This window comes from Phyllostomus discolor, chromosome 4 (genome assembly GCF_004126475.2).
Source record: "Phyllostomus discolor isolate MPI-MPIP mPhyDis1 chromosome 4, mPhyDis1.pri.v3, whole genome shotgun sequence".
Classification (NCBI taxonomy): Eukaryota; Metazoa; Chordata; class Mammalia; order Chiroptera; family Phyllostomidae; genus Phyllostomus; species Phyllostomus discolor.
The window spans coordinates 58,637,618-59,777,987 of record NC_040906.2 but is presented as its reverse complement, the minus strand read 5'-3'; the positions used below and the strand labels follow the sequence as shown (position 1 = coordinate 59,777,987).

Below are 1,140,370 nucleotides of genomic sequence, written 5' to 3'. Positions count from 1 at the left end.
GTCTTTATCTCCATTTCAGACTTTGCTTCTGCACTCAGGGACTTTTTCCCCTCTTGATCTCTAGTTGCTGATGACACATGCAGACACTTACACACACCCACCTCTGGAGGCTCAAACTGAACTCTACCTTCTCCATCACCCTACCCACCTTTCTCTGATCATCTCTGTGTCTTCATTAAAAGGAACTTCATTCACCATTTACAAAAACTGAAAACTTTAGTCATTTCAGGTTTTCTTCTCTACTGTCCTGCTATTTGGCCACCAATTCTGCCTGTACAAGTCTCTTTCAAATCATTCCCCTCCTTCCTCTTCCAACTGCTGGCCATAGTCAGTCAGTAGTATTGCTGGAGCTGTGACAACAAACCATCTAACAAGGACTACAAGGAATAGTGCCATATTGGGGACTCAGTGTTGGGCTCTGCTCTCACCAGTTTGTACACTCAGCAATGGAGGAAATAAACTGCAAGTCACATCAACCTTGGGGAGAGATGTCCATACATCTGAGGCTATGCTTACTTTGCCTCCTACACCACTGTACAGCCAGCAAGCTTTGGGGAGGCTGAGGAGAGGTGGGGTGACATCTGTGGACATGGGACTCATTTCAAAAAATTCTTTCACATATCTTCCTCACCCAGACCTCTTTGCAATCAGTCTTTCAATCTTGTTTTTTTTTTTTTTTTTAAGTATCTGGGAAACAGCTGGCTGACACATTAGCCACCACTTACTTATGAGTTAGTATAATCTTATATTAGATCATCTTTCCATGCAAAATGCAAAAACAGATGTACTAACTCAAAGTTCTGTCTGTTAAGAAGATTTCTCTTTCTGCTGTATTTCTGGGCGTCCCTGAGAGGGGCTGTGATGCAACAGCCATCCACTTAATGACAGGTACTGACTTACTTTGCAAAAGGCCCACTCTTTTCCCTCCCCTGTTGCTTGGTTATACAGTACTCTCCACAAAACTATAGGTGTGTGATGAGAGAGAAACATAGATGGAGTGGAAGAGGGCACCATGAAGACCAAACTCTTTACTCATGCAAACTTAAAAAAAATACTTCTTTATTTAACCATGACTTGTGTGGCTCAATTCCCAGTCAGGGCACATGCCTGGGTTGCAGGCCAGGTCCCTGGTGGGGGATGCATGAGAGGCAACCACACATTAATGTTTCTCTTCCTCTCTTTCTTCCTCCCTTCCTCCTCTCTAAAAATGAATAAATAAAATCTTTAGAATAATACTTTACTTATTTAATTATTTTTAGAGAGAGGAAGGGAGAAAGAGAAGGAGATAAACATTGATTGATTGCCTCTTGTACGTGGCCCAACTGGGAACCAAAACCCACAATCCAGGCATATGCCCTGACTAGGAATTGAACTGGTGACCCTTTGCTTTGCAGGCCGATGCCTAATCCACTGAGACACACTGGTCAGGGCTCATGCTATCTTCTTGTGTCTCTGGAACACTTAGGCTCATCTCCCATATCATTTAGATACCATTTTCATTTACTAATGGGACGCTGCTGAACATGCCCAACTATCATTGGTGGATCAGGAAGCAGTCAGTTGTACAGTTACTTGGTGTTATAGGTTAAATTGTGTCCCCTCCAAAAAGATATGTTGGACTCCTTATCCCCAGTATTTTAGAAAGTGACCTTTGGAGATCAGGTCTTTGCAGGAGTAATAAGGTTAAAAAGAAGTCATTAAGGAGGGCTCTAATCAAATATGACCAGTATCCTCATGAAAAGGGGAAATTTGGACACAGGCACACATAGAAGACGGTGTGTGAAGACACATGCGGAGAAGGCAGTCATCAACCAGCCAAGGAGAAAAGCTTGGAGCACACCCTTCCCTCACAGACCTCGGAAGGAACCAACCTTGTCAACCCCTTGCTTGTGGACTTCCAATCTCCAGACTGTGAGACAAGAAGTTCCTATTGTTTAAGCCACCCAGTAGGTGGTACTTTGTTACAGCAGCCCAAGTGAATGGATATAATGGGTGTTCCATGATCATGCTTTCAGTCTCTACCAAGAGGAACTGAGGGGGGTGGAGGAAGAGTGAAAAAAAAGTGAAGGTGAGTAAAAGGTAGAAACCTCCAGGTATAAAATAAGTAAGCCATGAAGATGTAATATGCAGCACAGAGAATGTAGTCGATAATATTGTAATCATTTTTCACAGTGAAAGATAGTTACTAAACTTAATATGGTGATCAAATCATCAGGTATATAAATGTTGAGCCATTATGTATACACCTGAAACTAATATAGTATTGTACAGCTATATTTTAATAAAAATTTAAAAAGCAAAACAATTCTGAGGAAGAGGCCCTGGGGTCATGGGCAGGGCAGAGGAAAAGAAAGACACAAAAATTTAAAAAAAAAGAGGAACTAATTTTCAGACAGTGAGTACTCGTTGGTGGTTGTAACCATTATCCAAGATGAGCTGCCAAGTTTGGGATATTTTATTAGGCATCAATAGATAACTAATAAAATTAAAAAGGTGGCATGGCCCTTGTTCTAAAACCAGAGGCACATTCTCTGTGATTCTTCTTCTGGGGCTTGCTCAAGGTTCTACACAGCATCTCCAGTTGCCACTATTGTGTAACTATTGTGTTTGCTCTGTCATTAAAGTCTCAGTCATTAAAATCAGAGCAGCTTGCACTATAGCCTGGACCTAGGGAGCCCGCTCTTGCCACAGGCTCCATTTAAAACAGCCTTATAGGTTACTGAGGCAAATGGGTTGGAGAAGCACATCCATCTGTGGTGTATGGTTTCTCCAAATTCAAAGATTCCTGGCAAACATTGTCCCCCTTTGTGGTGGGTGTATAAGGTGTAGTGACTTAACTCATTTTTAGTGGATATGCCTGACATACTTTCAACCACTGAATGCCTTAAAATTTCAAATATCTTCATGGGATTTATCCTGTATTATATGGCCACATTAATTTTACTAAAGCATCCAAGGAACTTGATACTTACTGTATGCCAGAGCCAATTAGCATAATTTCACCAATGTAATGGATCAGTGGGATGTTCTCGTGGGATATCAAGATGATCAAGTTTTCAGTAGACTAGATGCTATAACAGAGAGCAAGAGAGTTGACTAAGGCCTGAAATAAGATGGTAAAATAAACTATTGTCCCTTCCAGGTAAAAGGAAACTTTTTGGTTGGCCTTTATTAATTAAACTCAAGAAGAAAAAAGTACTCATCAGGCCAGTACTAGCCGCAGACACTAGGACTGTATGGTTTGACCCAGTAAAGTTACCATACCTGAAATGGGCAGCTGAGATTGATCCATAGTCATTTGCACAATCCACTTTGCTTTGCACAGGCTGAACAGGCAAGTTAATTTAGTGGTGAGATAGGAAACCAGCATTCATGCTTGTCCTTGCCCAGGGATGTAGTGCTGCTTTTGAGTTCACCACATAGTTGTGGAAGGAGAGTGCCAGGGGCTTCCACGTGGCCTTTCTTGCCATAATCTCTCTCCATGGGTCAGGAGATAAATGAGCCAAGGAGTGCATTCTAGGAAGACTCTAGAAGCTGGAAAAACTAAGGAAATAAATTCTCCCCCAGAGCCTAATGCAGCTATAATGATGCCTGGACTTCAGTCAGTTGGACCCTTTTTAAACTTCTGACCACCAGGACACAATAATAAATTTGTTCGAAGCCACAGGGTTTGTGGTAATTTGTTATAGTAGCAATAGGAAACCAGTTCACTACTGGACCATAGTGGTATACTGCTCTATCAAAAGTAGTATAAACCTAAGGCTAGTATTTAATAACTCCCCAGAGGCCTCAACTTGCATAAGACATTTTCAAACTCAGCTATATGTCACATGCACTTCTGAGGAAGACTTGGAAGAAGACATACGGTGTGTTCTGTGGCATCATTGCAGGCTCCAGCTTCCAAAAGATCTGGTCTCCATTTCAAAGAAGGCGTTCTCTATATGAACTGGCTGGAGTCTGGAAACTTGATGAGAGACCATGAATTTATATTATGACAACTTACGGGAGATTTCTGCCTCAGACATTAGAATTTTCTGGTTGTTTAGAGTAAACCATAGCTTAGAAGGCCACCCATCTACTTCCTTCTTAACTACCCCCATGATAAATGAACCAAAAGAATATTGACATTGCAGGTCAAATACTCTTGTTACCAGAGTAATCCTGCAGCTGTATGTGGTAATAGTCCCTATTAACAACCTGTGGCTTGGAAGTGGGAATCACCTAGAGCAGGCGTGTCAAACTCATTTTTAACCGCAGGCCACCTCAGCCTCATGGTTGCCTTTAAAGGGCCAAAATAATTTTAGGACTATTAAATGTAACTACTTCCTTAACTGTTAAGGAGTTGAAATTACATTCGGCCTTTGAAGGCAAGCGGGAGGCTGAGGTGACCCCAGTGAAAACGAGTTTGACACCCCTGACCTAGAGCAAGCTGTTGACCTGGAGGGATAAAGCCAAAAGCACAAAACACAAAGCAGACAAAAAGCAGAAGGAATGCATACTTTAATGTCTTACTCTTTCTTGTCTTCAATACCTTTGTCAACATAAGAAATATCCAAACCTGTAAGAATTTTTTAGTTTATTTGACTCAAACTGACAACAATTGACAAGGAGTAAAATCTCAAGGGATTGGACAATGCTCTAGAAAATGGCAGTTTTACCACTTTTTATACACCAGAATCAAAGGGGAGATTGAGGGGCTTATATCAAAATCCATTGGCAATAAATTAGGGAAGAAGGAGAAAGCAAAGTGAGGAAATCTCTGGGACTGGATAAAAAGTAAAATGATAGATACGTACTACTTTTACATAGGTGGGGTGTAGGAGAGTTAAGAGTTAACAATTAACATGATAATAATAACAGTGAGGGGACTTGTGGTGCCTTGGTTGCATTTTGAAAGGTCTAGAAAATAGAAGATTACTTTGATATTCCAACAGTATGCTAGTTTAGATGCAAAATGATAATAGACAGGCTCAGTTAAAATAAAGATTGACTGTTGTGAAAGAAGATACTGACCTAGGACCAGTTTTCACTTAGAAAGTTTTAATTTCAGACCATCCAATGTGGTTACTTTAGGTCTCTGAGTTTGTAAGGCCACCATGTAGATCTCCCCCTGAGCTTGTCAGGTTTAGTGTGTGATACATTTTTTGTCCATACCTCACTGGTGCCTCTTCTCAACTGAATCCAACTAAAGGCAGGACAAAAAAGCCTTATTAATCTTACTCTTATCTTATAGAGGATGCTCTCTGGCAGGGGTCAGCCTCCCCAGGTGCTGGACAAAGAACATAAGGTGAAGAATATATAGGAAAGTCAAAAAATAACCAGTTAAGCAGCCCATACCATGTAGCACATGTTAATTTGCTAAACTGTTTCTTCATAAGGATTGGAAATTCTCCAGTTATTCTTTTATCTTTCACCTCATCTTTCTCTCTGTAGCAGCTAATACTGGGCCTGGGAACACATCAGCAGTCAATAAGCATGGGTTGAATAAATGAAGAAAATGAAATGATAAATGAAGAAAAAATAACATCAGATCTTTCTCTGTTTTCTTGGGGACTGTAATTGGAGGCCTGGAACAAATGGGGCAAGGGAAGTGATGAGAAACTGAACCCATTTTATTCCTTGCCCTCAACTCTGGAAGATAAGGTAAAAGTATTTATTTTTTTGCTGATTGTATATGTATTCTCACTGTATACTTGCCTTCACCTGATTAGGGAACTCTGCTCTGTCTGTGGAAATGGCTTTCTTTGGTCCAGGGCAAACCTGACATCTCACATTTTTGGAGTCCAGATCAAAACTCACTCTTCCTGGTTATCTTCAGCACTAATCCCATCTGCGTCTTCGATTTTCTGCTTTTCCTACTAAGTATAGTTTGGAAATCATTCTGCATGCATGTTAGGTAGAACCTATTTACAACAAAATTATTTTCTACCAAGAGATACATAGATTATAGCTAGCTAGCTAGCTAGCTGAATAATCCAGTGGATTTAGATAGATGGAAAGAAGAATTTCAGGCCAAAGGGATAATTACACACACAGGCTGAATGAGAAAGCCAGAGGAGCTTTAGGGAATATCTGTTAGTTTAGTTTCACCAGGACATACAGAGTATTCTAGAGATCACTGAGAAATTAATGTCAGTAATGAGCATATTCTTCAGTCTTAATTCAATGTTCAGTGTACTAAGGAATCAAGGAAGTTTGTTCCAGGGAAGGAATACAATTAGGCCTAAACTTCAGATATAAGATTCAGGTGATAGCATATGCTAGCTAGATGAGAAAGGGAAGAATCAGAGATGGGAAAAGAGTCAGTAATCTTGATGCTACAAAATTAAATTGGCAGGTGCCTCTTTCTGTGGAGCTTGTCATATAAAGATTTAAATCATGTCAACTTGTGCTCATTAACATAGGAGAATTATAACAACTGTTACTCAGCTGTGATTTGTGGTGCTTTCCCTTGCCCAGTTATCAGTAATAACAAATAAGAGGTTCTTTGTGCATTCGGGGCTTACTAAAGGTCTTTTGCTCCTTGTTAGATCAGACCACCAGCTACAGGGGAAGGAGACTTCTGCTCTTCTTTTGTTGACGTCCTCTGGAAATTCTCTGGATTTTTTAATTTGAGGAATTTGCTTATATTAGCCCCTGACTTAAGAAGTCACTGTATGACATTGTGAAAAAGTATGTTTAAGATCCTTAGAGCCAGGTTCTCACAAAGTTTGCTGTGACTGTGACGACATCTCCTTCCTGTAAAGGAGGAGATGTTTTCCAAGCTGTAAACCTGTGGTGGATGTGACGATGGTGGTGCATGTGTACAGGTCTGGGTTAGTGTTTGAGTGAAGTGCCTGAGCAGTTGTTTGCTATAATTAGAGAAAAGGGATAGTAGAGTCCAGTCGAGCATGGCTAAGCTAAAGGGAGAGATCTAGTCTGCCCTGGAAGGAAACCACCTATTTTCTTTTGAGTACTAGATCATATAATCAGAAAATCATATGTAGGAAGGCCTCCTGATTTGTTGTGTGATGTTTTATGAGTAACAATAGTAAGAAGAAAATGCTTCATGTTTGATATTGAATTAGAGTGAAAAGTGTCCTGTTGTTTGTTTTTAAAGTTATGATAAAATATACCTAACAAAATTTGCCATCATAACCATTTTAAGTGTATAGTCATTATTTTTTTTAATCTAGAGTACATAGTTTATTTTAGTGGATAAACATGTAATTAAAAATTATGCATTAGGACTCTCCTTTTTCTTGGCAAGGTGGTGGAATACAACGTACCATCTCTCATTGTGTACTTGTGGACTAGCATCTGGCTTCTGCTGCTAGAGTTTCTCTTCATAAAGAGAGATAAGGATGGAAAAGGATGACTATGTGGGAAACTGGATCTTCTTAGTGATCCCAGATAAGAAGTTTGCTATGAGTATATGCAAAGACTTTTATATGATGACACTCTTCATGCTTTGAGAGAAGGGATAGCAGCTGTAGTATTTCAAAAGAAGAGCAAAGCAAACTGGGAAGAATTTTTAAATTTTTTATAATTTATTGATTTGAGAAAGAGAAATGACACTCTAACCAACTGAGCTATCTGGCCAGGGCAGAAGAAGTTTTAAGGTATAGAAACTACAAGAGAAATGCATCCAAGAGGGATGATCAGATGTTATTTAGCTCCATAGCTTAGAGTTAGGAGAAATAGTTGTGTGACTAAACGCAGAATGGGCTACCTGCTGCTATGAGAACCAATACTCGAGAGAAAGGTGCTAATGTCAAAGAAGGTGGTTTATTCAGGATGCTGGCCCTCTGGAAGATAAGAGACTCAACGTCTCAAAGCCCACTCCTGAGAAGATGGGGACTCTGTCTCAAAGTCCATCTCCACCTCTCCACGGAGGTGGCGGTTTAATGAGAGAGAGGGAAACAGAACAAAGAGATGAAGGGAAGGGGTTGAAAAGTTCTCTATGTGCAGAGAGCACAGTCTATTCTGATAAGGACAGTGATGGTCCAGTATGTGTCTTCCTGGTTTAGTCATCCTGGCTTCAAGTCATACTGGCTTTACTCCACCCTGGATACCACCGCTGAAGATCCGCAAATCTCCCGGAGCTGGGATGCCTGAAGGTGGGAGTATCTTTTGAAGTTAGTTCCTAGGGTTTTTAATACAAACATGTTGTTTATCTATAAGCTACATAATAGTCAGAATCAGCTCCTATAGAAACAGAGTCAAAAGAATGGTGGGGGGATTATGATTTTCCCACTGTTACAGAGGCTCTACAGCATGTTTCTCAACCTTTTTTTCTTTATTTTGTAACCTCCCCCACTGTTCCACTTCTATTTTAAGATTTTTTCAAACTAATCTATTATGAAAGCTAAATACCACAGATATACTCTTTGTGTGTTTATGTACTCTAGATCTGTGCTTTATACATAAGAAGAGTAATATGTTTTGCCCCAAGAACTATTCCCTGGTGATGATGCTGCCCTCACTGAGAATGCAATGCTCTACAATTCCACAACAAATGGGGCAACCACTCACGATCAGCAGAGTGGCATTGCTCATTTAGCATGCAGGCTCCAGCATGTGGCAGATATAGTGTGTTCACTCTGCAAAAGCTAACCTCTAAAATCTTAGTGCTGAGAGACTGAATATGCAAACAGACAATAGCCAGATCATATATGACAATTGGTTGTGAGACAAAGGTCTCACAACCTTTACAGCAGTCTGTCACAGTGTGTTGATCAAGTTGTTAAAAAAATTCCAAAAATAAATTAAAAGAGCATTTTATTCATATATGATTTGCAAATCAGAGGATGTAGCACTCAAGTATGAGTTGAAGATGAGTTCCGAGTTGGGGAGAGAGTATGGCATGAGAACAGGGTTTTTATTTTTATTTTTTCCTAAACATTTTATTTATTTATTTCTAGAGAAAGGGGAAGGGAGGGAGGAAGAGAGGGAGAGAAACATTGACATGCAAGAGAAACATTGATCAGTTGCCTCTTGCATGCCCCCAACTGGGGGACCTGGCCTGCAACTCAGGCCTGTGCCCTGACTGGGAATCAAATGAGCAACCTCTTGGTTTGCAGGCCTGTACTCACTCACTGAGTCACACCAGCCAGGGTGAGAACAAGGTTTTTGGTAGGAAAAGATTTGCTAGGGAAATAAGGTTAGAAACTTAAATACATTTCTGATTGACAGAGGCAACTTAACCTTCAATGGTAGGAACAATGAGTAGCATATGATGAAGTGATTATCTGTATCCTAAGTTTGGTTCCAGCTCACAGAACAAAGGCTTTTTTTAGTAGATCAGTTCTAGTACAGGGGCTGTTACTTTTACGATTTATCAAACAGTACAATCAGAACTAGGAGGCTGCTTGCTCTTCAAGGAGGTTTTGGAGCTGCAAAAGGGCAAAGTTATGCTTGTAAAGCAGCTTCAAAACTCAAGCTACAAAAATCTAAAATGTTGGGCCATAAGTTATGATATTAAAGTTCTTATAAGTCTTCAAAGTCATCCACCATTGACTCAGTCAATGATGGCCAGCCTTTCTATTTTTTGCCCTTGCTTCCAACTCAGGATCAACTACAAAGAAGATTAATACTTCCCAATCTGGTTTCATAAGATGCTCCACTTAAGTTAGCCTACTTCCTGTTTCCCTAGGCCAATAATTTCCACTCAGAGCATACCTCAAGTCTCCTTATTTTCGCTATGAAGCACTCCCACTCCCTGCCTCTCTTTGCATACAAATTCTAGGTTATGCTGGCTGATACCTTTGCTATATTAAGCTCTAAAATAAAATGCCTTCACTTTTGCTCTCATTTAGGTTCTTTCTTTCTTTCTTTCTTTTCTTTCTTTCTTTCTTTCTCTTTTCTTCTTCTTTCTTTCTTTCTTTTTCTTCTTTCTTTCTTCTTTCTTTTTCTATAAAATGAGTTTTAATGATGATTCCATGACTCCTATCTGTGTGGCCCTAAGCAAGTAACAGAACACATATAAGCCTCGGTTTCTCCATCTGTACGATGGAGACCCACCTCTACCTTCTGGACAGTTGTCAGAAGCATTACTAAGTTTAAGAAAGGGACCTGACCTGGTCACACATAGTAGGTGTTCCAAACACCATTGTCTTCTTCTTCCCTCAGAGCCTGTGTCTGCAGCACTCTCCTGCGCAGTGGTCACAGTGCCATCGCACAGCACGCGGCCTGAATCCTTTCCTTCTAATACCTGCTCACTCACACCTGTGCTTTGTCCACCTTGTGACACTCTTTTCCTCAATGTACTGCTTTTCTGACTCCCTCCTCTGCTCAAAACCATTCCTTTACCCACAAAGCCTTCAACCTCTACCCACAGAAATTCTCCCATTGGTCAGTGCAAGCTCTCATGCCCTCTGTGCTTCACAGACCCCACTTCTGTAACCACCATGCCTCACTAGACCCTTTAACTCGGCACACCTCCCCTATGGGCCTGGAAGTTGAAGCAGAGCTTGAATTTATCTCTGGGCTACTTGATGCTGGGTTGAACTGTACTGAACAGAGTCCCTCTGGGTGCTTTTCCCTGACTTAACCCAGACCTGCCTGGACCCCAGTTCTCAAACAGTCCCTTTTCAGTCTTACCAGTCTCATTCCCAATTCTGTTTCTTTCTCTGAAACCCAAGGCGTCCTCCACTCCAGAGGAGAACTGATTCCTCACTCCAACTTTAGAGACGACATGCACTCTTCCACCTCCCCAGTGTTTCATGGTAGGCACTGAGTCACCCCTTGGGGACTCCTGAGCCCCTTCCCTGCTCCCACTGTGGGGGACAGGATGCCTGCTGCCTGGCCCCAGAAAAGTCAGGGCCTCCAGGGCTTAGTATTTTTATCAGCCTAGGAAAGAGAGACACAGAAGTGGAAACTGTGTGGTCAGAGAAAGCAAACAGCCCTCACCTTGGGTGAACCCCCAACAGGGCTGGGGGCCAGACATCAGGGAGAAACACTGAGAACAGGGATGTCTGGGAGGCCAGGTATCGGGGCTTATTTTGCTGTGTTTTATGTAACTCTTGCAAAGGGTTAGTGGTGTGCTGATTAACCAGAGAAAAATCTGGATAGAGTAGCAAAGTTGGACACCAAAGTTTTCTGCTGTTTACCTGTCAACCTCCAGCTCTGGATCCTAACCACTCACCCAAACCTGAGCTCTTTGCACTCCACTTCCGAAATCTCCGGCCTGTGAAAGGAACCGGACGCCTGGGCTGCTCACAGCTCAAAGTCTCTTCTCTGAATCACAGCAGCTTCCTCTCCCAGGCTCCTTCTCACCTGTCCTTCCTCCTCCTGCTCTCAGAACATCTGGCTGGTCTCTCAGAGGCCTTGGGCCTCTTGGCTCTATCTTCTCCAAAGTTTCACGCTTACCCCATGTTCCTGAGGCTGTCCCTCGCCATCCTCCAATGCCCTCTACCTCTACTCTTGGGTTTCTCCTATGTAGACCCAGGCCCCAACCTGAAAAATAAGTTTCTGATTCACGAGCTTCTCTGATGTGCACAAGTGCAGACTGTACACGCCCACTCGTGCCCGTACTGCCAGTGCTGCCCTTTCTCTTCACCAGTGCACTGCTGGGCCCTGGGGGTGGCAGTGGGTTTGGTGCTGCCTACTACTTCCTGTCCCAGTCCAGGGAGTGGGAGTGAGAACTGAGTATGAACAGCAGGAGGGATGGTGCCCTCAGTCCTCTGTGGAAATTCTAGATCTTCTCCCTTCATCCCTCAGGAAAAGGAGATGTTTACCTGGAAGGCCATGCCTGCCTGCCCAGAGATAAAGCCTAAATTGGAATGGGGGCAGAAGCTGGATGGGGAAGTTGAGAAATGAGGCTGTCAAAGAAAAAAACCTCAAAAAGCGTTTGGAGGCTTTGGCTAGAAATAAATGATAAAGATTTACTAGGGTGTTTGCAAACTGGAAACTAAAAATAATTAGTCAAAAACAACATGTTTTCAAAGAAGAAAGAAAAGTTAAGAGTTCTTATGGTAAAAGTGTATCTTTGAGAATGATCAGTCCTACATTCTAGGACTGGTCCAAGACAGTTATCAGTAGGACATGGGTGGCCTGGATGATGGATGCCAAGTGAATACATACATGAGCCCTTCAGGGGAATTCAGAGGGTTATCTGGAGGTCAGACCAGGTGTGTGCCCGGGCATTGAGGCAGGACTGGAAATCAGAAGTTTAAGTTTCCAGGCTAGTTAAATGAGAATAGAATCATTTCCTTATGTCTCAACCTACTTAACTTTCATTTTTAGCAGCTTGAGTATAGTGAGTCCATTTTACTTCACTCTTTCCTTGGGGCCTGGAGGAGAGATAGGACTGAGCACTGGGGGGGGAGATGGTCTCAAGTCGGATGCTTTGGTGCCCAAGAGCAGACAACCCACTTTCTGGGGTCCAGAAAAAGGCCTCAGTGCTCAAGTGACTACTCCTTAAGGATTTCATTAGATTGTTGTCTCTTTATAAAGCCACATTCACTAGTATATTAGTATATAATGTTGGCAGATAAACTAAAAAAGACATCAGAAGAAATTGAAAGATAGATTGTGAATTTGATTAGGAGACTGATTTAAAATCAGGTCATGTGGTTATGAGTAACAACAGAAAGACCAGCCAAAGTCTTCTGGGTAAAAACTAGATGATGGCTACAATATTGAGAAAACTTATTCAGAGCTCAGGGCTCTGGCGTCTACTAATAATGACTAAAAAACTTCAACATGCTAAATCTCATATGTTAAAATCAGATATATATTTTAGAAAATTAAAAAAACATTTTGAATGTGGCAACTAGTTTATTTACATTTAGCTGATTCAATAAAGGTTAATATTTATTATGATCTACTTTGCAGACAGTGTACTGGGGAATACCCCAGTGAGCAAGTCAGCTCATGAGTGAGACAAGAAGGTTTACAAACAGTTAACAATTGCAAATCCATCCAAGCTTGTTAGCAAAACCCAAGACCAAACCTCAGAGATGATTAGCCTTTACTGGCCCCCTGAAAACATTTTCTCGGGGCAGCTGAAGAAGGAGGTTAGAGTTCGCAGAGCTACTCGAAGGCACTGGCGATTCGGGCTGAAGTTTTAGTGTGGAGGTCCTCTGGGCTCCTTCCTGCAGGTGCTCTTACTTCCCTTTTCCTCCCAGGTCTTGTGATTCTCTCTTGTCTTTTCCAAACCAGTCGCCTCAGGCAAGGCTCTAACTGACCATGGTTATCACCAGTCTCAAACTTCTTGAATTATAATGAACAGACTTGATTGGAGGTTGACACTATTGACGTATGCATTTTATCTGGCCTTTTGAGCACAGAGGCTCTTCCTGATTTTTAAAAGTTGTGCCAGATACACCCTGCACAGACCATATTTTATCAAAATGACTGTTCACTTCCCGTCTCTCTTACCCTGCTTCGAATGTGGCAGTCACATTAATACTTGTGTTTCCAGGAACTACAGCAGTGTTGGGCTGGCAGGAACTCACTGTGGCCGTGAATACAGAAACAAATGTGTCTTCTAAGCACTCAATATACCACTTGGACGGCAGCATGGAGAAGAGAAAAAGGCAAAGATTTTAAAGTCAGACAAGCCTGAGTCTGTCATCCCATTGTGACCTGCCCATGGGTATTTTGTTTTAACCTACTTCACAGAATTATGGGGATTTAATGATATAACTGAGTAACCTCAGCTATTCCTTGAAACTTTCAAATTTATCTCTCTGCTGCTGATTTCTCCACATATCTCTTTAGTTGGGATCTCTTTACTAGATCCTGAGCCTCCTGGATGTCCTGGCCTGGGTGACTCAGAGGCTTATCAAAGACAATTTAGCTAAGAGTAAGTTAATGATTAATTACTGATGGCAATACCCCCACTCATACCACCCTTCCCCTACACACCTCAAGAATGATCCTTTTTCATTTTGTCCCATTTCAGCGAGAATAGCCTGTCAGGATGTCCAAGCCAGGCACCCAGAAATCCTCCCTGGTGTCTACTTACCCCACACATGGACCTCTTTAATCTCTTTTATTTCTCCACATCCCTCTAAGCTTCACCTTTGTTCAAGCCTTCGTCTCTTCTGGTTCAGATCACTGCACTAGCCTGCTCTGGCTGGCCTCTTGTCTTGTAATTTCACTCCAGTGCAGCCTCTGTTACTTTCCTGTTTAGAAGTAGTGGCTTTCCATATTGCGGAATAAAGTCTGCTTCTTAGCATGGTCTGGCCTCTGCTTCACTTTTCTTCTCCCTATTCCTCCCAAACCTTCCACACATATGCTAAGCTACTTGCCTTTTGAAGAATTGCTGCCCTTTCCTTTGCTTCAGAATTTTAAACACAGTGTTCCCTCTGCCTGGTATTCCAGTCCCCTGGTTTTACATCTGACTGAATGAATCCTAACCAACCTTCCAGACCCCAGTGCCATCTCCTCTAAGAAGCCCCGTGCACCACCTGTCCAAGTGAGGTGCTTTGCCTCTGTGTTTTCACAGAGCATGAATAAATGCAAATTCATCTGTGTCTCTTCTTTCTGAAGGCCAGGGGATGGGTTTTATTTCATTTATTCCCGGCAGCTAGCCATAAAAAAATTGTTGTGGCGCATAATAAAATTGTTTGGTGCATAATAAAATTGTTAAGCTTGTTTCTCTGCATATGTTCACAGGCATGCTGAGTTCTAAGATTCCATTTTGATTCTGCTTTTTTTTTTGCCCTTGTTTCCACCCGACCACACCATAACACAATTTGCTGCATGTCGATTTTCAGTGTGTAGAAAAAAATCGGGTCTGCTGCTGCTTGACAGCTGGAAAAACAGAGCGGCCCCAGAGCCAAACAACTTGCCCCTCAGAGAAGTGGGGAGGAGAGCCTCCTGCCTCAGAAGGTTGTGTGGGTGGAGGGCTGAGTCATCAGGTTCTCTGAGTTCCTTGGAAAAAGATAATCAAAGAAATACAACACAAAATGGAGAAATAGGAGAAAAATGGAGACATCAAAAAGACTGATCTGACTAAATGTTGAAAAAATAAAATCTACAAGGCTAAAAATAATTGAGATCAAGTTTGGATAAGGAAAAGCTGTGGGTCAAAGTTCCAGTGCCCTAAAGAACCAGGAATGAACAGGCTCCAGTTGGAAAGATGTTGGACAGATGTTCCTGGTCCTCATGGACAAGAGGAATGTGAAATAGGTGCAGATGGCTGTTTGAGGAGCTGAGACAGGGGAAAAAACAATTTGCTGGGGAAAAGACAGCCTGAGTTCCAGCAAAACAATCTAAAAGAATCTCTTCAAGTTCTGCATGACCCAGGCAGACAGGAAGGGTAACGATGGTATTTCCTAGGTAGTAGATACATTTTGAATTTTTTTCTGTTTCAGGAGATTTAATATCCCAATAGATTTTAAAAAATGATTTGCAAAATTTTTCTAGAAATTTTGAAGACTTTGGGTGGAATGGGGTGTGGGGAGGCAGGTTGGACTCCCGTGGTCATGCAACAAACAAAAAATTCTCAGGCTCCAATCTCCAGCTTATTTGGTAACTAAAACTTGAGACACAAGTTGACATAGGAGGGGGAACATGGACAAATTGCTTACGCAGGCTTTGCCTCATTGTCTTTTTTGAATAGCACTTTGCAAGTAGTATTGTAAGGATTAAAGAGGAATGCAAAATAAGTAAAACATTTACTAAAGGGCACAAGCATAGTAGGCTCCACAACTAGGAGTGGGGTTATCACTAGTATTATTTTTCACTAGCATTATTTTCTTAATTTTCCAGCTAGGATTTCTAAAAGTATTACCCACCATGAGAAAGATTGGTTTAGGGAGACCCCAAAGTCAGAAGACCTTATGATTAGAATGAAGGACTGAATTGGCTCCCAGATAAACTCACTGGCTAAAAAGGGAAGGATTTTATTCAACAGTTTGTTCCATAGCCCATGTTTGGGCTACAAGGGAAGGTGCCATATAAGTGTATTGTAATAATTAATGCCTTGAGGGAGGAGGGCAACTATGTAATAAAATGTATTTTCTAATTCTTTCATGTACTCATATGTTCATCTTTTTCTGCCCAAGAAGAATGTGCTCATTTTATGGGCAGGGATCTTGTCTTTTTTTTCCCAGAAAGACTTGTGTTTGTATGTATGTATGTATGTATGTATGTATGTATTTATTTTCATTACTATTTAGCCCTGCTATACCCTTCTCCCCCCGCAATCACTGTTGTCCATGTCCATGAGTCCTTTTTATTTTTGCTCAATCCCTCCACCCCCACACCTCCCTGCAACAGTTCACTGTCTGCTCTCCAACTATGTGTCTGTCCCCCCTTTTCCTTGTTGGTTTCAGTTTTTCATAGATTCCACGTATGAGTTAAATCATATGGTATTTGTCTTTCTCTGACTGGCTTGTTTCACTTAGCATAGTGTTCTCCCAGGTCCATCCATACCATCACAAAGAGTAAAATTTTCTTCTAGTGTGTAAATGCCCCATAATTCGTTTTATCCAGCCATCTACAGATGGACACTTATTTTAGTGATTGTAATAACCTGTAATAAACACAGGGATGCTTATGTTCTTCCAAATTAGGTTTGGATTCCTTCAGATATGTTCCAATAAGTGGGATAACTAGTCAAAGCAGATTTATTTTAAATTTTTAAGGTGCCTCCAAACTGCTTTCCACCATGGCCGCACCCATCTGCAAATCCCATAAACAGTACAAGAAGGGTTCCCCTTCTCCACATTCTCACCAGTACTGGTTGTTTGGTTGCTTTACTGATGATGGCCATTCTGTCAGGTGCGAGATGATATCTCATGTGGTTTTAATGTGCATTTCTCTGATGATTCATAACATCAAGCATCTTCTCATATGGTCTATTCATCATCTGTATGTCCTCTTTAGAGAAGTATCTATCAATCTTTGCCCATTTCTTAACTGGATTGTTTGTCTTGGTGTTGAATTTTTAAACTACTTTATAATTTTAGGTGTTACCCCTGATCAGATGTATCAATGAATATGTTCTCCTATTTGTGGGTGTCTTTTATTTTGTTGGATGATTTCCTTTGCTGAGGATGGACCATATCTTTTAATCTGTATTTTGTAATCTTTTCTATTTTTTTTCCTCAGAGTTTTCAGGAACTAAGCACATATGGCTAAAATAAATCCCAGAATTTAAGCTACTTGTATTGCTAAGCACATATAGGTTTCATAAATATAATTCAAAAGATATACATGGCCAATGTTTCTTTCTACCCCATGATCTTTTAGCACCCAATATGCTATGCATTGTCGCACAATATTGCCACCCTCAGCCCTTTAGAGACCTCTACCTTTCAGGTCTAACCTCCTTCCTGGATCTCAGGGCTAAGGAAGAAGTGTGCCTGCATCTTTACACCTGACGTCCCTCTGACCTTAGAGGTGCTTTGAGACAGAAGTCCCAAGGCATTTCCTCACTTTTAAGGAGAGTGAAATAAAACTGTCTGCACAAACTAGTTTCTTTGATTAAAGCCTACAATCTTCCTGTTTTCTAAAGAAGAGACTCTGTTTTTTTATATGCTATTGAAGGCACTGCTGGTGGACAACTCCAGTAGCTTTTTCCTCCCTATTGTGTTGCAAGACATTGATTAATAAGTAGGTCATTTATGCTTCACAATTACCTTTTGAAGTTTTATTGAAACACAAATTTACTGTAAAACAAACAAGCCTTTATTATTTTAGTGAAAATCGTAAACTTAGCTTACACATACATATAATTAGATTGTCAGGACTCTTATCTACCCAGTCATCCCTGTTGGATGTTAAGTTAACTTCTGTGGATGGGTGACCTCCTTTTACAAGTGGAAATGGGATATATGTTATAAGGACATTACTTTCTTCAGGCAGTCATTTATGATTGGGTGACCATTCGCTAATTCCTCCTGATAATGAAAGAGGTAAGAAACATGTATGCAAAGATTATATCTGAACCATGTAAAATTGATGATCCTGGAGAATTGACCTATACTATGACAATTTTTTAATATAGTACAACCTAATATGTCTGAAGTTAATCCAATAAACAACACATTGCATACTATGTCAATATAGAGTTGACATGGGGATAGTGACATAGACTACTTAAGAAGATAAGTTCAGAAATTGTTTTAAGTACAGCTGCAAAAATAGGAACAGATACCATGTTCCATACTATAATAGGCTAATAATGATGAAAGAAGACCCAATTATATTTTGCACCCAGTAGCTAAATATTAGCCTTATAATTATAAAAACATATTAGTTTACTACAAACACTAAAATCAATAATATTTTATGAAACAAACCTTTTTTGGTATGTTTTATTGATTATGCTATTACCATTTGTCCCATTTTTTTCTCCCTTTAGTTCCCCTCCATCCTGCACACCCCCTCTCACCAGCATTCCTCCCTACTTAGTTCATGTCCATGCTCATACATATAAGTTCTTTGGCTTCTTGAAACAAATCTTTATGTGTTAGGCAATATGTGAATTATGTTGGGAGGCTTAAGAAATCTTTATCTCACTCACTGAAAACTATGTATTTTAATAAGTAATGCTTTAATTTTTAAATACTATACACATGAACAGGCAATGCTAACATAAAATTAATTAAAAAAATTAATAGAATTACCCATAATAACTTTAATTAACTGTTATATGAAAATTACAAAAAATTATATGAACATTTTTGGGTTGAAAAAAATTTTACTAATGTTCAAATATAACTACCCACCTCCTTTATATTTTGGTTTCAGTAAGAGTAATAAGTCACAATTCTGAATTATGCAAAAGAGCTAATGTTTTTCAGTTGATGCATCTAATATCTTAATAATGGGGTGTGGTGCAGCATAAACACAGGGAAAAACTTAATGAGTTTGCTTATCATGGAGTCAATACATGAAAATACAAAATGCAAGAAAATACAAAATCTTAACTAGAGAGAAAGACTGGCTTCTCTCCTGCAATTATAAGAAGTTAGATTAAGACCCCTAACCCCTTCAGAATGCTTGAATACTTCATTGCTAGAGATTTTTCCTTCGATCCTATAGTTTAAGATCTTTAAAGGAGAATTATTCTTCTCATGACAAGACTACATTTTCATCAATGGAGAGTGTTCATTTGTTTTTTTCTGGAGGGTTTTGTTTGTTTGTTGTTTATTATGTTTTTGTAATCTTCACCTAAGGAGATTTTTTTTCATTGCTTTAGAGAGAGAGGAAAGGAAGGAAGGAGGGAAAGAGAGATAGAATATTGACATGAGAGAGAAATATCAATCATCTGCTCACAACTCTAGTATGTGCCCAGATTGGGAACTGAACCTAAAATTTTCAGTCTATACGACAACACTCCAACCAACTAAGCAACACCATCCAGGGTTCCAATGGAGTTTTGAGTGATAGATAGCATTTGACTCGTATGAATTGTTTCAGCAATTTCCTCTCAGTATTCCTGAGATACAATAAAACTTTATGGACAGCCCACAGTGTGCTCTCCTTATTTCACATCCAGTCTGTTACACTTGCTTTTTTGCTTTTCTGAGATCCTTTATAGTCTATTAGCTGCTCCAGGGCAGGACTCTTTGTTGTCTTGTTCACCACTGATTCCAGGGCCTAACACAGTGACTGGCTCAGAGTAGACACTTAATGTATGCTTGTTGAATCAATGAATGAATGACTAAGTGAATGAGTGAGTGAATAAATGAATGAATACAGACAGAGAGACAGACAGGCATATTGACATACAATGATGCTTTGGGCAGAGGCTTTTATTTTTGAGAGGTTTATAGTCTGTTTTACTTTCTCTGATTGGAAAGAGTTTATAGTCTGTTTTACTTTCTCTGAATATTTTAGTTATTGAAATGAAATAAATTATTTCATTTATATGAAATAATAAAAAACACACTTTTTCTAAAAAGATTTTATTTATTTATTTTTTAGAGAGGGAAGGGAGGGAGAAAGAGAGAGAGAGAGAAACACAAGTGTGTGGTTGCTGGGGGTCATGGCCTGCAACCCAGGCATGTATCCCGACTGGGAATCGAACCTGCGACACTTTGGTTCACAGTCTGCACTCAATCCACTGGGCTATGCCAGCCAGGGCTAGAACACACTTTTTAATTAGCTATGGATTTATATCTCAACTTTACAATTTACTAACCTTGTGAATTTGAGTAATTTACCTTGCTCTCTGTCTGTGAGTCTGTCTCTATTTTGACAAACTCACACAATTAAATAATCACATTGAGAAGAGGATAAGCGAGTTCATATTTATTAAAATAATATTAATAATATAATACATTAATAAATATGCACACATCAAGAATTTATAAATGTTTAAAGCATTGTATGTCAAACAGCTTACTTTACTATATAGAAAAAATAAATTTGAAGTTAGACTTCTGGCCAAGATAGAGGTATAGGTAGATATACTTTGCCTCTTCACAAAAGAAGTACGTCAACAAATTTAAAAACAAAAAGTAACCAGAACTGCCAGAAAAACTGTATGGAAGTCTGATAACCAAGGAATTAAAGAAACATTCATTTAAACTGGTAGAGGAGCAGAGACAGGCAGCTGGGTTGGAGAGCACTTGCCACAAGGTGGCTGCTGACAGACCAGGCAGTCCCACATTCTGGTGTGGATAAATCTGTAGGAACAAATGGGAGTGAGACAGGCTGCACAACCCAAGGTCCTACCATGGGAAATAAAGCCTCAAAACCTCTGGCTATAAAAATCTGTGGGTGTTGTGACAGTGGGAGAAAATCCCAAACTCACAGAATAGCTCTTTGGAGAGACCCACAGGGTCCTAGAATGTACACAAATCCACCCACTAAAGAATCAGCACCAGAAGGACCCAACTTGCTTGTGGGTAGCTGGGGAAGTGACTGAAAACCAACTGAGAGCCAAGCAAGCTGCATTGTTCCTTCTGGGACTCCTCCTTCACATACAGGGCCACAACACAGTGACTTGAGTTGCCCCACCCTGGCAAATACCTAAGGCTCCACCTCTTAGGACACAACAGGTGCACTGAGACAAAAAACATGGCCCAAATAAAAGAACAGATTGAAAGTTCCAAAAATAGACCTATGCAATAAAGAGATACACAACCTATCAGATACACAGTTCAAAAGAGTAGTAATCAGATGCTCACAGAAATGGTTGAGTATGGTTGCAAAATATAGGAAGAGGTAAAGGCTATGAAAAGTGAAATAAAGGCTATGAAAAGTGAAAATGTACAGGGAACCAACAGTGATGGGAAGGAAACTGGAACTCAAATCAACAATTTGAACCAAAGGAAGAAACTAAACATTCAACCAGAACAGAATGAAAAAACAAGAATTCAAAAAATGAGGAGAGGCTTAGGTACCTCCGGGAAAACTTTAAATGTTCCAACATCTGAATCATAGTGGTGCCAGAAGGAGAAGAGGAAGAGCAAGAAATGGAAAACTTATTTGAAGAAAAAAGGAAGAACTTTCCCAATCTGGCAAAAAAGTAGGCTTCCAGGAAGTGCAAGAAGCTCAGAGTCCCAAGGAAGCTGGATCCAAGGAAGCACGTACCAAGGCACATCATAATTACCTTACCCAAGTGAAAGATAAGGAGAGAATCTTAAAAGCAGCAAGAGAAAACAGACAGTTACCTACAAAGGAGTTCCATAAGGCTATCAGCTGATTTCTCAAAAGAAAACTTGCAGGCAAGAAGGGGTTGGAAAGAAGTATTGAAAGTCACGAAAGGCAAGGACCTACATACAAGATTTCTCTATCCAGCAAAACTATCATTTAGAATGGAGGGGCAGATAAAATGCTTCCCAGATAAGGTAAAGTTAAGGAGTTCATCATCACAAAGCCCTTATTATGTGAAATGTTACAGGGACTTAACATTTCAGGAAAAGAAGATGATCAAAAACTATGAACAAGAAAATGACAACAAACTCACAACTATCAACAAGTGAACCTGAACCCCCCCAAAAAACCCCCAAGAACAAACTAAACAAACAACTAGAACAAGAATAGTATCAGAGAAGTGGAGATCACATAGAGCGTTATCAGTGGGGAGGGAGAGAGACAAGAATGGGGAAAAGGCACAGGGAATAAGAAACATAAATGGTAGGTACAAAATCGACAGGGGGAGGTTAACTATAGTATAGGAAATGTTGAAGCCAAGGACCTTATATGTACAACCCATGGACATGAACTAAGGGAAGAGATGCTGAAGAAAGGGATGGTTCAGGGCAGAGGGGGTTAAAGGTGAGAAAAAAATGGAACAATTATAATAGCATAATCAATAAAATATTTTTTTAAATAAAATAGGTAAATTTAAAATTACATTTCAATGGACACAGCTCAGTTTTATGGAGTGATGTTTAAATTAAATTTTATAGTCTGTTAATTTAAGTATTAATCATTTGCAACTGAATAAACCCAAATTTTAAAGTTTTTAAAAAGATTTTATTTATTTATTTATTTTTAGAGAGTGAAAGGGAGAGAGAAAGAGAGGGAGAGAAACATTAATGCATGCTTGCCTCTCAAACTCCTGCTACTGGGGACCCTACCCATAACTGAGGCATGTGCCCTGACTGGGAATCAAACTAGTGACTCTTTGGTTCACAGGCCAGCTCTCAATCAACTGAGCCACACTAGCCAGGGCCAAAATTTTACATTTTGAATGTATATTTTAAAATATGGTACAATTGTATTATTATAATTGGTAATCATATAAAGGTTAACTAAAATTTTCTCTAAATAATTGTAGTAATTCATTTTACTTGCTTGTGCAATAAGAGACATGCAGAAAAATGATCTAAGAGCTCCTTGATTGCTATTATTCTTTTATCAAAATCTATACCTTAAACTAGGACACTACAGAGTATGTTGACATAGCCTTATTTTCAAAAAATTTACAACACAAGTGCAAGTTTTACATGTTTCCTTTGCCGGCTGGATTGTGGCTGATCATGGCCAAGTGTTTTGATGCTATTGGTTTGGCTCTTAAATGAAACTGGATCCTGACAGCAAAGTTCAAGAATTATTGTCGGCTTCTCTGCATAACTTAGAAGCATCTCCAAAGGCATATGTCCTATTGCCCTGGCAGACATATATACACGAGTACAGTGTAACACCTTCTTTCTCCATGCTTGGCAAGTTAATGTGGATGTTCATTTTTATAGCCGCTAACTTATTAGCTGTGGATTAGGTTGTCACTTCGTGTGTTACATTTCCAAGCATAAGAAGTGTGAGTGAGTTCTAAGACATGTGAAATGAAGGATCATCTCGCAAAAGCTGGTCTTGAAGACATCAGAGAGTAGCGATAAAACTTCATCATGCGGTTCATAGAGCCTGCCAATTCTTTGACTGACAGCTCTCTGTATGGCAAATTTTGAGGAATTGAGTATTTAAATCTAATTACAAAAAAGTGTGATAGAATACTAAAAATCATTCAAGGAAACTGGAAGGCTTATGAGTAATATTTTTCTATTAATCTCATATACATAATAAAACTTGATTGACAAGATACATACAAATACTGTAAAGGAATTTAGGAAATCAGTACAAAACTGAAAGGAAAATTTTAAACCATGTGCCATAAATATGTCCTATTTTATAAATTAAATTGCCCCACAATCATATACACAAAAATAGAACAGATTAAAATGAGCTTTATAATAAGACATAATTCTAACCAGCCTAAACACCGAAAATCTCAGTAAGAAGATGCAAACAAACAAAAATATAATACAAATGAATTTTTCCCCTGAGGTTAGTAAATCTAATCCTTAGGGAAAAAAATCACAAGAACTTACTACAAAAAAAAATCAGATTCCAAAAGTTATAAATAAAACAACTGTAGAGATAAATTTTAAAAATAAAAATCAAGAAACATTCAAGAATTCCAGTTTATTCTCTTGGTATTTACATCTTTGTTATTCCTTTGTTAATTTATTAATTCAATAAACACTTATTAAGAAACTAGTGTGGTTTAAAACCTTTGCCCATGCCCAGGGCAGAGTATTGGAAATCACAGCAGGGTCAGAGTCCAGGAGGAAAGTGCTCATAAAAACAGATCACAGCAATACAATGTCATTCAACTATAAATAAAAAGCCTGGATATCCTCTGTTCCCCCAGCTTCTGTAACCTTTCTCTACCCTTAGGTTGATCTGTATGGACTGTATCAATGGATTCTTTTGCCCTTTGGCTTCTGGTTGGGGTCAGCCAGTGGGGACCCTTGTAGTGGCTCAGAGGAAAGAACTGAACTAAAGTATCAAATCCCCTGGCTCCTTTCATAGGGGGTTCCCAGCCTCTGTTGACCAGTCATACATAGCTCGTTTCAGGAAGTGTCCACAAATTACCCATGTGGGTGTGCCATCTGTTTCCTGGAAGGCCCTGACTGATGCACTGTGGAAACACATAGAAAGGAATCTTGTGGGAGAAATCTAGAAAGTCTTCACAGAGTAAATGGTACTTGAACTGGGTCTTTAAAGAGGTGTAGGAGTTTCTGAGGAGAAAAGGGAGAGAAGTTCAGGGCAGCTGGAACACAGGGCAAATGAATGAAGGGAGGGAAGGAACAAAGATGAAATTGGAAGTAGATTGTGTTTCCTATAGAGATGGTTAGACTTAATCCATAGACAATAAGCAATAGGGTATTTTAGTGGGTTTTACAGTACAAAGTAGCTGATAATAGTACAAAGCATTGTTTCTCAAATCTAATCATTTCATGCATTCTTTGGATGGAAATCTTTTTAATGAACTTTTTCAGCTACTTCAATGAATATTTATTTTGTATTCAGTAAAGTAGCAGGATACAAAATAAATATTTAGAAATCATTTGCATTTTTATATACCAATAATGAGCTATCAGAAATGGAAACTAAGAAAACAATCTCATTTAAAATTGCATCAAAAATACTTAGGAATAAATGTAACTAAAGATGTAAAAGATCTGTACTCTGAAAATTATAAGATACTGAAGAAGAAATTGAAGAAGATACAAATAAATGGAAGCATATATCATGTTCATGAATAGGAATAATTAATGTCATTAAAATACCCATACTACCCAAAGCAATCTATAGATTCAACACAATTCCTGTCAAAATACCTATGGTGTATTTCACAGAACTAGAATAAATATCCAGAAAATTTGTATGGAACCTCAAAAGGCCCCAAATAGCCATAGCAGTCTTGAGAATGAAGAACAAAGTTAGAAGAATCACCCTACCTGATATCAAACTGTACTACAAAGCCACATAGTAATCAAAAAAGCATGGTATTGACATAAAAACAGACATATAAATCAATGTAACAGAATAGAGAGCTCAGGAATAGTTCATGCTTTTATGGTCAATTAATATTTGACAAAGAACATACAATGAGCTAAACATACTATATTTAATAAATGGTGTTGGGAAAATTGGACAGACACATAGGGAAAAAGTGAAACTAGACCACCTGCTTACACCACACACAAGAATAAACTCAAAATGAATAAAAGACTTAAATATTAGACATGAAACCATAAAAATCCTAGCATAAAGAATAGGCAGTAAAATCTCAGACATTTCTTAGAGCAATACTTTTTTCTCATATATCTCCTTGGGCAAGGGAAGCAAACAAACAAAACAAAAACAAATGGACTACATCAAATGAAAATGTTTTTGCATGGCAAAGGAAACCATCAGCAAAATCAAAAGAGCCCACTGAATGGGAGAACATATTCACCAATGATACATCTGATAAGGGGTTAATATCCAAAATTTATAAAGTACTTTTAAAACTCAACACCAAGAAGACAAACAACCCAATTAAGAAATGGGCAAAGGACCTGAATAGACACTTCTCCAAAGAGGACATACAGATGGATAATAAACATGAGAAATGCTTGATGTCACTAATCATCAGAGAAATGCAAATTAAAATCACAGTGAGCTGTCACCTCATACCTGTCAAAATGGCTATTATCAACAAGTCAATAAACAACAAATATTGGCGAGAATGTGGAGTGAGTGAACATATTGGCACTATTGGTGGGTATGCAAACTGGTGCAGCCACTATGAAAAATAGTATGGAGGTTCTTCAAAAAATTAAAAATGGAACTTCCTAATGACCCAGTGATTTCACTTCTTGGTATATTTCTGAAGAAACCTAAAACACTAATTCAAAAAGATATATGTGTCCTTATGCTTATTGCAGTGTTATTTGCAATAGTTAAGATATGAAAGTAGCCCAAGTGCCCATAAGTAAGTGAGTGGATGAAAAAGCTGCGGTATGTTTACACAATAGAATACTACTGGCCATAAAGAAGAAAGATATCTTACCCTTTGCGACAGCATGGGTATACCTGGAGAATATAGGCTAAGTGAAATAAGTCAGTCAGAGAAAAACAAGTACCATATGACTCTACCTATAATGTGGAATCTAATGAACAAAATAAACTAACAAACAAAATAGTTACAGACTCGTAGATATAGAGAACAGACTGACAGCTGTCAGAAGGGAGAGGCAGGGAGCTTGGTGAAAAAGATGAAAGGATTAAGCAAAAAAAGCCCCCCAGATTTATAGACACAGACAACAGTATGGTGATACCAGGGGAGAAAGGGGTGGGAGTGGGAGAGGTAGAAGAAAAAACAATCTTTTTCAGGGTGGATTTAAATAATTTTTATTATTATATATACTATATAATATGTACCCTAAATATGTCAGCTTTAACTAGTTATATATAAATTCCTTTTGCTTATAATTATTATACAACTGAAGAACCCAAATTAATTTACATAACAAATTTAAAACCATATGAATTCTAAAATTCAAATTAATATTAATTTAATGTGAAGGATCATGTTTTGCTGAAATAAATTTATGACAAGAATAAATTCCGTTAATCATAAAAGAATGTCACCTAACTATAATACCTTGTGTTTTGTGATGATTCAATTCTTCACTTCTTTCTGCTGCTCAAACTATTGTGAATCTTTCATCTACACAACATGCTGTGAAGTCATTTGACTTTCATTTAGTATATTAAATCTCCCTCAAAACTTAGCTGTTTAAACAACCATTTTATTATGCTTATGTATTCTGTGAGCGAGGAATTCAGACTGAGCACAGTGGGAATGGCTTGCCTCTTCTCCAGAATATCTGGGTCTCAACTGAAAAGACTTGATGGCAGGAAGTAAATCAATGTTGTCATTTCGTAATTGATACTGACTGTTGGCTGGAACCTCAGCTGGGGTGGTGAACTACAGTTTCAACACATGCCTTTCCAGGCAGCCTCAGCCTTCTCCCAGCATGGGACTCTCAGAGTAGTCAGGCTTCTTACTGTCAGCTCAGAGCTCCCAAGTGTCCCAGCTCACAAAATAAAGCTTGCCTCACATTTTCTGACCTAGCTTCAGAAGTCACAAAAGGCTATTTCCACTGTGTTCTATTGGTTACAATGAGCCACATGTCCACCCAGATTCAGGGGAACGTGACATGGATGCTGTATCTTGATGAAAGATATGTCAAAGAATTGTCAGCTACTTTTTGAAACTACCACAGGCTATAATAATTAATGTTAGTAAACACAAACACAGATGCGGACACTAAGAAAGCATGTGGGGTTTTTTTATCATGGTCATCTGGATGGCCCAGAAAACACTTATTAATAGAATAGTAACTGTTTTTTTCACCCTATAGGCTCTAAAATTGGCAATTAATTTCCAAATATGAACACAAATGGTTGGTGTATTCCATTTCAGAAGATTTTAAAACTGGCCAAAAGTGCTTTCTCCTTTTCCATGGAAGACAGAAGGGTCCCCGAGAAACAAGTAGCAGTTGTTACTCTGCCACTGAAATGCACGCTCAGCATAGCGAAGGTGGCACTGTGCCATCTGGACATCTGTCTATGTGTCTACTTCACCACCATTTGCAGACTCCTCAGCTTTGACAAAGGGTCGATATGGAACATCATTTGTAGACCACTTCAAATCCTCTGAGTTCACCTGCCATTGTTGTGGCAAGTGGTTTCCACACAGACTTACCAGCTTCCCACAGGGGCAACCTGACAGTACCTTCCTTGATACTCTTCAGTGTGCCTCTGGCTTACTGACCCAGGGCTTCGTAGGTGCCATAGCATGGGGTTCCTGTGAAAATCAAGTTGGCACTTTTACAGGCACAGCCTGGAGGTATGGGAAGATAAATGCCCATGGGACAATCTTTGACCAAGAGAGTGGGAACTGATGAATGATGTGTGCTCTGTTTATTACCTGGCATTACTGTGAGATACATTTCAAAAGTTTCCCCAGAATGTCCTGTGGGGTTGAACACTAGTCACCCACAATGGTGGCCAGTTTGTAAACACATCCTTTTATTGATTTTCCTTCCCTTATGCTTCACTTTCCCAGGCCCTAACCTGGACTTCCTTCCTGAATAAATTACCTGCATACCATCCTTCATTTCAGGCTCTTTGGGAAGTAAGTCCAGGCAAGCCTTTGTTGCAGGTCATGCTTTCAGAAATCCATACTGTGATAGGTCTGTGGAACTGCTGGATGAATTCCTATGGCAGGTGCCCAAGGAACACTACCCCAATTCAAGGCCAGCTTTGGGGGGAAAGGAGAGGTATCAGAGAAGACAGGCTGGGCATTCTATGACCTCAAGGCCCCAGTCTCTGTCCGATGTGCTCTTTAGTGACATGGAAACTAGACAAGGCATAAACGTGTTCTATAGCCTAGAGCTTCAGAATCATTTAAAATACTTGTGTGTGCTAGCCAACCTCCAAGATGGACCCAATGACCCTTTTTTCTTCAAATTCAAGCCTCTACCTGTACCCCTTCCACCTTATATAGGGCTCCCTTGTGTAATAGCAGGGTATCACAGAAATGGTGGAGTGTGATATTCAAGGTGATGCTATGAAAGACATTGTGCCTTTCACTTTGTTCTCTCTTGGATCACTGGCTCTGAGGGAAACCAGCTGCTGGGCAATGAGGAGATGAGTAAGAAGCTCTAGGGAGATACCTGTGAGGCAAGAAACTGAAGCCTCCTTACAATAGCCAACACCGACTTTTTGACTGCAGTAATTTCTTGTTGCTACTGTGAAAAATTACCTCATTGGTAGTGGCTTAAAACAATACAAATGTATTATCCTATGGGTACCACAATCAGTAGTCCAAAATCAGTTTCACTGGGCAAAAGTCAAGGTGTTGTCAGGGCTGGTTCCTTCTGGAGGCTCAGAGAGGTGAAGCCCTTTGTTTGCCTTTTTGAGCTCCTTGAGGCCACCTGCACTTCTTGGAGTCCTTCCTTGCATTACTCCAGCCACTTACTTCTGTCTTCACATTTTCTACTACTCACCCTAATCCTCTTGCCTGCCTCTTATATGGACCCCTGTGAGTGCATTGGGCCCATGTGTTACTCTCCTCATCTCAAGATTCTGAATTTAGTCACATCTGCAAAGTCCTTTTCTCCATGTATGGTAACACACTCAAATTCTGGGGATTAGACCATGGGTACCTTTGAGGGGGTCATTTTCAGCCTACCTTACCAACTATTGGAGTGAGCCACCTTGGAAGCAGACCTTCGATCCCTCTGCTGAGAACTGGGCTGCAACCTCCTGAGAGACCTGAAGCAGAAATGCCCAGCTAAGCCTTTCCCAAATTCCTGATTCACAGACACTATGTGAGATAATAAATTTTGGCATAATTTGTTATCCAGCCGTAGATAATTAATACAAAATAGGAAAGTTCAATAACATTTAAAATTTTATTTGAAGTTCCATGGGAAATATTATGATTGGATTTGTTCAGGAAAAATGCCTTTTAGATTGTTTACAGTTTTACCTGTTGACAATATTTGATTAGGTCCAAATAAATGATTTTTAAATTTCTTGTTATCTGGTTAAGTGAATGAAGGTTTGCTGATGTCAAACCCCAAGAATGTGAAAAGATAATCATTTAAAAATAGTATTCATGGCTGTGGAGGAGAGAGGAAGAATAGGAAGTGACTGCTAATGAGTATGGAACTTCTTTTTGGGATGATGAAGATGTTTTAAAATTAGATTGTGGTTTTGGTTGTACAGTGTCCCAATACATTAAAAAAAAAACCATTGCTTCTATAATTTAAATGGATAAATTATGTGGCATGTGAATTATATCTTAGTAAAGCTTTCTAGAAATCATTACTGAAGCATTGCTTGCTGGGAATCGCCCTGACTGGCTTTGAGAACTGTAACCCCCCCATGGCAAAGGCTGAGGGAGTGACCTTTGGACTATAAGCCACTAAGGAGACAAAGCTTATCTCCCTGGCAGGGGCACTGCCTCTGCCCTTTTTCTTCACCCTGCCTGGCCCCCAATGCATGATCGCTTAGCCAATGACAGGTAAGATTCCTCAAGAGAGGGACAATCCAAGACAGGCATGATCACGTGAGGCCCTCAAGGAAGGACTTGGGGGGCTATAGCAAAAGAGGGTGATGGACTCTCACCCCTCGGCTTTGACATAGCCTGAGTCCTCACTCTGTCTGCGAAAAGTCTCCTAATCTCCTGGCTGCCTTACTTCCCCTGCCTGACTTAAGCCTGAAACAATGACAGAGGGTAGTGCAGCCTTGTGCTGGGAAGGGCAGGTTCCCCGAGGGATCAGGCCTAAGAAAGAATACATAAAATTCTGTGAAATCTGCTTTTCTAAGAATGCTCTCAATTAAATGATAAGGGTCTGAGCAGGAAATGAGTTTGTTTCCCAAAGTTTTGTAGCCTTTTAGCTAACAGACCCTGACTCAGAATAAGCCCTTGCAGTTCTTTGTATGTTATCTATTGTTTGATCCTACACCTGACAATGACTAATGAGCTTTGCCTCTATTCTTGTGCAAAATGAACCCAATAAAAGCCCAGTGAGGAAAAGGTTCTTGGCCCTTCTTTGAGAGATCGTCCACCTTTCCTCCCTAAGCAGATCTTGTCTTGGTAGACTTATTCTCATTCGTGGTGGCTGGGTGTTGGGGGGTGGGGACCTGTGGGTGTTGCCAGCCCCCCAGTAGCTAATCTATGAGTTTGGAAGTCAGGATAATGATTTTTGAGGAGCAGTGATAAGAGAAGGCACAAGGTGGGCACTGATGTGGGTTTTTTGATCTGGCTTCCAGCTGCAACATGGATATATTATTCACTTGGTGAAAATTAGGCACTTACAAGTTGTGTTTTCTTCAGTATGTATACTGCACTTCGATAAGTTTTATTTTTAAAAAAGCACACACAAGAGCCTAAACAATATAATGCAAATCCTGCTTCTCAATGATGTACAAAAGAAACATAACAGTCATCACTATGTCAAACAATGAAGGGGACACATAGAGGTGGGAAAAGTGGCAGGGTCAATGACTTTCAATGACTTTTAGAGAGAGTGGTTTACCTACCAGTCCCATAAAGCACCCTATTCTTTTACAATAAAATAATTTATTTTAAAACATAAATGTTAATGACATTACTAGAAATATGTTATTATAATAGTTACTATATGTATAGTCTTGTTTAAAAAGAGCATGGGGCTAATTCATTTTAAAAATCTAATATAAAATTATGTTCAAGGGAACAAGCTCAAGTTTTTATAAATTTTGAAAAGATATTTGGACATCTTATGGTAATTCAATATTTAATATCCTCACTCATACAGTGTGTTATATTTTTATCATAATACAATGGAATAATATGAAGAAAATGTAATAAATTTTGTAGCAATCCCCCCAACTTCTAGAGTTCATCTATGATAGACCTATGACTGTATTGGCTTTATGAGTTTATGGAATATTGAGAAACCTCTAGGACCATGGTTCTCAAAATGTGGATGACAAGAACTTGAAAGGATTTGAGATTTATCCTACATCAGGCTAATAAGTGAGCCTGCCACAGTTTCATATATGCTGTCAGAAGACATGGGATGATTGGGTCAGAGATAAGAAAATGTATTATTCACAACCATAATGATAGCAAAAGTATCATCAGTTTTGCACTGAGTTCACCAAACCCCAATTCCCATACAGCAGTGTGAGGATTGTCAGGTGGCACCTGCATGTACAGTGGACTGTGTTGAAGGGTACACAACAGCATCCTTCATAATGGGCATTATAATGTTCTTTGTAATTAAAAAAATATGTTTATTGATTTCATGCGGCAGGACCCCCAAAACTGGAATTTACTTATAAAAATTGTGTATTTATTCTTACATGTTTAAACTTCAGTCACCTTCAAAGTACTCTCCATTTGATGCAATACACTTATTAAGATGTTTTTGCCACTGCTCAAAAGAGTTTTTGAACTTGTTGATTCTGATACTTTTTAGTGTGTTTTCTGTTTTTTGTTTCATCTCTTCCACACCAGCAGAACGTTTCCCTTCAAGGACTTTTTTTATCCAGGGGAAAAAAAAAGTAAATCAGGTCTAGATAGGGTGGGTAAAGCACAGGGGTTGTGCTGCTCTTGGTCAAAAACTGTTGAACACTCAGTGCTGTGTGGGCAGGTATGTTTGTAAATCAACTATCATGAAATGGGCAAATGCACTGAGTCTTCCAAAAAATTCACTGAAGCTGAAGGTAGCTTCTCACTACAATGCCAGCTGGCACACTGGTACAGATGGGTTCCCAGAGCACTCACTTAGTAGGGCAAGCCTATTACTACAAGGGGTCCACCCTCCAGAAGCTAATTCCTGTTTTTTGGGGGGTCCACTCTGAGACAGACAGAGAGAGAGAGAGAGGAACATAGATGTGAGAGAGAAACATTGATTGGTTGCCTTCCATACTCACCTTGACTGGAGATCAAACCTGAAACCTAGATATGTGCCCTGACCAGAGATTGAACCTGCCACCTTTTGATGTACAGGACATCACTCCATCCAACTGAGCCACATCAGCCAGGAAGGATAGCATTCTAATGTTTTATACTGAACTTTTCCCCAGAGAGAGACATTATCTTTATTACATTTGACATTAAACAAACCTTATCTTTTCTCTGGAGGAAGACACTGTCTCTATTTTTCCAAGTGTGTTATAATTTAAACATCCTTGAAAACACAGTGGTCAAAGGTGGCTTATGCCTATTCTCTAAGTTGTGCAGAAACACAAGAGCCTCATGGAGAACTATCTTCCAGCAGCTGATGGGAACTTTAAAGTACCCTGAGTCCTTATGCAGGGATGTCAAGAGACCAAGACCTTAAAAATTGTACTAAGACATTATTTGCCTTTTTCACCCTTATTCTGTCATGAGGTATGGTGGAGATTTCCAGAGGCTACATGAGAGAGATGATGTCATCACTCTAGTGGCTAATAGAAGGTGTGCGTCTGTATTTATATGTTTTAAAGAGTTCTTTCATTTCAATAGACATAATCACGTAAACAAAAGCTCTTTGGGAGTCCTCAATATTTTTTTTAAGAGGGAACGAGTCTGAGATCAAAGTGTCAGAACTGCTGCCCCAGGAAAACTGTCAGAAAAACAAGACCTTCAAAGGCCTGAGTAGAAAGGAGTCCCCAGGAAAATTACTTCCAGACTTGGAGGATGCCGTAGAAAGGGAAGTCGGTCTTTACTGAGTTGTATGCCAGTTTAGGCAGTTGATCACTGAACTGCTACCATCTTAACTGGAGCACGAATATCAGACATTTGGAGAGAAATGACAGGGTAGAGTGGAGAGCCAGCAGGGAGTTAGTTGTCAGCACTCACACACTTTGGTGTGGCAAGGGGGCATGATTTTCCTCTGAGTCACTTGGACACTTAGTAATCAGCTTCAGCAATTTTGTCAGCACCCCACCCAAAAAGCCTGGGGTGAAGAAGTTGCAGCTGAAAGAAACTGTAGGGTGGATCACTGGAGAGAGGAGACGGAAGCCGTGGACCTGCTAGTAGGTGTTTGACAGCTGGCTTGCCAAAAGAAAAAAAAAATAAGAGAACTGATTTGTGTTTTTTGCCAATTTGTGTAGTGTGAATTCTCCCAACATGGCTGATTTCAATGGATTAACAACCAGCTCATGTAATTTCTGAAGATTTAACAATTGACCAGTATGAGCTGGCTTTATAAGGATTGGAATAAGTTAAGCAGGATCAGATCTCCTATATACTCAGAACTATACAAGAACACATCATGCCCTGAAGTAAACTTACACTGTGGCTCAAAAGAGGTAACATCCTGGCTCCTGCCATATCCAAGGAATAAATATATGACCAGTGCTGACAAGAGAGAACCAAAGCAGCATCCTTTAAGTAGGACCCAATTGTATCTTTCCATAACTCCTATTCCTCTCCCCCCTCATCCTCACCTGAGAAGTGAAAATAGTAAAGAAAGATGAGGACCACACCTACTGTGCCCTCCAGGTTTCAGGCCATAGGTCAAGCAGCAGGAGCTGGACGAGTGGAGGAGAACTTTATGAAAAGGAAGTTTTGACTGGATTAAAATGGACTGGACTGGAAGTAATCTGAACGTAACTGGAAAGAACGGTCTATCCTAGAACAAATGAATGTGGGAATTGGAGAAAAATATAAAAACTGTTTTAGGTTCATACTTCTACCAAGTTCAGATTATCTAATAAATCTTATTAAATTGATTTGAAGTTCATCAAAATAAAAATAAAAAAGTTAATCTTCTAGATAACTCACAGAAACATACTCTATGAATAGGCTGAAATGGGGAAGTGAATTAGGAAACTATAACGCCCAGAACTCAAGGTTGAATATCTGATCTAAGGAAGTGGCAGGTGGGAGGCAGGATGGAGACTGGGGACAGTTTCAAGGAGCAAGGTTACCTGGTCGAGTGACCAGTTTTATATGGTGGGCAGGAAGCAAAGTGTCAAGACTGACTCCTAGCTGCTAACTTGGAAGGCTAAGTATAGTTTTGTAGTTTGGGAACTAAGAGTTTTCAAAATTGGCATGAATTTAAAAGACATTATTTCACATGTATGTTGAAACTGGAAAAGTCCTATCTGAATAACAAACTAAGATAACAATGATGAATATGTCTCACAGTGTTAACATTTACTAAGATTCATCCTAATAACATTGTTTTCCTTGCTTTAGAGTTTTATATAAATGATATCATATTCTATTTGGTCTTCTGGGGCTTAATTATTATACTTACGTTTCTAAGATTTATTCATGCTCAGCTGCATGTAGCTGTAGTTCATTCACTCTCAATGATAAGTATTCCATGGGGTGAATATATCATAATTCATTTATTTATTCTTTGATGGATATTTGTGTTGTTTTTAGTTTTGTGTTTAAGCATGTGTACTACTCTGACCATTTTCCTGGTGCAGATGAGGAAGAGGACAGGGCGTTTAAAATGTTTTAATTCTTAATTTGCAATGAACATTATAGGTGTTTATTTTATTGGTATGATTTATAATTTACATATATTTTATGTAGATTCTACTTTGTGCCGCAAAGACTACGTTTTAAAGAATAAAATTGTGTCGTGGAGAAAAGAAGTTGAAAGGGGCGATGGGGGAAGTCAGTGTGGAGAGGCCAGGGCTGCAGTGTCAGGTGGGCGGTCAGAGAAGACCCATTGACGTGGGGACTTTTGGGCGAGGCCCAAGGGAGGTGAGGGGGTGGCCATGAGGATATCTGGGGAAACAGTGTTAAAATACAGATGTCAGATAAAAAGTGAAAAAGAAGACTTTAACAGTTCTTAAAAGGAATCTGTGGGGAGAGGTATGGGGCGTAGAATCAGTTACAGCAGCTGTTCCCATTCTCCTTCTTGAGTTTCTCCCCTGGCCGCCCAGTGGGAACAGCTGCCGAAGCAGACCTCTGCAGCCAACTTCACCCAAGTGAGGGAAATCCCCTCCCCCCTTAGCTTTTGGCAAACACCCTCCACCCCCTCACACACACAGGCACACTCACACAAAAACACATATAGGACATTACCAGAATATATAAACACAAAAGTGGATCCATTGACATGATACATTTTGTTCTAAAGAGAGTAAAATGTAGCACTAACTGACGTTGGTATCACTTCTTCCCTGAAAGTCAAAGCCGCCTTACAGTCAAACTGTGTCCCATAGTTCCTCTTTGGACTCTCTGGGTAATACCCTGTCCTAATTTCTATTCCTCCTCCTTTCTCCTCAGGCCTCATCCTCTTTAGGTGTAGTCTGGGGGCAAGTAGCTAAGTTGTGGCCTTGCTTAGGTGAACAGATGTTTAGTGAGTTTACAGATACTTTTGTGGAGAAGGTGTCCTGTCCTCAAAACATATCAGAAATATTTCCTGGCTGTCCCTACATCTCTTCACATCACCTTCCTTGTGGGAAAGTGATTTCTTCCTCCAGTTTACTCTGATAGGTTGATAATAAGCCTTATAGGCAATGAGATTTTTAAAATAAACTTTCAAAGTGGCTACTAAAATTATCATGGCTCCAAAACAAGCCAAAAGTAAGTCACTTTCCTTAAAAAGCACTGTAACTGGTAACGTTTTGTTTCCTTGTAGATGTTAAAAACTTCCCTAATATTCTCTATATCAACTAAAAATGCTGCTATTGATAATAAGATATGGAAAACCACACGTGGGAAAACTCAGTCATCATAAGGGGCCCAAGCATTTGTTGGTGGTGGAGAGATACTTTTGGCAAGAAAGCGCCTGCTATGACAAATCAGTGTATTATGTAAATGAAATGTAAACTGTGCTTTTGCAGGCCAGCCCAGCCTGGAAAGAATGGCCAAGTTGTGCCCCACCCAATGGGACTTGTGGGACCCCCAAGCTTCTGTGCCCAACCCCCATGCTGATTCTTAATTTTGTCATGAAATACAAGGAACTCATCTTTTCCTCAGCAGCCACAGCAGCTACTATTGATGTCCTGGTATGGCCCTGGCCTACACATTAGACTTTTTTGTGATGGATGCTGTCCTGATTGGGTCTTGACAACACATCTGTTGATCTCCCTTCTTTAATTCAGTTGAGATCTGATTAGCCTGTTCCTTGAGGACTACTGAAAGCCCTCTGTCTCAGAACCAGAGCAACACACCTAATTTCAAAGTTCCCCCCGGCCCCCCCCCGCCCCCGCCTTACAAAGTAGAGTGGTTGGAATAGGATCAAGGAGAAGGAGAGGCTCCGGGGAAACTCTCCTAGTCCTTTGGGTCACCTGTGGAGTCAGAAGCTGGAGTTTGTGACAGTGAAAGTGAAAGTAAGAGGTCATCAATGGGCAAAGCAACCACTGTCCAGCTAAGGCCTACAGCAGGCTGGTCCTCAGGAGCTTTGTGGACCAGTCGGAAAAGTGCTGCATGTTGAGTTGCAGCTGGAATGGCCTGGCAACAGGCTGTCTGGGAAAATGTTAATGGTGGCCTGGGGTAATAGGTTGACAGGTTCTAGTGGATTGGTGAACTTCCCACCATGGGAGAGGGAGAATGAGGTTGGAAGAGGACAGTTGCCTACAACTCCCCCAGCTTTTTGGGTCCTGCTGGAATGAGGGGCTACTAAGCAAATGCTGCATTGGATGGATGACTTTTCAGCTCCAGGCTTTCCAGTCACTGACTTTGTGTATCAGTCACCTTAGTCTAAATTATATGATAAGAACAAATGACCCTCAAACAAACACAGAGTTATTTCTTGTGTTTGCATGTCCACTGTGGATTGGCTATGGCTAAAGTCTATGTATTTTATCAATGACCCTTCTTCTTCCCAGGGCATGCAGGTCTATGGCTGGGAAAATGAAGTAGAAAAATCACTTTTAAAGCTTATGTTTTGAATTGGCAGCTGGCCCTCTATTCATATTTCATTAGCCCAAGGAACTCACATCACCAAGCCTGATGTCAAATATGTGGCAAGGTTTAATCTTACCATGGTATGGGGCAGCCAATATTTGGGAACAATAATATAGCTTGTCATAGTACGTGAACTTGAGCAAGGCTTTTCGCCTCTGTGATGCTCAGCTTTCTCCTGTGTATAGAGTTTGAGCATAGCCTTTTACCCTCAGGGTTGCTTAGAGGATAAAATGAAGGAGTAAGTTTAAATGCCATGTTAAATGTGAGAGTTAAAGAATTAAAATGTTGCCCCAGGATTTCTCTACCACAAATACTATCATTTCAAAAAGCTATGAAATTTTTCCCTCTTTAATTTTTCATTCAATACAGGCAATAACCATAAGAAAAAATATACATTTTCAGTAAAGTCATTTGCGCATGTGAAAAAATGTATCTTGTCAACATTGAAATTTTACCTTAATTGTCTCACTTCCAAAAAAGTTGTGTGACATAGCAAAAGTTGTTAACATAGGAATCTTCCCTATAGCTTTTGAGCCCCGGCCTCTTCCTCCTAAATATGGCTGTGAACACTTGGTTTCTTCCCTTTGGGCCTTTCAAAGGGACTGCCATTGCCCACCGGCCGGGAATGTGTGTTGCAGATTTTGAGAATAAGGACAGGGAGCTGTGCCTCAGGGTCGCATGGAAATGAGGGGGAGCAGGGATAGGAGCCCTGCCATGGAGAGGTGAGATGTTTTCCTCTTGGTAATTGAAAGAAAAGTCTCTTGGGGCTGGGGTACTAGAGACTACAAGTAGGGAGTTTTTCTAGGGGATTTTAGTAAAAGAGGATATAGAAACGAGGAATGTAAGGGATATGATTTTGAATCAGTTCAGGTTACATTTGTCTGCAAGTAATAAAAAAGCCTCTGAATTATGTTAGCTCACATAAGACAGAATATTGTTCTTTAGTTAAAAACCATGAGTAGTTCATCACCATTGTGGAAGTTTCATGGCCATCAAGGACTTGAGGTCCTTTTCTTGTTCCACCGTCCTCAGCCTGGTCTCTCAAGGTTCAAAGTAGGTGTTTCAGTTTTAACCAAATCATCTGTGATTCTGCCAGCATAAAGGAGGAAGAGACAAAGAAGTCCTGCCAACACCCTTTAAGAAAATTTCCCACACGTTGCACCCAACACTTCTACTTAAACTCATTGCCCAGAACTTGTCACGTGGCCACACTTGGGAAGTGCTTTATTTTATTTTAGACATCCAGCAAGATCAGGAGTTCCATTTCTAAGAAAAGAAAGAAAAATGGGTATTGGGATGAATGACTAGCAGATGTCCGATATAGAACAGAAAAAGAATTTTAAGGTAATGTAAACTATGTACTTCAATATTTTTAACAATTCCTAAGAAATGGAGAACTTGAGTTATTTTGAAATACGATCTTGGTTTCTGTACTGTATTTTATTGTCTGTGGAATAAGTTGAGGCTGAGCCACATTAGCCATGGCTCAACTCTTATCTGGCCACTAAGTTCTCGTTTCTGGCTACTAGCCATGGCTCCTCCCACTGAAATGTCTTTCTGTTGCCATCAATATGACCATCTGTGAGACAGGAAAGGACTTTCCCCCACCATCATTCTATTTTATTGGGTTCCCCAATAAGTGGCCCTTATCTTTTGTTCTCATATGCAATGAAGATTAAATTATATTTACTCTTTTACTCTTATATTCTTGCATTCCTTTCTGCAAACTTGGGACAAAATCTTTTGGAAGTAAGTCAAACGGTATCATAAAAGAATTGTGGACAAAAGCATGTGTCTCTTGAGAACCTTAGTGTTCTGGGACAAAGCCCAGGGACCTTGGACTCTTTCCAATGTGAAGACGTGGTTTCTTCCTGTAGGAGAATTAAGGAAATATCCTGTCACTTTGCTCCTCTTATATAAGATTGATAATGTCGAAGTCCTGTAAACCTCACCTCTAGCCACCTTGAAGTCTTTATTTTCATGTTTGCCAAGTATCATATTAAGAATCTATGCTGATGTGTCATTCTTTTATGACAATAAGCCCAAGTTTCACCAATAAGTATACAGATTAACTGTTTACTTTCCTTTTCTCTTGCTATAAATGCATTATAATATAACTTTTGTCATAAAAATAGATGTTCATTGTAGGAAATCTGGAAAAGTATAAGAAAGGAAAAAACCACTCATTCTAACTATCTTTACCATGTTCACTAGATTCTTTCTAGTCTTGTTTCTATGGGTTTATATGTATATGTGTGTGTGTTTAACATGTGTGTTTTAAGCAAAATTAGTAATATTATACAAACACACTGTCCATGTGTTCTGCTTTCAAGTTAGCTTGAGCACTTTCCATCCAAAATATTCTTTGAAAGCATAATTTTTAATTGCTGCATAATACTTAGTTGTATACACCACTAAAAATCCACTTCAGTAGGAATTTCCGTTAAATTTGTTGTTTGGTTTCTAAAAGTGAAATGACTTTAACAACCACATGGCAAAGCCAAAATTAATATTTATGACTACAACTTTTGTACCAGTGTTTATTTAACTACAATAAGCCTCTTGAGGTTATCATGGCTAGTCTCTAAGGGTAGCCTCCCACCCCCTATCCTCCAACAAACCACACCTCCCAACATTCATGGTCTTGGATAGTCCTCTCCCACAGTGAGTCCAGGGCTTGTCCTGTGTAACCAATAGCATTCAGTGGAAATGAGGCTGAATGACTTCTGAGGCTAGGTCATAAGAAGCCTTGTAACATCTGCCTTGGTCTCTTTGTGTTCTGGAGGAATTCACAAATCTGACTACCTAGAGCTGCTTGGCAATAAGGAGGTCCAACTTGGCTTTGTGCATAAGCCACAAGGTGAGAGAGACAAAGAAGATTGAGAGAGGGATAGAGAGATAGAAATCTAGAGAGATAGATATGTCCAGCCAACCTCAGCTATTCCAGACATCACAGGTGTGAGCAAATGAGGTAACTCGGATGTTCAGACCAATTAAACCCCAACCACTAACTGATTTCAACTACAAGATGTGAGAGACCTTGTGTCAGAACTGCCTAGCAGAGCCCAGTTAACCGGAATTCAGAATAAATTATAATGTCAGAGCATTAGTTTTGTGGTGGTTTGTAATATAGCAATAGATAATCCAAACACCGCTACATTAGGTCCTGTAACTTTAGTATCTAGCATGAACTGGCATATGTAGTATATTATAGATGATAATAAAACTTTTGTTAATGAGCAAATAAACTTACAACATCACTTGCACATAAACACATGCACACCTGTGACTGTATACTCGTGAAATTTCCTTATAATTAGGATACTAATAAAACAGTCCCTTTTTATCTTGTTGCTTCTTGTTTTCTCTGTCTCATTTCTCACTAGACTGAATCAGTAAGGATTGATTTGGTATTTGAAAACAGAGTAAAGCCAAATGTCATAAATGGTTGATAGGAAAATCTCTTTTCCAAATCATTTGTTATTTTGTTAGGGAAACTTGATTTTTAGTAAGTACAACTTGGTTTTGCTTTGAAACCCCAAAATTTAAAAAAAATCAAGTATACACAAGGTTGTGGAAATGGTGTCACATTCTTGCTCATGCTCCCTCCAGAGCACAGGGAGGACAGGGGAGGTGTGACGGGGGAGGTGTCCCAGAGTCAGTGCTGCTGTGGCAGGTGCTTATGGAGGCATGTTAAATGTGGGGGAAATTATGATTTTATATGGTTTCTGGGACTTGAAATAAAAAGAAAAGAACTACAATTGTTTTCAAACTTTCTGTGCTCGACTCTATTCTTTACCCTCTTATGACAAAAGATGAGTTTTAGAAAAAGAGCCAAGAAAATAAGGATGGAGGAGGATAGATATAGAAAGAGGAGGAACAAGATTCTCTCGTGCAATTTGTACTTTCTCCAAGGAAGAAACAATTACAACCCTCACATGGAAAGCAAAGCAGTGTTTTCTCTGTTCCTCTTTTCTCCCACTCCTCCCCTCCTTCTGTAACCAAAATACAGAATACACTGCACACGAAGTTCTGCAGAATAAGAAAGGACATCAGCCTTGCCAAGACTTGTAGAAAAGAACTGGGACCTTGGCTGAGGGGCAGAAGTTTGTTCTTGGTGTGTCCTGAGCCAGGTGTGGTGGGAACAAATCTGTAGCAATCAGAATTTTTGTACTTTTAGAATCAGGAAGCCCTGCTTCTCTGCTGTGGTAGGAAATAATTTACTCCAAGAGGTCAGCACAGAGCAAATGCTCAACAAATCTTGTTATCTTTTGTTCAGAATGCAGCATGCAAGAGCCTTGGCACCAATGTAGTCAAGCTGCACAGTGTCCAGGGGGCGATGTACAAGTATGAAGTATTAACTAAAATAAGGAGCAACCTTAGTCAATAATACTGTAATAACTATGTATGGTGCCAATTGGGTATCAGAAATATCAGGGGCAAGGCTGTATAATGTGTATGATTGTCTAACCAAGATGCTGTACACCTGAAACTAACACAAAATAATACTGAATATAAACTGTGATTGAGAAAAATTAAAAAGAAATAAATAACTAAAGGTAAATAAAATAAGGAACATCCTATGCTATTGAATATCAAATCCCCTTTAGCTATTACAAGAGCAGCCCCTGAGATGCACCCTGCCATGCTGTAGAGGGCATCCCAGCCACCCTGACGTGTGCTGTCTTGCTCTAAACATTTAAAAATGTGGTAAGAATAAACAAACCTTAGAACTCCTACAGAGTATTCTCATGGCTATACATTTTATCCTGAGGGAAAATTTTAGTAGAAATTACCAATGCCCATTTAAGGCATCTATAAAAACAACATGAAACGCTCTGAAAAAGGTGGGCCCACTTAGGTTGCTGCCAAATATCTAATTCACAAAGGGATGTGCTCTTCTGAAGGTTGCTATTGAAGTCTGGCTACTTGCTGTGTGCAGTTGGAGATACCTGGAGAGGCTCCTTCTCACCACAAAGTTTTCTAACAAACCCAATTCTGACTTCAGCTTTCAACATTACTCTGTTCGGATTACCCGCTTTAAACAAATAACCCGCTGGTTCTTTTCCCTGTCCTCCTGGGAAATGTGGGTGCTGATTGGCTTTTGGAGGTTTGTGTTACTTGGTCTCACCCTGGAGAGACAATTTTGCCTTATTAAACTTCAAAAGTCTCTTTGATCATTGGAGTTCTTCCTTAAATATTGAACAATCCAGCCTATTATCACTTCCAGTGTGTTTTTAAAATAAATTCTTTTTTATTACACCCACTAAATTCTTACAAAGAATGTCCAACTTCTGTTTAAACAATTAAGAAAAGCCACCCAGATGGAATGTACAATACAGAGAATAGAGTCAATATCATCACAATAACTACGTATGGGGACAGAGGATCACCAGACTGAACTGTGGTGATCAGTGCATACATTATGTAAATGTTGACTCATTGTGTTGTATGTGTACCTTAGATTAATAGTGTATGTAAACTGAAATTAAAAGTAAAATTTACAAAAGGACATATGATTGGGAAAAACAAGCCATCCTCAGTATCAGCCACAGGAAGGCTGAGTATTGTGGTGTGATGCAATCAATGTTCAACAGTTGTCCCCTCTGTTGTGGGGTCTTGTGCCTCAGTCCTACCAGGTCAGACTATTCAGCTGTCAGGCCACCTGTGGGGTCTTATTGCATAAATGAGCCAGATTATGTCAGACTAATTCTGTGTGATCATGCTCAGCAGGCTCTTTGGTGAAACAGCAGGCCAACTTAAATAATTCACAGCAAATGAAGTGCCAGTTCAAACCACAAAACAACTGCTATTGATTGAAATATTCCTTCATCCATAGAATATTTATTGATAGTAAGCCAAACATTAGTGCTCCTTCAGGCATAGTTTGGGAAGTGCTGAGTTAGACATGTATTGAAACAATTTCATTATGTTATCTGTACTTCAGGATTCAGCTAGAAGTCAGCCCTGCCACAGGCCCTACCTGACTTCACAACACTTTACCTCTGCTGGACTGCTAACTGTACAATGCAGTGTTTGAGTTACCTTTGGTCCCCCCTGGACTGTGTGCTCTTCAAATGTATTAACCAAAATTTTGACTTTGTAGATTGAATGAACAAATGAGTAAATGAATGAGTGAATGAGTGCAGGTCAGATGTGTGTAATAGTGGAAGAGTATTGCACATGATGAGTAGCTGTGTTGCCCAGAACTTTTTCTGCAATAGTGATAGTATTAGCCATCTTGCAAGGTTGTTGAAGAGAAAAAAATGAAATAAGTTATAATATTTTATTCAACAACCTCATCGTTGAGTGTCTACTCTAAGGCCAATAGTGTGAAAACATTCCAGAGTGCTTAAAAGTGATGTTTCTATTTATTTCACAATAGAATTTGGTTGGGAGTTCCTCTAACTGCACATACACCACTAGGAGGGGCAACTTTCTGCTGCTATCTAACATCCTGTGTTGGGATTTTCCTGCTAGAAATTTACATTTCCTCATAGCCTTCTGTTATTACTACTTTGTAGAATTATAACAACATGAATGTTCCCTTAGGGAACCAGGAGCATTTTGTTAACGTTGCTTTATGACCAGGACTGGTTTAATTTGGATATGGTTTGGGAAAAAGAAAAGAGAAAACCTTCACATGTTTGTGTTTTGATAATTAAATATAATCCTTTAAAGATACAGTGCCATTTTATTTTAGTTGTTTTTTTTTACTTTAACTTTTATTATGCTTTGTGTGTTCTAAATAATTAGAGCTCAATTTCGATATGGAAAACAAGTTTGATAGAAATCTGAATTTACATGTGTTTGGCAGCTGCTTACAAGAGAAATGTTAAGAAACATTTTAAAGATTTGAGACAATTTAGGTTTTTTAAAATATGTATTAGGTAAGTTAATGTGTACATGGCTTTAAAATGGTATACATACTATCTATGTCTGACAGGAAAAGTCAGGGGGAAAGAGCATCTTAACTAGAAACAGCTAAATTTTAGAACTAACAGGCATAGAGCAGATAGACAATTCAGTAATTATTGCATAAAACATACTATGGCAAAACCCCATTTACTTTGAGAACATTCCTGTGTTTTTCAAAATAACTTATAATTTCATTTGTATAGTGTATAAGTTTCTTTCAGTGGTCATGGTTTCATAAATTGCTATTTTTAACCTTGTCTAGGAAGTCAGACTTTCATCACACTGTGTTTGTTAGAAGTGAGTTACTGAGGTGTCCCATATTTGAAGAGAGAAGAATATTTCACTGCTTGGTGGTAAGATGTCAGGATTCTGGGAGAGTATGTGAAAATGTAAATATTGCTATGACAATATGAGGGAAATGAAATTTGTCACAGGTACAGCCTACTGGATAGAGCTTTTATTTTGGATAATCTTGTGTAATACAACGTTAAAATGAAAGTCGGAGGCTGAGATGCCAAGATAGACTTCATGTGGTATCCCATAGCTAGATCACACACCATGCCAAATTTATATTCCATGACTTGAATCTCCTCAGTCACTTTCAGATGGAAAGAGTTGACATGGAGGGTAATTTTAAATTATTTCTGTGAAAAGAGCAATTGCTCCTAGGGAATCGTGGTGGATATGATTTTTTTTACCACAGCTTTACTAAGAGGAGACCTCAAAGGGTCCATTTGGAGAGTTCTGAAGTCTGTTCCTTGTAGTTGGGATCCTCAGAGGATTAATACCCAACTTGTACCTTGGAAAACCAAAGAGGATAATGATGATATTATAAACTGCTATCCTTACTTTTTATCAAAATATTATATTATTAAAATTTATTATTTATTATTATTATTTTTATTTAAAATAATGGTTTTATTTTTAAATTATGCCATTAAAATTATCTTAATTTTTTAAAGGAGCCTTAATCAAAAGGTCTTTATTGTCTTACCATATAGAGTAAACAAGGTAAGGTGGCCCCAGGTTAGGGTTTTTTATGAGCTCACCATACACATCATGAGGGCTACATGTAGACTTGACCACATCTATGAGGAACATGTATCTTCCTGAGGATCCCCCTGACCATCACAAAACCCTCCCAGAGGTGATGGAAAGGAATATGTCCAATGGGCCCAGGGTACACTTGATTCTCTCCAGAAAGGGGGAGGGAAGCATGGGGAGATGCTTTCTCTATGTGTTCATTGCAAATATTTGGATTCAGGCAAGATGGAGGGTTTATACTTCCAAATTTAAAAGGAGTAAAGGAATATTTTCTGTGGATCAGATATGTGGGTAACTTGGGTCAGTGAATCAATGTGGTTTTATCACAAGTTTTGCCTCATCAGGCCCTAAGCTAGTGAAGGATCAGAAGCCAGAATTTGGGATTGATACCAGATTCTTAAGGGCTGTAGAAATACCTACAACTAAGGTGGCCCACCACTCTGATTTGCCCAGGGCTGAGGAGTTTCCCAGGACATAAACTTTCAGTACTAAAATAGGGACATTTCTTAACAACCCAAGCGTAATAGCATGCATCTGCACTCCCCTCCACACACACACTTCCAAGACACAGGAGTTGCAGGGGAGAGGTCCAGGGGAGACCCTACCTACACTTATGAAAGTGTCCATGAAAGAAAGACCCATTTGTAAACATTTTAAAGAAAGCCAGTTCATGATGGATAGTTGCTACTCCTTATCATTTTTCTCTCTTCTCGTGGTTTTGGGTCTGACCTGGAGACTGGTTAGCAAGCTGTGGGGAAGGAAGGGGATGGGAGAAGGAGGAAAGAAAGCACAAATTGGAGAATAAGGTACCCATAGGAAAGCAGCCCAAGCAAGAGGCCAGGAGTAAGTTTAGAGTAAAATCAACTTCGGTTTTTGATTCTGTAAGATAATCTAATCACTGAATTTAATTCTATTTGTTACCGTAGTGACTGTGGGATGTCCTTGTCCTGACATAGATACCTGAGAGTGTCTAGAAAACTCCTGAGATATGTCTGAGTGTTCATCCAGGGGCAGAGAAAGGTCAACTTCACTGAACTCATGTGGAGGCAGAGTGTATCATAAAAACAGGGGTGCTATGATTTTTGTCTTCATCATGCTAATTCAATATCTGTTATAGTTAAAATTGAAAACCCTTTCTCAGAGGATCCAAGATGGCAGAAGAGTGAGTGGAGGCTACACTAACCTTTTCCCAGAACCAGTCTGGAATTATAACTAAACTGTGGAGAAATCATCCAGAATAAAGAACTGAACAATAGTGGGAAAGAAGCCTTATAATCACAGACAGAAAGAAGAAACAGCTTGACCACAACGTGACTGGTATGGGATGTGGAGGAGGCAAGAGATGGGCTGGCTGGGCTCCGATGGGTGGCAGTTGAAGTGATGGAGGGATATTTCAGTGGCCAGGGGATTTCCCTGAGAAGTGTTGGGTCTAAACCCCAATATGGGGAGCCTACAGCATCAGAATCCCAAAATACCTGGATAACATCCAGCTGAGAAAAGCAGCAGGGTTTCTTTCTGCCAGGGACAAACAGTGGGAGACACAGAAAGCCTCCTAAACGGCTGATGCATAAATTTCCATTTGCAGTCACTTATCCTGGGCTCTGACAAAGGCAGGACAGAGTAGTCTAGAGAGGCTTGAAGAGATACTGGGGATGGTGAGTCTGGGGAGAGAACTGAGAGAGCAGCTTCTAGGATCCTGGTGCTGAGTCATCCCCCATACCACAGAAGCCAGTTTGCCCAGTCAGATCACCAATCTAAAGATCAATTCAAAGGATCAACACATCTAGGAGCTGGTTCTTTGAAAAGACAAACAAAATCAGAAAGCCTTTAACCAGACTCATTAAGAAAAAAAATAGAGGACACAAATAAATAAAATCAGAAATGAAAGAGGAGAAACTACAACCACTACTACAGAAATACTAAGGATTGTAAGAAATTACTATGAACAACTATATGCCAAGAAATTTGAAAACTTAGGCAAAATGGAAAAACTTCTAAAACCATATAGTCTTCTAAAACTGAATCAAGAAGCAGGAAGCCTGAATAGACCAAGAACAATTAGTGAAACTGAAACAGTAATCAAAAGTCTCCTGGCACACAAAAGCCCCGGGCTGGATGGCTTCACAGGTGAATTTTACTAAATTTTAGGGAAGAGCTAACTCCTATCCTTCTCAAACTATTCCAAAAAAATTGAGAAGAAGGAAGATTCCCAAACTATTTTTATGAGGCCAATAGTATCCTAATTCCAAAACCAGGTAAAGACACAACAAAGAAAACTATAGGCCAATATCACCAATGAACATAGATACTGAAATCCTCAACAAAACATTGGCAAAACAGATCCAGCAATATATTAAAAAGATCATATATCACGATTAAGTGGGATTTGTCCAAGGATGCAAGAATGGTATAATATTTGCAAATCAATAACTGGGATGCACCACATAAACAAAATGAAAGACAGAAACCACTTGATCATGTCAATAGAAGAGGAGAAAGCATTTGACAAAGTACAGTACCCATTTATCATAAAACGCTCAGCAAAGTGGGAGTAAGGGGAATGTACCTCAGCATAATAAAGGCCATATATGAGAAACTTAGAGTCAACATCATACTCAATGGGCAAAAAATAAAAGCTTTCTTCCTGAGATCAGGAACAAGATAAGGATGTCTGCTTTCACCATTTCTATTCAACATAGTATTGGAAGTTCTAGCTACAGAAATCAGACAAGAAAAAGAAATAAAAAGCATCCAAATTGAGGAGCAGGAAGTACAACCGTCATTATTTGCAGATGACATGATAGTGTACATAGAAAACCCTATAGACTCCACCAAAAAATTACTCGATCCAATGAGTGAATTTGGCAAAATAGCAGGATACAAAGTCAATATTCAGAAATCAAAGGCATTTTTATACCCCAGCAATGAAATATCAGAAACAAAAACTAGGGAGAAACATTCCATTGACTATAGCAACAAGAAAAATAAAGTACTTAGGAATAAACTTAATCAAGGAGGCAAAAGACTATACTCAGAAAAATACGGAACACTGAAGAAAGAAAGTAAGGAAGATGCAAACAAATAGTATATGGAAGCATATTCTGTGTTCATGGATTAGAAAAATAAAATTATTAAAATGTCCATACTACCCAAATCAATCTATAGATTCAATGCAATGCCTATTGAAATACCAATGAAATATTTCACAATTCAGAACAAATATTTCAAAAATTTACATGGAACCATAAACAACCCTGAATAGCTACAGACATCTTGAGAAAGAAGAACAAAGTAGGAGGAATCACAATACCTGATATCAAACTATTCTACAAGGCCACTGTAATCAAAACTGTCTGGTACTGGCATAAAAACTGACACACAGGTCAATGTAACACAATAGAGAGCCCAGAAATAAACCCATGTCTCTATGGTCAAGTAATATTTGACAATGGGGCCACAAGCATACGATCCAGTAAAAATAGCTTCATCAATAAATGGTGTTGGGAAAACTGGACTGGTACTTACAAAAAAAAGGAAACTAGACCACCAGCTTACACCCAACACCAGAATTAACTCAAAATGGATGAAAGACTTATACATAAGCCACAACACCATAAAGTCCTGGAAGAAAACATAGGCAGTAAATTTCAGATATCCCACACAGAAATATTTTTGTCAATACATCCTCTAGGGCAAGAGAAATAAAGGAAAGAATAAACAAATGGGAATACATCAAATTAAAATTCTTCTGCATGGCTAAAGAAAACATTATCAAACTGAAAAGGGTACCAACTATATGGGAGAACATATTTGCCAAGGATACCATGGACAAGGGTTTGAGCTCCATAATATATAAAGAACTCATATGAATCAATGCCAGGAAGCTGAACAATCCAATTAAAAAGTGGGCAAAGGACCAGAACAGACACTTCTCCAAGGAGGACATACAGAGGGCCCATGGGCATATGAAAGGAAGCTCAGCATCACTAGCCATAAGAGCTGAAAATTAAAATACAATGAGATACCACCTCACATCAGTCACAATGGCCATTATAAACAAATCAACAAACAACAGGTGCTGGTGTGGATGCAGAGAAAAGGGAACCATTGTGTACTGTTGGTGAGAATGCAGGCCGGTGCAGCCACTGTGGAAAACAGTATGGAATTTCCTCAAAAAAAAAAAACAAACCCTAAAAATGGAACTGCCTTTTGACCCAGAGATTCTGCTGCTGGGAAGATACCCTAAAAATCCCAAGTCACCAACTCAAAAAAACCTATGCACCCCAATGTTCATAGCAGCACAATTTACTATAACCAAGTGCTGGAAACAGCTTAAGTGCCTACCAGTAAATGAGTGGATCAAAAAATTATGGTACATTTACACAATGGAATACTACACAGCAGAAAGAAAGAAGGAACTCCTACCCTTCACGACAGAATGGATAGAGCTGGAGAGCATTATGCTAAATGAAATAAGCCAGGTGGTGAAAAACAAATACTATATGATCTCACTTGTAAGTAGAACCTGAAGAGCAAAACAAACAATGAGCAAAATAGAACCAGGGGCATGGAAACAAGAAACAGACTAACAGGGGCCAGAGGGGAGGGGGTTGGGGGACAAGGGAGGAAAAAAGAGGAAGGGCCTATTTAAAGAACAAGTATAAAAAACCCACAGACATGGAGAACAGGGTGGTGATTGACTGTGGGAGGTGAGGGGCAAGGGAGAGCAAAGGGGGGAAACTGGGACAACTGTAACAGAACAAAAGTAAAACAATAATAAAAAATAAAATGCAAAAAAAATAAAAGCCTTTCTCTAATGAGAGGTAACAAATTGCATGTCAAAGAAATAATTTGTCAGTTCTTTTAACCCACTCTTTAAGAACTTTGCATTTTTCCATGAATTATTTAAAATCCTTAAGATGAGATCTAGTTAGATGCAGAAAAAAACTGTACACTTCCCATCTCTTGCTTAATATCAAATGGCCATACCACTAAGATGCCAAGTATTTGCTTCTTCCTTAGTCCAGAGGTGAAAGGATTCCAAGAGATAAACATTAGACTTTCCACATGAATTTTGGGTTCACTGATTTTCTGGGATGATTGTCAGAAATGACTTAGCTTCTTCCATGCCCCTCAGTCAGGTGAACCCACCCACCCACCTGTTCCTTCTGCCTGGGCTCAGCTCAATTCACCTGCTTCGAGTTCTTCCACCCAGGAAATGCCCCTTCCTGCTGACTTTTCAGTACTGCTGCTTGTTCCCCCCAATCCCTTCACCCACCCATACCTGGCACCTAGCCTCAGATGTAATGTTGATTTTCTGGTATTTCTGGACCAAGCCATTTGAAGTATCTAGCTCTGCAGCCTTGTCAGAGCCTTGGTTGCTGTTTCTTGGCTATTTTGGATCTGGATTTTAGTCTCAATTCTGTTAATAACACTCAGTATAATTTCAGGCAATTGTTTTAACCTCTACAAGCCTCAATTTTGTCATCCGTACAATTGGGATAAAAAAAGCTGTGTTGCTCAGGGATATTGTGAAGAAACAATATACATAAAAACAATTTGGACAAGTTAGAAAGTAAATAATGAATGGTATTATTTGTAGGACAATCTGGTTACCAAGATGCAGTTGGGACTGCCAATACTATTAGTTTATCTTTACCCTTACCTATCATTACTGCACCCCTTGGCCCTTCACCTGAATCCCTGATCCTCAAAACCTGATATCTTGAATGCCAATATTCAATTGCCTATCTGGACCATCTCCCTAGGGTCAGTATCTTCCTATCATATCCTGTAAATGTCAGTTTCTCTCTTTCAATCTTAGATGAGCCTCCCAAGCCTCTTCTGTTTGAATATTCTCTCTAACCCAGTCTCTTAATGACTATAGAGACCTGTATAATGCCAGTTTAACTACCACTTTTCTCTCTTCTACCTTCATAACAGTCCTCTGGAGAAAAAACCAGGAGAACAAAATGTTCTGAAAGCCAGGTAAAAAGCATTATAAGAAGGAAAGAGTGAACAACCATGTCAAATATTGACAATTGAAAAAGAAAACTGAGAATGAGTGATTGGATTTAGCATCCTGAAATGTATCAGTGAAATGGATAGGAACAAATTTAGGAACAAAGAATGGTAGCAAAAACCTTGATTAGAGTACATTCAACAGGGAAGAGAAGGAGCTAAATTAGAGACAAGTATACACAGCTCTTTCAAGGAGTGTTGTTGTTAAGGGAAATGAGAAAGATGGGCAATGTCCAGAGAGAGAGAGAAAAAGGATGAAGAGAGTTTTTAATCAGTGAAAATAGAAAGACCCAAAAGAAAGGAGTAAATTGATGAGGCAGGAGAGACAGAGAAAATTGCTGACATAATGGCTTATGTAGGTTAGGGGGGACAGGATCTAGTGCTCCACTGGAGGGACTGGACTGGAGGAACATGGATGGATCAACCATAGTGCAAAAAGGAAATCAGCACTCGTGCACACATGTAAAAGGGTGGATAGATGTGAAGGGACTCTTCAGATTGCTTTAGTTTTCCTTAGTTACATAGTAGGCAAAGCTGTCCTCTGAGAATGAGGGTGGAAAAGGTGTTGGAGTTTGACGAAAGGAAAAGGTAAGATATAGCCACTTCGAAGGATAAAAGTGTAAATGATCTGAGAAAATACAATACAATTGCTGGATGGTGTTAATCGCCCACAAAATGTAAGTGATCATGCATCCAGAATGTCCAGTTTAACTGAGATTGGGCTTTTTCCAGGAGAGTCTGATGAAGCAAGAGCAGGGCAAAGAAGTTGGGGACAAATTTAAGGAAGTGATAAGTGACCGTGGAATTTAAATTGGATAATGGAATACATGAGTGAGGGTGCAAGAAGAGCCAGTGAAAGTGTTGTATTAGAATCAATGGATTGGAGGTGTTTTTAGAGTTGAAGAATTGTTGAAATTGGGGTATGGGAAGTTAGCTGGGTATAAAAAAGCAGTTATTCACCAAAAAGTAAGCCATTTAAAATTGAGATAATCAGGGATTTGCAGTTAAGTCCAAGGTAATATCCATGGGAATGAGGGGCCAATGTCTAGGGAAGGACAAGGTCATTGGAAGATGGGAGGGCAAGGAACTGAGTGGACAGACACGGGGAACACCTTCTGCATGGATATTGAACTGACCAAGAAGAATGAGAGGAGTAGAATTAGAAAGAGTGGATATTATACAAGCTTCAAAGAATAACAAGGAATAGCAAGGCATAACGAAGTAGTGAGGACAGTTGTGGGGTGATGTGTAGCTGACTTCAACAAATCAGTCACCTCTAAAATGACACATTGGTCTGAGTTAAAATGTTCTCCTAGCTGTTCAACACAGACAAGTGGGCAATGAGGAACATTGTTTTATACTAGTGTTCTTGTTCTCATCATCATTAATTTTTAGTTTCAGATGAATATATGAGTAATAGACAACAAAGAGGGAGATGAGAATCTGGAATAGTGATAATTCAGTTAGCTTAATCCAGCCAACTCATTAATCTCAAAATGTGGTCTGGCATCCCCTGGAGTTCTCCAGGACATTTTTTGTGTTGTAACTATTTGCATAATAATATTAAGATGTCACTTGCAGTTTTTGCTTTTTGTCCTATGAAGATACAGTGGAGTTTTTCCAGAGGCTACATGATGCATGACAGCACAGCAGATTTAGTGCAGGAATAGACTTGAGAATCCAGCTGTCTGTTATTAAACTAGACATTAAAGAGGTTTTTAAAAATGTAAAACCACCATTTAAAAAACAACTTTTTCCATAAAATTGTTATTTACGTTAATTTGTAACAGGCTTATTCTTATCTTTTTTTTCTTTACTTCAAAGTCCACCAGTTTATTAAACAAAGTCACTGAGTGCCAACTATGTAATAGATCTTGAAGAAGACCCTAAGATAATTTGTATAGCTTACTGGATAACGGAGAAATCAGACACAGAAACAAAACACAGTGTTATAAGGGTATGGTAGTATTTTCTGTGTGGGGGGATAGCTACATTTCCTACGTCCCGTTCCTTTTTCCCAGAACGTTCCTCATCTCCATCCCCCATCTCACAGCTGGTTTCTTACCTTTTGAGGTCTCAGCCAAAATAACACCTTCTCCGTAAGACTTTTCCTCACTCTACCAAATCAATCATCTGAAGTGGCTTACAACCAGCCCCTCTGATAAACACATCTGAAGACAACAACCAACAGAATATACCAAGTGTGACAGGATATACATGAATATACAGTTCTCTTACATAGGACTGCCGTGCTCTTTTTGCTGGAGCTGATGGCCCTCTCTGTGCTGGCTTTGAGGGAGCAAGTCATCATGTTAAGAAACCCCAAGCTGGCCTCAGGAGCGGAGGATGGCCTCCAGTCCACAGCCTGCAAGAAACCGAATCCCTGTCTTAAAGCTGCAGGAAATGGAGTTTGCCAACAACCTGAGTGAGTGTGGAAGTATATCCTTCCCAAGTAGAATGCAGATGAGGCTGAAGTCTCAGCCAAAATCTTTCCCCCCCCCCGCCCCCGCATTACTGAGGTATAACTGACAAATAAAATTGTAAGTCTACAATGTGATGGTTTGATTTATGTATGCATTGTGAAAGGATTCCCTCATGGAGCTAATTAACACATTCATAACCTTACATGTTTACTGTTTTGTTTTTGCTGAGAATATTTAAGTTCTATTCTCTTAGCAAATTTCAATTATACAATACAGTGTTATCAACTATAGTAACCATGTCACACATTAAATCCTCAGATCTTAATCATCTTATAAATGAAACTTTATACTCTTTTACCAATTTCTCCTTATTTTGTCCACACCCCATGCCTTTGCACTACTTCTCTCTGTTTCTAAGGGTTTGACCTTTTTACAATTTTTTAAATTTCACATTAAAGTGACAGCATACAGTATATTTCTCTTTCTGTGTCGGGCTTATTTCACTTAGCGTGATGCCCTCAAGTTCATACATGTAGTCGCAAGTGACAGGAATTCCATCTTTTTAAAGGCTGAATGATAGCCTATTGTAATATATGCACCATGTTTTCTCGATCCATCCATCCTTTTACAGACACTTAGGCTGTGTCCATATCTTGGCTATTGTGACTAATGCTTCAATGAGCATGGAAGTACAGAGATCTTTTCGAGCTATGGTTTTGTTTACTTTGGATGCATACCCAGAGTGGGATTTGTGAATCATATGGTTGTTCTATTTTTAATTTTGGGAGGAGCCTCCATAGTGTTTTCCATAGTGGCTGTACCAGTTTATATTCTCACCAAGAGTGTAAAAGAGTTCCCTTTTCTCCACATCCTTGCCAACATTTATCTCTTTTCCTTTAATAATAGCCATCCTAACAAGCACAAGGGGATATCTCATTGTGATTTTGATTGGCATTTCCCTGATGATTAGTGATGTTGAACATCTCTTCATGTACTTGGCGACTATTTGTATGTCTTTTTTTGCGAAAATATTTAGGCCCTTTGCACATTTTAAAATTGTGTTACTCATTTTTTGCTGTTGAGTTGTATGAGTTTTTAGTATATTTTGGATATTAACCCCTTAATTGGACATGCTGTTTACAAATATGTTCTCCCATTTTATGGGTTGCCTTTTCATTTTGTTGATGGGTTCTTTTGCTGAGTAGAAACTTTTTAGTTTGATGTGGTCCCACTTGTTCATTTTAGGTTTTTTTTTTTTCAGTATTAAATCCAAAAAGTCATTGCCAAGACCATTGTTAAGGACCTTACCCGCTGTGGTTTCTCTTATAAGTTTTGTGGCTTCAGGTCATACATTCAAGTCTTTTGTTCACTTTGAGTTGAGTTTTGTGTATAGTGTAAGATAGGGGACCAGTTTCACTCTTCTGATTGTGACAATCTAGTTTTCCCAACACCATGTATTGAAGAGACTATCCTTCCTCTGTCAACATATTTTTGGTTCCTTTGTCAACAATTAGTTGACCATATATGTATAGGTTTTTCCTGGGATCTCTGTTCTATTCCATTGATCCATGTGTCTGTTTTTCTGCCAATGTCATAATATTTTGATTATTGTAGCTTTGAAAGAATAGTTGGAAACAGGAAGAATGGTGCCTCCAGCTTTGTTCTTCTTTCTAAAGATTGCATTAGCTATTTGAGGTCTTTTGCAGTTTTATACAAATTTTAGAAATTTCTCTATTTCTGTGAAAAGTACCATTGTCATTTTTACAGGGATTACATTGAATCTGTAGATTGCTTTGGTTAGTACAGACACTTAAAAATTTTAGTTCTTCTGATCTATGAGCATACAATACTTTTGCATTTATTTGCATTTTCTTCAGTTTCTTTCATCAAAATTTTTCATTTTCAGTGCATAGATCTTTTGCCTTCTTGGTTAAATTTATTCCTTACTATCTTATTCTTTTTATGCTATCGTAAATAGGGTTGTTTTCTTAATTTCTTTTTCTGGTAGTTTGTTGTTAGTATATAGAAATAGAGCTGCTTATTGATTTTGGGTCCTGCAATTTTACTGAATTTGTTAGCTCTAACAGTTTTTTGAGTATTTAATAATTTGTACATATAATATCATGTCATCTGCAAATAAAGGCAATTTTACTTTTTTTCTTGCTGATTTGGGTGACTTTTATTTATTTTTCTTGCATAATTGCTCTGGCTAGGACTCCCAACACTGTGCTGAATGAAAGTGGTGAGTGGGAGTGGGTAAGCCCCAGGAAGGATTGCAGCAGCCAGTCCCTGAATGCGTGTTAAGTGAGAAGCCTGACCCATAGGCAACAGCTTTCAGTGCTTGCTGATGGATACTTTTTAGGGAAAAACTGGGAGATGAGTGGGTTTGTTTGTTTGTTTGTTTTGGCTTGTTGTAGTCTTGAGACTCTCCTGGGGGTAGGCCTCATTGCTTTCACAGTTATGTGCTTGGAGCCCTCAGGTGGAAGTCTTGAAAGTTGGGCACCAAGTGTGGGGTTCAAACCCTTCGCTCCTCAGGGGGAAGCTGGGAGTTGGAAGTGCCCTCCTGATTGTATGTTCTGGGCTAGGGCTGGGGTTTTTGGTGAGAGTGTGTCTTAGCCTTCCCTACCAATTCTGATGAAGGCATTTTATTACTCACCCAATGTATAGGAGTTACTCAGCTAGTTTCTGTATTTCTTTCATAGATAGTTGCTTTGTTTGTACATTCTGTGTATCTATCGGTGAAGAGGAGTTTGGTAGCATCCTATGTTGCCACTTGGTCAACCTTCTTCTTTTATTTTATTAGAGATTTTACTTATTTATATTTAGACAGGGAAATGGAAGGAGAAAGAGAGGGAGAGAAACATCAATGTGTGGTTGCCTTTCACGCACCCCCTACCGGGGACCTGGCCTGCAACCCAGGCATGTGCCCTGACTGGGAATTAAACCTGTCACCCTTTGTTTCATTAGGCCAGCACTCAATCTACTGAGCCACGTCAGTCAGGGCTTATTTTAAATGAATTAAATAAATATTTTAAAATTTCTGTTTTAATTTTGAACATGCTAAATATTCAGAGATACAGCCTAAATAAATAAAAGCTCTTTGGGCTATTCAATGATGTTTAATAGGGTAAAGGGACCCTGAGGCCAGAAAGTTTAAGGCCCACTTATTTTTATTACTTACTGGAAGGTGAAGATTTGTTCTCAGGGAAAGGTTGAGCAATTGGACATTTGAAAAAGAAACGGAGGTGGACAGTCCTAGAACAATACACTTTTTGGCAACTGTGACCCAAAGCTTGAGATAAGTAGCATCATCTCTGACAGAATAGCAGGGAAAGTATGTAGAAAAGTATCATAAAGATATTCCTATGAGAGGTTTCTTTATTTTGAGTAATACTGAGGATTTTTATTAAGCAAATTTTTATGATAGAGATATATATGACTACATAATGAGAAAATGGTATATCTTTGCAGTCTCTATGAAACCCACTTGTTTTAAAGATTTAGAAGTTTGTTTTCTTCTAATTATGAAAGCAATACCTATTCACTGTAGAAAATACAGAAAATTTTGAAAAAATATTAAGAAAATATGAATTAATTATAATTCTACCTCCCAAAAAAGAGTTAGTGTATTATTTATTTTCTTCTGTCTCTAGTTTTTAAACAAAGTTGTTATCATGTTGTATATATAATTTTACATCTATTACTTTTACTCCTAATTTGACAATCATATGAAATCATCATTTGTAGTGGAGGAAGTATTCCATTGAGATTATTCCATCTATTTAGCCAGTCTGCTACAGTTGGGCATGAGTTTCCCCCCAACTTTTACAGAGAATATTTGAATGTGTGCCCTCTATCTGCCCATTTACTCTGTACACATGTGCACACATCTACATATGCATGCTGAGAACTCTGCTCCTGTTCTTGTCTACATCACCAGTTCCAAAGCATTCATTTTACTGAGGGAAATAAATATTGCAAAGATTTAACATCCTCCTGAATTAACTTATAATATATTGTTATATTTATTGGCAATTCCAATAAAAGTGCCAGTAGATTTAAAAAAAAATGATTAAATGAGTCCAATGTCATGTGGATAAATTACTATAATAGATAAGAAAGACTTTAAGATTCAAGACATAACTGAGGGGTAATGCTGGTTATAGCAAATATTAAAATGTGTTGTAAAAATAAGATAATTAAAACAGCATGGTTTTTGATTGAAAGATACAATTTCCTGGAAACAGTGTAGCATATATAGAAATTTAGTGTATAGATAAAGGCAGCATCACAAATAAGTAATGACACTGAAGACTATTCAATAAAGGGCCCAAAAATACCATTAACACTTTGGAAAAAAAAAAAAACACAAAAAAAGCAAATCCCACTGCTTAAAAAACTAGTTTGAAATAAAATCAGAAGGAAAGATACATGGTGCCATCTAGTGGTGAAAAATATAACTGCATACACATTGCTTAATGCAGAACTGGCAGTGTTAGAAATTTAAAACAGAAGGAGAAAATTAACACAGAAATAAAAAGACTTATACCTCACACTTCAACACTAACTTAAGGAAACTTTTGTTAATACTGATAATATTATTTTACTTCTCCCGAGAATATTATAACTGGTATGTATATAGTGGTATGCATATAATAAGTAACAATGTAAAAAATTACATTCACATAAACAAACATGCTAACCTGTCATACGTTTTTTAGTAACACAACAGAAGAGTAATTTGAGTAATAGAATACCGGCTTAAAATTCATATGTGAGAGTAGAATCTGCCAGTCATTATAGTTTTGAATAAAACACATCCAGAAGCTGCTTTCAGGATTATGGAGCCTGAAGAGGTCCAGAGCTTGCCCGAGTCTTGTGACCAGGGCGGCTACACAGCTGTTGGGCTAACTGAAGAATTTGACTCTTTCCACTGCCCCCAGATAGAAGCTGCACACATGCAATCATCTCCACATTGGCTTTCTATCAAGCCATCCAAGTGGCTGCGGGGACACACGGCTGAATCTGCAAGGAAGTCCTGCCTTTTCCGGAAACAAGCCTTTCTTCCCATCCACATCCATGTGGCTGCAGCCCAGATGCCCAGATGCACCTCTGCTCCTCTTGAGTGCAGAGATGAGCTCCTATACTAAAGCTGGGCCTACGAGTCCCCTCCACTGGCATTTGGGATTCAGGACTGAGAAAATTGGGTCAGTCTGTGTCTGGATTAGCTTAAGCTTCAGGAGTTTTTGGTGAGCATTAGTTGAACTGGAGAGACAGAAAGAGCAAGCAAAAGGGATGAAGCCCATGAATGAAGTGCCTGATGCTCCCATCCCTGGCTCTGTTCTCCCAGACAAGTATCTTGGCCCCTTGCTAGGCTTGGACATTCAGTTTCTCTTTGAACTCCTTATATTCCCAATATCCTCCTGATAAACTCTTCCTTTTACTGAAGCAAATGTAAATATTTTCCCTTAAGTTCAAGTGTACTAATGCATTTTTTCAAAGGACAAAACTGATCTATATCTTTCGGTAGTTGTTCATTACCTCCACATCAAGTTCAAATTCTTTATGTATGGCCCATGAAACTTCTCGTGATCTCAGGCCTCATAGCTGACTTCACCTTCTCTCTCCTTCCTCCTGGGCACCTTTCACCCTCTTTCTCCACCCTCCATGCTCAGGCCATACCCAAGGACTCTCACTTGCCATAGAATGGCACTCTACCAACCTCTCCCCAAGCTGTTATCTCTCCCAGAAATATTCTTCCAACACCCTTCTCTCTGAGCAGTTTCCATTCCTCTTTTGAACCCCAGCTCAGGCATCACTTGTTCCAGAAATCCTCTTAGATTTCCTCAAGCCGGATTGGTTGCTACACCTACATTAGCTCTATGTATCTGACACCATCATAACTTTTACCACTCTGTTTATTTGTTTGTTTCTCCCAGGAGACTCTAAGCTCTCTGAGGAAAGGTCAGAGTCAGCTTTACTGTTGCATGCCAATGCTTTGTACACAACCTAGAATACAGTCAGCACTCAAATATTTGTTCAGTGAACATATAAATATACACAGAGACCTGTATCTGTTACCTAAGTGAGAAACACTAAATCCCAAGTGAGCTGTGAATCTCTTCAGAGTAAAGTGTCCAATCAGCCTCGTTTCTGCTTAAACAAGGGCCTATAAATCTCTAATAATGTTTTTGAGAGCTCCTGTTTCAGATTTCAAAATTAGACAAATAATTCTAACATATGTAACTTCTCCTTACGCTAAATCAAAGCTAACTGCATGTGAATTGATATAAAGATTATCTGTATTTTGTGGACATGGGTGGTCTAGACACCCACGAGGAGATAAATAAATGTTTGAGGTGGGTCCTTGAATGATTTTTACAACCGATGCCAATTTGGCAAGCTTGACCGGGCCCTACCGGTGTGAGGAACCATGGTTTTGGTACGATGTTGGGGGATTTGTGGCTTCCATCTGCTGGTTATCTCACAAAATGTGGAGCTGAGAAAAAAAAATCACATACTGATTAAATCATAGAATCCCACACTTGGAAGGGACTTCACGAGATGATCTGGGCCCGCCTCCTGAAGGTCAATGCATAAATCATCTTGTGCAGATGGCTGTTTATACTATTTTTAAAGCTCTTTAAGGATGGAGATTACACAGCTTCCCTTGGTAGTCTGATCTTCATGGTCAAGAACTTCCTTTTTTAAAAGCCCAGTTTTTCACTGCAGTTTGGCCCATCCTCCCTCTCTCTCTCTCTCTCTCTCTCTCTCTCTCTCTCTCTCCAGCTCTCTGTGAATATGGTAAGTATGTGATCAACCTTTTCAGCTAATTATCTCTGACCCACACTCCATGCTGTGGCAATTAATCATTGAGATTTATGCTCTTCCCTCTCCTAAGTCACACAGTTGTGATTCCTTTACTTTTCAGAAGACTTATTTTTTCCCTGTACAAGAATTTTTGTAATTAAATTTTTTTCTCCTTAGAGTCTGTTCCATAGCTCACCATATAAAACTGGTAATGGCATTTCTGCTCAAGTCCTAATCAGCTGTAAATAAATGCTCACAATTTCTTCTTATCTTATCCTAGCATCATATTTACTGTTTACATTATGGCATTTCTTCTTTATTTCTGGCCTAAATTATGTTCCACAATCCTTTTACTGTCAAACTGCCACTTTCTACATGTTATGTCTGGGTAATTTGTCTTGGGTTTTGGAGTAGACTAAAAGAAGCCCCCAAAAGATGTCCAGCTCTGGACCCCAGGACTTGTGATTATGTTAATTTACATGGGAAAAAAAAGACTTTGTAAGTGTGATTAACTTAAAGATCTTGAGACGGGGAGATTACCCTGGATTACTCAAGTAATCACTGAGTCCTGAGAAGAGGCAGGTAGGAGGATTAGGGTCTGAGAGAAAAGAGATATTACAGTGAGAGCAGAGACTGGAGACCTGTACTTTGAATATAGAAGAAGAAGTCACAAACCAAGGAATGCAGGCAGTCTCCAAGGAGCTGGAAAAGGCAGGGGAAGGGGTTTTTCCCTAAGGCCCCCGAGGGAGTGTAGGTAGCCCTGCTGACAACTTGATTTCAGCCTCTTGAAACCTATTTTGAGTTTCTGACCTGAAGAACTGTCAGGTAATAAAGGTACTTATTGTTGTTTCAAACAATAAGTTTATGGTAACTTGTGTCAGCAATAAGAAATGAACACATCTTGATTCATGAAAATATGTGGGCTGGTTTTGAACTTCATGGTTTTATTTAATAGATCAGTTTTGGATTTATAAAGATTGCTTAGTAGTGTGGTCCCTCCCATCATCCACATTCACAAAAAAACCAGTGGGTTTTTATGAGACTACTGATAAATTACTGATAACCTTAACACCTTATCAATTGTTTTAAAATATTTTATGTAATAGAGATTTCATTTATTGAAAAGGTTTTATGTGTCACTGCACTGTGAGCTTGGAATGGGCTGTCTTAACTGTCACAATGAAACCATGAGGTAGGAATTAGTATGCTCATTTTGCTGGGGCATGGGGAAGTGGAGCCGCGTGACAAGTCACTCACTGGCAGAGGGGACACTCAAGCTCTGGGGGTCTGATGTTAAAGCCTGTCTTCTCTCTGCTCTGCCACACTGATCTGTCACTGGTCTATGCTCAGTTTCTCTAGCTGGGGTATAATGTTAAGAATCTGAAGCACACGAATTTTCAAGGAAGATGTGTTACTATAAATACATGTTTCTTGGGGGGAAAAAGCTAGTTTCCTAGAAATGTCATGTATTTGTTTCATATGTCAGATGGGAATTATTTCAAACACCAAAAATGAAATTGTAATTGTTGGAAAAGTGAGAGGGATCACTCAAAAATGTTGGGGGAAAAGCAAAAACCTCTCTGTGTCTTGGCAGAAACCTGTAATTTGCCTGGGGGAATGTCATTTCTAAAGAGTAAAACTTCTGAATTAATATCCAACAAAGTTATGATTTAAACTCAACTCATGTTCTGCCTATGAGTTTTCTGAAACTGTATTATTCTTCAGCTGTTTTTTGTTACCTACATAATTAGACACGTTAAGCAAAGACTGATGCTATTTTTTTCTTTTTTTTTTTTTATTTCAATCATTGTTCAAGTACAGTTTTCTCCCCCCTACTCCCGTTCCTGATGCTATTTTTTTCTTGTGCCATCTTCCTTCTCTTAGTTCTCTCTGTTGGAAAGAAAGGAGAGTGCACTTTCACTTTGAAAACTCACCTTTCCCAATTCTGTTTTCCACGTGGTCTGCTCAGGTTGGGAAGAGATGCAAGTTTGTTCTCCACGAATCTTCTCTGAACATATCAACTGACACATATTAAATCACCCAATAGTAAAATGCTGGGTTCTACCGATCTCCCCTCTCTTTCACTTTTCCATCTGAACAGTTAGCAAGTTTTCTCAATTTTATATAATACCTTTTGCAAATATAGTGTCAAGTCCAAACATACTGCTCTTATGTCCTTCTTATGTATAAGGACACTTCTTTTGGGAAAAACTTGACCACAAAGACCACAACGGTCTAGTCGACGTGTGTTATCTGTACCTGTCATTTTCTTGTCTTTTCCCAGTGCACTGTAAGTTGATCCCCACCATTCTTTTGTGGGACAAATTTTAATGGGTTCTTGTGGGGTAAGGGTGGATGCAGAAGTCAACTTGATATCTTTTTTATGTTCCAAACTAAACCTGCTCTTTCCCCTACCACTTCTAAAACCTCCTCCTCATCCAATATTTAAGCAAGTCCTTGAATAATGTTCCATTCATGTTGTTTTGTTAGAACATTGATGAAATGCCATAGGAACTTAACTCTTTGTGTATCAGTTAGCCTGTGGTAAAATTATCTTTTTGTATGTTATCTTGCTTAAAGTCACAGGACCTATCAATGACGCAGAGCGAGGATTAGTGTAGTGTTCTTCAGTGAATGACATCATCTAGAAGGCAAATCAGAAATCTAGAATGTAACTTCTACGCTGCAGTCTTCTACTCAGTCCGCCTCCTTCATATTGTGTTTACCTCCTCCTTTCTGGTCACTCTCAGTGTTTTTGCTCAAGTCTTTATCATTGTTCAACTGAATTATTGAAATACTGTCCAAACTGCTACTTCTCTCTAGTTTTTAGGTTTCTTTTTGTTTTTTTATGAGGTTAATAGTCCATTCTAGGTTAAAAAGAATAAAATAAAAACAGAGGGGATTGGTCTGGTGGAGGAGACCTAGACATCTGTGACTAAAGCAAAAGATGGCCAGAGCAATAATATGGCCAGAGGAAGAGTTACAATTGTAAGAGAAAATGAAATTAGAAGACTTGGGCTAAAACACAAGGGTCACAGTGACTGCTCCAAAATACATATGGACCAGTGTGTTTCTAAATACCCACCATCTCCCAAGATATTATGATTCAAGTGAATACAAGTGGGTGGAATACAGTCTATGTAAACATCCGTATGCTATGCTAGGGAAGTTGTTATGGTGATGAGAGGAGCTCGGTTTATGGAAATGTAACCAGAATCCCCTAGCTATGGCTACAGAATAATGGCTGATGATGAGGGTGATGAGCCATCCTTCTCATTATTCTGTCTTCAGGGGTATTTTATTGAGAAGCTGGCACTCAACAGCTTTTCCTTCTCATTCTCTTTCTTATCTTCATTTCATCTATAATACATTATGACCCATTTAAGAAACTCAAAAGGATATAAAAAACAATTAAGTGAATACTCATATAATCACCCATATACAACCTTAACATAAAAAATTCCAAATACCATAACAGTTGAAGTACTGTGCCCAGACCTTGCTTCTTCTGACTCTCAACCAGAGGTAACTAACTATTCTAGAATTGGTATTCTTTTATTCCAACATATATTTACTTTTAATGTTCAAATTACATGGTTCTCACTCACCTAACATAGTATTTCAGCTACACTACCCAATTATTGAATATAAAAATTTAGGAGTAATCCTTTATTCATCACTCCCTCTCAGCCTGTGGAATGACGGTGGGGGCTCATTTCCTGGGGTTAGGGAAGAGTGCACATTTTTTCCCACGCCCATGTGAGATCAGCCATGGCGGGAGCTCACATACAATGAATATTGGCAATAACTATGAATCAAAGGTTTTCTATCCCCACCCCCAGAGGACAGGTTGTTAAGCATTAACTAACATGCTACTGCCCATCTCCCACATCCAACTAGTTCTGTTCTTCTAGATTGCATTTCAAATCTGTCAATTGAACTTCAATCCATTGCTACATCCTTGGATGAGCCACTTTTTTCTTCCTCCTCCTTCTCCTCCTCCTTCTTCTTCTTTTTTCTTTATTATAGAAATTTTCATACACAAAGAAAGGTAGAAAGAATAGCATAATAAATTCCCATATAGGTATCACTCAACCTCAATAATTATCAATACTCTGTCAATGATATTTTATCTATTCTGCCCCCCCTTTGTGGGAGAGGCTAGAGTTATTTAAGTAAATTTCACCCATAAGTGCTCAATATGCATATCTAAATTATACATATAATTTAGGTGTAATATGTGGCCATTAGTATACTCTCAAAATTAACCATTAGTTTTTAATATTAACACCCAAATTATTTTCAAATTTTTCTAATTTTGTCAAAATGTTTTTCCATAGTTTGAAATCCAAATGAGGTCCACAACTGCCTTGATTGCTGTGTTCACCACATCTCTTTTATTCTGTAATGCATTTTTTCCTTTTAAAAAATAATTATCTGATACAGAGACAGAATAATTTGTTCTATAAAATGTTTAATATTTTGCATTTGGCTCACAGTTTCCTCCATATTTTTTATTAGCTGGTATTTAGATAGGATGTTTTATAGATCCAGGCTTAATCTTTAATCAACACTAGTTTGGGGTGATTCTTTCTGTTGTATCACATTGTTCTTCCTGGGTCAGACGTCAGCCTGGTCCATACTCTGCACAGTCCCTCATCAAATCTACACCTAATTCTTTCAGTATCTTTTGATGGTGATTGTTTTCTGGATCTGTTATTTTTACTAAAGATTGCCAAATAGTGATTTTTTTCTAATTCTACAATTTCTTTTTATTATTTAACTGGAATTTTATTAAAAATATTTTACCAACTATTTACTTACTCTGAAGAACAGTTTTTGCAGAAAAAGTATAACAAATGCTTGCTTTTCTTGTGTTTATCTTTTTTTGACATAAGGAGTTGATATACTAGCAATCTTCAGTGACAATAAATTTTCTTTAAGATTTTTAAAATATATTTTATTGATTATGCTATTACAGTTGTCCCATTTCCCCCCTTCACTCCCTTCCACCTTGTACACCCTATCCCACCCATATCCCCCCCTTTAGTCATGTCCATGTGTCATGCTTATAAGTTCTTTAGCTTCTACATTTCCCATACTATTCTTACCCTCCCCCTATCTATTTTCAACCTACAATCTATGCTACTTATTCTCTGTACCTTTTCCCCCTCTCTCCTTCTCCCACTCCCCTGTTGCTAACCCTCCATGTCATCTCCATTTCTGTGGTTCTGTTCCTGTTCTAGTTGTTTGCTTAGTTTCTTTTGGTTTTGCTTTAGGTGTGGTTGTTAATAATTGTGAGTTTGCTGTCCTTTTACTATACATGTCTTTTCTTTATCTTCTTTTCTTAGATAAGTCCCTTTAACATTTCATAAAATAAGGGCTTGGTGATGATGAACTCCTTTAACTTGACCTTATCTGAGAAGCACTTTATCTGCCCTTCCATTCTAAATGAAAGCTTTGCTGGATAGAGTAATCTGGGATATAGGTTCTTGTCTTTCATGACCTGGAATATTTCTTTCCAGCCCCTTCTTGCCTGTAAGGTCTCTTTTGAGAAATCAGCTGACAGTCTGATGGGAACTCCTTTGTAGGTGACTGTCCCCTTATCTCTTGCTGCTTCTAGGATTCTCTCCTTAATTTTTACCTTTGCTAATGTAATTATGATGTGCCTTTGTGTGTTTCTTCTTGAGTCCAACTTCTTTGGGGCTCTCTGAACTTCCTGGATTTCCTGGAAGTCTATTTCCTTTGCCAGAATGGGGAAGTTCTCCTTTATTATTTGTTCAAATACGTGCTCAATCTGTTGCTTTTCCTCTTCCCCTTCTGGTACCCCTATAATTCGGATGTTGGAACGTTTAAAGATGTCCTGGAGGTTCCTAAGCTTCTCCTCATTTTTTTGAATTCTTATTTCTCCATTCTTTCCTGTTTGGTTGTTTTTTCCTTCCTTCTGGTCCACTCTATTGTTTTGAGTCCCAGTTTCCTTCCCATCATGATTGGTTGTCCGTGCATCTTCCTTCATCTCTTTTATGGTAACCTGCATTTTTTCATGTAATTTGTGCCCCAAATCAACCAATTCTGTGAGCTTCCTGATTGCCAGTGTTTTGAACTGTGCATCTGATAGACTGGCTATCTCTTAGTCACTCAAAAGGATGAGCCCTGGGGCATTGATCTGTTTTTCTGTTTGAGACATCTCTCTCTTTTTTTTTTTTGGTCTGGTCGCTCCTGTTATGGTGAGGGGTGGAGCCTTAGGTGTTCACCAGGGCTGGGCACCCCAGTTGCTAGATTGTGACATTGTATGTGGGGGCAGGGGTGGGAGGGAACAATGGTGGCAGCTCCGTTCTCCTGTCAGTCCCCTCCCTGGGATCCTGGGCTGCGGGCTCTGCCCTGCTTCATAATCGCCGCTTCACTGGGTCCACCAGCCACCGCTTACATACTCAGGGTCCACCCACTGCGATCTTGCACACCCGGGATAGCTTACTCACTCCCAGTTGCCCCACATGCCCAACTTGCTCCTCTCCGCCCTTCCTACCGGTCTGGATGAACGGGTCTACTTCAACTTCTTGGCTGTCCAACTTCCATTCAGATAAATTCTCTGTCAGTTTTGGGTGTCATTCTACCTCTAAATTGTTGTTGCTCCAATCTTGGTTGCACGTGGAAGTACGGAGCGTCCACATATGCCTCCATCTTGCTGGAAGTGGACAATGAATTTTTAAAATATCTTTTACATAGAAAAAAATTGAGCCAACAAAACAGTCAAAAAATACTGCAATGAACACTCATATATGTCTCATGCTCAAGGTGTACCAACTGGTAGCCTTTTGTCACATTCACCTCTCTTCCATGAGCACTGAGCATTTTCCTTATTTTCTTGGTGCACAAGGTGTACCAAGCTCACCTTATATGTTACATACCTCAGAGATTCACACATTTCTCCAAGGACCTCTCAATATTTTGGGTGGGAAATGATATTTCTAAATATGTGTGTGTGTGTCATCGTGACTTTGTTAAATTAACATTTGTTAAATAAAGCCCATCGGTGTGGGATGGTGAGTCAAAGTTCAACAGAAGACCATAAGAGAAAGTGAAATAGAGAAATTTATAACATAGTAGCCTTGAGGGGCTACACTGGGAGGTCAAGGCATCATGCAGAAGGATGGGAGGAAGACCTGCAGCACATGCTTTTATTAAGGTCTGAGGATGACATGCTTTTGGGGTTTTGGGCTAAGGCTGTATTGGTCAACTCAAATTAAAAGAGTGGGTTTTTGGTAAGCCCCATGAGTCTTGTTTTATCTAGGGGGTACACAAGGGGAAAGCTCTGGAAGGTAAGGAGAATGCTTATAACAAGGGTTGTTGGAGGAGTCCCACAGGGACTTATATTTAATTATGACTCAGAAACTGTTATTTAGGTTATGTGCTCCAGGGAGAGGCTAGTGACAGTTCAAGACCCCTATAGGCTCCTTAGCCACACAAAGTGGTTGCTGATGCAGCAACGTTATGAAGCAGTCTAGCTAAATTCTCTCTGTCCATATGTATATGTCATGCGTATTACATGTATGTACCACAGGCAATTACATATGTTTGAATAGACATATGTTTACAGATGCATATATAAACATATGTATTGCACACGCATAATATATGTGTATAAAGAAGCACACATGTATGCATACAGACATACACATACTAATACCTCCAGTTCATCTCCACATAGCACTTCCTCACCTTTCCTCTTCCACAGTTTTCCCCCTTCTCACGTAGTGAGGTAGTGAGAACCTAATTTCTAACAGCTTCAGAATTATCTAACTAATGATACTACTAAAATTGTACCTATCTTTATGACTATTCTTTTTTATGACTACTGAAATTTTGATTTTGTGGATTTGTATTTCATTCAATCTGTAACCTATGGATGGGTATGCAGGTTGTCTCTGATTTTTTATAATGAGCAATCAATATCTGCAAAGAATAACAATGTAGATTTTTATTTTTGAGTGTCAATCTTCAGGGTAAATTTTTAGAACTAGAGCTGTTGAGTCAAAGACAAAATGTGTAAGTAGTTTCAGTATACTGTCAAATTCCCCTCTTTAAGTGGTAATAACATTTTGTGTACTGATCTGCATGTTCTAAAGACTCTGTGTAACTGCATCTTCATCAACAGAATGTATTATAAAGATTTTGAATTAGAAATAAGATCTCAATATAGTGTAAATATAAGTAAATCTCAGTATAAATCAGATCTTCATACTGACTTATTCATATGGATTTTGCATGTTGAGATTTATTTATTAAGGTATAATTTTATGTACAGTGAAATTCACAGATCTCAAGTATACATTTTGCTGACTTTTGGTATATATACCCATGTAACCCACAACTAAATCAAGAAATAAAACATTTCCATTACTCCAGAAAGCTCTATTTTGCTCATTTCTGCTCAAACTCCATATTTCCCCTGTTCCCAGAGACAACTAACTACTAAACCATTCTACCACAATTGCTTAGTTCATGCATTCTTGAACTTCATATAAAGATAACCATGTATTATATTTTATTTTGTATTTGGCTTCTTAAATGTCATATAAATAGAATCAGGTGCTATGTTCTATTGTGTATGTGACTTCTTTTGTGCAACATGTTGTTTGTGACATGTATCCATGTTGCTACATGAATTAATAATTTATCTTTTTTATTTTGTAATTTTTAATTTTATGACTATGCTAGCTTTTCTGTCCATATTTCTACTGATAGACATTGATATTGCTTCCGATTTTTTATCTATAATGAAAGCCACTCAGAACACAATTGTTCAAATCATATACATACATATATAAATACAAATATTTTTTAATGTCTGTTTAGTTCCCATTTTTTTCAACACAATGTGATTGAAAATCACAGCCAGTAGCTTATCGATAGATAAATGGGTATTTACATTTTTATGATAATCTGCTTTTTTGGTTAATACAGAGAGTAGGTATGTGTTTAAATTTTTAATAAACTATCACATGTTTTTTATAAATGATTATCTAATTTTATATTGCCACCAGGAATGTATGAGACTTCCATTTGTTGCATATCTTTGCTACCATTTAAAAGTTTGCTGGATTTGCAAAATTGGTATCAGAACATAATGTATTAGTACCATTTTATTGAATTTTTGTATGAGGACTGGGTATATATTTGTCTAAGGACTATGCAGTGTGTGTGGAAATAATAATAAAAAAGTTTTTTAGATCTTTTAATATGATATAATTACATCATTAGATTTCCTAATATTGAAACACCCTCGACAATTTTAGAATAAATTACTTTTGGTGATTGTGTGTTTGAATTCTACTTGCTGATTATATTTTGATATTTCAAAATCAATATTCATAAGTGAAATTAGCCCATAACTTTCTTTTTGTTTTTTCTATCTTTATATTAAGTTTAAGTTTTAATGTTATATGATGAGGATCCTGGACAGGAGGATCCATGTGTTATGGCTGCTATGAACAAATTCACTCGGACTGCAGAAATTTGTGGAGAAAAAGGAATGGCACAGCCACTCTCTAAGTGAGAGAGAGGGCCCTGGCCCCTGCCTGGACAGGCTTTTATTGATTTTCTGGGTACATTACATCTAGGATGGTCCTCATTTACTATGCACAGGTTCCTTGTAGGTGACTACTTTTTATAGATAACAAAGGAAAGAATGTTGCTAACTACTTCAAAGGGAAGGGTGTTGCAGGCCAAGGGGAAAAGTGGTGGAACTGGTTACACTCCATACTTGGGAGGTTTAGCTCAGATTTTAGGAAGTTACAGTAAGCACTTGCCTCAATTCAGCGTGAGGGAGTTTTAGCAAAAGCAAGTCTCATAGCATCCTAGGTACAATGCAGGCCTGATTTCCCACAGGAGAACCTATCCATGGGCATGGGTCCTGTGTGCCAGACCTCACTTCCCACTGGCTTTTCCGAGTGGGAGCTGGCCTGCATTCCCATGCCACATGGAATGCTTCCCTATAGCTATACTGACTCTATTAAAAGGATTCGGCCATTCTTAGTTTTTTCCCTAGCCTCTGAAATAATTTATGAAGTATAGTAATTACCCCCTCTTTGAAGTTTGATAGAAGTTACATGTGAAATGATCTGGATTTGGTAACTTTCTATGATATAATTTTTTGATACTTTTGAACATTTCTTCTATAAAAATCAGAGTACTTAAACTTTTTAAAATCTCTACTAGTGACAATTTTTAAAAAATTACATTAAAAATATTTATCCAGGCATCCAGTCAAGATGGAGGCATAGGTAAACACAGCTTGCTTCCTCACACAAACATGGTGAAAATTACAACTCTGCTACAAAGAAGTACATCCAGAATCACCAGAAAATCAAGCTGGATGGAAGTCCAACAACCAAGGAATTAAAGAAGTCACATTCATCCAGATGGGTAGGAGGGGTAGAGGCATGGAGATGGGTGGAGAGGCACAGAGATGTAGAACAGATGGTCCAACACACATGTGTGGTAGATAAAAATCAGGAGGGATACCTTAAGAGTGAGGGATCCCAGCCCAACACCAGTCCATTCAGTCCAGGGATCCAGTGCCAGGAAAATAAGTCCCCACAACCTTTGGCTATAAAAACCAGTGGGGATTGGGGCAGTGGAAGAAACTGTGGGATTCTTAGGTGTCTCTTCTTAAAAAGCCCACAATGGATTTAAGACTTATGTGGACTCACTCCCTCTTGGCTCAAGCACTGGAGTAACTGTTGGAAGGTCACCAGTGGCATTCAGTGAGAAATTAAAGTGTCTCACATCAGGGCAAGTGCTGGGGGACAACTTCTTCCCAGTGAAAAATCCAGAGGTCAGGCAGTGGCATTTTTTACTTGCTGAGCCCTAACCAACACAGAGTCACAGAGTGGTGACTCCATCAACCTGGTTCATATGGGTTGTCTCACCCTGGCAATTACCTAAGGCTTCACCCCATCCAACTCACTGGTGTGATTTTCTACAATAGGTCACGCTACTAAGACAGGTGGTCAAAGCAGCTCTTCCTAATACATAGAAACAAATACAGGGAGGCTGCCAAAATGAAGACAAAGAACTATGGCCCAAATGAAAGAATAGGAAAAAAAACTCAAAAGAAAGAACAAAAAAAAAAATGGAGATGAGCAATCTATCAGATGTAGAGTTCAAAACACTGGTGTTTAGGATGTTCAAGGAACATTGGCTACTTCAACAGCATAAAAGAGACCCAGGCAGAACTGAAGTTTACTCTGAGTGACATAAATAAAAATTTACAGGAAACCAACAGTGGCATGGGTGAAGCTGAGAATCAAATTAATGATTTGGAACATGAGGAAGAAAAAAACATTCAATCAGAATATCAAAATGAAAAAAGAATCCAAGAAAACAAGAGTAGGCTAAGGAGCCTTTGGGACAACTTTAAGCATTACAACATTCAAATCATAGGGGTGCAAGAAAGAGAAGAGAAAGAGCAAAATTTTCCTAGTTTGGTGAAGGAAATAAACATACAAGTCAAGGAAGCAAAGAGAATCCCAAACAAGATGGACCCAAAGAGGATCACACCAAGACACATCATAATTAAAATGCCAAAAGTTAAAGATAAAGAGAGAATCTTAAAAACAGCAAGAGAAAAACAGGTAGTTACCTACAAAGGAGTTCTCATAAGACTGTCAGCTGAGTTCTCAAAAGAAAGTTTGCAGGCTAGAAGGTACTGCAAGAAATATTCAAAGTGATGAAAAGCAGGGGCCTTCAACCTAGATTATTCTACCCAGCAAAGCTATCATTTAGAATGAAAGGGCAGATAAAGTGCTTCCCAGATAAGGTAAAGCTAAAGGAGTTCATCATCACTAATCCATATTAATAACTTAGTGATGATATATGAAATGCTAAAGGGACTTATTTAAGAAAAAGAAGAAGATGAAAACTACGAATATTAACATAGCAATAAATTCACAATTATCAACAACTGAATCTAAAAAACAAAGTAAGCAAACAAGCATTACAGAAAAAGAATCGTGGAGATCATTTGGAGGGTTATCAGTTGGAAGGGGCAAAGGGAGAATGGGGAAAAGGCTCAGGGATTAAGAACTACAAATTGATAGGTAGAGAATAGAGAGGGTAATGTTAAGAATAGTATAGGAAATGGAGTAGCCAAAGAACTTATATGCATGATCCATGGACAAGAACTAAGGGGGAGAAGGGATGCTGGAATGAATGGGGAGTACTGGGTGGAGGGGGACCAAACAGGAAAAATTGGGACAACTGTATTAGCAAAATCAATAAAATATATTTAAAAATTTTATCTATATCTGCCAGATATATAAATATTTTTGTTCAGCACTTTCAGTAGTCTCAAATTTGTTTTAATTTCATCTGTCTCAATGGTTGTTTTCCAATTCATTTTATATTATATATTGTTTCCTTTTATTCTTTGCTTAAGTTGGCTAGTGGTATTCTCTGTTGCTTTTCATAAAATAATAATTTTGATTTATTATTCTTACAATAAATAATAAATAAAAAATATTTATTTATTGTTTTTTCTACCCAAAGTAAAGATTTTAACTTTATTATTTCCTTCTGAGAATTTACTGAAATGTTAATAGGTTTTGACTTTCATCAGATGTGTTTGCTACATTTATTGAAATGAGCATATGAATTTTCTCCTGTTTATTTTTGTTATGTTGTGAATTATATTAATACTTAAGAAATGATAAACCATTCTGAAATTCTTAGAATGCACTTTCTTTATACTGAATAACTTTTCTTATATATTGCTAGATTTGATTACTTGATGTTTTGCATAGGATTTTTCACTTCTGTTCATGAATCAAGATTGGTCTTTTATTTTTCTTTCTATAAAATATTTATCAGATTCAGATGTTTATATCAATGTTATCCTGGCCTTAAAAAATGAGCTTGGAAATATTCCTTATTTTCCCATTATTTTGAAGAGTTTATGTAATATTGGTGTTTTCTCTTCCTTAAATGTTTAGAAAAATTCACCTGTTAAGCCATCTGGGCCTGAAGTTCTCTCTGGAAAAAATTTCAAAATAACACATCCAACTTTTATACTACACACAGGACTCAAGATTTTCCTTTTAGTTGTGTCTATTTAGTAAGAGTTTTAAAGACATTTGTCCATTTCATCTAATTGTCAAATTTATCAGGCATATATTTTTATATAATATATTCTTATTTTAATTTTATTGTCTGTAAGATTTTAGAGATGTTCACTTTTATTATAGATATTGGTATTTTTTCCTTTTTTTTCCTTGGCTAATCTTGCTAGGGACTTATTTTATTAATCTGGCCAAAGAACCAACTTTTGGCTTTCTTAATTTTTACTACCAATTTTCTGTACTTCATCATTTTCTCCTAATTGTTTATTTTCTTTTGTTTATTTTTTGAGAGTTACTGAGTTTTGTTTTTTATATTTTATTTTTATTTATTTTGAGAAAGAGGGAAAGGGAGGGAGAAAGAGAGGGAAACCTTAATGTGTGGCTGAGTCTTGCATGCCCCTTAACTGGCCACGTGGCCCACACACAACCCAGGCATGTGCCCTGACTGGGAATCGAAGCAGTGACCCTTTGGTTCACAGGCCAGCACTCAATCCACTGAGCCACACCAGCCAGGGCTGGGGTTTTTTTTAAACTCTTTTGATGTAAAACTTAGACTATTGATTTCCTAATTTATTTTTTCTAACAAATGCATTTAAAGCTACCTTTTACCCTTAAATACCACTTTAGTTTTATTTCCAGTTTGTATTTATTATATCTTCATTATCATAGAATTCAAAAGTATTTTTTAATTTTTCTTTATCATTTCTTCTTTGGCCAATGGATTATACAGAAATAATTGCCTAGTTTCAAGCAGTTGTGAGTTTGTAAGGTGTCTTTTGTCTTTAATTTCTAGCTTAATTCCACTGTGGTCAGAAAGCATACTCTGAATAATTGCATCTTTGAAGTTTATAGAAGACTTTTGATCCAGCATAAAGTCAATCTTGGTAAACATTCTCTGTGTGCTTAGAATATTAATTTTATTATTAGTAGATGTAATGTACTATAAATGTCAAGCTTATTTTGTTAATTGAGTTTATCAGATATTACCGATTTTTTTTGTTTGGTTTGTCAAACATGAGATGAAAGGAAATCCTGCCATTTGCCAACAATGGGAATGAACTTTGAGTGTATTATGCTTAGTGAGATAAACCAGATGGAGATAACAAATACTGTAAAATCACCTACATGTGAAATCTAAAAAGTTCAACCTCATTGAAATGGAGAGTAGAATGGTGGTTACTAGGGCCTGGCAGGAGGCGGGGGGTACAGGAATTTGGGAGATTTTGTGAAAGGGTCCAAATTTGCAACTAGAAGTTGAGTAAATTCTGGTGATGTAATACACAGAGTAGTCACTACAATCCACAATACTGTATTATACACTAACAATTAGTAAAAGACTACATCTTAAATGTTTTCATCTCCTAAAAAAATAATAATTATGTGACTTGATAGAAGATTGGCTAAAACTATGGTGGTAATCATATGGCAATAAATAAATGTATCAAATTGTCTCATTGTGCAACTTAAACTTACATGATATTATAAGTTTATTATATTTCAATAAAAAAGAGAGAAAGAGAGTTGGCAATGCTGAAGACTAAAAAAATAATCTCTGGCATGGCAGTCAACACCAGACTGGCATAAGATACTGGACATTGCAGGATGGGGAGATGAGGGTACAGGGCACAGCAGACACTTAAATGACAGCAGGTGCCATTCCAGTGAGATGCATGAACAAAGTGGACTAGGGGAAGGTGCCTGCCTGTGTACGTTATGAGGGTGTGGTGTGTGAGCACACATATGTGTGTAGTTTGTGTGTGTGTGGAGGGGGCACAGTAGTGAACTTGAAGAGCATGTGACTCTTCAAAAGGTGGCAGAAGAGATTTGTTTTGTGGATCCAATATTGCCTGAAGTCCCAATCTTTCCAGAGAAGCATGACATCAATACATATATGTAAAATACCATGAGTTTCCAATGTTGGCTCCAAACGTTAACATACAGCCATTCACAACATGAGGTGATGCCTGACCAGATTGGGGTTGTGGGCTACCACTTCAGGTAGAGGAGGTGTTTGGAAGGAATGGGGCCATGAAGAAGAGAGAAAACAGACAATGGGAAAGAAGCTTGAATATTTTATTTAAGTCATTCCTTGATATATTGAAAGTGAGGCATTTTTATGACAAAAGTTTTGAGAAGAAAGTTCTCTTTCCAGTTTCACCCCTGTGGCTACCAGCCCTACCCTTATTATAATGCAGATGTTTGTGATGGAAATTATTTATATGTACAAATTATATCATAGAAAAACAATTTCATGGCTAACTATAAGCAGGTTAGGATATTTCATTCAAAATAAGAAAATAAGAGATTTTTCACTTTTATATTTTAAAGCTGATATTTTAGCAATATTTTGACAATGGTTTATTCCAGTTATAATCTTTTGGCAACATAACATCAGAAGATAATCTATTCATTGGCATGCAAAGCAATATGGCTTCAAAGTACACCTCTTACATTTACAGAACTTAAAATTTCAAACACCCCACGTGGCTGGCAGGTGATGAAGGTGGTCCTGAACAGTGGCATACTCACTTCCTAAAGATGAAAAACAAGGCATGATGTAACTGCTAGAATACTCAGATGACATAAATTATCCAGGCAGCACTTTAGACATTTATTTTGTAAAGTTATTTATTAATCTTTATATCTTATAAATCCCTTAGTTTTTGAACTCTTCAAATATTTGCATTGAAACATGATTTATCCTAAAGTTTCCCTAACAGGAAATATGAAATGTATAAATAATTATAAAAAGGCAATTATAACCTATCAAGATAAGTGGTTAATTTTGGCATTTAGATTTTTTCTTGATACACTTACTACATTAAGTGCATACTACCAAATATACTGGTATTTTATTTTGTGCTAAAATTTCAGCATATGTAGAGATTTGTAATGTGTCATTAATATGTGAATGACACCTCCATGTTGTATTCTTATCTGTGTTCCTAATGCCCTGTTTCTTATTGAAACTCAGGAAATGTTTTTGGAATAAATGGGTAAACGGATAAAAGCGTAATGATTTAAAACAAATACAATAACGTACTCTTAAATGATTCATAGTTTCGGTTATATACCAAGACTGTCCTCCCCACATAGGGAATAACCTGTAGTGGTATGATAATATTTATGACAATTTTGATGGTTTTCAGAATGGACTAAAATGCAATCACCTGTCAGTAATCTTGGTCTGAAGCAACCAGTTGATAAAGTCCCTGGTGGCAAGATTATCAAGAACTGTGTTCATTTCATCAGAGAAAGAGCCATCGGCATGTCTCCGGCGGAGCTCTTCAACGATGGTGACTTCTTCTGGGAAACTGAGAAAAAGGGGAAAATCAGTACTCAGTCAAATGCATTAAATAAATGTTCACTGCCTATCACTGGAGACATGTAAGGGTCATTGAGAAAACTGTTTCTATTTACAGAGGGCCTACTATGAAAAGCTTCATAGAAACCTGTATGGACCAGTCATGTCAGAATGGACATGCTCTGGGAAGAAAAGGGCAGAGCTGGGATGTGAAACCCAGTCTGTATAACTTCATGCTTTTTTCAATGTTCCAGCTGCTTCAAAGATTTTAGTACACTGACAACATAGAAGTTATTGAGACTATTAATTTGTTTATGATTCAGAAAATATATGCTATGCTATAAAACCAGTGGTTATCAGAACAGCCTTGCAAAGTGCAGTATTAAGGGATTAAATGTCAGTCTTTATCAGATATTCTCTTTGATCAGTTTAATTAGCAAAATGTTTGGTATCCCTTTAAAACACTATAAATTATCCTCAAGTGTAAGTAACTATTTTACCATAGATTTTGTAAACTGGTTTATTAATGTTTTATAAAAACAATGACAATACCAGTTCCCTTGTGTCTTAAGATTTCTCTAAGTCTCCATAAGCTTGTTTTAAATCTCACTGAAAAACTGAGTTGCACATCAATTTCCTGCTTCTCATAATTCAAATGGCAATCAAATGGTCAGGAGAAAATGAGATTGTTCAGGGTGTGTTTACTTGTGGTAAGATCCAAGGTGGTACCTATAGGCCTTAGCCTCATTTTCAAGTATGAAAGTATAATGGCTATGTGACAGTCCCATAAAAATGGGTATGTTGTTAAATATATGGGTGTTTGAACACATCTCTATTTTGAATGTCATTTCATTAAACATCTTAAGTTTAGTTCCCTTCAGTCTTCAGCAGATTTTTACCTAAATACTTACTAACACATAAATATATATTGATCCCATTTGTAAATATTTAAAGTCAAAGTAAGTTTTCAACATTATTTCTTTTTTCCTTATCCTTAGGTTTCCTAGGCAGTTCTGGTTTAAGCTTATTGTCCTGGTGTAGTTCTCAAAAGCACTCTATTCTCAAAAGTGTCTTGGATTAACAAATTAATAGTCTAATTGTAACACAACTCTAATGTGGGGTAAAAATGTTACCTGTTTGACTCTATTATTAATACTTGCTACTACCGATAAAATAGATTAGATTCTTATAGACTCTCTCCTACAATAGGAGTTATTTCCTTACTTTATGAGACCATGCTAATTTCTTCCATAGTTCAAATCCATATGTAAACAACTGTAGTCTAAGTTTTCAGCATCATGCAAAAAAAAACCCAAAACCGTTAAGTAAGAGTATACAGACTTACTCTCGCCTTCCTCGGCCTTTCACCAACCAAGCAATGAATTCCTTGGCAGCTTGGCCTTCCAAATAAGAACTTACGTCACTGGTAAAAGTCCCTTCAGCATGTCTCTCAAATTCATCATGACGTTTAGCAATGTTATTCCTGAAAGACATGTGAAAATTAAATTAAAGATCTGTGTCTTCAGCAAGATGGTTCTATAAGCAGTGGCAGCTTTGAGTTGAGGATTCTATGTACAAGGGGCTTAGGAGATGTGGGAGATGAGAGTAGCTCACCTTGGAACTACACTAATTATCTGAATTGGAGTTTGATGAGAGAGGGATAATGACCATTAAGAAGAGCTAATGCTCCCCTATTTTGCTCAGTGCACCCATTTTCACCTCCGCTGCTTCTCTGTGCCCTTGCTCATTGGTGCTGCATTTGCTTCGGTCTCAGTGTAGGTGGACTCCCACTGTGCTATGCTGCTTGCAAACAAGGCAGCTGTTTGTCAGTAGTACATACGGGTTCAGAGACAGATAACTGAGTCAAGGGAAAGCAAAGGACCATCTCAAAATACCATCAAAAGGACTACATGATAATGGATGAAAGGAAATGTGAGATGGGACAGCAATGGGGAAAGCTAAGATGATGACCCCATATCACCCTCAAGTGTGTACAGTATCTTGTGTAGGTGGTGGACTAGCTGCCCTCAGTTTCTCCAGCATTTATTACCCCTTGGAGGTTTCGTCTTAAACACAATAGAAATCTCTGAAAGCAAGGATTATTTTACATTAATTTACCAAATTGTGGCATTCTCTTCCTAGAAATGAGGACAGTTGTCTTCATTTTTTTTTCAAATTCGTGATTTTTCATATTTCACCAGTGGCCACCTCCATAGTCCCTACCAGGGCCACTCCCAGTGTCTGCTCTCACCAGGACCTGTTTCCTGTCATGCCATCCACTTTGAGAACTTTTGGTCAACCACCCTGTCTTTCCAATTCTTCCTTTTGACCCATATTCGTTCTCTCTCTCTCATTCTCTTTCTCCCTTTTCCAATCTATCCAGACAAATCTATGCCCTTTTCCTGATTCTTAGATTCCTTTAACTACTTTGAATGCATAACTCCCTTCCCTCATGGGCCACCTTCCAAGGAAATTGTGAAATCCCACCATCTCTGTGAAACCCTTGTGGATGATTTCCTTCAGTAGCCTACATGCATCATAAAACCCAACACTGTGAATGAAAATCCAGCATTAAAATGTATGCCTTATGATAGGCTTGTGTTCTTATTTGCTTTCTTCTCTCTTTATGCGGTGCAGCTAGGCTATAATTTTAAATGTGTATCTTGGATAGTATTCTACAAGAAAAAGACTGCATCTGTTTCCATTCCTTACCATGATTAACTTGGCTAGGGGTTACTTTGAATGCAATTGCAGCCATGAGTTTGAACCCAAGAAAGGATGTTGAATTTGCTCTCATCTTTTGGTCAGAAATTAAACTCCTAACATTGCAAGTCTACAAAATGCAGCTTTCAATGTTAATAGAAAGTGGGCAAGAGAGTAGATATTGACAACAAGGTCAGAGTTGGGGAAATAATTTAATCCTACGTTCCATCAGAGGGTGGGTAAGACATCTGGTGGGGTGACAGTTGAGACATAGCATCACCAACCTTGAAAATCATCAAAACTGAAACAGCTTATGGGCATTGTTTGATGAGCCTGATAATGTAAGGGAGTTGAAAGAAATTTTAGACATATTTAAGCAATACATTTGTCTGCACATTTTGGACTAGGTTTAGACTCGTACTTGTTTCTTTTGGTGTTCATCAACCACTGCACGAAATCCTGGGCACGCCTGGAGTCCAGGTATTTGCTGTAGTCACTGGTGAATGTGCCTTGGGAATGGCGCTTGTCTTCATTCATCTGATTCGGGTCATTGAGCGGGTCTCTCTGGGGAGCTGGGAATGAGCTGTGAAGAACAATGATTGGTGCAACTGAATCTCTCCTCAACAGTAGACTCACTTGAGGACGACCTTCTTCACAAAACACAAGACCACATGAAATTGAAAGGCAGGTGCCTTGAGTATTTCAGCTGGTATCAGAGAGACCTTGTTTGCCATGAGAATTTCAGAATTTTATTAGAGTTGAATACACTCTGATTCTGAATCCTTGTAACAGATTTTAACTAGTTTCTTCTTTACTGAAATAAGATTAAATAAATCTTTTTTCAATTACTTAATCTACTTATGATTGTGCCAACAATGACAGAAGAGAGCAATGATTTGATTATTTTAAAGAGTAAAGAATTTCAAATCACTTGGGTAGCTGATCTATGTTCCCAATTTTGTTTTGCATGTTTTAATACAAAAAAGTAGCTTCATTACCTGATTATATGATAGCTAACAGTGAAGGAGAAAGAATGAAAAGTTCAAAGAAAGACAAGAAAAAGCTCTTGCTAATTTCAAACTGTATAGTGGATAATCCACATGCTGGCAATCAACAGCTCATTGGCATGGCAGATACAGGGAAATATTCAATGGATTAATACTCAGAAATAGAATTGATATACTGTGTCACCTATCAAATTGCAAAGACTAAATACAGGGGCCTTTGTTGTGAGAGGAATATTTCTGTAATGCTGATGGGAGTGTGTGTGTGTGTATGTCTTTTATGGAAAGGAAGTTGGCAAAGACATGAAAGATTTAGTCATTCAAACCCTTTGACACAGTAATTTTACTACTAGAAATCTAGCCTCAGATAAACAGTAAAAAAAAATGTAGGGAGAAATATTATTTGCTGCATTCTTTGTGGGAAAATTTTAGGAACCCAAGTGTTCAATAGAAGAGGAAGAGCTAAATAAATATTGTACATTTATGAGATGAAATAGTATGCAGCCATTAGATATCATGCATTTGATAGATACCCCTAATGATAAAAGAAAAAGGTAACAATACAGTGCTAAGATAAAAGGCATGATATAAAGCTATATAGTGATCTGAGATATTTTTATATACAGTACATATCAATACATAACATTTTTTTGCATATTTTCTATCATGAACATGTATGACTTTTACAATTAGCACAAAACAGTGTTATTTTTAAAATGGAATAAAAAGAAAAAGTTGGTGTGAGTAATTAAAATAATCTACTATGCAGTGTGTGAGTAGTGAATGGGTAGATAGGATCAGCTGAAGATTTCAACGAGCTATAATTTCCCATGTAACACATTTTTCAACATTGCCTACTCCTCTGGTTGTGAAACAACATACTTTGATCTATACTGCAGAAACAACTTTATCACAATGATATTTGAAAATTATGCAAAGTATTTATTTTCAATTACTGAGACCCATTCACTAATCATAGTTTTCACAGGCTATAATATAACCATGGTGCTATGTTAGTTCAAGTCTAAAGATTTAATACCTGGATGTCTCCTCTGTGTCCTGCAGGGAACGTTGCCAGCTGCCTTGGACCAGCATTACAAATAATCCAGCCACAAAGTAAATGCTTTTCATTTTTGCTGTTGGAACACAGTCAAGGAGAGGTGGGGGGAGGGAGACAGTCAAACATATTTATACATGCCAGGCTAAATTGGTTTGATTTTGACAAAATAAATATTATAAATAAAAATAAAATACTATTCATCAACTTTATGCTGCGTACAATTCCAGCATAATTCCAAATAGTAGATTATATTTCCTTCAGATTTTTAAGATGGCAAAAAATAAAATACAAAAGATGTGTACCACTATTAAGCTTTTCATTAATGTAAGACACTTCTGTTAATAATTAGGACACTCATTTCCAGACCTAGAATTAAAAAATGTCCATGATAAACATTTAAAATATCCACTGTGGATGATATGCTACATATGGTTAGTCTGAAAGCCACCTTATCCATAATGCCGCCCCCTTCCCTATCAGTCTGGCTTTCAATTAATAGTCCTTCACTTCCAAGCATTTACATTATCCTGCATTTCAACCATCTTAAAGCAGCCTCAGGCTACAACTTGGCATACCAGCTGTCGGTTCAGATGTATTATTCATTTATATTTTAAATAGTGTAACTTGGTCTAGACTTTGTAATTATAAAGCGGCCAACAGATTTGAGGTATTTTAGAGTGCTTTGACCTGTTCTAAATTAAAGGGAAAAAAATCACTTTAAAGACAAGCAATTTGCAACAAGAACTAATGCTTCTGGCAACTTGAACAATCACAACTAAGAAACTCAGAGATCACTGTCATAATGAAAATTAATGCTTGCTTCTGAAGTCTTGGAAGTCCCCGGGTTGTTTTATAATTGGACTCAGTCCAGGGCATGTCATTTACTGCTTGTGACACTCTAGACCTGGTTGTAGGACACACTTGGTTGCCTATCCTCGTACCACAGCAGATGCCTGTGAAGCCACAGCATGCCCAGGACGCGATGATTCAGAGTCGATGGGGTAGGAGCTAACATGAATTTGGGGCAGAATGCCCCCATGGGACACACGCCTCTATATTCTGAGCAGAAACTCAAGTCCAGCATTTGTCATGCATGTCTCTCTGCTACTTGAGTCTGAACACATTCACTTTGAGAAGTAGGGATTTCAATTCAACATTGGTTATGTTTATCTATAAATAATTTGAATGAGTATTTTTAGCAAATGGCATTTGGTTTGAAATAACAATTTTACAAATATTATCATTTTAAACCATCAATCTTTTCTTTAACATCTTAACCATATTTACTATCTGTCTTTGGCACTAAAATGCAGAAACTATAATACCAGCAGTGGTATTTTTTCTTTGAAATATTAAGTCTCTTTAGATTAAGTGTCAGTGAGACAAAGCAATACAATAGGATTTACATAGTCACCCTTCCTCATTCATCAACATTAAATGACTAATTTGGCATTTTGCTATTCTTCAGTTTATCTAGTTGGCAAACTTTGGAAATTTTGCCATGTATGTAAGTAGTGTCTTCAGATTATACTTCTCAATTATAAGTTCACACTTTCAGGAATTAAAAAAAATTAAAGCAAACATTTCTTTTTAGAATTACACCACTATGGCAAAGTCAATTTAGTCCTGAATAATTCCTTCTGTGTAAAGTCCCTAAAGGTTTTACAAAATCTTCTATTATATTTTGCGGAGGTGGACTCCAAGCATGTGGTGTTCTACGGCTGTGGGAGCTGATGGAAGAGGAAACAGCCATACAAAAGTGAATGTTCAACGTCCTCTACAGGCAATACAGTGAGTTCTGCTGAAAGAGAAACTGACTTTCAAAATTTCATTTATTCATGTGTAGAAGTCTACAACATTGTGAAAACAACAAGAATACTTTTTAATTGTTTGAATGCCACTACCGAGAAAGCAAATGTGTGTTATTATAGTTTCAGAATCTTATTCAATAAGAATTTCCAGTTACTCCCCTGCCCCCATTCCAAATTTTGGTCGCTTAAGGAGAAAATCTGTAGTTTTATAAAAACTTCACTTTTCCACTCAAATTTAAAGGGACCATGTAGTAACAATAGCATTCCTTGTGAAGGAAGTCTTTTAGAAGATCAATCTTAGGCAAGGTGACATTATATAATAACCCTAAATGTATTGGTATTGTAGGCCAAATAAATATTCTTTAAACTGGTCGGTTCATTTCCTTTCATAGGCTTTGGCAGGTGTGGAAAAACACACCACTGAATCATTTACTTCATAGAAGATGGTTGTAAAACTGTTCTCTTTCCTCAAGAACTTAAATAAGTACTTTAGGACATCTGATTTTGAATCTAAAGAGATTTATTAAAGTTTCATTTCAGACTGTGGACATTTTAGATATTTTATTTATCACCATTGGTTCTCAATCCTTAGTAGATAATCATTAATCTGTGACTTTATTCAGTTCTAGTCGAAATTCCTAGTAATTGATATTTATTCACTGAGCCAAATAAGCTATGACTTATTTATGAAGAGCTGACTTCATGGGCTTTGATTTTTTGATAGACTTATTAGAAATTTGAATATTTGAATGATGGTGTTGATTCTTCTCTTTTGGAAAACTGTAAGTTTTCATTGGTAAGGAGAAATTACTATTATAGTCTCTCTAATGGACACATTTCTGCTGAATTTAAAAGGCGCCTTCTGTTCCAAGTAATATACACATTTATCAAATCCAAGGATAATATTTATTTAAAAATGTTACCTCTTATTTTTAAAAGGCAGTCCTCATAACAGTTAAATCTCATAACCAGAGCATTGATTTGAATCTTTGTTTTTCTTTTTACTTTATATATTTTCATTGAATTATTTTTCCAACTCATTTTGCAGCTTCACTGTGTTGACATATAGATGAATACATTTTATATTACTATTTCTTCCTAATTCTGCCCCATGTATTATTAGTAATAAAGTAGAAAATGAAAGAACAATACTTTAATTCATAATAATTTGTCCCCTTATAAACATTTCACTGTACCTAAAACGGAATATACAGTCTTACAATCCCTCAGTATTAATCTTACCTTCTGACTCTGGCGCGTGGAACAGAGCAGGAGGCGAGAGAGCGAGCCCTCTTTGGAACTGCGGAAGAGATGCGTCCTGAGCTCTGTACTTCTTCACCAAACTGCACTGCTTTTATATACCCTCCACTGCTGTTTAGCCTCACAGATAATATGCTGACAATATAAATTTCTCATCTGTAAATAATGGGCTTTTTTTACAAACGATTTCACTCGCCCACTCACTTTGCTCATCTCATTCTACGCTTTTATTGGGTGGGACCTCAGAGGACAGGAAACTTTATTTACTGTCGTGCCTTTTGTGCGTGTGCGGGGGGGAATGATGGAAAGGACAGTTTGGAAGTTTACCTTTCATTCTCAATCGAGCATGAAACTCACTTAACTACTCTAACGTGAATTTTAATGCGGAAGATGTGAAATTATTTAGTTCACGGCTAACCCCACTTTGAGGATGGCCTCATTTGAGGGTCTTACAAGTTTTTTTGTTTTGCTATTTAGTTACGATAAATTTATCTGAATATAATAATCAATTAGTCCTTTCATCTACCCAAATAATACATTTTTTCACTTAGAACTTGTTTAGTAATCCTCGCAGCCCCCACTATGTGGAATTAATTTGCATTTGTAGTGGGGAATTTTAAGAATATCAGTTAGAACCTAATGTGTCCTGTTGTAATAAACTGGAATCAGGAAGAAAGGATAAAGCAAAGTGATGATTAAATATCCAAGATAGGTCATGCTAAAATGACAGGGTCTAGTACTTCTTCTTTCTTCTGATGGATACTTAAAGGCTAAGTCTACTGGTAAGAAAGGTGGACACTAGTTTGTAAAAGGACAAGCTACTATGTGTACTGTCATAGGTATTTCCTGAGATTTCTCATCTGCCACTGAAGACTTCAATGATCTATTTGATTTAGCAGATATGAGTCTGATTGCTTTAGACGAAGAGAAAAGTAGGAAGTGATTTGGCAGTTAGCATATAATTCTATTTTAGTCTGGCTGCTGTCAACACGTTGTGTGACTGTGGTCCTGTCACACATCTCTTTGTGCCTCAGCTTTCGTATTTGTCAAATGAGAGGGTAGGTTAAATGACTCTTCTAAAATAAAAAACTGATTCTGTATGACAAAGTCATTGCAACATTTTCCAACTAGATTCCCATCTTCTAATACCATCCAAAGCATGATGAAGCTGATGACTTGTACAGAAGTAAATCATTCATCCAGCTGGAGAAACATTCCCAATGAATTCAAACTCTTCAGCTGTGGATTGGACCCAACGTTGGGTAGAGAACTACTTAAACGCCATAGAGATAAATTCTACATGGAATTGGGAAACCTTCAGAATGGGTTTCTATGCTGGTGATTTTTGACGATAGAACTGTTCAAAACATGGTGTATGGACCCGACTCACCTGCTAGAAATGTAGACTCTCAGACCCATGCCCATGCCCATTCTAAGTAAGAATTCACATTTTACCAAAATTCCAGGCAATTTATGTGTATATTAAGGTTTCTGAAGCACAGCTGCATAAAATACCACCCTCATTTCTTCACTTCCTGCCTGGTGCTTGCCGCAGTTTTGACCTGAGGACTGCTTTTTGGCATTACCAGCAGAGGGGGTGAAAGAGCAGGGAACAGTAGCACTTGTGGCCAGCTGAATGAAAGCTTGCAAATGCAGTAATGGCTTGAAAGTGTGCAATTAGTTTAATATATGATCAAATAGTTCTTCCCTCTTGCCTCAATCCTCATGAGTATATTAACTATACTTTATTAGTTTGGCATTTAGTTCTATTTTTTTCCCTTTGCTTATGTGGGTAGATGCTTCTTTGCCTCTCTGTGTCTCTGTCTTCCCTCTTCAGGTGCTACCTGTTTGTGGAGCAGCCCTAAGAAGGGAGCTCTGCAGATGATGTAAAGATATAAAGATATAAAGCGCTTAACACAGCATCTGGCATTTCAGTAAATGTCCTCTTCCAATATTTCACTAAAACTTGTTTCTTTCCCTCCATCCCACTTACTTTCTGCTATTTCAGAAGTGACAATCTAAGTTCTTCCAGGAAATTTCCTCTAGCTTCATCTCCAGCCCACCAACACTGATTCTTGGGGGTCCCTGATACCATCGTGAGGAGCATTCTGGGAATGCAGAAGCATTTAGATCCTCATTGTATAGGGCACCGCTCCTCTCCCTATGAGGGACAAACCAGGCTCCTTAATGGGCATTGTATTATGAGAAATTATGACAAACAGCAAGTGTCTTTTGAATTTATAGATCTTCCAAACACTGTCCCAACAGCAGCCTCCACTGGGCCTTCAGTTTCCCTCACAGCAATAACTGATTTAGATGAGAGGCAAGGAAAGTAGTGGGCCTGTATTTGTAAGGCTAGTGTTAAAAACGTTGTCTGGAGGCAGGGGAGCTCTAAGAGGAATCTTCTAGAGTTCTCCCACCAGGTTGCATGAGGGATGTCTTGCGGTTGCTAGGGGGTATTGTCCATAGCCAGGATATGCCTTCCTGAAAGGTCAGTTAAATTTGATATAAGGAATTTAAAACACAATTACTCTATGGTGTGCAAAAATCTACATCATTTTAGATAAAATAAGGTACCTATATGAAGTTTTTTTTTTTGCCTTCACTATGATGCTTAAGACAAGGCACAACATCTATGCATCTATGGGCTTATGACCTACATGCTTAGAAGGCCCCTGTTTGGCTTAATGCTGTACTCTTACCATCCTGAAATTTTAATAAGTTTTGAACAAGGGCTTCACTGCCCCATTTTGTACTTGGACCCCCAATTACGCAGCCACTCCTGCTTAGTACCTCACCTCACAAAACCATGGAGTGTGGGGTTGTTGCATGTGTGTTTTTCTCAGCTGTTTAAGATACTTAGGTTCAATTGTTTGAGAATGGCAAAGATCCAGCTGCACAGTGCACTCCAGTGGCAAGAATATGGACAAGGGGGATACTGTCATGTATTGCTGATGGGAGTACAGCATGTCACAAATGATCAGAGGCACAATGGACAATATCACCAAAGTACAAATACTTATAACTCTTGGCCTACTAAGGCTAAAGCACCATTCTGAGAAGTTATCATTCATGTATATATCTAATGACGTAGGTACAAGTTTCTTCATTGCAGCATTGAGTATAATGGTAACCATTGGGAACCAATCCAAGGAGCCATCAATAGAGCAATGTTTAAAAAAAAATGAGGAAGCTCTTTATTCACCAACATGGAAAGACTCCAGGATATGTTGTTAGGTGAAAATAGGGAGGTGCAATGTGGATATACAGCAGGCTTCCCACCTTTTGTGGGAGAAGATGAAACAGGACAAATGTATTTATTTATTTAAAAATTAGAAGAGTGCCCAAGAAACTAATACAATGTTTTCCTGTAGATTGAAGCAGTGGGGTAGACAGGAACAGGGAACAAAGAATACTATTCATTATGTGCTTGTGAGGCTGTTTCTACTTTATGAACCTTTGATTTAATTATCTATTTCAAATAAGCAAAAAAGCAATTTAAAAAGGAGTGACAGTGCAACCATTTGGGGAAAAGGTTAAACTTTAAAGCTAAATGGACAACTGCACTTTGAGTAGTAATTCCATTTCTAAGCATTTTACCCAAGAGAAATGAAGACATATATCCACAAAAAGCTTTGTAATCCACAAAAAGCATTTTAATCCACAGCAGCTTTATTTACAACAACTAAGAACTGGAAACAACTGAACTATCCACCAACAAAAGAAAGACTAGGCAAATTATGGTATGGAATTCATCCAAAGGGATACTACTGAACAACAATAACAAATAGAAACCAATAACTGATACTGGCAGCAACAAGCATGAACTTTGCAGAGTGAAAGAAGCTGGACACAAAACACCCAACACACTGTGTGGACCAATTGATAGACACTCAAGAACAGGTAAAACTAAGGTTAACATAACTTAGAACTGTGATTGTGTTTTGGAAGCAGAGGAGCAAGGATAGTCTGGGAGGGAACTTTCTGGGGAGACATGATATTCTATATTGTGAAAGAGGATGTGTTTCCCAGGTATGTTTGATTGCCAAACACTGTGGCTAAGGTTTGCAACTTCAATTTATGTAAATTTTAACTAAAAGAAGAAAATGGTAAAATTAAAAGAGGGATGTGGGTGAAGGAATAAATAATACAGGCATGACTTGTATTATGGAAATTGGTTCATGAGTAAACAGGGTTTATTATAAAATTCTGCTTACTTTATATATAGATTTGAAATTTTCCAAACTAAAAAATTAAATCAAAACTATAGTAAAATAAACACACCAATTAATCAGTTACTTTGGAAGAGTCAGTTACATTCTGACTCTTCGGTTATGAAGTATGAGCGAGATAAAGTAAATATAGTTTGGAGACAGGTGGGAGCAACCAAGCCTGGAGGTAAAATGGTAGCACTGGGCAGGGCCTACGTGGTAGAAAAGCATTTGCAATGAAGGCAGGGCAAGGGGTTCACTATTCAGAAATCACAGAAGAATGATTACAGCTTCCTCTTTTTAACCTTTTTTCAGGCCCGTCTTGAGGGAGGTCCTCTACTCTACTACATGAGACTTAGTTATGGCAGTGAAACTTCCCCTATGAGGCTGAGGTCTATTTTTGTTGCTGGGAGGTAACCCTCCCAATATGGCATGCTCTTCCTAAATGAGAACACTGTTCTTCACAATAAGGATCTTCTGAAAATAGGTGTGAGCCTTCAAAAGATTTTTTAAAAAACAATGAAAAGTAAATACAGTTATGCGTATCACATGAGAAAAAAGTTTACACTGAGTTTTTTTAGCTTTGAAGAAAAAAGTATAGTCATTTGACAATAGCTTTTGAAAATTAAAAAACTGAGTACACAGGTTGTAATGATCAGACACCCTTTACCTCTCTGTGAGTGACTTAATGGGATCAGGGATTCAGGGCCAACAAAGGAAGAACTTCTGAGAAGTTCTGAGTTTGCCATGGGATGTGAGAAATCTCCTGAGTGAGAGATAATTTAAGAGACAGTTCGTGACCCATCCATCTGGAATACTGAAACCAGAAAAGATCCAACGTGCACGCTGCCTGTCACTACCAGAACCAATAAGTGGAGACAAGATTGAATCTTTATGGGCACTGTATTCAGATGGCCAGGGCCAGGGGTTGGTCCTGGTCCACTGTGGCCTTTTAGGAACCAGGCCACATGGTAGGAGGTAAACTGGAATGTAATGAGCTTAAATTATCCTGAAACCATCACCCAACCACCACCACACTCTGTGGAAAAATTGTCTTCCACAAAACTTGTCTCTGGTGCCAAAAAGGTTGGGAACTGCTGCCCTAAAAGACTGTCTTACATCCCATCTCAAGCTGACGTTTTTTATAAGGAGAAGAAAAGTGTAGGTAAGGGGTTTGGAACTCAGGGGAAATGTTAATTAGATAAAATGTTAATTATCGACAGTCTGGCAATTTTCCTAGCATCCCTTCATCTGTTGACCTGTTATTCTTTTTTGTTTTTTAATTTATTTTTGAAATATATTTTATTGATTATGCTATTATAGTTGTCCTAATTTTCCCCTTTTGCCCCCTCTCCCCTTTACCCTCATTCCCTCTAGCTATCCCCTCTAAGTTCTTTTGCTTCTCTATTACCTATACTATTCTTAACCTCCCCCTGTCTATTCTGTACCTACCAATTATGCTTCTTATTCCCTGTACCTTTCCCCCACTCTCCCCTTGCCCTCTCCCAGCTGATAACCCTGTAAATGATCTCTATCTCTATGATTGTGTTTCTGTAATGCTTGTTTTTTAGCTTCAATTGTTGATAGTTGGGAATTTGCTGCTACTTTAATGTTCCTAGTTTTGCTCTTCTTCTTTCTGTGACTCTTTATCTGTGTGCTGGGCTGCAAACTCCTCTCCCTAGAGTGCAATGGCTCAGACACCATCTTGACACTTGCAGCCTCCCTGGGGTACAAAGCTTGAATTGCCTGTGGGTCTCCTGCAGTTTGGTTGGTCACACCTCCAGTTCCTGGAACAATAGCTTTTTTGGTGCATTAATTACTAATCTTATTAGTGATAACTTGAAGCTAAAATTTTTTTTTTAACTTTTGAGTTCCCCCATCAATATAGGGGCAGGGGAAAGACCTGGCAATAAGCTCAGTGGACAGTCTTCCTGCCTTGAGGCGCTGAGACCCTGTAGAGAACTCACGAGTCTGAGCAGGGGCTGTGTAGCACCATGGCTCTGCATATGTCGATTTTATCTTTTGCTAGATCCTGGGTATAATGAGATGTTTAAAATTGTTCTAAATTTCAGTTGTTATTTTTATTCATAAAGGGAACAAGAAAAAGAAAGAAAACAATATCACATTTGTACAAAATAATCTTATCTCATAATTTGTAACTAGAATATATATTTTTATATATAAATACATATATATCATTGAATACATGTGTTATGCTTCTATTTTTTCCATATTGTAGCTATAAAAAACAAACCATATGTCATTACATTTATCCAACCTCTTGCTCATCTGGAAAAGACTTTTTCTTCTTCAAGCTTCTTAGAGTCTTTAATGCAAACCAACTAAGAAATGAAAATTTTTCAAAGGCTTTTGTAAAAGGAAGTAACTTCAGCCATTAGAGAATTTAAAATTTGAAATCTGTATACTAAAGAAGTGCAGAAAATGCAAAATGGAGTATAAATATTTTTTCTTATTCCTTATGCCTTGTAATGACACTTGCCCCCTGCCTGAAACTTGTTCGGTGTTGCCAATTCACATTTTATCAGATGTTTTGTAAAGATATGCCCAGTTTTTTGGTGATATTGAAATAATATGAGCATAGAGTAGAGGATATTTTATAAAGTCCTATAGTCTATTATTTTATTTTTAAGTAAAAATGTTTACATTTGTTATAATATATTTTTGGTTATTTTATTTTTCAAATATACAGAATTAATTCCTACAATTTTATTTTGTAATAAATTACCAAGATAATTTATTTCTGGACTCAAATAGTTCTATGGCTAGGAAGTCTTCCATGCTGTGTTCTAATGCTAACTCCTGCTAAAAAGTAAATCATTTCTTTGTTGCCACATTGTCAGAGGAATTAAAGACTGATTTTTTAACTTTCATTTTAATAAAAAAAATTCTCTTCCTAGATCACAACAGAATATTAACTGTGGGCCCTTTCTAATGATGAGGGAAGATAAACTTTCATTCCCTTCTCCTAAATCTGGTCCATAATCACCAGCATTCTTCTCCATGAACACAATCAGCTCAAGTCTAGAACTCAAAGAACATGCCTCTTCCACATTTTTTTTGCACTTCTCCCTCTCAACATCAGGCATAAAGCATAGCAAAAGAGATGACTCAATAAATATCTTAAGTATTTGTTTAATTTATTAGAGGCACTAATTTGCATCTAATATTTTTATGCACATGGGCCCTGCATAAATGTATCATTTAGGACAGCTGACACTGATGAAAAGAATCAAATATAAATGATAATTTCAGGGTTGCTTCTGACTAAACACCTGGATGAAAATGTAATAGCCATTTATTCGTGGTTAGCACACAGAACCAACCATCTGAGAGGTGATTACTTTCATTTTTTATCTGGAATTCATATACAGACTTAATTATAAGCAAAAGATATAGAAATAATAATAATTTGAATGGAACAGAAGATACTTCTACTGTTTAAGTCAGAAATATTTCTATGTCAGGGAGGAAGAGTAGGTCCCCTAAATATACAAATAGTTACCATCTACTGAATGTTTACTAAAGGCAAAACTCTCTGAGCATGTGATTGTATAATCCTCCCATACACAGTACATTAAATATTTCTGCTTCAATTTTACAAATAATGAGATGAGGCTTTAGAACAGGTAGCCAAGTTGTTTGAAGCCACAGCTGAATCTGAGTCCAGAACATATTGTCCTTCTAAAGCAAGGCTCTGCAAAGTGGTGGGGGGCATCCAGGCAAAGTCTTCTAACCTCCTTGCAATCTTCCTTGACTGTCTTCTGAATCCATTTATAGATGCCAGTTGGTTAAGGTAATAAAACATTTAGAGATTAAATAATTGGCAATCCCAGATATTTTATAGTTTAGCTTTTATTTTTAAAGTATATGATTCAGTGGTTTTTAGTATTTTCACAATGTTGTATACCCCTCATTGCTGTCTATTTCCAGAACTTTTCATCACTCCCAGACAAAATCCTGTGCCCATTAACAGTCACTACCTACTGCCCCTTTTATAGTCCTTTATGACCTCTAATCTACTTTCTATGTATTTGCCTAAGCTGTATATTTCATAAAAATTGACTTAATATGTATGTGGCCTTTTGCATCTGACTTCTCTTAGCATAGTATTTTCAAGGTTCATCAATGTTGCAGCATAAGTCAATACTTCATTTCTTTTTTAAAATTAAATTTATTGGAGTGACATTGGTTAATAGATCATGTAGGTTTAAAGCGTACACTTCTATGGTAATGATCTGTATATTGCATTGTGTTTCCACCACGCACATTCAGATCATCTTCCATCACTATATATTTGGCCCCCTGGCCCCTTTACTACACCCCTGCCCCATTCCCTCTAGTAACCACCATACTGTTGTCTGTGTCTATGCGTTCCAGTTTTCTATTCCACATATAAGTGAAGTCTTATGGTCCTTAGCTTTTTTTGACTGACTTATTTCACTTAGCATTATATACTCAAGGTCTGTTCATGTTGTCACAAATGGCAGTATATTATCTTTTCTTACAGTTGAGTAGTATTCCATAGTATAAACATATCACATCTTTATCCAGTCCTCTATCAAAGGACATTTTGGTTGTCTCCATGTCTTGGCCACCATGAATAATTCCGCAGTGAACGCACAGGTGCATATGTCTTTGTAAATAAATGTTATTGAGTTTTTTGGGTAGATACCCAGAAGAGGGATTGCTGGGTCACATGGTAACTCTTCTCTAGTATCTAGAGAAGTCAAACATCTTTTCATTTATCTCTTGGCCATTTCTATGTCTTCTTGGGAGAGACATCTCTTCAGGTCCTCTGCCCATTTTTAATTGGATTATTTGTTTGGTGTTGAGTTGTATGACTTCTTTACATATTTTGGATATTAACCCATTTGCTATATCATCTCCCATTTGGTTGCTTGTCTGTTTGTTTTGTTGGCAGTTTCTTTTGCTGTGCAGAAGCTTTTTAGTTTGATATAGTCTCGTTCATTTGTTTTTGCTTTTACATCTCTTGCCTTTGGAGTCAAATTCATAAAATGTTCTCTAAGACCAATAATTATGAGTTTGGTACCTATGTTTTCTTCCATGTAATTTATTGTTTCAGATCTTTTACTTAGATATTTGATCTATTTTGAATTAACTTTTTTACGTAAGAACAACTGTAATCTAGTTTCATTCTTTTGCATATGCCTTTTCAATTTTCCAAGCATGATTTATTGAGGAGGTTTTCCTTTCTCCATTGTGTATTTTTGGCTCCTTTGTCAAAAATTATTTGCCCATATACATGAGGTTTTATTTCTGTGCTCTCAGTTCTGCTCCATTTGTCTGTGTGTCTATTTTTCTGTCAGTACCATGCTGTTTTGATTATTATAACTCTGTAATATCATTTGAAGTTAGGTAGTATGATACCTTAGGCTTTGTTCTTTTTTCTCAGGATTGCTTTGGCTATTTGGGGTCTTTTGTGGTTCAATACAAATCTTATGATTTTCAGTTCTATTTCTTTAAAAAGTGACATTGGGATTTTGGTGGAATTGCATTAAATATGCATATTGCTTTGGATAACATGGCCATTTTAACTATGTTGATTCTTCCAATCCATGAGCATGTAGTATCCATGTCATTGTGTCTTTTATAATCTCTTTTAATAATGCTTCATAGTTTCAGTAGATTGAATAATATTCCATTGTATGAATATAGCACATATTGTTGAATTATTCATCAGTTTATGGACATTTGGGTTATTTCCACTTTTTTGGCTAACATAAATAAAGCTATGAATATTTGAGTATAAGTTTTGGCCTGGACTGTGCTTTTAATTTTCTTAGGCAAAGTAAAATTCTAAAAGGATTCTAAAGTAACAACAAAAAAATGAAATCTTTTAATTTGGGGCAACATGGATGGATCCAGAGGGTATTAAGTTAAGTTAAATAAGTAAGACAGAGAAAGACAAATGCTGTATGATTTCATTTACATGTGGAATCTAAAAACAACTACAACAAAATGAACAAATAAAACAAAACAAAATAGATGCATAGAAAATGAGACCCAAGGGATGGTAACTTGAAGGGGTGAGGATGGGAAGATGGGTGAAAAAGGTGAAGGGGAGTACAGTCAATAATACTGTGATAAGTTTGCACAATGACCGGTGATTACTAGAATTAGTGGGGCCATCACATTGTAAGGTAAAGACATGTCGGATCACCGTATTGTACACCTGCAACTAACACAAGTAATAAATATTGCAGACTATACTTAAATAAAAAAAGAGGAGAAATAATTCTAGAAGTAGAATTGCTGGGTTATATAACTCTGTTTAACTTTTGAGGGACTGCCAAACTGCCTTCTAAAGTGATGGTGGAGATTCTATTTTTAAAGAATCAGATCCGTGAGTTTTAAATATGTCACACAATTGACTTTTCACCTTTTCAAACAGCTGTGGTTTCACTTTCTGCTGATGAAGCTGGGGACATTAAAAGAACATACAATCCAGAGCAGGGCAAAAGAGTGGGACAGGTCTTGCAAAGGAGAGCCCATTCTTACTGTTTTCTCTAGATCGATGTGAAGACAGAAAGGAAGAACTAAAAAAGGAGGCAGCCTGAGTTCTGGTATTTGAAAAATTACTTTGGAAGAGCTGCTGTGGTGAATGCAGTTGAGCAGGAAGCTGGAAGAACAGAATTTGTCAGACAAGGGAATTTCCAATATTTGAGAGGTCTAAATATTTTGAATGCTCAAGAGGTTTAAGGTATGGATCTGTAATAATGCTATGGGTTTCTTCTCTCTTATATCCAAAGGTATAATAGAGTAAGGAGCATCTGGTTAAAATAAGTATAACAAATTTCAATTTTTTTTTTAAGAATGAAAGTGTTTCTTTTACTGGAAATGAGGAAGGGTCATGATAAATATTTATAAAACACTTAAGTTCCTGGAATATACTTGTTTTTAATATCAAAACTTGAGTCCACTGGTTCTAGAAGTAATGCCATAGTTATTTGTTTATAAATAATACATATTACTTATACTGAAAATTCTTACAGATGAAATTTAAAAAAAAAACAGATTTTAAAACTGAGATGAAATGTATATAACAAAATCAACACCTATTTAAATGAACGAGTCAGTGGCATTGAGTACATTCTCAGTGTTGTGCAACCCCCACTCCTGTCTAGTACCAACACATTTCCTTCTCTCCAGAATGAAGCTCCCTATCTATGCAGTACTGTCTCTTCCTTTCCTCTCCTGCGTCCTCCAGCAACCTTCTGCCTTCTATTTCTACGGATTTACCTGTTCTGGATACTTCACATAAATAGAATCATACGATAGTATTTTGTGGCTGGTTTCTTTCAGTTAGCATATTTTCATGGTTCATATACATAATAGTATTTATCAGTACTTCATTCCTCTTTATGGCTGAATATATATGGCAATTTGTTTATCCGTTTATCCTTTTATTGACCTTTGGATGGTTTCCACCCTTTGACCATTGTGAATAGTGCAGCTATGAATATGCCTGTACCTGTATTTGCTAAAGAACCTGCTCTTAATTCTTTTGAGTATATATCTAGGAGTGGAATTGCTGGGTTATATGGTGATTCTATGTTTAACCTTTTGAGGAGCTCCTAAACTGCTTTCCACAGCAGCTGAACCAATTGACATCCCCACCTGCAATGTATGAGAGTTCCAACTTATCTATATCCTTGCCAACACTTCTTTTCTTATTTTTGGAGTCGGGAGGTCACAGCTTAAAACAATAAGGATTTATTATTCCTTCAGCCCACGGGTCAGCTGGGCAATAGTGTTGATCTTACCTGCACTTGTTCATGTATTTCGAATTAACTAGTAAACTGACTGATCTAGATCTTCTTCTCTCTCTCTCTCTCTTTTCAATTTATTGATGTGGCCTTGGTTAATAAAATATATAGGTACAATTCAATTATACAGTACATCATCTGTATATAGTATTGTGTGTTTACCATACCAAGTCGAGTCTCCTTCCATCACTATTTATCCCCCCTTGGTCCTCTTCTGCTTCCTTCCACCTCCCTTCCCTTTGGCAATCACCATACTGTTGTCTGTGGCCATGGGTCTTTCTTTTTATTTCTTTGCTTAATCCCTTCATCCTTCTCACCAAGTCCCCAACCCCCTCCACTCTGACAGCTGTCAGTCTGTTTTCTGTACCCATTCTTTTTTAAGTAGCCATCTTCATAGGTACTTCATTGTGGCTTTAATTTGCATTTCCCTATTGACTAAGGATACTGAGAATTTTTCCATGGGTTTGTTGGCCACTTGTATATCTTCTTTGGAGAAATGTCTATTCAAGTCCTTTGCCCATTTTTAAATTTTGCAGTTGAATTGTAAGAGTTCCTTATGTATTCTAGATACTGGCACCCTACAGATAAAGTTAAAAATAAATACATATGCACATACTTATATATGTGTATGTATATATAAATATGTGTTTTATACATATAAAACATATATGAGTATAACATATAAGAAATAATTGTTTAAAATGAATAAAATTCTAATAAAATATACATTTTAATAAATTATATATCTTAACAATTGCATGCATTGTCTCCGTGACCACTTATTTTTTTGGAAATATGATTCAAGGATCATGTTGCTGTTGAGTAGTGATTTATAGGGTTTATCACAAAGTTTTAACTCTTTGATAAAGATGAATTCCCAATATTTGTTAACGAGAAATACCATGCAAGAGACTACGTCTGCGTCAAGGAACTGATACTAGTGCTTCTGATAGCAGGCTTCCCTGGGCACAGCTTTTTCACCAGAGAAGACTATGTAAACATTTTATGGCTCCTGATACTGTAACTTGAAAAAGTAAATAAAATTACTCCAGATATTATGTTGAAAGTGGTTTGGCAACCTAGAGGCACACACACGTGTGTGTGTGTGTGTGTGTGTGTGTGTGTGTGTGTTTACAGCATACACTGACAGCCACCAACTAAAAACAGGGAAGAGATACAGAAATACTTATTCTACATAGAGTTAAAATTTTTTACTTTTTGTTTTTCTAAAAACCTAATCTGGAGGAATGAAACTGCAGGTTTACACTTTCATTGTTCTTTATTTCTGGAGCCTCTGCTTTGGCAGCCTGAGTGCTGTTGGCAAGATGCACCCGATGCCAATTTGGGGACCATTCTCGTGTGAGATCTTCGAAGCTTCCCCCCTATTCTGCCTCCTTCTGTAGCTCCACGGCCATGGTGTAGGAGTTGGCAGGAGAACAGGTGTGGGAAGGCACAGAGCAGGGGTAACATCAGAGAGAAGACATCGAGAAAAAACACTGGTGAGTGGAGGAAAGGTGACAGGAAGATTGGAAAGCTAACGTTATTTTGAGTCCAGTCACGAATTGGATTTACATATTGGATAACTCTGCTGTACATGCACAATGTTTTGCTGGGGCCAGAAACAAGATGCAAACCCCGCAGAAGTCACTAAGTTATCGAGGGAGGCACCGAACTCTGTTTTCAAAGCCAACATATAAATGTTTATTTAAGCAGTGACTTCATAGCTACTTCACTAACTGTACTTAAATTCTTATAATGATTGATAAGGGCCTATTACTAGGGTTGTTTATTAATACTTTGCACTGAGCATTTCATTAGTGACAGGAATTATGACAAAGCCATCTGAAAAGGCATTCCACATAGATGGAGGCATGGCAGGGGTAGGAAGCTCATCGTGTGACACACCTGAACACCTGAACTATACCTGAATCTCAGGTAAGTTCTGTAACTTATACCTCATTTTCCTAATCAGAAATATATATATTTTAATTTCTAATTTACAGAGTTTGGATAATTAAATGAAACAATGTATATGGAGTACTTGGTATATAACCCGTTGATACCCACAGATCAAATCTGGCACACAGATGAGTTGTATTTACTCATATATTAACTGTCAAGGGTTCAAAATTAAGAGTTTCATTTTTACAATCCAGTTTTCTGACTTCTCTTGACAAAAATCAGGCCAGGAGACAATAGGCTCATGTTCCCACATGGCGACAATTTGAACCAGTAGTTGTCTCTTTCGTGTGCCCACCAGCTTGCCAGTGTCCCACCCTTAGGTTATGAGAGACCGTGCTGACACCTCCTTGAGTTTCCTCGCTCGTTCTGATTGCCTGGCTGGCCTCAGCAGCTGCGTGAGATTTGGAGCTGTACTCCAAGGCATCTGTTACATTTTCCAATACAAGATTCTCAACCTTTAATTAATTCATATAAAATCACTCTCATTAAGGAAGATGGTGATGGTGATGACAATTATTTTAAGACTATATATATGTGTGTGTTTGTATGTGTGTGTGTGTGTGTATTTTCCCAGTGGCTTCTTTTTGATGACTCCAAGTTTATAATCTGAATTTAAAAGAACCAACCAAGCAAACTTTCAGGGATGGAACTTATGACCTACCTGATCTGAAGACAGAAACAGGTATCATTGTGTAAGTCATAGGTATCATTATTTTATAATGTGAAAGAAACTATTAGTGGTTGAAATGTATTTATTAAGTAAAACATATTTTTAAAACTACTGTTTTTTTTTAATAAAAGCTACTAGCCCTGGCTGGTGTGTCTCAGTGGGTTGAGTACCAGCCTGCTAATCAAAGGGTCGCCAGTTCGATTCCCAGTCAAGTACGTGCCTGGGTTGTAGGTCAGGTTCCCAGTTGGGGATGTGTGAGAGGCAGCCACACATTGATGTTTCTCTTCCTCTCTTTCTCCCTTCCCTCCTATCTGTCTAAAAATAAACAAATAAAATCTAAAAATAATCCTTAAAGCTACTAGAGAAATCAACAGTATTCCAGGAGTTTATCTGACTTTTTCCAGTCTGAACATTTTTACCAAAGTTTCTTAGTCTGTGGTGCTCTGATGATTCACCTAGAGGCAGCAAGAATCAGAGGTAGGACAGTACAGCGAATTGTGTTGTCATTTCCTAACCAAAATCCTTTGTGTTTAAAAGACCAACCTCTTTTAGATTTCTAAGATTTGTGTCCTTCCTAATCCCATTCTCCTGATTGTGGCTCATCTGCTATTCAGGGAATTTTCTTTCTCTTTGCTTTGAGTGGGGAAAAGCAATTCCTATGACATAGTTACTTCCAAAAAGAATGAGATCTATTTCCACTGCAAGATTACATGCAAGGATTCTAGTCTCATGGGCCCCCCATCCACAGAAAATAGGAATATATTTAGCAAAATTTTATCAAGCTCCTCCTACCTAAATTCCAGGACTGTCCAGACCCTGGGTGCGGAGATTTGCAAAGACAGAGAGGGTCACTGCTCATAGTGAGTTGAAATGTGATTGGAGGAAATAGGTAACAAAGAGGCACATATATAAGTAAAATAATTTCTGATACTCATAAGTGCTATCAAGAAAACACAATGGGATAACGTGGTTGGAAGTCTTCAGATGTGTGTGGTAGAATACAGTGACCAGAGAAGTCCCCTCTAAGGTGGTGACATGTGAGCTGTGGCTTAGATGACAAAGACACAGCCAGGTGAAAATTGGAGTAAACCACATTCCAGGCACTGAAACAGAAATAAGCTTGGTCTACACACACACACACACACACACACACACACACACACACAGAGACAGAGGGAGAGGGAGAAAGGAGACCAGTGAGGCTGGCTGTGGGAGAAGGTAGAGCCAGGCTAGAGCAGAAGGCCTGTGTGATGCTATGTAGGCTGTGCATGAAGCTTGTACATTGGACTGTCCATGTCCTCCAAGTACACATTTCCCTGACAGTCCATCTTCTCCAAAGGTGTTTCCATCACTACTATCAAGTATTTGACTCCTTAGACAGGTGATGAGATACAAAGGATGAACAACTTATTCAAGATAAAGTACCAAGCTTCCTTGAACACTAATGACTTCTGTATTGGTTATTCCTACAAGGTGACGACATTTCAGAAAAAGATTAATTTGTAAGTGATTGATGATTCTGAAACTTAAACTAAATTCATTGATATGGGAAAGAAACTATTGGCTTCTGAATCAGACTGTTAATCTTACCCCTATGTTCATTGCAATGTTATTTACAATCACCAAGATATGAAAGCAGCCCAAGTGCCCATCAATATATGAGTGGATAAAACAACTATGGGATTTCTACACAGTGGAATTCTACCTGGCCATAAAAAAGAAGAAAATTTTACCCTTAGCCACAATATGGATGGACACAGAGAACGTTATGCTAAGTGAAATAATCCAGTCAGAGAAAGACAAATACCATATGATTTCACTCATATGTGGAATCTGATGAACAAACTGAATTCACAAGGAAAACAGGGACAGACTTGTAGATAGGCAGCAGGATGACAGCTAGTGGTGGTGGGGGGTGGGTGGAGGAATTGAGCAAAAAGGAAAAAGGATGCATGGACATCGACAACAGTGTGGTGACTGCTGGGGAAAGGGTATAAGAAGACTAAACAGTAATGGAAAACAATACAAAAGATTAAATTAAAAAAAAAGAAAATGCTAACTAAAAAGTGGTTTATTTCATATATCTCACAAACCCTCACAAAATACTTACAATCAGTCAAACAATATAGATAGTTAACTCTATAGATAACAAATAATTTAAACCTCCAAACAACCTTATGGGGTAGGAACAATTATTATCCTCCATTTCACAGACAAGGAAACTGAAGCAGAGGGAATTTTTGAAAACTGAGCAGTCATATAGCTAGCAGGTCACTAAGCTGGGATACAAACCAGATAGTCCGAGTTAGTGTTGTCCCTTTGTTTATAATGTTCACCACCTCTAAAATGAGCTCTAAGGAACATATTATATTTAAAAGAATTGACATATAGGCTATCTTGAATTTTATTTGAAAGGAAGTAATTTGCAATATTGCAAAGTATTGCTTTAATCTTCTAAAAAAACAAGAGAGACACATTGTTTCCTGTTAGTATATACCTAGTACTTGTATAAAGCATTGTTGCTTTTTATCGTCTCTTAAAGCTTAAGTATAGCTTAGTTCCAGTGTGATATAAGCAACTTTTATGACATACTGAAAATATATATTAAGTCCACAAATATCTAAAAGTATATTTTAGGAACAAACTGAAGATGTGTGAATGGATCATAGTTTTTTTTAAACAAATACTTTTTATATCATTTTAAAGGTTTAAGACATTTACTCAAAAACTCACCTTCTGTAACAATGAGAAAAATTCCTTCCCCTAATAATGAATGACTAGCAAAAATGCTCCTTACTTTGCTTGTCAATTAGCAGTAATTATGAAAGAAGGAAAACGAGTTTTCCAACCATGTGGCACGACCTTGGCTTAATTACCGCTCTCTCTCACTCACAGGAAGCAGACTCTCTGTAACCACAAAGTGAAGGGTGGGATGCTGTACCAACTGATATTGGTGAAAACAGATATTGTCAAAGCAATTTTTAAGTAAAGTAAGTAATGGAGTATTAATTAGAGGCTAATAGAATGAAATCATATTGCTCTAACTTGCCAAAGACATTACCTGTTTATCCAAAGGAAGTGTTTATGACCAGCATGTTGGAACTGCATGCCAATAATCTGAGCAGGTGGTCATTAGAGACTTTTGCTAGAGGCCAGATAATTTTCCCCATGAATAGCTTGGTAAGATTCAGGCACTTATTTCTCCCTAAATCTAATTTATTATTCCCCTTCCAATTGCCAAGGTACCTGGCTGTAATGCCAAGGAAGAGTTTTAGCATTTCTCCTTTTACAAGCTGAGAATGATTTACTGTGTTCAGAATTTTTTGATCTGCTTTATTGGATAAAATCAAAATATCTGCTCTATTGGATTAAATTTAAATGATCTGGTAGGTGCTTTCTTTCTTCTTTACAAACAGCATATTTAAAAATATTGTTTTGGTAGAATCTTCTCAGAAGACCACATAATCACTATTTAAATTAGCCCTAATTCATTTTACATTTGCTTATTTTACTGTTAACTTTCCCAGAACTGTATTTTTTTTACAATTAGAACATCTGAATTTTAATTACATTACCATCAAGAAGCTCATTAAAGTCACTTAATTGGCAACATTTCCAAAAAAACCTTAGCTGGGTTTAATATATTTTAAAGAGTTACTGTCAAAGTATAATTTCACCATTACAAACAGCTTGGCAACAACATTTGCATAAAGATCTGTCAGTTTCTGAAAAATGCTCAAATGTTGGGAAAATCAGATTCGTTAAGTCGCCCTTACTGAAACAGTCCATAAACGGAGAAACTGTCACATAAGTCATCTCTGTAACCTCTGCAGTGTGAGAGCACTCCCCGCACAGCGCAGGCATTCGGGAGAGGGTTCTTGAAGAGACAAATCATACGTTTTATGCCTTGGGGTAGATTTTTAAAAAGTTAAAACTTCAATAAAGTTCCTTCATTTATGTTAAATTTAACAGAATACCTATTTTCTTGCTGCTTCTTTCTCATTCATTCTAAAAAATTTTATTCACTTAGAATTTTGAAACTTTAAATATAGCTCTAAGGTCAGCATTGTGAGGCTAAGATAGGAGGTTATTTTGAGGTGGTATAATTTTTTATGGTTTTCTTCTAGCACACACTAGGATCCCACCCTAGAGTACTGGTCTTATTTGAACTTGCATTGTGATGACACTCCTTTCTCAACTTTACAACACTTTAAGTTCCTGCCTGTTGAATATACTTGTCTTTTTGAGGGGGTGGGGGTACAGAAAACAGTGACTTCAAGTCCATTTGTTGAATAAATGAAGGAAAATCTCAAGTTTTTATTATATGAAGGATAACTGTGCATTAATTATGGTGTTGGGAAACCCTTCTCCCCAAACTTCATCTGCAAGAATAAAGTGTGAATAGTAGTTATAATTTGCTTCCTACAAGTATAAAAGGTCAGATTTTTTTAAAAAAATCATTCCCTCTAGTTTAGTACTTTCTACCAAAATCTTTCCCCTTTGCAGTTTATGTACCCTTTATCTTCCAAGCCAAAATGAAAGAAACTAATAAAGCTCCACAAAATGAGAACATTAAAAAAGACCCCCAAAACTGCTTCTCAAGTTGCTGCCCTGCTCTCCATTGTATCCTCAAAGTCCTTCAGAGCGTCTAGTATACAGACAAACTCAATAAATGTTTGCTGAATAAATGAATAAATACATAAACACATGCTGACAGTCCTGAGGAGCATCTGGATGGTTCTGCCGGAGGGCCCGGGGAAGGCTTCGTCAACAGTGAAGCAGAAAACCTGAGTCTCCGTGAGCACAGAGGCATTCACTCCCTCACCAGTTGCTGAGCTTCTGTCGTGGGCTGTGTTCCAAGATACGGTCTATGAAGACTCCTTGAGGATGTCACCCGCTAATGGCATTTTTTGTGATGATGGCACTGCTCTACATCTGATATCTACAGTATTGTTTTGTAGGCAGCAGACAATCACTGGAGGTTTCTGCACAGGACAATGACATACTTGGATTTGTCTTTTAGAAGTTGCCGTGAGACAGTGGGAACAAAGGCCTGAGGCTGGAGACCACTTACTGCACGGTGATGCTGAATGCCAGGCTTGCGGATTCCACAATGGTGGAAAATAAGAGAAGTACAAGACTTTCCATTGCTGTTTATTGCCCTGTTGTGTCCCTGGATAGAGCAGGAAATGACTGTTCATTTTTCTCCTCTCCCTAGCTGGAGAGAGTGAATGATGAAAAAATTATGAGGAAATCTGGACTTACTACTCCAGAAGCTGCTCCACACAGAATGGAAAGGGGAGGTATGGGCTCCTGTCCCACCCCCCGCAGCTGCTGTGGAGGAGAGAGGCTCTGGCCTGAATCTGTGAGGGTGTTGCCCAGGCTCCCTGACCACTAGAAACCAGCCCTTCTGGAGGACCAAGGTGGGACTCTAAGGCCCGAGTCCAGGGAATGCGTTCAGGAAACAATGGCGGAAAGAGTGTTGAACTGAGAAATCTGAAAAGTCTAAAGGGGTCTGTGTTCTATGACCTTCTCGGCCCCTTCCTGCTGTAATGGTCCATGCCTGCCTTAGTTCTTCTGGCTATAGAGTGTGAGAGAAGGCACGAGGTTTTCTATCTGCAGCTGAGGAGAATCAAGCTAGGGATGGGGGTAGTCATCCAGGGCAATCAGAGCTGGGAAAGATGTCAGTGAACAGTCCCCTAGGCAGTGGCTTCAGGGAGACTTCCAACATACATTTTGGAAATGGTTTCTGGAGGCCTGGTGGGGTCCTTTTGAATTCTGTGGTACCACAGAGATGGCAAGCTGCCCATAACTTTCTAATGGATGGGGACAGTTACTGATAGAGCATTGTCTTTGTGATTTCAGTCATTATGCATTTTTTTTCCTTTTTCAAAGTAAACTATAATGTAAACTAAAACCCCAGAAAAATTTCAGAGATAGAACATTTTTTCCTTTGTAGCTATTGATGTTATTTAATTTATTTGTTTCATTTAGTTTGGTATGGTTTAGTGATCTGAAGGCAGTTACTATTACTAATTCAAAAAAGGGATACAAAATAGAAATGCTTCCAATTTTGAAGCATTTCTTAAAAGGAGCCTTAATCGAAAATTCTGACTTTATCCTTATGAAAAGCTTTTGGCAATGTTGAAGAAATCTGAGAGACATTCAATGAACATTTTTTGGAGGGACAGCATGGAGTGCAAACCTCTACAAAATGCATCTCAAAGAGCTTCTAAATTCTCTTCCTTCATGACCAACCACCCTAATATTAGCCCTGCCTTGCCTAGCAGAATCACTTCTCTCTGTGACAGAAACTGGAACCTGAAATCAATGAACGTAGGCAAGATAATAGCACTTTAGCTTCTGACTTTATTGTTTTCCTCACATAAACAGGTGATAAAATGCTGTGTCCAAAGCAAAAAGCATGGCTCCCTTTTCTCTTCCTTTGCAGAGTATCGGGAAATGTAGACAATATTTCCGTCAAACTTCTGAGCCCTAATTTTTTTGCCAGTCATTTCAACAACATTCGTTTGTTTACATCAACATTTTAACAACATAAAGAGTAAAACAAGCAAACAGTCTGAAGCATTTATCTGAAATATTCAGACTGTGAAACAGGCTTGTATCGGCACCGTTTTCAGTCTGACAGGGAGAAACACTGCTTTAGGAAGTGGGTCATGTGGGTGTAGAGGTGCTTCGTAGACACGCCCGTTATGCCGTGGTTCTGGTCAGAGTACCACTGAAACACAGAAGGAAGGAGCCTGCTTTATTCCTGCAGCCGCGCCACACACCCAGCTTTGACTTTCAGAGGCTCCCAGGACCTGACTAGTTTTTCTAATATTATAGTTGAAATTCTACCTAAGAATACTCAAATAAACAAACATAAATGTTTGGAGCAGAAAGATTTAAAGAGTTCCTATTAACCTTCACTACTGTTTCTTATACTTTAAACTATTTTTTGGCTCTTGGTGGCTAAGCTCCCCCAGCCACCAGTGGCCTGGAGGACCAGGAGGCAGGTGTGGGTGCCAGAGCTCACATGCTGGGACTGCACTTCGCTCCTCTGGAGCTTGGTCTCCTTATTTGTAAAATAAGGGGTTTGGGTTTGCTTTTCCCTAAAGTTCCTTCTATCTCAAACATTCCATAAGGATTTTAGTCTCCGACTCTAATTCCTTTCTATGGTAGAAAACCCACAACACATATAATGGTAAAAACACCCTTTAAAGGACTTAAAAACAGTATCATTAAAAAAGAAGAAATATGGTGTCATAGATTAAACTCTACTGTTGGAAAGATGCTGGTAAGATTATAGTTTTCACTGAATAAAGGTGGCTAGTGGTCATGTGTAATGTTAAGGACTTATAAACTGAATTTACTTTGGGGAGGGTCACAGTGAAAAAAAAAAGACCAGAAAAATCTCATCTCACCCTTGTACATTATTTTAAAAAAACAAATTTCAAAAAGATGGGGGTTTCCTTTTCTGGATTGTTGTTCAATATAAGTGAGTGAGGAAGAATCTATGCTTCCCTAAGAGGGGGAAAGATTGTCTCCCTTGCCTTTGCTTTGCTTTATTTCCCTCTGTTTTCATTTCCTATTCCTCATGCAGCCTGGATCTTACAGTTAGCTCATTCATTCTTCCCCTCAGTGAAAATGGAAGCTCCCGTGGTGGGGCCAAGTATGTGTCAGGAGCTGAGGACATAACCGAAGGAAATATTTCCTAACTCCGAGTGGAGCTGCATGACTTCAGGGAGCCTCCAGGGTCTCTGAGAATGTTCTGCAATTACTTCTTACTGAATAACAGGATCTTACAGCTACTTTGGGGCTCCCAGGTTTTTGCAGGGTCTCAACATATAGGACCACAGAGCTATTGAATGTGTGAGCTAGGAGATCATCTCATCAAATGGATGCCTTTATTTTTTACATGATTCAACTGGAATCACCAGAGGCGCTATGACTTAGCTTAATGTTCTTCAGAGAATTAAAGAAAGATCCAGATTCATTTGCTGATGTTATGCCTACTCTACCCTTCAGTCTGTTTGTCAGGTTTTAGTAAAACAAAAGGAAATTAAAAATAAGGTTCCTCCTTTTTGCTTAGGGGTCTAAGGCCATGAACATGAGTAAAATGAAATTATGTACCATTGCCTGGAAATCCACTTGTGCATTAACCAGAGCTTTAGCAATCTGTGCTGAGTTTTGAAAGTGCACATTATCTGCAACAAAGAGAGAGAGTTAAAGCGCTGTTAAATACCAGAAAGCACAGAGTGACAATGTACTGCCTGGAAATGAGCACCAACAATTATCTAGTCATGCCGTTGACATTGTCAGCAGTGCGTAATCACACTCATTTATGGAAATGTCCCTGACTCTTAGGTACTGACCCTGAGCATGGGCATAGGAGGATGCTTAATGTTTCTTAAACAAAGTGATGCTGGCTCAGTATTTTTATGTGTAAGAGTCTTGCTTAAACCTCACCATCTGCTGTTCCGTGGATGAGAAGATAGTCTACATTTCTGAAATATTCTGCTCTTGCCATCACAGTTGAATTCTGGAAAAGAGGAAAAATTAACATTTTAGTTGCTGCAAGTTCTAATAGAAAACTAGCTAAATCATTGTGCAATGGACTTAGCACCAATACTGAAATTATGTATTGCTTTGGTTGATAAATATTTAAGAGTCAGAGCAACACATTTTCTTCATCATTTGCATTACTTCCATCTGATTCTTGGTTTGAAAAACTGAAAGTTTATGTGTCATATGTACATATGAGTGAGACCTTAGGCATAAATGATGCCTGCTCAGCTGTGTAGGGGTTGGGGGTGGGGAGAAGGCAGGGGAAAGAAAGAATAAAATCCAAAAGGAGTAAATTTCTTTCTAGTGAGGTGTTTTGCAGCTAACAAAAGATCATCACATTTGCTTGGGGACCCAGCAAAAGTGTGAACTCTGAATGGCAGCTTTGAAATTATTTTGCACACTTTAAATAAATTAGTGACCCAAATAAAACAAAAAATTCTTACTTTATAGTGCTCAAGATTATCATCCTTTGTTGGGAGACCCATGAATCGCTCTGTGTAGATTGACGCTACAAAATAAATAAGAATGTGTTGTTTACATATGATATGTGCCTTGTAATTAACCAGTGAGACCCCCTGGTTCGATAACTGCTCCTCAGTGATCCCATGTGCAGCTGCTGAGGGAGGGCTTTGCTTTCCTGCACTGTGATGCTCCTCCCAAAATTTCTGCTCTGCAATTTGCCTCCGTGGGGCTAGAGAGGTAATGGAGGAGGAGAATGTGGAAGCAGGAGCATCTATCATTAGAAAGAGCTGAATTTTAGCTTTTTTACTTCTACCCAAAGCACATCAGTTGAGGGAATGTTGAGATAGGAATGACCCCATGGAATGACCCTCATTATATTTTAAAGGAAATCACAAATGCAGCCACCTGTATTATTCCCTTCATGTTAATTATTCTGGGATGGAAATATGTCCTCTAAATCCTCCTCCTCCAACATACATATACTTTTTTTCTGAATAAAGATTCCTACAAGTCACAATCATCTCATTTCCCCCAAACACAGGGAAGAGGATATGATGAAATCTAATTTCATACCAATTATTAGAGTTAATTCTAAACAATCATCCTTCATTGATACTAATCATAGAAATAGGCAGCTAGGAGAGGTGTACTTCTTGAAACAGATATTTATGTTATGATTCCTGGAGCAATGGTGCTGGAAGCTTCAAAATGGTGGTGTGGAGGTGAATTACTAGGCTCTGTCTGACTTTGTATAGGATGTGCTTAAAATCCAGCTATCCTGCAACTGTGAGCTTTCAGAAAGCCAGTCACCTCTGACTATAAAGGTTTGTTTCAGCCGGAGGAACAAGGTTTCTGGAAAGAAAAAGATATGTTGGATTTTGGACAAGTCCTTCCTCACTGTAAAATTTTGTTGATTGTGATGATTATAATGAGTCATAAAAATAACCTTATTTATACATTGTATTTCCCCCAGTGATGCTGAGGTGAATTTTACTGTTCATTTGTTTTTTTATCAAACCTCAAATAAAGAGTAATTATGTGTTAAATGTTTTTTTTCAGCAACGTTTACAAAATGCTTCCATACCATAATATCCCAGCTGGAGACTGGAGCTACTGCTATCCCACATTTGAAAGACCTGTTCCGGACGCAAGGGCCAGTGATGAACGTAACACCATAAGACTGTAGAGACATTGTTATGAGTTAGTCCACATTTACTTTCATAAACTTCCTCTATATTTTTATAGCAACTTTACTCGCAATAAGCACTGATGGGAGCTGGGGAACATGCATGGGGTGGATTAAATGTCTACCTTACACCCTTGGCAGCAAGCTCTATGAGGCATAACAGTAATTTCATCCTTAGTATATTATAAATACTTGGTGTGCTGATCAGAACATGGCAGAAGCAGTTTAAGACACGGCTATAATTGTAATTTTTTCTGTAAAAATTTCTCTTTTTTTCTCTTCTATATTTTTCCAACCAGGCCTTGCTCAGCAAAACAGAATTTTACTTGAAAGAAATGAACCAAAAAAGATTATTCCTAAAATGTAAATGCAAGCTACTTCCCATAATTTGCAAAAGTCCTGTGAGGCAGAACTTGTATCTGTGTAGTTACTTATTTTCATAACAGAACAGCAAGGGAAGGACATAAGAACCTTGCAGATAGTCTAAGACATGGCCAGGGTTTTTTGTATAATGTCATGTTACATATTCTGTTTTAAGGGTTTCTGGCAGGCAGCTCAAATAAGGGAAAGCCAATGGTGTTTTTTTAAAAGTTTACATACCCTCCCATAAATTTGATAGGAAAATGAAGAAAGACACAAAGGAATACAAATTTCAGGGTAAAGGGCAGATTTAGCTTTCACCGCTTTTCTTCCTCTGGCAACCAATAGGTAACTCAGAAATGTGACTCTAAAACAGAAGAGTTGTCTGCCCATGTCCCTTGGAAATTGGAACCTTTTCTAAAAAATGAAGAAGAAACCAGAGCATCATAATAAGGCTGCGCCTCTCCCTGGAAGGCACATCTAACCCATATGCACTTGCTGGGAGAGTCTCTTCTGGAAACATGGAGCAGGCAGTGTTCTGGGCCATGGATCCTCCCTTCTCCCAAAAATGTGTGTGCTAGATTAAGAAGTGAGTCTCTGTGTTTACTCTTGCCCCAATGCTGGGACATCCCTGCAAGTCACAGGAGGACAGTATGACTCTCCCACTAACAATGTACTTTGTTTTTAAAATGTTATTTCCACAAATTCCCGGAAATCATTTTCCTCAGGTCAGAAAGCTGTATCACCATTTGGTACAGAAAAGTCAGTCTTTAGAGAGGGTGGAAGAATGAGTGTGAGAGCTCTACAAAGCAAGAGAGAAAAGCTGACAGACACACAGACAGACAAATGGGACAAGTCCACAGGGCAGTGGCAGGAGTCTAATCTTAATCCATAAAATACATGAAATGGCGGAATAAGCTAAACAATCTTGCTGAATTCAACAGTTAAAGGAAGACTTCTCTAGTTTATAGCTTTATGTTTCCAGCTCTGGAAAATTTTACTGAGGACCCTTGACTCCAAAACATAGAATAAAGAGGTGTTTCTGATTGTACCATGTGCTCTTTTTATCATACGTGGAGAAACCATGTTAAACATGTTAAACATGTTTTAACAGGGGAAAGATATATTTTAAAAACAGAAAAAATATTTGGACTTCAAAATCATGTCAGGAGAAATGTACTTGAAACCTATGTAATCTTATGAACCAATGCCACCCCAATAAATTTTTAAAATAAAAAGACCAGAAAAATACATTAAAGGATTTTTTTTGCTTTAAAATTTTTTAAATCTTTTTGGTAAGTGAAAATTTTCTCAGGTTCAAACTTTCACCTATAATACAAAAATAATTTGTTTTGATGAGTAGATTAGCAACAACTACTCTTGGAACAGAAGACCTTTCCTTCCTTCATAATTTTAGACTCAAATGAGAGTAGAGTCAGCCCGAGTCCTTTAGAAAAATTATTACTGCTTATGGTTTTGTTGGGAAAGTGTGTTCACTGCAAATAACAATGCTGGGTCCTGCTTCTCCTCTCCTGTGCCCCGGAACAGAAAATAGCATGGAGTGAGATTGGAAATTGAAAGCATTTGCACATAGTAAAAAGGTTTTTGAATATATCTGCTCAAAATCTTAGAAATTCTTAATCTGTACCTACTCCATGATTGGATAATGGTGCTGTATCTAAATAAAATTTTCATGTTCTCAGTATGAATACAAACCATCTCTAAGAGCAAAACTATACTAGCAGCAGCACAACAAAAGAAGGTGTAGTTTAATTTCTCAGGCAGCCTAGCAAAACTATTCTTATTGTAGAAATGAAGAAGAAAAAAAGCACTAGAGTTAACTTTTTTCTGCTCTCCCTTGGGTGGGGCTCCAAGGCAGAGTGGGTGGCTGCCGCAAGAAAAGAACCCACGGAGCAGATTGGCCATGAGAATTCTAGAATTTTGTCCTTTGCACTTAGACGCCTTGCCATTTTGCTTAAATGAAGGATATCTTTAAAAACATTTTTAGAAGGGCACAGAATTTTGAGGGGTTTATGGAATATTTTTATGTGAGCTATAAAGCACATTGGAACATTTTACCTACAGGCAATAATAATGAGCTAATGTTTATATGGCTGAGATTATCACAAAGGTCTCTGTGATCCTACACAATCTGCTTCCCTTCTCCCACCTCACATCTTCCCCTTGCTCTCTGGCCATCCTGATGTTCTTCGCACTCTCCTAGCCCCGGAAATTTGGCAAAGGATGCCACTCTCTGCCCAGAATGCTCTTGCCCCCAAAATTGGCATGACTTACTTTCTCCCCATTTTAAATCCTAACACACAAAAAAGAAGTTCACTTGTCCTTCTAATATAAAAACCTATCCACCCTGCACACCATGCTCTTTTCTTGCTTTGCTTTTCTCCACAGCCCTTAACTGCGTTTAACATCCTAAACATTTTACTTTTTTATCTTGCTCATTGTCTTTCTTCCAACCATTCCCAACTCCAGAAAGGTAGACTTTTTTTCCCTGTATTGTTAATGAATATATCACCAGCACTGGGAATATGATCTGAAACACAGTAGGAATAGAATACATATTTGTTTAATAATGACTTTTCTATTAACGCATCTAACCCTCAAGGTGAGTTGGTGAGGAAATTACTGTTGAGTTTCACGATGGGGAAACTGAGGCTCAGAGGAAGAATAGAACAGTCACGCAGTCAGTGAGCAGCAGCGGCGGGACCCAGTTCCAGGACACTGGGCTCTACAAGCCACGCCGTGTCCGCTATGTCCCTGCACTAGAGCACAGGTTCTGGGGAACTTTAAGTTTAGAATCTAATATGGTCTCATTAGAGGTGCATTTGTCCTACTTTTACATCGCTGATCACACATAGCAATTCAAATTGCTTATAATTAGTCACTGGAAGAGAAAGGAACTAAGATTAAATCATGAACTAATGCTTATTCAACACCACCTGGCTAGGCCTATATTAACAAAGCAAAGCCTATAAATGTGGTTGTTATTCTAATAATTTAGGCAAAACCCCTGCTGCTCTTCATTGTCAGAAAATAAATGCTTCAATTTTTCTTTGCATAAGCTTGGGTTTTACAACCTCAGTGCTGTTGACATTTTGGTCCGGATAGTTCCTAGTTCTTTTCTTGTGGGAGTCTGTCCTGAGCATTGTGAGACAACTAACAGCATCTCTGGCCTCTCTTCAACAGATGCCAGTAGTACCACAGCAGTTGTAACAACCAAAAATCTCCCTAGAGTTTGCCAAATGTCCTCTGAGGCACAAAAGGACCCAGTTAATACCACTGTCACAAAGACACTTTTTAGGCATAGTACTGGAGGCATAGTGGATATCTAATAAGCAGGTAAAGACAGGGATAGAGGACTTTGGTTTGTGTGAGCCAGAAAAAAAAAGTGTAAGATAAAAATTCCTATTCTTCTCTTCTTAATCTGGATAGTGGAGGAAAATGTAGGATTTGCTGCTTACTGGCCAACTGACTTCAAACAGTGCTGTGTGGTGAGCTACAGTGTATTTCTCAGACCAGTGACATGCCTAACACTTTATGGAGTCAGATATTTCCTTCCCAAATATGGAATGCAGTACTAGCTAAATAACCCTCATGGTTACTCTCAGTGTTTACATTTTCTCCCTTTCCAATTTCCCATTGGTCCCTGCTTATTACACTCTAAAAGAACACTCAGAGCTATGACCTGTTCCCATCACTTAATTCACTGCCTAAATTCAGGCCCGTGGTATTTCTGCCAGTATTGCTGGTCTCTTAACTCCTTGGCCCACTCTTTCCCTGCACCCCAGGCCATCCTTTACTTGGTAGTCAAGAGTATCTTTCTAAGAAAGCAACTCCACTCCCTGTTGAGTTCTAGAGCACTTCTCAAAGAGGTATCCTGGAATCGAATACTTTTTGGTAATACTGTATTAGACAAAATACAACAGGATTCTTTAATACTTTTTCAAAGAACCTATATATACTATTATATAGAATTTATGATTTATCAAATTATTAGAGCAGAAAATCTTTTCTCAAAACATTTCTTGGAACTAATAGAACACATTTAGGGTAACACTGACTTATAAAGATAAATTCAGTTTAAACAACAGCATAGTTTTATGATGTGGCAAAGTATTGTGCTAAACATTTGAGAAACAAAGCTAAAAAAGACAAAGTCCATTCCCTTGATGAGTGGACATTTTTGTGGGAAAAACCAATAGACAGAGAAGATAAAACATTGCAATTTCTATAAAAGCACTATAAAGAGCTGTTGGAGCACCAAAAGTCATATCAGTGTTGGGTCTAAAAGAGCAAGTAACAATTTTCCATTGTGGCGTGAGGAATAGGTGGGAAATGGAAGAATCAAATAGACATCGCAGGTGCAGGGAACAGGATATACAAAATCACTGGAACAAGGAAGTACAGACATAAGTGGAATTATTCAGCAGGCATGGGGAGAAAGATGAGACTGGAAAACTAGGTTGCAATCAGCGTGCCAAGGGCTTGGCATGCAAGGAAATGTGTTGTGCACTAGATTGAGGTCAATGTGTAGCCCTACAAAATATATAAGCAGGAAAGCAACTTGGTAAGAATTGTGTTCTATAACAGTAACTTTATTAGAAATAGTGGAGCTTGTGAGGCCAAAGAAGTGAGGCTAGTTAAGAGCAACTGGAAGAGTTAAACTGGTACCATACAACCTATGGACCAAAAGAATCGGCCTTACCTGGGATCGTATTTGAAATCCTAGTGTTCCACCTGGAGCATCAACTCATAATCTCAAGTAGTCGATCCCTGGAAACTGCGTTTTAACAAGTTCTCCAGGTGATGCTCATGTAAGCCCAAATTTGAGAAGCTCTGGTCTAAATAACATATGAAGAAACTTGAACTATGGCAATGTCAGTGAGAACAGGTTTTGATGTTTGAAGGTAGAACTGACAGAATTTACTAGCCAACAGAATGTTTGGAATCAGGGAGCAGGTAAAGTTGAAATAGCTCTGAACTTAATAACTTGTGTGGCAAGGTGTGTGGTGAGATCCTTAATAAAGATGAGGACTTGTTTTAGAGAAGACTATAATAAGTTTAGTTTGGGAAAGTTAAACTGGAGGACCCCGTAAGATGCTGGGAAGAGGTGATCAGTAGGTCTATGAAAGGTGGAGCTCAGAAAGGAGATGTGGGCTAGTGGCAGGGATGCGGCAGTTTCATTATCCTGGAAACCACGTGGGTTTCCCCAAGGACATGAAGAACAATGAGAGTGAAGGCTAGACACAGAGAAACACCAACACTTAATAAATGGCGTGTAAAGACCACAGAACATATAAAAATGAGGAGAGAAACATGTCACAGAGTTGTGGATAAAGCTCATTCTCCCTTGTATGGCCTAAAAGGACTCCTGTTATCTGGCTATCTACTTACCCAGACTTGCCTCACCTTCTTCATCATATGCCTCCTATTCCTGAAATTGCAAACATTCCTAACAAACTCAGAGCCCCCATTTGTGATACATACTCTTTGTTAACCTTAGGACCTGGGCAATGCGGTCTTCGCTCTGCCTGGAATGCCCCTTAACTCACCTTGTCACCAAGCTCAAATGCTGCCTCATTTCTGAATCTCCCCTTGGCTCTCACAGCCAGAATTAACTACTCTTCTCCCTAGTTTTCTCCACAAGTTGTATCTCTTTTCACACTTGGAACATTTGCTGAGCAATTCTTTTTCTTTCTTCCACTTCCTCCCTCCCTCCCTCCCTCCGTTCCTTCCTTCCTTCCTTCCTTCCTTCTCTCTCTTTCTCTCTCTCTCTCTTTCTTTCTTTCTTTCTTTCTTTCTTTCTTTCTTTCTTTCTTTCTTTCTTTCTTTCTTTCTTTCTTTCTTCCTTTCTTTCCTTTCTTTCTTTCTCTCTATTAGACGTCCAAGGAAATAACTTACTCATCTTGTTATCCTTTAAAGTACCTTATAGAAGACCAAGTTAAGAGCCATTAAATTTTTTGCACATGGAAGAAGCAACAAATGAGTCAACAATGAGATGGATGGACTAATAAATATATATTGGTCTTACACTCAAAGAACTGATAAAAACAAGATAGTAGTAAGGTATTTTTCCTTCAGGACCTCCCAAGTCCTCCTGCTGATTAAGGGGCTGCTCTAGTGTTATATCTGTTAGCCATTCACTCATTTCTTCTCCCACACATGCTCTCAGGGCTCATCTCACAACCACTGCCATGTTGGAAAGGCAACAATAAAGGGGGCCTGATATACTATTTCTTCCAGAAGCATTTGTGCAGGCATGGTGAGAATGTCTTATTGAAGAATTTCAGACTGATGGATGGATGTATTTCTGGGTGATGAGTGGGTTCCTTAAATCACCCCATGTAGATGGTTCTCTGCCAAACTAATACTTAGAATTTTCCAGAAATGAAATTAAAAGTTCCACTTTATGGTTATTTCAAAGCCTAAAATAAAACCAAAGTAAACTTCTAAGAGAAATATTAATGATTATATGTAAGTGTTCAGCTTGAAATTTGAATCTTTCAAGAATTCACTTTAGGAAACATCATAAAAATGGATGGTAGGAATGGTCTTATCTGAAATATTTTATTTATTCCCTTTGAATCCCACCAGTGTGTTTAGATACTTAAATTTGATAGTTTTAAGAAAGAACAAACAGCCTGAAGTAACAACTTTCCACAAATTCATAACAGCTCTTCACCTGGTCACTGAGCTCAGACTTGAGCCCAATTCTGCAGATTCCCTTCAACACTAGGCTTCATTCCTTCCGCCTTGTGCAGGCCGCTCACAGAAAACAGCCAGGAAAAACAACCCAAGCACAAATGGCTTCAAATTGACTTGCAAATGTACAAATTCAGACCAAAAAGTGAAACAGGAAATCTTTCTTGAAGGGTGATTATCATAATTTACAGGAGGCAAATCTAAGTCCTTTCCGGTATTTCTCTGACCTTTTCAGGGACTTCATTGTCCATGACCCATAACCTCTGCTGCTTTCTTTTAACATGTATTTTAAAGACCCGCACAGCTCTTCATGACCTACAACTAGGAAATTGAACACTCCCTCTCTCTCTGATGGGCACAAATTAATATTAGGTCTGGGTAAAAAATGTTGATTTCCCCTCTGCCCCCAAATCAAACAAGATATGATTGGCATAGGAGAGATCCTGGGGATTTATATTCTGAAAGTTCCTGTAATTTCAAATTTTAGCTTAGCTTTTCATTAAGATAAAATGATGAAATGTAAAGTAAAATATCTTAATCTTAAAATAATGAAGGGAATTCAACCTCTGATGAACATGGTTCAGTTCAGTATACTATAATCTAACACCAAAATATTAAGTAAGAGTGTCAGTTATAAATTAATTTGCTAAATAGGGAAGAAACTAAACGATTGAAAAAAGGGAACAACTTATAGCCATCACTTTGAAGCCCAGATTATTAAAATTGACTGTTTTCATTGACAGATTAAATTATGTGCCAACATTAACATTTCATGAGAAACCTTATAAGCGAACAATTTAGAAGATGATAATTGCAGAACTGAATAACAGGCGTAAAACACATAAAACAACTCACCCAGCCCCATATGGCTATTCTTTTTTCATCAATGAAACCCATTTCTATGAATTTTCTAAAGTAAAAGAAACAAATTTTTAGAATTTTAATTGTGTACACATGACATTTACTTCATTACACAAGCATATTTAATCCAAAAATTTAATAAAATGCTATATTTTCTTTGTTTAAACACATGCATAATCAGGCTACATTTACAAATAATTAAAATAATATTATCATGTTTCTAAAAAGGATAAAAAGATCCTCTAGACTCTACTGTACATCTACTGAGTAGTACTTTTCAGGCTGGAAGGCCTCGTATTCTAGCTGTGTGGGTGGCTCACAGTAATACAACAAGTAATGTCACCATGGGAGGACCATATTTCCAAATCTCCAGCTGTAGAAAAAGAGGTTTCTGTTGTTGCTATTTTGTTTCATCAATTTCTCACGACCTTTTTACTTAGATATTAATCACCATCTCACTGCTGGTTGCATTCATCTGTGGAAAAATATCTATCTCTGTACCATCTTGTATTTGAGCACCCTGCATTTATCATGGTAAGGACAATGATTTGCATCTTTTAGGATATGGACATGATTAAGCGGAGCTCTATCATAGCAGAGCCTCCATTTGAACACTATTTTGAAAATAAATCTCTGCTCAGGAGCAAGGGGCATGCTGAAGGGCAACCTTTAAAAGCCATGGGAAGCCCTCAGAAATGTAACTTTACAAGGTTGGTACAAAAAAGAAAAAAGAGAGAGTGAGAGTGTTTCAAGCTAATTTATTTCACGCTCCCTCGAGAGGGCTAGTGTTTGTGATTTATAAATTGTGATTTATTCTGGGAATAATTTGATAAAAACTCAAGAATCTCAGAGAAACAGAAGCAGTGGATGAAAAAAACAACTGGAGGAGCCATTGCAGAGGGCAGTAACAGGATGGAGGGGAGCAGTCAATGTGACACACGATCCCAGAAAAATACAATTTTTTTGTTCCCTTCAGTTATGTTAATGCTCTTTCTGATTCTTCTCCTAAAGCAGGATGGAGTGATTTTTATTAGTTGAAAAACTGAGTTTCCTACAGTGACCATTTTGCTCACTGCATCGATTCGACGTGTACATCTCCAATGCGTAGAGTTGGGCAAATGCCCGGGACAAACAGATGGGAAGAAGCCCCGTCAGTCACAGCTTACCCAACACTGATTCTGAGGGACACTGGAGAGTACAGGGAAGAAATGCAGTAGCAAATGGAGAGTTGCTACCTGTGTGGATGCCATTCACAGTGAAGTGAGAAAATGTGCAGCAAACTGTGGCATTCTGGCAGTTCTTCCACAAACTTCAAAAACCAAAAGAAAGAAGAAAAGGTGCATTTCCTTCACTAAAAAAGTCAGCTCACCACTAGTGATTGAAGATAGTTCTGGGCCATAAAACCAAGCGTGATTTTTATGATTTCCCAGAAGCTAGCAATCATATTGCTTGCGTCTAGGGTAAAAGCAAGTAACAGATTATATATGGGAACAGGAAATTCTTAACAGCTCCCTTTCTAGGTTTATTCTGAAATGATGACATTTACAGGAAGTAATAGCACAATAGTTAACATGGAAATGAAACATTAACACTTAATGTGACAGGACTAGGTTAAAGGTTACCCAGATAATTTGAGCACATTGAGACCAACAAGACTCTATAAAATTTACTTCCAAATTCTGAAGAGCTTCCAGGAGGGTTATCAGAAATACTGTTGATAATGTGGTTAAATCAACAAAATGTTAGTAACAAATGAAAAAGCATGTTTTTCTAATTGAGAATGCTGGACTGAACTTTACAACTTTTCTCTCATAAAAATGGCCCTAGACCAAAGGTCAACTTACAATTCTAGTTATTCTGTTTTGGAAATGTTCTTATTGGTAACATGTATAACAGTATGATATAATGTATTTTTATCATATAATTCCTCCTTACCATTAACCCTTAAGTTATACAAAATTTCAAAATTGTGAGAATGTCAAAAATACCAAATACCCTCCAAATGAGCAAAATTTACTCTATTATCAGTGGAGTTTTGTGTCTCTCACATATGTAACATCTACAGAGCACCTCAAAGAAAGCAGGTTCTAGTTTCAGTCATTTTTTGACCTCACAAGCATCTGCTTTGAAAGATTTATTTTGTATAGTTAAAAGTTGTGAGGTTGTATGGTTTATTTTGTATTTTTTCTGCTTTCCTTTGAATCTATTTATTGACCCTGACTAGTATTTACTGTTATTTCCAAACATGTATATATAATTTTCTTTTAGTATATAAAAAATTTATCCAGATTGAATTTTATAAGAGATTCACAGGGACAAATTTCCCTTTTTGCGGGGGGAGGTAATTTGAGTGCTATGACAGAGAGATTAAAATCCCAGTTCCCTAGGTCAGACGTTCAGTGTCAGATTCTTAAAACACCTCTGGGGGAGTCATGTGCCTGAGTTATTCTCAGGATTGTCCTCATAAATCTACCCCTTTTAGCTTGTTTTCTCAAAGCATTGGGCTTCAAGCCTTCCTTTTCATTTTCGCAAAACCAAGGATAGCCCCAACTGGCATCTCCATTGTTGCATATGTCCCTTGCGTGGGCCACTCAGCTGCCCCTTGCCCACTAGGATGCTTACTGAAAGTTTTATCAAACAGCAATGCTGTCCCTTTAGAGCATAGGTGGTTTCCACTTTACAAAGATTGTAAGTACATTGAAAATAGGGATTGAAATCTGGAAAATTTTATACAAAGTGTATTGCAGTGGTGGGCATGAGTTTTTGATCTTGTTGAAAGGCTGAGTAAATGAGTGAAGATATGCCTGATTTGTAGCAGGAGACCTTCTTTAGGTTCCATTCTAAAAACGGCTCATTGAAGATAAAGGTAGCCAAGTAACGTCTCTGGTCCATCTTTAGTGCTAAATGCCTAAAGCATTTAAGTCATTGTGAAAATCAGGAAAATTTGTGGCTTTCTTTGCTATATGTTGAACATCAGAAATAACAATTTTTGTTAAGGTTTATAGAATGGCTTCAGGTTTAAATTTTCATTCCATCTAAGGAACACATTAAGAAGCTATCTTTTCTGTTTTTCAGATATTCTTAAATTTGAATGCTGTACTTCTGGTGGCAAATAAATGGGCAAGAATATAATGCTGTCTTTGGTTGTTATTGCTAGGTTGTGGTGATGAATGGTGATGCTCATGAGATTGATAACCAATGCCAAAACAAACCACTTTTTAGCTCTATTAATTTTGGAAAATAATTAAATTATAAATGACGCATAATTTACATCTCTGTCTTTTGAAGTAGTCCTGGGATTTACATGTCTTTGGTGTTTATTGTATGGCTTAAATACAAAAAGGTTTGTCTGCAGTGCCAAATAAAACTCTTCAAAGATTTCAGTCTATAATGCTGACAATTGTGTTAACATTAAGGCACACCGCAGTTTTTATATGAGAAGCTGATCTCCCCGTGGATTTTTTTTTAACTATCCTACTTCTCTCTGTCAGACAGAAGATGCTCCCAGAGTTAATAGTAGAAAGGTCAATAATATGAACTAGTAAAATAGATGAAACTTCCTACAACTTAGGCATGAATGATGTCCACAGATTTGTGTAGTGTTATTTGATAATCTACTTATTGATTTGTAAGATTTTACTCAAATAGTTTGTTTTTAATCCATTTTTGTGTGTATTACTGTTCACAGAGTGGAAGAAAAAATTGCAAACATATGGGTTATGATTACTTTTCTATTCAAAAAATAATTACTTGTGAGTCTAAACTTTTCTGCTTTAATTACAGACAAAATACAGAAAAGTGTTGTCTGGGCCTGGCTCCTAGATGTTAAATACAATCTGTGTTGTAGATGCTGAATAAAATCAATAACTATTAATAACATTAAGATGATAAAGGAAATGTATTAATGAATTTTCTGAATCGCTATTTGGTGTGACACAGTGCCTGACTTCTGGCCGACATGCACACACACCTAGGACTGGGTGCCGTCAGCCTGTGTCAGCTTTTACATTTTTAAACTACTGTTCGCCAACTTCATCTACTTACACCATAATAACAGAAACCTGACAACTATAGAGAATTATCCAGAAAATCCTGAAAAGTGTTTTCAAATAAGCAACAATTTGGTGACTTTTTTTTTTTAGGAAAAGATGATTGAGCCATAGATTGTGGTTGAGAATGTAGTTGGGAAGTAAAACTCAGATTCTGAATCTGTCTTTTCTCTAAATGTTTTCATAATACAATTTCTACAATGTAAAATAAACTTTTTGTCAAGCGAAAATAAAGAAACACTTTCATGCTAACACAACCGAGCTTCACAGCTTATTTAATTACAAATAAATGCTTAACATCTACCAATACATAGTGCCAATGAAATCTTGACCTATTCCTAAATTTGCGAGCTAGAATCCACAATACTTGAGCAAATTCAGCTGTCTGGTTTTCTACAGACTATCCCTACAGCTATACAAATTTTTCTGCTAATTATGAGCCACATTAATAAATGAAATGTTATTAGAATGACAAACATCGAAAAAGAATATTTGTCACTTATCACTATAAATCATTTTTCTACACATCAGCTCTCTTCCATGAATATTTTTTTTCTCATATTGGACAAAAATCTTCCTTTAAGATTAATGATAGCTTTAGATGAAGTTGGAAAAATAGACATTATAAAAATAGACAAAAAGAATTAAGCCCATAACTTCTGTTGCACATCAATTTCTGCTTGAATGACAGGTGCTCACCTGACAGCTGTGATCTGGTCCTCAACTTCATAAACACCCAGCTTTCGATATACTGCGTATAGGTGTTTGTCACCTTGGAAAGCTGTTCCTCGACCATCCACCAAGGCAATGACTATCCCTTCCTTACTTGCGAGATAAGATATCCAACTAATAGCAAATACAGACCTTACACTCTGACTGCAGGGACCACCATACCTAAAGAAAAGGAAAGAGAGAATCTCTGATTCTTTTGTAAAACTCGACTTCCCATCATGGCCAAGAATTGCCTTTCATATTTCCCAGTACATTTGTATGATAAAATTTCAATAACAGTGGCATTAGAATTGGCTCAAAATCAAGAGAGGACCAGGCTTTTCCCAGAGGTTTGCTACAAGGAAGTTGTTTTGGGACACAGCCTCTCCTATTCCCCAAAACGGATACATCTAGGGTTGGCATTTCAAGGAATATGTGTGGGCTTTTCGTCATTTCTGCCACCTGCCACTTGCTAAAAGCAGACATAAGATATACTAAAAAAAATGCATGGTGTTTTAAGCAAATTGTGTGTAGGTCAGCACTGATTTTGGGTGTGATTCCACTAAATGTATTCCATTCCCTTATTTCATTTCAAACTCAATTACATAAGACGCTAAGATGATTTACAATATTTTTTTTGGCTGCAATTTATCTCAAAGGTATTCTGACACATTCGGCAATTTGCCATACAAAGGAAATTCAACACAGCAAATGTAAGCAAGTCCATTTAAAGTCCCAAACTTCCTCAGTCTATTTAAATAGCCATATTTTATTTACTCTTATTAGTAGAAGAATATATAAAACAGCATCAATAGGAAATGCTACTAAGGAGAGTGGTTCATTCTATCTCATAAATGTGTATTTAATCCAACATATTTTCAGGAAATACTTTTTACACCAAAGAAAATATTACATACACTTGAATTAGCAAGGGGTACTTCTTTGAACTGTCAAACTGAGGAGGAAGAATCATCTTGTACCATAAAGCTTAGGGAAAAAAAGGAGAAAAATCTTTATTCCACTATACTCATAGCATTGTTTACTTTCTTTAATAACATTAATAGCATAAAATTAATTTATCGCTAGTAAACTATTCATCAAAAATATGTTTTAAATTGATTTTTATGTTTTTTTCTAATATAGGAATTACTAGAAATCTTGAATTATTGTTTTTCTAGACACACATTTTCTAAAATTGAAAGTATATCCCATAATATTATAAGATTTGAACTATAAAATTTATACTATCATTTTTTAAAGCAAGGTAGGTAAGTGCTCAACTTCATGTCTATAAAAGAGAAGTTTTTAAAGATCTTACTAATTTCATTGACTTCAAGTTTCTTTATTTCCTCTTTAGGCAGCTGGATATTTCTCAAAGCATTTTCCAATTCCTTGTTTTCTTCCAAGATTTTAATTTCTTAAAAAATAAAATAAAATGTTCATTTTTAATTAGCATTTCCATGAGAAAATTCCCTTTCTAAGAGTTCCTTTGGGTTTAATTTTATTTTTTTATTATTGTTCAAGTACAGTTATCTCCATTTTTCCACCACAACTTTCCCCTGACCTACCCAGCCCCACCTCCCCACCTCACAGATGAAACTTAATCTACATAAGGATTTCTTAAAGAATTTCATATTGGCAAGCTTATTTTTTAAAGATTTTATTTGTTTATTTTTAGAGAGGGAAGGGAGGGAGATAGAGAGAGAGAGAAACATCAATGTGTGGTTGCTGGGGGTTATGGCCTGCAACCCAGGCATGTACCCTGGCTGGGAATCGAACCTGGGACACTTTGGTTCCCAGCCCGCGCTCAGTCCACTGAGCTATGCCAGCCAGGGCTGCAAGCTTATTTTTAATCCAGCCTTTAAAACAGGTATGAACTTCTGAAGGACAGCAATCATTATGTCCTAAACTGATTTTTACAGAATCAAAACACATTTTGAGCAGAATCACACCCCAGGAATGTTCATTACACCATATTTCCCTATCTCCAACTTTTCTTTTTTAATGTGAAGTTTTGACCTGAGTAGATGACATTTATTTTTATCATTCACTAAAAAACGTAGAAGTAATATCTATATTTCTGAAACCCCAAATTTAAAATAATTATTTAAGTAGTTATAAAAGTGTTTTAAAATTTCTAGTGTGTGAATTCAAATACATTCTTGTTTTTTAAATATCTATTTCTTTGTTAACTCTTTCCTTCTGTATTTGATTAATATAGGATATTCTTCCTTTTTGTATTAAATTGCTGTGTATCCTATTTCTTCAAATTCTTTCTCTCATAGTAGTTATATATCTTAGTAAAAACAACAATATATACACACTATGATCTCTTTTTGTCTTTCATCTTAAAAGATCCTCTAAAACACAGCTGTTTATATTTCATCTTAGTTATGTTTCACACTTTAAACTTTGAAACTGAAAAAATCTTGTGATGTTGTAGGTCAAGTTTCTAGCAATAGAGGGCTTTTCGTAAGTTTTATTCTGAACTGGGAGCAATACCAAGGATCTTCTAGAGCAAAGTTAGGCTTTCATATAATACGTATAGCTTGTAGCTTTATTTTTTAAAAGAGAGTCTGAATGATTTCTGAAATACAGAGGTTCCTACAAAAGACATTCTGTGGACTTATTTTTGTGATTTTTTTTTTGAAAAAGTAATCCTTGAAGATGGGGAACTAGAAGAGGACTTGGAGCTACACTATGTTTGCCAAACCACTTCCCTTATAACTCTCAGTTTTCATATACTGATGGCATTTTATTCCAACATGTTATATTTAATTTTAGAACAATTATAGATGTTTTGGGTATAGGAGGGGAGACCCAAAAATAACCCAGAATTTACTTATAAAAAATTGTGCATTTATTCTTACATGTTTAAACTTCAGTCACCTTCAAAGTGCTCTCCACTTGATGCAATTTACCTATCCAGACATCTTTTTCCTTTGCTCAAAACAGTTTTTAAACTTGTTGATTTTGATGCCTTTAAGTGCTCCTGCCATTTTTTGTTTCACCTCTTCTACATAGGCTGAATGTTTCCCTTTGCGGACTTATTTCATCCGGGGAAACAAAAAAAAAATGTTGCTTGGGGTGAGATCTGGTGAATAGGCAGGATGGGATACAGGATCATGCCATTTTTGCTTAAAAACTGCTGAACACTCAGCACAGTGTGGGCAGGTGTACTCAAAAATCACCCATCATGAAATGGGCAAATGCACTGAAAGAGTCTTCCCCCAAAATTCACTGAAGCCGAATGCAGCCTCTCACAACAATACCAGATGGGTTCCTAGAAACTCACCTGTGGAGGGGGGGATCTGTATTACAAGACTTTACAAGATAATGCTGTTCTTTAGGGGAGTTCCCTATTCATAAGCTGTAAAAGACACATAAATCTTGTTTTAACTTTGGCTAACCCACCAGGAAAGAAATGCTTGTGTCATCTTAAGAGTTAAAAGCAAATCAATCAACACATAAAAGGAATACACACAATTTTGAGGACAACGAAGCCTGCTCTTAATTCTCCTGTTGTGGGTTTTATATGTCAAGGTTTCATGGATAACAGGAATCCTGTGTGAAGCAAACACACAGTGTGTCTTCATTATTTATTCATGTATTACTATTATCATCATTTTTCCAACAGGTTAGTTGGAGACAACAAACAGGTGTTTCCAGGTGGCTTTGACTTTGATTTCTTCTCCATTCTGTTCCTAGCTATTGAACTTTTCTGATTCATAACTTACTGAAATAACAGATTTAATTAGAAAATTTGCTAATGTTTCTACAGTCTGAGGTTGATTTTTATAAGTGATAAGTGGGCATTTTTTTTCATCCCTTGGAGCAAAATGGAATTTCATAGGACTGTTAGAAGAGGAGGGGTGGTGACTGGGCTCCTCGATGTGGTTTTTGCATTAAAAGCCTATAATCTGGCAAAGGCATGCCACCATCCCAGCTGCACCTTTTACCTTGTTTCACTCTATGTTTATGCAGCACCCAGCATCCTTGGTACCCAGTACCTGACACATAGTATGTCTTCTCTATACATTTGTAGGTTTTTGATTATGATGAAATTAAATGGTAAGAATGATGGATCATGTATTAGATTTTTGTTTAAATCATATTAACTACCACATTTGCCCATTAATTAAATTATGTGAAGAATTTGTTTTAAAAAAAGCTGATAAATGAGGTCATTCCATCAGTCGGGTAATTTTAATGAGCACCTGCTGTGCCTGAAGCAACTAATCCTCAGCGGGGCCCTCAATGTCAAGTGGCAGCTCTTCTGAGTTTCTACAGCATCTGGTTCAAGTACTATCTGTTGTTTTCAAATGGCCTTACCCAGTTTGCAAAGAAAGTGAAGCCGTTGTACTGTTTTTTGCAATGTCTTCAAACTTTCATCCAATTACATAATAATTCTTCATTCTCTTTCATCAGAATACCAGACATTAATCCCCTCACCTGTCTATGGACTTCATTTTTTCCCAGCTTCTTAGGAACCTCCCTCCTGTATGTGTTTTCCCCCTTTGGGTCTAATTTCTTCCATCAACACTTAACCATGCTCAAATGTTTATCATCTTTGAAAAACAAACCTTTATCAATCCTTTCTTTCTCATCAGTGGGATCTATTGGAAATACTGTCTCTTTTTATTTACCACCGACACAGGCCTAAATTTACTTCAATCTGCCTTCCACTTCCATTGTTGCACTGAAACAGCTCTGATCAAGCCACTGCTAATCTCCCAGCCTCTAAGTGCATGGATTTAAAGCAGGCCTCACCTCACTCTCTGTAGCACTTGACGCAGATCCTCTCCTGCCCTGCTCTTCACAACAGCATACTCTCAAGGTTGCCCTCCTTCTTTTGTTCCCTCTTGGTCTCCTTTACAGATTTATTTTTTCTCTTTCCATTTCTCATGTTGGTGTTCCACATGGTTATAAGTCTAGGCTCACTGTCCACTAGCCCGGCCCACCCTCATTTTTCCCCCTGTGCTGCCACATCCACTCCCATGGCTGTAGTAACTATGTCATTTATGTCCATACAATGAATGACTTCTTGATCATCATCTTCTGCTCAAACCAATCCTCCAACATCCAGATCCAAAACTATTCAGGACAGGTCCACTTGGATATCCCATTAGTACTTCAAACTCAACATACAAAACATTTGTCATCTTCCCCAAAGTGTTCTGTCCACTGAGAGTCCCTCATTTCCATAAAAAACATCAATATCATTCCACTGACTAAGCCAGATATCCAAGTAGCATCAATCCCTCCTTCATATCCATGAGTCACCAGTCTGATGTAGTTGTCATTGAGAAACACCTCCTAACCCAGAAACCCGGATGATCTGCCCTGTTTATGTGCTTTCTGTGCTCTATTTCCCCACCTTAGTACATTACCCGATTACTGTGTTGTAATCGTCCATCCACACATTTGCATTCCCCATTGATCTGTATTCTCCTTGAGGACTGAAGCCATATCTGACCCAGCATTAATTCATTTTAAGGATCTATTATCCAGCACAGTGTCTGATTTAATGTGAGATGTGCTTAATAAAAATCTGTTGCACAGAGATTTCTGGCACTGAATACAATGGAAAAATGGATGAAAAAAATTACAAATAAATAGAAGACACAGCATCTGCTGTAAAATGCAACTCTAAAATTTGTCTACAAATTTATTAGAACTACAGTTTACCTAACCTAATCAACCTAATCCAGGGTCTAGTTAATTGAAATTTCTGGAAAGAGTCTCAGAACATTTATAATAAATATCTCTGGAGAATTTCACCATTAGACAAGTTTGCAGAACTGTACTCTAAAAAATGTGCACTCTATTTTGTGAGTTAGAAAACCTATAAATACATATTATGTATATTTGTAAATATTAGGTAAAGTTTAAAGTTTTGTAAGCCCTACAGAAATTGCTGTCTGGGAAAAGGGAAGTCGACCTTTATTCTGCAGTCATGGAAAAATGGGAATTGTACATTTATGGCAACTTCCATTAAAACAAGGAGTTACAGATTTGAAAGTACAACTGCCTTAAAAGTTCTGAAGATTGAAATGAGCCAAACTAAGAAATACAATCTGTTATTCTTAAAAGTATTTTAGTATTAGACCCAAAGTAAAAAAAGAAAAGAAAAAAACTTCAAATGAAACTAAATTCACAATCTCATTATTACAATGCCTATTCTGTCCAGAGGTACTGAACTGGCTCTGTTTTCCTCATTACCTTATTTTCACTTCTCTTTGAGTCATTGAGCTGGCTGCCAAACACATCTCAAAGCAGTGGCCTGACCTGTCACCAAAATTGTGCTGAAGTCCCTCATTATCCCTAGTCCCCACCAACTTTGATGCTGTAACATTGTTTAATAGTACATCAAAAGATAATGGAGAAGCTCAGGAAGGGTTTCAGGTCAATTACACTTAAATAACGCTGTTGAGAACAAAAAGGGTGATCATTGATCTGTGAACTATTTTGAACCAATATTACAATTATGGGCTGGACAAGGACTATCTTGCTAGCAGTTGAAAATAGAAAGAGCCTCCAAATTGCAGGGCTTTCATATGTGGCAACAGTGTGACGTAGCTGTTAAAACAAAAAAGCTAGCATGATATCACCTTCTGCTTTGAACTGGAGTTATATCTGGAATTTATCTCCAGTTTGAGACGTTACAAAAAAAGGGGGGAGGGAGGTTGTGCTAAATATCCTAAGTTTCCTTCCAATTCTAAGCTTCTGTGCTTCTTATAAAACTGATTGGGGAAGATAGAATTAACCCCTCTGATATAACTCATTTGTGTTATACCAGGTTCTTACTGCAAATAATTACTGAATTTCATATGATCTGGTTTGACTCAAAGAATATTCAACTCTGTATAATAATAAGCTATAAATAATAAGCTGTGTGATAACAGGATATCCTCCCCTTATTGGTGTGGGGGAACTCTCTCGCTTCCCCTGGTGTAGTGTGTGAAACTTAAGGGTTTCTTTCCATGGACAGGACAACAGTGTGCTGTAGAGAGTACCTTGGTCAGTGCGGCCATCATGAAGAGTAGAAATGGGGAGACCTGGGCCTGTGCACAAAGAGAAAACAAAGCTTTAAAACAACACTTAGTTTTCCATGAGAGCCGCTAGTAGTGTTTGTGATTAGTATCAAGCTCAAGTATTGGGTTGGACAAAAATTTTGTTTGGTTTTTTCCTTACGATGGTTCTAGTAATGCTTAGTGGTCTTTAACTTCATTCAAAACAATTTTGTTAGATTATATTGTGACAACTGCCATATCAGCATGCATTTAAAAACTTATCAGAATTGGTGAATTTTTGTGCAGCCATTTTAATATTGAAAATGGAAGAAGATATGCAACATTTTCAGCGTATTATGCTTTATTATGTTAAGAAAGGTAAAAACACAGCTGGAACACACAAAGAGACTTGTGCAATGTACGGAGAGGTGCTGTGACTGATGGAACATGTCAAAAGTGGTTTGCAGAATTCTTGGTACTATTGATATTTTGGCCAAATAATTCTTTGCCGTGCACTGTCTTATTCATTGGAAGATGTTTAGCAGCACCCCTGGCCTCTATCCACTAGAAGCCAATAGTGGGAGATAGCTAACATACTCAAAATACCCAAATCAATAAAGTCATTGGTGAAAATGAGAAATGTATCTTTTATTTTATGGAAAAAACTAAATGGATTTTTTGGCCAGCCCAACACAGCTTTTAATTCTGCAGTTATTTCTCCCCCATAAAGAAGTAAACATCACCTTTTAAGTTACATTTAAACACATAAGATCAAGATGAACAGCCCAGTCAAAGAACAGATGTGAGAAGAATTGCCTGTGCACTTTTCCAAAAGTGATATTGAATAGTTCAGATCTAATTACACAGATAGATCCCAGAAGCAGCAGGGATATATGGCCTCTGGCAAGACATCATGCTGTATGGACCAGTTTTATCTGTGTCTTTATTATCAAGTAGCCTTCACCAATACCCACATTTTATTTTCAGTCTGTCTTCTTGGTTCAGTTTATATTGGTAGGTAGAACCCTGCATCTTTTTTGAAGTAATTAATACATGAAGAAATAAATTTATATAGAATATGTCGCCTGTAGAAATATGCCGTGGAAGGTCACATTCCCTGGAAACAGACCCAGAAAGAGTTTTGTGGGCCAGAAGTTTATCTGGGGGCTGGTATTTGAGTACGCACCTGTGGGGGAGGAGAGGAAAGTTGGGGCAGCAAGGGAAGGTGGGTTTTCGTGCAGTCACAATGGAGACCTCAGCCAGCCCCAAGGAGAGCTCTGGAGCTGGATGGCTCACTGAGTTGTCTTGAATGGGGTCCATGGGGCTGGCTTTTATACGGAATAATGGAGCAGTCATCAGATGTGCCTGGGTTGGGAGCAATCCCCAGGGGGTGGCGGTGGGGTTCTGGGGGGGTGGGCTGTGAGCTGTCAGACACCAGCCTTCTAAGCAGCTGGAGAAATGAGTGATTCAGTCCTGAAGCCTGGAGGTCTGGGTGGCACCCAGTGTCCACCACATATTCCAACAAGGAATTCAGGTTCTCTGTGTAGAAACTGGCTATTTAAACAAGATCTACAAATCGTTAAATACCATCTGTCACTTACTTGAACTGTAGAATAAAATAACAGCTGGAAATATACTTTTAAAGTATAAATTTGCTGAGGTGGTCAGTGGCTTAAAAGCAATAAGCAAAAGCAAAACATGGAGGCTGGGGCAGAGGTACATTTCCCTCCTTCAGAAGCCTGCTTCTTTCTTTGTGGAAGGAGTGGCATTAGACTGGCATCCTTGGTCCCAAACAACAAAGGGAAATGACCTATTTGGTGAGATCTGAGAAGACCAGGGCATAAGTAACTCCATGTTCTGCCCAGTTCTTGGCATTTTTTCTGCCTGCAGCAACATGCTTTGGAACTGTTGCTTGGTGCTTGACGTGGGGCAGTGCGAGAGCCCCGGGAGAAGCTAGCGGCCATCCAGTTGTACTCACATTTACGTGAGTAACCTTGATTCCAGGGTGTGAGATCAGGAAGCTGCACACCTTAGCCACGTTTTCCAACTAACCTTTGCAGGTAATAAAGCTAATATTTTGATTTCCTTCCTGACATCTCAGTCCAACTTGGGAGTAAGGAGAAGGGCTATTGTTTATTAAGATCCCTCAAAAAACAACAGTTTTTTTTATTGTGTGGAGTTCCAGAATTTTATAGAATTTCATTTCAGAGATTTTTATTTTGTTCTGCTTTTCTTCGAAGTTATTAAAAGGAACAAGCACACATTATATTTTTGGTCAGGATGTAAGGAAATGAGACATGAATCTGGATTTCTTGACTTCAGGCAATCAGCATCCGCCCTATGGAATTTTCATGGGTGTGCAGTTCCAGAAGTGAGAACTGGCATATCTTTTTTTTGCCCAAACTACAAGGCACACTAATGACTGACTGCCCTTGACACAAACATCCTCAGAGTATAATCCTCCTGGAGTAAGCATCAGTTGTCTAGAATTCCTCCTTTGCATTCCTTTTGTTCCATCAGTATCATAAATGTGATTTCACCTATTTTAAACCTATTATCTGGGATTTACTCACCATCTCTCAGAGAGTTTGATGTTACATAATGAGGTTTTACTCTTAATCCTAAAGGGAAAGATTTCAAGGTTTTTCTTATGATGGTGCAGTGACTCATTTTACTGGAGCTTCAAAAACACCAGACGAAGTGATGCTTCCCACACAGTATATTTTTTGCTAAATGGGAAATTACCATACTGCCAAGCAAGAGTGAATGTGGAAAAGTCAGGCAATTCAAGTTCTGGAAAGGACTCTTCCACCAACTTTTGATTAGAGCTTAGTCTTTGTGACCATGTCTGTCCAGAAAAAGTCCAGCCATTGTTAATATAACAAAAACAGGTTGTATGACATAGATGTAACCTGGCAGCCAAGGACAGTGGACTGGAATGTACATGTGTGAACAATGACAACTTCACTGTACTAGTCAGTGGGGGTGGTAGATGCAGTTGAGTGAGCATGTGTATTGTGTGGCCATCGCGTTCAAAATGACTGACCAAGTGGAGCAACAAATTTGCATCAAATTTTGTGTTAAGCTTGAACATTTCTCCACAGAAACTATTCATATGATTGAGAAGGCTGAAGCTATGGGCAACTGCTGATTGGCAGCTTCATTATGACAACATGCCCACTCTTTCATCATGTCTCATGCAGAGTTTTTTGGTGAAACATCAAAACATGCAGGTGACTCAGCCCCTCTACAGCCCAGATTTGGGGCGTTGCAACTTCTGGATTTTACAAAAACTAAGATCACTTTGAAAGGGAAGAGATTTCAGACTGTTGATGAAATCTCTTGGTATTCAGGAAAATACAACGGGGCAGCTGGTGGCGACTGGGAGAACTGTGTGAGGTCCCAAGGTGCCTACTTTGAAGGGGACTGAGGCATCACTTTCCACTGTACAGTGTTTCTTGTATTTTGTATCTTTTTCAATAAATGTCTCTGTTTTTCATAGTACTTGGCTGGATGACTTCTGGACACCTTCTGGGCAGATCTCATATATGTAAATATATATACCATTGATGTCTTTACCAGTACATATATCAGCATAAGATGAGTTATCTGATAGACTTTGCAAGAGGCAGCAATGCTTGGATCTTTCTAGCACTTATGTTCATTCAGCAAGCATTCAATGTCTATTATGCACTAGCTGTTCTTCTTGACTTTATGATTATAGAGATTAAAAGAAAGCAGACTGTGCCTCCAGAAGAAGAAAGATGACTCAGTACAGATAGTTCAATGATACTGTATCTCTGGCATGTAAGCTTTCAATATATGTTGCATAAATACATAGCTTGAGTTGAAAAATGTTGCATATAACTTGAGAGGACATTTAATGTATACCTGTAAATGCCATAGTCACACATATGATCACAAACAACAATCTCTTGACTCTTCAAAGGTGCCATTGACCAAACATTGTATGAAACTGTTGTATTAAACTGACTTCTTGAGGAAGTATTTGGGTCGAAATGCTTATTCATTTCCATGTAGTCAACTGAGCTGTGGCACAGGTTCTGGAGCCAAGTGGTTGAGGTGAGAGAAGTGTGAGGCCAGGGGGGCCTTCCTCCTGGAAGGAAAGGGCACCTCAGGGTCCTTGGCAACTAGGCCGAGACCTCAATCAGTCAAAGATTCCATTTGTGCTCTGAGCAGCTCACCCCTACATGGGGAGGTAAAACCAGAACTAGGAGAGTGGCAGGCATTTTGTAATAACCTCCTCTGTTTTCTGTCCCCCACCAGGGAAACTCAGGAATTAACTGGGGAACGGAACAGAGAATCAAGGACTAGCTATTTCCCAGGTCTATTTTCTAAATTCCCAAGACCCCAACGTATCTCTTCAATCTATCCATCACCTACCCTATCCTATTTTATTGCTTGCACCATATTCAAGATATAAATAAAATTTTATGCATAAAATAAAAGTATTTGGATAGAAATTATTCACATGGCCTAAGTAAGCTGGAAATGTATAATGTATTACCTATGATTATTAAAATATTTAAATGAATACTTATTATGTTTCCCAAATTTAGAAAAGACATACTAGGTAACAAAAGTTCATTTTACATCCCCATTGAAACTATACTTTAAAGAATTACTGGCCTCCAAAGGAAGATCCTCAGGTTTCTAGGCCATTGTTCTTTCCCCTGACCATAAGAGTTTGGCATTTCTCCAGGCAAATGACAGAAAACCAGCAACCATTTTATCAGAGGATGATATTTTTCAAATCCTGCTGTGATAGCTGGTGGGTAGTGCTTGCATTCAACCTCATGGTGCTATGGCACTGTGGTGGGTAAGAGGTTGGGATTTACATCAACAGACCCTTGTTCCCATCCTGGCTCCAATGCTTACCAGACATGAGGACCTTTGGCAAGTTACTTGGTGTTCTCAGCTGCAAAAAAAGACTATGTTAATGCTTCCTTATCTTTCTTTTATTTTTCCCATAAGCATTAGATAACACAGATATCTTATCTATGTAGATAAGATCCTCACACATAGCAAGTGCTTAATAGTCTGTAGCTGAGGATTGGATTGATCAAATGGTGGTAACAAAGATGAGCACAGCAGCAGTGAAGTGGTTAGGCTTGTGTTAAGTCCATTACCTACCATAGCAGACAAGTGCATAGTACTTGGAGTAATCACTGAAACTTGCTGTGTAATATTGGCACCTTTCTTGCCTTAGATGGCAAGTAATACACTTCTTGCTTGGAGGATGGCTTCCAATGCTAATTCTAGAGAAAAATAAAAATAAAACAAAGTCTGAAATTTGAGATTGTATTTATCAAAATGTACCACTCCCCATAAAATGACTGATTTACATATTGACATCAAACCACTCCATTCTCTCTGGTGCCAATGTCATTTAAAGTAAAGTTAACTTCTTAGTATTTTGGTGTAGTCTGATTTTCAATTTTTGCTTGAATAGGCACTAGCCTTGAGGGAGGAGCCCTCTGTAATTTTCCTGGGGTGAAAGAAATACCTAACACCTCAAATGGGTATGAGGTAATCACTTCTCATAGCCATTAATATCTTACACTTTACAAAGTGGTTGGGAATGTGTGGTTCCTCATCTTCCCATTTCTGTTCTTGTATTCCCACCAGCAAAACATACAAGGAGAATCTGGTGGTCTCACCAAGAAATGGGTCCCTGTTTTTATCATATAACTGGAAGGAGAAATTACTAATAAGCAAATTGGAAATAAGAAACCACAGTTTATGTGTTTCCTGTGCCTTTCATTCCACTGGGCAGGAAATGTGGGCTTGCGGAAGCTCTTCCTGGGAATACTCCCTCGGCACACTTCTGTACAAGTCAACCTGTATGTACCACGCTGGGCCCACTCCCTTCTCAGCAGAGCTGTCTGCGTGGTTCCTGAATACAGTGATTGGCTTTAACATACAGACTCCCAGATCATATCAGAATTAGAATCTTATTTGGGGCAGACTAGGTGGTATTATGCCAGAATGGGAGCAGGGTCAGAAACACAGTATAGATGGTAAGATTACCTGTGACCCCTGCAGTTCCTGACCTTGCCTTCCCTCTGCTGCTGCCCCTGACCTTGCCTTCCCTCTGCTGCTGTCCCTGACCTTGTGTTGAGTAGGGGGTGGTCAGAGACTTTACTAGCTTCATAGAGAAATTCTCCCCAACAGAAAAGGAGCTATGATCCAAGGAGAAACAGAGGGATGTAGCAGGGTGAGCTTGTCTTATTTCCTCAGTTATAGTTAATATTCATGTTCATAGTTTGGTATGATCTTGGAAATGTTAAGTAGGCTGTTAACAGTAAAAGGTCAAGGGCAGCATGCCCAGGTACAAATCCTGGCTCCAGCAATACCACTTGCCTCACAGTATTGTTGTAGGAATAAAATAAAAAATATAAAGCAGATAAAAATGTACTTGGCAAGTAGTAGACTACACACAGTAGAATACACAACAGTGACTATTGTTTTTATTTCCTCACCCAGAAGAGGCTGTTGGGGGCATTATTCTAATCACCAAGGGGATGCCTGGACTAACTTAAACACTAATTTAGGAACAGAGATTAATTCCTTCCAATCATGGTAGCCAAAGTAAATGATGTTAAAAGAAATCACATGTACAAAAATGAATACAATAGGTACTTAATAAATGTGTGTGACTGAATGTCCTCATTAACTATAAATTTACTTAAATTATTTAGCATTGTGTGTATATCTGCATTAAGATTTCTTGGTTTTCCTTTTTGAAAACAAACATTTGAATTGCTAATGTCTTGGGGGTATATAACTTTATACTAATGTCGTATACAACATTCTCTGAATATTTTGTCTTAATTCATAAATTATTCCTATTACATTTTAGGCTTTTTACTACATTTTAGGCTTTTTACAAATATTCTATATATCCTGAGGGCTATGACATATTTTCATTCAAATATCAATATATAAAAATATTCAAGTTAGTTGGCATAAATTACCTGTAGATATTTCTTCTTCCAGGGTAACCTTCAAATTCATTGCTGGAATAAAACCTGAAAATATATTTAGAAGTTATTAAATAAATATCAATAACTAAATGGTGATAGTTCAGTACTAACTCTAATATATTGAACAGTACAGTTAAATGTTCATCTAAATTACTCTATTAATAAATAGTAAATTAATTCAATTTATAAACTAATAATAAATAAACTGTTTACTAACTGGCATTTATATACATAAACCGCTACTGTTTATAACTGAATTTTGTTTGTTTACTCTAACTTTCAAATCATAGAAAATTATATTATGCAGACTACTCTTTTTATTATAGGTACATTATATTCTGATTCACTAGCTATAGTCACAAAAAATAAACTATTTGATTAATGTCACCCATTTTTCTCATGATTAACAGTTTACTATTCCACTATGCTATATTATTTAATTTTGTCTATGATTCTAAACACATTTTAAATTTATTTTGCAGATGTCTTGACATTAAATAAGTTTGCTATAAATCAGGAATAGTACAGGAAATGGAGAAGCCAAAGAACTTATAGGTACATGAACTAAGGAGGGGAATGAAGGTAGGAGGTGGGGTGCAGGGCAGAGGTGTATAAAGTGGGCAAATGGGACAGCTGTAATAGCATAATCAATAAAATATATTTTTTAAAAAAGCAAATCAAAATAGTTAAGGGATGTAAAGTACAGCATAGGGAATACAGTCATCAATATTGTAATAACTATGTACAGTGCCAGGTGGGTACTGAAAATATTGGGAGGAACACTTTATAAAGTCTGACTGTCTAACCACTATGCTGTACACCTGAAACTAGTACAAAATAATGTTGAATGCAAACTGTAATTGAAAAACAAAACAAAAAAAGGAAACTCATCCACATTGGGATTCCATACAAAGAAAGGAGCATGCTAATTTACCCAGATGCAAAAGAAGTCACAAGAGACCATACTTGTTACTTAAGTATTTGGGACCCAGTTCTAACCTGTCTTAATATAGCCATGAAGTGGGAAGTCCAATTAGCAGCATGATTTTTACTCTTCTGTGAGTTCATGTGAATATTACAAAATGTCCATCTTTTTTAATTTTTGAAAGAGCATAAGAAATGAAAAGTTTGGGATAACCAAGGTTTGGTTGACAGGTTTTAACTCTCAGTACTTCTCTGCCCTCACTGTCATAAAACCCTTACTATTCTCCAGTAAAAGGAAAAGACAACAGAATACAACTCACTCCTGGTATTACATTTATCTTCTCTACCAGCATCCTTCTACCTGTCTTTACTAACTTCACATGACTCCAGTCACCACTTGCACTTGCCTTTGCCACATCATCTCAAATTACTTGTGAATAAACTACTCTGATCTTTCCCAAACAGCCCCCTGAAGTTTTCATATGTCACAGGTTTCACAACTGTCTTCCTCTCCAGCACAAGGGCATCCACGTCCCTCTCTTCTCTCCCTTGGCCCTCACAGCCACTCGCTCACCAGTCCTGTTCCGTCTCCATGTGTCTTTACTGTCTATCTACCTTTCCTCTTCTCATTCCTTTAACAAATATTTATTGAACTCTGGCTGTGTCAAGCACTATTACAAGTGCCAAGGATGCAAAAAGAGGTGGCATAGTTTTTCCCTTAGAGTCCGTATTTCGTTGCCACTGTGCTAGTTCAGGTCTCTACGACCTCAGGCCTCGATTATGACCGTAGCTGGGTCTTCCTGCTTTCAGTTTTCCCCTACTTTGCAAACATATGTCTGAAAGCTCCCATCTGTTTTTATCTTGTCACTTCTCTTACACTGGTGATTTTAATGGCTGCTCCATATAATGTTCAAACTCCTTCACTGACTGTTCAAAGAACTTCATAGATTGGCAATAGTTTCTGACAGGTTTTAGCCAGTGAGCCTGAACTAATAATCCCCCTCTTGCTGTTAGAATTCCAGCAAATGGCAGGGAGATTATAAGGGAGTACCCTGGATTTGGGCTTTATGAGGAGTAAGAGAAAGGAACTGTACACCCTTGATTAGAGAAATTTGACTACAAATGATTATTTTAGGGTGGTTTATTTAGACTGTATGCAGGATGGACTGAAAAAGAGAGACTGAAAGGAACAAGTCCTGTGTTGAGGTTAACAATAAGAATGTTCGATTTAAGGTGTTCTAAGTTTGAATCCTAGCTCTGCTGCTAACTCTGTGGCCTTGGCTAAGTTAAATTTCCAAGTATCAGTTTTCTTTCCTGTAAAACTGGGATAATCATTTCTACTTTACATTATGTGGTACACAGTAATTACTCAGTAAACAATAGGTGTCACAGTTAATAAATTTACATAACAGTGGGTCAGTACAAAATTTTTTTACATCTATGGGCTGCTCTCAGGGGACTTGTCAAGCTTGCTCATGTTTCAAGTGCTAGAGTAAAATTTTTCCTTAATACCAGTTATTTTTTAAATTTATACTTTTATGTGATTATCTATCAAGTGCTGGAAGGGAAATGTCCACTTACTATGTTCTTTCCAAAAGAAAACTGTTGACTACATTTTAAAGAATGTGCAGTCTTAAGAAAACCATAGCTGTCTAAACTAAACTATACAGTAAGTAACACAAATGCTGTTAACTGAAAGAGGTAGGGCAGGATAATTTGTACATCCATCAGTTAATTAAACCCTGATTGGTGCAACATGCTTCATGCAACACTTACAGTGAGTCCCGTGTTACTCTGAATATATTTATGGCCTCCCACTTGCCACTTGTAATTTGAATAGCGTTTTCCTATAAAAAGACAAACATTATGTTGTGTGAAGCTGAGTGTTATTTGAGCAACCTCAAGTGAATGATCTTTGAGGAGATAAATCTTGGAAGGAACATACCACATTGTCTTTGATATAGTGAATATGTTTGTAGCCATCTTTGTCGCTAAATATTTTGTAGTATGAAGTGGCATCATAGCTGAAAACTGGTGCTGAAACAAAGAACTGGAAAAAAACCCCCAGAGGTTATGTTCAAAAGGCAAACCAAACTAAAACTACAGATTTTTAAAAAACAATGTATATAGGAACCAGAATGCCTTCCCTCCCCTGCCTTCCGTCACTCACATCTGAAATTGCATCTTTTAGCTAGACAGCTTTTCTAGTGATTCTAATAGGCACTTATATTTTCCAACTACTGTTTAATTGCTACCTCACACCCCTGGGTTTAAAATGTTTAATTTGATTGAGTTTTTATGTTCTGAGATTATGTACTTTGAAATAGAGTTAAAACAATCATATGTGAATGTTAATATTAACCAAGTCAAATCTTCAAAATGTGGTATTTGACCAAAATGTGACTCTTATGAAGGCTGATGACCCTTTTAATTCTTGATTTGTCAGCCCTGGCTGGTGTAGCTCAGTGGATTGAGCGCGGGCTGGGAACCAAAGTGTCCCAGGTTCGATTCCCAGCCAGGGTACATTCCTGGGTTGCAGGCCATAACCCCCAGCAACCGCACATTGATGTCTCTCTCCCTCTCTCTCTCTGTCTGTCTCTCTCTCTCTCCCCCCCCCTTCCTTCCCTCCCTAAAAATAAATAAATAAAATCTTTAAAAAATAAAAATAAATAAAAATAAAATAAAAATAAATTCTTGATTTGTCCAGTGCCAAGTACCTAATATGAATGATTCAATGAAGACCTTTTAAAGATTAAAATATGGCCTGCTAGCCAGTTTTAAGGGAGGGACTTGTGATAAAAATGTTACCTAGGACAAGCAAATTGAGGGTTTACTCCTTGAGCTCATTAGCACCCTGATTTTTTCCCAGGGACCCTGCTGGGAACCCTTTAATGACCTAAGGAGTCCCTGACACTCACCTCCATTGTGCCCTGGAGCCCAGCCAGCCACACTTCAACATCCTCAGTGGTACAGATAGCTAAAATCCTGCTGATGTCCTTACAACCGATTTTAGCTGGCAGTTTTTCCCATTATAAGTATAGCCTTATCAGGTTTTGAAAGGACAGGGAAGTGGTGAAAGGCCTACACAAGGGAGGAGCTAGTCTATATCACTCAGAGTCAATATTCCCACACATAATCCAAACCCAGTTCTTTCTAGCTGAGTGCTTACAAATGGCAGTGAACCAAGATGTTAAGCTCCTGGAGAACTGACGGAGCAACAACAACCAAAAAACTACCAGCATCTTTTAGCTACAAACAACTGTCCTGCTGACATCCAGTCTGAGACTCCTTTTTGAACAAGAAGAGAACAAGGGAAGTTGATGTTTGCTTCTTTAGTGATGGCCCCACGTGTGATCTGATACTTGATGCTTTCTGATAAAACTGATGACTATGATTGTGATTTCAAAATGCAACTCACTTGATGTGGTATTTGCAGTGTTCTGAATAGTATTCCCTAAAATTTGTTTCCATCCAGAACCTGAAAAGGTGACTATCGTGGACCAAATGTTTGTTTGTATTTCCCCTAAATTCATATGTTGAAACCTTCCCCCAATAAGATGGTATTAGGATGTAATTAAGGTTAGATGAGGTCATAAGTTTGGAGCCCCCATGAGTGAGACTAGTGCCCTTATAAGAATCACCACAGAGTTTGCTTTCTTTGCTCTGCTCTCTGCTACATGAGGATACAAGCCATTGGCAGTCTGCAACTAGGAGCGCTTTCCTTAGCACCTGACTATGCTGGACCCTGGTCTCAGACTTGCAGCCTCCAGAACTATGAGAAATAAATTTCTGAGGTTTGTAAGTCACTTAGGCTATGATATGTTGTTAATGCAGCCCAAACTAACGAAGATAGTGATGCTATTTAAAAATAGGGTCTTTATAGATGTAATCAAGGTAAGAATCAAGTATCATGTGATGATACTGGAATAGGATAGGCCCTAAATCCAATGACTGGTGTCCTCACAGGAAGAGGGGAGGACCCGAAGAGACACAGAGAGATACAGGCCATGCGGAGATGAAAGCAGGGATTGGAGTGATTTAGCTGCAAGGTCAGCAAGTCCAAGGACTGCCAGCAGCCACCAGAAGCTGGGGGAGGCAAGGGAAGAGTCTTTCCTGGAACTTTCAGGAGGAGCATGGCTCCACTGACACCTTGACTTTGGACTTCCAGTCTGCAGAACAGTGAGGGAATGAATTCCTGGTGTTTTAAACCACCAAATTTGTGGCACTTTGTTACAGCAGCCCCAGAAAACTAATACAGTGTCCTAATTCCTATTGCCTTGGTATAAAAGTAATAAATCTTTAACAAAATGGCAAATGGTATCATGAGAAAGGACTTTTCCTTGCATGATCTCCTTATTAGCTTTATTAATAAAACCATCCTTGGTAGGATTTTGTATATTGAGACTAATAACTCTAAGTGAAATTGACAGCCCAGAGTCCCAGGTATAGGAAATTCTGATCTGCAGTTTTATAGACAGAATTTCATTAGTGTATGTCTGGCAAAAATCTTTCTTTTATTTTAGAATGAAGTTCTGCCTTCTTAGCAAACGGTGATAGACTTACTTAGTAGTAGCCACTTCAGAGCACCTCCCTCTCACTCACGGCCAAAGTAGAAAACTGGCTTATGTTGTCTTAACCACCAGAAAGGAGCCGAGGTCACAAAATATTTTGTGGTGTCAGAATAAAAAAAATTGTGTCCTCCCAACTGTAGTCAGTTGAGAACCTTGAAAAAAGTTTTCATTCTTGATTAAAACTTAAAATTTTATTTTCACTGAATATAAAAATAACAGGGCAGAATGCTAAGTCTTAAAATATTAGAATCAGGCAAACAGGAAGAATATTTTTTGCTAAGCAAAGACTGTTATCTTTTCCCTTTTTACTGCGCACATCAAAGATAACTGCTTTAGATGAACAGGTAACTTAGGTGAGGTAAAGAGAGTGTGAAATATTTCCTCATTCACTTTGCCAGAGCTAGGTCCACAATGCATTTTTACTTAAGTGCTTCTGGCAACAAGTCACACCTGGACCCTAGATAATCATATAATGAGGTGGTCCTCGGTTTTAACCAGGCCTCTTCACAGGTCACTTTATCTCGCTTAAATTTTTTGATAAATTACTCATCTCTATGTGCAAAGCCATTTAAAACATTTTACTTGGGAAGTAAGACTATTTACCACCAGATAATTTTTTGCTATGGTTGGCAAATGACCTGAGGTCCTACTTACCTAAGGTTGATGCCTAAACTGAGTCCACATTTAGTAAGCACAGACTTTCAAGCATCAAGTATAAAATTTATTTTTCCAAACCGAGGGATTTTGTCAACAGCCTAAAAGAGGTATAATGTATCACTTAATTATTTTGAAATGACTTAAATGTGGCTTTGCAGTCTAAGCATTATGCTTGTCGTGTTCTCCCAAAATTTGGCAATTAAATTCCAGATTCCTTAATTCAATCCTTCCCCTTCCTTGTCTGTTCTCTACAGAGCAAAAAGAGATTTATTTAAAGTGAATTTGTTGTTGTTTTCTGATCAAATATTGAAAAAGTTAGTCTATTTTCTCCAAGTTAGAACATGGGTTATCTCATGGTGGAGGAAAGAAACAGGTAAAGTTCTGCAGCAACTGTTTGCTAGTTTTGCACCTTCAAATAAACAGGTCCATTGCTTTTAGCAAGTCGTTTAATCTCACTTTTCTAATCCATAGGTAATCTCTGAAGGCCTTTTTCATTTTAAATCTCTTTGACAAGTTCTAACGGAAGAACTCTAAAACTGCTCTTTAAATTTATATTGACTAGCCTGTACACTTTGTCCACACTCCTCATAAATATTACCTGAACAACTGTCGAAAAGACGTATTTCTGGGCAATTTTATTAAGTCACTGATCTGATTATCAGTCAAAGGAAGCTGTGTGGCACACTATGACAAATAAATTATGACTGTGCCAAGTTGTACCCTTTTTCAAAAGACATGTCTGAACATACAAAATCGAATGAATGACCTCAGCAAAGCAGTTGCCTTGGGAGAATGTGGACTTACTCTTAAAAGCTATCATTGCAAACATTTTTGACAATTCCCCTTCTGGTATTTAGAAAGTTTACTGACTGTGAAATAAATTTTAAGAGATTCAGATTATTTTTCTTAGTAAATAAGAAAAATAATGTTTCCCAATAGAATTCTAAAGCTATAGATATTAGAAAGATCTGGTACAAAAGCATATGTCGCAGGTAAATAATTTATTTATTCACTAGATTTATTTTGGCATGACTTTTGATTTAATGTAGGACCTCATTTTCCCTCAAACGACATATATGTTCCTCCACTGAAAGTATTTAAAACAGTGTTCTACAGCTTTAGAAGGCAATTTGTTTATTCGTTCATTCATTCATTCATTCATTCACCCATTTATCCAGCTATTGTTTGCTGAGATCAAAAGGCTGGTGATGCTCTGGCCTGGTGGCTCAGTTGATTGGAGCATCATCTGTACACCAAAAAGCGATGGGTTCAGTTTCCAGTCTGGGCACATACCAAGGTTGTGGGTTCAAACCCTGGTTGAGGACATAGTGACAGACAAGCAATTCATCTCTTTTTTCTCTCTCTCTCTCAAATCAATAAACATACCCTCAGGTGAGGATTTTTTAAAAAAAAGTTGTTGCTATACAGATTGTAAAAATTGATAGGATGCAATTGTAGACCTCAAGATACTTATTAATAGAAGATATCAAAAGATGCACTTTAAAATATTTCAGAATGTTTTGAACCCTGGTAGCATTTTCAGAATAAATATGTATGAATTCCTAAAATTGTGTCTTTGAGAAGGTTATAGTATCATTGTTCGTCTGTTTGTAAAATCATATCACTCATGTTCCTTTATAGTACCCTTAGTCATATTTGTCATCAGGGAGAACACAACTAAAGGAAGTTTCAAATCTTTCTTCCCTCATTCTTTACTGGAAATCTTTATAATGGGAGTGAATTCATGGATTAACTTTCCCCTTTCCTCAAGTTTTCAAGCACTGATCTAAAATTACCTTTTTGGAAGATGAGCTTCTGATTGACCAAGAATCTAAAAAATTTAGAAAGTCCTGTTCTTTCACTGAATACTAATTTTTCCTGTGTTACTTAGAACAGTGACAAAGAGTAAATTCAAGTAGAGCTTTCCCATTGTTTTATGACTTACACTTATCCTTGTTATTTTGTTATTTTTAGAATATAGTTTACATTTATTGCATATAATTCTTTCACTAATAAATAGCAGTGAAGACTGAGTAAAAATATGCAAGTTAAAAACACTGGATCCAAAAAAAAGTACAATAGAGTTTTTAATATCTGAAGACTTTTACTTTATAATTTACTTTCTGCTTACCCATTTTAATTCTGAATTTTTGCAAGACTTAACATCTTAGAATTGGCTTCTGAATTTTTTTATTGTCCTTGTATTATGGGTTTATGTGTTAAACCAAGTCATAAGAATTAATTATTTCATTAAATGTGCCCAAATCTCAGAGAAATAACCTTTTTTTAAAAACCCAATGATGGCTGATTTTAATCATATATTTGTGTTAAGTGACAGCAACCACACAACATTCACTTATGTGTTATTTTGTGTATTTTATATAGGATGTAAGATACAATTGATATTTTCCTAAAACATAATTGTTTACACTGAAAATCTCTATAAATCACTGAATAAAACTATTTCCAAAAATCCAGATATAAATGATCACAAACCATAACAAAACACACATTTTTCTATTTGCTACCATTTTACTTAAAACCTAGACTAAGTGTATTTATATATGTATATATGTTTATACATATAAATTCATTTATTTATTGTAGCTTGTAATAAAATTTGATAAGAAGTAGGCTATCTCTAAATTACCAAGGATACCCAATGTATTTAATTTTTCTTGAGTTCAAATTGCTAATGATTATTAAGATCTTTTAAGGCAGGTCAGGGATTACTTCCCCTTTTCAAAATGATCTTCATTGTATTTGTTTAAGAAGTAATAATTATGAATATCAGAGAGTCAGTTGAAAAAGTTATGGTTGGAACACGAGGAATTCTAAGTATATAGACATTGAAGTGTCTGGTACGAAATTGCCAAAGAGATCACTACTGTTGGGTTTTTTACTTTGATATTTTTTTCTATGAGAAAAAGTATAAATACATTTCAAATAGTTCTTTGATAGCAGAGAATCTGTTGAGTTTCATTAAAATATAAAGAAAAGATAGCAAAATCATACTCCACCAGCCCATCCAGTTCTGCTTTCTTCTACATGCTCCTGGGTCTAAAAGAAAAAAAAAGCACATCAAGCATAGTATTAGGTAGACAGTTTTTCCTAAATATAATCTGGACATTTGAACCAATTATGCTGCTTCATCAGAGTGTAGTATTACTAGCCAACTAACTTCACACTTGAGTTTCAAATGACTATTTTCAAAATCTTATACAACAGCACATGTATAATCTAAAGCCTAGATTTTACTGCAAACCTTTAATATTCTGGTTAAACTTCCTATGACATAGTGACTGGAATTATTACAATATTAATGAAGGTCTAACACATCCCAAGTACTTGGTATCATATAGGTAAAAAGGCACTTTACAGTGGAGTTCAGGTTATTTTTTTTCTTTCTCAGTCTTATAAAACAGGTAGGAATCTTAAAATTTGCACTGAAGCTATTTTGGTGTATATTTTGGCTTAATACAAACAATCATTCATTGAACAAATATTCCATAAGCCTGAAAATATGAGTAGGCTTCTCTGGACAAATAATTAGAGAAAGCTTAGTAAATAAACTACAGGTGGTTCAGTATGCTGAGTGAAGAGTGACTCTGGGAAAGAGAACATGTGGGTGGATCCAAGATATCCACAAGATCTCCGAGAAACTTTTATACCACTCTAAGAAGTTTAAATTTCTCCTGTAGGTAAATCCTTTGATTTGGAAAACATAACTGTGAACGTTATACAGAAAATAGATTAGAAGTGGGTAAGATAGAAAGAGGAAGAGAGATTGGTTGGAAGGCTACTGTCCTATAAAGACCCAAATCTAGGTTGTGTTAGTGATGATGGAGCAGAGAAGATGTATCCAGAGATATTTAAAAGTTTAAATTTTCGGAATGAATTTGACAGGCAACTAGTAACCAAAATCTCTGTTATAAATAAAAATTACTTAAAGAGAATAAGCAGAGAGTTGTGACAAAGATGTAAGATAATTAATAACTATTTCTTCTTTGCTAGTACTATAGCAAGGCTACATTTCCCAGGGCCCCTTCCAGTTGGATGTGGTCATGTGGCAAGTTCTAACCAATAGTGTAAGAGCAAAAGTGACTTATGCTACTTCTAGACCTAGTCTATAAAACCTCCCATATGTGATCCATGTTCTTTCTTCCCATCCCCCAGATGGATGTTGATGGTCAGGTCTGAATAACCTTGGACTAGCCTCAGAAGTCGCTGGATGAAGAGAGGAGAAATGCCATTACCTGAAATCTAGTGACTGTGTAGGGCAGCACACCCCACCCCTCTAAACTCTCACCAGTCTCCACTTACACTTTTTTAGACTCACTATTAGATGTGTACATAAATGTACAAACAATTCCTACTCTATTAATCCACTGAATTATTGGAGCTGGTGTGTTGTTGTTATAGTTGTTAGCCTACCTTGCAAATATGTTAACTTGGAGAATAATAAGGTTACTAAAGAAGTCAGAAGAAGAAGAGATGGAGAGAAAAATAACAGTCAGTGAAGTAGAAAGAAGACCACGAGGTAAGTACTGTCATAATTAAGAAGTACAAATAGTTACAGGATAGCCATAGGGATGTAAAGTACAGTATAGGAAATGAAGTTGTCAAAGAACTTATGTGAATGACCCAAGGACATGAACAATGGTGTGGGGATTGCCTGAGGAAGTGGGGGGTCCTGAATGGAAAGGGGCAAAAGGGGGACAATTGGGACATCTGTAATAGCATAATCAATCAAATATAATTAAAAAAACAGAGTGTAGTTTACATTTTCTCCTATAGGGGTAAGTCAGTGCCTCGGACAGAACAAGACTTGAAAAAATAGTGAAACATTTTGATTTGTTACTTTTAGCCATAAAGATGAAATTGATTTTAATCCCCTTTTCAGAGAAGGAAGAACAATTATGAAAGATGTTTCTTCCCCAAGTTATAACTTTCTTAACGAATTTCATTAAAAAAATTCTATTGTAAGTAATTATGGACACTTTCTTTCACTTTTTTGTTTTGTGTATGTCTTCAAACATTAATAAAATGTTGCCAGGTGACTTAATCTTAAATGTTATTTGTTTTAAACACACACACACACACACACACAACATCATGAGTCTGGTTGCTAGAAAATTTGATGCTCTATTGTTCTTAAATCTAAAAATGTGTTCCATGTATTTATCAGATTATTTTGAAAAAGATTGTTTTGAGATCCTAAATTTATTCAAACCTGGTATTCTAAATGTAATTACTGTTTGGGGCCAAAAACTAAAGTTGATATTTCAGGGAATTCCGTATCTTATTGAATGAGCATCTATATGTTCTATCAGTTTGGATTAAAGTTGTCACTGGCTTTGATAAATTAGAATTTCAGATTCCAAAGCAATTACAGTTTTTAATTGCTTGGTTTTAAGAGCTAAAAATGATATCTAAATGACCAGTTTTATAGTTTTAAACTAAAAAATTAAAACAATAATTTCTAGCACCCAGGTTCAATGAAAACATCAAGGCTGACTAATCAGAACAATGGTTTCTAATTAACTAACACAATGAAGTTAATTCTCTCTTTTTTATTTTTGCCTATGATACTGCATTAAGGCCAACATCTTTCCGCTTTGTATATCAAAATATAAATAAGATAAAAATAAGCTTCTAACATATTTCATCAAAATTAGTCAAGCTTGTTACAGACACAGTAGTGATTTAAAAAATATTTTTAGCCTGAGTAACTTGACTATTATAGTCCTGATATATTTCCAAACAGATTCACAGGATTTTTTCCTTGCAAAACATAATGTCCTAATTTCTAGATAGAACTCAGTGATTTACTTTGATTGCCTGTGCTTCTTTTCTTACTTTATAAAATAGGTTTATCCTACATTTGGTTTAATTAAACATTTCTTTATAATTAGAAGTCTCATGAAATGTACCCGTCAAATTTCCTATTTAAAGAAAGCATTTTTGTATTTCTTAGTCTCTAATGTGAGTGCTTATGAACAAGCATATTTTAAAGCTTTAAGATTGGTGAAATAGTTTCCTGACTCATTAATTCAACAGATTATGTTTGGATTTGAGCAATAAAAACAATTAAAACTCAACAATAAATCTGTGCCTAATTTTTGAGTTTTTTTCTCCCTAAAATTAGCACAGTATGGAGGGCCCTCCTAAGATAGGATTGCAGGATAATTTGACCTAATAGTTTATCTCATTTTCTGTTATCTACTTTTGATTTTAAAATAAAAATGTTTAGCTTTCTTTTGATAATATCCATTTCCTTTAGAATTTTTATTTTTGATTTTGACATTGAATAGAATGTGCCATTATTTGCATATTATCTCAGTTCTTTTGAATAGAACATAGCTATTTTCCTTATAGACCCAACTTATCTCTTCATCTTCAGTATTTTTCATTTTTGGACTGCCCATTTTGTAATCGCAAAAGGATGAACTTCCATACTAATTCAGAACCAAATACTTGATTTTTCCAAAGTAATGTTATTTGATTTAGTTTTGTTTTCTATTCTAAAACCAATGCTAAAGCATTCAAGGAAATAAGTCTCATTTATTTAATGGAAATAATGAACTTATAAATAGAGAATGTTTTGTTTTGTCTGTTTTTGTAAATCAGGAGTCAAATGCAGGAGTCAAATTCTGGCTATGTAATATAACTGTTAGCTATAAGTCAGTCCCCACTACTGAACTTTCATCTTCACAAAGACACCTCTGCAGTTTTAATGTAACCTACCTTAGGACAATCCCATGTCTGCCAGTCTTCCCTGAAATCACATATAGATAAGACTGAAACATTCTGAATTCTTTTTAGCCACTGCAGGCATATTCGGTCATCAGTAACCCATGTGAGCCAAGTGAAATAATAATCACTGCAAGTAAGTCAAAACAGAAAGTCACAACCATAAACGAGTATTACATTCAAATAATTTCTTCATTTTGGCTTGCTACGTGATGTATTTTATTATTATTAAATATTCCATTGATAAGGAAGGCAAAACTGTCCTTTCTCCGCAGGGTAAGTTTAAATATATCTGCTGACATTTAAAGAATACCTATTAGAGAGTTCATTTATCTAATGGAATTATTTAAAAATTCCATTATTGGGGAGTTTCTTCCCCAATTTGGACTTTGATATTTTAGAAAAGAATTTAAGGCGCAAAGCCAAAGCTACTGATTAATATACAGGAAAAAAAGCATTAAATTAGCTATTTTGCATAGGTCAACTCAATTTTTCACTTTTTAACTAGTTGAGAGAGCCAAGTGTGGTGAAGTATCACCTTTCTCTCCAGGCAGGTTTGTGTTGGAAGCCTGGTTGACCATGGTCAGGGGGTGAAATCTGGGTTAATATAATAATCAGAGAGATGAGTACAAAGTAGCTCAATGGTGCTTGGCACATAGTGGATGCCAATGAATGGTAGCAATGCTTGTGTGGCTCTGAGGACAAACTTGCAAAAAAACACATCAATATAAATAACCCACAGAATTTTGGACACTGATATAAATCACAGAGCTTGTAGGAGTCTCTAGCTCATCTGCTAGATGGATGAGCTAGATCTTCTACTAGTTAATATTACCTCAGGCTTGTTACCTAGTATATCTTTGCCACTGTTTCTATATAAAATGGAAATGAAAATATTACCAGTTTTAATGGTTGCTGTAAAGATTTGCTGAGTGCTCAAAGTGCTTAAGAACTATGCCTGCTACATAGTGAATGATCAAAAATGTTAGTTATCCCTGTTAAATATATTGTTAGTATTTTACAGACGGTCAAACAAGCCTCCTGACTTGACATGATGCTCTTTCCATCATTTCCTTTGCAGCCTAAAGAGAATGACAGACACACACACATGCACAAAGATGCATTTACTCAAGCTTTCATCAGTTAGGTTAGGGTGGGAAATAATGGATAACTAAAAAAATTCAAGATATTTTTGATCAGCCAAGACTAGATTTACCTTGGCAAGACCCAGCAAAAGTCTGATGAGGCTCTTTCCCATATAGTGAACTTTTTGTAAAGATTTTATTTATTTATATTTACACAGAGAGGAAGAGAGGGAGAAAGAGATTGAAAGAAACATCACTGTGTGGTTGCCTCTCTCACACCCACTCTGGGGACCTGGCACACAACCCAGGAATGTACCCTGACTGGGAATTGAACTGGCAATCTTTTGGTTCACAGGCTGGAGCTCAATCTACTGAGCCACACCAACCAGGTCCATACTAGTGAAATGTTTGGTCATGTTATACAGCTGACTTGTCTTCATGAAGCAGGAGAGAAGCCAAGCCTTGGTTGGTTAGGATTTGGGAAGTGGTAAGGAGGTCCACCAGGCAGACTTAGGGACCCCTTCCTTTTATCAACTTCAACCAGAGTGACCACAGAGGACTAATGGAAGGCTGGAAGGTTGCTGTAATTGGGACTAATCAAACAAGTCCACATAGGGCACCATGCTGGGGAAGTGAGGATGCTTCCTGTCCCTGTCTCCCTATTCCTAAATAATTAATTCTACAACAAGTAATTGCAAGCAGACTGCATTCTACTTAAAAAGGTAAAGATCTGCAGAGGATCAGTTGGTCTTCTCTTGTTTGCCACACACATGTGATAGGCATGACCTACAAACCCTGGGTTGGAAAGAAAGTGGCCAGACTTGAAAGAAGCCAGGCTGAGGACGTATATAATTTTTACTATAGACCTATTGGTTTCAACTTGACAATCATACATCAGAGGTAAGTATCATTTAGGTTGTTCACTGTGGTCATCTTTATACATCTAAAAAGTACTAATATTTTTTTAAAAATTTAAGAAACGTACTTGTGATTTTTACTTTTGCCTGTATTTAGCTTTGAATGCTAATATTATTTATTTTTGCTTATAGTATATATACTCATCAATAACTCACTAGAAAAGAAGTACATACACTGATTAAGAAATTGTGTTAAACTTCAGTTTCTGGAAAGTATCTGAGATGAATATACCTTGCGGCTATCATTGCTGGAACTGGCACTTCTGTGGGACCTGCGTATTCGGGGTAAGTGGTATCAATAATAAATATTCGAACAACAGGATTCTTAGCTCCAGCCTGCCGAGAAAATGGGGATAAAAAAGCTCATAAAATTCTAATTATCACCAACATTTTCAAGACACTTTAGGAATTTAGGCATATTTTCATAAGCTAAAAATGTTAAGTATATTACTGTTGAAAACATTCTAATTTCAACACAATGAGGAATTTCATTTCAATTTTACTTGTAGGACAATTACAAATATTATGTCAACCAGAGTAAAAACACATATTTTAAGCAATTAATGAGGGCCCTTTGATTCATCAAAAAAATAGTTTGGACATGAAAATGCAGTTCTGTAATCAATATTCTTTTTTTATAATTTTAAGACAGATATTTCCTATTATTATTATTTTTATTATAATTTCTCCGTGTGCTAGGGTGAATGCAGAGGTGGATTGGTGTTGGGAGAAGAGTGTACAAATAAATAATGAAAGATATGTTTTGCTTTTACCCTATAATTTGGTCCAGACAATCACTACTCAGTTTCCTAGCTGGTTATATTACTACTGCTATCATCCCTCCAAAATTAGGAAAATTTCACCTCCAAATAAAGGTCTATGGAATTTATACTTTTCTTGTTTTGTGCTTTCTATGCTATTATATACCCTGAATAGTATATGACAGTATAGTTCACACTCAGCTTTTTATATTTTCTGTTATTTTACCACAGAAAAAGAGAATCTTGTAATTGTTAAATAACTTAAATCCCCAGTTTAGATAAGTAGTTTTAAATGACTCCGTGCTATTGGATTCATCTAAGGAATTGTCCAAGCTTTCCTCTGACCTCCCTTTTTTCTCAAGGCTTTGCTGGGACTTCTTAGTTCTTTCAAGCAGTCTCACCTCTCAGTCCATAGTCAGAGGGTTCTGCAAGTTCAGTCTTTAATGAAACATTTGAATTTGGGTCCCAGCTTCTCTGCCAATGTCAGTTCCTCCCCAGGTCTGGGTTTCTTCATCTCTTCCTGCTCCCTTCCACCTTCCTAAAGATCCAAGTCCTTTTGCATCTTGGATCCCAAGTATCGCATCTCTCACTTCTAAGTATCTCCAGCTTTCAGACTTTATATGCAGCCTTTGAGGGGTCTCCTACCCAAACACTCATCTTCTATCCTTTGGTTTTTCTCAAATAACTTTAAACACAGATTTAGACTGTCTGGAATTTCTATTTCTGTCCCTATGGCCTCTTGGGCTCCCTTCAGAAACTACTGGTGCGTATGCACATCTGCCTCATCTTTGTCACTTGGGGGCCCATTGGATCCATCCATGACAGGGTTCCTCTGGCAAGTAAAAGCGATGGGAACAAAAGGACATTGAACTACATTCTAAAACCACTTTCACTCCTCATGCAAGAGGAGAATTTATTATTTGATCCCCTTTCAGATTTCTTTTCTAAATTGTTTGGATACAATGCTCTTCACTGTGACCTGGCCATTCTCCATCTTCACATACAGGTCTCTTCTCTTTAACATGGAAATAATTCAAAAATACGTACATGAATACATATACGAACTGAAAGTTCTGGAATATTTATGCAAAAAACTTTGGGCTCACACCCTGTTTAGGGCTCAAGGCTCACAAACTTAAGCTACCTTGTATGTCCAGAAAAGATTATAACTCATACTTGCTTTTACCTGACTGAAACATCAAGTTCAACATTTGTATTTCCCAATCTAGCTTGCATTTACATGAGAATTCAAGAGGGAACTGAAAAACAGAACTTTACCCTGAATTTGGAGCATAAAATATAAAAAAATTAAATTTAAGTTAAGCTTGTTTTTCCTCCATGATCTAGACCATATGTTTTTCAAAGATTCTGCAATAGGATTTAGCAAGGACTACTTCATCCAGCACAACCAGATGCCCAAAGCAACAGATGTCCACATAAATAATAGAGCACAGTACAATGTTTGCTTTACAATGCACAAGGATAAGAAGCTCTCCAAACTTGTTGATCCCACCTCTATTCATGGTATTGGTTGCTCATTTTGACACCAGGAAAATAGAAGCATCTGCTAAAAATATCCAACATACCTTTGGGTATGGAATATTTATTGTTCTAGGATATTGTTCATCACCATAATAGGAGTAGGCAATAACTGGTATATCTGTATCATTAAACTCTGCATATGCCAAAAATTTTCCATTAGGAGACCACCAAAGAGCATATTTTGTAGCAAGCATTTCCTCTGAAAAATAAATACTAGTATATTAATTATAAGTACAGCTTACTCTTAAAATCATTGTACATATTTCAAAATATATTATATATATCCATTTCTCATCTGAAATAATTTACTTATGTAGATGTAACATATGTTATATTTTGGTTATTAAAAGAAAAATAATCTTTTAAGAATAGTTTATCCTTCTATCACTTATCAAACAATTAGTATTCTTAGGATTTGTCATTAATCAGAAATGTAATTTTTAAAGTACATAATAAACATATGAACAGGAATTCATTATATTAACAGGAATTAATTTTTCCCTTGGTTGGCAGCTGCTGGTTCTTACTGTCACCTAAAATAGCCAAAACCAGGAAACTGTAATTATAATACAGAGTGACATAAACTAGTTGACTTTCTCTCCCCGGAATATTATTTTAAAAAAACAGTTGAGCTATATATTTTTTTAATAAAGGCAAAGATTAAAGCACATTTTAAAGTCCAGTTAAGTCCTGAATATTACAAGACCTAGAAAGAGGACACAATTCACAAAAGTTTAAAAAATTAAGAATATTTCCCCACAAAATAAAATAGTTGTTTAGTTTTGGGAAAAAATATTTATTTCTCAAGAAAAAACAAACCTGAGAAATGAACTAACAGCATCTAAGGACCATAATCTTCTTGGAATACAAATTATTTCTCCTACTTTCTTATGCTCAGACAAACCCTACCAGCCTGATGAGGCTTTGTTCTTGCAGAACACGCACGTCTTGTCCGTAACATGGATAACAGCTTTCAGAAATGCCACCACTCGTCTCGGGAACATACCACTCTTCTAAATGTTACTAAATGTATGCAATTATTCTCAATTAAAAGCTTAAAACGGCAGCAGTAGAAAAAGAATACACCTTACCTTCATAAACCCAGTCTGGGATCCCATTAAATATTTTATTTTCTTTTCCATTATATGTTATTTGAAAAGGTGGGTCTTCTGGTCTTTCTTTCAAATAGATATTGTTTTGATACACATATGCCTGGAAGTGGGAGTAAGCTAGTTAATAAGGGAAAATTCCACAAGAAATACAATTAAATCTGTGTATTTATGTTAATTATTCACCATTCACCCAATGCCTTTTAAAAGAGTAGCAATCCAGATGCAAAAAGACTCACAACTAAAATATAATTTTAATAGGTTAAAAATCCCAACCAGCTCACATTATCAGCAATTATGATTTTTAAAGGTTATATGAAAAAAAGAATAAAGTCTAATATTTTATTAGTGGTTTCATTACCCAAGTAAATAATTATGTATATTAACAGGAAGTAAAATAAATCTCTGAATATTAATAGCTAGCCAGATCTCATCTTTATTTAGAGTCCTTAAATAAGAGCTTGGACAAAATTTCATGTTGTCTGAAGCTAGTCTGGGAAACTTGTGAAAACCATATTTTTCCTGAGCTTTCTGGCACAACGCATTCTGGCTGAGTATAAGGATAAAGTTTCTGACTGCGATATTTAAAGAAGTCGATCCATGAGCTTGAGATTTTGCGGAATTCTCATATGGGTTTCAATTTATCATAACTCTTTTTGTTTTTAATCACTAAAAAATAGTAATAAATGTATTTTTTTCTTTTACACAAGGAAATTTAAGAAAGGCCAAAATCAAATGGCTCCTCTTTTATTTGAAGGATTAAACACTTTACAATTTAAACACTTACTAATTTACTTCCAACAGGAGACCAGCAAATATACTGAATTGGACGAGGAAGCTCATTTCTTCTTATAAAACCTCTAGAAGGAAAGACAGACAGAGAGAAAAATAAATAAATCTTGCTATTTAAAGCAAATAATATTCTGTGTGAGCAGAAAAAACAAGCAAATGATATAAATGAAGTTTCATCCTTTCTGCTTCTTCAAACTGAATAGAAAGAATGTGGTCACTTGGGACTTAGAGAAATGGGGTAGTAGTTGCAACTCTTTACTAGTTACTGAGAAGTCATTTACCTTCTCTGGGTCACCACTTTCTGACCTTTATAGCAAGGTAAATGGATTCAAGATCTATAGACTGCAAAAGTGGGAATCTCTAGGAAGTATCTAAAGGAACTCCCTCATTTTATAGAAAATAAACGTGAGGTTACAGAAATGATGTGACTTTTAAAAATCACATTGTTAGTTCTTGGCAGACCCCCAAATTAAACTCAAGCCTCTAACCCTCATTTGCACACATCGGCTAAGATGGTCGCTGAAGTGCCTTCCAGCTCTGAAATTCTATAATGGTGTTGAAGTTCAATATGTACTCTTGCGCATTCCCATTCACAAGCCCCAGCTCTGTGAATGCATATGCATTTTGAATTTTTGAAAATAAGATGCCATTTGACAATCTCCCCAGGGATCTGACTTGCAATCAGAAACGGAAAGGAACATCTGATCTCAAGCTAAACTGAAAAACAGATCGTATATTGGGCAGTGTGCCTTAAGCTTGCAAAGTCCTACACCCGTGGGGAAACTTCAAATATCCTTTTGGCCAGAAATCTCACTTTGATCCTTAGAGTCATCTTGCAAATACTCAGTTGAATGATTTCCACTGTGGAGCTTTTGTAGTTCTTAGCAAGAATGCGTTCAGGTTTTATGTGTTAAAGGGTCACAGGATGCCCCGCTTAAGTTTTAATTTTTATCTTTACGAAGATTTTATTAATAGTTTCACTGAATATGCTTCTGTGGAGACGCAAAGCAAGACCTACCTGGGGAACATTTGAAATCTTGCTCCTTAACGTATGTTGTCAGTTTGGCTCAAATAAACTTTTATAGAACTTCTCAACAAAACAAAAAGACCTACCTCCAAGGTATAATATAAGAAGTCTGAAGAAAGACTCCTCAGCTTCCTCTTCAAAACAATGTCGCCAACCTGGACCTGACACATGCCTGACATTTTTTTAAAATTTAATCTTTATTGTATTTTTTCCCCACTACCATTTAGTCCTCATAATACCCCCTCCCCCAGCAATCACACACTGTTATCCATGTCCATGAATCCTTTTTCCTTTTGCCGGATCCCTCCACCCCTCTAATCTCCCGGTGCCACTAGCTGTCATCTACTCCCCATCAATGAATCCGCTTTTCTAATTCTTTTAAACTCTGGAAACTGTGAGTGCTTGTAACACACATCACCTTGATGTAATGTATTTGGCCATGCAGCTTGAGACCTAGCAAACAATGAGGGAACAGAGCACTGCACAGACCAGGTTTGATTGGACGAAGGGCAGTGTCCTGGCGGGAGAAGACCATTGGTGCTGCAAGGCAGCGCGGACTACCAGGGAGCAGTTCATGACACCAGGCCCCTGGAAGGTCCGGAACATAGTGAAAGACATACGAGGGCACAGGCAAAGGAATGACCCAAAGAGAAAACATTCTTCACCTGGTTTACAATTCTGTCTCAAGCCCGCCTTCGTGTTACCTTTGACATTGTAACATTGCCTTATGTTGCCATATGCTGTAGAATCATCTATGCAGTCATGCAGACAGCGCCAAGTAGAAAATCTCAGCACACGGTCTCTTCATGACTGGCAAGTCACCACAGCTGCCATTTTCTGTGTTTTCTGAGTAATTAACAGTATGAGAGAAAGTGGAGGAGGCTGCTTTTCAAAGGCTGTTATCTCCTCAGTATTCCCTTCCTTCCTTGAAATGAGACCATCCTCATTTTCTCTGTGGTAGATTTTTATAGACTCTTCTGAGGCACGTGGAAGACTTGGAGTTGGTAGCATTCAATTTTCTCTTGAAGCTCAACAAATTTGTCATCCCTCACTTTCTAAATTATTGTATGTTAACTTAACAAACAAAACAATCTGGCAAATTAATAGTTGTGAAGAGAAAAACCAACAAAAGTGGTTTGATTAAATTCACTGTACAAAAGCTAAATATTTAAAATGATTCTAGGCCTTAAAACATACAAACCATGATGAAAACATGAGTATTGCCCTATTCTTTGGAATTTGTTTACTTTTGTGAACCTCAACATAGGTAAAACTTGGAAAGTTTCAAACTGATTAAAAGAAAAATAAGAAAATGATTAATCCCTTTCTTTAGGCATTAATTAATTCAGTACAACTTGTTAATTGGATTGAAAGAGTAGATTCACTTCACTTGTCTAAATGTTTCTTGAGAGTAGGATTAGTGCCTTGAGTTCATTTGTATCCTCCCATATACACTTTTCACACATTAGATGCTCAATAAGTATCTCTTGAATTTGGTGACAAAGTGGATTAGACAAGATAGACTCAGAGTGTATTAGATAAATTTGTATACTACTTTATGTACTGGTTCCTATTCCTTAATTTGACAGTTTAAGAAGAGACGAATTATACTCTTTGGATAAAATTATCTATGGGACACTTACACAATGGAATACTACTTGGTCATAAAAAAGAAGAAAAATTTACCCTTTGTGACAGTATGGATGGACCTGGGAAACCTTATGCTAAGTGAAATAAGCCAGTCAGAGAAAGACAAATATCATATGATTTCATTCATGTATGGGGTCTAATGAACAAACTGAACTAACAGGCAAAATAAAGATTCATAGATAGCAGGATGATGGCTATTAGAGGGAGGTTAAGAAGTGGGTGGATTGAGAAAAAGGAAAAAGGACTCATGGACACGGACAACAGAGTGGTGATTGTGCAGGGAAGGAGGTATAAGAGGACTGAATGGTAATGGAAAAAATACAATAAAATTATTTTTAAGTTATACTCTTAAAATTAGACTCTGAACATTTTTAAAAAGTAGATAAATATTTTTTTGAATTTTTGTGCTCTTGCTAAACAAAAGGAGAAATAGACCATAAGATTTTTAATACCTCTTCAAGATATATCATTACTTTTCTTTTTTATATAACACAAATAAGATATCACATTAAGATGAGTAACTAAACCAATTCATTGTCCATTTTTCTTAAGTGCAAAGCTGATCATGTCATTTCCCATTTAAAACTCTTCAGTGATTCCCTATTGTCATCAGAATTAAATCTAAACTCCTTTCAATGGCTTCCTTATTATTACTTGGCCCATGTTTCTTGGCCTCCACTCCCTCCAAACCTTACACCACCCAGCAGCCAGCATGCCCTCCTCCAATTTCATCTCAACAGACCTACTCTGAGTTTCCTGAAGACGCCACGATCTTCATTCCCTTTGTGTTTTTACCTAATATTCCTTCTGCCAAGCATTTTCTTTCTTAGCCCTTTGTCTACTGACTTACTTATTTTTTCTTTTTGAAATTATAAATATTTTAATATTTAAACATGCAGGTAAAGACAGAAAACAATATAATACATAACAATTTATCTACCATCTAAATTTGAGATATTAGCTTGAAGAACAACTAATTTAAAATCAACTAACAGTATGTATGTTCAGATGCATCTCCCTCCCTCCTGCTTCCTTCCAGTGATGCAGCCACCCTGGTGAAAACAGTGTGTTATTCCCCTGCATGTTTTGTACTTTCACTACACAGGTTTATTTCCATAAAAGGTATGTTTGTGATTTTGTATTTAAACCTGGAGAGAGGGACTATATTGTCTATAAAAATGCAAAATATTAATTTACAAATGAGATGAATATTGCATAGAAATATTTTCTTGAATTTCTTAATTTATGGTTGCACGTATATTGTAAAGAAGTAAGAAACTATGATCAGTAACAAGATAATGTAGTCTTAACCTCAAGTTAGAGTTTAAAATGAGAAAGTCTATATATTCCATTTGAGTAGTATTCATAAACAGACATGAAGTTTTACCCATTCCTAAGGTCGTAGATGTGATATGTTGCTGTGTAAGAGTATCTCCAAAGCTGTCAGAAAAAAGAGAGGCAAAGAAAAATCTTAATTTGTAAAAGCTTATATCAAGAATGCATAATTGTACATTATTCAATTCAAGGTTCAGAATTATGAAAGGACTATTTCCACACAGCATTAGGAGGGATATGTTTCAGTTCTTAATTAGTCTTCATTTAAACTGTTTTACTGTGTACTTTCGTCCTGTTTGTCCAAGTTCCAGAACTCATCGGTGATTCACCCTTCACTCCATAAGAACCATATTCAAAGACATTTCTCAGCATAACAAGCTTTCCTTTGACACATTTTGTCCTAAGAATTTTCACCTTGATTGAAGTAAAACTCAATGAGTTCCATGGAACATAAGGATTACTTTCCACCTGAGTATTTGGTTATCGTGATACCAATTAAAACTGGGTAAAAAGAATTTCATTCAATGTATAGTTTTATTATAACATGCTTGCCTTTCTTTGGGTATGGGCTTCGAAGTTAATAGACAGTGAAAACTAAGTAGGAGAGATATAGTTTATAATTCCTCCTTATAAAAACTGTTTTTTTCTCACAAGTACATTTATATCATGGTTAGTAAATAATGCAGGTATTATTTTGGATTTCTTTTTCTTAAAAAGGAGTTCAAATTCTGGGCAAACAAGCTCCAGAGGGTTGAAACATATCTTTCTGGAGATTGCCGATACCAAGACGTGGTCCTTTGGAAACTGGTCCATGGACAGAACAACAGGAAGTGTGGCAAGACTGACTCTTCATTCTGAATATTATGGGAGTTTTGCATCTCAAGTAGGGTATGAACCTTTAGTTAAAACTAAAGGTTCTTGATCTAAAAGTGATTATTAGATGTTTAAATCAATAGTAAATTATTTCCCTTTTTCAAAAATAAAGATCATTTTGAAGATGTATAAAGAGAAAAAAATAAGATGATTAACTTACGACTTCAGTCAGGAAAGGAAAATTAAGTAAGGGTAAGTGGTATGGTTTGGCATGCCACTAGACTTTCGAAGACAGAGACTTAAACCCTGGTTTGCCACTGATGGCATATTGTCTTGCTTGCACAACTGAGTTAAAAAATTACATCTTGATTTTCAATTTTAAATAATAATAAACTTATGAAGTTAAAATGTGGGAATTAACTAACGAGTTATGATGTCAAATAGCTTTAGAAATACAAGGATGATTCACCTGTTTCTGATCAATATCAGTGCCCCCAAACAAAGTATTTTTCCCTAGAAGAATATAGTTTCTTCTATTACTGGTTTCAGTTATGCTTTTGGGCTCACCCCAAGCCCACATTAACTTCTTGAATATTTAGAGATATAAATAGATTCCTGCTTTTTCTTACAGTTATAAACCAAACTGTTGATTAGGAGGAGATTTAATCCCCAAATTAAACATCCTTCTATATATACCCTGTTACTCAAATTACCCAAATTAAATAGTCAATACCTTTGAATAATCACTCTCTAGAAATGCAAATTGCCGATCAGGTGATAAGCCATAATTTGAAGCATTGACACTTTTCTGAAATTATAAAAAAAATTGATTAGAATGCAGAAAAATAACAGATCATGTTAATTTGTAGTTCTAACAGAATATCATATCTTTGATATATCCTACATACATATATATTCAATGCAATTTTAAAATGTCTATGTAGTGCCTACTGTATACAAAGAAATTTATTAGGCACTATGGGAGGAGGATATAGTAAAGATATACTTTGTGATTTCAAGAAGCATGTAATGTTAAAGTTGTAAATAAGTAACATATTACAAATTAGTTCTATAAAACAGATACAAACATAGCATTACAAGAGCATTAAGGAAGAAGTGATTGAATCCAACTGAGTGTAAATGCCTGCACAGAGCAGGAGAGTGTTATCTGAGCTTGGATTTAAATGGTGAGTGGACCCTTGAGGGGAGAGGAAGAAGGAGGATGAGAGTCCAGAAGGACAGAGTAGCATTTATTATTCTATGTCAGACACTGTCCTAAGCACTTTTAAATGTTACTTCATTTAATTCTTATATTAATGCAAAGAGGTAGTATTATTTCTACCTTACAGAAGAAATGGAAGTGTGGTGAGGTTAGAGTAGTGTGGAACCTTACCCAAGTTTCTGTATCTAGTAAGTGACAGAACCAGGATTTGAACCTCAGTTTGCCTGGCTATGAAGATCGAGTTTTTAACTTTTCCTGATACTGTATTATTTGCAGAGAGGAAGAAAGATGTTAGGGGATTTAGAGGAAGGAAGGGCAGTAGTCTAGTTGGACTAGAAGATATAATTAAAGGAGAGCTATAGTGGGAATGGAGCTGAGAAGGCAGGTTGGGTCCAGATCAGTTACTGAGTTTGGCCTTTTTCTTGGTCAGTGAAGAGCTGGCAAAGATTCTTGAGGAGGAAGGTGATGTTGGATACATACCATGGTGGCATTACTCAAAATGGTATATGATTCTCCTGTTTCAATATTATAAAACACTATGTTATTATCTGTAGATTGATGGAGATATTCTTGTCCTTTAAACAAAAAGGAAAACAAAACTTGAAATAATCTCCTTTAATAGGAAATACACTTATAACAAAGAGAAACTTCTCTTATTTCACAGACTTACTTTGCTTTTCCTCTTTGTCTAGTACATATTACTTTGTCATATTTAAAATAAGTTGATGGTGGAAGGGATAAAAGAATACTTTTTTCTATTTCTGACAAATATGCCTTATTTATTAGTAGCGGCCTTATTTTAACAAGTTTAGGATACTCGGGAATAAAATCAGATTTTATCCATATACAAAGAAGATAAACTAGTTTTAAATGGTAAATGTCTCTTGCAATAAAAATGCATTTTATTTGGGCTGTGTTTGATGTATCTTAAAACCTATTTTATGTACATTTTATTTCCTAAAAAGAAAAATGAAAACACCCAATTTTGTTTAGTGGCACTGTAGACAAACTATCATGTCATAAATAATTTAGTTGACTTTACTATTTGTTTGATTAGACTCATTTGACAACATCCTCTTTTACAAAACTATATGTAAATATCAATTTTATGGCCCTTAAAGGATTTTTTAGAGTGGGATTTGTCCATTTCTCTGATAATCCGGATTAACAACGGAATTCTTTTTTGGTAAAACTCCCATGACCTTTCCTAAATACGTATCAATACTTAACTTCCATTCTGAAAAGCTATACCTTATGCTTAGATTTTTCTAACAATTCTCAACTTCTACTTTCTGCTAAACTCCTATTGGCCTAATTATTTGGGGAATCTGGTCTAACTGGTTCTGTCCAAGGTGCTTTGCTGACCACTTGACCTATCTAAATAATTGCTCCTTTTTCCCCCATTTCAAAGGATTCAGTTTCTGTTACCATAGAGATGCATTGGTACTAAAAGCAAAAACAAAAACATACATTTTAAAAAATGAAAACCCAAAGTAAAATAATAATTCACCTACCTGAAATCCAGCTTGGAAAAAATGTTTTATAAGAAAACGTGCCATTTAAAAAATCTTTCAGTGTGAGTGCTCTTGTTGTATTTTCTTCAGAGTTATGATCTTTGGGGGAAGAGGAAACACATTACTACTAAAAAGAAGATTAATAACTCAAATAAATTCTAAGCCTCTCTCTCATCTGTTCTTTCACATGTAATGAAAAAAATCTGCCATTTACAAAATACTTGTTTAATTCTGTCTTAATAGCTATTATAAGTATTATCTCCTTTTTAATAGACAGGGTAAATGAAGCTTGGACAGGTGGTCACAGTGCCTGGAAGGGAAAACTGGTAGGAAAATGTTGAAGAGTATGAAGGGTGTGGGGGAGAACATTACTGAGCAGCAGGACATTATTCTCCAGTCAGTGAATAGTTGTCAGAGGTTTTTAAGAAGGAAAATGAGATGAGATTCCAACAACTCTAAACCTTGCAAAGCTGAGATAGAGGGCCATGTGAGTTTGACTAAAAACCTAGCCTCTGAAGCACTTTATTACGTTTCCTCACATGTAGCTTGCCTTGAATTTCTACTGACTTAGCAATGATATATTTTAGCTTTCCAGTTGGTCAGACGAGATCAGCCAGAATCTTTACCTTCAGACATCTCAAAAGAGGCATTAATTAATAGCAATAATTGCTCATCCTGATTATGGATTGTTGTAAACAAAAATTGGACCAGAAGAAAAGAAAACCACATAATCTACACAAATAATCTCAGACATTACAAGAATAGAGGTTTGCCATATAAAAGCTAACTTAATGTAGTTTACAACCATAAGCAAATTTCACCTATGTTTAAATCCTCCAAAACAACTGTGTTTTTCAAACATGACTATTCTCAGAGCCCTAAAACAGTCAGATATGCCAAATGGGAGTAACCAACTTCCAATCTCCTTCATGTCAGTATTGTCCTTCTCTGTCCTTTCCTCTGGATGCCTTCTCCACGCCTCACTCACAGAACCAAAACTTAGAAAAATATTCTATACCTTGAAAAGACTTTACAAATCTGGTGTTTGCCTACATAAAAAATAAAATTGTTGAAGATGAGAGTTTTATCTTCCTGCTAAACTCTTCCATAGCTTTCCGTGCCTCTTAGGGGAAAGGCCAAAGATGTCCTGGTGTGGATGGCCTCACCCTTCAGCCACTGCTAATTTCTTGTATGTCTTGGGGTCCTCCCACTATTTTCTAGACTCCAAAAGTGCTGGGCTTTCTGTTCCCCAAATACTCGTTTCTTTCTCCAGAGCTTTGGCATCTCTTTCTACCCTCTCTCCTCTCCTTATAACTTTTATTCCGCCTTTAGTACTCAGTGTGAGGGCACTTTCTCTGGGAAGCCTTTCCTGATGCCCTGGTTAGTTCTGGCTCAGTTGTTTTCCATTATTGTAGGCCATGTTACTGTTTTCAAGAGCATTTGTCTTTGTGACTATGTATATGAGTGACTATTTATTAATATTTCTCCACCTCCCTCTGTATTCTTGAACAGTCACCATAAAGCTGGAGACTATATGTGCCTAATTTTATTCATTATCACATCCTTAGTGACTAGCACATAATAGGCATTTAATAAATACTTGTTGAATAAACGGGTGCATGAAATGAAGGATGGAAGGACGGATGACTGGTGGGATAGATGGATGGGGTCTCTGCCCACTTCTTTTCAGAATGGTTCCACTGCTAATTTCTTGTATGTCTTTGGTAAGTCCTTCTCTGGCATCATGGCTTTCTCACCTGTAATATAAAGGACTGGACTAGAAAATGTGGATAATACCTTCTACCACATTAGATTTTAAAATTTGACACTCAGCATGCTCTATTAGCCTTGTAGTCATATAAATGTACTGCCATGTGATAAAAACCAACTGACTAAACTGGATAATAGCATTTTCTGATGTTTTCCCTGATTAACACTGATGTATGTATGCCCCACATGATTGATTAGGACCATGCATTGTTTTCTTAATTCACTAAAAATTACTCTGGTGGCTATAAGAACAGGAATGACTGGTGAGCCTCACTGTAACCAGATAGTAAATACTTAATAACATTAGCTTATTCTATATTTTAAAATTATCGTCTTCTTACATTCTTTTTGCATCCTAAGTAAGATTATGCATGCCATATGATTACTTATAATAAAAGTTATTCTATTTAATGAAATGGTCTTGTGAAAAATTCATACCACTGATTTTATATTCTCAGTCAATGAATAAAAGACCATTTTACTGCAATAGCATAAGAATAACTGCTAAGCATTTTAATTCAATTTCACTTAGCTCTCCTAAGAGCAAATTGCTATCTGTTTCTATTGCAGTCAATGGGAAATTCTGGCAATATTATTAACAGTGAAAATTATTTTCCTTTCAAGATAAATTTAATTTGTGTCTATATAATCTGGAACATAAATATATAAAATTTAGTGAATCCTTTTATTGTGAATACCAAAAAACCCTATATAATTATTTTATTAAAAACACAAATAAAACCTTTTTGATGGCCCTAGCCAGGTGGCTCAGTTGGCTAGAGTGTTGTCCCCATAAGCCAAGATTGCAAGTTCAATCTCCAGTCAGGACACATACAAGAAGCAAACAATAAATGGATAAATAAGTGGAACAACAAATCTCTCTCTCTCCCCCTCCCCCTTCCTCTTCCTCTCTTTATCTAAAATCAATCAATAAAATTTTTTTAAATTTTTAAAAATAACAATTCAATAAATAAATATAATTGTAGAGATGTCTTTTTTGTTTACAATAAATAATGATCCGATTATGGTTAATGACATATAATAGATTTTCCTATTTAAGTATACTTGCATATAATTTTGCATACTTGCAGTTATGCTTAACTGACAAGTTCTTAGCTAAAATTAATCTTCATTTTTTTATAGAAAGTTAAATTAAGAGTGTTAATTCAAGTAAAATTTTTGGCTCTATGCTTGGCACATGATAAACAGTCAATATATGTCAGCTTTTGCTGTTACTGTATCTTATTAATATTCTTCAAATGGACATTTCTGATCAGTGTTTCCCAAGCTAATTTGACCAATGAGACATTTTTGTTTTTATTTTTTAATGTATACTGAAATCATAGTCTGGGAAAAAAGCAGTTTCAGATTAGGCTATTAGTATATATAATTAATATTCACTTTTATTCTACTATAAAACTTATCAGTTGTACTTGGAACATGTGGTCATCCTACAGCTTTATAACTGAAATATCACAATTACAATAATAAATATAGTTAGTAATAATATTATGTATATGGAGAAATAAATTTATAAAAACAGTAGTTTAAAATCATGTTTTAAATACCTACTCCTGCTCAGTTTCGTTGTCATATCATTAATAATTATGTTGGTCCTTATCAGATTTTTCAAAAACATTTCAAGGTTTAGTCATTTACTCTTTTATAACATCTAATTTAGATTACCCAGGAAAGTTACAAGAAAGTATAGTTCATATTACTTCCTAGTTAGTCATTTATTTTCAATGCATTCATAGTACCTGTAAATGCCAATAATCTATATAGAGAATTTAGCACATTTCACATTATGACTCAGATTATCTGTATAACAATTTTAATCATGTATTAATTATATTACTAATTACCATGATGATAATGAGCCCCACCAGCATCCAAGAAGTAAAGAGTAGACATACAGAAAATATATCCAGAGTGCCAGCTATATTTATCTGGAAATAGGGTGCATGCACAGACTTGGGGTAGGTGAGTGCTCCTAATCTGGCATGTGGTCAGATGAGGCTCAGAAGGTGTGATTATGCTGGGGCCAGGCTGGGCTCAGAATGATACCAAATCAAATGGGAAGACTTAAGTTAGTCATTTTTCTCTTCCAGCTGAAAATGACCACATGTTCATAAATGTGATCAAATAATGTGTCTGCTCTGAGGTGTTGCATCAGGTCACAAATTCAGAATTACAAAACATAAATTTTACTTAGCATTTCCAATCAAAACTCTGGTTCTTTGTATATTTAGAAAGATTATAAAGATAATAATGTTTCACTAAGCTATCAATGCTGACCCCTACTATCAGTAAAAATGACCTTCCATTGAGCTCTATGAAAATATTATTGGCTTCTTGCTATCTTAGCACTTAGCTCAACTTACTGAAAATAAACACTTTTGTTTCTATGTTTATGTGAATTGTAGGAGCCATAGGACTTTATCCATAAGAACAGAGTCTCTATTTCATTGTCTCACTAGTATATGCCCAGGAGTGTCCAGAAAGTGTCCAGCCATGTAATATGACACATAGACACACTTATTAAAGAAGATACAAGAAACATTGTACATAGGACAATGATACCCTAGTCCCCTTCAAAGTAAGCACCTTGGGACCTCATTCAATTCTCCCAATCACTATCTGCTACACCATTGTATTTTCCTGAATCTCATCAATGGTCTGAAATCTTTGCCCTTTCAATGGAGATTTTAGTTTGGGAAAAGCGAGAAGTCACAGGGCACCATATCTAGGATGTAGGGGGGCTGAGTCATCTGGGTGATTTGATGTTTTGCCAAAAATCTCTGCATGAGATGTGATTCATGAGCAGGTGCGTTGTCATGATGAAGTTGCCAGTCACCAGTTGCCCAGAGCTGTAGCCTTCTGAATGTTCAAGCATATTGCAAAATTTGATGCATATTTATTGCTCCCCTCCCTCAGTCATTTTCAATGCAACAGCCACACAGTACACATGCTCACTCATCAGCATCTACCACCCCCACTGACTAGTACAGTGAAGTCATCATTGTTCATATATGCACATTCCAGTCCACTCTCCTTGGCTGCCAGGTTACATTAATGTTGCACAAACCATTCTTGCCTTTTCCAGACAGACCTCATATAGTGGGGACAAGATAAATATTTGTTGAATGAAAAAATAAATCAACTTGATAGATTTTATGTTGTTGGTTTCACTAATTTCCCCCCAAATATATTCCTATCCTAACTCTATACCCTCATGTCCATGTTGTAAATTTCATGCATATACTCTTCTACCTACACATGCTCTTATTTAAAAATGTAACAAAACTTAGTCTTGGACTGCTTGTTTGGAATGCTTGTTTGAAAAACAGATTCTTAGTTCCTATCTCAAACCTAATCATTCAGAATCTCTGGGGATGAGGCCTTGGCAGTTTTCATTTTTACCAATCTCCCCAGGAGATTCTCCTGCAAAGAATCCAAATTTAGTGATTTCACTTTATGTACTCAGTGAGAGTTGCACATCATTGTACTCCTATGCCTGTCATTGGAATCATTCCTTGCCTATAAATTTCTGGTAGTTGGGTGAGCATAGCCTGCCGAGCAATCCATACCTCATGGGCATAGACTCCCCATAACTAGGTGTTGATCATAGCCTTCAAGGAATATTGATGGTCCTCTGTAATTCTTATACCCCATTCAATCATCTTGCTCACTGTCTTGTGAGGTTATGCCCAATTGTATTCTTTAAGTGCATTCCCCCTGCTGGCCCATGAATAATGAAGACAGAGCAAAGAGAATGAATCATCCCCAGATTAGATGTAAGCAAGATTGCAGGGAAAGCACTAAAGGTCTGTTTTCTAGTGCCTCAAATACGTGTGTGTGGACAAGTCAGCATGTACCTCTGTAGCATTGGTCACACTGAACAAGTTCCAATCACCTGAAAAAGATTCCACTAATAATTATTGAATGAATAAATGGATTCTCATGCCCCTTTCCAAATAATGTTTTAATATTGAAATATAATCTTTTGATTGTTTTCAAGTTTAACTTTGATATGTATAATTTTTAAACTCTAAATATTTGATCAGACATAGAAATAAATTCTGAAAACATATGTCTCTTCTACATGTAACTGATGCTTACTTGATTAACACTTAATTACTGACAGTGTCCTTATAGTCAGTTTTGCCCATCTTTAGCACAGTTCGTCATACACCACTTAAACACTCTAATTAACTATACTTTAATTATATGCATTTCAACTTATTAAAGCAAGGCTGAAAATTATTTCAATTATGAATCCAAGAAATTACAAGTCACAGAAACAATTCACACGTAATGATTCACTATTCTAATTCTTTCTTAAAACTTTGTGCTTATTCTTCATTAAGATTCTGTTTCTATTTCTGCCATTTAATTTTCTAATCCTGAAAAATGGGAAATAAGTGTCAGAGTGGAGACATCTGATGTTAGCTCTAATATGTACCCCAAACTAAGCAAGAAAACATGGTTTATTAAAGTGGGCACACAAATGTGACAAGTCCCTTTGTTCTCATTTTTGTATTTGCTTCAGAACCGATGCTTAGGAAGCTACATCAAGGAAAGTGATGTGGGTTTCCAGGTGACCACATGTCTTTCTGCAGGCTCTGCAGAGATGCTGTCTATGAAGAGGCATCATCTCCAGCCACCACATCAGGTCATTTTTGTTTCTGGAGTGAGGACCACAGGGGCAAATGTAAGAAATATTCAGGAGAAGATACAGAATCTTCTACTTAAAAACTAATATTATATATGGGCAAAAGCTGACAATTTGGAAAAAATGGATTTGAGGTAGACCAATACTAAGTCCCAATAATAAGTTTTTATAAGTACCAAGCATTCATGGCCCCATTAAATTCTTGCAGCAGCTCTCTGAGACACATACTGTTTTAACTCCATTTTACAGGTTAGGGCATAGAAATCAGAGGGGCAAAGTAACTTGTCTAATACGTAACAGAGTCTGGGTTTAAATCCAGCCCCATCCAATTTTACAGGTGGACACTTTATCGTTATACTATGACTTAAAGTGAAAAATCATGTGTAATAAAACAACAGTAACAACAACAACACAAACCAAACAAAAATAAGGTCAAGGACCAAGCAATGCATAAGGTGAGGGGTAGAATAATTTAGTTCTCAAAACATAGGTCACTGAGTCTCCTTTGCCAGCTCACTTTCCTCTAATCTCTGAATTTAATTTTGGTGTGGCTCGTATGGGTGTTACCTGGGGCCTGAGGAGGAGCCACTTTCCTTAGACATGTCATGCTCCCGGGGTTTTCCATGACATATCTCTAGGCTGATTCACCCCCACTACCACTGCTTTGCATGACCCCCACAGGATTTCTTCTCTGAGTTCCAGACCTGAATATTCAACTTCTTCCTTATTACTTCCACTTGCATAACTTATAAGCACTTCAAAATCATTTTATATAAAGCAAAGAAGAAAACAATTCCATGCTGCCCATCCAAATTTCTCCAAGTCAATAGCATATAGTTCCTCAAATCAAATACCTAGGAATAATCCTTGACCTCCCTCTTTCCTTTCTGTCTTTTGTCCAACACCCAGGTCCAGCAACTTTATCTCCAGAATCTCTATATTCTGTCTGCATTTCTCTATTTCTACTGCACCCTTAATGCCTACCCACTTCTCATTAGGCAAGCTGTAATGGATGCCTAATGCTCCACCTAGTATTTTACTGTGGTTTAGATTTACATTTTCCTAATGACTAATGATGTTGAACATCTTTTAATGTGCTTATTGGACTTTTGTGTATCTGCTTTGGGGAAATGTCTATCTTTTGTCCATTTCTATATCAGGTTATTTGCCTTTTTAATATTTATTGTAAGAGAAGGGGCTAGCAAAGGAACACAAATAGAAGACTGGTAGACACGGACAATAGGGGTGATTGACTATGCAGGGAATGGGGTTGGGGTGAGCAACACGGGAAAAGGCGAGACAACTAGAACTGAACAACAATAAATTTTTTTAAAAAAGAGCTCTTTGTATATTCTGGATGCATATATTCCCATTTTGAGGGTTTGACTTACTTGATGGTATCCTTTGCAAACTGAAAGTGCTAAATTTCAATGAATTTTACCAGCAGTGGCTGGTGTGGCTCAGTGGATCTAGCGTGGGCCTGTGAACCAAAGGGTCACAGATTTGATTCTCAGTCAGGGCACATGCCTGGGTTGTGGGCCAGGTCCCAATAGGGGACATGCGAAAAGCAACCACACATTGATATTTCTCTTCTTCTCTTTCTCTCTCCCTTCCTCTGTGTATAAATAAATAAATAAATAAATAAAATTTAATGAAGTCCAGTTTATGTTCTTTTACTTTTCTTGCTTGTACTTTTGGTCATATATAAGAAACCACTGCCTACACCAAAGACATGATTTATTCCTATGTTTTAAGTGTTTTATAGTTTGAGCTCTTACATTTAGGTCTTTAATCCATTTTTGAGTTAATTTTTATGCATGTTGTGAAAAGGGGAGTCCAACATCAATTTTTTGCATGTGAATGTCTCATTGTCCCAGTACCATTTGCTGAAGAGACTTTCCTCATTAAGTTGTTATGGCACCCTACTGCAAATCAGTTAGCCAGAAATGTAAGGCTCTATTTCTAGACTCTCAATTCTATTTCATTAATCTACATACCTATCCTTTTGTCATATTGCACTGTTTTTGTGTAAACATTATAGTAAGTTTTCAAATAAGTGTGACTTCTCAAATGTTTTTCTTTTTCAGGATAGCTATTCTGTGTCCCTTGTGTTTCTATATGAATTTAAGGACCAACTTGTCAATTTCAACAAAAAAGTCATCTAGGATTTGGATATGGATTGAATTTAATCTGTAGGTATATATGGGGACTGTTGCCACCTTAAAAATATTAAATTTTGATCCATAAGCATAGAATTTCTCTCCATTTATTTAGACCTTTTGTATTGCTTATTGCTAATGTATAGAAATATGAATGACTTCTATATATTGATCTTATGTCCTGCAACTTTTCTGAACTTGTCTATTAGTTCTAATAGTTTTAGTAAATTCCTTAGGATTTTCTATAAATAAGATTATGTCATCTACAAATAAAGATAGTTTTACTTTTTCCTTTCCAATCTGAATACTTTTTATTTCTTTTTCTTACCTAATTATTCTGGTTAACACCACCAATACAATATTAAATAGGGGTAGTGAAAACAGATATGCTATCTTGTTCTTCATCTTAGGAGATAACACAGAATCTTTCACCGATATGATGTTAGCTGTACATTTTTTGTAGATGTCTTTTATCAAATAGAGGAAATGTGTCCTATTTCTAGTCTGATCTGTTTTTTTAATAATGAAAGGGAGCTGGATTTTGTTAAATTCTTTTTCTGTGCCTATTTAGATAACCATGTGGTGTTTGGCCTTTCTTCTTATTAATATGATTTATTATAGTAATTGACTTTTGGATGTTAAGCCAATTTTGTATGCTTTGGATAAATCCCATTTGGTTTTGGTGTATAATTCTTTATATATATTGCTGGATTTGGTTTGTTAGCCCTTTTTTTGAGAATTTTTCCATCTCTATTCATAGGAGATATTGGTCTTAACTAGTATTGGTCTATAACTTCTTTTCTTGTGACATCTTTGTATTATTTTGGTATCACAGTAATACTGGCCTTATAGAATGAGTTGAGAAATATTCTCCTTTCTTCTATTTTTTGCAAGAGGATATAAATGATCATTAACAATTCTTCCTTGAATGGTAGAGTTTACCAGCGAAACCATCTGAGCCTGATGTTATTTATTTTTCTTGGGCGGGGAAAGAGTTTTTAAATCACTAAATAAATCTCTGTAGTTGTTATAGTTCTATGCAGGTTTTCTATTTATTTTTCAGTATATCATGGTAGTTTTTACATATTTGGAAATTTGCTTGTTTCATGTAAGTTACCTGATTTTTGACATATAGTCTTTCTGTTCTGTTCTTTTAAAGAGTCCTATCACATCTGCTTTTCTACCAAGTATAAAATCGTAATTTGCATGAAAAGTTTAATTTAGACACTAAGAAATCCTATTCTAGTTATTATTAATGGAAAGAAAGGTTAAAAATTATGTTATTCTATTTATGCTACATAATCTTTGTTAGTTCACCAGGCTACTAAAATGAACAATAAGTTCTTTGATTTACTTAAAATGGCCAATATATTTTAAATAGGCTAATTAGTATTTGATTATCATTTGAAAAAAAATAATTGAGTCTGTGCCTACTGTGTTAGTTATCATTATGTTTTAAAGCTCTGTATGACTGCCTTTGTTACTTAAGAGCTTTTAGCTCTGATTCCACATCTCTGATTTGAGCTTTAGGACATATTTTTTAAGGTGTATCTATGACTAGATATTCTTCTATAAGTTGTAACACAACTTGTTTTGAAAAACAAAGACAGGTAAACTCCTCTGCATTATGGAAATCATCCAAAGATGATTTGGATGATTTCCTAAATTATTTCGAATTTGGCAAAACTCAAAGAATGTTTGCCAATATTTATCTTCTGTGATTTTAAAATCCAAGTGCAAATTAGTGAAATATAATCTGATTTATTTAACTTCAACTCAAAAGCTCTTTTATGTTCATGAACTTTGTAAACCCTGTAGACTTCCCTTATTTCCTCCAAAAGAACAGTGAATAAATAAGCTTAAAACTCTTAAAATGTTTGAGGGAGTCTTTCACAGTTCTAAATGTTGATACTTGGAAAATTTCAAGCCTTAAAAAAATATTCGCTTCTCCTTTGAAGATGATGTCATCTCACATATATTTTATTTTCTAAAAAATGTTTGTTGAGGTTAGAGTAGTAGTAGTAATAATAATACTAATAACAATGGATTTCTGCCTAAAGTACAGACATTCTAAATGATATTTCTTCTTATAAAATATTGTTTTCTATCTAAATTGTGTGTGAGTTCACATATCTCTTGAAATAAATCATATAAAGCATTACTTAGCTAAGTAGGTAATCACTATAATTTATATACAGGTTGGGGCAAAAGGAGGTTAATAGTTGAGTACACTAAACAGAGTTTAATGTATTATTATTTATTAATTGTTATATTATTTTCCATATGAAAACTGTAAACCTACATTTACCCCACCCTGTATATGTCTGTAATCATACATACATATGTATATGCATATTTTCCTGCGTAATTTGTTTGCATAACTTTAGACTAACAGCTATCAGTCCCCTTTTGTTCCTTGAACTTCCCAAACACTTTCTGGCTGCTAGGACTTCGAGCCTGCTCTTCCCTCTGCAGTGAGGATTTTCCCCACAGCTTGTGTCCTCCTTGTCATTAAGGCCTCAGCTCAAATATCATCTCCGAGAAGCCATTAAACACCCATGTTATAAACTGAATTGTATCCCCACAAAACTCGTAGATTGAAGCTGTAACCCTCACTGTCAAGGTATTTGGAAATACAGCTTTAAGGAGGTAATCAAGTTTACATTACCACAATGGTGGAGCCCTAATCCAGTATAACTGGTGTTTTTATAAAAAGAGGAAGAGACACCAGGAGTGCACGCACACAGAGAAAGAAGCTCTGTGAGGACACAGAAGGCAGCCATCTATAAGCTAAGAAACAGATATTTTGGTGACACCAAATCTGTCTATACCTTGATCTTCGACCTCTAGCCTCCAGAACTCAGAGAAATACGTTTCTGTTGTTTAAGCGCTCCAGCCTGTGGTGCTTTGTAATGGTAGCTGTTAGATATCTGACACAACCCTCCCTTCAGTTGTTCTTGATGGAACTTTTAAGAATTTAAAATATTCTATTAATTTTGTTGTTTACTTGTTTATTATCAAACTGTTCTGTCTTAAGAGTAGAGATTTTGTCATTCATGCCCTAGACCAGTGGCTGATACTTGCTAGGTACTTAATACATAGTTGTTGGACAAACAAGCAAAGTGTCCAGGAGCCACAGTGGACTGGACATCATGGATCATGGATGTCTGTGAGACACTAATCTCAGTTTTTTTTTTTTTTTTCATATTCAGTGGATAGTTATTTTTAACCCCAGCAGGCATCGTGTACTTTTTTTCAGCCCAAGGGTTAAAAGTCCAGTGTTCACAGACTCCAGGCAGATGTTGAAATGAATATGGCATCATGGATACAATGCAATGGAAAGTTGAGGGGTCTGTGGCAAACTGGAGAAAGCGTTTTCCATGCAAAGACTGCATAGGCCCAATGCGGCCAGTGTAATATTTAAAGAGATGCCAGAAATCTAAACTTTTATATGAAATCTTCTGATTTTTAAAAGTTGGCAACTAATACAAGGCTTTGTAAAATCACAGCAGGCCCCAAACAGCAACAGGAAGAGGAAAAGTGGTAAAAGGCAGGCAGGGACGTCAGGGAGCCGCGAGGCGGAACGAAGCTAAGCGATTCTCCGTTCAAGGAGCGGCCCTGGAGGCAGTGCCTGGGAGGCAGTCCCATTGCTCCCTGCTGCACTGTCCCCTCTTCTCTTTCACTCACCTTTATTCTCCATGCCACCCGTCCCCCAGTTCCCTTTATCTCTTCCTTTATTCTCTTCTGTTTTTGCCTCAGAACCGCCTATGTCTCTTATGAGTACTTTGCACACAAAAGTTCCTGAAAAATTAATTTGCTGTTTTTGATCCAAGGAGGTAGAAAATAGGAAGAGGGATGATACCCAAGGATAAAGACACCACCTCTCAGAATTAAGAACATTGTTGAAATTGAAATATATCAGACAGAAGGGCCTAGTTGTCATCTTTGCGTGTATAAGCATATGAGGATGAAGAACACAGTTAAATTCTAGCCATCACTTACTAAGTAGATACTGTATATTAGAAACTGTAGAAAAATAATAGCTGACATTTATTGTTTGCTTATCACCATGTGAGAAACTCTACACTGAATATAAATTCAAGGAGAGAGCAGATAACTCCTACATATTCTTTCACAAAGGCAGGCCCAAGAATTCAGAAACTGTAAATCACGAAGCAAGATCTTATAGAATCTACTTTGGACATTCCATAACCTCTATCACTTTCCAATTTTAGTTTTCTGTTTATTTGTTGTTGGGGTTTTTATTTGTCACTGTCACCTCTGTAAATCTCCTGAAATGAGGCTTGTGCATTTCTCTTTGGGGTTGATAAAACTGAGGGGACGGTGAGGAGCTCAGTGCTCACTCTCCACCTGGTTGTATCTTCACACAGAGAGGGGCAAGGTGTTTGGGAAGACGAGAGAACGTGAATGGGGGAAGAAGAAGAGGAAAGGAATCAGTGGAAGGGGAGTAGACTGAGGCCAAGCAGCACAGCCTGGGACAAAAGGGTAGAAACCCATATGTGTTTCTCATTGGGTAAAAATTAAAATGAGGAATTTTGAAAGTTTCAAAATAAAGTTGCCCCTTATTTTTATTACTATGTGAGTAATATAAATGTATCTTTCTCATTTCGCCAGTACATTCTTCTATTCTAAAGTCTTGCCTAGATCCTTCATGGCTCTTTGGATCCTGAAGCTGGTGTTCCTGAGACTCTCTCTTTCCGTGGAAAAGCCCCTATCTTTTCTTCTTTCACTCAGACCCTGGTGGGGAAACTCCAGTCTCCTATTTGTAGTGAAGACCACGCCTCTCTTCTGGATTCTCACCCTGATTTTCAGAGGGAAATCTAGGCTGCTGCACCTGTGTTTTCCCAATGACAGGCAGGTAGTCAGTGGGAGTCAATTCCTTAACATATAAACAAATGAATGTTTCTGATGTGTGTCTTTACATTTCTTAAAAGAAGGCTATTCTTATGCTAGCACATAATTCTGGGAGAAGAATACAAAGGTATCTAAGGAAAATGTGAAGTAATAGAATTTCTGAGGAAGCTTGAGAAGGCCAACTAGAGGCTTTCTTGGCTTTGAACTCTTTGTTCCCCCTCCTCTTCCTCCTTTTCTTCTCCTGCTTTGTCACCTTAGATCCTATTCTCAGCAGGCACTGGACACTTGTGAGAGTGAGAACTGGACCTGGAGCTCTAGACTAAGGATGACTGAGGAGAGGGGTGTGGGAAGAAGGAGGGAAGTCAGAGGACCCACCTAACATCAAGGCTGCCTAGACCACTGACTGGCAGGGAGGAAGTCTTCAACCCTGGTCGTCCTCAAGAAAGTAGGTGAGTGGAAAGTGCCCTATACAGTCACTTAAGTGACATTCCGAGAAGTTCTTCAGCCAATTTAGAGTAGAAAGAGGATGACATTATGGACAAAAACGATATAGTTCTCAGCTCTTTAGTAATTTTTTTTTGTTTCTGAATGAGCAATAAAATTTCTCCTAAAGTTTAATTTGATTACTTCACTCTATCAGGCAATTATTTTGCTCTGAGAATTATCTCATTGGTTGAAACAAAAAAATTAGGTTTTAAATTACATAAAATTTTCATAGTATATGTACTTTTATAACATACACTTATGTGCATACTATGCATGTCTAAACTTGGAGAGAAGGTAAGAATTGGGTTTATATATGATTACATAAATATCTATGTGTGTGAATAATTACATATTATTTGTAAATGTATAAGTATAGTATATTTCTAATTAGAAATTATGGCTCAAATTCCAAAGTGCAAGGGCAAACCATCCTTGCCTGTGGACGTGGAAGCAGGCTCACAATTTAGTCCATACACTTTTGTCCTCAGACTACTTATATCTGAAGGAGGAAAGTGTCAACTTCAAGTACTGGGGAGTTCCTTTTAAAGTAAGGAGCTAATTTTGAATGGATTCCCATTCAACAGGTCAATGGGACCTGATCTGTCTCCTGACTATTGCTGTGTGGGGGAATACATGGATGCACACACTACATCTCAACAGCCTAAGAACAACTGTGTGCTAGCAGAGGGCAGGAAATGAACTGAAGATTAACACCAAAGATACAAGCACATTGCTTTCATCTTATCGACTAACCTCTTCCTGTTGTAATTCTGTGAAAATCCCATCAGTTTTTTAAGCTTATCAAAATAGTTTCTGTATTTTAATTTTTAAGGCAATGGATCATTTAGGACTCACACATTCTTTAGCTAAAGGTTTGTCATTGATTTTCCTTAATTGACACTTAACTTTTAACTGAAAGTATTTTCCACCTTAGCTATTAAGAACTTTTAGTAGCTTTGCTACAAACTTTTTCCCTTTCCCTAGACCCCAAGTCACAGATTTGTTATTATTGTATTTTTTCCTGTTTTATATCTTGAGTTTCTCTTCATAATAGTTTCACAGAACTCTATTCTTTTAATATTGCTGAATAATTTATAGACAAAGTCTTAATTTAAATGTAAACTGGCCCACTATTCATTCATTGTAGCTTCTAACTTTCAGCAAAGGGAGACTAATGTTAACCTAAATCCTTTTAAAAATAATTGATCTATCACTAAACATAATGCTCGCTTAATAATATTCAGTGTTCTAATTTGATTGTTCATTGATATTGCATTTGGAACATTTTCAGTTTTTCTACACAGCTGTTCTCAACATTTCTATTCTAAGCTGCCTTCCTAAATTTTTGAAAAGACTCATAATTAAAAAAAACATGGGTTCTGTTTTAAGTTTTCCATTCATACTCATTTTTACTTTCTATGAGGCAATGCAATAATAAAAAGCAATGATAAAAACATAGACTTTAAAGATCTTTCATAGCATAAATTTGGGGGGGGATGGGAATGATACAGAATAGTGCTTAGGTTTTTCTATTGCTGAAATAATACTGGAAATCTCTTTCTACTGAGACCTTAAATTCTCATTATTTCTGGCTGCACAGGAACATATCTGTGTGCTTATAAGACCTCTTAGAAATAACATACTTACTTTGGAAAATAAGCACTAAGGGAACGATTAGTCACAAGTGACCATGTATTAGTGCATTTTCCAAGGCCAACAGAGCAAATTAGAAAAAAATTCTTACCTCTTGAAGGACGTAAGACAATGCACATCACCAATAAAGCCAGCACAGCAGAGGTGGCAATTCCAAATGCAATTTTTAACCATATCTACATAAAATTAAAAATATAGATATACACACAGTTTCTGCTGAGTAGTAGAAAAGGCAAGATTTTGTTTATAGCTAAATCTTATTTCGCCTTCCCCACAAAACTTTTCATTGTCTTCCACTGGTCTGGCTATAATTGCTGGAATTTTTCCAGTTCCACAAGGACAAATGTTTCTACAGTATATTTAGAACAATGTCTCAATCCCAACCCACTCCGGGAAGTACAAACTTACGTACAAATCTTCACCTTCTAAACAACGTAAAACTTTGATCACATTCAATTCTGCCGGCTCTCATTCTTTAGCAACACCTGAGTTTGCATATACTAACCTTCATTTTTCCAGATGTTTTTGAAAGTTAGCTAACTCTGACTTCAGAGCGTAGGTCACTGGATCTCTGAAAACCGTTGAAAGGAAGCAAGTTTGTCTTCAGAGTTGGAAGCCGAAGCTAGGACAAGGTTTTTTTTCTTTCCACGGACTTTTCAATACCGTGCCAAATTTCAAAAGATTTCTGTAAAATTAGAAACAGATTTTGGGGGCGTTCTTGGCCTTGAAATGAACTGTGAGTGGCTCAAGGGAGATTTTACAGGCTTCTCGTCCTTGTAAATTCTACACCAACATCTGCTTACGTTGACATACAGAGGTTTTTAACTTTTTTTTTAAACAAGTTTAGTTTTATGTTTCATTTTCTTCGACAAATCTCTCACTGTTGACTTTGGCAATTTATTGGATTTCGTGTAACTTTTCTATCTGCTACCAAAAGAAGAATTTAGAAGTAATACAAACTTTCAGGTATTTGCAGTACACATACTCAAATTTTGATGAGAGGAAGAAAATTAAAATCACTGAAGATTTTATGAGACATGTACCAGATCATTGCACTTTTTTCTTCCTCTGAGAGATCGTGAGGTACTGAAGACAGAAATGTTTTTCTTTCAGCACAATTTCTTTGTCCATGTAGCACCATATGCACTTTCAGTAAATACAGAAGTTTAAAAATTCAACTGTCTAAGCCCACGACTGCTTTCCTTTAGAGAAATAAAATGCCATCTGGTGAAATTTAGTATGGGTTAGGTGTGTATGCACAGGCCAGAAAGATGGAAAGATCAGCAAGAATAATTTACCAGCAGACCTTTGGAAGAATGAAAATGGCTTTGCAAAAGTGATATTTTTGCTTCCATTTCAGAATATCTTCTGAGAGAGAGGACCATTTTGCAATTATAAAACCTTTAAGATAAATACAAAAACATTTGAAAATAGAAGGAAGACTTATGTACAATTTCATTGTGGCTAGCTCCACATAATTTCAAAGCAATCAGTCAATGTGACAGGTCAGTAAAATGGGCGACTGCAGTTCCCATGGACAGCGGCTGTGGTTCCACATAAACATAGGCACTGACCTACTGTGTCTTCAGTTTTTCCACTAATAGTTTTCTTCTTTGGAAGTGTATAATGTTCTCAGCCTGACTAAAACAAACTGCAGGGTGACCTTTCATGAACTGTTCACAGAAGATAATGAGGAAACGTTACTGAAGTCTGCTGCTGTTTGCCTTTGTCAACTGGTCCAGCTATCACCGGAGGCTTCCTCCAGTGAGCAGCAGGATGGATGCTTGTGAAATTCCTCTCAGACAGTCTCCAGACAGCCCTCCCTGAATTCTAGCCTTATGAAAATTCTGTTGAGGAAAATGAGTCATTAAGCACTTACTGGCAGAGAAATGTAGCCACCCTGCTTCCAGAAGAGGTCCCCTCCCTTGCAGTCGATGGGGCCAGCTCTTTACAAACTGAAACAATCAGTAAAAGAAATAGCCAAGTTATGCTACACATTTGTAGGCATCTCCATGTGATTGTACGATTTTCAAATCTAAGACAAAAGCCACCAGCCTGGTTCCAAATGAACTGCTTCTGTGTGGGTCCTCTCAGATTGGCTGCCTTCTTTGGAAAATTCACACAGCATGTTCTGAGTTCTGGCCCAGCCTGCCAAAGCCCCACAGTCCACAAGTACTTTTTAGTGGGTTATTTCCAAGACTGTATGCCCTGAAAAAAATTGACTGTAATAAATGATTAAAGTATAATTAAAACAGATACTATTTGCTTTAGCAATAAAAAATGCATGGACCTGTGGCTGGTCCGTGTGCCACACAGGATTGCAGCCAAGCGTGGGCATCCACAAGAGACTCACTGAACAGGTCCCACAAAGAAGTGGGGATGCCTGAAGAGGAACAACTGTAAGTTGAAATTATGAATCTAAAATATGTTTATTTAGTTTGGTTTTTTTTTTTTTGAAGTTTGGGTGACTCAAACTGCAACTTAGTGTTATGAACTGTTTTAAGAAAAATGAAACTGACTATAGGAACAAAGATGTCAAGAGCTTTTCCATTTGATTTCTTGGATTAGCGATATATTGCTTATAGCAGAGCTACACAACTCCATCCTTTTGAGATAATGTCTGAGTGTTCCAATTTTTCTCCAAACAGGGCTTGCTGCAAAAATTTGGATTCTTTTATATTAGAACATCCTTACTGGCTTTTTCTCCTTTTGGAGTCAAAATGAAAATGCTAGCACTGTTTAAAAAATAAGGAAACTGACTACCATTCTTATTTTAGACAGCATCCAGTCAAAATTTTCATTGGGAAAAAATATAAAAAGTCTCAGACTGTGTCCGCAGAGAGCTTACATTATTGGACAAGCATGGTGCATACGTTCTTACATAATGTTTTTCCCCTTCCTGGAGCTCTTGCTGAGAATGAGCCTGAAGCTGGGTTTGTGCTTAGTAGGCAAGAGTGCCCCCCGACTTGTTGTTGCTTTCTGTATGGATCTAGGAAGAGGGACAGAAAGTACACACAGCACATATTTGCAATCCTTAACTGAAGTCTAATTTTTGTCAAGATTCGAACTTTTCTCAGAAAGCAACTGTGTGTGTCCATTAGAATGCTACAAAAATGGAAAGTAAGACTTTGGCCTGTAAAAATTAAGAGCAAGAATTAGTATAGTAGATGCTCACTGAGTTTTTCCCAAACTTCATGAGGCTCAGTTTAGAATATGACTATATGCTGGCTAAGTTAACTAGAACATAAATCCTTAATTTTCTAAAAGAGATTTCTAGAACTATTTAGTAATATCCATTACAGGTCTGCCAAAAAATCACTTTTATTTATTTGTTTTCCCAGAAAACACATTCCTAAAGTGTTAAGGTAAGACCATGCTGCAAGCATAAATAAAGATGTTGTCTTTTTATTTGGGAGCAGGGAGATTAAAAAAAGAGGGATGCATTTATCTGCCGAAAGCTAAGACATTATGTAAGGACAAGCGGTAAGGAAGGGGTAAGAAGGTAGGAGCGGAGCCAACATCAGCCTTGATTTTATACTCTTTAAAATAAGAGTTTGCTCCATGGAAGGCTATGTCTACGCTTTTAATTCCTCAGATTCAATAAATATTTCCTGTTTACCATTATACACAAAGTGCTTTAATACATTATTTCACTTAATGTATTCATTCATAATGCATTTCATTCATACCAAAACATGCTTAACTGATTAAGAAATGGAACCTAGGAAAATGTAGGTAACTTGCCCAAGATTGCAACATGAGCCACTGTTACTGTATTATGTTGTTTCTTTATGATACTTTCTGAGACTAATTTCAAAGTAATTAGTATCTTCTAAAAAAATTCTGGTTGACATCTCACTGATTTTCTATTGAGAGACATGTTCAGGGTGCAATGGCAGAATCATTAGCACCAGAACGACATGCACAACCCTGACGTCTTCAGAGGACATTGTTACGTGTGTCTCAGAAGTCCACAGTGTCGCTCTAGAGGGATGGTGTCCAAAATATTAACTTAGAATTTTGTTGGAATCTGGGTCTAGAAATCAGAGCAATAATTACAACATACCTGCATTTTAAAGATCTTCCTCTGGGAACTTGTTTGAACTCAGATATCCATCAGAATACACATCATCAAAGAGATTTTGAGATCCAAGCTAGGAAGAGTCCTAAGATCTTCAAAGCACATAATGACTATCATATATTCATAATGGATCAAAACAAAGTAGCATAACACAGCATCAGTGATAAAAGATACAGTTTTAAGTACTTATTGAATCTGGCCTTTTTTCTAAAACTGTGATTGTTTTATAAGTGAGAATATGAAGCAACCTGCTCTCCAGTTTGTAATTGGTACCTTCCACCTAAATAAATATTATAATTAGATGCCATCAGTTCATTATCCTATAAGAATTAAGGCAACTTGGCTTTGAAGTCATACAGAGTTAAATATCAAAAATTGATCAGAAAAGAAACATAGAGAAAAAACTTATTTCTTTGGGTGTCTCGATGTAATTTAAAAATGCAAATATCACATCTCCTTAGAAGTGGTTCATCAGTAGGAAGACTGATTAAATAGTATAAAATGATTGTGTAAGGGCCTTCTATATTTTGATATAATTCATTAAACCACAGTGCTATTTTAGTCATATTTTTAGATTAGATAATACTATTACTACTAGGTAATGTTTACTCAACACTTCTATTCAGCTGGACATTTTTTTAAGCACTTGACACATGCTAGCTCACTTTATCCTCAGCACATCAGTACTATTATTACCTTCGTGACCATGTGCTCATAAGCAAGTAGCTAGTAGAGATGGCACATGAACCCCGGCAGCCTTATTCTATGGCACAGTCTGATTGTTCTGTGTTTTGGGTTCTGACAGGAGGGTATATAGGTAGAGTGCTGGGATATATAATTGAGGCTGGATCTAGGAGGAGGTGAAACAAAAGGAAGAAATTAGATGGGCTGCTAGATATCTGGAAGTGCCAACTGAGTGGGAAGGTGCAAAGTTAAAAAAAAGGTGACACCAGAAAATAGCAGTCATTGGTTTAAGACTCCAGTGCAAAGACAAAGGTATAGATCCAAGAAATGAGTGACTGAGGTAGAAGAAAGAAGTGAAGGAGTAGTGGGGGTGTCATTTGGGATGTCTGATAAATTATGACAATACTTGAGGGATGGAGAAAACACTCTGAATTGCAATCTAATCTCTTTTTAAAAGAGTTGGAGAGATTTCTGGTTCAAAATGGTAGACTAAACTTATACATCATTGCTTTGCTTTCTGAAACTCCATTACACTTACTGTAAGTGGAGGGAAAGGGTAAGACAGAGAACAGTAGAGAGAATGGAGACAGTATCATCAGTGGATAAAGCAGAACAGAAATAACAATCACCTGGGACACACCTAAGAAGGAACTTGCATGGAACAATTCAGAACTGAGATTACATTGACCACGGATAGTAGGAAAGAGAAATGGGAATAGAAAATAGGGTACTAGTTGGACAATTTTATATGAATGCTTCACTTCTGGATGCAGAACAATCTGCAGCTAGGTGTTTATTCCAGACAAAAAAATAGGAGACTTAATTTTAAGAGATAGTAAAATATTACTGGAGAGTACCAGAAGAGGAGCTGGGACTCAGTGCACCGGAGTAAATTCAGTTTTCCAGCTGGACTTCTTATCCTTAAACAAAATCCATCAGTCGATGAGCCCTACCTGCATGCTAGGGTCTCCCCATTGTTGCCTCATTCTTATATCTGCTACAACCCCCCAAATCAGTAGACAATATTTTTTAAAGAAGAGTCAAAACCCCAAAACATGAAAGGAAAAGTAAAGATACCAAGAAGAAGAACTACAAAAGAGAAAAAAGGCACCCAGGGAAAATAGAAAAAAATGACCATGAAGATAATTCTGAAAATCGACACCAACCTTTAAATAAACTTGAATTCAGTAATCCTGCTCCTAGCTGCATATCTAAAGGAAATGAAAACAGAATATCAAACAGATATCTGAACTCATTGCTACCCCATTTACCATAGCCAAGATATGGAAACTATTTTGTGACTACCAATCTGTCCTAAATGTCCATCAACAAATGAATAAATTCATTTGTGTGACAATTAACAAATGTCACACAAGGGACATTTCTGGAGCACCCAGCTCAGGTGATCAAGGAGACTGCACCACAGGACACCTACAACATAAGGCCACCCACAAAGGCTGGGAGACAGGGCAGATCTGTCTAGTACACAGAAACAAAGACAAGGTGGCAGCCAAAATGGGGAGACAAAGAAATATTCTCCAAATGAAAGAGGGGGAGAAATCTCCAGAAAAAAGAGCAAAATGAAATGGAGGCAAACAATTTACCAGATATAGAGGGTTTTAAAAAAATGGTTATAAAGATGCTCAAGGAATTTAGTGAGAACTTCGGGGAACTTCAACAGAATTTTAAAAAAGACATAAAAACCATGAAAAAGTACCAGTTAGAAATGAAGAATAGGATATCTGAAATGCAAAATACACAAAGAATACACATGAAAAGTATACAAAAATGCAAATTCAAGAATATTATTGAAACTCAGCTCACAATATCGAGAAACTGATAACTGACAGCCAATCCAGAGAAAATGTAAAAATTCCAATATGGAACATATGTAAATGAATGATGTAGATATAAACGTATTGACATAGAAAAACCTCCACAATATATTGCTTAATATGTATCGTATGATCTCATTTTTATGGAAGGAAGAAGAAAATGTTCATGTAGTTGTATGATTAGTAGAAACCCTGTAAATACATTCCTCACAGCACTGGGCCATAAAGGAGAGTGTAGTGGGTGTCATCTTCCCTGGGAGCAGAAAATAAAGTACATGGTTTATAGTACATTTACAAAAAATAATAAAACCCACTGAAATCAGTCTGATTTTTATCACCACCACATCCAGAAATTCTAAAGAATTTTAGTGATAAGATACTCCTTCCTGCTGAAGCAGACCACTGCACTCCTACTACACCCTCACCTCGGTCTCTGATTTCATTAAAGGTCAAAAAGTGGTTTCCTCATGAGAAAATAAAGGCAGATCAGAGGGCCAGGGGGTCCAGAAAATTATATGAGAACATAATTCTTTGTGGGAGTAAAAAGGAATCCTTTATACAAAGTCCTGTGTTCATTATACAAAGTATGGGGTGTGGGTGCAAAAAACCTCATTTTTATTTATAAAAAATTGCATTTATTATTATATGTTTAAACTTCAGTTACCTTTAAAGTGCTCTCCATTTGATGCAATACACCTACCGAGATGTTTTTTCCCCTGGTCAAAACAGTTTTTGAACTCATCAATTTTGATGCCTTTTAGTGCTTCTGCCGTTTTTTTTTGTTTCGCCTCTTCCACATTGGCACAACGTTTCCCTTTGAAGACTTTTTCCATCTAGGGAAACAACAAAAAAGTTGTTTGGGGCAAAATCAGGTAAATATGGAGAGTGGGGGATGGGGATCAGCCTTTTTTTTTTTTTTGTCAAAAACTGCTGAACACTCAGCATGGGTGGGCAAGAATGCTGGTAAATCAGCCATTGTGAAATGGGCAAACACACTGAGTCTTCAAAAAATTTTACTGAAGCTGAGGGCAGCCTCGCACAGCAAAGTCAGGTGGTATATTGATACAGATGGGTTCCTAGAACAGTCACCTAGTGGGGCAAGCCTGTACTACAAGGGTACTGCCCTCCAGAAGATAATCTGTTTTGGGGGGATCCCACAACATTCTTGAGTGTGAAGACAAGTTTAAGGCCTTACAATCTTTTTCTGGTCTCTATCTGTACTGTCTAGTTCTCCTGCCCCCACCCCACATTTGACCCCTGGTTGACTGGTATAAGCCTGAAGTCCTCGGCCTGTAAACCAGTCTGTGTCACAGCCTTTTCCCTTCATGATGTGGATGCTTTTTTTCTTCAGTCAAATTTCCCATGGCAAATTTGAGTTTGAAAAGAGAATTGCTAATGCTGCTATAACGTAATGGATATCTTAATGGTGGTGAGTTCAGGCAGTTTGGCTGACTGGTAGGAAAATCATGCAGCTTCTTTGAGAAGTAGATTTTAAAACAGTAAAGGAACTGAGGGAGGACAAGAGACAACTTTTGGCAGCACATGCATGTCACATCATAAGAACAGGCTTCTAAGCCCTGGCTGGTGTAGCTCAGTGGATTGAGCGCAGGCTGCGAACCAAAATGTCGCAGATTCGATTCCCAGTCAGGGCACATGCCTGGTTTGTTGGCCACGGCCCCCAGCAACCACACATTGATGTTTCTCTCTCTCTCTTTCTCCCTCCCTTCCTTCTTTGAAAAAAAATATTAAAAAAAACAAAAACAAAAATAGGCTTCTTAGGTTTTCAAAGGGTAAATCCTATGCTGTAATAAAAAAAAATCAACTTGAACTGACCTAATATCTATGTTGTCTTCAGCCTATAAATAAATAATTTTCTTATGAGTCTAATAGACAACATCAGGAAGGATAATGATAGCAAAGTAAGATGTATGGATCAGAAGATAGAAAAGACATTACAACATGGGCTCAAGTCCTTGCCCAAATGCCACCTTTTCAATGAAGCAGACTCATTCATTTAAAACTAACCACCTTTAACCTCTAATTGTTCTTAGTTTCTTCTTCTTTTCCTACAGATTTTACCACTTCTCAATGTCCTGTAATATTTATTTACACACACATGTATATATGTATGTATATATACAATGTATAAATATGTACATATATGTGTATATAGACACACAATGTGTGTGTGTGTGTGTGTGTGTGTGTGTGTGTATAATTTCTACTGCTTATTCCTCTTTACCCCACATGTAGCTCCATTTTTGGCTTGTTTCGCTCGTATGTCTCAAGGATATAGGAGCAATACTTGCCATAAACTAGGTGCTTAATAAATATTGCTGTCTAAATGAATGAGTGAGTGACTGAAGAAAGGGAAGAAATAGAGGATATGGAGCTCACCTGCTTACTATAGGCCCAAACTAGATGCTCTGAAGGAGAGCATCTCCAGCTGTGACCATTAAAATGCCAAGCTTATTATTATTAAACAATTAGACATTAACTATTATTATTGAACAATGGTCATTTAATCCTTGTGCTACTGCTTCAGGGTGTCTTTCAACATGAATTGCAGGTTTTTTTTCATTATAACATAGAGAATTAGTAATAGGAGACTTTGTCAAAATGATTCAGTTAGTTTTTCCTGAGACCAGGGGAAAGATTACCCGCTACTTATGAGAAGTATCTGTGTATGGATGAGTAAAGTGAGAATTAGTTGGACTCCATGTCTACTTCCTTTTGACATTCTAATTAGCAAAATTTCAATGAATACATAATCTAATCAATGCTGCACGCCACTCTGATGATTTTTCTAGCAAATTGAAATGTAATACATATTGTATAAAATAATAGTATCAGTATATTATAATTAATTACAAGAGCAATTATTTGATTAAATTCTGGGAATGCTAGAGATCTAGAAAAAATATTTTGGGATACATGTGCCAGAATTATGGGCCTTTTTTGTTTATTTGTTTGTTTGTTTTGTAGCCCAGCATGAGTTTGTTGGTTTCACACTCCTTCTTGATGAAGTTGATCAGCCCATTGGTGGAAGAATCCTGAAAGGTCAGTTGGCTACTGCCATCAAGTTCAGGTTCAATTTTCTTAGCCAGCTGCTTTCCCAGGTCTAGTCCCCATTAATCAAAACTGGTGATGTTCCAGCTGATGTCCTGAATGAAGATCTTGTTCTCACTCATGGCAATCAAGCCTCTAAGAATAAATGGTGTGAGAATGGTGAACAGAGTAGAGTCGGCTAGATGATTTTCTTCAAAGACCTTGTGAGACAACAGCTTCTCAAAGTCTTCTGGACTATTTCCCATAGCCTGAAACTCCTTCCACACCTTCTCTGTTGACTTCCTTCTTATAAGGGCCTCAATCTGGGCCAAGAAGTTGACCAGAAGAATCTTGTGATACAGACCCTCTCTTATCCGGTGATGACACTGGACGTGGATAAGCAAATCACAGCATATCACCTTGGTGCCTTGGTGGATGAGCTGGTAGAAGGCATGCTAGCCATTGGTCCCTGGCTCCCCCACACAGTGGGGCCTATCTGGTGATCCACACGGGTACCAGCCTTGATGATGTACTTCCCATTGGATTCCATGTCATCCTTCTTAGAAGTATGCAGGAAAGCAGTGCAGGTACTGATCATAGGGTAGCATGTTGTATGTCTCACACCCAGTGCTGCTGATGTATCAGATACCCAGCAAAGCCAGCAAGACAAGGATGTTCTTCTCCAGGAGTGCCATGCAAAAGTTCTGGTCCATCTAGTGAGCCCTTGAGAGCAGCTGCTCAAAGTTGTCAAATCCTATGTGCAGAGCACTGAAGAGTCCAATGGTTGACCACAGTGAGTAGCATCCTCCTACACCATCTCAGAACTTGGACATATTTTGAGGGTTGATTCCAAATTCCTTCACTTTGGTCATTTTTGGTATATAAGGCAACAAAGTGCTTTGCAACTGCAGAAGGATCCTTGGCCCATAGGAGAAGCCACTTCTTCATTGTCTGTACATTCGTGATAGTCTCCTAGTTAAAGGTCTTGGAGGTGGTGATGAGCAGGAAGGACTCAGGGTTCAGGGTGCCCAGGGTTTTGGCAGTGGAGATCCCATCAATGATGGAGATAAACCAGACCCTGGGACCTCTTGAAGAGTAGGCTTACAAGCTTCACTCACCCTGAAAGGTCTCAGGTCTGATCTGCCAATGCCAACGTTAATGACATCTCTGATGGGCCTGCCTGAATAACCCTTCCAGTAACTGCTTCAGACTGCTGGCAGAAAGACTTTCTCTTCTCCACAATTCTGTTGACCTCTGGCATCTCATCCTTGCCATGCACTAATAATGGGTGTGCTTGACTGGTTCTACAGGGCCACGAGCAACACTGCCTGATCTTTGGTGAAGCTGATCTTGCCACCGAACATGCACTCCCAGGTGGCCTCCACCTCTCTGCACTGACCAGGCCCACCAGCACCTGTATCACACCTTCTGTCACAAGGTTCTTGGAGTAATCCACCAGAACACACCCATGGTTTGTGTTGAGCATCAAGCTAAAGTGGCTGAAGCATTCTTTGTCTTCTTCAAAAAGGAGTGCAAGTTGAGGTCAGAGCTGTCCTCAGTTTCATTCCTGCATCTTTTTTTTTTTTTTTGCTTTGGGATAATTTTCTCCTGCTTCAGCGCAGTGCTGTTGATAAATCCCAGTTTTTATCATACCCTTTACTCGGTTGTAACTTTGTCTTTTGGGAAAGACTCTATATAGGACGAGAAAGACAATGAGAGTGAACAGGGGGAGAGTCAGAGAGAATTCATGTGTGGGGAGGTGTAATTACAAAATATGGAAATGAATCAAAGCTTGATTACTACTTTTCCTGCTCCTTACTCAAACACTGCTTATAATCTTGCTTGGGTAGAAAAGAGACTACTTTTCTCTTAAACTGGGTTCTCGGGAAACAGATTCAGAGATGGAGAGATGCAAACAGAGTTTTGGGGGAGGAAGAAGGGGAAGGGGAAGGGGTTTTCAGGAAGGCAGGATGGGGCAGTGGGAGATGCTCACTCACAGAAGAATTGCATTAAAGGTTTCAGTTTACCCTACAGGGCCTCAGGAGCTGAGATGGTCCTTTAGAGTTGTCCTAAGTAGAGTAAAGGGAGACAGACCTGTGTCCCTTCATCAGTCATTTGGTTTTAGGTCAATTGTAAGAGTGCATAACATTAGGGGTGGCAGGTCCCACAACCTAGGGTAATGCCCAGAGAGAGAGGTAGCAATACTGTGAGCTGTTAGCAGCAATACTTGCAGGCTCGGGGTGGGTGGCTGGGTGTCTCATCCCTAAGAGGGGATCCTCTACCATGGTGTCCATTATGTATCCTCAAGACATTGTTTTATCAGGTGTAAAGATGTGCACAACTAGGAAGGTAAGACTTCAGAAAATTAAGAAAAAATAAGATAACTCGAAGTTGGTTAATGACTGGCAAAATAATTGAAATTTCATGTTTAAGCTGAATTTTATGTATGTTATTCTTTTAAAAAAATAGGTTTAGAATTGTACTATTCACTCCAGTGGCCACTAGCCAAACATGCCTGTTGAGCACTAGAAATTTGGCAAATTCAAACTGAAGTGTGTTAGAAATATAAAACACATACTGAATTTTGAACCTTAAGAAAAATACTATAAAATATTAATAATTTGATATTGATAACATATCAAGATAATATTTTTATTATATTGAGTTAAATAAGTTATTAAAATTAGTCTCATCTGTTTTAACTTTTTTAATGTAGCTATTTGCAAATTGCAAATAGTTATGTGTATCACACTGTAGTTTTATTGGGCAGAGCCAGTCTAGAAAAATCTTTAAGTCTCACAAAGTATCCTTATCTCAGGCCACAGCCTGAGACAGAGCAGCTCTGGAGAGGACCACAGAATAGGGAGGATGGAATCACTCTGTTTCCGCTCTCTGAAACTTACTTCCCTGGCCTTACTAGAATGGTTACCCAAAAGCACCGTACTTAGTTCTTGAGAGACCAAGAGAGCCCCAAGCACACAGCCAATTTGACCACATGGGTAGAGTGGGAAAGGACGTAGGAAACGGACAAGATGTATCATGCTATTCTTCCTTGGGAACCAGAGCCTGTGGGAAGCAAGGGGTTTGCTTTAAAATCAGGAGATTCTGACTCATGTGAAGCCTTTTCCCCAGGACAAGGAAATGGCATCCACCACAGCTCAGTGATCAGTGTGGGTGAACTAGGAAACAGCTGGAACTCAGCGAACAAATTCTTGGGTGCAACAAAATTGTCATTACTTCATGCATCAGGAATATGATCACATGTGGCATGAGGTGACGAACAAACAGAAGTGAGTCATATTGAGAGCAAAAATAAGTTAATGTAAAGAAATTTCTTGTATTTGTTTCTATCACCAACTCCTGTACTTTTGTATTTGTTTTGTTTACTGCCATCAGTTCGATGCCAGCCATGTCTTCCCAGATCATGATTCTATTTCCACGTCAGCCAGAACCACTCATTTCTTCCATTCTCATGGCCAGTAACCAAATCCAGCTTTTCAGTACCTCAGCCTGAATGACTGCAACAAGCTCCTTCTTCGATCATTCTCCTTCCAGTTTTTCTCTCTTTAATATAACTTAGCCTGCTAACTCCTTACAGGTCATCTTCCAAAAATATGTCACTCCACTGCTCGAAAAATTAAAATGACTTCATTATTGGTTATGCAATCAAGCCGAGACTCAGTGTGACATTGCAATAAATATGCGGAATATTTGTTTTCCTCTTTCTTCCTTGTTACTTCCATTTAGAATGCACTTGGTACTCTTCTTCCCTTCTTAAACTTGGAAGAAATAGGAATTGAACATCTTGTAGTCACGAGGCATTATATAATTCCTTACCCACTCTAATTCAGAAAACTTTTCAATTGATCCCTGACTTTCTGAGCTCTGCAATACCTATAATTTATACCATATAATTGTTGTATACTCATATTTTTCTGATAATGTGCCTATAATCATTGAACTTGCAATAAATGTATTAATTCCCCAAGGTCAGAGATTTTATCTTATACCTAATTTCTTTTTCTAAATTTTCTCAAATTTAGAAAAAGCAATTAATATTATTGAATGCTTTCTTTGTGTTAGTCACTCCACACTGTATTCACCGTTTGTTATCTGGAGTGTTCTGTGTGCACTCTCCCTGTGTGTGCTCACGGTTTCCATGCTGCCCTGCCAGATGGCCCTGATGCCTGGTGCCAAATAACAACAAACTCAAGTGTGTAAGTAGCAGATTTACTGGCGTTTTGGGACAATGATGGTGGAATTTCCACAGATAATTTCTACTTTGCCTTGCTCCTGGGATTCCCTCTCTCTTCAAAATTTTCTCCCTTCCTCTCTAGCTCTGTCTAACTGATCCTGTTTTATGCAAAAACAATTTAGCTATCTTTTTTATTAATCACCCAGGAACCCCTAAAAAGGCTTCATCTTCAAAAACTTGTTAGTGGGTTCTAAAACAAAGGTAGTTCTATTTCTCTCTCTCTCTCTCTCTCTCTCTCTGAGAGGTATTCTCCTAGTTTTAAAGTGATTTTTTTCTCCCTCTGTGATACACATATTTTCTCATTTAATCCTCTGAGCAGTTCATGACATAGTTTCTCAGGTAAAGTAGGAATCTTTGTTTCTGTTCCTGGTAGTATACAGTTGGTTGTTTGGATTCAGCAAACAAAACTATCCAGTTGTAAATTACATCCTGTCCTGTTCCTAAATGATCTGGTTAGAGAACTGGTCATGCATTTGAGTCATTGCCTGTGTGAAAGACAATGTTTACATGTAAGAGTCATCGGATATTTGAAAATTATACCCTTTTGTGAACTAATTCTCATATTTCTTCAGATATATTGTATGAGCCTGAGTTCATTCTGGTTGGAGAAACTTCAGAGTAATTTGAACAGGTAAAATTTAGTCTAAGTAATTATTAAGTATAAAGGGATTACGGTAACAGAGGGTTAGCTAATCAGAAGTAAAAGGAACTCTGAAGAATAGATAGACAGCCAGCATACAAAGCAGCCACTTCCCTTGTGGCTGAGATAAAGCACCCAAGGCCAAGATGCAGACCATATGGGATAGGACAGTCATAGGTTTCTGAAAGCAAAGGAGTTGCCATGGTGTCACTTGCAGGTGTCACTTGCAGAACTTGCAGGTTGTCTGTCTTTTGGAGCTTGCTGGAAATGTGCCCTTTGTGTGCCAAGGAAAGCTGTTTATGGAGAGCTGTCTTCCTGGAGGCTCTCTACATAAAACTGCCTGAGAAGATGCAGTTGCTGGTTACTGAGTATACTGCTGGCTGCCGTGCAAGGCCTTGGTGCTAGAGAAAGCCACATGTACTGCAGGACCAGAAACTAGAGACACCACCAACATTGGAGAAGCTTCTGAGCAAGCACACCACAACCAAGGAGCAAAACCTTTTTTTTTCTTTTCCTGAAGTCTCTCCAGCACCTTCTACAGAAAAAGTTTAATGTCATGCCATCTGGCAAAGCAAAAATATTTAAAGGGCTCAGATGCCTGCTTAGGGAGCAGATAGAAAGGTTGAATTTAGAGATGAGAGGCAATAAATTGACAACTGGCACTGTGATTTTCTGATACTCCAGGGACTAAAAATGTTAGTATGAATGTTCACAAAAATTCCCCACTTCGCAACACACCTTTCTAAGGTGGCAAAATTGTTTGTGGTTCAGGCATCCATTAAGCCTAAGAAAGGGGGCGGTGAGAAAAAGAAATGAACATAGATCATATTGGTTTACATTATAAAGGAAAAAGACTGAGAGAATGGGGTAGAAAAGACAAAAAGTAACACACAAGGTGATTTTAGGGAGACAATTTTAAGGATTTGGAAAAGAGAAAAAGAGGTGATGAAGCATTTTTCCTGTATAATGAATGAATAAGAGGTGGGGAATAACATCTCTTGGAAAAACAGCATTTAAAAAGACTTGAAAATATTGTATGATATGCAATTTACATTTGGACTTTTTTTTATTTTTTATTTTATTTTTTTTTCATTTGGACTTTTTTTGCATGTCAGAAATAAATATTTGAGTTATGTTTTATTAATGTGGATGTTGATGATGGGTTTCCTCTAGATACAACCCCTTGCTGAAAGGAGCCACACACGGGACTGACTTCATTTGGGTTACACTGGACCAGAACTTGTAAAGCTTTTTGTGTCCAACAAATCTTTAAATATTCAGATTTTTTCCTTTCACATTCCAAAGAGTTAATGTAACAGAACTTAGTCTCAAATCCTGCACACATTTATTAAATATGTGATTTTCAACTGATGTGCCACAAATATTTTTAAAACATGCAGTACCTGACTACTTAGTCAGGAGCACTGACCTCTTTTTCTTTAGACTGTCAAATAAAAAATGACAACAGCCAACACAACAATAGCCATAGGGTGTAAATGAATCAGAATTATACCTATTTGTTCTGTCAGATCAGCAAAAAATATTTTTGGTGTGCCTCAGACTTTCAGTAATTAGTTTATGTGTAGCGTGAGATGAAAAACGTTGAAAATTGCTGTATTAAATCACTGGTTCTACATTTATTAGTCCCAATTCGCCAGTCCTCATACTGCATGGCAATCCTCTTAACAGTTTCTAATTAGTCATTTTTCCTCCTTCAAACCATGCTTAAAAACCTTTATTACTTTTCTTCTGAACCCATCTCCATCCTCAAATCCAAAGTCCAGCTCAGCAGATAACTTACTGGTTGATGCCAGGAGAATGTATCCCACCAGCCTCCTACTTCTGTAAGTGCACATTTAGCTGTATCTTTTATTCATGTTTATTTTCTCCTGCTTCAGAAGCAGCAGCTACCCTTCTATCCAGCGTTCACCTTCTCCTGTGCTCTTGATCTTATCCTCTCATCCTCTTCCCTTTTCCCATGCATCTGGTTTCCACAGTTATACCCTCTTCACTTCCTCTTGAGTCTTGAATTTCTCCCGGTGTCTCTTACTTAAGCCTTGACCTATAAACGGGCTTGAAACTTTGGATCCTCTTTTAACATTTTTTCTCCAGCTCTTTCAATTTTTTTACACTGTCCATTTAAAGATCACCTATTTTTATTATATCTATTTCATCTTCTCCAAAAATTCACTCTTTGTTGAAGCGTATTTACCAGGCTTACTTGGTACAGGTCAGTTTTTCTTAGTTCAATCACTTAGTTCAGTCAAATTCAGTACCCATTATAAAGCACATTAAAAAAAAACATTTTTAAAGTATACAAATAATTAGATACTGTGAACAGAGATGTACATGGCACCAACTATCCATCTCTCTACCTGCCACACTGTTTCCAGAGCAAACTATGACTGTCTGACACTCTTTTCCTCAGTAACTATGAACCAATGACCTTTTCTGGGCCAGAAGGTGACTTTGCCGGGACAGTTGCTCAGGCCTTTGTCTAGGAGAATGTTGGGAAAATAGGATTGGTTCTCAAGGTATCTTTGGGCAGAATGGATATGATCAGAGAAGAGACAGCTCACAGTCTAGTTCCATGCAGAGAAGTCTTGACCTTTGCTCATGACTGTTCCCCTGTTGGAAGTTGGCACCCTCCTTCATTAGTTTATTTCCTTCCCAAAGCATCATGGGGGAGTTGAATTTTATTAATATCAGTTTAACTCTTTCATAATTACTTAAGTAAATAGAACATCTGCGTGTCAAGGCAGGATCACCCAAAAAAGGACTCAGAAACCCCCTGGATACTCCACAATCCAATGCAACCTTATATCTCCCATACCTGTGGATGGCTCTCAAAACAAAAAGCTATTTCAACTAATAAAGCACCAAAAAAAATCAATGTTTTAGAGAAAAATTTGTATTTCACTTGTCTAATGAAATAAATCCTTTGAAATGTATAAGTTGAAAGTTTGAAATCAAGAGGTTATTTAGAATGAATTGTGCAAAGTCAAGTCAGGAAATTATATATCTAGCCCTGGCTGGTATAGCTCAGTGGATTGAGCGTGGGCTATGAACCAAAGGGTCACCAGTTCGATTCCCAGTCAGGGCACATGCCTAGGTTATAGGCAAGGTCCCCAGTAGGGGGTGTGTGAGAGGCAACCACACACTGATATGTCTCTCCTTGTCTTCCCCTCTCTCTAAAAATGAATAAAAAATTAAAATAAAAGAAATTATATATCTAAGTCAAATGCTATGAAATAAGTAAATTTACAGTATAGTAGGAACTTAGTGTGATACTGAATTGATCTTAGTCTCTGGTGGGCAACTGTGTCCAAGTTAACACTAAATCAGTTGTTTCGGTCATTTTTGTATTATACAAATTATTGAAGCTTGATAAATTCTGATAACTTCCATGAACTGTTAAGAGACTCAAAATGAAAGAAATAACTTTTCAGTGGTCTGTTCATCCTGTGTGTAGCTAGTAAAATACCAGCTCTCAGAAAGAACAGCAGAAGACAGGTTTTGAAAGAGATATTTAAGTTGGAAAGAAGCTCATCTTTGGTTTATTATTATCTATATGCATATATATATAACTGAAATAAATGTTTAAATTTCTTTTATAAGTGTCTAAATCAGGGGTGTCAAAGTCATTTTTACCGGGGAGGGGGGCACATCAGCCTTGTGGTTGCCTTCAAAGGGCTTAATGTAATTTCACTCCTTAACAGTTAAGTAGTACATTTATACAGCCCTAAAATTATTTTAGCCCTTTGAAAGCAACCGTGAGGCTGATGTGGCCTCCTGGTGAAAATGAGTTTGACACCCCTGGTCTAAATAATTGCCCATTTTAAAAATTACTCTGTAAATAATCATATATTGCATTAGATTTATTCCATTTAAATAGTGGCCCAAAAGTATTCCAACAACTGTGTGGTTAAATACTGTTTCCTGTAGTCAGTCTGTTCCCCTTTCCCACGACCCCACATAGAATCTGGCTTTGAGTTCAGATCTAAAAACTGTGAGCTAACAGGGCTCGCCACTGTCCAACTTCATCTTCAAGTGAAATGCTTATTGAACGGTTCATTTCATTTAAAAAGAGGGATTTCATAATACTGTGTGGAAAATATCTAAAAATTGTAAAAATACATGCAATGCTTTCCATATGTATTTCATATTTTATAACCTAAGATCTGAGAAAAAAAGTTTACAGATTTAGAAACCAGTAAAAGGAAACCACCGCTCATACTGGACAAAAATTACTGGACATTAAATCCTTCCTCTAGCTGCACAGAATACATATTCATAGCGATCACATTTTATTATAGCTACAATTTACTTCTTGAGATAAGCCATCTGGGCTAAATATTAGATGCGGGGACTGTAACACTGATGGTCAAATGTAGGTCTAAAATTTCTGTTGGTGTGTGATACCTGCAGCTGTGCGGTACCTGCTGCTGCTTTTCTGACTGCTCTTACAACGGTATTCCATACACTAATCCCTACTAGTGCCAACTGCCAGGTAGGTTCCATGCTGCACCCGAATTGCCATGACTGTCTCTCAAGGTTGGTATTAGCTCCCTACAGTCTCAGAGGGAGTAAGTGATTTGTCCAAATCACAAAGCCAGTGAGGATCCCAACCCAAGTTTGTCTCATTTCATCCTCTCCCCACAAAAACAAAGTTACAAAATTATATCCCTTGTATGACTAATTAAGGAGAATTTCACAGAGTGAAGAAAACAAAAGCTTATCATCATTCCAAATTAACTTTATGACTCTTAGAATCAAATAAAATAATTTTCTTGTTTTTTCTTTATTGCTATGACTCACATAATTGTTTACCAGATTTTGGAATTGAGCGCTTCATCATGCCCAGGGCAACTAAGTGTTCCTTTCCCTGTTTGTTCTCTCCATTCTAGTTCTAAAAACATGAGCTGTGCTAGAATCAGGGAGGGACATATGGGTTTTTGCCTTCTAAGGACATCAAGGATGACTGCTGAAGAGATGGTGAGGAAGGGCTTCTAACCATGTGCAAAGGCCCACATCTGAGAAGGAATCAGTGTGCCAGAAAGGACTGTAGCAGATGAATTTGGTAGCAAATATCAATAACACCCAATGAGCAATTTCCTTTGGTGTTAAACATTACTAATCTTTCTCATTCTCTTTCCCATCAGCACGTAAGTATGTGCAAGTCTCTCATACCTTCAAAGCAATGATGACGGGAAACGCCAAATCTTCTTTGGCTTTATGGTCAACTGAATTGAAAGTAATACCAGGAACTTCCTTTTCCCTAAGGTGTGACACCATGATGCAGGGACTATTAAATTGCAGAAAGAAAAATATTCACCTCTCTTATAGCAGTTTTCACTTTCAGCAATTGCTTTTGACATACACTAATTATCCTCTAGAAACCCATTTCTTCTTCATTTTTGAATTTCTTCAGCACCTTATATTCAAGATATATATGTAAACTATGCTACTTCATTTTAATTTCATGTGGTCTGAAATGATCTCAAACTACCTCTGGTATAAATTGTTAACTTTTCTTATCCACAAGCTTGACTTGGAAATACATGTTGTTCCAAAATGTCCTGACTTTCAGGCCTTTCAAACCTACTTCAAGACACCTGCCTCTAGTTCTGCAAGACCACTGCAATGCCCTTTAGCATAGATGAGCTACCTTCAGCCTCAGCGAGTGTTGGACATGGCCTTAGGAAGGAAGCAGCCAGGGAGACAGAAGCACAGACTATGAGAATGGTAGAACTGTAAAAGACTTTTGAAATCATTCAATCTATTCTTTCATTTTCTGGGGGAGGAAACACAGGCCCTATGAGATGAGGTTGCTCAGCATCACCCAACTGAAGAGTTCTGTGGGGCCTAAAGCTCGGGAATTCCACCAGGCCAATGTCTACATGTCGTGAGCATGTTTTGTAAATGACCCTAAAATATTATGAGCATTACATTGATCAGTAACAATAAACCCAAATGCTACAAGTATCACAGTTGTTTTTGAATGAAATACATGCACCATAGTTTGAGTTTCAGTTGCCATCACATACTAAGTTTTATACTATTTGAAACATAGAGTTTAAAACTTTGAAGTAGAAGTAACACTTCTTTATTTAAAAAAAAGTACTGGAAAACATAGATGAAAGAACCTGATATTTGCTGAAACCTTAAAAACAGTCTACATATGTTACAGTAGTACATTTAGCTATTTTATGCATTTGGTTTCTTACAGTTTCCAAAATGTTTTATAAGAGAGCAGTACTTTAAGTGCAGTCAGCTGGAGTTTTAAAAAGTATTTTAAGAAACCACAATCTTCTTTTGTCCTCTTGCATTCCCAAAAGCTCTGATTGGTTAATATTCACCCTTAGTTAAGTCTTATCAAGATTCAGAACTAGTTAGATTGAATTTTCACTCCGTCGAAACCACAGAAGTTCTTTCACCCCTCCAGCTCTTTATTCCTCCTTAGTCACAGGAGGTAACTTTCTGTGAGGCAGAACATGTGTGAGGCTGGGTAAGCGTGGGTTTAAATGGTCAGTTGTGGCTTTGTCTTAATCATGTGTCTATGCCAAAATTGGCTGCTTGTCTACTAGGAGAATGTCCTGAAGTGCTTGGGCACTGCACCATCTCCACATGATTATACACTTCTTTCAGAAACACTGAAAATGTCACAGCCACCAAGAGCTTACTCCTCTGTCTGGTGCTAGGGTGGAGTGAAAGCAGACATTTTTTTCTTCCTTCTCTGATACCATCCAGCATCTTCTCCTTGCTAAATCCTCTGTGAACCCTGGACATCTCCATGGACACAGATGATCTTGTAGTGTTGGTAACTGGTCTGCATTTAGCCACCATCCCTGCTGTTGGTCATTTCTGAGCATAGTGTTATATTCATGGAGGAAAGACTGAGAAAGTAAGCCTTAAACCACCTGATTCTGCTTCTTAATAGTATCTTGCCTTTTATGGTGTTTCATATATTTCAAAGTGCTTTCATATGTATACATACATCACTTATTAACAAAAACTGTCCAAGTGGTGTGGTAGGCAGAATTCTAGGGTGGCCTCTGAGATTTCTGCATACTTCTATATGTACCCTGGAAAAGTCCCCTCCCCTCGTGTATGGGCAGGACCTAGGCATGAGCTGAGATGGTCAGCCCTGTGAGTACTTCATCTTAGCAGACTCAGGAAAGAGTCTCCTGCTGGCCTTGGAGAAGCAATAGCTGTGCTGTGAGAGGGCCATGTGGTGAGGAGGCCCCAGAAGCTCAGAGTCATCCCAGTGGACAACTAGTAAGGAGACAGGAATTCCACTCTACAGCTGCAAGGAAACAGCAGCCAACAATCTGAAAGAGCTTGGGAGTGACTCTTCCCAAGCACGTCCAGATGAGGACATTGTCTGGCTGACACCTGGTTTCAGCCTTCTGAGACCCTGAGCAGAAGACCCTGCCCAGACCTCTGAACTACATGTGTACAACAATAAATGTGTGTTGCTTTAAGCCACCAAGTTGATGTAATTTGTTATGCAATGTAAGGAACCGCTTCTCAGGACATGGAAATGTAGCTTAGCACCCATGTGGAAAACCAGTGGGGGGCATGGCGGCTCACAAGACCACATCCGTGAAGAAGTTCTCCCGTGGGAAATCAGGCCTGCATTATACCTAGGCTGCCTTGTGACTTGCTCTTGCTAAAACTCTCTCACCCAGAGTTCAGGCAACAAGCCCTTGCTGCATATCTTTAAAGTAATTTCCTGAAGTCTGTGCTAATTCTCCCAAGGACTGAAGTGTAACCAGACCTGTTACTCTTATTGTTCCCTTGCATTTGCAACATTTTTTCCCACACCCTTGACAATGATCTATAATGGCTGAACCCTAAAAACTGGTTTGAGGGACTGAATTTACAAGTTTGGGTCCTAGCAGCTGTTGGGTCCTAGCAGCCCTTGTCTTAATCCTTATTTGTGCCTTATGATAGATATGGAGGTTATTTTCTTAAGATTGCATTTGAGAACAGCAAATAGTAGGTTCCACAGGCTTAACAGCTACAGTTGATTTCAAAAACAAAAAAGGGGGAGATTGTTGGGAACCGCTCTGCCTGGTTTCAGAAGCTGTAACTCCCACATGGCTAAGGCTGAGTGAGAGAACTTCAGACCATAAGCCACTAAGGAGACAAAGCTTATCTCCCTGGCAAAGGTGCTGCCTCTGCCCTTTTTACTTCACCCTGCCTGGCCCCCAATGCTTGATCACTTAGCCAATGATGGGTAAGATTCCCCAAGGGAGGGACAACCTAACACAGGCACAATCACATGGGGCCCCCAGGGAAGGACTTGGGGGGCTACAGCAAAAAGGGGTGATGGACACTTGCCACTGGGCTTTGATGTAGCCTTAGTCCTCTTTCTGACTGTGAGAAGTCTCCTAATCTCTTGGCTGCCTTACTTCCTTTGCCTGACTTAAGCTTGAACCAATGACAAAGGATGGTACAGCCCTGTGCTGGAAAGGGCGGGTTCCCCAGGTGATCAGGCCTAAGAAAGAATATATAAAATCCTGTGAAACCTGCCTCGCTAAGAATGCTCTCAATTAAATGATAAGGGTCCAAACAGGAAATAAGTTTGTTTCCCAAAGTTTTGTAGCCCTTTAGTTAACAGACCCTGACTCAGAATAAGCCCTTGCAGTTCTTTGTATGCTATCTATTGTTTGATCGTTACTGCCTGACAATGATTAATGAGCTTTACCTGTATTCCTGTGCAAATTGAAACCCAATAAAATCCTGTCAAGGCAAGGGTCGGCGCACTCTCCTCATCCTTTTTCCTCCACAGGACTCGGTAGTCTCTGTGAATGTCTTGTCTCATCCATAACACCAGGGACACTGCAGGCCAGTGTCTGCATCAATGCAACAATAGAAAACTAATAAAAGCAAAGATGTAATATTATAACCATTTCAACAATAAGGAGACTGGTTCAGAAAGATAAACTGATTTGCTTAATTTTATTTTGAAAATTAGTGACAGCACTGAAACTGGTGCCTCAGGCCCTCACTTATACACCGGCACTTCCCCACAGTATTCCACATACCTGCTCCACTCCAATGAGCTTGACCAGTAGATTTTCTTACCCCCATCCATAAACAAGATGAATAGTTGAAAGCATGATATATTGTGTTCCCTTATACCGCTCATCTCAGAGTAGAGCCATTATGTGACTAATTCTTACATCAGTTCCTTATTATAATAAAATATTAATCAAAATCATATTGAATGTTAAGCTGACAATATTTTAAAAGAATCTTGAATTGAATGTCAATCTTCATCACTAATCAAACAATATTCCGAATAGTCAAGATCAGGAAATGTGATAGGTAATTCTACCCATTTCTTATATTGTTTTTTTGTTGAATTATTTTCAAAAAACACTACAAAATTTCTTATTTTGAGACAAGGGAAATCTAAGCCTTTATGCACCATCATCGTTCCCCAAGCCTAGAAAACAAAAGAGAAAGGGAAAGGAAAAAATTAAATGCGCGTAAGAATTCCTTTGACCAAAGTAAGAACAAACCCCCAGCAGTTTACTCACCTGGCCACACACTTTGCAGATGATCTCCCCATTTGTCTGATAGTCTGCAAACTTCTTTTTCAGTGCTTGGTTTTCTCTCACAATATAGAGTTCCCTAAAATTATCGAGGAATAGGAAACGTTCTTGAGAATTCACAAATGACCAATATGCAGCCCGTGCACAGTGGGTGCACAAGGTTGAATTTGACACTCATCCTCAGGTGATGCCCCTTCCACACCCACCTCTCAAGGAGCACACTGCCTTTTGTGGCTTCTTTAAGTCTGTCAATTATTTTAACTTAAGTTGTTCAAAAACTCCAGAACAAATATGAACTTACAAACACTGATATGTCTTAGATCAAAATGGCTTTCAGCGTTACATGTCTGCCTCCCTCCCCCAGACAGCATATTTAAAAAATAAACATCTGAAATAGAGATGTAATTTGGGAAAGTTTAAAGAGAAGAAGTTCTAAAACATAATAAATTTAATTTGTGCTATTTTGGAAGAATGTTTACATACAACCTGCTTCACCTCTTTTAAAGAAACTTCGACTGAGTTTTCCTGGACTCACTTGAACTCCGGCGTCATGTTGACATGGTGCATTTTCTCAATCACATGGATACTGCCTCCAGAGCAGGCGAGCACGCTGCAGTTTTTGCAGAGGAAACTTATTAATGATGGGTTTTCCTTGTAATGCTTGGCGATACTTCTCTTGATTTTCATCTTATTTTCCATAATACTTTGCATCTGTAATTCCAGAATCTGCAGGAAGCAAAGAATATTCTATGTTTTTTTCATTGCTTCACTGAAGTAAGTAAGTATCCTTGAATTCAGAGACCTTAGATAGTTATGAAAATATACTCTTGGCCTGTAGTCTAAAAATAAAAATAATGAGGCAACGGCCCACAAAGAATTTAGTATAGAAACCTTCACATAATAATAAAAATGTGGAACCCTCAAAAAACAGCCCATTCTATTTTTAAAAAGTTCTCTGGGGAGAAAGTCCTCAGCCATGGTTGACCAAAAACAAAACAAAACAAAATGAACAAAAAACAAAAAAAAAAACCTCTCCCTTTATCTACCTCATTAGTTTTAATTGTCGCATAAAATAAATCTAAACTTTCTCCCATATGAATCTCTTTAAAGAACTAAACACTGTTATTACATTACCCATAGTCTTTTCTTATCTATGATAAGCCCCCCAGTTTCTTTCATTGTTCCTCTTATGTTTTAATTCCCAGACCCTTCATTACCTAAGCAAATCTCCTTAGCAAAATCTCCTCTTCTCATGTTCATGACAGAAACTACTAGTTTCCCACCCAGGATCCATTCTTCCTAGGAATAGAACTATTGTATAATTTTATTCTGGGTGGAAATATGCTAACTAAATGGCTATATTTCCAAGCCAGTGGTCAACAAGACATGAGAAAATGTTAAGCGGTATTTCCAGAAAGGCTCCTTATGTATCAGATAGTTGGCACGTGTACTTTTGCCTTTTCCATCTTCTCCCTTCCTCCTCCCTAGAATGAGCATGTGACAGCTAAAACTCTAAACACTATCTTTGACCTTGGGAATGGAAGCCAAATGCTAAAAGGGCAGAGAAGAGTGGAGGAGTGAGAGAGAGAGAGAGAGAGGGAGGGAGAAAAAGGGAGGGAGAGAAGGAGGGAGAAGGGGAGGGGAGAGGAGGAGAGGGCAGGGAAGAGGCCCAGGGTCCTCATGACATCGTGGAGCTATCACATGACTCTAGACTGCCCGCATTTTTTGTGTGAGAGAATAGGCCTTTATGCCGTGTATTCTAGGTTCTGTGACTAGAGGCAAAACTTATTTCATCATAGGAACAACCTAGTTTATGAAAGACACAAAATTTGAAGTAGGAACTGGTCAGTCCTCTTACCTATACAACTTCAGAGTAGAAAAACCTGTTTTAAGAACCTCCAAACTGAACCTTTTCTAAACAACCAATTTATATCAACTTGTGGAGGAAACTATTGTTTTCTTTAAGACCTAGGGGACATTTTCAATAAAAGTAAATCATCAGTGTTGATGAACAGAGCTGAAGGGCCTATCTCCTTGGCTCTCACCTCTCTGTTTTAGGCCTTGATTCAGGGCAGTCATGTTCAGCACAGAAACTGAAAAGAAGCCTTGCAAGCAAACTTATGGGCTATAGAACAGTTTAATCAACAAGTACACAGACTAATTTGCCATGAAAATTATAATAATAATATAATAAATTGAAGTATTCTGTTCCCTAAAAGTTTAATTAGGTTGTTCTTACAAGATATTTATTGTTTAGTGAGCTGGTTAAAAGATGATTAGGTCAAGAATCACACACATGTAGGCAATTAAGTTGCACCTATGAGTGTGATGGAAAAAATAAAAATAAAACCAAGGTCGATGTTTGGATATATAACCAGGGCACCAGAAACTAAAAGACTAGCTTTAAAATAGTAAAGCATATAAACTAATTAGAGGAGAAAAAATGAAAAGAAATTATAATAAATATATGGCAGGTAGAGCTATCATCAAAGCCCAAATAAAATGTAATAATGTAGCAAAAGTTGTCAGGTCAATGCCAAGGGAAAAGTTTAAGATCTCAATTTTTTAGAAGCTTTCAGTTATGTATAAACCCCGTGTAAGACGTGGAAAATAGACCTCACCTAGGTGTCAACTCTCACCAATTATTTACAGTTACCCGTCACTGAGAAAATGAGGACTCTTTAATCAGAAGAAAGGAGTGCTGTGACCTCCTGGCAACACCTGCTGGGGGCTTTAGGCAGACTACAGGTTGGCATGTGCCTCACATCACCGCCATCCCTGCTCTGAGTTCGTCCACCTAAAGTAGTTCTAGGAGGGCAGATCCTTTAGTCAAAAGAGACCTAAAAAGGTAGTCCATTCTGGAGCCCCTGAAGGGGCTGTATCTTGTTCTAGAGATTATTGGCTCGGACTCCAGACGGTGTTCTAGAGTTTCCCCAGTACGACTAGTCTTGAAACATCAATTTTTTGAGAAGAGTAACTTGATTTCATTCATCTGGGACATTAAATGTAAGGCAATAACCTTCCAGTGGGATTATTTGACCACAAATGTTTGATTTGACACTACAACATGTTTAGTTTTCCTTATATTGAAAAGGGTTTGAAAATATAAGTTTGTGTAGAAACCTGGCCAGGAAACCTTGGAGTTGGTTACAGCAATGTACACCAATTTGAAAGCATCCCTTTAGTGAAACTCTATTTAGGGTAGAGCCGATTTCAATGTTAAGAAACTAACATTCACACCCATATGCAAGGGTGTGAATTTTCTTCTAAATGGATTGTTTGCTATTATAGTTCTCACAGTCTTTAATTCAGTGGTATGGGGGATTTCCTGAAATATTGGAGAAATACTTTCTTCCTTCACTGCATTCCTCTCACCACTCAGATAACTCTATGTTAGTGAATTGAGATGCAGCTAGATAATATGAGATGTTATCTTGTTTTTATTCAGATCTAGCTTAGTGTCACTCCCTCTAAGAGGTCTTTCCCAACTGTTCAGTCTAAAATACCTGTCTAGTGACTTTTCCCACATCATTGAACTCTAATTCTCTAGCATTTATCTCTATATGATATGTTTCTTGCTTCATTTCTGTTTAGTTTTTTTCCTCTTCAAATCTCACTGTGTACACACTAGAATATAAACTTCATGATGCAGAGGGTCTATCTTTGTTGTTTGTCTTTTTGTTCTCTGTTTCTAGAATGCTCCCTGATGCATATGAGGCATTTCACAAATATTTCTGAAATAAATAAAAAAAAAATGTGCCTGTACAAGATTGGACCAAACTAAAATTGTCAGGTTGTGATGAATGGGTGAGTTACACTAGTGTTTCTGGATCAAGGGCAGCTTAAATTTATATTATCAAAGTTTGTGGCTGCTTTCACTGGAATGGCTCTCTGGCAATTTCAGCCCAATATGGATCTCAGTTCTTTGTATGTGAATCTGGACTATGCATAGCTCATCATACTGGAACATACACTTCAGTACAGCTTCTGTCTGGCAATCACACACAGCCATTTTAAAACAAAAACTAAAGTCAGAGAGGGCCCCAAACAATACCTTATGAGCAAACTCCTCTGGTTTCATATTCTGAACACGGTCTATAGCTTTATACATCATTTTCTCTCGGAAGTCATTAACTATCTCGCGTTCTACAACTCCTGAGCCAATGTGGGCAACCAGGATATAGGTGCTCTCATCTGCTCTGGCTCGACCACGGGCCTGAGAAGAGAAAGAAGTTACATAAGTAAGGAAAGGAAGGGCTTCTCTCTTGCTATGAACTCACCCATTTTTGTCCCGAAATGCTCAGTGTCCCAGACTTCAAATGCTCTCTTTATTATCAATAAAGCTAGTCATTCTCCATTCCTTATAAACTTGCTATTTGAACCTCAAAATGCACTTTAATACAGAAACAATGCTCTTGCATGATGATGGTTAGGTCCCCCACAGTTCTCAAAAGCCTCAATAATACAATACCAACCCATCCAGCCTTTCCATTCCGCAAGGCCCTCTCTCACACCCTGTAGCAGTCATGAGTGACCTAGACCAGGGGAGCAGCACTCCTCCGTGTTGGCTGGGAGGGGTGAGTGGGGAGGGGGGTGTCTCTGACCTTGACACCAGAGCTGCTGAGCGTGCAGCCCTGTTCCTGGCGTCCTGTGTTGGCTCTCATGAAAACATGCTCAGCACGATGATAAACTTCTATAATTCTCTTTATGAAGTGATACTTAGTTACATTTGAGTAACAGAAAATTGCATGGCCTGGCCCAGGAATCTATCAACTATAATATTATCCTCATGAAAAATGCATCCTGAGTACTGAACAGCTAACAAATCAGCTCCTGAAATGAAATGACTTCCTCATTTGGTGGCTGTCTGGTTATCTTGGTTATGACTTGCCTTCCATTCAAGAATGCAATTTAGCATATAAAAAAAGCTGCTTTGTTAATTTTATGGGAAGAATGTTAAGCATAATTCCTATGCTTACTCAACAAAAGGAAACAATTTTATTGTTAATGTAGGATGGGTAAAATATAAAGCAAAATTGAATAAAAACTGGAACATTTTACTATTTTTTATCTTTTTCTGCATATGGGGGAATATGTATAGAAATTATATATATATATATATATATATATATATATATATATATATCTGCCTCACACCCATCGCTATTTTGTTATGAAAGATTTCAAACATAGAGAAGTTGAAAGAATAAGGGAGGAAAGCACAGAAACAGCAGGGGTCCCTGCGGCTTGGTGTGTTACTTCATCAGACATTTGTGGGACGCTGTGCTTTAGATTCCCAGTCCAGCTGGGGGCTGACTGACATCCTGGGAATGAGGAGGCCTATTTTGACTCTTACAGATGGGGCCAGTGTTATGTTCTTAAAAAGTCCTAGGGCACAGAAATAACAACCAAAGAAGGGTTGTTGTTTAAAAATACAACAAGCATCTGGTTGAAATATGAATTAAACAATAATATAAAAGGCAGTAGTGCACAGCTCTTCAAGGTTTCTCTTTTTTGTTTCATTGGGCTATAATTGTTATATATTACTTTTTAGGTATGGAATGTAATGATTTAGTATTTGTATACATTGTAAAATGATTTTTCATATGAAAACAGCTATATTTTTAAAACTACGTGTGCTGTTTTACTAAAATAAAACAACTAAAATAAGAATACAAGATTAAAAAAATAATAATATATTAGAAGTATTTGAATGTACCTGGACCATGGCTATTTCATTAGTGACGAGACCGTAACGAATAATCATGTTGCATTCTTTAATATCCAAACCTTCTTCTGCCACTGTGGTAGCAATAAGCAGATTTATTTTTCCTGTGCGAAATTTCCTAATGACTTCTTTTTGTTCATTCTGTAGAAACATTTTAATAAATTAAATTTTGTGATGCTAAACACATTAAAATCATCTAATTAAGAGAATAAATAAAGAATTGCAAGTGGTCAGTCTAAATCAAAGGATTAGATCATACACGGATTTGATGCCATCTGTTTTTGTCATTGAACAAAGACATGATGCTGAGACACATTTGATTTCCAATCTGGGATTATCACACAATAAGAAGAACGTTTCCATCTTCCAGTCTGGAGATGGGGAGACCATCATTTACACCAAGGAAATAAACTGATGGGCATCTTGGGAGGAAGAATGGAAGAGATAAGAAAGTTAAGTGGGCTTTGCTTTTCACTACAATAACTTCAGAATCTTTAATATTCAAAGAATAACATGCAGTGACACTCCTAAAAATTGCTGAGTTTTGAGTCACCCAGAAATACAGACTACACATTTGGTCACTTTAAGAATCATTTAAATCACCGCACCCTGGCTGGTGTGGCTCATGGATTGAGTGCCAGTCTGTGGACTGAAAGGTTAAGGGTTCGACTCCCAGCCAGGGCACATGCCTGGGTTGCAGGCCAGGCTCCTGGTTGGGAGCATGCAAGAGGCAACCAATCAATGTATCTCTCGCACACTGATGTTTCTTTCTCTCTCTCTCTTTCTCCCTTCTTTTCTCTCTCTCTCAAAGTAAATAAATAAAATCTTTAAAAATATGAGTCATTCAAGCAAGAATATTCCTCAAAGAACACGTGAGAAACTGAAAACATTGGCTGTATGCAACAGGGGAGCTAGAAGAGTGGAGGACAGTGGTGGCCCTGTGCCTTACTGATTTTGAAAGAGGTAGTAAATATATTATCTGTTCAAAGGGGCGACACAAATAAAAATGAAAGGATAGGTTATGAAAAGCATAATTAAAACAATTATATTTAAATGAATAAAATCTAAATTCTGAAAGTTAATATAAGTAAAGAAATTAAATATACTCCCTGGCCCTTGCATCAGAGGAGTGGGTAAGCATAAACCCAGCCCTTCTTCTATGAGAATAAGACCGTAGTTTTAGCTTCATAACTGCTCTCATCAAAGCTGTCGATCCTGTGCACCTTTCGTGCACATTCACAATCTCTTCTGCCCCATACCTTAAACAAAAGTGAACGTGCCGGATGGGCAGTATGCTCTCCCCTCCCTTTGCTTTCTTCTCAGAGGCAGCACGTGCCTTTGTCTGACTGCTGGCTGTGGCAGAAAACTCCCTCTCCAGTCTCCTCTGACAGTTTCTCCCTCTTGCACTCATGACTGCTGATAAAACTTACATGTCCTTGGATTTTAGCAGAAGATGTCTGTGCCTTAATTCAAAGGAGTGCCTTTGATAGTAAGAGTTTTAACACATCAAGAGTTAGGCAACTCCTCTCCCAGTAAGTCCAATGCAATTTGCGAGGTGAGGATGTGGGCAGTAAGGAAGGGGTGTGTCCTGCATTGGCATGCAGTCCCCAAGTCCGAAATGAATGACTAGCCAAAGTAGCCTGAGAACATATTTTCCATCTGTACCTCACCTTTTTTCAAACAGGAACTGAGATCAAACATAATGAACATCATAACACTAAAACTAATAACAGAAACTTAAAAGCAGGACAAAAGTGAAAGAATACAGATGTATCAATTGTAAGGATTAACAGAGAGGCTGTGAGACTACAATTTTTCCTGTGAGGTTCCTAGAACATGGGGCAAAAAAAAAAGAAATGAAGCAAATTAGCTCTCATCACAAAGGAGGCGGCAAACTTCTTACCCATGAAAAACAGTGCTTTCTCTGGTATAAATTTGCACATAGAGAGTACGTATATGGAGTGTTATAGTGGACAATTTCAAGAACTATTTATTTTCAGCGAACATAAAACAAATTTAATTTGCCCCACTGGACTGAATGGTGGTGACTCTGTCAGAATTGAAGTATCCTGTTGTCTCGCAAGACTAAGGATCGATGTAACTTCGGGAGAACATTTTACTCTAACAAGCCACATGCTTGTAATGTCTACAGGTGTCTTTTTCTCTCTCAAGTGTTTTTTACTGTGCACATGATACGCAGTATAATGAAATGGAAACAAAACAAAACAAAAACCTTAAAGAGGAAAAGAAAATCTCTCGTGATCCCAAATCTCAAACACATCAAATATCTTAAAATGTCCAAGTCTCGTCCAATGCAAACCTGTTTTACACAGCTCTAATTATAATGCACATATTGTTGAGGAGATGGAATTTTCCTTTTGATAATTATATTGTAACCACTTTTATATTTTGTTATAAGTTTAAATGTCAATGATTTTTACAAAGGAAACTCACTTTAGAAAGTTTCTTCAAGTATGTGAAAAAAAAAATGACTCCTAGGCCAATACTTAGCCTTTTACATACCACAGACTAGACTGCTATTAAACTCACCTTTTACTTCAAGAACAAGTGCTTCATTTCTTAAAGTTATTTTGTGGTGTGGTGAGAGAACTGATGAAAAATAGATGACACCTAACTTGTAAAAGTAGTAACAGTGTTAAGAACAGCAATCCAAAAAGATGTTCATACCTGCGTCATGGGCTTGAACTCACTGCTGTGTCCAGCTCCAATCAGGTGGTGGGCTGTGACTCCTACTTCTGCAAATTTTTCATTTTCATTAATCCACTGGGAAAGGGCGTAAGCACTCTGCCGTGTTTTTGTGAAAATTATGCCTCTTGCTTCCACAGTCCTTGTATATTGCTCCAGGATGGTATTTCTCAATTTGGTCAGCTTTTCATTTTCATATTCTGGGTTTTCAGCCATTTTTTTCAACATATGCTTGTTATCTTTAAAAATAATTAGTTTAAATTAGCAAAATATAGGAATAATTACAGTGGAAGATTTTACGTAATGATGACCTGAGATGTGGTTCAACTATAATTAATCTTTTATCTATATCTAATCATCAGGCTGTTTAATACATTTCAGTCATCTTGACTAAAATCCAGATGACCAAATGATTGACTGTGATCATACAGTCCATGGCTACTGTGGTCATATCAGTTAGATATGAGCAGGATTTCTTCTTTTAAAATGAAATGTTATTTTAAGGGGGCTTTTCGGAGAGCTCTTACAAAGCAGCAGTTCACACCAAAGAGGTAAATGCATGAGACTGTGCAATGAATGTCACAGTGATCCTCACCCATAAATAAAGTCATGAGAAATTCATCCGTTCCATCCAGTTTTAAAGGTTTCTTTTTATCATTCTCATCTTCATCACTGTCATTGCTATCATCTAGGACAGCAAACTTCTTTTCTATTTCTTCATTATAGAAAGTTTCAAGGTGATTATATGCATCAATCATTCGGATTGTGTCATTGATTTGCAGGGCTTCGTTGTACTTCCTCAGATGTTCTGCACAAAGGCGGTCTTTGCGATTTCCTTCTTTTGCAGCTATGAAAGAATATATTATGTAGCGTGAAAGAATGATCCAAACATATACCCTTAATACTGTGCTGGGGACAGGAATATGTTTATAATACTGACTCTAGAATGGGTTTCATTTTGTTTCTGAAGTGAGTAAGCAAGACTAAAAACGTGCCATAAGCTCTAAAAGGGGGCAAATGCTCTAACTCCTAGACTTGCTGCTTGAGTTCTGCAGCAACGAGAACATGCCTCTGACCCATGCTGAGTCAGTGGAATGGCATGACAAACATAATACTTGAATTTGCAATTGGAGGCAGGGCTGTTAATATTAATCTTAATACTTTAAATGTACAATAAGTGAAGAGTCTGGAGATAACGAGAAAATGAATGAATTGGTGTCTCTTTCCTTAGATAAGGAATTAGAACATGTTTATCCTTGTCCTACTTAGAACAAAGAAGTTCCATTTGCTTTCAGTTTGCTTGGGAGCATGTGAGATAGTCACCAAAATCTTGGCATAAACATGGGATAAACTAAGTGTTAGGTAAAAACTCCAATTACCTTTTTTATCCATTTGAATGGCCCATTGTTCATAGGGTTGAGTTCCAAAATCTGCCATTGGACTCATTTGGCAAAAAGTTTGAATCTTTGTCATTATTTCCAGAAGTTTGTCTTTAAATGGATCCTAAAAATAAGTTATACACTTATTCTTATGTGTTTATATTGTTAAAGGAATAACATTATCTTTGTGAAAATAATTTCTATGTAAAGTAAATTGGATTCAGAATCTTTGTCTAAGCAAAGTAATAAATTAATCTCTGATCACCTGTTTGTACATTTATTTTTTATCATTTTTTTTTCTTTTAAAAGTCTCTACCCTCAAGATACATCCATACCAACACAGTACACCACCTCTGGAATTTTCAATTTAAAGATTTTATAAAAGAAAAATTAACAAATGATAACTGTGGATGCTAATACTACTTTTAAAAAACATTTTAAAGTAATGCCACCGTTATTTAGAAAGCTTGCAATCTAATTTGAGAAATATTCTTCTTTGAAGAACTGGTTTTAGCATAATACCAAAATTCAAAGTTAAGAGAGTTTTGAAAAAAGCTAGATAGAAAAAAGTACATACTATAAGATTTCATTCAAAAAAGTTCAAGATCAGCGAAGCCCCATCTTTGGTGTTGGAAGTCAGGGCAGCCACTGTCCTTGGGGTGTGGCAACGAGAGGGGAGCCCGGAGTTTCTAGGTGTCACAGTGCTGTGTATCTGGGCCTGGGTTTTGGTTACACATGTGTGTTCTGTTTATGAAAATACAGCAATCTGTCTTATTCACTTCAAATGTGCACTTTTCTGTGTGTTTTACTTCAATAAAAAGTATCCTAAAATTTAAATTAAAGAGTAAGATGCCAGATTTTTAAAAATATATATCCTAAGTCACATCTAGCGATTTCATCCCAGTCTACATCCCTGCAAAAATAAAATAAAATACCCTAGGAATGTTGTGTTTTATTAGTGATTATAACAAAAACACACATTTAAATGTATCGAGTAAAACTAAGTAACAAAAAGTGAAGGAAAATAAAGTATACCAAATATGCCAGTTCAGCTGGGGGAGAGAAGTGCCTGAATTTAAAGTAAAAACTAAATCAGAACTGATGGTCACTCACATTAGTTTAGTGCCCACTACATTTTAAACACAAGATTATTCATTATGTGCATTTCATACCATTGAACCCTAACATCATTATGAGGTAGATTTTCAATGTTTACACTCACTATCAAGCACACAGAGCTAAAACTTATACTGCTTTGTAAATTTCACAAAAGAAAATGTTGACATATGTACTGTCATGAGCTTCAAACTGGGTATCAGCCGCTCTTTATTATTGGTGAAAACAATCATCTAGGAAGTAACATTAAAATAGGTATTTCATTTCTTCACCAGGCCAATGTTTTCCTAAGACATATGCAAATTAGGGAGGATTCCCATTATCTTTGCCAACTGTAATCTGGTAGCAACAAAACTGATACTTCAGAATGCCAGAAGACCAATCCTGGAATTCACCAAGAAAGTAAAATAAAATAAAATAAAATAATAAAATAAAATAAAATAAAAATGAAAAGAATAAAGCAAACTACAGTATAATCCCTGTAGTTTAACTACGTAACCTGAACCTTCCCTACCCTCAGCCCCTCATGGCTCATCTGCAGTCAATTACTGAGCTACTCTTCGTAGAAACTGGAAAACTAAAAGAAGGGTGGAAAAGAGAATTCACAGCAGTGTTTCATGGCCTAACATCAGTAAAAAAGTACAAAACTGTAACTTTTTACTAAAAATGTAAAATAATATTATTCAGATGGTCCATATAAAATAATCTTTGCCTCTTTCAACAGAGTATGGTACTAGCAATCAAATAAATACAACATTTTAAGCACATACTTCTCTGGTGTCATCTGCAATTACGAACTTTTTGCATGGTTCCTTTATTTGGTCTTTAAGTTGACCCATATTTTCTTTCACAGTTTGAATAGTAGATGCATCAAGATTGGCACATATCTGGAAGAGACATTTTTCGATATTTAAATAATTATTTTTTTCTTTTTCATTGATTTAGTGTAGTTTTTTTCATATAAGAAATAAGTAGTATTACTAGCTAAACATAGCATGATAGTACTGCTTTACTGTGGATCTGATTAACCAATAACCGAAAACCAATTTGTCCTGATAGAGTAAAAAGGAGCTTCTAAATCAAGTTGGTGAATAATTCCAGAAAAGTGTATTTATATTCCTTACTTATATTCAATTTTCTAGCTGGAAAAATTGATATGGGAAGGGTGTAGCAACTTCAGAGATCAACAGAGAATGATTATGAGAAAATTGTATTACACGAGGTGTTTCAAAGGTCATTTTAACATCTACGGGCCATATTACCACTCTCCTCCACAGATAAAGAAGATGGCATGAGGCTAGGGGCAGCTGAAGCCCATGTGCCTGGGTCTAGATTAGAATTTGTCCTTAATCCAAGTAATAAATTATATCTAGAGCCAATAATTATACCTCTGTCTACCTTATATTGTTTTTACTGAATTAAATTTAAAATCAGGGACTTAAAATACAAATGTAATTGCTTTGATGCCAACACACTTCTTGGCTTAGTCTGAATTCAGTTAACACTCGCATCAACAACAGTACTTTTGTGTTGTTATCATTTGGAGCCAGCTGATGGGTAATACATTTTTAATTACAGATTCACATATCCCATTTTCCCACTTAATTTGAATTATCCAGAATATGAGAATCATACAGAACAAAAAGAGAGTAAAAAGTATGTAATTTTGAAATTCACTAAGTATGAAAATTGGAAATGTTCATAGTTTTATGCACATTTCAATATCAAATAGACCATTTTTGTAATAGGAGTAGATATTTAAAAGAAGGTATTTAATTTGCCCCCACATTTCATTAATTACATCAGCTTCCTATAATTTTTGTGATGTGTTTTCTCATAGTTGTTATTAAGGCATATTACTGTTTTGTAGAAAATTGACTATACTTATTTTAAAGTAAACATATTTCACTTAGCTGATGACTCTACAATACTTTCTGGCATGCATGCAATGGGACTTGTATCTAACCTCACTTAAAAAACTCATGAAATACTGGCATTTTTTTAAAGCTTTGGTTTCCTTTTTTATACATAAAGTTCATGACTTACTTTTAAGATGTGCTCTTCAGCTTTGGCTTGCTTGGTGGCCCCGCCAACGCCTGGCGATGCTGTTAGTCCCAGTATCTGAGGCAGGGGCATCACTGGTTTGTTTTCTTTCTCAAGTTTCTTGTTTTTCAACTTCTGTTTCAAATAACGCCTCATGATGTTATTATAGACTGCTTCTTTTTTGGTGTGATGGCATTCATCAATGATGAGGAGGGAAAAGTCTTAAAAGAAAATTCACATGGTTCATTTAAAAAAATGTACTTTTAAAAAACAATTTTAAAAGGTACATTAAAAACAACAACAACAAAAACCTTTAAGCTAGTAAACTGAGTTGCCATAGGTATGTCTTTTCTTGGGCAGAATACTAACACTGCCATTTTTCACTTTTTAAGACTATCCTAATCACCTGTACATTCAAAACTTTATGTGTATTAATCATGAAACTCTCCCTGTTAGATACTATGCCTATCTTATTAGATGAGTTTTAGAAAGTGTATAGACCTAAAGAGTATTATGGGATGGAATTCAGATAAGATTATTATCCAAAATTCTCAAGATTACACTTTTTTTCTTAATGTTTAATGTTATGTGGGTAAATTTTACATTTATTATATCAAATAAAAACTGCATTATTTAAAGAGGGAAATTTTGGCATGTGTTAGCATTACATTGAATTATTATAATTATTTGCGCTTATTTCCATTCCTCTCTCTTACCTTCTCTTCCAATTCCTTACAAAATAGGAGAGATCATATATTTGTTCTATGGAAAAGAAGGCAGACCTAACAGGATACTTAGCATATAAAAGAAACTTGTCAGTACAGAGAACTAAGAAGTAAATGGAAAGTCCAGTGATTGTTTGATGTAATGATAATATTCCTATGCAGAACAGTGATCTAATTAAAAACTTTTTGAATTTTTAATTTGTTTCCCCAAGGAAGTAAAAGAGTTTTAATGAAAACTTAAACAATACAAGATAATATAAACCTAAGTTAATTTTTTAAATCAGCATATTTAAAATTATTTAACTAATATGGCTTCTTTAGTATTAATATTAATATGAATTCTTCTGTTGTCAAAAATATACACTTCAACCAACCTGACAACTGGACACCATCATCTTCTCCTTCTTCTGAGTTTAAAAGGGAATTTTCGAGAATTTGAGCTGTACTGATAATAACATCATGGGTTTTGACAACTTCCGGAAATGATATTTTCAATTGAGTATCACCACTTAATCCTGTAACGGAATACCATTTCTTCAAAAATGGTTGAAACTCTTTGCAGAAGAGCTGCTCAACTAATGGTACCTTTAAAAATGCCAAAAAGTAAAAAAATAGAGAAAAGAAAGAGTGTGTCAAAGCAAAAGGAATATTGATCAAAGGCCTACTATGTGTCAAGCATTAGCAAAGGTTTTACACCATCAATTAAGTAGGCATCACATCCTGTTCATCATTCCATTCATTCATCTGTCGGTGCCGTGCACACTTACTGAATGCTTCCCAGGTGTGGACATTGCGCCTGGAACACAATGATGTTTAAGATGTGGTTGACAATGCTCTAGCTGAGCACACAGACCAAGACTAAAACTGAAACAAATTAATATTATCCCATTTAATAGTTCTCCCATGTAAACACATTCAAGTGACAGCAAAGAGGAAGAGGCAACTGACTGCTCAAAAGAAGGCTTTAGAAGACATACTACTAATCTTGTAAACCATGGGTCAGTGAAGAAATAAATTTAAATTAAAAAATAAATTTTGAATTGGTAGAAAAGGGCCAGGCTCAAAAGGGCTGAGCAGCAAGCAGAGTATTTTAAACTTAGTATAACAGTTCACAGGCCCTTGTGAGTTCTGTTACATTTAGGGCTGATTTATTACTGTTGTTTGTTTTGGGATCAGGCCAGAGGCAACAGGCCTAAAGGACTGGAGGCAGCTGGGAGCAAAGAGTGAGACAGCAAGGCATTGCCTGGCAGAGTGGATGTGAGGTGAGGAACGGACTACTAGAAAAGCTGTGGTGGCTGAGAAAAAACGAAACAAGTAAATTTAGCAAAAGAGGTAAAAAGTTTCAGAGACAATTGGCATTGTCTAGTGAGAGTATATTGGCCTTAGGGTGACTTGACCCAATTGGTGATTTACAGTATCTTCTCATTCACTAATAGGCCAAGATGCAAGTCCTCTGAGAACCCTGTCCTGTAAAACTATGAATGTGGAGGTGGAACCAGGTGACCCATGGATAATGGGAGGGCCAGGGCCAGGATAAAGAAGGCACCCCGGGCCTGGCCAGCAAGGGCTCATCTTTGTGAGCATGCAGATAAAAGATGGTCTCACTTTTTAAGGCCACAATCTCCAGAGTCAACCCCACATCTGGTCCTTTGTCTGGGGAGTGACTGTACTCATACAATAAAGTAAGCTAAAGAAAAGAAAATGTTAGTAAGGAAATCATAAGAAAGAGAACACATTTACTGCATCTATTGAAAAGAAAATCTGTGTATAAGTGGACCCATGCACTTCAACCTCATGTTGTTCAAGGGTCAACTATATTTTTCTCATTCCACTTATATAAGGCAGAGGTGATAATCTAAGAATGAAGTATTCTGAAGAAGAGAATGGGAATTAAATTTAGCAGGAGAGTGTGAGCCAGAGGAAAGACAGCTCTGAAAATAACTACTGCAGCTACTTGCTTATTGTGTGACCTTGGACAAGTTACTTACTCATCTCAGTTTCCACACTGATAAAGTGAGATTCATGTTAACCTGTGGTGAGGTCATTGTGAAAAATTAAATAAAATGGAGGCTGACATATTGCTGGCACTCAGAAAGCTTCTCAGATATTTCACCCATCCTTTTATTTCAGCAGTGTGGTGGAGAGAGACCAGTTGACTTCAGAAGAAAAGGGTTCAAGTCCCAGTTCTGCTGAATATCGGCTGGATGATCCCTGACAGGCTGATTAAAGCCTCAGAACCTCAGTGTTCTAATGGCTAAAAAGGGGATAATTATGGTTACTCCAAACAATGGCTATGTGGTTTTAAAGAGAAAATGTAAAGTACAATACAGTATTATTACATTATTAATACATATTTTTTATATCTCACACTACAGATTTCTCAGGGACAGGTTGTGCATTTCATTTGTCTTTAAATACCCCAATGCTACTGAGTGATTTAAGAATCTTTATATCGTGAAGTGACATAGGGACCTGAGGTTCTGTCCATAAAGGGTGAGTCAAAGAAGCAGCATCTTCTCATCTCCAGAACAAAAAGAAGCTGTCACAGGAGGTAGCAGGTGTTGAAAATCCTGATATTCACACTGGGTGGCATTGACATCCTATTGAAGGACACAGAGGAAGCCAGATGCAAGTCTGACATGGCTAATTGGGAGGTGCGTGGTCCTTTTGGAGCCTTTTCCTGAGATGTGACAGAGTGCCTGCCAAGACTAATCAAACCCAACTGCTACCCACTTCTGCTGAATCATATGGGGCTGCATCATAGCATCTGAAGGAACCTGAGATTTATCTCTCATGATGTTGAAGCCCTAGATAGGAAATAGAAAGTCTGGAAACACAGGTGGTGTTTTCATCTCTCCCTGCATTTGAAGGTAGTAACTTTGGAAAGTATGGAGAAAGGGAGATGAAAGTAAGTGGTATTAGGGAACAGCATTTTTCCTTTCTAGATCAAGGGTTATAGTCACGCGTTCTTGGGCCAAACACAGAATGCAGGCTAGGTTATTTCCTGGGCCAGAGATTTCCAACTCAGTCAAAAATAATTAAAGCTAAAATGACTTTTAAATTCAAAGAAATGGGATAACAAAGTAAAAAATTATGACATAGATAGAAGAATCCGTGGAGAAATTTCTAGTAATTCTTAGAGAAAAATAGTAGGGAAGCAGATCAAGCATTAAATTCATATCCTTAAATATCTACACAACAATGCAATTTGTATGAATAATTAATGAGGATAACTTAACATGTAAACATGGCTGCACATTTGAATTCATAAGAATCACCTAGACCCATTGGGGTGGGAGATTTCTGACAAGAACTCAGCCCTGAGAGGACAAGTCCTCTTATTTTTACAAAAAGGAAGGTGCATTAGATGCATACAAAAAACACCAATCTACATAATGATGTAAAGAAATAAACTTAAGGAGTTGTATTTAGACTCAAAAATTAACTGCACAAACAGAACTTAAGAGGTCTAGTTTAACAGGTTTTTCAAATGAACTTAGGCTTTTTAGGTTACAGCAAGCAGCAGATGAGTCTGGGGGTGACAAGGCAAACCCAGCCACGGGCTAAGTGTCACATCTAATCTCTCCTCGCCTCTGCACTGTAGGACTCTATCTATAGTACTTTATTCAACGCTGGACTCTGTGTTTTAAGAGGGTCTGAGATAAATATCTGGAAAAGTATGAGCACTCAGGATGATGGACAGTCTGGAAATCATATGATATGAAGAACAGTGAAAGGAACTGGGGGACTTTGTATCCCAGGAACTAAAAAGAAAAATAACTTAGATGCCGCATAATGCTTGCTGCCTTCTCTATGTGGAGTGCTGTAATGAGACAAGAGATTTACAACTTGACTTACTCTTTATCATCACAGGGAAAAGAACTCTAACCAATGAGAGTGGCTTCCAGAGAAACAGATTTTGATGAATACATGTAAAGTTTTCTAACAGTGTCAGCCATTCAAAGAATAGATCGAGCTGTCTAGTTAGAAGGGAGGCATCCTCGATATCAGAAGCTACTCAGCAGACACGAGAGAACCAGCTGGCAATGGACAAAAGCTGGATCTTGAAGGCATCCTTCAACTCTAATAGTCTATGACACTGTGACCTCATAAGGGAGGTGAAGGAAGCAGATGAATCAAAAATAACTCCTAGGTTTTGAGGCTCCAAGCTTTGGAGGAAGTGGTATAACGGAGAGCCAGATAAGCAGAAGAGCTGTTTGAGAATGTAGATGAGACTTCTGTTAAGCGAACGGCTGGAGTTCAAATGGTATTAAGCACATCAGCTTAAGTGGTTTTGAATCCAGTTAACTTTAGTTTTATTTTCTGGACATGATGCTTATTACTTTGCTCCTTGGTTAATGAGTACAAAATTTCATTTCATTAATTATGAAGGTGAGGCAGAGGAGTGAAAGAAAGAACTAATATTCACTGAGTTATTCCTAGACCATAGCTAGATTATCTTGTTTAAACTTCTGAACAACTATACATGGTAGTATTATTTTATTCCTTTTACAGATGAGAAAACTAATGTGAGAAAAGTTAGTAATTTGTCCAGGGTCAAACACCTAAATTTATTGTAGGCCAAAAGATATCCTTAATAAAAAGAATATATGAAATACTACATGAAAATTTTAATGTATCACCATTGCCACAAAAGAAATAAAACTGTCCTAATAATGTACATCTAAGTATAAAGGAGAGGTCTTTAGGTTTAGCACATATATATATACGTGTGTGTATATATATATATGTGTGTGTATATATATATATATATATGCATTTGTAAGTACATGATGGAAATCATTCAGATCATGAATTCTGAGTATGCTTCTTTAGTCCTGAAAAACAGGTTGTGCCCTGGCTGGGTGGCTCTGCCAGATGAAGCATCATCCTATAACCAAAACATTGCAGGCTCACTCCCCAGTCAGGGCACATACCTGGGTTACTGGGTTGATCCCTGCTCAGGGCACATGCAAGACTGATGTTTCCCTCTCACATTGATGTTTCTCTCTCTCGCTCTCACTCTCCCTTCCTCTCTCTTTAAAAAAATCAATAAACATATCCTCAGATGAAGATTAAAAGAAAAGCTTTTAATTAAATTAAAAGTTCTTAGGTTGCAACTAAGAACTTCTATCATAATAGAAACCCAAAAGATACAGGAACATTGCATAATATATTGCTACATTTTCTGTAAAGGAATAACTGAGAATCTAGTTACCATAAGTAATGGGGGAAAAAAAGACTTTCTGCTCATGGAAAAGTATACTCAATTTTACTCCCTAAAATGTTAAAGATTAACATATTCAAACTTTATAAATGTGTAAATCAATAAACTCTCGTCTATCTGAATAAAGCTCAAATAACTAGACTTTGTTTAAAATGAAGGAGACTTATACCTGTTTATGAAGATAGCTTTCAAATGCCCCAAGATAGGAATTATGAAAGAACACCTCAGTTGCATTTAATGATATGTATATCTTACAAATACCAAGTCTTTGAAAACTATCTATTCAACTTGATATAAATCAGCCAAATATTAATTTAATGTTTTCTTCCTCTTAAAACAAATTATATGTATTTTGGTTAAAGAGCACTTGTCACCTTTGACTAAGAGCCAATGGTTAAAGAGACTCTAGAAGATAATATTGATCCTAGACTCTAGTGATATGTTGAGGTCATTTTTGTTCATATGCAATGAGAACTTAAATTAGTACCAGTCAACCTTAAAAATATGTGGGTAAATATACTCTTTATAAATAAGGTACAGTTATTTGATTTAATTCAGTTTTATAGGGAAAAATCCATTTTATAGGCTAATAACTAAGATACTACATAAAGCTTGAAAAGCAAATATTTAAGATGAAATAAATTCCTTTGATATTTTTCACAATTAAATCAAATCCATGTGATCTGTTGTTACAAATGTCACTGTATAAATGCTTCAAAATAATAAAAGGAAAATAGACAACTACGTGCCGTTTGAGTACCTTATTGACAAGGACTATAACTTTTCCTGGTTTGGATGCTTTTTTCTTCTTGTCCAAATGATCCTTGGCAATGTAGACGGCCACTCTGGTTTTCCCACTCCCTGTAGGGAGGCATATTATGACATTCTTTCCCTCCAAGGCTGGTTGGGCAGCTTCCATTTGGTAAGGCCTGAGATGCAGTTCTGGCTCAGGGGATGCTCTTGCTGCCTTTTCCTCTTCATCTGAAGGAAGTCAAAATGAAGAAAAATAAGGGAAAAACATAAATAAGGGAATGAGCAATAAAATGACCAAGGCTAAGAAATCCTTATCTGGAACATAGGTCTCTGTATTTAAATTGCTTTTCCCGTATGGTCCAAAGCAATTCATTTCCTATTTTCTGCACCAAATGGGTGTCAGCCCACTTTGTGTTTGCAGGATAAAACCCAGGAACTCGGTCATAGAAGAAGCCTGGAGGGTGGACAACATGTGGGAGTCTTTTCACAGAATGGGCGAAGCCAAGGGGAAAGTACAGAAAGGTACAAGATTGGCAGTTCTTAATGCATCAGACTTTCCATTTCCTTGTTGGACCATTTCCATGTGTTTCTCTTAGCCCTTTCTCCTACAAATCAAGAGGAACTGGGTAAGCAGGAACCATCCGTCCTCCTTGTTCTGGATTCCCCCTACTTTTTATTGTAAAAAGATTTTATAGCTGATAACTACTCTCCTTCATTTGAAACACTTTGTCTAACAATAAAATACCGAAAGCATGCACACTGATCCATCCATCCATCCATTTATCTATCTATCTATCATCTCAAATATCTAAAAATAGCAAAAACAAACAAACAAACCCAGAAACATATTTGCCTGGCTGGTGTAGCTCAGTGAATTGAGCACAGGCTGCGAACCAAAGGGTTGCCAGTTCGATTCCTAGTCACGACACATGCCTGGGTTGTGGGCTAGGTCCCCAGTGGGGGCCCCATGAGAGGCAACCACACATTGATGTTTCTCTCACTCTCTTGGAAAAAAAAGAAAAGAAAACAAACCACATTTGGCATTTGAATTAACCAGATTAAACAGAAGCAATATTTATAGACAAAGGGAAAAAAAATCTTCCCATACCAGCCTTTAATTTATAGGCTTTCATACAATTAAAGTAGAAAAAAAATTGTTCATTTAAACTGAATTGTGACTAATTTTGCCATTTAGTTTTAAATTGTGATCTTTAGCACTTCCTCGTATGTATGTCTCCACATAGTCACATTTTCTAGAAACTCAAAGCACAATTAAAAATATTCCCAATTACATAGATTTCTAAATTTAATATACCAGTAAAGTGAGCACTAACATACATTAATTTATAAACATTTGGATAAAATCATTATTGCGCATCTTGGTTTGAATATCTTTTGTTTAGAAGTGACCATATTTATCTATATTAGCCAGGGGAAAAAGATATAAAAACGTATAACTTATCATGTGGAATGCAGTAAAATAAATATTATATCAGTTTAAAAGCCTAACTTATGCTTTATGTAATCATAAGAAAAAATGAAATGACAGCACTTATCAGTATTTCATTACACATGAAGTAAGTGTCCTTTCCCTTATCAAAGACCGCAATAAAACTAAGCTAACATGATCCCATTAACTTCAAAAAAGTTGCTGATGATTCCATTTCAGCAAAGGGATGATTCTATTTAACTGCGTTTTAACTTGTGATAGTACCATCTGAATAGGTAGGAAAATTCACACCAAATACCACTTAGGAAGAGTCATCTAGTGACCTGGCAGGAAATTTGCTTTTTGTATGGATGAGTAAACACAGATGCAATACATTTAAGTTACCATTGGATCAGCTGCTGATTCATTTAATATGATTCTCAGAAAAAACTCATTCAAAATCACCAACATTTAAAAATATAAAAGTTTTCTTTCCATGCTTATTTTGAGTCTACATCAATTATAGCAATTCATCTTCTATTATATTTATGGAAGATTCAAATTTATTTAAGAATATCATTACTTCTCTTAAGTGGCTGTTATACATAATCAAAATCTTAATATTCCACCTATATTATGAGTATTTGTTACATGACCTTTCTAAAAAAGCCACAATATTTGTAAAGGAAAATGTATTTTAAATTGCATTTAACAACATACAGAAATTTACTTTGATAAATTACTCTGTGATAGAGCAAGTCTGTTAAAAGATATTAGTAAATTCTCCTCATTTAATTTAACTCTAGGTATATTTTTGCATAGATTTAAAAAAAATAGTAATAAAATTCTGCTTTCTTCCAGATAGATGCATGTACTTTTAAAAAAACATCATTTCTCCTTTTGCTTTCATGTTTTTCAAGAGAAACTCAGATCAATTTCCAATGTGTCTTTCCCAGGAATCTAAAACTAAGTCAAATGAGCAGAACATCAATATCACTTACACACATGCATAATGTACTAATAAATGAAAGACATAGACTGTTGTACAGGCTATTGTGTACAAATTTAAGTTGGGAATGCAAGTCACGACATTTCACTGCCACTTAACTAGTCATGTACTATCAATTCACTCTGCAGTAACTGTTTACTGGGCACCTATTATATCCATCTGTCCTCAAGAATACAGTTCTTCTCCTCAAGGAATTCAGAGTCTAGGGCACTGCACCACTGCACTAAAAACATCTGGCTATTAGAACAGTTCAATAATCTTCCACATTTTTGAGTCAAATATAAGAAACTCGATGGGTGTCCCCAAGTTGAAAAGAGAAACACAGAGTGAATATGGAAAAAATTAGAGTTGGATTTATTGTGAGAATAGCATCCAAAGAAAAAGAGCTGGGTGAGTGCTAAATATTCAGCCTGATTCTTGCCTTATCACATCCTCTGACATAGGACTGGAAGAATTTATCCCCATAAGCAATGAAGAGAATTTTCTCTTTTCTGTCACCAGAAGGAGAGAACTGGACTGGTGTCAATGAGCCAGCAGCCAATTTCCTTTACAAAAAAAATGTTTGGGTTGTGTTTGTTTATTGTTTGTTTCTTTTTGGCTCTCTTTGAAAAGCAAAATCAATTAAATGCAATAATGAAAATGGTGCTTTAAATATGTGTGGGCTTTGAATAACTTTGTGCCCTTCCCCTACAACAAACATTGATGAAAGATCTTAAAATTATACTATGCCATGTAAACGGTCAGAAAAAATGAAATCAAATAGGGCTTAAATAATAACATTCTATTGGAACTACACCATGTGGCAAATTTCATTCTCACATTGATTTTGACAGCTGAGTTATTCTTGGAGAGAAAAGGTCTGTCACCGCATGTGTTTGAAATTGAAAAAGTACTCTTTTACCTATAGTATGTAACCACAAAAAATATACCACTCCAGCTGGACAAGTTTTAATGGGTATTACCTTGAAATAGTAAGGAAACACTTTCTACATACCAGGCCAATGTGTATTCCAAAAATTATGCTACTTTGTGGTAAGCAGTATATCTCTCTGAAAATGAGAAACAAAAAAACAAAAGTGCCCTCCATAGTATATTTAGAATATTTAAACTTTGAAAGCACCATTAATTATCTTTTACTGTGGCATAACACTTCACAAAGGATCATAATGCTCTGGTGCTGGGTCACGTCCACGACCCCAATGGCCTACTATGTAACCTCTGAAGGCGGACAAAGGACGTATGGAATCACATCCCTGCAACGTCAGCCTCGAAGGTTAAAATATAATCCCAAACGCTGTAATGCTTTTCAGTGATTCAATATGTGTTTACCAATTAGTGATTCATCTAAACCTTTTAAAAAATTGATTTCCATTTCATCCTATATCATGTACCTAATGGAAAGGAATTCCATGATTTTATAATTTCAGAATTCTACTACTCACTATGCAAAGCAATTCTTTTCCCTAAGCACTGACCCATCTAAACATCAATGCATAGCCTGTGAAAATGTGTTTGTCTTCACATGTATTTGCCTTTGAAAATGTATTTGCTTTTTAAAAGTAGGTTGCTTTTAGATTTATCACGTCTTTCATGCCACACGGAGGCCTGAAAATTAGTAAACAGTTACATTTGCTAGCATCTCAAAGCAGATAAAACACCCTGCACAGAGAGGACAGCCATTAAGTATCTACTGAATAAATGAATACTGTTGAAAAGCCCTTACGTGGGCAAACAAAAGTTAGGATGAAGTCCAGAAGCTTAAAACTACCCATAAAATGTTGCATATCAGCGAGAGTATATTTGAATTCTACAATCAATAGCATTTAATTAAACATTTATAACTAAATTAAATAACTGTATAACAAGCATAGAAAAAAATAAATATAATGCACAGAAATAGGCACATCGCAAGAACTTAATAAACACTGACTGAATTGAACAGAAAATGAATGAACCCCTCTTAGCTGGGGTTAATGTTATGGCTGACATTTGGTGAATTGGGTTTCCTCAAACCAACTCATTACAAGGGATACCGGAGTGTTATTGAGAGAAAGGACATTTAAACAAAAGAGATGATACACTCCATTTTGAAAGCTTTTATGGCAGGTAAACATCCTTATGTAAATTATTTTGACTCTTAAAGCCTATTGCAAATCTAAATTTCTTTATTCTCTGAGAATGCAGGATAATCTGAAGTACACAATACCTAAGGGTATTGGGTAATCTGAAGTACACAATACCTAAGGGTACACAATATCTAAGGGTTTACCACAACTCAATTACAAAACAAACAAAGACTAAAATAATTTGTTTCTTAATTTGCCAGTTTCCTATGGCTTCTTAGTGGCCCACATTGTAAAGCACTTTTTTGTTTGTAAATTATTAGTTTTAATTAAGATATATTTCAAACACAGACAAATATGGAAAGGTGTCTAACAGACATCCAAGAACTAACTCATCCTCCATTTTTAAAAGATAGTAACACTTTAGCTCAGTGATAATAATGGAAATGTGCATTCAAAGAACAAAAAGAAGCTCTTTGAAACTGATCAGACTGACAAAAGTTGGGAAATCTGATAACAGGAGGTATTGCTCAAGTGTGCTGAGGCACTCTCATTTATTGTGGGTGGGCTATGTACCTAATGTGAAGACCAATTTGGAAAACACCTAGTGAAGTTCTCATTTAGTGAAAAAAATATTTTTGTAAACTCTATTCCTATGCAAGAGAAATTGGTACTCTTTAAGTGTACATGTAATTTCTAGTTCTTCATTTAAAGAGGGACTCAAAATTTTTATTTAAAATATATTTTGCCCTGGCCAGCGTAGCTCAGTGGATTGAGCGTGGGCTGCGAACCAAAGTATCACAGGTTTGATTCCCAGTCAGGGTACATGCTTAGGTTGCAGGCCATGACCCCCAGCAACCACACATTGATGTTTCTCTCTCTCTCTCTCTCTCCCTTCCCTCTCTAAATAAATAAATAAATAAATAAATAAATAAATAATCTTATAGAAAATTTTTAAAAAATAAAATAAAATATATTTTAATTAAAAAAATTAGGGTTTGGAAAAATGTACCAAATTGTATACAGAATTTAAAACAGTCAAATTAATTGAAACAGATTCCACAAATAAAGTAGATAACGTGGTTCTATGGAAGGTGGCATATGCCAGACCAGAAAGACATGCACTGGATCAAAATTAGAGCACTTGATTCTAAGACTTCTGTAAGTTGTACTTTTAAAGGAAGTGAATGGCAAAGTTCCAAAACTGTTTCAACTGTAGAAAAGAATTGCTTTAATTGCATAAATACACTTGGGAGGGTAGGAACAGCCCCCATGCTTCCCACTATATGGCGTCTCATTTCACACTTTTTAAGGTTTACACAACAGTGAGGCAGTACCTGAATCACTTCCCATGGTGCCTGAATCACTGCCCATGTTGCTGTTATGTCCAAGACTTTCATCTAAGCAGTTGACACTTCCTTCTGCCAAACTTGTGTCTGATTCTGCAAAGGAAAACATTTTAAAATATTTTTAAAATATTTCTGAGGATAAACATATTTTAACTGCACACCTCTATAGCACACAGTACGTACAGTTCAATACAAGTTGGGAAGGCACACCCACATAATTATGAATAAAAGGTAAGAGTTTCTGGCAAGCTACATTTACAAATTTCACTTTGAATGAGAAGTTGCCAGGTAGTGAATCAAATCCACAACCCTACTTACAGTACCACACATCCAACACAAGAGCTAATGCAAATTTGTAAGGACTTACGGCTTTTGTCATCCCTCCTTCGTGTAAATTTTGTCCTGCAAAAGATCTAGTCTTGATAATGCCACTTAAAAATATATTATAAAGAAACTATTGATTTATTTTCACATAAAATGGTAGTTAATGAATATAGTAAAAAATTAATAAAGTACATTCATTTACTGGCTACTTATTAAAACGGCAGTTCAGTAACAAAAAGAATTTTAAAATATTAAAAATTTGCTCGAAGAATATAATTGAAACCTGGCACTGCAATTGTGCTAGAGCTTATGTGAGGTTGTAAATACATTTTTTCTTCACTATAATGAAACTAAGCTTCTACCAAAGGGTTACAGTTAACGTGAGTAGCAAGGACACACCCTTCCTTCCCCTGTGATCCCAATTTTCTGTTTTTAGTACTCATTATCAATTCCTTTTGAAAATCTTTCCCTCCAGGGAAGACTTCTCTCCTCACAGTTTATTTCCAAGGATTTTTGCAATCCAGCCCTCAAGGATCAGAACTATTGCCAAACTGGTGACAATAAAGGGAAGATGGCTACAAATGCTGGGTTTGGAATAGGAAGGATCTGTGAAAATGCTGTTGAGGTTGCTCTGTGTCTAACGTCCTCTCATTTAAAACGAGGCCAGTACAATCTACCTCCTCGTATCGGGTAACCGTTGAATAACATTAGGTAAGATCAGCTCTAAGCACTTTGGCTTAATTACTGGTGGTTGGAAAATGAAATAAAATTCAAATATTTGGTGTATATCCAGGGTAAGAGTTTATTTAATAATGTTCTTCTTACCATTAATAACATTTCATAATACTTACACTTGTTAGATGACTATTACTTTGTGCTAAAGCTGCCAGACACACTAAATAAATTACATTAAAGTAGCCTTTAGCCCTTGAAAACTAGTCTGGGTGTCACACATTTAGGCTGGAAATAGAAATGGGTGAAAAACAGGCACAGAGTATGTTATCAATAAAATTCCTCTGGAAAGGGTTAACATACAACTCCCTAAAACTACAAGTCTCTTCTCTTCAGTCAGTTCCATTTTACAGTCAGGTGTACTGAGGTATAATTTACACCTTGTAAATGACTCTTTGCAGGTGTATAGTTTGATAAACGCATACAGTTTGTCACCACCATTGATAACCAAGATTTTTCCTTCACTGTAAAGCTCCCTCACCCCACTTCATAGTCAGGTACCTCCTGCTGTCTCCCAGTAGTCACAGACTTGGTTTGTCCCCATCCTTTCGTCTCTTCCACAATGTCAGATAAATAGATTTATGCAGCATATAGCCTTTCTGTTTGGTTTCTTTAACTTAGCAGAGGCCGTTTGAGATGCATCCACGTGCTGCTTATGTCAGTAATTTGCCCCTCTTTACTGCCGACTAGTATTCCGCTGAGCATCTGTGACATCTGTGACCTCTCCCTGGAAACCTGGATAAGACTATTTAGCTTAGAAAATATGGAATTACAGCCGAGGCCAATTAAAATGTGAGATATCATTTTTGATAGGTAAAAGCAAGCTAATAAGAAATTTGTAGGAAAATTCTCAATAGACAGACATACTGTTTAAATACATTAGCACAACATAAATATACTAATGTGAAAATACTGTGCTTATCAGTTGTCGTAGATTAGCTCTAAAACTCAGATTTGAGGAATCCCTTATGATCACACGGGAAAACCTGTACATCTCACTGAGAGAGTTTAAATATGGCACTTTGAATTCCCAGAGGTATGCCTTGTTAGAAGCTCAGAGGCGAGTGTGGGATAGAACTGTCAAGTAGAAGAGTGTTTTGGGCAGATGTACTGATGAAAAGAGAATATGATTTGTAAGAAAAAGTAAGGTGAAAAATGAAATGGGGAAAATGTCAGTGTAAGGATAATTCTCGATCTTAGAAGTAGAGACCCAGGTTTTGAGGCAAAAAATTAAATTTTGACATGGTTTTCATTTGTTGTATTGAATGTGGTACTGAGGAATGAAAACAATACCACAAATACAGAGAAACACTTACCAATATTAGCTAAAATCAAATGCTGTATCTTTAACTTCCCAACTAAGTGTAATCCAAACAGAAATTACATTTGATTTCCATTTCATTTTGTAATCACTAGCAGTTAAACCATCACCTTCAATCTGCTCCGTGTAAGTGTAAAGTCAAGATTTTCCCCAAGCTTTGTTCTAACACACATATGATTTGGAGAACCTATTTAATGCAATGTACACAAATAATTAGTGACTATTAAAGAAAGCTGCTGCCAAAAATAGGGTATTATTAATTAAGTTCATTATTGGGGTTATTTTCATCTAAAAAATAAATCTACAATGTGTCACTGAGTACTGTGCTCTCACCGACATAATGTAAATTACATTTAAACCCTCAGCATCCTGTGTGGTAGATACACATTATTGCCTCCGTTTTACGGGTGAGAAACCACAGGTCAGAGAGGTGAAACCGTTTATCCAGATCACACAGCTAGAGCAGGGCAGAGCTGGAAGCCCCCAGTTTCTGAGCCTCCATCCGGTTCCAGAGCCTGTCGCCCTGCACTGTGCCTGGCTGAGGCTCTGTGAACCAGCAAACAAGCCTGTATCCACACTTCTGATAAAAATAAAGGTTTTTTAAGTATCTAGACATTTTCATTGTAATGTCAGGTTTTCTATCAATTTGAAACAGCTAGTCTTTTTTTTAATTTCATGTCTAGTTTTTATTCTGAAATGTAAAGCTCTTTTGAATTAAAGCACATTTGACATACAACATTATATTAGTTGCAGGTGTAGAACACAGTGAGATTCCACATCTATATGCCTTACAAAGGGATCACCACACACAGCTTGTCTTTGCAAGAAACAAAGTTAGATAGATTGGTTTTTGTTGCTAATATTTCTGATTTCATCCATAGACTTTAGTTAACTTTAATTTAAACATCCCATTTAAGGTTATGAAACATTTTTCCTGCACACAAATAAAAGAATATTTCTATCCTGTTGACAAAATTAATTGCAATAATTTCTGCTAGAGATCATTATGAAAGTGGATGTATTTGTCATTTCAAGGATATAGAAATTTCCAGTTTCTCAACTCGAAAATAGTTTTGTTTCCTAGACAGCAATTTCTTCTGAACTCAATGTATCTTTTATTTCACAGAAATGTAAGTACTGTAGATAATAATTTTAATAATAAAAGAAAATATATTATAAGGTATTTCCCATAACATTGAGACTGTCTTTCCCAGAGCTTTTTCTTCCTGCATTCATTTTTAAAAATCATGTTTCACACACACACACCCCCCCCGAAAAGCCAGACTGAGCAAGTGTTTATGTGATGCCAAAATTAAACCAACCTATTGAGTTCATAAGCCAAAAACTCCTGCAACTGACTATATAGAATTATCTTCCTTCACTGTTTATACTTTTTACAGTAGGTCAATCTGAACTTACATCCTAATGAAAAAGTCCTGTGTCTATGATTTAAAAAGAGATCAGATAAAATAGCATCCATGGGAGACTGGGTGTCACCCTGAAGGCAACACATGCTGTGGAGTCAGCCTGACTGGTCTCCGGATCCATGCTCACAAGTGATGTAACCTTTTTAAAAAATCTTTAATATACACAGTATTTTCTACTTTCTCATTTGTTGTGAGAATGATTCTTTTAAATGAAGGAAATGAATCATGAAGAGAAACAAATCTTGACTTCTCATGAAGTTGCAGCTTAAAGAGGCTTTGAATATTGGCGTTTTATTACATAATACTTTTAGCTAACTTTTATATAGGTGTTATTTCCTCTATGGAAAATATCAAAGCTAGTTATGAAACAGATCAGAAAACCCTGGTTATTTCTGTTAAAGAAAATAAGTTATTCATATCAAATTCTATTGAAATGAAGAAAAATGATGCTCGTGTAGTGAAGAGAGAGGATATTCTCTAATAATTTTGTAAACAACACACAGAAAAGAACAGCTTTGCTTACAAGGATAGAACCAGTCCGTAAGCCATGGGGGAAAAAAAAAGTCTCATTTTGCAACCACAACTTGAATATTTCAAGACAGAAATATTAACTGGAACCTGAGAAATTTCATATTTAACATCCTCTGGGCCTTAAATACTTTAAAATATTTTAAAACTATTTAGAAACCAAAAATATTGAAGTTTAAAAAAATTCAAATGAAAACCTCTTGGTTGAAGGCCTTTTTAAATCTATTTCAATGTAAAGTCTGCCCTCTGCTGGAAAATGCTATTATAACAATTAGTTGATAAATTACATTGCTTTTTTTCAACGTAAAGCCTAAGCTTCATTCCTTAAGATACAAATTAGTTCTTACTTCTATTTCTGCCAGGTCATGTCCCCCCTCTTTTCAGCCTTGATGTATTTCCTAGCTCAGAGAATATTCCTTCTTTCTTACCTCTGGCCTCAGGCTGTGGAGCAATCTGCTTGCTGGAACGTGGTTTTACATCAGGGCAGGAAGCAGTGCAAGGGGCCCTGTGCCTACTGAGAAGGAAGGGCGCCAATATGTCCTGTCCTCCCAAGAGGCCGTGCTGATGGGGTCTGCAAATACTCTAATTCCACTTGCCACAGTAACTTTATATTTACTCTAGTAGTTCTGACCTCACGCACTTCAGCTTCACCTCTTAAGCCACTCCCACCTTCGCTCCAGTTGCACCATCTCTGCAGCCTAGGCTGTCGAAGGTGGCCCCTAAAACTGCCAGCACCCGTGCAAGTGCGGGCACACACAAAGATGGCATGGACTTCTTGTGTACTTCACTTTCTACTAATAATACATACTTCCTTTTCTTTTGAAATAACTTAAATCTTTTTTGAGAGGAAATAGATGACTTTTATTTTCAGCTCCATGTATATGGATCTGTGCATGAGCACGCACACACACACGCTCACATTTTGGTCTGTCAGATTTTGCTCTCCATGCCAGGGAACATGTGTTCCCACAGAATGGAGAGAAGCCACCTCCACCCACCTTGCATATTCTCTCCTGGATCCAAGCTTCTAGGAAATGAGTTTGGGGAGGGGGGGAGAGGGAAACTCTCCTAGAGCCACAGGCCCACATGGCTATCCATGATGCTTCTTGTTCAGAGCATTTATACTGCTGAAGTGTTTCTGTCAGAATTAAATTTGAATGTGTGTATGTATGTTGGCTTAAATTGTATCTCTATGCCCTTTGGCCTTTAGAGTTGAGTCTCAAAGGGAAATACAGGTATTAAAGTACAGAGTTCTGGGGATAACCATACCCACCAGAACAGCCCATTTGCTCACTGCCAGTCAGTACCAGAGGCAAAAAGTCCTAGAGCAGAGACACGTATGAGTGATATGTCAGATGACCACATGGAAAGTCTTGGCAATAACAAAGTTCAGGGGTGGCAAGATAGAAGATGAATTGGGAATGTCTTTAGCTGACAGGCACCCTTCAGGAGGAGGTGTACAAGTTAAGCAGACAGAAGCAGGAATGAGAAAAATATGTGAAGAGACACATTTAAGGGTGTCCTGATTAATGTTCAGAAGTCAGGGTCTTGGGGGAAAAGGTCACAATTAAAAAGTACCAATTTCCACAGTGTAAATGTTATCACCATGATTTGAAACTACCAGTGAGATGTCACTGTGTGGAGTTAGGAAGTCCTGTCCACATTTGGCTCCTGAAAGCCAGTATCAGTCAATTGCAGCACCCCAAAGAATACATTCCTCTAGTTAAGGGCTTTCCTACAAACTTCATCTGAGATGATCACACATGCCTTATGCCAGTATTTTATAATTGTTCAAAGGATGAATGGTAAACTTTTAGGAATATTCTTTTAAATCTGTGGTACATTTGCACAATGGAATACTACTTGGCAGTAAGAAAGAAGGAAATCTTACTACCCTTTGTAACAGCATGGATAAACCTGGAGAGCATTACACTAAGTGAAATAAGCCAGTCAGAGAAAGACAAGTACCATGTGATTTCACTCATATGTGAATCTAACGAACAAAATAAACTAACAAACAAAATAGAAACAGACTCATAGATACAGAGAACAGGCTGACAGCTGACAGGAGGGGGCCTGGGAGGCAGGATGGAATAGGTGGAGGCATTAAGCAAAGAAAAAACCTCACAGACACAGATAACAGTCTGGTGATTACCAGAAGGAAAGGCGGGTGGGGGAGGTAGAAGAGGGTACAGGGGAATATACGGTAATGGAAGGAGATTTGACTTGAGGAGAATGTCCTCATTCCTGAAATATGAATGGTAACCCTCCCAGAACTATTATGCAATTGTAAGTCACATAACAGACGGCTCCTGGTAGGTTTTGAATAAAGTACAAACCTATATTATTTTAAAAAAAACACCAGTATCAGTCAGCAGCAGCAGCAGCACCCCTTTCTCCCCCTCAGCTCAAATTCCTACCTGCCTTTTGGATTGCCTCAATAGGACAATCATTAATATCACTAAAATTAGAAAAACAAAGGAGTAAAGGAGAACTATCTTAATTCAAGCCAATCCTGCAATAGTCTAGGTGCCCTGACACAATGGTACCTACTCTTTCTGTCGGTTACCTTTCCCACTAAGGTCTCAACCACTATGTGGTATCTATTTCTAGAGATTCTAAAAATTTCTAAATTTCTAGAGGTTAGTGCTATAGAACATTATTCTGGTCCTCAAGTGCAAGGATAAATTCTGTGGCATTTTAACAGAAAATAGTATAGAGCAAATCTAAGATTGGGCTTCGGTCTATAAAAAGGCAAAACAAAACAACAACAACAAGAGTGCTATAACAGATTGGGCCAGGGAGAAGGAGGCTGTCTTATAAAGGTCAATTTTTAAACCCCTCCTACAGAACATGATCTATGCAAAATATACCCACAATATATTCCAAAGCATAATGTCACCGGATAAACCTAAGGAGTGGAACATATGGGGGAATATGAAAAAGAAGGTATTAAAGTCTGAAAACAAGCAGGTTGGTAAGCTCATTAGCTGGGGTGGAATTTTAAAATCTTCACGTGAACGAATATATAAATCAAAATATACACATGCATTCATAGGCATGCGCACTGTATATTCACACAGGGCACATTCTACTCCCTTATACTATACTGAACAGTGAAATTACACTCTTTAGAAATGTAAAAGCGCCCTCTGCTGACCAATCTGAGTAGTTGCATTTTCTAGTTTGACGACAGCAAGATCCAACAGAGCGTGATAAAAGAAGTTTGGGGGATATTCTGCGGAACTCTGCATCATAGTAAGTCTATATCAAGTACAAAAATTTTATTTAGTTGTGAATTTCATTTAATTTACTTTCTTTTTATTATGGAGCACTATTTCCTAAAACAGTATACTAAAAAGGTTGATGTAAAATAACTACTCCCTTGTGACAAAGCAACAGCAGCAGACGACTAAAACTGACTGTACAATCAATTTTATTTTCCACTTATAGAACTTTTAAATCCATATAATTATGTACTTGCTATAAGCAAAACATTTTTAATGGAATGAAATGAATGTAGGCTTTGTGCCCTCTGCTGTTTTCTCGGGAAGGGTGGTCTACAGAGACACCGAAGTTTTCCAGTATTTTCTTGTGATACGATGATCAGTGACTTAAGAAAGCAGGGCTATGAGCCCAGCATTAAGGCCCTACTAATAGTCTGAAGACTATTCAAATATCCTTTAGAAATTATTGTGTTAACTTGGAAAGAAAGGCAGAACAAACAAAAAAAACCCCACCAACTTTTGGTATTCCTTAATTAACCACTTCTGTTTCATGGGAAGCAGCTGGAAGGAGAAAAAGAGAAGAAATGCCAGCCCCCACAGAGGAGATGTGATGCAGTTGCTCCCCAGATCTGCCTACTAGGGCACTCTGATACGTCAGTCACTCCTGGATGCGACTGCAATCAATTTCAGGGTGGGCCACCATTATTAAAAGCAGTCTGTCTCACCCATTAGGTGTATTGATGCGTAAAAAGAGCTAAAAACAATAAATGAGGAATCTTTGCATTAAATTATAAGTAATTAACATTTGTATGTACTGAATAAAAAATTTAGAAACTGGTTCAGAAATAAAAATTACAGAAATCTTCATTTGAAATTGGAAATAATTCAAGTCAAGTTTTTTCTTTCTGCATATGAAAATTCATATGTGCAGATTATGTGCACTTTAAGTAAAATTTCTTTCAATGCCATTTTGGTAACTGTATTTGAAATCTTAACACAATATATTAGAATTCAAAATAAAGATTATATATTATTGATAGCAATAGATATACAAAACAAAATTATGCAAATGCATATAAGAGGCTAAGGGATGCTTTCACATTTATTTTGACTGTTAATTCTGTTAAAGAAGCCAATGAGGCAAAAGCCTTCCACAGTAAATTTTGCAACAAAAAATTAATCAAAATAACTCTAATAACTTCTTTGGGTTCATGGTATTTTACAAGTTACTTATATCAGTACTTTTAGTTCTGAAGAGCAACAGGAAAATAAATGGACACTTGGAAAAATCCACAGCAGGAGCATCTATATCCTAACGCAAAGGCACTGCATTTTCATAAATAAGTGACTCTTCAGCACTGCTCTGAAAATGGCCACAATGGCCCCAGCCTGCTTTGAAATCTACATCACAAGGATGTTCCAGACTAGAAGAGAGTCCATGTGTGGGATGGAGTCTTCAGGTTACTGTATATCGTCCTGAACACTCACGTGTCTTCAGACTATTATATATTCTAATAGCCTGTACTTTTCATTCATAGCACTCACTATAGCACTATTTCATGGTACTTACATGCAGCTAATATAGTGACTCTTGTATGCCTGGCACAGCCATCAGTTGAAATCACTGTGGGGGGAGAAGCCATTTCTGTCTCCTGCTCCCCTGGATTTACACTCCTGGGACACCATAAATATTTGTTAAATGAAAGAAGTGAAGGGATGAGAGGAAGGGAGGAACCTCAGGGGTGGAGTGGGGAGGGAAAAACCTTTTCTCTTCTCTATGGCTGTTACTAAGATCCAGATTGTTTCTTCACAAAATGCAGCTTTAAGTTTTATATTCAACAGTAAAAAACCAGAAATTTTAAAAAGATTTGCTTTTAACTTTGTCCACTTCGAGACTCAGAATCCTCCATATATAAAGTACAATCCGATGGGATGCATTAGGTACCCTTTGAGGAAAACTTTATTTGAGATGCAGGATCATTTCCGAGCCTTTACCCTGTCTTTGGTTCTTTCCAGTGTGGATTTAGAAAATAGCCAGGAACCCACAGAGATGTCAAGTAGCCTACCAAAGAAATGTACTAAAAGGTGAAAACTCCAAAGTTAGATAGTGGATTTTGGCATTCCTACCGATATGATTTTTGAAGGAAAGCACAGTTGCACAAATGAAACAAGAAAAATCTTTCAGAAGTCAGGTTTCAAAGCTTTGCTATTCTAGACATGAAACCTCACTATGGAACGTGTACTCCAGGACCGGCAAGGGCAGCAGTGCCTGGGAGCATAAGAGAAAGGCAGAAGCTCAGGCCCCACACAGGACCTGCTGAGCGGGCATCTGCACTGCAACAAGACCCCCCTCCAGTTGACCTCAGGAGCACTGTGTGAAGAAACAAACACCATAAACAAGCCTAAACAGCAAGCAAACTGTAAAAAATACTGGTGCTATTCGTGATAAAGGATTGCTATAGAACGTTCATATAAATCAGCAAGAAGGTGATAAAGAACCTAATAGAAAAACAGCTAGGTAATTAACAAAAACAACAACAAAAATGAATACACTTGTAAATGTGTTTCATTAGGAATCAAAAGATTCAAATTGAAATAATAAAATACCCAGTTGTGAAAGTGTTAAAACATCACCCACTCCTGCATCGACAGAAGAGGCTTTGGGGCAATAGGTGCTCTCTATGTGGTTGGAGGGCATGTGAATTGATACTAGGTCCTGGAGTGAAATTTGACATTAATTATCAAATGTCTTAACATTGTAGAAATCACCTGATCCGTACATTTCAATTATATAATACATTTATAAGAGTTAAACTGAGACATAAATACAAAGAGTTATTGTGGCATTATTCATAATTGAGAAATTTGGAAGCATCATAAATGTTCAATAATTAGATAATCAATTACAATGCATTCAGCATATAAAACTATCATTCAGTTTTTATAAGCCATTCTGTAGAACACCCAAAGAACACAGGAAAAATGTCATTATATATAAACGTCCAGGTGCGTAAACAGATGAGAAGGATACACACTCGATTGAGAGTATGGCTGACTTTGTATGTTTCTATGTTTCAAATTTGCTGTAATGCAGCCACATTACTTTTCTGAACCAAAAATAGTATACTTTACAGTGGTTGCAGGAGTCAGCTTATACCAGCGCACAAGGACCAATTGTTAAATTTTCAGAAATTTTGTGAGCCAGTTGTTGAGGACAGTCATTAAAAAAATTAAGTTACATAAATTTATTGATACAATTAAATAAATGATATTAAAACAAAGGTAATGAATGCTTAAAGCCCATCATTTCCTGATCATTTTACTATATCATCTAGGATGTTGAGGCTATTTATGCCTATATGATGAAAATGCTACACAGTGGTTGAAGGCTTGAGATCAGCCTTAGTGGGAGAATTTACACCATGGAGATTGGTATACATTGCCAATCAGAGCTTTTTTCTTTTCCCCAGAGAGCTACTTGTTAAACACTTATCACATCACAGACTTTAAGTATGTCTTGAGAAACCAGAATGTGGCCCTGTTGGGGAGAGAGAAGAGGAGAGAAGGATTCTACCATGAACAAATTAGGGAGGGGAACATAATTAAATTAGTTGGGTCCTTCCAGAGCCGTTTCACATCAAAAAGCTGAACATGGTATCTTGTTCTCATGCTGATTAGTTACTGCAATTCAAGCCAACGCCAGTTTAGTACCTGTTCATCTTTCTACTGACAGCCTTAGTTTCCGTCTCCACTACTCAGCTGAGCCTCCCTGAGATACCCCAGTCTGTAAAATAGGGGACAAGGTAATGGCTTTACTTCATTATCAGAGCTTTGGATGAAACAAGCTGCATAAGAACTGGGATATGTCCTGAGAAATATCACTTGGTGATTTTGTTGTTGTGTGAACATTGCAGAGTACACACAGGCAAACCCAGATAGCACAGACCACTACACACCGAGGCTGTGTAGTGTAACAGCCTCTTACTCCCAGGCCACTAGCCTTTACAGCATGTTAGTATACAAAACACCATGAGATTAAACCAAGCACAAGAGAAAATGAGGCAATCAAGAGATTCAATAAACACGAGATGTATGAGGCCAGGGCCAGGTAACACGGCATACTGCTTTACAGCAAACTTTTAGAGTATGCTCTAAAATAGTGATAAAAAGTACAGTACAGTAAATATATAAACCACTAACATAGTCGTTGATTAACAAGTACCATGCACTGCATGCAACTGCATGTGCTATACCTTTAGACGACTGTCAGTTTTTTGTTTAGAACATCACCACAGACATGTGAGTGATGCATTGCATTGCCACCTCACAACAGCCACAGTGTCATTAGGCTATAGGAATGTTTCTGCTTCATTATAATATTGCCGGACCATCGTCACATGTGCGGTCATCACTGATGCAAGCATCCTTATGTGGCACATGTCTATAACATATTTGAAAGTACATTGAAAACCGTGAAATATAGGGCATGTGTATGATATTTACCACATTGCAAAGGACCACAGATGTCTTCCGAAGTAAAATTAGAACCAAATGTGTTCGTATTCATAACATATTAATATTGCATTAGTTTTGAAAACATTTTTAGCCTCCAAGAGGAATTATTTTAATCTCTTCTAAAAATATTACTTTAATAAAAATGCTCACAAAAGCCCACAGCCCAAATTTTCTCCCTCTGCTTAACAATCCTGATGTCGTCGATGCACGAGTTGCCTTTTTGGGAAGTAGTCATTGGTGTCTGCAAAGTGTGTAAGTGTCACAAGTACCTGAAACGGCAGAAGAATCCGCAAAAGATGACTCCACGGAATTAGTCTCCACATCCCAGCCCTGTGTCTCTGGACTTGGCAGATCTGAGGCTAAAAGAAGTGGCTCTTTAACTTCAGGACCATCTTCTTGTGATAAATTCTCATTTTCTATAAATAAAAGTATTAGAATGTAAAAAATAGCACAATGCACGTTTTTGTACAGTATACATAAAACCATTGTTGGCATTCTGAATGTACATTATATTGCAAAATAAGCTTTTATACACTATAAATACCTGTTATTGTTTTTCTGAATACCAAGTGGGGGGTCCCTCATAGAGATTTTCCCAAATGCACTTGGACACCTGGACCCATTGAAAGGTGTGGAACCTGGTTTTGTGGACACTGCAGTGTGGTGATCTCCTTTCTGACCATCTCCTCTCAGAAGTAAGCCACTCACTCAGTGGTGCAAGTCACACCTAAGGCTGAGTTAACGAAAATGCAAAGTTGGTGGTAGTTTTTCTTTAGCTTGTGCTCTTGCCATTTTGTTCCCTCACTGTATGTTTTACATGAGATGTACATATGCTTTAATGTCAGCCTAAATGCATGTATTCTAAATTTCTGACGATTTTTAAAGAATTCAATGAAATATTCCATATCCTTCCTTTCTTCCCTTTATTTCTTCTGTCCAGTCTTTCTTCCTTCAACCAACATATATTGACTATTTTCTTAAAGGACTATGTGGTTACAAGAAAAATAAGAGTTTCTGTCCTTCAGAAGCTGCAATCTGTCAGAGAAGACTGATGCTATAAAGAAAAAAAATTGAAGTATCATTTTGGACTAGGCTATTTTACAAAATAAAGGAGAATGAGTCTTGTGCATATATAATTTCCTGGAAAAAAGTTGTTATGACTTTGGACTTTGTCTTTGGCCGAACAACTTGATAATGTTTGCAGCTAAATATTAAGTGTGTTTGGAGTTTATAATCATAATACCCAACTTGTTTTGAACTTACTATATAAGCAATTTACATGTTAACTTATTCAATCTTCCAAATAACTTTAATAAGTGAGTGATATTATTATCCCCACTTAACAGAGAAGTAAATTGAGGCACAGAGAAGACAAGACCTGGCCAAAGTCACACATCTGGGGAAGTGAAGGAGCAAAGATTCAATAAACATAAGGATTCAGAGCCTAGGCCCCCACAGATGTCAGCTCGAGCCATCATAACAAAATACCATGGATTGGGTGGCTTGAGCAACAGAATTTTACTTGCTCCCATTTCTGGAGATTGAAGTCCAAGATCAATGTGCTAGCAGGGTTGGTGTCTGGTGAGAGCCCTTTCTTTAGTTTTCAAGGAAGAAGATTATAAAGGTCACTGTCTGACTGTGTCCTTATATGGGGGGCAGAGAGGCTATCTCTTCTTATAAGGCCACCGTCCTGCTGAATTACGGCCCACCCTTCCGGCTTCATGTAACATTAATTCCTAAAGACCCTATATCCAGATACAGCCTCATTGGGAGTTACGGCTTCAGCATGTGGATTTGGGGTAACACAATTTAGTCCATAGCAGCTCCTAGCCACAAGAATAATCACAGCTAACTTTCTGGTCATCAAGACCTGCTAGAAAAATGCTTAGATTCTCATAAGATGTGCTGTTCAGCAAACGATATTTAAATCCCTGACTTTGTTGATTTAGTTTCCTGAGGAAAGAAAAAGTAAGTCCTACTTTTTTGGAACAAGTTGGTGTGAGAGCAGAATGCTGAGCCCCAGCCACAGATTAGCGTCTGCCCTCAGACCTTCAAAGGAAGCTCAGAGACTCATTTCTATTCTGCTCCCTGCCCTTGCAATAGCCCATATATCTAAGTCAACATCCACCATCACCCACTTTGGTCCAGAGAGGGAGGGGCCCCAGCCATGAGGGGACCCTGACATGGGCCCGGGGTAAATAGAAGGCTCATGGAAAATTGGTGCCACTATTTTTCTTTTCCTAAGGACCTTCCTCTTCTGTGAAATGCTTGGCCCTGGCCAGCCATGATATGTGCGTGGGCTGAGAGAATCTGAAAGAGGCTTAAGGACAAATTTATAGCATAGAATAAAGACAGTAACGAGGAAGGTGTGTGAATATTAGGTGTGTATGTTGAGATGTGTTTTAAGAAGTATGATATGAGGTTTACTATACATACTCCTTATAGATTGTTATTGTTCAAAGAATTACAATTTGAAAAATTACATTAAACTTCTAGCAAGGTAGCTTATGAAGTAGAACTTAAAAATATCTTAGCAGGAAATACTGCCAGACACATTGTCTATGTCAGGACAATCTAGAAGACACTTTAGAACAGATCTTCTAGACCCTTTCGTGAACAATTATGCCACTGCACACAAGTGTAGAATGGATAGGTACTCTCTAGTTTGGGGGATGGATATAAGAAGGTCTTATGTGATCTGAAAGGCTGACCTTTCTAATATCCTTTGATATACTGAGGGTAAAATTTTCCAGGGGGGAAAAAACAAACATCAGTCATTCCCTTTTGAAGTTCAAGTTCTAGAATGCTTGTCACAAATGGAAGTGTTCCCATGGCATCTTGAAAGGGATTCATCATGAAAGGGATGGTCTGGCCTGAGGCCCAGTTCATCGCTGTAGCATGTAGCTTTAGAAAGTACCTTCAGACTTAGCAAACTGGTCTCAGAGACGTGCTGTGGAAACAATGGCTGGGCCGTAATGTGTAAGTGTAAAAACTCATAATCTTGATGTTGCAACTGAGGCCCTTCCAGAAAACTGACACAAAGTAAAGCTTCCAACTGAAAGGACTTTCTGTGCAGTTCAGCTTTGCTGTGGAACAGAAGCAATGACAGTAGAAACCCTGGAACCTGCTTGTAGACAGATCCCGCAGGGACTGGATTTTGAAAGCTGGATTGACCAAGTTTGACTGAGCAAACAGCTCCCCCCTACCTTAATCTTGAGTAGTTCAAGAGAGAATGGAGAGCTGCAAGGCCTCCTGAGATTTTCACTTTCTGGATGGCACGAACATATGACCTGCCAAGCATTTGTTTTGGGGTGAAGATAAAAGACCTTGTCCAAATATGTTTAGAGCATTTTAATTCAGTGCAATAAAAATATTCCTATCCCCTGGCTGGCATAGCTCAATGGATTGAGCGTGGGCTGTGAACCAAAGTGTCGCAGGTTCGATTCCCAGTCAGGGTACATGCCTGGGTTGCAGGCCATGACCCCCAGCAACCGCACATTGATGTTTCTCTCACTCTCTTTCTCCCTCCCTTCCCTCTCTAAAAATAAATAAAATAAAAATCTTTTAAAAAAAGGAGTATCCTAATCTCTAAAAAAAATATCCCTATCTATCTATCTTTATGTATATGTATATCTCTGTGTGCACTTCAAACCACTGGACAAAATTAAGCTACCTAATTAATATAATATAAAAACATAATAAACTGTTAATAATTTGCAATTATCTTTTTATTTTGCATAGGTAACTTAGAAAACAGTTTACTCGGTATCTTAATAGAAAGTGTGGTATATGGGGGGAGGGGGATTTGTGTGTCTCCTTTAAGTCCATATCCTCAGCCCTTACAATAGTGTCTGGCACACCTTTGGCACTCATGAAATGTTAGCTGAATGAGTGAATGACCAAATGGGTAGACATGAGCTTGAAATAATTCTAATTCATTTAAATCAGTTATTACCAATTAACTTTCAATCTGTCTTTTAATATTTTTTAAAGCATAGGATACATACTATGAAAAGAAAAATAAAATGACAGTTTATTTATTGAGTTTAGAGAGAGAGAGGAAGAGGGCAGTGAGAGAAAGGGAGAAAGATCAATTTTTGTTCCACTTATTTATGCACTCATTGGTTGTTTTTTGTATGTGCCCTGACCTGAAATCGAACCTGTAATCTTGGCGTATAGAGACGACATTCTAACCAACTAAGCAACACAGCCAGGGATAAGATGGCACTTTAAACCAGCTTTATAAATATATGACTATAAAATGTTACTTATATTATTATAATTTAATAATTTAAAAACTCACATGAAGTAATAATGAAATACGTTGGCTATTACAGGCATTTAATCAAATATTTAATAAATTCCTTTAAAACATATATAAATATCCAGAAGACTAAGCAACAGAGTCATAGTAACCATTAAAGCATTTTCTTCCAATTTATTCTATGTTTAAAATATCTTGATAAAACTTTCAGACAATCACCTTGTTTTTAAAATAAGATGGGTAGTGGAAAGAGTGTTGGACGAGGAGTCAGCTCCCAATATGCCAATATTCTCGTCTATTTTGCTAAGTTTTGTGGTTTTCTGTAAGTTAATCTTTTCCTAGGCAGCAGTTTCCTCATTTGTAAAGAGGAGAAAAAGACACCAACTCTCAAAGCCCTTTCAGTTTTGAAATTTTGATTCTAAATATCTTAGCGTGTGGCCTTGTGTCTGCAAGCTTCATTAAACTCTCAATCATCGAGCAAATGTGCAAACCCTTCTTCGTGGAATTGGAAATACCTGCGCTGGGTTCAGAGGCGCTGGAGCCTGTCAGCTCCTGGGCAAGGGCTTCGTTCTCCGTCTGCCTCAGAACAAGCACAAACGTGGAAAACCAGTTTTCTTTCCGCACGATCCGTCTCAGCAGTTCTCTCACACCAGCTTCATTTCCATTGTGTTCTGCAGCAGATACCTGTTTTAAGAGAAAAACAGAATTCAAGAGGTCAAACATCCTCAGCATTAATTTTAAAAGAAACTAGCCTTCAGAAAGATTGAGCATTAAGCCTAAGTATAAATAAAGACATTTCAAACTCTAGAGAAAAGAGCAGGGCCACTTGTAGCAAGAAATGTTTTACCTCAGCCATTCTGAGGAAGGGGTACAAAAGAAAGGGCCTTTACTCTCTAGCCATTTTATGTTTATTTGCATCAGTTTATTTTTGTGTATTTAGGACCCAATTTCTACTTTTAACTCGTGAAGTCTGAAAATGGGAAGTCAAACATCTCTTAATCTAACTCCTATTTCTTCACTATTACCATGATGAAGTCACTACTATCACAGATTTATATCTTTGTCTATTTAATATTTGCAATATTTATTATTACTATAATATTTTTCTTAGGTTGGCATTTATTTAAAATTATGAGACAGATTGAACTCTCTATCTATTCCTTTTTAAAGTAGTGAGCAGAATTATTTCTCCATTCTTTCATTACAACCCTTCGGCTTCACTTAATTTCCCTCTCAGATTAATAGTCGAAGCAAACCTTTCTAAACGTGGATGAACACAAGCCACAGTTAGAGCAGAAAACAGACAGGACACCACCAGTTTGCTGTGCCCTCAGGGGAACTACTTTATCTCTCTGATCAAGCTTTGGTTTCTACCTGCGTAAAATGCAGCAACTGAAAAAGACTTTAGGCATTCTCCATCCTTGCTGCACGCGGGACTCAGCTTTAAGGAATACTGATGTGTGGGATCTACTGTGTAGCTAGGTTAGTTTTTCCTACAAAATTTATGTGTTTCCTAGTCCCTATAAATATATACCATAAAGTCAGGGATTTGCATTTTGGGGACAATGTCTGGCGCAGATTCAGTGTTAACTATCTTTATGGATGACAAGGAAAAACATCTACCTTTACAAACATTTTACCAGTGAACACTGCTTAGTACATAAGCATGTAGCATGGTTTCTACCTAGAGGATGTTGTAGTCTTATTAGCTAATAGTTAAAAATGCTGTTATAAAGGCCTTGGATATATTAACCTGGCAACTCTAAAAAAGGTAACAATATTGACCCACTGTACAGATCAAAAGTTCAAGGTGCACAGCAGCCAGGTCGCCTCCCAGAGAACACACCGCTCGGGCACGGCAGAGGTAGAGGCTGATTGCAGGAACCAGCTTCAGTGCGGCCTTCCTGTACTGAGAGTTGCCCCTAATTTTGAGTTTGTTTTCTGGCAAGAAGGGTTAAAATAACTACTTGAACTTAATAAATGTTAGGTGATTTCAGTTCACCTCCCCATGGCATTTTGTAAGCAGATTCTTACCTATTTACCTTTTTCTTTAATTTCATTAATCTAATAAAAATTCTTTGTCTTCAATGGTGTTTGTAATGACCTTATGATTATCTACTAACTTAATCAGAAATAATTTCTCTAGAAAGAACAAGTGAAGCACTGTAATAAATACATTTATTAAAAACCTAAGCATATTATATCCATTAAATTTTCTTTATTAATCAGCTAATTTTTACTATAAAATTACATTTACCAAACTTGCTTTGTCCTTACTGAGTTCAGGCATTTAAGGATCCTTATGCCATTATTTCCTATAAGTATTTTTATTATTTGAATGTGGAACTACATATAATACCTGTGTAATTTTGTCAGCTTCATCAAAATTTGGAATTTTTAAGGAATCTTCCCTGACTGAGTGTTAGAAAATACATCAATACACTTTGAAGCAACTATATATATAACTACATATATAATTAACTATATATAATTAACTATATATATAATTTTACTCAATCTGCTCTCCTAAAAGACAGTAAAGATATTAGATCCCAATACATAAACTCAATTGCTGAAATTCTTGGGAGATAACTATTTAGACTTGAAGCTGCAACAGAACGTATAATGATTCCCACTCATGTTCCTCCCCCACTGAACTTTTTCTCTGAATATCAAATTACACATAATTTGAAATGTCTATGAATACATTATTATCTAATTGAAGAATATAAGGTAAATATGAATTTATGGATAATATAACTCAATGCTTTCATATTCTGGATTCTTTGATTTATGTTTTTTCTTTCCAACAGAAATGAGTAGAGAAACCAATGATATTTCCAATAAGTACTGGTTTACCAACACAATTGTACAGCTTGATAAAAATGTTTTCTATCCCTCATAATAACCATAAATAGCTATTTAAATATAATGTTGATTTTTTTAATACAGCAGAGCTCCTCTTAGTGCCAGTAAATCAGGAAGTAAAACTCACATTACAAGCAAAGAATTTTAAAGAACTAAATCCCCCAAAAGCTAGTATCTTACCAAAGGATTATATATTGTCAAATTAACATAACTAGCTTCTTATTAATATTTTTTCCTGTTAATAAAATTCATATCTATCCTTATTTAGTAATACAATGAACTGGTGGGGAATGACCAAGGTACTCAATTTCACGTAGGGAGAACAGGACTAGTGGACTAGGTATCTAGTTGGATTGGTCCTAGCATCTCGGGTTCTCCTATGCAAAGAAAAGTTGTATGGGGTTTTCTGGGACTATAATTGTTTACACTTCGAACTGCCCAGGGCTGAAACATGCACCTCTCTTCAACTGCTCCAAATGATATTAAAACATTATGAAAATGTTTATGTGATCATTTCTTTTCCAGAATTCATGACTAAGTCAATAAATGGGCCAAGATGTCCAATAAGCATCCTAGCGGAGAAGCAGGTCAATTCGTGGGCAATCCTTACAGTTAGTGATCATTCTATTGTAATGATTCATAAAGTGACTCTTGTACTTATTTCTGAGTCACCAGTATTCACACAATGTCTAGCTTTTGCTAGACATTCTTTAACTATTTGTTAGAAGAATGAACACTGATCAACACTATAACATAAGCGCCATGAAAGCACAGAAAATATCTGTGTTATTCTCCAATCTTTTCATTATCGTGGCACCTTTGTGCCATTCTACAAATTCATAAATGAATAAATAAAACAATTATGTAAGTTTCTTTGGGTAGTCACTGGACACAAAATTAAATCCAGGGTCATTTTCAGAAGCTGTGCTATGTGGGGAGGAGCGCTAACATGTGGAGATTGGAATCCTAAACTAACAGACCAAGTAAACAATGTCTACTGGAAAACAAGAAAAGAATGAAAATGAGATATGATTTTTAGAAGTCCTGACTACTTCGTTAAATGTTACTTTAAGCTGTCCAAAAGCAAATTTTGAACTCTTAATATTACCATCCATCCATTCCCCAATGTCTGCCATGATTCATTATATCATGTGTTTTCATCTCTTATTCTAGACAACTCTTTGGAAATAAATTTAACCAACTGCTTAAGTATTAATCAATATGTATTCAGTACCAACCCTGTATCTAGTCTTGGTTAGGTTCTGGGAGCTTAAAGGTAGAAGGATAAAGTTTATTCCTCAACTCACAGTTTATAATCCAGGGACTTTAAAAATCAGATCTCAATTAACCTAAATCCCTGAAACTGTAAATTCACAAGAAAATGTAACCAAATGAATGATAATAAAAGTTATCATCATCATGGCAAAACAGCTCTTTACCATATATAGCTTTTCCATAAACATGATTTTGTGTTTATTAAATTCTATGGGAGAAGAAATTATTATTATATTAATTCTCATGGGTAAACTTAAATCAGGGAACTTAAAAAACTTGGCCCAAAGTAACATATATGATGAGAAACAAAGATGTTAAGTCCAGATCCTTCCTTTCCAAATTCTCATGCTTTTCCCACTGTACTTTTCCATTTAAGATAAACATTCATCAATGGCCTCCATATGAATAGATTCCTCTAAACCTAGAACATCTTTCCCATTGTTCACCATGGTATACTTCTTATTCTGATGACACATGTAAAATGATGTGTACAAAAATCATTCCAGAACCTCACAGAGACACTATTCCTCTTTAAAGAGTTTCAAATACATAGCCCCTCTGTCTTTCAGTGCCTCCTTTGAGATATGAATCCAAGGGAGAGTTTGGGTTGTGTTGGCCTTAGCTGCTACCAGTACACAAATGTCCCTTTACTCTATATCTTTCTTGTGTCAACTCCCTTGCATTACTGCTAGCTGCCTCCAAGCTTGCCAGAATCAAGAACTTGGATAAAATCTAGCTGGAGGAAATTCAATCCAGGCAAGACAAAAGTGATGCTGATAGGCAGAAGTATTTAGAGTAAATAAGGAAAAGTGCTGTTTCGCTGGCAATCGGGACATCATACCCACCAAACATAAACAGCTTTGTGGTGTTACTGGACTCTGTTGCTTCTGGACTTCCTAACAGCTACTGTGGCGGAAAATGCCATCTTCTATCTCCAGCTGGCTTGAAGGCTGCATACTGTCTTCCAAATTAAGATTCTGCCACAGTGATGTACACATTTGTCATATCCAGCTGGACTACTATAATGCGTTCTAGCTGGTTCTCAATACACAAAACTACATAAACGTTACAGACAACAGTGTAAAGTAATTTACTTGTTGGGAAAACCAGCCATCAAAATTAGATGCATGTTTAGGTTTTTGGACAAGCCCCATAGCTGTCAAATCTACAAGGGAACATGAAATTTAGTCACTAAAGACTAAGTCACAGATAAGCTGATATGAGTCCAAGGCCCAAAACTTTGTAATGAAGATGCCAACAATTAATAAGTCAAAAAAAAAAAAGAAAGAATGAAAGGAAATGATAAACTCATAGCATGTTAGACAAGGCCTTTGACTTTTAGTCATAGGTTTATTTTCCAATTTGCCTTTCAATATAAGACTTTTGACCTATCACCCTGAATAAGTCAGATTCAAATAGGTTACTACGCCTGTAACTAGTAGTACACCCTTACTTGTTAGAAAACAATTAACGATAAAACATTACAATAAGTATAAAGTCACTTGCAAAATTCACCTTGTGGAAATGCTACCTAAAATATCCACTGCTCCACTAATATGAAAAACTGCAATTAGAGACATATTTTCTCAATGAATCTTCAAACTTGACACTCAGAGAATGTTGAAACTCCAGAGGAAAAAAAAGTGTGTATATTATATGTGATTTCCCTATTTAGGCCAAGACTAAATGGCATAATGTACAATATAGGCAAGAGATTGATGAACACCTTCTCTGAAGTCCAGATAATAAATATTTAGGCTTTTTGGGCTATCCTGAAGTACAAAAGCAGACATAATCTGTAATGAATGAACATGGCTGTGTTTTAATAAAACTTTCTTTATGCCCTGGCTGGCATAGCTCAGTGGGTTGAGCACAGGCTGCGACCAAAGCATCGCAGGTTCAATTCCCAGTCACTGCACATGCCTGGGTTGCAGGCCAGGTCCCCAGTGGGGGCCATGTGAGAGGCAAACACACACTGATTCTTTCTCGTTCTCCCTCCCTTCCCCTCTCTAAAAATAAATAAATAAAATCTTTTTTAAAAACTTTTCTTTATAAACACCAAAAATTTCAAAATCTAAAAGCCAGTCTTCGCTTTTGGGCCTGGCAAAACCAGTAGCAGTGTGGATTCAGCCCGTGTGTCATGTTTTGCTGATCCCTGTTCCGTGGCAGTGTATTGAAAAAGACATAAAATTTCACACCATCAGTCCCTAAATCACTAGCTCTGCCACTGTCTTCCTAGGAAACCTTGGGCAAGTTTTTAACATACCTCAGTTTTCTCATTTGTAAAACAGAGTTAATAATGTTATACACCTCAATGGATTATTCTGGTAATAAACACTGATAATACATTTTGCAAAATATACTAATTGCACACAGTAAGCATTCAATAAATGTTATCTATTAGCACACATTATTATTCTAGAATTAACTCTTGCTTATTTCAGTGAAAGAATTAGAAAAAATGGCCTTTTTCTATTTAAATGTTCAAAATCATATTTTAAGTGCCTAGATATTCTTTTTCTCAATGAAGGGGGAAGCCAGATTTACCCAAAGATGTCAAAGAACATCTGGAATGGGGCCAAAAACTGACCAGCCCTGAGATGCAAATTCTGCCTAAAAGCTCAACTCCATCTGGTACTGACAATCGGGTACCGACACCTACCCGATTTCTGTCTTCGATTGTCAACAGTTCCACCTCCACACACTTATCCAAGACATCTCTAACCAGAAGCTTGTTCACCAGAGTGGGCTGAAGGAGGTTCAGCAGTTGGAGACACTCATCATGATCGTTCTCAAACGATGGTGACGGCAAGTCTGTGAGATCAGGGTTCACGTAGCGGGCAGCTAAAGGGTTTCCTGCTCTCCGGAGGGCGTCCACAAATACCCTCGTCCAGCCCAGGGGCCAGCCTCCCTTCTCCAAGGTGCTCAGGAGCAGTTCAGCTGCGCAAATGTCCCCCTCCGTGACGGCAGTCCTCTGAACCTGCTCTTTCACCTCTGCAGGCAGAAAGTTCAGGTAGTCCAGCACGGGCTCCACCTGGATGTACATCTTCACTCTGGCCCGGAAACACGAGATGAGATATTGGAAGCTCTCATCTGCAGAATACCCGTTGGACATCTTTCCTTCTCAGAAAAGGCGAGGTTCTCCCAAGCAGACGGACAGGTTGCTGTTCTCTGCTCAACAGGTGCTATGTGGGTACCACTGTCCGTTGCCTTGGAGTAGTAGGGTCTGCCGCAAAGTGCCTGACAGCAAAGGGGTTGGCCACAGGGACCCCCAGGCCCGCGCGGCGGTGCGGCCGAACCCCGCGGGTGGGCAGGTGAGCAGGTGCGCGGGGTGTGCCCGGGAGACGCAGCCGCGGGAGGACGGCGCGGACCGCTCGCTGCCTCTGCAGTGCTTCCGGGTGGAAACCTGGCAGCCGCCGCCGTGCTATCGGCTGGGAGCTTTTGAGCCCAGCCGTTGGCTAGGCAGTTCGGTTTCTGTTTCGATTCTCCTCTTCAGGAGTTTCCAAACGTCAGCCGCCGGGCGCGGGTGTGGCTGTTACGTCCCGGAGGAGCCACCCTTTGGTCGGTTCTGGCAAGGGGAGTCCTTTGGCTGAGCACTCCGCGGGACGAGAAAAGGAAAGCGAAGTCGCCCGGCCCCTCCCGCCCCTCCAGCCCCTCCAGCCCCAGCAAGGTAGCCACGCTCCGGCAGTGCACCACCTGCGGGCGTTTTGTCTTCCTTGCAGGATTCTGCTTCTTAAATCAGACTTCTTTCCCACGGCTGTCTTGCAACACATCCTCGTCAACTAAAATGTGGAAGGCAGGACAGCGCGTGATTCGGGACTTTCCAGCCCAGAAGTGAAGAGAAACTGATGCCCTACAAGAAGGAGTTCGCTATAGCTGGAAAATGCAGGCCGGTCCAGGCCCCGCCAGGGTGGTAAGATTGCAAAGGACAGGTGGAGAGATGAAGCTAACAAGGAATGTTTCCAGAAAGGTGTAACTGCACAACCTCAGGATGAAGTGACCACTGCACCCTTTCTAGATATAAACCTGACGTCCCGTGGGTCCCCAAGAACTAAAGGTTTCCTTGGGGAATTTCTGAGTGGATATGAGAAAAGAGTAAGTCATGACAAAGTTAACTTTAGTGGCCCATTTGTAGACCAGAGTATTTATTTGGCTCTGACCAGGGCCTGGTGAAAGACCCAGGGATACTCTAACCACCAACTCAGTTTAGGAGGAAGCCAAGATTGAAGGTTTTCTATCTCCCAGCACATGAATTCCCCATGTCCTTTCATATACAACTTTCCTTTAACAAAACAAAACAAAATCCCCAACAACTTATTTTTGACATAGCTGCCATTCTTTTCTTGGATTCAATACAGCAAGTTCTGGCTGAAGTAGCTAGGAACTTAATTAGCAACTAATGTACCAACTTGTAGTAAACATCAACATTTGTCTATGTCATGAGGGGAAAAAAAGACACCACACTGAAAAATGGCAGCTTCATTTTAGCACAGAAGCCATATAAACATGAGTCCTCAGGTGCTACTCAGGCATTCCACTGCCTTGCATGACTGTGGGGGGTAGTCTATATGCTTCATGATGAGAACCTCATGGTCCAGAATTATATGGAGGATCCAGGGGTCATTTAGGCTATCAAAAAGATATATTTAGGAAAAGTAATATGATAGCAAGTACATTCAATGATGTTTGGATAGGCAGGGAAACTTGGTCATGCTTTGGACTGGATAAGGAATGTAGAGTCTTTGTGTTTACCAGAGGCATACAAAATATCCAACAGAGCACTGTATAGCAAATTAATTTTCTATATATTACAGCTAAGCCTTTTTCTTCCTTAAGTGATTGTATGCTACTTGGAGAAAGGACATACTTACACAGTAATTAGTGCGGTATAAATAGTAAGACCTTGATGATTTCCCTGCTGAATGGGTATTTTATTTGCCATGACTTTAGCTCTGGGCCTCGTCTTAAACAAGTGAAAGCTGCTGAAATGAAGTGAAGCCTTGGCCTTATAGGTGAGGCTGATTTGTACTCTTCTTTTCTGTTTCTTCATAAAGCACTATTACATCTTTTCTTGATGTTAGGAGTTGACCTTGTACCTGGGTAGAAGACAATCAATTAGATGTTTCCACAGTAGTATTCAAGTTATTAATTTCAGCTATTGATTCTACAAAGATATCTTTTGGGCTACTACAAGCAAGTGCCTCCCCCCACTACGTGCAGGCAGGTTTCATTCGTATATTCAACAAAAAACAAACAACCAAAAACTTTCCGTCCTCTCATAACCATTTTTTTGTTCTTTAGTTTCAAACACTGGGTAATAAGAGGTATTGCTGACTAAATACAGGAAAATAATGGGATCTTTTAACACCACAAAATCGCTGCTCGTCTGAGAGAGGGTCAAAAGCAGAAGTTTCAGTGTTTGTGTTCAGATTATGTCATTCATTCATTCAATTATTGAAAAAAACATACCTACTATATGAGCAGCACTAATCAAGGTGCAGTTAAAAAAACTGAACAAACTCTCTAATTTTGGGGGAACTCATTCCAATGGGAGTGGGAAGGCAGATAATGAATCATAATTAGAAAATATAGTGAACCAGGTGATATGGCAAGGTCTCTTTCTAAGTATTTTTTTGATGCCCTTGTTATTGCGATCATTTTCTTTATTTCTTTTTCACATAATTGGTTGTTAGAGTATAAAAGTACTACTGAATTTTGTATATTGATCTTGTATCTTGAAACCATTGACTTTGTTAATGAGGTCTAACACTTTTGGTGGAGTCTTTAGCGTTTACTACATGTAAAATCATGTCATCTGTAAATACAGACAATTTTCATTCTTCCTTTCAAATTCTGATCTCTTAAAAAATCTTGCACGATTGCTCCAGCTAGGACTTCTGGAACTCTGTTGAAGAGGAGTGGTGAGAGTGAGCACTCTTGCCTCGTTCTTGACTTTGGTAAGATTCTAGATGATAATGAACATTCAGGTTCACTGGCTGCCTTTCCAAACAGATGCCCTCTCCCAACTCTCACCATCAGCATCACATAATATCCATCAAAAACAATTCATATTTACTCTCCAGCATGAGTAACTCTGCTGGATGCGGACTGAGTGATGAGACTAAGGTGGGGGTACCCAAGGGAAAATAGAAAGCAACCTCCTTTGCTAAGTGAAATAAGCCAGGGTGTGAGGGACAAATACCATATGATCTCATCTTTAACAGGAACCTAATCAACAAAGGAAAAAAGCAAGCGAAATACAACCAGAGACATTGAAATTAAGAACAATCTGACAGTAACCAGAGGGGAGGTGGAAGGGGATAAAGGGGGGATGGAAGGAGGGGTGTTCAGGAACAAATATAAAGGACACATGGAGAAAACCAAGGTGGGGGTACAAGCAAGGGAGGGAGATGGGTTTAACTGGAGTAGGGGGAGTAATAGGGGATAAATGCAGACAACTGTAATTGAACAACAATAAAATAATTTTTTTAAAAAAGAATCTACCATAACCTTGATAGCACCCCTTCTGGAGGAAGGAGGTTGAGGAAAACAAAGCCAAACCATAGTCTCTCAAAATGTATCTTTTTTCTTCACCTATATTTTTGCATCATGATTTACTTTATTTTCTGCCTTTTATTTCAACAGATGTTTTTCTCTGTCAAGTTTCTTCTAATAGCTTTCACTTTCATCCTTCTCCTTGTTTTCTAAATGTGTTTCCTTTTCCTTTCTCCTTTGAAGTAGACCTGCCAATCCTTTTTAAACTCCAAAGACATATTTCTGTCTCCATCAGTTTTAAAAGCCACCTTTTAGCATTTTCTTCTTTAAACAATAAGTCAGGAATACACTGCATAACAGATTCCCACTGTTACCCAACTTTTCATTTGAGTTTTCTATAATTAAGAAGTAGTAATAATCAGAAGAAGGAGCTGGAAAGAAATCACGAAAGACAAGGACCTACAGCCAAGATTTCTCTATCCAGCAAAGCTTTCATTTAGAATGGAAGAACCGATAAATGCTTCCCAGATAAGGTAAAGTTAAAGGAGTTCATCATCACCAAACCCTTATCTGAAATGTTAAAGGGACGTATCTAAGAAAAAGATAAGATCAAAAATACAAACAGTAAAATGACAGTAAACCTATAACTTTGGTTCGCAGCCCAAGTTCAATCCACTGAGTAAACCTATAACTATTAACAACCGAACCTAAAGCAAAAACAAAAACAAAAACAAGAATCAACTAAGCAAACAACTAGAGCATAAACAGATTCACAGAAATAGAGATCACTTAGAAAGTTATCAGTGGGGAGGGGGACAGGGGAGAATGGGGGTAAAGGTACAGGGAATAAGAATTATAAACAGTAGGTGCAAAATAGACAGGAAAAGGTTAAGAATAGTATGGGAAATGGAGAAGCCAAAGAACTTATATTCATGACCCATGGACATGAACTAAGGCCGGGGAATGATGGTGGGAGGGCGGTACAGGGCAGAGGAGAATAAAGCGGAGAAAAAATGGGACAACTGTAATAGCATAATTAATAAAATATATATTAAAAAGAAGTACTAATAATCAAAGCTACCACTTGTTTAAAAATTTTATTTTAATAGTTGTTCAAGTATAGTTTTCTGTCCTTTACTCCCATCCCAGCCTACCCACCCATCCCTCCCCACCTCCCTCCCATTTCCAGCCCACCCCTAGTTTTTGTCCATGTGTCCTTTATATTTGTTCCTGTAAACCCTTCCCATTCTCCCCTGAAATCCCCCTGAAATTCCCTCCCCTTTCCCCTCTGGTCACTGTCAGCCTGTTCTCTATTTCAGTGTCTTTGGCTATATTTTGCTTGTTTGTTTGTTTTGTTGTTTAGGTTCCTGTTAAAGGTGAGATCATATGGTATTTGTCTTTCACTGCCTGGCTCAAAAAGCTACCACTTTTTTTGACAAATCAAAGCTATAATTTAAAGGCTACACATGGTAGTAATGTCTTTTCCAAAGAAAAATGACAATTAATTTAGTTTAATAAGGAAATCCTTCTAGAATTATCATTGTTTTCCTTCGTTTGTTTACTAATTGTGTCAATAAAGAACCTACTCTGTGTAATTTCAACTTAGATACCCTTAGCCTTGAGATATAGACCTGTGATTAAGCAGAGAGACTCTGAACTCAGGATGTCAGAATTCACATCTCAGCACTGCCTATGAATTGCTGTGTGTTCTTTAGGAAATCACCTTGAATTTCTCAGTTGTAAAAGGAAAATGATACCAGTGCCACGTCATAGGTTGTTAAAAAAATAGATTGGAAAGCACTTAGCACCAGATATGGAATGTTGTATTTGTTCTGTGAATGACTGCCAGCGTTCTTATACAAATAATAGATGAGATGGTACTATCTCTTAAAGAATGTACACTTTATAGTATAAGGAAATAAATTAGTAATGTACACAAACACTATGTAATAACTATCCATGTAGTTGAGTTTCTAGACAGTTTTTGCAAGTATTTCTGTTCCTTTTTGCCAGAAACAGAAGTTAATATGCTGACTTAGCAGAAAAGTTTATTAAAAGTTCCTGTAATAGCTTTATATCTCAAGTAGGTCCAAAACAGAAAAAGGAATTCTGGCAAAGTTTACTAGATCTTGACACACATTTCTTTAATTACTTCCACCAATTCAATTACAAAGTTTTGGTTTTAAGTGTGCACATGTAAAAGCTTTTCTATATAGCAAACACTTCCAGCCAAAATTTTTATTAAAATCAGGTATCAGTGGAAATTTTTCCAAATGCTCCCTCTATAGCTTAAGTCTTTTCAAAAAGTTAGTTGCACATGTTTGTGTAAAAACAGTCCCTTGCCCCAAAGTCATTGACTGGCTGTGCTTCTTTTACTTTATTTTAAAATACATGCTTAAGAGCACACTACACTCAGATGTAATTAGAATGCTGTTGTCTGTCTTTTCATTGATACCATGGTTGACAGTAGCTGGTAGACACTTTGGAATTAGCTCTCTGAACCTCTGTCCATTCCAGCTGACTGGTAATTGCTCTAATTCTTAGTACCCACCCCATAGAATTGGTTAAATATTTAATTTCACCTCTGAAATAGTATAACTGACAAAGTTTCTAAGTAGGAGTAGGAGTGTTATAGAATGAGTTACTGAAATCAGCTATTGCGATAGACTGAACTTTGGAGTTGCTAAATCACAAATGCTTCATCTAACATTTTTAAAAAATAATAAAGTATTGTCAATTGAAAATATTTTTATTAATGCACTAAATTATATTGATTACATTTAAAAATGTTCTTTGATCTTCATCTGATCTCTTACCTTTTTAATTTATATTCTATGATGTTATTATAGTTGTACATGTAAATATTTTCTAAATAAATAAATATATGTTTATTAAGGTTCATGCTCATATATTTTTACTGATAAGGATCAAGAACAAATTACTTGGAGACTGCAGCTGTAGAGAGCCCTCCAAAGGGTAGAGGTTGTGCTGCATTTGAAGAGCAAGGTTATTAAAAACAGAGGAGGAAGATGTGCAGGTGAAAGGAGAGAACTGTAGAATGAGATGAGCAATTCAACATTTAAATCTTGGAATTACTAAACATGCCAAGTTACCAGTATTATTATTGCTTTACAACAAATGTCAGTATGCCTGAAACATGAGTATATTTTATATCCTATTGTCAGACATCCTGTCCAGACATGTTCTTGAATGGAATATTTTTTAAAAATTTATGTTTTATTTAAAAAATATTTTATGCTCAGTGTAGAAATATCATATAATATTGCAGATTTATGAATTACTTGTAATCCCATCACCCAGAGATAGGCATTTATAATATTTCCAGTGTATTTCCTACCAGTCTTCTATTATGTAAATATGTGTGTGTGTGAATACACACATTGCACATTTGTTCAACAGAGAGTGAGCTGGGATGGTCCCAACCGTGAAGAAGAGATCTCTAGGGAAGGGTTGTCCATAGCAGGAGTGTGTTAACATGCCACGTGGAGGAGGAGCCCATGAGAGCATCCCTGGGATAGAGATGCACAGGCTCTTTGGGCAGCAATGCCTAATATTAAATAACAAGTTCACTCCTGTGTTATACTTGTTGTACTGTATGCACGTGCGTGTTGCAGGTGTACAGATTTAACAGCTTTGGGAGAGCTTGCACAGTCCCTCCCAACACTTAGAACTGGTGCAGAATTTTAGGGCTCATTTAGCACAGATGGTCATTTCATTGATTCTTTTTCCCTCAAATGCAGTGAAAACATCAACAGGGACTATTTTACTATGAAGGTGATTTTTAAAAATTTATAGACTAGTCTAAATTACTAGTCTTTATTACTATAAGTGATCTGCTTTAAAATACTTCAAGGTGAAGGATAGTGATTTTAATAGATGAATGTAAGTAAGGCTATAAGCATGGACTGAGTGAAAATTTGTTTTTATGCATTTCAGAATGCATATTTCTAGAATACACTGCTTATGCATACATACATGTGCTGTATGTTGTTAATTAGGAATTAAGAATAACATTAACATTTAGTATTTGTGGAACACCACAGTAAACTACGGAGTACAACTGGGCTTCCTCACAAAATGAATTCTGAAAGCTAACCCAGATTTTTGGGGGAGGGGAGGCAGTCACTGCCTGCGGCTCATTGTATTCCCTGAAACCCTAATGACACAGCGTCTCCTCTGAGGATCCGGCAGACAAAAAGCAGTCCAGGCCAGCCCTACACATTCCACTGCATTCACTCTTCTCAGAAAGGAACTAAATGGGGAAGCCTTCCCTCGCTTTCTTCCTTAGGCTCCTCTGTGCTGTGACCTGCTGGCGATGGTGTTGCCTCTGCCGCCACCTTGTGGCGCTTTCACTATCAAATCTTAACTGGGTCAAACTGGTTGGGCCGGTTTCAAGGAGATAAAATTGTCATTATGTGAATTTTTTGACAGGTAACACAAAAAGGAGGTAATCTATATTTCCCAATGGGAAGATAAAACCATGGTTATACTTTAGTATAAACTTACAGTACTATATTTTATAAAAGCTGACAAAAGCATAGAGGACTAATTGATTTTCTAGTAAGGACTATCCCCATCTTGCGAAGGAAGAACCAAGATTCATAGAAGTCGTACTGTAGCCCAAAGTCACCCAGCCAACACATGAACTAACTTGGAGTCAATTATCAATCTCTAAGATGTAATAGTTATTGCATAGTTCCTTTGAGTTAGCACAGATGATAATGACCAGAACCAATTGCTTTAAAATGTAGGTTTTATTCTTATTCTGATACGACGAGGACAATAGATAAAGAGATGATTGCCATTGAAAGAACAGTTTGTTACAGTGTTCAAGACGAGGTGACACACCACTGCCGTGCAGGGCCACAAGGGGGAAGCACCAGACTCAGTCAGGAGGCAGAAGAATCCAAGGGAAAGCCTTGGTGGGAGCCTTGATTTTAGTTGCCGTGGGAAAGGCAAAATAAAGAGGGTTAGAATTGGCTAGTTCGAATAATTTCAGCAGGCTCTGGGCCTTAGAGGCCATCCTTAGGTGTCTGATGTCTGGCCCTGATGAGCTTAGCGCACAGGAATGTTGCCTTTTGGAGTGTAAGAGGCAGAGAGAGGAGTTCATTCACAGAATATGGGCTCTGGATTGGATAGTTTACCTATGCAGAGCACACTCCCCTGGTGACTTGTTTGCCCTTAAGAATTGACTAGTTATTGTAAGGGGCAGTCTCTTTCCAGCCAGCCAGGCCCCAGGTGCTAGATCATCAAGAATACAGAAAGAAAAGAAAATATAGTTAATATACTAGTTAACAGACTTTCTTTTTATTTTTATATTGTCGTTCAAGTCCAGTTATCTCCATTTTCCTGCCACTACTTTCCCCTGCCCCACCCACCATCCCTTCCCACCCTCAATTCTACACCTTTGTCCATGGGTCCTTTATACACGTTCCTTGACGACCCTTACCCTTCTTTCCCCCTTATCTCCTTCCCCCTACTCCTCTGGTGACTATTGGTTTGTTCTTTATTTCAATGTCTCTGGTTCTATTTTGCTTGCTTGTTTGTTTTGTGGATTAAGTTCCAGTTACAGGTGAGATCATATGGTATTTTTCTTTCACAGCCTGGCTTATTTCACTTAGCATAATGCTCTCCAGTTCCATCCATGCTATCTCAAAAGGTGGGAGCTCCTTCTTTCTTTCTTTCTGCTGCATAGAATTCCATTGTGTAAATGTACCATAGTTTTTTGATCCATTCATTTACTAATGGGCACTTAGGTTGCTTCCAGCACTTGGCTATTGTAAATTGTGCTGCTATGAACATTGGGGTGCATAGGTTACTTTGGATTGGTGTTTCAGGGTTCTTAGGATACAATCCCAGCAGTGGAATTGCTGGGTCAAAGGGCAGTTCTATTTTTTAGTTTTCTGAGGAAATTCCATACTGTTTCCCACAGTGGCTGCATCAGGCTGCATTCCCACTAACAGTGCACCAGGGTTCCCTCTTCTCCACAGCCTCGTCAGCACTTGTTGTTTGTTGCTTTGTTTATGATGGTCATTCTGACTGGTGTGCAGTGGTGTCTCATTGTGGTTTCAATTTGCATTTCTCTTATGGCTGGTGGTGCTGAGCATCCTTTCATATATGTCTCTGGGCCCTCTGTATGCCCTTCTTGAAGAAGTATCTGTTCAGGTACTTTGCCCATTTTTTAAATGGATTATTTGTCTCCCTGGAGTGGAGTCATGTGAATTCTTTATATATTTTGGACATCAAACCCCTGGCTGAAGTATCATTGGCAAAAATGTTTTCCCATGCAGTTGGTTCCCTTTTCATTTTGCTGATGCTGTCTTTACCTGTGCAGAAGCTTTTTATTTTGATGAAGTCCCTTATGTTTATTCTTTCCTTTATGCCACTTGCTCTAGGGCACATATCAGTGAAAATATTGGTGCATGGAATATCTGAGATTTTCCTGCCTATGTTCTCCTCTAGGACTTTTATGGTGTTGTGACTTGTGTTTAAATCTTTTATCCATCTTGAGTTTATTTTTGTGTATGGTGTAAGTTGGTGGTTGAGTTTATTTTTATTTTTTTGCATGTAGCTGTCCATGTCTCCCAACACCATTTGTTGAGAGGCTATTTTTGCTCCATTTTATGCTTCTGCCCCCTTTGTCAAATATTAATTGACTGTACAGATATGGGTTTATTTCTGGACTCTTTATTCTGTTCCATTGGTCTATTTGTCTGTTTTTGCGCCAGTACCACACTGTTTTGATTACAGTGGCCTTGTAATATTGTTTGATGTCAGGTATTGTGATCCCTCCTACTTTGTTCTTTTTTCTCAAAATTTCTGCAGTTATTTGGAGTCATTTATGGTTCCATTAACATACTTTCTTGAAATAGAGTATGTGAACAAATGAAATCAGTGAGTTAATAAAGAGGAATTGTCCTAACTCTGCTATTGGTGTTAATTTACTATCTGCATGATATGGTTACTTGATAGTTTTCTACATGAATATTTCCCAAATATCAATGAGAAAGAAATATCAAAAGTGACCTAAATATCAGCTGATTGTTTTTCATTATTGAAAAACTGTGATAGAATTGTAAGGTTGAAGATACATGTTTTGCTTAGTTAATCCTTTCCAGGTTAAGATCATAATCATTTAACTTTCGAATTTATACTGAAAAAGCTCTATTGTAGGCACAGTTTGTCCAATAGAATTCAGTTTTGTTTCCTTTAAACAGTTTTTACTTTAGGTGCACATTTATTTAAAATAGTGTACAGAAAGATATTTTACACAAGAATTTTGATTTAAATATTTGATTTTTCTTACCCACATAACCAGGCATTTGCTATGTCACCACCTACCACTCTACGGTACTTTCTCTTCACTTAATTGTGTTTTCTTATATCACTAATTACCATATCTGCAATTTATCAGTAACTGGTGCCCTAAGGCTTGTGTTGCTAGGTTACGCCCTCCTTTCTCCCACCCTCCTGCCCCTGTTTCCTGGGCTGGTTGCCACAGAGCCTCCTGCAATGTGAGGCTCAGGTCTGTATTGGAATCATGGTGTTTGAATAAAAAACTAGGTCTCTCTCATTCTCTCATCTGCATAGCTTAGTTGCTCAGGCAAGTATTTGGGTGTAATTAAAAGAGAGATTCACCATTCAGTATAATGTTTGCCTTACAGAAAAATTCTATAGATTGACTCTCTAATTGAAGAGTCGTTAAATTTTGACAGCATTGTAAGTCGTGCATCTTCTTTTTCCTCACTGTGTTTGTTTTTTTCCTCTTGCCTTGAAGACCTGTGCTCCACTCGCCTCTACACTGAACTGTTCACTGGGAGGGTGATCTTTCTGGATTATATCCATAAACTCCCGTTTCCTCTGGTTTCTGATTGGGAGCAGCCAATGGAAGCACTGTCAGGAGATCAGAGGCAGGAATAAGAGTGAGGTTATGATATTCATTCCCTCAGATCCCTCCATTTAGTTCATTCGGCATCCCTCTACTACAGGAGACATTAGGTGGCCCTCAGCATACAGCAATTCTCTCTGCATTTCAAGACTGCTTCTTTGCCCTGCCCCTCAGCCTAAGGATGGTAATTGATCCTCACTCACTGTTGCTTGCCCTGAGATGCTCTATCATCCGTTATTGGTACCTCTTAACTACGTGAACACCTTTGTAAACAGTAACTTTATAGCAATCCCTCAGTTACTGTGTTTGAATGTGCCATCTGTTTTTTTGGTGGATTTGACAGCAATTGAGTTTTATGGCTAAAGGCCAGAAAGCAAGACAAATGTGTTATGGTGGAATGAGTGGCCAGAGGGGAAACAAAGGCAGGGCCCTTGCCATTGCAATCTAACGAAACAGAAAGCTAAAAGCAAAGGCTCACCCACTGATCCGGTAATCCTGAGCCTGGTCTGATAAGGCTGCCAAGCATTCTGAAAAGCACAAGTCTACTTTGTTAGTGCAGGAGGTCGGGGGGAGGCCTTTGAAAGTCTGTGTGTATCATCTCCACTAGCTGGGGAAAAGGAGAACCTTGAGACTATGTATTCATTCCAAGGTCTAGAAGAGAGAAGGGAAGGCAGACTACAGGGCCCCCCAAAAAAGTCTATAAAACAACTTTGGTTAATTGCCTGCCCCTTGTCACATACACAAAATGAACAAATAGAGTCTGGAGCAAGATAAGGATTCGGGCTAACAAACCCCACCCATACCTACATTTGGGTAGTCACGTCTCCTAGGGAAAGCAGACTCCACACCCATCAATATGTAACTTCTTCACCCCCACCCACCAACTATATAAGTCCTTAGAACAAAGGACTTGCTCTCTCGGCTCTTCTTGCCACATGGGCGGGAGGGGGCAGCTGGAGCCTGGCCAGGGGGTCCCTGGCCACCTGGCCTCTGGCAACCTTGCTTTTGCTTTCCCATTCATACTTAGCACTAATAAACTTTGCTTGCCTGCTAGCCAGCTCACTGATTCCTTACTACGTCGGTGAGAAAAATCTAAGTTTCTGGGAGTTTCTTCTGTAATATATGGTGCCGTGACTCAGACAGTGACTCGGATTCCACCCTTTGTCTCCAGCAGTTTGGAACCTAGTGAGTGTGGTCTCTCACCTCGGAGGTAAAGGAGATGCGGCACTGTGGGGGTGGGGCATTCAAACAAGGTAGGCCTGTGTTTGGAAGTAGAAACAAATCTGAAATGAGTGCTTGGGTTCTGCTTGCCCAGGGTTCTGAAGACAAAAAAGGCACCTCCTCCCTCTGGCCCAGGTTCTCAGGAGTCCCTAGGTGTGTGGAAGTCTCACAGAGGTGTCTGAGGTCAATCCCTAAGATGTTGAGGGGCCTCATAGGGAGCTGCCATCACCCACCAGCCTTAGGCTTTTCAGCCTCTAAACCTGGCCAGAAGAAAAGTTAGTTTACACCATTGGCCTGTTGTAAGCTTGTAGCATTTCTCTTTCATGGGTGGCTTCTAGTGTGTCTCTCCCCCAGGTGGCTTTCTTGCAGCATCTCTCTTCTCTAGCACTTCAACTTACATCCAAATATCCTTGCAGAATCTGCAGGAGAGGAGCAATGTTACATTTGCCAGAATCTATCCACCTGCCTCTCTCTGTCTCTCTCAATTGCTGCACACTGGGCATGGGTGGGGTCAAACATTTAAAAGCCACTAGGGCACTTGCTGCAACAAAGACACCCACGAGAGGAAAAGCCGGGACGTGGACTGAGACAGAATGTTAGGGTTCCCACCAGCCACAAGCAGGAGCCCATGCAATGAGAGGCACACTGTAAAGCAATCACATTCCCATCCTTGAGGCACATTCTCAAGGATGTGCCCCACTTAGGTTTAGTTTTCAAGAGAAAACAGGCTTTTAGCCCCTAGTGGAAAGTGCTGGTTTTTCCAGGTTCTTTTCTCCTAACTATGCCTTTTTCTTAGCTCATGCATAAGTTTCATAATATACTCCTTAGGTCAAATGTATGGTAACCTAATCAGGCTTAAGTTTTAAGAGACTTATGCTCACAGTAGAATGTTGGGTACATATATTGCAGAAGGTCCAAGTAAATCGTAGATGGTCTGTGTAAAGGGAAGGAAGTGTAAAGGGAAGAAGGATTGTGTAAAGGGAAGGATTGTGTAAAGGGAAGGAAGGCAAAAGAAGGAATTTAAGAAAGTGAAGCAAAGGAAAGAGAAAGAAGAAATTAAAGGAGGGTTGTGAAGGAGAAGGGTAAGAAGGCATAGAGGAGGGAGATACATGCTGCATCCATGTGTGGCATGGGAAGGAAGGACATTGGAAGTAAAAAAGAAATAAGGAAGAAAAGTAAAGCCAAGAGTCTTAAAACACCGTAAAATTCTAGACCTAGGAGCTACCAGGTCCTGAAAACAATAGGGTAATTCAAAGGAAGCAAGCCAATCAGGCTTAAGTTTTAGGGAACTTACTGTGCTTATGTTAGAGTGTTGTGTCTGAAAGAAGGAAAATGAGCATATAAGCCCTTGAAACACTGAAAGTTGCTCAAACTCATTACAGTTTGCAGAAACAGCAGGGTGCCTGTCTTTCCAACGCAGAGGGACAAGGTATCACTTTAAAGCTCAAGCCGGGTTTTTCAGCGGCTGCTTGAGGCCAGAGCCTATTATCTCAGTAGTTTGTTTACTCCAGATTCCTGTGCAGGTGGGGGTCAATCTAAGGGTGAGATAAACTGCTTCCAAGTTCCCTCCCAGGGAATGGCTGCCAATGTTTAACCCCTTAATTCCCAGAAGGACACAGGAGATACTAAGACTCTTTCTCAACCCCCCGGAAAAGGGGTCGGGCAGTCTAGCCTACCGCCTGTGTTCCTTTGCCGGGCTTATGCCAGGAAGCTGCCTTTTCTAGATGGGGAGTCAAGAGTCCGTTCCTGCTGGTACCCCCTTATGATGTATCCTTTCTAATAGGGCACTGTTAATCCTCAAAACTTGAAGAAAGGCTAATGGATATTACTGTAATACAGCTAGGCCCCAATATCAACTAGGGGATGGGGAGATTTGGCCACTATATGATACCCTAAACTATAACTTAGTCTCTTTTGCAAACACCTAGTGGGGTAGTCAGAAATCCCCTACATACAGGTATTTTTCTAAGGGGCAGAGGAGACCTATGCCACAAATATAAACTATATTCTACTTAAGGCCATCTAATGGCCACTCCATAGGCATCTTCCCATCGGCACTCCCACCCTACAACAAGGAGAAGGAGGCCGTGGCTCAGGAGAATAAATGGATGGAGACTAGGCACACCCAAGTTCTGGCTGCATCTTCTGGACGTCACAGTCCTTACTTCCTCCCCCGGATCCCTCTCCTCACAGTCCTAGGAATAACAGGACAGCCTATGGGCAGGAGCTGTCCACCCTCAGGAATTTAGGGACAGCTCTCATTTATTTGGACACCCATTACAGGAATATGAAACAGACTTAAGGCAACCAACATAAACAATTTAAACTAGGGGGCATGGTCTATCTAAAAACCTAGAAGGGTTCACTTCAGGTCCTACTACACACCCCAGCTGCAGTAAAGCTCACAGGAATGGCCAGTTGGGTCCATCTATCTCAAATTAAATCCGTTCCTTCTAAGTCCCCACAGGAATCACAGCCTGAGACGTACGCTTATGAATCCATCGAGGATCTCCAGCTTCTCTTCAAAAAAACAAAAACCTGTGGCAGATAAGTAACACAACAGTTAGGAATCATCTTTGCCATGTTTCTGACACTCCTTCTACCAGCAGGTCAACACTGGTTGGTGGGAAATAAGATTCAAAGGCTGGTGTCCCAGTTCCTCCTTGAAATTCTTCCTTTGTCATTTGTGTTTCTGGTTCAGAAAGGAGTGGCTCAGTTTTGATTCCATCAGAGAGCCCCTTAGGCAGACAGTAAAACTCAGGAAGAAAAAATGAGTCTTTTAAACACTCTAAATCCTCCTTCTGGAGGCCCAGGGGCTGCAGTCCCAGGAACAAGCTGTGCCAAGTATGATATCTCCCTGCCTCTTCTCTAGCCTCTGTAAACATTGTCAAGGTCACTAGATGATGAAACAGCTCACTTTTGAGCACACTAAAGGAATCAGCAAGAATAATTTTTTTCCTCTTTAACCTTAGAGCAGGAAGGGAAGGCACTCTACACTCCCAGCTCACCCCACATCTCCCTGATGTTTTAACCCAATAGAATCCCTAAGACTGAGACTGGTTACACCCAGGGCCACATAGATGGCAACAGTAGGGACCCCTCTTATTAGGCTGAACAATATTATGTTGGCCTCCAGTCCTTGCAGAAAATATGCTAGTTCTGTCCCCACTCTTTGACTATTCACAGGTGAGAAGCTGAACTTGTAAAAGGTTTTGAGATCTGCAGAAAGGGTCCAGTTTAATGGGAGCTGTCAATTTCACCAGTAGCATGGGGAAGTAGTCCGTGGTAAGCTCAGCTTGTGTCACCAGAGATGTCTGGTAGTTTTGTGGCAGGGAGACGGGGGATGACCTATAACCCACTAAAAGGTTTATAGGCTTATAGGGGAAAGGCTCCTTGGGCAATCAAGGGGATGCCTCCTAGGAGCCCAAGAGTTCCTAGATATACCATGGACCAGATAGGATATATGGGCTCTATCCCCCAGGATCCCCACTGGGATACATTGTTAGGAACTCAGATAGGTTTGCCCCCAACTCTTAAGAAAAGAAGGCTAATTTTCTTGTGTAATACATACAGCCTGGCCTCAGGATCAATTACAATACCATACTCCAATTACATCCATTCTGCTGGAGGCCCGGGAAGTGGCCGGAGCTTTGCTATGTGCAACCTTTTTTTAGTGTTATCTCATGCTCCATCTCTTTGTTCTGGGTCAAAGAAAACATCTACTTCAGGGTCTACTGATGACATTCTAGATAATCCCCTTCTGAATAAAGGACAAGGATTTTTCCTTCATGCTTTATATTTTTCTCCCTACCTGATCCCTCCAGAATTTGGCATTCTGAAGGAGTGAGTGAAGACATAAGGTTTCTATGCATAAAACCCATAAGACAAGTTGCCAATGGTCGTTTTGTCAACCAAGACTTTGACTGGAATGTGGTACCTGAAGGAGGCGTATTTGGTCTCTGGTCGTCACCAAAAATCCTTGAGGAACTGGAGTTAACTTTTAAAACCAGTGAAAGCCCACTGGAGAAAAGCCTGGAAACTTGGTTGGTTGAGGGGTTTGTGGTAGTCTTTCCAATAAGGAACGACAGCTGCTCTCCTGAAAGATGGCTAGGAGCACTTGAGAGAAGCAGCTAACTACAGGTGAGGCCAGATGGCAGGTGGGTGTGGCTCAGCTTTTGTGCCCTGATGGGTAGATTAAAGAGTCATTCTAAAGGTTCCATGTGGGAGTTCCACCAAAGCAGACTTAAATATCAATTGCTGCTCTGGTTGTGTTTATACAAATAAATAGGCAAAAGTAAAATTAGTCTTAATGTAGTCCCTTTAATGACTATGAGGGTGATCTTAGGGAGAAATTGTGATTCAAGGAAAACCACAATGCTCAGTGGTAGACATTGAACTTGTGTAGCTAACTGTTTTCAAAGTTTGTTTTCATTTGTAAGTTAAAGCTGTGTTTGTAACGTCATCAAAGATGCTCAAGAAAGACCTGTAAAATTGCCACTGTCAAATGTCATTCTAGCAAAGGCCTTGCAACTTCATGCCTTCCCAAAAGACAATCTGCACCCATTCCGGCCAGGGGTCTGAGTCTTACTAAAGGCCTGGAAGACTCCAGGCCCTGAACAGCAGCTGGCTGAACAATGGACTGGTCCCTATGATGTCCTGTTGACAACCTATTCTTCCCTAAAGCTGATGGGAATCAAGCCCTAGATCCACCACATAGCACCGTTATTAATTAATGTTATTATTTGGCAACTCACTAAATAAATTTACCTCTTCTAGAATAGAGGTTGTAAGGCTACAGATGATCATTACAAACAACTACTGACTTCTGGGACCTCAGGCTCTGGACATCTATCCCGGGCCAGTGGGGGGACACTTCTCTCTACCTCCTCTGACTGATAGTTAGCAAGCAGGTGGAAGCCAAAGAAGGCTTAACATCCCTTGTTCCTTTTACAGCAGGAAGCAGTCAGAGTGGTTGTTGCCCCAAAGCCCCCAAAATTTGGGTTCCAAATGCTTGAGGGGGAAAGTTAGACAGGACAGACAGCAAAGCAAGGCAGGGAGGAGGAGGGAGACATGTCTCTCCAACTGGCTCAGTGGACCTGAGTCCAAAGTCCCCAAAGATTTGGGTTTCTATGACTTGACGGGGAATGTTACGGTGGAACGAATGGCCAGAGAGAAAATAAAGGCAGGGTCCTCGACATTGCAGTCTAACAGAGAACTGAATACAGGAGGCTAAAAGCAAAAGCTCACCTGCTGACCCGGTAATCCTGAGCCCGGTCTGATAAGACTGCCAGGCATTTTGAAAAACACAAGTAAACCATGATAGTGCAGTGGGGGATGGGTGGGGCCCTTGAAAGTCTGTGTCTATCATCTCCACTAGCTGAGAAAAAGAGAGCCTTGAGACTGTGTATTCATTCCAAGGCCTGGAAGGGAGAAGGGAAGGCAGACTACAGGGCCCAGAAAAAAAGTCCATAAAACAACTTTGGTTTATTGCCTGCCCTTTGTCACATATGCAAAATGAACAAATAGAGTCTGGAGCAAGATAAGGATTCAGCTAACAAACCCCACCCTCACCTACATTTGGGTAGTCACGTCTCTCTGGGAAAGCTGGCTCCATACCCATCAATCAATATGTAACTTCTTCACCCAGACCCCGCCAGCTATGTAAGTCCTCAGACCAAAGGCTCACTCTTTTGGCTCTTGGCTCTTTTTGCCATGTAGGGGACCTCTGGCCAGGAGGTCCCTGGCCAGCTGGCCTCTGGCCACCTTGCTTTTGCCACTCCTGTTCTGGCCACCCTTGCTTTTGCTTTCCCATTAGAACTTAGCACTAATAAACTTTGCTTATATGCTAGCAGGCTTGCTGATCTGTAATTCTTTACTGCGTCAGCTGGAATAACTGAGTGTCTGGGAGTTTCTCTCATAACCAATGTCCAAGGTAGACTAAGCTGAGCAGATCTTGAATGCTGCACGAACTGGGCTCATTAAACCCCTACAGGTTGTTCCTGACAACATCACTGATCATGGGTCCTCATGTATGTTAGTACAGTGTATGTCATAATTCCAGTCCTCAAGGACCTTACAAGGAGATACCAAGCATTTTTTTTTCTTTTTATGTTACTTCAATTTCTAATTTGGGATAACTCAAGCAATAAAGTGCTTCTGAATTAGCAGATTTTAAGCAACTTTAAAAGGTTTAAGCATTCATTCATTCAAAAGTACAAGAGCATTGTGAGTTATTTTCCAAACATGAAATTTAATCAGGCCATGTTTTGTTTTAAAAAACATTTTGTATCTGCTTTGATCTGTGGCTACTTACACAATGCAACTTATTACTATCTCAGTTTCCTCTTAAAATGCAGTTGGTGCTACTTAGCTGTATTTTTGCCATGCATAACATGCACCCACGTTTTTGTGCACATTATACATGGGATTATTATACCCATTATTATACCCACGGTGTATAATCATTATACCCATGTGATAATGTGCATCTTTATTTTTCTCTCAAATACTTGGGCAAAAAAAGTACATATTATACATGGTAAAATATAGTATTTCACAAGATTTTTATGAAGATCAACAATGATAATCTGAAAAATAGCAGTGAAAAGCATCACATGCTTCTTAAATAGATTGTAGGATTTTTTTTTTCATTCCTACTGCTAAGTTTTATTCCCACCAATAGTTTGACATTGATAGGGTTGAGGGGCAATCTTATCTTTCCACATACACAGAACATCTGAGAATCAGTGTGGAAATAGGATAACCTCAGCTTTCAGCCAGCCCATAATCTATTTAAGAACTGGGTCACTTTTATGTTTTTGATTAAAGTATTTCTAGTTTTTGTAAGGACTACTCTCAATTCACATTTTACATAATCAAGTTACTAAGGGATAAGTACCAGTAAAAGAAGTATTCATTCAACATTATTTCATTTATATTTTTGTAGAAAGGAAGTTTTGTAAGTGTAGGATTCCATGTTACAATACAGAGCCTGATAATTACAAGTATAAAAGTTGAATTTAAAATTTAAGATAGGTATTTTTTTTTTTCAATATTATCCAAGTATCAGGTAACTTTCTTAAGGCTATTATTCACTGTGTTGGTGCTGTTATTGAGCATTAGTTGTGTACACATGTTTTGATCAACAGTGTATATATATCGTTCCTAAAGAAGTATGCATTGAATTCCAATTGCCTAATGGGCTTAACAATCTAAGTGAGGATGTACACATTGAGGAACTACCATTTTTCTCCTTTCTGAAGAACACTGTTGACATTTTTTCATATATGCATTACTGTTTATTCAATTGTTTTAGAGTTTGTACTTTTGCCAAAAGCATACTTAATATTACCAGAATTAGAAAGGGACAAACGTGTTGTTGAAAGCTTAGCTGAATAAGGTCAAGTTGTCAAGTGGCTGGTTTGAGAAATAAATGGTAAATAATATTTATTTCTGTCTTAAACAGAAAGCTTATTATTTCTTGCTGTCCTCATTAGTAGACAGTAACCCTCAGGCAGTTGCTGAAGAAACAGTTTTAGACTGACAGTACAGTTATGAGTGGATGGCTTCATTTTAGACTGCAATATTTTTATGCTTCATGCAAATAACACATATACAGCCTTTATTATTCCATCTTTTTAAAAAGATTTTATTTATTTATTTTTAGAGAAGGAAGGGAGGGAGATAGAGATAGAGAGAGAGAGAGAAACATCAATGTGCGGTTGCTGGGGGTCATGGCCTGCAACCCAGGCATGTGCCCTGACTGGGAGTCGAACCTGCAACACTTTGGTTCGCAGCCCACGCTCAATCCATTGAGCTACACCATCCAGGGCTATTATTCCATCTTAAAAGCACAAGGAATTATTTTTGGAGAAAGTATGATAATTAGTGCATGTATATCAATTAAACTATGGCATGAAATCTATGGGAATACATTTTAGCAGGAAATAGATAAAAAGAAATTACTAGGGTTGATCCAAGGTGAAAATACAACTGTGGATGCTAGGATTAAGCACACCCTCTCCCTCATTTTTCAGATCATATGTGCCATAGACTGAACTCTGCCCCTCAAAATTTATTTGTTGAAGCCCTACCCACTAGAGTGATAGATTTGGAGATGGGAATCATTGAATGTAATTAGTTTTAGACCAGGTTAGGAAGATTTCACACTCATAATGGGATCGGTGCCCTTTATAAGAACAGACACCAGAGCACTTGATTCCTGTGTCTCTCCACCCTCATGTGCCCAGGATAAGCTGTGTGTGTACACAGAGAGAAGGCGTTCATTTGCAACACAAGGAGAGATACTGACCTTGCTGAAACGTTGATCTTGGACTTTCAGTCTCCAGAACTGTGAGAAATAAATTTCTATTGTTTAATCCACCCAGTTTGTGGCATTTTATTATGGCAGCAAGCTGGCTAAGACATTGCATATAGTTTCTCATAGTACATGGATTTAAAGTTTGCCAGAACTCTTTTGCAAATATAATTAGCTCAGTAGTACATATAGCTATTATTCATTACTTTTTATAAATAATGATGTCAAAGAGGAACTAATTTCTTTGGCCACTTTCACTTTCATTGCCAGCATTAGCAATTCTTATTTTAGAGCTATTTTGGAGGATCACCCCCCACCAAGTTCTTTGCTGCTTCTCCACAGTTGCTGTGCATGTATCAAGCAGAGAATAATAACAAGGTTCATTAAGATGCAGGTGCCAGGCGGTTGGCAGGCACCCTCACTAGCTAAACTGTTCACTCTGGCCAGCCTCTTAGATCAACAGCCTACCTGAGATTGTCACATAGTCTCATAGGCATTTCAGATCTAACCTGTCCAATGCTGATATTCAATTTGGCCATCCCAAACAACTCTTCCTCCATTCTCTATCATTGACAAAGGTAAAGACACTGGTTAAAGTGATGAGGATGATTTTAATTGATAATATACTATTAATAATGGGAAAAAATAATAATTAATAATAGGGAAAAGAATCCAATATAAACTCAAATCAACTATGAATTGTACAGCAGAGACTAGGAGCTTTAAAGGGAGAAATGGGAATTGAGAAGAGACAAGAGGGACTTCTGTAGAGTGAGGGAAGTGAACATGATAATATGCAGGGAGAGGGGCTTAGTCATGTGAAACTCATCAGGGTTTCTTAACTGGTGCTTATTGAGGTTAGGCTTCTACCCTCTCACAAAAACTGGGAGACAGGGACCCTATCTTCAGGTATTGGCTTTTGGAAGCCTTGGCTTTTGCCAGTGAGGCACTTTAAGGAAGCCAGGGTCATCCTGGGAATGCAGCCTTGAACTGACAGTACAAACAGAAACTATGATAGTGTTTGTTCAATTAATTGTAGGCTAGGATTAAGGCCTAGTCAAGAAGAGAGCTCAGAAGAACCTGGCTAAATTTTGCTCAAGGAGAGAATTTTTGTCACCATGTCATTCGAGGGTAAACCCAAAACAAAATATCAGTAAACCCTGAGGGTCTACTTTAGAAATTGAAAATAACCTCACCACTTCTCACCATCTCAACTGCTGCACCCTGGTGAGTCACTGACGCAGATCCTGGCCTGCAGGATCTGTGTATGTTGTGGCTGATAGTGAACAAATACACATGGACAATAGAAGTCCTGTGGAGAAAAAGGGATGGCATGGCCACTCTCTGAGAGAGAGAGAGGGCAAGAGGGCTAGAGGACCCCAACCCCTGCCCGGACAGGCTTTTATTGCTTTTCTGGGTACATTACATGGAGGGTAGTCCTCATTTACTGTGCACAGGTTTGCTGCAGGTGATTACCTTTTACAGATGTCAAAGGAAAGAATGTTGTTAATTACTTCAAAGAGAAGGATGTTGCAGACCAAGGGGAAAAGTTGTTGAACCAGTTACACTTCATCCTTGGGAGGTTTAGCACAGACTTTAGGAAGTTACAGTAAGCACTTGCTGCCTCAATTCAGGGTGAGGGAGTTTTAGCAAAAGAAAGTCTCATAGCAACCCAGGTACAATGCAGGCCTGATTCCCCATGTAAGAGCCTCTCCATGGGCATAGTCCTGTGTGCCACTCACTCCCCACTGGTTTTCCACATGGAGGCTGAGCTACATTTCCATGCCATGTGAAAGGGTTCCCTACAAGTCACAGTCATTTCTAAATTACCACAGATTGCTAAGACGTCTCCTTGCCTCTACACTAACTCCTTCAGTCTGTTGTCAACAGAGCTGAGTGATACTTTAAAAATAAGTTATATTGTGTCTCACTAAGGCCCTAACCCTTAAGTGTCTTCTTATGTCACCCAGTGTATAAAAGAAGGTCCTTACAATGGTCCCTAAAGACCCTACTTGATCTGCCCCAATGCTGCTGCTCTGAAACTACTCTTAGGGCCTTCCCTCTGGCTCAATCCATATCAGCTGCACTGACATTTACTGCAGTTCTTTAAATAGGTCAGCAGCCTTCTGCCCCAGGACTGTAGCTCTAGTTCTACCGATAGCGTTCTTTCCCACAGGTGTAATAAATACACGTCTAAGCCGTTCATGTCCTTTAAGTCTTTGTTCAAACCCAACCTTCTTAAGGAGGCTACTTTGAGCATCCTTTTAGCACTGCAGCTTACTCTGTTGCTTCTCAAACTCCACTCCTGCTTTCAATTTCCTTTCATTCCATAGTGTTTATCATTTTCTAACATATTATATAATTTACTCATTCATTATCTTCATTTAATATTATTTGCTGTTTCTGCTAGAATATAAGCTCCACTAGGGCAAGGACATCCTCCCAAGCCCACTGGTGGATTTTTCCCTCACTAAACTAGCGCTACATTGTAGATGTTCAATAGATATTTGTTGAATAAATAAATTAGTTGATCTAGGTAAAATTTCTTAGTGGTATAAAATACGCTCCATGAATGTTGTTTTTCATTAGCTGGTGATAGTTGTATCTCATTATAGTATTTGGCATATGAATGATTTCTATGAATAGGTGGGCTGTGGCTCTGAAACTGACATTTGCTGAGAAGCAGTACATTTTTTTCTCTTGTCTCTCATGTCCCTGTTTTCCCACCTGTAAAGAGAGGAAGAGAGAGAAAATTCATATAGGGCAAAATTCATATAAAGGGTGGCAACAGATAGGAAAGAGAACCATAGTTACATCAATGTTTATATAGTACTGATAAATGTACTGGTTAATCAAATATCTAAACTTATGACAAGACCAAAGACCATCAAGAAGTGAAAGATATACCATAGGTAGATATAATCATGAAAGACTTTGTATTGACCAGAAAGCATGTAACTTTTGTAAGAGAAAATTACATTGGCTAACCTTAGTCAAAACCATGCATTTTCCCATCTATTTCTCTAGCTGTTGGTGTACTACTCTTCTACTCTTTACAACCTTTCTTCTTATAGTGTAAATGATTTTTAATGTATTTTGAAATAATATGGTAGGGCTAGTGAGGGAAGGGGAAATGCTTTATTTAAGAGACACATTTTGCAGCCAAACTTCCTGAGCTCTAATCTCAGTTTTGCTGTTGACTATACAACTAAGGACAAGATATACAAATCTTGACCTTACTTTTCGTATATATACAATGGAGATAATAATAGTATTTACCATATTGGATGGAATTGTTTTGAAAATAACACCTCACGAGACAAATACTAAGTATTCACTCTATAAATAGTTATTTTTATATAATAATGGAATATTTTCTGAAAAGAAAAATGTATAACTTAAAATTATTTTTATACATTACATTTTTATAAAATGATACTGTTCATACAATACTAACTGAATCATGGAAGCAAATATTCATTACTAATATTTTGTAAAAACTCTTTATACATTTATTTGAAGTTTTAAATTCCTATGCTAGAAAATTTATAACTTGAAATACTAAAATTAGATACTTTAGACTACAGTGTTCAAAGTTCTCTCTGTATCTTATATAGCAGTGTATGGGAAGTAAAATAATTTCCCCTTTACTCTTCTGAGTTCTGGGTTGAGATCTCTGTAATAAAGACAGATTAATGAGAGAAAAACCTTAGAACTTTATTGATATGTATCCTCATATATACATTGCAGATAGCCAGGGGAAAATGAGTAACTCTCAGAGGTGGTTTAGAACTTCAGCTTTAATATCATCTTCAGCTAAAGAGAAAAGAAAGACAGGCTTGGGGAAGACAGGCTATAAGGAAGTTGCCAGGAAAGCAGAATAAACAAGGGCAAGATATGTCATGTAGATTTAAATTCCTGCTTTCTTAATTTCTAATGTTGTCTTAGAGTATGAAGAGAGACACTTTGTAAATTTATGTCCTACTTCTAGGCAAATAGAGGGAGAGCAGCAAGCTTTTCTTATTTCTTCTCAATTGCCTTTAATTACCCCATATTTTGCCGTGTATAATGTGCTCCCATGTCTAATGTACACCCACGTTTTTGGCCAAAACTTCAGGGAAAAAAATCTTTTGTTTCAAGTTTTTAATTAAATTTTTAACTTATTGATAATTAGACACAAAGTTGATGATCAGCCCTCGCTGGCATAGTTCAGTGGATTGAGCGCTGGCTGTGAACCAAAGTGTCGCAGGTTCGATTCCCAGTCAGGGCACATGCCTAGGTTGCAGGCCAAGGCCCCCAGCAACCACACATTGATATTTCTCTCTCTCTCTCTTTCTCCCTCCCTTCCCTCTCTAAAAATAAATAAATAAAATCTTTAAAAACAAACAAACAAACAAAAAACTGATGATCATATTCTGGGTTATTATTTTGCATACAGATATCATTTTTGCTTTCTAGAGTTACACTCTTAACATAAGTATAAATAAAAGAGTTAAAAACCAGTTATATAGATATGGAATTAGTACTACCCATGTATAATGCACACCTTATTTTCCCCTAAAAAATTTGGGCAAAAAAGTGCACATAATACATGGCAAAATAAGGTAAAAAAAAATCCTTATGTGAAAGTGGCATGTTTTGGGGTGGCATATTCTGCTAGCATTCAATAGGAACTTCTCTGGGTACCTTTTTCCCTAAGAAAGAGACACATTGCCAAGAACTATGAAGGATCTGCTATGTTATCCTACTTGCAGTCTAACAAGTACACTGCCACAGTTTCATGGAAGTTGACAGAAGCCATGAGAATTCTCTGTTAGAGACAAAGGACTTTATTATTCACAGCACAACAGCAAGCACGAATTTCAGACTCAAATTCCTCTTCCTTCCAAGTTCTACAAGGCCAAATGGAACTCGAAGGTGGGTGCTGCACAAGCAGTGGGTTTATATTAGAATGGAGGAATTTCAAGCTTAGGAAAGTCCTGATAACAAACCTATCCAAAATTTTAACCCAGAGTGAGAGATGATCTTTGTTATCCTGCAGCAAATCTCTCTGGCTTCAAAGGAAATACTATGCCTATCCTGGAAACTATAATGTGTAAAAAATGCAAGAGAGCCATGGAGACTTGGCTTGCAACATATACAGATATAATGCATCAGTAAGGCTATTGTCATATAAAGAAGGTGTAGAAAAATTCTGACCAGAGTTTTACATTGTAAATGTAAAACCCTCCATGCTTTCTGAGTCTTTGAATACATAGTTAATCAACTAGAACATAGGTGGCAAACATAAGGCCTGAGGGCCGAATCCAGCCCTCTACCTTGTTTTGTTCAGCCAGCTCCTCATTTCTACCCAGCAGCAGTGCCCAACTCTCCCTTAACTGTTAAGAAGTACTTACATTTACACAGTCCTAAAATTACATTCGGCCCTCTGAAGGTAACAGCAAGGCTGGTGTGGCCCCCAGTGAAAATGAGTTTGACACCCCTGAACTAGAATAAAACTTTGTAATAGTTTGTTTTGCTTTGTACTGTTTTATCACTTGACACTTTAATGAGTCATATGTTCTTTCTGCTTATCAAGTTTTGCCACCCCCTCTATACAAATTTATATCAATAATTTAATTTTACTGGCTAAAGTATTTTTGTGTGTGTGTTAGAAGAACTAAGACTTTCTCCAGTGTGTCTTGTACCTTAGCAATCTTCCTTTCTCTGCCTCTTCCTATAAAATTAGGTTTCACAAGGTTGAGCTTGTTCCTCCTTGGTAGTGTAGCTGAGCAATAGTTCCTCAGCTTTGCAAGGTTCATTTCCTCTGCTAGTAATTAACACTTCCCCCCATATTCTTATTTTTAAAATACTTTTTAGTGGTGTCTTTTCCAGAAGTAACTCAAAATGGTATCTTTTTGTTTGTTTCTTAAGCTAAAACTACAGCTGTCCTGTATTGTGTGTGTGCCCTGTCCTATTAAAGCTGGAGCTACAAAATTCACTTGAGTGCCAAAGAAGAGAACTGTCGATTACTATACTTAATAAATCAAATATTTGAGCATTTATCTTTTTTGTCGAGTGATAAAAACCAAGCTGTTCCTCTAGATTGAGTCATTAATAAGGTTGCCAGAAAATATACAGGATAATAGATAGGACATCCTGTAAATTATCAGCGTATATATATTTTTAGCATAAAGTGCATGTCTTATGCAATACTTGAGACATATTTATCATATTTCATTATTAACTTGCAAGTGAACTTTAACTGGTCATCCTGTATTCCGCCCCCCGCCCCAATCTGGCAACTCTAGTTACGGTTTATCTACCAAAAAACTACAGATAACCTTTTGGTAAAGTCTGACTATCAAGTCTGTTTAGCTTAGAAGCACTCCCTTTGGGGCAGAGGTAAAGGTTTCAATATTTGGACTGTTAGAGCAATGCTATTCAAAAATAAACGTAACTCTGCAAGTTTTGAAATTCATAGATGTGTATTTGGAAGTCTAGCTCAAAAAAGTGAGAGAGCAGGGTAAGTCATGCCCGATACGGAGTCCCTACAGAGAAAAGAAACTTAGGTCTGGAGAACTTTTCCGAAGAGAGTGGAAAATACCGCTTCACCCTTCTTTGCGGTTTAACGGAGAGCTGGAGGTCTAAGCGAGGTAATAGGCTATGAGCAGGAAAAAACTGGGTGCGTGAAGCCAATCAGAGACGAGATGGGTGGGATTAGCTTCCAGAAGGGGGAGGGCTCCGACACTCAGCCAATCGGAATCTAGTAGGGCGGGGCTGGACTTCACCTGAGGGCCTTCTCAGAGATTCCCACGGCTCCGCAGGCGCGTCTTCAATTCTGTATCCTCTGCGTCCGTACCTGCAAGTACGTTTTTTACGCAGCCGGGTGAACACAGACGGGGACGCTAGCTCCGCTGGTCATGGCCTATCCGGGATATGGAGGAGGGGTGAGTCCTGGCCGTTTCACTGCGGCAACTGCTTTCGCGGGGCGTGGCACCCCTGGTGACGGTGCCAAAGTACGGGATCCGCCCCCAGCCGGCGAATCTCGAGTCCCTGGCACTCGGTGGCGCGGGTAGTGCGCACTGTGCTGGAAGCCGGACCCGGCCTAGTTTTGTCCCAGGGCCGCGTTCTGGTGTAGCCAAGAGTGTCCTGTGGTTTTAGAAATTTTACTGAAATGGCGCCAGAAAAACACCCTTTTCTTGTTCCAGTCATCTTTCGTTGTGCATCCTCCCGTCCCCCGCCATAAGACTCTCAGTTTTGCTAGACATCCCCTTTCCGAATTTTTTGAGCATTCGTTTTCTGTACTTTAAGTTGCTTTTGAATAAATTAAGATATGCTAAATGCCTCCTAATCTTTACTGTTCTGCCAAGTGTTGTCTGGTCTTGTAGACTTTTTGCGGTTAGGGAAGTTTACTCTTTGTTACATAACTCTTTATTTTGCATCACTTTTGAGTTGGAAGTTATAATGTAGTATGCTGGTGTCTAGCTTTTTCTTTTCAGAAAGGTCGGGCGACCTTCAGCGTTTACGTCAGTGATGTCCAAAGTAGATGAGTACACTTTATGTTAACAAAAGGTCTTGAGGGATGACCCAATGCGGGTGTGGGTAGAAAATAATATACAGTGTATTTCCTATTTTAATTCTACGTTTTTTACTTAGAAAGAGAACTTGAGCTTTACTGATATTATATGTAGGATTTAACACTTGCTTAGTTTCACCAGGCCACTTCTACTTTACAATGTTTACCTTTTATCAGTCCTGCATTATCATAATGTAAGAAAGTTTAAGATCCCTAAGGAAGGTAGAGCCTTCCTCAAAAATTAGTCATTGTAGCTAAAACCCATGGGACGTTAAAACATTTTCACACTGATATAAATTACAGGGACTGTCCTGAGGGATGAAGTGGAGTTCTATACTTTGTCTTCTCAACTTGTTTCCTTTCAGCCTGTTGTGATTTATTACAGTTTATATGCACCATGTTTTCTGGGGTTACAGATTATATAATCCAATTTAACTAAAGTAACCCTCCCAAAATGAACCAGTAGTTTGAAAATTTCTGAGAAGAAACTAGGAATCAACAATTATAGTAAAAATTCAAAAACATGCAAAACAACATGAAACATCACTAACTTTAAGCCTGGGCTTTTCTTCAGTCACGTTACCAGATAACTAGGACTTTATAGTAATCAGTTTTGACTCCTTTAACACTACCAAGAAGACAACTTACTATAATATGAATTTTTAAAACCATTTTTATGGATTAGCCTTATATAGTGGCTAAGAGGTCCAGTTCTCCACATGCACCCTCTGATCAGTCTTGGGCTTCTTCATGCTCGCCTTGTTCTAAGAGAGAAACAGAAGCTTCTTCTTAATGTCCTAAGCCTGGAAAGGACATGGCACATTTTCTGCTGTATTCTATCAGATAAAGCTGAAACAGGTCCAACTCAGATTCAAGGGAGTGCAGAAAGTCAGCCTTTGCATGGGAGAGATGGCAAACAATTTGCGGTTATCTTATTCTGACCACTAGTACCAGCTCTTACATTTTTGGATTTTTGGAGAGTTAATGCTGCTTGTCAGGAAGGAAAGATAGAAGGTTATTCATAAGGCCAGATGCTTTGTAAAATACTGGTTGCCTGACTGGTTTAGGAAAAAACTTGTGTTGAACCTTCAAGGAACAAATGGAGATGGTATAGTAGCGGGTCTGTAATCATCTTTTGGCACCACCTCACCATTAGCTTTTCACTAATATTCATATATTTAGTTCAGCCTCTTTTCTAATAGATTTTTTTTAGTTTTTCTTCCTTATGTAAAGCTTAAGTTGGTGAGAGTCTTTAATGAACCCTACATTCTTGGATATGCCCTAAGAACTGGTTGCATTCCATGTCCTTGGAGGCCTTGGAACTGATGCCTAAGTGTTGGTTATTGCCACCTGCCCTCCGAGAAAAAGCTTTGGGAGTTTTGTTCATCCTTTTATGTTGGCCAGGAAATTTCTTTCTATCAGTAAGGTGGTTTAAAAATAATTTTTTGCAGCATTTTGATTGTTTTCATTATTAAGTTTAATCAAGTTTTCCTAGCCTGCCTTTATGATAAATAGGACTTTTTCCCCCCTTGAGTCAGTACTTGTAATGTATATAATTTTAGAATGCCCTTTTCATCTACATTTTCAGATATATTGGTAAAAAGGTATTCCTAGCATTTGTCCATATATATTTTTTAATTTAAGTCTATATGTGGTTATGTACTCTCCTTTTTTAAATTCCTCATCTCGGTCTGTCCTTTGATGATCTGTCTTTTCAAAGAAGCAACTTTTAAATAATCACATCCGTTTTACTTATTTATTTTGTTTTTAACCCTTAATATTGTTTTGATGTTTACTGTTTCCTTTCTTGTACTTCATTGCTTCAGAATCTAGATTTTGACCACCTTCTTGAGGACATTTCCTGGAGTACTTCCTCCATACTTTTGCTCTTAGCAAATCCCACCTGCTAGGGCTTTTCAAAGTACTAAAAAGACTTCTGTCTTTTGTCTTTTTTCCCCCTTGTGCTTAATTTTTTTCTTTTTTGCTTTCTGGCAATCCCTGCTGAATACTTAATGAATGCAGGTGAAGTACAAATTAGCAGTTGCAAAATAGTCAGGGGAATGTAAAGTACAGCAAAGGGAATATAGTCAGTAATATTTGTAATAACTGTATGATGTCAGGGGGGTAGTAAACTTAACGGGGAAATCACTTCATAAGTTACATAAATATCTAACCAGCACTGCTGTAAACCTGAAACTAATACAATAGTAAATGTCAACTGTAACTGAAAAATGTTTGAAAGGTAATGCTGCATAAAAAAAGAATGTAAATGAAAAATATTTTTGTTCAAAATGGAGTAAAGAACAATTTTGATATTTCACTTTCATACTCATAAAGATACTGAGTGAAATATCTTTTTAGATTATTAAATGTGTATACTAAGTTCCAAAGTGAAAAGAAAGAAACCAGAGCTATAGGGGAAACAAACAGTAGGTATCCTCTGGGGTCAGACTCTTGTTTTGAATCATGCTCTCCTTCTCACTAGTTATTTGACCTTACCCAATTCTGGTAACTTCTTAAAGTTTCAGGTCCTCAACTGCAGAAAAGACATAGTACTTTAATACCTCATAGAGTTGTTGAAAAGTCAAATCACGTAACAGAGGGAAAGTACCTGGAGTACTAGGGCTATAAAAAGCTCTCAGTAAATATTAGCTTCATTTTATTATTGTTGGTATTGTTGTTATTCTTATTAGTTTTGAAAAAGAACATGGTTGGAATTATCACTTTATTGATCTGTTCATTGGTGTCTTGCTTTAAAAAATTTTTTTTCTGATGGTGAGGATGTTTTGGCCCTGTGCAGTTTCCCTTGACTTACGATTTCATTGTACCATGTAGTCTTCTAAGTATGTGGCTTGAGTTATGCTACTTGTTAGTTTTCCTGTAGGTGAAATTTTCTTAAATTTTTTACTTTTTGTTTATTTCAGGGATGATCACAGTAAACACTTAAAATTGTGCCTAATGTTCACCTTTTAGATTAAGTTCTTAGTGACTAGAGATTTCTTTTTCTTTCTCAGTTCTTTTAATGCTGGACAACATATTAATGAAAGGAATTAGGTCCTAAGGCAGGCCAGCTAGCATCTAGCTAACAGCTTTTGTGATAATAAATGTGGAAGCTTTCAGTAACTCTATTTCTGCATTTCAATGGATTGTGCATAAATATTCTCTTTTAAACCAACTTTAGTGGATAATAGGTGACATTTCTAATAATAACTTTCTCCTTTTCTACTCTTCTAGTTTGGAAATTTTAGTGGTCAGATGCCTGGAATGCAGATGCTGATGGGACAGCCAGTGCCAGGAGAAGGGCCATATGTGCCCCCTGGTGGATACTTGGGATACCCAGCTTATTCCAACAGTTATTCAGCGGAAGACCCCATGTGGAGGTACTTTACTGATGTTGCTGGACAGGTGAGATGCTAAATACATTGCACAAATACCCGTTTTTGAAATGATTGCTATTTAAAAGAAATGCTCACTTTTTTACTTAATTATTTTACGTGTATATCAAGTTTGCATTTTAAACTTATCTAGACTAATTTTCTTTGTGAGATCAGAGATGAGGGTAGTTGTTTTATTTTTAAAAGTCTGTTAGCATGAAGCCCAAACATAGTTCATTGAACTAAAAGTAGGAAAGGGTGGCCTGGGAGACTGAGCCAGAGAGGACTTGGAAAAAGAGGTCTGCATGTACACATGGGTGGCATCATTCAGTTAGTTGCCAGACAGTCATGCTCTACCTAGCCCCAGCCTTCCTGTATAAAACAGTAGACCCTTAAGTGTTTGATGCTCTTTAATAGAATTTTTTAATTGCAGCTAAATGTAATCCTTTACATTATACCATTCTTACATGCAAGGAACTTTTAAATAGTATAATACTGAGAATAAATGTTATCTGTAACTGACTATATAATAAATCCATTTTATAAAATTATATCTTAAAACATAGGAACTGGACCTATATATGTAGAGACATTTATTTGACTTCTGAACTACTTCAGTGTAACAGTTTTCAACAGTAGTTTGCTATGTTTGTACTATTTGATACTTTCCTCAGTTTTTCCAGTCTTGTGCTTTTGAATAGTCAAACTCCACAAGGACATGACTCTTGGCGTATTCTCTCTTACCAAGTTGGCACTAGGAATATATTGTGTTCCCACATTCAACAATAAATGTGTTGAATGGCTACATAAATTATCTCATTTTTAATTTTTAGTCCAAATATTTAGTCATTTCTTTTATATGTTGAATTTTGCCTAGGTTTAGGATCAGGTATCATATCTGATTTATACTATCATGGTCCTAGAACCTAATTGCTGAACTCACCTCTACAGCTATATTCTTTTATGATAGGCCTCATAATTAATGGTGCTCTATGAGGAGTGTCCAGTTAAAGGTTTCTTCAGTGTTCCTTTTTATAGGACGATGTTTTCTGAACAGTGATAATTCACTCATCAGTTGATTCAAGGAAATTCTGGTTTGTACCTTCATAAATACAGACAGACACACACGCATGCTTACTCACATGGGCACACACACACATCGTGCATCTCAGTAATACCAACGACAACTTTAGCGTGCAGACTGCTTCCGCTTTTCCACACAGCAGATCTGTGAGGTGGGTAGAATGGATGTACCCTTTTATGATAGATAAATAAGTGGAGATTAAGATTAACTGAACAAGTATGACTTGAATTTGAATATTATTTTAAAATCTTGCTGCCTGTCAGTGGCAATTAACCTAACCAATGGCAATTGATTTTTTGTTAATTATCTATCTAAAGCTCTTATTATTTAATTAGAAAATGCAGTTTTCCACTACCAATGCCACCAAATTTTGTAGGGGGATCACACAGTTGATTGTGATTTGCTAGTTTTAAGTGCAGGTAACAAGATCCAAAGTGATCACTTTCTTAGGTAGTTTACTAAGACATTGTTTATTAGTTAAGACAATGTGTTTTCATACAATGGATGAAATTGGAATATGGAGTAGTGTACTTAGAGAATGCTTTCTGTTGGTTAAAGCTTTTAATAGAGCTGTTCAAGTTGTTTTTTCTGACTGAACATTCTGTAAAAAGCACATGTAAAATTGAGTTTTATTTATATTAGGTTTTAGATTTTTAAATTTAATCCACATTTGCACAAGACATTCTGATATTTTAACTGTTTGAAATAGTAGCTGAATTTGGCCACAAACTGAAAGAAACAATTATAATTTAACCAAGAAGCCAAGACAATTATCTTTATTCTCCTAAACAACTAACCTGCTTTGTACTAGATACTGTGCTAGGACTTGGCAATGCAAAGGGCAATGAAACTCAGATACTGACTTAGAAGGTCTGGGTCCAGTCAGAGAGATGGACATGTAGGAAATAAGTGATGGAGAGAAAGAAGGCTAGAGGTGATTGGGTAAGGATTTTAGCAACACCAAGAACATCCTCTGACATTTATGCTTGTTTCTTTGCCTATAGCAGCACTGGCCAAAATACATACAATATGAGCCACAAGTGTAAGCCACATAGGTAGTTTTAAGGCCTTGAGTAAGTAGAAAGAAATATGTGAAATGAATTTTAATAATATATTATATTTAATTCAGATATATCAAAATATTAACATATCAGTGTTCTCAGTGTAAAATTTCTTAATAAGATATGTTTCTTTTCTTTGGTACTAAATCTTGGAAATCTGGTGTGTATTTTATACTTACACAATATCTCAGTTCAGACTAGCCCAGTCTAAGGATCCAGTGGAACACATGGCTAGTGGCTATTTGAGATAGCTCAGGTCTGAAGCACTCTTCCCTCAGATGTCTGCAGAGCTTATTCCTTTACTTTGTTCAGATCTTTCTCAAAATTCACTTTATCAGTTAGGCTTTCCTTAACCATCTGTGTAAAATAGCACTGCCTTCTCCTCAGGGCCAATGCACACATTCCTTATTACTTTTACCTGGCTATATTTTTCTCTTAGTACTTAATACCGTCAAAAGTAATTTCTGCTTTATTGTCTCTCTTCTGCTAGTAATATGTAAACTCTATGAAGATGAGGAATTTGTTTTAGATAATATTTGATACCTAGTCCTTTTAACGGTGCTTATATATAGTAGGTTGCTCAGGAAATATTTGTTAAAGGATTTTTTTATTCTTTCTAAATGGAAGTTATTTGTTCAATTATTTCTCTACATTTTCTTAATGTATTTGATTTAATGATTGCTCTATAAAATTAATTTCATCTTGTATGAATTTGTTCTAAAATTGCTAATTTTTATTGGCTGTCTTTTTGAACATTAGATTTTTCCACGTATTTTTGACTTTTGGTTCATAAACTTATTTCACATGCAGTTTTTGCAGCATTCCTCCTTCTTTCGGTCCCCCTTCCATGTCATCCCTTTCCTTCCCCGTGTTACCCTTCCTTATGTGTGATTTTGTGATTGTCCTCACAATCTAGATTGTGTCCTCACAGTTTTTTAAAATACTATTTTCAAACTACAGAATTTAAACTTTGTAAGCAAAATCACAAAAACATGGATGTCAGAGAAGGGAACACTTAGATGCTCTGTGTAGTGAATACTACACGAAGGGCTCATTGATGAGAGTGCTTCCCAGTATATTTTAATTCCTTTAGACCCATTGGAACTTTTTTTATGAGGAACTCCATGCTAAAGTTCAGAATATGAGTATTTCTAATACTTATTAGCAGTAGTTTGTAAAAGTTCTTTGTTGTTGTTGTTTCTTGGGTCTCTTACAAAGTACACGTTTTAAATTTGTCTCCTTGAACCTTTCTCAGAACTATCGTTTTACATTTGTGAGAATGTATTGAATATTTGACGCTTCCAGGTGAATTACTCTCCTCTGTTTGTAGATAATAAGATGAGGTACTGAAACTTGAGACTGTTCAACCTGTTTTACCTCCATTGATTTCTTATTTACATTAAAACCTTATTTCCCATATGTTCAAGCCAAGAATGTTTGAGCAGTAATTAGAAGTGTACTAATAAAATGTAAGGAATGCAAATTTTGCTGGGTGGAGTAGTGGTAGAGGGCAAAGCTATTTTCTCCATCAGTATCCTTTAGAAATAATCTCCCACCAAAACCGCCATGAAAGGAAAGTTTTTGAGACTTTTCTGAAGATATTTTTGGCATTTTCCCAGCTGTTTTAAGTAGAGGTGCAGTGTTTGTCATAAAACACATGCTTTTAGCTATTATAGTACAGAATGATTAAGCTGTTTTCCAGACGGGGAGAGAATAAATTGTACTTGAAATGCTTGATAAATTGATTGTGAAAACCTTCATATTTCATGGTCTTTAATATGCCTTTGCTGTCAATATTTGTCAATTATTTTGTAGTTGATAGTAGAGTAATATTTTGAAGATAACATTTATTGATTGGCCTAGAATAGGCAATTAGCATTTTAATATGCTTTTATACAACTGTACATTAAATCAAGTTATAATTATTTTTAACAGGATGGTGAAGTGGATGCAGAAGAACTTCAGAAATGTTTGACACAGTCTGGAATTAGTGGAACTTACTCTCGTGAGATCTTTTTTCCCTCTGTTGAAATTGAAATGGGAAATTCATTTTCTAATGTTTTGTTTCCACACTTAAAATAATTTTATCACAGACATACATGTACATAGGTTAAAGAGTCAAATAGTTCTGTGAAGTGTGTTATGAAAATAACTGTTAGTTGTGCATGCCTACCTCCCCAATGTTAACCATTCATAGAAGAAACCTTTCAGGTTTTTCAGCTCATTATTTTGAAGTTGGCCTCCAGATCTCAAAATAGCATGCTTTGTAATCACACTTGTTTTCAGTTTTGATGGTTATCAGATGATGTCCTACTATGGGACATGAGGATTTACTCTCAGTCTTAAACTCACCTTTTTCCCTGCACTCCACACAGTACCCTTGCCATCCTCCCACCCATTCAGTATGGCTATATAGTAATTTACATTAGATCAATCATCAGTATTTGCCTTATTGTTACTATCTAAATGCTCTTCTTGGATCTTGTGATAGATATGATTACTTTTCCATTTTACATAACTTTACTTTCCTGCTATTAATCATTATCCTGGAGCTTTGTGCTGTGCTTTACTTTCTGTGCAGAGCTGTCATACTGGCATTCCATCACCATTATTCAGGAGCTGTCTTTTCTCTCTCTTGGGTCTCCTCTTTATTTTATCTCTGGTCATCTTTTTTAATTCTGTAAACTGTAACATTAATTAGAATAAAGGAGTGCATGGGAGGTAAATTTTTTGAGACTGCATCTAAAAATGCTTTCATGCTATCCTCAGAATTAAGCGATTGGTCAGGTTTAGGACTCTAAGTTAAAAATCATTTTCACTTAAAACCTAAAAGGTATTGCTCTATTGTTTCTAGCTTCTATTGTCACTCTGTATGTCATTTGTCTTTCTTCTCTTGAGGCCTATGAAATCTTGTTCCTAGTCTAGTAGTTCACAGTGATGTGCCTAGTTGTGTTGTGTGGGGAACCCAGTGAGCACCCCTCTTCTGGGAACTCATTCACTTTAGCTCTGGGGAATTTTCTTCAGTGCCGTTTTCTTCATTTTGTCTCTCTGGAATGCCTGTTATTTGGAATGGATCACTTATCTTTTCTCTCCTATTTCTCGTTTTCCTCAATTTTGGGGGACATTATCTATTTTCTAAACCTTCTATTGAGTTTTATCTGCTATCATGTTCTTAAATCCCAAGAGCTTCTTTTTTTTTCCCCATGAATGTATTATCTTTCCTTTTCCTTATCTCTGAGACTATTAAAGTTTCTCTCTTTCTACATAACCTTTGTTTCCAACAATTTTTTTTCCAGCTTGTGTGTTAGATTATCTTTCATATTAGATGTCTTTCTTGGGTGTCAGTGATCCTTGGATAGTCATAGTCAACTAAAATGCTAGTTAGCAGCTCTGAGATCACGCTTAGGTATTGATTGTTGACTTCCATGTCTGATGGTGGTTAGGCTGCGCAGTTTGCTGAGCAATACTGGGTGTTCGTATCTTTAGGGATTTCCTTTTGGGCTGGTTGTCCAGCTAATCTTCTGTCTGGAAAGGAGGGAGGACTCAGCAGGGCTCCCAGCCTTTTGTACATTGTCATTTAATTGCCTTGTTTTCAGTAGGTGGCCCTGTTCTGGAATCCTGCAGTCCACAGGCTTCTCCAGGGAATAAAACCCGAGACTTCTGCTGGGGTGGGAGCAGACATAGTAGCTGTTCATGTAGCTGTTCATCACAGGGGGTGATTTGGAGCTCTAAATTCTCCTTAAGTAGGCATTCAAGCATGCCTTCTGTTCTTATCTTACCTTCACATCCATTTACAGAAGTGTTGCCAATTCTTAAACTTTTGGGGTCTTCTCCAGGGTAACGAGGCTGCTTCTCAGCTTTTCTTATTGCAAGTTCAGGGAAACACTTGCTCAGATCTACATTAGTTAACTCATGTCCATCTAGTTTTCCTTCTAGTTTCCTTCTTTCTTTTTTAGTTGTCCTTCTAGTTTTAGCTTGCAAAATTTTGTTGCTTTGTTTCTTCCCTTTTTTCTTTAAAGGTTTATGACTTAAAAAACTTACTTTCTATTCTAATGGAGTATGGTGGGAGAGAGCGGAACTCCATCAACTTTCCTCAAAATCCTCACTTTTTATTCTTTGTCAAAATATTTAATCGTATATATTTGATCTTATTTTGAGAATAAAGGTATGCTTATTCGATGACTCCATTTTTACTGTTTATTCTCATCTATTGAGACTCTCCCACCTAATGAATGTGTGCCATGTTCACTTGAAAGCAAAACAGGTATCCTTCGCTCGATGAATAATGGAGTTAGCACTCCAGCAATTTCTCATGTAACCTTTGTTCCCATCCCTGCTCCTGCAGTTTCTGTATGAAGAAATGCAGGGCTTCAGTGCTGACTCCTCCACTTAATTAGCTCTGTGAACTTGGGAAAGTTTGGCTTTCTGGGCCTCTGTTTCTTTAATTGTGAAATTAGGGTTATAGTGCATGTGGCATGTTTATGTGAAATCACGAAACACTACCTGGTTCACAGTAAATGCTCCTCGAGTGTCTGTTGAAATTGTTTGTAACCACCTATTCTAACATTGACACAATTTTTAAACAATTTAAAGAAAATCAGCTATTTTAACTTGTGGAATGTTTTATATTTTTTCTTAATGGGTCCAAAATTTAGCTGAAATAATTTGGTTCTTTATAGAATTTCAAAAATATCAAATAGCATAAAATAAACCAACTAACTTTAAGCAATTTTACTTATTTATCTTAGTGAGCTACTAGCTGCTATAACTTCATAAGCTTAACTGTGTTGATATAATGTCTCCTTTATGAGGACTATAATTTATCTTGAGATAAATCACATACTAGTTGAATATAATTATGATAAGGATTTGAGAAATTAAATTCTACTTAGTGAGTCCTCGGTTATAGTTCTATGATTATAAGAAAGTTAATATTTTTAATAACTCCTGACTTTAAGGTAGTTTTATTTATTTCTTCCTTTCTTTACCCCCTCCCCCACCCCAAGGTGGGGGAACAGATGGTTTAGTTCGGAAACTTATCTTCTCTTACTTGGTCAGTCGCAATAAAACTACCAAATGATTTACCTACATCTATTTTCATCTCACTTCACAGTCTAGTCATTGTAAACTAATGGAGATTTTAGAATTGTCCCTCTGCTCCTTAGAATACTTCAGTGACTTCCATTGGCCTAATCTTTAGTGTGGCATTCAAGACTCTCACGATCTGGGTCTCACCTGTCTTTCTGATGCCATCATGTGCAGCTCCCTCACATGTATGCCATACTCAACCAAATCACTAACTCCTTCAAATTTTGTGCTCACAGTATATGTCAAACTTCTGCTTATACCCCATTTGTATTTGTGTTAGGCGGACTAAAGCCCTCCTTTTCTTCTGTAACAGCAATTTTCAGTTACTTTATAATTGTTCATTTAATTATCTAAATCCCCTTAATGTCAGTAGTTTGAAGGTAGCAGTAACTTTTTTGATGATGATGATGATGATGGTGATGATGATTTTATTATGGGTGGCTAACATTCAAAGTTTGCTGATTGGAGTGATTGTATATTTTTTACTAAATTTTAATTTGCCAGTAGAAATTGTCATAATCTTACACAGATAAAATTGGGCAGACTCTAATTCAAATAATGAATGTGTTTTATAGCCTTCAGTTTGGAAACCTGCAGAATTATGATTGCCATGTTGGATGTATCCTTGAATAAAAATAGAAAAGACTATTGAATAATTGCTTTCTGCATATTAAGGAAATTGTTGGTTATAGATGACCACAGTAAACTAGAGTTTAAAAATACTTTGTAAGATCCTGTTTGAATTCCATACTTTTCTAGTTCTGCATAGAAATGTACTCAAATGTTGAGTTTGGCTAATTCTTGCAGAGGCAACCCAGCTTTTGGGGTCAATGATTTGGAATTTTGGGTTAGGTAAGTTCTCTTGGTATCAAAATTTATTTTTGTTAATAAAACTCTCAGAGAGATTACACAGGAAAAATGGGATTTAATGAATTCAAAGAACTTTGGACAGCCCTTAATGGCTGGAAACAAAACTTCGTAACCATTGATCAAGACCAGAGTGGCACAGTGGAGCACCATGAACTAAACCAAGCCATTGTCGCAATGGGTAAGAACATTAAAATTCTTCAGCGTACATCCCAGTTATCTTTGTCCTTTGATCAGACAAAACTTAATTATTTAATTTTGTTAAGTAATGAAGGGATATATTATTGTACCAGCTGTTGCCTAGTTTGATTTCAAGGTTGTACGTAAATTCTGACTAAAAACCTTTCACAAAAAATCATTTTATCCATTAATTTTTCAAAAGATGAACTTTCATACATTCTGGATAATAAAATAACTTAAGAATTTTCTCTGTTGAGTGTATTTAAATGTATTCCTCTAGTTTTTAGAGCTTACTTACCATTTATATTATGTTCTTTTGTAACTTGGTAAAGCCTCCAATTCTATAGCAAAGGCCTATCTCAGTTAGAGGTCTCCATAATATAATCTAGCTTTTCAGCAATAAAAAACATCTTTTTTGTTTTTGTTTTTTTTTTCTTATGTAGTATAGAACACACAGTAGACATTAAAATACCTCCAAGTGGGAACTATGTTTTTTAGGATATTTTAAAACACTTTAATTTTATTTTTATTAATCTCTGATAAGCTAAGGTTCTAAGTCTACTTTCTTGTGAAAAGTGATCATATACAATGGTGTTAAACTTGCTTACAGTTAACACAATTTTAAGTAGTTTTCTTAATTATGTTTACCTTTGTGATTTTATTTATACTCACTTCTAAATAAAATAGATTTGTAAGAAAATTAACTTTTGAAAGTTAAAATCTGAGCCCAATGCAAATTACCTCAAATTCCAATTTAAAGAAGTCAAAACCAGTGATTTGTTTTGTTTTATAAAGGTCATTTCAGGGACAGTCCTGGCCATATAAACATTATAGGGTTCTATTATAGAGCCTTAATAACTAATAGATTAAACTCGTTCCTTAATTAGTAATGTTTAAAAATTAACCTTTTGCAGAAAAGAAAACCACTAAAGAGTTCACATAGGCAGTTGAATATACAAAGAGGTATTCTGGATTATTCAAATTTGTAATTATTTTTCTAAGAATGCTGTGGGAAATCATAAGAATTTAGTCAGTATCACATCCAGATTGTAACTTTCTAATAGAAAGCTCAAAATGGATTTGTATGTAATTACATTAGTGTGCATGGTTTACTTGCTGCTGCTATCAATTTATTCCTTTCCTTTTATTTACTTTTAGCAAGCTTTCTGCATTATGTTTTATTATATCTACACATAGAATTTTCTCCAATTCATTTAGTTTTATTGTTTTTCCTTTGAGTGGATTAGTGTCTTTGGTCCTTATCTACTAACTCAGTAATAATACCAACAATGCTTCTGGGCCTTCATTCTTCACAGTAAAGTGCACGCACATCATTAAATACATAAGACAATCTACAGGGATGCAGAAAGTAGAATATATTAATTTGTATTTCTAATTATTTTTACTTCATTCTTTTTAAATATTAGTTTTAGATCTATTTTAAAGTGTAAATAATCAAACAGTGATACACATATAGAATTTAAAACTAAATTAATGCACATATAATAGAATGAATGATCCCAAACATTTTACTTATAGGAGTATACAATTAAAAACTTTTGGAGACCACAGGCCTAGATAACAAAGAACCAAGGAAGGGTTATGGGACATAACGGAATAGCACTTTTCTGTTTCTTCTCTTTCTGAATGACCTTGTTGATCCTCAAATCTTCTCTGTTTATAAAAGACACTTGTAAGTAAAATATTCAATGGGAAATATAGGATTTGAGTGACAGCAAAGATCATTGATAATCTTTGCTTTGTTGGTCTTTAAAGAACTATGTAATTTACAGAATTGATGGGTGAAAAGAGGGCAAAAAGTACAGATTTCCAATTATAAAATAAGTAGTCATGGGGATTTAATACACCATGGTGTATTTAATCACCATGGTGATTATAGTTAATAATACCGTATTGAGTATTTGAAATTGCTGAAAAGTAGATCTTAAAAGTTCTTATAACAAGAAAAAACAAAACTTATAAAGATAGATTATATAAGATGCCAAATGGTGAAAGTTATTTCACATTTGTACTATGTATAGTGTCAAATGTTAACTAAGCTTATTTTGGTAATTATTTTGCAATACATACAAATATCAAATTATTATGTTGTACACCAGAAGCATAATGTTGTATGTCACTATACCTTAATAAAAAATAAAAACACAAATAAAAAAAATACCTGAAGGGTAAAAAAATAAAATTACAGAATTGAAATACTGAAACATTAAAACCTATGAAATACCTAGACATTTATTTTAAAATCAAAATCTATTTTAAAAAGTGATTATTCTTTAGCTTTGATTTATAAGCTGGAATTATGTTTATGTACCACTATTAGTAATGAATAGTTGCTTTAATCAATTTTAATATGAATGTGTTTTGTTTCTAACACTGAGTTTTGTTTTTAATATTTTTTGTGGAATGCATTTTGAAAGTTAATATGTTTTATGACTGTTAACAAGAATGCAATGTTTGTTGTGGTCTTCTTATGGTGTTTAGTTTTAGAAATTTTAATTTATCACTCCCTTTTTATTAGGTTATAGGTTGAGTCCTCAGACATTAAGTGCTATTGTTAAACGTTATAGCAAGAATGGCAGGATCTTCTTTGACGATTATGTTGCTTGTTGTGTGAAGCTTCGAGCATTGACAGGTATGTATCATTTAAAAATGGGTGCAGTATCATATAGCTATTTTTCTTACGTACAGCAAGTTTATAATATTACATGTTTTTCCTCCATTCATTATTGAATCTAGTCAGAGTGTTAAGGCTTTAAATTTTTTTGGACTACAAATAATGAAAAATTGTTATAGCTCAGTTTTGTAGGTTTTCTTATTGAATATGAATTTATTCACTTTTTAGTATGTGGGGACACCATGTATTTGAAACTGTAGATTTTCAGTTATAATAAAAAAGTAATTTTTTTTGTTTAAAGATTTCTTTAGGAGAAGAGATCACTTACAACAAGGGGTTGTGAATTTCGTATATGATGATGTGAGTATCCTGTTAAACTTTTGATATTTACACTGTGTTCCAGAAGTGTTCATAGTTATCAAAAACTGTTAAGTGGGCCCTGGTACAAATACGGGGAGTAATATATTTCATAGGCCATGTTCTTTTTCTATATTTTTTAGTTGAGTGTAAATATAAGATTCAGTATTGGTACAAATGCCAACTTGACTTAATATTAAACATAAAAAATACTGTGAAATTTTATGAGAGGTTTTCTTAAAAATTTTTTTATTTTATTATTTTTAGAAACAGAGGAAGGGAGGGACAGAGATGGGGAGAAATCTATTGGTTGCCTCTCATATACACGCTGATGGGGACTAAACCTGTAGCCTATGTGTGTGTCCTGACTGGGACTTGAACTGGCCACTTTTCGCTTTGCTGGATGATGCCCAACCTAATGAGCCACACCGGTCAGGGCTATGACAGGGTTTTGACAGTTTACCCTCTAAATCATTTTCAAGGGCAAAACTATCATTATTTTTATGAAGAGTACTTTACTTGTGATCTTTCTTAGTTCTAATAGAGATAGGAAATTTTCATTTATAATAGATTATAAAGCTGTTTCATTTCTTATTTCAAGTGGTTGCTATTAACCTGAATTCAGGTTTTTTTTTAAAAAAAAGATTTTATAGGAAAGTTACGTTTCATGTGTGTTTTTTTAAAAGATTTATTTATTTATTTTTAGAGTGGGAAGGGAGGGAGAGAGAGAGAGAGAGAAACATCAATGTACGGTTGCTGAGGCCATGGCCTGCAACCTAGGCATGTGCCCTGGTTGGGAATCGAACCTGTGATGCTTTGGTTCACAGTCTGTGCTCAATCCACTGAGCTACGCCAGCCAGGGCTCATGTGTTTTTTAATATTTTAGTGCCGTTGTTTTGTTTTGTTTTGTTTTTTTGTAGAAGTTACAGGGTCACCATTACCCTACTAGTATATACTGGTTGAATTATAAGACTTGGAAAATAACACTTTCTCAACTTTTGAAAATGCTTTTATGGAATATAATAAACAAATACCATTTTATTGTTAACAGCTGATGATTTTGCTTACATATTAGTTTTTGCAGGGCACTATGACAATTTGAATGCCTAGAATTTGAAAGCTGAAGAAAATACTGTGAATTTTTCTGACTGGAAGAAACAAATTGGACTACTTTGATTTAAAGCTTTTGGTGGGGCTTCTCCATGTTTCTACTTGTTAAATCTCTTCCCTTCATTTTATATATATATATATATATATATATATATATATATATATATCACTTTAATTTGTTATATATAAAAATAATGTGTTTTCATTGTAGCACACAACTCAAAACAATAAAAGATGTTTTTGTATTTGGGATGTTTCTGCTTTTAGAAAAGTTACCACTTTATGGATATCTGTATGTCATCAAATATTGCTATATGATTAATTGATGTAAATATCTCTTAACCTTAATTTTTAAGATTATATATATAAGAAGCCAAATGATAAAAGCCTATATGAAACTAATTTATACTTACCTGCAGGTTACAAATTTTACTTTCAATTTTTGTTGGGATTTGTAGGCAAGCTAGAAGGGCAATCCCGGATTTTGTGCCACAGTCATAATGGGGTTCATTCTTAATCACATTATTAGAGAACAGAAACTCACAAGTCTTTGTGAAGAAGGACACTGTAGTTCCTAAAACTTTATTTTAAATTGCCTTAGGTGGGCAATAAAATAATATATAGTGAAATAAGACTATAGGAGGCATGATTTTTCCTTTTTTATTCTTTACATACTTTTTTCAGTGTGTTTTGTTGGCATCTATGGAAAAAAGTTTTTAAACAACTTTTCTCTCTGCGCTTTAATTTGTTACTGAAGACACAGATTACCTAAAATGGCATCTTTTGCTAAATCTAGATTTTTCTGGAAATGATACATTTTAATGAAATGTCAACATTTAGATTTTCTGTTAAACTTAATTGTTGTTTATATATGATGCCAACTGTTCACAACGTTAGAAAAAGTCAAGCGATATACCACTTTGCTTAAATATTCAGAAATTATAAATCTGACTTTCCTGACAGTATTCGCTGGTGGTTTGGGCGTTAGGAAGCCAGTAAGTCTTTCCGCATCTGTGGGGTGTGGAGCATCGCAGACGCCCAGCCACGTTTCTGAGTGAGAGCACTCTTGCAGTTGCAAAGTTGGGTCACCAGGTTTTTAGCCTTTAAAATCCCCGGTGTAAGCTGTTATAATTAAGCCAGCCCCTTTTTTGGCAAAACCTTAAGTTCTTCTTAATGAAGATTTAGTAAAACACATATTTTTCTTACACGTGAACTGAAGATCTTCTCCAGATTAAATGTGAATACAGTAGTCCCCCTGATCCATCCAGGTGGATGCATTCCAAGACCCACCAATGATGCCTAAAACCAGAAATAGTACCTAACTCTCTTTATACTATGTTTTTTCTGTATATACACATCTGTGGTAAAGTTTAGTTTATAAATTAAACGCAGTACGAAATTAACAACGGTAGCAATATACTGTATTAAAAGTTATGTGAATGTGGCCTCTTTCTATGTCTTAAAATATCTTATTGTACTGCACATGCAGCATGGACGTGGTGGCCAAAGGGATGAGTCATGTCCCAGGAGGGATGGCCTGGGGCAGCTGGAGATTTCTTCACACTCTTCAGAACAGGGCGCAGTTTGAAACTTATGAATTATTTTTGGAGTTTTCCATTTTATAACTTCAGACCACAGCTGACCTCAGGTAACTGAAACCTTGGATATGGGGCCACTACTGTATAAATTGACATAACTTTAGTATGGCTGGTGACCAAATTAATACAGTTTTTATAAAACTATGTTTCTTTAAAAATGGAGGATGAATGATTAGTGGTATCTTGAAAAAAAAACATGTTATGAACATATAATTTTAAATCAACTTTTGCTTTAAAAAAACCCTGGAAATGACATAATTATAATCATTTTGAAATTAATAATTTTATATACTTGACTGTCAAATTCATTTGGTCTGTTTTATAAAATATGTATATAAATCCATATAATTTGTACCTTTGGCTGTAAATTTTTTTCTTAAATATATTTGATAATGTGAGATGGTATTAACTGAACCATAAAAAATAATTTTAAATGGAATTATTGTAGGAAAAAGCTAATGTAAGCACACTGTCATTCGCATTGAAGAAGGATGATGATATGGCTCAGCAGCCTAGAATCTTAACACCCAGCTTATAGGTGGTTCAGTTACTATACTGTTCTGAAGTCAGTTGTGATTGACTGGAATATTAACATGTCATGTTAGCATGGTAGTTTGTACTGGTTAATTCATGCCCGGTTTTCTTATGATCTAAATTACTGAATAATGTACACTCTTAATGTCTAAGCTTTTATTTGTACAGTAAACATGTTTCCATGTCATTTTGAGAATTTTTTTAATAAACATTCAAATAGCTTGCTGTAAAGTTTTGTATCATACAAAATTTGTTACATACATGAGATGCTTCAATTCAAATAACAGTGCAGTAACACCTACTATACCTAAAAAACTGCCAAATAATGAAATGTCAGGTATTCCACTTCTATTTCCAGTGCCAGTTTACACATTTTAAATTACATTAAGGGGAAGTCAGTACTATTAGAATCTTAATTTGGTCCATTTTAATTGTAATCTTAAGGACTGTGCTCATTTGATCTATTTAAGCATGCATTCAGAAACAAAAAGTAATAAAAATGTCAAGTGATATGTTTATTTCTGGAAAAGACATTTATCCTGAAAGAAAGTCGAATTTATTAATGTACTTTAAAGTCTGTGCAATTAAAAAAAGTAACAAAAACATCAACTTGTGATTTTTTCTTTAAGTAAAATATACAAATCAACTTTGCTCGTAATCTCACAGCATTACTAACCTGGACAAACACACACTGCCAGAAATGTGCTTTTCTTTGTCTTTCTATGACAACCTCATAGATGATAATGTTTATTCCTGTTTGTAGCAGTAGTCTGGGACATGAATAGGAATAAATTTGCAAAAAATCTGGTAAATAAAATCTAGTAAGTAAAATCCAACATTTTCAGGTTAGCATATTTTTTTCCTTAAATTTTATAATGCAATCATGATGTTTTATTACTTTAGAAATTTTAGTAAAAGGTCACAATTCTTTTGGCCTCAATTCAGCCATGTACATGGTAAATTAAGCATTTTGAAATAAATGTACAATGTTAAGGTATCTAAGAGTGTGCCTCGGCTTTATAATAGTATCAAGTGGTGCAAAAAAACCCCATTTTCAACTGTTACAGTGATGAATGCAGAAAGGATTTTAACTGAATACTGTTGAAATATTTGTGATCTAGAATAAGGTCATAATGTCACATACATACATATATTAAAATTGTCCAGTAATGTAGAATACTGAGCACAAAATTTGCAGCAAAACACTGGGAAACTTATTAAATATTTCTCTCTGACTTACTCTCTGACTTACTCTGACTGACTTGTTACTTGAATACTTGGAAATCTTGTGCTTTTGATTGTTTCTTGCCATGTCTGTTTTCTACTTGTTTTTTTAAAAAAGATATTTTACTGGCATATGAAAGAAGAGCCTTGTATTACTCTACATTCCTTTTACCCAAGTAGCTTGGTAATATGCAGCTTTGTGTATTTGTGAGCATTCAAAACTCAGATGTGCTTTACGTCTGAATAGATAGTAAGTAGACATTGGCAGCACTAATACATAACTATGATGTGCATCGAGTTAGGGAATGAGGAGGTCCTTGCTTAGGTAGTACCTATTGTTTTAAGTTGTACCCCTTCTGCAGCATCAGAGATGGTGGGAATTTGGGAAGATTACAGGGAATGAGAAAAATTGGGCTAGGTTGTCATTGAATATGCCAGGAATCAGTACTTTCAGATAACGTTGAGGGTGTGTGCGTCTGGGGGGCGGGGAGGGTGTGGGGGTGTCCAACCTTTTAAGCATAGAAATAAATACTTTATAGATACATACCTATAGCCATTTGCATTTTAGTCGGCTGTATTTAATCTCATTTTATCTTGCTCTGATTACTGAAATTTCAAAGGAGAACCTGAGCTGTGCTCATGTGATTGTTCTAGAAACATACTAACTAAAGACCCATATTCTTTGAAAAAATTATAGGCCATTTAAAAATAATTTTATGATTAGCTGAACTTTTGGATGTATATTTCATTTCCCAGAGTTATATCTATGCAATACTTGCAAATTTATTTTAAGAGATTGTAAGTTTTTAAATACTAAGCTTTTTCATACTTTGAGTCTCATTTTCTAATCAGCGTTACTATAGATATCAATCTAGTACGCTCTGCTAATCTGTATTTGGTTTAGTTTTTCATTTATCAGGTAGGGAGATGTTCTCTTGGATTTTTAAATCTTAAAAACGAATGGTGGGAGATCTAAACCACTAAACAGTCTTAGAAAATTTCCACAACATGACCAACACATGTTCTTTAAAAGCTTTTCTTTAAGTTTGATTTTTTCTTATATAATAGATTAATGATTCTAGGGGCAAATTAAGAATGTATGAAACTTAGGTAAATGAAAATAGTGTTATCTGGATATTTTCTTCATGAAAAAATTGAATCATGCATATCAATTGTAAAGATTTTGTTTCACATACAAATTCAATCTTCTTTAGCCATCAGAATCTTTAAATAATCGAATGTTTTAGTAAATTACTATTGTGTTTTTGATAGGCAGTAATAAAAACAAAATGTTTTTATTTCTTTAATGTTCGATGTAATACTTTTATCACTCAGTTTACTTGTCTCCTAGTGGGACTCAGTAAAACCTTGGATGCACTGTTACGATTATGTGACTGTGAAACCCATCAGCACCCCCACACCCAAGTCTAATACCGTGCCTAGGAAGATGTTGGAAACAGTTGCCTTCGCCAATGGAAGTGTCCTAACTAGCTATTGAGATTTACTTTCTTTTCCCCCCAAATAATTTCTTTTACAAATCCTTGAATTTTCATGTATAAATAGATGAGAAATTATATGCTTCTTTCTTAAATTATGTATATATGCTATAAGTTCAATACAACTTGTACACTTAGCTACCAAAAATGTGCAATCATTTTTACATGAAATTTACATTTTTTGTATTTACAGTTATTTGTAGGTTATTGCAAAACTATTGTGCAAGTAGATTACACTGTCAATACCACATACCAATCTTTGAGGAAAATATTTGCTAAAAAATAAATATTTCTGCACAGAGTATTTCAAAAGCATCATGATTTCATGCTATAATATGTGTATAAAGACTAGGAAATAGTATTTGTTTTGGTAGATTGTTTCATCCTGTTTAAAAGCATTCCAAGGTACTTACTACTTACCAATGCAAGTGAGCTTCTTTATATCAGATAACTGACATTTTCAAATGATCACAGAATAGTTTTTGAAATCTATTCTTTACCTGGCAAACATTCTATTGTACATTTTTCTATCAAAATTATAGAATGCATATTTCAGCTAAATAGAGGTAATTTGCCTTTAATTAAAATCAGTATGTATCTAGGAGATAAAAACTAGGGATTCCTTAACATTTTTATCTTATTTAATATTTGGAAAAAAGGTGTCTTGACATTTCAAAGCTTTTGTAATTTTAGGGGCATTTTGATGAAATTGGAGAAGTTAATTATAAGACTACTGACCCTCAAATTTTACTCCTAAATAAGGATGATGGGATGGTGTGGAGTTTTCTTGTATAGTGAAACAATGTAAAGTCAGCATGGAAAAAATACATAGTTTAAATGCTAACAGTTGTGATTCTTTTCAATTTAAAAACAAAAACAGGAAGTAAAAAGACTAGGTTAAATGTATAGCACTTTAAAATCCCAGATATCCCAAATTATTTTGTGTCTCTCAAAATATAAATTAACTGATGGAAGTCACAGATGTCATGACTACAACATAGGAATTTATGTTTTGACATTAACTTTTCAAGAATAACCATGTTAAGATTGCTGTTTTCTTTAGAAGTTTGGTTATGATTGGTAGAACAATGAAATTGGTCAACTGACTGTATTCTTGACATCTGTGTTCTTATCATTGCACTCTGTAGATGTTTTATTGTTCACAGTAATAACTTACTAGTTTTAAATATCTTCTTGTTAATAACCTCTTAACCTCCACTTAATTTTTGATATAAATTAGCCTTGTGATAATTTCATGCTGTCAGTTTTTTCATGTCATGTTTTCCTGTGAATTTTCTATATTGCATATTTTTAAAGCAGTGTATTTGTACCACAAAAGCATAATTATTCTATGATTGGGCACTGATCGATTATAATGTCTAATATAAGGAAAAAACACTTTTAGTTGTTAAAATATTAACATCACTTCATTATAAGTTAAGTAGAGCTATAAGAAAGCCTTGAGTGAGAGCACGTGAGAAGTCAGGCAGGGGGGTGGGGTGGGCAGAGCTGTTGCAAACCTGGAAAACAATTGCAACACCAATAAATGGAGAATTTTATCAGTGTAGGACAAAGGCGATATTTGGCAAATATTGGATGTTGCAGCAGAGGAAACATCGCTAACTCTGGCATTCTGCCCTGAGCAAATGGATCTTGGAGAGTTGTGTGAGAATCCTTACATATATTTTTTTAATTGAATTTATTCAGGTAAACTTGTTCAATACCTGTCATAGATTTTTGTCATTGGGTGTAAATGTGGTCAGTGTTGAGCAGGGTAAAGAGCAACATAAGGTTTTCAGAATACCTAAATTGTTCTGCACTTCCTTCCAGCATAAAGCCACCATCTCTGTGATCCTGCACAAGTCACATGACGATCTTACAGTTGTATAGTGCTTGATGGTTTACTAAGCACTTCCCTGTGATGTATTTTAGAGGATTCTAACCACGTCTCTCGAAGATATTTAAGACATTACCTCCATTTTTATAGTTTTTGATACTGGGCCCCATTGAGGTTTTATCATGGCAGTAGGTGGAGAGAGTTACACCTGAATTCAGATTTATCATTGAATCTTGCCATTTCCACCATTCCACACTGGAGCTTAGGCAGTCGGAGGCTATATAATATAGCTGTGCTGTGAGTGAGAAATCCTAGATGCCTGAAAACAACCGTTATAACTAAAAGTCTATTTTGTGGAAAAAAATAGCCTTTTCCTTCAAAATTGTAATTTGAAAATGCATTTTCAAATATCCATTTGGGAACTATATCATGAATCTAAAGAAGGGCTTGCACAGTGAGGCAGCGTTTATAGAATACATTCCGGTAGCACTGAACTTGACATTACCTTTGCATACTGGGTGTTTCACATCAATTCATAGCAGATGTATTGGTAACAATGTGATTCATACTCTCTATTGTAAATAGTAAGTATTTAAAGCTATAAACCTAGTAGTGCAAAATACAATTAAGAGGGTTAAACAATGGCTACATGTGTGTTTTTCTGAATCAAAAGCTATAGTCTTGATAACAGCTGTTTAGTTGGAGACATAGCACGTTGTGCAAAAGCTAAATTGTGAAAATTATGTTCCTGATTTTAATGTCATGTTCCTGAATGAGAACCAAAGAATAGCATTTTTTCAGCACCTACTATGTGCCAGGCACTTTACTATATGACATCTCATTTTCTCCTTGAGCTTCTTCAAGGCAGGTACCATCATTTCATTTTTACAGATTCAGAAAAAAAGACTCAGGGACATTCATTAACTTGCTCAGGGTCACATAGCTGTTAATGAAAGAACCCATGGTGACCCCCAAGTTGGTCTGACTACAGAGCCCAAGCCCTCACTGTTCATTAGTACAGTTTTCATGTGCATCATGATCTTGTGGGAGAAGGCTTAGTTAAAGGGATTGCTGGGTCCCCCCGAGTTTCCGATTTAGTAGATCTGAGTGGGGCCCACGAACCTGCATTTCTATGGTGCCCAAGTTGCTGGTGCTAGTGCTGCTAATTTGAGGAGCACGCTTAATATCTCATCTTGTGTTTCCAGTGGCTCACCTGATAGACACACTTGTTTTACTGCAAAAATATAATTAGAAACCCAGTAACATTTGAATTTTTTAGTGATTTACAGAAGTTTTGGTTTGCAGTAAGAAGTCTACTTAAATATATATTGATGTAGTTTTGGTATTAACTATGGATAAACAATTTAAAGGCTACACTATATCATAAATGAGTCAATGTTGCAATTCATTTTTAGCAACTAGATCTACCCATTTCTTTTTTTAGTCATGGAAAGCATTCAGGGGGAATACACTGTCAATAATTATTTTAGATATGCTGATGAGGTGATACATTTTATTCTTAGATAATATATAATGGGGTTTTAAAATAACATTTAGATAAGGACATTATTTTAGGCATTTTGGGTCTTTGCTAGAGATCAACCTCCAAAAGGATCTTGTAAGCAACCTTTATACATGCATGTAAACCTGCCAACAAATAAATGCCACTCTGCCCTGAGTTGGCTGCTGTATCTCCTGACGAGGATGACTGGAAAGCTCAGCTGTGATGAACAACCCATTCTAATGGACTTAAGAAACTATCCTGTCCCAAATGTGTCCCTGCCTTCCAAAGTTTGGGGAATGATTGATTAGTAATTTTAAAACCCTACAAGAACATTGCTTCAGCACTTTTCATTCCTGGTTTTCTTGTTTACTAATTAGAGCATAGGACTCCCCTACAGGGAGAAATTATAAGTCTAAGTTTTAACTCTCTGTGCAGCAATTAATAACAGTATGGGACATCTTACCAAAATAAACTTCAGATTTCAGATGGCATTTCATTTAGGCCTGGAAACAGGTAATGATATTTGTAGGTGGAAAGCGAAAAGTGTTATGTGTTTCTGAACACCTATCAGGAGAGTCCAACCTGCAGACCATGGGCCACAGGCAGCTCAGGATGGTTGTGAATATGGCAGCCCAACACAAAATTGTAAATTTACTTGGAACATGAGATCTTTTTGTTATTACATGTCACAATGTATTTAATGTGTGGCCCAAGACAACTCTTATTCTTCCAGTGTGATACAGAGACACCAAAAGTTTGGACACCCTGAAGAAAGAGCAGTTGCTATACTGTTGTTTTTATTGATTGCAGCAGTTAAACCTCCATTCAGCAAGATCCCAGATGAGGGGTTAGACTGCTTTTGCTACAGCCCATGGGGAAAGTGACAGTGATTTTAGGCACTAGATCTTTGACAGGGACAAAGGGATGAATTGTGTAAATTAAGGTAATTGCTTTGGTCATCTGTAAGTCATTTTAACCACCGAGTCTTCTGATGTTTATGCCTAAGTGATCACTTCTTTTTGTTGCTCAGCTCTTTTTAAGCTAATATCATGTAGGAAGGGACCTTCCTAATCCTAACCCTCTGACTCAGATTTTAATATCAAGCAATTAATTTATATAAAGGATTTAAGTGTCATGCTGCAATTTAAACAGGCTGGATGCTTGCACATTGTTCCCTACCTTCCCATTCCTTCATGCTTAGTTTTTATAAAGAAGTAGAGCGGCTTTATGTGGAAGGCTGGAGTTTATGCATGTCATACCAAATGTTGCAGCTGAAGCATTCACTAATCAAACAATCAGATCTAAATTCCTCACCTGCCAAACTCTCTCATCCTACAAGGGCATAGTGTCTGGTGAATTTATTCTGAATTTCCCTGGAGTTTAGGCTGGCAATCCTTATGAAATTTGTTGCAGCTGCCAAAATGTGCCTAAATTTGGAAATAAAGTCCCTAAATTATCCTCTGAATCAAGCTAGTTTTTTCTCTCCCCTGCCAGGCACCCCCAAACGTTCTTTGAATGGGGATATCAAAGCATCAATGTGGCTCTAGTTCCTTCCTGCATAACACCAAATGGTTCGGGAAGCTGGTTAGAATTATGATACTTTTATTGAATTGACTGGTAATTTTGACATCCATACTTCATTGCATATGTTTTGGCATTTCAAAAATTAAGCAGGGATTAACATGCCAGTGCCTATAGCTTGCCTCTCACACGGATTATCAATTTATGTGACCATTTAGAAATGTATGGGGAGAAATGTAAGGTCACTTTAATTATATTTTAAATAGTGCAACAGTTTCTGTAAATTTAAATAAATAGTTTGTATTTTACACTTATAAATTAGTATAAATGTTAAAGGTAAATCGATAGATTATATTTCTATCCAGGAGGGATAGAAATTAGTCTATTTAGTAATGTGCACAGGTACAATCTTTCTTTAAAAATATATGAATATAATAATTAGTAAAGGACTAAGAAAATTTCAACAAATTTCAAAATTTTGTTTAGAAGGAATAAATATAATATTTCAGCCCATAATGTTTCAAATTGTACTTAAATGAATTGAAAAATAAAACATCTTGACTAGGACTTGACTAATTGGAATCTTAAATTAACTTACACTTTTTTCTGGACCTTGATTTTGTGAACAGTGTAGGCATCCTTTCCAAAAGAAAATCTAACAGTTTAAGATATTAAAATTTATTCCACTGTATGTTCCAAAATTTGGGGGGTCTACATATATTCAGCCCAGTCCTTATGTAATCAGTTTTCATTTAATCTTTGATTAGCAAATGTGTGTGAATAAGCCAATAAAACTGAAATTTTACAATTTGTGTGTGCATTTTCTTTTCTTTATAGGCAAGTAAGTGCACATTGTTTTTCTACAGCTGCAATTAGAAGACTATAGAACAACATATCCTTGATGATAGCTACTTTTGCTATGCAAATCCACAAAAATTGCACATTTTTTGGAAAACTATGTGCGATCACTCTTTTAATCAAATTTGATTACCCTAAAATACAAATCACAAGAAAGTTGTGGAATATGTTTTTGTCAATCACTCTAGTAGTTTTCCCTCCCACACCCCCAAAAGAAAAATATTAGAGAAACTTGTTTCTAATCCTTCAAGGAAATGTGCCAATGGAAAGTGTTTTAGGCAGTTTCTAAATGCAGTTAGTGACAGAATTTTAACTAGAAAAGCCTTTTGTCCTCCTTAATGCTTACCTATATTCATGTATTTGGAGATGGGTGTATATTGTCAGGGATTTATAACTGTAAAACTGCATTTTTGTTTTCAGTGTGGTGGAATGAATGTAATTAACTATGAACATCCCGATACAGAATGGAATCTGTTCTTCAAAGTGACTAAGTTCCCTTTTTCCTCCTTGAACTTCCTTGAGTTGAGGATCATCTGAGTTGCATTATGAACAATTTTATCTCTTGGTTTCTAATTGAAGGCATTTTCATAACAAAGTACTGATTTAGTAAAAGCAGTAAGAGTCTCCATGCAAGAGAAATTGAAGTTTCCTAACATGCACATGTTTTAAAAAATAAAAATTAAAATTAAGGTGCCTTGAGATGCTGGCAGTTTTAACATTTGGAACAAAAGAGTTCATGTGTCTATATACATCCTAACTGCTCAGTTTTACCCTACAAGCCTCAGTTTAGGAAAATATACAGTACTTTTGCATATAATGGTACCATTGAGCCCCTGAGTCAAGTAGAGAGGATTTAAATACAAAAAGGAAAACAGCCATTAAAAGCACTTACATTGTATGTGGAATAAATAGTACAAAATGATTATTTCCCCGGAAGACCAGGATCAGAAACATGCCTATGAAGACCCAAGGTTCCTGCAGTGCTCGGGGACGAATCTGTCAAGGAGGGATGCCTAATTGGATGCAGGTAAGTCTTCCTTTGTGGTGAGTGAAGCTCTAAAGAGAGATCACTGTCTTGTTTTAAAAGTGAAGTCAAGTTGTCTTCCGAAGCTGTGTTCAGATGCATACCACTTGAGAGTGATTCTTTGGATTTAAGTTTATCTTTTTCAAGGTCTAGAAATTCAGGACACTGATAGAAAAGAAAAGATGTTTTATAATTTATTGGACAGATTTCTAAAATTACACTCATGAAATCAAAATATATTTTCTTTCCTCATAAATCTGTTTTTAATTAGTGGTATTAACCGACCTTTCCATCCCAAAGATGGGTCAAGACATTGGACGTTAGGTGTTAGGTTAGATAATCCTGAACAATCATTCCAAGATCTTTAGTGTTACTCTGAAGTCAGATCATAATTTTTTTTCCATTACTTCACAGTGAGTTTTTCAATGAGTTTTACTTCAAAATTCAAGACAAAACTGGGATAGAAAATGTGGATTTGTATGGAGAGAAAAGAAAAAAAAGAAGGAAGAAAAAATCACTGAACTGAACTAACAAGGAAAACAGAGACAGACTGGTAGATAGCAGGTTGACACGGCTGGGCAGCATTGTTGGGGGTTGGAGGGCTGGGGAAGGATCCAGCAAAAAAGAAAAAGAACTCACGGACATGGACAACAGTGTGGTGACCAGGAGAGTGGACGTAGAAGAGGGTATGGGGGTAAGCGGTACTGGAAAAATAGAATAAAAAATGAACTGTTCAAAAAGAGAAAAAGAAAAATTACCCATCCTTACTCAATGTTACTAAATCCACTGAAAACAAAAAACAAAGTACATGGTTTTGCATGTTTTCTAGGCATTTAAAACTAGAGATAAATTAATGTCTACTTCCATATTTTAGAAATAATTTTATTCCTGCCCATTTCTTCCTGTTATTAATGTTGTTTCTGTAGAAAATATGGGGCAGGGGGTGGGGTTCTGTGGAAAGTAACCTCACAGGATCATCTAACCATAAATTCATTCTGGTAACCTGGGCAGGTCCTGGTGGATAGTCATGCCCCAGGCATATAAATTCTTTAGTAAAAGCTATCTGTGCACCTAGGCACACCTCTGAAATAAAACATGACTATCCTCAAGAGAGCACATAATCTTCACTATCCTCTAATCCAATCCTGCCTTGCTTTGTCCCACCCCCAGGTAATCTTCCTTACCTTTCTTCCACAATTTCAAATGCATAAATGAAGGTGTATTAACTTATTCTCCAGAGTATTTGAAATCTTGCTCCCTGGAATATGTCATCAGTTTGGCTCAAATGAACTCTTCTATATAGGTTTGGATAGGTTATAATTCTCTGTAGGTTTGGATGTTTCTTATGTCAATATTTCATTTCCCAGAATATTTTGCACTAAATTTCCAAACTTTAAGAAAAGTTTTCCATGATTGTTTTGTAAATCCTTATCTAAATCATCATTCCTAGGTGCATTTTGACTGTAGTGTTAAAATAATTAGGAATGATTCCCAAAGTAGAATTTCAAGGGAATTAGACTTTTCATATTAATATAACTCCAAAGGGTCCATTTGGAGGGTTCAGAGGCAAAATAAAAGGACACCTTATTCCTCCTGTTACTATCCTCCAGGTAGAAAAAGGTTTAGAGATCTTGGTGATGGGTGGGGCAGAGATAATCTAAGATTACTAGTCTGGCTTCCCTTGGATCTCAGGTCTTCTGTAGCCAACTGCTATTTGTCCTCCCCTTCCTTCCTGAGACCCTGCCCAAGAGTGCATCTAGTCACTAGAGCAAATTAAAGACTTTTCTCGGAAGAGTTTTTTGGACCTAGGGTTACCCCTTAGCTTTCAAAACTCTGCCAGATATAAACACACATAGACTGATTCTTGAAAAAAGCTTTTTCTTAAAAAAAAAGTTGTGTTTTAAGATCATTCTAGAACAATGGTCTGTTGTTCACAAACCTTAAATGAACATAAGAGCCCTGGCCTGGCTCAGTGGATTGAGTGCCAGCCTGTGAACCAAAGAGTCACCAGTTCGATTCTTACTCAGGGCACATGCCTGGGTTTTGGGTTGGGTCCCCAGTTGGGGGTGTGTGAGAGGTAAACACACATTGATATTTCTTTCCCTCTCCTTCTCTCCCTCCAACCCTCTCAAAATAAATTAATAAAATCTAAAAAAAAAAAGCAAATGAGCATAAGAATCAGAAGGGAGCTTGTATAAAGTGCAGATCATGGGCCCATTCCCAGAAATTCGAATTGAGTAGAATGAGAATCTGCCGATTCAGATGGTCCCTAGAACACCCTTTGAGAGACACTCTTGGCTGTACACTATCTATACTCACTTGTGAGGAAGAACTGAAACTTTGATCCGTCTTGATGGATGCTCCTGGCTGACTGGTTCTCATCAGGTGGACGGTGGGTCTCTGATACTCCGCTCCTGCAGTGACCATACTGTAGGCTGGGGGAACCACAGTGCTTTGTTTCTGCAGCAACTGCAAGATGGTCTGGACGTCAGCAGTCATTTGGGACTCAAGTCTGAGGGACAGACAAATGGAGGAAGACAGTCCCGACATAGTTAATCATTGCAAAGAATTTGAGAAATTTTCAGCACAACTATTGTCTGTTGTTTTAATATGATTTTAAATCCACTTGTTTATGACTTAAGTGAAGTTGTTTTAATCCACCTGTTTACAACAAAGTTGTAGAAGTGAAATTGTTTTGCTGTAAGAATAAAGTAAGTTGTGTCGGGAAGTCATCATCTCCCCTGTTGTCATTTATAAGGATGTGTGGAGAAGCACAGATGGCAAGCGGACATTTAAACTATCAATACCAAGAGTTTGTGAGAACAATCCCAGAGTTTTGGTATGGGCAAGCTGACACCTTGCTGACTTAAATAGCTCTTGAAGATTTTGAGACATTTGCTCCTGCTGTGGCCAAGGCAACCCTTTGGTCAGCAGTGGAGCTAAACAGTGCAGCAGTTTCAGAAAGAGAAGGGACATCTGTTCCTGCCTCCACGAGGCACTGCTGGTAGGCAGTGGCACAAAGCCAGACAGCGGCCCGGGAGTGATAACTTCTTGGAGCAGCCTGGAATGTCCAGCAACACTGGGGCCTTTGTTTCCCAGCAATGTACTCCAGCAACAAGGGCCTTTATTTTTGTGCTGGTAGCTGGATGTCAGCTCTTGGTTGGCCAAGTGCCTCTTCCAAGTGCCTACGTCTATAAAAGGTATCTCATCTGAATTTGGACTTTATTCCTTTCTCTCCTTCTCCACACCCCACCCTCCTTCAGCTGGAATAAGAATGTAATTAATCTATCGTTGCTTTGGAGTATGTTATTTCTTTATTTGGCTTATTAAGAGATAGCATTCTGTATGCTATTGGCTTGTGAAATTATATTTCCCAAAGCACACCTCTGTTAAATAAATTGCTGGCAAAGACAAAAATCTGTCGCTGAGCATAATTTTGCCATCCAAATAAAACAACCACCAACGAGTGGAATTATGGCGCTGCTTTAAACAAGAAGAACAGGAGAGGGAGCACGGAGACGCCCTCCGGCTGATGCTAACTTTCTGTGTCTCACTGATGGTTCTGATAGAGAGCATTGCCTTCCTGCTTATTTGATAAGATCTTACCAGAAAAACAGCTGAACAGAATAAACTATTTTTTACCATGTACATTGTGTTACATTTTTACAATTATGCTTTATTGATTTCAAAATGTAAAACCCACTGAGAATCTATTTTTAATCAAAGATTGTCTTTTCTTTTTAATCAGGCTCTACTCAGTTTCTTGTAAGTGTTTATAAAAAAAGAGATTTGGTTAGCACATTCCTTTCATAGTTACAAAAATTGATAATTTCTTGTGTGTTTCAAATTTATATTACCTTTACTTTATTTTGCCTATCTCCTAGTCACATCAAGAATTATATATTATTCATTATAGACTTTCTGTAATATTAAGTACTGTTAAATGTTAAATTCCTTTCTTGTCTACAGTCCAGGGCTTTTGGTATTTAAGAAACAAACCAACATAAAAGTTCACTTGCTTTTATTATCCTTCAGGCTTGCAAAATACCAATCTGATCATTTTCACCCAAAGCTCACAAGTAACTAACTGGCTTATTAATTTTATTTTCATGTTAAATTAAATTAATGCATGTTTTAACAGCATTAAAAAAGAGGGAATTTTAGACAACTCTTATTTTAACTCTTTACTGACTCATGCTTACTCTTTTGTCTCTGAATGAAAAATGCAAAGAAAAGCTAAATCTTACAAAAAATGTTAAAATCATAAAATTAATTTTGCTCAATTGTGTGTACATATGCTATATTTATAGAAGAAAACTTAGCCTCTGAATTGAAAGAGAACAAAATAAACCTGGAAACCATAAGAAAAGTTCTTTTTTTTTCTTTTCAACTCAGTATTAATTGATACTACAAATCTTCCTTCTGAGAAACATTATCCTCACCGATTTTCTACATTTGGTACATACAGCTATAGAGGCTATTGTCTTCTAAACCAATAGCTATCAATCATACATGGTTCTGCCTTGTAAATGCCAAGAGCACACATTGAAAAAAGAAAAATGGAGTTGTTGACTAGCTTATTTATCTACTTGTTACCCATAGGATTGATCTAATTTTTTTATGGTGTCAACTAAATTGAGCAGAGTAGTTATTTTATTGTTGTATATCATTTTTTCCTCAAGGTCCAGCTCAAGTTAAATTTGCAACTGAAAATCTTCCCTTATTTGACCTTTTCAGAATTAATTTCTCTCTCCTCTGAGACCTCAAAGAAAATTCTACACTCAGTCTTCATTTTAAATATTTCTTTACAAATTTATCCAATCACTAACAGCATTTAGTATTTAGCGAGTGGCCTACACTTGTTTATTACATTGAATTTAAAAGGATTTGGGGATGGAGCGTGCCATAAAAACTTCATCAATAAGGGGGACGCAAGCCCCAAAAGGCAGTCAAAAATTATGGTAATATTTCTGAATCCTATTAAACCTTTGTCAAACAGCAGTGATCTGTGGGAAACAATGTCTCTGTATCATGGATTCTAGGTATTTGAAGAGACTCTGAGGTAAAACCCTAATGGAAGGCAGAGTTTTACTATTTGAAATATACTGCCATGAGTGAGGCTCACATCACCTTCAAATGTACTTATCAAACAAGTTTTCTTTATCCAGACTTTCTTTAAGATCCTCACCTCATGGTGTTCATCAATCCTGATGTATTATATCATGAACTTGCCCATAGCCAACCAGTTCCCTACGTTGAAAGGCCCAGACTCCAAAATCCTATAAATATACTGCTTCTTCCCTCCCCTTCTGGGACACCACATAGGCTTTGTCAAGATGACAGTTTCCCTGCAGTGATTTCATATACTTGGTTTGGTTTCATTAACTGGTTATCTGATATTTTGTACAGTTTAGCGCACTGATTAAATGTTGGTGCCCCCTGACTCCATTCATGTGTTCAAGCTCTAACCCCCAATGTGATGGTATTAGGAAGTGGTGCCTTTGGGAGGTGATTAGACAGTGAGGGTGGAGTCGTCATGAAGGGGCTGAGGGCCCTTATACAAGAGGCCTCAGAGAGCTTCTTTCCTTTTTATGCCTTGTTTGGACTCAGTGTGAAGATAGTTATCTCTGAACCAGGAAACCAGCTCTCACCAGATACTGGATCTTCTAGCACCTTGATCTTGAACTTCTCAGGCTCCAGAACTGTGAGAAATAAATATTTCCTGTTTATAAGTCACCATTCTATGGTATTTTGTTATAGTAGCCTGAACTGATTGAGACATTCAACAAAAGTGAGTTCTAGTGAAGAATTTCTTTACTACGTATCGATTATATTTTCATGTTGTATAGCTAGGGTCTACTGGCTGCATTGGAATGGACTCTTCTACTGAAACTAAATTATCTGCTTTACTAAGGAGGAATGACAAATAATTGTTTAAAAGTCCAGATTGGACTTTAAAACAGGAAAGAACAACCCAGTTTTAAAACTTTTTTTTGGTCAGTGAAGGATACCAGAATATGCCAGCCCAAAATATGCCACTTTAGCATACTGATTATTTTGAGCTGTAGGCACTTGAAAAACAGCAAATGCAGGGAGAGGCTTTCTCTAAGCTCCCATTATCTGCCTGAAGGCAGATTTCCCCAAATGAACTCAATTGTCATAAATTCCCAACCTGGGACTTTTATCTACCAGGGGAGACTGACCCTTGTCACAAGAGAGGAGACTAGTAGTTCCACACCTGAGGGAACTTTGTCAGGAACTATCAGAACTCCCATCTGTTTCTCTAAGAGGCTGTTCATCTCTCCTAAAAATCCTCCCGTCTCCTCTAAGAGGCCCGCGTCTCCCTTCCCCTTGCTCTATTGAGATGGTATTTAATGCTGGATTCTAAGCCACCTCGGAAGTTACTCATTTTCCCCTGAGTATTTCCCATGTATTCATGAGGTATACATGTTAATAAATCTCTTTGTTTTTCCCTTGTTAATTTGGCTTTTATTATAGGGGTCTCAGCCAAAAACTCAGAAGGGTAGAGGGAAAATTATGTTTCTTTTCTCCACATCAGCATAGCTACACTGCTGTGTAAAATGGATGTTTTCATTTGCTTATTCAAAGACTCACAATGTACCAGGTGCTATGCTAGGTAGCAAGGTGAAGTGAGGACACGATGATGGATAAATATGGACTCTGATCTCAGACGCCGACGGAAGGTAACCACCTAGTTTGGAAAAATGAAGGAAGTGCATAAAAATACCATAACACTAGGCGAGGCAAATGCTCAGTGCCATAGCGAAGGCACCCAGATACATTTCTCTGAGTGTTCTACAAGGCATGGAATCATTACTAAAAGCTTTTACATTCTCTAGGGCCTCCCTACTCAAAGCGTGGTCAAAGCTGTGAGCTTGTTAGAATGTGGAATCTCTGCCGACTCCAGACCTAGTGACTTAGAATGTACATTTTAACAAGATCCCCAGGTGCTTTAAATTCACATTAAAGTGCGAGAAGCACTGTTTTAGGATGAAGTGTTAATGATTTCCCCAAATATGTATATCTGTAGGCACATTACATAAAGGTATGAGAACATTTCTTATGTGGACCTTTACCCTAAATATAGTTTAATTGGCCATTAAAGCAGAGAAGTCGCAGTGGCAGCAAGGACGATTCAGGATAGAACATTTATATTTGCTTTTTTTTTGCACTGTGTATTTAATATGTGTATTTGGATGAGACAAACACGGTAGAAATTCACAGCTTTATGTTTGAACAGAATGCTGAAGCTCAGTGGGTAGCTCCAACTCTAGAAAGTGCCTCAGGGTTCTCACCCCACAAAGTTAAAGACTGAACTGAGTTTCCCTCTTCAAAGTTGTTTTTGCCTTCTAACATGGAGGAAAGAGGTTGTTGGAGATGGCAGTGCAGTAAAGTTGTGACATTTGGGACTTGGTATTTTAGATTTCAAAAGAGGCTGAGATACACAATGAAGTATTTGTGAAAATATCAGAAGTAAGAAATTAGTCCAAGGAAAAGAAATATGTCTAAGGACATACAGGTGGTGGGAAATTGTCAAGACATATTGGCTGTGGAAAAGTTTTTAATAACAGCAGTAACAGTAATAGTAACAATTATGAAACTAGTGTAATTAAATAGCAACAATTATTATCACTAATGTGCAGTTGCAAATCAAATGGGTTGTAGGTGTATGTGCCCTGAAAATTTTATGCTTTCAGCCCTGGGATATATTGAAAACAAATGTTTTCAGTAATCTTTGACTCATGTGAATTGTGATGATTGGTACACATAACAAAGCAATGAGGGTAACCTAAAATATAACTTTAGTCCTGATGAAAGGTCCAAATTAGGAAATATAGGAATACATGTAACGCTGGAGAATAACTAGACAAACAGCAATAAAAGGAGATCATTGTTAATCAAACTTTACCTAGCTGCAAGTACAACACTTTTTATTTTGTATAAACTATAGTTTCCACATGTATCATCTTAGTCTTTACAATGGCATTGCAGATAGATCTGAGTCAAAGAAGGGAACTGAAGCTGGAGAAATTGAAGTGTCCTGGCCCAGTCATCCTGTAAGCGGTTCCGTGGTTGAGTTAGGACTTTAGTCAGGGCTCACCAATCACACGCGCTGCGCAAGTGCGTGCTGATGATCTCACTGCTTTCCCTGCCGTTCTTCCATTCGTTCTTCCACTGTTCTATTTACTAAACCAACTGAACACATACTTATGTCTTGGAAGTAAATAAACAGGCAATTTCTTCTCTCAGTCACAAGAATCAAAGTTCAGGTGCAGGTCACACGTATCAATTCTCGTGTGCTATATAGTGTATAGTTTTTACATGTATCATGGGTAAAATATCAAAGTGGCTTGGCAAATATAGCAGAGAGAGAGAAAAAGCAAATGTATTAAGGAACTAAATATGCTTTTCTAACCAATAATAATTATTATGACAAGTTCTTATACTTTAAGAATTACTGACTCTAAGTAAATGATAATCTGTTTAAAATTTCTCAGGTATGTTTCAATTTACGAAATTGGAATTTGACACAAGGGAATGAGGTATGTACCTCAGCACCAGAAAATTTTAAATTTAATTAAATGTTATGGTAATGTCTGTGTATATGCACACACACATAATGTGTGTGCAATTATATTGTGTGAAACTGTTCAATTCTATCATTACATTTTTTAAAAAGCAATAAAAACAACAAACAGGATGGATAAACCACATAAGAAATATTAAGCAGATAGTAAGTAAATAAGTAACATATATGGTATAGGCAAAACTCAGAGGATTCATGCAATTTTCCACCTGTAAGACACGCCAGACATAGAATAGAAACATGATGTAGCAAACCAGAGCGAAGCTGATACATAGAAAGAGATAGAACAAATGACTTATGCCAGCTCTGGGCGGACACTTTCATCCCCAAATCCGACTGCCCATTGGTGATGCACAGTGTAGGCTCATTCTGGCTTTACGTGTGCTTCACCTAAAAAAGGCCAATAAACGCATTGCTGTTAAGCAGGCTAATTACCTGCGAGGCACCTGGCCTCACATTTCTGCAACAGAGCAAGTGCGTGCCATTGGCACAGGGGTATTTATTTATTTATATATTTAGTCTGTGGACCCCATAGTGCCAACCTCAGCCCTGGTCCTGGTAACCACACCATCAGCAGAGAAGGATGATGTGGCAGATGTGAACACTGGGCAAATCAGGACTCAGGTAGTGTGGCCATTCTGCCATACTGTGCTTCACAGAAATATGTTAATAACCACATCTCGCTCTCCTCATCTCTCATTGCATGTTTTAAATTGATTTAGTAAATCCTGTAATCTGAGCATTATGGTTGCGCTGTTTTTCATCTGTGACGCCTGGAGTGCCTTGCCTGGTGGTGTGCAGTGCACCTGGAGGTTACCTGTGAACCAGTGTCAAGTCCCATAAGAACTACAACTACACCAGCTGTATCATACTCATTCATGCATTTTTTTCTTATTGACTATTTTAAACAAATCCACTCAGATTTAGGTTAAAGAGTTCTACCTTTCCTAAAACCAAAATGAAGCCCTTATTTAAAAACAATATAGATCAAAAATAGAAAGAAAATGGAAAGGATATGGGATTCAATTTGGTGAGATTTTCAACTCAGTCACATTTTTAACAAGTTGACTGAATAAATGTTTTAAATAATTTTGTTGCTACTTTTAAAAAAATGCCATCACACATAAAAGTTACCAAAAACAGCCAAAGAGCATAAAAGAACAATCAAAAGAAGAAGGGTCTTTGCCAACTTGTAGTCTTATTTTAAATTAGTAAGCATAGGAGGAAAATATGAAGCTGCAGCATGAGGAGTTTGCTCTTTACAAGGGGTAAAGCCAGACCCAGTTAAGGGCTTGGTTTTTGTCCTCTTTGCCCTGCCTGTTGCTTATACCTGTTCAGCTGTTCTTGAAGTAAATCCAGTCTCTGCTCAACTTCTCCATAGGTGAGGTCACTTTCGGTTTCAGAGATCCCCCAGGCTGTTTGCTGAGGTGCTGAGGGACTAGCCTCATCAGCCCGCAACCGGGCATTTTCTTTTTCCCAGCTTCTTGTGTCAGAGATATCTGTGAGAAATAAAAGACGGATGTCACCTTATTTGGGTGCCAGTTTGCATCAGTAACACAGAGACACCCGCAATACCAGCAGGGAAGGACCTTGAAGTATAACCCAAAGACAGAGACCTGGTGTGACTCAGGGAGATATCCAGGGCTACAACCAACCACTCATTCTGACCTTGCTCTCCACGTCCCTCCTCATTTCCACATGCATGAAAACATAGCAGGTTTTGAATCTAAAATATAATTTTGTCCTCTTTCTGTTTGTGCTATGAGAAAACATGGATAACTAACCCCAAACTCTGATTAGAGAGCAATAATTTTGCAGTTTCATGTTGGGGAAGAAACAGCCCCATTTGCACTACTTTGAACCTGGGTTTAAGATTTTAGGGATCTTTCCCACAGGATAATTTGCATCCTCCATGATTCAGAGTGGGCCCAAGAAGAGAGCCATGGGGACGTGCTGATCTTCAGGGGAATTCTTTGAGGCCAACCCAACCCAAGACAGAGCCAAGAAACCACATGCCCTTACAGATGGGAAGAGTCTTTAAAGTTCCTCTAGTCCCAGGACACTGCTTTAGGTTTTTGTTTTCTTGTAGCTCCTTCTGCACTCTGCCTCACTTTAACTTACAATATTTTTTCTGTGGCTCTTTTATTTTGAATATTTTTCTGTTACTGTACTTGAAAACATGTTGCATATCTATTCAAATCCTCTCTTCAAATGTTCTGTGTGTCTGTTATGTGCCAGACAGTCTGCTAAATGAGGAGGTGTTACAGATGAAGAAGACATAGGCCCTGAACTTGAGAAATTCAGTCTAGACAGGTTTTGATAATTTTTCATACAGAGATTTGTTTTCCGAGCTTCTGTTAATTTACTGCAACCTGTATTTGCAAGTTATCAGTATCTGAGAGCAAACATATCTTTATTTTTCTCATTTTTCTCATATACTTTTGGTAGCTTTTGTTATGATTCTTACATTTTACATATCTAGACAACATGATTAACATGATTAAATCATTTAACATGATTAAAAAGTTGGACAATAAAACTCATGAAAAAATACTAGTGGAATTGGGAGTTTATTTTATGAATAAAAAGGAGTAATATTTGTTCCTTGCCTGGAGAACTTGGTGGGGAAAAGATGATCCAAAAGTGGTTTTCATCATCAGATTGAAATAGATTTGAATTAGAGTTAGTGATTTTGATTTGATATACTTTTTTTTGGACAAGTAACTATGACTAAACATTGACAAAGGCTATGTCAAGTTAAGGAATGTATATCCTTGGCTACTTTAAAAAATAGAAAGTAACTTTTGGTGAGATTAGCTATAATTCTGGAAATATGAACAGAATTGTAGGACTTCTCAAAATCCCTTCCTTTCCTATAATTTCTTCAAAGTCCAGTCACATAGCTCAAAAGCATACCCTTTCTCCAGGTAGCAGACAAAATTTTTATATTCTTTTTCTCATGGATTTTCTATCACTATCCTTTTATCACTGAATACACAGAAATTTCTCTAGTGAGGTGCCAACAATTTCCTATAATTTCTGCTTCAATTGGATGAGGCTGTAACAAAGGAATTGGCATACTCAAAGACAGCATTGGAAAAATATCAGGTCAGGGTTGCTTGTTCTGTTGAAATGGGTAGCAAACCTCGGAGATCTTGCTATGAATTCCAGACTGTTTCTTCATGATTGTAGCTCCCCGAGCCCAAGCGATCTTGGGTTTTTGTTGTTGTCATTGTTGTTTGTTTGTTTTTAACAGTGACAGTATATAATTTCCTTTGATGTTTTACCAAACTCAACAAAATGAAAAAGAATAAAAATATAAGTTTTCTGGAATTTTAACTAGTATATTGGCAGATTTTCAGTGACAAGTATGACTTATTTATTTACAGAAATGTGACTCTATTTAAAATGAAGAACAAAGATATAATGCCCTGGCACACTAGGTTTTGAATGTGGAGCAGCAATACTAAACAAACATTCAGAACACACATATTGCCCTGACCAGTGTAGCTCAATTGTTTGGGCATCATCCTGCAAGGTGAAAGATGACAGGATCGATTCTCAGTCAGGCCACATGCCTGAATTGCAGGTTCATTCCCAAGTGGGGGTGTGTGCCACAGGCAAACTGATCGATGTTTCTCTCTCACATCAATGTTTCTCTATCCCTCTTTAACCATCCCTTCCCCTATTTCTAAAAATAAATAAATAAAATTTTAAAAATAAAGAACACACATTAATGATTTGGTGATGTCAATGTTTGTCCAGTTGTCTGCTAGCTGGTTAATGTAGGAGTTTTTTAAAAAGATAATAAGAACTGATGGATAAAGTGACATACTATGCTCAGAAGTTTTGTGCTAAAAAAGCATACAGAATTCCTTCCTGTGCTTAACACCTCTCTTTCTCAAATCATATATAATAAATTGATATTTAAAGAACAATGGTGAACCACATGCAATAAATTATGTTGGTTTATATTTTTCTTCAGTGCTCAAGAAAAAACCTGATAATGTTCCCTTAGAAGAAATGCGTAAAACATAAACTTAGATAGAGACTTCCTTGATTATCATTTATTCTTTTATTCAAATCTGGATATGTGTGATTAGCTTGTTTTAACAGCAATATTAAAAAAGGCATTCAAAGGGGAAATCCTGGTTAGGGCCATAATCAAAATGAACATCCTTGTAGACACTTTCTAAATATAGCTTAGAAAGAATCTGCTCTCAGTTGCCTTGGAAAATGTTGCTATAGTTGCAGGACATATTCCCAGAAATGGATGAACTGCAAGTAAACTCTACTCTTCTCTGGGCACCCAATTTTCCTAGAGTCAACTTTGCCTTCAATCTAAGTAGGATCAGAATTTGTTTCTTTTTAGTTTTGCCTGAAGATGCTCTGCTATTGGATTCAGCATGACAAATGCCAGGAATGTGAGTAAAGGAAAATTCCTATTAATGATACAATTTGTAGGGATTTAGTAATTCAAACTGCAGCAGTTACAGCTGCACCATAAATGTTATTCAAATTCTCAAACATTCCATAGTACTTCACCTTAAATAATCAGGGAATGAAATTTGCAGAAAATGAAGTTTTAATAATTCTTCATTTGTTAATTATACCGATTAACCAAATTAACTGTCTGTCACACTGAGGTTATATGACATCAATTATGTTTATTCAATTGAAATGCATATTTAACTATGTATTTTCAAAGTAATTATTTATTTGAATAGGAATTGTATTATAAATCATTATAAATTTTTAAACACTAAACATTTATAGATATAAATTTCTAAAAATTAAAAATTTATAGACATTAAGATTATTTGTTATAATACTATTTTATTGTGCATATAGAATAACTAATTAAAAATAAGTAGCAAAGAAAAACATAGAATAAAGGGCATGAGAATTCACTGTCAGCAAAAGGCATTATAAAGTCAAATGAAATCCCAAAATTATATCTTCAATAACTTGTCACTTTAGGCTCAAAATCAAGTAGAAAACAACAAAAAGAACTTAAAAAAGTCAGGCCCACATTATGATGACTTTTGGTGATTGTAGAGATGGTTTGGCAAGCTCTTCAGAACTTTTGACTTCCATGACACAACCTTTCTCTATTTTTAGCACTTCCCAGAATTCATTTTCATAAATAACTAAGATAGGACATTTGGTAATCACATCTAATATTCTATTCTTCCATTTTGATAAATGAGGTACTATTTCCATTCACTTCATCAAGATTTTAGATTGTCCAGAGAACATTTGCTTATATTCTTAGCTTACTTCAATGTGGGATCATGGCAAAAGTGGTGTGATAAGATAGGGAAAGTAACTGTGGAGAAATGTAAAGCCTAAACATCCTAGATTCAATAAAACTTTTGTGGTCAGATATAGTCACTTCACATAAGGGTGACAATGATAGGTAATATTTATTTACTCTGCCCCCAAATTTACTGAATTTTGCTATCCTGTCAGGCTGGGAATTATTTTTATTTCACTTCTGTTATATTCCTTTGACTTTTTGCTATGCCTCCTCCATTTTTATACATCCAGGGATATATCCAACAATTAAAGGGTTAGAAAAATAAAATCTCTGAGGAAATACTAAACCAAACTGGAGATTTTATTTCAAAACATAATTTATGCATGTTATTTTGTTCAACAATTGATTACTTAGTTAGAAAATATTACTCCTATATTAAAGATGTGCAAACTGAATCTTAGTGGGGGGATCTGTCAGTCACTTATCCCAAGTCATAAAGGGAGCAGATAACAGAGTTGTCATGGGAACTCAAGTAGTCTGAGCCATATCAGTTCTTGCACCCATATCAGTTTTTGCACCTACTTAATAGATTCATCTAATAAGATCTATAGATCTAGCTTCTATTATACCAAGTTAATTAGACTTCCAAGGGGTAGTTCTAAAGTTTTCCTGAAATTTTGATCCTTTAGCATCAAATTTATATTCATTATTACCCATCTATGCATATTTCCTATAGCAAAACCCATATATTTGGATCTTCCTCTCAGTGGCGATGTTAAATAAATGTGTTAAAATGAGTTGGATCAATAGTATACTTTATTTAGGGGCATTTTCCCTCATTTTTTTCATAATACCCAGGAAACAGATTTTTTTTTTGGCATTTGTTGTAGTGTTATTGTGTTAGCCTTTTATGGTACAAAACAGCAGGTTTCTACAGGTCATTATGTTAAGTTCTGACTGGCTGTAAAAACAAAATGAAACAAACAAAAAAGCCTCTTATGCTATTATTGATTGGGAATAATTACCACTATTTCAGAATGGTGCAAACACTTTGTAGATGATCTTGGACTTGAACTCTGCCAATATTTTATGAAATTGCAAAAAATTAGATTAACATATGTTGGTATGTTTCTTTATTTGTGAAAAGTCAGCATTTTATGATAAGCACCAAAGAGAGACATCCCGATTCCTGAGAAACTTGATTACCTTTGTAAGAGTGACTTCTTTTATCTATGCGAATTCTTCCTGAGGTGGGCACCATTCCTTCAAAATTGAGTCCAGGAGCTTTCCCTGTTCCTGGAGGAGAATCTGCTATTCCTGAGAAGAGAGGCTTCTGTTCATCGTCAGCGGAGGAGATGAAAGAGGAAGATCCGCTCTTTTTCTCTTCGATGTGTTTTTTGGAACTCTGATAATTTCTTATGGTATCTAAAGAGTCTTCAGGATCATGCATACTGTTTCCTTTGCCAAAATCTATCAAAAGAAAGTTATTTTATAGAAGGTAGTTAAATGTGGCACTCTATACATATTACACTCCTTATACACAAACTACCTTTTTAATAGTGAGGTTCTTTGAATAACTTAAAAACAGAATTTTTTATAAAACTACCAGAAAAATTGTCTTTCTCTTTTCTCCCATTGAAAAGGTAGTTACTTAAAGATGATTTCCCCCATAATTCAATGTATATGAGATTATTTTAATGAAATACATGATTTGTATTAAAATTAAAAGATTATCTGGTACAGTAATACGATCTATATTTCAGGAAAAGAACTGTAGAATAACTTACAACCTCATGCCTGTTCAGCTGTCATTTGTAGTCTTAAAATCTGGTGCAGTACCTCTTTAAGAAAATGAAAAAACGAGGGGAAATCTGTCCCAAATCTGAAATATCATCACGATGCATCTTGTTTGTTTTAAATGTTCACACCCTGGCATCTGGGGCAGCCCTTCACACATTGCAAAGGTCAAAACTAGAAGCCTCCTGTGCTGCAGGCTGACAGGCTGAATTTTAACTGTAATTCAATACAGTAGTGAATGGCCTTGACATTCCAGGAAGTTTGCTTCTGTAGCATATTGCAAAGAATATAAAGCTAAATACAGTAATTAAGGTAGGTTTACCTAATTACATTAAAGCCAGTAGTGCATTAGGCTGTTTTAGGCAGAAATGTCAGGATAATTTCAGCCCTGAAGGTTGTGTTAGAACATATTTCAGCAAGAAATACTCAAAGAGACAAATCCCAGAAATTGTTTCCATTAGTCTCCTGGAGAGACAGCATAATTCTCCATCTGGTTACTGCTAATAACTAACCAACACACTCCAGTAGGTATATCATTTTCTATAGAAACAGTTGAGGCAGTGTCCCCACCTACTCTTTGCCTGCTTGTGCTGACTTTATTTATAGAAGGCCAAATGAACGGATTTAAGGCCACTCCAGAGAAACGTCCAACTTTTTTAAAATTCCCATATGGCTTAGAAATGAAACAGAGATTTTTTTCTTTATTTAAAAAATCATAATTTAAAATATGAGAAGCCACAAAGCAACCGAAGGTAAAAATGGATAGAGTTTAAAAATCATCCTCATTGTTAACAATAAAATTTATTGTTATTGTTAATAACAATAAAATTATTATTAAGGAGTTAATGTTCTGTCAATTAAAGTTAAATGTAGCAAAAGCTGATTGCTCAATTTATTTTCCTTGAGAGTTCACACTTGCTCAGTGATCCCTTCGTGGCTGAGACCACAGACCTTTCCAATTTCCAGCACTGTAGACATTATTGATTACTCAGCGTCAATTATGTTTCTCCACTCAACCACCAACCTAATTGGTTGTAAATATTTACATCGGTTCTTCCTACACAAACTCTTTTTCTCCAGTGTCATTAACACAGGCCTCCTTAAGCCTCTAAACTTCCTTCTTGTCATTTCTTCCTCTGTTTTCTTTTTTAACTTCTCCCCTCCTGAAAATCTGATTAATATTCCTCACTTTCTGAATATATCATTTAATTCCTCAAACAACAATAGTTTCCAATTTTATGCTAGTAAATGTTTTTTTTTTAAAGAAAAGCTTCACTTTTCTAACTAATCCTCCCTCACACCTGCTTAGTGAATTGCAGCTGTTTTGCTGCTGCTGCTGCTGCTGCTGCAGCAAGTGAACCGTTGTGCAGTCCGGCTGCAAGTGGGGTTGGAATCCGCTTTTATTTCACTTTCACCGCATCTTTTCTAGCAGAATCAAGTACAAACTGAATTAACCATCAATTCATTTGGTTCTAATCTAAATGTGGAAATGCTAACATGAATATTGGTAACAGAAATTATTAAACCATTTTGTCTCTTTGGTGTAACAGGTCTAGGAAGTTTTCTGTGGGTTTTTAAATCCTCACACATTGCCAGTAAAATGTTCTGTCCCACCTACTACACGAACCTCCATCTTGTTTACTAATTTATGGTCTAATTTTCGATACTTAGGGACAAATCCATCAGTTGACATATACTGTTAAATTGAATTATAATTTGCTGATTTCAACTCAGTACAAATATTTGGAAAATGTGGTGAATGAGAGATTATTATTTAATTCTATAGGAAAATGGAGGAAATTACTTTTTATACTTAGTATCTAAAATCTTTAGCAAAATTTCCATGTAAAAGCAGGGTCACAAAAAAAAGAAGAATCCTTTGATATCCTTGAATTGTTCCAATGTGTAAGCAGAATTTTTCCACCTTTATCTCTGCATTCATTGGGCCTGACTGCCAGCCAGTTGCTGGTGGGACCCTGGCTGTAAGAACACTTTCTCTAACCGCAACATTTTTCTCTTCTCTACTAAATAAATCCCGGCTTCATGGTCCATCATTTACAATGAAAGTTGAAATGACAATCTATTTGCGGATTAAAAATAGAAACTACTCAAGCTTAGCCTGGAGGTTGGCTGATGGAATACATGAAATTGGACTGAAATGCATTAAAATTAGCTTTCAGGTACTTTTAGATTTTGATGGCCTGTTTCATTTCTGCCTTTTCCTAAAGTGGATTACTTGATGGATATTAAATCGTATTAGGTACTATTTTTTTCTTAATGCTCTTTTTATTCTATGTAGAAATATTATTCTGAGGGCAGTAATGTGAAAGAGTTTAATGTTTTCCCCTTTGATAGAAGTGAGATTGTATAATCACTTGTTTCCATCATTTTACAAAGAGAAATTTTTGCCTTGAATTTGCTTTCGATTTAGAGGACTGAAAACCATGTTTTCAAAAATTCTTTTTTTCTGCAGGCTAAGAGTTCATCTTCTTCCTCTTTCTCATAGGACACAGTTCTAAAGCATTTGTGACTGGTTTTGTGGGTGTCTCTCTGGGTTCAGAATGAATTGAAGAACACAGAATAAGAGGGTCTCAATGGAGTGACTGAGCCACCTAATACAAGAATAACAATGTAAAATTCTTCCACTTCAAACAATTTGAGAAGAAACACTTGTGCTCCATCTTCTATGGAATCTTTCAGATTAATTGCCATTTTTATTTGTCAGACCCCACAGGTAGACTCATCTTTTGGTCAAAGGGAGACATTTAATGTGTCTCTCAGTACTGAATTTTAGATTTCCTGCTGGTAACAATTTTGAAATAAGCTGAGCGTTTCTTCAGTCAGATGCATTTTGAAAATTCATTTTATTAGAAAACTGAAGTCTAAAACATATTTCATTTGATTTCAAGTACCTTAGTTCCTCTCTAGTTTCAAAGAAGGTTGAAAGAAGACTAGTGTCATTTTTCTACATAAATACAAGATAAAAAGTTCAAAACTACCTTAAAAATTAAAATAAAGATACATTTGTATATTGCTGAAATGGATAAGAAAAATTAATTACTATGTGTTATTGGAGAAGACATTCCAAAGTAATGTCAAAGTGTAACACCAATATATTTAAAGGCTTAATTTAATAAAGTTATAATTATGCCTAAGCTCTAAATATAAGTTTAACCATGTACATATTTACTCCTTACTTCAATAACTTTCATAGGAGTTATTTTGAGAAACACTTTTAAAACTTATTGACTTTTGGATGACCTTGTGAAATCACTAAAACAGCGTTACAAAGAGATAAAATTTATTCTTATCCTTTGAAATACAAAGTGTCATAGGTTCAAGACATTTCTACTCTCATTTAATGGATCATTACATTTCTTCAGTGGAAATATATAGAAGTGCCCATTTTAATAAAAATTATATGGGTAGGAAATGAGAAAACGACAGTCTTCCCTCCCTAGTCTTATGATATATAATATGTCTCAGAATGGGTTCCTGTTCTCAAAGGAATGTGTGGCGCCACTGACTCCAGTGGAAAGAGGATGATGAATATTCTATTCACTTTAATTTCTACCCCTTTGCTCGGCAAAGGAGCATCTTGAACAGTGTTTTACTTTCCCCCTGTTTTTCAGACCTGTTATACAGTGCAGTGCTCACTGGCTAATTCTCTTGATGAAGGGTTATTGGATCCTTAAATCAGTCGTTAGTAACTACTTTGATACTGAATTTTCCATCCCTGGAAAGAGTTGAGCAGGATATTCTAAATATTTGGCCACAAAAATGTTATTGGTAAAAAATATATGTGTATGTGGGTGTGTATTTGTATCTCATTTGCCATTATGCAGGGTGGGGCAAAGTGGGTCTACAGTTGTGAGAACACAAAACATACTTTATTCTTGTATTATTATTTATTAATTATTGCATTATTCTCCATAGAAACAACTGTAAATCTACTTTTGCCACATCCTGTACATTCTATTGTATTAATATATTATCTATATTATAAGATATAAAGAACATAAAATTTTAAAAGAAATATTTCCATAATCAATGGGTCATATTGACACACTCTGAAATATATACAATCAGATCTAACTTTGAAGACTAGTTAGAGACTATTTTCAACATCTTCCAAATGGCTATACCTCATTTATTTCTATACTACCTAATCATGTTATAAATGCTTGTGTGTACTAAATAGGTCATTAAAGATTTGTTTTTATTCTTCACTTTCTGTAACAATACCATTTTCCTTCCATATCAGGCACTATAGAACCTCCTTGGACAATGTCCCTTGTAAAATTAGGAAGGTCCTGGGCACCTCCATGCCAGAAGTATAGGAAGGAAAGAGAACTGACTAGAAGACACATTAAAAAAATACAAGATGTCCTTAAATTTAGAACTGAACTGACAGCTCTTTCCTGTTGGGAAATGAGTTTATTTTTCCAGAAGAAATGTGAAGCTCATGAGGACAAACCACTTTGATCAATAAATGCATTTTAAGAGAGAAATGATCTAATATGTTGAGCTTCTGTTTGCTCAAGTCAACTTGCCAGAGGTTCTATTTATAGCTATTCTTTTTAAATGTGTCTTTTTGAATACAAGTTCCTTAGCACCAAGCAGTAGGAAAGACTGGAATGGCAGTGGGGAGAAATGAGGACTGAAGCAATAAGAATTCCAGTGCCTTGTTGAGTAGGTAAGTAGTGAGAGGCAACACAAGACTCAACCTCTGTCTGCCTCCAGTGTCCAGCCTTGCATTCTTCCCTCTGGTTCTTGATGCTTCTCCTGATTAATTCACAATCAGTGGTCTTGGATGTCTGCCTTCAAGGTATTGTTTCATATGAGCAGTAAACTAAGTCTTAAAATAATCAATGTTTTTCATAAGTTGCTTTTAGTTTATGTAGCCCCACGTCATTTAGTATTAATTATTTTCTGAAAGTTCTCTATTTTTTATATATATATATATATATATATATATATATATATATATATATGTATGTTTTTCTCCTGGATATTGATTCTATATCAAGAAGTAGAGAATGGGTGGCCAACTTCTCAGAGCAACTTTTACACTTCTCTATAGCACCATGGAATCCTGAAGCCTCGAATAGACTATGAGGCTCAGGATAACTGGAGTTAATATGTTTTCATATTAACTTAATCATGCTTACTCACTGAAGTAGCAGGAAACGTTGAAGAACTTCAGGGAGGTAGGCAAATCCCTTACCATCTACACTTTATAGAAAATGGTCTTATAGACTAAGTCTGTGATTGGGGGGAAACTTTTCAGAATCAGTAGAACTATCTAGTTGTATGAGTACAGCGTAAATTGCAACATTCTTTCAGGACCTCACCAGTAATAAAAATATTAGATTATTTAGCCCAAGAATGAGGAAATGAAACAAGGTTAAAAGGAGGTTTAATCTTCAACTGTTTGGCAGACATTATTATATAGACAACATTGGCAAGCTGTTTTTTACTTCTAGCAATATCGAATAAGAGATTAGCTTCAGGATAAGAAATTTAGATTAAGTCTATAGAAGAACAAATTGGTAGTAATGGCCCTGATTGTGGAAAAAAGTTACTGATATCCAAGATGGAAGAGGAGTAAGCTGAAGCTACACTAATCTCCTCCTAGGACTAATCTGGAATTACAACTAAATTGTAAAGAAATTACCCTAAATAACCAACAGAACACTAACTGGAGAGAAGCCTTATAACCACAGACAGACAGAAGAAACCACTTCCTTCATCACAATGAGACTGGCAGGAAGTGTGAGGGAGGCCTGAGAGGGCTGACTGGGATACCATAGATGACAGCTGAAATTCTGGAGGGATATTTCAGTGGCTGGGGGGTTCCCCCTGAGAAGTGTGGGATTTAAACCCCAAGCTGGGCTCATTACCAGAGCTGGAAATGAACTCAGATAACATCCATCTGTGAAAAGCCACAGGGTTTCTGTCTGTGAGGGAGAGGCAGCTAGAGACTCAGAGAGCCTCTTAAAGGGCCAATACACAAAATTTTGTTTATAGTCACTTACCCTGGGTTCTGGCAGAGGGAGGACTGAGTAAACTGGAGACACTTGAGGAGAGCCTGGGGTTGGTGGTTCTGGGGAGAGAACTGAAGGAACAGCCACCAGGATACTTGTGTTGAGTTATTCCCCATCCTGAAGAAGCCATCTTTCCCAGACAGAGCACTCCCCTCCAAGTAGCATCAGCTTGAGGAGAAGCAATAGTCCTGCCTGCAGTAATTACTCTACCCTACCCTGCAGAGTTTGAGCCAGACTGCTGATTACAGCTTACATCTATATGATTGATTAGTTTAACAACTAAGGCTGATCTCTGGGGGCTCTAGAAGACTTCAGCTACCCTCCCAGGGCCTGGTGATGATAAAAGCTGGCCTTGGTGAGCATCCTGGTTCTTTCTGCACACAAACAGATCTAGCAGATGGAGCCACATGCTGTGGCTCACTGATAGCTTGGAGCAGCAACAGGTTGACCAGGGCCAGTCACAAGTAGCACCTGACAAAGTCCTACACCATAGTCTTTGTATATCTTCCCAGTACATAGAAACAAATACAAAGAAGAAGCCAACATGGGAAGGCAAAGAAACAGAACCTAAATGAAAGAACAATAGAATTTTCCAGAAAAAAGCTAGATGAAATGGCAACAAGCAATTTATCAGAGAGTTTAGAGGAATGATTCTAAGGATATTCAAAAACATGAAAAAAAGACATAGAAGCCATAGAAAAGGACCAGTCAGAAATAAAGAAAGCAATATCTGAAATAAATATACTGGAAGGAATAAACAGTAGATTATATGAAGCAGAGGATTGAATCAGTGTTTTGGAAGACAAGGTAGAAAACACCCAGGCAAAGCAGCAAAAATAAAAAAATTTAAAAATGAAGAGAGATTAAGAAACATTTTGGATAACATGAAGCATAACTACATCTACATCATGGGAATACCAGAAGAAGAGAGCAAGCAAGGGATCAAGAACCTATCTGAAGAAATAAGGACTAAAAGCTCCCCTAATCCGGTGTGGAAAAAAAACACACTAGTCCAGGAAGCTCAGAGAGACCCAAATAAGTTGGACCCAGAGAGGCCTACCCTGAAACACATCCAAATTAAAATGACAAGGATTAAATGACAAAGAGAGAATATTAAAAGCTTAAAGAGAGAAGCAGGTGGTTACATACAAGAGAGCACCAATTAGACTGTCATCTGATTACTCAAAAGAAATATTCTAAGTCAGAAGGGAATGGAGTAAAATATTCAAGGTGATGAAAAGCAAGGACCTACACCCAAGGCTACTTTATCTAGCAAGGCTATTGTTTAATATTGAAAGAGAAATGAGGAGCTTTCCAGACAAGAAACACTAAAGGAGCTTGTTAAAACCAAAGCAGTACTACAACAAATGTTAAATGCTTGCTTGCTTGAAGAAGAAAAGAAGGAGAAGGAGAAGAAGAAGAAGAGGAAGAAGAAAAAAGAAAAAGAAAAAAAGATGAAAATAGTCTAACAATACAGTGACACTAATTACATATCTATCCATAATTACCTTAAATACAAATGGATTAAATGCTCTATCTAATGAAATGACATAGGGTAGCTGAATGGATAAGAAAACAAGACAGATAGAAAGATACACAAAGACTAAAATGAAAGGGATGAAAATAGATATTGCATACAAATGGAAAGAAAAAAAGGCTGAAGTTGGTAGCAGTACCTATATCCTACAAAACACACTTTAAAACTAAGGCTATAGTAAGAGACAAAGAAGAACACTACATAATGATAAAGGGAACAATCCAACAAGAGGATACAACCCTACATACATCTATGTACCCAACACAGGAGCACCTAAATATGTACAGCAAATCTTAAAGGACAGACTCAGATAGAGAGCAGGATGACAGCTGGGGAGGGGAGATTATGGAGTGGAGGGATTTAGCCAAAAGGAAAAAGGACTGATGGACATGGACAATAGCAGTGATTGCTGGGTAAAAGGGAACTAAATGGTAATGTGAAAAAATACAATAAAAATAATTGAAAAATTAAAAAATAAAATTAATACGCATTTCCTAAAAAAGAAAAAAAGAAAAAAACACTGAAAGAATAATAAAGGACAGTACATAAATAAGTTATCAACTATCTGTGGTGGTTTATTATTCCATAATCAGCCAGAAGATTCAATAATTATTCTAATTCAACAAACATTATGTTATTTTTTTTTAAAGGAATCTATAGTTTGGTAGAAAAAAATGGGCAAATATACCTGTAACCAAGAGGAAAGTGCCTCAGGAATTCATAAGAGAAAGAAAGACTATACATTTGAAGAAATCAAGAATGAGTGTATATTGAATATATAATTCGAGATTAACATTGACAAAAAATGTAATTTTAGTGGTTGAGAAATTGTGTGCTCTGGTTGTGCATGTGTGTGTCTTTGAGGACAGGGAGGTGAAATCAATTAAGATAACAGTGTTAGTGAACAGCAAGTGGGTCCTCCTGCCTGCCACCACTCTGTAGACAAAATTCTGGAGGCAAAGGTTTGTTGATAAAGGAAAGGAGTCTTTATTCAAAAGCTACACAATTTTGCAATAACAGCTTTCTACATACATTAGTTACAGCTTTAATCACTTAGGGCTGTCAATTAAGACTAAAATCTTTAACACCTGAATTACCCTACTATTCCCCCTGTTAGTTTTTAATTATCTTATTTCTATAGGATTAGTTTATAAAATACAAAAATGACAACTTTTGAAGAATGTCAGGCCTCTACCTCAGAGCTTATCCCCTTTAGAACACCCAACAAAGAATAACCCTGTCACCCTCTGCCAGGCAGAGGCTGTGCCTGAGTTCCTCCTCATCCAAAATGCTGCCAATTGAGAAACACAGGCAGCTGCAGCGGGAATATCCAGACATTCTTGAGGAAGAAGAGCAGGAGAATCAGTCCCTGCCTTCTTTTATTTTAAATCCTTCTGGCCCGTAATTTTATGCACTCTGGAGGCATTCAGCTTCTCAGCCAATCACATCCTAGACTGTTTACAAATGCCTGGGCCCCTCCTTCCTCCTCCCCAGTGATCTGATCAGATCTGTCTGTATTGATAATATAGGCAAAAACACAGAAACAATTTACATTGATGAGAGGGCAGTTTAGTTCACTTGAAATATAGAGCAAGTTGAAGCAAGTAGATGAGCTCCTCTAAGGAGAGAATTCAGAAAGAAGAAGGATGAGAAAAAACTTGGATTAAGAAGGTAAAAGGAGGAGAATCAAAAGGAAGTTGTGTGCATTTTGTTTTTTTGAATTTATTCATTGTTTCAACAAATATTTGTTGAACGCTTGTGATGTAGCAAATACTGAAAGGTGAATAAATATTTACCACCTTCATGGGGCTTATGATCTAAAGGCAGAAAATACCTATGAAATAATAATGCAAATAAATATAGAATACAATTGGAATGCTACAAAAAAGAGAAGTTGATCATGGAAGGCCAGGTTAAGTAGTGATAGAAAGGGTGGTAGTAGATCAAATTGAAGAGGTAGCTATAGACCACCTTATTAAGATTTTAGGACATGGAAAGACCTTAAAGGGCTTTAAATATGTGGGTGACATAAACATAAATGCATTTAGAAAAAATGTTACCATTTTTTCCGGCAAGGAGAATTGATCAAACAGAGGCAAGGCAAATTAGCATGCTATTTCAGTATTCCAAGTAACAGATTATGGTAACTTGGCTCAGAGTTGTGGCTATGAAAATGGAAAGAAGTATACCAAAAATGACCTAATTTGATGACTAAATGGAGATGTATTGGAGGTAATAACAATAAGACTTGTTGCCAGAGTTGATGGAGAGGTTGAGAGCCTAAGTAGATATCTGGCTTGTGCAACTGATTTATGATGGTGCTATTTAGCAACCTAGCAACTGATGGAGAGGCAGGTTTCCAGGGAGATGTCATGAGTTCAGCTTACAAAATCTTTAGTTTAAGCTGCTTTTGAGATTTCAAGTTTATGGTTTAATAGATAGAAGTATGAGACAAAGTTTAGATGGTCTGGGATTAAGAAGTAATTATGTACATTTCCTATGTAAGAATATAATAAAACTGTAGGCATACATAAAATGACCCAGAGAAAGAGTATGATATAGAATATGAAGAGAAGAGGGCCTAGGGCCATGCCTTGAGAAACTCTAATAACTAATGGACCAGTTTAGAAGATAATAATCCTATAGTCATAGTCAGGGAGTTAGTGCAAATAGGAGGCAAGTAGGAAGAGTGCAGTGCCACAGATGCCAAGAGCAGAATATACAAGAAGAAAGAACTTGGTTTACAGTGATTCTGCTGACAGGCCAAATAAGGTAAAGACTAGAGTGTCTGTTGGATCAGCATGGGGCAAGAGTGGACGCTCCTTAAGGAAAGCCTCCTCCCATCTGGCCAGGCACAATTAGATGTAGCCTCATTTGGGTTCCCAATGAGGTGTGCTTAACCTGGTTACAGCACCTACTACTTCTATTTGAAATGATAGAGCGTGGGTCATGTCTCTTCCTACAGAGGGCAAGGCCTGTTTTACACAATTTGTTTCTCAGAAATGGGGTAGGTCTTTAAAAATGTGAAGTGTTAAATGTATATTTATTGTAAGTATGAGTAGAACATAAAGAATAGTTAAAAGGCCAGAAGAACCTAGAGAGGACAGGAGTGGCAAGTGTCTCAGAGGATTTGGGGATAAACAGAACCAGCAAATATCATCATTCATGTGTGTGAGAGAATTGAGCTTTTGGCCCACAAGGAGAGTCTTCCCTCCAGATCACCCAGTTCGGAACTCTGAGGCAGAGCTAGTCCATTGTTATTAATTGGCTTCTTTAAAATCAAAACCAATCTATTTCTTCATCTGTGATGTCTTTGTAGACATCAGATGGCTTTGCTGAATGACATCACTGAAAGCTGTCAGTTAGAAACCATATCATTAGCTATGAAAAGAAGCAAAGGATTTGCCTTTCTAAAACCCAAATAAAGTTTCCCTTTGAAATCAGAAGTATAATGAGCAATTAAGTAAGAAGAGCTAATAACAACATGCTCTACATTTCAACTTTATAAATAGGATGAATTACCTGTCTCTCCTTCACTATCAAATGATAATTTCCTTCTTCGTAGTTTGTCTCCTTCAGAGTCATTCATAGACTGTGATCGTAGCAGGAGGTCTGCCTTTGGTAACAGAACATGAAGATAAAATGGAAAGTTATTCAATTTGAACATAATGCATGATCAGTAAACTCTTTAATATTTCATATAATTTCAACCACTTGAGAATTATTAGATTGCAGGCAAACAACTAAGATGCTTTGCTTATTGATTGTCTCTAAATTATAAAGTAGATTGATAGAATAATTCTGATAGTTTCACCATCTGAAGGGAAATTATAGTTTTAGAAGTTATTCATCAGAAATGTTTGGGAATGATGTTGACAATATTTAGAGACAACACGTTTCTTCAAGTGAAATGTATTTTATGTAACTTGGGAAAGTTAAAATAAAAAAATAATAATTTTAAGAACTTTGCAGAATATGTATTACTTCAGAGAAAAATGTGAATTAATTATAATTAGCTATGATGTTTAATTACATGATAATGATTGGAAGGTGGTGCATTTACACAATAGAATACTACTTGGCTGTAAAAAAAGAAGGAAATCTTACCCTTTGTGGCAGCATGGATGGACCTGGAGAGTATTATGCTAAGTGAAATAAGCCAGTCAGAGAAAGACAAATACCATATGATTTCACTTATATGTGGAATATAATGAACAAAATAAACTAACAAACAAAACAGAAACAGACTCATAGATACAGAGAATAGACTGGCTGCTCTCAGCATGGAGGGGTGTTGGGGAGCTGGGTAAAAATGTAAAGTAAGCAAATAACCCCCCCTAAATCTCATAGGCATAGACAACAAGATGGTGATTACCAGAGGAAAGGGAGATGGGGAAGGTAGAAGAGGGTAAAGGGGGGAATAAGTAATGATAGAAGGAAACTTGAATAGGGGTGGTGAACACACAGTACTATAAACAGATGTTTTATAGAATTATACTCCAGAAACCTATATAATTTTATTAACCAATATGACCCCAATACATTCAATAAAATACACAAAAAATAAAATAAAGTTCACACCAACTAATATAATGCTGAATTTAATAAACCCTATGCTTTGAACTGTTTATTTTTCTCCTAGTTTCTCTTCCTTTACCCCTCTTGTTCACTTTGTAAAATACCAGTCTTATAAATATAAAGGTAAGCTCCCAAATATGTAAAGAAAAAGGAAGCTCTTGTTTTCTTTACTTGGTCACCGACTAGACTTTTTATGTAAAGAAATAACCTGTGGTAGATGTTTGTTGTCTTCAAGGCAAACTCAGAATAAATTTGGTAATATTAAACTGGGATTCGATAAAGTGCTGAAGTAAAACCATTATTAAAACATGCTAATGATAATTTGAACATCTTACCACCTAAATATTTTTTAACTTTTCAGAGTTTTGTAAAGAATTAGCTGAGCTGAGGTGGTACTTCACATACCTTAGTGACCTTAAAAGTAAAACTAAAAATTTTTGTGTAGCAAAGGAAATGATCAACAAAATGAAAAGTCAACATACTGAATGGGAAAGGGAAAATATATTTGTTAATGATACATTCTATAAGAGGTTAATAGACACAATTAATAAAGAACTCATACAACTCAACATAAAACATTTAAACAATTGAGAATGGGCAGAAGGCCTGAAAGACATTTCTTCAAGAGGACATACAAATGACCAAGAGACATATGAAAAGATGCCCAGTGTCACTAATTATCACAGAAATGCAAATTAACACCACAATAAGACATTATCTCACATTTTTCAGAGTGGCTATCATCAATAAATTAGTAAACAACAAATGTTGATGAGAATATGAAGAAAATAGGACACTAATGCACAGTTGGAATTGCAAATTGGTGCAGTCACTACGGAAAACAGTATGAAGATTCTTCAAAAAACTAAAAATAGAAGTACCATATAACCCAGCAGTTATACTTCCGGATATATGTTTGAAGAAATCCCAAAAACTAATTCAAAAAGATATATGCACCCCTATGTTCACTGTAGAGTTATTTGCAATAGGCAAGATATAGAAGCAACTCAAGTGCCCATCCATGCACAAATAGATAAAGAAGTGGGGCTATATATACACAATGGAACATTACTCAGCCATAAAAAAGAATAAAATCTTACTTTGCAATAACATGGATGGACCTAGAGGGTATTATGCTAGTGAAATCAGTCAGTCAGAGAAAGATAAATATCATATGATTTCATTTATATGTGGAATCTAAAGAACAAAATAAACCAAGTAGAAACAGACTCATAGACACAGAAAACAAACTGAGGGTTGCTAGATAAGAGGTGGGTTGGTGTAGTGAAAATGATGCAGGGATTAAGGAGTGCAAAGTAGTCACAGGGATGTAAAGTATAGTGTAGCAAATAAAGTCAATAATATTGTAATAACTGTATACAGTGCCAGGTAGGTACTAGGATTAGTGGGAGGATCATTTTATAAATTGTATAAAGGTCTAATCATTATACTGTATACCTGAAACTAATACAAAGTAGTACTGAATGCAAACTGTAATTAAAAAGAAAAGAAACTTTGTATTTAAGTTTATCTTTAAGTTTTTCACAATGCCCGGGAATGACTGTACATCTAGGAGAATTAAGTCTACCACCTTTTACCTAACTATGGACTTGAGCATCTGTTTTCCAGAGAGTATATAGTTAGCATTAAAATACATGGACAAGTTTAAAAAATCCAACAGTTCATATCTGACAATAAAAAACTATTTAGAATTGGAGTTGGGATTATAGGATTTTGTGGGGGAAGAGGATGGAGGAATAACTAGTGATAAATAGTGGGCTGCAGCATAGGTTCTCTATTCTTAAAATAGTGGTAGATCGTAAGGACATATTTTCATAGTGGAGGGGAGTGAGGAATATAAGGGCTATACTCTCAAAACTCATTCTAGGTGAAACTGTATGTAGAATCATTTAGCATATTTTTATTATGCTATATGTTATTGGTTATGTGGTACTAGTTTTAACTCAGGTATAAGTCTGATTATTTTTTACCTTTGTGATTTGGAAATTGTGTTAAATATGAACTTAAACTAGAGTAAGTTTAATTATTTTATTATTATTAAAAATACATTGCTAACCAATAAAGGATAGCTAAAAGAATATTTTCATCTCTGTATAACATACACTTGTTTAGGGGATTTTCAATAGTCTAGAATCACCAATTTCTTACAAATAGTTGGCACACCCAATATAAACCAAGGCTATTTAAAACCAAGTGTGTCACCTCAGAGTTCTTAAAAGGTCAAACTTAACTGACCTACTTAAAGTTATTTAATATATTTCAAAGAAATTAGACTGAATTAATTCCCTATAATTTAAAAATTTCAATATTAAGTTGGTTTTTTCTTCCAGATATTGAGTTGGTAAAATTTTGCTACAGTATTTTGCTTGACATTTCAGGGGTATTTGGGCAGTCTGAGAATCAAATAAAATGTCAAAAGTACAAGAAATAAGAAAATGGTTAACATATACCTTTGCACTCTCATGCCTTAGGTTGAAAGTCAGCTCCAGGTTTGTGAGAAAGTGATCGGAAAACTCAGGGTACATATCCAGAACCTCCAACAAGTCTTCTCTCTGGATCTTGTGTAAGTCACAGTATGTGAGAGCTCTCACATCTGCATTAGACTTTCCAGGTTTGGCATAAAGATGAACCATTTCTCCAAATATATCATTTTTCCCTTAAAACAAGAAAAAAGAAAAGGAAATAAAGAAATCTGAATTTAATAGTTTGTTTTCCCTAAAAGTAGATGAGAACACTGACTGACTTCTGAACTACAGATTTCTAATGTAAACCCTGTGGCCAGCAGACTCTTGAGCAGCAGAATACCTCAGTCATGTTTGTTTGTTGAATGGGGTCCACCTCTTAGTGCACTGGTCCCAATATAATCCCCACTATTTTCTTGTTTTGCTTTTTTGGCTAAACAACTGGAATGCAGCAAACATGGCTTTAGTTGGCTATGCCCCACACTGCTGAAAATCCTTCTTGCCATAGAGTAGGTATGGTCGAATTTTGTCAATCTGGAAATGTGAGAAAGGCTGAGGTGAGTCAGATTCATGAACTTTCTGTCTCAGGATGGTCTCTGCAGGAAACGCTGAGCGTGGGGCTCTGGTGCAGCACTTTCAACACTTAGAGGACGAGGGGTACACTCTGAACATACCCTGTTTCCTTTTCTAAGAACTATTGGATTTGCCTTTAATGAATTTGTCCAATTGCTTAATAAATCTAGTTATATTTTCTGAACATATACAGGCATGCTTTGTACCACATGGCCTTGATTCTGAAAGTGTGTCCTAGCATTCTTGTCAAGCATGGAGTTATTTCAGTGTCTGGGTTCTGATAGGCCTTCTCCATCCCCTCTGCCTGGCCATACACTACCTGCTTTGCCAGGCCCTGTTGAATGGTGAGGATGATAGTGACAATAACAACAGCAAATGCTCATTGAGGACTGAGTAGGTGCCAGGCACTGTGTCAAATGGTTAGGTACATTATTTCATTTAGTATCCAAAATAATCTTATGAGGAAATTACTAATTATTATCTGAAAGGATTAAAGAGTTGAACTGCTTAAGTCAAGGTCACCTTAGTTGGAGGAGAGAATAACCATGATTAAATCCGATGTATTCTGACTCCAGGTAAAATCTTTACATACATCTTATGTTTAATTTTCCCCCAATATTTCTCCTGAATGTGATGGCCACTTAGATTTTTCTGTCTCTGAATGTCAAAACATTTAAAAATTGTACCTGTGAAATATGTACTTAGTAACTACCAATAGATTACTGATTATATAACTTTTAAAGATCCTCAATGGCAGTATAAAATAGTACTTTCTTACATATATCCTGAAGCTTCTTTTCATATTTGGAAAAAACTTCACTGGATCTGTTAATTTTATTTTGTTAGACAAGTTCATATATACCCAACCATGCAAACTATAAGACTTTGAAATAATAAAGTTCTAACTAATCAAAAAATTCTGTAATGTTCTTATCTTAAATGTGAATTTTGGGGGGAGAAATTGGATACCATATCTTTACAATAAAACTGATATTAGAACAAATATATAACTTTAAATGAATTCTTACATTTAAAAAATAGAATTAATAATCATAATTTGCGAGGATTTCAGTTGTGGATTTAAATGAAATGGACAAAAGAGAATCTCTTTAAGTTTTTTACAATTTTGATAAGTCAGTATAGGTGTTATCAAAGAAAATCCTGAATTAAATTCAGCATGGGCTTTGCATTTTAATTAGCTTACATGACTGTAAATGAGCAAAAAGTAAGCCACTTTACATGTATACCTTAACTATACTCTAAAATTACTGTCTTCTAAAGCAAGAAGGCATATTACCTTCCTGTGGAAACTGACTCTGGCTGACTTAAAGATTAGGAAGGCAGTGAAGCGTGCTCCTTCCCTGCAATATCCCAGAACAAACTGTCGAAGGCCAAATCTGCTGAAAATCCAATTCTATTGTATGGTTGCTAAGTGACTTAGAATACATTTTTATTATTGTGTGCTTACTGTATTGTAAACTGAATTGTGCATCGTGTCAAATTTGGGAAAAATTTTAAGGCTGTTACTATGATAAAATTATCAAAATATATAGAAATCACTCAAAACATCTCCATTTGTGCATTGGGTCCTATGCAATGCCATACTCTGGTTCTACACAGAAGAGAACAGACTACATCCTTGTCTTTTTGGATGTTAACATCAATGAAAGAAAATTAATGAATTATAAGCTTGTTTATTTAAACAGACCTGCATTTAATTCACAGTGGAAAAGTGCAAGTGATTGCAAACACCGAGGGGCATGGATGGGTGTTGCTAAGGGCAGCCTGAGGTTTTAACCTACTGGCTCAGGGGTAGGACAGAAAAACTGACCTTTTTCCCTGCAACCTTCTTTCCCCTACTCTCCTGATATTCCAAAGAAATCTTACAAGTCACCCTGGCTAAATTTTTTTTTGAAGAGACAGATTGGACAGATGATTTTCTTTTGCATCCAAACCAGTTTATCACTAATTATAATATCCTCACCAGAAGTTCATAGCTCTATGTTACCTAGATAATGATTCAAATAATTCTGTTTAATGGAATATAGGAGGTACATGGCAAATAGATGAAATTCATCAAAACATAAACCCAGTTCAAGACAGGACATTGGCATATGCTGGCCAGCACGCTTACAATATGTACATCTTATTTAAGGTGTTAAGGGATCAAGCATGAATCCAATGTCTTCTCAGATGAAAAGGAAAATACTGACTACTTTCAAATATTGGGCCTCGAATGTTGGAGGAGCTGCCAAGGACAGAAGAGCATCATGAAATAGTTTACATATCAGAGAAAATGTGAGAGTCAGGAAAACATATTTTCTGAGATGTTAATTTGATTTGAATTGAGTTTAAATACAACTTTAAAATTACCCATTAGTTTTAAATTGTACTCATAAGTAGATCACTCCTTTTTTTTCTATTATTTTAAACTACTCATTGCACCAGCTTATAACAGAATTTGTCACCCTCCAGTTCTAAAACACTCACCCAGAATAGCTACCACAATGTCATCTTTGAGTATTTCAATGGAGCCTCTGGATAAGAAATAAAGTGCAGTGAGGACATCCCCACAGTGAACCAGAGTGTCTCCTGGAGGTGCATGGGTGGTCTTGAACTTCATTGCCAAAGCTCTAAGGCAACCTTTACTTGCCCCCCGAAAGGCTTTGCAGTTTTGCAGCAAAGTCTGGTTGAGATGTAGACAAATGTCAGCTTGTAAACATTCTGGGAAACCCTTGAGGACCTGAGGAAAACAAGTAAAGAGTTTCATACTACAGCGCAAAGGGTACTTACACCTGAAATAAAGTATATTTGTTGCTCACAGAACCACAGGTGTGGTTAATTGTCATACAGGAGTTCTTACAATGCTTCTACCTTGCATACCTTCTACCTCGCATGAATACTTGGTTTGTTAAACATGTTAGAATTTTAACTCAAATACTTGTTCTCTAAATTAACTGCAGGCATTCAGACTCAACACAAATGCTGTTTCATTAATATGTAATGCCTACAACATTTCACAGTGTTTCTCATTCTCTGCATTATGTTATTTAACATCATACTGTGCACAGGTAAAATACAATGTGACAATTAATAAGACATAATTAATGAAGGGCGGTACAATTAGAAAGACAACTTTTTGAAGGAATCTCAAGTCAATTTGGATTGCTATCTCTGGTATACCTGTCTTAGTTATAATTAGTAAAATAATGATCCTGAAATAGCCACTGTATTTATAAATGTCTTATACCAGAAAGTGCTCTTAGTTAACAGTACTCGGCATATTTATGTTTCATATGCATATTATTAATACTAAATATTGTGATAAGCACTGGAAATAGAGCAAGAGAAGGAGAACAGAAAACATACTTTAAAAGTGTAGTCTAGTTTTCAGAGTTGGAAATTGTGCCAGAATTTACAGCGAATATATAAAGCTTCTAACAGTGCTACTATTTTGACAGCCTATTCAGTGACTAATTTAAAACTTGTAGGAAAGATTGGAAATAGCTTGTGACAAGTGCTACTCAAACTGAATAAAATTTTATGTTATTTTGTAGGATTCCCAGTTTCCAGTGGGAAAAGACACTTGACTCTTGCTGTTCTGTGTTTAGCTCTTTTGAGTTTCATATATAGATTTTAATTCTCATGTTGACTTTATTAGTACAAATATAACCATTTAAATGCATTTTGGGGGGTAAGAGGGAGGAGGCATTGTATAGTGCCTAGCCATGCAACTTAAGGATTTCCTACCTTTCTGGGTCAACCTTGCTATTGCTGTCCAATATAATTGAAAGTAATCATGAATTATTTGCATAGATAATTTAAGTGTATGTGACCCATAGAGGAACTTCAAATTAGATTACATTTGAGTTAACTTACAATGATTATTACTTTAAGTATTAAAGCAGCCACAGGGATCCTGGTCCAGCAGGGCCACTGTGTGATGCAGTCTGTCTGCCTGACTGTGGTTACGATATAAAAGGATCCACGAAAGATCTGAAACACAACAACTGCTATTTCCAATCTTGTCTCTTTACTGCAGAATCACCCACAGAAATGGGTCAAAGGGTCTTCAGAAGAAAACCTACAGAATATGAGTTTTGGTCATGAATTTGCCACAGGCTCATGTTTGTGCAAGTCACTTCATCCATCTGTATTTCTTTGCCAGAGAATAAAAGTTTTTTACAATACTGAAATTTGTCATAAATTCCAATAGTGTGCTAATCATCAGACACTGCTCACCCAGCTCTGCACAGCTGTAGGGACTCAGACTCTATGCTGGAGTTCCTGTGTTATCTGGCTTAGACCTGAAAGAAATGAACCTTCCTCCATCTGAGTTCCTAGGGACTCATCTGAACCTCTGTCCTTAACTGCAGCTTCCAGGCTTCAAGTACATGACTGGACTCCTGGCAGACTTTCTACTTGGACTGAAGTCCTGTGTTCAAAATGTAACTTGCTTAGTCTTTGCCCATTTCTGCAAAGACTCATTCACTTTTTGTTGGGATCCAACAGCCCTGCTCTTCTCATGGAACCAGCCCTCTAAGGCACTGATCCCTACTACCTGTTGAAAGTTATCACATTGGATTTCTTGGCAAGCAATGATAGACTGGAGTTAAGCTAGGTTTGGACACTGTGTTTTGAAAGGGGGCTGCTTTATTTAGAAGTGTTAAAGCATGAAGAAAACTGTTCATTGGCATATAATTTACTTTTCCTATGAAGCCCACTGTTGTGGTCTCAGCACAACTCTCAGATGTCTCCATACGGATAAAAAATGGACTCTCAGTGACCAAGAAACAAATTAGATATGCCTCTTTTTATTTTAATATTTAGCTATAATAAAGTTCAAAAGGCATTTTATATTTCACATGTATAGGGGAGAGAGTGCTACCATTATAGTAGCTGGAATGAGAATGAGAATACTGAGCTTGTATTGGCTATGTCTGGCACGTTCACGAAATTTCTCAGTTATACTATCTAAGCATAGCTTGGGTATGCAAGGAAACTTGTGCATGTGTGTGCATGTGCATTCGCATGCTTTGATGTGGAAGATGCAGATGAAATAGAGGTAGATGAGATTTATTTCTTTGAGTGTGTTTTATTAGCTATGGAATCAGATAGGCATGAGAAAAAGTCTAGTTTTATCACTTACTATTTGTGACTTTGGTCAAGTCAATGTACTTTTCTTGAGATTTAGTTTCTTCTACTACAAAAATACTTAATAATATGTACTTGACAGGGTCGTGCTCACAATTAAATGCAATAAAATATGTAAATCATCCCATGCATTGTAAATGTCCAAGACAGTTCACTCTGACCCTCTCTCCCTCCCTCCCTCCCACTCTCCTCCTTCCCTTCCTTCCTTCTTCCTTCCTGTCACAAATATGTACTGTCCTGAAGAACTGATATGTTCTCTTTAGCTCAAAATTGAGAGATACAACATCCACTGTGTTATTTTCTTTTTTTCTGGTGAATAAGAAATTCCCTGCTAAGGTTTGTGTTCCATTACCTCCACAGAGTTTAGACATTTTGTGCTTCATTGCCTCAACAGGGTTTTAGATTTCTTTTTCCTTTCATTTCTCTAACCATTGTTCCGTGTTTCTGACTTCCATTAAATGGTTTGACTTACTTGCACTTAGGTTTTCACTGTGACTTGTATTTGACCTTTAGGTAGTTACTAAAATCAATTTATAAGCATGTTTTTGGAATTCTAGTATTAGAATTATTCACAAATACTGAAAAGGAAGTTAGGACAGTTTTTCAGCACCATTCTCAAGTGTCCTTGTTAAATGTTGCCATCTCCTAATGGTCATTCTATCAGAGGTAACACTCATGGGAAAGAATAACCTCAAGTTGGAGGCGCCATAGAATTTCGTGGAGAAGCCTTTGCACAGGGGAAACATTCACAGACCTTGGCATGACGGACTTGCCAAGATTAAATAATAATACCACTCCTGTGGTATTAATTCTTACCTGAGTTTCTTAAGTTAGTTACATATATCACTCAAGTAAAATGCAATAGCTGTTAGTATTCTGTAACTAAATCTCTTACTTGTCCAGAACTTTGCATATCCCAAATAAGTTAGCAGCTTTGGAATCTGGGTTATGCCTAAGTAAAGGTGCTTTTAAAAGGAGAGTTAAAAGAAAGGGAGCTGTAGTGAAATGGAGGTAAAGGAACATTGAAAAAGAATGGGAAAAAGAAAGGTTTAAGTAAATATTTATCTAAGGCACCCCATTCCATTTGTCCCAGCAGTGTGGCCTTTCTCTCTTCCTACTCATTGTACTTTTTTTGGTGAGGTTTAGTTCTTCTGCTAAATTACCTGATTTAGAACTTCATCAAGTAGCTCTCAGATATTGGCATGTTATCATGCCAAGCAGATCTGGCTGCAGAGTAGCCATGTCAAGTACAAACAAGGACATAAGCTGGTTTAATGACTGTTATAGTCATTTCTACTACTGCCTATACAGCCTTCTTGTCTGTCACATTCTGAAACACCAAGGGAACAAAGCATCTTTCACCATGTAGATCCAATGTTTTATTGACCGAATATGAGTCCACTGGCCATGGAGCTGGAGCACTGTACAGAATCGGCTTCATGATCTGCATGTGGAAAAGTAGTCCTCATTCTTTTAGCAAATATTTATTATCCACCTGTATACCAGGCACTATGCTAGGCATGGGAGCACAACAGTGAATGAAACACACTCTGAAAATTGACCTACTCTCAAGCCTTTCTCTAAATGCCCAGATTTAACAAAACAAGGTTTACCCGGAAGTTCCCACACTTGGCTTTTCATGCCAAATTTGGGTCTTTGTGATGTATGTTTATAATACTAGTCATTGTTTAAATGAACCCTTGAGGTAACAGTTAATTTAAGATGAGTGATAATTTCCAATTTCACCTTTCTAATATTGATTGCTATGTGGGAAGTCCCTGAAGTTTCAGAAAAATTTTTCAAGGCTGGTAAAAATCCTATGTCTTTATTATGATATAGATCATTTGAATATTTTATAAATGTAAGATTAATTTCTCTTAAATTTATGTAGATAAAACTCTTTGGGACTCTTAAATGAATATTTGTTCTTTTAAGTGTATGAAATGTTTTCTGTGGTTGTTAAATCAACTCCAAAGCTTAGAACCCAAAGTTTAAGAACATTCAAACAAGAATTAGCCAACAAATATGAAGAAGGCAACGTTATTAAATCAAAGAAAAGCTATTTGCAGAAATCATACAGAAAGCAAAAATAGAAATAATGAACTGTTCCATAGCAAGCATCTAGCAAAAATGATCAAACATTAATTCAAAAGTACTTCACTTTATGTTAAACTTCCCTCAAGTGTACATATGCTGACATGCATCTAATGGGATATTACAATATTGTAATATTTGCAATTATGTGGCATATGAATTCAAATTTTCTCTAAACTGAGCAATGCATATAAAATTTAGAAGCAAATGGATGATGAAGTTGTGAGCCTTGCAACTTCTGATTTGATATATATATGTATTCATCAAAATGACATTAGTTTTATTAACTTTTTAATGCATAAATATTTAAATTTAAATATATATTAGTACTAATAAAACGACTACATGATTTATATTATGTAATGGGGCTTAATTGAAAGAAAAGTTTGGCCCAGATCTGTGATAGAGTATAATTAGAGAACTGCACCCTAGGCTTCAGTCCGTGGGGTCTAAGTAGGAAACTCTCATAATGAATCAAGGTTTTTCTCTTTTTTGATGTGACACTATTATATAACCCTTCAAGGTGGGACCTGCTTTTTATTAAATTTTACTCTAGGAATAGTTCTTTTATAATCATTTTTAATATGATTTTGTTTTTTCACAGGAACTATATACCTTGTGGGTGAGAAAGGTGACTGCCTCTCTTGAACCATGATTCTCTTCTCCAACCAGCAGTTTAGGGTTCCTCTTTGTTCCTATGAGATTAGTCTCCATGCTCCTGTCCCCTCTTCCATGTGATTAAAGAAGGGCAAAGACTGCAGTAGAGAAACTTATTTCTTTATTCAAGTTTTACCTGGCGGCTGATAGATAAGAATTTCCAAACGCAGTTAAATATTCACAATACAGTATGGGGCAAAAGTAGGTTTATAGTTGTGAGTACACAAAATATAGAGTTTAGTCTTACATTATAATTTATTAATTATTGTGCATTTTTAATACAAACAACTCTAAAACTACCTTTGCCAAACCCTGTATATTGACAATAAACTTCAGTATTCCTGCTTCAAATTTAAAACACAGGATTCAGTGTTTGCTGTTTCTTTGCCTGGGTTGAAAACACTCTGTATGGTGCTTACATTTTCTAAGATTTGTGGGAAGAGAGTCAATAATTGAGTTTTCACCAAGACTTTCCCTAAACTCCTTCCATAGTGTATAAAAACACTGCATTTGCTTTCAGAAAGAATCATATATGTTCTTTTAGATACTTAATAGATATCTTCTATCCACTAATATTAGAGAGTTGATCTACGTTGTAATGAATGGCTTTTGATTTGTTTTACACAGTGTAGCTGTACATGGGGGCATTCCTAAAGGCAGGCTGAATCCCAAAGGCAGGCTGAATCCCAAAGCAGCTGACAAGGCACATTGAGAAAGACAGTCTGAGTGTGGCAAATGGTTCTGCTAAACAGTAAATTAATCATATGGACAATTTGATAACTGTGATAACTAACATTAGGAAATTTTCTGGAAAAATTTTCTGAGTCATTAAATACACTTAAATCTTGACAAATAAAGATTAATCAAAACACAAATTAATATTCCCTAAGAAGCACTAAACTTCAAGCATGATTATCAAATAGATTATGGAAGTAACACATTAAATCTTCAGCCTCTTCATGTAAAATATTAAGCCTACATACTTAATATTTTATGGCATTTTCTAACTCTGATACAATCATTGTTTGCCATGTGGGCATTTAGCATTTGATAAATCTTTAGCACTTATAGGATACTAAACTTGGCTTTTTGTTGTTTCTATGAGATAATGTCCTTTCTTAATGGACTCTATAATTTAGAGGTCATCCAGATCATATTATTTCTACAGCTATAGTTTATTATTAAGGAATAGGAAATACATATTTTTCATCTTTCTTTAGTGATTACTTGTTTAATATTTCATATTTAACCATCAATCATGATAGGTGGATTCTTTTGGTAGTTTTGAAAATGTAAATATACATAACCCTGGTCTAAAGCTCAAATTGTTTTGCCATTTACTTTCTTACTTTACCTTTATGTGGCTGATTAAAATTTTTAAAAAAATTTTGTATGAGGTCATCATATTTGGCCAAATTGCTGGCAACACAGACTATTATGGAATCCATGACTAAGAACTTTTATAAGCCTTGAGAAAATTAATTAATCTTTTGCATGTAACTTTGCAATGATTAGTATATGGTTACACAATTTAGAATAAAAACAGATAAACAGAAAAAAAAAAACTCATCATACATAGACATGGAAAACAACACCATAAGCCCTCAACCAGTTTTGGTACAAGTAAATGTTCCTAAATGATGAAATAGAGTCTTCCTTCCTCTGTCTTCCTCTTCCTCTTTCACAGCTTCTGTCCCCAGTTAACAGCATCACTGTGAGATATTTCTTTGTTTTCAAGAGGCCATAAGCTTTAACCTAACCCAAATTAAGTCAGGGCCAAGGATGAGTTGCAATGTGGGTAATGGCACATGTGCAGAGGGGAGTTACAGCTATTACATACATGTCCTGTTACCCAGACTCCAGAATCCTTCTTCTAATTCAGCAAAGCTTACTTAAAAAGGTGCATTGCAGTTTCTGAAATAAGGTCTCCAGGGAAACCTCAAAACCCACTTAAGATTTCTAAAGGTAACAGGAGGGATCTGTATTCTCAGAAACAATTTCAGGACTGTACCCTCAACCCTCCTATATCTCGAGAGGACAAGTAAGGGAAAGAATAAACAGACTATAATTATAGTGAGGTCTATTGAATGATTTGCAAATGCTTCCTCCTAAATAGATTAATTGTAGATGACCTGAGCATTGCTCACAAAGAAAGGAACTGGGAACAGGGAGGTGCCATTGGCAAGATAAGGAAAAGAATGACTTAAGTACCACCTTGCACTTGATATACCATCTTAAATTGAATATACTTTTATGTTTCAGAAACATTGTTCATGTATAATATTTTAGAATATTTTGATTTGTTTATTCATTTCATATAAAGAATACAGACTAGCTTGTTTTTCATATGTAAAAGCTGAACTATAAGTGCATAAAAGAGTTTTATTTATGGGAGAACTAAGATGCCAATCTTAGTCCAGGATTCCTTCAACAATTGTGACTTGCCATCACCGCCCATTGGATTGGATTTCTAAAGCTGTTTCCAGTATAGTGAGATGCAAAATGTTTCCCATTTATCTTATTTATTGGTTTTATCAATAAGTAACAAAGAATAGAAATATAGCACATGTGCAATTTTCATTTTGTACCAGTTAGAGTATTTGTTCCCTTAAAAGATTAGGGCTAAATAACAATGCAATCATTTTCTAGAGAATGTGATGTCTATATCAGCAATTATATAACTTTTTTTGCAAAATAGCAGAAACTTTCAAAATAGTTTTATTCATCTTTCAGATTTCTCTTCTTTTACAGAAGAGAAATATTGTATTTGTTCCTGTTACCCAGCACCCTGCTCCAGACACTGTTGTATCCCTTCACATTTCTACTCCCACCAGTTGAGTTGTAAACCAGCTATGTGTATTTTGAAACCTATTTATGACAGTTGTATTTGTTAGTGGAATTATATAATTTGATTGTATAGTGTATAAAGGAATAAAATATAGGTAAACAAAGACAGCAGATCTGCCTCCTTTCCCATCACAAAAATAAAAGTAAATGCTTTGAAAAACCTTTATAAAGGGGAGGAACAACATCAAACAAAGCCCAGAGCAAGTAGAAGTAAGTAAATAACCAAGATCAGAGCAGACTTAAATGACAGAGACTAAAAGCACAATTCTAAGAATCAATAAGTCCAGGAGTCTGTTCTTCAAAAAGATAAACAAAATTGGCAAGCCTTTAAGCAGACCCATCAAGAAAAAAGAAAGAGGACCCAAATAAACAAAATCAGAAATTAAAGAGGAGAGTTACAATTGATACCACAGAAATACAAAGGATTATAAGAAATTACTACAAAGAACTATATGCCAAGAAATTTGAAAACCTATGTGAAATGGAAAAATTTCAAGAACAATATAATCTTCCAAAACTCAATGAAGAAAAAGCAGAAAGCCTGAACAGACCAATAACAGCTGACAAAATTGAAGCAGTAATCAAAAAAACTCTCAACACACAAAAGCTTTGGACTGGATGTTTTCACAGCAGAATTCTACAAAGCATTTAAGGAAGAGCTAACCCCTATACTTCACAGGCTATTCCAAAAAATCCAAGAAGATGGAAGACTCCCAAACTCTTCTTATGAAGTCAGCATCATCCTAATCCCAAAACCAGATAAAGACACAACAAAGAAAGAAAACTTCAGGTCAATATTGCTGATGAACATAGATGCTAAAATCCTCAACAAAATATTGGCAAACCGTATCCAGCAATATGTTAAAAAGATCATACACCATGACCAAGTAGGATTCATCCCAAGGATGCAAGGATGGTACAATATTCACAAATCCATAAATGGATTACATCACATAAACAAAAGCAAAGAGAAAAATCACATGATCATTATCAATAGATGTGGAAAAAGCATTTGATTAGGTACAGCACCCATTTATGATTCAAACACTCGGGAAAGTGGGAATAGAGGGAGCATTCCTCAACCTAATAAAGGCCATATATGAGAGACCATAGCCAACAACATACTCAATGGGTAAAAACTAAAAACTTTCCCACTAGGATCAGGAACAAGACAAGGTTGTCCACTTTCACCACTTCTATTCAACATAGTATTGGAAGTCCATGCCACAGCAGTCAGACAGGAAAAGGAGATAAAAGGCATCCAAAATGAAGAAGAGGAAAGAAAGCTGTCATTGTTCGCAGATGACATGATAGTGCATATAGAAAATCTTATAGACTCCACCAAAAAAACTGTTTGACCTAATAAATGAATTTAGCAAAACAGCAGGATACAAAGTCAACATTCAGAAACCAAAGGCACTTTGGTGCACCGACAATGAAATATCAAAAGAGAATCAGGAAAAAAATCCCATTTGATATAGCAACAAAAAAAATACCTAGGAACAAACCTAACCAAGGAGATAAGAGACTTGTGCTCAGAAAACTGCACAACACTAAAGAAATAAATTAGGGAAGGCACAAACAAATGGAAGCATATACCATGTTCATAAATTGGAAGAATTAACATAATCAAAATGTCCATACTACCCAAAGCAATTTATAGATTCAATGCAATACCTATTAAAGTACCAACAGTATGCTTAACAGATATAGAACAAACATTTCAAAAATTTTTATGGAACCACAAACAAACCCAAATAGCTGCAGCAATTTCTAGAAAGAAGAACAAAGTAGGAGGGATCACAATACCTGAAATCAAACTCTATTACAAGGCCACCGTAATCAACACAGCCTGGTATTGGCATAAGAACAGATACATAGACCAATGAAACAGAATAGAGAGCCCAGAAACAAGCCCAAGTCTCTATGGTCAATTAATATTTGACAAATGGGACAGCAGAATAAAATGGATCAAAAATAGCCTCTTCAACAAATGGTGTTGGGAGACATGGACAGCTACATGCAAAAAAAAAAATAAACTTGACCACCAACTTACACTATATACAAAAATAAACTCAAGATGGATAAAAGATTTAAACACAAGTCACAACACCATAAAAATCCTAGAGGAGAACACAAGCAGGAAAATCTCAGATATTCCATGCACCAATATTTTCACTGATATGTCCCCTAGAGTAAAGGGCATAAAGGAAAGAATAAACAAATGGTACTTCGTCAAAATAAAAAGCTTCTGCACAGGTAAAGAAAGCATCAGCAAAATGAAAAGGGAACCAACTGCATGGGAAAACACATTTGCCAATGATACCTCAGACAAGGGTTTGATGTCCAAAATATATAAGGAATTTACATGACTCCACTCCAGGGAGACAAATAATCCATTTAAAAAATGGGCAAAGGACCTGAACAGACACTTCTCCAAGGAGGACATACAGAGGACCCAGACACATATGAAAGGATACTCAGCATCACTAACCATAAGAGAAATGTAAATTAAAACCACAATGAGATGCCACTTCACACCAGTCAGAATGGCCATCATAAACAAATCAACAAACAATAAGTACTGGCAAAGTTGTGGAGAAAAGGGAACCTTAGTACACTGTTGGTGGGAATGCAGCCTGATGCAGCCACTGTGGGAAACAGTATGGAATTTCCTCAGAAAATTAAAGATGGAACTGCCTTTTGATGTGGCAATTCAGCTGCTGGGACTATAACCTAAGAATCTTGAAACACCAGTTCAAAAGAACCTGTGTGACCCAATGTTCATAGCAGCACAATTTACAACAGCCAAGGGCTGGAAGCAACCTAAGTGCCCATTAGTAAATGAGTGGATCAAAAAACTATGGTACATTTACACAGTAGAATTTTATACAGCAGAAAGAAAGAAGGAGCTCCTACCCTTTGAGATAGCACAGATGGAACTGGAGAGCATTATGCTGAGTGAAATAAACCAGGTGGTGAAAGACAAATACCATATGATCTCACCTGTAACTGGAACCTAATAACAAAACAAATAAGCAAACAAAAAATATAATCAGAGACATTGAAACTAAGAACAATCTAACAATAGACAGAGAGAAGGGGGAGAGGACAGTGGGGAGAAGGGTTTTCAGGAACTACTATAAAGGACACATGGACAAAACCAAGGAGGAGGTTGGAAACAGGGAGGCAGGGAGGTTTGGCTGGGGTGGGGGGGCAGTGGAGGGGGGGGGAATGCAGATGACTGTAATTGAACAATGATAAAGTAGTTTTTTTAAAAAAGAACAATTGACAGTAACCAGAGGGGAGATGGGAAGGGATAATGGGGGGGAAAGGGTGAAGAGTTTTCAAGAACAACTATAAAGGACACATGGACAAAAACAAGGGGGTGGAATCAGGGGAGGGAGGTGGGGATGGCTGGACAGGGTGGGGATAGATAGGGAGAAAGGCAGAAAACTGTACTTGAACAACAATAAAATTCAAAAGTATTTAATAAAAAAGAAAAGAAAAGAAACCTTTACAAAGGTCGGTAACTTAAAAATGAAGTAACAATTTGCTTTTGCATTAGGTGTAAGAGCCTAAACATTTATAAAGTAGAACTGTTATATAGTTCATTAAGTCTGATTATAATCTAATAATAAGAAAAAATTATTAAAAAGTGACCAGAAAATCTGAAGTACATGGAACATAAGAACAACATTCTATGATAACCTTTGGATTAAAGAAGTAATTTAAAAGCAATAAAAGAAAGACATTTTACATTAAAACCCATGGACCTAGAGAAAAACTTTCACTGACTCAAACAATAAAAGATCTTAATGCAGGTGTTAAGAATAATAGGACAATCTAAAGAAATAAAGAAAGAAGGGATTAATGAAAGTAAATGCTAACAATGAATAATAGCAAGAATAAATTAACCCAAAGTTTAGTTCCTTGAAAACAACAATGAAATACAGGGTCCGGCAGAAGTAACACCTGCTTGAGTATGGTTGGTAGAGTAATAATCTGGGTATAATAATTTATAGTTTTAATTTAAATATTTCACCTAAAATGTCACATGATGTGTTTGAGTGTGATATTGTTATGTTACAGAATCACATGCTTATCATTTTTTAATAAAAGATTTTGTAGTAAAAAAACAGGTGTTATTTGTGCCAGACCCTGTATATAAATATTTTAAAGTTCTGCTAAAAGAGAGAAGACAGAACAAAAATATACAAGTTTAGGAAGGAGAAAGAGGATGTATCTACTGATTCAGAAAAAACTAAGTTAAAAGAGAGTCCTACATGCAACTCTATAACTTTGAAAATCAAATTAAATGGATAAATGAATTCTTGACAAAATGTAAATTGCCAATATTTACTAAGGAAGAAATACAATAAATAATTACCATACTTGAGTTGGTGTAGTGATTAAAGATCTACTGGTTAAAACCACCAGGACCAAAGTAAGAAAGCAATCCTGTTTGCAATTGCATTAAATACACGCACACAGGAGTGTGTGTATTTAACAAAGGAGGAATAAATTTAATAAAGGAGGAATAAATTTAACAAAAGAGGTAAATACTTATACTTGAAAAATTAAAAAAGATAAGAAAAGGAACAATGGATTTAGTATTGGTGAAAGTTTACCTGGGGGAGAGGTCCTTGTTTCTCCAGTTTTGACTGTTGCTAAGCACCTGGGACTTTCTGCCCTGGAGATCTCCTATACTTAGCCCATTGCCCTTGCTTTGCTCATTTCTAACTATCTGGCCCTGGAAGTGGACTGCAGACAGGGGTTTGAATCTTGGCACTACAATCTGTTAGCTCTGGAAGCTTGATTGCTAATGCCATAGTGTGAAATTTCTCTAAATTGAAATTAATGAAGAACGATATAAGTGCTAGATCTCCAAAATGGTGACTTAGGTAAACCCAGGTCACCTCTTCACTTAACTGCCTCAAAATTACAACTAAGCTATAGAAAACCAGTAACTAAGACCTGGCAGAAATAGAATTGAATAGCAGTTCTGCAACCAAAGAATTGGAGAAGAAACCACATCCATCCAGATTGGTAGGAGGGACAGAGACTTGGAATGAGCTGGTCCCACAACTATGTGTGATGGATAAAAATCAGGAGGGATATCTCAGAAGTGAAGGGTCCCAGGCCCACACCAGGATGCCCAGCTCAAGGTTTCAGTACTGGGAAAGTAAGTCCCCATGGTTTCTGACTGTAAAAACCAGTGGAGATTGAGTCATTGGAAGAAACTACAGGATACCTACACAGTTCTTGTTAAAGAGTCCATACATGGACTTACTCAGACCCACTCACACTGAGCTCCAGCACTGAGGCAGCAGCTTGAAAGGCAACAGTGGCATGTGGGGAGGAACCAAAGTGTCTGGCATCAGGGTGAGAACTGGGGGGTCAACTTTCTTCAATACAGAACTACTGGCAGAGGCCATTGCTCCTGTCTGAACCCTCCCCACAGAGCACCACAGAGCACGGTGCTAGTCGTAACAGTTGAATGTAATACACAGAAAACAACAAGAAAGGCTATCAAAATGAGGAGCCAAAGAATCATGGCCCAAATAAAAGAACAGAACAAAAGTCCAGGAAAAGAACTAAACAAAATGGAGATAAGCAATTTTTCAGTTGCAGAGTTAATATTACTATTTGTGAGGATGCTCAAGGAACTTAGTGAGGACTTCAACAGCATAAAAAATATCCAATCAGAAACAAAGGAAACACTGATTGAAATAAAGAACAACTTACAGGGAATCAACAATAGAGTGGATGAAGCTGAGACTCAGATCAATGATTTGCTACATAAGGAAGCAAAAAACAACCAACCAGAACAGCAAGAAGAAAAAAAGAATCCAAAAAATGAGGATAGTATAAGAAGCCTCTGGGACAACTTTAAGCATACCAAGATTCACATCACAGGAGAAGAGAAAGAGTAATAAATTGAAAATCTATTTCCAAAAATAATGAAAGAAAACTTCCCTAATTTGGTGAAGGAAATAGACACACAAGTCCAGGAGGCACAGAGTCCAAAAAAATTGGATGCAAAGGGACCCACTCCATGACACATCATAATTAAAATGCCAAAGGTTAAAGATAAAGAGAGAATCTTAAAAGCAGCAAGAAAAAAAGCATGTAGTTACCTACATGGGAAAACTTTTCAGGCTAGAAGGGATTGGCAAGAAATGAAAGAGATGAAAAACAAGGACCTACAGCCAAGATTGATCTATCCAGCAAAGATATCATTTATAGTTTAAGGGTAGATAAAGAGCTTCCCAGACAAGGAAAGACTAAAGGAGTTTATTGTCACCAAACCATTATTATATGAAATGTTAAAGGTAAAATAAAAAATATCATACCTTTTTTTGGAGAAATTTTGGATGGCTTGATTCCATTAGGTTTGATAAATACAGAGCTTCTCTAATATTAGAGACTTATTTAAATGGATTTAAAGTCATATTTCCAAGGAATATTTTAAACCTCAACTTTAATATCTCTCTCTAAATTTTTATTATTGACTAAACCTGTGTTGAATATCAAATGATCTTAAAGTGAATTGAGTTTGAATTACTCCTGTGTTCCTATCACTCCAAAGACAGATGTGTTTGGAAACACATCACATTCTTCAGCAAAAGAAATTGCACTCTAGATTCCTGATCATTATTTAGTATTCCATGATACTAAAAATAGTGTCAATATTTTAAAGAGTTCAAAAACAATTTGAGACATCATTCCACCTTCCTACTACTGTAAGAGGAACATTAATAAACAGAGAGGCTGGAGCACAGAATTGTGTTTATTGTCAGCATGGTGTTCCTGCACTGGCTGTTTTCCTTGTTTGAAGCATTATTTCTCTTGGCTCAGGAACCACTAAAGATCAGATCCCACTGTTGTCGAACTCACTTTGCAAGGAAGCAGCATGGTGCCAGCTGTAAATAAGTCCTTCTTGATAATGGCCAGAGTTCAGGATGAAGTGACCATTATCATTTGTCAAATATGACTGAGCAAATATCATGTGTGACCTGAAGATACCAGATGTCTGTCTGATGCTTGATATTGTTCATATCAGGGGGCTCCAGATGGTATCAATTGTTCTCTGCAGTATTTTTGAGACTTTAGGCTAAATAGTTTTTGTGAAAAATGAAAACACACATGCCTTGCCCTTTTTTAAGCACCTGTTGCCCAGGCTCTGGCTAGGATAGGTAAATGCATATCTTGCTACTGCAAAATTTTAGTACCTATCCAGTTTCTGCAGAGCCAGACAGTTCTTATCAACTAATAAACATGAAGAAGAAAACATCTTTTAAAATGTGTTGTAGGTGACTATTATTTTAATTAAACTCCTAAGTGGTAACTAGGTATATTTTATGGAAAACTAAAAGATGTCACCAGTCTTGAGGGTAATTGTCATTTAAATGCACATTTTTGCTAGCCACCATGCGCTTTTTCTAAGTGCATAGATTTCCTTGTGGGGCAATTTGGACATCAGTGTACAGAATGGGCATGGGTCTTTCAACTGAGGCAATAATTGCAATGCCTTCTGCAACTTGACTGCTAATCTCAAACCTATGCCTTTTTGTTAGAATTGTACTGGTGAAACAAAAAATATCAATTAAACTATACAGGCTTACCTATGCAAAAATTATATTATGCTGTTGATATCTTTAGAAGTGAGCGATTTTATTTTCTGAAGAATTCTTTGAAAAAGAGTCGTTGCCCAGCGGTGGGGTAGTCAGATATGAGGGCACCATATTTCTAGTCATTTTATTTATAGCTCTTTGACTAATTAAAGTTTTTTGTTGACTGTATTTATCGACTTCAGTGTATCAAAGAATCATTAGGAAAAGGTAATGTGGAATCAAAAACAATGTGGTGAAAATGAGCTGTGCCATTTTGTAAGCCTTGCTTTATATTTTTGATGGGGTTTAATATCACAGAATTGTTTTTCACCTGAGTTGCTGAGCTGAACATAACCGAAAGAGCTTGTCATTACATTTCCCTATGGTTTATCAAAACTGCCCACGAGAGCATGTGAAAGCCTAGCTCAGATGAAGTCATTTAAATAAATACAGAGAATGGGAGCAATGAAGTTTTTAAAGCAGTAGAGTTAGAGTGTGGAAGCAGATGTAAGTGTTGGCAGTAGGTAGTGAGTAGTAGTAGTAGTAAGTAGTGGTTAGTTAAGGTCAGAGGTCAGCAGAGACTGCTCTGACAGATAACAGAGGAGCTGGGAAGAAGTGATGGAAGGAAAGGAAATCAAATTTTCATTAAAATACTCCTAAGAACTCGTACCAGGCCCAAGAAGTAAGAATTTTTATCAAATAATATACAATTCTTTATATTTTCTTTTCCATTTTGATTGGCTCTGTTTGTTGGATGCATTCTAAATGCATACTTGGTCACTCAAGAGTCCCACTGTAGTTCCAAGCATTTTTAGCCTATTAGGTCGACTTTTGATTGGAATCCCTAAATATTCTCCCTTCTTCAATCCGGTCCTATTTTACACTTCTTCCTTTCTGAGGAATTAATTTAATCTCTGCTAGACCAAGAGGACTGGGCCACACAGTGGAAGGGACATGGAGTTTTCTGCTTTATCCTGAAAGCCAAGGTCTTCAGTATTTCTCTTTTCCTTCCAGCCTGCCTTTCAGCAGCCTTGCCTATCTGCCTTGTTGAAGAATTTATCCCTCTTCCTAGGTTTTTATTCTACTCCTTCTACATCCGATGCTCAAAATTGTCTCCATTAATGTCAAGGCCAAACAAACAAACAAACAAACAAAAACTCCAAAATAAAAACAAAAACAAAACCCCTCAATTGTTCTCCTATCTTCATAAAATAAATTAAACAAAGTAGTTTCTGGAGTACCTGCTTAACTCTTCATTGCTTCTACATGTGCTTGTATTCCTATCCTTGTCTTTACCTGAAATGGTCTCTTTGGTTCTCTGCCATAACAATTCTACCACTTATTTAGTCCAGTGGTTTCTGAAAAACATGAAGCAGATGTTTCATAGGGAGACTAACAGGTCCACTACAGGGAGTGAGAGAATGGGCAGCAGGTAGGTTAGAATCTCTGTCCTCAAGCAGAAAAATCTCCCACAATAACTGTTCATGCATTTAGCATATTTGAGTTCTGGTGCTTTAAAAATATTTGAAAATGACAAGTTTAATGAAATTGCAGAGAGGTTAAGTGACTTGTCCAAGATTAGTGGCATATTGAGGGGATATTTTTAGGTAAGGAATAAAATGTGTCATTAAATGTTCACGAAGGCTTTCTTTCATGCCAATGTAATTTTAAATTACAGAGTAATTTCTGTATAATTGATTATTTCTCTCCAACTAGAATGATGTATAGGCCATGGTATTTGGGTCCCTTCTTCAATCATGCCAGGCTTTTGTGCTGTTACCCTGATGTGTAAGGTGATTTTCAGTTCCTGGCAATGTTGCCACTAAAATCTATGCTGGATAATATCAGAAGGTTTCATATTGGGTTAAAAGGCAGTGTTGATTTGGGGAAATTCCTTGAGGTGAATTTCATCCTATCCTGAGAAAGTATCTCCTTCTTCTTAATTAGTCAAATTTCTGGGAGTTAGAAGGGAAAATGTTTTCCAGAATTTATGTAAATACATTTTTGAGGTAATTTTTACCATTCCTAAGTCTGACATCAGATGCAAAAGAAGAGCTTCCTTTCATCGGTCTTATTATCCTGAACTGTTTCTTTTTGCAACCTGAACTACTTGATTCAAGTAAAAGAGAGCTCAGAATGGTTTTGGCTCTGGAACCTTCTGGCAATAGCTGCTTCACAAAACCCCCCAAAGATGCAGGAAATAAGGAATATGGCTGCACAGCTTAGGTCACTTCTTTCCTGTCTTGTGATCTACCCAGGAATCAAATATTTTGGGTTATGAAAAATAGTTTTAGGTCAATTAACACCGTGTGACTGGATATCTTGTACCTCATTTGGACGTGGCTGAAGAGCAAAAATGACCTGAAATGCTTCATGAGAAATCATATTTCAGGTTATATTTAAACAAAATAAGATGGAATGCTAATGTAAAATACAAAAGATAGATGTACTTATATGTATCACAATACATACAATTAAATCACTTTAAATTATTATTAAATCACAGCTTAGTAAACAATTAACTGACAAGACACAGAGATTTTAACAATGCGTTTTTGGAGGTAAAAGAAAATCCATTTAGATTTTTTTTTAACCTCTCAATATTCTAAGAGTACAATTGCTTTTCTCTAATCAACTCTGTTTTGTACATTGTGCTTAATTAGCTAAGATCTTCTATTTGCTGGGTTTTGTGTTATCTTGCACTTTGATTTTTTACTCACTTTGCAGTCACAAGATGAGGAATGTAGACACTGTACAAACAAAAGTTCGTGCAAAGTCAAGCTCTCAAAACCACATGCAAGACTCTGGCACATGGTTTAGAGCTCACACACTTCAGGATCATGTAATACAGGCATGCAGATGAGAGGGAAGAAAAGTACCTACATTATGGAAATAGAGGATGGTGAAAAAGAATGACATTTTCTTTATGACAATTTATCTAATGCAAACCGTATACCCATAACTTTTACCAGAGCGGAGCAAGGGGCAGAAAAGTGACTTCGTGTGGGTAGGGGGAGACTGTATATATATATATATATATATTATTAGAGGTCAAGTCATTGTTAAAGTTAAGGAATTCTATTCTGTACTTGGCCTCTTTGACGTAATCTTTCCCAATTTCTTGCTTTGTATTTCCTCTTCTACATCATGCAAAAAATATCAGAACTAACATTGGAAATCATTTAACAAGCTCTAAACCTGACAGATAACAAGGGTGCTCTCCACAATTTACACGAGAATTAAATTGGATATAAATACCTCCTGTTCTTACCGGTGGGTGTTGTGATTCCATGTGTTAAGGTGTGAAGCAGACAGGAAAGAGATAAATCTTTCATAAATACATTGTAAATAGGCAAGTGGTATATAAACCATATTTATAGGTAATAGAGTCAAACAATGAAAGGTAAATAGTTGTCACAAAATAGACTTTATCACAAAATATGGTCACAAAACTAGAGTTATATGCAGAGGGGAGGTGCAATAAATCATTGTTTTATTACTGTTATTGAAATAATCTTGCAGCAGTATAAAACAACAAAACTGAGTGACACTTGTGTTGATCAAAAATTCTTGACACTGCTTCAGTCAACCCAGCATTAGAGAATCCCTAATAGTTTCTGAGCGATAACTTTGTTGAATAATAATATGTAAAAGTGATCAATGCAGAGGTGTTTTCTTGTAAGATTAAAGTGTTTTCTTTGTGAGATCAATTTATCAAATACATTTTCACAAGGAACTGTGGGATATTTAGATATATCTTATGAAGTCTATATGATTTTGTATAAAATGTGCTGATTATTCTTTAAAATTTTTTTAGTGGCATGTCCTTCTCAGTCAGATAAGTCACACACTAAGATAAACTTATCTGTATATAACTAGGTCTTTCAAATTGGGCAATATTTGCAATGATCTCTGCACCTGGGCTGCTAATTTTGAACCTTTGCTATTTTTATTAGAATATTACCAGTCAAATGAAAAATGCCAATCTAAATTGTATAGGTTCACTTATGGAAAATTTGTATTATACTGTTGATGTCATTATATGTGAGGGGTTTTATTTTCTGAATATTCTTAGAAACAAGTTCTTGCTCAGTGGAAGAGTAGCTGTATGGGAAGACACCATATTTTTGATCTTTAAAACAAAAAGATCTATGGTATACCATAGAATTTGGATTTGTTATACGATTTATCTCAAACAATCAGTTTCTAAAAACCAAATAGCAAGGTCAAAGAAATATGCAATTTTTCTAAGAAGAGCTGTATAGACACCAGTCATATTACTACTAATTATGTTGGGTTTTGAGCATTGTTAGAAGAAGAAATAATTATAAGAAGTGATTGTTGGTGTTCAATATGCTTAAAATTTATGAAGGAATCAACATTCCCCTTTGAAAGGAAAGGTACATTAAAATAGATACAATAAAAGGGCACAGTTGATTTTTTAAAACAGAAAAATTTTCATACCAAAAATATGAAACTTACTATTGTAAAGTGTTTATGACATACTTAAATTCCCTAAATGCTTCTATAAATTCTCAAAATGTCTTATTTTTTAAAAAATTCTTAACTTTGGATCTCTTTTTGGGGTCATCATAGTTATTACTGTTACTTGCCAAAGCTTAATGCAAATGGGTCCAACTGTTTTTTGGGGGGTGCTGGTAGCTAGGCCATCTGGTGAAAGCCCAAGCCCCAGCTGAGCAATGCTGTCGGACCAGAAGGGGGAACTCTGCTGCACACAGCTATACCAGTTTGCATCATGTTATAATGCCTTTGCCACACAGTATAACTAGACTCTAGCATCATGCAATGCCATGAATTGAGAATGAGAGACTACCTCCAGGGGAGAAAATAAATATCTGAGAAAGGATAACAAAAGCAAGGGGTTCAAAGCTGGTGAGACTGGCTTTTCCTTTTGGCTGTAGCTAAAATGCTATGGTACTACCTTTTTGGAAACAGAAATACATACCATGTTCATGTCAATGCCATTGGTGTATGTCCACGCATGTTGGAAATACTCTTCGAGCCGTTGCCTCAGAGGGTTGGGAATTTGGTGAAAGCGAATGAACTCTTTTACTCGCAGCATCTGCATGTGGTACCTGGCAGTTCCCGAGTAGAGTCTTTGGATAATTGCAGATACATTTCCAAAAATGCTTGCATACATTAGTGCTAGATTGGATAAAAAACAAAGTTATGGGGGAAGATTGCACTTGGGCATATTATACCTTGTCAGAATCTCAAGTATGTTGATTTTTGATTATTTCAATCCGGGTACGAAGATTTACCATTGGCCCATTGAGGAAAAAAAAGTTAAGCCAATACAATTGTAAATTTTATAGTTTTGATGATAAGTCTGGAGGGGAAACTTGTCTAAATTCACCATTGATTCTAAATTAAAGTAAAAATTCAGATTGTTTACCATATCAACTTGTAACCCAGAGTGCTGATTAGAGATAAAATGCATTTAGAATATTATGTTTGTAATGGAATAAGAAGGTATGTCATGGGGTTACCATAGATATGTTTTCTGGAACTGGAGTTCAAATGTTAATTTTTAAATTGTGACATCTCTGCCTCTCAGCCTCAAACCTAATTTTAAAATATTTTAAATCTATAAGTCTTAAAATTATTTTGAATACTCTGGATTTGCTGAAGAATGAAAAATTATTTTAAAGAATTCATACTTTTCTAAGAGTATTTATATATTTTTAATGTATTAAAATTCATTTTATAGTACTTTTGCATGACACATATATCTCTAATTTAGAATAGGAGAATATTATTTTATTTTTGCAGGGAAAAATAAACTACATCTTTGTTATTTCATCTAAGGAAAGGAAACTTCTATACAACTCTTTTTATATACTCAGTACTTGGGTGGGATACCCTTTCAGTACTTCCTAGGCTAAATCTTTGTAATTTAACATAAGGTTTTTAAGCCATCTTCTTTTTCTTACTATATTTGCATTTAGTTGCAGATAATCCTAAAAAGTGCTATCCTCTCTATAGAAAATCACATCACGACACATGGTCTCTCTCTACCTTTATCTTTGGTTGTGTGTCAGAACATTAGAATAACAGTAGTTGTGTTTATGGCACTGGAACTGCAATATATGAAGCAGGTGGGAAAAGAGAACAGTTTGAAGTGTTTGATTCAACTATATTCAACCAACACATTGTTTTCTGAACACATTTTATGAAACATTATATCAATAAACCGTGTAATTGTTTTTAAAGTAGATTTTGGCCAAATTCACGGTATTTTAAAATGGCCTATCTTCTTGGGCATTTCCTTTCTTTTCCATCTTATCTTTGTCTCTTGGTTAACATGGTCCTTACTTACCACAAGTATCCTTAGTAAGAGAGTGTCCCAGAGGAAGGGGTGCCCCTTTGCTTTTATCTATCTATTATCTATCTATCTATCATCTATCTATCTATCTATCCATCCATCTATCTTTTTATTTACTAAAGATTTTATTTATTTATTTATTTATTTTTTTAGAGAGAAGGAAAGGAGGGAGAAAGAGGGAGAGAAACATCAATGTGTGGTTGCCTCTCACGTGGCCCCATACTGGGAACCTGGCCTGAAACCCAGGCTTGTGCCCTGACTGGGAATCTAACTGGTGACCCCTCATTTTACAGACTGGCACTCAATCCACTGAGCCACACCAGACAGGGCTGTTTCTATCTATTTAAAGGGTGAAAGTCGGGGCCATCTGTAGTGAGTCTGAATTGGGATGTGTGAAAGACACTATGTCTAGTCAGGTAGACAAACTGTTTAGGCTGTATCCTCCACAGGAATAAAAAACATGAGCCTAACTTTAGTAAATGAATAGTCGATTAAGAAAGGAGTTAGTGATATTTGCCTGAAATTGATTCCAAAGTACCTACTGTATGCTCAGGAAATAGTACAGGTTTAATTCGCTTGATTTAATTAGAGGCCACATAATCAATGCTAGCCATTTCACCTAAACCACATAATTACTTGAAGAGTCAAGGAAAAGACTCTTATGTCAAATTTAATAAATACTGAGGTTTTTTATATCCATATGACTCTAAAATGAACCAGAACCATTTTGGGTCATAAATAGGTATTTCCATTCATTGGCAAAATGGTAAAATTTAGATTATAAGTACATAGTTGAATAATTGAATGACCTGTATTTCTCTTAAGAAATTCTATGCTGGTGGCTGGTTAAATTATAATAAAGGCATAGTTTTTTTTCTATTTTTTTTAGGAAAGCAAATAGAGCTAAAGGCTGTCAGCAAGAGAGAAGCACAAAATGACTATATTCTGTACACAATTAGTTAATGCCCATCATCTGACATAGAATATGAGTCAAAAGCACATTGGAGTACTATTTACAGGCATTTTTCCTAACTCACCCTTTTATCTAGTTTTCCATAATAGGGGACTCTTATTTCATCATAATGATTTACTTTAGGTTTAGATATTGTATGAAAAAACCTTATCAAAACTATTCCTTTAGCATTCTACACCCCAAAACTGATACACTAACCAGACTGATGAACATAGTTGGCCACTGGGCAGTAGCTGAAACATGCTGAGAGAGCAAATGCACTTGCATTTCTCCAAATTACACAAACTTAAAAAAATTGTAAACTTAAAATTTTATTGATATGTAGTTTACATATAGCAAAATTAATCTCTTTTAAGTGTATAGTTCAGTTAGTTTTGACAAGTGAAACCACAGTCAATACATAAAACATTTCCATCACCCCCAAATATTGCCTGAATGTCTCGGCTTGTTTGTCTGCTCATTTCAGGCCCTAGACAGTCACTGGGGTCCTTTAGGTCATTGAAGTTTAATTTTCCTTTCCTGAAATTTAATACAAATAGAAGCAAGATGTGAATGTTAATTTTGCTCAACATTATGTTTTTGAGTTTCATTTTGTTGTTTGTGTGTAATTTATTTATTTTTTTAATCACTGAGTAGATTTGCATTATATGGCTATACCACAATTTCTCTCTTCTATAGATAGAAATCTCATTGTTTCTAAGTTTTGGCTATTAAGAATAAAACTACCATGAATGTTTGTTGGGCATACATTTTCATTTCCCTTTTAGAATCCTAAAAATGGAATTGCTGAGTTGTATGGAATGTTTAACTTTACAGGAAACTTCTAAACTGTTTCTTAAAATTGTTACACTCTGCTCAGCAACATATGAGGATATCAGTGGTTCCACCATCTTTCCAAATTTTGTACCACCGGTCTTTCCTTTGAAACATTGTAGTGGGCATATAATATCTCCTTAGGGTTTTACTTTCTGCTTCCCTGGCAAATAATAACATTGTTTCATGTATGTATTGGCCATTCACATAGCTTAATTTGTAAAATGTTTGTATAACTCTTTTGCTCATTTTTAAATTGAGGTGTCGTCTTACTATAGAGTTGTAAGAATTCTTTATATATTCTGGATACAAGTCTGTTTCTGTATATAAGTATTGAGAATTTTTTTTTTTTGGTCTACTACTTGCTTGCTCCTTAACAGTGTCCTTTGAAAATATTGAAGTTACTAATTTCAAATTTATCAATGTTTATTTTATGGCTCAGGATTTTTTTGTATGTTTCAGTTTAAGTAAATTGTATTATACAAATTATTTGTCCATTTTATCAAACTGTTATATTTTTATTGTAAAGTAATTCATTATGTTATTTTATTATCTTAATGTGTTTAGAACTTGTAGTAATTTCATTTTTATCATAAAGGCCTTAATAACTTATGACTTCTCCCTCTTCATTCTAACTGGTGGTTTATCAATTATATTGGTCTTTTAAAAGAGCCAGAATTTTCTTCCATTAATTTTCTCTACTGTTTGTATGTTTCATATTTTAATATTTTTGTTATTTCTTATTTCTTTCTTACCACTAATATTAGTCTTACTTTTCTTGTCATTTAGTAGCTTTTTAAGATAGAAACTTAGGTTTTGGATTTTAGAACTTTCTTTTTTTTGTAAAAACATTTAAAGTTATAGATTTCACACTGATCACTGTTTTAGCTACCTCTTGCCAATTGTGATGTTTTATTTTCCTTTTAATTCAGTTTAAACTATTTCCTAAGTTTCCACATGATTTTTCTATGAATATTAGGTTATTTGGAGTGTGTTACTTCATTTCCAAGTATTTGGGGATTTTTCAAATATCTATTGTTGTTTCTTGTCTTTAACCTTTCTTTTTTTACTTTTTTTTCTCTAATTTCTCTTGTGTTCAAAGAAATACCCTGTAGAATTGAATACTTTTAAATGTATTACAATTTCTTTTTGGGTCCAGAATATGATCTTGGTTCTTGTTTTATAATCCAGCATAGGGTCTGTCCTGTACAGCGTTCTATATACACTAGAAAAGCATGTATATTCTGCTGGAATTCTATAACTGTCCACATGTCAAGATAATTGATAGCATTATTCAAGTCTTTTATATCTTTACTGATTTTCTGTCTACTTATTTTATTAAGTGCTGAGAGAGGAGTACTGTACTTGCCAAGGATCTCTGGATTTGTCTTGTAAAATCATGTATTTCTACTTTAGGATCTGTCAGTTTTTACTTGATTTAAGGTAAAGTTCTGTAATTGGGGGCATATATATTTAGGATTATGGCACTTACTTTATCTTTGGTAATAGTCCTTGTCATGAAGTCTACTTTGAAATTGATACATTTCTTTAGATTTTTGTCATGATTAATATTTGTATGAACATTTTAAAAAATATTTTACCTATGTCTTTATATTTTAAGTGTTTTCTTTAAACACTGTATGATTGAAACTTTAAAAAATAGAGCCTGACAATTTCTGCTGTTCAATGAGGGCTTAGATCACTTATATTTAATAGAATTATGAATATATTGATTGGGTTTAAATCTAGCATCTTGCTATTTGTTTTCTATAGTCCCTTTCTTAAAATTTTTTCCTGCTGTCTTTTGGATTTATTATTTTTTATTACTTAATTTTGTTTTCCCTGTTGGTTCATCAGCTGGGTTTTAGGGTTTACATATGCAGTTTTAACTTAATCACTATTTATCTAAATAATGTAATACAATTTCATGTATAGTGTAGAAATTTTTAATAATATGCTTCCAGGTCCCCTTCCCATTTTTGTACTACCATGGTCACGTTTTTAATTCTACATATGCTATAAAACTTACAAATTCAGTGTCATTAATTTTGATGTAAATACTTATTTTGAAGATTTTTAAAATGATACAAAACATTTTATATCTACCCACTTTAACATTTCTAGTTCTTCATTCCATTTTATTGATCTAAATTTTTATCTGGTATCATTTTCCTTTCACTTAAAGAATTTTATAATTTCTTGTAGTCTGCTCATAATGAATTATGTCAGGTTTTGTTTATCATTTTTGAGACAGTTTAAATGAATAGAAATTTCTATGTTAACAGATTTTGTTTTTCTCTAAGTACTTTAAAGGTGTAATTCCATTGTCTTTTATTTTGATACATTTATTGGGGTGACATTATTTAATAAGGTCATATAGTTTCCAAGACTACATTTTATGATACGTAATTGATACATTACATGTGTGCCCACCACCCAAAGTCAAATCATCTTCCTTCATCAATTTTTGGCCCCCTGTTCCCTACACTACTGCTCCCCACTCTAACCTCTGGCAACCACACTACTGTTGTCTGTATCTGTGAATTATGATTTCATATTCCACATGTGAGTGAAATCACATAGTTCTTAGCTTTTTCTGACTGACATTTGCTTAGCATAATATTCTCAATGTCTATTTATGTTGTCTCAGGTGACAGAATTTCATCTTTTTAATGGCTGAGTAGTATTCCACCATATGCAGGAAGAACTGAAACACCAGAATTATCTTCTGGAGGGTGAGCCCTGTGTAGTACAGGCTTCCCCCAGTGAGTGTTCTAGGAACCCATCTGTATCAGTGTACCAGTGGGCATTGTTGTGAGAGGCTGCATTTGGCTTCAGTGAATTTTTTTTGAAGACAATATGTTTGCATATTTCATGATGGGTGATTTACCAGGTGATTTACTGCCCACACTGCACTGAGTGTTCAGCAGTTTTTGACCAAAAGCAGCATGATCCCATGTCATACCTTCCCTAGTCAGCTGATCTCACCCCGAGCAACATTCTTTTGTTTCCCTGGATGAAAAAAAGTCCTCAAAGGGAAACGTTTGCCAAGGTGGAAGAGGAGAAACAAAAAACACGAAAATGGCTAAAAGTCATGAGTTCAAAAACTGTTTTGAGTGGTGGAAAAAATGTCTTGATAAGTGTATTGAGTCAAATGGAGAGTACTTTGAAGGTGACTGAAGTTTAAACATGTACAAATCGATACACAAATTTTTAATGAATAAATTCCATTTTGGGGGCTTGCCCCTCATATACATGTATCACATCTTTATTCAATTCCTTTTTATCCAATCACTGTGAATAATGTTGCAATAAACATAGGACTGCATATATCTTTGTGAATAAATGTTTTCAAGCTATTCAGAGATGGATTGTCATATGGTAACTCTATTATTAACTTTTTGAAGAACTGCCAGATGGTTTTCCATAGTGACTATAGCAGTTTACTATGCAGTGAATTAGGGTTCCTTTTTTTCTCACAACATCTCCAACACTGGTTATTACCTGTTTTGTTGATAATAGCCATTCTAACAGGTGTGAGGTGCTATCTAATTTTAGTTTTGATTTGCATTTCTCTACTAGCCAGTAAATTTGAACATCTTTTTATGTATCTCTTGGCCATTTCTATGCCTTCTTGGGAGAGATGTCCGTTCAGGTCCTCTGCCCCTCCTTTTTTTCAGATAGGATTGCTTGATGTTGAGTTGTACAAGTTCTTATATATTTTGGACAAAACTTGTTGGAGCTACTATTTGCTATTATCACCTTCTATTCAGTCGCTTCTTGTTTTGTTTTGTTGACAGGTTCTTCTGCCATGCAGAAGCTTTTTAGTTTGATATAGTTCCATTTATTTTTGCCTTTACTTCCCTTATCTTTGGGGTCAAATTCATAAAATGTTCTCTACAACCAAGGTCCATAAGTTTAGTACCTATGTTTTCTTCTATGTGATTTATTGACTCAGATCTTATACTCACTTAGGTCTTTGATTCAGTTGGAATTAATTTTAGTACATGAGAAAAAACTGTGGTCTGATTTTATCTTTTGCACATGGCTTTCCAATGTGCCAGCACCATTATTGGAGGCTTTCTTTTCTTTATTGTGTGTTTTTTAATCCTTTGTCAAACATTATTTGCCTATATACATGTGGTTTTACTTCTGAGCTGTCAATTCTCTTCCATTGGTCTGTTTGTCTGTTTTCCCATCAATACCATGCTGTTTTGATCATTGTAGCTCTACAGCACACTTTGAAGTCAGGTAGTGTCATCTTCCCAGCTTTGTTTTTTTTTCTCAGGATTGGTTTGACTATTCAGGTTTTTTGTTTGTTTGTGTTTTGTTATTTTTTGGTTCTGTACAAATCTGATGATTTTTTGTTCTATTTTTTTAATGGCACTGGGATTTTGATGGGGACTGCATTAAATCTATATATTGCTTTGAGTAATATGGCCATTTTAACTGTGCTGATTCTTGCAATCCATGAACATGAAACATCTTTCCATTTCATTGTGTCTTTTTCAATCTTTATTAATAATGCTTTGTAGTTTTCAGCATATAGCTCCTTTACATCCTTTTCTAAAGTTTATTCCTAGGCATTTTATTCTTTTGGTTGCAATTGCAAAAGAAATTGTTTTTGTCAATTTCTGAAGTTTCTGAAATTTCATTGTTAGTATATAGGAAAGCAGTGGATTTTTGTACATTGATTTCATATCCTGCAACTTTACTGTATTTGTTTATTGTTTCTAATAGTTTTTTGTTTTAATAGTTTTCTAGGTTTTTGGTTTTATTGTTTCTAATAGTTTTTTTGTTTTAATAGTTTTTAATTTTTTCTAACAGTTTTTTTTAGTCTTTAGGATTATCTTTATATGGACTCACGTCCTTGGCAAAATGTGACACTTTTACTTCTTTCTTCCCCATTTGGATGCCTTTTCTTTCTTTCTCTTGCCTGATTTCTTTGGCAGAACTTCCAGAATTATGTTGAATAAGATTGGTAAGAGAGGGCATCATTGTCTTGTTCCTGATTTTAGAGGAAAACTTTAGTTTTTCACCATTGAGTGTGATATAGGCTGAGGGTTTCATATATGGCTTTTATTATGTTGAGGAACCTTCCTCAACACAGTAACTCATTGTTTTAGTATTTAATCATAAGTGGATGTTATATCTTATCAAATTCTTTTCTGCATCTATTGATAAGATTATATGATGTTTACTCTTTCTTACATAGATGAGGTGTATTATATTGGTTAATTTGCATGTGTTATTGCATATGCATATGTAGTATTGTACTTAATTTGCCAGTATTTTGTTTAGGATTTTTCACAACTCTATTCATCAGAGATATTTTTCTGTAGCTTTATTTTTTGTGTTATCCTTGCCAAGTTTTCATATCAGGATATGATGGCCTCATGAAATTTGTTAGAACGTATTGCTTCCCCTTCAATTTTTTGGAATGGTTTGAGAAACATAGGCATCAAATCTTTGAATGTTTGGTATATTTCATTAGTGAAGCCATCTGGTCCTGGACTTTTATTTTTGGGGGAGGTTTTGATGGTTGCTTTAATTTCCTCAGTGTTTATAGGCCTATTTAGAGTTTCCAATTCTTCATTATTCAGTCTGGGGTGGTTATATTTTCCTAGGAACTTACCCCTTTCTCCTAGGTTGTTGAAATTGTAACACACACTCTCTCATAGTATTGTAGTATGACACTTTGTATCTCTGTGAAGTCCATTGTTGCTTCTCTTTCATTTATCATTTTGTTTGTATGAGTTTTTCTCTTTTCTTTAGTGAGTCTAGCCAAGAGTTTGTCAATTCTGTTAATCTTTTTGAAGAATCAGCTCTTTTTTGTATTGATTTTTTTATGAAATCTTTTTGCTCTCTGTTTCACTCAATTCTGCTATAATTTTTATTATTTCCTTTCTTCTGATGACTTTGGGTTTCTTTTGTTCTTTTTTTTTCTAGTTCTTCATGATGTAATGTTAGATTGTTTACTTGGGATTTCTCTTGCTTCTTGAGATAGGCTACTAATGACATAAACTTCCCCCTTAATACTGCTTTTGCTGCATTCCAGAGTTTTGATATGTTGTACTGTCATTCTCATTTATCTCTATATATCTTTTGATCTCACATACTATTTCTTCTTTGACCCAGTCACTTTTTAGAAGTACGTTATTTTATCTTCATACATTTATGGGTTTCTTTACTTCCTTTTTGCAGTTGATTTATAATTTCAAAGCACTGTGGTTAAAGAATATGCTTTGTTTAATTTCAATCTTCTTGAATTCGATGAGGCTAGTTTTATGACCCAACATATGGTCTATCCCTGAGAATTTTCCATGTGCCCTGAAGAAGTATAATCTGATGTTTGGAGATGAGATGCTCTGTAAATGTCAACTATGTCCATTTGGTTTAATGTGTCATATAAGGCAAATACTTTTTTAAGTATGTTTTATTGATTATGTTATTACAGTTGTCCCAATTTTTTCTCCCTTTTCTCTCCCTCCACCCTGCACCCATTACACACCAGCATTCCCTCCCCCTTAGTTTATGTCTCTGGATTATACATATAAGTTCTTTGGCTTCTCCATTTCCTATACTTTTCCTAACCTCCCACTGTCTATTTTGTGCCTACCAATTATGCTTCTTATTCCCTGTACCTTTTACCCCTATTCTCTCTCCTCCTCCTCCCCACTGATAACCTTCCATGTGATCTCCATTTCTGTGATTCTGTTCTTGTTCTAGCTGTTTACTTAGTTTTTGTTTTTTAGGTTCAGTTGATGATAGTTGTGAGTTTGTTGTCATTTACTATTCATAGTTTTGGATCTTCTTCTGTTTCTTAGATAAGTCCCTTTAACATTTCATATAATAAGGGTTTGGTGACAATAAACTCCTTTAATTTGACCTTATCTGGGAAGCATTTTATCTGCCATTCCATTCTAAATGATAGCTTTGCTGGTAATCTTGGATGTAGGTCCATGTCTTTCATGACTTCAAATACTTCTTTCCAGTCCCTTCTTGCCTGTAAGATTTCTTTTGAGAAATCAGCTGATAGTCTGATGGGAACTCCTTTGTAGGTGACTCTCTCCTTTCCTTTTGCTGCTTTTAAGATTCTTTCCTAATCTTAATCTTGGGTAACTTAATTATGATGTGCCTTGGTGTGCTCCTCCTTGGGTCCAACTTCTTTGAGATTCTTTGAGATTTCTGGACTTTCCAGAAGTCTATTTCCTTTGCCAGATTAGGGAAGTTCTCCGTCATTATTTGTTTAAAGAAGTTTTCAATTGCTTGCTCTTTCTCTTCTCCTTCTGGCACCTCTATGATTCAGATGTTGGAATGCTTAAAGTAATCCCAGAGGTTCCTTAGCTTCCCTCATTTTTTTAAATTCTTGTTTCTTCATTCTGTTCTCATTGAATGTTTATTTCTTCCCTTTGTTCCAAATCATTGATTTGAATTCCTGTTTCCTTCCCTTCAATGATGGTTCCCAGTATATTTTCCTTTATTTCACTTTGTGTAGCCTTCATTTTGTGACCAAACTCAGTCATTTCTGTGAACATCTTGATTATCAGTGTTTTGAACTCTGCATCTGATAGGTTGTCTTTCTCTTCATCACTTATTTTTTTTTTTGAGTTTTGATCAGTTCTTTCATTTGGGCCATATTTCTTTGTCTTGGCACACCTGTTGTATAGTAAGGTGCAGAGCCTTAGGTATTCGCCAGGGCAGGGCAACCCTCTTTGCTGTGTTGTGACACTCTCTGTGGGGCAGGAGTCAGAGATGGAACAATGTTACTTGCTCCTGTCTCACTCAACTTCTGTCCCTTCCCCAGCCTCCCATGAGCAGATTGTGCCCTTTCATGTGCTGATTTCCAGGTGGGTGGGTTTTTGTACATTCTAGGATCCTGTGGACCATTCCGATGGATTCTCCTGTGAGACTGGAAGTTTCTTCTGCCTTTGCAACCCCTACAAGTTTTACAGCTAGAGGTTTGGAGTCTTTGGTTTCCCAGTCAGCCAGCTCCTGCCTCGCTGGTGGTCTGTCACCTTGCTGAAGGTCCTTTTAGCCTGGTTGCCCATCTCCATCCCTCCTACCAGTTTAGATGAATGTGTCTTTAACTCCTTGGTTGTGGAAGTTCCATGCAGTTTGATTTTCTGATGGTTCTGATTGTTCTGTTTTGTTTTTAAATTGGTCATTATCCTTCTTTTGGTTGTATGAGGAAGCTAAGCATTTCTAGCTATGCCTCCGTCTTGGCCGGAACATGCAAATACTTCCTTATTGATTTTCTGTTTGGATGATCTACCTAGAGCTGTTGATGGAGTATTAAGGTCCCCAACTATGATTGCATTTTTGTCTGTTCTTTTAGTTCTAATAGTAGTTGCCTTATATATTTTTATAGTCCATGATTGGGTGCATATATATTAAGAAGTGTTACATAATCTTGATATAGTGTCTTTTTTATTATTGTAAAATGTATTTTTTTTGTTTCTTTTGTTATCTTAAAATCAACATTTTCAGATGTATATATGGCTACACTTGCTTTTCTGTGGGAAAAGCAAGTTCTTTACTTTGGGAATGTTATTTACTTTGGGAATCACTTTTCACCTTTTTATTTTTGAGTTTAACTTTGTCTTTGCAGCTTAGACATGTCTCCTCAAAGCAGTATATGATTTTTTTTTTGTTTTTGTTTGTTACCCAGTCTGCTACCTTGTGTTTTTTTATTGGTGAATTCAGTCCATTTACATTTAGGGTAATTATTGATGCATGATGCCATAACCATTTTATATTTTGTTTTCTGGTAGCTCTGTGTCTCCATTGGTTCTTTTCCTTTGTGTTTTGTCTGTTGTTTTGTTTGGCAGTGTTTCTTTCCTCTCTTTTCTTTTATTTTTAAGCTATGTGTCTCAGTTTTGAATTTGTGTGTGTGTGTGTTTACCATTAGGTTTATGAAAAAGAAATTTTCACATATACAATAGTCTTTTTTCTTTTGAATGCATCTGATCTACATCTCCTTTCCAAATTCAGATCTTTATTCCTACCCATTTTATGTTTTTGTTGTCAGAAATTATACTTTTTTATGCTGTATGTTTGCTGGTTATCATACTCAGAGTTTTATAACATTTTGGTTTTTGTTTCAGGTAAATAATCTCCTTAAATATTTACTGCAATTGAGATCTTCTGGTGATAGGTTCCCTCAGCTTATTCATGTCTGGAAAATTCTTTATATCTCCTTCATATTTACAGGAGAACTTTGATGAATATATTACTCTTGGCTGATAGTTTTTCTCCTTCAGTAGTTTGAATATTTGGTTCTATTTTCTTTTGGCTTGTAGAATTTCTGATGAGAAATTAATGGGCTTTCCTTTATAGGTTACTTTCTTCTTTTCCCTGGCTTCCTTGAGAGTTCTTTGTCATTAATTTTTGACACTTTTAATACAATGTGCCTTGGAGAAGGCCTCTTTGGATTGCAGTAACCAGGTGTTCTGTTTGCTTCTTGGGTTTGAGGGTCTAGCTCTTTCCATAGGTTTGGGAAGTGCCCATCAACTCTTTGTTTCAATAGGCTCTCCATTCTCTTCTCCCTCTTTTCTAATTCTGGTGTTCCTATTATTCTTGTATTGTTCTTTTTGATGGAGTCGAATAGTTCTTGTAGAGTTCTTTCATTTTTTTATGCTCAACTCTTTCTTTTCATCCCTCTGTGTCATTTCTGTATTTCTGTCTTGGACAACACCAATCTTTCGTCCATCCAGTCAGCTTTATTTCCTATTCCTACTAGTTCATTCTTGATCACTTTTGTTGAGTTCTTCATCTCCAGAATTTCTGTTTGGTCCTTTTTCAAAATTTCAATCTCTTTGGTAAGTACTTGTTTTGTCAATTGATTTCTTTTCTGAGCACATTAAATTGCCTGTCTGTATTTTCTAGCATCCGGTTGAGTATTGTCAGAACTGCAATCTTGAATTCTCTGCATTAATATCATATTTTCCTGTCTTTGTTTCTTAGAGATTTAAAATTTTTTTCTGGGCTATCTTACTATCTCGCTTATTCATGGTATTTGATGGATTCCTTCTCTGTCTAAGCATCTGTGTATGAGTGGCACTTCTCTAGCAGGTGGTGCTGAATGCAAGTTTTTTTTTAGCTCTGTGACATCCCAGTGTTGTCCGCCTCAGCTAGATGCTGCCATCAGTTTAGCCTTGATAGGTGGGTGTGGGGTGGGCTATGGGAACTGGCCAGCTACTTTGTTGTTTGCCCTCTCCACAATGGTGATGTCATACCTCCAGAGACTATCCCCTGTACTCAGACCCCAGTATGGGTCACAGAGAGAATCTCTTGCTCAAGCTAAACAGTGCTTGTGTACTATTTCTCAGGCTTGCAGATAATGTGTTTCATATTCCAACACCAAGTGTGAGGGGAGTGAGAGCTGAGAGGCTACAGGGTGGAAGGGCTCTGTAGCTTTGTGTCCCTGTCTGGAATGGTGACTACCCGATAATGGGGCTGCACCCCTGTGCTATGTATGTATTTGTCCAGGTCTCTGGCCTTAGACACAGCTCATACTGCTCCCTCCTGCTGGAATGCCCTCCAAATTGCTTAGCTCCTTTGGGAAGAATAGAGTGAAAGCCACAGCTGGATTCCTCCCCTCTCTCAGCTGAGCCTTGCTGTGAACTCCAGGCTGCAGGGGCTTTGTCTGTGATGGTCTAAGCCCTTCTCCCTTCTCACTCCCTCTTTTGCTCACATTTGCCTGCCTTTAGATGTTTCAATGCAAGTGTCTTTCAGGCATTTTTGTGCATTGAATAGAGAATCCTTTGATGAGTTATAGCTGTTTGTATTATCAAAACTTCAAGGGGAGAGACCAAGGTATCTCTCCTGCCTTCATTCCTGACATCACTCTCCAATCTCTCTAGTCTTTTGATTTGCATTGTTTCTAATAAGAAATCTGCTATTAACCTGGTGTTTTTCTTCTATACATGATTGTCTTTATTTTTCCACTCTAATGTTTTAAAGGTTTTTTTTCCTCTTTATCATTATATTTCAGTATATTGATTATAATACATTTTGGTGTGTGAACATGTGCATGTATGTGGGTTTTGCCTTTTTGGAAGGCCCTGAACTTCTTAGCTCTATGGTTTATAGTTTTTATTAATTTTGGAACAATTTCAGACATTTCTTACATTTTTTCTACTTTCTTCTTCCATTTTCTGGGAATCCACATATACATTTGTTTAAGTACTTGGTACTGTCTGCTACTTCCATCATCTCTGTCACCTCCAGCTGTATGTTAAAAAGGTTTTTTTCTCCTACTATGGGTTACATGTGTTGTTTCTTAGCATGTCTATTAATCTTTTAATGGATTATGGGCATTACAAATTTAACATTGTTCATTTCTTTATATTCTTTGTCTTCCTTTAAAAATATTGGATGTTGGTCTTGCAAGCTGTTCAGTTTGCTCTTTTTGAGGCTTATAGTTTAGCCTTTGTTAGGACTAGCCAAGCCCTAATAGTATGGCAATATTTTTCTGAGATTTCAGTTGAATGCTAATGTTCAATAAGGACTTTCCACTGTCCTGGTGGAAATTGTCCAGCTTATAGTACTTCTGTAATTTATTTGCCAGGACTTGCATAGTGTTACCTCATGTGTTTGTGACTTACTTTTCATCAGTAGACTTGAGGAAACACCTATACAGATTTCTGGAGATTATTTTCTTTGCCATAGCTGCCTGTTGTCTGGTTGTCTTAGCTCAGTGACTACTGTTTTAGGTCAGGTTGCTTGTCCTTTCACTGTGGTGCAGGACAAGTGCCTCCAGACAGAAAGCTTAGGATAATATGAAGCCCATTTTGTTTGTTTTCCTTCTTTCAGGGATCAAATCCCCTATTATTTGATTTCTGATGTCTAAAATCAGTTAACTTATATATTTTATTTAGTTTTATATTATTTAAAAATACACTTAGGAGTATGGTAAGGTTCTAGTTATTCCATCATGGCCAGAAGAAGACATCCAGTAACATTTTTTTTACATGCTATAAAAACAAGAAATTCCCTCAAGATGTTTTTCAAGTAGGTCATAGGTGAAATATACTTGCATTTGTTTACTGGTTTATGTGTTTTTAAAATTAGGCATCTGTTATATTTATAATAGTTGAATAAAGATATAAATTTATATATTAGAGTACATAGGTATAAATATGTGAGCATAATTTACATTTATACTTTTTAATGGCTGCTTAAATTTTCTATATTTTCATTTTGAATTGTATGTATTTTCTAATCACTGTTCTCTGTACGCATTCATAAGTACAATTGGCAACTGTCTTTGCAAACAGAAGCTTTGAAAAGTGTATCTATAAATATTTGAGTTGTTTGCATTTAGTTAGATAATAGCTTCTAATGTTTAATTTTTAGTTTGCTTGAATTGTATCTCCATAACAAGGATAGTTGATTGTTTTGTTTTTACAATGTAGCTTCAAATTTTTCTTTTAAAAAGAATATTATATTTAATGAAGCTCAAAGAAGATGAGAGAGTTCAACCTGATATAAACTAGACTATATAAGATATAATTAGGATTAGTACATATACAGTATTTTACATTATCTGGTTAGATATTGTATTTTATTTTTTGCTTTAAATTAAGTCACTTATAGATCTTAGGACTATGTAGTTATTGGAGAAATAGAATCCAAAGAAAACCAAATAATTTGGTAATACAATAGGATCTAAATAGAAATATGCATAGCTACAACTGTATACATCAAATGTCTAAGCAAATACAAGAGGCATTCCTATTACTGTTAAATTTTAAATCTTAATTTTACCTTTTTCTTTACTCATGGCTTAATTTGTCATGATAGAATTCTTCAGGAATTTTTCCTGTGAGACATTAAGTTTTATACAATTTCATTTTGATTACAGTTTGTAAAACCACGTTTGTTATTCATATAAAGAATGCAATGTAGAAAGTGGATGTCTCTTACTCTACCCAATTAACTAATTTTTTTTTCTTAAAATAAGAACACTGGAAAAAATGGCAATGGAATAAGAAATTCATCTTCAGGAGGCACATTCCTAAAGAATCAATAGAAATAATGTAGTTTTTTATTTTTAAGAAAAAACAAAAGTAGAGAAAGAAGAAAAGAATGAAAAAAGAAAGGAATGAAAACTACCAATAATCTCCTGATTTAGGAATTAGAGATTAGGTGTAGAGCAAGTAAAGAGCTGAGTTTTCTTTAACGTAAAATGATTCACATAATAAACAGTACTATGTACTTCACTTAATTCTCACAAGTGGTAAAGATTTCTAAGTGATGAACAGGTTAACCTTCTGGGCATTTTAAAAATTCTTTGTTAAAAGTCCTAAGTTTTAAGATGTGGGTTTAATTTCTTTAAAAAGTTTATATATTTTTTCTACATAGATATTAAAATAATAAAAAACCTTGTTTTTCTTTTCTTTGTTGGCTACCTATGCCACTAAAGCTCATAGCCATTAGGGGTATTTACTAGCAGTCATAATCACAGACTGTTTGCTCTGAGAAATTCAGTCTCCCTGGAATGAAGTTTTCTATTTTTTCCGGTAAGCTCTACTTCCATTTCCTTCTGGGTGCAATGCCATTTCTGTGTTTATATCCAAGGCCAAGCCTGAATTTGAAGAATATCTTAAGAGAGATTTAACATGATTTAGCCTATTCAAATGTCACTAAAATAAAAATACCAAGACATATATATTAAAAGTAAATTTTAAATAAAGTGGACAATAAACTAGTGAATCTATTTAAGTGCCATAAATAAAGCTTATTTAATCACATTTCATTAGTTAATATGTTAACATTTAAAAGTCAACTCTCTGGGTTTATTTTAAAAATGTGTACATAGTATAAGAAAGATGCTATTTTAAAGATTTATAAATCAATCATGCTTTTGCCAATTGCTGTTTGCTATCAGCGAGGTTATCTATAGTGGTTTCACAGTGTGTTTTAAAAAATATATTAACATTAAAGCATATTTAGTTTAATACAAACATTTTTCTTATGACAAAGAGTCTCCTTATAAATAATGCTCATGATATTACCCAACTACCAGGTAAAGGTCACTTAAGCCTTCACATAGTGTCACAGGGGAAGGAATTTGTAGCCAATGATACCAATATATGTATCTACATATATATGATTATGCAAATCATATATATATGTATACATATACATAAAAGATTAACTTACATTATGATCTGTGGCGGTGATATATATATTTCTATCTACCTAGCACATCTAGTAATATAATGTAAACTAATCTTTCCCAATCTAATCTGGCTTCAGCTGGAAATAGAAAATACCCACTGGTAACACATTATGGATACTTTTTTAGAGTGGTAAAGGTGAACTGCAAGTCTCTGTTCCTGAATCCCAAGACCCATGTCATTCCAGTTTTAGGCTCTTGCTTTCCTGAGGTCCTGGAAACCTTTGGTGCCTCCCCTTCATAAAGAGAATCAGATTTGATAGACTATGGTTCCCAAATATTTAATCCCATTATTTCTACAATTTTCTATAAATTTTCCTTTGCCTTACTCTAAATGTTCTAGAGATAGCAATTTTGTGATATTATTTGATCCTAATAGATAAAAGAGAAATCTACTTACAGCCAATCAACATGACACAAATTGAAAAGATTTTTTCCGAATTGGTGTTAGGTGACACATTCCCGAATCCTACACTGGTTAAACTGCTGAAGGTAAAATAAAGTGCTGTGACGTATTTGTCTTTAATGGATGGCCCAGAACTTGAGTCACTGTCATTGTAACGTTTTCCAATTTGCTGTCCTAATGAATCCAACCATCCGATTTTGTCAGTCAGGTAGGGCCTTTCTACATTCCCAATCGCATACCAAATGCAAGCCAGCCAGTGAGCAATCAGGGCAAATATGCACATTAGGAGCATTAGAACAGCAGCGCCATATTCTGAATACCGATCGAGTTTCCGAGCCACTCGCACAAGACGAAGGAGTCGAGCTGTCTTCAAAAGACCGATTAATGTTGTTGTCTGTGAAGGTAAATATGCATGGTAAGAAACAGTTGGTAAACAACTCAACGCATGTTCCTGTGAAGCTAAGTAGGCAGAAACTGGTTAAAACAATATGGTAGCATTGAGGATAACTTTGTTTGAATTAAGTATTTTTAAAAATTTTATCCATTTTGGAAAATATCTGAAAATGTGCATGACATTAATTCAGTGCCTTCGCATGAAGACTAGAGGACAAAGAACTTGTCTATCTTGTTTTATGCTCTCAGTGCTTTGCACATCATGGGTAAATCATTCACTCACTAACAAACATGTCAGCAGGTTACTAGTGTGTTAGCAAGTGCCACATAGGGGAACTAGAGTGTTGAACAGATATACATGGTCACTTTTCTGATAGAGACAGTTATTTGGTAGACAAAGTATCTTCTCTAAGAAAGAGAAACAAGTTCATGATCTATTGAGAAGATAAACATTTTAAAATATTTTTAAAATAAACAAAAATAAGATCATTTCAGAGATGGGAAGTGCAATGATGATGATGAAACAGAGTGATCTGATAGATGGTGTTTTGGAGTGTGGGTTGGAATGGGGCCTAGTTTAGGAAGGACAGCCTTGCTGAGGACCAGACCTTAGCACTGAGAAGGATCTGCGTAATGAGAAGGAGCCAGTCAGGCAGATAACTAGGAAACTCATTGGATGATTGCAAGCATGAATTAGACACTTTATTTAAATGCATTTTTCTTTCTTAAATATGTTAAATTATAAATTGTTTTTGCTTTCTTAGTGCTATTATGTATTTTGCTTTGTGTTGTGATATATGTAACTAATTACATGATTATTATTGACCAGGTATCTAATGATAGGACACTTCCATATAATAACAGGATACTTATCTCGTTGTTTGGACTTGAAATCTGATAAGCACAAATTACAAGTTCATTTCTTAGGTTTCCTAAATAATGTCAGCTATAAGTACTACATATTTCACAGGGCATATAATTATTCCATAGCTACATGGTGTTTACCAATCAATTATTGAGTCATTTTATCTGTTCATTGTTGGTGTTTATTTCACAAAGTGCATCCAACTGAGTTAAGAACACATTTTAATTAAAGAAATAGCTCATGACATAACTATCACGCTATATCTATTCACACTGGCTTGGTAGAAAAGGGCACTAAATATCAAGAAAAGCACTTTTACTAAAGTACTATAATAAGTGCTTCATTTCCTCCCCCTGGGTCATAGTACTCCCAAGGGAAGAGGACCATCCTCAGTTTCCTCTGAGCCCTATAATTCAGTTAGTACTGAAACCCTCCTGAGGTGAGAGGGACCAGCATAGCTGAGATGTGCTTATCACAATTGAACTCTAGTCTGAGCTCGTTTTGGGATGTGTGGAAAGGTGTCTTCCTTGTTAATGCTGGGTTCTTACTTTTCAGGGTGCAATAAAGGAGACAGATTTTTTTGTCCTTCCCAAATTTAAAAGTATATTTCTTTCACATTTGAATAAATGGAGAGTTTGAGTTAATATTACAGAGTCCTCTGGGAGAAATGTTAACTTTCTACTATCTGTATTATCAATATTTTATATTAGCAGTTATTTGCTAGCACTGTGGAACAGACAAACTTATGTCTGAATTCTGCGTCTGTACCAGTGTGTCACCTAGGTCAAGTTACTGATATAATCTCTAAGGATCAGTATTCACTGTAAATGGGCATTATAATTTCTGTCTTACAGGATTGTAGATAATATCCAACAAATGGAAGCTCCTTGTGTTTTTATTTGAACACCCCATACATTTTTTCCCATCAGTAAGTAGGAACTTTATACTGTAAATTGGGTCGATGGAGCTTACACACTTTCAAAATATGTAGCTTAGATATCCAGATCCCAAATTGGGGTTTATCGGCATTGGCCTTGCAGCTTCCATGGGAATTTTAGACAAGAACTTCACCCAGGGGCTCTGCCTGCTCAGACCCTGGTAACGGGAATCACCCTGGTTCGACATGCCACTTTTTTCTATGCTTCACAGCTTATGTTTGCACGTTTATTTTTTATCTCAGCCCAGTTATTTATTTCTTTGTGTGGCAAAATTAGGAGTATCTGAGGAATATTTTTTAAAACTTCTTGTCCTTGGAGCAAAATTTCTCTCTAAATCCCCAAATAAATGAAACATAATGAAAATTCTGTATTTGGTTAATGAAGTGAGATACTTCAAAAGAAGTGAGCTGTTTTTATATTATATTGTGATAATAAGCACTGACAACTCTTCTGGCTACAAAGGTGGTAGAGTACAAATGATGTTACAAAAAAAAAAGGAATAAAATCTGCTGATATGCCACCTAGCTCCTTTTTGTCCCCCTCCCAAAGAAACCTCTGATGTTTCTTCCAGAACTATATTAACATGAGATAAAATCTAGATGACAGTAAGTTCTCTAAGAAGAGAAATAAAAAATCTTATATAATGACACACAATAGACACCTTTCTGGACAAAAAAGCTTAAGAATTATGGTACATAATTGCATCTCAACCTAGTTTCATAAGTATAAGTGAAAATTGATTTCAAGAGTCAAAGCCATGTCCCCAAGCACAACTACCTTCTAGTCTGACAATGTGACAAATGACTTGGCCTTAATTCTATTGTTATCAAGATGCGTGAACACACCTGGGCCTTCTTTCTTAACTACAGTTGTGTATAGCACATCTTTTACATAACACAGGGTTGCAATAGCTCCTTTCTTTTTCTTCTTGTTTAAATATCTATTTAAAGATTAAAGGTGTTTTGTCTCAGGTTGCACAACAAAAGAAGTGATGGCACCAAAATCTCAGAGGAAATAGTCTAAAGAATGATCAGTCTCCTCTTGCTGATTTGTCAGAGATTGTTAGTCCCCACTGTTTAGTTCAATGGACTATCTTTGTAGTATCAGAAAGTGAAAAATAGGACCAACGGCTACCATATTATATAATTGTGTTGACATTAGAATTTGGCTGAGTGGTGTTTTCAGAATGTATGGTCGTCTCATAGCATATATAATTTCATGTACTATTCAGACATATTATGGAAGTTTGTCTTGGTGGTTTTTATTTTTCAATTTTTAAAAAATAGAAATAAAACTATCTTTAAACCAATTACAATAATTTCAAAAGTAGTAGAGGTAGAATTTCTTTTAGATGTTATTTGTTGAGCTTTTCACTGGTATCAGAAAAATATTTTCTGTTTATTGTTACTTTTGGTTAAGACGCACTAAAGACGCACTAGAGGTGTTATTATGAAGTACAGAAACTTCATGATAATAAATAAGATATGGACTGTGGTGAGCCATTTTGCAGTGGCTTGAAGCAAGGTACTGTGTTTTCTAACACTGCCCATGAACTATTGCAAAAGGGACCTAATGAGCTCTAACAAGTCCTGTTTCTATGCAGTCTCAGAACTAGACTCCTTTACTGTGATTGAATGATATTTCAAACTCTTTTTGCCTAAATGCCATAGTAAACAAAAACTACTTATTTAAGACTTTTATTTTTAATTCACTTTTTCAGATTCTTTTCTAAATGCAGACTCTTCTCCTGAAAATTCACTTACTTAAATTTCTGGGTGGCTGATAAATATAACACAATTTCAATTTAAAAAAAATCCACATTCATAGTTTATTATAGTCCCAGAGCCTTTATTATACTGAGGTAGAAATTAGCTATTTTTATTAAGTGTGAATCTCTTAACTAAATTTTATTTTTAAAATATATACTCTAAATAATTATGTTCTTGCAAGTATGTTAGGTTCTAGACCCAGACTCAGGAAGATTATGTGATTTGTTTTCAGTGGACATTTTACAATAGTTCAGACAATATTCTCTCTTAATGTAAGTGGAATTCACTTTCAAGGCCTGGAAATAGAACAGGTGATTTCTTATCAGTATTACACAGCTCTGCTCAAGAGTAAATGTGGCTGCAGCTAAACTGAGAAAGCCTCATCAGCAAGAGAAAATCTTGTGCTCAAGAAGTTTTCAAAATAACTTGAAAAAATAATTCTACTGTCTTTTTAGCAAGCATTTTCAGGACTCATATTTAAAACACTTTATTTCAGAGGTTTACTCCCTAAAACCTTTGTCTATGGTAAATGGATAGAATTATTCTTTTATAAATGAGGAAAGATAAGTATACAATCTTAGGGTTTATCTACAGAGTTGATAAAGTGACTTGTCACTGAAACTTTATACTTCATCCATTGTTTTGTCTTGTTTGTCAAGAAATATTTGGGTACAAGAAGGGAAATGGAAACAATGACTAATAAATTTAATAACTATACACTTATGTTTTGTTTTATATTTTATTCCAATTACCTTTAAGCTCTGGTACTTATAAATACCATTTAATAAGTTATTTACCAATAAAATTTGATAATTTTGAAGCGAGTTCCTAGCTGCTTGTTCAAATTCAGTCACACTATTTCAGTACTCCTAGGGGCACATCCAGTATCACAATTAAAGAGCTATATTTTGAGTGTGTAAAAAACATTGAGGGGATCACCCAACTTATTCTTTCCTTATTCATACCAAACCTCACAAATTCCTCCACAAACTGTGGCTTTTAAAGTGAAGATATATTTACAACCTTCCTGGGAAACTCACTCCAATATTGAAAAACCTTTATTGTTGAGACACTTTTTAAAAATTTTGTTTTATAAGTAACATTCTATTTTTCTGCAATTTGAGCTTACTTTCTTTTTCTTTAGTGACAGTAACATAGAAAACTGGTCATCAAGTGATGCAAATGTTACAGTAAATAATCAAGGATGTTATTTTTTTAATAAGAATTTGACTTGTTATTTGAACAATGATTAAAATAAAATTAAACAAACAAACAAACAAAAAGAATTTGACTTGTTCTGAGAAGGATCTAACCAAAATTGTATTGTATTCCATTTCTAGCAATGTGTAGTCAATAAATTATCTATAAATGAGGATTGGGTGATCAACTTAACACAAAATAAAAATTTTGATGGACTGTTCTTATGTTTTAGTTCGAAAATTATTCTACTGGGATCCTATCTCTCTCACTGGCCATGCCACAAATATTTGGAGGCGTGGCTAATAGTTTCAAATACAAGCTAAAGGAAACTTCTGCCTTTACTCCTAGGAACTAGCTAAAGACAGACATAGTAACTTTATGTGTAGACATATATTTGCAATCAGGCCTACAAAATGTGCTTTGTTATTTAACTTTGAATGTGGTGAGTATGTCTAATGTCTTAGAAATTCATTTCCAGCAAACTAATGACAACAATTGCAGAGATCAGGTCCAGAGAATGCTGACAAGATGATCAGAACTTCTATTCAGATACCCACCAAGTTTTGCTTTGTATCCCTTTATCTGTCAGACTAAGGAAGCTAACATGAAAGTGAGCACAAACTCTCTTTGCTATTACAACTTTCTCTCAGAGAACACTCTGTTTACTCAGGTTTCAAAGGTCTTGCCTGCAATCAGGATTCAAGTAGAACTATTAAGGGTGAAAGGAGAGAGGTCAACAAAGCAAGTAACTAATCAAAAGAATAATAATTTTCAGGGGTAAGAGAGGTGAATAAAGCATTTACTAAACAGAATGCTCTAAGTTCTGTTAGTATTACTGAAAGTAAGATTTGCCACAGATAATTAAAATATGGGAAACTTTGAGGCAGATAATAATAATTTGACTTTCTGGAGACTGATCCCACAGTATTATTTCTTTGCATCAATAACATGGCAGTAATTTGCTATGGATGGCATGATGTTTGATGATGCAAAAATTAAGAAATAAAAAACTTTTTCTTGGTCTCTCTGAATGACACTGACATCAGGAAGATATCGGTGACAGAGCCAGGCTGTGTTACTGCCAGTATTCATTTTCTACAATGTGTTTTCTTAACATTATACAATATTCTCTAATTATTAGGTGATTTGCATTTAATTAAACTAAAAATTAATATAATTTTGGAAACATGAGCAATTTTGCTTATATACTCATTTTAGTGAACATGTATATGCTGAGCTATCCTTAGCAATGCTAACATGTTTTATAAATAAAATAATATCAATCCTAAATTTGAATTGTTTTTCTTCTCCTGAGTTGAATGTAAATAAAACTAAACGTAACAGTAACTTACAATTTAGGGAAATTGGAAGGAAGACATTAATGTTTAAATAACATTGACAAAATTATTTTTTCTAAGGTCATTCACGATGCTGTGATGCATAGAAGATTTTAATAATTCAGTGAAAATTAGGAAAGCATGACTGTTCTTACATTTAGTTGAAAATCACTTTAACTTGTTTATTTATGTATTTATTTTGTAGAAATGTTTGTGAGCACACAAAAGCTCTCTCCTGGACTTCCCCTGTGTCCCAGATGGCCACTGGATCTTGTATATCTGACAGCAGGATCATTCCTGAAACTTTAAAAATTGCAGGTTTCAAGGCTCTACTTCAGACCTACCAAATATGAATCTCAAACTTTTGTAAGATTCACATAGAAACTGGTACATGGTCCCTACTGTAGAAGGTCTGATCCAAACAAACTTGTGTCAGAACTGTATCTAATTTATAATTTAATAAATCTCATTTCTTCTTTTCATACCAACTCATAGCTACTCATGTGATGCCCTACTTGCCTACCTGTCATCTGTACTGGGATCACTAACAAGCTTACCAAATTCAACATGGCCCCTATAACACACCTCCTTCTCCCAAGATTTTTCCCATTTGAATAAACGAGTGGCAATCCATAATAGTTGCTTAAGTCTCCTACTGCCTGCCAAAAAAGTTTCGAAGAAGGAAACAACAAAATCTTTGAGTGATCAATAATTTTGCTTTTCTCCTAATCCTCCAACAATGTTTAATCCACCAACAAGCTCTCCTCTAATACGTTCCAAATGTATCTGTTCCTGTTTACCTGTATTGCCACCACGTAGTTCAAGCCATCGTTGTTTGTCCCTCCTACAGAACAGCAAAACCTCTGAAGTGGTTCTCCTCTTTCTACCCTGACTAAATTGTCTACAGACATCAGCCATGAGGTCTTTCAAAATATCCACTCCCACCCTAAAGCTTCCATTGCAGCCAGAATAAATGCCAGATCCCAAGATTGCATGTGATTTGTATCAGGACCCTCACATCCTAGCACTCCACCTCTGTCCGTGGTTCAGCCTGGCTGCCACGGACCTTCTTTCTGATCTTCTTACTTGCCAAGGCTATTTCCTGATGGGGCCATTTTCACTAGTGTTTTCTTTTGCATGAAATGCTCTGCATGTGGTTTCATGAATTTTCCTTTACTTCCTAGTGGAGTGAGGTAGGCACAAGTCCTATAATCCCTAAAGTGGTCTCCAACAACAAAAATTGTCCCACAGTCATTTGCATAGGCTAAAAGTAAATTTATAGTTACTGAAACTGGAGGTTGGGTTTTACATATAAAAATTCAGTTTTATACATTTTAATATCCATTAATTTTTTCAGGACTTTAGTTGCCATGAAAATTGAGAGATGATTAACTTGTTTAGTTTGGACTTTCACTAAGAGTTGTTCAATATTTCAGAAAATCATATCTTCCATGACAACAGGCCTTGTGGAATTCTTGTACTTTGTGGTGTACACCATGGCTATATCAGTTTACATTTGTAGTTATCACAGTCATAGTGTTCCTAGGTGTGTATAAATATTGAAATGCATGTATGCACATATACATATCTACCTGTATATATACACATTTATACATATATAAGCATACTCATATATATTCAACCCTTATGTTAAAATGCAAATACAAATAAAATATTTGGTTTAATATTGAAGTTATTGTTTAAATATGGGGTTCATTATAACTAGGTATAAGCATGTGGTGACTTCCTTATATCATTTATTGTACACATGGCTGAAGCATTTATATATTAAGTAGGTATTTTATTATGATCATTTCTTTTATTTGTCCTTTATATTAAGGGGAGAAATTATATATTATATTTGTGAAATTGCATGTTAAAGTGCTATATTATCTATGACTTTTATTTGACAATAATAAAAGGGGGAATTGTAAAATATCTAATATATTGGGCTAGGGACCTATACATTATTGCTCCATGCCTCTAATTAGAAAGGGCTTCCCCTCCAACTAGTGTGATCATCCTACCCTTTCTACCTGGGAAACCTCCAACGTTACCCTAGGAACTTCCCTTTCCGTGCTCCCATGTCCTCTTGTACATGGCACTGTTGAAGCATTTATCAGATAGGACTAATTTTGTTCATCATTGCTCTTCCATTCTAGACTTCAAGTTCCCAGACAGTGGGGTCCTTATCTCACTCTTGTCTGTAAATCCAGCCTCTAGAACCTTGGTACATGGTAGGTTCTCAAAAGATGCTTCTGGAATGAATACACCTACATGTGGACTGGGCTATCATGACTCTGTGAAAGTCAATTCTTGTTAAAATGTGTAGAAAATTTACATGAAACTTTACTTGGTAAAGCACATGAAATCAAGCTCCTCTTTTTATAGTGGAGGTGGATGGTTCTGAGTCTTATCAGACAGCCTTGTTGGCAAACTGTGTGAGCTGCTGAGATTCTCTCAGACACCTCCCTGAAACTCCCAGGAAAGAACAATTGGACTAGGTGATCTCTCATCAGAGTGACCTCTAGCTTAGTGATTTTAGAATTGGTTATTTAATTTTGGGCCAAACACCCCAAAGTTATTTTTTTACTTATTCATATGTTGAAAGTTCCCAAGTTGGTACATTTAAATATAAGATCTCTTTACTCTGGAAGTATTATTTTTTGCCAGAAACAAAAGTGGATGCTATTTTTAATATCCTCATTATATGGCATATTATGCACATTTAGAAAATTTTTATTCTGAAATATTATTATGTACTGAAAAGCCTGATTTTATATATATCTATATATGAATATGTATACATATATACATATATCTGCATACATATACATATATACACATATGTATAAAATACAGTATGTATTTAAAAGGGTCTTCACTGTCACTCCTGAAGAATGTGCAAAGTTGTCCAGTCCATCACTGGTTGTGCTGTTAACCCTTCACAGCTATGCAGCCCAATTATCTGACTCCCTTATGCCCCTGTCAGCCTCACCTGCTGCTGGCTATTCTTGGTGCCAACACACTTCCCCTTACCATGTATCCCCCACTCCTGTGCTTTACAACCCAATAGCTGTGCTCAAAATAATCCCTCTCTGTCTCCCACTTCTTTAGGATTTCTAGCTGCAACTGGCTAATCTAATAACTTTTGCAAGATATCAAACAGTGAATAAATTCAGTCATATATTGTATAACAACTCTTGGTCAACAATATATGATGGTGGTCCCATAATGTTTTAATGCAGCTGAAAACTTCCTAACACCTAGTGATGCATAACCATGGTAATATTATAGCACAATGCATTACTCACATGCTTGTGATGTTGGTATAAATAAACTTACTGTACTGCCAGTTGTATTAAATTATAGCACATCCAATTACATACAGTACATAATAATTTATAATAAATGACTATGCTACTGGTTTATGTATTTACTATATGATGCTTTTTATTATTACTTTAGAGTGTACTTTAATATTTATTTATAAGTAGTTTGCTGTACAAGAGCATGCCACATTACTCTGGCAGCAGTCTCATACATCTTGTGTTTGCTGTGTCTCTTGATTGCATCATTTTTCTTTTGTGCTTAATTTAAATTTCATGTGGTTTTGTATAGTAATATACAGGACAGGTAGCCTAGGAGCAAAAGGCTCCACCATACAGCCTGCATGTGAAGTGGGCTGCACGCCTAGGTTTGTGCAAGTGCACTCGATGATGCTCATCGGACAAAGTAGCCTCACTATGCACTTCACAGAATGTCCCCATAGGTAAGCAGGACATTACATATTCATTGGATAAATGAGTAATTAAAGTATTTATGGATTAATGTGGTAACGTAAATTTTTAAAAGAAAACTTCATTAAGAAACAGGGACTTTAATCTGAAGCGATACTGAAGAGAAGAAATCTTTGGCAAACAAGTCATTACTATGCATTTGGTATTGTAGTAACCTCTTCATATTTTGTTGCTTTATATGTTAAAATCACAAGAACTTACCTATTACCATTTTACAGGAAAGAAATAAGGTCATAAATGAGCTAAGTATCTTGCCAATGTACACAAAGTAAGTGACATAGAGGAGATTCAGAACCAGGTCTGCTTAACTGCAAAGACAGAATCCCTCCCATATCATATCACACCTTCAAGGTGTGGGGGGCAGCTTTGGGAACAAAGGGAGTCTGTGAAATCACACAGAAGTGGAGAAATGGTTCTATTATCTCTGAGGCAAACTGCCCCTTTTCCTTAATGCCACATGAGGAAGGTGACTGGACACTATTTTTTCCCAAGATCATTTCATCCTGTGTGATTAACATAACTCTCTTTTGTTTCAGCTCACTAGAGGAAGGCTTTTCCATAATAGTAATTTTCTGAATTACTTATTTTAAATGAGTTTTATTATTTTCAAGTGATATAACAACTGAAGTTAAACTAATCAAGTACTGCATCCTAGAAATTCTACCTTAATGGTTGTAATCAGCACATCCAAATATGCACTAGTTTGATTGTTATTAAATATCATCAGTAAATTAACTTCCTCTAACACTTCTATTTGCCAATTTTACTAAACTGAAATTTAATTTTCTATTGGCACATATGTTTTAAAATTTGAGAGTATGGTTTCACTCTATTTTTATCAATAAGAGCTTACTTGGTGTCATAAATGGATACTCATTGTTAAGGACCTCATAAAGATAAATATAGATAAAGAAGAGTGGTGGTGGGGAAATGGAGACAACTATACTTGAACAACAATAAAAAAGAAATAAAGAAGTATTTCATTTTCTTGCCTCTTATTTTAAAAGGTAGGAGTGTCTAACATTAAAGGTTCAACTATTTTAATAGCAGTTATTTTTTTTAATATTTTGCTAAGAGTATCCTATGTATTACCTCACTAGACTCTAAAATTAAAAAAAAAATTAGCAGAGAAAAGTAATATTATCATCTTTATAGATGATGAGGCTCAGGCTTGAGACTTAGTTGAAGGTTTGCAAAATCTGGGAAGAATGTATAGTTCGACTGCCCTACTCCTCATTGACCCAAAGTTTGATGGGCGTGTTCTGTAGGAGAGAATTTACTTCCAAACCTATAGGCTCCCCTTGGCAGAGGAGGATTCTCCTGTCCTGAAGTATGAATTGGCCAGGAAGCCACCATCTGCAGACGGTATTTTTGAAATTTGATTTACTGTGAGCTTTACACTAAATTTTTAAAATTTCACAACTTGAGGTTATCTTTCTCAACTTACTCCATTTGAACTAACTTTCACACCTTCTGTAAGTCTTTCCATTATATAATCTAGGAAATTCATTTGCAATAAAAATTAGTGGCAATTAATTGGAAGGAACTTAAGAAGAATCTAACCTTTTATGGATCAAAGAACCTTTGAGAATGTGACTAAAGTTATGATCTTTGTATCCAGAAAATACACTATACACCTGCCAGATTTACTTAAAGTTTCCAGCTTTTTTTTTTATGTATGGGCAACATAAGAAGTATTTTTCAACCTAGATATTATTAAAGAGAAAGATTTTGAACAAGATGTTTCAGAAGATGCCTCTTCCATATAATTTGGATCTAAAACAAATAAGTCCCTGCTGCCTTAAACCACAATTTTGAGTGAAGAAAGAAACATATTATTCTTAGATAGTTGTATACCCATGAATTAATATGTAGTGATTCTACATCCTGAGAATGTGCTATGAAACAGTGTTTTAAAGTTTAATTTTTGGTTAAAGGATAAATAAACTTTAACATCATCTAGCAAGCATTAAAAAAATTGTGAATTATTTCCAATAGCAAAATTGTTCCATTTCATTTTGTAGCATTTTCATTTGAAAATGAATTCCATCTTGGGACATAGAAAATTTGTAAAGCCACCATTTTCTTTGCATTTAAAATAGGTTCACTTTTATAATTGCAATCTTTCAGAAAATAAGACTCTTAAGCAGCTCTTACCTCATCAGAACCAGATCCAAAAATCAGCAAGTCAAAAGGAATTGCTGCAACCATGTCAATCAGGAACCAGCCTTTGAAGTAGTGTATTGCTATTTTGGCAGGATCACTTACCACTTCCTCATTCTGATTTACGTATGTTGTTCTGAAGTTTATTAGAATATCTATAATAAACATAATATCCACAATCAAGTCTACCACATTCAAAGGGCTACAAGAATAACCACATTCTCGTCTTTTCTGTTCTTCTCTGTCATTGAGGAGAAAGGCTGCAGAGTAGGGAGTGAAGATAGCAGTGTATATGACCAAGAGCAGAATAAGCCAGTCCCAGACGGCCTTGAAAGGACTGTAGTGCAATATCGTAAACTTGTTGATGCGTGGCGTCTGTAGTTTATATTCTGGCAAGACGTCTGCTCCTAAAGAAAGAACCTGAACACACAAAAAATACAGTATATATAAAAATGTCCTTATTTAACCTATAAGTCTACACAAACATTAAGGCAACTATACAGCAAAATCTATTAAAAGAGACTCATGTAATTGAATTCATGAATTGTGAACGACGTCTAGAAAACAAATGCACTTGAAGCAACCCAGATAAGCCCCCACTAATATATTCAACTTCAGAAAACCTAATGGGTGTTTTTGATAAATATAATTTTCACTGAAAGATAATAAATATTGTCACTGAGATGCCAGGTTTTGGTTATTAGTTCCCTTGAAACATACTACTAGACAGAAATAAAAATGCATAGCTGTTTTTAGAAAATCATGAAATCAGTTTGACACATAAGTAATTCGGTTTTTAAGATTGGCTGTAATGAACAGAAGCAGTCTACCTGGATTCATGACCATGTTTATATTCTGGGGCAAATACACTTTCACTTGAACTCCTTTATCACATTTAGAGAACCATGAAAAGAAAATGGTACAAGGAGATGTTTAGTACAGTAACATGAAAACGTCGTAGGATTCTTAACTACCAAAGAGTACTTAAACTCTTAAGGTTTATTCTACTTTATAAGGCACCAAGTAGATTAAAATAGTTCATCTTTTAGAGTATTAGTTTATCTGAAAAAAAAGTGGGAGTTAAACTTGAATTGTGACCTTACCCAGTAGAAAAGTTCATGAGTTTGTAATTTTAAACTAAGTTTCAAGAACAAATGTGAAAACAAATAAGTTATCTAGCTACCCAGTAAATGTAAGTAGCTTTAATACATGGGTTTTAAAGCATTTAAAATTTTAATAGTTCGGGCATGCAAGAAGAAATCACACATTGATGTTTCCCTTCCTCTCTTCCTACCTCCCTCCCCCCTCTCTCTAAAAGTAAATAAATAAAATCTTTAAAAAAATTTTAATAGTTCTACTTATGGCACAAAGAGACATTTTCAAAGGAGTGGTGGTTATAATTTTATATTATGAATATTCCACATGTGTGCAATAGCTCTACTCCAAAGTTAATTTCACTAAGTAAATTCTCTTAGACTAGTTTGTTCTAAACACAAATAATACACTATCAGATCTGCAGCACAGCTCTCAAGAAATCCCATTAATGAGTCAAAGAATGACTTCTGTGTTTTTGGTAGTTCTATCCATGTAGGTTTTAACTTAATTATAATAATAAACTATCTCAGGCAAATTCTAACTTTCAATTTTATTTTTATTGTTGTACTTCATACATTTTCACCCCACACATAATGAGTTATCATTACTATTTAAAAATAAAACTTGAGAATTTGAAGTATAGCATAAATATAACCAAAAGAGTTCAGTTTAAATAGGTAAAGTTCCTTTTAGATAGTACCTAAAGTGATTTAATTAGCTCTGAAAAAAATGATAAAGAACCTAACAATTTTCTTTCACTCAGAGTAAATTTGTAACTCCTACTATATCAAGGAAACAGGGCTTTAATTTAAGCTATTATGAGAAGTTATAAGGATTATTTATAACTAAACAAGAAATCTGGAAATTTCACTATTTATGAAACACTAACAATCCTCAGAATCTAAGATCTATATCTATAACTATACTTCTAGTCATATCTTACTTCCAAAATCCAATTAGGAATATGTAACATTAAAATAATGAATCAGTTGATGGGTACAGACTTACAGAACTCCAATCCTGTTTTGCTTAGTACAGAAAACTAGTGTGTGTATGATATTCTTGTTTGCAAAGAACTGATCATCTCTTTTGGTGTCATTACATAATGTCTCTTTCTCAAAAATCAGGGATTACTCAGCAGGTAGAAAGCAAAGCCCAGAACCTTACTTTGGCTTTCAAAGTCATCTAAAAAGTGGCCCCATTCTATCGTTCCAGTTCCCTCTGTCATTAGATTCTGTACCCAGTGCACTCTGGCATGACATGACTAAAAGTTTTGAGCTGCTGAGATCATCCCAGATTGTTAAATTTACAAACTTCTCCTGAAAGTATATGCAGTTATTCAAAAAGAACAACAACAAAAAAAGCCATGTTTGAAGATAGGAACATTTGTCTGAGCTTGCTTCCTGTTTAAGTGACCTGCTTCTGATAATGACCTCCCACATGGGGCAATTTAATACCAGTTTTAGCAGAAGTAGAAGTTAGACTACATAGAGACCCTTGGAACTTCCCCTGAGAAGTAAAAACTGTGAATGGAACTCTTTTCAATGCATATATGCAAATACTGGAAAGGAAAGAATATTACATGTAGAGGTAACAGAATGAACAGTGATAGGTAGGCATGAAATAATGTGTTGTGTGTTGAGGAATTCTAAGCTGCTTCATAATGTCAATGGATAAAATGTGAGGAAAATAGTTGGAAGAAGGCAGTGAATAGGGACAGTGACCGGCTGTGGAAGACCTCATGTGACACAATAGGCATCTTGGATTTTCTCCTTTAGGTTTCTCACACTTGAATAAAGTATAAACTACTTTTAAGGCTAAGATACTTATTGCAGAACTACAGTGATGGTTTATAATGTTTTTATTTATAGTATTAGGTAAGCATGTACAAAAATAAAACTAGGTTAAAGGTTAAAAGTTTTTATGCTTATACCTCTTAATATGACTGTTGTGGATTGAATTGTATCCCCAGAAAAGATATGCCAAAGTTTTAATCTCTAGTGCCTGTGAATGTGACCTTATTTGGAAACAGGATCTTCACAGATGCAACCAAGAAAAAACAAAGACACAGTGGGTGGCAGTGGGTCTTGATGAAGTAATTGGTGTCCTTACACACAGAGCACAATTTGGATGCAGAGACATGAAGACATACAGGGGGAGTGCCGTGTGACAATGGAGGTAGATATAACTGCAAGCTGAGGACCACCAAGGATTGGTGACAGCCACCAGAACCGAGAAGAGAAGCATAGAAAAGATTCTCCCTCAGAACCTCTAGAAGGAACCTTGATTTTGAACTCCCACCCCTCAGAACTGTGATATTTTGTTATGGCATCTCTAGAAACCTACATATAAACAAATTCTAAAAATATTTGCAAAATTGTCATCAGTAATTTAATATTTGAGATATTTGATTGAACTTTGTTATATGTAGTTTGGTCTAATAGGTAAAATATTTTCCTCTATTCTAACCCTCAATGTCTTTTTGTAAAGGTATGTTATCAAAATAGAATAGTAGTACAAACTTTGAAAATTGTATTACTATTTTAGGACAATATAATCTAATTATTAATTCAAATTTTATTCCTACTAAGTATTTAAAGCCAATTTATATAGTATTACTTGATACTGCAGTTTCTGTTTACATGTAGTTCAATTTTGCTTTGGAGCATTATTGAATTCTACATTAAGTAATTACCTAATCAAATTATTTCTGGAACTATATTGAGGAAGTTAGTTCATTTGTTTTACTCTACTATATCTATTCATACCAAACCATTGAATTTGGCATATGCAACAATGGGCATGTTTTGAAAATGCATTTGTAGTAATTGGTATGGTACTAAGAGTTATGGCACAAATTCTTTTGATTTCTGTATGGCTGTGCCTTTTTTGTGTAATCAATTCTTTCATGAGTTTTACCAGCCAAATGACTTCAAAAACTTTCATTTATACCACATGTGTTAGCATCATGAGATCTCATTGTAAAATCTGAAAACAGCGCTAAGCGCTGACATCAGGACAGAGGGCAGTACTCGGATATTAAGTGGTTATCTTATTGGTTCAGAAGATCATTATATTGTTTTAACTTTTCACCAAGGTATAGGAATCTTTAAGATTTTCCAGGAGAATTCATGGCTCTTTGAGAACATTCTTTTCCATGAATATCAGTTTGAGAACTGTTAAAGATTACTGGACAGAGAAGGCAAGGGGCCAAATATAGTTTTAGATAAATGAATCTGGCAATGGACTGGGGGAGAAAGCAAATGGGGATGTACCACAGGGTTAGAGATCAATTAGGACATTGGTACTGAGAAAGAAAAATACAAGAGAGGTCAGGAAAGCCTGTGCTAGAAACCAGCTGGCAAAGAGAGAGGAGAGAATACATTTGAGAAATAAATGCCTCTTGGGGTATAAGGAGAAATTCTCCATACAGCCTCTTTAGTAGGTTAGTGATGTCTTATGTAGAAGTTCAGTACTCCCAAGAGAAAAGTGGAAACATCTAGTTCTCTTAAGTCAAGTTCTAGAACTAACATAACATCACTTCTGCTATGTTTTATTGGCCAAAGCAGTCACAGGCTAGCCCAGATTCAACAGAGTGGAAGAATAGCCTTTATCTCTTGATAGGGAATGCTGTACATAGAAAAGGAAAGAATCCACTGTGGTCACCTTAGATATAAGCTACCACAGGCATTGTTGATGATTATTGTTCTTAGGTATGATGATAGTATTATGGTTATGTTTTTTTAAAATAGTTCTTTCCTTTGGGGGGTTCATAGTAACATACTTATGGGTGAAATTATATGGTGTCGAGGTTTTCTTCAATGTCATCCAAAGGGGGGGAAGTTAAAGGTGAGAGTCTGTTTGTATGAGACAATATTAACTGTATGTTGATTTTATTGAAACTGGGTGATGGGTATATATTGCCCTCTCTATTTTCATAATTTGTTAAAAGTTTTCACAATAAGAAGTTTAAAAGTTCTAGAACGTCAGCCAGAAAGGTCTAAGATATTTGAGGAAGTACTTTCTTGATGAAAAACAAAGAACTAGGTCTACAAACATCACAGAAGCTCCCATCGATCAAAACTGAGTTGGTTCTTTATTAGGGCAAGTTTGGATTCTCGTTTCTACAGCAGAATGTTTACTTTGCTCTCTGCACATTTAGTTTGTATTATGTTGATCTCTATTCAGCCACACAGACGACACACAATCCCAACTTGCCCTACCCTCAAACTGCTTGCCTTTAAATTTCTATCACATGGGACACATCACATTACAAGAAGGCAATTGGACAGGCTAATTCTGCGCGTGCTCATCCCTCTGAGAATACTTGGCTACACTGTTCATCAAGTTAGATGAAAACACAGCCACTTTTCGGAGACTCATCAGGTTAGGCCTGTTAATGAGAGATTTTTTCTCTGTTAGCATTTCATATTCAAACTTGAAGCTTTCACCCTAGTTTGATATAGGAAGTATGTTTTTGCATTTTTCCTCATAAAACTACCACTGAATGCAATGTTTATGTTGTAATGTCATTTTTGTAAATATGTGCATAATATATTCCTTTTAGAATTCATTTCTAAAAACTATTTCTCTTGAGGAATCAAAGCTTTCATCTCTCTTTTGTTTTAAAAATGACAAGTTATTTTACTAGTTGTAGTTTCTTTTTGCTCCCTCACAGAAAATTATATGAGTTTAGAATTTTAGTACAATTATTTATATTTCTCTTTACAGTGTTTTAATAGTTTTATTTCCATTGTAATGGCCAAATCCTTGCATATTTTATAGTGTCACTTTGTACTTCTTTGGAAATAAGATAAATGTATAAATCATAGTTTCCAAGTAAATTAAAATTAATCATAAAAGACTTTGGAGACACTGTTAGAAATAAAATATTAGATAGGTAAGTATTTGTTTTAGAAATGTGAATGGGTTTCTAAGGGGTCGGTCCATGAGTAAAAACAAACACGCTGCCTCACAGTCCGACTTTCCTTCAGAGAGCCAGCTCCTCCCACACAGCTGAGGAACCACGTATTTTACAAAGATAAACTGTGATTAATTAAACTATGACAAGGTGTTTCTTTTGGGAGGGGAAGAAAGATGGGGTTAAAACCTCACAGGATAAAAAAGGGGGGCTCTATGGTCTCCAGAAAGACATTTCTATTCTCTCTTTCCTGAAACCACCAATTAAATGTACAGTTTAATACAGTCTAAAATATTGTTTTCTGTACCAAATACAGTGTTTCTTGTTGCCAGCACATTGCTATTTGTTTAACCCCTAACTAACTGCTCAGTGTTATATAAAATGAAAATCTCTATATGAAACAACACAATTATTCAATGAAGATCTGCTGTGAAAATTTTGTGTGAACACCTGAGTTAATAACTACTTTTCTTTTCTGAAAAGTACAGTAGGAAGCGATTGAGTCTTCCAAGAGACTATACAGTACTTTTGGCAGCTGTTAGAGCCACACTGAGGTCTTGGTAGTCACTGCTCATCTCTTATGTATCCTTTACTCAGCACTTACAGTTAACTAATAGGCTAACTGTGTTTTTAACTATTGAGAAGAGCAGTCAGTATAAAAATGAATCAAATAGACCATATAGCACCTGGAAAGATTTAAATTCCCCTGGCTTTTCTGCAGATGATTTGAGAAATACAGCAAAACCTGAGTAATTATTAAAACAGACAGCCGCACTGATGATTACCCAGGTGTTTAAATTTAGAGATGAAAAAGATTCACACCATAAATCAAATGTGTCCCATAGGAAATGTTTAAATAAATAAAATGCTAAAATTAGGTTGTAGAATCACTTCAGCATTCTGTTTTGAAATAATTTTCTAAGTCTTAAAGTATAGACATTGAGTCATGTGTCAGTGTGTGCGCATGTGTGCCTGGGTGTTGAGCTGAGGTGGATGATTGTATGATTTTATCAATGTGAAAGTCAACTAGGTTCGGCTAAATGTCAGGTTCAGTGTGTTCTATGTGCTCTATAAGCCAGTGTTAAAATATTAGCTTCTTAAAATATGTGTGACTCAGTATAAGAGAAATAGGTTAGATAACATCTTAAACATTGGCAGTATTCATAAATTACTCAACTATGTACATATTAAGGAGCTAAACCCAACTCTCACACCACTGGCCAGCTGGAGCGTGGCCTTGGTTGTGGCCCAACCTGTGCCGACCGAGCTTGTGGCGCCACCTTGTTCCTGATACCAAAAGCTCTCTGGCCTCATGTTTGCTTCCTTGCATTTTTTCTCCTCTCCTTTCTCATGGAAACTGTACACATGCACTTTTTTCTCCACTTTTAAATCGTTGTTTTAAAATTGATCTGATGTAAGAAAAAATTGGAATTTAGGAATAGAAGCAAAGTACACTAGTTCATAAGCAAGGCTTTCACAAGGGTTTTCAAAACACAGATGACTGAGCAAGAGGCTTAAAGATGGGAAAGGGAAATACGGGGTCTGGCTAGGACAATTTAAGGTAGATAGATGTGCCAGGAGCCACTAGAGGGCAGTGTCCAGCAGACAGAAAGCCTGGGTTAGGTCTTTCCAGGGTGTTGGAGCTTCAGTTCATCCTGCAGAAGCAGTGACTGAAGTTCTGAAAAGTGGATTCATTTGCCAAAAGAGTGTAAAGACAGAGGGAATTACTAAACTGGCAATAACTAAATTGCGGAAAGCAAGACAGTGTTCCTGGGATATAGCATAGTACCTGAAATATTTATAGTAAGCACTCAAAATAGTTGGCGAATAAGCATGTTTGCAGCTTAAAGGAAAGGAGACAATGGAGACAGTAGGAACGAAAATTCATCAGAGAAAGGATCATGATAGAGATAGCTGCTGTACACCAAAATTTGTCACCCTCCCTTCCATGGAATAGAGCTGTTGCTAGAATGTGTCTGCCTATCCAAAAACAAACAAACAAACAAACAACCCCCCCCAAAACCAAAACAAAACCCAAAACCAAAACAAAACAAAAAAACCCCTACATTTTCTAGTCCCATTTGCATCTAGACATGGCCATGTGTCTGAAGAGTAGCACTTCTTGGCTGAAGCCTTCAAGAAGCAGGCGTGTCTTTCCCTGCTCTGTTTTTCCTTCTACTGCATAAAGTCATGTGCTTCCAAGGCTTTAGGTCTTTAAACCTTGTGGGATGGTGGAGCCTCCAGATGTTGGAAACCTGGGTCACTAAAGTACCAAGAGGATAAAAATCATTTCACAGTAATACCAGCTTCTGTTATTGCTTGAGTATGAAATATACTATTAGGATAAGCCATGGCAATATGGAGGTTTATTAGTTCCAGCAGTTGGCATTATCCTAATAGGTGGATCTTTGATAAGACAAAGACCTCAGAAAGGTAGGAGAGGTCCAAAGGTACACAGCTTATCTGATCTCTTCCCTTTCTCTCCCTTGAGGTTTAGTTTAATGAAGTCACATAACTGGTGTTAACAGTGACATTGTGTCAATATGTAAAAGACCAATAGACCCACATCTCCATTTAGCAAAATCACAGGAACCAGCTCACCTATCAGTTTAGTGACTTTTTCAAAAGTTGGGTAAATAAGGGTAAAGAAACACAAAAGAACAAATACATTCATGCTCACTTCATTTAGTCAGGCATTTTGCTCCTGTCCCCAGAATCACTACCATCAAACCAAAGAGGAACAGGGGGGACACTCCTCTAGGGGATGATGTGTTCTCTCCAATACTTTCCTTATGCCAGTGCTGCCACCACTTGGACCCAGGAAAGGAGCTGAGCCACTTTCCTCCGTGTCCTCTGTCAGTCTGTTTTGGCCCTTGCTCTGTTATTGCTTGAAATACTGTAGGTGGGATGACACTGTGACTTCTGAGAGAGTGCCCAATCAGCTCATCAATGCTTTATCTTGGAGACTGAGGATAGTTAATACCAAGTCTCTTTTATGTTAACTAGGTCCAGTATTAAATCCTGACATTTAATTCTCTCAACAGCTCTTTGAGATAAGCATTGTTATCTATATTTTTATCAATAAGGAAACTGACTCAGAGGGGGTAAGTAATTTATCTGAGGTCTCACAGACAACTATACTATGAGCCATAAAATTCTCAAACTTTATTGAATGCCTACTATTTACTGAAGGTTTGATGAGCATTATCCCATTTAAATGTTACTGTTTGACTATGTAAGCACTTCCAGTGCATTGAAGTACATCTTCCCCAAAAGATAAGCTGTAGTTCTAACCCCTAGTTCCTGTGAATGTCCCCTTATTTAGAAATAAGATCTTTGCAGATGTAATCAAGCTGAGATGAGGTCACACAGGACTGTAGCAAGCCCTATGCAGAGATGTGAAGAGACACAGAGACAGGCACACAGAAAGCACCCCATGTGACAATGGAGGCAAGGATTGGAGTGATGTGTCTATGAGCCAAGGAACACTAAGACTGCCGGCAACACAGATGCTAAGGGAAAGGCAGGAAACAGATTTTCCTCTAGAGCCTTCAGAGAATGTGCACCTGCTAATTGCTTAATTTCAGACTTTTAGACTCCAGAATAATGAGAGAATAAACTTCTGTTGGTTTAAGCCACTCAGTTTGTGGTCATTGGTATGGCATCCCAGGAAACTAAGACAATGCTATTGTTTATTACAGATACAAAAACTGAAGTTAGGTTTCCCAAGGCTATCTGGTTCTCTAGGGTCCATGTTCTCATCTACAGCAGCGCTCCAGGATTCAACTCACTTCAGTATGGGGATAAAGCCTAAGTTTTCTTACTACACATATTGTCTCCAGAAGAACTTATTTTACAAGGGTCTGTGTGAACATTTTCATAGCTATCACAATGATTTTAATAAAATTCTAATTGCCTAAGGCAAAATAGTGAATAAAGATAATTATGTAGAATCATTTCTTGCCAAGAGCCTAAATACTACTTATTAGGATGGACACATGTGTAGGACATAGGACAAGCAAAATAGAAATGTTAGATGGCTACACTGAGCACCAAAAATAAAAATAAAGTCAATTTCTACTGATTAGAAATGCATAATCTGTCAAATATTGCTGACTCTGGACTGAGATGGCCCTCTTACATACCCCAGCTCTGCCATGACCATTGAAAAAACCTCCCTAAACATCATATTCCTTAGCTATCTACCTAATAGGCCACAGTGTACTGGGTAAGATAAGACATATATAATATTTTATAGATAATCCCTGTCTCACCCTAAATACCCAATAATGAATATTATTATTATAATTTTAGGCACATTGAACTTGAACAACTCAAAATTACATTATAAATTAAAATGAATGTCATTTGTAATTACTGACTGGACCAAATTCCCTTGTGTGACCCTTGAATTAAGTCAGTTATGCACAGAAAAGAGCAGAAGACAGAAAGTTAAGGCTTTTGGCTTTGCTGGTAACAGAGAAGTTTTCCTCTGATTATGAACATCTCAGTTAGGTGATGTTGGCTTGTGGACCATTTGTAAAGTGGTGGTTTAGGGAATCATTCATATCTTAAAAGCTCTCAAGCACTTTGGAAAGACCTGCTTGAAGCAAATGATGATATTTCCTCATAAAAGCATGTGTTCTGAAACCAGGGGATATTTAGTTAATCTGGTTGGAATGGTTATCATAAAAAAATAACTGCACATCTGATGGGTGGTTGGAGAAAATTACTTCCAAGCATCTTCCGAGAATGCATGAATTTCTCTATTTGTGTGCAAGTAATGAAATGGCATTTCTTTAAAATGAATTCAGTAAGTATTTATGGAGTCCCTGTTCATTTAAAAATCTGATACTTTCCAAGAACCCTGTAGAAATTATACATATACATACATGGCTTGACATAAATAAAGCTCTTTTATTACAAAACCTTTTATTACAAAATCATAAGCATGTAATTCTATAACATAATAATATCACACTCAAGCATACCACATGACATTTCAGGTGAAAACTTCAAATTGTTTTCTATGCGGGACATTCATATACCCTACCAACCACACTCAAGCAGGTGCTACTTCTGCTGGACCCTGTATATATATAATAAAATCAGTAGATGTGATATGAGATCCTGAAATTATTATTTTTCTTATCTAACACAAATTGTTTGCTCAACTACACTAAATTAGCGTGATTTTACAATGTTTACATTGTCTGCAGGCCAAGGATTGATTTATTTTAAGGACAGAAATTGGCAACACTCTCCATGAAAATTCCAGCATGATGGGGAAATGTAAATGCATGTATGTATGTGTGAGCAAACACGGACTTATCTACCACAGTTCATTATCCTGGGATATATGGGTGGGCTTTTACTAACTCCTCGAAATTATCTAAGAGAGTTTAAGATGTGTGATGTCTTTATTTCTCAGGGAATATATGTTCATGTCCTTTATGGATTCTCAGTCACTTAAGACCCACAAGTAGGTAAAACCTTGACTTAGGGCACAAACTTCTATGGTTCTCTGAATCCCTTAGGACTAAAACCACATTTATAATGGGAGAGAGAGAGAAAGGCAAAAGAGTTAGAATACGAGATGTTTAGAGAGAACATGAAGCATGCAGTAATGGGGGTGGCACAAAAAGGAAATATGCTCAGAGTTGCAGTAAAGTCAAGGATGGCATCTTGACTGACTAAAGCACAGGTGAACTGCTTCTCTGTTATTCACAGAATTTTTTCCCTGATATTTACATGGTGAATGGTCCACTAATACTCATGCCTGTACTTTGCTTTTAAATAACATGGCTTCAAGGACAGTTTCTCCTTTTTGTTAAATTTCCAAAGAGAAATGTCTTCCTGTTGAGGATGGAATACATTAGGTTACTTAAGTAGAATTATCAAGTGTGTGACATTCCTACCAAATTTGAAGTTGATGAGTCTTACTTGGTTTGGCCAGGTCTTATGATTAAGGATCAGTCAATAGTCTATAAAATCTGATCCTAATTGCAGAAATCCATTTAAGTAATTTAGTAAAAAGTCCTTGGAAGGCCATCGTTTGTCCCTGGGACTTGTTCTTTTTGGCTATCTGACAAGCTTCATTAGGGATCCAAAAGAGCAATGAAAAGAAAAATGCCAGTATTCCACAGGTCAACTCAATACCACTTTAAAGTAAAACAAGATGCCTTCTACAGACTCTGGTGATAAATCATCTATTTTTCCTTATTTTCCCTCTTTACTCCCTTCCTCCTTCCCTTCCTTCTTCCTTTCCTTTAGAAACGAAAAGGTTTAACAGATGTTAAACTTCTGCAAGGAGAAATGGTAAATTAGGTTATAGGATTGTTTACTAGATTCTAAACTGCCTGATGACCTTAACCATGTTTGCTCTATTTATAAACCTAAAACCACCCCATGTTCATCGCTGCCCACACAGTAAGTACGCAATACATATTTTCCATTGGATAACTAACCTGTCACCCAAGTGGTCAAAATACATAAGAAGAAGAAGGTTGGTTACACAACAAATTATATTCTGTTTTTTTTTTCTTTTTTTTTTTTTAAATTCAAACTGTACTTTGAAAAATGCTTTGCTAAGTAAGACTCAGAAATAACCCTTAAGTATGGCACAGGTAACCTGATTACTAAAAATCTAAATGCCTCTCCCATGTTCAAATATCAAAACTCAAAAGAAACAGCAGCAACAAGAAAAAAAATTAAAAAGAGCATTCCACATTCAAAGAATTACTGAAAAAACCTGCACAAATTGATTTTAATTATGAGATATCTGTTTTTTTTTCAAGGGGGAAACAAACCAAATATTCTACTATAAGCCATGGTGAATCTTGCCATTAAATCTGATACTGATTCCATCTGAGTCAAAAAGAGTGACACCTAAACAATGGTGCGAAGTGTCATTGAAATAACCTTCTTCGATAATGCACTCTCCATCACAGCTTCTCTTTCAGTCATGCAGGAGAGTCTTGAGTAGTTCATTCAAGAAAATCACCTTTGATCTTTTTAGAAACTTTAAAGCAATGGGCATATGAAACATCTGAAATCAATGAAAATAAATAAATATGGCATTCTCACTTATTTAGAAGACTTAATGTAGAAGCATAATTTTGTGCCAGAGATTCATTAGCTTCCTATTTTTGTTCATTCCTTTGCAAGGATAACTTTCTAGGAGGTAATTGTCCTTGATTCTAAATTGTCCTGAATTCCATTTTGGCTATTACATTTTTTATCTCATTAGAAATTTTTTACTTTGACAGTTTTTTGAAAAAAAAAAACCTCCTATTTTTTTTTTACTTTTATTCATGTTCTCTGGAGGCAGGCATGAACCTGACAACACTTATCTGAAACAAAAAAGCATTGTGCAAGTGATGCAGAACAAATGAAAATCAAGCCCATTTATGCCTCCTGATGGTAACCCCCAGCCAAATAAATGTGTGATATGATTATGTCCACACTTCAGTTCTCTTTATTTCTTTTTTTGCAGCTATTACATCTTATTGATAGATAAAATATGCTAGTTTTTTCAAATACAACTAAAACTTGTTATATTTGCATTCTGGTCAAAGACAAATATGAATAGCAAAAGACATGTATTATTTCTTTTCAGAACTTTTATCCAGTTTTATATGGTTAAACAGGAGCCCTGTCCTTTAACATAATACATTTCATAAATAACCCTTCTTACTAATTTTGCCTTATTGATACATTGTGACTCTTTTATACACAAAATATAAGAAATTGAAATCTGTCTCATACTGGCATCTAAATCAGTGGTCCCCCAACTCTTGGATTTCATAGTTGGATAAACTAAAAAGAAATAGGGTGTTTCACAGCATTGCCAACATTTTTATTTAATTGATTAGGAATGTTAGGAAAAGCAACTTTCAAAAAGAATGTTAATATAAAAAGTCAGAAAGGACAAACTCTTAAAATAAAAAGCAGTTATTTTATAAAAGTCCAACTTTATGAGCTCTTATTATACTGCTTTGTCTTTCACACTTTGTTGAAGACAGTTCAAATTGTGTCACCAACAAGTGCTGCTTGCAGACTGGGGCTTGGAAATACTGTCATAGTGATTATCTCAATTATAAAATGCATGAGTCGAGTTCAGCTAACTCTAAGATCCCTTTGATCCCTAGTATACCTTAAGTTTCTGATTGTTACTGCACTTTTTATACTGTAAATTAATTCACTAATCAAAGGAGTTACTGTGTTGGCGATATTAAAACCAAGTTCTATTGAGGGAAAGTTTACAATATATAAATTTAACTTTTAAAGCATAAAGATGTATCTTATCTACTTATTTGATAGGCAGTTGCCATGGTAGCACAGGACTTGACAGTGGCACACACTGAGTACTGACGTTTCTGACCATGTGTGTTTTTTATTTAATCCAACTGGACTAGGGTGAAAGCTGCCTCACATCAATCATTTTGGTCACACAGATATTATTCTGTGCAGGAATGGTTCAATGAGTCATGTTGGGTGATAACATGTATTGTATTCTTGTTAAGAGTATAGGTAGGACCTGATCATAGTTAACTGTGTGTATGTATATTGTACATTTGTCAAAATTTCACTAAGTATCAGTTAAATGTGCATCTGGACATGTAGTCAGGGATCTCTTATTACCATTTTTACCTATTTCTATATATATTTTTAAGTAGGTATGCATCTAGGAGAGGTACCTATTTTTCAAGATGATGGACTGTCCACCATTCACCTATTTTTCAAATCTATCTTTAAGATTTTCTTTTTATAGTTCAGGTTCATAGTTATATAGTTTAGGTTTTCCCTGAACTATACCTCTGTAGGTAATCACAATTAACAAAGCCTTGCATGAAAATCAAAGTTAACATCTCATTAGTGTGCTGTCTTATCTCTCTTTGTTTAATTATATGCGTCTTTATTCTTGTCACTATAAGCTCAATGATTACAGGCTAAGCTTATAACTGTGATGCAAAAGCATATAAATAAAATATGCATAACACACACAAAAACACAATATATAAATATTAATATGTTGTCTAGCGTCTGTAAATAGCAAGAGAGAGACACCATATGTAAAATGTGCTAGGGAACTCCTGCCTGCCAATATTGTATAATGAATGAAACTCAGAAGATATCAAAAACACATTTCTGTAGTTCACTTTACCATGTTGTAGATTAGAAATGATTAATTCTTTAGTATAGCAAGTGGCAGTTCAGGTTGCCGTATTGAGTAGTATTATTTTACTGGTAACTAGCTTTGGTTCCTCCTTTAATTGGAGGCTTTAAGTGATTCTCATTCATGTAAAATACACAAAATCATTTAATGAACAGTAAATCTTGAAAAAAATAACTAGACACTAACATTATAAATAAGTTGTTGTGAGGAGAGGTGATTCTAATATATTAAAGGTCAACCAGAGTAATAGAGAATGATTTTAAAGTGAGAAATAATCACTTACAGATGATGACATGCATTATTTTATCAATGTCTGCTCTTGAAGGAAAGAGGTGGATTATCATGAGCAGCATGACATTTCCAAATAATTCTGTTTGACTTTAGGATGGGTTTTAGATCTTTCCTATGACAGTAGAAAGCTTTGTTTTGGGAATTCACAAGATATTAAAACAAAAAATAAACATACAGTCTCAAGCATCCCACACTGACTGAGGGATAGGAAACTATGTAAATTGCCTGTCTTTAGGGGAGAGTTTAGTCCACAGAGTTATGTCACAGAGAAGCTGGAAGTAATTGTTTCACCAAAGGTTGTGAAATTATTATGTCAACTGAAATCTAAATGTAATCTACCACGTATGATTGGCTGGTGAACCTGTACATTTGTGTGCCAGGAGCCTGTTTTGCCCATCACTCAGGTGTTTTGATGCTTACTCTCTCTGTTCTCCTGATCTTGGACTAACCACCTGCCACTGGGGCTCAGCAGTGGCTCCACTTCAGCATGTTTGGTTATAAATCTTGGCAACTGTTTATGTTAATTGGAGGAGTCTGATTACTGGCTACCTGATACACTCCAACTTTAAATTAGAGAAGAAAAATTCAGCAGCAATTTTGAACCATTAAAATAATTGGGACATGAAAATATTAATAAAAATACCAACACAATTTAATCTTATGCCTTTATAGTAAGGAATACAAACCTATTAAACCAACACAACTGAAATTTGTATACTATTTAGTTTGCAGGTAGCTATTGCAAATTATGCAAGATTATCAACAAAATATCTTGGCAGAAGAATTTAATTTATCTGTCTTATATATCTTGGACAGGAGAGACATTCATTACTATAATGTGTTTGAAAAGTTAGGGTGGCATGTGATGACTAAATACTGTTATGCTATTTTATTTTATATTGAAAAAAATCACATCTAATGGACTCATATAAGATAACATATGAGAGTAAAAGTATACTTTAATGTAATAGCTAAAATTTCAGGCAAGACTACTCAACAATGACTACATTTGATGCAGTAACAATAGTGCTGCCTGAGGTGGTCTCTACACTCCGTTGCTCTTGAACTTACCTGGAGAATGAACATGCAAACTAATAATTTACACATTATGTGCCAAGGGCCAGGCAAGGAGGATCCATTAAGTACTGTGTGGCATCTAGGGATGCCTAACAAAGGTGCTGTTTGAGTAAATGTTAATGATTAACTGGACTTTATGAAATCAGATGCTTTTCAGGAACAATCCACAACACTAGTGGAGTGGGCAGACAGGCTCAGTTAAGATCGTTAAGTGGGAGCTGGTCTTCAGCTTTTTTATGTAAATAAACTACTTAGGAAGCTTGTCAAAAGGCTGATTTCTGCCCTCAGCCCTCTGTGTCAGGAGAAGCCTCAGGCATCTGCATTTTAACAAGTATCTACACGGAATCCAAAGCAATTAGTCTGCTGTGTATATATTTGTGTGTCTGTGGATATGTGTATTTGTGTGTGCAGGCATGCTTGTGTGTGTACTCAGTATGTATATGTTTGTGTGTGAGTGTTTTTACAAGCTCACAAAGGAAGAAGGATGTGTGGAGATGGCGTGGGTGAAGAGGCCTGTGAGCAGCAAGTTGTACAGACTTTAGAATGCCTGGCTGAGAAGTTTGGCTTGTGAGCCTAGAGTTATGAAGTTGTGGGCTCCTAAATCCCAAATAACAGAAGTCAGTGAAAGAAATATTGACTTTTATCTAAATGGTATTTTAAGAACTGCAAGTGAGGAAAGGCATGTTCTTTGATCTAAACAACTTTTGTTTGGGTGACAGTTTTGTCAAAGATGTACTTGAAATAATCTTGTGGCACCAGGACCTGGGGGTGAAGGGATGTTAAGTGGGGGGTGAGGAGTAGTATCAAGAAATGGAGAAGGAAAGGGGCTGCATCAGAAATCTCTCAAATAATTCATTCATTAAATCATTCACCCACATGCATTGGGGACCTACTCTGTGCCAGGTATTCTTTCTCTTGAGGAACCCACATTTTAATAAGGGACATAGGGCCCTAAGTGATGACGCAGGGTGGTAAGTATGACAGAGTTGAGCATGTGAGCTGAGGGAGTATAAGAAGGGCCTCCTGACCCAGAATTGTGTGTGTGTGCGTGCGTGTGTGTGAAGATTTCCTGGAGAAAAACTGAACTCTCTGAATTGAATATTTAAGTACAAATGTAAGTTCTTTAAATAAAGGAGAATGGAGAAAGACTGTTCATTCAAAGGAAACAGTCTTGTAAAGAGATCAAAATTGAACTGTAGGTTGGTATAGTTGCACTGTGTGCTGGGAAATGGCTCCAGATAAATTGGGGAAGTTTAAAATAACAACCCCCCTTATGGAGGTCTTACCATGCGTTAGACAGCATGTCAAGGGCTGCACGAGGATTACCTTATTTAATTACCACAATTATCCTATGAAGTAGGTATTATTGTTTCAATTTCCAATGAAGGAATTAAAGTTTTGTGAAGTTAATAAGCTTGCCCAAAGGCATAAAACTATTAAATTATGGAGCCAGGATTAGAACCCAGGCAGCCTGTCTTTAGAGCCCAGGACCCAATTATGATTTAATATTGCCTTTATGCACTATACTTAAAGGGCCTTGTATGTCATAATAAGAAGCTGAGACATTCTCCTGAGGACAAATAGCAGTTGTTAAACAAAATAATCAGATTTTAAGTTTTTAAAGACCACTTTGGCACAGTAAGGGTTGTTTGATTGGAGGACACACAATCAGGCTCTGAGACTAATCAGAGGTGGTTGTTATAATTTCATAAAACATGCTGAGGCTTGAATAAAGATAGTCCCTCCATGTGGTAGGCAGCCTATCAGATGGCACCAATGATTTCTGCATCCTGAAATTCAGTGTTGCTATGTAATCCCTTCCCCTTGAGTATAGACTGGGTTTATTGACTTGCTTCTAATGGATAGAGTATGGCAGATGAGATGGAAAGTAATCCTCAATATTAGGTTATAAAAAGACTGTGGCATCAGTCTCTCATGCACCCTCTATCTCTCTCTTGGACTACTGCTCTGGGGGAAGCCAACTGCCGTGGTGTGAGGAAGCTCCATGCAGAGGCCCAAGTGATTGAGTTTAGAAGAGGATCTTTTGAAACCAGCCACCAGCCTCTTAAGTGATCTTGGAAACTAATCCTTCTCTAGTCTAGCCTTGAGATGACTGCAAGCCTTGAGAAAGACGTTGAGGTGGAACCACCTAGCTAAGCTTCTCCTTGAGTCTTGACCGACAGAAACCGTGAAATAATAAATGCTTGTTGTCTGCAGTCACTAAGATTTGGAGTAATTTGTTACTCAGCAACAGAAAACTAATATGTCAAGAACTGTCACCCTAATCATTATTTCTGCCACAAGCCCCTGGAGACACTTAGCATATATGCAGCAGGTTGACACTGTTTAATGATGCCATTTGTGTACAGAATTCTATGTAGGAGGCTTTTTCCAGGAGAATATTATTAACCCTAATTGACAGGAAAGCCCTGATGAATTCAAATTGCCTTGTAGTAATTTGTTATTGTCTCCTTTTCTCACAAAATATATTTTCGGTAATTTTAGTATATTTTGGGAGATCTAATGGTGAACCCTCATCCCAGTGAATGCGGCATAAGGCCAGATAATGGGACTTGCATTCCTGGCCTCCACCCAAATGGCCCCTCACTCTGGATTAAGCCAGCTCTTCATCCCACATCTGGGTATATAGGAAAAAGTACATGTTTACACTATAGTTGATATTGTAACACATACAGTACAGTATAGCCAAATAAGGGACTATTGAGGTACACAGAAATGCTTTTTGACACAGATGAGATTATGATGCACGCCTATAGCTGAATTTCACAACTATATGGGATATTTATAACCTTTAAATAACTGCCTTTCATTATGTATTCTTCCCAACTAGTTGACAAAGGAGAGGACACACTTAAAATGGAGTCCTTGAAGGCCCCGGCCCACCCCTGATGTGCACTTGCTCAGCCTCATGAGTCATGGGCTGTGTGCATACAGTTGGCTCAGATGAGCTGGCACCCCTGAAACGGCAGCAGCTGCACTAAACAATTACCAGGCTCTGACTGAGAAAATTTCCCACAGGGGACAAAGAGCCAGCTGGGCATTGCTGGTGCTTGTCTGGTGAACGTTTGTTAGGTTGTATGAACACTGAAATTCCCAGGGCAGCATTCACTGGGTGAAAGAATTCACCTAGAATACATTAACCCAGAAAACTGCAACTGGAGAAGACCCTTTTGTAGGGGCACTCATGCCTTCGGCAAGCAAATTGGCAAGCCTTGTCTGGAACACTTAGAACTGGGATGAAGCCCCTGGAGCCTGGCATCTCATTAAAGGAGTTTGGTGCCCATTAATGAAATTCAATCTATCAATCCTTAGCTTTCTCAGTGTAACCTGCTGGAATAATGTAAACTTTCTGGTCAAAATTACACTGGGATTTTATACACAGACCAAACTTCTAGTGGTAATCTTCCAGGATATATTTATTATATTACCAGAAGCTATATCTAAATATTAATATTTGCCTGAATGGTTCTCAGATAAGAGCACCTCAGGAGCACCTTAATACATTCAGTAATTCAGAAAAACTCATTATCTTGAAACTATCATTTACCTTGTTATGAAGACAGATGCTGAAACTAGATGATTTTTATAGCAGCTTTTTTATCTTTAATGTAACATATATTTAAAATGAAGGTTATGAATTTTAAACTAATGAAGGGTTTTCTTACCAGTTCATTTTAAATTACTTCCATTCTGCTAAGCTATCTATCATTAGCTCTGTATTTTTAAGACTATAGATTCATTAGTGTATTTTATTAATGCATTTTAAAATATCTTTAAGTAATCTTGAGATGTGCAGCAAAACTTAGGTTAACATTTTGTACCACCCGCAGTAAATGGCAGATAACACCATGCATTGTTTTCTTATGAGTTGAGGACAGAATATTTTTCCAGAGACTACTTGCAAATGTGAAGCTTCAAAAAATAAGATCCTGTTGTGACCTCTCATAGAAACATAGCTTTTTGGGTGTTAAAAGTGATTATGCATATGATTAAGTCCCACATTTGCAATACAAGCTTTTATTACAGCAATAAAAATTAGCATTGGTCAGGAGCAGAAGACAGGCTCCCCCAGCATCCTTTATGTTTCATATGCCTGGGAGACAGGAAATAGGACATATAAGGTTTAGGAGAGCCACATAAAACTTGTCATTGACTAGCTTCTATTCAAACTATTTTTAAAGATGAATTTTCTAACTGCAATGAAAAGGAAAAGAAGAGTGAAAGAAAAATGTAAAATTCTTGTTGGGTCCCTGGTAACAGTTAGAGGCAGAATCTTGAAAGTTTAAGGGCTCATGATCATTCCTGACATTTTACAGATTTTCCTGCTGACATTTCTTGGGGTTGGGAGCTCTCACCACCTACTTTGGACTCACACAGCAGGAGAGTTAAGGCCCTCCAGGCACCACAAATGTTCAGAGCTTAACATGCCTTTGTATAGTAAAGGCTCAGGGTGAGCGAGAGGCAAAGGCATGAGAGAGGGTCTGTAAGGTACAAAGGTGCCTGGCAGCCCCTCCAGGCACACTTGTATTCCTGTGGCTCTTTTTGCATTTCTAGTTCTATCTTCTCCCACAAGCAGACTTAAGCAAACAAGTCAACAGGTCTTCCCTGTAGGCTTTAGAGAAGGAAAAATTTAAATGGAGGAAGTTTTACTTTTTTTTTTTTTTTGGCAGTTGGCAGGCCCTGAAAAAGCAGTCTGTCATTTCTGTCTTCACAGGGAATAATACTGCTGAACATATGAAGCAAATATATTATAAACTCTACAACAAAATATTTTGTTCTAATGTATCCTTATTTTTAGTCTTTTTATTTAACTGGATGAAATATTGTTTAGCTCTTAAAAGCCAAATACCACAATAGATTTAGGAGGGGGCTTGGTAGAAATCTGGCTTTGAAACCAACAGAAAATCATAGCAGACTAGATATATTAAAATTTAGCTTTCAGTTAAAAGTATTAAATTAGCCCTTCTTAAGAGTCATAGCTGCACTGGCATGCAGTCATGTTCTGGGGCTGGGAGGCCTTCCTGTAAAGCAAGTTTCAGAAGGCATACTCTGCTTAAGACAAGAGAAGCATGCAGCTGGTCAAGCATGAAATGGACAGCTCTGTTCTTTTCATTTTGCTCCTAAGATAACGTCAGTAACTTACAATCCCAAGATGTTTTACAAATCTCTCTTTCTGTTCATGAGTATCTGGCCTTAGTTACATAGACCTGGACAAGATGCCACCAGGACACAGATAAATCAGAATGTGGAAGCTTGTGTAAGAACTGACCAATCAACACAAACCCCAACCCTTACTCATGATTACTCATGCTTTTTGCTCTATGAAACCTCTTGTCTGTAAACCGTCGAGGAATCCAGGCTCTTGAGCACTAGTTTCCCATTCTGAGTGTGGCTGCTCATAATAAAATAGCCGAGCTTTCCCCATTGCAAAGCCCAATGTCACTTCTCATTGACTCACTGGCATACAGGTGGGCACAGATTATCTTTTGCCTTACTTGTTTCAGCTCCACCTTGCCTCCTCAAATACAGGCCTACTCTTCCTAGGAAAAATAGATATCCATCCATCCATCCATCCATCCATCCATCCATTTATCCATCTGATATTTACTGAGTATCTACAATGTATCAGACACTAGAAAATCAATGAGAAACAACAAAAGATATTTATTATCCCTGTCTCTAAGCTTACATACAAAAGGAAGAAGGCAGGCATAACACAAATAACACCATAAAGATTTGATTACAATTGTGATATTTGTAATAAATAATAAAAAGATGACACCATGTAAATATAAAACTGGCTGAATTTAATTTAGTATGGTGGTGGCATGAAGATGGTTAAGAAAGGCATTCTTGGGGAAATGGTATTTAAACTGAAATGGATTAGGTATGCTGGTGACACACAGAGGTAAGACTACAGAGAGGTAGGGCTCACACATCTGGAATGAATGCCTTGAGGCTCCCAGTATTTCCCTAGACCTAGGAATCTATGCTGCTCTTGTAAGAAGCTATCTGTATCTCCCATTGATACCCCATGTCTTTTCACTTAGTTGTGCTTTACAACTTTGAGAGCTTCAGTGTGTTTTTTCAGGTGGATTATAGTATTATATAGATTATATATCTCCAATCCTATAATACTATATAATTCTATACTAATTCTGTATAGTATTATAATTCTATAATTCTAATTATAATACTAATTCTATATAGTATTACAGTATTGGAGCTAAACATGTGCCAACAGATTGTCAACAAGCAACTGTGACCTGCTTAAGGTCACAGAGCTTCATGTATTACTTCATTGTTGAATATCTTATAGATTTAATTTGTTTGTTATAAAAAATTAAGTTCAATAAAAATTATTTGTAATTAGTATATTCATTCTCTGACTCTTCTCAAGTAATGCTTGAACTTATTTTGTTGGTTTCTTCTTTCATAGACTAAGTATTTCCTTCTTTCATTCTCCCCTCCTCCCACAAAAAGTACTTTAGAGAATGAACAGAAGTATCTTGAACCAGGTCATCATCTAGTTAATTCAAATTCAAAACTGCCAAGTTTTAATCAATTAGATTTTTAAGGTTTTATTACACACCATCATTTCCTATCTTCTAGTCCAATATGCAGTCACTAAATCATGAGTTCTGGTGCTAATTTGATTTCAAAGTTGCTTGCCTCTGGTGTATGGTAAACCCTGGGGTAGTTTAAGCTTTTGACCTACTTGAGAGTTGATTCTATGCTCTGGAATGCAGCACATTTTATAGAGCAGGTTAAACTCTAGAACAGGTCATTAATCATTGTAGCTCCCTGGGCTTTCCTGGTGCTTTTGAGAAAGAAGCAGAACTAATACAAATAAAATATGTGGGAAATTTTTGTTTTGAAAGCTTCAAATCTCTTCACAGAAATCAACACAGAGGACAGAGATACTGTGTTCCATATTTAGGTAAGTGGAGATGGCTGAATTACTAGAAAATGTTATCTTACTCTAACAGGAATGGGGAAAGTGAGAATCTAAAAGTCTCCTTTTAAAATATATAAAAGTTTATTCAATATATTGAATTATATATTATATTTATTGATAAATTGAATATAAGCTATTTGTTAAAATTAATGATAATTATTTATTAGCTAAACAATACCTTTACTCATCAATCAAGGTTTTATTTTGTTATAGGACTTCCAGAGCTTGAATTTCTGGTAAAAACAAAAGGTTTATGAGCTTTATATAATCTTACAGACTCCAAAAAATATTTATTTATTAATGAGAGCCAATGACCAGTACCCAAAGCACAACCAAAAGTAAACTAAATGAGCAATTAACTTTCACAATTTAAACATAATTCAGGTAACTTGCTCTACAATAATCCTTGTAGAGCAATATATATATATATTTTCTAATATTTATAGATTAGAAATGAAATATATATGCTTAATCATAAAATAAATAAGGAATTCACCTAATTTCCTCAAGAGGAATTCACCTGAGGAGACTCAGGAAGACCAAAGATAATTTCACATGGAGGAAAAAAGTGTGAGGTCATAATAACAACTGTTACGAGAACAGTGGCATTGTTCTTGAGATTGCCTTCTCAGTTCCTCTGTTGGGCTTTGGCACCCACTCCTCCATTCCAAATGCACCATTCAAGGCTCAGAATAATCCTCTCATTCCCATGAATGTTCTCCTGAGCATGCAGAGATACCTTTGCCTGAGTACTAAATGCAAATACTGCTTGATCCTTCAAACACAGCTCTGTAGTATATTTTCAAATTATGTCATATATTATAAATAGTTTCCATCCCTAGACTCCCCAGAAAAAGTCTCATTGTACCTGCATTTGCAGAGTAGGTAGAAAGTATCTTATGTGTCATAGGTACACAATAAATTTCTCCCAAGAATACATGCAGCAGAATTAAACTCAAGATACAACATGAAGAAACTCTGTGTGTGCTATAAAGTTTGTTCCTATTTATATGAGGACTGAAGTATAGGCCGGAATCAGAACTTAAGAGTCGAAGAAAAATATTTTTACTTACCTGGGGATGCCTTTGGAGAGGTCTTGATAGAATTCCTACTAATGACTTTTTAAAAGTCCTATTAATTCCTGACTTTTTGTCTTTCTTAGAATAGAAATAAGTGCAGGCTGATTCTAAAGACAGAGGGATGGAATTTATTTTAATTTCTACTTCATGAAAATGTCATCTTAGATTTTATTTGAACGTGTGACAACTATAACCTGATATTCTGTGAAGAATGATTTTGCCAAGGAGAACATAATCTCTCAAGGGTTTAATGAAGCTATTTCAAGACCTTACAAGAGGAAAGAAAATCTCTAGTTAAAGGCAGCCATTACATTAAGCTATTAAAAATGAAGTTCTCATTAGTTAATATAAGAATTCTGTTTTTTAAAAATCCACATGTATGGAAATACTATTATTCTAAATAGACACCTGTGGTGGATGCATTTTTCTTATTTTTTGTTTTACTACATTGCAAATCGTTCAATCTATGGTAAACACAGGAAGCCCACCATATTCATAAATTTATTTAGAATCACAACTAAAGCACCTTCTTCAGGAGAAGTCTATTTAGCTGAACCTCTAACCCTTTCTGGAGGTGGAGAAATGGTAATGATTATGGTAGTGGCATTGGGTGGCTCCTGAGGAAGGTTAAATGGTAAGAAATTTAGGAAAATATAAGAATGTTTTCTTTCACTTGTTATTCCTTCACCGCCCCTACCATGTGTTCATCAATAAAAGATTCATCTGAGTTCATGAGCTTCTCCATCACAATGCAAATATATCCCAAGGAGAACAAAATATCCGGTTCTTCAAGAAGCTTTTTATGTGAAATAATCAAATTAGTAAGACTCAGAAAGCATTAATTTTTATTACAATGAGAACAATGGAGGGAATTTATTTTTAAACAGACTCAGATTGAAGTTTTGTATATTACCTTAAAACACTGGATAATCTATGGAATCTTCCCACAGCAAAACCCTGGAACTTTGCCTTTCCCATTCACTAGGCTTGAAATCTCTGTGCTAATGTTTGCGTGTGTCTTGTGCCATCCCTACCCATGTCTCCAGCTGACTAACATCTTCTACCTTTTCCCCTCCTTCATGTTTCAGGGTAGGCATTGCCTCCTCTGACCCCTCCAGACTAGGTTAGCTGCCCCTTCTCTGCTCAGAGATCACCCCTTACTCCATTGTATAACTTTTATCACACTTTGCTTATAGGTTCTGTTCATCTTTCTATCTTTGTCTGCTTGAGTAGGTGTCAGGGATGTGTTACCATTGCAACCAGACTTTCTAACACAGCGTTTTATTCAGAACTGGTACTCCATACATACCTGCAGAATGAGAGAATCATCTGTTGTTTTGCTTCAGACCTGACATTAAACATTTAGTGAGGGCCTACAACAAGAAAGATATTATCCCCACTCAGATCCTAATTAGGGTCCAAGACAAAGCAGAATCAAGCAATGTAGCCAAGGACATTGGTGATATTGAATGATTGAATCCAGGTGACATTCTCTTAACTCCATTTAGAAGTGAATAGTAGGAGAGTTCAACTTCTTACAGTTCAGCCTAGGCTGGTCATTTTCAATTTGAAAAGAGACCAATTAGATAGAATAATTTACTCTATCTAGCTCAATGTCTCCCCATTATTTCTTGCCTTTTTCCTTATTGGTAAAGACAAGGAAAAACTGTAAATAGGAAAGGGGAAGTAGACTTAACTTCCAAGTACCTTACTTGACCTACCTGGTACTTAGAAGAAACTTTTTTTTAAGATTTTATTTATTTTTAGAGAGAGGGGAAGGGAGGGAGAAAGAGAGGGAGAGAAACATCAGTGTGTGGTTGCCTCTCATGCACCCCCAACTGGGGACCTGGCCTATAACCCAGGCTTGTGCCTTGACTGGGCATTGAACCTGTGACCCTTTGGTTCACAGGCAAGTACTCAATCTACTGAGCCACACCAGTGAGGGAGAAGAAACTTTAAAATGTTAAATGAATACATCCATGAGATATTTATTCCTTCTTACCAAAGAAGTATTATCAGAAGTTAGAATCTTCTCTTATGAGTACCAAGAATGTATTACATAAAATGGTATTTTCTTTAGCATGATTATAGTCTGATGAGTAAGCATTGTGTTAGTTTCTTTGAAACATATTTTTCAAATATATTATAATTTTATTTCTCAATGCATAGTTAGGAAGATGAAAAAAATTCATTATACCTGCATATATACACAGAAATATCTATTATCTCTGCATGTATCTGTGTATCTATGTACCTCCCTACCTATGATATGTCCATCTAACAAGAGATACAATGTGGAAATAAATTGTTTAGTTGTGTGGGAATTAGACCAATGCCTTAGAGTTTAGAAATGGTAGAGGTCAATGCAAGATGGAAAGCCTGACAAATGCACCTGTGGATCTTATGGATTCCAGACATGGGTAGATTTGATATGTAGAGAAGAGGATGGCACTACTGTAAATCTAGGGATCACTGCCCACAATCCTCCAGGTCGGGAGGGAAAACAGTCCTAATGTAAGAAGGTGTTGAGAAGAGGAAGCACTTGCATGTCTTCTGTAGTGCATGTGCATGTGTATTTGTTTTTCAGCAATATGGGAGAAGTTGATTCCAAAGGATGTATCAAAGGGAATTCATGTGAGTGATAGAGCAAGAAAGGAATTGATCCAATAAAATAACAAACACAGTGAAGGGAATAACTATTTTAAACAATGCCAATACTTTTAAATAGCTACAAGAAGTCTCACTGGTTGGACTAGAATCAAGGTGTGGCGGTTCACTCAGGTTAAGCATTAGGCCAAAGCAAGAGAAGAGAATGACATTATTAATGCCTGCTGCCTGCTACAACAACCAGCTGGGGAAATTGAAAATGTTGCAGAAGCAGGGTCTCTTAATCTTTATAGTTTAAGGATGAATCTTTTCTTCCTCTGTAGGATAACTACACCAAAAATAAGTGTTTTCTTGCAGACTTCAAAGTCTGTTCTTAAGGTTTTCTGGAACATAAAGTGAATATCAAATGCCAAGTGAATATAATCATATCCCAATTATTAGCAGGTTAATTTTCACATGTTGTAACCAAAAATTCTGGCACTGTTAGCACCAGTAATTGTGTTCTCGGTTTTTTCCTCAAGGGTTGAGGACAAGGAAGGATTCCTATTATTAAGGAAGTGACTCTTCATAAGCTATGGAAATAAAAATATAATACAGAATAAATAACAAAGTATATTTCTGATTTTAATAGGTTCTCAAATTTCATTCTTGGATTTATATTTTTTAATTTAAACTTTATTGTATTTTATTTTCCATTACCATTTAGCCCGCTTGTACCCCCCCACCCCTGATTGATATGGGTGGGAAACAGAGATGTATATGTGTTAAATACACAGAAAATATATTAAACAGCCTTTCCTTAAAGCCAATGGTGGAAACTTTTACAATACAACCTCTTCAAATATTGTGGACAAGGGGCCGTGCTGGCCAAGTCAAGTTTCAGATATTCTCCCATTCACGAGGCACATATTTTTGTGTTTTGCTATATGGTCCTTGATATGGATTTCAATTTTACATGCAGTGAAAGGATTCTGCAATGTGGGATTAATGTTCTTGCCAAGACTTAAGAATTTTATTTTTCTATAAGAAAAACAATTAAGGAACAGAAGTTCATTGTTTTCTTTGTTGCTTTGTTCTTGTATATTATGTCTCTCCTTGACAATATCAATTCTACATTTAAACCTATTGGCTCAAAAAGTAGCATCAGACACCTTTTTCTGAGAATACTCTCAGAACAAATGAGAAGTAGCCTAAATTTTAGTGACTATGTTAAAAACTGTTGCTTGCTTTCCTGTGTAGTTTTCTGTCCTATTCCTGAGGCAGATATTCTTCTTTTGAAAAGTAGACTATTTGATTATTTGGTTTTAACTAGTCATGAAAACTCACTTCTGGTGATACTGGAATTTAAATGGTGCTGCTCTCAAGTGAGAGTGTGAAGTGGAAAGCATCCCAAACTCCAAGCTCAGAAATGAGAGTTCTAGTTGTACGTGTGCAGTAAACAATTTGTGGAACTCTGGATAATTCACTTAATTAAAAGTTTTTTATAAAATTGAGGACTTGATGATCAGAATCAATGAAGAATTCCAAGCAGTTTTCATAAAGGAAAGCACTAAATAAATAGCAAAACTCTTAGACTAAATTTCCCTCAGAGTGCCTGACTCTTTCAGGTTTGTCAAAACATGCCGTACACACACAACACACACAACCATAAGAGAAAGCCAATACATCAAACCACTTAGAATGAGGCTGGTCTGACTCTACCTATGGGTAATGAGGAGGGCCCAGTGCTCCTTCTCTGTGAGCCCCACCCTATTTACTGGTGTCTCTAAGGAGCAACTATCTCAAAACTATTGGGATAATTGCACTAAGACATTCTCATATTTTGTAAAGGAGATTTTATCCTAAATAGCAGTAGAGTAATTTTATTATATTCTTTATTTTTTTCTTTCTATAGTAATCATGGTGATGAAACCAGAGAGGCCACGGCTGTCAGGATGAACCCTAATCTAGCCATACAATCTGTGATCCTTTTTTTCTTGGCAGTTAGATACACCAGAGAAGATCACTATGTGGATAGAAATAAGTACTAAAAAAATGGGGAGGGGGCTTGAAGGCTCAGGGTAGAACACTAAGTGCCTCCAAGGTGAGATTCCTTCAACCTCACTGTGCACTGATTCTCTTCTCGTCTCCACCTCAGTGATTCTAAAGGAGTAGTTTAGCTTCAAAATGTAAGCAAATTTGAGGGAATCTGTGTAAGAAATATGTTAAAAATTATAACATGACTAATAGAAGTCTAAGTTGAGAGGTTATTTTATTATATAAATGATATGAAATAATTCTAAAATGTAAAAATATTATGATCTCTCTCTTTGTAATATCCAGGAGGCTAATGCTGTAGTTTGTACTCATATCAAGTAATAGTTTGTACAGAAGGCAAAACAATACTTGTTCTTCAGAAAACACTTTCTTGTTTTTTTTAGTTAAATTTATGCTGAAATCTCATGCTTGCAGTTGTCTATTTACTATAATTAAAGCATTGTCTTTACTAGGATTTATTCATTCATTTCTATGGAAGGAAATATAGGAAAGGGAAAAGAGAAGTGTTTCTTCGCAGGAAACACAAAGTGGGCTGGTAGGATTTAACAGTTCTAGAAAATAAATAAGAGGTAGTAGTCAGTTTTGGAAGTAATTCAGGTACCTGAAGGTAGTAGAATTTAGGGGCCTGCAATCACTATTTTCTGGTACCAACCCATGAATAATGGATATAGCTATGGGCATAATTTACAAATGACAGCCTATAACTTAAACAGAATTGTACAGCTGAACTGGAGGCTGCCAGTCAACCAAAAAAAAAATGCTAGAATATTTCTCTACTATATACTCTTTTTATTCCTTGACTTCACTCAATTTCGCCTAGTGCTGCTGCCATGACCTGAAAACTAAGACTGTTCTACTAATGTTGTGGAGATTTGTGAGCTTGATTCTCCACTTCAAATGTGAGAAAGCTCACCAGGCACCAGGAACTAGACCATTTTTTAATATTTTCTGCTGCATCTGAAAAGGGAAACTGAGAGACCAAAAGGAAATAGAGGAGCCAAGAAGTATGAAAAATAACGTATTTATATAACCTGGTCTGCCTCACACCACACACCACCTCATCTGTCCCTACCATTGCTTGTACATCCTTATACCACTGATCTCAGGACATTGGGACAAGGGGCAGAAAAAGAGAGTTCTCTATTTTCAACTTTTTGGCCACTGAAATACAGCAGAAGGTAGCTTTAACTATGGAACTCTGAGAAGAGAGATTTAGACACTTTTTAATTCTTTTTTCCATGACCCTGCATCCTACATTTTTCCCTTTCTACCCAAGTGATTCTAAAGGAGTAGGCTTCAAAATACAGGTGTACTTGTGACAGATATATTTAAAACATAAAAGGCAGTACAGATGGAATTTAAAAGAGAAAAGGAAATGTAGATGGCATATTCTCCAGTTTCTGAACTGAGTTGTATATTTGGTACATGGTTAGAAAAAAAACCTAAGTGGACTTCTTTAAAACAATGAGGAGTAGCGTATTGCACGTCTTACTGTGGGGAAGCAGAATATGTCTACCCCAAAATGTACCACTTTGGCATGGGGTTTATTTGGAGCCAAGGACAATTAAAATCTAACAGACTCAGTAAGAGCTGTTTATCTTTCCCTTAATTGCCTAAAACATTTTAAATAGCAGACCTGTACCAGGAGAGAGCTAATACCAAAGATAACTTTTTATCGGAAGGGCATATCTGTATAGCAAGGCAAACATTTGTTTACCAAACATTTACTCTTCTTGTTCTTTTCCCCTTGGATGCCCCAGACATTAACACTTCTCCTTAGCTCAGGATGGCATGCTAGCCTCAATTGCTTGACTATCTCTGGGTTTCGTGTTTTGGGGGCTCCTATACACAAAAATTTGTTTTTCATCCATTAATTTGTTTTATGTCATTTTAACTATTAGACCATCCACAGAACCTAAAAGGGAAGAAGGTTAAAGTTTTGAGTTTCTAAACTACTAGATACCATCTCCTTCTTACCACTTGTACCCCATGCCTATCCCAACCTTCCTTCTTTTAAAAGTTTTAAAATTTCTGCTCTGGCTGGTATGGCTCAATGGATTGAGTGCCAGCCTGTGAATCAATGGGTTGCTGGTTCGATTCCCAGTCAGAGCACATACGTAGGTTGTGGGCCAGGTCCCTAGATGAGGGCAAGAGAGAGGCAACCACACATTGCTGTTTCTCTCCCTGTCTTTCTCCTTCCCTTTCCTTCTCTCTAAAGATAAATAAATAAAGTCTTTTTTAAAAAGTTTTAAAATTTCTCACATTCATGTTTGAGTTGAATATTCAGTACTCACAGTCATCTGTGAAGAAGCATTGTCTAGAACAATATTTCCTAACGAATCTACCCTCAAATATGAGTTCTCAGGATAACAACAGGTATCAAAAAGAAACAATCACAAGTTTTTATCATCAAAATATGTTTGAGAAATATTGGGTACAGGAAAGTTTTATAGATTAAGTTAGTATTTCTCAGAACTTTTAATGTGCTAATTTCTCATGTTAATTTCTGGCGAGAGTGGGTAGTATCTGACAAAGAAAACTTTCCTCCTAGGAAACACTTAGGAGACCATTGTCCTGAAGAAGATGTTTCAGAGCACTCAGCTAAGGTGCTCTCCTCAAGGGAGATTGCTTCTTTGAGGAAGATTGTTTCTTTAATTCAATGTGACAATAGCTCCCCCATGGAAGGAAGACTGTTATCCAATATGATTTGTATAAATAAGAATTAACATATTTTTTAACAAAAATACTATAATTATAACATTATAAGAATGTACAACTGAACCAAAAAGCTCATTAAGAAATCTACAGAAAAGGCTAAAATGCACAGGAACAACTGAAGAAATAGGAAATCTAAATCTTTACTGGGTCCTCTTTTCAGCTTTTTTAACTGCAGAATAAAAGGATAGGGCAACACCCATGCTTCTCAAATTTGTATGACCTTAATAATGTGGAAACAGAGGTTGCAAATGAAATGGGGATTGTTAAAAATTCAAAATCTTCAAGATCCATTGAAACTTACTGTATTTCCAGGGGGTGGAAGGTGGTGTGGTGGGGAGAGGACCTGTTGATAAGGAAAGTTTTGAAAAAATATAAGGAGGATGATATCTCAATTGAATTTAGCTCTATGACAATTAACTTCTTTTAAATGAACTTTTTAAAAGCAATTGAGTTTTAGAGGGTTTAATATTAAATTACATAGTTTTCATTATAAATGTGGTTCATATAAGGCAGAGAAGTAGAGCTAGAGGGAAAAATTAAACCTGCAATTAAACCAGCCATATAACCTAGGGGACTTTTTTGTTGTTGTTGTTTTTAGTTAAAGTATAATTCATTGATTATGCTATTACAGTTGTTCCATTTTTTTCTCACCTTTATTCTTCTGTGCCCTGCACCCCACCAGCATTACCCACTTTTGTTTCATATCTACGGGTCATACAGATAAGATCTTTGACTTCTCCATTTCTTACACTATTATTAACCTTCCCCTGTCTATTTTTGTACCTACAATTTATGCTTCTTATTCACTGTACCTTTTCCCTCATTCTCCCCACTTCTTCCCCATCTGGAAAACCATCATGTAATCTCCATTTCTGTGATTCTATTCCTGTTCTAGTTGTTTGCTTAGTTGTATTTTGTTTTTAGGTTTAGTAGTTGATAGTTGTGAGTTCATTGTCATTTAACTGTTCATAATTTTGACCTTCTTTTTTTTAGGTAAGTCCCTTTAATATTTCATATAATAAGTGCTTGGTGATGATGAACTCCTTTAACTTGACCATATCTGGGAAAGCACTTATCTGTCCTTCCGTTCTAAATGATAACTTTGCTGGATAGAATAATCTTGGATATAGGTCCTTGCCTTTCATGACTTGGAATACGTTTCAGCCCCTTCTTGCCTATAAGTTTCTTTTGAGAAATTGGCTGATAGTCTTATGAGAACTCCTTTGTAGGTAACTCTCTCCTTTCCTTTTGCTGCCTTTAAGATTCTCTCATTATTGTTAATCTTGGGTAACTTAATTATGATGTGCCTTGGTGTGTGCTTTCTTGGGTACAACTTCTTTGGAACTCTTTGAGCTTCCTGGACTTCCTGGAAGCCTATTTCCTTCACCAGATTGGGGAATTTCTCCTTCATTATTTTTTAAATAAATTTTCCATTTCTTGTTCTTCCTCTTCTGGCACCCCTATGATTTGGATATTGGAACCTTTAAAGTTGTCCTGGAGGTTCCTAAGCCTCTCCTCATTTTTAAAAATTCTTGTTTCTTCATTCTGTTTTGGTTGAATGTTTATTTATTCCTTCTGCTTCAAATTGTTGATCTGACCCCCCACTTTCCTTCCCTTATCTTTTGGTTCCCTGTATATTTTTCTCTATTTCACTTTGTATAGCCTTCACTTTTTCCTTGATTTTGCAACCATACATGTGAGCATCCTGATTAGCAGTGTTTTGAACTCTGCATCTGATATGTTGGCTATCTCCTTGTTGTTTAGTTCTTTTTCTGGAGTTCTGATCTGTTCTTTCAGATCATTCTGATCTGTTCTTTCTTTGTTTAGGTACACCTGTTACATTGTAAGGGGTGGAGCCTTAGGTATTCACCAGGGTAGGGCAACCCACATGGCTGCATGGTAGTGCTGTATGTGGGGGAGGGATCAGAGAGGGAACAATGCTGCTTGCTTGGCTCTCCACCAGCTTTCAGTCACTTCGTCCTCTACCCACAAGCAAATTGGGCCCTTCTGGTGCTGATGCCTGGATGGGTGGGTTTGTGTATATTCTAGGACCCTATGGGTCTCTCCAGTGATCTCTCCTGTGAGGCTAGGAGTTTCCCCTGCCACTGCAACCCCCACAGGTTTTTACAGCCAGAAGTTTTGAGGCCTTATTTTCTTGTGCTGGAACCCTAGGTTTCGCAGTCTGTCTTGCTCCCCAGTTGTTCCTCCCAGCTTATCTGCACATAGATGTGGGACTTCCAGCTGCTGCCTTATCCATCTGGTCCTCTAGTTGCCTTCTTGTCACACGTCCTCTCTGCCCTGCTGCCTGTCTCCACTTCTCCTACCAGTCTGAATGAATGTTTCTTCTTTAACTCCTTGGTTGTTGTACTTCCATACAATTCAACTTTATGACAGTACTGTTTTTGTTTTGTTTTGTTTTGCTTAATATGTTGTTGTCTTTCTTTTGGTTGCACAAGGAGGTAAAGTGTATCTGCCTATGCCTCCATCTTTGCTGGAAGTATGGGACCTTTTTATTTTATTTTACTTCCTTATTTGAGATTTTTATCTAAATAATATTCCATAGTTGAATTCACTTCCCAACTCAAAGAACAGATCATAGTCACTTAATAGTACAAGACCTTGGGCTGCTTGGGTGTGTGAAAATGCCATGATTTCCATCTGGATTTCCATATCTGATTTCCATATCTGATAGAAAATCTTTTGCTAAATTCTCATACTGTGAATCACAGAAAATTTCCTGCACTGCCTGATTTTATTAGGCAATCCACCTTGTGCTATGTTTGACCCACCCCCTGGGCTGTGAGGGCAATGAGCAAAGAAACTCTCCCTCCAGTGTGTTCTTTCTGCTCCTGGGTCTGACTTTAACCCAAGGCACATGCTAACTGGGGTATCAAAACTGAATCATCTTGGTAACACGTATCTGCAATCTTCCTGTGTCCCTATTGCCATAGCAACCAGACAATTGCTATGTAGCTAAACTAAATTATTTTTACTGGTCTCTTCTGACCACTCATGTTTTACTTTTTTACTTCAAGCATCTATTTTCAACTTGTTTCTTTGGCTGACAGAACTTTTAAGGGAGGCATTTTTTTTCTTTCCCTTCATTTAAAACTGTGCGATGAATGTACAAAACTATTAAATGCAATTATACATACATGCTTTCCCTACAAGCTATGGCTCTGAGTCAGTGACAATCAGGGCTTCATAAGGATGCTTTCTTTTATCACCTAAAATATGGATAAGTATGACTTGTGAGCTAATTAAGGTGATTTAAATTGAAATGAAATTGTATTTTAATGTAGAATATATGTCAGTAGGTGATGGTCAGTTTTAATGTGCATATAATACTTAGTAAAAACAGAAAAGTAACTCCTCCCTTTTAAGAATCACATAATTCCCTTTTTAAAGTAATGAAAATCCTTATTTTATACTTAATATGTATACAAGGTCTGTCCAGAAAGTATCCATTCATTTAATATGAAAAATAGAGACATTTATGGAAAAAGATACAAGATACAAGAAATATTGTATATAGGACAATGACGCCTCAGTCCCCTTCAAAGTAGGCACCTTGGGACCTCACACAGTTCTCTCAACTGCAGCACAATGTTCCTTCTGCTCTGGTAGCAGAAGTCATGGAACAAATTTTGCCATGACACATTTCATGCTAAGATCCTGCATCGAAATCTCAGACACAGTAGTTCTTGAAATCCCTCTATCTGCTTTTAGTTTTTGCACTATAAGTTGCCAATCTTTGTTGATTGCAGCCTGTACACATTCAACATTCTCAGGAGTTCTGTTTGTTGTAGGCCTTCCAGAATATGGATCACTTTCAACAGATTCTTGACCATCTTTGAAGCATTTGTGCCACATTTTATTTGCACTGTACTTATTGCATCTTCCCCAAAAGCCTTCTGAATCATCCAATAGTTTCCACAGAGGAGTGTTCAAGCTTAACACAAAATTTGATGCAGATTCACTGCTCTTCTTGTTGTCACTTTGAATGTGACAGGAACATAGTACACATACTCACTCAATAGTGTCTACTGGCCTCACTGACTAGTGCAGTGAAGCTGTCATTGTCCATGGATGCACATTCCGGTCCACTCTCCTTGGCTACCAGGTTACACTGATATGGCACAAGCCACTCTCATTATATTAACAATGGCTGGACCTTTTTCTGACAGACCTCGTATAGCATACTACAGTTTTGCATCAATCAATCACTACTTAAACATCTATAGTTACTTTTTATCTATTCTTTATTATTGAGAAAATTATAGAATGTATTTATTTTCCAGAGAAAAAGGGTGTCAGAAATCAAAGCTTTGTACTAATTGGAAGGCAAGAACCTTGACTTAAACGTTTTTGTATCACCATTAGACATAACACCATGGGTGAAAAAAAAAGGATTCTATGGAAAGTAACCTCACAGAGTGATCTGACCATAAATTCCTAACTGGGTATGCTTTGATGCATAGTTATGCACCAACCATATAACTTCATTAGTAAAAGGCTCATTTTCTTAAGGAAGCTCTGCTTGTTGTTCCTGTGCATCCAGGTCAGCACACCTTTGAATTGCCCTTTCAGATCCACCAAGAGACCACATAAGCTGAACTATCTTATAATGCCATCCCCAAATTGCTTCCTCCCACCTTTGTGTAATCTTCCCCACATTCCCTCCTTAATTTAAAATGTATTAAAAAAACTACAAAACTGTTATTCCCTGGAGCATTTGAGATCTTGCTCCTGGACATATGTCACATCAGTTTGGTTCAAATAAACTTTTATAAAAGTTCCTCACAGGTTTGGTTGTTTCTTACACTGACAATACTTTGACTTACTTTTAATAAGCACTCAGAAATATTGAATCCATAATTATCCTGATGAATGTGTTTTTCTTGTACTTGCATCATCCATTTATATTGTTTTTCATTTCAATTTGTATAAATGGACATAGACCAAATTCAGACTATGGGGAAAACATTGAATGGGGATTTCTGTTTTGCTAAGCCAAGTTTGATGGCATTCTATAAACAGCAGTAAGATAATGGATATAAAACTAATGTCATATTAAATTGGAAGTATTCAAAGGCAATTTTGAACTTGTATTGCATTTCAAATTTAATATGGAATTCTGTGATTATTACTATCTTTGGGAGCTCAAGATGATCTGTATAGTTTTATTGAGGTTTGCTTGATATTTAGATTAGGCAAAAAATCAAGTTTAGAAAAACATTTAAATCATCCTGAAGAAGCATTGTGAATTTTGTTTTTTGTATTTTCAATAGTAAGAATCAATGAGGTTTGATAAAAAATAACTATTGAAAAATGAACTTTTAAATTTAGTGTAATTTTAAACTCATGACTGTGACATTGTGACTTATTATAATCATATTTGGTCTAATGCCCTTGTTTTCAAAACAGAAACAGAGTGGCTTACACCTCTGGAAGAGATAAAGGTGTCTTTTGCTATGTTAATAATGTGACTTTTAAAAAGTCCCTAAATTACAAAATGGTAGGTGCTGGCTATCAGAGGTACCAACTAAGATATTAGAGGGCTGGCATTTTCAGTTCCACCTCCAGGGTGAGGAGAGGGCTGGAGGTTAAAGTCAACAATGACCAATGTGCTAATCAATCATGCCTAGGTAATGAAGTCTCCATACAACCTCCCAAAAGGAGGGGACCCAAATAACATGGGAAGAGAAGCTCCTTTTTTCAGGACCTCACCCCATGTATGTCTGCATCTGGCTGTTGATTCCTATCCTTCAATATCCTTCGTAATAAATTGACAATCTAGTTAGTAAACAGTTCTGTGAGTTCTGTGAGTTGTTCTAGCAAATTAATTAAACCCAAGGATGAGGTCCTGATAACCTCTAAGTTATAGACAGTTGGTCGGAAGCACAGGTGACAACCTGGACTTGCAATGGGTATCTGAAGTGGGGGCAGTCTCGCTGACTGAATCCTTAGTCCGTACCATCTGATATTATAACCAGATAGATAGTGTCAGACTGATGTGCAGGACATCCAATTGGTATCAGAATCTGTACTGGAATCAGAATTACAATTATATTATTGTCCAAAAGTATTGCTATATATAAAACTACTTTTAATTTGTAGTTGTATCTAGAAAACATTTTTAAATATTGTCATTGAAGGAAGTTTATGATGAAGTTTATTCAGTTTGAAACTATAGAAAGAATTAAGAAATTTTGTGCTATTAAGCCTGAGATAATGAAGCAGGTTGGTAAGAAACTGGGAAAAATCTCTGGCAAGTGGAATAAGGAAACTGAGACAATGGTTAAACAAATGGCCTGAATGGCTGAGTAATTAACAGCCAACTGATATAACACTAGACTCTGTCCTCCCCAACCAAAGACACCGAAGAGCAGGAGGTCTAAATCTATCCTCTCTAAACAAAGATATCTAAGAGTAGGTGATTCAAATCACCTTATCAGGGAGATAGATCTCAAAAAGCCAATTAGACTAATTCAAAATAAAGGTAAAACTAACCAGAGAATGACCTCTGACCCCACTATACACTCATTTTGAAACATCAGCATACTAAATAACACACCTGGAGATCTAATGACTATTCTGTTGAGGTCCTCCCCTGGGACCTCCCCTAAAATTCCCACCTATAGAAAATAGATAAAACCTGCAAGACAAAGGACACCAGCATTCATTACCTTCTTTGAGCATGCCAGTGCCTCCCTTTCCTCAGGTATGTGCTTTGCTTCTTCTATCCTAAGCTCTAAGGGTCTCAGTGAGACTTGCAAACAGAGGAGCAATGGGCAGCAGCAGCTCATCCAGGCTTACCTCTGATCCTGTTTCCAGGGCACCTTCCTAAGCTTCACTGCCTTAAGTTAATAACTTAACTCTCACTTTCACCTGAAATTTTTCCCACCCAAGTCAACAACCTGGAGGTCACCTGACATGCAAAAGGTCCTGGACCAAGTCAGGGCAGGGCCAGCACAGTGTGGAAGTAGTATGGTAACAATAACAAATATTTTTTTTAGCTTATTAAGGTATAGTTGATGTATAAAAATTTCAAACATTTATAATTTTAAACATTAGATGATAAAATGAAGCCAATGCTTTCTCTTCTTTATAAATCAATCCCTATTTCTGAAGTACTGAATTATAAATACTGTGTTAGAGTTCTCACAGAATTAATATAAACTGAGAGTCATTGAATTATATGAAGTGATAATGAGCATATTTACAATGGACAAGATTGAGTGGAAAATAAAAAGCCCAAATCTTCAAATTTTTCTTTCACTTTTTTAAAGATTTTATTTATTTGTTTTTAGAGAAAGGGAAAGGAAAGGAGAAAGAAGGGGAGAGAAATATCAATGTATGGTTGCCTCTCACACGCCTCCTACTGGGGACCTGGCCTGCAACCCAGGCATGTGACCTGACTAGGAATCAAACTGGTAACCCTTTGGTTAGCAGCCTCTGCTCAATCCACTGAGCTATACCAGCCAGAGATAAACTTTTCTTTATGTGAATAATCAGTGTAATTTTACTTTTCTTTCAACTGAGTGGCATGCCACCAACAAAATTCAAAATCCCTCCATCCTAATCTAAGAGCAGCATAATAAAAAATGGGATATAACCTTAAACATGAGATAGTGCTGAAATGAAGCTCCCTGTTAAGGATGGTTTATTCAGCTTTTTGAAGAGTTTGAGGAGTTTTAGAGAAAATCTACCATATTCTCTTCCTATTTATCTCTAGACTCACTTTTCTAATTAGTTACTACTAAACTTTCAGAGTATGACATTTTATCATACAGCCAAATGTTACATGTATGTCCAAATGCCGTGTTACTTTATGATTCGATTTAGTGGGAAAATAGGGAAACAGAATTGAATTATAGAGAGGTTGTCTTTTAGAGGTTAAGCTCTTCATGTTTGGAATCAGATGGTCTGTTTGAAGGCTACTCCATCACTGTGTGACCTGGACCAGTTGCTTTTTCTCTCTAAGCTTGATTCCCTCTCTACGAAATGAAGATGATAATAATAGTACCAACTCATAGAACTGCTCTGTGGATTTAAATTGATAATCTATCAAACCACTTAGCATAGAGCCTGGTACATAGGAAATGCTCGATCAATGTCAGCTATTATTAAATAAATCATAATTCTATTTTTATGACAATAATATACTTAAATGACTCCAAAATAATGGAAATCTATTTTGGCTTTAAAGTTTTATATAGATTTCAAGATTATATGGCTTTTCATACATTCAGAAATTTTTTCTTATGACTCAAGTCTCTTTGTGATTATTCCCCAAACTAAATTTTTTAAGTATTCTCCTTAGTGAAGCTATAGGAAAACTATACTTGTGGACTAGTAGTAAATCTCTTCCCCATTATCTCTTCTTCAGATTAAAATCTCCTGTTTATTTAGGCTCCTTCATAGGATCCTGATATGGGTTACCAGAAATTTCTCTTAAATAATAAAAGAATAAATGATAGAACTATTTGGTCATAATTTGGCCAGTACAGTCTTAAAAAACCCATCAAACTACCTTTAGTTTCATAATATGATTTTGTAGCACTTATTACATTAGCATTTGTAAATGTTGTTATTATGGACTATTGTATAGTGTTTCTCCAAGTCATTTAAAACCCCTTGATTATTGGTACTAGGTTTTATACTTCTGTGTCTCTAGTGTTTCCTCAGCACATAATGCAATATTTAGAGAGAGAGAGAGATGGAGAGAAATACTGTTAAACTGAATTCCTATCTTCTTCTTTGCAATGGACCACTGTTGTTTGTTCTTCCTTTGTGGCATTCCTTCCCCAGTGAATTTTTCTGATGTGGTCATCAGTCAAGGCACTATACTTCTTATACCACAAGGGTGAGTGGATGAGCACAGGACTCAACCTGGCCAATCAGAGTCCACTTTCTCAGGAATGATATAGACACTAGAGGGCAGAAGGTTATTCTTAACAAATCACCAACTGTGAGTATTGAGACAGAAGAGAGGGCCCTGCTTCTATCAGGTGCACAGTGAAGTCATTACGGAAGAGGGCATTGCTGACAGGAAGAATGTCATTAGCTGTTCAATTTAGGAATGCAGACATGCTGCAAAGCAGATCTGCCCCTGAACTTTTAGGGGTTTTTTGTGGCCCAATAAACTGTTCCTCCTTTTATTTTTTGCTTCACCCATTTCCCACTTAGAAAAAAAAGTAAATGGAAATACCACTACTAAAAACAGAATGCCATAAATAGAATGATGTCATTTGTTTCCAAAGACTATTGAAATACTAGAGTGATGCAAAAATAATAATAAAAGCAAGATATTGTGTGGCAAACTTCAGGGGTAAGGTTAGTTGATATTGGAGTACACACTGCAGCTGCAGGTGCAACCAGGGAGTATTCTCTGGGCAAATGGGAAGTGGGTTAAGGTGGCTTCGGTTGGGCTCTGCAACCTGCATCGTGGTACAGCATTGACTAATACAATCTCACGTGAGTGGCCAATGGATCTTTGGAATCCACAGTGCCATCACCTTATAAACCCTTTTGATCCTCTAATCCAAGGAGACTGACTTAATACTAAGTTTGTAAGGCTGAAGAGGACAACACAATGATACAGTCTATTTATCATAAATATTATCAAAACATTTGAACTGGAACTAGAACTGGACTAGGAATAATGAAATCATACAAGAGTGCAAAAGTTTGGTTTACTTTATTTAAATGGAGACAGCTATAATCAATGATTCGATTGTCAGCCCAGAACCACAAATGAAGAGTAAAAGCAGACCTTTGTTTTCTACTCAACTTTCCTTCCGATTTATTGTTTTCTCCCTACGACTTCACTGAATTTGGTAGGAACTGGCCAACCAAGGCCTTGCCTCCCTGCAGTAGACCTTAGATGCATCAGTCTGTACCGGTTGGATTGTAGATAAGATTTAAAAATCCATACCTTCTGAGAGTTATTTTCTATTTTTTCTAATGAATTGAGAAGGTCAGATGAACTTTGACAAAAAAAAGCTGATGGAGTACATAAGTTTGCCTTGTAAAACTAGACAATAATGAATGGGTCTCTGGACCTCAAACTACAAAAAGAATAAAAATCTTGTCTAGGGGAGAATTTAGAAGGTAGGCACTTGATTTAGGCATTTTGACCCACAGGTTTACTCTTGTTTAATTCTCTCCAATACTTTCAGTAGTCCATTTCTGAATCTTTTAGGATTCTTCTTAAATGTTGTGTATTATGCTATATACTAGTGATACAAAAATTTCATGCTTCACTCATTCATCAATATTTACAGTTCCCCAAGGGTAGCCCACTCCAGATTCTAATCCCTAACCTTGGAAACCTCTCAAGCTTCAAAACTCATCTAAGAGTTTATATTTCCCAAGTACTACCCCAAACTCCCAATATAGGTAATGTTTCCTCTCTCAGTGCCCTTTGCACTGAGTATACCTATAGTGTAATACTTCACACTGCATTGTAATTAATGCTTATGTATTGTACTTGTCTGTCTCACTCACTTCTCAAAGGTGGAAAATTTGCCTTTTAACATGAATTCCCAGAACTTAGCACTGTACATACTATCAATACATGCTTGTTGAGTAAATAAACAAATGGATGAATGCATAAATGCATGGATGAATGAATGAATGAATGAGAACATAGTCTCTACTCTGAAGAAGTTTACTCCAGCTAGGGAAGCAAATAGCTAATTAACTAATTAGAAATTAGTCAGTGAATAATAGAAATGGGATCCAAAAGAGGTGAGAGCATAACATGAACAGAAATCAATGTTCATTTCATGTATGTCTTTTTATTTATTTATTTTTTTGATGTCTGCTCTATTGTTTGTGCTTAGAGGAGCATTTAAAACTCACTGTTGAATGATCTATGAACAAAATCCTGATAACTTTTGAAGAAAGGATTATCACAAATGTACTAAGGGAATAAAACAAATAAGAACTTTCAATATAGAAAATACTGCTGCTTGCTTATAGCAAATGTGTTGTGAGTATCTAGACAAGGAGAATTTCCACACAGGCAAGCAAAGGGAATAATAAAGTCTTTGGGTTATTACAAGTTATTTTTAGTGACTAGGAGACAAAAGATGTTACTTGTTGTAAACATGGGAATTCCACAGATAGCCATGATGAGGAACCTTCACAAACACCAAATGAGAAAACATTTAGAGGATCACCCTCCTTTCAAGAGCTTAAACGAAATCTGCAGAGGCTATGTTTGCAAGAGGAATTTCTCAATTTCTCAATATTTGATCGCTATCTTGTTTGGTACGCCATGGGGAAAATTGGGAAGTTTGTTACTAAGAGCTAAAACAGGCACTAAAAAGAAGATAGAGCGTTCCTACTGATCTCTTCTTTCTAGCTGCCTGTCTTATCCTTTTTCCAGTCCCTTACCATTTCTGGCCAGAGCCATAGCCTGTTTTGCCACTTAACTGCTCCATCTCCAGAATCTCCTTCCTATCAATTTAGGTTGGAAGATCAGAACAAAATCTAATCTTCCAATGACTTAAAAAGCTTTTTTGCCTGCATCATACTTATCCAATTAGGGTACTTTGAAGATTGTGGAGAGGGACACTCCATGATTTTGGGGAAATATCAGAAGATGTAGGAAAACTATGGGCTATTTCTGTGGACCTTTGATTCCCTCAGTGATAAGGAGTTCAAACACTTTTTTTCAATGTTCAAACAAATATTGTAATGTTATGAAGCTAAATACAAAAGTTGCAGGGATTTAAAGAGAAGGCATGAGACCATAAAAGAATGTTCTTGATGGCAGCTACTGCATTTTACTTAAACCCCAAGGAACTTATGTGAAAAAGGTAGTAAAGAACCATCTAGAGAGGAAAGTTTCAGCAGCTCTCTGACCTGTGATATGCTCCTGGCCTTGTCTCAACCTGGCTCAGGAAACCACATGTTCTTATAAGACACATAGACTTTTGTGCCCCTAGAAGTGTGTTCTTTCTGTTTTTTCTACCTGGGATTCTCACTCCCTTCCTTGTTCACTTCACTAACTTACCCTTCCCTTCCCTTCCCTTCCCTTCCCTTCCCTTCCCTTCCCTTCCCTTCCCTTCCCTTCCCTTCCCTTCCCTTCCCTTCCCTTCTCCCCTTCTTTCCTTTTCTCCTTTCCTTCCTTCCTTCCTTCCTTCCTTCCTTCCTTCCTTCCTTCCTTCCTTCCTTCCTTCCTTCTTCTATAAATATTTCATGACCCCATGGTGCCAAGTGTCCTTCTAGCCCTGGCAATATAGGAATAAATCCTGTAAAGATGGTGAGGAGGGTGGTGGTGGTGGGGGGGGGGGTGGTGAGTTATACAAAAATATTAGCAAACAGAATAATGTCTGAAATTAATTGTTCTGTTCTTAGCACTGACAAACACTTTTCACAAGTTATTCTATTTAATTCTTAAATCAACACTGAGAAATAAGTTTTGCCATAACTAAAACTTGCCTCACGATAAATGGAAACTGTCTCCATGGCACACAATGAACGACCTAGCCAGAATTATAACACGGGTGTATGTGACTCCAAGTTATGCTCCTAGATGTCATTTACTACCCAGTTTGATAAATAAGCTTCTAGATGTAGTTTAAATGTCCCATCTTATCTCTTTTTTTCCTTCTGAGCTCCTATATCTTTTTAAAAATATTTTATTTATTTATTTTTAGAGAGGGGAAGGGAGGGAGAAAGAGAGAGAGAAACATCATTGTGTGGTTGCCTCTCATGTGGCCCTCACTGGGGACCTGACCCACAACCCAGGCATGTGCCCTGATTGGGGATTGAACCTTTGACCCTTTGGTTTACAGCCTGTGCTCAATTCACTGAGCTATGCCAGCCAGGGCTGAGTTCCTATATCTTTATTAAAATGATTTAATTATGGCTTTAGTATAAATATTTTCTCTCTCATCTGGTTTAGAAAGACCCCAGAGCAGGTCGGTCGCACCTCTGATCCATGCTGGCGTCACCCTCTCCTGGCACAGAGGACTCAGTGAAAGTGGCAGGATAGGGTGGGCCATGTGGTGAACCAAGTGTGTTAAAGCTGTGCAAAGATCACACTTGCCTGCCCACAGGCCTCATGGTGTGTTTAGTTTGGCCTAAAGACTATTTTGAATAAGTTTGCCAACTTCCAGAGATTAAGAGTTTATCATAAATTCTGGATTGCCGGCATCTTTTTAACAGTGGAAACACTGTTGGAAACAGTGGGAATACTGGGTGGGCAGCATTCCTGTGTGGGATGCTTTACCTTTAGAGGGCCCTGCACTCTGGAGGTCCCTTGGCCCCTTCCCCGACCCTCCCCTGGCCGAGCTGCCAGAGCCCTGACTTGAGTATTTGCAATCAGTCTTCTGAAGAAGTTTCTGAAATCTCTTAATTTCTGTACATCCACATGATGGTACTGTCTACAAATAACATAATTTTTAAGGTAAAAGCAATTGCAAATAAAGTTTCAAGATATCAAAACAGTGCCAGTACAGTAGACTCTTCATTTACCATTGTTACGTTCAGTTTACTAAATTAAGAAGAACAAAATGCCGAGGGCATAAAAAGCCTTATTACTACATAAATATCAAAGTACACATCAGAGTGTGGCATATATAACCTCCCATCTCAAAGAGAGACTGCTCAGGTCCATTCACTGATGCAGGGTCTGTACATAGCTATCAACTCACACAATAGAGGTTATTTACAAGTTATTATGGTATTGTTTGGAATAACTTTATTCTAAATCTTCAATGCTTGGCATATAGATTGGGGTCAAGTTTACCTTTATATTGCGACAGTTTATGACAAGGTTTGCTAAGCAAATTTATTTACTAATTTGTAAGGAAAAAGAAAAACCTGTTTACTCAACACAAATTTGATAGTCATAAATTCCAAACAATGTAAGTGCATTGTAAGCAAAAGCTAGGTACTGCTTAGATTGGTATTTTGATATAATAATTACAAATCATTTTTCTCTATCCTTTAAAGCTTGACTCCTGCTAGATAGTACCTTCTTATCCTATTCAACATGCAACATTTTTTGAAAACAATAAAATACTGTTACCGGGAAACATATTGGTTTACCCTGACTTTTCCTTATCTTGGTCAGCTCTTTTCCCCAAGTTGATGGACTTATCTGACTGTACTTAGAATGGTAAGTGCAAAGAAGGAGGCCATAGTTAAGAGTAAATACCGATTAGTCCCCTAAAGCTTCAATAGGTATATCCATTGTAATAAAAAAACATGCTTTAATAATGCAAGAGTTGGCAGCAAAACAATAAATGTCCAAATATGATGAATAGCAGGCTAACCACCTCTGCAACAAAGGCAACGATGATACCAATATAGCCCGTTTTTGCTCAGCCTTATAGTAAACAAAATTATAATTTATAGTTTTATTTATTTGTGAGGGTCACCCAACATCTCAAGATAAATTGGAGTGCAAATAATGGCTTACCTCTCTTGTTGGTCACTTGTGGAAAAAAGAATGTTATATGGTGCAGAAAAGAACTATAAAAACAGTTGAAATTGATAGTAAAATCGTATCCTACCTGGGTAACTTTCTCTGTCACGTTGTGTGTTCTATCTTTAACCTTGGGTGCAATGATGGTTTTATCTGAAGAAGGAGGGGATGTATTCTTTTTTTCAGTTTTGACATCTGAAAAATTCAGAGTGAGCTGTGGAATCTTGTTAATGGTGCTGTATTTGTTGAGGTTTGAATCCGATGTGGATCCCAGGAGGCTCGACTTGATATGATTAAAAGGCCCTAAAAAAATTGGAAACTATTTGTAAAAGCAATGTCAGGAGAAATAGAAAAAGAAAAAATATTCCTGAATGACTTTCTAGCGATTCATGACTAATGTGACCCTGGTTCAGGTGTGACAGGGTTCAGGGTCACTGTCTGCCACATGTAATGGCACGTGAGTGTTCAAGGATAAGGTGAGCTTCTAGGAGAGCACCCAGAGTGGAGGTGGAGGCTTTAGCTTTTACTCAGCTTCTTTCATTAAAGGCTAAAATTAAAAAAAAAAACAAAACAAAACACTCTATCATTGGCTAAATTGTATCCTAAAATTTCTCAAACTTCCTTTTATAATCCAGGGATTATCTAAGGAAGGACTTGCCTATGGTTAAAATCATGGTCACCATGAAATTTCTCAATGGAATGTCTACCCAGCTTCAATTTCTATAGTTTCCTTCTCTATGACAATCCGGCTGGGTTCTTCATGTGCTTCCATTACCTCTATAAGATGTTTGTGCAGAGTTTCCAAAGCAGTTAAGCCCAGATGGAGGAATTTCAGATAAGACTGAGAAGGGCAAATATGTGTGTGTGTGTGTGTGTGTGTATGTGTGTGTGTACTTTATTGAAAACTCTAGGATCTTATGCGGGATTTTTAAATCTTTTTTTCCTTTTTCCTTCTTCTAAATTTGACTACCCACTATTTTAGAGGAAAAATGAAAAATACAAATCATACTAGAAGAATGCCTTGGTAAACAATTTATAATTGAAGTGCTGTAGGTAGATAATGGGACATGCCTGGAGTTGGTAGTTCCTTGTTCTTTCTTTTTTAAAACAGTTCTGTACATTAGATTCTCAGAACTTATTCATCTTATAGCTGGAAGTTTGTGCCCTTTGACCAACCCTAGTCACATCTGAAGTTCCTCTCCCAGGAAGGTGATTTGGCAAGGTGCCACGACTCCTGAGCCATTGTTAAGGATAAAAGTACACTGACCAGCTACATCTTTTAGGATAAACCTATTATCTGCTGCTCATGAAGATTCATGGAATGCTCCAAAGTTTCTTGTACAACAAATAATGTTATATAGCTCTTAAAAATCAGCATCAGGAAGAAATTTTTAAAAATTCCTGAGCCCAGGAGTATTATACAGCCATTATCTTTTTGCGTCAGAGAGTGCTTAAAACATAATTGCATGAATGAACTTGGCAGTTAACACATTTTGCCTTATTTTTCCCCTATTTAGAATGAAATTAACACAGTTTAGGGATCAAAATGTACTTTATGCACCAAGAGAGATATAAACCATTGAAAATTATATTTACAGTTTGTGTCTTTTGGACCACAACACCCAATCAACTCAGATCAAATATGACTCTAAGAAAAAATACTCATCACTTAGCTCATAGTGACCTTGAAGAAAAATCACACTGTACTTGATTATTCAAGTTATATTTTATTATTACAAAAGTTTGAAATGATTTAAAGAGAATTTTTATTGAGGAAACAATCACTGTGTTTCTTGAGGTGCATTTCTGTTCATTTCTTGAATTTTTTCTATTATAATGGCCAATTCCATCTTGATGAAAAATTTCACTGAGTTATCTGCACATTTATTACCCAGTATGTAATCTGTGTGAGATTACACACAGAAGGTTGAGCTCAGGTATAAAGTTAAATTGTGTTTAAAACTGTTTAGCCCAATTTTCAATTCCTTTCCTCTATCATCCTTCTATTATTGGATTTCGGTAGCAGGTTATCTATAAAGTTGCTTAAAAAAACTGGGTAAGAACACGGATCATCTATAATATTACAGAAGAAAGACAATGTTAAATATACTTTGATTGTCCTGTGACCGGTTCCAATAAACTCCACTGAATTGGCTACGCAGATAAGCAGGTGGTCTCAACTATGACAGTACTTCACTCTAGGGCAGTGATTTTCAACAGGTGTGCTGCAAGAATTTTTAAAACATGCAATACCTGGCTACTTAGGCAGGGGCATGGGCCTCTTTTCCCTTGATTGTCAAGTAAAAGAAATGACAGCAGCCAGCACAGGAGCCATCTGGTGAATCAGTCAAAATTCTACCTAATTTTTGTCAGATTGGCAAAAAATACAGAACTTCAGTAATTATTTTGTGTGTGCCATAAGATGAACATGGGGCATTTGTGAGGCATGTTCATTTGCCAAAATAATGGGAGGTAACTATTCTTTCCCCTTGAAAAATTGTCCCATATGTCTGAGTGGGCATTCATGTAGGTGAAAAGCCTTTTTACAATGGTCTGAACCTTGAGCCTGTTTCTATGTGTACAGTGTACACATAGAGTACACTGTACTTTTAGCATGCTTTGAATATATATGGAACTTTCCAGATCTATAACTACCATGTAAAGGGGAGGTTTTTACATTGTTTTATTTGGAATGTTACCAGTTGTTCATCATTTTGGAAAACTATATAACTCGGAGCCATACTATTTATGGCATTTGAGTTATGGCAATAAAAAATTTCAGACTTTAAGTTATAATTTGTGTTTATAGCTGTGACATGCAAAAATATGTAAGCAAAGAGATTTGAATCTTGTTTTAACTGTGTTGGAGCCAAATATTATAATATTTGCAAAGATTATAGGAATCAAACAAAAAATCATTAATAAAGTTATGTTAAAAGTATTTCGTGTTTTCTCCTACATATATACAATTATGTGAGATACAATGAATAGATACCTATGTGGTAAAAACCAAACATTTGAAATAATCTGTTTTGGGATTCTGTGTTGGTTTGTAGTATTGCCTTAAGACTCCCCAGAGATTGCCACAAGTTCTCTATATTGTCTTGATTGCCATTTCTTATTCCAAGCCATCTTCTAGTTCCTATTGCTTCTGAAGGCATATGATCTGGAGGACGAATATACGTCCTGAAATTTAGTGGGCTTTCTTCTGTGCAATTTATTACTGTTGCATGTTACCACATGGACTATCATTTTAACATTACATTTACAAGCAAGAGCCAGCTCATCTGTGAGAATATTATACTTCCTCATTTCCTCCCCACTTTATTTTGGTATATTATTCATAATTCAATTTTGGTTTCCTACTTTAAATTTTTTTATATAAATAAGTTCAATATGTTACTATTTATTTTAATAGTGGTTTTTATTTTGTTTTCCACACATACTCTTGCTCTATCATTTTATTAAGTACTTATACACACTGTTTTCTCATGTCTTTAGTGCACTTAAAGCCAATTTTTTCTTATGTCTAATTATTTCCTTAGGTTTTCTAGTGTAATTACACTTAAACATTAATATATTATAGAAATATCATTTTATTATAAATGGTTTCATTTTATTTCTCTTTTATATTAAAGCTCTTTTAGAAATAAGTTAAATTATCTCTGAATATACCCTCAGGATAATAAAATGAGTATTAAAATATTTGTTGCAACAAGAGGACATAAGGTCTGAAGGGCTAAGATTTGGCCCTAGAGTATTACAAATTAGTTGCAATCTGAACTTTAGCTTCTCTTATTTGCTGGTGAAAAATCTTTCTAAATTGTTATTTTATTCCATTTTGTTTTAAAGCTCTTAGTGTTAGAGATTTAATATAGCTTACTTTTTAAATCTATACACATAAAAAATTCAGTGAAACTTAAAATATATGTAAAATAATTCATGCATGCTCCTTAGACAAGACTTTCACAATCTATTTTATCGTGTGTAACAAAGCCCATTATGCTCTTTGCCACTGATTTTGAAGCAGGTGTTTATATGCAGAAGCCTGGTAGAGTGTGCAAGATGGTCAGTGTTGGGTTCGCTTCCTCTAAAGCCTACAGAAATTTTAATACAAATTTTTAACACTAGTTAAGATAGGTATTAGCCTTATCTTTATTTTACCAATTGTAAACCAAGCAGACAGACTGTGAAGCCAAAATGTAATAAGAATCAAGGTCTAGAAATCAGAATACAGGGTTTCCTACCTCCTAGGGTCTATATTCAGAGAGGCCTTGGTTGAGGACTTAAAGGTGAAAAGCAGCCTCCCTGAGAGTGATCATGAACAGATGGGGTTTAGGATTCTAATGAAAAAAAAAAGAGAATAACCTGAAAAACAAAGTCAAATCAATTTAAATAAAATAAATGGGCAGAAATAAAGGGAAATAATAGATTCAATAGAAAGAAATATAAAACTCAAAAATATGCAGGAGGGCTTGATGTTTTTTAGAAGAACATTTAGATAAAAAAACAGGTGACCAAGAAGACTAAACAACAGCTCTATAAAGCTCTAATATATGACAAGTCTGAGTAAATATAAATTAGGCCAGGTCTCAGCTACAAAAAAATACCTTGCATTTAGATATCAAGCTAAAGGCTAAAGCAACAACTGGGAAGAATTTTAGATTAAAGACATCTAAAATTTTTATGGTAAGGCTATTTATATTTATCATGAATTACAAGGTACTAAAGGAGAATATATTCTTTTTTAGATGGTGCTGGAAATAGAGCTAAGGACATCTGATATATTTTTTAAAATAAGTTTTTTAAAGATCATTGTTCTTGACAGCTAAATGGGACAAAAAGATTAAGGCTGTTTTTACACCATCAGGTGTTTATGCAATATTTCTTAGGGCACTGAGTTTGTTTTGCTAAAGTTTAATAAAACATAAATCACTGAAGTGACAACGTTAAAGAATATGCAAGTCAGTGTTTAGTAATTGAATTTTTGTAAAACAACACTATCAATAAGCATGAGGACAGCCTGTTTAAGACTAGAAAGATAAGACGTGATACAATTATTGTAGTCAACATCTGTATTATCTGTTTCAGTGCGTGGAATGCAATTTACAGAAGAAGACTGTCGCTATTGAAAAATCCACTTGCAAATCAACTTATAAAATCACAAATATTCAGGAATGGCCAATGTAGCTTATGAGAAACAGCTTTATCAGATTAGCTGATTTGTGAGTCTGAGAGTTTTTGTGGCTATGGAGAAGGTAAAAGCTATAACAAATCTGACAGTAGTTTTGTTTTTGACTCACATGCCAGATTCTTAGACAAGTTAGAACATGAACATGACATTGTTAGTGGGATGCATGGGTTAATAAGGAAGTAGAAGCAATAGAGGGGTAAAATTATATCAATGACTTATTTACTAAGTAGGGTAAGGGGTTAATTTTTATTGATGACTTGGAAAACAGAATAGGCAAAAAAACACTAAGTTTGAGGTGAAAAGGTGTTTATGAGAGAAATTATTGAAAACTATAATATACACACACAAATAAAAAGCATATGCAATTTATTTGAATTAACTTTTTCACACTTTCATAATGAGTTACGATTTTTGATCTCTGAAGTCTTTTTTAAAGAGTTAAATTACTATGGGAGTTTATTAAGGGAAACAAAATTGATCCCAAGAAAGGAGGTTAAATGGAAACTATTCATTGAGAAGAAAAGATTGAGTACCAATTTGCTGTTTTTATACTGTGGTATTACAATTGTGATTAGAAGTAGCCAGCTTAGTATCCCCATCCACTTAGGATAAATGAAGGGGAATAAATTACATTTCAGCAAGAAGGATTTAGGTTAGCTTTTTTTATAGCAGGCAGTAAAAATGCATGTCCCAAGAAAGTTTAAAGAATGGGTTCCACTGAAGATAAAGATGACTCTACCACCTGTGTGAGGGATTACACAATGCCACTGCCCAGGGGAAATACACCAGATGATCTTGAAAACTTCAAAATAAATTCCTAAATTACTTATTTTATTTTGGTAAAGAAATTATTTTTGGTTGAGTTAAATATTGAAAAGCTACGCATTTGTACACAAAAAAGTGTAGAAATTTGTCTTTGATTTAAAAAAATTAATTTAAAGGGGATTTAGAGACAAACCCCCTCAAAGTTTAAAAAGCACAATTAATTAATATATTGTCCTATATCTATTTGTATGTTAATTGCTTTGTGAAAATCTTAAGGAGCCAGGCACTTAAATATTTTAAAATAGTTATCAAAATCAGGGTCTGAACAAATGATGAAGATTTTGGAGAGCAGAAGTACATAAATTGTTTATTAAATTTGCACATTTTATCTAATTTAGTACTTTAGGACTTTAACTTCATAAATATTAATATATTAAACTTGCTACAATGATTTGAGTTTTCTAATTCCAGATTCTGACATTTTTGATTCAAAGACTATTGTATTTAAAAGTGGGGGGTTGAGGAAAAAAGGTTAGAGATTAAGTGGATTAGTTTATGAGTAGAAAATAAAATTGGTGTAGTTTGAATGATAAGTATGTGAGATACTAGTCTGGAAGGTAAGTGAGCTCAATTTTCTATTTATTGAGATAAAATAAGATTCATTTCCTACCACATTTAAAAGATCAGAAAATTAATGCGATAATATTTTATTGTTAATTGTTAAAGCTAAAGCCAGTCATATGTCACAGAGGTAAGTTGGTGAGAGCTGTTTGTATTCTTTATTATTTCTTGAGATTATGTTTCTTGAGAAATCACCATGTGCAGCTGATGCTAATTTGCTTCCTTTTAGAAATCTCAGGCCAAAGATATTGTAGAATAATGATGTATGTGAATCCCATCTTGCTATTGAAGTTCACCTATACAGACCCTCTCTGAAGTGCCTAAAAATAAAACTGGAGTGGAAGGTTGCCACAAATTTCCCTTTATTTTCAAATTACCCTGGGCTGCTGACCAGAAAACATCTTTGTTTTTAGTGATATTAATTCGTAACAATCACCAGCTCTGAATTAATTAGGGAAGCAATTGAGAAATCAATATTCAAAACTTCACAATGATTGAAGTAGCAGTGACACAGGGGAGAGGTCAAAACAGAGTTCTAAGTAATGAGAGTTACTGATGGAGACGTGTCCATGCAACACACATGCGCAGACGTGGGTCACTGTCACCACATGCATACCCACAGCAGCATGCATGGCCAATGTTGAAAGACTAAACCCCAAAAGTTTTCAATTTATGAGAATATATTTTGTGATTCCTTATATCTATTATGATCTAGTAAAAAACAGAAGTGAGTTTCAAATTTTTAGCCAAATCCACATTTATCCACGGTATCGCTCAGTTAAACAATAACCAACAGTAGCTGTAGGCCATGCCAGTGATTCAGACTAAATAAGACACAATTAGACATGATTGAAATGTAATATAGAAAAATAGAAAACGATTATCATGCATGTACAGTTTACTACTACAGTAAGCTAAAACCATACCCCCTGCCATCCAGGAACGTGAAACTAGTTTTAAGGAAACAAAAGAGGAACAAGTAAAGTGATGCTGTCATGTAGCACTTTGCTTATTTTATTTAATCTTGAGCTAAAAAATTTTTTTTGGCTAAAATAGGCTTATATGCCTCTGTCACACTCTAATACATTTAGCTTGATATTTGTATCTTTCCAAATGATTTAAATATTTAGGAAGTGTTCATTGTCAACCTAGGTATACACTTCTTGCAGGAAAACGTTCAGAACATGTCTGAGAAAGTAAGAATGTCTCCAGCCAGTCAAGCCATGACGACTCCACCGGGTGCCTGGACTAGCTAAGGGCAAGCGCGATGTTGCATTGAACAGGGCATTCAGCAGGCAATTAACATGCCAAGTAAAGGGGCACTTAGAGCATCAGATGTTAAAATTTGAGTTTGTACTTTACCTTTGACATTGCGACCATTGTCTGTTTTGAGCACATAGGGTGAAAAAAGAGAGAAATACAAAAAGACTAAAATTATGTTATATACACTGAATTACCTTTGTAAAAGCAATCAGAGAAAACAATGTAATGCTTGAAAATTTATCTTTGAAATGAACACATTTGTACTATGCAACCAAATAAAATGCATATGCTAGAAATAATATCTGCCATCATAAGCATTCATGTTAAAATTTGTGAAACATTTATGTCATTTTAAATGAATTTCAAGGTATAGATATTTTAAATTATGACAATCTGGAGAAAGACATGCCCAGCTGCCTGCAGTTGTAATAAAAACTTTCAACCTTGTCAGAGGCCAATTTTAGTGTTGCTTCAACCATCACTTAAGAAGGACTATACAACATTTTGCATGGTAAGTAATTTTTTTTGTATAGAATTTCACCTAGTATGTTAATAAGGAAAATAGTTTAAGACAATAGTTTACCTATTATAAACCCACTTGTATATTATCACAAATTTATTGTTTGTCTCTCCCATAAATGCTCTTTATATATATTCTGAAAATACCAATTTGTTCACAAAGAGTCATTCTTAGGCAAAAATAATTGTAAGAAATCAGTCGAACATTTGACTGTTCAAAGGTAATATGAGGTTTTTAAATTTATGTTGTCAATGCACTCAGTATAATACCTACAATATTTAGGGAATTTGTTTATATTAAAATGAGCTGTTTTCAAATCTCAGAATAGAGTGTTTTTGGATTTATTTTGAGATTGGCAATCTGATTCTTTGTTACATATTTGCTACTAACAAAATATGCATTACTAGTTTTGAAACAAACAAGCTTAAAATAGATGAAGTCATGTGAAAACCATTGAAATATATCCAAGATTTGAAAAAAAATTTCAACATTTATTGACATCTCTGCTAATACTGTGAATACTTAAAATCTTGGGATATATTATAATTGTTTCAAAGCTCACAATTGAAGCAATTTTCAAAAGTGTGGTGTATGAAATTGCTGTTGTAGACATTGCCTTGGACAGAGATACACAAATAAAAGTATGACTTTATATGGCAACTCTCTGCCCACTTTGAGGGACCATTAAAAGCAAATCAGGACAGTGGAAGAGAACTTGATTATGTAGAATTAATTATCCCCAGCAGAAGATAGGTCCAAAAGTCATTAGTAGAGTAACAAGCACTTTCAGGAGTTTAGAAGTTATAATTCTACTCACCAAACCTGAAAATTACACATAAAATTTTGCAAATTTCAAAATAACTGACCAAAAGGTAATTATACAGTTAATGTTGCTTTGACATTCTAAGGCAGAGCGCAGGGTCCATTGTGCTGGTTCTAACTCGATGTGCTCACTATTCCTCCATGACAGAGTAGTGTAGATGCTAGAGTAAGCATTTCGAGTCCTGTAGCAGTTTGACACCATAATTTTACATCTTTCAATCTAATAATAAAACAATTGGTGTTTATATTTTATATGCCTATTTTTTAAATTTCATTTTCCTAGTAATGTATTTTTATTGTATTTACAAATGTATTGGTACATGATGGATTAGGAACAAAATTCTGGTCCTCACCACAAATGGTTGGGAAAGTACAGTTCTAAGGAACTTGGTAATGTAGATTAAATGAAAGGATAGTGTAAAATATTTGAAAATTATTTAAAGTTCTATAAAGATAGCCAATAAAGGAGAAAATTTTTCTCTTTGAAATAGGAGAAAACAAAATTTGGTGCATGTGGGATTTAGCCTGTTAACTGTTATATAACTTCATAAAACTAAAATTAGTTTTTAAAGTTTTCCATCTTCCCTTATCAGTGGCTCAGTTTCTAAAGTATATCAAATAGATAACATTAGAAAGCGTAATTTTCTACGCTAATCAGTGATTTTGTAGCTAAAATTATTCTAAAACTGAAGTACAAAAAATGCCCTCTGACTTTATCAGACAGTAACTATAGCATCTACAAGAAAGTGATACACTTTTGGAGAGTAACATACTTAGGTAGGGGGAGAAGATTGAAGATGACCCAGATGACCTAAATAATTCATGTCCATGTATAGAACTCATACTGAGAAATTAAAAAATGTTAAATCATCCTTTCCTATAATTGTATCAGTAACTGTGCTCTAAATGGAGATCACATAAAATTGAAAACAATAAAGTTAAGTCGTGAAATCTGATCCAACCTTCTTAGCACCACTGTCAAATCACAGGCTAAGTTTGTGCCTGTGAAATACACTGATTATGTATCACTTAATATTTAAATTCACTGTTTCTGTATGTTATTATACCATAACTCAGGTTCTGGGCAATAAGGCCAATCTCTGAAGAGTCAGTATAATTCCTAAACGTGACTACACTAATTAGATTGACTAACTAAAATATACCTTGGTCATTTGAATTACTATGTTGATTTTACTGTTTTTCAGCCATAGATGCCACTGCTCAAAGATCAAATTTCAGAGCTTTCATTTTCTCAGGAGATATCAAGCATGCAATTACTATAGGGCCTTAGATAATGATCCAGTTTTGAAATTGTCCTTGATTTTTTTTCCTTGCTCCTTTTGACATTCTTTGGTATAGATTAAAAATGGATGTGCTAATTGCTCTTTGAACATATAGAGGTTCTCAGACCTATCTCAAAACAAACTGTTCCTTCTGTTTCAGTGATATTGATTTTTCTTTGAATTTTTTCCTGCCATTTCATTTTCTTTCACCTCTTCTGCCTTCTCTATTTCACTGTGCCCTTTAAATATGGATCTCCACATGATTCAGTCCTAAGATTTTGGTTTAAATTTAGAGCATTATGGAGCAGGTAACTAATTTCTGATGTGTGTACTTTTGATATATTTTATAAGCATTGTCTTCTCAGTTTTAAGCAACATTCACTGAATACCTGTCATGACATAGGCTATTGTTCTGGATCCTAAGGCTGTAGAGCTAACGATGCCAGCACTCTTGTGATGGAGGAGCTCATACCAACATAGTTACTTGCTTAAATGTCTAACAGGGAAGACAGACATATAATGCAGAACAACCTAGACTGCATTACATGCTGTATATATGTAACACTGGTTTGCATGATCAGGTGTAAAATAATTTAATTCCTCTGATTTGAGAAGCAAAGTGGGTCCTTATGACTATGGGACTGAGTTGGGAAGAATATTCTTGGCAGAACAAAGTAATGAGGCCAAGAAAATGCATGATACATTTTTGGAAAAAAGGCAATTAGCTTTGTGTAGGACTAAAATACAATACACGGGAGGGGAGGGAGCTTTGCAGAGGCTAGAAATGAGGCTTAAAAAGCTGATGTGACTAGCTGGCAAAATGCTTAGTACCCTTCACTCAGGAGTCACAGAATCAGACTTGTTTAAGAAGCAGCAGTACGACTGATGTTGGACACTCACAGGAATATTGCAGAAAGGACAGTGAGTCTCTCAGGAACCCAAATCTATAGGATTCAGAAACATGTATCTATGCAACAGGCACTCTGCATCCTGGACCCTCTGGCAATAGTTCAGTGACTCAAGAGACCCCTTCTATAGAAAGCTTTTTATTGATCTATTACAGTTGCCCCAATTTTTTCACACTGCTCTCCCCTGCCCTGCCTACTCCCAGCTCCCACAGTCAACCCCTACCCTGCAGAGCAGGAATGAGGGAAGAAAACATGAGTTGATTTGTGAACTCTGGGAACTCTGGGTTTAAAGGCCAGCTTTAACACTCTATAACCTTGAAACAGTTCCTTATTTAGCATGTCCATGCCTCAGTTTCCTCATCTATAAAATGATGCTTAATAATTCTTCCTAACTTACCAGGTTATTATGAGAATTAATGTGTATCAAGCAGCTGCATTACCTTTCCATAGTAAATACTCAACAAATGTTATTCATTATTGTGTTAATGATGCATAACTTTTGTCATTGGTTTTTATACATCTACACTTTCTCTACTGGCTAATATAAGTATGTAAAAAGAAGGAGCCAGGGAGAAATAGGCAAATTCTGATTTTGCTTTCAAGTTGGTTTGAGACAAGAGTTCTAGGATATGGTTTTTTTTTTGTCCTTAAGCTTTTCCCCCTTTCCCTACCTATTCCTTCCCTGCCCATAATCAATTTATAGCTTTCTGATCACTCATTATGCAACATTTCCATACACCTCTTTTTTTGGGAAAGAGTTGGTGAATAAAATAATTCTGTGATGGCACACTACTGTTTCTGCCCAGGGCTTGACTGTTTGCTAAATAGAACAAAATTATTATGTTTGAGACAATAGTGTCATGACCTAAGCATATGTTATATTACACTTTAATCCATTACCATTCTATAAGTAGGCAGGTAATGGTTATCATATTATTGCAGAACACAGTTAAAGAGGCTAGAAGAAACCAACACTATTCACTGGGGTTCAAGAGGCACTCAGTAACAACTCCGAATCTAGGACTTTTTTTTAATAGCCTTTACCCACTTTTGTTTCCTCTAAGGTGGTGATTTTTGACGAGGTTGTTGCAAGAGTTTTCAAAACATGCAATACCTGACTATTTAATCAGGAGCACTGACCTCTTTTCCCTTAGATTGTCAAATAAAAAAAATGACAACATCCAAGACAACAATAGCTATCTAGTGTGAAAAATAAAAATTATACCTATTTTTGGTCAGATCTGCAAAAAATATATTTTTTCTGTGCCACAGAATTTAGCAATTAGTTTATGTGTGTCATAAGGTGAAAAAGGTTAAAAATTGCTGCTCTGAGGCATAATGATTAATGTCAAAATTAATACAATACGAAAATTCATTTTCATTAACAATTAATTTATGTTTTCATATTGAAAAAAAAACTGCAAACATACCTTCACTGGCATGTCGGTCTCTAAATATGTTCTTGGGGGTGGACATTTGAAACCTTCTATATCATGAACAGAAGAAGCCCTCCGTATACTACAAATGCTTTCCTTCGATCTGGAATGAGTCAGCTGGGAACTTGACTGCAGCATGTCAGGGTAGAGTCGGTCCCATTGCCTTTTGGGAGAGGAATGGTCAAGAGGTCCAGATATATTCACCAAGGGGGACATCTGCTGGGCTGTATCAAGGCTTTTGTATCATCCGCTTCAGAGGGGCTGCAACTTTCTTTTGTAGGAGACTTAAAGTGCTTCATGGCTACTGAGTCATCGCTGTGTTTAGATGAGTCAACCACTACCACATCGGGGTCATCTTGTGGCAAGGACTGCTTTCTGTAGGTAAGAACTCTCAGACCAGGGAACTTGAACCCAAAAAGTTTCCCTAAAGTAAAAACAGAAAAGAGTATTATTATAAGACAAAACATATAAAACAAACAAGGAAACATTTGACTCATATTTAAATGTAAATTTAAAAGATATGTAAAAAGAGTTATTAATCAATAATTTACAATTGGAATGGGGAATGTTGTAGAACATATCTGTAAGGGAAATATAAATTATCATATGAGTGTAAGAAAGTAGTAATAAATAATTTTTACTATGTTTTTGATAGTTAGATATTCTCCAGTGGCATGAAAGCATTATTTGAATGACACAAAGTTTTCTGTTTTAATTACAAATGTATATCCACTGTACATCCATTCTTTAAGGGAATTTGAAGGCATAACATAGTTTACAAAAAAAAGAAGGGATGGGGCAACATGTGTGAAAGAACAACACAGAAAATATTATAGTGTATGTATGGGTGTGTGTTGGGGGGTCACTGTATTGCAAGTAGGAGGGAAGGGACCTGAGGTGGGGGCTGAGGAGTTGGCCTGACACATCTAGAAGGTTTCTATTGGATAATGATGTGAGTTGAGTGTGGGTTGGAAGAACTGGAGTCAGCTGTGTATGAGATGTTCCTCATTCCACTGGGAATTCTGTTTTTTTTTTTTTTTTTAGAGAGGGAAGGGAGGGAGATAGATAGATAGAGAGAGAGAAACATCGATGTGCGGTTGCTGGGGGTCATGGCCTGCAACCCAGGCATGTACTGACTGGGAATCAACGTGTGACACTTGGTTCACAGCCCGCGCTCAATCCACTGAGCTATGCCAGCCAGGGCTCCATTGGGAATTCTTGCAAGACATTGGTTTCAGAGATAAATGTACGGTAAAGATAGGAATTTCTTTTCCTGATTTCTTCATTCTCTAAATCTGAGAATATGGCATGAAATGTTATATACATATCTCAGAGTGGATAATGGTTAGCAAAGGCAATTAATATAAACATAAAGAGTAGGTAATTAAAATTAAAATAGTAGTTAATAAGTACATTACACTCACTTGTAGTAAAAGTACAAATTCAATGAGTATATCATTTTTACTCTTCAATTTTGCAGTAAATGAAAAAAAAGTAAACATCCAGTGTTGGCAAAGAATGCAGGAGAGCATTCTGACACTCTATTGGGATTGCAAATTGCTATAGATTATTTGGAAAATCATTTAAAAATGTTTTTTAAAATGAAAAAAATATGCTTTTCAGTTGACACAGCAATTGCATTCATAGAATATTACAAGGCACAAAAACTAGACACAACCTGAATACTCACTAGAAAAGGATGGTTGAATAAATTATGGCATTACTATACCTGGAAATCTTATAAATTCTTTAAAGTGCAACAACATTTATATTTTTGATTAGAAGGTTATTTCAATACAGTGTTAAGTGAAAATGCAAGTTTCAGCTTCATTTGTTTATGATAATACTATTTCATTAAAAATAATTAAAGCCTGATGCTGGTTCCAGCCAGGATGGAGGCATAGGTAGAAACCCTTCACTTCCTCACACATCCAAAAGGAGGATAGGAACCAATCTAAAATCAATAAACAACCAAAAGCGCCAGAAAATCAAACTGCATGGAACTCCAACAACCAAGGAATTAAAGAAAAAATCAGCCAGAACAACCAGACCGGGAAGGTGGCAGACTACGCAGGCCGACCCAGAAATACTGTGGTGTCCTGGAAGACCATGGGGGTGGGACTGGCTGCCAAGCTCAGTGGGCTGTGCAGGAGGGGTTGACTTAAGGGGAAACTGACTTAAGGGGAAAACTGAGAGCTGACTGTGGGCTACAGTTGGCATTACCGTAGTGGGAGCAAGAGAGTTAGAAAGTATGCTAGAGACAAGCAGGCCAGCTTCACTGTTCCCTCTCAGGCCCCTCCCCAACAGGCAGCACTGCAGCACAGCAAGGAGGGTCTCCCTGCTCAGGTAATTACCTAAGGCCCTGCCCCAGTACAACGTATCAGTGGCGCCAAGACAAAGAAATACGGCCCAAATGAAAGAACAGAGTAAAGCCTCAGAACTAAGTGATGAGGAGATTGCCAACCTATATGATGTAGAATTTAAAGCCCTCATAATCAAAATGCTCACAGAACTGATTGAGCTGGGTTGAAAATAAAAAAAAGAAATGAAGGATACCCAAAGTGAAATAAAGCAAAATATTCAGGGAACCAACAGTGACAGGAAGGAGACCAGAACTCAAAACAATGATTTGGGACAAAAGAAAGAAATAAATATCCATCCAGAAGAAAAGGAAGAAACAAGAATCCCCCCCAAAATGAAGAGAAGCTTAGGAATTTCTGGGACAACTTTAAACATTCCAATATCCAAATTATAAGGGTGCCAGAAGGAATTTCTGGGAAACTTTAAACATTCCAATATCCAAATTATAAGGGTGCCAGAAGGAGAAGAACAACAGCAAGAAATTGAAAACTTATTAGAACAAATAATGAAGGAAAACTTCCCCAATCTCACAAAGGAAATAGACTTCCAGGAAGTCCAGGAAGCCCAGAGAGTCCCAAAGAAGTTGTACCCAAAGAAGGAACAAACCAAGGCACATCATCATTAGTAACCCAAGATTAAAGACAAAGTGAGTATCCTAAAAGAAATAAGGGGAAAGGAGACAGTTACCTACAAAGGGGTGCCCATTAGACTATCAGCTGATTTCTCAAAAGAAAACTTACAGGCAAGAAGGGCTGGAAAGAAGTATTTGAAGTCATGAAAGGCAAGGACCTACATCCAAGATTACTCTATCCAGCAAAGCTTTCATTTAGAATGGGAGGGCAGATAAAGTGCTCCTGAGATAAGGTCAGTTAAAGGAGCTCATCATTACCAAACCATTATTATATGAAATGTTAAAGGGACTTATCTAAGAAAAAGAAGATAAAAAATATGAACAGTAAAATGACAATGAACTCACAATTATCAATAAATGAACCTAAAAGAAAAGAAAAACAATGAAAACAAAAACTAAGCAAACAACCAGAACAGGGAAACAGAATCAGAGATATGGACATTACATGGAGGGACTATCAGTGGGGAGGGGGAAGGGAGGAATGGGGGGGAAAGGGCACCAGGGAAGAAGAAGCATAATTAGTATGCATAAAATAGATGGGGAGAGATAAAAAATGGTATAGGAAAACAGAGGAGTCAAAGAACTATATGTACACCCATGGGCATGAACTAAGAGTGGGGGATGCTGGAGGGTTGGGTGGCAGGGTGGAGGGAGGATAAAGGGGGAAAAATTGGAAAAACTATAATAGCATAATCAATAAAATACTTAAAAAGTAAAAAAAAAATAAAGCCTATATTTGTCCATATAATAGCAGTAGAGAAGGATGTGGAGGAACATATTCCAAACGTTCAATGGTGTTTGCTTAAGTGGGTTTGGAAGTGGGGGAAGTATAATGTATTGCATTCTTCTTTGTATATCTCTATTGTTTGTTACATGGAGCATGCATTCTTTCATAAATTTTTTATAAAAACTAATAAGGTAAACTTCTACCCCTAAAAGAAATAAAAGAGAAATGATATATAATGCAAAGGTTTTCTAAGAACTGTCCACAAGAAAATGCAATTTCCAATTTCTGTTGCCAGCACAGTAGTAGTGTAGGGCCACATCACCCATGGCTTTACAATGAAGTGTTGCCCTTCCGGTTAGTTAGTTGGTGTCTTCGTTTACTGACTTATATTCTCTAAGTGTCATGGGCAACATCATCTTTAATACATTTACTCTGAAATTTTTTTCAATGCATTGAAAATGGTCTTGAAAGATGAAATAACACTCAAACTTTTCTGCATTTTATTTGAGTATACTCTTCCAGGGGATGGCCTCAGACATACATATTTGCAATTCCATGTTTAATCCAATGACTCTTAAATGCATATCTCTGAACTAGACCTCTTTTCTTAGTTCCAAACCTGAATATCTAATGCCCTCAACAGTATCTTCACTTAGAATTCTTAAAAACACCTCAAAATCTCACAGCAAATCCCAATCTCATGATCTATCTTTCCATGCCCAGGCTGGTTTTTCACCTAATCCTACAAGTGAAGACTTGAGTGTTATTCTAGTTACTGTTCTCTCTCACGTCTGTCTCCATACCTGATCAGTCCCCTAATTGTGTTTATTTCATCTCTGAAATATTTTTTAATGATAGCCACTAATAATAATTATTTTCACTTCTCTCATATCCACTGCTTTCACTTAGGTCTAAGCTACTATTTGTTCACCTTATTATTGCAATGGGATGCTATTCACTTTCTACATTGAATTGTATTGTCCATCCTTCAAAACTATTTTTTATTTTTCAAAAAAATGCACTTTTGATCATGTAGACTATCATTTAACCTCTCACCACTCCCAATAACTCCCTGCTTTGGGGATGAAGGACAAACACTACATCCACTCTGCAGCTTACCTTTCTTCCCTTGCCCCTCAGGTCCAGTCGCATGGAACTTCATAACTCCTTCCGGCCTGTGCTTCCCCCCAGGCTTTCTTGTGTGGATACTTTTTTCCTCTTCCTCTTTAGTACATCCTTTGGTTTTATACTCCAAAGTTAATTCCTTTGGGAAGCTTTTTCTTCCTTCTGAACTGGATTAGCATATTCTTTGTAACTTCCAATACAGTTGACTAGTTATATACTTGTTGGCTTTCTTATTTACATTTCTCCCCTTAGTAGGACTGTAGACCTAATGAGGGGAGGCCCCTGTCAGTTTTCCTTACCAAACCTAGCTCCGACCAAACATTTGAGCATAGTAAATATATATTACTGTAGAAAAACTAGACTATTTAATTGCACCGACCAACTTAATTAGAGAATCTTAGCCTCCTAAAATTGTATTGACTCCTATTTACCAAATATGATTGATTGAGTTAAACTTGTTAGCTCATGCAAATGGTGAACTGTATACCTTGTTCTATATAATTGATAGGACTCTTATTATAAATTTCATCTTTTTTCAGAGGTTATTAATTGCTACCATTCTGATCCTAGAGCACACTCAGCAGTGTTTTCAAACTCTTCATCATCTAGTGAATTTTATGTAAAATATGTTTTACAGGACATTTTAGAATGAAGCAATTTAATTTATTATCGTAAGCTAGTGGACTACTAGTTGTTAACAGTGTCAAATATAGTGGAAATAGAATTTATCTTTTAGGAAAATACATGACACATTCATAGACAAACCCCAAGTATGTTGAACATTAAACTCTTGATTAATAAAATGCAAAAGAGAGTAATCAGTCTGTGCAAATAAGATTAAGTAACAGCACATCACAATAACTATTTTACAAGCATTCTCACATAATTCCACTACCACTTCTATTTGCTTAAATTGCCAAGTTAAGAATTAGTGAACTGTATCAGAATCATTTGATTAGTTTTTAATGCACTTAGAATTGAGTAATAAAGCAGTTTACAAATCAATTTTGCAAGCTTATTACAAATGGACTGAAGGTCAATGCCTACTCTTATTCATTTTTTATCACTTTCATTACTGCCTTATTTTAAAAACAATCCACTACCTTTTTTAAATTAATGATCACACCAGGCATTTAGTTTGTTTCTATAGTTTAGTCATGTACAAAGTAGTACAGATGTTTTTTTCCGCACCACTAGGTTAATATGACCATGTTATATTGCATTACAGATTTAGTTGTCTAACTGCTGTTCATCCGGAAAGAATACACACTGAGAATTTTGCTCAATGCTAGCACTTTCAGACATGAAATACAAAACACTACATGAGTGTAGTCCTGTTAGGGACTTAACACTGAAAAAACACTCTTGTAAGTTAAGTCTCCATTTTTATTATATCGTATTCTAACTTGTATAACTAAAATAATACTGTTTATTCTAGCTACTAAAATGTTCAAAAAATCTGAAAGAAGAACAGATTAATACATTTTTAAAAAAACATGTTTTAAACATTCCCCAATGTATATATAAGTATTGATAAACTACTTACATGAACATTGTTGTATTTAAACATACCGCTTTCATATAAGAAGATACTATATAGTTTCTAAAACACATGAACTTATAAGTAACTACTATGACAATGTCTTCCTCTGAACATGTCACTATTGTGAAGCTGCTGAGTGTAAATTTAGAAGCTGCATCTTCATGGATCATGTGTCATATTCAACTAAGAGCTTTTACTTCTCAACCAAGAAGGACACATTGATATTCTCTTTGTCTTTGAATTATGACTTGAATTATGAATTTAACCAAATGTGGAAAGATGTAAAATACTTGGCCCATGATCAAGTAGTAAATCGGGGTAAAGTCAGAATAAAACAGTAGTTTCCATGATTTAATTTCAGTTTACCCAAAATTTGCTGTTTACTTGGACCATAAATATCCACTTGAGAATATAATGAGAATCATAACTCCTCTAAATAAATGTATATAAATGCATACACACAATTTTACTTATTATCTCACAGTTTGAATAATAAACTCCTCCATCCCAAATCCAAACCTTTTCATTAACCTTCCCCAGAGTCCCCTAGGATTAGTTGACTCCTAATATTATTTCCAGTTTTGACTTACTTTGCTTATATCATTGTGGTAATCACAATTCTCAAAAATTATAATGATCAGAACTACATTTCTACCCTCTATCTCAGGGTAATGACACTTTATAAAATTGTTTTGCTAAACTTTTCCAAATTGAGAAGATCTCATCAATCTGATCTCTCTCTCTCTCTCTCTCTCTCTCTCTGTCTCTCTTCTGAAAGCTGGTTCTCATCTTCCAGAGTCTGGCAGAAACTATTGTGCCAATTTGATTTTAAATAATTTTTCTATTTGGACTATACCTAGGAATGTTAGAAACAACATTTTTCACATACATACAAATATTTTTGAAAAATCCTTCATATATGTTCCTAATAGCTGAATTTCCTCACACCTATAAATTCACAATCATTCTCTCAGTTCAATTTCTCATCATTTCTACAGAGTCTTAGAGCTTAGATTATGTAATAATTAAAACCCAATTAAATGTAAATTAAATCATTTTACCCTTGCTTGTTTCAGTTTGTTGAATTAAGGACTTAAAAGTAGAGAGAAACTCAAGCAGTCACGCAGATCAAAGGAGACAGTGGGGTAAGGAGCAGGCATGTGTGTGTGTGCATGCGTGTGGCAGCAGGTGAAGTGGGGGATGTTATAAAGGTCATAAGTAGAGATATTTCCCATTACAAAGAATTAGGGTTGGGAAGAAGAGTCTTCACTTGGAACCTTGGAAACAGACTGTGCAGAGCATTTCATGGGTGTTCTCAGGAGACATGCCTATCAGAAAGGGGGAAAGGCAGGACTGAGCAAATGGAAACTGTTATGCAAATGCAGCTGAAGCTTCAGCAGGTCCTCCTAGAGCTCTGGAGCTGGAGAACCCTTCAAAATCATGCCAAACTGACGGCAGGGTATCGGGACTTTGTATCCTTTCATCACCTGTCACTGGCTAGAGCCAAGCCATGGGAAGGGCCATATCCTTGGGTAAGGCAGTTCCCTGTCTTTGACAATTCTCAGTGAGGAGCAAAACCACATGCCCTCATCAGACGATATTCCCCAGCATGGCTCCAGCACTGAGGGAGGTGTCAGGCTGCATGGCACAGTACAAAGGGGAAGGACAGCCAGCTTTTGGTCTAAAAAAACCTCCAATGATCTAAATTAAGTCTACTATCAGCTATTACCACACAAAATAAAGATTTTTGAATAAGTGTCAATCTACCTTTCTGAAATCAGGGTATTCAAAAGTCTGACACTTGTTGAAAGCCTTAAAACCATTGTGATTTTTTTCTATAGCTAAAGAGTTCTGGATGTGAAAAGAAACGTGACTAATTTCTGAGTCAGAGAGAATGCCATTTCAAATTTTATGGGAGAAACAGGGAATATAGTCAACATATCTGCCTTTTCTTTTTAGGCAGAATGTTTTTGTGGAGGTACCTGGAAGGCAAAGAGTCCTTCCTACTCCTAACTATGTAAGGAGGTATACAATGTTGTCCATGGGCTGCCAGAGCAACCTCAACTACTGTCAAAGAAGGCAGCAGACAGCAGTAGGCTGGGAAAAAGTACAATTCCATGTGCATTCAGTGCTGGATTAGCTAACCTGAGTTGTGGGTGACAAACAGAGCAGGTTGGTTCTGGTATCAGTGACAACACAAGACCACCAGGGAGTACACTGACCTAGTGAACCTGAAACTAAACATGGGACTCTTCAAAGAAGCAGATGTGGTGAGTAATGCCTTGAAAGACTAAGACTTGTTTGACATTTCCAAGGGTGAGAGCAGAGAAAAGGCAAGATCTTACAATAAGGCTGTAGGAATAGGACTGAACTGGGGTCTTGAAGCAATGTGAGTCCTGACCCAATAGTGCACAGCACACCTATGTGGGAGTCAGCAAGTCAAGGCTGCAGCATGTGTGAAAGCAAGCACAGGAGCTACACCAGCAGAGAACCTTTGGAACAGGTTCACAAATGTCTGAGAGGCACTGCTTCCAACCTGGCCAGGTCATATTATATATACACACACACGTTATACATATGCAAATATGTATATATACATATACACATTTTATACATATTTATATGTATATATGTATATATTTTAATAAATACATGTATATATTTTAAAAATATATAAACATATATAAAAATTAGGTTTCTATGTAATAACTGCTTAATAAATCAATGATTTACCCAAACTGTTATTTTGTTTCTCTTCAATGAATTTCTTCCTTTTCCAAATGCCAAGTTAAACAATCTATTCAAGTTGTGTGAAAATAAAAACATGTTTACCTAGACTGACCTAGGATGACCAAGTAGTAGTAATATTGACAGGGTCCCTCTTCATGGAATATTCTAAATACAAATGGCACAAACACCAGTTACCCAAATGTGTGAGTATGGACTGTGCCTTATTTAGGGTTGCTAAGTAACAAAATCTTCCAAGTGATATACAAGTAGGGACTCTGGTGTGGATTTACTGATTTAAGTGATCATTAGCATTCATTGTTAGTGAAGGGATAGCGCATACTTCTTTCCAACTGCCAGCAATTTTTGATTTTAGAGATATAATTTTGCTCAAATCCTAGGGGAAATGATATAAAGTTAATTGTAACATATGACTAAACTTTTCCATTAGCAACCACATTATGGATCCTTTTTCTATATCAAATTTAATCTTTAAAAAGACAAAACTTCCAAACACATAATAGAAAACATTAGTTATGTTGTAAAAATTTTAATTAAATTCATCTAAATAATAGATTGTTTCTAGCTAATTCCTGTTGAGGGAAACTCTATTTTACTATAGAGGCTCTTCATCTTTGAATTAAAGAATGACTTTCAGCTCCAGTGGAGAATAATAAAAACACTGTGAATGCCCTTTTATAAACCAGCTATACAGAAAATTTCTTTGTTCCTTAGTGAGGTCTGAAAATTGAGATACAAATTTGAGGGAGAATGCAGCTATTCAGGAAAATATGTATTTTATGTCAATTATTTATAATATTGAGTACAAAGCATATAAATACATCTTAAGGGCTTATATTAGCTAGATAATTCCCTAAATTACCAACTGTATTTTGTATGTGTAGACTTAGCCTCAGTCAAAGCTTTTAGAGTAATTCAAACTTTTATTTTGGTAAGGATGAAAGTAAAATTCTGTCTTGATTTGGGGAGTATAATTTTAATCCTTTCAAAGATAATGGAAGATAATTACAGTAGCTTAATAAGATTAAATAAAAAGTTCCCTTTTAAAAATTACTGTAAGTGTAAGAAACTACAAAAATTTATTTTGTTAAATTCTTACATTTAGTTCCACTTAAAATTTATCTTTATAGTTTTAGATAAACATTAATTAGCTTAGACCAGTAGTTTCCAAAATTTAGTGGGCATCAGAATGATCCAAAAAGTTTGTTAAAATATGGATTGTTGAAATTCTGTATTTCTGAGTCAGTTCTTCTGGTGTAAGACCCAAGAACCCATATCTCAAACATGTTGCAGAGTGATGCTGACGGTCTCACACTTGGAGAATCACTGACACAGACAATCTGGTGAATGCTGATTCAATAGGGAAAAGAACTTAATTACTCAATGTAATAATAATATTTATTTCTTTATATATTTTACAAATATATATTAGGTACTTACTATTTGCAAAATGTTGGGGGTACCTGCTATGAACTAGAGCTGAACAATTTAAAACATAGAATGCATTCATTTTCTCTTTGGAAATATATTGTTCAATTAATAATTTTTTATTTAAAATAGGTTTTCTGTGGAAAGCAGTATGGAGTTACCTCAAAAAAATAAAAATAAAACTGCCTTATGACCCAGTGATTCCACTTCTGGAAACATATCCAAAGAAACCCAGAACACAAATTCAAAAGAATATATGCACCCCTATGTTCATTTCAGTGTTATTTACAATAGCCAAGATTTGGAAGCAGCCCAAGTGCCCATCAGCCAATGAGTGGATAAAAAGCTGTGGTATGTTTGCACAATGGAATACTACTATTCAGCTTTAAAACAGAAGAAGCTCTTACCTTTTGCAACAGTATGGATGGACCTAGAGAGAATTATGCTAAGTGAAATAAGCCAAATCAGAGAAAGACAAATAGTATGTGATTTCACTTACATGTGAAATCTAATGAATAAAATAAACAAACAAACAAAAAAGTTTTTTCAATCTCTCTTGAGAGATTTTTAACAAATTAAAATATGTGTAATTTTTTTTGTATGTGTGTATGTAAACCAGCTTGGTGATTCTAGATTCCTGCTATAAAAGAGAAGAAATACAAAATTCGAATATACTTGTAAATAACTTAAAATGAAACTTAAAAAGTACTTTAACATAATAAAGCAATCTTTTCTTAAATTTGACAATTTTTTTATTTTTCTTTTTGAAACTAATAGTATAAGCTAGAAGAACACATGATTTGGTTATATTCCACATTGTGCAAATATTTTATAGCAAAAGATACATTAGAGGAAAAAAAAAGAGAACTAATTTTTCCATTGCTATTACTTGCTTTAGATGTGTCCTTCTGGTTGGTAGAAGAGTACAATTTTATTTTCTAGTGTGTGTCATTGTCATTTTCTTTAGATTGCAAAGTTTTTATAGAAGCTATCAATGAGATAAAACATTTAATTATATCTTTTATTTGGTACTTATTTGTATTACATAGAAATTTTTTGACTCAGCTGTGTAGTACTTATCAATTTGATAGATATGTTTATCAAAACAATCCTTTTTCTCATACTTGCTTCATTCCAGGGCACATGAGTCATCTATCTGCTACTGGTCCTATATCACTGACACAGAATAAATTTGTTAAAAATTAGTTTTTCCTAGAGAATGTGGTTCACTTTTCTTGTGTAGAGTTGCTAACCCTGAAACTAAATATGTGGATTGAAAAATGATCCACCACTTCATTAACTAGAAAGCAAATCTCTAGGTTCCTGAATTTACTCAGCCCCATTTATCATAATGCCTTTTTTATGATCCATCTTCTCTATTGTGTTTACCTCCTTTACTTTCACTTAGTATTCTAAATTTAATAGTTCATTTTATTTGTGTTTCTTGTGCTATCACTTCACAGTTTTTCCTGTATTTTGTCTACAATTCAAGAGAGAGATTTAAATGTACAGAAATTCAAATCTTGGTTACCTTGTTTCTATACCCTTCACTTAAACCCTATACACATTCTTTATTTAGATAATACATTAAGTATGTTGAAGGTAAGATATTTCTGCAAAAAAAAGATGTCTCAACATTTAACATTTTTTCTTTTTTGTTTGTTTGTTAAACTACTCCAAGAACAACAATGTTGGAAATAGTCAAAAACATTATTTTATAGTTATAACAAGTTATACTTGAAGAAAAAGTCAGCAGGAGTTTGCCAAAGATCAGACATACTACAAAGTAGAAATTGTATAGTATCGGAAATTACCAAGCATAATTTGTCTCTCACTTTTTCTGCTTGATCTAACAATCAACTCATCAAAAACTGACACCAGGTAAAGGGAAATTTAGTGTGTAATGGTAGAAGGGTATAATATAAACCCAATATACTGGTTGTAAATAATGGGCCTTTGTAATGTTCTGGAAACAATTTTATCTGCATATTTGTACTCTTTTCAAAGATTTGCTGTATGAATGACAGCTGCAGTGTAGGGAAACCATTCATGTTCACAATGTAAGAAATGATCTCTGCTGAATTTTCTATCACTTGTACATGAGCTGCTATTTTAATCACAGTATAAAGTAGCATAGATTATGTATTATATCCTGGGGGGCTACTGCAGATACTCCTGATACAACTTTCTTTTTTTCACTCCCATCCAATTTGATGAACCATACAATATAACTATTCTATGGAAAAAATGAAGAACTTGTGAAGACAGTGAAGAAATTAAACTAGGCATTCCCCCAAACAAATGATCTTATTGACATTATGACCTAAATACAGGCTGACATTACCTAAAGTATATTATCAGGAATTATTCAATGATGCCTGAATTTGTTAGAAAAAACATAAAAATTTGTAACAGTCAGAAACTTAAAAGAATGAAACTTTGGTATCACAATAGTTTCTTAATGACACTTCAATTTTGTTTCTATATGTGTTACTAAAGAGACTTACAAATTAATGATTTTGATAGAGAATTTTCCTCAAGTGTGAGACTATTCAGAGTAAAATACTCAGAATATTGGCATCATATTAAAATATTTGTCACAATATGGCTTTAACTGAATATTGTACTGTCATTTATACATTCCTAAGGAAGTAACTCATGCTGAAAAAATTCTCATCTGGTGTACATTTGATTTAGTAGTATAGTAAGGTTTACAACATAGAATTTTGATACTGTTGTTTCTAAATTTTATATATATTTTGTAATTTGAATTTATATACAATATAACAATTTCTTTTTTAACATATTAAAGTTTGTAATAAGGCTTTCAGCTTCTCACAGACAATGATAGACAATACAGTATTGTCTGACAGACAATACATAAATTCAGCTTCCTCATTGATCCCCCTAAAAATCAAAGAGAGCAATAGGAAATTGAATAAAAATATTCATAAACTATGCCTAAAGAATTATTAGAGAAAGAGACATTGCAAACTTGAATTTACACACAGGTGGGGAAATAAATGCCCAAATTCAGCAGAATGGAACACACTGCAGTAGAGTCAAGCAGAAACTAAGTGAGAAAAGTGGAATACAAAAGTCTCCTTGGAGTGATGGAAGACGTATCATACAGGGTTTACTCTCAGAACAAGAGGGCTGCACTCTGATTAAAAAGTACTGAAAGCAGGTTAGTGACCTGAATGAACAGAGTACTGGTTAGTAGACAATAGAAAGTGGTCTGAAAATCCCCAGAGAGCAGACTCAGAAAAGCACTACTTCTTGGAGAGGTGAAGGAACTTTAAAGGTGGAATTGCCCCTTGGAGAGAGGGAAACAAGGTTGAAGCTGAATATAATGTCCCTTTACTGGTCCCTTTGCTGATATAAGAGGAAATAGAAGAATCAGAAGACAAAGAAAAAAAACCAGATACTGCCATATACAGTCATACCTCAGTACTTGTCAGCTCTAGAACTTGTAAAATCCTTTAGTCATCCCCTTTTGATGAGAAAAAAAGAAAATGTTTCAGCACTCGCTGCTTGCTTAGGACTTGTAACACTTGCAATTCTGCCCCGCAATAGAAGACGTTTCATTATTCAGTAGTTGTCGGTTTTGGTACTTGTTGCGAGTTACTGAATGATTTAATGACAAGTACCGAGGTACCACTGTATTTTAAAGGACAAACAAAAAACAACAAAATAAAACAAAATGCCCAACTCCTTGTAATGTATAAATGAGCCTTTGAACTAAAAAATTAAGAAAGCACTCGAATAAGACACATTTTTTTTTTTCCCCAACCAGATTTCTTGTTAATGCTAATCCAGGGAAAGTCCTGCATAAATAGATATAAACAAGTAAACTCTAATAGTTGTACAAAGATATCATAGGATAAAAAACAAAAGGTGGAAATAAAATACATTTTGTAGAGAAAAGTATGCTAAAAGTTGCATTATAAAGCAAAAGATAAATATAGCACACAAAAATGAATTTAAATTTATTTAAACCACCTATTCAATAAATGCAGTACACTACAAATCAGGAATTTAAGAACACAGTAAAAACTGAACAAACAAAAACTGCAAAGTGAGAACTAAAAAAATATAAAGGATAAATTCAGGAAAGAAAAATACAAAAGTCACATAAAAATTTAAGACCACATTACAATCTACCCACAAAAAATAAAGGTTGAAAATGATAGAAGCCAAGAAAATAAAATGTAAATAAAAAGAAAAAAGACATGAAAAACAGGTAAAGACGGTCCAACATATATATTATCTGAGTCCCTGAAGAAAAGCAAACAAAAAATATTAATATTTAAAGTTATAATTACATTTCCTGAAATAAAAGATGTATATATTGTATCTGAGAAAACTGAGTTGGAATAATCAGATCAAGATATATGCTTATAACAATTTTAGACTTTATAAGTATCTCTTGGTTTGATTGAAGTGTATTAATTCTACTACTATTAGTTAATTTCTAAAATTTTCTGAGACCCTGGGAAATATATTAAAATCACAAAGGACAGTCAAGTAGGTTGATATCAGACTTTACATTAGCAACATCTGATGCAAGAAGAGTGTAACAATATCTTTAAGGTTCACAGGCAATGAAGTGTGAGCCAAATATATTATATCTACCTAACTGTTCTTCAAGGGCAAAGGTTACAGAAAATAATGTTGATTGTGAAAGAACTCTGAAAATATTTTACCCATGAACACTTCCTGAAAAGAATAAACTTAATCCAAAAGTTATACAAGTAGCAAGGACCCTGAAAGCTGGAATTATCTTGGCCCCTTGTAGTACAGGCTTCCCCTGCTAGGTGAGTGTTCTAGGAACCTGTCTGTATCGGTGTAACAGTTGGTATTATTGCAAGAGGCTGTGTTTGGCTTCAGTGAATTTTTTTGGAAGACTCTTTCAACACATTTGCCCATGTCATGGTGGGTGATTTATGAGTGCACCTGCCCACACTGAGTTTAGTGTTCAGCAGCTTTTGGCCAAAAATGGCATGACCCCTGTGCCCCACCCTCCCTTTCACCCAATCTTGCCCTGAATGACATGTTTTTTTGTTTCCCTAGAAGAAAAAGTCCCTCAAAAGGTAAGGCTTTGCCAATGTGGAAGATGTGAAACAAAAAATGGCAGAAGCACTAAAAGGCATTAAAATCCATGAGTTCAAAAACTGTTTTGAGCAGTGAAAAAATTCTTTTGATAGGTGTATTGCATCAAATAGAGGGTACTTTGAAGGTGACAGAAGTTTAAACATGTAAGAATATATATACAATTTTTAATAAATAAATAAATAAATAAATTTTTTTTTGGTGTTCTCCCTTATATTTAGGAAAACATTTGCAAAAAGACTAGTGTGAGTATTGAATACATTTTACTAGAAATTTAAAACCATAAAAAAGTGAGAGATAAGTATGTAAACATCACAAACTTGACTATTTAAAAACACCACAACCAATCAAAATGAGAGAAGAAAGAAGAAAACATAAAATAAACTCATTAAGTGTCTTTTTGGTGCTAGCAAGCACTCAAATGTTATAATTTAAATTGACAAACTGAATGGTAAAAGGCTAAGTGTACTTCAGATTGCAAAGATAAGCACTAAGATAACATTATTAAATAAAATCACATGGTGAAAAGGGGGGAGAAAAAGAAACACAAGCTAATTTTATTCTTGCTCATAGTAAGGAATGAAAATACATTGAGGGGAAGCAGAAATGATTAAGACCATCATATAAACTTTTTTTAATAAAGATATAACCACTAGAAAAAATACAAATGTTGCTAAAAATTAAAATGAAAAGACAGCAGGAAAAACAAGCAAAACACACACTGGAAAAATAGCTAACAAAAATAACATAAACAATATATTTAACATAGAACATGTCACTATTAAAAACATGTCTATAGATATAAATACCTATTATAGTTATTAAATACATTAAAAATACTGTTCTTATTGGGAAATTAAAAATTCTCTCTGCAAAAAAATTCTTGAATGAAAAACTGAGACAACAAAGTTTAAACATCTTTTAGAAAAAAGATAATGAAAATACTACATATCTGAATTTATAAGGTATATCTTATCCAGTGCTTATAGAAAAATATCAAGCCTTATGGTCATATATCAAAAAAAATTGAAAGGATGAAAATAAGTCAGTGCAAGAAAAGGGCAATAAATTAAGTTGATAAAAAACAATAAAAATAAAAGGAAATTTGTGAGTTTGAAAACTAATAGGATTAATAAGCTAGTAAAAATTAGTTCCTTAGAAAGAAAAGCACTAATCAAAACTTTTAGCTAGAGGAAACAAAAAAATAAAAGAACCAATAAATGTCACAAAAGAAATAAATATAGGAAGAGAAGAAATCTTAAAATTATTGTAAAAGACCAATTTGCATAGTTCTGTTAAAATAAAATTTAAAAATTGATATGAAATACTTAATTTCTAGGAAATAAAATTTAGCAAAACACTTGTTGAGCTGGGTAATTTGACTAGACCAACCTCTGGAGAAAAAAAATAAATTTGTCAAAAAACTACTCCACAAATAAGTTCCAGGCCTAGATCATTTCACAGAGGTATCACATTTAACTTTTAAAGGTAGATAATACCCAAAGTATTTAAGTAGTTTAGTAGCACAGAAAAATAGAGAAGAAACTCCACATTATTTTTTGAAGGAATTATAATATTGGTACCAATATCTGATGAAATTTAACATATACACAAAAAATTATAGAATTCCTAATGAATAGTGATGAAAAAATTATACTTTAGCTCTAGATAAATTAAATCTACAGCACATTGTAAAATAAAATACCTGATGTCCACATATGGTTCCTTCCAGAGTTGAAAGTCCAGAGTAAATTCCATTAATAATATTTACCATAAAGATAAGAAAAGAGAATAGTGCACTTATTCTATAGATGCCAAAAGGCAACTTTCAAATTTAAACACTATTCTTAATGAAAATAAGTCAGTAGAAATTTTCTTAAAATTATAAAACACATTCAACTCAGTCCACATGACATCATTTCAATTATTTGGGAACACTGGTGACATGCACACAAAAATTAGAAATAAGGCATGATGCTCACCAACAACATCTTTTAAATGATACACTGGAGGTAATAGCCAGTGGAATTAGACAAAAGACAATTATTAGATGTATAAGAATTTTAAAGCAAAGCATAAAGCAATTTGTATTTGACATGATATGATACCTGAAAAACTCATGAGAGTCAATATGTAAGCTACTGCAAACTAAGAAATTTCACTAAGATACTATGAAAACTAGTCAAAAAATCAGTAGCCTTAAAAATATAAAAGAGAAGATTTTATTTATAATAAGAACAACAAAAAGTTAAATAGTAGCAAACTGAACTAGAAATCATTTTCAAAATGAAATTGATTTTGAAATGAAATTTTGAAAATACTTCAAAAAACACCCCAAAATTAGACTTTAAAATGAAAATCTATAAAATATACAATTTTGTATAGAATAACTCATCATAAAAATTTTAATTTAAAATTACTTTATAAAATTAATGTGAATCTAGTAAGAATAAATGGGAATACTAAAGGGACTTTTTCTATCTAGATATTTTGTTTCTAAAGTTCATATAAAATGTCAGGATAGAAATAACTCTAAATCCCTGAAAATTAATATCAAAAAGAACATTTCATATTAGATATTAATGGTATATTTAAAAATGTATGATCCTGCCCTGGCTGGTGTGACTCAGTGGATTGATTGGTGGACTTCGAACCAAAGGTTAGCTGGTTTGATTCCCACTCAGGGCACGTGGCCTGGGCTGTGGGCCAGGTTCCCAGTGGGGGATGCTCAAGAAAAAAAATCACACCGATGTTTCTCTCTCTCTTTCTCCCTCCCTTCTCTTCTCTAGAAATAAATAAGTAAAATCTGAAAAAAAACCCAACTGTGACCCTGAAGGAAAAATAGACCAACATAACTGAATAAATTTGAGGAACGGATTAAAGTACAAAGGAATATGGGATAACGGTGGCATCTCAAATTACTAGTGAAAAGATAGACTTACTAATCAATGAAAAGGTGGACTGTCATTGATAAAATCATAAATAAGATTCATACCTTTTACTACAAACCAAGCTAAACTTAAATGCATCACAGATCCTAACATATAAAAGTCATACAATTTCTAAATTAAAAATAAATTTACAAAATTGGCATGGTTAAACCTTTTCTAATATAATTAAAAAATTCAGAATCAACATGGTAAAAGGTTGATAAATTTAGCCAAATTGCAAAAAAAGGCTATGCATGGAAAAAATCAGGAAAAAGATGAAAAAAAAACCCAGCTGTTTGTTGAAGAAGTGATTTACAACTTATTTTAAAATTTGAAAGAACAACAAAAAACCAATTGTAGTACATACAAGAAATGGACAGTTGACAGAAGAAGAAAGGTCTATAGTGCTTAACTACATGAACCACACTCAAAATAATAGCAGTGTAAACTAAAACTAATCCAGATACTACCAACCTAGTATGACAAAAATCAAGAAGGCTGGCTCACTCTGTTAGTATTGCATTGGGGCAAAGCAATATATTGCTTGTGAGAGTATAACATGGTTCAAACCATAAGGAGGGGAGTTTTGCAGTATATGAAAAAAATTACATATGCATCTAAACTGTGACTCAGGAATCCCACTTCTAGAACCTACTCTGAAGATGCTTTATTTCCAAAATATACATATACATATATGAAAATATACATGCACAATGTATTCGGGCATAATTTGTATTAGCCAAAGTTTGGAAACAACCTAAACATCCATCAGTAGGAGAGTGGTTAAATTTGCTATGATATACGCAAGTCAGATGGCTCTGAAAGCAGCTGATTGATTCTGTAAGGAACGAAAGCGTAATGTCAGCTATGGCTTTTTGCATAGAAAATTATTTTACTTAAGGCATAAATGTATTTTAAGAATCGAAATATGCAAAGAATGTATTAAAATTATTTCAATAACAATATAACAAATATGTACATGCTACTTTTACTTACGGTTGACAGTTTTGATTGGTAATATTGGGTTTACTCTCTCTGGGGAAGCAGCATTTTCCTCATCTGTCACATATTCGAAATTAATGATGAACATCATAGCTACGCCCTCTTGGTTTTTCACTGGAATTATGTGAGTGTTGCAAATGAAAGTGGACCCTAAGGGAATGAAAGATGAGTGTTAGGTTAAAATGTGCCAACATTTTGAAGTATTGGCAATATTAAAATTTTAATAAAACCCTATAAACCTTTCTAAAATGGTCACTAAAATTAAATTAAAAATATTTTGATTTTTTCTCACTATAGTATTATTTTATTGCAATAAATAACACAGGTATATGGGAAACTTCTCTATCATGAATTTGCATAACCTTGATTCTTTTCCTTCCCCCAGGTAGTCACCACATTATCTTCATATACACTAATCCCCTCCAATTTTTATTAAAATTAAATACTATCATTCCATAAATAATTGGACTTTTCCATTTTAAAAGATTATATAAACAGAGACATACAGTACATATAATTTATAATTAGCATTTTTTTCAATTAAAGTTATATTTAATATTATTAGTTTCAGGTGTATAGCACAATGGTTAGACATTTATATAATTTACAAAGCAATCCCCAGTTAAGTCTAGAACCCACCTGGTACCATACATAATTATTATAATATTATTAACTATATTTCCCCTGCTGTAGTTTACATTCCTGTGACTATTTTGCAACTACCACTTTGTACTTCTTCAAATAATACTTTGATTTTTAATTTCATATTGTTTTGTATATACATTTACATAAAATATGCATAAAATCTGAATACTCAGAAAGTATTCACAGAGAGATTTGAGCACTACATTACGGAATAACAGAATTTTAATTCTCATATGTTTTCACTCCCACCTGTATAATAATTTGTATAGGGAAAAAAGTATAGTCTTTTTTTGTTTGTTTTTAATATTTATTTTATTGTTGTTCAAGTACGGTTTTCTGCCTTTTCCCCTTCCCCTCCCCCAGTACTCCATATCTCCCCACCTCCTTCCCTGTTTCTACCCCCAATTGTTATTGTCCATGTGTCCTTTATAATTGCTCCTGTAAACCCTTTTCTCCTATTATCCCCTTCCCTTTCACCTCTGGTTACTGTCAGCCTGTTCTCAATTTCAGTGTCTTTGGTTATATTTTGCTTGTTCGTTCATTTTGTTGATTAGGTTCCAGTTAAAGGTGAGATCATATGTTATTTGTCTTTCACTGCCTGGCTTATTTCACTTAGCATAATGTTCTCCAATTCCATCCATGCTGTTGCAAAGGGTAGGAACTCCTTTCTTTCTGCTGCATAGAATTCCATTGTGTAAATGTACCACAGTTTTTTCATCCATTCATTTACTGATGGGTACTTAGGTTGTTTCCAGCACTTGGCTATTGTAAATTGTGCTGCTGTGAACATTGGGGTGCATAGGTTCTTTTGGATTGATGTTTCAGGGTTCTTAGGATATAATCCTAGCAGTGGAATTGCCAGGCCAAAAGGCAGATTCACTTTTAGTTTTATGAGAAAATTCCATACTGTTTTCCACAGTGGTTGCACCAGTTTGTAATCCTGTCAACAGTGCAATAGGGTTCCCTTTTCTCCACATCATCTCCAACACTTGTTGTTTGTTGATTTGTTTATGATGGCCATTCTCAATGGTGTGAACTGGTATCTCATTGTGGTTTTAATTTGCATCTCTCTGACGACTAGCAATGCTGAGCATCTTTTCATATGTCTTTGGACCTTCTGTGTGTCCTCCTTGGAGAAGTATCTGTTCAAGTCCTTTGCCCATTTTTTTAATTGGGTTGCTTGTCTTTTTAGAGAGAAGTCATGTGAGTTCTTTATATATTTTGGAGATCAAACCCTTGTCTGAGGTATCATTGGCAGATATGTTTTCCTATATGGTTGGTTCTCTTTTCATTTCACTGCTGTTTTCTTTAGCCATGCAGAAGCTTTTTATTTTGATGAGATCCAATTTGTTCGGATCGTTTATGTCCCTTGCTCTAGGGGACATATCAGTGAAAATATGGCTGCATGGAATATCTGAGATTTTCCTGCTTGTGTTCTCCTCTAGGACTTTTATGGTATCATAACTTATATTTAAGTCTTGTATCTACCTTGAATTTATTTTTGTGTATGGTGTAAGTTGGTGCTCGAGTTTTTCATTTTTTGCATGTAACAGTCCAGCTCTCCCAACACCATTTGTTGAAGAGGCTATTTTTGCTCCATTTTATGCTTTCCCTCCCTTTTTGAAATATTAATTGACCATAGATATTGGGTTTATTTCTGGGCTCTCTATTCTGTTTCATTGTTCCATGTGTCTGTTCTTATGCCAGTACCAGGTATTTTGATTATAGTAGCCTTGTAATATAGTTTGATGTCAGGTATTGTGATTCCTCCTACTTTGCTCTTTTTTCTCAAAATTGCAGCAGCTATTCAGGGCCATTTATGGTTCCATATAAATTTTTGAAATGTTTGCTCTATATCTGTGAAATATGCCATTGATAATTTAGTAGGTATTGCATTGAATCTATAAATTGCTTTGGTTTTTTAGAAAAAAAATCTCAGCCTTTCCTCATATGTTTTGCTTAAATATAAATCATTATAAAATACATGTATATAAACAATGAAGATAACTCATTTAGTGTTATTTTGATTTTAGCATTAAGGAAATTATTTCCTGTTTCTCATTTACTTTCTTGGACATAAACTAGTAAATTATTGACTCTCATATATGTTCCAGTAATTGTTTCCTTTTGTGTCAAAAATTTCCAATGCCCAAATTATAATCATTTTATTTGGTTTGTAATTTGTCAGCAAATAAAAATACAGTTTTGTCTATGTTATTATGTTAATTTGGTCCCTTCCAACAAAAAGATGAAATTCTGTTTTTTTAAATATATTTCATTGATTTTGCTATTATAGCTGTCTCAATTTTTCACTCTTTTCCTCCCTCTGACCAGTACCCCCTTCCCTCCAGCAATTTACCTCCTTAGTTCGTAGCCATGGGTCATGCTTCTCCATTTCTTATACTATTCTTAACATACCCATGTCTATTTTGTACCTACCAATTTATACTTCTTAATTCCCGAACCTTTTCCCCAGTTCTTCCTTCCCCATCCCAGCAGATACCCCTCAAAATAATCTCCGTATCTATGATTCTGTTCCTGTTCTGCTTGTTTGCTTAGTTTGTTTTTTACGTTCAATTGTTGATAGTAGTGAACTTGTTGCCATTTTAATGTTCATAGTTTTTTTTTTAAGATTTTATTTATTTATTTTGAGGGAGGGAAAGGGAAGGAGAAAGGGAGAGAAACATCAATGTGTGGTTGCCTCTCACACGTTCCCTACCGGGGACCTGGCCCAAAACCCAGGCATGTGTCCTGATAGGGAATCAAACCAGTGACCCTTTGGTTCACAGCCTGTGCTCAATCCACTGAGTTACACCAGCCAGGGATATCATTCATAGTTTTTATCTTCTTTTTCTTAAATAAGTCTCTTTAACATTTCATGTAATAATGGTTTGATGATGATGATGAACTCTTTTTGATTTTCCTTGCCTGCGAGGCACTTTATTGGCCCTTCCTTTCTAAATGATAGCTTTGCTGGACAGAGTAATCTAGGCTGTAGGCCCTTGCTTTTCATCACTTTGAATATTTCTTGCCAGTCCCTTCTAACCTGCAAAGTTTCTTTTGAGAAATCAGCTGACGGTCTTATGGGAACTCCTTTGTAAGCAACTCTCTGCTTTTTTCTTGTTGCTTTTAAGATTCTCTCTTTATCTTTACCTTTGACATTTTAATTATGATGTGTCTTGGCGTGGTCCTCTTTGGGTCTAACATGTTTGGTACTCTGTGCTACCTGAACTTACATGTCTATTTTCTTCATCAAATTAGGGAAGTTTTATAATTTTTTTCAAATAAGTTTTCAATTTCTTACTCTTCCACTTCTTCTGGAATCCCTATGATTCAGATGTTGGTACATTGGAGATGCCCCAGGTGCTCCTTAGGCTATCCTTATTTTTTGAATTCTTTTTTCTTCTTGTTATTCTGATTGAATGCTTTTTTCTCCCTTATGTTCTAAATTATTGACTTGAATCTTGGCCTCACCCACACCACTATTGGTAACCTGTAGATTTTTCTTCATTTCACTTAATGTAACCTTCATTTCTGCCTAGGTCTTTTTTTATGCTCTTGACATACTAAGTGAGTTCTTTGAGGATCCTGAGAACCAGTGTTTGAACTCTGCATCTGATAGTTTATCTCCATTTCATTTAGTTCTTTTTCTGGGGTTTTGTTCTGTTCTTTCACTTGGTCCATATTTCTTTGTCTCTTCAATTTTGGTAGCCTCCCTGTATTTGTTTCTCTGTATTAGGTAGAGCTGCTTTGACCTTCTGTCTTAGTAGCATGGCCTATTGTAGAAAAGTCACCTGCAAATTGTGTGGAGTGGAGCCTTAGTTAATTGCCAGGGTATGGCAACATGTTTCACTGCTTTGTAGCTCTGTGTCAGGGCAAGGCTTGGGGAGGGGATAATGCCTCTGGTTGACTTCTGGAGGTTTACCCAGGAGGAAGCTGTCTCCCAGCATTCTTCCTGTTTCCAGTCACTTCATTTTCTCCTCATATGACACTGATGACCTTCCAGCCATTGTCTTGATGTTGAATCCTACAGTGGATGGGTCTGTGTAAGTCCTAAGTTCGTGTGGGCCATTTAAGATGAGTCTTCTGAAAATCCAGGAATTTCTTCTGCTGCCCCAACACCCACTGGTTTTACAGTCAGCAATTATGGGGATTTATCTTCTTGGAGCTGGAACACTGGGCTGTGAGGTCTGGCCTGAGGCTGGGATTCCTTGCTCGTGAGGTGTTCCTCCTGATTTTTATCCACCACATGTGAATGTGGGACCACCCTTTCTGATGCTCTGTACCACTCCCAGGCTCTGCACTTCTCTGCCTGTCTCCACAGCTCTACCCCTCCTACCTGTCTGGATGAATGTGGCTTCCTTAAATCCTCAGTTGTCAGACTTCCAAACAGCTTGATTCTTTGACTATTCTAGGTGATATTTGTTTTGTGGTCTAGTTGTATTTTTTTCTGTCATTGTGGTGAAGCTGAAGTGCATTTACCTATGCCTCCATCTTGACTGGAAGTCCCATCTGAAATTCTTTTATGAACACAATTATAGGGTTAATTAGATATGTTTTATTAGAATCATCTGAAAATGACCAAAGGGATGACTCAATTTACAATCCACCACCACCTAACCTTGAACAGAAAACTTTTAAAACTGAATACAGACTTAAAGCAGATTCCTCATATTTTTATCATATGAATATTTTGTTGAGATATAATTAAAATATAATATATATTAGTTTCAGATGTACAACATAGTGACTCAATATCTGTATATATTGTGAAAAGATCACAGTGTCTAGTTAACATCATTTAATTTACTTTTTCCTTTTTGTTCTTGTGATAATGACTTTTAAGCTTATTTTCTCAGCAATGATTAAATATGCAATACACTATTATTATTAACTATATAGTTACCATGCTGTACATTACAGCCCATTATTTATTTATTTTATATCTGGAAGTTTGTACCTTTTGACCCCCATCACCCATTTTGTCCACCCCTCCTAATCCCTTCCCTGGCAACCACCCATTTCTTTTCTGTGTCTAAGAGCTTTTGTTTTTGCTGTTGTTATTGTTTGTTTGTTTATTTTGTTTGTTAGAGTCCACATATAGATGAGATCATAAGCTATTTGCCTTCATCTGACTTATTTCACTTAGCATAATGTTCTCAAGGTCTTGAATAATTTTTTTAGTCATGGTGATAGAAATATCACAGATTAGAGATTTGTTTGGGTTAAAAGTATTGTATTTTTAAAAAATATTTTATTTATTTATTTATTTATTTTAGAGAGGGAAGGGGGGAGAGAGAGAGAGAGAGAGAGAGACATCAATGTGCAGTTGCTGGGGGTTATGGCCTGCAACCCAGGAATGTACCCTGGCTGGGAATCGAACCTGGGACACTTTGGTTCCCAGCCTGCGCTCAATCCACTGAGCTATGCCAGCCAGGGCAAAAGTATTGTATTTTAAAGTACAAAAGGTTCAGGAAAAGTTCCCATTCAAGTAATAGTGTGTTTTGTCATTGTTTTCATTTTTTTCACACTTTTAATTAAATATACTAGGGTGACGTTGGTTAATATATTTGTATAGGTTTCAAGTGTACAATTTTTATAATACATCATATGTATATCTCATTGTGTGTTGACCATCCAAAGTCAAATCTTCTGTCACTGTGTATGTGACTTCCTTTACCCTTTACTACCCCCACACGCCACTTCCCTTTGGAAACCACCATACTGTTGTTTGTGTCCATGAGATTTTGTTCATCTTGTTTGTTCATTTGTTGCTTTCAGTTTTACATCCCACATGAGTGAAATCATATGGTTCCTGAATTTGTCTGACTTATTTCCCTCAGCATGACATTCTCAAGACCCATCCATGCTGTCACAAATGGAAGTGTCCTACAACTCTTTCCCCATCCATCTTCTGCTTTTTTTTTGCCTTACTCCAGACCCCAAAGCAGCTGGGGTATGATATGGCCAGCATGTCCCTAGCTCTTTTGGCCTCTGGGTTCAGGGAAGATTTGGCTGGTAGGAGGCATTGGCAAGAGATAAAAGTGCTAGAGAGTAAAACAAGCAGTGCCACCAACCTTGCCAAGGCCACAGGTCCTGGAGAGCAACCCCTTCAAAAGTCGTAGTTCTTGGCCAATTCTAGACCCCAGGGTGCCTGGAAGATCCCCTGTGGTTCTTGTAAGTCTGTTCACATCTTTGAGTATGTTCTAAACTTGAACTTATTTAATGCCACTTGTATTCTGCCAGGATACCACTCATATACTTCTTCCCTGAACCACCTACACATAGGGAGACCCCTTTGTCTGGGTCTTTGGGTCAGTTAAGGAACCTGATACAAGTCAGTAAACCTCCAGAGACAGTGCTCAGCCCAACTGCTTTCTTTTTTAGAAAAAGTAGTTGATGGCCTTGGCTGATGTGGCTCAGTGGATTGAGTGCCAGCCTGCAAACCAAAGGGTTGTAGGTTTGATTCCCAGTCAGGGCACAAGCTTGGGTTGCAAGCCAGGTCTCTAGTTGAGGGGGGATGCAGGAGAGGCGACCACACATTGATGTTTCCCTCTATTTCTCCTTCCAGTCCTCTCTGTCTAAAATAAATAACTAAAATGTTAAAAAATAAATAAAAGAGTAGTTGAAATCACCTTGACTCTTGAGCACAGTGATGGTTCAACATAGAGTTAGGAGCAGATTGAGAGCAAAATAGGCCTTGCATGAACTTCGGAGGGAGATACAGGAAAACAAAAAGACACAAAAAGGCTGGTGACAGGGGCAAAGGTCAATAACAGAAGGATGTAGTTGGAGGTTCAGCATCTGGGAAGGTTGGTGGATGCTAGTATTCCAAAACTGTGTGCATCTCTGTTCCGACTCAAAAACAAAATAAGTAAAAGAAAACTATTTCCTTCCTCCTCACCCCTATAACATGGCTGCTATTGCCAGAGCTGAGAACAAAAGCTACTGCTAGTATTGTTATAGGTTGAGACATCAGAGGTTGAAGGGCTTTTATGGGTGGGCCTGTGGATCTAATTATTATTTATGAAATAATTTCCATGGATGAATGCATTCTAATTTCCAAGAAACTCATTTATAATAACACTTTTAGAAAATAGACTTTGTAAGCTAGAGAAGCGTATGTACCAGTTATGATTCAGATTTTGAAATGTGGATATCCTCCCAATTTCAAAATGTAGAAGACCTTATATATAATTAATTTCATATTTTCTACAAATATGGTGATGGTTTCAGTGATGTGGGAAAGTGTGTTTTAAGAATGATATGCTGCACCTTCACAGTCTTCAGCCCATCTTTAATTTATTTAATAAAATAGTTAGCTAGAACACTTGTCACAGTTTCCATGGTAACAAGCCGGATAACTTTAGTAAACAGAAAATAAGCAATTTAAGACTGCTCTGTTAGAACTAAAATTAGAAGTGCTTCAGGCCAGGCATCACAATACAAATTGGTTGAACAGAGAGTCTGTGGAGATGCTAGAAATAGCCAGTATGTATTTTGTTAATGAACCAAAATACATATTGATTTTAACATTTAAAATATATCCTGGATCATTTAGAACAGCATTCAGAATTTGCAGATTTTTTACTTAGTAGTTTAAAAATATTTCAACATTTGAGATATAATGCTTATTGTATAAGAAAACATACAGCACAGATTTGTGAGAAGTCAATAAAAACATGAAGATAGAGATCTAACAAGTTTGTAATAGAGTAGAGTAATTTTGCTTTCAGTAATGGGGGCAAAAATCATTTCTTTCAATACTAATGCTTGTAATTTTATTGTCTGGTACTAAAACCATAAAATTACAGTGCTTTGTTAAAAAAAAGTTCATCTATATGCTTTGGCCCCAAAGCAGATTTAATAAGTATAATTAATCTGGGATTTCTGCTCAGTATCACTGTTTACTGGCTATTTCTTTTAAGCAATATATCTTCTCTAAATTTAACTTAAGACTCATTTACTTTTTTTCTCTTTTACTTTTTGGATTTAATATCTCCACCAATCTTCCATAGCCTCCTGGAAAGCAGATATTGAAAGAAGTATATGGAATTAAGAAGAGAAGGAGAATCAAGTACACTATATAGGGGAAAAACATCTTAGCTTGCATAATTCTACAAATTTTAAATTCTATTAAGATACTACTTTATAAAGTAACATTGTCCTAAGAAGTCACTACATTGTGCTTCTAAATATTTTTTTTTAATGCAACACTGGGGGCAAGAAACATGGAAACATAATTCAGCCAACAGTAGCCTAGCAAAGAAGAAATAAAAATGGTCACATCAATTATGCATAAATGAGGAAACTAAAGAAATCTAGAAATAAAAAGTTTAGTCTTGTTAAAATGAACTTTATATTCAAATAAAATTAATGCTTATTAACAAGCTTATTTATAATAACATTATCCAACAATTATTAAATTAGACATGTAATTATACCAATATTATTTAAAATTAGGTTTATTTTCATGCTGTGTCCTGAGTGAAAACATCCTCAAAATGGGAAAGGATCATTAGGAGGAACAGTGATCATTGTAACAAACTGTCTACAAGGTTAGTTTTTAACTGTACCCACAGAACATTCAAACCCTGGGTGATTTGAATAATTACCTCTTTATTGGTAAATTGGTGGTATATGCCTAGCTACATTTTATTTATTATTATTATTATTATTTTTATTTTTTAAATATTTTATTTATTTATTTCTAGAGAAAGGGAAGGGAAGGAGAAAGAGAGGGAGAGAAACGTTTATGTGTGGTTGCCTCTTGCATGCCCCTTACTGGGGATGTGGCCTGCAACTTAGGCATGTGCCCTAGGCTGGGAATAGAACTGGGGACCCTTTGTTTCACAGGCCTGTGCTCAATCCACTGAGCTACTGCAGCCAGGGCTCCTAGTTGCATTTTGAAATAAAATGCCAGGACTCTTCTGTTTGAGCTGCTTTAAAGATGTTTTATTTTAGTCTTTATATTGACAGTGCCTCCTTATGTCCCTCAAAATCAGTTTATTACACACCAAATGTTGGGTCAAGCACTATTCTGTGTTCTCAGATGGTGATGAGAAGGACAGCAGTAAGAAACCAACTCAAGCTCCTGCACTTATGGAACTTATATCCTACTACTAGGGGAGATGTAATTAATGAACACATAAGTATCTACTACATCAAGTAAAATTAAGCACAACAAAGACAGAAAAAGCAAAATAAGGTGATGGATAATAAGTGGTAAGAGAATGCTTCTGTCAAATCACATGTAAGCAAAGACATAAAGGAAGTGATGGAGTGAGCTATGCGATTCTGTGGATAAAGAGTGCATCTGGCAGAAAAACCTGCAAGTGCAAAAGCCTTTAGATACATGCATAACTGTAAGCTCAAGGAACAGCATGGAGGCCAGTGTGACTAGTATGGTGTGGCGGTAGTAGGTAGGATGTAGTTGGACTGTAGGTAAGGTCAAAGGAGAAGTAGGGATCCACACCATGTGTAAGCTTAATGTATGGATTTGGAAATTTCCTCTGAATTTGAACAGAAAGACTTTGGAGGGTTTGCACGGAGTTTGGCATGATCCAACTTAAAACTATCTATGAGACTTCTGTATAAAGAATAGCTTGTAGGGATGGCTGGGATGAAAGCAGGAAGGCCAGTTAGGAAAATATAACAGTAGCACTAACAAGTGATGAGAATGGTTTAAAATAGGATGGTGTCACAGAAGATATTGAGCAGAAGTCTGTTTGAGCTGTTGTGAAGGTAGAGCCTACAGAATTTGTGGATATATTGCAAACTGTGTGAGAGAATGAGAGGGATTGTGACAAGTCCAAATTTGGGTGTTGAGGAACTGGAAGGAATGAAGATACCATTTACGAAAATGGGGAAGACTGTAGGAGGAGGTGGCTTTGGGGGTTGTGTAAATCCAGACTTTGGGGTATGTTAACTTTGAAATTGTTTATTAGATATCCAAGGGAAGATGTCCAGAAGGTAGTTAGATATAGGAGACTACAGTTCAGTTCAGAGATTGGTCCAAGACAAGAGAGTCATTAGGGACTGGATGAGGTCATGTAGGGAACAGAGACAGAGAAGTTTGGGGCTGGAGACCAGAGGCATTGTAACATCAAACAAAAAAGAAGGCGAAGAAGAACTGGTAAAGATTGTGGAGGAACAGGGAAGTGGGAGAAAAAGCCAGTGTGCAGTGCACCGGGGGCGAAGAGGAGGAGTACTGCATATGGAGCGCATGATTGACTGTAAAAATCTAGCCGATAGGCACAGTGGGTACTGAGAAAAGATTATGGAATCACAAGAAACCCCTTCAAGAGATATTTTGCTAGATTAGTGTCCGTGAAACTGTTTGGAATGAATTCAAGAGTAAATGGGAGTAGACATGTACATAATTATGGAAAATTCTTTTAAGGTGTTTTACTGAAAAGGTGTACAGAAACCTGGGGTGATAGTTGAAGATTTGGAGGTGATGAGCTTTTGCACATATAGGTGAGAGATATTGTGGCATATTAATATATAAGTGGAGTAATTTTTTCAAATTATTTTATTCTAAATTTGTATTCCATAAAGTCCTACTAGTAAGTAAGACTCAGTAAAAGTTTAACTTTATTGCAAGATGTGGAAATTTTGTATTTTTTGTTCCTTTGACCAAGTGCAACTCACTCCAGTATTAACTGATTTTCCATGTACACAGTATCTATAGATAGTAGTGTATAATCTATTGTTTGAGAGTATCAGCTCTCAAGCAAACTGTCTGAATCTGAATCTCGATTCTATCCTTTACCTGCTGAATAAACCTCAGGTGATTTACTAAGTCTACATACATTCTAGTTTACCTATCTGTACAATGGGGACAATTTCTATTTTATAGAACTGTTTTGGAATCTAAATGAGTTAATATCTGTACAAAAGTATTGAATGAGATGCTCTCTATCTCAGTCTTCACTGATATGATATTCTAGTATAATATATATGAGATGACTAAAGTGTAAATGACCCCCTTACTCCCCACACAAGCATATTTACATAGGAAATAGCTCTAGAACCTTTACATCAAGGATGTAAAATAGGCTGGAAGTGAAGAGGAGAGTGGTGTGAGTGGATTGGGGAAGGGATTTCCTTGGAGATGACAGGATCATTGTTGTGGGTTTCCTTCCTTCCTGATCTCAGGAGCTGCCACCTTCCAAGGCCAGACCTAGTGAGGAGACTTTAAGGGTCCATTCCAAGACCTTTGAAATGTGCTCCCTGAAGTTGGAAGGATGGTGGTGGGGCATTCTGGGGACAAAAGGGGAGGGAGGATGGCAACAAGGTCTCTAAAGAGCTCTCCAGGTGTCCAGGAGAGACAGCATCAGCTCTGACCATCTGCCAGACCTAGAAAGGGCAAACACGCCAGCCAGGTAAGAGCTTTCCTGCTCAATGGCCTTTCCTCTCTCTCACTTTCCACCTTGAAGGGAGCAGCTAGCAACCACGGTGTGAGGAGAAGGTAAAGGGTAGAAGGCTGAAGCTGGCCCCCCATTGCATTCTGACCTGAGACAGGTTGGGAATTGTAATTTTAGAACTGAGACTCTTTACTATGGGAAGTTACCAGAGCCTTTGTTATCTGAGAGAGACCCATGGAGCAAAACTCAATAATGTGAGCTATTATTTTTCCTATTGTTGGAGGGTTTTCAGAGGGACCGGTTAACTCTTAAATCTGTCTATTCAATTTCCACTCTTGGAACCACAAGCTAAACTGCTTTTTTGTATTTTGGTCACCAAGGGAAGGTTATTCTTCTTTGAGCTGATTGTGTTAGTGAATGCTTGGGAGTTTTTAGTTCATTTCTTTCTAGTAGACCAGGATTGGGATGGCACTTTTCAAAGATTAAAAACTAACATTAGAGACCTGCCCTAGAAGAAAAAAAGTACGGCAATCTTAAGATACAAAGACCTCTTTAAGGAAACAGCATTTTTTCTTTAATTCAAACCAAATATTTAACACATTTCTCAAAACAGTTTCTTTTTGCAATGCAATTTTGATAGACATCTCAGATTCTCTAATCAACAGAGTTAATAAGAAAATCAGTAAACATAAACCTGTTTCAACATGTGCCAACATGGCTATTAAAAAAATAAGTCAGTGTCATTTTCCACCAACACATGTTGGTTATTTTTCTTTCATGTTTGCTAACTCTTCTCCCTCTCTCCCACGCTATACTTCCAAAGAGGCAGTTTTATTGATCTTGAATGAAAAAGCCTATTAGTCTATTCAAACACACAAAGATATTTGAGGAAGGAAACTAATTGCACATTTTTTGTATTAGTAAAGTAACAGAAAACAACCTAAATCCCCATTGTTAGGCATTCACTGTATCAGTGTTTCCAAACCTGAGGAATGTATCTATTTCATTTAAAGAAAAAAAATCCTCAGAAATCCTTTCTGTTGAATTTAATTATTTTTTTAAAGATTTTATTTATTTATTTTTAGAGAGGGAAGGGAGGGAGATAGAGATAGAGAGAGAGAAACATCAATGTGCGGTTGCTGGGGGTCATGGCCTGCAACCCAGGCATGTACCCTGGCTGGGAATCGAACCTGGGACACTTTGGTTCCCAGCCCTCGCTCAATCCACTGAGCTACACCAGCCGGGGAAATTTAATTATTTTTATGATATTCCTCTAAAATGTGGAAATTTGAACTAAGTTTAAATTTCATAGATTTATACTTCTTATAATTTTATAAATAAAAACAAATGTATAAATGATATATAAACAAACATGAAACCAATGAAATTCAAGTAAACAGTAAAAAGAAAAGTTTATTGGAAAAGCAAAGGGGATTGTAAGGTGTCTTGGAAGGGGAAAAGTGCCACTCCTGGATACCTGCAGCCAGGTGGAGGTACAAGTGAGAAGCTAGAAAAATTTGTACTTGACTTTTTTGCATCTAATGTTTCCTTTTCTTTCTTTCCATGCTTTTTCCATCTGTCTCTGCTTTTTCCAGGTCTCCAAGGTAAAATATGAACTTTTACTAAAGTGGAGGATCATGAGATATGTTAATTTTTCATAATGATATAATAGATTAACACTCTTAAGAGAATTTTTTACAGGAGAGTAGTGAAAAACAATTATTCTAAAATGAGCTCTAATGTATTCTTTATTCCAGGGGACCCAATCCCCAGGCCACAAACTAGTAGCTGTCCGTGGCCTATAAGGAACCAGGCTGCAGAGCAGGTGAGTAGCAGGTGATCAATGTATTTACAACTGCTCCCCACTGCTTGCATTACTGCCTGAGCTCCACCTCCTGTCAGATCAGTAGCAGCATTAGATCCTCACAGGAGTGCAGACCTTACCAGGAACTGCACACGTGAGGGATCTAGACTGTGAGTTCCTTGTGAGAATCTAATACCTGATAATCTGAGGTGATGCTGCGGTGGCGATGTTGGGCAGTGGCTGAAATTACAGATTGTCATTAGCAGAAAGGTTTGACTGCATAGAGACCATAATAAATCAATTGCTTGCAGGCTCATAACAAAACTCCATCAGTGAGTGGCAAGTGACGATGAAGCAGCATCTGGTGGCAGTCTATATAGTGGCAAGTGAGTTGACATACTTCAATTGTACAGCTGCATCTGGTGGCAAGATTTAAGTCAGAATCCGACACTTATTTTAGCCTGAGCATGGCTCACCCATTATTTTATTTACCACTTCTGGCCATGCCTCTTTCACACACTGCACACTTGTCTCAGTCATAGTTTCAGTTAGCCCACAAGCTGACCCTAGCCAAAATGAGTGAAAACAAAAGTCACTGGAGTGCTTCTCCGAAACGGGGAAAAACCTGATGATGAGAGGGACGACTCTAAGACTGCCAACAAAAAGAAAGCTGCATTTAAAAGAAAATAGCGAGTCCTACTTAAATTACGGGTTCATTGCAGCAGATGAACCACATTCTCCAAGCCTGCTTTGTGTAACATGTGGTGACTGGCTATCTAATGAAGCCATGAAACATTCAAAACTGCTTCACCACATGGAGACCAAGCACCCTGCATTAAAAGACAAGCCTTTGGAGTTTTTCAAAAGATAAAAAGAGTGAACATAAAGAACAGAAGCAATTACTGAAGGCCACCACTTCATCAAATGTGTCTGCGCTGAGAGCATCATTCTTAATGGCTAACCGCATTGCTAAAGCTGAGAAGCCCTTTACCACTGGTGAGGAGTTGACCCTGCCTGCTGCTAAGGACATTTGTCGTGAACTTTTAGGAGAGGCTGCAGTTCAAAAGGTGGCATGTGTTCCCCTTTGGCCAGCACATAACTAGACAAATTGGTGAAACAGTAGAGGATATCGAGGCACAAGTGTTAGAGAGGATTAATGAGTCACTGTGGTGTATAATCCAGGTTGACAAGTCTACCAATGTTGACAACAAGGCGACAATGCTTGTTTTCATGCTATATACTTTTCAGGAGGCTGTGCATGTGGATATGTTATATGCACTTGTGTTGCCAACCAACACCACAGCTGCAGAGCTATTCAAGTCTTTGAATGATTACATATCAGGAACCTGAATTGGTCATTTTGTGTCAGTGTATGCATGGATGGAGTGGCTGCCATGACTGGACAGCTTTTTGGTTTCACTACTAGGGTCAAAGAAGTTGTTTCTGTCACATACTGTGACATCCATAGAGAACTACTGTCTGGCCAAAAAATGTCACCTGAACTTAACAGTATTGTGTAGGATGTAATTAAAATTATCAACCATATAAAAGTACATGCCCTTAACTCATGTCTGTTCATGCCCAGCTCTGTGAGGAGATGGATGCAGAGCACACACATCTTCCCTATACACAGAAGTGAGATGGCTTTCTAAAGGTAGATGACTGGCCAGAGTTTTTGAGTTATAAGAACCACTCCAGAGATTTGTTTTAGAAAAACAGTCATCACTGGCAGCACATTTCAGTGACACAGAATGGGTCACAGAACTTGCTTACTTGTGTGACATATTCAATCTGCTCATCGAACTCAATCTGTTACTTCAGGGAAGAATGATAACTATGTTCAAATTGGCAGATAAAGTGGCTGCATTCAAAGTCAAACTGGAATTATGAGGGCGATGAGTAAATGTTGGGATTTTTGACATGTTTGAAACATTAGCAGAGATTTTGAAAGAGACTAAGGCAGGGCCTTCTTCCAGCTGGTGTACAATCACCTATCTCAACTTTCAAGAGTTTGAGCACTACTTCCTAGCTACAAAAGATTCCTGAACTGGTAAGGAATAGATCTGCAACCCATTTGTGAATGTCAGGTGAAGCTAGAAGAGGATCCACTGCTTGAGATCACAAATGACAGTGGCCTTAGAAGTATGTTTGAGACAACTTCAAATCTCCATATGTTCTGGGTTAAAGTCAAGAAAGAATATCCTGCAATTGGCACAAAAGCACTGAAAAGCCTACTTCCATTTCCAACCTCCTATCTTTGTGAAGCAGGGTTTTCTATAGTGACAGCAACCAAAACAAGATTACGAAGTACACTGGACATAAGCAACACACTTCGGGTGTCACCATCTCCTATCACCCCAGATGGGATTGTCTAGCTGCAGGAAAACAAACTCAGGGCTCCCACTGATTCTGCATTATGGTGAGTTGTATAATTATTTCACTATATATTACAATGTCATAGTAATAGAAATAAAATGTGCAATAAATATAATGCATTCAAATCATCCTGAAACCATTCCCCCTGTGGTGGTCCATAGAAAAATTGTTTTCCACAAAACCAGTCCCTAGTATCAAAAAGTTTAGGGGCCACTGCTCTATTCAAAACAATATCTTGTGTGGATACGACCTTCCAGATATCCCTCAGTTCACTCCTTGTAAGTAATTGCTGATACCGGTAACACTGTTGAGCTAGTTGTGATCTAAACAACAGGAGCGGTCCATGATGGAGCCCTTGAACAGGACTAGCATAAATTTCTGTGATAATAACAGAAATAAAAATTCTGTTTACCCAACATTTGTTTCACTCTTTGATTATTTTTAAAGAGATATTAATCTCCTTATAAGAGCAGTGTCTATTGTAGGGGGAACAGTGGACAATCAAATACCATTTTCAACTGTGGTAGGTGGTAGCCTGCAGTCTTAAAAAGATGGACTTCTGAGTTAAAGAGATACCTGGGTACTAAACTTGAAAAGTTATTTAATTTCTCTGTGTTCTGGCTTCTTTCTCTGTAGATTCAGGGTAACAGTATCTATCCTTTAAAGTCTGAGCAGTAAGTGAGATAATACATTTAGAGTACAGTGCCTAGCACATAGTTGACACTTCACAAATGGTAGCTAATGGGAACAGAACACTTGAATACAATGTGATAGGTATAGAAACTGGATATGCCTAGCGTGTTACTCTTGTAAGAAGCCAAGAGATACTGGGCCTAAGATTTTAAGGCTGAATAAGAGTAAAATTGGAAGGAAGTTCCATGGAGGAGAAATATGTACAGTTCAAACCAATTTCACTCTAACAACTGATTATTCTGAAACCACTGTATGCCAAGCACTGTTCTAAGGACTGGGGCTGAGCAGTAAACAAAATGATGGATATTATTGTCGCTGTATAGTTTATAATCTAGTGGAATTGGAGTAGAAAGAAATAATGAAGTAAAATATATAGTAGATTAAATGGTGAAAGCTATTTAAAAGTTTGGGTGGACAAAGGGGAGCTATTGGAATGATTGAGAAAGGGAATTGATTGGCTCTGGTAGCTCTAAAGAAATGGGTACATGAAACAGTTTATGTTAATTTATTAAGTAACTCAGTTGCAATAGACTAATAATATACTAGAATGTATAGTAGAGCTGGGAAGTGATAGACAAGACTTGAGCAGTAGGATGTCATGTCTTGATGGTTTTTCATGCTGTGGGAACTCAGTCTTTTGGTATTGGGGATACAGTGAATTGTTTTAAGTGTGACAGCATCTTCAGAAATATTTTAGTGTACAAACAGGATATATGCAGTTTTAGGTATTAATGACGTCCTAAAGAAAAGAAGTAAATTCAAAAGATATAGGAACTATTTATGGTATTTAATTGAAAAAAACAGAAGCCACATTTAGAAAAAACTGCTTATTAACTCTTATACAGTATCATATCAATGAGAATAAATGGAGTAGCATTCCACTGAGTACATGTAGTTTCTTTGGCTTTGTGGATTGGGTTAAACTTGACTGCTTGTGGGAGACAAGTATCCTAACATCTATTTCTATGATTTCATCAGTCATCTGCTTGAGCCTGAAGGACTCCAGTCGAAGCATATAGGAGAAACTCATGTGAATTAACAAAAAACATTTTATACAGGAATACAGGAACATTATTAACAAGAGGGCCAAGCTGTGCATCTGATAATACATTAGGTCTAAAAAATAACCTTTACACAATAATCCAACATATGTAAATTTAACATAACAATCAGCAATATAATTTAGTCATGACAATTGTGAACATATTTAGAGAGCTGAGGTAGTTGTTGGAATATCATGTGATTACAAGTACCCTTTTGAAATTCTAGGATATATACATATATACATTTATATACACACACACATATATATATATTCCATTTATGTAAAAAATTAAGTACTAGCCTAATTTACACAAATCTGGTTGTCATCCTCTTGTTCCAAATGGTAGTATGAGCACTGTCTGAGATGTTAACAGCATGAGTGACTTATTTTTAATTTCTTCTAGTTAAAAATGATTTTATACATTTAGAAAACAATGAGGCAGTACAGTGAGTAGTGCCTTTGTGTAGCTGGACAGACCTGGCTCTGCTATTATTTGCTGAGTGACCTTGGGTAGAACACTCAATATCCCTTAGACTCAGATTCCTCATCTGTAAAATGAAGAGAAAATACCACCTGATAGTTATTGAGAGAGCAGAATTAGGTAATGCATGTACAGTATTTAGCATGGAGCCTGGAGTACAGAAAGTGAGCAATATGTGAATTTTATTATTATTAAATGAGGTAGGAAAATCAATTTCTCAAGTTAAAATGGTGGTTAAATTCTGTTCAAATGTTTGATGATGAAATTGAGTCATTCAGCTCTCAAGGAACTTCAGAGATCAAATCAGCTTATCTCCTTGCTTTTAGATGAGAACTTTCATCAAATAGTGATTTGAACAGGATGAGGAAGTAGTAGAGGGAATTTCCTTTTATCATCTAGTGTCTTAAAATGTGTCTTATTTACTTTTCAGTGATAAGGCCCTTGGTTTATTTCCTGTAGTTCTCCTATCCCTGTGAACTTTCTTAATGCCTTTAAAAAGTATACTGTATACTAGGTAACTTTTATGATAGCAGAACTCAGCTTTTTCTGGCAAGCTCCATAGTTAGTAGAATTTGTCATATGGTAAAAATATGTATGAAATAATATTTATTTCTGGATTTATCTTTAATAAGCAATTTTAAAATTTTTATCTTTTGTAAGCAATGGCCTGAGAACTATAACTCTTTCCATGTCTTTCTCTCAATCTCACACATTTCTGCAGCCCTCCTGCCACTGTCCTCTTGCCCAGCCTTCCCAACCCCCACTTTTTTAAAATCCATTCAGTTCTACACTGCCTCAAGACCATTTCCTACCTCCCCTGTTTTTAAATTTTTATCATCTCTGGGCTTTCTAAGAATAAAGGTACTCTATTTTGCTCCCTTGATTCCTATATAATTTATTTTCTACTACTATTAACAACATAATTAAATCAGAGCTACTATTTTCTAAATATTTTCTATGTGTCACATTTCTCATGAAAACAATTATCTGAGAGAGGTTTTTCACTAAATAGTAGAACAGCATTCAGACTCAGACCTTTCCAGCTTTTCTCTGCCTCCGACATCAGGATTTCCAAAAAACGGTGAGATATAATAGATGTTACTGGAAAAGGCTTCCTCTAATTAACCCATTTTGGGAAATGTCCTCCTCTAGGAGATGCTCAGTGCACATTATTGTATTAGAGGTTTTGAGAAATTCTGCAAAAACAAGTATATTTACTTAGTTTAATTCAGCAGTTTCCAAATTTATTTGACTCTGAAGTCCTATTTTAGAGAAATTTGCAATAACATCTAGCTCCTTGGAATGTCATTGGAAAACACTGAATTGTGTTATGCTCCCTCCCTGTCTGAAAGACACACTGCTGAGGGGGAAGAAAGTAAATACCGTAGGTCACCTTGATGCTTTTTGGAGGGCAAGGAACTATAAGGAACAAAAGGCTGGGGCAGGGTGGGGAGTGAGTGGCAAAGGCCAGTGTTACCTGCTCAATATATTTTTCTTGGTATGGGTCCTAATGTGAGCTCCCAGAAACCCAACTAAAGCATTATTATCATATTTGATCATATATCTTGCAGTAATTATTTCCTTATAATCTAAGGAAATAATTACTTATATATCACTAAATAAGATATAATAGAGCATTTCACATCCTAGGTCCAGTTTATGTTATTTAACAGAGATCAGGTTTCAGAACATAAAATACCTAATTCAATAATCCACTTCTATGTATACCACTCAGTTGCATGAGTTAACTCTGACATCTGTAAGGAAATATTTTCACTGTTTCCTCAGGAGTCTTTCCTCTTCATTTTCAAAACCCATGCACATATAAACTTATAATTATTTGTCATCTCTCACTCTTTTCCATTGGCATATTCACTGTTGACATTTACGCTCAGGTATTAGGTTTTCTTTAAATTATATTTATAAACTCGATATTGGAAAAAGCAAATTCAGCTACCTTTTATACTTGATAAACAACTAATAAATTATTTGGAGTTTGAAATTAGAAATAAAAATTCTTACACTTTGTGTGCCTCATATATCAAATTATCTCAATATGTACTATTATAGTTACTGGCTACCCAGCCCTGATTTCCATTTAATTTTGGTGATTTTTGGTTTGAACTAGTGTATTGGAATATATGAGTGTTAGAACAAGATGAAGCTAATTTATGATCCTATACTCAATATCCAGGCAAGCCAAGTTTACTTTTGTAATCAGAAACTTTGGGGACACCCTTGTGACAGTTTTTAATACATTGTGGGTTTTACACATTTGGTAAATATTTGGTTATTTGGTTCAACAGCTTTTTCATGAGACATAATCATGTTACCACACCTCAAATGTTCTAAAACTAGACCACTCCACTAAATTGCCATTCATTCAGAAAAATTGCATTAACACCGAATGTACTGAACTGACTTAGAATAAGAGTGAATCTGCATATCACCATAGTTGTACACATTACTATCAAGGTCAGACACAATTAGAATCCTGAGGCCAGTCACCATTGTTTGATGTCATTGATAAGTGAGGCTGTACATGACCATATGTGTGGTTTGCTTTATTCATGGTGTATTCATGATTACTGAAAGGAATTATACAGTGTTTTCTCCCACTATGCAACTTTGGACCAGAACCAAAATTATGAATAATATGAGCTAATTGCATATCTTAGAATGAGTAAAATATATTTTAAATCAACAAAATTTAACATAAATGTGTTAGGTACCTCTGCTGTTACAAGATACTGCACCTAAAATTATAGGGCTTACAATCCAAAATAAAGTAGGCACCTTTCATCAAAAAAAAAAAAAAAAAATCTACTCATAACAGTGTGCTGGAGTGCCTGAGAAGAGAACAAGTCTTTCTGCTCAGGAATGTACAAGGTTTCATGGGGAAGCATCATTTAAGCTGGATCCTAAGTGATTGTGACAGAGGGAAAGTGGGAGTGGAGCCATGGCAGGTTGGGGGGAAGGCACGAGCAATGAAGACACCTGGTAACTCTAGGACAGAGTGTGTGATGCGTGGCCCCTTCTGGGACAACTAATATAATTATCCTCATGCCCAGTATTTCTGATTTTTATAACAGCAACAATAACAAATAGCAAACTTTTATTAAACAAGTGCTATGTGCCAGTTACCATGCTGCATTCTTTACATGCTTTATCATATTTAATCCTCATAAGAACCTTAATCATGACAAAAAATAAATGTTCTTATTTCATAGAAGAGATTCCTGAGACATGGAAAGGACAATTGTCTTCCACCAGGTAACACAGCTAGTCTGTAGGGTAGTCAGGATTCCAGTGGAAATGGTCTAACATATGCCATGGTTTTCACACAACGTAATGACGCTTTTATTTCTACTCGCTTACAGGTGATACGAATGACCTCCATCACACAGAGCTTTATATTCTTCCAGGGTTCAAGTTTAGTACATACCTTCGGAATTCCTAGTGATACCCTCTACTTCATTCAACACAAAAAAACACATTTTAAAACAACAACAACAACAACAACATTGAAAGAGTATGAAGCCTCTTCTGAGAATCCTCTACAACAAGTACAAACCTTGATGGGGTTAAAATCAGGTTCTCTATAGGCCTGTGTGGGACAAAAGCTATAGAAGCAGAAAAACAAAATTAAAGGTATTTCTGTAGGTAACTTAGCTCTCCCTTCTTCTCACAAATTTTTTTATCTTGTTTGACTGTTACAACTTGGGATTTTCATTTTTATTTTTAAACACCTAGATTAACTTTTTGAGTAGTAGAAGGAGCAGATAAGATGTCCTAGAAACGAGTGATGACAGGGCTTTTTCTTCCCCATTGACACTGTCAGTGGGGAACACCCTCTCCCAGGCTTTGACATTAGGCTCTGGAGCATGTGGCTACCACAGATGTTCCCTGCTCACAAAAGCTGCTTAAGACCCGAGTCTGCAGCAGATGCCTGATGGAGGGGTTGCTTTGCAATGTCTCATCATGCCCTGGATATATTTTTCAAAATGAGTTGCACAGCAAGAGAGGGATATGTTTTATTTCAAATTCACCCCAAACACATTTATTGTTGCTTTTGTGTTTGACCCAGGACTTAGGACCTAGCCTAGTGATTTTTCAAGCAACAGCATAGTGACTACTATGGTCTAGCTGAATGCTGAGACCACAGGCAAAAGTGTGGGATGAGGATGATTTAACGTGTGCACACAGAAACATATGTGTATATGAGGGGCAGCATGTACTTTCTGTGTCCAGGAGACACTGTGTACTGGTTAAGCACAAGGACTCAGAATCAGGTTGTCAGAGGTTAATTCCTGGACCTGCCACTTTCCAGTGCTTGATCTCAAAATAAGTTCCTTAACTGTTCTGTGACTTTATTTTCCCATCTTTAGAATAGGGATGGTGATGTTACCCACTTCACATTGTGAGGATTCAATGATGCCATAATATCTGCAAAAAGCTTAAAATATTACCTTGCATGTTGAAAAGAATAGTAATTACTATTATCACTAAGGAATTGCCAAAGAATAATTTTGAGTTCTGTAGCCAGTAAGTCATTGGCAGGAAGATAAAACCAAATATTATTTAAGTTTAAGGAAAAAGGGCAAAATGTACTTATACTTTACCTAGTTTTCTTGAGAACATCTAACTTTCCACCCACACTCTATATTTGTGGTCCTACTGGCCTCTGACTATACAATTGCCTTCTTGGGACTTGCCTTTAGTTCTGAACTTCTCCTGGGTCTGATCCCTTATGAAAACTTACTAGTCCAAATATTTGTCTAAATATCTTTCCTGAATACCTGTTGACAGAGATACAGGGAGTTAATTTTCAGATGAGTAAATAAATATTGGCCTTGGTATTTGAAAAAAGTTGGCAGATACATTCTATGTTTGTTTGCTTTTACCTATGACTACGTGATAAAATATGTTGGATATAAAAGCTGGAGTTGATCTTATCTTAAGTGTTCAGCTTGTCTAGACTGGAACCTCCAACTATATACCAATGACTCTTTTTGCTTGGTGACTTTGAGGCTAATCAGTGATGTTACTACTCTGAGTTAATCCAAGGCCACTGATAGGAGGTTTCCAGAGACAAAGTCCTATACCAGGAAAGTTTCTCTAAATATTTTATGGCATAATGCCTAATTATGCCATAAGAAACTTATGACACATCAAGGGGAGAGACATTTTAATGTCAATGGGATCTTTTTATCACTCCACAAATAATAATAAAAAGAGCTGAAAAAGTATTAGATTGAACACATTGGTGAGATTTGAAACAGACATTATAAAACCACAGGCAAGATTTATCTATCATGTATATATTTCAGAAGAAAGATATTAGGAGTTTTAAGATGAAAACAATTAATTTCCTAGATTTTTCCCCTTGTAAATTTATTGGGACAAAGAAAACAGGCATTTGATAGGATTAACTCTAACAACAACAAGAAAAGAGCCAATGTTTGGTTATCTACTAACATCACTGGAAAGTCCAAAGTAAAAAGGCCCTGTGTTGGGAACTGCCCTTCCTGGTTTCAGAAGTTGTAACCTCCCCACATGACTAAGCTGAGTGAGCGACCTTGTTACCATAAGCCATTGAGGAGACAAAGCTTACCTCCCTGGCAGGAGCGCTGCTTCTGCTCCTTTTACTTCATCCATAACTGGCCCCCAATACTTGGTTGGTTAGTCAATGATGGGTAAGATTCCCTAAAAGGGGGAACAATCTAAGACAGGCACGATCACATGGGAGGTCCCCAAGGAATGACTTGGGGGGCTACAGCAAAAGGGGGTGATAGACCCTTGCCCCTGGGCTTTGACAATGCCTGAGTCCTCATTCTGCCTGTGAGAAGTCTCCTAATCTCTTGGCTGTCTTACCGCCCTGCCTGACTTAAGCCTGAAACAATGACAGAGGGTGGTGTAGCCCTGTGCTGAAAAGGGTTCCCCAGGCAATAAGGCCTAAGAAAGAATATGTAAAACCCTGTGAAACCTGCTTTGTTTAGAATGCTCTCAATTAAATAATAAGTGTCCAAGCAAGAAGTAAGTTTGTTCCTCAAAGTTTTACAGCTCTTTAGCTATCTGACTCTGACTCAAAATAGGCCCTCAGAGCTCTTTGTTATCTATTGTTTGATCCTTACTGCCTGACAATGATTAATGACCTTTACCTGTATTCTTGTGCAAATAAACCCAATAAAAGCCCATTGAGGAACAATCTCTTAGTCCTTCTCCTTTGAGAGATCAGTCACCTTTCCTCCCCAAGCAGATCATACCTTGGTAGACTTATTTTCATCCGTGGTAGCCAGGGGAGGGGGTGCCTGAAGGTGGAGCACCCCCACAGCCCTGTACAAAAATTTTTGACTGATAAGAACAGAGTAAATTGGTTTCACTGATATTCTTTAAATGCTTCTAATTCCAAGAACTTCACCTGAGAAGCATTCAGTATTTTGAATTGTCTCCCTGTGGATTTTATGGAAAGCTTCCCAGAGAGATAACATCAAATTGCATCTTAATTGGAGAATGCATAAATATTTCCAAAATCATTTCAGAAGCCAAGGTAGTGTAGAATCCTTGGCAATACATATAGACAATGAATGATATTTCAGAACCTAGCTGGAGGGAAATAAATCATGTGCTTCTTTTAAGCCACACCCTCTCTAGAAAGGCATTGAGATATTGGCATAAGTGATATTGGCATTTCTGCTGGATTTCTTCAGTTTGCTTTTTCAGGCTCACTCTCCTGTCCTTCTGCTCCTGCTAAAAATGGAGAGAAGATGCTCCAAGGACTCCATTATCCTCTGGCTTCCACTTGGATTTTAGCCAGTGGAGATTTCTGGCAAGACATTGGAGGGAGGTAGGAGAGTGATGAACTATTTTTCCCCTAAACTCCAGCCCTACTGGTTTACAGAGTTCTGATTAATCCCTAACTCAATTTCATAGTTCCTGTCAGCCCTCAGCCAATAGCTGTGTCTCAGGATCCGGTCCATGTCAGTTTCTTTGCTAGCCCCTTCTGACAGCTTCCACTGCTGCTGAGCCTGGGATACTGCAATGTTTCCCGTGGCTTCATGTAAACCCTACTTGCACTTTTGTAAAATATTCTTTTATTAACTCTTCTCAAATTGCCTGATTTGTGTGTTCCAAAAATATTTGGATACTGATTCATGCAGGATAAAAATACAACTGGACTAAGACAGTAAGTGAAAACTTGGTAAGCAGGCATGCCACATTTAAAAAGTAGAGATATAGGGAAAAAACTAGGGATAATGAGAATCAGTTGGATATGTTATATAAGACAAAGAATTTTAAAAAATTAGGCCAGATTGTAATGGATACAAACTTCATTTGCCCCCATATAGATTGGCAGGAATCTTAATAAGGGCAAAATGTGGGGGTTAGGTATTTGGATAAGATAAGTGACTATCCAAGATTAAATGCATTTGGAACTTCAAGAGGAATGAAATGTAATAGATTTAGTTCTGAGCATAGTCAGAAAAATGGCAAATTACTGAGTGAATGATCAAATTCAACATTTTAGTGAAATTGAGGGGAACTAAAAATATCCATGATAAGGATAGTGGTTAATGCTGGAAAAGAAAACAAAAACAGAAAAAACTGACAGAATATTTAAAACATTTTTAAATGTACTAATTAATATTCCAGGAGAAACTTTTAAGTCATTTAAACAAAGCACGATGTATTTCCAAGAAAATATTTAACCACAAGTCCTGTATGACTAAGTAGCAAAACCATACACTTGAATGAAGAAAACAAATAAAAAATTAAAATTCTTCTTCAAAATGAAGAAATTGTGAAAGTGAATCAAGGAACCTAGTAAGAGTCAAAGGTCAAGCTGAAAAAATTAAGCCAAAAATAATTTGAGGGGGCACTTGAAAAGAATTTCTAAGTGACAAAGTTAAATATGTTTTATTGGATGATAAAAAAAGATTAACTGGGGAACAAATTTGATCACTGAAGGTATAGTCAGTGAAGAAAAGGAAACAGCTAAAAATTATCCTAATAGGTGTTGAAGAATTCTAGAACCACGCAGTATAAGTAGAATGCATTAAATGTATTATACAAAAAACAATGTAAATAAATCAACTCCCATGATTAATATTTAAAGTACTCAAGTTGTGGTGCTGACACTAAAAATATGTAATTTATTATATTAATGGTCAATGTGATTCTCATGATAAGCGTTTAAGAGGGATCAGATCAGCATATTAGAACAGTGAATAATATGTTGGTGGAAAAGCAACATTTTTCTGTGAGGCAATATTTGGTCTATTTCATCTCTTGAAGATTTTTTAGTTTAAATAAAAACCAAGCAGAACAGAAGTGAAAAGAAAAGAGAAACAAAACAAAGAAATAGAAGAGAAAATTGTTAGCTGACCACTCTGGACCTAACACTGTGGTAAGAATTTTAACACATTCATTAAATACTGACAGTGTTCCAGAGGAAAGAATTATTGTCTTTATTTTACAGAAAGAAACAGACTAAAGGGGCTCCATAAGTACATCACTAACTAGTCAAGGTCAAATAGCTATGAAGAAGTAGAATCCAGACTCTTATCCAGGTCTGTCTGGTTCTGAGTATCCTGTTTATTTAAGTCAATTAAATTAGGCTTTAAAAAACTTAACAAATATTTATCAGAGATTTTAGAAATTTTTAAAATTGAATGATATTCTGTTTTGGTCAGTGTTCTGCAGAGATAAAGGGGCTGATTCAAAAATAAGAAGAAAAATAGCATAGGAACAATCAAGTGTGGGGATCGCTAAGAGTATTTACAAGGCAGAATGCTGAGAGGAGCCCCCAAATTTCCTGCCTCTGGTATTCACAATCTTGCATAATTCTAGCAACAGTGAATATGATAAATTTGATTTTCACAATAAGTTGATGTCATGGCACAGTTGACTTTGAGAAAGGGAGATTATTTGGATGAGCCTAACATAATCACTTGGGAGTTTGTTTTTTGCCCCCAAGTAAAAGTTTATTTAGAAAATCACAAAGGTAAAAGAAGTGCGAGAGCTGGGCTGTAGGGGCTCAGGAAACCAGTCATGGTGGCAAAAGAAGGGCCCTTGGAACATAGGAGAAAGAAAGCAAAGAAGAGACTCCTAAAGGAAGAAGTCACTGGTGGGGGGAGGGTGACGGGGTAGAGAGAGAGAGAGAGAGCGAGCGAGCTTGAAAGTGCCACTTGGGAGTTTTAAGTGCAAAGATTTTTCTTTGTTGGTCATAAAAGGGGAAGTCTTCTTTGCCTGTTGGCTCAGAGAGGAAGCCCCTGGAAGCTGAATGGGGTACTGACCTGACAGCTAGCAGAAATGAATTCTGCCATCAACTAGTGTGCTTCAAGAATTCATGAGCACTGATGAGAACTGCAGTCCTGAGAATGACAGCTTGATTCCAGCCTTGTGAGACCCTGTGCTGGGAACTCAGTCGCATTGCACTCAGACTTCTGACCGGCAGAATCACGAGCCATTAAGTGGGCACTGTCTTAAGCTGCAAATTTATATTATCATGCAGCTATAGGAAGTTAATATACAACAGAAACTGCTTAAATTTGTTTTATCTGATATTTTTATAAAAATACTGAAATAGAGGTCAGGCTGACAGTGACCACAGAAGAGAGTAGAGGGAATTTCAGGGGACAGTGGGAAGGGTTCACGGGAACAAACTTAAAGGACACATGGTCATAAACTAAGGGGAAGGTGGTAATGGGAGGGAAGTGGGGAGGGGTGGGGGGGGCTGGATTGGGACTAAAAAGGAGAAAACTGTATTTGAACAATGATTAAAATAAAATAAAAAAATTCAGAAGCTGAATAGTAAAATTGCAGGGTACTCATGCATATAGTAAAAGTTTGATCTATGGGAATGCACTGAATGAGGACTGAGTTATGTAGAATGTGTGAAATGGCAGAAGTTTCAGTGTGGGAGTAAGGCAACACATATTTAGGTAGAGTTAATCTAGATGATATTTGCAAAATGATGGTTGGATCTCAACCCAATCATGACTCATTAAAGAGCTACAGTGAAGATTTTCATTGTTCCTTGTAGACATGAACTCAATCTGCTATTGTTGAAGATCAACATTCCTGAGCATCCTCATGAAGGGTGTTGAAAAGTAGAAACAAAAGGTCTGGAAATGTACGTGGCTAATCTTTTTCCCAAGATAATGTGAAAAGTTATCACTCTTCATTAGACCTCAGGGAATGAATGAGTGATACAAAAGGTCCTCAAAGAAGCAACTAAAATGAACAACAAGGCAAATTTTCTTAGGAAGCACAATTCACAAATGTTTCTTTACCTGGAGAATTAAAAATGGAAGAAGTAGTCTCAAATTTTATAAAAAATAAATTAAAAGGGTTACACAGAAGGTATATTGGCAACAATCTGAGAGTTCAGCTGTTGCTGTTGGGGGGAAGGCTTCTTTTTTCCCTTTCTGGGTGTGCTCTTTCTACCCAGAAGTTAGATTAGTGTAATACCCCGGAACCCTCTCCATCACCTGGTCACCTTGCCCTTGGGAAGGTAGTGTGATTTATCTGCTTGATAAAATAGAAACAAAATATCAGGCCTGCTTGACTCAGCTCCTCTTTTTACCTCATAAGAATATGCCTAACAAAACAGAACACATTTTCCCCTCTGCATATTTCTAATTGGGAGATAAGGCTCTTTTATTTGGGGGCTTGGTATAAGGGAGCCTAAACTGCCCTGAAATAAACGACAGAAACTCCATGCTAACCTTTGCTTTTTAGTCATAAAAATAAAGTTTTGATGCAGAAATCTTATTCTTTTGTCTTGTTTTTCCCACTAGTTTGAAGTTTGTTGTGAGGTAGGAAAAGAGGTGCTATTTACTGCATCTCTTAACAGGTCCAGGCCCTAACAATTAGAACAAAGTAGCATCTCCTAATGTTTCAAAGAGAAATTCTAAAAATTGAAACTAAAAGCATAGTCTCATTTATAATTGATAGAATATTTAAGAAATGTATTACTTCAAGAAATTTTACAGGATAAAATTACAAAGTATTTCTGGAGTGTTTAATGAATCTAATTATTATACATTTAAAAGGGATTGGAGCTTTGGATATATTCCCCCTGTACTGAGGTCACATAACTGGGTTATTATATCATTTTGTAGAGTATTCCTGGTATATTTTAATATTTGCTCATCAGTCATGCAATAGTCTACAGCCATGTGACATTTTTAGTATTTGAAGAAATTTCCAGCATTGGGAAGATTTATAATGTCAACATATAAAGCACCAAAATCACCTTTAGCTTCAACAAGGAAGATTGGCTATTCTATTTCTCTTGTGTGGTTTTCTATATTCACCACTAATTTTACAATTTGGGTTTTTAATTACTCAATTCTTGATACAGAATGTGAATTTTACATTGTATGAATCTTCCAGTGGTTGTTATGAGCATTTTAACCAATGGAAACATATGACAAAGGGTAATTAATCTTGTAAACACAAGTCTCCCTAACAAGGCAGTAACAAAGGACATCTAAAACAAAGACCCTGATAATTTGCCATGTTACATACCTCATTCTCATGACCCAGGAATAAGAAGAAAAAAGTTGCCTTTATCTAGAAAATACAATTTTAAAACTGTATGTTTCCTTTTTGTGGAATTTAAAGAGTCAAGGACCATGTTTTAAACAATTCAAAAGGACTCTAATTACTCTTTTATCTGCATCTCCTTAGCACTTTTAAGAGGATTCTGCACTTTATTATACCATTCTACCATGAGAGTCTATTTTGTAGGATTCTACTGTATTACTTGTGTATAAGTTAGCTTCCCAATTTGAGTAAAAGGTAAAGTTATGCCACTATTTTTCTTTGTTTCTGTTATGTAAAACCACATAACCCCTCTTTTCACAAAGAATAAATAATAAATAAATAAACTCTCCATAGTAGGTCCTAGAAGAAATCACATGGCTATGATTGATACCTGTGTCAGACCCAAGGTGGTTACATTGGTTGCTTTGCATGCACATCCTGGGTGTACTTCTTTGTGATGTTTAGGGAACATTGGGTTGTCAGTGACTTAGGGATTATAACTTCAAGAAACAAGGCACATCATCCTTGGCATAGACAGAGATAGTTCAAAATCATTACCACTCAAAGCACTGAAAAGAAGGTGTATCCGTTGTACCATATTGGAAGGATATAAATGGAATAACAGCTTTTATGCAAGAACACTGAAGGAAATAAGTGAGGAGGAGGATTACAAAGAAAAGTAAAAAAGTAGAATCACATTTATGTTCTTATCAGTACATAACACATTGTGAATGTTTGCACAACAAATGTTACTGGCTAGTCACACTCTTCTTATCAAACTCGACATATTTGGCTACTTGACTATCATAAAATCAGCTATGTTATTCTTCATCACAACATACTTCAAACTTAGGTTAAAACACCTTAAATTTTTTATATTACTGTTCGGGAGATAAGAAATTAGCAGGGCTGCATTGTGGAGGATCTGGGATAGATCCCTTTCTTTGTCTTTTACAGCTTCTAGAGATCACCTGCATCCTTGGGTCATGACGCTTTCCTCCATGTTCAAGCAAGTAATGTAATATTTTCCTATTTTTCTCTGGCTATGACTCCTGCTTCTGCCATCATATCTTATTCCCTCCCTCTGCTTCTAGGGTCATATTACCTTCACTGACTGTGACCCTCCTGCCTTCATTTTATAAGGACCCTTGTGACTACATAGGGACCACATAGAAAATCCAGGAGAAGCTCCCCATTTCAAGATGTCGAACTCTATCTCCTTTGCAGAGTCCCTTTTGCCATGTAAACTCGTATATTCACAGGTTCTGGGGTTTAGGGCAGGTACCTCTTTCCAGGGTTATTATTCAGCCTACCAAAGGAGATAGATTTTATTTATGTATCTTTGTCTCTAGTACTTCTAGAAAGAGAATACATCATATGATATTGAGAATAAAACATTTTATATGTGCATCCCTATGATGCCATGTAAATGATTTACTGTGCAGCAGTTTCCAAAACAGCTAGCAGCCAGGGGTGATTCCATAATTGCCAAATGAGAAGAGCTCAGAGGTGGCAACTTCATTAAAAAAATGAAGACTAGGAAACTAAACTTGGAACTGTGTTTTCATAGCAAATTCGATATTTTACATGGATTTTATGTTTATTTCAGGGCAGATTGAAGTCAGGAACGAATGGAACTATTGGAGCCTAATTTTTCCTTTCCTCTCCCCTAGCAAGCCACATCACTAGGCTCTACCACTACCAGTGTTAGACATCCCATTTAATGAAATGTGGGATGACAGACATGCAGTTTGCCCCCACAGTGCGAAATTTACTTGGGGATAGCACTGATAAAATAAGTCCTGCTCTTTTTAAGCATATTTTATTGATTATGCTATTACAGCTATTTCACTTTTTTCTCCTTTATCCCCCTATGCTTTGCACGACCCCACCCTCCATCATTCCCTCCCCAAACTTAGTTCATGTCCATGGGTTGTACATATAAGTTATTTGGCTTTTCTCCATTTCCTATACTATTCTTAACTGTCCCCTGTCTATTTTGTGCCTACCAATAATGCTTCTTATTCCCTGTACCTTTTCCCCCCATTTGCCCCCTCCACCACCTCACTGATAACCCTCCATGTGATCTCCATTTCTGTGGTTCTGTTCCTGTTCTAGTTATTTATTTAGTTTTAGTTGTTGTTTTTTTAGGTTCAGTTATTGATTGTTGAGTTTGTTGTCATTTTACTGTTCATAGTTTTTGATCTTCTTCTATTTCTTATATAAGTCCCTTTAACATTTCATATAATAATGGCTTGGTGATGATGAACTCCTTTAACTTGACCATATCTGGGAAGCACTTCATTTGCCCTTCCATTCTAAATGATAGCTTTGCTGGGTAGAGTAATCTTGGATGTAGGCCCTTGCCTTTCATGACTCTGAATACTTCTTTCCAGTCCCTTCTTGCCTGTAAGGTTTCTTTTGAGAAATCATCTGACAATCTTAGGGGAACTCCTTCATAGCTAACTGTGTCCTTTTCTCTTGCTGCTTTTAAGATTCTCTCCTTATCTTTAATTTTAAGTAACTTAATTATGATATGTCTTGGTGTGTTCCTCCTTGGGTCCAACTTCTTTGGGACTCTCTAAGCATCCTGGACTTTCATGTCTATTTCCTTTGCCAGACTGTGAAAGTTTTCCTTCATTATTTTTTAAATAAGTATTCAATTTCTTGCTCTTCCTCCTCTGCTGGCATCCCTATGATTTAGACATTGGAATGTTTAAAGTTGTCTCAGAGGTTCCTCAGCTTCTCCCCATTTTTTGAATTCATGTTTCTTTTTTCTGTTCCAGTTGGATGTTTAGTTCTTCCTTTTGTTCCAAATCATTGATTTGAGTCCCAGTTTCCTTTCCTTCACTGTTGCTTCCCTGTATATTTTTCTTTATTTCACTTTGCATAGCTTTCACTTCTTCCTCTATTTTGTGACCTTACTCAGTCCTTTCTGTGAGCACCCTGGTTACCAGTATTTTGAACTCTGTATCTGATAGGTTGGTTATCTCCTTGTCTTGTAGCTTAGTTCTTTTTCTGAAGTTTTTTTTAAGATTTTATTTATTTATTTTTAAAGAGGGAAGGGAGGGAGAAAGAAAGAGAGAGAGAGAGAGAGAGAGAGAGAGAGAGAAACATCAATGTGCGGTTGCTGGGGGTCATGGCCTGCAACCCAGGCGTGTACCCTGACTGGGAATCGAACCTGTGACACTTTGGTTCACAGCCCACGCTTGATCCACTGAGCTACGCCAGCCAGGGCTTTTTTCTGAAGTTTTGATTTGTTCTTTTATTTGGACCATATTTCTTTGTCTCGGTGCACCTGTTATGCAGTAAGAGGTGGAGCCTTAGGTATTCTCCAGGGTAGGGCAACCTACTTCCCTGCTTTGTGGTACTGTATATGGGGGAGGGAACAACATGTTTGCTCAGCTCTTGCCTTGCTTTCAGTCACTACCCTTGGCTTCCCACAAGCGAATTGAGCCTTTTGAGGTGCTTCCCTGGTGCTGACTCTCAGCTGGGTGGGCTTGTGTACATCCTAAGACCCTTTGGGTCTCTCAAATGAACTCTCCTGTGAGGCTGGGAGTTTCTCCTGCTGCCACAACCCCCACACGTTTTTGCAGCCAGAGGTTTTGATGCTTTATTTCCCCATGCTGGATCCCTGGGGTGTGCAGTTTGTCTTACTTCCCTGTTGTTCCTCTCAGCTTATCAGCACAGGAATGTGGGAAATCCTGTCTATCAGTTGCTACCTGGCTTGGTCTACCAGCCACTGCCTCGCCCAGCATCCTCTCCACCCTACATTCTCCTCTCTGCCCCTCCTATCAGTCTGGGTGAATGTTTCTTCTTTATCTCCTTGGTTGTTGGACTTCCATGCAGTTTGATTTTCTGGAAGTTCTGGTTGTTTTTTGTTTTTAAATTGGTTGTTATCCTTCTTTTAGTTGTGTGAGGAAGTGAAGTATTTCCACCTATGCCTCCATCTTGGCCAGAACTCTAAATCCTATTCTTTTTGACATTTTATTTTATTCTTTAGCTGAATTCAATCTTAGTAGGCTGAAGTACCTCAGGTTTCACTCAGTTCTCTTTATCTATAATTTGATACCCTTTACCCAAATTCTGTCTTTAGATATTCATATATATTTGGAATTTACTTAGTCTTTGATTAGAGTTTACATGACATAATAAAATAAACATCCTGTTTGTGACATGCTGAACTTAATGTAGGGACCCAGAGTTTTGAACTTAAACTTATTGATTATTTAGGAAGCTTAATTTTGGTAATATTATGGGAATGTCAGATTTTAGGTTTTTCTAGTTCTTGTGATCTTTGTATATTGGTTTAATCAATTTTATTATCTGAATACAGACAAGCAGTCTCATGGTGCCTATTATTTGAATTAGAGTTAAGAAATAATTTGTCATATGATCAAAAACTATTCTGACCTATTTGAGTAAAAATTTCTATTCTTTTAAGATAATTATTTATCTGGTTTTCTTGTTTCTATAATCCTGAATGTAAGATAATTTTAAACATAAAGGTGTTCATTATAGTGTTTTATATGCTAGCTTAAATTATAAAAATAAATAAAATAGAACCCTGGATTTTTATATGTATTATATTCTTGATAAATTAGAATACAATGTGACTATAAAAAGGAATATACATATTTACATGCATTGTTATGAAATCATGTTCACATGATGTACTAATGAGTTCAAAAATCAGCTTAACACTGAGCATCAATGATTCCATAATTTTTTTCAAGAAAAATGTATACATTTAATTACATATGCATAGAACAGAATCTGGAAGAAAACACATTTAGGCACCAAACTTTTACTAATTAAAACTAGCATATAGAACACTTATTATACTCCAGACTCTGTTCTATATGCTTTGACTTTTAGTTCCACAGGAAGTCTATGAATCATTATTATTGCCTTGATTTTATAGATGAAATTGAATCACAAAAAGATGAAATAAATTGCCAAAGACAGCTGGTTGTCTAACAGTCTTCAGGATGTGATATTCAGAGGACCCTTACCTCTATTTTGTTCACAGCTTATGCTGTCATTTCCAGTAATGAGTATTACTTTATAATTATGAAAAAGAAGGAAGGTGTTTTTCATTTGGTAGAAAAATAATTCCCACAAAAGAGTAAATCAGTTGCAAACACCTGGCTGCAATTTATCTGACATGATGTGTTATTTAAAATGTAAGAAAACTGATACTTGAAAACTTATTTTACTGAATCTTCAAAATAATTACACTTGAAAATAAATTCAAATTAGATCCCGAATTTTCACTCACATAACTGAATAAAAACACAATGAATTTTTTAGTGTTTGCATGAGAATTTCTTCTTTTCCTGAAAATTATTTTTCAGAGTATGCTGCAAAACATGTGAAATCATATCTTCATTTTAAAATTAGTATATAAAATTTTGAGAGCACATAGCATCAATATCATGAAACCACTAAATGGCTTTGTTTAAAAATCATGTTGGTTTTAGTCAATTGTGTTAATGGATTCATAGAAAGAAACAAAGAACAAGTAATACAGAAGAACATTTGGTGTTCTGCTTATCTACTACTATGTAAAAAACCACCTCAATAATTAGTCATTTAAAATGACAATTTATTATTATTTTGCATGGTTCTGGAGATTAAGTTCTGATCTGGGTGGCTGTAGTTTAGGCTCCTTGGTGTTGCAGTAGGCAGCTTCATGTTGTAGCTGTCAGTTGTGGGTGCAGTCATTGAAGGCTAGACTGGACTGTGCATCACACAACTGGCAGTCAAAGCTGGCTTATGGTTAGGAATGAAAAATCCTTGTGTCTTAGGCTATTTAGAGAGTGGTGTCTTGGTTTCTAAAGGAAGCCTTCCACGTATGAGCATTCAGTTGTGAGCTTTACAAGAGGTAGAAAGAGGAAGCTGTCAGACCTATTAATGGCTACGTTACAGAACCAGCACAGCATCACTTCTTTCATGCTGTGTTTGTCAAAGAGGTCATAGTCCACCTATACTGATGGGAGTAGAGAAGTGGGTTCTTCCTCCTGATGGAGCAGTGGTGAGAGATGGAAGATAATGGAGGTAATGGTGCTGCCGTCTTTAAAAAAATGCATCTTTTGCAGTTGATTAAGAAGCAAACTTCACTTTTTTGCAAGATGTACTTGATGTACAAAAGCTATGTTATTGAGAATAAGGGTGTTCCTAGATATAAATCTGGTTACCACAAGTGATCTCTTTGTTATTGTTAATGATTATTTTAAATAATGCTGGATGTGCCATTTCATATTTCTGACAATTTAATATAAATAGAGGAAATAGTATTCTTTCTATATATCAGAGTAATATATATCTTCATACCATGTAATTTATAAAAATGTTTCATATACATTTCCTGTTTTAAGTCTGCATCAAACTTTATATGAATCAGGAAGCTGAGGGAGGTAAGTTAAGTGATATCCTTAAAGCAACATACTCATATTTTTCAGACTATAAGACACATTTCCTCACCCCCCAAATTTGGGAGGAATAATGTTTTTTAATTCTGCTGTTGAGTTTTGTTTACATTTACATTGGTGAAATATTATGTTATTTATGTTATTAAATATTTTACCACATTTTTTGCTTCAAAATTTTTTTCCTATTTTCCTCCTCTAAGACCTAGGTGTATCTTATGGGCCAAAAATATGATAACTAATAATAAGTATTTAAACACAGGTATTTTGTCTTCAGGACCCTTCTTTGTATTCTAGTAACTTTATAGGCCTTTCTGTCTGAAAAGCAGATGAAGAGATAAGAATGGGGTGTCAGAGGGTAAGGGGAAAGACAGCCATGTAATTTGGGAAAGCTACTGGGCCAATTTATCATGGAAAAGAAATAAAACAGAGAAGAAAATAATGGTGCCTTTCTTGTATAATTGGAAAAATTAAATAGGAAAATGTAATAAAGTCTAATAGAGTGACAGACTTTATTGCATACTTCTATTTTGGCAAGTATCACTAACATTACCTTAAAAATGGTATGGAACAGCAGAAAAAGTATAGAGTCGGATCTAGTATTTCATTTTTAATGTAATTGGTAAAAATTGTTATAATTTCTTAAGATGGAAAACCACTTGGTAAGAATATCTTTCTGACATTAAAATTGTCTGGGAAACTATTGCTGAGTTTTGTCCTTATATGAGTCACCTTTGGAAGACTACAGTACACTATGGACAAAGCAATGTCCCAAATCTCAGTAGCCTACTCCAAAAATGACTTACTTTTTGCACCTGTCAAATGTAGACTAAGACAGCTAGGAGTTGTCTGTGCCTCTGCTCCTAGAACCTTCTTTATTCCAGGACCCAGGCCAAAGGAGCCGTCTGTGTTTGAGGCATATTGTTCTAATGGCATAGAGAAAACGCAATGACTTAACAACATTATCGCTCTTAAAGCTTTTGTTCAAATGCGATATATGCCATTTACAGTCACATTTCATTAGCCCAAGACATATCGTATGGTTAAACTCAGCCTCAATGTGTCAAGAGTGTTTAATTCTCTTACAAAAAGATGAGTAAATGATTAGAAATAATAAAAATCTATTACAGTCCAAGATAGGAATCATGTCACTGCTTGACTAAAAGTTCCTAGAGGCAACAAATTCATACACTATAGTTGATCATTAAATATGAGTTAGTGAATTCATGATATGGGCAGACCCTTGCACTGTGACCCCTTACCTCACCATGCACTAGATTAAATAAGCAATTTTAATTCTTGTTAAACTAAATGTGTATTGAAACATATTCAGAAAATTAATAAAAGCACACTTTATATGATTGAAGTAATAATGAAGGAGAACAGATCATTACATGCTATTTGGTCAAATTAAAGTAGTTAATTCATTTATGCAACAAATGGGCTAGTATACCTTCCTGTGTGCCAGGCAGTGAACAATGTACTTAAAGATAAATAAGACTTGGGTATAGCCCTTGCACTTAATGCAGTATAGTTAACATCTAATGAGATCCATAGTAGGTTTTGTAGCGAAAAATTTTGAAGATTAATTTGATGTCTTGATTTTAAAAGTTCCTTAACTAAAGTGGGTAAGTTTTGTCTGTGTGTGGGTACTTATTTTAGTAAACTTTTTTTGAATAGTCCACCTAATCTAAAATATATGGTATTTTTTCCTAATTTTCCTTAAAAATAGGAGCTAGCATTGCACACAGAGGTATTTTGACATGACCTCTTAAATCATAAGCAAATTTATCTTTGTATATGGGAAGCAACCTTATAAAAGTATAATCATTGTACATAAAGAATTAGAATTCAACCTTCAAACTTTACATTATCTTGTGAAAGAAGAATTTAAATGCTAATTTGTTTTCATAAAACATGTGTATTGCAGAAAGAATAACATGCAGTGCTTTAATTGGCACTTTCTTCTGTCAAAAGGCCATATTTAAAAACTTTCTATTTCCCTTTCTTTTTCTTAACATGACAAGATGTATCACTGCTACATACCCAAGAGATATCTTAAGAATAATGGGAGTGTAGAGTATTGGTGGGGAAAATGGAACATTTCCAAATCTAACTTAAGCATTAAACAAGCATATTTTAATATAAATTATAAATTAATAAATATAAATACAAATATAAATGATTAAAAATTATAGTTTTCAAAATCTCTCCTAATTAACAAACAACATGTTACATAAAGTAGATGGGGTTTTTTAGTAATCATATTGTTTAATGTTATTAAAAGACATAAAAATACAATAAGTCCCTGGTAAAACAGTGTTACTTAAAAAAATTCCTAAAAATGGCCATTGTTTTACCTGTGGCACCTGCTTTTATTGTACATTGACATGGCATTGGTGTTTAGTGATGAAAAGTAGTGCACACAATGCTTTTAAAATAATTATTATAATAATAATAGTAATTATTACTATAATTTGAGGTTATTAGATTGACGTAGATGTCATTTTGTTAACTTTACAAAAAGTACCTTCACAAAATAAGTGTTTTCCTCCTCATACACTACAGAATAATTTTGGAACTAAATATAAAAAGGATTCAAAATTAAGTTGTTTATCCTCCTGTGTGCTCACAGCCAAGCGAGGACTGCGTTGGGGATCCCAGCGATCACAGGGATGCCCATCGTGGGCGTGCCACCCAGGGGCTCTCTGCTCCAGATCTGTGGACATGGATGTGTTTTTGCTGGGTGCCCAAGCTGGCTTTTACTCTTTCAAGTTGGTCCAGTCTCTGCACTCAAATGGCTGTGTGCTGGATCTGAGTCATCTATCTACCTTCTGAGCCAGTTTTGAAAGAACTTTAACTCTCTTTCCTTCTACCTCTCTGTCCATTTTGTCCAGAACTGTAATGAAACCCAATTCAGTTGACAATCAGAACAATCCCACTTTCTCATTCAAGTGCAATTAAGGCACTGGGTATTACACATATTATGGGCTATGGTACTAATGTATTTTTTCAGCACAAAATCAAAACTCTGAAAGAGAGGCACATCAGATTATATTAATTAGAGAAAAAAAAACAAATCACAAATGGCAATGTAGAAAGTGTGATTAAAAATAAAATTTGTTACAAAAAATCCAAGGATTTAATGTGTCCCACTTTTCATGTGTCCTATTTAATTTTTTTTTTTTTTTGCAAAAATAAAGCTTGCTTGAAATTCTCATGACTTTAAGGCTCTGTTAAAGGAACAATCTTATAGATGTCATTAGCTTTTGCGGGTTATTTTATTAGCCTGTACAAAGCTTAAAATAACTAAATAAAGTAAATGTATTGTGGTTGAAAATTTACAAATGAGTATTTAAAAAGTTATGAAGAAATACATTTTTGGGGGATTCATACTCAACCATGAACCTTTTTTTATGTTTTGGTCCACCAAAGATGAAGGTGAGAGGGAGTCAGAATCAAGTGTATGAAGTTCTGATGCAAAGCTAAAATACAAACCAGTCTTTTCTTAAAAGAGTTGTACTAGTCTAAAAGAGTAAATGGATGGTCTACAGGTGGGAAATGTATAAAAGTCTTTTGATATCCAATGGTTTAGATGACAGAGAACAATAGGATTTTAGAATTCATCAAATTTAAGCTCCTCATTTAATAAAGGATTTGAACCAAAGACTTAAAGGAACTAGACACCAGAGTAATAGACAGTTTCTAAAGAACTCAATTACAGAATCACATTTAAAGAGCTCCATAGCAAAGACTCTCAATGAATCATGTGGAGAAAAATCAATGTCATAGTCAGCTGTGATCAGTAATAGCAGAATTAGTAAGAAATGTGCTGAATTATGTCAGAAACTGCACAAAATACTTCAGTATTTACTATCAGTCCTAGCACCAATATTATTATTTGCAAAGCTGTTGTGTTTTAGTGTGTTTAAAAGCAAGGACATGAAAAACAAAAGCTAATCTATCTTAGTTTACCATTCCTATCACTTCACACTATGCGAGCATGACACCCATAGCATATTTTAATATTAGTTCCAAGTTGCCCTATTGGTTCTTTTCAGTCATTGTCATCAGTATTTGTTGTAACTGCTTTAAAATGAAAGCTTTAGGTATGAACATAGAATAGGACGAGAAAACAAGTAGGATCAATGAAAAGATGAAGGTATCTGTATTGATGGGGTAGCCTTCAAAATGTGTCTGCATTGTTGTATAGGTGAACTAAGGTTGTGTCTTTGTGGACAGTGGGCAAGTAGAGAGTGTGGGATGTGCCTGAATTATGTCACAAACAGTATTTAATATATGGAGTTCTGAATTATGGGGACACAGCACTCAAGGTTAAAAGTGTTATGCCTTTGAACTAATGCAGCCAAAAATCATGAAAAAAATTAGACAGGTTTTGGAACTTACAGTTTTAATGTTTCTATCACACATCCAACATTGAAGCTGAAGAAAACAATAGAAATTTTCTCATCTTTAGAAACTGACACCCACTCTGGGCATTAGTTATAGCTTTCTAACATATTATTTTTCTACTTTCAAACTTAGCCTATATGTTTGTCTCTAATAAAGTTGATTCTCTGTGGGTATAAATTTTAAAAAGTTGTGAGGATACTAACTATGAGACTAATTCTTAAGTGGCAACGACCAGAGCATTGTGTTCCCCAAATTCAATAAAGTAAATGTCAGATTGCATTGCTGCAAACTTCATGAATCAGAGAACTAAGCTCTCCCCTGTGTTTGGAAGTTTACATTTCTGAAGCATTTCTCTGCCATTTCAATTTTTTTGTGTGTGTGTGAATGTAAGTCTCTGGCCTTAGAGATAAAAAGCTATTTTCTCCTCTCTGTAAGTAGCTAACTTCTAACCACACATGCAAACTGGAGCAAAGACAGCACCCCACTTTGGCCTCCAGGGGAATTCAGGAGTGAGGAGAGGCTGTAGGTCCAGAGGAAAGGCCCATTCAGCCAGGCAGGGAATAGCTAGAAATCCGTATGTAGCTGGGTGCCCAGCAACCAAGATCAAAAAGGGCACAGAGGGACGGAAGAGAATGTGTCATGCCACAGCTCTGACCGTTTAACCTTTGTGCACAAAAGGATACCTGCCGTGTTCGAGGGTAGAAGTGTTACGCCTTTGAACTAGTGCAGAGGGTCAAGTATGAAAAAGAATTCCTTTCTGGAACATAGACTTTTAAATTCTCTATTTTGCCCCCAATGTTGAAACAAAAGGAAAACCTGATAAAACTAATGCTTTCATGAACTGTTTGTTCAAAATGGATATAATTTTATCTCTACAAATACTTGTGGTTTATAAATATTGCAGAGTTACACAAGATTAAAAAGTCTATAATTGGACTTTTTAAAAGGTGACTCTTTAGGCAATGGCTCATTCCATGATTCACACTTCTTGAAATAACTAAGTATGAGGCCATGTTTTCCCAGTATGTTCGTCTCCGCAAGAATATCTGTTTTTAAAAAGGAATGATTCTTCTACAGAACCACGATAATCAGCAAGCTTCATATTTAAAATATAGAATTGCAATAACATTTTTTACAATCTGGAAATATTGTTTCTACTGACTGTTGAATTTTATAACACCAAATGTTTTGCTCAGTAGGAGATTTCTCTCAGATCTGTAATTTCTATTTATATTCTAGCAAGACCATAATTATGCATCTAATTTATATTGAAAATCCATGATGTATATAGTATGTATTCCTCCCTGTTTTCTTTTTCCTTTAAGTACTTTCTTTTATTTTTTTATTTATTTATATTTTTGCTGTGGCTGTTGCTTTTGTTATGAAGTAATAGTAATAAACAAACATTTTAAAAGCGAAAATGAAAAGTTTGCCTTTGCATTGGAACATACAAAATTTTGTCAAATTTTAATTAAAATTTATTGTTGATTTATAATGTACATACTTTTATTACAATTTTGCTCAGAGGTAATTAAAGAGGTTTCTGAGACAGGCTTTAATTTTAAGGATGTGGGTTTGGCAGTGCAGCAGCTCTTTCTGTATGTATACGTGCTGCTGTCTGAACACTGTGCCGATCTCTTATATGGAGATTGGGTGTCCTGGGCACTGTTCTGAGCTGGCTGAGCCGAGGCTTTGGTGAGTCCAAGCTGCGGCAGTGAGGGCAAAGGATAAGAGAGTGGATAGTTCCGGTGTTAGCTGTCTGGGGAAAAGAGATCAGATGGGAGGCAAATGTGTCTGTCTCTGGGCCAGACTCACTTGGATCTGGCTTTGAGGTAGCTGAGAGTGTTGCCAGGTGGTCAAGGGAGGGCGGCCTCTTGCCAAAGAGAAGTACTTTGCTGGGAATCCCAAACATAATGACATCTTGCAAAGGTCTTTGTTACTTTCTTTGTCTCGCCTGTGCTGTTCCTGGGCCTTCAGCAAATCTGATTTAAAAGTTCTAGTATAAGCTCAGTCCTTCTGGAATCCACCTTCAAGTTGGGTGCCCACACTTTTGCCATAAACCCCAGTGCAACCAGGGTAGTAGAGAAGAATGCTTGCTTCCATGGGGAACCTAGTGCTGTCGCTAGTGTTTGAAGATGTGAGTGGGGTTTTCATCTTTCTTGAAACTATCACTTTTAATAGGTAAGTGTTTTCAAGATTTACAGTTTAAGCCACTGGCACTAAATGAAAGATGGCATATTCACTGGTTTAAAGGTACAGTGATCAGCACCTGCCAGGCAGGGACAATTGCCAAGGTTTTGCATTTGATCTGTTCTGCATGCTATGTAAGGAAACTCTCTCTCTTCATGTGAGAACTCATTTAATGCTAACCCTTGGGGGTGATATTCAGCATGACTTCATATAATGATTACATGAAGGTGCTAGACACATAAGTGCTGCCATCATTTAGTAAACAGCAACTGACAACAGTTTTAAGAGATGCCGACACTTACATTTTAATTACTTCATTTTTATTGTATTTCTTGATTAATACATTATGGAAACTTACACACACACACACACACACACACACACGCTTCTCAGCAATAGTTTTATTTGCATGGCTTAGAACACAAGGCAATTCGTTATGCTTTTCCTAGCTAACCCTAAATCTAGGATGAAATGGTGTATATCTATCAGATAAAGGATGCCTTTGCAAAGATTTAAAAAACCTCTTGTGTTGTATCTTTGAATTTCAAAGTATGACTGTTTACCTTTTATTCTTTAAAAAGAAGTAAAAATTTATTTCAAAATTTATAAAGTACAAACTTAAAGAAACCTAGCTCAGCATGTGGGCTGTTGGAAGAAGGTATTAATTAGGGGTCTGCACATGAGATCTTACAGATACTGACATGACTTCATAGCACTGTCTCCTTGGGATTATAAACAGTGTCTGAACTAATAATCTTTTAAAAGAAACATTAATTCCTAGTTTTTTTCTTTTCCTCTTAACATTTTCTTGTGCCCAGTATTCACAGCAGTGATTTATTGTGGGGTTATATAAGAAATACATCTTCCCTATAAAGCACAGCTATTGTTAGAAGAGGCTTAAAATTTTGTTATCTAGAGTAAAGTTTTCATTAAGCATTAATTCTTTAATAGCAATAAACTAGTAAAATTTTAAATGACTTTATTTCAAAACTTAAAACATATATTTTTCTTCTGTGTCCTCCTTCCCACACACAATTAATTTTAAACAAATTGCCTTGTGTATGTTGCTCCTTCTATGCTGATTCCCCTTTTTCTTTTTTTTTTTAATTTCTCTTTCTAGAATTTTTGTGTAGCATAGTTAGGACATGTGTTTTTCTACTTGATTTACAGAATTGAGCCAGAGAGTTTAAATGACATAACTAAGGTTAAGGGACAAGGCAGAAATTTCACAGGTGCTGCATCCCAGTTAAAAACATGAGTGCAGCCCTTGAAAGAAAATGTTATACTTGCAGAATTCTTCTTAATTAGTTTCTCACCTTTGCCAGCACAAAGCAGGCCATGTACCCGTGGTCTATAGAGGCAAAACACAATCCACTAACCCCTAAATTACTTACACAATTGACCTACTCTGCTTTTTCTTCTTGGAAAACCTTGGGAAGACCCTTTGTGGTAATTTTTTAAAAAATTTTTTATTTTAATTGTTGTTGCAGTACAATTTTCTATCTTTTACTCCCATCCCAGCCCACCCACCCAGTCCTTCCCTCCTCCCTCCCATTTCCACCTGCCCCTAGTTTTTTGTCCATGTGTCCTTTTTACTTGTTCCTGTAAACCCTTCCCCTTTTCCCCTGAAATTCCCCTAAAATTCTCTCCCTTCTCCCCTCTGAACACTGTTGTGGTAAATTTAAAGAGACATTTATACAGGCTATTTTCTCCTATTAAAAATTGCAAAATATTTTACGTGTGACCTTGACCACTAATTGTTTGTAATATTGAGGATGAGAGGGATTACTGGTTTAGGATTAAGGAAGTAAAACATAATATTTTTGCATCTGCAGAATTACTACATGATTCTACTTCTGAGGTTCATTGAAGGCTAGATCCACATTCTGTTCACTTTTAGCATCCCCAGATAAATATATCTTCCTTCACATCAGACTTCTTCCATATTTCATGAGCTTGGAAAATTCATAATAAATTTCTAGTCTCCCCAAAACCTTACCTGGTTAAAAGGCATTTAGCATTAGATTAGACCAGTGATTTTCAACCGGTGTGCCACAAGAGACACACCAGTGTGCTGCGAGAATTTTTAAAAATGCAACACCTGACTATTTAGTCACAAGTACTGATCTCTTTTCCCCAGATTGCCACATAAAAAATTAAAAACAGCCAACACAACAATAGACACCTGGTATGAATGAATCAAAATTATACCTACTTTTTTGGTCATATCAGCAAGAAAATATAATTCTGTGGTGTTCCACAGGATTTTAGTAATTAGTTTCTGTGTACCTTGAGGTGAAAAAGGTTGGAAATCACTGCATTAGACATGTTATCGGGAGCCATTTTTATTTCTGAGGGCTTTCAACTCAGCAATGCATTAGTGTTCGCATATCCCCTTAACCTCCAAAGTAATTTGTTTTTATGTTCTCATGTTGGAATCATGCCCTTACTATTAATATTTCATAGCAACAATAGGTCTTCAGTATGTCCATCTGCTAGACAAGCAGAATGCCTGCCAGTATCAGTTATCATGGTTTGTTGCTGTTGTTTTGTATTAGGCCTTTTCTGCCTGATGCTTAGCATAATTTAAGATACGTTTCTCTTCTTCTCACCACATGTTTAAGTAATGTGTGTGAATAAGTTATTTTATTTGAAAGGAAAAAAACTAATTAGAATTTGGAAACATCTCCATTTATGTAAGTTATAGACAACATAGGTTATTATGTAGATTTTAATTATTTAGTATATTCCCCCATTGGGATATAATATGCTTTGCACAGAATGTTGGGAAATTAATAGCATACAAAAATAGCTTGATGAGATGTACAAAAGGATGACAATTTCTTACTGAAAGGTAAAAGAAGATGGAGAGGAGAAAGTCAACATTATGTTGATGTATGAAGATCTCAGTGTGTCCCATTATATTGTCACTTGTTGAATGGTGGTTTAGTTATTCTGATGCAACAGAGTATTCCTTTGATTCTAAACACATATTAGATGCAGCAAGTCTGGAGTCAGTCCTTGGTCTCCAAAAATCATTATAAAGGATGTGACATTGTACTTATAAGATTTCACTATCCAAGAATTGTATTGATATATTTTAGTTTTGGAGCAGACTAGTGGTAGGAATGTACTCACACCTTGGATTCAAATATCAGCCCGTTTCTCTTGAGGTGTGTGACCTTGGAGAAATTACTAAGCCTTTTGTGCCGCTGCTTCCTCATCTATAAAACACGCAGATAATGAAGGGTTTTGTGGGGATAAATATAATAATAGCTGTAAAGTGTTTAGTACACTAAATGCTTAATAAATATTAGCTTATTACTTATTGCTTTAAGGTATTTACAAGTCACCTTCACCTCTCTGGAAACCATGCCCAGCACATTAAACCTTGCAGTAGAAGACTAAGAGTCCTTGAAAGACATCAACCTGAGAGGCCACTGCCAGCACCAACCTGCCTCCTCAAAAGAAGCTCCTGTTGTTTGTAATTCTGTGTTTTCCTTCTCCTTCATACTTTGTGGAACTCACCAGCCTCCAAGTCACAGCACTTGCTGGGGTTTAATGTCTTCTAAATCTATTTTTGTGTTAGGAGTGGTCACTTTGTCCTAGTCCAATTTCATTTAAGGACGGTGGAATATTTCGGGACTTGCAGGTGTTCAATAAAGCCTCCGTAGCCATTTTCAGCTCATTTATTTATAACAAGATGAGAATGAGGCTTCCTCACAGACTCAGTTCCATATGGTCTACCCTGCAGCCACAAATTATCTGCCTAGATTGAACTAGTTGTCTTGAGAATAAGATCATTAAGTACAAGGAAGGAAAAATGAGATATTTTCAATTTACCACATATATAAACAACATGAATTCATTATTCATTTAATCAGGAAGCATTTACTAAGTACCTAATAAGAAGCAGGTAATATTTGCTTGAAGCTGCAAAGCCAGCTAAGACATAGTAATTGCTATTGATGAAGCTTTCATTCTGGTGAGCAAAGGTGAGGGTCAGAGAGAGATCTCCTCTGTTAACACCAAAGTGTAATATTTTTGGTTCAACAGCTGTGATGGAATTATATACTGAAAACAAGTGTACATAATGCAAAAGTGAAACAATTCTTCTGAGAAAGGTATCATAATTGATTTTATTTTTCAGCTAAACTTCATGGAGCCTAGTCCTAAAGGATGAGCAGGCTTTGATCATCAGGATGGAAATGGGAGGATTCGTATATTTAAAGTCTATCAATAACATGTCAATAGTGTAATTTGTCAATGAATAAAGGCAGAGCTATGACTGTCAGTTTTTGGCATAAACAGCATACACAAGAAAACAAGATAACTGAAAAATATGGCTATTTTTAGGAGGAAGATGATAATTATAAAATTACCACCTTCATCTGGGTTGATACTCCAAAATAACTCTTTACAATCTGCTGTCAAAGTGATCTGAATCTGATAAAACTGGAATTTACAAAGGGTTAGGGATAAGTGAGACAGCTCTTTCAATCCTCTTTTTTCCTTCTTTCCTTTCTGAATAACTAAGTCCAAAAGCCGTTAGGTGAAGCTAAACAAGGCAAGCATCTCAATAAAATTGGAGGATGGATTGAATAAAGTGAGAATAGTAGGTGTTACTACTATCCTACATGTTAATTGTCTGTACCTTCCATGAGGGCATGTTGTTTTTAGGTTTCTCTCCTCCATCCCACAGCTTCCCATAGCTCAAAACAAGTATCCACGTGATCAGGGTGGGAAATGCTGTAAGTTTTACACACTTATTTCTATTGCTGGTCTCTCTTCTCTAAAATATAAGCTTTTATAGGGTATTTTTTTACTATGATCACATATAAAACTATTTTTTATTTTTATTTTTCACATTTTTAAAATTATTGTTCAAGTACAGTTGTTCCCATTCCCTACTGCCCAATACCCCCATCCCATCCCAGCCTTTACTAGTTAGAACCATGCATAGCACACAGTAAGATATCAATAAATAATTTTCAAATTAAAAAAAGAGTGATTTCAAGAATAAAAATATTTCTATGAAATAATGTTACTTAAGACCTTTAAAGTGTTAAATACTTTGTATAATTCCCACTCCTAGTTGATTAAATAACAGAACTGTTATAATGAAGCAAAGGCTAGTGACATTGTAATAAGCATTTTCGTCAATGCTTTAGGTATCTACAGGTTGAAGAATTAAGTTAGATCTATTGTGTAATGTAGAAATAAAAAGGAAATCTAAAGTTATATAAGACATATGTAAAGAAAAGGACTTCAGTCAGAGGTAGTGAGAAAACTATAAAACTTTTAAGGAATTTTATGAAAATGATTTTAAGTAGAATTAAATGTAAATAAAACTTAAACAGTATAAGAGATATTTATTTTTTAAGAAAAATATCTTCTCTGGCTTTTGCGGTGTCTTTATAGCTTTTTTCAGATATTGCACATATGACACTGTGAAAATAGATGATAAAAACCTCATTTAAAATGGGGGCAGGATGCCCAGCAGGGGAGCTCTCATGCATTCATTACCAGTAGGCACTGTGACAGTCCTCAACAGGAAGAAGACTGCTTTACTCCCCAGCAGGGGCAAGATTTTCTTTTACCTAGCAACAGACCCCACCAATGAGAAACTGCCGTGATTCAGTCACTTCCCTCTTTTCTCTCTCTATACAAGAATGGCCCTTTCCTTTGTTCCCAGAGTTTGTTTATGGTTTTGCCATAGCTTGCCTGCCCCTATTGTAATTCTCTGCTAGTCCCATAAAAACTCATTTTGCTGGTGAACAACTGGCTATTTAAATTTGTAAGGATGACCACATACATAAATATAACTATAGTTTTAAAGGAGGCCTTAAATTTGGGTCCTGAAAGTAATTGTATGAAAATACAAGTATAGCTTAATAATTTTCGTACTTGATCTCAATAAACCCTGAAACTAATTTCTTCAAGAAATGTGACATGGTTGGAAAACAAAGCCTTTATGTAAATTAACTTAAGTATCTTCAATGACACATATATAGAAAGGCCAAAAGGGAAATTGTGAAAGGAGATGGGAAAATTCTGAATCAAGCCACAACAGGGTGAGAGAACCTCTAAGGTGGGAATACTAGCTCATTCCTCTTTGTTGTGGCAGTACCTAGTGTTACCCCCGCCCCCATGCTTGAAGAAGAGCAGATAAATAAACATTTTCTGGAGAAATACATATAAGAATGAGTGAAAGTTTTAATTTAATGAAGTTAAAATTAATAATACACTTAAAATATATGTAAAAATTGGGTATAGAGATTTAAGCTGAAATACCTTAGAACATAGAAAGCCATACAATTATTCTGCCCAGAGATTTACAAAAAAATTACTTATTAATTACATGTTCATAGAATTGTTACAAAATGTTTATTATTTTGATACATCTTCATGGAAGATAAATATTTTTTTCAGTTTACTAGATAGATACAAGCATTCCTGTTACCTTTTATTTGTGTTTACATTGTATAAATTCAAATTAAGATTAGAAAAATTATTCTAGGTCCTGCAGTGAAAGAATCATTCAACTGTTGCCATGTTCAATAAGGTTCTTGACTATTTTACAGAAACACTGCTACCTACTTAATTGTGAGGGAGTTTTTATGTGTCAACTTTTTAAAGAAAGAGTGAAGACATATATGTATCATAGTTTAGTATGTAGGCAAGTACTCTGCTGCATACATTCAGTTGCAAAAAAAATGCCCATGAAAAGAAGTTGTATAAATTATATGTTATAAAAAGAGCAGAGTAAGCACATTTGTAAGTCATAATTTTTCATTTGTTGGAGTTATCATAAAACCTCTTACTCTCAGGTAGCTAAATGTTTTTTTTCAATTTATCTTTTATCTTAAATATTGGTATTGAATTATCTGTGATCACATAATTCACTGTCATTGAACAACTCCACAAAACAGCTGTATTTTGCATCTCCATGGCATGGATATTTTTCATTGTACACTAAAAAATACATACAATAAATGTTAATAAACATCAATGTTTAATACAATGCAAATGTGACTGATAGAGATTAGGTGGTGTATTGTGACTTTTCACTTGTTATTTTTCAAGTTGACAAAGGAATCAGCCTTAACTCATTATTTCAAGGTTTTAATGGTCCCTTTTTAACTTTAGCATAGGTTTTTTTTTTTAGTTTTAATTTCTTCTTTTTGTAAAAAAATGATAAAAACTCAATCAGGTACTTGTTAGAGAGTTGGCTCAATAGAACTGTTATATTCCTTTACTATGGTCTTTTAATACAATCATGTACATGCACTTGAAATGTTATCTATTTACTTAATAGATTGCAATGACTCTCTGAGGCTATTGAGGGCAAAGTACTTTTTTTTGTTTGTTTTCTATTTAAGTATTCACTATTATGAATGCCATGGAACTGTCTAGGAGAAAAATCTCTGTCTAGAAGAAAAATATCTAGGTACGTTAGTAGTGTTTACCCCTTTAAGTTTTGGAATGAAAATACTATAGAAAGCTGGCGCTGAAAGGAACCTGTGAGCTCATCCTGCCAGGGGACAAATAATGAGAACAATGCTGGGTGGCGGTGGAGATACCACAGCCAGTCCCAGCAGGTCCGGGACCTGAAGCCTGCTTTTGGGAGACTTGGTTCCATGTCTTTTCCCCTATACAGTATTATCAGGATGAGCTTATTAAAAGCAAAACATCAACTGTTGTTTCATCTTATGATCAAATAATTTTCAGGTCGAATGCTACATACTGAAGAAGACGAGAATGGTAAATATTGTATGAGCTACCCTTGGCATATCATATCAAATGCCAGTGGATGTGTTAAGCATTTGAAGCTTTTACTCCCTTGGTTTTTTAGTTATTGTGGTAAAGTTGTAGTGCTTGTACCAGGCACTGACTCTGTGCACCCCCAGCCCCCTCCTCTCCAGCTAAGCCCAGGATCCAGAGCTGAGAGTCTGACTGCGTGGGAGGGTTTAGTGCTGTAAAGCCTTCTATTCAGGGACATAGGATCAAATCACACCTGCTGCTAGTTTGCTCCTGACCTTGAAGATCAAGTAGAATAATTGGCTTTCTGCCTTATTCCTCAACCCTGGCTCCCTTCCCACATTTACTCTACTCCTACCTTCTTTTCTAAATTTCAGTCTTTGCAGCTTGCTTGGTTTCTGTTCCTCTAGGACAGCGTCCCACAAGGGCATCAGCTGGCCTCTATCTATTGTCAGGGGCTCTGTTACTGACAGATTTGCCTGGGACTCACTGCTCTCTCACATGCCTGCCTGGAATTCTGACACTGTGCTTTGATGCCTGTCCAGTCACCCTCCTAACTTCTGCTGGATCTCTTTATGCCAAATGATAACCAGGATGGCCAGCTCTTTACCTACAGCCACGTTTTCTACATGTTTTATCCTGCTATGGGCTAGGTTTTCTCCCAACACCAGCAGCTATATCTGACAACTAGAGACTGACTTTACCAGGGAATAGATAAAAATTTCAGGTCTGCCTGCTGTTATCTGCCCCTTTCTTCTGCTTGTAACTCTACTACCTAACTACATCCCCATGGCATTTCCAAAAACTTTAGATGCCTTTATTAAACAATAACACTTTTTGTGAATTAGCTGAGAGTGCACATTTTCCCTCAGAATTGAGATTATATTTATATGAGTTAAAAGAGAGTAACGATAATACTCAAAATATCCTTAAACACACCAAATCACTACTTCAGTTAAAAAATTCCATAACTAACTCCCAGAGATATTTTACTTTTCAGTTAACCATAGGACTGTAAAATTAATTTAAACTAAACAATTACTTTTGCAGTTCTTGAAGCACTGTGAAAGATCTTTTGCATAGCTGACTCACTTGTAGGAAATGGGGTTTTGCCATGCATAAACAACTTTGAGAAACCACATAATTTGGATTTGATTTAAATCTGAACTCATCAGTTTTGAAAAAGGCCTGAATCTGGCCAAAGTGCATTTTTCTAATAGCAACATCTACTCTTTGCATAAAGACAGATCATGGCTGCACACCAAGTAACTTGTCTTTTTTTTTTCTGTCTTAATTGATGTGAAGAATTCAAATTCTCTCATGGAATTTTCCCTGACTTTACTAACAGTGGCTTGTTGAGCTTTTTTCTCTAACACCATTCGAGGTTATGGTTTCGGAATTCTTGAGGCAACAGACAAGAAAAAGTACTGCTCCTTTAACCTGTTTGCCAACTTCACATGGGTTATGTAACCTTTCCGACTTTCATTCCTCAATTCTGTAAAATTGGGGGTGTGAAGATAATGAGAAGGAAGGAAATAAAATGTCCTTCAATGCCAGCATCCCAAGACTTAAGAAGTTAGGGAATTACACGGAACAGAACCTATTCACCAATGAAATCTGTTCTTTAAAGATGAAAAACAAAAAAAGACCTGAACTAATTACTGAAATTAGCCGCATCTCCTTCCTTTTCCCTAGACTCACTCAGTTTTTTCCATCTCTCACTTATGTCCATTTTCCTCATCAAAGTGCCTCATCCCACTCCTCCCTCAAAAAATCCGCTACAGCCATAAAAAATTTAGTTTTTTTTGTTCGTTTGTAAGAGTTGATGGATAAAAAAGTGGTGTATCATAGATTTTTAGAAAGAAAGGGGGCTAGGATGATGACCAACAGAGTGTTACAAATAAGAGATGATTTGAAGAGATAAGAGGTAAAAAAGAGAAAGAAAAGGTAAATTTGAATTTGATTTGGAGGAATTAGAAAGAAGAGACTCTTTTTCAACCAGCATAATTTATTATAACTTTTTTATGTCTGCCCTCACTATCCTTCATTTAACGCAACATCAAATTATATTAATGTCGTTCATTTTATAGATAAGGAGGGGAGCACAGGATGTCATGTATTGAGGAATATGAAGAGGTTTCAAAATTTTCAGCTCTGGAAACCCCTCTGGAAGGTGGACGAGTAAGGCAAAAGAATATTGAATCTTGGGTAAAAAGCTTTGGACTTTGGGGCTTTAGACCCTGGGCCTCACTTCCCTTTTTGTATGAGTTTTCCTAAGGCACTTAACCTAATTATATTAGATTAATTTACATTACTCCTATAAAATTAAGAAAATATAATCTGTTCTTTTCCTCACAGTTTTATTAACTCAGATGAGGAAGATTTCTAGGGAGAGTATTTTATAAACTGCAAAAAAGTATATTTACATAATATACTTCATTTATTTTTTTCTCCATAGAGCACAATTTTACTTAAAAAGCCATTGTGTTCTAGAATCCCCTGCAAGTTCCCCATTAAATAAATAAAAATAAAATTTATGTATTTACATAACTAGTTTCAGATTCTTTCCACATGGACATGACCTTTTTCATTTTACAGTTGAAGAAATAGAGTCTAACAAGATGAAGGTGCTCGCCCAAGTTCATAAAGCTCCTAAATCCTGGAGATATAGATTCCAAGAATCTATGCTTCTTCCAATAGGATGCTATGCCTTTTGGTTTCAAAAAATGTTGACATAAGTCCCTATGCTAACTAAACACACACAGGTCAAATGTGCCTGTAACCTATTTCCACAAAGTAGGTTTCTGCGGCATCTCTAAAGCATGACAATCACTGGATGTTCTCTTCTCTAGTCCTTTTCACTGACTTATCTGGTGCTGACTCAAACCATCCCCCAACACTGAGTGGACTCAGTGTTGGGAGCAGACCAGAACAAAAGATAGAACCATTTTTTAAAGGTGTGGGCTAGATTTTCATAAAATTATCGAGAAGATGAGCATGGTTTTTACTCTTTCCCAGGGTCCAGTCTGCATCCTTTCTCCCTTCAGGCCTTTCTCCCTTTTGATCTCTTCATTTCAGAACTGATTCTCATAAAGCATCTTTTTTATATTGTTTATATCTCAGTGGAAAGAAATTTAGTTGTTAAGCTACCCTGCACTGGGGATGTTCATGATCTATTATTTGAGCTAAATAATTTGTTTCTAGATAAAAGAATTTCATGAATCAAAGAAGTGGAGGAGAGCTTAAGAGTGGTGCAAGCGTGTTCATTCATTCACTGATTTTTCTCAGTGAAATCTTTCAAAATGCTAGGTCCCGTTAAGATAAAGGTGACGAAAATAGACATAGCCCTGTCCTCATAGAGGTTAAAATCCAGTAAGGTAAACAATAAACAAGTAATTACAAATGAAATGTGGTGAACGCTGAGAGAATGTCTTGAGAAAATACTGGCCTTGTAAGTCTAGGGAGTGTGATGTGTGAGATTTTTAGAAGGACCCGGGACACCGGCCACTGTGGCTCAGTTGGTTGGAGCACTATCTGGTGCACTGAAGGACTGAAGGGTGGTGGGCTTGATTCCCCTTGCGCGCGTGCTCGGGAGGCAACCCATCGATGTTCCTCTCTCACACTGATGCCTCTCTATCTCTCTGTATCTCTTTTTCTCTCTCCCTCCTCTCTTCGCCTCTCTCTAAAAGCAATGAAAAAATGTCCTCGGGTGAGAGTAAAAAAAAGAGAAAGAAAGAAGCACTGGGCCCTTCAACACTAATTGAGGCAATAGTAAATGGAGACAAATGAAAATAACATTCATTGAACAATAACTTTTTTTAGAAAATGAGTACCTATTGAGGCAGACATTAAACATAAGTTATTTCAAGGTGTTTAAATATTTATATTTATTTTGTGCTTTAAGCTTTCAAGTGTATATCCATATGTATAGTAAGCCTTCATTAAGCCTTTGTAAAGTAGGTATTACTATTCCCAATCATAAATGTTAATGACATGTGTGATATACCACAAACCAGTTAGTGAAACAACCAAGGCTTCTGACCCCCACTTTCAGGCTCTTGCCAGTGTCTGAAGATCAGTTCAGTGACAAGTATAGCCAACGAGGTAGGGCACTTCGCCTTGGACCTTAGGAAGCCAGGGCTGAAGCTTATTTAGATGACAGTGAAAGAAGAAACCGGAGTCCTTGGCCTACTTCAGGGGTTTTCTGTGGACTGAAGTTGGCACCTGGAGAAATAAGGCTGTCTTCTCCATGACATAGGAACTGAGGGTTAAAATATATCCATTTCAAATGTAAAAGAGAGAAGTAATTCCTGGTGTTGAAGCGAGGCCTACTTCTTTTGATAATCACCCTTTGTGATAATTTAGAAAACAAATGGACTTTCTGTGAGTACAGTCTTACCAAATTATTGTTATTTTCAGTCTACCAAAAACAAAAATTAAGTTTTCATTCATTTTTATGAGATTTTTATGCATGGCAAGGTGATCAGTTTTATTTTATGTCTACCTGTCTACTGAAACACCTTCACTTGTATTGACTGGGTAATAAAATAACTCTATTTATCAGTGAAATCCAGCCATAGCACAAAGAAAAATATATGCCAGGTTTATTTTTTCTGGTGTCATTTATGAGGTTTATGAAGGCTGGGTGCATCCTTAAGCATCATATAAATTCTTGAGCAGGGAGATATGCTGTCTCATATTTGTGTTGGCTGAGGGAGAATGAGGCCAGAAGAGGTACTCCACTGCTACAGAGGATGAAGCTCATTACCCCTGAGAACCACTCTTCTGGTCACTTGGCTCCTCTGTGGGCTTGAGCCATTCTTTACTCCCTCCTGGGAACTAACATGTGGGTCTAAGTGTGGGTTTATTCTACTTTACTTCCTGCAGAGGGAGATGCAGTATTTCAAGGCTGATGTGAAGTGTGTGGAAAGAACTAGTACAATCATATTTCCAAGGAGGTAATGTCCTTTTTGTTCCTCTGCTATGTCAACATGAAAATTCTGTTTTCTCCAGTTGGAGTGAGCAGCTTGGAGACACTTTAGTGTCTGACACATCAGTTGCATGGCAGAAAGCTGTAGGGCTTTTTACCCTGGGTATAGAGTTGGGGAGAAAATTAAGGGATGCTAGCAGATCACCTGCCCCAGCTCACCTCACCTCTCACAAGGTGGGCACTTCTGAACATGTATAGCCTTTCTGTAAGTCTATGTATATCATAATGGCAACAGAGGCAGTCGTTTAATGAGGAGCCCTAGCTAAGTACATGGATAGATCACATTTTATTTTATTTTTTAAAAGATTTTATTTATTCATTTTTAGAGAGGGGAAGGGAAGGAGAAAGAGAGGGAGAGAAAGATCAATGTGTAGTTGCCTCTTGAGTGGCCCCTACTGGGGACCTGGCCCATGACTCAGGCACGTGCCCTGAGTGGGAATTGAACTGGTAACTGTTTGGTTCACAGGTCGGTGCTCAATCCACTGAGCCACACCAGCCAGGGTGATAGGTTACTTTAAAATCACAGATAGAGCACATTTGGTTTTTCCCCAGAAAGATTAAGAACTGAAACTGTGAAAAAAAGGAAAGAATTATGTAAAGAACATGATTTCTTATTTATGAAATATACTGATAATGATTTTAAAATAATTCTGTATGAAAAAATAAAACTTGCTTTCTGTAAATGAAAAAAAATAATACCATCATGAATGGCTGCTGTCACTTCATGTAGTAGCTCTCCATTTCCCTTCAAAGGAGGCTTGACTGTAAATCAGACCACATGTCCTCTGGGCTATTCCCTTGGAAGTAGTCAGATAATGCCCTTCTGTGACCTTTCCTGGTTTGTGTTATAGGCACAAAGCCAGGAAGGTCTTTGTAAATTATAACTGAATGCTTGTCCTCTAACAGCGCTCACTTGTTTATATTATTTATGGTTCACTGTTCATGTCCATTACTTAGAAATAATATAGTGGTTTCATACAAAAAAATTACCAAGTGCCCAAAAGAAATGATTAAGACCCAGTCCTCATCCTTCATGAAGATATAATATTTCATGAGTGAATTTTTTAATAAAAATGAGTGTAAATAAATCCAAACATGGAAGGAGCTATCACCTCAAGAAGTGAACCTTGGGCTCACTACAAAGGCATGAATAGACAGGCTTCAAAGAGAAGGGGTCTAGTACCCAGATACCTCATTCCAGTCCCTTCCTTCACAGCCCAATCCATCCCATTGCATTCAAAGCAGTTTAATGCACTTTAATTGTATTTTGTGCAACTCAACAATTTTCATTACAAGAGCTTTCATGTGTTGCTGCAGAATGTAGGTCCTCTCCATGAACACGTATCCTGGGGGAGCAATGAATGACATGAGTGACAGAAGGAGGACCTGCTAGGGGAAGAGCCCTAACCATCCCACCATCAGAGATGGCACTGGGGACCTTTTTTAACACACAGCAGCCAAAGAGAGGATGAGAAGCATACTTGATTTGAGGTAGAAAGCAGAGAGCACATTTAAGCAGAGTATCCCTGTGCACACTGAGCAACACACAGGAGAAAACTGTAATACTTTTATACAAAAATGGTCTCAGAATGTTAAGAGGCCTGGATGACAATTTTATAGAGAAAGAAGAGAATGAGACTGACAGAGTTGTTTTTTAAATGTGTGGATTTTTTTATACTGGTTATGCGCAATGAGGGTCATAGACTGTTTACTGATATTGTTTCACTATAATTAAATCTCAGGGAGAAAAAATATATAGTAACATAGTTTTCCCCAAGCTTTGAAAAATGTGGAGGGACCGTGATGAGTAATGGTGGCAGCCTTCAGGCAAGTGAAATGTGGCAGATCCCTGGATAAGTCCCTGATTTACAAGCAGGGGAACTTCCATTTTGATTTCAAATAATAGGGTTGCAGTCTTCATTTATGACAGATCCAAGTCACTAGACAAAATAAACGCAAACTTTATAAACTATTCTTTTTAATTCTAACCCAAGCATAGCACACTACACAACTTACTTTGCCAGCTGCACTTTGTAACCGTAAGGGATAGAAAGACTTTAATAAATCAAACAACAATGGATAGCTCTTCCAGAACTGCATGAAATATATAAATGACTGAACAATGCAGCAATCACTATTATAACAGCTTAGCAAAAATAGAATCATTGTTTTATTACATCCATTACAAAGGTATTTGGGGCTCATTCTTTTGGAGATGAGAGCTTATTTTCTGCTTTATTATAAGAAGAGGTATTGCAGGTCACAGTCCCTGCTTGTCCTTTCTAGCCAAGGAAAATTACTTTATGTTTTATTATTACTCTTTTATGTTTTTTAAAAAGTATATTTAAATGCAGATTTTTTCCAAAGATGCAAACTTTCTTTTACATAATGCTACCTGTTAGATCAGTAGACTGATGGATGATAACATTTATTTTGTTGAGTAATATTTATAACTATTGGGGAAAATATAATACCAAATGCCAGGAGCAAAATTATAGTGTAATGTCATATATCTTTATTTTTTATTTTGGTTTGATTTATAATTTTTAAACAAGTGCAATAATCCAGAGAGATGCTTCAAACATTTTGACTACAAAGGGACCATCTAACCCAAGAAATAAGGAGCAGTGCTGAGATGCTCATTGTCAGAATAAACTACTGAGTTGAAAATCCCTCTTCTTCATCCTCAGGCTTCTCATCTGAGTTGACAAGCCCAGTGTCTGATGGAAGGACTAGGGAGATCTCTAGGTACAAGCCAGTTTGTGAAGCAAAATGGGCTGGGTAAATGGAAAGGCCATTTTGACAGGGCTGGATAAGCAAGGCTGCACACTACTGCCCTTCCAGCCTGTGATTTATGAGAAAGGTGATTCTAAGAGTTCAAGATGATCTCTGCTGGGCTAGGATGGAGGACTGCATTTGGCCTTGCAAGTGGTCCACTGCCCACATGCTTTGGTTTGGGGGGATGTTTGGATGAAATTTGTGGTTTATAATTTGCCATTCTTTCTGAGAATTGAAGAAGAGTCTTCTGAAGTCCCTCATTAAAATAACAAATGTGGGAAGCTTTTTCATACATTCTTGTATGGGATGGCACTTTAGCATTTAACCCTTTAGTAAGAATTAGCAGGGATAAAACACAAAGTAATCACTTTGGGGATGGCAGGAAGCCTTAGAGAAACAACTATTTCATAATTGTTTGTGAAATTGTTTGGTTGAGGCTTTCTGCCCTTTTACTTGTGGGACAAGGCTTTTACTCTGCAATCTACTATTCAGTGACAGAGCCTGAAGCTGGCCCTGCTGAAGGGTGTCTGGCTGAGTCATGCTCATTGTTCCTGTTCCACACTACTCTCTTGGCACTCTAAGGCAATTGGTTTACAAGCTTTGGGCAGATACAGTCACTTCCTCCTTATATTTAGAGCACATTTCAAATAATAACAAAAAATTTCAGATAATTAGATTCAAAGTGAGGGGGACCTGAGCTTAACACTAATTAGCAGTGTGATCATGTGCATCCTACAAAACTTCTCAAAACCTCACTTTCCTTCTCACATCAAAGGGACTGAATGAGGTTGTTCTATGGTCATTATCTTGGATATTAGATGACACCTGCATCCAGAAAGCAGAACCAGCAACAATTCAATGTGAGTTTGCTGCAGTTGCTTGCTCATAAATCTTCCCACACTGAGTAGTATTTTAAATGTTACATTTTGGTTACTTAGTAAGAGTGAGATATTTATTATCTATTTTGGAATAAAAAATAGAGACAATTTCTGCGATAAGTGCTAAACTTCAAAATTGCATCCCTGGTTGTATTTTTGAAGTTTTGAAACACCTCAACTCTTTAAACAAGGCTGATTAACAAATAGCTATAAACTGTTTGTAATTAGTTACTATATATTTAAATATATTTTCATTTCCTAGAATCTACAGAAGCTTCAGGTAGGTGACCAGATGGCTATTAGCAAAGCTAAGCTTGATACTTGTATGTTGCAGAGAAAAGTCATGCTTTCTATGAATGAAACACTTTAGATATACTTCCATCAGCATGGTACAAGTAGTGAAAATTGTTTTCCCTAATGCAAAATATCATAGTCATATGTTAGGTCATAGCTACATTTTCCCCAGGGTAATTCTGTCTGTACACAGGGCTTAAGAAGGTTGAAATTCACTCTAAGTTATCATCTTGTTATTCTTGTTCTGATTACTAAGTATAGTATTAAACAAAGTTTCCCAACTATGATTAATATATGTGTTTTTAAACAAGCAAAGGAAAGAATACCTAGTGTGCCTCCCACTGCTGACCTAAAATACTTTCATTGTGGTAATGTGGAAAACATAAAGACATAAAATTCAAAATTAACTTAAAATATCTACTATTCTTTTTTTAAAGATTTTATTTATTTTTACTTTTAGAGGGAAGGGAGGGAGAAAGAGAGAGAGAGAGACATCAATGTGTGGTTGCTGGGGGTCATGGCCTGCAACCCAGGCATGTACCCTGACTGGGAATTGAACCTGCGACACTTTGGTTCGCAGCCCGAGCTCAATTCACTGAGCTATGCCAGCCAGGGCTAAATATCTACTATTCTTAATGCATTTACTACCAAAATGCATTTATAAGTTTAATACAAACAAAACAAGGTGATCCGAATGCAAAGTCTTCTTCAAAATTCAAGTCTATGTTAAAATTCAAAGTCTGAGATTTCAGAAAAAGCTGTACCCAATATTAATGTTTTTGCATAATACATGAATATATACATATTCACAGTAGAAGGTATAGTAAATAAAAAATTATAAATAGCATCAGTTTCCTGCAGTCCAAGTTAGCTACCTAATGAGTCAAAAACACTTACACAACATTTTTGTTGGCTTTCAGAACTCACTGAAAGTAGAATTCTGCAGTGGATACAGGCCCGTAGGCCTGGATGATGGCAGGGTAATGACTTACTTTACATTCTGTAAACCTCATTTGCATGATATGATCATGGGATGGAAACACCATCCATGTGTTAAGTCCATTGCCATTTTTTGTTTAATTTCAATATGGTTAAATAATTCTTGTAGAGCATCTGCTTATCCCTAAGAATATGTCCTTAGACTTTTAAGAACCTCAGAACCTAGTTTGAGAAGCGAGCCAAGACCTAATACATTTGAGAGCTGAGAAGGTAAACCTCAGATACCATCTTAAGTGGTTTAGCTATTGAAATACCAAAAGGAGCTTGTTACAAACCAGGGAGAATTAGTCTTGTGACCCAACCCCTAGGGCTGTCGAAGGTGGGGTGGAGGTATTTGAAAAACTACCACATACTAGAGCCTATCCTTTGGCCTTTCATGTATTACAGGAGGAATCATGATTGCTGAGGAATCTACAACAGATCTCGGGATCACCTCCTATTATATCTTAGAGCCACTGCATTTTGCTGTGTTTGTGAACTAATAAATACTATTGGAACATTAAGCTTTTACCCACCAATTATGCTGACAATTTCTTCACACAGAAAGAAAGAAGCGACGGGACGAGCACAAGGCTTAGGTTTTGTCCTAATTCTGTCTCATTTTAATTTTTGTTTATCTCTAAGCAAGTCACCTCCCTAATTCATTTCCAGTTGCTTGATCAGTAAAACAAGGGCTCTACCTGTCTCACAGAGTGCTGTGGGATTTACCGAGATTATGAGCATCTACGGAAGTGCTTTGTGAAAGAGATGTCCTGTGAGAATGAACACAGCTCTGCCAGAGCAGAGAAGCTCCTCCAGCCAGCTGGCCCCTGCTCTGGAGCTTCTGGTGACCGGGATTTAACCAGTGGAAGTGGGCTTTTCCCTTTTCAACTTGCTCCCCTCCACCCAGGGATTTAAAACTGACTAAATGGAAATGTAAATATGACCACTTTGAGGCCAATAGACTTCTTGATTTCTATTTTTTGAAATCTTTGCATTTTGTGTGTGCATGTCTTTATATCTTCCATTGGTAGATATTTTTGGTCAGGATATTTACTCATCTTTATATTTCTCACCATCTCCTTACTCCCTCATGATTAGCAAATGTCTTTGCATAAAGTGGTAGTTGTATAATCATCTCAGATTAATGAAAGAAAACAGAACTTTGAACAATGCTGTATATTTAAAAATACACTTTTTCTGAACTTGAATACATCTAACCACATGTAAGTTTTAATTTTAATCATTCAGAGATTTTGGAAGAAAATTAAATTTAATTTTTTGATAATGATTAATAAAGCATTTCTAAAATATCCTCTAGTATATAACTGAATAATAACCTTTATCTAAAACAAATGAACACAGCTGAATAACTAATTAAATAAAAAGATAGAACTAGGTAAAAGATTAAATAATGCACAATTTTCTGTGCTATACGTAATCAAGGAACGTTAGATCAGGAACACGGTTAGATCAGTATTATACAAGTTAGGTTTGTGTTGGAATTGGTCATGTTGACAATTACCAATACCTACTTAAAGGAGGAATGTACATATATTATGAAGAAATGTAACAAATGTATGAATTCATAAAGCCATAGAATGATTTGTATAGAATCTCAGAATACTTACAACGGATAATCAAAACTTAAAGTATATTTTTAAACAATAAAAGCCTTTCTTTTAAAATATAATTTTAAGTTTTCAGGATTTTTTTTATGCATTCATGACTGAATTACTATTAATACATCAAAATATTATTTCTCTTTTAATTTGATGATTGTGGTAGATTGCAAGACGTGGCCATAAATCCCCCCTGTCCTTATGGACATGCTCATCTGCATGTGACACCCCTGCTGTGCTCAATGAAGGCTGGAGTCTCTTATCTACTTCACCTCCCTTGACTCTGGGTAGGTTTTGCAACTTGTTTTGACCAATAGAATGAGCAGGAAGTGATATTGTGCAAAGTTTGATGTAAGAACCCCAAAGGCCTCCTGTTTTGCTCTTTTGGAACTCTGAAGCACTGTGCTCTGAAGAAGCTTGGAATGATGTACCACATGGAGGGAAAGGCTGAGCATCCAGTCATCCAGCTGAGGCCTGAGGCCTGAGGCCTGTGAGGCCTTAGATTTGGAACCGTCTTCCACATGCCATCCCGTCCATCAATCCGACGACCGAAACCCTGTGAGGGATGTCTGATAAACCCAGCCAAAGAAATGCTAAGCTGAGCTGAGCTCAAATTCCAGAATTATGAGCAAATAAATGGTTTTCGCTTTAAGCTACTAAAACTAAGACTGTTTAAATGCCTAAATAAGTGAAGTCAATAACTGAGGTTACGATAATGGTTTCTTTTCCATTTTCATTTTCCCCCTAGAAATAGAAAGCTGGGCTTTGGAATCAATACAAAACAACATTGTAAGTTAATTTAATACTCGAAGTAGAGTGACATGTATGAATTTCTCAGTACAAATAATTTTCACTGTAATAAAAACCAGTACAATTTTAGTAGAAAAATATGAAACACTTGTTTATATCAAGTTTATCTACATCACCTCCCTTTACTCTGGGTAGGGTTTGCAAACTGTTTTGACCAATACAATGAGGAGGAAGTGATACTGTGCAAATTTTGATGTAAGAACCCCCAAAGCCTCATAGCTCCTGTTTTGCTTTTTTGGATCTCTTACTTTATCAAGTCAGTCATCTGTATGATGCCTAGTTATGCATATTTCTATCATCATTATGATCAAAATTTTGTCAAGACTGTGTGTTCAATTTAAACTCTGATTCAAATACCATGCACATATTTTTATTTCTCCATGGAAGAAATAGCTTCAGGTTCTTCCATCTCAAATTCTATTGCTTAAATATATGTACATGAATACTGTCATGGTATGGCTGTAATTATTTGTCTATAATTTATATATTTAATTTTAAGCTGTTTATTATGCTATTTACTTCATGTTTATGAGTGATCTACCAGTCCCATTATGGAAACTTGCATAGCCTTCATCACACAATTTGACTGCATCAGTTTTTAGTTGGGAGATATTTTAAGGTCCATATTTATTTGTGTGTGTGGGATTGTCATTAGGAATTTAAGCCCAAACAAAATGTACACTTTTAGAATACCATGTAATAAAGTCTCCTTTAAAATATATATTTACTTCCCCCAGTCTATATGGTGTACACTAATAATAACTTCCCAGGGCAATTACAAGCTTGCAGTAAAAGAACTAATACAGAGTCTAGGTTAAAATATTGCTGAGATTGTTTTTTAATAACAATTTTATTGTAAAGCCTTTGCTCTTTTAGCATTAAGATTTTTTAAAACATAAAGTACAGAAGCAGCAGCAAAAACACTTTTATTTTTAGTTATACTCACACATATGCTTTGTCATCCATATTCTCTCTGTGTTCTTGTGAGTCTATTTTGGTTTATATAGTTTCTTTTTCACATTTTTGTCCAGAAAAGACATTGGCATGTGTGATGATAAATAGCAAATTTAAAAGCATACCCCTTTTGCACTGCAGTGACTGGTTATATCTACAAGTACTCAAACATGTTTCTTAACACAATATATGTTGCTGTTCGTTTGCTTTGCTTCTGTACCCATAAGATGCCAAATTCATTTAGCTATGTCTTTATGTTTTCACACCCTAAGAATATACGTTGAGTCAGTATATAGAACAATACAGGATAGCACAACTGAGATACATAGAAGTTCTGCTACATAAACCAAAAAGAGAATTTCCCAGGAAAAAACTTTACATCTGTAATTGCTGCCAAGACAAGGGAACCAGTCATACTATTGAACAGCAACAATGGTGCCATTGGCAAACCATCCCTGCTCCTTCCCACTGCTCCTGCACTGCACGAGCCTTAAAAGATCACAGAATGTAGACAACTAAGTCACTGTTGTGAATGTATCACGTGGAAGAGGCACTGGTAATGACAACACAATTCCTGACCTGTCACTTCTGAATATTGCCCACATTTTAATATCTGGAAGAAAGGTTAGGGAAAAAATTAAGAAATATCACACACCTAAATTTAGTCACTTTTCTGAAAAAAGCAAAAACAAAAACACCTAATATACTTTTATGGTATCTTCACCCCAAAAGTAATCACTGTTTGATACAGATCCTGGTAGTGTCATTATCATATTTAGTGTGGAGTAGCACTAAATGTTTATGAATTTTTTACCATTAATTGGCATATTAACCAATGTTATTTTTGTTGTTGCTTGCAAGTTGCATAAAATTTTTATTAAGTACATTTTAAGTAAAGCAAATTTAAGGACATTGTAAAGTAAAAATTTTACTTTATTGGTAAGAGGTTGTTTTCTTTTTTTTCTTTTACATTTTTTATTGTTGTTCAAGTACAGTTGTCTCCATTTTCCCACTACCACTTTCCCCCGTCCTACCCACACCCATCTCCCACCCTCCATCCCACCCCCTTGGCTCCATCCATGGGTCCTCATATGTGTTTATTTACATCCTTTTCCCTTCTTTCCCATGTAATTTCCCTTACTGATATGTTATTTTTAAGTCATATGCCACTATAACTATGGTCTTTTCCATATACCCCTCCTCAAAAAAGAAGTTGGGTGTTTTTTTAGATTGAGATATGTGTAATAATTTATAAACTTCTTATTGAAGTCAAAGTTGACTTTCTTAATCCATTATTTATTTGGTAAATTGTAGATGCATGTCTCCAACAATGATGATGGATGGTCAGTTAGCCTGTGTATCCCCTGCCTCCCCTCCATATGACCAATGGCAGATGTAGTCCTATACCTGAGTTACTACAGTCAAGGAGGAAAGCTTAGACACCAGGACTCAGGTGCAGACTTTGTGATTTTTCTGCGAGATTGCCCCATCCCAATCACACTTTCATGAATAGATAACTTAAAGAGTTAATTTATCTACCTAAATATGGTCTAAGTTATTCTTATTTCAACTTGTGCTAAATATTTCATTCCTGTTTGTCTCACAAGGTTGTTAAAGAAGCAAATACAACAAGAATTCTGGGCAGAGAGTGGCAATGTGTCATGGCCTCCTATAGCTCTCTGGGCCTAACAGCATCCTGTGGAGCCATAAACTGCATGAGTCAGGAGGGTGGTGGGAGGATCCAAGAGCTGGCTCATTATGGGTTGAATAAAAAATCATTTTTAAAAAATATTTTTTAAGTTTCTTTTTAGAGAGAGGGGAAGGGAGGGATAAATAGAAGGAGAGAGACACAGATGTGAGAGAGAGACATCAACTGGTTTCCTCTTCCATGTGCCCTGACTAGGAATCAAACCAGCAACCTTTCCCTTTTGCAGGATGACACCCAACTAACTGATCAGGGCTAAAACTTCACTTTTATAGCTGATTATAGAATATTCTTCCCAGTAGCTTGTATGCATTACCATGATCCTAAAAGTAAGAGGTGCATGTGTGTGTGCATGATGTATCTTCAAAATTAGTGAATTGTCATCATAACAAGTAGAACAAGTAGGAAAGTTCCCAAATCTGACATTTTAAAGAAACATATCCAGAATAATTTTTTAGCACTGTGATTTCAAATTGCATTTTTCAGAACATCAGATTTCATATGGATAGATGTCTGAAGTGTAATCACAGGGTACAGTGAAGAGACCGAAGGGTGTCTCATCTTCCTCTTCTAGGGTAGCTCTCCTCTGATCTGTTTTACATACTGAGGGTTGGAGTTCCATGTGGGAGTCTGTTTGAGGTACAATTCCACTAATAAAGTAAGTATTAAAGCCATGGCTTTAACATAAAAGAACTAATTTTTTTAACTTTATGTATGAGTGAGTTTTGATACAAGAGATAATAGGTAATGATGATTTACAAAGTACTATTACTGCTATATTTTCTCTATTAATTATTAAACATTCAGTGGTTTTGTCCCAGTGGTTGTACATTGTGGAAAATGATACCTTGAGGAATGAGTGAAAAAGAAGACCACACATAGGATGATAAAAGCTAGATTAGATTATTCAATGCAGAAGGCATTAAGGCAGTTAAGTGAGAAGGAGGAGGAGGAGGAGGAGAAGGAGAAGAAGAAGAAGGAGGAGGAGGGGGAGGGGGAGGGGGAGAAGGCCAACCCAGATGGACACTACATGTGTAGCTTTGGATGGAAGTTGGAAATAGAGGAAGAGGAAATATTCAATTATAGAACATGAAAATAAATGGAGAAAAACTGGCTTTTAGAGACTTTTATGTAGAAGTAGATTTGAAGATAGCTTTGTCCTACCCAAATCAGAGAGATTTCAGAAGTTCCCAACTGCAACATGGCAGGAAAAGAAGACACCTTGTACCAGGCATTTATCCTAGTGCACTTGAGCGGGAGGAGAGCCACACCTCCTGAAGTTCTGGCAAATGCAATAGCTGTGAGTAGGAAAGAACTAGTGCAAATATTAAAAAAGTTGCAATTAGAGACATACACTTAAAATGCCTTTAAGATTTATATTTTAGCTCTAACATAGAGAAGACTCTAGAGTAGGAAAATCTTGATGGATAAATGCCTACCCCTTCTTCAACTGGAAGATGGCAGAGAAGCATCTCACAGGGACTCAGATCCAGACAAATAGCAAAAGAAGACAAAGGAAAGGTTGTATTCTCTAGGCTCCCTTGTGATTAAGGCAAACACTGTAGAGTCCAATTTCTTTATTTTCCTAGCACCCAAATTATCAAATTCCTCTGCCTACCATTTGAATTAATCTTCACTACTCCCATCCCCATTCAGCATTTCAGTCACAATAAATTTTCTGTTCCTGGAACATGCCCCTCCCTAACTTCTGCCCATGGACATTTGCTGGTCCATCTGCTGTACATGCATTTTCCCAGCTCTTCAACAGCTGGCTTCATCTCTACATTCACAGTTCAGTCAGACTATCATCTTCTCAGGGGGATCTTTCATGAAAAACCAATCGCCTCCCACATCAAGGTTACTTTCTTTATACAGCAACCAATTTATTACCTACATTACATTATTGAAACTATGCACTTCTTTTATTTTTATTTTGGTTTGTACTCTAGCTATAATGTCATTTTTAATGGGACAAGGATCCTTCTTCACATGTGTCTCTGCACATGTTAGAACTGCATCCAGCATGTTGTAAGCATATAACAATAGCTCAATAATTATTTATTTTACTTTATTTTTTAAAATAAATTATTTTAAAAGATCAATAACCTCTTGTCATTTCTAACTGTTCCTATTTTATAATTTCACCTTTATAAAAGTGTTTTTTCTCCAGAATTATACAGCAACATATAATTTGTGGAAGACATAAAAAGCAATATAGAAATTATGCATGACATGAAACTAAAGAGCCAGTCTGCATAGCCGTGCAACTGAGTGACTGAACAGCTATCTCTCAGTAAGTTTTCAAGCGACTTAGGTCTTACAGTTTTGTCATGTCACTATGTCAAACATGGGTAACTGTGGGTAACCTGTCACAAAAAAATCTATAAAATATTTTTAGCATTAAAATTAAAATTGTGGTTAGAACAACTTTTCATAATTTTGAATAAGTGAAGAAACTTTATTTTCATGTTTGAAATGTAAACCCTCATTTTTAATATTTTATTTTCTACTCGGTTAAGTATCAGCATGCCTGTTATATCTGTTAGCCCTACTTTCTCTTCCTCTCAGAGGTTAATGCCTAGTGTCAGCACCAATTAATAACTTTCTGAGAAACTTGTTTAATGACTCATGAATGTTGAGGTTATGCTGAAAATTCCACACAGAATTGAGGGATTTCAGTCCACTTTTACTTTTTCTGTCCGTTAGATTGACAGAGTTTTCACTTAACTGCACTGACAAACAAGCAGTTAAGAACAGTGTGTGAGGTTGGTGGGGAGTAACCACAGCGAAAAGGTTACTCAATTCAGAGTTTAGCTGATTTTCCTGATCTATTCCTAGTCCCCTGGTAGACAAAGGTTTTATCCGCAATCTGCAGTCAGCAGTAGTTCTAGGCAAGGAGTCTGATTCATCGGTAAGTACCTTGGTTAGGATAGAGGTGGAAATCATCAGAGGCAGGGAAGACATCTTTAGGTATCATAGTCAGCTTGGTTAATAGGGTCCCCAGACATGTGTGAGGGAGAATGGAAAAATAGCATGCTCATTTTATTAGGTCTTCTCCATGACTCTTCTCCCTACAAAATCTGAAATGCTTTGGGAAGGCTGACTCTTGGCTGAGGGCAATAGGCAGGCTTAGAAACTTAACAAGAACAGGTGTCAATATTTAGATGATGAGAACTGCAAAACCTGACTGCAGCGGATGCTTACAATCCCTCCTCCCAGTGGCCTCCAAGCCTCTAATGTGCTTACTAGAGGATTGAATGCCACTTTATGTGGGTTTCTATTTTATTATAATGAGGTTAAAAACTTTCTCTCTAGGTAGTTTTATAAATAGATATTATTTTATGGCTCCTATTTATGGGCTATACTGACAAAGATTTTCCCTGTCAATTTATTTATATTCTGTTGAGTTGGTCAAGTTTATAAGTAGAAAAGTTTCTTTATTTTTGATATCAAAATATTGATGCATGTTTGACATGTCATCAACTAATTCCATATCACAGTACTTTATAAATGAAATAAGAGTGTCTACATTCTATAATATTTTCTAGGTTTAGATACATTCCAATTTATATGTAAATTATTTAATTCACTAATAATCAATCACTTGTTACATTTAAGGGGATAATATTATTAATAGCCCCACAATGATCCAAATAGTAAATATTTCAGGTTTTGTGGGCCATATGATGTCTCTGTCACTGCACAATCCAATTTAAATACCTTAAAATATAAAAATCATTCTTACTTATAGGGGCATATAAAAAATAGGTTGCAGGCTAAACTTGGTCCATGGACCTTAATTTGCTGACCCTTGTCATAAGTAATAGAAAATATGTTTGAACATTTTTTTTACTTCAACCAAATAGTTTCACTTTTCCTCCTCTGTATAATGGGGATAATAATATAGGTAGACATAATAGACAAGTATTCTGTATTTTGGGAGAAAAGTTTCACTTGGAGAGTAAGGACTTTAAACATTTCTAAATGCCAACAGTAGTGTAGTCAGTCTTAGTCTAGTACAGTACAATCTCAGGGAAAATGTGATACAATTTAACATTGGTAGCAATTTTTTGTTTGTTTCCAGAAAAGGCACTCTATATAATTCTGAAATGCCACCTTCAATACCGTTCTTTGGTATCTAAGTTGGAGTAGGTTGGACTGGGATAAGAATTGCTGCTTTTCATCTGTGAGAATATGAATTTCAACCTCTTATTTCCTTCTTTCAGGCCAAATCTTTAGTTTTGATAACTAATACCAAAAATAATAAGGCTGTGTGCCTTTTTGACATTTTTCAATTTGCAGAGTTCTCATTGCTAAAATAGAAGTGAAGATGTTTTCTCTACATTGTTTGTTTCTAATAATACTTACCAAAGATTCAATCTCATAACCAAGGACAGAGAGTTGAATCAAAATAACTTCAAAACAGACAAATGTGTATATACTTATTGACTTAGCTTATGCATGGACAAGTACTCAGATGTTACACAGCTTAATTTAAATATTGCTTATGCTCATTCCAGTGCTATTTCTCCTGTCTTGCACTTGCACTTGACTGACTCATCTTCTATATAAAGGATGAAAGAAAGATTACGGCCTTACTAGCATTGCTTTGAGCAGGGAGTCCTGTCTTCCATGGTATTTTGAGATCAGGTTTTTTCTCATCTGGTGGCAGTTTAGTTTTCTTTGGCTATATAGCATACATGTGGTTCATCATATTCCAAATTAGACTTGTAATTTGTTGAAGAACTTGATAATTTGGGGTGAGAGTGGGCACATCCCCGTCGCTGTTCTTCAGGAGAACGTTATGGTTTATTTCACAGACTTGCTAGCTTACAATCAGTGAATCCATTCCTCTGGAGCCACAGGCTTCGTGCACTGCTTTAGCCACTTTTGGTCTTTGTCAGTCTCTCTCTCTCTCCCTCTCTCTTTCTCCTATCCCACTCCTCCTCAGTCTGAACAACAGTTCTCACTGGGTGGGCACTGAGATAGGGAAAAGGGAAAATGAGTGTAAGCAAACCACATCAACATTTGGCAAATCCATTTTTTCTACTATTGGAAATAGGAACATTTTCTGATATTTATCAGAAAAGACATGTAAATTACGAACTGTCAGATTTCTGTTTCTGCACTACTTTCCAGAGAACATTTCTACCCCTAGTCCCAGTTTTTCCAACCAATGTCCAAACTTTTGTTCACCTTGTAACAATATTCATTCTCATTTTTAATCCCTCTCTCTTCTTACTGCCATGGCTCGAACTGCAGATGACAACATTTCTATCATGATAAAGAAGCAGCTGCTGAAACTAACATTACATTTACAAGTTAAACCATTCAGAACTAGCTGTGTGCTGAAGAGACTTTAGCCAGTTCCTTTAGAACACCTATGAAGTTAATGTGGGGTTACCATATAGTTTTTGTTTGTTTGTTTGTTTGTTTATAAGCTGAGGATACAACAGAGGTAGTCTTGTAAAAAGAAGTTATATTTTAAAAGAAATTAAGAACACAATGAAAAAGACTCTTCAATTATACCAAGATTCATCTGAAGATTATTAGGTGTGAATATAGGCAATTGATATCCATGATATCCAATGCAAAAGTAATCTTTAAAATTGGTAAAATTGTTTCAATGTTACACGTGGCAGAAAAATCACTCTAGTTCTTGAAGAACTGCTATATTTTACAATCACAGTAGCAGCTGGAAATCCCCACATAGACTATATATTTCATGTGCATTTAAACAAATTTAAAGGCTCTTTTACTGAATGATTTGATTATTTTTTTAAAAGAAATGTTACTGCACTTGAAAAGCACTGTGTGGTCATCAGTTCAAGTATTTATAGTTTTTAAAGGTGTTGTTACATTAAATTTGTCAAATGAAATGATTACTAGGATTAGGTCAAAAGTCCTACCTAGCATTAAAAGTCCATGGATAATATAGAAATTATTATGCCAGTTTTTCTTATTTTTCACAATAGATATTACATGATATCAGCATTACTAGGAAATGTTACATATTCTCTGTAATCCTCCAAATCAAATAATTAAAATGCTAAATATTTTGTAACACAGTTTTGGGAGAATTTTATAACCAGAGACATTGAAATTAAGAACAATCTGACAGTAACCAGAGCAGAAGTGGGAGGGGGTGATGTGGGGGAAGGAGGGAAGGGTTTTCAGGAACTACTACAAAGGACACATGGACAAAACCAAGCGGGGGTGGAAACAGGGGAGGGAGGTGGGAATGGCTGGGGTGGGGGCTAGTGGTGGGGGGTAAATGCAGACAACTGTAATTGAACAACATGAAAATAATTTTTAAAAGGATTTTTAATTTCTCAATAGCTAAAATAATAGCTTTGTAATCACTTATTATTAAATGTTATAAGACTCAAACTATTCTCATAAATTAGTAGTTCTTCATGGATAGAAGTTAAATGCCACATAAATATTTTACCTTTGCAAGATCACAGACTCTTAGGTCCTTTGTACTGTTGAATCCAAGAAAAGCTATAAGTTAATGCTTGGATTGACATTATATCTACAAAGTATTTTTCAAAAATGAAAACAGAATTTATAGCATTCCACATCTTTTCTTCTTATTCATGGCCTGAAACCCTTATAAAGTTGACCTGTTTCTCGCCACTTTGCTTTGGACACTGACCAACCAGCTTTGCACTCTCAACACTTCTAAATCCTTTTATTAACACTTCTTAACTTTTTCTACTTTCCTTGTAATTCTTTCCATCCTAGGTCTCTGGTTCTTTTCCAGGGTTTCTAAGACTTTCTCAGTTTATATAACTCACAAATTAATCTAAAACATTATTAGTAATTAATTGACATTTTCATTAGTTCATTAATAAAATTATATATATAATAAAATATTTGATTATACATTTTATGAAGTACATATTACTCTGCTTATTTTAATTGTGCAATTCAGAATTACATTTTCTAATCAGCAAACTGTCTTTGTTGACTAAACACAATCTGCAACTCACTAGGTAACAACACATCTGTTTCAAACTTGAATTTGAGCAGCCCGAGGTATATTCGGCAAGTATGCTGCTGCACGGTTGATTCTAGGAAACTCAGTTTCATTTGTTTGTAATCATTTTTCAGACTGTCAAGGTCATTTCTAGTTGTAATCCTGTCTTCCTAGGTGCTCACCTATCCTGATGATGGGATGTACTTGGCAAATTTAATGACTACTCTCTCCAGCTCATAATCAATCACACGCAGAGATGTTAAATGCACCCAGGACTTTTCTCTACATAACATCACCTGTGATGGGCTTAAGGGCAATAGTTCTACATTGTGTTATTTTTAAATTCTGGTGATTACTTTATTCTCAACACTGAGTCTCAGGAAAAGATAAATGGAAGTCTCACTGAGTTAAATGAGGCCAAGCAGTTACAGGAAGGTGATCACCCTTGGGTGGCATTTTCCCTCAGGGCACTTGACAAATTATGGCATTCTGCTTGACATTATTTCATGGATGAACCAGATAATTTGAGGGTGGAAGATCCTGCCTCTGCAAAATTTACTGTTCATTTGATTGCAAGACAAGTAGCATGTTGCCCAGTACTTAGGAAGATTTTATTTAATCCATATGAAAAGAATCAGTTACAGTGACAACTCCCTGAACATTCTCTTACTTTTGTGTAAAGTCCAAACAGTAAAAAAAAATGAGTCTTTCAAATTGTCAGCTCATTACAGAAGAGTTCAATGTATATGTTTCAGTTCAGGAACTTGGAATATGGGGCAAAAGAGATTAAAGTTTTACTTCCTGTATGGGTCAACTTACTTGCAATAGAGAAAAGCTTCATTTCGATATTATAGGCTGACTTTCTAATTCAGCTGTGAATAAGTTCTGAGTCCTTAATTGTGAAGTGGAAATCCGGACTAGAACAGGTGTGGCAGAATGGTTTTACCTGGAATACCAATGGACTGGAAGTGGCTGCCTTAAGTGCTCTCCTAGAAATTGTGAAGTAAAATGTTTAAAATTTCTTTTTATTGTATTTTCCATTACCATTTATCCCATTTATACCTACCCCCTGCAATTACCACACTTTTCCATGTCCATGAGTCTTTTTCCTTTTTGCTTGATCCCTTCACCCGCTAACCGTGCCCCTAGAGCTGTCAGCCTGCTTTGTATCTATGAGTCTGTATCTATTTTGTTTGTTAGTTCAGTTTGTTCATTAAATTCTACATATGAGTGAAATCATGTGGTATTTTTATTTCTCTAACTTATTTCACTTAACATAATGTTCTCCCATGCCGTCCCAAGGGTAAAGTTTTCTTTTGTATGGTTGAGTAGTATTCCATTGTGTGAATGTCTCACAGTTGTTTTATCCACTCATCTACTGATGGACACTTGGGCTGCTTCCATATCTTAGTGATTGTAAATAGCACTGCAATGAACATAGGAGTGTTTATGTTCTTTCAAATTAGTGTTTTGAGTTTCTTCAGAGAAATTCCCAGAAGTGGAATTCCTGGGGCATAATCCACTTCCATTTTTAACTTTTTGAGGTACCTCCACACTGTTTTCCACTGTGGCTGCACCAATCTGCATTCCCACCAACAGTGCAAAAGGGTTTCCCTTTTCTCTATAGCCTCACCAGCACTTGTTTGTTGATTTATTGGTGATAGCCATTCTGACAGCTGTGAGGTGATATCTCATTGTGGTTTTAATTTGCATTTCTCTGATGTTTAGTGACACTGAGCATCTTTTCATATGTCTGTTGGCCATTTATATGCCCTCTTTGTAGAAGTGTCTATTCAAGTCCTTTGCACACTTTTTAAATTGGGTTGCTTTTTTTGGAATTGAGTTTTATAAATTCTTCATAAATTTTGGACATTAACCCCTTATCAGATGTATCATTGCCGGACATGTTGTCCCATCTAGCATATTGTCTTTTCATTTTGTTGATGGTTTCCTTTGCTGTGAAAAACCTTTTCAGTTTGATGTAGTCCCATTTGTCTATTTTTCTTTTGTTTCTCTGGCCTTGGGAAATCTATCAGATAAAATATTGCTATGAGCAAGGTCCAAGATTTTACTGCCTATGTTTTCTTCTAGGATTATTATGGCTTCAGGTCTAACATTTAAGTCTTTATTTGTTTCCTAGGAAAGAACATTCCATGGAATAGTGATGTTTCCCATGGGGAGAGAAAAAAGAGACAAAGCACCATGTATACTATTTATTATCCCTGAACTAGATGATTTTTCAAGTCCCCTTTTGCTCTAAGATTCAGTGAAAACATAATTGAAGGAAGGACAAGAAAGGGTAACTTATATAGTTCACATCAGTATTCCTGAGAGAATAATATCTAGTTGGAATTCTGTTCCACCAGCTAGCTGGAGAAGAGTACCTATGCTCGATATGAACCATTGAAAGTTTGTGGCCTGTGGTGGTTAGTGGATTGCAGGTAATAGATGAAATGACATCAGTTGACCTGGAGTCCCATCATTTGAGATGGCTCCATGAGTTCACCCTGATAGGTGGTGGGCTTTCAACTGTGACTTCTCTCACCAGCCATCATTTGAGTATATTGCATCTGTCCTGACTTCCCAATTAAAAAAATACTTGTTCTTTTTTGGTGTTTTTGACATTTCTCAAGTTAAACTTTCAAATTCAGGAAAATGTGATTTTTAATGATCTTGATGTTATTTAACTTAAATGTCACCTTCTCTAATAAACTATACAATTAATATGCTTATCTTTTTGTTTGGATCATCAATGGTAAATTTATTCTAAGTTGTCTTCTTCTAAAGGTAATAATTCACAGAATTATCTGTGCCATAAGAGATGTATTCAGTGATAGCTGATCAAATTTAAAGATTTTGGAAGACTTTCTCTTACCAAGTTATGTTAAATATTGTAAACCCTTGTGTGTGTGTTGATGTTCCCTTTCATTTATTAAACATGTATTGCATTTAATTTTTCCTAAATAACTGTCCCACAATACCCACCTCTTTAAAATCACATTGTTGCTACATCTAGAGATATTTTTCCACACACTTTCATTTAAGGAACAAATAAACTATCAGCCTTCAGAAAAGCTGTCTATTCCAAATCATTTTTCTCCCTGCTCTGTATGTGTGATATGCTTATACCCTATCCTTACTGTATTCTTCTATAAAAATGAAAGGCTTTAGCACTGGCTGGGTAGCTAAGTTGGCTGGAGCTTTGTCCTGATGTGCCAGGGTTGTGAGTTCCATCCCTACTCAGAGCACATACAGGAATCAACCAATGAGTGCACAGGAAAGTGAAACAACAGATCAATGTCTCTCTCTCTCTCTTTCTCTCCCCTTCCCTCCCTTTCTTCCTTTCTAAAAAAAAAAAGAAAAAAATAATTAAAAAAGTAAAATGAAATGATTTAGTTCGAGAATTCATAAGTTAATTCATTTTATCTCAATAGTTGATTCTAGTATCGTGCTTAAGATATATAAAACATATTTGCAGGATTGCTTGCATTTCTCATAGATGTTAGTTAAATACCAACAGTGTTAAAATAAATACCTTAAAAATAAAATCTCAATTCATACGTACTATAATTTAAATTATTAAGGAAGCTCAGCCTTTTGATTCTTTTTTCATTGATATGAGAATATGTGAGTGTCAAACACATTCATAAGGGAGAATTTACTTATTTAGCTAGAGAAAGCTCTATTGAATACTAGAGATTTCTTTCCAAATTTGATTGCTCAAGAAGGAACACACATTTTCCCTAATTGTGGCTGTTGGCTTCATCTTCTTTAAGAATTAAATAAATTTATACTGATTATACATAGTCATGACTGATGAACAAAAATTACAGTAAGGAGTAGATATGAACATTCCAGTAAACCTGTTCCTTGGTTCAATAATGGATTGTTCATTGGTCCTAAAATGAAGAAAAATGTAATACTTTTCCTTTGGGAGAATGGGCATTGATTTATAGATTATTGCCATTCGATTAGCTGATTTTACTCAGTCCTATAAATTCACTGACCCTTTCAATGCTAAGGATTCCCAAATCTATTTAAGCCCAGACTTTTCTCTCAAGCTTCCACCTGCATATCACACTGCCGATTCCATACATACTTCATACATAATATAATGAAAGCTAAACCATTTGATTTCCCCTCCAAATCTCTTCCTCTTTTTATATTCCATATCTTTACAAAAGGTCCCACTAGCTACCCAGTAACTAAAGCTATAAAAAGGGGAGTTATTCTGGAAGCATTTCTCTTCCTCACCTCAAATCTTTCTGACCTTTTCATTTTATTTTCTCTAAATCTTTTCTATCTATTCCTTGCTCCTTAATTTCTTTGAGCTATTCATTGAGATTTTGTTGCTTTAGAAAAACAAACATAATCACTTTATCTGGGAAGCAAGAAAAATCTATGTTCAGAAAAAGACTCTCTCACTAATTTTTCATATTAAAACTAGGTTTTAAAAGCAGTATATCAGAATTATATACTGATGACAAGCTAAAAATATTGCTTATATCTTTCTGTATTCAAAAATAGTAGTAAATAGGAGAAAGCAACCTAAAATACCTTTGAATTATTTCATAAATTAGTCAACTAATTATCAATGATTTTACAAGCTCCCATTGAAGTTCCTGACCAGTTCTTTTTTTTTCCACTAGAAAATGGAAAAGTATTTAGTTTTACATGAAACTGAATGAGAATTGTAGAGTGGAAGTGCATATCAGAAGCTTCTCTTCTGAGAGAGATTGAAAGTGTGTAAACATGCCAATCTTTCTTCCTCCCATGTGGCTAAAATGAATGAAGCTGAACACACATTTCCCACATACCCGAATTATTACTAGATTTCTTGGGCTGAACATAGAAAGAAAACTAAGCAGCATTAATTACTGTCACAGGCTACATAATAGGCTAGATTTCTCCTTTCTGAAGGCAGATTAATTTTGCTTTTCAATTCAGTCTGCTCCGCAGCCATGACAAGCTAACTCATTTCAGAGAAGAATTGTTAAAACTGGTTAGAATTCTTGTTTTAGTAGGTATAAAACTTATAATGGTGCAGCAGCCAGCAGTAAGTAAACACAGAGTTACAACTAGAACTCTTTGGAAAGGAACACCAAATGCATTTTTATTTTTTTAAATCTGTAGGAAAAGAAAAACCTCTACTCTTTTGAAAGAATTTTTGTTGTGATTTCTAGATGCTCAGAAGGTGATAGATGTGAGCAAAAATATGTTTAACATAAATTTCACAACTATCATTTACCTGATGGGAAATAATCTAAATATAAGAAGGCATTCTGGTTGCTAAAGTTTCAATTTCAGCTTTGACCCTTTCCCCTTGAAAGCTTATACCATTCATGTTATTGAGCTTGACAATTTGCTTTTCTCGGTATTAAAAGAGATCCTTGATAAAGTAAAGAATAAAATCCCACAACTTTTACAAGTCAAAAAATCTGGAGTTCCACTTACAGTTTAAACACAACTAGAATTCAGGATAAATAAAGCTTACTCAAATTTTCCAAGACTTCTGATAAATGAAGTGGGCATATTGCATGCCTTCTTAGTAAATTCCACATATAGCAATTTTTTGTGTGTTTATTTATTTATTTTTAGTTGTGCTAGAAAGATTAATATTCTTTTCAAGACAGATTTTATAAGCAATTTTATAAACTACATAGCAGAAAGTCCTTTTGTGTATAAAATAATCCTTCTTGTTACCTTTAAATTCCAATATATATTTTAAATATTTTATTTATCTATTTTTAGAGACTGTAAGGGAGGGAGAAAGAGAGAGAGAGAAACATCAATGTGTGGTTGCCTCTCATGTGGTCCCCACTGGGGACCTGGCCCAAGACCCAGGCATGTGCTCTGACTGGGAATTGAACCTGCGATGCTTTGGTTCAAAGCCTGCACTCAGTCTGCTGAGCTACACCAGCCAGGGCTAAATTCCAATATTAAAGATTTGTTTAGCTGGCCCATGAATTTTTTAAAAAAATTTTATTGTTGTTCAATAATAATTGTCTCCATTTTTCTCCCATTACTTTCCTGGGCCCTCCCTTCCCTGTTGTCTTTGTCCATGTTCCTTGACTTGACCTTTCCTCTTCTTTCCCCTGTTATTCCCCCCACTCCTCTCAGCTTTGACATTTTATTTTATTTTTTTGATTTTTATTTTTGTTCAATTACAGTTGTCCTCATTCCCACCCCCATTACTCTCCCCTGCCCTACCCACCCCCCACCTTCCACATTCAAACCTCTGCCCCACCCCATTGTCTTTGTCCATGGGTCCTTTACTTTTCAGATCCTCCTGGCTGCTACTACGTAATAGGTCTAAGAATGTGGCGCTGGATATTTGGCCTGAAAGAAAGTGCACGAGTTAAGTGAAAGAAAACAGACATCCTATATAGTCTTCGGTGAGAACTCGATATAGAAATTCAAAAGTAAAAGCCAAGCTTAAAAGAAAACCAAAAGCTGAACTGAGATAAAAATTACTGTGTTAATTAAAGTTGTCATTGAGTTAACTGACAGATAGTAAGTTAAAAGTTGCCTAATTTTTAAGGATTTATGTAATTAGAAGGTGACATTTACTGTTATCTACTTTAAATTTTTTTCAATTCAGTGTCTTAAACCCTAAATTCTATTCAATTAATAGGAAGAAGAAGGAAATATAATAGAAGATATGAACACTTAATAGAAGCAATTCAAATGGGTTATATATCTAAAAAAATGTTTTACTTCACTAATAATCTTATCAATGTAAATTTGAGCAGAGGACCATTTTCTGCCTATTATGATAACCAAGATAAATGCACAGTGCTATTGAGGATTTAATATACTGAGAATCAATTAGCTAAAATAAAGACAAAACCTTCCTGAGAAGAAATGTGGCAAGATAATTTTAAAGTTCATACATATTGATTCAGTAATTCTCCTAGAAATATATATATTTTTAATTGAAAAATATTTTATTTATTAATATTTAGAGAGAGGAGGAGGGAGGGAGAGAGAGAAACATCAATGTGTGTGGTTACCTCTCAGGTACTCCCTACTGGGGGCTGGGCCCACAACCCAGGCATGAGCCCTGACTGGGAATTGAACCAGCAACCCTTTGGTTTGCAGGCTGGCACTCAATCCATTGAGTCACACCAGCCAGGACAGAAATCTATAACATTAAAATAATTAGAACTTTAAACAAAAGATATAGACAAAAATATACATTAATATGTTACATTTAGCCCTGGCTGGCATAGCTCAGTGGATTGAGCGCGGGCTGCAAACCAAAGCATCAGTCTTGTATATAAAGATCTCAATTTTTGAAATACACACATAGATTAAAAGTCATGCTAGAAATGAATGTGCATCAAACTATGAATAATGATTATTTGTAAGTGGTGAGAGTACAAATTGTTTTCTTCAAGTTGTTATTTACTTATGACCACACATTTATTTTATAATTTGAAAAATGTTTTTTAAAATTGATTAAAAATAGTTTTTATATTAACAGAAAGCATGATGATTGTATAGCTTCTAAATTTTGAAAGAGTGAAAGCACATTTGGAATAAAGAGAAAGTTTTAAATGATTTCTTCATTTTTACTTTGTATAAAATGACATTAATGAATAATAATGTAAGCTGTGTGAAATTTCTCTTTATTAACAATATTCCAATACCCTTATTATATGCTTAGTTGAGTGAAATTTCTGAACGCCATATAGTTTATACAAATTAGTTGCTGGACATATAATAGTTAATACTTTACATTTCTTGTATCTTTGAATAAAAATATAAAATTTTAAAGTACTAGATTTTATAAAAACATTATACTTTGATCTCTTCCAAATCTAATGAATTCAGCCAGCTTGATTATATGAATATAATTACAATGTTCTGAAAATATAGACTCTGCTGACTTATAGATTTCTTAATTTAAAAAATCTGTCTTATTCCTTTAGCTGTTTTGAAACCTAATAAGTATTCCCCACCTATATTTCTTTGACAGGTTCATTCTATTACATTTGATCCCCAATCTATTCAGTATTTGGGGATGCTCTTGGGCTGGGGTGATTACAAAGGTGCCATAGTGTAAGGACCAGATTTGATTTCTGTGTATTGACCTTATCTACACAGAGCACCCAAAGATGAGCCACTCAACTGGTAGAGCCTGCTGCGGCACTGAGCAGACAGGGGTTCTATGCGAGGGGTTGATGGCATGATTAGCTGATGAGAAACATGCAGCAGAAATGATTATGCATTTTTAATTCCAAACAAAATTTATTTTCAATAGTGTTAAAATTAGTACTATAGGCAGAGGATGATTCCAAACTCTGGAGCCTACAACCAGGGCACTGGAGTGTGTTCTGTAGCTGGGCATCCTGTGGCCACACTGCACTGAGAAGTCATTTCTCTCTGATTTTCTAAGGTAGTGCAATTTACTATCCCCCCTCCCAGTGCACAATGGGGGACTCTGTGGAACTACCATAATTCTTCCTTTTATTCAGTGGTAAAGGGAAAGTGTATTGGGAGGTGGCAAATTTTCTCTAGTGAATTCTTATTTATATCCCAACTTTAGTCAAATGGGACTACTTATGGTCTCCTGAAAATTTCATGCATTCTTCTGACCCTGCCTTTGATCACACTGTTAATTGTACTAGAAGTTACTTATCATCATACCCTGGCCACAGGTGTTAGCATAGTTAATTTCACATAATTTATGTTAGCCTCTGATGTTCTAAGCATCTATTCTATTTACCTTACACAACTGGAAATTCACTTGCTGTTTTCAATGGCATCTTCTAAACTGTACATTACTGTATGTTTTTATATTGTTGTTTAAAGGTTCTGTAGCCTGACTTGAAAAGCAGGTGCCCTATGTCTAACTTTTGTACCTTTGTAGGGACTGTTCCCTTTGCTGAGTGTCCCTTTCATTCAGTTTGATAATGGCTCCCAACACACACATCCCTTCAATCTCAGCTGAGACATTACTTTCTCCAAGAAGACATTTCTAATTTCCTATGCAGGTACTCACCCTGCGTGAAATCCAAGTAACCTTAACTTTTTCTGTTGGAGCCCTATGACATTAACTGCTCACTTTATTATCTGCAGGTAAGGCCCACAGACTCAACTCCTTTATCATTCTTGAATAAATAAATGAATGAATAATTAAATGAACTCCTCAAATATTATTTAACTTTTCTTACATCTAGGCCTTCTATACTTAAAATGAGGATTTATGGGGTTATTGAGGCTGGAAATGTAACTTCTTTTTTGATTCTGCCATCACTTAACATTTCACACATCAATGGATTTTCAATACTTCTAAGATTTTTTTTTCAAGAACTGTATTGGATTTTTTCTTTACATTGTTGTCTTCACATGAAGTCAACATATGAAGAGCATAAAGCTCTTCTCTAGAGAGGCCCTTAGAGAACAGTTAGTTCAACCTCTTCATTGATATTCTTTTTTGGATTTCACTGTGAAGGTATTTTAGATATTTTAGCCCAGAGGCAAAGTGATTTAGTTAGGAGAAAGTGCTAAGAGTGCATAAATGAAGTTAAGGCAAACTTTTTGCAGCTATTACCTCCTATGGAAGGAGACATGGCAGAAAATAAAGGAAAGGGAGGGAAAACTAGTGGAGTAGTATTCCCAAAAGAGAGCCAGATACTAATGGCGACTCTGGAAGTGTTAAGGATTCACATGAGTGGAGAGTTAGATGAGGGTGTCACAGTGCTGTAATTCTATTGGGGCTGGTCTGGGCCTGGGACAAATATGCCAGGGGGTTATAATAGGGGGACACAAGAAAACCAAAATTATCTCCTAGAGGGCAGGCCCTTTGTAGTGCAGGCTCTCCCTCTACATGAGCATTCTAGGAACCCATCTGTTACCACCGTACTAGCTGGAGTTGTTGTGAGAGGCTGCATTCAGCTTCAGTTAATTTTTTTTTGAAGACTCTTTCAATGCATTTGCCCATTTCATGATGGGTGATTTATGAGCGTACCTGCCCACACTGAGTGTTCAGCAGTTTTTGACCCAAAATACCATGAACTCCATGCCCTACACTCCCTAGTCACCTGATCTTACTTGGAGATACATTTTTTATTTCCCAAGATACAAAAAGTCCTCAGAGGGAAATGGTTGCTAATGTGGAAAATATGAAACAAAAAATGGCAGAAGCACTAAAAGACATCGAAATTGATGAGTTCAAAACTGTTTTGAGCAGTGAAAAAAAGTCTCAATAGGTGTATTGCATCAAATAGTATTTCATCAATACATAAAAATAAATACATAAGAATATACAATAATACATAAGAATAAATACATAATTTTTTATAAATAAATTCTGGGTTATTTGAGTAACCCCCCCCCCCCCCCAGCCTGAAAGAATTCCCTTAAAGGGAACAGCTAAATGAATTATTTCTCCCCACTTAGGTCAGGCTACATACTTCACTTTCAAGAAACATCACCCCTATGGAGTTCTGGTATCCCAAAGCCTAGTACACAGGAAATCATCCCAATTCACTACATGCTAAGGCTACTCTGCCACTGAGAGAGATAAAATAAAAGTAGCTAGGGAGTTTTATATGTGTATTTCTGGAGAAAACAAGAATTTGCTAATTTTACTTTTATATGTGACCCTCAATTTACTAAAATATCTTCTACATTTCTAGTTTTGATTTTCTGCTAATATCATGCAAAGTTATAATCTTAACAGAAGAATAGGCAGAAGACTGATTTAGCTATTTTTATTTTTATTCATATCATCTCTGATAAGATATTGACATAATAATTGGGTTAATATTCTGAGTACTATATCTTCACTTTGCTTACCTCCAAGTAAGGAGTGGGAATGTGATAAGAATTAAAATTTGTTAGAGAAGGTATCAAATCACACAGACACAGAAGCTCTTCTCTGAGGCAACAGGTTTGAAATCTAGATTCAGTGAAAACACAATAATGGCCAAAATGGGAAGGTATGTTTGTTAGATATGAAGGGTGCTGCACAATAAAGTAAACCTGAAGGCTTGGAGGTTTAACTTTTTATATCATCTCCAATCACACTTGGCATGGGTGGAGGTTGGAGATCCGAGTCCCCGTTGGCTCTCTGTGGGTATTGAGGTGGGCTGCTAGGCACAGGGCAAGTGGAGGTCGTGGCAGCAGTGCAGAAGTCCCCAACCAGAGTCAAAGGAGACTAGATCTTGAGTCACACAGGCCTCACTCATTATCTAAGAGTCCTAGCAGGGCGAAATGCCCCGAGTGAAAAGGCATCTTGTCCCTCAACCTGAGTAGCCAGGTAACACCACACTTCCAGACTTTGACTTTTGCTCTCTGATACAATGTTGTGCCAGATACTCTGCTCTTCAGTACTCTAAAGCTGTTTTAGAAAGCAACTGAGAAAAAGATAATGAGCTAAGAAATATGAGATATTAAAAGATATTGTTTTAGAGTGAACACTAGTTAAAGGGACTAATTAAAGCAGCAGATCTGAAAGAAAATTGAATGGGTTTGGCATTAAGTAAGTAAATGCACTAAGACTAAGATGTACTTGCGGTTAGGGGGAAAGACAACACGAGTAACGGAACATGAAAGGAATTACATTTTCTTGCACATTCGGGCACAGTGCAAGTCAAAACTGAAATTTTACTTCACAACATAATACTGCTACATAATAAGAAAGAGTAGCACCTATTTCCTCTTCTGAGACACCACAAATCTAGATAATGGCATTGCTTCACTGATACCTGAACCCTATCCCATAAAGTGAGGTTCACTTCAGGGTGAGATTGTGAAAAAATGCTTCATAAAGAAGGCAGAAATTGAGTCCAATCTTACTTTATGCAGAGGACTTAGGAAAATGGAGAAAGTCACTGCAGGGAAAGTGGATGTTTGGAACAGAACTGGGGAGTCAGTAGCACTTAGAGTGTGGCTAACAGAAAAGATGAAATTTCAGTTCCATTTTCAGTGTTATGACATATTAGATACTTTGAAAAACACAATGAATATAAAATAGCCAGAAATGTTGGGTAAAATATAGCAAATATTCATTTTAGACTCAGAATGGAGCTTTCAAGAAAGGAAGGGAAATAACCAGGGTCCATAGAGAGGAGTACACTAAAATTCAGATTGGAAGCTGATGTAGACCTCAGAACTGCTTTGCAAGGGTTTTCTGATCTCCGTGTCTAAGAGGACTGAGTGTTAATGGCTATGCAAACTTAAAGCAGGGAGCACCACACAAATTGAGAATTCATGAAAGATTGGACCCTTGGTGAAAGGTAGATTTAAAAAACAATCTCATCTAGTTTGACCTGAGATTGAATGGGAAAAATGTTTCCTCTTGAAAATCTGTGATCATTGACTTACATGGTTTAACTTTTAAATCTGCACTCTGTAGGTGGTCTCAGAGCCCCCCAAATAGAAAATTATCACAATTAATTAGTATGGATTAGTGTTGTACCAGAACATCTGCCAGGAGGAAATGAAAGTTCTCAGAATTCTCAGAGAGAAAGCCCTGCCAAACATGAACTAAAAGTCCACAATCACAAAATACATGAAGAATAAGTAAAGTACTTAATTAAAATTAGATCCAAAAGAACACCACATAATTTAGTTACTAAACATATAATGTAAATACACATATTAAAAATGCTAAGAGAAAATAGGTTGAAACATGGAACAAACACTAACTTTTTGAAATAGTCATTATTTTATAAAGCATTTATATAATTGAAAAATAATGGTTAAAGTTGAAAATCTAATAATGGAAGACTTAAATAACAGGTTACTCCAGACACCAGCCAAAGGAATAAGTAATGAATAAGTATAATGAATTGAAAGAATTAGCCAGAATTTATCACAGAGACACAAGATGTAAAAGATGTCAGAGAATTTAAGGGTCTTAGAGAACTGAGTAAAAAGATTTAATATGAGTCTAACTGTGTTTCTGATAAAATGATTCTATATAATGAGAGAAAGGAAGGGAGGAAAAAACACAGGTACTTTCTAGAATTGAAAAGCATGGATCCTCAGATTAAATGAGGCTAATAAATTTCACTCAAGTAAACAAAAAGGAATCCATAGCTAGACACATCACATCATAGTGAAACTGCAGAAAACTAAAAACAATATTTCTAAAGCTGCCTGAAAGACCTTTCCCCCAAACAATTGTAATTAGATTGACTGCAAATACCTCCATAGCATTATTAGAAGTTAGAGGACATAGAACAATTACTCCATGTACTTAGAAAATACTGTTGCATAGAAATTTATTCAAAAGAAGGATATATGTAGTTTAGTTAAAACAACACTAAGAATTTGCTATCAATAGAACTTCAATGAATAAAATAAATGAATTCCTCACACTAAAACTTTTTAGTTACTATGAATTAAATTATTCCAGAAGGAAGATAAGAAGTTCAAAAGAAACTGAAGCACAAAACTGGTTTAAAATAACATGTAAGAGGAGGAAGCATGAATTAAATTTTTGAAGGGTTATCACTAGAAGAATGGAAATAGTATTTAAATTCTGTAGTAGAGGGGAAATAAAATGAAAACTGAATAATTTTTCACCAAAAGAAGGTTTTAAAAATAATCAGAGAAAAGCAGAGTAAATAGAGAACAAAGAAACAAAGACATTCCACATTTCAGGTGTGAATCTAAACCAGCACATTATTCTAATTATTCTTCAGAAATTAATGGCAATATCTTTAAAGGCAAATCACAAATACCTCATGACAAAACAATTGTGTCCCAATATATATAATCTAGATAAATACATCTTAAACAATCTATGGGTTGAAAATGTACAATCCATTGCAGTACAGTAATTTTACAAAATGTGAAAGCACATACATGGATATTGTAGTAATGTCAAATTGCTGTAAAAGTTTTCAGGAGGGGGAGGACTGAATGTGGAGGATCAGGGGTGGGCAGGGCAGGGGAGAGTAGTGGGGAGAAAATGGGGACAGCTGTAATGGAACAACAATAAAAATTGTTATAAAAGTTTTCAAATGCTTACTTTGGGTGGTTGTACCTACTTCATATGGAACACTAGTAATTGAGTAGCACTGCTCTATAGAAAATCTTAAACACATACATAGGCGTAAATATATCAGAATAATCACAGTAACATTGCCTACAATAGCAAAACAAAATAAACAAAACACAATGAAAAACAACTAGCTAGGTGCTCCCCAAACAAAAAAAATGTCTAAATAAATCATGGAATATATTTATACATCTAATAATATTTAGTAATGTGAATGAGTGACTAGTGGTAAATGTATCAAAGTAGATAAATATTTAAAAATCATAATGAATGGAAAAGGTAACCTGCAGAATACAACTAATGGTATTTTTTCTTTTTGTTGAATTTGTTGGGTGACACTGGCTAACAAAATTATATAGGTTTCAGGTGCACAATTCCACAACACATCATCTGTAAACTCTATTATATGTTCACCACCCCAAGTCAAGTCTCCTTCCATTACTATTTACCCCCCATACCATCCTCCACTCCTCCCACCCCTTCCCTCGGCAATCACCACACTGTTGTCTCTGTTCATGAATTCTTAATCTTTTACTTGCTCAACCCCCCATCCTCCAGCACCACCCCTCACTGTTGCCCACAGCTGTCAGCTTGCTCTCTGAGTCTGTCTCCATTTTGTTTTAGTTAATTTTTCTCATTATAATATAAATTATGGTATGCTTTCTTGAAAAAAAAACCTCACATATTTATAGTGAGCTATACACCATGCACAGGAGTGATAAGCACCAAATTTAGGATAGTTACTACTTTGGGTGGTGGGAAGGGAAGAAAGTGCTATTGGAGAGGGTTCTTGAACTTCATTTGTATTATACTTCTTCAGTTGAGTAGCAATTTCAAGTGTGTATATTATAATAATTATATCTTTTTGCATGTTTAAAAACTCTCCTAATTAAAGAAAAACATACATTGATAAACATATTTCTTAAGTTGAAAGTTAAAATTTTTAGCTGCATGTTTTAAATGTCAGCAATCATATCTGCCATTCTCTAGCATACTTGAAGAATTTTGGTTTTCACAGTTTACAGAACTTCAAATTGTGTGTTGCTGATATCTCAAGCTAGCATAAACAATTACCTGTGACTTCTGGTCACTTACACTCCTTGTCCTCAGTCCTATCCCTAAACAAAGCGAGTGTTTTCTAGGCACCAATGTGCAGCCAGCCTGGAGTCCATCGGAGATTCTAATAAACATACAAAAGCGCTGTGCCTCCCACGTTGGGTTCCAGGGTTAACTAAGTACTATATGTTTTTAACTTTTTTATGCACCATTTCAAATGTTATATACAAACACGTTAATTATAAATAAACCCTCAATTGCCTCTCTTTGCTGGCTGTTTACATCAAAGACATTAAATATAAATTACTCAAGGGACTCAATTAACAACTTAAAACTATCAAGGACTTGCTTCAGTGGTCAAGGTGTATATTCCTGGTTAGATTCTCCTGAGGCTTAAAAAATTTATTAAGGTTCTCAAATGGGAGAGAGCAAGGCCAAGTCATACTCCTATCCTGAGTCATATTACCACTCCACACACACACAAAATATCTATCAATTGTTACTTTTAATTATAATTATCTATTATTTATGCAGCACTCTCTGAATGCAGTTATTTAGAGTCATTTTATTTTTGGTTAAGGTAGTAAAACAAGAGGTTATTAAAGTCTCCTATTGCTTTACTGTATTTTTTTCTTTGTAAAACATTATGATCAGCAAAAAGTTTTAGCTCTGGGAGAATGTCTAGAAATGTAATTATAATTATAAATGCACATGCACAAATGTACAAATTGCCAATACTTTAAATACACCAGCCAAAAAAAAAAAGGTGAAACTTCTTTCCTAGATTGCTTATAAGTTAGTTTTCAAGTAATTAACAAAATGATTTCCTATTTCACACTAAATGAGAAGTTACTAAATTAGAGATGAGAAAGTTGCTGAGAAAGCTTCTAATATTATGGTTTTCTTAACTGCCTTCATTTCCCAAGTATTGCTAGAGCAGAAATCAGGCATATTTCTTAAAAAATGTCGAGGATTCTCATTGTGCACTGGTTATGATGAGCACAGTCTAGCAACCCAAAACTTTTCCACATTTGTCTGATCTCTATTTCCTAAGTTAAGTTTCTGATGTATGGTGATAAAAGAGTGAAATTCAGTTTGACTCAATTTAATTCTAACTTTTATATATTACATAAATTTTCCATTTCTTACATGCCAACCCATGTGGAGGCTAAAAATGGAGTGGATGGCACAGCCCCCTCATCTACATTCTTGATGACAAGACTTGGGAACGCTAAATCTTTTAAGTGGAAAAAGTAATCACACAATGATGCATCAGATTTGGTGGAGGAGAGAAGTAACGAACTTCAGAAAACTTGGATTATTATCCTCCTGTATCAACAACTAGTGGTGTGGCTTTGGTCAAGAATTACTTTTAACCACTGGGATCTTGGTTTCCTCATCTGTAAAATGAGAAAATCAGACTGTATGATGTATAAATCCCTTCCCACTCTTCCTATACCATCAATTTTCCTGGCCTCTGTGGCTTTGTCTAGGATTGTATGTAGCCTCACCCTTGCCTTCTTTTTACCAGGTTGATGTGGGTGACAGAAGGAAAAGGAGGTAGCCCAGTAACACAAATTCCATGAAAGTCTTTAAAGTTGACCTCTCTCCCAGTTTCTTTTTAACATGGGAAAAACATGCAATGATCAAAAGCATTTGTACCATTTACATTATAATGAAAATTTATTTCTACTTAGAAAAGTACCTTATTTTTTTCTCATAATGCCATTTATTTTTTTGCTTAAAAGTAAAGAGAAAAATTCAGTAATCCTATGTGTTACTGCAGCCTGGCTTTCAGGTTATGCCTGGTTGTATTCTTTTTATTTTTGTGAATGTGTTTCTCAGCCTCTACCTAAGTTTCAGGCTGGAGAGCAGTGGAATTGAGAGTCAGTTAGTCAGCTAACAGTGTGGAAAAGCCAGAGTAGGAAAGAAGGGCAGCAGAGACTAATTTCTTGGCTTTAAGGATTTAGAAAACCAAAGCAACAGGTCTCTGACAGAGGTTCCACACAGTCAGATGATAGAGGAGTGAGGGAAAAGACTGGGAAAAATTCACAAATAAAGTTATACATATAAAGGTGAGCTGGAGTTAGGATTCTTCAAGGCATTATTGCTGGTCACTAGTCAGATATACAGAAATTGTTTAGAGAATACTTGCTTCACAATCAATAGTAATGTAACATTTCCAATAGATCAATTGGGTTATTCATGTATAAAGTATACTTTCAAATTTAATGTGAATATTAAATAGAACCTGTAAAATAACTATAAAATCTAATTTATAAATAGGAAAAATATCCTGCATCTATTAAAATGATACACCATTTAGAATATTTAAAAATAATTTCTATAAGTTTAGATTATTAATTCTGATAATCACAAGCATACAGTTTAGGGAGCTTTCTAACATTTGCTTATCTTTTCAATTAATTAAAATATAAAAGAAATAAATGAAAATATTCCTAGATAAATCTAGCTTTAGTAAAGAGATGTATATAATTAATTTATCCTATCCATCAGGATAACAAAGGGAAAAAGATTAATTATATTTTTCTAAGTAAATGATGCATTATAATAGTAAATTATAAAGTGATATAATTATAGATTATTGTTGCTATAAGAGTTCTATCTACCTCTTCCCCCTATTTTTTAGTCTCAGGTAGCTATATTTTGTAAATGAGAGGTGCCCATTTGCTTTTGGAGGCAGTATAACTAGGAATAATAAAACCGAGTATTCTCTAATCCCTGACATGGTTCAGGGCATGCTACTCTAAAGTATAACACCTTTATATATGGAATATTCAAGAGGAAGGAATTTGAGAAATGGCATGTGCAGAAAGGTCTCTCTGATCTTCTACTGAAGCAAGTCACAAAGCCCTCATGTGATAAAGGCCCTCCCTACAGCTGGAGGAGGAAATGAGCATCTTTAGTTCTGATGATTGAGGGACACAGAGAAGAATCTGAAGGCACAGGCTTTTTTAAGCTCCTTCCGCCAAATTGCTCACACTCTTTGTCCTATCACATCTTTCATCTCTTGATCAAACCTTGCATAAAAATACTCAGATTTAACTATTTCTTCTGGCCTTTGTTTTCTCATGTCATATAAAACTTATGTTAAATAAATTTGTATGCTTTTCCCTTGTTAATCTATCTTTGTGAGTCTAATTTTCAGGTCCATCCAGGAACCCTAAGAGGGTCAAGGAAAACTTTTGCTTCCCCTACATCTCTAACTGAATGTCATAACAGAGATCCCACAATGCCATTAAATAAAGTAATCATTTATAAAATTTGCATCTTAAAGATCATTTTAGAGGACACATGTGCTCATACACACACATACAAACCAATATAGAACTTCATTTAAATGTATATAAGGAAGCATTGGTTAAAAAACTCAAGTACTGCTTTAGAAATAAAGCATATCCAATTTTACTTTGGGAAGACAAAATAATCCATCTTATTTTTCAAACTCGAATCTTTTATAAACTGCTACATTTTGTTTAAAATACTTTTGTATTTTTTTCATTACTTGTGATATATAAAAATCTATGAGTTTAATACTGTGAATATTAATGGATTGATAGATCAATTGAATCTTCTCTCAGACTAACTGATACAGCTTAATAAATGTCCATGATTCTCTCCTATATCCTTTAGGAGATACGGAAAACTGTCCAGCACAGCAATTGGATTTTAAGCCATATTATTACATAGATTAATTAAATAGGAGTATAAAAGATAGAAGAGTAAGATTAAAAGATACAGGCCAGGCAGCATTGTTATGGCTCATTTACATATACATTCATGCATGTTCTGATTCATTCTTCAGCAAACATTTGTTAAAATTCTGGCATGGGTAGATCCCTTTTTTAGACACTCTTAGTGATACAAAGATAAAAGTGAAAAAAGATCCTGTTTTTAAAGATACTATAATTTGGTAAGCTTTTGCAGAATGTATACCTTATCTGTCTATTCATTCATTCATTCATTCACTTACTCTTCATTAATAATTTTGTGTCAAAAGCTGTGCTAGGCTATTCATTTATTAACCATGAAAGATACAAAATGATTAAGAAAAATATCCAACTTAATAAATATAATATACTTCAGTTTATTAAAATATTCTGTAAATAAATAACAAAGTCTAAAAAGATATTGCTAGGAGAATGAGGAGTAAATTTGAAAATATCACTATTTCTTTAACTGGGTATATCTTATAAATAATCAGGACAAGAACCCAAGGGTAATATCGAAAAATTATTTGAGGGGAATTAATTATATTTTTATAATTCTCCCTAAAACGGAGCAAGCAGAATTAGTTCTTGTTCTACTATACTCAATTCTTCCAAAAAGCCAAATCCCTTTTCCAAATCTCCCTCTAGAAAACCCTAAAAAATCAATGCCAGATGACAGCTAATCTATTAATGTTTTCCCCTGTGATCACACAACCTGAAAACAAAATAAAAGGCAACTATGTCCTTCCCTGAAAGGGATCCTTTCAATGGATATACAAACATATATTCTTATTATTGAGGAAATAATTTTTTTCTCTTAGGTATTTGTTGACAACTAAAGGCTTTGTTTACAGTTAGAAATTAATCTCCAAATCCTGGGACATACTTTACAGCAATTAAGACGAAGTCCAAAGTATTGGGAGAACTTTGGTCAGTGCCCAGACATCCTGCTTATAGTTAGCTGATCCTGCATTGAATCATTGTATGTTCTGTGAGGTAGTTGGGCAAATGTGCAGCTATATAGATATAGACATTGGATACCATGCTAGATACTGTTAGTGGAGATGTAGGACCCCATGTTTAAAAGTCAGCTTGGTCCAGAAATTTTAACATTTGTGCAAAACCACCTATATGCTGATAATTTCAAGTGTGTATTTCCTGTTTCTTTAAACTCTTGTTGATTATGATAAGATAAAGCAAATTCCTTGACTTGCCTTTGACCCTGAAAAATATTTTAGATAGTGGGCTCCTTAGTTTTTCTTAAAAATATTTTTCTACTAATATTTCATCTTTGTTATTGCCAATGTCATTTCTCAAGTTCTCTAGATTTACAACTTACATCTACTTTGAGATTCTTTATCCACCATGATTTATTTTAAATCATTTTAGAATTCTGTCAATTACACTTCTACTAGGTCTAATGGATCCTCCTCATGATGTGTGTCCTATTCATGAAGTAAGAGTCAACTCATGCGTATATAAATGGGAAAACCTTCCCCAATTTTTCCTGCCTCCCTTTGCACTAGGTGCCAAGAAAGCATAGAATAATCTTCCTGTCACAGACCTTCTGTCACATAATTCCTTTGCTCAGTAATATACAGGAAATCCCTAATACCAAGACTCAGTATAATGTATTATTCAAATTGAATGTTATCCTGGAACAAAAAGCATGAATTCAGAATGCCCCCAAGTCAATTGGGGTATATGGTCACTCCAACCAGCAATGACCCAAACCTCTTTCTCTGCCATCTAAATGCCTCCACCAACTAACTTATCCGTTTTTTCCATTTCACACATATTTTTGTATGTATATTGTTAAACAATTTTAGTTATTCCCACAAAATATTCAAGATAATCACCAAACTTTAACCTTGTAACTTCCACAGAGGCAATTCTGTAATTTTATTTTGTGATTTCTTGTTTTTCCTCTGCTTCAAATCCTGGGTAAGGTCATCATTTAAGTCAGAGCATGTGAACAGGTGATGCTTGGCACTGGAGGACCCTAGCAATGTGCTCCCACTGACAATAATCCTGTACCTAATGAAGAGCCAGAGAACAGACATCTCTCACAACTGAGAATGCTCTTTTGGCTCTGCCACACTTAGGCATTTATGAACTTATCTAACTATGTGTTTCACAGTAGGGGAGAAAGGCTGGAACCTATGGATACATAATAGATGTATCCCTAATAGGCATTAGGGATTCTGAAAACAATTCATGCTTTAATACATTTGTTTTGATAACTGATTACACACAACTAACTGTCTGGCTAGATAAAACCATATAGAGTTATTATCTACATATATATTTAATTAACAGACTTCAAATCAATTTAATAAGTACATATTCATTACTTATTGTGTGTTGGTTTTTATATGTATAGAATAACACCCGAAAGATTAAATATTATCAGTTGGTTAAATTTCCTCCAGATGCAGAAATTTTATGTGTAATTTTTATCAGAAGTTGTTCAGTATACAAAGTAGCTATTAACTTTTATTTTAGCAAAATAGAGGTGGTTCATTTGGTTGCATTTGTTAAGCAATCAGTTTGTATTATTCTCTGTATCATTAGTTACATGCTAGCACAAATATTTCTTTTATGAGAGAAGTCACCAAAATACCAAAAGATAAAATTGCTCTTAAAGGGTATTTTTCTCTTGCCACTTCTCATGTGAAACTCTTAAAATAATATTCCGTCTAATTTCTCTAGATATATAGTTTGCTATTCTATTTCTGCAAAATGAGAACATTCTGTTCTATTCATTCTCTCACTTACATTTAGAAACTGCAGAGAAGTTTAAATTAAACTCCTAAAGAAATTAACTGCCATTCTTATGCATAGTTATCAAATATACAACACTTCTGTGTCAGTTGCTCAGAGGAGATGTGCTTTGCTGATGACACTAACCAGCTCTTCCACCATCTAAACCTGCACAGGAGGCAGTATCAGAAGTGGGTCAGTACCACCCAGTCTCATGATGATATTCAGGCTCCGCTTATGTGAGCCAGTGAGGGCAACGGGAGGGATATTGGCCACTGGATCACAATGGGATATACAGGACAGAAAGGTTTTTTGGGTCTAACATAATTATATTGGTATTCTTTTATTGCAAATCTATAGCAAATGTCATCAAATAGGTCTTTTTATGCTGGCCGATGTCAAATGGAGTCAAATTAGTTTACTCTTAACACAGGAAAGAAGTTTTAGTACCTCTCTTGGTTTCAATTTTATTCTTTATCGGAGATGGGGTGAGAGATGAGATTGATCTCTAACTCTTCTATATGAAGATTTTCTAAAATGTTTATATTTCATCGAAACATTTGTTTAGAGATACTGCATACCATAACCTGTCTCTGCTCTTTTTTTGTAAATCTAAAATTGTCAACTATTAACAATGTTATATAGTTTAAACTTTATGATAATTTATGCAAGTACGATTCATTTTACAATTTCATATTAAATGATCTGATATGTTGACAAAAGTAAACTGCTTTGACTATAGAACTGCTTTTTATATGTAGCCCATTAATATTATGAGCATACACTGAAAAACAGCGATCTAGTTAAAATTCCTCTCACTGTGGTTTGGTCTAGAGGTTAAGAACCTGGATTGCAGAGCTAGACATGTAGGGTTTAAAGTCAGTCATATGACTGTTAGGGACCAGTCTGTGTGGTTTCCGAGACCGTAGCCCTGCGAGAACAAGCCCTGAAAGGGGCTAGTAAGTCTCCCTGGAAAACCAAGTAAAAACACAGGTGGCAAGCATGACTGAACTCTAACACTGGGGGTTCCCATGTGAATCAGGCCTGAAATGTACATTGTATCTTTTGAAGCTTGCTCTGCTTTGTTTTGTATAGCCCTGGTGATATAAACTGGATGTTTAAGTTCAAGGCATACAGAGTAAACTCCTTATCTCTTGAAATGTGTCTTAAAGACCCTCTGGCATCAGCATGATGAACAGACCCTTACCTATGACAGATCTCTGTGTTTCTTCAATTGTTGTCTATAGATAATACCTGCTTTTGTATGACTATAGCCTTTTGACATTGATTGATGAGCTATGCATGTATACACCCACATATACCATTCCCAATAGAATCCATTTGGAAAAAGGGCTTGGGGCTTGGGGTGTTCTCCACTAGAGGGAATTGCCATTCCCTTTCCCTCAAGAACAGCAAGATTGTGTTAGGATGATTTTTATACCATCCATGGTGGATGGGAGGATTCTGCTGGACTGAGTTCCTTCCACATATCACAAACAAATTATATAATCTCCCTGTACCTAATTTTCCTTTAAAATGGAGATAGTACTAACTTATGAGTCTGTGATAAGTATTAAATAAACTAGTATTTATAAATTCTTTGAAGGTGAATGCCCTAGTTTACACGATGTATGTGTTAGCTAATAACATTATCTTTTGGCTCAATAATATGAGGGTGTCTATGAGAAGAATGAAAACAGGATTAGAAATAAGGATGTAGGATTGGAGAAATGAAGACTTGTACCCTTAATCTTTATAAATCTGCTTCTGCATTTGGAAAGTTGGAAGCAATAATGCTTATACATGCCCCATGTAGAAAATAGTCTGCTGCTGTTGGCTACTGTGCAATGCCCCCCTTTATTTATACTTCCTCACTTCACTAAATTTTCTGAGTCTTCTTTAAATTCTAATATTCCAAAGTTAATTAGACAAGTCCTTACTTAACTATGTCTTTTGTGATTTTTATAGACTGCTATCATACACATTTTCTCAGAATAAGAAATTACATCATTTTTATTAACTATATGATGACCCTGCCATCTCCTTTACCAATTTTTAAAGCTTTTCTCCCAATCTTCTTTAATTTCATTGTCAGTTGTATAATCATTCATTTCATTATACCAATGCAAGTTACAGATAATTTTAAGTAGCTTGGTGTTTAAATGTGTAACTTTTAAATCTAACTTCATGGGTACAAATCCTGGTTTTGTTTCATTCATTTGCTCATCTATAAAAGAAGAAAAAAAAGAGTGTTGCTTCATGAAAGCGTTGCGAAGATTAAATGAGTATGCAGATAAAACACTTAGAATTTTACCTGCCATATGATAGTCTTTGACAAATGTTTCTTATTATCTTCTCACTTTAGGCAAGTAGAAGCTAGTGGTGGAGAGAGACTGGTGGGGAACAGAGAATTTTAGAGGTGTAGCTGCTTTAGGCAGAAAATGGGCCCAGGCAGCAAGATTTCCTTTTTTTATGCTGTAGAGTTACTACATGATTTAAAAAATAGAATTGGATAACCAGTATTCAAATAACATGAGAATATTCAAGCTCTATTCCACCCCACAGGGTTTGGTTGTTTAACTTTCTAGTATTCTGTTATGCATCAGGATTGTAGAAGAAAGAGCTGCAGGGTTAGGGATCACATTAAAGAGCTCACATTGGAAAGAAAGGCTATAACAAAAAGACATAATTAATCATAAAAGGCAGAGGTAGGAGCTAAAATAAAAAAGACAGAGGAGACTATGGGATGTAGTCTCTAGAAATTATTTAAAATGAATAGCTACATATTTGTTAATAAAATGAAAGTGGAAGGATATGAGATTACCAGTTATTTTCATATTTCCTTGTATAATAAAACTAAGGTTTTGACTTGGAACCTGCTAAGGGACTTGTGGTGGCTTAGAGGTTGGCTTGCACTCAGGAATAATCTGGCCATGACATATGTCACCACCCTGATTGCCAAAATAGATTCACATAGAAAATACTTAAATTTTCTGGTGAGTAAATTCTTTGAGAGCAAAGGAAAAAAACTGTATCTTTTTTCCTTTGCAGCCCCAGAGTGCAGTAGTGACTTGTGCATACTATCTATTCAGAGATTATTAGTAAAAAGAATGGCTGACTTATTGACTCTACAACTTAAGGAAGTCTCATATGTAAACTGTCTTTGCAGTTTTAATTGAAAGCATCAAACTGCATAAAAATAAAGAATGATAAATTAGCAGTGTTATAGCATTAAGATACATGGATGTGTACACACTTATTCCTCTGGGTTTCCAAATTTTAGATGACTCACCTGTCTCACCAATGAGCTATTGGATGAGAAAAATATTCTCAGAGCATGAGCTCTGGTGAGTGATCCCATGTGGTTATGTTTTCATTACACCACTGACACAATAGGAAAATGTGTTGGATGAGTGTTACTAAAATCAATTTGGAAACAAGACATTTGGTGCATGGATTCTAAAATACCCAAAATCAAAGTAGGTGCAAAAAGGAAGCTCTTGAAATGGATGTGAATCTTCCAGCAAAGCTGAAGTGAGATTTGTTTTATGTACTTTTTAAAGTGAAAAAATAAAATTTACTCTTACTAACATGGGTAAAGAGAGAACTCACCTGGGGGGATACTTAATAGCTTTTATGGCAGCAAGATGTCTCCAGAAGCCCCTCTGACTTGTGGGTGATGAGGTGATCTAACAGGAAAATTCATGTGACTCAACTGAAAATTATTGGAAGTAAAAAAATTACTCAGCAAGATAGTAAGTTCCTCAAGCTCAATAGTTTTTTAAAATAAAGCAGAAATACCAATTAGAAAATATAATGGTAAAAGAATATAATTTGTGATACCAACAAGGATAACACAACAAAAATTCTTGATAACAAATTGAAAAAAAAAGTGTATGACGACTATCTGAGGAAAACTCCGAGTTTATGGAATGCATGATACTAAAAATAACTCAATAATTAGAGAAATGTATTGTCTCCAAATTTAAAAACTCAGTTTTTTAGGAAGTCAGTTTTCTCAAATTATTCTATAAATCTAAAATAATTTCAATCAAACTCAACACTACAGAGTCCAGAAAAATACATATGAATACATATTAATATAGCTTGAAAAAATGGCATTTAACACTTTTTGGAAAGAATAGACTACTCAAGAAATAGCGTTGTGACAATCAGTTAATTATTCAAAAAGAAATAAAATTAGATTATCTATATAAAATCAAAATATTAGGACTGGAGAGCCTGAGTTCAAATTTTCAACAGTACAGAATGAATGCCATGGTGGTTCTGCTAAACTTTGAGACTTCAGAAGGGATGTGAAAGTATATTGTAACTTTGATTGGACTTACAGATTAAACCACAGGTGGGGACAATGTCACAATAAGGTTAAAGCCTTATTCTTATGATGCTCCCATGGACTTCATCAATTTTGTATCTTTGAATGAGAAGGAAGATACCCTAAGCATAGACTCTTGGTTTGAAGAGACGGCCAATTGGAGAATAAGTTTCCTGGAAGCATGGGATGGGGCTTTTTCAGGAAAAAGCTCCTTTGAGAAAGGTAAATCCTCAGCAAGGTACTGCCATATTTTGAGACCCTTGACAACTCTTATTAAAAAGAGTCAGAAAAAGAAAATCTGGTGCCACCGTCCAGTCCCTTAAATGCTTGTTCTTCCCTAGAAGTCAAGGGAACCGCCCCAAGAAATACTCCATCCCAGCCTCACAGAAGATCTGTTAGACTCTCTGCTTGAAAGGATTTGGCACAGAAAGAAAAACACCATGTAAAGATGGAAGCCAAGAGATGTGCTACTTTGTAATTACAAGTGAAATTCTTTCCTTCAACGAATGAAATTTTCTAACAATAAAAAGAAACCAGAAGAAGAAGTAGATGGTACTGCTCATCAAGATACTTCTGGAAAGAATAAGAAAGCCAAGGACAGACATATTCTACCTGTAAGGTGGAAGATTTTAGGGAGTACTGAGGAGCAAGAGTTGGAAAAAAGCATGAAAATGCAGCAGGGGGTGATGGAGATGAAGGAAAAGAATGAAGAATTCAAGAAACTCACTCTTGCAGGAGCAGGACAACCTGTGAAGAATTCAGTGAGCCAAATAACCAAATCAGTTAACTTTCACTTCCACATAGATGAGAAAATCAAACATCCTAAGAACCAAGAGGGATATAAGGTAATGAACTTTACACCTGAACTGTGAAAGCATCCTCCATCTCCCATCCGATTGAACTAAGGGATGCATCATTATAAAGCCTTTCAACCTGTGTCAAGGAAAGAAAATAACATTTGGTGAAACAGCTTTTCCATATATGCCTTTTGCAAAGCCGGTCAAAGCCTTCTGTAAATGAACACCTAACATACATCACTTGCAGAGCACAAAGGGTGATATTACTCTGTGACCATCCCAGTCTGCTGTGGCCAAGATTTCCAGGGACCCACAGAATCCTGTGCTGCAAACTGCACAGTGCACAAGGCCTGTAATCTGTGAAAGTGACCTCAGCAGATTAAAAGGCTGAAGAGCTGAAGAAACTTCAACAATATAAATTCAGAGCATAGAAACTTAATCTCTGAATTCTTGAAGGGGTGCCCATCTCGCCCAATAAACTGCCTGAGAAAAGAATCCACAAATATGAGTCAAAAGAAGAAACCACAAACAATAAAAAATAAAATCAATGAAGAAAAAAAAAGAGAATAAATCAGATGATGAACAATTTGAATTTCATTCCAGACCTTGCCTGACTAACATCTTGGAAGATGTTGTGGGTGTTTCTGAAAAGAAAGTACTTCCAATCACTGTCCACAAGTCACTGGCTTTTGCATTAAAGAACAGAATCCAAATGCCCACCCACGATGAGGAAGAAGAGCCAGTAATGGTAAAAGCTCAACCTCTGCCATATTATGGGGTGTCTTTTAAACCCCATATCCCAGAGGCAAAAACTGTAGAAATATGCCCTTTCTCTGTTGATTTTCAAGACAAAGAATGCCAGTTATAGATGAAGAAAATAAAAACCCTAGAGAAAGAGGAGGTGCCCAAATTCAAGACACTACCTTTGACTCATTTTAACACCATTAACCTGCCAGAGAAGGTGAACAATGCAACCCAGATTTAGCCTTTCTGCTTGAAAACAGACAAAAAGTTACTATGAAGGCACAGACTTAGAAGCACCAGCCAGAGGATGTACGGAAACAGCAGAAAGAAGCAACTTGCTTCAAGGAGCCCAGTGAAGGCAACAGTTGTAGGAGGCCAGGCAGCAGGAGGGAGAACAGCAGAGAAGGGAGCTGGCCAGGCTATGGAAAGAACTGGTGCACAAGGCAAACCCAATACCCAAGTGACCAGACTCTAACTGCCTTTATCTCCCCAGTTCTTTGCTCAATTCCACTGCTGAACTCAGCTGTGAGCTGCAGACACTACTTAGGAAGAGGAGCCGCTTTTTCCATCAAACCAGGGACCTACTTTCTTTGTCATGGGGGCATGGAGAAAACCCATTTTTTCAGACTTGTTTCGACCTATGCCTGACAGAACATACCAAACAAGCACGAACCCTAACTGTGCTGAGATTTGTTATCCTGCAATGTTGAGGGTAATAACAAGATTCATCCCATACATGTCTTGATCAGATTCCATGTAGTTATTTCCTTTGAACCATCAGTTGACTTTTAAGATGGGTTTTAACTCTGACAAGAATTTAAAGTCTTTATATCATCACAGTGTAATTTCTATTGCCCCTTTCCACACTCTTCCTCTTTTTTTTTCTATTTTAAATCAGAAAATAAAGATAGTTAAATACTGAGATAGGAATTAAGTCATGGCATCCATAAGGAATAATCACTATATGAGTTTACTTCCCCTTTTTTTTTTTTTTTTGCACAAACAGGATTTAGAGTTAAGGAGATCTTTGCTTCGAGGGGGAAAGCCTCATTAACTGAACAAACAATGATGAAGACCGTGTGGACTGATGGAGGGCTTCACAGAGCCTTCGGCAAGCTGTGGGCAGAGCTGCTGCTGGTAAGCCACGTTGTTCCCTTATCGGTGCTGATTATAACAGGGATTGCCATGCAGTACACGTATTAAATCCTCCAGTAACTCAGACTGGCATAAATATGTGTTTGTCTTCCCCTCCCTGTTTTTGTTATTCGATGCCTGAAAATTTGTCAAGTCCTCTACCCCAGAGTCATGAAGGAAGAATCTAATGGATTTCACTAAATAAAAATAATGTTTTTTGCAAAAGATAGGAAAAATAAAAGTCATAGCAAGTAATGATCTTGAAAAATTATTTGAGCCCTGGCTGCTGTGACTCAGTGGACTGAAGGCCGGCCTGCAAACCAAAGGGTTTTGCTGGGTCCCAGTCAGGGCATGTGCCTGGGTTGTGGGCTAGATCCTCAGTTGGGCATATGTGAGAAGCAACCACACATTGATGTTTCTCTCACTCTCTCTCTTCTTTCCCCTCTCTCTAAAAATAAATAAATAATATCTTTAAAAAACAAAAATTATTTGAAACATTTATATGAGACAAATATTAATATTCATAGTATGTACAACTATATAATAAGAATATTGATTCTTTATTTTTAAGTTAACATTTATTGAACATTTTGCTATGTTTTAGGTCATTCACCTAGTTTTATACATATGTATTTGTCATGTTATCCCTATGAGGTATAGTAATACAAATTTTTATTTTGAAGAAAAAACACTAGAGTGAAATAATTAGCCTATGGTTGAAAAGTTATATATCATCCTGTCAGCATTTAAGCCAAGAACTTTAGTTGAAGAATTCGTAACTGCAACATTCTATGAACTTCCCTTTGATTGTGTTTATAAAATTGTTTTTTTCACAGTTTTTGGTTTATAATTTAATGTGTTTATACATTTATGATGGTAAAAAGTTGAGTCTATAGGCATATAAATATTGTTATCTATGGGATTTATCTTCTATGATGTTCAGTATACCTTCCTCACAACAGACAAACAAGATTTTCTTGTTTCTTGGTGTCATTTCATACAATCCATTAATCCATCTAGAATTTATTATAATAAAGTACTTTTTAGTAACTGGCATATAGGATGAGGTGAGATGCTAAACCAGTTTTTTCCCCCCACACACATACATAACTTGGTTATTACATTAAACTCTTATTTTTACTGGAGGCTATTTTGAATTCATCTGTTTTATCCCACTTATTATATGTCTATTCCTCTATTTATTATATTATATGGATTTGCTTATCACAGCTCTAAAATTTATTCTAGTACTTGATAGGGTAAGCTTATTATTTTTGTTTTACACAACTTTCTTGAAAATTCTCTACTAACCATTGATTTTTAAAAGTCCTATGCTTCTCTACAGCATTTCATCTCCCCATCCAGAAACAAGGTTTGCTTTTTCATTAACTTGAGCCCTCTTTATATGCTTGATAGTTTACATAGTTTGATAATTTCTTTCCCATAGATCCTTCACATTTATTGATATTTTGTCTAGATTACTTATTTACCTTGTGTGTGTACAATGAAAGAGTTGTGTATGAGGTATTACTATAGTTAATGAAGCATTTATCTATTTGATTGCATTTTCTATTTGTAGCTATTGCTGGTTTTTGTGTATTATAAGGGCATTACTTGTTTAAGTAGCCACAGTGAAGACTATTTTATATCATTTAAATTCAATAATCATTTTTAAGCACTAAGTACCCTGTGCCTGTTCTAAGAGTGTGAAGATATAAGTAGGACAGGAATCACTCAAAAGCATACAGGGTGTTGTAGAGTTGCCTATAATCTTTATATCAAGGACTAGGATTCATGACACATTGAGAAAGGACAGAAACATTATTGGTATCTATGTAGAATAAATGAAAGATTTTTAGAAATCTCTCCAAAATATCAGGGATTATACTAAATCCTCCAATATCCTCACAGCATTTAGCACATTCTTACCTTTAACAACAACCATAGTAGTAACAGCTGCCATTTACTAGCTCTTATGTATCAGGCGTTGCCATAAGAATTAAGGGTAATGTCGTTAATCCCCCAACAACCTATCCAAGGGCATAATCCTCATTTCACTGATGAGGGAACCTAAATGCAGAGAGTTTAAGGAACATCCCCACAAATACTCTGCAAATACTTGACAGTCCTAGGATTCCAACAGGTCTATGTGCTTAGTGTCTTCCATTGTGCTCTGCTCTACACACAGAGGTGATAGTTAAAAGATGGCTAAGTGATATTTGGTTACTACTAGTCAACAAGGAAAAGACTGGTTAAGCTAACCTTATATATGAATTTTTTTTTGATTTGTTACTTGATGAAAGATCATAAATTGAGATGGGGACAGATAATAGACAAGTAGTATTAAAATAGCAGATTACATATCTAACAACTTTTGTTTCCTTCACTCTTTTGCAAAATGTAGCACCACACTGTCCAACATGTGGCTACTTAATTTTACATTTAAATTATTTAAAATCAAATAACATTAATAATTCAGTTCCTCAGTTGCACTGGTTATATTTCAAGTGCTTAAAAGCTCTATGCAGCTAGAAGCTACCAAAGTGGGTAGTGCCTAAAATTTCCACCACAGAAATCTCTATACAACAGTGTTGATTTAGCACATCTGACACAGAGATCATATTCTGGGGTTGTTCTATAATTTCATTTCCTCAGTGCATATTTAAATGCACTATGTGCCATGACATGAACTTTAGTTTACAAAAACAGGGAAGATACAATCTCTTTCCTTAAGTTTTTCAAAATACAGTGGGAGACAAACACAATGAAATTACTATTCATGGGGATAATAATATAATAGGTCCATTCTACTTTTTATGGTCTCTTTCCCTACATAAATGTATAGTTATTGCCTATTCCAGGTTGATGTGGGGTGCCTGAATTATCTATTGCCCTAAAATGATGAGTTTAGTCATTATTTTTGACCTTAAAGTTTTGCAAATCTTAGTGCTGATTTTACACTCACCCACACAGGGTCAGAAATGCTGCCTTGACAGGTACATCTGAATCACAATTTCTACTAATTCTTTTTAGATAATAACTTTGTCAAGAGTGATCTATTTACATCTTCTTTTTCTTTGTTACCTAATGAAAAAATAGAAAATCTTGACCTAGAATTCTCCCCATTTCATTTTGTACGAAATAACCACTGATAAAATAACTATCAGCAAAATAGTCTGTTTCTTTATCATATTATGTATTTGAAGTCTCTCACTTTTGAGAAGATGCTGGAAAACCCTGCTGCTCTCTTGCAATCTGAGAGGAAACTCGACTTCACCATGAGTCCTTATCCATAAGCCAGGAATGCTTTCAGAAACATCTTGCTGCCATAAAAAGCTATCAAATATTTCCCCCTATGTGGGCTCTTTGTTTACCCACAATTAATGAAAATAATTTGTTTTTCACTTTAAAATGTGCAACAAAAGCCCACTTCAGCTTTGCTGGAAGAGGCATGTTCATTTCATTAGAGCTTCCTTTTTGCACCTACTTTGATTTTGGGTATTTTGAAATCCATGCATAGAATATCTCATTTCCAAATTGATGTTTAGTAGTATTATTTAGTACATTTTCCTATTTGACAAGAATATTTTATGAGGTGACATTATTCCCTGAAGATAGGCTAAAATCAGCTTTATCCACAAAGGGATAAATCAGAATCTTAGCCAAAGAGAGAAATGAAGAACTGATTAAATGTACACAATGCATTCACCTTCCTCTGAGGAAAGATTTTTCATTGAAAGTTTTCCAGCTTTTACCTGAATCATTCTGTTTATAGGACATTCATTACAGCCCTTGCCAAGTGTTGTCAACCAGAGCCAATGTCATGTGATTGCTGGTCACTGCTAGTTGCTGGACCCTCATCATGTTTTTTAATCCATGCAAAATTAGCCTTGGCTGGTTTCTCACATTCCCTTTTCCTCACTGTCTAGATAAACATTTTTCTCGTTTCAAGGCCTGGATGATTTAGGGCTTCAGTATTTTAATGCCAAACAAAAAAAAAACTAATGAAAATTCATTATGTCACATCACACAGTGCAATTTTTAATAAGCTGACCATGTTCAGTTGCTTCTTAAGTATTTTTTTCTTCATACACATTATAGCAATGTATCAATTGAAATGAATGCAACCAAAAAATCCCACTGGATTAGCCTACCAATTCTTTGATTACCTACTAATTTTATTTTCTTCCAAAGGCCCAGGTTTTGCACTGTGCTTTGATAGGCCAGCCTGATACATCCTACTGAGTAACAGAGCTTGTCTTTGCTCTTTTTAATTCAACTCTCAACCCTTCCTCTTTCCCCATAGAATCCCTCTGCCTAATCTGGGACTACTTGGCTGCCTTCCTCCTTACCCTCCTCCACTCTTCTTAATTCTAGAGTCTTACAGGAGGGGTCTGTTGTAGGCAATTAATTAAGACCTCAATCAGGAGGATCCAACATTGGGGCATTTTTTCATCTTTATTCCTCACAACCCCTATCATTTTGTCTACATTAGAATATACTTCCTCTGTGTCTTCTGTTCTGGTGTCTGACAGTCTACAGTGTCATTTTCCACATTAATGGTTGGGAGGAACCTCATTCTTATGTTTTTATTTGGAAATATTTCACATTTATGGCCTTTCTTTCTAGGACTTAATTCTTTCCTTATGTAGGGTGGTCTTCTTGTCTCCTTAAGCAGAGCCTGTGGGTAGGGGGATTGATTGCCCTTGTAGCTTATCAGGTAAGTATCTGCTTTGTTGACTATTCCTTGGATCATCTTACACTAGTGGAAGAGAATATGAAATAGTTACATGTTGACAAACATCTAAACCTTATTCTTTAATCCATTTGACTTGTTAGAAAGCTGATGTGATAATTCCTACCTGATCTTGGAGAAGAAATGATTGTAATTGATTGCCCCTTTGACCTAAATACTAATGTAAGTTTACATGTAAGCCAAAAGATTTTTTAAGATTTAAAAAAATGGTCTTGTGTGTCATCTTTCTTAGTGCTTATCTTTACATTATCTTTTGTCAGTCCCATCTGAGAAGCTGCATTTTGAAGAATAATTTTATAGCACCATTACTGAATCTTATTGGCAGACAAGTTGTTACATCATTAACTGTGAGGAGTTTAAAAAAAAAGCATAAAGAAAAACATGTATTTTAAAAGTAACCAGAATTCAAGACCCCAAAAAGTCAAATCAAAGATGAGTTATTAAATGTATTTGATGTATTTAATGACTATCAGCAATGTGTACTAAAAAAGTAGAGTTATTCCCAAAGAATATGCAGTCTCAGAATATAAACATTCACTTTCTGTGGCAACCAAGTCACAATCCAAAAGTATAAATTATATATTATTTAAAGGATGCCAGGCTAAGGGAAGTTCTGAATTTGGATGGGCCAATTTGGAAGGAATCCTGGAAAAGGTGGGTTTAGGCCAAGATTAAAGAGAAGAAAGGATTCACTAGTAAACTGTAAGGTATTTTTTATATATTCCAACATATAGAGTACATCTATTATCCATCTAATTCAGGTTTTCTCAACCATAGCTATATTAACATTTTGGGGCAGACAATTATTTATTATGGGGGATATTCTGTGCATTGTAGGATGTTTAACAGCATCCTTGACCTCTGTTGGTAGATACCAGTAGCATCTGCCCCCCCACCCCCAATTGCAGCAACTGAAAATGTCCTCAGACATTTCTAAATGCTCCTTGGGGTGGGGATAATATTATTCTCCTCATGCCCATTGAGAATCACTGATCTAACTATATTATTCATTCAGTTTTTCATTTGATACTTGTAGTCTAATAGTAACAGTGAAATAGCTAAAATTGAAATTCTTACCATGTGCTAAGTATTTTGTCAGTCTTATGTCATTCAGTTCTCATAACTCTGTAAGATAGGCAAATACTTTTATTATGAAGGAGAATTCAATACAGTGTAAAGATGATGTGCTATGGAATTGTGCACTGGAAATCTGCTTAAATTTGTTAACCAATGTTGCTCCAATAAATTAAATAAAAAGAAAAAAGTTTTATAAATATTGACTTTAAATTTATGTAGTGACTAGATGCAATGCACCTTTTACAGCTGAATAAAGTGAGGCTTAGATGGGTTCTAAAGCTTGCCCAAGGTAACACTATTTATTGGGAAGGAACAGAGGATTAAATCACACCCAGTCCTGAGCAAACTCAAAGCCCATGAATACAAATACTACATTTCAAAATCCTCTACTTTATCTGTAAGGAAAACAAACAGACATTAAAAACAAAAATAAAAGCGATAATACTAAGATTTAAATATCAGAGAGTGTTAAAGACTGAATAATTTCCTTCTAAGATAGGAAAAGGCAAAACTGTTCACTCATATAATTTTTATTTGGCATAATGCTACAAATTCTAGCTCATTTATAAGGCAAGAAAATAAAATAAAATGTATCCAGATGGGAAAGGAAAAATAAAACTATCCCTGTTAGTAGATAACATGATTGTCTACATAGAAAATCTCAAGGAATCTTCCAAAAACCTTCTTAACTAATAACTGAATTCATTACGGTCACAAAATACAAGCTAAACATATAAAATTAATTATATATTTCCATATTTACAGTGAACAAAAATTTAAAATACAATGCCATTTCCATCATACTCCAAAATGAAATACTTAAGTGTAAATGTAAATCTAGAAAGCATGTACAGTAGTTGTATGCTGGAAACTACACCATGCTGATAAAAGAAACCAAAGATTTATAACTATAATTATAATGATATATTTATGCAAATTTGTAACTATTTATAAATATATAAAGAGACCTATATGTTCATGGATTGAAAGACTTAATAGTAATGAATTCAATTCTCCCCAAATTTGTATACAGTTTTAAATAATTCCTATCAAAATCTTAGCAGGGTTTTTTAAAGTAAATATCGATAAGAACATTCAAAATTTACATGAAAGAACAAGGAAATAGAATAGTGAAAACAATTTTGAAATTAATGAATTGGGAGGCATCAGTCTATATGATTTGGAGACTTATTATATTGCTACTGGGATATTAGGAGAGGTGCAGATAAACAAATCAACAGAACAGAACAGGGAACCCAGGAGCAGACCCACACAAATACGCCCTATTTATTTGTACAAAGTTGCAGAAGCCATTCAGTGGAGGAAAGGTAGTATTTTCAACAAGTGGAGATGAAGTAATTGGACATCCTGTACATAGGCAAAAACCCTACCAATGAAACAAGTAAACTTGACCTGAACCTCACACTTTATACAAAAATTAATTTAAAGTGTATCAGACATTTAAATGTAAAATATAAGGCTATATTTTTTTTCATAGGAGAAAAATCTTTAAGATCTAGACTAGGCAAATAGTTCTTAGACTTGACACCACAGTCATGACCCATCAAAAGAAAAATTGATAATTTGGACTTCTTTAAAACTAAAAATCTTTGACAAAAAGGCAAGATGCAGAGTGGCAGAACATATTTACAAAACTCATAACCAACAAAGGACTAGTGTCTACTGTATAACTCAAAAAGATGAACAGCAAAAGAAACAAAGAGCTCAGTTAAAAATAGACAAAAGGTATGAACATTCACTCTACTTAACAGGCTATACTGATGGCAAAAAAATCATGAAAATGATTTTTTTTCAGGGAAATGTAAGTTAAAACCACAATAAACTCTCACTATACATTTACTGAAATGGTTGAAATAAGAAATACTGAGAAAACAAAAAGCTCGTGAGAATTTAGAGGAACTGAATCATGCACACATTGCTGGGTGAGAATGTAAACTGGTAAAGCCACCCTGTGAAACAGTCTGGTGGTTTTTTAACACATATACATGAAACTACCATGTGATAAAGCAATTGTATTCCTGGGAATTTACCACAGAGAAATGAAAACTTATGTTCACACAAATCTTGTACATGAAATTTTATAGTAGTTTTATTTATAACAGCCAAATCCCAGAAATAACACATATTCTTCAGTAGATGAATGGTTGAACAAACTGCAATACATCCATGCATCGGAATATTAGTCAGCAATAAAAGCACCTATCAATACATACAAAATAGGGATAAATGTCCAGGAACTATGCTGAGTGGGAGAAAAAAACAACTAATACCAAAGGGTACATATTGTATTATTCTATTTATAGAACATTTTAGAAATGACAGAATTACAGAAACAGAGATGATATTAGAGGTTGTCAGAGGTTAAGGAAGGTGTTGGGACAAGACAGAAGCAATAGTAATCATAAGGGCAACCTAAGAAATCCTACTTGTCATGGAAATGCTTTCCATATTGACTCGTCAATGATAATATCCTGTTTGCTATATTGCAGTTTTACAAGATGTTACCACTGGGGGAAATTAAGTGAAGGGCACATGGAATCTCCGTGTTATTTCTTATATTTCAGAATAATAAAGCACAATTTTAAGATACGACAGAGAAAAATTTCAGAGAGTCTGCAACATCTAAATAAGTTTCATAATTAGAAAATCTTAAACATTTTTTTTACCATTTTAGTTTCAATGAAGCCCAAGCAGTCATTTTCTTTTATTTGCTCAGAAGCAAGGACAATGAGGCCATGCAGAGTACATCCTTAGAGTGAAGCTACAGCCTCCTGAACCCAATAAGTTTCAACAGGTAAGTATTAAATATGGGGGGTGTGTCTTGATTAAGTTCACTGTCTCAAACCCTATTGATCCTTACCTTAACAAACCTGTTCAAGTTTCCTGAATACTCAACAGTGAGGGCTCTTGTCTAGACTCTAAAAGCACTCATTTCTATGTACTACTCAACTAGTATATTAATCACAATAATGAATGTATATTGATTATTCCATATATAAGGCACTGAGCTGGAGCACAATACCTTTGCATTATTTCATCACTTGCTTTATATACTATTTAATATTCATTTGTATATGCTTTTTGTACTTTAAGTTTTTTCTTTCTTTATTTTTTTATTGTTGTTCAAGCATAGTTGTCTCCATTTACACTCCACAGTGCCCCGCGCCCCACCCATCCCTACCTCCCACCCTCCATCCTAGCCCCTTTGGCTTTGTCCATATGTCCTTTATATATGTTTCTGGATAGCCCTTCCCTCTATTTTCCCTCATTATTCCTCTCTTCCCTATCCTCTGGTTACTGTCAGTTTGTTCTTTATTTCATTGTCTCTGGTTATATTTTGCTTGCTTGTTCATTTTGTTGATTAGGTTTCACTTATAGGTGAGATCACATGGTATTGATTTTTCACCACCTGGCTTATTTCACTTAGCATAATGCTCTCCAGTTCCATCTACCCTGTCGCAAAAGGTAGGAACTCCTTTTTTCTTTCTGCTGCATAGTATTTGATTGTGGAAATATAACATAGTTTTTTGATCCATTCATTTACCAGTGAGCACTTAGGTGGCTTCTAGTACTTTGCGATTGTAAATTGTGCTGATATGAACATTGGGGTGCATAGGTTCTTTTGAATCGGTGTTTCAGGATTCTTAGGGTATAATCCCAGCATTGGAATTGCTGGGTCAAAAGGTAGTTACATTTTAGTTTCCTGAGGAAATTTCATACTGTTTTCCACAGTGGCTGCACCAGTCTGCATTCACACCAAGAGTGCACTAGGGTTCCCTTTTCTCCACAACCTCTCCAATACTTGTTGTTTGTTGATTTGTTTATGTTGGCCACTCTGACTGGTGTGAAGTGGTATCTCATTGTGATTTTAATTTGCATTTCTCTGATGGCTAGTGGTGTTGAGCATCCTTTCATATGTCCCTGGTCCCTCTCTATGTCCTCCTTGGAGAAGTGTCTGTTCAGGTCCTTTGTCCATTTTTTAATTGGGTTGTTTGTCTTCTTAGAGTGGAGTTGTGTGAGTTCTTTATGTATTTTGGAGACCAGAACCTTGTATGAGGTATTACTGGCAAATATATTTTCACATACGGTAGGTTTCCTTTTCATTTTATTGCTGTTTTCTTTAGCCTTGCAGAAGTTTTTTATTGGATGAAGTCCCATTTGTTTATTCTTTCCTTTATGTTCCTTGCTCAAGGGATCATATCATTGAAAATATTGCTGTGTGGAATATCTGAAATTTTCCTGCCTATGTCCTCCTGTAAGACTTTTATGATGTTGTGATTTATATTTAAGTCTTTTATCCATCTTGAATTTTTTTTTGTATATGGTGTAAGTTGGTGATCGAGTTTCATTTTTTTTTGCATGTACTTGTCCACGTCTCCCAGCACCATTTGTTCACAGGCTGGTGCTCAATCCACTGAGCCACACCAGCCAGGGCATCCAACACCATTTGTTGAAGAGGCTATTTTTACTCCATTTTATGCTTCTGCCCACTTTGTTGAATATTAATTGACCACAGAGACTTGGGTTTTATTCCGGGTCCTCTCCTCTGTCTTGTTCCATTGATATGTGTATCTGTTCCTATGCCAGTATTATACTGCTTTGATTACAGTGGCCTTGTAATACAGTTTGGTATCACGTATTGTCATCCCTCCTACTTTGTTTTTCTTTCTCAAATTTGCTACAGCTATTTGGGGTCATTTATGGTCCATATACAATTTTGAAATGTTTGTTCTATATCTGTGAAATATATCATTGGCATTTTAATAAGGATTGGGTTGAATCTAAATATTGCTTTGGGTAGTATGGACATTTTGATGATGTTTATTTTCTAATCCATGAACGTGGTATATGCTTCCATTTATTTGTGTCTTCCTCAATTTCTTTCACCAGTGTTGTGTAGTTTCTGAGTATAGGTCTTTTACGTCCTTGGTTAAGTTTATTCTTAGGTACTTTATTTTTCTTGTTGCTTTAGCAAATGGGATTTTTTTTCCTGATTCTGTTTCTGATATTTCATTGTTGGTGTATAAAAATGCCTTCGATTTCTGAATATTGACTTTGAATCCTGCTGTTTTGCCAAATTCACTTATTAGGTCAAGTAGTTTTTTGGTGGAGTCCATAGAATTTTCTATGTAACTATCATGTCATCTACAAACAGTTGAGAGTTTTACTTCCTCCTTTCCAATTTGGATGCGTTTTATTTCTTTTTCTTGTGTGGTCACTGTGCCTGGGACTTCTAATACTATGTTGAATAGAAGTGGTGTAAGTGGACATCCTTGTCTTGTTCCTGATCTTGGTGGGAAAGCTTTTAGTTTTTGCCCATTGAGTATGATGTTAGCTGTAGGTCTCTCATATATGGCCTTTATTATGTTGAGGTATGTTCTCTCTACTCCCACTTTGGTGAGGGCTTTTATCATAAATGGGTGCTGTACCTTGCACATCTACTGATATGATCATGTGATTGTTATCTTTGCTTTTGTTTATGTGATGTTTTACATTTACTGATTTGCATATATTGTACCATGCAATCTCTGGGATGAATCTCTGCATCTCTGGGATGAATCCCACTAGGTCATGGTGTATGATCTTTTTAATGTATTGCTTGATGTGGTGTGTCAATATTTTGTTGAGGATTTTAGCATTTGTGTTTATCAGTGATATTGGTCTGTAGTTTTCTTTCTTTGTTTTGTCTTTATCTGGTTTTGGAATTGGCAAACTCTTCATAAAAAGAGTTTGGCAGTCTTCCTTCTTCTTGGATGTTTTGAAATAGTCTGAGAAAGATAGGGATTAGCTCTCCCTTAAATGTTTTATAAAATTCTCCTATGAAACCATCTGGTCCAGGGCTTTTGTGTGTTAGGAGTTTTTTGATTACTGCTTTGATTTCATCAGCTGTTATCAGTCTGCTCAGGCTTTCTGCCTTTTCTTCATTCAGTTTTGGGAGATTATACTTTTCTAGAGATTTGTCCATTTTACTAGGATTTCAGATTTTTTGGCATATAGTTGTTTGTAATGATTTCTTACAATTCTTTGTATTTCTGTGGTATCAGTTGTAATCTCATCTCTTTCATTTCTGACTTTGTTTATTTGGGTCCTCTGTTTTTCTTGATGAGGATGCTTAAAGGCTTGTTGATTTCTTTAATCATTTCAAAGAACCAACTCCTGTATTTTGATCTTTGGATTGTTCTTTTAATCTCTATGTTGTTTAATTCTTCTCTGATCTTGGTTATTTCTTTCCTTCTACTCAGTCTGGGCTTTATTTGTTGTTGTTCCTGAAGTTCTTGTAGATGTAGGGTTAGGTTGTTTATTTGGAACATTTCTACTTTTTTTAGGTAGGCCTGTATCACTATCAAATTCCTTCTCAGGAATACCTTTGCTGTGTCCTGTAAGTTTTGGACTCTTATGTGCTTATCTTCATTTGTTTACACAAATGTTTTGATTTCTTCCATAATCTTATTATTAACCTATTCATTGTTCAATAGCATGCTATTCAATCTCCATGAATTTGCATGTTTATTTTTCCCTTGAGGTTGGTCTCTAGCTTCAGGCCCTTGTGGTCTGAGAAAATGCTTGATATGATTTCAATTTTCTTGAATTTGTTGAGGTTTGTTTTGTGTCCCATTATGTGGCCTATCTTTAAAGCTGTTCTATATGCATTTGAAAAGAATGTGTATTTTGCTTTGGGCTGAAAGGTGCTATATATATCAATTAAGTTCATTCGATCTAGGGCATTGTTCAATGCCTCAATATCTTTGTTGATATTTTGTCTAGAAGAGTTATCCATTTTTGACAGTGGGGTGTTAAATTCCCCTAGTATAAGTGTGTTGCTGTCTATGTCTTTCTGGAAGTCCTCCAAGATTTTCCTTATATATTTGGGTGCTCCTATGTTGGCTGCATATATGTTTACAATGTTTATGACTTCTTGATGTATTCTCCCCCTGAGTATTATGAAGTGTCCTTCAGTGTCTCTTTTTATGGCTTTTGTTTTGAAGTCTACTTTGTCTGATATAAGTATCGCTATCCCATCTGTTTTTCCTTTCCATTTGCTTAGCATAATTTTTCTGTGCCTTCACTTTTAGTCTGTGTAGGTCTTTTTGTCTGAGGTGGGTCTCTCATAGGCAGTGCACAGGTTTTTTTCTTTTCTTTTTTTTTTTAACAAATTGATTATAAGGCCCTTATGGTTAACTTTGTCTCTGAATCTTTCTCTGTATCCATCATGACCCTTGCAATGTCTTATATACAATAGGCACACAACATACATTTTTGAATTATGCAGTTACCTGAAAGATTTCCAACCTAGCTATATACTGTGCTTTCACAAGAAAAGGTATAACATGCATGTGGGCTCATGAAGTGGTGCATTGTTGTCAATATTTTAATTATATGGGCAGGATCACTTCTACTGCCAGGATGCCTCTTTTATTTGTGTCACACTTTCATAACTCCCAGAGACATGGCAGCAGAAACAACTACACCATCTACACATGTTCATTGGAAGCCACAGATATGCTTTAGGACTACAGTGACATTGACTTAACTTAAAATTCACAACAGCAGGCAACTATTTTCTTGCCATTGTGGTAAAATGGAAAATAAATAACAAGAGGCTGGAGTAGCACTAAGTAAATGGAAAAGCAATAAGTAACAAACCAGAGATTTTAATATGTGTTTACAGTTATGCTGAAACAATTTAACAAGGCAAAACATAGTGTTCAAATTATGAGCATTTGGGGAAGTTTTGATGAAAGAATGATTATAGTTTGAGAATTAAAAAATAATTTATGGAGTGCAATGAGAGAAAAAATTATGTATGCAATTAAAACTTGAAACTGTGCACAGCCCTAGCTATTACTAAGAGAAACCCTTGAGCTAATGGACTTTTTCATTTGAAATATTTTAATAACTCTAAGAACTGCCCTCCCAGTGTTTTCATGGTGATCTTTATCAAATAATGCTAAACCAGCTTACCTTCCAAATTTATTGTATCAAACAGGGCAGCCAGCTGGCTCAGAGTATCTTTAACCAGTGGTCATTCAGACTATTGATTTTGTTTTACATCATATTCAACAATTTAGCAGAAACTGCAAAAAGAATGCCCCAGAAAATATTTTTTCACCTTAGTTAAGTAACAGAGTGAAAGTCTAGGTCTCTCTAACTCCATCTTGTTTAAGCCTATTCCCTTGGCATTCAGGCTAAGAGCTCCTACATTAGCTACTGAGGGCTTATAAGAAAAATAATAATCTTATATGTATAAATCAGTTAATATATGAGGTCTGTCCAGAAAATGTCCAGCCATTGTTAATATAGCAACAATTTGCGTGACATTGATGTAACCTGGCAGCCAAGGAGAGTACACTGGAATGTGCATGTGTGAACAATGATTACTGAACTGTACTAATCAGTGGGAAGGTAGATGCCACTGAGTGAGCATGTGTACTGTGTGGCCATCACATTCAAAATGACTGAGCGAGTAGAGCAATGAATCTGTATCAAATTTTGTCTTAAGCTTGAACATTCCTCTGTGGAAACTGCTCTGATGATTCAGAAGGGTGCAGCTATAGGCAACTGGTAATTGGCAGTTTCATCACAATAATGAGCCTGATCATGCATTACGTCTTATCCATGGCTTTTTGGCAAAACATGAAATCACCCAGGTGACTCAGCTCCACTATAGCCTGGACTTGGTGCCTTGTGACTTCTGGCTTTTCCCAAAACTAAAATCACCTTTGAAAGGGGAGAGACTTCAGACTGTCAGTGAGATTCAGGAAAATATGACAGGGTAACTGATGGTGATTGGGACAACTATGTGATGTCCCAAGGTGCCTGATTTGAAGGGGACTGAGGCATCATTGCCTATGTACAATGTTTCTTGTATCTTGTATATTCTTCAATGAAGGTCTCTATTTTTCATATTACATGGCTGGATACCTTCTGGAAAAACCTTGTATATAATTTTGAGGTGTTAACACACTAATTTCTAAAAATTATTACCAGTTTGCCTACTCATATTTCATGTGTGGCCTCTACAATAGTAGAAGTTTTCTGCTATGTTTTAGCAAAACCAATCTATGTCTGAGAAATTTATTTTAACAAGAATCCCTACAGTATTACTATGTATTGCCTTTGCTTTATTGAGTTATGGTTATTGAAGTGTCTTAATAATCTGTATTATTTTTAATTTCCCCATGGAACAGGGCAGTTTTAATGAGCATGTGTTATACTAGTTATACTCTATTCATATCTATGACTAAGAAACTTAAAGAGGACATTGATGTTTTCAGGTGGGTGAAACCTTAGAAAACACACTTTATCTCCTAGATAGGGACTTCTCTTATAAAATGTATAAGTCAATTTGTAAATTTTCATTATGCATTGAAGATGGTTAGAATGTGCAACAGTATTGGGTGCTTCCAGTTCTCTGTCCTCTTTACTAAATAAGTTCACATTAAGAGTTTCTGGTAACTCCAAGAGAATGTATATTTTCAGGGAAAGTTTTTATATTGACACCAATAAGAGAATTTGACCTTTCAACTCATATTAATCATTTATTTTTCCAAGGATAATGAGCACATTTAATTCTAAAAAGACATAAATGAGTGGTTTCTAAACACCATGAAGCTTCTAGGGGTTTAATAAAAAGATACGCCATTAGTGTGATCCAGGTGGACAAGGATTAGTTTTGTCAACTCAATGAGTAGAGCAAAACACACATGAATAAATACAGAGGGACTTTCATCGTGACTTCTCAGAGGCAAGAGGCTCCTGGTCCCAAGTAAAAATGAAGAATCTTAGTCTGTGTATCTACCTGATGTCACATGGTACCATGTGAATTACTTAAGGAAGTCCTGGCCCAAGCTGCTGGTAGAACTGCAGCTTCTTGGCTTAGTTCCAGTCTCCTTAGCAAACTCCCTTTTCAACTGGGACTCTGACAAGCATGTATGTATTTGTATGTGTGAGTATTTGAGTGGTTTTTTTTTGAGGGATAGTTATACATAATGTATATAGTAAAACACTGTAACTATTATTACATATGAGGCTTTCATAGTATGATTATTTTCTTTGTATATCTGTGATGGTTCATTTCTAAATTTTGTTGCTTTAATGTACAAATTCTTTGTATTGATATCATTTTTCATGGTTTATGGTATATAAGGCAATAAACAACTGATGAATGAGAACTGTGTTAATATGTATTGTCATGTTCTTAGTTAGTTTGTAGCAGGCATTGAAGCAACAAGTGCTAAATCAGGGAGTTCATATTGAGCATATCTTAGAGGTTAGAATATAAAGTTTGGAGTCAAACTCCAGACAGTGTCTACTTGATGCATCCTAAGTATTCAATAAATTCTACTAATAAATTACCTATTATAAACTTACAGTTTTCCCATAAACTAAACTTAAACATATTATGTTAAGTCCTCCATGATCTAGTCTCTAATACATTTGCAGCTTTATTGATACTTTCTTATCTCTCTGTTCACATTTAAAGAAAACACATCTCTGTGCTTTTGCTTTTGTTTTTGTTTTTTCTCAGGCCAGAACATTCTTTCCCTCTAATTTACGATTTTAAATCTCAGGCATACTTTAAGTCAGGGGCCAAAAAGCTTGCCTGAAGCCAAATGTGGTCTTTCACCCACCTTTCTTCTTTTCTTTCCTTCTTCCTCCCTCCCTGTACTTTCCTCCCTCTACTTCCCTCCCTACTTCCCTCCCTCCCTCCCTCCCTCCCTCCCTCCCTCCCTCCCTTCCTTCCTTCCTTCCTTCCTTCCTTCCTTCCTTCCTTCCTTCCTTCCTTCCTTCCTTCCCTCCTTCCTTCCTTCCTCTTTTTGTCTAGTCCACAAACTAAAAATTGCATTAAAAATTGCTTTTGAAATTATTACCACATAATATCCTCCATTTTTTCCTCTTGGTCCACAGAGCTTTAAAGAGGACCCTTCACAGGAAAAGTTTACTCACCTCTACTTTAGGTTCAGTTAAAATGCTTGCTACCTTCTCCATTAAACCTACATAAGTTCTTTCAAATGAGGAAAAATAATCTTATAAGCCTCTTTAAGAAGTTGCTTATAACTTTATCAAGCAGCTATTTCACATTGCCTTGCTTTTCTCTACGTGTAAAATGATCAATCATGTTTTTCCAGGTTTTGGCTGGTATGGTTTTCAGATGCCATCTTTGCCAGTTAACAATGAAACATACAGCAACCACTTCAATATCATAAATATTGATTTATAAATGTTATTATTAAGTGACATGTTAGGGTTGCTGTTTATAAAATCTCCATGTATTTTTGACATTTATTTATATAGTATTACTAAAACTAGGTCAGGAATTCAATACATGTTATTAATATGTTTTATATACTTTTAGTGTAATAATATATAAAATTATAAAAACTTTGTGTTTATGAGTGGTTATTTAATGCTTTTTTGAGCTTTTGAGACTATATACATTATAAATGTAATGGTTTTAAAGGAGTAAAAATAGCTGAACTATTTAAAAGAACTTTGAGAAACCACATAAAGAATCCTAACAATATATTGGAAGCAATCCAAAATAGGCGATGACCTTGACATTTCATGATAGGATGATGAAAATAGATGAGACCACTAAAAAAGGAGTAAGCTAGTTCAGTATAACAGTGGGACTCCTTAGTATTGATCAATTAGAAGTATTGGGTGTTAATAATCAGTGAATTATAATTATGATGGAAAGATATATGGAAAATAATGTCACAACCAAACGACATTGAAAACATTGAATAAATATATGAAATGCTGTAATGCAAAAGTTCTATTTAACCTGCTGTCTCAGACATCTACCCTCCTATATAAAGATGCTTATAGGAGATACAGTCAAAACAGACACCCAGAGAGAACCTAAGTCAGAGAACAAGTGAGGAATGGCATTTTACCTCTGTGGCATTAGTACTTATTCACTGCCTGGAAATGGCCCACAGTTTTTGAAACAAAGCTAGATAAAAAGAATGTGTTAATATTTTATTAACAACTGTAAGACTTACTGTAACAGTATTCAGTAATAGAGGGTTGGTAAATGTTAGAATTATTTGGTAGGCTGTCTCCCTTGTTATGATTTTCTTGGACAGATAGTATGTATTATTTCTCTCCATATCCTGTCTGTATTATCTTTGCATAGAGGGGGTACTTGACAAATATTTTTAAATAAATGAATTAATAAATTTTGAATGAACTTCTTACCACCTTTTTTCTCAAACTGAGATATGCACATCTTATGATTACATGGCAGTAACCAGGGCATAAAAAACCACATGCTATTTCTCAGTTTGAAATAGGCTTCCATTTGCTTAAGAAACTGGATTTAAAAACACATAGAAATAAAACAATTATATATTATGTAGTAAGATATAAAATTTGCATTAATTTTTAACTTGGAAACAGAACTTCCAAAAAATGTATAGCTTGTGAAAGGGACTTTTCCAATTACATTACAAAGACACATTTTCACTATTCTCTGCCATTAGAAACACTGCAATGGGAAACTGTGCTCTTTAGCCTAAGTCATAGGGGGAGAAATAAAGCCCAAATTATATGTTGGTTGCTCTGAATTCCAAAATATGAAGTCCAAATAGAGCTAAATGTGATATGTAGTTTAGAACTCTGGGGTCTCAACTTGGCCACAGCAGCACAAAAGAGCCATTGGTCTTCGGGTCAGAAGTTCAGAATTCTTGCATGTAAGACCCATCACTTACCAGTTACATGTTTTGAGCCTTGTTAATACTAGTGGACAAATTTGTTTTAATTAACTAAGTAATGAATGAATGATACAAAGTAGTTAAGAGTTTGAGTGTCAGATATACCTGGTTCAAGTCCTGTCTTTATCACCAGCTAGAATTATTGCAAATTATTTTCTATAAACTTTATTTTTCATCATCTTTAAATGGGTTTAATGTTGTTATATAATTTAAGACATTTTAAGAAATAGAAGAGACAATACATGAAGAGGACTTAGCACAGTGACTGGCCTAAAGTAAGCACTCAATTAATTTTATTTATTCATCATTCCTTAATGAAGAAAGAGTAATCATTTGTAAGTAACATGCTAATAAGTATTGGCATCTTCTTTAGAAATGTATGGTTTCCTCACAGCAGCAGTGTTTCCACATAATGGCACCGAATGTTTAACATGCTTCAAGATGTCTCCAGCTGATGTCTGACTTACTTGTTAGGAAGGAATCTTCAATAATCTGGCGCTTACAAAGGCTCTGTTTTCCTGGACTGAGGAAATTGTATAATTGCTACTTTATTCATTGCTATAGAGTGATTTCAATTATATTAAAGTACTGCAATCCTTAATGGCATTAATTGCTTACTGTTTCTAAATTTATCCTTTCTAGCTCATTGCAAATGTTTCAACCACCCCCCAAAAAATAAAATAAATGAATTTTATAAAATGTGCTTATAATGTGAATAGTATCATTAGTGACAAGACTTTAGGGTATCTAAAATCAGCTTTAAAGAAATGCTACAAATAAAATAACACTAAAAGTAATTATAGTATCACAATATTGTTATATTATATAATTCATATAATTGTGATTATATAAATTTTAGCGTCCACAATGAACTGTATTGTATCCAATAAGTTCAAAATCAAGTTATTATAGTCTTCTATTCTTGATATCACACTTTTGAAAGGAATTTAATAGAATAAAATCCTCAAAGAAAGAAACAGCAGAAGATTTAAAGTTTGAAGGAAAGTTCATATGAAGACTGGGAAAAAGTATTAAGAATGGGCAGGAGAGATTTCCACTGAAGAGATTTCACTGGTGCTGCAGTCAGAATTGAAAGACAGTTGTAGAAAAACACACACAAAAGAATTAGTGTGATTTCAGAGAGCAGAATAGGGGCCAATAAATAAAAGTTAAAAATAGCATTGTTCAAAAATGGAGTGCGCAATTTAGGGGCAGTTCGGAGTTCCCTGTCCTTGGCAGAGTTCCAGCAAATGACAGATGATTTTACTTGTCTATCATGGAGGTTGTTACTTCATCGAGATTATGGGCTTCTAAGGACACTTTATTTTTATAGTCTCTGATTTGGCAATTCTAGAACATTAGGCAATTGAAGTTCATTTCTTTCTGGGCTTGAGTATCATCAGATTTACAAAATAAACAAGTATTGGAATGGGAATGGCTCTAATATTTGAGAACCCTTTCCAAATATTATAATTCTACAAATGATTATTTTTGGAAAGTTTTAATAAAAGTGTAAATTTAAACACTTTCAAGGAAATGGTTTAAAATTTAGATGACTCCACACAATATCCACAAAAATACATAATCTGTTTCAATGAAATATTACCATTAATAGTATCAGTCTCTGAAACTGAAAAGCAAATATTCATTTAATTTATAAAGTATTGAACAAGAACAAATGTTTCTAGCTTCATAATTTTCTCTTCACCACTGCTCATGTGGTTTTATTTGAGATTAACAGAGATAGATTAGGACTTGAAAAAACTCCCAATGCAGATAATTTATATTGCTAATAGAAGTTTCAGCTGGGCTATGTCAGGTAACTGCACACATCAGTGTTAGGTAATAATAAAAAGTAATAAAGAGTTCATGTTTCAGGAAGATGGAAATTTCATTAGGACTCTATTTCCACTATCAATTATTAAATAAATCCACCTGAGTGTTCCTTTTCCTAAACTATTCATGAAAAAACCTCCTCAGAGGAAGAACATTTTCTTTATTATGCATGAGTGGATTTTGAAATAAAAAGTACCAAAGCCTTTTTTTTTGTATGCAGAAGATTTCTTAGAGATTATATCTGAATAATTATGTCACAAGGTTTTTGTTTCGAGAAAAGCTCAACTCTACGCAAATGGTAAATTGTTGGAGAACAAAAGTATGCCAGGGTAACTTGAAAATAATTTCTGCCTTTGGGTTTATAATAATAACTGTCTAGTACTATTTAGCTTTCAATGAATTTCTAAAATATTCCCTCATTATTTTGAAGCCATTTAAATATTAACTCTCCTGTGAAGTCACATGCCTGTGCATAGCAGTATAGTGTGTGTTTTCTTGTTCTTGGAATTGGCACAGAAGGAGGTTCCCCATGAAAACTCATTGAGACAATGGCAGGATGGAGAACAAATCCTGGGTCTTAATCTCCCAGTTCTGCCATTGACTACGTGTACAACAGAGAGAAAGCGGGGTGGAGAGGGAGAGATGGAGTTTTCAGGCATTATTTACTTCAAATTAAAAGGGATTCTGCACTATCTCTTTGTTGGGTAACAGAGCATAATTAAACATAGCTATGTTCGTATTCATCTATAGAATTATACAAGACAGCAGTATATTTTTATGTTAGTAACACAGGGTTTTTCAATTGCATGCTTACTCATATAAGATAATTTACTACTAATTTATTAGGCATTATTGTATATTATTTTGAATCTCTAAAGCCAAACACAACTCTTGGCACACCATAATAATTTCTGAGGTCTTCAATGAATTCCCCATAGTTAACATTTGCACACATTTCTCCACAATTGTAAAGCATGTAGTATTGTTTTATATGTCAAAGGAAATGCTTTATCATTGTTTATATAATAGTATGGTAAAAATCATTTGTGTATGTGTAAAGATATGTAGGAAGTGAAGACGTTTTATGACTTCGCTGCTCATTTATAATTCTATAGTGGGTCTTTTTCATAATTTAGAACCCAGGGGTTCAGTTATATTCTTGAGGGTTATGTTTCAACATATGATATCTATTCAGTATGAATGAAGTCATAAGACCTGGCATATACTGCTATCGTGAAAGGAATTCATTCTTCCTTCTTTGCTTGGCCAACTCTTATTCATTCCTCAGACCAAGGTTCAAATGTCATCTCTTCAGCAAAGCCATCTCAAACCTCCACACAAGGTTAAATTCTCTTGTCAGGCTCTCTCACAACACCATGAATCTCTCCATCATGGAACTTATCTGTGTTGCCAATTTGTATTTATGTGATGCCTGTGTCCCCTACAAGGCTCTCAGCTATACCAGAGCAGGGCTGTATATATTGTTCTGTTCATTCTCTTAGCATGATGCCTGGCGCATAGGAAGCACCCAACAATATTCAATGAATAAGTGAATAACTAAACACAGAAGCCTGTGAAAACTTAACCAAGACTCTATCAGTTAACAGGTAGATACAATATATAATTAAAGCCATCCTCTTTCACCCACAAATTCTAAAAAGAACCATACCATAAATAGCAAAAGCAGCATATTTAAAATATTAATAATTACGTATTATCTTGAAAAATGCATGCCATCATACTGAAGAACTGCTAAATTTTGGAAAATTTTCAGAGGAAAAACATTGCCCAAATGCATATTGACTTTTATTTATTAAAAAGTAAACTATGGCCTTTCTGCTGTATGCTCAAGATCAATACTGAAATTTGAATACTATAAAATGTAGTAGAGAAATGCCTTAGTGTATCATATAATCTTTTTACAGAATCTCAAGCAAAAGAAACATTTTGTTTCTTAACACTTCATAGTTATCCTAATTTTAACTAAGAAAACTCAAAAGCCGTGAATTTTAAGCTTTCATTGTGGTTGGTGGAAAGAGACAAGATGTTGCAATTTATCTGAGTTAGGTCTCAAACCACACACTAGCTTTGTATTCCTGGGGAAAACTCTTAAACTTCTAAGCCTTCAACTTCTCATCTTCAAAAATGAATACAATAATAACACCACTTAGCAAACATGTTATGAGGATTAAATAAAATATATTCAATAAAATGTCTTATAAAGAATCTAGACCACTGCAGGCATTTTGTAAATCTTAGTTTTATAACAATAACCATATATCGAAAATTGCTTTCCTCCATACAAATTCACATTGTTTTATGTCTCTTTCTATAGGATATTTAAAGAAAGATAGATATCAGGGAGTCTGGGTTCAGGTAGCTCCTTGCATTGTGTCTTTGGAATTAATGTAGCTGCAGATACCATTGAGTGATTCTTGTGTGCCAGGCCTTTATTTTATCTCATTTAATCCTCACTAAAACCAAATTATGATATTATTTCACTTGAAAGAAACTGAGACTTATGAGACAAGCTTGACTCCAACACCAGAGGTATTAACCTTATTTTAATAGATTTCAGGCAAATTCAATGCCCAAAGTTCTGGGTTTAGAATGTAGCATGTCAGACCTAGCAAAGCCATATAAGCTAAATCCATGTGCCAGCTGTTTGTACAGGGGGAGGCAGAAGTAGATTTACAGTTGTTTCTATGGAAAATAATACAATAATTATTAAATATGATATAAGAATAAACTCTGTATTCCACGTACCTACAACTGTAAACCTACTTTTGTGCAACACTATTTTTATACAGGTAGTCTGATGAACTCAGTAGAGTTGATGAAATTTGATATTTTTAAATCTCCAGGATTCAAAGTTATAAAAGCCCAATATATTAAGTTATAATCCTATCCCTATAGTCTCTTTGCTGTGAAACCTTGGATAATCTAAGACTTCATCTGTGAAATGAGGTGAGTCACATTAGTTCATAGGGTTATTGTGATTATTATTGAAATAGTATATGTAAATTCTTAGTATAGAGTTTGACACAAATAGTTCTCAATAAATACTTCATTTGGCATAACAACAATACAGTGCATGGAAAAAGACAAAAGAGACATATACATACATATCTGCAATCGCTTAAAATAACATTATGTGACAAACCCTTCAAAAATGGTTCTATTGTACTGTGTTCATGTTATCAAAATATGAGGCCCTAATGTCTTTAAATATTCTTTCTTGAAACTTTAGAAACTTGTATGGACAGTTTTGTCTATTGTAAATACTCTAGAAAGTCTAAAACGATGCCTGTTTTGTTAGAAGGTAATTTAATTTGAGGTCAAGAGACATAGGTTCTTCTTACTACTATATATTTTTCCTATCTATATAACCAAGTTATTTAACTTATCTTGACTTTAGTTGTCATTTGTAAATATGAATAATAACAATAAGGCTTCTCTTACATTGTGGTTATGAGGATAAAGACAGTAGCTGAAAAGTATTGACAAATTTCTCTGCAGAAACAGAAACTTAAAAAATAGTGTCCCAGGTTTGATTCCCAGCCAGGGTACATTCCTGGGTTGCAGGCCATAACCCCCAGCAACCACACATTGATGTCTCTCTCTCTCTCTCTCTCTCCCTTCCCTCTCTAAAAATAAATAAATAAAATATTTAAATAAATAAATAAATAAATAAATACACTGACTCAAGTTTTCATGCAACTTTAGTGTCACTGTTTTAATAAAAAAACTCTATATAAAGGCTATATATAATACATATAAAATAGTCTATATAGAATATAATATTTATTAGTTGTGTAATCAAAATTGCATAAAGTGTTATATTCTGTATAGACTACTTTATATATTATATTTTACTTTATAAAATTTTATAGATTATTTTTACATATTGTTATATACATTATTTAATATACATATAATATATAAATTATATTTTACATATTTCATATGAAATACTCTGGATATGAAGAGTGAGCATTCAGAAGTGGATATTTGAATCTAGTCTGGCTGTTGCTCTTTGCTTGGCTTTCCCTTGCATTCAGATCCATTATTTATATGGGAAAAGAAATCATAGGTGGAAAGTATATTGGGTATGGGTAGCAAAGTGAAAAGACATTGCTTCAGTGAATATGATGAGGGAGGAAAGACTAGCATAAGTGTCAGAAATCATCTCTTCTGCTTCCCGTTTCTCTGAGATTGTCTAGGCCTATTAGGAGGACACTGTATTTTGGTTGGCATGTTTGGTGATATGGAAGAAAACTAATTAGCGAGCAGAGCACTTCGTGGTGAAGCCTGTGGGATGTTCATTATGGAGCACCCACCAAAAGTGTAGGTAGGCAAATGGGAAAAAATGCAGTGGTTTGTTATACTAGATTCAGCTTAAAATAAATACTGAATGTTAGAGACAGTTAATAATCAAGTTCAAGGGTTGCAGATTCGAATGACTGCAGAAAAGAAAAATGGGAAACATTCTGGGAAGGACTATGACAATTTAGAAAGCATATGATTTCTCTAAAAGTGCTAAGCAGCTATAGTGGATTACTGCTAGGAAGAGAGATTCTTGTATAAAATGCCCATTTTTTAAAGCATATATGTATTTTGTTCTTACTATTAAATAAACTTGTTAGTAAATACATTTATGTGATTTCTAATATAAACACATTATCCTTTATACAAAAAAGCCTTTGACCATTATGAACTGGAGTTAATAAAGCCAGCCTCTTTCCTGTCTCAAAGCCTTTCCATCTGCTCTTCTTTCCAGCCAGAGCACACTTTCTTTGTTCACAACTGATTCTTATGGAGGTCCTCTATGATCACCTGCTTTCTTTACTAAGTTGTTCTCTTTTCTTTATAGTCCTTGTTTGCTCACTTATTTAAAATCTGTTTCACCCTGACTGGTGTGCTCAGGGGTTGGATGTTGTCCCATGAACTGAAGGTCTCTGGTTGGATTCCAGGTCAGGGCACATGCCTGGGTTTCAGGCCAGGTCTCTGTTTAGGGGTGTGAGAGAGGCAACCCATCAATGTTTCTCTCCCTTTCTTTATTCCTCCCTTCCCTTCTCTCTAAAAAATAAATTAATTAAAAAATAAAATAAAATCTGTTTATCATAATATTCTGTAAACTGCATTAGAAAAAGACTATGACTGTTTTGTTTATCATCATCATATGTACAATGTTAAACAAAATGCCAGGCAAATATTAGGTACACAATAAATATTGTTCTGAGAATAAGTAAGTAAACAAATGTGACAAGGTAGAATTCAATTTGAAGTCAAGAAACACGAGTTCTTCTTACTTTTATATCTCCATTTTACCTATATAAACAAGTTATTTAACTTATCTTGACCTTAGCTGTCATTTGTGTAGATGAATAATAACAATAAAGCTTCTCTCACATTGTGGTTATGAGGATGAAGACCATAGATGAAAAGTTCTAGTACATGGCAGGCCCTTGGTGAATAGTATTTATGGTTGTTCAGCCTTGGGAAGTCATACATAACTGTCCACACTGACATTTGTCAATAAATGAGTTATTGTGAAGTTAAAACATGACTCCTATAAGCTCTGTGTTCGACACAGAGTAAACTTGAAGTAGATGGTTCTTGAATACCCATTTTCAACATATTCAACAAGCATACTGATTCCAACATTCCTCATATAGCTTAATTTGATATTTGGGGGAATTTACATTTGCAGAATTTGTGTTTGCTATGATTTCATCAACATTTCTGTTTTGTTTTTACATTTAGTGTTACACTAAGTTATGTTTTGATGACAATTTTTGATGCTTTACTAATGACAATAAATCCAAATATAATTTCTCTTATTTACATCCTTCTCAAAGTAACACATAATTTTAATTATCACTAAGTTCTCCTTTTTCATAGAGAGTTGATTAGTTTGCTCTTCTAGAAAACCAACATTTTTGCCCATTCTGAAAATATTCAAGAGAATTAAATGATCCATTGTCAGAGGAAATAGGAATTAAAATGCAAATCTAAACATTTAACCTGTGTAGAGAAGACCTCTTTAAATGAGCTTCATCAAACCCTAATTAAAGTTATTGAGAATAGGTAATATCAGACAATATAATAATATGACAGTAATGAGATGACATAAATGTCTCAAAATGGGGTAGAAATATCAATGTAAAACACATAACAGAGTCAACTGAACTGTGTAAATGGTTTTGAGTAAAAAAGAAAGATAAAACAGAAGCAATTTGAAATAGCTTCCCAGGAACCTTAAGAACCACTGCCCTTACTGCAGACCCCGTTACAAACTGCAATGTTTCCTGCTTGGCTTTCCTGATTCTGTCTAACCTTATCTACTCATTTCTGCCAGCTCTGCCTTCTCTTTAAAACCATGCCAATGCTATGGTCTCCTTTCTCTGAAAATTCCCAGGGAACTGGTCCCCCTGTTTAAAGTTATATATGATTCCTGTTCAATTGCTGTTCTAACTCCCTATTCATCCGTTTCTTTCCATGTCATTTCCTCTCCTCTTTCTGCCAACGTTTCTTCAACCACTTTTTCTCTTAACTGCTTTAAATTCAAAACACCCTTTTAAGAATCTTACAAATGTTACAGACACTCTCACCAGAGGAGTGTTTATGCGCAAACTGTTTTACATGCCATTTCCAGGGATTCTTTGACATCTTAAAACCTAACCCCATGGTGAAAAGTACCTGTTTTAGTAATCTAATTCTCAAATCAGTAGCACAATTCTCATTTTTTGGGTAACTGCTCTGTACCAGATGCTCTGCTGGATGTCTCCTAGTCTTTGCCTCTAAATTTCATGAGCCCTGTTTCATGGAGGATAACATTGAATTATAAAGAAGATAAATAATTTAGCAAAAATTATATAGTTTGTTTATAGTGAAAGTGGGATGTGAATAGAAGTCTAATTCTAATGCATTCTTTTCTCAGTGCACCCCACTACATCATGACAATTGGTAAGAAAAAGAATGAGACACAAAGAAGAAAAATAAGGGATGTACCATAAACTTTGGGTAATAAATTGGTTTTGGGACAGACTATTAGTTGTTCCATATACAGTAAATGGCATCCATATAATGATCCATATAACATATTCTTATAAATATTGTTTATTTTGTATATATTGTATGGCACCTTTTTACAGAAAGGTGTTAAGTGGCAAAGGACAATAGTTTTCCAGCCACTGTGGAGTAGAATATACACACCTGTTGCTAAACACTGAAAAGAGTTATTTGTTAACTAGAAAATACTCAGCCTAATGCCCCTAAATGCCCTTCTTCTGCATGATCTGGTTTCCCGGGCTTTTTAAAAGGATACCCAGAAATTAAGGGATTGCAGCTGTCACTACAGGGCCCCAGCTATGACCAGTTCAGATTTGCAGAAGTCAGATATTTTTGAATATCAGTCTTAATTATGGACAGAACATAAAAAATTTGCCCAATTTCTCCTCCTAATTTTTCACCACTTTTTTTCAGGTCACAGTCCATTCATATTTTTTTATCAGCTGTGATTACCTTTGAAAGTGTACTTCTATTAAATTTTTCTAGGAAAGCATTACAAAAAATGGAAAAAAAAAGTCTTTGGATTTGCTTACAATTTTGATACATATTCTAATCTCTTAAATCTATGATATTTTCCTTTAAATTCTGTAAGAACAGAATTTAAATTAGTCATAAAAAATTCTCAGATCAGCCCTGGCTGGCGTAGCTCAGTGGATTGAGCGTGGACTGTGAACCAAGCATCGCAGGTTTGATTCCCAGTCAGGGCACATGCCTAGGTTGCAGGCCATGGCCCCCAGCAACCATACTTAATCTCTCTCTCTCTCCCCCCACTTTCCTCTCTAAAAATAAATAAATAATCAAAAAAAATTCTCAGATCATACAAGTCATGCCAAATTATATTTGTGTTCTTTCATTTCTTCATCTCTCCTAAAAGTAAAAATTAAACAAAATTCTTATTTTTATTATAGGTATATTGAATAAATCCAAAGTTATAATTAAATGTTTGCCTTACATACAAATTAGAAAAAGTCTTATCTACACTTAAGAATTTTGAAACTCATTTGGCTTTTAATATTCAAAACACAAAATTTTAAATATAACTCATTACTATATTTATTACTCATGTCTTTTGATTAGAAAGTTATATTTGACCAGATCTAAATAAAGTAAAATTATTGGAAAACTGAATTCATCATCTGAAAAACTAGAGTGTGTGTTCTTATATTTGTCTAAAAAATAATGAAAGAAAAATATTTGAAATGTCACTGAGACTGTTGCAAGCTAGAAAAAGGAGCCATCTCTAACCTATTTTTCTGTAATCAACTCATTTTGAGCTGTTACTAAGAAAGCCTTTTATAAGTTCTCCCTCTACTTCTTGTTATCCAATGATTCAAGATTCATGTGTTTTGCTACTTAGATCCCAATTAATTTCTTTTATTTCAATTTAATTAAAATGTAAAATGCAGGCAGCCTTCTTCACTTCTTTACATACTTTTCTTTTTAACTGATCTCGTTACTCTCCCTTAATCTCCTAGAATTTGCTGCCTCAAATCTGTAATGAATATTATAGGGTGTATGGAAACCTGCATTCTTCAAAGCATGGTAGTCATATAACATTAATGGTTATAAAAGATGCAGAAAACAAAATTTTTTATTTTGAGAGTTTTATCTTTATTTTAGTATAGACTGAAAAACAACAAGAACTATATACCATTAAGCATTTCCTTTCATAAAAATTATTGCTTAGAATGAGTTTAAGATGAAAAACCACCAGAGGTCCTTCACTGCCTTGTGCTCTAAGGGACAAGTAGACAAGACAAATAGAAAGCTGAGCTGCCCCTTGGTTTCAATCACTGTTGTATCCTCCAATTTCTAGCAATAATGCCATTATGCCTTATAGTTCCATTCACCAACAGCATCAGAAACCCAACCTGCTCAGATTCTCTCACCTCTTAATGATGATCATCTTCCAAATCTTCCAAATGCTCTGTGCTTTCTTGAATAAATTCTGTCCTCTTTCTTTCCACTTCTGACCTTTTAAGCCATTTCACAGTGCCTTTTAGAATTCTCATTGAATCTGAAGGACACTTCCCTCCTTCTTAAACTCTTCTATGGTTTCCTTCACCTATTTACTCCTAGTAAAACCTCACTCTTTTCTGAGGATATTGTTTCTTTGCTATGATCAAATAGAATCCCGTTTTTTAAATTCCCCTTTCCTCTCAGATCTCATGTGCCTTAGGACCTGGAGCTGCAGGGGGTGTCTTCTTGCCCTTTATTGCTGTTTCTTGTCTCCCTACTTCCTCTTCAAAAACTTCACCTCCTTGAAAGCCCATCATCAGACTACTGTTTTTTGTCTCTCCTCTCTATTGTCATCTATTGACTACCTGATCATTTGTATTATTTATTGATGATGTCGCATCTAGCTCCTGACTTCTCCAATGTTTTGAAGATTTCCAGTGTCCTAATGGTCCATCCCAAATGAGGCCTCTTAGTTTCTCTAGTTCTTGAAAACAGCAGTGATCTCTTCTCTATTTTTGTCTTTAGTGTCTGCCACGACCTACACCTTTTAGATTGAATTCCATTATGTTTCATATCCCTATTTATCTCAATCACCTCAGCTACCAGATTCTCTTAGTAGAATCATACTCTAGATCTCATCACTCTAGTAGCTGTGCCACCTTCACTATATGGGTTTTAGTATCCCTCTCACTGACCATCATTCCCTCTCTTTCCAGCCCTTCTTCTCCAGCATATCCACCCAACAGTTTTTGAGCACATTAAATCTCCCAACCTGTGACCCTCCTCTCTGCAATTGCTTCCATATCTAGACTAGAGTCCATAATCCAATACTATAACTCTTTCTTTGCAAAGATCATAACTACCTAACCCCTTTCTACTGATGTCAAAGTGACTAATAAAACACCAACTTTGCTTAATCTAATTACCCATATACACCTTTTGGTTTACCACTGGAGCTGATGTTGCTAGAGAAATCCTACAACTTAATTGACTCAACTCACTTTAAGTTTTTGAACATTTACCTGAAAAGTATACACTCCATCTGTTTTTTTTCTCTTCAGTACCTTTGCTTCTATCTTTCTCAGATCAATAATTGATTTGAGAAAAAAGAGAAGATCAATAATTGCTGAATTATTACTGTTCTTTGTCCTTAGTTATCTTCCCTTCCTTATGCTAATTCTCTTTGTAGGAATTCTTATCCAATTTATTTCTTTAAAACACTACAAAACTTTGATGACACTGAAATTTTACCTTCATTTTAGATTGCATCTTAGTCCTGAACTATTCAAATGTCCCCTGAATATATCTAACGATATCAAATAGGCACCTCAAACTTAAAACATTTAAAAATAACAATTATGTTGCAAAAATTCATTTCTTTAAACTATATATTTCTATTAATAGTATCCTTGGAGTCAGCTTTTTAAAAAGATTTTATTTTTTTAGAGAGGGAAAGGGAGGGAGAAAGAGAGAGAGAGAAACATCAATGTGTGGTTGCCTCTCACATAGCCCCCACTGGGGACATGGCCTGTAACACAGGCATGTGCCCTGACTGGGAATCGAACCTGCAATGCTTTGGTTCGCAGCCCATGCTCAATCCACTGAGCTATGCCAGTCAGGGCTCGGAGTCAGCTTTTAATCTGTCTTTTTCATATATTCAATCTACTAGGTGAATCAGAAGCCAACCCTTTTCACCACCACTTCTCCAACCCTAATGCAAGCTTTTCTTTGACCTCATATGGATGACAAAAATTTTTGTACCAGCTTACAGTTGATCTGGCACTCTCCAATCCATTTTTTATACAGCAGCAAGGAAGACATTTCAGAAGTGTAAAACAGATCATATCACTCCCATGCCTAAAGCCCTGCCATGGTTCTCTCTATTGGTTACCTAAATCCCTTGCCTTGTATTATCAACATAATTATTTATCATGTACCTTTATTTTTGAACTTACCTCTCTCTAATCATCTCTTCATCTTCTATATTTAATTACATTAGCCATTTTTCTTTCATTAAACACAAAAGCTAATTTTCATCTCAGGACCTTTGTGATAACTATTCAAATCACAAAGGATTCCTTTCTTTCTGCTTGGAACACGCTTTACTTTTCAATGAGTATATAATTCTCATCATTCAGGCCTCAATTAATATTTTAATTCTTCAAAGCCAATGGTCTGATGATCCTTAGATAAATCAGGTATCTTGTCCCAATTAACTCTATCTCACATCATTTTCTTCATGGCACTCATTGGTGTCCAAAGTTATTTTTATATGTGTAAGTTTTGTCTTTAGTGCCTTTTTCATCTATTAGAATGTAATGGTTTACTTAATAAATAGATTCTTTCCTAGTAACATTATACCTTTAGTCCTTAGCACAAGTGATTAGAATGCTGTATTGAATACATGGTCAATACTTATTTATTAAAGGAATCAAGTAGGTGGCATTGTTAGACTTGTGTTACTTAAAAATAAAAAAATTGACTTCTTTTTTCAGCGTATATCAGAAAAACTTTCTAATGTTTTTTTTCTTTAAAACAACTGAAAATCTTTATAGTTATTAAAATGTTTAATTATATTGCTAAGCTTTCAAGAAAGTGAAAACAAACCAAACCAAAACACCATCAGGAGGCCAAGAAAAAATCCAGAAGGTAACTATTACCTGAAGCTGACAGTGACCTTGAGGTCATCTACCAATTCTTGTCAATAGTGGGTATAAGTTTTAACATTTGCTAAGTGTGTGAGGAACCAGAGATAAAGTCTAGGGCTCACCAAACTTTGAGAATCTTACAGGGTGGAATGCAGAGCCTCAAAGGACTGTACTCCCAATAAAATCTACCCAATAGAAGTAAAAGAAAATTCTACTCAACATTAAAGAACTTTTGGCCTAAACTTGCTAAAAGTGCTGGGGAGCAGATAGAGAATTTTCTTCAGGATTCGGAACCACAAACCATTCCTAATGTAACAGTTATCTAAGTCACCTGCACAGTACTAATTACAACATGAAAATAATCCAAAGATTGTAGTTCTCCCCAGTGTTGAACATAGTAGGAGCTACTTTTCCTTGGAATAGAATATAAGTCTTCCACCAGTGCCTCATACTGTTCTTACAAATAAAACTCTACTGAGTATGAGCACACAATAAAAACACAGTATAAACATAAGGATAATGAATTCTAAATGAGAAGCAGTAAAAAAAAAACTGGTAGAAGATTTACATTTTCAAATATATTAAGTATAAGAATTATCAGATAAAAACAATAGAACAATTATAATTACCATGCTTAAAAAGAAAAGACAGCATTATGAGTACATATGAAATTCCAGAAAACTTAAAAATGGCCGATATATTTCAAAAAAGAACTCTTATAGAAATTAAAAATGTAATACTTGAAAGTGAAAATTTAATAAACATGTTAAACAGCAGATAAGTATAGCTAAAGAGAACTTTAAAAAATTAGAATATGGATATGAAAATCATGACCAGAAAGTACCTCCTGAACCAGAGAGAGAGATTTAAAGCTTCAAGAAAAGATGAAAAATTATAGACAATGGAGTTAGAAGTAATATATATCTAGTTGGATAATCACTAGGAGTTAATGGAGGAAAAAAGTAGGAAATAATTAAAGACATCATAGTTGGGGTTGTTTCTAGAAGCATGGAAAGGTGTTACTATTTAGACTAAAAATTAAAATTAATGTCATGTAGGAAAAATAAAAAGAAATCAATACTTAGATTTCTGTATCATAGGAAAAATCTACATCATCAACAAGATAAAAGATACCAAAGCCTAAGCAGCTAAAACATAGGGTCCTTAAAAGAATGAAAATAGTTCCAAGAGCAGTGGTACGAACCAGAAATTTATGGAATGTATTCTCAAATTGTTGAGAGAAAATAACCCTCAATCTATAATTGTAAACCCAACAAGTATACAATTGGATCTTTCAAGAGCAAGGGCAAAATAAAAAATCCTTTAGAAAAAAATTGTTAGAGTTTAATATTAAGGACACCTGCAAAGCTATGGTTCTTAAATTTGAGTTAATTGTTGGTTCCTCTCTTTGTGCCTCTTCTCTCAACAAGAATATTTGGTATGTATGCAACATATTTTACAGGACAGCCACCCCCCCACCAAGAAAGGATTATTTGCTCACAAATGTCAACAGTGTTGACATAGAGAAATAAAGGATTCCTGTACTAAAATAATGCCTAAATCTGTGCTTAAAGAAAAGGACCCCAGGAAAAATACCTATGGTGCAGGAAAGAATTATTAGAAAAAATATGCAGTCATAAACATTGACTGTATAAATGATAATCCATGGGATAAAATAATTAAAAAATTATTATTCCAGGGGCAGGAGAGATATTGATTTGATATATGCTTCTTCAAATTATATATACATGTTACATATTCAGGATGACCAGTGAATAATTAGGTCTGAAAACTAAAGTAAAAAATTGAAATAAAACAAGAACCCCCATAATTAAAAAACTCAAAAAAGGAGAAAAATAATTAAAAATATGGAAAATAAAAAGCATAGGATAAAAGAAATATATCAAATATAACAACCATCATGGTAAATTTAAACTTAAAGGCAAGATTTTCAGAGTGGTTGATACACAAGTAAAAGTATAAATGAAATTTAAATGGTAGAAATGATAAACCCAGTAAAACCAACCAAAAGAAAACTGATAGAGCTGTATCATCACAAATAATAGATATTTGCTATAAAAACTATATCCAAATGTATGAGAGATAAAAATAATCAATACACTTTTAAAATGTTATTCAGTAGGTAATTATAAACATATATGTAACTAATAGCATAGCCCAATAACCACAAACCATAAATTTATAGAACTCTAAAAAAGAAATAATGTGTAACTAATTTTATGCAGTTAACATATATACCTCAACAAACATAAAACAAAGATTGACAGAACTACAAGAAAAATTTGTTCATTATTTCAACATTGTGGGAGATATTAACACACTGTAGTAACACATCAAGCAGACAAAAATTTTAAGGAGAGAAAACATTTGACCAACACAAATAACAAGCTTGATTTAATGAAGTATATTAAACATTGTAGACAACTCTTTCAAGCACACATGAGATATTTAAAGAATGTGACTAAGTAATAAGTGTAAAGTAAGTCTCAGCAAATTTCAGAAGGTGAAGGTTATGTACACTGTATTTTATGATCAACATATGATTCCCTGAACAATCATTAATAAAAAGATAACTTGAAGATTTTCACATATTTGAACATTTTAGAAATTTACTTATAGATATGACTCAGGGCTCAAAAACAAGTGAGTGTGACACAGATAAAGTGTTCTTCAGCTGAGGAGAAAATAATAATCTTAAATGCCTTTGTTAAAAATAATAATAAGCCCTGGCCAGTGTGGCTCAGTTGGTTGGAGCATTGCTCTGTAAAATTAAAGGTTTCTGGTCTGACTCCAGGTCCATGCATATGCCTAGATTTCAGGTTTGGCCCCATTCAGGGAGCATACAAGAGGCAACTGATGGATGTTTCTCTCTCATATTGATTTTTCTTTCCTTCTTTCTCCCTCCCTTCTTTTCTCTTTAAAATCAATAAGCATATTCTTAGGTAAGGATAAAAAATAATAAATAAGTAAATGGATAAATAATAATAAATACAAAGACCAAATAATTTGTGAAAGCACAGAGATGTGAATAAAATAAATAGAAGAGAAAAAAAATAGAAATATTAGCATTAGCTAACACTCATAGCTGTTATGTTGGACATTGCACTGTTATTTATATTTATTAACTTTAAATTCCTCTATCCAGTTATGTTATTAAATATAGAATAGAATATAAATGTATAATGCATAGCAACAAGAAACTCAGAGATTCCTTAAAAATAATGTAATAAAATTGACAAATTCTGGTCAGATATTTTGAGAACAATGATGAAATATTTCATACTTTATTCTTAACACTGAGAACAAGAAACCAATATTTACTGTCACCATGTCTAGTAAACATTCAAACTGTAACCTAATCCTCAGAGTAAGGTAAGGGAAATGTATTGAACATAAAAGGATTGGAAAGGAAGAGCTTGCAGAAGAATTATTTGTTTACAAAGAGTATGCGTGGAATGTACTGGTAAATCTTTAGAATTTATGAGAGTTTAGCAGATTTTGTGGGTACAAATAATATAAAAATCAGCTGCATATATATATATATATATAGTAATATGGAAATATGGTAACAAATGACAAGAAAATATTACATATTCAGATATAAACCTAATGAGATATGTGTGTGATTTTTATAGAGAACATTTTTAAACTTTAACGAAAGTCACTTAAGAAGAACTGAGTAAATAGAGTTATATGCCATGTTTTGGATAGGAAGAGTCAATATCTTCAGATTGCTAATTCTACTCAAATTGAACCACAAAATCCATGTAAGTGCAATAAACACACTACTAAGTATTCTTGGTAGAATTTAAAACATTGATTTCAAATTTTTAATAGAAATGCAAATCCTAAGAATGACTTGGACATGGATGAGAAATAGTATATTTGAGAAATCTATCCATCATATATCAATATTCATTACAAAGTTATATGTTTTTATTTTAAAATGTGATATCAGTAAAGGCCATATATGAGAAATCTAAAGCCAACACCATACTCAATGGACAAAACCTTAGAGCTTTCCCACTAAGATCAGGAACATGACAAGGATGCCCATTTTCACCACTCCTATTCAATGTAGTACTGGAAGTCCTAGCCAGAGCAATCAGACGAGGAAAAGAAATAAAAGGCATCTGAATTGGAAAGGAAGAAACAAAACTGTCACTGTTTGCAGATGATATGATAGTGTACAAAGAAAATCCTATAGACTCCATCAAAAAACTACTTGACCTAATAAATGAATTTGGTAAAACAGCTGGATAGAAAGACAATACTCAGAAATCAAAGGCATTTTTGTACACCAACAATGAAACATCAGAAACAGAAATCAGGAAAAAAATCCCATTTGATGTAGCAACAAGAAAAATAAAGTACCTAGGAATAAACCGAAACAAGGAGGTAAAAGACTTGTATTCAGAAAACTATACAACACCAAAGAAAGAAATTAAAGAAGACACAAACAAATGGAAGCAAATACCATGCTCATGGATTGGAATAATTAATATCATCAAAATGGGCATACTACCCAAAGCAATTTATAAAGTCAATGCAATCTCTATTAAAGTACCAATGGCATACTTCACAGACATAGAACAAACATTTCAGAAATTTATATGGAACTATAAACGACCCTGAATAGCAGCAGCAATTTTGAGAAAGAAGAACAAAGCAGGAAGGATCACAATACATGATATCAAACTGTATTACAAGGCCACTGTAATCAAAACAGCCTGGTACTGGCCTAAAAACAGGCACATAGACCAATGGAACAGAACAGAGAACACAGAAATAAACCTAAGTTTATATGGTCAATTAATATTCAACAAGGGGGGCAGAAGCATAAAATGGAGCAAAAATAGCCTCTTCAACAAATGGTGTTGGGAGATCTGGATAGCTACATGCAAAAAAACGAAACTCAATCACCAACTTACACCATACACAAAAATAAATTCAAGGTGGATAAAAGATTTAAATATAAGTTGTAACACCATAAAAGTCCTAGAGGAAAACATTGGCAGGGAAATCTCAGACATTCCAAGCAGCAATAACTTCACTGATATGTCCCCTAAAGCAAGGGACATAAAGAAAAGAATAAACAAATGGACTTCATCAAAGTAAAAAGCTCCTTTAGCCATGGCTAAAAAAAAAAAAAAACAGCATTAAAATGAAAAGAGAGCCAACCGTATGGGAAAACATATTTGCCAATAACATATTGGACAAGGGCTTGATCTCCAAAATATATAAAGAACTCACACAACTCCAGGAAGACAAAAACCCAATTAAAAAATGGGCACAAGACTTGAACAGACACTTCTAAGGAGGACATACAGAGGGTCCAGAGACACATGAAAAGATGCTCAGCATCACTAGTCATCAGAGAGATGCAAATTAAAACCCAATGATGTACCACCTCACACTGGTCAGAATGGCCAACATAAACAAATCAACAAACAAATGTTAGAGAGGATGTGGAGAAAAGGAAGCCCTAGTGCACTGCTGGTAGGAATGCAGACTGGTGCAGACACTATGGAAAACAGTATGGAATTTCCTCAGAAACTGAAAATGGATCTGCCTTTTGAACCAGCAATTCCACTGCTAGGATTATACCCTAAGAATCCTGAAACACCAATCCAGAAGAACCTATGCACCCCAATGTTCGTAGCAGCACAATTTACAATAGCCATGTGTTGGAAGCAACCTAAGTGCCCATCAACAAATGAGTGGATCAAAAAACTATGGAACATTTACACAATGGAATTCTATGCAGCAGAGAGAAAGAAGGAGCTCCTATCCTTTGAGACAGCATGGATGGAACTGGAGAGCATTGTGCTAAGTGAAATAAGCCAGGTGGTGAAGGACAAATACCATATCATCTCACCTTTAACTGAAACATAATCAATAAAAGAAAAAAGCAAACAAAATATAACCAGAGTCATTGAAATTAATAACAATCTTACAATAGCCAGAGGGGGGGTGGAGGGGAGAGTGGGGAGAAGGGTTTTCAGGAACTACTATAAAGGACACATGGACAAAACCCAGGGGAAGGGTGGAAGCAAAGGAGGGAGGGAGGTTTGGAAGGGGTAGGGAGAAAATATAGACAACTGTAACTGAACAATAATAAAATAATTTAAATAAAAATAAAACTGAAAAAAAATAAAGGGTGATATCAACAAAAATATACAAATAAGGTAATTCAACAAAATAGAAATTGCAGAAACATTTTCATATTATGGAAAGTTCCTAGAGAACAGGACAAGCTTGGCAGATCAGTATGTAAAAGAGAAAATGATTTTACTGGAAACATATGTACATCTACTTGAAAGTACACTCAGAATTAATTATAGGTGGATTAAAGATCACATAGGAAAAAAGACACTGTAAAATCTTTAAAAGACAATTTGAGAAAAAAAACTTTATGAACTTAGAATAAGAAAAGATTTACTTACCAGAACCCTCAAAGCATTAGTCAGAAAGAAAATACTGGTCAGCACAATCACATTATGATAAAGACTTTCTATGCATCAAAAGGCAACACAAAGAAATGAAAAGGACAAGCTGCAGATTGGGAAAAGATATTTACAACAAATAACTAGCAAAAGATTACATTGCACAATATACACTAGACTCCTACAAATCAGTAAGTCTACAGTAAATAACTTAATTTGAAGAATAGGCAAAAATGAACAGATATTTTACAGAACAAGATACTTGATATGTTAAGGTATATTATACATAAAATATGTAATATAAGATATATTAAGATATTAAGGATAATAAGCATAATTAGTAATAAACAAGATGTAAATTAAAGTTTAAGTTAGCATTTTATATTCATTATTTGACACAAATTAGGAAGTCAGATAGTGCCAAGTGCCAATAGAATTTGGACTACAGGAAGCATTTGATTCCTGAAGTATAAATTAATCTAGCAATTCAGAAAAATAATTTTGATTTATGTATTTAAAACAGCCAGATTATTTCTAAAAGCAAGAAAAGCAAAAAAAAAAAAATAAGTGTACACTAAATAAATAAGTATTAGATAAATTAATTGTAATATATTCATGCAAAGGTATAACAGTAAAAAATATGCAGGTACAATGTAACAAGGAATATATTTCCACTGAGATGAAATTCAAAAGTATTCAAAACATAACATGATATAGTTTACTGGTATCTTATAATTTGAAAGGAAATAAAAATAATGATAAACACTGATATTATGGTGGGGAGGAGAGGATGCATTTAAGTGTACTTGAATATATTATAGTAATGATGCTACTAAAACACTAGCTTCCATTTAAGCAGGAAGGGTTCTCGGCAAGGTACTGTTCCAATTACAGAGAAACATTAATCTTTAGAAAATGTTTTAAAGGCAGAAGTAGAACCTATCAAGTACTGCAGCAGAAAATCTCATTGAAGAGACCCACGCATTTTGGTTACACTTAAATAGAATGTAATCTTACATTCAAATGGGTCTATTTTATGTTATCCACTTATGAAATAATTAACAGTCTAAGAATTTAGGATGTAAGGTTTAGGAAATCAACCAAGAAAAATGCCAAATGCTCCATTTCTTCTGCTAACTTTGATATAGTTGCACAGCACAGTGTCTAACAAAAAAAAAGAGATGAAACAAAAAGAACAAAATTGAGCTCTGGATGGTGTGGCTGAGTGGACTGAGTGCTGGCCTGTGAACCACAGGGTCGCCAGTTTGATTTTCAGTCAGAGCACCTGCCTTGTTTGCGGGCCAGTCCCCTGTCCCCAGTGGAGGGCACATGAGAGGCAATAACATATTGATGTTTCTCTCCCTCTTTCTCTTTCTGTTCTCCTCTCTCTAAAAATAAATAAATAAACTCTTTACCAAAAAAGTGTATTAAAAAAAAAGAAAGAACAGGAGTTCCAGCCAAGATGGAAGCATAGGTAGTGACCCTTCACTTCCTCACACAATGAAAAGGAGGATAACAACCAAAAGCATCAGCAAACCAAACTGCATGGAACTATGACAACAATGGAATTAAAGAAAAAATCAACCAGACCAGACCAGTAAGGTGGCGGACTGTGCAGGAGGGTCTGACTTAAGGGGACTCAGAGGTGCCTGTGGGTTATAGTGTTATGGTGGTAGGAGAAGCTCCCAGTCCCACATGAGAGTGATAGTCCTTGAAAAGTGCACTAGAGATGAGCAGGGGAGCTCCATTGTTCCTTCTCTGGCCTCTCCCCCAACAGGTAGCACTGCAGCAAGGAAAGTTGCCCTGCCCTGGGGTGAATTCCTAACACCCAGCCCCCTTACAACCTATCAGCTGTGCCAAGATAAAAAAATATGGCCCAAATGAAAGAACAGAGTAAGGCCTTGGAAAGAGAGCTAAGTGATGAGAAGATTGCCAACCTATCTGATGGAGAATTTAAAGCCTTGGTAATCAAAGTGCTTACAGATCTGATAGAGCTGGGTTAAAAAATGAAAACAAAACAAAACAAAAACAAAGGAAGGATACCCAAGGTGAAATAAAGCAGAATATTCAAGGAACCAACAGTGACAGGAAGGAAACCAGGACTCAAAGCAACAATTTAGAACAAAAGGAAAAAAATAAACATCATCCAGAGCAAAATGAAGAAACAAGAATTTGAAAAAGCGAAAAGACTCTTACAAACCTCTGGTACAACCTGAAATGCTCCAATATCTGAATCATAGGGGTGCCAGAAGGAGAAGAGGAAAACCAAGAAACTGAAAACTTATTTGAACAAATAATGAAGGAAAACTTTCCCAACTGGGAGAAGGAAATAGACTTCCAGAAGTCCAGGAAGCCCAGAGAGTTCCAAAGAAGTTAGACGCAAAGAGGTACACACCAAGACACATCATCATTAAGTTACCCGAGATTAAATATACCAAGAGAATACTAAAAGAAGCAAGAGGAAAGGAGAGAGTTACCTACAAAGGAGTTCCCATTAGATTATCAGCTGATTTCTCAAAAGAAATCTTGAAGGCAAGAAGGGGCTGGAAAGAAGTATTTGAAGTCATGAAAGGCAAGGAACTACATCCAAGATTACTCTATCCAGCAAAGCTTGTGCTTAGGATGGAAGGACAGATAAAGTGCTTCCCAGATAAGGTCAAGTTAAAGGAGTTCATCATCAAGCTATTATTATATGAAATGTTAAAGAGACTTATCTAAGAAAAAGAAGATTAAAAAATATGAACAGTAAAATGACAACAAACACAACTATCAACAAATGAACCTAAAAGAAAAGAAAAACAACAAAAACAAAAACTAAGCAAACAACCAGAAGAGGAACAGAATCAGAGAAATGGACATCATATGGAGGAACTTCAGTGGGGAGGGGGAAGGAAGGTATTCGGGGAAAGGTACAGGGAAGAAGAAGCATGGTTATTAGGCTTAAGGTAGACAGGGAGAGATAAAAATGGTATAAGAAACAGAGGACACAAAGAACTTATATGTATAACCCATGGATGTGAACTAAGCAGGGGGAAGGTGCTGGAGGTTTGGTGGGGCAGGGCAGAGGGGGGATAGAGGGGGAACTTGGGAAAATTGTAATAGCATAATCAATAAAAATATTTTTTTAAAAAAGAGAGAAAAGCATTGAACTTTCACTAGTAAACAAGGCACTTCCAATTTCTATATCTATGCTAGAAGGGCAACTGTCACAGCTGACATTCCCTGGGACTTTAGAAGTAATTTAAAAAGAAACCTAGAATGAAATGGTGTGAGCATTCAGTAGCAGAAGTACCTTGGGAGAGCTTCTGTAGTTACTACTGTCATTGGTTTTAAATTTGAAATAAATCAGGGAAGGGCCAACAAGGAACATGTATACAGGACAAACAGACAAAGCAAAAGGGGGGTAGGTTTGAGGGTGGGAGGTGGGGATGGATGGGTGGGGGAGTGTGTTGAGGGTAAAATGGAGACAACTGTACTTGAACAACAATAAAAAAATATAAGAAAATAAAATAAATAAAAATAAAGTTTTCCAAGGTAACTGTATGAAAGCTTTCCTTGTTTGGTACTACCATGCAAGGCTTCACTCTGTGACAGAATACTTCCTCTCTTGTTCCATGTGTCTGTTTCCCTGAGGAAATTACCCAGGGCTAGAGAATGTATGAAGGTATCATGTATGAAAAAAACAAAAATAAACAAATCCTTTGGTACCATTGCTTGAAGATAGGGGAATGTTATCTAAAATATAAAGTTTTCTAAAATATTACAGTATACTACAAAATTATTTTAGTCTCTTAACTTGTTTAGTTGTGCCAAACAACTTGGTTAACTGAGTATAAAAATATTAGTATAAATGACTAAATGATTGTAATATATGGTTCTTGTGAATTTTGAGAGATTATATAGCAGAAAGTATAGAAATCTGGTCATATGTACTCTAAAATATTTATTTGTTGGTTATTAATTAATTAATATTCATTTTGGCAATGATATCATGTAATTTTTAAAGTTATATTGATATGTATGAACACAGAAGAGTGAACAAATTATAAATACATAGCCTAATGGATTTTTACAAACTGAACATATCCATGCACCAACACCCAGAATAAGAAACAGAGTAGTACCAGCACTGTGAAAGCATACCCATTCAACATATCTTCTCCTTGGGTCCTCTTTTGTGCCTGGCTTCTTTCACTCAATATTACATTTGTGAAAGCCATTCATGTTATTGCATGGAATTGTAAATTGTTCAACTTGACTGCTGTGCAGTATTCCACTGTATACTAAAATATGTTTATTTGTACTACTGTTGACAAACATATGTACAGTTTCCAATCAGAATTGTTAGGAATAATGCTGCTGTGAACATTCTCATACATTTTTTTATAAATGTGTTTTAGTGGAATTACCTGTTCACAGGGTACACATGTGCTTAGTTTAGTATATACTGCTAAACAGTTTTTCAAGCTGGTTTAACCAATTTATAGTCATACCAATAGATTGTGGGAGTTCTAGTTGTTCCACATTCTCTCCAATATTTGGCACTTTCTGTCATTTAATTTTCATCATTCTGGGGCTTGTATAGTAGAATCACTTTATGGTTTTAATTTTTTTGGTAGGTATTTCCTCATTTCTTGGCCATTTGGATATCCTTTTCCTAAAGTGACTATTCACATTTTCTTACTCCCCCTTTTATTGGCTTTCATCCAGACATTTTGAGCCTAAAATGAGATACTATAAATAAAATAGCTTTATAAATTTACAAACATTAAACAAGGGTAAAGCATGTTACATGATTAATCAACATATGTGTATACTTATTCCTAAGCTTACATACATGTGATATCACATTAACATAACTGTGCGACTGCAGTTTTCTAGGTCACTTAACGGCTATGTGTTTTCTTAATGTGTTGTTTTTCTAGCAACATTCCATTTGTGAAAATAAATGGGTAGAGACTATGTGCACATTCCCCAGAAGAAAATATGGCATGTTATACAAGACTGATAAATGATAGCTTCTTTCATTGCAATTACATTATTCATCTCCAGTTTGAAGAATTGAGAACATTACTAAGAAATGATGATATCCTGAATGAGATGAGGCTCAATATCCAACTAAACAAAGGAAAGATTTTCATCATCAATGAAGAATGGTTTCCAATAAAAATCTCCTCATGGTAATGCTGTATGCACACTGGGGATGAATGGCTATGTGTGAAATTCACTGATAACCTTAGAAGGTTCTGGGGAGCTTGCAGCCCTAGGGTTACAGCTTCATCTGCATCATTGCACAACATATCAGAAACAAGTTGCAGTTGTTGCTCCTGCTGTATTGGTGAACAGACTTTGAGAACCATTGACCTGTCATCTGTCCTGGCCTGGGCAAGATATTTCTCAGAACTATGAAATGATATTAATGTGTATCTTGGCTTGAGAACTAGTGAGCTAATGGTTTCAAGCAATAATGATCTTTGGATTTTTAATTTAATTAGTGGTTACAAAATGATGTTTTTTTCTACATCAGTCCTTCCACAGAATTAGCTGGAATTTTTCTTTAAAGAAGGACTTCTCAAAGGGATTATTTTATTTCTTTTTAATCATTTTTTAATTTTTCAATTACAGTTGACATCCAATATTATTTTCATTTCAGGTGCATACCTCTGTTATTATATATTTTATAACTTACTAAGTCATCATCCCAATAAAGGGATTCCTTTAATCACCAAGTTTTAAAATTTGAAAGGATCCCTTCAAATTAAATGTATCAGTCCTCTTTCTTGGTATGCATGCCAAAAAAAGATCAGAACAAAATATGCTAAAAATTAATATAACCATCTCTGAATAGAGAAATTGTGTGTAATTATGTTTTTCAAGTTGTATAATGTGTAACTAGGATCTTTAAAATCAGAAAAAGACAAATTCATATTATGAAGAATAATTTCTTAGATGTCAAATAAAATGAAGAGAAATTTTCATCTCTCCAAAATATTTCTCTCTAAAGAAGGCATTTTGATTGTGATAGTTATATCTTTTTTTAAAACAGTGAGTTAACCTATTTCTTACAGTAAAAAAAAAAACCAACAACAACCCTCAAATGGATATATTTTGGATGCCTTTTCTGGGTGAATTTTGCTTTGAAGTCTTGAAAGTAAGAAACTTCTTTAATACTGAATGTTAATAAACTATAGAGACATATATTTGTGTCAAACAGCCTAATTTCCTATTACTCCCAGCCAAGAAACTCAAAGTTTTTGGAGTAGGTCATATTTAGGAAATGGGAGTAATATTAGGTTTGCATAGGATATTTATACAAGTGTAAAGTAAGAGAAGTCATGAGCCTTAAGATTAAATGAAGATGGTGGTTATAAATGCACTTGAAAGTTAACCAAAGAATTTGAAATAAATACAACAGGTACTGGCTGCCTTTGCAGAAGATTTGAGTACAGGAATTTCATATTCCAATATGGACTTAAAGAAATGTAATTACAGGTTGAAGCAAAATTTGAAATAACAGGTCACAGGTTTGAAATTACAGCTGTGAGAAATGACAGCAGCAAATAGATTATCCTGGAGTGCAAGTTTTCAGAAACAGAGTAGATCTTCTTAGGCAAGCTGATCATAAGCCCTTAATATATGAAGGGATGAGAAGAGTTCTATACAAGAAAACTGGCAAACAGCAGTTTCCCAGTACAATAGTCTTGCTTGTATAGTCTTGGGGTATAAAGAATTGATATCATGTGGTCATATCTTTAATCATCCCAGAGAAATGTTCAACAGGTAATAATGCACTATTTTCAGGTTTGCACATGTAAGCTAATGTATGTATATTTAACATATTAGAGTGCATTGGTAGATTATGGAGATATATTGTTTTAATTTAAATTATTTGCATGTTACGCTTTGGGGAAGGATAATTACTAAAGCTTAAAAAATCCTAGAATTAAGACCATCATTTTATATTAATATATCCCTAAAGTACTAATTACTAAAATACTCTGAGCAGTTGTTTAAAATATAGGAGCAATTTAGAGAGTTAAATACAGAAAAAAACATCATCGAACAATGCATGTTCTTGCTTTTATGCATCTCACATTCAACTTTTTCTTTATAACATTATCTTTATTTTTCATTCATTTGGTAACCCAAGAGGCATATGAAAAAATATTTCACAGTATTGTTTTTAATTATCTTTCTTTCAGGGTAAAAACTGTGGCAAGGTTCAGCTTTGTATTAATTAAAACATTATGCCTTATTTATGTCTACATGCCATATTTCTCGATTGTAATGATATTTTGAAATATCTTTCTAAATTTGAGCTAATTTGCTTTTGAAAACCAATTTTAAAAACTTATTTGAGAACATTTAAAGTAGTGGTATCTTTGCAATTTATCTATAGACTATGCAAAGACTATAGAAAATTAAAGTTTTATTTTCAGATGTAGAAAATATGCTGCATTTAGACCTACTGCAGAAAAAAAGTCAATAAAGAATATTGCTTATTTCTAGATAAAGAATAGCAATATATAGCTAATTTACATTATGCAATTTTAATGGCTATTGGTATTTGACATGACAGTCTCATTATTTTATGCTAATTTACTTTCAAGGATCAAAATGGAGAAGAAGATACTTTTTTTTTTGTACTAGAATTAAACTATGATTATTTCCCAGAGAAGAGTGGGAGGCTGGGTGGTGATCACACAGTGGGCCACCTAACAATATTTTCATTCAAGTAAAAACAGTCTGGAAGTCTTGAGGAGGAAGAGAAGGCAGGAGGACTTGATGAAAAGAACAACCCACAGTCTGAGATATGTGAGAAAACCGAAATAGAATACACACTTGCCAGACAGGATGCTCATTGGTGGAATAAGTAAACTTGAGGAGGGATGAAGAGAGTCACGTCTACATGATGTATATATCTATATACAATGTAAGAGAAATCTCAAGACTTTTAATGTTTCCCAAAGCATATGCTATATGTCTGAAATTAGTGAACATATAAATAAAACCCCCTGTCTATCTACCTATCCATTCATTAGATATGTATTAAGCTTCAGTAACTGGGGTTACAATGATGAAGAAACATCTGTGTTTTACTGTCATGGAGCTTGTGAAATAGCAGAAGACTGACATAATATCGATAGGTATGTAAATAATTATGTAATTGTAGTCATGATGCTTTCATGAAAGTGAAGTTCTAGATGCCATGAGAGTATTCATCAGGATCTCAAATCTGGTATGGAAGCCCAGGGATAATGGAGTGGAACAGTATTTAAGACCCTGAGCTCTGGAGTCAGAAAGTCTTAGGCTTTGTTATGGCTATGTGGTAGTGTTTTTTTGTTGTTGTTGTTTTGTTTTGTTTTTTAAAGATTTTCTAAGCCTTTAAGTACTAGTTTTAAATTATTATAATATTAGCACCTAGTTTCCAAAGTTTTGGTGAAAATTAAAGAAACAATACTCTGAAGAAGAAGAGTGGGGAGATGAGATAAGCAAAAAGCACATAGGACTTTGGTTTTACTAAGGTTATAGTTCCTAGGTTGTGCAGTGGATCATGGTTGACAGTTATCATGCTGATATATATAGCACATATATCAAATTCTTCATACATAATCTTTAAAAACAATTTCTAGAAATGTTAAACTAAGCTATCTGAAAACTTACATGTTATCTCTGTGATATAGAGTCAGAGTAACTTTCAATTTATTATTCATTTCTGAATAGTTTTAATTTCTAAAAAATGAACATATGATATCTGTTTTGAAAAAGATGGAAATGAAAGAAAGGCAAATAAATAGAATAGAATAAGTGTAAAATGTTCAGCTCAGAGTTTTGTAGTTAAGGGACTAAGCAAGAGGCTTGGACCAGGAAGAAGAATTGAAAGCTGAAGGTTAGGGACACAGAGAGGGTGGCTAACAGTGGGGCTGCAAAATAGGAGTAAGGCAAGTGATGAAAGTCTTTCTTGTTGGCCAAGTCAAGTTCAAATGAGATAGTAGTTCAAGAAGATACCAGACAAATGAAAGTAAGTGCTAAATTTATTAGAATTAACTGATTGATAAGTACTGTCCAAAAAAGTTTCAGGCCTATAAAAATTCATATAAACTCATGGCTCTCTAGTTTTTTTGACGGATGAATCCACTGGAAGTCACCTGTTTTTAAAATGTCATGTGTTCTAAGTAAACTATGAAATTTTGATGTATTTAATATCAACAAACTATAGCAATAATTTTGTCAAAGGGAGGGGACCCAAATTTAAATCAATGTGAAAGTAAAAACCAAAGGGAGTTCTGAGTGCCATCTTGTATGGTGACTCCAGCACCATCACAGCAGCTTTGGGATGCTCCCCAGCATGCATCGTCTCATCTCTAGTGTCATGCATGAGAATCACTGCTGTTAAGCCAAAAGACAAGCTCTAAATGGATCCAGAGAGATAGGGCTTTTAATACATACATGCAGTATAAGAGCAATAGAAATCTGTTACTCAGGGCCATTTTTAGAAGCATAAAGCCTTGCTGCTGCTGTTATCCACTTTCTGTTAATTGTAAGAATCATTTATTGGTAAGCCTAGTTGCACTACAAATGACAAAAGGGCTATAAGAATTTGAGAATTTTTGTAACAAAATATTTAGATCTAATATACCGTAGTTGTAGTTGAGTCAAACTGTATTTCAGGAATTGAGGCAACAGCTATGGGATGATAAAGTTACATTCATTTATTTTTCAAAAGACAGATGTTATAATAAAATTGTAACATAAAATCTGGTGAAGAATGTCCAATACAATGTTATCCATGTTTATTTCTGTATGGTGGTGTTATACATGATTTTACCTTCTTCTTTGTGTTTTTTGTAAGTTACAATTTTAAATTAAAAAAGAAGTTATTTGCTGTTGTGACTGGAAGAAAATAATAAATTGTAAACTAAAACTTTAAAATCAAGTTTAATAATGTGATAAAGAACCTGCTTATATCTGCAATGATTAACATCACAATATTGAGAGAGAACCACAGAAAACCTTCATTTCCTGACCGTTCAACCAAGAAAAATCCAGCTAATAAGTGACTTGTCAATTAATACATTTCAGCTTCAGAAAGACTTCTTATATAGTATCTTGTACTAAATTTGGCTTGCTTATATGAAAGTATAAAGATGATATTGAAATAGGAATACTGAAGTACATGGTTAAAACTTTAAGCATTGTTGGTAAGAGCAAGTGTAATATAGAAGTAGTTTTCCTGCTGAATGAACCGTAACTCTATTGCAGGGCATGACAATGTGATGGTGTCTATTTATTTAAGAAGGCATTACATTGTCATGTGTTGTAATTTACATCCCTCTCTGTGAAGCAATCAGAACATCTAGTTTTTCACAGGTACATCTATCATTCAGTACTCAAGCATATGATTCCCTATTTAGATAGTGCAGATATTTTTTAAATAGTTTGATATCTTCAGATATCCAATTCAAAATTCTTTATTTAGAAAAATTTCTAACTAAGAATTATTGTATATCTGAGCTGAAAATAGCCTTAGGATTCATTAACTATAATTTCCTCATTTTTGAGATGAAAGCATTGATGATAGAGAAATTAGGTAGCTCATTCAAACTTATCTAAATGGTAAAAGGCAGAGTCCATGTTAGAAATTTTTATCCTTAGCCTCATATCTTTCTTTTAATCCTGTCTAAAATGATTCTTAAACATTCCACCAGCAACCTCCTCTAATGTGCCATTTCGACGACTTATGCTTTGCAAGTATTTTTCCTGTTTGATTTTATTTTTTGTTTATATGCCTATAGTTATCCTTATCCAACCTCATGTGGCTCACTGACATCAGCTTGAGTAAACTACCTCAGTATGTCAGAATTCACAAATTTAGATACAATGAAAACATTTCTAATAAAAGGCATTAGGTCAAATTAAGAAAGTGTCTAGTTTCCCAGAATAAAAGTGTGACAGGATAGTAAGAAGCTAGGGAAAGTCCTGGGTAAGTGGAACAGGGAAACTGAGACAAAAAAAAAATTAAACAAGGCCAAACAATTTGAACAACTTACAGCCAGCTAGTAAATCACAGGAAATTATCTCCTCTAACCAAGGGCATTTGAGAGCATATGGTTTATACCTCCCCTCCCTAACCAGAGAATATACAGCTTAAATCACTCTGATCAGGGAGATAGAGAACAGAGACCCAATTAATGGCCTTTGTACCAGCCAAACTCAAGGATAGATGAAGTCAAGGGAAAAAATAACAAAAACCCCATTAAAGCCAGACAGACACAAGATACAAGTAAAACAGTAGACCAAAGAATAATCTCAGACTTCCCTATATGCTCATTTTGGTGCATCAGCATTTTAAAAGCACACCTGGAAAGCTGATGAATATTCTGCTGAAAACCCTAAGATTCTGTACCACAGCAGAGAGATAAAACACTCAAGACAAAGGATATTGGTGTGGGCTCACTCTAGAGTGTGTGACCTTGCCTCTTCTTGGGCATGAGGGCATTAACACTTTACTTCCTCCTAAATTCTAAGGGTCCCCATGAGACTTGTGACCAGGGGAGCAGTGGGCAGTAGCAGCTTGTCCAGGCCTTACCCCTTATCCTGTTTCCAAGACCCCCTTTCCTCTGACTTCCTGGTGAGCTAACAGCAGCCCCACATTGGCTCACTCCTTTCCTTTGTTTCAAAGGAGCCAAAGCAGAGTGCCACCTACACTCCCTTTTGTTTCTTTTTCTACCCTAAGTTCTTCCTTTGTTTTGTTGTCCCCAGCTTTAATAAATGTACTCTCAAGATCACCTGGACTCATGTGGTGAAATCTTTCCTTCATGAAGTCAAGAATCCACATGCTACCAGCATTCCCAAGGTAGACTTGCTCTGGGCCAAATCCCATCTGCTAACAAAAGAACTTCTCCTGCCTGTCTAAATTCATTGAGACAATATTTCTCTAACTCAATCATACTATTTTCTAAAATCAATAAGTAAAATTTTAATACTTGGATACCTAGAAAATTGTATTAATCTTATCAATAAGATAGATACAAAATTTTTGGACCATGCCTTCACAGAAGCTAGCATCTTACTTCAGAGATAAAATTTACAATTAGAAAATTGATATGGTATTAGCAAATATATCACAAAAAGCCAACTGAATGTATTTTAGTGACAATGTATAGTAAGAGAGTGGCTTATTATGGATGGTCAGAAGGAAATGCTGGAATTATTAAAAATAGTTCTTTGATGAATCTGGAATTGGGGTAGTTTCAAGGTGGGAACAACACATTAGAAAGAAAACAGAAACAAATGTTGATAGGTAGTAATTGAAGTGCCTGGTGGAAAAGGTATTTCACATACATTAGGACAAACAAGATGAGGCCAGAGAGGAAAGTTAGAAATGCATCTGAGAGGCTGATAAAGCCATTGGGGTAGGATTGTCCGAGAACCTGGCCCAGAGAACAGAGAGAAAGAGATAAAACTACAAATCAAGGGAAAGGGAAATTAGGGAGACTTCCAGCAAGATGGAGGAATAGGTGGAGTCACTGTATCTCCTTGCACAACCAAGAATAGAACAACAATAATTTACAGACAATAACACTCAGAACTGATAGAGGATTTATCTGAATGGAAGTCAGACAGCCAAGAAGTTGAAGTAGACCCGTACATCCAGACTGGTAGGAGAAGATGAGCCCGGCGGGCGTGGGGCTGGCTCGGGTCGGAGGCGCGAGGAGGTCGGGGAAAATTTGGCACAAAATCGGTGCGACAGTCATCTGGGGCGCACGAACGCAGCAGTGATCCCTGAGTACGCAAGCTGCGGCTGGCGGACCCAGTGAGGCAGCGATTGTGGACCAGGGCAGAGCTCGCAGCCCAGGATCCCAGAGAAGTGTCTGAGCCCAGGAGAACGGAACTACCACCATTGTTCCCTCCCATTCCCGCCCCCACCCCCACATATAACATCACAATCTAGCGACTGGGGTGCCCAGCCCCAGTGAACACCTAAGGCTCAGCCCCCCACTGTAACAAGAGCGACCAGACTGAAAAAAAAAAAAAAAAAGGAGAGATAGGGAAAGACATAAGATATGTTTCCAACAAAACAGATCAGTCCCCCAGGACTCATCCTTTTGAGCGACCAAGAAATAGCCAATCTATCAGATGCACAGTTCAAAACACTGGTGATCAGAAAGCTCATGGAACTGGTTGACTTTGGGTGCAATATAGATGAAAGGATGCAGGTTACCATAAAAGAGATGCAGGAAGATACACGGAGGAGAGCCAATAGTGAAGGGAAGGAAACTGGGTCTCAAAACAATACAGTGGACCAGAAGGAAGATAGAATCAACCAAGCAGGAAAGCATGATGAAATAAGAATTAGAAAAATCGAGGAAAAGCTTAAGAGCATCCAGGACACCTTTAAACATTCCAACATCCAAATTATAGGGGTACCAGAAGGGGAGGAGCAACAAGTGGAAAAATTATTTGAACAAATAATAAAGGAGAACTTCCCCAATCTGGCAAAGGGAACAGTCTTCCAAGAAATCCAAGAAGCTCAGAGAGTCCCAAAGAAGTTGGACCCAAGAAGAAACACACCAAGGCACATCATAATTACATTAGCCAAGGTAAAAACGAAGGAGAGAATCCTAGAAGCAGCAAGAGGTAAGGGGACAGTCACCTACAAAGGAGTTCCCATCAGACTGTCAGCTGATTTCTCCAAAGAGACCTTACAGGCAAGAAGGGGCTGGAAAGAAATATTCCAAGTCATGAAAGACATGGACATACATCCCAGATTGCTCTATCCAGCAAAGCTCTCATTTAGAATGGAAGGGAAGATAAAGTGCTTTTCAGATAAGGTCAAGTTAAAGGAGTTCATCATCACCAAGCCCTTATTCTATGAAATGCTAAAGGGACTTATCTAAGAAAAGAAGATAAAGAAAAGGCATGTATAGTAAAAGGACAGCAAACTCACAATTATTAACAACCACACCTAAAGCAAAACCAAAAGAAACTAAGTAAACAACTAGAACAGGAATAGAACCACAGAAATGGAGGGTTAGCAACAGGGGGGTGGGAGGAGGAGAGAGGGGGAAAAGGTATAGAGAATAAGTAGCATAGAATGTAGGTTGAAAATAGATAGGGGGAGGGCAAGAATAGTACGGGAAATGTAGAAGCTAAAGAACTCATAAGTATGGCACATGGACATGAACTAAGGGGGGGGGAATGTGGGTGGGAGAGGGGGTACAGGGTGGAGGGGAGAGAAGAGGGGAAATGGGACAACTGTAATAGCATGATCAATAAAATATATTAAAAAAAAAAGAAAGGGAAATTAGGACATTAAGACAGGTTTACTCAAATCTTAATAATGATTCATTGTCACTCATCCACTCAGGGAAGGTAAAACAAAGCAGAATAAAATAATAAAACAGATGTTTCATATTAAAATGAAAAGTCAACTCACTGAATCTTAGCTCTTTTTTCCCTAATCAGGTGGTTGGTAATCTGACTACAGTGGAACAAAAACGCTTCAGTTTAGCAGTGGTTCTCTGACATTACTGCCCAGACGATGAGCTAGTCTTAATGGAAGAAGCCAATCAGGTCCAGGAGACTGAGACATAAGGTAGAACGTGTATTTATCGGGATATAGAGAAACATTTAGTATATAGTGGAGCAATGACTTTACCTTCTGATGAGCACAAGAAAAATGATCTTACAGATTTTACTGTCACTCTCTACAGCCCTCTTTGATAGCAGAGGAGTTAAGCACTAAAATATTAAAAGCAATCTCCCAATTTCAAAATCCAAACTTAAAAACATGTTTATTTTCTTCTTTAGTTGAGGGTTAAAAAAATTTATCCAAGGTGGTTAACTGGTCTGCCAACCAGAGGATTGGCTATGCTATTTTTTCAATCTTGAGTTTTTGATAATTATCTCCTCCCTGCAGCAAAATAAAAAATATTTTTACTAGCCAGTATCAGTAAACACAAACCTACTCTGTTTCTTCTCCAGAGCTAATATTGCCAAACTTATAGTTATGCTATAAATGTGTGCCATGGTTTCGTTATAAGAGGTACCCAGGGAGACAATGTGAGTCATGAAAATACTTTATAAGACATGAAAATAGTTTAGGCTTTAGGAAAGTCCTGGGAGGGGCTCATCTAAATATCTGAATAAACTTGCATTCCTTAAATGAAGAATCTCTACATTTATCTTTTGAATTGTTTCCTTAAATTCCTTCTGTAATTCTGTATTTTCCATGTTTTGCCCTTTCTACAATGTGCTTATGCCCTGGAGGTCCACAACAGTTTCACAGACAAACCTGCCTAGGCCAGTGCAAATTCTCAAGGGTCACCAACCTGCCTGGCATACAAGAAGCCTCACGTGAAGTTTCAACACCTGCTACATTAGAGATGAACACTTTTCTATTCATTAGAGCTCTCTAGATGCCCAGGAAAGCCCACATTCAGTTTGGGAAAGTTTATTTGTTTGTTTTTCAGGAGAAAGTATTTTTTTCATAGTAGTGTGTTTGGCTGTCCCCTGGATTCCTTGTCTAGATTCATCAGAATCATTAAGAAACCACAAAAGTTGTATTTGACTTTCTCTCTTCAACAATCAAAGAACCCACTAGGAAGAATATGACTGGTAACAACCTTAGCCTTGAAACTGACCCCAGCTGATGAACTTTCGACCATTTTTCAGACAGTACTATTATCATTCCCCACTCCCTCATTTTCAAAACACTGATGTTTTGCAATGCTATGTAGTTAGGAAATTATATGCTTAGTACCAGTGGTCTGGTAAGGCCAGCTAACATTGACTCATACTGGTTCATAATGACTCCCAATGATTGTTACATTTTCAGGACTTTTGTGAGTTATTAGTTAAACACAACTATTATTAAAATTTAATTATATGCACTTAGAATTAAATAAAATATCTTAAAAACAAAGAAAATGTGTATAAAACTTTCACTTACTAATTATTTTTATAACATTTTACTATATGCTCTTGAAGTTATTTATGCTTCTGTATCTGTATGATAGAAATATTATGCACATTTCTTCATAATTCCACAAAGGAATGTAACATTGGTAGCTTGATATCAGCCACGTTGGAAGTATTTATCTCCAAAACTGGTAAACAACAAACCAGAGCTCCCCTCTTTCTCCCCAAAATGCTTGTTAGATATTTACCAACATACCACAAGTAAGGATCAATCATTTTAAAAGCTGACCTATGGAGATAAATAAAGAATATGCCAATTTAAACTTCAGCTTTTTCATGTATAATAAACACCAGAGTGATCTTCTCTGGTTCAGGAGCCTTTCTAATAAATAAAGACTATTTTTGTGCAAAATCCTCAGTTACTTTTATCAAGTATTTCATAAGGAATTTTTAATTAAAGCATATTTCACTCCATGGGGAACAGATAAAATCAAACTTACTGGTGATAATTTGTAATATGTAGGACTAACAGCAAAGTTTTGAGAATAAAATAAAAACTCATTAACCAATTAGGAGGTGTATAGTTCCTACTAAGCTATTTTATTGCATGAGATAAGAATAGAGATAACTCTAGGACACTCCATTTAAAGTGAATTCACAGTTTTCCATGGAATTATGATTTATAGCAATCCAGTGCAACTCATCTTTCTGCTGTTGTAAATTTTAAATGTACTATAGGTATTTTTAGGTAGTTCTCTGCTCTTAAGTTGTTATCACTTTAAGCACTAATCTCTACCTGCCCCAATCCTGTTTTATTTTGCAGGGGTGTCTCGGCCCTTTACATTGCTTTTTAATGGCATGATGTGTTTCATTGTCATTAACAAATGGGTATAGGTGTTGTAACTCCCAGAGTTTTTTAAGCTTAGACAGTGCAAGAGACCAGAGGTAGAGTTGGAATGATCTGGAATGAATCCCGTATCTGCCACTTATTAGCTATGTAACATTTGAGCCTCAATTTTCTTATCTATAACATGGGCATATCACATGTTATCTAGCCAGAGTTGTTGTTAACTTGAGTAATAATGCAATAAAGCTCCTCAAATTTTCCAAGTCAGTGCCTGCTCCATAGCTCATTTTCCATAAATAATATCTATTATTATATTCCCATGATATTAAACACTGCAGACAATAATTATTGTACTGGATTTAATTATTTGGTTATTTAGGATTCTCTCTTATTCAGTAGCACAGGAATCTTGAAAATATATTTTCTTCTGAAAAGATAAACATGATGCCTAGTATGAGTAAATTCAATTCAAGAACTATAATACAATATACAAGGGTCAGTTTAGTCTGTTTGTATCATTTCCAGTCAAAATGTATTTTGTGTTTTTTAGGGCCTTATTGGCTCAAGTAAAGAAAATGGTGGTTTTCATCCATTATGTAGTTTTCAAAGATTGTGGCATGCACTACATAATCTAAAACTAAATTGTTTTTAGAGCTTCTATTTTATGTAGAAAATGCATAATCATTTCAACATGCCTTTACATAAAAATGTCTGAGAAGGCTAAGGCTAAGGAAGATAAGGAGTATAAGGAGGATGAGCTTTACTACCTCATTCATAATGGGTGAGCGGCTTTGAGAGAAATCTGCCTTCTGCAGGCGCACTAGGATTTTTACTTTTTAATAACCTGACAAGGGAAAAGAGGAAGAAAGCAGTGTCTGCCTTTAAATAATAGAATTTAGACAATATTAACTTGTTAAATACTGGGCATTTTAACCACGCTTTTATTTAGTGAAAAGAAACTTTCACAGGAAAGTTCACTTTTTATTTCTATAGAGGAAGGCTACTGCAGATCTCATTTTCATCACTTCTTATTCACGAGAGTTTCCTGGTTGGTTGCCCATGCTCCTTGTTTAGGTGGCACTAAGGTCGATTTCAGTCATTGTTTCTCCTGCTTCTCATGGTTAACAGAGATGTAGAAGGATTTGCTAACTTTCTGTACACAGACTTCAGAGAATAGTGATATTTCCATCCATGAATAATAGAGACTGACTTTTAAATAAAAGAAGAACAACAGATTTTAAATTTCTCTCTCAAATGAGATTAGATGAAAATACATCTTAACTATAATAGAAAATAGGTTGATAAACCAACATTTACAGAGAAGGTAAAGTGGAGGTTTCCTCTGGCTTCTTTTAAATTATTTGTTTTTTCTAGAACCATTATTAGTAATTTACTTCCTAGACCGTTGCTATTTATTTTTAAGTTTTTATGCTGTCTGTTATTCCTGTAGGTGAGTGGATAATTTTTTTCCTAATCCATGGAGACCTTAGTTTGAATGAACTTTTACCCGAAAAAATATTCTGAAAATGGATTAAGAGGTATTGTTCAGCAGATAGAGGGACAGTTCTGCCCCAGTCTCTGTTGAGGTTTTATATGCATGATTCTTATTAACTCAATTCTTTTCTCCCATAAATAATTTTTATAGTAGAAAACTCTTATAATAATGAGGTATATGGAAAATAATAAATATCTTATATGTAACTGTTTATAACTGAAGTTAGTCCACTATAGCAACTTCAGGGGTAATATGATCAGTTACTTACAGCTACATGTGGAAACAACAGACTAGTTGGTCATATTTTCTACACACGTGTGAGTTCCATGTTGAAATTCCATTGTAAAAGGACTAAACATTGTTCCTTGGTCCTGCATTTCCCTTATCCACCCTTCAACAGAATAGCAAACTAAGACTGTTTACATCATTTGACAATTGCCTTTAAAAATATCTCCTTTCAAATAGATACTATCCTATTTCTTTTTTTTAACCAATTAATTAAATAATCCTACCAGTCATTTGAGAACATGTAAAACAATTCTGGTCTTTGAGAAAGATGTTAAACACCAGTTCCCTAAGGTAGGTAAGACTGGATAATATTCTCTTTACAGACTCAAAGAAAACCTCACTTTTTTCTCCTGTGACTTATACTTTTGCTAGTCTATTGGAATTATGACATGACCAATTGTATTTAGTTCTGCAAATCTGATAGCTCACATCTCCTTATCATTTAGACCATGACATTGACATTGTCTAAGGGAAATTAATATTGATATGAACAACATTTGATTTCATCAGAGTTACACCATGACCACAATAAATTGTGGGTCTTAGAATCTGTGTCCGACTATGCTAAATAAAATCCCCTAGCGCACACATGTGCACAATTTCATGTTCACAGACAGTGCACACATTCACACACACATTTTTGCATATGATGTGTCAAATCTTTTGAGTACTTTAGTGAAAATATTATATACCAAATTTTGAAGACTGTGTGCAATCAAGGAACAGAGTATTGACTATTTCATTTTTCTACTGACAAATCTAATAAGTGTAAGGGAGTCTCTAGATAATTTGATTTTTTCTTTATTGGTATTTTAGAGTATATGCTGGCATAACATGGTTAAGGACAAAAGCAGTGTTTGACATGAGCTGGTAAGGATTGATAAAAGATCATATGTGTGTTTTATTTTCAATCATCAAAAAGAAAAAAAAATGTTGGCATTCAAGAATGAGAGGCCACATGGCAGAATTGGGAAGCACCTTTAAAATAAATATAATTGAATAAAAGTGAGCACTGTACAGTAACCAGCACACAAAGTACTCTAGCAAAAGAAAGTATGACAGAGAGATATTGATAAAGAGGTTCTAGAAGTTCAAAAGAAAACTGTTAAATAATCTAGAGAAATGAACTACTTAATGAACTTAAATTAATAAGTAAATGAAAAAAATACATGTTTCTTTTTTGTTTAATTGGTAAAAAGGTAAATGATCAGATTTAGGTTACATCTATATAGGCAAGAATGCCAAAAAGTCCCCACACAAGTATGCTGAATAAGAGGGGGAAAAAGATTCTTTTAGAGGAGAGTGTCTATAAATACTTTATCTACATGAACTATTTGATAAAAGCCTCATACTTGTTAAAATTGCTCATTAAGAAACACATCTTGAGACTTTTCACTTAAATCTGATTCTTCATTTGAAAGGAGGTCTTGAGTAAACTGACACCACACACACACACACACACACACACACACACACACACACATAAAACTACTGCATCCAGCAGACATTCATCTGTAACTCCTAGAACTAGTTAAAAATCGTTATTAAGAAAAGGAAGTGCTAAAATTTCATGGGAATATGATAAGATTAAATGACTAGTTTTCAACTGCAGCATGAGATTTGCATTTCTTCAGATCAGTTCTAATCATATATCAGAATAATGTATCTACTCAGGAAGTATTAAAAATAGGTAAGGTAACAGTGAATAATTACTCCATGTTTAAACAGTTTCAGGTCATTTTCAATGTGCAAAGTTAAACCACGGGCAGATACATCCAACCACAGATCAGGAGAGTTAAGAAAACCCACTGATGCCAGCAGGTGGGAAGCTGTATAGTGCTCAAGTGGTTCTGGCAATTTATCTCTTAGGCAAAAAGCTGGCTGAGGGGCAGTGGGCCGTGGAACATGTGCATGAGAAAATATGACACAAAAAGTATACTAAAGAAGATGCCATTTCTGATTTAATGAGGGAAAAGAATAAAGACAATTTCCAAATATCTGAAAATATGTTGTGGTATAAGCTGAACATGAATATTAAACTTTATTCATGTTAAATATATAAAAAGAAGAAAGGCTGGCTGTTATCTCAGAGGGGATTACAGATAATGAGGAGTCAATTAAGATATTATTGGTAGAAGAAACAATATCCTATTGTCATTAATTTTGAATGGTGCAGTGATTTCATAATTTAATAATAAAAGTCTGTGAGAATTAATGAGACAGTGTTTTCAAAACCTTTAAAGAAAGGTGCTATACAAGTATAAAACCTAGCTATTAAAAAGTATCTGCACATTTTAATGATATGTACTCTCATTCTGAAAACATACTTGAGGAACTATAATTAATCACCTCCACTTTAATTCACTTATCTTGCAGTAATTTACATAGTGTATTATGAACTCTCATCAGCACATTAGAACTTGAAAAATAATGAACATATTTTTACTGTTGAAGAAAAGGCATCTTATGTCATTGTGAAAGATATCTACAATGAGTCACTGAAACACTAACTCAGAGGTCAGATTTGCATGTTCACCACAATGGTTTAGCCTTGAACAAAGTTATGTCACTGTGGTGGAGAGGCAATGGGCATTTGTGGATCTTTGCAGTACTGAGCACTCCAAAACCTGCTGCTGGGGTGTGTGTGTGTGTGTGTGTGCTTAACACTCACATGAGGAGTCTGGACTTGGATGATTCTTGAAGCCCCTCACTCAGAAAGTTGATGTTATAGCTTCTGGCTATAAGCATGAGGCTATGTCATGAGTTCTTGCTCTTCCAGGAATGTGCTTACCAAGAATGGACGACAGGCTATTACAAAAATACAAAGAGGAGGCTAGGAAATAGAAGCAAGTCTCACAGCCAAGAGATTGTCTAGACAAAAAATTCAGGCTAGCTTATCATTAAAACAACTGTCATTCTTAAAGTTATTATTTCTCAATTAGTGAAGATTTTTACTAAATCTAGATATTTTTACAGTGTTTTTGGATACTAATGAAATTTGTTGAAGTAAAATTTCATGTTTTTTCTTAGGAGGAAACTTGTGGTTCTATTGCTTGTGTTATTTATACCTGCCTATTAATTTTACTTTTTCCTATCACTGGATCATTTTGTATCAGTGCTGGATAATAATCAGCTAGTGGCAGCAGCATAGTTTTCAAATTTTTGCTGAATCCTTACACAAAAATAGATAGATTAACAAGATAGCAAAACCAAAACTGTATGAAAAACAAACATAACAAAACTAAATGAGAAGATTGCCCCATAAACCTTGAAATACAAGCTTCTGAGGACACATTGCCGCAGACACAAGCTATGGGTTACTTGGGTCTTTGGGTAAATAAGTAGAGGAAAGTAATGGAGCACATGATGGTCCTGAGAACCCCAAAATGTCAAGAGATGTTCCCTTGAAAGTGGACCATGCTGAGAACAGCAGTGGAAACTGGGCATGGTTTTGCCTAGAAAAATAGCCAGTGAATGCAGGAGACCCAAGCTAGGTACATCTTCAGAGAACAAGCGGCTGATATCCCAGGGCCCCACACCAGGGGAAAACTACTGGGGAAGAATAAAAACTGGCCTCACTACTGACAAAAAGGATTTAAGGAGAGAGAAAGTCCATATTAAATCAGGTTAGAGGAACAGCTCCAAAAATTCTTGGCAAGTATGTCACCATATTTTTTGGATTACTAAAGAAAACAACAAAAAAGGGCTTTGTGACATCTACCTAAGTTCAGAAAGACAAATTTTATACACAGGAATATTGTCCACATAAGCTCTTCTTGAGGACTACACCAGAGAATATTTTTCAAACCCGTCAAATGACTAAAGGAGGCGAAGATATAAGGACTGAAGTGACCATTAAGCATATGGCTGCTTGTAGAACTAAGACTAAGTAAAGGATAAAAATGAGAGCAAAGTATACATATTTAGGTAATGTAGATACAATACTGCTTTTAACGGGAAGGGGTGAAGTAATATGCTAAGAGACATTTTATAAATTACTTTAGGAATTACATTCATAGTTATATATATTTAGAAAGGTTACATACATATAGTATTATTATTCTAAATCTGTTACATGTATAATTGGTATAAACTAAATAAGTAATTACAAGTTAATGCAATTCTATTATCCTCTGAGTCTATCATTTTGAGAATTTTTTGATGTGGAAGATACAGAATGAATCAAATAATAATAATAATAATAATAAGTACCAGAGTTCTGATATGAATGAAAAGATTGTACATATGTCCATAAAGCATTTTATTTTTTGAGATATATTTTCTATGTTGCATACTGAATCTAAAGACAATGATAAATGCACCAGTAATGAGCATCCTTTGTACACCAGCTGTGACTCTGAAATACTTCTTTTCATGAAAAGAAAGTAGGATTTCTTTAAGAAAAAGATGATTCCAGGTCTAGGGCAGGGAGAACATCAGTGAGCCTGAGAAATTTTGTCACATCAGATATTGAAGAAGCTTGCAGAAACTGCTAAAGTCAGGTCAGAAGAGTCAGTGGCCAAAGCAAAAGATGCTTCCTCTACCAAAATGGAACCATTTGAACTTCAAAATGAATAAAACTTGAAATTGATTGAAACCCTTCCAACATATTTAAATTTGTAAGCTCATAACCATATTTTAAAAAATTGAATTAGCATTTGGAAGATGGTAGAAACCAATTCATTTTATCTTGAAAACTGGTAAATAAATGGAAAGAATCAAGCTTTTAGTCTTGGTTCTTTCAATCTAGCTAGTCTTTTCTAAATAGAAGATGGTAAAGGATCTCTTTATAAAACTATTTCAATCAACAAATAAAAAGATATGCCAGGCATTGTACTGCTGATGAGAGAAAGTGTATCTTGCTTAATTAATATTTCTCTGTCTGGGAAAGATATGAACTTTAGCACTTAAGGTTATTGAAAGCCACAACAACCTGTAAACACAAAGTCTCCCTTTTATTTATTCCTTCTGTCTGTGGATCTTTTCTTTGATACAGTGAATATGTTTTTTCTTGGTAGGTTAACTGCAATCTACCTCTGTTTTACTCTCATGGCACTGCTTATTAATATGTCATATTTTTTTCAGAAAAAGCTCTGTACTTCATATGACATCATTCTTTTTATGATAGCTTAAAATTAGAGACTGCTAAGAATTAATTTTATTTGAGCAAAGCTCAAAGAATTGCATATTAGAAAGAGCACTAACTTTCAGTTAAACAGTTCATTCCCAGGTTCTGGATTTACTTAGAGGGGAAATTATCTCTATGTGCTTCAATTTATTCTTCTGTGAACTGGAGAACACAAGACCAACACCATAGGGTCGCTATGAAGGTTAAATGAGAAAATGCATCTAAAATATTTGGCTTATTTCAGATAGCCTTTAAATGATAATTATCCCCCATTACCTGTTAAGTATTTTATTCTCAAATGTATGTTTTATGCTAGGATAACTTTAATTCTGAAATAGTTACTGGAAAGACAGTATTTTCTTTGGCTAGGCATACCCAGGTTTAAACTTTGTATTCTCATTATCCAATGAATTTATTTTGATTGAAAGTACAGTGAAAATATGTTACATATTCATTCAGTAATTTATAGCCTACATGTCTAAGTAATGAATTCATTTCTTTATTTCAGATTCAATCTCTTTTCAAACATTTATATTTTTACATTTGTGATCTAGTTGAGACTTGATAGCCTCTTTTTTATTTGCTTTTAATTTAGAAAGGGCTAACTGGCAAATGGGCACCACATAATCACCTCTAACAACTTGAAATTACAGTCTGTCTTATTCCTGGTGAACACAGCTTCCTCTCTCATGATGTTCAAGATAAAATAAGAGGCTCTTTTTTGAACAGCAGAGAAAGGGCCATTCAGTTATGCATCTCTAGGAGTGTGTCTCTTCCACCCCCACCCCCACCACTACTGTCCATTGTCAATTTTCTGAACGATGTAAGTGATAGGAGAAAGAAAGGAAGGCAAACACTATGGCATCAGGCTGATACCTCATGGCTATGACAAGTCTTCCCAGTTGGCATCTGCTTCTGTAGTATGATTCCAGGAGTGGTGGAAAGAACCCCAAATTGGATAAACCTTCACATACTTCCTTTCTTTTCAAAAACATTTTTTGAAAGTTTCTAATTAATATGAAAATATATCAAAAGCTGAGACTGACTACGCTCTGGCTAGAGCAAGTACTGTGATTGTGGAAGTGGTTAGTTTTGGGGCAGAGGCATGATTGGGTATACCATCTTCTGGGGCTTCAGCCAAGAGGAAGAAAAGAGAACAGAGATTTGGAATATCACTTTAGGAAAAGACCAAAAGACAATGCTTTTCATCTATTTACAGTTTCTCTGTGGAGCCATGAGATGCTATTCTGAGCCCTTCACATACTGCCAGTTGACTGACCTAGTGAGTGGGAAGTCAGAGAAAGGTTCCTGTGGTCCAGCTCCTTTCAATGGGAAAGTTTCTAGTCTGTGAGGATCATGATTTGAAATACATATTTTTGATGTGCATGGGAAAGGACAAATGGATGAATTAAATATGACAAAACTGCCATCCATTGCTCTGCTAGACAACCACTCCAAAATTCTACATGTAAAAGTGTAAATATTTGCAAGGAGTCTCCTTTAAAAATCCATTACTTTATGGCTGTCAGCATATTTGAAAAAATAAAGATCCTTTCCAATTTTTGAAGCTCACAGAATCTGTTTCTTACTGATTGTGTCAGAGGTTTAAAAACTGTTGCTCTCAGTTTTTTCCTTAACATTTAAGAATCTGTTTCTTTTTTGAGTCTGTCAAAGATTTTTAACAAATTGGAAGAATGTTGCTCATTCAGTTAGATTTTTTTTCCCATGGATGAACATGATACAACAAATCTGTTTTCATGTCTTTAAAAATCAGAGTTTTGGCTTATTAAAATAGTTAAATATCAGCTGCTCTCTTCAAGGCTTTGGAATTGTTCTTTCCAAATGGAATTATTCTTGTGTTTGCCCTGTGTACCAGGGCACTGGTTTCACAGCTGGAACAACAGTTTTTCACAAGCTTAGATGCTCAGTTCAGAACTATTATAGCACAATCAATGAATTGTTATTAAGGACACTATTAAATATAATGCCTCTAAAGGAGTCATCAGGAAATGTTTTAAAAAACCATTTTGAATATTGTCATATACAAATAATTAGGGAACTCAATCTTGTGATTTTATTAGGTTTTTATTATAGTTTCTCTAGTGTAAATGTCTGATTTTTTTTTTCCTGTAAGACATGCTTAATAAAAAAAGTTCACTAGTGGTGTATTATTGACAAGTTACCTGGAGAATTATTATATTTAGCAAATACACAAATATACACTTTTTCATTATAGTCTATTTTATATCTTATAAATGTTCAATAATAGCTTATAGACCATTTCTGAACATTTATGCTGTTTGAAATTCATTTACGTAGTATTCTAATTTATTTAAACATAAATTTACTTCCTATTTTCAGCACCAAAATGTCCAGAAAATAGATGACATTGACACAAGGAACTAGATATACTAAATTCTTCTAGAGATGGCTATTTTTGGCATGTTATCTTCAAAACTATAATTTCATAAGCCCTCAAAACACCTCTAAAAGTCAGTAACTACAAAATGTAATATAAGGTTAAGGGTTAGAGTTTAACGTCATAAACATTTAAGATCAAATTAAAGACTTGGTGCTTATCAACATTGTATAATTCAACCAATTTCAGTTTCTAAAGGGTATTATAAGAAGATAAAATATTATTTGCAAATAGTAAATCATTTTAAAGAAAAGCAAGAGCAGTGAGAAATATTAGCCAGCATGAATCACAAACACTATTCACTATATCATTATCATCATCATCATCACTATTATTCCTGATTGTGATAAGCACACTATTCTCTTTAAAAATCAGACAAAGCTAGGTCTCTGTATGGTATCTCCCTCCTTCCTGCTAGAGTGTTGAATTCAGAGGCTATTACATTGTATTATGCATAGATTAGCCACAGTAGTAAAATAAGCCATATGACATCATTTTTTACTGTCAAATAAAGGACACACCATCAGGTAGAGACATCTGCTTTCCACCTTGAACGTAATGTATTATCACTTTAGTATAACCAATGCAATAGTGTGATTCAAATGATATTGCTCATTTGCTTGAATTGTTTAAAAATACTCTAAAAATAATTGCAACAATTATCCCATGATAATCTGTCAAATAATGCTGTGTAGATGTAATAGGAAAGAACTCAAAATGTGTTATAATATTTTAAATAAAAAGGTGAAATTCTCAGTTAAATTATTATTCATACTTTCAAAGCACTGCGTCTCTAATTCCCCTTCCTCAGCACTTAGGTCCTTAGAGCAAGCTGATGTCTGTATCAGAAGTATCCTCTCTTACCCGTCACTTTTACCAGGTTAGTTCCTTTTTTTTAATCCTCATTGGTCATACTAATTGTAAATCTCTTTCTATTTCCTTTCTCCCTAGTCTGAATGTTTCTTAAGAGACAGTGTTTGGATCATTTTTAAAAATTCTAACATCCCCAAACTGCATTAGTCTGTAGAAACTCAACAAATGCTTATGTAAAGACACCTAGACAGCAGTAGTTCAGAGAGAGAGAGCAAGGGCCTGGACCATTGTCAGGGTGGTACAAATAATTTTTTAAAATGCTGGGTATGCTGGACACTTAAAAGGAGCAGTGTTGATATGTAATTATGTATAGTAGTTGAAGGTAAATAATAACAGTAGCTAAAAATAGCTGGTAGTAGATATGACTACACACCATGCATTAAACAGTATCTCATTTGATCCCCCAAACAACCTATGGTGTGGTTACAATTATTATGTCTGATTTATACATGAGACACCTGAATTACAGAGAGCTTATGCAAACTTCAAGGATTTAAACATGTGTATTTGAGAGAATACAACTGATAGAAATATGGAACAGAGAAGGAAATTGTTTGAGTAAATATATCATTATTTTATATAAAAATTTGCATTAAAACATTCCAAATGACACATCTATATTAAACACAGGTCACTTTAAACCTTATATATAATATCTACAGAGAGCAATCTGATTAAGGTGCAGATATTCTAAAATTGATAAAATGATATAAAGAAGCATAAAATTTAAACTTAACTATTTCAAACTTTCCCTAGGACTAACACTGACTTTTTTTTTTAAAACAGGCATTACCTGTCACCATAATCATCATGATACTAGAAATATAACAAAAGTGATTTGAAATGGTGACTCAATTAATCTTGCTGCTGGGACTTCTGTCATATCTATGGCACTGAATCTGATCTTAAGAAAAATGACAGAAACAGTAGAAGGTGCTTTAAGTAATCTACCTGCCTATATATACAGTACACACACACACACACACACGCACATGCACACACACACACACATTAGTTTATCAGAAAGGAATACAAAAAGAAATGATGTGAAGCATTTTATTAACATAGTAAATATGTTAATAAAATGGAAATGTGGAAAGGTTTATAGTAATACTGTGACTTCTGCGCTTCACATATATTCTAAAAAGTTACAGTGAAAATCATTATTAGCAAATTGCTAAATATGTTAGCTTTTAGAAAAATATTGGGACAATATTTTCCCCCCAAAAATATGGAAGTAGGGACAAAAGGTAGGAGCCACCTACTGTGCCTCCCTAGACACTGAAATTATGTTTGACCTTGACTAAATCACAAAATATGTCTGTCCTTTAGTTCTACTAGAGAAATGTACCTGTTTCCAGGGTAGGTGGGTGTTTATAGATTTGAAAATTAAAAGATGCAAAATAATGACAAAGCATTATTCTTACTTTAATGTATTCAATTAAAAAGTCAATTAGAGAAGCAATCCAGTCATTGAAATCTCAGGGAAAGATATTATGGGACAATACTTTTTCTCCCATGAGTTTAATCTGACTAAAAATGCAACATTTTGGTTGTACAGAAATTATAGCCTGTATTTTATGAGTTGTGTGCTTCAGTTCCAGGTCTTATAGGGTCAAATTTTTAGAAGCTTTTGTCTTTTGGAACAAGTGTTATTTTTAAACACTTGACTTAAAAAAAAAATTCCACAACCTTATCCAGATAGGGTTTCTCTTCCAGTTCCACATGACAGGAAAGGAACCCCACGAGGTAATGGGAGAGACATTTTCTTTCATTGCCCCTTCCCAGCTCCCTGCTGCTTTGAGCCTGAGTGTTAGCCAGCTGTCTCCGAAATCATGATCCCACTTGGCATCTCTGGGTAATTGAATGCAAAATGACTTTATGGCCAGAGTGAGTATACAAAGCTACTAACAAACCTACACAAATGTCTTTTTTAATGCTCTTTCAATCAAAGTCTGATTTGAAGCGGAGATGGAGATAAGAAAAAATATTTAGAGGGAAAACAGCCTATAACAAGAAAGATTCTCATATTTTTGAAAATTTGTATTTTGACAAAATTAAGATGGATAAAACCTAAAATAAATGAGTTCAATTCTTAGCACTTTTTTTGAGGGAAGACGTATAGGATTTTAATTTAAAAAATTTAGATTCTGCCCTGGCTGGCATAGCTCAGTGGATTGAGTGCGGGCTGCGAACCAAAGCATCGCTGGTTCAATTCCCAGTCAGGTCACAAGCCTGGGTTGCAGGCCATGGCCCCCAGCAACTGCACATTGATGTTTCTCTCTCTCTCTCTCTCTCTCCTTCCCTTCTCTTTCTGGAAATAAATAAATAAAATCTTAAAAAAATAACTTAGATTCTAAATAACTCATCATTAAAGAATAAATACAGTAGAGTCAGTTAACTGATAAGGGTTAGTTAGCATAAGAAATGAGAGTTTGAAATTTGGTGATTTGCTATACCTGCTTAAAGAAAGGAAATGTCCTTGTCTAAAAGTTAGATTTTCAGGAATAGTTTTGTTTAGGTTAAAGTTTTTATCCTTTTAGCAATCCTTCCTTCTAAATGTGTTTCTTATCTGACAAATGATTGGCTAATCCTGTCATTTTATATATGGAATTTTCAAGTGTCATTCCTCTCTTCTCTGGAGAAGGGTTTGGCTGAGTTCACATCTGGAAACATATTCTTGTGCTTATAAAAAGTTTGTCACTATTGATTTTTTGATCAATCACATTTATAAATTATAATTCATTTTTATTATCATGCATTCTATTTATACACTGAAGCTATATGGAATTCATTAAATCATAATATCATCAAGAAAGAGAAAAACTGAAGAAAACACTTTATAAAATTAAGAAATTTATTTAAAAGTAGTTTAATAACTAAATATCGATGTTACATATAGAATTTACATGCAGCTATCATAGCATATTCATTCAATAATACTGTTGTGGCGGGACCATGGGCCCAGTCTCTGTGCCTGCTTGGTTACCTAGAAATTAGAGCTATCTGTTTAAGTGAAAGCAAGTACAAGGTGGTGCATTTTTTAAGAATTTTTCAAATAGCACCTTGGAGTAAATAAAGGGTGGAATGGCAACTTTATTATCACTATGATGCTGCTCAAACTGATAACATATAAGTGTTTTAAAACTCAAGCCATCTTCCTCACTCCTGGGAAGACTAGAACATTACATATTACTCGCCTTTTCAGCGCACGGAAACAATAAGATGGGTTCAAGTTTGCCTCATGCCTAGAAGGGAAATTATGTCTGCATATACTCTTTTTTGTCTCTTTTGGTGTAAATGTGTTATAGTTTAAATTGTTAAAATGAGCTAAACTGGATGGTGTTCAAGGATTTGACAAATTAACAATATGCCCATTGTTATTCTTGGACTGATAGAGTAGACCTTGTTGTATTATGAATGAGTAGTGAGACTCAACTCTAGTAATTTCAAATTTTAAATTAACTTTAGCCCATCAAAAATGTTGCTGTGAACATCTAGGAAGAAGTTGGTATTTAGTGATGAAGTCAGTGATTCTTTTTCTTATCAATGAATTTTGGGGACCAAGTTGAAAAAGCCTAAAAATGCATTAAAATTATGTTAGAACACTCTAAACCAACTGTCAGCCAGGGTTTCCTGCTGGAGCATTCATACTGCCATAGAATTAGAGCACTGGAAAGAAAACACACTCTATACACACGTACTTGACTTAAAAGTCAGACTCCACATTCTGAAGTTCCTGAGATTTCTGCTGAGCTTCTGCTGTACATGCCCATAGAACTATATTTGTTGGCACAGAAGAGTGCTCTGCTGAATGTAAAATCTTTTTTGTCCCATTAACCCAAACTCAGGAGGACTTTGGGACCTTTGCTGGAGACTATGGTGCTTTGTTGCAGTGGGGATGATTTAAATCTAGTAAACCTCAGAAATATTTAAAATTTAACTTTTTAAGCTACAGAAGCATTAAAAAACCAGGAACTTTTGCAAAAATGAAAAAATGAGGGAAAACCTAAAATCTCTTTAAAATGGCTTTAGCAATTAGATGATCATGATAATAATATGACTACTGATTATGTTGATGATGGTGATAAGACTGATTCTCCTAAATGGAATGTCTTTTATGCACTTCATGTGCATTATTCAATCCTTATAAAACTCTATAATAGGGTACCCATATGATCCCATTTTACAGAAGGGAAGACTGAAGTTCAGAGGTGGTGGGTAGCCTGACAACATCATATGCTTCAGGAGCTTAGATACGATTCACACAAAATTTTTATCCTTAATCATCCTACCATTTTACATAATCAAGAGTGCTCAAACTCCAACAAATATGCTATTTGGTATCTCTATAACATATTTTTATTTTAGAAGCTTTCAGAACTCTTGAGGAACTACTTGCTCTGATTGACTGTACTTCAGGGCAATCATGTCAGTCATCTCTGAAGTGTAATTGCCTGTAGGAGGAACATACATGGACTAATGCTTGTCTATACAACAAGCAAAAACTGCTAAAATTGCCTCTTGGACATAAAAATATAATGACCACAGTTATAGGTAGGTCTGGCCATACTTGATTTTTTAAAACACATGCTACTGAGATTTTTAATGAGCATAGTTGGAGTAGAGAAGCTTTCTATCTGAAAGCTGCAGAATATCTCCAGTTTCATGGTGTTACCGCACAGCACACTAGAATGTACATTCAATGTAGCCCAAGGACCCGTTTTTAATACATTCTTTTACCATTGACATACAACATTGTATTAGTTTCAGGTGTATAATCCAATGATTATAATTGCATAACTTACTTAATGATCACCCTGATAAATCTAGTACCCTTTTGACACCATATAATTATGACAATATTATTGACTATACTCCCTATGCTGTACTTATGCCTCCATCACTATTCTGTGAATACCAATTCGTATTTCTGTTTTTTAAAGAATTTATTCATTTATTTTTAGAAGGGAGGCAGGAGGGAGAAAGAGAGGGAGGAGAAACATCAATGCGTGTTTGCCTCACACACACCCCCTGCTGGAGATGTGGCTTACAACACAGCCATGTGCCCTGACTGGGAATCGAACTGGTGACCCTTTACTTTGCAGGCCTGAACTCAATCCACTGAACCACACCAGCCAGAGCTCAACTTGTATTTCTTAACCCCTTTACCTTTTTCACTCATCTCCCCAACCCCTACCTGGGAGAAGACCCTTTAACATTCCATATAATACTGTTTTGGTGGCGATGAATTCCTTTATTTTTTTCTTTTCTGGGAAACTCTTTATCCTCAATTCTGAATGATAGCTTTGCTGGGTAGAGTAATCTTAGTTGTAGGACCTTGCTTTTCATCACTTTGTTGTTTTTTTAAATTGCATTTTATTAATTATGCTATTACAGTTGTCCTGATTTTCCTCCTTTGCCCCCATCCACCCAACACCCTCCACTCCCTCCGGCAATCCCTCTCCCACTGTTCATGTTCACACATCATCTGTATAAGTTCTTTGGCTACTCTACTTCCTACACTGTACTTTACATCCCCATGGGTATTCTGTAACTACCTATTTGTACTTCTTAACCCCCTCACCTCTTTAATATATTCAAAATATTCCTTGCCAATCCCTTCTGGACAGTGAGCTTTTCAGCTGACTGTGTTGTAGGAACTCTCTTATAGGTAGCTAACTGCTTTTCTCTTGCTGCTTTTAAGATTCTCTCTTTGTCTTTAATCTTTTGCATTTTAATTATGATGTGTCTTTGTATGGGCATCTTTGAGTTCACCATGTTTGGGATTCTCTACATTTCCTGGACTTGAAAGTATATTTCCTCCACCAGGTTAGAAAACATTTTCATCATAATTTTTTCACATATGTTTTCAATTTCTTGCTCTCTTTTCTCCTTTCAACACCCTCATGATGCAAATGTTGGTGTGCTTTAAGTTGTCCCAGAGGCTCCTTATACTATCCTCAAATTTTTTGATTCTTTTTTCTTTTTGCTGTTCTGATTGGTTATTTTCTGCTTCCTTATCTTCCAAATCTCCGATATGAGCCTCTGCTTCATCTACTCCAATGAGTATTCCCTATAATGTATTCTTCATTTCAGTTACTGCATTCTTCTCTTCTAACTTGTTCTTTTTTATGTTTCTCATCTCTTTGTTGAAATTCTAAGTTCATTGAGCATCTTCATAACCATTGCTTTGAACTCTGGATCTAGTAGATTGTTTGTGTCCTGAAGGGTCCAGTGACACATCTCCCAAATCTCCTGAGCTGGGAAATACAGGTGTATCTCTCTGTGGGGTGTGTACACCCCCCTGTTGTAGTTGAGCCTTGATTTCTATTGGCACCTCAATGGGAGGGATTTACCATCCCCCACCAGACCATTGACTGGGAGGACTAGCTACAACCGACATGGAAAATCAGCTGTGCAGGGGTTGACCCCACAAAGCAGGATTTATATTAGTCAGATCTGCTGTCTTCTGTTTGATTGTGACAGTTTTGGAAGTGGTTAGGTGGTGTTTTAATGTGGTTTAAAGCTGTCCACTGTGTGTGCTGGCTCTGAGAACTCCCAGGAGGTCCAGACTAAGGTGAGCTGTCAGCTGTGCCCTGCCTGGGGCATCCAGCATCACCTACAAAGTGAACTGGAGATGGCTTCTAATTGTGCTGGGCCTAGAAAGGCCAAGCTGCAAACTAAGCCCTGACCAGTGATTGAACCTGCAGCCTTTTGACATATAGGACAACATTCCAATCAACTGAGTCACCCCACCGGTGAGCAATCCCCACTGGTTTTTACAGTCAGAAGTAATGGGGACTCCTCTTCCTGGCACTGGAACCCTGAGCTAGGGGGCCTAGTATGAGGCTGGGACCCCTCACTCCTCAGAGGGGAACTTCTGCAGCCAAGCTATCCCTCCTGATTTTTATCCACCACATGTGGGTATGGACCAGCCCATTCTACATCTCTGTCCCTCCTACCAATCTCAATGTGGTTCCTTCTTTAAATTCACATGTGTAACATTTCCATTCAGCTAGGTTTTAATGACTCAGGTTTTAGTCATTAAAACCTGAATGGAACCTAAAACCTGAGGTTCCATTCAGGTTTTAGTCAGTTCTGAATGATGGTTGTTTTGTATGTTAGTTGTAATTACTGCATTTTTCTATGCCACCATCTTGACCAAAACCAACATGTCTTTTGACAGCCTATGGTTTTTCCCCTGAGAGTTTCAAGTTTAAAGAACATCATTTTTTCTCCTTGCATTTGGAAATCAAAGGAAGAGAATCCAAGTCTATATGACTATAAAACATTTAATTAATTCCATTTTCATTAAGTTTTTTGTCTTGATTATGAATTTAAGGTTACATTATGGAGCTCATTTAATACTTCTTTATATTTGAAAGTCCAAGCACAGAATTCATAAATTCAAAAAAGGTAAAAAGCACGAGAATCATTAACCTTCATGGAGAAGGCTTTGACATCAGTTGATAATGGCCAAATTTAGGTACCATTATACTTAAAAGTGAGGGATATGAATGATATAGTCTTCACCATAAGCTATGTAGCTGGCATCATCTGAATATTTAATTGAAACAATTTTAAATATGTTTTAAAAGATGCTTTTTTTAAAGTCATATATTTCATGTAATTTTATTAAAGAAACACATGTTATGCTCATCTATTGTATCTAAACAACAAAAGTAGACTGTGCGAGGGGTATGGTGATGAATAAGATTAATCCTTGCTGTTAAGGAGATATGGCACATGGATAAATAGCTTTGACATAAAGAAATAAGTAATGAGCACCCCAAACAGGTAAAAGACTGAGATACAGAAGATGATAAGTGAGTATATCTGACACATATGACATCATCTTAGGACTTTCCCCCTTATTCACTGTGCTCTGGCCAGACTAACAACTTTGTGGTTTCTAGAATAACCAGTTATTCTTCAGTCACAGGCTTTTGCATTTGTTTCTTCTCTGTCTAAATACCACTTTCATCTGAACTTTCCTTTAATTTTTTTCTCAGTGACACATTTCTTTTATTGCCCTTTTAAAACTTACAGCCTCCCAAAATAGTCATAGGAATGTAAAGTACAACATATGAAATATAGTCCATAATATTATACTAACCATGCATGGTACCAGGTGAGTACTGAAAATATTGGGGGAACACTTTGTAAAGCACATGATTGTCTAACCACTATGCTTTACACCTGAAACTAATACAAAATAATATTGAATACAAACTGTAATGAAAAAATAAAATAAAAAATAAAAGTACAAACTCCCTACCTACATCCCACTGCCTTTGCCTATCTTATTTTTTTTACTTAGCTCATTAATTTTCAAACACAGTATAATATATTCTTATATATTATTTATCTCCTTACTACCATCTAAAGCAATAGGGACAAGTACCTTTATTTTGTTTACTATTGGCTTACTAGAGTGTGGAATACTTCTTAGCATATAGTAGGCACTCAAGAGTTATTTGTTTAATAAATACATGAAGCACTGACTAGCTTAAGGTGAGGGTCCTTAGAACAAAATAATTAAAGCCTTAGGATAGTAGCCACAATATAGTCAGGGTCTAGAGAGAGTCTTAGTTTTCTAAAACTAAGGTAGGTTGAAGGTGTTTGTATGCCAAGAAATACGAGGTAGAGACTAAAGAAAGAAAAAATAACAAAGAAAAATGAAACCATTCAGGATCAAAGTCCTGAAAGAATTGAAGGACACTGGATTCCTGGCATAAATAGAGCAATTAGCCTCCTCTCTAGGGGACCACTTCACCCTTTAACACAGGATCAAAGGAGGAGAGAGAGATAAGTGATAATAAAGAGGACCTTGTAAATGTTAGAGGGACATTTAGAAGTGCTAAAGAAGCTCATTTTCTCCAAGGTGGTTTACTAAGAATGAAGGGTGTAGGAAAAAAAACTGGGGACTTCTAATGGGGGGATAAAAGATTGGAATAGATTTTCAATAAAGTTCAAAGACAGAGATAAAGTAGAATGGTTTTTAGGAGTAGTGAGAATTTGATTGCAAGTATATAATATGAATTTATAGTGTAATCTCACAGACACCCTCTATTCACTTCCTATCATCTTAGAGAATGAGCAGGAAAAGAATATTTTGGGTGCCATCCAGGTAGGACAAGGAACATCAGAGTGATCGAATGCCAGATAGAACAGCTATGAAGTACAAAAAATTGTATACAAGGGGAGGTTCCACCCCCCAAAATGGAATTATCTTCTGAAGGGCAGACCCTTTGTAGTATAGGCTACCCCAGCTAGGGGAGTGTTCTAGGAACCCATCTGTATCAGTGTACCAGCTGGTATTGTTGTGAGAGGCTGTGTTCAGCTTCACTGAAGTGTTTTTGAAGATAACACTTTCTGAAGAACACTTTTTCAACACTTTTTGAAGTGTTCTTTCAGTGTATTTGCCCATTTCATGATAATGCACCAGCCTACACCTCACTGAGTGTTCAGCAGTTTTTGACCAAAAACCACATGACCCCTGTGCCCCACTCTCCCTATTCACCCCATTTTCCCCCAAGCAAATTTTTTGTTTCCCCAGATGAAAAAAGTCCTCAAAGAGTAATGTATTGCCAATGTGGAAGAGGTGAAACAAAAAACAGCAGAAGTACTAAAATACATCAAAAATGACAAGTTCAAAAACTATTTTGAGCAGTGGAAAAAAAGTCTCCATAAATATATTACGTCAAATGGAGAGTACTTTGAAGGTGACTGACATTTAAACATGTAAGAATAAATACACATTTTTTAATAAATAAATGCCATTTTGGGGTACTCCCCTTGTACCCCAAAATGGCATTTAGAATCACCTAACACTAGTTTAAAACATAGTATAGAAGTACATTGTAGACACACAGTAATAATCTTATGATGTTATTGCTATTATTTGAAGAATCATAAAATGAAAGAATCACGGTAAGAATCACTGAGAGTAGTGGAGCTTCTAAAAGTGAAATTCAAGGCCTGCCACATTCTGCCCCACTTTCTCTTGCAAACCTTTACTCCAGCTAACCAATCTGTTCAGGCTTCTCTCAACACCTCAAGCTCTCTAGCTCTAAATCATTTTTCTCATTGTATACATTTAGAATACCTTTGCCTGGCTTATTTATTAGTCATCATTCCCTCTGTTAATGTTTTACTCAAGCCCTTTCTCAGCACTGTGTCTGTTCCAACCCTTAGGGATAAGTTTCCCTTCTGACTATTGAACTTAAAATCTGTAGCCTCATAAACTGGCCAATACATGTCAGATACCCAAAATGTGCACTGCTACTGAAATTATAGAGGCTTGGTCATTCAATAGTATGTTGAAGGGATCAAACTGGACTATTTGAGAATGGATTTTGAAGGGAACTCACTCTTCTGCACATGCATGATATTCACACAGGATAATGAGAAAAGCACTGAGTAGCAATATACTAGTTTCCAAGTGTACAGGGATTTGCTAGTCGTGGAACAAGAATGGTCAAATGTTAAAATAGCTTTGCTTCACAGTCACATAAAATAAGCCTGACATGCAAAATTACCTTCAAAACTCAAAAGGAGCTGAGCAAACCTGTTGCTCAGAATTAACCCAATAAATTCCTTATATACCTGAAATACTAAATTGACTGGAAACTACCATATGAATTTGGAACAGTGCTTTTACATATACACACAGCAAGTACAAACATGTTGGCACTACCGTCCACTAATATTTGGGAAGACACATTCTAATTTTAGCATTTGGTTGGAACAAAGACCATACACTCAATGACTTCAAGGCAGGTAACATGCATGTGTTCAGTGGGAGGAGAGCAGGACCATAACACATATATATACTGTGTGGGGACGTGGCCTGTTGTCAGAGATTCTGGCAGACTTTGGCCAGAGCGGCCCTTTAGGAGCTGCTGTTACTTGGCTCCAGCCAATTTTGTCATTGAGAATGTTGCCCTAGTGTAGCCAGATCTTCAAGACTTCAGGGGAAACTAGAAACCTGAAATCCTTAATATGAAGTAGTAAGATTTTCAAAGTTGGCTAGAATTCTTCTAAAATAGAATTACAGATCAAACATCGGTGGTCCCAGTGTGGCCTGCCTATGACCATTTGCAATTTTGCTTTGGATTCCTGTTATGATCACCTTCAGTATCACTTTAATTCAACAACCACATCAAAAACGTACCTGAAAGGTGTTAAAAATAACCACTGTACTTTTTTAGAATACACTTCCAAAAGGCTGAACAATCCTTATCTAAAAATAACAATAAAGGCTTTGAAATGATATGTGAAAACCAAGAGGCAAGGGGCAGGAGTTTGTAAGGAACAATGTAGATATGCTATTTCTGTGCCTATTTCAATCAGTGCATGCCCCCCTGGGATGAATAGATTTCTAAAGCAATATTCCAGATGTCATCTCTAGGCCTTCTATTTCAGCAGATATTGTGAAAGGTACTGTGTTTTTAGAACTCTTTCACTGAGGCTGCTGCTGCCACCATTAATCTATTACTCGCTGCCTTTATCAGGAAGGTGCTATGAAAATAGTCTCTGAGCAGCAACACCTCAGTATAGTATAAATGTGAGAAATTTCTGGCCCTTTGAGGGATCAGGTTATATGCATGAGAGGCTTTTGCAATGTGTGTTGTTCAGTAAAATTCTCAAAATATCGCCTGTGTCCATCTAAATTCTGCACTTCCAGTAACAAATTTCAAAGGGAATTTAGTTCATATTTTCATTAGAAGAATGACTTTGGCACTACTGTGTGCTCATGTAAACTCACAGGTCCTTTTCCTAATGACCAATACCCAGCTTTCTCTTCAGCAGTTAACATAACTTAAAAACTGGAAAGGGTGAAATATACTCTCAACTTGGAAGTCAGACAGCCAGAGCCAGTTCTGAATGCTTTACACAATAAACGTGTTTTTGTTTCCATAAAAGAAGGAGCACACAGCAGAAGCCCCCATCCTGCAGTGAGGTAGGTTTACAATAGCTATTACCTTCAAAAGGAGAAGGAAAAAGAGACCAAAACAAACATACAAGCACAAGCGGAAGGCAATAAATATGAAAGGGTAAAGAGCTGGGAGAAGACAAAAGGAGAACAATTTTCTCACCCTCTCTTCCCATCTGTCTTTGTCCCTTTTTCATTGTTATGCATTCAGGATGTTTCATTTTCTCCTCAAACCTTCACAAAGAACCAGAGTTCTTTGATCAAAGTGTGCTTTGCCCTCCTGTAGGAGACATTTTATTTAGCACTATTAAGGTTTTTCACATCATTTTTTTGGCCAGTAAACTCTTGGCATTTTTAAATTAAAAAGCAATGAAAAAATGTTAATGTCACCTGAATACAAGATTTTAAGAATCACAGAAAAGTGCCTCTGTGCCGCATATTCTTTTCCTCTGCAGCTCTGAGCACACATGTTGGTGTTCTTTGTGAGAACGCCTCCCTCACATCTTACTTCTTTATCAGCCTCCAACTCCCAGCTCTCCCTCACCCAGCAAAGCTGTTCCGCAGCACTGGCAAAGGGCTCTCTCTGTAAGCCCTTCTCTGCACCCCCCTCCACTTCTCTCTCCCCTCATTTTTCATGACAAGGAACATTTTCTTGTATAAGGGAAGAGTGGTTGAGATAAAATTACTCATCTACACTCAGAATGGTTGAAAATAATGAAATAGGCAACTATCAGAGTGATTGTCAAACAAAGGATGTAGGATTTAATGAACAAATCTTTCTCAAAATGTTCTTAAAATAGGTTAATTTACACTTTCTGAAATATCTATATTGATATTTTATGGTATACAAATGCTTTAATACTGCTCTTCTACCAACCTGTTTGTTATCAGTTTTTAATATGGAAGATATAAATGGTCATTGAAAGAATATTACAGGTTAACCAGCTTTTACATTTCAAGAATCCCTTATCATAGCAGTTCACTAAACTTCTGTTGGCAGAAAGAACATATTTCCTGCTTTATATAAAATAAGGGAGAAAGACAATCATTTGCATTCCATTGTGAAATGCCAGTTGAATGCTGTTGTTGCCGGATGTAATCTCTCTTTTTTTTTAGAATGTGGAAGGAGAGATGTGTATAGAGCTCAAACACCTGATTCAAGACTTTGGAATGACAATTTCTTATGGTTGGAGAAAGCAGCCAAAAGTAAGCCATTTACTATTTAGAGGAGGAATATAATGGGAATTTCTTGTTTCACCATTTGAGAGAGAGTGGGAAGATAGAGTGCTAAGAAAACTACTGAGCCAGAAAAATCTCTAATAATAGGTAGAGGAGATGTTTTCTGGTTGGCATTTCTGAACAAAATTGATATTTGATCCCAAAATTCACTGAACACCTAAAACCTTCTAAGCATTGAGAATAAAAGATTTCTAAAGTAAGAGACAGAGGTGAGTTCCAGTGTCAGAACAAAAGCAGAATTATATACAATTACTCATTTTAGTTTAGTAACTACTCATAAAATCAAATATGTAGATAAATGAAAACTATTAAAAATTGAAGATAGTATAATGGGGTACAGAGCATGGGTCCCCTGAAAATAGGGGAATCCCCCAACCCTGCAAAAAAGTCAGGAGGTAAGAAGGAATTCCCATAGAGTGGAAAGCACGGTTTTGAGTAATACTGCATAACAAAGACAGATTAACAGCCCATGCCTGCCCAAAGGGAAAAACTGGAAAAGAAGGTTATTGCCTGGGGCAAATTGTGTACATGAATGTAAGAATGTGAGCTGGCAGAGTGATGAGAAGGGTGGCTCCTGACATAGCCACAGGGAAGCTCACACAGAGCCTGACATGAGCTGTGGGACCACAGGTCCACCCTAGATGCCTGTGAGTGACTGGGCACCATTGCCCTAACTAAAGATGGCAGCCAAAAAGAGGATCAAAGACACTGGGGAGCTGACAAAAATGGTGGACACTAATGTACCATGGGAAGAGCTGGATATTTGGCCACACAAGAAGTTCTGAGTCAAGCCTTTAAAATACGAGCATGTCAGGAAACATGAGGTCCACCTGTAGCTCTGCCTTTCAGTCTTTCTGGAGGTCTGGAGGTCTGGAGGCCCACTGGAAACATCCCCAATTCCCTTCCTGCACAGAAGGGGGTGACAGAGCTTGTGGCACTGGGTGGGGGGGGCGGGGAACTGGCCAAGCACACAGATGCAGGAGAGATGCTTGGAGCTAAACTCTGACCAGGAATGCTGAGCCACAGACTTCTGTGTTACTGAAGGATGGTACTTCTGAGTGGCATATTCTGAAACTGGTCTGGCTTGGCAGAGAGAGAGGCAGGGTTGCTTGCTCTAGGGTGTTTTAAAGGGAGCAGGACTGAATGGCAGAAATCTGACATTATTTAAAATCTGTATAACCTTTAAATAAACAGCCCCTTTTCTTTATCACCTAACTCTTGCCTTAGGAATCACACTTCCTGACAGTGGGCAATTGAATCTCATAGCCATTCTAGAACACCACTGGCTGGTTCTGTAATAATAGAATGTACAAGCATAATGTTATGCTTGAATTGGGTTTTAATTCTGAGGTATAATGATTTAACAAAACATTGCATGTTTAACTTCTTAAATAACAGTGAAGTAGAAAATATAAATATGAATGAAACATCTAATGAGCCATGTCTATTAGATGACACAGCACTATTGTAAAATTGAGCATTATTGTAAAACATAGCACTGTTGTAAAAATGTTCCGGAAACACCTAGCCACTGAGACTCATACCAGTTAATTGTCCAAACTGAGCTGCAAGGACACTGCAGAGGAACAGCCAGTGAGGGTGAACTTGAAAGATGAAATAAAGCAAAAGAGCAATGAATAATTAGAGAAGAATATAAAGTAAAAGTTAAGCAGACAAACCAAGTACATTATCAGTAAGTACTGCTAGTCAAAACTCATATAATATTACTACTGGCCCTTCCAAATATTCCCTGAAGGATATCAGAGGAGTAACCCAAATAATCAGGCTGGATTTCTTTAGAAATATCTGTTTAAAAACCACATAAATATTCTACAATGGGGGGTCAGCAAGATTTTTCTGTGAAGAGCCAGGTAGTAAGTATTTTAGCTACTATGGTCCCTGTTGCAACTACTCAGCTCTGCCACTGTAGTTTAAAAGCAACAACATGAACACTTGTGAGCATAGTTATGTGCCAATAAAACTTTCTTTATCAACACTGAAATTTGAATTTTATATCATTGTGGCATGATACAAACTATCATCCTTAAAATGTTATTTAATTTCAATCATTTAAAAATATAAATCCATTTTTAGTTTATGGCCTATATTAAAAGAAGCCATAGGACAACTGCAGGCCATGAGCCAGAGTTTGCTCATCTTTGTTCTAAAGTTATATCTGTCATGACAGCTTTATTATAAATGTCATAATAATAATGAGAATGTACAAAATAGATTGCAATTTACTAAGCACTTTGAATATATTATTTCATCTACAAAACCTTTTATAATAATCAGTGTGGCAGATTGATCATATTTGGTACCAGTTCTTCTCTTCCTGTATCCATGCCTATTGCCATAACTTTGCAGTTCCTTACAGCTAGAGTTTGGAGTATACTCCACTGCACCTTATTCTGAGTTTATCCATGGTAGTTGCTCTGGTCAAAGGTATGTTAGCAATTGTGACACAAGCAGAATCTTGAAAAATGGTTGAATGTTTCCACTTAGTGCTTATCCCTCAGTGTGACCATGAGAACATACTGGAGATAGTCTGCTAAAGAATAAAAAACACACAGAGGTAATAAATAAAATCAAAAAGAACTAAATGAATGGAAAGATATGCCACATTCATGGATAGAAAGAATATTATCAAGATGTCAGTCCTTTCAAACTTGATCTATAGATTAAATACAAGCCCAATCAAAATCCACAAGTCATTTTGTGCACATTGATAAGCTGATTCCAAAGTTTATACAGAGAAGCAAAAGACTCAGAATAATAAACACAATTTTGAAAGAGAAGAAAAAAGTTTGAGGACTAACATTACTTGAAATCAAGACTTACCATAAAGCTACCATAATCAAGACAGTATAGTATTGGCAAAGAATAGACAAATAGAGCAATGGAAGGGAACTGTGAGCCCAGAAATAAACATATATATATATATATATGTACACACACACACATAGTCAACTAATATCTGACAAAAGAAAAAAGACAATACAATGGGACAATGATAGTCTTTTGAATAAATAGTAATGGAACAACAAGAAAACCACATGCAAAAAAATGAATCTAGACACAAATTTACTTTACATCATTCACAAAAATTAATACAAAATAAATCACAGACCTAAATGTAAAATGTAAAACTATGACATTTTTAGAAAATAACATAAGAGAAAACATAGATGACCTTGGGCATGACAATGACTTTTTAGGTACAAGTAATATCCATGAAAGAAATAATTGGTAAGGCCACACTTTGTTAAAATGCAAAATGTCTGCTCTGTGGAAAGTAATGTCAAGAATATAAAAAGACAAGCCACAGAGTGAAAGAAAATATTTGCAATAGACATCTGAAAAAGAACTGTTATCCAAAATATAGAAAGAACTCTTAAAAACTCAATAAAAAAACATATAACCTGATTAAAAAATGGGTCAAATGCTTTAACAAACACTTCACCAAAGACAAGCAAATGGCAACTAAGTACATGATAAGATGCTCCACATCATAAGTCATCAAGGAAATGCAAATTAACACAATAATGAGATATTACTACACATTGATTAGAATGGCCTACATCTGGAATATGGACAACAGCAAATGCTGGCAGGTTATGGAGCCACGAAAATGCTTATTCATTGTTAGTGTTAATGGAAAATGGCATTCATCTTGAAAGACGATTGGCAGTTTCTTAAAAAAGAAAAAGAACAAAACAACAACAATGAAACATAGTTAGCATGTATGATCCAGGGAACACACTTCTTGGTATTTACACCAAAGAACTGAAAACATATGTTTACAAAATACTTGAACACAGATGTTAATAACAGCTTTATTGAATTGGAAAAATTTGGAAGCAAACGAGATGTCCTTCAGTAGGTGAATAGATTGACTGTGGGACATCCAGGTAATGAAATAACTTAGCACTAAGTTATTAAACTTAAGTGTATATTACTTTCAAGATAATCTAAGAGGCTACATACTGTATGATTCCAATCATATGACATTCTAGGAAAAATAAAACTATGGGGACAATAAAAGTATCAGTGATTGCCAGGTGTTAGGATGTATGTGAGATAGGGTGATGAATATGCACAGTACAGAGAATTTTTAGGGCAGTTAAGATACACTGTATGACATCATAATAATGACATATGTCATTCTACATTTGTGAACCTTTGGGAAAACTATGGTCTTTGGTAGATTATGATGTGTCAATATAGGTTTATCCTTAGTAAAAGGTTTGCTGTTCTGGTAAGTGATGTTGACAATGAAGGAGCCTTGACATGGAGTAAGAGGCTATATGAAAAATTCTTTACCTTCCTCTTAATTTTGCTGTGAACCTAAAACTGCTCAAAAATACATATGCACACACAGAGCAGAGCGGAGACCTCCATAGCCCCATACAAGGCTATCCAAGATCAGTCAACAGCCAGAGATGTGTGAGGACACCCTGCCAAGATCAGCAGAATCACCTTGCTGATGCATAGCTTATCTCAGACACATGAGTAAATTCAGCCAAGATCAGCTGGCCCTTGCTTATTTGTGAGCTAAATAAATGTTTATAATTCTACACAACTTAAATATTATGACTCTTTATTAAGTGACATTAATGTGGCCATATGTAACTAACATAGTAGAGTAGATATTTTTATCTGTTTAGCAAGGATAAAATTTAGCCAGGTTCTTAGTAGAATTTGTAGAGAAAATTCTAAAATTAGTAAGCATTTCTCAGAAGAATTCTTTCAGAGCCTAAATTTCTGAATTTCCTGGAGCCATGTGGTTTATAATTGGCACAGCTAAAATCAAAACTTAGGTTCTTTAACTGAAATCTGAATTGAAAGAAACATAGAAACTAATAAAATACAAGAGACAAGCATGGCAACTATTTAGAAGTACAAAGAAGCAAATTTAAGATATCTAAGATTTATTCTTTAAAAAGATCTGTGTTTTCATTTAACAAATTTATAAGTACTTTTTCAAAGCAAAATGTATAGACTTACTTACCTATACTATAATAACAATCTAATTTAATTATTTCCCTAAACAGTAAATGAGAATGTGTTAAAAGACTCAGAAATGAGTCTTAATCTTAAATATTGTGAAATCAGGCCTTATCTAAGCCTTTTTGCCTTTCAAAAAAATTCTGCTTAGATTACAGAAATATAAATTTTGTAATTTATTCTATTGTATCTTCTATGCTTCAAAGTGATATATTATAAAACATTGTCTCGAATATTGTTTTAGGTGAATGTTTTTTGCAAAGTGTGTTGTCTCAGAAATGAAAGTCTATAAAAAACATTGAACAAGGCCTACACATTTACCTTTTTAGACTGAACACTATTTCTTATCAAAAATTGACAATAGCTTTTTGTGTGGTCTTAGGTATAGAATATTTTCTGACACAACTGATATTATTTGTATGTGAAAATAATATATATCAAATGTTAACATAGACTCATTTGGAATACAAAATTGCTAATGGTTTTATAACTCCATGAGAGATCACATAGGTGTTTTAGAAAAATGCCCCAGAATGCATTTATCAGGTCTTATGGCAGTTTCATGTTTAGTTTTTTAAAGAAACTAGCAAACTGATTTTCAGAGTGGCTATACCATTTTATAGTCAAACCAGTACTGTATGAGTGATTTGGTTTATCAGCATTCTTGCCAATCTCTCAGTATTACTATTTTTTAATTAGCCTTTTTGATATGGGTATAGTGACAACTCCCTGTGGTTTTAGTTTGTATTTCCTTAACAGCTAATGATGCTGAAATAAGAGAAAAAAAGGTGAGAAATAAAGAATTCCCCTTAAATTTGAGATTTGGTAAATACACACACACACACACAAAGAAAAAGACATGAATATTCCTAGCTAAGAAGAATTATAATGTAAAAATGTCAGATTTCCCAAATTCACCTATAAATTTATGTAATTACAATAAAAATTCAAGTACTTTTATTAGCTTCATAAAATAATACTAACTTTATAGGAAATTATGATAGAATAAGAGTAGACAAGAAAACTAATAAAATTCCATATATTTAATGTTCATACTATTTTTATATGCTATATATTTAATGTTAATGTAAAATTACTAAAATAATGTATATTGGCTCAGGAGAAGATGGTGAAAGACAATAAAAATCCCAAAACATACACAATTGTTCTACATTTAGTATTTGAGAGAGATTCCATTCCAATTTAGTAATGGCATACATTTAGCCTTTGAGAGAAAAATTACAGTTAAGTTCCCATTGTTCCATTGAGAAAATAAAATTGACATGAACTAGAAAGTCAATGTAAAAATAAAGTCATAAAATATGATAAAAATGTACTATAACATTGAATCATTGCAAATGGTTCAATTTACTAATATTTATACAATTTACTATTCACGTAGAAAGAATAGCCTCTGATTACAGCCATGATATAGATTATTTTCTTATATTTATATGAATATGCTTTTAAAATATTTTCCATTAACAAATGCAATATTTTCATGATTATAAAAAAAGGAATGAAAATGTTATTCATGTTGTGTTTTTATAAAGATTTTGAAAAGAGGGAGTTCTGCTTTAAAGGAGCTAAACAAAATAAAATAAAGCAGCTGTTATAAGATGTTGAGGGAAATAACTGCATGGAAACTCCTAATCATTAGCTAGAGCTAGAAGGTTTACTATTTTTAAAGGCTTTCCCTATTAATATGTGAGCAGATATTTAACTGTTTCTTTTTTGGAAAGGCACAACTTCATGTCTTCACTCTCCCTTCATTTAATACCTTACCACACTGATAACACTATGTCAAGTGCTATCCATGTGTTTTCTTCTTTAATTGCCACAAAAACTATGAAGTAGCTCTACTGTCATTCCCATTTGGCAGCTGGGGATCTAAGACATGAAGTTAAGTAAATTGCTCACATATAATAATGATGAAGCTAATATGCAACCCCAGGGTATTACTTCTTTTTTCACACAACACTCTGAGGAAGGGTGTACCTCTCCCACCAGCAGTTCTTGCTCACTCCTCTTCAGTCTCAATGGTACCTTGTTATTCCTCAAAGTCCTTAGGATCTTTGTACTTATTCTCTCTGGCAGGAAAACATTCCACCTATACGCATTCAGATATGTGATCATTTGACAGCCTCTCAAAGAGGCTTTTCTGATCGTGCAGAGAGAAATAGTGTTCCCCAACACACCTTTACTCTGCTTAACTTTTCCCCATAGCCCTTCTCACCCATCTTGTATTAGGCATTCAGATATTGATGACCAGTTTCCATCACAAGAAGGTAAGTTCCTGTTTTGTTCACAGCTGTATTCCCTGTACTGGAATGAACAGATGAATGAGATACTTGCTGTTTATGGAAAATAAATTCAGCAGTACCTGAAAAGAACTACATTATAAAAATGATGCCTAAAGAATAAAATTCCTTAGCTGACAACTAAAAGAAGCACTAGACACTCTAGGCACTGATTTTGATTTTAAGACCCCCCATGCCACATTTAACTCAATCTACTGCGTGCCTAAGAAGCACACATGTAGATTAAATGAAACATACCAGGTTGTACAATTGTAAGTAGTGTTTTAGGTGTGCTCACTCCAATGACTCTACCATCATGCAATCACATTCCTACAACAAGTCTTTGTCATTACCTTCAAGAGCTTGCGAAAATTTTAACTTCGGTATACTCAATAATGAATTTTTTATCTATTGAGAATAGGCGTGGTCTTGGAAAGAGCCAGAAGTCAGGAGTCACAGTGGGAAAAATGATATGAACAAAGCAGACCTTATGAATGTTTCATATGAAAAGGTGTTCAACATCACTAGCCATCAGAGAGATGCAAATTAAAACCACAATGAGATATCACCTCACACCAGTCAGAATGGCCATCATTAATAAATGAACAAACAGTAATTGCTGGCAAGGATGTGGAGAAAAGGGAACCCCAATACACTGTTCGTGGGAATGCAGACTGGTGCAGCCACTGTGGAAAATAGTATGGAATTTCCTCAAACAATTAAAAATGGAACTGCCTTTTGATCCAGTGACTCTACTGCTGGGAACATACCCTAAAAATTCCAAAACTCCAATTCAAAAAGAATGGAAGTTCAAATGGAACTTATGTATCCATATATTCATAGCAGCACTGTTTTACGAAGTGCTGGTTAATAGCCCAAGTGCCCATCAGCAAATGACTGGATCAAAAACCTGTACTATATTTATGTAATGGAATACTACACAACAGAAAAAGAAAAGGAACTCCTACTTTTCACAACAGCATGAATGGAACTGGGGACTATTATGCCAAGTGAAATAAGTCAGTCAGTGAAAAACAAATACCATATGACCTCAATTATAAGAGGAATCTAATGAACAAAATAAACTAACAAGCAAAATAGAACCAGAGGCATTGATGAACAGCTGCTAGAAGGGGAGGGTAAGGGGATAATGGTGGAAAGAAGGGGAAGGGATCAGTCCAAGAACATGTATGAATCACCCACGGACATGGACAATGGTGTAGGGATTGACTGTGGGAGCTAGGGGTGGGCTGGGTGAAGGAGGTCAAAGGGGCAAAAATTGGGACAACTGTAATAAAACAATAGTAAATAAAAAATAAAAAAGGAAGGCCTGCCGCAGGAAGGAAATCTCATATTCACTGCATATTTCCAGTATTATGTATGAATATTTCAAGTCAGGTCCTATTAGCTAGATCCCCCTGTGTCCCACTGTTTCTGTATTGCCAAGCAGGAATTTGTTTGCCCTATGTGTCCTGCTCCTCTTCTCAGCTGCCTGTGAAACATGTTCTCCCCACTTTGGAAATCCCAGAACCTGGCCCTTTTACTCCCTTGTCCATAATGGCATATTATGCCTCAATTGTCCAGTGGATTTTACCTCTCATTCTTATGACACCCTGAAAGTACACTCATATAATAAACTTTGAATATTTTCTCCTGTTAATGCAATTATTAGCCCAGCTAGAAGCACTTAGAAGATGACAGAAAAATATTTTGTACCACCAAAGCCCAAACTCATAGAATGTACAACACTAAGAGTGAATCTTAATTAAAAACTCTGGATTTTGGGTGATTATGATGTGTTGATGTAGGTTCTACAATTATAATAAATGTATTACTCTGGTGGGGCATGTTGATAATGAGAGGCTATGCATAAGTAGTTATATGAGAAATGTTTATACTGTCCCCTCATTTTTGCTGTGAACCAAAAACTTCTGTAAAAACATAGAGTCTTAATTTTTTAAAAAAAATTATCTAGAAAGACACCTAAGAAAATGTAGTTGCTTTTAAAGAGTAGAATGGGAGCCAGGATTAAGTGTGAATTTCATATTTAGTTTATTCCTTTCCCTTCTGCTTAAATTTTACCTTTGCACCTTTCTCTTATATAAGATTTCTAGGGAATGTCATTTACCTGGTTAAGTTTAATTTAATTTTCTACAAATTTTATATATGACAAATTTAAAATTTTAAATATTACATTTATAATGTCTTAGTGAATTATTTAAGTGGTTTCTAAATCATTAAAGAAAGATTTAATTAAATCTAACATGGTTTCAGGTAAAACATAACCTAATTCTTTTTAAAATTTATTATATATAATAAATCTAATTTCTGGTAATTCAATTAATCTGAACAATCCCTTGTCCAAACATTTACAATAAATATAAATGTTCAAAATATAAAGAAAAAAAGAATTTAGCCTATAATCTCCCCCTGTCTGCCAATTCAGTGATAATATCTCCCTCTGAACCAAAGGACCTTGGGAGACAGTTCTTGTTCCAAACTGGTAATATACTCAGAGAAGATACCTAACTATCTGAGCTTCAGCTTCTGTTGTGTTGATGTGAATGCAGGGCTAGTCACTACAATTCCTTCCAGTCCTAGCAATTCATTTGTTCAGCTTGTTATTTTAAAGAACCTTATTGTAAAATATCTTGTCAAGTTAACATCTCTCTTTACTTCATCCTTTTCATGAAAATGAGACATGGTCAAGTAACAGGGTTTGAGTACATACATGTTAAATGCATAAAACTGCAGAATTTTTTGTTTGTTTGTTCTTAATGAGGGAGATATTATAAATCCAAACCTACGTGCTAAAAGTTTGAAATGTCAAGCTGCTCAGTAACAAAATGTGTTTTTAGAGAATTTGTTCTGAAGTGAACTTACTTGCATTCTTTTTCGTTTTTTGATATCCACAAAATACAAGGTCTGTCTGGAAAAAGTACAGCCATTGTTAATATAGTGAGAACATTTGCATGGCATCTATGTAACCTTGTGGCCAAAGAGAATGGACTGGAATGCACATGCATGAAGAATGATGACTTCTCTGTACTAGTCAGTGGGGCCAGTAGATGCCATTGAGTGAGTACGTGTACTTTGTGGCCATGGCATTCAAAATGACTGAGCAAGTACAGCAACAAATCTGCATCAAATTTTGCATTATGCTTGAACATTCCTCTTCAGAAATTATTGGGATGATTAAGAAGGCCATAGCTATAGGCAAGTGGTGATTGGTAGCTTCATCATAGAACATGTTGGCTCATGCATCATGTTTCATGCAGAGTTTTTGGCAAAACATGGAATCAATCGGTGACTCAGCCCAATAGCCCAGATTTAGTGCCCTGCAACTTCTGGCTTTCCCCAAAACTAAAATCACCTTTGAAAGGGAAGACATTTCAGATCTTTAGATTCCTTGCAACTTCTGGCTTTCCCCAAAACTAAAATCACGTTTGAAAGGGAAGAGACTTCAGATCTCTAAATATGACAGGGCAGCTGAAGATTGGGAGAACTGTGTGAAGTCCCAAGGTGCCTACTTTGAAGGGGACTGAGGTGTCATTGTCCCATGTACAATGTTTCTTGTATCTTGTAGCTATTCAATAAATGTCTCTATTTTTCATATTACATGACTGGATACCTTCTGGACCTTGTATTTCTAATTCTCTAGGTAAAAAGGTTTCATCACATTTTAGCAAGAAGCATTTTATAATATAAAAAAAACACCTTGACTACACCAGTTTTAAACAGATGGAGTAAAATCTCTAATTTTGCAATCATGTTTTTAAATAGGAATATGTGGGCTAGTTACTAAATACAAAACCATGACTTCAACCAACCCACTATCCCAAATTGCTTGCTATTTTCAATCAGCATTCTCAGGGTCAAAAAATAACAAACAAACAAACAAACAAAAACTCCCAAGATAGAAAAACTCTACCTGAATTTGCCATCCCAGACTTACCATACCCTCCTCTTATGTTAAAAATCTTTCTTTGAATGGTTTCCTGCAGGTTTATTTATAATACAGTGTTCATTTGTGGTTATGTTTAAAATATCAGGAGCTGTTAGTTATGGCCAAGATAAAAAATAAAGCCACAAATACTGCCAATTCAAGTTTTCTTTCCCTTACATCTATAAAAACAATCGTCATAAATGTATGGCTTTCACTGTTACTTTGAGGTATGTTGAATCAGAAACCCCTTCTGTAAAGGTGGTTTGCATCTCTACAGCAACTGATTGCTGAAATGCTAGTCCTTATGTAACCCCAGAGGAAAAGATTGGTGGGCAGATTCCCTCTTCAGTCAAGTACAAGAGAGCAACTGAAATAACAAATTTTCTACAATTCTTCCTTCTGTACTCCAGTGTACTTAAAATGCCCATGATGTTTTAGTTAAGTAAAAGAAGGTAAAAAAAGAACCATGGGGTGGAGAAATTGAGTCTTCTGGAGTTATCTGAGACAATCTATGGGTGCAATGGTGAACTTCTAGGCTTTTAATGACCAGTTCTCAAAAAAAAAAAAACTGTGCATATGTATACATATATAAGTTGACTATATTTTTACTGATAGAAAAATTGTATAGTACACATTTTTAAATAATTAAAAAAGAATACTCTATTATAAATTGCATATAGCCAGTAGATTCTTACAGAATGCTTTAGTTGCATTTTGCTGAATCCTGATATTCAGCCTCAAAATATGGTCGCAGTTGATGCATGAGTGTAGTTCTGACCCTATGTTGGTTGACATTTTCATTTAAATTGATGAGTAAGATGAAATTGTAGCAACTACAACATTTGTAGAAACTTCCCTTGCTTACCTTTGATGTAAGTAACTTTGCCCAAATGGATAATAGTTTCTGAATGCTGGAAGAGTACTTCCTCAATTTTTTTTTCTGTGTGCTAATTACAATATAATGGCTATATACACTACACACTTTTAGCTAAAAACCTGCATTGTTAGCATTTATCCTATCACTAGGTCAAATTTAGGCAATCGACAAAACAACAAATCAGGCCAAGATTTGTAGTGTTTTCTGCTTTCTGAGATCTGAACCTGACACCCTGACCTATTTCAAACACTGGCATGATGCCAGGAAAGGGGGATTTGGGAAGAGACACCCAATAATACACCATCATACAGTACTTCCATCATTTAGACGACAGGTATAAATCACCTCAAGGCTATAGATAATTGTAAAACAAAGTAAAATAATTAGGAAAATTAGTTTTGAAGATTTTAGGATATATTTATAATTGTAAATTTCTATATGTTAATTTTTAATAATGGCTGGCATTTAAAAATCATTTTTATGGCGTTTAACAACTGGCTCACAAAACTTCTAACAATTTAAATATTAACTATTGTGAATTGGTCAAGCTGGTGCCAGCACACCACTACCGGTGGGGAAAGACATCGGAAATCCCCCTAAAAGACACCACCTTCTTCTATTTACCCTAATATCTACATAAGTTGAAGACACTAAAAGAGACAGATACTGAGATTCTTTCCCCAATCACATTGCAGTCTTCTTCTCCCTCAGGTTACATTCTCTCCTCATCTGTTCTATACTAATCTGACCTCACAACCCAGTAGGGAAGATGGAAAAATAGAATGGATTCCTGCCCAGTTATGTTTGGATTAGCTTTTTGGTAGCCATAGTAGTTGTTTCTTACTGGCTAAACTTTATAGTATGTAATTAATATACTTTAATTATTTTGTACTTCAAATGTTCTGAGAAGTAAAATACTTCACATTAAATCCAAAGATACATAACAACCAGAGTATCATTTATGTAAATTAAAATAACTCCAAGTTTTATAAAAAGAAATAACTAAGAACTTTGAAAAGATTAAGTATTTTATTTTCTATAAAAATCATAGTAATGTTTAATGTTTCAGTGAAAGAAAATGGATGGCTGGATAATTTTATATTCTACCAAGTAATTATACATAATTAAAATCTAAGAAAAATTGAGGTTGACTGCATTAAAACCTTTAGAGAAAAAATTAGTAGTAATATTTAACAATTTCTTTTATTTTTGCTATTAAATACATATATATACACATATATGTATATTATATATCCATAACATTCTTCTTTATAATGACTTTGAAGTCTAGCATTGAACCTTTCACTAGAGTGTGTTATTGGTATAATGGCTGATACTATCAAGAGAACATGAAAATACAGGTCAAAATAAACTTATAAATGATTATTTTTATTACTAAATGAAGCAGAATTATTGATAAAGAAAAACTAAGACTTTAAAATAAGCATAGTAAATATACTCAAATAGTTTGAACAAAATATAATGATGAGACAGAAACAAGAATTCATTACAAAGATCCAAGAATTATTTCAAGACCAAAAAATATAGTAGTTGAAATGCATAGTAAAGTAGACTGTAGAACTATGGGACAGATGAAGGCAAACAATAAATTAGTGAGCTGGAAGATCAAATTGAGATACTACTATAACAGAAGACAGAAGGAGATAATAAGGAAATAGAAAATATTTATAAAAAGCACAGAGAAATGCAGACTTTAAAATAATAATTAATTTCTAAGAATCAAAAGCAGATGATTATCTCTGATTGAAAAAATTAATGAATGTGTATCTAACTGAAGTAATAATATTTTCATGCACGAATGTGCGAAAATACACTTTTAAAATTCTATAAATACTTAGAAAAAATGAACTGATTAACTACAAAGTCAGAAATCAGACTAATTAGATGTCTTTTAAATAGCAATGCTGTATATAAGAAAAAATAGAATAATAATTTTAGGGCTTCGAAGTGAAAAATAAATGTATATGGACTTTATATACAGACAAACTACCATTTAAATGAGAAGGCATTGTAAAGATATTCTCATGTTAGAAAGTCTCAGAAAGTTTGCTACATAAAGATTAATTTTTAAAACTCTCTTGGAATAAGTATCCAAATGTGACAAGCAATAAATATAGGAGGACATTAAAAGTAGAGGAAGTAAATATAGTTTATTATTATATGAAATAATAAGCAGCAAAAGGGAGATATGTCAAAAGTATATTGATAAATATCTAAAACTTTAATGCTAAGTAATATAAACATTTCCTAAAATGGGGGCTAAGTAGGGAAGAAACAAGAGAAATACAAAATTATACTAAAATCTGTGTTTTTTCAGAGGAGGATATGTACAATAATAAATTTGAAATTTAAAAGCTTAAATATCAGTATGGACTTTAAGTACAACCATCTAATGAATAAAAATAAAACAATTAGCTTTTACACATGTTGAAAAAATTTGACAAATTTGACATAAACTGTTGAAAACAGAAGAGGGGTATGTTAAGCAAAAGGAAGTAAAGTAAATTTTTAACTTTAAAAATGACAGAAGTAAAAATAATTAAAATAAATGTAAATAGATCTTAACTCACTATCTAAAAGATAGAGGTTTTAAGGTTTTTTAAATATTTAACAATATTTTGGTTAAAAGACACATACTTAAAACATTAAGGTGTAAAAGGTTAAAATAAAAGAATAGAAAGATAAAGCAAGCAAAAATAAACCAAAGTAAAGTTGGAATATTAATATCTGACAAATTTAAATCAAATTTAAAGCAGAATATAAAGCAAAGTAATATGAGACAATAAGAAATAACAATGCAAAAACCAATAGAGCAGAATATATAACTATCATAAGTATATATAAAATTAAGTATAGAATTGAAATACATAATGAATTAAGTAAAGTATTGCAAGAAAAAATAAATCACCAGCTATAGTTTAAAATTTATTGAGCTCTTTAATAGTAAATGCAAATGAACAGAAATATAAGTAATTTGACTAATACAATGGACAAGTTTCAGTTATGACATTAAAGATAAAACACTGCATTCAAAAGCAGAGGTAGGAAGTAAGTATGCACAGTACTTAAGTATAGCTTTAAGTATCTTTTTCAGGAAAAAATATAGATTCAGATTGACAGAGTTCAGAGGGGAGAGGAGAGGGAATTTCAGGGGAATTTCAGGGGAAAAGGGGAAGGGTTTACAGGAATAAGTATAAAGGACATATAGATAAAAACTAGGGGCAGGTGGAAATGGGATGGAGGAGGGGACGGCTGGGTGGGTGGGTTGGGATGGGAGTAAAAGATAGAAAATTGTACTGCAACAACAATTTAAATAAAAAAAATAAAAAAGAAGACAATGATGACTTCATTAACATAATAAATACTTCAATTAACTAAAAAAATAAAAAATAAAATGAGCTAAATATTCAAATGAAGGAATTGTAAAGAAAGCAACAGAGCAAGCCCAAGAAACAAGAAGAAAGGCCAATATAAAGAAAAGGATGAAACTCATTTAAACAAAAGAAGCAAAACAAAACAAATGATTATTCTTAAAACATATTAATAAGACAAACTTCTGGCAAATATGACAAAGAGAAAAAGAGTAGCTATAAACAAGTGATAGTCATAAAGAATTATAAAGAAGCACTGCAGACTTAGAAGAATTTCTCAAAGTATTATGAACATATAACTCTAATAAACTTCCAACTCCACAAGAAATTATTCTATATTTCAGAACATTTAAAATCACACAATGGTGCAAGGTGCGATAGAAAACCTAAATAGATCAATAATTATTAAAAGTTGAAACAGTAAAGACTTCCATTCCCATAATCTAGGATCATAAAAGGGAGTTAATAAAACTCAAGGCTAATCCTTATTTTTACTAGTTCTAAAACACAAGAAATGAGTGTAATCTCAATTGAAAACTGAAAAACAATAAAATGAAAGAATACCATGAGTCATTTCACTCATGAGTATATATGTAAATATGCTAAATAAAATATTAGCTAACTGGATCCAATAGTGTACAAAATATGATTTAGTAGAGTTCAATATTTATTTATAAGAATAGAATTAAAAGTGAAGTTCCTTATTTTGATTAAAAAACATATCAAAATTTTACTACTATTTAATATACAGGATGTCCCAGACAATATTATAAGAAAAGAAAAAGAAATAGAAGTACCAAGGTTGAAAGGTGATTAAAATTAGGATATGTAAATGCTATGATTGTGTAAAATACACAAAATAATTAACAATTAGAATTTGTAAAATAGTTTAGCAAAGTTGTTAGATTAAGTTAGATTGAACAAAAATAATATATATCTTAGCAGATATAAGTACTTTAAAAAAAGGCATTCAATATTGGTTTTAACAAATCATTTAACTTATGTAAAAACTGGTTTAACAATGAACAGTCAAAACCTATTCAGAAGGAATATTAAACCTCTATTAAAGGACACAAAAGACATTTTGAAAATGGAGAAACATTCCATGGTTTTGATTGGGCATCCCTAGTAAAAGAATGACAAAAATTCTAACTTAATTAATCTATACATATAATGCAATCCCAAATTGCAAACTAAAATTCCAGGTTGATCTTTTAAAAGGATGTGGCAATCATATTTTAAAATTTATAGAGAACTTTTTAAAAATTCATGAATAGCTGTGTTAACACTGAAAAAGAACAATGAGGGACTTGCTCTACCAGATTGTAAAAAATACTCTAAAACCATAATTATAAAAATGTGTTAATGACTCATAAACAAATAGATGAATGAAAAAACAGAGATTACAAAGTCATGTATAAATGAAAACTTAATTTATAATGCAATCTTCACAAATCAATAAGGAGAAAACAGATTGTTTTGTAAATAATCTTATTAAAACTTGCTCACTCTATGGAAAAAATAAACAAAATTCCTGCTTACTATATATGCAGGGGAGGATTCCACATAAATTTAAAAACCCAAACGTAAGAAGTAAAACATAGTTGTAAAAAAATAACACAGAAGACTATCTTGTGACCCTGAGGTGGAGAAGGACGTCTTTTAAAAACCATAGAATACAAAAACACATTACTACCTCAGATCTGAAGCCAGAATTATGGAGATTACAACTGTCAATAAGGACCAGACTATACCACTTCAAAAACAGACTTTTATCAAATTTACTGGAAAGACATTGTATTGATAAAAACTTGGTTGAAGACAGAATAAAGAGTTTTCTAATAACTCATGTTTAAATTATGGTCTTACTAGATGAAATAAAGCAAATAAACACCTTTGGAATACTAGGTAACCATGAATCTTAGAGATTCTGCTTAATACCTTTCTAGTTGAGAAAAATAGTTATTTTCTAGACCTGTTAAAATAGTGCTGAATCTACTGTAATGTGTGTGTACCAGATAGCATTAAAATAAATATAGTCAAATAGCTATACTGGCAATTGACTGCATTAAAGGAAAGGGTTACTCCTCTTAAGTCTCATGCAATGACCCTAGAAAATACAGTGTTTTTTACATTTTTTTTCATGACTCACACTTAAAGATCATTTTATTTTTGGAATGTTTTCTGAAAAGCTGAGGTCACACTAGCCAACAGTTTGCTGATGAGTATTTCTGCAATTTGAAAAAGAAAGTAAACCTAATTTTGGTCAAACCTGTAGTTTACTCAAATCTATTGTTAAGTAATTGAAATGATTAGAAGATTGTTTCAAATATTTTTGATAACATAAAATTGAGTTACATCTTTAATAATGCAAATTCAAATTTGTTATTGTTAATATTCACTTCTATACATTCATACTGATTACTGCTATAGTATAACTAAATTCATATTGATATGGAAATCTTCTTTAACATTTTTCCAATTTATGTTTAAATTTAGAGAAGAAACATTTATTACCATCTTTGCTTACATTTTTATAATGAACATTTTTAAGGCAGCATTTCTTTTCAAAAGACATAATTATAAGCAAAAAACCCCTTAATCATAGGGTAATTACAAGCACTGCAGAAGATACATTCAGAATATGTTTATACAACTATTATGAAGTTTGAAATTTTTACAAAAGCTACCCGATATCATCTGAAGCTTAATCACCTGGTCCTACTATATCACATATCAGTATACTAGAATAATAAAAGCACTCAGGTTATTCACAACAAGATAACCAAAAGAGGCTAGGTTTTCTTTTCCTTCCTTCCTTCCTTTCTTCTTTCCTTCCTTCTTTCTTTTTCTTTGTTTCTTTTCCTTCTTTTCTCCCTTTCTTTCTACTGCAAGTACTTTTGGGTCTTGTCTGGTTTCTTTTATACTGTGTATATAGAAGTTACTTTTCCCTACATGGATATTTAAGACTTTTTTATTATTATGGAAAATGTCAAATACATTCACAATGAGAGATAATAGAGTAAAAATATCTGATGCATTTAATATTAAACTTAAATAACTATCAACTCATTGGTAACATTGTTTTATATATGTGTGTGTGTGTGTGTGTGTGTGTGTGCGCACACATATACATCCTTATCCATATCTGCCAAACAGCAGATTATTTCAGTTCAGTTATCATAACATTTCATTTGCACATATTCCAATCCTATTTCAAGACCATATAATGAAAACAGTCTGGTACTAGCATGAAAACAGACATGTATACCAATGGAACATACAGAGAGCCTAGAAATAAACCCATGTCAATATGATCTGTTAATATTTGACAAAGGGGGCAGAAGCACAAAATGGAGTAAAAATAGCCACTTCAACAAATGATGTTGAGAGATCTGAACAAGTACATGCAAAAAATGAAACTAGACCACCAACTTATACCACACACAAAAATAAACTCAAGATGGATAAAAGACTTAAACATAAGTCATAATACCATAAAAGTCCTAGAGGAAAACACAGGCAGGAAAATTTTAGATATTCTATGCAGCAATATTTTCACCAATATATTCCCTAGGGCAAGGGATATAAAGTAAACAATAAACAAATGGGACTTCATCAAATTAAAAAGCTTCTGCATGGCTAAAGAAAACATCAACAAAATGCAAAGGGAATCAACTGTATGGGAAAACATATTTGCCAATGATACCTTGGACATGGGTTTGATCTCCAAAATACATAAAGAACTCACATGATTCCACACCAGGAAGACAAACAGTCCAATTAAAATGTGGGCAAAGGACCTGAACAGATACTTCTCCACAGAGGACATACAGAGGGCCCAGAAACATATGAAAGGAAGCTCAGCATCACTGACCTTGAGAGATGCAAATTAAAACCACAATAAAAGACCACTTCACATCAGTCAGAATGGCCATCATTAGTAAACCAACAAACAAGTGCTGGTGAAGTATGGAGATAAGGTAACCCTAGTACATTTTTGGTAGGAATGCAGCCTGATGCAGCCACTGTGGAAAACAATATGGAATTTCCTCATAAAACTAAAAATGGAACTGCCTTTTGACTGGGCAAGTCCACTGCAGGGACAATGCCCTAAGAATCCTGAAACACCAATCCAAAAGAACCTATGCACCCCAATGTCCATAGCAGCACAATTTACAGCCAAGTGCTGGAAACAACATAAGTGACCATCAGTAAATGAGTGGATCAAAAAACTATGGTACCTTTACACAATGGAATACTATGCAGCAGAGAGAAATAAGGAGCTCCCACCCTTCATAATAGCATGGATGGAACTGGAGAGCATCATGCTAAGTGAAATAAGTCAAGCAGTGAAAGACAAATACCATATGATCTCACCTATAAGTGGAACTTAATCAACAAAACAAACAAACAAGCAAAATAGAACCAGAGACATTGAAATAAAAAACAAACTGACAGTGAGGAGAGAGGAGGGAGGAGGATAATGGGGGAAAGAAGGGGAAGGGTTGTCAAGGAACATGTATAAAGGACCCATGGATAGAGACAATGGGGAGAGGATTGAATGTGGGAGATGGAGGTTATTAGGGTAGGGGAGAGTAATGGGGAGAAAATGGAGACAACTGTGATTGAACAACAATAGAAAAAATAAAATAGCTTGTCCCATGGTATATCTCCAAATATATACCACACTCTGAGAACTATATCTCCAAACTATACTTCTGCTTACCAGAAAAAAAGGAGAATGTTTTCTTTAAAAAGCACATATACTCATAGTGCTGTTGTGATATTTTTAAAAGAAATATCTCTTAACATTATTAAGTGCCTAATCAATCAAGTTTGTTGAGTTTTAAAAATTTGTTTTACTAAGATACAACTTCCACTCACTGCATTTAGTAGGCATACCTCTTATCTTTCTTATCCATAGGTTCTAACTTATAAATTCTGAATCTATATACTTAACCTCTGTCTATTTATTTTTATCTCTTTTTACAGTTAAAAAAGAAAACTTGGTCATTTGATCTGTAGAGTTTTCCATTGTTTGGTTTTGTTGAATTTACCCTAGAGTTACTGTCTTTTACGCTCCTCTGTCACATGATTTTCTGTAAATGTAGGTCAATGATCTATTACAGGTTAGTATTTTATACAGTGTGAAGTAAGGTTCAAGATTTAAGTGTATTGTTTTCATATGAATATCTAATTCTTAGCAACATTTGTTTAAAGGTCTCTCCTTCTTCCATTTCTTAAATTACGTTGGCACATTTGTTAAATATAAATTGACCTTATATATGTAGTCCTACTTCTCAACTTTATGTTGTTCTATTGATCTATATGACTATTACATATTTCCTATATCAATATTCTCTGTATTGATTATGTTGCTTTATAATAAGTTTCAAAGTCCTCTGATTTTTTTAAAGTTGTTTTGCTTAAGCTAGGTCCTTTGCATTTCTATATCTATGTCTTGGAATCAGTTTTCCAGTTTCTCTGTAGTTGCCTATTGGGAGTGTATACACTCTATGGCTCAACTGCAGTAGACTAGATATCCTAATGATATTTCATGCTCCAATATTTGTAATTTTGAGTGAATAGTTCTTGCATAAATATTTTGCTAAATTTATCCCCAAATATTTTCTTCTGATGCAATCATTTCAATTTTTAACTTTTTAATTTCTAGTATTAAGAAATACAGCTGATTTTTCTTGGAAATTAATCTTATACTCAGAGAGCTTGCTACTCTCACTTGTTAGTTCTAGCAACATATTTGTTATTATATTTGTAGATAGTCTTACTTCTTTTCAACCTGCATATTTTTCATTTCTTTCTTATGCTTTGGAACTAGTTTAAAACTCAGTGCAATGTTAAATAAAAGTAATGTGTGGGCATCCTTGTCTTGTTTTCAGTTTGGAAGAAAGCATTTGGCCATCATCATTAAGTGTGATTCTATTTATAGGTTTCTCTCTCTCTCTCTCTCTTTCTTTGAATGCCCTGAACTTTGAGAAAACACTATTTTATTGCAGTATTCTGTTGTTTTATTATTCTGGGATGATGTTGGTTCATTTTGTTAAATATTTTCCCACATCTATTTAGATGATCATAGCTTTTTCTTTTTAGCAATAAAATCAAGTCCATAAAAAAGTAGATTTAAATGTATTTGATATAGACTAATGAGTTGAAAATATTAAAAAAGCAAGACAATTTGAACATAAAAACATTGCTTTTAATTCTATTAGAGATCCTAAGATAAAAGATCCTTAAAGTATGATTTAAACTTCTTATCAGACACAGCCAAATCAGGAAGCTAGAAGAGTTTGAAAAGAAATGAAAATATAAAGAAGAAATGAAAAAGAATGTATCTAAATGATATGTAATAATATTTCTTGAAATAAGGATTAAAGAATGGTCATAAGTTAATATTACCATTAAACCATATTGAAAATAGATATAGTTGAGACATTTCCAGATTTCAGGAAAAACATGAATTCTTGGGTTCATAAGTCCGATATGATCTAAGCAATATTTAAAAACACACACTTAGATACTTTGTTATGAAATTTTACTCCCTAAATGAGAATTAAAGAAAAGACTTATATACATAAAAAGTAGGAAAGTAGATAAAAATAAACAAGAAAAGCTCTCAAAATAAGATGAAATTAACTCAAAACCATGAGAAATAAAAATATATGTATATGAAATAAGTTTATTAAAAAAACACCACAACAAAGTTTATTTTATCCCCATGCAACTGAATAATTGATCTATATGCTATTTACAAAAGACACATATAAAACAAAAAATATATAAAATTCAAAAGTAAATGAATGGGTAAATATATATCAGACATGTATATACTAAGAAAAATGAACTAATGGTAATAGCAATAATAATATCAAAAACATTTGTTTTAAAGCATAATATAATAGGGGAAAAAAGGGTAAATATGTAGCAGTGTAAGAAAAAAATGCAGAAATTATGTCTAACTTTAAATGCAACAAATATTAGATATCAAAATGTCAAAAGCTAACAGTACTGAAAAAAAAAGACATTGACAAATAGACCACCTTACTTTAAAAAAAATTATTCATGTATCAAAACATATATTTGCAAAAAATGTGACTATTATAATAACTTATTTGCTAGGAGTATTCACTACTACAAGAAAAAATTGTATGGCTAATGATTTGATAACATACAAATCATTTTATTAAACACATTAACCACTTGTAACTAAATTGCAAAAAATAAGGAAAAATGTACTAGAAAAATACATTGGGAAATTTTACAAACTAAAACTGCTTCTAAAGGCTCATAGGTGAAAAGAGAAGTCATACCAGAAATTAGTAAATTAGATTAAAATGTAATATTATTAAATATTAAAAAATTAAAACTACATGTTAAATTTGTGGAACTAAATCTCATGCAGTATAACTAACATGGCATTCAGAAGTAATCTACTGCTATAAATTCTTGCATTAGAAAATTATAAACTGTTAGTTATATATGTTACAACTCAAAAACTGGGAAAAGACTTAGAGAAACTTAATGTAATTATAAAAATGAATTAAGCAATTAAGTTAAAAGAGTAACAAACTAGAATAATATCTAGAAATAATACAATCAATTGATACTTGAAAAATAAGTAATAAAATAGAAATGAAAGGCTATAAACTAGATATAGTGATTTAAATTACAAGAGAGTATAATTGATACATTTCTACAATAACATATAAATTTGACTTAAAAAATTAAATAAAAAATTAAAACCTGGAACTACTATGATAAAGCAACTAAATCAATAGACTAAAAACTGTTGATTTCTCCCCAAATATCCACATCCCAATTTGCCAAAAATATCCATACGGTTTTAAAGGCAATCTCTAAATAATATTACATAAAATATGGTAAAACTAAGAAATAAAAAATTATAAAAAAATTTAAAAACTCAGTAATCAATTTACTCAATCTAGAATAGGCCTGATACCAAAACCTGACAGAGATAGTATGATAATGAAAAATATGTTCCAATATCATTCATCAACACAGATATTAAATTTCTAAACAAAATTAAAAGTGTTAGAACAGCTGGTTATCAAAACAAGGAAGAAAAGGAGGAACGAATAAAGGATGGACAGAACGACAAAAATTAGATCTGTCCTTATACACAAAGTTGAATTATAGTGAATTGATAACCAAATGTTAAAAAATAAATATATTATAAAGAATAAGAGAAAAATCTTTATTATCTAAGAGTAAAGAGATTCCTAAAATGAGATACAAAATGTAGAATAAATAATTGGTAAAAACTGACAGCATTTGAATTAGAAATGTCTCTCTTAGAAAAGGAAAATAATCCACCATAAACTATATGGGAAAAAAATTAAATCCCAAGAAGACTGTCAGTACTGCACATTAGCTCTTAAAGACTTTATGTCCTGAATGTACATAAAAAGACCCTAAAACCAACAAGATAATTTCCCCAAACTGGACAAAGGTGTGAACAAACAACTCACAAAAGAGAAAACCTAAATGGCAAATAAACACAAAAGGATGTTCAAATTGACTAATGAAATATAACTGTGCATCATCACATTGAACAAACTAAAAAGTCTTGACAATATCAAATACTGCTGAGACAGGAAGCTAGGTGTTGTTTCATACACTGCTGGAAGGTATTGTAAATTTGTTACACTCATTAGGAGAGTAATTTGGCCATGTTGCAGAAAATTGAAGATGTGCATATTTTAATACACTGACAGTATTTCCAATTTATATACATTATAAAACGTTTGCATATATGCACAAAGAACTGCTTCTGTGACTTGGTTTGCAAGAGTGATCTAAAGAAAGGAAAAAGAAGTGGAGAAGAAAAAGGGAAAGGAGAGGAAAAGGAAAGGGATGGAAAACCTAAATTCCCATAATGAAAATATTGATTAAGAGATTCTTTTATATTCACTGTATTGAACCTTATACCTTAGTGAAAATAAATGAACTTGTGTATCAATTATGGATAAATAATATAATGTTGAAAAATGTGCACAGTGCAGAAAGTGAAACATTTTATACACTCTATGCAATGCGTTACTATTTCTAAGGATAGCTGCTATGAACATAAGTTTATAAATATTTATGGACATAATCTTTATCAAAGTCAGGATGGACACTTACCTCTGGGAAATAAAATTTGGAAAAGTTTAAAAACAAAAAAGCTAAAATAATTGTGGCAAAATTTAAATCTGGTAACACTAGGTGGTGGGTATAAGGATGTCAGGTATATTATTTTTATTTTTTCTCTATTTGAAATATTTCATAATTACAAAAATAAAACTATAAAAAGAAACCTATTGGCTTAGAAACCTGAACTGCTGACAGCTGGCAGATAAAGTTGGCAGAATTCAGACACTTGAGTTCCCTGCTAAATGACAGAGCAAGCTCAGGCTAAGCAGCCACAGACACACTAGACAGATGCTGAGGATGGTGACTGGACAGCCTTGCTCTCCTGTGCCACCACAAGAACATCATTAAGTACCACTACAGTAGTGTGGCAGGCAAGATGCCCAGGAGTGGGCAGAGGACAAGGCCATTGAAAGGGGCTGTGTGTGAGGAGGATGGAGATTTTATTTTCTTGTTTCTGTAGCATGCTGTTCTCTTGAGCTGATATTGAAAGTGACATTTAACTGATTATATGACAGCCTGCGATGCACACTATAGCAGGGAATGCCAACAATAAGCCAGGACCTTTGAAGCCAGTAGATTTTATGCAGAGAAAGGGAAACCAAAAGTAAGTTCAATAGGAACCTGTTATATACAGATAGTCTATCTCTTATACCTTTCTTCCAAGGATATATTCCTTTTATGCTTGTATGTTCATATGGATAAATAGTGCTTTACAGTAATTCAGCTACTGGTTAAAGAATTAACATGTTTAAAATCATATATTAGGGATCCTGTGGATAGAACTGAACTGAATGAAAAGTATATTGGAAGTAAAATAGAATTGAAAATCTGATAACTTGTATTTCCAATTATAAAGTGTGTTCAGCTGGGTAATCAACTTTGCTTCTTTGAACCTTAATATCCACATTTGCAACAGTAAAATTACAGTTGTTAATATTCACCTCAGAAGATTACTGTGATGCTTAAAAAAGATGAGGAACAATGGGAAGAACTCTGTGCAGGTATTTGGTACTTTTATTATGCCTTTTACAAATAGGGTTAATGATTGGTACACAAATGATATGCAAAGATTGATAGATAAATAGATAGATAGGTGAATGATACGTAGGTAGATAGATAGATAGATAGATAGACAAACATCCTAAATTATAGCCAAAATTCTTCTTTCTAGATAATCCAGTAATTCCCTCAGGACAATCAACTCCAATGTAATAATATTAAAATAGTGTAAAGTAAACTAAACTTGTATTCTTGATCATAAATATCTATGTTGTTAAATAATTAAAACATTATATGAGAGTCAGGTATTTTGATAGGCAATCTATATTACCCTGAATATTTATTTAATAGGATACTGAGTACCTATTTTTGGTCATATGCTCTGCTTGGTTGATAAAAATACAAAGCTGGCTAAGAGGTAGAATTTTCCTTTCACCTAAATGCTCCTACATTGCAAATGCGGTCTTTGTGCTCTAACTCAAGACCATGGGAAGGGTTAGTATATGGCACAGCCAAGTGGGGAGAATGGGAAATCTTCACCCCTATACACCCAAGGGAGTGAAAAATCTTTTTAAATATAAAAGAAATAAATGAAATTCAATTAGCCTATTTTAATTTATTTGAGTGAATTTTTAATATGGCTATAAACCTATGTTTAATTGTTCTACAGCCTGAGTTTTACATTCACTTAATACACTTTTCTACTAGGAATTTTACAGTGTATTACATATAAAATTGCATAATGATTATATCAGCCATATTTTTAATTTAAAAATTATTTTTATTGTTGTTCAAGTACAGTTTTCTCCATTTTCCCACCACCACTTTCTCCTGCCCTACCCAGCCCACCTTCCATCTTCAATCCTATCTCCATTTGGCTTTGTCCATGGGTCCTTTATCCATGGGTCCTTTATCCATGTTCCTTGGCAACTCATCCCCTTCAAAATTTAAAGATTTCCATTGCATTATAGTTTTATGAACTTGTACAAATTCAAATTTAGAAAGGACTTAAAATACCATTTGATCACTATTCACTTTTATTACAGACTGTGTAATTCTATCACTGTAAAGGTGATAGAACAAATCCTTTACTTTCCATGTAAATATTCTAGACCTGTCACTTACACTAAAATGGGACCCCTGGAAGCTGACACTCCCAGAATATTGAAAAAGAAAACAGCTTACTCATATACCACGTAGTGATCTGACAATTTGCTGGTTACTCCCCTCAGAAGCTGCCAATTCAGGAAAATGGAGGGATCGTTAGGCACACCACCTTCATTATTCAGAAACCGTGGTCAATGAGCCAGACTTGGCTATTTACTTTTCATAATGCTCCACATCATTCATAAAGAAAAAACTATTCTTCATTTTTAGATTATGACCTTTTTATGTTTTTATGACAAAATATGTTCTCCTATGAGAAAGCATAAGGGCCATAGATGTTGATTTTGTGTAAAGTTTTTATCTGGAAACATTAAGGCAACACAATGTCACGTCTCATTCTCTGTTATTACTGCAATTGTCCTGCCTATGTGCGGTGGAAACTTGAAAAAACTGCTTTCCCCACCCCTGATGTTTTAACATGAAAGCTCCTTCCCCTGTGAAAACTAGACATGAGGCACTTCTTGCCTCAGGCAAAGATTGTTTAAAGAGAAATGGAGTGTTTTTAGAACCCAACTGAACATTTAAAACTTAGGGCATTGATAATTTGAGATCAAATTTTTTTACTTGAAAATCATGGTTTTAAATATCAAAAGCCATAGTTCAGCAGAATTTAAGACACAAAGATTATATCATAAGCCATAGTCAAAGAAAAACTTCTGATGGGCTGAAATTAATTTTTTTTACCAATCCTTCTTAAATTAACAATTAAAAATAGGGAGAGGAGAGAGTTGACTATAGGAAAGAAGTCACAACCCAAAGCAAAAGATTTAGATGCTGATGGGAGTCTTTGAAAGGGGGCTTTAGACTGTTTCTTATATTTATTGCTTTGTCTTCTAGCCTAGTGTTTGGGAATCTAAAAGTCAATAGATTATGTTGGGAATCTTAAAGCTAACAGAGCCTGTGCCTCCATCTCCAGGAGATAAGTCTTGTGTGTTATGAACTAGCAAGACATGGCTGTGACATGTCTAGATAAGCAAGACATCATAGTGGACCCTGCCATTCATTAAATAGCCTACAGGACTGTCTTCAAGAAGGGCTTGGAGTTAGTGAGAGAAAACCATTGAAAGACCTTGTAATCAGGACAAGTGGGATGCTGAGTGACGTGTGTAGGCCAATGGCTTAACCACAGGAAAACAAATGGATATTTTGAGCGGATGTCTCTTGGAATTAATGCTGATAAAAATAAAAAACAAAAGGAGTGCAAACTCTGGGAGGAAATGAGGACTCAGGTTTCTTTCCTTGATTCCATGGTCTCAGCCTCAAGACAGGGAATCCCACACTGACTAAAAATTCTGATTAGCCTAATAACTAATAAAATACCCTGAATACAATGAGTAGCTAATTCTACAGAATAATCAAAATTAATTTTAGCTATACAAAAATAAGCAAATTTACTCTGTGCATGTATAATTGTAAGAAATCTCAACTTTTTCCCATTACATGAACCTACAAAATCTGAAAACTTAAGGCTTTTGATGCTTGTTTCTTTGTGGTACTATGATATATGATTTACATCAGAATAGAGGATTTTGAGTAGTATCATACAGTAAATGACTCAAGGTGCTTTGCTTCCACAAGGCAAAGTTGAAAGCTGATAGATTTAGAGTTTCAACTGGAGGTTACACAGAAGGATAATGATCCATTTGTGGCTATGGGACCTTTAAGCAGCTCATCTGTCAGAGATTATATATTGTTCTCCAATAACAGAACTTCTGTGATTTCCAAGGTAACCAAAATCACAGAAGGAGAAATAGGTATGTTTTACAGTAGTGGTTAATTAGTGGCAGGTAGAATGCATCAAGAAACACCCCCAGAATTTAAAGAATGATAGTAAGAGACATTAGGGCTTCTTAAAAAGAAGCAGCACAGGGTATGGGCCAGTGCAAGAAAACTTTGTAAGAATTCTGTTATTTTCTTATCTCTCATTATCTTTATTGTATTTCCTTAAGTTACTGGTAATTAAAGATTTCCTTTTCTTTTTTTTAAAGGTCCATACCCTTATTTTGACAATTCAGCAACTAAAGAAGCTTTGATGGAGAGGTATTGCCTTTTCATGATTCAATTATATTCATCGGTCCAGACATCTAAAAAAATAAAACAAAACAGCATTACAGTTCTGAAAGAAAATGCCTCAAATTGTAGCTTAGAGGAGGAAAAAAGGTCTTACAGAAAAACAGCTACAGACCTAGAATTTGATCTTCTACTTAATGGTAAGATGATGTGCCCAACCTCCTGGTTAAGCACAAAGTCCATATCTGCATGTCTATAGATTTCTATCCTGACATGGAGTGCTCAGGGAGATGGAATTTTGAAATCTTTTGAGCAAAAAACTGCCTTTACAGTTTCTAGCAGGAAAAATGTGGTGTTTTAGAGAACATGTTTTTTTTTTGTTTGAAGCTACCCAAATTTGGACAGCAAATATCCCCACATCATTTGTAACATGACTGGTATTTGGTGAAGTGAGCTAAAAACACATACTGTGTCATCTTAGAGTCCATCAAAGGTATCTGAAAAGGGTAACCAATCCTGAGTGTTGTTGGGCTCTAGATGGTCTCATTGTTCTATGAGTTGGTTTCTGAGCAATGTGAGGACTAAGAGCAGTAGGTGACGGCTTGTGAGCTCCAAGAAGAGCAGCTGCTAATAGATTTGGAGAGAATGACCCTGTTCATGCTCATGGATCAGAACAGTGAGAGAGTACAGCCTTGTGACTAGCACAAGGAAAGGTGAGATCACCCAAGCAGAAAGTAGGAAATGAGATGTGGCCTCAAGGAATACTCACATTTTCACTAAGAGAGATAAAAAATGTAGGCATTTGGCTATGTATATTAAATTATATGGAACTGGTCATGGAGAAAATATGCATTAAACAAAAAAAGACTAATGAAATAACATTTAAAAAATGAGGTGTTCAAAACCACGCACTGTATTTAAAGAAAAGATATTAATGATTGATAGAAACTACAATATCAAAGACAAGAATAAGAATACTCAAAGTCAATCACAAACACAACTCTGGAAATTTACTGGCTGAATCTAAATTATTTTGCTGGCTTCACCATTACTCACTTTCCTGATATAAGGTCAAGAGGGTTGAACTCGGGATGATATTGCTTGGCTTTTTAAAATAGTTGTAAGAATAGAATAGCTGCACTTCATCCTTGATAGAATATTTCTGTAACATTCTAAATTTAAACTCTGGTTACCACGCCGTTAGTTCTAGTGGCATGTGTTTGTGGGTATGTGTGCATGTGTATATGTGTAAGTATCTATATAAATATCTACATATAAAAGTGCTTTTAGTCCTTCCTCATTTGTAAAAACCCTACTCCCTCTGTATATAACCCTTTTGAGTGAGTTCTTGATGACCCCACCAAAGTCATCCCACCCAGGGTTCTTAGTCACAAAGAAGCACAGCCCTTACACGTTAAGAAGATCAGTGCCCAAATTTGACAGTTTTCAAAGGACAAGTTAGCCTTGGCAGTTTCATTTAATTGGGGTTATGTAGAACTTGCTGATGAAGACTTTCCAATTCAGTCAGGAGGTCTCTGAACTCTGTGGCTTCATGCCGAACACTGCCTAATCTGACCCAGTTCTTCCTGGCAAACAAGAATCCTAAAGGAAACCCAGGAACTAAGTTGCTGCTGACATAGCACTTTGGATAAATGTTCAAAAATAAGCTCAGAGCCCCATTTGCCCTGCGTTCTGATACCTGCCTGGTTGTCAAGCAGTTTTTATCCTTGCTGAGACTAATCTACCATAAAATTACGGTATCATTCATCCCATGTGGGCTCCTAAGAGAATAAAAAAATAATAAATATAAGGAAACATTTAATTGTCTTACTTGTCTGACTCTTGTTGGGACTTAGGCAACCACGATGTCTACACATTTTTACCCCATCTCTGATGAACTTCATTGCAACATAAATTTGGTAAAAGCAGAACACCATTTTCACTGGGTCTCAGTGAGGCTCAACCTAACTCTTAGTCCATAATCCCTTTGCACTAGATTTCTACTCAGAGACTTAGTTCTGCCTCTGCTTCTGGATACTAACCCATGACTGCAAAGAAGCTCAACTTTCCTTGAGTTCCCCACACCTGCTGGCATTCACACCCTTCTGAAATACAGATGTACATTTTCTTTGGGAGCCTCAGACCTTCTTGGCCCCTGTGTATTCCCATTCTCAAAATGCACTTGTGCCCTGATGCCTATTTTTAAATACTCTTCTGCATGCCTCCCTTGCCCTAGGCTCTACTTCTTTCACACTATCCACTCCCTAGCTTCTTGTCTGATGGACTATGAACCATGCTTCAAATTCCTGTTAAATGGCTAAGGTCTACCTCCCAACCAACTCTTTCCCTATGCTAAGGGTCCCCAATGCCAGGGCTGAGGACTGACAGCAGTTTGTGGCCTGTTAGGAACCAGGCCACACAGCAGGATATGAGCAACAGGCAGGAAGAGGAGCTTAATCTGTATTTATAGACACTCCGCATCTCTCCCATGACCACCTGAGTTCTGTCTCCTATCCGATCAGCAGTGGCATTAGATTCTCATAAGACCATGAACCCTACTGTGAACTGTGCGTGGAAGGTTTCACAGGTTGTGTGCTCCTTATGAGAATCTAATGCCTGATGACCTGAGGTGGAGCTGAGGCGGTGATGCTAATGCTGGGGAGCTGCTGCAAATACAGATTATTATTAGCAGAGAGGTTTGACTGTCCAAAGACCATAATAAATCAATTACTTACAGACTCATATCAAAACTCTATCAGTGAGTGGCAAGTGACAATTAAGTTGCATCTGGTGGCAGGCTATAAAGCTATTGGCCTCGCCCCCTGGTCCTTGGAAAAATTATCTTCCATGAAACTGGTGCCCGGTGTCAAAAAGGTTGGGGACTGCTGCCCTATGCCATATGTCTACCACCATTTCTGAGTGCTATCTCCATAGATCTTTTAAGATGCTTCATGACCATGTCTTGACATACTTTTATGTTTTCTTGAACATCCTGATTGGCAGTCACATGTACCTGGATGCTGTCTAATTTTGCCCTGCTACCTAAGGCTACCATGTTTTATGTAGCTTCTAGTTTAAAATTTTCCTCACTGTATGCATAGCTGTGTCAGTGGGAACCATCCTGTGTTATTGACAGGAACTGAGATCATTGTGCTCCAGGTCCTGCCTGGTGCCCAGTTATCAGGGAAGCCTCCCTAATTTTCTAATTCTCCCTTACACTGGGCCAACACTGAGGGCACTCCAGGCTTGGCCACAGTCCTGTGTAGGCCTGGTCATTGGGAGAACCTCCTTAATATTTTTCTGTATAGCTTGGTCTGGTTTGAATGGGTGATCAAAGTCTCAAAATCCAAATGACTCTTTCCATTCCCACTCTACTACAATAATCTGAGGTTAGTAGCCACACATAAAGATATGACCATTCAGACACAATGAGAGTAGACACAGCTTTGAGGTGTGGCATATTAGTGTGGTTGTGCCTGGGTGAGGAAGGATGGGGATTGAGCTGAGTCCCAAAAGTGTGTACTCTTTATAGCATTATACATGAGGAGGATTAATTGTGCAGCAAAAACTAATCTACACTAGGGGATATGAGCAGTCCATGGGCCAGTGTTCCAGTGGGCCAATATATCAGAAGTGGTTCAACAAGTTTTGGCATGTTAGTCCTGAGGTGAAGGGTGGGTGATTCCAAAGCAGTGGTGTTTCAATGACACATGGTAATGTCAAGTCCTAATTGCTCAAAGAGATCTATTGTTTTGTGTCAGGATCCCAGCCAGATGCTGAACAGCAGGCATGTATGTGTGTATGTGTGTCAAGGGAGAGGGATAAAAGCATAGGAGTCAAATACTCAGATGAGGCAAAGACTTATTACAAAAGTGGATTTGGAGCAGTGTCCTAGTGTTAGGTACCCAAGGCCTTAAGGCAGCTAACATGCAGGCAAACAGGAACTAGGAAGCTTTATAGTAAAAGGCTAAAGAGATAGATCCCAGGGGTCCTCTCAGGCACATCAGATAGACAATGTTGGTAGCACAGCTGGACTCCAATCAGCACCAGATGGAGACAGTGGGGATGCTGACCTTCCTCCCTGACTGGAGGGAAGTGAGTCTGTGTCTGCAGGTAAGATTAATGAGTACATCCAATTAAAGAGAAAGGCATGGGATATAGGAAAAGGTATTATAATTATACTTTTGCTCAACATCTTTGATGATGCCTCAATAAGGATCAGATTTGAATTCTCAGACTGGTATTTTCATTCCTCTCAATTCCTGGCCAGATACCCCAGCTCTGTGTCATGGCATCTTATATAGCCCCTCAGACTTCCTACTGTCTCTGCCTCCATGACTTTGCTCTTGTCTCTCATCTGTAATTCTTTCCTCTTCCTATTATTTTCCCAAGGCCTGCCATGTCATCAGAAATGCTACAGCTATTTTGGTTAGATACTATCCATAAAGCACTTTTCTGAACTTTCTAGAATTGCTAGTTTAGTACACATGAAATCATCTCAAGGACATAGAATATTTTTATTATTTATTAGCAGTTCTCTCAAAAATCTTAACTCAAAACCTTGAACATGCCCTGGCTGGTGTAGCTCAGTGGATTGAGCGCAGGCTGCGAACCAAAGTGTCGCAGGTTTGATTCCCAGTCAGGGTACATGCCTGGGTTGCAGGCCATGACCCCCAGCAACCGCACATTGATGTTTCTCTCTCTCGCTCTATCTCCCTCCCTTTCTTTTCTAAAAATAAATAAATAAAATCTTAAAAAAAACCTTGAACGTGATATATGCTTCAGAAATATTTGATTATTGACTAGTTGCTTATGTATCCCAGATACAAGTTTACTTAGTCTTCTCAAGGTAAAAGTCAACCAGTATTTCAGTTAAGGGTTGTTTGGTATTATACAATGACATACATATATTACATACATATGTTATTTTTATGTAAAGTTTAAAAAATTATAAGTAAAAGCAAAGACATTTTATAATAGTTATGTATTTTATATTATTATACATTAAATCATATTAGTATATATTTAATATTAGTATATTATATGTTATATAAATATGCTCCATGTTATATATTATATATTTACTCACCTACTAGCACTGTTTTATCAATATGACCATGACTAACTGTAATTCAGTGTTAGTCAACAGCCTGAGTTCAGCTTTTAAATTTGAACTGTTAAGCATAAAAATCTCAACTTTCATAATCTCTATTGTGACCCTCATAAGCATATATATCCAAAATCATATTATATAATGTAGAATGTTAGCAAAAGATATATGGGAAAATAACAGAGAACTAATTCACCAACACAAATAAAACTTGATTAAGAACTGGAATCAGAATGCAGGCTCAATAACTAGAATACCAGATTTATTATATTTCTAGTATTAAAAATTAGAAGTATACAAAATATTTTAATGAAGTGGATCTATAAACCAATAGACATTACTACAGGTCAAATTTTCAGTAGTCTAGAATAAATTGATAATAATAACAATAAAAATTAAAATTAAAAATATAAAGTGAGCCTTAAAATTTATATTATGCCACTCCAGAATGTCAGTGCCTGTCATTCATTAAAAACCTAAATCAAAAAACAAGAATTAGACATATTATCAAGAATTTCTTCTAAAGAGAGATAACATATTTTATAAAATTTCTCCACATATTTATTAGTGGGCAAGAAGAGTGATCCACTGCCACAAAATCATAGACTACATTTCATAACCAAAATGTTGATGATCCAGAGATCATTAGGGAGATAAGAGAAATTAATGAAGAAATAGTAAATAAATAATCTTTATAAACATTTACACTGATTAGGTTATAAAAAACTGACAAACTCATCTGACTATTCATATCCCAAGTTACAGAGGATTTAAAAACCCACAAATGTCTACTTTAGTGAATCCACTATAAATAGTCACAAAATACAAATTGTCAGAGAACATATCATTTTTATTGTTTTAAACAAGTGGTATTTTTCAGTAGTTTCTCTAAGATTTATTACTGCTGTTAATACAACCTTTTAAGATTAAGCAACAGTCTTTTCTTCCCCACAGTTTTATTGTTGTTGCTGTGGGGGTTTTGTTTGTTTGTTTTTATTCATTGTAATTAAGTTCTCAGGCAAACATGCTTCCTATCAGGCAGGTATTCCCACTTCCTCCTAGCCCTAATCATCACATTCTCACTAACTCATTTCTGACTATTTTAATGCTATACATATAGCTTTATTCTAATTTATAGAATTTTTAATTGCCACAATAATGTGTGATTCTAGAAACAAGACTAGTGTAGCAATCATGATGATATTTAGACCTTACTGGCCTTTCCTGATTGGTCTCTACAAGTAACCAAATGCTTTGTAAGAGTAGCTAGAGCTATTGCTCATTGGTTTTTACCTATCTTCTGTTTGATATTAAGGTAAAGTAGTTAAATGCCCACAGATGCTTTGTCCCTGAAAGATATTAAAATATTGATATTTGGAAATATCCCTGTAGGACTCCTTGGCTTTATATGAATTTGATTAGTAGAGCTTCTAGTTCTCTTATAGACAGATATGCCATACAAGGGTCTCATTGGTATAAAGCAATTTGATAGTCATTTGTCAATTCAATCCCAATTCTGATTTAAGCTTTATTTCCCTTAATATAGCTCACTTACCTCTACTTAACCACTGCATTTCACCTACCTTTTATAACTATAGTTTGACAAAATGAGAGTGACTGTTAGTATAGATAGCTAGTTAGTTATTAACAAAAGAGAAGGGAGCAAAATAGGCTAAGCTGATGAAGTCAGGAAGCTACAGCTTCACAGACACCTCAGGAGACAGCCATGTTCTCCATCAAAGGATCATTAATCCCCACACAGGAAGGAAAGACCAGCTTTTCCATTTCCCCAGGAAAAAAAACTGAACCCATTCACCTGAGTTACTGTGGCATGAGGGGTGGGTATACAGATAAACATTAGGGGGAGATTCTTTTGCTGGGTGCATGCACAGTAGAAGCCAAGATGGAGCTGGGTGAAGGGGACAATCCTACTAAGCTCATGCACAGTAGAAACCAGATGACAAAGCAAAACTATGAGCATGTGCAGCAGGAACCAAAATGATGACCATAAAGGGGAAGAGTCTAGTCTGAGGAAATCTGAAAAAAAAAAAAGAACAATTAGGATAAGGGCATAAAATCCTGGGAGACCCAAAAAAGGGATTGGATGGGGGGGGGGGGGGCAGCACCAGCATAGCCCCAGGAATATCAGGAAAGAAATTAGATAGTTTGAAAGAAAGGCTACATTCTCTCAAACCCAAGGAAATAGAATCAAAGTTTAACAAAAGCCCAAGTTCTGTCTCTTCAGTAGCCATGTGTGCGGAAGTACTGTGCTCATTGGCCTGGATGGGAACAGAGGCTGTGCTGCACTACTGGAGTCTAGGATGCTGGGCTAACGGCACACCAGCTCTGGGTCCTCGTCCTCCTCATGGGCTTGATGGGACATGGGCAGGTCTGTGGCCCCAGAGGCTGTACTTCTTCTGCAGTGAGATGGAGCTGAGCCACCTGGTCTAGATGAGATATCAGGCATAATGTACCCGAGGGCAGTCTTTTTCTCATTCCAATAAACCTTGCCACTATTCCTCAAATCCTGCTATGTGTGCATCCCTGAAATGCTTTTCTTGTGACACCATGGAAGAATCCCATTTCCTCCAGCAACATCACCACCTAAAAACTTTTTTACTAAAGAACCTATTATTCAGTGTGAATGAATGACCAAAAAATACTAGATGGGATATCTAGGAAGTGATATAGGTTGAATCCTCTAATCAAGATTTGTCTTTAGTTTGAAAATAAGAATCTTACCAGGTAATTTCAATAAAAATTTACCTTAAACAAGAAAAAGTCAGTATGATTTTTATTGCTGTTAATAGAATATTCTTTGAAAAAAAGCAATATTTCTTATGGAGGATATTCTCTAAAGGGGCCAAGTGGACATTACATGGAATAGAATTCAATAGTATATTTACTGCTGCAGTTTACTGCTTTCTACTTCTAAAGTATGTCTGTTTAATCATAACTCAAGAAGATTAAAAAAATAAGATTACATAATAGGTATATTTATTCTAAGCATGCACTAGAAAAAACACCTTTACAAATGTCTTTTTCTTAGTTTTTCCTCTCTTAAAAGAAGCTTTCTGCTTTTACCTTTATTTATTTATAGAAAAGATATTAAAAAGCACTTAAGTGTGTTGTTGTTTTTTTATTATAAGCCAAAGTCTGCTGCATTCCAGCTCAGTTAACACACTGATACTTGAAACCAATGTAACTTTATAAAGACTAATACTTTTCTGTATATATAATTTACAAAATGAAACTCATGAACTTGCTGTATTGTAAGGTAAAGGATTGCATTTTAACTCCCATACCAGGATGTTTTAAAATAAGTACAAAATAATTATTTTCTTTCAACCTGTCTTTCATTGGTATTTTGGTTTTCAACTTCTCAAGCTAGAACTACAATATAAATATAAAAATCAATATTGCTAGAAAATGTATTTAATAAATTGTGAAACTCACATTGATTTTGCATTTAAGCCAAACCATTCTCAATAATGCTACAGTAAAATTTATAATCTTCAAATACTAATTTGTCATCTTAGTTTGTAAATAGATGACTGATTTGGGCAGTGAGTGGTGTTATGAATGTTAATATATAAAAAGGAATCTGAGTTCGAGGTCAGAAAGTATTTTTATCTCGAAAATATTTATAGTGAATCCAGCTCCAGTTCCTGTGAGTTCTTACCCCTTGAGGATTTCTTTGAGATTCAGGTTTAAATGAACCAGAAAACTTAAACTCAAAACTCATCTTACACTGCCAAACTTTGCATGCTTTCTGCCTGAAATAATAAATCAAACTTGAAATTCATGCCTGATTTGCTCAAAACTCCAATTTTATGAAATTACCAGGGTCAAAAAGCATCAATAAAAATTGCTATAAACCTAAAACAAGTACGTAAATCAGAAATCAGTAAAACATCATAAATCTACACACTAAAAATGGACTAATCTATTAGTAAAAACATGTTTGTTTATCATGGTTTCTACAGATTACATCTGGGAGCTGTATAGATATTTAGCATAGGGTATTTAAGGGGCATTGTTTTAAAGAACTTGAAGTTATCCATGAAGCTCTTCAAAATAGTCAGGGCAGAATACAATAAATGGAAAAAAGTAAACACTCTCTTCTACAACTGTTTTGGATTACCATGAAATTCCAAATGATACCGTTATCAACTGTTAACAGTTAAAATTATAGGTTTTTCTGCTCACAGGGAAGTGGTAATAAAGCCAAAGTAACAAAGAAAGTATAACAATTCTTAATAATTTTATTAGATAAAATATTTAAACTGCTTATAAAAATATTCTCAGTGCATTTATTTTTAGAGTTTTATTTAACTCCAGAGTATAGCTGACTGAGTATTCCATTGCATGGAGGAGGAGCTGAATGGCGTGATAAGAAAAAAGTTTTAAAAATAAGGTAGCAAAAATGCCATCTGGTGTGAATAGCAATTGAATGAGTAAGAAAATTGTGAATCTTAATAAAAAGCTTTATCTAAATGAGGGGTTAGATTCTGAGGGTTTAAAAGCTATGAGGGTTAAAAATAATAAAAGAAACAATCATGATCTTTGATCTGTTAGCACTGACAAGGAAAGAAGTCGTTATGTTAGTTCCTGGGTATTATTCCTGAGAGTTTTCAAAAGCAAGAACATATTTTCTAGTTTTCATGGTTAAGAACAATGTGGTTGTGTTTTTTTGTTTTTTTGTTTTTTGCTTTTTGTTGATGTATTTAAAAACTATTGTTTGCACATTCTAGTTGGGTGTCAGTTGAGCAGCTGGGATTTTGTGGAGTGACAGCAAATGTGTGGGAATGAGTGAACTCAATATCCTACAATAGGCTGGTCCAAGGCAGGAGAGTGACTTGGTCATTGAAATTGCTCTACCAGTTTTACTGTATTTTAACACTTCCCAGAAAATGAAGCACACAGGGATCATGGAAAGCTACCAAAACTAACCAGCAGTTTGACGGGTATAGCTTCTAGTATAGAACTGGATTCTTGGTATTCAAATGCACTTGTTATTCATGTAATTCATTTTTTGGAAGGGGTCGTGTTTTATATCATGACCTAGTGACTCTTAAGAATTACTTATAGTACTTCCTAAAGTGGCTCAGAAAACAGATGAAGTAGTTTGTAATATCATGTATCCATCTTCCCTAAGAGTGCTCATACTGATTTTTTATTTTTACCTTTCTTGACAGTTCTGTAGTTTAGAGATACTATGGTTGGGGTGGTTGCTTGAGAGTCAAACCAAATAGTAGATCTTAAAGTGATAATCTTTGGGTATCAATAAAAAACATCTTTTTCTGAAAAATGTTTCCAAGATGCTAAATTTGGTCTGTGTGGACTTGCATAAAAAAATGTCTAATGACCTTGTGGCTTCAGTATTTCATAATCCTCAGGAACATCCTATGGGATAACTCTCCACAGAACACATCATAGGATGCCTCATATCATAGAGGGTTTTTTTATTGCTTCTGTGAAATATATTTTAAGTGTCATTGGTGTAGTTTTAAATTCCATATGCCAGCCTGTGATATTCAGATTGGGTTTTTAGCTAAAACAATAGTCCATCTGCTAAGATATACCAGGTGTTCATGTCATTCCTCAGATTTATTTAACTCCTTATTTTTCAGCCTAGTCAAGCTGCTTAATTAACAATCCTATTATGGGTATGTGAAATACTGAATACTTTCGTCAAGGCATTGATAACAAAAGGAAAATAGTATATGCTTCATGTATGAGAATGTCTAAATGTAACAGTCTCAATTTTAATTGTTCTGACTAGCTACATAGGCATACTCTTTCTTTCTCATAATTCTGTGATTTTCTTCCCAAGTTTGATCTTGTGACACAGAGTAGAATCACTCTCTGATAATAACATACAAGTGGCCACACTCTTTTCACACTAACTTTCACAAGACTCCTCAAAATTATGGAGCTGTGACTATGAGCAAAGGAGATAGATAAAACACTAACAAAACAGCAAAGCAAGTCTCAACAAAGTTAATAGGCATCTAATTAATCTTTATCTTTTTTTCTTTATTTTATTTCATCTTTTATTATTATTTTTATTTTTGGTGCTAAATAGCTACCTAATTTGGGTTTTTGGAACACACCGCACTATGTGTTAAGGAACACAGAAATAGTACATAATGCAGAAGACAGATAATATTCATTTATTCAACTATTCCTGGAACATATATTAAGTATCAGCCACTCCTCTAGGTTCAAAGGATGTATTAGTAAACAAAAGAAACAAAAATTTCTGTTCTTCTGGGATTTATCCTCTAATGTTAAAGACAGACTTTAAATAATAGCTTATAAAATAATATATAAGTAAAATTTACAATATACATTATGATATGCTACACATACTGTGTAAAACATTTAACAGAGTACAGGGTTCTAGAATGTGAGAACAAATGTGAGAAGAGGGGTGAGTAGAAAATAGCAATTTTAAACAGTAAATCTGTTTAAAAAGCTGACATTTGAGCAAAGACGTGGAGTTAGCTAATCCTCAAGTTAGATCTCCAAGGCATTTGGATTGTGTAATTGAGCAGAAAGTACACAGAAAGACTAAACATGACAAAAAACACCAAAAGCAAAATGTAGTGGGTCTCCGTAGGTGCTGAAGGAATGCATAGCACAGAAATTATTAGATTTGAAAGATGATAATAAGGATTGAATGAACGGAAGAGAACACTCCTGCTGAGGGTGGAGTAAAGTTTAAACGTAGAAAGAAATAAATGCTTGATAGGAATGAGTAAATCTTTCTAATGAGTAAACTCAATTTTATCATACTGATGACCTGAAAAGACCTTCAAACTGGGGCTTCTCTGCTTTCAAACATGAAACTTTCCCTGGGGACTTATGTGAGCCTAGGAAGGTTAATCAGATTAATTAAAAGGAATGACAACTCTGGATTCAACCCATTAACATAGAAGAGATAAGGATGAAAACTTTAAAATTGTTAATGACAGCAGATCAGGCCTTGCAAAACCAGGGAATCAACAGAACACACTGGGGCATTGGCTTCAAGGCAGTGGTGCCAGAGGAAGAAGGTGACAGTGACAGAGGATAGGAAGAGACAACCACAAGCATCATTGCACTCTGAATGGACAGAGAGAGCACAGAGAATGTCTTTAAATTTAACTTTAAATCTCACAAAAGAAAAAAATATCATGTGAGCAAATAAAAAATACCTGATAAGCTTTAGTTTATTTAGTGATAAAATATAGAAGAGTTAAAAATTCTAGATAGGCTTAAAAAATAAAATGTTACTAGTATTAGATAAACTTCGTGCTAGAGTAAAGTGGTTATAAAATTCAGAAAATTAATATAGTCCATTAAGTCTATGCAACAGAACTAATATAATTTATGATATATTTTTCCAGTGAGGACTATCACTTATTCATTCAATAAATGAAGTTGTATGGTATACCTAGACTAGAGATAATTCAGAGGTACAATTTAATAAGTACATTAAGCCATTTATAAAAGTGAAAAGGCAGGTTAACCAATATGTTTAACATTGTAGGACACCTTGATTTGTATAATTTTATCAGCATTTATATTTTGTTTGACTTTTGTTTTGTGGGCTGTATAGGAGAAAGTGTCACCTTGGAATTAATTTTGCTCTAGTTGTTGCACATGGAAACAAGAAAGAATAAAAGTTGCCTCCAAATATTTTTATGGAAAACATGCAAGATCTGAAAGAATCTCATTGACAATATGCAATTCCTTCTTTTACGCTATGACAAACACATTTTAAACCTTCATTTAAAAATTTTAACGGAATTAGTTTTGCATGTTTGTTTGAACTTTCCAAGGCTTAACTCCCTTATATTCAACTGCTAGGCCAAGTTAAAAACAAACAAAAATCAAGACAACAACATGATTACCAATCAGTTATTTCCTGAGATGATGATCCTTCCCCCAAGGCAATCATAATAATGTGGTCTCAGAACAGGAGTTTGATGACCATTAATACTCTGACCCTCCTCAGTCCTGGATGTCTTGGGTTTCTTATCCTATGTAGCATTATATGTAAGCTTTCTCTTAGGAGGAAGGAATTCATGTTCTTAGAAAAAATGACTTAAAATGGAAATTTATGATACCCTTTACAGAAACTACTTTCCACAAAAGTAATCTATCGTCATTTAATGTTCTCCAAGAAGAATGATAGATCAAAGAGGTAAGCAAAATAATTTAGAGAAGTAATTTACTTTTTCCTGTTTATATTAAACCACAGATTAATTTTTCTCCTGCTGTCTCTTTCTTGTCCTAATTTATATTTTTCTATGTGTTAGTAAGACTTATTGTTCTGTTTAACTGATGGTTATATTTATCTAAGATAGGAGCAAACTGTGTCTCCATTACTATAATATTACCTCAGAAATATTAAAAGGAAAGTAATTCTATAACCAATTGAATTTTCAACAGGAACAAATAACATTTTTAATGGTAAAATAAAATGAAAAAATTTCTCCTCAGGACTAACGAACCAGTGTTTATCTACTCCGGCTCATGCAGGACACAGAATTTTCAAGAAGAAAATGCAGTTTGTTTGTTCTTTTCAGTATTTGCTTGCTCCTAGTGTTTACCTTGAATTTTTCAAAAAACAAGTCACATAATATCCTTTATATTTTCATTTAGTGATTTCTTCTTATTGATGTTTAAATAAATTATATTTTAACTGAAAATCTAGGGTTAACATAATGAAGCAGAAATTCCTAAATAATTTCTCTGTGTTCATTCAGAGTCAGTCATACTTGAAATTATCATAGGCCAGGGATTTACCTGTGATTCTGGGACTCCATTAAGTTAGAGGGTTAAAATTTTCACCACAAAAGCATTAGAAATTTCTTTAACTTTGTTATTGCTGGGAGCCAGAGCAGATCATCCCAAATATCCCACAATGGCCTGTTGATTATTTTGAATTAGAATCACTTGAGCAGCAGCCAGATCACAAGGAGCTTTCTGGCCCTCTGCAGTCTCTCTCAATGCAGGAAATAAATCTCCATGTGAAAGGTGCTCTCCCAGCTATAAAAGGGCTAACAAGAAATCAGACTAAACAGCCTTATCGACAAAATAGAGAATCCAGAGCTGAGAAGCCTACAACAAATCCTTGTTAATGTTACAAATTAACTGCCTAAACCCAAATTCTACTCAAATCCCTGACTGTGTACTCCAACACCGATGTTCCCTTTGTCCTGTCAATTTCTCACAAAATTATTGTTTGTCTAAAAAGTATAGATAGATGCCAGGTTCAATCATTCTTCAAGCTTTATTTTATGACTTGAGCTGCATATCATTATTTCCCATGTACTTGTAATAATTTGTTTTTTCTCTTGTAAACTAGTCATATCAGTGTTATTATTATCTTATTAGGCTAGCTGTAAAAACTAAAGAAGGGTGGAATGAAGGAATTCTTCCTCATCCTGACATTACCAAGTGATATAATAGTTTTATTACAACTACGATGAGGTAAATATCTCAAAATATTATTTACACTTACATCTTTGGTCTTCTTATTTAATATTGTATCAAAAACATATTAATACATAATAAACTTCATATTTTCAAAACTATCTAAATAACATCAGTTTTCTATGAGAATTTTTTTAAAGATTTTATTTATTTATTTTTAGAGTAGGAAGGGAGGGAGATAGAGAGAGAGAGAGAGAAACATCAATGTGCGGTTGCTGGGGGTCATGTCCTGCAACCCAGGCATGTACCCTGACTGGGAATCGAACCTGCGACACTTTGGTTTGCAGCCCACGCTCAATCCACTGAGCTACGCCAGCCAGGGCTATGAGAATTTTTTAAACATTATTTCAAGTTGGGTTTCACTGACTTCACCAGAATGTCACAAGGGCACATAGCACTATGGGGGATTAAGAAATTCTCACTAACAATAGTCCATTCAACTTTGATTTCTAAAGTTCTTTGAACTTCATCAAGAATATGTGTACTTTTAACCAATAAAGGTTCACCCTGAATTTTACAAATTTGTATAATTAGGTCCTGGTCTTTATTTCTCTCCTCCTTCTTTGTTCATTATGAGAATGGATCATGTGTTGGGGTGTGTTCTAAAATTTATTCTCTGTGTCATAACAAACATCCTCAATATTTTTGTGTTTGCTTAATTTGACCTGCCTTGATGTGGCAACTATGAATATACAATTTCAATTTCCTTCAACAGAGTTTTCTGTCACATTTATTTTCTATATTTGAAATGTACCTTGTAATTTCACAGAGGGTCATAAAAACAGATTAGAGTCCTGGCCAGGTGGTTCAGTTGCTTGGAGCATCATCATGTACACCAAAAAGTTGCAGGTTCAATCCCCAGGTCAGGGTGCCTATGGGAGGCAACTGATGGGTTTTTTTTTTTTTTACATCTCTCTCTCTCTCTCTCTCTCTCTCTCTCTCTCTCTCTCTCTCTCTCTCTCTCTCTGTCCCTCTCTCTCTCATCAATAAATATATCTTCAGGTGAGGTTTAAAAAAGATTAGATATCATGATTCAAAACAGGCCATTCAGATGATCCTTCCCTAGAATCTGAGTCATTAGTAGAAGGACAAAGAGACTAAAAATATTGGTTTCTCTGTTCTATCAAAAAATGGTGTTAAAATGAATTGAGCCTTGGGTTGAGTTGGCAAAACCCTAATATTCTTTCAGTAAATTTCCTCTTATTTATGTTACTTGGAGTTGGTTCTGTTGAAACTGAAAACCCTAATTCTAAAATCACTCAGTTGGCATCCTAGATGAATTGCTCTAAATAGGACTATTCCATTTTTTAAAATTAGCTGGAAACAAGCTGCTCAGCCTTCTTTGTTAATAAGATTTCCCAGATGAATAATTTTGGGTTTAAGAATTCTCATTGCTGTTTAGCTGCTTTTCTTACAACTCATATAGTTGTTACATAAGAAAGTTGTAAAGTCCTATTTACAGAGTAAAAGGGAGCAGAATTTCCCACCCCAAAATATGACTTTTTGGCATAACTATTATTTAAACTGGCTATTTTTAAGAAACTGCAGACAAGGGAGAAGCTCTAATCAGTAGAAAGTACCCTTTTATAATAGCTTTGGAAGGGTATCTCCCTCTCTGTACTAGGAAGCGGCCAGACGACTCAATCTCTAGAAATTCATTAGTGGAGAAGGCATAGACTGAAATGTGCGTAACAACCTTACCCTCATTTATTGTGCTTTGCCTGATAACCTCCCATAACTAACTTACTCCACCCCCAGCATCTTCTTTGTCTTCACCTGGAGATAATATTTACAGTGGTGTCTTGGGCTATTTTAGGGTTTAGATACTCACTTTTCCTGGTTACCTCCCCTGTACACAGAAAGCATGCATGTTATTAAACTTTTGTTTGTTCTACTATTATTCCATCTTTTATTACAGTGGTGGGGGTATCTCAGCCAAGAACCTAGTAGGGTAAAGAAAAAAAGTATATTTTCCTTCCCTACAAGAGTAATAGCTTACATGTGTTAGGAGTTAATCATCTATATTTCCCTATGAATTTCAACTTAGATTGAACATTAAATTAAGTAATATTACTTAATTTTCATTTGAGGAAAATCTAAATAGATCAAATATACAAAAACATTTTCAACAGGATAAAACACTAATACAGGAAAGTAATATTAATAATTTATGTATTTATTAAATGGTATTTATTATTTCCACTAAAATATCCTTGGAAATAGCCTTTCATTTCCCAGAGTCTATAACCCAAATCCAGCATGATGACTGCCATAATATTAAGCGATGAATTTGAGGAGGTACATATCAAAAACAGGGATAGGAGAAAGGATATTGCTACGACAGACCAGGTGAGAGAAGTTGTCAATTGGACAAGAAACGTAGAAAAGAGAAAAGGCAAAAAGGTAAGGGGAGGAAAAAGAAAGACACTGTAAAAAGTGAATCAACAACTTTGGTAACTAATTTCATAAGAAGAGGTGGGCAGGGTGCAGAAAATATTAAAAAATTAAGAGTTCTAGCAAAAATAAAATTATCAAATGAACAAGGAAAAGGTTTGGGAGAAATGGTTAAAATAATTAGTTCAGACTTCAATACTAGAGATGGAGGTACAAGTAAGTTTTCTCATGCAGACTCCCAAGTGACAGGTGAAGGTCTGGGATGGGTATATACAATTATAAATTATATAGCAGATGAAATTGTTGAAATAATGAGATCAGAAGAGTAAGTTCAATGACACAATCTTAGGGAATTTACATGTATTTTTACACTTATTTTTCAGAAATTATGAGATTTAAGGGAGTAAACAGAGAACAGCTGAAGGGTGAGATTGATAGGAAATATTCAAAAGAGTCATATCAAGGGTGTGTAATTCATTCAAATACAAATGAATAAAATGCAACAGAAAGATAAGGCTATGAAAAAGCAATTGGACTCAACACTTAGCAAACTTTTAAAAACTCATAAAGCAACTTTGGTAGAGTACTAAGAACAGAAAAGTCCCTTAGCAAGGAATTCATTTTGAGACAAAAAAAACATATGAATTGCCTGGCTGCTGAGGTTCACATTGAGCAGAAATGTACTACTCCACCACACACCTAGTGACTGCTGTATAGCTGTCTGAACAGTAATGAGCTTTCTTACTACACAACACTCTTCCTGTTTACATTTACATTCTCTAGTATTATTTTTCTCTAGAAAAATTGCAATGAATTAATTTTTTTCCCAAAAGAATCTATTTTCTTTTGTACAGAGGGTATTTCCTATACAATTGATGTATAAATACATATGTATTTATTACATAATAAAAACCAAAGTTTACCAATCTGCTTTATTTACTGTAATTTGATGCAGTTTCATTTTTCAGGGGTATTTAGTTAAAATCCTTGTATGATGCTTTATGAATATAGTTTTGAATATAAAGATAGTCATATGAATGGTTTCCAGCAAAACTACATGGTGGAACTACAGTATATCTATCTTATGATGTAATGACAGAAATTTCAAGTCACTTACAGACATACCTAAACACACACTGCCATTTTATTATTGAGTTATAAAAATCTTTACCATAGTTTATGTTATGACATTAAATAATAATCATGAGCTGTGATCAAATTGGACTTTGGGATTAAAATCATCAGCTTATATGTGGTCAATTTAAATGATAATATTTTTAAGAAAACCTATAACCAGAGCAGTAGTCCTATTTATATCTGTTACATTGTTGCTGAAATAAGTAAACTGAGATGTTCATATTATCAAAATACTAAGTAGTTTAGAGAAGCAAATGACATTTTTAAAGTTAACATTTCACATTTTATTTTAAGGGATAGGTTCTATTCTAATTATGTTGACTAAAGAATTCAACTTTTAGCTTTCATAAGTAAATCATCCAAATTATCTTATTATTCAGACTTTGAGGCTGATCAAATTTTATATATCTTCTTTCAAAATAAATCAAAACATCACCAGTGTGAACTAAAGAGGTCAATCTGATTTATAAAAACAACAAAAAGAGATAGAATAACTTACCATGGTTCCAGTTTTAGTAAAAGTTGTAGTTTTGAATGTAAATCATGTGGCAGCAATGGCCTGGCCCCTTTGTTTGCTACTGTCCCAGGATCTAGGCCAAATCCTGGCACACGTTAGGCTCTTAATGAATGGTCATGGTTGAGTGATACTTCCCCAACTACAGTCTCCTTCTGATCACATCAGAGGAACTGTTACCTCTCTTACTTTCTGTTGAAACTGAACCAAAACTAAGTCAAAATGCTTATAGGGCTTGTTTTAAAGAACAATTTAATTTATATATAGGGCATTTTTAATGTGGGGTTTGCTCATAGATAATACAGATTCAAAAATAAACATAAACTAATCCTTTAGCTAAATAATCAGACATTTTAATTTAATATGACTGATTCTATATTGATTTTTTTTTGAAAAAGTCCAAGTTAGTCATCAATACAAGCCAGTGGTAAAATTAAGTCCTAGAATTTACTTTCTACTATTTGGGAGAATATAAGGAAAAACATCTTTTAGTTTAAGAATGTTTTTCTATGTTTAATTTTAGTTGCATATTTTTCATTTTTAGATTATTATTTTTTATTGGAATCTGTAAAGCTGTTAGAAAATGTGGAATAAATTATTGAGGCAATCATCTGCTGTTTTACCATTTCCTTCTGCTGCCAGCTAAAATTAAAATGGGAACACCAGTGTTTAGAGATTTAAATGTTATGCATGATTTAAATAGTATCATTTGAAAGAAAGTCTCCCAGACAATTCTCTCAACATGTATTGGAAAGGCAACTCATTTTAATGACTACCACTCAAGTTCCCCAATTAGTCTATTTAATGAACTTTTTCCTTTCCAAAAATGAAGTCTCGATCACACTACTGATGAAATGATACAGCTTTATTGCTAGAATTTAAATCTGGCAAGAAATATAAAACAAAATAATGTATGCCAGGAGTGATTCTAGAGTTACCTAACCCCCCTCCAAAAATGTTTTCCTGGAAGCTTTGACCACAAAGGTATATGTTACCAAAATTTTTAGATAAAGGGGCTACACTGAAGAGGTGATAATTTCTTGAGCACACACAATGTGTTACAAAGAATTACGTAAAAGGATTTTTTTCTCCACTGTATCTTAGGAGCATGCGATATCAGACCCTAGATTTCTCACCAGGACATGCGTTTCTAGCACAAGTAAATAGTAGCCAAGGAAACTGTTTCTTGGTACAGTTGACAAGTTATAGAGTTCCTCCAATAATTCAGCATTATCAGATATACTGCCATAGAATACTGTGTTTTCATATACTCACCAATGTGACTTTGTATTATACTCTACTGAGATGACCTTATTTTCAATGAGCTCACTATACTTGGGCAGAACAAAAACCAGAGTCAAGTACAATGCTGAGATAGGAGGTTTTATATGCAGATCTGGTCTGTTAACTCCAGAAGAAAGGGGACAATAATCTGTCTTTTCTCTATTGTTTCCGTGAGAGCTATTATGCTTATAAATACCATGAGCTGAATAGATATTCATTGAATAAACAAACAGATGTTTAATGAGTTTGTTTAAGGAAACATGGGACATTGACCTTAAGATAAGGGACATTGAGGAAAATCAGTCAAAATCTTGTGAGAATTACATTCTGGCAATAAGACTGTATCATTTTATCAGTAGAGTGATCATGCCTGCACTCTTATCCCTGGATTGGGAGACAGCATGAGCTCCTTCCTGGGCAGGCCCTGAAGACTGGGTTGGGTCCAGGGTAAACATACTGGGATTACATTGGTACAGAAGGCTATATTGTTCAGTCAAACTGAAAAAAAAAATTTATATACAGAGCAGGCTGAAAATGTTGAAGAAACTCTAGCTTTAAGTAGTGACTTAATTTTAATTGCTTTAAAAATATTTCTATAGCTATATTAATGTTTTAGACACCAAATATGTGTCAGTAACTCTGATAAAACATTGAATTTATAAGTTATTTCATGTGCCAAAGGATTTACCATTGAATCCTCTATAGATTCATCTTGTATACTTAAAAAAGTGAGTCAATTTACTGAACTTTCAATAAAAACCAAAAGCAAACAAAAGCCTTGAGACTTGTGGATGCAAAGGGAAGTTGCCCAAGCCAGAGAAGTGAATTGGATTCTTTTCTGTTAATGAAGCCTAGACTCACACACAGTTCTGAGGAAGTAACACATCCCCAGTGAGGGTAGCTGCATGAATCTGGAGGGAATTACCCAGTATTGCAATGAAGAGAACTTGGTAGCAGAAATGATATATTTTAAGTATATCCTCAGGATAAGGCAAGATACATCTTTAGTGGTGTCCACAATAGATTAACCAATCAGGTCATTTCAACCCATTAACTTGGATTTGTAAACTCCAGAGCTTCTACAATTCAAGAAGAGTAAGGTGCATTGAAATGATTGCTCTTGGACATGTCACTGATATAAGCTGGAAAGATTGGTTTAAAGACAAAAAAGAAGGAAGAAGGAGAAACGTAAGGGTGAAGAGAGGGAGGGAGGAAGGGAAAGATGGAGGAGAGGAAAAACTAAATATACAGGGCAAAGGAAGGAAAACTAATTGTAGCATTCATAAAACCAGAGACTATTGAAACAATGTAAACATGTTGGAAATGCATCAGTGATAATGGATATTTGCTTCCATTAATTAATTTCTACTTTGCTATGAAGTTTAACAAATTAGGCTTCAGAATCCTACCTATTAAAACATTCAAAAGATGCAAAATCCTGAAGAATCAATATATGGTAACTCTGTACATAGTGTGTTTACTGACAATGGGAGATAATAAAGTAGTTTAAATGGAAAATGCCTTAGTATTTTCACAATGGTAACTAACTGTGTGGCATGCAGTAGATAATTTCTTAGTGTAATAAATTAATGTAGCTTACAATGCTAGCTGGAACATTTATCTTCAATAATATGTTGGCATAGTTTTAAAATATGACACATTTTAGTGAGAGTCTAGTGCAGGGCCTTCAAAACATTTTCCAGTTTAAGGACAACTTTACGTATTTTTTAAAATGTCTCAGCTTCACACATAATATTTTGTTTTGACACATATTAATTAAAGAGATAATTAGTGTGCCCAAACCATTATCAGTAATTAATTTACATTTCTATAAAACCTCTTATATTTGAAAAAAATCCTATGTTCAAGACTTGTTTTTTTAATTAATCTTCAGATAATGTTTATTTCTTCTATGGATTTGCAGGACTAGCACAATGATTATAAATTTCCTTGAGGTCTGTAATATATAGGTTGGAAAACTAATTATTGAGTTACTTTTGAAGTATAAACTATTATAAATGTTGATTTTGAGCTAAGTGGTATTAATTTAAGATCCCTCCATTACACCCCTAGATGGTATCTTCAGAATCATGCACTAGTATTCTTAATATAATTAAGGTTATAATCACTTGTGTTTAAAACCTAATTACACCAGAAATGTTAAGTGTCTGGCATGTATACAAGTGTCTGTATACAAATAAGCTCAACTTCAATATTTTATTTTGTTGAACATATTTCATTGTAGCATCTGTTCAACAAGGGTTTCCCTTTTAGACATGTACTTTATTACGTAAGTACATAAATATGGTCTTCTTGAATGGCACACTTAAAACGTCTATAGAAAAGCATGCTAATAAAACTTCCTTAGAAAGATCAGTATACAATATTATGCTTTCAATTATAAATAGCTTATTATTTACACAGATATAATAGCTAGTTTTAATTTAGATATATCATTGTGGTTGTTTGGCAGTGGTTTCTAAATTTGTGAGTGCTTTCTAAAAGTTTCTCTACATGAGAATCAGAGTGATACATTACAATGAAAATAAACTTGTGGCTTTTTTGTGTGTGTAAATGCTGATGAAACAAGCATTTAGCCAGTTATCTTTTGGCCAGTTAGTGCTTACCTAATCTATTTATGCATATATTTGTTTTCCTCTACATTTACATCTATAATTACAACACTATCTATATCAGGGATTCGGATGGAGACCCACTTAAGAAAGCTTATGAAGGGATAGTTAGTCTGAGCATAGGATAAACATTGTGCATAATCTGCAGTGAACATCTATGCTTGGTCTGCTCAGCAACCATTCCATCTTTTCCTCTGGAAGTGTCCCTGCCCTTCTGACTTCAGCCTGGTAGTTCCAAAGTCCCTGTATCCTTACAGTCTGAACACACGACCATATGCAAAATAATTGGTGACTATCTCAAATTGTTCAAACCAGAACCTAGGCAAGAGAAACTGTCTCAAGCAACTATACTAAACGAAGTGAGTCCCCAAAGTCAAAATACCCATAAAAACAACAACAACAACAGTTGATATTTGTTGGACTTAGCTATTTCTATTAAGTACTTTGAATGTTTTACAATCCTGTTATTAGTCCCCACACTGTACAGGTGAGTAAACTATAGGTTAGAGCTGTTATCCAAGTCTGAGTGCAAATGAGTATATAGTCCGCTGTTTAATGTAGAGCAGTCTGATCTTAATCTGGCAACTTTCAACAGTGCAGTCGCCTCTTACCAATGGGAGGAAACCTGCATAAGAACATGACACACATCACAAAAGAATTAGACAAGATTGCCTGGTGTTATTTGAGACCATGGTTCCAGTTGCTTCTGAGTTGTGGCTATATTAATGATACAGCCTCCCCTCCGTGGTTTGAATAATCAAACATTTTAAAAATTCTGACAGCATCTCTCATTCTCCCCATCACTCTCAATTCCCCCATGACCCCATCACCCCTTTCAGCTAGTTTGGGTTGGGTTTCTGATACTCCAGGAAAGGAAGCATAGTAAAGGTTAGCATCTCAGGGATGGATTTAGGAAGACAACATCCAGTGTTGCTCTTTCTGCCTTTCAGGGACAGCAAGGAGCCCTCTGTTTCTGCATCTTTGGGTCTTGATCTCTCTCTTTGGGTCTTGATCTCTTTCTACCCTCACTGGTTTGCCCCATCTACACATGTTACTTTCTATGGCTAAGATTTCCAGTTTATTTTTTCTCTATACACTATAAAATTGTCTTTAAATGTATTATAAAATGACATATCTATATATGAGTCCTTTTTATAATATCTGGACAGCAAATAACTTGAGCTAGCAAAGATTATTGGAGGAGAAGGGAGCCTAGGATGGGGGGAAGGGGGGAGGTGTAGAGAGAAGGATTATACCTCCTTGAGGAGTAGAATTGCAGTGATTTTTATTTTTTATTTTTAAGACTCTGAAACTTTAATTATTTGTGTTTATTTTATTATTGTTATTCTATTACAGTTGCCCTAATTTTTCCCCCTTTGCCTTCCTCCACCCAGCTCACCCACTGCTCTCACAGTCAAGCCCCACACCACTGTCCATGTCCGTGGGTCAGCCCCTTCCCCTTCTTTCCACTATTATCCCCCTCTCCCTCTCCCATCTGGCTGCTGTCAGTCTGTTCCATGTTTCCACATCTCAGGTTCTATTTTACTTGTTAGTTTATTTTGTTCATTAGATTCCTCTTATAAGTGAGATCATATGGTATCTATCTTTTACCTCTTGTCTTATTTCACTTAACATAATACTCTCCAGTTCTGATCATGCTGTTGCAAAAGGTAGGAGTTCCTTCTTTCTTTCTATTCAGCAGAGGAGGAATAGACTAAAATCACCCTCTGGTACAAATTGCAATGTCTCCTTTCAACACTAGCAGTATTGTACATATCACTCATTTAGACCCCATTTTAATGTCTCAAGGGTTTGTGTTTTGACATCTTATTTAAAGTTGGGGATTGTTTAAGGGAGTCTAAAGAAAGCTTGCTGGAGGCTTAAGAACTGGAATTTAGTCACATTATATCTGTGCCTCATACCCATTCTTTATACAATAAGTACACTGACTCCTGACCTGTCTATCTTATAAAATTGTTGTGAGACAAAGTTATAAGTAATATTAATGTGCTTAGAAAACTAAAAATATAAACATGTAAGACATGATTCTTAACATGCATTTTATCTAGAATAAGCAGTCAATGTATTTCATGTACACTAGAATTTTAAGATTATTTTAGCAGAGTTTTTAACTTGACTGGGAGTTAAGAAGGGTATTTGGCCACTAAAATGACAGATTAATTGCAGCATCTTAAAAGCATTTCATTAAATGATGGATAGAATAGAAATGATAAGATCCATCACTGCTACTATGATTCTTTCTTGTTTTCAAATCTTTACCCATTTTTACAAGTATAGTTCAGAAACCATGATCCAAAATCCCCTTAACTGACACATATCTTTAAACTTACAAAACTCTGACTTATGCAAATTGACTTTCATAAAAGAATGCACCTTCCTTTAAGACAAGAACCAGAGTTTACTAAGCATAATTCTGAGTACACAATAAAGACTAAAAATATTATATCTGAGTCAGTTTTTAAATCACCCAATTGGTCAGTATTTTAAAGAGAATGTCATATCTATATTTATTCTTATATCAGTTATCACTATGCTATTTGCTTGCCATTTATGTTATGCTAAGTAGATATCATTTATTCATTGAAAATAGTATCTATACACTGCTAATTTTATCTAAAACTGTAAATTACTCACTACAACTTATATAGCATGCTTCTTTCCAGTTTTTATAATTATGCTGTTACTTAAAATCATCAGATGATAAAACTGGCAGAAAATGGGGTAGTCAGAGCTTGATGCTTCAACAGACAGTAAATATTTGACTGAACTGGACAAGGGAAAGGAAGGAATACAGAGAATTGGGTTTACATAGACCAATGACCAGAGAACCTTGGAGGGCTGGTCATTTTGCCTGAGTTAGGTTGATCACCTGGTGGAAAATTAACCTAGAAGGAAAGCATTTGCAGCATGAATGTTTCACACTACCTGTGTTTATTGGTTCCTTCATTCATTACATATTTATTCAGAATCTATTATGTGTCAACTAGTATAGTAGTCTCTGGGGATAAAATTTAGCTTGTCTTTAATCAAGCAGATGTGTAAACAATGTGACAAGTAATATAGGAAATCAAGGAAAGCATAGCAAAATTGCCTTAGGGCTTGGTATGTGTGTCTGTGTGTGAAGTGTGTATGGGGGGAGGTTTTTCCATACAAAGAAAAAGATTTTATTCCAGTAGACAGGGTTTGTAAATGTCTCTTTTCAGTATTTTTCTTTCTAGTTACTTGCTTTTTATTTGTTTATATTTTCCACACAAGAAGTAAATATTTTCTAATAATATATTACTATTATTTTAAAACCTAGTAAAATTTACAAGAAATTCCATAAGGTTTCATGTAAACTTCAAGTAAGAGAACTGTAAGTCAGGAACTGGAAAACCTGCAGTTAGTACAATGTATTGCAAAGTTTTATTTTATAAAAAAATAATACCTACAAGAACCACTGGTGCTTTGGTTATATAGTTAATTTGACCATAACAATTTAAGGAACAAGTTAGTAATATTTTATATAAGTATTAAAGAGGAAATCCTTTCCAAGGTAATATTTTTCTCCATGTAACCTTCTTTATAATATCTTATAATTAGACATTACTTTGTATTTTTAAACCAATTATGTACATGTTGGTACTATTGATAAAATATAGTATAAACCAGCAAGATTATTCTAAGGCATCATTAGAACCTCCTAAAAACACAAAATGGAAACTGAAAAAATAATGGGCAAAATAGACTGATAGTTCCACTTAAATTATGACAAGGCATAAATGATCACTCCCTTCACAAATTACCATATGTATAATAGCTGGAACAAAGCAGAGAGAGGATAAGTAATGTGGGAGGATTAGATATAGATATCTAAAATGTAAATTTATGAATTATTTTTTTAAAAACTAAAGGCATATATTCAATATAAACATAACTATCTCTAAGCAGATGTAGTTTCAACTTTAAATTTATTTTCCTCAATTCATGATATTTTGACATCTTATAAAACATCATATATAAGTTTACTCCATCCAAACTATACTTATGTTAAACTGCAAAGACAACCTAGCCAACATCTTTGAGTTAACTAACATAATTTTTCAAATCTGTTACATATTTTTTAAAAATTAGACATATATGACTATACAAACATGGAATAAAACCTAAAAAGCTAATTCAAAAATATTAGAATACTGTGTTGCTGACATGATTATTTATACTGAGTTTACTTTAACTGATATGACTAGAAAAAAACAAGGAGAAAAATGAATACAGATGAGCAGAAAATATATGAGTCTGCTATTAACACAAACATTAAGCAATAAACTTACTTTTAAGTAAGTGGCAGAAGAGAAAGAAAGCCTGAACAGACTTGAATTCAGGTGCAGGATGAGGAAAATGAATAGAAGAAATAAATGTATATTATGCTAAATGAAATAAGCCAGGCATTGAAAGACAAATACCATATGATCTCAACTATAAGTGGAACCTAACTGACAAACAAATGAATGAGAAAAATAGATATAGAGACATGTAAATAAAGAACAAACTGACAGTGATCAGAACAGGGGTGGGGGATAAAGGAGTAAAGAAGGGAAAAGGGCAAGTGAAGGAACATGAATAAAGGACTCATGGGCATGGACAATGGGGTGAAGATTGACTGTGAGAGTTGAGGGGGTTGGGGCAGGGGAGAGCAAGGGGGAAAATGTGGTAAAACTATAACTAAAAAGCAATAATTAAAAAATAAAGAAATGTCTTTTGATATGATCATGTGGTTTTTATCCTTCATTTTATTTATGTGGTGAATCACATTTGTTGATTTGTGAATGTTTCATCAACCTTGCATTCCCAGAATAAATCCCACTTGATCATGGTGTATGATATTTTTGATGCATTACAGTATTTGGTTTGGTTATGTTTTTTGAGACTTTTAGTATTTATGTTCATCTGGGATATAGGTCATTAATTTTCTTTTTTTTTTTTTTGTAGTGTCTTTACCTTGTTTTGGAATTAGGATAATGCTGGCCCCGTAAAATGAGTTTGGGAGCCTTCCCTTCTCGAATTTTAAGAAATAATTTCAGAAGGAGAGGTGTGAGTTCTTCATGGAATATTTTGCAAATTTACTTGTGAAGCAATCCAGTCCAGGGTTTTTGTTTGTTGGGAATTTGTTGATTACTGCTTCAATCTTAGTAGGTGTAAGCTGTCTATTCAGATTCTCTGATTATATTTTATTTAGTTTTGGGAGATTGTATATTTCTAGGAATTTAATTCATTCAGGTTGTCTAGTTTGTTGGCATATAGTTGTTCATAATATTTTCTTAAAATTCTTTATATTTCTTTGTTGTCAGTTGTTATTTCTCTTCTCTCATTTCTGATTTTATTTACTTGGGTCCTTTCTCTCTCTTGCTCTTTTATTTATTAGTATGGTAAAAGGTTTTCCAAGTTTGATTATCTTTTCAAAGAACCAGCTCTTGGATTCATTGATTTTTTAAATTATTTTTTAGTCTATTTCATTCATTTCTCCTCTGATCTTTATTATTTCCTTCCTCCTCTTTACTTTGAAATTTGTTGTTTTTTCGAGTTCCTTTAAGTGTAAAGTTAGATTATTTATTTCTTTTTCTTTTTTTTTTGTTTGTGTGTGTGTGTGTGTGTGTGCATGATAGGCCTATAATGCTATGAATTTCTCTTTTAGGATTGCTTTCCCAGTGTCCCACAGATTTTGGATTGTTGTGTCCTTATTTTCATTTGTTTCAAGGTATCTTTTGATTTCTTCTTTAATCTCATTGCTCACTTCTTCATTGTTCAATAACATGTTATTTAGCTTCTATGTCTTTATGTAGATGCAGAAAAAAATTTGATAAAATCTAGCACCCATTTATGATAAAAAAGGGAACACAGCTAAACATAATAAAGGCCATATATGACAAAACCACTGCCAGGATTATACTCAATGGGCAAAAATTATAAGCATTCCCGTCAAGATCTGGAACAAGACAGGGATGTCCACTTTCACCTCTCTAATTAACATAGTACCAGAAGTCCTAACCACAATAATCAAGCAAGAAGAAGAAATAAAAAGCATCTAAATTGGAAAGAAAGAAGTAAAATTATCACTATATGCAGATGCCATTATACTGTACATAGGAAACCCTAAAGATTTCACCAAAAAAGTACAAGAACTAATAAATGAATTCAGCAAAATAGCAGAATACAAAATTAATATCCAGAAATCAGTTGCATTTTTATATGCCAATAAGAAAATAACAGAAAGGGAAGTTAAGAAAACAATCCCACTCACAATTTTTTCAAAAACAATGAAATGCCTAGGAATAAACTTAACCAAGGATGTAAAAGACCTGTACTTGGAAAGTTATATGATACTAAAGAAAGAAATTGAAGGAGATAAAAAGATGTGGAAGCATATATTGTGTTTATGGATACAAATAATTAATATCATTAAGATGTCCATACTACCCAAAGCAATCTGCAGATTCAACATGATTTCTATCAATTCCAATTATGTATTTCACAGAATTAGAACAACTATTGCAAAAATTTGTATGGAACCACAAAAGGCCCTGCATAGCAACAGTGATCTTGAAAAAAAAGAACAAAGTTGGAGGAATCATACTATGCAATATCAAGCTGTACTATAAGGCCATATTAATCAAAACAACATGATACTGGCATAAAAACAAGTACATATGTCCATAGAACAGAATAGAGAGTGCAGAAATAAACCCACAACCTTTATTAATTAAGTCAATTAATACGCAGGAATAGACAGAAGAAGCAAGCACATACAATGTGCTAGAGATAGTTTATTCAATAAATGGTGTTGAGAAAATTGAATAGATATGTGCAGAAAAATGAAACCAGACCACCTTCTTATACCACACACAAGAATAAATTCAAAATGGATCAAAGACTTCAGTGTTGAACCTGAAACCATAAAAATAACAGAATAAAACATAGGTAGCAATGTCTTAGACATTGCTAATGACAATGTTTTATTGGATATAACTATCCAGGCAAAGGAAACATAAGAAAAAGTAAACAAATGAGACTACATCAAACTAAACAGTTTTTGCACAGCAAAGGAAATCATCAACAAAATAAAATACAACCCACAGAATAGGAGACCATATTTGCGGACACATCTGATAAGGGTTAGCATTCAAAATTTATAAAGAACTTACAAAACTCAACACCTAAAAAATGAACAACCCAATTAAAAAATGAGCAAAGGACCTGAATAGACACTTCTCCGAAGAGGACATACAGATGGCCAATAAACATATAAAAAGATGGTCAACATCACTAATCATCAGATAAATGCAAATTAAAACCACAATGACCTATCACCTCACGCCTATCAGAATGACTGTCACCAGTAAATCAACAAACAAGTGCTGGTGAGGATGTGAAGAAGGGGAAATGCTTCTGCACTGTTGGTGGGAATGCAGACTGGTACAGCCACTGTGGAAAGCAGTGTGGAGATATCTCGAAAAAATTAAAAATGGATCTGCCTTTTGATCCAGCTATCCCATTTCTGGGAATGTATCCAAAGGGACCCAAAACACTAATTTGAAAGAACACAAGCACCACCATGTTCACTGCAGTGTTATTTACAATGGCTATGGAAGCAGTCCATGTGTCTATCAGTAGATGAGCAGATAAAACACCTCTGAGACAATTACATAATGGAACACTCCTTAGCCATAAAAAACAGAAAATTTTACCCTTTGTGACAGTATGGGTAGACCTGGAGAACATTATGCTAAGTGAAATAAGCCAGTGAGAGAAAGACAAGTGCCATGTGATTTCACTCATGGAATCTAATGAACAAACTGAACTGACAAAGAAAATGGGAACAGACTCATAGTTGGAGAGCAGGATGACATCTTTTTTGGGGCATTAGGAGGTGGAGGGATTGAACAAAAAGGAAAAAAAGGACTAATGGACATGGATGACAGTGTGGTGATGCTGGGAGGAAGGGGTATAAAGGAACTAAATGGTAATGGAAGCAATACAATTAAGAGTAAATAAAAAAAGAAACAAAAGTCAAACTTCTTTAATATATAATACTTAGATCCTGGTATGTGTACAAGTCCAAAAAATACATACACATGTATCTTCTTAACTACCTCAATATTTAAATAATCACCAGCTTTTTAGCACCAGGTTTAGGAGAGAGAACTAAAATTGTCATTGCAGAGTTGCACACCTTGAACCTCACTATGTAATTCTTCATTTTTTCAACTTCTCCAATTCTATGTGGCTTCTACTCTATGGTAGGTCCTTTGCTATGTGCTTGAGGGCCATCTTCCCAAGGGCTGGAAGTGACATGCCCTCCACTGTTGTTGCCACAGCATTTTCCCAATACTAGTTGTTCATAAAGTTAAGGAAAAAGCATATGTGTGTGTTTGTGTGTGTGTTTGTGTGTGACACAAAAGGCCAGAAGGCTTGAAATTGCCAGTGCCTGTTACTGATTGGGAAAGGCCACTTTCATCACTAGTCAAAGTTGCTCATGCTTTACACGTGTACTTCAACATGGAACAAAAGTTAATGGAAAAGTAAACAAAAATATACAAAGAGAACAAAGCGAATTTATGAAAACCTTCATTATTAGTAAAACTAAGGTGTAGAACATGAAGTCCCTTCTCCTAACTCTTTAAATCTGTCTAGTATCTCTTTGTTGTCAAAATATTTTTTCATAAGTCCAAGTTCCAAAATTAATCAGAAACTTTAGCTGAGTTATCTCCAGTTAGAAAGCTTGCTTCAAAAAGAGCTATGCTATACATTTAAAAGTAGAACAGCATCCTACAACATTTCCTTGCCAAGATAAAATATTTGTGAAATAAGGGACAAATAGGTTTGTGTTAACAAGAATAGTCATTATTTTTGTTAGCAGGATAGTTAGCACATAGTATCCTCATCAAAATATTTTCAAGTTTTAAATTACTGGCTTAAAACTAATTTTAAGCACTTAAATTATTGATTTTTAAAATTAATTTGAGTATAAGCAATTAGTAAATTGAAGGCTGATTACCAACAGAAACAGAAAAGTAAATAAAAATATTGTTGATAGATTACTCAAGACAAAACCTCATGAAACATTAAAATTGAGATGAAGCTGAGGTTTATTTTGATAAACTAAGCCTGTATTTCTACCATATGGAGAAGCACAATAATCCTGAACATCTAATACCACCCATTTACCTCTACTCAATTCAGTAGCTACTGTGGAAACAGCAGTCCACAGATTCCATTCAGACATCACATTTGGGTCAAGGGCATGGATGGATATGGTGGGTTAGGGAGAAAAACTGAAAAAAAATGCAGAGATGAAAGAGACATTGTTGTTTTATTAAGTAAAAAAATTAGAAAGGCCACTAGTATTTTTTAAAGGAGGGTAAAGAAAAGTCAGGGAATCAAGCAACAGATGCCCCATAAGTGTCGATTTCTGTAGCTTTGGCCAGGAGGAAGTCTTCCAACTTTTGAAAGTCTTCCAACTTTTGGAAGACTTGTAAAGTTTAAATGCAAGATGCAGTGTTCACTCTGCCTGCCCCCACCCCACCACTGTGTAGTCAAATTGCCAATCATCATTTTTATCCGAAGTTGGTCTACACTGGTGCACAAAAGGATCAGAAGGAGAGGTGAAGAGGAGGAACTGGCCAGTGCTAAAGGGATAATTTTTCCTGAGTTTTATGGTTGCCATAGTAACACCTTTTTTTTGTTGTTGTTTGTACATATTCAAAACAACTGCTTCCTTCGAGGAGTTTCTGGTGGCAGGGATAATATGAAGGTAACTGAGAGGAAAAGAATCACCACTCTGAACTTGAAAAGCAGTTTCCATAATCAGATTATTCTTGTTTACCTGGGTTTAACTTTATACTAGTGTTAAATGTGAGTTTTGAATATTGGCAACAAGATCTTTTAAAAGATGAGTTTCTTCAAAGAAAGACCTAGGCATAATGTGATCTGCAAGATGTTTTTTGTTAACTTAAATAACAGACTTCTACTCTCTTGTGCCCTTAAGACTTGAAATCTTCCATTCCCTTTCTACTTGGCATACAGGCAAACTATATTGCAAGCTCCACAGGAGGTATTTTTCTCCTGTTGAGAAAAGTACCTCTTCCAAATGCTCACAAATCCCTGTTCACCTTTACAAGTCCTAGTTAATGCCTCTAATTAGAGCTTTTTCTGGCTGCAACCATTTACAAAGTTGAATTGCTGCTTAAAAACAAATTTAATGAATATTTACAAACTAATAATATTTGCTAAATTAACAGCCCTGTTGCCTACGTACTGCTATTACAACCATACAATTAAAGGTTTCTGTAGTAATGAGGGAAAGATACAGAAAAATATGTTTTAATTTTAAGAAATAAATGCCATATACACACACATATAAACATATGTACAAGTAACATGGAAAAAATTTTTTCAGTGAAACAAATGCCCTACCGATATATGTCATATGTATATAGGTATATGTGTGCATATGCATATATATCTGTAAGTACATGGCATAAAGTAGAAACCTAAGGAGTTAATAATATGGGAACAAAATATTAAACATGGCATCTGCTGATCCAGTAGTCAAATTGTGTAAACACCAACTTAAGATGCAAATAAATAGCCCTGGCTAGTGTGGCTCAGTGGACTGAGCACCAGCCTGTGAGCCAAAGGGTTGCTGGTTCAATTCCTAGTCAGGGCAAATGCCTGGGTTGCGAGCCACGTCCCCAGTAGGGGGTGTTCACGAGGCAACCACACATAGATGTTTCTCTCCCTCTCTTTCTCCCTCCCTTCCTTTCTGTCTAAAAATAAATAAATAAACTCTTTTAAAAAGATGCAAATAAGCAAACAGGAGGCACATAAGTTCTTATAAACAAATTAATATTGAACACAGATAGGTATACTATTGTGTTTCTAACCCTTCGGGATTTTGGAAACATGTTATATGAAAACAAAGTGATTCTCTTGTTTTTTAATGAAAATGTATTGATCAATTGCCTAATGAAGGATTTTTAAACTTTACATTTTTAGTAAAAATCTATGAAATATTTGATTGGTTTACTTTTCCAACTGCTGGTATTCACAGGTTCTACATCTTAAGCGTTTGTTCATGGCAATTTGGTTACATATTTGCCTGGAAGTTCTGACAGCAACCCACTCATTTTATCCTGACACCACATAAAATGTAAATGAGTAAACTTTGGTTCAACATTTTAAGGAATCTAGAGAAGGAATCTTGTAAAGATGTTTAGATTTTAAAATATAGAATTTCTGAACATTGCTATTGGATATTGCTTGTATGCATACTTACCTTATCTAACAATGATATTTTAGAATCTAAAGATTTTGTACTAACTTCAGTTAATAATAAATTACTAAATGTAATATTTTGAGTCCAAACACAAGCATATGTATTCAGATCTCCCTGCTTTCTTCTGACTTCTTGATATGGGGCAAGCTGCCTAACCTATGTGAGCATTAGTGTCACAAACTATAAAACAGTGACACTAATACCTTTGGGACACATTTCTGATTGAATCAATTAAGACAAGACATGTAAATTCATGCAAAAACTATAACTGTCAGATAAAGCTGTTACAAGATCTACTATGAGAAAGTAACCATTTTTTTAAATCTCATGAATTGTTTTGATCTTCATTTGATGGCATTTAAATGTCTAACTTAGTCAAATTTTCTTCCAAATTCCAGACCTGAACTTCTCAAATGTTTGCAAGTCCCGTTGATGCCTCAAATTCCTTGAATACAAATCTGAACTCATTGCACCTTCCAAATGTCACATTTCTGGTAGAAGTATTACTTTGTTCCAGTTCCTCAGGTTTAAAATTTTCAGTTACATTTTACTTATATTCAGGTGATTAATTTTACATCTTCACAACTTGAAGCTGTCTCATGGAACTGAGCCCTCATTTTCATTCCTATTTCACTCTGATTGAAATTATTAATATGTTTAGACAGTTACACAGTCTCCAGAGTTCCAAGTTCCTGACATACCAACAACAAGCTCCTTTTCCCAAAGCACATGTTGCTGTCTTCCTTAAGATAATTGATGGTTTCTGGCTTTCAACTGTACAGTTGAAACTTAGCAATTCTCAGGGCATTCCATGATCAAAATCTTATCTAAAAATCATTGCTGTTTTCATCACTCTTATAAAATGAACTTTTCATGATCCCTTAACATTATGCACATATTAGCAACACTGCTTTGTGCAAGTCAATGCTCACTCCGCTTTTTGATGTACTTAGCTTCCCTTGCTGGTGTAGCCTTTTTATCCCAACCTGTAGAGGTCAAACGTCACTTTTTCATGAGATTGTCCTCAATTCCCTCCCTTGTGTTAAAGTAAATGTTGTTGGTACCTCCTATGACACATATTAGGCTTTGCAGCATAATTATTTTTGTTTATTTCTAATTACCTTGAGAGAGTTTTAGATATTTTGCTTATTCAGTTTAGTGTTCATTATAGTAAATATTATAATTTTAACATGAAAGATATTTAAGTGAATAGAATTTCCACAAATTTACATGGTTTACACATGACTATAATTTCTGATTTATCAATAAAGTAAGTCTTAGAGTTAAACACAAGTTTTTCTAAACATTCTTCCAATTTTACACTTTTGTATCTTCAGAGTATTTCCATTGGAATATTTCATGGAAAATTTAATTTTTTGTATAATTCTCTGTGGTTAACAAATAAAATTATTGCTGGGATGTAACTAATTAGTAGTCTTTGTTCTTAAAAAGAATTGTGGAAGAAAGAACAACCCTTTTCTTCTTGAAGACAGCTTACGGTTGAGACGGAGGTCTCCATCTGTGGACCTGGAAGTGGTTGGCTCAGGAGGATAAGCCCACAGGCTGAAGTTGAGAAGCACAAAGAGAAGAAGCTGAGTCTATGGTGACAGAAGACAGCTGTTGAATTACCAACCCTGGATGTGTTCTACCTCCAAACTTTTAATTTTATAAGAAAACTAAGTCCTTGTTGTATAATTCCCTTGGGATCAGCTTTTCTGTTACTCTTAGAAAAAACAGACAAACAAAAAAACAAAAACAAAAACATTATAAAGAATGGCAGAGAAATCAGGGAAATGAGTTCATGACAGAACAGGAGATCCCAGGTGCTAAGAGATAAAGAGAATAGAGTCATGGTAAACTTTCAACTTTTTATGAGCTAGGCTATACTTTTCTTGAATAGATATTAATTTCCCTGTACTTTGAAAAATATATCCCTATTTTATTTTAGTGAATGGATTTCAGCTTCTTTAATCCAAACAATCACTGAAAAAACAAAGCATGTATTATCACATTCAATCATCATGATATATCTCTGTAACTAAAATATTAACATTTCCTTAATTTCAGAGATAAAAAACAGAAATGCAAAGGTCATAGTAACGAGAGGAAAGTCTGAACTTGAATTCAGATTTCTGACTAGAAAGACTACTCTTTTTCTCCATACTATGTTGTCCCATTACATTCATTTAATTGTTTCATTATAGACTTTTATTTCCAATTTCTCCATAACATTACTTATATAACTTCTTTGAATTTATAAAAATAAAATCCCTTTTTATCACTTCATCCTTCCTTTGGTTCTAATTTATTGAAAATAATACAGTTTCTCTCTTTGAGCATTTATTAAATCTGTCTTCCTTTTCCACACTTTCCATAGGTCACAAGTGCTATTAAAGTCAAGTGAGCACCAGGACAGCCAGCTGAAACAGCTGGAAGCACATCAATATATTTTAAACTCACGATCTTCAAAGCCCCACTCTGATCCCTCACCATCAATAGTGGAGCTCGATTAGGACTTGAGTTAAATATGACCTTAACTTTTATATCAGCATTTTGCCTCCCCTTTCTTCTCCTACATCAATAAATTCAATGCATTAAATGTTCACTTAGTGTGTGCCAGAGTGAAAGATACCAACCTTGTCTTCAAGAAGCTTCTACAGTGAAGGAAAGTGACACATATACAACTCAGAGAAGAAAAGCTAAGAGCATCAGACTCTACTCTTTTCATAAAAAGGAGAAATTGATCCCTACTCATGGTTAATGTAATCACTCTCCCTTAAGCTTTGAACTTCTCCCTTTCCATGTTGGTAGTGTTACCAAGTTTTACCTTAACTGGATCAGGTCACCTCAAATATTATATAACCTTTTGTATATATTTATATACAGCTATACTTAGTAAATTTTCCCACCTTATCAGAATTCATCCTAAAGTAAAATATGGCTATATTTCCTTAAATTAAAAGATACTTTCAAACAATCAAGTGATACTGTCCTCTGATATCAAAGGAAAAGTCCTGAAAAGGAGATAAGTAACAGGCCTATCTATAAATAACAGATAAATAAAATGAAAATAAAAATGTACAAGTACATATTTTCCATATCCTAAACTGAGAATTTCTGAGATTATAATACTAATGAATTTGACTGAATTTCATAGACATGTCTCCCTGGAACTTTATTAATTTTTTCAGTATACATATATTAAATAGACATTGTACATACCAAGACAAATAAGAACTGAGTATGAAGCTTCCAGAAATTTGTAAATTTGCAGAAGAAATAATTCTTTTCATATCAAGGGAAGATTTCTAAATAAACACAGCTTTCACTTTAGCTACTGTTTTCTCTGGGTCTCATTATTAGTAACTGACAAGGGCAAATGTAATCTGACTGAGAGTTTTCAGTGGTCAAAACCAATATGTAACAAAGGAGATTGCAAAGTAAAGATAGTTCATTGAATATCAAACTATAATCCCTTTCAATGCTGCAGCCATAAAAATAACTTTCACTCCCAATAATTAATTCCAATGTGTCTTTATAAGGATCCAAATGTTTTTTGGAACTTGTGTCTTGCCAACTTGAACTGCGGGTGTTGGCAAATAACAGTGAAAAAAGATGAAGTAAGAATTGTGTTAACTTATGACTCACAAGTAAAACAAAACAGAAAGCACACTGACAAAAATAAATAAAAAGCTCCTCTATCAAAAACAAACATAAAAATAGTTAGATATCAATCTTTTTATATCTATGAAATAACCCTTTATTTTGTAGCTAGAACCAAACTTTTAGCTATCAGTGAGTGTCGTCAGAAAATAATACTTGAAATAAACCAGTTCTGAGGAGTATCAGTATTTGGTAAATGCATAAAAACACATTATTATCTATTCTCTTTTTAATAATAATGACTGATGTGATAAACAGTGGATTGTCTTTGGTTAAACAATACAGATACAAAGATTATTTTTCATTGCTTTCACACACTTTGATAATTTACTTTCAAAACTTAAATATTTCTAAGCATTTTTTCTGGCTATAAATCATTTTGTTAAAGACAATAATTTGAACTGCTGCTTTCATTGAACTTCATAGCCCCTATGTCGTGCTTTAGTGATTTCCCTTTTTGAGAGGAAATGTAGAAATTTACCATAAAATACAAATCTTAAAAAACTAATGTTCAACCCTACAGATAAAGAAGAGAAACTTTTTACACTTTTTTTGAATTTCCTAATTTTAAATCATTATTTAAAATATTTCCTTATTTTAGATTAATTTTTATTTTAAGCTTACTTTAAACTTTGGTCAATTTTTGTGTCTTCCCTCTTTATTCTCTTATACTGCACTGATTTTATTACTTGCTTTTATATCAACAAAACAAGGATCCAAAATGGAGAGAGTTATCTGCAACAGAAAAAGGGGAGAGGGAAGGAGCTCGATAGAAACATCTGTCTCTATGCTGCTGTGACATAATGGAAAATACACATTGGTTTCTGTCCTAGTCCCTGACAGAGAGCTCCTAAACCCTCGTAAATGCCTAAGTGATAAGAGCACTGGGAGCATCTTTTATTTTAGTGAAGTGACTCTGGATGAGCTCCTAGACACCTGCTAGATGGGGACTGGTCACTGCAAAGACCAAGCCATGGCTAGGAGCTTGGAATTTTCAGCCTGACCCCTTATTCTCCAGAGAAGGGAAAAGAGCTGGAAACAAAGTTAATAACTAATCACATCTATGTGAGGTAGCCTTCATAAGATCCCAGTAGTAGGGGGTTCAGAGGGCTCCCAGGTTGATGAACACATTTGCCCCAGGAGAACAGAGGCTTCTGTGCTTGAGACCTTCCCAGACCTTGCCCTGTGTATCTCTTCACCTGTATCCTTTGCCATATCCTTTTAGAAATTAGTAAATGTAATTAAGTATTTCCCTGAGTTCTGTGAGCCACTCTAGCAAATTAATTAACCCAGGGAAGTGTTCATAAGAACCTCCAACTTAGGGTTTGTTGGTCAGAAGTTCAGGTGATACAACCTGGGTTTGGGACCAGCTTCTTCAATGTGTGTAGAGAGGTATGGGGGACAGTCTTGTGGCACTGAGCCCATAGCCTGTGGGATCTGACAGTGTCTCCGGGTGGATGGTATTAGAATTGAGTTAAATTGTAGAACAGCCAGCTGGTGTCACAGAAAATCGCTTGTTGTGGGGCAAAGCCTCCACATATTTGCTGACCAAAGTATCAGAAATGAAGCGTTCTGTGTGAGTAGTAAGGGAGACACACAGGGAAGAGAAACCCAGTAGAGAACTAGTTTTTCTCTACGTAGAAAGAAAAAAAGGTGAGGTTTTTTTGTTTTTTTTTTTTTTAGTGTTTTGTTTTGTTTGTTTTTTCCTAAATACTTGCCTGCTCAGAGAATTTCATATTGGGAAAGGGCTTATCTGAAAGATGGTATTTGCTGCTATTTTACAACTCTTATCTTACAAGTAGGGTGAGCAACCTCAGGTTTCTTTTATCTGAGGGACATAAGATTTAGGGCCAAATACCAAGAACAGGTCTCCTCCCAGGACAAATTGCCCAGTGCATCTGGGGGTTTATCTGTGTTGAAAAGATAGGGAGTAAAGAGACTCCTTCAGGCACATACCCTGTGAAAGAGCACTGCTCTCATACAAGCCTACTTGTTGTAGAAAATCTGGAATACCAAAATATAAAGTAAAAATTTATGTATAGTTCTATCACTCTGAGATAAATACTGCAAATACTTGGGTGTATTTACTTCATCTTCTCTTGTTTTTGAATGTGTACATACCTGCACTTATGGATAGCTCTAGAATGATTTTTATAATCATCACTTTAGTGGCTTTTAACAATGATGATAATATTTGTAAACATCATTTTGATACTAGCATACTATTTTACATCTATGATCTCTAATTTAACATTTCCTCATTATTGAACACTTAAATTATCCCTGGGCTTAATTTACATGAATATAACATGTTGAGCAGCATTGCATATAAATTTATGCTGTGCTTGAAATAATTTCCTTAGAATATCACTCTTTGAAAGAGAAACAAATGAGTATGTTAAATATTTCAATGCATATCATCATATTGTTTGCTAGAAAGGCACTCCTCCCCTGCTTTATGCCTCCTCTACATCAGGGAGTATTACCATTTTAAAAAATGTACTAGTTTAGTTAAAAACAAATCCTAGTTTTTCTCTGATTGTTAGTCTGATTTCAATATGAGCTACACTATAATTTTAACTTTATTTTATTGTCTTTGTATTTCACATAAATGTTTGAGTTGGGACTTGTTCTTTGTTGCACAAAGACTTTCCTCTTAGTGTCTATTCTGCTGTGCCTCTACTTACATATTGTCCTTTTAGGACGCATTGAAATTTTCTGGTTTCAGGCAATGGAATAGAAATTGAGAATTAGTAGTAGCTATCATATAGAACATTTAAATGGATATGGTTGAAATGGATTTCAAAAGGAAAAAGATGGATAATAAAAAAAGAAAAAAAAGAAGGGATTTATAACCAGGCAAAGGAGAAAAATGAAAAAAAATCAGGTTTCTAGGAACAAAGTTTATTATTTTGGCCATACATTTGCATTGCATATGATGAAACTCTGACCTTCTTGGTGTTTATTAATTTGCTACTCAACAACATTGTTCTATTATATTTTTAATTCCCACTACAAAGTAATAAAATATCAGTAGTTGTATAAGTTAATATGGGCTTACTTTATATAGTCTGAGAATAAGCACAGGGTTATAGACAGCTTAGAATGGAAGTTGAGAGTGTGGATGCTAGGGTGCCCATGCACAGACCTGGCTCCGTTCTTTCCTAGTTCTGTGACCTGGCTCCTTGGGCTTCTTATCTGACCACTCTGCTCCTGATTTTCCTATAGGACTGCTGTGAGAATTACAGAGTGAACACATGGAATGTGCATAATGATAAATACTTGGCTAAAGATAAATACCTAACATACACTGACTGTTTACTATTAGAAAAGTTGAGATTTTTACTAAAATAAGCTAGGAATTTAATGTTATCATTAATTTAGTTGGCAGACATTTATTGAGCAAATACTACATTCCAGATTCCATGTGATGTGCTGAAAAAATGACTGATACTTTCCCAATGAACCTGCTCATATAGCCCCTGGAGGGGAAGCTAACATAGATATCACATGAGCACAGCCCCAACTGCTCCACTTTACAACTAGGAAGGCCAGTCCAGAGGCTGATACAAATAATCTGGTCCACACCAGCTCCTCTCTGGGAAGTGTAATTAAAATAGTAAATGACTGAGACAATTACCCTTGGGTGATGAACTAAAAGGATATATGTATTTGAAGACTGCATTTTGAGCCACGTATAAGTGAAAAATGCTGATGGGATTGGGGGAGAGAGAGAGAGATGTGGGGAAGAGGAAGAAGCAGAGAAGAGAAAAAGCAGAGGAGAGAGAAAAAAGTGAAAATGAGAGAAAAGAAAGGAGAGAGAAGAGTTGAAGAGGGTGAATTTGGAGAGAGAAGAGAAAGAAGAGAGGACAGAAACCTGAGACCATGTAGCCCCTGAAAGAGAGTATCTCAGTCTACGACTTAATTTCCCTTTTCCATGGGGTATGAGTGTACTTCACTTCATTATCTTGGACAACAATGGATTTACTCTCATAGCCTTAGAATACCTGGTACTGTTCCACTCCATTTTACTTGTTATAGCTAAGTGTAGTTTTGTTTCTCATTCCTCAAAGAATTTTAACTAAATCAATGCGCAGCAGATGAGCATGAAGAAATTTTCTTGCTTGGGTAGAGTATGGACATGAGACCAGCTATTTTGTGAGAAGTTTCCTATATAAATCCTCCAGCAAGTATTATTTTTTCTCTCTTTCCCTATTCTACCCTATATTGTTGGGGTTTGTACTTGGAGCCCCATGTCTACTCACCATTTCAAACTCCATATATATATGCTGAATGATTCATTATATAAGGGGTTCCTGGACTCTCTAGGATCATTCTGCTATTCACTAACAAGTATCCACAATATAGTACTGTCTCTGGTGGCATTAAGACTGAGAGAGTAAATATTGAAGTTAAGTATCTTCATATGTGTTGAACATATCCTATATAGTTACACTAAGTATTTTACATATACTAACTATAGCCTCTCATTTTATTCTCCAGCAACCAGGACTTGAAAACACAAGTACTTCTTTTCTAACACTGGTTATTCTTATTTGGTAAAATAAAAAAGACTATAACTTTGGCCTATATAATGATCCTTTTTGATATGTGTTGGGTAAATGAATATTAAATATAAATCACATGTACACTAATAAAGACTTAAAATTCACAGAGTCCAGCACTAAGCTTAAATTCACTGCCAATTGCTTAAAAAGATAAATCAAAACATAGAAAGGACAACAATGTATGTGCACAGCAAGACTGTGAATGCTCAGTGAGCCACAGAGTACCCATCAAGGTTAAATCACTCTATAAATTAAATCATGTTTGCATGAGGGATAAAAGATTAGCAATAAAATAAATGTCAGTGGTGCGGTGAAACATCAAAGCTTAGGACAACTGAAAATACTTACATCATAACAGGATACATATCAAGGAGACATAATAAAAGGTTTTATAAAAACTAAGATTTTGAGAAGGAAAAAACCCCTAAGATTTTGAGAGAAACTATCAAAATGAATTGGGAGCCCTGCTGCATTCCTTTGCTTCAGAATGACCTGGGGACATTGAGGCCCCTGCTGTTCTGCTCGCACACATCTGATTATGACAAACAGATCTAAGAATAAACTGATGTGGTGGGTAGACCTTTACTTCCCACTCTTAATGTTTGCAGGATAATAAACTTTTGCTAGATTAACACTCTAGGACTTTTACCCTTCTCTCAACTGGAGATGCTTAAGGTTCAGTTTAACAAGAAGTACAGTGTTTTAGCTTTCTGTGGTTGCAGTTACCTGTGGTCAACTACAGTCCAAAAACAATAAATACAAAATTTCATAAATAAACAACTCATGAGTTTTAAATTGGGCACCGTTCTGAGTGGTGTGGTGTGATGGAATCTCATGTTATCACGCTCTATCCTGCCCAGGGCATTGTTCGTCACTTTGTCTAGATATTCACACCACACATACCACCACCTGTTGGTCACGTGGTAGCCATCTCAGTTACTAGATCATTATCGAAGGCAGAGACCATATTCAAAGAACTTTATGACAGTACATTGTTATAATTGTTTGATTATTATTGTTGTTAATCTCTTACTGTGCCTAATTTATAAATTCAACTTTATTATAGGTATTAATGTATAGGAAAATCATAATATATGTAGGGTTTGGTACTATCCACAGTTTCAGGCATCCACTGGGGGCCTTGGCACATAACCCCATGGCTTAGGGGATACTAATGGATTGTAACATCCATTTACTCACATTTAAACCAAACTTGCCAAATTTAGTTTATTACTATTAAAACTGACTCAACTATTTGACCCCTGCATCTAATTCTCAATTAATTTGTAAATCACCTTTTTTTTTACTTCCTAAAATTTTCATAGCCAAGACTGATTATATATGTGTGTGCTGGGGGAGGGGTGTGTGTGTGTGGCTGTATAATATTGTATAAGTCTTTAAACTGTACATTATGGTAACTCGTATTCATCAGGCCTTTTCACTAACATTTACATTAAAAAGCAGTCATTCTACTCTGTTTAATTTTGATTTTGGTATTTGATTCATGGGTAATATGTAAAAACAGAGCATGTTCCATAAGGATTAGAGCAGCGTAGAGAAAAAGGTTATCTGGAGGAATTCTAGGTGACTAGGGAGGTAGCTATGCCATTGCTATTATTCCCTGGAATCCCTGCAGAAAGAGAAACAGTGAGGTTGAATCATGTATTAAAAATACAAATAAAGTTGAAGTTGGAATACTAAGGGAATAATCTAATCACATCCTAATTCCATTACAATTATTCCAGTTATAATAAATAATTCTGCAATGGTAATGAATCATTTAAATTTATTCATCAATGCCAAGGAAATTGATGTTATGCTAGAAAATTTCTTACTTAGGCACGTACATGAAAAATTGTCTATTAAAGAAGTATTAAAAATGTGAAATTATAACAAAAATAAGCCAAACTCAAGCTAAAGTTAACTTTTGACACCAATGAATATTAAATCTATTTTAATGTAATACTTGTAATGTTGTCCTAATTGCTGTAGCATTTTGAAATACACTAACTTTATGGACAATGACAACAATAATTTATTATAGATACAATTGTCTAACACATCCCACATACAGTGTTAACTATGTGGCATCTCATTCTGACCTCACCAAAACTCTTGAGGGCAGACACCATTGTTATCCTTATTTTATGAATAAGGAAACAGATCGGGACAGGTTATTTTAACAGTGTCACCTGTGTGCAGTTAGGAGAGCTGGGAGTCAAAATCAGGTTTCTCGGGTGTGAAGTCCATCTTCTTTCCATTATGTCACATTTAATACAGTACATATTTCTAAAATAATGTTATCCATCCTTCTCTATACTTGCCCTTCCCTGACTTTCCCACCACTGTGCTCATTTTCCTGGGGCCTGTGGCTCAGTCTTTGATGTTCCCCCAGGACTCCTACATTTCTTTGGTCTCCAGGCCCACATCTGTCCTTTCCTGTGTGTTCCCACCTTGCAGAGGTTTCCATCACCGCCTTCCCACAATAGCAGCATAAGTCCTTACAAGTTTATCCTGCATGAACAACCATATTAATCTTGTTCATGTATATACCATTTTATATATTCCACATGATCCATTTAATTTTGCTAACAACTTTCAAAAAATCTTTTTTTTGCTTTGTTTTATTTTGTTTTGCTATAAGATAGATGGGCAAAATTTTGTCTGTAAAGGACCATACAGAAATACTTTAGGCTACATAGGCCACACATATCCAATGTAACTGTTTAGTGCAAAAGCAGCCATAGATATTATGCAAATATGAGCCATAGACTCAGATAAGTGGGTATGGTCATATTTTAACAATATTTTACTTAGAAAAACAGAGGGTAGGCTGAATTTGGCCCACAGACTAGCTTACCAATCTCTGGTATAAGTTAATATAAAAACAATAACTTTCACTTGTTTCTCAAGGCTCTTTATAAAGTAATAAATAAAATAAAATAAAGATTGTTAATAAAATATTTAACTCAGCAAGTCAAATAAATAGCTTGTTGCCCCTACTCCATAGCTTTTCTTTTAGGGTCAGAATTTAAGAGAGAATTATGAACACAAAACACTCACTTTCTCTTTACCCTGATCCCCACTCCTCCAGACTACGTTCTGCAGCCTCCCTTGATTTGTTACTACTAATGTTGGAGACATTGCAGGTTTTGCAGTTACACACAACGGGATTTACAAACCAGCTGTGTTAACACTTTGACCTTGGGTGGTATATTTGACATCTTTGATTCTAGGTTTTTTTCACCTGTAAAATGAATACAGTAATATTATCACTATTGTGGAGATTGGAGTAAACAGTCACATACAATATAAACTAGCATAGCTATTGCAGTGCGTTGCAACGCACATAGCAATGCGTTGTAGGTGGTAAATGTCTGGTGCCCCTTTTCCTCCCTCCCTCTCCTCTTTTCTGTCTAGCCTTTAACTTCTGACATAGTTATTTTTCTAAAGTGTAAATATGAACTCCTAACACCTTGTATGAAAATGCTTCAGTGGTTCCTCACTGCTTACAGAACAAAGTTTAGACTCCTTAGTTTGTGAGACAAATTTTGTCTCTTGTCTAACTTTCCAGTGTTCTTACCACTTCTATAAATAAAAAAAAAATAGCAGCCCCAGCTGGTGTGGCTCAGTGGATTGAGTGCCAGCCTGCAAACCAAAGGGTCCCCAGTTCGATTCCCAGTCAGGACACACGCCTGGGTTGCAGGCCAGGTCCCCAGTAGGAGGTGTTCAAGAGACAACCACAAATTGATGATTCCTCTCCCTTACTTTCTCCCTCCCTTCCCTTCTTTATAAAAAATAATAAAATCTTTAAAAAATATAATAGCAACTTGATACAGTTTGACTGAGTTCCTATCATGAATACAAAGTCAGAAAAGACAGAACCTCTCTACCTACAATAGGAGGCTTCATAGGAAAAACATATCTAAAGACTCATAGGTCAAAGGAGAAGAGAATTGCTCTTTTGGGGGAGCCAACTTGTTTCCTACAACTGATTCTATGTTCAGTACTCTATGCTTATTTTTTTTCATTCAATCTTTATTGCAATGAGATTGTTATTATTATGTTATTTATCTGATGAAGACATTGATGTGTAAGTTCTGTAAGGTTAAAGATTTTTATGTTTTACTCACTCCTGTTTGCCTAGCACCATAAGCTATAGTAGGCATATGGGAAATTTTCCACATTTTCTGAATAAATGGAAAATTAGGAAAGCTACTTGATTTGTCAGTGTTACAAGATCAACAAGCAACACATTGGAGGTGCTAGTCAGGTGTAATCCCAAATACTTTATTTTTTTTCCATAATCATTCATTTTGAGGGTCGAGACTATATTTTTCAACCATCTTGTTATCAGTGCATGCACTGAATTTGGCACAAGGTAGGTAATTAGAAAATATTTTAATAGATAATCCTACAAGGTTCTTCCATAAATGAAATAGGTGTAAAAATATATGTATGTTTAAACACATAACATAAAATACCTCTTTTAAAAATTTTAACCACATAGAGTTGATAGAGAGTAAGAAGTACAATTTGCATTTACTTAGATTATGTAAAACTGACATTTTGGACATCATGCTTCAAACTAACATGCATGCTATCAGACAGCACACCTTTATGTGATATTCTGAGATACGCATGACCCATGTGCCTACTACAGAAAATGTATCCATGGGTGTACATGCATTCTCTGCCTGGTTAGTCATTGATACCTTATTAGAGAGAAGCCTCATATTTTTTTTTCTTTTCCTGGAGGTCCAGCTTCCTAGGTCATTCCATTCAAATTTTAGTGCAACTAAAAAAGTCTGTTTTAATATACAATTCACTTTGTTTTATTTTACTGACAAAACTTATGGAGAAAAACTTTTTTCAGAAGCCATAACATGCATTTTAACATTAAGGAAAATAGCTTTTTAAGCAAGCCTTAAACAACAGTTTTACATATACATACATCATCATATAATTTTTCCTAAGAAGCACTATTAATCTAAGACCTGAGTTGTTCCATGTGTATTTATTGCTATATTTACATTTGAATAGTTGTTCATACATTGCTTTCCATTTCATGGTCTGAAAGCCATTCATTTTTACTTCTCTCTACTAACCCACTACCCCATAGTAACCTCTACTAACCTGGAGCATCCAAACTGTCTTGGGTTGATGATGCCACCTGGTGGCAGAAAACTGTCTCAACCAACCACGCTCCCATTAGGTCTCTTCTCAGAGAAATTCTGTACAACTAATGTCACTGTTGTCCTCTTTCCTTCCTTTCTGTATCTGAGTCAATTGCTCCATGAACAATCTATTTCTCAATGTACTCATGGGTCTTTTTAAACCCCTTCCTCTTCTCTCGCAATTGCCTCCATTTCCTCAAGATATGCATCTGTTTTTTCCTTGCTTCTGTTGCAATAGTGAGTTTAAACAAAAAACCTGTTATTTGATTGATAAACATATCAAGGGTATTTGTGGCATGAATGTATCCAAGGAGATAGAAAATACAAAGTCAAGCTATGTGCTTATTAATTCATTTTGATAGGGGACAACAAAAATAAGTCTCCCTCTCTCCCATTCTTGTTTCTAGAAAAGTAATTTCCTTCCTTAAAGGTAGTAACAGTTCGTAGTGCTATGCAGACAGGTACATAGAAACATCATTTTCCTCCACAAAAGTTATAGCTTGTGCAAACTTTTCTGTGTGCCTTCTTTCTTTTCCACAATAACATATCTTGGTGATGTATTCATACGTGTACTCAGAGAGCTGCCTCACCATTTGTGAGGGCTACATAATATTTCATTATGTGGTTGTGCCTTGTTTGTGTCACAAATTCTCCCCTGAAGGATTTTTAGGTTTTCTTTACTTAATCTTTTGCTACTACAGAATATACTTCATTGCACCAGTGCTAAAGTGTTGACAGTTGTACTGTGAGCACCCAGAAATAGTCTCTGGGTCCAAAGAAGGGCAAGGGCAGAAAATATGAACATATTATTAAACTAATTATTGAACTACAAATCTTATAAATACAAAATTTTAGAAGTAAATTGCCATGAATTGATACGATTTGATTCTCTTAGGGAAAGAGTAGTTGTTAGAAAAGCTATTATTCAATGATGTTATATATTTTATTAACTTCATTGTTTAATTAATTTAAGGGATAACTTAATAGAGGCTGTATCATATGTTCATATATTCAAACATGCCTATTTATACACATAACCTATATAGTATAGACTCAGAATTTTATAGCTGAGAAGCACATTAAAGATAGTCTACTTTAGTATTCTCATTTTATGCCTCAGGAAACTGAGAACCTGAAAGATAAGGTATTATGTGCAAGGTATATATTTACATTTATAAATAATAATATTGATGAAGATATGAATTTAATGTATTCTATGTCTTTGTCATTATGCTAAATGTTTTATGTGTATTCATTCATAATCTTCATAAGGACAGAATCTATTACCTATTATGATTTAAACAAATGAGGCTTAAAGAAATAAAAAGTTTTCACAATATTTGAGTTCAGTAAGTGGTAAGGCAAGAGACTGAATTTGGGTTGCTTATTCTAATTCCATATTTATTAAGTCCCTATGTTTATTAACTAAATCAATATGTTTATTAACTATCAATGTTATTTATGCATACTCTCATGACCTCGGAGAATGGAAATTACCAAATGTGGCAGTAGAAAATGAAGAAGATAAAAATTGGATAGAAGTGGAGAAAATGAAAGGAGTAGAAGGTAAGAGAGCAATATCGTGATAAGTAAATGTTTGGGGTTATATATACAAGGTGTCTCTCCAGAAAAGGTCCAGCCACTGTTGACATGAAAATGGTTTGTGTGACATTGATGTAACCTGGCAGCCAAGGAGTGGAATGTGCATACATGAACATTGATATCTTCACTGTACTAGTCAGTGGGGGCGTTAGATGTCATTAAGTGAACATGTTCATGCGTACTGTGTGGCCATCACATTCTAAATGACTGAGCAAGTAGAGCAACAAATCTGCATCAAATTTTGTGTTAAGCTTGAACATTCCTCTGTGGAAACTATTTGGATGACTCAGAAGGCTGCAGCTATGGGCAACTGGGATTGGCAGCTTCATCACCATAATGTGCCTGCTCATGCATCATGTCTTGTTTGGAGTTTTTTGGTGAAACATCAAATCACCCAGATGATTCAGCCCCCTACAGCACGGATGTGATGCCTTGTGACTTCTGGCTTTTTCTAAAACTAAAATCACCTTTGAAAGGGTGATTTCAGATCTTCAATGAAATTCAGGAAAATATGTTGGGGTAGCCGATGGTGACTGGGAGAGCTGTGTGAGGTCCCAAGGCTCCTACTTTGAAGGGGACTGAGGTGTCATTGTCCTATGTACAATGTTTCTTTTATCTTGTATTTTCTTCAATAAATATCTCTTTTTCATATTATATGGCTGGATACTTTCATTTTTATTGAAGCAAAACTCCCATGTAATATGAATTTGGACTTCGAGATGCAGACTGCCTGTAGAAGAACCATGGGAATCTTCAGCAAGTTAAATTATTATTTTTAAAGACATGTTTTGAGATCTGTACCTCTATATGTCTGTATATCTGTATCTATATATACATATGTATCAATCAAAAGTACTTTTTGAACATGGAGTCCTTAAAGAATAGTGACTCCACAGTCAAATGTGAGAAACCAACAGGCACATCTAGACATGTGGTTCTGAACTGTCCTTCTTTTAAATCTCTCAGCTCAAGCCTTTAAGAAGATCTCAGGGGGCTCCGTGAGAGACATGACTAATTCAGGGCTATGAGAGGAGAGCAAATTTCTTTTTTTTAATATATTTTATTGATTATGCTATTACAGTTGTCCCATTTCCCCCTTCACTCCCCTCCACCCTGTGCCCCCTCTCCCACCCACGTTTCCCCCCTTTAGTCCATGTCCATGTGGCATACTTATGAGTTCTTTAGCTTCTACATTTCCCGTACTATTCTTGCCATCCCCCTATCTATTTTCAACCTACATTCTATGCTATTTATTCTCTATACCTTTTCCCCCTCTCTCCTCCTCCCACCCCTACTGCTAGCCCCCCATGTGCCCTCTATTTCTGTGGTTCTGTTCCTATTCTAGTTGTTTACTTAGTTTTTTTTGGTTTTGCTTTAGGTGTGGTTGTTAATAATTGTGAGTTTGCTGTTCTTTTACTATACATGTCTTTTCTTTATCTTCTTTTCTTAGATAAGTCCCTTTAGCATTTCATAAAGTAAGGGCTTGCTGATGATGAACTCCTTTAATTTGACCTTATCTGAAAAGCACTTTATCTTCTCTTCCGTTCTAAATGAGAGCTGTGCTGGATAGAGCAATCTGGGATGTAGGTCCTTGTCTTTCATGACTTGGAATATTTCTTTCCAGCCCCTTCTTGCCTGTAAGGTCTCTTTTGAGAAATCAGCTGACAGTCTGATTGGAATTCCTTTGTAGGTTACTGTCCCCTTATCTCTTGCTGCTTCTAGGATTCTCTCCTTCGTTTTTACCTTGGCTAATGTAATTATGATGTGCCTTGGTGTGTTTTTTCTTGGGTCCAACTTCTTTGGGGCTCTCTGCGCTCCTTGGATTTCTTGGAAGACTGTTCCCTTTGCCAGTTTGGGGAAGTTCTCCTTTATTATTTGTTCAAATAACTTTTCCACTTGTTGGTCCTCCCCTTCTGGTAACCCTATAATTCGGATGTTGGAACGTTTAAAGGTGTCCTCGATGGTCTTAAGCTTTTCTTCGATTTTTTGAATTCTTATTTCATCATGCTCTCCTGCTTGGTTGATTCTATCTTCCTTCTGGTCCACTGTGTTCTTTTGAGACTCAGATTCCTTCCTTTTACAATTGGCTCTCCTCTGTATGTCTTCCTCCATCCCTTTTATGGTAATCTGCATTTTTTCATGTAATTTGGATCCAAAATCAACCAGTTCCGTGAGCTTCCTGATCACCAGTGTTTTGAACTGTGCATCTGATAGATTGGCTATTTCTTGGTCACTCAAAAGGATGAGTCCTGGGGGACTGATCTGTTCTGCTGGAAACATATCTTATGTCTTTCCCTGTCTCTCCTATTATTTTACTTATTTATTTATTTTTTCTCCGGTCTGGTCGCTCTTGTTACAGTGGGGGGCGGAGCCTTAGGTGTTCTCCGGGGCTGGGCACCCCAGTCGCTAGTTTGTGACGTTATATGTGGGGGCAGGGGCGGGAGCAGGGACAGGAGGGATCAATGGCGACCCTTCCGTTCTCCTGGAGTCAGACACTTCCCTGGGCTTCTGGGCCGTGAGCTCTGCCCTGTTCCACAATCCCTGCCCCACTGATTCCCCCAGCCATTGCTTGTGTACTCAGGGATCACCGCTACACCGCTGCGCTCTTGTGTCTGGATTGCTGTCGCGCGGATCTTGCACCAAATTTCCCCTGACCTACGCGCCTGCGACCCGCGCCAGCCCCGCGCCCGCTCGCTCCGCTCGTCGTCCCCTACCAGTCTGGATGTGTGGGTCTACTTCAACTTCTTGGCTGTCTGACTTCCATTTAGATAAATCCTCTGACAGTTCTGATATTATGACTGCAAATAATTGTTGTAAATTATTGTGGTTCTGTTCTTGGTTGTGCGAGGAGATACTATGCGTCCACCTATTCCTCCATCTTGCCGGAAGTCCAGTAATTTTTTTCTTTAACAAAATATTGATCCTTTTAGAATATACAACCCAGTGGCTTTTCATGTGTTCACAAAACTGAGCAGCCATCACCACCACCATCCCACAGCACTTTCATCACCTTCCCCTGACCGTACCCCTGCAAAACACAAACAAAACCCTTCTCTGAAGTATTACTTAACTTCTTTAAACCGCAATCACCTCATCGCGCTGCCCTGGTGGGGTCTGTGTTGGGCTCCTTTGGCGCTCCGCCCCCTTTCCCTGGTTCCAATACTCAGGACTGAAGACGCCGGGAGATTTGTAGCGCGAGAACTCGAGAGCAAATTTCTTAACATGGTTGAGACAATTGCATTTCATGACTAGCTTTTTCAAAATCTTGGAAAAGTAGAAATTTAGATAGCTAGATATATTCAACGAATCTTCACATTGCAAGTTTCGTCATTAGTGAGGTGAAAGTCAAAACCAAAAGAAAACTAGCTGGAATTTAGTTTTCTCTAGTGTTATGTTGAACTGTGGCATTTAAAATTACTCCTCACATTCATAACACAGATCCCTTGAACAAAAGTTATGGACAGACCAAACAATTTTGTGACTCATTAGTTCATTGAATATATATATATATATATATATATATATATATATATATATATATATTATATATATATTTAAAATATTTTATTTATTTATTTTTAGAGAGGGAAGGGAGGGGGAGAGAGAGAGAGAGAGAGAGAGGGAGGGAGAGAAACATCAATGTGTGGTTGCTGGGGGTCATGGCCTGGAACCCAGGCATGTACCCTGACTGGGAATTGAACCTGTGACACTTTGGTTCGCAGCCCGCACTCAATCCACTGAGCCATGCCAGCCAGGGCCTCACTGAATATATTTAATAAATATTTGTGAGGTTACTACTGGCTTGCCTGCCTGCCCCATTATATGCCAGGCACAGTACTAAAAAAAAAACACACGGAAATTCCTGCCTTCATGGGGATTACATTCTAGCATAGGAGAAAATATGACATGCAAGAAACATACAGAATATAAATACTCTGTTAAATAGTGAAAAGACTAATGGAGACAAATGAATCAGAAAAGATAAATAGGGAGTAAGCAGGACTGTTTTAAATAAAATAATCCATGAGGCTTTTCTGAGAAGTTGTTATTTGGAGAAAAACCAGAAAGAGGCGAAGGAATGAGTCATGTGGATTTTTTTGGAGAAAGCATTCCAGGAACTGCAAACGTACAGGCAGTAAAGCAGGGAGAAGCATGTGTGATATTTTCAAGAAAACAAAAGGGGCCCGAGTGGCTGGAGCTGAGGGAAGGGGAGAGAGAGGCTACAAGATAAGATCAGAGAAGACATGAAGAGTCCAATCTTTAAAATCTTTTCAGTTGATGTAAAGACCTTGGTTTTAACACTGTCTAAATGAAAAAAACAAAACAGAATGCCTAGAGAAGTTTGTGGAGTAAACATTCAGTTACTAAAGAAAGGCAATGATTCTGAGTGTGTTTCTATCACATTCTTCTGAGAATATAATCGAATCAAATAGCTTCCAAAGGAGACTGACTGACAGGCCCTCTCCAAGGCCAGCAATGGGATGGGCATTCACAGCATTTATTATGGAACATGTGGTGATTTGAGCTGTATATCTGATTAAGCTGGAAACTGGTACCCAAACCCATTTTGCTGTCTGATTGCCAAATACAATTGATCTAAAGGGGAGTATAGGGCAGATGTGGAAGACAAAAATGGAGTAATCTAGTAGTCCTGACTTGGAGAAGGTTACCAGATGCTGTGATCGACAAGTGCAGAGGTTACCTGGTGTGTTCTAGCCTGTGCTAAGTCTCTCACATTCTGCATCCAGCATCTTTCTGGCTACTGTCACTATTATCCAACAGTGGCCTGGGCCACCAGCAGGTGCTTCACTGTGGAAGCACAGAGGTGGTAACTTATCAGAGGCAACAGTTGCCTACAGATTCCCACAAAAAACTTCCCTATGGCAATCTAACTTGGTATTGGAAGTACCCGGTTTCTCAGATTGAGTGCTTCTTTGATAACACAACTATCCTCCCTGACCTTCACTGGAATGGCAACTTCCACCATTACGTAATATCGAACTTGTATAATAAATGTTTTATCCCATGACACTCATTAGTGACTCAGCTCCTGTGCCTGGACTTGCCTGATCCAATCTATTTATGTAATATCCATTAGCTTTAACTTTTGGTAAACTAAGTAAATATTGGCAAGTTTTGGAAAACTGCAATATGAACTTAAGTGCTTAGCAGGGCACATTTGTCTCAGGCCAACAATGTCTTAAGATGTTTCAGGAAGGTTTTCTGTAGTAGACAAAATGTGATTTCATAGCCTGATCCAAAGTGTAAGAATAACATCTAATCCCAATGCCTGCTTCTGAATGCTGTCAATTTGTAAAATGAGAGCAGATGTTGACAGAGATGTAATTGCCAGTCAGATGCCTCAGCGCACACTCTGAAATAAAGACAATGTGAAGCTAGACTGAATAAATATCCTCTTTTAAATGTATTTTACCAATTCTTTTAGCTGTATGCCTTAAAGGTGACATCTCTGAGATGATGAATAAAAGAAAGGTTTTGTCATTAAAACTCAGCAAAGTCTCTGTACTTCAATGCCACCTCGGACATAAGATATCCTCATTAAAGAAAGCTTTTCTGCATGTTTCAGTTTGAAATGTAAATGAATGTCTGATTTATTCATCAGTGATTCCAAACTTCAGAGCTTCTCTTTTCTAAACATACTGAGTACATTCTAGTTTGCAGCTCAAAGACTGAATAACTGTATATCTGAGAACACATATGGAGACATCCTTTGAAAATTTGTGAGGAATTCCCTTCATTTTTACTGAAGCAAGACTACCATGTAATATGAATTTGCATTGTTCCTGCAATCCAGTATTTGGAGTTTGAAATGCAGACTTCCTGTAAAGGAGCAATGGAAGTCTTCAGCAAGTTAAAATTTTTTAAAAAAGATTTATGCTAGTCAATACTATTGACCCAGATCAACAACAATTTTTTGAGCTAATATGTATTAGAGACTTGTATTGCATTGTTTTATTTATCATCCTGGCCATCCTGTAGGCTGGTTTCACAGAATACAGAACACTACAAACTAATTTTCTCCTATTTTTAGGAAGAAAGTGGCAGTAAGTGGCAGAACTGCTGTGTGGACCCTGGTATCATGACTACAACTTAGCATTCCTCCTTTCCACCTCTGTAATGTTAGAGACAGAAATAATAATACTGACCCCCAAATTTTATTTATCATTTAACTATTACCAGGGATGTATTAATTCTCCTATCATTCAATTATATAGTCACTGACACAAACACTGAATAATTAACTTCTAGTTGATTGGTTTCATACTCAACTTTATTTAAATGTTTTTGTAATTCCATCAAGTAGTGGAAAGAGCTTCAGCCAGAAGCTTCCAGATTCCCTTTGTAAATTTAGATATATTAAGCAAATGACTCTCTGAGCTTCATTGTCCTCACCCACAAAAACAGCAGGCAGAGTTGCAATGAGAGTCAAAAACAGACAGATATTCATTAACGTTAGATTTCCGTCCTAAAGTTCTTAGAAGGCAGCACAAGTTGGGATACATTATTATTTTGAATAACTCCAGCAACTACTTAAGGAAAAAAGAATTCTTTGACAAAATTGTCCCATGTTAGCCACAGTAATATTCCAGAGGTGTGTAATTTTGAAAAAAGTCAAGTCTGGACCAGTGGGGTATAATGCTTTTTAACTGCTCGTTAATCTCCACTGCTTTATAACCAGCCCACAAGGGTAAGAATGGGCAATGGGGGAAAGTGGAGAGGTTGTTTTGGAGAGTTTTATAGTCTCTTAGATCTCTCATCTCATTTTGCCACTAACAGATGACATGGGCAAAGAGTCTGTACACTTTCCTAATTTTATTCTTTTAAAGGAACCTATAATGTTGTCATCTATACATATATTTTACTTTAGAAAGAAAATATTAGCTTTTCATGAAACAGCATGAGTCAGAAACATTTTATTAATTGCTATGACTCACATTTAGCTAGAGATAAATACACCCATTAGCAATGGCTGCTCTTAAGATTGACAATGGTCTTAAAAATAACACTTTAATGAAAACTTTTATTTTCTATTTACTTCTTATTTACCATTATAGTTCTTGCTTAGTATGTTCATTTTTAGTATATCACCACCAACTAGTATATTACATCAAAATTTTTCAATGTTTCACTGATTTATTGATTCATGGTCATAGTCTCCTATTACTTAGAAATTTTTACAGTCAAATATAATTTGATTTAGACACTCGAGTGAGTAAGTTAAAAAGGAACTCTTTCTGCATTTTTAATTTATTTTCTTCTGGCTTCCATTACTACTCCCATTTTACGGAGAGTAGTAATGTAGAGTTTTGCTTTTTATTTTTTTGTGTGAGATTGCCCAAATAAATGGGATATTTTTTGTTCTTGTTTTTAGCTGGTTGGTTATTGGGTTGTGTGAGTTTTTCAGGATGACTATCTCAGGAAAGCGTCTGAGATCAGTGCTACTTAAAACTCCCTGAGAATGGGCACTGAGTTGTGACTGTATCACTGTTATTGGGCTGTTAATTTTCTAATTATTTAATGAACTCCTCTTGCAATGATTTTAAAAAACACTATTAAAACTAGTAATATACGCCAACATTCAAGATGTATTTACTACGTGCTGGGTACTGTTCTATTAGATTGACATATATTAGCTCCTCCTTACTACACTTCCATCAGGTAGGCACTACTACTCCATGCCATTGATAAGGAAACAGACACAAAGTCAAGTCACCTGTTCAAGGACACACAAGGAGGAAGGCACAGAGCCAGGATTTGGACCCTGGAATTGTGGCTTCAGATGCTTGTAATTAACAAGTTAAGTTTGAAAACCCACATTATTTTTGCGATTGTTGAATAAATGTTGGTATGATGTCTTTAAAAATGCTTTCAAACTTGTTTTTTGAAAATAAAATATTTTATATTATGTTTTTATTTTAAACAAATATTCTGAATACAAGCTAGTGTCCAATGCAAGTGGACTTGAACATACCAAATATGAAGTATGCTAATTTTGAAATTATCTAGATATTCATCTTTTAATGTCGAACAATTTTAAAAGAAATTTACTTGTTTCTCATCTCAGATTTTTGCAGAAATAATTTCAGAACTTTAAAAAACATTAAAATGAAATTCTGTAGTAAAATGAAGAACTAATGATAGATAAATAGCTAGCTAGTAGAAAGAAAGAGAGAGAAAAGGAAGGAAGGAAGGAAGGAAGGAAGGAAGGAAGGAAGGAAGGAAGGAAGGAAGGAAAGAAGGGGAGAGAAAGAAAGAAAGAAAGAAAGAAAGAAAGAAAGAAAGAAAGAAAGAAAGAAAGAAAGAAAGAAAAGGAGAAAGAAAGAAAAAAGAAAGAAAGAAAGAAAGAAAGAAAGAAAGAAAGAAAGAAAGAAAGAAAAAAAGAAAGAAAGAAAAAGAAAAGAAAAGAAAAAAGAAGGGAAAAGGAGTGAGGTAGGGAGGGAGGGAGGCAGGAAGGAAAGGTAAATGGATCTGATCACTTATGTGCCAGGGACTATCATATACCTGATATCTGTATATGAAAAACCACTCCCTGTTCTTGCCCATAAGCAACAGGCACACTGCAGATAGCATCACCTTTCCTCTCCTAAAATATAACTCCATTCAGTTCTGGGCTAGAAAAACATTCTAGGAAACACAGGAGAAAAGATTAGAGTTGTGGCTTCTGTATACTCACTGCAGTACTCATACATTAACTGTGGTAACCTTCACAAGCTTTTAACAAACACTATCCTTATAATGTTTACTCTTCCTGTTTTCTCTCATGAGTACTTTCTCCAATACACTCATACTCTTAAGCCTACTTCTATTGTCCATGTGAAAAAAGAGAGCTCAGAGAGGTTTTACTTAAATGAATTACCTGAAGTCGCCCTACTAATTAGGCTTACCAAACCAATTTTATTGTACCATTTATGTGTTCTCATTATTAATACATGATAATACCTTCCAAAAAAAAAACCTAGCTTCAAACTATAATATAGTTTAGTTCCTAGAAGAATTGGACATGGAAAATGACCTTATTAATATGCATTGAAACACATTAATTTTATTTCTTAATATCCTGCAGTTTTTATAGTTTTAAAAGTTCTGATTCATGACCTTGAGCCTATATATCAGAGTTAGTGAAATTACTCTATGTAGTTTTTTTCTTTTTAAGCTGTTCATTGTACTCTACCCAGTTAGTCAGTAATCAAGAACATACTTTAGTTTTTAATATCATTAAAATGAATAAGTAACCACAAAATTCTACACTCTCAGACAATTTCATTTCATAGATGCAAAAGGATTTATGAATTAGTTGTAGATTAATGTTTGCCTTGCATATTACCAATGATTTAATGTTATATGATTCAGCAATTAGATGATACAATTACTTTCTATTAAAATCTTTTTTATCATTACAAAATTTAGTGGATAAATTGGAGTGAAATTGTTTAAAACTACAATTTCAGAAGAGTTCAGTGGTAATGGAGATATAAGCGTAGGAAAGGGGGCAGTCAGGGTCAATCATGAGGAATCTAGACTACACCAGTGCAGTTCAAATTTCTCTTTTTTGAACACCAGTTCTTCCAAAGGACATCTCACTCAGACGGAGCTCTTCTGATTAAAGTAGGTTGAAGTCTGTCCTGAGGGCGAACCCTACCACTGGCTCCCAGAAGCTCTTTAAGTTCTAACTTCAGGCCCTGCTTCACTATTCACTAACTATTAGCTCTGAAAATATGCGATTCCAAATCTAGAAAGTGAGAAGCATATCAAGGAAGCTGTGAAAGACACTAAGGGCTCCTCGGGCCATACTCACATGTGTCAGAAAGCTTATGCACAGGGTCATGGGTGACCCTTGTGAACAGAATCACAAATAGATGTTGGCTATTTTTCTTCTGTGAAGTGAAAGAAAGGAGTAAAAAGAAAGGAGGGGGAAACAAAGAAGAGCACAGAGTAAGAATGCAGCCTCAAAAATCTGAAGACAAGCACAAACAGGCCCATGGAATGAACAAACAGAAAAACTGAAATTCTAGAATAAGTTTGCTTCATACCAATAGCATTTCTGTTTCACTTAAATGAAAAGGTATATATATATATATATATATATATATATATATATATATACACACATCATGAATAACAACAAAAAAGAGCATGGGTCTACATCTCATACCTACCACTGATCAGCTTCATGACATTAAGAAAGCTGTCTATCTTTCTCAGTCTCAGTTTTCTTATCTGTAAAATGGCTACAACAATCTGAACCTCTTGAGAGGATTGAATGTAATAGTGTATTATATATGATGTAAAGGGCTAAGACAGAGCCTGGCACATAATAGGTTGTAAGTCAACAATGTTTGACAAAAAGGATTTCCCACAGATATTGAAGAAACCAGAATGGACTGGGTTTTTAATATTTTTTCCAGTGAAATGCTCACACACCTGCTTCAGATGGGCTTAGTGGGCTCAAGTCACTTCTAATGACAGTAAGTTTAGTGGTTTACTCCTCATGTGATCTAGATAACAAACTAATCTATGGTCATATACCACCTAGCTTAAACTACATAATGTAAAATACATGATAGTATTTCACATCTCCTATTATCAAGACAATATGTCTCAGGACAGGTACTACCTGTGCTTTCTCAGCAGCATCAACTATGAATAGCATATTCTGTATTGTGCTTAGCATAGGGCACATGTGAACTTTTAACAGGCCACAGTTCCTATGCACTAGCAACTGCAGGAGATCTTTAAGTTTTGTTTATGTTTGTTTGACAGTAATCACTCAGGATTTTTTTTAAAACACCTGATTTTGTCTAGTCATGTTTTATTTTTAAATTTTGAATCTCTTTGTATGTAGAATTACTACAAGAGATAGGCAATCAGAAAGCAGCTCCTCCTCTGACCTGATTTAAGTTTATTCCAACTAGATAGGCAGTGTTTAATGTGCAAAGATCTGACACAAGGACAGATAGGTATTTAGGATGAATATTCATCTAGTTAGATTACAGTCTAGTTGAACGATGGTGGGGGAATATGGCACATACATAATTGTAAGACATAAGAGAGTAAATTCTCATCTAATAGAAATACAGAAGTTTGACCCCAGTCTCTCATAGCTTGTGGCCACCAATAACTAGTCTTTCATTATGAATTTTAATTTGGTCCCAGAAACCTTCTTAACACAATCCTGTGTCAAGCCAACAATATGAGGATCTCTAGATTATGATGTTGATAATTCTTGCTGGAAAACACACAACTTACCTAAAAGAATGGGTCCATTAATGAATAATTATTAGGAACTTAACATTTCTTATTTGAATGGAAAAGTCTAACATTACTCAGCAGAAAACAAGAGCATTCCTAAGGATGAACTAACATATCTCCAGGTGCTAAATACTAGACCGAGGCTATAGCAGAACAGACACAAAACATTTGAATGAAACATTGTCAAGAACAAAACAAAAGTAAACTGAAGGAGTGTTTGGACTATTTCTAGCCCATGGGCCATTGTTCACAAATCCATGATCTGTGACATAAATGTTACAGGTATGGGGATAGATGTTCAATGCAGATCTTCAAATGTGACAGCAGAGAGGGCAGATCTGACTCAAAGGGCATCCTTAGAAGATCCAGGTGCACCCGAAGCAAGTTGACCATTTTGTCTAAGGAAGGGCCTAACTACCTTAAGATTGTTAACTAAATGTGCAGACCAAGTTATAGCTCTGAAAATTCAGCAAAGGTTAGAGGGAAATATCATGAATCTATGGAAATTAATCAATTGTATAACATTATGGAAATAGAAATGTAAATTGTTGCATTAGCTGTCTTTAGGGGCTCATTTAGGAATTATGAGACACAATTTCTAAATTATTCCTACTGAAAAGAATAAAGAAAATTATGAGTAATGGCAAGAATAATAATACTATTAATAATGTGAGTTCAGATAAATATACATTTATCTCCTTTTAATAAAAGAAAAATGAAGGTAAAAAGCTTTGTTCCCTTTTGTCCATATCTCTAGGTATAGTTTATTGCATTTTGCCATTTTCCTAAGTAGAAACTTCCTGTCTAGAAAGAGAGTATTTTAGCAAGAAAATAAAAATGGTTGGACCTAAGGCTTTTCAATATTTACAGTTTTCTCCTAAAACCTTTCTGAGAAATTGATGAAGAGAGTATAGTGGAGCTAACATTTAAAAAAAAATTCAGTCTAATTTTAGCCAGAGCTTTCATTTGTGTTATAACTGGTATAAATATGCTAAGATTCTTAAAGAGATACACATGAGTTTTAGAAAATTACACATAGATATTTTAAAGTTTCTTTCTTTTTCTTTTTTTTAAAGGGTTTTATTTATTTATTTTTAGACAGAGGTCAAGGGAGGGAGAAAGAGAGGGAAAGAAACATCAGTGTGTGGTTGCCTCTAATGTGCTCCCTACTGGGGACCTGGACTGCAACCCAGGCATGTGCCCTGACTGGGAATCGAACAGTGACCCCTTGGTTCACAGGCCAAGGCTCAATCCACTGAGACACACCAACCAGGCCTAAATTTTTTGTTAAAAATTCTACATACTGTGTGACAGAATCTTGTACAACATTCTAGGATTCATTTTTTAAGAACTTTTATTTCCCTAGTATAAGTATAATAACAGATCTAGTCCAAATGAATAATAGTTGAAATTCTGTCTCAAACCAAAATATTCAATAATATATCTTGAACCACTTATCTGCATTCAATTCTTTCATTTCCTAAAAAAATAGGCAGTATGAATAAATTCTTGTTTCAAAATATTTTTGTAGAATACTGTGTAAAAACAGTATCACTTTTAAGATTCAAAAATAGAAAAAGTACCATAAAATATGCTGCTGGAAGATCATTGCACTACATGTGCCACACACTGAACTGGGGATAAAAAGTGGTCTCTACCCATACAAAGCTCACAACCCAATAATGGAGACTGACACATGAATAGAAATTGTAAAATTTCTGTGGGAGACAAGACATCCTATTTCATTTAACACGATATCACTTGAGATCTGATATTTATTGTACAATACTTATAGGCAAAATTTGAATGAATTTAAAATTAATACTGATACATTATTTTTTTCATTGTAATAAGAATCATTGAAATGAGATCCCCCCTCTTAAAAAATTTAAGCGTAGGATACAGTAGTGTTAACTGTGGGCAGAATGTTGTGCAGCAGGTCTGTGAAACTCACTTATCTCAAATAACGGAAACCTTATGCACACTGAATGGCAACTCCCCACTACCTTCTACCCCCAGACCTCTGGCAACCACCATTCTACTCTGTTTCTATGAGTTTGACTATTTCAGATATCTCATGTAAGTAGAACCATACAGTGTTTGTCTTTCTGTGAATGGCTAATTTCACTTGGCATAATTTTTTCAGGGTTAGTTCATATTGTCCCACATTGCAGAATTTCCTTCTTTTTAAAGGCTGAATAATATTCCATTGAATGCATATACCACATTTTCTTTATCCATTTGTCTAACGTTGGACATTTAGGGTTTTCCACATCTTGGCTATTATTACTATTTTGAATAATGCTGTACTTAACATGGGAATGCAAATACCTATTTCAAGATCTTGATTTTAATTCTTTTGTATAAACACCAAGGAGTAGGATTTTTGGATCACATGTAGCTTTATTATTAGTTTTTTGAAGAACCTCCATACTGTTTTCCACAGCAGCTGCACCATTTTACATTCCCACCAACAGTGTACAAAGGTTCACCCTCTGGATGAAGACCCATTAAAGAAAATATATTTTATTTTTTTAAATACTAGTGAGAGCTTTGCTACCCCTGAGAAACAGATGTTTTCTCCTTTTTAAGTGGCCCTACCTACAGTTTCCTTAAGCTGTCAAGAAATTCAGTGCCAAATTCAGTGCTCAAATATAGCAATTGTGAAGTCTAAATAGTCTATATATTGTGCTGTTTTCCTCATAAGATTTCCATTTAATTTTTGAAAAAAAATATTATTGAATTGCATACATCTTTCCTAAAATAGTTATATATTTCATGGGGATAACAGGGAACATAATTAATAATAATGAATTAATATTTTTAAAAATTAGGTGAACATTATCAATCATTATAGCCCAGATCTCAAATTTTTAGAAGCCTGCCTTGTCTCATGGTAAATAGTTATAAGTAACCTTTCCTATTTTATAAAATAGGTCTATACTAAAAATTATATTATACTCATAAACTTAAAATTCATTTAAAATCAGATATAGGAGTATACCAATATTCAAGCCCCCCCCTTTCCCCCTAACATACTTAACAATGTTGAGGCTAAGAATGCTCAGGGAGAAATTTCAACCAGTTAGTGACTCATAGCAAAGCACAGGTGAAACCAGAACAAGCTGCTGTCATACAAGAAGACATTTCCATTTTTGGTAAATAGTTTCTATGCCCAGTTTTTATATCAAAGCCTTAGAAAGTATAGGGCATCATCAATTATATATTTGTCTTCTGTACTACCAGTGCTAATCTAAGTGTGTGTGGGGGGGTTGTATTGCAAATGTAAAACACACACCTATATGTATGTGTACACATACACTATGAACAACGACTCAGAATGGGAGGAGACAACCCAAAGCCTTAAAATGAAAGAAAATATAGTTATACATATTTTATCTTTTCTAGGAAAAATGGATCTCTTATCAATGCATCACAATAACAAGCAATGGCTAGGGCCTAGGGGCATACCCTGAACCCTCTATGGGAAAAAAGAGAGAGAGAGAGAGAGAGAGAGAGAGAGAGAAGGGGAGAGAGGAAGGAAGAGAGGGAGGGAGGGAGAGAGAGAGAGAAAGACTGCTGGTGAAAGAACTTAAACCAGTTTAGAGAAATAGCCAGGTGCAGCAATGTAGAAAATGAAAGTACTGAGGTTGCGTAGGGCTTTCTTCCAGGTTATTTTACTGAAAGTTATGTAGAGCATTAGTATTCCTTGATTTTTATTGAGCATTCTAGTATTATCTATGTTAATTCATTTGTTTCTTTCACCCATCATCTCCAACTTAAAAATTATGATTAAAACAGTTTAACTCCAAGATACCTCAAACCCTCATTCAAAACACGCCATTAAATATCTGCCCTTTGAAGCAATTTAATCCACCTGTCACTGTAAAAGATATTATTTCTTTATTACCCACCTATAATGGAATAGAGCATTATTGGGTCAAATTACAATGTTTTAAGAAGGCATAGCTCATGCACATAAAAGAGAATATCACTTGTTAATGCTAACAAAGAGAAAACTGTAATGACTTCTATTATCCTTGTACTTTAGCTTATAAAATACAAAACAATTATTAGTGTTGACATGCATGTTGCATGCTAAAGTGCTAGCTAAGCCTTGGACACTCTCATAATGTCTAAAGCTCTTTGAAGAACTCCTAGTTATCTATTATTAGTAAAAATAACCCTGTGTCCTTGCAGGCTTGTCCTGCTTGTTCAAATATTTTGTCCTGTGTGTTGGGGAGCAGTATTTGGAAATGCAGGTCTCAAGGTGACACTAGTTCACAGAGAGTTCTTGCTGGCTTCTCTCCCCTTGTAAGAAAGGGGAAAGGTAGTCAAATAGTGTATACATATATTGACTTTTTATCTCACATTTTAATATAAAATTCATGTGTTATATCTTTTAAATCCATATTTAAGTATGTGAAAGTAGAGATAAGGGTTGTACACTTTTACAAGAAGAAAAATTTTATTCTGATATATTTAGAACTAATGTGAAATGTTTTATATGTGTAATATAGATATGTTTTAGAAAACAATTGCACAATATTTAAAAAATGTGTTATCGGGAATTTAAAACACAAAGACAAGCTTTGACTTCTTAACTTAAATATTTAAACTTAAATATTGTGGGTACTAAAATTAAGAGCAGGGATAGGAATTCTAAATAAAGTAATTATTCTTTAAATTTATACAATTAAACTCTGCAATAAAAACAATTAATAAGGTTCTGTTGTAATTTCTTGAAACACCCTTTTTTCTTACCATGGATGTCATATCCAAAATAATTTAGCACCATAAAAGTTACATAATCATTCTGACATTCTCAAAAGGCAACACTATCATTTTCCTTCAGAACAGATGAAGCACAGTGGGCTGCCTTAAAACTAATATATTACCCTACTCTGCAGTTCTGCACACATTATGAAAAGTAAAAGCACCTGTGGTAGCTTAGATTCCCACAATAAACCAGGAGTGTTGGAGAATGCTATGCAGTCAACTCCATTAAAACAATTGATAAAAATTAAGCACTAAACTAGGAAAATCTCTATTCAAAGGTCTTCCTAGAATGAATGATTTAGTACAAGAGGTTGTTGGAAGAGGGAGACATGATAGTTTTTGAGGAGTTCCTGACAGCCTCAGTATTTAATTATGATCCTGTAGTCCTTGTTGACTTAGTGGTATCTAGCCTGTTAATTAATTTGGTTCAGCAGTTAGCAAGAATATCATATTTCAGTATAAGAATATAATATTTCAGTACAAGAATATATTTCAGTGGTTTGCAATTCAGTGGTTAGTGTGCATCTCAATCAATGGAGGTACTTAAATCAAAGATTTCAGGACCCTTCCTCTCCAAATTTTCTGTTTTGGTAGATTTGGGGTGGAGCTGTAGAAACTGCATTTGTAGTAAGATTGACAGGTAATGTTAATGTTATTGGTTCTAGGAGTACTTTGAGAACTACTCTTGATTTAATAACTTTCTAGTTTTTGTTTTTTTCCCAGTGAGAGATATAGTAGCATCAGGTGTTTCCCAATACTCAAGTGAATTAGAAAAGCCTAAACTACTACAGATCAGGTAAAGTTGTCTGTAACATGCCAGCTAAAGAACAGATTCATACACTAGTTACTAAGACTAAACTGCCACAGCCTCTGAATTAGCATCTTTAAGAGCAAACAACTTTTGTGCCCTTCTGCCATATTCTAAGCCTGATTTGACTTCTCTGAAGTCTGCATTTAATTCTCAATTGGATATTTTTATTTCAGCCATCTCTGACTATCCAACAGAAATAGAATGAATGCTACAGTGTAATTTTAAGTTTTCTAGTAGCTACAGAAAAAAAACCATAAAAAGTGGATGAAATACATTTTAACAATATATTTAACCCAATATATATAAAATATGATTGCAACATGTGACAATATATAACATAAACTGTTAATGTGATATTATACATTTTATACAAAAATGTGTAATATTTATTATCCATTTTATTTTTAAAATTTGTTATCCATTTTATACTTAGAACACATCAGTTCAGATGACAAATTTTCAGTGGCTTAAATTAAAATACAATTAAAAATAATAGTTTTCTTTAACAAAAAATATTTAGACCACTTCAAGCCTTTTATTTAAATTTAATTTAATTAAAAAGAGAAAATAATTCAACTTCTCAGTCATACTAGTCTGATAGTCAAGTCCCTGCCAGTGACATATGGGTAAGTGGCCACCACAAGAGACAACATACATCTACATATTCAACAGTGTGGGTGCACTTCTTCTGGTAGGCGACCTGAGAAAGCCTACTGACAGACGACTTCTTTAGGGAGGTTTTGAGCCTTAAATAGCCCTCAGGCTCTACTGAACGTGATAGAGGAAGAAATAGACAGCTTGAAGAGAAATAAAACTCAGTGATGTGATGTCACCAAGTCAGGAGGGGAAGGACTCCATTCTCACTGACAATGCCTTTTGTTCAACTAATAAAGCACAGCTGAAAGGAGCAGTCCATGATCCCATAAAAATGAGTACTCTAATGTGTTTATTAACCTTAATTTCCCAAAGATTTTTATTTAGAGAATTAAATGCTACTCTAATTCTACTATGAATGATTTTTGCAATTCAAACATCACTAGTGAGATAGTCAATTTATTTACAAATAAAATTAAACTTTTCTGCAGTCTTCTTCAGAAGAAATAGTTGAATCATTTAAAATGTATATCAATTTTAGATCAATTTCCATAAGTGAGAAATTTACTTCAGTTAAACTAATATTAGAAATAGACTAAAGCAAAAGACTAGAAATTTAAAAATAATTCTGGAATAGCTGCCACTGTAACACTATTGTTTATAATAAACTTAGGGTATTTTTATTGACCTAATTCTGTGAGATAGTTATCTATATAATAACATTGGATTTAACTCACTAGTCATAGAAAGTTATCATCCCTATTTTACAGATGAAGAAATGGACACTTAGACCATGCATTGTTCTCAAGATCAGACAGCCAGTAAGTGATCCTTTTCTGATGGCAGAGATACCTAAGCTCTTTGTACTGTAAGATTCTGTTACCATGAGATAATATAGAATTACACTTTGCAAAAACCATTATTTTTCATATGGCAATAATCTGGGAACCAACATTTTTGGCATATATTTTATTCTAATCAGAGAACACCTATGGAATCCTAGAAGATCCAGGAACATCTCTGTTCCTGAAGAGAACAGATTTTACTTTGGTATATAATGCACAGAGCAATATTAGAGCAATAAAGAAACAATGGACATTGCTGGACCTCAGACCTAAGCTGAAGCTGCACCTCATGTCTCTGGTGCTCTCTTTACCTCGTGTTCCCTCTTCTCCATTCCTTAGTTACAGGATTCATGGGCAATGACTCATTCCGTAGGTCAACATGCCAAGGTAGCTCCTACTATCTCAAAAAAACAAACAAACAAACAAAAAAAAAAACCCCAAAACAAAACCAAAAACCAAAGAATTTTTCCCCAAAACTATTTGAAAATCAAAGTAACTTCATTTCATTTTTCACCCTTCATTTCACCCTTCATTTCATCACCCTTGCCCTCAATTACACTATTTCTATGAATTTGAGAATGGGAATATCTATATTCACAAACATGAAATTTCCTAATGTCACACTGCCTCAAAGAATTATGCAAACTTCTAAAATCATTCTAAACTAGCTTTAAGTTTTAGATAATTCAGTTTCAGGAATATGGCTTGTCTCTCCACACATCAACCTTGAATAAAGGGGCTGTAGAGAAAAATAATAAAATGCTATTTATAGCTTGCAACTTACTGAGTCCTTGCTATGTGCTGTTTATGATGGCAGAAAATAGTAAATGCTTTTGAATTATAACTAAAAAATTGTCACTATAATTTATAAAACTTTTTTATTTTAGTAATTCATGGAGTAGAGAGAAAGTGATACCAATAGTCATCACTTGTTAATAAAAAAAGAAAAGATTTGGCCTTCTAGTTCTCAAATTCTGCTATTCAGTGTTACAATTTGCATTATGCTTTAGGGCATTCTCTTAAACTTATCAATAAAAGAAACATTTGTAATCTGAGACAGTATAAGTTGTGGTAATAAAGCAATGATATTTCATATTCCATTAGGCACTCTCATCACTACCAACATTGGATGTTTGTATGGAATTTGTGGTTTCAGTAAAGTTGAAGTTGTGGGAGTAAGGGGTAATATTTTTTAATGAGGTCAAAACAGAATGAATAAATGATCATTGGAAACTAGATTAACCCCTAAAACAAACTGAAGTACTACCTAAACTAGCTGGTATTGACCAAAATGGATATCTGTATATAATCTATGCATTTAAAACTATTATGTAGGGAATCATTAAAATAAAGAACTGTAGTGTTAGAAATAGAAATTATAGCATAGCAATGGAAAGTGCAGTAATAGAAATAGAATTTTATAGAGATACAAACAGAAAATAAAAACCTATAGTAATAGAAATGCAATGGATAAATATTAAATGCTCTCAAGCAAAAATTTTTTAAAAATAACAAAACCAAACCCCTAAAGTATTATGTGAAAGTGTTAGTTTTAATAGAAGGTGGAGATTCTCAAAACAAACTTGTGGTTTATTTGTATTTGTAAAACCTGAAGTCTAACTTCCCCCTACAAGTTAAAAATACAGAAAAGACAAGAAGGGGGAAGTGATTTTTCAATAGTTTGTATACCATGGACCTTGAAACAATTTATTATATTTATTATTTACATTCATCCATTCATTTTTTCTATTTACTTACTTAAATAAATTTTTAGAGCAATTTTAAGTTCATAGCAAAATGGATGGGACGGTAGAGATTCCTTATAGCCCCTGCCCCACACATGCACAGGCTCCCCCTTATTAACACCCACCACCAGAGTGGTGCCTTTGTTCTAAGTGATGAGCCTGCACTGACACATCATTATCACCCCACTTCACAGTTTACATTAGCGGTCAGTCTCGGTATTGTGCAGACTATGGGTTAGGGCAATTAAATAATGAGATGTACCATCCTAATACTGCTATGCCGGAGTAATTGCACTATCCTAAAAATCCTCTGTACCCTGCCTGTTCATCCCACCCCCTCCCTCAATCCTTGGCAACAGCTATTCTTTTTCAGTCTTTAAAGCTTTGACTTTTTAGAATGTCAAATAGTTGGAATCATAGAGTATATAGCCTTCTTTTGGCTTCTTTCAGTTATTAATGTGCAACTTATGGATTCTCCATGCCTTCTCATGGTTTGATAGCTCATTCCTTTTTAACACTGAATAATACTTAATTGTCTGGATGCACCAAAATATATTTATCCATTCACCTACTGAAAGACATCTAGGTTGCTTTTAATTTTTAGTAACTATGAATAAAACCAATACAAACATCCATGTGTATGTTTTCCTGTAGAAAAAAAGTTTTCAATTCTTTTGAGCAAATACCACAGAGCACATGCAATTGCTGGATCATATGTAAGAATATGTTTAGTTTTGTAAGAAACTGTCAAACTGTCTTCCAAAGTGGCTGTGCCATTTTGCTTTCCCATCAGCAATGAATGAGAGTTCCTGGGGCTCCACATTCTCACTGGCAGGCAGTGTTGTTGGTGTGTCAGATTTGGGCACTCTGACAGCACAGTCATATACAGTGGCACATCATTTGATGTTTTAATTTGCACTTTCCCTTACTTGCCACTGTATATCATCTTTGGAAAAGTGTCTAATTAAGGGTTTTGACCCATTTCTAAATATTATTATGTTCTTGTAGAGTTTTCAGTGTTCCTTGTATATTTTGTAGAGTCCCATACCAGATGATATTTTTTGCAAATATATTCTCCCAGTTTCTGCTTGTCTTTTCATTCTTTGGACTATTTCTTTTGCAGAGCAGAAATTTTTAATGTTAATAAAGTCCAGCTTATTCTTCCTTTCTTAGATCATGCCTTTGTTATTGTACACCAAAAGTCTATTCCAGTCCTAATGTCATCCACATTTTTCTCCTGTGATATCTTCTAGGAGGATTAGAGTTGTTTTGTTTTTTTTTTTAATTTTACATTTATACCCATCACTCAACTTGAGAGGGTTTTGTGAAGGGTATAAGATATGTTTAGAGCCTTTCTTTCTTTCTTTCTTTCTTTTCTTTCTTTCTCTATCTTTCTTTCTCTTTTTTTGCATGTGGATGTTCTGTTGTTTTAGCACAATTTGTTGAAAAGACTATCTTTGTTCCATTGAAGTGTTTTACTCCTCTATCCAAGATCCAATAATTGTATTTATGTGAGTCTATCTCTGGGCTTTCTATTCTATTCAATTGATCTATTTGTCTATTCTTTTGCCAGTACCATACTGTCTTGACTAATGTAGCTTTACAGTAAGTCATGAATTTGGGTAGCATCAGCTGTCAGTTCTCCAACATTGTTCTTTTCCTTTAATATTGTGTTAGATTTTCTGGGTCTTTTCACTTTCCATTAAAATTTAGATCAGTCTGTTAATAACCACAAAATAACTTCCAGGAATTTTGATTGGGATTACATTAAATCTATAGATCAAATGTGAAAGAACTGACATCTTGACAATATTGAGTCTTTCTATCCATGAACATAGAATATCTCTGTATTTATTTAGTTCTTTAAAATCCATTATTTATCTTCAAAAATATTCAGTGGGTGTCTAGTATGTGCCAGGCAATGTGTGAGGCTCTGAATCTTTAGTAATATTTTTTTACCCAATAGTTTTTTAGTATGGAAGGAATTCACAAGGAGTTGATTAAAAAGTTAAGTGCTCCCATCCTCCAGGTTGGAATCCTGTAAATAAAAACCTGTTTCCCTCAACACTAATTGTTGGGTCATGCACCAAGTTTCCACCTGCATGAGCCCTGCTTTGCTTGGTTACACCATTATATGTAATGCTACAGTTGGTACAATTGTAAGTGGTACAACTGAAAAAGAAATTAAGTGATTTCAAATAAAAAGAGTTAATTTCTGAGGAGTAGAGCTGGGTTTCAAAGAGACATATAAAAGACTCTTACTTATTTTCCTCTATACTACACAGTCAACTTGGACTTTTTTAAAACTAAAATCTATTATTTAAAAAATATTTGTTACTGGATGAAAGGAGATGAAGGGATTAGCTGAAGAATACATATGCCTAGCCCAAAGGCACAGACAATAGTGTGGTGAAGGCCAGGGGAAGGGAGGGTAGGGAGTGCATGGAGGTGGGCAAAGGAAGGGGAAATGGAAGACATCTGTAATAATGTCAGTGATAAAAATTTTAAAAGAAATATGTTTTGTCAATTTATTTATTTTCTTTTTTATTGACTTCATAGAGAGGGGAAGGGAGGGAGAAAGAGAGAGAAAAATTAGTGTGAGAGAGTAATAATGATCAGTTGCTTCTTGCATGCACCCCAACAAGAAACCAAAGCCATGGCCTGAGCATGTGCCCTGACTGGGAATTGAACCTGCAACCTTCAGTTTGCAGAGTGACACTCAACCAAATGAGTGACACTAGCCAAGGCACTTTTGTTAGTTTAGAAATGGTCAATCCTCATGTGAATACCAGATCAAGAGGAAAATTAACAATGGAGTACACATTTTAACAGATTTTGAAAATGTGACCTGCTATCTTATACTTTATTTCTCCAGTTCACTTTCATTTTGTAATGTGCCATACATACACATTCTTTTATTTTCAAATTTAATCTTTATTATATTTTCCCATTACCATTTAGCCCCCTTATACCCTCCTCCTCCCAGAAATCACCACACTGTTATCTGTGTCCATGAGTCCTTTTTCTTTTTTTCTCAATTCCTCCATCCCCTAATCCCACCCCCCACTGGCTGTCATGTGTCCTTTATCTGTGAGTCTGTCTATGTTTTGCTTGTCAGTTCAGTTTGTTGATTAGATTCCACATATGAGTGAAATCATGTGGTATTTGTCTTTCCCTGCCTGACTTATTTCACTTAGCATCATGTTCTCCAGGTCTGTCCATACTGTTACAAAGGGTACACATTTCTTCTTTTTTATGGCCAAGTAGAATTCCATTGTGTAAATATCTCATAGTTGTTTTATCTATTCATCTGCTGATGGACACTTGAGCTGCTTCCATATCTCAGCAATTGTAAATAACACTGTAATGAATACAGGAGTGCTTATGTTCTTTACAAATAGTGTTTTGAGTTCCTTTGGATATATTCCCAGAAGTGGGATTCTGGGTCAAAAGGCAGATCCACTTTTAAGTTTTTTGAGATATCTCCACACTGCTTTCCAAAATGGCTACACCAGTCTGAATTCCCACCAACAGTGCAAAAGGATTCCCCTTTCTTCACATCCTCACCAGTACTAGTTGTTTGTTGATTTATTGATGATAGCCACCTGACAGGTATAAGATGATAGGTCATTGTGGTCTTAATTTGCATTTCTGTGATGATTAGTGAAGTTGAGCATCTTTTCATAAGTCTATTGGCCTTCTGTATGTTCTCTTTGGAGAACTGTCTGTTTAGGTCCTTCTCACATTTTTAATTGGGTTGTTTGTTTTTTTGGTGTTGAGTTTTGTAAGTACTTTATAAATTTTGAGTATTAACCACTTATCATATGTATCAGCAAATGTTATCCCATTCTGTGAGTTGTCTTTTTCTCATTGTTTGAGGAATTTTTAATAAAGCAAGAATTTTATAATCCAAAACACAATTCCTCCCTCATCTGTCAATTCTGTTATTTAAAACAGAAGTGACCTTCGGAGCTGGTCCAGAGTAAATAATTACAAATTAAAAAAAAAAAGAATGCTGTAAATTCAGGTATTTTGCTGAAAATTCTATGCCCAGGATCTATAACATATTAATTTGTTTTTATATTTTACTATTTTTGTGGCTTTTGTTGTTGTTTTTATTTATTTATTTATTAAATATTTTATTTATTTATTAGAGAGGGAAGGGAGGGAGGAAGAGAGAGAGAGAGAGAGAGGGAGAGAGAGAGAGAGAGAGAGAGAGAAACATCAATGTGCGGTTGCTGGGGGTCATGGCCTGCAACCCTTGCATGTACCCTGAGTGGGAATCGAACCTGAGATTTGTTGTTTTTAAATCAATAAGTAATCTAGGACTAGCATTATGTTTGCTATACCTGGCATTTGCTTAGCACATAAGGTCCAAAGTTTCCTTTTTTTTTGAAAATTTTATTTTATATTTTGCAATGTTTTTTCCATAATATTTAAGTTGTTCAATATTTAGATATTTTTCTTTGGTGAAGCACAAGTTTCTTTTTATGATCCCTGATCAATTTTAAACAGTTGGAACAACAGTGGCACTGCCAACTGCCTCTGTGCAGCCTCTTTAACTTGGTGGGCTTGTAGTACAGCTACAGCTTCATCAACTTTAGAATGGAGAGAATCTGGAGACTCAAGCATATGAATAAGTTCTGAATTATCAGTCTCGAGCAACATGCCAGTGATTTTACCCGCAAGAGTAGGGTGCATGACTTGAATGAGTGGAAACAGCTGTTCGCCCAACATTTGCTTTTGCTCTTGAGGAGGGGCAGATGCCAACATGGAAGCAGTGAAAGGCTCCTGACCTTGTACGTGATCAGCAGGCTGCTGCATGATAACTTGTGGAATGGCCTGGACAGTGGGAGTAGCTGGAGCAGAAGCAGCTGCAGGACACAGTGTTGATGATTACAAACTGCTGCAGCATATTTATACTGCAGAGTATCGGTGAATATGGCCTCCCATTCTGTGGGTTGTCTCTTTATTTTGTTAATGTTTTCCTTTGCTGTGCAAAAACTTCTTAGTTTGATGTAGTTCCATCATTTGCATACACACACATATAAAATAAAAGAATCCTAATTATATTTTGCATGAAATGATTTTGGAATTTTTTTACAATCCCTAAGATCAAAGCTGCTGCACAAAAGAAAACAACAGGGATGTTTCTGGGCAGTGAAATAAAGGCAACTGGTGGCTGAATTTTGCCGGAGATAAGCCACACATTAGTCCTAACTCACGTAGTCCAGTGTTTGCTTTGTGAAACTCAGTACTTGGAGGATAAAAGCTCACCACATAACTGATTAGCCAGGATTTCCTGATAGATTTCTCTAATCCACTAGCAATGGAATTATGCAGATAAATATGAATCAAGATTTAGGTAGAATCAATTTTGAGACCCATCAAAATTTTGAGACCCTGAGAGTTAGTTTAACTTAAAGATAATTGTTGACATTGACTAAGTGGTGATATAAAACAAAATTATTATTAAGCCCTATGGTATGAAAGAGAGAAAATTCAAAGAAAAAATTATCTGGCAACTATCTCTACCCTTTTCTTGAGGTAATTTGAATAAATTATTAATAATTTTATTTTGGCTTAAGTCATGGGTCTTTGAACTTTAGCTTAAGTCTCTTAACTTTTATTCTTTAGCTTTTTGTTTCTTATGACATGCATTTATTAAGAACTAGAATTTTCAGAAGATGTTATTTCTTTAAATTTCAACACTAAGAAATATTGGAATGACATTTTTAGAAGTTCTTGTTCTGCCTCTTCCGAGAACAGGTCAAACATTTATTGATAGGTAACTTACATAACTGAAGGTAAAGCTTCATTCAGTACTTATGGCTCCTATAACTATTACTGCTCATACAACCAAGAAAGAAATGTCAGACTTATATACAAAAAGCAAATTTTGCTAGAAATATTTTTGGGAGCAAAATAAGACCATTGGATCTTAAAAATATTAAATGTCTATAAAAGTATATTTATTTTAGGACAAGGATAATCAGGTCTAATGCTTTCATTTCACACAAACATTTGTAGGTATCCTTAGGGTACCGAATATAACAGCAAAAGATATTCTTCTAATTTTACAAATTAATTGAGGGGAGCAGAGCTAATCTGAAACAACAAAAAAATTTAACTTATTTATTTAATTCTATAAAAAATTTTATAACTTTTGATTGACATAGACTCACAGTTTTTCAAATTTTTATAGTAGATGATGCATTCTCACCTATTCTTAAAATAATACACATATATAATCTAATAATATCCATAATATATCTATGCTATAGTATTTATATTCTAGTTGAATCAGTTGAAACTAGTAGAGGTTATGATTTCAATATATTGATGAGAATAAGTGTATTATGCTAGGAACATATCTCTTAAAAAGGAAGAAGAGTGGGTAAGGAAATCAAGCTATGAGGTGGGAGCTGGCAGAAAGTCTGTCAGAAATTTGTCATCACATCAGAAGGTACATGTTGACCACATATAATAAAAACTAAATGAAGTACAAAAGGTAAACAGTTTATACTGGATTTAGTTTGAGGGTAGAACTAAACTAATATGAATAGGAAAATCATGCTTTTATTTGTGTTTATCTCTCACATCTCTAGCCTTCACATCTGGGGTCTGTCTCTGGTACTCTGCAAGACCTACCTGATGGTAGATAATTTATGCCTCCACTCTTGGGAGATTTGGTGAGTAAAAATCTATTTTTTAAATTTAAAGAGCTTAACAGACATGATTTTATGTGTGTCACTTTCCTCTCAATCTGCATATATCATAGCACAGAAAGTTGAAAATGAATTTAAATTTAGTGCTATAATCTGATGCAATATGTGCCTCTAAAACTTGGTGTCCTAGTTTATCTTAAAATACAAAACCTTACTTTCCCAAATTTTAAAAAAAAAGCTCTTATAACTGGTAAAATAACTAGTTATGCTAATGGCTAAAATACCATCCTCCCACCAAAATGAGGAATTAGCTAAAAATATTTTGTTTTATTTTTCAAAGAAACTTTCAATTTTTAAGTAAAACATTTTAAAGTTAATTTAACTTGGCATAATGAGCCTTTAGAGTTGATGGAATCAAATCTTATGGTAACAGGCTTTTTACTAAGAAAATATAATATAGAAGCTGGTTGTGCCTCTTTGCTCTCCAGAACAATTCAGAGTCATCAAGAGACAGAACCTGAAGGCATGCATAGTTTTCCCATTTATTGTTTATTAGACTTGATCTCAAGCATAACATTTAGGAAATAATATCTAGTAGGTAATTGGCAAAATCAGAAATGTATAACAGGAATGCTAGAGATATTATATTTGAAAAGATTATAAACAAATATAAAAAAGCCAAAAATAGAGTGAAATGGTTATGTGCCCAAACAGCATATTTAGCAACAAATATTCATTGGGTTTCTAGTAAATGCCAGGGGTTTTCACAAGCATTCTCCTTTCATCCTTCTGGCAATTTTCTGAGTCAGGTTCTAGTGTCCTAGTTTTACAATTGAGAAAGAGACAGAACTTCGCCCAAGAGCACATGACTTATAAATAGTAGAGCTAAGATTTCTACCTATCTTGGAAACTGAGTTCTTTTCACATCATCATATAAAACCATCAGTTTGATAAATGAATTAATTAGTATCTTATTGTCCTACTAACTTTAAAAGAAACTTTAAAAGAAGCTTTGTTTTGACCAATTAATGTGTTATAAGAACATAGTACTATTCTCAATGAGTTTATAAAACTGGATAGAAAGAAAATGTATTATTATAAAAGCATTACAAACTAAGCTAGGATTATGTGTCATCTGTATCATACAGATTTAGAAATGTTGTCCTCTGGAGGAATTGAGGATTTTTAAGAGCTGAAGCTGGAAGAGATATCTTCATGATGAGAAAATACATACAATGAAAAAACCTAGATGAAATGCAAAACCAAGAGTGTCTGTGCTTGTAGGATGGTGATAGACTCTTCTGAAGAGAGTTGTGGGGACAAAGGGTGAAGAGATGGAAAATCAGAGAAGCTGGGCCACTTCATGGATGTGGACAAGAAGTAGGTGGGACCATGACAAGAAGTCAACTTAGGGGCTCAAAACCTATATATTTTATAGGAAACAAAATACAATGAGAATAAATTTGTTTGTAGTATATATAAATATCTTTTTAGGAAACTTGTTTTCATTATGTGAGTATACAGTACAGTGTGCACATATATGTGTATATGAATGTTTTTACAATATAAAATAATTTTTGATTGTCACAGTTAAAATATTTCAGAAACATCAGCCTGTAGATTGGAGTTAATTTGTGGGAGAACTTACAACTTAACATAAAAACATAAACTTTAGACAGAAATCAGGAGGAATAATTTGAATATTTTGGATATTTTGATAAAAATAAATAGTTGAAAACAGGGTCAAATGTGATCATACTGGTAGTGAAATACAGGATAACTGGAATGAAAATGAAATAATTACTAGTCATTAAGAAACTGTACTTGAATAAGGGTGAAGAAACAGTTCTATAGGTAGGAGTTGAGAAGTAAAACTGCAGTTAACAAATCAACAATAATAATAAAGAATGAAGATCCAAAGACAGTTGGAGATGAGAATCAAAGAAACATTCATAGGGAAAGGGTACTGTAATATCAAGAAATAAGAGAAAGAAGAGTTCTCTGAAGTATACTCTGAAGAAGAGAAAGCAACCTTATAGTAAAGATATCCTTGGTGAAATTTGAGAGTGAAGTTTCACTGGGATGACCGGGATTCAATGATTTCTGGGACTTGAGAATGGGCAGAGAGGTACGGAAATGCAGAGAAAAGGTAGGAAGAAGAAACTTAAGAAATCTGACATGGAAAGAAGTAGATAAAAATCAGAGAGCAACCAATGAGAAAATAATACAATAGACCTTTTCTTTACCCTCCCTCTGAAATTTAGGCAATATGTTTTTGCATGTTCAAACTGACACAAGACAAGGACTATAGAGACAGGGGATTGGAAATGTTGAAGGTGAGAGGAGTCAAGAAAACACAGTCAGGATAGTTCACATTAGATTACTTTTCTCCCCAGCACCCAAGTAGGCCCAGGAACAACTGCAACATGCTAACCTTCAACTCAAAGAAAGGGAAAATAATCATAGATGAGAATTAAAGCCAAATTTGTGTTTTACACTTTGTCAGCAGTATTCTTCATCAGGTGCATCCCTCTACTTTTGTATACTCTTTAAGTGTCACTAAACAGTAGGGAAGAAAACTGTATTAGAGGGGCTGTAATATATCAGACTGCCATCTGGGGTGATTTGTGAGGCTCATTAAAACCTGGTGAAACTTCTAACACCTTAGATCAGCACTTTATGTCCATCGTTCGCTCTTTTCCAGTTGTTGGTAGGAAAAGCTATAAAAGCATGGGGAGATTTATTTTTTATCCACTATCAGCCACTGTTAACACAGCTTTAAAAATTTAAAAATCCATCTGAATTTCCTAGTCTGTCATTAGAAAAAATTAATTTTAATAGTAATTATATTTACATTTTTACACATTGAATATGCCAGATGTATTTTATTTAATAGGCCACATGCTAGCATTATTTAGAACTTTGAAATAAATGAATGTCATAGTGATCTGTCTTTTCAATAATATTGTCTATCTCTTTCAAGATTGCCACATTTACATAGAAACTTCAAAGCAGATATGATAGAGTGATTCTCAAAGTTTCCCGAGCTCTTTTTTTTTATATAGCTGATATTGAGACAAACTCAGGTGCACTGTAACAAGTCAGCTAGAGTGAGAGAAATTGTGAATCATTCCACCAATACAATCTTCAGAAAAAATTTTGAATATAAGAACCTATTATTTCATGTATGAGTGAGATAATCTTCTATATTCCCTCCCAATAAGTAACTTCCTCCCCCACATAACCACTCTAGTGGATTTTTAATAGGAGTATAGAAATTTATCACCCCAAGCTTTGCTTATGGAGGGTTTCATTCAAGAATGAAGATCACTGGGGTGCATAGGTTCTTTTGAATTGGTGTTTTGGGATCCTCAGGGTATAATCCTGACAGAAAAAAAAAGAATGAAGATCATTTAACTACATGTAGTCCCTACTAATCTCATTTCAAAGAATTTCGAAAACTCTCATGTGACACAAGCATTCTAATGAATACTAAAAGATAATGTTGGGTTTACCTAATAATAATTCCCTTGAATTCTAGACTTAAACCAAGTAAGCATCCTAGTTGTACTGTTCATACTAAGAAAAATTTACCTATATAATAAGTTATATATAATAAAAGGTATAAAGTTATATATCTGTGATATACACATATACTGTTATTTGATAATTATACCCTGTATAGCCATTTCTGTCAATAAAATCACAAAGTACTGTATAGTTTGGTAAATGGCCACTAATGACCCTTTGAATGCTGCCCACACTACCTTGACTGCACAACCCCAGAGACTACCATGTGACCCAGCTACTATAGGATTATTTGGGGGCCTCCAGGAACCTGCCTACAGCTCCAGCCTACACTAACTAGCTGGCCCTCTACCTTTCCTGGAAACAGTGTTTTCTGACTCGTAGTCTGTTTGGTCTAAGTCCAAGTCTTACAGGTAGATTAATATTTTATCCAACTCCCCATTTGGATAAAATGGGAGGTCATCAAAAAAAGCCAGGTCATCATTATGATTCTCAACTTTAGAATCTGTCTTCTTAAAATACAACACCTAGCCCTGGCTGGCGTAGCTAAGTGGATTAAGCACAGGCTGCGAACCAAAGTGTCGCAGGTTCGATTCCCAGTCAGGGCACATGCCTGGGTTGCAGGCCATGACCCCCAGCAACCACACATTGATGTTTCTCTCTCTCTCTCTTTCTCCCTCCCTTCCTTCTCTGAAAGTAAATAAATAAAATCTTTAAAAAAACAATAACTCCTGGGAATTCCTATTCCTTAAAATAATACAACACCTTCATCTTAATGGTAAATATACCAAGTTTTAATCAGTTTCTAATGAAATAGGGTAATAAGATTTAAATGAAAAGCTACTTTGATAATAATGCCCATCCATGCTTAGATCTCTTATTTATCTTGCATGGTAATATTATAGTGAGTGAAAAAAAGACTAGAATGTTAAAATATTATGTTATAAAAGTTTTTTTTTCCTTAACTACAATTTAGGAATTAAAGAAAAATGATTTGGGGAAAAACAGATCACAGACACCAAATTCTGGATAAAATAGATAACATGATATAGAATACTATTATTTATTCTTTTTTAAAAATTAAGACAGAAATACCTCAACATCACACACATACAATTAAAATGTCAAAGTAACAAAGACTTTACCAAATGAAGGTAGCAGCCAAAAGAACTGCATATTTTCAAAATTCTAACCAAACACTTATCTTCTCAAGACATAAGTTTTTAAAAGTTGAACATGTTATTATTTTCTACAATTGGGAAAATTAAGGGTGCAATCATCCGGGAAGATCATGCAGAAAGAAAATATCATCACTGAGGTTACTCTAATTTTCCAACCCCCAGTGTCTTCTTAGGCATAAGTGGGAGCCAAAACAATACAGTGTGACTACAGCATGCAGGATGCTGGTGCTTTGAATAGTTATAATCTCTAAGGATTGTATGACTGAAACAACTCAGAAAAACACACAAACTCCAAAAGTCTAACTGTAACTAGAATGGATTGTCCTCATTTAATTTTTTGTTCTCTGCAGTGGAGTTGTTTTTATGAGAGAGACAAGCCTAGCTGATGTTAGCATTTCTTACAAACACAAATGCAGAAATTCTCCAAAACTACCTGCAAGAGCTCATAAAGCAGAATAAATTAGGTTTACCAATTCAAATAGATCTGCATGCCATTCCATCTCAAATACCCTTGTAGCTGGTCTGTGAGATGTGAGTTCCCCTCTTAAAATATTGCAATATCATTTTATAGCAAATAGGTTTCACTATTTTAACATACAGTGCAGAGAGCACTATACCTGCTCAAGAAGCTTATATTAATTTATATCACTTCATGTGATATATTGGGGAAAAAGGTACAATGAAATGTTGTTTAAAAAGCACTGAAAGAGCAAGTTAAATGCTCAATGAGGAAATAAGATGATATGCAATTGCTCAAACTCAGTGAAATGCTGACTTGAAATTCAGGCAAAGGGCTCCTCATCTTCAAGAAAAAGAAACTAAATATTGATAATTGTAAGAAGATTGTTTATTTGAGAGCATGAACAGGAAGACAATGTTTTCATTATATAATAGGAACACCAGCCCTGATTTACAAATTGGAAGATATGGACCCTGGTCCTGATGTCAAGTTAAGCTTGGGCAGGTTGCCTGGCCTTGGCTTCTACATTTGTAAAATAAAGGTTGTTAAAATAAAGAAGGGAAGGAGATATGAAGTAGAAAAGAAGGGGAGGAAAAGAGGCTGAAGGCAGGTAGAAAGCACCTTAGTTGGTTTGCATTTGTGGGGCAGTTGCCCTGGGCCAGAAACCATCGGTGTATTTCCTAGAAAGCATAATTGGTGATCCCAGTTGCTTACCATCTTAAAATTTCATGATTCTGCAGCATTTCATCTCTAGATACTGTTTTAAATGGACTCAAATGTTGAGTCATTATCATTAATGAAATATCATTATCATTATTACCTTGTTTTCTATGAGGCCTAATCTAATTACTTCTCAAAGAAATGAGGTGTGGAAGGCAAAATAGACCCCATGCATTCACTTCTACATCTGGAAACATAAATTTGGTATTTGGAACAAAGACCTTTTATCTACAAAAGGGAAGTTCTTTCATCTGTGTAAATGTCAATATATGGTACTCACACAATAAGATATAAGGAATTCCAGTGCTGCTACTTTTGTTACAGAGAACAATTAGGGTGTCCTCTTATCCATTATTCATCACTCTTACCTTAGCTCCTAATAGAACAGTAAATAGAGCTAAGGAATAAATATTCTTCACACTAAAGAATTCATCCTTCTAGGCTCATGCTGTCTAGCCTCCAATAACCCTCTTGAGCTTTTGCTTGTCAAAGATTTCATTGGCATGTTTTCTTCTGGGGAGAGGAAGTCAGTAGCATCTGTCTCTCTCTCTCTCTTTCTATATATATAATATAAAATATATTTATATACAAACATATAATATGAATATATTATATATAAAACATAATATACATGTATTTATACATAATGCATGTATATTGTGATATATTTATAATAAATACATGTATATTTAAATACATTTATATATAAATATATATTTAGCTCTGGCTGCTGCAGCTCAGTGGATTGAGTGCTGACCTGCAAACCAAGGAGTCCAGGGTCTGATTCCCAGTCAGGGCACATGCCTGGGTTGTGGGCCAGGTCCCCAGGTGGGGGACCACAAAAAACAACCACACACTAATGTTTCTCTCCCTCTCTTTCTCCTTTCCCCTCTGTCTAAAAATAAATAAATAAAATCTTTAAAAAATAAAATATACATTTCATATAAAATATATTTACATATGTGAAATGTTTTTCCCTTATTGCCTTAAAGTAGTTTTCCTACCCTACTCACTCTCCACCATAGGCCTACATATTTGTTTTCTTTGTACTTCAGTTGTGTTTTCCTGTATTTGAATCTTTCCTCCTTTTTTTTTCTGTCTCTTCCAATAACTGAGTAGGAAATATAAACTTTTGTTTTTCTATTTTAAAAATCATATTTTTTCACAGAAAGTAATATTTCCAAATATTTCTTAAATACCATAGATCATAATCTAATGTTTACATCAATTAAAAGAGAAAAGATATCTCATCCTCCTATTTGTTCTAAACATGATGGTTCACTTTATAATTAAAAGAATAAAATTATTGAAATGAAGGCTCCATTTATACAAGTGAAGTTTTAAAATTTTCAAACTGATAGACATAATCAAAATGATAATATTAAAATATGAGACAGAGCCCTGGCTGGCGTAGCTCAGTGGATTGAGCGCGGGCTGGGAACCAGAGTGTCCCAGGTTCGATTCCCAGCCAGGGTACATTCCTGGGTTGCAGGCCATAACCCCCAGCAACCGCACATTGATGTTTCCCTCTCTCTCTCTATCTCCCTCCCTTCCCTCCCTAAAAAAAAAAATAAATAAATATATATATATTAAAAAAAAAAAAAAAGCTTTTAAAAAAAAATATGAGACAGTAATTTCCATATATATGTTTCAACAATCTTTAGTGGTCAATTACAGATAAAATAATTAGATATCATTTGACTTTCATGATTTTTCATTAGAAAAATTTTAAGTAATGCAATTGCATGTGCATTAGGCTTCAGGTGTGCTTTTGACTTGATTTTAAACTGTTAAACATAAAGAATGAAAGAAGGTGAGAAATACGAAACTTGGGTCAGAGTGCCTTGGTAGATTTTGCACACCAGAAAGCAAGAGGGGCACCAAGGGTTGGCTGCTGAGGAAACCTGGTTGCCCTTTATGCCAGTCTCCTCAAAGTCAATCAAATGGTAAGTCTGCATCTCAAATATGTCTGTCTCAGCTCTAGTAGCCATAAATAAACTTTTCTTTTGAACCATATTTATAATTCAATTACTACCATCTCTTGAATGTAGCCATATTAATCCCAACATAACTATACATTTAAACATGATTCTTTTACTCTTCAAAGAAAGCCTTGTCATTCTAGATAACAGTATTTGGGTGAAGAAGAGCTTCACTTAACCACATGAGTAGCACATATTTTTTTTGTATTACACAATTAATTTCCTTATACCCTTTATGCTCCAAATTTAAAAACCCACTTAGAAATTAGCTCTATTAAAGAAACCCCTTCTACAGTTCCAGATACTTTCATTATTGACCTATGTTTTGTTTTTGCAGAATGCTTGGATTGACATCAAAGAAAAAGTGACTTTAATAAAAATGGTTACTTCTTCCTTTTCCTATAATAGAATCTTGAAAAGTGTAAATAGAAATCAATAGAGAATACCTTATCCTGAAGAGCTCACAGATTATTGAAAATCTATTTGCCACTTAAAAATACAAATAATGCCCTTAAACAAAACTGATACACCATTTACTAATGTAAAAGAGAATTAAATGAAATTGATTTAGATATAGTTTCAGAAGAATAAAATATTGGATTTAAAATGATAAATTATCACAGTTCCAAGAGGTAAAAGTGAATACAAAATAGGCTGACATATAATAAAAATAATTGATTTAGTTCCTTTAAGGCATTTTATAATCTGAGAGGCAACCAAGAAAAATGAACAAAAGTAGTTGCTAATCAAATGTGTTACCCTTATTTCCTAAATCATGAAAAGAAATTCTGGTTGGTATTTCATGATATTACTGATGACTTTCAACTTAAAAAAAAAAAAAAACAGAAAATGAGTTATTGACTGTGATTTTTGCTTCCATGCTGAGTATCCAATTAGCAAAATTGTTAATATGTTAATTCTCCTACACATGAAAGTAAATGTCCAGAATTTAAAGAATGTATTTCCTCCTGATGCATTTCTTTATGTCTCACTGAAGTGTGTGTAATGACTGTATGGTCATCAACAAAGTAGTCTGACTCAAAATATATTACAATTTTATTAAATTGAGGGAAAATTTATGTACAGTGAAATGCAAATTTAAGTATGCAATTTGTTGAATTTGGACCAATATAGAGACTCATAGAAAAAACACACTGATCAAGATATAGAATATGTTCATTGCTCTAAAAATTTCCTGTATGTCCCCATAGGGGCTCAGAATGAGCCACCCCAAGATGTAGCTCCGTGGTATAAAAATTATTTTAAGTTGGTGGTACCTAGCTTGACAATGGGGAGGAATTTAGATTGGGAGCCTGGCCCACAAAAGGAGTTATCCCCAGAAATGATATTTTACCTACCTATATAGCAGGGAAAACTAATAATTGCTGAATATATGCTCTTCCTGCAATTACCTTCTGAAGCCCCAAGGTAGATGATATCATTCCTAGCTCAGTGTGCCTTATATACCTCTGTTTCCATTGATGTCTCATGTATATGGGGTCTCTGACTCTCTCATGTATGCAGGGTTCCTATACATGTGTATACAATTAAATTTGGTCACTTTCTCTTGTTAATCGTGTCTTTTTGATTATTAGACCCTCCAAAAGGACCTTCAGGCAGAGGAAAGTTTCTTCCTCCACAATACTCTCTTCCAGGCAATTCTTATACCCCCCCACCCATAAGCAACAACTGTTTTGATTTCTATCTCTGTAATTTAGTTCATTTTTCTAATCTTGAGCTCTATTTAAATTAAATTATGAATATAATTCATACTATATTATATATTATAAAATACATTTAATTTATTATAAAATTCAATTATAAATTAAATTAAAATATTCTTTTGTCTTTTTTCACTCAACATCTTCTTTGAGAATCATTCATGTTGTTGTTCTTTTACATCAATAGTTTGTTATTATTTACTACTGACTGATATATCATTGATGGCTATATCACAAGTTATGTAGCCAGTCACTCATTGATGAACATTTGGGTTGTTTCCAGATTTGGGCTATTTTGAATTAATGAGGCTGTAAACACTTTACACAGATCATTTTGTGCACAAGCTTTTTTACTTCTCTTGGATAATGACCTAAAAGAGGAAATGCTGAACCATAAAGTAGATGCATGTTTAATTTTATAATGAAACCCTAAACAGTTTTTCAAAGTGTTTATACCACTTAGCAATCCCACTGGCAAGGTATGAAACCTCCGTTGCTCCACGCCCTCATCAACATTTGGTGTTGTCAGTCTTGTATCTATTTGGTGGGTGTTAAATGGCATCTTATTTTGCTTTTAAATCGCATCCCCTTTTCATGTGTTAATTAGCCATTATGTATCTTATTTTTTGAAGTATCAATACAAGTCTTTTGCCAATTTTTTTAGTTGTTTGTTGTTTCATTACTGATTAGTAGATACACATATATAATGTTATGTATTGAATGTTATTTATATTTTGTATGATATATTAGATATACTAGATATATATAGAGAGAGAATATAATTCCTTAGTCTAGTGACTTTGAACTTCTGTGCTGCAAGAATTTTAAAACATGCAACACCTGACTATTTCACTAGAGGCACTGATTTCTTTTCCCTTAAACTGTCAAATAAAAAAATGTCAACAGTCAGCACAATAATAGCCATCTGGTGTGAATGAATCAAAATTATACTTATTTTTTTCAGATTAGCAAAAAATGTAATTTGGCGTGTGGCAGAATTTTAGTAAATAGTTTACATGTGCCGTAAGATTAAAAAGGTTGAAAACCACTGCCTTAGTCAAATAAATGCATTGATGACATTTTCTCTGGTTGAGTCAATTTTCATGTTCTTAACAGAATATTTGAAGTATATAAATTTTTAACTTTGATGATGTTCGAATCATCATTTTTTTATTCTATGGGTAGTTAGCACCTTTTGTATAATTTCTTAGATATCTTTGCCCACTCAAAGTTACAAAGATTTTTAAAATTTATCTCTAGAAGTTTTATCATTTTAACCTTTATGTGTAGGTGTATAAAACACAACAAATTAATTTCTGTGCACAGTATGGCATAAGGATCAAGATCCATTTTTCTCATATTTTTCCACTTAATCTAACTTTGTTGAAAATAGTCACTTTTCCCCATTGGATTACCTTGGTGACTTTATCAAAAATCAATTAAGTATATATGTAAAGACCTATTTAGACTATTCTGTTTGATTGATCTATTTGCATATACATACACTAAAGTTAACTGTCACTCCACTGTACTTTATAGTAATTCTTAAAATCAGGTGGTTTGAGTCTTCCAATCTCATTATTTGTTTCTGATTGCATTGGCTATTCTAAATTGTTTCCTTTTTCATATAAATTTTTGAATCAGCTTATTACTTTATATTATAAAAAGTCTGCTATAATTTCATTAGGATTATAAATTCATTTGGGAAGACCAGAAATCTTTAGAAAATTGAGACTTTCAATTCAAGAACCCAGAAAAACTTTCCATTTACTTGTTTGCTCCTGAACTTCTCTCATCAATATTTGTAGTTACTTTAGTGTAGATGTTGTAGGTGTTCAGAACAAATCACCCCAATATGTGCCTTAGTGGTATGTGTATGCGGAGTATTTTAAGCTAAAGGCAACCAAGATCCCCTGGGCTCAAGAGATACTTTTGCAGCTCTATAAAAGAATTTAAATTAGGGCCCTGAGCTATAAAAAGAGTTATGGCCAGATATAATGGTTTATGAGCTTTATTTAGAACAGGACAAACCACTGATTACTGAACAACTTATCATCCTGCCCTAAGATGCTTTCCTCACCAGTTCAAAATCATATATATATCTGCACACACGCACACATTTTCCCTCCTTGTCTCTGAACCTCTTATGTATGGGGGGGTTCCCATACATATATATGTGATTATATGTGGTTATTTTCTCTTGTTAATCTGTTTCATGTAGATTTAATTATTAGATAAGCTGAAAAAATGTTTAAGAACACAGGAAAATTTCTTGCTCTCTCACAATGTCTTTCATGTTTTTGTCAAATTGATCCTATTGATGTTGATTTAAGGGTATTGTTACATTTCATTTTCCTGTTTCTTTTTCAAACCATGTAAAAAATAATATAGTGAGATGTCAAAATTAATATCACTAATAATGGGATAAACTTATACTAGGTGCCTTTGGTGATGTTGTAAAAAAGGATACAACATCATTTATACATTATATATGACAAAAATGTATAATTAGACTGAAATTATAAAGATTTGTCAAACAAATTCAAATTGAATACTCTACGAAAGAATAAGCCTTTATTTTTAAAGACTTATCAATGTCATGAAATATAAGAAAGGCTGAGAGAGTGATGTTGATTAAAAGAGATTAAAGAAACATGATAACAAACTGCCATGTGTGATACAAGTTTAAATCCTGAATTGCGAAAAACAAATTAGCTAAAGGAAAATACAGGGGCAATTGGAAAAATTTGAAGATAGGATAGATTAGATAATAGTACCATATAAGTATAAAATTTCCTGCATTTGATAATTAATCTATAGTTATAGAAATCAAATTTCTTTTTGATTATGAGATAAAACATTGCTGTTTTTTAAGGCTGAAGGGTCATGGTCTCTGCAAATGATTTCAAATGGCTCAGCAAAATAAGTAAGAGGGCAGAAAAGAACAATATGTATATATGTTTTCCAGGCAAATGTAGAGAGAGACAAAGCAAATGCGGCAACTTATAAACAATAGCTGAGTTCAGATGAAGGTAATAAGAGAGTTCATTGTAATATTTTGCAACTTTTCTGTAGGTCTGAATATTCTTTTCAAAATAAAGATTTTAATTAAAGTGATAACAGCAAAGCTAGACATATGGATCATTCTTTCTTTCAATTTTGCAAAAAAAAATGCTAATCTGGTTGCCACTTGAAAGACTAGTAAATTCTGTTTTTGAATGGCCTATGATTTCTACCATGTCTGGTTCATATATTGTTTGGAGACAGGACAGTGTTTCCATGAAGTAAGGAACTAAGGAAGAACGCAGGGTCAAGGAAAAGAAGAAATCACTGCAAGCTAATAATTTTACATGCTGCTCTTATCTAGGATTAAGTTCTTTCATTAATTCTAAATTGAAGATAATGCTGATTGAAAGTCCGTGTGTTTTTTCTTCTATCCTAGTTCATTAAGAGAGGAAACAGCACATATATAAGTTATTCAATGTATTTACTTGGGCATTTTTCTTATTCTGTTTTACCTTTTTGGATCATAGCACTGTGAACCAAGGCTGGCTGCTGCTAGTGCCAGGCCTGGGGCAACTTAACAAGAGGTACAGGGCTCACTGAAGCCAGATGCTGCTTGTTTGAGAGAATTTAGGAAAATATGAAGCATGGACCAAGACAAGCCATTCATAATGAAAAAACCACTGGAAACAGCTTGGATGCCACCTGAAAGTCAGATGGGGCTGGGCAGGGAATCACCAGCATGGGGCGAACAGTTTGAAACAAGTTGGTGGAGTTTCAGATATGATGTCCACTAGTGGCCTTGTGCTCTGTGAGAGGAGTGCTCAGAAAAGGTACAATGGCCTCTGCGAGCACTTCTGTCTGGGAGAAAGCTGTCCCCCAGCCCTCACCCTAATGCTGGACAATTCAGTTCCTCTTTGTATGTCTCTGATGCCTTTCAAGCTGATGCCCTAGTGCTGGAGCTCAGAAGGAGTGAGTCCAAGTAGGCCCGTAGGTTTGTGCATAGGCACTTTAAAGCTGAACTTCCTGAGACTCCAGCAGTTTCAGTCTTCCACAGCCTCAATACTCTCTGATTTTGACAGCCAGAAGTTTTAGAGACTTACCTTCCTGACACTGGAACCCTGACACTGATATGAGCTGGGGAGCCCTCATATGGGGCTGGATCCTGTTGCTTATGAGATATTCTTCCTGATTTTTATACACCATACATGGGTGTGGAACCAGCCCATTTCATGTCTCTACCCCTCCTATGTCTCGATATGGTTTCTTTAATTCCACAGTCAGTTTCTTCTTTAATTCTGCACTTGTAGGACTTGTATTCAGCTTGAGTTCTGACATGGTGCATGATGGTTGCTCTGTAGTTGAGTTGTAATTTTGATGTGGTTGTGCAAGGAGGCAACTGTGTTTATCTATGCTGCCAACTTGACCAGAAGTCCTGATTTTAAAAAATAATTGCATTTTTTTAAGTTGGGAGAAATCAATATCCATTTAAACTAATTAGAAATTATAAGTTACTTTGTATTGCAGATCTTATTAATTAATTAAAGATTTTAAATTAGAATGTTGGCAACTTTCTGCTTTAATGCTTCCTGTCCCAACTTTTCTGCCCCAACTTTTCTGGGATTGTTCCTTCTACTTAACATACAACCATTAGACAACAAATTCTATATACAAAGGAGGCTAATTTATCACAGGATTACAAATAGAGTAACACAAATGACTAAGGCCTAATAGTCATAAACTGGGAAAAGATGGCTGCACAACACCCAGTGCAAACCCATGCATTAACAGATGTTAATACAAAGATCCTTTATGGGATCTTTAGGAATAAAATATATGTTATAAAGGACTGTTGGCATTCAACAATAAACTCCTTCTCTCACCTTTAGTCCATTCTGTTCTCATGATTTACTGTGGTTCACAAAGCAGCAGAAGTTAATCAGTTTACTTTCAGGTTAAAAGTACCCTTGACTTGGTGTTAATGAGGTTGAGTTAATTCCTTTACTAAGAACTTTCAATGTGGCATTCATAGAGAGATTAATTTGTAGTCTTATAGCAAAGAGGTCAGCAGGTGCAGTGTTCTTTAGGGGAATACTGACTTATTTCTCTGGAAAGCAAGATACTGTCTTTGTCTACCTAGTAAGCTTTTAGGCATCACAAGAATGAGTAGCTACATTTTCAAACTTACCAGTTTCAGGAGGCTAAAAAAATGTTCATGAAAATCCTGTAACATAGTATGGTAGACCTTCTAAAAACCTCAAACACAGTGCAAGTATACGTTGTATTCAGTGTTTGTACATCCAGTTTGTCTGCCAGGGTGTCCAACTGATGGCCCATAGGCCACATGTGGCCAGGATGGCTATGAATGGGGCCCAAAAAAAAAGGATAAATTTACTGAAAACCTTTTTATTGTTCATCAGTTTTCATTAATGTTTGTGTATTTACTGTGTGGCCCCAGACAACTCTTTTTCCAGTGTGACCCAGGGATGCCAAAAGGTTGGACACCTGACAGTCCTGAATTCATCCTATTCTCCTAGTATAATTATTAATAACTTCCCCTTCACTTTAAAAGAATTCTGCTTTGAATAACAAAGTATATGGTCACCTTAGCTATGGTTCCTATATTTTTGTATTTTTACCTACATATTTCTCCAAATCAGTATATTTCAATTAATCCCACTTCTTTGCTTTTTAAATAAGCTTTATCTTGATTCCCACTAAATCCCGGGGGAGGAGTGGTGGACTGAGCTTATGCTTCATTGTAACTTGAGAAACTTTCCCAAAACACACTGGTTCTGGGGATAATGTTACTGGAATTGGTTGTGATGTAGCTAAAAGATAGCTGTGCAAAGAAAATTGTAAAGGCCCATTTACCCAGAATACTGGTATTTTTAGAACAACACCAGAAACAAGTTGCAGCATTCAAAATAGATCTAAAACTAATTCAATTATATAGAATTTGATTGAGATTATAATCTACAGGACAAGTTCTGGGATTTCACATTTTAAATTTCCAAGAAATGCAAGCAAATTGGTTTTTTTTTTACTTACTGATGTCAAAATTTGATATATATTTTTATTGTCACACATGCAGCTCCAAATTTTCTTTTAAGCACAACACTCAGTGAGCATATCCTTAATATATATTTTTAACCCCAAATCATTTTCACATTTTTCTTTTCATAATGTTTACTCATTAACATATATTGTACTTACTGGGTACTGGGAAGAGTTGTAAGAGCTTTCACAATATAGACACATTAGGTTTTGTAAAACCTATTAGATTCAATTGTTATCATAGCCTCCACTTCACTGATGATGAAGCTGAGGGTAGCTGAGTAACTTGCAGATCACACAGTGCATGTGTTCTGGGTTATGACCCAAGCAGCCTGAGTCCAGAGTCTATGACCTAGCCACTGTGCTGTTGCTTCCTCTTTATCATCCCCGCCAAACAGGCAAGAAATGACTCCTACTTTACTGAAGAAGTATCTGACAGAATCAGAATTTGCCTTATGTTTTAATTTATTAATTTATTTAAAGAAGCTATTTTTTGAATTATTTTTATTAAGTACAGTTGTCTCCAATCCCCTTCCCACTACCAACGGCCCCACCCATCCCAGCTCCTACCCTTGATCCTTGCCCCTCCTTTGGCTTTGTTCATGTGTCCCTTTATACATGTTCCTTGACGACCCTTCCCCTTTTCCTCCATTATCCCCTCCCCTCTGGTTACTGTCAGTTTGAACAGCTACTTTTTGCAAGGCATTGGAATAAGCACTGGGAAAACAGAGATGAATTTAACTTGCTTCTAAAACTCCAAAGGCAGGTATTTGTTTAATTGCATTTAAGAGAAAAGATTCAAAGCCTCCAAATTTAAACATTTAAATTCCTACAATCCAAAAACCACTCATAGCTTTCTGCCAAGAGGGGGCTTGGTTGTACATGTGTGTTCACTGTGTGTAACAGGGATGCTGCATGTGCAGGAGGTGTGCTGAGGTGGCACTGGCAGGGTTCGGAGAGCAAAGGCTCTGAGGGAGGACAATCTGCACTGAAATCAGAGCTTTCTCATATACTGTTGTATTTGGTGTGGCCTGCAGAAAGTTTATTGACTTTGTCTTTTCAATTTGCCAAAGTGGAAACAATCAAGTACCTACTTCATAGGATGGTGTGAGGTTGGGATAAGTGAGATTTTAGAAGAGTACTAGCATATTGTATGTGTTCAGTAAATGATAGTTGTTATCAATATTACTTAAAATGCTCAACCACACTCTGTATTTAATTCATCTAGTTATAGAATAACATATAAGTTGTCAGAGAAAAATAATTCAACAAGTTCAATCTTTAAACTCACGAACAAAACACTGCTTTCAAATGTAAATAAAAATAAACAGAGAACTCCTTTCCAGGGTCTGATGTTTCATGTCAGTTATGATTAAATTAGGGGTGGGAATGGAGAGGGGTCAATTATTCCAAATCTGCAATAATTAGATTGGTAGTAAGGTGGTCCTACCTGATTATATTATAATGTTATTATTTTTAATAGTTTTCTGTTTTTTTATTCCATGATTCTTGTGGTCTTTAACACATGGTAGCACATATCATTTTCTGCTGGAATGAAAATAAATGTGTGAGATCTGTTTTGTTTGTCTTTTCCATGTGTTCCAATATGCAAGTAAGTAGTTTATATTTTTTTAATTCTGCAACCTCAGGTATTCTAATAAAAATTTCTAAGACTTCTCTCTAAAAAAATAATGTTTTATAATTTTTTAAATGCCAAAAGAAAAAGCACTTAAAAAATACTCTTGCCTATTCTTTTATACTTGCGATTAATTTTCATTTCTGTAGCTGAGTTGTAGCTCAACCAAACATTCAAGATTTATTTTATACTATTGAACAAAATTAAAAATATTATTATAAAACTTGTAAATATTTAGAAAGCATAATTAGTATCTCTCATGTTTTCAAAAAGTTTACATCAATGAAAAAAAGACTACGAGATCTCTTTTAAATGAAGTATTCTCCAGGGGAAAACTCAGAATTGAAGTTACTGGAATCCTCTAGGGAGTCAATGATTAAAACAGAATGTTATATAACTCACACTATAATCACATTGTCATGAATACATATAAAATAATAAATGTTGGTGGGTATGAAATTTCGGTAAAATACCTTTTGCTCCCTCTAGAATTGTGAACTGCAAAGAAAAAAGTTCTGCAGCTTTGGAGTGAGAACTGAATAGAAGCCAATTAATAGGACAGTTGAGGCTGCATGTCATTAGAGGCATTTTTTTGTGTCCTTCATTCGGGGAACGAATTATGAGAATAGCAATTTGGGAATTCATAAATCCTACTGAGCCTTGGTTAGGTGGCGTTCATTATAAAGAACACCTGGAGGGAAGACTGGAGAATTGAGTCACAGCTAGAAATATCAGATTACGTGTGTTCCTCATGTCTTGCTTAAGTAAGGTAGCCTAGGAAGAAATGATCCTTCCCTGTGGTCATTTAGGAAGTATTATATTAGGATACAGCTAGTGGTTTATCTAATACTGTTATGAGTTTCTGTAACTTACATGTTTCCTTGAAATTATTTTATAATTTTGAGCATTTAATGCTATTTATTCTTAATAAGTACATTTCATTTTTGGTACATGGTCTCCTAGGCAAATGTTTATTGTAGTTATGAGTTTATTACCTTCCATGCTTATCACTTTGAATCTAAGAAAACAAATAAAATTTAAGTATGTTTATGTGAATATATATATATTCAGATGCAAACTACCAATAAAAATGTTTTTACTAATCAAGAGTTGCACTAGTAGTCTACGTAGAAAAAGGTACTAAAAATAATAAGATCCAACTTATCCCAAATACAAAGGAGAAAAGTTCACACGATACTGCTAGAAGTCAAAAATTGTAACTAGTTTCTGAGTCTGAGCTTAAAAAATTGTTAAGCAATTACTGAAATGAAAATGCCAGTGTAAAGTGTTTTTTTGGAAGAAGTCCCCTCATGTGGACTAGGGCATCCAGTTCAGACATTCAGCTACTCAGGAGATTCCCATCATTTCCTAGTTTTGGCATTTCAAAGTAACTTTTTCTTTTAAAAAGAAATAAATTGATCCTATATATTTCTACATGAGCTTTCAGTAAAGGTTATGAATTAAATTTAGTAATCAGACAAAAAGGTTATTTTATGGGCTCAAGAAAAATTAAAAGGAATGCTAAGTTTAACTATAAACCATAAATGTGCAATTGAGTGCACTCTCTTTTGGAGTTTAATTTGACAAGAGGTACCAAAGATTTTTAAGATATACATACTGTTTTTACCCAGCATTATACTTTTAGCTATACACTAAAGAAAGAATTAGTGCAAGTGTGCAAGATGGATGTACAGGTTCTTTGAATATTTTACAATTGTGAAAGTTGAAAAAATAAAGTGTTTAATAATAAGATGTATTTCCTTTAATGTAATCCTTTGTGAATATTAAAATAATTTCAGGCTTTCCATGTGTTAAATGTTATGTAATCATTAAATCATATACATGTTTATGATAAATTTCTCAGTGAGAAAAACAGGCTACAATTTACTAGATCTAGTGTTATTCTGATATTGTAAAAAATAAGTGTGCATGTGTGTATTGGTTAGAAAAATTATAGACAAGAATATATGCCATAATTTAACAGTGGCTATCTCTCAGGTTAAGATTATAGTTTTTTAAAAGTTATTCTTTGTATTGTCCTATTTATTGACAGTGGAGTTAAAATCACTAGGAGAGAGAATAAGATATGACGTCCTTGTGGAGATGATGAAATCCTGTATTAGGATGTGACTGAGGAAGTGTCTGATGATACTATCTAGACTTGACAATCTCAACCTATGACTCTGGGTTTGGGAAAAAATAATGAAATGTGTTGCAAACCAGTGTCAGTATGAGGTTGTTTTTAGTGTATGGAGATAGCGAGAAAATACATCAGAATAATTTCAAGGTTTTATATGTACTTTATCGTGTGTATTCAATTAAGGGTTTTCAGGGAGGGCTGAAATGTCTTGCAAACTTGCACATATTATTGTAAGAACATGTACACATTTTATTAATTGACCTGTGGATGCTCCATCAGAATCAGCCAACTGTTTAGGCATTAAGGATCATTCCAGATTATCCAGAACATTCACCTTACTCCTTTTGGTCTAACTAAATAAGAGTGATTAGTTGTCATGTCTTTTTAGAAAGAGCCACAAGTTATTAAGCATTAGAATAAATTGCAGCAAGTTATCAAGTTATAAATTAATAAATAATGTAAGCTCTTAATTTTATAATTCTCATACATAGCAAAATGACTGGCACAGGAAATTGAATGAATGGATGGGGGAAACTCTCTAGAACCTGCCACCTGACATTCCCATTGGTAAACAGGTATATTCCCAGGTTCTTTTATTTTTCACTCTCTTCACAGTTCCTCTCTTTTTTAAATATAAATGTCTTAATAAGTCCCTTCCAAGAGCTCAAGAAATAGACATAGAAACAAATTATTACAAGATAATGTCTTCAGTGCTCTGATGAGAGGAAGAAATGTAGGAAACGCGGATAAGTTTGCCTGAGGGATTCAGAGAAGATGTGGGAAGGAGAAGCTGGCAGCCTCGAGGAGGTGCTGAGGGACACAGGCAGTAGGGTATGCAGCAGGGGAGCTTGTCTGACATGTGGCCCCAGGTGAAGAAACTATAGGGCTTTTAAAAAAATAAACCAGAGACTCATCGCACCAATAAATTCATGATTTCTTTTTTTAAATACAAGTGGTGAATTTGGTCACATCACATAATTTTCCCAGGAAATAAAACTTATTTGTGGGAAAAGGAGAGGCTAATAACACAATAGAGCTTCTGCTACTGAATCACACTACTACATGAATTTTCCTCTGGAATTCCTGGATAATGACTACACAAAGAGCAGCTGAGAGGCCCTTCACTAAAAATATCCCCCAGCTATAAAGTGACCATGTAATTTACAGTCTAAAACAGGGACACTTTTAAGAGTAAAAAAGAGTGCCATTAATAATTATGCAAAGATTACAAGCAAGCACGTGCTAGCTGTCCTCTCTACTGAAATCAAATATCCTGCAAGACAGACATTCATTTTGAATGATAGAGTTCTTTTTAAAATGCAAAATTCCTAGGATAGAGCTCACTTCATTTACCCATTGGTGTGAATTAATCAGATTCATGCATCAAGTAATCCATAAATCTATGATTAAGAACTAGAATTAGGACATATAGGATGGGGTAGGATGAGGCTTAAAAGGTGTATTATGTGAGGCAATAAAATGGGCAATAAAAGTTTGCAAGCATGGACAAGTCTAGATTTTAAAACTTGCTCTGTGATCATCAGTACTTAATTTCTTTGAACTTCAATTTAATTTATAATATTAATTGGATAATATATACTCCCAAAGCTGTCATAAAAGTCTGATAAAGCAACATATAAAGAGTAAGTTACAGAATTTTAACTTCATTAATATTGGTATTTTGGGAGAAGATCTAAATTGGGTAGAGGGCTATGGTCTATGAAATATGACCATAGCAATTAATACATCTATGTGCATTAAAGACCTAAATAAATGTATTGCTAAAGATCAACTGCTTAACAGTATTTAAGAAAATGGACAGTGTATATTGAAACTTTTAGCAAAACTAAAGAAATTTTAACTAATTTTGCTAAGAGAAGTAAATAGGAACTTGATTAAAAAATTATTCACATAATATATAATGTTGATTATCTCTAACATTAAGTTTCTTAAATTGATGTGATTTTAATTAGTATATTCAAAGACCTTAAGAATGTGATTTCAATATGTAGTGTTTTCTAACATAAATAAATGTTTATTTCCTTTTAACATATAAAATAGCTTATTTATCTTATCCTATATTTTAATTTTTAACTTGATATATGAGAAACTGGTTATAAAACCACTATTAATTTTATATTTTAAACTCTCTCATCAAGCCCATTATCATGGATCATTAATACAGATTTTACTGAATAGAATAAAGAGGGTGTTTTGAGCATAAAGGTCAATAGTCAGTAAAAGAAGCCACAACCATTATTAGTTGCCTTAAACCAATGCACATATGTATTTCTCAAAACCAGTATTTCAAACAACATGCAAGAATTAATATGCTATCAAAACAAACAAAACCACAACAAGTAGAAACACTCCTAAGGTACCTTAAGAAATTAGAAAAAAATAACCAGGAAAATAATCAATAAAACCAACGATGGTGAAATTCCACCTGCTATAACATGTCTTCTAACTGATCATCCTGGAGGAAAATGGAGGCAAACAAAAGCAGTGTGGTTCAGGCAGCTTTGCCAGGCCCTGCCTCACACAGTCTAGTTTGAGATTATTTTACAAACTGAGCCAACCAAAGGCATAAATGCACCCACAGTCATATCTCTTTCTCTCTAATTCTTACCCACTAAGCACCAGCCAAGGCTTGTTCTACCCATTTTCAAAGTAAAAAGTAGTGTGAGACAGTTACAAAACAGCAGAAAGCACGAAAAGGAGAATTTGTAAAGGTGCAAACTTACTTTAAATGAGAACAGGGCACAGGAGTTGCCTCAGCCAGGATTTGAGCTGTCCACAGAAAGAGTACTTTGATATTCTTAATTAAATATTTCATACGAATTAAAGGAACAAGAGGAAGATATAAAATGTTCAGTCATGATGATAGGAGCTTGGTACTCAATTTTCTCATAACCTACCTGTGACAAGTGGCAATTTGACCTTCTTAATTGTTCAGTAACAGGACAGATTTCCTCTGTGATGATTAGTGTCCTGCTGCTGCCTGACTCTATTGTTTCTTGGTGATTCAGTACTTCTACTAAATGCAGACAGCACAGTATATAGAAAGTAAACATTCATTTGACAATAATAGTTTTAGATCCAACACTCATTATTGATTGACCCTGAAATCAGCTTCATTGTCAATGAAGAATTTTCAAAAAAACACTGAGGGATAAAATCCTGTACTAGATATAGAATGCCAATACAGTGTAATTTGTGTAGTAAGCAGAGTGTCAGACACAGCAATGAATTCAGAGAACAGAAGAAAACTTTGAAATTGGCTATCACGTAGAGATTGTTGGAGACACTAGTGAGAGTCATTCTGATTTGGTGGGGATTGAGTGACACTTGGGAAACTGGTTAATGATTTCTGGTTAATAACTTCTCCCTACCTCTTTATTAAATATTTTCTAGCTATTTGTATAGTTATAAGCTATGAAGATGATTTAATACCTTAGCTTATTAAGCAAAGGAATATGTCCATTAAAAAATTAAGGGGAAAATTGTTCTTAAGAACATTTTAGAAGTGTTCTAAAGGAAGTAAGAAAAATCAAAACATCACTCTTTTCTGGCAACTCACTTTCCTCAGGATCTCTTGATCTCCATCTGTTTCTTGTTTTTTCAATTCTATGGTATCATTTCTCACCCTCTCTTTATTCTTTGTGTGAGATCTACTTGGGCATGCACTTCATACCAGGTTCTTTTCTGAGCATAAAAATTAAAAAGACTTGGCATGTTTTTCAGATGGGTTAAAAAATACAGATGACATTTTCTAGGACAATATGTAATGACACATAAAACACTCCAGGTGCTGCACTGGAGTGGAGAACCAAGTGTTACAGAGACACAGAGGTATGTTAATCAATGTTCTGGAGCAGGCAATAGGGCGATCAGGAAGGACTTCATACAGATGTCTTTTGACCTGTTTTGGGGAGGAAGATAATGTTTCTTTTGAGTCAGAAGCTGAGGAAAAAGAAATCCATTCATGGATTCTTTGTACTGCCTATTATAGACAAAGGAAAACTTCTGAAGGATAAACAAAGACTTGGTGACATAAAAGTGCTTGGCTCATTTAAGAAATTGTGAGCAGTCAAGTATTATTGAAACATAAAATTTTCAGGAGAAATGGAGTTGAAAAGATATTCAATTGATTGATATTGATTAAACACATATTATGGGATAGCAAACATGCCAGCAATAATGCTGTGTAGTTTACTGTATACAACATGTTCACTCAGCCTATCAAAGTAGATATTATTTTCCAAATATATACCAGAAGAGAAAATGGAGGCACCATAAAGGCAAACTTAGTCAAGTTCACTTAGCTATTGCCCGAGCTGGGATCTAGCTGGTTCTTTTAAACATACCCTACTTGAAATCCAAGTAAATTAAACTGTGAAGGGCACCAAGCATCCTACTAAAAGGTCTAAAACATTATCCTGACAGTTTTAATGAATTAAGATAGATTTTTAAGCCAAGTGAAGACATAAGTATATTGAGCAGCAAATACATCAAAGTTGTTAAAGACTCAGGCTTCAACATTTTATGGACTCTGTGGGTGTCATTTGGAAATTGTTCAGTTTCTCTGGGTTTCAGCATTGTTCTCATGTAATAAGGAAAATAAGACTATAAGAATATAAGAATAGTATTGTTATATTCATTAATTAATACCTGAAATCCATTTACAATGATGCCTTATTCCAGTAAGTCACCAGGATATGTGATTCTTGTTTCATAGAGAGTTCTCTGATGACATTGCGAAAAAAGGATTGGAGAGGGAGGGAAAGTTTTATACTCAGTACTCCAGAAGAAAGATTCACCGAGCTTCAACTGGAGTACTTGGCAGTACTGGAGAAGTGGGGGTAGCACTGGGAAATATTTCAGATGTGAAGACTGAAAGGAATTTCTAATCAATTTGGTTTAGGAAAGAGGTAGAGAAAAAATAGAAAATGAGCCGGAGTGTTCATGTTTAGATGGCCAGATGAGTGTTTTTATCTTAACATTCCATGCTCAAACTGCTACTTCCCTGTCTCAATTATCCTAGGACTCTCCTGGCTGCTGATCGACAGTAATTGATTTAGTGATTTTTATAGCAAAAACAAAATAAATAAGTAAAATGAAAACAACACTGAAAGACAATAGAAGCCAATAGGAACCAGAGAAACCAGTTCTTCCTAATAAATCTAGCCTGTGCATAGAGCCCTAAACTGACCCTGTTCTCAAGACCCTCCGGTGTCAAAATAACTGAGCAGTTATCTCTCAAGCTGGCAGATAACAGGGCTTCTTTTCAGCACCAAAGTTGCTTAGAGGTATGGTGCTGGTGAGTGGTGAAAAAGGACTGATGAACACAGCCTACCCGCAGTTTTAGAACATTTTGTTTTCACTTGGGACAATACTGAAATACAGTTTTCAAATTGTGAGGAGAAATAATTCTTGAGAATTCTGATTTTGGCAACAAATAAAATTGATTGAGCTTGAGTTATATATGATAGTTAATGTCCATAAAATATTATAATAGAAAGTTACTTTATGTATGTAACTTCATGTATGTAATAGAAAGTTACTTTAATAGTAACGTCACAGTAATATTCTCTCAAGTAGGACATGAAATATATAAACAGAAAATTAAATGAACACCAAAACAAACTCTAGGCAAGATATTCTCTGCAAACATTTTTCATTGTTTCAAGTATTTACATACAAAATATATTTCTATTTTTTTCTAAAAACCACCATCTGTACCTCTACTACAGTTTGGCAAATAGAACAGCTGAATATTTTACATATCACATAATATGTAAAGCTATTATGACTTATTTTGAGCTATTAAAATTTTAAGCAAACTACATTGTCTCTTTAATAAGTTATAATTACATGTAAATGACAAAAGGTGACAGAAAATATACATAAACAAGTTTACATTAGGGTGGGGAAATGGAGGAAGAGTGGTAATTAACCCTTAATTCTGTTTTCCATTTACATAAAGGCTTCTTCATTTGTGGTCTATATATGCTTTTTTTCCTTAAAAACAATCTCATAAAAACATCTTGGGGAGAAGATAGAAATGAACATGAATCACTCTATAATACAAACATCCTAAAAGCAGAGATCAGTTTGTATCCTCCTTTGTATCTCCTATTATGCCTCTATTGCCTAAAACATTACCTTAGAGGAAGGTGATCCTTAGTATGCATCTTCCCCTTTATTCACAGCAACACGACAGTTTCTGTAAAGTCTTCCCTAATGATCCTTAGGGATGATAGACTGATTCACCACTTTCTGCTTTAGTTGAATCCAATGCTGCCTCTGAAACTTGTTACTGATCCCACCATGACTGGTGCCCTGTCTGCAAGTGGTCCCTATTTGGATCAGAAATGGACTTCCCTCAGCCCCGTTTCATCTGTTAGTTTTTAAAAAGTAGCACAGGCCCTGGCTCATGTCGCTCAGTAGATTGAACACAGGCCTGCAAACCAAAGGGTCACTGGTTCAATTCCCAGTCAGGGCACATGCCTGGGTTGCAGGCCAGGCCCCAATTGGGGGTGCTCAAGAAGCAACCACACATTGATGTTTTCTCTCCCTCTGCTTCTCCTTCTCTTCCTCTCTCTCTAAAAATAAATAAATAAATTCTTTAAAAAAAATAAAATGAACAGCAGCACAAAGTTAGGGATATTTCTGATTTGCTAACAAAATTACCATTTTACTATGTCTAATAGCGTAATGGCAAAAATATAGAAATGTTCAGTCCTTTAAAAATAATGCATGTCAAGTCCTGTTTTTTTACTGAGTTAAGACCTTTATTTCTCTTGCAGAATTTACTTTAATTTTACAAAAGCTTACAGTTGGGACATGATTTAAGGTAAAAATCACATCTCCAAATGTTACTGACGTTGTTTAGCACTTAACTAGCTAACTCTAATTCATGATAATCACAGCAAACTAAATGAGCAATAAACTAAGGGATGACTAAATTATTCCTTCTGTTTTTTAATAATTAACATCCCCTCTATGCGATAAGTTTGTTAATAACCGAGTGTTTGCCATTTCTCAATCACTATTCCTGAAAAGGTACTTTTAAAATGAACATACTATGCTACTAAAATACCCATCCTTATATAAGCCTCACCATAATTATAGTTTTGTATAATTAGAGTTTTATGTCAAAAGATTTATATCTTTATTACCTAAAGCAATATTTCACAGCTGCCAAGAATGATTTATGCAATAATGACTTAAGCTGTAAAATAGAATCCTCAAAAGAAGGGCTGTCAAATATTCTTATCACAAATAACTAGGTTTTTAAAAATTGATATCCTGGTAAACAGCAAGTCCTACTGTACCCAGTTAAACCACATAAACCAGCATGGTAGGAAGGGTTGCTGCACAATGGTAATCACAGAACTCACCGTGCGCTGCATCAATGGGAACTCATTACATAGGCCACAGTGTTTACATTGCTTATAAACCCTCTGGCCACTTCAGAAATAATGCCATGTTCATGTTTTTGCTACTCCAATATGAGTGAATGAAAAAAGTGGAGAGTATCTAAACTTTTTGTTACTTTGCTCATCATGCATACTATATTAGTATTCATATTCCTATGAAATGCTAAATAAAGAATAAGTAAAGAAAGCATTTTCTGTACATACTCTTCAGACTCCAAGAACCTCTCAAAAGTAAATGACCTCAGTAATGAAGAATAAAGGAAACTTCAAGAAACAAATCAATGAAAATGTTGATTTTGTCCCTTCCTGCTTTTATAAATCTGGAGTGTCTGATGGGTTTTTAAGAGGCAAGACTTTCAAAGCTTTCAAACTTCACAAGCTCTGACTGATTTTGCAGATGCTGTGTGAATAAAACCAATCACCTCTGAAGATTCTATTCAAGGTATATGAACTAGTAGCAAAAACACAAGTTGATTATATTCAGAGCCAATAAATCTGGTTGTGACTTTACAATCTAAAAAGGTCATTCAAATTTACCTTTTTCTTTGGAAAGAAAAGAAAACTCCTGACCGATCTCCTCATGTTTCCCATATCAATGAAAGCAAAATAGACAGTATTTGTCATTAACTGTAAATTTACCCAAGTCCTTGCAGACTGTATCACACTTCAAAATTAAACCAACAGAATCAAAATCATCACCAAACGTTGAACCAAACCTAAACAAACTTCCAAATAAATGTCTTTGTGTAAAACAGGGAGGTATCAATTTGTATAACCAAGAAAATCACTAAAATAAGATTTGCACTAGTCAAATTCCAAATCTTCACTGAAGACATTTTTACATTCAATTTTGTGATAAGTTGCTTTTTAAAGGTATTCTGAGATTATTTCACACACTCACATTATTCAAGTTAAATGAGGCTTCAAAAAGCACTATTCCACTTGATAAAGAACAATTTATATTTGAAAACACTATATGAAAAACATAGTTAGTACCTAAGTAATCTGGACAGTCCAAGATTCATTTATACTTAAATCATCTAAGTTGATAATATTCTAAAATGTCCCATAAACTATAATGACCCAAGGTGGGCCAGTATGACCCATAGAAACCACAGTATAGACTATGTCAACATCATGATAAGTATTCAGATAAAACAAAATATCAGACATTCAAATTATGCCGAAAGTCAAATTGTTGGCATCAGATACACACACACTAAGAAGATGACTTGCATTTAGGTAACGCCTCAGTCCAAGAAGTGTTTTCAAGGCAACAGGGCAATTAGGCTATTTCTAGTATGCCAGTGCTACAGATTGAAAAGTGGGGGAAAAGTGAGAACTTTAAAAACAATCTCTATGTTGGTTAACAATCATATAATTGTTTTCATTCCAGATTAATCTAAAATTATACAAACCTATTTTTCAATCATACTTTGTTGTGCATACCGACTCAAATTGATATTAAGGGAACTTCAATAATTAAGAATTGTACCTTTTCTGTCATGAAATATTTAATTATGAGATTAGAAGAGGAAGAGTTCAAACTTTTCTCTGTTAGAATTTGTTGTTTGTATTTTACCAAATGACAAGTAATTATATGATACAGGCTATAACACATTACTCATATATTCAATTTCAAAACCTAAGTTACCTAAAAAGCTGACTAGATATCCTTCTGCTTCACTAATTTCTATCAGTGAAATAAATGCTAATGCAATATCAACAAAGCTAACTATAATATGCATTTTTAATCCATTCACCTTTATACCTACATTATCAAGTATAATTAAGTGTGCACATTGGGGAGTGTATATACTTTAAAATGGGTATATCTGAATATACATTATGTATAATTTTATATACATATATATTGTGCATTTAATAAATGCATGTCCATTAAGTGTGTATTTTTGAGGACTTTTATATGTTAACATATTTATGGTCCCATGGCAAGCTTGAAAGAAGGAAGAGTGCCCTTGAAGTTAAGGTTTGACCTTAAGTTGAAGATGCCAGTTTTGCTGCAGCTAAAAAAAATAAGTACTAATAACTCCACAGCATCATAGTTCCCTTTATCCATTTTGGTTTTTAGGACAAATCTTGAATATAAACAGCCCTTATTATTTGAATACACATAGGTTTACTAGACCAATTTTAAAAGTTCTCATACAAAAATCTTTTATATAAGATTCTTAATCTTGTATAAAAAGAAGCAAAAGAAAAAAGAGGCATTGCCTATCAAATAAAGCTGAAGAGCTAAGAAATATGTATAATCTAATAGTTTTAGTTTCAGATATAGTTTTTAACAAGATTTTGCTTTGTATTTTTGAGTTTAAACAACTATATAAAACTCTGTATTTTTTTCCCACCAAATGCATGTCAACAATACCAGTAAATTACTGGTCCTTTTATCATTCCTTAGAAAGGGGAGAGAGTAAGAATTACAGCACTTTGTCCTCAGAGACATTAACTTATTGCACTTTTGAAGAGTACAGAGGACACTTTCTCAAAGAAGAAATTGCTCTTACTAATCTACTAATGAGAATATCCTTATTTTTGAATCCTAAAATACTATAAGCAAAGTGTATAACTACACCTGCATATTTGGGGCTTCTCTGCATATGAACTTTCAGTATCAGTTGTCAAAATTTCATGTGAATGCAGTCAAATACAAGAAATCCTAAATAGGTAAACTTTACCATTTTTGTGATAGTAGGTGACCTCCACTTTCCTCTCCTCTGACCCCAGCAACGCCTGGGCAATTTGGGCAATATCATGCCTCTTGGTCTCCGGCCCATGGAGGAAGTCACATGTGCATGGCTTTTGCATGACATCTGGCCTAGAGAAACCAGTCATCTCACAGAACCCATCGTTGCAGTAGATGATGGCACAGTTTTGCACTCTGGCATTTGCAATGATAAATTTTTTATCTGTAATAAGAAGATAGTAAGGTATCTTTTAAAAATCTTCCACAAGATTTTCATAAACACTAAAACAATTTGGTGGATAATAGGAGAGCTGAAATGCAGTTACTTCCCAAATTGCTAACTGACCAGGCTTTTAAAAAGGAGAGAAAAAGACTCCAACCTTAAATGTGAAATTATTGGTCCTAAGTAGTTTTAACAAAAAAGTATTAAGGAACTACTCTTCAAATTTTGAGAATGTAATTTCCCAAATAACCTAGTTCTCAAGCCCTCTAACTCCCTGGGGTTCCACTGCACATTCAAACAATCAGCTGCCCCATTGATATTTCTTTCCAGAATACCATCTAATTGTAAGATAAATATTTTCAAAGCCAAAACAGTGAAACATTATGTAGCTGTCCAATTTCTCACTTACACCTTGACCTTTAGAGTGCAACTTTCTTAAAGTAGTTATTATTCTTGCATTTGGCTTTCTCTATCCCTCTAAGGCATGCTACACACATCATATTCTTTAAAAATAACAAAACTATTACCAATGAAAGTATTTCACATTAACTTTCAGTTCAGTAATGAAAAGGTTCAACTTTTTACAACATATATTTCCCAGAAGATAGAAATATTTACACAACATCCACATTCTCAGTAAATATTATGTTAACACCTTTCCATTTCTACTTGGGGAAAACCTTGAAATTTTATGTAGTTGTAGGTATTTTAATACCTAAAAATGGTTTATTAATTTTTGGTCACCAATTATATTTTCCATGTCCAAATAGAGTATAAAGCAAGATATAGAAGTTTATTTTACACACAAGTTCATGTGATGAAAGACAGTGCTAAAATAACTGCAGAATACACAACACAAATGTGTGTTAATGTGGTTTTAAAAAATGTCAAATATCAATGAACAAATATAGAGTTTAAAATTAACACATTTATGTAACATTTATTCCTTATAGTTAGTTCACCTGAGAATATTGAATTTTTCTGCATTCAGTCTTTGTGGGATTTACTTAGTGCACTCCAATTTTTAACTTTCTGGATGAAAATTGAAGGGGATAATAAAGGGACAAAAATATTCTTTTGAATACTAATTTACATTAGGAACCAACAAGAGTCAAATAATACTTTTTTCAAATTTTTCTGCATGGTGTAGATTTGCATTGATTCAAAGCAAAGTTTAGCTTCTATGAACCAGCAGCTAGCAAGCATGCCTGTCATGACAAAGCCTTGCTATTTAACCAGGATGATATATAGTTTGCATAGCCATTTCCATCGCTGTTACCATTTACATTCTCTAGTTCCAATAGTATTCTCTGCCCTGCTCCTGACTTTCGAAAACTCTGCAATAAAACAGCCTCAAAATATAAGCCCTTGTTATACTAGTACGTTCCCATTAAGGGAGTAGAAGAGTAGGACATTAAAGCAGGTAAGGTAGCAGTGGGAGAGAAGGATCAAGTTGCCTCCTATAATGGAAACCATAATCTAAAATGTAAATCAAAATTAATATCAGAGAGAGAACACTCCCGCTGCCGTTAGAACCTCCTGGCTGGGTTTCACAGCCTCTTAACTTGCCAGAGCCCGGAGTTGCCGTCTCCGCTTGTCAGCGGCGGACGCCTAGAGCACTATCAAAGCTGAAAGCGAGGGAGAGAGAAGAACAAATGAACTTACTTTGCCCTTCAAATTTCCGTATGATGGTCCCCAGAAATGTGTTTTGTGGTGCCACATGCCCCCTGCGGACAGGCATGTTGACCCCGGTGTTTTCCGAGGAGCGCTCCCCGCGAGCTCCGGAGTTCTCCCGGGATCTCTCCTCTGCTAGAGCCCAGGCCAGCTCGCGAGCCGCTCTTTGTGGTAGAGCATCCTCTTTTGAAACCAGAAATCTCTTTCCATTAGCACCACTTCTACACACCCGCTTTCTCCACCGGAGTCCAATCCATTCCCCTCACCTCCCCGACTGCCGCGGGTGAGAGGTTTTGGGGGTGGGGAGAAGAAAGGAGGCGGGGAGAAGGGAGGCGGCAGCGGAGGGAGGGAGTGGGGAGCAGTGGGGAGGGGGGAGGGGGGCAGAGAGTCACAAGGGCAATCGATCTGTTTCTGTTTCCCCGAACAGCGCCAATTTCCCACTGCAAATGGGCTTAACCTGTCGGGCGGTTGCCCACAGCTGTAAGAATGGCCGATGGGGGATGGAAGACTTGTGTGGCTGTTGCAGGAGTAGAGAAAGAAAAGGAGGCTGGGGGGAGGCAGGGAGGGAGGGCTTGACGTTTCTATCCCCGCCCTCTCCCCTACACACACACACACACACACACACACACACACACGGACGCGAGTGTGTGTGCGCGCGCGCGCGCGCGCGCGTCCTCTTTATCCCTAGAGTTTGGGCGCCGCCACAGCTCGGATTACTCAAGCGTGCTTTTGCGGAAGCCAGCCAAGAAATCTCCAAAACTCAGTGACAAACAGCTACTCTGGGAAGGTGATCTCCAGGGCCTCCCGACAAGAACTCCATCGCTGAGCTTCTCACGCCTAGATAGCTAAAACACCCTTAGCTGTAAAGAAAGGACAGGTGGGAAAACAGTCCCTCATTGAAGACTATTTCTAAACTCTGGTGGCTTTCAGGAGGTTGAGAACTGAGGATGAGCCACTTAAAGGTGCAGGTTTAGCATCAGGGTGCACTGGAATCCCCGGGGCTGGGCGAAGGTGGGCGCTGACGCCCGGCTGAGCTGGCTCTCAGGTCCCTGCCCGGCGCTGGACCGTGCCTCTCAAAGACTGGCGCTGCCGCTGGGCATGCCCAGTTTCACTGCTAGAATCCCTAAGGAGGTGCAAGGTTGGGGAGTCTGCAGGTGTGGGAGGCTGCAAGAAAGATGAGAAGGCCAAAGGGTGTGCGAGAAACTGGTACAAATCAAGGAAAGAGTTTGAAAAGGGCGAGGCTGGGCGCCAGGGGGGAAGGAACAAAAGGTGGGTGGGGCTAAGAGTTACCAGCCTCAGAGTGACCTCCCATGCCACTCATCTCCTGAACGCATAGGCACACCATTCTGCCCTTTTCCACCATTTCTAAGAGATCATCTGGTTTAGGATGGGAATGAGTTCAAGGGGCAGAATCAAGTCCGCTTCCTTTTTGCTTCTCAGAGCACGCCAACGCGGGGATCTCATTGTATAAGTGCATATACTTCTTACCAAATAGTCCTTCTGGAAACTTAGCAAATCAAATGTGACAAGCCATACAAACAAATGGTGTTTTCTAAATTGTTTTTCTAGTTTTTCTTGCTTCTTTTGGCTTCATTTATGTTATTCCCTCTTTAACCTAATAGCCAGCCCCTTTTTCTAATGGAAATTGCCGCCACTACAACCTACAGAACTAGAACATGGACAAACCTTGTTTCCGGCTGGTGGTTCAGAGCCCCCTATCAAGACACGTAGTTGAATGATAAAGTTTTTGAGGTATTCAAAATCTGTATTCAAAATGATTCAAAATACAGATTTTGAACCAGTCGCATCCATATTTTCTTAGTTTCAACTTCAAATCTGAAGTAAAAAAAAAAATCTGGATGGAACTGAAAAGGTCCGAGGAGGGCGATGTTAGGAAAGTGAATCATGGAGACTGCAATAAATAACGAGGGAATAAATATAATAACTTTCATTTTACATCCCAGAAAATACAAGCCAAGGGAAAAATACAAACCAAAACAAGAACCTAAGCAATTCTTATTCTTTCATATCAGAGTAATGAAAATGAATCAGAAAGGTGACACATTGCTTGGGAATGTTGACTTTTCCAGTTAATTAGCTTTACTTAAAAATAAGCAATATATGATAACCCTCAGACTCTTATAGTAGCTTTAGCTTTCCTGAACCTGTACAGTTCCCTCCTTCGGAATATTTAAAAAAAACACGCTTCCCCAGTATATTTACTTCTCCTTATTTGTATAAGTAGATTATTCTGCCATTCGGTTCTAGCTGCAGCTGGCTTGTGAAACAACACAGTTCTCCCAGGTACTAAATGTGTGGAGGAAGCTATCCATGGTGCTGATTATGACTATGCCATTAGCAACTGCTCTCTGCATACAACAGCAAGAGACAATAGGACTGCAAACTCAGGCAAGTGGCCCGGATATATTCACATATACTACTTGTGCTCACTGGATACCCACAGCAACACAGAGTGCTACTTGCATCTAATTTCTAAAGCACCTTTCTTTTCTATCTAGCTTCTTAGGTAAATCCAAGCTCAAATACATTTCTCCCAAAATGCATCAAGACTTCAGAGAAAAGTGAACAAACTACGTATTGTGTAAATTGTAACTAAGCTTTCATGTACACTAAAAATGCACAACAGTGTTATTTCGAAGTCATATGAAAAATAGTTTTTATCAAATCACCTATAAATTAGGTAAATGAATATTGTTTTAAAGGAAATAGGCATTTCCATATGCTGTTTGAAGCACAATATTTATTTGCCATATAACAAGATGCATTGACATGTGAAAGGTAACCATGCATCATGTATCTTGTTATGAGTCTGATCTTAACTTTCACAAATTTATTGAGTCTAAAACTCTTGACTTTCACTTGAAGGGTAGAAAAAATGATTTATTCAAAGGAAAAGTGACATTTTGCTCCCTGAAGTATTATTTCTCTATAACCTTTAGAGTAGTCTCTGTTTGTTTGTCCTGGGAAATTAAATATGTGATGGTTAAAGTTCCATATGAGCATTCACTGTGTGCTTCACATCTTCCCCAACCTCGTTTATTTCTAAGATTAGTTCTATTTAGGTTTTAGTGTAAGATCATAGGACAGTCTATAACCTATGCATTATAATTGATTGATCTGAGTAGAAGATTAAAGGCATCCTGTTTCTAAATTACATTAGTAATTGTGTTCATGCATTATACATTGGTACAGTGGAGACAAGTACATCAGTCTATATTCAGCCCATAATAGAATAAAACCAGAGGATGCTAATCATGGCTGCTTACTGGCTGCAAGATTACTCCTCCTCTCTACAAAAGTAAACTTTACATTTTTTGTTGATGCCAGGTATCATACATTTTTAGTATGTTAAGATCTTTATTTTTAGAATTCCAAATATTGAACAAAGCACAGAGAGATTCAAATGTTGGAATCTATCAAGTGTACAGTTTAATACTCAATACAATCTAATTATGAGCAAAGATACAGAATAGATTCAGACACATTCTTAAAATTATTTAATTATCCCTGTTACCTTAAAATTAAGTATTAATATCTTAGTATTTGTGGCACATTAAAAGCTTTTTACCAATGCCTACCACATAGCAAGAACTCAACAAATTTCATATACACAAAATTTTATACATAAACCCACAGAATAAATGGAAGCCTACTCAAGAACTCTACATTAGGAATTATTTAAATATTGTACATTCATTAATGCTTGAATCTTTAAGGAACTAGGAGCAACTGCTATGGGTTATTTAAGTGACATTCTTATATTGAAAGGGAATGAAAATTTTCTGAGATCAAATAATCAAATAATTTGTTTAAAATATTTGTAATTTTACAAAATATAAATCAATGAATCAATGTGAAGTTTTCTTAATTTGACAAAATTAGTTTAATGATTTGATGACCACAATGCAGCATTAAGAAGACTATTTTATTTATTTTATTTTTAAAATATTTTATTTATTTATTTTTAGAGAGAGGTGAAGGAAGGGAGAAAGAGAAGGAGAGAAACATCGATGTGTGGTTGCCTCTTGCACATCTCCAACTGAGGACCTGGCCTGCAACCCAGGAATGTGCCCTGACAGGGAATCGAACTGGCAACCCTTTGGTTCTCAGGCTGATGCTCAGTCCACTAAGCCACACCAGCCAGGGCAAGAAGAGAACATTTTAATGAGTCCTTCTAAAGGGATCCTGGGTACTATTGTCTTAGTAACTACATCACATTTAACCTAAGCAGCATCCAATTTTACAGTTAGAAATTTTACAAATTTTAGCTTCTGTTATCTTTTCTTCAATCCTCACCCAAGGATATATTTATTGATTTGGGAGAGAGAGAGAGAGAGAGAGAGAGAGAATGATGGAGGGAGAGAGAGAGAGAGAGAGAGAGAGAGAGAGAGATTAATCAGTTGCCTCTTGTGCATGCCTGGACCAGGGATCAAACTGGCAAGTTGGGTATATGCCCTGACCAGGTATTAGACCCACAACATTTTGGTATATGGGATGATACTCCAACCAATAAAGCCACCTGGCCAGGGCTGGCTTTATGTATCTCTAGAATATTAAAAGAGTCAGAAATTTTGATACATATCTAGATACATATCTAGAACATATTCAAAAGAGTCAGAAATTTTGAGGTCATTTATTAAAACAACAATATTTCTGTGCAGGCAGAAGAAAATTGGTTTCTAACCTGAAATAGACATTTATAGTAGAAACTAATGGAAACAGTTAAGTTCTCTTGTTCACAGCTTCCTTTTTAAAATCGGTATAACCATCCCCAACTTTCAATTTTATGTAAAGAAAAACTAGGAAAATGAATATAAGGACAAGGGCTCAGGGCTCTGGGCTCTGATGGTGGAGTCCCAGGGGTTTGCCTGCCTCCCAGATGCATTTCCAGACCCAAAGAAGACTGCATAAAGAGTAGGGGGAAGCCAGATTCATGGGCTGGTAATGAGAAATCAGGTAAGACAACCCTGCCGGCCTGCAAGTGGGTGAGTGTCATAGCACAAACTCTGGCAGGTCATGAACATTTAAATAGCAGCTACAATCTAAGCACTCTTTATTAGGAAAGTTAGTAAATAAATAATATTAACATTAATATATAAGATTTAACAAATTTAGATTAAGGTTGTATTGGTGGCATGTGTTTGGGGCATAAGAAGTACGGTATAGAATGGAATAGGTGAATCATGCTTGTACTTGTTAGTTTGAGTGATTCGGACTAATGTCAGTGACTGTTACTAGTGTATTAACATAGGTATGCCTCATTATAAAATTGAATATTTCTTTAAAAAATTTAGATGCTTTTCTGATAACATACGGTACTTGTTAGTTTTAACCCAAATGGCTATTATTCACTGCTCTTGAGATACTTTTGTGATAATATTTCTACATTGTTTTTTATCGAAATGGTTAATACTTGGTTCGTCACACTGATAGTATGTAAATCTTACTCAAGAGTGAGTTTGTTTTTCTGTAGAGAATAAGATCTTTGCAGATACTTCCCTATAATGTATCACCTATTCCTGCAGAAAATAATCTGTTTATATGTGTATTGTTGATATATTCATCAATAATTGAAATGCAGAATAGCTAGATTTCTTATAATCTATAAAAGAGACCCGATTTCTTATAATCTATGAAATCTTGTTTGTTAAAATTAAACACATGCACATATTCTAGGTGAAGATTTGACACAGTACATTGGTATGGTTACTTTAGAAGATGATTTCTTTACTCAATTAGTAAGTAATTTAGCACAGAGCTCCAAAAATGAGCCAGCTATTATACCTTATAGTTTTTTTTAGAAAACCAAGATAGTGTATAAATTTTCTTTTATATTGGTAGATCTTAATACTATTTCTTAGTTGACAAATGCACTCTTATTATCCAGATGAATTATTTGTTGTAGTTGTTAACCCTAACTTGACTAATCTTTGCAATATAGAACTATATATATTTTCCTAGAATTATATTATATAGCATTGCTTCTTTTCTGGAAGAAATTTGATTTAGTTAGTTTGAAAATTGTAACTTCATCTTTGGACAGGTTTATTCTGCCATAGAATTTCTATAATATTTAAGCAAATCTATACATGAAGAGCTTTTCCTAAACAGGAAAAGGCTTTTTCCTAAACAAATAATTTGGAAGCTGTCATTTGAGCATATCTGTTCATGATGGAGTAATGAGATCAAAATTTAATGTTTCACATTTAACAACTATACAATTGGGCAAAATATGGAAAGCAATGGTTTTCAGATATTAAACAAGAAAAAGTATAGGAACCTATTTCCCTCCCCTGCAAAAAAAAGAGCAAAAACAAGCTGAGCTCTATGATTGCCCAGTTAAACAGAATTTTCAGACAAAGGTGCATAGACTGGGAAAACAAACAGAGCTCAATGGACTGAATTGAGGAGATAAAGTTTGCACTTTAGGGAAATTAAGGCAGCTTGACTTTATGAGCAGAATCATGGAGAGGGGGGAGTTGCATAAAGGAAAGGTTCAGATAGCTTCATAGCATTCAATCCAAGTCTTTGTCTGAGTACTGTTTTGCATAAGTGTGTGAGAAAGCTACCTAATGCCAGAGGGGAAAAAAAAAGAAATCATTTGGTAGAACAAGTGTTTGGTACCAACACTTACACAGGACTGGAAATAGTTAACTCCGACACCATCTAAGGTGAAAATTTCTCTAACTCATGGAACACTGTTTAGGCACTTCAGAAAGTTATTGAATTAACAGAGGGGCAAAATTAGACCTTAAGCAAACTGTGATATACAAAGCTCAGAAGGAAGTCTCAAAAGGATTAGACTGATATTCTAATCATTTCCCAGAACACAAGCATCTATATGTAAAGCAATACAATAAAATCCTGCACATGAGACACACAATTAATGACCAGCAGCCAAACAAACATCACAGACATGCAAAAAAATGAGAGAAAAATTTATCAATAGAAAGAACCAGAAAGGATATAGATGATTGAATTAGCAAAAAATGACACTATGCAATTATTATAAATACCCTTCCTCTGTCCAAATGAGTAAAGGAAAACATGAGCCTGTTGAAAAAAGAAGTGGAGGATATAGCAAAGGTCCACATCACATTGTAGATATGTAAATGTAACATTAAACATGAAAAAATATATTACATGAGATTAGGAACAATTAAACTTTACCAAAAAAATCAGTGAAATTGAGGACATCGCAATAGAAACTGTCCAAATGAAACTGAGGAAAAAACTGGCTAAAATAAAAAACAGCATTTGTTAACTGTAAAGCAATGGCATCTCATCTAATATGGACATAATTAGAGACAGGGTGAGAGGAGTCAGAATATGAAAACCATTTGAAAAAATAACTCAATATTTTCTAAATCTGACTTTTAAATGTTTGAACCTGGAGATACACAAAGTTGAACTAAAGAGAAGAAAGAGAAAACCACGCCAAAGCATTATAATGAAATTGATAACTTGTGATAGAAGTATTTTTAAACCTTAAAAATAAATGATAGGAAAAAATGTCAAATTTAATATAATGGAGACTTTTTATCAATATCTATGCTAGTAATATATAGTGCAGCAACACCTCTCAAGTACTTAAAAAAACAGCAAGTACAAAAATAAAACAAAACTGACCATAAATTTAATATCTAGTAAAAATGATCTATAATAAATTAAGTCAAAATAAAAACTTTTTCAGACAAGCAGAACTAAGAGAATTCATTATCAGTAGATATGTAGTAAGATACGTACTGTCAAAGAAAAACTTTCAGAAGAAAAATTATGTCAGAAGGAAAATTGCACTGAAGCAATGTAATGACAATTACTAGAAATGATAAATCTGTAAGAAAAATGCAAGACTTTCCCCACAATTTTTATACTTTTAAAAATTACACTTGAATATTTAAAGTAAAACCAATAATAATCAATTGTGGGGTTTACAACAATATCAAAGTAAATATTACAACAACCAAACAAAAGACAAGAGGGAAGAATTGAAAGTATACTGTTATGAGTTTCTTATACTACTTATGAGACAGTATATTACTTGAACTTAGACTGTAATAAGTTAAAGTCTCTCTCTCTATACATATACTTTATGTGTATTTATATAAACGTATATTTTATATAAATAAATATATATATATGTAGAGAGAGGGAGAGACATATATCCTCTGTAATACCCACTGAAAATAATAAAGATACATCACACTAATTGTTCAAGAGCAGAGACAAAATAGAATCAGTAAATATTTCAAACTAGTGTAAAAAGGGAGGCGAAAAGAAACTAAGGATAGATGGGATCAAAAAATAGCTGTGTGATACATTTAACATAATCATACAATATAATTATATTAAACAAAATGAACCTAAACATCCCTTCTGAAAGGAAGTTTGTCAACCTGAAATGAAGAGTAGCTATTGTCTACAAAAACTCCACTTTAAATATAAACATGGAAAGAGGCTTAGAATCAATGAATGGAAAAGGATGTAGCATGCAGACTCCATATTAAAAACTGAAAATTACTATATTAAAAGTAAAGTGAATTTCAGAGCAAGAACTATTACAAGGGAGAGTGAAAGACAGTTGATAAAGACAGATACATTAATTCATTAACAATGTAATATCCTAAGTATGTATGCACTTTATAATGAGTTTTATTATATAAAATAAGTAACTAGCAGGAGTGGTATATTCATATAGTGGATACTAATAGGCCATAAAAAAGAGTGAATGCTTGCATATGCTACAACCTGACTGACACTGCAACCATTATGGTGAGTGCAAGAAGCTACACACATGAAGCCACAACTGTATGATTCCATTTATTTGACATTTCTAGGAGAGGCAAATCCCTGGAATCGTGAAATAGATTAGTGGTTGCAGGAGCTAGCGGAGGAAGAAATGGGGAGTACTGTCTACTAGGTATAAGGTATATTTGTAGTGATGAAAATGTACTAAAATTCAATTGTGGTAACAGTTAAACATCTGTGGATATACTAATGAAACACATTAAGTTGTATACTTTTACAAAGATGAATCCTATAGTATGTAAATTATATATCATTAAAATTATTATAAAATTTTAAATTAAAATATTAAATATTCATTTATTAAATAAAAATTTTTATAAAAGGAAAAGGAGAAATAAACAAGTCTATTATAGTTTCAAAATTTTTAATTAAATTTATTGGGTTAACATTAGTTAATAGGTTCATATAGGTGTCAAATGTATATTCCTATGATACATAATCTGTATATTGTATTGTGTGCCCAGCACCCAAGTCAGATCATCTTCCATCACCATCTATTTGGCCCCCTTTAACCTTTACTACCCCTTCCCTCCTTCCCTTTGGTAACCACCATACTGTTGTCTGTGTCTATGAGTTTCAGTTTTGTATCCCACATATGAGTAAAATCACATGGTTTTTAGATTTTCCTGACTGACTTATTTCACGTAGCATGATATTGTCAAGGCCCACCCATGTTGTTACAAATGGCAGCATTTCATCTTTTCTTATGGTTGAGTAGTGTTCCATAGTTTATATGTATCACGTCTTCTTTACCTGGTCATCTACGAAGGACTCTTTGGTTGTTTCCATGTCTTGACCACCACAAATAATGCTGCAATAGGAGTGCATATATCTTTGTGAATAAATGTTTTCAAAAATTTGCACAGATAACCAAAAGAGGGTTGCTAGGTCATGTGGTAACTCTATTCTTACTTTTTTAGGAACCACCATACTGATTTCCACAGTGACTGCACCAGTTTATGTTCCCACCAGCTGCGAATGAGGGTTCCTTTTCTCCACTACCTCTCCAACACTTGTTATTACCTATATTGTTAATAATAGCCATTCTAACAGGTAGGAGGTGATATCCCACTATAGTTTTGATTTGCATTTCTCTAATAGCTACTAAAGTTGAACATCTTTTCATGTATCTGTGGGCTATTATCTTCTTGGGAGAAGTGTATGTTCAGGTCATCTGCCCATTTTTTAATTGGATTGTTTGTTTGGTGTTGAGTTGTATGAGTTTTTATATTTTTTGGATATTAACTCCTTGTTGGAGCTGTTGTTTGAAAATATCATCTCCCATATGGTTGCTATTTGTTTTGTTGTCTGATTCTTTTGCTGTTCAGAAGGTCTTTTGTTTGCTATAATCCCATTTATTTAATTTCACCTTTTCTACCCTTGCCTTTAAGGTCAAATTCATAAAATGTTCTCTATGTCCAAGATCCTTAAGTTCCATACCTATGTTTTCTTTTATGGAATTTTTTTGCTTCAAATCTTATATTCGGGTCTTTGATCATTTGAATTAATTTTTGTACATGGAAACAACTGTAATTTAGTTTCATTCTTTTATATATGGCTTTCCAATTTTCTCAGCAGTTATGACAAGACTTTCTTTAATCCAGTGTGTACTCTAGCTCCTTTGTAAAAAATTATTTGCTCATATACATGTGGTTTTATTTCTGGCCTCTCACTTCTATTCCAACCATTTTTGTCTGTTTTTCTGTCAATACCATGCTATTATGGTTATTGTAGCCCTGTACTATAATTTGAAGTCTGGTAGTATGATACCTCCTGTTCTACTCTTTTTTCTCAGGATTACTTTGTCTATCTGGGGTCTTTTGTGGTTCTGTACAAATCTGATATTTTTTGGTTCAGTTTTTTTAATAACATCAAGATTTTTAATGTAGATTGCATGAAATCTGTGTATTGCTTTCAGTAATCTTGCTACTTTAACTATGGTGATTCTTCTGTCCAAGAACATGGAATAGCTTTTCATTTTATTGTATATTTCCCAATGTCTTTTAATAATGCTTTGTAGTTTTCAGTATATAGGTCCTTCACATCCTTTGCTAAATTTATTCTTAAGTATTTTATTGTTTTGGTTGCAATTGCAAAAGAAATTTTTTTTAATTTCCTTTTCTAACATTTCATTGTTTGTATATAGGAAAGCAGTGGATTTTTTGTACATTGATTTCTGTATCCTGCAAATTTATCGTATTTGTTTATTGTGTCAATAGTTTTTTGGTGAAGTCCTTAGGGTTTCCTGTATACAGAATAAGATCATCTGTAAAAAGTGACATTTTTCCTTCTTTCTTTTCAATTTAGATGATTTTATTTCTTTGTCTTGCCTGATTGCCCTGGCTAAGGCTTCCAAAGCTATGTTGAATGAGTAGTGAGAGTGGACATCCTTGTCTTATTCTTAATTTTAGAAGAAAAACTTTCAGTTTTTCACCATTGGTTATAATATTGGCTGGGGGTTTTAGGTATGTTCATTCTATACCCATTTTATAAGTCATAAATGGATGTTGTACCTTATCAAATGCTTTTTCTGCACCTATGGACACAATTATATGATTTTTATATTTTGTTTTATTAATGTGGTACAGTACATCAATCAATTTGCATATGTTGAATCATCTTTGTGCACCTGGAATGAACCCCACTTGATTATGATGTATTATTTTTTAAATATATTATTGCATTCAATTTGCTAGTGTTTTGATTAGGATTTCTGCATGCGTATTCATCAGAGATATCATTCTACAGTTCTCTTTGCATGTGTGTGTGTTATCTCTGCCCATATTTGGATTCAGAGTTATATTGGTTTCATAAAATGCGTTAAGAAGTATTGACTTTTCTTCAATTTTCTGAAGTAGTTTAAGAAGGATAGTTATCAAATCTGTGAATGTTTGGTAGAATTCACCAATGAAGCCATATTATCTTAGGCTTTTATTTTTGGGGAAATTTTGATGGTTGTTTCAATTTTCTCACTGTTGATTGATCTATTTAGATTTTACATTTCTTCATGATTCAGTCTAGGAACGTTATATATAGGAATTTGTCCATTTCCTCTATGTTATTAAATTTGGTAGCATATAGTTTTTCATAGTATTCTAGTCTGACATTTTGTACATCTGTGATATCTGGGATAACTTCCCTTCTTTCATTTCTAATTTTGTTTATGATTCTTTTCTATTTTTACCAGGGGTTCATCAGCTTTATTATTTTTTTTCAAAGAACCAGCTCTTTGTTGTATTATTTTTGTATAGTCTTTTTGTTCTCTATTTCATTCAATTATATTGTATTTTTTATTATTTTCTTTATCCTAATGACTTTGGGTTGCTTTTCTTTTTCTTTTTCTGGTTCTTTACAATATAATGTTAGATTGTTTACTTGCATTTATCTAGTTTCTTGAGATAGGCCTGTAATGATATAAACTTTCCTCTTAGTACTGCTTTCACTGAATCTCAGAAGATTTGATATATCATATTGTCATTCTTATTTGTCTCTATATATCTTTTAATCTCACATTTTATTTCTTCTTTGATCCCATCATTTTTGTAGTATGTTGTTTAATCTCCACATCATTGTCATATTTACTTCCTTTCTGCAGTTGATTTCTAATTTCAAAGCATTGTGGTCAGGCAACATGCTTGATGTATTTCAATGTTATGAATTTGTTGAGGCTAGTTTTGTGACATGATATATGGTCTATCTTTTGGATATTCCATGTGCACTGGAGAACAATGTGCAATCTGAAGTTCTTAGATGAAAGGCTTTGTAAATATCAATTATATCCATTTGATCCAATGTATAATTTAAGCCCAATACTTCTTTATTGATTTTTTGTTTGGATGATCTCTCTGAAGCTGCCAATGAAGTATTAAGGTCCCCAACTATAATTCTATTTTTGTCAGTTTCTCCCTTTAGTTCTGTTAATAGTTGCATTATGTATTTCCATGTTCTCTGATTGGTTACACATATAGGGTCTGGCAGAAACAATGCTTGCTTGAGTGTGGTTGCTAGGGTGTAGATATAGATGTAATAATTTATAGTTTTAACTTAAATATTTCACCTAAAATGTCATATGGTGTACTTGAGTGTGATATTGTTATGTTATAGAATTACACGCTTATGATTTTGTAATAAAAGCTTTTATAATAAAAAGGGCATTATTTGTACTAGACCATATATATCAAGAAGTATTATATTTTCTTGATGCAGTGTCCCCTTTATCATTGTAAAATGTCCATCTTTGTCTCTTGTTACCTTTGTTGCCTTGAAATTAATTTTATCTGATATAAGTATAGCTACACCTGCTTTTCTGTGGATTTTTGTTTCTGCAGAAGCATTTTCCACCCTTTTACTTTGAGTCTCACTTTGTTTTTTCAGTTTAGATGTGTCCCTTGAAGGTAACATATGGCTGTGTTTTGTTTTTTGATCCAGTCTGCTATTCGGTGCCTCTTTTCTGGTGAATTCAGTCCATTTACATTTAGGGCAATTATTGATGTATAAGGATTTTCTATGGTTATTTTATATTTTGTTTTCTGGTCACTCTGTGCCTTCATTGGTTTTTTTCCATTATGTTTCTGTGTATTGTGTTTTTTTGGTGTGGCACTCTACATTTATCTCCTCTGATTACCTCTTTATTAAACTATGTGTCTTGGTTTTGGGTTTTTGTGTATAGTTACCACAAAGTTTATGAAAAAGAAATTTTCATATATGCAGTATCATATCTATATACAAGTTCTGCCCAGAAATTAGACAGCCATGCAATATGAAAAATAAAGACATTTATTGAAGAAGTACAAGAAATATTGTACATAGGATAATGATGCCTCAGTCCCTTTCAAAGTAGATACCTTGGGACCTCACACAGTTTTCTCAGCTTCTCTTTTACTATTCAAAATACTCTGCAAAATCTTTTCTTGGAATCTCCATCAGTTGCCCCGCTGTATTTTTCTGAATCTCATCAATAATGGTCTGAACTCTCTTCCCTTTCAAAATTGTTTTTAGTTTTCAGAAAAGCCAGAAATCGCAGGCACCAAATCTAGGCTGTAGCAGGGCTGAGTCACCTGGATGATTTGATGTTTCACAAAAATCTCTGCCTAAGACATGATGCATGAGCAGTTGCATTGTTGTGATGAAGCTGCCAATCACCAGTTGCCCATAGCTGTGGCCTTCTAAATCATCAGAAGAGTTTCTAAGGAGGAATGTTCAAGCATAATGCAAAATTTGATGATGCAGATTCTTTGCTCTATTCACTCAGTCATTTTGACTAGGGTGGCCCCACAGCATACTGCTTGCTCAACAGTCTCTACCACTGCCCCCCACAACTAGTTCAGTGAAATCACCATTGTTCACATTGTACATTTCTCTCCGCTCTCCTTTGCTGCCAGGTTATATCAATGTTGCCCACACTGTCCTTGTTATATTAACAACACCTGGACCTTTTCCAGAGAGAAAAGATATATATATATATAAAATTTTCATATATTTCACATGATTTTAATATTTTCATATATTTATATATGAACATTTGTTAAAATTTTAATAAAAGAAATGTCCATATGTATTTAGTTTCAAATTTTAGCATACCTCTTTCAATAAAAGACAGACAAAACTTCAGTAAGGCCCTAGAAGAATTGAACAATCTTATCAACTAATATAAGCTATTTGACATATATTGAACACTATACCAGAAAATAACATTCATGGAAAAATCACCAAAACAAACAATTATCAAGATAATCTCTATAAATGTAAAAATATTTAAATTTTACAGAGTATATTCTCTGACTAAAGGAAATTAAATTAGAATGCCAAAAGAAAGATATATAAAAATTCCACAATAATTAGAAATTTTAAAATTTATTACTTTATTACTGTTAGATCAATGTGATGGTCAGTTTATATGTCCACATAGGTAAGCCATATAGTTGCCAGTTATTAAGAAAACATTGAGCTGTCACCACAAACATGTTTTATAGGTGTAACTAAATCTATAGTTAGTTTGCTTATGTAAAAAAGACTATCTTATATAACAAGAGTGGGCCTTATTCAGTCAGTTAAAAGGCTCTAAAGGCAAAACTGGGGCTTCCCTAAAGGAGAAGGTTTCTACCTATAGACTACAGCATTAGCTTGTGCTCAAGAGTTCCCACTTGCCCTTCCTGATGGCCTTCCCTACAGATGTAGAAATTATTCAGGAATTGCCTAGCCACACATCACAATCACACAAGCTAATTCCTTTTCCTTGCTATCTATTTCTTTCTATCTATCTCTATATCTATCTATCATCTATCTATCTATCTATCTATCTATCAATCATCAATCATCTTCTTCTGGTGGTACTCTAACTAAACAGTAAAGAAGAAAACAGAAGTAAACATAGAAGATAATTTAAATTGATTAAAAAAAGACAAATGGAATATCAAAGTATGTGAAATACAGCTGAGGCAGAACAGAAAGGGAAATTTATAAAATTAAGTGCTAATTATTTTTAAAGAAAGTTATCAAATCAATAATTTAAGCTTCTCACTTGGGAGACTAAGAAACAAAACACCAAAATAAAAGACATACAAATTGTACATAAAGTAGAAAAACTATGAAAGAAAATCAATGAGAATAATAACTGGATCACTGAACAGATCAATCAAATTGACAAACTTCTAGCTAAACTCATCAGGAGTAAAGGAAAGGAAACTATCAATGTCTGGAATAAAAAAGCAAATAATGGTTAAGATCCTATAGACATTTAAAACTGATTTTATAAATTATAAAAAAACTTTATGTCTACAAGTTTGCCAAATTAAGTGAAATACATATATTCTTGAATGAAATACATTAAGAAAAAAACACTAAAAAATAAGTAACCTAATTAGCTCTATTATTCTTAAAGAAAAATTAAATTGGTAGTTAAAACTTACCTTAAAAGAAAAGTGCAGTTTCAGATGGCATCATTGGTGAATTATACCAAATAGTTATTGGAAGAATAATACTAATTCTAAAATACCTGATATAGAAAGGAAAGGAGAAAAATTTTCAAAAGTATAAGAAGAGCAATCAAATAATATGACTAGATAAAGAAATTATAAGAAATCTCAGAACACTATCTTTTATGAACATAAATGCAAATCTCCCCAACTCAAATTTTAGAAAACTGAATTTGTTACTTAAATTTGTTACTTATTACTTCATTTGTTACTTAAAAATGAATGTAATTCACCATATTGACATAAAATACGTGATTTTAATTGATGTAAAGGAATTGATAATATTAGATATAAATTTAACATTTAAAAATTCTTTAAGTTAGGAATACTGGGGATTTCCTCAATGTGACAAAAGGCATTGATAAAAGCCTCTCTCCAATATCATACTTAATGGTGACAAACTAAATTATCTCCATCCCTAAGGTCAGGGTCAAGGAAAGATGGTCATTGGCAGCTTTCATTCAACATTTCACAAAATTGTGGTCACTGCAAAAAGGCAGAAATAATAAATAAAAACATTCAAACTGTAAAGGAAGAAGTAAAATTATCTTTACTCACAGACTATGATTGTTTTCTCAGAGCATCCTAAGTAATTCACAAGAAGCTTTGGAAGTAATCATTGAGTTTAGAAAGCTTATAATATACAAGGAAAATTTAAAAAATAAGTTGCATTTTATATGCTAGCAATGACTTTGGTTATTCAAATTAAAATACAAACCAATTTAAATAGCTTGAAGATTATGGAATGCATATAGGGCTACAGTTAAAAATCATCAATAAAGCTTACACACCAAAAATTATTAGCATTTCTGAGAGAAACTGAAAAAGACAGACAAGCAGAAACATATGCAATATTTATAGATCTAAAGAATTAACACTGTTTAAATGTCAATTCTCCTTAAATTGAGCTACAGATTTAATATACTTACAATAGAAATCCTAATAGAGTTTTTTACAAATTAACAAGCCAATTCTAAAATTTATATGTAACTGTTAATACCTACAATAGCCAAAACAATTCTAAAGTAAAGGAATAAGTGGGAGGACTTATATTATCCGATTTTAATATTCAGTATACATTAACATAGACACTGTATTATTTATTGTGTAAAAATGGAAACATAGATCAATAAAACTAAAGAGTTCAGAAACAGACCCAAACATACATGACTAATTGATTTTCTTTTTTTCAGTTATATTGTATTATTTATGCTATTACACTTGTCCCAAATTTTCCCTGTTTGTCCCCCACTACCCAGCCCCCCACTCCCTCAGGCAATCCCCACACCATTGACCATGTCCATGGGTTATGCATATGTATTTTTGGCTACTCTATTCCCTATGCTGTACTTTACACCCCCAGATAGCTTAAGTAATAGTGGAGGCTGTGCCACTGGACCCTACAGGATACCTACTACATTAAGCCACTCTGTCAAGTCTGGGAGACATAGCAGCTCTAGCTAATACATAAAAACAAACACAGGGAGCCTGCCAAAATGAGGAGACAAAGAAACATGATCCAAATGAAAGAATAGAACAAAACTCCAGAAAAAGAACTAAACAAAATAGGGAAAGGCAATTTATCAGTTGTAGAGTTCAAAACACTGCTTATAAGAATCCTCAAGTAACTTGGTGAGGACCTGAACAGTATAAAAAAGATCCAGGCAGAAATGAAGGATACACTAATTAAAATAAAGGACAGTTTATAGAAATCAACAGTAGAATGGATGAAGCTGAGAATAAAATCTGTGATTTGGAGCTTAAGGAAGCAAAAAAAGCACCCAATCAGAAGAAGAAGAAGAAAAAAAAAGAATTAAAAAAAAAAGAGGCTAGCATAAGGTGTCTTTGGGACAACTTTAAGCATTCTAACATTCACATCATAGGGGTGCAGGAAGGAGAAGACAAAGAGAACAGAATTGGAAACCTATTTGAAAAAATAATGAAAGAAAACTTCCCTATCTTAATGAAGGAAATAGACATACAAGTCCAGGAAACACAGAGTCCCAAACAAGATGGATGCAAAAAGGCTCACTCTAAGACTAATTGATTTTCAACAAATAGGCCTAGATAATTTATTGCAGAAAGGATCATCTTTTAAATAATTGCTGCTAGAATAATTGGAAGCTACATAGAAAATTATGACATACCATATACATAAATTAACTCAAAATAGCTCATAGACCTAAGTATAAAAGCAAAACATATACAATTTCTAGATAAAACATAGAAAGAAGTCTTAGTAATTTTGGCTTAGGCAAAGATTTCTTAAATAGGGAACAAAAAGTCCCGTTATTTTTAAAATGATAACTTGGAATTAAACAAAATTAAAAACCAAATATTTATTCTGTCAAGAAAATGAAAAGGCAAGACAAAGGTTTAGGAAAACTGAACAAAATACAGCCAATAATGTATTTGTATCCAGATTACATAAAGCCTTCCTAATATTCAATAATACAGGACAGAATCAATAAAAATAGGAAATATATTTGAGGAGACACCATGCTAAAGGAGATGTAAAGATGACAATAAGCACTTGAATATATGGTTAAAATTACTAATCATTAACTAAATAAAGATCAAAACCAAAAAGCACTACCACTTCACCCCCAACTTAATGTCTAGAATTTAAAAAGAAATGTTGTGCAATAATACCAAGGGTTGATAATGATGTAGAACAGCTGAAATTCTCATATGTCGCTGATAGCAATAAAACATGGTACAGCCTCTCTTGTTTACAAAGACTTTATTAAAATAAAACATATGTTTTATCATATGATCCAATATCAATCAAGTCTTGTATGTAAATGTTCATAGCACATTTATTTACAATATCCTCAAGCATTCAACAACTACTAAATGGAAAAAAAGATTTACTTACACAAATGAATGCTACTACTCAGAAATACGATGAAATGATCTATACTGATACACTCACCATATGCATGAATTTCTAAAGCATTATGTATGCTAACTGAAAGAAGCCAGTCACAAAAAAATACAAACTGTGTAATTGTGTTTAAATATAATTCCTTTATAAACTACACTAATAGAAATAGAGGAGTGGTTGTGAAAGTGTAGAGTGAAGAAAAGGATAGACTGCAGAGGGGTCACAGGGAACTCTTCAGAGTGATGGAAGTGTTTTATGTTTGAATTATGGTGGTTATATTTTTCCAGTTGTAGAAATGAAAATGAAAATAAGAGATATTTGACTTTTACAACTTATGAAACATTATCTTGTAAATAAAAATTATGTTTTCTATGCCTAATGTAATTTGTAAGATACAGATCCAGTTATTGATTGAATGAATGAGTAGTCTGAAGATCATTGTATAACAAGTTTAGTAAAAATTTCACAGTGTCTAATGTATTGTCACTAATAATGAGTATCTATCTGTTGAAAAGAAAACACTAAATTCTAATGAAGAGAAAATAGCAAAATGCATAATAGTTATAGACTACTAATTAATCATTAAATCAACATATATTCTCTTTATTAAAGAAAAATCACACAGATCTTATTACCATAAATAACATGTTGGGTTAAATTATTATAATAAAATGGTGCATTTGGTTAAATTTCCTTCATTCTATTTTTGGGTGCAAACTTTAAGATTTTAGACTTCTATCACTTCATTTCTGAATCATCCAAATAGTCTCCTAAATTGTTTCTCTGTTTTCAGTCTGTTATAAGTATAAATCATCCAAATGATTAATATCACATTTATATTCTTTGAAACATCACCTTTTATTGTGTCCATAGTAGAAACATTTAATAGTCTTGTACTACTTTTGGATAAAAATGTTCTATTTATTATGCAAAGCTCTATAATTATACCCTTCACCTACTCTTTCTCATTTCCCACTATAAACTATAGATCCATTCCAAACATCCTCCCTTGTTATTAGTGTTTTATATTTCCTCTGCCTCCACCTATTTTCTCCACAGTTTACTCAAGTCCCATCATCTTTGTAATTCTATGATTAATCTAATCATTGTTTTACTCTCCTTTTCTGAAGCCCAAGGCACCCACCAAGGCACTTCCTTTGCACTGTTATATAATACTTTGAAACTCATTTAATTCTGATAAGAGAAATACTCTTATTTTCACTATTTAACAGTTGAGGAAACTAAAGTTGAAGTTTTTTAAGAAACTTAACCAAGATCACATAGCTAGCAAATAGCAGAGCCACTATAATGTCCATAAAGGTATGGGTCTTGCTTTGTAATAATTTTATAACCTCTGCAATTCCTGATACGGCACTAGCATTAAATAAGCATACAATAATTATATTTTGAATTGATTTTGTAGGATTATTAAATATATCTTTTTGAAGGTAGGATTATAGTTTGTGTATAACTGGTTTTACAGTGTATTTGAATACTGGCAAAATGATGGGGCTGCCCTACAAAAGCTTTTGTGGGAAGGATTGAAGATCTTCTTGGGAAAACAGTAATCCTAGTGGAAAAACATAAGAAGAAAATTTAGTGATAAAACCAACATCAAGGAAATGCATAAATGCTTCTGGCTATTATGTGAAGGGCAAGGACCAGGACCTTATAATAATGCTCTTTAGAACTTTGTGTAGTCTTAGGCTCCCACTGATGTCAGTAGCATGTTCTCCTAGGTCCTATAATATTTATGTCAGAATACAAAAATTTAAAAATCAACCTTTTTGAGGTATAAATCACAAAATAAAATATACTCTTATTAAAAGCACAGTTCAAAGAGTTGTTCAAAAAAGTTTTGACATCAATGTGCATGTGAATTCACATGTGGTCATAAGAAAAAAAACAGAGAGATCCTTCATCCAGTTACTCCCAATGGTATCTTGTTGCATAACTCTAATAAAAGTGGTGTCTCTAGAAAGTAGAGAAAGGGAGCAGGTATCTCTTGTCGGGTTTAGGGTCCTTAAGGCTTTCCTTAGGCTACATGATTCACTAGAAGGACTCTCAAGTCAAAAAGTTTTTATACTTATTATTATGGTTTATTACAGTAAGAGGATACAAAATAAAATTAGCAAAGAGAAGAGGTACATGGGTGAAGTCCAGGAAAACCAGGTGCAAATTTATAGATGTCCATTCCCAGTGGACACAGGGACAGGCTTCATTTTATCAGAAACAATATGTGACAACATACGAAATGTCACCAATCAGGCAAGTTCACATGAGACTTGGTATCCAAGATTTGTATTGAAGATCAGTTACAAAGGCATGCAATGCTCTGTCACTGGACTGAGCTATTCAGTCTCAAGCTCCTGCCCCTCTCCCAGATATCAAACAGATCCAGCATGGTCCAAGGCCTAAGGCAAAAAAAGAAAAGCACTTATATCGGGCAGATTATTCCAAGAACTCAGATGTCAGTTTCCAGGAACTGAACCAAGACCTAGTTGAGAAGACAGGCTTTTTTAGCAATGCGAAAAATTTGAGAATCCCAGGTAGGTAATCTCTGGGGCTTGACTAATCCAAGGTCTCTTCAGAGTAAACTTTCTTATGATATTATGATGGGCTATTGAAAGAAAGAAATGAGATCTGCAGAGAGAGAGAGCACACTATTCTTAATTGTTGTGATCACGTTATAGTGCGTCATTGTTGGGGGTGGTGCTGATTGGCTGCCTTAAGTTTCGACAAGTGCCTCTGAAAGTAGGGATGGAGGATAGAAACGAACATTGTGCACAGCCTCATTTTTCTAATTTATACCTATTTTCCATAGTCCCCTATATAGTTTTACTAAATTTGAAATTGATCTTTCACTGGTGCAGATAATGTGTTTTTTATTTCAGGAATCCTAATACTGGGCATGCCATCTGGCACGTAGTAAGTATACAATAACTGTTTTAAGAAAGAAAAATGGAAAACATACAGGATGGATGTGTGGATGAATAGATGGAAGGAGGCAGTATGCATGAAAGGAAAAAAAAGAAGAGGAAGCAGGATGAATGGTTGAAATTAAGTCAGAACAAATAAGAAAGAGGAAATATAGGAAAATGAAGATAGGAAGGAGAAAAGATAAAATGGTAACAGGAGGGAAAGGATGAAGGAAGAGAGGTAGAACCCAATATAAACACAGAGAAATAGGGGAAAGGAAAAGGAAATTAATGGTGAAGAAAAAGAAGAGGTAGCAAAAAAAGAAGGAATAGTGAATAGAAATAAGGAGGGAAAGAAAGAGGAAGGAAGGAATGAGCTTACCATAACTTTTCTGAAAGGTGGCCATTCCTACCAACACAATTCAGTAACCATTTACAACAGCACCACCAAAAATTCACACCAACAGTACACCCCACATAACATGAAAGAACTAACTTATTTTCAAGTATCAATGAGATTCTATTTCTGAATAAGACATGTTTCATTCAAGTTGATATAAAGTTACATTATATGCTTGGTAAGATAAAGATGTCTAGAAATAATTTACTACAATCTGGCATCTATTTTAATAACATTATAAAGAAGAATAAAGATGTTCATAAGTATAGTAAAATACTTTTTGGCTCAATTCCACCTTCAAACTGCTAAATGAAAATATATATTTGCAATTAAATAGCTGTGCTTGATTATAAATCAAAGGTAATCATAGTTTCAAGTGGTTGTTAATACATTTAACAGTAAAAGCTAGGGCTTATACATGCAATTGCATGTGTATTAATGTTTGTTATTAGTGTCCTCTCTTCTTTAACCTATGCACTGACATCAAAAGGACCTTCTTACCCATGGATTGAGGCAAGTAAGGGAACAAGGACTGTCAACTTTCTCGGCTGTTTTACAGCCTAGGGAATCAAGATCAAGAGATTTGCTTTAAGTCACAAAATGCATTCAACTCAGTTCATTTCCCAGTCATGTAACTAACACATGAATCTCATCCCCTTAACTAACTGCTAAAACTGACTCCTTCTTTCGAATCTGTTAAATTTCTTAATTTGATAACAAATTTGAATGTTTCTTTTTAACCAACACTGTATGTCTAAGCCATACTGCCCATTCAAGCATATTTTAACAATGTTTTACAGCACTTTGGTGCTTGAAATTCCTTGAGATGCTTTTACCCAATGCGGGCATATTTAATCTTTCAGACACATTTCTATTTCTCTTTCTCTAATTTGTCCTGTCTGAATAGTCTGTCTGTTTTTTAAAAAAGTATAATTACAAAACTGTATCACACTAATATTTTATTTTAAGCCTTCTGCATTAAATTATTTTGCTGAATACTGTTAGTATATTTTATACAGGGAATTCATCTACATAACAAAACTCTGGTTCCATCAAATTAGTTATTAACATTGTTAGCCCTGGGTATAATTCAACATTGGAAATAATCCTCATCTACCACATACATTCCTCCTCTATATTTTTAAAAATTTCATTTCTAACCATTTTTATCTGAATTATTATTTCATAGCATAATGTCACACAGCAGCAAATAATAGTGGATCATTTTCCCTTGCAGGTCATTTTTTCATTGTCATTTCTTGTTATGCTATCAACCATAATCTAAAGAATTAATTCAGGTCAAGAAATTCCTCTTCCAATTCTGTTTTAAAAATATTTTATTTATTTATTTTTAGAGAGGGGAAGGGAGGGAGAGAGAGAGGGAGAAAAACATCAATGAGTGGTTGCCTCTCGCATGCCCCCTGCTGGGGACCTGACCCACAATGCAGTCGTGTGGTCTAACTGGGAATTGAACAAGTGACCCTTTGATTCACAGGCTGGCACTCAGTCCTCTGAGCCACACCAGCCAGGATTCCTCTTCCAATTCTTTTTAGTTCTGTTTCATGATATTTTGTCATACACCATTATGGGCCAACATAAGGTTTCTTCTATCTTCTCCTGGCAGACAGTACATTATGAAACATGCTAAAAATAAAATCAGAAGAAAAAGACATTATACAGATGAGAATTCTTTGCTGTAAATGATTATTTAAATAGTACATTCAAAAAACACCTTGGGCGTCATTTAGTTCACATATGGCATTTTCTATGTTGAATAAGTTTCCATAATAATCATTCAGGAAAATTCTAGAATCCTTCCCCCTTAGAAATGATTTTCAGCATTGGTGTCAGCATTAAGCAATGTTATCTTGGCATTCTGCTGAAGAAGTTTGGGTTATCTCACTGGCTTTGGCATTACAACAAATTGAGTAAGTAATGGAGGAGGCAGTTCTCTACACGGTGTGATTGAAAGTGTATTTGTTAGAATCGCACTTGGCTGATGTGCGATTCTAACATCAGAAACATCAGAAAACTCTATACCAATGTGCTTGATTCAGTTAGAACTCTATTAGTTAATACACAAAAAGTCCTTGTTAGGGACTCCTGGGCAGGACAGCTAAAGCATATGCCATTAGAAGCACACAGTTACCCCATCTAATGCTTTATTGTTTTTCTCAGGTTTGTTTCTTCATAGTTGCAAAATCGCTTATAATCAGTATTCCATGAAAAAAATGAGTATGGCAAGATTAAAAAGGGCCAAAAGGGTAGAAAAGTATGTACCAGCTGAATCTACCTTCCCCTTTTTAAATTAGGAATACCTTCACTGTTTCATAAATTGCATAAAGAAAACTATCCCTTCTGTCTTCTTGAGCAGAATTATGTCTCATAGCCACCCTCAAATGTACTATGACTATAAATAGTCTTTAGTAAATCATGTTTGATATTTGTAACTTATTCCTTTCTGTCAAATGCAAAGGCTCAATAAAATATATACATGCTCAGGTTATATACAACACCTTTATTCTGTACTGTACCTCACAGAAAAGAAAATATTCTGACAAACACATTTTTACAAGAGGTTTAGTGACCCAATACATTTCAGAAGCACTGAGATTTCTGATATTTAAATAAAAAAATCGCTTAGTGCAAAATTTAAGGGATATAATAGAAAGCTATTTGAAAAAAGTCTGTATTTTAAATGTCCCACAAATCTTCTTACCTTAGGCCAAATTACATTAACAAACACCCAAACACACACAAACTACACTTACCTAAATTATGATTTCCAAAAGTTTTACTTTCTTTCACTCTATTATATGAGGGTAACATAATGATTTCTTATAATTCTCAAGAAACTCAATGTCAGCAGTTAATTATCCAAGAGTCAACCACAGGTTGATTCAACTGGTATGAGCAATTTTTGCTGCTTTGTTGGTCATGCTACAACTAAATATAATTTGTATATAGTCCATGATTTGCTAATCATGAAACATAACTATAATTTGGGAAATGGAGAATATAATGTACTATATCTGCTAACACAAATGTTTTGACTATTTTTAATTTTACATAAACGTATTTGGTTGTTAAACTTTATAAGCTTAAAAGCCATTACTTTAGCAGTAAATAAAATTTCAAGTGAAAGTATTAAACATATTTGAAAAACCCTACTGTGAGATGTTGGGAGAAGATAAATGAGTTAAGTTATATTTTTATAAAACTATGTGTTTATGATTTATTCAGTAGAGTCAGGACCCTTGAATACTTTATAATACCTGAGAAAGAGTAGCTTCTAAATGTGCAGAAGTTATACATGAAAGACATTCTGGTACTTAGTACATTTGACATGCATCAGTGTATTTCAAAATATAGATAAAACTTAAAGTCATGTATTATTTATATTTTCTGAAGTGTTTGAGAAAGACTAAAAATAAAATAATAGAGCCCTAACTGGGTAGCTCAATTGGTTGGAGCATCATTCTGTACACCAAAAGTTTGCAGGCTTGATCCCCAGTCAGGGCAAATACCTAGCTTTTAGATCCCCTGGTTTGGGGTTGGGACATGTAAGGGAGGTAACTGATTGTTATTTCTCTCTCACATAAATGTTTCTCCCCCCTCCTTCTCTATCTATAATCAATAAACATATAATTTTTTTCAGGTGAGGATTGAAAAAAATGACATGATGGTGTTAAAATATTTGCTACATGTAATCAGGGGTGGCCTACCTTTTGGCATCTCTGTGTCACACTGGAAGAAGAAGAGTTATCTTGGGCCACATCTTAAATACATTATGATCACAATCACAAAATATCTCATAATGTTTTGAGCAAATTTAGGATTTTGTGTTGGGCTTCATTCATTCACAGCCATCCTGGGCTGCAGGTGGCCCACAGTAGTACATATATGTGAGTACATATTTGTGAGTACATATATGAAGAGTTTTACAGTTTACAAATATTTGAATAAATGGAGAAACAAATTCCAATGTGTGGGAATATAGGAAGTACATTTTGCCTTCAGTTAAAATTCTTTCCCTCAAATGTTTCCTCTAGAATTATGTTAAAAACTTCTTAAGGACATTTTCTATTCCCAATGTATCTCCCCCCCACACACACACACACTACCTAACATAGTACTTTTATGTAGTTAGTATACAATAATAATTAGGCTGTCTGAAAATAATTACTAGTGAACGTTTGTGCCTAAGATCCTGTTCATGAAGATTTATCCTAAATCCTTAAAATCTGTTACTACTGAATGTTGGACAATTTTTTAATCCTCATGTAAGGATATGTTTATTGAATTTAAAGAGAGGGAGAGAGAAAGAGAGAGAGAGAGAGAGAGGCATTGATGTGAGAGAGAAACATCAATTTGTTGCCTGTTGTATGCACCTCGACAGGGGATCGTTCCCAAAACCTATGTAAGTAGTAGGTGCCCTGACTGGGAATCAAACTGGCAACCTTCTGGTTTATGGGATGATGCTCCAACCAACTGAGTCACCTGGCCAGAGCTGGACATTTCAATCAGTAAATATTTACCAACCTTGAATATCTTGTTAAGGAATGTATGGAGAAATTTACAGAGAAGTGGAGAGTTAATCAGGCTTAATACAAGGAGTTAATAGATACTAACAAGAACACCAAAAATTAATGCTTTGAAATGGGAACTAAATTAAGGCAACTTTGATATTAACATTTGAAAAACTTTACAACTCCTGTGGGAGCCATTGGCCTATCGTAGATCCACCTGAAGAAACTATGCTGAACATTAAATTTGAGGGATTTAATACCTAATTTTCCCAGCAAATAGATCTTCATCAAAGTAATAATGCATGAGGCTAAACAAAGCTGGAGTCTGACTGGAGTTTAGCTGCAAGCTGGAGCTCTCTGAATCTGTGGAATTTATTTGTATCAAAGCACATTCACACTCACCTGAGGTGTAGGGATGAGGGCGGTAATCTACAGGGCCAATTTGTTCATGTTCATCTGGTATTAAACAAAAACAATGAGGATTTATAGAGAGAATAGAAATTTTAAAACTAATAATTTACTATAAATGTTCACATTAAAAATTTTAAATTTCAGCCCTGGCTGGTGTGTCTCAGTGGATTGAGTGCGGGCCTGAGAACCAAAGGGTGGCTGGTTTGATTCCCAGTCAGGGCACATTCCTAGGTTGCGGGCCAGGTCCCCAGTGTGGGGATACACAAGAGGTAACCACACATTGATGTTTCTCTACCTTTCTTTCCCCTTCCCTTCCCCTCTCTCTAAAAACAAATAAATAAAATCTATAAAAATTTAAATTTCCACATATAACTATTATTCTGAAGAAAGTTATCTACCGTTTTATCTTATGTTTTATATCAATAAACTATTTAGATGAAGGTTTTGGCTATGAGATTTGAAATCTTTCTAAGTACATCTTTGGCATATAACAAAGTATGTTACAACTCTGTAATATACACTTGGTATAAGACATGTGAAATCACCATAAAGCAGTTTTTATCTCTTTCTATTGCATTTACCACTGTATCTTCAAAACTTGAAGAAAACTGCCTATCACATAGTACTTAATAAATATTTCTTTAATCAAATAATATAATCACATAGCTTCTATTTCTTGTATTGAACTAAATACAATTAACAAGTTATTGCAAGTATGTATTTTTTTCCTGCCAGGACCTATATTGTTTTGAATGATACTAAAGCCTTCATTCTGTTTGCCTCCACTACTCCCTTCTGTAATACTTCCCATCCTTTTCTTTGCCCTGAGAGTCTGAAGTATTATAAATGGGCTTCATTAACAGTATCCCTTGTCTTATGAGATCTTTCATGAAATCACCAACCAGAGTGAGACCAATATATGTATTTCCTTGTAAGGTCCCTTGAAAGTTCGACTGCTTGGCCACTGCTTTTCTCAAGGCAGCTGACTATAAGTTACTGTCTCTCTTTCTGGGTTCAAGTGTCTACAAGAGAAAGCAGCCTGTTCCCTCACATGCCATCTTGCTGAGGGATGGTGTTAACTTACTGATACTATCCCTAGGTTATTCCATAATTCCTTATACCTTGCCTACACACTGTTCATAAACAATCCCTAAGTAAATAAATCCTAATCAAAGTATCTTACTTTGTGTGTGCCATTTGATTTTAGCTGAGACTCAGTGTTATAGCTTGAAACCTGTTTGAGAAAATGATCTTACCACATACTAATCAGTAGTATATAATACAAAATATATTAATGTATTAGAGTGTGTTATATAAACTATAATATCACAGGATGCTTGAGAAGAGGACATTTGGTAAAGTGACCAGGAAAGGCCTTTTTGGAGGAGGGTGGACTTAGAAGACAGAGTATAATTTGGATTGAGGAAACTGGCAAATACCAGGACAAAGCACCAACAGGAACAAAATTTAGAAAGGGATTTGAGCATACAATCATTTTACATGGGCCAATGAGTTAATCACTAGGCTAAAATCAAGGTGTTGGCCGGGCTAGTTTTCTGTTCAAAGATTTAGGGAAGAATCCATTTCTTTGCCTTTTCCATCTTCTAGAGGTCACCTGCATTCCTTGCCTCCTGACCACGTTCACCATCTTCAAACCCATTGTCAGAGTCAAGCAGATTCTGCCCCATGATGCCATCTCTCTGGTGGTTCTCCTCTTCTGCCACCCACTTCCACATTTAGGGATCTGTCTGGTTTTTCTAGGAGTCATACTGGTAGGTTGAATGAGTATATTATGGAGATACTACCCTTGTATACTTTAGATCTTTAAAGATAATGCTAATTTTTGTCATTCTCAGGCAAAATATTGTTTTAATTTATTACTTTAGCAGAGAAAGGTATTACAGTTTCAGTAACTTCTACTTTAAATCCCCACTTATGATAGTTCTTACCCCACAAGACCAGTAAACATTGTTACAGTTCTGCCAACATGTGATGTTCCTTACAATCATACACTCAAGGAAGTAATCACTGAACTGATATAGTTCCATCTGTAGATGCAATTGATCCACTATGAGCTGGGTTTGGGTCAGGACATTATTTATTACCTACCTCCATATTAATCTCTACCCTGATCAGCAGGGCATGATGATGCTCCAGGGCCCTGGATATCAATGGCAACTTCTAACCTGTGTTCAAAAGCCCTCAAAATTTTTGGGCATGCCTTTTTTTCCAACATATAGTAACCTGAGTAAATTTTTATATAGTGCTTTGCAAAAGAACTCATAGAATCATCACTAAATGTTTTTATGGAATTACTGTGTCCCACTTTATGAGGACCCAGCTTTTCCTTCAGTCAATAAATGAATTTGGAGTTTGTAGTCTAGCTCAGGTAAAAAAATTGAGTAAGGAATTGTGACTTCTTTTTTAAAAGGATTTATTTATTTATTTATTTATTTATTTATTTATTTATTTATAGAGAGGGGGAAGGAAGGAGAAAAAGAGGGAGAGACACATCAATGTGTAGTTGCCTCTCAAGCACCACCTCTTGGAGTTCTGGCTCACAATCCAGGCATGTGCCCTGACTGGGAATCAAACCTGTGATGCTTCGGTTCACAATCCAGCACTTAATCCACTGAGCCACACCACCAGGGTAGAATTGTGACTTTATATTGGAATGTGACAGAACTTTTATCTGTCTCCTGGACATTCATCCTTGTATAAATTAAGCAATATTCTTGTTAGCTATCCATCTATTAATCATTTCTATAGTTCTGCATGTCAGCCTCCTCAATTGTCACACTAAACTCTGTTGCATGCTCTAAAACACACAGAAGAGTTCATAGGAGTCATATGAAATGTGAAAAAATACTTAATATAAAATTCAGGATGGTGGTTACTTTTTGCAGGTGAAGAAGGTTGGGTTGAGAAGTGATGGGAGATGGGTGCTGACAATGTTCCATTTTCTTGAACTGTGAGGGTGTTAATATGAATGTTTCTCTGTTAAAAACTGCATTGTTTAATGTACTTTCTATGAGAGTTTTCCCTAAAAAAGGTAAAAATGAATTTACAACCAAGTTAAAAGAATACCAACTTTGACCTTTTCAAATAAAAATGTTAATGTTCAATTTTCAAATTCCATTTTCCTTTATTAAAGCCCAACCACTTCAACACCTATTTGACATCAGCACTTAGGCATATAACAAGTCATCTTTTAAATCCCAGATCATAGTATACACTTAAGGCAAGCAATAATGTTCTTTCCATGTATTTTAACACTGACCTCCAGACATAAGATTTGGATTTTTACTTGTTACAAGCTGCGATTTTTTTTTTAGCAAGTTGAGTTTTGGAGGAGGTGGTGGAACAATAGTTTGATAAATGATATTCTCATAGAAAATGAATACTAGGAAATGCCATGTGGTTTTAAAATATTAGAATACCATAACTTCATTTTGTATGTCATTACTTCTTGTAACTTGTTAAAAGGCAGTTTCCAAGGTTCAAAAGAAGGTAATTGACAAAGGCCAATGCTAGAGGTTAGAAGAACGGTGGACTGGGAGTGGAGGCAATTGTGGCTGAAAATGCCAGATGGTCCATTCTGATGCCAAGCCATCTGATGGTATCCTCTTTTCAACTCTTAGTCTGAGTGTCCTTATACAGTTAAAAAATTGAATAGAAAATTCCTGTCCTGTTTTAGACTTGCTAATCATTAATGAAGAGATAAGAATATCAGAAAAGAAGAATATGATGGAAAAAAATAAAATCTTGTGATTGTTAGCACCTAGGCAATCTTGGGAACTACTGCTTGTTCATCTCCCTTCCAGGTGCCATGATTCTAGTCTCAGTAAATGGTAGCAAACAGTGGGGAAAGTGCCTGTCCTGACTCTTGTTTACAGCATAAAGCAATGGTTCTCAGACTTTGCTGGGAACTTTAATCAACTGGAGAGCTTCTAAACTACTAGATATGAAATCTGACATCAACAATGGTATTTTGAAACTTATAGATCTAGAATTTAGAGAAAATAATTTTATTTTGTTGACAAAGAAGGCATTTAAAAAATATTAAGTTGTATGTCCCATATTGTACTTAGTATGACTCAAAACCACATAGTTAGGTCAAATATGTAAATTTTACTCAACCAGGCATCCTACCTTTGCAAAGAAGATACTTTAAAGACCATTAGAATAATTTCCTCAGATAATAAAAATACTAAATAATGATACCCTCAAATTGAATAATAATCCAAAGGTTATAATTGTCCTCATGATTACAGCAACATATTCACCACACAGACAGTGTATCAGGGGCTTTAATAGCTGTGATCTGAAACACACCCTCACAAAGTATACATTATTATTGCCATAGAACTGTCAATTTCAGAACTTTAAAGAGAGCTTTATGTGAGTCAATATCAACACAATACAAATTATCATAAAACTTAAGGAAAGCTCCTTAGAATTAGAATGACTATGTATTGGCTACAAGTATGCTGCATTTCATACAGCAGGAACCCTGAAATAAGAGCGTTTTCAACAAGATAACATTTTATTTTTCTCTTCTAAATTGACATCCCCCTGGGGGAAATTCTGAAATTATGTGACAGCTTTTCTCTTTCAGGGTTCTAGACTTCTCAAATTTTAGTGACTTGCCTCAGAGTGGCTACCAGAGTTCCAACCATTATATTCAATGCCAGTTAGTAGGAAGCAAAAAGAACTGAACAAGAATAAGCACCCCTTTTAATGGTACTTTTTGATAATTTTACATAGCATTTCTACATGTTTAATTGACCACTATCTGTTTATGTATTTTAATTTACCACAATCAGCTAGGAAAGAAAAATTTTATATGCATGACAATGTGCCCGAATAAATATCAGTGTTCTTGTTATTAAGGTGGCATAGCTAAAGGGATGCTGGGAAGCAATTAACACTCTTTGTCTTAGAGTAAGAAAATAATTCTTGCAGATAGAAGGTGATAAGACAAAAGTGTGCTGGCATCATTGAGCCATGTAAATTATTTATTTTCTGAGACAGTTGCTATGCTGAGACATTTGTTATAGTGTGCTACTGTGTTTATTTTTATGAGACAATAGAAATGCTAACCTAGGATGGTGGTTCTCAGTGAAGGGGATTCCGTTGTTCCTCTCTCCCACTCCCTGTTCCCTCACAATATTTGACAAAGTCTGGCTGGAGTTGTTTCTGGTTGTCACAACTATGGGGGTGCTTCCTACATCTGGTGAGTAGAGGTGTGAGATTCCAATAATTTTCTTATAATGCACAAGACCACCACTGAAACGAAAAGTTATCTGGCACAACATGTTGCTATCTAGGTGAAAATATTAGATATTTCTCTCTTTTTTGTCAAGATGAAGTCAATATCCAAAATGTTAACAACCACACAAAGAACACGGCAGCAGCAAAAGCAGCTACATGATATTGCTGATAGTTGTATTAAGAAAATACACAACTTGAAATAAAAATGAAAGCATTCATATATAAATAGTAAACTATCACAAACTCAAAACCTTAAAGTGGCCATGGATTTAATGTGAATAAGTCAAATCAGCTGAGTGTAAGATGACAAATGGCAATGGTCACCAAGTCATTAAGTGAGGGTATGACAGAAACTTTCCTTAACTACTGGAACTAAAGATTACAAGCCCCATCTGTAGGGGCCAGCCTCCGTTGATTTCTAGCCCATTGTTGCTGTATTAGTACCCTCAGGCTGCATAAGAAAGCACCACAAACTGTGTGGCCTAAAACAATAAAAATGTGTTGTGTCAGAGTTCTAGAGGTTAGAAGTTCTAAATAAAGCCGTTGGCAAGGCCATGGTCTCTCTGAAGAGGAGGATCTTTCCTTGCCTTTCTCTGGCCAGCTATCTTTGTAGTTCTTTGTTTGTAGATACATCACTTCAACCTCTGCCACAAGGGCATTCTCCCTGTGTTTGTATGTGTTTGTATGGTGCTCTTCTCCCTGTGTCTGTGTGTCTGTGCCTGTCTCCCTCTTAAAGGGATAGAAGTCACTGGATTAAGGACCACCATTGTCATCCAGTATTACATCATCATAACTTGCTTACAGTGACAGACTCCACTTCCAAATAAGATCGCATTCTTAAATACCTAACAAATTCAATGTATTTTTTGAGGTGGGGGAGATAAAATTCAGCCCACAACAGTTACTATGTATGAACTTGGGCTCAGGTTTGTGGAAAATTATTTTTTAATAAAAGCTTGAAATTTAGCTTTTTTGTTACATCTTTAAATTGTTAGAATTTGACTTTTGAAAAATACATGTGGGCTGGATATAGTTTTTGGCTTTGTCAACATGCCGTCCTCGCTTAGAGTATTACGAGTTGAAATATGCCTTCCTTTTTTCTAGGAGTTGGTTACACAGAGAACTAACAAAAGCAATGGTGGAAATAAAAACTGTGGATATGGTGAGGAAATGTGAAATTTCTGAAACATCTCAGAGAAAGGATTTTATGACTGATTTAAAGGGAAAATGAATAAAAAATAGTTATTCTGCCACAAAGAACAAAAGAGAAGTAGCAGCATATAGGATATGTATAAATGTGTTCTAGGCAAAAGATCAAGTAAGTTTTTACAAACAGTATGTAGACTTGCATTCAAAGAACCATTTGTATGGATAAATGGCTTTATGCATCATTGAATGTAGTGAGCTCATTAATAGATTAGACATTTGGGATAGCATATCTGCTGGATCTTTAGTAGACACCTTAGCTTTGTTGATATATATACTAAAGGAGTATACAATTTGACTTCCAGTCTGACGTATGTTTGGAAAACACACCAAATCTTTTTATATTTTTGAAATATTTGAGTTTTCAAAACTTCCACATTTAGAATTCACAGGCAAAGTTAATACTTAATGTTTTTTAAATCTGTATATCCACACTTGAAGCCAAGTGTGGAATTACCTCCACCTGAATCTCCTGGACTAAGAACAAGAGAGGGTGGCTCCTAAGAAAATGACTACCAAAAGAATGGATGCATGGATGGCTGTTGGGCTGGCACAGTATAACATCGATCTCCCTTCCTTTTTTAAAGTATGTTTATTTATTTTAAAGAGAGAGAGAAACATTGATTTGTTTTTCCACTCAAATATGCATTCATTGGCTGATTCTTGTATGTGTTCTGACTGGGCATCAAACCCACAACCTTGGTGTGTCAGGACAATGCTCTAAGCAACTGAGCTACCTAGCCAGGGTCTTCCTTTCTTCCTTTTATATGTCTTTATTCTTTTCTTTCTTCCTCTCCCTTTACTTCCTTTTCTTCCTCTTTTACTTTCCTTCATTCTTGTAAGCATTGAGTGACTAACATTGGGCCTTGTTCTAAATACTAGAAATATATCACTAAAAATGCAGTTTATTACTAAAAGGTGATGAGTCTAGTGGCAGAATTCAGACCATTGAAAAACAGTATAAGTGACTACAGAGGCTTATAAAGGTTGCTGTGAAAGCAATGAAAAGAAATCAAGTCTGCATATGGTGTCTAGATTGATTCCCCAGGGAGATAAGGTTTGCAATTTGTCATGAAATATGGGTAAAAGTTAGTCAGGTAAAAAAATAAGGGCTTTACTAAAAGATGAAATAAAAAAAATTAAGCTATGATGAGGATAATGCAGCAGTCAGGTAACTTTCAATGAGTCTGATATGGCCTGTGCTATAGATGAATGTTAGGTGAAGCTGGGAAGCATCTGCCAGGACATATGCAGCACATGATAAGAAGTATGGGTTTTATCCTCATGGCCATTATAAAATTTTAATAAGGAAAGGGGGAGGAAACAAGTGTTATAATACTCTAGGAGAGGCAGCAAGAAAAAAGATGGGTTGGAAGTTCGGCAAACAAGAGGAAGAGTACTGATTAGAAGAAATTTGGAATAACATAGACAAAAATTGATAAGGTCCTGCACTGAGGTCCCAGCAGTGGGAATGAGAAAAGAAGACAGACTTGATGCAGTGAGAAGAGGAAACCACAAAGGTTGAAGGAAAATCAGGCAATAATATTAATGAGGCAGTGAATGTGGCTGGAATTTAGAAAAGAAAGTAGTAGTACAATATTGTGGGGCTAGAGAGTTAGAGCATGATGGCTAAAATATGTAAACTGAATTGGGGATATTTCAGTTGCACAGAATCCTGAAGATAAATGGGGAGAGTAGTGAACTAAGGCACTGGCAGGAAGTGAGCAAGTGGAGATTTTCAACCATAACGATGTCGGTAAGAAGAGATATAACACAATAACAGAACAGGGGCTTGAGGTGACCTGATAACTTTTTTAAGGTGGAAGGAATTATACCATATAAATACACCTAGGACAAAGATATGCCGGGAGAGGTTAAAGATGAATAATGCAGATGAACAGTGACAATCAGAAAATTAGACTGGGTATTATGCATCTTCCCAGTTTACACACTTCCTCTCCCTTCTCTCTTTATTGTAATGTAAACCACAGCTTTATAACAAAATTTTTCTGAATTTTCAGGACTATTAGGAAAAATTATTGCTTCCTAGTTCCATTCTTTATCCATAGCACCTTTGGAATCAAAAGAGAAATATTTTTGATAGAGCTCATAACTTGCAAGCTTTTTCTTCCTCCCTCCCTCCCTCCCTCCCTCCCTACCTCCCTTCCTTCTTTGTTTCCTCCTTCCTTTCATTTTATTTATTGATTTTTAGCACCTTTCTCTGGTATTCCACAATGAGGAGAAATGGCTCACTAAACCTACAGACCCCTTTTCCTGAGATAACTGAGAAAATGTTAACGTAATATGTGAAGGTGGCATTACTGGCATAAAGCCATATCTTAGTAGTGAAGTCATCTGGCCATAAGTTAGTAGTAGAGCAGGTCACAAGTATCCCTTCTCTTAACAGTCACTGTGACAAAGGCAAATGTAAATAACACCAGAGAAGATGGATCTACATATGCTGTGTGATTCGATTTTTCTTTAATTTCTTTATGGGAAATGTAATTTGATAGCAACTGGTGCTATGAAGGTGCAGATGGTGAGTGTCAGGCAGATCTTATTACCTGCAAAGACAGAGTCCAGCTTGCCTTCGACAGCTATAATTGGCCTCCTCCCTCTCTTTGCAGTTCAGATGGAAACATTACCTCAGAGTCCTTGGTGTTTTTGCAAGAAGATTGGAATGGTTTATTTTCCATTTATTACTTGTGACAGGAAACTAAAAGAGGAAGAGCTGGCCTGAATTCAGGAAAGACAGCAATTCTGGATGAAAGCCTTACCTCCCAGGAGAACAAACAGCCATAAAGGTGTACATAATTCAAAGATCATTTTGTAGTTATGTCAAATGTTGTGCAGGAGTCAAATGATAAAATTCTTTTAATTGGTCAGCTAAATGTCCACACCAACTGCAATTATTTTAAATGTTTCCATGAATAGAGAACAACTCCATAAATACATGGTACCCCTCAAAGCCTGCTTTTCCACAAAGCCTTCTTTCCTGGCATGGGGACTTAATTAAAATTGAATGTGCTAGTCGGTTCATTGCTTCTTAGGGCTTGTGGCCAGCCAGTCATTGCTATCAGATCTAAGAGTTCTGACAGCTTTTCACCGATGATGTTAGCTGCTCAAATAAGGTCTGTCGATTAATTTTTCCCCTTCATTCACACATTGCTATGTAAAACCCTGAAACAATCATTTTTTAAAAGAGTTTACTTATTTATTTTTAGACAGAGGAGAAGGGAGGGAGAAAGAGAGGGAGAGAAACATCAATGTGTGGTTGCCTTTCATGTGCCTCCTACTAGGGACCTGGCCCACAACCCAGGCATGTGCCCTGACTGGGAATCGAACAGTGACCCTTTGGTTCGCAGACCAGCACTCAATCCCTGAGCCACACCAGCAAGGACTGAAACAGTCCTTTGTATGCAAATATAAAAGGTTAAGTTTCATTTCTGGCCAATTCCATAACCTGAATTTTAGGGAAGAGGACTTAAAAAGTATTGGTTCATGAAGGGGGAATTATTCTGTATCAGTTTTTGAGGGGTTGGAGAGAATTCCTCACTAATAGCTCTTGACATAACTCAAAATTCAGCATTTAAATACTAAGAGTCAATATATGTTTCTAAGGAGAAATATTTGTGTTTTTACATCAAAGACCCTGATACACTTTTTCTAAACTGAAGTTACAATTTTCATTGTCCAACGTCTTCCTGTAATTGTACACATAAAGTACAAACTCAGTTACCAAGTGATGACTTTGCTTATTTAAATTTTCTGGTAAGTTTAATGTTGAATTCCATTCATATATGCTTAATATTTAATAAAGGACTCAGCAGGGTACGTGGCACTTTTATAAACCTCCCAGCCCAGTAAATACATAAATTTGGATCAAATCACAAGAATAAATGGGTCTCAGCAGAAGACATAAAACAGATTCATCCTTTCTTTAAACAAGGCCTTTTCTCATCAGCATGCACTCATCTAGTGGTCTAACACCATCAGCAGAAGTCTAGGAAGAGAAGCCTAAAACTATGAATCCCTGAGTAACTCAGATTGGCATCTTTAGGTATTATTTCAATTCAGTTTGGTTTACTTTGATTAAATAAGTCATTTAATATCAGTTATGTACAAGGTAGAAACTGTGCTAGGTACTGTGAATATAAATGTTAGCAAATACATTCAACTGAGACAAAAGCCAAATATACCTCTTTGGAAGGGCAATTTAATTCATTAAAACTCAACTTCGTATTAAGTATTAGCCAGCCAACAACTTACAGCTTTAGAATTATAAAGTCCAAGTCGAGAATCCTGCACATGTACCAGCTTAAAATGCCTTTGTGCAGCTGCTGTAAAATTCCTATCTGAAGAGCTGCTAGAGACAGGAAAAATATACACGAGAGGCATAGAGATACCAATAGACACAGCTACATGCTAGGAATAAAAGCTAGGAATAACTTAGGAATGAATGTCTCAAGGACATGGGTCATGTCCCATTTATCTGTCTCCAAGTTCTAATATATAATAGGGACCCAAAACATGACAATTGAATGAATTTGTAGATTTGGTAACAAAGTAGATTATAAATTTCTAAAATCAATCCTTACTTTTCTTCTTTCCAAACTTTATACTTTAGCAAGTTACCTAGCCTTTCTAAAGCATTATTTTGCTCATTTGTGAATGGGAATACAAACCACATTAAACCCCTAGCATTGTTGTGAGGATTAGTGAGATAATATGAGCCAATCATAGAGCAGGGTGCCTGGCACATGTAGACTGAATTGGTGTTCATTATTGTTGATTTTAGTCATTGTTTTGTTAACCACAGCTTTATCGTATTGTCATCTGGAGAACCTTTTAAAAATGCCCAGGTTCTACCAACAGAGATTCAATCTAATTATTTTACAGGGAGGCACAAACATCTTTCTTTTTGAAAAGCTTCCCAAGTGGTCTGGGTGATACAGTGTAAAGCCAGGGCAGAAAATTGCAGTCATTGGAGAAATGCACATACTCCTCAACACCCACACCCATATGTTTTCTTGTTAAAAAAAACACAAAACTAACCGTTCATTAAAACCAGACAGTTTTTTGTTCACTATAACTAGACTATAGAGATCTCTATTCAATCTTCTGGTAGTTTATTTTTCTCTAAAGATCAATTTCGAGTAAGAACTGAATACTCTTGCCTCTGTATTATGAAATCAGAGAAGAATCATAGTTCAACAATTCAACATTTGACAACAGATTCTTAAAGCCTGGATCTTTTCACTTTTTTCACTTTTCTGTCATCCTGGAGATATATTAGATTCCCTTTTTAATAAGTCAATTTCCTTGTCTAATGTGTAGACCACCTATTACAGCACTTGAATTTCTGTGATATTTAAAACCACAATCTGAATGTTCAGTGTTTTATTATGCTTCTCATACCTGAGACTAATGGTTGACTCCATGCCATATCCAGTTGTTTAAAAATCAACATTTTTGAAAATTAAACTTGAATGCACAAGTGGAACTTCCTCTGTAAAGAAAATGGCCAGTGATTCATTGATTTATTGTATTAAAATAGTTACATATCTTTAAATTTATTTTTGTAATTTTATAGTATATATTTGCTTAATGATAGTTACATCTGTTTATAACAGTTATAAATAAATACACTAAATGAAATATGCCCTATTTCAGTACTTACATAGAAAGATGAAGTTTATTTTCACCACAGTGAAAATTTCCTGAACTTTCAAAAATAGTTTTATTCATTTTATCAAATACTCTGATATCTATTACATAAATTCACTCTTTTTACTCTGAGTACCATCTTCTAAAAGAACATTAGCCCCCAGCATAGTTTCTCTTCGGTTCCACAGGTCCCTTTTCTATGTTTTTGGCATAGGCATTGCTATCTTGAGAATGTTTTGGCCTTAGCATGCTACTGTAAAGCGGTTACTAGGTGACACTTTCTGTTTTTCTCTCCAGGACATTTATTGCTCTCTCTAAATTCTTTTCTTAGATAGTGATTGGTTAGAATCTCTTGGCACCTGGCAGTGCCTTCTCAGTTCTGAGTCCTGGCCAAAACCCACTCACTTTTCTTGCCTACAAGGAATATCTGTTACATAGTTTGGTTTTGTTTCTATGATCAGGGCATATTTTTGTTTCATTAAAACACACACACTGCATGCATACACACATACTATATACAGGAATGATGACATAATTATAAGGCTGTGTTTTTATTTGTTGCATTGTACAATTCATTCTTTGCTATATTAGCTGGATATGTTCAGTTTTGCACAGTCCTGAGTTGTATTTCTTTGCTTGTTTCATTAAACATCTTTTGCATGGTACTAATAATAAGAAATGCCCTTATGTACTGATTGGATAGAACCAAACTAACTGTAACTGCATTTGGTTCTATATGAGGGAACTACATTTGAAAACATTAATACACATATTCTTTCCAATCAGTGTTAATATGGCAGTGATGAAGTCATTGGTAGGCGCCAAGCGGGTGATGAGGTAACTTTGGAATTCAGGAGTAAGACCTACCAGCACACGTCAGGTAAGCTATTGTCAGTTCAGTTCATCTTAGAGAACCAGCCTTCTGTAGTAGTCTGATGATTCATAAGAATCTTGTTTCATGTTTTCTTAATAATAGCTACTTGTAACACCTCCTATCTGCTTGGCATTGTGCTAGGAGATTTGCATAAATAAACTCTAATCCTTTTAATGAAACTGGAGAGGAATGTGTTATAGTTCTAATTTTTAGCTGAGACAATGCCACATACCTTCGTAAAACTCAAGGCACGTGCATTCACACTGTGATTGTTCTTTGGAGCATGCCAAATTCCCTTAGTGATATTAAATTTCAGTGAATATTCAAAAAGAAAGGAAAATTGCCCCACCAATTGTTGTGACGTACTGAAACAAATTCTGGAGTTGGAGCCAGAACTCCTAGTTCAATAATTCTTTACTCTGCCAATTTGTGTTCCTTTCTCCTTATTTGAGAAATAAGAATAATTAGTTTTATATCCTCCCTCTTTCCCTCACAGGAGTTTTTTGAGAACCTGATGTATTACAATATATAAAGAAAATTGGTAAAGATGAGAAAGTTGCTATGAAAGTAGAGTTTCAACATTTTCATCCTAACAACAAAAAATGGCAATAGTGTGAGGTTAAAAATATATTAATTAACCTTATGGTGCTAAACATTTTACAATATGTAAGTGTTTTGAATTATTACATTGTATACCTTAAATTTACACAATGTTATATGTGAATTATATTTCATCAAGCTGGGAAAAATATAAGCACTAATTTATTACTAAATACAGGGTAGGGCAAAAGTAAGCCCTACTGTAAACCTATTTTTGCATTACTCTCTATCTACACATGTGGACTGAATTCCAATAAAGAAATAAATTATAGTATATATGATTAACTTAAATAGTACATCTATATTACGTAGCCATATACATACAATTGTGACAAATGTGGAAATCTGAACAGCAAAAATCCTCAAATAGAAAAAGTTGAGTACAGAGGTCAACCCATATATTCCATGGGATTTATTCACTGAAAGCATAAAAAATTAGAAAAAAATGAACAGCAAGTGCCAAAATGATATTTAGTATTATTGTTTGAATATATTTTTCATAGTATATAATGAAATTTCTAGACACTGAAAAATACCAGTCAACACCTGGCTCTATCATGATGTAAAGAATAATAAAAATAGGTGAAATCTCATTGTGGTTTTAATTCGCATTTCTCTGAAGATTAGTGACACCGAACATCTTTTCATATCAGTATGCCCTCTTTGGAGAAGTGTCTATTCAGGTCCTTTGACCATGTTTTAATTGGGTTGTTTGTCTTTTTGGTGTTGAAGTTTGTAAGTTCTTCATAAATTTAGGATATTAGCTCCTTAGTAGGTGTATTGGCGAATATACTCTCTCTTCAGTGTGGAGTCTCTTCATTTTGTTAATGGTTTCTTTTTCTATGTAAAAACTTTTTAGTTTGACATAGTCCCATTTGCTTATTTTTTCTTTTGTTTCCTTCTCCAAAGGAGATATATCATAAAAAATGTTGCTGTAAGCAGTGTCCAAGAGTTTACTGCCTATATTTTCTTCCAGGATTTTTATGGTTTCAAATCTAACATATAAGTCTTTAATCCATTTTGAGTTTATTCTTGTGTGTGGTGTACGAAGGTAGTCTAATATCTGTCCAATCTTCCAACATCATTTATGGAAGACACTATCTTTAGCCCATTGTATGTGCTTGCTTCCTCTGTTAAATATGAATTGACTATAAAGGTGTGGGTTTATTTCTGATGTCTTTATTCGGTACCATTGATTTATATACCTTTTTTTCATGTCAGTAACTTGCTGTTTTGATTACTATGGCCTTATAGTATAGTTTGATATTAGGTGGCATGTTTCCTCACACTTTATTCTTCTTTCTCAAGGTGCTGTAGCTATTTGGGGTCTTTTCTAGTTCCTTATAAATTTTTGATATATTTGTTCTAGTTCTGTGAAATGCATTACCTCACACCTGTCAGAATGACTATCATCAATCAATTAACAAAGAACAAGTGCTTGCCAGGATGTGGAGGAAAGGGAATCCTTGTGCACTGTTGGTGGGAATACAAATTGGTGCAGCCACTATGGAAAGCATTATGGAGATACCTCAAAAAATTAAAAATGGAACTGCCTTATGACCCAGCAATTCCACTTTTGGGAATTTATCCAAAGGAACTCAAAACACTAACTTGATATGAACCCCTATGTTTATTTATTTACAGTCATCAAAATTTGGAAGCAAACCTAGTGTCTATCAGTAGATGAGTGGATAAAACAGCTTTGGTATGTTTATACAATGGAATACCACTCAGCCATGAAAGAAAATTTTACCCTTTGCAACAGGATAGATGGACCTGGAGAACATTATGCAAAGTAAAATAAGCCAGTCAGAGAAAGATAAGTACCATATGATTTCACTCATATGTGGAATCTAATAAACTAAACTAAGAAGCAAAATAGAGACAGACTCATAGATAGAGAGCAGGTTGACAGCTCTGGGGGGGTGGAAGGGGGGAGAGATCAAGCCAAAAAGTAAAAGAGCTCGTGGACATGGACAACAGTATGGTGACTATGGGGGCAGCAGAGGGCTTGATGGAGGTAGAAGAGGGTATGGAGGGATAATTGGTAATGGAAAAATACAGTAAAAATGAACTATTGAAAATGATAATAAAAATAGAGTAGCTAGTAATGAATACCAGACACTTAAGCTGAAAGTGGTGATTTTAGTCTTGGGGATTTAGTTTGAAAATGATTTAAACCACAAAGAGAGGTCATGAGCTATATCTATTTGCTATCAAAAAAGTAATTATTACAGAAAAAGAGCAGATTATTGATTTCCTTTATCTACAAAGAGTGAAGCTACAAAAATTTTTAAAAAGTTTTCATTTATCCTTTAAATTTAAAAAATAACTTCTGAAAAACAATTCAAGCTTATTCTTCAGTAATTAAAATAGATCTTTTAACATAGTATTTTCACATTTTCTTTAATAAAGATACATTGGTTAATCATTGACAATTTTATCTCTTGTTTCTTGGGGCTATGTGTACAGTTTATTAAAAGACCCAAACCTTAGATACAGAAAATGCTTCTATTAGGGGTCCTTGAAAACAAACCTAAGAATATGTGATTTGTCTGCTAGCGGAAATGACTTTCACCTGGCCATCCATCTTTGTTTTGCTGCCTTTTCTATACCTTTGCCACCAGGTGGCAGTGAGACAACACATAAGGTTACCATGTAAGCAAGGTTATGTAATTTTTTATGTTTTAGTATGAAATGGGCAAAAAAAAAAAAAGGCTGAGGATACCACTGAAGCAATCATTAAGGACTAGGGTGTTAATATAAGAATGATACTCAGATAATATAGGAAATATCAATTAATAGATTTTACGTAAAATGGTGGATGCATAAATGCATTCATGGACATATGTAGAAGCACAACAGTATAGTTTACTTCTATTTGTAACAGTGAAAATGTTGAGAATAAGCATATTATCAATGATTTGATATACAGTATGAAACAATAAACTACTTTTGAAGTTAAAAAGAAACAAAAATGGCCAGGAATTCACGGCTATCAAAAATATTATAATAGAGCCCTGGCTGGCATAGCTCAGTGCATTGAACTCGGTCTGCAAACCAGTGTCGCAGGTTCGATTCCCAGTCAGGGTACATGCCTGGGTTGCAGGCCATGATTCCCAGCAACCGCACATTGATGTCTCTCTATCTCTCTCTTTCTCCCTCCCTTCCCTCTCTAATAAATAAATAAATAAATAAATAAATAAATAAATAAAAATTTAAAAATATTATAATAGTACTCATAGCCAAAAAGAGCCTTAAAGATCAAAGATTAGACTTGTAGAGATTCCCAGATACTCAGAAGAACAGATGCAGACTCCCATGCCATTCCTTGTCTAAACACGGGCACTTCTGAGAATAAGGAGGGCACGATTTATAACATACCAGGACGGTAGCCATGCCTTCCCCAAGCACACAAGAACAATGCTCAACCTACAGACACAGTAATAAAATGAGGTTTATTCATTGCCTTTTGCTGCTTCTGTAAATATAGAAAGGAGTAAAAAATAATATGTGAAAGATCTCTATTTCATAATTTTTCCAGACATGGAACTTTCATGAATTCTGAATTTTCTTTTGGCAAAAGATGTTTCCTCTCTCCTTCACTTATGTAAATTTTTCTCATATCTCTGTTCAGTCACTAATTTTCTGTTTAAAAGGAAAACTTTTCTGCTTCCTTAGATTAGGTCAAATTTTTCCATAATAAGCTTTCCTCATAGCACCATACTCCAGCCCGATTATTATTTTAAAGTACTTTGATAATATCTATACCACTACACTCCAAACTCCACAGGTAGAAAATTCTCTAGTTTTGATCAGTCATTATTCCTCAGCACATCATATCTATCTATCTATCTATCTATCTGGCAAATGAATAAACATTCCAGTCACTGGAAATACAAATTAGAATAGTGTTTTTCTTACAACAAATGTTTTTGACTAACAGTAACTTATCTCCCCAGTGCTAGGTGAAAAACTGAAATTCCCCTTCCATTTCTATTGGGTAGAATTTTACAAAATTCTTTTGTAAACGTAAAATGTTATTTTAACATAAAATGAAATATGTCTTTAGAGGTAAACTAGTCTCTGTAATTTCTAGGGTAAAGCACTTGGCTTCAGTTGGGAAGCTGACCTTGTATGCAGAGAACTCTATGTTCTGTACAGCAGCTGTTTCATTTTTGTGTAGTGTTCAGTTTAAGGTAGAATCTGAGCCCAGAGTCCAAGGATAAACTTCAGTGCTGTGCAGCTCACTCTGAAATTATTAGAAGACTATGTGTATGTGTGTGTACTTTTACTAAAAAGAGTGTATAATTTTCACTAAATTTTATTTAATTTTTAAATTTTTTTAAAATTTTATTTTAATCATAGTTCAAGTACAGTTTTCTCCCTTTTACTCCCAATCCAGCCCCCCTCCCAACCATCTCCACTTCCCTCCCATTACCACCCTCCCCATAGTTTTTGTCCATGTGTCCTTTAAGTTTGTTCCCGTGAACCCTTCCCATTGTCCCCTGAAATTCCCTCTTCTCTCCCCTGTGGTCACTGTCAGCCTGTCCTCTATTTCAGTGTCTTTGGTTATATTTTGCTTGTTTCTTTGTTTTGTTGTTTAGGTTCCTGTTAAAGGTGAGGTCATATGGTATTTGTCTTTCACTGCTTGGCTTGTTTCCCTTAGCATAATGTTTTCCAGCTCCATCCAAGCTGTTGCAAAGGGTAGGAGCTCCTTCTTTCTTTCTGCTGCATAGAATTCCATTGTGTAAATGTACCATAGCTTTTTGATCCATTCATTTACTGATGGGCATCTTGGTTGCTTCCAGCATCTAGCTATTGTAAATTGTGCTGCTATGAACATTGGGGTGCAAAGGCTCTTTTGTATTGGTGTTTTAGTGTTCTTAGGATATAGTCCCAGCAGTGGAATTGCTGGGTCAAAAGGCAGATCCATTTTTAGTTTTCTGAGGAAGTTCCATAGTGCTTTCCATAGTGGCTGTACCAGTCTGCAGTCCCACCAACAGTCCACTAGGGTCCCCTTTTCTCCACAACCTCTCCAACACTTATTGTTTGTTGCTTTGTTTATGATGGCCATTCTTACTGGTGTAAAGTGGTATCTCATTGTGGTTTTAATTTGCATCTCTCTGATAGCTAGTGATATTGAACATTGTTTCATGTGTCTTTGGATCTTCTGTATGTCCTCCTTGGAGAAGTGTCTGTTCAAGTCCTTTGCCCATTTCTTAATTGGATTCCTTGTCTTCTTAGAGTGCAGTCGTGTAAGTTCTTTATATATTTTGGAGATTAAACCCTTGTCTGAGGTATCATTGGCAAATATGTTTTCCCATACAGTTGGTTCTCTTTTAATTTTGATACTGTTTCCTTTAGCTGTGCAGAAGCTTTTAATTTTGATGAGGTCCCATTTGTTTATTCTTTCCTTTATGTCCCATGCTCTAGGGGACATGTCAGTAAAAAAGTTTCTGCGTGAAATATCTGAGATTTTCCTACCTATGTTCTCCTCTAAGACTTTAATGGTGTCACATTTTATATTTAAGTCTTTTATCCACCTTGAATTTATTTTTGTATATGGTGTAAGTTGGTGCTCAAGTTTCATTCTTTTGCACGTGGCTGTTCAGTTCTCCCAACACCATTTGTTGAAGAGGCTATTTTTACTCCATTTTATGTTGCTGCCTCCTTTGTCAAATATTAATTGACCATAAAGACTTGGGCTTATTTCTGGGCTCTCTGTTCTGTTCCATTGGTCTATGTGCCTGTTTTTATGCCAGTACCAGGCTATTTTGATTACAGTGGCCTTGTAGTATAGTTTAGTGTCAGGTATTATGATCCTTCCTATTTTATTACTCTTCTTTCTCAAAATCGCAGCAGCTATTCGGGGTCATTTATGATTCCATATAAATTTTTGAAGTGTTTGTTCTATGTCTGTGAAATATGCCATTGATACTTTAATAGGAATTGCATTGAATGTGTAAATTGCTTTGGGTAGTATGGACATTTTGATGATATTAATTCTTCCAATCCATGAACACGGTATATGTTTCCATTTGTTTGTGTCTTCCTTGATTTCTTTCCTGAGTGTTATATAGTTTTCTGAATATAGGTCTTTTACCTCTTTGGTTAGGTTTATTCCTAGATATTTTATTTTTCTTTTTGCTATTTCAAATGGGATTTTTTCCTTGATCTCTGCTTGTGCTGTTTCATTGTTGGTGTACAGAAATGCCTTTGATTTCTGGATATTGACTTTGTAACCCGCTGTTTTGCCAAATTCATTTATCAGGTCAAGCAGTTTTTTGGTGGAGTCTATAGGATTTTCTATGTACACTATCATGTCATCTGCAAACAGTGACAGTTTTGTTTCCTCCTTTCTTATTTGGATTCCTTTTATTTCTTTGTCTTGTCTGATTGCTGTGGCTAAAACTTCCAGTACTATATTGAATAGAAGTGGTGAAAGTGGACATCCTTGTCTTGTTCCTGATCTTAGTGGAAAAGATTTTAATTTTTGCCCATTGAGTATGATGTTGGCTGTAGGTTTCTCATATATGGCCTTTATTATGTTGTGGAATGCTCCCTCTATTTTCACTTTGCCGAGTGTTTTTATCATGAATGGGTGCTGTACCTTATCAAATGCTTTTTCTGCATCTATTGATATGATCATGTGGTTTCTGTCTTTGCTTTTGTTTATATAATGTATTACATTTACTGATTTGAGAATATTGTACCATCCTTGCATCCCTGGAATGAATCCCACTTGGTCATGGTGTATGATCTTTTTAATGTATTTTTGGATGTGGTTTGCCAGTATTTTGTTGAGGATTTTAGCATCAGTGTTCATCAGTGATATTGGCCTGAAGTTTTCTTTCTTTGTTGTGTCTTTATCTGGTTTTGGAATTAGGATGATGTTGGCCTCATAAAAAGAGTTTGGGAGTCTTCCATCTTTTTGGATTTTTTGGAATAGTCTGTGAAGGATAGGGGTTAGCTCTTCCTTAAATGCTTTGTAGAATTCTCCTGTGAAACCATCTGGCCCGGGGCTTTTGTGTGTTGGGAGTTTTTTGATTATTGCTTCAATTTCTTTTGTTGTTATTGGTCTGTTCAGCCTTTCTGCTTCTTTTTCATTGAGTTTTGGAAGATTATATTTTTCTAGAAATTTGTCCATTTCACCTAGGTTTTCAAATTTCTTGGCATACAGTTCTTTGTAGTAATTTCTTACAATCCTTTGTATTTCTGTAATTTTCACAAAATTTTAAAATAACTATGCTATAGAAGCATACATTAAAATCATAATTAGGGGAGAAAATGTTACCACATCCTTATACTTAAATCAGCCACCCTAAGATTGTAATACCAATGCTTTTATGGTCAGTGTATGGCCGCACAGCTCATTTTGTTATGATGATTTTTTAAAGTATCTATATGATGAAAGAGATAATATGAGTAAAATAATACATTTCTTCAAATATCAAAGCAATTTGAACTTTTATGACCACATAAGCCTCTTTGTACTCTGGCAATATTCAACTATGTGAGGAAGAAGGAGCCCAATTAAAGCAAATCTTGTTCTATAGGATCAGCCCATGCACAACAGCTCCTCCATTGTAGTCGTAGCCAGTCCTTACCACCCAGCAACATGAGGGTCAATCCATTCAAAGAGCAATCAGGTCTCAACTACAGCAGGAGGTCACATGCAAATTATATAAAGGACACATGCAGAACACCCAGCTCAGGTGACCAGGGAGACTGTCCCCCTGGGCCTCACAGGGCACCTACTACATAAGGCCACCCTGCCTATTACATAGAAACAAAACAGAGAGGCAGTCAAAAGTAAAGAGACAAAGACAAATGCCCCAAATGAAAGAATAGGAGAATTCTTCAGAACACAAACTAAATGAAATAGAGGGAAGCAATCTACCCTGATACAGAGTTCAAAACAATGGTTATAAGGATGCTCAAAACACTTAGCGAGAACTTTAACAGCATGAAAAATGAATATAGAAACCATAAAAAAAAGAACCAGTCAGAAATGAAGACACACTGGAGGGAATGAACAGTAGAATAGATGAAGCAGAGGACTGAATCGGTGATTTGGAATATAAGAGCAGAAAACACCCAATCAGAACAGCAAAAAAAAAAAAATAGGGACAGTTTAGGGGCATCTGGAATAACATCAAGTGTCCAACACTTGCATCATGAGGGTACCAAAAAGAGAGAAAGAGAGCAAGAAATTAAAAACCTATTTGAAGCAATAATGATAGAAAACTGTCCTAACCTGGCAAATGAAATAGACACACAAGCCCAAGGAGCAAAGAAAGTCCCAAAGAACATGCACCCAAAGAAACTCACACCAAGACACATCCTAATTAAAATGCAAAAGGTTAAAGACAAAGAGAGGATCTTAAAAGCAGTAAGAGAAGAAAAGCAGTTAGTTACCCACAAGAGACCTCCGTTAAGAATGTCAGCAGATTTCTCAACAGAAACATTTTAAGCCAGAAGGGATTGGCAAGAAATATTCAAAGTGCTGAAAAGCAAGAACCAACAACCAAGACTACTCTATCCAGCAAAGCTATCATTTAAAATTGAAGGAGAGACAGAGACCTTCCCAGACAAGATAAAGCTAAGAAAGTTCACCACTACCAAACCAGTATTACAAGAAGTGTTAAAGGGACTTCTTTAGAAATAAGAAAAAATAAAAATATGAATAATAAAATGGCAACAAATACATATCTATTAATAATTGCTGTAAATGTAGGTGGATTAAATGTCCTAGTCAAAAGATACAAGGTGTCTGAATGGTTTACAAAACAAGACTCTTACATATGCTGCCTCTAAGAGACATACTTCAGATTGAGTGACACACAAAGATGGAAAGTAAAGAGATGGGAAAATAATGAAAATGGAAATGAAAAAAAAAAAAAACAGGTTAGTAATACTTATTCCAGACAAAATAGACTTTAAAACAAAGGCTATAACAAGACACAAAGAAGGATCTAGAAATACCACTTAGCATATGTATCCAAAGAAACCAAAACACTAATTCATATGCATCCATACGTTCACTGAGGCATTATTTACAATAGTCAAGGTATGAAAGCAACCTAAATGTACATCAGTAGCTGAGTAGGTAAAGAAGAACTAGTGCATATATACAATGAAATATGACTCAGCCATTAAAAGAAAAAAATCTTGTCATCTGAAAAAACGTGGATGGACCTAAAGGGTATTGTGCTAAGTGAAATGTCAGAGAAAGACAGATGTCATACAATTTCACTTCATTGTGGACTCTAAGAAAATGGAAACACACTCATAAACAGGAAGAACATATTGACAATCGCCAGATGGAAAGAGGTTGGGAGGGATGGGTGAAAAGGGTGAAGGGATTAAGAAGTACAAATTGGTAGTTACAAAATAGTCACAAGGTTATAAAATATAGCATAGAGAATACAGCCGATAATATTGTAATAACTGTGTATGGTATCAGACAAGTACTAGGTTATTGGGGTGATGACTTCATAAATTATTTAAATGACTAATCACTATGTTGTAAAAAAAGTTGACAATACATGTTTTCATTTTGATAAGACAGTAGACAAAGCAAATTGAACTATAGTAACAAGAAGCAGATCAGTATGTTTAAGGATGGTGATGTCAGGGTTGGAGGAAGGGAGAAGTGTGGATGACTACCAAAGAACACTAGGAATCTTTTGGGGATGATGCATGTATATGCTCAACATTTTATCTGTAATAAAGGTTGCAGGTATATATATATATACCCTTAATAAATTGCACAGTTTAAATATGCAATATTTAACATTTTAACATTTTAAAAGTTAAAAATGTAAATAAAGTAAAAAAAATAAAAGTTATATGCTTAAACTGTGACTACCCATCACGACATGCTGCCCCATTAGGAATTTATGATCAGATTGCTCTGTGAGGTTACTTTCCATAAAATCTTTTTTCTCATCCACATATCTATATTTGAAAGTGGAATACTGAAGTTCTCAACCATTAATTTTGAAATGTCTATTTTTAAAAAATTTATCAGTTTTTGCTTTATGCATTCTGGGGGTCAGTTGTGAGGTGCATGTGTTAAAAACTTTATATATTCCCAATGGAATGACCATACATATACCTTTTTCCTCTTTACCCCTACTAACACTTATTTGTTTAAAATCTATTTTGTCTGATATTAATATAGTCAATCCAGCTATATTATGGTTGTTCTTTGAAGGATAGAAATTTTTATATCCTTTTATTTTCCAACTATCTGTATATTTGAATCAAATGGTTTCATACAGACATCATATAGTAGGATATTGTTTTTTAATCTAATCTCTTAACCTCTACATTTTGATTGTATTGTTTAATGCTTTCACATTTAATGTTATATATTTGGAATTATATTTGCCCTTCCATTTTTTATGTGTCCATGTCTGTTACTCTGTTCTTCCTTTACTGCTTTCTTTTACATTAAGTGAATATTTTCTAATATAACCCTTAATTCCTTTAATTATTTTTACTATATTTAAAAGTTATTTTCTTAGGGCTTACCATGTACAGTTCAGCCTATCAAAATATTCTTCAGATTTATAATAATTTATTTCTAGCTATATATAGAAACATTACTCCTATTCCCTCTTTCCCATTTGGTGCTGCTATATACATATTGTATCTGTATATGACAGCCTACAATGCATTGTTATAACTATTTGTTTATATAATTTATATCTTTTAAGGCATTGCAATAGAAAAGGAGACCAAGTATACATTTTAAAGTTTGTTACAGTTTACATGCTTATTTAAAATTTTTGACTCTCCTAGTTTTTTCCTATGGATTCAAGTTACCATATGATGTAATTTTCTTACTCCACAGAGCTTTGCTTCTACCTCTTCCTTCCTTCATGTATTTTCAAATGCATTTAATTTCTGTATTTCATAGGTCCAATAATTCAATTATATGTATATTGTTTTATAAAATTGCTTTAAAATTAGTGAAGAGAATACAGGTACAGAAATATATAGGTTGACTCTGCAGGCATCCTGGGATGATAGTGGTTTTAGCTGGTGTTCTTTGAGTATCTCTTTTTCCTGATATATCTGTTAAACTATCTGCTTCTGCTCATGTCATTCCAGTCATTAAGCTCCACTAATGGCCAGCTAATAGTCCTACTGTTTTCAACGATGCCCTGGGACACAAACTACTCCATAATCTAATCTAATTAACTCCAGGCCTCTTTACAGGGGTAGTTTTCCAGGAGAGCTACTAGCCTCTTCTTAATTGGTTAACACCAAAATCATTGTTTTTAAAAGTGTCCTTCAGCTTAAAATTTTCCACATTCTCCTCATGGAGGAGAATTCTCCATTCCTCCATCCATGGAGGAAAGGTTGGTTGAAAAAAAGGAATCACCAACCTTTTGGCTACATGTACCAGGAAGTTTTGTTTTGTTTTAGAGCTATTTTGGTTTTGTCATTACTCCTAAGGTGTTAATTTAATCTGTTGTGAAGTCTTTAATCCTAAATTTTAGTTCTTCTGAGGTCTCAACTGAATGCTCAACATAATCCATAATATTTCTCCATGTTGGGGAGCCAGAATTTTAATAGCCTCAGCTTTGTGTAATCTCAGATAGTCAAATTGAAGTTTCAGTTGCAGAGCATCTACTCTCAAGGAGTTTTGTCCTGCTCTTGCACAGCCCAGTCCTCATCTGGGACCATAGGAAAATGGTAGACATTTGTCTGCACTCTTATTGGTGATGCTTTTCCTTCCTCCATCCCCCTGTTGCACAAATTCCAGACACTTCATTGGGTCCAAATGCAGATCTTTGTATTCTCAACTTAGTGGTACCTCTCTTCTCCCTGTGGGCTCATCTTCCCTGTGCAGTGGCCCAGAAAATTTTCCTGAGAAGAAAGTAGAAACACTTTGTGTGTTTCTCCCTCTAAGAGATCCTAATACTTCACTACCTGATATTCAATGCCTCAAACGAGGGACTCCTATATTTTGTTCAGGTTTGTATTGTTTATGGTAGGAGGGTAGGTCTGGTACCAATAACTCCATCATGGTGAGAAACAGACATCTCAGCATTAGATTGTTAAAAAGATTATGTTCAATTTCTTAGAAGAGTGTCTACATATAATAAACATTGTTATCATTTTTGAATAAATGTTCTCTATTTGTTACCTTTTTTTTTGTATAGGAGAAATAATCTTAGGAAACAAACAGGGATTAAGATTTAGAATTAGAAAAATCCCAGCAGCTCCAAATCATAGTTCTGTGAACTTAGAAAAACATATGAGTCCCATTAAGCTTCACTTTCTTTACCAGAAAATAATGCTTTCCTTAAAGGTTTGCAGTAATACTGCATTGAGGGTTTTTTTGTGTGTACGTATTTGTGTGTATAAATATATAAATATGTGTTATGCAAAATGGCAGTTATAAAGGAGATATCAGGAACAAAATATATTTGCTTTGGGGGTTCAAAATGTAAAATAGGAAGACTCAGAAGCTGTATTTGATGACAGCACCACTCTTGCTAGTTCTGTGACCTCAAATTACTTAACCTCCTTGAACACTAATGTTGCATACAGCAAATGAGTTAAAGGTAGTATGCACATCAGATAAAAAGCAATGCTCAGTACCTAATGAGAGGGGAATATATTTTAGCTATTATCCTAATTATTATTTCCAGTTTCTCTGATATGGCTTTGTTGACAATTACTTTTAAAATCTGTCTTTCCAGTTTAGTTTCATCCGAATAATAGCATTTTAATATCGAAGTCTCAGGGAAAAAGAAACCTAGTAGTATGCCATACCACTAAGTAAAGTAAATTACTCCACAGCTTCTGGAGGTAAATAGTGCCCACAGTCTGTGAGCTGCCTATGGGCTCTAGCTGCCATATTTTCAGGGGTGCCTAAAGGCATTAAGTTGTGTTATGTGGACTCACACATGAATAAATGTTCTAAAATTTCATCAAGGTGCTGGAGAAAGTGATAGGAGAGATTCCCATATTTCCTGAAAAATAATGTGAAATTCAAATATTCCCATATTGCTTTTGATCAATTTGTGTTTCATATTCCATCTCTGTGATTAATTTTCATCAATAGTCAATGGAGGCTATATTTTCCTCTCATTTTCCCTCCATGTTATAAAAAAAAAACCTCTGCCAACTAGCCAATTCCTTAAAACAAAAACATGAGTTATTTTTGAGTTTTTTCTTTCCAAAACAATGGGCTCATGCTGTTGATTCTAAGTCCAAATATATCCTAAATCCACCTGTGTTGCCTGTTATCTGTTGTTATTTCCCAGTTCACCATCACCTTATATACACTACTGAATTATTTCCTAGTGGCCCTTGGCACTTCTGCTCTTGCCTCCTATAATCCATTTACCACATAGCAGCCAGATTAATATATATTTGACTGGACAAAAAATTAATTTGTTTTTTTTTCCCATAAGATGTTCTAGTAGTGCTTAGTTGTCTTTAATTTCATTTAAAACAGTTTTGTTAGATTGTATTATGACAGCTGTCATATCAGCATTCATTTAAAAAACATCAAAATTGGTGAATTTTTGTGTAGTCATTTAAATATTGAAGATGGAAGAAAATACATGACATTTTCAGTGTATTATGCTTTATTATTTCAAGAAAGGTAAAAATTCAACTGAAATGAAAAAAAACAGATTTGTACAATGTATGGAGAAGGCTGTGACTGATTGGATGTGTCAAAAGTGGTTTGTGAAGTTTCATGCTGGAGATTTCTCTATGGACAATACTCCATGGTCAGGTAGACCAGTTAAGTTGGTAGCAATCAAATAGAGACATTAATTGAGAACAATCAACATTTTATCATGTGTGAGATAGCCAAATTACTCAAAAATATCCAAATCAATAAAGTTATCGGTCAAAATGAAAAATGTGTCTTTTATTTTATGGAAAAAAAACACCACATGAACTCTTTGGTCAACCCAATATATAGTTTTAAATAAATTATAGCATGCCATGCTTTGATTTAAAACCTTCTGGTGATTTTGAATTTCATTTAGAATAAACCCAAACTGTCTATCAGAGCCAATAAAGCTCTTGAATCCTGTCCCTCTCTACCCTCTTGATTTTCTCTTTTCTCTCTTCCTTTCACTCATCACACTGGTCATACTGGTTTATTTTTGTTTTTGTTTGTTTGAATGTTTTTTCTCTGATTATCAAATACAGTAAATTTATTCCTACTCTCATGCTTCTAAATTTTCTGTTCCATCTTCCTAGAATAATATTCCCTTGAATTTAATCTTTTTTTACAAAATGAGTCATTATGGTCTGAATGTTTGTGTATCCCATGTTTTGAAATCCTAATACCCAATGTGATGATTTTAAGAGGTTAGGCCTTTAGATGTCATTTGGCCATGAGGTAGGAGTTCTCATAAATGAGATTAATGTTCTTACAAGACACTTCATACAGTTCCCCATCCCTTTTTACCATGTGAGGACACAGCAAAAAGTTGGCAGTCTGTGGCTCAGAAGAAGACCCTCACTTGACCACACTGGGACCCTAATCTTAGACTTCCAGCCTCCAGACTGGGGTCTGTAACCCACCCAGTCTATGACATTTTGTTACAGCAATCTGAACAAACTAAGACACTGGTTGTAGTGGTTTTCTATCATTGCCATAAAAATTCACCACATACTTAATGCTTTAAAACTATACAAATTATTATCTTATAGTTCTGTAGATCAGATGTCTGGTAGAGGGGTCACTGGAATAAAATCCTTTTTGGAGGTTCTAGGAAAAAGTTTATTTCCTGGTCATTTGGGTTATTGACAAAATACAGTTCCTTAAAACTCTATAACCAAGGTCTCTATTTTACCACGGTCTCTATTGCATGGGAGCTGAGCTTCTGGAGACTGCTGAAGTGCTGGGCTCCTGACCCTTCTTCTCCACCTTCACCATTAGCAAGGGCAGGTGGATGTTTTGTCACACCTGATCTCTCTGACTCACATTTCTTCCTTCTTCTTGTGTTTTAGGGATTCATATGAAAAGATTGAGCTCATCTCAATATTTAGGATAATCTCCTCATCTCAAAGTCCTTAAATTTAATCATAGCTACAAACTCTTTTTACCATGTATGGTAACATTATTCATAGGTTATGGTGATAGAGCCATTGACACCAAATTCTATTCTGCCTACCACAGCGGTTTAGTCCCATTATTTGGGATTCAGCAAAAAGTCACCTCCATTATGAAATCATCTCTCCCACATCAGCTGTCATTCTCTACTACACCCGTGCAAAGTATTTCTTTCAAAGTTTACTTCATTCTCTGAAAGATCTTGTATAATTTCTTTGCTCATTTATTGCTATCTCATCTCACTGGGATGTGATCTTCAGGAGGGAGAGATGTTTTCTGCTTATTTACTTCCTTATCCCTAGCACCCAAAGCCACATAATGTACATGGAAGACCTCTATAAATCATTTTGGGTTGAATAAATGGGATGAAGGGATTTAAGTATTTGTCATTATTCAAAACTCCATGACCAATTTGGTGGAAACAATCTTTTGATGGGATACACTATAAAATTTACTACACAGTTACTTCCTGCTGTACTCAATGACATTTTAATTTATTTTTAGCTGGTACAACTGAATCTCTCTATTAAATGGCATGAGTTTTGCATTTTTTAAAACTCATTCTACCCCAAACAGAACTGAGAATTCTATATTTTTAATTTGCTTACTGTGACTGAAAGCTATAATGCATTTGTTACCAAACTATTTAAAACCAGCTTGGTGGTAACTTCCTATTACATTTCTAAAATGATTATAAGTTCTTGCATTTGAAAGTAACTAAGTCAATGCAAAATACTATTTTTTACCTCTTTGTCTGACTGAAGTAGTCCCAAAATTGCTGTAACAGCTCATGTAAATGTAAAAGCATATCAAAACTCTCTGGGAATAATCTTCCATATTTAGCATAATGGTTGACATTATTTCTCTTAATACCATGAAAATCTATTCTATCTCAGCATAAGAATAATTCTTCTTCTTATAGGTTTGTATTTTTTACTTTTTTATTTGAATGCATGCTCTTTTTGCAAATGAGGAAAGCAGGGCTCATGGAGGTAAGGGGCCAGCTAGCATTTATCTAGCAAGTTTCTGGCAGAGCCAGGACTGCAACCCAGGAATGCCAGCTTCCAGTCCAGTGTTCATTCCTCTGCATGCCACTGCCCCAATGAAAACAGGAGGCCACACAACGATTGCAAAGTCTTATTTGTTAGTAATTTAAGATGAAAAGCAAAAAAGTCCAGATTTCATTTGTAAAGTGGCATGGGTGATGTGAGGATTACTGAATGGTCTTTGTTCTTAATATGTAATGAATTTGGCCTTCCAAATGTCACTCATTAAAAGATCAAAGCCCAGAAATTTTTAGGCCATGATTGTAATTGTAAGACTAGTTAGCAATTTCAGTTATAATTACAAGACCAACTCACCTCACAGATGTAATTACTCTGGTCTCTGTTATTCTGACATGATGTGCAAGTACTCCTTGTGGTGCAGATGAGGGCCACAGAGCAGGCTGAGGCAGGGGCCCAGTTTGTCTGTTTCTGGGCTTAGCCAGGTGTTGCTGAGTTATCACACAACCGTGCACACATGCATGAGCATACACAAACGCAACTGGCCTCATTACTGGCATTCTGATCACCTCATATTGAACAATCAGAGAACAAGCATGGTGATGATAAGATTAGAAATTTATGCAGCTCAAATTTAATTTAATGTCTGCATATGTCTTCAGGTTATATAAAGTTCTTTTATTGTTATATTTCTTTTAGTTAAAATTCATATCATTTATGATCTATCATGTATTAAAAACAAAACTGTTTTAAGTGTAATTTTTTTCCCTAGGTGGAACAAACACTCAACACTATTGATCACTGTCCTTTTTAAAATGTTATTTTCCTTTACTATCCCTAATTTTTCTCCCAAGATTCTGGCTACTCTGGCTTGGATTCTTTTCCTGTGTCTTCTTACTCAAAGAGATACTGTTCATCCACAGGGAATTGACAATTTGTGTGGTGTCCTTGAGCAAACTCAATTAATAATACTGAAAATACCACCCATAGACTATTTATTTCTTAAACTTTCTGTCACCTAACCTGCCTTCTTCCTCTAGTCTCAGTTTTTAGCCTTACTAGTGTGCCAATATTCCAAAATGGATTATCGTAATGCTTCCTTAAACTCTCTGATGTGGGTTGAACTGTGTACCCCAATGAGATATGTTGTAGCCTTAACTCTTAATACCTCAGAATGTGGCCTCCTTTGCAGATATATTCAAGTTCAGATGAGGATATGAGGGTGGGCCCAAATCTGATACAACTGGTGTTATTATATGAAGGGGGCAATTTGGACAGAGACTCACTGTGGAATGCCATGCAGAGACAGAGTGATGCAGCTGCAAGCTAAGGAAGCCTGAAGATCAATGGCTGGAGCCTGAGAAGAGGCAAGGAAGGATTATAGCCAGAGTTTCAGAGGGAGAATGACCTACGGACACCTTAATTTCAGACTTCTAGTTTCTAGCACTGTGAACAAATCAAGTCCTGTTGATTTAAGCCATCCAGTTTGTGGTCCTTCATTATGTCAGCCCTAGCAAACTAATATTCTCTCCTCTCCCACCCTACAACTTCTCTTTCCTACATTTGATAGCTCACCAGCTCCCCGAAAGCTTGCATGTATCACACAGTGAGGAAAACCTGGAAACACTTTGCTGATGCTCCTATTAATTTCAAACTAATTTTAAAGTCATTAGATTTACTATATATCACACAATGGAGAAATAAATGTTTTGTGCATAATCAAAGTGAGAGGGGAGGGATTAGAGACACTTTACATGTAAAATTAATAGTAAAACTATTGTTTAGGAACATCCCTTCCTAGTTTTATCAATATTTAAACACACATAGGGGAGCAGTTGTGCCATGGTAATATTTTGAAATTACATCCCAAATTATTCCTGTTTGGTTGAGTTAGGCATTTAATAAACTATAAGCAGGAGGCAAGAATTGCTAAATTCTTGAAGACCCTTTTGGACTCAAATTCTGAACTTTTAGTTGCGAGAGAAATATCTTAACTGTTGAAGGCTGTGTAGATATTTTATGCTTTAATTCTGCTATTTGAAAAGCTTAATAAATAGTAAGATGGTCATTCTACTAATAAAAGCATAGAAATAGATAGTTCTGGATAAGTAAGAATATGAAAATTCAAATCCAGATTCTGGTCTGTTGATGATAAATGCCATCAAAATGTGAAACACTTTGGCAAAAAGTCAAACACACCTGTAAATGCTATTTTAATTCTCAGTTTGGAGTTCAGTCATTGCCTTAATTGTCTTTTTTCCAGAGATGACCTTTGGCAGATTCTCTCCTTGACCAAACTCCACTCAGGCTCCTTTGAGCTTCTTTTCACCTAGGCCTCAACATTTGAAATTCCTTCCATGTTCATCTCTACATCATCTAATTTTAGCATGAATCCTGCTAGGTCACTTAAGCCCCAAATCCCCCCTTTTCCATTATGCCATCATCTTCAATATCTAATAGGATTTCTTTTTTTTTCCCACTGTTTACATGAAAATACATTTAACTAGGATTCTTGTTTTTGTTTTTTTTTTTAATTTTTGAATTCTGACAACCTTACAAGCCAAAAAAAAAAATAGTATTCCAAAAATCACTGAAAAGTAATGTAGGTCTCTGTATGAAAAGGAGCTTTTAAGGACTGAATATCTGAGGATAAAGCAAAGAGAGATCACCAAGGATTTCTCATTTTCTACCATCCCCCAAATGATACCTGATCATTGGCCCTGCCTCCAGCAAAAATCTTGTTAGGTCAGTTTAGCCAGAATTCCTTGTTACGCCTTATGTCTCCTCTTAGTAATTTTCCATCTATCGATCCTCACCCTGCTCCTTGGCTATAAATTCCAGTTTGTATTTGGAGTTGAGCCTGCTCTCTCTCTGACTGCAAGAATCTCCCTATACCCATTGCAATAATTTCTTGAATAAAGCCTTCCTTAGTATCTTTAACAAGTGTCACGAACAATTTTTAACACCTTAAGAAATGAAGTTGCTTTTATTTATATTTATATATATTCTCAAATTTAAGATGCTGCTAGAAATGAGTTAAATCAGGAGTATTTATTCTAATGACAAGTTCAGATCAGTTGCAGTGAATACAGTATTTATAAAAAAAAATAGCTGATATGCTTATAGACACCAGACTGAGGATAAAACTGTAAGTGAGAAATATTAGGTTCCTGTTCTCTTGGGAATTTTATTCTGATGGGAATGTAAGTGGAAAGGCAAGGGTTGGTTAGAAGGGATGAGGTGAGAGAAATAAAAGGGATTAAACTTGAGTTGGGTGGCTCACGAGGACCTTGAAGGATTCATTAAGTAGAATCTGGGGAGTGTGTTCCAACAATTTAGGAAGGGCACTGACAGAAGGGAGGAAATCCCTGCTGGGAAATTTGACTTTTTCAAAATTACACCCAAGGTCCAATTTATGCCTCCTTTCTCATAGGGTAATTGTGAAACTAATTTGAGCAATAAATTAATGTAAGATATGATTCCTATAAAGAAAGGCTTAACTAAAACAAACAAAACCCCTCAAAATATATATAATGTGAACATCTCTTAAAAGCCAGATTTGGAGAGTTATATATTTTGACTGGATGGCCTCCTGCCCTTTGTTTATTTGTTGTATCTTCTGACTCATTTAAATGAGGTTGATACTTGAATATGGAGTTTATAAGTCAGAGATAAAAGGATGGTAATAGATAAATATGTGGCACTGCCTATGAAAACCCATCATTACCAAGCTGCCATCAGCTGGTCATGCATTTGGACCTGTTTTCCCAACAGTGTATTACAGGGATGCATCTTTTCCCTGACTTACAGATTTTTGGAGATTGGCTGGGGTCACAGGAATTATGGGCTGCCCAGAGATCACTCTGCCTAGTTAATCCTCAAACTAGTCGAGAAGTGCAATTTGTTGATTACAGATCTCACATGCAACAGAACCTCATGTTTCACCAGAAAAAAAGGGGCTGGACTAAATGGATTTTGTATTCATATAAGAAACATATTTTGTTATGTCTGCTTAAGCCATTAGAACAAGGAACCTCACTTCCACTCTTACAGGTTTGAAGATAATCCCCTAGTCATGCCTCAAGAGCTTTTGTTAAATGGAAGTTGTGCAGATATGGCACTTGTTCCCTAATCTGGGAAAACTTTTGACTTAAACATAGATAAAATTAAACAAAACCAATTCAAGAGATGTGCAATTCATTGCATAGTGAAGACCTCTGGGTTGGAAAGTAAAAAAACAGAAGTAACCGATATTATGTAGTGAGTGGCGATGTATATTTATTTTTCTATTAGTCTTACCTATCAATGGGCTTATTTTGCTAATTAAGTCAATGCAATAGTATAATGCTCTCAATTTGCAGTACAGTATTTATAAAACTAGGCTCTCAAATTGACATAAACTACAGCTTCAGCAAAAGCAAGTTGATAATTTAGCAATCTTTTCCCCAAATCCCTTCAGAATGCCATAATTCAAACATGTTCATGTATTTATCATATGTATTTATGTCTGACCCAGATTTTCTGCTCTTTACTGTCATTTCTTCCATGGTTTCTTGGTGTGAATTGATAATGAAAAATACAGAATAAAGATAGTGTTCTGCTCCCTTCCTCTACCTTGTCAAATATTCTTTTTTTTAAGATTTTATTTATTTATTTTTAGGGAGGGAAGGGAGGGAGGGAGGGAGAGAGAGATAGAGAGAGAGAGAGATAGAGAGAGAGAGAGAAAGAGAGAGAGAGAGAAACATCAATGTGTGGTTGCTGGGGGTTATGTCCTGCAACCCAGGAATGTACCTTGGCTGGGAATCGAACCTGGGACACTTTGGTTCCCAGGCAGTGATCAATCCACTGAGCTATGCCAGCCAGGGCAAATATTCTTTTTGGAATGAACAATACTGGAAAAATAAGCAAGCAAAGTATAAAACTTGAAATCACTCTACAAATCCTAACATCTTTCACTGTCCTTTTTAGGAATTGCTGTTAGTAATTATGAGGTTAATTGGAATATTTAATTCTGACACATGCTTCTAAATTCAAAACCTGCTTGACTTGTTATTAAAAACCATTTTATACTGTTTTACCTTTAAAAAAATATCGGTGAGGAGTAATTTGTGCAAACTGGGTCTAGAGGGAAAAGTGTGGGAAACTACAAATTTCACAAGGTCTGAAAAATCTAAGTCTCCCAGTGACAGGGTCCTTACAATATCTTCAAGACACTCCAGGGATACCTGAGGGGCCTCTCACCTAAATCCTGCCTCCTCTTCCTGGTCTCCCACAGCTCTGTGATGTCTTTGCAGGTCTCTATACCAATGGTGCCTCCCAGACAATGCCCACCTGGGACTACATAACAGACCTGGAACCTCCCTCATGACCCTTTCTGCCAATTGCTCCTGTTAGAATGAGTTTCAAAGGCAAACTTGATGATAAAATCATGTACCCAATATACTTTCCATATTTGATGTTGATTACATATATTCTAATAATATCAAAACTGATTTAAAACAAGATAAAATCCACTATATTATTAAAATGATACAATTTATGATACCTTAAATATTGATACATTAAAATGATACAAATGATAAAATTTAAAAAGTTATATGCAGTTTTTATTCTGGTTAGGGTTTATATCATAAGCTGGCATCTAAGATCAAGGCCAATCAACTTCTTTGATAAATTCGAAGCAGCTAATATAAAATCAACAAAACAAAGAAGCAAGCAAAATATAACCAGAAATATTGAAATAAAGAACAAACTGACAGTAACCAGAGAGGAGGTGGGAGGGGATAATGGGGAAAAAAGGGGAAAGGGTTTTCAGGAACATGTATAAAGGACACATGGACAAAGCCAAAGGGGGCAGATCAAGGGTGGGAGGAGGGGATGGGTGGGGAAGGGATGAAAATGGAGACAACTGTTCTTGAACAACAATTTAAAAAAAGAAAAAAATCCAAGATTAAACCCATAGGATTCAATATACAGGTACATATGGACTTAATAAATGTGAACTTTGAAAACAAATGTAAAATACATTTTGGGCAATTTAATCTTTTTTAATATGCTTAAGAAATGTTTTATTCAAATTATTTGTAGAGTGAATATTTCCATAAAAACAGTAAACTTAAAAATATCTGAACCACAATTTTAATATGTCCATTTTTTAAACATTAGGTTAGAGTACCTTTGCATTTCAAAACAAATCTATTTTAAAATAAAGTTTTCTTGACACCAAAACTTTTCATAGTTATCATGCACACTATTAAATGAACCCAATTTACTTTAAAATTGTTTTTTCAGTACAGACTGACTACAAACATTAGTAAAGAAAAATGATCTGGATGGTGAAAAACTCTTGCCTGACAGTAAATTATAGGCACAATCCTCACCACCCCACCCTCTTTGTTTTGCTGGAGAGATTGCTACAGCAAATTCCGTAATTTGCTATTACAGAAAGCAAATTGTATTTATGTTAAAGCAAAAATAAAGTATTTTTCCCAATTTTAAAGGTTCTTGTCCTTTTATTTGCAGTATAAGATTTTCAATGGTGGCAAGTCTGATCCACAACAGTTTATAAGTCTCTTCAGAGATGATTTAAAAGACACTTGACAGTCATGTTTTCTGCCCACTAAAGTCAGCATGCAGAGATGGGTGCTCTACAGTTTCTCAACTTCGGAAGTTCAGCAGTACATTTCTTCATGATTTTGTGTCTTTTTTCTTAGAAACAGGATTTTAAAAATAATTTCCATAAGCATTTCTACAAATGTAGGCAAATGAAAGATGCCTGGTTCTAATATTCATTATACTGTGCTGTTGTCTCCTTCCCCCATGGAACACTAAAACTTGGTTCCTATTTATTTATTTATTCCCTCATTGGAGGACATGCTTATTGATTTTAGAGAGAGGGAAACGGAAGGAGAGAGACATTGATGTGAGGGAGAAACATCAATCAGTTGCCTCTTGCATGTGCCCCAGACAAGTACTCAACCCACAACCTAGCTGTTTGTCATGACTGAGAATCGAACCCATAACCTTTTGGTTTACATAGAACAATGCTCCAACCAACCGAGCCACACTGGCACACAACTTAGTTGCTTTTTAAAGTTTAAATAAGATTCTTTCCTTCAAACTCAAGTGTCACATTGTATACCAAAAACAGCACAATGAAGAAATGAAATAAAACAACTTTATATGAGTAGAAGGGGATTATCTCTATCTAGAAGAGACTCAAGAAATTGCTACTATTTTTATGGTAAACGATGCAAATTCATACATAGGATATCTATTATAACATCTATGAAGTTATTATTTCTTTAAGTCATAGAATTTCAGAACTTAAAGGACCTTAGAGCCATCTTGTATAACTTTCTACATACCCTAGATAGAACAGCAAAAACCTAGCAAAAAGCAAGAGCTTGCTATTACTTGAAAACAGAATCTCTGACTCTGATCAGTAATCTTTTCACATTTGATCAGCACACATTTGTGTCACATATGAATAGTCAGTGTTGAAACTGGCATTCATGGAGCCTCAGTCCCATGCCAGTGCCAGCATAAGTGTGAGATATGCATTACCATTTGTAAAGTTATTTTTTTTTAAGCCTCTCTGAATACTTCAGGGTAATAAATAACTGTCAGCTCTCATGAAAAATAGAAGTGAATCAAAACATGTATGAAATATTCTTTCTGTAGTTTCTCTTACATTCATCTACCTCTTCTACTTTCACTCCCTAATCTAGGCTATTGACATCATACCTTGATTATTGCAATGATCTCTAACTGAGATCTTGTTTAGAGTGTCTCTTCATTTCAGGAGATCCTACACACCACAACCAGATTAGTGTTCTCAAAACTTTGTTTCCATCAATACTCTCCCTTTGCACAAGTAAATATGCTTTTATTGCTTTAGGATAAAGTTAACACTTTGAAGTCTGGCATTCCAAGCTCTCCACCACCTGATGCAAAATAAACTTCACTTCCTACTATTCTACATTTTATACATCATTATAGTCTGTCTAATCTATGCAATATCTCTTAAATATTTCTTGCTCATTTATTCATCTCTAGGATTCAGAAATACATTCTCCCCTCTTCATTGATCTAAATGCCATTCATTTTTTATAATTCTTCTCAAGACTCCTAGCTCCTTGGGTCTTTATTACATTTTGCCAACAGACAATTATTTTAACCCCTGCTGAGGTGTTATTTTTCACAAGTTTCTCTCAATCATAACTGTTCATCAATGTTACTTGTTATATTTGTAAAATGCACATTTGCATGCTCTATTATAGGTATTCCATTCAGTAAACCTGAAGTAGGTCCATCAATAGAATCTCCTTTTTTTAGCCAAAATTACTGTTGATTCAGACTCTAGTGCAGGTGTGATGTGCTTTTGCAAACAAACACCACCTAACAGTTATTACTGGCTCATTTATTTGCATCATAATAACACACTCATTTACAGTTTGTAGATTTTTTATTTGCCTTTTTTATTTTTCCAGTAAGATTATAAATTCACTGAGATGTTAAAGATAAAGTGAGGCATATTAAAGATTTTAAGTGTTTATTTGAGCACAAGTCAATTCAATTCAGGCAGTGACAAATTGGAACTAGTTAGGAGTGCTCTGCTGATAGGAACCTGGCTAACCTGTACCAGCATGAGGTGGGAAAGTATCTTTGGGACTGGATGCTGAGGTTGCTGGGCCAAGGGGGAGGGTAACTAAATTTGGGATTACTCTTCAAAAATATAGGATATATAACTCTGGCAAGGACCCTGGGAAGTGATGTGAGCACACAGCTAAGATGGCAATTACTAGGATGTTACTTTGTGAGATGATAATGTCAGAATTGACATAGTAGTTGCTAGGAGAGAGAGGAATGTGTCATAGATATGGGCATGTTAAAGGGGATGCATTATATATGGTTAGAAATTCCACTGGACTATTCTGTTCCATGGGAGATTAAAGGGGATGCATCATATATGGTTAGAGATTCCACTGGACTATTCTGTTCCATGGGAGAGCCACTGGGATACACCACTTACCAAAACAATAACGATTGTGCTGGTGAGACTGCCCTCAGTATCACAGGGACATTTATCAGTTGATTGCTTTCCTCTCTACACCAGCTGAGATCATTAATAGTAATGGGGAGGAAAGCACTCTACTGAATAGAGACTAGGCGGCAGCACTTAACCATCAGAGGGCGCATGGTGCATTTGCCATAATGAACATTGAGTTTGGATTCAAATCATTTGGCCAAGGAAACCCAATTTCAGCATTAACAGAATGCAGAATCCCAAGGGGAATAATAGGTAGCCAAAAAGTATATTCTCAACCTATAAAAGCAATGATGAAAAATGAGGAAGCTGAGGATAAGGGCAAATTTATTGATAAAATGTCACCATGTCTTATCCAGTTTCCATCTCTGAGTCAGATTTTGAACTTAAATCCACTAACTGAAAAGAGCTGAAAAGAGACCTACAAAGCCACAGCAGTTACACATAGCAATTATTCCTAAGTCTTTTTCCAAAAGCACAAAGCAAAATACTTAATCATTTCATGAACTAGCCCTGGCTTGTGTGGCTCAGTGAATTGGGTGCTGACCTTTGAACCAAAGGGTTGCTGGTTTGATTCTCAGTCAGGGAACATGCCTGGGTTGCAGGCCAGGTCTCCAGTAGGAGGCGTGCAAGAGGCAATCACACACTGATGTTTCTCTCCTTCTCATTTTCCTTTCTTTCCCTTCTCTCTAAAAATAAATAAATAAAATCTTTTAAACAGAAAAAGGACCACTGGACACTGGTCAGAGATAAAATGATGCCCCGAGACCTAAAGTATATCATGTTCCTCTCTGTTACAGTGAGATCATATAAAGGTAGATAATAACTGGAGTCCTGGCTCATGCATAGTTTACATGCATAGTTTAAGTCTGGGTTCAACAGACTTGTTGACTCACCCAGTGGTTGTTTCTAAGACTCGCAAATGTACAGTGGTTATACTTGATACTTGGGGCATCTCATACATTGGGCGCTTGGCCTGTGGTAAGGGAATTCTTAAGGCCCAGTGGAAATCTCAGAAACCACTCTGCCCATATTCCTTGCTGGGATAGTTAATAAAAAGCACAGTGTTGCACTGCAGGGAAGTAGCAGTAATATACATCACCCATAAATTCCTAAAGATGTAGGAATGATAGCCATCATCATATCTCTGTTTAATATACCAGTCTTGTTTTTTTAAAAAAAAACTCTAACACAACAAAACCAAAAAAAGCAACAAATAATGGAAGATAAAATAGATTATAATAAATGCAAGAAAACAGTAGCCTTAATTATTGCTGTGGTGCCAGATGTAGTATAGTTGCTAGCACAGATTAGCATGACCACCAAAACTTGGTAAATGGCCATTGATCTGGCAAATGTTTTCTTTTGCATCATTGTCAGAAGAAAGGAACAGACAACAGAATATATTTACAGTTTTGCTCTAGGGCTAAGGTAGGCATTCTGTCCTCTGTCATAACATAGTTTGAGGAAATCAAGGCTGTCAGAATATCTCGCAGAACATCATATTTATCCACTGTTATATGAATGACATTATTCTAATTGGACTGGATGAGCAAGAGTGGTCAGCATGAAGAAACCATATGTACTCCAGAGAGTGTGAAATAAATCCTGTGGCAACTTAGAAGCCCACCAGATAACAAACATGTTAGGTTTTCAGCATGCTAGGATATTTTCTCCAAAATATAGGAGAAACTATCGCATCCTGTGCCTCTCACTATGAAGAATGAACCAGAGGCTGGTCGGCCAGAGGCAGCATATCTTACACCTGAGACTATACTTAGTAAACTTAAAAGTTGGCAACTATGAGTGAACCCCCCCACCCCTGCCAGAGCAGGAAAGGGCTGGGGTCATCTAGGCTGCAGTGCAAGCAAGTCTGTTTCTTGGGTTGTGGTCATATGACACAAAAGACCCTTTGGCATTAGAGATATCAGTGGTGAGAAAAGATGGCATATGCACTCTACAACAAGCCCTACTGGGAGAATATCATGCAGACCTGTAAGGTGCTGGAGCAAGGCCACTGCATCTGTGGTGGAGACTCATGGGCTTTGAGAAACACCTCCTGGTATTTCTCAAATTGCTGTTAGTAGCTGGGGCTAGTTTCTTCTGCCAATCTCCCTCTCCTAAGATCCCCTTCCAGCAAGAGAGGGAAGATGCTCCCAGAACTGGTAAGAAGAAGTAAATGCAAGTGATAGAAAGGATGAACTTTGGTTGATACATGATATAATGCCTGATCTCCTTTCAGGAATAAAGGACTTATTCTTTTCCTGGTTGTTGAGTGTAATGTCAGAAGATGGCCATCAACTATCAATTTTTTTGTCAGCTATCCTTGGTAGAAAGAAGCTACCTTAGTCAAGTCATACTTCTTCTCATGTGTGCTTACATCCAGTGGCTAATCAATATGGGATATAATGACTGAGTTCCTTTATACTAATTTGAGACATCTCTGAAATACCAGATGAGTTCTGGAGCTCCCCGTGAACTGGGCTGAAGTCTTGGTTGGGGCTACATTCTAGTTTCAGGTATGCTTTCTTTCTTCCTTTCTCTCCCTTCCACAGTTGTTGATCTTAAGAGCACTCTCTAGTAAATATCCTGCATGTTGACCTCCATTTCAAACTCTGCTTCTCAGAAAACTTAACCTGTAACACATTGCTTATCTTTGGTTGACAAATATTCAGCAAAAGTCACAACTTGAGTGTTTTCCATTGTTTGGAATATGAAAGGAACAGACTATCAATAATCAGTCTTTTATTCTTTTCTTTCTAACTTTTTAAACTAGAAGTTGCTAGATTCTAGTTTGTTTGTTTGTTTGTTTTTTTACTTATTTTCTTGCCTAAAATTTTTTAAGTAGAGGAAGCTCCTAAACATAAATACCATTATTTATTTTCAAATAATCTCTCTCTCTCTATATATATGTATATATGTATATGTTTATATAGTATTTAATGTGTTTCTATGTTTAAAGTATCAGAGACTGATAAAATCATGATTTCCAAAAAATTTCTCAATGATTTCTGTGTTAATCTAGGTAAATCATAGTTTTTCATAAGTAAAATTTAAAAATGCACGCATACATTCTGTGAGATACTTAATTATCTCTCTCCATCTATGGGTTTTAGAGTAATGATATTTAGGAAATTAATCCCACTATAGATAATATCCTGGCAAAAATAATATAAATAAATATAGCATATGATTTCTGATTAAAGAATACTTTTGTTTTTTTTTCATTTTTCCAAAGTCATATTGAAATACTTAAAATAAAAATAAAATGTGATACCATTGGGAAACCACAGAGATAAGAATTTAGAGACATTTTGGGAGCTAAATAGGGACCGGCAGAGAAATCAGAGCAGATGAAACACCAGAAATGTAGATTTTGTGCTTTGCACTGCACAGCTCTAGGGGTCACAGTTCACCTGCGTGCACGGTTTATCCTGCACAAATACCCGGAGAGGCCGTAGAAACACAGGCCCAAGGTACCTGTGAGTAGTTTTCCCAAATGATTCCTCAAGGAGTGCCAAATAATTGCCAACAAATCCAAAGAGTGGAAGTGGGCCTTGGGACCATCAGAAAAAGTCATTAAATAATGGACTTCAAAATAGCTGAGAGTAACCCCTTCTTATCTTAGAGAAGAAAATGGAGTGACTTAAAGAAAAGGACTTTGCCCTCAGGGTAAAACTCTGGCACAAATTAAAGAAAGTCTGTAATCTGTCTGGGGAACGTTTGAAGTCCTCTGCGAGAGCTACACTGGAGCTTTGGCAGAGTCCCCACTGCCAGGACAGAGAAGGTGGGAAAACAGAACATCCAATCTGCCTTTGAGGGAAGTAACTTATCCTGCTTCATCTCCAGAGTCAGGTCCTCCTTTCTGCAATTGTGTGGGTCTCCAGGCTCCCTGCCTACATCAATCAATCTAGTCACTCAATTAATTATGAATGAGCAATCAAGATTAAGCAGGGAGTTGAGAACAATTAACATTAGAGTAGTAGCAATAATAATAATGCCTACAAAACAAATCATTAGAAGGAAAAAAGTAATTGAAATATATAATTAATATCTGCAGAGACTTTTTTGAATAGTACCACATTTTAAAATGTTGTGACATTTTCTTTCTTTAACATAAAATTAAAGGCAATTAAAAGTTCTTGAAAATTATAATATGATTTTTGAAATTAAAATGATGGATATTCTCATTAATAAAAAACAAAACCACAACTGAAGACCAAATAAGTAGTTTAAATTAAAGAAATTTTCTAAATGTAAAAATAGTATAAATATGTATGTTGAAAGGACCCATAGAATTAATGAAAAAATTGCAAAAGAATCCATAGCTATATAAATTCTGAAAGATTCAAGAGAGAAAAGGGGAGAGTAAAAAATATATCAAGAATAGAAACATGTTTACCTACTACTTTTCATTAACAACAATGAATAATAGAAGATAGCAGAATAACATTTTTAAATACTTAGCCTACAATTCTATACCTAGCCAAATTATTAATCAAGTGTGTGAAGAAAATAAGAATTAAGAGACATACAGGAACTGAGAAAATTTCTCATAGATTATACACAGGCATACACATATACATGTATATATGTAAGAATATGTACATGTAGATATGTTATTTTATATACACACATGCATGCATACATAATTTAGCATATGAATGTATAATTTATATGTATAATTTAGTTTGTATACATATGTGTATAATTTAGTTTGTCAATTGACACTAATGGTATTTTTGGTTAGATAATTTTTTTGTTGTAAAGACTTATCATGTGCCTTACAGGATATTTAGCAACATCCCTGGCCAGTGTGGAAGTGGAGAGCAGAGTTACCTCCAGTTAGGAATCATTGGTATCTTTGTGTATAGATATAGATGATATAGATAGATATATAGATATAGATGTAAATATAGATAGATACACATACAAAAAAACCCACACATATACATATACATAACTATAGAATCAAAATGGCATCACTCTTGCTAAAAATACATGATATCAAATGAAAACTTGACACTTTATTTAATTGTGTGTTCAGTCTCTCCCAGAAGTGTAATCTTTCCCAGAAATCTAATCAGTCCAGAATTTTCTGCTTAAGCAACAGTTTAGGTTCTCTCCATCCCCCACAGATAAAAAGAAGATGTCCTGGTCTAAAAATAATCCTTTCTTTTTTTCTGCCAGTAGCTTTCTTGTACCACCCTTCTGCCTGTAGAAACCTTCCATGTGGACATCCATCAGAGCACTTGCTATTAGCAAATAGAAACATACATACATACATACATACACGCACACACGCATAGCCATTCTTGACCTTCAGGAACTGGTGGTCTAGTTCTATCAGTTAAATCTTGGTGGTGTTATAAGCAGGCCTGGCACTCTTTGCTATTTGGTTTCTCCTGCTGAAGATAAACAGTTGCACAGAACATCAATATAAGACAAGGCCATTCTGTGACCATGATAAAACAAAACATAATCATGTCTGAACACAAACAAAATATGAACATTCTCCAAACCACATTAAATGAACAACATTATCTTATCAGGCTAGTAAGAGTGATTGCTGCTTTATCAGTTATGGCTTTAACCTATATCTAGACTTCACTCTTTAAAGAAAAGATTTACTAAAACAATCATAGAATTACTCTCACTTCCTGAGAGCAAACAATCACAAAGTAACTGCTTAACTCTCACCCAAATCTAACACAAACCCAAATCTTATAGTCTGTTTATTCTAATACCCCGACTGAGACGTGCCATAGTTCCCATTGGTACATGTCTTCCCAGCTGCAACAGGTAATGAACTGAACTAGTTCAGCTGCAGGTACATTCTCAGTGATCCAAGAAAGTATTACATAGGATTCAAGAAAAAGATATTTAAAAATGACCCAGAGAAAATTAAGGACACTAGAAAGGAAATGAAAGAGAAATCAGTTCTTGCGTTTTAGAAGCTTCAATTACATACAATTTTTTGCTCTTTTTATGGTCCAAATGTTTTATTTCATTGTGAAGTGAATAGATGTGTTTGTTTAACTGAAACTACCACAAATGTTATTTATTGATTTTTAGCTTTGAGAAGAAACCTAGAAATAAATATTAGTACACTTAACTGTTGTGATGCAGCTGAACATACTGATCAATATAATTAAACTTGATGATGCAAAAATCATGATGTAGCTGACAGAAATTGAGACATAAATGGGAAAAAGTAAGATCTAGGGAAAGGTGAGTGGGTTAACTAATTTCCTCCTTTTTCATAGAGAAGAATCAGTAGATATTGGTAAAAACTAATACAAAACAAATAAAATTTAAGAATACAGTTTAAAGTTTAAGTTGCTTACATGAAAAACTAAAAATTAATCAGTAAAAATATCTAATTTATGGCAGGAAATGGAAGATGGTTCAAATAAAATGAATTATCATTATTTATTTAAGAAATTTAAGTTGTTATTTAATGTTGACAAATAAAAAGTAGAAATACAGTACAGGATTTAAAGTTGTAATATTAAACTCACTGTGACTGATATAATAAAATTTGAGCAGTGATTGCAATAGAAAAATAGAAATGAGCACAGGGGAAAGGCACATTTTATTCCACATTTCAAAGCTTTCTACATGCATTCCTGACCATGTGTGTCCATTATTGTGTAATACAAGTAAATAGTGGTGCACCCAGAAAACATAATTTTTTAAATAGCTAAAAGCCTGTTTCTAAAATACTAAGTAACAATACAACTTTCAGAAAAGAATGTATAACATGATCTCATATAAATATATATAATGTACATACTGCCCATAAGTATAATATATAAGGTATATATAACAAAGGTGTATATTACATAAGCTTTACAGTACAAACATTCATTAGCAATGACCATCTCTTGGGATATGGGTGGCTTGAGCTGGAATAGTGACTGTATGTATGGGAGAAGTTAATGGATCTGATAGATGTTTTGAAAAGTTATGACTGAGTGATAAGATGTAAAGAATAAGAGAATAGCAATGAATGAAAGAACACTAACATTCTGGCTTGAGCAATGTATCAATGGTTGTTCCAATAGTTAAGAAAAAAAACATTAGGAGAAAATCAGAGGTGTTTACCTATCTGTTACCACATTTGTATTTTTTCAGTGTGGAGTAAGCAATAATAAATTTGATATTGAACAAATTAAATTTTAGTCTGCATGTAGTATATCTAGGCAGGTGTGTTCAGCAGGCAACTAGACATATAAGTTTGATGCAGAAGAGCCTGTCAATACAGAGTGGTAGTGGTTAGCTTATGGGAACTTAGAGGGAGTAGTTGAAAACATGGAGTGTAGGAAACTGCAAGAGGCCTGGTGTGCTGTCTTAGTCTATTTGGGCTACTGTTATGAAATACCATAGATTGGGAGACTAATAAACAACAGATATTTATTTTTCACAATCCTAGAGACTAGAGAATCCAAAATCAGGGTGTTGGAAGATTCGATGTCTGGTGAGGGCACACTTTCCTAGTTCATAAAAACCCGTCTTCTTGCTATAATCTCACATGGTGGAGGGGACAGAGGAGCTCTCTGAAGTGTCTTTTATAAGGGCACTAAATTCCACTCATCAGGGCTCAGCCCTCCTGACCTAATCTAATCATCTTCCAAAGGCCCCACCTCCTAGTTACCAGCACATTGACAATTAGGTTTCAACATAAATTTTAGGGGGACAGAAACATTCAGTCTACAGCAATTACTAACATTTAAGATACAAATATTTAAGGTTCAAAAAGTATTAGGTAGTTAGGTCATGTGATCTAGAAGCAGGGAGGGAAACCATTCAGATTGCTCCTTTTCTGTTATATTAGTCAGAGTTCAATGAGAGAAACAGCTTTGATATAAGAATCTGACATCACACAATGTGGTTGAACAGTCTCAATAAGCCTACATCCTGTGTTTCAGCTGCTGGAACTTGAAATACACAAAACCCAGAGAGACAGCAAGGGAAGGGAAATGTAAAATGTAGGGTGCAAGGATAAGCTAGCACCCATCACCATGAGCTGGCTGTAAATTTATGAAAACAAACCTCCAACCTCAATGAAGTGAATGTTCTGCAGGAGCAGCTGGTACCCTTTGCCATGGAGCTAAGCACTGCCCTGGCCCAGCAGTCAGAGAAGCTAAAGGAGGATCTGGGGAAAGTGAAGCAGTTGCCGGTGAGCTGCAATAAGTGATAACATGCATAAGTACCTGCGTTGACCTCAGTGTGACAGCAAAACAGCTGCTGCTTCAGCCTCACCTTCCAAATCCCTCATGAAAATATTTTTTATTACCCACCCTAATCAGAAACATGCAGGGTGTTCTGGGAAATGTAGTTCAATCTAGACATTTTGGCACATTTAAAAGCCATCAAATCTAGTGATGCTTCAAAGAGAGGTACAACTACTTAATAGTACCTTTTGACTTTCTGTTATTGAGTTCTTTCCTAACTCTTAGCCACAAAGTCCCTAGGGGCCATCCACAGGCAGTGCCTACTTATGCTTGTGTTGAATAATCAGCATGCAGTCACCTGACCCACCCCCATATCAAACTCAAATTCCCAGTGCACTTGATCTTTCAGAGCTTCAGGAAATAACACAATACCTCATACAGAGCTGCGCAAGTATTTATTGAATCTTGGATGAATGACTGGATCTGGACTGAGTTAAATCACGTATATACTATGAAGAACTGAAATAGTGCAGAAGGCAATAGGAAGTGGCAGAAGAAGCAGCAGAAATATTCCCTGGGTCTTGATACCTGTCTTTGAATTTTGGCTTCATCACCCTGGTCTCAGGAAGTTACTTAACTTTTTTTCTGAGATTCTGCTCCCTCATATCTTAAATTCAGTCATTAGTATCATAGCTCACTGGGTGATTGTGAGAATAAAATATCTATCTATAAAAATGCTGGTTACTTTACAGTGATTCAACTGTATTTACAGGTATTAGACACTTCTGCTGATTTCTGAAACTCAACCAGAGGCCTTTGACTTTGACCTCTACAAAGCTGGGTGAAAAAATCAGCTAGTACATGAAGAAGTTAGTTTTTGGTATGGGTCACTGAGTAGGCATATCAGTCTAGTCCAGGAGTAGGGAACTCTACTTCCCCTAAATTATCTTTTGTTTTGTTTTCCCACCTTTTCATATATTCCCCTACTTCTGAATCCATAGGCTCCCTAACGGGTAGCAAATTTTTAGCTTTTCCTTAAGAGGTATCACAGCATGGGGGAGAGTGGGGAGAGGACACTTGGCAATGAGGGAAAATCAGTGGTGTTGAGAGGCTGCAGGAACAATACCAGACATTTTTACCTGTAGGCCATTATTAAGTCATGGACTCAGTAAAAATTTAGCATTAGCTCAATAAGTGTTTTCAGTAGGCGCCAATCTGCAAACATGCCATGGCATTACCCTGTTAAACTTGGGTAGCCTGGTGTAGTCTCTTTATGAGTAACACTGTAGGAGTAAAAAAAAAAAAATGGCCTGAGTGCAGCTAGGTCTTTGAAGCCATTTGAAAAATTCTTATTCAGGTAAAAACTATATTGCTGGCATCTTACCTGTGGTATTAACCTGTAAGTCTGCTTTTGATCTGTATTTTACAAGAAGTTTGTCATATCATTTGGTGGCAATTTGTTCTGCTTTCTGCAATATTACAAAATAGTCATGGTCTTTGATTTACAGGTTATTTGTTCAGTTTTTATTGCTCTGTTTTGCTACTGAAATGAGTTGTAGACTGAGACCCCCCCAAACCCCCCATAGCTCTTTGTTGGAGGATGTGGAGAGTGGAAGATATGGCTTAAAATACTTTGCATAACAAAGGCAAGATAACAGTTGTGCTGCTGCCTCAGGGCAAGGTGGGTGTGACTTTCAGGATATATCCTGACTCTTGAAGTAGCCAGTGAGAGGTCCCCCTGGATCATTGAGTCAGTCTTGCTCTGACTGGGGATGGCAGCTGAATAAATGTAAACTATATGGGAAACTGGCAAATGCAGTTCATCGTGGGAGGAGTCAGAGATGAGGTCACGCAGGAACCTTCAGGTCAGGATTTCAAACTAAGTGTGGGAAGCCATGAGGGAATTTTGGTCATGCAGTTTGAATGGGTGTAGAAGGGCCCCCTCAGACCTGCCATGAGGTCTCATGCATAAGGAGGTGCCGCACTGTTTTGGATTAAGAGGTGGAGAAAGAAAGGAGAGAACAGCTGAGAAACCTGCCTGGGGAACTTGGCAACGTGGGTGATGATGTTGGGAATTGCAGGAACTGCCCACCCAAGCACAGATTAATGGGAGATGCCTGGGATGCTGAACTGTAATTGGGAGTGCTGAGCCACGGACTTCTGTTTTTCTAAAAGACAGTACCTCTGACTGTATTCTGAAACTGGCCAGACTTGGCAAAGGGAGGCAGGACTGTGTGTTTTTGGGTTTTAAAGGGAGTGGGACTTAATGGCAGACTTCCACCATTATTCTAAATTTGTATAACTTCTAAATAAACAATCCCTTTCCTTTCACCAAGCTCTGGCATTAGGAGTCTCATTTCTTAGTAGTGGGCAATCGGTCCCCACAGCTATTCCAGAAAAACATAGGCTGGGGGTTCTGTATCACTATTGTTTTGTTTTTTTGCTTTACTTTGTACAAGCACAGCAGCTTTTTATATGCTAAAATAGTGGGGATTAGAAATATGAGAAGACAGAAGGCTTAAGATTCTCAAACTTTATGCTAGTTTTTCAGTAATAATCACCTGTTTTTTTTGTTGTGAAAGCTTCCAGACACTTTTATGAACCTCTATATCTTTACTACCACTTTCAGATATTCAATTACCACAATAAATCATGAAAACAGAATAAGCGATTATTAGGTTAACTTTTTCAATGTTACTGTTGTCTAGCTTGCTATATGGAATTTATGATGACAAACACCTTTCAGATTTCAATAATAATGAGCTATTTCATTCGAGTTACAATTCTACAGTGTCAAGGGTATAATTTCAATCTGGTAGATCATTTATTTTAGGTAACAAGAATTAATTTAATAGCTAACAGAATTGCTCCTCAGGCTAATGTATACAAACCTATTGCTTAAGTACTAACACAATATCCTAATCTCAAGGCCCTCCTATCTGCTAATAATGTAAGAGTCATATTTTAATACACTTTTAACAAATTATTTACCACACATGATTTTTTTCTAAAAAGTAGCTGTATAATTGCTGCCTTTCACATCTGAGGTCAACACTAATAATGGCAAATGCTTTCCACATGTGCAGCCATGCCCGAAGAGGTCCAAGTGTGACGGGTGGTCCTTCCCGCATAGTTCACACTTATGTGGCTCTCTTGGGACTCTTTCCAATAGACTGTGTCCATAATGTCTGAGCATCCATATTTTTTCAAAGAGAGAGCAAAAGAACAGAGAGAACATGAGTTGCTGGGTGTCATGAAGAACCAAGCACCAAATGTAGCTGTTTGTGTGTCATATTGAGTAGTAAGACTGTGCGACTGGCTGTGTGCCAGAAATTTGGTTGTGGGACTTCTGTCTTGCCCTAGAATTTTGAAAAGGATCCCAGGTAAGGTTGATGAAACAGCTGTGCAAGCATGGTGCGTTATCTTTAGCGAGTCCAAGTCTGGCATGTGTTTTTAAAACAGCAAGGTCTATAAGTTGCTCTGTGCAAAGGTAATATTTGAAAGTCAACAACATTTGAAAACATGTTAAAAGTGGAAAATATGTTATAAGCACAGGTATCTAAAAACAGAGGAGGAGATGTTTATATAGAATCCTTCAATAAACAAGACAAATACCCAAATATTTAGAGACTCTCAACTGAACAGAAGAAATCAGATTTTTTACCAGATTAATATCTACCAAATGTTCCAGACTTTAGGCAACTTTTTGACTTTGAGATAAGTTGCTGTTGAGCTAAGTGCCTCACATTAGAGTTGCCTACTAATGACTGTTGTTTCCTTGACTCAGAAGTAGGTCAGGTCCCAGTAAGCTTTGCTCCATTAAAATTCCAACTATGTAGATTTGAGAAAAACATACAATTGACATCTTCTCTTTTTGAAAGTTCATTTATATGCACACTTTTTGTCTACTCATATGACAAACTTAGTTTATGCAATTATAAACAAACTATTTTTATTTCAGCCGTGTCAGCCAATCTACATTACTGATCATCTGCTTTAAAAGTACAAAGTGCACTTAGCATGACCACAATCTTTATGACATGTTATAATCCTAATTATTGCAAAGGACTTTGTAAAATCACAAAAATAAAATGTTAAGGCATTTCACACATGTGTTTATATATACACATACACATAATTGTTTTTAAAAATTGAATCACATTCAAAACTTGACACTCCCAATTTTTTTTACATATGTATCATATATAGATACCTATATCCATGATATGGATCCTTTCTACCAATTCACACATCTTTTCTATAGCTGTGCAATATTCAGTACCCATGGGGCATACAATGTCAGATATCTTCTGCTGGACCACGCAGGTCCTCTTTCTTTCCATCTCTACCCTGCACTCTGGGAAGCAAACTCCCATGGGTTCCCTTGCCCTCTTTATTCTGATTAGGTCAAAAATAGAAAGCCCTGATAGGAGATCAGAGAAAGAAAAAAGGGTAAGGGCTCGCTTCCTGCAAGTTTGCCTCAGCTTGGCTGTTTCCTTCAATGAAGACCACTTCTCCTATGAAGGTGGTCTCCTCTACCATTTTTCCCTTCTGAACCTTGGTCACAGATTCCTCTCCTTGGGCCTATGGGGGGTAATAGCTCTACTCCTGCGAAATTTGGGTTATTGAAATATCTCCTGTAGATTCCTTATATCCTAATCATACTTTTAAAAATATTCTCATGTGAATAAACCCTCCTCAAATATCATTACTTACCAAATATCATTAGTCTTGGGACTCTGATAAAATTATTCAATATTCCCAAGCTCATGAATTGGGACTAATTCAGTTTATTATTCAGTTTATAATAATAATAATAATAATAATAATAATAATAATAATAAAAACCTGATTCAGTTTATTTTCAGTATTTTTGCTGAAATAAACATATTTCTACATATATTTTTAAATGCTGGTATTCTTATATCTATAAGATATTTTCCAGAAGTAGCATTGCTCACTCAAAGGATAAGTGCATTTTTAATATTTATAGATATTTCTAGATAAATTTCTAAAGGGTTGGAAGCAATTTACACTTGCACTAGCAGTTTAATTATTTAATTTATTGATTGATTTCTAACATGGAATTTTAAGTGCTTACTGTATGCCAGGTACTCTACAATAGGCTGAATAAATATTAATTCATGCAATCCAGTATATGAGGTTTCCATGTTCACAAATCCTCCCATCACTATATGTTATTAATCTTTACTCTTTTTTCCAGAGTTGTATGTGAAAAATGGTGACACATTATTTAAATTTGCATTTCCTTGGCTATTAGTGATGCTAACTATCTATATACCATCTATCTTGTCTAATTATATTTCTTCTTCAATAAATTGTCTATTCATAACCTTTGCCTTTCGGTGGGGTCTTTATATAATGAAATATATTAAATTGAGAGAATTTGAGTGAGTGATTGGAAAATAGATCATAATTCTCAAATGATTCTGTAAACACAATGAGGAATCAGATGCTATTAGATTATACTAAGGTTATCTGCCTTCATATAAGGTATATACTGCATACTTAAGTACTAAAGTGTGTTTAGAAGAAATGCTTGATATTTTAGTAAGAGAATGAAGCTATTTTGTAGATTGAGGAGTTGTGAAAAATAATATATTTTCCTAAGAAGTTACTTATAAAATAATTAATTATAGTTAATAAGTATCTAAAATGTGTTAAAATGTTAAATTGCGACTGGAGCAAACTGGAAAAGACCTCTGAAAAAAAATTGAGTGAAAATCCTTAATTTTTCAGATGAGGAAACTAAGTCTTTTAATATCATGGCTGACTAACGGCATTCAAGTGGAAAGAATCATAAATTCTCAGAGAGTTAAAGGTCTTACTTAACTTAACAGATGTGAACCTTTGTTTCTCATCCCTACAAAGTAATATGAGTACTTTTTGGCCAAAAGCAGGGTAAGCAGATCAGATGAGACAATAGGGGTTCAACTGTTAGAAAACTCTAACACATAATAAAAAGTTAAGGCATTTCTTTAGGGTAAAACCATGTCCTGTACCCAGGGGTTTGGATTTTCTATCCGATGTTCTTTGTCCAGCACTCTGCTGCCCAATCCAGGAGGTGCTAACTCATTGGAATTTTAAAGATTCTGGACAACTTAGGCACTAGCATGACAAATAACACTTTAGATAGTCCGTTGTAACCACAAACCTACAAATCCTCAAATTTATAGATACCTATCTTATCTTTGTTGTTTTTCCTCTGGTTCAGCAACAAAGGTAATAGTCAAAACATGTACCTAATATTTTTAGTTAAGAGATGCCAGATGAAGATAACTCCTTTAAAGGGAAAAAGTTACATCTGTGTGTTTCACTTTCCAAACATATTGCTTCTTTTCACCATCACTACACATAAAGCACTTAGATCACAACAATATGAAAGTTCCAACTCTGCTAAGAATCAATTACAAAGCCCTGGCTGTTGTAGCTCAGTGGATTGACCCCGGGCTGTGAACCAAAAGTCGCAGGTTCGATTCCCAGTCAGGGCACATGCCTGGGTTGCGGGCCAGGTCTACAGTGGAGGCCACGCTGAGAGGCAACCACACATTGTTTCTCTCCCTTTCTTTTCCTCCCTCCCTTCCCCTCTCTAAAAATAAATAAATATGATCTTAAAAAAAAGAGGTAACTCTAGTTTAAAAATTTTTTTTGAAAAAAAAAAGAATCAATTACACTAAGTAAAAGTAGATAATAGTAATTCAAGGCCACACAATAAGCTGCATCTGATGACATACTCATAAAGGTGTTTCTAATAGTAGATGCCTCTTATTAATGAGAATGCAGAAAAATGCAAATATATGCAAACCCCTAACTATAAAGTAGTTGGATTTTTGTTATATGCATAGTCTAATCTAAAGCTCTAGTTGATTCTTTATTTAAAAATCTGTGTTATGGCCCTGACTAGTGTGGCTCAGTGGATTGAGTGCTGGCCTGTAAACTAAAGGGTAGCTGGTTTGATTCCCAGTCAAGGAACATGCCTGGGTTGGAGGCCAGATCCCCAGTGAAGGGCCTGCATGAGAGGCAACCACACATCGATATCTCTCTCCTTTTCTTTTTCCCTCCCTTTCCCTCACTCTAAAAAGAAATAAATAAAATCTAAAAAAAATCTATGATATGCATCTTTTCTATTGTAATTTCTGAGGATTCAATTTGCAAGTCAAAAATCTGTATTGTTTGCCTATAAAGAGGAATCACCATCTTAATTTGGGAAGATCAAAATGAATTTTAGAGTATCAACAGTAAATATATTCTATCCAGGGGCATAAAGGGTATGTTATATGTAATGTTTACCTAAAAAACCTGTGTCAATTCTAGTCCTGGGTAAGATGGAATAACAGCATTTCTCTCTGTCTCTCCTACTAACTGCAACTAAAATCTTTGCATACAATGCATGCAGAAGCCCTCTCAGGACTCTGAAAATAGTGGGAGCATGTGGAATGAAGAAGAAAATCAGAATCTGAAGAACCTCAAACTGGAGGGAAGTTTCCCATTTAATTTTTATTCTGGTGGTCCCTAAGCTGGACTCAAAAGATACATGAACTCTGTAACTTGCTTATTATGTGCAGACAGAAAAAGTGCCAAGTGAAAGCTCCTGTTTCTAGTCTGGAGAGAGAGAAAGAAGACCCGATGGGTCAGAGAGAGTAAAAAATATCACCCATATTTTTTCATCTTTTCTCCACTTTCCAGGCTGTCCACAGCAGCGGGGATAGCACTGGAATCAATAATTAGACGAGCACCAAAACCTCTAAAGACATAAATGAACCCTTATTTCTCTCCAAAGGAACTGTGCTACCATAGTGTGAAAAGAATCTTTATTGCTATTTTCCTCTCCCCATTCTTTCATCACTTGGTCTCAAAGGCAGTCACAATCATTGGAAGTATGTAACAGAGTGGAAAAAAACCCTGAGGTTTTCTAGTCAGAGGGCAGAAAAGTGAGGGTGCTGTGAGGTGAAGACTTACTGAGGTGGTAGAGAGTAAAAATTGTACACTATATAAAGCAAAGTTTCCTTAGGAATGTAGAGCTGTTTTAATGTTCAAATATTAAAGGTTCAAGAATAGGAATTCTATTGAAACTGTACTCATGGTTGAATCTCAGCCAATGAGAAATAGCAATGAACATCTTTTAACTGACAATCTACACAAAACTCCCACAGGTAATGTTAGGCTTAATGGGGAAAGATTTACTACTTTTACCATAAGACCAGGAGCAAGGCAAGGATGCATCCTCTAACCACTCCTAGTCAGTATTGTACTGGATGTCCTAGACATTGTAATAAGCAGGGAAAAATAAATAAAATTCACTGGAAAGAAAAAAAATAAATTGTCTCTATTTGCACGTGATGGTTATCTATGTGGGATATAAGAAGGGATTTATTAAAATATATAACCTTCCTCAACTAATAAGTAAATTTTTCAAGTCATAGGCTCAGCATACAAAATTCTACCATATTTCTATTTTCTGGCAATGGATAATTAGAAACTGAGATTTTTAAAATATTATTTACAATGACTCAAAAATATTTATATATACATCTTTAAAAACAGGATCTATATTCTGAAAATTATAAAATGCTAATTAAAGAATTCAAAGAAGACATAAATAATGTATGGACTAGAAAACCCAATATATGTTAAATGTTAGCTCTCCTCAAATTAATTTATAGTCCTATAAAAATCTCAGTAGTATTATTTTATATAGAGAGATAAGCAGATTCTAAAATGCATATAAAATGTAAAAGTATCTAGAGTAGCCAAAACAGTTTTGGAGAAAAAATAATAAATTCAAATGAGTCATACCACTTTAAGACTCATAATAAAACTACAGTTATAAAGACAGTGTGATACAGACAAGGGATGGGCGTAAATTAGAGAAAGCACTTTGAGAAAAGACACAAAGAAATATGACCAATTAATTTTGACAAGGACACACAGGCAATTCAATAAAGCAAGGATAATCTGTTAAACAAATTATGTTGAAGCAATTTGACATTACACACTTTTAAAATATGAACTTTAACCTTATATCTTATTAAAAATTACTCAAAACAAAATATTAATTATAAATTGTAAAATATAAGATTTATAAAAAGAAAACACAAGAAAATCTTTATGACTTTGTGTGAAGCAAACATTTTTTGATATATCAAAAGCATGAATGATAAATGAAAATTGATAAATAGAATTTCATTAATATTACATTTTTGCCTTGTGAAGAATACATTAATAAGAATGAAAAAACAAGTCACAAACTAGAAAAAATATTTGCATTCTATACCCAACAAAAAACTTTTACCCAGAAAAAATTTAAAAACTCTCAAAATTCCTACACAATAAAACAACTAACAGAATTTTTATAATAAGCAAAATATTCTTCTCCACCAAAGAAGATAAGCTAATGAAAACATACCCAACATCATTAGCCATTCAAGAAATGCAAATCAAAGCTACAATGAAATATCAAAGCTATAAAACTACCCAACACAAACAACAATAACAAAAGGGAAACTCAACAATACCTAGTGTCCACAAAGATGTGGAGCAACGGAAACTCTCATACACTGCCAGTCAGAACACAGAATGGTGTCGTCTCTCTGGACAATAGTTGACTGGGTTTTTATGAAGTTAAACATACCTTAACCTATGATACAGCAATTCATCTTCTAGGTATTTGCTATATAGAAATTTAAGCATATGTTCACCAAGTGGATGCACAACAAGTGTTTATAGCATCTTTATTTATAATTGCTGAAAACTTTAAGCAATCTAAATGCCTTTTCTTGGGTAAATGGTTAAACAAATTGTGGTACATTCATGTAATTAAATACTCTCAGTAATATAAAAGAACAAACTCTTGATACATATCTAATACAAACTCTTGATACAAACTCTTGATACAAACTCTTGACACAAACTCTTGACACATATCTGGATACGTGTCAAAAGCATGATGCTAAAAGAAAGAAGATATTCTCAAAAGGTTCATTAACACAAAATTCTGAAAAATAAAGCAAAACAACACGGTGGAGCAAAGTTAGGTTTTCAGTTGTGAGTATAAGAAAAACAGCTTGTTCTTCTATTATTATTTCTTAAGTGTTATATTTTCCATATGAACAACTGTAAACATACTCTTGTCCCACCCAGCATGGGGATAAAAATAAATCCACGTTTCCCTGGAATTAGTCATGGGGAGGAGGTTTGATTACAAATGGGCAGTCCAAGAAAGTTTTGGGGATGATAGAACTACTATGCAATTTGATTGTAGTGGTGATTATATGAATTTACACATGCATTAAATCTGATAAAATTTTAGAAGATAATAATGTTAATTTTACTTAAGTCTAAAACAAAAAATATTTTATTGTAATTTTATTTGCATTTCTTGTCATGCTGTCATCTAGAGCAAATGGCATAATTTTAAACATTGCCAATCACAAGTCCAAAAGAAAAGAATAAAACGTGTGCCCATTCTAAAATGTTGTAGACATCCCATTGTGTATCTTCTTCCATAACTGAAATTTATCTTCCTAGGGGTCGAGATTTCTACAACATTGATTAAAAATTATGGAACTAATTCTCTCTAATAATGAATCAGTATATCAATGTTAATACTATCCATTATTGACAAGTATATTTAGTGTGTCTACAGAATTATTTCTTTTAATTTTTAAGTTTACTTAAGGAGGGAAATAGTGGAATGGCATAGTCTATGGCACTGTGTCATAGGAAAGTCTTTATCCAGAAATACTTCCTTTGTACCATTATCTCTATGAAAACTGAGACAAAAATGTATAGTCAAAAGATTTAAGCTTCAACTTAATTTGATTCTCCTTAAAACCAGAAAAAAAGAAAAGAGATGTAATATATACATCTAATATAATACATACATATAATACATATTTTTATAACTTTCTTAGAGCGAGGAGGGTTTGAATTGCAAATGAGTACTCTTTAGTGCTCTTTGAGATTTGGAGAAATGAACCAATATTTACATTTGCAACCTCTGTATATTACTTTGGTGGTCTCTGATGTGTGAGTTTGGCTAGTCCCCTGTTATTCTTTCAACACTATGCTAGGTGTTGCTAAGAAGTATTTTTGTAGATGAGTTTGAAATACATAACCAGTTGACTTTAGATAATGAGACTATTTTAGTTAGGGTGAACATGATTCCATCAGCTGAAAGTGGTTAAAAGCAGAGGGTTCCATAAGGAAGACTTATGTAGACAGTAGCCTTACCCTCTGCCTGAGAGTTCCAGCTTGCTCCTACTCAGGGTCTGCCTTACAAATTTCAGACATGTGTAGCTAGCTCCCAAAATCATATAAGCTAGTTCTTTGGAATAAATATTTTAATTAATATCTCTTACTAATTCTTCTTCTCTGGTTTAAGCCTGATTTATATGGTTACCTGAATGGTAATTCCAAACATAATCAATGAAATACAGTTTAAATTACTAAATTATTTTATAGCCTTGATGAAAATAATGTAACATCTTAAGAATTAATTAAATTGAGAAATTATATTACATTGCTAGAAGGTAGCCATCCAATTTTGTAAATATTTTTTATATCTACATTCTGATTTTCCTTGAGTTAACCACAATGATTTTGTTTCTTCACCTATGGACTCTTGCTTGTTTTTATATTTCATACTTTGGATGTTTAATAAAAGTGTTTAATAAAAGTTAAATTATACAGACATGTAAATTAATATAAATAGCAAGACTGGCTTTATTTGCAACTTGTAGTTATTAAACACATATGATGGGGATTTTTATTTGAGTCGAGGGATATAGAAACAAAGCCTTTTGCTATCTTTAAAAAGCAAAGCATGGTGCCCCACTACCATCACCAACCCTGCCAGGTATTGCCAGGGAGTCCATAGGATATAGACTTTTGCTTATAAGATGTCCTCCAAGAAGAGTTTGACCAGAAATACTCAGATATCTTCTTGGAAATTATTTTTCCAAAATTATTTTTGTTTATTAAGATGTGACTCTCACGCCTCAGGGTCTATAGTATTAGAAATGGTAATGCTATTCTTCCAATCCAGGTCTCAATCTTTTCTAAACATTTAACATCAGATAATGGGGAGACCTCTTATCCCAAGGGTGTTCCCAATTTAAATTAACCTCATTTTAAACAAGCATTTATTTTTAAGTATTTTTTTCTTTCTACCTTAAGTGTACTTTCAAGTACATCCCGGTTAAACACCCTCCTTTACTCAGAGTAACAGCAATTTTTTCTTTTCATATTTGGAGTAAAAAATGGTCAGAAGGATAAACCCAGCCTCTGCTGATGAGTGGAGGGTGACAGCAAGTCTCCTGCCTCACTAAATTGTTTTTTCTGATATTAGCTCTGGGCAAGATTTTATGATGCAAGCCGCAAAGAATTTCTCCTACATTAATCCCCATGGGCCATATTTCTGATTTGATATAGTGATGACATTTGATCAGGATTTTAAGCTTTAGAGTTTTCACTACAAAGGTAAAAACAGCCTTGAGATCGATGCTGGAGGACACCAGGTGAGTCAAGTGGGTAGTGTATTGATAAATGTGCACTATTGAATACACAGAATTTAATATCAGGGTATTGTGGCTGGATTTTCAAATACTGCTGCTAGAATATCATCAATACTGCTGTAAGCTATTTTCACAATGAGAGTCATCATTTTATTAACATTAGTAACTGCATACTTAAATTGTATGCTTTAGGCACTAGCTGATTGCTTTTGGTGCCTGGAGGGATAATGTTACCTAAAATGAGAAGATGTAATTCATTAGTGGTATGGTAGAGTCTTTCCTCCACCTCTGAAGCTTGAGGGGTTTTATTTCTAGCCAGAAGAAGAATATTTAACTGAACAACTTAACAGTCATATTCAGTAGAATAAATTTGATGTTGTTATTATGGGCAACTGATATTTTTGTACACTTTTTTTCATTGTGTCTTCAGTTTGCAAAAGTAGGAAAACACTGGTGTTGTCAGTAAGGAACAGTCCTTGAAGAAAGCACTCACACACATTTGTGTCTTTCCACAATGTCAGGTTTATTAGAGGAGGCCTCCCCTACAAGCCAATAGAGTCTCAGGCAGGTTACAAAGAGTGGGAGCTTACAGGATGGAATTGAGCTGAGTGAATGCTCAGCAGGAAGTCCCAGTCACTGGCAGCATCTGCAGGTGTAGAGGCAGACATCAGTCTTAAACCAGGTGACTACAGTGTTGGCAAGTATCAGCGAAGGGGAAGTCTGTCAGGGATCTGAGCATGACCATGGTATAGCTGAGCTTGAACGTTGTGGGGCAGGGAATCTGAATTCTTATAGCCCACAAGAAATGGGTAGCCATCTTACTCATAGCTCACTCACTTACTCATCAATGTCCAGATGGAACCCTTCTCTAAGTGCCTAACTTATGATTTTGAGCATCCTGGGCCACTCTTAAGGGTGTTCTCTTACACTATATTACCTCATTCTTGGTATTGCACTAGACATAACTGTTATAACTGACACTGACTCCATGTTGAATTGTAAAAGGTGTTTAAAAGTCAGCTCTGCTCTTCCTCTATACTAATGGGAGACCTATAAAATATATCGTCAAAGTAGTCTAAGACCTACTTGTTTCAAAAAAAATTTAGTCTCTTTTCCATGAAATCTATAACTATGAAAGTCTTTTAAAACAAACTTTCAATTAAGAATGAGATTAGATTACCAAGGGTCAAAATATATTCTTTCATTGCTCTCTACCCATATCTAAAGTATTTCAGATAATAGAAATTTTCTTTTATTTTAGAACACATGAGCTCTTACAAATATTTATTGTTTAATAAAATGATAATGAAGGACAGTAGTGTTAAGGAATTTATTGAAAGTAGACATCTCTCGCCAATCAGGCAAGGTACCCCAGAGGAAGTTGGTTTGAATTGAACCTTAAAAAACTAGTAAGAACTGGGAAGACAGAGAAGATAAAAAATTATAGTTTCTTTTAGTCTAGTGGTTACAAACATACTCTCCAATGTATCAGGCTGTGCATTTTAGACAATAGGGAATTGTAAAACCTTTGGAAAACTGGAGAATATTGCACCCTCACTCCCCTATTGGCATTCAAATAAAAATAAAAAAAATATCTACAGAGACTTTCACTTTCATGTAAGATGAAGTAATTTGCAAGAGACTCATATCTCGAATAGGAACACCTAGGAAAGCCAGATAAATTATAAAAATCTTATTTTTAAAGGTATCAGAGAGCCATGGATATAAAGACTAAAGGGACAAAATTTTTAGAGAAAATCTTCAGAAAAATATTCAAAGGTGAGCTCAGACTTTTCAGTCATGCTTTCCCTAGCAGCATGTGACAATTTGGAGTGCAATCTAATTCCTGAAGATCTGTGCTTCCTTTAGGGAAAAAAGTTAAAAGTACAGTGAGAAGGGGGCAAAAAAACCAGCAGAGGTTTTATAGCTGTCATCCAGGACTGGAGACTTAAATTCTCCCAAACACATGGCCAATTTTCTTCATAAATCCATAATTTAATTCATAGATGGGAAGAGTGGTTAAAGGATCACACTGAAAATTGCACTGAATTTTTTATCAAATACTGAAATTTTACTGAGTACTGGGGCCTCTCTGCTAAAGGAAAGAACAATAAACACAATTGTTAAAGGCATTTGAGAGAATAGCCAAGCAACACTGAGAGTCTACCATTAGTTTTAATTTCTGGGAGTATTTTCTTATTCTGAGCACAGCTAGAGGTAGAAATCCAGTCTTGGCCCAGCAGAGAGTTTTTGGGAAACTGAGAAACAGCAAGGGTTTTGGCAGTCAAATACAAAATCAGACTTCCTCATAAAATAATTTCCATTTGAAAGCTGCACAGAACATGACTAAACTGAAAATCTCTGAAGAGCAGAGTAGAAATTCCAACAATCATGTACAGCAGGGCTGTCAAACTCATTTTCACCAGGGGCCACATCAGCCTCTTGGTTGCCTTCAAAGGGCCAAATGTAATTTTAGGACTGTAGAAATGTAACTACTCCTTAACTAGGGGCAAGGAGTTTGGCACTGCTGCCGGGTAGAAACAAGGTGCCAGGCCAGATAAAACAGGTGGAGGGCTGGATTTGGCCCACAGGCCTTGTGTTTGCCACCTGTGATATAGAGGTAAGGATAAGAATGCTTCCAGGGCCCTCAATTAAAACTCTTAATAAGCATACCTTAGAAATAAAGACAAAGTAGAGATTGAATTTTGACCAAAATCAAATGCAATTTTGAACTGGCTCCATTTCTCATGTGATTAAATTGATTATTCCTCTATTTCATTTTCTACCAATGTTTTTGTGGGAAAAATGGCACCTATAATCAGAATCTTTATAGTTTTTTATGTGCATTGTTCATTACTATATTAAAAAGTGTTAAGTATATTGAGACGTAAGACCATAGGATCATAAACTAAGAGGATAAACAAACAATAGAATCAGACTTTCAGGGAATCCTGATATTGGGATCATAAGTCAATGATTTAAAAATGCCTGTGACAAGCTCTGGCAAGGTGGCTCAGTTAGTCAGAGAATTGTGCCATGTACCAAAGGGTCATGGGTTCAATTCCCAGTCAGGGCACATACCTAGGCTGAGGGTTTGATCCTCATTTGGGATGCATGCAGGATGCAGCTGATGATGTTTCTCTCTCACATTGATGTTTCTCACTCTTTCTCTCTTTCACTTTCTCTCTCTGAAATCAATTAAAAAACAAATCCTTGGGTGAAGATTAAAAACAATGTCTGTGACAAATATATTTAAAAAATTGGAGAATAAATAGAAAAAATGGGAACATGAGGAAGCTCAATATGCTATAAGAATAAAATGAATGTTATAAAAATAAAAACACAATACTTAAAACTAAGGAAAACATGGATAGTTTTCACAGAAATTTAAAAACATTGAAGACAAGTCAATAGGTAATATCCAGTCTGAACCACAGAACAGCAATAGATAGAGATCATAACAGATATGAGAAACTCTGTCAAGAAGTCTAACGACAAGCAAATGGAAGAAAGGAGAGAGAAATGTTAGCTGAGAATTTATTTAAAAAAAGGTACACTATCAACATGCATGTAAAAGAAGTTTGGCAAACCATAATCAAGATTAAAAAAATAATAATAACCATAAGCACTATAGTTAATCCACTTAACACCACAAACAAGAAGGTCACAAAGGGCAATCAATTAAAAAAACATTTTCAAAAGAACAAATATAAGACTAACAGATGATTTCTCATCAAAAACAAAAGAAGTTGGAAAGTAATGGGTTGATATGTTTAAGATATTAAAATAATTGTTAATCTATAGTTCTGTACTTATTAAAGATATTTTCCAAAACAAACAAGAAATTAAAATGTTCTCAGCAAACAAAACTAAGAGTATATTATCGACAGACACTAGAACATATAAAAAGAGTTCTTAAGCCAAAGTGAAATAATTCTAGTCAAAGAAATGGAATGCATAAAAGAGTAACAATCACTGGAAATTGTAAATATTTGAGTAAATATATATTGATACTATAAAACAGTAATTGTAATGTTTTAGGAAGTTTATAAATAAATATAGACTTAAATGCATTGCAACAATAATGCAAAAATGAGAGGTGGATTCTTGATGCAGTGTTCCAATGTGCTGGCATTACAGTGCAGTGAAGTTATTAATAACTTGTATTAGATGGTAATAAGTCAAGAATAAATTTTTAATCACTAAGCACTAAAAGAGTAATAAAAGAATGTATAATTCACAAGGTAATAGAGAGAAAATGGAATAATAAAATTATTGTGCTTATACAAAAGAAAACTTAAAAGAAGAAACAAAGGAATAAAGGAGACACACAAGGAACAGAGAAACAACAATAGTCGAGTGACAGATTTAAATTTAACTATGACAGTAATTATATTAAAGGTAAATGGTTTGAATATTTTAATTAAAATATTATGCTTGTTAGATTAAAAAAATAACTCTTCTGTTAAGAGATTAAAATAGTTTGAATATAAGCACACAGGCATGGTGCAAATAATAGGACAGTAATTGATAAATCATAAAAGTACTGATAAAAAGAGCACCAATGTATTTATTCTAATAGAGAATGTAGGCTTTAAGGCAAGAAACACTACTAACAGAGAGACATTTTAAAACCATAAATAGATCAATCAGTCAGGTATATGTCACAATCCCAAATGTATATGCAATAAATAACATATATTTAATATATGCAGGGTGGGGCAAATTAAGTTTATAGTTGTGAGCATGCAAAACACAAGAGTTTATCCTTATATTATTATTTATTAATTATTGTATAATTTTCCATATGAACAACTGTAAATCTACTTTTGCCTCGCTCTGTATAAACCAGAAAGTAAGAGATCTAAAGAGATAACAATTTTACAATTATAGAGAAAGAATTAACACATTTTTCTCTGTGACTGATAGAAAAAGCTGTATAGGCATACAAGATCTAAACAACATAAATAAAAAACTGACCAAATTTACATATACAGAACACTGCACCCAACAATGACATCATTTACATTTTTTTAACTACCTGGAAGCATTTACTAAATTGGTCATATCTTAAGCCCTTGAAAAAATCCTTAAAACTGTAAAAGCACTGAAATCATTTAGAGTACATTATCTCATTGCAGTAAATTTCAGCTAAAATTGAAAAATCAAAAGAAAACTATAATATCTCCATATGCTTGGAAATTCTAAGTAATCCATGTGTAACAGAAGAAATCATAATGGAAATTTAGAATGTTTTGAACTAAATAATAAGGAAAATATGACATGTCAAGCCATGCTGGATAGAGCTACAACATGGCTTAAGAGAAAATGTACATACATACATATATATGGTAGAAAGGATGTAATACTAAAAAATCAACTAATAATTTATCTCAAAAAAAACCTACAAAAGAAAAAATAGCAAATCTATTCTCAAGAATAAGGAAGGAAGAAAAAATAAGGATAAGACTGAAAAAATCAATAAAATATAAATTTTTCATTATAAGGAGAAAATCATCAAAAATTTTTATTTAACTTTTAATAAAATTGAAAAAACATAGCAAAACTGATTTAAAAAAGGTACAAGTCACCTATATTAGGATTATAATAAAAGGTATCCATATAAATCATCCAAATATTAAAATTTTAATGATTAAACTCATAACATTTCAGTCAATAAATTTGACAATTTAAATGACATGGAAAAATTATTTGAAAACCCAACTTTCCAAACAGATTTAAGAAGACATTTAGAATCTAAATACTATTAAATCTTTTACAGAAATTAATTAAATTTTTAAAAATCTTCCCACAATGAAAATTTAAGGCTATAATACATTTGTTTATTAATTCTTTCAAATACCAATATTACACAGAGTATAACAGACAATAGATAAACAGGAGACACATATAACTCTTTACCTAGAGCTTACATAGCCTTGGAACCAAAGTTTACAAAAGTATTAAGAGAAAAGAATTGTTTTGATGATTACTCTGACCAATCTAGCTCAAATATCCTAAATAAACTACTAGAAAATGGAACTCAGTTGCTATTTAAAAAGAATGCTTCATGATTAAATAGACTTTATTACAGCAAATCAAGTGTACATTTTTACATTTGGAAATCCATCAATGCTATTCACTACATTAATAAAAACATAAGAAAAATTGATATGGTTATCTCAATAGAAGCAGAAAAGTAATTCCACAGTTATTTATTAAAAAAAATTAATCAACTTAGTCCTAATAATGAAGACATGCTAATTAAAACACAATGTAATATCATCATATACAAGACTGAATAAAATTTAAAAGACTAAAATACCACCCTGGATGGCGTGGTTCAGTGGATTGAGTGCCAGCCAGCGAGCAGAAAGGCCACTGGTTCAATTCCTGGGCAGGGCACATGCCTGGAATGTGAGCCAGGTCTCTGGTAAAGGAAACTGACCTATGTCTCTCCATCACATGATGTTTTTCTCCCTTTCCTCTCTTTCTCTTTTCCTTTCCATCTCTCTACAAATAAATAAGTAAAAACTTTAAAAAAGGACTAAAATACCAAGTATTGAAGAAGATGTACGCATTGGGACTTCTCATGCATTGCTAGTAGGAGAATTTCAAATACTGAAAGCATACACTCACGTTAAATGTATACACACCCCGTGACTCAGCAATTCCATTCCTAGGCATAGACATAAAAGAAATATGGATATCAGTCCACTGATGACAAGTACAAGAATTCTTAAGTCAGCACTATTTGTAATAGACCCAAACTGAAAATTAACCAAATGCCCAAAACTTGAAGTGATAAGTCAATTATAGTATATACATATAATAACATTTTATGAAGTAATGAGAATGAACAACAACAGCTATAAGAACAATATATAGGACTCTAAGAAACATAATGCCAACTTAAAAGGTTAGATACAAACATAATACATAATAAATGATTCCATATATTTCAAATTCAAAAACAAGCATATCTAATCTATGCTGTCAGAAGTTAGATTAGTGGATACCCAGGGTAAAAGGATAGTGTGAAATGGGGTATGAAGGGGATTTTTGTAATACTTGTAATATTCTATATCTTGATCTAATTGGTGATTTTACATGTGTGAACAGTTTGTAATAAATTATTGACCAATGTACCTACAATTTGTGTACATTTTAATATACATTTATAGCTACATTTGTATAAATGTATAGGTACATTTATAGCTATAGTATTATTTATCTATTGTTAATATGTTGTTAAGGGCTTAAAACAACACTATTACAGTGCAGTTCTGTAGATCAGAAGTTTGATTCGAGTGTCTGTGAACTAAAGTCAAGGTTTCAAAAGAGCTGTACTTCCTTTTGGAGACTTCACAAGACACTACAATTCTTTGTCTCCCCCCACTTTTAAGGAGTCATATGATTAGATTGTACCCACCTGAATAATCCATGATGATGTCTCTATCTCAAGGTGCTTAAATTAACCTCAGTCACATCTGCAAAATGTAAGATAATACAGGTTAAAGCAAAAGTAGGTTTACAGTTATGTGTACATGATTATTCTATTGTTTTCCTTATGAACTGCTCTAAACCTATTTTTGCCCTACCTTATACATTCACAGATTCCAAGTTTCAGAGATTAAGTTGGAGACATCTTTAGGGGACCATTATTTTGTTTACCATGCTTGTGTGTATATTTATATATTTAGTAAAATTTCACTTAAGGCTTTTAAGTCCTCATCTAGCTTTGTAGCAGAAGACTATCTATAAAATCCATTCCTACCAAATTCTGGGCATATGGGTGTGCAAATTATTTCACTTAGTTTCCTCAAATATCATATTATAAGGCTAGATCAGTCGATCCTCTAAATTAGCTACCCATGGATAGAACTGATATAATAATAGTAGTAGTATAAAGGACTTCAATTTTACTATTCATTTGAATAATTTAAAAATATAGTTATTTGTGAATTATTTTCTATGGGCACAATTAATCAACCATTGTCTATCTCATCTGGCCATTCCTTGCTACCCATCATGTTTCTTGGTCTTCCTCTCTTAATTCAGGACATGAAGATTTACGTTAATGATTACAAAGACATGTGCTGCCCAAAATGTGTGTAAGATATTTCAAATCCCAACATAAATGATTTAAGAAGGGAAAAGTAATCATTGTACATCATGATTATTTTCAAGATAGATCCATATCTATTGCAATTCAAGAAAAAGTCCACCTCACATTCTTAAATGTCTGTCCTATAAACAAGTTACTTCTTATTATTCAGTTGTTATATGACCTCAGCTTGGAACCCAGAGAATTCTAGCTTTGCTATAGTCCTTTTCACAGGGGGGGTTGTCTGTCACTAGTCAGTCTATACTGAGTAAATAGACCCCAGAATTACGGAAAGAAACATCTTATGTTTAAGCATGGCAGTTCATTTTCCAAATTTGAAATGCTAAAAAAAACATTTTAATGTGTTATTTTATCTTTCTAAGTGAGGCATTTGATTTCCCAGGGATCACTCAAGAGACCTTTAATTCTAGTGCTTAATGCAGGGACAGGATGCACTCCCTTCTGGAGAAGTTACATTAAAATGCAAAATGACTTTTGTTTTTCATCACTCTACAGGACCCAGGAGTTACAAAAATGTACTATTCTGGCATATCCTGTTGTGTCTCTCCTCACCAAGACTGTCAGATCATGAATCTTATGTTCTGGAGTCACTGAAAGCCAAGAGGGTTTGCTTTCATTGTAATCTAAGCAATTAAAGTCAAGGCAAGAACCACCTCCCACACAAATTCCATCTCTACGTTGGAAATAGAGCATCACACTGCTTACATGTCAATCTGAAGAAGACTATAATAATCAGGAAGAATTTATTCAGTCAGGATTAGGTGGCCTGAAGGTCCAGCTTTAGAAATTTTAAATCATAAATTTGTTAAGAAATAGTGTAGATTGCCTAGCAAGCAATTTGAGAGCATTTTGTGTCACTAAAAATCACTTTTTTCCATTTATCTCTTAAAAGATTATAAATAAATTTTGTATTTGAAGCAAATATAAAGGAGAGACAGTGCACCTAGGTGACATCATTTCCAGTTTATAACAAACCAAGCTACAGAAAAATGTTAAAAGAGGAGAGTTTACAGGGATGTTGATACCTTCTTTGGGTAGTGAAACAGACATATTCAACCTACTTTTGGCTGTTCTTAGGAATTTAAATAGAGTTCTCCCTCAAGTGGCCCTCCTCCCGCATTACTCTGAGTTCTGACACTCTTGAAAATGTTGTAATTAACTGGTGTCACTGCTGTGTGTGACTTCGGTATCAGTGTAGTTCGTAAGACTAAAATGAGATTTGTGAGTAAACAATCACAGAGTCCCAGGCTGCTGTACTAGGCAAACAACTCTGCCAAGAACACAGAGAAATGGAACAGAAGAGCCAAGAACAACACACCTGTTTTTGAGGCAGTAAGTCTTCAGTCATAGTCCATATTTTTTTGCTTCAAAGCAGTGGCAGGGCACACATTCAATGTGTTAGGCATAAATGCAATTGCAAAGGTGCATTTGATGATTTGGAGGAAACTGTGAAATAGTTAAATTTTAAATTGTGGAGATAAAGCTAAATGTTATTGGGTCTTGAAACACAATGTGTGTGTGTGTGTGTGTGTGTGTGTGCATGTGCGCCCATGTGTGTGCATGTGCATGCACGTGTGCATGCATGTCTGTGCACACATGTGTGTGTGTGTGTGAAGGGATAGTTGGAAGACTGCAGGGAAAATTAAATATTTAAGCATTTTATTTTTCAAAGTATCATTTAAGATATTTCCAGCTACACAAGAAAAGATATATTTACTGAAACAATGACTTTTCCAGCAGTCCTATTTATACAGAAAAATATAACATTTATAACTATTAAAAACTACAAGTGAATAAAAAGATAAAACTGTATTTTGTTGAAACAGTCTATAGACTTATATGCACAGAAATGTTTAATCTGTATATACGTATAAATAGAATATGTATTTATATATATATTTTTTTTAATAACCAACCTTATCAAGCACTACTTTCCATGCAGTATAAGCTACGTCCTTTACATACATTGTCTTAGTTGTTCTCACAACAATTTTGAGTGATAGGCATTTCCATCCCTTTTCAAAGATGAAGAAATAGAAACTTGGTGAGTTAAGTAACTTGACCTGGGTCACACTAATCAATTAACGTGTTGAATGATGACCAAGTCTCTATGCAATACTGTACTCCAAAGAATATGTTTGTAAGTAAATCTTTTATTTTTCATACAGTTATTTTCTTCAGAAAAATTCCTAAAAGTTGAATTGCTGATGCACAGGGGAAGAGGGCAGGTCACTACATGGAAGATACCCATTTTGTCACAGTTTCACCAGCACAGAGTGCTACAATGTTTTAAAATGTCAGTTTGAATAGGAAAACAATGCTATATATTTTATTGGCATTTTTATTACAGAGGTTACATATTTGTCTTATAATTATTTATTAGCCATTTTAATTTATTTTGCATTCTATATTATGCCCTTTGCATAATTTTCTATCAAGTAAATGATCATTTACTTTATAATTTAAAGAAATAATTCTAAAAATCATTTAATGCAACTTGCAAATAAGAATATATGAGAAAATTTTGAAAAATGGAAATAATAGGAAGGAATTTTTTCCTTTTAGATGTTAAAAAATTCCACAACTAATATTGTCATTGAAATTTTATAATTTATTTAATTTATAGATCAATGTTTATGGTATTAACATTTTGAAAAATCCAATTCAATTGAACTTGTTCAATAACCTCCATATATTCAAATTTTATTTTATATGCCATAGTAAAATTTGTTTTATTTTACCACAAATCTACAGGATTCCTGTTTATTGTCTAATTTGGGTGGTGTTGTAAATGGAATATATTTTATTACATTTTCTAAGTACTGATAGTTTTCATTTTATTTTTATTTTTGTAGGAAATCTTCTGTTATTTTTTAAATTAAATCTATTGGGGTGACACTGGTTAATAGATTATATAGTTTTCAAGTATATAATTCTGTAATACACCATTTGTATTTTGCGTTCTGTGCCTTACCACCCAGGGTCAGATCTTCTTCAGTCACCATATATTTGACCCCCTTTACCCTTTACTACCCCCATTCCCCTTCCCTCTGGTAACTAATACTGTTGTCTTTGTCTATGAGTTTTTATTTGTGTGTTTGTTTCTTGTTCATTTATTGCTTTCAGCTTTATATCTCACATATGAGTGAAGTCATATTCTTAACTTTTACTGTCTGATTTATTTTGTTTTTCATTTTATAGTTCATCATCTAAATTTTATTTCTTCCATATTACTTTTTATGTATATATGTATTTTTGTGGACCCACTTTTCCTTTTGTTCTTGTCTTTTGTCATAAACTATATGGTATAACTCAATGGATTTTGTAGATCTGGTTGATATGACTGACAGTATTGAACTAAGGAAAGGATTAAAGCAAAAGAAAGAAAGTGGAGGAGAGAAAAAGAGAGGAAGAAAAGTGCACATGCAGGGAGGATCAGTTTTTGTTAGCTGATCATTGCACTGGTAATTGTGTATTTGCTTTGTCTTGTCATGTAGAAGTGAATGGCACTGAGAATCTCTCTGCACATTTTTTTTACCCTCATGTGTAACTACACAAAATGTAGGAATCCTTGGCCATTCAACTCTATATACTTGTGTTTGCAATATGTCTATCAACAAATGGTAAACATCCTTCCAGAACACAGGACTCATTAAATAAATCATCAGAGCCAATGCCAAACCTCTGGCCTACCCCACCCTCCTTCAGGTTATGCTACACCATTATCTTCATTAGATAGTATTCCCCTTAAGTCAAGTGTTTTGTCAGCATTTTATACTTCACCTTGGTTAAAGTGAACTAATAAGTTTAGTTCTACTGTCTTACATGTGGTAGACAAAACTTGCTCACATTAAATCTATGGCAATTAGCCCCTTGAAACATAAGTTCTCTGTTCTCTATCTATAAAATTCAAAATATTCACCCAGTTTGGTCTAATTTTCTGTTCTTAATTTTCCTTTATATTTGTATAAACTCATGAATTTTTAACCTGAATTCAAGTCACTTCCCATGTTCTACCAAGAATCCAACCTATATTTTTTTATTTTTTTTTTTTTTTTTTTTTTTTTTTTTAAGATTTTTTTTATTTATTTTAGAGAGAGAAGGGAGGGAGGGAGAGAGAGAGAGAGAGAGAGAGAGAGAAACATCAATGTGCGTTTGCTGGGGGTCATGGCCTGCAACCCAGGCATGTGCCCTGACTGGGAATCGAACCTGCGACACTTTGGTTCGCAGCCCGCGCTCAATGCACTGAGCTACGCCAGCCAGGGCCAACCTATATTTTGTAAAAATAATTGCAATAATAACAAATTGGGACAAATTATTTTGTTATTAAAATCATCATTACATTGCTTTTTACAGTACATATATTTTCTTATTTGAATTTGGGAACTCATTTAAGAAATAATAATCATTAAACTCTAAATTGTATTAACCTACTAAACCCAACAACAATCTTTCATTCATGAGCATCTCTCCCCAAGCCATGAACAAAAAAAAGAATTTCAGGACAGGTAACCTGTTTTTATGTAGCCTCCAAATTCTCAAATACTATGCATTTGTGCCTGTATGTGTGGATCCTATATCCTAATCCCTTGGAAGTTTCAAGAGTAATTATATGTGTCTTGACCCCAAAAATTCTAGGACACATTCCTCTATTGTCTAACTCTTCTCAACCAGTCTATCACTCAGAAGAATTGCTGCCAGCTTCTTATATCCATTGGTATATGAAAAATTAAGAATAGTAATTATAATCTCCATAGTTGGCATTTAATATTATAGCTGAATTCATGCTCAGGTTCCTAAAGCCTTTATAATATTTTTCACAATCATAATTATTTATGTTCATATATAGTCTTCCTTATAGGAAATAAAGTAATCTATATTTTAGCTGCATTATTGTGACTCTTTTGTGCCCTCTCACCATTCTTGCCAACAGCAATTACTTAAAAACACTTGACAGATAAATGAAAGAAAGAAAGAGTTAAGAAGTTTAAGCTGTCACCTTGGGGTATAGCAATATTTTTTTCCTGTGGGTATATAAATGTTTACTTCATGTCCAAAGAAATGTTGTTATGCATTGCATCTGTAATAACTTGGCTATCAGACTCTGCAAGCTTGAAAATACAATCAACCTCAAATAGTTGTAGGTTATCTGGCTCCATATACCCAAGACACTTTATTTCCAGTTATACAATATAAGATACTATAATTTAGTAGGCTAACAAATATCTGGAGCAGCTTGCAGAACAAAATTGTACTTGTGCTATGTGTAGATCACAGAATCATGGAATTTTTAAGTAAAGATACCTAAATGGCAACTGGCTTATTTTACCACTGTATCTATTTTTTTTTAAAGTCCAGTTGTCTTCTTAAAAACTTTCAGATCAAAGAGCCTTTTGAGGTTTATTATGCTTGGCCTTCTGCTAGGTTTCTTGTTTCCTTAGAGAACAGTGAGGTTATCTCATACATTCCTGCACCGTATTATTATACTTAGTACAGTGACTGAGAGCAAAGTCCAGGGAACTTCCTACATATTACACCTAAGGCAACCAAAAGAAATGACTGAAAGCCCGAAGCCACATGTGGAGGCATATAGGAGTGAAGATACTGACTGCACAAAGAATGGGAAGATTGGAAAATAAATTGAAAAGAAAATCTATAGAAAGAAAGGTAGGGTAGATATAGAACATTAGTTTAAGATCAAAGGGGATTATTCAAATATACACAGATTGGACAATCGATCATAAGAGGTTGAAGTTGCCAGCAAAGTACAAGGTTACTAGGTAGATAATAAAAGAACAGTGGGGAACTAGATGCAAAGGAAAATTGGTTCATGATCAGAGAAAGGCAAGAGTTTTGAAGCCAGTCAACTCTGTGAACTTGACCAATTTGCCTGCTTTCTCTAAGTTTTGCTTTCATTGTAACATTTTAGTATGAGTACTGACACCTCATAGGGTTGGTGAAAGCACATCAAGTGACTACACATAGGAAACACTCGACAGAAAGTGGTTGTTATTTTTAAGAGGCTTGACAGAGCCTTGTTGAGTGGGCAGGGAGCATGCTTTTATATTGGAACCAGTATTGAGAAAGAATCATGTCTCTGTGAGTATCACACTTTTCTAATCTGACTTGTTCTTTATGTAAATACGAAGAGTCTTTAATCCTAGATAGAACACAACCTGCTTGAGGCAGGTAAGCAGTCTCTAGAATGATTAGTGGTCCCAACTATGTGATCCTGGACACCTATGTGATCCTGGACTTTGCAAATGCTTTTCAATTCTTCTTTGCTCAGTTACAGAGGTACCACAGACTGGAGTTGCAACTGCTCTGATTTTTGAAATAGGGTGAGGTGTTATCACTCAACTCTGCCTTTCTGTAGACTCCTCATAAGAAGTCTGCTATTTTTTTCCCATGTCCACACACCCCAGTGCCAGTTCCTGCCATGATTGCCTGGGCTGATTACAAGCCATGATTTCTTTATTTCCTTATCACAATTACTCTTTTGGGGTGAATAATATCAAGCCATTTCAGCCTCCAGAAGTTCTCACTGTTGTCGTACACAACCCTGCAACATATATACTGTGTATGTGGTATTTATTCACTAGGGATTTTAATGCCTGGCTGTATTTTCTATTTCCACCCTAATCTTTCTATTATCCTCAAAGGGATGTGCCTCCACAAGACAACACATCCAATTGCCCAGAGTCTCGGTGTTTTGATTTTAACCTCCACCCTCACTTCCTTTTAGCCAATGTTTTCTGGGCATTTTCATCTAGTGTTTGCTTTTTCTCTGTCTATAATCTGTCTGGTGATATGAAGAATAAATTCCACAAAAATGTACAATTATAACTTTGTGGTTATCATCCCCAAATTGGTCCCGATGTCAGCAGATAATATGTTTATTATTTCTCAATTATTTGATACTTCTCAAGATTCCAATGCACTGGAAAGCAAGTTATTCCAACTCCACCCCTCTTCATTGCAAGACCTGCTCCACTCTTTTAAACTTTCGATTTAAACATCTGTGACTTTTTTAAAAGTTGGTCTTATAGAGAAAGTAGAAGACATAAGAAGCATTTTCTTGGTTTCCTATAGTTCTGATTAAACTCACAGAATTTCCTGCATACACATTCATCTTTTTCTCCCTTTTTCCTTTTAAAATGAAAACACTATATCTTTTCCTGTTTATGATGATGTTTTCCACTTGATCTTGATCTTATTCTTTCAAGATGCTTCAAGTTTATAAATTATTTTTCCTTTTTTAATACCTGCTAGATTTAAACATTGTCTAACTCTAATCTCTCCATTCTTTAAAAAAATATTTCCTTAAGATTTTTCCTTAGCTAGGGAATTATCTTTGTCATCATCGCACAAAGCAATCTATAGGGTTCTCTATACTCACATTCACCTTTTATCTTTGAAATCACTCCTCAAACTATAACAATTTGGATTTAGCATATCCAACTCCATTGATATTTTTTGCATCAGAAGCACAAAGGTCCTAATTCTTGCTGGATCCAAGAAACACTTCTCAGTTTGCTTGCTTGATTTCTTAAAATACACCTGGCCTAATTGACTCCTGCTTGAAAAATAATGGTCCTTTATTGGCATTCATGTCACCACATTCTCCTGGTTTTTCTTCTAACTTTGTGGTTGCTACATTTTAGTATCTCCTTTAAACAGGCACACTGAGACACATGCTATAACTCTAACTCTAACTCTAACTCTAACTCTAACTCTAACTCTAACTCTAACTCTAACTAACTAACTCTAACTCTAACAACTCTAACTATATATATCAAACTGTATACACACATGCACACACACATTAGGGCCTCTCTTGGTACTGTCTTCAGTCTCACTTCTTGCGACAGCCTCACTATTGCCTTTCCCCCAGCCCAGCACAATATTCTGTTCCCTATATACTGTGGCCTTCACCGAGATGAAAATCTATCACTGAGGCCTGCAAACATGCTGATTCCTTCACAATGATTGTCCTTACCTTACTTAACTTCTACTTACATCTCACTAAGATCTAAACTTCTCTGGAAAAACCTTACTTAACTGCAATAAATGTCTCTCTAATGTGCTGTGAGAAGTTCTTTTATTTCCTCCTTCTTATCCTTTATAACAGTGTGTTTAAACTTCCAATCTTCTTTTCTATTTCCCCATTAGACTATAAGATCCCAGCAAGTAGAAAATATATTTACCATCGTATTACTAGAACATAGACCCATACTTGGTATAAAGTAGGCACTTGATGAATATTTGTCAAAAATAAATGAATCAATATGTCATAAATATGTATTCTTGTGAACTTACTATTAAGGCCTGGAATAATTCAAAAATAAATTATTAAGTAGATCACTTGTAAGCACTTTGAAAATGAAGTGGTGGTGACTAGAAGGCATCACGGATTCACAAACCTAACAAGACAGGCCCTATTAATTGATTTCCTCTGTCAGACAAGATTGACCTAGATAGAGTACCTAGACTTTTCTCTTTAGAAATGTTTTGCTTCAAAAGTATCTAATAACTTCAATCCTAAAATCTCTTTTTCACTGTGGGCAAGATGTTGAAATGAGGTCAAATACAAAAATGCAAGTAGTGATGATATTTCTAATAAGTTTCTCATGCAACAGAATTAGCATTTGGCTTTGCTTTGCAATAATTTTATAAATGTCTTGGATAAGTACCTAGAAAAAGACCTTTTTTGTAATAGCAGTATAGAATAAAATGCTTGCAAAGCATTCAAACATCTAGGTAATAATTTCTCTCAGGGATATCCTTGTTAGAGAAGGTATTTCTATCTTGAGTGGGAGATTGGTTATATAATTCCAAAATCTTTTTCAAATTTGAGATGCCATGATTCTATGAAGTATTATCATCTCAGAATATGGTGGAGATTCCTGTATAATTCTAAAATGTTCTAACTAATTACAGGGTGTATCACTGACAAACAAGAGAGTGAAGTGTATCTCCTAAAAAAGATATTTAAGGGACAGACTTTTCAGAGTTTATGCATTATAGGTAATAAAGTTTGGTTATTATCCTATTATCTATCAACTGAATTTACTTGGAAAATATTCAATTATTTGAAAAATCCAGGTGTAAAATCCAGGTGTTTTTTCAATTTTTTGTTTAAGGTACTTTCGAAGGTTTTTTGTGTGTGTGTGTGTATTTTTGTTGTTGTGCAATTTACAAAGCTGACCTCTCTGTACTCCACCACCTAAAGCACCAACACAATAAATGGAGCTTTTATATGGTCAAATTCAGAACCTCTGTGATTTCAAAATCCTTTTAAATGATAATGAACCCATATTGCTTTAGAATTTAATGTTATATTCTATCTTCAGTACAGACAATGGGTTCTGTCCCTGTCAGATATGATTTGAAAAGGACATCAGAGGCCAAGAAACATTGCTGACTTGGATAAGTTCCACAGATGAAGAGGTCTAATTGAGGGGACTGGCTAAATTTTGGTAGGCAGCCTATAAGTAAAATGCTGCTTCCAAATGATGTTTGAATAATTATATCCAAACAAGAAAGCTTTTGGGGTTTGACTTCTGTGACCTTTTATGTGGTAAACTGTCACACATTTCAACTAAGCTAATGTTTCACCAAATAAACTCATTTGAGAATTCTGATTTCAGTTAAATGATAGAAGCACTGAAGTAAATAAGAAGCAGTCACCATAGTGTCTCCGTTCTTTCGTTAAAGTAAGTCCCGCAGCAGACCTTTCTTTTTATTTCACTGCCATGATGAAATTCAGACCCTCATTGCCTTTCATCTGCTCTGTTGTGATGATTTCCCAAGTGAGCTTCAGTGCTCCAATTTCTCTTTCCTTTAATTCATTCTACATGAAAGATCAAGTCCAACACTATTTTGATCACACGTAACTCCCTTCTTGTAAAAACCTTCAATAGGACCCCCTAATCTAAAGTCCAAACTATTCCGTGTGTATTCATGTACCTAACACTATCTAAACCTGCCAAAAAACTCCACTCTTATCAAATAAATTATTTAATGATATTGTCTTAAGATCCTGCTTCTAAGCATTTACTGGCAGATTGCTTCTCCCCTGGTATTTTTCCTTTCACTTTTGCCAAGTAACAGATCCTTCAGATTTCCTTAGCCCTTAAGATTGAAGGGATCTGCCCCTCTCTGAGACACTTAGAACCATAATTCTCTGGACAACTCATTACGGTGCAATTATTCTTCTATAATTTCATGACCCCTCTTCAATTATATTTGAACTTTATTGTTTCTTATCTCTTTATACATTTTCTGTCAAAGGGAAGATAATACCTTAATCTCAATATCTTTGATTATATTTAGCACAGTGTCTGTGCTGGTCTTCTTGGACCCCATCCCTGTAAACTTCAACTAACTAAATAATTCAAATTTACATATGCTCCACTTGCAAAATTATCATCCCATCCTTTATTTAAGTCACAATTTGAGGATTACAATTTGGTTCTTAACCTGGGGAAAGACAGAAGCCCAAATCATTTCTTCAATATTATTAAGTCATTGGGAAATTTCTTTTCCTAATTGGGCAATTATTTTCTAATAACCTTCTTCTTTGACAGGAGGCCAACCTCACATCTCACTCAGAATCCTCATTCATTGCTCTCACGACTGCCCTAAGACATTGTTGGTTTTCCTACCTCTGCCTCCCTCTACAAGCTACTTCTGGACTATTTCAAACCTGACACATCCACCTCAACAAGCCTGCCTAATTTTTTTCAGGTTCTCCATATGCTGGCTAGTCCATGCTGTCTTTCTCTAAGCTTGTATTCTAACAGTCTTTCATATAATAAATGTTCAATAAATATTAGTTGATGTCACTTGATATTTAGTCTTGGTATTCTCTACCAAGACTGCTGTGTTCCTGAATGATGAAACAACAGACACATGTATGAGCATATGATGTGATTTCCAGTTTTGTTCTTCTGTGATATGAAGTAGGCAGTGAAAATTAAGTAAAAAATATGGACAAATTTTCATAATACTATACTAGATAATAACTTTTTCTTAGCTAAATCTCTTATTCTCCTTTTTCTATTGTATTTTAAGAATGTTTCCCTGGCCTCTCCTTAATCATTTTTCACTTTATTTCCCCACTTTTTAAAAAAATTACTTTAATCATTGTTCAAGTACAGTTTTCTGTCTTTACTCCCATCCCAGCCCACCACCTAGCCCTTCCCACCTCCCTCCCATTTCTGCCCCCCCTAGTTTTTGTCCATGTGTCCTTTATATTTGTTCCTGTAAACCCTTCCCCCTTTCCCCTGAAATTCCCTCCCCTTTCCCCTCTGGTCACTGTCAGCCTGTTCTCTATTTCAGTGTCTTTGGTTATATTTTGCTTGTTTCTTTGTTTTGTTGTTTAGGTTCCTGTTAAAGGTGAGATCATATGGCATTTGTCTTTCACCACCTAGCTTATTTTGCTTAGCATAATGCTTTCCAGTTCCATCCATGCTGTTGTAAAGGGTAGGAGCTCCTTTCTTTCTGCTGTATAAAATTCCATTGTGTAAATGTACCACAGTTTTTTGATCCATTCATTTACTGATGGGCACCTAGGTTGCTTCCAGGACTTGGCTATTGTAAATTGTGCTGCTATGAACATTGGAGTTCATAGGTTCTTTTGGATTGGTGTTTCAGGGTTCTTAGGATATAATCCCAGCAGTGGAATTGCCAGGTCAAAAGGTAGATCCATTTTTAGTTTTCTGAGAAAGTTCCATACTGCTTTCCATAGTGGTTGTACCAGTCTGCAGTCCCACCAACAGTGCACTAGGGTCCCCTTTTCTCCACAACCTCTCCAACACTTGTTGTTTGTTGCTTTATTTATGATGGCCATTCTGACTGGTGTGAAGTGGTATCTCACTGTAGTTTTAATTTGCATCTCTCTGATAGCTAGAGATATTGAGCACCTTTTCATCTGTCTCTGCCCTCTGTATGTTGTCCTTGGAGAGGTGTCTGTTCAAGGCCTTTGCCCATTTTTTAATTGGGTTGCTTGTCTTCTTAGAGTGGAGGCATGTAAATTCTTTATGTATTTTGGAGATTAAACCCTTGTCTGAGGTATCATTGGCAAATATGTTTTCCCATACAGTTGATTCTCTTTTTATTTTAATACTGTTTTCTTTAGCCATGCAGAAGCTTTTTATTTTGATGAGATCCTATTTGTTTATTCTTTCCTTTATGTCCCTTGATCTAGGGGACATATCAGTAAACATGTTACTGCATGAAATATCTGAGATTTTCCTGCCTAAGTTCTTCTCTAGGACTTTAATGGTGTCACGGTTTATATTTAAATCTTTTACCCACCTTGAATTTATTTTTGCATATAGTGTAAGTTGGTGCTCGAGTTTCATTTTTTTGCACATAGCTGTCCAGTTCTCCAAACACCATTTGTTGAAGAGGCTATTTTTACTCCATTTTATGTTGCTGCCCCTTTTGTCAAATATTAATTGACCATAGAGACTTGGGTTTATTTCTAGGCTCTCTGTTCTGTTCCATTGGTCCATTTCCCCACCTGTTTTATGAAGAACACAAAACTTTCAGTAGGAAAGACATGGGTTTAGAATTCATACAGTCTGACCTGTGCTTTTTAATTTTGAAGTAAACTTATAAATACACTAATTTTAAGGTCTAAGAGCCTTGTTTTGTGTGTTCTAATCAGATGAGTTGCTGTTCTCTGGTCATAAATTATGTATTCTGCAAGGGGCCTCAAGTCTTTCTGCTCATGAGAATGATTATGTACCCTGACACTTCTCTGTCATTTGAAGGTGTTAAAGAGAGAGGTTTAACTAGGGAAGACATGTTATAGAAGAGATTCTAGAACCCATCTGTGCTTAAACTAGATTACTGGCTTACTCTGAATGCCCATGAGAATTACCAGAAATATCTTGGCACCTTAAGTCTTACCTTAAAAATTTATAGAGATGACTCATAAAAAACATATAATTCAGTTGATATATAGTCAGAGTTGAGAACTTGTATTTATTTATTTTTTGTGACAGGGAGAAAGAGAGGGAGAGAAACATCAATATGTGGTTGCCTCCCACATGCCCCCTACTGAGGACCTGGTCCTCAGGCCAGGCATATATACCCTGACTGAGAATTGAACCAGTGATTCTTTGGTTCACAGGCTGGCACTCAGTCCACTGAGCCACATCAGCTAGGGCTCCAATCTTTTTTATCTACCCACTCTTTAATGTTTCTACTTGTTATTATTCAGGTAGAATGGAAATAGTAAATTAGGACTTTCACATTCCAATCTTTGATTCATCCATTGAGTAACCCGGGAAAATGATTTCTCTGGGTCTCAATTTCCTCATTTACAAACTGTATATAATGATACTATTTCTTGAAAGAAAATGGTACATCAAGCTGTATTTAGGTGATAAAGATTTATTGAATACATATTGTGTAATTAGCACTGTGCCTAGCAAATTGTGTACATGAACTAGTTAATTATTCTAGTTACTATTCTCTTATAATTATTTATTATTATTATTTGATATGTAGTTTCTGAATAAACAGAAGCAGTCCTGTAAAGTGGGTCTATGGAGTTATGGAACAATAAGAGGAATATTCAAAGTGAGTGTGTCTTTGAAAATGGATCTCATAGTCATTTTTAATCACTGCTCAAGATTTTTATTATGTGAAATAGGCCCATCATACAAAATGTTCTAAGTATAAAGCCACCTTTATCAGTGAGACTAAGAGAACTACATTGTATACTCGAGGTTTTTTTCCATTCATTTGCTCAAAGATAAGCAGCAAGCTATTACTCTTTCTGGGAGCTGTCTTCAGAGACTATTTCTAGCTACCACTTGTGGGAATGCTTTATGAGATGTCAGCAGGTGTGAGGAGAGATAGAATGGTTTGTCATGGGCAGATAGGCCATAGTCTGCTATAAACTGATGGCTTTGTCTTTTATCACTATCACAGGCTTATTTAACAAGCTGTGACTCTGTGGTTCATCACAAAGGAAACTGTCATCCCCAGACACGTGGCATGAACATCCTTTCATCTTCTGTGCTGGTAAGATCTGTCGTGTGACATCAAGCAGACCAGCAACTCCAGATGGGCCACTCGGTCTGCAATGGTGTAACAAGAAAGGTTTGTATGGCATAAATCCAGGTTTTGCACCTTTGATTAGATTACATGAATGAGAAAAACATGTGTAAGCTTTTAAGTTGGTTATGCTGATAAGATGTCATAAATATCACTTGAAAAGAAATGATACAACCAGTAGTGTTTAGGTGATAATTATTTATCATGGTGTTATTCTAAGCAACTGATGAACGAATCAAACGAATTGATTTACTCCACTATCTGATCATTTTAGCAAACTCTTCTTGTTGCTAGGTATTAATAACATTTAAGTTTTTGAAATAACATTTAGATCTAATTGTAAATGGTTCTTTGAAATTGTTAACAAGTGTTAATACCTCGTGTGTGTACGTGTTTGTGTGTAGCAATTCTGCAAATATCGACTGTTCTACTCACATTGTCAATTAAGAAGTAACAAATTCAGAAATCTAAACAGAAAATTCTTTAACATTTCTAAGGGCTCTCTGGCTGAGAGTTGAAGGAGATGCTTAGTTACTGCTTTGCCACCAGAGCCTGTAGGATATGTACGTTTGGCCATGGAAACCAGGCCTATCCCGCTGAGTAGAGCATTTTGCCTAACCCCTAGGATGTAGTGTGCTGCTTGGAAGATCAGATTAAACTACTTTGGGGACACTAAAATATAACTATTTCATGGAGGTCCTCATGGAATTGAATTTAAGCTAAAACACTGAAAAACTTCAGTTGTTTGTTCTCGCTGATGATTTCTATGCTTTTATTTGCTTGAAATTTCCACATTTTACAAAGTTATCTCTTAGGGATTTTAGTTTTGACTTTGCATGCTGTTTTCTCAATACATTCAAAGATGTTTAAAGTTGGAATCTTGGCTACAGAAATTTAAAACTAAAGGGCAAAAAAATCTATTAGTCAACAGGTTGTCTCTTATGAAAGGACAAGATTATTAAACTGAAGGAGAGAATTTTTTTAAAAAGTGAGAATGTAGGTATAGATCACATAGCACAGGGCCATCGTGAATCCTGGACACTGCACACAGGGGCACCATTTGAGGTTGTGTGTAGGGACTCAAATCCAGCCAGTGCTCAGCGCAGCAAGCAATGTGCTCCTGGGGGTACATACACCAAAAGGGAGAGCCTTTTCCTAACTAACTGCCCAGAGTGAGTACTTTTTCTCTCTGCACAAAGATGCCAGATAGGCCAGCCATGGCTTTAGATAATTCGAGGCAGGCGTTTAACCCTCAAAATATCTGCTTACAGAAAAGAGTTACTCTAAATGTCTCTAGGACCTTGGAAGAGAGAACATTCAGAATGTGATGGAAAGTCAAGTGTAGATATTGCTTTAAAGATGTAAATAATATAACTAGACTTTCTAAATTTGTGGAATTTCTTTTTAGAATTTTATATTTTGTCAGTAAATCTATATAGTAGATGAGACTAATTTGACCTTTCCTGTTACTCCCCTACTTTGAATGTATAGGAAGTACACTCTGTAAACAGATAACAAATATTTATTCTAATTAATAAATCTATCTAGTAAACTATAATTTATTTTGATAACAGGAATTGACCACATTTCAGGTATGGCATTCTTTGCCCTTGTCGAGTTTGGCTTTCAATTTTTGGAGAACCAAGTTTTTCAAATATTATGGTGAATATATTTTAACTATTTAACACATATTTAACACTATTTAACACACACAGACATGTATACATATATATACAAATACTTTGTGAGATTTTCCATTATAATCCAGATTAAGTTAGGTTAATGGTTTATTATTTTCTTGGGAAAATAATTGAACTCTTCTGTTCCAGATTAGGTAATAACAGAAGAGGCACTGGGACATTTTCTCTAGAGGGTGGAGTGAACTCACCAGCTATGCATACATCACACTCCCTCTTTTTCATTAAAGAGTTTCTAAGTAAAGATCAAATATGCAACAATAATTTTTTCAAAAACCAGGGTCCAGGTAAAAATCATTTATTTTTTTAAATACAAAATACCATTTGAAATATTAAAAATATGACAGGTGAGCATAATTATATAGGTATCTTAATTCTACTGTGGTCTTAAAGAAGAAGTTACTCAGATTTAAAAGGAAGACTGAGTAGTAGTCTCTAGTCATAGGACTCCCGTATTTAGCACCCACATGCAATTACTGGAGGAGGGCCTGTTTGATTTACTCTGTAATTTAATTAAACAAAATAAAATATTCATATTTAAACTGAAAAGCAAACAACAAAGATCTTTCACATCTTTCACATTTAAAACCCATGTTCTTGCATATTCAGGAACACCTAACAAATTATGAACCAGTGAACCACAAAGATTCATTTCATTCAGAATATGTTATAATAAGGATTTATGCCTAGTGTAAATTGCTTCCACTTTGCTTTATTAACAGACTATGAACAAATAATGCAAATGACATATGTGATAAAGATGCAAATGTATAAACAGATGTAAATCCCCAATGGGAACTAGAATTCCATGACCATCACATGGATGCCTCCTAAGAAGGAGGTTCCTGGCAGATTAGAAAAGCTGATAACTCTGACTTTAGTAATAGTAGGCCCTGGGGTAAAGGTCAGGACAACCTGCAAAAGTTGACATCCTACATATAAAGCAATTCCTTCCTGTGCTTCATGTTTTATTTATTACAGTGTCATCAAAACAATAGCTCTAGCCATGAGCTCCCACACAAGGCCTGGAATAAATTAGACGTCCTCCAAATCTTTGTTGAATTGACTCATCAGAATTTCAGCTATTCACAAGGGAATTCTATGGGACCAGGTGACATTTATGTAGTTATAACAATCCTTGGTGTTATAACTACTCTGACAGGAAGTGAGAAACTTGAAAATAATGAATGAGCTGCTTCATCGCAACATAGTGTCATTTTCTTACTTCTCTTTTCTTCACACAGTCCATCTCAAGGCTGCAGCTAAAACATCATTTCCTTGTTCATACTTGTCAGGTTTAGAAGTACTCAGGCTCAGAAACAGAAGTACTACTTTATATCCTTGAAATTAGATGACATGTTGGTTTTATTTCTAGAGAGTAAAGTGTGACACCTTTGGTGGTCAGCTTTTCATTTTCTTCCTTGAATTAAAGTTATTAGAGAGTGAATCAGAGAAGAGCATAAAATAAAAATTTCTAGAAATCTACCTTGAAAAGGCTTTACCAATGCCAGCCATTCCTGATTGAGGGTGTCCTATAGAATTGTTCATAGGGTGTGTATTTGTAAGACAGCATACAGACCCGGGCCCAGGGTCCCAAGGATGTTAGATGGCCAGAAGGAATACCAGACCACAAGAATGTCACCACCTTTCTCTTCTCTTCCAAAAAGGCAGAAGGAGTTGGCTTTATTTCCCTTTTAAATGCTTCCTTCCTCGCATATGTCTCTGCATTGGCTTCTCCATGATTTCCTTGGAGTGGCAGTCATGAGCAACATTGCCATCTTGCCCCACAGCTCAGGCTCAGAGATAGTTGCCAAGCAACCCAACAAAAGGAGGAAGTGATCCCACCCTGGCATGGAAAATTCTACTCCTGAAACTTTCACAAGCTTGTCTTTTTCATTCACTCACTTTTTTGCACAAGTCTACCTTGTGCCCAGCTTGTAAAAGCAAGAGAGGCAGAGCCAGCCCTCCAGCCAGTTCAGACAAACTTCCTTTTTTCTGTACTGCCTCCCCTGTGCTCAAGAATAGGCTTAATACAACATGTCTGAAAGTTTCTCTAGGGTTTCCTCTCAGTTTCTATGTTGGGGAACCCAAGAATCCTAATGCTGGTAACATTTGTATTTTACTGAGAGATTTTGACAGTGAAATGCTAGATTTCTCTAACTCCGTCTTTTTCAAGTCTTCATAGTTCCCATGTCCTTTAGGCTAATAGCTCCTGCTTTAGACAAGCTAATAATTAGAGGAATTCTGCTCAGGGTTTGAGTTTTTACAAAACTACCCCCTTCCATTTTCCCTTCTCTTGACATAGAAGAAGCCTATACCCTGTACTTTCTTAAGATGGATCTGAATGTCACATCTCTCATCTTCTTGGTTGGGTGACTTCTCAGTAAACTTTTGAAGCATCACACATAAGGACTTGGAACCAGTAATAATATTAAACAAGATTTACAGATCAGCAATGTAAATCTATCATTTTGATGGCATTAAGAACCAAAAAAATTAATATGTATTTTTATAGATAGCCAGCAAGTTCTCCAGGCATTTAAAAGGACATTATATTTTATTAAAATATCAGCTATATTACTAAAACTAAATCTTTCTTATGACTACTGATTTAAATTAAACCCCTGGAAAATTAATGTCACGGTGAACACACACTTCTCTGAAATTAAGATAGGATAAGAAGAAGCTAGAAAAATTCCTTGGAAAGTGGCATGGGGAAACTGAGACAGACGACTGATTCAAACTGGCCCCATCTAGCACCCTGAATCACCTGTTTCCTTCCCCATTGCACAGCCATGCCCTTCAGTATTAAGACAATAAAGTTCTGATTACACTAAATAATCTTAGGAATAAAGCCTTGAGTCTACTGACTACAGAGACATTTTTGGTCAAACTAAGCCTCAGTTGTGTTTCAGCTCCAGATCCAGAAAAGCAGCAAAACCAGATGAAGCAACACCATGCCTGGCATCAGGACCAGATGTAATGACTGATGGCACCCTATCCTAGTGCTGACCAATCAGTAGAGTGCATGACCCTGAGAAAACATAACTGGAAAGCTGATAAGTATTTTATTGAGATTCTCCTCTAAAATTGCTGCCTTTAGAAAACAGATGAAAACAATTAAGGTAAAGCAAAGAACCCAGTGTGAATTCTCTCTCTCTCTCTCTCTCTCTCTCTCTCTCTCTAGAGCACCCCCCCCCCCCCCCCCCCCGCAGCTTTATTCTTCAGGCATGTATCTTTACTTTTTTTCTTCTAATCTCTAAAGTGTCCCAAGAAATTTACAAGGAAGCAGCTTGTCCTGTACTCCTGTCTCCAAGGGCCCTTCTTTTGCTTCTGTACTTTGTTTCCTGAATCCAGGCAGCCCAGCTGGCTCACTTCTTCTGCCTTTGACTTTTTTTCTGAAGGGCCAAGGCAGCCACCCCTAGGCACAACTCTTCCTCACATTTCCAAAGGGCCAAGGAGGCTCTGCCTAGGTTTGCTTCTGCTGCTATGATCTTGCTTCTGCTACATTAAGCCCTTCCTTTGTTTCACTGTCCCCAGCCTTAATAAATGTATTTATAATCACCTAGATTTATGTCCTGAAACATTTCCTGCATGAAGTCAAGAACTTGGAGCCCACATCTTTGCTAATACAATGATATGACTCAAAGAAATTTAGATGCCAGCCACAGTTCTCTGAACTCCAGTGCATGGATGTCTTCTATGACCAAGTCCAGCTGGAGACAGCGACCACCATTACTTCAAGAGCGGCTCATAAATGTTGCAATTTTATAACAAGTTGGAGAGATAAATGATATTTTCCACTGAGTCTAGAATTTGTTCAGTAAGTTATAAAAATTGTATAATTTGGTCTCACCAAGTGAAATAAAAGGAAAAAAATTTTAACCTTAGTTACAGCTGTTTCTTTTTCTTTCCCATTTTTAAGACAAAGTAAAGGCTTGTGGCTCCCATTTCAAATTACCCAAGCTTATGTCTAGCACAAATGGCAGACTGTATATGAAGCAGCTCTTTGAAAGTTGTTATGGATGATCATGCTAGTTCTGCTTTCTCAGCACAATAGCTTTTTTAAATTTCATAGCTATTCTTTAATTTTTATTAAAATTATTGGGGTGACATTGGATAATAAAATTATGTAGATATCAAGTGTACAACTTTATATTACATCATTTCTATATCGTTGTGTGTTCACCACCTCAAGTCCCCTTCCATAGCTATTCTTGATTTGAGTCAATTTGCTGACATGTCTTAAAATAGTGAGAGTTTTGCACTAACCTTGTCTGTGTTTTCTAAAGACACACCTCTTTTATTTTTTCTTGAGGAAGATTAAAAATGCAAAGATAATTAGCCTCCCTCTCTACCTGTTTTGTGGAGGTAGAATGTTTGAATACTGCATTCTATTTATAAAGAACTTTAATGAGAACATTAACAACAACAATTTACAAAGTGCTCTATTAAAAAACAGGATCTGGGACACAGTACATCAGAAGAAACAGAAAGGAACTTGTGTTTCTTTACACACACACACACACACACCCCATAATCTGGGAACACTGCCTCCACCAAAGGCAAATAATGGTGGGAAAAGAGGATGGGAGTGTGGGATAATGGGAGAGAGGCAAAACACTTAAAATTTAAAAATAGTATTAATATAGTAAAAGTAAATTTGCCTGCCCTGTGCTGCTTGGAAAGATAGACACAAAAAACAATTTAATAGTGTACTATGTCTGTGTTATAGTAACTATTTTGCATTGATTATTTCCAGGGCACCTAAGTGGCCTCAGACAGGTCCATTTCATGAGTTCTGCCCTCATAACACCCTCCACCCAGCAAAAAAAAAAATGTAGTGAAAAATTGCTTAGCTATGAAGCAGAACATTGAGGTTACCATCTCGGATTGGACAGTGTCTGATTACATGATCTTAAATAAACTGTTTAACCAAATTGTGTTTTGGTTCCTTCTTTACCAAGCAGGAAGAAAATATTTTGAGATGTAAATCATGTGAAATATTTTAAATATATATCAAATATAGTAAAAGTACAAGTAAATACATAAATACATACATAATTGCAAATATGTAATTATACTTTACATGTAATGTATAAATATTCATTTAATCAGAATGTATAGAAGTATAAATTCTTATGTATGTATTCTTAAGTATGATTTTCATCATACTTGTGTATGTTTGGCTATGTGTATGTATGAAATAATTGATGTAGGCCTTGAGAAAATTATATAATACTCCCAATTAAATTATAGCAAATTGAATATATTTTTAGCATGGAACAGTCAAAGGAAAGGTCAAGGTCATTCCTACTTATTTTTTTATTGTCTATAATATATAGTCTGAGCAAGATTTTTTTTAATTAAAGATAAAAAAGAAAGCTAAGCAAAATAATTCACCTTTTGTTTCTCATACAAAAGATCAAAGAAATTCTAGTCCCAGAGCAATATTAGAGAAACAATTATAAGTTGACTATTAAATAAATTAATGAGTAGTTAGAATCAGAAAGGGCATTAATTGCAAATAAGTAATTAAATCACTGGATGGAAACTCTTTGTGAGTCACAACCTGTTTTTCTCCACTAAGTTAGGTTTTCCTTCTGAGCAATAACCTATTTTAACAAATCCTTACATAACAAACCAGTTATTGGTGAAGTAGAGAATTATGTGTGTTTATTTGTATATGTCTGTGAATATATGTATGTAAGAACAGGGTTACAGTGCAGTATAAGCACTATTTATGAGCAATAACAAGATTATTTTCTTTCTCTCTTAATCCTTTTGAAGTCAAGAAAAGCAGCTATAAGGAATAAATGTACAAAGCAAAATAGCTTCAAATTATTTTGTGCAGCAGTTTATGACTGAGTTCTAATTCCAAAGTGAATGATAATAGTAGCTAGATATCTGGCATCTATAAAATACACCTTTAGTGTCCATGACATTTAGTGTTTACAACACATTTATGGTCAGAGAGACTATTTTTGGTGTGAATATAAATTACTTACTAGAAGTAGGCAAATCCGTGGATAACACATTCTTTATCAAAAAGTGATAAAATTTAGCATGTGAAACAGGTTTATATAATCAGTACAAATATGTTGAATCTGAAAAGAATTGAAGGAAGGGAGAAAGAAAAGAAAGGAAAGAAAAAAGAAAAGAAAAGACTACCAGGAGAAAAGAAGAATGGGTGGGATGGATGAAGAGAAGGAGAGAGGATGACAAGTGAGGAAGGAAGGAAGGAGGATAAGAGGGAAGGAGAGAGGGAAGGAAGGAAGGAAGGAAGGAAGGAAGGAAGGAAGGAAGGAAGGAAATACTTTATGTTATAACAAGGACCTCTTGGGAATTTAAGGTTAATTGTAGTAAGTAGACAAATATTTTAATATTAGCTCAGAGATTTATGACCTCAGTAAGAACCTCAATGACTTTAAATTTTACTTTCTGATAAAAATCAATATACTACAATAAATTCTAAGTTATTAAGTTATTTTTGTGCTTGGCTTCTATCAAACAGATGAATACAAGAAAAACAGTGGGTCTCTGGGACATGTTAATAAAAATTTTCTGGATATTTTAATTCCATGTTTTCTCCCTATTCATTACTCATTCTTCTTAAGAATGAAAACCACTGAAGCATTTCCAGAACATGTATTGTTAAGGAAAGTATCAAGTTGTTTTGCTTATTAAAACAGGAAATACACAAAGATATTTTTACAAAAATTTACAAATTTGTGAAAACTCCTTGCAAAGAAAAACACTTAAACAGAATAGCTTAACTCTGCAGCAACACTGTTGGTCTATCTAGTTTTTTTATTACATCTAACAGCTGCCATATCCTTCAAGAAAGGACCCGCATCTGCGTCATTTGACATATTTGCTTTTTGTTTTACATGTTAAGGCATTCATGATGACTTAATCAATTACAATCTTTTATTTATAGTTTCAACATCATAAGAAGATAACTTGGTTTGCTGAATCAAGCAATTTCTTAAGAATAATTTTCCTCTACATGGAGAATGGTTTCATTAATCTAATAAACTATAAAGGAAATATTTAATATTCTACTACTCATACTAATGATTTTTCCATTTAAGGAATATTATATTTTTCAAATATCAATTATAGTATCCCTCAAGTTTAGTGTAGGTATCTGAACCCTATGAAGCTGCCAGGGAACGTGCTGTATTCTCTGAAGACAGAGAATTCACTCTCTCTGAGTTCAGAATCTTATTTACTCCTTGATGCTGAGTGTTTTGGTTGTTGTGTTTCAATTTTCCCCTTTCACTTCTGACTTGTCTCTTTTTAAGTTTGGGTTGCCAGAAAGACAGGTGGTGCATGAAGGTTACTTAAAACAGTGCCAATTTTAGCTCTGCAACAAAGATGAGTCAAATTGAGTGGAAAATGATGTTGGGTAGGAGAGAATTAAGAGAGTTAAAAAAGGGCATGCTCACTTTTCACCCTTCTGGTGCATTTTAGCATTTTTTTTCTTGTTCTGCTTGGATAAACAATACAGAGTTCTGAAATTTAGATTAACAAATTGTATTACTGATATTCTGTGTGGGGCACTACAATACAGCATCACTTTTGATATTTATAACACTACTGTGCAGTAGTTATTATTATATATATTTTACAAACAAGGTATCTGAGGCTTAAAGTAGTGGGGTGACCTACCCAAGGTTGTGTACAACTCAAACATGACAAAGCTCAAATATCTATAAATCAGAAGTAGTTCAGAGGTTCTCAACTAGGGGCATTTTTGTCCTCCAGGAGCATTTGGTAATGTATGAAGACATTTATTTTTACAACTGGGATGACACAACTGGAAACTGGTATCAAGAGGCCGGTGATACTGCTAAACATCCTGTAACACACAGGACCAGACTCCAAAACAACTATCCAGCTGAAAATGCCAATGGTGCTGAACTTGAAAAACCTGGAAACAGAAGTGTTCAAACTGCAGCCTCAGTGTTCTCATCACAATATTTGCTCTCCTCTGAGGTTAATAATGAACCCATCAGAGCAATAACATAGAACACAGTTTTTGAGATACCATGTAGGATACATTAAGAAGGATGGTCTTGCCCCAGACCCAAAACAGAAAGCAAAAAATGAAGAACTACTACATCAGCAATCAAGATTTAGCCCTTGCTATCAAGTAAAAAGACAATCCACGTTTGTGCATGTATGTATGTACATGATCTATATATCTCTGTGTATATATATATATATATATATATATATATATATATTTGTGTACATACATATATAGAAAATAACTATATAGGTAGCATATGTTGTGGGCAAATATGGAGTAGGCAATAAACAATAAATACTAATGTTTGAAGATTGCTTATGATGGGCTGAGTATACCTACAAGGTAGGTACTATTATTATCTCCAATTTACACTGAAGAAACCAAACTTCAGAAAATTCAAGTAGCCTTCCCAAAAATCACATGCCAAGCTGTGGAGATGATATAAACCCAGTCACTTGGCTCCAGAATCTGTTCATAGTATACCTCTACTGCTACAGGTTACAACAAGAAAGGCACTCCTATGAGAAGGCTACATTGACTCAAGGTGGGCTTGTAGGAAGGGGCAACCTTAACAAATTTAGAGGAGCAGGAAGCACTTCAGATAAGTGAGAAAGACTAGGAAATATAAAGGTGCTTACAGGTGGGAGATGTTGGCCTGAGTGAAGGAATATTATGTAAGGACACAGTGTGGGATTTAATAACCGCCAGAGCCCCAAAGGCTGTGCATATGCTCAGCAGGTGACCTCACTCCCACTTCGGTGAAAAGTGGAGTCTCCTGGTGTAATCCACTTTGCCTTATGTCACCATACCCCACAGCTTCAATAGAGTTCCCCATTTGTTTCTTCTCCTTAACAAGGCCAACCCCACTAGGTGTGCACCAGACCAGGGACTCTCATTTTCATGTGCATAGGAATCAGGTAAAAAGTGTATTAAGGCCTTGCCAGCAGAGCTGCTGATGCAGTTGGCCTGAGGGAGGGTCTGAGAATTTGCATTTATATCAGGCTCCCAGTTAATACTGATACTGCCATCAGTGGACTGCATTTTGCTGAGGTCCCATCTCTTCCTACCTCCTCTGAAATCTTGTGTGATCAAAGATCTTTCCTCTACAGAGTAGAGGCTCCACAAGGCCAGTGACCATGTTCAGTTCATTACTGCATACTCAGAACTTAGCACAGTGCCAAGTAGAAAAAAATATAGTTAGATATGTGTTAAAATAATGTATTTTCTTTTTTTCCATGAGCATCTTCCCTGCTACCTGAAAACATGGTTGATTCTCTCTGTCCAAACAAAAGTTTTCCCCTTTATGTCCACTACCATCTGAAGTTCCTGCACTGAATCATGCTAAAATCAATTTCTATTGCAGGAAGATGAGTTATAAAAATGTAAGATTGTTTTTAAAACTTCTGGATTTTGGAATAGCAATAACACTGTATGGACCAGCAGAGCAGAGTGGTTTCCCACTTAGTCATTATGTATATTGGACAAGCTCCTCAACCTTGGGTGCCTTAGTTTCCTTACCCACAAAATGAATATAATACTAATACATACCTCATAGGATTATTATAAGAAAAAATAGTGTTCTATATGACAGTACTTAACAAATGTTCTATTCAACATAGAATAATGATATGTAAGAGTAAGGTACTAAAATATTTTGTTTAGTTTATTATATTAATATGCCCCCCCCAAGAGGTAAGTAAAGCATTACAGAAATCAATACCTGCCCAGAGAGACTGGGTGTTAGGGAAGGAACTATAGTCTGAGGAGTCATCTATACAATTGGCACTATAACATAAGGATGTTTTTTGTCAAGTATCAGGTGCTGCAGTAGATCAGGGAAAGAAGTTCAGGCAATCGGAGAGTCAGAGGAAAAACAAAGAGCATAAAGAGTTTTCAAACCTTAATAGAATAAATAGTAATGAAGGGAAGGAAAAAAGAGAAAATAAAATACTATCACAGAAGAGCCAAACAATGTATATAAGCAAAGTACCAAAGTTAAAGATGATAAAATAAATTAATTTTTTAAATAGAAGGCCCTCAGTTTGACAAAGTATGCTTTGTTTCTGTGATATTTCTAAAGTTCACCCTTTTCAAATGAAAATTTTATGAAGTATCCCATCTATGACAGTCCTATTCTCATTAAATATTTCTTTGACACTTAATGGATATTGGTAAATTTGCTGTCACTATTCCTAATTTTTATATAAGGAAATGAGGCTTAGAGATCAAATACCTAGTAATTGGTGGCACTAACATTTAAACGCAGGGCTAGTTATTCACATCTAGGTATTTGACTACTTCTTGTGGTAAAAGAAAAAAATGAAATTCCAGGAATGATATAAGACACATGACAAGAATCTTAATTTCATATTTACTCTTCCTGGAAAAACTTTTCCAAAACTAATCTACACCTACACCTACACCTACTGACTTTGTTTATTGCCTTTATTTAGTGTCCAGTTTATACCAGTCTAGCTTTTACTCATAGAACACCTTGTCACAGTTCTTAAAAATATGAACTAAGTATTTTTCTTTTTTAAAGAGTTTATTTATTTATTTTTAGAGAGGGAAGGGAGGGAGAAAGAGAGAGAGAGAGAAACATCAATGTGCGGTTTCGGGGGGTCATGGCCTGCAGCCTAGGCATGTACCCAGACTGGGAATCAAACCTGCAACACTTTGGTTCACAGCCCACACTCAATCCGCTGAGTAAACTATTTTTCATATCCATCTCCAATGGATACTATTCTTCCCACATCTTATTTGACCTTTCAATGCCAATTGACTTAGTTCACTATTTTCCCTTTCAGAAAACATTTTCTTCCTTTGTGGTTTGTGAAGGCATATTATTCCTCTTACTTTTCTAATTAAGCATTCTAATTTTCACTTCTTATTTCATTTCTAGCTAAGTTTTAAATGTTGGAGCTGCATAAGGGCAAAGTTCTAGGACATCTTTCATTCTTGTTCTTCACTGTTTTCCTAGAGTCAGTGTTGTCCACTCCCATGGCTACAACAAGTATCTCAGCAATGAATAAATTTCTTTCTCCAGTGTACATTCCCAATGTCCTGCTAGATATCTCCATTCAGATATTTTATGAACCCCTTAAACTCCTAATGTCCAAGATGAAACTCACCATATTCTTCCAAAATCTCCTATTTCTTTTTCACCAGTATATTCCAAGTCACTGTCTCTTCTGTACCATTATGGTAATGTTCTAACTCATCCTCTTCAACCACAACAAAAGCATTTCTATGGCATAAAGAAGAAGGTATAATGCTTTCAATACTACCACTTTTCTATAATTTTAAAATAAAAACAAATAGTCCAATACTATTTTTCATTTTATGCATTTAACAAATATTTATTGATTAAACACCATACTCAAGACCTTGCATTTGTGCTGAGGAACAATAGTGAATGTGACAAACATGCTCTTTGCTTTTATAAAGTTTGAATCTACAGGGAAAAAATCTAATAAACAAATAAAATAACATATAGAATACTATGCATTGCTATAAGGAAACCATAGGGCACTATAAGAAAATGAAAGGATATTGCAATTGTTCTGTAACAGTCAGAAAATATACTTCTGAGATGATCTGGAATAAGGGACAGTTAGCCAAATATCAGAAGGAAAAATATTCCAGTAAATGAGAACATTATGTGCAAAGATCCTGATATAGGAAAAAAATGTAATCTATTTGCAGAACTGAAAGTGACCAATATGATGAGTAAGTTAGGTCAGCGTGATGGATTGAATTAGTGACTCAGATTCCTCATCCTTATAGTCATGTTTTTTGCCATGTAATAGTTCATTTCCTTGCATTAAGGCAGAGTGTATCCCAATGCTTTTTTATTTTGGCTTCAATTACATGAATTTCTTTGACCAATGGAATATTAGTGAAATTGTAGGGTGGCAATTCTGAATCTAGTCTTTCCAGCATTGAAGGCTTTAGATTCCCACCTAACACCTCTGCTATCTCCATGAGAAGAAAATGCTCTGTCCAGCCCACTATCCTAGAAGGAAAAGAGACACATAATGCACAGCCACCTGCCTGATTGGACAACCTACAGTTTGAATCAAATTTTCCTAGCTGATTCTGAGTCTATCCAACTACCCAACTATGAACTCACGAACAAGTCTAAGAAAGATCATCAGAGCAACTCCAGCCAACCCACAGACATGGAAGAAACAAAATTTTAATATTTTATGTCTCTAAGATTTTTCTACTTGTTTGTTATGCAGCAATAGCTGGCTAATGTAGTTAGCAAGTTAGGTAAGGCTAAATTAGGCCTCACAGACTGTTACAACATGTTTTGATGAGCCGGAAATGGAAATCAAGTCATAGTAACCAGGAAGAAGAAAAAAAAGAGAAAAAATGAAACAAACAGTTAAATAAGGAACCATGAAAGCCAAGACAGGAAAATAATTCACAAAATATTCAACCATGACCACCTAAGTCCATTGAGTGAAATAAAAACTGATACCTGTCCCTTAGATGTGGGAAACATTTGTGACCTTAACAAAGGTTACACATTGAGTGGTAGAGAGAAAACCCAGAATGATTTGCAATGAAGACTAAATAGGAAATGAAGAAGTGATTTTGCTTATAGACAACTTGTTTCTCAAGAAATATACTTGTTCTCAGTTTTAAATAAGGAAAATCCTTTCTTTCAGCACATAATACAGTAATTAGGTTGTAGCCATGTTACTCAAACTTAAATTGAACAGTAGTTTTAAGATGTAAGGAGTCACAGTGTTTTTTTAAGAGTATACCTTTTATTGCCCAACAAAACATTTAAAATTATTAAACATATTCAAAGCAAGATATATTAAAAATACTATATTACACATATGTATGTATAAATGATAAATAATACCAGTAAATATTGTATATGTATGTATATAACTACTAATTCAATCTGTAAAGCAATGAAGAAAACTTGATATGTATTACTACCTAAATATTTTAAATGAAGTATCTATTTTGATGGCTTTTACTATAATAGAGAAGAAAATTTATCTCAAGGAACAAAAAACAGCAAAACATAAACTGGGATTTTAACGGATGGATGAAACTATATATAGAGGAAACAATAAACAATGCAGAATCCTATAGATAGATGCTGAGATTAGTTTAAAGCCAATATATATGAGAAGTAATTTAAACATAAAGTGACAAAGAATCCTTAATAAAAAAAAAACTATATAGAATATGTTCCATAAAGGTTCACAGCCACAAATTTAAGATTTGCATTCTGTACATAACAAGCCATTTAAATCTAATGTATTAAGATTGAAAAACTAACAGAACACATATATCTTATTTTTTATAAGGTAATATTTTCACAAAACTTCCAAGAATAAAATTAAATATGCTGCCACATATTTTTGATGTGGGAAAACATATACATTAAGGTGCCAAAGCACACCCAGTCTGTTAGTGACTTCTCTTGTTTTGAAGCACAAATTCTATTTTTCCCAAATCTATCTCTGGTTTGATACTTATTTTGTTAGCCTGTATGCTAAAAAAGTAGATTTAAAAAATAATTGGCTATCCGTTGCAAGCCTATAACTGATACCTGATGGTTGGAAGATGTGTTAATAATTGACAAAAGAAAACAACCAGATTTCTGCATGCATTTACCTAAAATATGATCTATGCTAATAGCTAGGATACATGAGCACAGCAGTGATGGGATATGGAGAGAGAGACCCCAAAGGAGTGATAGATAAATATACATGAGACTTAGGCTGAAAATACTCTGGGCAGAATAATAATTTACTATGCCTTCAAACAGGCATTCTTTATATATTTGCTCAACATTTATTTAGTGAGGTCAGAATGAGTACCTGTGAGAAGTAGTTTATTTGTTTTCTATTGAAGGGGCCTGCCTGATGCTGTGAAAGTGAAATCAATTTAAATTTCACGATCTTTGTGGTGAGATGAGTGATAACAGACACAGTTTTTTCTGCTTGTGACAACAGTGGGTTGTGCTGTTTGGAACTTCAAAAAAAAAATCTGCTGCAGACGGCATAGCTGACTGAGTTTTCAGAGCACCTTTGTTCCTCCATACAAGCCTCAACAGAGGCATGCTTCCCCCAGGCTGATGCCAGCAACAACTGACCAATGGTGGGAGTATTAAAGGCGGGCCACTTCTGTCCAATAGTGAACCCCTCTAGTGAAATGTTTTATGAGGATTCCTCATCATCTTAGGCTCAAGGTTCAACTGCATTTCAGTCCAAAGTTCTGTCTAATCCTTTGTCTTTTCTTCATCTTTCATGCATGTCAAGTCTTCTGTTAGAAAATAGGATCAGAAATAATTTAAATTCACATAGAATAAAAAATATTCATTTATATTTCATTATATGAAGTATTCTGTTTTCTTTCATAATATAGTCTTAAGAGATCTATACCTTCTGAATGTTCTGCAGAAAATGACAGTGATTGTTTCTTTGATATCGTAGTGATCAGGCAGGAGTAGGAAGGGGTTGGTACAGACTTAATAAGGCACATGCACTGAGAGACGAGGGAGTAAGCCCTCTAGAAACTGAAAAATTCAGAGACCTACCATTTCATTAAAAATGTTAAGGGCTCCATAACCAAGGGCATGCTATGCCATTTACTCCAAGTTAAAGGACAAATTGCTGCATTGGCTCCCCTACCGTAGAGAAGGAAGCATAGTACCTGCTCCTCAGGTTCTAGAGTCAACATGGTATACCTCTAGAAATACTGTTCCAGCCTACAGACTGTGTGATATAGAAGTCTTCCTGCACTGAGTGAGGTCCATGATGGGAAAGAGCTCCAGGAAAGATCCAGATTTCTCTTGGGTCACAATATCCGATAATAGAGGTATCAGCTATGGGGAAAGACTGCGTGGAATTTTTGACAAGCCCAAGGTAGACACTCACAGTGCAAACTACTGAGATTCTGGAGCAAGGCCATGTCATCCACAGTAAATAATAATGTATGTCAAGAACCTGTTCTTGGCATGTTACTGGAAGACATTACTTGTAAGAGAGGAAATGACTGATCATTGATCACACATCAGGTGTCTGGAACTTCCCCTTATGAATGGATTCTATTGGAGCCATTAAATCATACACAAGCACAGCAGCAGTTCAGCAGAAGATTGGCATGGTATACCTGGAATTAAACCTGAGAGAGAACACAGATCACAAGTAAATTGCATGAGCAGACAGCCCAGACACCCATGTCACTCATCAAGGTGTACAAACAACAATCCCAGCTCACTCATGTGTATATAGTCTTCTGAAGGGGTCCCAAATGGCAAGCTGAAGGAGTAGGGAAGAAGTCAAGTTTGGTTTACTAATGAGTCATTATGGTATATGGATGGCAAGCTTAAAATGAACAGTGGCTGCCACATTCAGAAATGGCCTTGAAAAGTAATGAAGAGGAACAATCTTTCTAGAGAAATAGCTGAAAGTGATAGAGCTGATTTTCATCTCATATGGAAAAAGAAATCATTCATTGTAGTACAAGTTCAGTGCCTTCACAATCTTGTCAGTAGCCTGGAAGGAATAAAACTAAAAGATCTGAGATAAAGAAGTTTGGATAGAGGCTTGTGGGTAGGCATTGGAGAGTAAGCAAAAAAAGTGTGAAGATTTGTGTGTCAAAATAACACTCACCAGAAGCATCTACTGCATAAGAGGCACCAAACAACCATAAAGACAAAATTATTTGACCAGTTAGCATTAGCCATTTCTTATCATTCATCACCCCAGAAATGGTGGAATGTACATATGAACAGAATCACCATTTTTACATAGAGAAAAGTTACTCACAGGCCCACTTGCCAAGGCCAATCTAGCTACTGTTTCTCCTGAATATCTGACATGTCAGCAACAAAGACCATCACTGAGCCACTAACATGACACAATTCCTCAAAGAGACCAATTGGCAACTTAATGAAAAGTTAACTATACCAGGCCTTCTGTCCTAGAGGTGCCAGTGTTTTATCCTCACAGAGATTGATACTTCTAGGTGTGGATTTGTGTTTCTTACCTACAGAACCTCAGCAAGAACCATTATCCATGGTTTCAGGAAATGCCCAATCCTTAGGTATTAAATTCCTCATACTCTAGCATCAAATCAAAGGACCCATTTTATAGCAAAAAATATACAAAAGTCGGCCTATAATATTGGGATCCACTGGTTATATCATATAATACAACATCCAGAGCAGTGGGTCTCCTTTAATGGAGGGATGCCTATGGAGGATTATGCTAAAGTGCCAAGAATTAGTCTGCAGGGAAGTGTGTCATCATTCAAGATTCAGTATATGTACTAATCAGAAAACTATATGATGCTGTGTTCCCAATAAAAAGAATGCATAGACCTGAGTACTGAAAGGTGCTAAAAGAAGTGGCTCTTTTTACTGTCATCCCCAGTCACTGACTTAGGAAATTGTTTTCTATCCCTGAAACACTTGTTTCTGTAGGGTTAGTGGACATAATGTCAAATAAGAGTGTACTCTTAGAACACAGCAAAGGACATGTTGAGCTACAAACTACAGCTGCCACCATAGCTCTTTGTATTCCTTGTGACCAGAGGACATCAGGCTGAAAGAGTTGTTATGTTAGTAGGGGTAGTTGACCTTGATTAGTAAAAGGACATGCTGCTTTTACAAAATGGTGCTATATTACTCAGTTCAGCCTGCCTTAACAAGATATCACGGACTGGAAGGCTCAAGCAACACATATCTTTCTCACAGTTCTAGAGGCTGAAAGTCTGAGATCAGTGCCAGCGTGGTTGATTTCTGGTGAGGGTCTTTTCCTGGCCTGCAGACAGCTGCCATCCCAGTGTGCATTGACATGCCTTTTCCCTAAAGCCTGCACATGTATAAAACTCTCTCTCTCTTCCTCCTCTGGTAAGACTACCAATCCTATTGGATTAGGATCCCACCCTTATAACCTCATTTAACCTGAATTAGCTCCTAAAAGCCCTGTCTCCAAAGACAGTCACGTTGGGGGTTAGAGCTTCAACATGTAAATTTGAGAGGAGGCAATTAAGTCCATAGCAGGTGATAAAGAGGAATACATGTGAAACCCGGTTGATCTACTTTGGCGCAGCTTGACACCTAATTATAACTGACAAGGACACTTGCAGCAGACCCTGACTTGGGAAAGGAGTGACTAGCTTTTCAAACAAACTAATGATTATAAATTTTTTAAAAATAGAAAAATGTATTCATGTTTGGTGAAATATATTTTGGGGGTGAATACCTAATGGAAGTATATCTGGACTCCTTTATTTATCTACTTATAATATATTTACATTAGAATTTTGAGTTAGGGTAACAGAAAATTTGTCATTTATTTAAATTGAATTGAATTCAGTAGAGGTCAGTGGAGGGTTTGCTGCTGAGGAATTAGAACACAATTATTTCTGATGTTACTTTTTTTTTCAGGATTAAGCAAAATGTTATACTTCTCGATGACAATGACCCTGTTAAATAAAAATATAAATTATCACTCTACAAATTACCTTCACTATTTTGTCTTTATAGTCACTTCCTCATACCCTTTAGCAGATGACCCCAGATACACCTCAGGTGTCACACACTAAGCATATACAGTTGAAAATGGGGTTCTGATCCTGAATACATGGGTTTACTGCAGAGGGGTACAGTGGTCATATAGCATGGCCAATCAAGTTGTATCATAAAGCTCAAAACTAAATCAATCCAATTATGGGTCTCCTCACAGATCTCCAGCACTCACTTGAAGCACAAAGACATACTCTGATAACTGTAGTTTCAGTAATATTGATTGTTTTATTCTTCTAAAATGTTTATTGATTTAGGTATTTTGCAGAGCATAAAGAATTAATGTGTGGGTTGATAGGTCTTGCTTCTAAAATACTCAAATTCTTAAAAGCCACAACTGTTAATAATATAGATATAGCAAATATGATATACTTGTCATACCATATGATGATGGGGAAACTCAAGGATATTTGAGTTTAATAAATTGCAAAAGTTCGATTTCCTTTAGAGCAATAAATAACTGTTCAGCCTACATAGAGCCTGCAAGGTTTAAATCTATTGACATCATACTTAGAGGAGGAAGAAATTTATTTTAAAGTAAAACTATCAATTTCTAAAATCATACTAGTCACTGCAAATATTAAGCAAATCCTAAACAAAGAAATTCTAAACAAAGTGGAGAAGAACAGATGAAAGTTATATAGAAATTAAGGTTTGAAAAAGATATCTTATTTCTTATTTAATCTAATTAAATTCAGTGGAGGTCAAGGAAGGGTCCTCAGCCAGTTGACCTGCTGGGAAATTAGATCTCAATTATATTTGGTGTTTCCTCTACTGCAGAGATCCATGTAAAATACCAAGAGTCTGGTGTTGTTCATTGGAGAGTAATCTATCTGACTTTCCATCTTGCTAGTTATCAGGAAGATGCCTGTTTTTTCCTAGTCAGTAGGGTCTCTTAAAGTCCTTAAGATCCACTGTTCCAGTAGAAAGGGGATATGGAGAGGGATGTTAGGTAGTCTCTGCCTTGAATGAGATGGCAAATAACAAAGAATATTCACCCATTATGGCCCCAGTATATGGTAACAAGGAGCAGACAGACATGTGGAGAGGGTAGAATGATCAGACATGTGTGTCCTTGCTTTCCATCTTTTACTGTGGGGAATGAACAATGTGAAAGTATAGAATGGGAAGAACACCCTGAAATGACTAGAGGAGTGGAGTGTGTTGGTATCAGCCAGTGGTTTATTTTCCTGGGAAGGCCACAAACATAGTCACACCTGCCATGATGTGGGGTTATGGTATAGCACTGGCAGAAGACAGTGCCTAGAAAACGCTATTTTAATGTTTCTGGTTCCCAAGTCCTTTATGAAGCATAGGGTGTCAAGGCATTCTGTTTGCCTTGGTTGATAAGCTACAGAGAAACTGAGAAGTGTGGTGGATCTGCAGGGGTCTATTATCAGGACAAACCAGCTACCATGTGTGAGGACCTTCTGACCAAGAACAAATGGCTCTGAAAAGATGGTTTTCATGGCCAAACAGGACTAGTCATGCTCCAGCAATTACTAGTCCAAAGAGAAGCTCAAACTAGTCATACCACAGTATTCAGAGCTCCTATGTAGGTGAAAGGCCCAGTCTTCAGTCCCAACTTCTTCCCTCAGATACAAGGTGATACAAGCCTTAGTTTTCATTGTATCAAAAATCTATCCAAGAAAGGAGTGAGAAGGAGGAGGAAACTATCTTCAAGACTTGTTTGGATCTGAAAGAGATGGAAACTAAAACATCAGATAAGATTGAGTTTATCAGACTGAACTACATTTAGTTATCTTTTTTCTGAAATATATAAACATAGAAAAATATTTATTGATACAAATATAAATATTTATTTATATGCATGAAAAATCAGTGGAATAAAGCTATACGTAATGGGGTGGTGGGATGCTTTTAAGCAAGGATAGATAAATTATAAGAAATAAAATAAGTTTTTTGTGCACATCTGAATATAAAGTATTAATGTGTTATTAGTAGTAACATGAAACTCTAGGACATAGCCATGACCTTGAGTAAACAGTATAAGACCAAATTATAAATAGATTGTAGTGCCTTCTCCTTTCTTGGCCACCAATTACTACAAAGAATGCTTTGGCTTATCTGTGGTCATAATTCATTTTAATCTAGAGATTTTCCAATTATAGGTTCATATGTCATCTATTCCAAGAGGATTTGCATTTACTGGTAAACATCCCAGATATGAAAGGTCTTCCAAGCCAGAGTTTAATTTACCAGAAGAGCTGTGAGTACTTGGTTAAAAATGATAGTTAAAAGTACTAATAGTTAGTACTCCCTATGTGCCATGCACTGAGTTAAAAACTTTGCATGTTTTGGCCCTGGCTGGTGTAGCTCAGTGGATTGAGCGCAGGCTGTGAACCAAAGGGTCGCCGGTTCAATTCCCAGTCAAGGCATATGCCTGGGTTGCAGGCCAGGTCCCCAGTGAGGGCCAAGTGAGAGTCAACCACACATTCATATTTCTCTCCCTCTCTTTCTCCCTCCATTCCCCTCTGTCTAAAAATAAATAAAATCTTAAAAAACAAACAAACACCTGGCTGGCATAGCTCAGTGGATTGAACATGGGCTGCGAACCAAAGTGTCGCAGGTTGTATTCCCAGTCAGGGTACATGCCTGGGTTGCAGGCCATGACCCCCAGCAACCACACATTGATGTCTCTCTCTCTCTCTTTCTCCCTCCCTTCCCTCTCTGAGAATAAATAAAATCTTAAAAAAACATGTAAGAATAAATATACAAATAAAAAAAACTGCATGTTTTGATAGAGCTGTGAGTGTATACCAGTAAGGTAGGGATAGAGTACTTTGGATTAAAAGGTCATCCTCAGATCTTCAAGGCATGTCACTTGGTGGCGATGAGCTTTAACAGAGTCTTCTCTACTTTAGGGAGCCATGTTTGTGCCAAGTGCTTGTTATCAGAACCAGTTAGTTGCTGTGTGCTAAACTGCACTTCAGTCATCTGGCTACTTAATGGACAATAAGAATGGGCACAATGGAGGCCTTTGACAAGAATCAATTTAAGTGTCTCCTTCAGCCATCCAGCCTTCTGTGAAAGACAAAATGCACAGGACAATTAAGGAGATGATTCTATTAAGGCTATTGCAATAGTGAGAATGTTAATTAATGAAGAACCATTTTATAGAGGCAGGTAAACAAAAAAATTATCTGTGAAACTTGTGGGAGTTGTGAAGAAGAACAGAAATGGTCTAGTCTTAATCACTGAGGATAGGTGGAAGTGAATCTTTTTTTTTTTAAATATGCAAGAGAGGGAGGACCCTTTGTGGTTAGGTTAGCTGCTTTTTGAAATATAAAATGGTGAGGAGAGGTCAGAAAACAAAATGGTGAGAGGATTTCTTAACTGCCACTTTTTTCTGGAAGCACATGACTCAGATAAAGATTAGCAGCATTACTTCTTTCTTTGACTGATGAAAAGGCTATGGAAAAATAATACAGTACAGCCCTGGCTTGTATGACTCAGTGGATTGAGCTCGGGCCTGCAAAGCAAAGGGTCGCTGGTTCAATTCTCAGTCAGGGCACATGCCTGGGTTGTAGACCAGGTGCCCAGTAGTGGGCACATGAGAGGCAACCACACATCAATGTTTCTTGTTGGGAATAAGGAAATTAAGAACTAAATTTCCTCTAATAGACAAGAACCACATTGTAGCTAAAAGGAAATGATAAGGGAGACACAGGGCAGTTAAGCAAACATCCTGTGTCTAGCAGGCGGTCTCCCCTGAGTAGGCTAGATAAGCAATGCTCTGTAGTTTTTAATGAGAAAATAGAAAACTAGCTAGCTAGAGCCAGGAGATAACTAGGTTAATGAACAAACAGCCTGCCTTCCCACCTTATGCAAAAATGCTTGGTTTCAAATTCCTGCGTGCGGTCTCTGTAAGCGAATTGCTAGCTGCCACATCTGCTTCTGTATAACGCTTGCTTGCCCGCCCCTATATAAGAAAGTAGTTGTACGCGCTCGTGGAGGCTCTCGTTTGCAGCTCCTTGTGGGCACTGTGTCGCTGGACACTTTGAGAGTTCGCCCCTGCGCAGGTTAAACTTGGCCAATAAAATAACACCTTTGAACCCCTGAAAGTCTCCGATATTGGTTCTCGCCTGTGCTGGATGCTACATTTCTATTCCTCTTTCCCTTCTTTTCCCTCTCTCTAAAAATAAATAAATAAAATATTTTTAAAATAATACAGTATAGTGTATGCTTATAGCAATTTGGCAATTTTCCCAAAGTTGTTGAAATTTTGAGCCTAGGCAACCAACAGGACATTCTTTTAGTAAGATTTCATCTTTTGAGTAGAACGTAAACTTTTTCAAACCACATTTATGTACTAAGAAAGACTATTGTCACAGAATATTTGTTAACTTTAAGCCTAAACAAAATGTATAACAAAGGAGTATAGTATAATATAAATGAGAAGGATTTTAAAAGGAGGTAAATCTTAGAAAAAAATAAATTTATAAAATTAAATTTTAAATTTATGAAGATAATTTTTCTAAATGTTAAAAGGAAGAAATAGAAGTGGAGAACAAGGGAGGAGCCAACTACTAGTGGCAAGTGTTTCTTCAGTTCCGTACTCTTTTGTATTAAGTAATTTCCGTTGGCCCATCAGTGGTCTCTACCTAAGAGGGTAGAGGAAGCTAAAGACATTGCATCTTAATGTTACTTTAACATAAAAAAAATTTCAACCCCCCTGCCTTATGGTATGGAACTGGGTCACCAGACAGTTCTCACTTCTCAAGTTTTAGTGTAGGGTTTCTTACAAATGAAATTCTAGACCTCTTTCTAATTACACAAATGCAAACACCTGTCATTATACTGTGGTTAATCAGCAATTAGCAAAACAATTAAATCATTTTGGCTTCCCTAATGTGTTCATAAAATTCTTCAAAATCAGCATAAATGTTTAATTACTGAGTACAAGCCTAATCTTATCTGTCGTAGGAAAGTGATGACCCGTGAGCTTGAATCAACTGTTAAATACAGTACAATATGAGTGAGGGGACCTCATTTGCCACTGCAGACTTTCTTGTCTTCTCTCCTTTCCAACCTTTTCTACATAAGTTCTTAAACTCAAAGCTGGCATTAATTTTTCCCCATATTTGTTCTTTTCTTTAAAATTATCCATAATTCTTCAGCATATATTAATAACTTTTTTTTCTATTAGCATGAAGCCAGATATGCCTCAGTTTGAATGAGCTCTGTGAACTTGAGCAAATTAAAGAAACTTTCCTAGAATCAGTTCCTATTGTGAAGATGAGTAAGATAACAAATATAACATGCCAAAGAGCGATGACATGTGGACACTCAACAAAGTGATTTTTCTTGTCCCATTGTATGTTCTATCTGTTGCTGTCTTTTTGATAAGATACTTTAAGTTTTAGGACCCAGTAATATATAAAGACTTTTCAAATCTTGTGTATCTTTCAAACTGACAAACCTAATGGTTTATGTTTTCTCTGTACTGAGGATTGCTATTAAAATAGTGTCATGATTATCACCATTCCCTATCACAACTGCCAATGTCAATATCAAAACCATTACCATCCCTATTCCTTAACAGCCTACTACTGGGGACTTGAGGATTCCCAGGGTCATGTTAGATGTTTTATCTGTACCACATATTGTATTTTTATGCCATGGTTGTTGATCTCTTATCCTACTTGTTGATTTTTATCTTGTGCTGAAAACCCTACTTTCATAGGAGTGAAGGGCAGAGAGAAAAATTCATGCAGTAAACTACTACAGTTTCTACCACTTAGGCTGGTTTTATGGTTAAGTGTGAACTTTGATTTCCCATGCTGTGGTCCCTTCCATACAGTGAGTATAACATGGTTTAATTAAGATGTACTTGCATGATTATTGCCACACAAGTAGGAGAAATGAGCAGTGCAGAGCCCAACGCATCCTCAAGTGTTGATAAAACATCAACATTGTGTACCCCTCTGGTACATTTCCATGTAGTGATTTGCCTTTAGTGTTTCTCATTATAACGTCATTATCACTCTTACCCTAATTGGCTACTTCTTGTCTTTTATATCTCAATTCAAATGTCACTTCCTCAGATTCTTGTCTTTTATATCTCAATTCAAATGTCACTTCCTCAGAAAGGCTTTCCCCGAATTTTCTCTAAAGTGTCCTCCCCAATTTTTTCTCTGTCATCACCCTACATAAAACTTACCACAATCTGTATTTATCTTGCTTGCTTTTCATTTGTTCATTTGTTTACTACATTAGTTTCTCTCCCAAATTAGGATAAATATTCATGAGTACAGAAACCTGTTGTCTTAATTTGTTCTCCCCCAAATTAAAGCCCAAGACAAAGACTTGTGTGCAGCAGTTTATGTGCAAGGTTATTCAAGGAAGTAGAGGAAGGGAGTGGGGTAAGTGAGACTGGGAAGAGAGGAACCAGTTAACCCGCCTGCTAATGTGCAAGTAACTAATGGGCCAATCGGTGTTCACTCTTCTGGGGAACTCCTGAGGGACAGAGTGTAGAAAGTACAATCAGGTCTAATATAATGTGGCATATGTGTTTCCAAAAATATCACACAAAATCATGCAACAAGGACCTCAGGGCTCATAGAAAAATGAAGACCACAATAATGAAAAACTTCATCAGTCACACACACACACACAAAATAAAAATCCTTAAAAGTGATAGCAAGTTGTCACCCATGTTAATTGGTTTAGAAATACATAAAATCTAGAATAAATGTGACCTGGTGTTCGCTTTTGGAAGGGCACGCTGGAAGGGCCCAGTCTGTGAGTTATTACAAAGTGGTGGGAGAAGAATTATGTGAAACCTGATGGCACATTGAAACACGAGATGTGGCTCATAAAATATGTAGCCCTGAGGTCACTCTGATGTTCCAGGTGTGTGCATGCATGCATTTTTTTTTGTATTTTCATGTGATTTTCTTCAGCTGTATGCTGTTTTCTGTATATGCTTATATCAGGGATTATCACACTTTTTCTTACAGGATCAGATAGTAAATATTTTATGGGACTTACAGACCCCTGCCGCAGCCATCGAAAGGAGGTGTAAAAAAATGAATCTCTGTGGTGCTCCAATAAAACACCTTATTTACAAAAATTGGTAATGAGCCAGAGTTTGCCAATCCCTGATTTAATGTTTCCCAGGGAAGAAATAATGCATAAGTCAACACAACATTTGGGCCCTGCTCAAATCAGTCCTTGCTGTGTTGGAACAAATCCACATTTGCAAAACAAGCACTATAGCAGAATTGATTGTGTCAGAACTTTCCCATTGAGGGAATTTCTCCTGATAATGCTCAGTTCCCAGTCCTTTTGGGCTGCCCATTTTGTGGCATGAGCAATTTCCTGAGTTGTGGAGAAAGCCTAACAGACTGAGGAGAAAATATACTTGGAAAGGAAAACTGTCAGCCATGGGGGAACTGTCTTCTACTGCTAAAGGCTGAGTTGGTACAAAATGCAGCATCAGCTGCCTCTACTCCACCTTTTTGTCTAATTCACTACCATCTCCTCAGTGCCTAGAATGCATTAGGTCCTTGTAACAAATGGCTTACCTTCTTGACAAAAGGGTCCACTAACCAAGGGAACTAGTGTTGGAGCCATCATGGTCCATTCTTAATTGAAATAATTACTCCTCTTAACAATATGTTATAATGAAAGTAATATTCCCCAGAGTGCTTCATTTTCACAGTTACAAGACTGCAAATCCTCAGTTTCTTTCTACTTTCTCTTGTGTTTACATCTATAGTATTAAGGCCTCTTTTATTCAGACTATCAATCTGGCATATTATATGAGTTCTTTCCAAATGGAATCCAGCCATGTAATATAAAAAATAGAGACATTTATTGAAGAAGATACTAGATATAAGAAACATTGTACATAAGACATTGATGCCTCAGAACCCTTCGAAGTAGGCACCTTGGGATCTCACATAGTTCTCCTAATTGCCATCAGCTGCCCCATCATATTTTCCTGAATCTCACTGACAGTCTGAAATCTCTGTTCTTTCAAAGGTGATTTTAGTTTTGGAAAAGCTAGAGGATGTGGGGCACCAAATCTGGGCTGTAGGGGGGCTGGGTCACCTGGGTGATTTGATGTTTCACCAAAAACTCTGCAAGAGACATGATGTGTATGCAGTCATGTTGTTGTGATGAAGCTGCCAATCACTGATTGCCCATAGCTGCAGCCTTCTGAATCATATGAATAGTTTCCATGGCGGAATGTTCAACCTTAATGGAAAATTTGATGCAGATTCATTTCTCTGCTCAATCAGTCATTTTGAATGTGACTAGTTACACAGTACACATGCTCACTCAACAGCGTCTATCACCCCCACAGACTAGTACAGTGAAGTCATCATTGTTCACATATGCACATTCCAGTCCACTCTCTCTGGCTGGCCAGGTTACATCAATGTCACACAAACTGTTCTCATTATATTAACAATGGCTGAACTTTTTCCAGACAGATCTCATACTTCTAACAATTCAACATGTATTTCCAAGGACAATAATCACATACTTTTATTTTTCCTCCTATGCTTATACCTTTCCAACTCACACAGTATATTATATATTATTTCTTCTTAATCTAGTAAATGGCCTTGCTTCAACATGAAAGATCCTCCATCTAATCAACAGTAATAAGCATTAGTTCTGACCTGTAGGTTGCAATGTGATTTCCATCATGGGACAACCAATATTCCAAGAGAAACTGCTGAATTTTTGCTTTAAAAATTAACTTGCTATGGATGAAATTTTCTCTCTCCAAAATTCATATGTTGAAGCCCTAATAAGCACTGTAACTCTCTTTGGAAATAGGGCCTTTAGGAGTTAATTAAAGTTAAGTCTAGTTATAAGGTGGACCTTAATTCAATAGGACTGGTGTCCTGAGAAGAAAAGGAAGGGGCACCAGAGACCACTCTTACTCCCCTTCATACACAAAGGTAAGGACTGTGCAGACACAGCGAGAAGACAGTAGGCTACAGGTAAGGAAGAGGGATCTCTCCAACAACTAGCACTGCTGGCAACTTGGTATTGGACTTCTAGCCTCCAGAACTATGAGAAGATACATTTCTGTTTTTTAAGCCACTTGGCCTGTGGTATTTTGAATGGCAGCCTGATCATACTAATATAGGGGCATTTAGCATCAGAGAAATAAAACAGATAAAGATTTCAAAAATAACAAAACATTCTTAATATTCAGGTATCAGAACCAACTATAAAGTCAAGCAAAATAATAATTAAATAAACATATACGAAGCCCTGAATTTAGCAGCTGTTGCTGTTTTAATCATTAGTCATTGTCATCTCAGAACACCCCAACCACTTTCACTTTATTTCTAGCATAACAAGCCTCTGAACAGAGAGATATAGAATTAGGTAAAATATATTTTAAAATTCAAAATGTTTGTGTGTATTGGTTTCATCCTGTGGCTTTTCACAGGAGATTATGACAGAGAGACATTTAGGCTAAGGAAGGTTAAGCTGAAAGGAGAAAGAGAAGAAAATGCAGCCTTGAGAAGAAAAAATTTTTTCTTCTTTTCATGAGGTCTTCTTTGTAGACTGACCCCTTTATATGCTGCTTCTCAAGGTTTATAAGACAAATTTCTCTGTCCTTGAGCTAAAGCTAGTTTCTTCAGAGAATAAGGCGGTAAACAATTTTGCACAAAATATAACTGTTGAGAGTGAAACCCATACCAATAGCAGGGTTCTCTCATTAGGCATTCTTCACCAGACAGAATGAACAAACTTTGTTAAAATTAAATCTGGAGTCCTGGCCAGGAAGCTCAGTTGTCTAGAGAACTGGTCAGGTACACCAAGGTTGCAGGTCTGATGCTGGTCAGGATACATATAAGAACCAACCAATGAGTGCATAAATAAACCAATGTTTCTCTCTCTGTCTCTCCCTCCCTCTCTCTCAAATCAGTAAATAATTTTTTATGTGTTCATATTTGGACATATGATTTTTTAAAGATTTTATTTATTTATTTTTAGGGAGGGAAGGGAGGGAGAAAGAGAGAGAGAGACAGAAACATCAATGTGCGGTTGCTGGAGGTTGTGGCCTGCAACCCAGACATGTGGCCTGACTGGGAATAGAACCTGCAGCACTTTGGTTCGAAGCCTGCGCTGAATCCACTGAGCTATGCCAGCCAGGGCAATATTTTTTTAAATAATATCTAATGAGTCATTATTATTTACTGGACTAAAGGTAGAATCTATTAAACTAAAGGACAGATATGGAAAGGTCATGGAGTTCAGTGTAGTCAAGAACTTGGTTGTAGTTATTAGCCCAACAGAAAAGTATTATAGAAGATTCAAGTTTTGCGGGGGGCTCTATTGATAGAAAGGCACTTATTGACTAGACAAAAACCTGTGAATATTCAATCCTAAGGCCACTAACTTAACACCAATACGAACTGAACTGCTAAAGTAGTGTAGATGTAGAAAACATCTGTTTCTGCGTGGACAGGCAGGGTGATGGAACAGGGGCCTCTTCCTTGACAGCAGAACTTCTTCTAGACTGGCCAACATAGAAGCCTATTCCACTGGCAGGCAAGAACTCAATTATTTTTTTAATTTTTATTTAATTATTTATTTTTAAATATTTTATTTACTTTTTAGACAGTGGGAAAGGGAGAGAGAAAGAGAGGGAAAGAAATTCAATATGTGGTTGCCCCTAATGTGCCCCCTACTGGGGACCTGGCCTGTAGTCCAGGCTTGTGCCCTGACTGGGAACTGAACAGGCAACCCTTTGCTTCACAGTCCGGTGCTCAATCCACTGAGCCACCTCAGCCAGAGTTATTTTTATTTTTTTTAACTACAGCTGACATTCATATTATAGCTTCCAGTTTATGTCATATGGTTAGACATTTATATAACTTACAAAGTGACCCCCCAATCCCATAAGCCTAGTGTCCACTTGGCACCATACATTGTTTTTCCAATATTACTGACTATATTCCCTATGCTGTACTTTATATATCAGTGACTATTTTGTAACTGCCAATTTGTATTTCTGTTTAGCAGGAAATATATTCTAGGAAGAAAATATTGCTGCATTTCCTGTTTTGCTGTTTTTCAAGCAGGTACCTTTTCTATAAGTATTGTGTGTCTGCTCCACCATTTTGTATCATGTTTCCTGAAGGTGGGTAGCTCCAGACTGCAAGGTACCTACCTCTGATGAGAACAACATGCTGTCCACAATTGCCTCACCCTAGACCAACGTTAGCTTTTTACTGTGCTTTTCTCTTGTTCTTGTCCATCAGAGAAAGAAACATCCTATTATATGGCATAATAAAGGCTACAAAGAGAAAGAAACTGCTCTATTTTTGTAGGTGATTTATATGTGTGTGTATTCACATACATATAGCATAAAAAGTAACCATTTTAAAGTATATAATTGTGACATTTTGTACATTCAAAATGCTGTCAATCTTCACCACTACTGAGTCCCAAAACATTTTGGTCACCCCCCAAAAAATAACTCCATACTGTTAAATGGTTACTTCTCACTCCCCTCTCCCCCATCCTGTGGCCCCCATTATTCACCTTCTGTCTCTGTGAATCTACCTATTCTAAATACTTCAGAAATGCATTTTGTGTGTATGTTTTCCCCTAAAACCTATTTAGAAAAGTTTTTAAAAATGGTAAAAGTCAAGTTGATCTTAGAGCTAGAAATCCACTGGCCAATGCAAAATAATCAGATTCATTATATGTTATATGCCAAATTATCCAATATATGAAACTAAACAGATTCTGTATGGAAATTTTTCTTTTCTCAGTCAATATCATTATTAAAGCATTTTTAGGAAAATGTTCATATTCAAATTATCATTTGATTTTACTTTTCTTTGTATAATCATTAACTGAACTCAAAATTTTTTCTTTACATATAGGCAAGGACCCTGACTGACCTTTGACTAATTCTGTTTGATGACCAGCTAATATTGAGCAATTAAAAACATTCTACCAACAGAAAAAAAAAAACCCCAAAACTATCAGAACTTTCAAAGGTATTTTAGTTCAAAAGAAAGCGACCTCTTAAAAGACATAGGTATTTATTCTTACTAAAACAGTCACCTATATAAACACATAGTTTGTGTTCTTAATAAATTTCAGAAAAGACTTTATTTGAATTTATTTGAATTTTAAAAGTGGTGTAAAGGAATAAATTGGAGAGTACTTAGATTTATGAAGAATTTTAAGAGAATTTAAAACATAACATTAAAAATTATTAATAGAAGCAGTGAATGCTGCAAAATACCAAATAATTAAAGAAATTTAAAATCTCAAAAAATTTTCTTCAAATTCAAAGGGAAAATTATTAAAGAATTAAAAATTTAAATCAAAACATTAAAGAAAAATAAATGTTACAAATAACTGTTTCTAAAATAATGTGACATAGGGACACTTACTAGTTGAATTAAAACACATTAAAAAGTTACAATAACCATAAATGTGATACTGATTAAGAATTGGAAAACCTGTGCTGGCTGGTGTGGCTCAGTGTATTGAGTGCCAGCCAGTGAACGAAAGGGTCACCAGTTTGGTTCCCAGTCAGGGCACATGCCTTGGTTTCGGGCCAGGTCCCCAGTAGAAGGCCCACAAGGAGCAACCACACATTGATGTTTCTTTCCCTCCCTTTCTCCCCCTCTTCCCCTCTTTAAAAATCAATACATAAAATCTTTTAAAATTTTTCATAATGAGGTATAGGATTGCTCATGAAATTAGAGTTTCTCATTATTCCCAGAGTCCAATCAGAAGCTGAATAATTGATGATCTGGTAGAAAATTTCCAACTCAGTGCTCAATAGGCACTCTAATATCTTTCCTCTTTTCTATTTTGAACATTTTAATTCATGGGTATTTCATTATTTCTTTCTTAATCATTGTTTAGGAATACTGAATAATGATAAATTTTTATATATATCAAGCAAATAGTTTTATATTTTTATATTTATATTTATATTAAAACCATATATATATATATATATATATATATATATAGTTTTAGTATAAATGCTGGTCTATGCTTGGCCTTACACACTAAGAACTTTTACTTTATTTTTCTACCTGGTTGTTTTAGTCTCTCCATAGAAAGATGATTATACCATCTGAGAATAATTAAGTTGTAATTACAGTTATGGGCCCACAGCTTCATACTCTTAGAAGAGTGAACAAATTATGTAAAATAATAGTGCTTTGGTCTACACCAATGTTAGAAAATGTATGGCAAAAGGACTGCCACTCCTAGGCCTTTGACTGTTAATCTATGAGTGTGTTTTCTTGATACAAAATGGGCTGGGAACATCCTATTCAACATAAGACAGTGCAGAAACAGTGCTGATAGGGACAATTCGGCCCATGATCAAGAAATGGAATCTAATTGCAATCTAAAGTATACACAGTGCCAAACATCTAGTAGTATGATTTTTTAAAAATTGAACCATTATTGACATTGGCTTTAACATATAGGCTCTTAAGTGTTTGAAAAAATGTAGAAGATTTGAATAAGATGATGAATGTAGTTCTAGCTCTGACAAGCAGCACCACAATTGGCAATTATATTACAATAAGTGACATGCACTTATGGATGCTCATTAGCTATGAACTGAGTAAACTTTACCCCATACATTTGAGAAAGCTACAGCTAACACAATACCTTATTGTATGTAGCATTTGTATGGAAATATTCAATTATATCATATAAATGCAACCCAGAATTGAACAAATATTATGGAACAGAGATGGCAAGAATAGGTAATATAACTAACATATATTCACTCAGAATTTACTGTTGCTTAATTCTATTAATACAACAGCTATTATTTTAGAAATCTTTTGTAAACTATGCATTAAACTACCTCAAAATACAAAAGAGACCACTCACATACATAGCAGTACATAAGAGACAAAACATAACTACAATCCTCTGTGTCCAATATTCTGCATTAAGAATTCAACAAGTTACAAATTGCTAAAAATTGTAAATAAATTTATATATCAACATATATCAACAAATACTATACATATTAGGAAAGATGAGTACCTGACATAACAATTTCCCCAAAAGACCACATAGTTGGATATATATACTTTTCTTTGCCCAACATATTCCTCCTCTCTTTGCTTCTCAAACCAGTTGGTGCAAGAGAATACCAGGAAGTCCAATATACTCTACCTGGGGCGAATTGACATCCTGGGGGGAAATATTTGACAGTCAACAGAATTTGAAAGACTCATACTGCAACAGAAGGCAAATGAAGAACACCTATCCAAAGAGTATGATGAATTAGGTCACTAGCAAAGTAAATACTTGTGAAATTGAAATGACACACTGAGAGTGGGGATTGGGGAGAGAAGAAGAGCAAGAGGCCTATTATCAGGAGATAAGAGGAATACACACAGATGTAAACACATTGTATAAAAGAAATATTAATAAGCACTCATTCTCATTTTCACAGAGAGAAATGCTATATGGAGCCACATAAAGAGATAATGTCCAACTACCTGATCAAATTGGCCAGGACTAAAAAGTTCTTAGCCAGTACTACTTTGGGTTAGTGCTACTGTTTTAACTGTATTGCAGAGAAAAAATAAAGGACACTGTTTGGTATAAAAATATGTATACAAATAAAAAAGAAAAAATACAAATTTCTATGTATAATCAATTCATTAACATTATTTTCTTATAGGCAACATATGTTTTAAACTTGAATTGCTTAATATTTCTGGTCTACTTGGTAAGTGAAATTGAGCTGAAAATAAAATCTGAACACAGATTTAGCCAATGGTGTATCAGTTTAGGTTAAAGGACTATAACTGTGCACATATGCTTAATGTTTATCTTTAAAAGAAGTGCTTATTTGTGTAAAAGTATTTTTCCAGAAAATTACTTTTTAATCTGCCTAGAAGGAGACTTTCTTTTTATTTGCAAGCACAGTAACACTAGGAGATCTTAAGAATAAAAAACCAAGCTTAAATAATAGAAAAGGTAGGCCACATTGTGGGCATTGTTGGAAAATTGAATGTTTAGACTGAGAAGACTTTTATTTCATTCTTTGAAAATAATTGTATTTCTATTTAATTAATTTCACTTGAACAAATTTTATAAGTATAGCTATAAGGAGGAATTGACTTTGATTCCTGTAATTATGTATGAAAGCAAAAGAAATTTGCCCTAAAATCACAAGAGAACAAACTCAGCTTTCTGAAACAAAGCCTCCCCAGTCAAGGTGAACCAGCCGCTTACTCTACTCTCACAGTTAAATCTTTATGTGAATATTTTGCAGGAGCATTTAAAGAGGATTTTGACCAAGAACAAACAATGACATCTGTGAACACTGACAGTTCCTCATGAATATCCCCTAAACTCATTGTTGTTATATACTTAGCAAATGTAGCTGCACACAATGCTCAATGGTTTGTATTATTTTATTGGTAAAATAATTCTATTGGTCTTAAGAAGAGAAATCTTATTTTTCACAGACTCTGATAAAAAATTTAAATAATCATTATTATTCATTTATCCTTTGAAGTCTTAGATATAGTAGCTGGAATTGTTCCGAGTAGCATTAGAATTAGAAAACCTGATGTGAGACAGTCTAAAAATCAGATTTTAGCATGGGGCTATAAAGCCAAATTCCATATTTATTTGAGTTTCTTTGTTTTTATATACTTATTTAATAATTGATTTGAACTGCTTGATATTCCTAACATTTATTCAAATAAAAACAAAACCATATTGCTAAAACTCAAAAACCCACTGGAAAGCACTTTACATATACCATTCTAATAAATCAGTAAATCACTATCATTTATATTTCTCTCCATGTTCTTATTCTTCAATTTATCATTTTTTTTTACAAACAGTTATAAATTAAAATAGTTTTGGTTTGGTATGGTGGAATTCTTTCTATTGGTACAACCTAAACCTCTCCCAGATAACAATGATAAACTCCAAACACAATATTTTTAAAACTATATATTAGAAGACATGGGAGATCAAATAAATAGAGACACACAATTAAATGGAATTGTATCTTAACCACGTGTCCACTTTTTGACTAGCACACATTCTAGTTCACATGGCATGAGGTGACTAGAACTCAGGCAGAAAACCTCTGTCTCAGTGGCTTGAGGTCTCAGAGTACAGAGTTTGGGCTGCCAGAGTTGCTGGAAATTCAATGTGACAACCTTGGAAAGGAAGAAGACAGAGAAGGGATAGATCCCCAAACTGTGTATAACCACCCTCAAACCTTTGGCTATTCCCCAAAGTGTGCATGTATGGAGAAGAATCTATTGATAATAGTGCAAAACATCAAGTGGAAGGCTGAAGTACTTAGGTGAATATCTCAGTTTCTTCCCACAGAAGGAAGATAAAATTTTGAGTTTGGGTTCTCAGTGAAGTACCACAAGATTATGCCCTAAGACTACGATGATTTAGGAGGAATGAATTATTTATATTGAACAAAGATACAAACAAACAGATCTCTTCTAATAAAGAGGTCTAATAAAACCTCCACAGTTCAAGGTTAACAGCCAAAAATGTTATTGTCTGAAAACAGTCAACATCATTCCAAGGAAGCCCATGAAACAAAATTTCTACAAAGTATTACACATTATCTAGTATTCAATAAACTTTACTAGATATATAGAAACATGTGGCCTATATTTAAGAGAAAAAAATTGTCAACAAAAATATATTTGAGATAAACCAGAAGTTAGAATTTACAGGAAAAGACTTAACCCAAATTGTATTTTTTAATTTAGAAGCGCAGTATCTAAATAAAAGATTCACTGAGATGGAACAACAGATGATTGGAGATTGCAAAAGAAAGAATCAACGTACCAAGAAAATGTTCAACTAAAACAATCTAACCTGAAAGAGCAAAAGAATGTCAAGAAAACAGAAGAATCAGTAATCTATAACACAAAAAGTAATCTATCATTTATAGTTGGGGTCCCAAAAATACTAGAAAGAGAAAATGGGACAAAATATTTGAGAACATGAGAGCTGAAATTTTTCAAAATTTGGTGGAAAATATAAACTACAAAAGAGCTCAGCAAATGCAAAGTAAGGGAACCCAAATTAGATCACATCTAGACACATATAATCAAACTGCTGGAAACCAAAAGAAAAAAAATGTATATTATAAAGAGAGAACTCTATAAATAATGACTGATATTTTAGCAGTTAGAATGTAAAGATATATTTAAAGCAATGACATTAAAACCAGTAAGAACTTCCTTCTGGGAAAATGGAGAATGTATACAGTACATATATTATTTTTTTATTCTCCCTCTAACTACAACTAAATTCCATGTGTCCACACACACACACATATACACTTTATATATATATATATATATATATATATATATATACTTATATATATATACTTTTTATATATAGAAAGTATATATATAAATATATACTATTTCTATATAGAGTGTGTATATATATATATACACACACTATATATATATGGAAAAAAGTAGGTTTTTAGTTGTGAGTACTTAAAACACTGTTTATTCATGTATTATTATTTATTAATTATTGCATTATTTTCCATAGGAACAACTATGAACCTATTTTTGCCCCACCATGTGTGTTTGTTTGCTATTCACATAGAAAGAGAGAAGTGGGAGAGAGAAAGACAGAGAGAGAGAGGCTGAGAGTGAGTGTGCTATGGTATGAATTGTGTTCCTTCAAATTTTATGTGTTGAAGCCCTAACCCCCCAGTGCCTCACAATGTGACTGGATTTGGAGATACAGTCTTTTTTTTTTAAGATTTTATTTATTTATTTTTAGGGAGGGAACGGAAGGGGGGAGAGAGAGAGAGAGAGAGAGAGAGAGAGGGAGAAACATCAATGTGTGGTTGCTGGGGGTTGTGGCATGCAACCTAGGTATGTGCCATGACTGGGAATCTAACCTGCGATGCCTGGTTCACAGCCTGTGCTCAATCCACTGAGCTATGCCAGCCAGGGCTAGATACAGTCTTTAAGAGCTGATTAAGTTAAAGCAAGACCATTAGGGTGGGCCTTAATATAATCTGGCTTGTTCTCTAAGAAAAGAAAATTTTGCAGCATAAAGGCAGCCATTTATAAGCCAAGGAGAGAGGCCACAAAAGAAACCAGATCTGTTGACATATTGATTATGAACTTCTAGCCTTCACAACAGTGAAGCAATAAATTTCTGTTGTTTAAGCCACTGGGTATGTGGTACTTAATTATGACAGTCTTAGAAAACTCAGATACATACATAGGTGACAGATTGATGGATAGGTTGATAGATATAAATGTATGTGTGCATATGTGTGTGGAGGGGGGAAAGAGAGAGTAAGGAAAAAGTAGACTAGTAGGACCTCAGAAGCCAAGAGCTTACATGATGGTGAGTTCTCTGGTCTTTCTTTTTGCTTCATACCCCATACTTGGACTGCAAAAGCTGGCAACCTAGAAATGACAAGGAGTTTACACAAAAACTCTTCTCTGTACCCAGTGAGCTAGGGAAGGACAACCTCAAAAGACAGAAATATTTTAGACAATAATCAATTTTCTATAATCAAGTCACAAGAAAGAAAAACCATGACCACACCCCATCTACACCTGCAAAGGCTGAGCTGCAAACTTAGACTTCCACTCTTGTGAGGCTAGAATGAAGTACTGTCACATCCACCCGCGCCCTGGGGATGGTGTCAGAGAAGATGAAGTCAGGAGTTAGAATTTTCATCTCCACTAACTAGTAATGAGCCCACCACCACAATATTAATGAAGACCACAGCTTAGGATTTTATACCCACTCAGAAGTATCAAGATATCCCTCACCACTGGTGTCAAAGCAGGCCTAGTGGAGAGTCAGAATTCTATCACCCAGCAGTAATGCGATCAATCCTACCACAATGTCAGTGGACTCACAAGACCACACAGGAAGAGCTCACGCTCACGTATCCACCAAAGAGCAATATAGAGCTCCCACTCCTCTGATTGTCAATAAAGGTGAGTGAAGCACCTGAATTTCTACTTCCATCTGGAAATAATGATGCAGCATTTCTCTACCTCCTCTACCTGATGAAACAGTGTAATAGAAAACAAGCTACACTAGAAGTTTAAATAAGACCCAATCTTATAACATAACATAAAAATGTACAGATTTCAATCCAAAATCACCTCTTGTACCAAGAAAGAGGAGTATCTCAGGCTGAATTAAAAAAAAAAAAATTAATAGCCACCAAGATCAAATGACAGAAGTATTAGAACTGTCTGACAAAGACTTGTTTTTTTTTAAGATTTTATTTATTTATTTTTAGAGAGGGAAGGGAGAGAGAAAGAGAGAGAGAGAGAGAAGCATCAATGTGCGGTTGCTGGGGGTCATGGCCTGCAACCCAGGCATGTACCCTGAATGGGAATCGAACCTGCAACACTTTGGTTCGCAGCCCATGCTCAGTCCACTGAGCTATGCCAGCAGGGCTGACAAAGACTTTATAAAAACCGTCATTAACACACTTCACCAAGCAATTACAGACGTACTTGAAAAAATGAATGAATAGAAAGCCTCATCAAAGAAATATAAAAAATAAGAAACTGAATAAAAAAATTGACCTGAAAAACAAAATAACTGAAATAAAAAATGAGTGACTAAGAAAAATACTAAAATAGGGGGAAGTGAAGAAAGAATCAGTAATCTGGAAGGTAGGATATTAGAAATTACCCAATATGCTTAGTGAAATAAGCCGGGCACAAATAGGAAAAAAACACATGATTTCACTTATACATGGAACCTAAAAAGTCCAATACATAGAAACAGAGAGTAAGTGGTAGTTATCACAGTCTGAGAGGTGAGGGATGGGAGGATGTTGGTCAAAAGGGCACAAAGTTGTAGTCATATAGGATGAATGAGTCCAGAGACTTAATGCACAACATGATGAATGTGGATAATAATATTTTACTGAGTATTGGAAATTTCCTAAGAGAATAGATTTTAGATGCTGTCATTACAAAAACTGATTACTATGTAAGTAGAAGTGTATTAATTAGCTTATCTTCATTGATGGCTAGGCAAAGAGTTCTTAGACTTGACAGTAAATTCACATTGATAATAGGATAAATTGATAAATTGGAGTTCATCAGAATCAAAATCTGTGAGTCTATTAAGAGAACAAAGGGAATTTACACTGTGGGAGAAAAATATCTGAACCAAATGCCTGACAAAGAACTCATTTGTAGAATATACAAAGACTCAGAACCCAGGAATCAAAAAGAAACACAAAATAGTTAAACCACATAAAATACTCAACAATTCAGTTAGAGCCTAGGCAACAAGACATTATGGATATTGCAATAAAATAGATACATAGATAGCAGATAAGCAAATTAAAACACATTCAACATCATTAATTATTAGAGAAATGCAGCAATAATATAGCAGTACATACCTATCTGAATGACTAAAAAAATAAAACATAAAACAATTTCCAAAAGTGGGTAAAGATGGAGAGAAATTTGGATCCCTCATACACTGCCATTGGGAATGCATAATGGTAAAACCAATTCTGGAAAACAGGCTGGTACTTTCTTTAAAAACTAAATATGTAATTATCATACTACTCAGTAATTGTTAGCCTAGGCACTTATCCCATAGAAATAAAAATGTATGTAAATAAATGTTTATAGCGTTACTCATAATAGCCCAAAACTGGAAACAGCATTACCACACCATGGAATACTATTCGACAATAAAAAGGAACAAATTAACGATACGTAAAGAAACCTGGGATGAAACCCCAGAAAATTATGCTAAGGAAAAAAATCCTCAAAAGACTCATATTGTATGATTTCATTTATATAACACTCTTGAAATCACAAAGTTGTAGAAAGGGGAGACAGATTTGTGGTTGACAGAGGTTAAAGAGGGGTAAGGGCAAGAGAGAAGCGGGTATGGCCATGAAATAGCAACACAAGAGTTTCTCGTGATGATGAATAAGTCCTGTAACAATTGGAGGCCATAAGAAAAACACTGAGGTTTCCAAAAAAAATTCTGCCTCAGGATGGTAAAACATAAAAATCCTACCAGAAAGTTAGTTTATTGGCCTATTCTACAGCATTTCGGAGTTAAAACTACATCAGTTTTTGTCTGAGCATCCAGACTTCTGATTAGATTAGTCTCTCATCCTCTGTTTCCCTTTCCAAGGTTTCAGTTACCTTTGGCCAGCTGGGGTCCAATAATACTGAATTAAGTGGAAAATTCCAAAGGTAAACAATTCATCCATTTTAAATCATGTGCCATCTGAATAGTGTGACAAAATCGTGTGAATCTCACCCTGCCCCACATGAGTCACCCTTTGCTCCAGCGTCTCCCCACCCATTACTGAAGTAGTAGGTGTCCACTTGTCAGATCAACTGCTCCAGTATTGAGGTGCTTGTGTTCAAGTAACCTTTATTTAACTTAATAATGGCCTGAAGTGCAAGAGTAGTGATGCTGCCAATTCAGTTATGTGTGGAAAATGCATAAGGTTTAAGTGAAAATGCTTTAAGTGAAAATGTAAACATCCTTGATTTAATAAGTCATTTTCTCATAACACCTCATCACAAGAAGCATGAGTACAATAAGATATTTTGGGAGAGACCACATGCACATACTTTAATGCAGAATGTTGCTATAATTGTTCTATTTTATTATGTTAGTTATTGTTAATCTCTTACTGTGCCTAACTTAATAGCTAAATGTCAACATCATTATGTATGCATAGGTAAAATCATATAATAATTAGGTACTAACTGCTGTTTTAGACATCCACCGGAGGTCTTGGAACATACCTCTGTTGGATAAAAGAGGACTATTGTAGTTAGTTCTCACAATCACCTGAGCCAAATTCTTAAAATAAATCTGTTACTATATCCTGTTGGTTTTGTTCCTCTGAAGAACCCTGACTAATACAGTGATACAGCTAATAAGATAACAATGATGCTAGAATGCCATCATACAAAGCATAAAAAAGTATTCAGTAACCAAAAGAAGGACAGAAATGAAGAGAGAGAGAGAGACAGACAGGCAGAGGACAAAGAACACGGCAGGGGACCATGCTGCCTAGGTTTCCTGGGTGTCAGTTCTCGTGTGCCTGCAGTCATGCAGGAAGCCTGGCTGCTTGCTGCCATTGGCTCGCTCCCACTGCCTAGGAAACTGGGGGCCTGAGCAGCCTCTCAGACTGTGGCATGAAGGGCCTGGGTTTGGGTCCCACCTTCTATAGTCATACCTGTTCTACGTGCAGTTGGACAATCCCATTGGAATCTGATTGCTGTGACTGACATGTGCCTGGAGCTTTGGCCTCTGAATCAGGTTATTTCTCAGACTGGTATATATTATCCTTTTTCAGGATTGGAGTTGTTCTGATACATGGAGCAGATTGTATTATTAATGACATGGAACAAGGACTATGATGAAAAATGTGCCTCTGAGATTAGCATCCCTACTTCTTGTCATCACCTACTCACTAATAAAAAGAATTAAATACTGGCCCCAGCTAACCTTAGGGTTGACTTTAATTGGGGAGCATTATTTGAATGATCTGTTGTCTAGAGCTCCTATAATCTGTTTGTCTTCCTCTTTATTTTTATGGAATTATGTGAATACTAATATATAATTTTGTCTATTCCTATTGGGACAAAAGAGATGATGCTGTCATTGGTCTTAAGTCCATGACACTGTGACTCAGTGAAACATCAAGCAGTGGCTCAGTGGCTTCAGTGTTGTGAGGCTGGAGACATTGAGTCTGGTGGGAGTGAACAGTGAGCAGAGCACTCCCTACTATGCTGCCCTCCTTCAGGTGAGACCACCTGGCTCTTTAGATTTATCCTCTAGATAGTCACAGACCTGAGGACTGTGAGGATAAATTTATTCACAAACAAATAATAGGTCTAACAGTATTCTTAGGGATTGTCCTTGGAAAATAGCATAAAGATAAAAAGACAGATAAAATGAGGAAAATCAAAGTAGAATAGAAAATTGGCAAATAAATTTAGGAATTTTTAAAACAAATTTTTACAAAACAATCTCAGGTCTTGTTACCTTATAATTAAACTCAAATAAGCAATGTTATGATATATTAAAATTTTAAGAATCAGAAGATAAAGATTTAGAGCAATTTGCCTGGATTTTAGTTGAACAATTTGCTAGCAAAATTCTTTTTTTTATCACAGAAACCAGGATTCAAGATGACCTTGAGTATTTAAGTTGATGCATTCTTCTGCTCATTATGATTCTTTTCTTAAACAAGGGGAATTACATGAGTTTGAGCACATCAGAAAAAGAATCTCATAAGTTAATGTCTGTAGGGTAATGAATTTTCTTTTTAGAGAAAAATAAAAGCTTCTACAGAAAATCAGGACTTGATTTTTTTTTAATTGTAATCTCTATTCCCTGCCAAAATGTACAATTAAGAAAAGCATTATTGTTTGAAATTTTAGAGAATTTAAATAAGCAAATACAATGTTTTACCTACTATGAGAATAAAAGAACACATAACAAAACAGAAAACAGCAATATTACAGAGTTAAATGTGAGTATATCCATAGTTACATCAAATGTATATGGCCTAAGTGCTCTAATTGAAAAGCAGAGAAGTGTAAGACTCAATTATATATTGTCTACAGGAAATCTACTTTAACTATACAGACAAAGATAGGTGAAAACAGAAGAGCAAAAAGTACTATACCATGTATGCATAAATCAAAACAAAATTGGAATAGCTATGTTATTTAACTATGAATTTTGATGAAATGTTTAAAAGAGGTTTAAAAGAATGCCTTCTGCCCTGGCTGGCGTAGCTCAGTGGATTGAGCGTGGGCTGGGAACCAAAGTGTCCCAGGTTCGATCTCCAGCCAGGGTACATTCCTGGGTTGCAGGCCATAACACCCAGCAACCGCACATTGGTGTTTCTCTCTCTCTCTCTCTCTCTCTCTCTCTCTCTCCCTCCCCCCTTCCCCCCTCCCTCCCTTCCCTCTCTAAAAGTAAATAAATAAAATCTAAAAAAAAAAAAAAGAATGCCTTCTGATACTTACCTAAGGGTATCATAGTGTTATTTGTCACCTTCTTATGATTTTTTATTTTTTACCATGTCATTTATTTTAGGAGTTATCAAGACAGTTATTCTGTGGTTTGTATTTTCCAAATGTCGCAAACCATAAGTCACCTAGATGGACATGTTAGGCTAAAACTCGACAATTTTTAAATACCCTATTTAATTTAAGATAAAATTAAATTGTAAGTGTGCTCGAGGTCAACTCTTTCTAAAATCCCCTCACCTGGAGTAGTGTCCTCTGAGAACTATGTATATTTTATTTAAAAACAACATAAATATTTAGAGATGTTTCTGTGTTAGCCTTTCTACAAAGGGGATGAAATCTCAGACCACTTGTGATAAAGGAGAGTTATAGGATCTACTGAGAAATTTTGTCATTAAATTAGTCAACCCTTTAGAAAAGTTTGATCCCTTATAAAAACTGTATTTAACATAATGTCCACCATAAGTTGCCACATTCTCTTTACATTATGTATGTTTTCAATTCATTAATTTTTGTTAATTTAAGAATAAGGGTGACTATGTTCATTTATACTTTAGCTGTGTAAGAAACACAAATAAAACTGGTTTAAACTAAACAGAAAATGTACTGGCTCACCTAACTGAAAAGTAGATAGCATAGTTTCAGACACTGATAATATCAGCCACTCAAATATTAGCATCAAGACTAGATTTTTACCTGCATCTCTCAGCTCTGCTCTCTTCCATGTTGGTTTTATTTCCCAGGCAGTTCTCTCCCCCATGGCGACCCCCAGGAGCTTGATATTTGTATCTCCGCAGTTTGTGTAAAGAGCAATATTAATTTCTCTTTCTTAATAGTTTCCACAAAATTTTCCAAAGTGACTACCCAATGGCAGCCTGCTTTGGGTAAATCTCTGAATCAGTTTCTGTGGACAGGATAAAGACATTCTGTTCTTGGCCAGGGAATTGGTACGTGCTCATTGCCAACACTGTGGTGTGGTTACCACATCCCAACCTGTGAACTGAGAGTTAGAGACATATGATTTCCAAAAGGAAAATTCATATCTTTCTAAAGAAAGTTTGGGATTAGAGGCTAGTCAATCCACAATTATATCAAACACAACAAAACATCAATAAACAAAATCTATCCTCTGTAATCATTGAACAGGATGCTTAAATAAATCCTTTGCACAGAGCTGATGCTTAAAAAATTTGTTCATTGAATGAAGCATTTTAATGCTTACATTTTCTGTATAAACTTACATGGCTCTTAAAAATTGGAATGATTTTTCTCTCAAGATAACTTAATCTTCCTAAACTCTAGAAGTTCTTATTTTGGCATGAGAGATTTCCATAAAGAAAAAGATTTCCAAGGGAAAACTATAAAAAATTCTCTCTTAATTTGTCCTTTGCTTCCATATTTTTCCTCTGCTGGCATATTCTTATTATGTCTGGTAATGAGTGCAAAAATTGTTTCAAAGAGGCTCACTCTCCTCATTCTAGTAAAGCTTTGGGTGGCAGGGTGGAATAAATATGTCCTCAAAATATTAGTGTTTTAAGATTAATATGGACTCTACATATTTTTTATACAATAATTGTATATTTTACACATTAAAATAAATTTATATATTAATTTAAAAAGAGATTATACTGTATCATGCATACTCTCTATCCTGGTTCATTTCATTATAAAAAGCAAATAATTCCCAGAATGCTGGCCAGAATTAGGAGAATAATGAGTTTTTAGTCTATAACACCGGTCTAACTAGTTTGTTACCCCATGTCTTGATTTCATTGTCACCAACTTCCAGCCAATCAGGCAACTATTTTAAAAGCCAATAGCAAAAGATGTTGGGACTTTTAAATCAGAATTCTGACAAGCAAAATTATTCTGCCCTCCATGAACATGCTTTTTTAAAAACTCTGGGTATTTGAGAATCTTACTTTCAAGTGTGAGCTCTGCTTGATTTAGACTAATTGTGGCATCAGTTCTACCTCCTGAACAGAGCAGGTGATCTAAGTGGGATTTTAATCCAGCCATTAGCCTGAAGAAAAGCAACAAGCTTTTCCTTTCCTGCTGGATATGAAGGAATGTTTTGCTTCAGGTACTGCTGGCCATTGCTTTATGGCCACAAGTAATGATCACGCTGCTAGACAGAGTAAACAATCAGTTGGGTGAAGAAATAGGGAGGAAAAACACTAAGTCCTTATCTGAGTCTCAGGATCAAGCCTGTCTTGAGGTAATACTAGCTATACAATTCTTTGCTTTCAAGAGAGTATAAATCCTTTTTGTTATATAAGCAGATTGAGAAGATGATCTGTGACTTGCAGTTATACTATCCTAATAGATTCAAGATTCATATTAATAAATAACAATAGTTATCTATTAATAATTTTTAAGGAACAATAAATCATTGCACAATCAAAGATATATCACTGAACAATATGTCAAGGAACCTGGAATTTAATTTCTGATTTCCAAATAATAAACTGTTAGATTTTTCTGGGCTTTCCGTCTTTCAAACAGTACCATGGGACAAAAATACTGTCCTATACTTGGAGGCTGAAATAACATAACCTATATAAAAAGGCTACATAATGCCTAAAGGGTTTTTGAAAAAATTAATTTACTGTGTCATTGATGCTAATGAATGACTAATACAAATGTTGCAAAAGCACCCTAGACCATTTGAATTGGTCTGACCACTTATTATCCTTGGTGAGCATGCAATCATGGCAAATTTAGGCCAAGTCTCCATTGACAAGAAAAAGCAGAAAATCAGGTCAGTTCCCCAGATAATTCAGATAGAAAATTTACCTGCTCATGAAAGACCCAATTTCTTTTATTTTCTCAGTCAGTTGCTTCCAACTGGGTGCTTTGCTGCCTGGATAAGGATACCTTACCACCATGTCCTATTCAAAGAGAAGAGGAAGGCACAGCCCTCTCCTCTTCTATTGACAAGAAGGGTCTATTGACAATCCCACATCATCTCCACATATGACTAGAGGTTGAAGTAAAAAATGGAAATCAACTAAGATAAAAGACCATCTGGTACTGAATCCCAGAAAATTTTAAAACTTTGCTTGGGCACAGTGTGTGTCTAGGACCACTGACATGAAATTCATCAATGGTGGTTATTAAATCCCCTAGTCCTGCCACTATACCCATAGGTTCCTATGCAGGAGATATGAGACAGAGCCCATAAAAGTATGTTTAATAAGCCTCCCAAGTGACTTTTAAGGTCATAAAAGTTTGAGAAATAATAACACAAGTCAGGTCTTATGCTTTTCTGCCTTTCTATCTAATTCTTTGGTCTTTATAGCTGGTTCTTAAGTTGATTATATCACAAATTTTGGCGGGGGAGAAGCTCAAAAATAATCTTAGGAAATAGTTTAAGCAGTTTTTCATCACAAATGAACTTCTATATAGGCAGCTGGGACTCTGCTGTCATGACCATGGAGAAACATGAGCACTTGAAGGTTTTTGTGAAATTGATATTTTCTAGAGGAGACCTACCATACCATATATTTTTGCAGGACCTGTGAAGTAATTAAGCATATTTAGTGATCATATACTCTTTGCTATTTGAAAACAAGAAACACAGTCACATTAGTTCTGTTTTTTAAATAGCAGATCCGAGTTACTTTGCCTGTGAGGTTACTCATCCAAAAATTTTGTGGGAATTTTTAACGTAGTCATATTGTACATGCATGGCACCTGGTTATTTTGGCACTATTAAATCGGATTAAAGATCCACTGAGACATCCTGTGAATCTAGATAAAACAGATCCCAACATCCGCACTGTCAACGACTGAGCTCCAAATGCTCATAGTCTGCTGAGCAGCAGTAACTTACATAACAGTCTACCTACAACTCGCATCTTGGCAAAGCACTACAGACACCAATGCATGTATCCAAACACTGGAAACTAGCTGTGTAGTGTACAGTTAAGAGAGAAACGTGGAATACAATCACCTAAATAAAAACATGCAGCTTCTATGAATATCATTCTAAGAGAAATGAAAATGAGAGAAGGAAAGAAAAGAAAGGAAGGAGAGAGGAAGAAAGGGAGGAAGTGAGGAAGGAAAAACAAATCCAAGTTTAAAATAATATTATTTTTCAATATACAGGCAAACATATGAAATTAATTTATCCTCTGAAACAAACTTATTTGGACTCAAAAATTAGTTCTAAAATCTAACCAACATCAAACAATTTTAGTATCTGTTTCAAACCTTTTTCCATTTCATAAAAATTTTTCAGTGCTATAACAATATATGATCTCTAGATGAGGGAAAATTAGTTTCATAATAAGGAACAATAGTTTCATCTTATTTCCTCAGAGCTTCTGGGACCTGTGCATAATTAAGCCCCATTTGCCAACAATGCTAGCACCCTGCATGACCATCAAATGTGGGTCCAGCTCCTGAGATAGTTGTTTTGGATGGCATGCTGAATGGAGAGAGGGGAAAGACAAGACTAACAAGGACAAACCAATACATTTTCATCTTGGAATGTAGTTTAAATGTAGCTGATTCAGGAAGTACACACAATCTGAGTACCTACTTCACATTAGAACCTATATAGTAAGAAGACAATAGAGTGACATACTGTCTCCACTCTCAAGAAATTACCATCTGGGCATGGAATTTCCCATTCTGTGCTGCATTTTAGGCTGACTTCACTCCAATCCTTTATATGCTGAGAGGTTTAGAGGGGTTTCTATTTTTCATAATATTTTGTCTCCCAAGTTTTATTTTTCTTATTTTAAGAACTGCCTTCCTCTTACCTTTCCTTCACATACAATTTTTTGACGAGAAGTCATCTCCCAGTGCTTGTAATACTTAACCTTCCCTTATAGTTTGATGTCTGCTCCTATGATTTTATTGAAATATCCTCAATTACTTCATCAATAGTAATTTTTAGTATTTATTTGAATAAACATCTATCGTTCATTTTATATCACTGTTTGTGTCATTCACTTCACATTTACTGAGTATGCGTGAAGGTCCACACATCGCTTCTAGTGCTGGGGAATCAGCAGTGAACAAGCTGGTCAGGTGCCTTGGTCCAATGGAGCTGACATTTCAAGTGAACACTTAGTTTGGTTATCATAAAGCAGTTTGCTTCAGTGAAACTGTTTTGTTAGTACTTCTACTTTTCTGACCTTTCCCACTCCATTTCCTTTATGGTATCTTTTCTGTTCTCTTCACAATAATTGAAAAACATTGATTTTTTTATATCAGGTTTTGTCATCAAACTCTTTTTTATTTTCTTTCCATTTTCTCCTGATGTGATGTCATCCATGCTGCTACCATTTAGTGATACTGAATAAATTTCTAAATCCAATGCTGAAATTTCCTTGGGATTCAGCCTTCCATATATCACCCAGAAACTTCTACCTGCATGCCTTGAATAACTTCCAAACTAATGTACTCAGTTTAACTCATCATGTTCTTCTGTTTCCAATCAATACCTTCCTGTGTGTACTCTATTGTATCAGTGATGTTACTAACCATTCCAGACTATGTTAAAAATCTTAGAAACACCCTCAGCTCTTTTCATTCCTTTGGTTCTCTACATCCTCTACATACAATTATTCATCAAGAGGAGTCAATTTACATCTTTAGTATTTCTTTATTATTCTCTACTTCTTTCTTCTTCATCTCTCTCACAGCATGAGTAAAATTTGGATTTCCAGCTGGAATATGGCACCCCCTTCCTACTAGGGCCATTGCCTCAAATTCGTCTTCTATACAGTATCCAGGTTAAGTTCTCTGCTTCAACAGAAATTCAAGTAAACAATTCTTGACACATTCTTGAAGGTATGTAGGAAATCACCAGTGAAATATATTATTCAATAACGTGGTAGTTATTTCCTCATGGCCTACACATTTTTGACAAATAGTGTATGTATACATAGGGAATAAAACAATAAAATGCCAACAGGTGTTACAGGATTGCATAGTACCCATTTTAGTCCTGCCCACAGCTTTGAGGATCAAGTTCTAGGAGGAATGAAGAGCCATGTAACATGAGTTTATTAATTCAGCATCCCAAAGTGTGCAAATTTGCTTTTGGATGTAATGTATTCATTGAGAAAGCTAGCTAAATCCACAATGTTTTTCTATCAGACCAGAAGTAGATATAACTTTTTTAAAAGTTTGGTATTTTTTTCTAAGCTTTTTTCAATAGGTACATGTTTCTATAGACACTATATTTTGTAAATTAAAATAAAAAATTTGGAGTCACTTCTGTACATAAAATTTTCTTAAACATGTTACTTATTTATTAATATTCTAGAACATAAATGGTTATTTAAAAAATATTACTAGTATGTGAACCTCCCAGCTACTTAACACCATAAGCCTGTTCTCTATATGTAAACATTAACAACAGCAAAATCGTAGAATTTATTAAATAATTTGAATCAAAGCTTATTTGGGGTTTCTTCTTTCTGAGCTACTCAGCTGGCTCCCTCATTCTTTTATACAAATAATGCTTAGATATTTACAGAATGTACCCCAACATCTAACCCAAGATTCATGTTACTATTATTCTTCAGACTCAAAGTAATGCCTCTTTTTATAGTGGTAATTTTTATATAAGTAGATTGAGTATCTTTTTATATGGCACTTATGTGGTAAAGATGTATTAGTATATTGCCATTCTGAGAATGATGTCAATAATTGTTGTATATATTTTGAAAGTATAAATGATGTGTCATCAGGAAATCCAATAATGCTACCTAGTACATTAGTCAGCAGAATTGTCAGAGCTAAAGGTTGCTATATTGCATTTTGGAGGTCATTCAACAAACCATGTCCCTTGCATTCAGTATGTTTATATTACCTTGAGGAGCCTACATCTGTGGCCTATATCTCACACAAGGCCAACACATTTCTATTATGAGGAAGAAGTTACCTATGATTGTCTATTCAATGGGGCATCCTGCATAACATTTCTCATGGTATACACACAACATGCATAATTCTGGATATTTAATGAGGTCAGGGTTTTTTTCCAAATCACATTAACATATATTAATAAAACTCCTTTCAGGGTGGTTTTTGAATATTTGTTCTGTTGTTTTAAACATGCTCATATATATATATATATATATATATATATATATATGTTTTAAGCACATAAGGGGTGGGCAAAAGTAGGTTTATAGTTGTACATATGGAAAATAATACAATAATTAATAAATAATAATACATGAATAAACCATTTACATATTCACAACTGTAAACCTACTTTTGCCCACCCTATATATGTATATATGCATATGTATTTAAAGAATATGAGTTTTTTTAAGTATATTCTTTTTTTTTAAGATTTTATTTTATTTATTTTTTTTTAGAGAGGGAAGGGAGGGAGAAGGAGAGAGAGAGAGAAACATCAGGAGAGAGAGAGAGAGAGAAACATCAGTGTGCGGTTGCTGGGGGTCATGGCCTGCAACCCAGATATGTACCCTGACTGGGAATCGAACCTGCAACACTCTGGTTCACAGCCCATGCTCAATCCACTGAGCTACACCAGCCAGGGCAGAATATGAGTTTTTAATATAAAGAGAAACACAGCTAATAGTCTCTGGTTTTTTTTATAAACTCTAAATTCAACTCCACAATATTTTTCTTATATAATTTCCATGAAGGAAAAAATAATTAATGTTTATATTATTGGAAAATATTGTAGGTATGACTATCTTCTAGTAACTTGATAGTCAAAAAACAGCTGAACTGTTAACACATGGATTTCATATTTATTCCTTCTTTGTTAAATTCAAACAATTAGGTTTTAATCTCTATATAGCACTGCTGGAATTAAAAGAGTACATTATGCATATTTTACTTTAAGTCTAAAACAGTATTAATGTAATATGTATTTTTTTTTCTAATAGCAGCACCACTTAGTCACTGGCCTAATGCAAGGTCTTGAGGCATTTTTGACTCTAATGATTTTCCGTTCAATTTAGAGTCATAGCCCTGGGGGCAGAGTGGCCTTAGTACTTTAGGATCTACCCCATACCATAGGAGGGGTTAATACCAGAGCCAAGAGATTACTAGAGAATACTAGAGATTGGACTCAGGTGCCCTTACCTACACCATGCACTCATCGCCCAAGGCTGTGGTGTCAGTTTTTTTCGGGTCTAAGTAGCATCACTGTCTTAAGTTCCCTTTAGAAAAAGTCTGGGAGATGTAGTTGGAAAAGGCTGAATCTGTTCAATACCAGCACCTCCATTCTTGTCAGCCAGTTTCATGTCACCAGCTTGGTTGAATATTTATCTGTGACTAATAGAGACCTCTTTTCTAGACTTCAATTGATTCACTGCATTTTGAAAAGGCCATGATATTGACATCTCAGTTACCACCTTTGGAATTGCTTTTCGAGCTGGAAATAAAAGTGTCTCCTGCCCTGTTAGATGCACCTGTGTGGAATAAAACATCAAATAAGCAAACACCTTCTTTCCCTACTTTTTTCAGACTCCGGTAGCATCTCAATCTTATTTCTCACTGCTACCACACTATTTCTTCAAGGCCCAAATCAGGTGTCACTCCACCCGTGATGCCTTGCTTGAGCTGTACCCCAGCAGAATATATAATTTCTGTCTTCTAGAGCTCCACAGAAGTTTATCTTTACTTGTGTTATAGAATTGAATGCCTTAAAACATGTTCAACCTATTATTCTTGTCCTAATGTATATATCTAGATTTTTTTCTATCCCCTTTGCATTATAGTTATTATTGTCCAAATATTATCTACTCTCCCAAACTGTAAATTATATCATCATCACAACTGACAACCTTTACTTAACTTCTTCTGAGAACAGTACATTTAATAAGCACTTTATATTATCTCATTTTATCCTTACAATAGTTCTGTAAGTGATTTTGTTATTTTTATTCTTTAAGAAGGGAGAAATCAAGATGCAAAACATTGAATTAACTTTCCCCTAAAAGCTCCATAATCCAATGCATAGTAACAATCTAGAATACATTCTCTGAACTACTATACCATATGCCTCTATCTTATAAAGAATATGAATTTGAGTTTCTGAATTATTTGATTAACTTCACAAAAACAATTTTTTAATTATTTTTATTACCTTTTTGGGTAAGTTTTCAGGATTTTGTCATGTAATTAGCAGAAAAACTTTCCCTGTAGCTAACATAAAGCAGTGATTGTCAAAGGTCCAACTGCCTTTGAATCATTAGGCACTAGCCGAATTTCAGATTCCTGAGCAGCTTCCTACCCTTACAGAATCAGTTGCCCAAGGGAATGTGGGTTTAAAATATACCCAGATGACTGTTACACCCTTTAAATTTTGTGAAGCTCTGGTTAAAACAATGTGCAGGGTGTTCTCTATCTTTTGTGATTGGGAGTTGACATTTACCTGGTTACAGGCCAGCATTTAAGCTTTCAGTCTTTCTGCTTGCACTCTCAAGTTGCTGCTCTGATACAGGAGGCTACATCTTATAGTTTATGTCATTCATTTATTCAGGGATTGCAGTGTCATGTATTATGGCAAGCGGTCGGGCCCCAGGTTGTGGGCTCAGACTTACAGAGTGGCAGGTCTAACTAATTCAGAAGCTTCCCAGAGGCCACCATAGTTGCTATGCTCAGAGCCTTCCTATAATCTTAAGAGAAAGAGTAGACTTGAAGATTGCAACAGAGGCTTCATACATTTACTTCTGAATGATTCTGATGAAAGAAGACGATTTACCATTTTCCCTTCAGTCATTTGTTTTTGTTAACTTACAACTCTTTAATCAAGAGATGGTTGTTTTTCCCCATTTTGTTTTTTATTCATTCAACAGACATTTATCAAGCAGCAATGTATGCAAGACACTGAAATAAGAATGGAGAATTAAAGTGGACAAAGTATGGCCTCTGCTTGGGAGGAGATGTAGCAGCTAAGCAAAAGAACAATTATTTTATACCCCAGCCAAGAGAAGGAAAATGCATGGTAGGTGAAGTCAAGAAAGTCTTGCAAGAGAATAGCATTCCAAGTAGAAGAAAAAAGCATGTGCAAGAGACAAACATAGCATCGTGTGCTTGGTTTAGGGAAACTGCAAGTAGAGGTGAGGTTCACCCCTTCCTGAAGCAGTTTAAAACACATCCTCCATTTCATTCCCAATTAAATTAGTAAACACCTTTTATCCTCCTGCATGATAGTCTGTATAAGTCCTTTTAGATTCCTCTGTTTACTTATCTCTTTTTCAACAACCCTTTGCAAATTGTTCTTTACCTGTTTCTCAAACTGGTTGGCACAAGACTAGGAACATTTTATAACAGGGTGTAAAGAGGACAACACGCACACATTATGCTCATGTTGTACATTAGTGGCCCTATAGTATATTGCTGTCTTCTGAGTATTCATATCAAGCAAAGTGGAAGCCTGTCTGAAAGTAAAATAGGATCATGCAGTTCTACATCAAGAAACTGAAGGGATTTAGAAAATTTCTGACAATGTTGCTAACTCTCTTGTTCTAAGATTTTTAATCTACTTTAGGATATATTTAGGATCAAAGACAATATAATCCGATCTATTAATCTGTGAGAACTAAAAACATGGAGAGTATAGATAATGAATCCCCAGATAATTTCACAATCAATTTTAATCTATTTCTTACTCAAACTTCTACCAAAACTATTAAGAAAAATTGAGCTTTGTTTTGTTTCATCTTCCTTTTCCTCCTCTTACTACTACAGGACAGATATATTAACATGAAGTGAAATGTCAAAAAAAATGGCAGAGAGGTGTAGTTGTAGCAAAGAAATAGATCCTCTACATACTGGGCACTGATAAGGACTATTCAATAGTAAATTCTTTTTATACACCTTTTTGAAGAAACTACCATGTGCTAAGATCATGATTCATGACATTAGTGTGTATCAAAATTACCTAGCCAGTCAGTCAAAAATGCAAATGACTAATCCCCAGGAGATTCCATACAATATGAGACTAATGGGTTCTGCAAGTGATTCTGCAGGAATTCAAAATTTAATAGCCACACTGCTAGGTAAGCATAATGACCAGTAATAGCAGATTCCATAAATTTTAACTAATCAAAATGTATGTGTAGGTAAAGTCAAAATTTCAATATTCTGATTTTATAGACTCTATTACCAGACTAAACTAGTGAATTGTTTGAGTTTCATTTTAACAAATTTTTATTTAATTACTTAGTTCCATAATGATATTTATCTTTTTAACTTTGTTCTGTAGAGATCTATTGTGACTTTGGAAAATTTGTAATGTGAAAACTACTTGTTTCTTACTTTTTCTTTTTTTTCGGGTTTATAGTCCATGTTTTCTAAATAGGTCCTCCTTCATACAAGAAGCCAAGGGAGTAGGCTTTTCAGATGCATCCATTGCTATAAAAAGGAAACATAATGCTAAGCCTTCCTTGAGGATCATAATGGATTTTCAAATGTCACCCAGCGTGGATCAGCAGTCTCAAAGATTTCAGCAGGGACAAAAGCCTGACTGGAAAATAAATCATCATATTGATAAAGACCTTATGTTCAGCAAGAGGATAATTGTGATTTTTAGTTTGTGTGTTCCTATGATGTGTATTGAACTTCTGAAAAATGAAGTGAATCAAATTGCACACACCCAGCATGCTTGCCACCATACATGTGTACATGGTGGTGAAAGTTTAACCTGGAATCCCAGAGCAACTGAAATTAAAAAGTAACTGCCAGTTGCCTTGAGAATGGCAAGTGTATCCCAGGAACTCTAACTATGTAAAGAACAGAGTTTTTTTTCTTTCCTGCCTGACGTCTAATCCACTTTCTCCTTCAAGTTTTTACTCTTAAAAAAATCTCAAATGTACTTTCTGTTGGTTTTCTTCTGCCTTTCCTAAAAGTTCCTTATTCAACTTTTATTTCAATCTATACTCCCTAGGGCACCTTCTAATTTCTTCTTTATTTCTTTGTCTTTGTTTTGTCCAGTTTTTAGGAGTTTGATTGACTTTCATTGAGTACTTTTGTGTTTTGTCCTCTGTTTTTTTTTTTTACTTCTGCTACAGTCCACTTCTAAAGTTATAGCTAAATGCTTACTTAAGACCATTTTATTCAATTTAGAATGTTAGTGTTCTTCTGATGACTTATTTATTTTGAAAAGACTCTCATAAAATATTTTAATTTGAATTTTCTATTCACTATTTACAGTAATTTTCACTGAATGGGTTATTTTTTTCTATTTAATCCTTGGCTTTTTGTTGACTATTTTTCTGGCTCAAGAGTGCTGTCTTCTACCAGTATGATAAATGTAACTGAAAACATAATGTTGGTGATGATGGAGATGGTGTCAGGAAGCAGGGAGGGATAGTAAGTCATGTTTGTCCTTCGTTTCTGTGAGATCTTTAACTTTTAATTCTCATTTCTCCTCTCTTTCCTTTTCACTGCCACCCCTTGTCCATTTTGAAGATTCTACCCCTAGAAGCAATGCTTTCCAAAGGCAAATACCTCCAGATCTGCTTCCTTTCAAGCCCATTATCATAGCTGAGGCTGGGAACCACCAGTTCTTTGACTTTGTTTAGCATTTTGGTACTTACTGTTGAAATGTCTCTTTCCAGAAGTGATTTTGCCTTTTATCTGCATCTTCTGTTTTACTCTTCTTTTTCACAGACTCCCTTCCCTCATTCTTTATACCTATCCATATACTTCCTCCAGTCATGAGAGCTTGTTGGAATTTATTTTTCATCTCTACATACAAGGAATTGAAAGTTTATAGTCTTTTTTCATCCCCTGGTAATGTCTAAAGCATGGCCAGTAGTAATTTCTTTAGTGTTCTTTATTTGTGTTCTTTTATGTGTCATTGTTTTTCTTGTAGGTTTTTGGAAGGTTGTATAAAGAGAGTCAGATTCAGATGGTCACTATTACCTTCTATACCTGGAAACCCATTCAGGGAAAGTTTTAAGCAAGGAAATGGTACTTTTAGAAAGTAAATGGAGGCACTACTACAGAATTGAAGAAGCTGAATTAGGGATGCAATCATTAATTGTTCTGGCTGGTGAAGTTCCTCACAATAAGAAAGTTGCAGTTGAACTGCAAAGTGAGAATGAGCTCAAATTGCACTCAAAATAATAAGGACGAAATGTCAATATCCTAAGTAAATTGTGTCACTATTTAGAATAATTTTTAAGTGTCAACAAAATTTTCTATTCAAAATAGAAAAATAATCAGTTCATGAATTAAGATATAGTCTCCTACCAATGGGCAATAAAGATTCTATTGGCCACTGACTTTCTGGGAAATTCTAAAGGAAACACTAATAAAAATGATTGTAATGCCATAATATCATCATCTCTTGATCCATTGTGCTAAATTTTCACTTGATATTCTCATTTTTAAGATATATTTTTTGACTTTGATTCAATCAATTTGGTTTAATTTAGCTTATTAAATTATTTTAAGTTTGTTTATAAGTTATTATAGCACATAATGTCAAGGCATGATAGGATTTTGCTACTGAAAAAGTAACATGATTTGCATTGAACAGTGAATAATATAAACTATACCAATATGAATTATTTGAAGAATTAAAATAGTGTACTAGAGTTATTGTGAGGATAACAAAATTAATAAGCATAAAATGCTAGGAATAGAATCTGGTGCTTTATAATTGCTCAATAAATATTAACTACTACCAGGATATAAACTGTGCTTTGATTTTGTTTATATAGCTCTTTTTTTATATAGCTAATAACACAAATAACCAAGAAAGTATTTTTGTAGGTCACTTCCTTCTGACTATGGTCAATAATGCCCAAAATATCTCCTCCAGAAATGTCTCTATTTTTGGTATCTAACATCTGAGACTGAGAGAAGTTTCCTGAAGCATTTGTGTTTTTTTTTTTCAAACAGGGAGTCTTTTCTGAACATGGTTTATGGCAAAGGAAGAATACAAATGTTTAGTACCAAAGATCAACAGGCAAATGTTTCTAAATTTTATATCATTTCATAATAATTATTTACTAAAATGTAGGTTTTTGGCCCACTGAATTAATTATTTGTAACTTCTTTGTTCTACTGTGATATAACCATGAAGACAAAATGTCTTTTTCAGGAGGATATCTGGATTAATAATTAAATTTTCATGCTTACTTAAATGTTTGCATCTGGGGTCTTTGCCATCAAACCCTGTCAGGTTTTAGTGCTTTGGTAAAACCTCCGTGTTGTACACACACACAGTCAGTCTGTCTTTGTCTCTCTCTGTCTCTCTTGCTCTCTCTGGGGGCCAGGTGCAATAAATAATATGAATCTCAGGCTCTAATGGGTTTAGTAGGTCTGCTTAGTGACTCTGATATTATCACAAGAAGATGTAAAAAAAGTAGGACAGAAGCTTGGAGTTTAGGTTCTCTTCTCTCACTTTCTGCCTACTAAGTCAAAAGTAATAAATGAGCTTAAACACCCATGGAAGGCTGTTCAGTAGAACAGAAACTGATATAATCAAATAAGAAAAAAATCAGTGGACAAACTGGAAGGCTTGAGATCTGAGAGACTGCAGAAGCTACACCCAATATTAAAGTCTTTGGGGCCAAATTGAATTTCAATATGTAAAGATTAGAAAAAAAACTTATCATATTAGCTTCTGTTTTAAAAAATTATGTTACCTTTTAAAATTTTGGGGAGAAGATAATGGAAATAGAGGTAGAAACAAGGAATAAGTTGGAGGAAGGTAAACAAGAAGGATGGTTCTATGGTCGATGGGCAGGATTTGGACCTTTGGACCGTCTGTCTATATTCTGGCTAGGAGGACTGGGAAGGAACACCTTACTCTTTAGTTTGTAAAAGCATATTTTTAAACCCTCAAGGGAGCAAAAAGGACTAGAAATGCTATCTTTTGTACAGAAGCATAGACCTTTTAGTCTTGGGTAAGCTTGAGCTTGCTAATTGAGAAATAAAAACACCATCTTCTACTTTCTACTTTCATAGAGCCCTAGAAACTCATCCATGAACATCTAAAGACGTTCATGGAGCCAATTCCCTTGCTTGCAGGAGAAAGTGGGGCACTTTAATGGGGAGATACCAGCATAGCAGAGGCACGTGCTGACCCATTTTCCTTTGCTGGAGCATGGCAGTGAGCATTCACAGGTGCTTCCTAACATCTGTGAGAGTGCTATAGACCTTAATGACTGGCAATGATAAATATTTTTTAAACTTAGGAATTGTGTGTGATATAATAAGCTAAAGGCTTTAGTTGTTACTATTTTTGTAAATTATGGAGCACTTAATATGAATGAGTTCAGATTATCATTCTGTACAAAATACAAATAGAATAATATCCTGCAATGGAAACAAAAATGAATTATATATCTGGCAAAATAAAACATGTTTGTTTCTAAAATTTAAAAACATACAGTGTATGTTCAGTAAAATGTTGTTACAATTTTACCAAAAGAAATTATTAGCTGACTTTCAATTTCCATTGTGAAAAACTTAGCATGAAATCTATTCTGATGTAAGGAGTTTTCACTACAGAGGATATAGTTGATTTGTCATAGAGAAATGTAGCTCACACTACAAGTTCAAATTAGACCTCGAGTTTGGAGGTAAAGCACATAAGAACATTGCTGAATGTCCTCAATCACACTTTCTTGCACTTGAAGGAAACAAAATCAGAAGAGATGGTGGGTGGGAACAGATGCTATTTAAGTAGAATTACACTTGGGTTATTTTCAGACATAAATCCTCTTCAATCTGAATTTATGATTAATTTGCTATTCATGTTGTATGATGTTATAGTTGAGGAAAAAAGTTTGGCTAAGAAACGTTCAGAATAAACTATATTCTTTTTGAAATTGCCATTAGTTAAATGGCTTTTGGTAAATTGCCCAACTTTGCTATGCCTCATTTTCCTTCATTTGAGATGGAAATAGTTTTTGCCTTACTGTTATTATCATATTGTCATGAAAATTCAAAATGTACCTACTATATATTTGAACTTTCATTGGAACATTTTGTTGAAAGTGCTAGTAATGTAAACTAAAATTGAAAGGTCAAAGTTATCCTAACCTCAACAAAAAATAATTAATTAATTAGGGAACATAATCATGTATTGAGAAAGCCAGTGCTTTTATGAGAAGAATTATAAAGTCATAGACCTAACCAGGTTTGAGTCACAAATACAGAGTAATTACACACAGGTCAGTGAAGCTCAAATATGGAAGTAGAAATCCCAATGTCTTCTTATAATAGCAAAGAAGTAGTGTTTATTACTACATAAATATGTGGAAAACAGGGAAAAGGACCAATTTAAGGACTTCATGATAGAAATTTATTTAAAAAACTAAAATTATATAATAGGGAATAAAAAGATTGGAGAGTCTACAATATTGAATCTTATTACATTTTGAATAGATTTAAGTTACTGTCAAGATTCTTGAGAAATATCTGTGCTGTATAGCAGAAATACTAAGTGCACCAGATGGGAAAGAGCTCAAGAATCTGAAAATGAACTGAGTAGAACCATATCTATCTGACTATGTGGTAATGAAGGATTTCTCCTTGGTAGATGTCTATCAAAATAGAGGCATACTTGGATGAGGAGACTGGAGAAGTTGCAGATATATCTCAATCTGATAATGGATATATAATTAAAGGGATGTAAAAGGATTGGGGAATTACAATCAATTTGGATCAGGTGAAGTAAAAAAATGATTTCATTTGGGACTTTTAGATTTTAAATTAGGAATAGGAAATACAAGTGGGAATGTATGAAAAGCATTTGGAAATTCAACTGATAGGACTTAAATGTTTTTGTACAGTCTTGACTCAGGAATACATGCTCTTTGTAGAGAAAAGCAAAACTTTCATCAGCTATTGTTGTCAGCTCTTAATTTGGCATGTTCAGTAAATGTTTATTTTGCAGCTACTTTGTATCAGGGCCCATGCAGTCTCTGGGACACAATATGAAATATTCAGTGTAACTTTTCACTTTTCCATAGGTTGTTCTTGCCTGGAATGCCCTTTCTTTTCCACTCCTGTTTCCAAAACAACAAATTGTGTGATCACATAGAGTGTAGAGTTCTGTCTTAAAGTTCATGTTTATAAGAACTGTATTTTATTTCTGTAATTCTAACCAACTTTTATTTCCAGCTCCTATTCTAACAAACTGTATGGAAAGTTAATTCCAGTAGTTCTTTGGGCTCCATCCCCATAATCTGGGAGTGTGTGTCAGTTCTGAGAGTTAATATACGGTGAAAAGGCACGAGAGAGGGGTGAGGTCCGGAAGCTAGTTATTGCCTCAGTAAAATCAACTTATATCTGAATCATATGATAAAATTAAACTTAAAAATGAATATTAAACAGGTTACAGTGAAAAGCATATTTTTATTCCGAGAGTTTTGTTAATAGTGCTGGAAACAGAAAGAGAGAATTACTAAACTTAGCTATGTAGGCATATAAATAAGAATAAAGTCTACAGACCAAAATAGATCTAACCAGGGAACTTTGTACATACTTTTCTAATGCTGGAAATAAGTGCTGCTTCACTTCAAGTTATGTTTTCAGAAATTTAACTTGCCCTTGTGTTTCCACTACTCCATTTTTTTATGAGTTCTATTCTCTCACATTAGCTGAATGCATTCACATTCACTTGTTTGTCACATTAGTTTAGGAGTATATTTGTATTAATTTGTATATATTCATTTGTGTGACCATGTATATGTACATAAGGTATATATACAAGGATTTATGTATATATGCATGTATTTATTTACATCTTATCACAGCCATCTTTTCACAAGATGAATAGGCTGTATACTCTACAAAGACAGATGATAGTAGATTCAAAGAAACTTAAGTTCTTTATTTAGCCAAAATTTATTTAATTATCTCAAGATGATACATCCACTAGAACACTCCAAATTTTGGGTGAATAGCAAATATACACATTTCTTTTATAAATTACAATTGATAATATTTAGTTCTTTAAACTCAAATTTAAATACTACATATGTTCATATAGAGGGGAAGATATATTGTTGTTGCTTTATACATATTGATCATTTTTCTTTCAGCTCTGAAAAAAATCTTTATTTTTCTAGAATCCAAACCTTAATATTCTTTCTCTCGTTTTATAGCATCATCAAAGATAAACTATTTAATGAACTTTCTTGTATTGTTGTAACAGATTCTGAAGTACATTCAAAATTAAAGTATTAATTATGAAGATGTAAGAAAATAAGCAACTTTTGGCATATTATGTTTTATTATTTCAAGAAAGGTAAAAACACAATTGAAACACAAAAAAAAGATTTGTGAAATGTATGGAGAAGGAGCTGTGACTGATCAAATGTGTCCAAAGTGGTTTATGAAGTTTCATGTTGGAAATTTCTCACTTAGTTTATTTTGTGAATAAAGTTATAGATGAAAATAAAAAACATCTTATTTTATGGACTTTTTGGCCATTCCCAATACTTTTCTCCAAAAGAAAATCATCATAGAGAATTTTTTAAAATTTACTAAAATGAACTTGATTCCCAAAGCCATATCAGTTTCAAGTGTACAACTCAATAAAACATCATCTGCATACTGCATTGTGAATCCATCACCCCAAGCAAAGTCTCTTTCTGTTCCCACTTTTCCCCTTTTGCCTACCTTCACCAACCCCTCACACCCTTTTCCCTCTGGTTATCACCACATTGTTGTCTGTATCTATGATGTCTAATATATATGTATATATATATACACATGATGTCTAATATATATGTGTGTATATATATATGTATATATATTTTGCTTAATCTCTTCATGTTCTTTCACCCAGTCCCTAAACACCCCTCCCCTCTGATAGCTGTCAATCTGTCCCATGTAGCCATGCCTCTGTTTCTATATTGTTTGTTAGTTTATTTTGTTCATTAGATTCTTCATGTAAGTGAAGTTATATGGTATTTGTCTTTCTCTGACTGGCTTATTTCACTTAGCATAATAACCTCCAGGTTCTTCTATGCTATAGCAAAAGGTAAAACTTTCTTATTTTTATGGCCAAGTAGTATTCCATTGTGTAAATGTACCACAGCCTTTTTATCCACTCATCTGCTGATGGACACTTGAACTGTTTTCAGATCTTTACTATTTAAGTAATGCCACTATGGATACAGGGGAATATATATTATTTTAAATTAGTGTTTTGGTTTCTTAGGATATATTCCCAGAGTGAGATCACTGGGTCAATGTTACTAATCATCCGAGAGATGATCATTAAAACCATTCCTCAGTTTTTTTAAAAAGTCACTTAAATTTAAATTTTGGAGGTAAGTATGGCTGGGGTGGGGGGGAGTGGTAGAGGGTAAATGCAGACAACTGTATTTGTACATCAATAAAATAATTTAAAAACTAAAATAAAATAAATAAATTTTGGGAAGACTGCCAAGCAATCCTAACCAAAAGATCATAACATAACACTTTTGTACATCTAGGTAAAACAAACACATATTTTACAATAATAACTCTAAAAGGCATTAATCAACTTAAAACCAGTTTTAATATCAAATGTTTTGTGCAGACCACAGGATCTTGTTTCTATAAGTACTTAATCTTTTTTTAATTACTTATCATATTTTTCCATTACCATAACCCCCTAATGTTCCCTTTTCCTCTGCAATCACCACACTGTTGTCTGTGATCATGAGTCCTTTTTCCTTTTCTCTAGATCCCTCCATCCTGCAAGCTCTATCCCCACATCTGTAGCTGTTGTCCTGCTCTCTATGAGTTTACCTGTGTTTTGCCTGTTAGTTTAGTTTGTTCATTAGCTTCCACATCTGAGTAAAATCATATGGTATTTGTCTTTCTCTGACTGTCTTCTTTAACTTAGCATAATGTTCTCATCCAGGCTGTTGCAAAGGGTAAAATTTTCTTCTTTTTTAGGTCAAGATAATATTATACCTCAGTTATGCCATCCAGAGGCAGAAAACACATCACATATAATACACAGGTGAACACATATTACAAAAAGTCCACACCCATAAAGACTAAATACATAAAGACGTACACATAATCCAAACCGATATTTTTTTGTAGCAGATTTTTCTCATTCACTTTTGACAGTTTTTAAAAGGGCTGGGGCCCTGGCTGGTGTAGCTCAGTGGATTGAGCGCGGCTGCGAACCAAAGTGTCACAGGTTCGATTCCCAGTCAGGATACATGTCTGGGTTGCAGGCCATGACCCCCAGCAACCACACATTGATGTTTCTCTCTCTCTCTATCTCCCTCCCTTCCCTCTCTAAAAAAGATAAATAAAATCTTAAAAAAAAAAGAGGACTGGGAAGGGAGAGGGAAGGCCCTAAATACCAAACAAGAAGACCTATTGAGACTCAATAAAAGCTTCAAGGGCTATGAATAGGTGGCAGAAATAAAGAAAGTCACTGATCCAATTTAAGGAATCAAGCAGCCAGAGGAAGTCTGGGAGAGGGGGCAACTTTGGCTCACTGAAAAGTCAGAAACCTGATGACAGAAGACAAATGCTCCAGACAGAGGATCAGGAGTTATAGTCCACATCAGCAAAGAGAATACGAAGAGAAAACATGTTTGTGGATATGTTTACCCCATGACCTGAGGGTGGCCTCACCAAGCACTAGGACATTGGCTAGATGCCCTGGAAATGGATTTAATGTACTCAGATAGGGGACTCAAAAAATTCCACACTAGAAGAGAGAGAAAGCTTGTTTGAGCCATGAACATGTTTACCCTGCACCCGAAGGGAGGCCTTCCCAATAACCAGGGCTGGCCAAACAAAAGGGGAGGAAAACAGTCCCCTTGGACATCAGGGGTGATCAAGTTCCGGCTCACTGGACCCTGTGTGCCAGGTGTCACGAGGGGGTGGTCATAGGGGTGGGTGACTCTGTGTCCAGAGGGCAGCCTCACCTTCCATCTTAGCTTTGAGGAGAAGCATTCTGACAAAGGATTTACTTGGAAGTTGACAGGTAGGTTTCCCCTACACTGGCTAGGGCAAGAGAAAGTGTAATAGAAACAACTCCAGGTCCTTAAATTTTCACAAATTTTTACCCATTCAGGAACAACCATCTTTAGAACAATTCATTTTTAATTCTTATACTTCAAAAATGCATCTTCATGTCTTATGCCCTCTATTACTAAAACCATTAAATACTTTTCCAACTTAATTTTAACTTTTAACCCTTAGAAGCCTCAATTTCCAAGCATGAGCAAAAAGTAATCAACTAACATTCCTTAGATGGACTTTAAAAACACATTTCTTGGCCTTTAGAAACATAGGTTCCTCTACTGGCAAACACACTCTCACTTTCAAGAAACACACTTACAACAAAGCACAAGACATTCATCAACAGCTCCAAATCCACTTTACTGACTCTTTGTGATAGAAAGCCAAGAGCAGGTAAAAAGACTTGTCTAACACTCAAGGTTTTAGTATTTCATGTTATTTCAAAATATCTAGATATTCAGTATTTTTATCAGAATTTACTAATTTGGAAAGGAATAGCTGAAATAAGTTAAATTGATTTGTTCAGAATAGCAAAGGATTTTTTTCCCTTTTAATAAAATTTACCTCCAAAAATTTCTATTTTAGAAGGCCCAGATCAGAGTTCTTGGAGAAGACCAGGTATTTGCATTCCAAAAATGTAGGGAAAGGAAGCAAGTTTATTCCAGGACTTCGGTTTTATAAACTCAATTCCCTCCAAAGATTTGGTGGGCTTTGATGTTCTGGAGCCACACTCTGGCCCTGGAAAGACTTCATTTGTAAAACAAAGACAAGTGTTTTTAATACCTCAAGATTGGGTTACCACTCAGATGTTTTTAAAGGACTGACAAATCCATTTACTTATTTAAAAAAAATTTCACCTGGGTACATATTTTTAAATGAGTTCCACTCTTCTAGAAATAGATATTGGGCATCATTAGTTTAAAGAAAGTCTCATTCTACCAGGTGAATCAGGGCAGATGCAATTGATAAAAATATATGTTGCCACATAATATTTCCTAGTTGGAAGGAAACAGCTTCTGATTTAAAAAGAGACATTGGATAATAATCTCTACCATTTGCATAGAAGCTTATTCTGAAGTAGGATGACAGCTGCCAGAGGAAAAGGAGGGATTAAGTGAATAAGGTGAAGGAATTAAGAGTTACAAATTGGTAGTCACAAAATAGTCACAAGGATAAAAAGTGCAGCATAAGGAATATAGTCAATAATATTATAATAATTATGTACAGTGCCGAGTGAGTACTTAAAACATTGCAGGGATTGTTTATAAAGTATGACTGTCTAATCACAATGCTGTATATCTGAAACTAATATGAAATAATATCCAATGTAATCTGTAATTTAAAAAACAACAAATAAAGTATGTGTTAGGGCCTTAGTAGTTTACCTCTCCATGATAATTTCAACTTCTCCCAAACTATTAACATGAAGGGGAAACTCCCCAGGAGCAACCCCCTGCCTGCCTCTGTCTTGTGCCTCTTTCAAATTCCACTTCAGCCTCCAACAATCTCTCCTAGGTGACCTGGCTTTCTGCAGTAGAAACAGACTCTTCCTTAAGAGCTCCCTAGCAATTCCTTTTTAGTATTTCTGCTCTTTTGCTCTCAGAAAGCAGTAGGTATGTTAATTGGAATATATAAGAGTAGCCAGGACTGTATTTCCTAAGAGTAAATTAAATTTCTTTGTAAACCCATCAGGGTCCAGAAGAAAGTCAGGAAAACCTTAAGGTAGATTTCTTAATTCTGCTTTACTCCAAGTGTTAGTGTAGGTGGTCAGCCAGTCCTTAATAAAGGGAGGCAGCAAGTAGAATTAGACATTAAGCTCAACAAGCTGGGAGGCTAAAGCAGACACCAGGCTTGCTTCATCACAAAGCCACAGCACTTCATCAAGCCTGATTTACTGGGAAACCATAACATTTACAGGCTTATTCACACTATCCAGGAGGCTGCCTTGTCCTGTGCATTTGGGACTTAATCCTCTAGGCAGACAAGAAGTGTTTCCCTGGGGCTCAATGTAGGCCAGGCACCAGGACCATCAGAAAAGGAGAAGGTAGAAGTGAAACCCCTTCCCTAGGTACATGCACAGGAGAAACCAGCAGAAACCAGATGACACAGCAGAACTACCCAGGTACTTGGCAGCAGAAACCAAAATAGTGAAAGGAAGGGACAGAGCCCAACCTGGGAAAACCCAAAAGGACCACACCGACCATGGACACAGAACCCTGACAGGTCCAGAAAAGGAACTGGCCAGGAGGAAGACCCAATCCAGGCCTGGGGAGAACCAAGACCACAGAACAGTGGCTGTCAGACCCTGCCCATCACCTTAAACTGGTCTTTCTGGTTTTCTATTCTAGCATTAATTGACCTGAGCTCCTCCTAATAGCCTCTAATTTGCAATTAAGATAAGCTTCCCATTCATCCAGTTTAATTTAGAGCCTGCTTTTCTAATTTTGCATGGTAAAAAGATTTAGGCATCAAAAAAGCTGTATTTTGGCCCTGCTAAGTTAATCACTTCTAGTTAAATCTCATTTCTTTAAGTACCTGCCCAGAAAGCCTTTCTATTAACTATATATCCATAGAAGCATTAGTGGTAACTAGGCCCTGGATTCTCGGACCCTGGAGCCAAGACCACCCCAGGAAGATCCCAATTTTAGTTTGAGATCTGCAAAACCAGAACAAACCTCCAGGGAACTGTGTACTGGGTTAAAGTGTGCTACCTGTGTGCTGAGCTCCAAGGTGGACTGCCCAGGCATCTTAAACCCTCCCACATGTCTCAGCCTTTCCCTACCCCTTCTATGAAGGTTCTCAGTCACCTAAGAAGGTCTGAGATTCGAATTAGAAGAAATAAGTGCCCTTCATTCTCAGAGCTGAATGAATTTAGACTTTTATTTATCCAGCAAGAGGTTTTTTTTTCAGAATCACAGAAAGCAACTTCAACTAAAAGCCAAAGTTAAATATCAGTCATTCATTTTTATCCTGCTGTCCTGCCTTAACCTGGCTTCTTCTCAAACCTTAACCCTTAGCTCTCTCTAGAGGATTTTTAAAAATACAGAGCAGAAAACCTTAGCCTCTTAACTTATAAAAGCAGCATAGTCTGCAATTCCAAGGGATCTCACCCAAGCTCATCTGATGTGAATTGAGGAACCAGTTGGGATAATAGACTTCAGCTGGTAAGTAGCATGGTCCCATGTCAGAGGTGGTCCTGGGCAGGTTCATCTCTGGAGTCCTGTAATTCTGTGACATGATAAGGCAGTCCAAGTCACTGCTAGTGAGCCAGCTGGGCTGCATAGGCTCAGGAAAGAAAGTCCCATCTGGGTTGCCATATATTTCTGTACAGGGGACCTGGTCCTAAGTGATCTTCCTAAGGCCAGGCCAGATGGCAATGAGTGGTGGGTTCTTGAATTCAGTATAAAAGATTCACAACACAAGTCCAGGTGACTATGGGTACATTTATTAAAACTGAGATCAGTAAAACAAGGAAGGGCTTAGCATAAAAGAAGCAACAGGAGAACCCAGGCCTGGCTGCCTTAGCCCACTGGGAAGTAAAAGAAAAGGGAGTCTTGGGGACAGGTTCAGGGGATTTTCCTGGGAGAGGCTGCCAGCTGCCCATTGACTTCAAGTTCAGAAGATTCATGCCTGTGGAAGAAGAAATGAAGAAAGAAGTGAAAGAGAATGGCACAGGCTGCTCCCCAAAGGGAGAGTGCACCCACTGGGACACCTGTCCTTTTATTTTTCTCTTATAGGTGGGAATCTTAGGGGAGATCTTAGGGGAGACTTTCAGCAGCATGTTTATCAATTTTCCACATGTGTTCTTTTAGGATCATGGTCTCTACTGATTGCTCAGTGCCAGGGAAGGGAGTTATTAGTCATTGCAGCTGGTCCTGGCATCACCCACCTGGTTTTACAACTTTTCTAGACCTAGAGCTGAAATACAAATGAAGCCTAAATGTTATCCTTAGGTAGGTGACCTCCTGTATCTGGTTGTAAATTGCTTGGCCAGTTTGTTCAGCTGTCTGTCTCAGTTTCATCATTCCACTTGCCAAGGAATTATCTTAGCTTCTTGCTATCCTGCCTCGCTTGTACATATAAATATATATACAACTATCTAAGTTCAAGTCCACATTGATCTTTTTTTCTTTTACATGCTATTGAATTGGTGAAGAGAAAGTTACATTAAAATAAACTAAATCACTTTTTCAGCCAGGTAGGTAAATTCAAATTCTCCATTTTCCTCTGAATCTCTTTTTTTTTAGAAATTAATTTTCATCTTTTTTTAAAGATTTTATTTATTTATTTTTAGAGAAGGAAGGGGGAGGGGAGAGAGAGAGAGAGAGAGATCAATGTGCGGTTGCTGTGGGTTCTGGCCTGCAATCCAGGAATGTACCCTGGCTGGGAATCGAACCTGGGACACTTTGGTTCCCAGCCCGCATTCAATCCACTGAGCTATGCCAGCCAGGGCTAAATCTTAATATAATTCATTTAAGTATCATTTATTGATGATACTAGTCAATGATGTACTAGTCACTGTTACAAGTACTTAACAGGCATTATATACATAATTATGTACATTTATGAATAAGAAATATTGTTAAATTTCTTAAAGGCTCGTAGATATTAAGCAACACATTCAGTGTAGTAACCCAAATCTGTTAATTCCAGAACTTGCATTCTTAAGAACTATACCTCTCTATTATAATACTTACTCAATTGCCAATGATTCAGGTGTATCAGAACATACTCCAAAGTCATATTATTGGTAGAAAACAGGCCAGAGTTCCCATCAATTTTCAAATTATTTTTTGTTCTTTGGCAAAAGTCATTTTAACAAGGATATCTGATTTGCTTACTTTTCAGAGTTGTTATAAGATATAGAATTGATTCCTGTGAGACCATATTAAATGTTATAGTGTTATGAAAATTTATGGTGTGGTTGTTGTCACTTATTAAGTGCTTCTATGTCATTTAAAATACTTATTGGTTTAAGTCTCTATGACTTAATATCTTGGTGAAAACAAATTCCTACCTGTGTGAGAGATGGCAGAAACTGGTTCTTCAATTGAAACCATCACAATTTTTAAATGTTAGAAACTGAATGAAATTAAAACAAGACAAGCAGGAAGAACAAAATAATTGTTTGTGGAATTTATTTTTCAGTTTCTTGATTCATAATCTATATCTCACTCTTTTGTGGTACAGTCCTTATATTATTCTCTGTAAAATATTGTCTCATTATCATTTGATACTTATCAATATTATGTATTTTATCTCACTAAAGGCAATCTTGAAACACAATTTCAAGAGAGTATACAATTCAGTAGCATTTCCAGGTTATTATTTTCAAAGCAATCTTTTACTTTTGAATTGGTGGAAATACTAGCTTCCAGGTTCTGTACATAACTTGTGTTGTCTTAGGGACTGTCTCTCCATTATTTCTTCCCTCTGTAGTCTGATTATTACCTGTAGATATGGCTGGAGTTTTGTATGTTTAAGGAATAAATGCTTTGGGGGATAAAGCTTCAATTAAACACAGGGTCTAGACATGCTTAAGGGTACTTGGTCATCATTGTTGTGGAGAGTTACATTTGTTTTCTTATGCTTCTTCTGTAATGAAGTCTAAGACTCTCTGGCAATTTTGTAGACCAAATGCCTGTGCACAATGGGAACTTCTTAATAAATTTAGAATGGCTCAGGACCAGCTTCTCTATAAACCCCCTAGTGCAATGTGACCTCTCCTACAATAGAAATAATAATCCATGCTCCTTTTGAAATGATTTTGTGAAAAAGGAGAAAAGAGGAGACAACTTATTTGAAACACATTGGGTTCTGTGGGTTTAAAACTGTGCTGTAACTTAAAAGTTAGTATCAAATAATAGAACAATGGTTAAGAAATTCCCTACCTTTTGTTCTAGCTCTAAGATAGCAATTATAACTTTTGACTTAGTTTTCAAACTCTATGCTGCACACTCTACTTTTTGTTGATGAGTCATCATGAAGCCTGAATCAAGCTCTGGTGCAATTTTTATTAACATCTCTGTGTGGGGTTTCCTAGTAGGAGCTAGGAGAGGAGCAGAAAAAGACTAAGTAAATATAGTCTCTTGAACCCATGGTCACCTCTATTAATTTTCTAATTTCCACTTTGGAAGATCTTTGTGGGCTTTACCATCATCTCCCTTTGAAGGCCTTTGAAAGAATCTTGTATTAATTGCAAAGATGTCACTGGTGTTTAAGTTTCAAAAAGTAGGTCAGCATCACAACATAAACTATGCTTAATGTTTCTTTTTGAAGTGTTAAATACCTTAATCAGTTTGGCAAAGGTCAGCTTTAATGCAGATTAACAATCCAAAACTGGGAAACTATGAGCAGACCCCCACTTCCAAGGGAGAGATTAAATTGCTTTGAGAGATGACAAATTTTGACTATGGCACATTTATCAATTATCTACTTAACCTTCAGCAAACACACAAATCGAATCTATGATTGCAAAAACACAATTTCCTTTCAGGAGTAAGGTAATCTAAATATGTCGTCACAACAGAGTGCCTAAAGGAAATACTATTTCCCTGTCAGCTACTCATGTATTGGATAGTAGTATTTTCAGCAAATTTCTTCTGGCTTTTTAATTAACCTTACCAATTCCAAACAAATTAGTTTCTAGTTGATGCAGACATAAAAGACAGTAAAGCAATCTCATTATAACCCTTGTGTATATCTGTGCTTATACTTGAGAATACATGGTCATCACACTGTAATTCCAATTTGGGAAAAAGACATCAGGTGCCCTAAAGGTAACTACCAAATATTCAGAGTCAGATGTACCAATTATTCATCAATCAATGTTACTATTTTAAATCTCTAAATTAAATCACAAAATTTTTACCAAGTAGTATTTCCTTTCAAGGTGTCTTAGAAAAATAGGCATGGACCATTTAAAGTTCTATTTTTGTCAGTGTGTCAGATCTATTTATAACTTAAATCTATATTTTAACTCTTAAGAACCAAGGGAGCATGAAACCAAAATAGAATCTCTAATATACTTGGAGGTTACACTGGAATATCAATACCACACTTCTTGTTTTAGATTCAGTACTTTTTTTCTGACTAGTGTCAATGAAAACTTTTGTCTTTATTATGCAAAGAGAACAATTAAATAAGTTTATGGAGATATTTGTTCATATTATATATATACATACATATATACATATATACACACACATGCACACACACAAACATGGAAAAACAACATTCCCTATAGTATGTTTGTGGCACAATAGTTCTGTAATAAAGTACTATGAGAAAAAGAAAATATGAATTAAATAGAATTCAAAATGTATATTACTACATTAAGGGCTCTTAGAAAACCTTGTACTACATTGATCTATTGCTTTCTCTCCACCAGTTCACAAGTTATATGACTATTTGTGTGTATGTGTGTAGTGTAATATGGAGTCAGTGACCTTTGCTGGAAGGAAAACTGGAGGCCAAGCAATTATCTGAGTGATAGAATAAATATATATAAAATAGCATTTTCTAAACTTTTGAAATAGGAGTGAAAGTTAAGAATAAAATTTTAGGGGTTTTCTGTAGAGGAAAGAAACACTACTTTTTTGTACCCATGCATTTATTTACAGAAAAAAATTCCAAATATGGGGTTGGGCAAATAAAATAAGAATAATCTCTATTTTGCATACTAACAACTGTAGACCTACTTTTGCTCACGCCTGTATAGCTCATAATGAAGTAGGCAAGGAAAGTAAGGTTTTTTGCAAGAAATTTAAATGCCAAAGAAAGCAATATGGGGACTATTAAAAACAAGATGACGAGTCCCAGAGTCATTTACATGGATTCGGACCTCACCAGAGAATCACATTTGCAGCTTTCCCAGAGGTGGAGTCTTAAACCAGTCAATCAGGCATCTTCATCAGCACTAGTTAGGTGATCTGACTGATAGACCCCTGCTGCCCTCTAAAGGAAAGTCATCTTGCAATAACCAACCTGCTTTTCTTGTCTATTATAACTTCCTTGTTCTTGCTCTCCTCTGCCTGTAAAGGTCTTTTATTTTGTACAGTTCTTTGGAGCTCCTTTCTTTCTGCTACATTGGGTGGTGTCCAGTTTGAATCAATTTTTGCTCAAACTTTTGAAATATGCCCTAGTTTATCTTTTAACAGGCTGAATAAATGGAGTTCCAAGGTAACTCCCTGTAGATGTATTCTTTCTGAGAGGTAAAATGCTGAAAGAATAATGTTAAATTTTTAATAGAGGCATCTTTTAAATAAATGCAAAAGCACTTTAGACTATATTAAAATATATACAAGCATTACATATTTTAAGGGAGAAGGAAAGGAGTAGGGTAAAACATAAGATGGAAAAATATACATTGAGATGAGAGACTGAGAGAGACAAAATTTGGTGACAAAAAGAGTATAAGGTACAAGTGCTTAGAAGAAAGACAGAAAGGTGGAGATCTATAAAGAGTAGGCAATTTCTTTGCTTCTAAAATGTGCAGCTACACTGCCTTGGTTACAGGTTGTGAAATGGTTGAGCTCTGAATGTGGGGGAAAAATTCCCATCAGGTTCCTTTGAAATGGTAATCAGCCAGGCCAGCTTTGCCTGCAGCTCTTCATTTTGTCTGTGTCCTTAATTCTCAAAGAACATCTCTGAGTGAAGCAGACACAAAAAGCTCAGTAAGAGAAAAAGTATTTTTTGTTTTTCTCAGACAGTGGCCAAAGGATTCTGAAATCAAGGAGGACAATATTATTTTTGACAAATTGGAAAATGAAAAGTAAAATGGAAAAGAAAGAATTTTGAAATGTGGAGATAAAGGAAACCAGAATGAAATAAGAATGAGAAATAGAAATGAGTTGGAGGAATGGGTTTTTAGAAGAGGGCCTACTCCTGCTATCCAGAATAATGTCTTTCATTTCTCCCTAGGGCAAATCTTGGGCTCCTTACTGGCAGGGCCTGTTTGGAAATTCAGGTGGTACTGTTACAGAACAATAAGGGGGGGGGGGCGCCTGCGGTAATATACTATTACCGAAAGGAACCCCCAGGTTTGTTATGTCTGCTGCCTTATAGGAAAGACATCTCCCAATGCCAGAGATTCATGAAAAGGAAAGGAAATGTTTATTTAATGCTGTACAGACTTAAAGTAGTGACCTAATGTCTTCATCAAAATCCCAAAGTCCCTTAAAACACCCACAAACACACACAGTCCTTTCTTCCCCTCTTTGTCCAGTCTGGGGTACTGTATCTCAGGAAAAGAAATAAAAGTCCATGGCTCAGGCAGCCCCCAGTTCTTCCCAGTAATCCATCTCAGCTGGTAGGCCTCCCTCAATTCCCAGCACCATCAGCTGTGTCACTGGGATCCCTGCTAAAGCTGGGTGGTGGTTCCCCCTTCTAGGGCCTCAGGGGTCCCCACTCTGGCAAAACCATGTGGTTCTCTCGGCACAATGGCCTAGGGAGTCCCCACCCTGGCAAAGCCTTGTAGTGCTCCCTGCTCAGTGGCTGAGGAGGTCCTCTTAGCCAAAACCGCACGGTTCTCCCTCCAATGGCTGTTGTCTGTGTTTAAATCCCTCTGCCAATCTTCCTCTGCAGCCTCATTTCTGACTCCTCCCACAATTAGTTACACTTGCCAGCACTCTCATATCCTTCCAGGATATGGAAGGGCCGCCATCATGAGTCTGGGAAGGCGTGGCCCCATGTCATGGAGCCAATCTTCTCCAAGCTCTCATGCAGGTGTTATAACTTGGGGGACCTGCCCCTCAGTTACATCTTGGTGGGAAAGTTCCTTCCATCCCCCTGGCTCAGAGCTTGGCCACAGCTATTTAACGTATCTATGCAACCAGTTAAAGGTTATAGATATGTTAAATGACCATACCAGAGGTTAGCTGCAAAGCTGTTGCTATGCAAAATAGCTCTCAATGGCCCTGCTCCATTTGTCCCTACCCCCAACTCACACCTGTGTGTATGTGGGGTGAGGACATCCTAATATTTCCTGGACACCCTGAGTGTTCTGGACCCCATTCCAAATCCCTATTTGGGGTCCCCCTCTTGGCTGCACCCTGTTATAGTACCATTTATTAGAAATATGCTGTTAATCAAATTTCCTACATTCTTTATGGTTCCATTTTCTCGACATTTATATAGGGATACTGATATCTATCAGTTATGCTGGTCTTTTTTGGTATTAGGTCAGAGTCGCTCAAGAAACCAGATGGATGCAGCGAGCTAAGGACCAGGGTTTATTAGCAGGTAATAAGAGGGAAAGTAGAGCCAACCCAGGGAGGTTAGGGAGCCAACCAAGGGATGTTAAGACTTGCTCAGTTGTTCTTAGAACAGGATTTTTAAGCATAAAAACCCGCCAAGGGTAACTGGTTGGGGTGTCAGAGTCTGATTGGCTAGAACTGGTTGCTAGGTGCTATTTCTGCTGACCATTGTTCTTGATACACATTGTCAGGCTCCAGTTAAAACTGAATCCTGTTATACCAGGCAGGCTGACCCCAGACCTCAATCTTAGCTGGGCATCTCTTTGTCCTGGGTAGGGTTGGCAGGCAGTTTCCCAGGCAGGCATTTTCCCAGGCTACAGTTTCCCACAGGACAGTTTTCCCACCTGGTGATTTTCCATCCTCCTAGGCCTACCTAGGTCTGTCACTTAGCATAATTTGCTCATCTCCATTCCTCTGATTCTAAGGTCTCATTGTTAAATTAACATTTTATCTGTACCATCAAAATGGAGTACACATTTCACCTTTCCAAACCACAAAAATCATTTTCCTTTTGTTATTACTGTGTGTGTGTGCTGCCTGAGCTAGCACTAATACATATGTTCTTGACTTACCTCATTGTTGAAAATCCCTTTCTTTAATCAGTATAAAAATGCCGTAACATTAGCTTGAGTATTGCCTGTCCCTTTGCAGTCAGTGCTGGTGAGGAGTGAAATAACTGGGAGATGATTCTTAAACATTGGTTTCACATCAAGGGTGACTGAAGGTAGAATACAAGGACTTTCTGCATCAGTTTATTCACAGATACACAACTTCAGTTCAAAAAGTAGTCAAGCTGAAAAAACTATATTTGATAGAATTCAAATAAGGCCATTGTTTAAATATTTTAAATATTTTATTTCTTTTTAATAAATCTAAATATGGACACAAGAGCTTGGATCCTCCTGCAGTGATAGAAAAGAAATAAAGAAATTGTTGTCTGTAAATACTGCTAAGGAATGTGTTTTCAGAGTGCATGCCTGCAAGTTGGGCTTCAGACATAATGTTACTGCTGTACTCAATCAGTATCAGAGAATATCTAGTTTTTATTGTTTCTTAGCTTCATGATAAAATGTTACAGAACAGACCTGGGGGGGAGGTGAACGATATACTATTACTGAATGGATCCCCTCCTTGTGCCCCGGGGGTCCCCCCTTGCCTCCATACTAGGTTCACCTTGCCCTCCACCAGGGAAAGACATTTCTCAATGTCAGACATTGGTGACATGGAAAGGAATTGTTTATTTAAAAAGTTATACAAACTTAGAGTAATGATTTAATGTCTTCACTAAAATACGTTAGAATACCCACAAACACACACAGTCCTTCCTTCTCCCTCTGCCCAGTCTGGGGTACCATATCTCAGGAAAAGAAGTAGAAATGGGTGACTTAGGTTCCTGGCACAATCAGCTGCATTCTCATGGCCCACCAGCAAGAGTCCTTTCACCCCTTTCCTTCCCAGCAAGGTCTCTCCTGCTTCCTAAGCCATATGGCAAAAGGGAGCACCCCAAAGTGCATGGTCCTGACTCTGGCCAAACCCATGTGGTCCCAACCATTTGGCATGGCTGCCATGCCTGGGTTTATCCCAACGTAAATATTCCTTTGCAGCCCCATTTCTGACTCCTCCCACAATTAGTTACACCTGCCAGCATTCCCATATTTTTCCAGCCTTTCTTGGCTGCCATAGGAAGTCTGGGCAGGCATGGACCCATGGCATGGAGCCAATCATCTCCAAGCTCTCACGCAGGAACTGTAACAAGGGGGAGTTGCCTCCCAGTTATGTCCTGGGTGGAATCACTCCCAGGTGATGGGAATATATCACTCCCATACCCCTGGCTCAAGGCATGGCCAGAGCTATTTAACATATCCATGAAACCAGTTAAAACTTATAGATATGTTAAATGACCATGTCTGAGGTTATTTGTAAAACTGTTGCTATGCAAGACAACTTTCAGTGGCCCTGTTCCATGCGTCCCATCCCCTAGTTCAGACCTGTGGGGGTGAAGACATCCTACATTTTTAATATTTCCTGGATACCCCAAGTTCTGGACCCGATTACAAAGCCTTATTTGGGGTCCCCTTGGCTACACCCTGTTACAAAAACAATAGTCACCATCTTTTTTGATTTGCTTTCTAGCACCCAAGAACAAAAATTGAAAATAAAATAATAAACAATAAACAAAACTCTATAGTAATAAGGTTCACTTTTCATGTTAGTTATCTAAGATCTATTTCTTCATTGCTTCTTCTAGAGGAGGAAGTAAGGACATATCAGGAATATTGTATGGCTGACTATGGAGGGATGACTCTATTACATTCATTTTTAATTAAAAAATCCTAAAAGCATATGCAATTATGGCATATATGTGTAGGCTGTGACATCCCAGGGTCTAATTGAATAGAAAAGAATTGTTAAGTTTAATCTTTCCTTTCTACCTTTTTCTCTCTTGCCAGAGATGAGTTAGAGGAAATCATTAGATCAAGTGTAGGTCTCCTACCCATGAGATTCAATATTATGTAATGCCAAATTCTCCCTCTTTTAGTAGATAAAAACTGCACTACTAACAAAGTCACAACTTTTCTTTTATACTCAACCAAGCTAATTCCTAAGCAAATCTTCTATCCCATATTCTCTTAAAATTATTTTGATTCTGAACAATCTTCTGTTTTTTTCTGTGTATGTTTAAGCCATATTTAAAAATACCACATAAGTATGTATGGTTGAAGAACAAGAGTTTTGCGTGGCATTTTGGACCAGATGTGGGGTGGACAGAAATTCAATGTTGCAGGAGACATTGTTTCAGGTTGCCAACATCCCTGGATATGATATGTTTCGAAGATTTGTCCCCCTGATCAGACTTAGGCCAACAGGAGGATCTTAGCAAACTGTCTCCTGCTGTTGTGTGTTGTTTATGATTTCATAACGGTTATCAAACATGACCTGTTTTAAGCTGCCATCCAGTTTTTTCTGTCGTTGAAGCAGAACACCTCTCACTGACTCCTTGCCCATTGATCTCTATCACCTCTAATTTGCTTCTGCAGTCATGACAATACACATAGGCTTACTTGCCCAGGACATGTTTCACACTGAATCCCTAACACTAAGGGCACTAGGACTCCCTAGAACAGTTCTGTTCCTGATGTTATGTGCCAAGTTCCTCATCTGTGATAGTGTGAAATGCAACCTAATACCTTGCCTAAGTCACAGTTTTCCTGTCTCCTTAATAACCGTATTTGTTTAAGAATATTTTGGAAGCACTGAGGACCACAAATAGTACAAGAATTAGTGATAAAAGAACTTTTTCTCAGAGTTAGGAGTCCTTACAAAATTTTGAAAAAAGGATTTTCAAATAAATTCTTTCCATTAACAAAGCATGGCTTCCAACACTTCAAGAGCACAATACTATCTTGAAAAAATTCAGACCAAAAGATACATATATCATCACCAAAAGATACAAAGATCATCCTTTGTTTTATCTAAAATAACCTTATGTGTTAAACATTTTATTGAACTTAACATTTGAAGATGAGTTCATGACATTTGACAAATCTGAAGTAAGAATGATTTATCATGTGTAACCTTACTCTCATTTTCCTGTCACCGGGTATTATGTATATGATTTCACTCACTAGTCAGCCCATCTTTTTTCAATGCTATAGAGGCAGGAGACAGCATAGGAAGAACTCTGAGGCTGCAATACTATTACCAGTCAGCATCTAGCATCCTGATTGCCAGGAAACACCTTTTACCAATTAGTTAGATTAAATAGTAAACAGAGGCAGTGGGGAAGAAGGAGACAGGTCTCACGTGCTAACTCAGCAGTCCTGAGCCTCATCTGATAATATTGCCAGGTGTTCCAACATCACAAGAAACAGTATGTTAGCAAGAAAGAAGGGAAGTCCTTGAAATTCTATGTAGCATTTCCACTATCTGGGAAAGTCTTGATATTGTGCTTTTATCCCAAGGCCTGGAATGTGGGAGAAGGTCCACAGTGCCCAAAGAAGCCCACAAAACAACTTTGGTTAGCCGTCTACCTCTGGTCAGTTTCTGTTTTATGAGGGAGTCCCTGATGCTTACAGAAAGAGCCCATAAATAACTTTGGAGAGTGCCTCAGTTTTCATTAACTGCCTCCTGTCACCTATTTGTTTTACAAGATGAACAAATGGGGTCTGGAGCAAGATAAGGATTTGGGCTAACAGACCCCCACACATACCTAAATTTGGGTAGTCACATTCCCCCAGGAAAGCTGGTACCACATTTACCCATTAATCAATATGTAACTTTTATTTCTCCTATCCCACCATCTATGTAAGTGGTCAGAACAAAGAACTCACTCTCTGTCTCTCGGGGGCTCAGGGTACTCTTGATGCTCTTGGCTCCAGAGCCACTAGGCCTCTGGCCACCTGGCCTCAGGCCACCCAGGGGGCTTGCCACCCTGGTTTTCAGCTGCTCTTACTTTTGTCTCCCTGCTTTGCACTGAAATTTTGCCTTTTACCCTCTACTCTATCCAGTCCTGTTCTCTTCCATGGGAACAGGCCACTAATAAACTGATTACATGCTAATAGATTTGCTGATCTGTAATTTTTTATATGCATAACCAAGAAGAACCAGGTCTCTCCCATCAACACATCTCAACATATTGTTCATTTCAAAATAATCACTTTTTTAATTTATACTTAATGAGACCATAAGTTTTATTGGTGAAGCTCTTTATGGAATATATATTAAAATAGCCAATTTGAAATTGTACTAGTGATACCGGGAGATGAGACCTGATTCAGTGACCAGGGGTGGAGGGCGGAGGAGGGGAAGAACCTGGAGTTGGCATGGGAAAGGTTGTGTACAGGGACACAACCTTTGAGGGAGGAGTGCAGGAAGCACTGGAAGCAGCGCAGCAGTGTGGCAACTGCCTCAGCAACTGAGCTTGAGCAGCCCCTCAGGACAGACTCCTAGCCAGGCAGAGAACCAGCAGGAAGGAAGCCTTGCATGAAGTCTGTGCAAGGCTAGGGCTGATGGACAAGGGAAAGCCTTCCTGACCTCTTCCAGTTCCTGATACACGCGTACTTAAAGGTTATTAACGTGGCAGGAGGGGGAGTTGTTGACCTGCCAGTCTAGCCTGAAAAAGGACAAGATTGTCTGAGGAAGCCGGGTCTGTCCTAGCTCATGGAAGCTTGGATCGGAATATTTAAACGGAGAGAGGGCAGAGACTTGTACCTTTGCTTCCTCTGGTATCCACACATGAATATGCAGGCCAGAGTATTCACTGGCCCCAGGGGCTGGGGCAGCCTGTGGTGCCAGCCCACAGACAGAGCCCTGCACCACTGACTGCAGCAGTTGTTAACACCCTTGGCCCTGGAGTGAGAAGTTGCTGTGTGGCAATGGTGGCCAGCCTGCGTGTGTAGACTACAGGCAGGAAGCCTGAAGCCAGAGAGCCATCTGTTTAGCAGCCTCAGGTTACAGATTAGGACTGAGGGGGATTTCTGGACATTGGTTCTGGGGATAGCTGGGTTTCGTCTGTGTGAGATTGGCCTGGAGTGGAGGGTCCTCCATTCCCCAAAATCGTGCAACATCTTAATAAAGATCTTTTCCCTCCCCACTGACCTTTGCTGTATACCTGTGTTCAGAAGTGGCAGCCAAACCCTACTTTTTGTTCAGTAGCACTAGTACTGAATGGTCACCAAAGACTAAGGTCAGTTCATAAGTACTTGACAAGAAAATTGTAAGAATCTTACAATGTTATCTCAAAATATTAGTGTGGTAAAATTATTCTGTTTTACCTATTCTCCAGTCATTGCTTAAAATAAATCAAATAAAAAGGTAGACTCTTAGTAGGTTGTGGAAAAACTTTTTTTCTTACAGTTCTGAAATCTAAAATATTTGTTCCTGAACCCCTTGACCTAGTATGTTTTACTGCCAAAATTTTTATAGCAAAATGTAGGTTTGTTTGCAATCTAAACTCAAATGTCCCCAAAAAAGATGTTTTTCTGCCTATGATTTAGGTCTAAAACCTTTATATACATTATAATATCCAGTCTTTGTAACAACCATGTAAGTATTATCTCCATGTTATTTATTGTAAGGGTGATAAAACTGAAGCCCAGAGAGAATAATTTAGTTGTAGGTAATAGAATCATAATGAGGCACTAATAATGGAGCAAAATGAGAAAAATTGCCCTCGAAAAATACCAACAGACAATTTCAGGTGGGTTACTCAGAACTGTAGATTTCATATGGGTTACATTCTTATATATTTGTCAATGTGTTAAACTTTTTACACATATCATTAGCATAGAGATGGCCTACTCTTACTAATGACAACATATTTTTACTCCACTTTCCAATCACTGGAAAACTATCCTTAGTAATTTTTTTATTTAAATAATGATGATTATTAGAAAAATTTCATATGAGTAATTTTCTAAAGGAAACAAAAGAAACAATGTCTTGTTCAGAATTTATAAATGTTAGTCTTTTGTCAACATACAGAGAATAACAGGATGACAAAGCATATAATTCTGTTTCCTCTCCAAAAAATATTTTGACCATACTAACCAAGAAAAGGAATGTAAGTATCTTAACTTAGATATTTATATGTATCATATATAAACTCATTTCCTGATTGTTTTTTCCTATGTTTTTTTAATCTAAAACATGACACTGAATTATTACCAATATATTTAGAAATATATTATCAAAATTATTTTACTATAGTTATTGACTTCTAAACCGGGTTTAGAGAATATATCATTAAAAATCTTAATTCAATATTCAGAATGGGCCATCATCATTAACAAACAAACAAGTTCCCCAAGTGATTCTAACAGGATTATTTAGCAACCATGTCTCTAGATAATGTAATTTTTCTAATTTGTTGCTTAGTCTGAATTTTATTTTAATTGTTATGGTTATAGAAGTGATTTAGTTTTTTTAAATTATGTATGTTATCAAGAAACTATAAGCAATTTACTTTGCCAGATAAAGCATCAGATAATTAAGGCATGGGTTATAATTAGAGGCCTAATCTCTAACCATATACTCTTCCCCATTTTCTCACTAAGAGCCTTATAAATATATTGTTTATAACAAGTGAAAGCACACTAAAGAATTTGTTAACATCAGGCAGGGCAAATCCATGGTTACTGATGACTAGTAGCTCAGAATACATGTTTGATCAAATTTTATTATCAATGTTTTCTGAATACTACCTTTAATGTATTAGCATGTCCCTATCTTACATATATTATTGTATACTAAGTATTTTCTTTAAATGGGCTCACTTCTTAAACTCAGATACTTATGGTAACATATCACTACTATAAAAACTAGCAACATTGCTATAAATGGAAGATAATTTTAAAAGAGATGCAATATCATAAAAATCATGCTTTTAATACTAGATACTGCTGTCTAATATATCAGGCTTTAAGTGTGGGCACTGCTTTCTCCTTGTGATAAGGGAAGATTTGCAAGTAATGAAAAGTGTTAAATATATATTGATACACAATGAGACAAGTTAAGTATACCTCAAACAATTCATATTATTTGGTCAGACTTGAGTTTTTAAAGCATATTAAAGTATCTGGATCCAGAATCTGAATTTGAGAAGCCAGTAACATTACTTTCACTATATAAAAAATATGTGAAAAGGAGACAAATTGCTCATTGCTCATGTTATTAAACAAGTACATTCAGAGTATCACCAATGGATTTAGGATTAAAATCCATACCCCTAATGTTCCATTAATCCTTTGGACCACACTGGAAAAATAATGTAATCATCAGTTTCTGGCTGTGTGGTTGAATTAGCTGGAAAAACTTCATTTAAATAAAACATGGACATTCTTGATAAAATAGTATATATCCTTTTAAATACCAAGTTGGACATTTGAAAAATTAAAAACAAAACCCTAATGGGTAAAAAATGAAAGGGGAAAGAACCTGAAAGAGTTATAAAATGCTAAAACTGACATGTAACTACTCTCATGATTAAATGGAAATAAGGCCTCAGGCCATGCAAATGGTGAGTTGAAACTAAGACTTGTGTGAAAGAGACCCCATGATCTCCATGAGGGAATGAGCTATTCCCTCACTGGAGGACACACTAGAAAAAATATTCCCTCTGGCAATTAAAAGTGACAAGATAATTTATCTGTCCATCACCTTGATTATTAGTAGAAGAAAAATGTCTCTCCTGAGAACTCAGTGCCAGAGGCATTTTCACACAATTTTGGGCCTGAATTTATACTACTTACAAGTCCCAGGAAACCCCCAACCTGAAACCTTAGTGTGATCCCAAGTATCTGGAAGTATCAAATACATATCCTTTTTAGGAGAATGTATCTGAACCCAGCCTTACAAAAATTTTATGAGCTCACATAATTATAACACTAAGAAATAAATTACCATGAGTAAGAGAAAGCAGAAACAACCATCAGCTGAATTATACCCACAAATATTTCTGATTTTAAAAAGATTGGGTGAATCAGATAAAGAAAGTGTGTTAAAAATAAATGGTATCTGAAAGCATGAGCGAGAAAGTAGTAAGTAAGATACTAAAGTAGTAAGATACTAAAACCAAAGTAGTAAGATACTAAAGCCAAAATCAAACAGAACTCAAACCCAAACAAAAAAACACAAGTAGAATGTCCACAAAGGACATGTGATGATGAGACTGGTGGATCTCATAAAAATCAACTATAGATACAATTGAAGATAATTAATAAAAAGATATTAATCTGAAGCTTAGGGAAACAAAAGGATAGAAATCATGAGATATGAAGATATAAAAATAAGAACATCTATACTTTTTCAAAATTTTAGAAGGAGCAAATCAAATGCAGGAGAGACAGTCTTTGAAGAGTTAATGGCTAAACATTTGTACTCCCTGAAGACATGCATTCCCAGATTCAGGAATTTCAGCGAGATTCAAACATAGAACAAACAAAACAAAACAAAAGTAGGACACAATGGGAAGCTGTAAAACTGCAAAAAGAATACCTTAAAAGTTATGAAAAAAACAAGATAGCTCATTTGTAAACAATCAGCATTTAGACTGACAGGCAACCTCTCAACAACATTAGAAATTAATGGAACAGCATCTTTAATTTGATTAAAATTAACCATAACTTCATAATGTAAACCTACCTTATCTTACACTTAAGAGTTGGATAAAATACATATTTTGATAAAAATAAGAGTTTACTTTTAGTGGAACTTCATTAAAGATACTCTAACAGACACATTCCAGATTTTTAAAATATATATAAATTTAAGAAAACTTAGGGTGCAATGCAGAAGAATTTGCAAAAATATTTGAAAATAAGTTGGTAAACCTATACTAACATTAACTTTATACAAATAATTACTATTTATGTGTAGTGTAAAAAATAGAGAAAAAATAAATTTAAATACCAAACAAATAACATGTAATATGGAAGGAAATATTTAGGTTAAATAATCCTATGTTGCTTGTATTGTTGGGTGAGTATCATAGAAATAATGATTAACTTTAAATCTAATTCAACACACCTGTTGAAATTTTAAGAATAACCACTAACAGAGGGGAAAGAATATATAATATTATCAGAAATGGCTGGAGAGAAAAGAGTATGAGAGAGAAAGGAGTTCACCAAACACAGACCAGTAATGAAATTTACTATTGCTAAGTTTTCAATGAAATTTTCTTATTCACACCTCTTTTCTGCAGTGTTGGTGAGATTGCAACTGAACCCAGGTTTGGCTGCCTGCTGCAGTGAAAGCCAAACTCATGAGACAGGTGCTGGTGAGAAGGAAAAATGTGTCTTCAAGTGCTGGCGACCTGAGTATATTAGGGGACTCTTTTCCCAATGCCCATTTTAATATCTCAAAGCAGGCAGAGGTTTTTACAAGGAAGGAGAGGAAAAGCAGAACAAAGAGATCAGCAGGAGGGGCTATGGATATGCAGGCAGTGCCGCTACTGGTACCAATATGGATTTTCACAGTCAACATCCTAGAGTTGGCCATCTAACTGAATTCCTGTGACTGGGGGCAGTGAGGTCAGGCTGCTCCTGAGGTGCACACAGAAAATGAAACTACTGATTCTAGTAAAATATACTTAGAAATAAAACTTTTAACTTGTAAACTCTAGTTTTGAGAGGAAAAATGTCAGGTTAGAGTGCCACGCTGGGTTTAACATTTACTAAGATTAATATGGGTAGTTTTGTATAAATATAGTGTATTCATTCTCTGTTACAAGATCAGCATTTTCATCTGTTGTGTTGAAAGAAAGCATCTGCTCCTGTTTTCATTGGCTGTAGCTGATGAGTCCCAGAACTTTCTCTGGTAGGCACTTCAACATCCACTAAAGAACAAAGATTATTCCAGCCTTCCTTCTTGCTGGCTTTCAGAATTCCACATCAGATAATTTTGGTGGAAAACTCTAGTACTTTTAGAGTATAGCTGTAGGCAACAACAGTAGAGTATTTAGCCACTTCTGGTTTTCTTAGTGTAAAAACCAATTCAACTTATGAAAGGAAAATTATTTTAGACTTGAACATTGGGTCCCTTGCTGTGTTTGTGTTAGGGTAGAGTTTGAAGAGCAATGAGCATATCCACTCAATACCTCTTACTTATTTCCACCAAAAAGTACTGCCAGTGAATATGTCAAATAATGTAATCTCGAAGTTGCTAACTAGTCTAGTGTAAAAAATAGAGGAAATTTTTTCTCTGTGTCTTCCTTGGTCCCTCAGACCAAGGGTCCCTCAAACCAAGGAAGACACAGAGAAAAGGGAATGTGAGAACATGGCTTCTTCCTAAAACTCAAGGACTAGTCTCAAATCAAATCAAATCAAATCAAATTCTAAATATAGTGACAATGCTATTTTTCACTGACCTTGGTAAGTTTACTTTCTCATCATCTGACCCTAAGAAAGCGTAAAAGTAATTCATGTTTCCTGTGTGTGTAGATCAGTTTGACAAATGATTTTCAAGAGGTCAGAGAGCCTCCCATTTCATAGACTGCATTTTGACTAAAGTCTAGAAGGGTCTTTTTTTTTTCTTCAAAATATTAGAACTGCATTGTTGCTGGATCATTGTGGGTGATAAAGGGACAGAAACCAAAATCAGGGCTTTGTGAAGGTAAACACATATCTAAGCATAATTTATAGAAGGAAGTGTTGACCTTTGGTGCCAATGGAGATAACCCCAACTGAACGATTCTCATTTATAAGCTGCTATATAAATATTTGGCTTAGCAGGAGAAATAGACATCCCAAGGATTGATGGAGCTCTCCTTTCTGAATAAATCTTTCTTCCTGGCTATTAGCCTTTATTAACCACCTAACTACAGAGGGAGGGAAGCTGTAAGTGCTGACAGAGCACAAGAAAAGGAACAAGCTAAAAATAAAGTTTCTTGAAATACACAGAGGCATGTGATACCCAGAATTTCAGGCTGGATATAATATTGAATGAATTAGGTTCTCATGAAAAAAAAAAGGCTTTTTATAAAAATGTATGTGACAGTTTCACAAGCAGCTAATGATAAAAGAATGAGAAAGGCCAAGGAGAAGGAAAACTGTCCTTTGGCAGCCAGCCAGCTGTGACTGCAGTGAGACTCTGGTAGCAGCTAACAGTGATGCAGCAATAATTAATGCTACCAACTTTATTGGGCAGAATTGGTCATCCTTATATTGGAGGGGTGTGGGGCATATGTGAGGAAAATAGAGGGTAAAAAGAGTTACTTTTTTGCTTCTTTCACAGTTAATTAAAATGAAAAAAAATATATTAATGCTTGACTTCTGTCTTGGCTGCCTGAACACAAAGAGCCTGGCTCTGATTTTCCTATAATATTCAGATAGAACATAATTGTTTTCATACACATACAGAAAGAAGTGGATTTTAATGGCCAATATTTTCAAAGTAAACATATTGAAGGTAAGTTCTTACATTAATGTGTCTTTTGAATATTTTAAAGAGGGTGAGTTTTGGGTGCAAATTGTAGATCTGGAATTGGATCGATTTGTTTATAAGCTTGTCTGTGTGATTATAGAAATTCTGCTTGTCTAACCAGTTAGGAAATAAACAGTCCACAATAAGAAGCAGCTTAGCTCACAAGGAAATGTAGGAGTGTGTGAGCACCATATTGATGAGGTATGAGGAGATAGAATTCCATTTCAGAAGCTAGGAAACTGTGATGGAAAGGTACCAGAGGTGTGAGAGAGGGACTGTCAGAGCACCCCTTCTGGGGCAGGGTGGAAAGAGGGAAACTGAGCCCGAGATGGTCTTTGCTAGTTACCCAGTCCTTGTGCAGTCCCTATGCTATCTATGCCTCCAACAATCTAGACCAAGATTCTCCCCCACTTCTTTTTTAACAGAGGAACAGTAGTAGAAGAAAATTTATACTAATACAATTCTTGTCATTTTGAAGAGCATTTTCATTTGATGTTGTATGTCTTCCATCATTGTGCACCAGACTTAATGTTTTATTTACAAGGAAAAGAAAGTCAAATGTGAGGTTCTCACCATGCTATGGCTGGTGGCTTCATTTGTTTGACAAATAGACTATTCTTGAGTTTTTAAATTATTTTAACTAGAGTTTATTTTTCTATACAAACATATGCACCAGAACCTAAGAAAACATATCTCCTGAAAAAGTGAACTTAGGCTGAGAATGGTCTTGTTAAACCAATCCAGAAAATAAAATCATATAGATGTTGAGCCACTTTATAGGGTAGGACTCCCCTTATTAGCAAGTTAGAGCATAATAATCAAGGAGATTTGGAAATGGCACTCTCTTAAGTGAAAAGTAGTGCACAGAGAAGACAAGCTATGTTAAAAAAGTAAGTATAGAAAAATATAGGAAAAATGTATACTGAAACATTAAGAAGCATTCTCATGGGAAAGAGATTGATGGTGGTTTTTATTTTATTCTTTATGTTCTTTTGTACTTTCTAAATACATTTTATTCTTTATCACATATTCAATTTATAAAATCTATTTTTTTACTTTCATTTCAGCAAAATCACTAATTTTGTTCTCATGAGTTTTATACAAAATATGTTCTGTTGTCGATAATACCAAATTAGACCACCTTTCTTGAGTATTTAAACTCATTTCAATTTATACAAATTTTATTCTGCTGAAGTTGAAAAGAAGTCTGTCCATATTCAAATCTTTGCTATTGTCCCAATAATGTGGCTTTTTTCTTTTTCAACCCGTGATTCCATCAAGGATCATACATTGCATTTAGTTATTATAGATCTTTAGTTACGTATAATCTAGACCACATCTCCAGATATTTTCAAACAATCTTTCATAACATTGACATTTTAAATACCTGTGACAATTGTTTTTGCAGAATATTTTATTTTAATTTTCTGTTGATTTTCTCCTGATCATCTGAAAGTTATAATTTTTGTCAGGAATGTTGTACAGGCTATGATACCCCCTCTTCAGTACATCATAATGGGAACCAAGTAAGTCAATGTGCCTAATTACTTCTGTTGCCAAACTTGACTTTTCCCTCTTCTACTCAGGTAAAGATATTTTTAAATGTATCTATATAAAAATGTATCTATATGAACTCATGTATTTTTTATTTAGTGTGCTATAAAACCATTCATGTCATTACTCATACTCAATTTTGCCAAATTTAGCCAGTGAACCCCACTTTTGCTGGCTCTTGCATCCTTTACAAATCTCCATCTATTTTGGAGTTCTTTACTTTCTGTCTGGCATGTTCCAAACTGGTAGTTTCCTTCTTCCGTCCCTAGTCAATTTTCTAAGAAGCCCTGGTTTCTTAAAGTGATATGCTTTAAAAAAATAATATAAAATAAAACCTGGGTACTAGACAACTACTGGAATTTTAGCTCCTATCAATGAACACTATTAAGAGATGCATATAGATATATACTTTTAAGCTATATAGATATATATATTTTAAACAAGAGGCTATACTGACACCTCTAACATTAATCCCACTCTGTAAAATTCTTTCTCTTCTTTCCTGTCCCATATTTTTGTCTCATTTCTCCTACAGTGAGAACTCAGTTCCCAGTACAATCAATATGTTTCTTCACTTGCCCAATCCTAAAATGCATGCAATTTCAGAATTTCTATATTTCTACTACTACAAATATCAAAACTATTATGTAATATTTTCTCTGCAGTTTTTGCTCTTGTTTTATGCTGTATTTTTTTAAAAGATTGTATTTATTTATTGTTAGAGAGATGGGAAGGGAGGGAGAAAGAGAGGGAGAGAAACTTCAATACGTGGGTGCCCCTTATGTGCCCCCTACTGGGAACCTGGCCTGCAGCCCTGGCATGTGCCCTGACTAGGAATCGAACAAGTGACCCTTTGGTTGACAGGCTGGCACTCAATCCACTGAGCAACACCAGTCAGAGCTTACCTTGTTTTTAGAGTATATCCCACCAAGGGTACCATGAGAGAGCTTTGTTCCAAAGAGTATTAATTCCACTTATAACTAAATTACTTCTTATGTATGATTAACTTATCAATATTACAGTGTTACATTCCTTTGTTTTTCATGTGTGTTCACTCCTTTTGCATCTTTTTTATTTAATTTATTTTTAAATATGTAAGTTATCTGCTTGATTTAAAGTAAATTATTTACATAATTTCAAAATTAAAACATATAATTAAGAGTCTCACCCCCAACACTTTCCTTCCCAGCTCCTTCTGTGTAACCATTTTACTAGTATTTGATTGTTCCTTCTGTACTCTGAATACATATATGTACAAACACACACACACATACACATACACACATATATAGCCAGTTTATTTCTGCAATTTTTGAATATTTAGTCCAATTGGATCATATATGCTTAATAAATCCTCAAAATGCCTTAAAGGTATCTTAGTGTTAGATGATTTAATTTTGCTTTTGTCATTTTACTAATTTCTCACTTTCTTTAATCTACTTCTTTTCCTGAAAAGCAAAAATGAGCATTTGAATTATATTAAATAATTAAATAGTTTTAAATTTTTTAATTAGTTTTTCACTTTAAAATCACATAATTTTGCATATTTGTTTAAATTCATAACTTTATGGTCAGAGACTCTTCCAAGGATCCCTCAAAGTCCATTATTCTCTGACAAAACAGTAATTCCTGGGTATGGGTGCTTTCATTTGTATGTACTGTCAATCGAAGAGTATTGTTTTGCTTGCCAGTAATGGGAGTAATAAAATGCAGCAGCATAGGGGCCTGTGGGGAACTAATGCATGAATGCAGCACAATATAATGAGAAAAACTCTGGAATAAGGATCAGGAGAGTGGAGACACTGTTGTGTTTCTTAAATTATATCTTAAGAGACTGGGCAGTAAATCTCTGGTCTACAGTATGCACATTTGTGACTGAATTTGTTTGAAATTGGAAACTTCACAGTTCTGTGATTTCTAGCCCTCCTCACTCAGCCTCTCTCCTCACAATTCTGTACTTAATGCTCTCTAAACTTCCTCAACTACTTATAGTTCCTAAATTTATAATCCAAACTCACTTTTTTCACCTCAGCTAGTGCTTTTGACTACTCACACAAAGCCACAGAAATGCTTATATAATGAATACAAAAATCCATATTCTAAAACAGTCTCACCAACACTGAATTTATAGAGTCAATTTTTCTATGTCAACTACCCAAGGTTTGGCATTTCCGCTTAAATGTTTGTGTGTGTGCACACAAGCATGTGTGCACAAGAGCTTGTACAAAAAGTTTAAGGCACAGGTAGGTAGGTGGGAACCCATTAAGGCTCAGAAAGATACTATAATGAAGTCTCTTACTCTTCTTTAGGGCTGGGAGAGTGTGTGTACCTGACCTGCAAATCTGGAGGTGTTATTATTGTCAACAATCTAATATGCATACTTAAAATATAGTTGAGCTAGTAATCATTTTGCTCTCTAATAGCTCTTTTAAGTGAAGCTTTCCTTCTGTCCCAAGATGCTTAGTGGTCATTTTCGACATTGGGTCAAAATGATTCTCCTTTTTATATTACTCTATATCATGCTTAGTTTTAGGCAAGGGCCCACTGAGGGAAAGTTTTCTGATGAGCAGTACTTGGGTGGATGCATTTTACCATTATACCAAATTGCAAAAGACGGCTTTATATAATTTTATTAAAAATGTAGAGAATTTGACTAATGATCTGTAACTTTTTGAAAATCCTAGGAAACTATATACAATTTTCATTTTCACCTTTTTCAAAGAAAGTAAATGTATAAATCCTGTAATATAGCTACATTTAGTTCTGACAATTCAACCAAATGCCTTTCTTCATTACCCTTCACACATATTTTCAAAACAGAAGAACCAGAAACTGGGAAGATTTCAAATTTAGCTTGTTTTATTCTTTAAATATCTATTCAGCATATTTCTAAGATCAAGAATATAAATTCTGGGATTAATTATATGTCTGTCTGACATCTCAAAAGTCACCTTTTCAGTATAACAAGATTTGCAGGAATAATACTTCTGTAAGGCTATTTTAACTTGATTTATATGTATGTCCAAAGTTTTGTATATTCATATGCATATATGTATGACATATCTGTACACATCTCTGTTGAGTAGTGGATGTATGAAAGAGATATTTAACCTATGAATACGGTTTCCTAGTAACAAGAATCACATACAAATTCTTCAAGGAGCTCCCCCTCTTCAATCATATGCCTTTAGTGTATTATCAAGGAAAGAGCTTTTCAGAGCAGCTTAACTTTCTGTGCAAGACATCTAACAATCAAAGCAATGGTGCAATTATATTATATAAGAGGAGAAGCCAAACAGAATGCTTAGGCAGCAGATTTCTTTAGGTCTGATTTAATTCAAAAAGCCACAGAGTAGGAGACTCCCACAAAAATCAGTACTATCACCAAAATGCTGCATATTGTATAGGCCTTAACAGGGTGAGTCTTATTTTCAGAGCCAATTGTTTTAAATGGTTAATTTCAAAGTGGTGTTAAATCAATGGAACTTATAGATTAAAAAATTGGTCACCTTTTATTTTTTCCACAGGATAAACTAGATTAGTTCTAATATATATATATATATATATATAAAATATGGTTATATGATATATAACCATATAATCATATATATGGCTACTTGCAAGTCAATTTTTTAACTTGTTCTCAGGCCTGATATAAAACATTACAGGCTTAAAAGACAGATTTTAATCTAACATTTACTTTAAAAAATTCACTTACTGATTTTTTCCCTAAAAAACTTTCTCTGCTCAAGTGAAAATAAATTGTTTTTATTAAACTTGAATTTGATCAATATTTAAAAATATAAACATGGTAATAGAAAAATATGAGTCCAAATGCATCTCTTTAGCTATGTCAAGCATGAAACAATGGAAAAATTAGTATTTAAGATATTCAAATTCTAATCTGAACTATGTCAATAAATGTGACCTCTATGTACTACTTAATGCTTTCTAATTTTTTCTCATCAAGGTAATCAGTCTTAAATGTGAAGTTACTATCATGTATTTTGTGTGCTCTGTGTTATATTAAGGGCAACAGAAAGTATTTTACTTATAGCAAAAAGAGCACTGAAATCAAAAGCAGAATTAGATAAGACACAAGGAGACTGCTTAGTTTAACCATTAGGCAGACTCTTTGTCCAAGACCTGGCTTTATCGCCTGCTATATTTGTTTTATTTGGAAAGTCACTATAATCTCTTTAAGATTCTAATTTTGCAATCTATAAAACAGAGATCCTGACATACTACCTCAAAAGAGTTTCGAATATTAAACCAGGAGTCCTGGCCAGGTAGCTCAGGTGGTTAGAGCATTATCCCAATACACCAAAGTTGCTAGCTCCATCCCCAGTCAGTGCACACACAGTCATCAACCAATGAATGCATAAATAAGTGTAAAAACAAATCTATGTTCCTCTTTCTCTCCCTTCCTCTCCTTCTCTAAACACAGAATATTAAACCAGATAAACATATGTGAGTATTCTGTGAATGTGAGATGTACTTAGTAGTAATCATGTATGTTGAATAAATATATAGATCCTTTCCCAAGACATTTAATGCTGCCTTACACAAGGAAACTAATATAAACCATTACAGAGCAAAAAATGCAAGTAAGTAGGCATTAGAAAGCATGTTAGCAACCTCAGTAAATATTTAAAAATGACTTGAGCTTCCTGACTGCTATCTTCCAAATATGTTTTTGTAAACTTTAGTATGCTTATTGCCTACTAAAATAATGACATATCTAATTTCTGAGACTCTTATTCATTTGTTGATCCAACATTCACATAATTAAGAGGTAATTTGCATGTAAATGAATTAAAAATTAGTAAAATACTTCAAAGATATCTTAGTTCACTAAAAATTTGCAAATCAAGCAAATAAAAGTGATGGAAGCTTCTAGCTTCTGACAATGATAAAAAATTATAATGGGCTAACTGATCTGCTGCTAACAATTATAAACTATGATCAAAATATAACATATAAATACTTAAAGTAACAGAAGAGTATCTAAAACAAACACAAACTGGAAGAGGTTTAACCCTGGAAGAATATAAAATTTTGGATAAGATCATCTTTATGTGATTTTTCCCTAAGAGTCCACAAGACATGCTTTTTATAAAACTCAAGAAAAAAGCTGCTGTCTTATTGGTTTGAGTCAGACAATAAGATTCATGGGTCTAGGAATAGATAGGATGTGAGGGGAGCACCCTGGAAAGAAAAACACTGCAGAGACTCTGCATATAACACCCCTCAAATTATTGTCCTCTAAGCTATTTATGAACAGGATAAGACATCAATGAATGCTTTCGGGGGAAACTACAGGAAGGTTGAAAGTATTATACTAAGGTATAAGTAATTACTCACTGCTGTAGAGGCAGGATTGGAATGTGAATCTCAACATTTGAGTAAATTGACAAACCTCTCAAGGGTTTCCACTGAAACAGCATAAGGGTCACACGTTAGCAGTAAAGACTGCATCTAAAGTGTAATGCGTTTACCCTAAGACTCAAAGAAACGAAAAATTGACCATTCTAAGAATGCCTAAAAATAATCTTCTCAAAGATCAATTAAATTGTGTGTAACTTAACTTCATACTTGTACAGAATAAAGCATTTTTAGAAGGCAGCAACAGAGTCCAGATTCTCTATGACACTACTTAAAGTCTCAGTAAACATGAAAACAAGTCAACAGAAATTATGCTGACTGAGAAATATGAATAGAGCTTCAACAGCCAATATGACAGTATCAAATAGCATTACATACATATAATTAGAGTCCCAGAAGAAGAAAGAAAAGTGTAGGAAAAAATATTTGAAAAAATATTGGCTGAAAATTTTTTCAAATTTGATCAAAGCGAGAAGCTTGTAGGTACAAAAAACACTCTGTGAATACAAGAGAACACAAATAAACAGGAAAATGTACCTTTTTCATAGTGAAGATACTGATAACCAGAGAAAAATTGTAAGAACAGCCAAAAGAAAAAAATATATATACAGTGGATATGCAATGAGACTATTCTTTACTTCTCTTTAGAAACAATATAAATCAGAGCCTTGGCTGGCGTAGCTCAGTGGATTGAGCGCGGGCTGGGAACCAAAGTGTCCCAGGTTCAATTCCCAGCCAGGGTACATTCCTGGGTTGCAGGCCATAACCCCCAGCAACCGCACATTGATGTTTCTCCCTCTCTCTCTCTCTCTCTCTCTCTCTCTCTCTATCTCCCTCCCTCCCCTCTCTAAAAAATAAATAAATAGATAAATAAAATCTTAAAAAAAAGAAACAATATAAATCAGAAGACAATGAAAAATACTCTTAAAATCATGAAATAAAATATCTATCTTTAGGTAAAATATCCTTTAAAATTTAAGGCAAAAATATATTTTCAAGTAACAAGAACTGTAGAACCTGTCACACCAGATTATACTAACATAGTGCTAAATAGCTTCTCAGGCATAAGGCAAATGACTCCAGATGGAAATTCTTATATATAGGAAGAAATGATAAATATGAGAAGTGGTAAACATATAGGTGAATAAAATATATTTTTATATCTTTTCTTAAATTCTTTAAAAGCAAATTATTTAATCACAAATAGTAATAATGTATGGGCTATTTAGAACATATATAACATAAAACTTATGACAAAATAGCACAAAGAATAAGAGAGATAAATTCAGTTATACTGTAAAAAGTCTCAAATTATGTATACAGTGATTTAATTAATTCATGGTATATTATGATTAGTAAATGATGCATATTGTTGATTCTTAGAACAATTTGGCAAAAGATTATCAAGAAAGATATTTTTTTGCCCCAAATTGGGTCATGTTTTTTCATATTTATTAGCATGCATGATAATTATGGGTTGTATACTGGGCATGAAAAAGTATATCTTGTGGACATTCTTGATTCCTCTATATTCTCTTCAGAGTATTAATTCATTTAATAATTAACTTTAATAATTAATGTGGGCTAAAATTCCAAGCTCTGCCTTCTCCAACATGGAGAAGCTGTGTGCGATGCCTTTTGTTAAAGGTGGGATGCTTGCTGTCTGTCTTATCTGTGTGTCACTCAGGGACCACCCTGAGATCTGACCAGAAGTTATACACACCACAGACCTGGAGCTGGGGCTCCCATGATCTCGCCTGAGCCATTGAGATCATCTGTGTCTTCACCCTCTATTTGTGTGGGCCAGTAAGACTAAAGATTTATTTTTATTGCAGGTCAGTTGCTTTCTGTGGTAACAAGTCCCATCTTCCTTCAGGAGAAAAGATGTGAAAAAGAGAAAACTCACCCAGTGTGGTCCCTTTCCTCAAGCGTCTACACCCTCCAGATTCTGCCTGCTTATAAACTCATTGCCTTCATGTAGGCTTGTTTTTTTTTTTTTAATGTAGAATCTATTGTTATCTTTAGGGGAGTTGATTCAGTAGAAGCTTCCCATCAATTACCAGACAGGGAAGTGTCTGGTAGGCTTGATCTTAAACTTTGCTAGAGGTCGTCTGGTTTGTTTTTGTCTTTTGTCTTAGGGAGAATGTGTTGGTCCATAGATACAGTCTTTGACCCCTAAGGTGTATCCTTTCTAGGGCTGCAAGCCTGAGTGGTCAGGATTTCAACTATCTTCCCAGAGTGGGCAACAGTAAAACCTCCCTTCCATTTGGCTTGTTTTGCCATGATCCTCTGTATTCACATGTCTCTCCTGTTTGGGGTAGCAATTTGTACAGCAGACTCAGTTCTCCACTTCTAAGAAGAATTGCTGATTTTCAGCTTTTCTGTTCTTTTCTTGTTTTGAGTGTGGAAGTGACAACTTCCAAGCTTTGTTTATTTGTTTGTTTGTTGTTTGTATATGTGTGCGTGAGTTTGTTTGTTTAGAATGAAGGAAGAAAAATAATGATCTGGGAGTGGCCATATATAGCCATAAGGGTCTGGCTCCATTTTATGACTTTGAAAGCCTTTAATGAGAAGCTAAGAAAATTAAATATTGCTTCCTGATGGACTGGCTCAGTATAGGGAAAATTGGAGAAGTTAGAGAACTCAGAGGAATAAGTACTCAGTGAATCCCTGTACCACCTCTAAAACATTAGTTTTCTCAAGTGAGCATTTGGCAAGTATTAAATCAGAGTCCATTCATAATTGAATTCTGTGGCAAGTATCTGAATTGTCAGTATTCCACACAATTAATTAGAAAGATCACATGCTTTAATACCAGACATGCAGGTAGTAGAAATTGACACTTTACTGAGAAAATATTAAAGTACAACTTATATTTTTGTCTATAAAAGCTCTTCCATATAGATAGGGTGATATATACATATCAGGAACAGTATGTATGATCCAGTCAGTTCACAAGTTCTTGTTTATTATAGCATGTGAGCATGTAGAAAATTTATCTAATATCCATGAAAACATACTATACCCATGCCCATGTTCATGAGTTCTTTCTCTTGTTTTCCTTTTTGCTTGATTCTTCCACCCCTCCAGCCCCCTCTCTTAGAGGGTTGCTTTAATTTTGTGTATGTAGACAACTCAGGTTCTATTGCAGTCACTTACTTTTCTAACTGAAAAGCAGATACTTAATTTTTACCTTAAGAAATTTACTAAGACAGTCCAAAAATAAAGTTTAGTGATTATAAATAATTCTGCAATGAACATGAGGGTGCATATGTTCTTTTGAATTAGTATTTTGGGTTTCTTCAGATATATTCTCAGAAGTGGGATCACTGTTTCAAAATGTGGGTCCATTTTTAATTTTTGAGGTATCTCCATACTGCTTTCCACAGTGGCTGTACCAGTCTGTATTCAGACCAATAGTGCAAAAGGGTTTCCCTTTCTCCACATCTTTGCCAGCACTTGGTATTTATTGATTTATTGATCACAGTCATTCTGACTGGTTTCAGGTGGTATCTCATTGTGGTTTTAATTTGCATTTCTCTGATGATTGGAGGACATCTGTATGTCCTCTTTGGAGAAGTGTCTATTCAGGTCTTTTTTCCATTTTTTTAATTGGATTGTTTGTTTTCGGTGTTGAGTTATATAATTTCTTTATAAATTTTGGATGTTAACCCCTCATCAAATGTATTGGCAAATATTTTCTCCCATTCCATGAGTTGTCTTTTCATTTTGATGGTTTCTCTTGCTGTGAAATTTTTTTTTAGTTTGATATAGTCCAAGCAGCCCAAGTTCCATCAGTAGATGAGTGGATAAAATAACAATGAGACACTTACACAATGGAATACTCAGCCATAAAAAATAAAAATTTACCCTTTGCAACAACAGCATGGATGGACCTGGAGAGCATTGTGCTAAGTGAAATAAGTCAGTCAGCAAAATGCAAATATCATATGGTTTCACTAATATGTGGAATCTAATGAAAAAACTGTACCAACAAGCATAAAAGGGACAGACTCATAGCTGGAGAGCAGAATGACATCTATGGGGGTGTCAGGGGTGGAGGGATTGAACAAAAAAGGAAAAAAGGACTCATGGACATGGATAACAGTGTGGTGACTCCTGGGGAGGTGGAGGGTATAAGGGGGATTAATGGTCAAAAAGAGAATGAAAGGGGAAAACCAAAAAATAAAAATAAGTAAAAAGTTTAAGAAACCTTTGTCTCAGCTAAAAAATTAAATAACCATACAGATTGCTAAATTATTAAACAATAAGTTGAGAAAATTGCTCAAAATACTGACTCTGACTCAATAGTTTTACTTGTATTGCAAGGATATCCTTTTTTTTTTTACTTCATACCATAATCTAGACAGATCACAATATATGTTAATGAACAGAAACTCTATGATAAATGTAGTAAATACCAAAAACTAAAACAATATTTCTTGTTGATCTTGGAATCTAAAATTAATATTTGACAAACACATCTTAATGTAAAGGGTAAAGCTCCAATGTGGTTTAATAAAAATGAATCATGCACCAAACCTTAGCAACTTAATTATTCCTTAGAGCAAATTATAAAACAATTTTAGTTTAAAATCAATAGTTGTCTTATACTTCTCTGTTTAATCAATAAACAAGATTTTCCAATATAATTGTAATGTAACAGATGAAATTTTAACTATTTAAACAAGTTGCATCATGTACTCAGTCTTAACTTGCTTTTTTGGGCACAATTAAATAATAACTTTAAATTTAGTGTTACCTTATTCTTCACAGGATAATCAATAAATGTCTTCCAATACTCATTTTCAGAAATAAACTTTATTATGAAAGGGGTTGTTTATAAGCTTTGAATTTAGATTGCCTTTTAAATTTAATTATATTTCATAACTGTCTTTGGGTAGCTAAATCAAATTAAGAAGAGAGATGATCAAAATAATTTGCTAGTACCATAGAGAAGAAAGAAAATAAAAACTTAAAGGAAAATGTGGTGTCTATAGCAACAGAGAGTATAAAGTAGAAGAATATTTTCTCCTTCAATTCATCAAACAAAACAGTGTATATAGTAATCAAGCACCAATGGCAAAAACAGTTGTGTATCAGCATCTACTCTGTGTAAGACACAACATGCCCTAGCAGTCTGCCTGTGGAAAGTAAACACACAACTAGATGTCCTGAGTGGCAAAAAGCATACTGAACAGCAATGGGATAAAAGGTAAAAATGTTGTATGGAGATGTATTATGAAAGAATTTGAAAGAAGAGATGAACATTCATTGAATGCTCACGATGGTGAGTCCTTGAATTCACAAGGCATATCTCCAATTGATTGCTAATTAAGGAAGCTGAGGTACAGGGAGCGTAAGTGATATTGTACCTGAGCATAACATCTGGAGGCAGACGATGTCTATCATGCTCTCATTCTGTGATGTTAACTTTACCACCTAACTAAGGTGATGCTTACTTTCTTCATTGTATACTTTACTTTTTATAGGAAATCAGTTTACTTCAAATAAAATAATACTACAACTCATGCTTTCTGTGTTCTGAATTGAAGTCCTAGAATTTATTTGGTGCAATTTGTCCATCTCTAGATACCTCTCAGACTGGTGCTAATTATTCAGAGAGACTGAGTATCTCAGGTTATTTCCATTTAGACAAGCAGCAGGAATCATCACCCTTTCCCCACCTTTGGATTTCCTGTTTTCCTTCAAAACCCTTTATCCTTTAGTTTTTTTTTATTTAATTTTTATTGTATTTTTTCTTGTATACTTTACATAATTCCCTTTGCAACTAATAACCAGTATTTAGTAAGACTGTTTAAGATAATACAAATATTGTACATCTCATCAAAATTGCTTTCTAAATTAGATTCCATTGATGATTCTTGCTTGATATAATCTTTACTGTGATTATATGGTTTATATACTTAACTTTATTGGATTACAAATGATGATTTTTTTATAATCCCAGTATTCTTTTCACATTGGTCAGTTAGCTCTTCTGTCATGATCAGTTCCCTGTAGAGATGACAGGATGGTACGGCTAATTCAGTAGTGGGACAGATCAACTGGAATGATAGCTGTACAAAAGGAGTGGGTAAATGAAAAAATAAATAAGTGAAGAATGAATAGAAAAGGATCAGAATGTAGCAAGCCCTGAGAAATGTTTATATTTTAAAAGAAACGGGAAGCCTAGGAGGCCTTAAATAAAAGGATGGGCTATCAGAATGGTTAAAGGAGAATCAAGGTAGGTATTCATCACAGAGTTCACTGCACAAAGGAGGTTCACAAAGGAAAGTTTGTCAACAAAATAAATCCAGTCCACAGGTCCAGGAAAAGAAGAAATGTTATTATTGGTGGCAATTCATGGAGTACTGAAAATTTAAAGTGAACGTTTTTTTTTCCAGGAGAGTAAAGTCAGATGTAGAACAGTAGAGGTTATAATCAAAAAAGAGAAGAATGAAAATGTTGGAATATTGACATTTTTTCAGTAAAATAAAAGATAAATGTTAGTAATGTGGAGCAAGTGTTGAGGGACAAAATAACTCATTAGGGTTTTCCTATTTTTTGTTTGTTTGCTTGTTTGTTTTAAAGAAATGAAAGAAATACCATGTCTTGTAATAGGAGGAGTGGCTCAAGACAAACAACACAGCTGGTTATAGAAGCAGAGTCCTCAGGAGTCCACAGACAATGGGCTCAGCAGAAGCTGACTATGGATGACATGGATCACTACATCTTGCCTTGCAACTACCATATTTTACCATGTATTATGTGCACTTTTTTGGCCAAATTTTTGTAGGAAAAATAAGGATGTGCATTATATATGGGTAGTACTAATTCCATAAATTTGTTACCTGTATATAAAATTTCTTGTTCCTTGTATCTGTTCTTGTGTTTTGTAACTATTTATTACATAAAATTTCTTGTACTATAATATATCCAAAAGCAAATGCTAAAATTCCTTTATAATACAAAAAAAACAAGTATCTAAATATAAATAAATAAAAATTGAATTAAAAAATTGAAATGAAAGATTCTTTTCCTGAAAGTTTGGGCCAAAAGTGTAGAGGCATTATACATGGCAAAATACAGTATTTTTTAGAAAATGTGAAGTTAGATTAAGGAAAATAGATCCAAGAATCTCCATCCTTTCAACGAAACCAAAGGTAAGCTCAGGCACAAAAAGTGTCTGCATGGAATCCATGGGCCTGGAACTTGGGCAAACATTGTAACAACTTTGGAGGCAGCAGGAGGGCTGCAACAGAGCTGGTCTCTGTCCCGTGTGAAGTCTGCATGGATATCTGTCTTCCTCTGGGATTACTTTCTGATTCAGAACAACGACAGAGAAAACAAGTATGAGACTAGAAAAACAAGGATTTAGGAAAAAATGTGGCGATAAGAAGAACAAAATACATGAACATGAAGTTCAGACTAATGAAGTTTCAGTTATCTCAGAATGAGTAATCAGGGAAACAGATAATTTGAGAGATAAGGCAGTGCGCAGATGGTCGTTCTTACTTTTATCACATCTATAGCTGTCTAGGTATATGTGGTTATATAATAATGTGAAAATATTCAATGGACTATGTTACATATTCAGGGAGAAGGTTAATTTTTAAAAATAGTCAATGATTCTCATGGCCATGCCATCTCCTCCTCACTTTCCTCCCTACACTTTGCTGATGTTTTATTAATTCTCCATTCAGAAGACTCACAGGAAGACCACTGCTGCCAATTGGAGGTCATAGATGGGGAAAACTTGTAGGTGACTTCTGCACAGAAGCTCATTTGCACTCACCTGCAGGAGTAACAAAGATGCAATGGTGAACATACTGGTACTGAAATTAGGTTGTAATTGGTATTGGAAAGACTTGGAATCACCATAAATTTGTTACAGAGTAATGGATATTATTACCTCATTGGAAATAGAAACCTACTGATTTTATTAATGAGTTAGAAGAAAAAAAACAGAATCTCTGTAGGAAAAATGTCATTAAACATTATCATACATATTGAATGGCATAGATATTTGAATAGGTCAAATTGGGAATTAATTTAACTATTAAAATGTTAGATAATTTATATGAAAATACTTATTTTTTCAGATCATGAGATGGTATTTATATTTGGTAACTATGTAGTTTTCTAAAAACTCTATGTAATTTAAAAAATCACTAATGTAAATTTTCTTTAGTTCTTCAAGTCCAAAGAACTCCTAGATATAAAGTACACTTACTAACTGCAGACAATGCTTAAATATTGTTATTTAATAATTGGTTCTTGGACATACTTATGATATGTTATGGAAAATTTAAAGCTTAAAAAGTCAAAATGCTACCTTTAACACTGAGGGAATAAGTTCGTCCTGTGGAGCTGACAACAGTCAGTGAAAACTCACTGATCCAAGTGGCGTTCCTTCCTCCTTCCACCCTGAAGATGAGAATAACATTAAATCAGAACATCAAACATACAGATACCTCTCACATTCTAACAATATAAAGACAGCAGAACCAGCAATGAAGAAAGAGTATTTGCATACCATCTAGTGGTAGCTTTTAAAAATAGCAAAAGTTTTCCAAAAGTTTTTTAGGTAGAAATAATGGATATAATTATTTTGCCCTAAATAAAAATCACAAAACCTGACATTACCCATGCTCAGAAAATAAGGTGAGGAGAGGTTTGGACCTCTCCCAACACACCCACAAATATATTACCATCACTTAAAATAATTATTTTATAGTTGCCTAATGTTATAAGATATCAAATATTGTGACTTTGCAGTTGCTGCATCATTTTTGTTTGTTCTTGCACTCTAGCATGCCATCAAAAGGGAATGTCCTTACATTAAAATAAAAGTGCAAATAAAACTTGCACCTTTTTTATATAACGGTGGATAACAAATTACAACAGTTAAAGCTTTTATGCTCCTTCCAAAGGTTGGGATCATGTTGAAAATAAAAACTTTTATGTAATGACTTCCTCTGGAGCACCTGAAAGCAGACAAGGGCAAAATGACCAGCCTTCAGGTTCTTGTGAGTGATGTCATAATGCAGGTCAGTCACATGGTTTAGCGCTCTCTACTTTTGTAATGTTTTAATGTTAAGGTAATTCCTAATCATTTAAATAGAGAATACGGGTTTGGGCAATTCATTTTCCATAGAGTAACTTGGCAAAGAAATGTCCAGATGATAAACTGTAATCATCACCCGCGGAGCCACTGCATATGTAAAAAAAGGCAGAAGGCATTATTTCCTTATGCATGAGGAGAGGGGTGAGGAGAAGGTGCCTGTGGCAATGTGGTTTTCAGGAGCAATACCACTCGTGTTCTGCTGCCATAGACAAGTCAAAGGGAGGGAGATCCTTTTGGGGATGTCATTTACTTGGAATGGATCATGCTAAGAAAGGAAAACAATATTTTGTAATGAAAATAGGATGGGATACGTGAGTGGAGTCCTCAGTTGGGGGCTTACATAATTGAAAGAAAAATCTGCCTTTAGGCTGAATATATGTTGCATGAAATATGCAGGGCAGAAGGTGTTTTCATTTTCTTTTGTTCAGAGCTATAATTAGGGGAGATAGAAAGAACATAATACTAAGATGGTCTTGCAACTTTGTGGTAAGTAAAATTTGTGAGCAATTGAAATTGAGGCTCTACTCATTCTGACTTTCTTCAAAGTTGAAGGCATATGGAAATCACTCTTTTTCCAAGGTGTGTTGATTCACCCCTTAAATTTTGGAGTTGATAGTATACAGTAACATCATTCTTTTCTAACATAGAGCCAATGGAGGAACTTAGATTGCACAAAACCAAAAGCCAATAATTCCCCCATGTTTACCTAGGCTTTCCCCAGAAAGTAGAGCTTGAAATAATGGCATGTGTACAAAAGGCTTCTTTTGGAAGTAATCCCAGAGAACTAGAGTGAAATGTTGGAAAGAATGAAGAACAAAAAGCAGGGAAAGTCACTGCAAGTGTGTGTTGTTGAGATGGTCACTACTGTGGGCAGCTGGCCTTTAATCTTCCTGGGGCCCTCTGAGGAGCCTGGGGCCCTCTGAGGAATTGGCTGAGAGCCACTTCTATCCCAGACTTGCTTATTTCAGGGACCACAACAGAGAGAGTTTTTACCACCAGTGGAATCTGACTCTTTGCAATTTAGAGTACAGGAAGACAAGAGAAATTAGAGTAGGAAGACTAGGGAACTCACTTCTGCTGAAAAAGTGTGAAATGGAAACAGATCTCTACTCACTGAAGGCACTCATAGGAACAATTTTCCCAACTCTCCAAGTTCTTTGTAAGGCTGCCCTTTACCTCTGCATGTACTTGACCTTTTCTATTTCTTAGATGACTTCTCTCTATAGGAGACTATTTGGGAGGTAATGGAGGAAATTTGATAAGTCTAGAGTTCTATATTATATCCCTCTATGTCCTCCTGACAAATGGTAGTTATTGAAGAGTTTCATAAATGAAGACACTGAAATTCAATTATAGTATACTATATCTTCATGGCACTGGTTTACCTACTTAACCAGTGTATGCTTTATTTTAGAAAAATAAAATCTACTCTATAGACTTGAGGTTTGATAAGAAAAATATGAGATAATTTATATAAAATCACTCTTCAAAGGACTTTTTAAATAGTATGAGAAAGCATGCTTTATACCATATCAGCTCTCTGGTACTTAATGTTCTCCTTGGTACACAGGTGTCTTCTGCAAATTGCTGTAAATGGACCCTTTAAAACTTTCTCCTAACAAGTATTATTTAGCCAGGAAACTGAGGGCTTCACAGACTTCAATCAGAATCTTCTTTCTCTTCAGCTAAGTTCAATACTTATTCATTATACAATAAAAATTAAAAAGCAAACTGTAGCCTGTCCTGATAAAGGCTACTACTTTCCTCTAGAACAAAGCATTTAGGGGCCTCTTGGGGGATTTCCTTGGCACTAAAGCTGGGTGTGTGGCAGACGGAAAAACTCTGCTCAATGCCCATAGTGCTGAACACTCCACATTCTAAATATGCAGCTGGAACATTTCCCAGATGGTACATCTGCCTCTCTAATTTACACCTTTGAGATGGGGTGAGCAAGGAAGAGGTTAGAAACCTTAATGAACTGTTTGGAGCCTTTGTGTGCGCTGTGGGAAACTTCCCAGCATGCACCATCACCCTGGCAGCAGGCACCTAGTAGTAAACAAACACATGAACACTGAGTTTCAGTGATGCCCATTATACTGCAGTGGTGACTTTGCCTTCAGAGGGTAACCAAAAATCCTCTCCTTTCTTTTTCATCTTCTATCAGTTTTTCCAAGATGCCTTCTGGGTCAAATTGTACATTCACTTAATTTATATACTCCATTGACTGCAAAATGCTGGTCCCTTTGTTTTCACATTTTGGGGCTTCTTCCCCACACTGTGGGTGCTTCTCAGGTAGAAAGTATGCTTTCATGTGATCAAGGGTTTACCTTGTAATAAAACTACTAAGACACTAAAATCTGCAGGACACTCCTGGCAAAAGCATGTAAATTCTAAGTTGGCAGAAGCCAAAGAGGAACAAAGTTTGTAGAGAGCAAAGTGCTTACTGTTCAGTCTCAACTAATGGTGCTTCTCAGCAGGTCATAATGTGTGAATAACAACATGCTGCATGTACTTAGAGAAGGTGATAATGATCCAACTCAAGGTAACCTTTAACACGGCATTTTCTAAATCATATCATAGTAGGTTATGCCTGCCTTGTCCACATCATATGTGCTTTTTAATTCTTCCAGGGGCTCTTAAGTCAGGGTTCATGGACCCCAGATAGACCATGGATGGAATTCAAAGAATTTGTAAATGTGGATGGAAAAATTATATTTTGAGGTTTGCTAAACCCTAGCATATCTTTTTATAAAAGATTTTATATATTTATTTTTAGAGAGAGGTGAAGGGAAAGAGAAAGAGAAGTAGAGAAACATCAGTGTGTGGTTGCCCTCATGTGCCCCCATCTGGGAACCTGGCCAGCAACCCAGGTATGTGCCCTGACTGGGATCGAACCAGCAACCCTTTGGTTTGCAGGCCCACACTCAATTCACTGAGACACACCAGCCAGGGCTAGCATGTCTTTTGAAATAAAATGTAGGCTACACACCTCAATATTATTACAGACATGTGACCTTATCACCAATGAAAATCATGGATATTTTCATAACAGTTTACAGTTTTTACAGGTGTCTCAAATAACATTTACATTCTTCATATCTTTTAATTATGGTGATTATTAGAACCACCATTAGATAATGTTATTTAATGCATTAATAAAGAAGAACACGTATTACTGCATACCATTGTATTTTAAATAGCCTTATTTCTGTACATTTAGCTTTAGTTACATTTTTATGTAATTTTTAAGGCATTTATATATATGTATATTATTCTGTGAACAATTTATCAGATGCTAAGAAATTTTGTTAGACCTACATCACACTGTCTGTTCTGTGCAGCCTCAACAGCTTGTCCAGGCAGGAGAGCTCAGCACATCACTCTTTGTACATTCACTGTGCTTAATTTGCAAATCACGTTTGCCACTTTTGATGCCTAGTCATGTTTCATGCTCCACCTCCAAACCATGAGCTTCCAGAAGGCAAAGTCCCTCTCTCTACCATAATTGCTCTGGCATAAGTGACTCTGGAGCTGGACTGCTTGGGATCCAGACCCCGTATAAATCACCTAACCCCAAATGAGTTGCTTAATCCTGGATGCATCCGCTGTTAGAGCTGTGATGTTGGAAAAATGGCTCTAGTTTTCTCAGTATGTAATGAAGATAAGAGCAGCTACCTCCTGCATTTGTTCTAAAGATTAAATGAGTAAAACACTTAGAGAAATGTCTAGGAGACTAAACATACAACAAAAGTTAGCAGTCATTTTTATCATCTTCATTATCATCAGCTGCAGCCACTGCTGAAACATCTTCATTAGTGGTAGTGGAGGAGGATGTGGTAGAGGGAGTATCTTTGCAAATCCAGAGTCTAGCACAGTCTCTGCCTGGCTAACAAGTATTCAATTCATGTTGGTTGAAAAATGAAATAATAAATGGATTTTTGCGTTTAGGCAATAAATTGGATAAAACTACAACCCGAAACCTAAAAATACAAAACATGTGCATACAATTACCCATCAACCAATCAACAAGGTATTTATAAAGTCTTTGCTATGTGGCCCTGGCCAGGTGGCTTAGGTGGTCAAAACATTGTCCCATGTACCAAAAGGTCATGGGTTAGATCTTTGATCAGGGCACTTGCCTAGGATGCAGATTTGATCCCCGGTTGGAGCATGCACTCGAGGCAACCAATTGATGTCTCTCTCTCTCCCTCTCCCTCTCTCTTTCCCCCTTTCTCTCTCTCTCTCTCTCTCTCTCTCACACACACACACACACACACACACACACACACACGATGAATATGATGCTAAAATGCACAATCTTTTCAGATGTGGCCTTAACAAGAGTGGATCACTACTGAACCTTTAAAAATAAGCTTGAGCATTTGAGTTCAGCAGCATCAAATTCCATTCCTATGACTGCCCTCCTACTCCCACTCTCCAAATACACTATCTTCTTCCTCACCTATTTCATAAGCATTACTGCTTACCACCTGACCACTCCTTACTCAGTGAATCATCTCTTTTGTCATGAGGGATTTAGACTGTGAAGAGAAAAAGGATAGATAACTCAGAATGGGTGTTTTGCAGAAGGAAAAGAAGCTATGGACTAAAGGCTTGGGGGAAGATTATATTTGGGATCTGTAGTCACCTGAGAAAATGATACCGAGATTTACCATATCATCTTAACTAAACATTCAGTTTTCCCTTGCTCTTTTAATATAGACACAACCTTATTCCACTGACTTATCTATATAGAAATGAGTAAGTTTAAACATTTGTATTACGTATGTATGTAATACCTCATGTCACTTAGACTGTGAATTGTTTTGATGCCATTTTTACCTCCTAAAACAAATTCTTTTAGGTCATTTCAAATAAAGATAAAGAGATGAAAGTAGCTTATATTCGTAGGGAAGCACTCCACTGAAGAAGTGCCGGCAAACACCATCTTTGTTCTATAAAGACAGAAAGTGCACACACACACAAACTATTGTCAGAGTATGCAAATATATCAACACTTGAAATTTTATGAATTAATTATATCAGTTTACATCACTATTTCCCTGGTTTTTAATGTGATTTTTTTTTACTCTATCTACATTTGTATTGTATACAGTTTCTCACATCTTTATAGCCAGTCTCTAGACAGAGGGAAAAGTTGTATTGTATTTGCTTGTAGTTTTATCAAATGTGCATAAAAAAATCTTAACAGATTGTCACCTGTTATTAATATTGGTAAAAATCCATAGAGTTTATAGTTCTATTTGGACACTTAAAAGTCACTTAAATGTTATTTAAAGGTTTTCACTATAATAAAGTATTGAAACAAAAACATAGAAATACAGTTATAAGATTTAAACACCTATCACCAGAGAAAAGATTACATTTCTACATTTTCTTGTGAAGAAATAGCCAAAACGCTCTCAGAATCTCAAGATGCAGATACTTACAAATAAATACAGTTGTACAGTAGTCCCCCCATGTGCTGTTTTACTTTACTCAGTAACTCTGTATCAGTTACCCAAATTGAAGCACGCTCCAAAAATATTAAATGGAAAATTCCAGAAATAAGCAATTCACATATTTTGAATTGCACACTGTTCTGAGTAGAGGGATAAAATCTTGCCCCGTCCTGCTCTGTCCACATGGGACTTGAACCATCCCTTTGCCCGGAGAATGTGCACTGTGCATATTGCCTTCTCATTAGTTACTAGGCAGCACTCTAGGTCATTGGCTTGGTTTTGAGGGGGAAAGAGAGAGAGACAGACAGACAGACAGACAGACCACATTCACGTAACTTTTATTAGAGTGCATTGTTACAATTTTTCTGTTTATTATTATTTATTGTTAATCTCTTATACCTGATTTATAAATTAAACTTGATCATATGTACATATGTTTAGAAAATAAACTGTGGGGGGTGGATATGGCGGCTTTACTCTAGGCAGTGTGTTTCTCGGCTTCTGTGAAGAGAAGGGAAACTTGTGGATCGGTGGAAAAACAGAGCAAGTGGCCTAGGTTACCGAAACATTTTTGAAAGCAGGACATCAAAAATTATTGCGATCTTTGAAAAACCAGATGGTAAGGAGACTGCTTCAGGACAAAAGGGACCCAGGGATCAGTTCGGGGACCAGGGGGGTTGCAGTCCCCAGGCCCTGTGCTCCCAGGTCTGCCTCAGGGCTCCTGGGAGAGTGGAGTCTCTGCTCCCTCCCCCAAATATGGGGGGTGAGCAACTCCAGGGGAGAATGTGTTGCTTGAAGGCACAAAGAGGCCAGTTGGACTGGGGGGAAAAATCACCCAGGGTCTGTGAACATGAACCCAGAGCCCTGGGAGAAGTGAGTGCCTCCAGCCAGCCTGACCAGGGGCGGCCTGGAAGAGCGCCCGCACCCCCAGCCCGGTGGGAGTGTGGATCGGTGGAAAACCCAGACAACGCAGCCCCAATCCAGGAAAGGGCGCAGGTGTTCTCAGGTTTCTGGAGCCTGCGGTGCTGAACTGTGGAAGCTCGTGCCCCATCGGGAATTCTGACTCTCGTGCTGTGAACCCGGAAGGGAGGCAGCGCTTAGTGCGTTCCTAGAGCCGGAATCTAAAAAATTTGGTGGATGGGCGTACCCTGTTATGATCACCAGAGAGGGGGCAGTGAATCCCAAAACGTCTTGGGTGCTTCCTGAAATCATAGAGCTGGAACCCTGGAGCCCAGGAGAATGTGGCAGTGAGCTCCGGAGAGTGCGTGTGCTCAGGAGCGCCTAGGATCCTGTAGGGGAAAGTCAGATTGGCCCTGGGGATAGCACCTGAGAGACTTACTGAGATTTGCCTGGGAAGAGTGATAAGCATTTCAAACGTCCCTCAGTCAGCTGAAGCCAGCAAGATCAGAAAAACTGGTCTGGCCAGTTAGAAACCAACAAGAGGTTTTTTTTGTTTTGTATTGTTTTCTTTTTGTGGCTGTTTTTGGTTGATTGATTTTATCTTGTGTTTTAAGTGACATTTTATTTTTCAATTCTTATTATTTTTATATCTCTCAATCCCTTATGTTTCTCTTCCATTCATCCTAGTATAATTCCTTCCACTCTAAATTTATCTCTCCTGCACTCCATCTTCTGCTTTTTTTCCTTTGTTTTTATTTTTTTGTTTTGTTTTTTTCATCTCGCAAGTTACTGTAAATTTGTATTATCTTTTTCTCACTTTTCTGACATTTTTTATTTTAATAGTATTTTGGTATTCTTTTCTTTCTGTATAATCTTCTTTGCTTGGCTGGTTATACTGTCATTTGATAGGTTCCCCCTGGTATCTCAGTCACAGCGTGTTGATAATTTACTATCATTCATCTGTGTTCCATTACACCTCTCAAGGTTCTATACTCTTTATTCTTGTTATCTAGACCTCATCGATTCTGCCACAAGACTGTGACTTTACTATTATTGTTAATAAGACCTAGTTCATACAACTGTAAATACTACTCAATACCCCTACCTGATCTCAGCCCACTTTGCAATTTCCTGAACTATACTATTGTGGGGGCTGTCTCTATTCTTTTACACACTACTCCTATTTACTAATCTTTATTCCAACCCTACCTTAGAATCTGACCTCCCACAGCCTCACAGCATTCTAGATCCAACTAACAATCCTTTTCTCCCCAATAAGAGTCTTATCCTCTTTCCATCCTTTCTAAAATATGGATAGTGGGGTGGAGGATCACAGTTAACACTATAAGGAGTCAAAGGATAACCCATCTCTTCTCTACTGGCTGCTAATGTAAATATCATAGTATACTGTCTTGCTGTCTTAAACCATTTTGCCTTATTCCTCCAACTGATCACAAAAAAGAGAAGGGGGAAGTTGTGAACAACAGGATACATGAAGGAGACTGCACCACTGAATCTCACAAGTATTCTACCACAGAAGTTCACACCATAATTACAGGAAACCAGAACAAATCAATTTAAGAAACAGAGGCTAACAAGAAGAAACCCAAGAACAATGAGAAAACAAAGAAACAATCCCCATTTGAAGGGAAAGGAGGAAGCCTCAGGAAAAATGCTAAATGAAATAGAGGCAGCTCAACTATCAGATAGTGAGTTCAAAACAATGATTATCAGGAAGTTCAATGAACTCACAATGAGCTATCAGAAACTAGAGGGAAGCTACAACAATCTCACTGCAAACTACATAAACATGAAAAACAAAATAGACACTCTCAACAAAGGCCAAGAGGAAATGAAGAATGCCATTTCTGAACTGAGAAACACAGTAGAAGGAATGAAAAGCAGGATCGATGAAGCAGAAGATCGGATTAGCGAGCTAGAGGACAAAGTAGAAAACAACACCCAGAAAGAAAGAAAAGGAAAAGAGGCTCAGAAAGAATTAAGAGGGATTAAGAGAAATGCAAGACAATATGAAACGTAATCATATCCGTATAATAGGGATACCAGAAGGAGAAGAAGAAGAACAAGGGATAGAAAACCTATTTGAAAAAGTAATGAAGGAAAACTTCCCTAATTTGATGAGAGAAAAAGTCACACAAATCCAGGAAACACAGAGAGTCCCAATCAAGATGAACCCAAAGAGGTCCACCTCAAGACACATCATAATTAAAATGGCAAAATTTCAAGACAAAGAGAGAATCTTAAAGGCAGCAAGGGAGAAACATGAAGTAACATACAAGTGAGCCCCAATAAGGCTAACAGCTGACTTCTCAATGGAAACACTTCAAGCCAGAAGAGAATGGCAAGAAATATTCCAAGTAATGAGAACCAGAGGTCTGCAACCAAGGCTACTTTATCCAGCAAGGCTCTAAATCAAGATAGAAGGCCAAATAAGAAGCTTCCCAGACAAAAGAAGTCTAAAAAAATACACCTCCACCAAACCAGCTCTGCAAGAGATGCTAAAGGGACTGCTTTAAGGAAGGGAAGGAAAAGAGAGAGAGGAACACTCTACCATAAAAGACAATGAATAAGTACCTATCAGTAATAACCTTAAATGTAAATGGATTAAATGCTCCAATCAAAAGCCATAGAATAGCTGAATGGGTAAGAAAAAATGACGCACATATATGCTGCCTACAAGAGACCCACCTCAGGATAAAAGACCTACACAGGCTGAAAGTGAAGGGCTGGAAACAAATCTTCCAAGCAAATGGATAGGAAAAAAAAGCCGGGGTAGCAATACTCATATCAGACAAAATAGACTTCCAAAAAAGGTCCATAAAGAGAGACCCAGAAGGTCATTTCATAATACTTAAGGGAAGAATCCACCAAGAAGACATAAATATTGTAAATATATATGTACCCAACATAGGAATACCCAAATATATAAAGAGAATCTTAGAGGACTTCAAGAAAGATATTGACAGCAACACAATTATTGTGGGGGATTTTAACACCCCACTATCAAAAATGGACAGATGTTCCAAACAAAATATCAATAAAGATATTGTGGCATTGACCAATACCCTTGATGAAATGGACTTTACTGATATATACAGAGCCCTCCATCCAAAAGAAGCTAAATACACATTCTTTTCAAATGTACACAGAACATTTTCAAAGATAGACCACATGATAGGACACAAAACAAGTCTCAAGAATTTCAAGAAAATTGAAATCATACCAAACATTTTCTCGGACCACAAGGGACTGAAGCTAGAAACCAACCCAAAAGAAAAAACCCAAAACACTCAAAATCATGGAGATTAAATAGCATGCTATTAAACAATGAATGGGTCAAGAATGATATTAGGGAAGAAATCAAAAGGTTTCTGGAAACAAATGAAAACGAACTCACAACCCAAACTTATGGGACACAGCCAAACCAGTCCTGAGAGGGAAGTTCATAGTGATACAGGTCCAACTAAAAAAGTTAGAAACATTCCAAACAAACGACCTAACTCTACGTCTACAAGAACTTGAGGAACAACAACAAAGACAGCCCAGAGCAAGCAGAAGGAAGGAAATAACCAAGATCAGAGCATTATTAAATGACATAGAGACTAAAAGCACAATTCTAAGGATCAATGAATCCAAGACTTGGTTCTTTGAAAAGATAAACCAAATCGACAACCCTTTAAGCAGAATCATCAAGAAAAAAAGAGAGAAAACCCAAATAAACACAATCAGAAATGAAAGAGGAGAGATTACAACAGATACAACAGAAATACAAAGGATTGTAAGAAATTACTACAAAGAACTGTATGCCAAGAAATTTGAAAACCTAGAGGAAATGGACAAATTTCTTGAAAAATATAATCTTCCAAAACTCAATGGAAAAGAAGCTGAAAGCCTGAACAAACCAATAACAGCAAAAGAAATTGAAGCAGTAATCAAAAAATTCCCAACACACAAAAGCCCTGGACCAGATGGTTTCACAGGAGAATTCTACAAAGCATTTAAGGAAGAACTAACCCCTATCCTTCACAGACTATTCCAAAAAATCCAAAAAGATGGAAGACTCCCAAACTCTTTATATGAGGCCAACATCATCCTAATTCCAAAACCAGATAAAGACATGACAAAGAAAGAAAACTTCAGGCCAATATCGCTGATGAACATTAATGCTAAAATCCTCAACAAAATACTGGCAAACCGCATCCAACAGTACATTAAAAAGATCATACACCATGACCAAGTGGGATTCATTCCAGGGATGCAAGGATGGTACAATATTCACAAATCAGTAAATGTAATACATCACATAAACAAAAGCAAAGTCAAAAACCACATGATCATATCAATAGATGCAGAAAAAGCATTTGATAAGGTAGAGCACCCATTTATGATAAAAACACTCAGCAAAGTGGGAATAGAGGGACATTCCTCAACATAATAAAGGCCATATATGAGAGAACTACAGCCAACATCATACTCAATGGGCAAAAATTAAAATCTTTTCCACTAAGATCAGGAACAAGACAAGAATGTCCACTTTCACCACTTCTATTCAATATAGTACTGGAAGTTTTAGCCACAGAGATCAGACAAGAAAAAGAAATAAAAGGCATCCAAAATGGAAAGGAGGAAACAAAACTGTCACTGTTTGCAGATGACATGATAGTGTACATAGAAAATCCTATAGTCTCCACCAAAGAACTGCTTGACCTAATAAATGAATTTGGCAAAACAGTGGGATACAAAGTCAATATCCAGAAATCAAAAGTATTTCTGTACACCAACAATGAAACATCAGAAGCAGAGATCAAGAAAAAAATCCCATTTGAAATAGCAAAAAGAAAAATAAAATACCTAGGAATAAACCTAACCAAAGAGGTAAAAGACCTGTACTCAGAAAACTACATAACACTAAGGACAGAAATCAAGGAAGACACAAAAAAATGGAAATATATACCGTGTTCATGGATTGGAAGAATTAATATCATCAAAATGTCCATACTACCCAAAGCAATTTACACATTCAATGCAATACCTATTAAAGTACCAATGGCTTATTTCACAGACATAGAACAAACACTTCAAAAATTTATAGGGAACCATAAATGACCCTGAATAGCTGCTGCAATTTTGAGAAAGAAGAGTAAAGTAGGAGGGATCACAATACCTGACATTAAACTATACTACAAGGCCACTGTAATCAAAACAGCCTGGTACTGGCACAAAAACAGGCACATAGACCAATGGAACAGAATAGAGAGCCCAGAAATAAACCCAAGTCTCTACAGTCAATTAATATTTGACAAAGGAGGAAGCAACATAAAATGGAATAAAAATAGCCTCTTCAACAAGTGGTGTTGGGAGAACTGGACAGCTACGTGAAACTCGAGCACCAACTTACACCTTATACAAAAATAAATTCAAGGTGGATAAAAGGTTTAAGTATAAACCGTGACACCATTAAAGTCCTAGAAGAGAACGTAGGTAGGAAAATCTCAGATATTTCACACAGAAACTTTTTTACTGACATGTCCCCTAGAGCAAGGGACATAAAGGAAAGAATAAACAAATGGGACCTCATCAAAATAAAAAGCTTTTGCACAGCTAAAGAAAACAGTATCAAAATAAAAGGAGAACCAACTGTATGGGAAAACATATTTGCCAATGATACCTCAGACAAGGGTTTAATCTCCAAAATATATAAAGAACTTACATGACTCCACTCTAAGAAGACAAGCAACCCAATTAAAAAATGGGCAAAGGACTTGAACAGACACTTCTCCAAGGAGGACATACAGAAGATCCAAAGACACATGAAACAATGTTCAATATTGCTAGCTATCAGAGAGATGCAAATTAAAACCACAGCGAGATACCACTTCACGCTAGTCAGAATGGCCATCACAAGCAAAGCAACAAACAAGTGTTGGAGAGGTTGTGGAGAAAAGGGGACCCTAGTGCACTGTTGGTGGGACTGCAGACTGGTACAAACACTATGGAAAGCAGTATGGAACTTCCTCAGAAAACTAAAAATGGATCTGCCTTTTGACCCTGCAATTCCACTGCTGGGACTCTATCCTAAGAACACTAAACACCACTACAAAAGAACCTTTGCACCCCAATGTTCATAGCAGCACAATTTACAATAGCTAGGTGCTGGAAGCAACCTAGATGCCCATCAGTAAATGAATGGATCAAAAAACTATGGTACATTTACACAATGGAATTCTATGCAGCAGAAGGAAAGAAGGAGCTCCTACCCTTTGCAACAGCTTCGATGGAGCTGGAAAGCATTATGCTAAGTTAAACAAGCCAGGCAGTGAAAGACAAATACCATATGATCTCACCTTTACAGGAACCTAAGCAACAAGACAAAGAAACAAGCAAAATATAACCAAAGACACTGAAATAGGGGACAGACTGACAGTGACCAGAGCGGTCTCTCTGCTCTGGAAGGGAATTTCAGGGGAGAATGTGAAGGGTTTACACTAACAAATTTAAAGGACACATGGACAAAAACTAGGGGGAGGGTGGTAATGGGAGGGAAGTGGGGAGGGTTGGGTGGGTGGGCTGGAATGGGAGTAAAAGGGAGAAAATTGCACTTGAACAATGATTAAAATAAAATATTAAAAAAAAAGAAAAAAAGAAAATTAACTGTCTGTGGTTTGGGGGGTCTTGGAACGTATCCCTCATGGACAAAGGGGGACTACTACTATATTTCGTTTTTTCATTGAGACTTATTCAAAACAATTATTTGTCTCACACTAGACAATGCCATTACAGACCAAAAGCACTACCAAATCTCTATAACAACATAGTGGCTTTCTTTAAGCTAAAAAAAAAAACTTATGCTGTATTTTTTTTGCATCATTAAATACTGTCAATCAGGTTACAAATTTCTATCTTTAAATGTTTACCTTGCAGAAGATGCTGTATGACTTTCAGTGATTTAATGAAGAAACTCAATGAAGAAAGAAATTAACCTCAAATTGAACCAGGTAAGAACTAGATAAGCATTGTATAATGTATACCTCAAAACTGCACTGCTGGTTTTAAAGCTGTTAAAGATATTAATTTCAAAAGCACCAGTATGGAAATGAAGCTTCACTTTGATGCTATTCATTACTGCTCCTACTATCTTGTATCATTATAAAAGACAAGAAATTACATAAGAATGCATGTATTTGCTTTCTCAAATATATAATTATACTTTCATGAAAAGTGATTTTAAGATTTTTGTGTTGGTACAAGACTGGTAAAATTTTTTCTTGAATATTCATTTAAGAGATCTCTAGTTAGCACAACTAGTTCATAAATTTTTAATGGGTTGCATGAATGATAAATTCATCCAATTGGCTGAAAATAAGTCCAGCAGAATGTATAATGATATCTTTGATATCCTTTATATTACAGCTAAGCACCTTAAAGCCCTTGATGTTTGGACAAATCACTTCAGAGAAGACCTAAGCCAGTGGTTGTCCAGACATGGGCCCAGCATTAGCATCACCTGGGAGCTTGTTAGATGTGAATTCTTTAAGTCCAACCCAGGCATTCTGAATCAGAGACCTGAGGGTAGGGCTCAGCAATCTGTGTTTATCAGCCCTAGCAATCTGTGTTTTTATAGCTTTCCAATTGTATTCCATGCATGCTGAAATTTAAAACCAGTTATCTACAGAAAAAGTATGAAACCTACAATGCACTGAGTTTTATCTTCTGCTGCCTTATGGTAAGATTAAAGGGACAGCTGCACCAAAGCTTGAGAAGGAGAGCATGGCAGGAATAAAATGCCCCGCACAACTAAAAAACAACAGTCTTTGAAATGGCACATCAGAAGTGAACATGATAAAAAGACATCACATGGTGAGAAAAACCTTACAAATATGACCCATAGGTGATTCAGAAGAAACTAATTCAAAATGTGAAACTCTAGACTGAAACTTAGATGCTTTCATTAAGAAAATAGTTGTATTTAAGTCTAAGAATAATTAAATATCATGGTTGGTTAATGATTGCATGTATACATTTAACATGGTGTTTCTTTTTCTCTAGAGAATCTGTAAACAAATTAAAGTATGGTATAATATGACAACATCAGAACTGATAAGTTATGCTGGGAGTTAAAAGGCAACATATCTATATTAAACATATAGAACTCTTTACTGAGGGAATTCTCAGAGCCCTTGACACTATTACATGTTCCAAGAGGTTCATGGAGCTTGGTTTTTCAATCTTGTGTTGCGCGTGGGTCACCGGCCAGCAGTGACCATGGAACGCTGTGGATGGTTTGCCGAAAAACACGCCAGAAACAAACATGCACAGAGACAAACTAGTTTCTGTGGGGAAGTAGGAACGAAATGGCCACCCCCCCCTAGTGGGGAGGGCCCTGATTTACCGTCCATACACGCTTTTATTGGGCTCATTTTGCATAATAATTCAGGTAAAGTACAGTACTTATCAGGGGGAAGTAAGGAACTATAGAAAACAAGGAACTCTGCAGGTCTATTGAGTTGGGGTCAAAGAGCTGTAAGACTTTGAGGAACAAACTTCCTCCTTGGACCCTTCTCATTCAACTGAGAGCATTCTAAACAAAGCAGGTTTCACAGTAATTTACATGTTCTTTCTTAGGCCTGATCACCAGGGGAATCCGCCCCTTTTCAGCACGGAACTGCACCACCCTGTCATTGTTTCAGGCTTAGCACGGGAACTAAGGCAATAAGGAGATTTTCTCCCAGATGATGAGAACTCGGGCTATGTCAAAGCCAAGGAGCGAGGGTCCATCACCCTCTTTTGCTGCAGCCCCCAAAGTCCTTCTTTTGGGGGGCCTCCCAAAGTGATCGTGCCTGCCTTAGGTCGTTCCCCCCGTGGGGAATCTTACCCGTCTTTGGCTAACCGACTAAGCTTTTTGGGGTTCAGCAGCAGAAGCAGCATTCCTGCCAGGGAGACAAGCCCTTGTCTCCCTGCTGGCTTACGGTTCCAAGGGCGTTCCCTTAGCCTAGGCGGGGGTTTCAGCTTCTGATACCAGTCAGGGCGGTTCCCAACATCTTGACCACTGAGCTTTTTGGGTGAAACCTGGTTTATCTGATTTCCTTTCGTAAGTTTAGATCAATAAATACTAAATTTATTATGAGTTCCTATTAAGGGAAGATGGATGTCAAAAATAGGGGTAAGGGACATTTCTAAATACCTAAGCTTTTTGGTCTCACCTCACATAAAATAAGGTTAAGCTCATCCACTGGTGTTTCTGTCAGAGAGAATTTTGAGATGTGTGGAAAAAGAGACTGATTCAAGCTGACTTGTTAAATTTATGTAAAACTGTGGAAACCTGTCAGGAGCTTCTCTGGCAGCTAGCTAGTGCTCTGAACGGGACGTCCTAAGTAGCACAAGGCACTGATTTCATTGGCAGAGGCAGCATCCCAATGTTTAGTCTCCCTGAGTGCCCAGGGGGCCTACAGTCCTTATGAGCCATCTATTTCTAGTACCTCCCCCCAAAAGCCAAGGAATCCTGTGGGCTGGGCCTCAGCTCTGCATCATTTCTCCCCTTCCATTGAACCATAATAGTGTCTTAGTTAATAAAATGTTAGTTCATTCAATAATAATAAAAACTAATTCTATCTAAATATCATAGTGGAGTAATAATATTTCAGTCTGAAACAGGGTGCAGCCAAGAGGGAGGCCCCAAATAGGGATTTGGAATGGGGTCCAAAACTCCAGTTGTCCAGGAAATATTAGAAAGATATATAGGATGTCCTCCCCCCTCTGCCTGACAAGTGTGAGTCAGGGGAAGGGACACGTTGAGCAGGAACATTCAGGGCTGTTTTGTACAGCAACAGCTTTGCAGCTAACCTCTGGCATGGCATTTAACATATCTATAACCTTTAACTGGTTGCATAGATATGTTAAATGGCTGTGGCCATGCTTTTGAGCCAGGGGGATGGAAGTGACTTCTGCCCAAGATGTAACTGGAGGGCAGCTCCCCCTGGTTACAGTGCCTGCATGAGAATTTGGAGAAGATTGGCTCCATGACATGGGGCCAGACCTGCCCAGACTCACAATGGCAGCCCAGTAAACTTGGAATAATACAGGAATGCTGGCAAGTGTAACTGATTGTAGGAGGAGTTGGAAATGGGGGTGCAGAGGAAGATTGGCGCAGGGATTTAAACCCAGACACGGCAGCCATTGAGGAGAAGACCTCACGGCTGTGACAGTAGAGAGAGAACCACTCGGCCAGAGTGGGGACCCCCACAGCTTTGGTGAGGAGAGAACCATGCAACTTTAGCCAGGGTGGGGACCCCCTTGGCCTTGGCAAGAGTGGAGGCCCCACAGCTTTGGGGCGTTCCTTTTGTCCACATGGCTTAGGAAGTAGGAGAGACTTTGCTTGGAAGAAGGGTGAAGGGACTTTTGTTGGTGGGCCATGAGGAGGTGCCACATGGTTTTGGATTAATTGAAGATCCTGGCGGCAACACAGCTGATGGTGCCAGGAGCCTGAATCATGGACCTCTACTTCTACTTTTCCTGAGATACGGTACCCCAGTTTAGGGCAGAGGGAGAAGGAAAGTCTGTGCATCTGTGGGTATCCTAAAGGACTTTGATATTTTAATGAAGACATTAGGTCACTACTTTAAATCTGTATAGCTTTAAATAAACATTTCCTTTCCTTTTCATGAATCTCTGGCATTGAGAGACATCTTTCCTCTGGTGGTGGACAATACGAACCTAGTGGGGGGTCATTCCGGTAATAGTATATCATACCCCCCTTTGGCTCTGTTCTGTAACAAGTCTACTTAGCAATTTTCTAGTAAAATAGAAAATATGTAAATTAAGTAAGGTATTTAAATCTCATCACTGTTACCATCAAATAAAAATCTGGGAAGCATGTATTTGATGTTTTAGATAATAGAGACTGAACAATATTTAATACCATCGAACATATGGAATGAAGGTTTACTTACAAAACATTTACTTCCATGGCATTACAATGACATCCAGTGGCTGCCTCTTTAAGTAATATATATTTAGATATTGTATCCTTTCCAATTACAGGGTAACTTAGTCGTTCCCTGAAACCTGTTCTCTGTGCATTTCCAGGCTGTTATATAAAAAATCTGTGATTTCAAAGGTCACCCAGATAAAAATAAAGTTTAAATAGGAAGAATTGTATAGTGAGCAAATTATCCTCAACTTCTTTCTGCTTAATAGTGAATTCACCCTAAGGGATGAATATGACACTAACTCTGATTCCCTTGCTCTTATTTACCTTGAGCCCTCTCAATCCTGTGGGCTCCAAAGGGAACATCAGAAGAGCTTTACCCTGTGCTGTGATTGTCAACCTTTTTCATTTCGTGGCACACATAAACTAATTACTAAAATTCTGCAGCACACCAAAAATATGTATTTTTTGCTGATCTGACAAAAATAATTACAATTTTGATTCACTCACACCAGACAGCTATTGTTGTGTTAGCTCTAGTCATTTTTTTTTCTAATTTGACAATCTAAAGGAAGAGATGTCAATGACCCTGACTGAATAGTCAGCACTGCATGTTTTAAAAATTCTTCTGGCACACCAATTGAAATCGCTGCCCTATGCTGTTTTAATATCATTTAAACAGGTCTATTAGTTGTTTACCTGTGTCTGTATCTCAGGTTGGACCCCAGCTATTTTCTCCACAGTTGTTTATCTCTGCCAGAAAAATGCATTTAGAAAGTCTTGGGACAGTCTTAACTTATCTGCCCTCAAATAATGTATTTTTTATTTTATTTTTTCTATTTAGGGAATTTTAAAGGGGTTACCTTAGCAACTGCTACCATGTACATTTTCCGCTGGGATTTCGTTAGTCTGACTTTTTATAGCAATGCAAAGCCAACACAGCACAAGAGTGTGAGCACTTTCTTTACAGAGCAAACTTTCCATCTGGGTCACGGTGTTTCTCAGACGAGTCTTCCCTTGTGTCTTCACAGTTTTTCCATAATCACAATTTTCTTTGGGACATTTCATGACTCCAAATAAATATTATCTGTTTTTAAATAAAGAAGCTGGCATGTGGAAAAAGGATGGGATGATACAAGACATAGATATTATAGCTCTTGTTAAAATGCTAGTGGTAAAACAACAAATTAAGGGAAAATTAAGGTAATATCTAAAATGATGAATAAGATTCATGATTACGGATCATGTGACTCTGAGAGCAGAAAAATAATATTCAGATAGTTTTGTAATTATAACCCAATTAGGCACTGAGATTACTTGGTTAACGGTCAAAAAACAAAATAACAGTGAGAGGGAGTTAGTCATATGCCAGCATTTTAAAATATGATATACTATACATATAACTTATATATACACATCATATTGTATGTATTATGCAATATAAACTACAATAATGCTTGAGGAAGAGAAAATATTTTTGATAAAATATAAAATCTTATAAAAAAGATCACACCATGGGGAGATGTTGATCAAAGAATACAAAATTTCAGTTTTGTAGGAGGAACAAGTTTTAGAGATCTAATGTATATCATTAAATTAACTACATATTATTGACTACAGTTAGCAATACTGTATTGTACAGTTGAAATTTGCTAAGAGAGATCTTAGTTGTTCTTACCACACACACACAAACAGAAAAGGTAATTATGTGAAATGATGGATATCTTAATTAGATTACTGCAGTGATTATTTTATAATGTGTATGTATATGGAAACATTATATTGGATACCTTACATATATTTAATATTTATAATAAGTGAATAAATATTCTCAAGTTAAAAAAGATTGTGCAATTTTAAAGTACAAAGTGGTAATCATATCTCAATAGTTAAGCTATTTGAAGAGTCGGTAATACGCACAACTAGATTGCGCTTATCTACTTTTGTTAAGAAATGTAGTATTCTCATGTCCTGGGTGGTGTAGCTCAGTGGATTGAGTGTGGGCCTGAGAACCAAAAGGTTGCTGGTTTGGCTCTCTCTCAGTCAGGGTACATGCCTGGGTTGTGGGCCAGGTCCCCAGTTGGAGGCATGCTAGAGGCAACTACACATTGATGTTTCTCTCCCTCTCTTTCTCCATCTCTTCACCTCTCTAAAAATAAATACATAAATAAAATATAAAAAAAGAAATGTAGTATTCTCTATGAATAAATTTTATAGGTAAAATTTGGTTTTCTAAATACCAGAATGTATGTGTGTACTTAATGGTAATATCACAAATATATTACATGTAGTCTTGCTTCAGTGTAAAGCCTTTAATGCTGTCCCTGTTGGGACATTGAGAGTCAGATAAGAATAAACTCAAGAAGAAAAATGATTCCCAAGGCCCATCTCTGGTTGTTAGTCAGCTAATTCTTTTTTTTTTTTTTTTTAGTAAGAATGATAAAAGCTTTCTTAAAAGTTTTTGATAATAGGCATTATAATTAATGGAAATATATACATAATATATGTTGTGCTATATATTTTACTATATATTAATATATAATATGCAAAATGCATTGTGGAGTATGGTATATACAAATTACTGATCTGCCTTTTTTGTTAATTCTCATTCCACTCTACTTCTACCTTAATATGAATAAATTCTAAAAACTTTATTGGGTATGTTTGTGATGTATTCTGATGAAGTGATTTTACTAAAATGCCAATAAAAGGAAAGGCATTTAGCTTGTGCTGATTTCTTAATGGTTCCCGAGCATAGTTTCCACCATCAACCATGTTCCACACTATAATCCTGGAGTACCTTGATGAATGAACATTTGCTTCCCACACTTAAGACAACAGATTTGCTTTACTTTTAAAGTATTGTTTGCTGTTTTTCATATTTTCTCTATTTCTTGTTACTTTTGCCATTATCAATTTTCTCAGCCTGCCTTAGTAATGCCTCTCCCCACAGTTCTCTATACAATGCTGTTATGGACAGAGAAATCAGAATAAATCCATTTGGATTATACATAAATTTAACAAATATTTGTGAAGCAGAATTTTTGTGCAGAGCATTGTACTAAATCTTAAAAGAATACCAAAGTGTCTAAGATGTGGACATCTGATATATAGCATCTTTCTCTAAATATTTTTTAGAACTCTACATTTTTAAAAGCAGTTTTATATTTATAGGAAAATTGAGAAGGTAGAGAGATTTCCCATATACCCTCTGCTTCCACACAGGCAAACAAACAACCCTCCCCCATTACTGGCATCACCCACCAGAGTTTGTTACAGCTGATGAACCTATAATACATCATAATCCTTTCAAGTCCACAGTTAACATTACAATTCACTGTTTGTGTTGCACATTCTATGGGTTTGGACAAATGTGTAATGACACATACTCATAATTATGATATTTTACAGCCCATTTTCACTGGCCTAAAAAGCCTCTGTGCTCCATCTAGTTATCCTTCTCCCCTCCCTCAACCCCTGTCAACCACTGATATGTTTTACTGTCTCCATAGTTTTGTCTTTTCCAGAAATGTCATCGTAGAGTGGGAATCAAAATGTACTAATCCTTCTCAGACTGGTCTCTTTCACTTAGTAATACATGTTTAAGGTTCCTCCATGACTTTTCATGGCTTGACAGCTCATTTCTTTTTAGCACTGAATTATAGTTCATTGTACAGAAGTACCACAGTTTGTTGATTTATTCACATATTGAAGGACATCTTGGTTGCTTCCAGAATTTAGCAACTATGAATAAAGCTGCTATAAACATCCATGCCCAGGCTTTGTGTGGACAAGTTTTCAGCTTCTTTGTATGAGTGTTAAGGAGGGTGATTGTTGTATCATGTGATAAAAGTATGTTCAGTTTCAGAAGAAAGCACCAAACTGTCTTCCAAAGTTGCTGTACATTTTGCATTTCCAAAGCAATGAATGAGAGTTCCTGTTGCTCTGGATTTTGGCCATAGTGATGTCTCATTGTTGTTTTAATTAGCATTTTCCCAGTGAAATGAGAGGTGATCTTTAGGTTTGTATCATTTTCCAAGATATTGATTTTGATATCCCTCTGTCTCTCTTTCTCTCTCTCTCTCACCTGTCTCTGTCTCTCCATTTTCTTGCTGAGAATCACATTTAATTCCATTGTTTCAGCCATCTTTCCCATATGTAGGAACAAAAACTTGTAGTATTTCTAACAAGCTCCAAGATGATGGAAAAATGTAAATATTTTTTGGTGCACTGGAGGATTCCAACTCGAGAACTTTCTAGGATAGTTCATACACATCAATTGGACTGATTATTAATGAATTCTGTTGGTTGTTGCCTGAAAAATCTCAGAATCACAAAAAAGTTATGTTCTGCCTCAATTTTTAAATCCAATCAAGTCCTGTGGGCTTACCTTCCTAATATCTTTTACACTCACATCTCACATATATTACTTTATTTTTACTCCCAATAGGGCATTTTATTACTGGAGAACCAGCAGAGGTGGCAGGACTGGCTGAGATATCACACCTGATGGGATTCAGAGCTCTGGGTGTTGGTCAACACTGCCTCACTTTGGGAGATTCACACACCTCAGAGCTCTTTCTCATTTGTCCTTGTTCACCTCTGTTCCTAGAAGTTGGCCTTTGTGGCATTGCAACTCCTAGAAAAACTCCTTGTAACTGAGGAATTTCATAAGGAAACTGAGGCTCACCATTCATGTGTATGTAAATGTACATGGACAATGTAAGATCAAAATGCCAAGTAACGAAATATTGTACAGGATTAGTGAGAAATAGTCTGTATTTCTATTTTTAATTCTTCCCTGCAATTTTTTTCCTGAACTGACAAAAGGTAAGAAGGCTATTCATATAATAGTGTATTGATCCCTCCAAAGCTAACCTCTGTCCAAAACATCCTCATTTTTTTCTGAAATCTCTGTGCACCACCTGTAACTAAGCTGAACAGTTACCAGTCCATATTTTCTGTACTATCACACCTCCACCATTTTACTCAGACTGTTTTCTTGCCCAAAATGCACACCTGACCTTCTACAAACACATTTCTTCTTTCCACTTTCAGCCTTTCCTGATGCCCCCAGCTCTTTTCTCTTGCTGTCAGCTACAGTGTTATCTGTACTGCAATAATGAATTATTGTTATTAATAAATATTTTTGTAGCAATAATAAGTATGTATGGCTTGAAGAATAAGCTCCAAATTGACAGTTATATAACCAATCTGTATACCAACAATGAGAATATAAGAGCATCCTGACACTTTGTGTCAGCCACAAAGCACTGTTCCCACCCTTGTTGCCAAAGTCGACATAATCCTAACATGTAACCTCAAATGTAGTTTTGCATTTTTAATGAACTTCATGTAATGAAATCATTCTGAACGTATTTATGACTTTGGCTTTTTTTGCTCAACAATGTATTTGTGATATCCATTCATATTTTGTGTAGCAAAAGTTCACTTACTTTTCACAACTCCACAGTATTGTTTTATGCATATGGCATAAATTATTCATCTATTCTAATATAGATGAGTAGTTTGAAACTTATAATCATTTCTGTAGTGTTTCTATAATTGTTTTCTATATGCCTTTGACTTTGGTAAACACATGTACGCATTTCTGTTGGTTACATACTTTGGAGTGAATTGTTACATCATGGAGTAGACATGTGCTCAGCATTAGCATACACTACTGAACAGTTTTCCAATAGGTTGTACTAATTTACAGTCTCATCATCAGAACACGAGAACCTCAATTGCTCTGAATTCTCACCAACAATTGGAATTTTCAGTCTTTTTAATGAGGACTTTGTCAATGTTATACTTTTCCATTCTCAGGATGGTCATTTTACATTTTGTAAAACTGTACTAAAAGCTCTGGCTGGGTGGCTTAGTTGGTTGGCGTGTCATCTCATGCACTAAAATGTTGTTGTTTGGATTCCTGGTCAGGGCACATACCTAGGTTGTGGGTTTGATCCTGGTAAAGGTGTGTACAGGAAGTGACCAATCGATGTTTCTATCTCATATTTATGTTTCTCTTTTTCTCTCTCTCCCCTTTCCTCTCTTCAAAAATAAATAATGAAATATCCATGGGTTACGACTTTAAAAAATTGTGCTAAAAAACATCCTTTTTTACTTTCTAAATATTGTGTTCAATTGAATGAAGATATGTAGTTCACCCTTTTCAATTTTCTAGAATAATATGACTAACATTAGTGTTTTCCCCCTTAAATATTAGGAATAATTGTCTAACAAAGCTTTCTATACTTGTGGTTTTCTTGGTTGAAAAATACTTTTTATAGATTGCATTTCTTTAATAGATATAAGACTACATGAGGTCTATCTGAAAAAAGTTCAGCCATTGTTAATATAACAAGAATAATTTGTGTTACATTGATGCAACCTGGCAGCCAAAGAGAGTGGACTGGAATGCACATGTGTGAACAATGACGACTTCACTGTACTAGTCAGTGGGTGTGGTAGATGCCATTGAGTGAGCATGTGTACCTGTACGGCAATCTCACTCAAAATGACAGAGCAAGTAAAGCTATGAATCTGCATCAAATTTTGTGTTAAGCTTGAACATTCTTGCATAGAAAATATTCATATGATTTAAAAGGGCACAGCTATGAGCAACTGGTGATTGGCAGCTTCATTACTACAGTGTGCCTGCTCATGCAAAATGTCTCATGCAGTTTTTTGACAAAACACGAAATCACCCAGGTGACTCAGCACCTGCTGGAGCCCAGATTTGGCACCCTACATCTTCTGCCTTTTCCCAAAGCTAAAATCAACTTTGAAAGGGAAGAGATCTCAGACCTTTGTTGATAAGATTTGGGAAAATATTACAGGGCAGCTGGTGGAAATTGGGGGAACTGTATGAGGTCCCAAGGTACCTATTTTGAAGGGGACTTATGTGTCATTGTCCTATGTACAATGTTTCTTGTATCTTGTATTTTCTTCAATGAATGTCTCTATTTTTTATGTTACATGGCTGGATACCTTCTGGACAGAACTTGTATTATTGGGCATTATCATAAAGCAGTTCAAAAAACTATGCTATATTTGTAATATCTGTATGGTTTATGCTGTTGTCTACTTTTTTAGGAGAGATAAGTATTTTGTGAATTCTCTCTTTTCTTTTCAATTATCACACTATGGGGTTATGAATTTCATTACTTTTTAAACAACTAAATTTTGGTTTTGAGATTTCTTCTCTGTTTGCGATTTATTTCATTAATTTCTGTTCTTACCTTTACCATTTTGTTACTTCTTTTTTTGCCTTAATTACTTTTTCTTGAGATGGATGGATATTGAAATTCTTGGCCTGTGTGTCTTTCTTCCTTTCTAATATTATGTGTTAAGGCTATGTATTTCCTTGGAGACATATTATAGATTTTCACCTTTGTTAGCTATGCAGCTATAGCTGCATTCCATAAACACCTTTGCCCCATGGTTTATAGTAGTGTATCCCACAATTTCCAAATATTTAAAGTTTTTCAAGTATTCCTTACAAGTTTAATTTAATTTCACTACTTTGCAATATATTTGTTGTATAATTCCAGTTCCTAAAAATGTTTGAGGCTTCCTTTTCTCCCCCAGTATTTGGAATATTTACTAAAACTGAATATTTTGTGCCTTTAAAAAATTTCTCTTCAGCTCTTTCTTTCTGCTATTAAATTCTTTTATTGATTTATTAATTTCTATAATTGTATTTTTCACAACTACGGAGCTAGTTTTTCTCCTCTACATCTGTTTCCATTTTCAGTTTTATCCCTCTGATCTTTTTCATGTAATTCATTATCTCTTATGCCTAGTAATTTTGATTTAATGCCAACCGTTTTGTATGGAAAAGGTATTTTCATGCTCTAGGTAATGTAGTATTCTTTCAAAGACAGCTTAATTTTGTTTCTTGTGGGCCAGATTAAGGGTAAGTAATGTTAAACTTTAAATTTATTGTTACCTAGATGTCCCTATGAGTTTCGAATGGTCTCTTTCTCTTCACCCATTATTCTGGGTTGTGACCCTCCAAGTCTCCAACTGAAAGTCTGCACTGTACCCAATGTCTTCCCCCTTGGTCAGTTTGAAACATACTTTTGTCCCATCAGCCTCATGAAATGACCACTTTTCTTGCCCAATTTCTCAGGCTCTAAGCTATGATTTGCTTTTCCCCATTTTGGCCTATCAAATAGTATTGGCAAATGCATCAAGAGAAAAAATGTGTGCTAAACATGGGGTTACCTTTCTGAGTTCCTCTTTCATTTCACTGTTTGTAATTCTCCAAAGCCTGAATATTTCTAGATGACTGGTCTGCAACAACCGAGTCTCTCTTTAACATTATTGGAAAAATGATTGATGGTCATGCAAGGGCGGATTTCATGTGTGTCCTAAATTCTCCACATTAGTGCAGTATCTTGAAGAGCATAGGTGCTCAACAGAAAATTTGGAATGCTTTCCCACAGTAATAAGTAATCATTAGTTAATTAATACTTTTCTTATAGAAATGTTAATTAAATATATATTTTGTAATCACTGTAATGAGTAAAATAATGCAAGTGGGTATAAATAATTAATGATCTCTCCCTTATTACTTTCCCTTTTTATCCATTCATAATTGAACCAATGTTAATAGCCTTTATACTTCCTCTTATACACCATACAAAATTATGTACATACATATGTACATGTAGAAAGGTTTGGTTCTTTCACTTCTATAAAAATGGATCTTTTTATTCTCATCTTTCTTACCTTAAAAATATTATGTTTCCCCCCACATTAACAAAAAGAGATCTGATTCCTTTTTTATTCCACTTAACATTATATAATGTGATTTATAGCAATTTCATCACTCAAGCCACCTAACCTTGCTATATTTTGCTGACACAATTTAAAATTTCTATTTCACACTTTTATTAATATCCTTCCTTATAATGTTTCTTGCCTATCAAAAGAGTCCTTACAGCTTTTATTTCAAAAGCATAGTTATTTTAGGTAGGTGGGGAGGTAGAGAAAGAGAAGGAGGGAGGGAGACAAGTAGGGGAGCAGGAAAGGAGGAAGAGAGATTAAATGTCAACAATTTTTTTTTTACCTATTGGCTATCACCTACTTTGAAATCTTTTCTGTTTTAGTTGTCATTTAATTATAATAATCCACTGTGTGTTATCTTCAGATAGGGTAGAGTGGTGACAAAATTTATGAATCATTTCTCATCCCCATAGTTTTGCCTTTTGTATAATTTTATATTGTATTATTCCAGGAAGAAACTCAGAAGGCTATGGAAACCAGAATCCTGGACTCAAGCAATCCTTTTGCCAAAACTTGAACTGGTACTTTCCAGTAATTTAGGCAACAGTGTCAGTGTGTGTGTTCCCCACTTCTCCTACTACAAGGGAAGTTTCCATTTTGTTCTGTTTAGTTATATCTTGCTCAGTTAGGGATAGTTTCCTTCTGTGACTTCATTCCTAAACAAGCCCCCTCCTGTCTGATGAGAAATGTTTATAAACAGGACCACCTCTAGGGCTCACCTTCAGAGTGAACAGGACATCAGGCAAATATTTTATGCAGGAGCCTTTCAGTACCTACAACATGATTTTGAAATGCATTACAGTATTCTTGAGTCTACATAAAGTATGGCGATTTATTATGGAGATTTTTTTAACTATGTAGAGACAAGGCACCTACAGTGATTATTTATTGGCACACATGGCAGTTTTTGCATGTCCAAGCACAGCCTTGTTCTGTCCAGGGGCAGGAATGGTTTCTGTGTGTGTGTTCTACATTGTTGAATGGCTGTCCCTAGCTAGCTTCATATTTCCAATATTTAAGGGGCAGCTAATTTGATTGTTACTAATCACAATGCTTTGGTTCTTTGGAACTTCTTTGTATGGAGATAATATAGCTCTTGGCTCTGCAACCTCTTAATACTATTAATTTAATACTGGTTACATTGTTACTTATCATCCAAGTATGCTGCCCTTAGATACCAGTTTTTGTTTTGTTTTGCTTTTTTGTTGTTTTTTTTACATCTTAAGACCTTTATTGTTTCCTTCAAATGTGATTTGGGCAATATGTTTTTATAGCACAACTTTTCAGGCAACTGAATCAACAATAAACTCATGTAATGAAACTTCTAGCAAGTCTTTATATTGAGTATCATTGATAATTTTCTAGTGCTTGCAGGAAAATGTGAATAATAATTTATTTCTTGGTCATGTTAAATCTCCTACTTGGATTTCATAGCTTAAACTATGTATCTATGATTCATCAATGTCTTCCCTACAACACTTAAGGCAATAGTCACTGTATTCCTAGAATGTGATTTTGTTCAATGCTTTTCCTACAAGGCCACTAGTGGAGAGGATAGGCAAGAGTTCATGGTCAGAACAAAAAGAGCGTCCTATTTGCGCAGGAATATCCATCCTCACCTAGCACAGTTAAAACTAGGATAGCATCATATCACCCATTGTTGAAGGCAACAGATAAAGTAATGATCTTGAAAGCCCTCAGAGGACAACCTGGCACATAAACCAGAGCCAATAGCAGAGGAGTAAGTCACAAACTATAAATATACAGACACAGATAATGAAAGTGAAAGGAAGAAAGATTTGGCATGCATATAATAATTTAAAAATCTTGTAGCTATGTTAATAACAGTGTAGGACGTAAGGCAAGGATAATTGTTACAAATACAAAATGACATTTCACAATGATCAAAAAGTTAATTCAGTGGAAAAATATAATGATAAATGTGGTCACCTAAAAAAATACTTTCAAAGAATATTTGAGATTGTGAATAAAATATGTGATTATAGACTTACTACTAAATACACCCATAATGTTTTTTTAAATAACATGTTAACTTTGTCCTCTTAATTATTTTCAGAAACACATTATTTGCTGCTTACCTCTTTCCTAATCTGATTTCCTAACTCCTGAAGTGAGAACTACTGGTTTAGAACAAACTGTGAGTCACTTGGAAGCTATTGACTGTAATTTATGTAATTGCCACCAGATGGCAGTAGTTATCTGCTTTAAAGTATACACTGAACAATTAAAATCTCTCCACAAATGTCAACAATAAAAGAGGGTATGGAGAAAGCCAATCGCTTTCTCTTTAACACCAGAAACTTGTTATAGAATAATTATTTTATTTAACACATATTTTAAAGACTTCATATATGTCAATCATTACAGAATCAAGAAGGATAGAAGCTTTGCCTCCAGGGAGATAGTGGGCTAGTAGGGCATAGTGGCAAGTCTAGAGGAAATGACAGTACTGTATGAGAAGAAATAGAGACTAGAAGTATAGGATTCCATCTTCTTGGGTCAAGTGTACATCGAATCTGACTTAAATCAGGACAGGCTTTCTGGAAGATGTGGTTCTCTACCATAGACAATTGCTACCATTTGATGAGAGCTATTGATTGCAAACTAAAGTATCAAAGCTACAGGATAATAAAAGTTAGCTGGCAATATACATGTAAAAAAAATATTCCCCAAAGAGAAGGAGTATGTGTAACACCTAGAGTTTGTATGAAAATTTTTTAAAAGACTTATTATGGCTGAATTCAGATAACTAAAAATCTCAAATAATTTAACTAATTTATGTTGAAACATAAGTGGAAGCAATATTTAAAGAGCTATAAGACCTCCAGGCCCAGACCGCTTTGCAGGTGATTTTTATCAAACACTTAAGGAATAACAGAAATTCCTCTTTAGAGATTTATTGTAGCAAACAAATGAGGGAAAAGAGATGCTGAAGTAGCCAACTAATTTTAAGGAAAAAATATAAGAAAAGAATAAATGCTTATAGATGTCTGGTTTCCAGTCCAGCATGTAAGGAGCTTAGAAGTCATCACTCCATCCAACAAGAACAAACTAAACAAACTGAGAACCAACAACTCTTTTGAGATCCGTCAGACGTGTGAAGCCACAGAGCAAACCGCTGCCCCCAAATCTGAGAGGCAGATGGGAGGACACAGAGAATCGCAGCTGACTGAAGTGGAAACCTAGGAGCAGAAGCCAGCGGGGTTTGGGGGCCAGGCCTGAACTATAATTGGCAAGTTGCTAGAGATTCAGTGTGGAGAAGCCTAAGAGGGAGACAGTTAGAGGGATCACCTCACACTTTTATGAGCTTTAACTTCTGGAGCCCTAACAGGTTTACTGGGAGAACCTGCAAGATCAGGCAAGAACCCCCTTGGGCTTCCAGGCCAGGAGAGGGGTGGGGAGGAGGAAATTAACCACTTTGAAATACACCAGAGGACTCTGTTCTACTTAACAAGGCCTGTCCTCAAGAGGAATCCTTTTAGCAGAGCTTATCCACAAGGGGTTTTACCAGAGCCTAGCCCGCCTGGAGGAAGCAAAATAGAACTTCAGCACAGGCTCACTAAAAGACAGAGGCTTAATCAGAGCATTATCAAATGCTTCACCTGCCCCAAGTTACCACTACATGACTAAAAATCTGTTTACCACAGTTCCATTTACCCAGCATGTCATGTCTGCCTGCCAACAACAACAGCAAAATACAAAATATATTGAAAGGCAAAATGTAATCTGAAGAGGCAGACCAAGCATCAACACCAAATGTCACAGAGATGTTGAAATTATTGGACCATGAATTTAAAACAAATATGATGAATATTCACAGGTCTCTAATCAAATAAATGCATAACATGTAATAACACATGAGTGATGGAAGCAGAGAGGTGGAAATTCTAAGAAAGAAAAATAAATGTTAGAGATCAAGAACGCTGTAACAGAAATGAAGAATGCCATTGATCGATGCATTGGTAGACTGGACGTGGCTGAGGAAAGAATCTCTGAGTTTGAAGACACATCAACAGAATCCTCAAACTGAAAAGCAAATGAGAGAAGACTGAAACAAATAAACAAAAGACTGAAAACATGGGAGGAAATACCCAAAACCTACAAGAGAACTACGGAAGTTGTAACATACATAAGATAGGAATACCAGAAGAAGAAAGAGATAAGGAATAGAAGAAATATTTTCAACAATTATATGTTTGTCTCTCAATTCCTCAGTCTAAAACTCAAATATAGTCTTTATTCTTCTCCGTTACAATCACCAGCATATTTTTAATTGGACATTCTATAAGTATTTTTGAAATGTTTCACCAAAGTCTTTCAAAGAAAGAGAGTAATTTTCATATTTTATTTATTCAAAAATATGTCATTTGGTTTGAAAAGGATCTTTACTAATATGTGAATTGAGGTATATGAACATTTTCTCTAGAAAATAACTATTAACTGACCTCTGATTATTCAATTCATAATTCCCTTTACTAAAAAGAATAAAAATGTTTAGTTTGGGCTTCTCTTAAACATTTGCCAGGATGTACAATCTTTGTCTTTTCTGTATGTATAAAAAAACCTTAGACTTAAGACCATATAACAAACAGCACTGGCAGGGGGCTATGAGAAAATAAGCCATACATTAACTAAACAGAAAAAAATGCTCTTCCGAGCACTATAAACGACGGGAAGCCAGCAAGGAGAGTCTGGCAATCGTGCGGGGGGGGGCTTCTCCCGACACCCGCATCACCTTGGCAAAGGTCCTCCTCCTTCGTGTTCCGTGCTAGAGAGGCACTCTGAATACTGGCACCCAATTCCCACCATGGCTGATTAGAATTTCTAGTAGCTCTTATTCTTTTTTTTTTTTTGCCTGTCACACATTGTTACCAACCCATATTTATAAGGTTCCAAATATCTGTCTATCTAAAACATAAAGCAACTGTAACTATAGAAATAGCATTAAAGATACTCATCTCAAACACACAAGCTAAAGATCTGAGAAAAGAAAGAGGATTTCTCAGGGTGGACAATAATGCATCCCATTAGCCCTCTTTTTCATGGGTCTTCTTTCTCTTCTTGTCATGTCCTTCCTTTTTTAAACTATTAATAAAAGTTTTTAGTTTATTGATTCCTTTGTTTTTACCTAATGTCCCATTGCTGTTCTAGGAAGATGTTGGAATATCTTCCTAAACAGCAATATCTTCCTAGGTTCCTCTTGGCTGGGACAGTTTCTCAAAATATCCAGTTTTTAGAGGCCTTGGCAGTTTTGAGGAGTGCCAGCCCCATATAGGTAGCATAGAACCCTCTTTGTTGGTCTTTGTCCAAAGTTTTTTCTCATGACTACACTGCATTCATGCCCCCGTCCTTGGGGGTGAAGATGAAAGGTTGATGCTACTTTCTTCATCATATCAGAGCTCACACTATCAATACGATTTGTAGCTATTGGTGTTGACCTTCCTCACTTGGCTGGAGTGTCATTTGCCAGGCTTCTCCACAGTAAAGGTACTCTTTCACCCCTTTCCATATGGCGCTCTGTGCAAGGAAGTCACTGAAGGAGTGTGATGTTCCACTATCTTTAAAGTAGAATATCTACACAACTTATTTGGAATTATTCTTCATAGGAGATCTGACTTGTGTGCCTCATTTATTGAAATATTTATATCAATGTGAACTCACAAATATGTATTTTATGCTTTGAGCTATAATCTATTTTGTTGCTCAAATTGTTTCAACTTTTCCATTGTGAGCTCTTTCAGTTGCCCCCTTACTTCTCTAACCTCCTTAATGTAAGGGAGTTTGCTTGTTTAAGCTCTTTCTACTTTCTGGCACTATGAGATACTCCAGGTTCATCTTGGGTGTTCCCTTCCCCAATCCTAGATTCATTCATTCTCTCCAAGGATTTATAATTTCTTTTATTGGAGAATGGTATTAGAAACCATGATTTGGGCATTTGGTATGCTTTGTTGCTACTGGTGTGTTGTTTCTTTTATGTACTCTCAGCTGACAAAGAATTATATGTTTGTATACTAAACTGCATTTATACATATCTATAAATATATAAATAGATTTATAGATAAGGATATAGTCTGTAATACTAAAGTGAAAAAACAACATACCAGCTCTGTGCTCTAGTTTATAAAGCTATTCCACCAGGGGACAGGGTAACAATTCTGATACTGTTAAATAAGGATCCCAGAAATGAACAAGTTAGCATGTGCATGGTGAATGGTTGGAACCAAGTTTCATAAAGATCAGCAAGGGGGTTGATCCCTGTGGTGATAGCTTAGTGTTGGAGACACCAGGAAGAATTGATGTTAAACTTAACGTGAATACTGATGATTACGTATAGAAGTATTTCCTTTCTTTTTTATTATTTTACATTGATTTTTTCTCTTTTAATCTGATTTTAATATTGAATTCATGCATTACATTTGCTTGTTTTCTGATATATATTTAAAGACACAAGTTAATTTTTTTAAATACTTCTTTACAATTCAGAAAGTTGTCATTAGGCTGTAAGTATATTCCTCGTGATTTCCCCCTCATACCAAGAATATTCTTTTTTTTTTTCATTTCACATACATGGTATTTTGTATTGCTTTTGATTTTTACTTTTTAACTTTTATTATTTATTTGTATGATTTGTACTTTTAAAGCGGTTTTAGAGTTACAAAATTGAGAGAAAGGTGCCAAGATTTCTCATATACTCCCATCCCCTCATATGCACGACCTTGCCTATTATCAACATCACTCACCCCAATAGTACATTTTCTACCCAAGGACAAACTTTCAGTGATACATATAATCACTCAAAGCCCATCGGTTACTTCAGGGCTCACTTTTGATGGTGTGCATTCTATGACTGGACAAATGCATAATGACATGTATCTATTACAGTCTTAAGGGTATTTTCAGCCCTAACAACCCTGTGTACTCCATGTATTTTTCTCATGGCTTGATAGCTCATCTGTTTTTAACACTGAAGAATATTTCATTGCCTGGATGTCCCAGGGTTTGTTGATCCATTCACTTACTAAAGGCCATCTTGTTTCTTTCCAGAATTTGGCAATTATGAATAAAGCTACCATAAACACACCTGTGTGCAAGCTTTTGTGTGGGCATAGTTTTCAATTCCTTTGAGTAAATGCCAAGAACTATGATTGCTGATTGCAATCCCAAGAGTATGTTTCGATTTACTTAAAAAATGACAAACTGTCTAACAAAATGACTGTACCTTTTTGTATTCCCACAAGCAATGAAGGAGAGTTCCTGTTGACCCACATCCTTGTCAGCATTTGATGTTATCTGTTTTCCAGATTTTGGTTATTCTGACAGGTGGATAGTGGTATCTCATTTAATTTGCGTCTCTTTGATGACATATGATGTGGACCATCTTTTGTTATGCTGATTTGCTTTCTGTATATCTTCTTTGTTTTTTCTATTTTTCATGTAGGACAAAGTTTCAGGGGAATGACTCGTCCGTGCTACCTTGAAGACCTCAGATGCATTCTTATAAACAGAGGTTTAAACAGTGGCTTGTGTTAGCTTTGGCCATTGTCCTAATGATTTTCTGGGAACATGAGCGTGTGGGAGACGTTTAAGGGGCTTCTATGCAGCCATTGCCCACTCATCTCTTCATCCTCCCTGGAAGGCTATTATGCCTGTTCTCATTACCTCTGTTCTCACACCCTCAGAACAGAGCTGTCGAATACAAAATCATGCAGATGCATGCTAAGTTTGCTTCCTCAGAGACAGGCTATCTCACAACTCGCACTGGGCTCGTTTAGGTCTTTTTTTCAGTGTCCTTTTTATTGTATTGGACAAGGACGCAGGGAGCTGGCACCTTTGGCTTATTCTTTTTTGCTGTAAATGTAAGTAATGAACTTTCTAAATCTAAAAGTGACTCATGGTAGCTTTACCAGGTGAAATTGTCAGGTCTTGATTGGTCTTATGTATGAACTCCATGATATTATTTTAAATGTAATATTTAGTATAAATCCTTTTTGTCAATATTTGTACATGCATCAGAAGAATAGACAACCAGATGTAAAATCTCTCTATAGAGATTAATTTTTGTTTTTGATTGAAAATTCTTTTTGTCCATGGATCGGGTTGGAAAGAATTGATATTTTTACAATATTGAGAGATCCAATTCATGAATACTATATTGCTCCATTTATATAGGTCTTCTTTAATTCCCCTCAAAAATATTTGCAGTTTTAATGTAGAGGTCTTGCATAACTTAATTGCATTTTCCTTTAGTACTTCATGTTCTTGATGTTGTTTACATTTTTTATTTGCTTATTGCTGTTATTTTAGAAATGCCATTAATTTTTGTATATTTCTTTTTTATTCAGCTACCTTGCTACAAAATCTCTATTTTCCACATACACATGCAAGCCATTTGCAAAACAGATAACTTAAGTTTTTGCTTTGTAAACTTTTTGTTCTCAATTTCTTGCATTGCTAAGATTCTGGTAATATCTTCTGCAAGCGGTGTTTAGCATGCATCCATGTCTTGTTCTTGATAACTAGAGGAAACTTTTCAATAGTTCACCATTAATTGTGATATATAGTAACTTTTTTTAAAAGACATTCTTTACCAGGTTAAGAAAGTTTCTATTTCTTGGTTGCTAAGAAAATGTTATTTTCTAATTTCAATTGTGTTTCTAAGTAACAATGACTGAATATTTGATAAAAATATTTTGGGGTGAGTTTAGGATACAGGATGCAGAACTTCTCATATTTTAGTGGAACATTCTGAAACACACAGATGAAATGACATAATCCTAGGGGTTGCTATGAAATAATTGGAGAAAGGGAAGTGTATGGTTGTGGTCGAGGCAGGGTCACCTGTACATTCATGTTGGTTGGGGTTCATTTTATAGTTCCATTCTTTAATATGTTGGAAATCCTCTATAATAAAAAGGCAAAATTTAAAAATATTTTGAAATGAAATTTTCAACACCATTAATTACTTGAGCTATGTATACTAAGTTTAATTCAGTTTGCCTCAACTTTTCCATTTACCTTTGTCGGTAGCTACAGCTATTTTTCAATTTTATGTAAGGTTCTTTGTAATTTTATTTTCCATGGCAAGCTAACACAGAAGAAATAGAAAATAAAATTAGACACTGTGCCTGAAGTTTTAAAATCATTTTTGGCATATAATATGTGCCCAATAAAATTGGTCTCTAATTTACTACTGAGATGATTATAAGTTTGGCTTCAAGTGAAACCATCATGGGAAAAGAGTTGTATTTTATTGAATACAAAGAAAATGTATGGTTTTCTCCAGAATGGGATAGTAAAATTTGAATATAGATAGTACTAAAGTGTCTCTTTGCAGAACAGATACAGGAAATGCACATTTAGTTATGTTTCAAAATCTTAGATAATCCCCTCATGAGTCTCTGCTTAAACTATAAAGGCTTTGGGAGAATCCAGAAAATTGAACTCAGAAATTTAGACTTCTTCTTCTTTTTTAAAACATTTTAATGTATTTATTTTTAGAGAGAGAGAGGAAGGAAAGGAGAAAGAAAGGGAGAGAATCATCAGTGAGTGCTTGCCTCTCATGCAACCCCTACCAGGGACCTGGCTAGTAAACCAGGCTTGTGCCCTGACTGGGAATCAAACCAGTGACCCTTTCATTCTGAGCCCCATGCTCATCCACTGAGCCACACCAGCCAGAGCAGAAATTTAGACTTCTTTTTCTCTTTAATGCTGTTGGTCCAGACTTTAGGCATGAATCAGACTGGAGTTGACGGGATACAAGACCTTCAGAGACACTGTCTTTTCTGTTGCTGTCCCCAGTTACTGACCAAACAACAGAAGTGATATGGAGATACAGATTTTTAAAAATCAAAATGTCTTTTTTAAATTCATACAAATATATTTGTAGATATGGAGGTTCATAACTAGTTACCCCAAGATGTGCTTCTGTGGTATGTCAAAAGGCAACCGTAGCCACTCAGGCTGAAGAGAAACACTTGCCTCACCCTTGACTAGCTAGAAGAACTTGAATTAGGGTCCTTGCCTATAATGAGAGATTACCAGAGATAACCTTTTTTGACCTATCTATATGACAGGGAAAATTTCTACTTACTAGACACCTGCACTTCTCATTGTGCTGAAGTAACCCTTTAAAGCCTTTAAGGTATACTACCTTGTTCCTCGCTGTCTTATATACCTCAAGCCCACTTTCTGTCTCTGAACCTTTTCTGCATGTGGGGTCTCTGACTCTTTCCTGTATGTGGGGTTCCCATCCATATGTATGTGTTAAATTTAGTTATTTTTTCTTGCTACTCTGTCTCATGTTTATTTAATTATTAGGCCAGCCAAAAAACCTTGAAACTAGAGGAATATATCCCACAGAGATATATTCATGTTTAATATAAGTAGTCCTTTTTCCATATGTTTGGGCATTCACTGATTCTCTTAACTCTACTTCAGGGTAGAGTTTTAATTCACTCAAGACCCAAACTGAGTTTAAGAATATGATAACAAGTTTGAGAATAATCACGTTCTACAGATGTCGCGTTGGAGGTCACCTAGTCCAAACACCTGCAATTGTAAGTGAGGAAACTTGGCACAGAGATGTTAAGTGTTTTGTGCAAGGTTGCACATCAAGTTAACCACTAGTCATAAAACCATCAAAAAGAAAAGTAGCTACGAACTGAAAGTTATAGCTGAAAAAGTTAAAAGCTGGATTTGGCCTTTGAAATTGCTTTGCCATCCTTCCCAATGTTGAGGGTAAAATAAGTAAAGCTCTGAGGTTGGGGAGACCAGGGATCGGGAGCCACAGTCCTGGCCACCAGTCTAGGCTTCTCTCCACACTGTCAGCCACCACGTCTCCAGATGGGTTTGATACACAGTATTTGTAGTAGGGAACTACAATTTATGTGGCATAGCACTTGGAACAACTGCAATTATATCTGCAGTTGTTTTACTAGTATTATTGTTTTAGAGAATTAAACAGTGTTTTACACAGATATTTCAACTAAAGACTACTTCTATTTATTTGCTTGCCAGGTCTATTCTCCTTTCTGAGCAACCTCTCATTATTTCTGTTCTTCACCTTACTTTCCCTTGTAAAAGTTCCCCTTTATGTGGTTACCATGGAAATTGTTCTCTCCTCCTTCAATTTGTTCAGGAATTTGAAGCCATTTATTTCATAGAATGTATACCAAGCATTTTTAATTCTTCAAGGAGACATCCACCATACATGTTAATGCTGAATTTATATTTTCCCTTTTCCATTTAAAACATTTTCTTCACATTAAAATCTCACCACACCCATAAAATACTGATTTTTAGCTGCATGTAATTCATTACCACACAATCTCCGGTAGATGTCACTACTCACCACGTATTAAAGCAAGCAACCTCAGATGCCTCCCTCAACAAATCCGTGTTTCGACAAAACTATATTGCTTTACCGATAATCATATTACGACTCTCTGTATTTCCACATAATAAGGTCTAGGCTAACCCTGTTACAAAAAATTACGACATTAAGAGCCAAATGCCTTACACTGAGATCCCCACTCAGTGAAGTGCACACTGCCCTTTATCGTGATGTTGCACCAGGGAGCCGATTTAGGAAACAGAAAACACGGGAAGTTACAAACTACGTTTGAAGCATGGATATTTAGCATTTGACTTTCAGGGGCATGTACCTCTTTTACAAGAAATCTCATTGGATTATTTCAAATTAGACCCTGAAAGCACAGCAGTGGTCGTATGTGTTTGTGGTGGATGGTGATTGACCACGGGCCTCCACTCACACAGCAGATATAGGAAAATCATTTCTCTGTGAAGCTACGAAAGGCACACTCAAGATCTCATTTAAACACTTTAAGATTGAGAAACTGAGTGTCATAGATGATAAGTAGCCTGGCCAAAGTCACAGAGGACAGTGTAGGTGTTACCTAAAGGAACCCTCGGGGGGGCCCAGATACTGTTACTGAAACAAGCCCCCTCCCCTGTGGTCTTTGTCACTGTGGTCCTTCTTGCCGCTCACCAGGAGTTAGGAACTGTGGCTCTCAATGCCAGAGTTTGATAAAAAGGAAAGGATTATTTATTCAAAACTTATACAGGTACCTGGCTGGCGTAGCTCAGTGGACTGAGCGCGGGCTGCGAACCAAAGTGTTGTAGGTTCGATTCCCAGCCAGGGTATATACCTGGGTTGCAGGCCATAACCCCCAGCAACCGCACATTGATCTCTCTCTCTCTCTCTCTCTCTCTCTCTCTCTCTCTCTCTCTCTCTCCCCTCTCCTTTCCCTCTCTAAAAATAAATAAATAAAATGTTTAAAAAAAGTTATACAGGTTTAGAGTAATGGCAGAATGTCGCCATTAAAATCCCAAAGTCCCTTGGAGACACCTACAACACAGACACACAGTCCTCCCTTCCCCCCTTTGCCCAGTCAGGCCAGTCAGGAGTCCCGTATCTCAGGAAAAGAAATAGAAGGCCAGAGCTCAGCTGGACTCCCGGTTCCTTCCAGTAATCTGTGTTTCGCTGGGCAGGTCTCCTGCAGACACAGCACCATTAGCTGTGTCCCTGGATCTCCACTTCTTAATCTATGAACCATGTGGCACCTCCTCATGGCCCACCAGTGAGAGTCCTTTCACAACATTTGCTTCCCATGGGGTCTCCCATTGTCCTCTTGTCCCTTGTGACGGCCCACCTTTAGTTTAAATCCCCACCTGGACCTCTCTGAAACCCCATTTCCGACTCCTCCCACAATCCCACAATCGGCTACACCTGCTGGCACTCCCATAGTCTCTGCCTTTCTTGGCTGCCATAGTTAGTCCGGGCAGGCATGGCCCCATGCCCTGGATGGAACCATCTCCAAGCTCTCATGCAGATGTAGTTGGGTGGAGGAGTGGCTGCCGCCAAGTTACACAATGGGTCAAAGTTATGCAAACCTTCTGGTTCCACTCAGGCTGGAAGCTATCCTGCTGTTACTGATATGCAAAATAACTCTCAGTGGCCCTGCTCCAGGTCTTCCATCACCCAGCCAGGCCTATAGGATGTACCCTATATTCCCAGACACCTTAAGTTCTGGACCCCATTACAAATTCCATCTTTCCAGGACCCTTGGGCCTCCCAGCCTATACCCTGTTACATAGAAAGAACTGAGATTTTCATAACATTAGTGGTTTTGCATTTCTCTTAGAAATGAAAAGTTAAGTTGCTTAGCCTAATTAGATAAAGAACATCAATATTTAAGATGCTAGAGCAGCTAGGCAAGGAAAATGTGCATAGCAAAACTTGTACCACAACTGTGTTGGCAAACAAAACCATAATAACTTTATTTGTTGAACACTTTAAATAACTCCTGTATTATGGGTCATCTTGCATAATTCTCACCAGTATATTACATGTTGCTTATTTTTCTATTTAAATAATAAAATTATGGTGGTAGTTATGAAGCATTGTTGGTAGTGAGAGAAATTATGAATGGTCATGCAGGAGGGTGCAGCCAGAGGGTCCCCAAAAGAAGGATTTGTAATGGGGTTCAGAACTCAAAGGTGTTCAGGAAATATTAGAAAGATATATAGGATGTCCTCACCTTCCACCACAGGTGTGAGTTGGGAGAAGGGACACATGGAGCAGGGCCATTCAGAGCTGTTTTGCATAGCAACTAACCTTTACAGCTAACCTCTGGCATGGTCATTTAACACATCTATAACCTTTAACTGGTTGCATAGATATGTTAAATAGCTGTGGTCATGCTCTGAGCAGGGGGATGGAAGGAACTTCCCCCCAAGATGTAACTGGAAGGCAACTCCCCTTAGTTACAGCGCCTGCGTGAGAGCTTGGAGATGATTGGCTCCACGACATGGGATCACCCCTATGTAGACTCATGGAGCCCAGTAAAGCAGGAAGGATATTTAAACCCAGACTTGGTGGTCATTGAAGAGAGAACCATGCAGATTTGGCTGAGTGGAGACTCCTGCAGCCATGTAAGGAGAGGGACCATGCGGCTGTGGCAGTGAGAACCACGTGCTTTGGCCAGAGTGGGGGAACCCCCCACCCCCACAGCCATGAGAAGAATCACGATGCGGCTTTAGCAGAGAACCACCACGCGGCTTTAGCTGGAGATCCCAGCAACACAGCTGATGGTGCTGGGAACTGAGGGAGGCCTCTCAGCTGAGCATGGATTACTGGGAAGAACCGGGAGCTGCCTGAGCCATGGACTTCCATTTCTTTTCCTGAGATACGGTACCCCAGACTGGGCAAAGGGGGGCAGGAAGGACTGTGTGTGTTTGTGGGTGTTTTAAGGGGCTTGGGCTTTTAACGAAGATATTAAGTCATTACTCTTAAGGCTGTGTAACTTGAATAAATAATTCCTTTCCTTTTCACCAATCCCTAATATGGAGAGCTATAATTCTCTGGCTTAGGGAAAGGCAAACCTAGTACAGGGGTACCCCAGGAGAAATGGGGATCAATTCAGTAGCATTGTGGGACCCTTTTCCCTGGTGGCCAATTGGGGAGGATCATGGGAAACCTCATGCGCAGTAGCTTTAAAGTAGTGCAACTACTTGTACATGCTCAGTAAAACCCACCAAAACTAGCCAGGAAGGATCCACTCTATAAGAATAGAGTCCCTCCGGCCCATGAGGTCAATCTCTGCTTGGAGTTGGCCTTCTCCCATGTTCTCTTCTATAAACTCTGGGTGTTTGGTTCAATTCTTTGTCCTGATCACCAAGAACCTGGTTACCTGTGCCCACCTGTGACAGTCAGAGACATATAATAATAATAATAATAATGTAAAGAACATTTACTGAACACCTACTATAGGCTGGGCAAAAATAATAAGTGTAACATTAATTGATCACTTACTATATACTAGTCATGGTGCTAGTCTCTTTACAAAATCACATATCTCTGTTATCTTTAAAAGAACTCTGAAAAATAAATACCACTGTTATTAATTTACATAGGGAGAAACAAGAGATTCAAGAAGGCAAGTAAATTGTGCAGAGTTGTCTACACACTAAGTGTTACAGCAAACATTTGAATCCAAAATCTAGGCTCTATAAAGGCCTCCCAGATGTCACAAGGCCTAGGAGAGGTGTGGGGTAAGTGGTAAATACATATACATACACATATACATATGCATGCATTTACATAAAGATGTCTATACATACACATACACACACATATAATTTATTATCAAGTATATTCGTTAGGTAAAAAACTCTAGAACTAGGGATTTGATTGTAGGAAAAGTAAAAAATGTACTAAATAAGCATCTTAACCTAACTTTTTTTCTGGTTCTAAAAATGAAACGCTCTTGAAAAAAACAAAGGAAGGAAGATAAAAGAAAAAAAAAGAAAGAAAGAAAAGTGCTTCCTCCCTGAAAAACAAACTCACAGAAGCTTTCATTCTCCAGTGAAGGGTAACAATGACTATGTGAGGGGTGTAGGAGAGGGGCATTGACTATCTAAAAAGCCCCTGTTTGCTCTCAAATAACAAAAACGATTCTGGAGCCTTGGGGAAAAGCTGAAATTGAACAGGAAGTTGAAGGTTGACGAAAAGTGATAAAATGCCTATTTTATATAGCCATCAGTGGCTGTAAGCATTGTGTCTTTTTAGCAAGTTATGATACAGTTAGTTACTTTTTGGAAAAGTAGTCCTTTTTATATCTGTGTTACCTTCAACAAATTACTTAATGCCCTTGTGTCTCAGTTTTCTCATCTGTAAAGTGAGAGTGAAGGACAAGATTATCTACTGTACTTCCTTCAGACTTCAAAACCAAGAATTTTAAATAATATTATTGCTATTGTTGTTTAATGTACGGAAATTGTGGCAATCATCCACTATTTGTTTAAATCCCCCAAGCAATGGGCTCTTATTCTCTTTGAAGTACTGATTTGCAGGATCTGCAGATACTAAGAGGGTGTGTCATCGTTTGGACTACTTCACTGGGAACTTCGGAGACTGTGAAACAAAGGGGCAGACTAAAGACAATTCAAAAGCACAGCAAAGGTTTAATACAACTGCATTGAAATGCTAATACATAGCCTCAGACAACAAGAAAAGAAAACCAGAGAAGAACTTGGCTTATTCCTGGCTCTGACACTTGCTAATTGTAAGTGCAACTTCTTGTGCTTCCTTTTTCTCCTCTCTAAAATGCTAATGGTCTTTAGCTCATAGAATTGTCATGATGATCTGGTTTTGTAAGGATTTAAAATAGTGCTGTGTGATCATCCTTACCATTACCATTATCTAAAATAAATATTATCAATGGTACTACTAATTTATTCATCCTGTAGTTGCTTCTCTGGATATGAGGTGGCTATTTTTAAGTCTATTTTAGATATCTAATCTAAGATATCTAATTACAATGATCTCATTTTGCCCTTGTCTGTTTTGATTTTTGTTTTGTTTTTGAGTCATAATCTCTAGCAGATGAGATTTTAAAATTTCTTTGTGGAAGCACATTCACCAGAAGGACTCTAGTTGACTAGATTAATTCTATATCCCGCCCCCTCCTCGGCAGTACTTTACTAATTTATTTTATGCTGTTAGTATGAACTCATTTTAATCTACTCAGTTGCCAAATTGAGAGCGGTAGTGGTTCTATGCCAAATTCATCTAAATATTTGCCTAGAAACACATTTCCTCACAGTGATAGGTGTTGTGGAATGCTCTGTTCCCTTTAGGTTACTGTACAGTGATCCTGACGATATATCCTCCCTTCACCTTGCTCCCTTTCTTCCCTCTTCTCTCCCCTTTGTCTTCTGGTTTTACTCCATCAAAGTTTATTTACTACCTTTGAACCAAAGACACTGACATAATCTGGTCCACTTCATTGGAAGACAAATCAGGTGACAGCTTCTGTTTAATTTCTGGAGTTATGCAAAAAAAAAAAAAGATCTCAATTCCAACCCAAGAAAATCTTCTTCCCTTCATCTGATGAAATTCCAGGATTAGAAATCCATTTCTCCGTGTAAATCGATAACCTCTCCAGGCAATCTCTTTCAAAATAAAGATACTCGAGGGAGTGCCCATCATTAAGCTCTTAACACCTCTGTGAGAATGATTTTCATCAGCTCCTCCCCCCCTCCCGCCATGAAAGGACAGCCTGATGCTGTACATCAGGCTTGGATTGTGTAGTGTTGTGCAGACACCTAGACCAAAAAATTGAATAAATACATAAAAATAAAGATTAGGATTGGCTTCAGAAAAAAAAAGGAGTGACAGATGTGCATAGAGTTCAAATGTTTGTAAAGCCACTTTTGTGAGAGCACTTGCAAGCACAAGGGACATGCATTTTCTAATTAAAGTGACCCTAAGGTGCAAAGTATAAAAGAGAGGAAGAGGGATAGAGGCTACAGTTTGTCCCCACCAGCTGCTCCAATGAACAAATAAATTGTGCAAGCAAAAGTTGGTGGTGACTGAGGTATCTGGGACAGATATAAAGGCAGAAGCAGTAGGTGAGTATGTGAAACATATATGTGAATATCATAGTGAGGAAGGTCGCTGAGTGAACAAGTAAGAATGCAGGTTCCTGGAGCCAAACCCCACCTTCAGTACCTATAGGAGGCACCCAAGGAAAGATCATTCTAGCCACGTATGTGTGGACAGTGTTTAGAAATCAATGTCAGGACAGGTGCTACACAAAGGACAGAAGCTACTCAGAATGCTGACTGCCCACACACTGAAAGGGGACATTTAGAGAAATAACAACTATCTATTCCTATCTCTGTAACTACTCCCTGACTGCCTGCCGCAGAACTTGCCTTGTTCTCAAGTTGTCACAAAAAAAACCAAGGTAGAAATTCTAGCTTTATGGTCTCCAGGAGACAACTGATCTATTTATTGTCTGCCTGATTCTGCTTCAAGGAACCACGTGTTTACCACTGTGGCTCAGGCCATGGGGCAGCTCTGTCTTCCCTTTGATCTGCATCAGCCATGCAAATCAGCGTTCTCTCAATCACTCAGGACCTAAAGCCAAGCCAAGCCAACCAAGGCTCGGGGACTGCACATCTGCCCTCTTTTTCATTGCATTCTCGGTTGTTTTTCCTGAGAACTTTCAGAGGAGGTTGTATTAGCTGTATACCGATGCTCTTCTCTTAGCTGATGCAGAGAGAAAAATTAAACTGGACAAAATTAGAAAGCACTAGTGCAAATTTGATTCTGTCTGGTGAAAATTTGCTTAATCGATACATTAAATTTTTTCACATTTATTCTAAGTTAAAATGTTTTAAGTCTTTCTTTAGGTCATTACAAATTAAAACAAACAAGTTTAAAATCTTACCTCCAAAAAGATTGTTTCCTAATGAATTCTGTGCATAAACTCTGCAGAATCATTGCTAAGGACTCATCTAGGGGTTATTGGCATTGTTTCCAGATCTACAATCCATTTCCTAAGAAAACAGCGTTAAAATGAAAATAGAACCAAGTGTATGGGAAAACATATTTGTCAACGATACCTTGGACCAGGATCTGATCTCCAAAATATATAAAGAACTCACATGACTCCACTCTAGAAAGGCAAACAACCAATTAAAAAATGGGCACAGGACTTGAACAGACAAGTTCCTTGGCCTCCAAGGAGGCCACACAGAAGGCCCAGAGACATATGAAACGATGCTCAGCATCACTAGCCATCAGAGATGCAAATTAAAACCACAATGAGATACCATTTCTGATTATTCTTAAGTCAGTTTGCAAAAAATAAGTATAAAAATAAATTCATTGTTTAGGATTCCCGCACTACCTGTGAACTCAGCTGTCCCTTGTGTATAGATGAGTACTTTGTGGACATAATTTCACTCCATTTACGTTGAGTGGGTAATGTATAAGAGGTCAGGCCTGTGGAGCAAACAAAACACCCCATTGAAGCAGTGAAGTTTTAGTACAACCTACCTGTCTTATCAAAGAATAACATAACCAAAAGGAAATGGTGAAACCATGTCCTGTAAGTTTTTTAAATGCTATTTGATCATAAATAATATAATAACTCTAGACCATGTTCAAAGATATATTCCTTGCTTCTGACTCTAAAAGAGTATAAAATATTTAAAATTAAATTTGATCTCCTTTACTTGCTAAATTGGGCAAAATTTGAGCAAGAGAATCATTGACCAGAGACATTTTTAGATGATCCCGTCTTCCTTTGGGTCTTCTTTTAAAAGAGTTAAGGAGCAATAAGTGCATTCTCACCTACTTACTAAGCTTAATTCATATAGCTCAAAGCTAAGAAAAAAATTTTTTTCACTTTTTTTCTCTGGAAATTCTTACAGTGACTAACTAGTTCAAACAAAAGGAAAATAGATAATATGGTTGACTATCCCCAGATAGTTTGCTAATGATTTACATACTGTGTTTCTCAACTCCCTGAGGTTAGCAAGACAGGATACGTATAACACTATTTTCTCTAGCTTATAACTGGAAATAAAACTGAGGTTCAAGATGATGTGACTGGCACAAGGACGTTCAGCTTATAATTGTCATAGTCAAACTTGAGTGGTGGTATGTGTCTGTCAAGTTTCTGGTGAGTTCTTAAATGCTGTCTCATTTACAAAACATAACTATTCCTCTGGAGAAAGCTCTCCCACACTGAGCTGCTCCCTATAACTAGGCCGCTATCTTATAACTTACAAGAGTGTCATGATTTTATCCTCTGGCTGGGAGACAAAAGTATCTATTTTGTCCATATAATGGAAAAGAAAGAGTACCCAAGGCTTATAGGATTTCTGAGCAGTGGCACAGGGCCTGCCATGACCTTTCAGTGAACTTGAGCCTGTGCAGCAGGTTGGGGAGCCCCAGAGTGGTCAGGTGACCATATTGCCATCTGCAGTCCTGGACTGGTCATCTGGCCAGTGCTGACCTTTCGGAACATGATCCAGTGAAATCCAAACCTGAGAGCGGCTGGCAGGCAAAATCTGCTCCTCAATGTCAGTTTCACTGCTGAGTCGTTTAATTGTCCACTACAACTTGTAAAGGGCCCATTAGGCCCAGGTCATGAACTTCCCATTTACCATTAATGGATAATCAAATCCTATTTGATTGAAAATGCCTTTGTCTTAATTGTATTTCCTTCATAAGTATAAACACCTAAAACTTTGCTAACAAATTTTACTAGAATGACATCCTTTTATAAAACTGATTTAAGAAACTAGAACCTATTGTTGAAACTGCCCCATGAGGGAATATAATTTTATTCAAATAATATCCCCAAACCACATAAATGTGATACATATTGCAATGGTGTCTCAGTATATTAATATAGTGGATTTTAATAATTTATTTTCTGACAACTTTTTAAAATGCAAGGCTTAAACTATATTTTTTAACTGGAATATATATTTTTCTATCTCATAAACCCTAAAAGTTTACTAGACATTTACATAATGACCCATTCATTCATTCATTCACCAAAAATTTACTGAAGATGACAGTTGCTATGTTGTGCTATGTACCAGGACAATAAAGAAGAAAAACACCATATTCACAGGAAGCTTACAATTTAGTTGGGATAAGAGACCTACAAAGAAAACCCTTCTGCATTGTCAGTGGGAATGCAGACTGGTGCAGCCACTGTGTAACACAGCATGGAGTTTCGACAAAAATTAAAAATGAAACTGCCCTATGACCCAACAATTCTATTCCTGGGACTATATCTGAAGGAACCCAAAACACTAATTCAAAAGAAGGTATGCATCCCTATGTTCACTGCAGTGTTTTTTACAATAGCCAAGTCTGGAAACAACCCAAATGCTCAGCAGTATATGAGTAGGAAAAAAAAAACTGTGACACATTTACACAATGGAATACTACTCAGCTATCAAAAAGATCTTAGCTCTTGACAGCATGGATGGACCTAGAGGGTATTATGCTAAGTGAAACACCAGTCAGAGAAAGGCAAGCACCATATGATTTCACATATATGTGGAATCCAATGAACAAAGTAGACAAAAGAAATAGAAACATTTGCCCTGGCTGGTGTAGTTCAGTGGATTGACCACTGGAGTGAAAAGCACACCATCCCCGGTTCAATTCCCAGTCAGGGCACATGCCTGGGTTCAGGCCTGGTCCCCAGTAGGGGTCGCTCCAGAAGCAACCACATATTGATGTTTCTCTTCTTGTCTTTTCCCTCCTGCTCCCCTTTCTCTAAAAATAAATAAATAAAATATATAAAAAATAAACAAATAGATTTATTGATACAGAGAACAGGCTGGCAGTTGTCAGAGGAGAGGGGACCTGTGGCGCTGGGTCAAATAGGTGAAGGGAACCTCATATACACAGACAACAGTATGGTGATTACCAGAGAAGGTGGGGTGGGCACAGGGGAAAGGAGTAAATGAGGGATAGATGGCAGGAGACTAGACTCAGGATTGTGAGAACATAATGCAATATGCACATGATGTATCCAACATAATTTTATTGACCAATGTAACTCCAATAAATTCAAAAAAAAGAAAAAGGAAGAAAATGTTTTTAAAAAGATCTATAAAGATATCATGAAAATCTGGAAAATAAAAGGCTATTTAGGGGATAAACAGTAATGGAAAAATACAGTAAAATAAAAATTTAAAAAAGGCTATTTATACATATGGTATCACTGAGTATATGAGGCTGATACCTTCCAGTGTAAAACGTTAAGGAGAGCTTAGAATATGTATTTGAGCTGCTAAAGAAAATCCAGGAGAAAATGACTAGAAAGGAAATAAATCTCCAGAGTAAGGTTATGCTGGCATTATACATGTTGGAATGAACTTCATTTAAGTAATACATGAATCTGTGCACATTAATGGCAGAAAGAAAGAAAGAAGAAGTTCAAGGAGAGGCCAGGCATTGAAGAAAAGCTGCATTTAAGGTATATAAGAAATTAAAAACAGAAATAACATGAAAACCCTCAAGCATAGTATCATTGCCCCTCAGGGAGAAAAAAACTTAAAATGTAGTGAAATAATAGTAAATTCATCATGATATATTAATAGCTAACAGTAATAACATTAACCAAAATCCATATTAGTTGGAAAACCCATCGGTCTTGATTTGAAATTGAATAGTGTGGATTCAAGTTTCTGTCTAATACTTTCTTTGGACCCAAAGACAGTAACTTATTTATTCCAAATTCTAGTTTTCCCAAATCTAAAATAAAGATAGGATTGAAAGTCCTCAATATCTCCCTTTGAATGAAGTATCTGGGTATGATAAAACTGGCATTTCTTGAAAAAATTACTCTGTAATATATATATCATGTTCTTTAAAAACTTGTACCATGTAACCCTAAGGTAATTCTCCAGAGAGGCTATTAGTCTGTTGTGTCACAGGATATTATGTTATTAATAATACACAGATGAAAGAAAATTGTCCAGTTAATGTGGTTAGCTAGAGACACAAATTGAGAGTCAAGATTCATTGTTTCTATTTTGAGCTCCACCACTGACTCTGAGCTTTCAGAAGTCACATATTCTTCAACATAATATTGATCCCTCACAGGCATACAGGATTTTAAAACCAGATAATTTGAAAGTTGTTTTAGATCTTCTGAAGCAGCAGCATTAATAATTTTTCAATTAGAAATGGATCTTGCAAGTTTTCAAAAGTGTGTGTCAGGTGTATCCTATTATGTACCCACCGTGCAGAGAAAAGCTTTAAAATATTTTACCTTTAGATAGAGACATTTTTAAAAGATCAGTTTACTAAGTGAGCTATGAATTAAAATATCGTGAACATGCTCTCATTCATAAAAGGACTAGGATCTGAAACATATTTAAACAGCAGTTCTTAGTAAAAGGTAATAAAGAAATATGTAATGAGTATGTTTTAAAATAAATGCACCTTAGATGCAAACTTTTATAAAATATCAAGTTAATGCTAATTTTGAAATAAATTACAGTCTCAAATGATGTCTATGTCTTAAAAGTTAATCAGAAAATCATGTGTATATATATATAGGGCCGGGCACAAATAACACCCCCTTTTTATTACAAAATCGTAAGTATGTAATTCTGTAATATAACAATATCACACTCAAGCACACTATGTGAAATTTCAGATGAAGTGTTCAAATTAAAACTATAAATTATTACATCCAATTAAAACTATAAATTATTACATCCAGATTATTACCCTACCAACCACACTCAAGCAGGTGTTACTTCTGCCGGACATAGAGCTTGAAATACTGATAAATTCTCTGTGGAGGCTGCGGAGGAGTCTTGCATGGGTGGCTCCAGGCTCCGGGAGTTTTCATTGTACTCTGTATCTCTGCTGGAGTTCCTTTCAAGCTGTCACAGCTTGGGAAGAACTGAGCTTTGGTTTTTTAAATGCCTTTCATTTTCCTACAAGTGGTCAAGTTTTGAAAATTTAAACATGATAAAACTCCATGGGACATGACACAATTCAGTTTTGACTGTTTAATAATCCAAAACTTAATACCAATAAGAGATTAAGATGGAAAAGATAGTTATTACTGGAAAACATTATATTGTGAGGTATGGATAGCCCAAAATCATCATCTTTCTCTTGAGATTGTAAAGAGACCTTACAATTAAGGTCTCTTTAAATTGCTTAAAAGGAAATGGAAGATAATTCAAGCTGTGATTTATATAAGATGTTACCAACAATATCAATATATCAAATGTAAAATTATATATTATATATAAATATGCATTATATAGAATTATATGTATATAATTCATATATATTTTAAAACAGTGGTTAGAATTTTTAAACAATTACTGCCTCTCTTGAATTGATGATGTTCATTATTTTTTATCATTTTTCTTTATATTTTATAGACAAGCACAGCAAGGTTTATAATTTCCATAACCCAATAATAATTAATTATATTACCTTCAGAGTTACAGCTCCTGTGAACAGGGAAATAACATTCTAACAATAGGCAGCATTCAGAGCAGGGCCTGTCCGCTCTTATCACGCCTCCCCCTATCACCTCTCCTGTTCTCTCTTTCCTACTTCAGGCTCCAAACTTCCATTCTCAGTCCTCTTACACTTGAACCAATAAGAATTTACATAAGTATTGTTAGAGTGTTAGAATCTATTGAAGGTGTTTGGTGAGAAAAGGCAAGGACTGTGAACAAACACTCATCTACAAGATAATTATTATATCAATGGTAATCCTGTTGATATTAGCAAAAAGGTCAGATACAATCTTATCTATCTATAGAAGATGGGATGAACAATAATTCAGTGACATACAGGAACACTATTCAGTTTTATAGGGAGCTTTTATAATACTGAAAGTAAGGTAAAGACCAGTATATACAGTGTGTTATCTTTTGTATACTAAAGGGCTTAAATAAACTGGAAAAATAATAAATAAATAAATAAAAACAATCATTTATGGGAATAGATTGGGATGGGATAGTAATGAAACTTCTTAACACATTTTTTGAGCCACAAAAATACTTCACTTTGTGATAAAAATGCAGACAAGCACTTAAATGTTTGCTGAATGAATACATAATTGAATAAATCAGAAGACTCGATGCTAGTTAGCTACCCAGACAAATTAAAAAGCTTATTTAATTTCCCTAGCTACGGCCACTATACTCTGAATCTTTACTTCTTTAACACTCAGTGGACCAAGTTCTCATTAAAATGCACAATTCATTCAGAATATTATTTTGTTCTGAAACATTTTTATTCCTATACTTTATTCTTATTTTTTAAATAGAGTTTAAACTTTCTAGAGTGGAGATGATTTCTTGTGTTTGTTTTTATTCTTTCTCCATCATTTCTTATAAAGCCTTGGTAATAGCTAACGTTCAATAAGTCATCACTCTATAAATTTTATTAATGTGTCATATATGTGATGCTTATTATAGGACATAAAATTTAGATATCTTTTATCTTCATTCAAATTAATTGAGTCATATCATTTGATATGAGTCCTGGTGATATGTCATATATTCAGAAATAGTGGCTTTTGGATGCATTCCAGGTTAGGATAAATGCCTAAGTTTCTTTAGATGACCCATTTCAAATATGTGGAGATAATTGATAGTTCTTTGGTGTCCTCGGTCCTCATACTGCTATTATGGGTCTTCTCTCAGAGAAATATGTTTTTATATTTTTTCCTTTCTTTTCAGGGTAACTGAGGTGTCTCTCCTAATCACCTGGAAGCATCATTCCACCACTCCTTATAACCAAAACAAACAAGAAAAGGAAAGAAACAAAAACACATCTGATATAATACCTTTGGGTATTATTAGCAAACACTTTCTAGTACAAAGTGCAGTGTTTATTTTATGAAGAGTTTCTATTTCAAGTCCTTTACCTGGACTGCCCCCATTGCCTTTCTCTCAAGCTTCCTTAGGATCAAGGCTCATGAGGCTTAGGATCAACACTTCATAGAGAAGGCTTCTTTTCTGCTTTTTTTAATTGAGAAAGGTCATTCTCTCTCTCTCTCTCTCTCTCCCTCTCTCTCTCCCTCCCTCCCTCCCTCCCTCCCTCCCTTCCTTCCTTCCTTCCTTCCTTCCTTCCTTCCTTCCTTCCTTCCTTCCTTCCATTTCTTTTCTATTTATTTATTTTTAAAAGTCTGATTTTTGCCCTGGCTGGTGTGGCTCAGTGGATCAAGTGCTGGCCTGAGAACCTAAAGGTCACTGGTTCAATTCTCAGTCAGGGTATATGCCTGGGTTGTGGCCCAGGTCCCCAGTAGAGGGCATGTGACAGGTGTCTACACATTGATATGTCTCTCCCTTTCTCCCTCCCTTCCCCTCTCTCTAAAAATAAGTAAATAAATTTTTTTAAAGTCTGATTCTCGCTTCAGAATGAACAGAGATGCACACAATATTTGCTTTTATTCAAGGTAATGTTAAGCAGGTAAAAAGGCACTCAGTAATGAATACATATTAAAGTTTCAATTTTTAAATTTATATGTGAGGGATAAATTAAATTTATATGTGAGGGATATTGTATACAATATATTTTGTCATTCACAAGAATTATTATTGGTAGTATTATTTATGTCCACTTTTTTAAGCTAGAGCATCAACAGATGTGATCATGAGAGGTTGAATGGTACCCATAATGATATTTGTTAAGTAGATAGAGGTGAGAAAGCATGGGAGTATAAAAGAAGTGTGTTTGCAGATGTTTGGAGAGTAAAGTTTTAAAATGCTTTATGGAAAAGACAAGGTTTCAACAAATGTTGTAAAAATTTGAAAGGCTACGACAATAGAAAAGACGAAATGGCCATTCTATAGAGCATAAATTTTCAACCAGTGTGCCTCAGAGAGGGGGAAAAATGGGCACATCTGTAACAGGATAAGCAAAAAAAAAAAAAAGAAAGAAAACAAAACCTGACTATGCAATACCTGACTATTTAGTCAGGGGCACTGACCTCTTTTCCCTTAGATTGTGAAATTTTTAAAAAAATGACAGCCAAGATGACAATAGCCATCCAGTGTGAATGAATCAAAATTATACCTATTTTTGTGTGTGTGTCAGATTGGCAAAAAGCATATTTATTTTGGTGTCCTGCAGAATTTTAGTAATCAGTTTATGTGTGCCCTGAGAGGAAAAACGTTGACATATAGCGTTTTCTGTAGGTTCATCTGGCTGATGATGTGCATTAGACAAAAATGCAGTGGAGCTGAGAAAGAGAGAAGGCACAAATAAGAACTGGATCGAAAACAGAGAATACAAACTTGAAGCCACGAATGTGTTTAATTTAGCTCACACTGAATTAGTCCCAACTCATACAAATTGCAGGTTTCACATAAGAATCCTATTTTCATCTTCTTTTTACAAAGCACACTGTAACCCTAGGAAGCTTGTCCTCCTGGTAGCTAATTACAGGCTATCTGCTTTACATGGAGTATGTTCTCTAGAGCTTCTCTTAATTCCTACTTGGTCATTTTTTTTTCATAAACTTACTTGTGTGGGCCCTGTAGACAGTTGAATTTACAAGTCCTGGTTTAAAGAACTTTATATTCCATCAACTAGATGGTACTAGTCTCCTTTTCTGTCTGATTCTATGTGGTTACTGATTTGGGATAGCAAATTGTACCAAAATCAGAATAACCATCATTATTATCAAGAGAGCATGTTAAAAATGTGGATTTTAGTACTTTCCCTTCAGTAGATTCAGTGGGGAACATTAGAGACATACATTTAACAAGTGTCCAAATGACTCACATGAATCTATTCTCTAACAGACTTTGGAAATTACTGAATGGGGATAAAGCACGAGGTACATTTAGTCATTTCTTACGTATAAGAGACTGAGCCTAAGCTCTTTCTAATTTATTCACAAATGTGACTGTAATAGCTTTGGCTCCTTGCCAGTGGTCCTGGGAATCTTGAGTTATCCCATTGGGCACTCTGGTAATGAATGTTACCAGAATGCATATCATATGAATACTGAATATAAATGTAAAGAAGCCCTATTATCATTTTTTTAAATATCTATCTTCTATGTACTGAAAACCAAATATCAGAGAAGAGATACATCATTGTAATTAATCATCACTATCTATTGATATTAAATCCTTATTATTAAGAATTTTCAAGATGGAGGGCATCTAGTCTAAATCAGAAGCAGAGGCCCAAGGGCTTAAAGAACTGACTCGGGGTCACACAGATCAGCAGTGAGCAGTAAGCTGGTCTGAAATGCCAGTCTTTTGGGTTTTTGATCTTGGTTCCACCACAGTGATTCACACCAGGTACAGAGAACACATGATGACATGCACATTCGAGGGGACCAGGCTGTTTGAGCAGGGGTGAGTTCAGAGTTACAGTGGTACAGGTGACAGGTGCTATCAATACATTCTTCTACCTTCCACCCCTTCTAGGATAAGAAGAATCTAAGTATGCAATTCAGCCTACTTTTACTAACTGAAAATATTAATTTAAGATGTGTGTATTAGGAAGTATAATAATAAAATTATATCGAATAATATTAATTTTCTCCATTTAGATAGGAAACAAAGTTTAAAATAGTTAGGGCTAATTTACAAAAACAAACCAACTATCTGATGAAAATAGTTACACATAGAGGTTAAAATTGGTAGATTAGTGTAATGTTCCCTATGAGCCACGAGATGTCACTGTTATAGGCATTTTGTATCACTTTATATTAAGATTATTAGAGATTTTAGCTTTAATCAAGTTAACAATTTTAAGTCCATGATCATTGTGTATATTTTACAAAATACTTTTATATTTTTAGAAAGCATATTCCATCATTGCTTTTTAAATAACTGTTGACATGAGAAAATAAAATCAAGAAATAAGAAAGATTGTCCTTAGTTTATGTATGTGGACCTGGGAAAAAACATTTCAGAAAGAAAAAATTGTGTAAGTCTAATCTCTTCCAAAAATCTGGTGGTTCTAAAAAGTATGTCTTTGTTCATAATTGAAACTCTAATGCAATGTAATTTTACAATAGTTAATTCTATTACATTTAAAAACCAGTAGCTAATATTTTTAGGACTTTAAGTAGACACTACAAGAAATAAATATGAATAGGACATACAAGTTCTTGTCAAGGAACTTAAAATGAGTTGGAGATGTAAAAGCTGAACTAAGATGAAATTAAAAATACATGGAATGAAATGGAAGGAAAGCGTGATATTTAAGTTGGCGACTGAAAAAGTATGTTTTTTAGCTGGATGAAGGAAGAAACAAACAAAAAAACAAAGACAGCTGTGCACATACACAGTATATTCAGGCAGGCAACTGTGTGACTGCAGAGTAGGAATTATGATGATAGTAATAAGTCTTGAGTCTGGACAGGTAAGTTAGGTGTAATTGATGAGGAAGTTTGAATGAACATATTGTCTTTTAACTTGAAAATCATAAGGATCAACCTTATTAATACTTTTTGATAAAAGAACTCTTATGATGCAAGTACTGTTTTGTGATCACTGGCCACATGACTATTGGTGCATGGGCTGGAGGTGAGAGAGGTCTGAGTTGGGGTTGCCTTTTAGGAGACTCTTGGAAAAATGGAAGGCCCTGGCTAGAAAAAAAGGAGGGGGGGCACAATATAGAGAAAATATATGCTAATAAAAGTTCTAGAGGCTATGGAACTTCCCAGAAAATTGTGGCCTTTTTTAAAGTTATGTCACCAGACTTTATGAGAAATTCTTTTCAGGAAGCCTATTCAATTCTATCAGTGATGGGCTTAGATTTCTTTTTTAATTAAAACTATGTTAGTAGTTAAAGGACCTAAATCCTCCAAAGATTTATGTGATGCTTCTTACTACTACTATTATTAATGATAAAACATCTGCAGTTTTAGAAAATCTAAAACTATTTTATACAGTAGATCACTATCATTTCTAGAACTTAATGACTCCAAATACTACTAATGGATTGGAAATAGTATTCAAATGTAAATAAGAAAGTTGATTGACATGAAATCTGAGGACAATACTGAAATAACTTCTCCCTCAAAATCTATCTCCAGCTGTCTTTGCACAATGCCTGAAATACTTCCCAACCTATTAAAGATTTGGTCCCTTCATTAAAGTATTACATTTCTAGGACCGCACTGATCTGTGCAACAAACATCGATTGCCTACCGTGGGTCAGGACTCTGTAGGTTCCTGGGGATACAAAGAAATGAAATAAGATCCTTGTGTTCAAGGACCTCATAGTTCTATGATGGAGACAGTCCTGTAAATAAACAATTTCCATTCAATGCAAAGTATATATATTTCTTTGGAAACATAAAGGAAGAATGCACTAACTCTGGAGGAAGAAAGGAGTTGTGAAATGTTGCCTAGGAAAAGTGATGTTTGGGGTATCTTGAAAAATAAAATAACCCTCAAGGGCTAGGACCAGCCTAGTGAGCTGGTACCATATGGTTTATTGCAAAACTGACAAGGTAGAGTGACTATCCATCCCAGTCTTCCTGATGGTGGTCAGTTTTGACTGACTGGCCAGGCCCCCTTTTACTCTTTAAAAAAAGTGCTGGTTGAGATAATAATTTTATTTATATGATAAAACATAAAGTCATAGCATAGACAGCTGTGAACCACTTGTCACCAAGATCAGCAAGGCAAATAGATCCAAGGGCCAAGTGCAGTTTAATGGCAGAAATGGCGAAGAGTCAGTGGCTAGGAAAGCCAAGGGAAATAGAATAAGGATCAAGGTGCTGTAAGGTGCTGTTCACCAGAAACATGAAGGAACTATTGGCATATTTTCTAATGGGATATGGAGGAAAAGGGAGATTTGGAAGTACAGTGATAGAATGTAGTGTTCAACTGCAGGATGTTGGGAGAGCATGCAAAGCTTTACAGAGCCAATTATGAACTACAAAACAAAAGGCTAATATTTATTCAGTGTCTACTGTGCTTCAGGTACTATACTAACCCCTTGATAAAAAATAACCCTATTAATTTTTAGAACAACTGTATGAGGCATATGATAGTCATTAAGGATATTCCATGAATACTTCATGCTTTTTAACTTCTGGGCACTTGGTCAGATTTTTCTTTATAAACTCCTGAGGTTGAATAGGGTCATATGATCAGTTATGGCCAAAAACTTGTGAGCAGAATTTATGGTTATTTCCTGTGGGTGGAAAATTTAATCTCCTGTCTGAGACTCCAGAGCTCTTTTCCTATATTTTGGCAACCAAACAACCCATATGGTGGTCGCTTCATTCAGCTGGCTCCAGCAGCAAGGATGAAAACTGCATGGAGAAGAGCCCCCAGATGACTCTTGATTGACATGTAACTTGAGCAAGAGATGTCTTCTGTGGTTTTAATCCCTTGAGATTTTAGGGCAGTTTGTTATGACAGCATAATATAGCTTAGATGGATTGGTACCAGATACATATTATTTTTACATCCATATTACAGATGAGGAAACTGATGCTCCAAGATTTAAGTAACTTACTTAAGGTTACAGAGTTGTTGAGTAGGTTCAAGATTAGTAGCAAGGAAGTCTGGGCAGATGAAGGCCTGCAGGCGCTACTGCTGTACAATATCCAAAACCCCTAAACCTTAATTCTCTGTCTTGTAAATGACCCATAATTCTGATCACATCCTTTTTCCTTCTGTTTCCAACCTTAAATTTGGTCACTGCAGCCCTTCACCCAGAACAAAGAAAAAAATCCAAAAGTAAGAAAAAAAAGAGAAAATAAACTTTAGGAAATTTGGTTATTTTTCTCCACTCTGAAGTGAACCTCATAACTCTAATGAATAAGGAAAATGTAGTATACTTGATGAACATTACGAAGCAGTTACAATGAACTGTTTATATACCCAAGAGGAAGGGTGGGTATTAAAAACATAGTAGGTAAAAGTAAGAAACAGAGTTACATAAAAATATTATTCATGTTAAAATACATGCACACAACCTAATACATAATTTGTAAGAGCGGATATAATAAAAAGCTACACATTCAAGTAGTTGTCCATTTAGGGAATGGTGAGTGTGGTTAAGGAACGAGGATAAAATGAAAATTTTCTAAAAATTAATAAATCAATAACCAACCAGTTCACAAGATTGGAGACTTACATATACCTAGGATCATAATGTTTTGTGAATTGAAAATATTTCAACTTTATTTAAACTTCAAGTTTATAAATAGAAGCAATAGTCAAACTTCACATGAGCTAGAGTACTAGCCCTTCTGACCACCAGTCACATTTTCAACAATAATGTTGGAATAATTTCAAAGCCACATACCATTTGAAAAACAAGAATTGTGTGTATACAGAATAAAGAGTGAAAAATCTTGGCAAAAACAAATGGCCTACCCAACTGTTTAAACAGGCTCAGACCTTACTTGTCTGTTGACAGATCAGACCCTCTGAAAAGCATGAAGATCTCTACAGAAACCCTTAATTACCCCAGGCACAGATACAGACATTTTTTGTTGGCCATCATGCATCTTTTATGTCCCTAGTTTGTTTTTCTTTAGATGTTAATTGTTTGTAGGTTATGTAAAGGCCTTGTAGAAGTCTAGCAAGCTTAAATGCTGGGGAATTAAAGTTCCAGTCAGGTGCATCTCAATGCCATTGGGGGTTTTTGCTATGAGGTGGTATGAAATTGTGACAGAAGCTGTGTCTCAAGCTGTTTGTGTGGCCAGCCCTGGAGATTTGAGAGGACAGTACCTGTATTTACTTATTTATATGGAGGGTTACCAAATACAAATGCCAGTGGTGATTATAAGTTCAAGAGAAGAGAGAAGAGCTTAGGCTTAACCTACAGGGGGACCTGAGGAATAAAGAGCCCTCGAGTCCAGGGTGGAGAGGGAGAAGAAAGAGGATGAAGAAAAAAGACAGAGAGATCAGGTCTAATGAACCTTTTCCTAAAGTCGATGAAATTGGGGAAAAGGAGCCTCAGAGAGCACAACCATTTCCTTGTAATGAAGCAGGGATAAAGTGGATCAGCCACTGTGTCGCCAGATTTTTCCAGAATTCACAAATCAGCAAGTCAAAATCTGCAGTGAGAAAAATACTCATACAGAGTCATACCCTATCATTATCATCAATGTGAAGATATGACAAACATACAAGCTCATAGAGTTACTTTTGATACTGAGAAATCTAAGTAGAGACTTCATTATATTTAGTGATAATATGGTAACTGTATGTAAAAGAAAGTGTGGTTATATACTTTCCTTTTATTTTTATGACCAAGAAGGCTGAAAAGGCTTTATCCTATTATGAAGGAGTTAACAGTAAAAGTAGAAGCTCATGGAGACCCTTCTTTCCTGGAAAGTGCTGAGGAATCAAGTTACAGAAAATGCTGGGCTGGAAGTTACCTCAGGAGAGCAGAAACTGAAGGGAACCTGGGCTACGCAAGTGAAAAATCTTGATATTTACTGTAAGTGTGAAGTCAATGTATGCATTCACTAGGAGCCAGCTGAAACAAATTCACTTCCTGTGCAATTTTGATTATTGGGAATTGCCAGCACACCATAAGCAGTTTTAATTAGAGGAAACATATCTCCTTGTCACATTTGATTTGTAAGCAAATGTTGCTTGTTTTTTTCTTTTATGAATATAGCATTTTTACTGAATTAATTATCTTTCAGTTACATTCGTAAAATAGAAAAAAAATGACCATTTGACTTTCCAGACTCTTATTCTTCTACAGAGCATGACTCATTGTGGAAACAAAATGCGTTTTTTTTTTTTTGTTTTTTTTTTACCATCTCCCTATCTTAAATCATTTCTTTAAGTCTTTATATCTGACTAAACATGAAGCTGGCCAAGAATGACACATTTTCTTGTTTAAGGCAGAATTAAAATGTTCCCTTTTAGAAAACTCTGTATAGCAAAAAGCATACTCCAAATACACACAATGTTGCATCATCAACACAGCATGTGGATCTTCTGTTGCATGAGAAAAACGTAGCAGTCTCAATAAAATAGAAGCCAAGAGAGACTTCAGAGATGGCCCGATTGGAGCTAGACTTCCCATAAGTGACTTACTACCTCTCTCAATGCACAATATCCTGGAAGGTAAACTGCTTCAAAGGTATGCATTTACATAGCACATAGAATACATCTAGCACAGCAAACGGACGCATGAATTCAACTCTTGCCATCACTGTTCTCATTTAGCAAATCAGAGCAAAGAATTCTCCCAATCCCTCGAGAATTGAGAAATCACTATCCTGTAGAGTGATTTCCAATAACAGTCATTTTTAGATTTACTATTTTATGGTTTTCGTTCCCTCTTTTATTTCTTTGAATGACTGTTACTGTTTTAAAGTTTATATTTATTAAACATTTTTCAAATATAATCATGTTCGAGGTAAAAGCATGTCCCCTGTGACTCTGTATTTTAGAAAATGGAAGTCTGTGATTGAATTAGTGCCCTGGGCACCATACATTTTGAATTAAATATTTAAAGATTGGTACTTGATAGAAATCACATTTATCCTATGCTCCATTCCTTCTTCCCACCCCATAATAACATTTTCTTGATACAAGAGAAGCCTATGCCAGAATTCAAGGGGACAAAGAACAAAGAGAAGTTTCTGGTGGTAGGTTGAGACACTTGGGAAATGACCTGGCTGAGCCTACAGCAAGTGCTTGTCCATCCACGTGGAAGTCCGAAAGTGTGTGGAGCAAGAGGACTGGCGGTGTCCCAGGAAGTCTGTGAATCTATCATGAGAGACTGTACCTTTGAGGCTAAAAGATTCTCTATACTTTAGGGAAATGATCATCTTTTTGTAGTTGCTCCTGTTTCTCTAAATGTATCTGAAAGAGTTGAATTTGAAAAATGAAGAAAGGGATTTTTTAACCAGTTTTGAGAACTTGCTAATAAAAATCATGACAGTAATAGCTACCACTGATTTGGTAGCTTCTATGTGTAAGGTCCAGTCACTTTTCATATATTATTTCCAATTCTCATTAAAACCCAATTAAGATATTTTGTTCTTATTTTATAGAAGACAAAACTGAAGCTCGGAGATATTCAATGACTTGCCCAAGTTTATAGAGCTTGTAAAATTAAACCTAGACTTAAACCTGTCTCTTCTGGTTTGATAATCGGTGGTTTTTCTACTACTCAACACTGCCTCCTTTCCACAAAAATCACAACTATATTTTATGAGTAATACCTCATGGCAGAACCTTAATAATCTAGTTAATAGAATAGATCACCAATTCAACATTTTTTAAAACTAGTAAATATTAGTTGTCTTTAAAATAATACCAAGTGAATTTCATTTATTTCTTTACTCAGCTAATACTGTCTATCTGCTCTGTGAAATTTTCTATTATCAGCATAATGGAAATATCAAATAGTAAGTGAGCAGAACCTAGGGTATTGCCATAAAAATCTAAATATTATTACCCCCATTATAAAGAATAGATGAATGTATAGACCTTGCTTCAGGAAGAAGAACAAACAAAAAATCAAAATAGAAAGTTAGGGGGAAATGTTTCAGTACAGAAGGTGAAAATCAGTGTTCTGAGGGCAGGTAAGTTATTACATTGGAATTATTAAAATAAACTAAAATACTTTAAATTTTCAACTAAATACTTCAAAACTATGTTCCAAGACCAAAAAAGGAGTGCTCTGAGAAGAAAATGTTGAATACCAAAAACATAGTAGGCAAATTAAAAAGACAATATAAACAATAACTAGATGACTCTTATGTACCTGGGTATAATGATAGCTATCCTCTTTCATCAAAAATGTTTTTATAGTTTTTGTTATTTTTTAGTAAAACTGATGAAAAAGAAATTTAAAAAAACTCTAATGATTACACTTTGCTAACATTTTCATATTTGTGAAATGCAAACACCTTTTCTTCCTAGAAGCATTGGAATGGTATATAGAAAACTTTTCTAATTCTTATGCATAAGACATAAATATATCAAAATATTATAGTCAAGATGTGTTAAACAAACCTTCTAACAAAACCTAAATATTCTTCTCATATTATTGGGTAGACCAGGGGAATTTATTACAAACCACTATTCTTAACTATCTCAGTGCTTATTTTGTGAATGCCATTTTGTAAATATTAATTATTATGAATTATAACCAATAGATAAAGGGATAGGTGGCTTGGTTTTAAAGCACCAGGCATTTCTTTTGCTGCAGGTAGCTATGGATAGAAAGACTGTTTATTTCAAAATTCAGAAGTTGAAATAGTAACAAAACCTAGAAATTGGTTTTAGAAAGCTGTCAAAACTCAGGGGTGTAGGTAGAAAAGGCATTGCCTGCAGTGCAGGTTATGACGTTCTGACACCTATAAGCATCTGACTTAGCAGACTTTTTTTTAAAGTGGTGCTTAAAAGTGTTGGTATGGAACATAAGTAGATAATGCAAATATGTTACCGACCCCTACCAATAGTTGCAATTATGCAAATTTTAAAACCTTCATCTTTTACAATTACATTTAGTGGGCTTATGCAGTTAGGTTCTCCACCAGCTAACTCAAATTCCCTAATCTGCTGAGCAGCTTTCTCCCTAAAAATAATGTACTTCAATTAAACAAAAAATATGCAGTCTGCAAAGGGATGACACAAAATGTTTATGATGAAAAGGGAAGACGTGACATCCTTAATAATTGTTAGTGATGAATTCCTGGTTTGTCAGTGAAGAAATCTGTTTATATGAAGAGTTGAGATACTTTGACAATAATTAAGCACATTGTTGAATTGGTCATGACAGTATGAAATTTTAATTAGTATACTCAAACTCTCTAGAAATAAAATTTTTTGACTTAGTGCTAGAAGTGAAGAAGATGGCTTATAGTGAAATTTATATAGTATCTAAAATTACCCTTATTGGGTAGATAATTTGCCTTAGTTATTTACTATTGCACATTAAAAATTAAAAATTACTATTACTATTATATTACTATTAAAAATTTCATTATCTCTACTACTGAAGATACAGAATGTGTAATGCCATTATAGCATCCCACAACCGTAGGAAATATAATTTTTCAGTAGAATGATACATATATGTTATATATAAATTAGATATGTGCAAAACTTATACATTATGGTTTTCATGTAACTATAAATATTTTACCTATATGTTCAAGTTATTAAATATTTCTATTATAAATAAAGACCAGGATGCATGTTGGTATGTATAAAAATTAATTAAGAAGTTATACTTACTTGAATAAATTAGAATCTGAGGGTTCTACTTTTATTTCAGGGATAGGTCTAGTATCTGGTAAGCTACATTTTAAATTACATATGTTATCTTTATTTTCTAACTTAGTGCCAGTCTATATTTAAGAAAATAAAGGTCATTGGACAGGAGGAAAAGGAAAGTACAAAAAGCCAATTCAAGCTTATTTTTCCTGAAATGAATCAGTCATAGAGACAAGGGAAGATAGGAAAGAGAAAGCTACTATGATTTTCTAGGAAAAAAAATTATTCAATTGAAAGCATCCAAAGACTTGTAGGCCATAAGACAATTTTGGATAGTAGCTTTAGAAATAGGGCTTATAGTTCATTGTCTATTATCTTCTCCAATCATTTTATTTACTAGTTCTCCAGGGATTAAGGGAAGAAGATCCAATTTGGCTGGTGATTAGAAATAGTAATCAAATGGTAGTTGAAATTATAAAGGTTTAGATGTAATAAAAAGATAGATACGTTATCTTTTCAAAAATAGATTCAATTAGTTCCTATTTCAGTTATTTTCAAAACAATGAATCAAAAATTTTCTTTATTAAAATATTAATAATGTGTACCCATTTTAATAATAGATGTAAAAAATATAGAAACCACCGAGTCCAATTTTTTGTAGAGTTATATTAGAATGTTCATACCTTCTATGTCTAGTTGAGTGCCATCTTTGGTTACAATTATTAATACTTTAAAACAATGTACTTATTTAGTTCTGCCCTTAGATTCAGTTCAGAATCCATCTGTTTCCAATACTCCTTTCCCTGGTCCCAGAAGACTGACCACATTTTAGCAAAAAAAGAATGCAATAATTTGCAGCACAGTGAACATAAAAATTGACTAGTGGACAAGAATTATTTAAAAATATTTATTTGCTATATATTTCAGCAATTTACTAATTTGAAATTAGGGCAATATCACCCATATTTACTTCCATGTATAGTTTAGCACCATGAAAATTACTCTGTGAAAACAAAACAGAAAAAACAGATCCTCAACACAAGATGGCACTATGGGCCAGTCTCTTAGGATTAAGAGTTTGTGTTTAACCATTTTCTCTTTTAGCTCTCTGACTGATTCATGTAATTCATCTCCCTTAGTTTTGTATATATTTTTTCTTACAAATTTGCTAATAAGTTTTCTTAATTTAAACACATGCATATTTTGAGCCAGTCAATGAATATTGTTATATGATTGGTAATCACAAATAAACCTGTAGGATGTATCTCTACTGTATGTAATTCCCACTTCTCTCCTTGCGTATATTCTTCTTAGCATCTTATAAATGAACTTCTCTACACTCACATAGCCTGCTCCTTATTATGATTTGCCTAGAATCTAATTCCTTGCTGCTTTAGTTTACCACATACATGTTATAGGGAAAGTATCATTTTACTTAAAGGCTGTTTTCATGTCACTACTCTTTTTGTAAGGTATTTTTATTTCAATCAAACAACTGCAGTAGATGCCCATTATGTATTAATTTAAATATAAATTTGTAATTTGATATTGAGCTCTATCCCCATCTTAATTCCAAGACGCTGCATACATATACACACACACGTACTGCTACTTTTACTCAACTCTCCAGCCAGAAAAGTCCCATCATCTGTCATTTAAAAATATTGTGAGAATTTCTATAAATTGTGAGGCCCTTTTTCTGACACTTGTGATAAGCATTATTCACTGGTGTCCATTAATTTCTTTAAATTCCTTTACAGAGCACATCGTGAATTATTTCTAAATCCATGTTCCCCAGCACATAGGCCTACATTTTGTGGCACATTCACAAGCACTAGTTTTATGTAAAATATTCAGAAAATATTTAAAGATAGACTATTATGTACTAAGCATTGTCTACACTTGTTGGGGCCTATTTCTTCTCTTAAGACAATTATAGCTGTATTATTTTGTGCTTCCTGATCATTCAAGCATATATATGGTCTAATACATTTAGTTAGTTTTTAGTATTTGACACAAGGTTATGGAATATATGTGTAAACCTAATTCTTCTGATGGCTTAAAACTGTTAAAAACACACATATACACACACAAACATATACAGGAAATTTTTTTAATTTGTAAAATACTTATTTACTAATATAAATAAAAGTCTACATGTATTATGCAAGCTTATGTTAAGCATATTTAAAGGTAGAAAACAAGAGTCAATATTGTCATTTAACATGTATTGAGGTTCTTAATTATGAATAGTACTAAACAAATAGGGAAATAGATAAAGAGCCAGTGGACCAAGCATGCTAATGTCATTTCTGTTGTTCAGACAATGAGGACAGCAGGTAAAGGCAACAACCTAACTTTAAGTGTGAAATATTTAACATCATACACACTGAAATGTTATATACCATATACTGCACAGTTAGCACATATATACACAAAAATGCTTTGGATATTAACTTTGAAGATTATAGGTAAAAATATCAGATGCCTCTGCAATATTTCTTTTAAAAATTTAATTACAGATATGAGTCAAGTTATACAAGTACATACTAGAAAATAATAGTTTAATTTAGAAACATTTTTCATTCACACATTACATGAAACAATTTTATTTAAATGCTTCTAATGTGTTTTCAACATAAATTTCTTTATTATCAATTATTGGATTTTTATTATCTAAAATATCTCCTAGAAAGCTTTATCTTTTTGTTCAAACAGTTTCTTTGATACAGTTTTTGAATCAATACATAATTGCCATCATTAGAATTTTATCCAAAGTTATAAGTACACATCTGTATAAGATTAGAAAAGTTCCATATTTTTATATTTTTGTCTTAGTTGTTGTAATTTTTGTCTGTGTTTTTTGTTTTTGCTTTTGTTTTTTTGGTAATGGATTTGTAACACGATCTTTGCAATCAGTCACTGTCTTGCTTTTTAAAGTGATTTATAAAAGTTTTATGTACAATAGCATCTAACACAATTGAAAGGCTTTAGTCCTCTTTGATTTAAGAAAATAGAGATTATAGGTAACCTCTATAATCACATAAGAGAAAGATCAATGATGGTTATTCTGATTTGTCTTCTCCAAAAAAACTTTGAAAGAATTCAATTACAAGGTATGTTTCTCTCTTCTAAGGGAATTTCTTGGGTAAAAATTCTTACTTTGTATTTGGACACGTATGAACTTATTCAACTAGTAAAACCATAATTTTTCAATTGTGTTCAGACAATGTATTCCAAAACAAATAGCATGCAATTTATGTTAGTTAAAATGGGAGTTCAGTTTAATATTACATATATGTGTATACATATTAATTCATTTGCAACAACCTGAAAATATGAAAATAAGTGGGGCATACATGTAGACTTGTTAAACCACTACAGAGGCAATGAAGCAAGGTAATTCTCTGCACTTACTCTGGCATCAGCCTGCCTGGGTTTGAAAGTCACCTCCACTCTTTATTGCTGTGTGATCTTCTACAAACTCCTACCTACTCTATGTGTCAGTAGTAATATCTAGCCAACCTCTTAGAGTTACTTAGAAAATTGTATAAATTGAAGCCATAAACCACCTAGCTAGTGGCTAGTACATGGTCATATGCTACAAACGTGTGCTCAAAATAATTTTAAAAGCACAATAATCAGGCAATGAAATCATCTCTTCCATTTGAACTTTTCTTTCTCTCTCTTTCTTTTTTTCTTTCTTCTTTCTTTCTTTTTCTTTTTTTTTCCATATAGTAGAAAAGAGGTCTATCTTTGCAGACTTTTGTAGAGTGGACCGCTTTACTCTCATGAGCACTATATCTAATTGCCTTATTTATTGTAGGTCTTGCCCTCCTTCCATATTTAATTTCTAAGATTTTTACCCTTTTCAATTACAAGGCCATTTTCTGATGTGACTTGATGTTGATTTTGCCATTTGGGATATTTTATCTTTTCCTGTTTCTGCATTTAATTCTAAGTTATAGTTTTCATATCTTAAATTTTAACATACAATTTTATTTTAAAAATGGGTCATGTGGGTATATTTTGTTCTCTTTAAAACTGTAAATATTAAGTGTTTTAAAATTGAATTAATGCATAATTTTAATTATGTTCAACTTAATCATTGATGGGATCTTTAAAAATTCTGCTTAAACTTAAATTCACTTTAAGTATATTTTTAAATATGAAAAAAAGCGACTTCACCTTTCTCAGGCTCAAGCTAAATTTTAAACATTTTCTAAAAATATAATTTACCATGGCATGAAATTCCTACTGAAAATCCTTATGTTACCTTCTAAAACTCATCAATTTTATTTTCCAAATAGTTAAAATTGTAGAACAGTTTTGAGCTAGAGGGATTAAAAAAAAAATCTTAGAGCTATGAGAGAGATTCGACATATGCTTGTCAAAATAAATTTAGCATATGGACAATGAATAATGTTTCTTTTCTTGATAAAACAAAAACAAAGGTTTTTTTTTGTCTGTATTATAATCAATGTTATCCTGTTTAAGCAAACAATTAATGAGAAAAACATGTACTTCATACACTCAGATAATAGCATCACCTTTGCTTAGCTACATTTTGTTCTAACATCTTTACGAAGTAGCTTCTCTGAAGCACTCCACAATAACTCCCTATCTCTGCTATTTTCTAGTTGGTCCTTTGTTCAGAGTGTTGTCTGGATTCTACAGATTTTTAAAAAACAATGGCTCTTTTGGCTTATTATCTGCCAACAAACATGCCTGTCAAAAAACTAGGCAAACCAGTGACATTTTCCTCTGACATGCTTAGATTCAAATTGTTTGATGTGGTTTATAACAAAGCCACTAAATATTCAATGTTGGATTACATTTGTAAATGGGCTATTAAAGTGACAGGAGCATTCAATAAATAAAGCCAATGAGTTAGTGATATCCAAACTCCCAGGCCCTCTTCAAGCAACTCTAAGTGTTTACCTTGTCTACTATTACTTAGACTCTAAGAACTTTATTTTATTTCTGTTAAGTAGAAAGACTCTTAGAGCAAGAGGATTGTACCAAGACCACAGACTGTTCTTTCACATGAGGCCATTTGTCCTTCCCAAGGTGCTGAGGCCACCAAGGTGGCCTAAACCATATGAAACTGCCAGAAGGGGACTAGAGTGGCAGCAGTGTGTTCTGAGTCCACAATAATAAACTGACTTGCTGCCTTTACTACTTTGGCCTATGTCTCTAGGCCCTCTCCTCAGATGGACCAATTTGCCCACAGGGATGGATAGATATCTAGCTAACAACAGTTCTTATGTCTAACTCAGTCATAATTAAATCCTTAATGGCAATCATGAAAATCTCCTTTCACTGGTTAGGTAATTGCAGACACAGGGAATAAAAGCTTAACTATAATTGTAGGCCTTGTTGCCAGCTGAATATTGTAATGTGATAGTATTGTGATTACTTAATGTCTCAATGTGGCTTATGGCCAATGCTTAAAGTACACTCTAAAAAACTATAACTAAAAACATAAACAAAGCTTAATTCTCTAATAGCATTTTAATTCTGCTTACATTGAAAATATGTAAGCCTTTCTATTCTGAACTTAAGCCATGGCATGGGGTAGATCCCTCTAGAAACTAAGTTTGAACTGAAGAGAATGTTATAAAGGTCACACATCTAGAAATACAATCATCTGATTATATATCTGGGCTCTTAATTTGGGCAAGGAACTTTCATTTTAGTCCATTTTGGTACCTGTTATCAATCAATTATTCCTGTTTAACAAAACATCCCAAAATTCAGCAGTGTAAAACAGCCATCATTTACTCTTGTCCATGTATCTGACAGCTGACTGGGGTTTGGATGGTGCAGAGCAGGCTCAGTTGGCTGGGCTTGGACAACCTTGGCTCTAAGACAGAAGGTGGGTCAAACTGTTCCTCAAATGCCTGTCATCTTCCTTGGTTTGGTGCATTAGGCACAGCATACTTTTCTAGTAGACATGGCAGAGTGTAATGGTAAGCCCAACCGTGCAAGTACATTTCAAGCCTTTGCTTACTTCCTTCATATCTTCTAGGATCCATTAGTCAAAGTAAGTCACATGGCTGAGCCTAAATCAAAGAGTAGAGAAGTAGATTCTGCCTGTAATTAGAGGAACTACAAAGTTATACAGAAAAGAATATGGATGCAAAGATAGGCAAAGAATTAGAAGCAATAACTGGCTAGATCAGCGGTTTCCTGTTCTAGTAGTCCTAGAAATTTTTACACAAACCTCCTCTGCAGATTTCTACCCAACTATAATCCAGAGAATATATGTGTTCATCTCTTTCATAGTTAATGCTCAATTTTCCATTGATTGACTACCCATTTGTTAAGTTCATAACACTAAAAAAATAATAAATTTACTCTTTAAATTTTTAAGTAAGTTACAATGACTGACCATTTATATGTAAAAATTCATACATGGTATGGAACTGTAGAAAACCAATAGTTGCCATGTGGTGTCTAATAGTACAATATACAGCTGCCTTTTCTTCTGACCAAATAACACGAGTAGTTCCAAGTAACAGTACCACCTCCCTTCACCAAAGATTCACTTTGAGAATGAAGTAGGGGTCATGGCACAGGCGTTGTGGCCAGCAAAGGATGGCTTGGATCTTTCCAGATTTTAGGCCTGTGACACTTAAACAATTAAATGTGCAGGAAAGTTACATAAAAAATGGAGACCTGAAACTGCATTACTGCTGTACTCTTTCTTGTTCTGATATTGTATTAGAAGTGAATTTAGAAACAAGTGATAGTAACAGACAACTTTAACAAATAGGTAAATTTTAATCTGCTTTGTCAAGTATTTTGTGGACTTGTAGCAGAGCTGCGGAGTTCCTTTACTTCCTGGAAATACATGTAGAATACATTCCCCAGACTCTACTACCATTGGCGCAATGGTGTGATGGATTTGAGGCCAATAGATTGTGAGCAGCGGTGGCATGTTTCACTGTTTGCACCAAGGCAATAAAAGTGTGTGTGCTTTCTACTCACCCTTTCTTTCCCCACCCAGCAACTTAATGCAGAAGAGAAAAAGTGCTTGAAAATAGTTAAGCAACATAAAGGAAGAAGCTAATTCTCTGAAGTAGAGCCACCCATACTAGATTTTGATGTTTGAAAAACAAGTATTTATCGACTGAAGATACTGAGAGTTTAGAGTTCCTTGTTATAGCCATTAACTTATGTTGACCAAAAGAGAAAATGATTCCAAAAGTGGAATGCCAATGTAAATTGTCTCAAAGTACTCAGCAATAGGCTTAGTGAGTGTCCCACATGTAATGAAGACTGGAGCGCCTCAATATTCTTCAGCAAATTATTCAGTCAAATTGCAGATATGATGCTTTGGAAGGCAGAACTTGTGCCACTGAGCAGGCAGTTCTAGGGATATTGTCTAGGGAGAAGCAGCGTATTAGCGTGTATTAGATGACTACTGGTGACCTTGGCCAACTACTAAACAAAATAGAGGAGTTACAGAAATAATGTTTGGTTTACTAACAGAAATAAAACTGAGTTGAGAAGAACAGAAGTTCTAGAATAGTAATCAAATAGTAAGAGATAGCACAAGAAAAGACTGAGCAATGAAAACTCAGAGAAAATTCTCTGTTGAAGACAGTGACTCAGCCTCGGAAAAGATGAGGGTTCTGTTCCAGAAGGCCTCAAATTAGCACCATTAAGTTGAGACAAAGAGTATTAGTGAGAAAGAAGCAAGAAATAAAGAATTGTCTAGGTAGAAACATAATTACTGGGACATGGATTTAATTAGATGCCAATAGGTCTTATGTCAACTATATTTTTGTCAGATCTCAAAGAGCCACAAGCCCAAACTAAACAGAGCCTTTGTTCAGACTGTAGAACACAATTTGAGTCTCCAACCTGACTCCGTTAAAAGCAGTTTGCAAAAATTTCACTGCTTCCAAGGAGGACACACTCCCCAAGCCTACCTCAGATGTGATTGTGGAGAATAACTAACAAAGAATAACCTCCCAAGGGTGACTGAAAAGGACACTGTAAATGATGACCAAATGAGTCCCTTCCAGAGAGCAGCATCAGACTCAAACTAAGGCACTAACTTCTCAACTGCCAGGGTAGGTGATATTCGGCAGGTGTGCCTCTTGGATACAGAAAGAGCAGAAAACTTGCCTGTTTAGATCATAGGTCCTCAGACAACAAAGATTCACAATTGGGGTACTGAAGAGTATTGCCTACTATGTAAATAGCCCAGGCTTAGCACTGGAGCAAATATTGGTTAAGTGTTCTTAGGGAAAGGGGTATGTGTGTTTTATATGTTGAGAAAAAGGATAACTAATATTTCATGGCAAGGATGGCTGAACTATGGCAGAAATAATTAGTTTTCACAACTAAATGTGTTTTCTTCTTCCTGGGAACATCACTGGACCTATGCTTTTCAGATTCCCTTGTTGTTATGCAGGATCATACAATTGAGGCTAAAGAAAGTAGAGAGAAGTAATATGTCATCCCACAGGTGTAGGTGGTTAAGAGAAAATGTCCCCTCCCTCATCTTTTTTTCTCATCCACGCCATTAAATGCAAAGAAAAATTAGGCCATAGAAGATCTTGGATCCATAGGAGGTAGGAACCCTGAGTCAGTCAATGACCACAGAGAGCAAATCCACAATGAATGAAAAACATGAGAGAGTAATAAACTTTGCTTATTTAAACAACTAAAACTGAGAATCTAGTTTCTTTTTTATAGCAATTTGCACATCTTGATTTAGTGTTTATGAATAAGTATTTCAAAATTGCTTTTATATTTAAGTTTGATAGCTATAAAATTGTGAAGTTACTTCAGATATGGAACTTCATTTTAACCAAGTTGTTTTATATTAAATTCATTTTGTAGCATAATAATAGTTATGTTTATTTTATGACTTTTTGGGGGGGTTGAATATTTATGACTCAACTTCCCATCACATAAATTTCTGTATACTGGAATTCTGTGTAAAATGTCATAGAAAAAGTGGTATTAAATTACTAAAAATCCAACTAATTGAATCTGGGATTCTAAGTTCACATATATAGTGCAGCGTACAATTCTTCTGATAATTAGATAATTCGTTATATGGAAAGCATAATTTTTAATACATAACAATTTCTATCTATTTCTGTGAAATTTATCTTTACCCAGAAAAGGAATGTTGAACTGTAGCAAGAGTGGTGGTTAAACTGAGTTGGTATTATTGCTAAGTAGCCAGTGGGCACCCAACAATTATTTTATGTAACATCAGATGTTCATTTTATTCACAATTTGGAGTGAAATTCATTGATGATTATAATGCCTTATCTAATACAGCCTCTATGTTATTCAAATAAAGAACTGAGCCATAAAGCAGTGAATTAATTTTCCCAGGTTCATAAAAGTAGAAAAATCAAGTTCCAGGCTAGAAACTAGATCTAACCCCTAACCCACTGTTCTTCCTACTACAAGAAACTGCAGTTCCTTATAAATTATACCTCAGAGAAACTAAAACAAATTTTGGCTTTTGTGAGTTATTCTATCTCTTAAAAGACAATATTATAATTTCTTCTAAAATCAGTGTATGTATTTAATGAAAATTCTACAAAAATCCAAAAGTGATGATTTTAGAATCTGACATCTTATTAGAAAGATTAAATAGACATTCATTTTTCTAACCATAGTTAGAAAAATGGTTAACAAAAAGAAGACTAATAATAAGATTTTGGCATAAAATCCCATTAAAATAAAGATTTTAAACTTTATTATACAATAACACAATTGAAACAATGTGATAATATTAATATAAATGTTTAAGTCAGTAGGATAGAATAAAATAGTCTAGAAAGAGACTCTGCAAAGGAGTTTCTATATTGCAGGAGATAGTAGTATAAATCAGATGAAATAAACCTGTGACTTGCTCAGGTTTCGTAAGCAAGTCTGCCCAGGTTTAGGTCCTCCTCAGGCTACATTGCAAGGGGACCACCCACCTCTGTTCAGAGGTAGTGCAGATTACTCTCTCATTCTGTTTAAATCTAGAGGAGACACTGGGTTTTCTTTTACTGTCTTGGAATGCTGAGGATCTCGATGAGATGGTACTACCAACCCAGCATTTATGCTGTGATAGAGGTTAACATAAGAAGGTTAGAATTCCTCCTCTCCTAACTCTAAAAATTGCTAAGGGATTAGAAAATAAAGCTTGTTTATTAGTCCTTCTACAGGTTTTTAGAAAATTCTTTCTCACAATAAGTACAGTAACCCACAGAGAGGGTTCATCCCTAATTTGCATAAGTTCTAAGAAAAATTGATATATTAAGCATGTAAGAAAATAAAGAAGTCACAGCAGAAATATTAATAGTGTTTTATTGTAATAATCCATTTTTATTTATAATAATTAAAGAGCAATAAAAATCTAAAAATATTTAACAATATTTTTAAAGATTTTATTTATTTATTTTTAGAGAGGGGAAGGGAGGGAGAAAGAGAGGGAGAGAAACATCAGTGTGTGGTTGTCTCTTGAGTGCCCCTATTGGGGACCTGGCCCACAACCCAGGCATGTCCCCTGACTGGGAATGGAACTGGCAACGCTTTGGTTTGCAGTCCAGTGCTCAATCCACTGAGCCACACCAGCCAGGGCTACAATATTTTTATTTATTATAAAAAAACTTCATATAAAACCAACAAAAAATATCACAAAGTCTAATAAGTTGAGAGGATGTGAACAAGGAATTTGCACATGTGTAAATAGAAAGGTTCTAATATGTTACAGTACAGAATGTAAGTTTTTACAATATTTACACCAAAATAGTTAAAATGTGGATTGTAAGCTTTTAAAATGTCAAAATATTTGATTCATTAAACCTTTTTTTGGAATCTATTAGTAAATTAAAATTTTAATTTGATTTAGATAGAAATCAAACTGAATTAAGGAGTGGAGGAGAAATGTTAAATAAATTGCAATGGGATATTGTGTAACTCTTAAAAGGAAGATTGGAAAGAATTTTTAATAATTTTTTTTGACTGAGTAGCATGGAAAGTATGGACATATTGATAAAGAAATAGCACAGGTAAAAGTGATAAAGTATGCTTTAGTGTATCAATTTTGACAGAATAGATGCATAAACAAGGCTGATAGGGAAATATCTGCCTAGTATAAGAGTCAATGTTGCTGAGCATTGTAATTATGAGTAGGTGGCAATTTCTTTTTTATGCTTCTTTAAATTTCCAAAATATATATTTAGTATTTCAACAATCCAAACATTATAATATTCCTGCCTCTCCCTCAATTCTACACATAAATACTACCAGAGTTAAAAGTTACTTTGCTAAATAAATACATTCATGCATAAACACATTGCATGGAACTACATTCTACTGACTAATTATTTTTAGAGTTGTTAAGGAGATTTCATAGTTTTATCCTAATTTTCTACTTTAATTTTCCTAAAAATCTTCCATAGATTAAACCAATAGTTGCATCTCTAATTAAAATCCTTTTCTCTCTTTTTTTTCTAGTTGAACACCCATTAAAATAGTGTTAATTACCCTCCTCCTTACTGAAATACAAAATTTAAGTATTTTACTTTGTGTGTCAAACTGTTTTACAAAACCCAGTATTTTAATACCATATAGCAAGTAATATTTAAATCCAGTTATAGCTGTACACAGGATACGAAACATGTTTATTTAATCCCTATTGGTATCTTCAATCTTTGTTACATTATTTCAAAGAGGTTAAGACAACTATATTCACATCTTATTCTTAGTGCTCTTCCAATTTCCTCAGGTTAAAAAATTTATGTGCAGAAACTCTAAATTGCCATGACATGCCACAAAGGAAATCTTCTATTACAGATGACTAGATGATGGGTACAATGAAAGAGAAAGACATTTTTCAAACTGATATTTACATAATTTATATAACCAATATACCTCTAGTATTATTTCTAAGATCAGTTGCATGACATTGGAAGTAATAAGAATTTCAAAGTTTACAATAATTCACAGATAATTACTATCTCAAGGACAACTATCTTATACAAGGTGTCATGTGGTTAGTAAGATCATTATATAGAGTTTTAAAAACTATATACTATAGAAAAATAATATGGTGATATATCTGTTGCTCTGATGTAAAAAAAGGTGTTTTCTCTTGCTAAGTTAAATAGAGTAATATTTGTTCTTAATTGCAAGACTTCATTCACAGTGCTTTTACTAAACTAATGTGCATACTCAATTGTTCTCAAACCTAACACATTATGCTCATCCTAAGCCCTCATTTTTAAGAATTGCTTCAATATATATATCCCTCAGAAAAGAGTTAAAAAACACTTATCCTGACAATTCTTTTATAATCCCTTTTAACATAAAATTTTTATCAAATGTTTAAATTTTCTCGACAATCATCTACTCCCTCAGCCAAAAATGACTATAAATATTGTGCTACTTTTTCTGTCTTCTAAGAATAGCCACATACTCTGGATGTGGTTTATTGAGAAGAAAAATAGGGTAGACATAAATATAAATATGGAAGAGCAAAATAGCTTCCCAACTTGCATCACAGAGAGGGGAACAGCTTTCAGAATACACCCACAACCACACAGCCAGCTACCATGAGGAAGTGGATGATCATTTAGAGTAAAAGCAGTTCTAGAAAACCAACGTGTCCCTTCAGCTTGTCACCCTCTCCTCCTTACATTGCTATTCCCCATAATGTCAACTTAGTCATTCTCTCTGTCTGCATCTACAGCTCCTGCTGTCACTTGCGAGCTGACCCTCATTATTCTCCTCTCTATTGAGGCATTTTCTGAACCCTGAGTCTTATATCCCCATAGTTTCTGCTTACTGCTTCCTTTCTGTGCATCTCTCAGCAACTTACCCCACTATTGTCTTCAGCTTTTCTTTGAATGTCCCATTCAAACTTCACAAAAGAGATGGGAATCTGATTGGGTCTTTCAGTCTCATCCATTTTAAGGCAAACCCGCTGGTAAAAGACCTCTCCACAGGACTACGTACACTCTGCTGGCCAGACTCTATGTGGGTGCCTTTGTGTCTGGCACAGATTCTGGGACCAATTTTATGTGGTAAGAGTGGTGAGGCCACCTGCATGAGGAACTCCTGTGAGGGCATGCAGGAGGAATGGGCACCTTGGCCTCTCCAAAGAAAACCCCAAACAGACAGATGACTTAGAATATCCCCTTTTAGCGTTATTTATATCTCTTTTTGTGCTGCATTTAGCACATCCCTAACAATTTTATATTTTGTATTTGTATATCCTTATGAGCGGTTTAAAAATGTTCCTGCTTAGATGTATGTAGAGTATTGATAGATGCTTAAGGGGAGAATAAGCACAATAGATGGAATCTTCATTGAAAACTCAGTAAGAAAACTGGAAAACTAATTTGCGAAATCTGTTGTAAAAGAAATTAAAGGTATCTCTGAGGAAGGTCCAGTTTAGTGAACAAATGTGAGCTATGAAATTGGGTGATCAACCAGGTGCTTGAAATAATGCATTGATTAGGTAATCTATTAATAAGGCAGTAGGTCTTATACCTCTAGTATCATTTATGCTCCTATAAATTAGAGATGTAGAAATCCAGTTTGGGACTCAGGAAAATTGTTTCTTTCCTTAATCCTTATAGAAGAGTAGACCAGAGACGTTGAGTCTGAGAAGACACATTACCCTCCCATGCAGGACGTCAATAAGGCATGTGAACTGAAATGGGTTGGAAACCATCTAAGGGCAAGAAAATGACAAGCAGGGAATGTAAAGAGCCTTGTGCTCTGTCATCAATAGTTTGAATGCTCGAGAGAGGTCAAGACCCATAAGATTAGCCCCTTCTTCTGTCACACAAAAATTGAAAGGCTGGTTTAAACTGTGCCTTTATAATAGCACTAGAAAGTAAGGTCATTCTTCCACGTATGCCAATAAGAACATTCACATCTGCAGCAATTTGTGCTATGGTAAGCCATAAAAGTAAAAGAAAGAGAGCTTGGCCATATATATTCTTAGGAAACCTGAGTACCTAGAATCAATGAAATAGGAAAAATCACTGAGTGAGCAAGAACACATCTTGAAAAAGTGGCCATGGCATTGAAATTGTGTTAATTGAGTTACTTCTTGAGCTCAATTTGTGCCATTGGTGGTTACATTTCCTCTGTTTTGGTGATCGATAAGGTGACTAACAACAGTAAGCGAAAGGACTACTTCTCTTCCAGGGGCATTGGAAATGTCTCTGTGGTATGGGTGCTTGCAGGCTGTTTCTTTTCAGCTTGGAAATCCCAAAGAGTCCCTGCCCAAAGGTCTGTGCAGTGTATGGCTCCTATGTAAACTACACAGGTAAAAAGTTATGTTGGTCTACCATCTTCACCAGCCTATCAATGTTCATAGTAAATGAACATTGGTAAGTAAATGGTAATGCAACTTTAACTAATTATAATTTTAATGGCAATTACCCTAGTTATCTAAAGTTAGTGGTTTATTTATATTATCAACTAATGAAGAAATGTGCTTGGATATTTCCCCAAATAGGCCATGCTTCCCAATATCAGGCTTATTAGGAATTATTCTATATTTATGACAAATTTGACAGACTTCCAGGGCCTACACTAACTAGCATGTTTTCTATTGCCAATATTTCTTACCCATAGACCCAAAAAGGAAATATACCACATAATTCTTTCAAGGGCTGAAAGGAGTTTTCCATAAACTTAAGACGTATGTCTTTGATAATATCTTTATCTTAAGACAACTTATCTGAAATGACTTTTATATGAGGAATATCTGAGGGACCTTTTAGGGGCCTAGCAAGCTATTATTTTCATTACATTTGGTCATACAAGAGACGTGAAAGTTGTAAAGAAAGCAAAAAGGTGACATTTTCAAACTGTTTTCCAGATGACTCTTTGTAAAGTGAGTTAGTAGCTTCAGCATAATTCGAGCTCAACAGGTATGAAGAGCACAGAACAATCCAAAAAAGCAACATTGTTCTCTGGGATAATACTTTTTAAGAAAGTCAAAGCAGTTCTGAATGACTTGTAAAGAAAAAAACCCTTCTTGTGTGATCAGAACACAGAGAGCTGTGGTTCACTGGCTCTGTCTGAAAGGACTCAGGAAACTGGGAGGAGCAACCCCTTTCCACACTCCACAGGCCACATGGAAGCCTGGCGGAGGAAGAAAAATCCCCAGGGCTGGTGACTGGTCAATTTCGAATTGTAATTCAACTTTCTCTATAGTTGCCAGAGAAACCAACTTGGGAACTATGGTACCTTTTGAGACATGTCAAAAGAATGGCCATGGCTGGTTACAAAACAGTGCTCAGAACAGTGTTTGATCCATGTGCTGAAAGGTACAATACAGGCTATTTGTCGCACTTACCAACTGCTTTATTAGTAAAAAGGGGAGCAAAAGCATATGGATCTATCAACATAGCAAGGCTCCGTAGTCCACAACCAACTGCATCTGGTATTAACTGGAAAACTGATATTTCAGAGACACGCATCTGCCACATTTCAAGGATATGACATCTATTGAGAACAAAACTGTAAAAACAAAACAATTCTGCGTAGCAGGTAAACACTTTGACAAATATGAAGACTTTCAGTCATGTCAAACTGTTCTAAAAATGCCTGCTTTGCCATCCCTCTTCAGATACTTAACGTTTCCTAACACAATAATAGAATAAATACAGGAAAGAAATCAATACTCTGTACAGCCAAACTGTTCAAGCCTGCTATTGCAATCAAACTTTGCTTTTTCTTTGCAAAGCACTTGGAGTTAGCTTCCCAGTTCAAGGATGAAACATTTTCACTGTTCCTTCTCTAAATATAAATATAGATAGCAGGAGCATTAATTTTATGAGGATTTAGCTGAAGAATTTTTTTTTAGTCGTGTTCTCTGCAGCGGGTTTCCTCTGTTTAGATTGAATGGTTGTTTAGTAAATGACCTTGTCCCTAATAATTAGTAACTTTTTAATAATCAGTAGAGAAGGTACTAAAGACTTTTCTCATGATTTAGGGAGAAATAAATTAATGTACACTTAAAAAAACATTATTTTCCATGAAACTCTAATACTCAAGAAAGCTTGTAAATTAGCAGCCCTAGAGGCTGGAAAGTTCTGTTTATCCACAAAACTTATAGAACACTTTGAGAAGCTTCCTTAGAAGCCCTAGAAATGACAATGAAGTGATTGTAATCTCCAAGCCCATCAATGTAAGCAGTAGTGGTTTAACAGACAGAGTTTGGACGACAATTTCAGGTTGGGACAGGAACATACCTCTTCAGGATAAGGACTGTCCATAAGCTCATTTGCAAGAGACTATCTAATTTTTCTCTGATATCAATCAAGTAATCTTCTGAACAGACTGGGGGCTTCCTCTCTCAACCTGCTTTCTAAGTCACTGATGTTTTCCATAGTCCTTGCCTCTCCTGAACTTTAAAACGATTTCATTAAAATCAAGCTGGGTTCTTGTTCTTTCTTTGATGATCAGTGCTTTTAAGCATAGTGTTCAGAGACTTCATCCTCAGACATTCTTGTAGTCGCTGGACTGTTCCCTCCCTTAACTCTCATGAATTCGACAGACAGCTGGCTCCAGAAGGTTGAAAATTTGAAGACAATATTCACGGTTGGATGGCTTTTAAAAATAATTTCTCAGTATTACTGATTTCTAACAATGTGTTGTATGCTAAAAAGGGAGGCTAGAATAGCAGCAATTTTATTTCTGATGGGAAAAAAAAAACAAGAACTCAACATGTAAAGACTTAGATTGTCAGTTTTTGCTATCAAAAATAAGAGAATTTTTCTTTAGCTGATTTAAAATATGTCAGTATTCTTTTAATGAATGCTTATTATTCTGAAGCAATGGCTCGTAACATTCTATTTTAGCAAATGTATTAAAATAAGGAGAAAACAACTGTTTACATTATTATCACAATACCTTCTTGATTCTGCTTCTGGGGTCATCTATGTCATAAAAAATTTAGAAGCCATGAGATATAATATGTATTTTACTATTTTACTATTTTACTATTCATGAAAAGTATAATACAATATGCTAGTTTATTGCTTTCATTGGGTTAAAGATTTGAATGTTTTAATTTTTCTTTAAAATATTCTTCACTGGAAACTCTTTTCCAAGCAAGGAAAGAATATGGAGATTTGTTCTTTGATTAAACATTTTTGAATGGAATCCATTACATGGCTCTATATAGTCAGATTTCTTCAAGACAATCAAATCCAATTGAGGAAAACAGTTGGATTGATTTACCCTGTTGTTCACCTATATCCACATGATGTTTTCCAATATATATATCGAGACACTAGAAGGCAGAGATTATTCCTATTTAGTTATTTATAATCATAAATTTTATTTCAATAGTATAGAGTTTCTCCCATAAAGTATTATATGCATATTACTGGGAAACTGACAATGATAATAATTATAATATAGGACCTAGACAAGAATGTATGGTTTAATAAATATTGAATAATACATATTGAAAACACACACAAATGTTAAGATCTAGGATAATTATCCTCTCTTTAATTTGACAATTACTGAAAAAATTTTCTTATTTTCCCCCATATTTATTCATTTGTATGATATATTTAAAATCTCACAGTCTTATTTTTCTTATGACAACAGCATAGTATGCATTCCAGTAGGTGGCTAAAGAAGCAGACAAGACCTAGTATATCAGGGTAAGAAGTTACATCTAAATAGCAATCCTGAAATTTTGTGCAGGAGAGTTACATACCCATGTTTCCACTTTAGGAATATAATTCTTGACTGAATGTAGAAAGTTAATTAAAATTAAAGGCAACAGAAAGTAGAAATTCTCCTACTATAGGATATAAAAATCTCCATTGTAGATGTAGACTAAACTAATAAAAGCATGAGATGATGAAGCCTTGAGAAGAGCAAAAGGTATGGGCACAGAGTGTGTAGAGATATTTCAGAAGAATCACCAGATTTCATGAGCCAGTAGATATGGGGTGGGAGTGAACAGATAATTTGAGGCTGATCTCAGGTTTTGACTTGAGTGACTAGGTGGAAGAGAGTACCATGGGAAAGATGAATAAAACTATTCTCCCTCAACAGAAAATAAGCAATAGTATTAGATATCATTGAAAAATCTTTTCATGAGACTTCAATTTTCTTCCAGCTCAGTGCTAGCCAAGTAAGGTCTCCACAAGCTTGCATGTCCTTGGGTGCCTCCCACAGGGACTGCAGCAATTTCTGTATGTCTGTAGCTCCCTCTAGCGATAAGTTTCTTGAGAATGTATCCTTGTATTTCTAGAACTTAGCAAGTGAAATGTGGGCAGAAAATATTTAATTAATGCTTATTTGTTTACAGCATGAGCTAATTAGAGAACTACTGAAGAAGTTAATCAGCCAGATTGTCTCAGAGTTTACTGTTTTAGGGAGAGTAGACAAAACAATTTAGGGTAGAAATTATCTTTTTACAATCCCTCGGGTAGTTTGCTAGTTTGCTAATGCTGACATAACAGAGAACCACAGAATGAATAGCTTAAAACAAAAATTTATTTTATCACAGTTATGGAGGCTAGAAGTCTGAGATCAAGGTATCGACAAGGTGGCTTTTCTGAGGCCTCTCTCCTTTGCTTGTAGAGGGCTATCTGTTCCCCGGGTCTCCACATGGTCTTCTCCTTGTTTGTCCGGGTCTATGTCCAAATTTGCTCTTATGAGCAGAGCAGTCATATGAGACTAAAGGTCATTCTAAGGACCTCATTTTAATTTAATTATTGTTAAAATCCCACCTCCAAATACAGTCACATTCTGAGGTCATAGGGATTAGGACTTCAGCATAGAAATTCTGGAAAAACAAAATTCACCTCTTAATTTTTTATTGTGCTAGAATCTACATGGACTCTTCAGCAATTTAAAGACTACTTGAATTTTAGACTTCACCATACATTATTAAACAACCTGACTTATAACTACCTGTTTATGACATTAAAATTTCCTAGTTTCTTTGTATTCTAGTAGTATATCATTCAATCGGAAAATATGAGATAGTTTATTAAGATCGCTACATAGATTTCTATAAGCTTTTCTGAGTAAAAATTTAAAGTATCTAAAAATGCAAAATGCATATTCTGAAAAATCTATATTTTAATGTTTTATAGAATTAAAAGTATCATGATGCCCTGGCTGGCGTAGCTCAGTGGATTGAGCGCGGGCTGTGAACCAAAGCATCGCAGGTTCAATTCCCAGTCAGGGCACATAACTGGGTTGCAGGCCATGGCCCCCAGCAACTGCACATTGATGTTTTTCTCTCTCTTTCTCCCTCCCTTCCCTCTCTAAAAATAAATAAATAAAATCTTAAAAAAATAAAATAAAAGTATCATGATAATACTCTGGATCCTTCAAAGTCAATATAATCATTCGACTTGTTTATTTATTTTAATAGGAATTTATATTTTATAAAACAACAAACATAAAACAATTAAAACACTTCTGGAATCAGCGTTCTCATATTAATGATAAAACATGACTTAGGGAGCAAGTATTTTCTCTAAAGAACTCATGCCATTCCTTTCACATTGATCTCAGGGCAGATGTTTCTAGCTAAATTGAAGTTTCAAATTAGAGCTATTGTACTAATTCTATGACAAAGGTAAACAAGGAGGGGACGAGGACAATCAACCTAAAGATTACTGGGGAAGGCCAAAAGCCAAAGGAAGGATGTGAATAACTAGGTAAACCTGCTCCCTTCACTACTCACATCTTGCATTGTGACACTCTTTTTATATCTCAGCAGAGGAATCCTGTAGGGCTCAGGAGATTCATAAAATTGAATTATTTTTCTTTGATCCCATTTTGTCCTTAGGTGTTGATGATTCCTCTTTTTATCTTCAAATAAAAGATTGTAAGCTTCTGAAACACATCTTTCCTATTAAAGGTATCATCCTTCTGTAATTTGTACATTCTTATATCTCTGTAATTAAGAGCGCAAACTCAATTTTTCATTAATTTAATTTTTTTAAAATATAATTTTATGAATAATGGAGGCTTTGGGAAAAGAAAACAAGTTTAACCTTCTTATTGGGCCAATCCAATTTTTTTCAGCCCTTACCCATTTTACATAAACAATTCTCTATGTAGCAACAAGACAGATCTGAAATCAGCATGTATGTCAGATAGGAGAATATACACATAATTTATACAGGGAGCCAATTTAAATGCCTCATTTAAATTTCATGGAAATGATCTTGCTTGTCCAGCAACTGGCTGTGGAATAGGTTAGGAGGAGCTTATTTTCTGACCCTCATTTTCTCTCTTTGACACTGTCTGAAATCTAGCCTCCAGCATCCCTCTACCCAAACAACACAAAACAAAAGTCATTTTCAGACTTAGATCACTCCTTCATACCAATACATCCTCCTTGCAAGTTAATTGCCATTTGCTCAAGTAGATCTGGTTAAATATACCTCAAGTCAACTTGTAGGCTGTTTGACACCGAAGTCTATATAGCTGCTCCATTTTTGTACTCACTGTCTGTTAGGATGTCTGTCTGCGAGCTGTGCAGAGGTCTCACCAATAGAAACCAGGCTGGGGAGCAAGGCTCTGATGAGAGTTTGTAAAAACATGAATTTACTTCTGTTTATCTTAGATGTTTTTCTCTGGCTTCAAAAAGCCCAGGTCGAATTGAAGCAGAGAAGAAAAGTCTTCAGGTTCATTTAAGTTCTTTCAGTGTACAAATCCTATCATTGATTTTATGGCTTAAAAATAACAGATGATCTTCTACTCTTATCTTCTTTACTTTTCCATACTCACACAGTTCTTTGTGATAGCCTTTACAAAATCTTTCAAAACTGGTAAAACATAAAACCTTCTTAATGACTAACTTTTATAAAGTGGAGAACAATCTCTGCTTTGCCCCACATAGATCATAGAGACCTATGGCATGCAGAGGAGAGGCCGATAACTAGCATTTGGCTGCTAGAAAAATGGACTCATTGGGGAGTCCCTCTGACTTCTGAGACCCAATCAAAAATGCAACTCACTGCTGGATTTGAAAGCCTCAGCCAGGTCATCCCTGTATGTGGTAATAAGGAAGTCTTTATAATCTGATGACCATGGTGTTAAGCCTTGTTTGTACTTGGTCTTCCTTACAATATTTTCACAGTTCATCTTATTAAATGGCTGGGCCACATTAACTCTGCACCCACTTTTTCCAGACCACAGTGTTTGATCATAGATTTATAGATCATTTAACACAAGCGACAGCTATTTTACCAACAGCCTTGCTGTCATTAAGCAGCAGCTACTGTCAAAAGTTCAGGAACAGGCTCAGCAGGATAATGAAAAGAATCAAGACACAGTGCCTTCCAACTGTCACAACAGCAGAGAGAAGCATCTGGTGCCATGAACAGACAGTGGAAAGGGCACCAGCAATGGCGGGCCTGAATCTGTAGACTTCTTGGGGAAGCTGCCTGCCCCCGAGTCCCAGCTTTATCTCTAGGGACAGGCCAAGGAACCCCAGAAAACTATACAGAGAACAAATTAGAAAGTTATTTTGCCAGAAGTTTCATGGAATTGCCAGTCTCAATATCAGAGGAGGTTTTCCTAAAAATTAAAAAAATCTTGGTGACTGTAGACTGAGAGGAAAAATGATTTACCTTACAAAAAAATTTTACATTGAAAAATATGTATCTTTGCTTCTTGGAAACTATATTCATAGCAGAAATGAGAAAACCTCTTTTGTTATAAATTCATTTTGTTATTCTAGTTTGCACTGTGTATTAGCTATATCTTCTTCTCTGACACTAGTCCCTATCACAGTGATATTGTGAAACTAAATTTGAGTATGCATGAAAAGTGTATTGTATCAGACCTAGAACAAAATAAACATTCCATAAGTAGAATGTTTTTATACTGAAAAGCAGAAAATAAATTCTCATGAACTTGCAGAGAATCATATTATACTAGCATGTAAAAAATAGATTGGACTCCCCAAATTTCTTTATGAGTCAGTCTGGAATGGATTATTTCAAAAAATGTTGTGTGTAATGATGAAGGCTCTAGGCAAGCCCATGAAATCATTAGCTTTTATGAATTCAAAAAGTATAATCTTTGAGGGATGTAAATAATTCCTCTTTAAAAATATAATATTTGAAAAATATCACTGAACATAAAATAAATGTTAGTATTGTGTACCTTTAGTTTTGATTATTGAGTTAAACAGTAAGTTTAAAGACTACTGAGAAGAAGGTAAAGTCTTTTCTGAAAATTTCACATGGAATACATTTAAGAAATTTGGGGATAAATTTCTTTAAACAATTTTTTTAACTATAACCAATTTCTCTTCTAGTCTCCCATTTTTCTTCCCTTTTTACTGAATTAATATTCACATTTTTGTTTCCTCAGTAAAGATTATGTTTTTTAATAAAGATAAGGAAAGCATAGTTTCTTGATTGTCAGTAGGACTCATGGCCTAATAGATATCACATGGAGGTTTAGCAGTGGGGAAGGGGAGAGGAAGAATAGGGGAAAAGGTACAGGGAATAAGAAACATAATTGGTAGGCATAAAATAGACAGGAAGAGGTTAAGAATGGTGTAGGAAACAGAGAAGTCAAGTAACTTATATGTACAACCCATGAACATGTACTAAGGGGGGAATGCTGGAGGGTTGCAGGGTGCAGGGCAGAGAAGGGATAAAGGGGGAAAATTTGGAAAACTCTAATAGCATAATCAATAAAATATACTTAAATAGAAAATTTTAATCCTATAAGTATATAATAAATATGTAATTTATTATATGTTTACATATGTATACACATAAATTTATACATTTGTATCTATCAATCTACATTTGCATATAGATGTATAGTAATAAGCCACTGGTAAATTAAATAATTAACAAATGAGAAAGGAAAAATGATGGAGTGAAAGCTTTTATTCTTTGGTAAGCAAGCAGGAATAAAAGACAATAGGAAAAAAGATAGTTATATGAGTCGTCAACTACGAAAAACTGAAAAACACAGACGTATGTATTTATTTGATTTTAATGTGGGAAAATATAAGTGTTAAGGAAGTCTTCCTGGGTCAGAGTACCCTACACTAAACAACAAATACTATCAGAGAACCTTGGCACTTTAGCAGTTCTATTGGTTAAGGTAAAGTTTGCAACTGCATGTAACACCGTGGCCACCATACATGGGCTTAAACCAAGGTTTCTTAAACTTTAATGTGCATATGAGTCACCTGGATGTCTTGTTAAAAGTACCTGTCTGAATTAGTAGGTCTGGGGAAGGTCCTGAGATTCTACATTCAACAATTTCTCAGATGACGTTGATAATGACCACACTTTGAATAGTTTGAGGCTTGATACGTATTATATTACTTAATCAGTTCTTGGGATTTATGGTGACTGGATTAGAAGTCTAAAGTTCAGCTATGATCAGATCATGACCTCAATTTTGTCATCAAGAACCTGGAGTCTTTTCATCAATTTGCTTGATGTCTTGGTGTTTCTTCACATGTTACTTCGTGATCACACATAGGTACTGCATCTTTGATCATTACATCCTCATATAACCAGATTTAATGGTGGGAAGCAAAGTGACACACAGGAAAACTTTACAATAGTGTTTCTTTTCTTTCATCCAGTAAGGAAACTTATTTCAGAGGGATCAGAGCAGATTTCCCCTAATGGCTCATTGGCCAGAATTGTATCATATGGACATTCCCATCTATAAAAGAGGTTGAGAAAGAAAGTAGCTGGACTTTTCAGTCTCTGTGATGAAGGGCAGACAAGGGAGGAGGGAGTTGAGAATGGCAGTTAGGTAGCCAATAAACAAGGCATCTATAGGAGCCTGTGATATGACTGACCCATGGGTAGAGTAGAGGGAAGAAAGGGAGGAAGGATTGACTAATTGATTCCATTTACAAATTTTCTTTAGTTCAGTTTTCATGGTAAAAGAAATGTCTGTAACATATTTCTGACAGAAGATGGCAGATAATTTAGAATCATCTATTTTAAATTGCAATGTTAATACAGTATAGGTGTAAATGAGGTTTATTTAAAATAGAGTGGTTCTTCCTGGCTGTTAGCTAATAGGTTTTTATTTCTCTCCCTAGTCTGTCAATATACCTTACTAGCTTTTTATATGATTGATACCTTTTAGGAAGAAGTATAAAGAGAAAAGAAAAAATAAATGCTTTAAAGAAAAGTGGTAAAAACTTCAAATCATAGTAAAATATCATTTTCACATAGTTGATTTATTTTTTATTTTTTAAAAGATTTTATTTATTTTTAGAGAGAGGGGGAGGGAGGGAGAAAAAGAGGGAGAGAAACATCATTGCATGGTTGCCTCTCACACACCCCTTACTGGGGACCTGGCCCCACCTGACCCGCAACCCAAGCATGTGCCCTGACTAGGAATCAAACCAGTGACCCTTTGGTTCACAGGTCTGTGCTCAGTCCACTGAGCTACACCAGCCAGTCATACATAGTTGATTTAATATCATTCTTTGAACTAATTTCATTTGAAGAATTTGAAAATCTTCTAGTGCCTAACAAGCTATTCAAATAGAAGTTGTTAATGAAAGCAGAGCCTCTCAATGTGGTAGAATCAACACAGATATATTCTTATCTTTTCTCAAATTTGTAAGTCAATCAATCTTTAGTAATTGATAAGATCCTAAGGGGTTGACCTATAAGAACCATATAAAAAAAGAAAGTTAATTTATATATTTTCATTGACAGTCCTACCTTTCTACTAACAGAAATTCTCACTACTGTAACATAGTTTCACTTTCAAGGCAAATGTGATAGTTGATTAGACTAGGATAAAAGCAGCAACATGTGATTTGTATGGAGAATAGAATTATGCTTATGGAAAAACCTTATAAATTATACCCACATTTTAAGAGAAGTCACTCCTTTATTTAAATAAATACAGAAATGGGCAAAAATAGGTTTACAGTGGTTCATATGGAAAAATAATGTAATAACTAATAAGTAATAATAAAAGAATAAGCTCTGTGTTCCATGTATTCACACTGCAATCCTCCCAATCATTAACAAGTTCTTTTATTTGGCCCCTATATTCTAGAATCAGAGTAGGGTAGGCTAGTTTTTGAGTGATAATGAGCAACCATAATATCTTAGTTGGCCAAACCAGCAAAGTTTCTTTCCCAATGAAGTGGCACAGCCATCTGTGCTTGTCAGAAGGGTCAGCTCATTGCAGGTACTCACAGAATTAGTACACTGGAAGTTCCAAGTTAACTGTTTTTCTAAGACTGCAGAGCAGAGAAAAAGATGGGGCAAACCATTCACCGGTTCTGAAAACTCTGCTCTGAAGTGAAGATATATCAATTTTTCTCCAGAGTTAGCCACAATGCAAAGTCTGAAGACCCAGTCCCCAGGACTGTCCTATTTGTGACACCAATCACAAGTTTGGGGAGTTTCCAAAACCATCCTCAGGTTTGATAATTTTCTGGACTCATAGAACTCATTGATAGCTATTCTACTAAAGGTTGTGATTTAGTACAGGAAAAAGATACAAATTAGAAACAGCCAAAGAAAGAAACTGGTACAATAGAGTCAAAAAAGTTCTAAACTTTAAGCTTCCATTGTCCTCAGTACACATTATTCCCTGTCATTTATGGGTGGTAATATGTGTATAGTATCACCCAGCCATGAAGCTCACGTAAGCATTGGTATACAGAGCTTTTACTGGGGCTTTATCGTGAAGGCTTGATTGATTGATTAATTGCCCTTGCGGTTGAACAGGCTTCACCCCTACCTCTACAGGGACCAGGCTGTTCCATGTGTTGGTAGGGCCCATCGTGAGCCACCGCATTAGCACAAACTATCAGATGAGGTCCAAGGAGTCTATCAGGAATAACAAAAAATTTCTTATCAGTCACAGAATGCCAAGGGTTTAGAGATTATGGTCCTAGCATCTGGGGACAAAGGCTAGATACCTCTTTGGACAAGGTTATATTCTTTACTACAATTTTTTTTACAAAAGCTATATTTTTTTAGAATAGTATTGCATTCACAACAAAATATCATTTAACACACCAGAATTGTACTTTTTTTTAAACCAAAGAGGAGGGTACCTTGATATGTTATGATCACCCAAAGTCCATAGGTTAAGGTTCATTCTTGGTGGGCCTTTTGTGTTTGGACAAAAATACAATGACATATACTCATTACTGTATTAATTTCCAGAGTTTTCTCACTGTCCTAAAAGTCTTCTGTGCTCCATGTATTCATATCCCCCACCAAATATCTTGTAACCACCAACATTTTTATTGTCTATATAGTTTTGCCTTTACCAGAATGTCATATAGCATGCACCCTTTTCAGATTAGCTTATTCAGATTAATAATATGCATTTAAATTGTCTTTTCACAGTTTGATATATTAAATCTTTTTAGCACTGAATAATATTCCATTGTCTGGATGTACCGCTATTTGTTGATCTACTGTATTCAAGGATATCATGGTTGCTTCCAAGACTTGAAAATTACAATTAAGCTGCTATAAACATCCCTGTGCAGGTTTTTGGGTGGACATTAGTTTTTCATTCATTTGGGTAAATACCAAGGGGCAGGATTGATAGATTGTATGATAAGATGATGTTTAATTTTATAAGAAACTGCCAAACTGTCTTCCAAAGTGGCTGTGCTATTTTGCATTTTCACCAGCAATGAATGTGTTCCTCTTGTTCTATTACAGAAAAGACTACTCAGATGGCCTGGGAGTTTACAAAGTGGAGTTTATTCATGCATGTGGACCCAGAGGAGATAAATTCCAAATTCTGGGCACCCAGCTTAGGCTAGGGCTTCCTTATATGCTTGTTACACAGGCAGAAGGAGGAGGGGGAAGGCAGCTGCTGAAAGCAAGCAGAAAGTGAAGGTTAGCTTACAACCTTGAGATAACTGCTTATCTGGGAAAGGCTGCTGTCTGGGAATGGCTGCTGGTCAGCTCCTACCTAAGAATGGCTACTGCTCAGCTATGTCCTGTCACAATCCCTGCTTTGATGCCATAAGGTGCTTTTATCCCTTTAGTATCACGATATACCTGGCTATATGTCTGAGGTGCTGGGGAGGGTTGCAACTGCTGATACTGGTGTTGGTACCACTGGAGAGCTAACACTTGGGCAGCTGCCCTACAAGTCATCGTGGCCCCCAGGTGTTGGACCAAGGTTCAGAGGATGCAGGGTCCCATATGTCTGACACCTCCAGGTCTGGTATCCTATGGTCCTAGATATCACTCCAGTCCGGTATACCTTCCCTCCCCAAGTGCAGAGGGATTGGTGTGGCTGAATGCAACCCGATGGCATGTCAGTGGAGGGGCTGAAAGCTGACCCTGGGAGATAGTAAGAGATCGCTTTATCACTGAGCATAATCCTATGCCCGGGGGTATTACATTTGCAGTCTGGGGCTGAGACAGGGGCAGCATTTGTCAAACAAAGTATACAATATATCCAACTACAGAGACTAAACAGAGATAAACTACTCCTAGGGCGACTCACTCCCTGGGACTCCATTCTGCCAGGGTCATAGTCACTAGTCCAATTCCCAATACTCCTGTGAAGATGCTGATTATAGTCAGGAACCCTGCAGAGCAACGGTCCATCCCCCGGTGTCTTCTCCACTGGTTGGTGTCCTCCGGAGCCTCAGCGTGGTTAGTCTAGGTGCCAGCTTGGTCTTCAAGTCCTCAGGATCTGCTGCTGCTTTGGCCCAGCTGTAGTGGATCCAAGGGGTGATTCCTATAGCTTTAAGGGCAGTCAAGATGGTTAGTAACACCAAATGTGGCCTGGTCCACACAGGTTGGAGTGGCTCTTTTTCTAATCTTTTACCTATACACTACTTCCTGGTTTAAAGGAATGCGCTGGCCCCCCTCAGGGTAGGGGTCCCTGCCCAAATCGGCCCCGTTTATCTTCCCTAAAGTTTTCCCTAGCTTCTGGAGATATTTTGTCTGCCCTAATTCACCTTGCAACCAGAGTCCCCCCTTTCGTATGCTGAGAACTGGGGGAGGTCTCCTAAAAACTAGTTCATATGGAGTATATCCTGAGAGGTTAGGGGTGTTTCTAACCCTAAGCAAAGCTAGTAGCAGCAAGTCTGTCCAGGGCAGTCCAGTTTCCTGGTGAAATTTAGCTAAGGTTTCTCTAAGAGTCTGGTCCATCCGCTCTACTTTCCCAGAGCTCTGGGGTCAATAGGCGGTGTGCAGCTTCCAGATGATGTTCAGAAGTTTGGCTGTTTCTTGGATTATTTGTGAGATGAAGGTCATCCCATTGTCACTTCCAATGGTCAGAGGCAATCCATACCTTGGGATGACCTCTCTCAGGAGGGCTTGCGTGACTTCTCGGCTTTTCTCTGTCTTGGTGGGGAAAGCCTCAACCCATCCAGAGAAGGTACACACGATCACCAGGAGGTATTTTAACCCTCAGCTAGGCTTGACTTCAGTAAAATAATTCAGCCAGAAGCTTCAGCAGCATGTGCATTCCCTCCCAGCACCATTCCTGGGATGGGGTCACCAGGAGGAGGTCGTCCATGTATTGCAGAATCGTCAGGTCTGGCCCCCCTCAGTGAGGGGCTTCAGGTCTCCTGCTAGGGCTTCCCCAAATAAGGTTGGGGAGTTCTTAAACCCCTGGGGCAGTCTAGTCCAGGTCAAGTGAGTCTTGACTGCAGTGCGCAGATCTTTTCATTCAAAGGCAAAAAGGGGTTGTCTGAAAGATGCCACAGGAATGCAGAAAAAGGCATCCTTCAGATCAAGGCAGCTAAACCACATTGCTGTTGGGGGAAGTTGGCTCAGGAGGGTGTATGGGTTCAGGACGACCAGGTGGAGGGTGACAGCTGCTTCGCTGATGGCCCACAGATCCTGGACGGGCCGGTACCCACTCCCATCTGGCTGCTGCCATGGGTCTGAGCAGGTGTGGCCCCATATCATGGAGCCAATCTTCTCTGAGCTCCCACACAGGTGCTGTAACTTGGGGGACCTGCCTCCCAGTCACATCTTGGGTGGGGGTAGTCTTTTCTTTTTTTATCTCCCTGGCCCAGAGCATGGCCACAGCTATTCAGTGTATCTAAGTGACCAGCCTAAGGCTATAAGTATGTGAAATGACTATGCCATGGATTTGCTGTAAAGTTGTTGCTGTACAAAACAGCCCTACACATTCTTGCTCCATGTGTCCCTTCCCCCAACTCACACCTGTGGGGGAAGGGGTGAAGACATCTTAAAATCTCCTGGACACCTTGAGTTCTGGACCCCATTTTAAATGCCCATTTGGGGTCCCCCCTCTTGGCTGCACCCTGTAACAATCTCTCATTTCAGTTATACACCCACTTTAAATTCTTCTAAAGGAGAATGGACGAAGGTCTTATCTTCTTGTAACTATTTCTGGCTGGACATGGACGTAGTCTTACCTACCCATGGGTCAGGGGTGCCATGAAGGAGGGGGTGCAGCATGGAGGGAGTCTTCCTGTAGGGGAAGGACCTTACAGAGTCCTAGTCAGTTGGCTGTCACCAGAAAGTCACAGGCTTGGTGTCCAAAGGCTGGCATTACTGGACTGTTGGCATCCTGGTCATATTCTGGAGATGACAGATTTGGAAAGAGTTGGAAGGCACAATTAAATCATAACCACTAAATGACAAAGGCAGGAGCTTAAGTAAAGAATGGTTTATCTGGAGGAAGGTGTACAAGGCATGCTACACCTATCCAAAACTCTTGTGGCCCATTATACTTCACTTGGGCTGAGGGGAATATATTAGGATTTCCCTCCTTTCAGATATCTGAACCCTTCCTGTCCAAGCCATCAAGACAGAAAAGGGAAAATTAGTTCTAAAATTAAGCCCACAGATTGCCCGAACCGCTCACCAACCCAACCACTTAGTTCAGACAAACCATTGAGTTTCAGGGGGCGATGATGAAAAATGGTCTCCTTAAGTGAGGCCTATATTGCAACCAATCACTCAGGTAATGAAGTCATAGTCATACATCCTATGAAAACAGAAGCACGCAGAGATTAATTCATACAATAGTCCCCAAACCAGTCTCTGTGCCTGTGAGACTGTCTTTTGGGAAGATGTTCAGTTGCAACATCCTGCCTGCAATGACATTCAGCAATGGCAATTTGACAGGTCCTCTGTACCTGTAAATTGTACATCTTTGATGATATTACAAAGCCAGTTTCAACTTTCAAATGAAAAGAAACTTTCAAGACAGTTAGCTGTGTCATTCTGATGTCTAATACTGAGCATTGTGATTTTCCTTGAACCATAATTTTTCTCCTTCAGATCACCCTCACTGTTATTAAAGGGACTACTTTGAGTCCCACTTTTCATTTTGACTGTTTGGTTGCATAAACACACCAAGAGCATCCTGGATCACTTATGATCTTTAAGTCTGCTTTTCTGGGACTCACACAGGGAACCTTTAGATTGACGTCTCATTCCGTCCCTCAGGGCGCAGAAGCAGAGCCACACATCTGCCATCTGGCTTTGCCTATACCAGTTGTTTCACTCAAATCCTTGAGGCTTCCATTGTGCCCACAGGTTCCTTTTTGGCCATCTTTCATGAAAGCAACCTTCGTTCCTTCCATGGAAAGACTGCCATGAACTGCACAACCAACCAAAGTACCAGGCTTTTTCTTGTGGGCTTATGCTAGCTTCACAAGTCAATCCCAGTTCCTCAGGGCGTTCTGGTGATGACCAGAATCCATACATGCCTCCTTCAGGTGTGACATTCCAGTCAAAGTCTTGGTTAACAAAACCACTATTAGTGACTGGTCTCACTGGTTTTATGCAAAGAAACCTTATGTCTTCACTCACTCCTTCAGAATGCCAAATTCTGGAGGGATCAGGTAGGAAGAAAAATACAAAGCGTGAAGGAAAATCCTTTCTCTCCTGGTATCCACCGAGCTTCTCAAAACCTTCACTTCCAGATATTCTGCAACACTAACAAACCCTCTATTCTTTCTTTCATACAGCTTCTGATATCCACTAAGATTGCATCTCCATGCCTTATACCTTCTATTATTAACCAACACCATGTAATTCCTTCCTAAAACTTTTATTTTTCCATTTATTTTTATAGTTTTCCACAGACCTTTATTTTCATATCTTATACTTTCTCATTTACTTTCCTACAGAGTGTGAAGTTTCAACCCTCCCTGGAATCCTCAATTTCCTCTTCAGAACAGATACAGAGCAAAATTCGAAACACAGAATTCCAGAACAATACACAGATAGAAGCATATTCTTGCACCAATGCATCCATCAGTGCCTTGCAGAGACATGCTCCTTCAGGCTCAGTCTCTTGGCAGAGACATGCTGCTTTGCCTCTGGCTGAAGCACTCATCAGCCCTGAATGACCCTCCATGGGTCCCAAGTGGCAAAGGCATTCTCCCCAACCCATTACAGTGACCTTTCCTAGATCTTACAGGTGACCTTAAACAGGTCTTCAAGTACAAAGAGTTTCTGATCAGAAACAACACCAATGGCAGAGACTTGCTCTTTCAGATCTGGTCTCATGGCAGAGACATGCCCCCCCATAATGAATTCTCCCAATTGGCATTGACAGACAAGGGAAGGGGTTCTCAGGTCGCCCGCCTGGCCTCTCCCCTCTCGGGGTACTTAGGTCCATCTTGGCTAAGGCTGCCTGTGTAGAATTCGGGTTAAACTCCCAGCTGTTATGCTGTATAACAGATGGAGGAACCATAGGTTAGGGCTCATTCACGTTCCGTAGGCTTCCACCTGTGGAGCAACAAACACAGTCATTCACACAAACACACGGAGTTTATTACGTTCCCACCCACCAGAACTGTGGGAACCCTGCCTGGGCCTTCCGGCCTGAGGGGTGATCAGTCCCTCCTTCCACCACAAAGGGTGAGCCTGGTCTTGGGCTCCTGGTCCCCGGGGCACTTACCAGATTGGCGCCTTCCCAGATTCCACCAGTCTCACCCTGCCTGCCGGGGTCAAAGAATGGTCTGGGGACCAAGCCTGTGCAGCCCAGGATATTCAGGACCCAAAATCATGGGGGCACATGCTCCTCCTTATCACCACCTGGGCCCCACCAGCCCCTCACCTAGGCCACCTTCACCAGAGGCAATAGCCTGCTTGTGTGAGTCATTTCCAGGTCAGGGAACCAAAATGTTATGGAAAAGACAACTCAGACAGCCTGGGAGTTTACAAAGTGGTTTATTCATGTGGACCCAGAGGAGATAAATTCCAAATTCTGGGCACCCAGCTTAGGCTGAGGCTTCCTTATATGCTTGTTATAGAGGCACAAGGAGGAGGGGGAAGGCAGCTGCTGAAAGCAAAGGTTAGCTTACGACCTTGAGATAACTGCTTATCTGGGAAAGGCTGCTGTTTGGGAATGGCTGCTGGTCAGCTCCTACCTAAGAATGGCTACTGCTCATCTATGTCCTGTCACAGTTCCATGTACTTGTCAGCATTTCATATTGTCAGTGTTTCAGATTTGGGGCATTCAATAGGTATATAGTGGTATCTTAATGTTTTAATTTTTATTTTCTGATGACATACGACATGAAGCATCTTTCATATGCTTATTTGTAATTTTTGTATTTTCTTAGGTGAGGTGTCTATTAAAGCCTTTATTTTTATTTAGAGTGGCTTTTTTATTGGGGGGTTTTAAGAGTTCTTTATATATTTTGGATAACAGTCCTTTATCAGATATGTCTTTTGGAATTTTATTTTGTCCATAACTTGTCCTTTAATTCTTTTGATATTGTCTTTTACAGATCAGAAGTTTTTAATTTTAATGATGTTTAATTTATCAATTATTTTTTCATGGATCATGTTTTATGTGTCACTTCGAAAATGTCATCATCATAGGCGAGGTCATCTAGTTTTTCTCCTATTTATTTAGGAGTTTTAGAGTTTTGTGCTTTACATTTTGACCTGTTATTTTTTTTGACTTTCTATTTGTGACGGTGGAAGGCCTGTGCCTAGATTCACTTTTTACATGCGAGTGTCCAGTTGTTCCAGCATCATTTGTTGAAAAGACTATTTTTGCTCCATTGCTTTTGCTCCTTTGTCAGAAATTAGTGGACTATGGATTTATTTCTGAAATTTCTATTCTGTTCCATTGATCTACTTGTCTATTTTTTTCAATATCATATTGTCTTGGTTATGGTAGCTTTAGAGTAAACCTTGAAGTTAGGTAATTAGTTCACCAACTTTGCTCTTCTCCTTCAATATTGCTTTGGCTCCACATAAACTTTAGAACCAGTTTTTCAAAATCAGTAACAAATTGGTGGAATTTCTATTTGGATTTTATTGAATATATACTAATTTTGGAACAACTGACATCTTGGCCATATTGAATCTTTCTATTCATAAACATGGAGTATCTCTCCATTTATTTATTCTTCTTTGATTTCATTCATCAGAGTTTTGTAATTTTCCTTATATAAATTTTGTATACACTTGATAGATTTATACCTAATATTTCATATTCAGGAGGATTGGTATAAATGGCATTGTGTGTTCACTTTGAAATCCCATTAGTTCCTAGTTGATATAATGGAAAGCAATTGACTTTGTAATATTAATCTTATACATTGCAACCATGCTATTATCACTTATAAGTTCCAATAGTCTTTTTGTCAATTCTTTTGAATTTTCTGCATAGACAATTATGTTATTTGTGAACAAAGATAGTTTTATTCTTTCCCCCCCTTTAATTGTCTTAATACATTAGCAAGGATATCTACTATGATATTGTAAAACTTGTGGTGAGAGGAAACATTCTTGCCTTATACCTGACCTTAGTGGGAAAACTCTGAATTGTTCATCATGAAGTACAATGTTAACTATGTTTTGTAGATAGTTTTTTTTGTCAAGTTGACAAAATTACCTTTCCTATTCTTAGTTTGCCAAAAGTTTTTGTTACCATGAATGGGTATGGGATTTTGTGAAATGCTTTTTCTGCATCTCTTGATAAAATCATTCTTATTTAATAAATTGATGTGATATACTACATTAATTGATTATTATATGTTGAACCAGCCTCAAGTACTTTGACTATGATATACAATACTTTTTATATTCTTTGAAATTCAACTTGCTAATATTTTGCTGAGGATTTTGCATCTATATTCATAAGATAGATTGGACTAATAGTTTTATTTCCTTCTGATGTTTTGTCTGGTTTTGTTATTAGGATATTCATGGCCTCACAGAATGAGAATGGAAGTATTCTCTCTGCTTCAATCCTCTGAAAGAGATTGTAGAGGGTGGATATAATTTTTTTCTTAACATTTGGTAGAATTCACAACTGAACCTATTTGAGCCTGGTGCTTTCTGGAAAGTTATTAATTATTAATTCAATTTCTTTAATAGTTACAGGCTTATTCAGATCATCTATTTTGTGTGTGTGAGTTTTGGCAGATTGTGTCTTTCAACTAATGGCTCTATTTTATCTAGGTTATCAAATTTACGGGCATAGAGCTGCTCCCAGTATTCCTTTATTTTCCTTTTAATGTCCAAAATATCTGTAGTGATATATCCACTTCCATTTCTGAAAATTGTAATTTGTGCCTTCTGTCTTGTTATTGTTAGTCTGGCTAAAGGCTTATCTATTCTTTTATCTTTTAAAAAAACTAACTTTTGGTTTCATTGATTTTTTACTATTAATTTTCTGCTTTCAATTTAATTGATTTCTACTCTAATTTGTATTCTTTTCTTCTGCCTACTTTAGACTTAATTTGCTTTTCTCTTTCTGTTTCTTAAAGTGGAAGATTAGATAAATTTACAGATTAGATAATTTATGTCTCTCCTCTTTTCTGTCTTTCCTTTTTCTTTTTTAAAAAATGTTATTTAATTTTTGGAGACATGGGAAGGGAGGGAGAAAGAAAGGGAGAGGAACATTGATGTATGGTTGTCTCTCTCATGCCCTCAAATGCAGACCTGGGCCACAACCCAGGCTTGTGCCCTGACTGGGAATCAAACTAGTGACCTTTTGGTTCTTGGGGCAGGGCTCAACCCACTGAACCACACCAGCCAGGGCACTTTCCTCTTTTCTAATATATGCATTCATAAATTTCCCTTTTAACACCACTTTTGCTTTATCCCACACATTTTGATAAATTGTGCACTCATTTTCATTTAGATGAAAATATTTGTTTCTCTTCAGATTTCTTCTTCAACCCATGCATTATTTAGAAGTATGTTGTTTAATCTCACATATCTGAAAAATTTCCATTCATCTTTCTATTATTCTATTTTAATTTTATTGTTCTATGAGATCAAGCATTGTATAATGTCTTATCTTTTACACTGATGAAGGTGGACTTTAAGTCCCAGAATGATTGATTTGTTGATGCTAAAAATATGTGTATTCTGCTATGGTTGTTTACTACACATTTCACTCATATTTTATTGGCCAAAGTGAGTCACATGATCATGCATGATTTCAACAGAGAAAGGAAAGTATAAGGTTTCTACAGGGAGAGAATAAATTCTGGTGAATAGTAATGATATTAACTTCTACTTCAGTGATATAACCACCCTTCAGTAATGACTCTTTTCTTCATCACACTGTAATACAAATGAATTTATAGGACTCGAGGATATAGTTTGATCCCTTTGGTTATATGTGAATATTTCCAGATTTCTTCACAGTGCTTTGGGTAGTGTGTTTTGCAAACAGATAACTTAGTCTACTATTCTTAATTATTACTAACTTATCTTTATATTTATTACTACTTATTTTTTAAACTTTAACTTAAATCTGTCATCATTTTATTAATTTATTTCATGATTAACTTAACAAATAGATGTTTATCATTATCATTCCAAAAACTATGATTAACTTAACAAATAGATGTTTATCGTTATCATTCCAAAAACTATGTTAAGTAATACTATAGCATTACAGCTGTGAATGAGACAGATATATCCTTGACATTCTTGGAACTTACAGTCTATCAACTTGAAAGACTTTGCAACCAAAAGATACAGATATGACCAACTAATACAAAAGGAGTGAAATAATGATCAAATTGCCATTGATAACCATAATAAAATAATAATCTATTAAAGTAAGAAACATCGATGAATGATAAAGTAACTGGGTTAAAGTTTAATGTGAAACAAAGCATTTGAACAGTTTCAAATTATATCCTCACAACACATTCATTAATTACAAAGGCAAAAATAGATGTATTGTAGAATTGTACACTTGAATTTTAAATAATTTTACTAACCAATGTCACCCCACTCTGGGGATATGGAACAGGCTTAAATGGTTCTTTTTTAAAAAAGAAATTATATTTTATTGATTGTGTTATTACAGTTGTTGATTTTTTTCTCCCCTTTATCCTCTTTCCACCCTGCTCTCCCCACTCCAGCATCCCCCTCTTAGTTCTTGTCCATGGATTGTATATAAAAGTTCTTTGGCTTCTCTATTTCTTATACTATCCTTAACCTCCCCCTGTCTATTTTATGCCCACCAATTATGCTTCTTATTCCCTGTACCTTCCCCCCCCCATTCTCCCCCTCTCCCTCTCCACCAATAACCCTCCATGTGATCTCCATTTCTGTGATTTTATTCCTGTTCTAGTTGTTTGCTTAGTTTGTTTTTGTTTTTCAGGTTTAGTTGTTGATAGTTGTGAGTTTGTTGTCACTTTACACTTCATAGTTTTTGATCTTCTTCTATTTCCTAGATAAGTCCTTTTAACATTTCATATAGTAAGGGCTTGGTAATGATGAACTCCTTTAACTTGACCTTGTCTAAGAAGCACTTTATCTGCCCTTCCATTCTAAATGATAGCTTGCTGGATAGAGTAATATTGGATGGAAGTCTTTGCCTTTCATGACTTTGAATATTTATTTACAGCTCCTTCTTGCCTGCAAGGTTTCTTTTGAGAAATCAGCTGACATTCTTATGGGCACTCCTTTGTAGATAACTGTGTCCTTTTCTTTTGCTGCTTTTAAGATTCCCTCTTTATCTTTAATCTTGGCTAGTATAATTATGGTGTGCTTTGGTGTATTCCTCCTGGGGTCTAATTTCTTTGGGACTCTCTGGGCTTTGGGGCTTCCTGGAAGTCTATTTCCTTAGCCTTCCTGAAGTTTTCCTTCATTATTTGTTCAAATAAGTTTTCAATTTCTTGCTCTTTCTCTTCCTCTTCTGGCACACCTGTGATTTGGATGCTAGAGCACTTAAAGTTGTCCCAGACATTCCCAAACCTCTCCTCATTTTTGAATTCTTGTTTCTTCATTCTGTTCTGGTTGGATGTTTATTTCTTCCTTTTGTTCCAAATCATTAATTTAATCCCCAGTTTTCTTCCCTTCACTGTGGTTCCCTGTATGTTTTCCTTTATTTTACTTTATATAGCCTTCCTTTGTCCTTTCATTTTGCAACCAAGCTCAATCAATTCTGCGAGCATCCTGATTACCAGTGTTTTGTACTCTGCATCAGACAGGTTGTCTATCTCCTTGTCCCTTTGTTCTTTTTCTGGAGTTTTGATCTGTTCTTTAATTTGGGCCATATTTCTTTGTCTAGGTGCACCTGTTATGTTGTGAAGGGGAAGAGCCTTACGTATTCACCAGAGTAGGACAACTCTCTTGGGTGCCTTGTGATGCTGTCTGTGGGGAAAGGGTCAGAGAGGGAACAATGCTGCTTGCTCACTCCTGTCTAACCCCTCTTTCCATTACTTTCCTCACTTCCCACAAGCAAACTGTCCCTTTTCAGGTGCTGATTCCCAGGTGGATGGGTTTGTGTACATTCTAGAATCCCATCAGTCTCTCCAATGAACTCTCTAGTGAGACTGGGAGTTTCTCCTGCCTTTGCACCTCCCAGAGATTTTACAGCTAGAGGTTTTCAGCCTTTAGCTTCCTGGTCAGCCAGCCCCCACCTTGCCTGCACAGTCTGCCTCCTTGCCACAGATCCTCTCTGACCTTCCTGTCTCTGCCCCTGCTACTGGACTGGATGAATGTTTTTTTAATTCCTTGGTTGTCAGAGTTCCATGCAGTTTGATTTCCTGTCAGTTATGGTTGTTTATTGTTTTAAAATTGATTGCTATTTCTTTTTTGGTTGTGCAAGAAAGAGAAGTGTTTCTACCTACTTCTCCATCTTGGCTGGAATCCTGCTTAAATGGTTCTTAGAAGCCTGAAGAAAATGATATTCTATGCTGAGTGAAATAAAAATACTTGTGTTGCTCTGGAAGATGGTAGATGGTTGAGAGAACTGGACAAGCTTGAATAAAAATTTCCCAGAAGTTCATGTTTCACAGGAGGAACTGGAGGACATACCATTCACCACAGTTATCAGAAATGCAATGGTTATAAGGGGCATTCATGGTAGATTTCCTTTGGTAACAGAGGTAATCACAGAGCTGGGATCATTAACCTCCTTGAGGATGAGGGTGATCTGAGGTAATAGAGGCCAGGTGGTGATGCTTAACTATCAGAAGCCAGGGTTCTCTGTTATCAGAACAGGGAAGGTTAGAGAGGCAGCCAAGGAAGATTGACCCATAGGAATTGTGGGGATAGTTCAGAGTGCATATAATTTTATGGGCAAAATTGACAGGTAGCCAATGAGGATGCTGCTTAACACCAACAACCAGAAAAAGGCATGAGTTGAGGAGAAAGCTGAGGGCAGTTGCTCCAATAAAAAGTCACTGTTTCTTGCTCATATCCAAGACTTGCACTGGGGGGACTCATTTATATCTGAACTCACTGACAGTAGTGTCCAGGTATCTAAAAGAAAAGACATTTCAAGGTAAGTATGCATTGTAACGATCCCTGAATTCTTCCATGAGAGGATATACACTTGGGAAAATACAGACTATTTGTCTGTATTGAGGGCTATTTGATACTGATGGAAGTGATATCGGTATCCAGAAACCCAAAATTTCATTGTGTGCCCCTTTTTAGAATTAGGGTTTATCAGAGTTAGAAAAATAAATTAAGTTCAGGTTAAAGTCTGGTTTACAGACTTATTTAACCCAATAATTATGGAGACTTATCTTTAAATTGTTTATTTCATATTACAGTAGAGAAGCTAGCTGGAAATCTGTCATAAACAGATTTAGCTTTCAAAGCCCTGCAGTCTTCATTACATGGCATTGGTTTCAGACAAAGAAGAGTAGAATTTATACCTTTAGCCACACTGAGCAAGTCATACTGTGATAATTCCTTACTGAGGAGTGATAGTTCTGGGCATGCCATGATTGCTTTGTACACCAACTTAAGATACCCCTTATTGCTTGAGGTCTTCAGAAATTTAAACTATGTGATTAGTAAAGCTGAAGTTGTTGGAGTCAAAATGGGGAAAACTTGGTAATTTGCAACCCTCACAGAATAAGAAGCTTTGTATTGTTCTGGGTGTGGTGATACCTACTGATGCAAAGTCACCAGCTCTTTAACAAGAGTAGTTTTATCTGTGACCCCCCATCCCACTAAACTTGGTTATTAGGTTTTGCTATCTTAACAACCACACTGAGGAAATAATATCTTATCTCTGTAAAGATTTCTTTCTATGGTCAAGAGGCACTTTCTTAGATACTTCTGTTTTCTTCACAGCATCTTTGTAAGGAATTAGAGATGTTAAATGACTTAGATCTGAGGATCAGACGTGTTAAATGATTTGCTCCAATTTTTTCAGTTCATAAGTAGAAAAAACATAACCAACTTTTCCATAAGCTCTAGTCTAGTGCTTTTACCACTAATAATATTAATATTTATTGAGTACATATCATATGCTGGCAACTGTAGTAGGCTCTTTGTATGTATTATTCAACCTAATATCCAGAGGAACCCTAAAAAGAAGGTATTATTAATTCTTCCATTGTAGAGGCCAGGAACCCAAGGCTTACAATACCTAAGCACCATGCCTATTTAGTAAGAAGCATATAATGGGGCTCTGATTAGAAGCTCATATAATTTGATACCCTAAACTGACTATTTTCATTTTATTAATCTACACTCCCTTCATTTCAGGATTCTTGATTTTATTTTTTTTATTGTTTCCAGAGGGAGGGACAGGGAAGGAGAAAGAGGGAGAGAAACATCGATGTGAGAGAGAAAAATTGATTGGTTGTCTCCTGCATGTTCCCCAACTGAAGACTAACCCTGCAACCTGGGCATTGGCCCTGACCAGGAATTGAACCTGTGACCTTTCAGTCTGTGGTATGATGCCCAACCAACTGAGCCACTTTGGCCAGTGCTTTATTTTTTTTTTCTTTTTAATTGAATTTCAGGATTCTTGACAGAGAGATTTCTCTGCCCATTTCTAAGCAAAATGAGGAGAGAAAAGGAATAAAGCAAAATGTAGAATGGCCTAAAGAGAAATTGAAGGGTTAAATGTAGTATTCTTGTATAAAAGACTAATAGCTAATAAAGCTAGAAGCAATGATGTCATCACTTTTGTGGTCTTTGAGAAAAACTGTAGTATGGAATTTCCTCAAAAAACTAAAACTGGAACTGCCTTTTGACCTGGCAATTCCACTTCTGGGATTATACCCTGAGAACTCTGAAACACCAATCTAAAAGAATCTGTGCCCCTCAATGTCCATAGCAGCACAATTTACAATAGCCAAGTGTTAGAAACAGCCTAAGTGCCCATCAGTAAATGAGTGGATCAAAGAAACTGTGGTAAATTCACACAATGGAATATTATGCAGCAGAAAGAAAGAAGGAACTCTTACCTTTCTTGACAGCATGGATGTCACTGGAGAGCATTATGCTAAGTGAAATAAGTCAGGTGGTGAAAAACAAATGCCATATGATCTCATGTATAAGTGGAACCTAATCAACAAAACAAACAAGTGAGCAAAATAGAACCAGAGACATGGAAATAAAGGACAAACTGACAGTAATCAGAGGGGAAGGAAGAGGAGAGTAATGGGGGAAAAAAGAGGAAGGGTCATCAAGTAACATGTATAAAGGAATCATGGACAAAGACAATAGGGAAGGAGGATTGAATGTGGGAGGTGGGGGTAGGTAGGGTGGGGAACAATAATGGGGGAAAATGGGGATAATTGTAATTGAACAACAATAAAAAAATAACAAAATATTCTAAAAAAAGAAAAAAAATTTTTACTTGGCACCAGCCCACTCACTATAGTTGTGACCTCTGTAAGTACCTGTAAGTACTGCTTTACCCCATTCAGAAACATTAGAAACATCTTTTCCCTTCTAATTTACTATCCCGAACATGTTGACCATTGTCAGACCACTTTCTATATGTTTTTCATTTACCTATTGCAATCTAGATTAGAATGGATTGTAAGATGCTAGAGTGCAGGCTCTGGGATGTTGTGAATAGAACCTAAAGCTCTACCACAATTCTCACAGAAGAAAATCCCCACATATCCATGCAAATACAGAAATACACCTTTTTAAAATGTTAGATGATTTTCATCATTGAATGCCTCTCCATTTTCTTCAGAAAATTGTCACATATATTGTCCCATCAATGTCACCCAGCCTACCTCTTCACCACTTTTTTTTTCATTAAAAAAATCTTTATTTGGGTGAAAACAAAGGTAGGTTAAACTACACACAAGTCTTTCCTGTCTTGCAATTGGACATTGAAGGGGCCTAATTTATTGTTATCTTTTTCAAACTTCCAGAGATACAAAGCACAGCAATGTGTTTGCTGGACTTTGGGTGCCCTGTGCTGCTTGTGATTTCCATGTTTTTGGGGCAGGCTCTCCTTTGCCCATGGGTGCCTGTCCAGCTGCACTGTTTTCATCCTGTGTCGTCAGTGTTAACTTTCATTCTCTTTACCAGAAACTGTACTTTTCCTTTAGCAGACCCAGCCTTGGCAGCTTTAATTCCTTGTCCTTTTTGTCTGTGACCTTTTGATTTCCATTTGTGTAGGGATTCTTCTTGATTCTCAGGGATTATTTCAGGACTGCTCTTTCTACCTCTCCTGGACCTTCCTACATCCCTTCTTTGTTCTGTAATTGTAGGTGAAAGTTCTGGCTTCCTCGTCTTTCTCTAGTGCTTCTGTAGCTTTTTGTTTAAGTGGAATCATTTCCTCTTCTGTTTCTCTGATAAAGTCTATCCATTTTATTTCCCAACGATTTGAGAGAAGGAAGTGTGGGTCTTCTCTATAGGTCTGATCATTAAGCCAGGCCCAAATATCTATAAATGTCCAAGCTTCTCTTCTGGAGTTTTCATGTCATCATCCATACTAGTTCTGTTTTTCTTCATTAGCTCTTAATTTAGCTTACACTTTATTTTGCTTTCTTCATTTTTTAAAATTTTATTTAAATTGTTGTTGTAGTATAATTTTCTAACTTTTACTCCCATCCCAACCCACCCACCCAACCCTCCCCTCCTCCCTCCCATTTCCACCCATGCCTAGTTTTTATCCATGTGTCCTTATACTGGTTTCTGCTAACCCTTCCCCTTTTCCCTTGAAATTCCCCTGAAATTCCCTCTCCTCTCCCCTCCGAACTCTCAGTCTGTTCTTTATTTCAGTGTCTTTGGTTATATTTTGCTTGTTTCTTTGTTTTGTTGTTTATGTTCCTGTCAAAGGTGAGATCATATGGTATTTGTCTTTCACTGCCTGGCTTATTTCGCTTAGCATGATGCTTTCCAGTTGCATCCATGCTGTTGCAAAGGGTAGGAGCTCCTTCTTTCTTTCTGCTGCATAGAATTCCATTGTGTAAATGTACCATACTCTACATCTCTCAACCACAGAATACTCAAAATCTTGATCTTGCAAACATTCTATAATTTAATGTTCCATGATTTTCTCTTGGCTTTGAATATCTTCCCAGCCTTCTCCAAATATTAGATTCCTACTTATTCTCCAAACTCAAACCTCTACACATTTTCCCATGCTAAACCATAATTGTTTAATCTCTTTCTCTTGATTAGACACAGTACTTTGCTTATATTTGCAAATATAATACATGTTTAGTTTAGTTTTGTTTTGTTTTTGTAAAATAAAAGACACATTTTTCATTTTAACCAATAACTTTATTGATTTGGGTATTTTGAGTATGCCGGCTATCTCCTGAGATGGGCTTCTAGTGAGTGGAGGCCAAGGGTGCTGATCAATGTCTTCCAATGCATGAGAGAACCCCATATCAAATAAGTATTTGGCCAAAATGTCAATAGTAGCAAGAAACTTCACAAACCACTTTTGACAACATTCAGTCAATCACAGCACATTCTCCATACACTGCACAATTTTTTTTTTGCATTTCAGCTGCATCTTTATCTTTCTTGAAATAATAAGGCATAATATGCTGCAAATGTTGTGTACTTTCTTCCATCTTCAATAATAAAATGACTGCACAAAAATTTATGAATTTTGATAAGTTTTTTAAAATGCACACTGATGTGACAACTGTTACAATACAATCTAGCAAAACAATTTCAAATTAAGTTAAAGATAACTAAGCACCACTTGAGCCATCATATGGAAGAAACTAAATGAGCTTTCTGGCCAACCCAATATATTGATTACAGTAATTGACACACTGACTTCCACTGACATTAATCTGTACAACTGTGTGTTCTCATTTTTGTTTATTTAACAAATACTTTTGTTGTGTGGGGTGACTGCAGAGGGAGTCAAATGGGTGGAAGTAAAAGAGGATATAGAGGTAATAAATGGTGACAAAAAATAAAGTAAAAAGCAAAAACCAAACTAACAAAAAACCCCAAATACTGTGTGGCATTTCTTGAGGGCAGAGACTTTAATCTTACCCGATTATGTAATCTTTTCTACTCCTAGCTCCACAAAACTATGGACTGTTTGTTCACATCTGTAATACTACCACTTGACATACTGAGTTATTAATTATAACTATATCATTTGTTATGTACTGAGCAACTACCATGTGCCAGAAATTTTAGCTATCCTATTTCAATGTATCTTCTAGAAACAATAATCTTAGAGTGATAATTACTAACTTTATTTTACTGATAAAGAAAGTCCACCTAAATTCACATAGGAATTATGCATCAAATACAGGATTTGAAGCCAATTCAGTCTGAGGTGAAAGTCTGTGTTGTCAACCATTATTTGCATAGTCTCTGAAAAAGCAAGTACTCAGGAGGTGCTGAATTGAAGTATATGTTGAGCATCTGAAAAATGATAGTTTACTGTTAAAGAACTGAATAATTTGTGAGGAATAAAACTATTTTTGGTGCTAATGAGAATAAAAGAAATATCCAATTCCACCCACATTTATTAAGAATTACTGTATAAACACACAATTTTTAAAATCGAAGCATTTCTTATAAACTAGATACATTAGATAGTAACCACTCCTTGACTTTGGAATCTTTTTTAGGACATTCTAAATATTTATTTGGAAATAAGAATAAGACAGAAATGTAATAATGAAGAAATTGGGGATCAGTAAGTTAAATTTTTAAAAAGGTTACACAAAGACCTCATCAAAAGGCTGAGAAACCACTCAGGAATTACATTAAGTAATAGGGTTAAGAAGAATATGATCTGAAAAAAATTGAGTATCTCCTAATAACTGTAAGTACACGAGTTTCTAAAATGCCATACATAATATCCATGAAATTATGTTGCATAATGTAATAACACGTTATGCTACCATTAATGCATTATAACTATGTCATTTGGAAGGCTAATTTTTTTGTGTAAAACCACTTAACTACATAAAATTGAAAATAATGATTATTGTAACTACTTTCACTTTTCATCTTTAGAAGTTCAGGATTAAATACTCCATATGCAGTTATTTTATGGTGATGTGTATTTTTATGGAGTGGTCAGATAGTGTTCTAATAATTGTCTTAAAATTCTCAAATACATAAATCATAAGATCTTTTCACATATTATCATTATGTGAAGTCAAGGTAAGTCACTTAACACCTACTTAACAATGCATACAGAGTTGAACATGGAATTTGGATAAAATCTAAAAAGAAAACTACAGGTTTCAAGGAAAAGCTAAGTATTGAAAAGATAGAGCCATTATAGCTGTCTAATATAGTTAAGCCCAGTTCTCTTAAAAGCATCTATTCCTTTAAAATGCTGATATTCATAAATAGTTTACATTTTCTTTTATCAAAATTATTTATTTTAGGGGAAAAATTTTTACCCAGATTAGTTTTGTTGAGAGTCTTTAAAAGGGCGGGTCTCAAAAGTTATAAACTTTCAGTTGTACAGTAAATAAGTATTAGGGATGTAATGTACAGCATGTCTATAGTTAACACTGCTGTATGGTATATTTGAAAATTGTTAAGAGAGCAGATAGTAAGAGTTTTCATCACATGAAAAAAAAGCTTTTTTACTTTTCTTTTCGTACCTATAGTTAGATAATGGATGCTGACTAACTTATTGTGCTAATCATTTCACAAAATATGTAATTCATGCCATTAGGCTGTTTACCTTAGACAGTGTTCTATGTTCATTATATCTCAATAAAACTGGAGGTGGGGAAAAGGAAAAAGGAAAGGGAAGGGAAGAGAAGGGAAGGAACAGAAAGGAAAGAAAAAGAAAGAAAAGAAAGGGAAGGGAAGGGAAGGGAAGGGAAGGGAAGGGAAGGGAAAGGAAGGGAGTTAGAGTTCTCTTGGTTAGGTGCTATATTTATATGCAGAATTTAACCAAATCCTTGTAAGATAGAATATTATCTTCCCCATCTTTAGGAATATGAAGACTGAGACTCAGAGAGGTAAAATCTGCTCAATGTCACATGACTAATAGTATCGAAAAGAGGTTTCTAAAATATCATGTAGCATGTATTTAATTAGCTAACTTTACCTGAGCATTTAGTAGATAATTTGGCATGACTCTAAATTCTGAAATTACAAAAATGTTTAAGATGATATGTCTATCCTTATGTATATCACCATATAGTAGAGAGAGGCAGATACTTAAGTGCTTGTAATGTGACGCTGTAAGGCCTCCATTATTTTAGATACAATGGGAGTTTAACCTATGATGTCTTCCTGTATTATGAATTTCATGACTAGGAAAATAATGGATTATGGAGAGTAAAGAGTAAGGAAAATATGAAGTGTGTCATCATTTCACCTTGTCTTGCAATTTTTCTTCTCACTTGGAATAGCTTAAAATGCAATAGCCATAGCATTTTATACCTATTTAGCCTTTCATATATGAAAGAAACTATTCTTTGTTAGCAAAGAACTTTGACAGTATGATTGACAAATACTACATAGTAGGGGTCACTCGGAAAACTATTTAGGATGTTTTAAAAAGCCCAGTCGTATGCCTTCAAGAACAGATAAAGACTACATAAAGGCTGATGATAGAGCGTTAAAATGAAGATTAGGTATGAGAAAGCTTAAACAAGATTTAGTTTAATAAACATTTTACCGTGGTCATCACATTGATTTCTCCAAATCTCAACCACCAAGATTTCATGCAATTTTTTCGTGTTAGGGTTTCTTGAATAAAGTCATTGATGATCCATAGACTTAATTTATGAAAACATTACTGATGACCATGTACATTTTCTGCCACATTTAAGCTTACAATACTTATTAGTTGTATTACTAGCTAAATTATAAATCTTTAAAATTATTTACTAATATATTCTTTTAATAGGTTTATGATTGGAATTCTTCATTCTATTCTTTTATTTTCCTCTATCATATTTGTAATTTCTTACTTGTATTCTTACAGTTCTCATTATTTTTCAACCCAATGTCTTTTTCTCTTTATTATTTCTTTTCTTTTTGCATTAAAGTTGGCAACAGTTCCCAATTATTATCAGCTGCAAATTTAATTAACATGCTGTTTATTTCTTTTTCCAGATAATTAATAAAGTTGTTAGAGAAAACTTGGATGTGTACCAAACACCCTACCAGACAGCTCTCTGGAGTCAGATGCTCTGCCATTTATAATTACCTTTTTCTTATGGTCCTTAAGCAAATTTTCAGTGCTCATCCCAGAGCCAATTTAAATTAATTTGGAGGGAACTAGTTTAAGAAACACACCAACTGTTTCATAGTCACTCCTTAGAACTTTGATTTTATAAAATATTTGTACTTTATTACTCATGCCAACACTATATTAATGAAATTGAACATTAAAGCTCAAGGAGAGCAAAGTCTGAAAGTTCTCAATGAGAGAGCATGGTCTCAATAAACATTTAAGACAAAACTCTAATTACATTATTTATGAGTTAAATGAGAACATGAAAGAGGCATTTACTTTTCACCTTTTTGTGCCACTGATTTCCCATTTCACTTAACTTAATGAAATTACTAGCTGATTTCAACTTTTATTAATCATTTTTCTGGCATATAATGGGATCTATAGTAATATATTGAAAAGTGATTCAATTTTTGCCAAGATTGAAGAAGAGTTTCAAGAAAACTTTAAGGAAATATAATTTAAGGAGTCTTAAAGAGTAAAACTTTAGCATTAACCAAGGTTTATTCTCATAATTTTAAATTTATATAAGTTAATACACCCAAATTTAAATACCCTTCTAGGTTTCTAAATTATGTTAATCTATAAATATATTATTATTATATGTATTATCATTTTTGAATCTTACAACCACAGAATTTTAAGTCTAGAAGGTACATGAAATGATGAATACAATTCTTCTGTTTTATAGGGGAAAAAAGACACTGAAATTGGAAATGATAAGTAAAACTAGCCTAGATTCATCAGTCTGGTAGTGTGTTCCATAGAAACCCTCTCTTTGAAATAAAACTTAGCAATCAGATATCCTATAAATAGCTATTTAAAATCCTCAATTTCTGAATGTTTTGAGTGAGGCCTCAATCCAAAAGACAATTGTTCACATACTATTTAAGTAATCAGCTTACATCTTTTCCAGACACCAAGGAGAATCACAATCAGAAGATAGCATTGTAAATGAATGGCATTAATATAATTAAATTGTAATAACACAACAAATCTATAGCATGTGGAAATATAGACTGTCTGCTCAATTACTGGAAATAGACAGATATGCCAATGATCATTTGTCATACTTAAATTCAAGCTAAGTGTATTTATTAATAGAGGAAAAGTTCCAGGAACTCTAGAAGCAGGGCCAATAAAGAATATTAACAGCCAATAAACCTTTCTTGTGTCTAATCACAATAGGCAACTACAAGTTATTTAGAGGATTTAGTTAAGTTTTCTCTTGTCAGAACTCACTAAGCAATGGCTACTTAAATAACTACATAGGCTAAAACATTTCCAAAGGAAATGGCTTTGTTTCTGGAAGGCATTTCCAAAGTGAAAGAGAGAGAAGAGAAAATATGGAAGGAGAGAAGGCATATAAGCAACCAATAGAAGAGTATTTTGCTGGGCTTCTTAATACATTATGAAAGTAATTTTGAATCTAAAATTCTGTACCCAACCTGGTGGTTGAAGTGGTATGTTAAGAAAAGCTTAACAATCATCTCTCAAAACAATAAAGTAGCCAACCTGACATATACTGTGATGATTTCTGTGGGGTAAACACTCCCTTCTTGGCCAATTTTAAACTACCACAGTGAGGTCACAGAGTTGGAAAGAGATGCCAAATGTCAGCATCTGGGAGCTGGTTTGAGGCAGCTCCAGCATACCAGTGGAGGTTTGGGGGGCTGAAGACAGTTAAATAATGAACATTTTAAAAAAAATTTGGAAATGGAAGGTCTCAGAATTTTACCACTTATCTTCTTAAAAAAGAAGACACTAAAATATTCCTAGAAAATAGAAATGAATTCTAAGAGGAATATGTGAAGTCCAAAACAGTCAGTCTTATCCAGAAGTTTTTTAACTCCTAGAAAGTATTTTGAGTATTTTGTCAGAACTTCACAATGTATCTGATGGCATGAAGAACATACATTTCTATTTTTAATGAGAAAATGGTATTAGTAGAAACTCTAGTTGTCTAAGAAAGTCATAGAACCAAAGCTTTGGGGCACATCTTGAGTGTAAGAAAAGGAAATGTGTTTAAACCATTTGGATTGTCCATCTTTAAGAAAAATAGATTCAGTTAAAAATTAAAAACTGTACCTGTTTTTTCTATAGAACAAATTACAACATGCTACATTTTGTACTCTATAGAACTAATTATCATTCTCTAATAATTTCAAATATTATTTATTATCATTTCAGAATTAAGCATAATACAAACTACATTTAAAACTAAATATACTATAGAAATATACATAAATTACATGGTATTACTGTATAATATGTACTATATTATATATCATCAAATTAACTATATAATATAATAAATAAAAATCAGATTGGGAAGTAAGAGAAAAAGAGGTGAAGAAAGAGTTGGAGTGTTAATGACTTCTTATGTATAGGGAAGTTGCATATAACTCCAAAAAGTTATGGATAAAACAATAAAATATTAAGAATAGTATTTGATTTTTAGGGGTAACCCATATAGCTAGAGATAAAAAATGTAATTCACAAATTTGGAGGAGTTTTAGAGACTCTTAGTGATTAAAATTCCTTATCTTCCTTAATGAGAAGCCAATTATAGTCATTTATGGTTGATAGATTAATAGAATCATGGGCATATTATTTAACATTATGGAGGAAAGCAACAGGAGCAGTTGAAAGGATAATATAATACAATAATTATAACTAATACCATTGTAAGAAGCAAAATGCTTTACCTTATTAATAAAGCAATATCAAAGTAGTTTATCTTCTCTTATCCTCCTTAATATTCTTTTGTGTATTTTAGAACATGTGTATTGAGTATAGTAGCATATATATATGTATATATATATAATTTATATACAAATGAGAATATATAAAGATGTTTGCTCCTTTACTGATAGAAGTGGGGAATATAAAAATTTAAACTGAGTGCAAGGCACCAGTCAATGTTATACATACATAATGGGACCCTAGTGGCTCAAAGAGCAGGCATTTCTTTCCAAGGGCCTAACTTACTATCAGAAAGTTCCTTTGCTTAAAGAACATGGTTTGTCTGATGACAGGTTAAGATAACATTGGGCTTTACTTGCAATTCTACACAGATTCTGAGAAAAATAAAGAGGAAGAAAGGCAGGGCTTCTTATAGCTTTGGTTTGATAATTTATTAGACATTTGCATGGGTTCAGAAATATTTGACATATTTCACATATTTGACATATTTGACATATCAATGAGTGACATAAAATATTCATTTTTAATCATTTTTTACTGTTGTTCATGTACAGTTGTCTCCATTTTCCTGTCACCACTTCTCCCCTGACCACTCCACTTCCCACCCTCAGTCCTTTCCTGCTTTGGCTTTGTGCATGGACATATTCTTGAATGTATTGATCTAAGAGAAAATTGAAAGAAAATTGTATATTTAAAATTTAAACATATTTTGACAAAGAGCTGATTATAAGATAAAACTTTATACTAAAACAAAAGTTTCCATATGAAATGTAAAATCCCAAAAGACAGAGACAATATTACATCTATTAAATCCAGGGTTCTAGCCACACCTTAACAAAGCATTGCACAGTATTTCAAGTGTTTGATAAGAAATTACTATGTTAAGTAAGAATGTATTTTTTCCCTTTGGTATGGGTATGCAATGATAGAATTCCACAAACAGCATCATAAAAAGAAAAATTTTCTCAAATTCCCAAAATATAATTTTGTTAGCAGCAGCAGTAGTATTCATAATATTTATATCATTTATGTTAATAAGCTTAACTAATTTCCTTTTCTCTTTTAGAATGATTTTTAATTTAATCTTTATAGTATTTGTTCCATTATCATTTAGTACTCCTATACCCCTTCCTCCCCAGCAATCACCACCCTGTTGTCTATGTCCACAAGTCCTTTTTTCTTTTTGCTCAATCCCTCCACTCCCTAACCCCTACTTAGCTGTCATCTCCCTCTCTAATTTTTAGTCTACCTCTATTTTGCTTGTTAGCTCAGTTTGTTCATTAGATTCCATGTATGCGTAAAATAATATGTTATTTGTCTTTCTCTGATTGGTATAATGTTTATATCACTTAGCATAATGTTCTCTAGGTTCAACCACACTTTTGCAAATGATAACACTTTCTTCTTTTTTATGACCAAGTAGTATTCCACTGTGTAAATGTCACATAGTTGTTTATCCACTCATCTACTGATGGACACTTGGGCTGCTTCCATATCTTGGTAATTATAAATAATGTGGCAATGAACATAGATAGGGGTGCTTATACTCTCTCAAATTAGTGTTTAGGTTTTGTTTGATATATTCCCAGAACTGGGATCACTCGGTCAAAAGGTAGATCCATTTTTAATTTTTTGAGTTATCCCCATACTGCTTTCCATAGTGGCTGCACCAATCTGCATTCCACCAAACAATGCAAAAGCATTCCCGTTTCTACACGTCCTCATCACTACTTGTTGTTTGTTGATTTATTGATGATAACCATTCACAGGTGTGAGATATCTTATTGTGTTTTTAAGTTTGCATTTCTCTGATGATTAGTGATGTTGAGCATCTTTTCATATGACTATATCCATCCATATGTCTTCTTTGGAAAAGTGTCTATAGAGTTCCTTTGACCATTTTAAAAAGATTTTATTATGTATTTTTAGACAGAGGGGAAAGAAGGGAGAAAGAGAAGGAGAGAAACATTTGTGGTTGCTTCTTGCATGCCCCCTACTGGGGACCTGGCCTGCAACCCAGGCATATGCCCTGCTGGGAATTGAACTGGCAACCCTTTGGTTTGCAGGCTGGCCCTCAATCCACTGAGCCACACCAGCCAGGGCTGACCATTTTTTAATTGGGTTGGTGTGTGTGTGTGTGTGTGTGTGTCAGTTTGGTAAATTCTTCATAAGTTTTAGACATAACCCCTCATCACATGTATCAATGAATATGTCTCTCATTCTGTGGGTTCTCTTTTTATTTTGTTGATGTTTCCTTTGCTGTGCAAAACCATTTTAGTTGATATAGTCCCATTGGTTTCTTTTTCTTTCCTCACCTAGGGAGATATAACTGATAAAAATTGCTACAAACTATGCCTGAGATTTTGCTGCCTATGTTTTCTTCTATGATCTTTATGGTTTCAGATTTACTATTTAAGCCTTATCCATTTGAATTTAGTCTTGTGTGTGGTGTGATCTAGTTCATTTATCTGCATGCATCTGTCCAATTTTCCCAACACCGTTTATTGAATAAACTCTTCTTTAATCCATTGTATGTGCTTGCTTCCTCTGTTAAATAATAATTGACCAAAAATGTGTGGGTTTATTTCTGAGCTCTCTATTCTGTTCCATTGATCTATGTGTCCACTGATCCATGACAGTCCCATGCTGTTTTGATTAGCATGGGCTTATAGTATAGTTTGATAATTAGGTAGCATGATTCCTCCAACTTTTCCCTTCTTTCTCAGGATTATTGTTGCAATGCAGGGCCTTTTGGGATTCCATATAAAATTTTGAAGTATTTGTTTTAGTTCTGTGAAATTTGTCATTGGAATCTTGATAGGAATTGCATTGAATATATAGATTTCTTAGGATAGTGTAGACATTTTAATGCTGTTAATTCTTCCCATCTATGAACACAGTATGTGCTTCCACTTTTTTGTATCTTCTTCAATTTCTTTCTTCAGTGTCTTATAATTTTCCAAGTAGAGGTCTTTACATATTTGGTTAGGTTTTTTCTTATGCTTTTTATTCTTTTTGAAGCAATTGTGAATAAGACTGTTTTTAATTTCCTTTTCTGATACTTCATTATTTGCATATAAAAGTGCAACTGATTTCTGGATATTGGTTTTTTGTATTGTGCTACTTTGCTGAATTCATTTATTAGTCCTAGTATTTTCTTGGTGGAATCTTTGGGATTCTCTATGTACAGTATCATGTTATCTGCATATGACAGTTTTACTTCTTCCTTTCCAACTTGGATGTTTTTTATCTCTTCTTCTCTTCTAATTGCTGTGGCTAGGACTTCCAGTACTGTGCTAAATAAGAGAGGTGAAAGTGGACATAACTGTCTTGTTTTTTATCTTAAGGGGAACACTTGTAGCTTTTGCTTGTTGAGTATGATGCTGGCAGTGGGTTTGTCATATATGGCCTTTATTATATTTGTGTTTCCTCTTTTCTGAGAGTTTTTATTATAAATGGGTGCTCAGTTTTATCAAATGCTTTTTGTACATCTATTGATATGATAATGTGGTTTTTATCCTTCATTTTGTTTATGTGATGAATCACATTATTGATTTGTGAACATTGTACCAAAATTTGCATTCCAAAAATAAATCCCACTTGATCACGGTGTATGATCTTTTGATGCATTGCTGTATTTCATTTGCTGATGTTTTGTTTGAGGATTTAGCATCTATGCTCATCAGGGATATTGGCTTATACTTTACTTTTTTTTAGTGTCTTTATTTAGTTTTGGAATTAGGATAATGCTGGCCTCAAAAATGAACTTGGAAGCCTTCCCTCTTCTTGAGTTTTTTGAAATAGATTGAGAAACATAGGTGGTAGTCTTCTTGGAATATTTGATAAAATTCACCTGTGAAGCCATCTGGTCCAGGGCTTTTGTTTGTTTGGATTTTTTTTATTACTGCTTCAAATTAACTAGGTATAAACCTCTCTATTCATATTCTCTGATTCCCTGATTTAGTTTTGGCAGATTGCCTATTTCTAGGAAATTATCCATTTCATCAGGCTGTCCAGTTTGGGTGCATATAATTATCCTTATATTCCTCTGTATTTCTTGGTATCAGTTGCTATTACTCCTCTTTCATTGATGATTTTGTTTATTTGGGTCTTCTCTCTTTTTATCTTGATGAGTCTGGTTAAAGGTTCTTCAATCTCATTTATCTTTTGAAAGAAACCAGCTGTTGGATCAATAATCTTTTGTATCATAATTTTACACTCTATTTCATTTATTTCTACTCAGATCTTTATTATTTCTTTTCTTCTCTCTTTGGGTTTTGTTTTTTGTTCTTTTTCAAGTTCCTTTAAGTGTAAAGTTAATTTGTTTATTTGAGCTTTTTTTTCTTTTTTATTTTTTTTGAGATCAGCCTGTAATGCTATTAATTTCCCTGTTAAGGTTGTTTTCCCAGTGTTCCACAGGTTTTGAATTGTTGTGTCTTCATTTTCATTTGTTTCAAGGTATCTTTTTATCTTTTATTTCTTCTTTGATATTGTTTTTGATACTTTCATTGTTTAATAACATGTTATTTAGCTTCCATGTCTTTGTGTATTTTTCAGTGTTCTTGTGATGATTTCTAGTTTCATAAAATTGTGGTCAAAGAAGATGCTTGGTATGATTTCAGTCTTCTTAAATTTATTGAGTTTTGTTTGTGTCCTGACATGTGGCCTATTCTAGAAAATGTTTCATGTGCACTTGAAAATATGTATATTCTGGAAGCTTAGGGTGAAATGCTCTGAAAAATATCAATTAAATCCATTTGATCTCTTGTGCCATTTAAGGCTGGCTGTCTCCTTATTGATTTTGTGTCTGGAAGATCTATCCATTGAAAACAAAGGAGTGTTTAAAATCCAGACTAGACTGTACTTCTGTCCACCTTCCTTTTATGTGCATCAAGATTTGCTTTACATATTTAGGTGCTCCTGTGTTGGGTATGTGAATGTTTACTGGGGTTAGATCCTTTTATTGGATTGTTTCCTTTACCATTCTGTAATGTCCTTCTTTTCCTCTTGCTATGGCTTTGGTTTCAAAGTATATTTTGTCAGATATAAGTACTACTACCCCAGCTTTTCTTTTTCCTTTCCATTTTCATGAAATATCTTTTTCCATCCTTTATATTAGTCTGTGTGTATCTTTAGATCTGTGGTGGGTCTCTTGTAGGCAGCATGTATATGGGTCTTGTTTTCTTTTCCATTCAGCTACCCCTATGTCTTTTGGTTGGAACATTTAAGCCATTTATATTTAAGGTGATTATTAACAGATAGATATTTAGTGCCATTTTATTGTTAGATTATTTTCTTCTGTTTTTTTTTCTTTTCTTTTTATTCTTCTTCAGACAAGTCCTTTAAAATTTGTTGCTTTACTGGTTTGGTGTTAACAAACTCCTTTAGCTTTTTCTTGTTTGGGAAGCTACTAATCTCTGCTTGATTTAAATGGTAGCATTGCTGGGTAAAGTAGCCTTGGTTATAGGTCCTTGTCTTTCATCATCTTGAATATATCAAACCACTCCCTTTTGGCCTGAAATTGTTTTTGTTGAGAAATCAGATGACAGTCTAATTAGTTAGTGCTCATTTGTATGTAAGTACCTGCTTTTCTCCTGAGGCTTTTAGAATTCTCTCCTTGTCTTCAAGACATGTCACTTTGTTTATGATGTTTCTCAGTGTAGGCCTCTCAGCTTGTTTGGGACTCTCTGAGCTTCCTTGACTTGTGTGTCTTTTCTCTTCATCAGATTAGGGAAGTTTTGGTTAGTATTTCTTCAAATAGGTTATCAATACCTTGCTTACTCTCTTCTCATGGTAATCCCAGGTGTGATTGGATGAGATGTGGATGTTGTTACACCTTAGGTCCAAATTATTTCTTAAGCTCTTCTCATTTTTTAAAATTCCTTTTTTCGTTTTGATGTTCTGTTTGGGCATTTGCTTCTACCTTGTCTTCCAAATCATTGATCCTTTGCTTCATCTAATCTACCGTTCATCCTTCCAGTGTGTTATTTATTTCAGGCATTGCATTCTTTATTTCTTTTTTTAAATATATTTTATTGATTATGCTATTACAGTTGTCCCATTGCCCCCCCTTCACTCTCCTCCACCCTGTACACCCCCCTCCCTCCACATTCCCCTTCCCTTTAGTTCATGTCCATGTGTCATACTTATAAGTTCTTTAGCTTCTACATTTCCCATACTATTCTTACCCTCCCCCTATCTATTTCAGCCTACAATCTATGCTACTTATTTCTCTGTACCTTTTCCCCCTCTCTCCTCCTCCCACTCCCCTGTTGCTAACCCTCCATGTCATCTCCATATCTGTGGTTCTGTTCCTGTTTCTAGTTGTTTTGCTTAGTTTCTTTTGTTTTTGCTGTAGGCATGGTTGTTAATAATTGTGAGTTTGCTGTCCTTTTACTATACATGTTTTTCTTTACCTTCTTTTCTTAGATAAGTCCCTTTAACATTTCATATAATAAGGGGCTTGGTGGTGATAAACTCCTTTACTTGATCTTATCTGAGAAGCACTTTATCTGCCCTTCCATTCTAAATGAAAGCTTTGCTGGATGAGTAATCTGGGATATAGGAGTTCTTGTCTTTCATGACTTGGAATACTTCTTTACAGCCCCTTCTTGCCTATAAGGTCTCTTTTGAGAAATCAACTGACAGTCTGATGGGAACTCCTTTGTAGGTTTACTGACCCCTTATCTCTTGCTGCTTCTAGGATTCTCTCCTTCATGTTTACCTTGGCTAATGTAATTATGATGTGCCTTGGTGTGTTTCTTCTTGGGTTCAACTCTTTGGGACTCTCTGAGCTTCCTGGACTTCCTGGAAGTCTATTTCCTTTGCCAGAGTGGGGAAGTTCTCCTTTATTATTGTTCAAATACATTTTCAATCTGTTGCATTTCCTCTTCCCCTTCTGGTACCCCTATAATTCAGATGTTGGAATGTTAAAGATGTCCTGGAGGTTCCTAAGCTTCTCCTCATTTTTCTGAATTCTTCTTTCTCCATTTCTTCCTGTTTGGTTGTTTCTTCTCTTCCTTCTGGTGCACTCTATTGTTTTTGAGTCCCATTTTCCTCCCATCACTGTTGTTCCCTGTGCATTTTCCTTCATTTCTTTTATGGTAACCTGGCATATTGTTCATCTAATTTGCAATCAAAATCAAACCATTTCTATGAGCTTCCTGATCACCAATGTTTTGAACTGTGCAATCTGATAGGTTAGCTATCTCTCGGTCGCATAAAAAGATGAGTTCTGGGGCACTGATTTGTTCTGTTTGAGCCATCGCACCCTCTCTCTCTCTCTCTCTCTCTCTCTCTCTTTTTTTTTTGTCTAGTTGCTCCTGTTACAATGAGTAGTGGAACCTTAGGTGTTCACCAGGGGCTGGGCACCACAGCTGCTAGATTGTGTCATTGTATGTGGGGACAGGGTCGAGAGGGAACAATGGCAGTTGCTCTGTTCTCCGTGGGACCTCAGTCCCTTCTCTGGGTTCCTGGGTTGCATGTTCTGCCCTGCTCCACAATCACCACCTCACTGGGTCTGCCAGCTGCCACTTGCTTACTCAGGGTCCACCCACTGTGATCTTGTGCACCCCAGATGCCTTATGTGCCCCGGATGCCTTATGTGCCCCCAGATGCCTTATGCCCGAACTCTCTCTACTCTCCGAGACCCACTCCTGTCTGCTGTCTCCGCCCCTCCTACCGGTCTGGGTGAATGGGTCTATTTCAACTTCTTGGCTGTCTGACTTCCATTCAGATAAATTTTCTGTCAGTTCTGGATGTTATTCTGCCTCTAAATTGTTGTTCCAATTTTGGTTGTGTGTGGAGATACGGTATATCCACCTATGTCTCCGTCTTGGTGGAAGTCCCATTTTTTATTTCTGAATGGTCTTTTTTTTATGGTTTCTGTCTTTTTTTTTCATGCTGTTGAGTATCCTTATAATAATTACTCTAAATTCTCTATCTGATAAATTGCTTGCCTCAATTTCATCTAGTTCTTCTTCTGGAGAATTCTCTTGTTCTTTCATTTGAGGTCAGTTTCTTTGTCTTCCAGTTGGGGCTTCTTCTTTGTGTTTGTTTCTATGTATTAGTTAGATCTTCAAGACTTTTGTGCATGTCCAAGTCAAACCCTGTCTGTGACTGTCCTGAGAAACCTATTGGGAGCTATCAATGAACCACAGTATGTGGCTCCTTCTGCTTGCCCTATTTGTGTGCAAAAAGAATCAGGCTGTATACCAAGGACAGCTTTTACCAGCGCTGGGCCCTGGGGAGAGTCAACTATGGTCTCAGAGCTCCCAGAGATCCAACTCTGTCTGCAGGCTTTCTGTTAGGCTTAAAGAGTGAAAGTCTTCCAGCTCTACTTCTCAGCAGCAGAGCTTAATTACCACAGGATGGGGCAGAGTAATTCATGTGGGCAGGGTTATTGCTTCCACTCAGGCTGATCACTTTCTCTGCCTGAGAAAGATGTCTCCAGCAGTATAGGAAATGACTTAGCACAGGGAACCTGGCAGTTATTCCTTCAGTTTTCTCTCCAGGGCTACCAGCCCCAGAGTCTCCTCACACTTCTCTAATCCACTCTTCCCTCCCTCTTCTGGAGCCAAGGGTAAGTGGCTATAAACAGAATTTTGGGCCTTGGCCCTTTAAGAAGCTCTCTACATTTCCAGCTATTGCTCCCTGGTTGACAGAAACCCCACTGCTTGTCATGGCTGTACGTTATTTAGGTTCTTTTCTAAGTTCTGTATGCTGGGGAGCCCACCCTGGGGTTTGTACCCCACACTTGTTAGGAGGAACCCCCAGCCACTGAAATATTCCTCCTGGATTTCAGCTGCTGATCCTGAGCGCCAAGCTAGCCCTCTTGCACCTCTGCACTACCTACCAGTCTCATTGTGGTGATGTAGCTTCTTCCTTCTATCTGTAGTTATAAGGCTTGTCTCCAAGCTAGTGTTCATTTGAGTGGTTGTCTCTCTCTGAGCCTTACCTTTCTCAGGTGTTTTAAAGAAATGCAAGGATGCAATGATGTTTCTGAAGAGACTATTCTCTGTGCAGAAGAGAGAGTAGAAAGAAACATGAATTTGGACTGTAAATGTAGTTTTATAACCTTTTTATACAAATGTACATTTTCAGTGTTTGGCTAATGAATTTAAGTTGCTTTTATGAGGGCATTTTTTCCTATGATTGTAATTTTTATTTTATATTCTGATCAAGAAAATAATGTTTGAGTTATCAAGTTAATGGAAGTGGTCTATCTACCCATTTTAGTGATTGCAATAATAGTTTCCTTATTTTGAAGTTTTAAAAGAAACAATACATAATTTATTAAATGAACATAAGAGTTGAAATGTCATAGAAGTCAAGATTGCAGGTCATCTTCTCTGGTGGCATTTAGCATATGCTTATCTCCAAGCTAGTGTTCAGTTGGTTATTCAGGATGATTCTTCTATAATTTAGTTGTAATTCCAGGTTTGTTCCTCCCAGAACCAAACTAGAATTACAAGTAAATAATAGATGGCACTTACTCCTCTGCCATCTTGGGCCTTTGTCTTTTCTCTTAGAGTATAAGTTTCTTGAGAGCAGAAAACGGATTTGTGAAATTCTCAAAATATAATTTTGTTAGCAGCAGCAGTAATATTCATGACATTTATATCATTTACATTAATATGCTTAACTATTTTTTGCCTTTCCTCTTAGATTGTAAGTTTCCTGAGAGCAGGAAGTTGATTTTTACATTTTTGATAACTCTATACAGCATTGACATCTACTCAAAACTTTTACTAATTAACCCCATCCCCTCTATTCTCTTAGCAAATTGTTAACCAAATACAAATTGCAGTAGTGTACTTTGGAATACCAACTTTGAGAAAGTAGTGACAAAGTTCCAAGTCAGACCTATTACAATATACTTAGATATTACCTCAAATATTGATTTTATTGTTTGTATTTCTGCTAGTGTTTACTTTTTTTTTACTTGTATTTATGAACAATTCAATCTCTTTGGGGCCTCACAAGTTTCTTGGCAGGAATTGTGTATTCCAATCCTATCTCCACATTGTTAGAACTTGGTTCGGGATCCAACCTGTCTCCTTGTACCAAATCCAATGATGAGAAGGGTTTGGGGGCTGAGATGCAGGTAGATGCTTCCTGATTTCAGTACCACTAGCTATAAAGTCAGGCTAATACCTATCTCACAGGGGCATCCAGAGGATTAAAAAAATAGAATTTATAAAGCTCTTTAGAGATCCTTGGATAAAAGGGACTGCCCAGGCACACAGAATTCTTATCTCCCCAGTGGCCACAGAGCCTGCGATTTCCCATGGCATGTTGTATCAACCCTAGAAAAAGCAAGGGTGAGCTGTGGAAAATAGAAGCATTAGCAACTGGAAGGGACAGATAGCACTAGCCCATGTGAACAGCATGGGCTGCCTCCTGGGATTCTAGAAGATAGGATTGTAATTAATGGATAGGGATGTAGATTCTCTTTCCAGGATAATTGTAGCATTGCAAATTGGTAAAATTACACAGTTTGTTTTTGTAATTTTGTTTGACTAAAAAATATTAACTAGTAAAATAGCCTCTAGGAAAATTCCAAGAAAGCATAACATCAAAATGTGTAATGTGAACAGCTTAGCATTGAACTTGAAAGGTATCCTGCAGTTAACTATTTCATTTATAGGCCAGGAATTTCTACAAACCAAGTAAGTGTTCTTTATAAAGATCCTGCTGGGTTTTGCCTATGGATAAAGATGTTGAACAAGGCATTGCTAGAGGGGGAAAAGCCTTTAACTTATGCCATACATTGTTTTAAGTGTCAAAATATATGCCACATTTTGAATTCGTTTAATTTAAATAAGTCATATTATGGCTTTAAAAAGCTATTAATTTTAACTGCTTCATTTCATAAATATACCTCTGAAAATTATATATTTCTCTTTCCTACAGAAAAACTAATTAAGTATTCCATATTGCTATTATATGACATAATGACATTAATTTCCTGTATATATGTAGGTGCCGGAGTAAGGCAATCAAAGGGATAATTCTTATTCCTTTTTCTGATGGTGCTAGAAATCACCAAAAGAAAGTAAAATGCAAGGGACTAAATAAAAATATGGGGTAGAGAGGGAAAAAATCAATAAATATCTAAATTATTTAAAGAAAAGCTACAACCGGGTGTCTTACTGTCATGCATCATACCCTGGATCTGAAAGCAGACAGGTGAATTGTCTCCAGCCTGCATTGGTTTGGACACTCTCTCCAGCATGCTCATTAGCAGCTCCAAGTCTAGGCTCCCTGTTAGTAGAAAGGCAGGGATCACAGCAGGGAAGTTATATCTCAGGCTTCTCACATTCCTGCTCTATCTTGGCAAAGCTTTACAAAGCCTTTTCTGGCAGCTCATTAGTAGGTGCACTGATGCATAAGAGACAGTCATTAGAAGTGTTTTCAACATTGGCTTTTGATCAGGTGACTAGTAGCATCGCAAAGACATTTACTTACATTGTTTTCAATAAGAGATTCTGTTGCTATATTGAGAATGACATACATAAAATGTTGAAAACTAGCTTGACCTTTCTATGACAAAAGGGGAGAAGAAAAAGAAACTCCATTAGTTCTCCGAATCCTGTCCTGCCTTATATTGTCAACTATGACGCAATAGATGCGTGGACTGCTCCCAAGCAACTCTGCCTCTTTTAGCTTTAATAATCTAAGCCAAGCTGAAATTTCTCATTTTGTTTAGGGTTATGACAAGGGGGCCACTAGTGTGAGCAAATACAAATAAAAATCATAAGCTTTATAGAGTCTCTTCTCCTGCCAGGCATTTGTTTTTTCACCACCATGAAGGCTGACTTCACAAATAAGGGCAAAATCCGTTGTACACTGCCTAATAAAACATTGTAAAAAATAAGCAGGCCAAATGCAGATGGCTGATTAATCTCTAAAGAGAGCTTCCCTTGTAAAAAAAAATTGTTAAAGCTACAGGAAAGATTTTTTTAAGTAAAAGCCTAAGACACTGCATGTGGAGAAAGCATATGCAATCAAGTGAGCCCTGTTGCAAAAACAGGACTGAATTTGTTATTCCTTTAAAAGTGCTCTATTTATAAAATAAAGCAGGTTATTATGGGCAATTGTACTTTTACTAATGAATATTCTTTCATTGGTGATGAGCTTTCACAGCAATATTCTCTTCTTTTTTTTTTTTTTTTTTTTTTTTTTTGCCAAAACACGAACTTTGTCAGGCCTTAGTTTGGTGACATTTTTTTATTTTATCATTTCACAGAATACACACTTAGACTTTGGTTCCTTATGAACAGAAGAAAATCATGTTAAGCACATACCCTGACATGTAACTCCAAAGGATGAGAAGCTTTCTTTGTCAAACTTCACTGAAACAAAGTGCATCAGCTTAATCAGGTCTGTTCTTGGCAATGGAGGAACATGACATGCCAATTACATAAACTTTCAACTAAGTGAAGACTCCTGCTGACTAATTCAGTGTTGATTGTTTTCAGCTACTTGGCTTTGACTGCTTGTTAAGACTTAAAAAAAAAAAAAAAAAAAAAGAGGGATGGTAGAGGGGTAGAATTGTAGGAATTCTCTCCTTCCGTCAAACATTCCTGTGATTGCCAGCAATTAGTTAAACTTCTCGCCGGTAAAATGACAAGATGGAACTTGACCAAATACAATGTGTGGAACTCACAGGCATCTGCCCCAGCTGAAAGACATTACAATGTTTGTTAACCTTACGGGTCATTCCTGATTCACTTCTGCAGACAGAAAACAAGATTTATATAACACAGATCAATACTGCCCTAAGACTTTCGCCATTGAGGATGCTAGATTGAGGCACTTCTCTTTATCAGTTTACCATGACACTAATGTATTTTGCCTGTTTTGCCTGGTCAGTGATGAATCTGTTGGCAAGAGAAAACAAATAAGTTTTGTTGTTGAGAGGCATGTTGTCCATGATTTGTCTCAGCAGACATGCCAACTTGCTGGCCAATTCATTTCCTATTTAATTTAAGTGGCATATCTGTCTTCCCCTTTCAGGTATGTCTTTTGTCTACCGCACAACCACACTGGCAGTGTTCTGAGAGAGTCTGCAGTAGATCTCTGCAAGGAGATTGACACAACAGCCAGGAAAACAATCTATAATTTTTGGAAGAATCTCTGTGTAATATACAGCCACCATTGAACCAACAGTCTGGTGTGAAACCCACTGTCTTAACCGGAGTCTGGAATGAAAGAATATTTTAGCATACTACAAGTAGTTTACAAATATGATGCAACTTCCAAATTATAAACATCTAGCAAATGTCCTTTTAAAAATCAGAGCTTATTTCCTATATGGAGAAATGTTTTGTTACTTTGTGAGGTCAAGCAAGTATTGTTTAATTATGAAATATGTGTAGTATAATATTAAAATATATTGTTATGATGTGTTACATGTAGGTATGATTCCTAATTCCTTCATTACCTTAATTAGTTTTACTGAATAATCTCACATTTAAGAGATTGGATGATGTATTTAAACATCAGAGAAGCAAAACACAAGGTGATTCATTTTAAGAGCAGTGCTTATGTAATTTTTTAAAAGCTGCTTTTAAAAGGAAGATAATCTACCCTATCCCCAGACTCTCATGACACCTAACTAAATATTAATAGAAAAGCCAAGCAAAAAATGACTTTACATTTCAAATCATGACAAAGGCGATGCTCTAGGAAAATGTGTCGAATGGTGAAACCGTAACATAGGAACTCCTCAAATTCTGACAGTCCTTAAGCAGTGGAACAGTTAACAGAGCACAGCACGGTCCACAAATGTGCCAGCTAAATCTCTGTGTCAGAACGCATTAATTATAGCAGTCAGTTTACCTTTCTCCTTCATAACATTTTTGATTAAAATTTCACACATTACAATGATAGTGTCTTTTCTACAAGCTGTGAAATTTATTCAGGCATCAATGGGTTTGGATTTTGTTCCTAAGAAGCTTACAGTACATAAAAAGTTGACTTATGATCCCTGAATAGTGAAATCGAGGAGAGCTGCTTTTGGATAGACTTAGAATTTTATACCAGCAGTGGTGTCGTAGAGCAAACATTCATTAGTAATATTGTACCCCCAAAAGCAATAACTTCTCCCTAATAGTTGGCTCAAATTTATAACTGCAAGGCATAATAAGTTGTAGATTATGTTTTGAAAGGTATAGTCAGTGTAATGAATCCCTGAAGATGAAAAATAAAACAATAAAAGATAATCAAAACATTTATCTATTTAATGGATTTATATAGTTGTGTTGTAAATGTATTTACAGATGTGCCAAGATTAATAAAACAACGCAATGATAATTGTGAACATATTCAAACCATCACTATCTAAATTGACATGCAATACTACTTTTATGTTAGCATAACTACAGAATACAAGTTTATAAGTCTATCAATTTGAGATCCAATTATTTCTAAGGTGTGAAGCACTGTAGTTTAGGTTCTATAGTTTTCTGATGGGTTATACAAACATAAAACTGTTCTCCACTTACAAACTTGAGAATTTAATGAAGTAATCTTGAACCAAAATTTCTCTAGTGTTCCATCATTCATCAAGTCTAAAGATTCAATCTACATCAATCATGTTCCTGAAATTACTCTTCCTGAGGGGTTCTGTTGTTAATAATTATTTAGAAATGTGAATATGAGTGAGTATGTGTATATTCATATGTGTACATATGTATGCACATGCATAGCCACCCTTGAACCTACAAAGATACACACATAAAGTTTTAGCTCCCCTGCAACTTCTAAAGAAATCAAACATTATATGTTTTTAACTAAAAATACAGTGAATGCTAAATATTTTTCTTTTTACATAAACTTCTTTATTTATTGACTGATTTTATAGCAGAAATAAGGGACAGAGGGAAACACTGAAGTGAGAAACATTGTCCAGTTGCCTACCACACACACATCCCAACTGGGGATCAAACCAACAACCCACACATATGCCCTCACCAGGAATTGAACCAGAAACCCTCCCATTCACAGAAGGATGCCTCAACCAACTGAGTCACTCAGTCAAAGCCCAAATCTTTTTCTTATTAAAACATATTTGTTATTGATTTATTAAACACCTCAACTTTTTTTATCATACAAACAGTGATGTGAAGGATAAACACATTTCAAATTTTCTATTGTGTTTAAAAGGAATATAGATTTAAATGTCAATGGGTATTTATACTTGTAGATTATCCTCTCAGACATGAATATTCCTTATAGAAAGAAATTCCTTTTGATAACAGAGCTAATTGGAAATGAATTAATTTCTGTAGATTTCAACAATAGTTTTACACAATTCAGTGGTTTATTTTTAAATAATTTTTTTCAAAGGAGAATATGCAAACAATGTTTGGAAATGGTGGGAATTAAAATTGTCAAGTTTAGAAAAAGTAACATGAAGGTTTGGCTAAATAGTAAGTCATTGACTCTAAGATTTTTAAATTCTAGATTGTAACTACCTTTTTAGCATTCATGGGTATTTAACTAGAATTGAATCATACGTGAAGCAGAACTGTTCATTTCCCATAACACCTTGCAATTTATTAAATTCTAAGTATGGGAATTCAATGTAACCTCGATTAAAATTAAAAATCTTAGGCTTCCTTCTCTTCGAATCATTGCCCAATTTTCCACTGAAGAAGTCCAAACCTATCAATTATAAAACATTCCTTGTTGATTGTAATTCCAGGAAGGTCGGTCTAGTTAACCTATATTCTACCTACTTCAATTTAAGCTCATCTTTTTATTCTTGTCATTGAAGGGGATGAACAATTAGTGACTATTCTCCATAAACATGAGGTAAAGGGGTAGCTTCCTCTAAGTCTTCCTTTCTCTAAATTATTTAATATGAATCCCTTTAATCTTTCCCCACTAGTCTGCTTTCAAATCTGGTTATTTCCACCTCTTTCCTTCAAACTGTTTTCAGTTTTCCATATCTAGCTTAATGTGAGGATCTCAAAAGCTAATACAATTCCATGATGAATACCATAGTGTACAAGCATCAAATTGGCCATAGAAATACAGAGTTTAAACATATTAAACATATTAATAAGCAGTAAAATCCAATAGTAAATACAAATAAACTGCCATTATATCTAAAGTGCATATAATTTCCAAATAAGTAGAGAGTGCTACTTATCTAAGAGTCTGTATTTAAAGAATATTAGAGGGCACCATGTACAGAGGTCATACCAAGACTTTTACTGTGCAATATAACCAAGGTCAAGAATTACATTATACTCTTTCCCAAGAAAATGATACACGTGAGTAATTAAGATGGTTAAGGGAAAGAAGTTGTATATCAGCAGACCCTCCTGTCCCTGTCCAGACAACACTAGGAAGGTATTGCATTATTTCCTGACTTCTGTGGAGGTCATTTAAAAGAAACACATCCTTTTCCACTGCTAACTTTCCAACTGCTTTGTGTCCCTTGGGAGATGTACATAGACTTCTGTCCTTTCTTACCCTCGCTGAGTTATACAGAACCTGATTTCCAAAGTCCTATTCCTAGAAATCCCGAATGCTTCTTCCTATTGCTCTGGCACCAAGGAGCTTGGAAAATGTAACTCAGATTCTCAATTTAAGGTGCTCTAAGAACAGAAACAGGAAAGTTTTTGCCCAGTAGAATTTTAGGAGACTAGACTGGTTCTAGGACTCTAAATTTAAACTGCAGGCATTCTCAGTTTTTCCAAAGAGATCACTATGGGTCAGGAGTTATAAACTTAAGAGTGTATCGCAATTACGTGTAAGGCTTGTTAAAATGCATTGCTGAGACCCAAGTCCAGAACGTCTGATTCAGTAGGTCTGGGATGGAGTTCAAGAATTTCCCTCTGCATAGCCAAGGAAACCATCAACAAAATGAAAAGACAACCTTCTGAATGGAGGAAAATATTTGCAAATCAAATATCTCGTAAGGGGTCAATAATTAAAGTGCATAAAGAACTAAAATATACAACTCAATATGTTTTAAAAATCTAATTTAAAAATGGATAGAGGATCTGAAAAGCCATCTAACCAGAGAAGACAGACAGATGACCAATAGGTACATGAAAAGATGCTCAATCAACATCACTAATAATCAGGGAAATATGAATCAAAACCACAATGAGATATCACCCTCGCCTGTTAGAATGGCTATTATCAATAAATCAACAAATAATTTGTTGTGAAGGATTTGGAGAAAAAGGAAGGAATACTTGTGTACTGTTGGTGTGAGTGCAGATTAGTGCAGCTGCTAGAGAAAACAGAATGGAGATTCCTCAAAAAAACTAAAACTAGAACTACCATATTATCCAGTAAGTCACCCCCCATGTTCATTGCAGCATTATTTACAGTAGCCAAGACATAAAAATAACCTAAATGTCCATTGATGGATGAAAGTATAAATAAAATGTGATATAGATATCTGTATGTATGTATGTAGTTAGGTAGGTAAGTAGGTAGGCAGATCGATAGACAGATGATAGAATATTCAGCTGTAGAAAAGAATGAAATCTTGCCAGTTGTGACACCATGGATGGACCCTGAGGGCATTATGCTAAGTGAAATAGTTCAGATAGAAAAAATAAATACCATATGATCTATGTTATATGTAGAACCAACCAACCAACCAACCAACAGAAAACCTAAGTTCATCAATTCAGAGAACAGATTGGTGGTTTCCAGAAGTACAGGTTGGGGGTGGGCAAAGTGGATAAAAGGGGTCAAAGGTACACAGTTACCTCATTTCCAGTTACAAAATGAGTAATGGGAATATAGCATTCAGCCTGGTGACCATAGTTAATAATACTGTGTTGTACATTTGAAAGTGGCCAGAAAAGCAGATCTTGAAAGCTCATTACAAAAAAAATATTTTTAACTATGTTTGGCAGCAATTTTCAACTGCTGTGCTACAGGAATTTTTAAAACATTCAATACCTAACTATTTCATCAGGGACATCAACCTCTTTTCCCTTAGATTGTGAAATTTAAAAAATGACAACAGTCAACACAACAATAATCATCCTGTGTGAATAAATCAAAATGGTACCAATATTTTGTCAGATCAGCAAAAATATATTTTTGGTGTGCTGCAGAATTTTAGTAGTTAATTTACATGTGGCATGAAATGAAAAAGGATGAAAATTGCTGATGTATGGTGATGAATATTAACTGCACTTATTGTAATAATCCTTTTGCAATACACAAAAATATCAAATAAAAAAGTGTTTTCTTTTCTAACAGCCTTTCAGATTATATTAATGCTGTGGCTGAAGACCACACTTTGAGAACCACTAGTTTATCTAAATAAGCAAATTCTAGAAGATATGAAAATTCCAGGGCTCCATAGAAAAGCAACAAAAATACTGGGAATGAACTGAGTCCACCTCCTCCTTCATCATCTTACTTGGATTTAACTTTTCCTTGGAAAATACTTTGAACTCTAGGGACTGAGAATTTTGTTTGATTGGTGTTCTTTCTCAAGGCTATGTTTTGTAGGCAAGGCCAGCATAGATACGGACCTAGTTTTAGCTAAGACTATGCCTTTTGTTGCCTCCCCTTACACTCATAGAATCACAGGGGAAGGGAAAACTCAGTAACTGCATCTTCCATAAATATGTGCCCATGAAAACAAACCTTTTAGGTCTCAAAATATGTTAGGTGGCCCAAGTACGCACCAGAGTTCTAGCGTTTTCCACAGTCATTTACTAAAGCCCTCCTCTACTTTGATAATTCTGTGAAGATACATTCTTTGGTCTTTAAAAACTCACAGTTTGGTGGAGGAAATTGAATAACTTCCCCTTGGATCACTTACTATTAAAAACTACTTTTGCATGTATTATCAAACGTGATATTCAAAATATCCCTGTGAGGTAAAAATCGAATGTAAATAATTGCTAAGATTTGCGGATCTTGGTTGTTTTACCAAATAGACTTTGAAACAAGGATTTGAGTACAAATAATTTATTTGGAAAGTCATTGGGAAAGTACTATGAGGGAGTGTAAGTATGTCAGGCAGAGAGGCAGGAGGAAAGCCAATACATTAAAAGTGTGTAAATGAACAGGCTGCTACCCACATCCACAATCTAGGTATTAATTGGTCAAGGAAAGATGATAATATTTTATCATAAAGGAGATATTTGTGTGCTGTATTATATATATGTGTGTGTGTATATATATATATTATAATATATATATATTTACCATAAAAGGGTGCTTAACATTTTTTAAATGCCTCGATAATATTACTTTTGAAAATTAACAATAGTTTTTCCCATCCAATTTTTGCATCAAAGCTGACCAAGCTGCTCCTACTCTGGAATTTTAAACAAAATCTAATTAAATCAACAAAGTTCCCTGGATGGGGTTAGGCCGTTTCCTGAATGCACGTGACTCTGCCGCTCTGCCTGGAAGAGCTCTCAGCCGAGTTTTCAGCTGGCTTTTTCTTCTGGCTGGCCCTTGATCACACTTAACGATCCCCAGCTGTATCAGTTCCCTGCCTGCTTTAACCCCAATTGGCCTGGCCTCACATCTCTGCAGCATCTGGAGGACAAATGAAGCCAAGCTGACCAGCACCTTCTTAATGTAGCCCCAGATAATAGGTGGTAATAGACATTTAAATCATTCTTTTGTTCTTCTCTACGTGCTATGAAAATTAATAATCTGATTTTTTTAAAAAAGCAAGAATAAAAGATAATAATGCATGTGCCTGTCAATCTGGTTGCTACTATGTTTATCACTATTCCTTACCACTCTCACCTACTTCATTATTTTAAAGATGTTTACAATCCTGCCAGAACAGTGCAGAGGCTCTGGCTGAAAGGTTGTGGAAATCTGTCCACAATTGGCCACAGATGTGCTACAGCCCTAAGGCCTGAGTGTGCCCTCATCTATAACCTCCTTATTTCTGACACTGACCCTTTCCCCAGGATACCTATTTATGAAAATCACAGACCATATTATTAGTAGGCCATATTAGTTGGTTTTAAAGTAGAGATTAAGAAAGCATTGCAAAATCAAGTGTTAGGCCTGAATATTGGCGGGGGCAGGGTGTGGTTAGCTTGTCTTGCTTGACTATTACCTCATTATCAGAGAGGAATCAGGACTCTCCGTCCTACATGCAGATATTAACTGATGTAAACCTAGCTGAAGGCTGGGAGGTTATATGCAGGCCAGAAGCCATTAATAAGTAAATAATCAAAACTCACACAGACACACTGTGAATGTTGTATGTCCCAGCTAATGTCAATCAACTGCCTAACTTTATACAAATGATTAGTTCATACTTGCACTAACATACAATCTCCAATGTAGGTTCTCATTAGAGATTGTCATTGTTGTTTTTAAGCTCCAATTATTTTTCTTAAAACAGAACAACAAAAAAGGAAAGACATACTTGGTCACATCCCCAGCTCAAGAGACAGTTTTGATTTGCAAACAGCTTCCTGAGTACTGTAGTCATAAACCAAAAATCATCTCTTCAATATTAAAACATATTGACAGAGAAAGGAGAAGCCACAGACTTGAAAATAAATGTTTTAAAGTGTTATCCATTAATTTTCCTCAGACTTTTTGTCAGCCTGGACAATGATAATATAATAAGCAAAACTCTGTTTTTTTAAAAAAAAAATGTACCTGACAGATTCTTTTTATTTTTTCCTATACAGCTGAGAATAGATTTTTGCAAAACTGGAAATGCACAATGGTTGTTAAATTCAAGCTGTACTTACTTTTATGCTTTTTTTTTCTGCAGGAAGCCATGCCTGATGTATGTATGGATATATATGAACTATGGCTATGTATTTGGATATATATATATATTTATATAGAGATATATATGAACTACATGCATCTCTGTCATTGTGGTGTGTTCTGACAAACTGAGCATGTAAATATACATAAATACACATAGGATATGGCTACATTAAACTGATTAAGACTTAGTTCCAAGATGTTACCTGTTCATACTTACTGTGAAGAAATCTTAGAGAAAATTACCCTTTGAATAATGTTTTCAGCTGGGTATACACTAATTTTGTAGTGCACTGTGTATTTATTTTTGGTCTTGAGTTATATGAATGATATGGAGGAACTATTAAATAATATTACTTAATATGATTTTAGTCATCCCACCTCCTTTTTTATGAAAATCAGCTTTTATTTCATGTATTTATGTCCCCAAATCAATTCTGTACTTTGTTACTTATGCTACAAAACTCCTCTGAAAATTGAAACAAAATCACCAAGAATAGAATCCAGCTTGAGGTTACCACATAGCTGCCTGGCAGAAATTTTGCCTATAATATTATGCTTGCAATATCACAGTTGGCTTTTCTGTGAAAGATTTTCCTGTCAACACTGATTTCTACCACTGAGGAAGAATGGGTGGCTTTTTTGTTTCTTTCTGTGTGGGGATGTGGTTAGTACCTTGAGTTGGTTTTGCCCCAACCCCTGCATTTTATACTTTTGCAGGTACACTACATAACCACTTTAAGACTCTAAAATGGAAAGGACCATGTAGATGCAAGATTTATTCAATAAGCTGTAGGCCAACTTTTGAACTTGCCTTTACTGAAAGTTTTTTTTGCAGCAAATGGTTCAGAGTGCTATCTGTTCAGGTCTGCTGTGGATAATGTGTCCAAAGTAAATACCCAAAAGGCCTTCCTTCTATTAAGTTCACCACCTGAATTATCCTCTCTATGAAGGATTAATTTTCTAAATGCCTATGAATTTCAAAGTAGAAATCGCGCTGTACAAATTAATAAAGAGTTTAGCTGTAGGGCGATCAGCAGTACTTTTTTCTAATCAAGCTCAATATACCCACTGTACTCTTTTAACATTTTAATAGTTCATCATATGTATCCAAAGTCACATTGGCATATCATCACACAAATAGCCTTATTAGGAAAACAATTATTGGATTAATAAAATCTGAACCTATCATTGCTAGTATGTAAGGAGTGTAAGATGAATAAGAACCAGCAGTGTTTTTGCTGAAAGCATCAGGTAAACCAACCCTTTCACCTTCTGAGTGCACTGGTGTCAGAGGTGCTCTGACAACATTGAGTTCACTTTTGCTTTGAAGTCAATCAGCATCTACCTTAAATGACACCCTTAGCAATTTAGGCAGACCAGGATTTTGAGCCTCTCATCTTCCTCTTTCTTCTGCCTCTTTTCCCCTCCTCAACTGTCCTTTCCTTGTATAACCTCAGGTGCCAAGGAGCAAGCTCATTCTACCTTATCACTTTCCATCTCTGCAAAGTCTATCAACTGTTTTATTTTGTTATTTTTTCTCCATTATCCCCATCTTTCCCTTTTCCTTTTCTCTATAGGTTCACACTTTAATATGAAAGTAAATTTATAAGATAAATTAAGAATCCTTAAAAATATCACTTTGTGTTTATTGGGATTTTTATTTTTATATCATATCTATTAACAATAGTCCTTGTTTTTACTTTTCCAGGTTTTTGTTTTTTCACTTTTCTCACTGAGCTGTAAAATTTAAGACTTCCTTTCTCTGTGTATTGGGTTGACCAAAAAGTTCATTTGTTTTTTTCCATAAAATGGCTCTAGGAGTGCTTAGTTTTTTCTAACTTCATTTGAAACAATTTTGATTGCATTGTAACAACTGTCATAACAGCATGCATTTAAAAAGACATCAAAATTGGTGAATTTTTGTGTAGCCATTTTAATATTGAAAATGGAAGAACATATGCAACAGTTTTGGAGTATTATGCTTTATTATTTCAAGAAAGGTAAAAACGTAACTGAATGCAAAAAAAAAAAACAGATCTGTGCAGTGTGTGGAGAAGGTGCTGTGACTGACTGTGTCAACAGTGGTTTGTAAAGTTTCGTGCACACACACACATATAACCTGAGTCTGCAGCTATTCCAAATATTTACATTTTGGGACATGTAGTTATAGTTATAACCAGTGGCTACTTTTTAAAATTTTACTAACATGTAAAAAACACAGAGACCAACTCATGAAGAGCAGGCCGACAGCTCTGTGGGTGGAGGGATTGAGGGAACAGAAAAAGGACTTATGGGCAACAGTGCAGTGATTACGGGCCCTGGGGGTGGGTGGAGGCAGAAGAGGGTATAAAGAAGATACATGGTAGTGGAAGAAATGCAATTAAATAAAAATTTTAAAAAAGAACATAAATACTTATAGGTAAGAATTAATTTGTTAGAAAATGAAGTTCAATGAGGTAGATATTAGTTCTAAGCTCTATAAAATATCTTCCTTCATGTTGAAAATGAAATTCAGTGAGGTAGAGATTAGTTCTAAACTGTACAAAATATATTCTCCCATGTTGATTACTTCCTTCCTTGCATTTAAAAAATAAATATTTCTAAGTTCTAAAATCTATACATTACCTGAGATTATGTTTTAAATGTTGGAAGAGACTAGATGGCAATAAAAATATAGTTTTATAAGATGATTTTATAAATAACTAGAAGTAGTTTATTTAGATTCTTATAATTTCTTTCATAATCTATGAGAATTTCCTGAGTTTTAGAGTCTATGACTCTTGATTTGAGAAATTTTGTGTTCTTAATGACATTAATTAAAATTAAAAATCCACATATAAAGGCTGAAAGAACAGCATCTGTGACACTGGCTCTGAATGTTAGATTCAGCCTTTCATTACTATGGTGGTAGCAGAGTGGCCACATGTGATCAGTATGGGATTATCTTTCCCAACTAAACTTGAAAAGCCTCATCTTTACTCAGCTGTGAGAGAGGGAGGAGCGTAGGGTGGACATGTGAACATAGAACGCAGAGCAGTGGGAATCCTGAGTGAAGATGTTGATTCAGTCTTGACAAACAGGCACCTTGAGTGATTTTCCCAACTACATATGGATTTACTTTGATCTTTCCAAGCACCATTGTAGGAACCTCTGTTGTGACAAATAGCATATATAGTGAAAGAAAGTTACCTGTGATGAGGGGTGTGATCCATAACCCTTGAATACAACAAAGTAAATGGGGCCACACAGTAGTGAACTTGTGACCTTGGATTAATTAACTGAGTGTTCTCACCAATTGCACAAACAGCCATGGATATATACAGGAAATGTGTCCTGCTAAACTTCAATGCCACTTCACAGTCAGAACTCAAGGGTAGATATTTGCCAGACAATGTGTACAACAGAGAGCATGAAAGAAGGATAGCAATATAAGAAATTAGGGTCTGATCATTCTCAAAAATTACAGTTCACAAATATGACACTGACTACTAGCAGATTCCCCTCTTAAAACATAGCATGATTGGTAGTTTCTGGGTCCTTATTTAAATTGATTCTGTAATTTGAGATGCAATGTTAATGAATCATGTATTAAAATGTCATCAAGAAAGAAAAAAAATTTTTATGAACAATAAGCAAACACTTCATGGCTAGTATTATTTTGTTTAGAACTCTGTCAATTAAAATACATCAGAAAATATAGAAAAATAATGAGTGTAAAATATTATGAAGTATATTTTATACATGATATAATATATTTATACATAATATAAATATTAAATATTGAAATACAATATAATATAATGAAATACATTTATTGAAATGTAAAATACTATTACTATCAATATCTCTTTTTGTAAATGAAATTGAATTAAATTATACCAAGTAAATCACAATAAAACACATATTGATAAAATCAGTTGTTGAGCAACATCAGAATATCTTCTACAAGAAAATAACATAATATACCGTGAGAATAATTGCACCTTCAGGAAATTACATTTTATTATAGTGGCTTAAGAGACTGTTATTTGGAAATAAGGATATATTATAAGATATACTTTTCAAATTTCAAAGGTAAAATTGTCATCTTGACATTAAATTGGAAGACTTTTGGAAATTATTTTATTATAACATTATACATCCATTTACTGATATGTATAGGAAATGAGAAATTCTGATTTAAACCAGAATAACTTTTTTACTATATTAAATTATCACCTATGCAAGACAAAAATAGTCAAATATTAGACATTTCATATGGTTGAACATAATATTGTCTAATTTTTGTGGACATCTAGTGCTTGCCCTGTTATATAACCATAACTTCTTTTTTAATAAATCCTTACTCAAGGATATGTTTATTGATTTTAGAAAGAGAGGAAGGGGGGAGAGAGAAAAAAGAGAGAGAGAGATGTGAGAGAAACATTGATTGGTTGCCTCCAGTATGCGCCCCAATAGGCAATTGAATCTGCAACCTAGCTATTCAACCTGCCTAGGGGTTAAATCTGTACCTTTTGATGTGTGGGACAGTGCTCCAAGTATAACTAAGACACCAGGAAAGGGCTAAGCATAACATCTTAATCAAGATTTTTTTCTCTTCATACATCTTTTTCTTTAAAAAATCAAGTACAGAGAGCAGACCTAAGTTAGTGAAGGTATGTGGATAAACTGAGCCTATCTATAACTGAGAGTTTAATGTATTTAAATCCAGGCAGAAACTAAGGAAAGCCTTTTAGACATTTTAAATATTGTGCAAGTATGGACAGCTGCTTATAGGTAATTGACTTGAAATTTTTTATTTAATCATTTAAAAAATTTGATTATACACACCTTCCAAACTTTTCTAGAATATTGGGAATTTTAATTCTCAGTATTAAATTTAAAAGTAGCTATGTTAAGATAAGTTGATAGCTATATAAAATATTTTATTATTTTATGTGCGTACACATAACTGATTAAGATACATAAGTTTATAGAGAGAGTATATATGACAAATTTGTTGGTCAAGCAATGTAATCATAAAAATGGAGAAAATAATAACTGATTTTCACAATGGTATATTTCAGTATTGTATTAAGTGCTATTTTCTTGCAAATGCTTTTTTTTGCTGCTTTTGAGACTTGGAGATTTGAAGAAAGAAAAATGATAAAGTAGAGGTGTGAAAATTCAGATAGCAGTTAATTAGTTTAGTTAGACTGTTAACACAAACATAATGGATTTTTAACTTTTCTTTTTTATCTTCTGACTTTAGGCAATTATAAACCAGCACTTCTTGAACAAGTTATTGTACATGATTTCAGAAAATAGACTGCTTGCATACTTAAGCCCAATCTAATTAATTCAATTTATTGAAATTGTTTATTCATCTTAAATTCAGTTCAGTCTACTATGACTATCATTGAGCTCATTCATAGAGTGTTATCTTTGAAATTGAAGTAAGTCACCTTTTTTCCTTCCATTGTCTTTAGACAAAAATGTTATATTCAGCAATATATAATTTAAAAACACTAATTTTAACCCTGGCTGGCATAGCTCAGTGGATTGAGTGTGCTGCAAACCAGGTATCACAGGTTCGATTCCCAGTTAGGGCGCATGCCTGGGTTGTGGGCCATGGCCCCCAGCAACCACATATTGATGTTTCTCTCTCTCTCTCTTTCTCTCTCCCTTCCCTCTCTAAAAATAAATACATAAAATCTGAAAAAAACCCAAAACTCTAATTTTACAAAATAAAGATTATGTTTACTGATTCTCACCTGATGGATCTGAGATGTAATATTTGGGTCCTGCATTTTATATGAGTATTTTAAATCTCTTTCTGACATTTTATGACTTAACTTTTATTTTCCTCTACTTAACAAATTGGGAAAATATCCAAGTGGAAACTGAATAAAACAATCTAAATTTAAAAAAAAAAAATAAGACAACAGACTAAGGATGGGGACTTTGAGAAGTAGTTTCTATTTCATCTTATTATGGGAATATGTGTTATAGTTTTCCTGATTCAGTATAAGAAACTTCCTTATTCTTAGGAATGGTAGCTCTTTCTTAATTTTTCCTTTGTGTTTCTGGACTACAAAGAACTCTGCCACTACAACCCAAAGACTGATTTTATAACCCATTCCTAGGGCTGGGTATGAAATAGATATCCAGAGACCCTTGAATTTTAGGGAGTTTAAGTCTTCTGTAACAATCAATTTGGACATCAATCATTTATTTAAATTTTTAACTAATTATCTAAACTTTTTAGAATCTGGTTTTGGAAAATAGAAATCATATGAAATACTCATACTATCGATCGATATATAAATTTTAAAAATTCAGAGTCTGGGCAAAATGGGCATGGCATTTAACTAAATAAAGACACAAATATAATAATATTGTCATTCTACAACTGTCACATAGCTCTGAAAAAAAACCACACCATCTTCTACTTTTTTGTAGTGATTGCATCAGTATACTAGAACAACTGAAAGTCTATGATTGGCCAAAAGATGAAAAACGTGGCTACCCACAACTGAAGACATCCACTACTTTATGAGGGGATAATTTTTTCTTGGCTTAAGTCTTCAAGAAATCTTAGAATATTTTCAAAATATATCATCAATACAAACCCTACCATTGGGTTTGCCCCAGTTATTTAACATAATATAATTGAACACATCATCAATAGGAACTTTAATGAAATGAAAAAAAAATTACACTCTTATGTATTCTCAATGTTCCATTGAACATGTTTTATAACAGTTCGAGTTCCCACAAATCATATTTCTCACTTTGAAGAGAAATGGGGACATGGTTAGGTGGGAGGCAGAATGAAGGAAAAGGAAAAAAGTATTTGTAAGAAACATTGCAAAGAAACAACTACATGTATACGGCTTGGTTATTTACCAAGTCACATATAAAGGGGACAAAGAAGGCATATTAGAGATTGACCCTGAGTTTTCCCCAGTCATGCATGCTTATAATCCTCTTCTCTTTTTCTCTTCCCCATTTGGTACCAAGCAGCTAAATGCAGATTAAACTTAAACTTTTGTCGGATAAAGTGCAATTGCATTTGCACTGATTTATTTTAAGAAAATCTACAAATTTTATTTACTGTTTGTTAAATTTGGGGTGATTAGTGAATTTATCCAGGTAAAGATGTGCAGCAAGCAGGACTGCAGCTCAGAAAAGAGTGTGTGTGGTCAACCACCAGGTAGAGTTATGAGGAAACAGATGTAACGAGACATTCAGTGCCAAAGTTCACCATTACTTTCAAGGCTATCAGTTATGTATTTCAAGGCTTCTTCTTGGTTGAATTTCATTTCAATGAATGACATATTATTAAAATTTATTTGTAAGTTTTTTTAGGGGAAATAAAGTATCCCTAAATACTTGACTTATATGAATGCCTTTGCCCATACTCCTATTCTCAAAAGCCAGGAAAGACACAATATGGGAGAGTGTCCGTAGTGACAAATTCAGTTATCTCAAAGACATATGTAGGCTGCCCAGGTCTTACAATCTATTACCACATAGCATAATGCTGTCTACATTGACTGGACTAGAAATACTTCATTTCACTGGATCACAATCTTATAAGACAACTTTGTCATTTTAATTTGTCACTCTTTCTCTCCTATATCTCATTGAAGCCTCATCTCTTCAGCCAAGTGCCATAGACTACTATTCCCAGGAAAAAAAAAAAAAAAAGAATCCTATCACAGTGAATAGAAAAAGGAAAGCCACTAAGAGAAAGTTTGTGTCTAAAAGACTACTATAGATTTCATTCCTGCAGGCATAGCAGGTGGTATAAATACAATCTAAACTGAGACAGAAAAAATGAATTGTGGCTTCTCTTCCCTGTCTCCAGTGTCTCTGGGAATGCTATATCTGCTTCTTTTACACAATATTGATTTGGTATCCCTATCATCCACAGAGCAAAGTGAAAGGGGGAAAAGGAAATAGAGTATAGGAGGGTTAAGGTCTGAAGCATGGTCTGAACCTTAAAAAAGAGCAATTTTGAACAAATAAGGACTGAAAGTCTACCTCTTTCAGAATCTTTTCTGTTGATTTAAAAAATAGGTCTCTTTTTTTTTTTTTTGCTAAGACATCACCTTGTATCGGGAAGTGGTATACAAATATGAGATACTTTTATTATTGTGCTTTAGCCCCTCTTTCTTAGTTTAAGCATTTGTGACATTGAATAAACACAATTAAATGTGATATTGTATTCTGTTGGTATTCTGTCTCCATTTTTCTTTTTAAAAAAATGTAATTAAAGATTTTTTTCTGATTAATAATACACCCTTTCTCTCCTTATTATGATTTGAAACAGCAATCACAGATGCTAGCTGACATTTCTCTAACTCTTGAAAAGTAGCAATTGGTTTCACAACAAAAGAACTAGAGATAGAACAGTCTATATATTTAACATGTACTTCTTTCATTGTAAATCTTTACTTCTGTTAGGCTTTATTTGAAAACACTTTGGTATCATAAGTCAGGGATTTGCCAAATGCCAGCACTTTCTATTTTTTTCTTCAGTGAAGATGACCACGGAATGAATTACTCTACTTTCCCCCGAGGCTTCATTTTTTCTTCTTCTTGGTCAGTGAACTGCCACATATTCAGGAAAGATAGAAGACTTCCAACACTAATGGAGACATCTCAGAATTTGGTGGGGCTGTCAAATCTGGTTGGCCGTCCTCTTTAAGACTTAAAAAAAAATCTTCAAAACTAACCAAAAGTAAATAAATAAATAAATAAATAGGAGTACTCAATTTAAACTCTGTATAAATTACTTCATGATATCCCTTAGTTGTCTTCATACCTCTTTAAAATGAAGGTTGTGAAATTCTTATATGGAGCTGTAAAATGGAATGAAGAATAAGGTGAAATAAAATGACTCAATGTTGTATGGATGCCCATTCTAATTTTTGTAAAATATTAATAACAAGCAAGCATATTTTAAAGGACTAAAACATAATATTAGAATCATATGTATGTAGTTGTTCATATGCCTTTCATATAT

The 1,140,370-nt window shown here is 35.7% G+C and overlaps 5 protein-coding genes and 3 pseudogenes across 8 annotated transcripts; 3 read left to right on the top strand and 5 right to left on the bottom strand.

Moving 5' to 3' along the window:
* Positions 1-76,008: 76,008 nt before the first annotated feature.
* On the bottom strand, positions 76,009-85,188 carry GCG (glucagon). 2 transcript variants are annotated; one of them, XM_036022556.1, is made up of 6 exons: positions 85,056-85,188; positions 81,982-82,078; positions 80,360-80,521; positions 78,581-78,718; positions 77,102-77,245; positions 76,009-76,463 (listed from the first exon to the last, which is right to left on the bottom strand). In XM_036022556.1, exons 2-6 carry the CDS (start codon positions 82,071-82,073, stop codon positions 76,457-76,459), a joined length of 543 nt encoding a protein of 180 aa, XP_035878449.1. In that variant the 5' UTR covers positions 82,074-82,078; positions 85,056-85,188; the 3' UTR covers positions 76,009-76,456. The 2 variants fall into 2 exon arrangements, with proteins under 2 accessions (XP_035878449.1, XP_035878450.1); XM_036022557.1 differs by lacking the exon at positions 76,009-76,463 and having other exon boundaries at positions 77,098-77,245.
* Positions 85,189-107,857: 22,669 nt separating this feature from the next.
* Positions 107,858-179,709, bottom strand: LOC114495343 (fibroblast activation protein alpha). 3 transcript variants are annotated; one of them, XM_036023388.1, is made up of 25 exons: positions 179,457-179,703; positions 179,043-179,127; positions 163,334-163,432; positions 162,300-162,394; positions 161,331-161,405; positions 159,837-159,889; positions 155,768-155,840; positions 154,963-155,083; positions 153,916-154,070; positions 151,801-151,904; positions 149,561-149,696; positions 145,829-145,873; positions 139,531-139,635; positions 139,362-139,432; positions 136,653-136,706; positions 134,809-134,933; positions 129,658-129,705; positions 123,960-124,058; positions 123,559-123,628; positions 122,630-122,824; positions 117,876-117,930; positions 109,839-109,934; positions 108,736-108,800; positions 108,194-108,266; positions 107,858-107,931 (listed from the first exon to the last, which is right to left on the bottom strand). In XM_036023388.1, the coding sequence occupies exons 1-24, from the start codon at positions 179,460-179,462 to the stop codon at positions 108,254-108,256; spliced, it is 2,043 nt and encodes a 680-aa protein (XP_035879281.1). In that variant the 5' UTR covers positions 179,463-179,703; the 3' UTR covers positions 107,858-107,931; positions 108,194-108,253. The 3 variants fall into 3 exon arrangements, with proteins under 3 accessions (XP_035879281.1, XP_035879282.1, XP_035879283.1); XM_036023389.1 differs by lacking the exon at positions 129,658-129,705; XM_036023390.1 differs by lacking the exons at positions 107,858-107,931; positions 108,194-108,266; positions 108,736-108,800; ... (1 more) ...; positions 117,876-117,930; positions 123,559-123,628 and having other exon boundaries at positions 122,645-122,824; positions 179,457-179,709.
* Positions 179,710-188,538: 8,829 nt separating this feature from the next.
* LOC114494846 lies at positions 188,539-190,142 on the bottom strand (annotated as a pseudogene).
* Positions 190,143-202,444: 12,302 nt separating this feature from the next.
* Positions 202,445-252,604, bottom strand: IFIH1 (interferon induced with helicase C domain 1). The gene is made up of 16 exons (XM_028510530.2): positions 251,731-252,604; positions 245,441-245,609; positions 240,931-241,077; positions 228,576-228,680; positions 222,745-222,965; positions 217,132-217,342; positions 216,036-216,253; positions 214,760-214,876; positions 212,874-212,997; positions 212,090-212,341; positions 211,477-211,733; positions 208,780-208,929; positions 207,115-207,276; positions 203,596-203,786; positions 203,046-203,139; positions 202,445-202,951 (listed from the first exon to the last, which is right to left on the bottom strand). Exons 1-16 carry the CDS (start codon positions 252,181-252,183, stop codon positions 202,772-202,774), a joined length of 3,051 nt encoding a protein of 1,016 aa, XP_028366331.1. The 5' UTR covers positions 252,184-252,604; the 3' UTR covers positions 202,445-202,771.
* Positions 252,605-279,766: 27,162 nt separating this feature from the next.
* Positions 279,767-304,831, top strand: GCA (grancalcin). Its single transcript, XM_028509437.2, has 8 exons — positions 279,767-279,939; positions 283,803-283,973; positions 288,023-288,092; positions 291,751-291,794; positions 292,076-292,223; positions 294,762-294,875; positions 295,159-295,217; positions 296,290-304,831. Exons 1-8 carry the CDS (start codon positions 279,913-279,915, stop codon positions 296,314-296,316), a joined length of 660 nt encoding a protein of 219 aa, XP_028365238.1. The 5' UTR covers positions 279,767-279,912; the 3' UTR covers positions 296,317-304,831.
* Positions 304,832-307,231: 2,400 nt separating this feature from the next.
* On the bottom strand, positions 307,232-787,732 carry KCNH7 (potassium voltage-gated channel subfamily H member 7). Its single transcript, XM_036023387.1, is given in 18 exon segments — positions 307,232-308,085; positions 310,240-310,432; positions 317,859-318,027; positions 322,995-323,258; positions 334,692-334,785; positions 338,219-338,424; positions 341,294-341,546; positions 362,138-362,337; positions 379,889-380,288; positions 392,354-392,779; positions 438,879-439,093; positions 446,733-446,753; positions 451,597-451,636; positions 451,639-451,814; positions 451,817-452,026; positions 471,204-471,359; positions 785,314-785,544; positions 787,210-787,732. Coding segments are annotated over 18 exon segments (3,597 nt in total). The 5' UTR covers positions 787,286-787,732; the 3' UTR covers positions 307,232-307,818.
* On the top strand, positions 569,123-571,872 carry LOC114494023 (annotated as a pseudogene).
* Positions 787,733-934,064: 146,332 nt separating the features above from the next.
* On the top strand, positions 934,065-938,112 carry LOC114494845 (annotated as a pseudogene).
* Positions 938,113-1,140,370: the final 202,258 nt, after the last annotated feature.

Bases quoted from the DNA above. Each gene is read 5' to 3' on its own strand.
- GCG (XM_036022556.1), bottom strand. From the start codon at position 82,073: ATGAAAAGCATTTACTTTGTGGCTGGATTATTTGTAATGCTGGTCCAA. The intron at 80,522-81,981 runs GTATTAAATCTT...TGTTCTTCACAG, and splicing joins GACACAGAGGAGACATCCAG to CTCATTCCCAGCTCCCCAGA. The intron at 77,246-78,580 runs GTAAGTCTGTAT...CCTTTTTCTCAG, and splicing joins AAAGGCCGAGGAAGGCGAGA to TTTCCCAGAAGAAGTCACCA.
- LOC114495343 (XM_036023388.1), bottom strand. The intron at 154,071-154,962 runs GTAAGGTGTATT...TTTATTTTTCAG, and splicing joins CCCAGACTGGGTTTATGAAG to AGGAAATGCTTGCTACAAAA. The intron at 136,707-139,361 runs GTAAGTGTTGCA...ATATATTTTCAG, and splicing joins AGAGTAACACGGGACTCACT to GTTTTATTCCAGCAATGAAT.
- IFIH1 (XM_028510530.2), bottom strand. From the start codon at position 252,183: ATGTCCAACGGGTATTCTGCAGATGAGAGCTTCCAATATCTCATCTCG. The intron at 217,343-222,744 runs GTACTCAAACGG...GCATTTTTAAAG, and splicing joins TTATAGTCCTTGTCAATAAG to GTACCATTAGTTGAGCAGCT. The intron at 203,787-207,114 runs GTATTGTTTGGG...TGCTTCCTGCAG, and splicing joins CAGAGGAGTTTGCTCATAAG to ATTCTGGAATTACAGATGCA.
- GCA (XM_028509437.2), top strand. From the start codon at position 279,913: ATGGCCTATCCGGGATATGGAGGAGGG. The intron at 294,876-295,158 runs GTATGTATCATT...TTTTGTTTAAAG, and splicing joins GAAGCTTCGAGCATTGACAG to ATTTCTTTAGGAGAAGAGAT. The intron at 295,218-296,289 runs GTGAGTATCCTG...CTTACATATTAG, and splicing joins TGAATTTCGTATATGATGAT to TTTTTGCAGGGCACTATGAC.